The 1,032,734-nt window shown below is 38.5% G+C and overlaps 6 protein-coding genes and 3 long non-coding RNA genes across 16 annotated transcripts; 6 read left to right on the top strand and 3 right to left on the bottom strand.

Moving 5' to 3' along the window:
• Window positions 1-71,717: 71,717 nt before the first annotated feature.
• Window positions 71,718-100,618, bottom strand: RAD21 (RAD21 cohesin complex component). 4 transcript variants are annotated; one of them, XM_050801495.1, is made up of 14 exons: window positions 100,453-100,618; window positions 92,539-92,714; window positions 89,063-89,192; window positions 87,807-87,906; window positions 84,263-84,369; window positions 83,183-83,389; window positions 82,574-82,699; window positions 82,082-82,204; window positions 80,154-80,377; window positions 78,487-78,646; window positions 77,895-78,043; window positions 76,567-76,716; window positions 74,640-74,723; window positions 71,718-73,472 (listed from the first exon to the last, which is right to left on the bottom strand). In XM_050801495.1, exons 2-14 carry the CDS (start codon window positions 92,680-92,682, stop codon window positions 73,281-73,283), a joined length of 1,896 nt encoding a protein of 631 aa, XP_050657452.1. In that variant the 5' UTR covers window positions 92,683-92,714; window positions 100,453-100,618; the 3' UTR covers window positions 71,718-73,280. The 4 variants fall into 4 exon arrangements, with proteins under 4 accessions (XP_050657452.1, XP_050657454.1, XP_050657455.1 ...); XM_050801497.1 differs by lacking the exon at window positions 100,453-100,618 and adding an exon at window positions 100,205-100,370; XM_050801498.1 differs by lacking the exon at window positions 100,453-100,618 and adding an exon at window positions 100,048-100,202.
• Window positions 100,617-103,289, top strand: LOC126961306 (uncharacterized). Its single transcript, XR_007728251.1, has 2 exons — window positions 100,617-100,816; window positions 101,243-103,289. It is a non-coding gene; the product is annotated as an uncharacterized LOC126961306 (long non-coding RNA).
• A 31,339-nt stretch (window positions 103,290-134,628) lies between these two features.
• Window positions 134,629-778,779, top strand: MED30 (mediator complex subunit 30). Of its 2 annotated transcripts, XM_050801506.1 has the most exons (5): window positions 134,629-134,640; window positions 759,281-759,553; window positions 767,180-767,338; window positions 769,240-769,344; window positions 778,392-778,779. In XM_050801506.1, the coding sequence occupies exons 2-5, from the start codon at window positions 759,377-759,379 to the stop codon at window positions 778,485-778,487; spliced, it is 537 nt and encodes a 178-aa protein (XP_050657463.1). In that variant the 5' UTR covers window positions 134,629-134,640; window positions 759,281-759,376; the 3' UTR covers window positions 778,488-778,779. The 2 variants fall into 2 exon arrangements, with proteins under 2 accessions (XP_050657463.1, XP_050657462.1); XM_050801505.1 differs by lacking the exon at window positions 134,629-134,640 and having other exon boundaries at window positions 759,233-759,553.
• On the top strand, window positions 160,575-166,261 carry AARD (alanine and arginine rich domain containing protein). The gene is made up of 2 exons (XM_050801507.1): window positions 160,575-161,151; window positions 165,169-166,261. The coding sequence occupies exons 1-2, from the start codon at window positions 160,828-160,830 to the stop codon at window positions 165,310-165,312; spliced, it is 468 nt and encodes a 155-aa protein (XP_050657464.1). The 5' UTR covers window positions 160,575-160,827; the 3' UTR covers window positions 165,313-166,261.
• Window positions 167,379-170,960, bottom strand: LOC126961309 (uncharacterized). Its single transcript, XR_007728256.1, has 3 exons — window positions 170,742-170,960; window positions 170,428-170,641; window positions 167,379-169,345 (listed from the first exon to the last, which is right to left on the bottom strand). It is a non-coding gene; the product is annotated as an uncharacterized LOC126961309 (long non-coding RNA).
• SLC30A8 (solute carrier family 30 member 8) lies at window positions 357,280-409,640 on the top strand. Its single transcript, XM_050801508.1, has 8 exons — window positions 357,280-357,863; window positions 372,857-373,056; window positions 386,362-386,508; window positions 390,678-390,831; window positions 394,667-394,817; window positions 396,378-396,483; window positions 403,965-404,099; window positions 405,471-409,640. Exons 1-8 carry the CDS (start codon window positions 357,793-357,795, stop codon window positions 405,614-405,616), a joined length of 1,110 nt encoding a protein of 369 aa, XP_050657465.1. The 5' UTR covers window positions 357,280-357,792; the 3' UTR covers window positions 405,617-409,640.
• LOC126961308 (uncharacterized) lies at window positions 359,804-759,169 on the bottom strand. 4 transcript variants are annotated; one of them, XR_007728254.1, is made up of 7 exons: window positions 759,075-759,169; window positions 757,584-757,781; window positions 674,311-674,563; window positions 559,194-559,252; window positions 406,294-406,422; window positions 405,550-405,679; window positions 359,804-361,936 (listed from the first exon to the last, which is right to left on the bottom strand). It is a non-coding gene; the product is annotated as an uncharacterized LOC126961308 (long non-coding RNA). The 4 variants fall into 4 exon arrangements; XR_007728255.1 differs by having other exon boundaries at window positions 757,584-757,722; XR_007728253.1 differs by lacking the exon at window positions 757,584-757,781.
• LOC126961302 (39S ribosomal protein L47, mitochondrial-like) lies at window positions 414,065-414,896 on the top strand. Its single transcript, XM_050801502.1, has one exon. It carries the CDS (start codon window positions 414,103-414,105, stop codon window positions 414,853-414,855), a length of 753 nt encoding a protein of 250 aa, XP_050657459.1. The 5' UTR covers window positions 414,065-414,102; the 3' UTR covers window positions 414,856-414,896.
• Window positions 589,312-591,474, top strand: LOC126961301 (protein FAM133B-like). The gene has a single exon (XM_050801501.1). The coding sequence runs from the start codon at window positions 589,318-589,320 to the stop codon at window positions 590,086-590,088; it is 771 nt and encodes a 256-aa protein (XP_050657458.1). The 5' UTR covers window positions 589,312-589,317; the 3' UTR covers window positions 590,089-591,474.
• Window positions 778,780-1,032,734: the final 253,955 nt, after the last annotated feature.

The following is a 1,032,734-nucleotide window of genomic DNA, read 5'->3' as shown; positions in this document are numbered from 1 at the left end:
TATATACACATATGTATATATACATATTCTATATAAGAATATATTCCATATAAGAATATACTGTATATATTACATACGGGAATATATTAGTCATTGATGTATTTTGCCAGTAAAATTAAAAGATAATTTAACAAAAGTCTCATATCCTTGTACTTCAGGTTTTTTTGTTTTGTTTTGTTTTGTTTTTTGTGAATACTATCCCTATATGTATATTCCATACAGGAATATATTCTATATATTCCATATAATATATTCTATGAAAATACATATTCCATATAAGAATATAGAATGTATAATACATGAATTTGTACTAAGAGTAAGATGTGTCAATACATACTTGTTGAATGAACGAAAATAAAAGCCAAGTGTGGTGGCTTATGTCTGTAATCCCAACATTTTGGTAGGCCAAGGTGGTAGGACCACTTGAGCCCAGGAGTTTGAGAGCAGCCTCAGCAACATAGGGAGATCTCATCTTTACAAATAATCGAAAAAGTGTCGGGTGTGGTGGAACGTGCCTGTGGTCCTAACTACATGGAAGGGTGAGGTGGGAGAATCGCTTGAGCCTGGGAGGTTGACATTGCAGTGAGTCTTGATCATGCTACTGCACTACAGCCTGGGCGACAGAGCAAGACCCTGTCTCAACAAACAAAGAAAATGAAATAAGGTCAGGTCTACCAGAAGGGAGAGTCATGACCTCTCATCCAATTTCCAGACTAAAACAGTTCAAGGGCCAGAGCCCCTTAATTTAAAGAGAGGCTGGGTTCTCTTGAGAAAGAACCCAGTATATAAAAATTTTTCATCTACCCCTTCCCCAAAGGGACCTGTGGCCACTTTCTAGAGGGACTGTGTATTGGGGAATAGAAATACTCAGACCTTTGGGAGTATTTCTGGCTGTGAATTGATGCTAATTGCTAGGGTCTCAAAATGCCACTGGACCACCATTTAGAGTGGGAGTTTATGGTGGTGAAGTGACAGAAAAATTGAGTTATAGGTCAAATTTGAGTCCAGTGGGCTCAGCAGGTACTTGAGCCCATCCTGTTTATTCCTAATTCAGAATGTATAGTTGTTAAAAACATACTTGGTAACTGGTCATGTCCCCATATTGGCTCTCATTTATGGACTAAGGGTCATTAGGATAGGAAGGGTCAAATAGAAGCTGTTGGAATTTCTCTTTTCTGCCTGTATAATAAACCAAAAGATAGGACATCATTGGAGGAATTGCAGAGATTATTAACACTACTATCATTTAATGCTAGAATGAGATAGAAGTGTTCATTCCTATTACATCTCCATTTAATGCATCTATTGGGCCTCTGCAGAAGGTAGATGATCTTAAAACCAATGACTGGAATATTTAATGTTAATCAGGCATGGTTTATTTCCAGCAGTTTTTTCAGATGTAATGTCTTTACTGGAACAATAAATACAGCTCTTGACACCTGATACAAAAATGTGCACCACTCCCCCACCCCCACCCTCCTCGGCCCCTTCCCCATATCCTGCTCTTTATCAATGTGCTAGGATGACTGAAAGAACTTTGTTTTTCAGTTGGGTGCAGTAGCTCACGCCTTTAATCCCAGCACTTTGGGAGGCCAAGGCTGGTGGATCACGAGGTCAGGAGTTCAATACCAGCCTGGCCCACATGGTGAAACCTGTTCTCTACTAAAAATACAAAAATTAGCTTGGCATGGTGGTGGGCACCTGTAATCCCAGCTACTCAGGAGGCTGAGGCAGAAGAATCATTGGAACCTAGGAGGCAGAGGTTGCAGTGAGCTGAGATCATGCCATTGCACTCCAGCCTGGGTGACAAGAGCGAGACTGTGTTTCGAATAAATAAAATAAATAAATAAATAAATAAATAAAACTTTGTTTTTCTTTGACAAGGTCAATAGTACACCTTCACAGTCTTGCTTCATGCATATGTTGGCTCATAGGCTCTCAGCCATAATATAGTCTACAGAGATCTTGATCATCTTGACATTCTACACAACATCACGCTGGCCCACTACAATGATTTATTTGTATGAAGAATAGTTGCACCATCTTAGGTGAAAGAGGGAGGGCCAAATGCAGTGGCTCTCTCCTGTAATCCTAGCACTTTGGGAGGCTGAGGCAGGAGGATCACTTGAGGCCAGGAGTCTGAAACCAGCCTAGGTAACATGGCAAAAACCCTGTCTCTACAATTTTTTAAAAAAATTATCCAGGCACTGTAGCATGCACCTGTAGTCCTGGCTAGTCAGGAGGCTGAGGCAGGAGATTCTCTTGAAACCAAGAGTTGAAGGCTACGGTGAGCTATGATGACACCATTACACTCCAACCTGGGCAACAGAGTGAGTCTCCATCTCTTTAAAAAAAAAAAAAAAAAAAAAAGAAGGAAACAGATTGTTAATTGTTATATGAAAGTTTAAATATGTATAGAAGGGTGCATATGGATGCAGTGTAGGCAAAGGGGTGGGCTGTGCCAGTTCCAAGCTCACTTTTCTATATTCTGCATTGTGATGTTGGAGCTGGAACTCTGCAGTGTACAATTTTCCAGTGACAGCTACTTTTTGTTAGGTTCTGCCAATAACGGGCTCTAGAGGCAGGATCTGGAAGGCTGGTGGGGGAGGAAAAGACTGAATTCTTCCTGTTGCTTCCTGTGAGCTTACTGCTTGTAGCTTTTGTGAATATCATTTCTTCCCTTCAGGCAGCAGCAATTTCTCATCAAAGTAGGCTTCAGATCAAGTTTGCAACATTTGCAGAACCTGCTGTATTGCTTCAACCCACCTCCCTCCCACCAGAGAACCAGACACCAGCTCTAGTTGGCTGGAGCCCACTCTTCTCAGATTTGTCTGGATAGTTGGCCCTGCCACTAAGCTGAGAGACATCAGCAACTGTGGATTAAAGCCTGGCTTCTCAGGGGTTTCAGCTCCATAGGGATGCTTTTTCAAGCTTTTAAATTTTAAGAATTCTAACCCTTTCCTTTTGTCCCCCTTGACTTAGGAACAGAAACTGCTTCCTCCAGTTACTACCTCCAGAATCCTTCGAGTTCACTTTTTAGCTATTTAGTTATCTAGTTAATAACTTTATACCTAATTAATATGTGTTTATATTAAATGTTCTCTGTTTACATTACTGCTGTGTTTTTTCTCTTAACTAGACCCTGATGACTACAAGAATTTTGCTTGGCCAGCCTTGTTTCTTGTGTCCATTCTGGAGCTAGAGGAAGAGATTGCCTCTACCTAAATTAGATAGACTGAGATTGAATAAGGCATAGTCTACTAAAGGAAAAATATAAGGTCCTATTACCAAGAGAGGCGAGGAGGTATCAGAAAAAAATCATATCTAAGCACTAAGTTTATCTTTAAACTTGGGAAGGTGAAAAGACAACCCCCAGAATGGAAGAAAACTTTTGCAAATAACATATTTGATTAAAAAACTTGGCCAGGCATGGTGGCTCACACCCGTAATCCCAGCATTTTGGAAGGCCGAGGTGGGCAGATCACCTGAGGTCAGGAGTTCAAGATCAGCCTGAGCATATGGAGAAAACCCGTCTCTACTGAAAATACAAAAAAATTAGCTGGGCGTGTTGGTGCTTGCCTGTAATCCCAGCTACTTGGGAGGCTGAGGCAGGAGAATCGCTTGAACCTGGGAGGCAGAGGTTGCAGAGAGCAGAGATCGCACCATTGCACTCCAGCCTGGGCAACAAGAGTGAAACTCCGTCTCAAAATTAAAAAAAACAAAATAAAACAAAAACAAACAAACAACAACAACAACAACAAAAAACCAAACTTGTATCTAGAATATAGAAAAACTATAAGTCAATAACTTAAAACACCCAACATTATATCAACATAAAAATTTAAAAACAACCCAATTAAAAAATTGGCATAGGATATGCATAAACGTTTCTCCAAAGGAATATACAAATGGCTAATAAGAAGATGAAAAGATTTTCAACATCACTAGCCATCAGGGAAATGCAAATAAAACCACTATGAGATGCCATTTCATACCTAGTAGGATGGTTATAATCAAATAGAAAATAACTCTCAGAAAGGATATAGAGAAATTGAAATCCTCATATATTGCTGGTGGGAATGTGAAATGGTACAACTGGTTTGGAAAACAGTCTGGCAGTTTTTCAAGTAGTTAAGCATAGAATTACCATATTATCCCGCAATTTTACCCACAGACATATCCTCAAGAAAAATAAAAACAGATACATGTACTTGAAAATTTGCAGCAGCATTATTGATTATACTCCAAAATGGAAAAAACCTAAATGTCCATCAACTGATGAGTGGATAAACAAAAGGTGGTACAATAGAATATTATTTAGCAGTAAAAAGAAATGCTACACATTACAAGATGAATGAATCTTGAAAATATACTGAAAGAAACCAGTCATGAAGGATCATATACAGTATGATTCCATTTATATGAAATGTCCAGAATAGGTAAATATATAGACAGAAAGCAGATTAGTGGATTCCTTGGGCTAGAGGAGATGGGGATGAAGGGGGAACTATAGGAATTTTCTGGGAGGGTAGTGAAAAAATTCTAAAGTCAAGTGTTATGATTAATGCCCAACAACGTGAACATATTAACAGTCATTGAATTGAATTACACTTTAAATGAGTGAATTTGCATATTATGTAAATTATAAATCAATAAAGCTGTTTAAAAAGTGTTGTACACACAGTAGGGATACAACACATTCTTTTTTTTTTTTTTTTTTTTTTTTTGAGACGGAGTCTCCCTCTGTCGCCCAGGCTGGAGTGCGGTGGTGCGATCTCGGCTCACTGCAAGCTCTGTCTCCCGAGTTCACGCCATTCTCCTGTCTCAGCCTCCCGAGTAGCTGGGACTACAGGCACCCGCCACCATGCCCGGCTAATTTTTTTGTGTTTTTAGTAGAGACAAGGTTTCACCGTGTTAGCCAGAATGGTCTCAATCTCCTGACCTCGTGATCCGCCCGCCTCGACCTCTCAAAGTGCTGGGATTACAGGCGTGAGCCACCGTACCCGGCCGGCATACAATACATTCTTATTCATGAATTAGTCGAGTAACCAAGTGGATTGAACAAAACATACCTCTGCACTTTAGATGTATTTACTGGTAGGTAAAGAAGAAAAGCAAATATATCCAACTGTTTCCAGTTTCCTTAAAGGGGGAAAAAAGCAAAATTTACTGACAAGCTATTTGGGTGCTAATATTTGATTTCTTTTTCTCCTATGAATTAATCTCAAGTGGGTCTCTGCCAGCTTTCTAATGCTCACTGTCCACCACCTCATGCAGTCAGAAAGATGCCATCTGTTCTCTTCAGTTGCCAAAGTGTTACAGATTACACACAGGTACTAAATGCTGAAAAGATAAATTTTCCAGATGCTCGTCATTTTGCCCAACTATTTTACAATGAATTTTGTTCAACTTTATATGAAAATGATAATCCCTATGTGATGAAATACTTTGATCTCCAAAACTGAATTAGTAAACAGAAATCTTTTATGTGCTGAGCAACATGAACATGGTGCAGTTTAGCTATCGGAAGTAACAGCATTCATCCTGGGACTTATTTAGTTTTCTACATTCAGAAAGAGCAGCGCATGACAGGAATGTCATTGAAGTTTAGAAGACCCATGTTTGCTATTAGCATGTGCTCTCCCTATCCGAGGCCCCTGAGAATGGTTGTAAAGCCAGGTAGCTAGTCAGGTGGGCAGCAGCCCTGATTTTGACAGCTCTGGGTTTTTTCTCTCTCATCATCACTCCCTGAAACAATACATTCTGACACTTAAAGCTGTAACTAGGATTTTCTTTGGTTAAAGTTCAAAAACATTATTTTATTCCACTCTTGTTTTCCAGTAGTGCTTGATGTCATTTCTGGCACCTAAGTGCTTAATAAATGTTGAATAAATGAGTAAATGAATAAATGAACAAATTGAATTGAAGTAAATAAAGTCTATTATTATCACCTGTTTCATTCGGTCTCCAGCCTTCCTGATTCATGACTGTCAGTATCACAGGCATGTTCTCACTCTTTCTTTTATGTATGACAAAACAGAAGTTATGTAACTTTTCTTGTCAATACAGCACAGGTATTGCTCAAAACTTTATGCCTGGAACACTTGTACGTTTGGAAATAATCAGCAGTTAGAGAAAAGAATCTTACATTGTGGTCAAAAGGAAGAAATAGTTAGAAATCTATTGTTGGCAAATATGTATTTTTTTTTTACAAATATGTATCTTAACTGAAATATTACTAACTTACCTCTAAAACTTATTTACTGCTTTTCTCATCTCTCTCTTTCTCTCTCTCTCTCTCTATATATATATATATAATACGTATTTTTTTTGTTTTTTTGAGACAGGGTTTCACTGTGTCACTCAGGCTGGAGTGGAGTGGCACCATCTCAGCTCACTGCAACCTCAGCCTCCCAGGTTCAAGTGATCCTCCCACCTCAGCCTCCAGAGTAGTTGGGACTGTGGGACTTCAGGTGGGTGCCACCACACCCAGTTAATTTTTGTAGTTTTTATGGAGACAGGGTTTTGGATGTTGCCCAGGCTGGTTTCGAACTCCTAAGCTCAAGCGATCCACTCTCCTTGGCTTCCCAAAGTGCTGAGATTACAGGCATGAGCCACCACACCCAGCCCTCATCACTCCATTCTATGGATTATTTTGATTGGGAATATTCTGAATATGTGTGTGTGTGTGCATACACTCTGTTGCACATAAAACACCTGTTATTTTTTAGAACAAGTGTAATTAATAGTGCAAGACTGCCTATTAATTCAGTCTTCAAGACTGCCTCACCTTCTAGCAATCCTGAAGCAGTTTCCCAGAGATCATTGCTAATTTCAAGAGGACAGAGACATACTCTTTCATTTCTCTCTCTGTAAACCAAAAAAAGCTCATAAGAGAGCCATCATCTGACCAGTGTCTGACTCAGTGTCCTCCCTACTGTGTCATTATCCTTTGTACTGACATCTACTCTGCCCTGGCTTCCTGGAAGACACCTAACCATCCTCCATTATTTATCTCTGCAATGAGAAAGTGCTGTAACCTTTCTGGAAATAATAGCCTATCATTATGCATCTGGTCCCTACCATGCTCTGGCTAAACACACCCAGGACCTTCTGAAAAAAAGAAATCTGAAAAAGAAAAAGGAAGTCAGAAGGAGGTATATGTACCATCAGTGTGAGAAGCAGAATGCTGTGAGACAATGATTCTCAGCTCTGACTATGCGCCAGGATCATGGGGAACACTAATAAAACTAATAGATATCCAACTCCAACCTGAGAGAATTAGATCTCTTCAGTCCGAGATGGGTCCAGGCATTTGTGTAATGTAAATGTCCTCCAGATGTTTCTAATGTGCAGGTTGGTTGACAATCTCTGGTGTAGGAAAGAACTTGAATTTGAGAGTCAGGTAATTCCAGGTTCAAATAATCAACTGGGGCCTCTCCTTCTCAGTTTTCTAACAGGTAAACTAGGACTGAGAGGGGTGTAAATAATTATAGTGACTGTCACCTAATACATGGTCAATAAATAGTTTCCAGGTTAAAGTGGAATACCATGCAGCCATTAAAACTTTTGGTGGGTGGATCACCTCAGATCAGGAGTTCGAGACCAGACTGGCTAAAATGGTTACTAAAAATACAAAATCAGCTGGGCTTAGTGGTGGGCACCTGTCATCCCAGCTACTAGGGAGGCTGAGGCAGAAGAATCACTGAACCTGGGAGGCGGAGGTTGCAGTGAGCCGGGATCGCACCCCTGCACTCCAGCCTGGGCCACAGACTGAACCTCCATCTCAAAAACAAACAAAAAAACAAAAAACAGATGTGTTGTCTCACAGTTCTGGAGGCTGGAAGTCTGAAATCGAGGTATTAGCAGAGCCAGGTTCCCTCTGAAACCTTCAGGGGAGAATCAATCCTTCTTTGCCCCTTCCTTGTTTCTGGCAGTTGCTGGCAATCCTTAGACTTAAGAAAGGCCTCCTGCTGCGGCACTGCCACCACCACCTCTGCAGTCACAGGGCGCTGTCCCCACCTGTGTCTATGTCTCTGTATCTTTTTTCCTCTTTATTTTTTTCCTTTAAATTTCTATTTATTTATTTATTTATTTTAGCTATCTCCTACTGGAAGGATTTTGTTGGTTGTTTTTTTTCTTTTCTTTTCTTTTTTTCCTTTTTAGTTTCTTTTCCTCTTCTTATAAGGACATCAGTCATATTGGGTTACAGGCCCATCCTACTCCAGTGTGACCTCATTCCCAACTTTAATTACATCTGCAATGACCCTACTTTCTTTCTTTCTTTTTTTTTTTTTGTCTGAGATGGAGTCTCACTTTGTTGCCCAGGCTGGAGTGCAGTGGCACGATCCCAGCTCACAGCAACCTCTGCCTCCTGGATTCAGTGATTCTCCTTCCTCAGCCTCCCTAGTAGCTGGGATTACAGGCACCCACCACCATGCCCGGCTATTTTTGTATTTTTAGTAGAAACGGGGTTTCACCATTTTAACCAGGCTGGTCTCCAACTCCTGAGCTCAGGTGATCAACCCGCCTTGGCCTCCGAAAGTGCTGGGATTACAGGCGTGAGCCAATGCACCCAGCCCCAACTTTCAAATAATGTCACATTCCTAGGTACCTGCAGTTAGAACTTCAACAAATCTCTTTAAGGAACATGATTCAACCCATCCCAGATTGGAAAGAAAAGAGGTAAAATGATGGTTTTTGGCTTGAGCAACTGGAAGGATAAAGTTGCCATCGGCCAAAATGGAGAAGGCTGCAGACAAAGCACATTTTGGGGGTGAGGATCAGGATTTCCAAAGTATTTCAACTCGTTCTACATACACAATCAGCTTCTTGTTCCACAACTAAAAAGGGAGGGGAGAATTACATTCCTGTAAATTTACGTGGATTATGGCAAAAATAATTCTGAGAGCAACTGCTCTCATAAGAAAATCATATATATTCAGAAAACAGTTATTCAGTTTCCTGAATAAAAGCTTAAATTGTTTAAATGAATAGGAAGTTGCCTTTCATATTTGTCAGGACCCACCCCCGCCCCTTTGTTTTTTTTGCAAATTTACCTTTAGTACACAGGTGGTTTCGGCACTGAAGAGGAAAAACTCTTTTTGAAAATCTATAAAAGCTTTCTGAACTCTTTAAGTAGGCAGAGATGACTCTTAGGGGATGAGTCTAAGTAAACACTTGGCTCATTATGTAAATTTGGTGTGTGGGTGCCAAAGTCATTATAATATTTCAGTTGAAAGTTACTGAATGTTCATAGCTTTGAATCATTTTCAGACAGTTTCATCTTTCTTTGAACACTTTGGCATATTTCTAATGTCCTAGGGATTATTCGATTGTACAGACTAAAATCTGTTCAAAATGACATAAACAAAGAAAGGACTCTACTGGAGCATCTCCCAAAATGCCAGGGAGGGGAGAGAAGCTGGGCTTCATGAAGACCAGGAGTCAGGAACCGGAAACAGGGCCCAAGGCAGCTGCCCTCTCCAGCCCCATGTCTCTCTCTAGGGTTCCAAGGGTTCTTGTCTCTGTGTCTGCTCTGCTCTGTGGTTTTGCTTCATTTTCCCCTCCCAAATGGGCAGTCACCCCTCTTCTGCCTGCTCATGCTCCCTCCCCCTCCTCCGGTGGCGCCCTTAGCCTCAGAGTTTATTTCACTCTACAAAGCCAAGGCTGACTGCTCAGGAATCTATTCTCTCCAGAACCTGAATTCACATCTTTGCAAGATGGAATCTGATTGGCCCAGGGTTTGAAAGTGTTTACTTATGGTCTAATCAGCTGTGTCAGGGGGCCATGGTCATGTTCATTCATTAGACAAATGTTTACTAAGTGCCTACTGTGAGCCTCTTGCTCTTATATGTTATATGGATATTGCAGAGTAAAGTCCTCACTCTCAGTGGAGCTTAAAATCCATTGCTGTTGAGGAAAAGTGTCCGTTTTCCACCCTGTGTATGTGTGTTTGGAACGGGCTGGTGTTAGGGCAGGGCGAACAGACATTCTACAAAGATAATATTCTATTTTGAAATCTGCCAAAATAAGAGATGTCGTATCTGTCTGGGCTAGGCTATACTTTCATTTTTTAAAAATTGCAATTGCAGTAAAGAGACTCACTCTCCCTTTACGCCTTAACAGAAGCAGAGAGATTTGCTGCTTAGAAGGTGAGATTCTTCATTCGTTCACCCATTCCTGCCCCAGGGCTGACCAGAGCTTTTTGTGATAGGAGCAGGTACAGGGAAGCAGGGGTGGGGTGTGTGCTCCAGTCCCCAGTCCAACCTCTATTCAGCTAACCAGCTGATTGTTCTACCAAATAATAATAATAATAAGGGCTGAATAAACTTTTCTGGAGGGTTTACAATGTCACTTTGCAGTGGTCTATGATGATGTGTATTATCTTACTTAATCCTTACAACCCCATGGAAAAGGTCCCCATTTTACAGATGAAGAAATTAAGCAGAAAGATTAAGTGACTTGCCCGCGGTCTCTCAGTTAGCAAATGATGAGCCAGGATTTGAACCTAGAGTCAGTGGAACAGTCACTAAATTACATGATCTCCAAGGCACCCTGGAGATGGAGATGGTTGAAGCTTCTAACTACTTCCAGTATCTTTCCCAGACAGAAACTAAAAGTTCATGGAGATGCCCAGTTATTCTTTTCATCCACCTTATTTGGGATGCAAAGTGACAAGTATTCTGATTTATAGAACTCTGTACCTTAAATGAATAAGCAGGCAAGCTTTTCAACCAAAAACACCTTAAGCAGAGGACTTGTGGGAGTTACAAGTTCTCCTCCCTCAAGATCCACAACTTACCTTTTTGAAAAGACCATAGCAACCTTTAGAGTACCTAGCTTCAGTGTCTTGCCCAAACTTGTTCAGCAAGCAAGTGGTGAAAGGAAGATACTACCTAAAGCCTGTGGCCTTAACCACTAAAATATACAACTCAAAGGCACTTGGGATGGTAGGGAATTCTAAGAGACTCTGAGGTAATTGTGGTCTCTTGATCCCATCTGCTATCTCTAGTTGAAAGAAAACCTTTGATATTGTGTTGGGGTGCGCGTAGTGGGATCCAAAACTCCTTATAGTGGATTTTCCCCAAAATCTCCACTAAAATCTTTCAAGTCCAACCCTTGTAAAGCCTTCTGTGAGCTCTCCTCCCCTAAAGCAGAGTTGATCATTCCTTCCTACCTCCTACAATGTCCTTTGAATATATTTCCATTAAATTATGCAATTATATCATTACAATCGTTTTATTTTTTTGAATTTTTGACCTGTGAGCTTTTGGAGGTCAGAAGTTTTTGCTGTTCTGTGCACTGCTGAATCCCTGTTGCCTAAGCGCTGTCCACAGCATGTGGTAAACACAGAATAAATGCTTGTTAAAGAAAGACCAGAAAGAAAGAAAAGAGAAAGAAAGACAAAGTGATAACCAACTTCTGTGGCTATTTTGGAAATCTTTACAACTGTTAGTTTCCTTATTTATAGAACTAAAACTCTTTAAAGTGTCTAGATGTCTTTCACGTTATCAAAGAAGGAATCTGATGTGTTCGTGGTATCTGTTTATGACCTTGTTCTGAGCCCAAATCCAATTATTCTTGGGTAATCTTGATCACATTGCAACCTTTCAAATTCTCTCTCATCACACACACACACACACACACACACACACACACACGCCACAGCACACAACATGTGACAATCATTCTATTAATAGTTTATGTATCTTATCATGCTCCATCTACCATTTACTCAGAAGTCAAATTGAATCTCAGGTCGGATTAGTCTGTCATTTGTTTTGCCCATAAAACACATAGTTAGCAGAGGTGAAGTTTATTCAGCTAATTATAAGCTTACTAATTGAATTTACTTTCAGAGATATTAGTCTTATTATACACAAATCTATGTGCTTTAGGAACATACTATTATCTTAGTTATAATTTGAGTTTAGGTTGGAAACAGAATGGGCTAGGTTTAGGGTGGCTGGGATCTGAAACAGGAGCACCAGAGACTTAGAACTGATGAAGAATGGAAATTGCAGTAGTCAGGACACTTATGGTTGCAAATGACAGAAAATTGGCTTTTACCAATTAATTATTGGGTCACATAATAACCTAAAAGTCCTGGGATAGCATTAGCTTCAGTCTCAGCTGTATCTAGGTGTTTGATTTCATTCAGACCACCACCCTTCAAATCCATTTTTCATTTCTGCTTTGCTTTGTTCTGGTTTTACGCTCAGGTAGATGTTTCCCATCTGGTAGCCTCCCGGAGGCTGTAGTTTCAAGATGCAGAAAAGAGTTCATTTCTCATTTCTCTCTTACTTGTCTCAGTATATCCCAAGAATGTACACATTCTGCACCAATTATGGAGGTCAACAGTATGTGATTGATGCTCTGATTGGCTAGCTCTAGGTCACATGACCAACTCTGCTCTGGTGATGGAGCTAACTCCACTTAAACCACATGAACAGAGAGTGGGTAAGAGGTGTTTCCTCAAGGGAAACTGTAACACTATTAGAAGGAGGAGTGAAAGCTGGCGTGTAAGAAGCAAATGATCACTACTGATATGTGGGCATTTGAGGTGAATTAAATTTTTACTCGGATTATTTTATGTTTTCATACTCGTCAGAGTTTGTGTAAACTCTGGTAAAACTTTCTGTCAGCTCTCAGTATGCTTAACTGATCTTTTACTATCATCATCATATGAAGACAACATCTGTTATGGTCTGAATGTTTGGGTCCCCTTCAAATTCACATGTTGAAACCTAACTATCATTGTGCTGGTATTAGGAGGTGAAACCACTGGGAAGTGATTAGGTCATGAGGGCAGAACCCTCATGAATGGGACTAGTGCCCTTGTAAAAAAGGCCCCAGAGAGCTGCCTTACCCCTTCTAGCATGCAAGGACGCAGTGAGAAGACGCCACCTATGAACTAGGAAGCAAGCCCTCACCAGACACCAACTCTGTGGGCATCTTGATCTTGCACTTCCCAGCCTCCAGAACTGTGAGAAATAAATTTCTGTTGTTTGGAAGCCACCCGGTTTATGATATTTTTAAATGGAGGCCAAATGGACTAAGACAATACCCAACATCCAAATAAAGAACTTTATAACTTATCTTCATCTGCTGCTGCCCATCCTTGTTATTTCTTTCATCTGGCTTTGGTCTCCAGGTGCAATGAACAGAAAATGGGCATATATTGAGACAAATGCATTTGCTTTTTCTGAAGAATTTCATCCTAGAAAATTTACTTTCTTCTAAGACTGCCTTAGAAAGTAGATTGCAAGAAACTTTAAACATGTATCTATTTAAACATTTAATAACAAAACCCCAAAAATTCTGTCATGATCTTGATCATTAGAAAGATTTATGTAATTTGAGAATTTCAGAAATATCTTGGTGGCAGAAGTAGATGCCTTCTGAGGTTCAATTTAATACTAACATTCCTTTAAAATTTAATGTACAATATGTAGAGAAGGACAGCAACTACGCACGGTACACCCTGAGACTGATTTTTAAAAAAGCAACATCAACTTCAACATCCAAGTATCCTGTACTTTACACAGTGCCTGGTATGTAATAGTTACTTAATGTTTGCTGAATGACTGTGTGATCAAAGGAGTGTTTTTACATCTGTCACTCTGTGAGGTCCTTCTGGTGATGTTGCCATATCTTATCACATCAACTAATGTTTTCTTAAAAAAGAAATTTGCAGGTGCAATGGCTCACACCTGTAATCCCAACATTTTGGGAGGCTAAAGTGGGAGAATTGCTTGAGACCAGAAGTTCGACACCAGCCTGGGCAACACAGTGAGATGCCATCTCTACCAAAAAATTTAAAAAATTAGCCAGTCATGGTGGTGGTGTGCCTTCAGTCCTAGCTATTCCCAGGAGCTCGAGGTTGCAGGGAGTATGATTGTGCCAATTCATTCCAGCGGTGGCAGAGCAAGACTCGGTCTCTATTTTTAAAAAAAGAAAGAAAGAAAAATTTGCCTTCACAGTCAGTGCTACATTGTTGAGGATACTTTGTTTTGGCCCCTAGAGGGAGCACTAGCCTCCTCTATAAATCTCATCCTCGGCACTCTCCTCCAGGGTTTTCTTACTCTACATTAAAAGAGAAGAACTGAGAAGAAACTGTTAAGGGCAAAAACATTTCCTGGGCATGTTTGTAGGAGTGTGGATCACTCCAGTGAGTGTGGATCACTGAAATCAATATGTTGAATGGATATCTGTGCTCTCACATTCATTACGGCATTCTTCACAATCCCAAATATACAATCAACCTGTGTTCATCAACACAGATGGATGAAGAAAATGTGGTATATATGAACAAGAGAATACTATTCCACCTAAACAGGGAGAAATTCTGTCATTTGTGATAACGTGGATAAATCTGGAGGACATTATGCTAAGTGAAATAAGCCAGGTGCAGAAAGACAAATACCTCATGACCTCACTTATATGTGGAATCTAAAAAAGTCAAACTCATAGAAGTAGAGAGTAGAGTGCTGATTACCAGAGGCTAGGGAGGTGGAGAAGGAGGAAACTGGGAGATGTTGACCACAAAATACAAAGTTTGAACAAAAAAAAAAAGAAAAAAATACAAAGTTTCGACAGATAGGAGGAATAAGTTTTGAGATCTATTGCACTATTGATTATAGTCAATAATAATGTATTCTATATTTCAAAATAACTAACAGTAAATTTCCAATGTATTACCATGAAAATGATAGGTAAGTGAGGTGATGGATATGTTATTTGACATGATTTATCATTCCATATAATGTACATATATTGAAACATCACATTGTATCCCACAAATGTATGTAATTATGATTTGTCAATGAAAAATAATATTACTAATCAAAAATTTAATTTTCAGTTGAAAATTAATTAATTAAAAAATAGCAAAATGATCGAAATATATTGGTTCTTATTTTCCCTGTTTCACAGATGAGAAAACTGAGGCTCAGATAGCTCAAATACTTGCCCATATTTAAACCAATAACAAGTGATGGAGCTGGGCTTGAACTGAAATCTTTAAATGTAAGTCATTTGGGGGATCTGGGTAAGGGACAGGGATGGAATCACTGTGACAGGACAAGACTAAAATATTTAGAGGTCATCTACAGTGAGATTTGTACCTTCTCTCTGGCGATTCACCATCCTTTGAGAAGGAATTTGACTTTTGGAAACTGCTTAAATAAATTTATAATCAATTCTGGAGAATAAAGTGTTTCAGGGAAAAATAATATTTTTTTGTTCTCTTGTGTGCTTTTGAAACTTGTTCTGAAGATAATTTCAAATTTGACAGGAATTTTATGCAGTGTCAGCATTATTGAAAAACGCACTCTTTCCCAAGGTTCTACTTTGAAAGATAACATTCGCTTGGTGTTTGCTCATATATGTGTGTCTGTATTCATTTCCTGAACACTTACATGTGTTGGGATTCAGTGATGAACAAGATACAGTCTTCTCTCACGAAGTTTGTGATCTACTTGGGGAGGCAGGTAGGTAAATAGTGACTTTTATTATGCAGAGATTAGTGGCATAATAAAACTCCTTCCAGCCGTAAAATCACGGATTGTATAATATGTAACATCAGTCTAAATTCTTTTTTTTTTTTTGAAACCAGGAAAGATAAACTACAGATGGGTAAATAAATACATTTATTTACATACGGTTTTCAAAGAGTTGTTCTGCCTGAGAGCTTTGGAAAAAGCTTGACAGGGAGGTGACATTTGAGCTGGGACTCAAGGTGATTTTATAAAAATGTGCACCAGAGACAAAAAGGTATTCAATAAATGTTTCTCAAATGAACCAATGACATAAGGAAGCACCAGTTTTTCTTGAGATCTGTATATATAGTGTTGTGCCTGTCTAAAAGCTGACCATCCTGTTTAAATTATGTCCATTCTGGTAGAAAAAGCCCTTTTGAAGTCTTATTATATAGTTGGCAGAGTTGGCTAACTGAATGAATAAAAGAATGTAACATAAACGACCAAACCTAGGCCAAATAAATTTATGTGGCTCAACACTAAAGCTTTGACAGGTACAATCAATGTGCAGCAGCCTGATTTCTTGTCTCAGCTGTTTCATTAAACCAGCCCTAAGATCTTCCTAGCATTACGGCACAGTTTTCAGGGTCTTTATTCTTTCCTAGGTTGCGTATTCTGTATTTGCTTAAGATTAACTATCTTTCAGTGTTCTGTTTCTGAACATATTTAGGCCCTCCCTCATGAAGTCACAAGGATGGGAACAAAGCAAGAGCTGGACCCCACTTTTCCTCCTTTTGTGGAGGGGGGGGACAGGCTCTTGCTATATCACCCAAACTGGAGTCCAGTGGTGCAATCATGGCTCACTGCAACCTTGAGCTACTGGTCTCAAAGTGATCTTCCCACCTCAGCCTCCCCAGTAGCTGGGACTACAGGCACACAATGCCATGCCTGGCTTTTTTTTTTTTTTTTGCAGAGATGGTGTCTGGCCATGTTGCTTGGGCTGGTCTCCAACTCCAGGGCTTAAGTGATCCTCTTGCCTTGGCCCCCAAAGTGCTGGGATTACAGGTGGGAGCCACCACACTGAGCCTGCTTTTCCCTTTTCCTCCTTCCCACCAGTGATGTGTGGGCATCACTGCAATAGGCAGAATTGCTCTGCTGTGGCCAGCTCTACAGTTCCAGGGGAGCCAGTGTTTCTCCAAAGTGGTGCATGGACCCCCTGCCTCAGCGTTACTTGGACCATCGCTTGCTTAACATGCAGATTCCTGGGCCCCACTTAAACCAACGAAATAGAAACCTTTGTAGGTGAGACCTATCATGTATCTTTTATTTTTCCATAGGTTTTTGGGGGAACAGGTGGTATTTGGTTACATGAGTATGTTCTTTAGTGGCGATTTGTGAGATTTCAGTGTACCCATCACCTGAGCAGTGTACACATAACCAATTTGAAGTCTTTTATCCCTCACCCCCTTTCTACCCTTTCCTCCAGAGTCCCCAAAGTCCGTAGTATCATTCTTATGCCTTTGCATCCTCATAAGTTAGCTTCCACTTATAAGCGAGAACATACAATGTTTGGTTTTCCATTCCTGAGTTACTTCACTTAGAATAATAGTCTCCAGTCGCATCCAGGTTGCTGTGAATGCCATTAATTCATTCCTTTTTATGGCTGAGTAGTATGCCATCACATACACACCACAGTTTCTTTATCCACTTGCTGATTGATGGGCATTTTGGACTTGTTCTATATTTTTGCAATTGCTATTGTGCTGCTATAAACATGCGTGTGCACCTATCTTTTTCATATAATGACTTCTTTCCTAAAATGTATCTTTAACAAACACCAGGTGACTATGATTCTTGCGTACCCTGGCGGTAAAACTCTGTGAAGAGAGAAAAAACAAAGGAGATTCTTACTCTTTTTTTCTGTGGTTTCTAGTTTTCTTGGGAAATGACTGATTACATGTAGCCCCCTCCTAGAGACCACCGTCTACTTCAGCCTTCTTCTCACATAACAACCCACTGGCGCGATTTTTATTAACTTGTTTACCAATGACAAAATGGAGTACAAGGGGCTGAGTGCTCTCAACATTTACATGTAGCTCTAGGCCTTTACAACTGGAGAGTCTAATTTGAGGCATGTTAAGCGATTATTCTAAATGACTTGCCTGCAGAGGAAAAGGTACAGAGAACATGGCTGAAATCCTGAGGGCCAGAGATAGTGGCACCTCCAATGCGTGAGGCAGACCACACTGCCAGCTCTTGAGGGATGGTATTTTTGCTTGTTTTGAAGCTTTTCTCTCTCTCTCTCTCTCTTTTTTTTTTTTTTTTGGCATAAAAAGTATTACATATTTATAGGAAAAATTAAAACACAGAAATGTGAGTTGGAAAAGGAAAGTCAATGACTTAAATACCCTCAATAGAGGAGTGGTTAAATAAAACGTGGCAAGTCTGTCTTTTATAGAATTCTGTATAGCCATTAAAAAGATTAGATACACTTTTTGCCCTGGCGCGGTGGCTCATGCTTGTAATCCCAGCACTTCGGGAGGCCAAGGCAGGCGGATCACCTGAGGTTAGGAGTTCAAGACCAGCCTGGCCAACATGGGGAAATCCTATCTCTACTAAAACTACAAAAATTAGCTGGGTGTGGTGGTGGACGCCTGTAATCCCAGCTACTCGGAAGGCTGAGGCAGGGAGAATTGCTTAAACCCGGGAGGTGGAGGTTGCAGTGAGCTGAGATGGCACCACTGCACTCCAGCCTGGGGGATAGAGGAAGACTCCGTCTCAAAAAAAAAAAAAAAGATACATGTATGACTACAGGAAGAGCTTTACCAAGGAAGGTAAATAAACAAGAGGCAGAACATACTATAATATGATCTCATGTATGTTTAAAACAAGAAGATGCATGTGAATATATGTACATATATGTGTATAAAGTATAGAAATGTATATAGCAAATAGAAGGAAAAATTGCTCACCAAACTTGACAATGGAGTGGAAAATGAGATGAATTAATATGGGACTTTCGTGTTTTGTTCTGTTTATTTCTTTTTCTAAACAATTATTTTTCTATAGAAATGTATTTTATCTTTTTTTCCTGCTTCTTGTCGAGCAGAGCTACCCCATAGGCAGTGTGCCCAGAGTAGCTGGAAATGTAGTTTTAAAAAACATGCATTTGTAACTTTTTTTATTTTTATTTTTATTTTTTGAGAAGGAGTCTCGCTCTGTCGCCTACGCTGGCGTGCACTGATGCCATCTCCACTCACTGCAAGCTCCGCCTCCCGGGTTCCCGCCATTCTCCTGCCTCAGCCTCCTGAGTAGCTGGGACTACAGGCGCCCGCCACCGCGCCCGGCTAATTTTTTGTGTGTTTTAGTAGAGACGGGGTTTCACCGTGTTAGCCAGGATGGTCTCGATCTCCCGACCTTGTGATGCACCCGCCTCGGCCTCCCAAAGTGCTGGGATTACAGGTGTGAGCCACCGCGCCCAGCAAAGACATGTAATTTTTTTAAAAAGCTACAGTTTTTTCTTAACTGAGAGTTCCATCTGGGAGACTATCTTGAAGGCTGTATCTTTTGTTTCTTTTTTTTTTTTTTTTTTTGAGAAAGGATCTCACTCTGCCACCCAGGCTGGAGTGCAGTAGCATGATCACAGCTCACGGCAGCCTCAGCTTCCTGGGGTGATTCACCCACCTCAGCCTCCCGAGTAGCTGGGACTATAGGCATGCACCACCACATGATTTTTTTTATTTTTTATAGAAACGAGGTTTTGTCATGTTGCCCAGGTTGTTCTTGAACCCCTGGCACAAGCATCCTCCCACCTTGGCCTCCCAAAGTGCTAGTATTAGGGGCATGAACCACTGTGCCTGGCCGAGGCTGCATCTCTGTCTTTGAAGGGAAAGCCCAGGGAAGGAGCTAGCTAGGTGAAAATGAAGAGCTGGGACACACGTGTTCATTCACGCACTCCATAAACATTTCTTTGCCAGACACTGGATTACGTAATGGAGATCAGTGGTATCGGAGGCACCATCCCTGCCCTATTACATGATTCTGGGGGAGACCGATGAATAAAAACACAATGGAAACAGTTTGATAGATGCTAGTATTGGGATATATAGGAGGTATTAGGGACTTGGATTTGGGGATGCAGGCAACATTTCTGGAATAAGTAGCATAAACTGAACTCTGAAGGATGTGCAAGAGCTAGGAAATGAGAATGAGAAACAGTTCTGGTTTAATAAGGGTACAGTAAGGGTGATGGCTCAAAGGGGGTGCGCAAGCAGGCTGAGCTGTTTCCCTCCTCTTAGAGAGAAGTACTTGGGCTGTGCCTTTCTGGAGGCAAGACGAAGCCTGTCTGTCACATGGAACGTCTAGGAGAGAGCCAGGAAAGGGAGAAATGGCTTGGGATTTTGTTTGCTCTTAATCTTCTCCTGTCTCAAAATGCAGACCAGGAAGGTTGGTTTTCCAAGACACACTAGTAGTTTGTCTACTGATCCTGGACAGTATTTAAAACATGTTGACTTGTTTGCCAACACTTAAACATTGTGGGATTTTACAAAAACATACGGATTTTCAGCCTTTTTTGAAATACTTGATAATTGGGCCACAACAGTCTTTTACAAGGGGCAAGAACTTGCCAGTTTGTTCCCTCCATGTTTGTCTCACTTATTGGTTTCACTTAAGTTTGGTTTTTGGTTGTTGATTTGTGTGTGTGTGTGTGTGTTTGCTTATTTGTTTGTTTGTTTTAAACAGCAAATTTTATTGAAGTGGCAGTATACAGCAGCAGCACAGGTACTGCTGCTTACAGAGCAGGGCCACGCCATAGGCACTGGATCCAAAATAGCAGCCCAGAGGCAATTCAGCAGTGGCATTTATACTCACTTTATTTTATTTTATTTTTTTAAGTTCCGGGGTACATGTGCAGGATGTGCAGGTTTGTTACATAGGTAAATGTGTGCCATGGTGGTTTTCTGCACCTATCAACCAATCACTTAGGTATTAAGACCAGCATGCAACAGCTCTTTTTCCTAATCCTCTTCCCCTCCACTGCACTCCCACAACAGGCCCCAGTGTGTGTTGTTCCCTTCCCTGTGTCCGTGTGTTCTCATTTTCAGCTCGTACTTATAAGTGAGATAATGTGGTGTTTGGTTTTCTGTTCCTGCATTAATTTGCTGAGGATAATGGCTCAACCTTGCAGTGGCTGGTACTGGTTGTTCCTTTCCTGGAACAACTGGAAGCTTCATCCACGTCTCTGCAAAGCACATGATCTTGTTCCTTTTTATGGCTGCATAGTATTCCATGGTGTATATGTACCACATTTTCTTTATCCAGTCTATCATTGATGGGCATTTGGGTTGGTTCCGTCTTTGCGATTATGAATAGTGCTGCAATGAACACATGTGTGCACGTATCTTTACAATAGAATGATTTGTGTTCCTTTGGGTATATACCCAGTAATGAGATTGCTGGGTCAAATGGAATTTCTGGTTCTAAATCTTTCAGGAATTGCCACACTGTCTTCCACAATGGCTGAACTACTTTACATTCCCAGCAATAGTGTAAAAGTGTTCCTATTTCTCCGCAACCTTGCCAGCACCTGTTGTTTCTTGACTTTTTAATAATCACCATTCTGACTGGCTTGAGATGGTATCTCATTGTGGTTTTGATTTTCATTTATCTATCAGAGATGTTGAGCTTTTATTTCATATGTTTGTTGGCCGCATGTATCTCTTTTTTTGAGAAGTGCCTGTTCATATCCTTTGCCTACTTTTTTTAACGGGTTGTTAGCTTTTTAATTGTGAATTTGGCTTAGAGCTTTTAACCTCTTCTATAGTGGTTGTGTCTTCCGTCTGCTTCTTTCGGAAATCCTGAGGAAGATTGGCAATCCTGCACTTGGCAGAGAACTAGAAGCTTTCATGGTACCCTAGTGGTGGTGGATATATGACCCAGCAGGTGTTGCAGACAGCAATCTTAATGTCCAAAAAGCAGTCATGGAACTGTCACTGAGAAGATTTCAATGATGATATCTATGAACAGTGGTGCTTTGCATGTTGATATACAATTTGCCCAGCATTATTTGGGAAAAAACTATCCTTTCTCCTTCAAGTTACCTTTGCACCTTTGTAAAAAATCAATTGAAAATAAATGCATTGACCAATGTTGGGGCTGTTTGTTCTGCTTTACTGATCTATTTGTTTATCTTGATACCAGTACTATACTTTCTTTTTTTAAATTATTGCTGTAGCTTTATTATGCTATCATAAATGAGATTGTTTGCTTGATTTCTTTTTTGGATCGGTTGTTGGTATTGTATTAAAATACTATTGATTTTTGTATGTTGATTTTATATACTGCTACTTCGGTGAATTTATTATTTCTAACAGTTTTTTGGTTGAGTCTTCAGGATTTTTTATATATAAGATTATGTCATCTGTAAACAGATACAATTTAACTTCTCTCCGATTTGGACAGTTTTTCTTTCTTTCTCTTACCTAATTTCTCTGGTTAGAACTTCTAGGACTATGTTGAATAGAAGTTGTGAGAGTAAGCATCCTTATCTTTTTCCTGATCTTAGAGGAAAAGCTTTCACCTTTTCACCATTGAATATGATATTAATTGTGGACTTGTCGTATATTGCCTTTAATGTGTTGAGGTACATTTCTTCTATGTTTAATTTGTTGAGAGTTTTTATCATGAAAGGATATTGTACGTGGTCAAATGCTTTTTCTGCATCTATTGAGATGATCACATGGTTTTATTCTCCATTCTAGTAATGTGATTTGTCACATTTATTGATTTGTATATGTGGAACCATAGTTATATCCCAGAGATAAATCCCTCTTGATCATGGTAAATAATCTTTTTAAAGTGCTGTTGAGTCAACTTGCTAATATTTCATTGAAAACTTTTGCATCTATATTCATCAGAGATATTTGCCTATAATTTTCTTTTCTTATAGTGTTCTTATCTGGCTTTTGTATCAGGGTAACGCTGGCCTTGTAAAATTAGTCGGAAATCTGAAAGTATTCCTTCTTCTTCAGTTTTCTTGAAAGAGTTTGAGAAGGATTGGTATTAGTTATTCTTTTTTTTTTTTTTTTTTTTTGAGATGGGGTTTCACTCTTGTTGCCCAGCCTGGAGTGTAATGGCATGATCTTGGCTCACTGCAACCTCCACCTCCTGGGTTAAAGTGACTCTCCTGCCTCAGCCTCCCAAGTAGCTGGGATTACAGGCATGTGCCACCATGCCTGGCTAATTTTGTATTTTTAGTAGAGACAGGGTTTCACCATGTTGGTAAGACTGGTCACGAACTCCTGACCTCAGGTAATCTACCCACCTCGGCCTCCCAAAGTCCTGGGATTGCCGACGTGAACCTCCGCGCCTGGCTGGTATTAGTTATTCTTTAAATGTTTTGTGGAATTTAGCCATAAAGCCATCTGGTCCTGGGCTCACCTTTGATGGGAAATTTTATATAACTGGTTAAATCTCCTTACTCATTATCGCTCTATTCAGATTTTCTATTTCTTTATGATTTAGTCTATTTCTTTATGGTTTATGGTAAGTTGTATGTTTCTGGGAATTCAATCATTTATTCTAGGCTATCCAGTCTTTTGACATATAATTGTTCACAGTAGTCTCTTATGATCTTTTGTTTTTCTGCAGTATCAGTTGTAATGTCCTTCTTTCACTTTTAATTTTAGTTACTTGAGTTCTCTCTTTTTTAGTTAGTCTAGGTAAAGATTTGTCGATTTTGCTTCTCTTTTCAAAAAGCCAACTATTAGTTTAATTGATCAATTTTTTTTCTAGTCTCTATTTCGTTTATTTCTGCTCTGATCTTTGTTATTTTCTTCCTTATACTAACTTTGGGCTTAGCTGGCTTTTGTTTTTCTGGTTTCTTGAGGTAACCTTAGGTTGTTTATTTGAGATCTTCCTTCTTTTTCAAAATAAGTCATTTATTGCTATAAATTTCCCTCTCAAAATTGCTTTTGCTATATTCCATAAGTTCTGATGTGTTTTGTTTCTATTCTTGTTTCTCTAAAGATATTTAAAATTTTTCCTTTTCATTTTTCTTTTGACCCATTGTTTGTTCAGGAGCATGTTGTTCAATTTAATTTTAACTTTTCCTCCATTTCTTCTGTTATTGATTTCTAGTTCCCCTTCGTTTTTTAAACACATTTTTTTAGGTATAGAATTCTAAGGTGATAGTTTTTATCTTTTAGGATTTTAAAGATGTTGCTTCACGTTCTTCTAGCTTTGTATTGTTTCCAATATGTAGCCTCTGTCTTCTTTTTTTTGTTCCTGTATATTTAATGTGTCTTCTTCATCTGGATGCTTTTAAGGGTTTTTTTTTCTTTATTACTGGTTAGATGCAATTTGATTATAATGTACCCTTGTATAGTTTTATTCATGTTTCTTAAGCTTGGAATTAGTTGAGTCTGGGGTTTGTGAGTTTATAGTTTTTATCGAATTAGAAAAATTTTCCACCATTATTTTTTCACGTGTTTTTTCTGCTTCTGTTCTTTTCTTTGCTGGACTCCAGTGGCACATATACTGGGTTTCCTGAAATTGTCCCACAGCTCAGTGATGCTCTATTTTTTTTTTTCAGTCTTTTTTCTGTGTTTCATTTTGGGTCATTTCTGTTGCTATACCTTCACTTTTATTAATCTTGTCTTTTGCAATGTTCAGTTGGCTATTAATTTCATTCAATTGTCTTCGTGGGTTTTTTTTTTTTAATTTCAGACATTATAGTTTTCATTTCTAGATGATTGATTGGGGTCTTTAAAAATTTTTGCATTGTCTTTATTGAATGTGCTCCATCTTTCCTCTGGCTCTTGAACAATGGAATACATTATAATAACTGTTTTTGTGCTTTTTCTCTACTAATTCTATATCTGTGTCATTTATGGGTCTGTTTCCATCAACTGGTTTTTCTCTTCATTACATTTTCCTGTTTATTTGCATGACTGGAAGTTTTATTTAAATGCCAGACATTGACAATTGTACCTTGTCAGGTGGCTATATTTTTGTATTTCTATAGATATTGAGACTTTTTAGGCAGTTAAGGTACTTGGAAACAATATCATTTTAGGTTTGCTGTTAAATGTTATTAGGTGAGATCAGAGTTGTGTTAGGTTTAAGGCTAATTCTGCCTCACTTTTTTGGAGCACCTACCCAACATTCTGTAAATTGTGATATTCTTCATTCTGGCTGGTAGGAACAGGAATTTTTTGGGGAGGCTCTGTTTGAATTCTAAGTGTTGCCCCTTATAATGCTTTCAAATGGTTCTTTTCCTATCCTTAGGTACTTTCCTTACATATATGTGCTGATCAGCACTCAGCTGAAAACTCAAGCACCCTCTGCAGATCTCCCAAACTCTCTCTCTGCAGCTCACTCATCTCTGGTACTCTGTCCTGGGAACACGAGCCAGCTTATCTCTCTGGACTTCCAACTTTGTCTCAGGAAGTTTGATGGGCTCTACCTGGGTTCCCCTTCCATGCTCTGTAGCCTGGAAACTCTAGGCAGAAAGTTACAGCAGCTATAGATGTCATTTCATTTCTTTTTACTTCTCAGGAAACATGCCTTTGTTGCTGATGTTCAATTATCTTGAAAACCATTATTTTGTATATATTGCTGTTATTTTAGCTGGGTGAGTAAATCTAGTCCCTGTTATTCCATCTTGGTTAAAAACAGAAGTTTCTCAACTGTGGTGTTTTGAGACTTCAATCCTAAAATATTAGTGATATTTGGAAATGAATGGGTGGAGGTAAGAGGTCAATCATGGGTTATTTTCCAAAGAAGAGGAAAAACTGTATGGATATGTACAAGGTTAGTCCAAATGGGAATATTTGAGATATTTGGTTATTAGGGATGAGTCTTCTCTCTTTGGTGGTGGAAGTTCTATTGACTAAGAAGAGCATATTTTTCCTTATGGTCTCACTGTAGATGGGGCTATATAAAAGCAAAAATACCAGGGACGATCTGTCTTCCAAATCTAGGGTAGTTAGGCATATGCAGCATTGGGCCTTATTCTCTCTGGAGACTCTTGTGTGGGATAATTATTATTATTCATAATAGTAACAGCCATTACTTCTTGAGCACTTTCTATGTACAGGGATCCTGCTATGTTACACAAATTTATATAAGTATACAACAATCTCAGGTAGATTCTTTATCCTCAGTTTTTAAATAAGGGAATTGAAGTTCAGATAGATAAAATAACACACCCCATGTCTCATAGCTACCAAAGTTACAGTTGGAATTTAAACCCAGATCAATATGATTTCAAAGCCAAAATGCTTATATACTATGGCATGCCAAAGGAACTCTGTACAGCCACTTTAGAAACTTCTTGAAAAGATCCTAAGGAATCAAGAAATCCATAGCATTTCTACACCTCTGCACATTTAGCAAAGCATCCTGAGGAGGAAGGGATAGAGCTGGCATTAACCAACATTGGCCTGGATTGAATCAAGCCTAGGGAAGAGAAACTAGGGGACCTGAATGGGACTCTCACTCATCATAAATGCTTTTGGAGTTCCAGGGCACTGTCTGAACTTTAATCTTTGAAATCTAAACTCAAGTTGAACAGAGGTTGACGGGGCTTTCCCAGAAGAAATCTCATGTTTGCCGAAAGCCTGGGGGAAGAGTTGGTCAAGACATCATGTTGTTCCACTTTAGCAAAGTACTTTGAAGATAAAATCAAGAAAGTTGAATTCTTATTATCTTGGGTAAGAGCTCTAAGGTTCTGTTGCTAAGGCCAGGGTTTAATTTAATTTAATTTAATTATTTCAACAAACATTTATTAAATGCCTTCTCTATGCCAGACACTGTTTTAGGCTAGAAAATCAAAGAAGAATAAGACACAGCCCCTAGGCTAGAGAAAACCAAAGGTCTAGCTGGGAAAGTGGGTGCATAAACAAATAATTACAATAGGATGGGATAAATATGACACGACAAATGTACACAGAGGACCCTGAGGGTTCAGAGGTGGGGCCGGGGAACCCAGTCTGGGGTTGGGAATGTTACAACAGGATTCTGCAGCTTTGTGTGTTTGCTTTGTGAGCAGCATTTAGAGTTTTAAGATTTTTAATATTATACTAGACTTCCTAGGGCATATAGCAGTCATGTCACTTTCCTTTTGTTTTTGCTGATCCCCAAGCCACAGTGCTGGGAATATACTGAGAGGAGAAAGAAGAATTCCAAATAGACTCGGGAGCTTGCTCTGCCTTCAGTGTACTCTGTGATCTGAGTATGCCACTGGGCCTTTTAATTATCAAAAGGTGTTGATCTTGTGAATACACATTGCTAAGTCACCTGTTGGATATTAATAGCAGAAGCCAAGAGTTTACCCAAGGGAGTGATGAGATCAGAATTCTATTAGTACAGGGTGACATTCTCTTGCTGTGTTGAAATTAGACTACACTGTGATTATATCCTACAGTCCTAGAAAACAACAGCAACCAGGCTACATTAAACTGTTAAAAGTCTTATTCATAACACCTCTTATAGCAAGCTATACTTATTCCTTCCTTTAAATTAAGTTGGTTTTTTCTTATAAAAGTAGCATATGTTGATTAAGTGAAGTACAGAGCCAATTATTGTGTTAGTTTCCTATTGCTCCTATAACAAATTAACATAAATTTAATGACTTTAAATAACAGAAGTTTATTCTTCTGGGGGTCAGAATTCTGAACAACTTTCCCAGCCTAAAGTCAAGGTGTTGGCAGGGCTTATTCCTTTTAGAGGCTCTAAGGAAAATCTGTTTCCTTGCCTTTTTATTGCTGGGGGCTACCCACATTTCTTTGTAACCTCCTTCCCTCATCTTCAATTTTGCTTCTGTCATCATATCCCTTTTTCCTCTGACTCTGTCTTCTCCCGAGTTCTTATAAAGACCAGTGTGATCACATTGGGCCGACCCAGGTAATCCAGGATAATCTCTCCATCTCAACATCCTTAATTTAATGACATCAGCAAAGTCTGTTTTGCCATATAAAATAAGATTCGTATGTTCAGGGGATTAGGATATGGAAATATTTGAGGGGGCTATTCAGTCGACCTTAACTACTATCTATGTTTTGGGGCATTTACTTAATATTCTTCTCAAATTTATGTGATTCAGATTATTCTGTATTTATACATTGGTATTATGCCTTTGTCACTTACCCTTGTATTATTTGTCCATCCAAATATATTTTTTGAAATAATACTTTTTGACAGCTGCATAATTCTTCTGTAGGGATGTATGATAATTTATGAAGTCATTGCATCACAATTTGGATGCAATGGTTGGAGGAATTATGGTTCTAAGAGAGAGAATCCAATTCAAGCTGGTTAAGCAAAGCAAGGAAGTTATTGGCTCTGGCAATCCAATGAACTGTTAACAACCGGCCTCCATGGGATTCAGCAGGGCTTCAGGGGCCACTGAAACCATGGATTCTAATAGTGCCAGGACAAACTTCACCGTCATGTCCTTTTCACACTCTCTCACATGTTATGATCTCATCCACTGGAGAGGCACTAGCTGACCACAAGCCCTTTGTTTAACTAGGTCAATCCCAGCCCCTTAAACAAAAAAAAGAAAGAAAAACCCCAAGTTCATTCATCATGGCCTGAATCTAATCTCAGGGAGTTCAATGGCAGGTCTTGGTGAGCTGGGTCCTTGTGCCTATCAGCAATGCCTGGCAACTTGTTAGAAATGCAGAACTCAGGCTCCACTCAGGACACAGTGAATCACAGTCTGCATCGTAACAATATCCCAGGCAGCTTGAATGCCCGTGGATGTTTGTGAAGCACCATTCTAGTAATTGCCTTAGTTCTAAGGCAATTTTTGTGGATGTGGACAAAGCCTGTGTTGACTGACCAGCAATCAAGGTTTATAGATGTAGGAGAGAAACAGGTAAGGGCGGTTTAGCAAGAGAGAGCAAAAAAAAAAAATCATTCCACAGATTTTTGAGAACCATACTCATACCAATGATCATTGCCTCTGCACAGCAGTTTCTTGCACCATGAGGCAGCCAAATTCGAAGAGTGAAGACCTGCAGCTGTGTCATCTGTAAGCTGCCTGAGGCTTACAGAAAATATGGTCTTGCCAAGTAAATCTGGTATCTCTCCAGTTTAGGCTCTGTCCCTGCCTGGTTCACCCCAGAGAGTCAGCTGCTTTGCCCTTCTATGTGTTTGCAATTAAATGGGTAGACAAGGGTGAAGCCAGCACAATGTGGTATCATTTTATTGATTACCTATGAGGCTTCTTTTCCATTCTACAGACATCACCTGCAGAGACTTACAACTGGGACTGCTGTGATTCCTGTCCTCTTTTTTTTTTTTTTTTTTGAGACAGAGTCTTGCTCTGTCACCCAGACTGGAGTGAAATGGCATGATCTCGGGCTCACTGCAACTTCCGCCTCCCAGGTTCAAGCAATTCTCCTGCCTCAGCCTCCCAAGTAGCTGGGATTACAGGTACCCGCCAGCACACCTGGCTATTGTTTTTTTTTTTTTTTTTTTTAGTAGAGGTGGAGTTTTGCCATGTTGGCCAGGCTGGTCTCAAACTCCTGACCTCAGGTGATCCACCTGCCTCGACCTCCCAAAGTGCTGGGATTACAGGCATGAGCCACCGTGTCCAGCCCTCCTCTCCTTTTGAGAAGCATGTAGTTTTCCCACTCTTGCTAACCAGGGAAACATCCAACCTTGAGAGAAAACACTAAGAAAATTTGCAGAAGAATGATTTAAAAATATTCTTCAGATAAAATAATTGGTAACATCTATATGACTGGGCAATATGGACCTTGGTATTGGATATGCCTTACTGTCACAGAGTAGAAAAGGACATAGATTCCTCTATGCCTGGGTTCTGTGGTGCTAGAGAAGGACTTAAGGAGCAGGGACAGTCACTCTGACATATTAACAAAAAGTTTTCCTATGGCTTTTCTTGTAAAACAAATATAAGTCTCATTACCAGAAGTAGAAATAACATTAGAGGTACAATGATATGTTTCAGAGAACGGAAATCATCGCATTTTCCTTCTGATATGGCTTGGCTCTTTGTCCCCACCCAAATCTCATCCCAAATTGTAATCCCCACGTGTTGAGGGAGGGACATGGTAGGAGGTGATTAGACTATGGGGGTGGTTTTTTGCATGCTGTTCTCATGATAGTGACTGAGTTCTCCCAAGATCTGATGGTTTAAAAGTGGCAGTTACCTCATTGCTCTCTGTCTTGCCTCCGCGTGAAGAAGGTCCTTACTTCCCCTTTGCCTTCTGCCACTATTGTAAGTTTCCTGAAACCTCTCCAGTCACGCAGAACTGTGAGCCAATTAAACCTTTTTCTTTCTACCTAAATTATCCAGTGTCAGGCAGTTCTTTGCAGCAGTGTGAAAATGGACGACTACACCTTCTAACACTCTAGATAGGAGGTAGAGCTCCAGGGATCTTTTGGACAATAGGTAGAATGGAAATGGGGTATGGAGAGCAATGTTGGGGGTATTTATAAAAGGGCAACATGAGGGATCTTTGTGTGGATGGAATGGAAACGTTCTGTATCTTGACCGTACTAATACCAATGACCTAGTTGTGATATCGTACTATGGTATGTTACTATTGGAAGAAACTGTGTAAAGGGTGCCTGGAGCTTTATTTCTCACAATTGCATGTGAATCTACAAAAATTATTAAAACATTGCACTAAAGTAGTATCTATCTTGATTACTGAGGGTTTTGTTTTGTTTTTTTTGTTGGTTTTTTTTTTTTTTTTGCGGCTTCTTAAATTTTTCTCCCGTGGCTAGTGCCTCTCCTGCCTCCTCTCAATTTCATCCCCACTCAGGCTGGGTGCCTCATTCTAGCAAGTCAATCTGGGGCAAAAAAGGTATCCCCTCTAAGCCTCAAATTCCCCATCTGCAAAATGGGAATGACAGGAGTTCTCACTTCCTAGGGTTTTTGTCAAGATTAAACGAGATAATGCATGTAAAATAATTAGTCCAGGGCCTGGTATATAGTAAATTCTAGTTAAATGTTAGTTATATAACCATATCGGAACATGGTAATCAGAGTGTCTATGTAAAAATGTGCACACATGGTTACAGGGGATGGGATTAGAAGGAGCGTTCATTTTGTTTAATGACTCTCCTTCCAGGTGACAGGGCCAATGTGGGTCCTTAAAATGCTGTGTCCTCTCAGGGCAGGCTTCATGGGTGTGTGGCTTGTGCAGGCTTACAGGGTCACATGCTGGGTTTCATGTTCTGCTACGTATGAGGGATCTCCAGAGAGGCAGAATTAATAGGATGTATGTCTATATGGAAGGGCGTTTGTTAAGGGGAATTGACTCACACAATCACCAGGTGAAGTCCCACGATAGGCTCTCTGCAAGCTGAGGAGCAAGGAAGCCAGTAGGGTCTTAGTCTGAGTTCAAAAGCCTTGAAAGTGGGGAAACTGACAGTGCAGGCTTCAGTCTGTGGCTGAAGGCTGGAGAACCCCTGGCAAACCACTGGTGTAAGTCTAAGACTCCTGCCCTGGTGTCTGATGTTCAAGGGCAGGAAGCATCCAGCATGGGAAAAAGATAAGGCCAGAAGACTCACAGCCAGCTTATTCCACATTCTTCCACCTGCTTTTTCTAGCAGCGCTAGTAGCTGATCGGATGGTGCCCACCCACATTGAGGGTGGGTCTTTCTCTCCCAGTCCACTGACTCAAATGTTAATCTCCTCTGGCAGCACCCTCACAGACACACCTAAAAACAATACTTTGCATTCTTCAATCCAATCAAGTTGGCAATATTAACCGTCACATGCCATCACCACTTTTCAACAAGAGGCCACATATTTTTTGTTTCTTTCTTTTTTCTTTTGGCGCTGGCCCACAATTATGTAGCTGGTCCTGTCTCCCTTAATCAGAGTCAGTGTTTCCCCAAAGAGGGCAAGACTGATAGTCACTACCTCCTCTCCAGAGTAGAGGACAATGGGACTTCTCCCCAGTATCCCAGCAGCCAGGGCTATTAGTTCAACTCAATTAGAGGGAGTTCTGCTCGCAGAGCTGTTCTACCATAGCCCCTTCTTTTTGTGCACCTCCTCATTCATTCAGAGAGTCTCCCCAGATCCCACCACAATAACATCTACTCTCACATGAAAACTTTGTGGGCCTGTGAGCATATGGGTCGAGGGTTTTCCCTCCAACTTTGTGGGTTTGGGTGCTTTTGCTTGATCGTTTCTCATTAGACAGAAAAGATTTTGTGGACAGGATTAGAGCTCTGCTCAGCCACAGTAAAAAAAAAAAAAAAAAAAAAAATGGGGTCTTGAAGAAACAGGAGGCTCAAGATGAAAAACACATAAAATCACTAACCTTTCACTTTAGTGGTCTTTCCAAATTGTCAAAACCACTGTGGTCTGTCTTGCTCACGAGAGGCATTCTTGGGGTTTACAGAAACTGAGTTGAGAAGGAATTTCTCTGTTGGATGGCTGAGGATGCAGCCAGTAAAATGATCCCATGGAGTAATATTGCCCTTGGAGCAGACAAGTTTGAGTCCTGTTTGTCCAGGTGCAGTGCTTGTGTGCAAATCTGTCCACTCAGCCACTCTGCCATGAGGGTCTATCATGACAGTCAGGTGAGCCTTGGGCTGGCCGGTTTAGTCTTGGGGAGGCTGCACCTTGCACAGAGCTGGCGGGAGCCAAGAAGGGAGCCTGGCTCCTCTTTGTGAAATGATGTGTCTGGAATCACAAAGGGAAGAAATCACAACGAAAGGAACCCACAGCATATGAGTTCCTACCAAGCTGAGAAGTGATGAAAGTGAAAAGAAAACTTAGCTGGAGTTCAAACTGTGGCTAGGGTTATGACAGTTAATAAATCAGTGAGTCTGGAAAATGTTAAGTCTCAACAATAAAATTAGGAAGTTGCAATACTGTCATTAAACAAGTGTTATTGGCCCGGCGTGGTGGCTCACATCTGTAATCCCAGCACTTTGGGAGGTCGAGGCGGGCGGATCACTTGAGCTCAGGAGTTCGAGACCAGCGGGGGCAACATGGTGAAACCCCCTCTCTACAAAAAATTAGCTGGGCGTGGCGGTGCGTGCCTGCAGTCCCAGCTACCCGGGAGGCTGAGGCAGGAGAATCATTTGAACCCGGGAGGCAGAAATTGCAGTGAGGCGAGAGTGCACCACTGCACTCCAGCCTAAGCAACAGAGTGAGACTCTGTCTGAAAAACAAAAACAAAAAACAAAAAAGTAGCGTTACTTAAAAATAGTAATAAGTAACTTGTGTGTGTCTCCTCTCTGCAGATATCTTTAATTTATTCATCAGTAAGGCTTGCCTTCTCCAGGAGAGAGTGCGGTATATTAAAATGGTAAATAAAAGGGGTTCTGCCATTTGCTCACTGAGTAGATTATCTCTGAGCCTCAGTTTATCTATCTTTAAATTGGATTTAATAATAACTGTATCCATAGGTGGTAGTTTTCAAATATTTCAGCAGCAAGCTGACTTAAGAAATATCTAATATTACAATGTAATATGCTAGATACATATAACCACACTTACATAACTGAAACAAAGCTTTTCTAAAATAGTGTGTCCCAGAACTGAATTTGATGCACTCATATTTTTAGTGCTTCTTTTTCCATCACATTTTATTTAAGAAATACTGGTTGTGACCCACTAAAGTGGTTTCATAACTTAATGTTTCAAAAATGCTATGGTAGATTAATCTGCCCATTAAAAAACATATTATACATAAAGTGCTTAGCTCACACACACAAAAAGGCCAATAAATATGAACTTCCTTCCTTCTTCCTCCTTGGGCAGCCAAACTTACAGCTACAATTTGTACTTTGGGTTTCTATGACATTTACATGTGTGATGCTTATAAATTTTCATAATATAGTAAACTAAAGATATTACTTTGGGCTTCTCAGATCAGAGCTGATGACAAACAGTTAGACACTTTTGACTATTCACCAAGAAACTTATATGATCCCGGGTCATATTCAATCTACAACACACCAACAATCCATGAAGTAAACATTCGCAAAGAATTACTACATTTCAATGGTTAAAAACTGCAGCAGTAGCTCACACCTACAAGGCTGAGGTGGGAGGATTGTTTGAGGCCAGAAGTTCGAGACCAGCCTAGACAACTTAGGAAGACCCCATCTCTACAGAAAAGTTTTTGAAAATTAGCCAGGCATGGTGGCACCTGCCTGGAGGTCCAGCTACGGAGGCAGAAGGATCACTTGATCCCAGGAGATTGAGGCTGCAGTGAGCTATGATCATGCCACTGCTCTCCAGCCTGGGCAACAGCAAGACCCCATCTCAAAAATAAATACATTAATAAATGAAAATTGCATTTATGTTCTCAACCCTGGCTGCAGATTAGAATAACTTGGGGGAACTTTTAAAATATGATCAATGCCTATCTATTCTCCAGAGATTCTGATCCAAATGGTCTGGATATAGCCTGAACATCAATGAGTATTGTATTATGTAAAAGAGACTCAGGTTAACCCAGCATATAGTCAGGGTTGAGGAACACTGGGTTACTCAGTGCTGAGATTAAGAAGCTGATATGAAAACTAAAACTAGATACCATAATATAGTGAGAACTTTCCACCATTCCCAGAACCTCCTATGCCCATCAAACATTGTACCGATACAATTTCTGCTGAACATCAGTTCTGGCAAGTTGTTTGAACCATTGTATGTATTCACCAGTTAAAAAAAGACATTTCCTGGGAAATATTCTCAATGCAAACTTCTTGCTAATTCTGACTGGCTTGTTTTCTGAGTTAGTGTGAACTGTGAGATGTAACCGCTCGTTATCCTGCCTTCACGGGTAGCCTCGGGAGGGTAGAGAAAGTCCTGCTGTCTCAAAATCCTGTCTTCACAGGTGGTTTCAGGAAAGTAGAGACAGTCCTGCTATCTCAAGCCTGGTAACAATGGCAGCCAATAAGAAGTCCCTTCCGCCTCTTTGTCTCCGTCACCTTGGTTCCGTCCTCCGCTGTCACACCCTGCAGATTATACTGTATTCAATCTCTTTCCGATCTTTCTTCACTCACAAGCTGTGAGTCTTCAGGGCACTCACCATGCTTTAGACACCTTTGCGTTTCCCAGACTTAGTGCAGGGCCCAAGCTGTTGCAGAGGCTTAATCATTTTTTATTTTTGTAAAGAGATGAGGTCTTGCTATGTTGTCCAGGCTGAACTCAAACTCCTGGGCTCAAACCGTCCTCTCGCCTTAGCATACCAAATAACTGGGACTACGGTGCATGTCACTGCACCCAGCTTGCTCAGCAAATTTTATTGAATGAATACATGAAGGATTTTGGTGCTCAGAGCAGGTCCGTGGCTCTCTGGGAGGACAGAATTGAAGTTGCCTTTTGCCATGTCTTCTGTCTGTTTCCTCTGCCACTCAGCCCTTTTGCTGGAAGGATGAGTTTTCTTTATCATGTCAAAAAGAAGTGGGTTGAGACCTTGTGTTTTTTGGTCAATATTAAGACACCGTAAGGAATAAAACCCTCTGCTGCAGAGTCCCTCAGACTTCATGGTGGATTTCTGGTTCTTGGGCAGCAGTGGCATTGCCAGCTGCCTCCTGGTTTGGAAGCCAGCACCACACTACAGGGAAACCAAATCTTCTGAGAACCTAAAATCCCTCAAAGGCAGTGCTCCCAGGCTGGAGCTGGCGTTGCTATTCCAGGCTTGGGGTTCTGGCCATTGACACTGATTATGATTTAATACACCACATTGGTGAAGTAGCAATTCAGGAAATATTGCTTTTCAAATCAACCACGAAACCTGGCTGATTTGTCTTGGAAGCTGAAATCCCACATCTTGGGGATGAATGAGTCTGGGTGATCCTGGTCCTAGCAGGAAAGCAAAGGAGAGAATAAGTTACAAACACGAAATGCATATGTTTGATTTCTCCCCTTCCCATTTCCAAGAACATTTTAACCCTTAGTAGATTTTTAGTTCTAATGCAAACTTTAGTTTTTTTCATTTTAATTTGAATTTTCTTATTTTTATTTTATTATTATTATTATTATTTTATGACAGGGTCTTGCTCTGTTGCTTAGGCTGGAGTGCAGTCGTGTGATTATGGCTCACTGCAGTCTTGATCTTCCAGCGATCCTCTCACCTCAGCCTCCCGAGTAGATGGGACCATAGGGGCATACCAACACACCCAGCTAATTTTTGTATTGTTTATACAGATGGGATTTTGCCATGTTTGCCAGCCCAGGCTTGTCTCGAATGCCTGAGTGCCAGTGATCTGCCTGCCTTGGCCTCCCAGACTGTGAGGATTATAGGCATGACCCATTGCACCTGGCCAAAACATTTTTACTTTAAAAACTTTTTTATTTTACTTCCAATATGATCATCAAAGCACTATAAACATCCCCGTTTTTTAATTCTTAAAATTTCCCTTATCCTTAAATACCTCCTCAGGAACACCATCTCTACTGAGTCCAGCAATGTTACCAGGAATTTTTCACGGTTTTGGTGCATCATCTATATCTTTCAGGATCAACTACACTCTTCTCTGTTTACAGAAATCACATTATGCTCTGTACACAGTAGGCTGTCGGGGAACACAGTAGGTGTTCAATGAGATAAATGGGATGGAACAACTCAGCCGTTTCCACAGCCTGCTCAGGTGTTAAGATGAGTGGGATTGTGTTTGGCAGAGGTACTGAGGACTCTCTCAGGAAATGAGGTCCCATCTCAGGGTATTTTTTGCATGAGACAGCCTGTCATTCTGGAGCTTTAGTGACGTAACTGGACATGTAAGGCCCATAACACCCTGACTTAATAATATAAGACCACAGAGCCTGCTCCATCATGGGCTTGTTGAAGCCCTCCATGCCTTCATTTCCTTATCCTAGTGATGATCCCAATGCCCACCCCACAGGTGGATGATGTAGTGAACGTGAAAGTTTTGGGAGTGGTTGTGAAAAGAAATTCTCTATAAACCCTCAACTGAGTGGAATGTCTGCCCTTTTTAGGCCACACATAAAATCACAGCTTTTCCAAGTTCCTGTTGATGAAGAAATAGGACTAAATAGGCATCCTGCAAAAAAAAAGAAAAAGAAAAAAAAAAAAGCTCTTTTTTCCCATATTAAAATTGGGAGTTCACATACTAATTTTTTTTTTTTTTTTTTTTTTGAGACACAGTCCACTCTTTCACAAGGCTGGAGTGCAGTGGCGCCATCTCTGCTCACTGCAACCTCTGACTCCCTCATTCAAGCTATTCTCTTGCCTCAGCCTCCCGAGTAGCTGGGATTACAGGCACACACCACCATGCCCAGCTAATTTTTGTATTTTTAGTAGAGATGGGGTTTCACCATGTTGGCCAGGATGGTGTTGATCTCCTGACCTCGTGATCCACCCGCCTCGGCCTCCCAACGTGCTGGGATTACAGGCATGAACCACCATGCCCAGCCACATATTAATGTGTTTATTTATGTTCATGACACATGCAAGCAATGCACCTCTTGATCTCTTGGGATCTGTTTCTTTTCTATTGGCATCTTCCAGCTGGACTTGATTTGCATCTGGTGAGCGCTCCCCCTAACCACTACTGAAACAGCAGGCTTAGGTTATGCTGATTGGAAAGGAAACTCTGGAGACCTGTGTGGTTTATTCATTTATTTGCCTGTGCATTCATACATTTAACAAACATTGTGCACTCACGTTTTTCCAGGCTCTGTGATAGGTGTTGGGATACAGAAGCAAAAGAGACTGTCTTTGACTCGTAAGAGCTCCCATTCCTGGCCTGGTGTGGCAGAAGAATTGCTTGAACCCAGGAGGTGGAGGTTGTGGTGAGCCGAGATTGCGCCATTGCACTCCAGCCTGGGCAACAAGAGCAAAACTCTGTCTCAAAATTTTATATATATATATATTTTTTTTCATATATATACACACTAGTAGTATAAGGGAAAAAGTTATGATTTGGCTGCTATAGGCATAGAGGTGAAGGTATCTAACTTCATCTGGGGAATCACAGAAGACTTCCTGGAGGAGATGATGTTTGATCTGAGACTTAACAATTGAGTAGGGGTTTTCTGAATGAAGGCAGGCTACAGGAGGTTGAAGCTAGAGGGGAGGATATGGAGCAGAGAAAGGGATTTCCAGCTGTTTTCCAGAAAAAACAGCATCTGCCAGTGCAGGTGTAGTTATATTCTGGGAATGGACAGAGATGAAAAGGTCAGATTACAAAGGCACATATGTACTTTAGAAAAGGAATTTGAACTTCAAAGATGTTGGACTTTATGCAAAGTCTCAGCATTGTAAGGTTTGTGTTTTAGAACAGGTTTTCAACGGCAATATGGCAAATGGATTTTTGGGGGATGAGGTGGACAGTAGTATTGTCAGGAAGCAAGGTTACTGTCAAGTCCAGTTGTCTAAAAGGAAATAAGTGCTTGAACTAAAAACAGTGGTGTTGAGAATGGAGAAGGAGTGGATTCAAGAGAAACCTAGGAGATAGAGTCTACAGATCTATAGAATGTGAACTGCGGCATTAGATGAGGAGCATTAGAAAACGTGGAGGCCTGACATGGTGGCTCAAGCCTATAATCCTAGCGCTTGGGAGGCTGAGGCAGGAGGATCTTTTGAGACTAGGAGTTCGAGACCAGCTTGAACAACATAGCAAACCCAGTCTCTACAAAAAATAAAAAAAAAATTAGGCTGGCGTGGTGGCTCACACCTGTGGTTCCAGCTACTCAGAAGGCTGAGGCAGGAGGATAGCTCATGAGGCTGCAGTGAACTATGATCCCATCACTGCACATCACCTCGGGGACAGAGCAAGACCCTATGCCTAAAAATAAAATAAAATAAAATAAAAATAAAAAAGTTAAGGATTACATTTTAGGATTCCAGATCCTAATTTTATGATTAAATTACTTAATTCCTGGTAATTCCTGAGACTCGGCAGAGTGTTGAAGAAAAAAAAAGAATGGAATTCAGAATGACTTCTAGGTTTCTGATTTTAGTGACCTAAGTGGTTGCCACATGGTGATGCTTCAGGGATGATAGGAAATCACCCTGGGTGTTCCTTTGCTAATTTTCAGGTTGCCGTGTAAATAAGGCACCACTGTCCATGGTGCAGACAGCTTGTTGGCTTGTACAAGTCCTTCTAGTCTGGGAATGCAGTTTTATACATCTTATGTGTATAAATGCATGTGTGCATGTGTATGTAAACTTGAAATATGTACTGATCTTCACTTGGCTAAGTGATCACCCATGTGTTTATGACTATCTCTTTGCTCCATTTTGAATGCCATGTTAATGCAGCCATACAGTGTTGAGGTTATGTGCATGGCCTCTGGAGCCAGACTGCCTAGACAGAAACCCTGTCTCCATACACTTGCAGAGTAACCTGGCATGAGTAATATAACTATTTCCTCCCTGAGTCTCCTCCCTCTACAAAGCCATCATAACAATGATACCTGCCTCACAGGGAAGTTGTGAGGATTAAATTAATTAATTCATGGTAATTCACTTAGAACACGGCCTGCCTGGTACATAGTAAGTGCTGTTTAACTGTTATCTCTTACTATCACAGCAAGAATGTCACCATTGGAAAAATCCTCCAAGTGTCCCTGATCCTGCTTGAGTGGCATCCTTACCTGTTGCCGACATGCAGAGCCCTAGCTCTATGCCAGACTCTGCCCTGGGGCTCTGCGTGTATTACGTCCTTCAGTTGTCACCACAGAGCTCTGCGGTCCTGAGTAGGGCATCATGATCCCAGTGTTACCGGTAAACACACAGAGATTGGAGATGCTAAGCAACTTGCCCCAATCACACCACTATCAAGTAGAAGAACCAGGATCCAAACCCAGGACTGCTTTACTCTAATGTCCCTGGACATAATCTGGGCTGTTGCTAGGGAAGCCAGTGCAGCCAGCCATTTCCAGCAGGACATTGGTAGGAAGGGCCTCGTTATTCCAACATCAAGAGCCACCTTGGTTCTCTGAGTTCAGGAGCCTACCCCAGCACCACAAATGGTGATGAAGTACAATCTAAGTGGTGTCATTCATTAGTTAAGAAAGAAATTAGGCTTTTTCTTTTTATCTCTCTCCAGTCATCCTGCCCAACACAATTAAGTCCCCCTACCTCCTTGTTTTCTTTTAAGGATTTAGATCTGCTTATAGAAGCAGATTGGGTCTTGAAACAAAAGACCCAATTAACCAGTAGCAAAACATTGTGAGGCCGGATGCAGTGGCTCACACCTGTAATCCCAGCACTTTGGGAGGCCGAGGCGGGTGGATCACTTGAGGTCAGAAGTTCGAGACCAGCCTGGCCAACATGGTGAAACCCGTTTCTACCAAAAATCACAAAAACTAGCCAGGCATGGTAGTGCTTGATCCCAGCTACTTGGGAGGCTGAGGTTGGAGGATCACTTGAACCCTGGAGGCAAAGGTTACAGTGAGCCAAGATCTCGCCACTTTGGTCCAACCAAAAAAAAAAAAAAAACAAAAAGAAAAACAAAAAACCAAAAACCTGTAGCAACAATGTGATCTGGAAAAGATAATTTTAAATGGTAGTAGCCTCAGCTGTGCTTAAGTAGCTTTTATGTGAGTCACAAAAGCTACTTGGAGAATATACTTTGAATACACATCCCCTGTGTGCCCAGTTCCTCTATTTCCACATCATTACCTTCATGTCTTGTTGGAACTTGGTAAATATCCGGTCTCATCTTTCATTTTGCCTCTCAGTCAGGTTTCTGTACATGTTGCTGACGGTTCTGACCCGTGAGTTGCCATTTTTCATGAAGCTTTCTCTGATGCAAAAAGATCATAGGTCCTTTGATACAAGTGTCAAATATTACTAGTCACATTGTTATTTCCAATTGCAAGCTGGGACACCAAGGGGGAATTTAGGACTAAGTTATTGATGTGGGTTACTGCCAGGGTGCTGAAGTCTGAGAACTTTGTGCCATCCCAGGTCATTGTTTATTATCTCAGTGCAGACTCGTATTTCTTAGGACATATTTTAGCCAAAAAAGTCTTCCACAAACAGCTTTCATGAGGTTGTGGAAATTGAATTTCCTAAGCTTTGCATCTGCTGCTAAAAACAAACACATTTTTCCACTCTCTGAGAAACACCACTCTCACCAGTCTCTCATGCTATATACTCTCCTAGAGAAAGAAATCTGGCTTTCATCCAAGAGAGATAACCACTTTAGCTCAGCTGGATATTTGAACATCTACACATAGAAAGCAGATAAAATATATAAACTGGGTCAAGCTAGCAGTGATCCATTGCTTTTCTAAAGGATTCACTCTCAATATTCTTTATATTGAAACTGCCTTTGTACCTTTAAGATGATGTATGAAATCTAATTTACACAAAAGCTTTTCAAGAGTTTATCTTTTGAGTCAAGCACTGTTGTATTAGTCTGTTTTCACACTGCTATAAAGAAATACCTGAGACTGGGTAATTTATAAAAGAAACAGGTTTAATTGACTCACAGTTCAGCGTGGCTGGGGAGGTCTCAGGAAACTTACAATCATGGCAAAAGGCGAAAGGAAAGCAAGGATCTTCTCACATGGCGGCAGGAGAGAGAAGAGTGGGGAGTGAAGGGGGAAGAGCCCCTTATAAAACCATCAAATCTCATGAGAACTCATTCACTATCATGAGAACAGCATGGGGGAAACTGACCCTATGATCCAATCACCTCCCACTAGGTCTCTCCCTAGACACGTGGGGATTATGGGGATAGCAATTCAAGATGAGATTTGGGTAGGGACACAACCAAACCATATCCATAATTGTCAGTGTTGTTTTGAAATCCTTGCTTAGCAGGGCTTGAGTACAGATCTCAAAAAAGGAAAAAGAAAACCCTATATCTATAGTTTTAAAATATGGTCTTTTGGCACTATAGGCATTACAGGAAAATGAGAAGTTTACCAAACTTATCGGTTTGGGAGGAATGCATTCTTATGGATTCAGGTATGGCTCCCATATTTCATTTCTGTACACATTGATGTATGGACAGGCTGTCTCCTGAGCCTGAAGGTGAGTTGGAGACTTCATACAAATATTCATCAAGTTGCAGACAAATGGAAAGAACAGAGGGAGGTGTGTCTCTTTGTCTTGTTTTCTTTTAAAGCTACCATTTTATTGGGTGCTTATTATGGGTGAATGATTTGCAAAGTGCTTTATAGATATTATCTCATTTCACCTTTGCATGAAACTTATGAACTAAAACTAATTGTGTTCATCTTGCCCATGAGAAAACTCAGGCTTTGGGAGGTGAAATCATTTGTCCAGGGTCACACAGTTAATCAGCAGTTTTTGATTCAAAACAGGCTTTTGCAGAGTCATAGCTAACATTCACTGGGCTCTTGCTGTGAACTCAGACATGGTTCTAAATACTTTACTTGTATTAAATTCATTTAATCCTTACAACAGCTCTATGTGGTAGGTTCTAACCTCTTTCTCATCCCACAGATGAGGAAATGAAGACATCAAGAGGTTACACGACTTGCCTAAGGGCACAAAGTTAAAAAATGAGAGACATGGGATAAAAAAACCTTGTTCCTCTGGCTCCACAATGTTCTCTCCTAACCATTGTGTCTTAGAGGCTCTCTCTAAAATTCTGCCTCATGATTTTTCCACATCCACTGCATTGCCTAATTATCTTTTCTACTTCATTTTTACTGTGACACTTCTCATAGCTGACATACTTGATACTTGCTTGATTATGTTTGTTTGCTTCTCCTTTTTGTCGCCTCACACTAGATTGTAAGCTCCAAGAGGGCAGAGATCTCTTTCTTGTTTACTGATGTTTTCTTGGAATAGTTATACTTCCTGGCACATCTATGAACTATGGCACATCTATGATAAATGTAGAGTAGCGCCTGGAACACAGCAGGCAGTGAAAAGATCAATGGGAGAATGATGGAATCATGGGCATATCTGTAAGCTTATTAGAACTGACGGCTACTCAGGATCCATCCTGCTTGCAGTGGTGATTTTGAATCCAATTTAGTAGAATGGTAGCTATATAAAACAAATTGCTGTGGGTCAAGGAGCGGATGAGAAGTCAAGAAGTAATTCAGATGAGGGGAGGAAAGATATAGGATGTAGCTGGAAGAGGCATCTGTGGTGAGGGAATATATCTATGGGTGAAAAGGTTTACAGCCTAAGAGGAAGGAGCAAGTGGAGAGGAAGATCTGAGTGGAGGTGATTGATGGCTTAGCAAAGAGAGAGAGGAATTGGGCTAAGAGCTGTAGTGGAAGGGCCAACCTTGCAAAAAAGGAGAGCTGCTGTTGTTTCTGAAACAGGGCAAAGGGAGGCAATGATTGACAATTATGAAGAGAGATCTGAAGGAAAGAGAAATTGAGAGAGCTCCTATTGCATGCCCTTGCTCATCCCAGGATAATAGCAAGGTGAAGCCCTCTACAGATGATGTTGAGGAAAATTCTGCTTTAAAAAAATGATGTCAGATAAAATGATGTTTTGCTAGGACTGAAACAGGGAACAGGGGGCTGAACTTCACCTCATTTAAGACATAAATTTCTTATAAGCAATAAGTAACAATGACAGGAAATCAAGACCAGGCTGCAATTAGTGCGAAATTGCTCTCTGTGAAACTGTTAGTAAAAGGAGATTGTGGATGATGAAGGGACACTGGCTTAAGCTGTTTTCATGGACTCCACTTTTACAGAAACAGAGCAATTGCTTCATGTCTTAGTGTTCCCACGGGATCAACCAAAGATTCATGCCAGTGGACAAAACAGATAGCTTTCCTCGCAAAGTGATGTGATCACTGGATTTCTCAGTCTGAGGGGACACCGTCATTCCTGGTTACTGGTGGCAGTCTGTTGCTTCACTTAGATCTCTGGCTACCTTGGTCCAGTCAATGTGAGACGTGCTTTCAGCTTATTCCTTGAAACTTGCTTATACCCCTTTCTTTCTCTTCCCAATATCCTCTAAGGCATGAATCTTCTCTCTTTTTTATTTTAATGATAATTATTTTCATTCTCCAGAAATCCTCCTACTCAGGATCTCATTCTTTGTATTGGTTATCTGTTGCTGAGTAACAAAATTATCCCCAGATGCAGTGGTTTAAAACAAAAACATTATTTGTGCTGTGTCAGGAGTTTGAGAGCAGGTTTGCTGGTGCCTCTGGCTCATGGGTACTCATAATACTGCAACGGTTTTGGCTTGGGCAACCATCTCCTCTGAAGACTCTAATGGGGGAAGATCAAGTTCCAAGTTAGGCCTCGCCCATATGGAAGCTCACAACTTAGTAACTGGCTTCCCTTAGAGTGAGCTAGTGAAGGCGAGTGAAATGGAAGTCAGGGTATTTTTGTAACCGAATCTCGGAGTGACATCTCATCACTTTTGCCATGTTCTACTTATTCGAAGCAAGTCCTAGGCTCAGCCCACACTCAAGTGGAGGGAAAAGTATGGATGTCAGGAGGGGAAAATCTTGAGGACCACCTTGGAAACTGCCTACCATATTCACATTTGTTGCTTCCCCCATCCTATGCTAGCAATTTATTTTCCTGCAAGTAGTGAGTAAAAGGAACCATGCCCAGATACCTTCTTGAACCCAATTGCCGTAGTCATTCTGTATAGATGGGATGGACTCTCCCCTCCCTTGCTCCCAAATTTGTTTTACATGCTGAAACTGATGCCACTACACATGCACCAAGAGGATAATGAGCTGGCTCCCAAGTTGTTCCAAAAACAGCTTGAGAGAGCAAGGAAAGAAGACTGGCATGGGGTTTTATGTTGGTTAGGATCTGGGGCTGAGAGGAGGGTTTCTATGTGGGGCCTGGGGCTTGTGTTCTTGCCTGTTAGAGTGAATGAAGAGCATGTATAGGCTTTCTCATCAACTTTTCCAGACCTGCGGCTAAAAGGGAAAGGGAAGTCATGGGGCCTGAAAGCTGTTAACAGTCAAACAGCAAAAATGGAGTCAGACTCTACATTAAATTGTTAAACTTGAAATTTGATGGATACAGTTGGGTGTTGAGATTCCGAAGTCTGACTCTGCAGTGGATCTGATGCCTGCTTATTTTGTGTGTGTACTCACCCATACATGGAAACACATGGCCGAAAAGACTGCCACACCCTCAGTGAGGAGTGACTTTAAATAAATGTGGCTGATCTCACTTACATGTGGAATCTAAACAAACTGAACCTAGAGAAGCAGAGAGTAGAATGTTGGTTACCAGGGGCTGCAGAGAGAGGAGGATTGGGGAGATATTGGTCAAGGAATAAGAAATTTCAGTGAGGAGGAATAAGTTCACCTGTTGATGAACATTATAGGATTTGTTCCAATTTAGGGCCATTGTTAATTAACCTTCTATGTGTAAGTCCATATAGGACATATGATTTATTTTTCTCTTGGGTAAATACTTAGGAGTGGAAAGACTTAGACATATGTTAAGTATCTATCTAACTTTTTAAGAAACTGCTAAACTATTTTCTAAAATGTGGTTGTACCATTTTGCATTCCCATCAATGGCGAATAGAATTTTCACTTGCTCCATAACTTTACCAACTATTAAATACGGTAAAACTTTGAATTTTAGCCAGTTTACAAGTTACACGTTGTGGCATTTCATTGTGGTTTTAATTTGCCTTTCCCTAATGACTAATGTGGAACAATTTTTTTTATGGCCATAATTTGCCTTCCACATCTTTTGTCTGGTGGATTTAAATTTGGTGTCTATTTGAACTTTTGTCCGTTTTTATTGGGTTGTCTCTCTTATTATTGAGTTGTAAGTGTTCTTTATATATTCTAGATACAAGTCCATTGCTATGTGTGTGCACATATAAAGTATACTCTCCTAGTCTAGTCTATCTTTTGCCTTTTCATTTTAACAGTGACTTTTTTTTTTTTTTTTTTTAACTTCAACTTATCTTTTGGATTGAAGAGGTACATGTTCAGGTTTGTTACATGGGTATATTGTATGATGCTGAGGTGTGGGGTATGAATGATGCCCTCACCCAGGCAATGAGCACAGTGCCCAACACGTAGTTTTTCAGCACATGGCCCCCTTCCCTTTCTCCCCTCCCTGGTAGTCCCCAGTGTCTATTGTTCCCATCTTCATGTCCATGCTTGCCCAGTGCTTAGCTCCCACTTAGAAGTGAGAACATGCAGTATTTGGTTTTCTTAACAGTGACTCTTGAAGAGCAAAAGTTTATGATATCGATGAAGTCCCATTGTTGATATGTTTTCTTTTAGAGTTCATGCTTTTTGTATTCAAGGAATATTTGCCAAACCCAAGGTCTTTAAAACTTTCTCCTTTGTTTTGTTTTCGAGTTGTACAGTTTTAGCTTGTATACTTAGATCTATGACCTGTTTTAAGTTAGTTTTTGTGTATGGTGTGAGGTAATGGTTAAGATTCATTTTTTCTATATATCTAGCCAATTACTCCAGCACCATTTATTAAAAAGTGTATTCTTTCCTCCACTGAACTGTTCTGGCACCTTTGTCAAAAATCGATTGACCATTTATGTGTTGGTCTATTTCTGGACTCACTATTCTATCGTCTCGATTTATTTATCTCTCCTGATGCCAAAAATGACATTGCATTGACTATTATGACCTTATAATAAACCTTGAAACCAAATAGTATAACTCCTTCAACTTTGGTATTCTTTTTCAAGTTATTTTAGTTTACAGGTTGAGCATTCCTAAAATGGAGATTCAATATTCAAAATGCTCCAAAAATCTGAAAGTTTTTGGGCACCAACATGATGCCACATCAGTGCCTGAGATAGTGACACCTTTGCTTTCTGATGGTTCAATTCACACAAACTTTGTTTCATGCACAAAATTATTTAAAATATTGTATAAAATTACCTTCACACTATGTGTATAAGGTATATGTGAAACATAAATGAATTTTGTGTTTAAGACTTGAGTGCCATCCCCATGATATCTCATTCTGTTATGCAAGTATCCCCAAATCTGAAAATATCCAAACTTCAAAACATTTCTGGACCCAAGCATTTTGAATAAGGAATACTTAACTTATACCTGGTTCTTTGCATTTCCATAGCTTGCTGGGCTTTTGACTGGTATTCCATTAAACCTATAGATCTTCCAGTGCTTTGGGAGGCAAGGCGGGTGGATTGATTGAGGTCAGGAGTTCAAGACTAGCCTAGCCAACATAGTGAAACCCTGTCTCTACTAAAAATACAAAAATCAGCTGGGCGTGGTGGCAGGTGCCTGTAATCCCAGCTACTTGTGAGGCTGAGGGAGGAGAATCGCTTGAATTGGGGAGACAGAGGTTGCAGTGAGCCGAGGTAGGGCCACTATCCTCCCGCCTGGGTGACAAAGTGAGACTGCGTCTCAAAAAAATAATAATAATAAAATAAAAAATAATAAAATAAACCTATAGATCAGCTTGGAGATACTGACATTTTAACAGTGAGGAGTTATTTGTCTTGCAACCTTGCTAAAGCATTTAAAAATGTATGTCCTAGAATTTTTTACTTAAACAGTCAATGTTGCCTCTGAATATAGCTGTAGGGTTTTTGCAGATGCCCTTTACTAGGCTGAGAAAATTTCCTTCTTAGTTTGCTGATAATTTTGATCAGAAATTGATTTTTTATTTTGTCAAATAAATGCTTTTTATGCATCTATTGAGATAATCATATGCTTTTTAGAATTTTAGTGTGTTAAAATGGTAAACGACATTGCTTAATTTTCAATATTTAAACAACCTTGAATTCCTGGGATAAACCCCACTTGGTAACTGTGTATTATACTTTTTTATATTGTTGGATTCAATTTGCTAAGATTTTGTTGAGAATTTTTGCATCTATGTTTATGAGTTATTGGTGTGTAGTTTCCTTTTTGGTTAATGTTTCCTCTATGATTTTTCTCCTGTTGATTTCACTTTTTAAAAATTTATCTTTATTATTTCCTTTCCTATGCTTACGTTGGGTTTAATTGGCTCGTCTGTTCCTGGTTTCTAAAAGTGAAAGTTTAGGTCATTGATCAGACATACATGCTTCAGTACTATAAATGCCATTCTATGTACTTCTTTAGCTGAATTTCATAGATTTTAGTAATTTGTGTGTTTAGTTTTACCAGTTTAAAACAATTTATAATTTCCCTTTTGGTTTATTCTTTGATCCTTGGATTGTTTAAAAGACTGTTATTTAGATTTGAAAGTTTTTAGCACATCTTTTTGTTAATTTTTAATTTCATTTCATTGTGATTAGAGGATATGCTTCATTTGCTTTTAACCCTTTTAATTTTTTTGAATCTTGTTTTGTGGCCCAGCATATAGTCTGTCCTGTTAAATGTTTTGTGTACATTTGTAAAGAAAATGTATTCTGCTGTTGTTGGTAGGAGAGCTTTGTAAATGCCATTTAAGTCAAGTTGATTAATAGTCTTGTTCAGATTGTTCATATCCTTACTGATTGTGTCTACTTTTTCTCACAATTTTTATAAAAGGGGCAATGAAATATCCAACTCCAATTATAAATTTGCCTATTTCTTTTTTCTTCTCCTTCCTTCCTTTCCTTCCTTTCTTCCTTCCTTTCTCTCTCTCTTTCCTTCCTTCCTTCCTTTCCTTCCTTTCCTTCCTTCCTCCCTTCCTCCCTTCCTCCCTTCCTCCCTTCCTTCCTTCCTCCCTTCCTCCCTTTCTCTCTTTCTCTCTTTCTCTCTTTCTTTGTTTCTTTCTCACTCTGTCACCCAGGCTGGAACGCAGTGCTGTGATCACGGCTCACTGCAACCTCTGCCTCCCAGGTTGGAGTGATTCTCCAGGCTCAGCCTCCTCAGTAGCTGGGACTACAGGTGCCCACCACCACACCCGGTTAATTTTTGTATTTTTAGTAGAGAAGGAATTTCACCAGGTTTCTTAGGCTGGTCTTGAACTCCTGGCCTCGAGTCGTCTGCCTGCCTTGGTCTCCCAGCATGCTGAGATTACAGGTATGATGCACTGCACTGGCCTGAATTTGCCTATTTCTTTTTGAGCTCTATCAGATTTACTTCTTATATTTTTAAGTTCTGTTATTAAGTGCATAAATATTTAGGATTTTATATCTTCTTGATGAATTGACCACTTTATCATTATGAAATGATCCTGGTAATGTCCCTGGTAATATTCTTTGCTCTTAAATCTACATTGTCTGCTCCTAATATCGTCACTCCAGTTTTCTTTTATTGTGAGACGGAGTTTTGCTCTTGTTGCCCAGGCTGGAGTGCAATGGCACAATCTCGGATCACTGCAACCTCCACCTCCTGGGTTCAAGCGATTCTCCTGCCTTAGCCTCCTGAGTAGCTGTGCACCACCATGCCCAGGTGTGCACCACCATGCCCAGCTAATTTTGTATATTTAGTAGAGATGGTGTTTCTCCATGTTGGTCAAGCTGGTCTCGAACTCCTGACCTCAGGTGATCCACCCACCTCGGCCTACCAAAATGCTGGGATTACAGGCATGAGTCACCATGCCCCGTCCCAGTTGTCTTTTAGTGTTTGCCTGTTATGTCTCTTTCCATTCTTTTATTTTTAATCTACTTATATCTTTACAGTAAAAATGGACTCCTGTATGTTGCAAGAAATTTGGCTTGCAGTGTTTCTTATTGGAATTCTCTTGTTATTTTTATCTTGATTTCTTTCTGCATAGTCTGTCTTTATTCTCTGGCTGCTTGTAAGATTTTTCTATCAGTGAGTAATTTTTAACAATTTACTATGATGTACCTCAGTGCAGGATTCTTCATATTTATTGTATTGGGGGCTTGTTAGCGTCTTTATATTTTTTTTGGTCAAATTTGGGGAAATTTTGGCCATTATTTTCTTAAATATTTTTTCTCTCTCCCTCCACATTTTTCAGGGGCTCTATTTATATAGTAGGCTGCCTGAATTTTCCCCAGAGCTCACTGTGCTCTGTTCAACTTTAAAAAATGTTTTTTCTCTGTGTGTTTCATTTTGGATCGTTTCTATAGCTATGTTTTCAAGTTCACTAATTTTTTTTGCAGGGTCTAATAGTCTGTTAATCCCATCTAGTACATTTTAAATTTCAATTATTGTATTTTTTTTTTTTTATTTTCAGAAGTTCAATTTTGATCTTTTAAAAAAGATTTTACAGCCAGGCGTGGTGGCTCACGCCTGTAATCCCAGCACTTTGGGAGGCCGAGGCGGGTGGATCACAAGGTCAGGAGATTGAGACCATCCTGGCTAACATGGTGAAACTCCGTCTCTACTAAAAAAATAGAAACAATTAGCCAGGCGTGGTGGCAGGCGCCTGTAGTCCCAGCTACTCAGGAGGCTGAGGCAGGAGAATGGCGTGAACCTGGGAGGTGGAGCTTGCAGTGAGCCGAGATCACGCCACTGCACTCTAGCCTGGGCGACAGAGTGAGACTCCGTCTCAAAAAAAAAAAAAAAAAAAGATTACAGCATGGCTACTGAAGTAAATTAAAATTATATATATACAAAGATTTTACTTGTCTTTAACTTGATTGAACTTAACATGTTCAATCTTGAACTTAACATGTTCAATCTTTATCTTCTTGAACATATGGAATATAGTTATAATAACTGTTTTATTATCTTTGTCCACTAATTCTATAATCTGTGTCATTTCTGGCACATTATGTATTGCACCTTCCTCCTTTTAGGCATGTCTAGAATTTTCGTACTGGTTCACAGAACAAAACCTGTGAATTTAACCTTGTTGGATATTTTCATATTCCTGTATTGAGCTTCTTTTATGGGGTATAGTTACATTCCTTAGAAACCATTTGCTTCCTTCAAGTCTTGCTTTTGAGCTTTGTTAGGCAGATGCAGAACAATCTTTAGTCTCAGACTAACTTTTCCCTACTACTGGGGCAATATCTTCTTTTTTCTTTTTTGAGACGGGGTCTTGCTCTGTCGCCCAAGCTGGAGTGCAGTGGTGTGATCTCGGCTTTTTGCAACCTCCGCCTCTCGGGTTCAAGCAATTCTGCTGAGGCAATAATCTTCTGAGGACTCTACCCAATCTCCCCTGATTACAGGATTCACCACTATGGATGATGGAACACAAATTCTTCCCATGTTCATGTGATCTCTCAGTATTGACCCCCTGTTCTCTTTGAGTGATGCTTTCCCAATGCTCACATGCATGCACTGATTAGTATTCAGCTGAAGACTCAAGGTGGACCCTCTTCAAAAAGCTGAAGTTTTTTCTTTTTACGCTTCTCTTCTTGAAGGTGACCCTCTGAATTCTAGTCATCTTGACCTTGTTGGACTCCCAGCTTCATCACCTCAACTCAGGAAGACTGTCAGGCTCTACTTCCGTTTCCCCTTTCTTCACTGCAACCTGGAAGTTGTCTCTAGGCGGTAAGCTTGGGCATCAGGGAGCTCATCTCTTTTCTTTCTCTTGGGCACTGCCGTCCTAAGCTGCCTGATGATCAATGTCTAAAACCCACTGTATCATATGTTTTGTTTGTTTTTTTAGCTTTGTGCAGGAGGATAAACCCAATCCCTAAGCTCCATATTGACTGAAAGAAGGTATCTCTCAGAGATGTTTTAAAATGTGTATTTCTCTATTATGTGTGAGATTAAGAACCCAGTATTATATTTAAGGGCTATTTTTATTTCTTTTGCCTTTCTTTATGTTCTTTGTTTTTTCCTTTTTGTCTCATTGAATTGTTGGTGATTTTCTTCTTCATTTCTAGAAGCTCATAATATATTATAGAGATTAGTTCCCTTTTTTTGGGTAAATTTTCCAGTCTCTAATTTGTGTTTTTACTTTGCTTATGTAATTTCTACTTTATGTATGTTGTTTCAATTTTTATGTAGTCAAATTTGTTAATATTTTCTTTTACTGAGCTTGGGTTTTTGTAGCAATGGTTTTATATTTGACCTTTATTGAAATAGTACAGTATTACTCTAAGTAGATTGTGATATGTTAAAGATGCATATTGTCCTCAGAGCTGTAATTCTTTGTTTGTTGAGAATATATTTGATTTTTACCAATAGACTAAAATTATTTGGAATAAAGGCTGGTGAATAAGGTGAGACAACAAATTGAGTAATAATAATTTTGAGTAAATTGTGAAGGTTTTTTTTGTGGTTAAGAGACTGATTTTTATATCAAGAGCATGCATTTGTTCTGAAGTTTGTTCCAAAGTGGAATTTTATTTTATTTATTTTATTTTTTTGAGACAGGGTCTCCTTCTGTCACCCAGGCTGGAGTGTAGTGGTGTGATCTTGGTTCACCACAGCCTCCGCCTCCCAGGTTGAAGTGATTCTCATGCCTCGGCCTCCTGAGTAGCTGGAATTACAGGTACTCACCACCACATCTGGCTAATTTTTTTTTTTTTTGGACTTTTAGTAGAGACAGGGTTTCACCATTGGCTAGGCTGGTCTTGAACTCCTGGCCTCAAGTCATCTGCTTGCTTCAGCCTCTCAAGGTGCTGGGATTACAGGCCCAGCCTAAAGTGGAATTTTAGAAATGTGTGACTGGATAATAGGTTTAAACATTCCTTCCCTCCTGTTATTCCTGTTTCCCCTTTCCCACATTTAAGCAGGTAGTCTGTCCTATACTTAATTGTCTTGGAGGACATATGTGGCACAGCTTTCATGGGGAGATTGAGGGCTCCAGAGCAGAATGGCTATATGGTACCTGTATGAAGAAAGGCACTAGGCAGATGTAAAGAAAAATGTCTGTGTCCCAAGAAACACAGAACCATTGCACTGAAAATAACTCTAAGAGAAGGACAGGGGACAACACAATGGTACCCTCTATGGACAACCAGCCTGTAGGCCCTTCCTGAATAATGTGTGACTGGGGAAGACTCTGGAATTTGGACAAATTCCTATAGCTGGTGGGGGAAGACACCAAGAATGACCGGCATGAGGTTTTGAATTAGCTTGATTGTATGGAGTCTTGAACTTGAAATTAAGTCAGTTTATAGAAAATAAAGACATCTTAATATTTAGATGAGATCCACCCTCTTTACAAATCTTTTGACCAGTGGTTAACAAATTTGTTGCTCTCCAAAGTAAGAAATTTGAAGAGTTACATCATTGCCTCTCTGTTGGGAGAGGCAATCAACTGAATTAGTTTCTATTACTTTATAATAGGGCTTTTAATGTGAAGCCCACAGACTTCAGCAAGGTGAGGTGGCTCACACCTGTAATCTCAACATTTTGGGAGGCTGAGGCAGGGGGATTGCTTGAGGCCAGGAGTTTGAGACCAGGTTGGACAACATAGTGAAGCCCTATCTCTACAAAACCTTTTTTCTTTTTTAAATTAGCTGGATGTGGTGGTGTGTGCCTGTAGTCCCAGCTACTCAGGAGGTTAAGGCAAGAGGATTGCTTGAGCCCAGTAGCTTGAAGTTACAGTGAGCTATGATCGCTCCACTGCACTCCATCCTGGGCATCAGAGCAAGACTTTGTCTCTAGGAAAAAACAAACAAATAAAACTGAAGTCCATAGACTCCTAAGGGATCTTTGAACTTGAAAGCAAAAAGATTGCATCTTTACTCACTTCAATCTGAAATGTAGCACTTCCTTCAATTATAAATGTAGACAAAAAATCACAAGAGTATTAATTAATAATACCTGTGACTTTGTCAATAATAAGAAAGCATACACATTTTTATATCACAGTACAATTACTGCAGCTATATGCAAATATCATTTATTTTAATTACTAATAATTGCTACTTCAAAATTATGGTAGCTTTTAGGCTTAGTACCAGTTATTGTTATTTAATTCATTAATAAGAAGCACTATTAAAATTCTATCACAAACACATTTTTATTTTGTTTTGTTTTTTGAGACAGAGTCTTTCTTGCTCGGTCACCCAGGATGAAGTGCAATGGTATGATCTTGGCTCACTACAACCTCTGCCTCTCTGGCTCAATCAATTCTCCTGCCTCAGCCTCCCGAGTAGCTGGGATTACAGGCACACACGACTATGCCAGGCTAATTTTTGTATTTTTTGTAGAGATGGGGTTTCACCATGTTGGCCAGGCTGATCTTGAACTCCTGGCCTCAAGTGATCCGCCTGCCTCAGCCTCCCAAAGTGCTGGGATTACAGGCATGAGCCACCACACCCAGCCACAAATATGTTTTTAAAATCTTTTGGCAACTATATTTCAGTATAATGAGTTTTCTTTGTAATCAGATATTTTGTTTTGTTCATATATAAACATTATTCTGACAAGAATTGGCTTTGGGAGACAGCTAAAGGGATAAAATAGACTAGGAGCCCTTATTTTAGTTATGCTTCGTATAATTCCTAGCTGGAGTCACCTCAAAAAGAGAAGAGGTAGCAAAAAGCAGTTCCTAGCTTTTCATTTCCAGCTCCTCCCCAGCTGGAAATTTGAGGATGTAACCTAACTCCGAGAGAGTCCGAACTTCTGCACTCATTGCAGGCTCAGTACACTGTAGGAAACCGGCAGTTTATACATCGGATGTAATAGCTTCCACCAGGAGCAGGGCTCACCAGGTTGTTGGGGCTGAAACTGCTCTGCAAGGCTTAGCTGATGACAGATTTGCCTCTCTTCTTTCCTTGTGTGCTAGTGCCAAGATGACTTTCCACATCAATGAAAGAGCTTTAAATCTGACATTCTGAGCTTGCAGCCTCCTTTCATTTAATCAGCACCAATTTCATCCTCTGTCTTGGAATCCATTGCATTCAGGGCACAGGGCCTGTGTCATCTCACTCGCCTCTAACACTGCCTCTGCCCTCTCCATACTCCTTCTCCTCTGTCCACACTCCCTCCAGCTGTGGCAGAGATGATGCCAGGATACTGGAGGATTCCAGCATCCAAGCCTTCAGGCCCCTGCTGAGACAAGCTATCAGCTTGCACTATTTGAGAAAAAGAGAGTGGAAACAAAATTGAGCCAAAAGCAAAGGCCATGTGGAGTTACGTCTCTGATCCTGTCATTCTTTGACCACAAAACTCGCTGACCCAGAACTCTCTTTTTCTAAGATTAACTCAATGACAAAACTTTTCAGTCCCTGTAACCTGAGAACATTTTCACTGCACACATCTCATTTTCTGCTTTAACTGTAGTAATGAAAATGAACATTTTACAGTTTATAAAGTGCTTTCTTTTTTTGTTGTTGATCAGAGCAGTAGTTTTAATTGTAGTATTTTTGATACATTAGTGAAATATTTTATAGTAATAAAAATTTTTACTTAGGAGCAAAAGAAGTATGTTATCAATCTCAAGGTAACGCTCTTTAAATGTGGACATATAAAATTCCAACTGTATGTAGAAGAGCCTCTGGTTAAATCTAAGTGGTAAGAAGTCATACTAATTAAGAGAACAGATGTGAAAATAATGAAATCCTGCCATTTTCAGCAACGTGGATGAGCCTGGAGAACATTATGTTAAAAATAAGCCAGGCACCAAAAGACAGGTATTGCATGTTCTCACTCATGTGGGAGCTAAGAAATTTGATCTCATGGAGGCAGAGAGCGTAATGACAGCTACCTGAGTCTGGGAAGGATGTGTGTGTGTGGAGGGCTGGGATGGGGGATAAAGAGAGGTTGACTAATGGCTACAAACATACAGTTAGCTAGAAGGAATAAGTTCTAATGATAGATAGGACAGTAGGGTGACTATGGTTAACAACAATGTATTGCGTATTTCAAAAGGGATAGAAAAGAATATTTGGTTGATATGATAGAAATGATAAATGTTTGAGGTGGTGCATATCCTAAATACCCTGGTTTGATCATTACCCATTATATGCATTCATCCATATATCATGTGTACCCCATAAATAAGTACTACTATTATCATATATTAATTTTTAAAAGCCACGTTGGTATGGTCTAAGAGTAGAGGATCAGTGTTGACGGAATGGTCAAAACTTATCATTGTACCATGCTTGTCACTTAGATCACCCTCCAGCCTGGCCCCTGAAATGCATACCTGAATGCTAGGGAGATACGCTGAAAGAGCGTTCCATTAAAATGCCTGTCAAACTCAAGGATGGCAAATTTCTATACTTGAGGGTCTGTGGACCCTCGTGAGCATAAGCCAGTGGCTTCTGCAGCAACAGGAAACCAGGCCTGGGCACAGACCAGCAAGCGTCATCAGCAATGGCCATTCCTTAGAATAGGCACAGCAGGGGGACCAGCTTCACAGGAGCAGGGGCCCCTTTGCAGCAGAGTCTTCACCTCAGCAAGGGGAGCTCAAGGAAAATGAGGGGTGCTGCATGGAATCCGAGAGTGCCGAGTTCATAAGTACACATGAGGTTCACTTTAGGAATCCCATACAGAGCTGAGACTTATGAGCATGATAAAGTGCTTTCTTAGTTATGATTTCATTTGATTCTTAGGGCAATTGTGGACATCAAGTTTTCTTGCTCCCATTTGACAAATGAGATATTATAAGCCCAGAAAGGTTCAAGGCTAGCTCTATAAATGCACTAGAATGAGGAGCTAACCTAGGATTCCTGCCTCCAGAGGCAATGCTAGTTCCACAGCCCTGTACTTCCTGCTTTAGGAAAAGGAAAATGTGCTAACACATGAGACCTCAGTTTGCTGGCTTGTCTGCTCTTTGTGTTGTGCATATTGGTTTTGTTTCTCTCAAACAATGTTTTATAAGAATTCGTATGAGTTTCCAACATTTAAAAATTTGTAAATTTCACATAAAAATCTATAATCCTGGCCTGGAGCAGTGGCTCATGCTTGTAATCCCAGCACTTTGGTAGGCCGAGGCAGGTGGATCACCTGAGGTTAGGAGTTCAAGACCAGCCTGACCAACATGGTGAAACCCCTTCTCTACTAAAAATACAAAATTAGCTGGGGCGTGATGATGCATGCCTTTAATCCCAGTTACTTGGGAGGCTGAGGCAGGCGAATCGCTTGAACCCCGGAGGTGGAGGTTGCAGTGAGCCCAGATCGTTTCATTGCACTCCAGCCTGGGCACTCCATCTCAAAAATAGAACAAAAATATCACAAACCAAAATCTATATTCCTGATCTTTCCCCCTTCAAATGAATTAAAAGATATGGCCATATAGGGCCCACATTACCCCAAGGCAACCAATAGCTTGGTCTGAGTGGTGGTGCTCCTTTTAGATGGCATGTGAATTTTCCAGATACTGTGGAGTCCACCAGTAACTATTGTCCTAATATTATGACTATCGGTTATCATTTATTATTGTCTTTGTGCTGTTGTTTTTCATATAGTGGATTTAAAAGAGGAACGAAAACAGTTCTGGAACTCACTTCCATCTCAAAAGTGGAGAAATAAAATATGAACCTAGATAACTTTTTGTTTATTTTTAGACTGAAAATTGTGGTCTGAAATTTTTAGACTGAAAATTTAGATTCCCTTGTAATCATTTGGGAAGCTTTGAAAAAATACAGATATCTGGGCTACACAACAGACCCATTGAATCAGAATCTGCAGGAGTGGGCCCTAGGAATCTGTAATTTTTAAAACTCCCCAGATTATTCTTACTGGGAAACCACTGATTTAACTCTTATGATCCCTTTTTTGGGATGTGCTCTGATGGAAAGCAGATGTCACTTTCTCCGAGGTTCTTTTAACAACCCTGTGCTAGGAAACCCAGGTAAGCCAGAAATTGATTGTCAGCTGAAGGCAGCCAGGTGGACACCCATTTGGAGTTTGTAATACATGGAACATCAGTTGATTCACTAGTTTGGCCTATAAGGTCATCAACAAAAAAGGCATCAGGAGATCACATTAGTGCTGATTCCTACCCCTTGGCTAATCACAGAACAATATCCTGATTCATGCTGAAATGAACTGCTGTGGTTTGAATGTGTTCCCCAAAATTCATGTGTTGGAAGCAATCCTTAATGCAGCAGTGTTGGGAGGGGCCTAATGGGAGGTGTTTAGGTAATGAGGGCTCTGCTCTCATGAATGGATTAATGCCAACTATAAAAGGGCTTCTGGGAGTGAGTTTGACCCGTGCTACCCACTGCCATGTGAGGACACAGTATATCTCCATTCCAGAGGATGACAGCAATAAGGCTCCCTCTTGAAACCCAAGATTGAACGTTCCGGTGCCTGGATCTTGGACTTCCCAGCCTCTGGAACTGTGAGAAATAAATTTATCATCTTTGTAAATTACCCAGTCTGTGGTATTCTGTTAGAGTAGCACCAGATGGACTAAGACAGAGACCTAAAATCATTCAGCATTTCTGAGAAGTCACTTCCCTTCCCTGTCTCCAGTTTCTAAATATGAAAAATATTAATAAAAGTATAAGAAGAAACAGAGACTAAATCAGGGCTTGAACACTGGTTTCCTAAGTACTAAATATGATTCTTCCAATATGGACTTCATTTCATAGAACTGGACTTTTTCTCTGAGAATTTTTTTAAAACCAGATCAGGATGGCCTAGGTTGGAGATAAACGTATATACTTTAAGGCAAAAATGAAAAATTGGGACTTTCTTGTAATTTATTTGCTGCCAGTTTTCTTACACCAAAGACAAATGTGTTACAATGCTGAATACCCTGTTGTCTGGGCCAACTATTTATGGGAATCAGAGACATGTTTTCTTTCAGGCTTTTTGGAACAATAATGATGGTAGTAGTTGTTGTAGATACCTTTTATTGATCACTAATTCTGTAGCAAGAACTCGTCTCTTCACTTTTTATACATTATCTTATTCACTCTTTACTACAACCCTCTGCAGTAAGTATTTACTTCCATATTTTACATATGAGAAGTTGGAGTTGAAGCTCTGAAAATAAAGTAACTGTTTAGTATTTATTGGGCAGCTACATGGCACAGAGTACGTAAGTGGCAAAGTTTAAAATTTGAATCTCACCTTCTGATTCTCAAGCCCATGCGACAGTTGTTTCTTAGGGCTCTGTTTTGTCTTTCCCTTTGGTCCCATGCTGGCCTCCATTCTGCCTTTGGTTCTAATAACATTTCTTTTCTTTTCTATTTGTTGTTGTTGTTGTTGTTGTTGTTGTTGTTGAGACAGTCTCACGCCATTGCCCAGGCTGCAGTGCAGTGGCATGATCTCGCCTCACTGCAACCTCCGCCTCCTGGGTTCAAACAATTCCCCTGCTTCAGCCTCCTGAGTAGCTGAGACTACAGGCATGCACCACCATGCCTGGCTAATTTTTGTATTTTTAGTAGACTTTTTACCATATTGGCCAGGATGGTCTCAAACTCCTGACCTCCAGTGATCCTCCTGCCTCGGCCTTGACCTCAAGTGCTGGGATTACAGATGTTAGCCACGGTGCCTGACCCTAATAACATTTCTTAATATTAATTTCTCTACTTTATTTGATAAATATCCTGTCCAGAACAGGTCTCCAGAGGCTGGAGCCAGTCAGTGCATGGGTAGGGTGCACAGGGGCGGGTGGAGGGTAGAACAGGAAGGGTTAAGCTCTGGATGGTGGAGGGTAGAACAGGAAGGGCTAAGCTCTGGATGCCGGGGCACCTCCAGGAACAGCCACAGGGAGGCTGCTGCACTGAGGTAGGAGTGCTGGACACATCTCCACAATGTCAGGATTTACCTCTTGAGGACAGGTGAGACAAGGTCATCACATCATAAATCTAGTGGGTCATGAGTCAAGCAACACTTCCCTATAACTCAGAAACGGACTATAGTCTGAGTGAATTGAGTGAAGGGATAAAGGTAGGAAATACCAAAATATAATGAAAATTATCAGCACATTTAGAGGTTAACTTTTAAAGCATTTCCACATACATGGTTTTATTGGATGCCCAATTAATTCCAGTAGCATAGCAGAGATTCTGTATTTAGAGTGGGTCAGATACTGTTGACAGCTACCATGAGTCATCCTCCCTTCAGCCTCTCAGGAGCCCTTTCATCCCTAATCAAAGGACTGCAAACAAACCACACAGATGCTAGGCCAATTCCTGAACATAGTTCAGTGGAATACTTACATTATGTGTGCATCATTAGAGAAATGGTTTCTGGGTGAGAGCAAGAGTGTTGCTTTTGAAAAACCTGAGGTGGCCCTTGATGGACAAATGTGAGGGTATTGAGATCCTGGGAGACACTGGCAAACAAATGTAAAAGTTGCAGGAAAAAAGGTGGTATGAGACAACAAGGTAGGCAGCTGAAAAGGATTTAGTTTTATGCCAAAGGAACAGAATGTTGGAACATAATTACCCTAGAGCACACGTTACAATATGATCCTTGGGGAAAGCTGCGCATAATCTAGCTTCTGTATGTGAGGATAAGCCTGTATCATTTTAATGGAATTTTGATAGAATACCAAAATTTAAAAGTAACAGGGCTGTGCTTCCTTCAAGACGTAATTCTCTTCGCAACCCATTTTTCATTTCAGTGTGCAATGGGGTGGCTCACTCATTGCTCTTTCTCTTTTCTTTTTCATGATCATCCTAAGTATATTTTTTTTTTCCAAAAAACAACCACTGACAACCCCAGAGCCATTGTTCCGAGCTCTTACTTCTGTGAGTGTTTTGGGTAATACTGTTCTTAGCATTCCATGTCATCTTTCTTATCCTTTCATTTACTTTCTTGGCTGCCAAAAGTCTCCCATTTATCTGTCTCCCCTCTCTGCTGTCTGAGAGGTAATTTTTCATCCTGTCTGTTTCCTTATCCCAATGGTCCATTCATTTCCTTCAGGCTGCTTTTCCTTGCTCCTCCATGCCCTCTTCATGACAGCACTTTCTCTAGTGAAGTTTTAAAGCATTCAGGAGCTGACGGCTGAAGATGGTGATTGGGCTGGAATGAGAGGATGAGCTGATTTAATAGCTATTACAGGGTTTCAAATCAGTCAGGGCTCTTGGCTGCACGTGATGAAAACTCAGCTCAAGTTAGCTTAAGGAAAAAGGAATGTATTGGGTCACTCATCAGAAAAGGGTATTTTGGTAAAGCAGAATGGAAGGAATTACTGTAGGAACCAGGACCTGTTAAACTAGAACCAGAATTAAATGCCCCCGGGTCACTGCCTCCAATTTCTCCTCCCTGTTTTGCTGATTTGTTTCACTCTGTGGACAGGATTTCTCTATATGCTGGGAAATATGGCGGCTGACTCTTAGCTCCAGATTCATATCCTCCAGCAGACAGAGGGTTCTCTCTACCCCACCCCAACCCATCACTCCCAGGGAAAGCATCTGATTGGTTCTGCTTGGTCGTGTGTTCTCTTCCTGGACCAGCCTCTGAGGCTTAGCCAGACCCAAGTCAGGAGGTAGGATGGAAAAGACTAGGATAGGGCACTGTGACTGACAACCCCACTAGAATCACTGTATGGAGACAAGTGGTTCTTCAAAGGAAAGGATGCTAGGGAAACAAAAACAATGCATAAACCCTGCAGAATTAAAACAATGCATTTTCAAATAATTTGTTTTCTTGCAACAGTGTACAGGGAAGAAGTATTTTCTTTTTCTGGTGTTACCCTGAATTATTATAATTTTAAAAATTGCTTTGAGGAGAATTATAGTACAGAGGGCTCCCAAATAGTTTAAAACAACAACAACATCATGTTGGATTATTTTTTCAAATGTCCACAATAATAATCCCCTTCCCTGAATCCACACTGCTTGAGTACCACCCTCTCATACTGAGTCTGGGCTTAGAAATTTGATTTGTGGCCGGGTGTGGCTCACACCTGTAATCCTAGCACTTTGGGAGGCTCAGGTGGGCAGATCACTCGAGGTCAGGAGTTTGAGATCAGCCTGGCCAACGTGGCTCTACTAAAAATATAAAAAGTAGCCAAACGTGGTGGTGTGCACCTGTAATCCCAGCTACTCAGGAGGCTGAGGCAGGAGCATCACTTGAACCTGGGAGGCGGAGGTTGCAGTGAGCCAAGATCGTGCCACTGCTCTCAGCCTGGGCAACAGAGTGAGACTCCATCTCAAAAAAAAAAAAAAAAATTGATTTCCTTTGGCTGTTTAGCCTATTTAGACAATAACAAACGTGATGAAAAGCTGAGCTTTGAACCATGTTTGTGCATTGAGGCTTGTCCTCACTCGCTGCTCTTGACAACCCTGTTAAGCCTGCTAGATTGTATGTGGTGACTTGTCTAGTTATTTATGTCCATCAACCTTGAACACAGTCACCAAATACCAGACACGTGAGGGAGACTATGGACCACCAGCTGACCACAAATACAAAAGTGAGTGCTTGAATGTTTTCTTATAAGCATGTAGCAAGTTGTCTGCTAAATTTAAGGAAGCCGAGGGAGGGAATGTGAGCAGAAGATTTGGGGAAAGTCTTTTAAATTAATCATTAAAAATACAGGCACTCGTGAAGGAATTCACCAGTAGTATCAATTAGTGCTGAAGGTAGAAACCAATCTATAATTGGTTAGCATAATCCTGTGTGTGTGAGACAATGAGAAGGTTTCCCCTATCATCATTGATCATGAAGTTTTACCACACATCTTAGGAAGGCATAGAGGGATAGAAGAGGAGAATGAGACTATAGGATCCCCTGCTGGTTGGAATTTGTATAAGCATCTATTTGATGCCAAAGAGAAAACAATGCTACACGAGAGTGCTTGCTCACCTACCTAAACACCCATTGCCGTCTTTGCCAGATGTTGTGGTAAGGAAGAACTTAGTTCAGCTGAGTAGCCCCTAGGAGAAGAATGTGAGAATGAACTCCCCATAAAAGGGCAGTGCTCTCAAGAGCTTGGGAACAGGGGACTTCAAATGGAGTTGTTCTTTGAGAGTTAAACTATACAATCAGCACATAATGGACACAATGTAACTCTACAGAAGACGGAGAATGGTTCCTTAACCAAAGTAAGCTTTCACCAGTTTGATGACAACAATATGTTTGAAGAAAACAAATAGATCAGTTTTTCAGGGGAATTACTTCATTCCGAAAGATAACATTGGCAGTGGAAAATCAGTGGTCAAACAGTCTGGAATACCTTGGTCACTATGACAGGCACATCTGCATTCTAAAATGATGTCATTAAAATATTTAGCTCATCAGATACTGTCCCTGTTCAAATCCATGCTCACCAGGCAATATTCTACACATAGTTTGCTATATGTATAAGCTGTAGAATAATTATTTATCTAAAACAAATATCAAATATCTTCTATGCTTTAGGGATTTTTGTTGAGGTCTTGAAGATACAGGGGTGAATTAATAAAACAAAACCTCCAATCCTCATGAAGTTTACATTTATCATTTATTCTAATGGAGATCCATGCATGTATGGGCATGCACACACACACGCGCACACACACACACACATGCACACACACTACATAGTACTTTAATTGTGGGCCATGGAGAAAACTAAAGCAGAGGAGAGGTACTGGAATTGCTAGGGGTGTTTCCGTTTTTGTTATGGTGGTCAGGCAAACCCTCTTTGAGAAGGTCAATTTAAACAAAGACTTGAAGAAGGCGAGGAAATGAGCCATGTAGCCATCTGAGGGAAGACCGTTCTGGGCAAAGGAAGTAGCCAGTAGAAATAATGTTGAAGTGGGATGGGTTTGGCTTGTTCTAGACATAACAAGGAGGCTTGTTCTAGACATAACAAGGGGTGGAGTGAGCAGGGGGGAAAGTGGTAGAAAATGCTATCAGAGAGATAACGGCATGGGGTGGGGGAGAAGGAATTACTATAGGAACCAGGACCTAGAGAAGTTGCATGGGACCTTTATCGTCCACTGTAATGACTGTCGTTTACTCCAAGAGAGATGGGAAGCCACTGGGAGGTTTTGAACAGACGGGTGATGTGATCTGACAAACATAATCACTCTGACTTCTGTGTTGGGAAGAGTTTGAGGGAGGGGAGTATGCTAGTGGAAAGGAACCCCAGTTGGGAGGTGACTGCAATGATCTAGGGAAAGAGAGGATGGTGACTTGAATTTGGATAGTAGTGATAAAAGTGGTAAAAAGTGGTTGAATTCTAGCTATTTTTTGAAGCTAGAGCAGTGGGATTTGTTGGAGGGCATGAAGTGGTGTGTGTGAGAGAAACTAATGAGTCAAGGGCTATTCCAAGGTTGTGGGTCTGAGCAACTGACAGGACAGTTCCACTAATTATTATGATGAAGCAGCAGAAGAGCTCATTTGTGGGTGAAGATCAGGAGGTCAGCTCCGGCGATGGTAAATTTGAGATGGCTGTTAGATATCCCAGGGGAGATATCAATCAGTCAGCCAAGAGTTCAAGAGAAAAGTCACAGCTGGAAGGAGACATCAAGTTAAGAGTCATCAGCACGTAGATGGTATTTGAAGTCCTGAGAGTGGAAGAAATTGTCATGGGAATGTAAAGATGGAAAAGAGAAGTCATGGACTAAGCCTTGCGGTATTTCAGTATTAAGAGCTGGGAGATGAAGAGGAATCAACAAAGGAATTTAAGAAGGAATTTAAGAATGAGCTTCCAGTGAAGCAGGAAAAACAAACATCAAAGAGATTAAGAGTGAGTTATTGCAGAAGTCAGGTCAAGAATTAGTCTCAGGGATGAACGAGTGATCAACTGCATTAACTGTGAGAACGTGCTGATTAGTCAGGTCAACAAAATCATTGTGAGCCATGTGACAACCGTATTTTTTATTATAAGCTAATAACTTGAATGTATTCATTTATGTTTTAGAGACAGGGTCTTGCTCTGTCTTCCAGGTCGGAGTGCACTGGCGTCATTGTGGCTCACTGAAGCCTTAAACTCCCTGGCTCAAGCAATTCTCCCACCTCAGCCTTTCGAGTAGCTGGGACACAGGCGTGTGCCACCCAGCCTGGCCAGTTTTTATTTTTATTTTTATTTTTTGTAGAGAAGGGAATCCCAGGAATCCCACTATGTTTCCCAGGCTGGTCTTGAACTTTTGGGCTCAAGCGATCCTCCCACCTCAGCCTCCCAAAGTGCTGTGATTTACAGGTATGAGCCATCATGCCCACCCTCAACATGTCTTAAATACTGGCAAGGATCAAAAGACAAACTACAAATGTGTCCCAGGCCACTAGACTTAGTGTTCTGCATTTGGGGACGGGCAAAGATTGAGAGCAAACAGAATCTCAAGCTGTTTCTCCCTTCCCTGGCTACTCACCTAGAAGCCCAGGTAACAGACAGACTTTCTCTTGCTTCCAGAAAGGCCCAGCCCTGGTTTTCCCCACTCTGGGGAGAGAAACAGCTCAGCAAGCTTGTCCACCCACAGAACCATCACCCATACTGTCCCTTTAAACCAGAACTCTGCTTCCCACTCTCCTTTCCTAACTCTCGTGCATCCTTCAAGGCTCAGTATTTGTCACTTCGTCCAAAAATGTTTCCTGACTCCCCAGTCCGAGTCCCTAACACCTGTTGCATAACCCAATCCTGGCATCTATAAAATTGTTTCAATTGCATTCTTATTAATCTGTATTCCCTAAGATACTGTGATAGGGCAGGAATGGTGTCTTGGATATCACTGATCTCCAATGGGTGAGCCATCATGCCTGGTCAATAAATTGGATTTCTGATTTAAGTCTCCTATGATCTGGATACTTACTCCAAGTTGGAGCATTTAGAGCAAAGAATCTGCTTTGAGTTTCCCTATCCAATTGGGTAAGCCCCAGGCCGGGTGCAGTGGCTCACGCCTGTAATCTCAGCACTTTGGGCCACTGAGATGGGAGATTTGCTCGAGCCCAGGAGGTTGAGGCTACAGTGAGCTGTGATCGCACCACTGTGCTATAGCCTGGATGACAGAGCGAGACCCTGCCTGAAAAAAAAGCAAATTGGGCAAGCCTCAGGGTCTGAACCATGGTAAATTTCTGTTACTTTGTGAGGCTGTTTGGCGACCACTGTGCTTGTACAATAGCTTTAGTGACAGTTAAGCTTTGTCACAAGGAGGGTCTACTTTGAAATTCAGTCTGCACATCTGCCTCTAACCAGCCTGCCCCGTCAGAGCTCATCGATTAGCTGCCAGGAAGAGGCATCCCAAATGAGTTGGGTCTTTCATGGATAAGTTCTGAAGTCATTCCTACATACCAGAGTGGATGGTGCAATGGAAGCCATGGCTCTTCTCACAGATTCGGATTTGTGTAGCAGAAAAAAAGACTTGTCTGGGAACCAGGAAATTGTAGTTCTAGTTCCAGCATAATCACTTAACTCAATCTACAGTTACTAAATTTCTTGAGGCCTAGATACGCTAGGTTATGTAGCAATAATAAATTAACACTGACCTCTCAGTGGCTTCACACAACAAAGGCTTATCTCTTGGTCCTCATGTGTATCTATTCCAGGTCTGCGAAAAGGCTCTGTTCCCTCCAGTCACTCAGGGACCCAGCCTGATGGAGGTTCTATCACCTAGTAGTTTCTGTGGCATTTCTCCCCTCCTTAACCACCAGTGGTCCAGGAAAGAGAAAGATGGAGGAGACGTGCACATGGGCTCTCACAGCCTTAATTCAGAGCTGTGCTTCACTTCTTCTCAGAGCCCATTGGCCAGAACTAGTCACATGACCTTGCCTAACTTTAGTTGAGCTGCGAAATATAGAGGAACAAGTGGAATCTTCAATGACAATTATAGTCTAGGCCATATTGAGTTTCCGCATCTGTTGATAAAGTTATAATAATAATATGATTTACCTCACAGAGATGTTGGGAAGATGAATGTATGTGACATGATTAACATAGTGCTGGCTTATAGAAAGTATATTCTATGCCATAATAAGTATATTATTAAGTGGGCAATAAGTTGTAGCATTATGATCACTATATAGTTCTTCTAAAAGCAAAAGTGACTGTGCCTAAGCTCTTAACCATTTGTCACCTTTGGGCCATCCTGAAGGCATTCTGCTGTACACTGTGCTCAAGGATCAAGAAAAGGGAGACTTACAAAAGATTCTAGGAAAGCTTATTGTTGAAGTGGCTGCCCTTCTCCACTCTACCTTTGGTCCTACCCCTTCTGCCAATCCTGGCCATGAATGCCCCTGTCAGCAACCCAGGGAAGAGTCTGAGGACATTGGAAGCCTCCAGCTCTTTCTTCTCCTACATGATTTTCCAGGGCTCAGTGTTCCCCGGCTGCTGTCAGTGTGAGACACTCCTGTGGTCTCCAGAGTCATGATGGGCCCACTCAGGTTTCCTGGCAGTAAGGCTCATATGCAAACAGAGCTGGAACCAGAAGGAATTATAAAAATGGCCCCACTCCACAAGCACACTCTTGTCTGGAAATATTTTTCAGCTTTCTATTCTGTTTGGTGGGTTGTGGAGGTAAAAAAGAAAAATAAACAAAAACGAAAACAAACCAACAGGATCTGATTAAAAGCCAAAAAGGCTGTTGTAGGAGAGGTTGCACTTCTTGTAAACATACAAATGCACAGCAGACTCTCTGAAGGCAAGGTGGTCTTTGAGCCTAATAATTAGTAGCAAATTTAGCCAAGCTGCTTAGCCTGAGAGTGATTTCTGTCCTCTGACTGCTACCTTGGCTTAGATTCCTTAATTGGGTCTTCCGAATCAGTGTCATGCCTTTCTACCTCCGTGCCTTTGCCTGTGCTATTCTTTCTTCCTGGAACGTCCTTTCTTCCTGTCACTTGCACGCCACCTGTTGAATAAATCCCACTAATTCTTCAAGGTGTAGTTTAAATGCCACTCACTGTTTCCTTCTAATCTTTGAAGGTATAATCACAAGGATTATGTCTTTGTATGCTATTAGCACCTAGCATGGTGTCTGGTGTTCAGTAATGTTGAGTTGAAATCCCCCTCTTTTCTTCATTAATTTTATCCTTTAGTGTTTCAAGAAATTTGGGGAAAGCTGCTTCTGCCCCAGAGTCCCTTCAAGAAAAGCCTTAAGTGCTGAAATTCCCTGAGATGTTTAAGCTTGTAACACTTGCAGTGGTTCCCCCAAGAAATCAACCCGAACTATCTTGTATCCTCTTACCTTGCTGAAATTGACTTTCAAATGAAGGCATAATGTTATCTTCATCTCATATGAGGACTCTTCTTCCCAAGGAAGCTACCTTGTTATTATAGCAACTACTTTTGTGGAGCTTTCCAGATTGCAAAGTATATGTGCATACATTATCTTGTTTAGCACTCATTGTGATCCTGGGGCTTGGTTGAGCAGAGGATGACATTTCATACACAACTCCTACAATCTAGGGAATCTGGCAGCCTCTGTTATTTCAGCAGAGTCAATCTAAACAAATTTTGGATGGCTTGGGGGAAAGAAACTCAGAATTTACCAGCTGCTATAACCCTCCAAACAGCATGAAGAAAATGACACTGTTGTTTTCTGGAAACCAAGGTTTCATACCCAAGAATTATTGTAGGGATTTGGAATCCCAAATCAAGTGTTCTCCTGTATTTTACCACGTATTTAAACTCGGAGGTGCTCGCTTCCAAACTGGTCAATGTAGCAACTGAATCGGGGGCCATTAGCCTTTTGTTCTGACCCAACCACCTCTGCTAGGTGGGCTCTGAACCAATTTCAAAAGGACACACCCCATAGGAGCCTTTTGATGGGTGAGGTAGGGGATAGCTTGGTGGCCCTGGAAGAAATGGGTAACTAATGTTCCAAGAGCAAACCTTTGACTCGTGGGAGATGGAAGGTGGCAGGTAAATTATTCTCCCTTCTGTTTGTTTGTTTTTGCGTGGGCGGGGGTTGGGGGTGGCGGACGTAGTCTAGCTTTGTCACCCCGGCTGGAGTGCAGTGGCGCGATCTCGGTTCACTGCAACCTCCACCTCCCGGGTTCAAGCGATTCCCCTGCCGCGGCTCCCCAAGCAGCTGGGATTACAGGCACGTGCCACCACGCCCGGCTAATTTTTTTGTATTTTTAGTAGAGATGAGGTTTCACTATGTTGTCCAGGCTGATCTCGAACTCCTGACCTCAGTCAACCCGCCAGCCTTGGCCTCCCAAAATGCTGGGATTACAGGTGTGAGCCACCGTGCCCAGCCCCTTTTTTGTTTTCTAAGCAAAATAACACACACTTACCAAAGCTTACAGGAACTGTATGTCTAGAAACTGTAAGAATTCATATTCTATTCTCAAAACCAATTTTCACAGAAATTGGCTTCATAGGAGTTATTTTCATCCTTTATCATGGTCATGTTGAAGCCAATAAGACTGATTGTGCCCTAACTCAGAGTCACACACTGGATTAGGTAGTTCTAGAATTATAGACAAGTCTTCCAAAGATCCATAGTCAGCTAGTCAAGAGAAGTAGACAGGCAAAGTATGACATATCATGAAAAGTTTTATCAGTTATGAATAAAATATCGTGGAAATAGAGAAGATGGGGGAATAGTTTCTCTGGGGGAATTGAAAGAAGGTTTACTTCTTTGGAGATGTCCTTTCTTGAACTTACCAAAAACGTATCAAAACTTAACACCAACTGTGTGTTTTGTTCCCATCAGTACACTTAGTTCTAGCATCATTCCTTGCTCAGAGTAAAGCACTCAGGAAGTATTTTGGCCTGAAAAACAGCTAATATATAGCATTGACCACTGGCCAGGCACTATGCTAAGTGCTTTCTTTGCATTGTGTTATTTAATCCTCACAGGAGCCTTACGAGCTTCCTCAGAAGAGAACCAAGAGTTAAAGAAGTTAAGATGGTCACCACAGTTTCTAGTTAGAGGCAGACCTAATCCTGAACTCACCTCTCTTGCATTCCAACCCATGTTCTCAACCACTGGACCAAACTCGCTCGGTCAATCAGAGAAGCTGTGTTGCTGTTTTGATGATCATTGCTGGTGTGATTACTGGCCACCCATTGGTGCCCTTAACTCGCTTTCATAGCACATAGCAGGCTGTCACAGTTGGAGTAATTAGAACAGGACCTGAGAACCCCTTTGGCCAGATGCCTTCTGGAAATAACAATGTACCAGTTTGCTCAAGTTGGAGAGCTTCATTCTCTCCTTGAATTGCATGAGAATTTCCCCCTGAACAGCTGTTGGCCAATTGAGAGCTAATTAGTCCTAGAGCATAAGTAACAGCTGATCATGGAGGGCATTTCCTACCCCCAGCCGCAGCTCCAGATGCTGGCCGAGCATTTGAGATGGCAGCTCCGAGGTAAGGCTGAATTCTGGTATCTGAAAACGATCCGAGAATTGTCTGCTTGAGAACCACTGGAGTGCTTATTAAAAATGCTGATTCCCTGGCTATATGTCAAGCCTACAGGTTTACAATCTTCCATCTGACTCTTGAGCTAACATCTGAGAATTCCTGCATTGTTTGGCTTTGGAAGATATGAGGAAATGAGACTTTTGTCTTTAGGTTTACATTTTTCAAGTCCTGCTTTTCAGAAGACATTTCCATTAGGTTGGGAATGTCATACAACAGCTGTCACACAAAGTTAGCAGGGCACACATGAAGCATAAAGTCAGGTGAGGATGCTGCCTGTGGGCCTGGAACATCAAATAGGGCCTTAAAACCATTGGACAGCATTAAGAGGAAGCAGCCAGCCTGTGGCCTTTGAAGTGGTGACAGGAAAGAGCCCAGAAAGCCTTGCTTCTTTAAGTGGCACAACTTGCTTTCCTTGTGGTCCTCAAAGTCAGCTCAACAGAAGCCACAAACCTGAGGTTTATGAGCTGGATCTGTCTGCCAAGGTGTGTGTGGCCTTCATGGTATTCAGTTTTAAATCATGTATCACATTTTAAAATCAGGAGTGAGAAGAATCTGGACCTCTGGCCTTTCCTGAGGCAATGAGGCAATGCTCTGTCTCCTTTTCTGAACTAGCGGTTAGTAACATGACCAGATGCTGTCCTCAGCTCAAAGGGGGTCCCTGCCCCATTTCATCCAGTTCAGCACTGTTCCTCCTCACCCTCCACTGCTGGTCACCTGGCTGCTTCACTCATTTCCACGACCTGCCTGGCCACCTAAGCGTTTGCACACATGACCTGGAGCACAGCTGGGAGGACAGCAGGGGGAATACAGAAAGCCGGGCAGATGGCTCTAGGGCATAGTCTTGAAATAAAAACCTTCCTGTCCTACCTTTTTCAAAGTCCCTCTGCTGACTTGCCAGTTGACTCTAATGTGTTTAGAGGAAACAGTCTAAATTTTGAGTAACTGGAGCTGTTGAAGTAATCTCTGCAAGTCTTCAATAGTGTGAGCAAAGGAATGGTTATTTGAAATGTAGGAACAGAATCACCAGGTTGAGAGGACATGGAAGGTGAAGGAGCCACTCACCAAAGATGAAGCATTAGGAAGGTCTAAAGTAGTAAAGTAGAATTCAGTTGTAGAGAAATTAAAGTGTATGTGGTTCCTGCAAGTAGAGATGTCCATCTCATGACGTACTCTAGAAGTTTAAAACCTAAGTGCACCTAAGCGGCATGCGCCTAAGCAGCCTGAATGAAAGCCAATGTTATCTTCATCATACAAATGTTAGTTATTTTCCAAATTGCTTTTAATTAGCTCATACGGTTTTCACAACTCTTGGAAATCGGTGGGACTTGACTTTCATTTTTAGACCCAGATACAGAATGAAGCATCTGGTTTCAGGTTCTATAATCAAATTAGGATTATAGCCTGGGGCCTAGGCCTCTGGCCCATTGCTCTTCCCACTATACCACTCTGGTAATTCCAAGTTTCAGAACAGTCATGAGACTGGATTCTACTGTCTACACCTAGGCCTTTGAATTCCAAGTCAAACACTCATGGTTCTGCTCTAGACATCATTTCACTTTACTATGCGAAGCCATCTTTTACATTTTAGCAAAAGCTTTTTATCATCTGACAATCTTTTCTTTCTGAACTTCCCCCAGGTACTGTGGCATGCTGTATTCTAGGCTCTCAGCACTTTCACATTAATCATAACTCTTTACTAGAGGTATCTATGGCAGTGAGCCCCAAATTCAAGCTGCTTTGGCTTTCAGGATAATTGGTGCTTAGTCAAATCTGATTTTTTTCTATTAAAAACAGCAACATATTTACACTCAAATCAGGGTTTAAACCATAAAATCTCAGTGCTTTAAAGCTCACAGTGGGGGCCGGGGGACTGGGGGGGCAGGGGCAGCAGGACTAGTCAAGAGGCTAGAATGTAAAAGTGGGTACATGTCAGGTAACTGAATGTCCTGGTTTTCAGTTAGGCTTCTGAGACTGACCTAGGGTATTTCTAGCACCTGCCTACCCACCTAGCTTGTTTGGAGCACCAAGGATGTACACCCACAGCATGTCAGTTTGTATGTACTTAGCAGTTACACATATATATTTATGTCCCAAAGCTTCCTCTGTACCAGCCATTTGTTAGTTTCATTTTTATTCTTAATACATTCACACATAACAGTTATACATTAAAATTTCAGGTCACATAGTTCTGTTAACAAAGAAGGTTGGAGACAAGCTAGTCTGTCTTCCATTTGTAGTCTAAGACCTCTTTTGAAAAATTCATTTGGTTTATATGGACAACTATTCTAGATAAGGCAAACAAATGAGGTGTTGGGCTATAATAACTTTTTCAGCCAACTTTCCCTTGGGGACCACCACCAACTGAATAACAAATACTCAAAAAAGTACAGCTTATAACACAACTTTTATTAGAAAAGTTATACATAACATAGCATCAACTATTTTCAAGAACAATATTAAACCCGATAAGCAACAAAAACCAGACTAACAAAATGTGTAACAAGAAACTAATGACCTTTCTAAAATCAAACATTCAATTATCTACAATGTCTTTTTACAAACGGGGAAAACTCCTTGGTTTACAGGCACGTCATATTGAATATAAAGCTGCAAAAGCAATTTTATACAATTACCACTCTCAAGAAACTGAATCATTAAAACAGTAATTACGAGTTCACAAATTTAAAACATTTCACATAATTTTAAATTATTGGGTATACACTGAAGTCTGAGTTTCAAAAGTGATGTTTTTGCCACAAAAGTTCCAACACTTAAGCTGTAACTTTCAGTGTTAACTTTGCCCTAAAAAGTTAAGACATATTCTGATAATCATAATAGTCACATGATTTCTGATGCTATCTGGTCTGTTAATAATAAAGTCTTTATTTGGACATATTTTTCTTCAATTAAATTACAGGAAACTGGATATAAGATTTCGTTGCAATGCTATTAAAGTTCCAAACACAGGAGTGTGCAGCACTGGAAAAGGAGATCAGTACTAAAACTTATAATAAATACCAGAGAAGCCATTAGTTTTTACAGCATTGTCTGCTTAAAAGCTAAGTTGACCAGGTGCATAATTTCCCATCAGTCTGTCCTTGTAGTAGGCAGGGCAATTTCTGTTTTCATGATCTGAATACTCAAATATATCCAAACATCTTTTCAAAACTTTGATTTATAGCTCCTAGAAAGTTATGTTTTTTAATAGTTACTCTACTCTAATCAGGCCTAGCTTTGCTCATTTTGGAACCTCACTAAAATAACAGATTTCAGGATAGCCAAGTTCATCAGAAAGACTCAAATGGAATGATTTACAAAACAGAACACTTAAACCAAGTCAGTCCTATCTTTTTGTAGCTGAAGGTTATCAGTCACAACACAACTTCACGTACACCTCTGCTCATTAGGGAATTACACTTAAAACGAATCTCAAGAGGGCGACCTTTGTTGTTTCAGATACCATCCCTAATCGGAGAGTGGTTAACAGGAAGACTGCCAGTGTTACTGATGGAAAGGCGTTGTTTTTTTTTTTCTTGTCAAAGACTCACACCATAGTTTTAAATTAAACTGTCAGGCATTTTCCCAGACAGGTTTTCCTTTTCAATGCAGTAATGAAGAACTAAGATAAAAATCATGACTTTTGACTGCCGCTGAACATTATTACATGCACCTATATTGCACACATCTGTTCTGAACTGTTAAAATCATCTTCTGAGTCCTTGGGGTGCAGTTTTCTCCATCAGAACACAAACACAACCCATCTAATCAGTTTCCCTCAAAGATGAAATTGACAAATTTAATGTACTGGAAAAAAATGAAGAAAGAAAAAGGCAAAGACTTTGTACAGACAAAAATCTAAGTTTTCTCAAAGGGTTCTGTGTCCCCTACACATGGGGGCAATTCGTAAGCACTAGTGAATCAAACACTAGCTATAATGTTTCTAGCTCCTCATATAATATGGAACCTTGGTCCAGGTGTTGCAACGATGTCACTGTACGGTTCTTCCTGTGTCAGCTCAATAGCTTGCTGCTTTTTAAGAACCAAGAAGCTGTAGAACTTTGCGGCAGCTTGTTTTCTGTTCGTGTTTCGACATAACTCAAGCAAACTGATAGATTCAGCTCCAGTTTTAGCAAGAGCACGCTGAAATAAAACCAAAAAAGGATAACTTAAAGTAACCTGTAAAATAAAGTAGTAATTCAGTGAGGATGCTGACACAGTTTGAATATCTGTCCCCTCCAAATCTCATGCTGAAACGTGATTCCCCACTGTTAAGAGATGGAGCCTAGTGAGGTGTTTGTGTCACGGGGTGAGGGTGGGGATGGGGGTGGTGGTGGATCCCTTATGAATGGTTCCCCGCAGCAATCAGTGAATTTTTGCTCATTAGTTAACAAGAGAGCTGGTTGTTTAAAAGAGCCTAGCCATCTCTCTCGCCATGTGACACACCTGCTCCCCCTCTGCCTTCCACCATGACTATAAGCTTTCTGAGGCCTCACCAGAAGCAGACGCTGGTGCTTTGCTTCTTGTACAGTCTGCAGAACTGTGAGCCAAATAAACTCCATTTCTTTATAAATTACCCAGACTCAGGTATTCCTTTAGAGCAACACAAAACAGACTAACACAGATGCTAATTTTGGTTACTGGAAAAAACAAACTATATATTCTGCTCAGGACAAAGACTGCACTTTTTAAAACAGTATATGATTCTCATGTTAATCAAGAGGGTAAAAGGCCAAAGTATGTTATGGTACATCTAAAATCTAAATAAGAAAGTCCAAGAAACCAGCAAAATTGTTCTGGCATGTATTATTAAAATAATCAATTTATTTAGACATCTAATGTAATATAATAGCAAAATCTAGCACTTACAGTTTTTAAAGTAAAAAAAAAAATTAAATGTCAACTGTCCTATTTTAAGAAACCTTGAGCAACTTGCTTGGCATTCTGCAGATGTTCAAGGTATCTTGTCTGTGTCTAGGACATAAAAGCACAAGGAAAAGTGACATCTGATGCTACATAATGACCCAATAAATGTAATAATCCATCACATTAAATTTACTCAACGAAAAACAAGAAGGTGCAGGCACACAAAGGAGTTGTGTAATATGTCACCACGGTTCTGCTTTTCAGGCTTACTCTTGGCCTAATAGTTTATGTATTTAATTAAAACATTTAAAAATAATGTCGTTTTGGGAAAAGTTTCACAAAGGTATGCTTTCTGTTTCCAGCATGTAACTTTTTTTTTTTTTCAGGGAACAATGCCAAAATCCTTTGATAAAGCATTTTCCTCTAAGACAACAGCAGTAATACCTGAAGACCATGAAGCATCTGCTGAGTCCTTTTGTTCCATCTTCTTTCTTCCTGATCTTGATCACCCCCTGATGCATCTTCATCCTGAATGAAAATGACCCCCAAAAAGCTGACAAAACAAGTCCAATGCGAAATGAAGTATTTCTACATCTCCTAAAAGCTCAACTACCCTGAGATTGTGTATTTTGAACTAAGAGAAAACTGTACTTAATGCTGCTGAGCAATCACTTAGCATCTAGAGTATAAACTGAAGAGTTTTTCTTAAATTACAAGGCAAAGTCCTCTGTTTATATGCAAGCAAACATTTGGATAAAAGTATGCTTTTATACTGCAGTATAAGGATGCTGTCTACACACACTATGTGGTCTGTGGACGCTGCTGATCATGGAGCTTTTGGTTACTGGTCCCTCTTCAAGAACTTAAGGATAAAAATCAACTGTACCATTAAATATAATGTTTATTTCAACTAAATATACATACATAAATATTGCAACATGATTTTCCAGATGACTTATGTTCTGGCAGACTCCTAATCTCATTGTGGAGCAGTACCAAAGAGCCTGCAGACTAGCTAAGTTGAGGATTTATTATTGGTCTATATGGCGTTTTAAAATGAACGGGCTATACCCCTTATTATATATTTCACTTGAGCAACATAGTTCTCAGCCACGTGCTGCCTAAATGACTTTTTAAAGTCCAAGGTGGGTGCAAGGCAGCAGTTGTGATGTTCCCAGGCTATGCTGAAACTATATACAGAAACCACAACTATTTTAATACTCATTCACAACTAAGTCTGAGATAATGGCATACCCTCACACATAGGAATAGCTCTGAAGCTAATTTTGGTTGTAAAATAAGGTACTCATATTAAAGATATGCACTATTATTAGAATTAAGAACAGAGGTTAATGAAAATTTATCCAATCCATAACCTTTTTTGGTCCTGAAGAAATTTAAACAGCTTCAATGCCACCTAAAGGACACCTTATTTTAAATTAAAAGGTTTAAGTAACATATCTGACAGAATATCAAACAGAAGAATAAATTCTAAGTTTTAACAACCTCAATGATGCAGAAATAAGGAAGAAGAAGAGAGGAGGAGGAGAGGGAGGGAGGGAGGGAGGGAGGAAGGAAGGAAGGGAGGGAGGGAGGGAGGGAGTAAGGGAGAAAGGAAGGCAGGAAGGGAGGAAGGAAGGGAGAAAGGCAGGGAGGAAGGGAGGGGGGAAGGAAGGGAGGAGGGAGGGAGGAACGAAGAAGAGGAGGAGGGAGGGAGGGAGGAAGGGAGGAGAAGGAGAAGGAGGAGGAGGAGGAGGAGGAGAAGGAGAAGGAGGAGAAAGAGAAGGAGAAGGAGAAGGAGAAGAAGGAGGACCTTCAACAGCGTAAACACGCCCCCGGAAAAAGAAACTGATTCCTAAAACACCTCTTACTTTGTAAAAAGAAAAAGTCATTCAAGGCTTCACTCAGTCTAAGTTTTTAGCAAAGTTATGCTTTACCCTGGGGTTCAACTAAAGGAAAAACAAAAACAAAACCCAGACAAGTGGAAAATGTACAGTTATCTGATTTCCAGGCCACCACAGATACAGAAGAGGTTATAAGTAGATGATAACAGCAGTTAAGAATTGACCACTGACCACAAGATAGTAAAAGCAGCTACAAGCAGTCTAGAAGTCAGGCAAGAAATCAGCGTAAGGGCAATTCCATGTCCTTCAACAGCCCACAAGGGAGCCAATGAGTTACAGCACAGCATAAAATTTGATGTTCCTAACGATGATCGATACCACTATGAATTTGGTAAAATTTTGCTTATATTCTTCTTTTTATATAACTCTGATGCTCAACATCAATTAAGTTAGCCCCAATATGAAAAATAAAAAAGCTGGCTGGAGGCTTTTGCTAAAGCTGGAATGAAAATTATTAATTAGTTTACCTCTTCCTCTTCATCATCTTCTTTTTCCTTTTCTTTCTCCTTCTCTTTTTCTGGCAGAAGTTCTAACTCTGGTATTAGCTGACAGATATTTGGAGGTTCTTCTGGGGGAAGCTCTACAGGTGGTATTTCCATCTGCTCTACCTGCTGAGGCTTAAAGCAATACAAATAAGACAATTTAAGATGTATGTTTTTAAAGTAGCTTATTTTAAATATGCAAATACACAGTGGCTGAAGTTTTCTAGTTGAAAATACTGAGATTATATCTCCACACTTCCCCACAAGAAAAAATTTATTATAGTATATATTTTTTTTTGATTTTTTTATAAAACTACATTGAAGTAGCTTACAAAAGAAACTGACCGTTATCTTAAACCATGTTTCATTTTCATACTTACTTTTTAGGAGTCAAATGTTTTTTAACTACTAAAGCTTCTGTAAGGTTATTATATTTTAACTTAAAAATCATAAGCTTTCACTCTGAGAGTCTTGAATGTCTCACGGCAGCAAATAATAGGAGTGAGGACACTGCTTTTCTGGGTCCACTTCCTATATTTATTTTCTCTCAGGCTTAATATAAAAGAGTTAAGAACATCAAAACCAGTCTTTAAGAAACCAAAGAATTACCAGGAGGAGGGTGGTTATGCAAGTCACCTACTCATTACTGTCTTCCTAGTCCTGAGCTAATACAGAAAAATGCTCTTACTGACAACTCTTACCACCAGAGGGCACAGAAAACTAGTTCTTAAAATTGGCAGAGTATTCTTGATGGAGGCTGAACAAGAAGCCTAAGGTTATCAAAAAGCCTCCCTTTGCTCAAATTCATTTATTCTATAGACTTAAGATTGGAAAGCCCTAAACCAAACCCTACTATTTCCTCCTTCATAATTGCTTAGCTTTCCTATCCTAGCCCAACTTAATGGTAGTCAAAGTTTGAATGAAGCAGACAGATAATGCTTTACATTTTCTCAGGTATTTGACAAGTTTATTCTGATTACTTAATAAGATGACCTAAAACTACCTAGTACTGAAGGTATGCAGGAATGTTTGCCAAATAATAAATCAGAACCAACTTCAGAGTCAAGGATGCTCACTCTGGAGCACTCTAAAGCAATACTATTCAAAAAGAGTCAGAAAGACTGCAGAGACTCCCAGAACAAATCCTCCCATTAGGAGTGGACTATCTATATCCTGTTGCTCTTCTTCCTCGGGACTCATTCCTTACCATTTTCTGTCAAAACCAAGATACTTTAAAAGGCCTCCCTAAACACCACTTGCTACTGCTGTATGAATACCTTCAAATGACTTAATGGATAGATTTGCTTACTTACAGGCATCACAGGCTCTGGGTCAATTTGTCCAGCTTTTCGCTTAACTCCCTGAGGCGGTGGTGGAGGCATAGCTGACTCATCTATGTTTGTTCTGCTGGCCTCCATCACTGACTCCTGGAGGCGGCTTGGCTCTTCTATAATGGGCTCATCTGCAATTGGTCATATGAAGAGAAAACATAGGTCATACAGTTTTGAACATTATAGAACCATTTATTTTTTAAAACTAGTACACTAAGACATATGTAATGTTTTCTTTAATGAAGACGGCCAGATAAAATTTTAGTTCCATAAAGGTTTAGTCAATTTTTAGCAATATACGTAAAGGGGATCTTAAAAGGACAAGTCCTACCCCCAGTACGATGTAGGACAATTCTTTAGCAGACTATCTCCCCTGCCAGTTCTGAACCTTAAACCTCTGGAAATACAGGAAGCTTCATACTTAAATAAGGCAATCAGGTCCAATGTATTTCCCTGCCCAAACATTTGAGTATATCTTTGATTCCTCATTTCTTTCACTCTGACAGTATAAAGGTAAATTTTAAGCCAAATACTCATGTGAACTTCATCAAGGAACTATTCTAACAGAACAAACCGATAACATCACGCTGCTGATGCTGCTGTTGCTGGTCCTCTCTAGGAACCTCTGGATTTTCAAATTCTTTGAGGAATTCATCCAAATTATCTGCCTCTCCTCCTTTCCTCCTTTTCCTAAGGTCTTCTGGTACAAGCGGTGTAAGACAGCGTGTAAAGAGCTATAAGAAAAAAAAAGAAAAATTTCAATGATAAAATAAATCTAACTAAAGTCACCACTGATTTATATCTTCCAAAAGTATATTCTAAGTGTATAATTTAGCATGGCTTTTATCATATTCACAATTCATTCCATCTGAAAATGATTTTAAATGAGTTTTCAAATTATAACTGCAGACATTTTAGATAAACTAAAAAAATTGTATCCATTATCTCACAACCTTAAGGGTTTTCCATTTATCTGCCTGCAGTTTATTTTCATATTCATCAACTAAAACTCATCCTAACTGGTCTCATACCAAACAGCTTTAAATTGTGTTTTCTTCACTTACATAGTAACCTTATTAGCTATCATTCAAACTATTTTTTATTTTTATTTTTTGAATCGGAGTCTCGCTCTGTTGCCCAGGCTCGAGTGCAGTGGCACAATCTCAGCTCACTGCAACCTCCACCCCCGGGTTCAAGTGATTCTTGTGCCTCAGCCTCCTGTGTAGCTGGGATTACAGTGTACCACCACACATGGCTAATTTTTATATTTTTAGTACAGACGGGATTTCACCATGTTGGCCAGGCTGGTCTCTAACTCCTGACCTCAAGTGATCCACTCGCCTCAGCCTCCCAAAGTGCTGGGATTACAGGCGTGAGCCACTGCTCCCAGTCTCATTTAAACTACTTTTAATGGTTACATATTTCATTTTGAACCATTCCTCTACTCTTAAAATGTCAGGCTTCTCTCTTTTTAAAACTGTGAACAAGAATGTAATCAACATTAACAGAGGTAGTAGCTTTTCCATACTTTGAATTACTTCCTTAGGAAAAATTTCTAATAATGAAATTACTGAGTCAAAGAATAAACAGTTTAACGACCTTCTTAAAAATAATTATATGACAGTGCTTACAATAAAGAGCACAACTTTGTTGCTCTGGGATACTTTAGATTTAGAATATATTACTATATTCTAAATACACAGTAAAATCAATAGGTTCTGTGCATATTTCAACTTCAGACAGAATAGTAGCCGAACAGCACTGCTTCATTCACCAGACACCTGTGAATCTTATTTTGGAATATTGTGGAATGTGAGCAGAAAAGAGCCTATAAATGGAACAACAAACAAAAAAACCAAAAAACCTCCTGAAGCCAGAATTCTTTACTGTGGAAAAAGCAGAACCACTCATGTTTTATTCAGAAAACATTTCAAGAATTCAGATGTAAAACACACTAAGACGATATAACTAATAGTTCATTACAGACAGAAATATTATTAAACATGTCAGTGGCTTTTTAAAATAAGGAAAATTCATTTTACATCTTTTAGAAATGCAGGTGTCACTTATCCATATATTTCAAATAAAGTTATGCCCAGTACACTGTGATTTAAGGCAGAAAAGAGAAAACGTGCCATACGGTTGCAAAATACTTAATCAAAAATGATTCAAAGGTTTTAGAATCTTTTTTTTTAGATGCTCAGAATGTATATGAAGTAAAAATTCTGCAAACTGTATTACCTTCAGTAGTCTGTTATTCCACAAAGGCTGAGCAGGTAAAGAAAACAATTTTTCTACTCCTCCGGTCTCTTTCCACATCATCAATTTCTTGGTGGGTGGTGCCAGATCCAAAGTAGTAACAATATCAGAATAATCACTAAGTTGTGCTCTAATTGTCTTGCTATCCAACTCTTTAACACTGTCAACAATGAGCTTCCTCTTCCTCTTGGCTTTTGTTTCTTTAACTGGAATGATAATAAAAAATAAGATCATTTTCCTGAGAGGCCAGCATGGAACACACAGTTACAAGATCTGGCCTGACTATATTCCCTGCTTTTCTACACACAGACTCGAGCAGAAAAGTTAAACTTCATAAGGATAGAATGTTTTAACTGATGTTTTCCAACCATCATTTAGAATAGAGGCTGGAACAAAATAGAGGCATTCAACAAAAATTTGCTGAATGAGTATAGACTTTTAGCACAAAATAAGTAAAATGATGTAAGGTCCAATACATTTTTGACTATGTAGTTTTATACTGCAAACAATGAACATATCATACCCTTCAGAGTTGGGCTCATTTTCTCATTTGAAACAGGGCCCATCACTCAAACTCACAGACTGAGTTTTCTTTAATGATTGCAAATACTATTATTTTTATTAGAAAAGTTATAATTCATATATGGCAGTTGTGGAAGCTGCTTGATAGAATGAAACAAGCCCAGGCCCAGTCAGATAGAACTGTAACTCCATCCTAGACATTTTAAAAGAGTCATTTCTAATCCTTAAAACTTACAAGTAGGTGGTATTGTCTCACTTTTTTAAAATGCAGAAAAGCTCATGGGGTTAAATAAAATCCTCAAAATTTCACCCTGTCAGACATACCCCAAAGGTTTTTGGATCAACACTTAAAAATATATATATATATACACAAAAAGATGTTACACACAGTGAGAGTCTCTCTCTAATCTCACTATCTAATAAAGTATATATTTTACTTAATTGTACATTTCCCTCATCAATGGGAAACCCAAAAGGGTAATCTTGTCCTACTTAAAGGTAAAAACTATGTCTAAATTACACTGTAATCGATTTCAAGTATTCTTTCCTACTGTCCTCATAAACCATCTAGAAACTGTTAAGTTTTATATCCCCATTATCTCAAACTGTCTGTCATTCAGAAGCAGCCCTCCTCAAATATAAATAATGTGTCTTACAATGTTACTTAAAAAAACTACAAGAAAAAAATTACTTATTCTAGAATTTTTGACATTTCCAGTTTTTAAATTTAAAAAGATTTCTTTTTTCAGAACGTGCGGAAAAAGGCAAATTCTAAGAGCACATAAAAAAAAAAAATTTTCTTTTTGAAGAGACAGGTCTTACTATATTTACTGCCCAGGCTGGTCTCAAACTCCTGGCCTCAAGTGGTTTTCCTGGTTGGGCCTCCCAAAGTACTGGATTACAAGTGTGAGCCACCACACCAGCCTCCAGTTTTGTTTTGTTTTTTTAAAGAATACTTTTAGTTTTTTTCCAGCTTGTAGCCCAACTGTACAGCATTTAGAATTGTAATTTATTGAAAAATGCTTTTCCAGTGTTTTCTAGTTGTTACACATGTGAGCTGCTAACATTTTGGGAACCCCAGGAGACTAAGATACGCATTATCAGAAAGCTTGTTCTATACTTTTATATTTCACAGCAACTTGCACAGACTTTCTACAAAATACTCAAAATTATAATTCGATAGAAGACTATGACAGATGACTGTGACATAAAAGCAAGAAGCCTAGTTAACGAAAGCAACAGTAGCATATCAGTAGACAGGCAAAAAACCAGAAAAAAGCAAGAAGCCTAGTTATCTAAAACAACAGTAGCAGATCAGTAGACAGGCAAAAACCAGAAGTAAGACCTTATGTTGTATGCTGTATAAATCTAAAGGTTCATATGCTCACCAGTTATATCAATAGGTTCCAATGCAAATGCTTCTTCCTCATTTGGAACAAGTGTTGTTTGATCAGTCATGGTTGGCATTGGTTCAACGGGATCCACCGAATCAGGACTATCAGGCCCACCCACTGTAAAAAAAAAAAAAAAAAAAAAAAAAAAAATACAGTCACAAAAACTTTGGTATGTAATATATATCCTACAAATGGTGGGAGAAAAATCTCTTCATGAAATAGAAAGAAATCCTATTATTACTAAGAAAAAATATTTTTCTAGTTAATGGGAAAGCCCCACCAGACTTGTAACTCAATTGGCCAAAAAATGGGGAGGGGCGCAAGATTAAACACAGAATCAGAACCAGTAATCAATCATAAGCGCTGTACTTAAAGATATTTGTAATTCATTAAAAACTGTAACTTCTAGTTTGTCATCTTCTATGGTAAGTATCTTTTTGGATGCCATACAATCATCCCCAGAATCACTGAACATGAAATGCTTACTTGATACATTATCATCCTCATCCATATCGTCATGTGCAGGTTGCTCTGGCAACATCACCCCTGCCTCAGAGAGGGCAGGGGGGTCATCAAAGATACCGCCATCATTATTACTAATAAGTTTGTCATCTGAAATAGGGAATGTAAGTTAGTTGTAATTTCTAAAAGAAATGCCAAAACCACAATAGCCAATCAATGGAAAAACAAAATTATGTTAAAAGGGATAAAATTTAAACATATATTCAATTTTTATCTGTTTCTCCTCCAGGTAGTTTATAAAAGTATAAAACACTCAGTATATAAAAAAATTATCATTCTTCATTTGTATTTTCTAGTTCATTTATCTATTTTAAAAAATATTTACTTAACACAGCTATCAAACACAAACAGTTTTAAGTACTAATAAAACTCAGCATTCTGATAAGCATATTTAAGTTTTGTTATAATATTTTAAGAGGCTGATTTTACCGAAATGTCTTACTGAACCAACTGATCACAATTCACTCACATATATCTAAAAGTTGTTCAAGACTCAGAATTAGCAACTGCTTCCAAAACTTTACAATAAAGAAATTCTGTTTATGTTCGAGTAACCATCATTTTCTCACATACCTAATATTCCACCATCATTTCCTTCTCCAAAATTATCATCCTTATATTGGTCTTCATATTCTAAATGGTTAATTTTCTCATTCAGATTGCTGGTGCTCTGTTCAGACTCTAATAGGAGGTTAGAAGTAGTAGTGCTTACTAACATGTCGTCATCCTCAAAAGCACTGCCTTCTCTCATTATCTCACGATCATCCATTCCAAAATCACCTAAACAAATTTTGTCATTAGTTTAGAAAGATTAGAAATAGCACTGTGATAAAACAGCTAATGATTTATTATAATTATGTCACATTTGCTTTCTGAAGTCTTATCTTCAAATGTTAAAATATCTAGTTTAAACTTTAAATCTTAGCATCTAAATTTTTAAAAATGACTCAATTACACACAGCTACAATACTTGGGCATGACTAGCAAATTCAACCTTAGATCTAGATTTAAATGATCCTAAAATATGTTAAACTCTAAATATGTACATATGTTAAGTTACATTAATAGTCACAGCTTAAACTTTCTTGTTATAATGTGTTTCATCAAGAAAATAATCTGGTTCTGGGTACAGTGGCATGTGCCTGTAGTCCCAGCTACTTGAGGCTGAGGTGGGAGGATCACTTGAATCCAAGAGTTCGAGGCTGTAGTGTACTATAATCCTGCCTGTGAAGAGCCACTGCACTCCAGCCTGGGTAACACAGCACAGACCCCGTCTTTTAAAAAAGAGTATGGCTTGCTACTAGTTTTGAATACCCGCTTTTGAATAGCAAGTATAATAGGGAATCTAACCATTCCAAAATGGTTGGTTTAAATGTGATCACTACTTCAATATTGGGACTCCTCGCAGAAATCAATATATAGGTTCTATGATTGTATATAGGGAGAGAAGTAGGTAAACAATTAGCTCTAAATATGAAAATGATGCTTAATATACTGGTAAGAAAGCCAAATTCTTTTCTTGATGAAAATGCATTACATGAAATTTTAAGTCTTTCTGTCAATGTGAATATAGTCTGGTTTTCTTCTGAAACTGCTATTAGCGGCACAATATAACATTATAAACTAATGGCTAGTAATTTGTTTCTCTTTTACCAAAATCATTTTCTTGTAAAATGCTGATGTTCCCAACTTCTTCTCTCATGGTTATCTCTTCCACTCTACTCTGATTCAAGCTGAACTGCTGGGCCACATCGATGTCACTTTAAAAGAAGGTCAAATACATTTTAGTCTCAAGTCTCACTGTGTTTATAAGAAAAAAAAAATCCCAATTCTCTCTATAAGAAAAATAAAAAAAAAAATACACATATATACACACAACCCACCAAGTTTTAGAAGCCTTAATATTTAATATCTTCATACATTCCAGTATAATCCAAGAATGCAAGTGATTTGGAAATTAACTTGTATTTAAATTTGAAAAGCATCAATAATCAGCAAATACAATGTGATATGCAGAAGTCACTAAACCAAGTATAGAGGAAAAAATTAGAAATGATGGGCTAGATAGGCATGGGTTTTCATTAGGACCCTGCAACTTACAGGCGGTGTAAACTCGAAAGTTCCCTGACTTCCCTGAGACTCAGTTTCTTCCTCTAATAAAGAATAATCTCTCATATAGTTTAAAAATACTAAAAAATAAAAAGTGTACAACGCTAAAAACCAAACACTATCAGCCATATCCAGAACATTAATACCTCAAAACAACTGACCAAGTGTGTACAAAAAAATAGACGGCAAGGAAAAAAAAAGAGGAGGGAGGCAAAGCTATAATAGATTCTTAGGAGACTCATAAGCTATATCAACCAGATGCAGTTTGTAGACTTTGTTTAGCCTCAACTCAAACTGGAAAGAGGGGAAAAAAAAAAAAAAAAAAAAAAAAAAAAGCCAACATGTCAACTGGGGACATTTGAATGCTGACTAGATATCATATAGGCATACCTTGTTTTACTGCACTTTTTTTTTTACTGAATTTCACAGATGCTGAGTTTTTAATAAACCGAAGGTTTGTGGTAACACTGCCTTGAGCAAGTCTATTGGTGCCATTTTCCAGCAGCACAAGCTTACTTCATGTCTCTGTGTCATATTTGGTAATTCTCATGCTATTTAAAAACTTTTTATTATTATATCTGTTACTGTGATCTTGATTAGTGATCTTTTAAATTTTTTTGCTTATTTTTTAGTAGAGATGGGGGGGTGGGATCTCACTATGTTGCCCAGGCTAGTCTCAAACTCCCGGCCTCAAGCGATTCTCCCACCTTAGCCTTCCAAAGCACTGGGATCACAGGTGTGAGCCACCACACCTGGCCCAGTGATCTTTGATGCTACTATTTTAATTATTTTGGGTGCCACAAAGGATGCCCAAATAATATGGCAAACTTAAGAAATGTTCTGTGTGTTCTGACTGCTCCTGCCCTCCCGCTCACCCTGCCCCCTGCAATGTTTCTCCCTCTTCTTGGGCCTCCCTGTTCCTTGAGACACAACAAATTGAAATAAGGCCAATTAATAGCCCTACAATGGCTACTATTTGTTCAAGTAAAACGAAGAGTCACACGTATCTCACTTTAAATCAAAAGCTAGAAATGACTAAGCCTGGTGAAGAAAGCATGTCTAAAGCTGATTTAGACATGCTTGTCTTAGGCCTCTTGCACCGAACAGCCAAGTTGTGAATGCAAAGGAAAAGTTCTTGAAGGAAATTAAAAATACTACTCTAGTGAACATGAATAAGAAAACAAAACTACCTTAGTGTTCATACGGAGAAAGTTTCAGTGGAATAGAAAGTTTGGAAGAAATTAATTTTAACCCTGGTGCATGACTTTGAGGGGTTCAAGACTTCAGTGGAGGCAGTAACTGCAGATATGGTGGAAAAAGCAAGAGAACTAGACTTACAAGTGGAGCCTGAAGGTGCAACTAAATTGATGCAATCTTGGAATAAAACTTTAACAAATGAGGAGTTAATTCTTATGGATGAGCAAAGAAATTGGTTTCTTGAGATGAATTCTACTCTTAGTGAAGATACTGTGAATATTGCTGAAACAACTACAAAGGGTTTAGAATATTTCATAAACTTGGTTGATAAAGCAGTGGTAGGGTTTCAGATGATTGGCTCCAATTTTGAAAGAAGTTCTATTGTGGGTAAAATGTTATCGAGTAGCATTATATGCTACAAAGAAATCTCCCATGAAAGAGTCAATCGATGCAGCACACTTCACTGTTGTCTTATTTTAAGACACTGCCGCAGCTACCTCAAACTTCAGCAACCACCACCCATTTCAGTCTGCAGCCATCAACATGGAGGCAAATCCTCCACCAGCAAAAGAACTGTAACTTGCTGAAGGCTGAGATGATCACTAGCATTTTTTTTTTTTGCAGTGAAGTATTTTTAAGTTATGCCCACTGCTTTTTTAAACATAATACTATTACTGCACACTTAATAGACTATAGAGTACAGTGTGAACATAACTTTTATAGGCACCGTGAAACCCCAAAATTTGTGTAACTTGCTTTACTGCAGTGGAACCAAACCCACAGTATCTCCAAAGTATGTCTATAATAAGGAATTACTGATAATTTTTTTAAAGGTGTGATGTGTTATGGAGGCTTTAAAAATTCTTTTACCTCTAAGAGACAAATATCGAACTATTTACAGATGAAATAAGATTATCTGTTACTTAATTTAAAATAATCTGGTGGGGGCTGTGAGGTAAGCTGGGGGAAAAATAGATGTAATAAGACTGGCAATATACTTGTAATTTAACAAGCTGAATGACATGTAAGGTTCATAATCCTAATTTCTCTAGTTATTAGTTATGTTTAAAAATTTCCACAATAAAAAATTTTCAAATAAAATGTCAAAAGGAGAGAAAAAAGTAAAATAGCTAGATAGAGCCTAGAACTAATCAATACACATGCAATAACAAAATAGGTCATGAGCTTACTCTAATTAGAAGCCACAGATCATTTCAAAAAGCAGAGAAATTTGTAATAGTGTAGAGTGGCTTGGTTGTCAGTTATGCTACTAAGTCCCTTGGAAAGCTACAGTCACGTTCCAACATCATGGCATGATAGCTGGATGGTAATGGCTTGAGAAAAGGGAAACATAGTACAGTACTCCGCTGTACCGGCCATTTCTGTGTAACTCTCTCCTCTCAAATGTGTGTCGTGACAATGACCCTTTGTTGCTCTTCATAAAAAGTTATCTCGCATGTTCATTTAAAACAAAAATAAAAACAAACCAGAACAGAATTATGGCTCTGAGTATAGCCTGGCCAAGAAGATAACCAGTAGCCGACTTTAACATGTAACTCTGAAAAATATCATGAAGCAACAGTTTACAATCCCTGCTATCATTATGTAACAAGCATACCTGACTGTTTCAGTTTACATAAGCTTTGGCCTAAGCGCGTCAAAACTCTCACATCTTAGCTGTGTTAAAGCTGACATCCACATGATTTTCTTACAGAAGAACAACTTTCTAGGTTTTATGTTCCATATTTATATACTATCCTAAACAAACATACATATGCATTTTAGCTACCTGTTAATGTAAAACATTCCAAGGAAAACTATATATTTGAAAGCTAATACTACTGCTTTTTGTAGACCAAGTCAACAATTTTTTTTAAAAGAAGACACATACTCTAAGTCAGGCAGTGGCTGATCAAAGTCATGAAATTCTTCAGGTAAAGTAATGGCATTATAAGCTGCTTCCCGATTTTCCTCAGGCAGGTCAACAACACCTAGAAAAGAAATGGTAAGCTTGAATATCTAGCTACCCATAAATTATCTAGGGATTAGAGAGAGATAAGTAGGTATAATTTCCTAAGTTTATATTCTAATAGAAAGGTTGACAACATATGCAAAATACCTTGAAGCACAAGTACTTCTCTTTTTCCATACTCATACATCGTATTCCTTGCTTTAGGAAAAAGTCAAAGCACTAATTATGCATTAAGCTCATAAATGTTTAAACAGACATATCAACAAATAACCAGTAATAGTTTCCTAATTAAACATGGTATTTATGAGGGCGGAAAAAGAATGACTGCAAAAGAGTACCTTAAATGTTAAAAGGAGCTGGTTATTTTAGAGAAAGAATTACACAATTTTAATTTTCTTTATATTTTTCAAGTTGTCTATAATAAATATGCCTTACTTTGAAAGACAAAAAGCATGTTATTTAGATAAAATGTGCTGTTGGTCACATGTTAAGTATTGTAGTCTTTTCCTAAATATTTTACTTTTAAATAAAATCTTAGATCTCAAACATTTTACTGTTCAAATATTGACATAAACTGAAGTACTAGAATGTATCCTCAGTAGAAACTGTTTAAGGTGTTTCTACTATACACATTATTTTCATTAGAATAAAAATTTCATCAATGCTTTTAAAAATTATAGAAAGATACGTGAATTTAAATATTAATTATCTACTTAGATGGTGGTGTGGTTGGCAGACTCCAGTTTTATAACTGATCATTACCTAAAACAAAATAACAAAAAACTACAAAGAATATTTACTTAGGAAAAAAAGTTTAAAATCCTAAAATTGTCTTTTCTGAGCTATATTTTAAAAAATCATTACATAACAATTAAGTTTTCAACATTTCAACCTCTTGATGACTCAGTCTATGTAAGCTGCTGAAAAAAGTATTAAAAAGGCAGCTCCAAAGGAAGAACAAAAAAGGGGGTGAGCTCCATTACCTCACAGGGAGAAGAGATGCAAGTAGGTTTCCTCCCTTGAAGCACTGCCTCCCCAAGCCTTGCACTATCTTTGAAGGGTTCCTTGTATTGCAATTACAATAAAGCAAGTAGATTTAGAAAATGTGTTTAGCTAAGTAACACAAAAAAACAAGAGAAACTCCAAAGTAAAAAAAAAAACAAGTTCAACAATACCTGGCCGAAAAGCCATTTTTATCTTAATGAATGCTTCATTACAGTCTGCAAGAAGGTATTTGGCTTTCCTGTGATAGATTCGAACTACTCCCAGTAAGAGATGTCCTGATGTCCGTAATGCCATTTTCACCTATGAATAAAACATTAATCATATTTCAAAACCTGCATTTCGTGCTATTTATAGTCTTTATTTTTTTATCTTTTTCCTTTAAAGTTGCCTTATAATCACGTACATTTCTCACTCTCCGGGAATTTATCTATAAATTCCCTGAATATTGAATATCCTGAAAAGAAACAGTGAGTGGTAATTCATGAATTAACACAAACATGAAGGAAGCTAGGAAGCGAGCACTAAACCATTCCATGAATTGTGTCATTAGCACATTAAGGAGCACGTAACACTTTTGGTTGCCAGACCAGAGCCATTGTTTCTTGCTGGCTAAGTCAATTCTGATTTTGTTTGAGAAGCAAATGTCCCGCACATTGGCAGATGTCTCATTCTTCTCTACTAATACCTGTTCATGAGTGGGCATGAAACAGTCAATTGAGTAATAGGTGAAGTATGCCAGAGAGTTTCCCAGAAAGATTTTCCCCCAAAAAGAACAACGTCTCTCTCTTCCTTCCCTCTTTCCTGCTTTGTGAATAGGTAGGGCTTGCTTGGTGCTTCATGCAGTCACCCTGTAAACCACAATGCTAAAGTATGAGGACAAGAAGCCAACACACTAAAGATGGAGAATCCTTGGATGACATAATCAAGCTGCTGAACCAATCTCAGATCTCCCTGTTTCCAAAATTTTAGTTAATTAAGACTGTTATTTCCCTTATTAAGTTACTTTTTACTAAGTTTCCATTAATTGGAAAGCATACTGATTTAAAAACAAAGTTTGGAAAGCGTACTAATTGATAAAGAACAATAGTAGCCATAGCTTTTCACCAGAAAATATACTCCCAACCTTTTTTCAAGGCAGATCTTGATCAACATTAATATGAGATACAGTAGGTGGAAAAGCAGTAGTTGATAAAATAACGAGACAAGACTCCATCTAAACACAAGTATTCAAAATTACTCTAGCCATAAGGAAAATTTACTGAAAGAACAAGGCAATGTGAACTCAAACATCCCCAAATACTTTCCAAAACCATGCCATAAAACGCAACAAGTTCTAAGGTAACAAAAAAAGCTTTTAAACATTTGCTTCATGTTTCAATTATGCTTAGTTTATTGTTATTTGTAAAAGAAAATATTGTATTTTAAATTTTATGTGTATTCTCTATAGCACTCTAGGACCCTGCTTATGACACTCAGGTTCTGTATTTATGAGCATTTTATGTGACTTACAGCATAAAGGATGATGTCTATGGCCATACATTTTTAGACATCTGAAATTATACCAAATTTGTGATCAGATTCAGAATGTATCAGATGATGAATCCCTAATTTAAAAAAAAATTCAAATTAAAATGTTGCTCCTAATGGAAAAACAGAATCTGTAATGTGGTGCTATAAAATTCAAAATTAATATTGACTGAACCTTCACCTAAGAACGGAGGAGGGAAAAAACCTCTGCTAACTATTATCTTATCTAGCACTAGCAACTTTCAAAAAGTGGTGTTTGGGCAAAAGCTTTCTTTCTGGATTAGTTGGTTCAGAGTTTAGCCTAGCAGTAGGTAAAATGACGTAAGGCATATGTTTTTGAGCCAGGGTGTGTTAAAGTGTAAACATAAATATAATAAAGATTTCAGGCTACATATTCTGGGAAGGCTCTGCAAAGGGGGCCAGTGGCTCTTCCAATGGGGGAGTGGAAGAGAGAAGAGAAAAAGAGTATGCAAGCTCGCAGTTGCAAATGAGCCACGTGTGACACTTATGCTAAACAACTAAACCAACATTTTCATAACACGAACTGCACACCAAAGCAAACATTAGAAATTTCAGGCCAGTTTACTCTCTGGAAATATCTTTACATCTTGTTACCAAATAGATAAAAGCTCAGTCAGAAATGGTTTAAAAAATTTGAAGTAAGAGAAATCACTTTCTCTCATAAACACATTACAATCTTTTACATTATTCCTGAACTGTCTGCTTTCCTTTGTGGCTGTTCGTGTATATGTTCATTATCAGATTGTCTCATACTCTTTTGTAGTGTCCCTAAAGGGGCACAAAGTACTCGGTACATATCATGAAAAAATCTGTTATCCTTTTAAGCTGAACACTCGATACTTGCTTACGGATGTTAAAGATTAGCCACACATATACTTTCCAGAAAAGAGTACGATTTCTACCTTTTCCATTAACTTATCCCAGCAAGCATACCTATTAAAAAAAAATGGAAAATACCAATGTTCTCATACAATTTGACCAGCACTGCAAACTGGTACAATCTCACCAGAACAAACTGTTAGTATTTATCAGAAATCTCAAAAACATGTACATCACTTGGCATATCAATTATAATGCTAAAAATAAATCTTAAGAAACACTTAAGGGTGTGAACAAACATTTAACAAGAAATGTTTACTAAATGGCTAGTCTTTAAAAAGAAAACAAAACAACCTGTAATCCTACCACCTACAGAAATCTGTAATAATCTTTTGGTATGCCTTCTAGGCTTTCCTGTGTACATGTACACAAGTTTTCTTTGTGTATATACATAAAAACTAACATAACGATTGTTAGAACGCTGCATCCAGGAAATAGAGCAAAACTTAAGAAAAGGCACAGATTTCTCATAAACGCCCCCTTCCTCACACACAGATAATCTTACCCACAATTGACACCTCTCATTAGTGTTGCATTTATTAAAATTGATAAACTTATAACACATCATTACCAAAAGTCCCTAGTTCACAACAGGGTTCACACTTAAGTGTTATACATTCTGCGAGTTTGGACAAATGTAAATGACATTTGTTAACTATTATACTATCAAGTAAAACAGTTTCACTGCTCTAAAAATAATCGTCTGCGCTCTGCCTACTCAACCCTCCATTCTCTCCCCAACCTCCCATCTTTTTACTGTCTCATTTGTATAGTTTTGGCTTTTCCAGAATGTCCTACAGCTGCAATCACATAATATATGGCCTTTTTAGATTGGCTTATTTTACTAAGTAATATGCATTTACAGCACTTCCACCTTTTTTTTTTTTTTTTTTTTTTTGAGTCAGGGTCTCAAATAAAAGCTCCTCTAAGGAACAGGTCAGTAAACAATATTTGGGCACTGCCCTGACTGATGCTTATTTGCCATTAAAAATAGGCAAATCAAAATATCAGTGCATATAGAGAGTTTTTTAAAGAAAAAGAGAATCATACCGTAATCATATCAAATGTATCTAGAGGTGATAAGGACTTCACATAATAAAAACTTCGAAGGATTTTCCTTGCCCTCCAATGCACCTACCTAAAAAACTTTCAGAAGTTCTATTTTCACATATCAATAAAAAATCAACAAAGTGAATAAAAATGTCAACATCAAACATACCTTTGGTGAGATGATACTCTCCACGCTGCTCTCTAAATTACACTCAAACACATGGGCTTTGGTTAGCTTCTTATCCCAATGGGCCGCTAGCCAAATTTTGGCCAGCGGCCCTCTTTTACTGAGAACAAAATGTGCGTAGAACATTGTTCTGGTTGGCTATGAAAATAGAAGAAAACCTAAGGGGAAAAACAGTTAATGTAAATATCATCTGACAATTGAAATACTTATCAAGACATAAGAAATCTAAAATTTTTCTTCACTAATATAAAAACTATAAAAGGCTTGAGTAAATGTTTAATATGTATTTTAAAAACAACAGATTTAAAACAAATCTATTGTTTTAATTTTGAGAGAAGAAAAAAAGACCCCAAAATACTAAGAGCTAAAAGTAAAAGGGCCAAGAGTCAAATTGCTTTCATGCCTTGTTTCATTTCTATCATGACTGACAGTAGAAATAGTCTGTTTACTGGCCAGAAGTTAGAGAATATATTTTTCATGGCAAGAAAAGAAAATCTATGAAGAAAGATACTCAGATACAGGTATCAATCTGTGGAAATTTCCATTTTTAGAATCCCATTAAAAATCGTGATTCTGGGATAAATTATCTGTAAAACTGCTACTACACGAAAAGTACTGTACTAAGCATTTCATATTCCACCAAGCTAAGCTAAGCAGGTGGGCTGGCCCCATTTTACAGGTGGGTAGTTTAGAAAAATCAAGGTTCAAAAAAGGTAAAGAATTATATATATAGTTTTCTTAACTCAAGAACTTACAAAGCATTTGTCCACTTATAATTTAAATATGAAATCAGGGACAATGGTACAGCAGAAGATTTATCTTATGACTGAAAGTCTTGGAATCACAAATATGTTACTGACATTTTACTTTCCTTCAGCATTCTAATGTATTAAGAAAGGCAGCCTGAAAATCCCAGTTCAGAAGAGTATATTAGCTGCATGAATTTCCAGATTTAAAACAAATCTATTGTTTTAATTTTTTCTAAAATGTCCACTACTAGAAAACGATATATGCCTTGCTTTACAGAAACAAAATCAAGTACATGTACAATACATAAAAAGCACTTTAAATTTTTAATTTAAAATAGTCACAGGGAGTTATACAGACAGTAGGTCCTGTGTACTTTACCTAGTTTCTCCCAATGGTGACATCTTAAATAACCACAATATAGTATCAAAACCAGGGCACTGACATTGGTTCAATATGTCTATAGACTTTTATAACAGTTTATCACATGTGCAGATTTGTATAATCACTACTGCAAAAAGATACATAGTTATTCCATCACTATAAAACTCTTCACATTCATCCCTCTCTTCCTGCCATTCCTAAGTCTTGACAAGCACCATTTCTAATTTCTAATTCTATGTTTCTAATTTTGTTACTGTTTTTCTTTTAAGAGATGGGGTCTCAGTTTGTCTCCCAGGCTGGAGTGCAGTGATGCAATCATAGCTCACTGCAGCCTTGAACTCCTAGGCTCAAGCAATCCTCCTGCCTTAGCCTCTCAAGTAGTTGGAACTACAGGTATGAGTCACCACACTCGACTTAATTTTGTTGTTTTGAGAAAGTTATATAAATGAATCATATACTATGTGACTTTTTGAAATGGCTTTTTGGATCTAGCACAATGCTTCTGGGATCCAAGCTATTATATTTATCAATAGTATATTCCCTTTAACTGTTGGACAGCATTTCATGAGATGCATATACCACCATATGCTTGTACATTCACCTACTGAAGGACATTTAGTTGTTTCCCAGTTTTTGGCTATTACAAATAAAGCTGCTATAAATATTCATGTACATATTTTTAGTGAACGTTAAGTTTTCATTTCTCTAGGACAACTGTCCCGAAGTGTGACTGCTGACAAGTGTCATATTTGTTTAGTTTTTAAAGAAATTTTAATACAGTTATTGAGTTTTTTTACATTTATAGACAAGATCATCAAATTTATATGGAAAAGAAAATAAACTAAAAAAGCTAAAACTATTTTTTTAAAAAGAAAAATTAGTCTATTTGATTTCAAGACTTACTGCATAGCTATAATACTCAAGATTGGTATTGGCAGAGGAAACAGTCAATGGAACAGAACTGAGAACCCAGAAATAGCCCGCACAACTAAGTTCAACTGATTTTTTTTTTTTACGAAGATGCAAAAGCTATCTAATGGAGAAATGATAGATTTTTTCAACAAACGGTGCTGAAGTGATTAAATACGATCTGAAGGCCAGAAAACATGCACGCATGCACACACACACACGCACGTACCCCCAAGAAAACAAAAACGGCAAGAAAAAAACCCTCCACCTAAATCTCACACATTATATAAAAATTCAAAACAGACAAAACTTTTAAAAAATGGCAGGGGGAACCTTCAGTATCTAAAGCTTGGTAAAAATTTTGACACAACACCAAAAACACAACCCATGAAAGAAAAGTTCTTGCTCAATAAACTCGCCTTTATCAAATTAAACTTTTGCTCTACGAGAGAAATGCAAAGACTAACTACAGACTAGGGAAAAAATATCTGCAAACCACACATCTGACTAGAACTCAAATATAGAATATGTAAAGAATTCTCAAAACTTCAGGGATAAAAAGAAAAAAAAATCCAATTAGAAAGTAAGCAAAGAGGCAAGCATGCTGGCTCATGCCTGTAATCCCAGCACTTTGGCAAGCCAAGACAGGCAGATCACTTGAGGCCAGGAGTTCAAGACCAGTCAGGGCAATCTGGCAAAACCCCATCTCTACTAAAAAACACAGAAATTAGCCACATGTGGTGGCATGCACCCATAATCCCAGCTACTCAGGTGGCTGAAGCAGGAGAATTGCTTGAACTCAGGCTGTGGAGGTTGCAGTGAGCTGAGAAAGCGACACTGCATTCCAGTCTGGGTGACACAGCAAGACTGTTTAAAAAGAAAAAAAAAAAGTGAGCCAAGGAAGAGAAATTTCACAGAAAAAGTTTACTGATGACAAATAACATGAGACGTTCAATCATCCTAGGCATTTGAGAAATACCAATTAAGGCCAAAAACGTTATCACCACACACTTAATAAAGAGCTAAATTAAAAAACAGCGGCAACATCAAATGCTGGCAAAGACAGAGAAGCTGGATCTCTTACACCACAGGTGGGACTAAAATCTCTTTTGAATTAGCTTTTTTCTAAAAGACACAGAGTAACTGTTTTTCATGTTGTCAGAGTCTGTAAATCTTAAAATCAGAATTTCGCTTACTGTACTTTCAATTAAAAATGTGCCAATTCTTTACAATGATGTAGAGAAAATATATTTTAGTTAAGCATATCATAGGCAACAGATTTCTTACATGTCAAAAATATTTGGGAGGGTGGGGGGCTGTGGTGCAAGACTACTGCAGTCAGGTTTGCTTTATCTCCATTTCCATCACTTAACAGCAAAGAGCCTTGAAATTCTCATTCTCTCAATCTAATGTTCCCAAAGGATTATTAATTCATACCAAAAAAAATTTTCTCTCAAAAGAAAAACAAACAGGCTTTGTCAACTGTCTAATGTTGTAAACTCTTCCTCCTAAATTTGGAGTTAAGGAAGGAAGAAATTTGCTAGGCGTGGTGGCTCACGCCTGTCATCCCAGCACTTTGGGAGGCCAAGGTAAGAGGATTGCTTGAGGGGCAGGAGTGCCAGACCACCCTGGTCAATATAGCAAGACTCTGTTTTTATTGGAAAAAAAAAAAAAAAAAAAAAAGAAAAGAATGAAGAAATACTATGCTCTATACTAAGAACGCAGACAAAATATTCTTAACATACGAGCATTAACTAATAACACCTAAAAGATGCTTTATTTGCCATTTAGTATTTTACAGATTAAAACACGCTTCCATACTGGAAGAGAGCCTCCTATGTTTCAAATCAGTGCCTACTTCAAGTCTTAAAATGTTCTAACAAAACTTAAGCTGCTCCTACTGTTATAAAATCTAGAGAACTTCATAGAAATCCAACATGGCAGCGTTTTCTGAGAAATATAATCGCTGTTGTACAGGACAAGCCCCAACTTCCACTACGGAAGCAAGCAACTGTATCCTAAACAAAAAACTCCCTAATATTAAGCTTCTAGAATACTATCTGTTGCACGACAATTACTAAATATGTGCTTAATGAATAAGTAAATAAGATCCACCAAGTGATCTCATAATTGACATATGTAAAAAATTTTAGACGTTTTAAAAATTAAAACTACTGGTATTTTTCAACAGGTGTCAGTAGCTCATGGCCAGCACTTCAGCTGCTGGTCAGAGCACCGTGCCTAAAATATCCCAGCTATGCAGAGGCAGAGATTCCTAAATAGATGTCTGTTTGGCATAGGATGGGGCTAAGGAAGGCAGAGCAATGCTAAAATTAATGTGGGAAACAATTAGCAAGAGGAAATCACTCTAATAGCTAAAGGAAGCCAAAGGAGCAGTGGTGGATCGACTCCTGGTATGTATCTGAATAAGGAGAAAGTGTAATTATAATTCCCTTTTAAGCCAATTTTTTTTCCCTTGATAATACCAAACTTTATCTAATCTTTTAAAAAGTCGATTAATCTCTTCAGGTTTTGAAGATTCTATATCCTGCTAAATCCTTTATGAAAACCCTGTGCAGAAAATCTGCATTTGATACCAGAGCATAACTTAGCATTTCATGATTTGAGAATCATTTTTTTCTAAAGCAGCAAGCATTTTTTTTCAATTGATCCTAAAAAATTAAAGTCTGATGTGAAACAGCAGAAAGACTGCTATTTTAGAACATATTCAAGAATGCAAAAAATGGCAATTTAAGACTGTTTCAAAGAATCAAACTGAGGCTCATGCTTCTAGGATAGTATCAGTCATTACCAAAATTTCACACATTAGAAAGCATGGCAGGACAGTGGTTGTGTAAATTGGTACTGTCCTCTCTGAAGGACAATATGACAACATTTTATAAAAATTTCACTTAAACTTTCTAGCCAAAAATTGCATTTTCAGTAACCAAAAGATATACTTGGAGATGCGTATTACTAAAGACAAAACCAAAAATCCAAACACCAAAAAACCCCCAAAAAAACTTACTAAAGCACTACATGTTTCATGTATCCAACCTCTTCATGACTGTCCTAGAGAAGTAAATACTGGCCCATTTTACAAACGGAGAAAATAGATGAAGATAAGTAAATGTCACTAGTATTTAATGGAAGTGGAACTTGAACTTCAGAATCCACACTTCTAAGTACAACACTATGCTGCCTTGCCAGAGCAGAATAGAACATTCGAAATAACCTACTTGGCCATCAATAAATGATATGATAAATTAATATACCCAAACAACGGAATACGGTCCGTCCTCCTTATCCATGGCTTCTGCATCCATGGACTAAACCAACCCAGGATCAAAAATTGTTGGGGGAGGGGGGAGGAGACAAAAAATAATACAAATAAAAAACTATAACAACTATATTAACTATTAACATAGCATTTAAATTGTAATATTATAAATAGAGATGATTTGAAGTATATGGGATGTGAGTAGGTTATATGCAAATACTACACTATTTCATATAAGGGACTTTGGAATTCGTGGTTTTGGTCCTGGAACCAATTCCCCTTTAATATCAAGGGACGATTGTACAGCACAGCTTTAAACAAGAATACATCATTTGGGCTAACATGGAAAATCTCCAGGTTAAGTGCAGAAAAGTTGGAGTTTTAAAAAAGAATGCTCTTTCTCTATATATTTAGTTCTTGAATAAGCCTAAAATATCTGTGATGTACACACGAAACTGGTGATACTGGTTACCTCTGAAAAGTAGGTATGCTGGGCAAGCGAGGCCTACCTTTTTGTACTGTTTGATATATATATATATGCACACACACATATATTTTAATTCGGGACATACACGTACACCACCTATTCAAAGTAAAAACTATTTCAGAAGACATAATCCTGCTATTGTCATTAACTAGCAGGTTAAGCTGCCTAACCTTTATGCAGTTCAGTTTCCCCACTATAAAAACCTGAAAGGTTGAAATCTGGTGATTTACCTAACCTTTGACAACATCAATACCTAACTCAGATCAGAATGGAGCTACCTCTGCAGGGGAATGGTGGGAAGGATCTCAGAAGGTATTTCTAACCCTGCACACTAGAACTCCATTTTGGTTCTAACATCCTTTGACTAAAGGTTTTACAATCAGACAGCCGTAGGTTCAAATTCAGCTCCCTCCTTTCTTAGTTGTTCTGTAACGGTGAATAAGATATTTCTCAACTACAAAGCGGGATAATACTCACCAAAAAAGATTATGAAAATTAAATACAAGGGCACACCTAACATAGTGCCACTGCTGATGCAGAGTAACTCTGAAGACAATCTTGCAGCAAAACATTAACCAGCTAGTATGCCTAACAACTCTGGTATGACATTTAAACTAAAAGTACAGCCTTTATTCCTCAAGAATTAGAAAATTTCCATTCTGTACCAAACATAAAAGACAGTTTCTCAGAATTTGTATGTTTCACAAAATAATAATTCACCAGAAATTCTCTTTTGTAATCCCGACTTGTGTATAAAAAGCACTATGTCTATTAGTTATGCACTGCTGTCACCTCAACTATACAAACTGTTAACTTATTTGAAGATTACATACGGCGTATGTCCTCATCAACGCTTTTCCAAAAATAATTGGTTGCCTCCGACATTAACAAAGGTATTTAATGACTTCATGATTTCAGAACCTTCTCCTGCCTGTCTCCAAAATCCTACAGACTCGCACAGCCCGCTGGCATTTACACCCAATTTAAGAAAATAGAAATTTTTGCCTGAAAACCAATTACTCTTCTAACCAGTATAATGACAGCAAACACTAACTTTCCCTTGCAAAAAGAAGCCGATAAACACAAGCCTTTCCCAGAAATCCTTCACACAAACGCTTTTTTCTCCACGTTGAAGACACTAACAAATCAGAATGACCACGTAAATCCCCAACGTTTCCCTCTTACAAATTTGAAGGCGGCCGCTAAGTCTGGCAGCACAACCCGACAGTGTCACCCCACACTATCAGAGCGGATCATTCGCAAAAAGCCTTTTTCAGCGACGAAAAGGGCATCAAGCATTTATCAGAAACACACACTTCCCCAGAGAGTCTCTACAACACCCGATATCCTTAATCACTTTAAAGAATGATTGGAAAAGTTGAAGGGAAAAACCAATTATGCAAATATCCTTGGAATAAGAAGCAACTTCCCTCCGTCGCTTTTTCTACGGGTCGGGGCAATATTTAGCATTCCCAACATTAAAATTATCTTTTTAAAAAAGGAGGGCAGCAGCAGTCACTGGCTGAGGGGCACCCACCGACCTCCCCCCCCCCCCCCCCGCCCCCCCACCAGGTCCGCACGTTCTTGAGCCCCGCACCCGAGTTTGGCGGAAGGTTGCTGCTCCCGGGGCTGGCACCGCGGGCGCCGGGCCCGCCACCGCCTCCTCCCAGACAGCCATTTTTACCCGCGGAGTAGGCGGCCCGGTCCCCAGAGCGGGCTTGTTCAAACCTCCTCCCCTCCCTCCGCAGCCCAGGGTTTCCCCGGCCTCCGGGGAGACGTGAGATGGACCCGCAGAGTAACAGCCTTTGTAGATCTCAGAATGGATCAGAACCATTTGTTACCGAACAAGCGATGATGCGGGCCCAAGCTGCATGGGTCCGGGCCGAGGGCGGGCCCGGGGCGAAGGGGGCTGGGCGGGTGTCGCCGCCGCTTGGGCGCCGGGAGGGTGGCAGCAAGCGGGGGCGCGGCGAGGGCCGCCTTCTCCCTCGCCCTCCCGCCCCCAGGAGTCCGGCTCCCCGACGGCAGCGCGGCGGGGAAAGGGTGGGGGGAGGGAGCTGGAGGAAAAGAAGGGGTCGGCCGAGTCTCTTACCTTGCTCTCCGCTGGGAGTTGGGCTGGCTGGGTGGCCCGGGGAGGGGAAAAGGGTCGGGGGAGGGGGCGGGGAAAGGGGGGAGCCCTAGCGAGGTGTAGCTTCGGAGCAGCTCCCGCCGCCGCCACAGCCGGCGCCTCCTTTCCGATTCACTCAAACAAACAAGATGGCTGCCGTTACGCCGCGGCTCTTCCTGCCGCCCAAATCCTCGGTTCAAATCGGCAGGATGTTTACGGTCAAAATGGTACCTGTGCGCCTGCGCAGCCAGCCTAAGCCCCAGAAGGAGCGGCGCAGGCGCAATGACTATTTCCTTTTCTTTGGAACCCGCCCTCTGTTTGTGGAGTCCGCAACTGAGCAAGCGCAAAGGTGATTATCTTGCGACAGGGTCTTTGAGAGTTGCGGTGTTAGCCAATAGCGCGGGATAGCGCACGCGGAGTGCTTTCCAGTGCGGCGAATATTTGCGTTTAGCTTTATTCTTGTGCTTGTTTTAAAGAAAAAAGCTGTCGTAGTGCAATTTTGTGTGCCCCCACCAAAAAATTCATTTTATGGCTCTTTAGGGATGAGATAACATAAAAACCTCAAACTACGTAAAATATAGAGGTTCATTTGTTCAGTTGACCTATATTATAGAGGGTCTTCTGTTTGCTATACTTCGGGCTCTGGATATAGTGATTAATATAACAGAGATAATACCTGCTCTTTGGAAATTTTCAGTATAGCTTGGGAGGAATCTTAAAATTTCTTATCTTAAAAGACTTACTTGTAAGAAATTTACTTTCGTTTTTATTGTAGATATCTTTCCAGTGATGAAAGAAATTGAAGAGGACACACAAAAAATGGAAATATATTCCATGTTCATGGATTGGAAGAATCAATATTGTTACAACTCCCATACTACCCAGAGCAATCTACAGATTCAATGTAATCCCTATGAAAATATCAATGACATTCTTCACAGAAAGAGGAAAAAAATCCTGAAATTTATATGGAACCACAATAAGACCCAGAATAGCCAAAGCAATCCTAAGCAGAAGAATAAAACTGAAGGCATCACATTACCTGACTTCAAATTATACTACAAAGTTGTAGTAAACAAAACAGCATGGTACTGGCATAAAAACAGATACATAGACTAATGGAACAGAAGAGAGGACCTATAAATAAATCAATACATATACAGTCAACTAATTTCTGACAAAGCTGCCAAGAACATACATTGGGAAAAGGACAGTCTCTTCCAAAAATTGTTCTGGAAAAACCAGATAATTATATGTAGAAGAATGAAACTAGATCACTATCTTTTGCCGTATTAAAAAAATCAAAACAAAATGGCTTAAAGACTGGAATCTAAGATTTGAAACTACTAGAAGAAAACGTTAGGGAAATGCTTCAGAACCAAATATTTCTTAGTAAGACCTTAAAAGCATAGGCAAGCAAAGCAAAAATTGGCAAATGGTATCATGCCAAGTTAAGAACCTTCTGCAAAGCAAAGGAAACAACAAAGTGAAGAGACAACCCATCAAGTGGGAGAAAATACTTGCAAACTACTCATCTATCACAGGATTAATAGCCAGAATATATAAGGAACTCAAACAATATAGGAAAATAATCCAATTTAAAAATGAGCAAAAGACCTGAATGGGTAGTTCTCAAAAAAGACATACAAATGGCCAACAGGTATATGAAAAAAAATGCTTAACATCACTAATCATCAGAGAAATGCAAATCAAAACTGGGATGAAGTATAATCTCATCCTAGTTGAAATGGCTTTTATCCAAAAGATAGGCAATAATGAATGCTGATAAAGATGTGGAGAAAGAGGAACACTTGTACACTGTTGGTAGGAATGTACAGCACTGTGAAGAACAGTATGGAGATTCCTCAAAAACCTAAATATAGAGCCACTATATGAGCCAGCAATCCCACTTCTACATAAATACAAAAAAAAAAAAAAAAAAAAAAAAAAAAAAAAAAGGAAATTAGTACATCAGAGTGGTATCTGCCCTCTCACATTTATTGCAGCAAGATTCACAATTGTCAAGATATGGAATCAACGTGTCTATCAGTGGATAGATGGGTAAAGAAAATGTGGTACATATACGTAAGATAATATTTTTCAGCCACAAAAAGAAAAAAGTCCTTTCATTTGCTGCCACATGGATGGACCTGGAAGACATTAAGTGAAATAAACCAGGCACAGAAAGACATTAGTGTGAATGTTCGCACTAATATGTGGTAGCTTAAAAAAAAAAAAGAACTCATGGAGAGAGAAGGTAGAATGATGGTTACCAGAGCCTGGGAAGGGTAGTGGGGAGGGGGCAGATGAGTACAAAATCTGCCCCCTCAGATTTGGTACAAAAATACAATTAGAAGGAATAAAATCTAGTGTTTGGTAGCATAATAGGGAAACTATAGTTAATAATTTACTGTGTATTTCAAAATAACTAAAAGAGTGGAATTGGAATGTTTCTAACACAAAGAAATGATAAATACTTGAGGTGTTGGATACCTCAATTACCATGATTTGTTACACATTGTATGCTTGTATTGAAATATCAGATGTACCTTATAATTATGTACAACTATTATAAATCCATAATAATAAAAACGTTTTTTAAAAATAAATTTTGTGTCCAGTTTCTGAATGTATTTTCATTTTAAAGTAAAACACACAAGAAAAACAAACATTTAAGTCTATATATTCTTCACTGTCAGCAACCACTACTTCTGGACTGATTTGTCACACATTGTATGCTTGTATTGAAATGTTAGATGTACCTTATAATTGTGTACAACTATTATGAATCCATAATAATAAAAACGTTTTTTAAAAAGAAATTTTGTGTCCAGTTTCTGAATGTATTTTCATTTTAAAGTAAAACACAGGAAAAGCAGACATTTAAGTCCATATACTCCTCATTGTCAGCAACCACTACTTCTGGACACTTCCAGGGTTTTAATGACACACAGAACAACTCACTTTTACCCTTCTTATGCTGCTATAGGGGGTGGATAAGAAAGTGGACAGTCTTGTGCTCCACTCACAGTGGGTCAACTGTTTTGGGGTTGGGGCAAGATTAGTCTCACTGACTGGAATCCATTAGCTAAGTGGCCATACTGGCCAGAGCTCAAAGCTTCATCAAGTGAATTCCTGTTTTAGTTAGCCAAATATGTTAGGTTCTTTTGGTGTGTTTTTTAATGGAGACTTTAAGAAGTTGGCATTAAGGCTAGTTGTTAAAATCGCAAGCTGGAGAGTGAAAGGGTACAAGCACTTTTAACATTTTAAACATGCTTTCCCTCGACCAATATAGATTAGACGCTCAAAGCACTTAAATCCTTCCTGCTGGTGTGGCTTTAAGCAAACTCAACAGTGGCAGTTGTTGCATCATCTCAAGAAAGAAAAAAATACACGCTCATTGACAATTAAACTCCTTGCAACACAAATTAGATTTCTGTCAGTGAACAATTTAATCCTTCACTTCAAAATAATTTAAGTGTATCAGCTGCTAAATGACCTCAAAACTAGTCATGTGGGAAAAGTCTCCTGTCAGGTTAAGAATCACACAACCATGTTGCATGGTGAAGATGTTGTTGTTCATATTAAAATTTCAGTTTAAATCAATCTTAGCTTCAAACTAAGCTTGATGGCCAGGTGAATATGCATTGGTACTTCCTGTCTCTCTTATATTACATTAGCTTTTAGAGTTTTTGTTCATGGAACCATATGTTTCTCCTCTGTATTTGAATAAAAACAATTCTCTTTTCCTCATTTCTAGCAGCAAGTCTGATTCTAATATTTAAATCAACAGACTTACCTTTTTCTTACGACTTTTTTTTTTCACTTTTGGGGGATGGTTATGAACATGGGCTTTGGGTTCAAATTCTTCTTTTCTACCTCCCAGCTGTTTTAACATGTACAATTAATGTCTGAGCTTTGATTTCTTTATTTATAAAATGAGGATAATACTTGTCATGATGGTTGAAATAATTCAATTGGATCACATACACAAAGTGCTTAGTATAGTGCTCGGAACTGAGTGGTTAACAAATGGCAGCTATTACTCTAGTTTTATCTGCTTTCTGAGTGATAAGATATCCAGCAAGCTATGGGAAATATTTATCAGATATTCAATTTATAAGAACATCAGTAAACACCAGGATACTCTAAATGCCCCATTCTAACTATATCCTGTTTCATGTCTATATTTGAAAATTATTCTCTCTCTCTCTGTCTTCTCTCTCTCCTCTCTCTCCATCTCTCTCTTACATGCTGTTCTCCTACCCCAAGTTACCTCCCAAAGTACTACATTTCTTTTCTCTTGAACTATTTATTCATACTCAGAGCTCTCAACTCTGAGCCCACCTTCCCATTTGTAGATTTTGATATAGTTTCTTCACATACAATCCTAATCCCCTAAACTGCCGGATTTGATTCTTTTGAACAAGGTGTATGTTTTATTCTGGCTTGGAGTCTCCACTTATCAACATACTCATCAATCTCCTTGTATTAAAATGTCAAGTTAAATTTCGTATTGCAGGAGTTAGCTGCAGTATCTCTTCTCCCTGGAATGTGCATTTGTCAAAATTAGTAATTGTGAATTTGTTTGACTAAAACCACGAGAGGACAGATTTCAATTACAGATTTTGTCTTTCTTCAGTTGTAAATGGTATGCTTTCCTTTTCTGATTACTCAGTTGATGACTTGTATGATTTGGGGAAATCACTGTCTGAGAAACTGGGTGTTGTCACTGTCTTGAGTATATCTATAAAAACAGCTGTGTTCTGTCTATATCATGTTATTTTATGACACCCCCACCCACACACACACAACTGAGAGTTTTTTGTGAGATAAAAACTGTTATACCAAAAAAAAAAAAAAAAAAAAGAAGAAGAAAAAATACTGTTATAGAAAAAGACGAAAGAACTTACAGTAGGCAGATTCGTTTAAGATTTACCTATACTATTGTAGACTTGTTCCTCTGAACTGGCAAACTTTTAAAACAGGATTCTCTATAACATTAAAATAATTATAGAATCCCAGCACTTTGGGAGGCCGAGGTAGGTGGATCACAAGGTCAAGAGATCGAGACCATCATGGCCAACAAGGTGAAACCCCGTCTCTACTAAAAATACAAAAATTAGCTGGGCATGGTGGCGCGTGCCTGTAGTCCCAGCTACTTGGGAGGCTGAGGCAGGAGAATTGCTTGAACCTGGGAGGTGGAGGTTACAGTGAGCAAAGGTCATGCACTCCAGCCTGGTGACAGAGTGAGACTCTGTCTCAAAAAATAAAAATATATATATATATATATTATTATAGTAAGTAGGAGGGGTTAGATGAAGAGAAGAATAAGACAAGAAAATAGATATTTCGATGTTTGGGAGTATGGGTATTAAACATGTGGTGCACTAGATTTTTAAAATTTTTTATTTAAATAAAAATCAAGGTATAAAATATTTGTTACATGAGGTTTCTAAAGGTGATCAAAGAAAAGTTCAGAAAGACTGAATAGCCTCTTTAAGATTTTGGGCCAAGCAAAGAAAAATGGACTGAAAGTGACTAAAAAATTGTAGACTCTGGCTTTTCTTCTAGTGCCAACAGTATCTTATCTATCCTTACAAGGGATTTTGATCAAAAAGGGAATGCATTTTAAGGACAAAATTCAAGGAAGAAATGTCATAATCAGACATAAGCGTTATATGAGATGTAGAGGAATTAAGGACAAAATGTCATTATTTGAAACAACAATTCTTAATTCACTAGATATTAATTAAATTAGTGGTAATAGTGTGTGCGTGTGTGAGAGAGAGAAAAGGAGAGAGAGAGAGAAACAGAGAGAAAGAAAGAGTTTTGTAAGCCTTAGAAAACATAGATTTCATTCACAGTCACATCCTCAACTTCAAGCAGAAGCTGAGGTTTGAGTTTTAACGTTTGAGTTGAGGTTTGGGGTTTGAGGCAGGACTCCAGAGAGCAGCTGCAAGCATCCCTGTTATGGCTGGGCTAGGGGTCTGCTCAGGCAGGTATGTATCAGCAATGGAAAATCACCAGGGCCCAGGAGTGGGCCCAGGGATAATAGGGGGTAGTCTCTGTGCCAAATGGAAATGTGAGTTTGTCAAGAACTGAAGTGGAGACCAGGGGAAGCCTCAGAGGCAGAAGCTGGGTCAAGGTCTGTGTTAATCACTTGGACTTTTTTCAGAAAATTTCATTATGATAATATTTCAATGCTGGGAGCATTTTTAACTCTTATCTGGGAATTTTTCTCAGTGAGTAGTTTGATGCATTTCCTCTATTTTAAAGCCCATCATATCTTCCATAATTGTGCCGCATCTTTGAGAATAATAGGTGCTAGCTGGATACGGTAGTGTGCACCTGTAGTCCCAGCTACTCGGGAGGATGGCTTGAGCCCAGGAGTTCAAATCCAGCCTGGGCAATGTAGCAGACCTCAACTCCAAAAACAGAAAAAAAAAAAAGAAATAAAAAATAATGGGTGCTTTCTAAAAGCAGAAGGTTAGTGTTTATTCTGAAATACTTTCGCCATTCCAGAATGCAGACATTTTTGTTTTAATACAATGTACGTTGTTCCTTTCGTTCTGCAAAATTGATTGGAAAAATTACTGGGAAAACTAAGGAAAAATAGGATTGAGATAGATTTCTTAAAACCAATGCAACTAACAAAAGTGCCAAAATCCTAATAAGAATTATTAAAGACATGTTAAATTGCCACCAATCAAGGAAATAATATAGCAAATATAGTACTTTTACTACAAAGAAGGTGAAAGTGCTTGGTGGAAGGGGTATAAGAAGAGGAAGAAGTTGCTGAGTCATGAGAAAAGAGAGTCAATGCAGAGATTAAGTGCTTGCTGCAGTAAGCAGTTCAAAGACACAACATGGAGATAAAGTGAGCCAAAAGCTAACTTGAAGTGAATGGGCACCATGTGCCGTGCTTTGTTCTCTGTGGCTAGATGCTCAGCTGTGTTAATTTGTTTTACATGGACTTGATGGGATCAAAAAATTAATGTGCTGGGAAAAAAGTCACAGCTGAGTCAAGGTGACTTCCATACTGCTTGGAAATCATTCCCCTATTTGCTAATGACATATGAGGAATTAGTGTTACTATAGAAACTCACACTGCAACTTAGTCCCTAAGACTAAATTTGGGGTTTTATTATCGGTGAGATCTGATATATTTATAGTAGGGTGGTAGAGAGTGGTATTTCTCCAATTATAATGGGCTTACTACTTACCTTGGGGTCTTGGTTAAATCAGGTTCAAATTTAGTAGTTTGGGGTTGGGGTGGGGAGTCTGCTTTTTTAACAGCTTCCAAGTAATTCCAAGGCTGCCGCTACATGGATCACACTGAGGATTTTTCTTTGATTTAATTTTAAATCATTTTAAATTTATTTTTATTTTCTTTTCTTTTATATTACTTTATTTTTATTTTAGATTGTTCTCCAACCCTGTTATATGAAGAGAATTTTTGAAAAATACACTTTGGAATCAAGTAGAACTGGGTTTACATCATGGCTTTTCTATCTAGCAGCTTTGTAACCTTCAGTAAGTTGCCCAACCTCTCTAAGGTTGAGTTTTCTTATTTGTAAAATCAGGTTAATTGTATCTACCACCTCAGTGCTGTGTTGTTTATGACATGCGATAATGTGTATAAAGCATCTAGCATAGTGTTTAGCTTGTTATGTGATTTCAGTAAACAATGGTTAAAGAGTGTTGCTCTTTTACCCAGGCTGGAGTGCAGTAGAAATCACAGCTTACTCTAGCCTCGACCTCTTGTCTCCAGTGATCCTCTTGCCTCAGCCTCCCAAGTAGCTGGGACTACAGGCATTCACTAACATGCCTGGCTAATTTTTCGTAGAGACAAGGTCTCACCATGTTGCCCAGGCTGGTCTCAAACTCCTGAGCTCAAGCAGCCCTCCTACCTCTGCCTCCCAAAGTGCTGGGATTATAGATGTGAGCTACCACGCCCAGCTCTAATCACATACTTATTTTCCTCAACATATTTACTACTTTTTTTTCCTCCTGAAATGTACTTATTCTCTCTTTCCTTAATCTATCTTTATTCTATATGGAGTTCTATGGCAAAAGCTGAGAATTGTTTCCCAACATCTTTGCCTTTTTTTTTTTTTTAGTTTGGCACATGGCACCCAGCTAAATGATTACATTTTCCACTGTCTCTTGCATCTAGGAGTGGCCAAGAGAATATGTTTTACTCAAATTTTATGTGGGCATTACTACAAGACATCTGCAAAATGGAGCAACCTTTCTTCTCATTCTTTATTTTGCTGCTTGGAATATAGATGAAATGGCTGGTGCTCCAGCAGCCATTTTGGGCAATGAAGACAAAGGATAAACTAAGGATAGTAAATCAGAGCTATGGACAAATCGGAGCATATAACAACTTTGTAGAGTTGTCTCATAAACCAGCAACGACTACCTCCAGACTTATTTTATGTAAATGAGAAATAAAGTCCTGTCTTGGTTTTTTCCTGTTATATGTAGCTTACTCTAATCCTCAGTGATACAAGCACTTACCTGGTTCAAAGAAAGATGAAATACAGGGGGCACAAAAGTTAATGTCTGATCTCTCCTTGCAAGTTCAACCTTCTATGTCATATCAGTTGTCTTTCATAGAGTACCATTTTATAACTTCACTGAGAGAATTTTCCCTCCTATAAACTTCACTTCCAAATACTCTTTCTCCCTTATTATTCTTTTTTTTTTAAATCATTCTGGTAAGTCTCCCCCAAAATGTGTTATTCCAAGTCTAATCATACATTCCATTCCTCTTTAAAAACATAAACTATGGGGAAGAAAATCAAGACCTGTAAATCAATACTATATGGCCAGTTTATCTAATGTCTTTTATTTTCAGAGTCAGTACCTTCACAATTGAAAAACTGAATTTACATGTTTAATCTCAAAACTTGCAGTTCCCTAACATCTGGAGACTTTTGGCTCCCTGACAATATGAGTTTCCTCTGCAGGCAGCATTTCATTTTATCTGAAATGGCTAGTCTTTGATGAATTTAATGAATCCTGGAAAACTCTCTATTATCTCTCTCTCCAAGATGTTGCCTTTAAAACTGAAAAGCATCTCTTTTTGGCCATGTCAAGTCCGCATACAGCACTTGCTGAGCATCTCAATAAAATGATCAGGATACTGGGTGGGTGGATAGAATTTTCTAGCTAGCACCTTTCCTCTTTGGCACACTATTGAGTATAGGTAACTATAGCCTTTTTCTCTGGGTGTTCCAGAATCAGTCACTGTTCATTGGCTCAGTCGCATCTGATATAAAACTTTTCCCTTATGAACTATGTACTTCTTATCTGAAATTAACTGGATTCAATTTATGTCAGTGTTAGTTCAACCCACTGATAGAATTTTAAGTTGAATAATTTAGGTTTTCACACTGGACAAACTCTTTGTCAACTAGATAGTGGAAGGCTGGGTTAAAAGGGATAATGTTTACCAAGTATTGTTTATTTTTTATGTGAAAATGGTATTGTGATTATGTTTTTAAAGAGTGGCCTTGTGCTTAAAAGATACATACTAACACAGCTACAGGTAAAATGATACGTTATCTGGGATTTACTTCAAAATAATCCCCAGTAAGTAGGAAAAGGAGTGGATGGAGTTATAAACAAAGCAAGATTGGCTGTGGGTTGACAGTTGTTGAACTTGGGTGATACATATGTGGAGGGTCATTTTAATCCTCTTTCTACCTTTGTGTATATCTCTCTTTACCTTTGTATATCAATAATAAAAGGATTTAGAAAAGTAAAACATTAGAGATATGAATACTAATTTTAATAATTTTATAATGGGAATCTTCAATAGGCAGATTTCTAAAGATTCATAGAATATTTTCAATCAGCATTTGGAGTTTATTGGAGCATATTTATATGCAATCATCTAATTCTATGAATCATTCATCTGATATATTCACCAACAATGTATCAATAGGAATTGAATTTCTCATTCACACAACTGGCTATTAGCACACATGAGTGAGCTTTATCCACTATCTCACTAGAGGAAGACAAATCGGGGTGAAATCTAATTGCTTTTCTAAGCAATGTGCCAGTTAGTTTCTATGGTCATCTATATTTTATATTGCTTTCCTAGTACCATAATTCATTTCTTTAGCATAGTGAGGCCATGAGTGTCAGTGGAAAAAGTGGGTCATGATGTCATCTGTTATATCATCTGTTACGGCTCTAAAGATTCAATATCAGTCTTCATCTATTCATCCTGAGGTGAACTCTTGCACTCTCTATGCCTGTCTGGTAGCCACACATCATTTATTCATTCATTCAACAGCATCTACTTAATAATTATAAAATGCAACTATCTTCAATATTTTAAAACCTTTCCCTTTGCTCCATATCCACTGCACCATTTATCAACTCCCATTTACAGCAAAAGTTCTGAAAGAAATGTCCATATTTTCCCTCTCCAATCCCTTCCCTCTCATAATCTATCTTTTTATTATAGTACAATACACATAGTATAAAGATCACCATTTTAACTGTTTTAATTGTACAATTCAGGGGCACTTAATACATTTACAACTTTGTGTTACAGTCACCAGCATCTAGTTCCAGCACATGTTCACTACCCCAAAAGGGAACTCTCTACTCATTAAGCAGTCCCTTCCCATTTCCTCCTCCCTGTAGCCCCTGGTGACTACTTTTCTATGGATTGACCTATTGAGTATATTTCATATAAATCGAATCATACAATATGTGGTCTTCTGTGTCTGAATTCTTCCACTTGGTAATATGGTTTGGATCAGTGTCCCTGCCCAAATCTCATGTCGAATTGTAATCCCCAGTGTTGGAGGAGGGGCCTGCTGGGAGTGATTGGATTGTGAGGGTGCATTTCCCCCTTGCTGTTCTCACGGTAGTGAGTGAGTTTTCATGAGATCTGGTTGTTTAAAAATGTGTAGCACCTTCTCCTTTGCTCTCTTCCTCCTGCTCCAGCCATGTAAGATGTGCCTGCTTCCCCATTACCTTCTGCCATGACTGAAAGTTTCCCAAGGCCTCCCCAGAAGCCAGGTAGATGCTGCCATGCTTCCTGTACAGCCTGCAGAACCAGGAGCTAATCCTCTTTTCTTTATTAATTACCCAGTTTCAGGGTATTTCTTTATAGTAATGCAAGAATGGACTAATACACTTAGTGTAATGTTTTTCAGATTCATCCACATTGCAGCATGTGCAGCATGCTGCTCTAAAATATGTAACATTTTAGTTTCATCCACACTGAAGCATTGTTTTTTATGGCTGAATAATATTCCACTAAATGGGTCTATCACATTTTGTTTATGCAGTCATTAATTCATGGATATTTGTGTTGTTTCTACTTTTTGTCACTATGAATAGTGTTGCTAGGAACATTTGTGTACAAAAATTTTTGTTTGACTATCTGTTTTAGTTCTTTTTGGTATATATCTGGAAGCAAAATTGCTGTATCATACGCCAATTCTGTGTTTAACTTATTGCAGAACAGCCAAACTCTTTTCCATGGCGCTGCACCATTTTACATTCCTATTAATAATGTATCAGGGCTCCAGTTTTTCACATCATCACCAGCTCTTATTACTTTCTGTTTTTAAAAATTAAATCCATCTCAGGTCAGGTGCAGTGGCTCACGCCTATAATCCCAGCAATTTGAGAGGCTGAAGCGGGCAGATCACCTGAGGTCTGGAGTTCGAGTCCAGCCTGGCCCACATGGTGAAACCCTGTCTCTACAAAAAAATACAAAAATTAGCTGGGCATGGTGACATATGCCTGCAGTCCCAGCTATTTGGGAGGCTGAGGCAGGAGAATCACTTGAACCTGGGAGGCGGAGTTTGCAGCCAGATGAGATTGAGCCACTGCACCCCAGCCTGGATGACAAAGTGAGACTCTGTCTCAAAAAAAAAAAAATATATATATATATTATATATATATATATAGAGAGAGAGAGAGAGAGAGAGAGAGATCCATTTCAGTGGATGTAAAATGGTATCTCATTGTGGTTTTAATGTGCATTTTCCAAATGACTAAATAATGTTGAGCACCTTTTCATGTGCTTGTTGGCCATTTGTATATCTTCTATAGAAATATGTCTATGCAAATCTTTTGCCCATTTTTAATAGGGTTGTATGTCATTTTATTGTTGAGCTTTATGAGTTTTTAATATGCTTAAAATCTTAGACCCCTGTCACATTCCTTATCAGATATATTATTTGTAAATATTTTCTCCACTATTAGTCATTATTGAGAAAGAGTAGCACAAACTTAAAAAATGTAAATATTCTGATATTCAATTGTGTGGGCTGAAAGTATATAGGTTAAAAGAGCAGTTTGTCTATACGCTCACTGTTAGTAGAAGTAAAAAAATATTTCAAACTCTTGAGTTGTAAGCAACAGTAGAGTCTACTTCTGGTGTCCAAACACTCTCCCAAACATTAAAGTATTTAGATGTACAATTTAATTCTCAGACTGATCTTCAAAATCATGTCTTGGAGACACAATTAAAATACATGGTAATTGGTTTAAGGAAGTCTACCCTAATAGAAGTTCAATTTCTTTGACACTTTACTGATTCTTGGATCTTTGCAAAATAATATATGTTGATTAATTAATGTGCTAGATTATTTGGCCTTACATGCCTGACATTCCACCACATAGGTTAATTTAGTTTGGAATGTGGTAAGCTCCTGACATTTGTGACAAAAAAGAAACCTCATGCAGAATTTCTATGAACCTCCTAGAAATGTTGTGTCAGTCAGGGTACAGTCAGGAGATAGAAACTACTCAGTAACTTGAATGGAATATTTCAAATATAAAGAATTATTATAATGGACTAAGAATTAACTAATGATAGGATTAACTATGACGCAATAAGGGTAACTCTACGGAATACAATAATAGCAGATATTGGAAGTAACTACTACCTCTGTAGCTGAGGCCAAGAACCCATGGAGGGAAAAGACTTCCAAGGAGGCCAACATTGAGATCTAAACTCCCATGGAGAGGGTGTGGCCCACTTCATGACAGAGAAATTTGCTGAGGTCCCAAAGATACGGGACGACTGGAAACTGCCAGTTGGGGTTACCAGTGACCTAATTGGGAATCAGTCCTCTGGAATGCTGGTGAAACTCACTGGAAAGCCACCTTTTAAGGAGCTAACAAGACTTTACAGTGGTGCTGGCAAAACTTGCTGGAGCACGAACGCCGCTGGGTGTTCCACACACTGCTTGCTGTCAAGTGCTACGGGAGCAAAAAGGCACACAAAAATCAGAAGTCCATTCCCCCTGCAATGTCCCTCTTCTGCCCTCTGTTGACAAAGCCTAACATTGCACCCTCTGACAAAAGAGAACCCTTTGCATAGTCCAGCTCCCGTATCACAAAGCAAGACAAAGGTGAATTTGGAACTGGGATGCTATAAATTGATAAGTGGCACAGATGGAGATTTGTGATTATTTGAGGGAAGAATCCAGAAAAAAGATGGTTTATGAGGAAAATTTCAGAAGTGGTTATTTATACAACACAGGGTAGCAGTGTGATTACTTTGAAGACAAAAGCTTAATAATGGCTAAACCAGAAAACCTGGTTTAAATTAAACAATTAAAATTATTTTAATTTCGATGATTTAATGAAATTAAAAAACAGATATGTTGATGATAATCTGAATCTATGAGCCAAAAAATCTCCAAAGCAGAAAATTCTCTTAAAGCAGATCCCAAAGACAAGGTCAAAGGTAGGTCCTATACTATCAAGTGAGAATTGATACCACATGTTCTAGGTGAAGTGTTCTATGAAATAACTAATTGCAGATATAAGCAAGCAAGTTATTTTATTTGTTTGTTTTGTTTTGGGCTGCTGTGGTGAAGGAGCCATCAAATCAGAGTGGATATATTTTCAAAGATCTTGAAAAAATAAAATTTCCTCCTTTTAGAAGTACATCAATAGAAGTACACAAGTTAGGTGCTGCATTCACTGCTATTACTAAAAAAGAGAAAAGAGAAAAAGAAATACATCAATTAGGAATGCTTTTTGCTGTATGTAATAAATGACCTGAATAACAGAGATTTCAGAAATAAAGAATAAAAACTTTTTTTTTCTTTTGAGATAGAGTCTCACTCTGTTGCCCATCCTGGAGTGCAGTGGCACGATCTTGGCTTACTGCAGCCTCCGCCTTATGGGTTCAAGTGATTCTCCTGCCTCAGCCTTCCCAGTAGCTGGAACTATAGGCGCACATCACTACACCCGGCAAATTTTTGTATTTTTAGTAGAGACAGGGTTTCGCCATATTGGCCAGGCTTATCTTGACCTGGTGACCTCAGATGATCTGCTGCCTTGGCCTCCCAAAGTGCTGGGATTATGGGTGTGAGCCACCGCGCAGACTAAAAACAGTTAATAATCTCATATAACAAATGATCCAGAGGAAGCAGTTCCTTGATTTCTTCAAAGACCCAACTCTTTTGCATCTTTCTGCTCTAGTATCCTTAGACTACTGTCTTGTTGCTTCATGGTCAGAACACGGTGCTTCTTGTTCTTCCACCATTTAGACAAGAAGAAGGAAGAAAGGAGCTAATAGGTGCATCTGCATTTATGAGTATCAAGCTGTTTGACAGATATTAATTGAACCATCATTCTTTTGTGTGTGTGTGTGTGTGTGTGTGTGGCAGTGTGTCACTAATAATTAGTCAAAACATGTACAATTTTGGCCCTTTAGCAAATCTTACAGATCCAAACATGAGACTTCTTCCTAAAAATTTCTTTTTTACCCTATACGTGCCTGACTACACAGAGGGTCATTCCCCAACCCCTGCACACTCATAGCAATTCTTCTGCTCTGAATCTTCCTGGTGCATTCTGGGAGTTGTCCTGCTTATTTATACTTACTACATAATATATTGAGGATGACATCTTATGTAACAGATTTTTTTTTTCTGGTGCTATAATTCTCTAATACAAAATCCTTAAAAATATAATATATATTGGTAACAAAGATTTTATTCTTTTTCTCTAGTCTCCCTCTCTGTTAAATCTAATAAATGATTAAATCATAGGAAACTGCAGTTCTTAAAGGGCATTCTCTTTGTTGTTAGGATCTGATTTCCATTTGAGCAGTGGAAAATTTAATGTTGCGATTGCAAAGAGAGAATCTCTCTTTTATTAGCTTTTATACAATTTCTCATTATCTAATTTATAACTTTGAAGGGACTATTCATTCCTTCTGTACTTTTTTGGACCACTTTTTAAAAACTTATGAAATAATTCTTTAAATACATAGAAAAAACACAGGGCCAGGTGCAGTGGCTCATGCCTGTAATCCCAGCACTTTGAAAGGTTGAGACTGGCAGATCACTTAAGCTCAGGAGTTCAAGACCAGCCTGGGCAATGTGGCAAAACCCCATCTCCACCCAAAATACAAAACAAACAAACAAATAGTCGGGCGTAGTGGTGCATGCCTCTGTTCCCAGCTACTCAGGAGACTGAGGTGGGAGGATTGCTTGAGCCTGGGAGGCGGAGGCTATACTGAGCTGAGATTGCACTCACAAGGAAACAGTGTGATAAAAGTACAATAAAATTAACCCACGTATTTTTCAATAACTTTGCATTGCTAACTTTCAAATATTTCTGAAAAAACATATTGGGCCTATTCATCCTCTGCTCTCTCCAACTTCATTTGTTTTATACATTGTGAAATCTCCTGTTTCCAGATTTAGTTCTTCAGAGAAGCAGCCTGTCCTTGGCTTGTCTGTTTGATGTTATGTAAATAATGGATAGAATTTTCCCTGTCCATGTTTTTTCTGAGATGGTTTTCTCAAAAACACACAAACAAACAAAAAGTTTCCATTTCAAAAGCAAACTCCACAAATACACACAAAAAAACTAAACATGGAAATAGGTTTAGTTGCCTTAGATTGTGCAAAAGACTAGAAGTAACAGCCAGATTCTCAGCCCCTGATTGTCCCAAATCACACGTCATCAACTGAATAACCAGAAAAGGAAAACAAGTCAGTTTCAGATGAAAGAAGATTTGATTCTAATATAGATTGTAAACCCACAATGACTGTTTTATAAGCAAAGAACCACTTTTGTGACTGAATTTGAGTTTTCCACTGCAATGTTTCTTGAAAATTCCTAAAATATCATACATTATACATTATGCCAAACACTCAACTATTGAGTGGCAAGATTTTATTGTTTTTGGGAGCACCCTTAACAGGCATTGGTAGGAAATGCAAAGAATTCCAGAAAGAGAGGTGGTCTGGAAGGAACGCATTTATCATTAGTTCCAAAAATCTATGTTTCTGAGGATTAGAAGAGGAATTTCTTGGACTGAGTAGGTTTTAAATATTCTGAACCATTGGCAGAGGGAGCTAGAATTGTTCTGTGATGTTGTGAAATACATATTTGATCTTCATTCCATTTCTTGGTGTACAGCTCCTAAAATCCTTGGAATCTCTTGAGTGATAAGAGTTTTTTTTGTGTATGTTACTGAGATAACAGTGGCTAAGAGCACTTAGGTAGCTTCAGGATGGGGGTCACTGGAAAGACCAAGACATGATTAGAGAGTTGGGAGTTTCAGCCTCCCCAACCCTACTCCCCAATCCCTGTAAGCAGCAGAGAAAGGCTGAAGGTTAAGTTGATCACCAATGGCTAATAATGTAATCAATCATGCCTATGTAATGAAGCCTCCATAAAAAATCAAAAGAACAGTGTTCAGAAAGGCTTCTGGATTGCTGAACATGTGGAGGTATTTGGAGGGTGACACACCCACAGAGGGCATGGAAACTTCACTTTCCCTTCCACATACATTGCCCTATGAATGTATTCTGCCTGGCTATTCATCCATATCCTTTGTAATATTTTACAGTTCATTTTGTTTGTGGGATCATATAAACTTGGGCTTGACTTATTGTTGTCATTTTATGTTCCTGATACTTGGTTTTCTTGTAGTAAAATGGGAGTATAATTGGGGCTCAGTTTTAGGTGACAGGAAACATCACGATAATCTGAAAAGAAAGAGGTTAATCACGGGGAAGAGCTGGTTTTAGCCTATGTCTCCGGGATTGACTTCCAGAATGTCAACTGAGAACCAGCTCACCAAAGACAGGGCTACCTCTGCAACCTTCAGAAAGCTGGGGAATCAGGAAGACACTATTCCAAACACTTGATTCCATTATCACACCACCTTAGCTATTAACTGGAGTAAGAAGCTGCCACCAGCATTATAGACTCAGAGCCCCATGGTGCCTACAAATCAATTCAAGCAAAATGTATGTCACCTTCCTTCCTTTTATGTACTGATTAATGCAATATATATTTACTGAATTGTAATAAAGAAGTAAAATATGTAATACATTAAAAAGAGATAAATGTAATACGTTAGAAAGGGATAAACGGAATACATTAGAAAGGGATAAATGCAATGAAGAAAAATAGTGCAGGGAATGGGAGTAGAGAATATTGAGGGCAGCTGCGTTAGTCTGTTTGTGTTGCTGTAAAAGAATACCCAAGGCTAGATAATGTATTTTAAAAAAAGAGGTTTATTTGGCTCACGGTTCTGCAGGTTGTACGAGAAGCATGATGTCAGCATTTACTTCTGGTGGGCGTTTCAGACTGCTTCCACTTGTGGCAGAAGGAGAAGTGGAGCTGGCATGTGCAGAGATTACATGATGAGAAAAAAAGTGAGAGAGAAAGAGAGAGGTGTCAGACTCTTTTTAACAACCAGCTGTTACAGGAACTAATAGAGCTAGAACTCACTCATTATCTCAAGGATGGCACCAAGCCATTCATGATGGATCCACCTCCATGACTCAAACACCTCCCACTAGGCCCCACCCTGAACATTGGGGATTATATTTCAACATGAGGTTTAGAGAGGTCAAGTATCCAAACCATAGCGGAGTCAAAGAAGACCTCCTTCAGAAGGTGATATTTATGTGAAGATCTGAAGAAAGGGAGAGGATGAGCCATGTGAGTCTTTAGTGGAGAAGTGTCTAGGAGAGGGAAGAGAAAATGCAAAGGCTCTGAGACAGGAGATTCTCTGGAAGGCAAACAAAAGCACAGAGGTCAGCATGGAAGGAATGAAGTGAGTGAGGGAATGAGCCTGCTGTCGGAAATTCACATTTATTTCAAAGTAGAAATTTCCTAAGTAATCTGTTGCTTGGTTTTCTATGTAGACAGTGTGTAAGTATTTTGAACTAAAATATTCAAAGATTTTGATGTAATTTAAATGAATATATGTTCCTTTAAATGACAGAGCTACCAATATCACTATATTTGAAGCTACTGTTATTTTAAATAATATTCCATGCTATTAATAATGCCATTATCTGGTTTGGTTTTTTTTTTTTCCTCTTTTGAAGTCAGGGTCTTGCTCTGTTGCCTAGGTTGGAGCACAGTCGCATAATCATGGCTCACTACAACCTCTACCTCCCAGGCTCAAGCAATCTTCCCACCTCAGCCTCCGAAATAACTGGGACTACAGGCACATGTTACCAAACTCAGCTAGTATTTTCTGTATTTTTTTATAGAGACAGGGTTTTGCCATGTTATCCAGGCTGGTCTTGAACTCTTGAGCTCAAGCAATCCACCTGCCTTAGCCTCTCAAAGTGCTGGGATTACAGGCATGAATCACCATGCCTGGCCATTTTTCCTTTTTTTATAAGACTTTTTTAATCATAAAAAATACATATCTATCTTTGATGTGACTTCTTTTGTGTGGAATTAATGAGTTACATGATTGAATTCTACCTTTTGAAAGATTCTTACAGTCTTCATCTTTATAATAGCACAGTTATAACAGCTGAAAAAAAATCTGAGTATAACTTGTCAGATTCATCACTGAAATGTGTCTTAAGGGTGCAGAATAATAAGTAGGCTGGCTTTGAAAAACTGCTTTTTTTCAATGGAAGGTTAAAAGTGAGAAAATAAACTCATTTCTGTAGGAGATAGAGACTTACATTTGTTTTTCTTTGACAAACTACTTCACTCTCACACATTATACACCTATTTTAAGAAGATTAGTATTTGTCTGAGACAAAGTGATCTCAGACTTTCAGTTTAAATGGTGGCATAGATGCAAGCTGGTCTTATTACCCCACCTCCTTGCCAGAAAACCAAAAACAAATATACAGCAACAACCCAGAATCAAATATGAGGATGAGACAGATCGTGAGGACACAGAGAAATGAGAGTACTTTGAGCAGATGGTGGGAGAATCAGACTTCCACATCCATGACACCCTTTCCCCCCATTCTGCGTGGCAACTAGCTCCTGGACAATCTTCTCCAACTCATGGTTTCTACAAACGAAAAAATGAGATCGAGATGGCCAACCAGTTGTTCTACATCTTGGATTTCTTGGGAGGAGACCTGTTATTGTCTTAACCCAAGGGAAGCATTGTGGCTGCCTGAAGGGAGAAACATCCCAGAGGACAGGCAGAGACAAGGGACGGAAGTGGAACTACCAACCCCAGCCCTGGAAACTCTGCTCTGCAACTTGGCAAAAGAAGTCACCAAATCAGAGTGGCTGTTCAGGAGCATTACACCATAGAAGGTATGTTTCATAGTTTCCTTGGACGTAAACTCCTAGTTAGCCTTCTTACACTTCCAGGTCCCTTTAGGACCTTGTCCATTCAAAACAGATGTCACTGTAATCATTCACCAAAGCCAAGGCAAACCTGGACTTAAGACATCACCTAGGGCCAAAAAGAAGGCTGCAACCTGGTGGTAAAGCTTTGCTAGGCAAATATAACCACTAAAAAACAAAACAAGCCTGTCAGAGGAAATTTGAAAAAATAATTAATTCTTCAATACAAAAGCATAGATGTATCCAGGAGGGAATGGAATGACATTTTCAAAGTGTTGAAAGAAAAGAAAAATCTGCCATCCAAGAATACTGTGTCCAGCCAAATTATTCTTCAACTATGAAAGAGAAATAAAGTCTTTCGCAGACAAGCAAAAGTTGAGAGAATTCACCACCAGCAGATCTGTCTTACAAGAAATGCTGAAGGGAGCTCTTCAATCTGAAATAGAAAAAAAAAGTAATGCACAAAAAGAAAACTTTTCAAGGTATAAAACCCACTGGTAGAATTAAGTACATAGACAAACCCAGAATATTCTATTTCTATAATGGTGGTGTGCAATCTACTCACATATCTAGTAATAAAAACCAAAAGACAAATCTGTCAAAAACAATAACAGCTATAGCAACTTATTAAAAGATATAGATCATAAAAATATATAAATTGAGACAACTAAAACTCAAAATATGAGGGGGATAGAGTTAAAGTGTAAATTTTTTTGTATGTGTGTTTTTTACCTTTGATTCTGGTCTTTATTGTGTGATCTAAGGTAAATTGTTGTCTGTTTAAAATAACTTGTGATATGTATGCTTTTTTTTGTAAGCCTCATGGTAACCACAGTGCAAAAATCTTTAATAGATTCACCAAAAATAAAAACCAAGAAATTAAACCATACTACCAGGGAAAATCACTTAAACATAAAAAAAAAAAAAAAAAAAAAAAAAAAAAGACTGAGAAAGGAAGAGAGTAATCTCAAAACAACCAGAAAATAGGCAACAAAATGACAGTAGTAAGTCCTTACTTATCAATAATAACATTGACTATAAATGGTCTCAATTCTCCAATTAAAAGTCATAACGTGACTGAACTGATAAAGAAACAAGACCCAACTATATGCTGCCTTCAAGAAACTCACTTCACCTATAAAGGCACACATAAGCTGAAAGTGAAGGGGTGGAAAATATATTCCATGCAACTGGAAACCAATAAAAAGCAAAAGTAGCTACACTTATAATAGATAAACTAAACTAAAAAGCTAAGGTTATAAAAAATGACAAAGAAGGTCACTATATAATGATAAAGGAGTCAATTTATCAAGAGGATATAACAATTATATGTATCTATGCACCTAACATCAGAACTTCCAAGTACATAAAGCAAACATTGATAGATCTAAAGGAAGAGATACACTGCTGTATAGTAATAATAGGATATTTAATATCTCACTCTCAGTAATGGACAGATCATCCAGACAGAAAATCAACAAAGAAGCACCATAGCTAAACTATACACAAGATCAAATAGGCCTGACTGAAATTTGTAGAACATTTCACCCAACTACTACAGAATACACATTCTTCTAATTGGCACATGGCACATCCTCCAGGATAGACCATATGTTAGGAAACAAAGTGAGTCTGAACAAATTTGAAAAAATAGAAATCATATCAAATGTTTTATTCTGACCACAGTGAAATAAAACTAGAAGTCAGTAGCAAGAGGGACCTCAGAAAATACAAAAACACATGAAAATTAAACAACATGCTCCTGAAAGACCAATGGATCAATGAGGAAATTAAGGAAATTTTTAAAGTTTCTCAAAGCCAATGAAAATGGAAATACAACATACCACAATCTGTGGAATACATCAAAAATAGTCCTAAGAGGGAAGTTTATGGTGATAAATACATTTATCAAATAGTAGGAAGTCTTCAAATAAACAACCTAATAGTGCACCTGAAGAAACTAGAAAAGCAAGAAGAAACCAAGCCCCAAATCAGTAGAAGGAATGATGATCAGAGCCAGAATAAATAAAATTGAGACAAAAAATACAGAAGATAAATGAAACAAGGAGCTAGGTTTTGAAAATAAAATTGACTAACCTTTAGCTAGACTGAGAGAAAAAGAAGACCCAAAGAAATAAATTCAGTAATGAAAAGGGTGACACAATAAATGAGACTTCAGAAATACGAAGAATCTTCAGACAGTATTATGGACAACTATACACCAATGAACTGGAAAACCTAGAAGAAATGGACAAATTTCTGGATATGTACAATTGATGAATATTGAACTATGAAGAAATAGAAAACCGCAACAAACCAGTATTGAGTAATAAGATCAAAGGCATAATAAAAAACCTCCCATCAATAAAAAATTTCAAGACCTGATGGCTTCACTACTGAATTCTGCCAAACACTCAAAGATAATAAACTAATACCAATTCTACTCAAACTCTTAAAAAAAACTGAAGAGGAAGGAACACTTCCAGACTCATTCTATGAGGCCAGCATTATGCTGAAACCAAAACCAGACAAGGACACAAGAAGAAAAAATAAAATAAAATTACAGGCCAATATCACTGATGAACATAAATGCACAAAATCCTGAACAAAATACTAGCAAACCAATTTCAACAACAATGAAAAAGATCATTCATCATGATCAAGTGGTAGTCATTCCAGGGATGCAAGGATGGCTCAACATATGCAAACTAATAAGTGTGATACATCACAGTCACAGAATCAAGAACAAAAACCATACGGTTATTTCAATAGATGCCAAAAAAGCATTTGCTAAAATTCATCATTCTTTATGACGAAAATCCTAATCAGAATGGGTATAAAAGGAACACACCTTAAAATGATAAAGGCCATATATGACAAATCCATGACTAACATTGTACTGAATAGGGAAACATTGAAGGCCTTTCCTCTAAGCACTGGAACAACACCAGGATGCCCACTTTCACCACTTTTTTTCAGCATAACACTGCAAGTCTTGACTGGAATGACTAGGCAAAAAAAATTTTTTTTCCAGTAAATTTACAGGATACAAAATTCACATATAAAAATCAGTAGCATTTATATATACAAACAGTAAGCAATCTGAAAAAAGATATCAAGAAGGTAATTGCATTTACAATAGCTACAGAAAATATAAAATACCTAGGAATCAATCTAACCAAAGAAGTGCAAGGTCAATACAAGGAAAACTACAAACCTCTGAAAAGAAATTAAATTAATATTATAATTAATATTGTTAAACTGACAATAATATCCAAAGCAATGCACAGATTCAATGCAATCCATATCAAAATATGACATTCTTCACCAAGACAGAAAAAAAAATTCTGAAATGTATATGGAACCACAAAAGACTCTGAATAGCCAAGGTAATACTGAGCAAAAAGAACAAAACTGAAGGTATCACACTACCTGATTTCAAAACTTACTATAAAATTATAGTAACCAAAACATCATGGTACTCACATAAAAACAGAAACATAGGAAAACTGAACAGAATAGAGAATCCAGATATACATACACACATTTACAGCCAACTCATCTTTGACAAAGGCACCAAGAAATAAAATGGAGAAGGGACAGTCTTTTCCATAAGGAGATCATTTTGGAGCTTTAAAATTTGACTGCCCTCCTGGATTTCAGACTTATATGGGCCCTGGAACCCCTTTGTTTTGGCCAATTTCTCCCATTTGGAATGGCTATATTTACCCAATACCTGTACCCCCATTGTATCTAGGAAATAACTAGCTTGTTTTTGATTTTATAGGCTTATAGGTGAAAGGGACTTGCCTTGTCTTGTCTCAGATGAGACTTTGGACTGTGGACCCAAAAGTTAATGCTGAAGTGAGTTAAGACTTTGGGGGACTGTTGAGAAGGCATGATTGGTTTTGAAATGTGAGGACATGAGATTTGGAGAGGCCAGGGGTGGAATGATACAGTTTGGCTGTGTCCCCACCAAAATCTCAACTTGAATTGTATCTCCCAGAAGTTTCGCGCATTTTGGGAGGGACCCAGGGGGAGGTAATTGAATCATGGGGGCTGGTCTTTCCCATGCTATTCTCATGATAGTGAATAAGTCTCACGAGATCTGATAGGTTTATCAGGGGTTTCTGCTTTTGCTTCTTCCTCATTTTTCTCTTGCTGCCACCATGTAAGAAATATCTTTTGCCTCTGCCATGATTCTGAGGCCTCCCCAACCATGTGGAAGTGTAAGTCCAGTTAAACCTCTTTTTGTTTCCAATTTTGGGTATGTCTTTATCAGCAGAATGAAAATGAATTAATACAGCATCACTAACCATCAGAGAAATGCAAATCAAAATCACAATGAAATATCATCTATTTCCAGTTAAAATGGATTGTATCAAAAAGGCAATAACAAATGCTGGTAAAGATGTGGAGAAAGGGGAACCCTTGTACACTGTTGGTGGGAATGTAAAATAGTATAGCCAATATAGACAACAGTATGGAACTTCTGCAAAAAACTAAAAACTAAAAACAGAACTACCAGCAATTCCAATACTGAGTATATATACAAGAGAAAGGAGATCAATATATCAAAGAGATACCTGCATTCCCACATTAATTGCAGCACTATTCACAATAGCCAAAATATGGAATCAACCTAAGTGCCAATCAATGGATGAATGGGTAAAGAAAATGTAGAATATACACATAATTGAATATTACGCAGCTATAACAAACAATGAAATCCTGTCATTTTCAGCAACATGGATGGAGCTAGAGGCCATTATGTTAAGTGAAATAAGCCAAGCCCGGAAGCACAAGTATTACATGTCGTCACTTATACATGAGAACTAAAAGAGTGGATTTCATGAAGATAGAAGATTGTTGGTTACCAAAGGTCAGGAAGGGTATAAGGGAGAAGGGTTTGAAGACAAAAAAAGAATATAAAAGGAGCCATTACTGCTTAATTGTACATTTAAAAATGGTAAGAATAGTAAGTTTTATATGTATATTTTATCTCAATAAAAACCCCACAAAATTGCAAAAATTATTTCTTTGTAATTATAAGCATATACTAGCCTAGGGATTGGAAGGAATACATGGAGGTGGAAGAGTTGTTCCATTGATGGCATGGCTACTTGGAAAAGTGGTCAAAGTTTATTGGTAATAGGAATTTTCTTTTTGCATTTTAGAGCTAAAAAGGGGCCTTCAATGTCATATTTGAGTCTGGCAACTAAACAACCAAAAAATATATCCTCTATGTAATAGAAAATACGAAATCAGAATCCATGTGAGAGAACACAGGTAAAGTTGTAAGTTTGGAAATCATCTGTCCAGGGAGTGGATGAAATGGCAAAATTGGTAAATCAAGAGAAGAGCTGCTTGCCAAAATGGGAACCTTGGCAGACACTACCTATTAGAACACCTGACAATAAAGAGAAGGCATGGAAGAAGAAATCAGTGAGAAAGGAGGAGAACCAGGAAAGTACAGGGTCGAAAAACATTTAGAAAGGAAATGATATATATTATTAGGATTTCCTACCACTCTGAGATACAAAAAGAGGCAAAGTTAGTTTGGGGAATTCTTCAAGTTAAGAAGCCTGGATATCTTCATTCAGAGAATGGAAGAGCTCAGCCTCACCTTTCAATTCTCATTGGCTCCAAAACATCATAGGGGTTGGGTGGATAAGTTACTTTGCAGCTTTTATATCTATTTGTGGCTATGATCTGGGTTGTTTGCACTTTGTAAAAAATTTTACAGACATATAACTAAATTAATTTTTTGAAAAAGGAATTGCTATAGGAGAGCAAGTGTGGAAGGATAAGACCCACAATGGAATCCAATGTGGATTAGTAATGAAGCTCTTTAAACTTGTCCAGCATGACAATGATCTAGAGGAACATAAATGTCTTCTTGGATTCATTCCATGCAAGCTAACTTGGCCTCCGTGCTCCTATTCCATTGTTCCCGGAACATAACACTCATTGTCCTTGCACTTGCTGTCCCATCTACTCAGGAGGATTTTCGTCCCAGTATCTACAAGGCTCACTAACTCACTCTCTTCAGGTCCTGCTCAAATGTTACGTTATCAAATCAGCCTTTCCTAACTGCTCTTTTGAATACAGTAACTACCATTTTTACCCTAGATACTCCTTACTGTGTTCAAGGAAATTAGGATAGACTTATTACCATCTGATACACTACGCATTCTCTTATTTACATGTTTATTGTCTGATCTCCCTTCCCCCTGTGCACATACTAGCAAATTATCTCTATGATGATGGCGACCTTTTATTTTATACTTGCTGCTACATCCCCCATGTTCTAGAACAACTGCAGGTACTCAACAGATGTGGAATGAATGGATGAAAAGGCACTATCTTTATAATACAGTGTAGTGGTTAGGAGAGATGACTTTGAAGCAATGTTGCCTGGGTTTCAATCCTAGCAGTATCACTGACTAGTTGTGTGGAAGGTTAGTTAACTTCTGTGTACTTCATTTTTATTGTCTCTAAAAAATACCATAATAAAAATATAAGATTGTTGAGAGAATTAAACGAATTCCTTCATGTAAAGAACTGAGGATAGTGCCTGGTACAGAGTTGTTGCTCTGTTAATGTTAACTATCACTGTTTTCTTTTTTTTTTTTTGAGACAGAGTCTCACCCTGTCACCCAGGCTGGAGTGTGATAGTGTGGTCTCAGCTCAAGGCAACCTCTGCCTTCCAGGTTCAAGCGATTCTCCTGCCTCAGTCTCCCAAGTAGCTGGATCTATAGGTGCGTGCCACTACACCCAGCTAATTTTTGTATTTTTAGTTGAGATGAGGTTTCACTATGTTGGCCAGGCTGGTCTCGAACTCCTGACTTCCTGATCTGCCCGCCTCGGCCTCTCAAAGTGCTGGAATTACAGGTGTGAGCCACTGCACTCAGCCTTAGCTATCACTATTAATGTGGTTCTGTAATGTGACTGAAAAGTGTAGTACTTTCAAATCTGGATGTATAAATACGTGCTATCCAGAGGTCAGAAGGGAAGGGATTGTTAGGGCCAGAGAGGCAGTGAGGAGCTGTAGCAGACCGAATGCAAGAATGGTCACCATCAATTCCTTCTACCCTACACGTGCCATTTCTCTATCAACAGGTAGAGTCTACTTCTGTCCTTCCTTTAAATCTGGTCTGGCAAAGAGTGCAGTGGAAGTGATGTTTTGAGACTTCCAAGGAAGATCATAACAAACTTTTCAGCATCCTATGGGGCCTCTTAGAACGCTCCAAGTCAAGTCAGTCACTATCTAAAAAGTTTAACTACTATGAACCACCATTATTAAAGACACTCAAACTAGTTATATAGTAAAACCGCGTGGAGAGAGAGTGATGTAGGTCAGCCCCTAGCTATTCCAGCCATTCCAGTCAAAGAACAGGGAATGTGAGCAAAAAAGACATTTTGGACATTCCAGCCTCAGCAGATGCTGTAAGGAGAAAAATCAAGACCACTGTCATATGGCCCCAATTTAGTCACCTCATCCCTCTTCAGCCATTTGTGCTACCCTAGATGAGGGCCCAGATATTTTGGAGCAGACATGAGCCACATCCATTTTCCTCCAACCACATTTTGTATACAGAGAATTGTGAGCATAACAGACTGATTTTTAAATGCAACTATATTTTAGGGCAGTTTGTTACATAGCAACATGTAATGGGAGCTGGAGACATTCAGTTTGCAGAAATTAGAAAAACTAAAATGCTCTTTATATTATGAAAACAATGATAATGAAGATCATGATAATGACAACAACACTGGTAGGCATATTTTATTAAAGGCCTAATATATCTTGGGTACTCTAATTGCTAAATTCACTTCTTACAAGTTTGAGTAGTGTATGTGTGATGGTTAATACTCAGTGTTAACTTGATTGGATTGAAGGATGCAAAGTATTGATCCTGGGTGTGTCTGTGAGCGTGTTGCCAAAGGAGATTAACATTTGAGTCAGTGGGCTGGGAAAGGCAGACCCACCCTTAACTTGGGTGGGCACAATCTAATCAGCTGCCAGCATGGCTAGGATAAAAACAGGCAGAAGAATGTGAAAAGACTAGACTGGCGTAGCCTCCCAGCCCTGCATCTTTCTCCTGTGCTGGATGCTTCCTGCCCTTGAACACCAGACTACAAGTTCTTCAGCCTTGGGACTTGGACTGGCTTCCTTTCTCCCTAGGGGAGACCTTGTGATTGTGTGAGTTAATACTACTTAATAAACTCATATATGTATGTACATAAAATATATATAGATGGCAGTCTATCTACCCATCTATCTATATCTTATCAGTTCTGTCCCTCTAGAGAACCCTGACTAATACAATGTGTTAATGTAGTTAGGTAAGTTTGCACATTTGCACATGGTGATGGAATCCATCCAACCAGAACTCATTCTGCTTGTCTCCCCACCACCCACATGTGAGGGGTCTTGTAAAGCATATGAAGAATTTGAAACTTTATCTTTTTTTTTTTGTTTCTTGTTTTTTTTTTTTTTTTTTTTTTTTTTTTGAGATGGAGTTTCTCTCTTATTGTCCAGGCTGGAATGTAATGGCATGATCTTGGCTTACCACAGCCTCCGCCTCCTGGGTTCAAGCGATTCTCCTGCCTTGGCCTCCCATGTAGCTGGGATTACAGGCATGCGACACAATGCCTGCATAATTTTTTTTTATTTTTTATTTTTAATAGAGGCGGGGTTTCTCCATGTTGGTCAGACTGGTCTCCAACTCCCGAGCTCAGGTGATCCGCCCGCCTTGGCTTTTCAAAGTGCTGTGATTACAGGTGTGAGCCACCAGCCACCGCCAAGGCTGAGCCTTTGTCTTTTTTTTTTTTTTTTTTTTTTTTAAGACGGAGTCTCTCTCCGTTGTCCAGGCTGGAGCACAGTGGTGCGAACTCGGCTCACTGCAAGCTCCGCCTTCCGGGTTCACGCCATTCTCCTGCCTCAGCCTCCCCAGTACCAGGGACTACAGGCAAGTGCCACCACTCCCGGCTAATTTTTTGTATTTTTAGTAGAGAGAGGGTTTCACCATGTTAGCCAGGGTGGTCTCCATCTCCTAACCTTGTGATCCACCCGCCTCCGCCTCCCAAAGTGCTGGGATTACAGGCATGAACCACCGTGCCCGGCCCCGACTTTGTCTTAAAGGCAATGAGCAATCATTGAAGAAATTGCGTCAGGTTGCTGGTGCAGTCATATTTGAATATAAATTATTTTGGCTGCAGTGGGGAGAAATGCTGTTGCAGTGGTCAAGTAGTCTTCAAATGATTCACTGGGGTGAAATGATGGGTTTGGCACTAGGGTGGAGATAATTGAGATGAAAAAAAGAAGAGATGACTGATTTAATGGAGGTGAGTAAGCATTGGAAAGATTGTACCCAGGACGAATTTGAAGGATTTGGGGTTATCCTCCAAGTTTTTATTCACATATTTCCAGAAAAGTCTCACGAGTTATTCTATCTGGCCTGGGTGGCTTGGTAAATTACATGTAATTTAATTTAATTTAATATCATTCTAAGATGGTAAAGTTAACTATAATTTTTTTGGGGAGAGGATAGGAAGGTATTTTGATACTTTCTCATCTACCCAACAGGGCTTTCGCAGGCATGGGAGAGCGTGGGAGAGAGGGTGTTTGTTCTTAGATTCATGCTCTTATAGGATGCATGGTGGCAGGTGTGATGATGGTGCCTTACCTTGCAAAATAACAGGATGATGCTAATAGTTCAATTCCTAGATAAAATCAGGATAGCAGAGGAGGAAGCTTGTGGAAGCTTTTGGTTTATTTGGGAGGGAACTGTGATTATGAAATTGGGATAAGATTTGACTTATCTTAAGTCAAATAAGATGGTGGGAGGCTCCCTCCCTCACACCATCACATTTGTTCCTGTCCTCTTGGCTCACTGTACATGGTCAGGAATAATAGTCTTCAAGTGTCACTTTCAAGCTATGAATTTCCCAGAAAATGGAACATGGATGATTTTTCTTGCTTCTGAATCTACATTCAGGGCCATGTAGATTAATTTGTATCTAATCTTGAATTTTTCTGACTCAAGGTTTCTACATGCTACAAGGTTTCTAACTCAAAAGCATTTTTCTAACTCAAGGTTTCTACTACTAATAGCAGTGGTTGACATTTATATAGTGCTTTCTCTGTGCCAGACAGTGTTCTAAACACTTTTCCTGTGTTAATTTAATCATTATGAAAACCTTATGAGGTAAGTACCATCATCATTCCCATTTTACAGATAAGAAAATTGACAGTAGAGAGGTTTTGTAACTAATCCAAGATTAGTTACTAGGAAGCAGTAGAGGGTGTATTTAAATCCTGGAACTCTAGCCTCATAGACTGTGTTTTGTAACCAATGGGCTTAAGTTGGTAATTTTTACTACTACTGCTGCTGCTACTACTATTACTACTACTACTCCTACTAATACTAATACTACCAATACTAATGATTTTGATAATCACTTCTATTTCTTGAGTATTTACTATATTAAAGACACTTTGATACATGGTAAGTGAAAGTAGACACTGGTACTATTTAGTTTCTAGAAAGAAATAAAATATTACCTATATATTCTTATATAGGTACTACTTTTAATCCCATTTCATGAGGGGGACACTGAGACTTAGGGGGTTTAAGTATCTGCTGGTAAGTGACATAGTCACTCTTTGAATTGAGGTCTACCTCATACCACAACCCATGGGATCAACTGTCAGGTAATACCTACCTAGCTTATAGAAATTTGGTTTTGCCAGTTGTCTCTACTGCATCCTGCAGGTCTTTCCTAATATTAAAGGATCTCTTGGGAATAAAACAACTCTTGGCCTGAAGTCCAATGATCAAATCAAAAAGCTAATATCTCTTTTAATTGTGCAATTCAAGCACATCTAGTGTAATTTTACAAATCATCCCAGATTGCATTTATTACTCTGATGTTTTATTCCAAATACAGACCATGGAGCCCACGTAGCTTGTTTCATAAAATATAGGATAGAGTTAGGAGTCTTTTGGTTTTCTGATGTGGAAGTAGAGGATGCCAGCGATAACTTTCCATATTTCCATTAAGATATATTTGTTGGTGCTTACACTCATATAGTTGAACCTCTAATTTTATAGGAAATTATAATAATTTCTTCATCCCAGAAGTCAAACATTTCCAAGTAGGGAAGAAAATTGACTTTCATGTAATTTTCTCAGTTCATTTATGCTAAAGAGGCTTTTACCATGTGAAGCTTTCTGAGTGTGGCTTAGAGGCAAATAAATCTTTCGTTTTAAATAGCATGAAACATCTGGGAATTAGTTCTTATCTATTAAATTAATAGTTCATGGAACTCCAGTTTTGTGGAGTTTGTCCTAAATTCAGGGTAGAGTGGAAATCATTTTCCCTGATGGAAAAAACTTGGCTGCTAGACCAAGATTGGTTTTGACAAAAATTGCAGTTCACTCATTGATTTAATTAGGTGATTCTCATTCTACTTTACCTTAAGAAGATGTCTTCATGGGATTCAGTGAATGTTTTTAAACCGAGATATGAGGCAAACAAGAATGAGCTATCAGCTAATATCACAGATAGTTGATTCCATGATTAGACTGTCAGGCTGAAGTGACCCGAGATGATGAGATACTTTTCAAGAACAGTCTTCAGATGGTAAAAATTAGACAGTATTCCACATAAGTATTTCCCATTATAGTAAAAACATCACCTTTTAGAATTCAAAACAAATGGTAAACATGAAATTCCATTTTAAACACTTTCTGCTACAGCTACTCTGATAAACATTTTCTGTGGAGAATTTATTTCACTAAAGATTTGCAAGCCCAAACATGCATTTCCAACAAACAAAATTGTTCCCTTTTGTTTTAAACAGAGCACTGTTATAAAGATGGGGCATGATCTTCACAGAATGAAACTGACTGATTCCTTCTCTCATTACAAACTTTTAATGATGATATGGAAGACCCAAACCTATACCCAAACATAGACCCAATATAAGCACTTATCTTAGTAAGGACATTTTATGGAAAAGAGAATGGTTAGCTCATCTTTGTTGGAATAAAAATTTAATATTTCTTAACAGTCACTGAGTGAGAGTCTCCTGGGAGGGTAGATTACTGGTTTCTCAGAACAAGTCCTAAGCCCATTAAACCTCACCAGAAATTGTTATGCATTTTATCAGGAAGTCTAATTTCTTCCCAGAGATAAATCTTGAATAACATTACAAAATAGGGTTTTATCCTGTACCAGGTTTTGGACAATTTTTCTTATATAGGGATAATAGAGTCTCGTATCTATAAACAAGCCTGATTAAAATTAAGTAAGTTATTTGGTTAAGTCTCATTAAAGAATGTAAATTTAGCTCCCACTCTTGGACATCAAAGTTTTGTGTTTATGAGGAAAGTAAAGAGAGAGAATGTGTGTGTGTGTCTCTCTGCATGTGTGTGTGTGCACATGTACTCTCCACTCCCTCAGTCTGTGGACACACGATTAGAAAAACTGTACCCTCAAGCATTTTGATCATTTATGGCAAAGCAGGTGTTACAGGAGCATGTTGAAACAAAACCAGAAATAATGCAACTGTTAACAAAAGTATGTTTCAAGCCAGTAAGGTCAGTTAAAAAATACCAAGACCTAAAAGGCCTGCAAGACATTAAAATTGTGAGGAAACTGATTTTGTCTTAGCAAAATGATAGCACATCAATGTATCGTGAACAATAGAAGAATGTAATTCATAAGGAGTATCTAAAACAAGTGAGTTTAATGTCATGAATATGATTTGTTTTGGAAGCAGATCATTTTATTTTATTTTTTAAATATGTTTAATGCTATTTAAATAATTTTATATGAGACCTATTTTATATGAGACCTTGATTTATGGTAATCTAGAGTTTGACAAAAATAAGATTTTTTAAGAATGTACATCCCAGAGGTTGACAAGGGATTACCATATAAAGTCACCCAGGGCAGAGATCATGCTTAATTTGTCACTCAGTAGGCAATTAGAAGTTTTGTGTTAGGTTAACCTGTTCGGTAAGGTGAAAAAGTATTCTGCAGTTCTTTTTAATCTATTAAGGGCTAACGAGTATATGATACTGTACCAAGTCATAGTCTTTTGATAATGGATGAATGAAAGAATGAATGAATTGAATTCTCTCTCTCTCTCTCTCTTAAAGATGGCATCCCATTATGTTGCCAAGGTTGGTCTCAAACTCTTAGGTGTGACCCTCCTGCCGCAGCCTTCCAAAGTGCTGGGATTACAGGCATGAGCCACTGTGCCAGGCCTGGAATTATCTCTTGATCACTATTTGAAAGTTGAGGATTCTGAGTTTACAAAGGTAGTCCGATTACTATATTTGTCTTGTCTTTAGTAACTGCTCAATACTTTTCTTGCCGACTTAAATTGAACTGTCCTTATCTGTTTCAGGTGCTGTATCAAGTCACAATTACCTTTTTCTTGTTTTCTTTTTAACATATCATATTAACTAAAATATTTTACTATTAAAGAAACTATTACTCCCTTTTACTATCTTTTAGTGGCTTAACAATAGCTGTTAAAATGATTGGGAGGGATGTATTGATGCTAAAGTGAGGTGATGTGCTTAGAGTTGTGTTTTATGATTTTATATTTTCTACAACTAGTATGAGTTACTTTTTACATAAAAATGTGTAAAAATATCTTAAACCTCAAGTTTATATAGTTTCTGCTTGATTCCTGAGTTTTCTCATACATAGAGATAAATACTCACATCGCCTTCAAACTCCATTCCCACACTCCCAGTAGACAGATATACTAGAAGAATTGTAGAACTGCGGAAGGAATTCAGCCAGAATAAGATTGGGCTAGATTTTATGATTCTACAAACTTCATTATATTTCCTACCATTTTGAAGTGCATAATTAGTGTGCTAAGTCCTAGGGATAACAAGGTAAAACCATATCCCTGTCCCCATCTAGCTTGCATGTAGGCATGTACACATCTCATCTAAAATACATGTAGTGCTGAGTGAGTGAATGTTTTGAGATGCTAAAGAGCTGAAATGATTTCGTGACTCATTCCACCTCCTGGGAGGCTTAGAACAGGCTTTATAAAATAGGCAATTGATTTCTCTTAAACTGAGTCTTGAAGGATTGAGAGTTGCAAAGTAGAGAAGGGAGGAGAGATCAATCCAGATAAAGGTAAAGGAACCTGTGCAAACGTAGTCGCCCAATTCTGTGCTCTTGCTGGAGAGGTGTTGAGATCATTTGGAGGAGAAGAGGCACTCTGGCTTTTTGAGTTTTCAGTGTTTTTTTGTTGATTCTTTCTCATCTTTGTGAGTTTGATGTTGTTGTTGTTGCTTTCTGTTTGTTTTTCTTTTAACTGTCAGTCCCCTCTTCAGTAGGGCTGCTGTGGTTTGCTGGAGGTCCACTCCAGACCCTATTCACCTGGGTCCCTCCCTTCCCTGGAGATGTCTGTGGAGGCTGCAGAACAGTAAATATGGCTGCCTGCTCCTTCCTTTGGGAGCTCCCACCCAGAGAAGCACCTACCCGAGCCAGTAGGAACGCTCCTCTATAAAGTGTCTGGCAACCTCTATTGGGGGGGGGTCTCATCCAGTCAGGAGGCATGGGATCCAGGATCCGTTTAAGGAAGAACTCTGGCTGCCCCTTGGACGAGCGGGTGCACTGTGCTGGTGGGAATCTCACTCTTCTGGACTGCCTGGAATCCTCAGAGCCAGCAAGGGGAAAGACTGAGTCAGCTGATCTGCGGATACTATGGTTACTCCTTCCGCAGGGGGCTCTGTTCCAGGAAGATCAGAGTTCTGTCCTTAAACCCTTGGCTGGAGATGCTGAAATTCCAGCAGGGAGGCTCTGCCTGGGAAGGAAGTATGGGTCTGGCCTAAAGAGGCAGTCTGGCCACGATTTGCCATAGCCTTTGTGCTGCACTGAGGGGAATTTCTCCTGGGTCCAAACTACCCAATCTTCCAGGCACTGGCAGGGGAAAACGGCTGACTGGAGCTGCAGTGTTGGCTGCCACCCCTCCCTCCAGGAGCTCAGTTGTCTTAGGTGGACTCCAGTCCAGCGGCTGCTTAGAATCTGCACAGCTCTGTGCTTGGGACCCAAGGCCCTGGTGACATGGGCTCACGAGGGGATCTCCTGATCCATGGGTTGCAGATCTGTGGAAAAAGCATGGTTTCCCAGGCGGGATAGTGCAATCCTCCCTCGGTACTGCCTCCCTTGGTTGGCGGTGGGAGCTGCCCTTGTCTTGTGCAGCTCTCGCGTGAACCATGGCTCCACCCTGCCTTTCTTTGCTCTCCATGCGCCCACCACCGAGTTCAGTGAGAGAACCTACATACCTTAGTTGCCAGTGCAGGTCGCTCACAGTTTTCGTTAGTCTGGATGGGAGCCTGTGATCACAACTTTTTCTAGTCGGCCATCTTGGTCTTCTTGCTCCCCTTAGCTGTTCTTTTCTAAAGACCTTTTGTCTTCCATACAAATGTTAGATTGAGTCAGTAAAATTCCTAAATAAATCTAGCTGGACTTTTGATTGGGATTGAATTGAATTTGTAGTTTCAGTTAGAGTTAGAGTATACTGACATTATTAATATATTCTTTAATACTGTATATTGTATAGTATATCATTTTAAATATGTTATATATATGTATTTAAATATAAAACATTCTATGTGAATTCTATGCTCTGTGTTCTTGAATATTCTGTTAATTCCCAGGTACTTTATGGTTTTTGTTGCTGCTGCTGGTATCTTTTTTTCTATTATGTTTTTCAGCTGGTCATTCGATATTACTTTGTAAATAGGAAAACATGTACATCTAAACATAATTTTTATCTTTAGGACCAAAAGATTCTCTGCTGAAGTTGCTGCGCTAGGAGTGTTCATTGATGCCCAATAAAAACAGATTTTTACTTTAATAATTTTTCATTTTCCTGTAACAAGCTTGGGGGAGTCACAGCAGAGAATAAATTATAAATTCGCTGTTTGTCTTACTTTCTGTTGTCTACAGTAGAAAGTAAGAAGATAGTGGGGTATAAATCTTAAATAAGTTAAATAAACATTCACTTTCCAAAACTAATATTAACAGTAACACCTATTGTAGCGGGCACCATTGGTTGCTTCCATGTCATCCATTCCTCTCTTAATCTTTTCATACAGAATCTCAATTGTTTTCCTCACACAGTTATGTGCTTCAGGAAAACCTGACCTGCCTACAGATCCAGGGTTTGCTCCTGATTGGTTTAAAGACAGCCCATTCTCTCACCAGTGATTGGTTCAGGTATGGGGCACATGATCCAGTTCTGGCCAATTAAATGATATTTGCTGGGTGGATTCTGGGGCAAGTTTTCTCATTCCCAAGGACGAGACACAAAAAGATGTATTCTCTCTAATCTGCTTGCATCAGAGTGTTTCTGAATTAAATGTGGATTTAATATAAAGTCTTTATATAAAAGAACTGAAAATAGAACAAAGGGTATTTACATTAAAAAGTTCAAAATGCACAAGAGATTTTAGCAAAAAATAATAGCAAGTTTTATAGTTAAAAGAGTAATAATAATATCAGGTTAACCAATTTTTAAAATTGGGGTAAATTTACATACCATAAAAAGCCGTTTTCAATGTTTAGTTCAGTGAGTTTTGACAATTTTATACACACCTGTAAGTACATCCCAAACAAAATATAAAAGTTTTATCACACGAGGACGTTCTTTCCTGTCCCTTTCTAGTCAATGATCACCCTTTCAAAGGAAATCACTTTTTGCTCTATTATCACAGATTAGTTTAACTTGTTTTTGAATGTGATGCAACTGGAATCATACAATATATATTTTGGTCTGTATCTAGCTTTTTTATCTCCACATAATGTTCCTGAGATGCACACAAATACCAGTATTTGGGTACTTTTTTTTTAATTGGTGAGTAGTATTCCAGAGTACAAATTTAATAAAATTTGTTTACCTCTTCTTTTATGGATGGACATTTGAGCAGCTTTTGGCTTTATGCTATTACGAGTAAAACTATTGAATGTTTTTGTATAACTATTTTTGTAAATGTATGTTTTCAATTATTTCTGATAAACATCTAGAGAGGAGTCATATGGTTATATGGCTAGTACACGCTTAAATTAATATGAAATTTCCTGGTATTTCTTGAAAGTGGTTGTATCCTTTTACACTTTCACTGAGAGTTCTAGCTACACCATATCCTTAACCATCACTTAATGTCATGAACCTCTTTCACGTTAACTCTTCTAGTCAGTGTGAAATGCTATCTTGCTGTGATTTCAAATGGAATTTTTAAAAATTACTAATGATGTTAAGCAACTTTGTCATGAGTTTATTGAGGATTTGTATATCTTCTGTTGTGTGGTACCTCTTCAAGTGTTTGCCTATTTAAATAACTGGATTTGCTTGTCTTTTTTGTTGTTGTTGATTTGTAGAAGTTCTTTTTTACTCTGGGTGTTAGTTTATAGATTAGATGCCAGGTATGTATTGTAATATTTTTCCTAGTCTATGGCTTGCATAATCATTTTAAAATGATGTCCTTATGTGAAGACAACTGTTTAATTTTGATGAAGCCCAATTTAATTTGTTTTATGGTTGGTGAGTTTTGTGTCCTATCTAAGAAATGTTTGCCTAATTCTGTGTTTCAAATATATGGGATTTTTTTTTCTAGAAGCTTCGTATTTTATGTTTAGGTCCATGATCAATCTCAAATTAATTTTTATGTATCCAGTTAGATAAGGATTGAAGTTCATTTTCTTCCATATGAATATCCAGTTCCAGTAGTGTTTTGTAAAAAAAAAAACTTTTTTTTTTTCCGACTGAATTGATCTGATCCCTTGGCCAAAAATTAATTTACTGTGTTTTAGTCAGTTCATTTCTTGACTCTTTATTCTGTTCCAGTGTTGAAACTTTCTGATTAGGTGCAGACATATTAAAATATGTTATGCCTTCTTAATGATTAAAATCCTATAAGCCAATGTCCTTCCCAGCACACAAAATTTTTGAACCAAGTCAGGTTTGTTCTACTAAGATTTTGATGTACAGTCATGCATCACTTAACAACAGAGGTATGAGACATGTGCCCTTGGGTGATTTTGTCATTGTGTTTACATCACAGAGTGCACTTACACAAACCTAGATGGCATAGCCTACTACACACCTAGGCTACAAATCTTTACAGCATGTTACTGTACTGAATATTGTAGGCAATTGTAACATGATGGTAAATATTTGTGCATCTAAACATATTTAAATATAGAAAAGGTAAAGTAAAAGTTTAATATAAAAATAAAAATGGTGCACTTATACAGGGCACTTACCATAAATAGAGCAGTAGGACTGGAACGCGCTCTAGGTGATTCAGTGCGTGAGTAGTGAGTGAATATGAAAGCCTAGGACGTTACTAGACACTATTGAAGACTTTATAAACACTTCCTCTTAGGCTACACTAAATGTGGAAAAATACATATTCTTTAACACTAAATTGAATGTAGCTTACTATAACTTTTGTACTTTATAAACTTTTAATCTTTTTAAACTTTTGGACTCTTAATCTTTTTTAAATTTAGCTTAAAACACGAACATATTGTACAGCTATATAAAATATTTTCTTTCTTTATATCCTTATTCTAAAGGCATTTTTTCTATTTTTAAAATTTTTAATTTTTTTAGCTTTTTAAGCTTTCTCGTTAAAAACGAAGAAACAAGCACACACATTAGCCTAGGCCTACACAGAGTCAGGATCATCAAGGTGTTGCTAAGTGATAGGAATTTTTTAGCTCCATTTTAATCTTATGGGACCACCATTGCATACGTGATCTGCCATTGACCCAAACATAGTTATGCAGTGCATGACTATACTTGTCTGATACTATTCCATCTCACAAAGCAACCTCAGTGAATTAAAACTTACCAATACCTCAAGTTTCCAAGGTCATGTTCAGCCCCTGAGGACCCAGTTGCTCAGTTTTCCTTGTGGCAATTTAATGCTGCAGCAGTGTAAGAAAGATCGTCGTAGCTGCACTTCCAAGCCTCATCCTCCAATAAATCTTTTGTCAATAATTTAATTTCTTAGTGAATGTCAAGCTCAAGAGTGGAAGAAAAGAGTATTACTTATCGGCCTCTTAAAGCCTCACTCACTTGAAGGGCTGCTATTTGGGGTTAAAATAGATATAATAATTTGGTTTTCTATTAGACTTTTACATGTTAACTCATAAGACAGCATTCTAATTGGCTTGACAGTTGTATTTTCTTTTTGCAAATTAATAAATGACTCTTTTGGTCCATGAAAACAGATAGCAAAAATGTGCCTAATTATACCATAGAATCAATTTGTAGGTCAAATCAACTTTCACTAGCATAGTGTTTCTCTGCAAATTGATAAATAAAGCTTATTAATTGTGAGTCTTTATTCTAATGACAACATTATAAATAGGCTTTATCTAACATTTTTAGAATTCTCACCAGAATGGGAATATTTCTACTTAAATAAAAAAGCTAAAAGCAAAGATATTTTGCCAGTTAGTTATTTTAGTTACTAAGCACTTCTCAGTAGATATTTATGATTGTTGGACTATGGCATCAAATTTTGTCTCACTAATAACTTCTTGAGATTATGAAGTCCAGTAGCAATAATTTATTACATTAATTAAGAGACATCATAGTGATGTGTTTAACAGTGATAGGAATTAGACAGTATTATTAAGGATTTGATGTATATATAAAATACTGCTATTCATGACTAAAATTTATCTTGGTTCATTTTCTAAAAATAACTCAATATATTTCATGTCTCTAGTACTTTTATTATAATTCTCTATGAATATCATTTAGCTTAGGTAGGATATTTCATTAGTTAAGCATACATCATACTAACTCAAGGCAGGAAATAATAAAATTATGTGAAGTGTTAACGTATCTGAGAGTAAATGATAAAAATTAATCTAATGAAGATGCCAGCCATAAAATAAATTACATGGGCTGAAGAAAAATGTGAACATCAAATCAAAAAAAGGAATTGCATTCTAAATCTAAGGCAAGGTAGATGAGTAGAGTTGAGTTCCTTATAAAGAAGTATTTGAAGTCATAACTATGACTAGGCTTTACTTCAAACGAACAAATCTCAATTTAGATTCTTTTTTGCCCTGAGCTGCAGCTAATATGTCTCCATTTCATGATGAATACTGTCAGGAATGACAATGACCAATAAGTAGAACCAGTAGAAAGTTCCTCCTAGAATGCAATGTCATCCATGTGAGGGAAAAGAAGACAAATTAAGTCTAAAATTAAAATATGTCACCAGCAGCCCCAAAGCACTGACTCAAAATCAGGTCAATTTAAACCTTTGTTCTACGTTACTTCAATTTTTAACATTTCCTGGATAAGTAAGCAGTAAGTGGGGGATTTTCCCAACAAAAAACAAATGTCTCTCTAGGAAAACTATGGCAGTAAATTGTCAACAAGAGAAACAGTCAATGAAGGGAAAAAAAATTCACTGAATGATTGCTGTTTCAAGTTTTTCCATTCAATTTGTAAAATTTTGATTTTTTTTTTTTTTACAAAATTTCCTCTTAATTGTCACATGCTTATAGAAAAAATGTTAAAACAAAGAGAAACAAAAAGCAGAAAAGTAACCTATGCAATGTTTAGCACTCAGAGAAATGCAATTTAAATGTTGTTCCATACCCTCCCGAACTTTTATTATTGTTTTTAACATAATTGTGCTCATATTGAATATACATTTTTTGTATTCTGGATATTTACTAACTTAATGTGACATAGGTGTGTTTGCATATTATTACATACTCTTCATAAAGATAATTCTTAACAACTTCACAATATTCTGACAAGTATATGTGTTCCCAGAAGTATGAATATTTTATTAACTTGCTACATATTAAGTTGATACATATAGACAATTACCTTCCCAAGAATTGTACTTATTTGCACCATTATATTATGATACCATTATATTGTGTGAGGGTGCCTATTTCATCACATTTTCAAAAACATTAATCTATTTCTGGACTCTTTATTCCATTTCTTAGATCTCCTTATCAATTTTTGCATTCCAGTTTAAATAACAAATCTTTGGAGCGTGTTTTGATATTGGACTGATAAATTTGCCCAAAGATTTCTCTTTTTTCGCCAGTTCTGTAAAAACTATTACACACTTTCCCTCATATTAACATTGAAATTGCTTCTAAATGCAATTAATAAAAATAATATTGAGATTTTGATTGTGTCTCTTTCGGTCAAACCCTTCCATGACTTCCCTTTTGTCTAGTTCAGTGGTGCTCAGCCAGGGGTGATTTTCTCCTCCAGGAGAAATTGGGCAATATCTGGAGGCATTTTGCTTGTCCCAACTGGAGGGTGGGATTGGGGGAGGCAGGGTTAGTGGGGAGTCCTGCTACTGGCGTCTAGTGTTTAATGACCAGGGATGCTGTTAAACATTCTTCATTGCACTGCATAAGACAGACCCCAACAACAAAGGATTTCCCCAAGTTTTCCCAAATGTCAATAGTATGGGTGGGTCGAAAAACTCTCATCTGTGGGATATATTTAGTGGCAAACCACTTTGCTTGGCACATCAGCCTGTCTTTCATCCAACTCAACAGTCTTCTAACTGAGGTACTTAAAAGCCCTGTTGGTTGGTTTCTAGATCCTCAAAATGATTTGCTGGATAATAGATCCATGTTCAAAATTATACTACAGGAGAAAGAGGTATGTCTTTCATCTATTCCAAATCATGCTATGTTGCAATGCCTCTAGGGTAAAAAGAAAAAGTAAACTAGGAATAAGACTTTAAAGATTAATCGAGGTAATGCATAAATCCATGTGGCTTCAAACTCTTTATAATAAAATGAGATACAGTGTGCATTTAATATTTGGTAAGAATAGTCTTATCTTTTCTTGTTTAAATTTCTTCTAGATATTTCCAGAGACTTACAATTTCCAATTGAACATGAAAACTGGTTCAGTTTAAAAAAATTCCAGTCCAGAGTGGTACATTTTTTGACAATCAACGAACCTACATTGAAATATCATTATACATACATATACATATAAATTACATTTCTATAAATTTGTCCTAAGGAATGAAGTAGAGTTGGATAGAAAGATATGCAAATAACACTAACATTTACAGCATGCTTACAATGTGCCAGCATTCTAATAATGTCTCAGTTAATCATCACAGCTACACTCAAGTTGGTAACACCGCGATCTTCACTTTATGAAGAAAACTGAGGCTCAGAACAGGAACTTGTCCCAAGTCACAGATCTATGAAGATTATAGATCAAACCACATTCTATGTGATGCCAAGATCCTATGTCTAGCCTTTTCTAAATAGCAGTCTTTTGGGTTTCACTTATTTGTGTGTGTGTCTTTGTGTGTGTTTCAAAGTAGTTGAACAACAATGTCAGGGAAATCATGGTTTTAATGTTTTAGGTATATTTCTTATATTTCTCAAAAAAACCAGTTTGAACATATTCCACCTACAAGCCTCTCAGAGAGGCTATCTCTTTTATATCCAGGCACCAGCACTTTGCTTCAAAGGCTAACACAACAATGGCCTGAAGGCAGGTCCAGTGAGTGTAGAGTAAAACATGTTTCAGGATCTGTCAGGGACTTCAAATACTTTACTGAAGGCATTGAATTCCTGGGCTTGACCTATTACTGCACCTCCAGCATCTAAGAGTACTATGTCTTACAACTTACTCCTTATGACTCACTTATAACAAACATCAGTCATTACATCAATGAAAATTATTGTTAATGCCACTTACACTAATTAACACAACCTCTGGTGGAGATACCAATAAGAATAGTTTAAGTACCAAGTAATGTACTCTTAAAATGTTGATTCTTCTTAGGATATTTCAGTGCTAATTAATTGTCCAGAGGATGTGGAATAGGGATAATGTGCATTATGCTGTCAAGGGCAAGCTCACATGCGTGTAGGCACACACACACACGTACACACACAGCCCCCAAAATGTTTATATGGAAGCAATTTAAAGTAAATTATCACACAGACTACAGAATAGTCTCAGCAAACAGTAACTACCAGAATTATCTTTCCAGTGTTACTTACAATAATAACAAAATTTATTGAAATGTTTAATACAAATGACTTCGTTTTAAAAATGTCTTCATATATTTTGGAGTTTCTTGACTGCAGTGTTTTTGATATTTTGGGCTGGAGAATTCTTTGTCTTGGGAGAGATTGTCCTACGCATTGCAAGAAGTTTAGAACCCTTGGTGTCTCCCAAGCAGATGCCAATAGTAGCTCCCTTTTCTCAGACATTTTAAATGTCTTTCATCTATTCCAAATCATGCTATGTTGCAATGCCTCTAGGGTGAAAAGAATGCCTCTAGGGTGCCCTGGGGGTAAAATTGCACCTAGTTGAGACCTATAAAATGGACTATAACCCATGTAGCTATTAAGTAAAGAATATTTATTTATCTAGGCAAATGTTCATAGTATATTTAATGGAAGAATCAGGACAAAACAACAGATAAGTTAGACCTTGATTTATAAAATAAAAATGGATACATGCACTGAAATACAAAGACAGCTAACCTTTTTCGTGTGCTTACTCTGTACCGAACACTAATCTTTCATATGAGTTATCTGTTTAATTTCCTTAATAACCCTCAGAGGTTGGTAATTAACCCCATTTGATAAATAAGGAAACAGAATCTCAGAAAGGTTAAGCAGCTGAATGATAATTTTATAATATTAACAGCAGTCATGTCTGGGTAGTGAAATTGGGTGTAATTATTTATCCCTGTATTTCCCAAGATTTCAACAATAAGCATCTAATATTTTTAATCAGAAAACTTAACAAATGACATTATTAGGCTGGGCATGGTGGCTCACGCCTGTAATCCCAACACTTTGGGAGGCCAAGGTGGGAGGATCGCTTGAGGTCAGGAGTTCGAGACCAGCCTGACCAACATGATAAAACCCCTGTCTCTACTAAAAATTCGAAAATTAGCTGGGAGTGGTGGCGGGTGCCTCTAATCCTGCACTCCAGCCTGGGCAACAGTGAGACTCCATCTCAAAAAAGACAAAAAGACATTATTAAATCACAAGCTTTCTTTTAGAGAATAAAATGTATTTATTGAGTGCCTGCCTTTTGCTTTCTTTCATAGAACAAAATACAGTTAATGAATGCTATCTGGTTGTTTTAATGAAATACTTATATTCTTAGCCTCTTTTCCTATGCCCCAACTTCTTTTTTGGTAACATTTTCTTTCCAGTTATTCAGTTACTGAAATCTGTAATAGAGAATCGTTCCCATTATTCCAGCTCTGGTGTATATTTGGTACTTAAATCACTGAAACACAATCTTTACAAATTCTCTCTACAGAAATAAAGCATTTATTGAAAATTTACTCCCTTATTTCTCTAGAAAGAGTCCAAATTTCTTGAAATAATTTTTTAAAATTAACTTAGAATTCACTAGAAAACTCTCAAAAATCCTGCTGAAGATCATTCGAAAATATATCAGCTAACTTTCCCCTCCTTGGTGAACTACGTTAACAGGCATAGCAAGGTGAAACAGTGTTCCTATTCCTTGAGGCTAAATAAAGCTTCTTGGAGATTCTGGAGGCTCCCTTCACTGGTCCATGATTAGGACGTGATACTGACATTGAGGAAAGTAAGGCCTTTCTCACACTGGGAATTATTTTTATGTTGCTTCTTGCTTGCTTGAAGGTTATTCAAAGGGGCAAACTAAGTTGGTTTATGATTCATTAGCTGAGGCATTTTCTGCATACTGCTTATTTAACACATGATTTTCCTGGTATGGCCAGAAAAGGGAGTCTTAATAATCATGGTCAACCTCTGCTTACTCTTCTCGTCATGAGTTTTCTTTCCTTTTTTTTTTTTTTGAGACAGAGTCTTGCTCTGTCGCCCAGGCTGGAGTACAGTGGCGCGATCTTGGCTCACTGCAACCTCTGTCTCCCAGGTTCAAGTGATTCTCCTGCTTCAGCCTCCCTAATAGCTGGGATTATAGGCGCCCACCACCATGCCCAGCTCATTTTTGTAGTTTTTTTTTTTTTTGAGGTGGAGTCTCGCTCTGTTGCCCAGACTGGAGTGCAGTGGCATGATCTCGGCTCACTGCAATCTCTGCCTCCCAGGTTCAAATGATTCTTCGGTCTCAGCCTCCCGAATAGCTGGGACCACAGGCATGTGCCACCATACCCAGCCAATTTTTGTATTTTTAGTAGAGATGGGGTTTCACCATGTTGGCCAGGCTGGTCTCGAACTTCTGATCTCAAATGATCCACCTGTCTCGGCCTCCCAAAGTGCTGGGATTATGGGCATGAGCAACTGCACCCGACCAATTTTTGTATTTATTTATTGAGATGGAGTTTCACTCTGTCTCCAGGCTGGAGTGCAGTGGCACGATCTTGGCTCACTGCAAGCTCCACCTCCCGGGTTCAAGCGATTTTCCTGCCTCAGCCTCCTGAGTAGCTGAGACTACAGGCGCGTGCCACCATGACCAGCTAATTTTTGTATTTTTAGTAGAGATGAGGTTTCACTGTGTTGGCCAGGATGGTCTCGATCTCTTTGACCTCGTGATCCACCCACCTCAGCCTCCTAAAGTGCTGGGATTACAGGTGTGAGCCACTGCGCCCAGCCCAATTTTTGTATTTTTAATAGACAGGGTTTTGCTATGTTGGCCAGGCTGGTCTCAAACTCCTGACCTCAGGTGATCCACCCGCCTAGGCCTCCCAAAGTGCTGGGATTATAGACGTGAGCCACCATGCCCAGCCTGGTCATGACTTTTTTTGGCAATTCCTCTGAGTTTCTGACCCTCATTCAGTCTGCTTTGTTGCCCTCTCCCCTTGTATCTTCTGAGACCCCAGCAAACCACGAAGAGATTTATCACAGTGTCATTTGTGAAAACTCATCACATTTGCAAGCTGCCTCTGTGGGGAAGTAGATGCGATTTTATTGATGCTTAGGTATTATTGCAGGATCCTGAGGACCAGAGAGAGACCTTGGGGTATATACGGGAGGATACCTTTATTATTGAATGCACTCAGACTGAGCAGACTCAGTGTCCAAAGACTGGGCCCAGAACAAAGACAGCACTTGACTTTTATACACACTTCACAAAAGGGGTGGGCTAGTTTGAAGCAGGCTTACAGTTATAGTGACGCAAAAGCAAGGATACGGAGGCAGAACAATTAATTAAATAGTATCAAGTTTATAACTCAGGATTGCACATGACCATTGCCAAGCAACCCAGATGTCCATTATCTAGGTTTTGCTCTAAAGAGCCTTGCACTGGTTTGTCTCATAACCTTTACTGTGGTGCCCAGGCAGCAGTAGTTCAGGCCTGTTCAGGCTTCTCATGACCTTCATTGTACTTCTTAGATAAAACAGAATACATGAAGTTACTAGTTACAAAGAACAAGAATCTATAAACTCATTCCATAAAACAAAGGAAAATTTGTTTTTTCTTCTCCCTATGTGGAGGGAGTGCTGGGAGAGTCTCCAGCGCACATTAGATAATATTATCAAGACTTTTTCTGGGTCTAGGCTGTGCCTGTTGCTATCTCTGGGACAAGTCAGCCTAATACAGGAAAGCTTATTTCTCTCTTTTTTTTTTAATTTTATTTTTCTTTAATTTCTCGCCTCAGTATCACTACTAAAGTTCACGTTTTGTGTGTTTTTTAGATAAATTAATTACTATACAGTATTTGACTCTAGGCTTCAAAGTCAGGTTCTGAATTATGAAACATTCAGTTCTACTTTCCAGTCTTCATTCCCACAACATACTTGCCAGGAAGATATTTCTCAAAATAAACACCTGTCTAGCACACTGAGTTTTCACATGTATATAGGGTCCTTGTCCAATTCTCTCTGCATTCAATATCTCTTTCTTTGGAGTAAGTCTATAAGAAAGCAAAAGTCAGGTATACAATGTTATCGGAAGGCTCTTTAAAATAGACCACCAGAGGCCGGGCGTGGTGGCTCACACCCTTAATCCCAGCACTTTGGGACGCTGAGGCGGGCGGATCATGAGGTCAGGAGAGCTAGACCATCCTGACTAACACGGTGAAACCCCGTCTCTACTAAAAATACAAAAAATTTGCCGGGCATGGTGGTGGGAGCCTGTAGTCCCAGCTACTTGGGAGACTGAGGCAGGAGAATGGCGTGAACTTGGGGACGAAGCTTGCAGTGAGCCGAGATCGCGCCACTGCACTCCAGACTGGGTGACAGAGCGAGACTCCAACTCAAAAAAAAAAAAAAAAAAAAAGAAAGAAAGAAAAAAGACAACCAGAGTGGAGGAACTAGTCAGTACTAGGCATTTCATTATGTCTGGGCAACCTTGGAGTCAGTGAAGTTTTCTCTGGCTGGGTTCTGCCTCTAAAACAAACACTTAGCAAAAGCTAGGAAAGTTTGCAACGTTTGTAATCTAGGAGGCTCAGACCATCTTTGCCCATCATGCATTACCTTTTTTTTTTGCCTACCCTCTACCCTTTTCTGGCCAGAATGAGAAATTTAGAGCTATTATGTATGTGGTGGGGAGGGAAGATAATTTGGGGAGTGTGGAAAGAGAATTAACTCAGCATATTCAAGTATGTTGGAATATATCTTCTATACAAATAAAAATTAAAATGTTCTTCAAATGTTATACCATTCATTTGTTTGAAATTATCTACTTTACATAGTAAAGTGCACAATTGTTCATCTATATTCAACCGGCATACATTTACTGCTGCGTTTTGCTAGTAAAATACTGCAATAATTTAAAAAATCAGTTATTAATGTCATTTGTATTTGGTCTTACAAAGTTTATCTAACAGTTATTGTTTACGCTTATATCTTACACTTCACAAAATAGTGAGTGCATTGCTGGTGCAAGTTAGGTGGTCAAAAATTGTAGGTATTATTATTTCGAGGTTTTTGTGGAAGAGAGAGTTAAGAGTATGGTACTCTGTAATTTTTAAAACCTCGCGTTCATTATCTGTACAATGACTTTGGTTTGGGGGGAGCCTTTCAAATATCCAGTATCCAGTTAGGCTAGGTGATAAGTGTTATTCAACATCACACAACTAAAAAGTAACTCTGTAGGGATTTAAATCTGTCTGCTTCCAAAACCAACTCTTACCTATTATGCCAGTGCTAAGAGAGTTAGAGTGAACAAAGAATACCAGGGCTGGAGTGGCCTTGTCAGTGTTTGATAAGGGTAGCAGAGCAGGCTAAGACTCACGGACTCACCACAACATAGGGATGAAGTAGAGATGAGATCAGACAATGCTGTTGGGCTTGAAACATGGCCTTAGGGTTTTAAAGGTCCAAAGTCTGCGAGTTCAGAAAGAGTAGGGAGCTCCAATATTACGGACCCAGTTAACAAAATTAATAAAACCCTCATGGTGAAATATCAGATTTTAATTGAATGAGAGAGGCAGAAGGTGGGGAGTACAGCTATGACTCTGCTTGTAGTTCAGGTGTGATACAATGAGAAGCTGAGTTGCAGTAGGAGCTGGCCTCACAAGGAGGACATGGGCTGGGTTTGAAAAAACAGTGTCTTGGAAGGAAGCAAGTGGTTAAGGCTTCTGCAGTCAAATTCTTGATTCAAGTCCCAGTTTTGGTCCCTGTCATATATATAACCTCAGGCAAGTTAATTAACCATCCGAAGCCTCAGCTGTCCTCTCACTGAAATGAGCAGCGTAGCCTGACTTATAGGGCTATTGAGAGATTAAATGATATGTAATGCATGTGAAGAGCTTAGCACAGAGCCTGGCACATAGCCCAAGTTCAAGAAACAATAGCAACACTGCTGAAAAAATGAGTAGGGGCAGGAAGAATGGGGATGGGGGTGTTGATCTAGGGTGATTTGGATCATAGTGGTACCATTAAGAAAAGTTAAAAATCCATAAAGATGATGTGGTTGATTCAGAAGGAGGATAGTAAGAGCAGCTGATATGGATGCTCTGGTGTATGAAATGGTAGGTTTTAAAGATTGCATGTTAAGTGTCCGGCGCTGCCTTAGTAGCCTGGGGAGAGGCTGCAGTGTCTTTTGTTTTTCTGGACAGCAGGGGGCTCCCAGGTACTGGAAAGAAGCAAGTGAGGGGCTCCTGCTCTTTTCTGTACTTTGCTCAGTAATGCTTGCAAAAGTAAGCTAGCATCATCTGATGCTATGGTTAAAAAGAAGTTGTGTGTTCCTGGACTCATAAATGCACAATTTTCTCTATAAGGTACTTGAAATCCATTGAATCTTACAGAGCTGGAGTGTAGTTTAGTATCCAGCAAAAATGGAACAGATTAGACCAAAAAAAGAGAAGGTGTGCATGTCACAAATTCACAGATTAAAGTAGTAATGGGGACTAGAATGTAGCATAAAAAGCAGAAATTGGTGTTGTGGACGCAGTGGTAGGAACACACAAAGGAGAGAGAGTCTTTTCTTGCCTTGGGAATCTGGGGAAGACTCATTCGAAGAGCTGGGTAAGGCGGAAAGAGCATTCCACGTGAAGAAACAGCACACGTGCAAAGACTCAGAGAAGTGAAATTGCTTGAGAAATTTTCTGGGCACAGCAAATGTAGTTTGTAGAAAAGTAATGTTAAAGGAAAAACCTTAGACAAATTAAAAGTAATAGAGTTTAATTGAGCAAAGAATGATTCATGAATGGGGCAGTCCCTGCCCAGAATAGGTTCGGGGAGGCTGCGGTGCAGCCACTTGGTCAAAGCAGATTTCTGGACAGAAAAAGAAAAATGATGTATGGAAAACAGAAGTGAGGTACAGAAACAGCCAGATTGGTTGCAGCTGAGCGTTTGCCTTATTTGAACACGGTTTGAATAGTTGGCCGCCTTTGATTAGCTGAAACTCAGTGATTGGCATAAGAGTAGGTTACTATCTGTTTACGCATCCAGTTAAATTACAGTTCACTATGTACAGAGACACCCTTAGGCCAAACTTAAAATATGTAAGGAGACAGCTTTAGGCTAAACTTGGTTTAACATTAACAAATGAGAAAAAAGAGAAGCCCAAAGAGAGAGCAAGTATTTTGCATGGAGTCAAAATCTGAATAAGAGCCCACGTTTGTAGATTTCTAATACCCTTTTCCCTGCACTTTGCTGGTCTAATCCCCTCAACACAGTTAAGAGCTATGAGTAACTGAGTTACTGAGTTTGCAATTTCTAGACATAGTGTTTCTACCAGTATATTAATTATTCTTTTCCCCTTTCAAAGAATCACTTCTCAGGAGTCATTTTTTTCTTTCTAATTTTGATTTTGTTGAGGCTCAGAAAGCAATACCCCAAAGACTTGTGCTTTGACATGCTCAGAGGCCTTAGATGCTGCTTCAGAAGCAAGGGTTTCTAACCTTGTCTCATTCCCCACTCCAACTTGTCTTGTTCCTTTAGTGCAGGAAGGGACTCTGGAATTTCTTTAACTGACCAAGAAAGCTTCTTTCCAAAAGAAATGCAATTGTCCTTTTTTTGTTGTTGTTAGGGTCTCACCCTGTCACTCTGTCACGTAGAATTGAGTGTGGTGGTGTAGCTGTGGCTCACTGCAACCTTGACCTCCCGGACTCAAGCAATTCTCCCGCTTCAGCCTCCCAAGTAGCCGGTACCACAGGTGTGCACCAGCACACCTGGCTAATTTTTTAAAAAGAATTTTTTGTAGAGATGGGGTCTTGCTATGTTGTCCAGGTTGGTCTTGAACTTCTGGGCTCAAGCAATCCTCCTGCCTCAGCCTCCCAAAGTGCTGGGATTACAGGCATGAGCTACTGCGCCCTCCCTCAATTGTCTTAAACCCCCTCTGTAGGGATCTCATTAGATAACTAGGAAAGATCAACCACCAGAGAAAAGAAGAAACTGGGAGTCAGCACCATGTTGAGAGAGAGTTTTTAATCTGTTCTTCTGAGGGCAGCTCTAAGAAATTACTTGGGGTACTTTATTTGCCTAATAAGACAACATTTGTTCCCATACAACACCATGTCTCACCTTCCCTTAACATCTCTACCTTCCACTTTTGGAGTCCATTCATTCCTAATGATTTACCATCCCTCAAAACAATGGTCTATATTCCCCATCTTTCTCCTGACCTATGAAAAAGGGTATACAAGCTTCTGTACTGCATTGGGCTACCTGATAATCACTCTGTGATTTTTTTTCCCCCTGTACATTAATAAATTTGTATGCTTTTCTCCTATTAATCTTTTGTCACTTTATTTTCAGGTAACCTTCAGAAGGTGAACGGGATCCCTGTGCTCCCACAATTTGTTATTTTTATCTAGGATTTTTCTGTAATTAAAAAAGTCTTTTTGAAAATCAGGTGTCTATATTGTTTTACACTAAACTAAAACTGAGGTAACTAACAAGTACAATGCACTGCAGGTACTCTGTTCATCTTGTAGTTCACGCTTAAGCACTGAACCTGTCCTAAGAAATGTGAGTATTCCTGTAGTCAAAGAGTCATCATTCAATGAACAAGCTAGGTCCCTGTGAAAACTTTAGCATCTAATCATTAAATTGATTTAAAGCAAGAGAGATATTATTGCTATTGTCTTATTAATGGCATGGTTCCAGTCATGTATGCTAATTTTCAGTATTACTACTTTTCAAGACTGGGAAACTCATTTATTTTTCACTGAATGTGAATTTGAAAGGATGAAAGGAAGTAAACTAAGGAAGGACAATCAAATTAATGTAAAAAAGGCAACAGTAACAAAAAGTGTTCATACCAGCATTCAGCATAGTGCCTGGCAGATGATAGGTACTCCAAAATACTTTTTATTTTTAAAGAGATGGGGTCTTACTAGGTTGTCCAGGTTGGAACGCAGTGGCTATTCACAGGCGTGATCATTGTGCACTACTGCCTCAAACTCCTGAGTTCAAGCAATTCTCTTGTCTCAGCCTCCTGAGTAGCTGCGACTACAGGTGCAGCCACCGCACCTGGCTTCCCAAAATTCCTCTTGAATGAATGAATGTTGAATGAATGAATGTTCCTTAATTCCAGGTACGTCAGAATCAGTGCGAATTGGTGCACATGATTTTAGATGCTAGGCTGTTTCAATATTACATAGAAACTGAGTCTCCACATGATAACCCTGGTGTTTTCCCTAAAACAACAAGCCATTAAGTTGAAGTACCAACTGTTTCTTCTCATCTTCATGATCATTTAAAATATCTGGCTCTTTTCCTCTCTTTTATGCATCATAATTTTTCAAACGTTTTTCTATTCCGTCTCTACTGGAGGTTGTCAATGTTGTTATGACTCTGTTAACTCTTCTTTATAGAGTTATAGAAGGATCTCATAAAAAGTAATATTGGTGTGTAAATAAGATGCAACAAGCAATGACCTTCATTTTTCTATTCAATAGAAAAGAGATAAACTAATGAGTAATAAAATCCTTCTAGAAATTCTGATTCTTTTTTGGTCAACTTGATACAGATCAGGTAGAAGTGGTCTCCTGACAGAAGCAATGGTCTTTTTTTTTTTTTTTTTTTTATACTTTAAGTTCTAGGGTACATGTGCACAATGTGCAGGTTTGTTACATATGTATACATGTGCCATGTTGGTGTGCTGCACCCATTAACTCGTCATTTACATTAGGTATATCTCCTAATGCTATTCCTCCTCCCTACCCCCTCCCTAAAATAGGCCCTGGTGTGTGATGTTCCCCTTCCCGAGTCCAAGTGATCTCATTGTTCAATTCCCACCTATGAGTGAGAACATGTGGTGTTTGGTTTTCTGTTCTTGCGATAGTTTGCTGAGAATGATGGTTTCCAGCTGCATCCATATCCCTACAAAGGACATGAACTCATCCTTTTTTTGTGGCTGCATAGTATTCCATGTTGTATATGTGCCACATTTTCTTAATCCAGTCTGTCACTGATGGACATTGGGTTGATTCCAAGTCTTTGCTATTGTGAATAATGCTGCAATAAACATACATCTTTTTCAAGCCAGTGGAAAAAGCCTATGTGTTTCCAGTAATCCCACTTAGTTTTGCTGATCTTTGAGCATTACTGGGTAAGTTGTAGTTAAATGTCACCTTGCTTTTTCTTACTAGAAACTTAATGTTATATTTTTAACATTTAATGTTAATTTTCTTTAATTTCAATTTAATTTTAATGTTATGTTGATAGAAGAAATAACACTTTTTGGTTAAAATCATGTTTAGGATCTATATACTTTGAGTTCACTTCTCAATCAGATGGATTCTATGAAAAGTTCAATAAAAAAGGATAGAAGGTATGTTTCCATTTCTATTCAGCGTTTTAAGGAGAGAATCTTATCTTTTGGGGTTCCCCAGCTCTTTTTGATAAATGGTAAAGGAGTATTTTGAAAATAATGTTGTGCAGATATATTTGCAGATATATTGTGCAGATACAGTTGGTATTTCCTTAAAAAATCAACCCATATAAATATTTGAGAGTCTGTTGTTTTGGTGAAACAATGGAGCCATTACGTGATTGGTATTATGTAATGGAGGGTTTCAAATAGCTTCCTGCATTTACCAATAATTCACAAGGGATGCATTTAGGTATATTTTCTACCAAGCCCACAGCATTTTGGCTGAGATTTCCAAGTCAGGTGAATCTCTTCTATTGTTTACATTGGTGTCCATGCCAAAGAGGAGTGAGTCAATAGAAAGGCAGTCTTGCAGCACATAGCTGCCACGTTTCTGGATCATACCTATTTAAAAGATGTAAATTTGGGACCCAGTCAAGAAACAAGAAAAAAAATGCAGGTTAATGAATGGCATAAATATTTATATTTTATGTATGTATGTAATACCTAAAACTAACGCCCAAAGAAAAATGAAAATCAATAGAAAGTGAAAACGAATGAATCTGAACTTTCCGATTGTATTTTAATTCACTGCCTGATAGGTTTAGACGACTGCATAGCATTCCCTCTTTTTTTTTTTTTTTTTTTTTTTTTTTTTTTTAATGGAGTTTCGCTCTTGTTGCCTGAGCTGAAGTGCAATGGCATGATCTCGGCTCACTGCAACCTCCACCTCCCAGGTTCAAGCAATTCTCCAGCCTCAGCCAACCGAGTAGCTGGGATTACAGGCACGCGCTACCACACCTGGCTAATTTTGTATTTTTAGTAGAGATGGGGTTTCACCATGTTGGTCAGGCTGGTCTCGAACTCCTGACCTCAGATGATCCATCCGCCTTGGCCCCCCAAAGTGCTGGGGTTACAGACATGAGCCACCACGCCCGGCCTGCATAGTATTCATGTGTTTTTTTTTTTTTTTTTTTTGAGACGGAGTCTCGCTCTGTTGCCCAGGCTGGAGTGCGGTGACGCGATCTTGGCTCACTGCAAGCTCCGCCTCCTGGGTTCACGCCATTCTCCTGCCTCAGCCTCCCGAGTAGCTGGGTCTATAGGTGCCCACTACCACACCCGGCTAATTTTTTTTGTATTTTTAGTAAAGACGGGGTTTCACCCTGTTAGCCAGGATGGTCTCAATCGCCTGACCTCGTGATCCGCCCGCCTCGGCCTCCCAACTGCATAGCATTCTTTACAAGTGGCCCCATGTGCCAATGAAGCAGAACCCTGTCCAAAGAAATCCCAAGTAGTTAGGGTAGAATGGGCTCTGATTGACTTTTCTTTTTCTTCACTCCCATTATTTTTATAACACAAGTAATGCAGCATATATTTGTTGTTAAACACTGAAATAATAAAGAGATACACATATTAAAGAATAAAAGACTCCTACATGCATTGCTGCCCAGCTCCCAAAGATAACCACTGCTAAGTTTGCATTCATTTTTCTAAACCCTCTTTTAAATACACATTCAAACACATCTATCTATAGTTTGTAGAAAATTCTGCCATATGATGCATATTATTTCACAGCTTACTTTTCTCTGTTATTTTATTAAAAAAAATTTTTTTTTTGAGACGAGTCTCACTCTGTCCCCCAGGGTGGAGTGCAGTGGTGCAATCTCGGCTCACTGCAAGCTCCGCCTCCTGGGTTCATGCCATTCTCCTGCCTCAGCCTCCTGAGTAACTGGGACTACAGGCACCTGCCAACATGCCCGGCTGATTTTTTTGTATTTTTAGTAGAGATGGGGTTTCACTGTGTTAGCCAGGATGATCTTAATCTCCTGACCTTGTGATCCACCCGCCTCGGCCTCCCAAAGTGCTGGGATTACAGGTGTGAGCCACCGTGCCCAGCCTTCTCTCCTATTTTTTTAAAGAGATGGGGGGGGGGTGTCTTGCTATGTTGCCCAGGTTGGAGTGCAGTGGGCTAGTCATAAGCATGATCACAGTATACTACAGCCTCAAATTCCAGGCTCAAGTGATCCTCCAGCCTCCGCCTCCCTAGTAGCTGGGGCTACAGGCCCGTGCAACCATGCCTGATTACTTTTTTCTCTTGATGGTATGTTATGGACATTTTCCCATGCTAGTACATGGATCCAGCTTTTTAAAGATTGAGCCTATGGAATTCTAAATTATGGGTGTATCATAATTTATTAAATGTTTCTTTTCATTGTGTTAGGAATTAGTTTTGGCACCAGTAAGGAAGACTAAAAAATGTGGCACAAAATTAAAAGTTTTATCTTTTTCATATAACAAGACTTGTATAGTCCTGGGCATATGTGATAATTCCGTGATGTTTTCAGGGATAGACTGATTTCGTTATTCTAATACTGAGTGTGGCTCCCATCCTCAAGGTAATGCTATGGTCCCAAAGTGACTGTTGGAGCTCCAGCAATCAAATCTTCATTCCAGTCAGGAAGAAGTGAAAGGTAAGGAACAAATTGGTGTGCCAGTAAAGTCAATCCCCTTTTAAAACCCTTTTGTACAAGTCCTACCTAACAATTCCTGCTTATATCTCATTGGTCATATCTTAACACATAGCCATTCCTTTCTGTCAGGAATTAAGGGAAATTTAATACTGTAGTCAGATATATTGATACCAACAACAATCAAGTTCTTTTAGTAAGGAGGAAGGGGAGAATGCAGATTGACTGGGTATCTAGCAATCTTACCACATGTATTGGTACATATTTTGCTTGTTTACAATTTTCACTATAACAAATAGTGCTGCAATGAATATACATGAACGTGTTTCTTTTCATTATATTCACTTCATATTTTTCTGTAACCTTTGATTTTTATTTTGATTGATTTATTAATTATCTTCTATATGTTACATCTTTTCATTATTTATAACTTCATCCATTTTTCATCTGTTCTTGGCTCAAAGGAGGAAGCATCCTGCTCTCTTCCCAGTGTTCTCTCTTTTTCCCTCTTTGAGCTTCATGGTGAAAACAGAATAATAGGTTAAGATGTTGATGTTTGGAGGTAAAAGAAACATAAATTGAGGGTGTCTCCAACCTGATCATCTTTATGAAAAGGCAAGGTACCAGGAGGAGACAGCACAGACTGGGGCTAACTTCTCACTCCATCACTTTCTAAGGGTTGTGACCTTCAAGGAATTACTTAATGTCTTTGTGCCTTAGTTTTTCCATCTGTAAAACGTTATCAGTGTTTGCATTTACCTCATAGGGTTGGTGTGAGAATGGAATGTAAAGCACTTGGAAATAGTAGCTGGCATATACTAAGTGCTATGTGAGTTAACGGTTGTCAGTTCTCGCCTCAGTGAAGTAAAAAATAGTTTCTGTGCAGTGTAATGGGAATGGAGGCACAACGACAGGGCAGGTGGTGGTCAGAGTCCACACGGTCTTTGTGAGAGATTTGAGGTTGTCAGGGAGGTATGAATCAAGGGATGGTTGTGTAATGTTGAGAGGACAGTTGAAGTCAGACATCACATCGACTGCTTAGAAATAGGAGTAAAGACACTGAATAAATAGGATTGAAATTAACTGGGTAGGGTTGGCAGAAGGCCAAGTGGATAGAGCACTAGAAGGTGCTGATATGAGTTAGCTGAAATAATTTACCACAATATTCTGAGTGGGAAAAGAGAAACAGAAGAGTACTTCAGAAAGCCATCTCTCTTGAATTAAGGGGTCAGAGTGAATTGTGGATAGAAAAAAGGAGGTGGACTGAGAATAGATTTTCAGAATTCAGCCTTTTAAAGGTATCATTCTGGGTGATAGTATACTTTCAGGTGTGGCTCATGTGACTGGATTACTGCAGTGAAAAAAAGCCAGAGATGAAGATCAGGGAAACAGAGGGAATCAAATATTTCATTCAGTTTCATTTACTAGGCAATTGAGGATCACCTAGTACGTGCTAAATGGGCTTTGTGTTGTGGTGAACAAGATATAGGTATCTCCTAACCATTAAGTTAAAAAACAAACATATATATATATATGTTATTTAAAAGCAAACACATATATAAAACAATATATATGTTTTTTAATTAAGAGGAATCAAAGTCATTTGTGTATACCTAGATACTTACCATTTCTTATGTTACTCATTTCTTCCTGAAGATCTGTGTTTTCCTGTACTATTATTTTACTTCAGCCTGAGGAATTTCCTTTAGTACTTCTTATAGTGTAAGTCTGCTTGTGACAAATTCTCCTAATTTTCCTTTTTTAAAAAATGCCTTTTGAGATTGGTTTTTGGAAGGATATTTTTGCTGAACATAGAATTCTAGAACATAGTTCATAGAACATAGAACTAAATTAAGTTAGTTCTCTCTGCGTTTAAAAACGTCCCAGTGTTTTCTGGACTTCATTTTTTTTTTTTCCTGCAGGAAGTCAGAAGTCATTTGCATCATTGTTAACTTATATGTAATGTACATATATTTCTCCCATGGTAGTTTAAAAATATATTTGGAAATGTTTGATACTCCCTACTTCAAAAGGTAGAGCTGAGGTTCCTCCCTTTGAATATGGCTCCAACTTAGAGACCTGATACTCATGAGCAGAGTGGTAATAACTGACTTCCAAAGCTGGGTCATAAAAATGTGGTTCAGAGCACAAGAGCTTCTCTCGGGCTCTCTGTATTTCTCTCTTCTTGTTTTGAGGGAGGTCTAGCCACTATATCATGAAGACGCTTACACAATAGTAGGGAAGAGTCCACATGGAGAGGAACTGGGGCCTCCCACCAAGTGCCGGCTTCAACTGCCAGGCATTTGAGTGATTCATCTAAGTGATCCACCTTGCAAGCAGATCCTCCAGCTCCAATCACATCCAGCTTCAGAGGATGGAGACCTTGCCTGACATTTGGTTACAACAGCATAAAAGCTGAGGACTGTAACCTAAGCTGTTCCCAAATTCTTTCCCACAGAAACTGTCAGAGATAATAAATGTTTTTTTGAAACCATTGAATTTTGAAGTAATTTGTTATGCAGCAATAATTAACACATTTTCTAATTCAAATGTCTGTGTATATTATATTCACCTCAGTGCTCCAATTCTTCAATTTGCTTTGCCTGTGTAAGTGAAAGAAAAAAAAATGTAAAATTCAAGGTGTACTACAACTGAAAAATCAACCTATAGAAGAAAATTATTAATTTGTGGTAAACCAGTTTATTTTAAGAAAACATTTTGTCTCTTTGGTTTGCCATTGTGCTTGAGCACCTTGTGTAATACTAGGTACATAATAAAACATTAAATAAATATTGTTAAATGAATGAATCAATAAATTTGCTTCCCCAGGTTTGAAGCTTCTGGGGGACAAAAACTAAGCCTTATTCATCTTTGTATCTCCCTCATATGGCACAATTCTTAACACTGAACATGCACCATTCACTGTTGAGTTAAATTGAACTTAACTGAAATTCTTGTTGAAGTAAATGATCTGGAAATGGAAGTGAATAAATCATAGCAAAAAATTCATTTTAAAAGTTTATATTGTACATTGACTACTGGTGGTTTTCAAGCCCCATCAACCTATCACCAACTAACCAACAAAAGACCCTAAATTCATACTCTGTTGGTGCATGGCAGACCACATGGATTTTTATAATTTCTAACAAGACAACACATCTTCAGATATTTCTAGGGAATCTTTATGAAGCAATATACAATAGTAGGAATTTTACTGTGCTTCGGTTATAAACTATTGCGAGCTGTTGAATTTAGTACATTGTCTGCACAGGCTGAGTAACCTGTATTCCTCCTTATCCAGTTGAGCCTAAGCCATTTCAATAGAGCCGAAGTTTATGAGCATAGTGAATTTGAACACTTAATCTCACTCACTCACTCATGCAACATATAAACTGAGCAATTCTCTTCCTCTTTGGGAGATAAAGCTTATCCAGGGCGTATCCTAGTGGTTTGGAGCACGAGCCAGACTTCTTAGGTGCAAATTTCCAGTGGATCCCTTACCAGCTTTGAGATATTTGGTGTATGTCTTAACATCTTGCCTTAGTTTCCTCAACTGTAAAATGCAGAAACTAATAGTACTTACCTCACAAGGTAGGTGTCGAGATTAAACACATAAAAATTGCCTGGCACATACTAAGCACGAATAAAAATCAGTTGTTAATGCCTTCGATGCCTACCATGGACCCTGGAACATTGCAAGTGACTTGTAACTTTTGAATGAATAAATGAATGAATGAATAATGAATAAGGTGAGAGTTGTGTCTAAATTATGTTTTCTTTTGTAATTGCATTCTATGATCATACAAAAGTTTTGATTGTTCACTCCTTTTTAGAAATTCCTTATTAGATCAAAAAGAGGCAGAATATGTTCTTTGATAAAGGACATACAAGTAATATTGTCACATGATTACCTGGAGTTGGTACATTAGTCTGTTCTCCCACTGCTATAAAGAAATACCAGAGACTGGGTAATTTGGAAAGAAAAGAGGTTTAATTGGCTCATGGTTCTGCATGCTATACACAAAGCATGGCAGCGTCTGCTTCTGGAGAGGCCTCAGGGAGCTTTTACTCATAGTGGAAGGCAAAGCGAGAGCAGGTGTCTTACATGGCAGGAGCAGGAGTGAGAGAGAGAGGGGAGGTGCCGCATACTTTAAACAACCAGATCTCTTAAGAACTCATTCACTATAAAGTACCAGGTGGGCATGGGGCTAAACCATTCATGAGAACTCTACCTCCATGATCTAATCACCTCCTACCAGGCCTCACCTCCAACACTGGGGATTACAATTCCACTGGAATTTGGTGATGACGCAGATCCAAACCTTATCAGCTGGGAATTAAACACACACACTTTGGGCTAAAGGGAATTCTGATTTTTCATTTTAATCCCTTCATAAACGTGGACATGGCAGACAGGAGTCAAACGCAGAAAGGAGCATGGAGACCCAGACTTCTAGGTATGCCTGACTGAACTTGTAGAAAGTCCATTCTAACTGGCAAACAGGGCCAAGCTTCTCCCCCTTGACTGCGGTCAATTCCTAGGGAAAGGTAAGGGGTCTAATTAAGCCTTGGCATCCCCCAAATTTGGCAAAGTGCCTGGCAGAGAGTAGTAAGAAAAAAAAATTGTTTTTAAGGAATGAAGTATTAGGAGATCAAGGCAACTAAGGCGGCTTTGGGTTGAAATATTCTACCTTTGGTCACAAACCTTCCACCTGTACCTCCACTTCCACTTATGTAGACTGACTGCTCAGTTCCCAAGCCTTCTCCTTAGAAAGACTTCCTTTCAATGCAAGCAGCAGAAAAAAGCGACCCAGCTGAAACTTCTGGAGTTATGGGAACGCCTCCTTCCTCTGTCGCTAATGGAGGACTAAGATGGGACTGGGAGTAAAGGAGCGTCTCTGAATGGCGGGGCAGTTGCAGCGTCCCACTTGGCAAGAGTTCTTGAATTACCTCCGCCCCCGCCCTGACCAGCTTTAAACATCAAACTAGGAAACTTATCTTTCGGAAGCAGCGCTGAAGGAGTGACCAGGCGTCTCCGTGATGGGACCCGGGGACTTCCGCCGCTTCAGACAGAGAATTTCCCAGAGTCTCCAGGGACTCCCAGGTAGAGCGGAGCTTTGGTTCCCACCTCGTCCCGCGTGCGGCTTCCCCGGGGACGGCAGGAGCACGGACGTCCAGGAGGAGGCCCTCGCCGCCAGCCCGCTGCTGGAGGACCTCAAACGACGGCTGACTCGCGCCTTCCAGTGGGCGGTGCAGCGTGGGACCTCGAGGCGCGAGCGGGAGGCGGCGGCAGCGGCGGCGGCGCGAGAGGAGCAGAGCTGGGCGCGCGTCGAGGCCACCCTGGCCGGGCTGCGGGCGGAGCTGGTGAGAGCACGGGCTGGGCGGACGGCTCCCAGGACTCCCTCTCCCGGGACCTCTCCTCGGGCTCCAGAGCAGCTGGCCGCGTAGCCCACCCGAGACCTTGGGGAGAGCGACGGGAGCTGTTCCCAGGGAGGGAGCCCTGGCCCCTTCGGCTATTCTTCCTGGGGAGGCCAGCTCAGGTCTGGACACGGCGTTGACGCCCCGCCTCTCCAGCATCGTTGGGAAGGAAAGGGGCCCTACAGGACCCGTGGTGGTAGTGGTGGTGGTGGTGTTGGCGAGGGAGTTGCCTGGTCTACCAGTGACATACCCAAGATGTCTCCTCCCCAACCTGTTTCTATAGTTTTCTGCCCTGTAGGGAACTGTGACTATGTGTAACTATGGCTCATGGAGGAGGAAACTTCCATGACATAAACTCTCTTGGGACTGATGGAGACTGTCCATCAGTAAACTCTTTCTTTATACCCCGCAAGTTTTATTCTTATCTTTCCCGTGGGTAATAATTCAGAAAACTGGAAATAAGGCATTTTGTAAAATTGCCCAGTTTTGAACATTACACAGGTTATGTCCGAATATTAAACAGGAGGGTGTACAGGTATTTTAGCTGACTGATTTTTTTTTTAAATTAAAAAAACTGGAAATTAGTCATGATTTGAAAAGGACACAATGAATAGGAGCAATTCAAACTTTAAAATGGTGCTGCCTAGGAAAGTGTGCAGTGGAGACTTGGAAAATTCTTCTCTTTTGCACTGATTACTAATACACTAATACAATCAACCACTACTTTAGAACTGATCCAACCATCAGTAAATTGTCTTAAGAATGTGCATTTCTGAGTTTAAGAAGAACAGTATTAGGCCGGTGCTGTGGCTCACACCTGTAATCCTAGCTCTTTGGGAGGCCAAGGCAAGGGAACACCTGAGGCCAAAAGTTCAAGACCAGCCTGGCCAACATGGTGAAGCCCCGTCTCTACTAAAAATACAAAAATTAGCTGGGCATGGGGGCTGGCGCCTATAATCCCAGCTACTCAGGAGGCTGAGGCAGGAGAATCACTTGAACCCGGGACGGAGAGGCTGCAGTGGGCCGAGATTGTGCCATTGTATGCCAGCCTGGGCGACATGAGCGAGACGTCTCAAAAAAAAAAAAAAAAAAGACAATATCCGAAATTCCTTGTCAGATTCACATTGTTAACATGGGTTAAATTAGATTTACTACCAGATTTACTATCTGATCCAACAATGTCGAAGAAACACCTGGTTTTCACCCCAAGCCTAAGCGGTGAGTCTGAGCAGCAGGGCAGCCGGAGCCACCTCATTCGGCCCCTGGAGGCCTGTGCTATGGGCCAGGATGCTAAACTGGAAGGCTGAAACCTGGCGCAGCCATCTCTGCATTGGAGTCTTGGGATCTGCCGGTACCCCTTCCTGAGCCTCAGGGGACTCACATTTAAATCAGATGAGGAGATTACACTGAATAAGCTCTGAGACAGCTTTCAACCTTAACATTCTGGTAAGTTGTTAGGAGCTTTAGACAAGTAGTATGTTGGGGGTGGCAATAAAATCTGGTGAGATTGGGGCATTCGGGGTGGTATGACTGTAGACCGCTGGTGGCAATAAAATCTAAACAGATGAGGGCTCAAATACCAACATTACCATTTACAGGTTCTGCAAACACTTGCTGGCCCTACAACTTTGGGATTGGTACTTAGCCAGTTTGAGTTTGTTTACCCATCTGTAAAATGGAATTTATAATCTCATAGGATTCCAGAGCTTATGTGAGATAATATTCTATGAAATGCTTAGACCATGGGTATTGTTTAGTGGCTATTATTGTAATGATTACTATAGACCTTGGACTCTGTACCAAAAAAGAACAGATACATTCCTATCAAAAAATCAGGACTTTTTCCAGGAGGGAACCAGCGAAGTTTACACATACACAAATAATGTGTCCTTGGGTTACAGACGATGGTCAACATCTTGGTCAATCATTTTATCCTGGTCATAAGGAAGAGGCACACGAGTGTGGATACTGTACCTTAATATCATCACCACTAGAATACTTAGTTTTCAATTTTTGGCTATTAACTGGATTTTTACAGGAACTGACATACATTGCTATACAAATGTACATGTATCATGTATTAGGATAGTATTTGTAAGGAAGGATGATGAGCAAATTTAATTTAGAGTTGTGTTGCTATTTATACTATTTTTTGTTGTTTGGGTTTTCTTAGTGAGAATCATTGATTTCTAGGGTCTGTGAGTGGATTTCAGGGGTTCTATATACCTAAAATTGTATACAAAATTTTTGATGTGCATATAGTTTTTCATCAGAGGGTTCATAACTTTCACCAGATTCTCAAAGAGATCCACGATGAAAGAAAAGTTAAAGAACCATTGATGTTTGAATTTCATAAGTGTGAATTATACATACTTAATTTAGATGGTAAATCATTACCAGTAATTTTTCTTCTTGATTCTTGCATGAAAGTACAGGATGGATATTCATCAGTTAATTAATTCACTCACTTTTATAACAAACACAAAGAGAACCTACTGGGTTGTGTGCCCAGACAGTGCACTCTTAGTTGGGGATACAATTATGAATAAGATACAGTCTCTACCCTCAAAATCATCAGTCTGGTCTGGTCAGCGTGTTCTGAGAGACACTTGTACAGAGTGCTGCGGATGCACAGATAAGAGGCAATTACGTCTGCCCATGCAATCAGGGAAGGCTTCTCAGAAGAGCTGGCGTTTGACTGGGTTCAGCAGAGAGAGCTGGCAAAGGGCATCTTAAACAGAAATGGGGACAGAAAGAGGTGTGCTTCAGCTCAGCGTCTGTTCAGGTACTGGCAAGGTTTCTGACCAGCTGCAGTGGGAGCTGGCATTGGAAAGAGGGCCAGGAAAGGAAGCGCAAAAGTAGAGCAGGATTATAAAGCATCTGGGCTACCCTAGAGAGCTGAAGCTTCCTGCAGGCAAGGTGCAAGGGTTTTTTGGTGGTGATTGTATGGTTACTGTTACTGCTTGTTTGCTGGACATTCACTTATTTTATTCTTTCCTAATTCTTGCTGTCAGAAAAATGATTCTAGGTGCTGCAGAATGGAGAAGCATGTCTCAGAGAAAAACTGAAAGATAGTTTTATCCAGTAGCTTTATTTTGCAAATTAGGTGACCATGAGTATTTACTTTTTACCAACACACTGTCCTGGTTCATCCTGGGGTGGTTTCTACTGACAAGCTGATGAAGCTTTTTTAGCAGAGAGAACAAATTCCTCATGAACTGCATTAAACAAGCCCTAGCTGAAGAAATTTGCAAGTAGTTGATCATTAGTTTTCAGTTATAATACAAAGATTACGTTGGACTAAGCTTTGCTGGACTGTCCCCGGGGTAACATGCCCGAGAGATCTTTTTTGAAACACGTGAGGACCTTCATAAAACTCCCATTGGAGGATGGTATAAATCAGCCTTGATATCTAACAGATTTCACTCCAGAGTGAAAAATGTTAGATTATATAAGTACACATAACTATACATGTGCCTCTAAGGTGTCATTAAATGCTTTTGCTCAGCAGGTAGACCATTTAAAATCCTGAAAACTTGAAATGGTAAGTAATCAAGTAAATAGGCACAGATTCTGAATACTCAGGTGGCTGTAGGCAGTTATCCTGTGGCTCAGAAGGCACATAAAGAGAAATGATTTCATTGTGGATCACATGCTATTGCTTGAAAACAGCCTTCAGTACATAGGTATTTTTCATATGGACAGCTTTGTGCATCAGCTGTTTTTGTTTTCATTTCAAGGCCATTTCAAAAGCTATTTATATATCTGGATTTTACCTTGTCATATAGAAAGTCAGTTTTATAGCCAGACCAAATAGAACTGGAGAATAAGATAAGAAATACATCTTTCTTGATATCTTAATTTCTTTTCCTACAAACTTATTTCTTCTGTGTAGTCAGAGAGTGGTTTCATTTGATCTGTATCTCATGCTAATAAAAATTTTTATTTTTTTCTAACTTTAAGGTGGAAATGCATTTCCAAAACCACCAGCTGGCTAGAACTTTACTGGACCTAAACGTGAAAGTGCAGCAATTGAAAAAGGAGTATGAACTGGAAATTACATCAGACTCTCAAAGCCCAAAAGATGATGCTGTGAATCTGGAATGAAGAAATGCACACAAGAAGCTCTTGATCCTAAAACTAACACAGCCCTGAAACAATTCTGATGAACACCTTATGCTTTGCATAAGTTTTGAGGGGCAATTTATAGACCCAAAACTTAGATGACAGGGGAAGGTGACAGAAAAACATCTAAGAGAGGGGAGAGAAAAATGATGTATTCCAAGTTTTAAAGTTATTTGTTGTTTTGACTGGGACATAGAAGTAAAATATAACTCTCTCTCTCTCTCTCTCTCTCTAAGAATGCTTTAATGCCAACTTTCGGTATTCCACCTTGTGTCACCTGACCTTTCTGGCATTGCCTGAGCTTTCAGAGTTCGTGCTTGTTTTGCTTTACTTGATTATTCTCGGTTTGTCTGTCCAGCGGCCTGCCCTGCTTTTTGTGGATAATTATTTCTACTTGAATTCTAATCATGCCGTTTAGGTGGTCTGTGACTAAGGGTACTCCACCTTCCTGGATGTAGTCATGCAGCTCAAGGCAATGTCCTTAGGATTTTTTGAATGGGCACTAAAAGAGTAGATGAGTATTTCTGCCAGTAGAAGTTGTGGATCAGGGGCTTGGAAGCTGCTGGTGGTCACCATGTGAGAAAGTTCACCCCCTAATGGAGGTGACTGAAATGGAACCACTAAAAGCACAAAAGGGGAGGGAGGGAGAGTGCTTCGCTTCCTTTTTCCTGGGGTCAAGTTGTATAAGACTCCAGGCCTTGCTCTTGTTTAAATACATGAAACATTCTGATATCCTTTTCATAAAATCTCTTTTTGGCTAAGTAAATTCAAGCTGGAGTTTCATGACTTATATCTAGTGTTCACAACTAACACAGTTGTTCAGTTTTAGGAGTTAAAATGGTTCTTACCATTGAGTTGGACTATCTAACTGTACCCAAAAAGTGCTGTCTTTTTAATGCAAACAATAAAGTTAATAAAAAATAGTTGCAGATCTAAGTGATATTTATAATGGTTATTGTCTGCAAAATACAAATTTATAACAAGCTATGTAATTTTAATATTTAATAAACTATAAAAATCAGTTCTTGAAGACAAAGGAGAACAGAAGAGACACGGTTTTTCTCTTTTTAAAATAAATGCAAGAGCCAGCATGGTGGATCATGCTTGTAATTCCAGCAATTTGGGAGGCCGAGGTGGGCAGATTGCTTGAGCTCAGGAGTTCAACAACAGCCTGGCCAACATGGCAAAACCCCGTCTCTACTAAAAATACAAAAATTAGCAGGGCGTGGTGATGCTCACCTGTAGTACCAGCTACTCAGGAGGCTGAGGCATAAGAATCCCTTGAACCTGGGAGGTGGGGGTTGCAGTGAACTGAGATCATGCCCCTGCATTCCAGCCTGGGTGACAGAGGGAGACTTGGCCTCAAAAAAATAAAAATAATAATAGTAATAAAAGAAATGCAAGTTGTTTTATGTGAGGATCTGAGAATTATCTGGACTAAGTTTAGTTTGTCCTTAACCTTTTTTTTCCCACGATAAGTAAAGTTATTCTAGCCCTTTGGTACTTAATTGCCCTCTATATAAATGAGGAATTCCCAAGTTCAGCATTGGCAAATGACCAGTCGCCAGCATCTCAGTATCTGACCATTGCGTTCCTTCAGATGTTTTGCATATGAGCTCTTGGCCTATAAATATACGATTACTATATTAAATTTCATTTATAAACTAGATTTCCTATTTATTTCTTCCTTTGAATTTTATAGAAATTTTCAAGAAAGGGTTGGCACAGTTCCTTGTGATCTGTTTTTTGAAAAAGCTTCTACTTAACCTTTGGGACAATCATTCTCAAATGTGTTTTAAAGATGAACATTTATAAATCGTTGTAATTTTGTGTTTGAAAAATACTCAAGGTGATTCATTATATGAGCTCAATTCCTTACAGAATACAGACTGCTGACATTGGTTAATATTAATGTCATTTGAGTATACTGATAATATATTGGGGATCAAAAGAAAGAAAATTTAAAAGTATGAAAATTGATGCATTGTTTTTCACATTTTTAGGTTAAAAAAGGTCCATTATTACACTGCAAAGTTTTGGTCACCACTTTTTCCCCACATCTTTCAGTGATGAACTTTGGATCACTGTATTTTTTTAGGGTGACATATACAGAAACAGAATGAGAAACTCCTTTGTGTCCCACGTGTCTTGTTTGATGGAAGTCTGAATCAGTGGAGGTAGCCTCTGATATTAACTGTGCCATGTGGAAATACAATGGGAGCTTGATACGTGGGACACTATCATTATTAAAAATTTTTATTTTCTTTCCTCTCCAGTATGCTATCTCTTGCCTTTTGTTTTTAAAGTAGCAGAGGCCAGATGATTGTCTTTATATAGTTCTTTGCCATGGCGCTCAGCTGTTGGTTGTTAGCTTGCTGGCCTGGCATCCTGTCAGCTGGGACCCATGATAGAGCAGATAAACTTTTCTGAGGGCTGAGGCTGCCCTGCAATCTACACTTCCCCTCTTTCCAGGATTTCTAAATAAGCCAGAGCAACAGTGTGCCATTTTAAAGATCTATGAAATGGGAGCACCAAACTAGTGCCAGCTGGAGGGGAAAATGAGAAAATAATTATAACCTAAATTATGCATCGGGGAAGCAGTAGCTGGATAAACTGAAGAAAGTAAGATGTTCGTAACAATAGTGGGAGAGAGAGGGCCAAAAGAAGAGACACTAAAAACAGTTTTGTGAGGAAAATATTGTGCTTGAGTTTTTCAAATGACACAATTTCTCGCAGCTCTAATCATAGGGGGGATTAAACCACGTTAGCAGGAAATGGGCTTTCGCCATATGGTACTTGTTTAGCACCTACCAGTGAATAGGTGCCAAATTAATTATGACAATTAGAAGCTTTGCCTAGGTTGTTAGGCATCAAATTCCTTTACAGGTGGCCTGGATGAATCCGTGTTTTGTTTGGCTTGCCAAACGACTTCTGCTGTAACAGGTGCTTCTGCAACTCCCAGCCTGGGGACAGATCAGAGTCCTCTGTGGGTAACCCCATGATAGCTGAGTCTAAAGCAGTGTAATTATAAGAATCTCATCTCCCCTGCTCCCTTCCTGGTAGGCCCAGGGCCCCGGCACAACCATCAGCTCTATTTACCGCTGTAATCACTGCCAGAATCCCTCTGTGCCTGGAACCTGGCACGAGGCCCTCCAGTGCCAGCTGCCTTCTCTCTTGGTTGCTTTCATTGCTGCTTCTGCTGCCATTGCTGCAGCCTCTGTTTTCTTTTTGACCATGTCAGTAATGAAGGTTATGGTAGGGTGAGAAATACAGTTAGGGTGACAGTTGCATCTGTGCCACCCTCCCTACCTCTCGTCTGGCAGCCTCTTGTTCCGTCTGAGCTGAGTGCTGGGCAGTAGGACTTGGATGGATGGACACCTATTACAGTAGCCTGTGTCAAGCACTGCTTCTCAGGGGGCTGTGTACCTCTCATCTGCCTCCTGATTCTGGCATTGAGGCATATTGGGGGTGAGAGGGCTTCACCTCTTCCTTAGAAGTAATAATGTCATAGTCTTTCTCTTCTGATACCAGGACGAGAGGGATCTGTTGAAATGTAATAATGATGAAACTAACAAAGGCATCAACCACCACTCCTGTACCAGTCATTGTGCCAAGAACTGTACATGTATCAGCTTATTTAATCCTCACAGTGACTGTAGGTGTGTAGGACCTGTTTTTGGAGCTATTTGAACTTGGTGCTTAGTCCTGGCTCTGCCACTTACCAACTATATGACCTAAAGCAAATTGCTTTAAATTCTTTAGGTCTCTCCAAGGAAGTCAGTGAAAATGGGACCTGTCTTACCTAAATCTTAAGGAACTCAAATCAGGTTTGGGAGAATGAGTTAATGGCGAAGGAACTTCTACATCACGTGTTTATTTCATATCTTTAGTTTCATATGATCTTACTACCTTTTTGGACTGATACCTTCCCTGCGCCCCTCTCTTCCTCATATCTTTATGTCTCGGTGATGCTCTGCCACCTGCTCGCTGTTATGTTGTTGTCCCGGAGTTCCCTCTGTGGATCGAAAAATTGATTTAGCAAACATGGGAATAGGCAGCAGGAAGATATAAAGTGAATAGTCGCTGCTACTTGCCAACCCCTGAATCTGCCTGGCATGCAGCGCTATGTGTTTAAAATGTAATTGTCCCAACAAAACTGTGAGGTTGGAACTATTGCACTTCCCATTTTACAGAAGAAGAGAGTGAGTGTTGGAGAGGTGATGTTATTCATCACGATCCACTCAGCTAGCAAGTAGATGTCAAGATTCACATCTGATGTTGGGAGTGGTCTGGCTATTACTGGGCCCCTCCCAAACTAATGGGAGAGACCTTGCACTAGAGAATAAATTCAATATTATAATAGAAGAATGTATGAATTGCTAGGACAGATGCTTTTTGCAGGAATCAGACAATGAAGGTCTCATTGAAGACATGCCTCCAAATTATTACTTGGTGTCTACCTGGAAAAAAGTCCTCACATCCTGGAGTCTAAACTAGTTGAGTGATGTTAGATAAATTTCTCCACCTTATTTAGCCTCATTTTTTCTCATTTGAAAATGAGATAGGGGAAATGCCCCTAAAACATTCCTCTTAGAGCCTCTATTTTATTATAATCCTGCCTGCTTGTAACTGGATCCTTCAACCACTTGCCCCTGACTTGCCGAGACTTTCTGATTCCCATTATAGCATGACGGACAGCTGACCATTTGTCCCTGGCCCCTGGCAATGAAGTAGACTCTCCTGGTCTCAAACCTTATCCTGATCACAGCGTAAGCTGATGCAGCCTTGATGATGACAGAAAGCAATTCTTGTCACTCTTGGATGCCCCTCTGCCCTTTTCACCCACACCATGACTACAGCCAGGGGGAAATGTTACATTTGCACTTCTGAGGCAGACGAGCATCACTTAGAACTGTTACGTGTTATTATTTTAGAGGCAGCCTGCTGTGGCAGACGCTGCTGGCTGAGAACCACGCCTTGTGTAGCCTCTGCGGCCGGATGGTGGAGTTGGAATCTTGGCTCCTTCACCTCCTCACTATGTTACTTAACACTTCTACATTTCAGTTTGCTTATCTGTAAATAATGAATCACGCTTACCCCAAGAGTTTGTTATGAGGATCTAGTGGACTAATACATGTGAAGTATTCACAACACGCAAATAGTGGCTTATTATAACAGCCAATCCAACAAGTGTTTTGCTCATCCTTCTTGCCTGTTGGAAGTGCTCAATTCCAAGACAGGGACAGAGATGACGGCTTCACTTTTCCCTGTCCCTCTTGCAGTTCAAGATGGCTTTAGAATCCAGTCGTGTCTAATAAAACATAGAGGGAAGTTTACTGGGGAGGGTTCTGAAAAACATTTTTTTCCCCTTACATGAGGAGAAATAGAAGGTAAGCTGTCTTCCTCCCTACCTCTTTTTTTTCTTTCTTCCAGATATTTTCACATGCAATTGTAAAACTTGCCCATGCTGCAGCCACCCTGTGACCTATGTGGGAAATACAAGTGCACTTTGAAGATGAGAGAACAGAAAGATGAAAAGAAGCAGTGTCTTTGATCACATCACTGAGCTTCTGACCCAACCCAGCAACTGCCTACCTATGGCTAGTCTTGTTCTGCGAGACAGTAACAATAATAAAAATCCAATTGTTTGAGGCACTTTTATTGGGGTATTCATTTCCTTGCACCTGAAAGCACCCTGATAACTTAATCCCCCAAAACCTCCTGGCACAAAGGTTTGTGGTGGTGTCTCTCTGAGAGCAACTCTACATATCATCAGAAACTATGGGCACAGGACTCCAGAGACATCATTTGGTTACTTAAATGTTTCACACATGCCTTTGGCGAGGATGAATTCTATGCAATAGAATATCAGTTAATGCATACTGAAGGAAGACTTGTTGGAGAAGAATCCTCTCCTGAACCCCGGGGAGACTCTAGAATCCTGCGGTAAATGTTCTAATTATTGAAAACATTTCCCCATGCTCACCCTCATTAAAGACATTCTAATGCCTATAAAACCCGCTACCTATCTGATTCTGTCAGAGAAGACATTTCCTTTTTTGGTAACTGGACGCAGTGGGGATGAAAAAAGCGTCTCAGGACTGAACTGGCAGCAGAATAATAAACTGTTTATCAACTCTTAAATTTTTATACCAGGGAAGTTTAGCAAACCGTCAGAAAACAGCCTGAATTGAATTTCTATAAATATTGCTTCCAAATTGGTACTGGGGATACTAGTTGCTCTACACTTCTACAGGATTCAATCTGGGACTTGTCATGCAAAGAAATAGCTCAAGATTTTACGGTGGGATTGCCAGGGTCAGAGGGCAATGTTCTCTGAAATCCACCAATATTTGTACTGGGCTTTATGGTTACCGTTTACCAAGTACTTTACAGTTTACCAAGTGCTTTCCAGTTTATAATTTACCAGGTGCTATCATAGCTGATAACTCGTTAATCTTACAGTAACCCGCTGAAGTAGGTGTGGGTTGAGGCTATTGAAATTTAAGGAGCATCAAGAAAGCTTGCCTAACTTTAGAAATTATCACCCTCATCCTGTCTTCCCAGGATGTCTCTCTCTCCAAGTAAGCGACGTTACTTCTGGAGGGAGTGCAGTGTTGGGAATCTGAAGACCCAGTTTTGAGCTGAATTTGCTTTGTGGTATCTGGTGAGTCGTTGATGTTTCTGGGCTTCATTTTCTCACACGTAGAAACTTGTAGAGTAAGGCATTTAACTCATAATCATCTTTAAGATGCTTTGGATTAAGCATGGTCATCTCCTGCTAATGGTTTTAATTTGAAACAATGTTGTTACCAACTCATTAGTGAATTAACCTTGGTGGTGATACAAAAAGGTTGAGCTTTATTTAGAGTGTGCTTAGTAAGCAATTAAACAAGGGAAGCTTGTTTATAAAGAAAAAAAAAGTACTTAAGTTAAATTCCTTGTATTTTTACAATTTTGCCTTGGGTTAACTTTATTGAACAGCATGAATCTAAGTGCAAATTTGCTCTCTCTTTCTGTCATTCATTCAACTTTTTTGTTGCGTCTACTGGGTGCCAGGCGTTGTTCTAGGTATGCGTTGAGCATCAGTTTTAAAATCAGCATCTCTTTCTGGATTCTGAGCATAGGACAATAAACATGAAAGATGGGATTTGGGCTCTCATGTTGCTTGCAGTCTAGATGGCAGGGTGGGGAACAGATAATTCAATAAGATATTACCATACATGTGATAGATGCTATCACAGAGCAAAGTTGAGTGCCAAGGGAGTAAATAGGAAGCAAACTTACCTTGGATGTGGAACAAGAGAGGCGGCGTTTTGGAGCATAGCCAAGAGACGGTTGGGAGGAGCAGCAGATAGCAATCCCAGACAGAAACAACATCTCATAGAAGGTCCTAGTGAGAGGTGACAACGTGCTAGCAGCCCTCGCTTTCGTCGCCTCCTCGGCCTCAGCGCCCACTCTGGCCGCGCTTGAAGAGCTCTTCAGCCTGCCGCTGCACTGTGGGAGCCCCTCTCTGAGCTGGCCAAGGCCGGAACTGGCTCCCTCTACTTGAGGGTACGTGTGGAAAGAGAGGCGGCGGCGGGAACCGGGGCTGTGCGCGCCGCTCGCGTGGGCGCGGGCTCGGCGAGTCCCCGCACTTGGAGCCGCTGCGCCGGCCCGGGGCGGTGAGGAGCTTGGCACCCGACCCGGGCCAGCAGCTGCAAAGGGTGCGCCAGGTCCTCCAGCACTGCCGGCCCGCTGGCGCTGCGCTCGAATTCTCGCTGGGTCTCAGCTGCCTCCCCGCGGGGCAGGGCTCGGGACCTGCAGCCAGCTATGCCCGAGGCCTCCCCCCACCCACCTCCCGCGGTGGGCTCCCAGGCGGCCCGAGCATCCCCGAGGGAGGCCACCCCCTGCTTCTTGGCGCCCGGTCCCGTCGACCGCCAAACGGCTGAGAAGTGCAGACACTGCGCGGCACTGGCGGGCGGCTCCGCTGGCGACCCTGGCGCGGGGTCCACTAAGCAAAACCAGCTGCGCTACTGAGTCGGGTGGGGATTTGGAGAACTTTTATGTCTAGTTAGAGGATTGTAAATGCACCAATCAGCACTCTGTGTCTAGCTCACGGTTTGTAAATGCACCAATCAGTGCTCTGTATCTAGCTAATCTAGTGGGGGCCTAGGAGAACTTTTCTGTCTAGCACTCTGTGTCTAGCTGAAGGATTGTAGATGCACCAATCAGCGCTCTGTAAAACGGACCAATCAGCGCTCTGTAAAATGGACCAATCAGCTGTCTGTAAAATAGACCAATCAACTCTCTGTAAAACGGACCAATCAGCTGTCTGTAAAATAGACCAATCAACTCTCTGTAAAACGGACCAATCAGCAGGATGTGGATGGGGGGGGGGGGGGGGGTCAGATAAGGGAATAAAAGCAGGCTGCCAAAGCGAGCACTGGTAAGCTTTTTGGGTAGGTTTCCACCTTGTGGAAGCTATGTTTGTACAATGAATCTTGTGGCTGCTCACTCTATGGGTTCGTGGTGAGTTTGTGAGCTGTAACACTCACCGGGAAGGTGTGCAGCTTCACTGCTTAAGTCAGCAAGATCACAAACCCACCGGAAGGAAGAAACTGGACACAGCTGAACGTTTGAAGGAACAAACTCCGGACACACCATCTTTAAGAACTGTAACACTCACTGTCAGGGTCCACGTTTGTATTCTTGAAGTCAGCGAGATCAATGAACCTGCCAATTCCGGACACACTACAGGTGAGCAAAGTCATCATTTGTTTTAGAGGGTAAAGAAAGCTCAATATACTTGGCACTTACAAGAAAGAATGAAGGTGTTAAGTGTGGTTGAAGTGGTGAACGCTTTGCCACAGGCCTCACAAGCCATATTTTGGGGTTGAGACTATATCGTAAGAGCCTGGGTAAACCACTGAAAAATATTTTAAAATTTAGCTTTTATTATAGCAATACTTGCATATAATATACAAATAATTAAATCTAAAAATCTTACACAAAAATTATCAGTCCGTTGATGGCATGCCCCCTCACCCCAAAGGAAACCACTGCCAATTTTTTTTTTTTCCTTAGAGTCTTCCTGTGTCACCCAGACTGGAGTGCAGTGGCATGATCTCCGCTCACTGCAGCCTCCGCTTCCCAGGTTCAAGCGATTCTCCTGCCTCAGTCTCCCGAGTAGCTGGGGTTACAAAGGCCCACCATCTCATCTGGCTTTTTTGTTTTTTAAGTAGAGACGGGGTTTCACCATTTTGGCCAGGCTGGTTTTGAACTCCTGACATCAAGTGACATGCCCGACTCTGCTTCCCAACGTGCTAGGATGACAGGCATGAGCCACCGGGCCTGGCCACTTATCATTCTTTTACCTTCTAGATAATGTGAGTAAGCATCTTTGATTTATAGATTTTAGACAATATGTCTTCCTAGTATAACAAAGGAGAAATTTGTTTATTTATAATGTCAACTTTTTATTTTAGATTCAGGGGGTACAGGTGCAGATTGTTTCTACCTGGGTATATTGTGTGATGCTGAGGTTAGAGGCACGGTTAATCTCAGCATCCAGGTACTGAGCATAGTGCCCAGTAGTTTTTCAATGCTTGCCTCCCTGCCTTTCCCCATTAGTAGACCCCCATGTCTATTTTGCTATTTTTGTGTCCATGAGTACCTAATGTTTAGCTCCCACTTATAAGTGAGAACATGTGGTATTTGGTTTTGTGTTCCTGTGTCAATTTGCTTAGGATAACAGCCTCCAGCTGCATCCATGTTCCTGCAAGGACATCATTTTGTTCTTTTTTATGGCTACGTAGTATTTCACGGTGAATATGTACCACATTTGTTTTCAATCTAATTCATCATTAATGGGCATCGAGGTTGATTCCATTTGACAAAGGAGAATTTATTATTCTTTCTGTTGCTAATCCCTTTATTCTTTCTAATATGACTTTTTTTGTATTTTTCTTACATTTCTATTTGTAATTTTAATTGTTCCAGGCCGAGTCAAGTAGTGGACTGTGAATATATTTTTATCTTGTGTAAATTTTCATTTTTTCTGATGTCGATAATTACATTGCTTATTTTGCTTAGCTTTCTTTGAATCTCTGGCCAAATCTTGTATCATTCCACAACTCTGAAAACACTTCTACTACCATCTCATCTCTACTTCCTGTATTACCTGGAACTTGAAGCTTTCTAGGGTTCTATGTGGGCAATTTTGCTTGCTTCTCATGAAATTCTTTTTTTGCAGGCACTCATGTCTGACTTCCCCTGCTCTTCTGGGTTTTGTAGCATTTTTTAAATTAACTTTTTCTCGTCATCTGTTGTTTTCTGTTTTCCCCCATTTCAAGTTCTATTTATTTCTAATTCAATCAAAGATAAGAAATTTGAATTCCTGTTTCTCTCTGGAATAGAGTTCCAGAAGATCTGTACTCAATGCTAAGACTGGAATTCATCCATGAGATTTCAGTAGAGGATTCTCATATTTGCTTTGAATAAGCATCTGTTTGGCAGCAGTGTAGAGAAAATGAATCTGAGGGGAGTTGGATTAGGTTTAGGGCCAGTAAAAATAGGTCAGATAATAACAGACTGGAGTTAGGGTGGTGGTAGTGAGGATGAAGAGAGTAGGCCTAACTAAGAAATAATTAGGAGAAGAATCAGTAATTTCTGGTAAGTAATTGAATGTGGGAGTGATGGAGAAGTCGGAGAGAAGATAGTTAAGATAATGCCTTCGTTTTAAGCATGGGAAGACGAGTAGATGGTAATCTTATTTATGACAGTAGAGGGCACCAGAAGTAGATGAGATTTTGGAATGGGAGACATGAGAATTCAGTTTTGGACTATTGAGTTTGAGGTGTCTGATACATTTAAGTAGAGACATTGAGTAGGCAGTATTAAATGGCATTTGAAACCCATGGCAGTGGAATAAATTAAAACCAAGAGAAGAGAAAAAGGAATTGGATAGAATCCTCATAAATGTCAACATCTGATGGCTGGGCAGAAAAAGAGGACCCTACAATGACGTTTGAAAAGCCATTAGAGAGAGAGAGAGAGAATGGTGTCAAAGAAAACTAATGAGGGCTTGTCTAGTGGTCAAGTATGATAGACTAAAAATATCTTTTAAATATAGTGACATAAAGGCCATTGACCTTGGAAAGAACAATTTATGTGGACTGGTAGGTGTAGAATCTGGAGGAGTAAGCAGGAGATGCAAAAATGGAAACAGTGAATATAGAACGTTCTTTCAAATAGTTTGGTTTTTAAAGAGTAAAGGAGGAGAGAGAGCTCGGTAGGCAAAAATGTGATGTCAAATTTCTTTTTAGTTATTTTTTGTAAGGTGAGATATTTGAGTATGATTAAATGTTAATGGATAGCCAAATAAAAGTAGAGATCAATGATATAAGTCAGTGTCAGAAGTCAGTGATAGAGTGAGGGCCTTGAGAAAGTGAGAGGGAAGGGTCTACAAAGTACAGGTATGAAGCTTAAGATCGGAAGAGGAACACCACATCCACTGTTATAAGTGGGCATGGTAGAGGGGCCAGGTAAATGTATCAGTTGATGAAAAGAGAGAATTCTTGATGGCTTCCATTGTCTCTGTGCAGTAGTGAAATTCAAGGATTCAAGGTTATGTGCCTACAGTGAGGAAGAAATGATGGGATCAGAGATCTGAGGAATGTGGGAACAATTTGAAATAGCTAGTGTATTGGGTTGAATGGTATCCTTCCAAAATACATGTCCACCTAGAACTTCAGAATGAGACCTTATTTGGAAATAGGGTATTTGCAGATGCAATTAATTAAGATGAGGTCATTTTGGGCTAGGGTGGGTCCTAAATCTGATGACTAGTGTCCTTTTGAGAAGAGAGAAACAATGACACAGATGGAAACAGTGGGAAGATGGCCATACAAAGACACAAAAAGATACACAGAGAGAACATCATGTGAAGACAAGAAGAGACTGGAATGCTGCATCTACAAGCCAGGGAATGCTGAGGTTTGGTCGGGTGCGGTGGCTCACACCTGTAATCCCAGGACTTTAGGAGGCTGAGGCGGGTAGATCACTTGGGGCCAGGAGTTCGAGACCAGTCTGACCAACAGGGAGAAACCTTGTCTCTACTAAACAAAAATTACACAGGTGTGATGGTGCACGTCTGTAGTCGCAGCTACTTGGTAGGCTGAAGCACAGGAATCGCTTGAACCTGGGAGGCAAAAGTTGCAGTGAGCTGAGATCATGCCACTGCATTTCAGCCTGGGTGATAGAGTGAGACTCTGTTTCAAAAAAAAAAAAAAAAAAAAAAAAAAAAACAGATTTGTTGGCACCATAAGAAACCAGAGGAGAATTGTGGGACAGACGGATTCTCCCTCAGAGTGCTCAGAGGACTAACCCTGCTGACTCCTTGATTTTGGACTTCAGGCCTCCAGAACTGTGAGCCATCCAGTTTGTGGCAATTTGTTATGGAAGCCCAAGGAAACTAAAACAGGAAAAAATGGAAAATGAGAGTGTACTACAAAAACTCAGATTATAAGTACTATTCAGAACTTAGTTGAGGTTGGTGATCATGAAATTATGTTGGCAATAAATGTAAGGCAGCCCAGGCTTAACTGTGAAAAGTGAATAGATAAAGCAGGATTCATATTCTGTCATGTATAAGCGGAATATGGACAAGGTGGCAATAAAACTGAAAATATTTCAACAGAAGGGATGCAAAGATGAAATAAAGTGTGCTTTGAGTAAAGATTAAAGACTTAAGGTGGGTGACTGGAGGCAGGCAGCAAAGGGGTTCAAGGGACAGGCTGAAAAATAGCTATAGTAAGAGAAATTGAGTAACAGTCAAAATAAGAGGTTAAGGTGAGAGAGTAAGATGATTGAATTTGTGAGTTCATAGCTGAAGCAGTTCTAGGTCATGACAAACTCCAGGATGCAACTGAAGTGTGGAGGTGGCAGTCATCAAAAATGAAAATTTCAGGGCCAGAAACTTAGACGGGTCATCCATACTATAGTAAAATTTTCACTTTCTGGTGATTCTTATCTTTTAATAAAAATGATGCTTACAACGAAAACACAGTTCATTGGGTTTAAAAAGCATGCTAAAAAACAGTATGTGTCTATATAGTAGAAATTCATATCTACTAAGGGATGCCATAAAAAATCAATGTGATAGTCTCTCTTGTATAGTCCCATGGAGAATTACAGAAAGTGGACTTCATGTTTTAAATCAATGAAATGCCAACTTAAATAAAGTTGTTCTATTTTGAAACTTAATTAATCCTGAAATGTTTCAGAATCAAATTCATCAGGGCACCGAAGTAAAAATGTTAAAATATAATCAATCTGTATCTTTCTCTCAGAATTACAAATGACTGGTACCAATTACAAAGTGGTCAACATCTTATTCATAGGCTTTAAAGCATAGCAAAAATGACTATGATTGGCTATGTGATTACATTTTCATTTAATAAGTGACACGTGAAATAATTTTTGTAGGGTCCACTCCTGTGGGGCTTAGCAGGTGTTCTCCCTGTGTGTGGAAACGAGAGAGTGTAATAAATAAAGACACAAGATAAAGAGAAAGCAGCTGGGCCGGGGGGACCACTACTACCAAGATGCGGAGAACGGTAGTGGCCCTGAACGGCTGGGCATACTGATATTTATTGCATACAAGACAAGAGGGGCAGAGTAAGGAGGGTGAATCTTCTAAGTGATTGATAGGGTGAAGCAAGTCACGTGATCATAGGACGGGGCCCTTCCCTTTTAGATAGCCGAAGCAGAGAGAGAAGGCAGCAAACGTCAGCGTTTTCTTCTATGCACTTAATAATATAGATCAAAGACTTTAAGACTTTCTCTATTTCTTTTACCACTCTCTACTACGAACTTCAAAGAGGAACCAGGAGTACGGGAGGAACGTGAAAGTGGACAAGGAGCATGACCATTGAAGCACAGTACCACAGGAAGGGGTTTAGGCCTCCGGATGACTGCAGGCAGGCCTGGGTAATATCCAGCCTTCCACAGGAAGCTGGTGGAGCAGAGTGTTCCCTGACTCCTCCAAGGAAAGGAGACTTCCTTTGGCGGTCTGCTAAGTAATGGGTGTCTTTCCAGACACTGGCATTACCACTTGACCAAGGAGCCCTCAAGTGGCCCTTATGCGGGCATGACAGGGCTCACCTGTTACCTTCTAGGTCACTTCTCACAATGTACCTTCAGCCCCTGACCCTATACCCGCCGGTTATTCCTAGGTTGTATTAGTAATGCAAAAAACAGTAATATTAAAAAAGCTGATGATTAATAAGTTTATAATAATGATTGATAATTGTCCATGATCATCTTTATATCTAATTTGTATTATGACTATTCTTATTCTAACTATTTTCTTTATTTTACTGAAACAGTTTGTGCCTTCAGTCTCTTGCCTCAGCACCTAGGTAATCTTTCGCCCACAAATTTTTGACTCAAGTAGTTTGACTACTTATGATACAAGTGCAAAACAGATATACAAACACTACAGATGATAGAATGTACAATATAATTAAGAAAGACCTTATCAGCGTACAGAGAGTCTTACACATAAGCAAGTGGCATTTTTAAATATTTACTTATAAAGTCATCCTTCAACTCATGGGGATAGTTAAACTGAGATAACTGTTTTGTAGGTGAGAAAACACAGGGCTAAGATGATAATTTCTTTCACATAGTTAAAGGGCTAACAGCACCATTTTTTTTTCTTTTTTTTTTTTTGAGATGAAGTCTCACTCTGTAGCCCAGGCTGGAGTCCTGGGGCACCATCTCGACTCACTGCAACTTCCGCCTCTTGGGTTCAAGTGATTTTCTTGTTTCAGCCTATTGAGTAGCTGGGATTACAGGTACCCGCCACCATGGCTGGTTAATTTTTTGTACGGTTAGTAGAGACAGGGTTTCACCTTGTTGGCCCGACTGGTCTCGAGCTCCTGACCTCAAGTGATCCACCTTGGTCTCCCAAAGTACTGGGATTACAGGCGTGAGCCACCATGCCCTGTCTAGACAGCATCATTCTTAAACTCAGGCAAGCAGCGCCTTCCCCATGCAGTGGGTCAACATGTGCCCTGAGGAGCTCGTGAGACTCAAAACTAGGGGACTGTCTTGAGACTCTGGCCCTAGGACAGTGAGGGGATCATTCATTGCTGAATGGTGGGGTATTTCTGCTGTGGGATTGTATGATATTGGTCAACTAGACTGGTGCTGATATGCTGATTTTGGATGATAATTTATTCCCATCAGAAAACAGGAAGTAGGGCACTGGGCTACCAAAACTCAGTAGCCATGCACCAGCTCTTTCCCTTCATGGTCTTTTTCTTACCATGGTGAACATCCAGTCTGCAGCACCTGAGGGCAGCCCTGTGTCCTTCCACCACTATCACCTGTCTTACCCACAGGATCTATGCCTCGTGTCAGGGAATCATCCAGATTTGACTGTGCCTATCTCGTTTGAGTGTTTTCAAGGCTTCTATTCCATGATTCTAATGTGCCCTTGTTATCAATATCACTTATTTTCTTCAGCTGATGTTGAACACATTGTACTCTCCCAAGCAGGTCTTAAGTCATCATGCCAAGTCAGGGCTGGACCACTCTTCTTATTCTGCACATAGGCCCCACTTAGGCAGGGATTCATTCAACATTGAAAGAGTTTACATTCTAGGAATGTAGTAGTTATGGCCTTTTCTAGTGCTCTCCATTGTTTAGTATAGACCCGTGTTTCCATCTGGTATTTTTCTTATGCCTGAATGATTTCCTTTAACATTTGTTTTTTTTGTAGTGCAGGTAAGCTGATAATGAACTCTTCTTTCATATGTCTGAAAAAGTTTATAATTCATTTTTGTTTTTGAAATGTAGTTTTATTAGGCATAGACTTGGGGCTGACAATTTTTTCTTCCAGTGCTTTAAAGATGTTTCTCCACTGTCTTCTTGCTTGCATCATTTCCAGTGAGAGTTCTACTTTTTTATCTTTCTTCTTCTGTAGGTAGTGTGTTGGCTGCATTTAAGATTTTTCTTTGTATTACTGGTCTTAAGCAATTAGATTACGATGTACTTTGATGTGCCTTTCTTTGTGTTTATTGTGCTTGGGTATTGATAATTTTTGAGGGTCTCAGGGTTTATAGTTTTCATTAAATTTGTAAACATTTTATCATCACTTTAAGTATTTTTTTTCTTTCTACCTCCTTTCCTTGGAGAATCCTTGATGCTCTTTTCATTTTTAAAAAATTCGCTTTCTCTGTTTCAGATAGCTTCTATTGCCATATCTTCAAGCCCACTGATTATTTTTCTGCCGTATTTAATATGCTAGTGATCCCATCCATTATACTTTTGATCTCCCACATTATAGTTTTCACGTCTAGAAGTTTTCCATATCTTCCATGTTTCCGCTTGTCTTTTAAAACATATAGAGTAATTTTATAGTAACTTTTAAAGTGTTTATCTGTCAATTTTAGTATCAATGTTAGTTCTAGATTGGCTTCAATTGATTGAGTTTTCTTCTCATGATGAGTCATATTTTCCTGCTTCTTTCTATGCCTAGAATCTTTGATTGGATGCCAGACATTATAAATTTCACATTCTTGTGTGCCAGATATTTTTGTGTTCCTATAAATATTCTTGCAATTTTTTTTTCTGGGATGCAGTTACATTACTTAGAAACCATTTGATACTTTGTTTCTGCTTTTCATAGTTGTTAGATGGAACCAGAGCAGCTTTAGTCTACTGTTAACTATTCCCAGCTATGGAGGCAAGATCCTTCTGAGTACTCTGTCCAAGGTCTTATGAATTATAAAAATTTCCACTATGGCTATTGGAGACAGGCACTATTCCCAGCCTGTGTGAACTCTTGGTTCCCTTTATCCCTTTCAGATCATTCTTTCTGTGCACATGGGCAATGTTCTTATATGCATGTATTTATAAACATTCTGGTGAATTATCAGGGGGTATCCCCTGAAGATCTTGAGTCTCTTTCCTCACCTTTCTGGTATGCTGTCCTGCAGTCTTTAGCTGCATTGGTCATCATGCTCTCAACTCCATCTCTTCAACTCAGAGAGCTTGTCAGGCTACTCCCTGCATGGAAGCCTCGAACTTCTCAAGGCAGTCACCTGGGTCACTTGTAGGGATCCTCATGTTTGTTTTCTCTTTCAGAGATCACTGACCTTTGTTGCCTAATGTGTTCAAAACTTTTATTTCCTATATTTTGTCTGTGTTTATATTGTTTGTTTCAGGGGGGAGAATGTATATAGCCCTAGCTGAAGCTGCCTATCTCATCATATTTTAGGAGCTGTTAGTTTGTAAGGATCAATGAAGTAATGTATCCTAGAATGATACCTCATTTGATAGAATAGAGGATGACATTTGACCTTCACTGTTTTTGAAAGGATGCTCTTTATTAATATTAACAGAAGATACAAAGTTCAAAAGATCTTGTTTGCTTAAATTGATGTTAATCATGACATTTTTAATCTAAGAAAAGAAAATTTCTGGGACACTGTGTGAAGAAGTTGAAAAAGCATTTAACTTGTCTTCTTTCATTACTCTCATTGCCTTTACAAAGGGAAATATTGCAAGTATTTGTAATTAGAGACATGATCTCATCACCCCAGTCCATAGACTTGTCTCCACATACAACATCACAGTAAGAGGTAGAAATAGTAGAATTTATTTATACATCCAGTTATTTTGAGAACAACTCTACAAATTCATTCAGCTAATTGACTAAACAGATTTGAAATATGTATGTGTATGTGTGTGTTCCTAATTTCTTTCTACCTGTGTAGGGTAGAATGGGCAGAATCTAGAGTAACTAGAATAGTTGAAGCAATTACATCTGAGAAATTGTGGGAAATGCAGGTCTTGACATCTTTAACAAGACTGTAATGTTAGGAAAATCTCCTCTTTAATTTTCATCTTAAAGAATGTGAAAGGCCCTAATGTCTGCACGCTATTGTGACTTGCTTTTATACCTCTGCTCTTTATGGCTCTCCTATGTTAAGCAATGAGTATTCTTAAGATCTCTGTAATGTTATTAGTGCGGAAAGAAGGAAGGGAGGTAGAGAGGAAGGAAGAAAAAAGGGAAGAAGGAAAACGAAATAAAACTATTTATTAACTTGCTAATTTATTAAAGATATTAATATATCTATATTAATAGAGCGCCCTGTTTTAAAAAGATTTATGGCAACCTTCAAATATATATGCAGTGTAAAAACAGAATAAAAGACTTGGATGAGAAGGTTGGACAAAGAGAAATAAAACAGTAGAATAGTTGACACTGGAACACGGTTAGGGTCTCATTCTGTTTGTGCTGCTATAACAGAATACCACAGAATGGGTAATTTATAAAGAACAGAAATTTACTTCCCATTTTTCTGGAGGCTGGGAAGTCCAAGATCAAGGCACTGGCCTCTGGGGAGGGCCTTGCTGCATACTCCGGAGGGGAAGAATGCTATGTCCTGACTTGGTAAAAGGCAGAAGGGTAAGAGAGAGAGAACCTGCTTCCATGAACCCTTTTTTTGTGTCGCTCAGGTTAGAGTGTACTGGTACAATCATAGCTCACTGTAGCCTTAAACTCCTGTATGAGCCTTTTTTAGAATGGCATTAATCCATGCATGAGGTCAAAGCCCTCATGACCTAAACACCTTCTACTAGGCCCCACATCCCAACACTGTTGCATTAGGGATTAAGTTTCTAACACTTGAATTTCTGGGGAACATGTTCAAATCACAACAGTCAGTACTTGAAATATCAAGTCTTGACTACTTGCAAACCATAAGTTGAATATTGAGCTCTAAGCTTTCTAGCAGCTAATAGCAACAACAGAAACGATAATCTAATCTGTTTCTGGTGTTCCATTGAAGACAAATTGTTTGCCATATACGTGGCTAGAAACTAGATAAGTTAACTCATTTTATTGGCTCATTAACTGTAAGGCAATTAGGTTCAGTGCTGGCTGCCAGCAATGACTTTTGGCTTTAGGACAGTTGAACAATAGACCTGATAGAGCAGTAACTAAAAATAAGCACCAATTTTCTGTGTAGGCCAATCCTAAGTTATGCCAAGAAAAGCCATGCCACATGCATACAAAAAATGATTATGTTAATGCTCGTAATTCCTCCCCTTTCCCTGTCTCCATTTTAACCTCCTCCTTTTATATTAATGTCAACACATTATCCCATCGTAGCTTTTATTCTTCTCAATCCATCCCAAAACTATTCTTACTGATGCTCACTCTAGTCATGGCATTAAGGTCACAGCATTTTACGAACATCAGAAGCCTGGGAATAGTTTGAGTTTGTTCAGTTTAGTCACTAGTTGACTCATTTTCACAGAATTAGAAATTAAAGAGCAAACAATAAAAGTCACAAAAATTGCACGTAGCTCTCAACACATTTATTCACAAGGTAATATTGTATAACCAGAGTCATGTCTAAAGGTGCTTGCTTTTCATGTCTGACACTGCCCTGCAAAGCCCTGGTTTCAGTTTTTTGACCCTTTATTAGAAGGATTACTTCATGAATTAATAGGTTAATAATTTGGGAGCAGTGTATGGTTATCATTTTAACATACAAGATAGAGTAATTTTTGGAACCCTTCCCATGTGCCAAAGCCGGGTACAAGGCAGAGTACAAGGAAAAGTTGCAGGCCTCAAGGAACCTGGAGTCTGGTGGGCAAGGGGACAAGTCAACAAACAGTTACGATGTAACCTGGTGGTTTGGTGATATTAAAGAAAGAGAAACAGGCAGCTCAGTTGGCCTGAGAGTGGAAGAGGTCAGGAAAGACTTTTAAGAATGTAGGAAATCTTCAGACTTGAAGGAAAAATCTCACATCATAGAATTGTGGAAATTACTTAAATTGGGCTTTCTTTATTTCTCCAGAACCCAAAGCCTGTGGGGTAACCCTGTGGCTGTCAATAGCCCTCTTAGGTTTTGGGCAGGACTATAGTTAAACCCTTCCAGAAACACGAGAATTGAACTAACTTGAAAATTTTTAAAAAGCTGTGGTAGAATACACGTAACATATAATTGACCATTAGTGACATTCAGCACTTTATACTGTGATGCAACCACCGTGACTACCTAGATCCAGAACATTTTCATGACCTCCAAATGAAACGCTGTATCCATTAAACAATCATACCTCATCTCTTCCTCCCCAGATTCTGACAACTGCTAATATGCTTTATGGATTTGTCAATTCTGAATTTTTCATATAAATGGAACAGTACAATTTTGGTATCTGGCTTTCCACTTAGCATAGTATTTTTAAGTTTCATCCATATTGCACTAGTGTGTCTTTTCTTTTATGGCTGAATAATACTCTATTGTATGGATATCCAATATTTTGTTTATTCATTCATCAGTTGATGGGCTTCTGGGTTGTTTCTACTTTTTGGCTATTGTGAATAGTGCTGCTATGAGCAACTGTATGCGAGTTTTCATTTCAACACCTGTTTTCATTGCTTTGGAGTGCGTATATCCAGGAGTGAAATTAACAGGTCACACAGTAATATTATATTTAGCTTATTAAGGCACTACCAAATTGCTTTGCACAGCAGCTGTACCATTTTACTGAACTTACCTTTAATGAGAAAGTATTTCCTTCAAGGTTACTGTGCACCTTGGTAATTTATTCTGCCTACCAACTTCAAAAGATTATTCTGAGGATTAATAACCTTTGTGAAACTGTTAAAGGCCTTGCAAAAGCAGCCTTTATATAAATTAAAGGTATTATGTACTCAGGCATTCATCCCAGTGCAGTTCACAAGGAGTTTGATAGTTCAATAAATTTACATAAAATTCAATCTGGATAGGTGTGGGCTTTTACAATCTTACAAGACCTGAAGCTGAAAAGAGACAAATTGAGCTGAATTAGTTTGTCTTGATTTGACCTGTTTTTCCTAATGAGATATTGCAGGCATTAAAAAAGAATATCTTTTTGAAGTATGGGCACGCTGATGTTGGTTGTTGGATTTGATTAATTAATTTATCTCTATTCAGAACATTGTAATCAACTAAAACCCAAGATTGCTGTTAATTTAAAGCGGAAGCAAAAGCATGGCTGAACAGATGATGTTTGCCATGTTTAACAGACTTCCACAATGGTTCCTGAGAGAGAACCAGTGAAAAACAAATTTGAACTATTTTGTGGCTCTAGACTGTGTTTTAAAACTCTAATTAAGGGGGGCAGCCAGCTCCTGTTACGTATCTGGTGCACATGGCGCTTTTAGGGGAGCTCATCAGCCTAGCAAAGTATTTATACAGCACCTGCATCCTGGATGGGAGGCTTTCTGATAATAACCCATTTTCTAGGTTTGAATCAATCCATGACTTGCCTAATGGATCAAGGTGCCAAAATGAGCTCACACAGCAGGCACAGAAGCCCTCCAGCTAGGTGTCTACTGAGTTGTTCTGTTCTTGGAGATTCAGATGAATTTGACTGGAACCCTCAATATCCTGTGTGGTGTGAATTCCATGTCTTTGCAGGATTTTGAGGGGCTTCCCATCGCCTATTCAGTCTGGCTCCACGCTCCAGCATCTTCTGAATTAGTTTAGTTTATGGAGCATTCTCTTTCCCCTCCTGACCCCTAGAAATGAAATAACAAAAATTGACTGGCTTAAATCAATTCTGGCTTAAATAACAATTTATTCTTTCTTTACGTGAAGCTGGGCAGAAAAATCCCTGAATAATTCTTGACATTAACCCGTTTTTTTGCTGCTCTAAAATCTTCTTGCTAGAGGTTCTTCCCTAACAATATTTTTAATCAATTAATTAATTAATTTTTTATTTTTTATTTTTATTTTTTGGAGATGGAGTCTTGCTCTGTCACCCAGGCTGGGGTGCAGTGGCGTGATCTCAGCTCATTGCAACCTCTGCCTCCTGGGTTCTAGCAATTCTCCTGCCTCAGCCTCCCAAGTAGCTGGGATTATAGGTGCACACCACCATGCCTGTGTAACTTTTGCATTTTTAGTAGAGACAGGGTTTTACCACGTTAGCCAGGCTGGTCTTGAGCTCCTGACCTCAGGCAATCCACCCGACTCGGCCTCCCAAATTTCTGGGATTACATTTAATTCTTAACAAGACAAAGCAAACTTAAGAGTGCTGCTGAAGCATGGTATAAAGATGGCAAATGCAGGAGATGGAAGAGACTTGAGAGATCTGCGCCTTCAACACCTTTTTGTTATAGTTGAGAACATAGTGGATCAGAGTGGGCTCTGGCTTGCTCAACTTCAATGGCTAGTTACTTGGCATATGCAACCTGTAGATATCTTGCTACCCCGTTTTCAGTTGTGTCTGCTTTTTTCAGGTCCTTTAACTGAGAATTGGAGTTTCTGGCATTCCCAAGTTCACCCATTCCTGTGAGACAGAAGCAGGGAATGAAGCCACAATCCTATAAACATGTTTTGCCTTAAAAAAATCCTCCAAGTCTGTAATACCTTTAGGTCACTTTATGGAATGTTTTCTTCTCTTTCACAATTACAAGCAGCCTCTCACATTATCACAGCTTAGATTCTCCAGGACCGATGAATTATAAGGGGATAGAGATTCTAGTGAATTTGACTACAGAAAAGCTATTTTAGAAAAGAGTAATGAGAATCTCAGTTCTCCTAGCTGACATCAGAATCTTGAAGAAATATTTTCCAAACAATAGAAGAAAATTACCACGGAAATAACAGAGGAGGAGGATGTTGTTACTCAGGTATAAAACGAAAACAGAAAGCCCATCAGTGGCATGAAGGCAATGGAATTGAATCTCAGAAAACACTTTATTGCTAATTTTCCATTTTCTAAACATGCATCTAAATATAATGGCCAAGGATTTGAATAAAAATCAGTCTCTGATTCTTTCACCAAAGGGAGATTCAGAACAATTTGCAGTTATCTATTCTCATTTCTTGAACATCTCTGACTTTTTAGCTGCTGCTTTTAAACCTTGAAAAGTAGTAAACAGCTATAACTTGTCATTGTCAAAAGAGAAATGTAAGGGTATGCATTCTATAAAGGACCAAGATAATATCATGACTCAAAACTTCCCCAGGGTAGAGGAATGGACTTTTAGCAATGTAGAATGAATACATTTTCAAGATTTCTCTGTCTTAAATGGTAGCCTAAATTTAAAAACGCAAACAAAACCTACAAAAGCCAATTTAGATTACATTAAAAGTAGAGGAAAGGAAGAGAGAAGATAATAAAAGAGTAAAAAAAAAATTAAACAACAAATATCTTTTCCATATTGCCTGTGGAATAAATTTAACTTGAGCTAGTGTCTATCTGATGAAAATTGTCCAATAATGTATTTTTTTCCACGTTGCCCTGAAGATTGTCCGTTCAGGGCATTTGGTAGTTGACAAGAGTGTGATGCTGCCTAATTTCTATACTGATTATGCTGTATTTTACCTCCATAGCTCTGAACCAAGAAGTCGAACTGGATTTTCCAGTCTTCAACATGTAATGCTGTGTCTTTCAGAATTCACAGGGGGTAATAAGTGTGTACCTGAATGAACCAAGTCCCTAAATAAAAATCAAATATTGATAAAATATATAGTAGTTTTCTTATGGTGGTGTGTAAGTTTGGAGAGCATAATCAGCCACTGTTAGAAGTGGTAATTCTTTCTAAACAATATATGGTTTTTCAGATTAATACATGAAACAAATACTGTGACACACCCAGCAATTTAGGGGTACTTCCAGCTCAGGTTGGTTGAAGGTTGGAGATTCTGTTTCCAGCTGTAATGTCACAAACTCTTTGTAGGCAATATGAATTGTCCCGGTTTTCTCTGCTTCTTGGAAGAAGATGCAATGCAGTATCATAAAAAAGACCTGTGACTTCGCGCTGCACAGACAGATCAGGGTTGGGCTGGCTTTGCAATACTAATTCTGTGATCTTGGCCCAGTTCCTTTATCTGAGATTACCTGCAGATAATGGTATTTTCCTGGTAAACGTGAAGATTCTTGACGTACTCAGATTTACACAAGTTACCTTTGTGGATTAGGAAGAACAAAGTATTGTACTTGGCAAAATTTGATAATTTGTTTCAACTCACTTGGCCCCAGAAGATGGTAACTGCACTAATCAGCTGTCCTGCAGCAACATATAATCCCCAGATTTTATTAGATTAGAACAAAAAGATTTATTTTTGCTCCTGTTACACGTCAATAGCTTTGAGTTAGGTGGAGCAGCATCTACCTGGGGGCTGTTTTATTCATGGCAGAGAGAAAGATTGAGAATTCGAGGAAACGATGCGTCTTCAAACTTATGCAGGAACTTGGAAGATTGACATTCCATTGGCTAAAGTAAGTCACGTGACCAAGCCTGCCATTAGCAGGGAAAGGAAGTATAGAAATGCCACCAAAGGCACTGCAGCTCTCATGACAATGAATATATATATTCTGTTATAGGAAAGAGGAGTGAATAGTTGGGAACTACCTTCTGCCACAATGACTATTTCTTTTTTTAAATTTCTTTATTTTTTTGAGACAGAGTCTCGTCGTGTCGCCAGGCTGGAGTACAATGTCGCCATCTCAGCTCACTGCCACTTCAGCCTCCTGGGTTCAAACGATTCTCCTGCCTCAGCCTCCTGAGTAGCTGGGACTACAGGCATGCACCGCCATGTCCAGCTAATTTTTGTGTTTTTAGTAGAGAGGGGTTTCGCCGTGTTGGCAAGGATGGTCTCCATCTCTTGACCTCATGATCCGTCCACCTCGGTATCCAAAAGTGTTGGGATTACAGGCGTGAGCCACCGCACCCGGCCCACAATGACTGTTTCTATTATCAGAGAAGCTGCATGAGATGCATGGACTTTTGAGCCTGGGTTTGTATCCCACCTCCCGTGTTACTTGTTATAAGAACTTAGGGCTTGGCATGGTAACGGGGTTTCGCCATGTTGGCCAAGATTGTCTTGATCTCTTGAGCTTGTGATCTGCTTGTCTCAGCCTCCCAAAGTGCTGGAATTACAGGCATGAGCCACTGTGCCTGGCCTTTTCTTTTTCTTTCCTTCCTTTTTCCTTCCTTCCTTCCTTCCTTTTTTTTTTTTTTTTTTTTTTTGGAGTCTCGCTCTGTCGTTTAGCCTGGAGTGCAGTGGCATGATCTCTGCTCACTGCAAGCTCCACCTCCTTCCTGGGTTCACGCCGTTCTCCTGCCTCAGCTTCCCGAGTAGCTGGGACTACAGGTGCCGGCCACCACGCCTGGCTAATGTTTTCCTTTTTTTTTTTTTTTTTTTTTTTTGTATTTTTAGTAGAGATGGGGTTTCGCCATGTTGACCAGAACGGTCTTGATTTCTTGACCTCATAATCCCCCCACCTTGGCCTCCCAAAGTGTTGGGATTACAGGCGTGAGCCTCCACGCCCAGCCTGCTCTACCACTTTCTGTTGGATGTGGAGAAAGGGGAAGCTCTGTTTTGCCTGGCGATGAATAAGCTCAGCTTAGTTTTCTCGGCTCTGGTGGTTATATTTTACATGAATTTCTTAAAGGTAAGCTGTTTGCCATGAACGTTCCTTTTCTTCCTTTCTGCTTGCTGGGAAATGGCTAGCACCTGAAGAACGTGTTAAAGATGGCAGAGCTATCTTGCCAACTTCGGTCAGCTCCCCTCTAGATTGTCCTGAAAAAGAAAAGTACCCTTCCCATTTAACCTTCCTGTAACCTTCCTGTATTTTGGTCACCTTTTCAAACCAGTGTAGCCTATTCTCTAACTACTACTCAACATAAAAGTCCTGGTCTATCAACATACTGGTTACATATATAAAGTCTTAGCTTGGTACCTTGCATATTGTATTTTTTTTTAGTTAGTGTTTGCTATTATTATTAACAATGAATATGATTGTTGACTGACTGAATGAGGAATAGTTATGTAAAATTTGTTACCATTAAAAGACTTTGGGAAGGATGGGGTAAGAATTTTGGATACCATTTGCATCATTGAATAGAAATGAAACACATAAAACTACTGGCTATGATGCACTAACGTTTATTTTGAGCATACCTGATGCTTGATGCTTTATAAAAGTGTCATAAAAACTATAGTCTTTTCTTGGCAGACTCTTAATCTAAATGAGGTGATCAGTAGTATTGCAAACCGAGGATAAAAATGCAGTAAGTCTGACAGGTGGTGATTGTTGCTTGCTCTTTTTTTCCCTTTATCTCTCTTCTCTCATTACATGTGCAAGAGCTTAAATAAAATATCTCACAAAAATGTTATGAAAGAAAGCCCCATGCTGTGTATTTACTGCAAATATGTCTACGTGTTCAGACATAATCTGATGCTGCCCATTGGAGATATTTTCTGGAAATTTTCTGAGGCCAAGTCCAGTGACCTTAAAAATGCATCAGTCTCCAGTGGCTTAAGCCTGCTTCATATATATATAATATATATACACACACACACACACAATATACTCACATGTGCATTTCTGTTTTAGAAACACCTGTGAGTCACTGTCATCCTACCTGTGAAGGGCTCTTTCTTTTTCTTTCTTCCTTTTTTTTTTTTTTTTTTTTTTAATCATAAGGAGGTAAGGAGGCTGGGCATGGTAGCTCATGCATGTAATCCCAGCACTTTGGAAGGCTGGGGAGGGTGGATCACTTAAGGTCAGGAGTTTGAGACCAGCCTGGGCAACATGGCGAAACCCCGTCTCCACTAAAAATACAACAATTAGCTGGGTGCGGTGACACTTGTAGTATCCCAGCTACTTGGGAGGCTGAGGCATGAGAATTGCTTGAACCTGTGAGGCGGAGGTTGCAGTAAGCAGTGATTTTGCCACTACACTCCAGACTGGGCAATAACATGAGACCCTGTCTAAAAAAAAAAAAAAAAAAGTTATAAAGATAATTGTGTCTCTTTTAAGCACTCATTCTAGGAGTGACTCGATTCCAATTTACTCCAACATTATCCTCCTCAAAGAAAATATAAATGCATAAAGCAGAGAAGGGATAGAGACTGAATATCTTGGGGAGTCCAGAAATGGAGCAGGACATCTTTTCTTTCCCTGTCGTTGGCTTCCATTCTGCCAAGTTTAGATAGGACAGGAGATTAGTGGTCCTATGATGAGACTTTAATGGATCTTTGGGTACTGGTGGTCTCAGACCCATTTCTGAAAGGCATTTGTCTAAGTCTTGAAAGTTTCTGGACCAAGTTTCCTTACAGTGTACTCAAGGGACTGGCTGAAGAAAAAAGGCAGAACCTGTGACGAAGGCTACGGAGGCACAGAGCATAAGGGCGAGGCCAACACAAGTGAATCCTTCATGTACCCACTTGTCCAGGGAGAGGTGAGCTTCCCCTATGAGGGGCCCAGAAATAAGGCATTTGCAAGATGTTGCTACCCATGAAAGCAGTCTGTTATCTTCTGCCCTGGACCTTTTTGCCCAGGAGCTTCATTGCTGGGACTGTGCTGACAAATAGCATTCTCTGGCAGCAGAATTAAAATGAGAAGGAAAATTAAAAACTTTCATGAGGTGAAGATGGAATCGTTTCCAAGGAAACAGAAGCTTAGAGGAAGGAAGAAAAGAAAGTGAAGAAAGCGTAACATCAAGTTTGACTTTCCTAAAAATCACAACAACCAATACCCTAAATGATGTTACAAAACAAAGAGAACGACTATGGATGTGATTCCTTGATCCCTGCTCCTTCTGAGGCTTGAGAAACTTTGTATAACCTTCGTAGAGATTTTATAATCTGGCTACTGAAATTTCAAATAAGTACATATTGCCTTAATTTTATCTTAACCCCTGCCATGTGATTGATCCAACACTTTTTTGGTAGTTTTGGGCTGTTTAGTTACTGTGTTTTATTTGTAAAAGTAACACATATTTGTCTTAGAATGCATTCTACAGAAGCGGGGCCTGAGATGGGGAGTCTTGCCCAAGTGATCTATGGGGAGAGTCTTCTTGGGAGGAGGGGACTGAGGTCGCAGGAAAGGGCTGGGGTAGAATTTGAGCACGATACCGTCTCAGCTGGAGACCAGCTTTAATCTCATCCCACAGGAAGTTCTGGAGCAGAAATCACACCACACAGTTGATCCTCCCTCGAAGTGAGGAGGCTGGCTCTGATTTCCTTGTGTCAGTCAGTCATTGGCTGAGGTCTGGGGATATAAATCGCCACCCTGGCAAGAAGATTTTCATTTGACCAAGAGCAATTCTCCAGAAAAAAGGACAACTGTGAGTTATTTATCAGCCAGCAAACACAGCAACTGGAAGATGAGTCTACAGCTGGAAAGGGGAATAGAAAACTCTATGCTGCAGCAGAACAAGGTAAAGAATGAAGAAATAATCTCAAAACACACCCCCATCCAAAGGCAACTACCATCACCTTTAGGTGATTATGCTTCCAGACATACCTGTTACCTCTCGACCAATGCACATATGAATATCTCTGCTGCTGTGATTTTCCCATATTAATTATTAAAAAGACACTATCATTTCTGATGGTGTCATAGGATTTCACCATAATTTAGTCAACAAATTTATTTAATGCATGGTTGTTCTAATTACTATTGCTGGGTAACAAGTCACCCTAAACTTAGTGGCATAAAACAACAGTCATTTTATAAATACTCACTGATACTGAGGGTCACAAATTCAGGCAGAGCTCATGGGATGACTCTCTTGCTCAGTGATGTCTTGGCCATCTGCTGGGACTGGAGGTGTTGAATGGCTGGACTGGAGGATGTACTGCCACAATAACTTCACTTTGATGTGCAGCAGTTTGCGGTGATGTGTTGGCTGGAAGACTGCTGAGCTGGGACTGCTCACTCTAGTATGATGGCTTTGTGGTAGCTGCGTTTTTTGCTTGGCAGCTTGGTGCTCTAGAGAACCAGGTGGAAACTACATGACTTTTCTTGACCAAGGCTCAGAACTCACGAAGCATCCCTTCCACAGTCCTCTGTTGGTTCATATACTCATGTGAAGTCACAAGCAGGCCCTGATAGAAGAAATCAGTTCTACTTACTCTTTTTAAAGTTATATTTTAGATTCAAGAGTATATGTGTAGGTTTGTTATATAGGTAAATTGCATGTCACAGGAGTTTGGCGTACAGATTATTTTACCACCCAGGTAATAAGCATAGCCCCTGAGGTAGTTTTTCCATCCTCCCCCTCCTCCCTCTCCCTACCCTCAAGCAGGCCCTGGTATCTGTTTTTCCCTACTTTGTGTACATATGTACTAAATGTTCACCTCCCACTTATGAGTGAGAACATATGATATTTGACTTTCTGTTTCTGTATTATCTCACTTAGGATAATAGCCTCCAGCTCCATCCATGTTGCTGCAAAGGACATGATCTTGTTCTTTTTTATTGCTGTGTAGTATTCCATGGTGTATGTATACCACATTTTAAAAAATCCAGTCTACCAATGATGGGCATTTAGGGTGATTCCATGTCTTTGCTATTGTGAATAGTGCTGTGATGAACATACGTGTGCATGTGTCTTTATGATAGAATGATTTACATTCCTTTGTGTACATACCCAGTGATAGGATTGCTGGGTTGAATGGTAATTCTGCTTTGAGTTCTTCGAGAAATTGCTACACTACTTTCCACAATGGCTAAACTAATTTATATTCCCACCAGCAGTGTATAAACATTCCCTTTTCTCTGCAACCTTGCCAGAATCTGTTATTTTTTCATTTTTAGTAATAGCCATGCTGACTGATGTTAGATGGTATCTCATTGTGTTTTGATTGGCATTTCTCTTATGGTTAGTCATGTTGAGCATTCCTTCATATGTAATGTTGAAGAATTTGAGGTGACTGAAAAAAATCTCCACTGTAAACATTTAGGTTGTTTCCAGTTTTTTTCATATCTTGTTGCTAACAATGCCACTATGAATATTCATTCACAGTAAGTTTTCATTTAACATCATTGTCCATAGATTCTTGGAGACTGCAACTTTAAGCAAAACAATATATAGGGAGACCAGTTTTACCATAGGCTAACTGATGGAAACAACAGTGATATTTCTGCGGCATATTTGTCGTCACAAAACATCACCAAACTTCTAAAGAGAGATTAAATACTTCTAATATTTTATATTACAATAAATGTGAGCGATACAAGAAAGATGAATAAAAACAAGATAATTATTTACTTAATTAGTCCAGTTCAGCATGGCAGGTGGCTGGAACGTGTCCCTGAAGCTCAGGGACAAGGCAGGAAGCCACCGTGAGCAAGATACCACTGATCAATCAATCCCATTTATTCCTGTCAGAATCAGTTTTTTCCCCATCAATGCTAAAACAAAATGACATTGAACCAAATTACATTGTTCCAGAATCTGCTGCACAAATACTCTCTCACAGGTGAAACATTATCACCTCAGAGGAAATTTCTTAAGTGGAACTCCTAGGTAAAGAGGCACATGCATTTTTTAAAAAAAATTAATTTATGGGCCGGGCGTGGTGGCTCGACTGTAATCCCAGCACTTTGGGAGGCCGAGGCAGGAGGATCACTAGGTCAGGAGATCAAGACCATCCTGGCTAGCATGATGAAACCCAATCTCTACTAAACAAAATACAAAAAATTAGCTGGGCGTGGTGGCGGGCGCCTGTAGTCCCAGCTACTCAGGAGGCTGAGGCAGGAGAATGACGTGAACCCAGGAGGCGGAGCTTGCAGTGAGCCGAGATCGGGCCACTGCACTCCAGCCTGGGCGACAGAGCAAGACTCTGTCTCCAAAAAAAAAAAAAAAAAAAAAAAATTATGCTCCCTGGAGAAGCTGCATCAATGTATACTTCCATCACAAGTGTCAGAGAATACCTTTGTGTGCTTGTGTATTTGGGTGTTGTGTGTGCATGTGCTGAATTTGTCACTATCAGGGCTACACTACATTAGTAAAATGAAAGAGAACTTTTTCACTTTTTAAATATAATCTCTGTACTCTGTCATAGGTCATTATTTTTATATTTGCTTTGATAAATTGAAAGAATCTACCTTTTAAACCATTTTGACCAAGTGCATTTTTTGGGGAGTCATTGTTACATTGTTCTGAAGTTATTGGCAAGTTAGTGTTTATAACTTCTATTTTACTAGTGTGTACTTATAAAACTATTATATTGAGATTGTCAAATTAATCTTGAGTGATACAAATTAAGAGGCATTCTCTCATTTAAAAAACTTATCTGTGTCTATGAGTATAGTCCCTTTCCGAGATATAATTTTGCATATTTCACCTTTTATTTTTAATTGTAATTCCTGGTGAGTCTTTCAGGGCAAAATGATCAGAGGCTGTGAGCTTTGGAATTTCTACTTTTTGAAATTTTTGAGGTTATTTTATAGCCAATAAGATACACTTTAGGAAAGAGTCCAAGGCACATGAAAAGAATAGTCTCCATTTGTAGAGTGCAAGGGTCAATGTACTTCTCAAAAAGTGTTACTGGTGTGTTAAATTTTTCCACTACAGTTGTATTTTGTGGCATATGTCTCACACACTTTTTTCATAAACTTTCATGTTTTGTCATTTGACTTTGTAACTTTTATCAACACGAAATGACTCTGCTTAATAATATGATTGGAATTTCACTTTTTCTATGCTACTTCTTTCTTTTTTGCCTCTTTAATATATTTTTGGTCTTCCTTTTTTCCCTCTACTATTTTAAATGCTTTTTCACTTGATTCCATGTATCATTCACCTAGTTTCTTTTAATGGCAACATCTTACATAACTACAGTGCAATATCAAAACCAGGAAATTGACATTGGTACAACTCACAGATCTTATTCCAATTTTACATGCGCTCGTGTGTGTGTGTGTGTGTGTGTGTGCAGTCCTGTGCAATTATCACATGTATAGATTAACCACAATCACAATCAAGATGCAGAGCTATTTCTTCAACACAAGGCTCCTGTACTGATCCTTTACAGCCATACCCACCCTCTTTCCTCACCCTTAACCCCTAGCCACTACTAATCTGTTAATGCATTTTTATAATTTTTATTTCAATAATGTTATGGATAAAGTCACACAATATGCAACCCGTTGAAACTGATTTTTCATTCAGATTGTGTGCATCACAAAATCATTCCTTTTTATTGCTGTGTAGTATTCCATGGTGTGGATGTATCATAGTTTAACTTGTCACCTATGAAATGACATTAGGATTGTTTCTAGCTTTTGTCTATTTTAATAAAGCTTCTATGAATACTTATGTAAAGGTTTTTATGTGAACATAAGTTTTCACTTCTCTGGGATAAATGACCAGGAGTACAACTGTTAAGTCATACGGTAGTTGCATGTTTAGTTTTTTAAGAAACAGCCAAACTGTTTTCAGAATGGCAGTGTCATTTCCATTCCTACCAGCAATATATGAGTGACTCAGTTTCTACATGTCCTCGCTAGCTTTTGGTATTTTTTTTTTTTTTAATTTTAACTATTCTGATAGGTGTGTAATGATGTCTCATTGGGGTTTTAATTTGCATGTGATGTTAAACATCTTCTCACGTGTTTATTTACCATCTGTATATCCTGTTCCATAAAATGTCTGTTGTTATATTTTGTTCACTTTCTAATTGGGTGGTTTGCATTTTATTTTTTTCTCTTTGCATTTCAATGGCTACAAATGCCTGCTTTTCAACTGCTGAGGTTTGAGAGCTCCTTGAGTTTTTAGAGTGTATATTCTAGATACAAGGTCTTTGTGTGATACATAATTTGCAAATATTTTCTTCATGTCTGTGGCTCATCTTTTTATTCTCTTCACTGGATCTTTCACAGAGGAAATTTTTAATATTGACTTAATCCAATTTATAATTTTTTTCTTTTTGGATTGTGCTTTTGGTGTCAAGTCTGTGAACCCTTTTCTGGCATAAGAGAGTAACTTTTAATGACTTCTCCCCTTTGGTACTAAAATGTAAAAATAAAACTACAAGATCCAATTTGTTGGTCTTTGTATTTACGGTTTCTGTGTTTGTGTGTAGCTTGAGAAGGTTATCGCCAACCCAAAAATATAAAATTAACACATGTATTTTAGACACAAGACGTTTTTACTATCTAGTTTTATATTATAAAAATAACACGCAGAAATGTAGAAAGGTAAAATTAGAGAAAAAAAAGTTGCCTTTACTTCTGCCACTTTTATTTCCCGGGGTAGCTACTATAATTAATTTCTTGTATATCTTTCTAGAATTTCTCTAAGTATATGTAAGCATGTGCGTACACACACACACATACACACGTATGTGTATTTTTTAAAACCCAAAGGGGACATTTGATGTATCTCTCTGCAGCAGTATATAAAGATCATTCTCATTTTTTAACAGCTGCAAGGATAATATATATAACCTTCCTCCTAATAATAGAAAATTAGGTTTTTATAGGAATTTTCTTTGCTATGATGAGTAATGCTGCAACAAATGTTCTTGTACGTAATGTTGTTCAAGTATGAAGAATAAATTCTTGGACATGAAATTCTTAAATTACAGATATAATTTTACAATTATTAAATTTACAGATACGATTTTACAATTTTGGTAATATCAACAAATTCTTCTTTAAAAATGGAGCGTCACAATACACTTCTACTAACAATGCATGAAAGTACCAGTTTTCCCGTGTCCTCACTTACTCTGGAAATTACCTAAGTTTTTATTTTCTGCCTATCTGAGAAGCAAGAAATGCGTTTTGTTTTTTATGCATTCTAAATAGATTTAAGAGATGGGGTGTGCATGCATATGTGTGTCATAAGAAAGTTATCAAGGAACATAGTTTTATTTTTTATCCTGTAAAATTAAAATTGTTTGGAATGTGTGTTAAGGTTTTATAAAATAAAAGAGATGCTTCTGAAAGCAGCTGGGATGAGTCTTTATACTCTAGAGAGCCAGCAACTTTCCACTTTCTCATTCTAATAAGGGAAGGAATGGGATTCTTTGGAGGGGTCATCGGTAGGAAATATCCCTCCCGCCACATAATTCTAGGAGTCTAACAGGAACACCTAATGGTTATTGATTGAGGGAAGATTCTTTGTAAACAGAAAAATACCCAATACATAGTTCTTAGTTTTCTTCATAGTTTAGTCATCAGTTCACCCACACACATATGTGTTCATCTAATTACTATTTATTTATCATCCTATTGGCATTGATCTGAGCACTGGGGACATAAGCATTGTGTTCATTGACCAGTCTGGTAGCGGGGTGGGAGAGAACTGAGCAAACACATCCTCACCCTAGTGCACTAAGAGCCTCTGTAGTCTCCTGGTTGGGGTATCAGACGGAGACAGGAGGTCACACTGAATCCCATACTGATGAGCAGGCCATAGGGTAGAAAGGGCAGTTCTACCTATTGGACATTTTGGAAGCTGAATTGAAAACTTAATTAAAATTCAAATTAAAAGCTGGATCAAAATGCTTAATTTCCATTAATGATTTGCAGTGGGAATCAATCACCAAGTCAGAAGATAGACCGAAAAACAAACAAAATTAGCAGCTCATCTTGTATGGTGTTCAGGGAGAATTAATCAGTTATACCCCAGTCAGGAAAGCTGGATATGACAGTTTTCTCAGTCATCAGTAACCACAGTGCAGGATTGGGGAGGGGAGAGCAGGCACTTGGAGGTTTTGTAACTAGGCAGATGGCTTGAAGTGGATTTTCACTGCAACTCATAATGATGATCCTCATAAATGAGCCCATTTTATTGTTTAAAAGCTGGTTATGATGGAGAAAACAATGTAGACCCAAGAAAAATCAAACATTTCTCCTTTGTATGTCTTTATTCTTCTTGCTTTACCACCTTTCATGTTCTAAGAAGAAATGTAAATGAAATGATACATCACATAGTCCTTTATAGCTCTATATCATTATTGTTTAGTCTTCTCATGTTGAGACACATCTCTAAGTAAAAACACAATATGATACCCCACTGACAGTAGCACATTGGTATAGAAGAAAAGTCAGTTTTCAGAGTGAGAAATAGGGTAAGTATTGCCCAAGTTAGGAATCCACTTTCTATTTATGTCATGGTATAGAACTTCTACAGGATATCTTTCTGAAAGACTTTATAATGAGGGGAAGTTTCTGTTAAAGATGGATGATTAAAATAAACATCGTGTAGGCTGGACTCAGGGAAATTTAATTCCATGTCTATTAAGTCTTTGTATTCCTTTTTCAAGTGTTGAATTACCAACATGAAGTTCCATCAGCTGTTTAATTAGCTTCTGATCCAGGCATCTCACTACTATTTACCAAAAAAGAAAATCCATAGCCTATGAGCTAGGTGAAGTGTACCCTTAATACTTTTATTATTTATTTTTACTTTTAATTTTTCTGAGATGGAGTCTCACTCTGTTGCCCAGGCTAGAGTGCATCAGCACGATCTCGGTTCACTGCAGCCTCCACTTCCTGGACTCAAGCGATTCTCCTGTTTCAGCCTCTCGAGTAGCTGGGATTACAAGTGCATGCCACCATGCCTGGCTAATTTTCTTTTTGTATTTTTAGTAGAGATAGGGTTTTGCCATGTTGGCCGGCCTGTCTCAAACCCCTGACCTCAAGTGATCTGCCTGCCTTGGCCTCCCCAAAGTGCTAGGATTACAGGTGTGAGCCATTACACCCGGCTGCCCTTAATACTTTTATCTATTTACGTATTTATTTTTATTTTTTTCTGGTGGATGCTCTCTTGCCCTCTCCCCTAAACTGAGATATCCACATTTGGCACTTTGCCTAGTTGGAGTCAAGCTCCAAGTTTTAGACTTATAAGAGTGAGGTATGTGCTCATTCTTCCTCTGATAAACTCACCCATGCAGAGGGGATGATGAGTGATCTTGATGGGCAGCATGTCAAAGGGGCATTTGGGGGGCAGTATCTCAATCCAGAGGAGCTCATGGCAAATAATTAGAAGATATTTTAGGGTGAGCTCCACTCTTCATGCTGTTATGTTGTGTACTACATAGTCAACTGATACCATTAAGTACCGTGAAGCTCAGGGCTTCTTTTTGTCTACTGGCTAGCAATCCAGTCCCCCTTGCATAGACAGCTCCTTTTCCTCTCATGGCACCAGGTACATCATGATGTCTCTTGCTTTATGGGCTTCCCCAAGCTCTTTTGTCTTTGGGAGCAGTGCTTTGGCCCCATTCACATATACCTTTTGTTCATTCTTTAAAACTTGGTTCAAGAGTCACTCCTCTTAGAAGCCTCCTGTAATTTTTGCCTTTATGTTAATCCTTTTTAGATGTTTTTCCTCTGAGCTTCCTTAGTATCTTATGCATGTTTCTTTTAGAACAATTGTCAAAAACCATGCTGGTAATATTGTTTATTCAGCAAGAATAAACTCCATATTCTTGTTATTTTACTATAATCCCCAACCTCTGGCATATACTTAAAATTTGATAAATATTTGTAGAGAAACTGGATAAACTAAGGCTTCCATTGGGAACTCTACTTGCCTTCTCTACTACTTCCTCTGAATTATCTCAGTGAGAAGGAATCCCTGTCTTCTTAATGCCTGTAGTACTCTTCCCATTCATATAGATTTTCATTGTATTCCTGACTTGTGGAAAAGTCTCCTCCTGTAGTGTATAAATTCCTCAAGGGCAGTAATATTATCCTATGAAACTCTGTGGTCCCTAACACAAGTGATTGGCTAAGGTAGATATTCAAAAACAACTGTGAACACATACGAAGAGATAAATAGGCAGGATCACATTTATTCATTTCTTAGAAGTATATCATATGTATGCCAAATTAAGCATGAAGGAGAAGGTGAATAAAGATGATGGCAACTTCAAATGTGCTGTACAGTTTTAATTCCCCAATAAAGACTGTTGAATCAATGCTAAAATGCTTGCTAAAGAAGAAGAGCAAATTTGTGGTGGTGTCTTTCAATACTGGAAAGCAAACTAAGAAGTGATGTTAGGTGTCTATTTATGCATCTACTATCATTGCTAATGCTTTAAGCTAGGTGTAATGACAAGATAAATTTCATAGTAATGGGAGGCATTTTTAAATTTTGTAAAGTATATGAAAACATGTCTGAAGCCGTTGACTGTAAAATCACCTAATTGTTCATTCTTTCTCTCAGCTGCTTCATCCTAAATTGTTTATTTACCTAAATTGTTTATTCAATTAAGTAAGTTAAACTTAATTTAATTTAGTGTGCTCAATTTATTCAAAACCAATATTTATTATTTACCAAAATTATTCATTCTTCCATCTATCTCATCTCAAGACTATTGTCATCTAATCCTGAAAGAAGAGAAGTATAATAGAAAAATGATGGTGAATGTAGATACTGTAGAAGGAAGCAGTAGGACATGAAGTTGTGTACAATTGAGAATAACAATAAGTGTATGCAGAAGAGGACATTTCAGTCTCTACTCTGAGGATGATCGAAGTAAAACCCCACCTGGAAATGTATTCTGGGGAACAACTTCTTCCTGGGCCCAATGGTCAGTCTTTTGGTCACATTTGCCAGGAATGGCAAAGTTTTCAACTTGTGTTTCAGTGATTCTAGTCAATTGATAATAAAATAATTCCAAGGCTACATCAGATAAAATTAGAAAAGATTCCTTGATTGATTAGTGGTGTCTCTGCTATGAGACAGAAGATGGGAATAGCTTGCCTGTGCATTTATCATCTTAGGTCTATGTCATCTTCCCAGTCATTCAATTGAATAGCAAGAATTACAAGGCAGTTTCCAATTCCTGAGGCTGAAATAATGATATTTACATTTTTATTGTGTTGGATGCTGAAATAACATGCTATACACTGCTTTAATGTTGTTACTGTTTTTGAGAAAATTTGCATTTTTTTCCCCTTCTTCCTGCTTGTTCCTAAAACCCAGGTTTCAGAAACATTGACTGCCCCTCCAGGAGGTGACACTCAGTCTTCCCTTTTCCCTTTGAGTATGGCTTCTGAAGAATAGTGTTTAGAAAGGAAAAAAAAAAAAAAGCTCTACAGTGGAGGAATCTGGCAAATCAAGTGATCAAGGTTATCCTCCCCAGTGATGATAGTTGCATTGATATTATGTATGTTCTAACATGATGTAGCCTCTTCACCTTGTTGTATTTCTCCCTAAAACTTAAAACTCTTACATTTAATCATGAGAAACACAGGCAAAAATCAAATTAAGGAGAAATCTACAAAATACCTGACCAGTACTCCTCAAAACTGTCTTAAGTTATGCAAAATAAGGAAAGAGTGAGAAATATCAGAGCCAAGAGTCTGAGGGAACATGATGACTAAATGCAGTGTGGTGTCTCGGAATGGAAAAAGAACATTTGTGGAAAACAGGTGAAATCAAATAAAGTCTGAAGCTTAGTTAATAGCAATGTACCAGTATTAGTTTCTTGGTTTTGACAAATGTACCATAATAATGTAAGATGTTAACATAGGGGAAACTGGGTGAGGGGCACACAGAGACCTTGTACTATCTTTGCAACTTTCTGTAAATTTATAATTATTATAAAATTAAAAGTTTATTTAAAAAACAACCAGATAAATGAAACTTTTTAAAAAGTTATGTATTTTTGCATCTGTGTGTGTCTGAGACAGAAAGACTGAGAGAGTGAGAAAGAGAGAATTGGGACTTTGTTCAAATAATGTAGACCTGAAGAATCTGGGCTTTGGAATAAGAACATTTTATCTGGGGAGGGTCTTTTGGGATGAGTGTTATTGGTGACTTAGTTATTATTTGCCATTCTATGTTCAAATCTCCTTTACAATAGAAAAATTTTTCCTCCTTCTTTTCCCTTACGAATGAGATTCTAGAAGAATAGTCATCGTTTTAAAAATTTTCCTTGCACTTTTACTCTCAAATACTCATTCTATTATCTTTAATCAAGAATCTTTTCTTTTTTGATGTCTAACTATATTTTTATATAATATTGCAAACTACCTTCTATTCTCTTTTTTTTTGTTTTTTTTGAGATGGGTTTCACTCTTCTCACCCAGGCTGGAGTGCAATGGCATGATCTTGGCTCACTGCAACTTCTTCCTCCCGGGTTCAAGTGATTCTCCTGCCTTAGCCTCCCTAGTAGCTAGGATTACAGGCATGCGCCACCACACCCGGGTAATTTTTGTATTTCTAGTAGAGATGGAGTTTTACCATGTTGGCCAGGCTGATCTTGAACTCCTGACTGCAGGTGATCACTCGCTTTGGCCTCTCAAAGTGCTGGGATTATAGGCGTGAGCCACCGTGCTTGGCCTATTTTCTTCCCATTTTCTTACAAAACTTAGACATCCTTTTTATCCTTCGTGGTATCAGTTGTGAATCTTAATCTTTAAACCAAATAAAAGATTTGCCACGACAATAGATATGTAAATTCAGATCTTTTTACTTTCCCCCCTTGCTGATATTTGTCGGTACACATTCATAATACTGGAATTTAAATTACTTTTTTTGACTAGAAAAATACTTTCCCTCTGACTTGTAGCCTAAGGAATCATGCAAGGGCCCACTGCTAATGCGGAAAAAGAACACAACAGCCATATCAGATGATGCTTATCAAGGTCCATTTAGTTTTACAGTAAGTGTCTTGTGGCCCTGAAGATGCAGTGTAGGGTCTACATCCTGGAATAGCATCTTGCTCTTCAACAGTTGTGAAATTAGCTTAAAATTTATGGTTCCGGTGAATACTTCTGGCTTTTTATGTCTGTCTTATTAATAACTAAGAATATTTTACTGGGGAGATTTATTTGACTGAAATGCATTAAAATTACTTGTATCAATGAAGTATATTATAGGTGAAATGGTATAAATTATGTAGGGGAGATTCAAAAATAACAAGGTGACGGAGCTGAGAAGAAACAATCATGTCATTCTTTTTCTTGATGAGGTGTTAGCTTATTTTAACTTACAGGCCAGAACGTGAAAGTTAAAGTGAAAATGCAAACGAGGAGTTTCGCAGTGAGTAACTCGTATCAGACTAACACTTCTGCCAAGAATAACTATAAACGTTGGATTAAAACTGAAAAACAAAGCAAACAGCAGATGTTTGAAGGTGACCAGAAGCATAGGGCCGAGATTCCATAGGCAAAGAACGTACACAGTGAGCCCTAAATTGTCATGGGTTTTGTCGTCTTAGAGCATTTGCCTAGACACAATATGAGACTTGGAAGTTAAGGGAAAAAAAAAGTGGTGTCTTGAAGCTTGTGGATGTCTCATGGGTGGGAGGGACAAAAATTAGAGAGCAGGACTAGCAAAGCAGTCGCAAGTGGTTCTAGCAGTTTGTGTGCAGTCTGCCTGTGAGGAGCTTATCAGTGACCAAGGGCTACCTGCATTGAGAAAAAAGTTCAGAAATCAGAGAGAGGAGGCTATGAGGCTAACATCTAAGGAGAGGCAACTTCTCGTATCTTGCATTGGACTTAAACTATGGTAATAAACATATCTGAGAGTTGAACAAATCATATAATTATTTGCAGCCATGGAGTAGCAACGAAAAGCTGTAATCCTTGAGAGAAATAGAGCATAAGAAGTAATCCCGCATTCCTGATGCTTTCTCTCTGACAAAATTTTCCAATTTGCAGCACAAGAAGACAGAGCCTACGCAGAGAATTGTGGTTGTGTCGAGTGAAGAAGATACAGAGATTGAAGTTTCACAGTGCCACGGTGGCTGAGATTTAGAAGCATGGTCTTACAGAAAACATAGCCAAGTTATTAGTGGGAGAAAAGCTGTCAAAATAATAGATAATCTCCTTGAATTCCTGGCCTAATCTCAAACTATCTAGTCACAGGGTGCAACTCTGAGAGGCTTAGTAGAGAATAGTTGCTTGAGAGCTGAGCAAAGATTTTAGAAGCTCTACAATGCTAGAGAGGCAGGGTGTGGAGTTGAGATCCAGGCAAGGTGGAGCAACCTCAGGAAACCCTAAAAAATTTTACCTGGGACAATAGGAAGTTCACATTTTAGGAGTCAGCACAATGCCCTACTACAAGTGTGGGTAAAACTAAACCCTAAGAACTGAACTAGCAAAGCCTTAACAGAATCAAGATGATTTGTTTATAATTTAACTGTATACTAGAGGAAGAAAACTGAGTTCACAGTGGTAATTCAAAACATCTACAATGTCTAAAAATTACTGACCTGCAAAGATGCAGGAAAAGTGATCCATCATCAAGAGAAAAGACAGACTCAGACCCAGAGACAATCTAGTGTTGGAGTTAGCATCTAAGCCTGTCAAAATCACCATAATTATTGTGTTAAAAATAGAGGAAAAGATGAAAATCAGGTGGTAATATGGAGAATATAAACAGATAACCAGAATCTACAAAAAAGAATAAAATGAACATGCTAGAACTGTGAAACACAGTATCTAAAATTGAGAACTCTGAAAAAGCTTAAAACATACTGGATATGACAGAAGACAAGATTAGTAGCATGAAGGGCATATCAGCAGAAAATATCAAATCTGAAAGACAAAGTAAGGAGAATAATAAATAATATAAAATTCATAAAGAATGCAATCAAGAGGATATTATAAAATGTAATACAAATATATTTAAAATACTAGGTTTAATAGAAAATCTTTTGAAAATGCAACTCGATAAAACTGATAGAAGAAATTTTAAAATCTTAACATTTCTATACCTATTAAAGAAATAGGATTTATAATTAAAAATCTTGCTACAAACAAACAAAACAAAACAAGCAAACAACAAAAAAACACACTCTAGGCTCAGATAGCTTCACTGGTGAATTTTTCCAAATTTTTAAAGAAGAAATAAAACTACCTCACAGAAATGATTCAAGGGAATGTGAATGGAGATAATTTGGAGCAACTGGACCTCTATGATTTGTGGGAAAGTGAACTGGTGCAACCACTTTGGAAAACAGTTTGGCACTGCTACTGAATCTGAATATATGCAGGCCCTGTGACTATATTATGCTACTTCCAGATCTAGACTCAATAGAAGAGATTACATTTGTGCACAGAAAAGAATGTGCAAGTGTTCATAGTATCATTACTTATGATGGGAACATGACTTCAGGCATTGTCAAATGGAAAAACAAATTGTGGCAAGTCACATGATAGAATACCATTTAGCAATGGAAAAAATTACAGCTACGCATTTCAGCATGAATGAATCTCACAGAAATAGTGTTAGCTGAAAGAAGACAACAAATAGTTCTGTGGGATTTTGTTTGCTTATGTTAAGAAACAGGCAAAAAACTATGCTCATTCAAAGTGGAAGTGACTACTTAGAAGGATGATTTCGAGAGAGGGACTTCCAGTCCCGGCAATATACTATATGTTGATTCAGGAAGTGGTTACACAGGTAGATTACTTTGTAAAAAACTCATTGAGTTGTAAATGTGGGATTTGTGGATCCTTCTGTATGTATATTATACTTCTCTTCTCCTTCCCAAAAGTGAAGTTAGTCCTCAAAATTTTAACATGTATGGCTGGGTGCAGTGGCTCACACCTGTAATTCCAGCACTTTGGGAGGCTGAGGTGGGTGGATCACAAGGTCAGAAGATCGAGACCATACAGGCTAACATGGTGAAACCCTGTCTACTAAAAATACAAAAAATTAGCCAAGTGTGGTGGTGGGCACCTATAGTCCCAGCTACTTGGGAGGCTGAGGCAGGAGAATGGCGTGAACCTGGGAGGCAGAGCTTGCAGCGAGCCGAGATCGGGCCACTGCACTCCAGCCTGGGCGACTGAGCGAGAGTCTGTCTCAAAAAAAGAAAAAAAAAAACTTTTAGCATGTATAATTCATGTACTTTGAGGCATGGAGAAATGACATGTGTGTGTGTGTATTAGCTGGTAGAAGAAGGGCTCTTTTTAAATGAATTATGCATCTGATTATGGAAGAAGACTGCAAAAATGTAATCAGAGTAATGTTAAACACATTCTTTTTTCTTTCTCGTAATTTCCCTTTCTTCAGTTGTGACTGTGTGTTCTCATCTGTAATTAGCAAGTACGCGGAGGGTCATGCTAATGCCTCTTCAATTGTTAATGTAATGTAGTGTAAATATAACATAAAACAAGACACAAAGCTGCCCTAGAAGAGATCTGGGCTCTAAATTGATTCTGCGCTACCTCAGCTTCTAAACTGATTTTGCTGTACCTGAGATGGCTGTGATGCCATTTTCCTTGCCTTGAAGCAAGGTTTAATACATCTTTGCTTGAAAAGTGCTGAGAGATGCTTGAGTATGAAGAGCTCTTGAAATTCCGAGAAATCATTTGAAAGACCCATGGGTTTTAGACATAAAGAACTTTAAATAAGCCACCAAATAAAGCCATCTGAATAGGCCACCTAGGGTCAAGTTTTGTTATTTCATAGCCACACCTCAAAGATGAAAAAAATTCATTTCCCATTAGATGTGATTCTCCACTGGCAGTACACAGCAGAATTGTGTTTATAAAAGCATGAAAACCCCTCCCTACTTACGGAATTTGTATCTGGAGGTGCAGGCTGTGGGATGTGCCCCTTTAGAAAGCCCCGCTGGTGACTCTTATGAGCTACTGCAGCTAAGACACTTTGTCAACAGAGCCCAAAGGGGAGGGTGATGTGGCAGGCACTGAATGTATTGGGGGCACAGTAGGGAGGGGAGTCATTTGAACAGCAACACTGTGCAGTGTTTTGTATCCTCAGAATAGAAAAGTTTCTAATAAGTGAAGTATATGAAGTCCTAACAAGGAAAAAGGAGTCAGGCTGATGGGGAGCAGGGGAAAAGCAAAAAGCAAAAGCAGATAAGCTATAAGTCTGGCTTACTTCATGGTCCAGGACTCATAGCCGTCCTGCTCAGGTAACTCAAAATCTTCTTGCACCTGACTTATCACCAGACCCTCACTTGATAGAAAAAAAAAATGCAAGTTAATGCACTGCAATGTTGGCATTTTCAGTACTGCATGTAATCCTCTCCAGCACAAGCACCATCCTATAAAATCCCCAGCAAGCCTTTGCCTCTTTGCAGTCAGCTCCTTTTTTGCTGATCTGCCCATTGCATCCTTGCAACGTATTTTCATATTTTCTCTAATCTGCCTTTCTTTACTTCCAACTGTCTTGGTAAATTCTTTTACCACCCACACCACCAGCCCCACTTAGTCACTACCCGTGACAAAGTGGATTGTTTAAGTATTTTTATTTTTAGTCTCACAAAATGTTAGCTCTAAAAGTGACCTTAGACATTGTCTTGTCCAAAGCTCTCTTATAGGAGGAAACAGGTTCAGAGACTAAACTGGGGTGAGAACTCAGTGCTTTGGGCTTTCAGTCAGGTATTTATACTTTGAAAATACCCATTGTTTTTATTTATTTTAAATAATTCATTATTTTAAATAAACAAAATTCGTAAATTTATGGTGTACAACATGTTTTGAAGTATGTATACATTGTAGAATGGCTAATCAAGCTAATTAACATGTGTTACCTCATATACTTATTTTTTTTGTGGTGAGGGCACTTAAAAATCTACTCTTAGACATACTACTTCTCACTAAACCCCAACTCTCTTTCTCTCTGTCTCTACTTACCTGCCTTTCTCTTTCTCTTTCTCCCTGATCAGGAAGGATGATTTTGGCCGGATAGAGACCTTACTCTTATCCCGTGTAGGTCTTACAGGTCATCACACATTTATCCCTGTACAGGCAAACCCCGTGTATGCTGTTCTACAAGTGTAAGCTTGTGAGACATGTTGGTGGCTGTCCATTTGTTTGGTAGCTATGAAACTTTGAAAGTTTGATATTTTGCATGTATATATGGCTCCTACTCAGTGTTAATCAGGCATTTGAAAAGGCATGCAGAATATTGTCATCAGAAGAGAAGTGCAAAAACAAATGAAAACTTGGCCCGACTCCAAACCCCATTGTTTGCGTTGTTTCCTAAGTAGAAAAGGATTTGAACATAGAGACTTGGAGTGCTTCAAAAAGGAGGCTTTTTTTAAAAAAAATTAATTAATTAATTAATTTTTTTTTTTGGAGACAAGAGTTTTGCTCTTGTCGCCTAACTTCACTCTTCAGAGTCCAGTTTAGCAAAGAAAATATGTGTAGTATGTGTGTCTCTAAGGAGCAGAATGATAGGTGGGCACAGTTTCTAAAAACCTGTTTGCACGTTTGAACTGCAAGAGGCAGAAGACGAAGGGTATGAAATAAGAGGTGGAGCCCACGATCCCATGCTTACCATCCACCTCTGAAGCATGACCTTCCAGGGGTTAATGGGTTACAAAATGAGAAACTGAATAGTTTGCCTGTTCTTCTGATGATAATCTTTATGAGATGGGAGCCCAGAGCACACTTCAGAATGTAATCTATAATTCATTGCTGATGAACCATAAAATGCGAAAACATTAATTTTTACAATGTCTCATTATTTGACATTTTCTTGTCCTCTATTAAAAATATTTTTTTGTTAGATGTATAGGATATTCACAGCTGCTAGATTATTTACAAGGAAGATGATAAACAGTTTTAATGATTTAGCTATTGGAAAATTAAAGCAGTTTTTTTTTTTTTTAAAGTAGCTTGCTTCTGAGATGTTTTTGCATTGAATGTAGATCAATACCGGGAAATGAAATTTACTTACCAAAACCTTATTGTCAAGTAAAATTTGATCTAAAAATAGGACTTGGAAATTTTATTTTGGTCAGGGTACGTAGCAAAACACCCCAGACAGTGTTTTGAAAATGAGGAATATTTATTAGAGGAATTTTTTTGGAATGAGGAACAGGTAGAAATATGATTAAATGAGATCCAAGGCTTGTGAAGTTATTGGAGTTGCTCTGGTCGTTCATTCATTCAATCAGTGAGCATAGATGGGCCTCCTGGGAACCATATATATATAGTGCCAGAAACTGGGAGTATAAAGATGATAAAACAGGGTCTGTGTTCTTAGGTGGTTCCCATTCTAAAGATGAGACAGGTGCATGGAAACAAAGCTACCACTTGGTCATGGCTGCAAAGGAGCTGTGTATAAAGCAGAATGGGCTCCTCTTCTGTGTCTGTGGAGTCTAAAAAGACTTGCCAGAATTCAGAATATTTGATCTAAGCAGAGATTATAGGGTGACAGGCTGATTTTATTTAAGACTTACTCAGCAGGCATAAAAAAGTTGAAGAGGAAATTCATCAAGATAATGTAGTAGACTGATGTCTTGATGAACCCAAACGCATAACAATATGAGATAAAATATGAAAAAAGAAAGCTTAGCAGACACAGACAGGTTCAAATAAAGGCAAACATCTTCAAAAACTGGAAACGGAACAGAAACATGAACAGGTGGTAGGGCTAGAGTGAAGATGCACTGTGCTCTCAACTGGCAATGATGACCAGAAATTTGGCTTCTTCAAGAAGCAGAGGGTCCACTACAGGAGACAGAAGTCCCTCCCATACTATTTAAAATGAAAAGCTAGGAAAAATTCTGCAAATTGCTGCCTGAATCAAAGTATCAATGAACAACCTTGTGAGCTGATAAAATCATCCTACTGTCTTGGTAACTATGTCTGTAATTCTCTTCAATTTCATCTGAGGGCTTATGCCCTGCAGTGGGTTGAAGAGCGCCCCCCAAAATTTGTGGCTGCTCAGAACCTCAGAATGCGATCTTATATGGGAATAAGGTCTTTGTAGATTTGCATATGTAATTAAAGATCTTGAGATGAAATCAACTTGGATTAGAGTGGCCCCAAACCCAATACTGTGGTGTCCTTATAAAAAGAGAAGACAGACACATAGGGGAAAAGGCCACGTGAAGAGAGAGAGGGACATAGCTTACAACTAGTTGCAAGCCAAACCATGCCAAGGAATGTCGGAGCCAGCAGAAGCTAGCAGAGACACAGGAAGATTCTTACCTAATACCTCCGGAGGGAGTATGGCCTTACTGACACCTTGATTTCAGACTTGTGGCCTCCAGAACTATGAGACAATGCATTTCTGTTGTCTTAAGCCATGAGGCTTGTGGTAATTTGTTACAGCAGCCCCAAGAAACTAACATATGGGCCAGGCGTGGTGGCACACGCCACCCAGCACTTTTAGGAGGCTGAGGTGGGCAGATCACCTGAGGTCAGAAGTTTGAGACCAGCCTGGCCAACATGGTGAAACCCTGTCTCTACTAAAAATACAAAAATTAGCCCGGCATGATGGTGCATGTTTGTAATCCCAGCTACTCAGCAGGCTGAAACAAGAGAATTGCTTGAATTCAGGAGGTGGAGGTTGCAATGAGCCGAGATCACACCATTGCACTGCAGCCTGGGTGACAGAGGGAGACTCTATCTCAAAAAGAGAGAAAAAAGAAAAAAAAAACTAACTTATGCCTCACACCTTCTTTAAAAGACCTGGTCTGGACTGGGGGCTGGGTGTGGAAGGCATGTAAGGGCAATGGTAGAGGAAAGCAGGCAGTGGTTGGTAGCAAGACAAGTGAGCGTGAGAGTGACAGCAAGAGAGGGAGAGACAAGGTGAGTGACAGCGCAAGAGTATGTGGGTGTGAGGAGACATAAAGTCCCCATCCAAGCCCAAACCAAAAGGCTTATGTTCAAAATGAGACTGCAACCATGAATTCATAAACACATGAAGAAAACTAGCATTAAGAAAAACAGCCAACAGAATCAGCTACTGGAACATAAATGTATATCAGATGCGATTAATTTTATTGCAGTGCCTGACACAGACTTTACTTATTTATTTCATTAATAAATGAGGTTTCCCGTTTCTGATACATAAGTATCTCACTTCACACCATAAATTCTTTGATATTTTATATTGACATAGGCATTAAAATAATTATAATAGGATATGCAGAGGTAAATTAAAGTTTCACATTTATAAGGAAAGAAATTATGAAACAAAAAGCAGACATAAAAGATTAAGCAGATATGAAAATAATTATATAGAATTTTATTAGCTGCCAAGAGAACAATAGACATATTTTCCTAAAAGTTTTCTGTTCATGAGAAAGTAGGTCCTAGGAAGCCCTGCAAGCTAACATGGCCCTGGGCATTTTGGTCTTTGGGAGATCCTTAGTGGGAAGTCTGGTCCTTTGAGGGACATGTTCCACTTACTGACAATAGACGGAGAAAAAGGCCCACAATTTTCTTCTCCAGTTCAAGCTGATTGAGCTGGTTGCTCTATTTTAAGTGCTATGAGTCATATCAAGCATTGTTAGCCTTGTCTTCTGTGTTGTGGTTAACAGTTCTTATTTCTTGAAATCAGAACAAGTCTTAGAGTCAAGACTGGGGCCAATGAGGTGGGTGTGGGCAGTGATGGGGGAGTGGGCACAAATTCCTATGACCCAGTTGTCTGGACCTGGGCGAGGGCACACATTTAAATCTTGTGTGAAGATTTTTAGTCAGTCCACCCTCACTGTGGGCCCTGACCCTTGCCAGGCCAGGTAAGGTAGAAATTGTGACCAGGTTTGTCATAAGGATCAAATTAGCTAATCCAGACACTATTTTGCAAGCTCTGAAGAGCTGTAAAAGTGTATAAATTGTAAACTTAAAATGAAGACCAAATATTTTATCTAATGTGATTAGTTTTGTGCCTGGATCTAGACATTTGTTGACTTGAAACGTGAAAATAATTATAAAGTAGCATATTAATCCAAGTTATTTGGCTATATCCGCTGATGCTCAGATGTTAAGATAGAAAGAAAAATGAATAAAAGAAAGCAAAATAGTGTAGCAGTTATTATTAATATCTAATAGTGGTTGGGTGCTGTGCCAAGAATTGTTCTAAGTGGTTTAATAGTAGAATGGGCTTTGGAGTTAGATGACCTGGGTTCAAATGTTGACGTTACTACACGGTGGCTTTGTGAACTTGGGTAAGTTACATAACCTTTCTAGACTTCATTTATCTCATTTAAAATGGAAATGATAATGGGCACATTGTGAGGATTAAAAATAATACATAGAGTTTAGTATATACCTAGTATGTTAATGAGCTCTTAATAAACATTAGATAATGTAGAAGTATTTGTTGCCTTCCCAGAATCCATTTTCCCCTTCATCTTTTTTCAGCATAATATTGAATTTCTCCACTATATGGTTTGTGTAAGGGTAACCTTACCTTCCATATATCAGGGTGGGCTCTGACTGGCCTAACCCAATCAGTTGGTTCTCCTAAATTTTTGGCTGTATGTTTTATGTTAGGGATAGGCTGATGACCCAATTTGAACCAATAAGGTAGAAGAAAATATTTGCTAGGGGCCTTTTTTTTTTTTTTTTGGAGTTTTCTTTTTGCTTTTTGGGTAAATAAGAAAGCACGTAGACTTGCTGCTGCTGATAGCCATTTTGAGAATACAAGAGGCGTCTTTCGTGAAGTTGATATCCTGCAAGGCAGACTGTGGAAATGGAAAGAAACTGGGTCATTGGTGAAATCATTGAGCAGCTGGATCAAGGAGCACCTGAAGCCTGACTCTCTCTCTCTTCAGTTATATGAGTGAATGCATCTCTTTTATTGTTTATGCTGTTGGAGTAGCATTTTTCTATGACTTGCAACTGAAAGCATCCTGATACAAGTATTATTATTGCAACATGCCAAATGGCTGACTCATTCTAAAATGATGTTAATTATTGGCCTTGAGAAAAATACTCAGGTGACTAGATTTTTTTCATGTGAACACTTAAGCTTTGAAACTGAGCTAAGGTCGTATTTCTGAAATAATAAAGTTGAGCTTTAGTTACATTGGTTAGGAGATGGAGAATAAAGAAAATCAAACTGGAAAAGTCAGATTTCCTCCAGATAAACTTCATTGCCATAGAAACCATGATATCATATTAGCCACTATTCAGCAGGCGCCTATTGTGTTTAAGGAGCTCTGCTAGGTGCTATGCTTACATTTTCTTTAGTTATTTCTTAGAATTTTTAAATCAATGGTTTATTTATAAACCATTCTCTAAACAGAAGCTTAGAGAATGGTTTTAGGGCCTAGTATCTAAAATAGTGCCCTTTATGCTGAACTCTCAATAAATAATTGTTGTGTGTTAATTAATTGCCCAAGTGAACTCAAAACTAGGCCTGGGGCCTTTGGCTGCTTTCCTCCAAAGTCGTTGCTTCTATCACTGTACCACATTGATTCAGTGCATCAAAAATTCCATCCCATTATTACTAGAAGTTTGTTTGTGGTCTAATTTACTGGATTGGTATCTAAGGCAAGTAGCTGTCAATTGAGAAAGTTTAGCTTTTTTAGAGTCAATTCCTAATTTCATCACATTTGCCATTTTTTCTGAAAGTAGACTTAGATCATTGCCAAGAACGAGAGAGATGAGATAGATAAACTCCAGGTTGCTAAGCCCAAGTAGTTTCTAGCCCTCAATGGAATTCTTTCTGTTACAAATTACGTGCCTTAAGTTGACATCCAAAAGCCTTGCCCTAAGTACTTTAAATAGAGCTGAAAACCTGTATTCCAGACCTAACATTGGTTATTCCAAATAAGACGTTGGAATTCTTGCCTCACCTTAAGATACCTTTAAAAATACATTTTTTTTTTCAATTAGCCTTAAAAGTTAAAAATTTCTAGAATGAAAATGTGATTTATAATGAGGATTCAGTGTTTCTATTGAAAGATGTTTTTGTTTGTTTTTGTGTTTTTTTGAGATGGAGTTTTGCTCTGTTGCCATGCTGGAGTGCTGTGGTGCAATCTCGGCTCACTCGAACCTCTGCCTCCGGGTTTCAAGTGATTCTCCTGTCTCAGCCTCCCGAGTAGCTGAAACTACAGGCACGGGCCACCATGCCCAGCTAATTTTTGGATTTTTACTAGAGACAGGGTTTCACCATGGTGGCCAGGATGGTCTCAATCTCCTGACCTCATGATCTGCCTGCCTTGGCCTCCCAAAGTGCTGGGATTACAGGCGTGAGCCACTGCACCCGACCAAAAGATGTTATTTTTTCAGCATCCATTTATTGTGAATTTCAATATTTTGAAATATTTTATCATGCCCAGATTAACCAACATGGATCTCATACAGTAAATAATAGAAGTATTCTGTGTCTATGAAAACGGCCTTATTTTCATTAAGAGAAAAAGAGAATTGACAGGTAATCTAATCTTGTTGAATGTCATAGCCTTCAATACTTTCTGCTGCAGCACTTTTGCTGCTGAGTATAAAATTCAAGGTCCACATTGCCTAGTAAATGTAAAAGTCAGGCCCTCTAAGACCACAGTGGTTAATATGATCTTTAAAATTTCCCATCAGAGCCTATATGGTTAATCAAGAAACAAAATGGTATTGTCAACACATATGTAATAAGAACTACCATTTATTGCAAGAGAAATAAAGGGTATTCAGTTAGGAAAAGAAGAAGTCAAATTGTCCCTATTTGCAGATGACATTTATATATTTAGAAAACCCCATCATCTCAGCCCAAAATCTCCTTAAGCTGATAAGCAACTTCAGCAAAGTCTCAGGATACAAAATCAATGTGCAAAAACCACAAGCATTCTTACACATCAGTAACAGAGATCCAAATCATGAATGAACTTCGATTCATAATTGCTTCAAAGAGAATAAAATACCTAGGATTCCAACTTAAAAAGGATGTAAAGGACCTCTTCAAGGAGAACTTCAAACCACTGCTCAGTGAAATAAAAGAGGACACAAACAAATGGAAGAACATTCCATGCTCATGGATAGGAAGAATCAATATCGTAAAAATGACCATACTGACCAAGGTAATCTATAGATTCAATGCCATCCCCATTAAGCTACCAATTACTTTCTTCACAGAATTGGAAAAAACTGCTTTAAAGTTCATATGGAACCAAAAAAGACCCCGCATTGCCAAGACAATCCTAAGTCAAAAGAACAAAGCTGGAGGCATCACGCTACCTGACTTCAAACTATACTATAAGGCTACAGTAACCAAAACAGCATGGTACTGGTACCGAAATAGAGATATAGACCAATGGAACAGAACAGAGCCCTCAGAAATAATACCACACATCTACAGCCATCTGATCTTTGACAAACCTGACAAAAACAAGAAATGGGGAAAGGATTCCCTATTTAATAAATGGTGTTGGGAAAATTGGCTAGCCATAAGTAGAAAGCTGAAACTGGATCCTTTCCTTACTCCTTATACGAAAATTAATTCAAGATGGATTCGAGACTTAAATGTTACACCTAATACCATAAAAACCCTAGAACAAAACCTAGGTAATACCATTCAGGCCATAGGCATGAGCAAGGACTTCATGTCTAAAACACCAAAAGCAACGGCAACAAAAGCCAAACTTGACAAATAGGATCTAATTAAACTAAAGAGCTTCTTCACAGCAAAAGAAACTACCATCAGAGTGAACAGGCAACCTACAGAATGGGAGAACATTTTTGTAATCTACTCATCTGACAAAGGGCTAATATCCAGAACCTACAAAGAACTCAAACAAATTTACGAGAAAAAAAAAACCCATCAAAAAGTGGGCAAAGGATATGAACAGACATTTCTCAAAAGAAGACATGCAGACAGCCAACAGGCACATGAAAAAATGCTTGTCATCACTGGCCATCAGAGAAATGCAAATCAAAACCACAATGAGATACCATCTCACACCAGCTAGAATGGCAATCATTAAAAAGTCAGGAAACAACAGGTGCTGGAGAGGATGTGGAGAAATAGGAACACTTTTACACTGTTGGTGGGACTGTAAACTGGTTCAACCATTGTGGAAAACAGTATGGCGATTCCTCAAGGATCTAGAACTAGAAGTACCATATGACCCAGCCATCCCATTACTGGGTATATACCCAAAGGATTATAAATCATGCTGCTGTAAAGACACATACACACATATGTTTACTGTGGCACTATTCACAATAGCAAAGACTTGGAACCAACCCAAATGTCCATCAGTGGCAGACTGGATTAAGAAAATGTGGCACATATACACCATGAAATGCTATGCAGCCATAAAAAAGGATGAGTTAGTGTCCTTTGTAGGGAGATGGATGCAGCTGGAAACCATCATTCTCAGCAAACTATCGCAAGAACAGAAAACGAAACACCGCATGTTCTCACTCATAGGTGGGAATTGAACAATGAGATCACTTGGACTCGGGAAGGGGAACATCACACACTGGGGTCTATTATGGGGTGGGGGAAGGGGGAGGGATGGCATTGGGAGTTATACATGATGTAAATGACGAGTTGATGGGTGCTGACGAGTTGATGAGTGCAGCACAGCAACATGGCACAAGTATACATATGTAACAAACCTGCACGTTGTGCACATGTACCCTAGAACTTAAAGTATAATAAAAAGAAAAAAAAACTACCATTTATTGAGTACCTACTAAGTGGTAGGTAAAGTGAGAAAGGTAGCATAATGAATTGGCAGGGGCATGTTGGTTGAAGTTCTATACTAGCTTACTGAGTTTGTTAGCCTAGTGAAATTATTTAACTAGTCAGTTTCCTTAGCTTTAAAATGCACATAAAGCTTTGTGTATGGTAAGATATTGATACATATCATGATTGTTTTTATCCTTGAATTTGAAAGGCAGAATGGCAGAGCTGGTACTCTGATGTAAAGTTTATCAAGAAGGTCTTTACATTCTGCTGCCTTTCTTCTGTATAATACAGAAAATAGGCACTATGGAACTTGGCCACGGACATGCAGGGCTTCCTGGAAGGGATGATATTTGATCTGTGCCTTAAATGATCAGTAGGGCTTTGGTAGGTGAAAATAATTAGCACTTTATTCTCCAGGCTGTTTAGAATCTTAGTAGCATAAGCAGTGAAGGCAAATAGGTTTCCCTATTAATTTATTTACAGTAATTCATTGGCAGAGTGAAGCAATTAATTAATGCTGTTTGTCATATGAGCCAGAGGAAAACATTTGGACATCTCTGTCTTGCTTATTATCCTCTACGTCTTTTCTCTCCTCCTTAATTTTTGGTCCTGAAAAGAATGTTTCCATTAAAGCGAGAATCTTGAATGTAAAAAAACCCACTTTATCAATATGACTTTACATAGACGTGTTTGAAGGGACAACTGTATATGTTTAGTCAGAAACATGGTGGATGATATTGAAAATGAAAACCAACTTTGAGGATCTGAGCACTAACAAAATCCAGCAGCACCTCATTGTCCAATCCCTGTTTATGTGCCTCTATTTGATACAGCTGAATCAAGTTCAAGGGGATATTAATACCCACAGTCACCTTTTAATCTGTACATGTTCTCATTTTTGTTCTTCCAGATATCTCATCCTGAAATTCCTCTCACAGCTAATGGACATATTATTTAAAGTGTCACAAAGTTATTGCAGAATAAAGTTAGCCAGACAAGGGGGCTGGGAGACACATTTTGAATAGATCTTTCTCAGTCCTTTTCAAAACAGTTCCATCATAAGGTCTAAACCTCGAATAAAGTCCTGGGAAATACACACTAAGGTGAGCATATAGATGCTTGTTAGACAGTGTTTCCTTTTTGAATCTTTGAGGTCTTTGGTATGAGTCATCAACTGTAAATGAGCTTTTGATAGCATCCAACAGCATGTCCCTGTCTATGTGGACAGACACTGACTCCTTCTCTGACGATAATTGATACCAGAAAAGGTGCTCTGAAAGTAAATCTACTTCACAGTATTTCATGGTGAATAATCATTCAGTCAACAAAAGATTTAATTGGAATGTTACCTTTAAACAGAAACCAAGAATTCTGTAAATAAGGATGCTTTCTCTTACATTTGATACAGTGAAGATATGAATGTCTGCACTAATTAGAACCAAGAATGTATCAAGTGTTGACTGTTTTTATTTTTCTTTTTGCTGTAATTTTCTGTGTAAATTGTATAATAGTACCAAATGCCATCTTTCGATGCATGTTTGACTCTAGCAACTTGGTTATAAATGGAAGCATTTTTGCAAACATATTCAAAGATTGATCTGTTTTTCCAAGAGCCTCTCAATTCTCTTATATTGGAATCATTTTCTCCTGTCCCTACCTTTTAAAAAAATAGCAGCTTTATTAAAATATAACACATACATCACTCGATGTATTTAAAGTGTGCAATTCAGTGGTTTTACTATTTACGCAGAATTGTGTAACCATTACCACAGCTAATTTTAGAACGTATTTATAACCCTTGAAAGAAATCCCATGCCCATTAGCTGTCAATCCCCAATTCCCACCAAACCCTTTCGCTCTCCCTCTGACTTCCTGTTCTAGGCAACCACTAATCTTTGCTATGTCTGTGTAGATTTTCTTATTCTGGTCTGTGTAGATTTTCTTATTCTGGACACTTCATATGAATGGAATCACATAGATCATATGTCTTTTATTTTATGATTACCTTCTTTCACTTAACATGAGGTTTTCAAGGTTCATCCATGTTGTAGTACATATCAGTGTTTCATTAATTTTTATTGCTGAGTAATGCTCCATTGTATGAAGATACTACATGTTGTTTATACATTCCTCAATTGATGGACTTTTAGGTTGATTCCACCTCTTGGCTATTGTGAATAGTGCTGATATCAATATGCATGTACAAATATTAGTTTGAATATATCTGTTTTAAATTCTTTTGGGTATATATATCTATGTGGAATTGCTGGGTCATATGAGAACTCTGTGTTTAACGTTTTGAGGAACTGCCCGAGTGTTTTCCAAAGCAGCTATTCCATTTTACATTCCCACATTCTTTCAAAATAGCTATTTGTCATCATCATTTTTTTTACTTCTTCAACTGCTCACTTGTCCGACTTTGACAGATCCTCGTTTACGGATAGTTTTGGAAAGAACCTGAACAGTTTTCCAACCTAATTTCATCAACTTCATGAAACTCTGAGCCTCCAACAGATTTTGCCATTTCACTTGGCAGATTTACCCTCAAGTGATAGATACTGCATCCAGTTTGCATATTTCTTAAAACAACCTCAGAAAGTATTATTAGTTGTGACTTAAAAGTGAGCAAATGTAGGCGTGGATAAATTAAATAGTTACTAGGTGGTTGGACCAGCAGTCAAACTATTGTGAAAAATGGAATTGGATTTTACAGGAAAAGTAGTAAGATTAAGGGTAGTGTTATCCAGAGGCACTAATAACTTCTGAGCCTCCACTTAAGCTACCTTACATATTCCTCTCAGGAACTCTAAGCGAGTAGGATAGAAGTTAGGATGCTGATGCTGCGAATAACATAAAACCTGAGCAAATGTGGCTTAAATCATTGTGGTTTATTTTTCTTACATAATACAAAGTCTTGGCGGAGGCAGTTACAGAGTTGATTCAGTGGCTCAGCGTTGTCAGGCTTCTGAGTCTGTTTCAGTGTGATCCTATTGGCTTTTTTTCACGGTTGCAAGATAGAGTATAAGCATTATGCCCTCACCCTGCTGTTCCCAAAGCAGGAAGGGAGGAAAGATGTTTCTTCTTGTGTGTTTCTTTTATTTTACCAGGGAGAAAAATGTTTTCCGCAGAAGACCCTTGTAGACTTTCTGTTATGTTTTATTGGCCACGGAGGAGTTACATTCCTATTCCTATTTCCAAGAAGCTGGGAAAGCAAATGTCTGACAATTTCAGCCTCTCTACTGTATGTAGGGATCTGCTGGCTTGGAAAAAGTGGGGCAGAATGGCTGGTGCGTCATTAGTCTACCATGTCTGTTGCAGTTTGGAATTAATATCTCTAGTGTATGGATCCCTGAAGCTCAGAGATACTAGGTAACATCACATGGCTAGTGTTAAGGCTGAGAGTTGAATCAGGTAATTTTTTTTTTTTTTTTTTGAAACGGAGTCTTGCTCTGTCACCCAGGCTGGAGTGCAGTGGTGCTATCTTGGCTCACTGCAACCTCCGCCTCTTGGGTTCAAGCGATTCTCCTACCTCAGACTCCTGAGTAGCTGGGATTACTGGTACCTGCCACCCCGCCTGGATAACTTTTGTATTTTTTAGTAAAGACAGGGTTTCCCCATGTTGGCCAGGCTGGTCTTGAACTCCTGACCTCAGGTGATCCGCCTGCCTCGGCCTCCCAAAGTGCTGGGTTTACAGTCGTGAGCCACTGTGCCCGGGGGAGTCAGGTAATTTGAATTCTAAAATTGTTGCAGCACATAGTCTCAGAGGTAATGTGTCTATTTGAAAAATGTAGCTGCAGGTAGACAACTATCTTATCATACCAGTAAGAGAGATATATATGGTTAAAAAACATTTATTTTCTAGAGTATAAATTAAGGTTATTCTTGTTTATGTGTTGCAAAACAGGTTTTGGAGGCATTTGGTGTTTGATGAATTCTATGTATTTTTGGCTTCATAAAAGTTAAAATCTCTTTTCCTCTCACACTGTTTTTCTAAAGTAGATTATTTTGGGTAAATGTAAACTGAGATTTTAGAATTGGAAAACTGCCCTTTAGTTACTAACATTCTGGATTTTTGCTTGGAGGCAGGTGAACACAGTGATTTTAGTATTCCTTCAGCCAAACAAATGTATTTTCCTTTTGAACAGCCATGTGCTTACCTGGCAGAGGAGCACAATCTCATGTTAAATCCATTTCAATTCTTTTCTTACAATACATAGTCATGATGTGTGAGTTAAAGAGATAACACTAAAGGTTTTGCATACCTTATCTCATTTGACCCTCACAACAACTCTGCTGGATACCTATTGATTTCCATTTATCCTTATGGAAACTAAGGCATAGAGAGATTAAATAACTTGTCTAAGGGCACACATTAGTAAACAGTAGAACTGAAACTTGGATCAAAGGCTTTCTGATTCTAAAAAATATTCTTTTTTTAAAAAAAGTCACGTAATATCTTTTAATATATTAAAAGTTGATGTACACGAAAACACTTAAAACCGCAAATATACAAATTAAACAAATTAGAATCATTGCCCAGGGAAGGGGAGACAAAAGAAAATGTAAAATGATATATGATAATGGCTGTGCAATTCTACATTCAACCTTAAGGTAATGGGTATTGGGGAAAATGAGCAATCGGTAAGAGGCTGGTAGTGGCAAAACCCATATTCTTAATCACATGCTATATTCCCACTACATAGTAAACTATTTGAACTTCATTGCCAACATTGCAAGATGAGAAAAGAAGGCTACTACTAGAATTGTGGTTAATGAATAAACAACTTAGTATAAATTTTTTTGAGCTTGGATGGACTTTGATCTTAACAATACCAATAAGAAACCTATTGTATTTGGAGGACTAAAGTTGACTTTAGAAGTATTTCTTTATGACTTAAAAGTATATTTTTAACTTCAAACTTGTTAGTGCTTTTCCTCTTATAGGGAGAGGTATTGTCAATAACTGTAACAGGAGAGAATCCCAAAGAAAAGCTATTTTATTTGAGAATGAATATGTAGCCTCATATAGATAACTTACTCAGAAAGGCACTTACATTAGATACCTTCAGGTCACTTTCTCTATACCTGCCTCCAAAGTCCTATTCAGAGCAACCTCATTCTGTCTGAGGGTGGGCTGTAGAAACTATTGGTAAGACTGATATGTCAAATGGTCAAGTATCTGCAATCCAGAGTGTACTCTCTGCCATCTAAGGTTGCAGTGAGTTTATAGATGTTCCTGGCCTTGTTTACAGAGGTGGTGGCCATTCTACAATCCAGTACATAAGAACTGCATCTATCTGTTGGGAAGGGTTCTTTTACCTCAAGGCCCCTTTCTGCTTCAGGTCATGTTTTGTGTAGCCCAAGGTTACCTTCAGCCCCAGAGCCTAGTCTGATGATACTCATGAGGTCAAGCATTTGTATCTTAGTTTCTATTTCTTCTTAACCCTTATCAGCCAGTGTTTTTAGGGTAGAGGACTGTTGAGAGGCCCACATCTGGAGTGTCTAGTTATGTGATGTTGGGCAATCTACCTATTTTTCTAAAACTCAGTTTCCTCCGCAGTAAAAGTGGAATAATACAGGATTACTTGGGAATCAAATGAGATGATGTTTGTGAAGTATCCTGAACAAATTCTTCTACCAATGCTGGTTTCCCACCCCAGCCTTCTACCCAAGGACTTAGTAATCAAAATCCCCTGCTTAGAAAGTTGCTGGTTGCTGATAAACTCAGTCATACTCAAACTAAACTCTGCTGGACTTGGAAGGCTTAAAGAGTTTCTATTTCCTTGGAGACCTTTGATTGATGTTAAAGAAAGAATCTCTAATGCTTTAGGTCAGTGAAGGGAGATATTTGAAAGAGCATGGATCTTTTCTGGAGCTCCGGAAATCATAACATGGAGGCCAGAATTTTGTATTGGAAAAAACTGAGAGGGAAGAAAAAAAGACTATTTTCTGAAAATTCTAAAATGACCAAATGAACTTGAATTGCCCTTCAAGAACTAGATGAACAAATTGCTCTTTGTTTTTTGTTGTTCTTATGTGATTTCTGTTGCAATTCAGATTAAGATTGGGGATTGACAATTTTGTGATCTTATGACAAATAATGGGGACCCAATGAATATTAGCAAATCCCCAGTGACCTGAGATTGCAGGAATCCACAGTTACTCTTCAACAAAACAGTTTGTATCAAAACAGTTTCTGATGCGCAGGCAAGCTGGGTTTTGTAAAACTTTGTAAAGGAGAAGCTGATAAATTCAGGCTGTTTATCGAACAGTTTAATTTGCTGGGGAGACAGAAAAGAGTAAACCAATATGATGAAGGGCTTTTTCTTAGCTTTGTAACAGAGAATATACAGTATTTACCTGGGAAAATTGTTGACTGGGTCTACAATTCACATAAGATTATGCAGGCTTTCTGAATATGTCATGGGAACATTTTTTGTCCTCTCTTTGGAAATTGCTCATTTTTAAAACTTCATGGTTCATGTCATATTTTTTTTTTTTGGAGTGAAACAGGCAAAGCCAACGCACTTGAAGAGGTGGTTTATGAGAAAGGTTTGAACAGCACAGGCTTTGAATATGTCTGAGGTTGATTCCCTGGAAACAGACTCTGAGACGGAGTTTTGTGTACATGAGTTTTATCAGAGGGTAGGCTTAGAGACATCACATGTGAAAAATTGGAGGAAGTAGAATTAGGCAGGGGAAGAAGTTTAACGAGGATGGAGTTGAAACAGACCTCAGAAGACCCCATGAGACCTTTGTTGTACTCTTCCAAACTGATGAAAGGTGGTTAGGCCCTGGAACCTTCTCTTATCAATGGGGCCTGACTTTGGGTGAGGGAGTTCCCTTTGTGGAGGGAAATTCCGGGAAAGGTCAGTTGTGAGCCCTCAGCAGATAAAGTTTCAGCCAGCTCCCACAGTGTCCAGAACAGGAGTCATACCCTCGGGTTAGAATCTGGCAGTTCCACTGCCTAGTAGTTGTGAGAATTTAAGCCATTCATTTAGATCTCTGAGATTACCTCACAGCACAGGATGTTGGAAGTTGAATGAGTTTTACTGCTTAGTAAAGTGCCTAGAATTAGACAATGCTTGAAAAGCGTTGATACTATTACATGGTGCTTTATGAAAATTATTAGTTCATCTCTTTCTCCTGAGTTCTACATTCACAGATGTAATTGGTGATTGATGTAATTGGTCACTGATGTAATTGGTCATTGTATTAGTGTGTTCTGGCATTGCTGTAATGAAATGCCTGAGACTGGGTAATTTACAAAGAAAAGAGGGTTCATTGGCTCACATCTGTGGGTTGTAAAGGAAGCATAATGGCTTCTGCTTCTGGGGAGGCCCCGGGAAGCTTCCAATCATGGTGGAAAGTGAAAGGGAAACAGGCACATCTTATATGGCAGAGCAAGAGCAAAAGCGAGATGGGGGGAGTGCTATACACTTTTAAACAGTCAACTCTCGTGAGAACTCTGTCACAAGAACAACACCAGGGGGATGGTGCTAAACCATTAGAAACTGCCCCCATGATCCAATCACCTCTCACCAGGCCCCACCTCCAGCATTGGAGATTACAATTTGACATGAGATTTGTGCAGAGACACAGATCCAAACCATATCAGTCGTCTATCTGGGTGTTCCACAGTTTCTTCAGATTCTACTCTCCCACCCTAAACTCCTATCTACTCCATTCTTAGGCTACCGCTCGAGAGAACAAGGGTAACTCATAGGGAGAAATGGCCATAAGAACAGGAGCAAGAATGAGAGGGGCAGTGGGGGAAGAGGGTGCAGATTTTTGGTTACATGGAGGAGTCCACAAAACCAGATCCTCGCCTGGTCTTTGCGATAATGTGGACCAACTCTCTTTGACCAAGTAGTTTTAACTGGGTTTATGTCCCTTGTAATCAGGAGTCTTGACCAATGTTTCATTTTTCAGGTTGTGTCCTCTTTGCCTGAATGAAGCTAATACTTTTAGTCTGCCCTTTTATTGCGAAGTTCCTTGAAATGCCAAATAGCTCGATGTTAGTGAAACTCCTAAGGTAAACTTGCAATGGAGTAGATAGTTTCCAAATTAAATACTTCTACCCTGTTCTTTACCCACTCCTGCACCTGTGACAGAGAGAAGCCTAGAGAGAGCTGACAGCAGAAGTCACTTCTTGCCAGCTCAGGGCTCTAGACTTGTTAATTTAGAGTTTGTGGTGGACCCTCTATAATTTTGCGCTATCCTTGGGCACTGCCAAAAATATAGCATTCACTTTTATTGTGCAAAAAGCAGCCAGGGGTGATGTTGGATCTCTTTGGGAAAAATAAAATACTCAATCCTCCAAAGCTGCTTAAAGTTTAATGGCATTTTGTTACGTATTAATAATCATCTAATGGCAAATAACTTTTAATTACTCAATAAAACATAAGCAGGACTACTATGTGATAAGTATTTTGGAAGCTTCTAGTTTATGAAAGTGTTAAGACAGTTATTTCAAATAAGACCTTGTGTAATATGAATTTTATTAATTCAGAAGGTTTTCTCATTCCATGCACTTGTTTCATAGTGGGTAAGTTTTAGTCTTTGTAACATAATAATTCATACTGATTTTGAGCTCCTTGAGGACAGAAATTTTGTGTACTCAGCTTACTTTGAGAAGAACCCAGAATAATTCCAGATTGTTTTCTCCTCTGAACTTTTGTATTAGTTGCTCACATAAAGCTCATTTTGCATTTAGCATATGCTGTCTGGAATTTTAATTTTTTTTTTTTAATTTGGAGAGTATATGCAAAATTAAAGATAGGCAAGCAATACAGAGTTCCTTTCCTATAAAGTTCTTTACTTCTTAATTTTAATTTGTACATTTCGTTTTGTTCAATGTTTTCTGTCTGTATGCTATTTTAATGATAGCTAGTTGAAATATTTTAGTAGTTAATCTTCCTAATTTAATTTTCTAATTCCAGACTTCCCAGTGAAGTCAACCAGTTGTGGATTGAAAATATTAAAAAAAAAAAAAAGTGTCAGTACTGAACACATACAGACTTTTGTCATTATTACCCATACAATACAGTATGACAACTATTTACATAGCATTTGCATTGTATTAGGTATCGTGTATAATCTAGAGATGATTTAAAGAGTATAGAGAGGGGGTGCCAAGATGGCCAAATAGGAACAGCTCCAGCCTCCAGCTCCCAGCGTGAGCGACACAGAAGACGGGTGATTTCTGCATTTCCAACTGAGGTACCGGGTTCATCTCACTAGGGCGTGTTGGACAGTCATGAGCTCCCATTCACAATTGCTTCAAAGAGAATAAAATATCTAGGAATCCAGCTTACAAAGATGTGAAGGACCTCTTCAAGGAGAACTACAAACCACTGCTCAGTGAAATAAAAGAGGACACAAACAAATGGAAGAACATTCCATGCTCATGGATGGGAAGAATCAATATCGTGAAAATGGTCATACTACCCAAGGTAATTTATAGATTCAGTGCCATCCCCATTAAGCTAACAATGACTTTCTTCACAGAATTGGAAAAAAACTACTTTAAAGTTCACATGGAACCAAAAAAGAGCCCGCATTGCCAAGACAATCCTAAATCAAAAGAACCAAGCTGGAGGCATCATGCTACCTGACTTCATACTATACTATAAGGCTACAGTAACCAAAACAGCGTGGTACTGGTACCAAAACAGAGATATAGACCAATGGAACAGAATAGAGCCCTCAGAAACAATACCACACATCTACAACCATCAGATCTTTGACAAACCTGACAAAAACAAGAAATGGGGAAAGGATTCCCTAATTAATAAATGGTGCTGGGAAAACTGGCTAGCCATAAGTATAAAGCTGAAACTGGATCCCTTCCTTACTCCTTATACAGGAATTAATTCAAGATGGATTAGAGACTTAAATGTTAGACCTAAAACCATAAAAACCCTAGAAGAAAACTTAGGTAATACCATTCAGGACATAGGCATGGGCAAGGACTTCATGTCTAAAACACCAAAAGCAACGGCAACAAAAGCCAAACTTGACAAATGGGATCTAATTAAACTAAAGAGCTTCTGCACAGCAAAAGAAACTACCATCAGAGTGAACAGGCAACCTACAGAATGGGAGAACATTTTTGTAATCTACTCATCTGACAAAGGGCTAATATCCAGAACCTACAAAGAACTCAAACAAATTTACAAGAAAAACAACCCCATCAAAAAGTGGGCAAAGGAAATGAACAGACACTTCTCAAAAGAAGACATTTATACAGCCAACAGACACATGAAAATATGCTCATCATCACTGGCCATCAGAGAAATGCAGATCAAAACCACAATGAGATACCATCTCACACCAGTTAGAATGGCAATCATTAAAAAGTCAGGAAACAACAGGTGCTGGAGAGGATGTGGAGAAATAGGAATAGTTTTACACTGTTGGTGGGGCTGTAAACTAGTTCAACCATTGTGGAAGACAGTGTAGTGATTCTTCAAGGATCTAGAACTAGAAATACCATTTGACCCAGCCATCCCATTACTGCATATATACCCAAAGGATTATAAATCATGCTGCTATAAAGACACATGCACACGTATGTTTATTGCAGCACTATTCATAATAGCCAAGACTTGGAACCAACCCAAATGTCCATCAGTGACAGACTGGATTAAGAAAATGTGGCACATATACACCATGGAATACTATGCAGCCATAAAAAAAAGGATGAGTTCATGTCCTTTGTAGGGACATGGATGCAGCTGGAAACCATCATTCTCAGCAGGCTGTCGCAAGAACAGAAAACCAAGCACTGCATGTTCTCACTCATAGGTGGGAATTGAACAATGAGATCACTTGGACACAGGAAGGGGAAAATCACACACCAGGGCCTGTTGTGGGGTGGAGGGAGTGGGGAGGGATAGCATTAGGAGATCTACCTTATGTAAATGACGAGTTAATGGGTGCAGCACACCAGCATGGCACATGTATACATATGTAACCTACACGTTGTGCACATGTACCCTAGAACATAAAGTATATTTTTAAAAAAAAGTATAGGAGGATGTGTGCAGGTTGCATGCAAATACTATGCTATTTTATATCAGGGGTGTCCTCGGGAGTTCCTGGAGCCAATCCCCAAGGATACAGAAGGATGACTGTATTTCAGTGTGTGTGTTGTGCACACACGTAGACATAAGTATACACACACACACACACACACACGGTGGATCCTCAAATAGACTGTAGACCTTTGAAGGCAGTCAGCATATATTTCTTATAACCTTTTGATACTCTAGAGCCAATCATAATGCTTTTGCATTTCAGAGAAACTCAGTGTTTTAATTATAGTGGTCATGACAACAGTGTATCATCTGACATATCTAAGAAAAAGATCTAATAATTCGCTATTGACATGACTGTCTCATTCTAATGGGGCTACTTTTGATGAAAGAGCAAGCTGACCCTGGCATTTCCTCTGGCTTTCTCTGCAACTATTAATACTTCTTATTTCTTAGAAATTCATTACTACTTGGGTCAGGAGAGGTATAACTTTGAGAATTCAATTGTGTGAAGAATGTTAGCAAAATGGATTTGTATTCCTTCAGCTCTAGGATGGAAATGTCAAGAAATTTGGAGGATAAGAGGGAGTAGAGGCATGGACAATGAGGCACAAGGAAAAGCATAAGAATGTTTCTTTGCCATTTTAGCAGTTATCTTTTTGTGAATTTTGCTTTCTGTATACAGCTCACCTTCCTCTGTTATCTCTACTGCATGATTCCTTCTCATTTCCACATTTGAAAGAGTTGTAGAAGGTAGCAAGTATTTAATAACAAAAGACTGGGAATACAAGAACTGAGCAACAAAGATGTTCAGTGGGAAATGTTATCAAATCATCTAGGCACCCCTTTTGAGCAGCACCTAGCCTTGCTCTAGGGTAGATAAAAGAAGAAAATGTGGAAGTAAAAAAGAAAAATAAAATACTAATATTCATTCTTTTTTTTCTCAGTAAATTTTCTCGTCCACAATGTGTCAGGTATATTAGCACCTTACAGCTTAAAAATGGCAACCATATATATACCTGGAGTTGGTGTCAAGCTTTGGGATGAAGATGGAAATCCTCCTTACTGGAGTCTATTGGGGCCTAAGAATTGTCTAGGAGGGACAGAGGTGAGGGAATGAAGAGTATTTTCTTGCAAGTCCATTTTAATCCCTCTATTTTACTTTGCTTTCCTATTTATCTTCATTTTTTTCTTAAAGATTTTAGTTTTACATAGAGATGTTTAAAAACAAAGCTTCTTTGTAGGTCATGTGAGAATGTATTAATCATTATCAGTCATTTTTTCAGTGATAGCACATTTAAGGATAAATTGTTAGCCATTAAATTAATGAAATCCTTCACCCTTAATAGCTACAGGTTCTTTAACTTAGAATAGTTTTGAAAAAAGTGTGAAACAGACTATCAATATGTTTTCATTTAGCTCTTGGTGAACTTGGCATTGCTGTTTTATTTGGTTGGTGCAATAGTATTTGCAGTTTTTGCCAACTGCTTTTAATGGCAAAACTGCAATTACTTTTACGCCAGCCTAATACATGGGCACATGAATGCTGAAGATGAGGGGATCAGTAATGATTCTGAAAAGGTGATCAGATCTATACTCACAAATAAATATTCCCATTAGTAACTCAATGGGGTTTCTTTTTCAAGTGTTACCATATTAGCCTTTGGCTCCTGGCCAGTCCTTCTTAGTTTCCAGAATGTGACTGAGAGTAACAAGGGTGTAACAAATGAAGTCTTGACAAAGAATGAGGCTATCAACTTTGAGGAAATCCTCAAGGGGTTGGCCAAGGAAAGAGAATGGCTGCTATGGTGGTGACTCCCTATACCTTGATTCTATTTCCTCAACTGCTAGCTGTTTAAACATGATGCTAGTCATGCAAATATGCTGAGCATATTTAGATCTAAAGAATATAGGATGGTCTTTTTAGATCCCTTTCGGACTTAAAGTAAAACAAGTGTCTATGAGAGGATAGGTTGCAAAACAAATATATAGTGTTCGCTGAAACGGATCCAATTTTAACTTACTGATGTCTTATTTGAGTTCCTTTCTCAGGGAACTGATCATCAGGACTTCCGGCAAATATCAGAGAGCTGAGGCTTTCTATTGATAGGTCATTGCCCCTGGGAAATGAGATGCATCTACTGCCTTTGTCCAATTCCCTTTTCTTACCCTTCCTCAATTCCCTGCTATGTAAACCCCTAACTTTAGTCTGTGGGAGAGGGATGGATTTGAGGTTTGTCTTCTGTCTCTCTGGCTGATAGCACATGAATAAAACCTTCTTCTCTGCTAATGTATGTTGTCTCAGTGATTGGCTTTCTATGCAGCAAGCAAAGGGACCTAGACTGAACCGCTGGCATTTGGTAATATCACAACTATATATATGTTACAAATATATATTATATATATCTATATATATGTTACAAATATCTATCTATATATCTCTATATATATAGATAGATACTTGAGCTGGAATCAGAATTTGGGATGAAGGTGGAAATTCTTTTTAGAGGCTGTTAAAAGTACCAGATGTTGGTGAGGGGAACTTATAGGAAACTGAGTGGTACATACAAGAGGATTAAGGATCTTACTATCAACCATAAAACTTCTTAAAAGTTCCCCACTATCTGACTTACTTTATATGTTCTGCACCACATAGAGATTTAGGACAAAAATCCATATATCATTATTCCAAGGAGAATACGAGGCCAATCACCTTACAATGAAACTTAGTAAACAGCCCATACTTAACGTTTTCCCTCTGCTCAGACACACAAACACATACACCTGTGCTTTGTTTACTCTTATTTTGTGCTGTTCATTTTTCTCCATGGTCCCTTCCAAGATATAGGTCCTTTGAAGGTGGAAAAAATATCTGGTTCATCTTCATCTTCTTAAAACTGCATTTCCTAAAGTGGGCCCAATGGGAAACATTACAATAATAAATTAGATGCTATTATGCGCATCCCCTCCCCCCAAAAAAAGAGGGCGAGGGAGGGCTTCTTGTCAAATTTTTTTTTTGAAACAAGAAGGGCACACAGAATACAGAGTTACCTGCACAGAACTGTTTCCCACCCACGTTTTTTTCTAGAGGGAGCAGTTTTCTTCATATCGGTCTTAGTATCAGTGTTTTTTGGGACTCACTTTGTGACACAGGCCTAAAGTAGAAAACTTCGTAGTAAGCAGGAAATATTAAATATAGCAGATGACTCTAAGCCATATGTTTTTCTCTTCAAATAATCCTAATTGGTGTTATGCTTTATTTCACTGGTGTTTTACAATTTGGTACATTGGGGAGAGCCACAGGGTCATTTATTGAACACTCAGGACAATGGGCGGAAGTACTTGTTGAGTAGCTTAACTTCTGCCACAAATGACAGGTGTTTAATGGTTTGGGAGAAGAGGAAGGAGAAGCAGCAGTGGAATGCGCTTGAATAAGAAGGAACAAGAGCAAACATTAGTAAGAGAGAAGGGGGATAATACTGGGCATAAAGGTTTCAATCAGGTGAATCAGTCCTGGAGAGGTCACCTGGGCTGTCTGTTTAGATCAGGCAGAAGAAACTAGAAATCCAGAAACCCAAAAACTGGCATATTGTAGGGAAAAAGGGGTAGGTTCCCAGGAAAATAGTTTGTGGAAGCTAGGTGGTGTTCTAGCCTTGTGCACAGAAAATGCTGAGTAAATAGCCTTTGGAAAATGGACACCAGCAGATAATAGAAGTTGATATTGAATCAAAGAGTTTTCGAGTTAGGTGGTTTCAAACATTCTTTCTGCTGAGGATCAGATATAATATCAGACTATAGCTGGGCTGGGTGCTGCAGGAAGAGGAAAATCAAGTTAAGAAAACTGAGCAGGAAAAGACGGGCAGAGAACAAGGGAGCTATCAACTCCCGGCTGAGGTGCCAAATAAATACATCTCTCTCAAGTCTCTCATTCCTCCTGTTGAAATGCACCCTAACAGCTGCTAGTTTAGTATCCACTTTGGGGTCCCTGTTTAGTCACTGAAAACAAATACTGTCATCATTTCAGCAGAGAATATCCGTAGATAGCACATATTTTATATATATTTACATAGCAAGTTTACAGCTAACAAAAGATTGCTCTGATGAATATATAAGGAGAGAGATTAAAATGTACAAATATGCTTAGAGCTTAAGAGAAAGCATTTACTTCATTTTCTTCCTGTCATGAGGGTAGATGCTTAAGAACAGCATGAAAAATAGTGATTCTTTCTCCATTTATTCTGAAGCTTTGTTCATTGTTATGATGATACTGCCATTCACATTTTAAACAGATTTTTAAAAGATCTATATTTCTAATTCACATTACATAATATTCATCTAGCATGTTCACAACAAGATAAAGCTAATAAAATCAGGGAAGATCATCGAGGTTTAAGGTATAGTAAGGTGTTTAAGAGAGTGCCTGGGTTTGTATCCTGGCTCTGTTGCTTGACGCTGTGTGACCTTGAATAAGTCACTTTACTTTCTGTTCCCCAGTTTTTTAATTTGTAAAAGGAAGGAAATAGTGTCTAATTTATAGGGTTGTTTAGAGATTAAATGAGTTAATATATATGAGGCACTAGAACTGTACCAGGCACAAAGTAAATGTAGCAGAGTACTAATGCTTGCTATTTCTACTGTTATTAATATTATTATTAAAGATCATAGTTACAGGGTCCAGTGGCTCAGGGTGGTGCTGTGGTTTTCTCTTGTGTTCTAATATCAGCCTGCTCTCAAGCACTTTGCTTCAGTTTCTGAAGTTGCCAAATCATATTAGAATATAAGGTTTCTTCATCCCTGTACCTAAATTTTATCTCAGTTGCAACAGCATTTCATTTCTGTATTTTCTATGTTTGTAGTGCTTTCTCTCAATCAAAATGTTTACTAAACACTCTCTGTCTGGCATAGTTTTTGGCCCAATAGAAGCAAAGCAGAAGCCAACACCAAAGTCAAATTGATGTGGAGCCACAGTGAAGAGGATGGGAAAGGGCCGTGCACTTGTGGAATTGACATTCTAGTTCAGGCAGGTGGAGAATAAGTAAAGAAACAAGCAAATACAGCAATTTCAGAATACCTGTGAAGAAAAGGAAGCATTATGTGAGAGTGACTAAATGAGGCAGAGAAATCTAACTTTTATTGGCTGCCCAGGCCGTGAAAGACCTTGCTGAGAAGATTCGGAAGAGATGAATTTCTTTTTATTAATGAGTTCATTTTCGATGATGGCTTTCTGTCCAACAGGGAAGTTATCTAGACTTGTGCTGTCCCATAGAAACATAATGTGAGCCACTTACATAATTTTGAGGTTTCTTGTAACCATATTTGAGAAGTTCGTAGAGCTGGGCATGGTGACATCTGCCTGTAGTCCCAGGTACTGGGGAGGCTAAAGTGGGAGGATCATTCCAGTCCAGGCATTCTGGGCTATAGCGCACTATGCTGATTGGGGTCCACACTAAGTTTGGCATCAATATGGTTACCTCCCTGGGAACAGAAAACCACCAGGTTGCCTAAAGAGGGATGAACTGGCCCAGGTCAGAAACAGAGTAGGTCAACACTCCCATGCTGAACAGCAGTGGGGTTGCACTTGTGTATAGCCACTGCATTCCAGCCTGAGCAACATATTGAGACCTTGTCTCTTATAAATAAATAAATAAATAAATAAATATATACATAAAAATGTAAAAGTAAAGAAGAATTAGTTGTAATTAGTTTTAACAATGTATTTTAACATAATATATCAAAAATATTATTTCAACATGTAACAATATGAACAATCATTGAGATATTTTATATTCTTTTTTTTACTAAGTCTTCAAAGTCCATAATGTCTTTGATGCTTATTTAGCGCATCTCAATCGGACTTGCCACATTTCAAATACTTAGCAGCCACAGGGGGTTGGCGCCACAGTGTTTGGATACACCACTGCCTTGATAGCGCCACTGTGTTGGAAAGCGCCACTGTGTTGGAAAGCGCCACCGTGTTGGAAAGCGCCACTGTGTTGCATAGCACTATTGCGTTTGATAGTGCTGGCCTAGACCACAGGTTGAAAACTGTGGCCCTTGGGCCAAATCTGGCTAGCATTTTTTTTTTTTTTTTTTTTTGACGGAGTCTTGTTCTGTTGCCCAGGCTGGAGTGCAGTGGCACAATGTTGACTCACTGCAATCTCCGCCTCCCAGGTTCAAGTGATTCTCCTGCCTCAGCCTCCCCAAGTAGTTGGGAGTAGAGGGGCCCACCACCACGCCTAGCTAATTTTTTGTATTTTTAGTAGAGACGGAGTTTCGCCATGTTGGCCAGGCTGGTCTTGAACTCCTGACCTCCGGTGATCTGCCCACCTCGGCCTCCCAAACTGTTGGGATTATGGGCGTGAGCCACCGCGCCCAGCCCACCTGTTGTTTCATATGAACTACCAGCTAAGCATTTTTTAAAAAATTTTCAACATGGTTAAATTTTAAATGGTCATGTAAGTACCAGAAGTAGTCTTGGTTTCATCTTAAAATACTGAGTCTCTGGCCCCTTAAGAAAAAATTTTCAGACTCTCTATTGAGATTATCACAACAATCCCCACAGAGACTGTGAGGTTCCAGAAACAGGACCCATCTTACTCCACGTTATATCCTGAGTATTCAGCACAAGGCCTGGCAATAGCTGAAGCTCAATGCATTTTTAAAAATGAATCAGTGTATATAACAATGTAGACTAGTGCTCACAGTTATGAAGTTACTTTTAGACTAACAGGTGTTTACTCCTGGTGATCATTCTGTCACAATTTCATAAAAAAATAAAGGCAGTTTCTAATTTTCAGCACTTTCCTTATTTCCCCTGCCTCAAATTTCACACATTGATTCTACGTTGCCTTATTAAGCACCATTCCTGAATGCTCCCTCTGTTGTTTCATTTATCCTATTACAAGAGGGCAACAGATTTCAGTTTCATAACTCCCAGTTCTTTAAACACACATTTGTCTTAAGCAATGATTGCATCATTCGTTGTTTAATGTTCCTTTTTGCTTCCTTCTTGAGGGCAAGAAATGGACCCATTTTGGTTGCAGTAGTAATCCCAGCACCTAGCTCAGGGACTGGAACATGGAGGGTGTGCTGTATTGAAAAGAGTGTTTGAAAACATGCTAAAATCTATGAAATGGGCTCTTGGGATGGTGTGTTGGAAAAATATTCTAGACAGAGGAAGCAGTGCAAGCAAAGGCATTGAGAAGCAGTGATACCAGAAAATCAAGATTTGTTTTGAGAACTGTAGTTGGTATGGCTGGAATGTTGAGGGCATGGTAGGGGAGAGTGTAGTGAGTGAGGCCCTGGATTGCAATAGGTCCAGCACACATCTTCAAAGAACATGTGGGACAACAACACTTTCAGATTTTATTCTGAAGGCTAAGAGCTTAAGTACTTGCAGGAGTCAGGCAGGTAAGAAAAGGCACAGCTGGGCACAAGATGATAGAACGCAATTGCCTGTCCGCCTCAGTGCAGGCCTCAGTCATGGGAGGAGAATACTCTGATGAAAGAGAGAGGGTTTGCAGCCAGTTGTTGCAACTTTGCTTCCAACAGATGAGAAAATAAATGCCTCTTCAGTACATGGAGGTTGTGTAAAATTAGCCCTACATTTGGCTACAAAGAAAATTTCTTTAAATAAATTTTAAATAAATGGAAATTTTATTGGCTCATTCTCCAATGAAAAATCAATAAAAAGATAAACAATAGAAAGACAAATATAAATTAAATTAACAAACTATCATTTTATTCATGAAATTGGTAAACATTAAAATTATGGTAATGTTAAATATTGTCAAGGGTAGGAGGAAAAGGTTACTTCTTACTGTGTTGGTGAAAATGTGAATTATTACAAACTGTCTGGAAAGCAATCTGGTACTAATTATTAAAGTTAAACATATACATAGTTCTTGACCTAGCAATCTCATTCAGGAGAATCTAGCTCTTACAAATAGAAATCCAAGTAATTAAGTATATGTGCACAAGAATATTTAGTGCACCATTGTTGTGAATAAAAGAACAGGAAAATGGTGAATTGGGGAATAGTTGAATGAATTCTGGCACATCTATAAAATTGGATCTCATACAGCTATTTTAAAAAGAATGAACAGTATCTTTATTTTTTTACTTGGAGAGATATTGGTATTGTATTATTTTGTAAGAAAAGCAAGACACTGATAAGGTATAAAATTATCTCATTCTTGAATATCAAACAATGTTATGACCCTTCTCTCTTTATAAATATCTGTAGATGTTTTTATATGACTATAAAAACCTAAAGAAAAGAGTGGAATAATACGCGATAGACTTAATAGACCTTTACTTCTGAACTGCAGTGGTATTTGTGAGAATGGAAAAGAAGATGGAGAAAAGGGAGAGAAGTAAAATTTTAGAAAGACTTTAAAAAGTTGGCCAATGAGAGAAAGTAGAATGTATAATGGTGTCATTTCTGGGTGGTTAGAATTCAGTTGCCATTTTTTATGGTCCAAGAGCTAATAATGATTGTCATATTTTTAAACAGTTACCTTTTAAATGGTTATATAGGTACCTAGTATAATATCCTTGATTTTTTTCCTCTTGGTCCTCAAAGCCTACAATTGTTACCATGTAGAACTTATCAAAAAGGTTTGCTGCCCTCTGATCTGTTAAAACTTTGAGGATCCCTACTTGTACTTTGAAAACAATTTGAAGTAAATAGATAACACATTTCTCTATTTAGTGACTTTGTTTGAAGTCACCTCAATTTCATTTTAATATTTTTGTTCTTTTCTTCTAAATGCATCTTGTTTTCTTAAAATGTGCTTCTAGAGGATCTGCTGTAGGATCCTCCAACCAGCCACAGTGTCCTCTACAAAAACAAAAACTGCAAGATTTTATTGAGAGAGATGAAAGAATATCCAAATATATAGAGGGATACCATGCTCATGGATTAGAGGATCCTATAATGGAAAGATGTCTTTTCTCAGCACATTCATTTACATTTTCGAGGCAATGTCAGCAAAAACCCAAGCAGGTTTTAAAAATTGCTATTTTTTGTGTGTGTGAAAATTTGCAAGCTGAATCTAAAATCTTGCATGGATTTGCAAAAGGTCAAGAAAATACACGGGAATCTCAAGGAAGAACAAAGTTGTGGGGTTTACACAACCATTTATCAAGACATTTATTATACAACAATAATAATTAAAACAGTATGGTATTGGTCCAAAGACACACAAGTTAATCAACAGAACACAATAGGAGAGCCCAGAAATAAACCTACACAGATGTAGACCCTCAGTTTGTGACAGAAGTGCTGCTGCAGCGTAATGGGGAAAGATGGCCCTTTTAAAGAATGATATTGGGTCAGTGGGATAGTTATATGGGAGAAAAAAAATGAATCTTGATACTAGATAAATTGTTGCTCAAATGTAAAAGTTTAAAAAGTTAAGTTCCTATAAGAAAATAGATTTATGGTCTTGAGATAAGTAAAAATTTTTTAAAAAGGTCAAAAAACACTAACCATCAGGGGAAGATTGATGATTGAACTGCATTGACATTAGGATCTTCCATTTTTTATGTTAGGTACATGATGATGAGTTAGGGATGATACAAGCTGGATTCAAACAGCGGAATAGGCAAAAAAGAGGTCTGGTATGAATGACCTTTAGTGTCCCTCTTATAAACCAGAAAATGGGAAAGGGGCCTTAAGCTTAGAAATCTGAGAAATGCTCGATTAAACAGAATCAGTTTTTTAAATGCAAAACTTCTCAGAACTTTTGTGCATTTTGAGCCTTTTGAAAAAGAGTAGTCAGCATTTCTAGATTTATTTTTTAAATTACAAAAGTAGAGTTCTCAATGAAATTCTTGAATGACTAATGTTCTCTGGGATATATACTGGAAAGATTATGTCCCTTGCACACTTAAGCATATAATAAAATATATTTTGAATGAAGGAATGATTGAACTCCCAGTGAGTTAGGGACAATGACAGCACTATTCTCCCTCCAGACAGCCAAAGGAAATGAGCAACAGAAGCCCAAATCCTTATTTCCAGTTCCATTCATATTCTCCTCTTCCATGCTTTTCTTTGATCCAAGGCTGATTGATCCTATATCTCTAGGGCAGAAAATCTGATTGCCTTTTCACAGGAACCACAGCTCTTGAAATCTTACCTAAGCTTCCTAATAGAGCTTTAATAGCAATCAGTACCTGCCTGAACTTCTGGTGGCCTTGCAACTAATCATATTTCAGGGAAAGATGCTACTGTGCTGAATACCTGATGGATGCTCTTCTTGGGAGAAGAAAATGGCATTTAATGGTCTCAGGATTAAGGTTACAGAGATAGCACCAGGCTATCTGCAGCCTCAAGGCTTTTAAAGCATCCCCTGGGCATGAGCCAATGTGAATGTTTCCTTTCCTTCTCAGGGTGATGGTGCATTTGTTCGTAACACGGAGCTGCATTTTAGGAGTTATGAAGGCAAGGCAGAAGGGAGATGCGGGGGTTGGGGGGAGAAAAGGAGAGAGAACTGCCTGTCCCTTCACAGCAAAGAACAGCACATTCCTTTAGTGAATCTTGTTGATTGCAATCCCCTGGCTGACTTTGGTATGCTTCAGTTATAATTAACTTCCATATATTTCATGGGATTAGTGACATGTCAGCATTTTTTGAACATAGTTCTAATCATTGCATGTAATAATATTATTTGTCTTCAATACAGGCACATTTTAGGGTGATAAAGATAAAAAGAGCACCCACACAATTTCATGAAACTTCCATTTGTTTTTTCTTTTAAGAAAGCATAGGGCAGAAAATATATATATATATATTCTTTTGCTCAGCAGAAATGGCAAAGAGAAATGGTTAATGGAAAGCAAGTATGCCCGGAAGAAATTCTTGGGTAAGAGTTTTTAGATCAATGCTCAAACTAATCTCACACTCCGAGGAACTGACCTCCCTCTCTCTGTACATGATATTCTCTCCCATAGGGCAGAAGCAGGTTTATTAGCCGCCTCTTATTTTGCAGTGATTCACTACAGTAGAAAGAGAAAAGCTCTTAGATGAAGTATCCAAAGTTGGTGCTCACCCCTCCTAAATGTATACTGTTAGACAAGTCACTTTATCTCTCTGATTCCTGGTTCTCTTATCTGCAGAAAAGGGAAGGAATGGTTAAAACACGTACATGTGTTTTGCACTCTTGCTGTCTGGTAGGCCCTGTGCTACGCAATCTGGATACTTTATCTGTTTAATCCTCACAAAATGAATGCAGAGAGAGAGATTTCTATTTTAAAACAAGAAACCTGGGGTTGATAGAGATTAGGTGACTAATCTGAGGTCACATAGCTGATGGGGTAGCAGAGCTTTGATGTGTCTAGGTGTGACTGATTCCACGGTCCAGGTGCCACTAAATTACCCTAACACTCTGGTTGTGAGGAATAAAAGAGATGCCTGAAAGCCCGTTATAATTTGTAAATCCCCATATAAATGTGAGGCGTTATCACTGGGTAGCACTCATTGTGGTTACTGAGAGCTAGGTCTTGTAGGAAGTGTACCGAGAATGAAAATATGGTGTATTTTCTGGCTAGAGCATCATCCAAACTAAAAGGGCATGTGTTTGTCGACAGGGATAGAAAGTTGAATACAGGGAGAAAAAGGACGGGCTCATCTTGACCTCAAGGCTGCATCTACCTCTCAACACCATTTCCTATCACCCACGCAAGTGCTCACGAGGCTACATTAGCCTGTTCTCAGGTTCTTCCAAGTCAAACTCTTCCTTGCCCCAGATCCTTGTATTTGGTGTTCTCTCTGCCTAGAAAATTCTTCCTCCAGCTGTTTTCTTCTCTTTCTTTGGGTCTCAATTCAAATGTCAGTATGTCAGAAAAACCCAGGCCTCCCAATTATTTTGCTTATATTTTTGTTTATTTACCTGTTAATTGTTTGGCTCTTCTGAACACTGTAGTTCACTGTACTGTATTGTTGACTCCCACAGTGCTAAGCTCTTACTAGGTGCCCAGTAAATTGGTGTTGAATGAAGAAATGAATGCCAGTGCTTTAGAGGAGACCAGAGAAACCTAGGCAGGACCCTGAGTTGGATGCTAACCTGTACTCCAGTCTCACTGTGATTCTTAAGGATCGTTTCTAGTTAAAGAACAAGATAATAATAAAATTCTCATTTCTTCATTTCTGAATAGGTGTTTCCTTTTGCTTTTATGTTCACCTGCCACCCTGCTGGCTGTCACCTTTGGAGAAGGTATAAGTTATGGGAAAAAGGAGGGTCATTGCAGTTACACAGGACTTGGGTTAAATCCTAATTCTATCATTTACAGAGTGACCTTGGGTGTGTCATTCAAGCTCTCTAAGCCTAAGCTGCTTCATGTATAAAATATTTCATAGGATTATCCTGAGCTTAATTAAGATATTTACAAAGAATGTAAAACAGTGTCTGGCAGACTATGTTTCCCCCCTCTTTCCCAAGGACTTTTAACTTTCTTGGAAATAAGTTTTGGTTTTGAAGGCTGCTGTGTGTTGGTCGACTACCATTTGATTTGTTGATGCTGGAGGGAAAAACAGTGGAGAAAGAGAGGAAGAAAGCTGTTTTAAATGAGATTGTGATCTCCTTGGAGGCAATAATTTTTGTCTGATGTAATATCACAATCACTTATACTTGCTAGGCCGTTAATAGCAATAAAAAATAAAACTCAGATGGAAATGTTAATAGTGGTTATTTTTAAAATGCAGCATAAAAGTTCAGGTCTTTTACATAGTGAACCAGTCAGATCACTTCCTGAAATATGAATACAACAAACATTTCATGAAATCGTTAAAAACAAAAAGGGTAAGAAGTGCAAACATGGCACTGTTGCCCCTGGTTTCTGGGACGGTCTCTAGACCTCAGAGGGTTGCTGGATAGTGTCTGAAAATTTTGGAATTAGAAACAAGAGCTAGCCTTAATGTTTTCTGACATGTATAAATCTCTGCATCTTCTCACCACAGTTTTTGTTTTTTATTGTAAGGAGTACTAAATTAGGAAGACTAGGTCAAAGAGGGATGTTCTTTTTGTTGAAGTAGAAATATAATTCTTGTACAATCTAAAGTTTCTGAACCACTGAATCTTTTCCCCTTAGCTGATATAAGCAGGTAGAAGGATTACATATGATATACATATGACAAATATATATATGTCATTATATATATCGAAAGAAATATGTGTGTCTATAAATAATAAAGCAAATATAATTAATGGATAAAGGTTATCAAACAATTGGCACCTTTGTCTAAGATAACAGTAAAGGACAATGTTAAGGATAAATTGAGGTGGCCTCAATTTACCAGAAATAAATCAGGATGAGTTTTCATTTGCCCTAGTGACATATTACTTCTTAGTGAGCAAATAATGTCAACAGTATTTTATTTTATCCATATAACCAACTGGAAAAGAAATAAGTATTCATGAAAAAATGCATTCATTTAAAGAGATACCACTAACAAGGCTAAGTAAAGGTAAAACTTCTATTTCCAACATTTCTAAACAGAAATATGGTATCTTTTGCCCCCATGCTGAGTTATCCATTTTTCTAAGATGAGCTACTTTGACCCTGCCAGGATTACTCAATAATTCCTCCATTCATTCACAGGTAGTATCTGTCAGTCGATGATTTCATTATCTTAATTATTGTCAACTTTTGTATTGGCTAAAAGGTGGACTAACTACCCACTTTTAATACTCAGGTCCTTGCAATTGTCATAAGAAATTCAGCATTCCATTCTGGTTACCTAGTCACCTTCTAGTTGTGGGGGTTTAGTGCTTCTAGTGCATAGATTACTTGTTTTGTTTTAAGAGAATTTCAATGAGATTGGAAATTTAGTTTCAGAGCCAGACCTTCAAGGTTAAAACATCAAAACAAATCTCCAAAAAAGAAAGAAACCACAGAAACTATTTGAATAATTTTGACTTGCTTTGAAAACTAAAATTAAAGCTTTTAAATTCATCAGCCCATCATCATAACCCCCACATTGCTGAGGTGCTTTGGAAGTGGATCAGTAGCTCTGCCTTTCCCCAGCTCACTGTGATGGCTAATGAAGCTATGTCTGTCTCTCAGACAAACAGCTAATGTAATGGAAAGATAATTATAAACAAGTAAATTATAGGAATTGAACAGAAAACTGATGTTGAGACAGTTTTTCTCCTGTGGAGAGTTATTGTGTTTGTTTGGAGTCATCTAACACTGCAAACACATTCAGAATCATCAAGTCCAATGTCAGAGTATTTGACATTGAAGATAAATTCACTCTTTGAGCAGTCACTTGGAAACCAATTATTAGACAAGACAAAGAGGATGATTTTCCAAACACAATGACAATATTTGAAGTATAGTAGTTCCTAATGGTGCAATGTTTGTTTGTTTTTTTAAAACTAAAGAAGCTGTGCCTAAGTTTTAAGTTTGATGAAAATGTAGCATTTAATAAGGGTAGATCTTAGACATTTTCAGAGCATAGGAAATTCCCTGCTGATTACAGTTCTAAGAATAGCCCAGAAACAGCAGTAGAGCAAATGAAGAAGTGACCCTCAATCGTTCATGGGTATATCAGGGGAGATGTAGCTATATATCAATAAATTGCTGATGGCTTTATACGTTATCAGATTTTAGGCAAATACATTGCCTATACAGAACCATACATTGCCATTATGGTGGGCATTTCTTGTTTTTGTAAAAATAAATTTAAAAAAGTCACCCTAAACAACTTTTACTAGGAAAAGATGCTCTGCATGTAAAATATATGCAGCGTTTTCTACTCTCAGCTAATTTTTAGTTATTCACTAGACATGTTATCTACTTCTCAGTTATGGTTCCCATGATCCAGTTAATGTTGCCTCCCATCTTTCTCTTTGTGTAAATTTAACAATATTTCCAATGTTCTTACCAGTTCTTTTTTGAGTGAAGCTAAGGCATGCTCAATGTCTGAACTTGATCTCTTTGGTCTGTCTTCTTCTTTGTCACTGTGGAAGGAATAAACTTCTGCCTGGGTGCCGTGGTTAAATATGACAGATTTTGAAGAAAAATCTTGAAGCCATGTCAGAATCATCTCCATTTTTCTAAATTTAAATTTATTTGAGTGTAGAGTTTAGTCAAGGTAAGTCTAGGTTTTGCTGAGTTATTTAGATAGTCTGGAATGTAAATCTTTGAAAAGTTACAAGTACTTGAATAGCAAACACTAATGTAATATACTCGAGATGATGTTAACCAATGAGAGACTACCATTATTAAAAACTTGAGTTCCTTCTCCTAGTCACACTTGACCTTTATTCAGGGGTATGTTCAAGAAGTATGGGAAAATATCACAGAGATGTGTGCTTTTTCAGCTGAGAACACGTCTTGGAAAATTCTCAAGAGAAGCAATCTATTTAAGATTCCACAAAGAACTAGATATCATAGATGTTTTTCTTTCTAAGCTTACTAACAACAACAAAAAAATCCTGATCTTCTCAGAATTTTTGTGATAAAGATTTTGACGCCATAACTGACCCCCTTGACCCAAATGTTTCACAAAAGAAAGCTGAACTAGATAGTTTTTCCCAAGTACCAGATCAGTTTGACTTCATAAAGCCTCTTACCAAGAATATTAGGCCACATTTACAAATGCTTACTGTGTATTTGATACTATATTAGTAAATGTATGCACATTTTGGTCATTTAATCTTCTCAGAATCCTACAAGATAAATGTTGCCATTAGGCCATTTTACTGGTAAGAAAACTGTTGTTTAGAGAGAAACAGTAGTCACTCAGGGCTGTTCAATTCCAAAGCTTATATGCTTATATACTGTACTATAGGGCTTTCTAGAATTTTGAGAAATCCATTTAGAAATTCAGAGAAATGCCGTTCTAAAGTCTTGAATTCTTTCTTCTTCCTTTTTTTTTAAAATGGAGTTTCACTCTTGTTGCCCAGGCTGGAGTGCAGTGGCATGATCTCGGTTCACTGCAACCTCTGCCTCCTGGGTTCAAGCGATTCTCCTGCCTCAGCCTCCTGAGTAGCTGGGATTACAGGCATGCGCCATCATGCCCAGCTAATTTATTTTGTATTTTTAGTAGAGACGGGGTTTCACCACGTTGGTCAGGCTGGTCTCAAACTCCTGACCTCAGGTGATCCGCCCACCTCAGCCTCCCAAGGTACTGAGATTACAGGCATGAGCCACCGCACCCAACTGAAATCTTCTTAATAATGCCCCCAGAAGTAAGTCACACATTCCTGCATGTGCTTGATGCCAATGCTAAGCCTCTGTAGGCTGCTGATACCGCAAGGACTCTCAGTGTTGGGGAGTGGGCTGCTCTTCAAGGAGATGGTCAAATGCTGGCAGAAGTCCCTTCATCCCCTTCATTTCTGGCTGGTAAGATATTTCCTTTCCACTTTCACTCCTCATACTTACCTTCACATACTCCATTATTTCTAAGCTTGTTTATTTAAGGATTCCCCAAATTTATCTTGCAATTGTATGCTCCCAAGCCTTTGATTATAGCACCGTAAGCCTCAGCCCATCTCTGAGGAACGCATTCCTATGCAATCTTTGTGATCTAACTGAAAATCTCTTTTCCTGCCATGGTTTTTTTTTTTTTTTTTTTTTTCAGCTTCTCAGGCACACTAAACTTCTCTACTATTGAACCTTCATAATGCTTTACACACCCCCTTCTCAGTACTTGTCAAAGTTTAGCATGATTATTTGCTTATCATCTGTTTTCTTAGCTAGATCATGAGTTCTCTGAAAACAAGAATCATGTTCTATAATCAGTGCACCATGCTAGGCACACAGCAGGCAGTTAATAAGTTTTTGCCAAATGAATAAAAAGTTGTAAAAAAGATTCAGACTGTGAAATTGTTGTTGTTTTACTTTTCAGCTTCTAAAAGCCAGTTGGCTTATTTGACTTTATGCTATTTCTCACGTTTACTAAACACTCAACGTTTTTTGAGCATGTGCCTGTCATAAAGCAGCTTCATCACAAGTTTTTAAAATTCTAAAACTCTTTAGAAAGACTTGTTAATCTTTGGCCAGGTGTGGTGGCTCACGCCTGTAATCCCAGCACTTTGGGAGGCTGAGGCGGGCGGATCACCTGAGGTCAGGAGTTCGAGACCAGCCTGGCCAACATGGTGAAACCCCATCTCTACTGAAAGTACAAAAATTAACTGGGTGTGGTGGTGGGTGCCTGTAATCTCGCTACTCAGGAGGCTGAGGCAGGAGAATAGCTTGAACCCTGGAGGCGGAGATTGCGGTGAACTGATATTGCACCATTGCACTCCAGCCTGGGCAACAAAAGCGAGACTCTGTCAAAAAAAAAAAAAAAAAAAAAAAAAAAAAAAAAAAAGACTTGTCAACCTTCTAGGTATTTCTGGCAGTCTTGCTTGTTGGAAGCTCTTCGAACGTTCCTGCTATAGCTAATGTCAGAGGAACCCCTGCAATCCTGGGCAGCATTGGCAGCTACATGAAGGAAGGGAGTGGAGTTCTCTGCAGATGTATTAAAATTAAAGGTAATTTGGTCCAGCCTCTGTGGAAAACAGTTTGGTGGTACTTAGCATGACCATGGGTGGTACTTAGCATGACCATGGGACACAGAGTTGCACAGGAGTGCAACTCCTACAGGTGTATATCCAAAAGAATTGAAAGCAGGTATTAAAATAAATACATACACAAGCATGTTCATAACAGCACTATTCAAAATAGCCAAAAGGTGGAAAGAATCCAAATGTCAATCAGTGGATGAGAGGGTAAACAAATTGTGGTATATCTATGCAGTGGAATATGTATTAGCCATAACAAGGAATTGAGTGTTGGCATATGCCTCAACATGGATGAACCTCAGTGTGCTGTGTGGAATTCTACTGTATGATTCCATTTATAAGACACATCCACAATAGGTAACTTCATAAAAACAGAAAGCAGATTGGTGGTTGCCAGGGAGTAGGGATAGCAGGAAATGGGGAGCACTGATTAATGTGTGTGGGGTTTCCTTTAGGGGTGATGAAATATTTCGGAACTAGATAGAGGTAGTGATTACACAGCATCATGAATGTACTAAATGTCCCTGAATTGTTCACTTTGAAATGGTTAGTTTTATGTTATGTGAATTTCACCTCAATTAAAAGAAATAAAGTAGAGTGAAGGTTGAAGGAATAAAAACTGGAAGAGGAGGTCAGAGTGATACTGTGGGAAAAGGACTCTATCAGCTGTTCCTGGCTTTGAAGATGTGGGGAGGTCGGAACCAAGCAATGAGGGTAGCCTTGAGAAGTGGGAAAAGACAAGCAACAAAACCTTCCCTGGAGCCTTCAGAAAGTAACATGGTCCTGCAATCACCTTGATTCTGGCCTAGTGAGAGCGTGTATTACTGAACTGTAAGGTAATACATTTGTATTTTCTGAAGCTAAAAAAGGCAACAAAATATCATGCGTTGGCCTCATTGCTGAGAAGAACTTCAGAGTTCAACCCAGTTCTGATGAAACAGGGCTGTGGAAGATTATATTACTTTCCAAGGTCACATAGCTAGTTGTCCTATATACTCAGAAACAGTGTTTCCTCCTAGAAATAAAGATATAGGAGGATAATAAACAATGAGTGAGGTTATTTTCCTAATTTTATGAGAGTGAGAGCAGATTCAGTGAGATTAAATAACATGACTAATACGTAACATCAAGTACTCTGGGTTTTATTTTTCAACTTTTTTTTTTTTAATCAAAGTAATGCATGTACATGAACAATAATAAAGCAATCACATCATAGCCATTATAAGGGCTTATGATGGAAACCATCAGTTTCCAATACTCCCACATCCAGTCCTGTTTCATTGCACTTATCATTTCCTCTTTTAACTGTCTGTTGTAATTTGAATTTTACTACATAATGCTACTATGTGTTAATACTTAACAAATACTTACATAGCACTTATTAAGTCATTTCCAAAGACAGTTTATTGAATCTTCATAACAACCCTATAAGATAGGTACTAGTATTCGCCCTACTTTATGGTTGGGGAAACTGAAGCATGAAGTGGTGAGACTTACCCAACATAGCACAACTAGAAGGTGCTAGAGCTGGGGTTTGAACCCAGGCATTCTAACTTCAGATTCCAAGCTCTTGACTACTACACCATGCTGCTTACAGACATCAGCTTTGTTTTACAAGAGAGTAACTGAGTGTATTAGTCCATTGTCACATTGCTGTAAAGAACTGCCTGAGACTGGGTAATTTATAAAGAAAAGAGGTTTAATTGACTTGCAGGTCTGCATGGCTGAGGAGTCCTCAGGAAACTTACAATCATGGCAGAAGGGGAAGCAGGCACACCTTACATGGCAGCAGGTGCGAGACAGAAAGAAACAGAGAGAGAGAGAGAGAGAGAGAGTAGGAGGAACTGCCAAATACTTACAAAACCATCAAATCTCATGAGAACTCACTAACATGAGAACAGCATGGGGGAAACCACCCCCATGATCCAGTCACCTCCCACCTGGTCCCTCTCTCAACACGTGGGGATTACAGTTCAAGATGAGATTTGGGTGTGGACACAGAGCCAAATGATATCGTTCCACCCCTGTCCCCTCCCAAATCTCATGTCTCTCTCACATTTCAAAACATAATCATGCCTTCCCAATAGTCCCCCAAAGTCTTAACTCATTTCAGGGTTAACCCAAAAGTTCAAGTCCAAAGTCTCATCCAAAACAAGGCAAGTTTCTTTTACCTAGGAGCCTATAAAATCAAAAGCAAGTTAGTTACTTCCAAGATACAGTAAGGGTACAGATACTGTATAAATGCTCCCATTCCAAACAGGATAAATTGGTCAAAACAAAGGGGCTATAGGCCCCGTGCAAGTCTGAAACCCAGCAGGGCCATCATTAAATCTCAAAGCTCCAAAATGATCTCCTTTGATTCCATGTCTCACATCCAGGGCATGCTGATGTAAGGTGTGGGCTCCCACAGCCTTGGGCAGCTCCTCACGGTCTGGCATTGAGTGCCTGAGGCTTTTCCAGGTGCAGGGTGCAAGCTGTCAGTGGATCTACCATTCTGGAGTGTGGAGGACAGTGGCCCTCCTCTCACAGTTCCACTAGGCAGTGCCTCATTGGGGACTCTGTGTGTGGGCTCAAACCACACATTTCCCTTTCACACTGCCCTAGCAGAGGTTCTCCATGAGGGTTCCAACCCTGCAGCAGACTTCTGCCCGGACATCCAGGTGTTTCCATACATTCTCTGAAATCTAGGCAGAGGTTTCCAAACCTCAGTTTTTGAATTCTGTGTACTGGAATGCCCAGCACCATGTGGAAGCTGCCAAAGCTTGGAGCTTGCACCTCGAAAGCTATACCTCAGCCCCCTTTAGCCACAGTTGGAGCTGGAGCAGCTTGGACTCAGGGTGCTGTGTCCCAAGGCTGCACAGAGCAGTGTGTCCCTGGGCCTGGCCCATGAAATCATTTTCCCTCCTACTCTTCCAGGCTTGTGATGGGAGTGGCTGCTGTGAAGTTCTCTGAAATGCTCTGGGGGCATTTTCCCCATTGTCTTGGCTATTAACTTTGGCTCCTCTTTACTTATGCAACTTTCTCCAGCCAGCTTGAATTCCTCCCCAGAAAATGGGTTTTTCTTTTCTACCACATTATCTGACTGCAAAATTCCCAAACCCTTATGTTCTGCTTCCCTTTTAAACATAAATTTCTCATCTCCATCTGAGACCACCTCAGCCTGAACTTAATTGTCCATATCACTATCAGAATTTTTGATCAAAACCATTCAATAAGTCTCTAGGAAGTTCCAGACTTTCCCACATCTTCCTGTTGTCTTCTGAGCTGTCCAAAGTGTTCCAGCCTCTGCCTGTTACCCAGTTCCAAAGCCACTTCCACATTTTCAAGTATCTTTATAGCAGTGCCCCAAACTCCTGGTACCAATTTCCTGTATTAGTCTGTTCTCATATTGCTTGAAGTACCCAAGACCCCAAGACTGGGTAATTTATAAAGAAAAGAGGTTTAATTGACTCACAGTTCGACATGGCTGGGGTGGTCTCACATGGCTGGGAAACTTCCAGTCATGGCGGAAGAGGAAGCAGGCATGTCTTACATGGCAACAGGCAAGAGAGGAAGTGTGTGAAGGAGGAATGGTCAAACATTTATAAAACCATCAGATCTCATGAGAACTCACCCACTAACACGAGAATAGCATGGGGGAAACCACCCCCATGATTCAATCACTTCCCACCTGGTCCCTCTCTTGATACGTGGGTATTACAGTGCAAGATGAGATTTGGGTGGGGACATGGAGTCAGACCATATCACTGAGATTCAGTGTGGCCAAGTAGCATGCCCAAGTTTATGGCAAGGCTGGAATTTGAGCCTAATTGGGCTCCAAGGCCTTGATATTTTCTGATAAATCTTTCTGCCTTAGAAGGCAGCTGTGCATTGGAACCATGGCTGTTTAACCCTGCCTGGGATGAGAGAGAGAGAGAGAGAGAGAGAGAGATGTAATAGAGCCTTCTAGCACATCAATTAAAAAAAATTCTTTTTTTCATGTTAGGAAGACAGGCTTTGTAGGTATAACCTTTATAACATTTTCTTGGAATCATAAAAAATTAAAATCCTCTATTCTCACCTTTAAAAAAAATAGTAGATTCTTTTTTGGCAGACAGGAATCTGTTTAGCTGCCATTTTACTAATGTGCTGTGGTTTTCCTAGAAGGTTGCTGCACAAAATATTTTAGGCATGCTCTGTAGTTTTTCTAATTCAGATTAGAAGAACTAAATCCTAGATCTGCATTCTCCTCATTTCACCATAATAAATTCCTCTTTCTGAAAATATTGACTTGAGCAGATTTCTCATATTGCCAGGTTTTCTTGCTCTAGATTAGAGGTTTTCAAAGGCTAACTGTGGAATCCTAGCATCTTTTGTCAATCCTGCAAAATTGTCCATAGGGTTGGGGTAGAATGGAGAGGAAGGGTAGGTAAACAGTGGGATGAATAAGTGAGCAGGTGGGTCACCATACCCCTCCTCATCCACCACTTAAGCCAGAGAAACCAACTTTGACCCTATGAATAGTTCTACAATGTTTTTGAGATGAAATGCACCATTGAGAAGCTCCCCCTCCCACATAGTGGGTATAGAATAATATACTCACTATATAGTGGGTAGAGCTGGAGGAATAGGGGTTAAAAAGGGAATAAAATAAAAACACCACTTAGAATAATGAGAAAACAAGGCATATACATCTATGGTGTCTAAATGGGATTCCTTAGGGAAAGATTCTGGAAACTGACCACCCATCAAGCTAGTAATGGGAAAACTTCACTTTAGCAGATGCAATCTGTGGTAAGGGAGGTGAGATTGGACTGGAAAGTATTTGAAAGGGAGAGAAAGTTAGAAAAGAAAATGATCAAGTGGATTAAATAGAATAAAACCGAAGTCTTCCTTTTGGGGAAGTAGTTCCTTAATAATTGAATTCACTGCAGATTCAGACATTGCAGGTGAAGTTAGAGAACACTCAGAGGAAATCCAAATTAAGTTCTGGTTAGGGTAATGAAAAAAATGGAAGAACTAGACTGCCATCCTGAGGCTGAATGTGGTATCTAAATACCCTCAAGCTTTTCTGTTTCTCTAAACAGTAATTTTATAAAATTGTTCTTCAAAACTAATGTGGATACTTGGTAAAAGCAAATGATACAGAAAAGTTTACATGATAAGTTACGGCTCTCTTTTAGCCCCCAAATTTCCCTGCCCCTGAGGTAATTATTATTTCTAGCTCATTGTACATCTTTTTTTATTTTTACTTTTTTTCCAAAACACCAGAGATCGATATGTACATCTTTTAAAAGAGGTTCTATGCACTTAACGATAATTTATGTGTGTATGCATTCCTTTGAAACCACTCATTATATCTACTGCTGTATATCTTGATTTCTTTTCAATTTAACAATGGATCTTGGAAATTGTTTCTTTTTTTTTTTTTCTTGATTGTATAGTGTTTATTAGACGAACACACCAGAACTCATTTGGCCATCCCTGTACTAATGTACATTTACTAGGTTTTCAGTATTTTGCTTCTACAAACAATACTGCAATAAATATTTTTGTCTGTAGATCATTGTGCATGTGGGTATAGCTGTAGGAAAAAATCACCAGAGGTGGAAGTGTTAAAAGGTATATGAATTTTAATTTGCAATGGGTAGAGTAAAATTGTACTCTAGAAAGGTGAAGATACTCTGTCAACCACGCTTGAGAATGTTCGGTGCTCCACACTTTGGCCTGCCTGAAGCATTTTCTGTATTCTTCACAATTCCCCTGGGTAACCAATAAGATGATTTTAAACGAAAAGATAGCTTGTTGTTATGTCATCACAACCATCCCACAAGTGTTTTCAAAGGATCTCTGAAGATGCTTTATGAATCATTTCTTGTTTTTAGGATGCCTAAGTGCAGTTGTCAAGGCTGTGGAACTGCCAAGGAGGAAGGGAAGGCAGTGCCAGCTGAAACAGCAGAGAGATTCAGGAGAGCGATGCAGAAATACTCACAGAGATTCTCATTTCTGACCTGGAACTCAAATAATAAATGATGATTTATTCCTTTATCATTCAGACAGTCTTGTGCACCTGCTGCAACAAGACCCCATGCTGGATCCTGAAGCTCGAAAAGGGAATAAGATGTATTTTCCACCTTCAGTTTAGTTGCTCATCTTTTACTCCTCTTACAGGAGAGAAGACTTGTTTTCTTGACAACAACACTGTGCCTAGGTTTATCTATATTTACTCTGTGTGTGTGAGAGGGAGATCAATATGCATAAGTTCAGTAGTATGTATTCTTAACTTTTTCTTTAATTTTCATTAAAATTTTATTTTACTTGTTTTCTAATAATATGTCTAACGGCTCAAGTATTTCTTAATAGACAAAAATATCCTTTTGAGCAAATCTTTCTGCTCAGCTCTGGTGCTGCTTTTTCTGCTACACATTCTGTGGAGCTCAAATCCCATTCTACTCATGAATCCTTTTTTGATACCTGTAGTCACGTTAGGCTCTGCTCCATACCTTATACAGACAGTCTTGTAATGTAATTGTCTTTCCCTTGTGCCTCCCAACTGAGCTTTAGTCTCTTCCAGGACAGAAGAGGACATTGTTGAGGCCTTCACAATATTGTCTACCCAAGTGGGCCCTTGAGGGCAATGGTTTGCACTCCTAATGGGAGGTATCAGTAAATAATAGCTGAACAATATCTTGCTTTTACTATGTTTTTAGTTTTTCTGTATTTTGACGACTAGTGTGCATATAGTAGGTGTGTAGAAAGTAGATACATTTCTTTAACTGTTATTTGAGATGCAGGACAGAGTCTCCAATGCCATTTTTTTATAGCTTTTGATTTTTTTCTGACCTTCTGACCTTTCTAGGCCTTTTGATAAAATATCTTCTCCCCCCGAGCTTTCCTCTGAAGGAGAGGATGCTTCCTTTAGGTCATGATGCTAATATGTCTGTGCTAACATCTGAAATTCAAGTTCACTGTTTTTATTCCCCCATCTCACTTAGCCTGTCTGTGTACATATGCCCGTGGACATTACACTTACAGACACATACAAATTTCTTTCTGATCACTGTGACTTTCTGAGCTCATGTCTTCAGAGGTCATTTTCCTGAGAGCTTGTGACTAATTCAGAATACAGAGGAGCTCTTAGATATCTTCTCGTACAAGAGAAGGAAGCAATTTGTGACCTAACAACAGGGTTAATGTCAGCTGGTCATAGTTTAGTGAGTTTAATTACTGGAATTTCTATATAATACCACCCCAAATGACATCTGGGTTGGAATGAACATGAGATTCCTTTTGGGTGAACAAAATAAAACAGGCCATGCAAAACTCTGCTCTGTCTAATCCTTGTGCCTGATGCACACGGGCTTCAGTGACATTTCTGGAACTGATTTGTACTTAGCCAAGATGCACTTTTTAATAAACTGCAAGATGAAATTGGCATTAGCTACTTTAACAAGGAAGCAAAATATATAGTTGGAAAGTGAGAAAGAAAAATGCTTTAGTAAAAAGATCAAAGAGTTTTTCCTTGTTCACCCAGCTCATTCCCCAGATTAATTAATACCTATTTTGCCTCCAAGTAAATACAGGATCAAAATGGTAATGAAATGAATTCATTTTTGCAAACATTGTGAATGGGGCTAATTTCAAATTTGTTTTAATGAAGGCAAGTGTAAGCACTGACTGAATTGCAGGAATTCCAATCTAGTACTGAAGGTGAGCTAATGCACGCCTTTCATTTCAAAGTGTGACCCATGAACCAGCTTCGTAGCATCATCTGGAAGCTTCTTAGCAATGCTGAGTTTTCAACCCTATACATAGATCTCCTGAATTCGCATCTACATTTAGCAAGACCCCCAAGAGACATCTGTGCACGTGAAAATTGGGAATTGCTGGCCCATGATGTTGCATTTCTGTTAGGGGCTTTCTCCCATAGAGTAACCAAAGAACCAGTCACCCGAGGGACATAAACTGAGGACCAGATTTGAGAGGTTTCCAGCCACACAGGGAGGAATGCACAGATGCATGCTGGATTCCTCAGTGCCAAACCAAAGAGTTTGCCATTTGCTCTGACTGTTTTATTGCCCTGAAACTATGCACTCAGCTTCTTGTGAGGCTTCCAACACACAATGAATCCACAGAAAACAATAAATAATGTAAAGGTTTTCTAAGGCGCTTGGCAGCAGAAGGAATTTTTAGTGGGGCTCAGGTTGAGATGGGGGTGGAGAAGAGGAAGAAATGGAATTTGGACATACAGCAGAAAGGAATTCCTAAACACTTTCCAAGTTTCATCACCTCAGCAGGTCAAAAAAGGAATTTGTATGTGACAGATTCTAGAATTTGCCCTTAAAAATTTCTGATGGCAGGACAGGCGAGGTGGCTCACGCCTGTAATCCCAGCACTTTGGGAGGCCAAGGCGGGTGGATTGCCTGAGGTCAGGAATTCAAGACCAGCCTGCTTAACAGAGTGAAATCTCATCTCTACTAAAAATACAAAAAATTAGCTGGGCGTGGTGGTGGGTGCCTGTAATTTCAGCTACTCGGGAGGCTGAGGCAGGAGAATTGCTTGACCCGGGAGGTGGAGGTGGCAGTGAGCTGAGATAGTGCCATCGCACTCCACCCCGGGCAATAAGAGCTAAACTCTGTCTCAAAAAAAAAAAAAAAAAAAAAAAAAAAAATCTGATGGTTGAGGGGATGAAAGTCTAAATATTTTGAGCAAAGGACTTGAGACATTAGTTACTTTAGGTCCTAGGTCTTGTGTGTTTTAGTGAGAAGTGAGTTGCTTCTGCCATCTTCAGTAAGATGTATTTTCATTACAATCTCTTCATCCCACCATTCAGTGTTTTCATTTGGGCCATAGACAGCTAAAATATTGGCCAATGAAGGAAAACAGATTTCCCAATGAATAGTCTATGCCATGAATAAATGAGATTAAAGGGATGCCTAAACTAATTCCAGGTTATTACAGTCTTCATCTCTAGCCTAATTATCTTTAGTCTCACTCCTGGTTTATGGACAGAAATTTAAAGCCAGTACATTTTATCATCTGTATCATTTAGTCCCCTTTTGACTGAAGCATTGTAATATTCTCTTTAATTTTCATGAGAATGAATTTCACCTTTTATGACATTCAAGAACAATTATGGTGTCTTTATGAAAAATGATATCACCCTGATACCAGCAATAAAATAACAATGTCCTAATGCCAATAAATGTATTAACCATATCAGTCATCTTTCAGCTTTTCCGGCTTTGCTTCGGAAACCACAGAAAACCTCAAGGTTTTTAATTTGTGAGCTCTGCAGAAGCAGTCACGGCACTTTACATCTTCCTTTGGCTGAATGCTCAGGAAATGGACCATAATTAAGTGACGATCCTGGTAACAGGCAGGGTTATTTGGATAATGCCTAAATCAAACTGAATTTTGCAGACTTTCATGTATGTGTGTATGTGAGGTGGGGCGGGAATTGGGAAATGTATCCTATCTGGTCTGGACCCAAGGAAGCTGGTGCTGTTTTATTCCTTATGTTTAAAGTCCTGCTTTGGGAGTCATCCTCTGGGAAACAGCCTGCTGAGACTTAGAATAGGCTAAATAATACTAGATTGGGGGGCTATGAATTTAGTGCTTTTTTTTTTTTGGGGGGGGGGAGTTTCGCTCTTTTCACCCAGGCTGGAGTGCAGTGGCGTGATCTTGGATCACCACAACCTCCGCCTCCCGGGTTCCAGTGATTCTCCTGCCTCACCCTCCCGAGTAGCTGGGATTACAGGCATGTGCCACCACACCTGGCTAATTTTTGTATTTTTAGTAGAGATGGGGTTTCCCCATGTTGGACAGACTGGTCTCGAACTCCTGACCTCAGGTGATCCGACAGCCTTGGCCTCCCAAAGTGCTGGGATTACAGGCGTGAGCCACCACACCTGGCCTAATGTAGTACTATTAGTTTACAGGGTTGCTTATGTGAATCAACCTTTATGGAGGGTTTATGCTTAGGATCATATCAGAAACCCTGCAGGATATCAAAGATATATAACACAAAGCTTTTTTTGAGTAGCTTTGTATTTTTTAGGTTGGGGAGAATAAGTTTCCAGACAGCATATAATTAGAGAAAAAGCAAAAATGTAGAGTGTTCACTCCCAGTTAACATGGAGCCTGGTTTTTAGGATTCTAGCATGCTAGAGCTTATCTAGTTGTGATTTGAATTACAGAAACCAAGGACATTGGATCCAGACCCTCCAAACTGTTGATTTTCAGACAGGAAATCAGCATGGGCTTTGTTGGTCAGTAGAAGCTTCCGGCAGGAAGAGAACTTGAGTGGGTTTGTGAGGATGAGTGGGAAGTGTGTGAATAGACAGACACCCGGGAAGTCATCCTACATCAGGCAGTCAGAATAATCGCAAAAGTGAGAGAAGCCTGGCATGTATTTGGAAAAATGAGAGATCCTCCTGGTTGAGGAGATACCACACAGGTGATAAAGGTGATTGATAAAGATAGGGTCAGATATCAGAATAACTTGACTATAAAACAGGGGTATTTTAACTTGATCCTTTAAGCTCTGACACCCAGACACTTCCCCCATAGAAAATGATAATACAGATAATATTGTGACATGTGCCCGTTAGCTACTCAGAGATTTGCGCAATTCTCCACATTTTCGATTTATAATTCTCTCCACCTGCCCTGCCCCAGCACCACTCTGGGTTGAAAATGGCATATTGAAATCCAAGTAAATGAGATACCTCAAAAAACAGTAGGTGGAATTCATAGTTACATTATGTGAAAAGGTAAGCTCGAAAATTTCAGTATGTTTTTTAGTTCTGCAATTACTTTATTCAATGAAGTACTAAGGAGGCAACTTTAAGCTACAGGCTATAGGGTAAACTAAGTCAGATGGAGGCACTGCCTTTGAGAAGCTTACATTCTTTGAAGAGAGATGACTCATCAACTAGTAGTTATTACATAGTTTTGGAAGAACTGTAATGATGGAAGTGTAGGATGTGATGTGAGCTTTGTGAGGGGACTCTCATTAGGACTGGCCTTGACAGCTGACAAGCCTATCCACAGGAGGTGACATTTAGATTGAGAACTAAGGAGGCAGTGGTCTTACCCAAGTGAAGAGCCTGGGGTAGAGTGTTCAGGCAGAGGGGTATCCGGGTACACAAAGACTAAGAATTCATCATTGTTTTGGGGGCTGCTGCGGTAAGCAACAGGAAGTCAGTATGGAAGGAAGACTAGGAAATCGGTAACATTGTTTATTCACTGGACAAATGACTGAGTACACATTGGAGGCTGTTTGTCCTTATTAGGTGATGTTGTTATTTGCAAAAGGGTGATGGAGAATCCAGTAAGGAGGCCTGGAAACCAAAGGGCAAATTTATCACCTTTTTAGACGCGCCCACTAGTCACCAGAGGACGCGTCCCAGCAGGTAATTGTTGTTCAATCAGCCAACAACTGGGTTTGGAGGAGAAAGCCAAAGCATCCCCAGGGGGGTGGACTGCTTCCCTAAGGCGTGTCAGCGGGTTGACAGAGCACAAGCATTGCTTCTGGAGCAAATACTGAGCGTGGTTTTCAGAGAAAAGGTTTATCTTTGGGGTATAATTATTTGGCCCACTTAATAGACGTCTTGAAAAATAGGGCTCTCTCTTCTTTTTAGCAGAGCTTGAACAAAAGGAAACTTAAAATCAATTAGAGGGAAAGAGAAAACCTATTTCTGTCCTTTTGGAGACAAAAGCTGTAACACAATTGGTTAAAATTCAAGGGGAATCAGATCCTCCTGGGCGGTGGGGGAAATACTGCTGCAGGACCGCGGAGCCCTGGCTTCAAACGCAGGCTCCTGCTGCCATCTTGTGGCGAGAAGGCGCCCTCCGCCTCAGAACTAGCTGCACATTCCAAGCTGTTGTGCTTCTCATGGCTCCATCCGCAAGATGCTTTAAACAAATGCGAGCCAGAGAATCCACTAGGATATTTAACACTGGCCTGCCAGGAATTAATTTCTCTACTGACAGCATTGCCTTCTCCATCCTCCTCCTTTTGGAAAAGTCAAAATTTCATCCTTTCAGCGGTCTAACTGGGAGCCAGCCCAGGTTTGATGGAACCACGATTTGACCTTTTAAAGCATGTTGGAGGGTGATAGTATGGACCATTAGCCTTATTCTTCTCCTAAAGGAAGGTTCTGGTTTTTCTAGTGGAGGAACCTTTTACAATCTGGATGGAGGAAATGCTGAGATGCTCTGTAACATCAGGGAAGAATATTGCCATCTTTCTCCTCACCAGGCCTCCATTTCATCGTCCCCCCCCCATATTTGAAAGGTTTTTTATGATCCAACAAATCCGTTTTTTTTAAATGCAATTAATTTATTGTTTATTTGGTATTCATCAAAGAGACTGCTGAGTGTCAATTTTGGTTTCTGGAAACTGAGAAATGACAAACACAGCCAGCCTGGGTTAATATCATTCCAGCCCAAAGCAAAGAAGTTGGATGTTTTGGCAGCTTGTGCAGTCTTATTGTGGATAAACAGGCAGTGTCTGTTAGGTTTGGAAATACTGAACAGAGGCTATGGGCTCCCACTCCCATATTTGAAGAGGCAACTTGGAGTCCCTGACCTAGATAGGCTGACTCCAGGTGACTGCAGGGTAAAAGCCTGACATATACTCTGCTCGCAGCAGCAGTCCTTTCAAAGCATGGCCAGTGCGGAGCTGTGAGGCTAGTAAACATCCGTGTGACAAGCCATCTGTTTGTTTAACATTTGGACACTAACACGAACCTGAACTTACCGACCTCTTCAGACCAGCCGATGGCTCCACGGATCTCTGGCATGGTCTGGTTCTTTATCCTTTTTCAAGGAGAGCCTGGGCAGACTGCTTTTTCCCCTTCTTTTTTCTTTCTTTTTTTAAAAGCTGACAGGAGAAAATAATCCATGGAATTAAAGCTTGCTTATGCTCTGCTGTCACCATCCCTGTGACAGATGATGGTATATGAGAAAGACTTAGGAATGAGCAGGCGGAAAAGAAACACATTTTCTCCAGTCATGAAGGGCGGGATCAGAGGGAGAGGCTGTGAATGTTCCTCCCCTAATCCTGCTTGAGGCTGGGCACGTTGAGAGAGAAATACAGGAAGATGTGATTTTAGACCTAAGCCTGGCAGTTTACTGTTGGCTTTGGGGCGGATGCTGAAGCTAGCGGGACTGATGCTGGTCAGAATTGGAGGGGTGGACCGCTCCACCGCCACAGACAATTTGATAAGTCTTCCACTAATTCTCTAAATATTTTTCTCACCATCAGGATCACTCCTGCGTCCTTCTTGTCCCCTTCTCTAATACCCAGATAATTCCAAACATGTTATTTGGGAAGGATACAAGTTAAGCCCTCAGTACAAATATGGCAGATAGAATACACCTGACACAGAGTAGGTGGTCAGGAATTATTTAACTTAGTAAATAAATTAAAGAATAGGTGCATGAATAAGTGATGAGACAAATAATTAACTAAATAAGTAAGGCAAGGGAACTAAGATTTATCGAACGCCTGATCAGGCCTCTTTTGTTCAACCCAAGTTATCTCAATACAAATGGGGCTATTCTAAGAATCCCCTTAGAGACATAGAATCAGAAGAGAAGGCTCAGGAACTAAGAGGAAGCTGTGTCCTCTCAAGGTCTTTCTCTTTCTCTGCGTGTCTGCTTTGTCTGCCTCTTTCTATAGCTGTCTTTCTCAATTTCCAGTCTACACATTTCCTGCTTGTTCATAAATTATGCCTGCCTATGACTTTAGCTTGCCATTGCACTAAAGCAGCCATTAACTTCCTTTTACTTTTTCTTTGTTATTAACTATCTCAGCCTCTCCTTTTTTCTAAATTTATAATAAATTCCAAAGAGAAGAATTTGGTTGGCTCAGCTTGCTGATTTGTTTATTTGATTTTGACCCAGGCCAACCTGTCATGGTAGCTGATTGGTCTATGGATTGCCTGCTTTTGGCTCAGGTGACTACCCTGGTTTAGTCACTGTGGATGAGTGGGAGACGGGATCTCAGATCACAGGAATGGCAATTAGACAGGCTAAATAGCATTAGCGGGGACTACTGAGGGAGTTTTCCTTTGGAGGGTGTGTGGGTGAATGGGTAATGTAGTCATGTCTGGCAACCTTGGTAAAAAGTATTCTCTCATGTATTCTCTTACATAATCCTTACAATGATATTGTGAGGGTAGCAGCCTTGTCTTTGTTTTGTAGATGCGGAAACCAGAGCTCAGCTATTTGAAGAAACATGCTTCAGACTACAAGGCCATTGAATGACAGGTCCTGGATTTGATTTAAAGCTCAAGCTCTATCCCTAATTCTTCCTCCAAACTAGAGGGAATGGAATATAAATAATATCTGCAAAAATGCTTTTGGGTCTGACCTGGTCCAGGAGGTTAAGAGGCTGAGAACTCCTTTGAGGATTATTATTTGAGTACAGTTTCAAGGTGACTGACATCAACTCCCAAGTCCAACATGTAAGGTGACCTTGGGAAGGACTCCATATAGTCCTTTGTTGACTTTACAGCTGACAAGTAGAAAAAGGTCAGGAAAGGAGAGTGGATCTTCTGGTCACAGATCTTTAGGGATCATTTGGTCAGAGGCGTTTGAACCAGGGCAACTCCATCTTAAGTAGAAGCTGGTTAAAATGAGGCTGAAACCTACTGGGCTGGATTCCCAGATAGGCATTCTTAAGTCACAGGATGAGATAGGAGGTCAGCACAAGATACAGGTCATAAAGACCTTGCTGATAAAACAGCTTGCAGTAAAGAGGCCAGCCAAAACCCACCAAAACCAAGAGTGACCTCTGGTCATCCTCACTGCTACACTACCACCAGTGCCTTGACAGTTTATAAACGCCATGGCAACATCAGGAAGTTACCCTATGAGGTTTAAGAGGAAGCATGAATAATCTACCCCTTGTTCAGCATATATCATCAAGAAATAACCATAAAAAGGGGCAGCCAGCAGCCCTTGGGGGCTGCTCTGTTTGCGGAGTAGCCATTCTTTTATTCCTTTACTTTCCTGTATTTGCTTTCACTTTACATACTTGCTCTGAATTCTTTCTTACACAAGATCTAAGAACCCTCTCTTGGGGTCTGGATTGGGACCCCTTTCTGGTAACAATTTGAGCTTAGTAGCATTCTGTGCCAAGGATGGTCATATGGCATGTGTTCAGTGGGACTAACAAGGCTGGAAAGAATTGAATGTGTTCATCAGATTTAAGCTCAGGAGGTCAGTGACCCAATGGTTGTTGGAACAAGAATTGACGAGGTGGCAGGTAGTATATGGTGGGGGAGGAAAGAGGCCTAGAATAACATCAAGATATGTTCTTTTCTTATACAACTCCCCTTGTATATCCCTCACATTTTATCTCAAGTGCTTTAATTGCCATAATTGTTCAAAAATGTGTCTTTATGTACCTCTCATGGTAAGCAATTTATGCTTCCCATTCTTTGGTTGCATTGCTTCATTTATCACTAGATCCTGCTGATTACAATCATTTTCAATGTCCGTAAAACAGCCTGACTTTATTTTTCCTAATTTGCTTTCTGTGTCTGGTTTAGTAGGATAGCTCAATATATTGTAGATATTTAAACAAAAATGCTGACTCTTGTGTTTCTATAGCCTGCAGAAGTGCCTGGCATGAGTGCTCAACAAGTATTTGTTGAATGAATGAATACAATAAGTCTTTGGCCTAAAAACATAACATTCATTGCCAAAAATAAGACTTTGTGTTATTTTAAGATCATTATCCTTGCAACATTCCCGACTGGATTAAAAAAAAAGTCCACTCCATTTCTTTTTCAGGGTAAGCATGAGCACAGCAGGAAGAGAAATGTATCTTGATTTGCAATGTGCTGTCTTCACTGATGAGAGTTCAGTTTTTACCAATGTGGGAATTACTGAAGTTTTAGAAAGGGAGCTTTCAGAATCATTTATCTCAATTTGAAAGACTGAAGATTTCTAGTATCATACAGGGTAATTTCATAGCATTTTAGAATGGATCAAATAAGATTAAAATGAGGGCTTTGTAATGTAGAAGTTGCTAAGCAAATGTAAGGTATTAACAATATCAATGATAATGAAAACTTCAAGTAGGGAGATTTTGGGGGTATGTAGGACTTTGTGTCCCTCCAGTTAAAATATAGAGAGCTATAGTTTTATTCTGTCTACACTACATTGGCCTTTAACAGTGTTCTAGTTATCCTTGTGGTCACTACATAATGTTGCCCACATGCCAACCACTAGTAACTTATATAATTCCCCCAATAACCCTATGAATTAGATGTATACATAGTTACAGAAACACGTGAAGAGATTAGTTAACTTTACTAAGGTTGCAAATGGCATATTCTATTGCCTCTCCCATGCTAGGCAACCATCTAGGTGATGACACTATCTGAATACGCTCTGTAGTTAAGCCTTTAAAAGTCTCCTTTTTCAGTCCAAGGAGGTCCCAGCTGCAATCATTGCAATTTAGAGGCTGCAAAGTTCCCCTTGTCACTTTCAGAGCTCTCAGGGATACATCAGTCATTTGGAAGCTTTGAAAATGTTTTTACGAACTGCCATCCTCTTTACCTACCGCCTGATATGTGTTCCCAGGTGGGCACTGTGCTCTTCTCCTTCTGAAAACACCAAATAAATCCTTTGAATCACTTCCTGAAATGATAGGTCTCTTTATCAGAATAAGCAAGAGCCCCCTGGCCCTATTAGAAAACGGCTTTTCCAAAAGTGAAAGCTGATATATAGCTGCTCGGGAGAATGGCCCACACTGATTAAGAAGAGCGAGTCCATTGTCACTCACGGAGGTGGCACTGAGTGGCAGTCCCCACAAGCTGCCTCTCTCACTCTGAAAAACAATCTTCCTGATATATAGGGATGCCTCATCTGGGATCTATTTTCAGGTGTCTAAAGTGACCCAGGTATGTGTCTTTCTTTTTGGCACTGTATTTTTTTCATTCAGTATTTCTGTACTGAAAAAGAGTGAAAATGTCAGGACCTTGCACAGATTGTACTGACTCGACCCTTGGAAGGCAACAGCATGCTATCTTCCACATCATTACTTTTTATTACACTCTCTGTCACATCTCTGCAAAGGAGGGAGATGGGAGGCACCATGCATGACTTGTTCCCTGACTGAATGAGTCTGTGGCCTGGCCCTGCTTGATCACGTCCGGTGTGTTCATCATCCTCTCAAACACCTGAGCAGGTTCAGAGATGGATTTTCTCTCCATGGAGTAGCAGCCTTGGGGGTGGCTCACAGTCCTCTAAGAGCCGGATTGCAATTAATCATGCAAATGAGGGGGAGCAAGAGCTTGGATTAATGGAAACCCATTTCAGGGTTCTTCTTCACTACTGATTTCTTTCTTTTTTCTTCTTTTTCTTTCTTTTTTTTTTTTTTTTTTTTTTTTTTTGGGACACAGTTTCACTCTGTTGCCCAGACTGGAATGCAGTGGTGTGATCTCAGCTCACTGCAACCTCTGCCTCCTGAGTTCAAGTGATTCTCCTGCCTCAGCCTCTGGAATAGCTGGGATTATAGGCGAGCACCACCACACTCGGCTAATTTTTATATTTTTGGTAGAGACAGTTTCACCATGTTGGCCAGGCTGGTCTCGAACTCCTCACCTCAGGTGATCCGCCCCCCTCGGCCTCCCAAAGTGCTGGAATTACAGGTGTGCACCACCACGCCCAGCTAATTTTTGTATTTTTAGTAGAGATGGGGTTTCACCATGTTGGCCAGGCTGGTCTTGAACTCCTGATCTCAAGTGATCCACCCTCTTTGGCTTCTCAAAGTGCTGGGATTACAGACATGAGCCCCGCACCTGGCTGACTACTGATTTTTCACCAGAGGAATTAACGAGGAGCAAAACAGTGATTTGAGCTTTTATCTGCTTTCCAACTCACTCCTTAAAAATGCAAATGAAGTCACAGGTCTGAGAGGGAAGTAGAAGGAACAGTGGAGAAGAGCAAAGGGGTTCGGGGTCACTGAGAGATACAGGTTCTGGTCAACCCCTGCAGACAGGTTGTGGCATGCCCTTCAATGAGCCGCCTGATTCATTCCTCAGTCTCTCTTCTGTGAAATGGAGCTAAAGTTACTGATAAATTGGTTTCTAATAACCACTTGTGGTGGATGAAAGGTTCTGAAAAGAGATACAATATTCTGGTCAAATATGAGTCTCAAAGTTGTCAGAGTATAATCTAAAAAGATAATTTGATTTAAAAGTAGCAACAGAAAGAGAAAAAGTGGCCTAGGATTTCTGGAATGAAAACGGAGCCAAGAGAAAGGAACAGATTAGGAAGTTACTTGATTACGGTGGTTTTATTATTTGGTTAAGATTGTACTGACTCATTGGCCAATCATCCCCTAGGAAGTGTGTTTGAAATTTATGGGACCATTTTGGTTATTACAATGATGAGAAAGCTCTTGGTGGATTAGAACAGAGATGCTAGAAACCCTTTGATGTGTGAGACAGGATGTTTGTCCCCTCTAAAACTCATGTTGAAATATGATTCCCAGTGTTGGAGGTGGGGCCTCATGGGAAGTACTTGGGTCAAGGAGCCAGATCCCTTATGAATGGCTTGGTGCCCACTCCATGATGATGAATGGATTCTTGCTGTGGTACTTCATGTGAGAGCTGGTTGTTTAAAAGAGCCTGGCACCTCCTTACTCTGTCTTGCTCCCTCTGTTGCCATGTGATACGCTGGCTCCCTTTCACTTTCGGCCACGATTGTAAGCCTCCTAAGCCCTCACCAGAAGCACATACCGGCACTATGCTTTGTGTGCAGCCTGCAGAGCCAAATACGCCTCTTTTATTTATTTATTTATTTATTTTTTATTTTTGGAGACGGAGTTTCACTCTTGTCACCCAGCTGGAGTGCAATGGTGCGATCTCGGCTCTCTGCAACCTCTGCCTCCTGGGTTCAAGTGATTCTCCTGCCTCAGCCTCCCAAGTAGCTGGGATTATAGGCGTGCACCACCACACCCAACTAATTTTTGTATGATTAGTTTCACCATATTGGCCAGGCTGCTCTCAGACTCCTGACCTCAGCTGATCCACCTACCTTGGGCTCTCAAAGTACTGGGATTATAGGCGTGAGCCACCGTACCTGGCCAAGTGTCTTTTCTTTATAAATTACCCAGCCTCAGGTATTCCTTTATTCCTCAGCAATGCAAATGGACTAACACAATCTGCACCTAGGCATTTATTAAATGGAAAAATGTATTTACCATTATCTAGGCCTGGGAATGAACTATGTTTTATATCAGCACAATACATTTTTTGGGTACAGTTTTAACATAGTACTCTGAATTTTTTAAGAACGCAACCACTGCATACATTGAGAGAACATTACCTTTATCTTACTCAGAACATCATCAGGATTTGTTCATTTCAGAAAGTTGCATCACCAATAGCAACACCACTCCTGGTGTGTTAGTTGCTAATATTACAGAGTTGTGGGTCATCTGGATCGTAACCTTGGGATTCTGCATAGAGGCACGAGCTTATGCTTATTTCATTTAATCTCCCCGTGTTATCACCTCCAGCTCTTACTTTCTGAATTGCAAATGATTTTATTATAAATTACTTTTCTTTTTATTTCTCCTTCATATTATAGTTAAGCCATTTTTATTGATTGTTAAAAACATGAGGTTTTATTACCTCTAAATTTCATTTCAGGGTAATGTAAGCATATGAAGTCTCCATTCTTTTTCTTTCTTTTTTTTTTTTTTTTTTTTTTGAGACGAAGTCTCATTCTGTCACCCAGGCTGGAGTGCAGTGGTGCAATCTCAGCTCACTGCAACCTCCGCCTCCCGGGTTAAACAGATTCTCCTGCCTCAGGCCTCAGCCTCCCAAGTAGCTGGAACTACAGGCACCCGCCACCTCGCCCGGCTAATTTTTTGTATTTTTAGTAGAGATGAGGTTTCATCGTGTTAGCTAGGATGATCTTGATCTCCTGACCTCGTGATCTGCCCGCCTCGGCCTCCCAAAGTGCTGGGATTACGGGTGTGAGCCGCCGCGCCCGGCCGAATTCTCCTTTCTTGGTGTTCAGTTGTGCTTAGTAGTGGTCTTCCTCATTTACTAAGATTTTTCTCCCTTCAGTGATCCTTATTCTTTTCCTATAATCTGGCTTCCACCCATTCTCAGATCCATTTAGAGAATCATGTCTGCATGTACATGTATTTAAAGCCCACTGAAAGACTTGGGTTCGAGTTTTCTCTGTGTCTCTTGTAAACAGATGATGCAGACAGAAAACAGAGGCCATGTTTCTCAGATCCATATCCTGGGATGGAACTGTATGGATAGAAGAACCATACCCTAGGATGTCTGAGCCCAAGCCCCAGCCCAGCTATTATAGGAACATCTATTACAATAGTCTCTATTAGCCCCACTGAACAAATGGGGACAGTGAGGCTCTGACAAGCAAATCATGGTAGAACTGAGATTGAATCCTATTCTGTCTGAAGCCAAAGTTTGCTATATTCTCTCTACAACAACCCACACCCTCCCACATGAAGGCAATGCATGCATAGTGCTTCATACAGCAGTGACTTAATGATAAGAGCAGCTGAAACAATAACATATACCTGCAGGCATGTATTTTTAGATTTTTGAAATGAACTTGAAAACTACCAGCATATTTGATCCTTCCTATAACTTAGAGAAGGCCAAACAAGTATCAACACTCACACTAGAGAGAGGAAAGAGGCATTTTAGAATTGTGGAAGTGAGCACTCAGTGGTAGATTCACAGCTGGAACCCAAGCCTCTGAATTGACTCTAATCTATGCTCTTTCCATTACGTTGTGCTGATGATTCATTATAGATATGTGAGAATATTTCATGAGAAATAATAGCTAACAGGCACTGAACATACACTAAATGTGCTGTAAAATTCTTTTTTCTTTTTTCTTTTCTTTTTTTTTTGAGACAGGGCCTCACTCTGTCTCCTAGGCTGGAGTGCACTGGTGCAAATATGGCTCACTGCAGCCCTGACCTCCTGGACTCAAGCAATCCTCCCACCTCAGCCTCCTGAGTAACTGGGACGACAGGTATGTGGTACTGCACCTGGCTATTTTTAAAAATTTTTGTAGAAACAGGGTCTTGCCATGTTGCCTGGGGGTGGTTTTGGGACTGCTGGGCTCAAGCAATCCCCCGTCTCAGCTTCTGAAAGTGCTGGGATTACAGGCATGAGCCACTGTGCCCAGCCTAAATTCTTTGCATTTACCATCTGATTTAACCCTGTGAGGTTGGAACATCATCTTGTACGTGAGGTAACAGATAAGAGCAAATGGTATGTGGTTCTTAATGGTATTCAGTTTGTCACCATCAATGTGCGAACAGACAGAATACTGAAATCCCTGCCTTTTTGCACTAATTAGCACTGAACAAGTTTCTAGCTGTGACTGGTTAGAAGCCCACCCCCCACCCACCTACCTTACATGGTGAGATTAGAATCATGATGGGGAAGGGTTGAAATTGTCAGAGGTATATAGAATATCATTTTGATGTGAGGTATTCAAGAAAATGATAAAGGGTTGCAGAGGATAAGGAAAATAAAGTTTTTCCCAGAGCTAACTAGAGTCAGAAAAATCGGTTTTCAATAGTTTGACAAAAACCACGAGCTACCAAAGTCTCAGGTGGATTCCACAGAGCATTTGATTCGGGGCCCTAAAAGTCATATGACATCTTTAAACTTAACTCTGATTCTCTCAAAAAAAAAAAATATATATATTTTGATAGAGGAGAGAAAATGGTTTCTAGTGTAAAAAGGGCAGACCTTGGTCTCCAGCTAAAAGACCTTGCAACTCAGTAGCTGAGAGACTGCACTCGCTATTTAACCTCACTGGACCTTAATTTGGCCATCTGTGAAATGGGATGGATAAAATTGAACTACCAAAGTATTTTGATGATAATGAGCTTCAATCAGAGCTTGGAAATGCGGGGTTACCAGTCCCTCTCCAGGGAGCAGAGCTCAGAAAGGCTAACGTAGGGGCTCAGCGCTGATAATTTTCAGATAGAGCTGGTGGGTGATCATTTCCTTCTACTTGGTCTGTTTTCTAATTGGAAAAAGATGACAGAGAATAGAAAAGCTGTGGCGTGAGCCCAAAGGTTCTGCAACGTGGATAGAAATCTGCTTGGTTATATGCTTGTGGAGTGCTCGGTTTCAACTCCCAGTGCCCTTACTCTTAAATTACAGCTACTGAAGCAAATCTTAAATTGGCTCCCCCAGAGACAGCAGCAGTTGCTGGGCTGCATAGCATGACTTCACGTATCAACAACAGCAATCCCAGGACCAGCGGGGACCCTTCTCCAGCTCCTTGGAGAATGTCATTTTGATTTAGATTCCAAATATCACTTAAAGTCTACATTTCTTGTTGATACTTCTTCAATGAGTATTTCTTTTTCTATATTTTGTGTATTCTTACCCTAATGTGATCATCATTGTATTTCCAGTTCAGTAGAACTTGTGGTCATTTGAACATCCCACATGAAGTAATGAAATAATGGAAACAATTTAGATGACCACTAATATAATGAATGTTTATATACAGAATGTACACGTGTATGTCCTTCAGTAACAGTTATGGCCCCAAGTGTAATGCCTGGATAATAAAATGAGTCAGTGCAGTAGCTCCATCATTCTTAGCTGGAGTCAAGAAAAAGACCAAAATTAAGACAGAAACAAATGAAGAGGGATCTGCAGACTTGGCTAATCCAGATGCTTTTCTTGGTGGTCTGACTACTTCTAACTTTTGCAATAATTCCATGCCCATAAATGGTGGTCATCTGGAAACCAAGCAACAAATGTTTTAAGAAATGAATTCTCTTGTGTGTGAAACATCCTCTGTCTGTGCAGTCCATTTGTCCTTATAACAGAGAAGTGTCTCTAGGTAGCTTGTTTCTGTTGGCTTCACTCCTCCAGTGAAGATGGTCAATGATTTGCCCCTGTGCTACCAAAGCATGCCTTCATATTACAGTGTAACATCTGACCAAGGGCAATATGATTAATAATGTCCAGAGCAACCCTTCAAATTCACAGCATTTCTAGACTCACAGTTCTCCTCATGTCCTCCTGTGATCAACCACCTACTGTTGTCCAACATGACGTAATCAGTGGGGACTCTCCTGCTGCTTCCCTTTCCCTGCTCACTTTCCATCACCACAGCAGTAGCTTTAGGAAGGAAAGGCTTCTGGCCAAAGTCAGGGCTCTGCGCTGTGGGGACCTTTATCACTCCTCGTCCCTATTGTAAGGCATGGGTCTGTGTTTACCCTCCCTCAGCAGCCACCATCCTGATCCCAAAAGGCTGGGTAGGTCCCAGGATCAGTACAAGCATGGCTTTCTCTTTTTCTTTCTTTCTTTTTTGCTAAAATTGAGCTCAGTAGGCTAAGGACTACAGTCCCAGGATGTGGTCTAGTTGAGAAGGGGGACCAGAGAAGTCTAACTAAAGCTTGGTCAAGGAGGGTTTCCGTGTCCATGCAAATTCTCACATATTTTTTGCGTTTAGTATTTGGGGACAGAGGAGCAACAGACCACTTATAAACCCTTTGGGGAAAATAAAATTTTATGATTTCTTGGTCTTTTTCAGATACTCTTCTCCATGTTGGATGCAGTTTTCACTGCTTGGAGAAACGGGTGGCCACTCTTAGATGTTTCCAAATGTAGGGAGGGGACTAGAATTCTGGTCACAAGAAGCAGATTAGAGTTTCACCAATAATACTGATACCATTCTGTGTAATTTCAGACGCAAGTCATATTAACTTTTGAGCCGCAGAATCTCACCTATATAATGAGGATAGCACTTGCTTTAGTCCACTAGGGCTGCTATAACAAAATACCATAAACCATGCAGCTTATCAGCAACAGAAATTTAACTGTCACAGTTCCGGAGGCTAAGAACTCTAAGATCAAGGAGCCAGCAAATTTGATGTCGAATGAGGGCCTGTTTCTGTTTCAGAGATGGCATCTTCTCTCTGTGTCCTCACAGAGTGGAAAGGACAAACAAGTTCCCTGAGACCATTGATTACTTATTTTAAAATATATAATTGACAAAGATTATACATGTTCAAGGTGTACAGTGTGATGATTTGGTATACATACATATTGTATAATGCTCACCACAATTGAACTAACATATCCATTACCTGTAAGATGAATAAATTCTTGAGACCTATGCTGTACATTAGGTATCAAGAATTTATTCATCTTATAATTAAAATGTATACCCTTTGATCAACATTTCCTCCAGCCCCTACCCTCTGGAAACCGCCATATTACTCTCTGGTTTTATGAGTTCAACTTTTTTTAGATTCCACGTATAAGTGAAATGACATACAGTATTTATCTTCCTGTGTCTGGCTTATTTCACAGAGCATAATGTCCTCCAGGTTTATCCATGGTGCCAAAAATGGTAGGATTTTCTTTATTTTTAATGGCTGAATGATACTCTATTTTATATATAGGCATGTATACAACACACCATATTTTTAAAAAAGACCATTCATCTGTTGATAGACAGTTGGTTTGATTTCACATTTTGGCTATTGTGAATAATGCTGTAATAAACATGAGAGTGCTGATATCTCTTTGAAATACTGGTTTCATTTCCTTTGAATATATACCGAGAAGTGGAATTACTGGATCATATGATAATGCTATTTTTAATTTTTTGAGGAAATTCCATACTGTTTTTCATAATGGCTATGCCAGTCTATGCTCCACCAACAGTCTGCAAGGGTTTTCTTTTCTCCACACCTTCTATAACACTTGCTATCTCATGTATTTTTGATACCAGCCACCCTAACAGGTGTGAGAAGATACCTCATTGTGGTTTTGATTTATATTTCTCATGATAAGTGATGTTGAGCCCCTTTTCATATGTCTGTTGGCCATTCATATGTCTTCTTTGAAAAAATATCTATTCATGTCCTTTGTCCATTTTTAATTGGGTTATTTATTTGTTCTTTTCCCTTTGAGTTGCGTGAATTCCTTATATATTTTGCATTTGAACCCCTTATCATATATATGCAAATATTTTCTTCCATTCTGTGGATTGTCTTTTTATTTTGTAGATTGTTTTCTTTGCTACGCAAAAACTTTCTGGATTAATGTAGTCCCACTTGTTTGTTTTTGCTTTTACTGCCTGTGCTTTTGGTGTCATAGCCAAAAAATCATTGCTAAGGCCAATGTCAGCTTATCTCATTCATGAGGGCTCCACCCTCATGACCTAATTACCTTCCCCAAAACTTCACCTCCTAATACCATAACCTTGGATGCTCACATTTCAGCATATTAATTTTTGGGAGCATGGGACACAAACATTCAGACCATAATAACACCATAATAGGAGTGAGCAAACTATGGTCAGTGAGCCAAATCCAGACTGCCGCCTGGTTTTGCATGGCCTGTGAACTAAGAACGCTTTTTAAAATGGCTTAAATGGCTGAAAAAAGAGAAGATTTTGTGGCACACAAAAGTAACATGAAATTAAATTTTGGTGTCCACACAGAACTTTTTATTGGAATCCAGACACACCCACTCACTCATTCTTTTGCATATTGTCTGTGGCTGATTTCACGCTACAAAGCTAGAGTTGAGAGGTTAAAACAAAGACTGAAAGGAACACAAGCCTAAAATACTTATCATTTAACCCTTTCTTAAAAAATGTTCTGATCCCTTCACCATACCTTTTTTACCTAATTTTAAAAAATTGCAAGGATAAAAGTTCACAAAGTCTGTGACAGAAATTTTCATGCTGCAGAACATTACAATGTTGGGAAATTACTGTTATTGTTATTTTTCTATTGAAGTCACGTTTATGGGAGCCTTAATATCCAACAGCAGGGCTAACTTATTCCTAAACAGTTTGAATTTGCAGACATTTCATTGACCGGATGGATGCACTGTTAGTTGAAAGATGAAAGAGAAAAGGACTGCTGTTATTAATATGACTTCAGGGAAAGTTGTTTCTTTCTTTTCATCAAAAATATAGCCAAGTCCTAGCCTGGGGAATGCATTTGTAACAGCATGTATATAGGCAGGAAACTACAAATAATAAGCCATGTTGATTTAGAAAAGCATAAGAAAACATCTGCTCTTTGGCTGATATTTGTCCAAATGTAACATCCTAGCTTAAAATGCATTGAAAACGAAGTCGCTGAACAAATATTCATATAATATCTACTATGTATAGAGTAATGAGCTGTGGAAAGAACTATGCAACTGGCAGGTCTTATCTTAGGCAACCTTCCTTTCCTTGGGCCACATCTTGACCTTCCTATATCCCTACTCATGAATAATATGCAGACCTACACTTCCAGGCAAAAGCCCAATTCTGGACCTGACCTTTCTTGGTTTCTACTCCATCATGTTGGTTTAGTTGGACGATAGATCATAGTGGTGGATAAATCTCAAAAGTTGGGTTGAATTCATCTGTAAAGTTACTTGAGTGGCAGTATAAAATGTTTGCACTTAATTCCAAAGACAGTGAGCTGTTTTAAAGTTTTATAGCTGGGGGTGGACACGAAGATTGGGGTGTGTTTTGGGATGATTAGTTTAGTAGCTGTGAGTGGGATGGATTAGAGTGGGTGAAGACAGAGATCAATGGGGTCGTTTTCCCAGTAGGCTAGGGGAAAAGTAATGAGGTTCTGAGCTAGTGTGGAGGCAGAGGGGGTGAGAAGGAGGGAACAGATATAAGAATTAGAACAGAAGCAATTGACTGGATGTGGGAGTTGAAGAAGAATAGTTTTGAGCTCAATATGCCATTAATGGAAGCAGGGAAGTTAAGGGGAGGAGCTGGTTTGGGATGGAGATAATGAGTTTGGAGTGAAAGCATCAGCAGGACATGCAGGCTGAGCAGTGAAAACAGAGAATGGAAATGCATTTTTTTTTCTTTTTTATAGAGCTCAGGAGATAGAGGTAGAATATGGGAGAGGAGAAGCAGTTCTACTCTGACACAGAATAGGGGTCTGCACAGAGTTCAGATGCCAAAAGCAAGAAAGGAAGAAAGAGGGTGGGAGCATCTACATAGCCAGAGAAAGATTTCAGAATTTCATCTTTAAGAACTTCGATGAGCAAGGGGAAGAACAAGAGAATGGTATTGCTGCTGGTCAGAATGAGAAATAAAGGAGGAGAGGATGGCCTGAGAGTGGCAGTAAAAACCCCACTGCCAAACAAGATAGCTCAGCAAAGGGAGGTGCATAGCTAAAATACAGATGCAGGAAAAAAAGCCAATTTGTAGTAAATATTGCAATAACAATTTTATTACCTGCTAGCTTATCAGTGTTCCAGAGAGAAGTAAATAATGTTCTCCCAATGTGTTCTATAAAGCTTCTTCCTTCCATTTCCCCACTCCAGAGACAATTTGGCTTTTCCTAAATCTGATTCAACTTAAATCCCCCGTTGATTCAGTTATGTCTTTGTTTTATCACATATGTTTTCTAGCTGCCAAAAACTGGGCAAGGAAATTTTCTAAAGGAAAATATTCTCTTTCCTCATGAAACCACCAGGTGGTTTATAGCAGGTTTCATTTTCCCCAGGTAACTTTGCCTCTTATCACTTTATTTATTTATTTATTTTAATTTTTTTTTTTTTTAGTTCAAAATCTATTTTGGAAATAAAAATATTTCAGTGATTTCTTTGGACGTATTTCTCTCTCCATGCTTGTCTTCTTTTTTTTTTTTCCTTTCCCTATTTTTGAGGAATAATTGGGGTTTCTGAGTCTGTAAAGAATTAGAAGACTTCTTTAGTATTGCTACTTACCATAGTTTTATTCAGCAAGCCTGCTCATTTGCTTGGACAGAAAACTAGTGGTGTTTTGTTCTTAATAGATGGAACAGTAGAAATTGATGAGCTTCCTGGCTAATACATCAGATCATGTTTTCCATAATTGAAGTCCTTTTTCAGTGATTTTCACTATGACTCTAGTTTGGGTTTTCAGTGATAAAATTCCAAACAGCAAAACCTAAAATCATCTACCTATCCATCACCCATTTGCATGCATGTGGTGTATTAGGATACACACACACACATACACAGTGTATGTGCACATACATGCATGCGTACACCACTGGAAAAATATATGCAAACCCAGCCAGATAAGCTTTCTCCTAGCATTCCTATAACTGATACATAGTGCCTTAGAGAAAATTCACATGCCAAGGTTTTTGCTCATCTTTACCTTGAAAATGAGTCCATGCGAAATAAAGATCATCTCAGAAGAAGCAATCGAGAAGTTCATAAACTATATCCTAGGCTGTTGCCATTTAATCATGGAAATAGTATTTTTTCCATCTTTAAATAATACCAAAATATTAAAAATGCTGTTTGGACAATGACTTTCTTCTAGTTTGTAATGTCCAGCACAATCCTTTATTACTTACAAGCCAAATCTGGGCTGCTCAAGCTGTGGGCTGCACTGGTTCATGAAGAGGCTCGGCAGAGACCCGAATGTGTGTTCAGCTATCAACTCTGTCTGTGATCTGGAAAACAGTCACAGCAAATGGCATTTTACTTACGGAGTCCCTGAGAGTCATCTTAGCAGGGTTGAGCAGGAAATCATGTGAGATAGCCAAGTAAGAGGGACAAGAAGAGATCCAAACGAGGGACAAAGTCTGCAAGTGGACCAGAAAGAACAGTTGAATATCACAGAGAGGAACAGGGCAGGTTACTCTGGCAGGGTGTTATGTTATTGAGAACAGGACCAACCTCTTTTCTGGCCTCGCCCCCATCTCCCTTCATGCTTTTCCCCACACGTTTGAAACCATTGAGATGTGCCCTAGAAATTGAAGTTACAAAGCAGGGGATAGACTTGGAAGAAGTGGACCTTCCACACAGGATCCAGGGAGGTAGATAGATGTTGAGACTAAGCTACTGGGTCTGGTTTAATAAGCTTAGGGACAGATGCAGTCTTGGTCCGATGCAGGGTGTGGAGTTAGCAGATGGTGTCAAGAATGGCATGCATGTTAGGTTGTTCTAGTATTGCTATAAAGAGATATTTGAGACTGGGTAATTTATGAAGAAGAGAAGTTTAACTGGCTCATGGTTCTGCAGGCTGTGCACGCATGGCAAAAGCATCTGCGCAGCTTCTGGGGAGGCCTCAAGGAACTTTTACTCATGGTGGAAGGTGAAGCAGCAGCAGGCACATGACATGGTAAAAGTGGAGCAAGAGAGAGAGCGGGGAAGGTGTTTTTTAAACAATCAGATCTCATGTGAACTCACTCATCACCAAGGGGAGGGTGCTAAGCCATTCATGACAGATGCATCCCTGATCCAAACACCTGCCACCAGGCCCCACCTTGAATACTGAGATTTGTAGGGGACATATATCCAAACCACATTATGTGGGAAGGGAAGAGTCTGCGTTCAGAGTGGCGCACAAGTGTGGCCATAGGGCTGGAGTCAGAACTAGAAAACCATAGAGGGAGGTGAAGCAGCATGCCTGTGGCCTACAGAGTCTGGTTAGACCACAGGAGTGGCCAGATAATTCTGTCTTCCTCTCTCTTACTGCAGGGCCAAGTCTCTTTGATGGCTGTGACCTCATTTAGGGCTTTACCCATAGTTTTGGTCCACAGTGGTCTTGTGAGAGGGAGTTTAAAGCCCCTTTGGCAGAAATCATTTTTCCTGATTGGAATCCTCACTTAAAACAGATCCCCTCCATTTGTATGGTGCAGGACCTTTCGTATGTAACACCATGAGAGGGCTTCAGGCAACAGCTGCTGATGACACAATGCTTAATGACTTCGAGTCCGACAATGCGAGTTCATGGGAAGTACTTAGAGACCACACAAGCCAGAATGTAATCAGTGACTAGGGCTTCCCATCAACAGACAAATCCATAAATATTTATTCTTGGCAGAATTGCTTTGGATGGCTGCTCACCTTCTTTCCAAAATGCTTCCTTTTCTCAGCTTGTTTAATTACATTAGGAAGAAAGTCTCTCTCTCTTTTTTTTCTTTAGCGGCTGCTAAATCTCTCTTTCATTGGGGAAATTATGGTCCAGGCAGAGCAGGATTTTGCGTGGATCAGCCAGAGGGCTCCCCTCTGGTTTCCACTTATGTAGGGATGTGAAAACACCACAGGAATAAATCAGAAATGTCCTAAGTGCCTCTTTTATTCAGTACTCCACGTGTGACTTCTTATAAAGCAGGCAAAATATAAATCAGGCCTTTTTTTTTTTTCCCCAAAGCAGACAACAATTTCAAATGCAAAGCAAAAGGCATCTTTGATAGCACTGACCATTCTTTGATGCAACATACACATGCAAATTGGAAAATATATTGGACATATTATAACCTAGGTTTTTATTCCACTTCCTCCTATATCTTGTTCCCTGGCAGCCATCAATATAGAATCAGGGAAAGTGGGACAGAAAATTCTACCTTGAGAAGGAGAAGCACATAATATAGAGAAAGTTCTGTTTTAAAAGGAAGAGGTAGAAAAATCTTAACTCTTTTGCTTCTCAGTTGACTGTCAAAAGGAAAACGGAATGAGAGTAAGGGAAAACAGGAGTTGAGACACATTTGACATGTGATTTTTCTCTTCTAGGTAGAAAGTCTATACCAGAGAGGTATTAGATGAAGTGAGGGAAGGCCTAAAAGAAGAGGCTATTTTATATTACTTTTCTATTAAGAGATCTGAGAAAAGACCACCTTTCATGATGGCTCCTCTCACTCTCACACCAACCTGTGATGGCTACCTTAGAATAAAATCCTTTTTTTTTTTTTGAGAGTGAATTTCGCTCTTGTTGCCCAGGCTGGAGTTCAATGGCATGATCTCCACTCACTGCAACCTCCCAGGTTCAAGTGATTCTCCAGCCTCAGCCTCCCGAGTAGCTGGTTTACAGGTGCCTACCACCATGCCTGGCTAATTTTTGTATTTTTAGTAGAGACAGGGATTCACCATGTTGGCCAGGCTGGTCTTGAACTCCTGACCTCAGGTGATCCACCCGCCTCAGCCTCCTAAAGTGCTAGGATTACAGTCATGAGCCACTGCACCTGGCCTAAAATCCTTGATATAGAGTATTTATTAAACAAGACTCCATCTCTGTAAGGGTGAAAGGTATTGAGATATTCTCACATGTTCTTCAGGGACATGTGAGAAGTAGCTGATGGTGCTTGTTGGTTAACAGGAGGATGTCTCAGGGATGTGAAGTGATGGTATAGCTGATGATAATTGGGTACACAATTATGCCTAGGGATCAACAAGATATTACAGCGAGATCTCAGAGTATACACAACACCAGCAATTGCTGAAGAGGGGCAAGTTCAGTAGGAGTGATCACAGGTTACTGATCAAAGTAAGAGAAGCTGTCACAGTCTTTATCATTTGATGCCAGGAGGATGACTCACCACTGGACAGCCAGAGAGCATTATCTCAGTGATCAGGGGAGCCAGAGGAAAACACAAGGACCTAAGTGTGGGAAAATGAGACTTTCTCTGCACCAGGAGGCTATGTAAGCCCTCCTTCCCCAGCCCCTCCTCACCCAGCCCCATCTGGGAGAGGAAGAAGAGGAGGGGAGAGAAATATGTGAGGGCAGGAAATTTATCTGAGCAGGAGTGGATCATTGAAGTGGCACTGTTTAATTTATTGAGTTGGACTAAGTTTAACAGATAAAATTGATTGAAGTGTTCCCTCTACTATCCAATAAAGTAAGGGCTTGTGAGGAAGATCAGATTCACTCTGGGAAATAAACTCAATGTCTTTACACATTCAAATGTGTGTTTAACTTTGACCTCACTGTGTTAATCATGTTTTATGTTTTGCTTTTATATTTTATTACATAAATTTTAAATACTTTAGTATGTCTCCTAGAAAGTTATCTGGGTCAGAAAGATTGCAACAGAAAACTGGAGACCATAAACTATGGAAAAGTGAGAAAGATGACCTGAACATTAAACCTGGAAACGAAATTTAAAGCCTTATAAATATACAAGTATATAACTTTTCTCTATGCTTAGTGAGATTGGGTGTCTAACATTTGTGAGTTGTTTTGCTGATAGAAAAATTGGTGAAATGAGTTTAAAAATTACATAATAAATTCCTTATTTAGAACATAAAGAAGGAAGGATATTATTTATATTAATAGAAAACTTTTTTTCCTTATTTATCAAAGAAACGAATGAATACAAAATTGTAGCCGGCTGGTGTCCCTGCATATCTTAGTAAATCCCTGGTCTAAGAGTCAGCGTTTTCCCTAGGCAGCAGCAGTAGGAGCATGTAGCCACAGCAGTCAAATTGCTTTACACAGTCCCCATGGGGAGACTTTACACAGTCTCCATGGGAGCAGCCATTTTGTTTCTCATGTCCCACTGTCTTGGTCATAGGATAACTTGAATTGGACAAATGATGCAAGCTGGGGCAATTGGTTGCTTCTCCAGGAATTCTCAATCCAAGAGGAAAAAGAGAGAGCTCAGTCTTGTCTGCATAGTTAATACAAGCCTTGAAAAGTAAGTTACATGCAGGATCAGACGTAGAGTTTTCAGAAGATATCCTGTGGAAGTTGGTGCCTTCCATTATATGACTAGGGCTGGTGGAACCTGGGCTGGCTGCCCCTTAGCAAAATGAGAAAACTGGGAAATTTGCCATGGATGAATCCCATGGCCCCATTCTGTATTACTCCTTCCTTCAACACTTCAGTTGGCCTCTCATGTGTTGGTGGAACACAGGAAGGTTTTATCTTGGCGATGAGGAGACCATCATCTTTCTGTCACTTGCTGACCCATGGGATGTCAAACTGTCAACTTCCAATGGGGAAAAACAACAATGTGAAGAAAGAGACTCTAGTTAAACCAAGACTGGGCAGTGAGTGCAAGTAGGCAAGCCCCTTCTTTCCACTGTCCTGTTGCTTTAATGGTCCTGGGCAGCAAGCAAGCTGGCTCAAGCTCTGTTGTTTTGTGTTCAGTCCACGGAGGCTCTCACTCTACCCATTGCTGGTACATCTGCTGTCCTTTCTTCTTAGTAACTTGTTTAGAGATTTTAAATTACAAAGAAGTGGTGGGAATAGCTTCTTTCTTGAAGTAAGGATCCTGGTGATCTAGCTGCTGCCTGGCTGCTGTTACAGGCATCTGTTGTTTATACCACCCAACCTCTTCTAGAAATAGAAGAGTGATTTTTTTTTTTTTTTTTGAGACAGAGTCTCCCTCTGTCGCCCAGGCTGGAGTGCAGTGGCACTATCTTGGCTCACTGCAAGCTCCGCCTCCTGGGATCATGCCATTCTCCTGCCTCAGCCTCCCCAGCAGCTGGGGCTACAGGCACCCGCCACCACACCCAGCTAATTTTTTGTGTTTTTAGTAGAGACGGGGTTTCTCCGTGTTAGCCAAGATGGTCTCGATCTCCTGACCTTGTGATCCACCTGCCTCGGCCTCCCAAAGTGCTGGGAATACATGAGAGAAGAGTGATTTTTTTTTCTCCTGGGGAATCACCCTGACCTCACACTCACTTTACCTCTTTCAGGTGGAGTTGACTCCCACTCGCTTTGGTGAGACTGTGACACAGATTGGGTGAATCAGAACATTACAGTCTCCTGGATGTTGTGATTGGTTGAAGACTGGTCACATGACTCAATCAGTGTTAGTGAGATCCAATCATCTCATAGTGCTAGGACTGCTGGAACAAATGTGTACTTTTTTTTTTCCTTCTCTGGGACTTTTGGCAATAAGGGATAGGTTGGCCTGGACTTCTAGGGATCATCTCCTGAAGCCTGAAAGTGAGTCAATAATTTGGAAAGACAAAACTGAGAAGTAAAGAGTAACTTAGCCTTGTTGATATGTTCTGAGCTCTTGCATCCTGTTATGCCTGGAAGCCCTGTGTATTAGTCCATTCTCACACTGCTAATAAAGACATATATGAGACTGGGTAATTTATAAAGGAAAGAGTTTTAATTGACTCACAGTTCAGCGTGGCTGGGGAGGTCTCAGGAAACTTACAATCATGGTGGAAGGGGAAGCAAATACATCCTCCACATCGCAGCAACAAGGAGAAGTGCTGAGTAAAGGGGGAAAGCCCCTTATAAAATCATCAGATTTCATGAGAACGCTCACTATCACAGGAACAGCATAAAGCTAACCAGCCCCATGATTCAATTACCTCCCACCATGCCTCTCTCACCACACATGGGGATTATGAGAACAGCAATTCAAGGTGAGATTTGGGTGGGGACACAGATCCAAACCATAACGTTGACTCTACTGGATTTTAGTCATATAAATTGATTGATGTCTTTCATGCTTGAGCCACTTGGAGAGATGTTCTTTGTTTTTTGTTTTTTTGTTTTTGTCTCTTTGAAAGATTTCTTACTGCCATATCAACATTATTCTGTGATTTTGGTTCAATCACTGTGGCCAGGAGAATGTGATGCTCTAAACGACCAAGTCAGATTTTGTGACTTCTATGGGCCCCTCTAATTCAACTCTACAAAGTTTGTAAACAGATTGACTTTCAAGTTTAACAAGAATCTGTCTTAACAACACAAGGTAAGTCCATACAATCTAAAGTGGCTACACTATCTGGAGGACTCACATTTATTTAACATCTTGCAAATGCAGATGGCTGTGAATGAGATCGTATTCTGATGAAGCTGTTCAGGTTTTTGTTGATACTTAGGAAATACTGAGTAAACATTTTTAACTTTTAGGGACTATAAATTCAGTATACTAATATTATTAATCACTACCTCTTGTTCCTCCTTTCTTCTATAACCTACAATAAGAAAAAAAGGCACAATGTCCTAGTCATACCAAATGTCCTTTTCAAAAATAACATTTTACTGGGAAGTGGGGGGCTCCTAAATTGAAGGCAATTTAAGCCGTAAAATTTCACCAGATAATGGAGTATTCTAAATTGACTGTGGTGGTGAAGGGCAGCAAACTGTGTAAAAACTTACCTACAATTTCCAAGAAGATCAGAAATGTCTTGGACCTTGAAAGACTTTGAACAGATTCATTTTTTATATAAGAAGTAAAAAAAATGTTGAAAGTCATGCCTAATGAAAATCAATCTTTTTGTTCTATTATGCATTGATGAAAGAAGTTTCATGATCATTAGAGTGATTGAAGTCTGAATTCTTTTTAATGAATATTACATTCCTACCCATTAAGAGGAGGCACCGCAGCAAGCCAGACTCGAACCCAGTTTTCACTCCCTGTAGTGTTTCCATCAGGGGTTCTGGGAGTCAACTCCTCTGAGCCTGCCTGCTGTGGAAGGAGGGTGCTTCACTAGTAAAATGTAATGTCGGGCAAAATAAAAGCAAGAAACAGCTATAGATTCAGATAGACATGCTAAACAAGGATGAGCATGACTTTAATTAATTGGCAGAAGAGTCACACTGGTACGGTGTGCTCTGCCATCTCATTTGCTCCACATGCATCATTTTTGCACATCATTATCACCACCATCCTCTCAACTGCTTCTCTCCACATGTGTTGCCCATCTCAGTGAGCAAAACCACTTTATTCTTATTTATTTATTTTGTTTTGTTTTGTTTTTGAGACAGTGTCTCACTCTGTCACCCAGGCTAGAGTGCAGTGGTGTGATCTCGGCTCACGGAAACATCTGCCTCCCGAGTTCAAGCGATTCTCCTGCCTCAGCTGCCCAAGTAACTGGGATTACAGGTGCCCTCCATCATGCTCAGCTCATTTTTGTATTTTTAGTAGAGACGGGGTTTCGCTATGTTGGCCAGACTGGTCTCGAGTTCCTGACCTCAAGTGATCTGCCCAACTTGGCCTCCGAAAGTGCTGGGATTACAGCCATGAGCCACTATGTGTGGCAACCACTGTTCTTTTCACCAACTACTGAAGCCAAAAGCCTCGTCCTTGCTATTGGTTCCACCTCTCTCTCACCTTTAAGTCTCAACTCTCACTGTATCTCCAAGATTCATCCAAAATTCCTCCCAAATATATCTTAAATTTCCCCTTTATTTGCCCTTTTGCTACTTTCCTGGTTCAGGGAATTAGCCATCGATGACTTTAATAGTTTTGTATACTCTTTGAGTAATTTTTTATTTTTACAATTTTATTACAGAGCAATGCAAACTCATTAATAAAAACAACAAGAAAATAAACATAAGAAAATGATAAAGAATAGCTATAATCCCATCTACATTTCAGTTGCTTATTAAAAAGGAATTAGAAATGAGAGTATAAAAAAGAAAACAAAACTGCTTAAAGTTACATCAGGTTTTGCAAAACTATCTCATGGTGTTTCAAAATTAGAAATATTGGGGATATTTATTTTCAACCAAAGAGTTATTTCAGTAATTATCAAATATCACCTTACAGAGCACTTAGCATATTTCAAGTATTTAGTATTTTGTTCAACTGAAACTCAAACGATGAGTTTTATATTATTATTGAAAGTGAATGTGTGATGGGAAAGAATATATCTATGAATCCTCAGGGGTCAGTGGACCCCAATTTAGAGGGTTAGTAACTACTTCCAACATTTGTGAGGTTCCAGAGAAGAGTACAGTAGAGGTCTGGATAATATACATCTAAATATTTTGAAGTTTTGAATCAAGTTAATAAACCTATACATTGTATTATCTTCATCTCTTACAATCATGGTGGAAGGGGAAGCAAATACATCCTTCTTCACATGGCAGCAACAAGGAGAAGTGCTGAGTAAAAGGGGAAAAGCCCCTTATAAAACCATCGGATCTCATGAGAATGCTCACTATCACAAGAACAGCATAAAGCTAACCAGCCCCATGATTCAATTACCTCCCACCATGCCCCTCTCAGCACACATGGGGATTATGAGAATAGCAATTCAAGGTGAGATTTGGGTGGGGACACAGATCCAAACCATAACATTGACTCTACTGGATTTTAGTCATATAAATTGATAGATGTCTTTCATGCTTGAGCCACTTGGAGGACTCTATCATGACTTTGAAGACTGGGTTTGAATTTCATGTTCTTGAATTTTCAGACTTCTGCTCTAGAATAGGATGGTGTTGGGAAAACCCACAGGTCCTTGCATTGTCTCCCCACAGTGGCTGTGTCCTGTCTGTTGAGGCACCTTGTTTGCCCAGGGGTGGGCGGGCACACTGTCAGTACAGTCTGCCCATGGGAAGATGGCCCAAACAAGCCCACAGACACCCTGGAAGTAGGTTTGATCATTAGTTTTAGTGTGGTTTGCACGTATAATCTGACTTTATTAATCACCTTTTCCTGTCATAAACACACGCACTTGATTTTTAATCAATTTATATGTGACTCTTTCACATTCAAGTTCAAATGACATTTTCCTGGAGGAAATTTTCATGAGCTATAGTTTTCTACGTTTCTGTTATAGGATGAAACTGAAATCAGTCAGTGATTCAGAGACATGTCCAGTGCCCTTATGGAGTCTGTATCTGTTAATCATTGCTGAGAAACAAAACAGCACCGAAATATAGTGAATCAAATAATGACAGATTTCTTTTTCTCATGATTCTGTGGGTTGGCAGTGAGATTCCACTGCCAGTTTTGGCTGAGCTTGAACATGGGGCTGCATTCAGCGGGAGGGTGGACTGGGCTGGAAGGTCTGATATGGCTTATTTCCATGCTTGGCTGTTGGTGCTGGCCACCCACTAAGACACTGGTTCTCCTAAAGTGCCTCAGACGCTCCAGCAGGCTAGACCAGCTTCCTTACTTGGCTGGTCAGGGCAGCATTTCAATAGCAGAAAAGCAGAAGCTTCAACGTCTCCAGAAACCCAGACTCTGAAATTCCCATGACATCACTTCTGTCACATTCTATTAAGCAAGACATATCCATCATCTTGCTTACCTATCATTTGTTTAGTTAGACATTTGAAATTTATTCTCTTAGTTATTTTGAAATATATTTTATTATTGACTTTAGTCATCCTGTTGTCCAATATATCTAAAAACCTATTCCCCCCTGTCTATCTAAAACTTTGTACTCTTTGATCAACAACTTTCCATTCCCTCTCCCCCACTTCCCCAGCCTCTGGTAACCATTATTCTACTTTCTACTTTATGAGTTCAACTTTGTTAGATTCCACATATAAGTGAGATCGTGCAGTATTTGTCTTTCTGCGGCTGCCTTATTTTACTTAGCATGATGTCTTCCTTTTTTAAGGCTGAATACTATTCCATTGTGTATATAAGCCACTTTTTCTTTATCATTTTAGCTGTCGACGGACACTTAGGTTGTTTTAATGTCTTGACTACTGTAATAATACTGCAATGAATATGGGACTGCAGATATTCCTTCCACATATTGACGTCAGTTCCTTTGGCTATATATTGTAAAATGGAATTACTGGGTCATAGGATAGTTCTATTTTTAATTATTTGAGGAGCCTCCATACTGTTGTCCATAATGGCTGTACTAATTTACAGTCCCACCAACAACATACAAGAGTTCCCTTTTCTCCATATCCTCTTCAACACTTACTGTACTTTTTTTTTTTTTTTTTTTTGATAAAAGCCATTCTAACAGGTCTGAGGTGATATCTCATTGTACTTTTAATTTGCAGCTTCCTAATGATTAGGGATGCTGAGCTTTTTTTTCATGCCTATTGGCCATTTTTAATCTTCTTTTGAAGTATTTCTGTTCAGATCCTTTGCCCATGTTTTAATTTGGTTGTTTTCTTGCTATTAATTGGCTTTTTTATATGTTTTGGATATTGACCCCTTATCAGAAGTATGGGTTGCAAATATATTCTCCCATTTTGTGGATTATCTCTTCACTGTGTTAATTGTTTTCTTTGCAGTACAGAAGATTTTTAGTTTGATGCCATTTTGTCTGTCTATTTTTGCTTTTGTTGCCTGTGCTTTTGGGTCATGTCTAAAAATCATTGCCCCAACCCATGTCATGGAGCTTTTCTACCATATTTTCTTCTTGTAGTTTTATAGTTTCAGATCTTATATATATCCCTGTAATTGATTTTGAGTTGATTTTTGTATATGGTGTAAGATAAGGATCTAATTTTATTTATTCCTCAAATACTCATTGATATCATGTTAAATGAAAGTTTAATATCCAAAATTAACTGTATACTAGATTTACCATTTAATAAACACGCTAGTTTTTCTCTGTTCATCTCCCATTAGCCTATCTCCCACCCTTCTCTGCCTAAGAGGCTAACTCTTACAGACTGTATTTTGCAAGCTTCCTCATCAGGAGCTTTCTTCCAGTTGATTTTGGGTTATCAGAGGCATTAACATACAGTTGGAAGGCTGGAGAAGAAAATGTCTGGTGATTGATTTCTTACTGCTTTGGCACCAAATCTATGGGTTACCATGATTACAGTTCCTGCTAAGTAGCTGTATGTTCTTCCTTTGACTTTGGCTAAGGGTTGGTGACAGTTTTCCACTTTTGTTATTCCTTCTGTGCCTCACTATCCACTGCTTAATCCCTTACCCATCCCACTTTTCTGAAAGCAGGCTCTTTATTTGACCATCTAGAGTGAGTTCAAGTATATATCCATAAAAGATATATGTTAGTTGTCTCTTCATTTGACCCTTTATTAGGAAAATGCAAATATAGTGAATACATTTTGAAAAGTCTGTCCCTAATGATGAGAACAATTAGAATATGCTTGTGTTTATTCCTTTTTGCATTTTGTAAGAGATAATATTTCATCCTTAATACCTAGTATACATCTAATCAAGGATAACATTCATATTACCACCACAATAAGATCATCCAGTTCTTTATATTTCTTTCTTTCTTTAAGTCCGTTTTCTGACTTTCCTTCACAATGTCCTCCTTTTTTCTCCACAGTATTTTTTTTTATTGTCATCACCTACCTTTGATTTTATTTTCCTCATTCACTCCCAGATGTTTTATGGATCCATCTATGTGAGCTATTTTGTCAGTCTCTACATTAAAGGGACATAAAAAATGAAGCCCAACTGAGAACATCTTCATAAACCAATAGCAATTTCACTCCCCACCAAAGAAAAAAAAACTGCTCAAACCCCCAAATCCTACTACTTTTTTTTTTCAAATGTAGGGGCCTTTTTGTCCAATTTTTAGGATTAGCAATTCAAATCTTTATTTCATGTATCCAAACTCTAGAGTCCTTGTGCATATAAAATTTCCGTTAAATTTAATGGGATCTTTGGTACAAAATATACTGTGTCTGACATTTATGTGTGATGTAAGAGTAGTGTTGCATCTGAAACTTTATTTCAGTTGCTGAGATTGCTTTATATCTTTTGATTTTGGATCATTTTGCTGCATTTCCATAGCCACCATTGTGATTCTAGTTGAAAAATGTTCATTTTCCACTTTGTAAAGTAGATGCAATTCTGCATGCTTGAGTGCACACTACTTCTAAGGCTAGAGCTTTTTGTTAGTAACATTGCTTTTGTTTCCTTCTCTGGTTCCTTTTATATTTCTTTCTCTCTCTCTCTATTTTTTTTTTTTTTTTTTTTGAGACTGAGTCTCACTCTGTCACCCAGGCTGGAGTGCAGTGGCATGATCTCCGCTCACTGCAACTTCCTCCCGGGTTCAAGCAATTCTTATGCCTCAGCCTCCTGAGTATTTGGGATTACAGGTGTGTGCCACCACATCCAGCTAACTTGATTAGATGTATTTTTTAGTAGAGATGGAGTTTCATCATGTTGGCCAGGCTAGTCTTGAACTCCTGATTTCAAGTGATCTTCCCCCTCAGCCTCCCAAAGTGCTGGGATTACAGGCGTGAGCCACGGTGCGTGGCCGATACTTCTTTCTACTCTACAAATAGTTCTTGCTTTTTGACTTAAAATAGACCACTATTCTTTAAAAAATTTCCTTTGCAATCCGGTGTCTCTCATTCAGTACCATTTTCACCTCACCTATTCAAAACTCTTTCCCTTTGGAAAATAAATACCCTCTTATAAGTTTAAGCCAGTTTCTCATAAGAGATATTTTAGCCTAGAGAATATTGTGATCTGAGTCACATGGATCATAAAACCCAATGGCACAGTGGATGACATGGCTCTTCTGTGATCTGGTGCCTGCCTAAGTTCCCCATCAGCCCTCCACAAACAGTTCATAGGGTTGGTAGGTGGGACCTGACAGTCTACTCATTCTGTCCTTTCTGCTTGTTTATGAATTAAGGTAGATGGCATTGGGAAAGTTAATCTTTCTTGCCACAGGAGAGTAAGTAGAAGGCAGCATCATACTTGGTTAATTGGGGTGTGTGGGTGGAGGTGGTTCTTCTTTCCCTGTGACAGAAGGTGGAAGACTTCGAAATGTACCAGAAGGAGACAGATGCCAACTGTGAGAAGAAGGTAATAACTACCTAAAGGTCTTTAAGAATGAAATGTGTGCATGTTTGTGTGTGTTTAAGTTGTTATGATTTTAGTGCACTGGAGAATCTGATATTGTTTCTAAGTGATTAGATTTACTCAATTTGGAGGGCATAGTATTATAAGCCTCATGATCCTTCCCGTGGACTTTGTATGCTGTGGTTTCATCTTGAGTCAACATGGAACAAAAGAAAGAACACCACTGTTGGAGTCTGAGAATCCAAACTCTAGCATAGACTCATGAATTTGGGCTTGTTTTATCTTGTCTAGTTCCTAGTGTTTTCATCTATAAAATGGGAATAACTACTTTTGACTTGCTTACCTTAGAGGAGATAGTATTATAAGCCAAGTGTGCTTTGAAAATTGTTACATGCTATGTGGATGTATAGAATTGTTATTTCAGGGGGCATCAATGTCATAGCCACCACTATCACTAACACATTGATAATATTTAAATCTTTATCACCAACCCGAGTCTCTCCCTTGACCTCAGATCCATATTTTCAATGATCTGCTCAATATCTCCTTAAATGTAATTACAGGCACATCAGTTCAATATGTCTTAAGTGATACTTGTCATCTTTTGAACCTGCTCTTTGTACTCTACCATGTTTAATGACACCGCTATATTTCTTGTCACTTAAAACAGAAATCTAGTAATACCCTTTACTCTTTTCCATCCTTCATATCTCATTAAAAGAGTAAGATCTATTTATCTGCCTCTATAAAATTGCTTGATTCTATTTGTTTCTCTCCATTATCACCCGTGTTCTAGGTTAGGACCCTTGTCATTGTGGGAGAAACAAATGGTACATGCTTTACAATGAACGTCTTGGAATTCTGCATTAGTTTCTTTTCTTAAATAGGTCTGTAGGGAGAAAACCAACAGCAACAGTCAGTACTGTCTAACCAGCAAGTGAATTCGTGCCTTTATGTAGTGGAAAAGTTACAGAAAGAAGTTAGTATCCAATTTTAGTGAATAAACTCAATTTCTATAACTAATATAATCTAGCAAACACAACTTCCTATAACAAAAAAATAGTGAGCAAAGACATATGATCACAAACATAGTAAACAAGCTTACAGTAACCTTGAAATTAAGAACTATAATTCATAGGAGAGAACTGTCTTTCTGGTTAGGAAGCAAAATATTACTGGAAATCCTCCTCCCTCTTTTAGCTAACTGGGCAGAATCTCAAGTTTATAACAATAATATATGAAGTACTATAGGTTTAACTTTTCAATAAACCTGACTAATTCTTTCTTTATAATTCTTTTATGAAAATGAGCTTGCAAATATTTCTTAGCTTCTTCCATATTTTTATAACAGAGCATAGATTTCTAGTCCAGTGCTTTGCAGTCTCAAGGACTTTCATACCAACAGCTTTCCTTCCTCTTGAGAGTTCTCATAAAATGTCATTGTGATATGTGCTTTGTGGCTTCAACTGCAATTTTAATCAAGTTCAAATCAAAGTTTGGGTGAGTTTACAATTTTCTCTTTCTATAGTCTTTTATTGGACTGTTTAAATCACCTTTTTATTGGTTTTCTCATCTTCAGCTTCACCTTTCTCTAGTCCATTCTTCATATTGACACCTATGACCTTTGTAGAATGCAAATGTAATCAAGTCACTTTCATATTTCAAACCCTTCAGTGGGATTTGAAACCCTATAACATGCAAGCAGAATACCTTGATAGGGTGTACAAGTTTCTCTATGATCTGGTCTCTCTTGTGTCACATTTGTCTAGTCTTTTTCCTGTCCCCTCTGTCTCAGATATCTCATAATCCAGCCTTTCGGACTACTTGTAGTTATTCGGATACACCATATGGGTTTGTGTCTCCCTGTACCTTTACCTAGAATTTCCTCTCTCATTACTTTCTCTTGCCCTCCAACCTTGGTGAAATCCTGCTTTCTTCTTCCTCTCTCTTCTTTTCTCTCTTTCTTTGGTATTTAAACAAACTTTCATTCTGAAATAATTTCAGACTTTAAAAAATTACAAAATAGTACAATTTTCTGTACCCCCTTTAGCTAGAGTTCCTTAGCTTTCTAGCTGCTGTTCAGTTTTACTATATCATGCCACATATGCCAATAAAATTTATTCTAAGCCTTTCCTATCAAAGCATCCAGGTAACACCATCTTCCAAATATTTTTGGTTAAATAAATGTCTCAAGAGGAGAAGTCTATTTTTCTATATTTACTGAAATTGTGAAGAGCTAGAGTTTTTCCCTTTGGGAAGGCAAGACAGCCGAAGGTAATCAGATATGAAATTGGTTCCTTCTGCCTTTTCTTGGCTTCAGAAATTTAAACTGCAGCGAATTTTGAGAAACAGTTACTCATCAAAATGAATGAAGAAATTGCAGAGCTCTCTGCCACAGTCATCATACCCCCGTATTCTGATTATCTAAAGAAAGAGGGAGAAAAAGTGGAGTGGGAACTTCCAGGAAGAACGAGGCTATTATTAAACACAGGAAGTATTCTTTTCTGCAAGACACACCTATTCCAGTTTTTAGCTTGGGGTTCAGTTACTCTTTCTTCTGTTTCTTTCAACTGAACTACATGTCACACTCTTTTTTAATTATTACCTTATTTATCTGTCTCCACGGGACTCTGATTTCTTCAAGGAGAAGGGTCAAATAGTCTTTTTTTTTTTTTTTTCTGGTGGCACCTATTAAAGTGCCTGGCAAAGAGAAGGAATTAATGATGTTTGTTGACTGACTGACGGACTGCATGATGAACTAAATCAGTAAAGTGTAGCAGCAATTAGCAAAGGTGATCTTGACATTTGCAAAATGTCTTTAGAAGGGACATTTCAGCATTAAAAGAAGACAAGATCTATTGTGATGACTCTTGGTAGAGTATGTTCCATTTCTCTAAATCTTCTAGAGGTGTTTATAGTATTCTCTGATGGTATTTGTATTTCTGGGGGTCGGTGGTGAATTTATCAAAAGATTTGATTCTTTCTCTTTTCTTCTTTATTAGAAATTTTGATCCTCAAAAACCAACTCCTAGATTCATTGAATTTTGTTTTTTGTGTCTCTATTCTTCAGTTCATCTTAAGTTAGCTTTCGAATGTGTTTGCTCTTGCTTCTCTAGCTCTTTTAATGTATGTTAGAGTGTCAATTTTAGATCTTTCCTGCTTTCTCTTGTGGGCATAGATAAATTTCCCTCTACACTGTTTTAAATGTGTCCCAGAGATTCTGGTATGTTGTATCTTTGTTCTCATTGGTTTCAAAGAACATCTTTATTTCTGCCTTCATTTCGTTATGTACCCAGTAGTCATTCAGGAGCAGGTTGTTCAGTTTCCATGTAGTTGAGCGGTTTTTGATTGAGTTTCTTAGTCCTGAGTTCTAGTTTGATTGCACTTTTGTTATAATTTCTGTTCTTGTACATTTGCTGAGGAGTGCTTTACTTCCAATTACGTGGTCAATTTTGGAGTAAGTACGGTGTGGTGCTGAGAAGAATGTATATTCTGTTGATTTGGGGTGGAGAGTTCTGTAGATGTCTATTAGGTCTGCTTGCTGCAGAGATGAGTTCAATTCCTGGATATCCTTGTTAACTTTCTGTCTCGTTGATCTGTCTAATGTTTGACAGTGGAGTGTTGAAGTCTCCCATTATTATTGTATTAAGTCTCTTTGTAAGTCTCTAAGGACTTGCTTTATGAATCTGGGTGCTCCTGTATTGGGTGCGTATATATTAGGATAGTTAGCTCTTCCCTGTTGAATTGATCCCTTTAAACCATTATTGTAATGGCCTTATCTTTGATGGTTTTAAAGTCCTATGTGGCCTAACTGCTAATGTGGGCATCCCCACTCCTGTATAAATTGGTGCGTACATCTTCCTGTTCATTTCGAATTGATCCCTTTACCATTATGTAATGGCCTTCTTTGTCTCTTTTGATCTTTGATGGTTTAAAGTCTGTTTTATCAGAGACTAGTATAGCAACCCCCGCTTTTTTTTTGTTCTCCATTTGCTTGGTAAGTCTTCCTCCATGCCTATGTATGTCTCTGCGTGTGAGATGGGTCTCCTGAATACAGCAGACTGATGGGGGTCTTGACTCTTTATCCAGTTTGCCAGTCTGTGTCTTTTAATTGGAGCATTTAGTCCATTTACATTTAAGGTTAAGATTGTTATGTGTGAACTTGATCCTGCCATTATGATATTAACTGGTTATTTTGGTCGTTAGTTGATGCAGTTTCTTCCTAGCCTCGATGGTCTTTACATTTTGGCATGTTTTTGCAATGGCTGGTACCGGTTGTTCCTTTCCATGTTGAGTGCTTCCTTCAGGATCTCTTGTAAGGCAGGCCTAGTGGGTGACAAAATCTCTAAGCATTTGCTTATCTGTAAAGGATTTTATTTCTCCTTCACTTATGAAACTTAGTTTGGCTGGATATGAAATTCTGGGTTTAAAATTCTTTTCTTTAAGAATGTTGAATATTGGCCCCCACTCTCTTCTGGCTTGGAGAGTTTCTGCCGAGAGATCTGCTGTTAGTCTGATGGGCTTCCCTTTGTGGGTAACCCGACCTTTCTCTCTCTGGCTGCTCTTAAGATTTTTTCCTTCATTTCAACTTTGGTGAATCTGGCAATTATGTGTCTTGGAGTTGCTCTTCTCGAGGAGTATCTTTGTGGCGTTCTCTGTATTTCCTGGATTTGAATGTTGGCACTAGGTTGGGGAAGTTCTCCTGGATGATATCAAGAGTCTTGGTTCCATTTTCCCCCTCACTTTCAGGTTAGACTCCTTTTTACATGAATACTCTCCTATGTGGCTCTAACTGAGTATGGGTGCATTTGTCACTGGCAATCTATTCACCCAATACTCTAGATTACTGCCTCATGTAATCCCCTCTGGAGGAGCTTGTTAAAAATACCAATGTCAGGTATTTCCGTGGTCAGCTTTTCATCCGTTGCTCTTGCTCATAGTGACAAAGGGAAGGCCCTTAGATGGAAATTTTTTGGTGTAATGTTTTTGCACTTCAAGCTTCTGATTCTTTCATCATTCTAAAAAGAAGAAAAAAAAAACAGCGAGTGTACCTTCTGATCTAGGGGTGTACTATGTGAGGTTGGGGGATGTCTCCCATTAGCTAAGATCTCAACCTCCGTGTTGGGAGATCCACTGCTCTCTTCAAGGTCACTTTTTGCAGAGTTTTCTGCTGCTTTTTTGTTGTATGTTGTTATCCCCAGAGGTTCTACAGAGACTTCTAATTCAATAAAACACAGGTGTGCTACAATTTTTATCCATTTCAGAAAAGGGATTCTTTTTTGATGTCGCCCTGCTTCAGCTTCGCTGGTCGGGCTGCAGCAGCTGACCAGCACCGATCGTCCGGCACTCCCCAGTGAGATGAACCCAGTACCTCAGTTGAAAATGCAGAAATCACCGGTCTTCTGTGTCGCGCTCGCGCTGGGAACCTGGAGCTGTTCCTATTCGGCCATCTTGCTCCGCCCCCCTTTTTTTTTTTTTTTTTTTTTTTTTCTGGTGGCACCTATTAAAGTGCCTGGCAAAGAGAAGGAATTAATGATGTTTGTTGACTGACTGACGGACTGCATGATGAACTAAATCAGTAAAGTGTAGCAGCAATTAGCAAAGGTGATCTTGACATTTGCAAAATGTCTTTAGAAGGGACATTTCAGCATTAAAAGAAGACAAGATCTATTGTGATGACTCTTGGTAGAGTATGTTCCATTTCTCTAAATCTTCTTGGCTGACATAGGTAATTATAAAACTTTTGAAGACCTACTGGAATGTTTTTGGATTCTGCAAAGTTATTAGCAAATGTAGCTCTTGATAGACCACCTGTTTACACTCATGCATCTTGGGATATTCTCCCAGGTTACTCCTTTCTGAACTCTCCTATGTGGCCTAACTGAGTATGGGCCACTGGCAATCTATTCACCCAATATTGACTGACTGACGGAAACTGCATGATGAAATAAATCTTGTAAGCATTTGCAAAATGTCTTTAGAAGGGACATTTCAGCATTAAAAGAAGACAAGATCTATTGTGATGACTCTTGGTAGAGTATGTTTCCATTTCTCTAAATCTTCTTGGCTGACATAGGTAAGACCTACTGGAATGTTTTTGGATTCTGCAAAGTTATTAGCAAATGTAGCTCTTGATAGACCACCTGTTTACACTCATGCATCTTGGGATATTCTCCCAGGTTACTCCTTTCTGAACTCTCCTATGTGGCCTAACTGAGTATGGGCCACTGGCAATCTATTCACCCAATAAAGATTATGCCTCAGAATCCCCGGAGGAGCTTGTTAAAAATACCAATGTCAGGGCTCTTGCTCATAGTGACAAAGGGAAGGCCTTAGATGGAAATTTCAATGTTTTTGCACTTCAAGCTTCTGATTCTTTTCATCATTCTAAAAAGAAGAAAAAAAATCTTATGGTTGCTAATATAGGCACTTCTATGCTTATTTTCTCTAATCAATAAAACAAGGTACTTTTTCATTTGAACTTTTTTGATGTCTCTTTCCTTTAACCTCTTAATTTTCTCAGTGAGAATGAAGTGTATCTCAATTTGTATCCATTTCTTGTCTATTTGGTTAATACTCTATGCTATTGGCATCGAATTTTGGTTTTAATCTAAGGTCTATGATCTTTGGATGCAAACCTATAAGAATAAGAGAAAAACTAATACGAAGAATATGGCTACTTTATTTCATCATCTGTGAGATGCATATCTCTCCTATCTTAAAATCTCTGAAACTGATTTTAATTGATGGCATTTTATATTATCTCTCAGGGAGGCAGCAGTTGTGAAGTGGTTGGTATGACCTATACATGCATTCAAAATGTCAGCATCAAAACTTGTTGAATGGATGTCAACAGCTTGGAAAAAAATCCTGGAGACAGAAGTGGATCACTCATTTGAACCACTAGAAACCACTTGTTCAGATATTGGCAATCTTTCTAGAGCAAGTCAAAGAAGACTAGCTGTACATAATTGCAAAACTATGTTAAGAAGACCTAAAGTAAAGTTGGTTTTTGGTACGGATTTTAGAAAACACTTTATTATCAACTTCATCATTAGCACTTTTTGTGGCACAGATTGATACTGTGTAGAAGAAGTTGGATATTAAAGACTCAGTGAAAAAGTGATGAAGATTAAGACTGAATTTTAGAGAAATGTCAGGAATACCTCAGCCAGTTTATTTCTCTTACATTTTCCTTTTCATGTATGCACAAAAGTAATTTATGATAAAAATCTATGATTAATTAAGCCAAAACTATTCTTGCAATAAACGTAATATAAAAATTCTAAATGATAAGACAGTCTTAGGTTATAGTTTAATTAGCATGATTTTTTTTCTTTCTTTCTTAGAGGTTCCACAGTAATGGAGTTTCTTCCCGTTGATGGATAGATTCCATGAAATGAAGTAATGAAAATTCTAGTCCTACTGCTTGCTTCCTAAGTGCCAGACACTCTTCCAAGCAAGCCACATGTATCAACTCATTTAGTTTCCACAAAACCCTATGAGATAGGTGCTATTGCTGTTCTCATTTTACATAAAAGGAATGAAGTCACAGAGATGTGATTCTGACTTTTGGCTACTTTCTAGATTTTTTTTTCTTTTTTCCCCCCCATGTTGCTGTGTCCATGCATGTGGCTACTTTCTAGATTTTAAAACCATGACATTCCTCTCTGACACTCAGTTCCTCATCTGCAAAATGGGCATCATAAAGCTCATCTCATAGGACTGTGGTGAAGATGAAATTAACTGATATATTTATATTATGTCACTTAGCACATCAAAAGGTTTAAGTAAGACAATTCCAAAAGTTATGAATTCTGTGTCTTTTTTCTTTTTTTCCACTGTGTTGTCCAGGCTGGAATGCAGTGGTATGAACACAGTTCAGTGCAGCCACCACTTCCTTGGGCTCAGGTGGTCCTCCCATCTCAATCTCTTGAGTGGCTGGGATTATAGATGCATGCCACCACACCTAGATAATTTTCTTATTTTTTTGTAGAGGTGGGGTTTCGCCATGTTTCCCAGGCTAGTCTTGAATTCCTGGGCTCAGGTGACCCACCTGCCTTAGCCTCCCAAAGTGCTGGAATTAAAGGTGTGAGCCAACGTACCTGGCCTGAAATCTCTTTTTTCTTTCCTGCTTCTTTTTCTTTTCTTTTTTCTTTTTCGAGACAGAGTCTTGCTTTGTCGTCCAGGCTGGAATGCAGTGGGGTGACCTCGGCTCACTGCAACTTTTGCCTCCCAGGTTCAAGTGATTCTCCTGCCTCAGCTTCCCAAGTATCTGGGATTGCAGGTGTGGGCCACCTTGCCTGGTTAATATTTGTATTTTTGGTAGACACTTTCGCCATGTTGGCCAGGCTGGTCTCAAACTCCTGACCTCAGGTGATCTGCCTGCCTTGGCCTCCTAAAATGCTGGGATTACAGGAGTGAGTCACTGCACCCAGCCTGAATTCTCTTCCTTTTACTAATTAAAATATTCACATCGTAGTCAATGTTGGTTGCCTGGATGGCTTTTCTCTTGCGCCGTAAAAGGATCTTTATTTTGTTCACATATCTAGCACCTCCACCAAGTAGCCCATGTGTCTCAGGGTAAACTAACCAAATCAGAACTCTAGCAGTGACGTTTGATTATTTTAAGCTTCATTGTACTATTCTCCTTGCTAACAATGGGTTCAGGAACCCAGGGCTAAGCCAATCAGATCATGACATTTCCGCTAAGAACAAGGAAATGGCATGGGCATTTGACCCAATGGGGTATAAAGATAAGTTGGTGGGTACTTCTAGAAAAGGATGCAGTTATAGGAAAATATATATGTTTCCAGACTGTGAAGCCCAGCACTGCCACAGTAAGGAACACATCTAAAACAGCTACAGAGAAACAGACAACGGGCTACGAGGGTAAGTCAACTGCAAAACGTACCACAATTTTGAATTCCCAGTTGTTAAACCGAGTCAATTCTTTATTGTTTAGACTAACTTGAATTGAAATTTCTGTTTTGTGTAGCTAAAAGCATCCTAGAATCCTAACAGAACAAATATCTCTAATCACTTTGGTAGTATTTTTTCCAGGCCTTCTAATCTGCACTTGGTGTACATTGGATGCATCCTGACATCACTATCTTCATTTTAAAGTAAGGAAATGGAGCACAGACAAGGAGCGAACACAGAATTTTCTTTTCTTTTTGCTTCTCAGTGATCTTAACCACCCTATCTTTCTTAACCTGATATCTGGTATAATTTTTTAAAAATCTGTTTTTTAAGATTCACTTTTACTCTTGTTTTACAAATAATCCATGGTCATTATAGAAAAAGTAGAACATACAGAAGCAAAACTGAATATAAAAACAATTCATATTTCCACTTTCTTTAAATAACTGCTGTTAACATTTGGTACATACCTTTTATTTTTAAATTATTTTTCTTTTTCAATTTTTATTTTAGATTCAGGGATATATGTGCAGGTTTGTTACAAAGGTATACTGTGTGATGCTGTGGTTTGGGGTACGGTTGACCCTGTTACCCACGTAGTGAGCATAGTGAGCAGCCCTTGCCCCTGTCTCCCTCCTCTAGGAGGCCCCAGTGTCTACTGTTCCCATCTTTATGTCCATGTGTACCCAGTGTTTCACTCCCAATTGTAGGTGAGAACATGTGGGATTTGGTTTTCTGTTTCTGCATTAATTTGCTTAGGATAATGGCCTCCAGCTGCATGCAGGTGCTGCAAAGAACATGATTTCATTATTTTTTATGGCTGCATAGTATTCCATGGTATATATGCATCACATTTTCTTCAATCCACCATTGTTGGGCACCTGGGTTGATTCCATGTTTTTGCTGTTGTGAATAGTGCCACAATGAACACATGGGTACATGCATCCTTTTGCTAGGACAATTTCTTTTTCTTTGGGTTTATACTTAGTAATGGGATTGCTGGGTCAGATGGTAGTTCAATACTTAGTTCTCTGAGAAATCTCCAAACTGCTACTCACAGTGGTTGGACTAATTTACTGTTAAAATTTTGTTTGTGGTGGTTTGTTTTGTGCCAAAAATACCTATCTTAGTAGAAACTGTTTTCACCTAAATATTTAATCTTGTTTCATTTTATTTACTTTAATATCTTCCTCCAAAGTCATTTTTTGTAAACTGCAGAGTCATCTGCATTTTACTGTTGGTGAAATTGATATCATGGGTGTCAAACTGTACTCAGGGAGGTAATGAGTGAAAGGATCAGGGTGTGGGAGAAAAACCCTAAAGCACAGGCATGGTGATAGATGTTGAGGGCACGGTGAATGTATTAGTCTGCCAAGGGTGCCATAACAAAATACCACAGACTGAGGAGCTTAAATAACAGAAATATTACAGTTGTGGAGGTTGCAAGACCAAGATCAAAGTGTGGGCAGGTTTAGTTTTTCTTGCAGCCTCTCTCCTTGGCTTGCAGATGGCTATCTTCTCACTGTGTTCTCACATGACTTTTCTCAGTGTGCAAGCATCCTTGGTGTCTCTTCCTCTTTTTGTGAGGACATTAGTCAGATTGGATTAGGGTCCTACCCTGGTGGCCTCATGTAACCTTAATTGCCTCTTTAAAATCTGTATTTCCAAATACAGTCATGTTGGGGCTAGGACTTCAACATATGAATTTTGGAGGACTGCAATTCAGCCCTTAACAAAGGGAAATAGTGGGGCTCTGGTGATCTGGAGAATGAGCATTCTCTTGTCCTTTTGAAGGAGACCCTCCACTATTTGGCTCCCATTAATTAGTGCCACAAGGGAGGAGGACTTGGCATTGTCAGGTCTGCCTTTTCAGTTCACATTTGGAATACAAGTTTTTAAATAAAGTCTTCCAATTTCAAAAATTGTCACCTAATAACAAAAATACGTGTCTGTGGCCAGCTGTCTGTCTGTGAAGTCTGGATTAAATAGATAGTAATTGCCGATTCACAACAATGGTTTGTTCTGTTAGCATTTTCTGCTCTTCTCATGCGCTCTCTCCTCCTCTCGGTACTATTTCACTGCAAATAGTCACAGGATGTTGGAGTTGGACTCAAGTAGTAGCCCAGCCTCAGTCAGACATGGGTCAGAAGTCACTTAGTTGTCATTAGTTATCTTCTGAGTCCCTGAGATAGAATTAAGTCAAGTTTTGAGAAGTCAGCTATTCTTCAATAGACTTATTAACTGTAATTGGTTCCACTAAGATAGAAACATATAGTTATATTTAAAGAATCAATAGTCTCAGTCAATTATTAAAGTAGGTCAATAGCTACTGAGAGTCCAAGGACTAATACCATGTATGCAGTGATCCATACCCTGCTTTAATTATAATTGGTCTAGGTCTTTAAAGCACAGGGCACTGTCTAGATGAAGTATGTAATGACTCCCTAATGATGAAAAGTAATGTGTATATACAGAAACAGCAAGAAAGAACCAAATGACTAAAAGAGAAAAAAAAAATAGCTGATCACAGAAAATGCACTTTCAAAGAATTTTAAGGTTGAGAAGGTATTTCTTTCTTTTTATATCAGTTTAGTGGTCTTGACTGAGTTCCAGTGCTTCAGGGTTTTCAGGTACCAGAAATCCAACCAGGTAGGTGGTTAGAGAGAACAGTGTAGAAGATCCAACAAAAGGCAGTTGACGGTTGCTCAGGTAAGGATAATGATCATGATGATGTGAAGGAGAAGAGCAGACAATTTGAAAACAAGTGAATGTCGTGTGATAGGACCTAAAAGAATAAGTAGAGTTCAGGACTCTGAATCAACAGATAGGATTGATAGAGAAAGCCTTAGTTTGGGAGAAACTGTAAGAAGTGTTCAGTCAGGACTAGAGAATTAGCCTGTTTTGTTTTTGGTTTTGGTTTTGTTTGAACTGGAGCACCAGAAGAGAAGAAAAAGCACTAGGAAGTTTGACTTGATGCCCAGACCAGACAAGGACAAGAGCTCGGGAGAAGGATCTGATCTTGCAGTTGGAAGGAAAGGAGGCTAAACAGTTTTCAGGAAAAGCAGGCAGAAACCAGACAAGTGATTACAAAGTCATTGGTTGCCAAGTGCAAAATAGAACCTGTATTGTGACCATGGCTAAAAGACATCACACCACTGGAAATAGAAATGAGTAGCTCCAGAGGGACATCTCTTCTCCATTGTGGCAGAAATCATGATCCTTCCCGAATATTCTATTTGCTTTCCCCATACTTCCCAGGTTCCTTCCAATTAGAATCATGTGACTCCTTTTGGTCATTGAAAAGAGAGCAAAAAATAGCATGTGTCTCTCCCAAGTGGAGGCAGTGAAAAGTGCACGCACTTTACCCCTTGTAGTGGATGCTATGATATGCGGCCCAGATCTGCTCTTCAGGACTGAGGCTCTGATTCCTCCCATTGCTGACAGCTCTCAGCTGAGTTGCTCTCCTGGAATTATCCTCAGTAGAGGAGAGCCACTTTACTCAAGGTCATAACCTCTCTCTGGGGTCAAGACAGTCAAATGACTGGTTAATAAGGGATAATAAAGGCCCAGGTCCCTTGCCTTAAGGTGAGACAACTGTGAAGAACCAGTGTAGCTCCAGGACTCCCTGTTAGATTGGCCAAGACCTTTGTTGTTACAACATAGTTCAACAATTGTTTGCTCAACCATTTTTGCGCTCTCCCTGGCAGATGTCAATCAGAATTCCCTCCCCAATAACCTTTCTGCACAGAAATCTTTATCTTGATCTGTTTTCCAGGTAGCCTGACCCAGGACACCTTCCTTCTACTGATGTTTAGATCATGTAGCTATGAGATGGCAAATAATGTTACAATCTGGATCTGTGAGTGAAACAGAGCCTTTTTGGACCTGCAGTATACATGCTGCATGAATCAGCAATAAGCCTTTATTGTACTAAGCCACTGAGATTTGGAGATAATTTGCCACTAACACCTAACCTAGCCTATCTTGACGACTAATTACACTCACTGTGCCACCCATGTCCTTGATCCTCCTGGTGGGCTCCTCCTGCCAAGTAGCATCTGATCAATTGATTTCAGGCTACTTTCAAGATAGCCTTACTGAGCTTTGCCATCCCAAGATAAGAGCACAGAGATTAAGTAACAGAATCCTTATATATTCAGTATTTTCCTAAAACTTGAAATATTTTTGACTATAATTTTCTCTGAGAGTAACATAATGGATCTCTTTAATAGATGAGACCTCTTGAGGCCAATGAAATACAACAAGGCTCCTTTATTTCTATTCCACACTTTGTTATTCTCCCAAAGCTGAGGTGGGAGGACAAGTGGAGAAGAGGAGAGGAATAAAGAAATTGGCCTCTTACTGTCTTATACTTGTGGAGTCTGCCAGTCAGAATTTCTTTCCCAAGTAATCCATGAAGAGAGGACTGGTACCGCATTAGGAAACCATGTTCCCCAAGTTTTGTAGTAGGACTAAACAGATGTTCCTGAGCAGTACATGTGGGACATTATGACTTTATGTATCAAATTTGACCCTTTTATCACATAAAAGAAGAAATCAGGAAAAACTTACAGTTTTATTAGAGTGTTCCAGAAAGATGCAACCATCTCTCTTTTACCCCAGTAGTTACCTCCTAATCTTCCTTGTACAGTCCATTGGTCAAGCCAAGTTGTATTCTCTGAGAAATTCCATTTCTTCCCCTTAGGAAGCATCACTTTTACGGGCAGAAGTCTTGGCTTTTTGGGTCTTCTAATGTTTAATAAACCCTTGGACTTTTGTGTTTTTATAGGTGTGAACTGTCACTCTAAAGCAAGTGGGTGGGGAAGCTCAAATCCCTAAGTATATCCTATAATTCCAGTACAGTCTCTCTATTAAAGACTTATAACTAGTTTCTACATGAGCTACTTAAAATCAAGGACATCTTGCCTGAAGGAGTAATGAAGAAGTTACAGTCCTCACATGAATGGAATTTTGACTCTATTCCTTGCAAAATAATAACCTTACAATTATTGAGTTAAGGAGTGTTTGACCTCCCCTTCTTCCTGATGACATTATAAAGGTTTGTATTTGTGTCTCTGAGGTATGGGAAACAAGCAATAACAAACCCAAAGAGATTGACTTTTTTAAAATGTTCAAATCCTTCCTTTAATGACGTTCAGGGAATTAATTCTGTTTCTGGAACAGATAGGCACATAACAGAGAAAGAGAAATGGTTTTGGCTACAAAATCTTCATTTTTTCCCTTGGCTCTTTGGCAAATGTAGAAAAAACTGTAACTTATATTTATTAAGCAGTTGCTATATGCTAGGAAGTTTACGTACTACCCTCTATTATTAAATACTCATGACAACTCTGTTTTTTAGGTGGGAAAAACTAAAGATTAGATCTCTTAAGATCATACCAGTATTAACAGTACTCAGCATAGTGAGGGTTTAAACTCAATCTCTTTGACCTCCTGACCTTCTACCCAGTTCTTTTCATTGGTGTCTCTATAATGAATAAAAACTGTAGAAATTACTAATCCTCTAGAGATTTCATTGTTGATGTCTACACTAAATGGAATTCCAAGTTGTTTCCAAACGTGAGAATATACTGTTAGAATTATTCAACTCTGAAGCAACTCACTCTAAAACAATCTTAGCATGTCATTGGACAGATGAATTGTACAGTAAGGGATCCAGAGAAAAATATGAGAGCCCTGCCTAGACAAGTATTATCAGCAGCATAATAACTTTCCCTTACTATGCCTTCATTATGTGGCTGGCACTGTGCTAAAGGGTTCTTATGAATTATCTCATTTACTTCTCAAGACAATCCTAGCAGGTAATAACTATTATTATTTTATAATGGGAGAAGTTAGACCTGGAGAATTTAATTATCTTGCCCAAAGTAATACAGGCTAATAAATGGTAGACCCAAGAGTTGAACTTGAGTAGTCTGATTCCAAATATGTGCCCTTAGTCACAAGGAGCTTATGTGAGATAACTATAAAAGAAAGTCCAAGACAAAAGTAAGATATTTGTTGGGTAAGTATGGAGAACAAAATAATTCCAAGAGAGTTGAAGGATTTTGAATAAGGGATGACGGATAAACTGACAAGTTTGGAACTGCTTATTTTTCCTTGCACATTAACTGAGTCAGGTCATTGATCTTTTGAAAATGTTTCTCCTATTAGGTGTCAAAAAATAGAGGATTAACTATAAGCAGACACTCAATTTCCTGAATCAAGATTTTGTTGGAAGGGTAGGTCTGTTACAGTTGGTTATTGACTGACAACTCCAGAGCCAACCAAGCTCTTTCACGTCTTCCAGGGAACTAACAACTGTGAGTGTCTAGTAAGCATCAAGAGCCTTAACCCTGGTGACAGAAGATGAACACTCCCATTAGGGCTCCACTTCAAAATGAAGTACTCTAGTTCTTAGGCAGAGGACTAGAAGGAAATTAGAGGACTATGTCACTTGTAACATTTTTGCCACCATACTAATAATGGACTTCTGTTCTAAAAGTCTAAGCATGCTTAATTTGACTTCCCAGAGCGTGGAAAACTATGTGTAGCTATGTCTGCAATGACAATATATTTTTTCAAAAAGATCTCAAAATGTAACTGGCTTCCAGCAACAAAAGCACCTTACTTCTGGCTCAAACATCTATGAATTGGCTGAGGTCAAACTTAGACTTGGCTAAGTTAGGCTTAGCTCCAAGCTGTAGAGTTGGATCTAGGTGACCTCCATGTGTCTCTCATTTGCCTTGATCCAGCAGCTACCAAGGTGTTTTCTTCTCACCTATAAAGACAGAAACAAAGGAAGTTAAACTATGTAAGCACAGTTCACATTTCTGTTTATGCTACTTCTATTAACATTGTGTTGGTCAGGGCAAGTCACATGACTAGGCTTAAAGTCAAGTGGCTGGAAAGTACACTCTACTCATCATGATGGCGCGGGCAAATTGTGAGGAATTACAATCACTCTGATAAAATCTAACATTCATAGATGGATCGGGAGAAAATAAAGTATCAAAATGAGTGCGAAGAGCTGTAACTGAAAACCATCTTAGACACAAATTAATTGTCCCCACCAATATTTTATCTTTCTTTGCTGCTGGCTGTCTGTATATAGGAGTTTCACATGGCTATCTCCTTCAGGGTCAGCATTTAAAGGTAAACTCTATGGAAAACATATTCTAGCACAGAAAATCTCGGGTTATAATGGGATTTCTCAGAAATGGAATCCAGGGATATGGTAGCTTTGAAGGAAAAAACAGTATGTGATTGGCATTCAGCTTTGTCTGGGATCTAAAAAGCTGTGTTGTGGTCAAGTAGAAAGTCAACAGTGGTAATTTACATTAGTAGGAAATGAGAAACCATTTCATAGAGAGCCAGAACTTGATGCCCAAGGATGAGGTTAAATTATGAAGCAGATGATAGGTATTTAATTAACTAGTGTGGACACCGATGACCACAAAAATGTGTTAGGAAAGCACATTTAATCTGTCTTGGGATATGTTTTCCTCTCTCAGCCTTCATTTGAGGTGGCTCATCATTTTTAATTCCTTGGGCTGTCTTTCCTTTTTCTGTTCTGTTCAAGCAACTCTAGCTAAGCCTGTATGATATCATACTACCTTTCAAGCTGGCTTCATCTTTTTTTTTTTTTCTCATCTTCTGCATTTTCCCTGTGTTATTCACAGATCTTATTTGTCTTGCTGTATTTTGTACTCTCTGTGAGTTTCTGGAACTCCAATCTTAGATTTTTTTTTTTTTTGATTCAGGAACTTCTGACATTTCTCCCTCATTATATGCTGCTCTTAGCAACTGATGATACTTTTATCTGGCTCAATGTCAACTGTACTCTCTCATAATAGGGTAGGTGGCTTATTGTCCCACACTTCTTAGGCAGATCTATTGCTTCTTTTTAATGTTTCCTGGTTCTGGGTCTAAAAATTTTTATATTCATTTTAGACTTTTAAACAGTTTAAGTATGATTTATGTCTTCCACTTCTTCCTGTGCAGGTATCTTACCCTGAAGGGGAGATGGGAGACAGGGAGGAAAGAAAGAAAGTAGAGGGTGGGGGAGAGAGAGATGAACAGAGAAGAAGAAAGGTAAATGTGTAAAGTGGGAAAGAAAGGGAGGAAAAAGGGATGATTGAATGGAGGGAGGGAAGGAGAAAGGGAGGAGGGACAAAGGAAGGAGAGAGAGAGAATGGAGAGAGAGAGAAAGAGAAACAGAGAGAAAGCGTAAGGCAGAGATCAAGAAAGCCAAGAAAGAACTTGGAAAGGTGAGAAAAATTGCATAGGTAGCTGATACCTAAAGGCTTTGCCATGAAGATCCCCTGACGCTATGATTGTTTTATGTGCAAGATTCCCCCCTACTATATAAATATAAGGGAGGGAGAGTGCTAAAGAAACAGAAAACTGATCTTACAAATTAGAAGAAACTGTGAAAGTTTGTGAACATTTAGTACAATGCAGATGCCCAGGTTCCCCCCCTTGATTCCTAGAGTCCAGTATTACTATTAGTAGACCTCTTTCAAATTAGAAAGCTACAGCCTTCCAACCATGCACATTAATAACCCAAATACTTGCTGAGAACTGCCACTTTGTAAGTATTCCATCACTGCCTCTCAAGTTCTGACAGTGAAAAACATGCATATCTCCCTCATCTCCCATTTCTATAAACTAGATTTGCCAATGGCAGCTGCCGAGGGGTGAGAAGCCTATAAACTCAAGGTGTTTAAGACAAATTTGTTTTCCTGTCTGCTAGCTACTGAAAAGACAATTTAAAAATTATGCTTAAGTAAACCCAAGAACGCCTTCAACACCTATAGGTAATACACGTGTTTTTCCAAGGACCCAGTGTGCACATAGACCCTATAATTTTACAGATGGTGGTGGGATCCTGTTGAGTCCAGATATTGGAGGCAGAGCTCGTATTTGGCTGACTGTATTAGGTGAGGTTGGTTGGTAGGTGGATCCTGATATTGCACCCAGTGCTGGAGGTAGCACATGGGTGTATCCATGTGTGCCATTCCAGGTAATGAGCTAAAAGTCCTCTCACCAAGGTGTTATGTAATCTTCTTTTTCCCAAATCCACTTGAACATGCATGCATTCTTATCCTACTTGTCCTCACTGCATATTTCACCGTGTTGGTGTCTTCCTCCTTGAAATATTCTCTTCTTTGGTTTCTATGACATTACAGTCTTTGGGTAAACTTCCATTTTATTTCCTTTCAGGTTTTCATTTGCTCCACTGTATTTGTGTTGGTATTCCATTTTCTAGCCTCTTTGGCTTTCACTGTACAATCTACCTAGGTGGGCTTTTCTAATTACCCAACTTTAAATACATACAAAATTCTCTAAGTATTTTTTCTAGCCTCAGATTCCACAGGTCTTGACTTATATAACTGACAAACTACTCAATAGTTCAGCATGGGTTTTCCTTAGCAACCTCAAACCCAGCTGAATTTTCATCTCCCATCTCCCCAAACAAGATTCTTTTTTATGGGGGCAGTGGTGGATTCTTATTTCAGAAATGGTGGCAACATTGACTACTTGCCCAAATCTGAAATCTGGACTCCTGCTTCATTCACATCCCAATACCCAGTCATCAGAAACTCTTATGTTTGTACTTTTTAATATCCCTTGAGCATTTTCACTTCTCTCCATCCCCACTACTGCTTCCATTGGTAGTCATTATCTCTGATGACAGTCTGGATTATGGCAAGGCTCAGCTGGCATCACTGTATTCATATACTAGCTGTTTGCAATCTATACTTAACACTGCAACCAGAATGAGCTTCCTACTACACAAATCATTCACACCTCTTTCCTCCTCCTTTGTACTCTTATGGGCTCCACATTGCCCTTTCTGTAAAGTCCGATACCCCAGCATGACTTACGAAGCTCCGTCATAACTGACTCCTACTCACTTCCTCATGCACATTGCTTACCTCTCCCTTTTTCACACCCTACAGTCTGGCCACACTTACCTCTTTGGGTTTTCCTGGACATGCCTTGCTGCCTTCTGCACTTGGGATTTTGCAGTTGTTCTTTCTTCCTGAAACAATCTTGATAATTCCTAATAATTTTTTTTTTTTGAGACACATTCTCGCTGTGTTGCCCAGGCTAGAGTGCAGTGGCATGATCTTGGCTCACTGCAACCTCTGCCTCCTAGGTTCAAGCGATTCTTCTGCCTCAGCCTCCCAAGCTACAGACACCTGCCACCATGCCCAGCGAATTTTTGTATTTTTAGTAGAGATGGGGTTTCACCATATTGGCCAGGCTGGTCTCGAACTCCTGACCTTGTGATCCACCTGCCTCAGCCTCCCAAAGTGCTAGGATTACAAGCATGAGCCACTGTGCCCAGCCAACTCCTAATACATTTTTAAGACTAGCTTTATCTACCAACTCCCCTAAGAAATCTTCATTTACTCATTCATTTGTGCATTTACTAAATATTTATTAAGGAGCCTTTCTGTGCAAGGAGCTTGTCTTTGTCAGTTTGGGCTGCTATAAAAAACTATCATAGACTGGGTAACATAAGCAAAAGAAGCTTATTTCTCACAGTTCTGGAGACTGAAAGTCCTGGATCAAAGCACTGGGAGATTTGTTGTCTAGTGAAGTCTTGCTTCCTGGTTCCTAGGTGGTCATCTCCTTGCTGGGTCCTAACATGGTAGAAAGGGTGAGAGAGCTACTTTGGGTTTCTTAATAAGGGCACTAATGCCATTAATGAGAGTTCTGCCCTTATGATCTAAACACATACCAAAGGCTTCACCTCCTAATCCCATCACATTGGGGATTAGGATTTGAGAATATGAATTTGGGGAAAGCACATTCATTCCATAGCAGAGTTGCTAAATGCCTGGGCACTGGGTTTGTTGCCAGCCCTTAAGATGTCCCATGGCAGCCATACTTAGCTCTCTATATTTGTCAAATTGCATTTAATTTGTTTTTTATGTCAATGTCTCTCCCACTAGACTGAGAGTACTCTGGGCAAAACCAGTGTCTTACTCGTTTTACTGACTTTTGTTTTTGCAACACCCAGTTCAGTACCTCACATATAAAGTAGGTGTTCATAAAAATGTCTGGAATAAATGGATGAATAAACCATTTTTTGAATTTTTTCTTCACTCTTAGAACACAGCAAGATTAGGTTCACCATTAATCTGAAAACATCTTTTTTTTTTTCCACTTAGATTGGCAGAGCCACTTCATCTCAGCACCTGTTCCTGAGGCAAAATCATAGAAGTCTTTCTAAAATCTCTTGCCAGCTCTTCATGGTGTAACATTCCTAACTCCAATGAGTGCAAAGGACAGAAAGCCAAGGCTGTCTTAATCTGACCCCAGGTTTTCTTTCTTGCTGTAATGTATCTTGAACGGGGCATGAACAAAACCAGTTTCAGGGTGAGGAATGTGTAATTTTGTACACACTGAAGATGGGGACATAGTTTCCTGTACAGAATCCATTTTTTTCTCTTTCAGAAGTCCTTTATTCCATTTTGGTAAATATCTGTGTGTTTCCCAGGAAGAAAAGCTTGGTCTCCAGGCAGCTTTCAGTTTCTGCCCTGCCTCCGTAGATGGTTTTGGCATTGTCACGGCAAGCATATGGTAAAACTCAATAATACTTGTTGAATTGAATTATCTTGGTGGTAAGGGAAATAAACCCTGTGGACCCCACAGAGCCACAATGGTCAGGAGCTTTGTTTGTGTTTAATCTGCTTTAAACCCTTGGGACTAGAAATAGATGAATAAAAACTGGCCTCAGAAATCCCCTGTTATGTATTTCCCTCATTGTCTTTCCTCACTTTATCTCTAGCCACAATATATATGTGGCTTACCTTATAAGCCACACAATCTTATAAGGTACGAAAATGAAGGTATTTCTGTGGGCTATGTGAAAACCATTCACTTGACCTAGACTTTGATGTCAGTTTCAGGGCTGATCCAATTGCTAATGCATTGTGCACATATACAGCATAGAGAAAATGCACACAGGTCCTCACTATGATTCTTAGGGACAGGCAATGGTGTTCAAATAAACATAAAAGACCAAGAAATCCCATCATGTCTTTTCTTACATAATTCCCTGTATTATGCTGAAAATGATGACCTAGAAGGAAAGGGAAAGATAGGACAACACATCCTTCTTTTTCTTTACTCATCATTAATCATCAGTAAGTAGAAGGGAGAGAGTGTTGGTAGAATTGTAACAAGGAGTGACATAAAAACTGTTGAGTTAGTTTTGTACAGCATTTCAACTGTTCTGGTAAAAACAAAATACAAATACATGAGTTGTGAAATACAAATTATATTTTCAGTGACTCTTCATATGAGCAAAATGATTTTCAGTAATTTTAGTGACTCATATGAGCGAAATGTTCTTATATTTGCACTTCAAATTGCCATTGCATGATATAAAGATAAATAGAAAAATTAATGCTAATCATTTAAATTTTTATTTTTTCTTTACTTACAACAAATTAAACAGCAAATTAAAAAACACTATCACGAGTTAAGAGAGAAAACATAGAAGGAAAAAAAAATCCCTTTGGATCTTAGTGCCTTTAACAGCCCTCTTGTTCCTGTCTTTTGAAGGAGAGATTCCAAATTTTCATTTTGCACTGGGCCTGGAAAAATTTTTAGCTAGCCATGATTACTAGACTAATGATGTGAACATTGATTCAACAAAGATTTCCTGAGTGCCCACTAGTACCTAGACTTAAAGAGATAGAGAGATACCTAAAGAGATAGGTAGAGAAGGCCAGCTGAGACTACAAAGTAGAATGTAAGAAGCAGAGCTGGGGAGGCACAGGCCAGTGCCCTTATAGTGAGACCCTGATACAAGCCCGGGAGGCGTCTCATCTTGTTTGGTCCAGGGAGACACTGAGATAAGGCTCCCAAGGATGCTGCCTGAGCAAACCTCCATTTTGTGCAGGTGAAAGCTGTGCTGTGCCTCCTTGCTTGCGACTGGAGTGAGTCAACTTACCTGAGCAATCAGAGTCTTTCACAGGCTGCATGACTTACTCTGGGTTCTTCTCTGCTCATAGGATAGCTTGTATTCATTTGGGAGGAATGTCAGATACCCCCGGTATCAGCTAAAGGATCTAAGATGTGGGCTACTAGCCTGTCTCACTACTTCCTAGTCTGTCCTTACCAGGGGCTGATAGAATTTAGCCCTTAATATTAAGGTCTTAAAAAGGAACAGGATCTTTCTTTCTTGAGTTTAGTGGACAGCCTCGTCTCCTCCCTAATCTTCCACTCCTGGCCATGAGGTAAGACACTCTCACGGCCCAGGTATCCTTCTCTTAGAATGAAAGTAGCTGCTGATAACCATGTCTGTGACTCCTCTTAGACCATGACTTGACAGCTTCTGGACCCACAACTTCAGCAACTTTTAAAAAAAGAAAGTCCAAGGAGTTGAGATGGGACTTCAACCAAGTAAGGTGAATGTGTACTCATTCTTATTAAGTCTTATCTTACTTAAGCCAAGACAAGACAAGACTTAATAAGAATGGGTACACATTCACCTTAATGGGTTGGTTCTTCTAAGTATTTCTCTTCCATTTCTCCTCAGTGGTCCTTAGCCCCCTGCCCCTCTTCACACCAAAGTTGCTTCATCAGATGTGGGAGCTTATATTGGTTTATACCCTTTTGAGGCCTGGTCATTGCTAGTGAGGGCCTATTTTTATTATTCACTCAACTGTTTTTCTACTAGTGTTACAAGTGAATAAAACTCACTAGTAACGCTATTTAGTAACACTAACTCATTAGTAACACTACTAACCCGAGTTACTGTCATGGAATTCTTGGGGTGTCGCTTCACCAGCCAGAAACCTCTGTGGCCAGTGGTGCCTTTGCCTGAGTTTTGTCTGGGCCCTCTGGACTCATTCTGCCAACTTGGCCTGGCAGGCTGTGCTTGGCTCATGCTCTGACTCGAATCCCATGACTGCCAAGGGTAAACCAGGTGTGGAGTGGCAAGGAGTATGTGAGTGAGCATGGGATGGTCCAGCCACTGTGCACAGGCAGGCACACCAACTGGGGCAGGTTGGGCAGCTCCAGGCACCAGCATAGGTGCTGGCTCCCTGTGAGGCTTTGACTGGACCAAGCATCTTGCAACAGCTTCCACAGCTGGCACTGGGGAATGTGGTGATGCCTGGAAGGTTGGATATGCCAAGAGGTGCAGAGCCACAAAGAGGGTGTCATACCCCTGGCTCAGGGAGCCCCTAGGTTTGGGCTCCCCGAAGGGCCACAGCTCTTCTCATCTTCTCTCTCCTCTCCTTCTTGGCATCGCCAAAATGGTGAGCAAGGGGCGTGTTTCAGCCCTGTTTGTGTTACAGCTCTTTTAGCCCTGCCATTTGGCAGGTTCCAAGTTCTTGTCCTGTGTCCAGGAAGAATGAAGTAGGCAGACAAGTGGAGGGTGAGCAAGGTGAAGAGGAGTTTTATTGAGCAGCAGCTCAGAGGAGAACAGCTCAGAGGAGACCCGCAGTGGGTAGCTCCTTTCTGCAATCAGGGTGTCCTGATGAGTGGCCAGCCCTCAGCAGAGGGGGGACCCTGGAATGGGCAGCTCCTCTCTGCAGGCAGGGTGTCCTGATGAGTGTCCAGCTCTCAGCAGAGAGGAGACCCTGGTGTGGGTAGCTCCTCTTTGCAGATGCTTGTCCCATCCTCTGTTTGAGTCTTGCTGAGTTTGGAGCTTTTATGGGCCTCAGAGGGGAAGAAGTGTGTGCCAGTTGGTCCATGAGTGGCCATGGGTGGGCCTGGAAAAAGCACCACAAGTTCCCACTCCCATTCGTGGGACCAGCAGCCTTGGCCCCTAGGCTTCAGGCCCTCCCTGGCTTGAAGGTGGGGCTTCACCTGGGACCTGTCCCTTTCCACCCAGAAGCCCGTCTGCCTCCTGTTGCCATTCATGGTGTCCAGGTTGTTCATGCCATGGGGCACCTGCAGGCGAGAGCTGAACTGCCCACAGCCTCCTTCCCATGCTTGTTGGGACCCAAATTCACAGGGAGTCTAGGTGGCAGGGGGCTGGCATGGCAGTGCTGCCCTGGGTGTGTGCACACCTGGCTAGGCTGTGACAGCACCTGGGTGTGGCCCGAACCTTGCTCCAAGATTGGAGCTGATGCCAGGAACATGCCAGGCAGCGGGAGCAGATATCTCCGGGCCTTGGGGGTAGGCGGGGTCTTCCCAGGCCCCTAAGAGTGCAGAGATGCCCAGGTCCTCAGCCGTGGCTTAGGTGGCTGCAGCTGCGCCAGGAAGGGCGGGGCTCCTGCCTGCTCCCAGCCCCCATTAGCTCTGTGTAGCACACAGCCCTGGCTGCACCTTCCCCACTGTAGCTGGTGTCATAGCAGCAGCTGCTCTAGATGGGCCACTGCTGTCATCGTTACTAGTTGGTTTTATTCACTCAATTATTTGTTCTAGTTAGTGTCACTAGTATTACTAGTTAGTTATAACAGTAACATGTTACTAGTTAGTAACTAGTGTTAGTAGTTACTGTTACTTTTAGTAACACTAGGAACTAAACTTGACAGGGTTTTTTTTTTGCAAAAAAAAATACTTTTATATTGCCAAAATGATCTTTTTTTCTTAAAATGGGACTTTCTTGACAAAGTTGTCATTCATTCTGCTTTGCTCATCTCCCAAACTGAGTTAATCACAAAGTGAATTAAACAAAAAGCAGCAACAACCTTGTACAAATGATATCTTTTGGAATAGGGAGATGGTCAAAGCCTCCCGATAAAGCTTCCCCAAAATCCATTGCCTTGTTCATTCCTTTAGTCAGGTAAGCAGTATTTATTGAGGGCTTCTACTTGCTAGGCAGTGAGGTGGGAACTGGCTGTGAACAATGCAAAACAGATAGTTTCAGCCTTTGTGGAGTTCAGCCTAGAGTTTAGTTGGAGGCACATGTTTTTCAGCTGGTCATAAACTTATATAATTACAAACTGTTCTTAGTGTTATGGAGTAAATGTATAAAGACCTGTGATATCACAGAACAGGAAGTCAGAACCAGTTTGGGTAAGAGTTCAGGGAAATTTTTCCTGAGAGTATGATGGGCTGAAGCACTGAGCTGTTGTTGAGAGAGCAACAGCTCTCAACTCTTCATTTACACATTCTTGATTCTTGGGCTCACCTTTTCATCATCTTTCTCTCACACCAGCTCTTGTGGCTGTATTTCTGGCCAGGAATTCTGGAAAGGAGAAAGACTGTCTTGATGTTATAGTCTGTCTTATACACTGATGGGGTTTGAACTTTGCTCTTTCCAGGTGTATTATTAAGAAGGAGAACTTATTTTCTCTGCAGAAGGGCTAGGTTTGATGAGCACATTGAGTGACCCCTGCTACTACTCATCCATGTATGTGGTAAACATTGCTAATCAATAGAGGCACTTGTTCCTGCTGAGCTTAGATGAACAATTCTTACAAAATGTCTAGATATTTGCTTCCAAATGATTGAAGTTGCAGTGAAGCATGAAGTTGACTTGCTGTTCCACATTTCACATGCCTGCCTTGCTTGGTAAATGGAACCCAATTGGTTCTACGTGAGCTTGAAGAAAGTAGATGCTGTAATGACTTGAGTCTGCCTTTGATTTAAGGTTCATCTAACATTTGGGTCAAGGAAATCTTCTATTCTACATTTGCAAATCAGACTCAGATACTGTTCTGGCCTCCTGGAGCACACACAGAAGTTATTAAATTAATAGTTTGAATGCTTAGGATAATTGACACCTAATATTTCGCAAATAGATAATAAACACCAATTTAAACCCTCATCATTATTAATAATATTATTATAAGGGAAGAGTCATCACTCTTAGGAAGAGTGGGAACTACCTGCAAAGATGGAGCAGAGTGAGGAAATGACATATTGTCATGTGACCACTGTCAGATTTTTCTTAGCAACATTTTAACTCCAAGTTCTACTTGTCCTTGAAGCCTTCACCTCTCCCCACCTCCCACTCACACAAAAAGTCATGGAGCACTGGGCCATCTGGCACTCTTTGTCTTATTACTGCCACTGGAGCTGGAGATGCTAAGAATAATGACCATAGCCCCTATCTTTAAGAAGCTTATACTCTAGTGGGGAGGCAGAAAATAAATGAATAGAGTCATCCCATTTTTGCTTTCATGGAACATGCAGGCTGGAAGAGAGAGAGAGATATTAAATCTATAAACATATAATTTAAAAATTATATAAATTCTGGGCCAGGTGCGGTGGCTCACGCCTGTAATCCCAGCACTTTGCGAGGCCGAGGTGGGCGGATCATGAGGTCAAGAGATTGAGACCATCCTGGCTAACACGGTGAAACCCCGTCTCTGCTAAAAATACAAAAAATTAGCCAGGCATGGTGGCAGGCATCTGTAGTCACAGCTACTCAGGAGGCTGAGGCAGGAGAATGGTGTGAACTCGGGGGCAGAGCTTGCAGTGAGCCGAGATGGCACCACTGCACTCCAGCCTGGGTGACAAAGCAAGACTCCATCTCAAAAAAATATATATATATATATATGTGTGTGTGTGTGTGTGTGTGTATGTATGTATATATGTACACACATATATACACATATATGCACATATATATACATATATACACATACATAAGCATATGTGTATATATACGTTTATATGTGTGTGTGCATATATATATACACACACACGTTCTGTGAAGCTAAGTAACAGGGTAGAAAAAGAGGGAAAAACAGGAAGAGCTAATTTAAAATTCGAGCATTTAGTCAATCAAGACCTCCCTGAGAAAGCAGAATTTAAGCTAACGGTCATCTCATTTTTCTATGAATACATGCTTGGTAGGATGAGGGTTTCTCCGGTTATTTCAATAGTGTATCATACATATACGGCCAAGAACATGCATTCTGATCAATCAGTACAAATCAGCAAACTCACCTGCCTTTGCCTGCTCTTAGTGGAAGAATAGGAATGTTAAGAATGCTGTACTCACAATCTTTGGTAGAGTATCACTCGTCTGTCCTACTTTAACCTTTGTCTTCATATGAAACCAGATGATCAGGAAAGCGTGTAGCTCCCTCCTCTCCACGGATGTGTGTCTGGGATAAACTGCTACTGAATATGCTACGTTGACACTGAATGCTCAGTAATGCTCTCTGGGGAAGGATGGATGGTCTATTGTAATAAAAGAATAAAATATATGAATACTTAATTATATTTAAGATACAATTCTGGTTTCATGTCAGAAATGTTTGGTTTATCTGTACATAGAGATACATGCTGATGATACGCACTTCTGTTGGGAATACACATGAATCTGCTGTTGGTGAAGGCCTGTGGCCCGCTCTCGATGCCTGGACATAATAGACACTCAACTCATGCTAGTTTGCCTCTTCTCTCCTCTTTCTTTTAATTTCTCCCTTGTATTCATTTATGCACAATTCTTTTTCCCAGCTACCACCTAATACTTACAGATCCAGAGAGTGGAAAGGGGCTTACAGAGCCATCCAGTCCAAGAGTTTATAAATTGTATTTTGAGGGTTCCCAGGGACCCACGGAAGACTATCCAGGGGATCAGCAGATGGATGGACTGAGTAGTCCTCAATTCCAAATTCCAAAAGTGTCACTTTTGCCCAATAAATTCAACTGGAGCTACATATACGTGTGTGTTAAGAAAACTTCCAGTGCTAAAAAAAAAAAAAAAAAAAAAAAAAAAAAAAAGGTTTGAAGACCATGAATAGTTTCAGTCCTTGTTTTATAGAAGATAAAAATGAGCACCAGAGTGGAGAAATGGCTGTCTCAAGGACACATGAAATGTAGAGTCACAACCTAAATCCAGGCCTCCAGGCCCATAAACCAACACATTTAGAGTCTCGTTTATCTTAATAGGATCTGCCTCTGGCCTTCACCCCTTCTTGGGAAAAGCTGTCTTTCTACTGGATTTTTGCTCTAGGAACATCACAGTTAAGAATTTCTGATTCTATTCATTTAGGATTGGGTGGATGTAGTTGGTTGGCTTCCCTAAAACACTGCTGAATACAGAAATAACTGAGAAACGCTTTCAGACATAAAATTACTGAAAGTATAGGTAGAGTTGAAATTGAGATTCATCTCAAAAAAGTGTACCGCCACTTGGGGAGAGAATATCAGAAACAGACACTAAGTGAGAAAGACAAATCCTAGAAAGCTGGCTGCAAGAATGGCATAGGAATAGTGGGCAGAAGAGCAGATATGATTTTGCGATGGGATCAGGTAACAGAAAATAAACAGACTGTTTGGGATGGGGCACAAAGGAATGCCAAATAAAGCACTCAGGGGAGATTGTCCCTCTGTTTTTTGGTAATACTGTTCTTAGAGAAAAGGCTATTCTATTTTGTTAGCTCAGCAGCAAAAAGATAGAGACGAATTGGAGGAAGTTCAGCAGAGCAGTGAATGGGGTGGATAATTAGCTGCTGAGGAAAAAGGTAATAACATATAATGCTTTTGAGGGGCCGTCATGATAGTTTTCTGTTACAATGCTAGAAACCAGAGATACCAAGTGGGGAGTGAAATTACTTGGGTACACAGAGGTTTAGTGGAAAATGATTGCATATGGTTAAGAATATAAGAAAATAGGTTAAACTCAGGGATGAATTCTAGCAGAGAGGGAATCAATTTATCAGCCAATTAAGTCAGCATGCTAGAAGTAGGAGCAGCTTAATATAAAGTATAAGATACGTATCTTTCCTCATAAACTTTCAGCTGTGGAATGCCTACAGCCAAACCATTCTCTCTCTCACACACTTTTTAGTGAACAATCTTTGTTCTGTCCTGAGGGTATTTGCACCTGCTGTTTCTTATGTCTAGATTTGTCATTGCACACCTTTTCTCCGTCCCACTCAAGGTCTCATGACTGACTTCTCATTGTTATTCAGGTCTCATGTCTCAGCTACAATGTCACCTTCCCTTGTTTTAAATTGAGGCTGGGAGTAGTTAGCAACTTGACAAATATCACACCATGTCTCACTCCACAACCCAAGCCCTCCAGTCTCAATGTTGCTTTACTTAATAAGAAATAGACATTTTAGTTAGAGAAAATATAGTTTAGCTTATACGATGGGAGATCTAGAGGTAGCAGTTTCTCATCTGAAGTCTAGCAAAGGTCAACCAAAAGAAAGAAAATATCTGGTGACCACAAGCCGTCACTTAGGGTATCTTAAAGAAAGCTATAGGGCAAAAATGGACAGGAGCCTTTAGGAGAGCCACCAGCTTACAGAGTATTCAATGGATAGGCTTTTACCTAAAGAATTATAAATAAGATTCCTGCTCACTAAACATCATCAGTCTCTTTTCGGACAATAAACACTAACTGATGGAAGGGTTTATTGATAAAATAAACTCTGAGTACTGCACCATTAAATGAGATGGCATTTATTATTTGTTTTGGAGCCATACATTGAACTAAGTGCTTTACATACTGTATTTCATTTAATCTTGACTACAACCCTATGAGTTAGGTACTATTGTTATGTATCCATTTTACAGATTAGGGAAGTGAGGTTTAAAGGTTAAATGACTTTCTGTCACAGTACTATAAAGTAATGGGAACAAGAGGTGAGCCAGATAGTCTAAAGGTACCACATCTGTAAAAATGCACTGTACCCTCCATCCCTTCCCCTACCTCAAACCCCATATTGACAACCATTTTGTATAAATACAAAATAATAGCAATTATCTACTATTTGCCTACTCTATCTCAGATGCCATACAGATTTTTATACATTTCATTAAATTCTTTACATGTATATCATTTAATATTTACAGAAATGTTAGTGGATGGGTATTACGGTCACCAGTTAATAGATAAGGAAAAAAGGATGTAAGTTGTTGAGTAGCTTGAGCAGTCTCACAGTGGAAAAGATACATTTGAACCATGCGCTTTTAATTGTCTGATACTTTCTCTATAAAGATATTTTGAGCATCTTGGGGGAGGTATTCAAATCTTAATCTGTAAGAACATAATCACTTTCTTCCACAGCTCCTCTTTGAGGCTCTAAGCCCCCAACACAAGCCTGCCCTCTGACTCTGTGTCCCATGCTTTCCCTCGCTGTACCACAGGGCATGCATGGGTGCTCTTAGAGCAGGCAATGGAATACTGGTTTGTGCTGGAAACAAGAGGCCGGTTTGGCTACTGGAGGCACTTTCAGGCCTTCTACAATGAGCAGAACAGGGTCTCCTGGAATAACGTTTCTTCTGCTCTTATAATTGTTAAGTTCATTTCCTCTGCTTCAGACTTCAGTTCAATCTCTAAGATCTAGCTCACTGATAGCTCACTGCCTGTTTAGAGTAGATACTATCAATGTTTGTTCAGGGAATGGTTGAAGAAACCTATACTCATTTAGGCTTTTTTTCCTTGTTTCTCCAACTGGAATAATTATTTTAATTTCATAAAATTGTTACCCAGAGCTGCCATTTTCCAGTCTCCTAATCCATGAATGTAACTCTTCTCTGAACCCTTCTTAATGTCTCTATTGTGCTCTGTAGTGTCCTTTACTAGAACTAAACATACCACTATTTTGGAGTATAAACAAGTTCAAATGTAATTCTCTATGTATAGGATTTAGGAGAATGGCAAGTCAAAGAGTAAATCGATGGATGATGAATGAATGATAGAAACTACCAGAAAAGTTTTCATCTTAGAATCTGTATTATGCTCTCTTTTCAATTAAAAATATTATTCTATCCCTTCCCCTACCTATGAACCCATATGGCCCCCAGGACGGAAGGATAAGGTAAAGTGTTTACTGACTTTGGTGGAGACCTCCCAGTAAAGAGAAGTGCATCTTTCCAGGGCCTCATATCTGAATTTTTATCTTGCACATCAAAAATATGCTCAATTAAAAGGGATTAATTGGATAAATAATTTTGGAGTTGTTGGACACACCATCTCCCTCTTAAGAGTGTCTCAGTGTACATAAGCATATTTAAGTCCAATAGTAAAGCCCCGTAGTCAGGAGACCTATTTAACTCAGATTGGCTCAGATGTATTTACATACTGCCTATGATCAGCCACTGAAGACACTGGAAAAATTCAATTTTAGAGTAATAGTATTTGAAAAGAACATTTCCCTTTATTTGGATATATGGTGTGATGGTTAATAGTGCTTGTCAACTTGATTAGATTGAAGGGAGCAAAGTATTGTAGCTGGGTGTATCTGTGAGTGTGTCGCCAAAGGAGATTAACATTTGAGTCAGTGGACTGGGAAAGGCAGACCAACCCTCAATCTGGGTGGGCACCATCTAATCAGCTGCCAGTGTGGCCAGAATAAAAGCAAGCAGAAGAACATGGAAAGACTAGACTGGTTTAGTCTTCTGGCCTACATCTTTCTCCCCTGCTAGATGCTTTGTACCCTTGAACATCGGACTCCAAGTTCTTCAGCTTTGGGATTCGGACTGACTTTCTTGCTTTTCAGCTTGCAGGAAGCCTATTGTGGGACCGCACCTTATGATCATGTGAGTCAATATGCCTTAATAAACTCCCCTTTATATATCCATCTATCCTATTAGTTCTGTCCCTCTAGAGAACCCTGACTAATACATACAGTATCTGAGAATGCAGACTTCCTATACGAAGTTCTACCCAGGTGGTATGTCACTGTTGAGCTGTGGGATTTCAGGCTGGATTCCAATTGGTTCGATTTTTTAAAAAATCATATTGATGTTTTTAAAAATACTCTTCTAATCTTTATAGAAAATCTGTCTCCAATAAATTCATGTAAACCCCTTCAATGTACTTGAATTTTAGCTTGTGCTTCCTTTGGATACAAAGTTTTCCATAAGTTTAGTATTAGTGGTATGAAGTGGTTCTCTGCTTCAATTCATTTGTCTTAAATATACCTATTTCATGATCTAAGAGATGTCTTTTAAATTAAATGAATGAGTTGCCTAAATTATTATTCCATAAATTTATATTACATAATTCTTTTATTAGTTACCATTCATCTTTCTGACTTTAAAAAGATCGAATGTTGCTAGTCAGGTTTTATTTAGCATTTTATCTCTCATTGCCCTGGTTACCTTGAGTGCCGTATTAGTTTACAGGGTTGCCATAATAAATCACTACAAACTGGGCAGTCCAAATAAACAGAAATCTAGTCTATCCCAGTTCTGGACTCTAGAAGTCTGAAGTCAAGCCATCAACAGAGACATGCTCACTCCAAAGGCTCTAGGGAAGACTTTTTCTTTGCTGCTTCTAGTTTCTGGCAATCGTTGGCCTTCCTTTGGCTTTGGCAGCATAATCCCAATTTATTCTTCATCTTTGCATGGCCTTTTTCCATGGGTACCTGTGTGTTTCTGTATCCAAATTTCTCTTTTCTCATAAGCACACCAATCGTTAGACTTAGAGCTCATCCCAATACAGTACATGATGCATCTTAACTTGATTACAGATTCAAAGACCTTGTTTCCAAATAGGAAACAGTTCCAGATTCCAAGTGGACAAGAATTTTGGGGAGACACCACTCAACTCAGTGTAGTCTACTCTCTAGGCCCCAAAAGTTCATGTCTTTCCTACATGCAAAATACATTCCCTCCATCCTAACATCCCCAAAAGTCTTGAGTCATTCCAGTGTCAACTGAAAGTCCAAAATCTTATTATATGTAATTAACTTGAAAAGTCCAAAATCTCCTCTTCTAAATCATTTAAATCAGGTATGGGTGAGACTCTGGGTAGGGTCCATCCTGAAGTAAAATTCCTCTCTATTAGTGCACCTGCCAAACTAGACAACACATTATCTATGTCTAGAATACAATGACGGGACAGCCACAGGGTAGAAAATTTTCATTCTAAAAGTGAGAAATTGGGAGGAAAGAAAGGGGTGATGAGTCCCAAGCAAGTTTGCAACCCAGCAAGACAAGTAGAATTTCAAGGACTGAGAATAATTCTCTGTGGCTTGATGCTCAGAGAGCCTGAGGCATCTGCCCTCTCTTCTTGGCCCACATGAGTGGTAGTGCTGTCCTTTCAGCCTGTCACTCTACCCTCACTGCCCTCTGAGTCATCTTTCTTTTTGCTTTAAGGGTAACATACTTTTGTTTGTTTGTTTGAGAAAGGGTCTCACTCTGTTGCCCAGACTGGAGTGCAGTGATGTGATCTTGGCTCACTGCAACCTTCACCTCCCAGGTTCAATCTGTCCTCTTGCCTCACCTTCCTGAGTAGCTGGTACTACAGGCGTGAACCCCCGTGCCGGGCTAATTTTTTGCATTTTTCGTAGAGACGGGTTTTGCCACGTTGGCCAGACTGGTCTCGAACTCCTGGCTTCAAGCAATCCATCAGCCTCGGCCTCCCAAAGTGCAAGAATTACAGGTGTGAGCCACTGCGCCCAGCCAAGGGTAACATACTTTTTCAACTGAGTTGCTCTATCAGCCTGTTTCCTGCCTGTAGAATCCCATAAGTCCAACAGCTTTCTTTCACTTCATCCCATCTCTGTCCTGTTTAGTCCAAGCTACAGCTGTTAGTCATATAACATTCTCAAAACCCTTAATAGTCTTCTGTGGACATCATGTATAACATTCTCAAAACCCGTAACAGTCTTCTGTGGACATCATGGGGATCACGCCATTAGACAAAAAGTTTCTCCACACATTTCTTCTGGATAACCTATTCCTGGCCTTTGCTGACATGGCTGATTGAATGCATAAGTCATATGCCTAATCTCTTCAGCAAAAGAGTGTCCAACTAGACCCCAACTTGAGTTTCTCTTCTAGAACTTGCTTTCTCATATTATTGCAATGTGACTAGGCTGAGAATTTTCTAAATCATCTGGTTCTGGTTTGTTTTTTGCTCAACAGTTTCTTTCTCTATTTCTTTCCTTTCACATTTTATTATGGGCTTCTAGGAGAAACCAGGCCATACTCTGCTTAGGAACCTCAGTTAAATATCCAAGTTTATTGCTCACAGGTTCTGCTCTCCACCCAACAACAGACTACAATTCAGCCAGGTTTATTCTACTTTCTAACAAGGATTGCCTTTCCTCCAGTTTTCAGTAGCATGTCCCTCATTTCCATCTGAGGCCTCACCAAAGCATCTTTAATGTTCATATTTCTAGCAACATTCTGTTCATGACAATAGGTATTCTCTAAAACAACAGAAATTTCCCTATAATCCTCCCTCTTTACTTGTTTCTGAGATCCCATCAGAATTGCCTTCAATATCCATATCTCTGTTACCGAAAAGGGGTCCTGATCCAGACCCCAAGAGAAGGTTCTTGGATCTCATGCAAGAAAGAATTTGAGGCAAATCCATAGGGTAAAGTGAAAGCAAGTTTATTAAGAAAGTAAAGGAATAAAGAATGGCTACTTCATTGGCAGAGCAGCCCAGAGAACTGTTGGTTGGCTATTTTTATGGTTATATCTTGATTATATGCTAAACAATGTGTGCATTCCTCATGAGTTTTCTGGGAAAGGGGTGGGCAATTCCTGGAACTGGGAGTTCCTTCCCCTTTTAGGCGTATAGGGTAACTTCCTGATGTTGTCATGGCGTCTGTTAATTGTCATGGCACTGGTGAGGGTGTCTTTTAGCATGCTAATATAGTATAATTAGCATATAATGAGCAGTGAGGACAACCAGAGGTCAGTTTTGTCACCATCTTGGTTTTGGTGGGTTTTGGTCAGCTTCTTTACTGGAAGCTGTTTCATCAGCAAGGCCTTTGTCACCTGTATCTTGTGCCAACCTCCCTATCTCATTCTGTGACTTAGAATATCTAACCTCCTGGGAATGCAGCCCAGTAGGTCTCAGCCTCATTTTACCCAGCCCCTATTAAAGATGGCGTTGCTCTGGTTCAAACACTTCTGACATTTCTGTTAGAATCTCTTCAAAGCAATCTAAGATTTTTCTATCATGCACCTAAAAACTCTTCCAGCCTCTATCCATTATTCAGTTCCAAAGCCACTTCCATATTTTTATTTATTTATTTATTTTTTTACACAATAGCACCCTACTTCTTTGTACTAAAATCTCTATCAGCGAGGGCTCTCAAGAGAAACAAAACCAATAGAACTTACACACACATACACATACATATATGTACACATATATGTGTTCTTTATATGAGTGTATATATTAATGAATATGCATATATGATTTATTTTAAGAAATTGGTTCGTATGGTTGGGGCCTGATACATCTGAAATTTGTAGGGCAAGTCAGCAGGCTGGAAGCTTAGTCAGGATTTTTATGTTGCAGTTTTGAGGTCAAATTTCTTCTTCCGTGGCAAACCTGTTTTTGCTCTCAGGACTTCCAATTGATTCAGTGAGGCCTACCCACATTATTGAGGATAATCTCTTATTTAATGTGAGCTTATTTTAGATGTTAAACACGTCTACAAAATGCCTTCACAGCAGCACCTAGATTAGTGTTTGACTAAATAACTGGGTATTATGGCCTACCCAAGTTGACACATAAAACTGCACGTTACAGGTGCTTGTCCCTATTTCTTCTCCATTTCCAGATTATTTCTCCTAAATTGCAGAAAGCAGAGCTATACATAGCTATCCAAGTCTAACTTCATGAAGAATAGAATAAAGTTTCTTTTCATTTTAAATATACATCATACTTTGTCAGATTTTTTTCAGTTGCAGCTCTTCGTTGGACTGGTATTAGTATTGGCTTTATTAATCTCTCATTCTCTTACTTATTCATTCCACAAACATTTGCAGAAGGCCACCACGCTCTAGGGAGAGGAAAATGGTTTTATAAATTAGTGCTTTCTGGGATAAAGGAAGTTTATAATCTGCACTACTTAATAATAGCCACTAGCCACATGTGGTTATCGAACACTAGGAGTATACTTAGTATGACTGCGGAAGTAGATTTTTATTTTCATTTAATTATAATTAATTTAGATTTACATTTAAATGTCTAAATGACACTACTGTATTGGGAAATATAATTTCCTGTATGCAATTGTGGTGCAAAACTCATTGTGGTTTTTATCATTAAAAGTGATGGCAGAAACCACAATTATGTTTGCACCAACCTAATAAATTACTGAGTTTCTTTTACTAAGACACAGGGATAAATTAGATTTTGATTATTGTTTCAGAGATTGTTAGAGTAAGAAGGAACTTCGAGCAAGAGAAGATTTTAGAGATGTTTTTCTTTTGTGGATGCGGACTCAGAGGTCAAATGAACTGCTGAGGATTAGAGCTTGTTGGCAGTGGTGCAGGACCCAGAACTTGGATTGGCTGCCTGTCAATTCAGTGTTTATTTCCCTACCCTGTTCTATGTCCCCATCTAATTAGACCATTTGATTTTCCACCTGGAATCCCTAGCCCACTTTGACTCTAATTAACAAATGCCTCTAAAAATAGAACTCAGCTTTGCACATGGTTTCAGAATGATTGCATCTTGCCTGCTCCATGGCAGAATGATCTGGCATTTTCTTTCAGTAGCTGGTTGGCTTATGACACACCTATCACCTCTGCAGTGATGCCAAAGGGATGTTATCTCTGCCTGACCCCCATATGCTTTATTGGGGAAGGAAAACCATTCTGTCTGCATAGCACTGAGTCATCACTATTTTCTTTGGAGAAAAATGTCACTTGGCCCACATGATGCAATTTTTGCCGTAGCACCTTTCTCGATAAATCTCTAACTGACAAAAACAGAGTGAGAAGAGCATCATAAGAGTTTCTCACAGGACCATTGATCTATTTTCTTATACTAGTGAACTTCCTTTGTTCATTTCCAATGTGTAAAATAGACGCATTTATATTGACGGCGTGCCTTTGTCAGGATACTGTTCTTACTGAAATAAGCTTGAAAATATTTTGCACTATACCAATAACAGGATGTCATATTGACTCTGCATTTAATATAATATCAAATTATTAAATATAGCCCATGAAGCACTCAAAGTTTGCTTCTGCTCTTTTTAGATAAAGGAAAATTTAAAAATAATGGCAATCAGTTGCTGCATAAAATGGACCTGTGCCTTGCAATGGGCATTGGATTTGAGGAGCAGATGGAAAGTGTCTCTGAGATGAGAAAGATTAAGTAATATAATTTTAAACATGCTTTGCCAACAACAGATTTTCTGTCACACTGATCAATTATTGAAGATGAAATTCTTATACCAGCTAGAAATGAGGATTGTTATTTAAGGGAAGGAGACGATACTATCTCTTGGTGAAGAGCTTATTATTTGGGGCCAGACATCCAATCTACTACCTGTGATTGCCAACATGATCCAAGTTCTATCATTCCTATGAGAGGTGAGTCATCCACCCATTGCTGTAAGAGAACCAAATTTAGATTGGATATTTGAGCCAAAAACACAACTCCCCCAGATCTCTCAGGTAAAAAACAGTAATAACTAACACTGAAAAATCTATGGGATAAAGGTCAGCCATTATAAAATCAACCACAATATAAAGACAATAACCACAAATAATTGTGGTTATTTGTATAACCACAATATAAAGACAATAAAATAATTTGGGTAATTATTTTATTTTTATGGCAAAGTATTGTAAATTATAATAAATATAGCAAAACTGAATCAATCCAAATGGCCTCTCTTTCATTCTAATCACCTTTATCATTCTGTTATAAACCAGCTTGTTCTGCAATATATAATTAGTGAAGTATAAGGTCCCCAATTTTTTAGGGAAAGCATTCTAGGCAAGTTTATTGTTTAATATTTATCAGTATCATTTGATACTTGTACAATATTTTATTTCTATGAGTAAATTACATTTTTCCTTTAACCAACCTTGGGGCACTACTAGGGGTAGTTAAAACATGTAAGATAATTATCAGCAGGATAAATACAATATCAAACTCTTCCTAACAATATTTGATGTTCAGTAGTTTTATTCAGTTAAATGGGAGTTTTGCCTGCACAAGGACTGCTGGTTGGGAAGTCTATAGAAGCAGCCAATATTTAAGTGGATAGATTAAAAATCAAATACCCCTACATGACAAGAATAAGCAGAATGGTGTTTAGAGTGATATGTACCAATGGCCATAATATTTCTCATATGCTAAATGCAGACTTTTCTAATTTTATTTGTACAGAACCTCTTTCCAGAAATGGCTCCAAAATGTGACTTACTAGTGCTGGTTTAGCAGGTAAGGAGATGCCTCCAATGCTCAACCCAAACTAATGAATGGAAAACAATCTTTTCCCTCTCACTGTCTCAGATTCTTACAACCATCCTAAAAAAAGATGAGGAAACCGTCATTACACCTTGTTCACAGATGTTGAAACCAAGGCATATAGCCTGCTTCACTCACATAGCTTCTTAGTGACAGATAGAGGACTTCACATGTTGCTGGGAATCCTTGGGGTTGAATGAAGAAGCCTGGAGCTCTAGTCTTAATGACTCCACTCTACAAAGAAAATAAACCAATATTCACAACACAGAGCAGCATTTCAGAGTTGAGCAACACAGGATCTAAAATGTTCTTATCTATTCCACAGTCGAATTGTTATCGAGGTCCTAACTGTATGATCTTGTTCTAGAAGCTGTTGGCTATTTGAGGATTTAACAAATTCACATTTCAGTTTTCCGTGTCACCCTTTTATTGGAATACTTTCCTTCCTTTGTGCTAATTTTGCTCTCTGGCAGGCTTTTCACATGAGGTGGCGTCCCAGGGCTCTAACCTTCCTTCTCCTAACCTGGAAACCCCACAGAAAAAGAAGGTGTCTTGACTGATGGTTCCAGTAAAAGTCACGAGGCTGAGTTTTACTGGATTGATCTGCATCATATACCCATAACTGGACCAATCACAGTGGCCAGAGGGATTGGACACAAGGATTGGCCAGGCCTGTGTCATGCACCTAGCCTTGAAGGCAACACGTGTTGGGACAGCCCCATGTAAAAGTCATTATAATGGGGTAGGCATTATTCTTTGAAGAAAAGGAGGATGTTGTCACCAGAAAAGGAGGAAATAGTGATGGGCAGGCAACAGCTGTCCTCCAGAGAAAAGTTAGACTGATTTCCATTTTATAAATGAAAACGTTGAGGCTCAGTATGGTTAAGTGGCTTGAGTACGAAAGGGAAAAAGATAAACAGTAGGAACAAAGTTCTTAACTTCTAGCCCTTGAGAAAATCTTCCCAGACATCCATCACATCTCTGAGGTCAGGAAGAAGTGTTCCAGTCACCTTTTAAATCCATCCACTGCCAATAGGAAGAAAACAAGAGAAGAAACTAATCAGATTTTATAAATTCTTAAGAGCCCTGCGTATATTTTGGCTGGAAAGTTGTTTGTTCACTCGTATTTAATGAATGGCCCCTTATCTGACAATGCTGAAACACCCATTTAAACTGCAACATCTGTATTTACGTCTGTTGAAGACATGTTGTTATTAAGTTGAAAAATAGCTATCTCAACAGACTCGTAGGCTTTTCAACTTTGTCTCCTAAGGTAAAAACTCTCTAACAAAGAGCCTTAGTGCTGTTAAGGACAAATGCTGAGAATTCAAAGAAGACATTCGTTTGAGGGGATGATCTGAGAGGAATTACCACCCTGGATACCAGTGAGGAAATGGCTGGCTTCACAGAAGAGCTGGCTCAGCATTTATAATGATTAAGGTGCTTAGAATTACGCTTTCTTTATTGACTTTTCCAAGCCCTCTCTGTTTTGAAAAACTAAACTGAAGTGCAAAGCATTTTGTTAACTTAATGAAGGATTTCTGACTTGTTTATATCTTCATTACACCTTGTAAGATAGATACACCTGGAAAGAGTATTAGAATAAAACCATGTTGATTCAAAAAAACCCTCCATGAGATGACAGAAGCTGTGGCTGCTATTGATGTTTGGCGTGGGCTCCAGAGAGAGGTATTGAGCCGCCTTCAAATTCTTTCCACGCCTCTGAATTTTATAGACTCAGCAACATTACTTAAAAAAAAAAAAAAAAAAAACCCATCAAATAGTTTAAATGGTAGTCTTACATCGTGCTTTCTGTGACTTTGTCATTCTGATTGACAGAGCTGAGGACTTCTTTCCAGCCCTGTGTGTGTAAGTCCCAAGAAGATAAAAAGAGCCAAGGAAATGGCATAAGGTCACCATGTGTCATGATGTCCTGAGTAGGGAGTGGTGGCCCAGAGAAGTGGAAGGGCAAGATGTCCTCCCAGGGGCAGCCGTCACACTTGTAGAGCAGGACTGTGAAATGCTGAGAGCAAAGGATCTGCAGGAGCTGGCTGGATGCCAGGGTATGCAGGGGCACATGACGAAGCTTCTCCTTTTAGGGGGATAAAGTGTCCTGAGCCCCAGAGTCTCTGAGAGGCTTGAGGAATGGGCTGAGAAGGGTCCATCCTCGGCAGAGCCAGAAGTAAGTGACAGCGGGAACTGGTGTGGTATATATGTATGTGTATATACAAATTCATGTCCATATCTGTTATTTTGCTTGATTTATAAGAAATAATCCTAATCATAATGCTGTATGTATATTGACTCATTAAATCCTCACAATAGCCCCGAGAGATGAGATAGGCAAATGAGGAAGCCATCTTCTTTCTTGCTTTACAGAGGAGGACACCAAAGATAGAGGCCGTCAGGTGATTAGCCTTAAAACAGGCAAGCATTAATTGTAGGCAAGTCCATGAAAAGGTAGCCGGGCAACACGTCATATGATTAATGGCTTAGAATCTGAAATCAGACAGACTTTTATACCTGGCTCTTCCATAACTGTCATGTTCCCTTAGGAAAGCTACCTAACTTTGAGCCTCAGGTGTCTCAGCTACAAATGAAATTGTGATAAAACACATCTTTGTAGGTGTTTGTAATAATAAAATTAGAAAAAAATAGTTAACACAGCAGAAATCCTGGCACAAGCTAAATATTTAATAAACATTGGTAGCTATTTTTATTGTTTTCTGGCATGTTCCCAAGACAGGATCCAGATATAAGAAAAAATAAGGAGCTAGTTGTCAAAAATGGTGTTCAGGTCAGGAACTGGGTTTTGGAAGCAGGGAAAAACCTAGTTATCAGAATTCAAACAAAAAGTAAGATCAGACTTTAGCAGTAGACCACTCTTACTTGCCTACTCACCATCCCTTCTTCCTTCTTTTAGTTAGTAACAGCACCCTACCTTTCCTTTGGGTCACTCTGTTTTCCAAATTATTGGTTGTTGCGCTTCAATGGGGCTCCACTTTCCAGACCATGATGGAGTACCCGACCCAGCCTGGCTGCCTAGAACACCATGTTCTCTGGCTGTGATGTTGGTTTAACTTTGGACATGTGGACTAAACTAATTAGAGTGCATTATGCACTATTTTTTCAAACTAGTGGTAAAGAGGCACAGTCTTTCCACTGGGGCTACAAAGCTACTACAATATAGGTCTGAGGGGCTGGAGGCCATCTTGCTGCCCTGAAGGGAGCACCTTTTTGATGCCGTGAAGTCAACCTGGAGGAATGCAGAGTTGAGAGATAGAGGGAAACTAAGTCCCCGATTACATGGTTTGAGGTAACTGCATAAAACCAGCTCTGCTCCTGGTTGAGGCATTTTTTTTCTTCCTCTTTATAATTGGAGAGTTTTTTATCCTCAATTTCAAAATGTCATTCTTGTTTAATATCTGGAAATGTCTAGAAAACATGGCCCATCTGTGCCTCAGGTGGGGGCCAAGGTACCCCAAGTCATCTAAGAAGAAGGCTGCAGGGACTCAGAGACAAGCAGCAGCATCTGGACCGTGTGTCCCTCTGTATAAAAGAGGAGTGACATTTCTTCCCTCTCTATTTCAGTTATCGTTTTCTGTCCTCCAACTCCATTTCTTGAAAAATTTTAACTGCTACTGGGAGTTTGTGAAGATACCCCTTCATGGGTTCATTGATAAATGACAGGTGATTTTTGCTTTCCTGAGATAGGTTCAATGTGCCAGAGTGTCTTGTGCTCCTGACCTTGAAAGATGAGATTCCTGGAAAATGGCTTAATGTGGGTTATATTGTTCTAACCCACCAACCATTCAGAGAATTTTAATTAAGCTCTGTTGTATTCATCCCTTACTCTTAATAAAGCCCTTTATTTCATAACTCAGTTCAGAATAGTTAAATATTTTGCTTGAAGTACAGCCCCCGCCAATTCACCACACAGGAGGGGTGTACAGTTAAAGGAATTGGTGTAAATGAAAAACCCCTTGAGACTCAGTTGAGTGTCAAGGTCTGAGCTGGGAGGCAGAAAGCCCTGGCTCTAATTTCACCTCTGCCAGAGAGAGACTGGGACAACTCAGCCTTCTTTTCCCAGAGCAAAAATGAGGATGCTGAAGTTGGTTTACTTCGTTGAGTACTGGCAGGAAGTATTAGGAAGACAATGTCTTCAAACTATAAAAAATACTTGGAAAAAGTCATCATATTACGTGTAGGGTCATGAAGATTCTCTGATGGAGGCAATTGCATAAGAAAAATGTGTTATTACGGACTCAATAGCTTGCCCAGGGGAAATGCTGGTGTATCCCAAGGACTCTCCTGCTCTGCAAATTATTTGTTCTTCCTTCCAGCGTGATTACATGCTGTTTTACGGAGTCAGCACTTTCTTTGTTTCATTGACCATTGATTACTTCATTAACTCACTACTTATCTCCTGAGTGTTTTACTATTTGCTCAGCACTACAGATAGAAAAAATGGGTCAAGCATGACTGTTCTTTTATTCAGTCAACATCTATTTATTGAGCACCTACTATGTGCCAAGCAGTGCAGATATAAAGATGGTAGCCATAGTCACTGCCTTCTATAATCTTGCTACTCAAATTGTGGTCAGGGGACCAGGAACATTGTTAGAGAAATAGGAGTTTGTTAGAGAAATACAGACAAACGGAATCAGCTTTTAACCAGGATACTAACAAGATCCCTAGGCAATTTGTATGCACATGAAGGTTTGAGAAGCAGAACTCTAAGAAGACTAATGTCATGGTGAGTTTAGTGGGAAAGTAACGAACTAGTGGTTTAGAAGACTAACCGATACTGGTTGCCAGCTTTCTGCTCTGATGTTTGTAACAGAATGGAAGCAAGTCATTTTTCTATGTTATAACTCAATGTATTATCTTCAAAATAGAAATAATATTATCTACCCTTCCTCCCTCGTGTATTATTATGAAGATGAGATAAGAAAATAGTTGTGAAAGTGTAAGTGTTATCCAAAGCAAGGTATTGCTATTATAACATTTAAAGTTTGGAGAAGCTTCTGTATACTAAGCCTGGCTGCATTGCCAAGGAACTGGAGTTTTATTCAGATTTAACAATTGCCTGCATTGTGATTCTGTTAAGGCATTCTTATCTCTACCATTCAGAGATGTGAGTAACAGGCTTGCGAAGGCGCCAGCAGGCAGAGAGGTTCTAGTGCTTGTTAGCTGTAGTTATACGGAAGTTGTTATGCTAGACATTTTATGTATTCAGCTCAATTCAATAAAACTTAATGAGGGCTTGTCTACTTGGAAAAACTTTGGGGTATGGCATGCTTGGTTCCCGCCCTCAAGTGGTGTTTAAGATGGTGAGGTAATATACAAAATAATTGTAATTCATGATATAATAATGTAGATGCACTGAGTGTGGTTCAGACAATAGGTGAAGACATGGGTAGATTTATAAAACAGAAGATTTGTGAAACAAGAGGACAACAGATTACTTAAAGATTATGTTTTTCTCATCTGCTTCTTTAGCAAACTCACAGGGTGGTTGGGTCATGAGACCTCCCAGGTGCTGGAGAACAGTATCACTAGATTACTGGAAAATGATGACCTGGCTCCAGGTACAAATGCCCTGTCTTAGCCATCAAGTTGCAAAATTCAGACACACAGCACTTAAAATAGAAGCTCTTTTTCTTTCAAACATTTATATTGTTTCTCCAGGAAATGGCTTTCCTACTGCGTGTCTACACTTAGGAGAAATTATTAGATGAAATGAGATTAGGATTTGAATGAAAAAAAATGACCATGTTAAATTGACAAGGACCATCACTGAACCGATACCTTCCTGTCTATATATCCCTTTCCACTTTGCCCCTCTGAACTGCTATTCATATTCCACAACACAGAATTTGAACACCAAGGGAGTATACCTGGTGAAGCAGCAAAAATTTGGTGATTATCGATAGAGAGCAGAAAATCAATCTGGAGAAATTAAGTTTTCTTACTGAGCACTTAAGCCCTGGGGCAATCACCAGACTGAATTCCCCCCTCAAAGGCTAAGCTGATCCCCGTCAGCTTTAAATCCCTTAGCCCTCCTATTAAAACTGTTTCATATGGTAAAGTGAATTAATTGGCTGTTTAGTAAGCCAAAGGCTCTCGATTTCCTACCTTTGCTGATTCAGCAGATTCTCATCTAAGTGAGATTTAAGAGACTGGAGTCTACTGAGAGAAAAAGTGGGGGTGTTCAGGAAGCCCGCTATTTTGTTGGTTATGCTTCCCCAGCCATAAAATATTCCATAGCAGTGTGAAAATGATCAATTTCAGCCTCCAGAATCACAGAGGCTGGGAGCAGTCTCAAATGGGAATGCAGAGATCTGAATTATACTTTAGGCTCTATAAGTTAATTGCCTTTTTTGTCTTTCTCTCTCCTGTCTTCTTTCTCTTTCTCTCTCTTTTACAGACAGGGTCTTGCTCTGTCACCCAAGCTCTAGTGTAGTGGCTACAGTGATCATAGATCACTGTAGGCTCAAACTTCTGGGCTCAGGTGATCCTCCTGTCTCAGCCTCCTGAATAGCTGGGACTACAGGCTTGTGCCACCATGCCTGGCTAATTTTTAAATTTTATTTTTTGTTTATAATTTTAATTTTAATTTTTTGTAGATGTGGGGGTCTCATTCTGTTGACCAGGCTGGTCTTGAACTCCTGGTCTCAAGCTATCCTCCTGCCTCGGCCTTCCAAACTGTTGGGATTACAGGTGTGATTCACAGTTCTCATCTAACCTTCTTTGTCTTCTTAAATAGAAAACCAGCAGGAGGAACTGCTCTAGTTGATATATGATGTAAAGTGAAAATTGTGAAAGGTTGTCTTTGCCAAGCATCATCCCTGTCTGCCATTTTGATCCTCTTTTTTCCCCATCAATCTTCTGCTCTAATTTTCTTTGTTCCTTTTTGGGGTACTTCTTCTCTTGTCCTACTGCCATTTTGAACTCACTTGGTCACACTGCCAAGCTCTTCACCAATTTTGCACTTTATTAGCAGCAGTAAGTATTCTCTTTACAATCATTCTTTCATTATTACAATTTTATTTCCCTCCACAAATAAGCATTGAGCACCATCAGAAGACAAACATATGTTTTTTCCTCAGTGAAAGTCCTTTTGGGTGAGAAAGTCATATGCCAATCAAGCAAATTAGTGAAATAGGTTAATTTCAGTTACCAATAAACGCAAAACAGTTCAACAGTTGGAGGCCTGAAGATGAGGGTGAAGGATTAGGAGCCACTTTCTGCAGAGTGGATAGGGAAGAGCTCATTGAGGCTGTGGCATATGAACTGAGACCTAATCAATGAGGAGGGGCCAGCTGTTCTGAGATCTGGGGAGGCTCATTCCATAGAGAGGAAATGCAGATGCAAAGCCATTGGAAGTGCTTGAGGGTAGGCTGACAGGAAGGGGAATTCTGGGACTTGTCTGGAAGTTGCATTTGCAGAGCAAGCACATTGCTTTTGCTTATATTGTGTGTTGGTTGTGTGCTTATATTATGAGTGGCTTAAGGAGGGTTTGTAGAGATTTTTATGGAGGGGAGAAGAGCTCCCCTTCCAAACTTCTGTACGCCCTTTCTTGAAGACTTCGGCAAAGACTGAGATAAAAACAAGAAATGATAATAGGACCTGTGTGGTTGGGGTTTGCTGTGTTTGGGCAAGGTGGCATGACCTAAGGCCTGAGAAGTCTACAAGACCTTATAGGTAGGCAGTGATGACAAGATGTTTGAATTTTGTTCTGAGTGTGATGGGATGGCACTGGAGGGCTTTGATTAGAAGTGACAGAATGGTGATTTTCATGTTTTGATCTAAAAAATACCCAGTTCACAGGCTGGTCCAGAATATGATTAAACTGAACTAAAATACTAAAATAATCCTGATTTCACGGACAATTGAAATTCTGTATAATTATCATTTATGATTACGGAAGCTAGGAATGTCATATTATTTGACTCCTGTTCATAAGGCAGTGGCTCAGATGAAATGCAAGATAGAATAAAGGCAATTCTAAGTATCTTAGCTGTAATGTCCTCTTTCTATTCTGCTCCAAAAAACATATCAGAATGCATGAGTAGCATAATTAGGGGTACTACTGTCAGGTGTGCCTGGATTTTATATAAAGAATTAGAATTAGAACTGTTCATTACACATTGCTCCCAGTATGCCTTCCAGACTGGTAGGTAACCTGTCTGTCCTTGAAGTTACTCTCTTTCTTCTTGCCACCATCAAAGTCTATTCTCAGATACCCATCATAGTGAAATCAGAAAAGTTCTGATGGTTTAGTTTACAGTCAAGTGTCCATAGGAGACAGTGACTTAATATGTTTATTTTCTAAGAATGTGCATTTGAATAGGAGCAATGGTTTCATGTGAGTGAGTGCAGGCATGAGTCAGGGTTATAGTAGGCCAGTATTTGGGCAAGAGCCCTTCTTAGAAGTCCTGAAACTACCCCACCTATACAATACTGATGTTTTAGAACACTGTTTCTTCCTACCACCTTGTGGCTTCTACACTCTTGAAAATGAATGCCGTAGCCCTCCAGAAATGCCTGAGACTCAAAAGGTAATGAAAAATAATTTGTAGCTATCAGCATTTTTGTCTTTCCTAGGAAAGGGCCATCTTTAGAATAATTTCTCTTTATATGAAGCAAAGGGGCTCTTCTGAATAATACAAAACCACTAACAGTTGAAACAATAGCTGATACTGTGGTATTTTCTGTGTGCTAGACTCTCTTCTAAGCACTTATTTATATTAACTTATTTAATCCTGCAACAACTCTGTGTAACAGGTATTATTGTCATCCCCATTTTATGAACAACAAAAAAAGACAGTTATGGTAAATTCGTATACTCTAAATATGTGGATAATTTGGGAGTTCTGAATATGTAACATCCCCTCAGTAAGAGCTTCACACAGAGTCAGATCCCAGAGGATGCGATTTATTAATTACTAAACTCATTTCTGCAGAATGCAGCAAAGGCTTCCACTGTTGGGAAGGAAGATGCTTTATCAAAAAATTTTAGTCTTGTTAGAGAGTGCAGTAAAGCTATGGAGAGGTTTTCAACTTTTAATTATTGAACAGCGAAATAGAATTTCAGATGAATCCCCCAGATGTAATTTATATTGTAATGTTTTACACTGCTTTATGTACAGATGTCAGGAAAGATGGTTCTAAATGAATTTTATAGGACTTAAGGGAGAGCTTGCGGTTCTAGCTCTACGGATGAAGGCCTGTCTTCATCTCAGCAGGGAGCTACAAGCATCTCACGAACCAATATGATGAAATCTTCTTTAAAACCTGAAAAGGCCAAAGGTAAAAAGTCCATTCAGACTAAATATTTGACATCTAAGGTAAAACTGTAAGTTAACACTAACAACAAGGTCTGTCTCTTCTTTTTCTTTTTTATTATGTTTGTCTTTTCCTTATGAACATGAGCAAGAATTTGTTTGTTAGAGGTCACCAAAATTGTGTGATTACTCTTGCTCTAACTTCTTAAGGACTTAGCTCTTGCAAATTTAACTCAGAAACATTTTGGGTTACTTTTCCAGTTCAGATGATATACCTTCTCTCTGTCTCAAAAACAAACAAATAAAAAAAGCCTTTGCAAAATAACAGTTGCTCACAGATAAAATAAAAGCAACTGCCCATCTGTCATCATTGGTCTTTTAAAACCGCAAGTTGTCTTTCTAATTTCTCTTCAACTTTTGACATACAACTCAAAACACCTTTTCACAGACAGGTTATATGGCTATTTCAAATACTGTCTAAAAACTCTGTAAAGAGATTTGATTAAATTGGAAGCACAGATGACTGATACTCTTAAAATAATTGCTGCCTTAGTGATTCAACATGTGAGCTCTGCCATTTATTACACTTTTAAGTGAACTAATCTAAATTAAAATCTTCTAAGATCAATAGCTCATTTTTTTAAACCATGGAGCATTCTTAATGCATTGCCAAGCCAGATAAGTCATATTTTCAGACCTTGAAAATCTACAGCAGCCTAATGTATATTTGGTAACATATTTTACAGCAGGCTCCTTTTATTTTTTGTACAAATATATTAAAAAATAGTCATTCCAAGTATGTCTCTAAACACATCTAGTTCCTTTTCCAAGCATACCTCCTCACGTGAAAGATACCATTATTATCTTTTGATGTATAAAACTAATCAATCTGGTCTTTTATTAACTGAACAATTTGAGTCATTCATCTGCATTGCTGTCAGGTGATGGTAACATTCTGGCAAATTTATAGAAAGAAAATAGTGTAAACAATTCAGTTAACGTCAAAACTCACTCAAAGATGTGGTGTTGGAAATGAGGCAAATTCCTATGGGCTTCTGAGACGGGCCTAATGTCTGTGGGGATTTGGACTGGGTAGAAGTCAACAAAGTCAGCCTCCTTTTGTTTGGCTTCCATGGTAAGGAATATAGAGGTCTAATTTGAAAAGGACAATCCAAGTTTTGGTTACCTATATCAGAAATGGTGTTCTGGAAAAGGTTCCAGATAGGCTCTACCTGTAGGCTAAGAGAAACTTGAATGTGATGCTGAGATACTGTGAGGCTAGCAGTAAACAATCATCTGAAAGATCCATTATATTCACAAAGCAACTCCCAGCTTTGACTGTTGTCTCCAGCACCCTTAGTTCATCTGTTTTGTGTTAGGGAATTACTGGAGACCCACCTTGGGCTAGAATCTTTGGGGAGTCAGTCCATATTGCCTTTTTTCCCCATCTTCATAATTTAGATTGAGTTTCTAAAGGAAAGAGGAAAGGAGACTGCTGGCCAATGCCAGGATTTTGGCTGCTGAAGTATCCTCCCCATTTGCCACGCCCACATTAGTCCAAGAAGTAGTCAAGGGGAATAAGAGAAGACTACATTCTTTTAGGAATTATTCTACGTGATCACCCCTTCAATCACTCTACTTTTGTGCCACAACCTCCCCTGCCCCACTTTACTCCCATATCACATCATCTGGGTGTATGCATAATCATTAAGTTTTATTCTGCATGGCTAATATCATATAACACCTTATCCTTAAAACCCTTGCAGGAGACAGAGCGTTTTGGGGGATGGTAGAAGCTGTAATACAGCAGTGCTATATTAAGGTAAAATGTAAGGTGTTTTTAAAAATAAATTCATTAAAGTTGCAGGATATAAAATCAACATATAAAAATCAGTTATGTTTCTATACATCTATACACTGACCATGAACTGTCAGAAAAGGAAATTAAGAAAACAATCCCATTTACAATAGCATCAAGAATAAAATACTTAGAAATAAACCAGAGGTAAAAGACTTATATGCTGAAAACAACAAAACATAGATGAAAGAAAAGACATAAGTAAATAAAAATACATCCTGTGCTTATGAATTGGAAGACTTAATATTGTTCAAATGTGCATACTACCCAAAGTGACTAACAAATTCAATGCAATTTCTATCAAAATTACAATGGCATTTTTTGCAGAAATAGAAAAAATCCTATAATTTGTATGGAAACATAAATGACCTAAAATAACTAAAGTAATCTTGAGAAAGAAAAAATGAAGGTATCACACTTTCTGATTTCAAAACATATTTCATATCCATAGTAACTAAAACAGTATAGTACTTCCATAAAGGCAGATATATAGACCGATGGAACAGAATAGAGATCCCAGAAATAAACCCACACATATATAGTGAACTGATCTTTGACAAGGTTGCCAAAAATACATGATGGGGAAGGGATAGTGTCTTCAACAAATGATGCTGGAAAAACTCAATTACAACATGCAAAAGAATGAAATTGCACCCTTATTTTAAACCATACACAAAAATCAACTCAAAATGGGTTAAAGATTTTAACATAAGATCTGAAATGGAAGCAACCTTAGGGGGAAAACTTTACAGTATTGGTCTTGGCAATGATTTGTTTGTTATGACACCAAAAGCATAGGCAACATAAGCTAAAATGGACTAGTGAGACTACGTCAAATTAAAAATCTTCTGCACAACAAGGGACACAATCAACAGAATAAAAAAGGCTACCTACATATTAAAGGAAAATGTTTGCAAACCATATATCTGATATGGGGTTAATATCTAAAATATATAGGGAACTTCTACAGAAAAAAACCCTAAAATCAACAAAAACCCATCATCCCTGAACCCAAATTACCTGGTTTTAAAAAGGGGCAAAGGACTTGAATAGACATTTCTCCAAAAAATACATTCAAAGGGCCAATAGGTATATGAAAAGATGCTCAATATCACTAATCATCAGAAAAATGCACATCAAAAACCACAGTGAGATATCACCTCATACCTATTAGGATGGCCATCAAAAGCAAATAAACACACACATACACACAAAATAAGTGTCGCTGAGGTTGTGGAGAAATTGGAACCCTTACTCACAGTCAGTGGGAATGTACAGTGTTATAGCCACTATGGAAAATAATAATATGAAGGTTCCTCAATAAATTAGAAATAGAACTATGGTGATCCAGCAATCATACTTCTAAGTATTTATCCCAAATAATAGAAATCAGTGTCTCAAAGAGATTTGCATTCCCGTGTTTACTGAAGCATTTTTCACAATAGCCAAGATGTGGAAGTAGCCTAAACGTTCATTAATGGATGAATGGATAATGAAAACATGGTGTATACATACAATGGAATATTATTCAGTCTTAAAAAGGAAAGGGATCCTGCTGTCTTAGTCCATTCAGACTAATGTAACAAAACACCATAAACCAGGCTGCTGATACACCACAGACATCTATTTCTCACAGTTCTAGAGGGTGGGAATCCAAGATCATGACACTGGCAGATTCAGTGTCTGGGGAGGGCCCACTTTCTAGTTCCCAGATGGTGCCGTCTTGCTGAATCCTCACATGATTCTGTCTGGTGCCTCTTTTATAAGGACACCAGTCTCATTCATGAGGACTCTGCCCTTATGAACTGAATCACCTCCCAAAGATGCCGCCTCCTAATACTATCACATTGGTGATTCGATTTAAACATGAATTGGAGGGGTACACAAATATTCAGCCTGTAGCACCTACCTACGCTGCAACGCGGATGAACCTTGAAGACATTCTAAGTGAAATAAGCTAGTCACAAAAGGACAAATACTGCATGATTCCATTTATACGAGGTGTCTAAAATAGTCAAACTCAGAAGCAAAAAGTAGAATGATAGTTGCCAGGGATTGTGGGGGAGGGGGAAATGGTGAGTTGCTGTTGAGTGGGTATGAAGTTTCCGTTAAACAACATGGAAAAGTTCTCAAGACCTAAACATGATGCTGATAGTTTACAATACTATACACTCAGAAAAATGTGCTAAGAGAGTAGGTCTCATGTTTTTCACAATAAAAAACATATACAATGTAGTGTGTCAGTGTCCTCTATGATATGCGGAATTTAACTGAAACGGAAATCAGGTATTAGAGTGGTCCTTTTTATGTCATATTGCTTTATTGGGTGTTTATACTTAGGCTAATTACTAATTAGTAACAGGCTTAGAAGCAGTGATAAGACTGGCCTTTGTATGGCCTGTAGACTTATTCTAATTGCTTTATAGTAGGATTGTATTGTGGAAAATTGAGATTAAGAGAACTGCTTACAACTGCAACATTTAGGCCCTGACATCCTTTAATAATAGGTGACATGTCTTGAGAGCTTATGAAGTGTTAGGCACTATTCTAAGCACTATTCATTCAATATCTCCCTTGATAATTACAGCAATACAGTAAGTTGGATACTATTATAATTGTCCACCTTTTACATGTAAGGAAACTGATTAAATCACTTTCCCAAAGTTATCTAGCTCATGAATGGCAGAACTGGGATTCAAACCCAGGCCTTTCACCTACAAGGCTTGTAACTCTTAACCATCCAATCTTTCCCTCTCCTTGTCTGTCCTCTTCATTGCTTCCAAGAGCTGGGCTTACCATCTACAAGCGCTTTTCATCTGAGTACTGACATCTACGGTGGCCCCAGATGAATGCACAGTTGAGGCAGGTAATTTTAAACATTGTTTTACTCTCTTTTAGTAGAACCTGGTTATAGGCCACATGCCACACTCGAGCTCTGGGTGTTTTAGTGAAGACCTCCCTTATTGAAGTCTAAGTCTCTTTTCTGGCAAGGATCACAGAGCTTTGTCATGTCTTTGGCGTCCTGGTTGAAGACCAGACTCTGCTTTTCTTCCACAGAGGACCACAGTCTCCTTTCCCCTCCATGGACTCTGCTCCTGTGTTTAGAAATCCTTAAGTAAATTGCTTCCCAAATCATGATGGAGCTTGTGATGGTCTTTGAAATGTACTGGGCATTCCTTTATATTATTAGAATATCCATTGGAGAGGAACCAGTTGGACTTATTCACTGTTGCACCTTTGTCACTAAACCCATTGCTTGGCATGGACCAGGCATGTAATGAATATTTGTTGAATGAATTAATGGGAAGTTTCTCCATCTTCTGTCTTACCGTAGAGGGCAGACCTCAGGTCAGGCTTCATCTCCTTTACTTTCATCATTTGCTCCTTGCCACTGGGAAACTAACCATCCTCTTCTGGGTCTAAGTTTCAATAATGGCGACAGACAGAATGTGTTTACATTTAAACCTTCTCATTTACTCAGATGACACAGAGACTAAAGGTGTACTCCCTGACCAGAAACCTTCATGTTTTAAAAATGTAATCTAGCTGATTTTATGCAATGCATAAACAGACATCAGAATGAGACTAATGGATGACATTTACATAAACAGGCTATCAATATTAAAATAGCATGAAGGAATCTTTAAATGTAGCATTAATTAGAAACCTGAACTAATTTCCTTATTAGGCATTGATACCCTGGGAAAATGATCATACTTCTTGAAATGCGGATATAGAAGTTTATAAGATATCTTATGTGTGAAGAGTAATATAAAAGTTTCATAATGTAAAGCAATATTTGATTTAAAAAATTATACTTTATAGCAATTACATATTTTACTTTGTCATTTTTAACAGCTTTTTTGAGGTATAATTCACCTACAATAAAGTTCACTTAAGTGTATAATTCAGTGATTTTTAGCAAATTGACTAGAGTTGTACAATATCACCACATTTTAATTTTTTAACACAATATGTCATTCTTAATGTGTTTCACATTAAGATCTGCTGTATGACATAGTTAGAGTTGCTTATTTTAATTTCTCAATTCATTTATAAATGACTGAAAGGACACTGAAGATTTTGGAAACTGTTGATGAGGAAATTGAACAAAGAGCTTGCATCAGGTATTGGCTAGTGCAGTTGGTATGTTAACTTGCTGTGGGGAATCCTCTCATCTCTTACCCTTGGTGTGCACATTTTTATATCTTTGAGAAGCAAGTGCCTGATTAATTTCAACATGATAGACTCTTGACAGGAGATGTCCCAGGAGAGGCAAAGCTGGGGAAGGGTGTGGATGGGAGTTAGGACCAACTGATTCCCAGGAACACATTTTCCAAAAGTAGTGCCTTTTCATGCATTCAGACTCGTATAGATGATTGTGAAAAGATATAACCTGTTTTATGAGCTCATTCCTGTGATTGTAAAAACTGGTCTAGGAAAATGAATCTTTAGTTATAGGGAGAGGGGAGTAAAGGATTGTGCCATGCTTTTACAATAAGAATATTAGTCAGAAGAGGCTAGTTGATGCTGCACAAACAAATGAGCAACAGATCTCAGATGCTCACAGCTACAAAGATTTGCTTCCCTTCATGTTACAAACCCAATGCAGGTCAGTAGAGAGGCTCTGCTGATTCATTGTTACAATTCCGGCACCCGGGCTCATGCAAGCTCAATTTCAACACAGGCTTTCATGGTTGCCAGAGCAGGCAAAATCAGTGCTGTGGGATCTCACATTGGCATTTAAATACCTCAACCAAAAAGTAATTCATATGACTTTCACTCCATTGGGAAGAATTAGCAATACGACCACATCCAATTTCCAATCTCAAAAGGGCAGAGAAGTCCTCCCTTGTGTCCAGAAAAAAAGAAAAGAAAAAAAAAAAAAAAAAAGAAAATCAGTGAATAACGGTAAAGGAACAGAAAATCCAATACTGCATGTTCTCACAAGTGGGAGCTAAACATTGAGCACATATGTACATAAATATAAGAACCATAGACACTGTGGACTACTAGATGGGGGAGGGTGTGGGCTGAAAAACTACTTACTGGGTACTATGCTTAATACCCGGATGACAGGATCCATACCCGAAACCTCAGCATCCCACAATATCCCCATGTAATGTACCTGCACACGTACCCCTTGTATCTAAAATAAAAGTTGAAATAAAAAATCAGTAAAGATTGTTACATATATAGCATCTAATGAAATGAAGGAAAACATCCACAATAAAAAAATATTGAGATACTAAAATTATAACATCAGAGTTTCTTTTTAGTGAAAGAACTCTTTTCATTTGGGAAAATAATTTGATAGGCACTTGCGGGTGAGGGTTAAGAACTAACAAACTGAGCAACTGATCTCCAGATAGTTAATCAGAATATATACAAGATTTTTATCAGAATAAGAAGTTTTGGTGTTGCCATGATTGCATTTGAGATTCTTGAATCCAGTCTCCAAATTTGGATATGTAATTTTGTCTTATGCATTTTTGTAATTTTCATTTATTCCATTCTTTTACAGTTTTTATCATTCTGTCTCCATTTTACATCAGCCCAGATTTGTGTGACTCTAATGTGGTCGGCAGAGGAACCAGTAGTTTATGCCACTAATTTCCATTCCTACTTCTTGAGCCTCAGACAGCGCTAACATGTTAGGAATGTCTTTTTAGCTCAAGAGAAAAATTCACCAAGTATTTTTGTGAATGGAGATGTGTATGGGAAACTTGTGCTCTTAGCAGGAGTGGCACTATGAGGGAGCTCCACCAGCAGCATCTCCTGAGGTCGGAAAATGAATGTGGCTAGGATGCTTGGAAATGAAAAGCTTCCTGCTCCAGATTTTGCCAGGTGGTTGTGCCCTTTACTAATTTCAGCTGCAGTTACAAGAATGATAAAATGGAAAAATAAATATTTGTGCAATGACTGAGAAAAGCCAATTAGTTTTGCACCAATGAGAAATAATGTAGAACTCCTCATGTCTCATAACAAATTGACTCTCTCCGCATGTATTTAAGAGTGCATACAGTACAAATGTACTTGAATTTAAATAGCACTAGAGTAAAACATATTCTGCAAGTTTTAGTAAAAAAAAAGAGATAATATAATTTCTGTACTTTAGGAAGAAAAAATATTAAAATAGGATCTGTAATAATAGGATCTGGGTGTATAATAACTGATCTAGTGAATGTCAGAGTTTTTTGTTTTCTCCCAGAATGCATCAACTTCAATGATCTTCTCTCTCTAGCTGTGTTTTTCCTCCCTCAAGGAAGCACAGAAGAAACTATAACCTGCCAGTTAGCAGTGCAATTTCAAGCTTAATATTCTTGCCAACTCCAAATATTATTATTCTTTATGGCAAAGAAGTCCAATTGAGTATAACTTTTTCTCCATGTTTGTTGACTTGACAACTAGACCTCAAAGTACTTAGTGATTTTCTTTTTTATTTGATGAGGCAGAAATGCCTACATGATAACAGGCTGGTTTTATATAGGAAGTATTAATATGAAGTCTTTCTTTATTAAGCAATTACTATGAGCTTTATATATAAAATTTACTTTAAATCATTGCATTTAATTTTTATAACTATCTTAGAGAGATTAGAATTAGAGAAAAATCATTTATCCCCATTTTATATGTAAGAAAACAGGTTCAGAAAGATTTTGATTACCCGGTTGGTGAATGGTACCCAAGTCTTCTGACTTCAGAGGCTTTACTCTGAATCACTCACTATGTAATGGCTTTCTCATCAGTACATTCTATCCATCATCCACCAATCCATCCATCTATCCATCCATTTATTGATTTATAAAAAATATATTCTTCATCCATGATATTCCAGATACCATTTATGAAGAACTGGGGAAACAACAGTGTGAAAACAGCCAAAGCCCCTGGCCACTAACAACTTGTGTTCTCATAGGAGTAGATGAGAAACAAACACAAAATTAAAGAGGGAAGAGAGAGAGCAATAAGGGTGCTGAAAGGGATGAAGAGCGGTGTGGAAAGGAAAAACTAGAGATGGCTGAGCTCACTGTGCTTCTCACAGGGGGATGTGAGAGGCGCTGTCTGAGGTGATACGTGGCAGGATAAGAATGCAGCATCTGTGTGCACAGCCAGCGGGAGAGCACATGTTCCAGGCAAACCCAACAGTACTGGGTGTCTAATAGTGCCATTTCCAGGTAACTGAAGCTTACTCTTGAGTGCCAATTTTAAAAGCAAAGTAGCCAGTTCAGTGGAAACTGTCTACAATTCATTACATACCATACTGCTGTCTAGAACAGAGGCCACTGGACCTGTCCTTGAGTTTTTGTTTATGAGATGATCCACAGGTACATAAATGTATTCCTTTTAGCTAAGCATCTCTAAAGCATAATTGGTATGTGTTCCAAATTATTTTTGAAACCTAGGAAAAAGAAGTCTCATGGAAGTTCTTAGGGAAAAATGATGGGCAGTTCACACTTATAATTAGTCTTTTCACATTATTTAATGTTTTAAATTACTTTTTCTTTGGTAATCTTCCCATTTCCTCTCATCTACTGAATAATAAGCTGCTGAGTGTTTGTAAACACTATGCTGAAGAGCAATAACTAAAACTCTTCATGAAAGAGATCTGTAGTGTAGAGCAACAAAGATAATGTTGCCCTTAGATTGTTGGAAGAGACGTTATTTCTTGTGCTGTCATTGTCTCTCACAATTAGATTAAGCAGGAAAAGATTCATCATCTTGTGACATTTTCCTGAAAGACAGGAAAATATTTGAATTTATGTGACAAAGTAAATGTTTCATTTGTCTAACTGTTCAGCACAATGTTATTAGTTTGTGTCTCTAATTCCAGGCTCTAGAGAGTATTAAAGCCATGAGAAATTATCAGATGCTGTGGGATGTGGGATGTTGTTTTTGATTGACAGAGTCAGATCTAATAATCCCAAGGGCTAAGATAGGTGTTTCTAATTTTTAGTGTTAATACTGAAGGTAACCGGCCTGGAGGTATTCACTTTTTTCCTTCCTCAGTCTTGATTCTGGTTTTATGAATGAATTTATACACCTTAAGGATAAAATGTTGGCAATGCTGTGTGACCTGTTGCTAGTTTGCAATGAGTTGTATATCACCCCGTACCAAATGTATTTCTTTTCGAAGGCAATTCTCTCTTATATTATAAATTCTCAGAGAGCAGAAGTTACATCTGTCTAAATTGCTTGAGTATCGCATCAGCTTAGAGCTTAGCCATTAGAAGTAGGAATTTTGTTAAGGCATGGATAGAAGAGGACGTGGCGATTGTTGGGTTGAGCAGTTACCTGAGTTATCTCCTGGGCTCCTTGCTTGTTTCTTTCAGTTTTCTCCCAGTGAAAAACCACTTCTGTGAACTGTAGCCTGTTCAATCTGCTAGTAAGCAAGAGGTGAGTGAGAAGTGGGCATGCACTTGCTGACTTATGGGGAATTATGGCACAGCAGTCACAGTTATCACACCTTCCCAGTCCAGGAGGCAGAGGACTGGGAGTTTCCTAGCAGCTGCCACAGGAAAGGAAATAGTCTCATTATTGATGCTTCATTACTGATGCTACCTTATAGTCACCAGACTGCTGTCTGGCAAATTTGGTATAAAAAGGTGTGTGTGTGTGTGTGTGTGTGTGTCTGTGTCTGTGTGCATGCTCATAAATACACAAAGAATTTTATAAAGACATTCAGAATATTTTTTTAAAAAAATCATATGTTCCCTGTGTTATTGCCCAGGGTAACAAGAAGACTTGCTCTCCATTGTCTACGCTCATGAAACTTAAAACGCCTTGCTGAGCACGTGTTACTTTTTAAATTAAAATGTTAAAAGTTTTATTTAGCTGGCAGTTTATTGGTAGTACATTTTATTTATTTTAGTGAGAAATGACTTCTCAATCCTTAGCGTAAATAGTGTACACAACAAAATACTTGGGAAGTGTTTCCTTTAGTCTGAAGGAGAAAGGGGATTATTTTTTACTGACAAGAGCCTTCTGAGGTTTCACAGCGGTGTCATTCACTTTTTTTCTGGTTAGGAAACTGGGGTGGAAAGAAGCAAACGTATTCAGTGACACACTGAAAATCAGTGAGACGGAAAGAATTCGAACTCACAGCCTCCAGATATACCAACTGAATGCATTCAGCATGAAAACATGTTCGTTTCAGCAGTAACATGAGTTAAAATGGGTGCTTGGGCTGGATTCAGGTGTCAAGTATGCTAGTCTTGCGAAGAACTCTCCTCAGAGCAGAATTGAATACACTGTGGGTAGCAATGAGATAATCACATCTACCCAGCAAGGAGTTTCAATTAGTAGCTAATGACTATGTTGAATAAAAGTAGAATGCTCCAGGGCTTTTCATCTGGCCAGTTAGCCCGGCAAAGGATATGTTTGAGCAGTCCATGAATCCATTGTGCTCAAACTTTAGGACTAGTCAGTGTACCTCACTTTAGTTGGGAGCCTTGTGTTTATTAAAAAGTTAGGAGAAATGACCGTGTGTTATAAAGTGGATTAGAAATAAATGTTCACTTGTTGTCAGCAACATCCATATAATGATGAATCTAAGAAGTGATGGAAAATTAGTATCCACTGGGACATCATTTTATTTATAGAATTGATTTCTACTTTTGTTTCCTTCCATAGGAAAAGTTCAAGGGATGTCTGAGTTTATTATTCACTAGGTTTCTTGGAAACTAACTTGTGACTAGGAAATGCAGATTATTCCAAATTCCATTCTAACAAATCTTATTAAAAATTTCATATTGTTTTGTCATATTGATTTTTCTTACATATATGTAATACCTAAAATAGGAAAACATTGTAATTGTGTCCTGATACTATTTTTTAACAGTTTAATATGAAAGTTTGAAATGAAAATTTTATTTTGTGAATGATGATGTATTACATTTCTGGTGGAGACTCAGAGAATAATCTTCTTTGTTTTAATTTCTGAATGATAAAGGGGAATATTATCCTAGGTATATAATGCTTTTAAAAATCTGTTGCTAAATACAATGTTTTCAATAATGTTTTGTGTTTGCTTGTTAAAATTAAATAAACATTTTGTGTTCTCTTTTGGAGTTAGCTGACTGCAAAGGAAATGGAAGCTCCTGTCATCTGCTCACTGATAATATCTGGGTGACTTCGTCAAGAGTTTAGGGTTGCAAAAGGCGATAAGGTGCCTCACTTGTCTTCATTGGATGCAGATTAAAATAACTCATCTCCTGATGGTAGTGGTGAGATTTGCTACAATTGGATTAGCAGCATTTTAAACTGTAGACTTACTGGAAGCAAATTCACTAATACAAAAGAAGAGATGAATTAGTAGTAATGCCTTGTGGTTGTGCTTCCAAGCAGGAAAGACAGCTGCCATCCGTTCCCTTGATGCATTTTGGATTCAACGTGAAAAGCAATGGTTCAGTCTTTCAGGGGAAAGCTCTGAGGCAGCTTTGTCTTGTCTCCTGGACTATCTCCTGAGAGGCAGTATTGTCAGCCAGGAGTCAAATAAATCCAGGCCTGGAGATTCAGAGGAGACGATGAGCTTTGCCTTTGCTCTGTTGGTATTCATCTGGGAACGCACTGTGAAAATCCATCTCCCAAAGATGAATTATGAGCCCCTAAAACATTTCACTGAAGGAAAATAAACAGCCCTCATGAAAATTAAATGGTGGCATTCCAGATAATGACAAGAGGACTCTATTATTATTATTATTGTTATTATTATTATTATTAAATTTCAACATTTAATGTTTTAGTTTTCAGTGATGCTCTGTGCATTTATAGACTAAGGAGTTGGAATATTACAAAGTATATTTTTGTCTACTTTTTCTATTCCAATGCTTTAAAATAATGGATTAGTTCTTTGTAATCCTCTCTTGCCTTTTTATGTAAATAAAATAAAAAGACATATAGTTGTGAGATTATGAAGCCAAAAGACCATTGTTTTGGAGTTTATAAGACATAATCAACCATATTTCACCTAGAGGGTGCTTTTGAGGGTTAATTAGTTCAAATATGCAGAGTGCTTGGAAAAAGAAGTGTGGTATATGGAGAAGAATTGAAGAAATACATACTTCATAAACACTTCAAGCAGCCAGCCCCAATATTTCTCCCCAACAAAATAATGCTAATTCATTTTTCTATCATTTATTTGCATCTACGAGACTTAATACTTCTTTTATTATTTTAGTATCAATATTTTATCAAGTCTTTCTATTCTTAACAAATGCAAATTGCATTTTCACCAGAACATTTCTACAGCTCGATCTCCTTAGAAATAGTAAAAAAAAAAAAATATGGTCGTAATTTATCAAGAAGGAAATAAACATTACATGGCTTTCAGTCCATTTTCAAGTAATGTATAAAATATTGGAAATGGTTTGTGTTTTATACATGTTTACTTTAGATTAAAATAAAATTTTCATAATGCTCTCTAAAATACAATCCAATTAAATTTCTAATGTCTTTATTTTCACATTTCTAGATGAAACTTCGGAAATACTCACACTGTGGTTATAACCATAAAGCTACCTTGCTAAGAAGATATTACCCAACTTGGAAATAATAAGATCTTTATAGCTATGTGAGAATGCGTAAGTCCAGAATCTTTAGTGGGTGATTACAGTGGTTGAGTCTGAATTTCTTCCCCTGTTGTGGAAGACAGCTCCATAGTGAAGATCATTCTGAATGGCACTCTACTGGTGAGGGGGTAGAATGAGGCGGACCTCAATCTAATTTGAGAAAGTAGACTCCAGAGTGTTTGAGAGATCTACCCAAAGTCACAGAGCCAATAGCTGAAGTCCCCAGATCTTCCTTTTCAATAACCTTTATTTCCTTGCTGGATGCTTCATTCATAGGTAATTCTTAGCCTTCTGCTAAGACTGGGGCCAATTTCTCAGCAATAGCCAAAATATTTTACTTAGACATGGCCCAGTGTATAGAAACTCACAGTTATATAAAACTGGTTATATAGCAGAGACTATGCTAAGAACTTTTACTCATATTATCTCTTTTCCTCTTCACAAGAAGTCTTTAAGATGGATTCTATTAATACTCCCATTTTACAGGTGAGAAACTGAAAAACACAGTGGTCAGGCAACTTGTTCAAGGTCACACATCTAAGAAAGTGGTCAAACCAGAAACTAAAATTGTCTACCTAACTTGAAAGCCCATGTATTAAACCGTTTCACCACACTACCTCTCCACACAAGCAGGAAAAAGAAAAACATGATGAAAGTCCACATTTATTATTTAAAAACAAGCACATTTCTATGTCTGATTTAAAAAGATGGCTGCATGAACACATTGGCAACATTCAGAAGTATTTCTGAAATACGAGTTTAAATATGGGGAACACAAATTATAAGACGTGGTACTTTAGTGTCTAGCGATGATGACGGTAGCTTTTTATAAATCCATACATCCTTTCTGCAAGTGAAATATCCAACAATGTTTAAGATACTTGTGAAATTATTTTTGCACAAGTATTAGCTACTGTTTTGTAACATCCTATTAAGAAATTGTTGCTGACAACAGCTAGCACTGAAGAGCCAAACTAGTTCTTCAGTGATGTTGGTGATGTTCTTGTGGCTGACAGAATAACTTATTTCCACAGGTAGCTGTTATAGATTGTGTGTTTCCCATTCAGTTACTCCAAGCTTGTGAAGGAGAGTGGGCGGAGAGGACAACCTCTCCTCTTCCAAACCTCGGGATGGTTTGGAAGCCAGTTACCTAGGAAACTGAAATGAGCAGCGTAATGCCCACTAAAACCAATGTCAACAGGGGATGGGATTTTCCTTTTTCATCCGAGTTGCTTTCCAAATATACATTTTATGCTGCTTGTGGAGCCCAGTTAGGCTGTTGGCCCTTGGTGGGCAGTTCATGCCAAAGTAGACCAAAGGTTAGTCAGGGAGGATGAGAGAGTTTTCACAAATGTTGTGCTGACAAAATATTTGAGAGAGGGAATGATGGTGCAGTTAAAATGAACTTGTAAGAGGATAAAGTGATCAGCAGATGCATATTTTACATAATATGATATGCAATTCTGGATCATAACTTATCTGCATCTAAATTTATGGTAGCAAAACTTGCTTTTTAAACATAATTTTATTTGCTGTAATCTACTGTTCCCTGTTCTTATGCTACTCACACTGGAAGCTTTGCTTTATGGTAATCATCTTCAAGAGTAACTTTTGGGATTCATAAATCTTTGATGAAAGTCATAATTAATTTCCCAATACTTTATAAATACATACATTTTTATTAGTAAATGTAATATACATATCCACACATATATTTTAGGTATCTGTATATGTGTGCATATATATTTAAGTTGAACCATATAAAATTGCTGATATTAGACCACATAGGACTTATATAGTTTATCTTATAGACAAATATAAGAGATCGTAAGATACATTTTGGACAGGGAGTAGCAATATTTTTTGTTGTTTTGCTTGGGTCTCTCATTGTTTCTTTTCCCGTCTTCACTTTTCCCTGGCCTACATCAACCCCATTCTACTCTCACTTGATTCTTGCCCCATAGGCAATCCAAATTAACTGCCTGGCATGTATCCTTCACACTCATAGAATTATAAATAGACATACTTAGATCTGTACATCTGTATTTGTACTAGAGGCAAAGTTCGCACTGAGGAATCTCAGACTTCCAGATTATTTCCTGTTGATATCTATAGCCAAATATTCTCCTTCCTGATTTGAAAATATTGCTTATCTCTTCTTTTCTGTACTTACCCTTAATGAATTTCAGACTGATTTAAAGTAGTTTCCTCATTTTTTAAAAAAAATTCCTTAAGGTTTTATTTTATTTTATTTTATTTTTATTATACTTTAAGTTCTAGGGTACATGTGCACAATGTGCAGGTTTGTTACATATGTATACTTGTGCCATGTTGGCGTGTTGCACCCATCAACTCATCAGCACCCATCAACTCGTCATTAACATCAGGTATGACTCCCAGTGCCATCCCTCCCCACTCCCCCCTCCCCGTAATAGGCCCCGGTGTGTGATGTTCCCCTTCCAGAGTCCAAGTGATCTCATTGTTCAATTCCCACCTATGAGTGAGAACATGCGGTGTTTGGTTTTCTCTTCTTGTGATAGTTTGCTGAGAATGATGGCTTCCAGCTGCATCCATGTCCCTACAAAGGACACTAACTCATCCTTTTTTATGGCTACATAGTATTCCATGGTGTGTATGTGCCACATTTTCTTAATCCAGTCTGTCACTGATGGACATTTGGGTTGATTCCAAATCTTTGCTATTGTGAATAGTGCCACAATGAACATACGTGTGCATGTGTCTTTATAGCAGCATGATTTATAATCCTTTGGGTATATACCCAGTAATGGGATGGCTGGGTCATATGGTATTTCTAGTTCTAGATCCTTGAGGAATCGCCATACTGTTTTCCACAGTGGTTCAACTAGTTTACAATCCCACCAACAGTGTAAAAGTGTTCCTATTTCTCCACATCCTCTCCAGCACCTGTTGTTTCTTGACTTTTAAATGATTGTCATTCTAACTGGCGTGAGATGGTATCTCATTGTGGTTTTGATTTGCATTTCTCTGATGGCCAGTGATGACGAGCATTTTTTCACGTGTCTATTGGCTGCATGCATGTCTTCTTTTGAGAAATGTCTGTTCATATCCTTTGCTCACTTTTCGATGGGATTGTTTTTTTCTTGTACATTTGTTTGAGTTATTTGTAGGTTCTGGATATTAGCCTTTGTCAAATGAGTAGATTGCAAAAATATTCTCCCATTCTGTAGGTTGCCTGTTCACTCTGATGGTAGTTTCTTTTGCTGTGCAGAAGCTCTTTAGTTTAATGAGATCCCATTTGTCAATTTTGGCTTTTGTTGCCATTGGTTTTGGTGTTTTAGACACGAAATCCTTGCCCATGACTATGTCCTGAATGGTATTACCTAGGTTTTCTTCTAGGGTTTTTATGGTATTAGGTCTAACATTTAAGTCGCGAATCCATCTTGAATTAATTTTTGTATAAGGAGTAAGGAAAGGATCCAGTTTCAGCTTTCTACTTATGGCTAGCCAATTTTCCCAGCACCATTTATTAAACAGGGAATCCTTTCCCCATTTCTTGTTTTTCTCAGGTTTGTCAAAAATCAGATGGCTGTAGATGTGTGGTATTATTTCTGAGGGCTCTGTTCTGTTCCATTGGTCTATATCTCTGTTTTGGTACCAGTACCATGCTGTTTTGGTTACTGTAGCCTTGTAGTAGAGTTTGAAGTCAGGTAGCATGATGCCTCCAGCTTTGTTCTTTTGACTTAGGATTGTCTTGGCAATGCGGGGTCTTTTTTATGAACTTTAAAGCAGTTTTTTCCAATTCTGTGAAGAAAGTCATTGGTAGCTTGATGGGGATGGCATTGAATCTATAAATTACCTTGGGCAGTATGGCCATTTTCACAATATTGATTCTTCCTATCCATGAGCATGATATGTTCTTCCATTTGTTTGTGTCCTCTTTTGTTTCACTCAGCAGTGGTTTGTAGTTCTCCTTGAAGAGGTCCTTTACATCCCTTGTAAGTTGGATTCCTAGATATTTTATTCTCTTTGAAGCAATTGTGAATGGAAGTTCATTCACGATTTGGATCTCTGTTTGTCTGTTACTGGTGTATAAGAATGCTTGTGATTTTTGCACATTGATTTTGTATCCTGAGACTTTGCTGAAGTTGCTTATCAGCTTAAGGAGATTTTGGGCTGAGACAATGGGGTTTTCTAAATATATAATCATGTCATCTGCAAACAGGGACAATTTGACGACTTCTTTTCCTAACTGAATACCCTTGATTTCTTTCTCTTGCCTGATTGCCCTAGCCAGAACTTCCAACACTATGTTGAATAGGAATGGTGAGAGAGGGCATCCCTGTCTTGTGCCAGTTTTCAAAGGGAATGCTTCCAGTTTTTGCCCATTCAGTATGATATTGGCTGTGGGTCTGTCATAAATAGCTCTTATTATTTTGAGATATGTTCCATCAATACCGAATTTATTGAGAGTTTTTAGTATGAAGGGCTGTTGAATTTTGTCAAAGGCCTTTTCTGCATCTATTGAGATAATCATGTGGTTTTTGTCTTTGGTTCTGTTTATATGCTGGATAATGTTTATTGATTTGCGTATGTTGAACCAGCCTTGCATCCCAGGGATGAAGCCCACTTGATCATGGTGGATAAGCTTTTTGATGTGCTGCTGAATCTGGTTTGCCAGTATTTTATTGAGGATTTTTGCATCGATGTTCATCAGGGATATTGGTCTAAAATTCTCTTTTTTTGTTGTGTCTCTGCCAGGCTTTGGTATCAGGATGATGTTGGCCTCATAAAATGAGTTAGGAAGGATTCCCTCTTTTTCTATTGATTGGAATAGTTTCAGAAGGAATGGTACCAGCTCCTCCTTGTACCTCTGGTAGAATTCAGCTGTGAATCCATCTGGTCCTGAACTTTTTTTGGTTGGTAGGCTATTAATTATTGCCTCAATTTCAGAGCCTGCTATTGGTCTATTCAGGGATTCAACTTCTTCCTGGTTTAGTCTTGGGAGAGTGTAAGTGTCCAGGAAATTATCCATTTCTTCTAGGTTTTCAAATTTATTTGCATAGAGGTATTTATAGTATTCTCTGATGGTAGTTTGTATTTCTATGGGTTCAGTGGTGATATCCCCTTTATCATTTTTTATTGCATCTATTTGATTCTTCTCTCTTTTCTTGTTTATAAGTCTTGCTAGCAGTCTATCAATTTTGTTGATCGTTTCAAAAAACCAGCTCCTGGATGCATTGATTTTTTGGAGGGTTTTTTGTGTCTCTATCTCCTTCAGTTCCACTCTGATCTTAGTTATTTCTTGCCTTCTGCTAGCTTTTGAATGTGTTTGCTCTTTCTTCTCTAGTTCTTTTAATTGTGATGTTAGGATGTCTGTTTTGGACCTTTCCAGCTTTCCTTGTGGGCATTTAGTGTGCTATAAATTTCCCTCTGCACACTGCTTTAAATGTGTCCCAGAGATTCTGGTATGTTGTATCTTTGTTCTCATTAGTTTCAAAGAACATCTTTATTTCTGCCTTCATTTTGTTATGTACCCAGTAGTCATTCAGGAGCAAGTTGTTCAGTTTCCATGTAGTTGAGTGGCTTTGATTGAGTTTCTTAGTCCTGAGTTCTACTTTGATTGCACTGTGGTCTGAGAGACAGTTTGTTATAATTTCTGTTCTTGTACATTTGCTGAGGAGTGCTTTACTTCCAACTATGTGGTCAATTTTGGAATAAGTGCAATGTGCTGAGAAGAATGTATATTCTGTTGATTTGGGGTGGAGAGTTCTGTAGATGTCTATTAGGTCCACTTGGTACGGAGTTGAGTTCAATTCCTGGATATCCTTGTTAACTTTCTCTCATTGATCTGTCTAATGTTGACAGTGGGGTGTTGAAGTCTCCCATTATTATCGTATGGGAGTCTAAGTCTCTCTGTAAGTCTCTAAGGACTTGCTTTATGAATCTGGGTGCTCCTGTATTGGGTGCATATATATTTAGGATAGTTAGCTCTTCCTGTTGAATGATTCCTTTACCATTATGTAATGGCCTTCTTTGTCTCTTTTGATCTTTGATGGTTTAAAGTCTGTTTTATCAGAGACTCGGATTGCAACCCCTGCTTTTTTTTGTTCTCCATTTGCTTGGTAGATCTTCCTCCATCCCTTTATTTTGAGCCTGCGTGTGTCTCTGCATGTGAGATGGGTCTCCTGAATACAGCAAACTGATGGGTCTTGACTCTGTATCCAATTTGCCTGTCTTTGTCTTTTAATTTGACCATTAGTCCATTTACATTTAAGGTTAATATTGTTATGGGTATCAGCTGCGGAGGCTGCAGAAGTTTGAATATTGCTGAACAGCAAGTGTTCCTGTCTGATTCTTGCTCTGGAAGCTTCGTCTCAGGGGTGTACCATGCTGTGTGAGGTGGGGGGTGTCGGTCTGCACCTAGTGGGCGATGTCTCCCAGTTAGGCTACTCAGGGGTCAGGGACCCACTTGAGCAGGCAGTCTGTCCGTTCTCAGATCTCAACCTCCATGTTGGGAGATCCATTGCTCTCTTCAAAGCTGTCAGACAGGGTCTTTTACACATGCAGAGGTTTCTGCTGCTTTTTGTTTAGCTTTGTCCCATCCCCAGAGGTGGAGTCTACAGAGACAGGCAGGCCTCCTTGAGCTGCTGTGGGCTCCACCCAGTTCGAGCTTCCCCGCAGCTTTGTTTACTTAAGCCTCAGCAATGGCGGGCGCCCCTCTCCCAGCTTCGCTGCTGCCTTGCAGTTAGATCACAGACTGCTGTGCTAGCAATGAGCGAGGCTCCATGGGTGTGGGACCCTCCCAGCCAGGTGTGGGATATAATCTCCTGGTGTGCCGTTTCCTAAGAGCCTTGGTAAAGCACAGTATTAGGGTGGGAGTTACCCGATTTTCCAGGTGTTGTGTGTCTCAGATTCCCTTGGCTAGGAAAAGGGATTCCCTTCCCCCTTGCACTTGCCAGGTGAGGTGATGCCTCGCCCTGCTTCAGCTCTGGCTGATCGGGCTGCACCAGCTGACCAGCACCGATTGTCTGGCACTCCCCAGTGAGATGAATCCTGTACCTCAGTTGAAAATGCAGAAATCACCCGTCTTCTGTGTCGCTTGCACTGGGAGCTGGAGGCTGGAGCTGTTCCTATTCGGCCATCTAGCTCTGGGACTTGTTTCCTCATTTTTGACATTCATTCACTTGAATTCTCTTTCTCTTGTATGTGCTATTCACAGTGATTCAAGCTGTGAAACTATTCACAAATGATTCAAGCTGTGACGTATGGCAGCTTGAATGTGTCACACAGGTGGATTAGTAATTCTTTTCTGGTTTTTTATTTTTGCCTCCACAGAATAACTGATTACTTTGTAAGGTTAAGAGTAAGAATATATGAGAAAAAATACATTGTTTTTTATTCTGCTAACAGTAGACCCAGGATTTCAATGCCTTCACTTGCAAGGAAAAGGCTCCCCCAGAGCCTCTTAGAGGCTCCCAACTGTGTGAGCAAAGTTAAGGATAAGAGTGAGGTCATATGAGAAGACCTTAGAATTTATGTTATAGATGAGAGTGTTTGAAATCTTAAGATATTAAGAGGTACAGCGATCACACCACAGATGTGATAGGAGACCTAATATTCTCATTCTGAACCAAAGGTGTCTTCTCCTGTCACTGCCTATGACAACTGGCATTGAACCCCATCCTCATTTTAGAGGACAATATTCATCTTATCAGGCCATTGTGAGAGATCTCAGCTCAGCATAATGGGCAACTTCCGATTATACTGGGCCACTGGGTTATTCTGGGACTTAACTACCCTGAGTTTTCTCACTAGAAAGTTAGTGATCACACAAGGAAAAGGCAACAAGAACCTAGTGGTCTGGGGTTTACTCCTCTTCTCCAGTCTACACAACCCCCTCTCTCTGCATCCTTGCATACATGTGTATAGGTCTTGGAACCTTTTGCCCCCACACAAATGCCTACTGTTTGTCCAAGCTCTTGCCATAAGGCTATAGTTCTTTCTCTTACTTGAGAAGGAACGTGCTTTGTAATGAAGTAAATACTGATTCCTAGGAGTTGAAGAGTCCAAGGTCTCTCAGGAGCAACTCAGAGGCTTCATTCCTGAGAGCTGGAACTGGCATGCCTGATAGGGTGAATCCTTGATCTTTAATAGAGAGTACCCTGGCCAGGGAGAAGTAAGCTCACTCTGGTTCTTGTGTTTTGGAGTGCTGTTATTTACGTAAAAGCAGAGTCTGTCCTTCCCTTGCCGGTCAAAAGGATTTCAAAACTGCTGTACCAAGAACTGTTTTCAGATTACTGGTTTCAGAAACTGTTGACCCTTGTCCTCCCTTTCAATAGTGAAATCCCAAAATGGTCCTAGGAGAGACAAGTAAATTCTGACAGCTGCTTAGAGGTCATCTTAGAACTAAATTCCAAAGAAGTACTTTTAGGCTGATAAAGAGTCTAGAAAAAGGAGGAGGGAGAGAAAAAGAAAAAATTAGATTAGTGTACAGAATGGTAGCTATTTGCAGCTCACCCAGGTGTGCTCTGAAGGTCAAAACCCTACATCAGCAATTCGTAGCAAACTCTTGAGCTCCTGTACCTCTTAGAAAGCACAATTGAATCAGATATCATGCGAAAGACATACACACTTCATATAATGCTACCTGCAAGTCTCCCTAGAAAAGCAGTTTTTGTAGGTGAAAACAATGAAGCCAGGTAATATTCCAAGGAGGCTGTAATTTTAGCAGACCTACCAACAGCACTGATGTAGGAAGCTCATTATTTTAATTTCTGGAGCCTTTTAATTTTTTCTTTAGAAAGTGTATAAATAGTTGCAGTGCTGCTTTGCTTCCAAAACTGGGCGGTGAGTTCAACAGCGACAACAGCAGCAGCAGCTCTTATCCTGGCCGTCATGGAGTTTCTTGAAAGAACTTATCTTGTGAATGATAAAGCTGCCAAGATGTATGCTTTCACACTAGAAAGGTAATAGATGTCTGTGTCTGCTTCACAGTTTTATCTCTTGAATATCGTCCAATTAATTCCTATACCTTGTTGCTTCTGAACTGTAAACCTTTACTCTGCAACTTGGGGCACTCTGGAACAGTTTATAAGTTGTTGACTGACATGTATTTTATATTCTGAAAAATGCAATACTTTATATAGTTGATTTGATTCCTTAAATATCCTAAGTGCGTAAAGAACATATTTTATTGATGTGTTTTTCATCTGTAGTGTTTATTCCAAAAAATAGACCTATATAATCTAATGTGTTGACTTTTCCTTTTCTCAATTATTCTCAGTTTTATGATAGATAGTAAATTTTATTATATTTAGAAAAAATTAAGACTTCAACTATATGGCATAATTGTAGTTATATTGATCTTAAAATGAGTTGTTGCTTTCATGCTCATAAAATATCATTATTAATATACATACCTATAATAAATATAGCTGATTCTAATGTTCTACAAAGTATTCCATTTCTTTTTAATGTCTCCCACAGTGTCACATGCAATACATTCACTCATTTTTCACTTGGTTAACAATTGTTGATTGAACACACCTGTGCTAAGTGCAGGACTTAGAAAAAAATGTCTAGTCTCAGATCTTTGTCCTCTTGAAACTTAGTCTAATGTGAAATACATATTAGAGCTAGGCAATTACAAAACAGTGTATTTGTGTCATACTGAGGGCATTCAGTAAGAATAACTGGACTTTGGAATCAGAGGAAGCTTTTTCAGAAGTAATAGGCTAAGAGCTGAAAAATAAAAAGGAATTAAAGTAGGGTTAGGGATAACCTACATAGAAAATAGGTTTAAGGAAAGTTTTGCAGACTTAGATAATTGCACAGTAAATATACTTTCACATACATAAGATGTGAGCTTGGTTTGTTTGAGGAGTTGAACCCGAATGGGGTTCAAAAAAGAAACACATTCAGTGAATATAAATGAGCTAATGAAAATCTGAAAAGAATTCATGTTAGAAGAATTTAAGAGAATACTTGCCCATTAATAGTATGTGTAATGTTCTTGTTTGTTTCACAAAGCCAAATTAATATTCTAAGGAGTAGTGATACTATGTTTGATGGCATCAAATATTTTAGCAACAGCAAAGAGACTTTATAAAAAGGATATTTATAACTTGTCTTAAAACAAAGAATCTAGCAGTCTCACATTGGAATAATTATTTTTCTTAGAAAATAATATTAGATATGATTTATTGAGGTTATTAACATAAAAACCAAAGCCTCATGGTAAGTCAGGCAGAAATTTTGGACAAAAAATTGTTAGCCCTACAGATACTATCAATAGAGCATCTCCACATTACTGAAATAACAATATTTCCCTTCTCAGTAATGTAGACTATTAGCATTTTGTTGCACAAATAAGCCAACCACTTATAGGTACAAAGTCTCTTTCACCCCATAAATAGGTATGGTTTTCAGGACACAGTGTTTATAAGAATTGTCAAACTCATTTGTATTTTCTTGTCAAGGGAAATAAATTAAATCTGCAAGAGATTATTTATCTTGATCCCTCATTTTACCATGTAGGAAACTGAATGCCATATAGAACAAATGCCTTTCTCGAGGTCAAAATAAATGCCTTTCTTGAGGGCAGATGGCTAATTACAATAGAACTGTGCTGTGGACCCAGGCCCCCTACTTGTTAATTTAGTGTTTGCAGTCTCCCTCTACATCTCCTGTACTCATACGTCCACCATCTGGGCTCTTGAATCGTTAATCTATTTCCTCCTTAGGTCACATGTCCCTGATTCCCCTCACTTACTCACTTTTTCCCTCACCTCTCCCAATCTATTTCATTTATTTTGTTCTGTCTCTATTAGTCATAGATAACTTTGTCCCCTAATAGTCCTCCTCTTTTCTCCTTCTACTTCTTTTTCTTTCTACTTATTATCAGTTTTCTATTTAAACTGTTACCAGCTGTTAAGAAACTTAATCTGAAGAAAACTTTATTATCTAATTCCACAAATGGAGTGTTCCATTTATCTATTGCTTTGCAACAAACTACCCCAAGACATAGTGGCTTAAACAACAACTATTTTATTATGATTCTGTGGGTCAGGATTTGGGCAGCATTCCATGTGATATTAGCTGGAATGGAAAGCTGCATTCTGCTGGTATCTGGGCTAGGTGAGAAGGTTTAAGATGGCTTCACTTACATGACTGAGATCTTTGTGTTGGCTTTTGCCTGGGGCGGGTGTCTTAATTCTTCTTCCCATGGCTTCTCTCTCTATATGGTGTCTCACTTTATCTGGTTAGCCTGGAATTCCTTATGTGGCAGTTGAGAGTAGCAAGAGAGCAATAGTGGAAGCTGACCATTCTCAGAGAGCTTAATCCCAGAACTGGCAGAGTATCATTCTTATCACAATTTATGGGTTGGTTAAAGCAAGTCCCAAGTCTCACATTCCATGGGTGAGACAATAGATTCTATCTCTTGATTGCATGTGCATATTGGATGACAGGAATTGCTGGAGGTAATCTTTATAGACATTTTACTACAGGAAGTAGTAATATTGGACCCAGTAGGTGCCATGAACCATGTTTTTTTACCTTCTCCAGTCTCTCCAAATGTGTTTCATTGATGGGATTCTCTGGGCTTTGGGTTCATTGTAGCAAAAAAAAAAAAAAAAAAAAAAAAAAGACTATGTAAAGTTGAACTACAACAAGAAAAACAATCAATGTTTTTCTTGGTGCTAGGTGGAAGGGATCAAGTTTCTCTTTTCCCCAGCCATATGTTGAAGAAGTGCAGAGGAAGTAAGGGTAGGGACAGATGGTAGAGGTAAACTGCTAGAACATTTTCAACAACTATTTAACTGGTAAAAGTTATAAAAAAGAAATGAAAATCTCTGGAAGTTGTCTTAAGGGCATGCAGAAAATTAAGAATTATTTATTCTAGAAAATCTAAATCTCAGTAAGAAGTGAGAGTCTATGGCATTTGAGCCAGGATCTGCTCCATTAACCTCTGCTCTTCCCCAAGCTCAGTATGATGGAAGCTCAACTCTTGAGTGGATGTAGCCAAAAGACAAGGCTCCCTCTCCTCCCAGCTTCCAGTTAAAGATCATAGCTCACCCCTAGAGCAAAAGGCTGTTGGAATCTCTTATTGTCCCAGCCTCAGGTTGTAGAAATTCTCTTCATTATAGACATGACCAAGAGGACTATGGTTTCCTTCCTTCACCCAGCCTCCTCTCATAGGGTATAATCTCTAGCCCAGGAGCAGCAAGGTCCTGAATATCCCTGCCCTGGATCACTCATAGTGTGCAGGACGTATTCCAGGAGGCACAAGCAAAAAAGACTAGGGACTACTATTCGTAATCAGTGCTCCACTTGTGGAGCAAGAATATGGCTCCAGGAGAAGTAGGTCACAGTCTCTTCTGCCAGCTCTGGTGCAGTGGTGTAAAGGTACTACTTATGGGAGAGGCAGGCCATAAGAATAGAGGGTTATGTATCTTTCCCTTAGAAGACTGATGATACACAAGCTGGAATTTTATTTGTGAGAGAGCATGGGGCATTTCAAGCATAGGGACACTGTTGAAAACAATGAAGATTCTTCTGGTGAGCAATTAAGAGTAGGCTTGTTGCTTCATGATAGCAACAAGCTATTGGCAGACTGGCTAGAAGTTAAACAGAGACAGGCAGAAAAAGAGGTAAGAAATGCCCTCCTGGATTTGGCACTAGCCACAAAATTTGGCCTCAAATATTACCCCTATACAGAAGCCTGTTACAGATTGAATGTTTATGTCCCCCACAATTATTTGTTGAAGCACAAATGCCAGTTTGGCTGTATTTGGAAATGGGGCCTCTAAGGAATAATTAAGGCTAATTGGGGTTATAAGAGAGGGGTCCTGATCTGACAGAAGTAATGTTCTTATAAGAAGAGACTCTAGATAGCTCACTCTCTCTCTCTTTTTGGGTGCATACACTAAGGAAAGACCATGTGAGGAAGTAACAAAAAGGCAGGCATCTATTAGTCAGAAAGAGAACCCTTACCAGTGAATTTGCTAGCACCTTGATTATGGAATTCCATCCTCTGGAGCTGTAAGAAAATAACATTTGTATTATTTAAGACACACAGTCTGTGGTATGTTGTTACAGTAGCTGAAGCAGACAAATTTAATTGGATCAGATTGTTGGTCCATTCATACCTCAGAGTATTATTGAAAACCGTAGCGCAACAATTCAGCAAACAATTAAGAAGGCCAAAATCTGGGTGTGATACCACCACAGGCAGAACAATCACTTAATAGCGAGACCATGGAAAGAAACAGTCAAAGTGAACACAACTAAAGTGATTATTATCCTTTGGAAATGGGAGAGGATAAGAATGACTGTGCATCTACCCAGTCATGCACCCTCTGAGGAATGACAACAGAGGCTGCGCATGGAGGGAAAGTCAGACAACCCCTGGTTTAAAAAAAAACCAGTTAGTAGAAACAGTCCAGGTGTTGTATTTAGAATTCAGATGTTTCAAAACAGCTATTATAACTAGGTTAAAAGAATTAAAGAAAATCAAAGAACAAAGAATTAAAGATAGGTATGATTAAAATGTCTCATAAAATTGAGAATATCAATGAAAGGTTAGAAATTATTTTTTAAAAAAGAACCAGATGAAAATTCTGAGGCTGAGAAGTACAATAAGTGAAATTAAAAATTCACTAGAGGGGTTCAACAGTAGAACTGCACTCATAGAAGCTGGCAGAAGAAAGATTCACTGAAATTGAAAATAGATTGGAAGATATTATGCAACATGAAAAACAGAGAGAAAATAGAATGAAGTAAAAATATCAACAGAGCCTCAGAGAAATGTGGTACATTGTTAAATATATTCACATATGCGTAATAAGAGGGCCAGAAGGAGAGAGAAAAAGGAGAAGAAAAATAGTCAAAGAAATAATGGCCCCAAACTTTTGAAGTTTGTTGAATATTAATCTATACATTCATGATGGTCAGTGAACTCTAAGAAGAATCAAGCAAATAGATTTACACGCTCACACATTATAGTAAAGCTACTAAAAGCAAAACACAAATAAAAAACCTTGAAAGCAGCAAGAGAAAAAATAAAGATGCATTATGTGTGAGAGCATCCTGATCAGATTAACAACTGACTTCTACCAGAAGCAAAGGAGGATGGCAGTGAGATGACATTTAAAGTAGTAAAAGAAAAATAAATTCCTATCAACCAATAATCTTATATCCACCTAAACTGTCTTCCCAAAATAAAGGTGAAATAAAGACAAACAAAATCTAAGATAATTTGTTGTTGGATTCACTTTACAAAAATCAGTAAAGAAAGCAATAGTAAAAGAAGAAATATTAAAGAAAACAAATGACACCAGATATTAAGTTGAATCAATACTTTAAAAAAAAAAAGCACCAATAAGGGTAATAATGTGGGTAATTATAAAAGACATGATTTGTTCTCCTTTTTCCTCTTAACTGCTTTAATAGTAAACTGCATAAAATAAAATGTATATAATCTTAGATGAAATGGATAAATTCATAGAAAGACAAACTACCACATGAACTTAAGAAGAAACAGAAAATCTGATAAGTAAAGATATTGAATTATTAATAAATTTCATAAAACCTTACACAAAGAAAGCTCAAGTCCAGATGTCTTCACTGGTGATTTCTACCAAAATTTAAAATAGAATTAATATTAACTCATCACAAATTCTTCCCCCAAATAGAAGAGGCGTAAATACACTTCCCAACTCATTTTATGAGGTCAATATTCTGCTGATAGCAAAAAAGGAGGAAATATCACAAGAAAATAAAACTACAGAACTGTATCCCTTATGAATACAGATACAGTAATCCTTGAAAAAGACTAATGAACTGAATCCAGCAACATATAAAAGTAATTACAAACAATGATGAAATGGGATTTATTCCAGTAATGCAAGCTTAATTTAACATCTGAAATACAATCAAAGTGATACAACATATTAATAGGATACAGAACAAAGCTCACATGATTATCTCACTAGATGCAGAAAACGAATAGACAAAATTCAACACCCTTTAATTATATAAACACCTGCAAAACTAGAAATAAAATGAAACTTCTTCAAAAGCATCTATGAAAAACCTGCAGCTCACATCATAATTTTTTTTTTCAATAGGTTTTTGGGAACAGGTGGTGTTTGGTTACACAGATAAGCTCTTTAGTGGTGATTTCTGAGATTTTGGTGGACCCATCACCTGAGCAGTGTACACTGTACCAAAGTGCAGTCTTTTATAGTAATTATGGCGAAAGCCTGAACACTTTCCCCTAAAATCAGGTACAAGATAAGGATGTCCACTTTCATGAGTTCTACTCAACATGGTACTGTATGTTCTAGCCAGAGCAATTGGGAAGACGACAAAATAAAAGATTCAGATTGGAAAGAAATAATTAATATTATCACTGTTTTCTTTTCTTTCCTTTCCTATTTTTTGAGACGGAGTTTCGCTCTTATTGCCCAGTCTGGAGTGCAATGGCATGATCTCAGCTCACCACAACCTCTGCCTCCTGGGTTCAAGTGATTCTCCTGCCTCAGCCTCCCGAGTAGCTGGGTTACAGGCATGCGCTACCACACCCAGCTAATTTTTGTATTTTTAGTAGAGACGGGGTTTCTTCATGTTGGTCAGGTTGGTCTTGAACTCCTGACCTCAGGTGATCCACCCGCCTCGGCCTCCCAAAGTGCTGGGATTACAGGCATGAGCCACTGTGCCCAGCCTATCACTGTTTTCAAATGACATTATCTTACATGTAGAAAGTCCTAAAAGATCCATTTAAAAATTTTAGAACTAATAAACAAGTTTGGTAAGGTCACAGTAAAAGAGATCAATATACAAACAGTAATTGTATTTTTATACAGTAGCAAAGGAAAATCTGAAAATGAAATTAAGAAATCAACTTCACTTACAATAGCATAAAATAATAATGTATTTTAGAATAAATTTAACAAATGAAGTGCACAGCTTTTACACTAAAAATTATAAAACAGTGAGTTAGAAATATTAAAGAAAGAATAAAAGATATAAATCAATGAAAGATATCCCATGTTTGTGGATTAGAAAATGTAATATTGCTAAGATGACATTATTCCTAAAATTAACATGGAAATTTGATGCAATTACTACTAAAATCCTAACTGTCTTTTTGAAGAAGTTAAGCTAGCCCAATAATTTATATGGAACCAGTAGGGGCCTACGAAAGGCAAAAGTATCTTGAAAAAGAATAAATTTGGAGGACTCACACTTCCTGATTTCAGAATTTAATACAAAGCTATAGTTATCACAACAAGAGTGTGATATTGGCATAAAGACAGACATATACACCAATGTGATAGCATTTTAGTCCATAAATAAGTTCTTATATGTGTGGTCAATTGTTTTTCACCAAGGATTCCAAGACAATTCAATGGTAAAAAAAAAAAAAAAAAAAAGTATTTTCAACAACTATTGCTGGGACAACTGGATGTACATAAGCGGAAGAATTAACTTGTATACCTGACACCATTTTAAAAAATCACTAAAAAATTGATTATAGACCTTAATATAAGAGCAAAACCTATAGAACTCTCTTTTTTCTTTTTTTCTTTTTTTTTTTTGTTTTTGAGACGGAGTCTTACTCTGTCGCCCATTCTGGAGTGCAGTTGCACAATCTCGTTTCACTGCAAGCTCTGCCTCCCGGGTTCAGGCCATTCTCCTGCCTCAGCCTCCCGCTGGGGACTACAGGCGCCTGCCACCATGCCCGGCTAATTTTTTTTGTATTTTTAGTAGAGACGGGGTTTCACCGTGTTAACGAGGATGGTCTCGATCTCCTGACCTCGTGATCCGCCCGCCTCAGCCTCCCAAAGTGTTGGGATTACAGGCGTGAGCCACCGCGCCCGGCCAAACCTATAGAACTCCTAAATGAAAACACGTGATCTTGGGTGAGGCCACGGTTTATTGGTATGACGCCTAAAGCATAAGTGATAAAAGAAAAATTATATATATTGGAGAGCATCAAAAAGTATTTTGTTCTGTAAACAAAACTAACAGGAAAATAAAAAGATAAGGCACATATATTGAGATAAAATATTTACAAATTACATGATAAGGGATGTGTATAAGAATATGTAAAATAATTGTTACAATTAATAAAACTATAAATAAATCAATTAAAATATGTAAAGGATACTGATAGACATTTCTCCAAGAAGACATACAAATGTATAATAAGCACATGAAATATGCTCAACATCATTAGTCATTAGGGTAATGCAAATCAAAATCACAATGAGATGCCACTTCATACCCACTAGAATGGCTGTAATAAAAAAAAATAGTAACAAGTGTTGGCAAAGATTTGGAGAAAGAGGAACTCTCTTACACAGTGTATGGGAATGTCTAATGGTACTGTGCTTTGAAAAAGAGTCCAGCAGTTCTACAAAATGTCAAACATAAAGTTATCTTATGACTCAGGAATTCCATTGCTTGATTGGAAGAGAAGTGAAAACATACTTCTACAAAACACTTCTATACAACTTTTCATAACAACATTATTTGAAATAGTCAAAAAGCAACAAAAAAAGAAAGAACCCAATATCCATCAACTGACTAGTAAAATTTTATGTATCCATACAATGAAATACCGTTTGAAAATAAAAGGCAATGGAATACTGATGACATACTGATATTTGCTACAATATGGATAAACCTTGAAACCATGATGCTAAATGAGAGAAGCCATTCACAAAAGTCCTCATATTATATGATTCTATTTATATGAAATGTCCAGAATGGGCAAATCTGTAAAGACAGAAAGTAGATTAGTGGTCGCCTGGGAGAGGGTGCAAGGAGAATGGGGAGTTACTGCTAATGAATATGGGTTTTTTTTGGTAATGGTTTCACAACTCTGTTAATATACTGAAAACCATTAATTTATATAGATTAAATAGACCATTTCCATAATATTAAAATTAGATCTTTTTTTTTTTTTTGATACAGAGTCTTGCTCTGTTGCCCAGGCTGGAGTGCAGTGGTGTGATCTTAGCTCACTGCAACCTCTGTCTCCTGAGTTCAATCAATTCTCCTGCCTTGGCCTCCCCAGTAGCTTGGATTACAGGTACCCACCACCATGCTAATTTTTGTATATTTTTGGTAGAGATGAGGTTTCACTCCATCTCTAGTGAGTGGTCTTGAATTGCTGACCTCAAGTGATCTGCTTGCCTTGGCCTCCCAAAGCACACAAATTTTATAATTTTTTCTTAATAAAGTTGTTTAAAAAGGGGCGTGTGATTGAATACCTGTCTAGGACAAAACATGACATCTGATTCTGTAAATGTTTCTATTTCCCACTTTCTCTAGTTCTCACCCTTCAAACTATTTCTTCTACATCACTCATTTATTTCATAAACATTGAGTGAAATATAATCTCAATAAATATGTACTAAATATCTGTATGCTCAAGACAGGGTCCCAGGCATTGAGCATATAGAACTATTTCTAGGGCAGACAAGGAGAATGGTGAAGCAGGGAAACAGAAGTGAAGAACTGCTAAGGGATTACAGGAATGTTATTTTCCTCTTTGATATTTATCTTCTGTTTAGGAATGAACAGTCAATCTCCAGGGTCAATTCATACAAGACTGATGTCATGTCACTGGAGTAAAATCTGGAATAGTGGATATGGGCAAAAGAGAAACAAAAAATTGGTTTGCTTTTTTATTATCTAAGTCTTGTTATAAAAATGCTTGTCCTGAAAGTTGTTTTGCAGTATAGCCTACTTTATCCTTCCTAAATAACAATGATAATAATGTAATGTGGTTCATGAATATGGTAAAATAATTTTAAAATTTGTGCATTTATCTTGCTCCAGTTACACTTTGAAGTGATTTATACGAATTAGCTAAAAATCTCTCAACCAGCCTATGAGAGTGATGCCACCATTATTCCTATTTTCAGATGGGGAAATTGAGGCACAGAGAGGTTAAGTAATTTTCTTACAGTCATATGACTAGTGAGTGGTAAGGTTGGGAGTTTGACTCAGGTGGTGGGTTGCCAGAGCCCAGCTCTCAGCCTCTATACTGCACTGCCTGCCACTCAGCCCCATCTTGGGAACTGGCATTCCTTTCTCCTGGTTAATGTAACCAGAAACCAACAAGTCATCTTTGAGTTCCACCTCTCTATTATTCCCCCTGAACTAATGCTATTGATTAGCAATTCCTGTTGACTCCACCTCTCAAAAGTCCCTCAAATATGACTACTTCTTTCCATTTTTATTGTCACTACATAGGTCCAAGCCACCAATGTGTTGGCTGTAGTCATCTTCTATGGGTTTCTATGTTTTGATCTTCTACACTCTAGTCTTCCAGGCAGCACCCAAAGCGATCATTTTAGAAATGTGAACCATGTAATGTTACTTCCCAGCTCAAAACTTTCCAAATTTTTCTTTTTAGACCTTGAATTAAATTGAACTCTTTATAGTGACCTGAATTGTTCTGCAAAATCTGATCCCTTTTTTGACCTCTTTCCATTTCACTCTTTCTTTATGCCACAGGGGCCACCTATGTAGTTTTCTTTCTGTTCAAGACAAGCATTTGAACAAGAAAATCCTTCTTGTCTTTGGGCTTTTGCTCTAGCAATGCCCTCTACTTGTGATAGCTTTCACTTACACAGGTTTTCTCTTGGTAATTCTGTAACTTGCTGCTGAGATATCACCTCCACAGAGGTGCCTTCCTTTCCCACCACATTTAAGGTAGTTCATCTTCCCTCTCCTGCTCACCGTTCATCATACTATATAGCCTCTACTAAAGACAAAGTAAATTGATTCATTTACTCTTTGTCTCCCTCTACTAAAATACAGGCTCCTTAGAGAAGGACCTTTGTTTGTCTTGTACAACATGGTATTGTTAACATTTCTGCTGGTGCAGGCCCTTTTTAGGTATGCAATAAATATTTAATGATGAATGAATAAAATGTTAAAAATTCATGGTGAGGCTGAAGCTTTTATCTTCCCTTCTAACAGGAATAGTGATTTGAGGTTCTTGGGGAAAGTGATGTGAAACTATAAAATCAAAGTGATTTTTATGTGCTCAACATTTGAAATAAGAGGGTAAAAAATAAAAATTTTACCAACATTATTTTGGAGATAGAAGCAAAAGAATTTAATTTCTATCACTAAACAAAAATAGAATTAAAAAAAAAAGTTTCTCCAAGATTGCAAAAATAAAGTCTGTTTTTCTAAATCCCATTTTTGCAGATGAAATCAAAGTTTTAGAATATTGGCATCAAATTTTCTAATATTTCCATACTTTTTCATCTCTGTTTCTCCATCTTTTTTTTCTTTGATGCTACAGTAAATTTCTTTGGCCTATTATTCCTAATTTTTAAAGCTTTGGCCATATTTGAATACATGGGAATGTTTTGGGATTTATTCATTAATAGCAGATTCACATTTCAGTGTTTGTTGCATCATAGAACTTGCTTTTTATAACTTTCTTCTTAAAATAATATTGAAAAGTCACATCATTGTCGTGATCAAGAGCCGTTCTGCATCTAGAGAGACTTAGATAACTTTGCTCTAACGAGCTTATGAGGAATATATGTTAACTTTGGGTTTTAACTTCTTTGGGGTCACAGACTCTTTTGGAAGCTAAGTGAAGACTGTACTTTTGCCTGTCCCATAAAACACACACACACACACACACACACACACACACACACACACACACACACGAACACATTATATACAATTTCAATGGACCTTATGAAGCCCACTTTTGGATTTCTGGCTTAGTTCTTCAAGAAGCAGTCTCAGCTCAAAGTATACCCATATTTGTTAAACTTAGAATCCAAGATAGGGAAACAGTACACAAAAGTAAAAATTGCCCACATTTTCATACTTTCCTCCTGGTGGCATTGCCCAGGGGCTTTTTCGCAGGTTTGATTCTTGCTTTGGTCTGGCTTCTAAGCTGCTCCAAGATAAATTTCTCTCCTGGTCACTGACTACTTGGCTTTCCCTGGTCATAAGATTTATGAAAACCTAAAATAAAGCAACGCTTCATATGACCACAGCACACCAGGCAGTTCCAGAACAATTGGTGAGCCTGCTTTGCTCATGCTGTCTTCTCAGCCCAAGGAAGGAGTAAATCTCAACAATGTGTTTGTGTTAGTACTCAGGTTCCTCTGAGTTGATGGCCACTGGGGACCCACACTACCATATTCTATGGTTGTTTATTATTAGAATATTATTACATAACAAAAGCAAAAGTCTACTCATTTTAAATATAAATACTTTATTTGTTACTTTCCAAATTGTTCTTATTCCAACTAAGAAGCTTATTTGGAACTACTCAGAATCCTAAGTGCTATTCACATAATTGATAAAAAATAAACCAATGACGTAAATTGGCTGTAATGTATATTCCAAAGCTGGTTTGGCAATATATGTCAAAATCCTTAGAAATGTAGGTACCTTTTGACCAAGTAATTTCCCCTTTAAGATTCCACTTTAAGGAGATAATATATTGAGCAAAGATTATAAGGATGTGAATCATAGTAGTGCTTATATGAGCAAGTAATTGCAAAAGAACGAGTTGTCTAATAATTTAAAAACATGAGTTAATTATGCTATGATGTAGCTATGTTAAATATATACTGCCCTCCATATTTTAAAAATAATGATATACAACATTTTATAAATGGAAAAAATATTAACAATATTTATAGCTAAGAATCAGGTTCAGAAGCTGTATCTTTGGTAGGATCCTCTTGTGATGCAATCATCTTATTCACATCCATTCTAGCGCTTCCCCACTGAGGAGAAGCCAGGTTTAGGTAAAATTTTCCCTATTCTCAGCTGTATGAGTCAGCATGGCTGGGTTTTGCCAGTCTTCTGAGTATAGCAATGCCTAAGTCAATCAGCTCATCCATATTCCCCTGGCTATAGTGGTTGTTTCTCATTTAGACAAATCCACATGCATATCAAGACTCTTGTTTAGCAGTTTGAGAGGGGATAATCTCTCTATGTATATATTAAAAAATAAATACACAGTCTGATTACCTTTGGCAACCATCCCGCTACCATGGGGAAGACAAGCTTGAGGTTGAAGAATAGCTGAGAACCAAGACATGAATCTGGAGACCTCGTCAAAGAGTATCTGAAACCTGGCCCCTCTAGATGTTTTCAGTTGCAGAACCAATAATTCTTACTTATTAATTATTCTAGCAAGAGTCTTGTTTTCCATACTTATAACCCAAAACATCCTAATTAATCTGAAATCTAATTATGTAAAAAGTGTATTCATATATTACAAATCTACACAATAAAATATCAATAATAATTGTCTCTTGGAGAGGATTACCAGTTATTTTTCCCTCTGCTTTGTGACTTTTTTGTAATTCCAGATTTTCTATAATGAATATATATTATTTTATTCAGAAAAATCATATATAATAAATAGAGTCAGAATAATAATGTTCATCTAAGCCAAAACCATCAGACTTTTAATCCTGAATGGTGATAGGCTAAATGAAATAAAGTGAAAGCTAATATATTGCTAATTTTGTTTGTTTGTTTGTTTGTTTTTACCTTTCAGAGTCACGAATGCAAAGTTCTTAATTCCAAGACTTTTATTTATTTCTGTACATGAGTTTATTTTTAAAAATTTAAAAATATGATTAGTTCAAGATCCATGGATATTGACATCTGCCTTCCTGCCCCAACATTAGGACACCTAAAATTGGTTTAGGCATGACAGAAGAAACACTGGGCTTGGGATTCTCACTCCAAAATTTCCTGGATATTTGACCTCAGGCAATTACTTAAACTCCCTGAACCTTAGTTACTTCAGCCAAGAAATATGGGGTTGCAGTTAAGTGAAATAAGCCAAGCACAGAAAGACACATATCACATGTTCTCGCTTATATATGGGAGCTAAAAAAGTGGCTCTCATGAAGATAAGAGAGTAGATTGGTGGTTACAAGAGGCTGAGAAGGGTAGAGAGGAGGAAGGTATGAAGGAAGGTTGATAAATGGGTACAAATATATGATTTGAGAGAAGAAAATGATCTAGTGTTTGATAGATCTGTGAGGTGACTATGGTTTGCAATTATCTATCATATGCTTCAAAATAGCCAGAAAAGAATAATTGAAATGTTTCTAGAATAAAGAAAACAGAAATATTTAAGGTGATGGACATCTCAAGTATACTGATTTGATCTTTAAAAATTATGTGAATGTATTAAATTATCACATGTACCCTAAATTAGGTATATTTATTATGCATCAATAAAAATTGTTTAAAAAAAGAAAAAAAAAGTGTTAGACCAAATGTTATCTACCTTTCCATCTGTGAAATTCTATGAGTGACTCTAAATTTTGCTTTATATTTGAGCGGAACTGATATTCACTGCCTGCTTTGGGAAGTATAAGTAGGTTTCAACTCTCATCATAACATTGATTAATTGGTAGCCACTGTCTGCAGAGCGGTGGTAAGAAGGTCTCAGAGTACATACGGAGTCAGCAGGAAAAAGTACTATGATCTGTCAATAATGTTGATGAATATTTGAATCCTCAGTCTGGCTCATATACACATATCGAACAATGTAGTCTGATTTATTTTATTATTATTTTTTGTAGCACAGTGTCCAAGTCTTTTGAGAGTGAAATAACTGGGAAGAAATCCCTTTAAAATGTATTTGCTTCTTTTCTCCTGTTCCTTTGATATCTCTTAATCATTGGTGGCATTGACTGAATAAGAGTTTGACTGAATAAAAGTACAACTTTTAGTAGTTAAAGTTTAGAAGGAAATTTCTTGCTTGTTTCTTACACTTGATATTTTCTTGTAGAAAGAGCTGCAAATGAACACTTCCTAGCAAGTAAGCAAATGTCCTAATAGTGGTTCCAAGTATGGGCAGCGTGGGTCAGTGAGTGGCTGGTTTGCAACTATGTTCATTTCTTGCTTCTGTCAAACTCATTCCTAGTGTGGAACTCCAACAGAAACCGGTGAATAAAGATCATTGTCCCAGAGAGAGACCAGAGGAGTTGGAGTCAGGAGGCATGTACCACTGCCACAGTGGCTCCCAGCCCACAGAGAACAGGGCGAATGAGCACGCCTATGCCAAGTGGAAGCTCTGTGCTGCTTCAGCAATATGCTTCATTTTCATGATTGCAGAGGTCGTGGGTGAGTCTTTCTGCAGACTTTTTTGATTAAACAAGCAAACAAATAAAACTCTGCATCATTATGGGAGGGTTACCTAAGTTCTTTTAAAGTAAGATTTAGTATTTTCTGTAAGTATAAGGTAACAATATGCTCATTGTAGATAAGTTGAAAAACACTGGGAAACAAAATAAAATTCATCACTATTCCATATTCGAGTCACAGCCTTCAATAATTTTAGGGAGTGTTTTGTGCAATGCATTTTCTATTCATAGCTCACATGTTTTATTTTTTAAACATAACTGAGAGCATACTGAATGCTTTTGACCACACTGTCAAATACTCTTCAAAAACATTTTTATTCCTGAACAATATTCTCTAATATGCTCCACTGTAATTTACATAACGATTTCTCTATCGTTAGAAATTTAGGGAGTTTTTTCCTGCTTATGGACAATGTTGCAATGCAAAATCTTGAAGAAAATTCTGCCTGCCTTTCTGGTTAATCCCTTCAAAGAGATTCCTAAAAGTGGAAATAATTGCTTGAAGGACATGAATATTTGTATTACTTGGTTGATATTGCCAGAGTGCTGTTGAGAAAGCTAAACAATTCATGTTTACCAGCTCTACTTGAGAATGATTCTGACTCCAAATCTTAATGACAACTAATTTTAATCTCTAAAATCTCTTGCTATTGTATAGATGAATGTTTTAATATTTATTTCTTTAATTGTTACTATTAGACCTTTTTTTATTATTATTATACTTTAAGTTCTAGGGTACATGTGCATAATGTGCAGGTTTGTTACATATGTATACTTGTGCCATGTTGCTGTGCTGCACCCATCAACTCGTCAGCACCCATCAACTCGTCATTTACATCAGGTATAACTCCTAATGCAATCCCTCCCCCCTCCCCGCTCCCCATGATAGGCCCCAGTGTGTGATGTTCCCCTTCCCGAGTCCAAGTGATCTCATTGTTCAGTTCCCACCTATGAGTGAGAACATGCGGTGTTTGGTTTTCTCTTCTTGTGATGGTTTGCTGAGAATGATGGTTTCTAGCTGCATCCATGTCCCTACAAAGGACACAAACTCATCCTTTTTTATGGCTGCATAGTATTCCATGGTGTATATGTGCCACATTTTCTTAATCCAGTCTGTCACTGGTGGACATTTGGGTTGATTCCAAGTCTTTGCTATTGTGAATAGTGCCGCAATAAACATACGTGTCATGTGTCTTTATAGCAGCATGATTTATAATCCTTTGGGTATATACCCAGTAATGGGATGGCTGGGTCATATGGTACATCTAGTTCTAGATCCTTGAGGAATCGCCATACTGTTTTCCATAATGGTTGAACTAGTTTACAATCCCACCAACAGTGTAAAAGTGTTCCTATTTCTCCACATCCTCTCCAGCACCTGTTGTTTCCTGACTTTTTAATGATTGCCATTCTAACTGGTGTGAGATGGTATCTCATTGTGGTTTTGATTTGCATTTCTCTGATGGCGAGTGATGATGAGCATTTTTTATGTGTCTGTTGGCTGTATGAATGTCTTCTTTTGAGAAATGTCTGTTCATATCCTTTGCCCATTTTTTGATGGGGTTGTTTGTTTTTTTCTTGTAAATTTGTTTGAGTTCTTTGTAGGTTCTGGATATTAGCCCTTTGTCAGATGAGTAGATTGCAAAAATTTTCTCCCATTCTGTAGGTTGCCTGTTCACTCTGATGGTATTTTCTTTTGCTGTGCAGAAGCTCTTTAGTTTAATGAGATCCCATTTGTCAATTTTGGTTTTTGCTGCCATTGCTTTTGGTGTTTTAGACATGAAATCTTTGCCCATTCCTATGTCCTGAATGGTACTACCTAGGTTTTCCTCTAGGATTTTTATGGTATTAGGTCTAACATTTAAGTCTCTAATCCATCTTGAATTAATTTTCATATAAGGAGTAAAGAAAGGATCCACTTTCAGCTTTCTACTTATGGCTAGCCAATTTTCCCAGCACCATTTATTAAATAGGGAATCCTTTCCCCATTTCTTGTTTCTCTCAGGTTTGTCAAAGATCAGATGGCTGTAGATATGTGGTATTATTTCTGAGGACTCTGTTCTGTTCCATTGGTCTATATCTCTGTTTTGGTACCAGTACCATGCTGTTTTGGTTACTGTAGCCTTGTAGTATAGTTTGAAGTCAGGTAGCATGATGCCTCCAGCTTTGTTCTTTTGACTTAGGATTGTCTTGGAGATGCGGGCTCTTTTTTGGTTCCATATGAACTTTAAAGCAGTTTTTTTCCAATTCTGTGAAGAAACTCATTGGTAGCTTGATGGGGATGGCATTGAATTTATAAATAACCTTGGGCAGTATGGCCATTTTCACGATATTGATTCTTCCTATCCATGAGCATGGTATGTTCTTCCATTTGTTTGTGTCCTCTTTGATTTCACTGAGCAGTGGTTTGTAGTTCTCCTTGAAGAGGTCCTTTACATCCCTTGTAAGTTGGATTCCTAGGTATTTTATTCTCTTTGAAGCAATTGTGAATGGAAGTTCATTCCTGATTTGGCTCTCTGTTTGTCTGTTACTGGTGTATAAGAATGCTTGTGATTTTTGCACATTAATTTTGTAACCTGAGACATTGCTAAAGTTGCTTATCAGCTTAAGGAGATTTTGGGCTGAGACAATGGGATTTTCTAAATATACAGTCATGTCATATGCCAAGAGGGACAATTTGACTTCTTCTTTTCCTAACTGAATACCCTTGATTTCTTTATTTTTGCATGCTTGTTAGTGATCTGTATTTCCCTCTGTTAATGCATTTTCTCCTTGTCTCTTAATGTCTGTTACTCATTTGTTTTTTAGAAAATTTTTTAATTCTCTATATTGATCTCTGGGAGCTCTTTATATATTAGGATATTAGACCTTTGTTATATTAGTTATAAGTGCTTTTCCAGTTTGTTGTTTAACTTTTTGATGTTTGTGTTGACTTAGATAAGTTTTAAATTTTACATAGGTAACTGTTTTAAACTTTTCATTTTGAGCTCATTTCTTTTACTACTCTTTTACTGTTTTAGTGCTTAAGAATCCTTCTCCATCTGCTGAGAAGATAGCTTTTTTGTTGTTTAATTTTTGTATTTAATTTTAAAATTAATGTTGATATTAGATATATTTGTATGCTGTAAGGACTGAATTGTTTTCTAAATAGCTAACACAGTTTTCAGCATCATTTTGAAATAATTATTTTCCCCATTGATTTTTGATATTTCTTTAATCACTTATCAACAGTTTATAAATAGCAGGGTCTGTTTCTAAGGTGTTTCACTGATCTGTGTTTCTGGTCTCTGTCAAGGACATAATTAATGTAGATTTATATGTTATAATATCTGTTATTTCCTATTAATGATTTTTAATTTAGCAGAGAAAAGCAAAGGCTATTCATCTCTCTTTATTATCCTAATTAAACATGAGAATTGTTCTGTTCAGTTTTCCCCCATCCAATTATGATTTTATTAATATTTAAGTTAATTTGAGAACATAGTATCTTTAAGTATTCAGCTTTCCCTCCAGGAATATGTTATGTTTCTCTATTTATCCAAATATTCTACATGTCTCATCAAGGTTTTATGGTGTTCATCTGACTACACAGACAGCCTACTTCTTGAGTTATTTCTGATTATTGTATGTGTTTGGCTTATTCTTTCCAGGGGTGAGTGCAGTCCACCATTTTTCATGTTTTGTTTTCTAGATAATTACTTTTTGTATTCTAAAGTTTTGATTTTTGTATATTCACTTTGTACTCAATTATGCATTTGAATTATTGTCAATTCTAAATATATTTCAGTGCATGTCCCCTTTTCCTGTCTCGTTCATCTTCCTCATCCCAGGACATCACCCTCTCTTGTGCAGAAAACATATTTCTCCTCATTTCAATAGTTATATCTCTTTTGTGTGTTTCATGTTTTTATCATGTTAAACAATACCTTATGCTAAATAAAATCTATGTTTGATTATTTAGCTGTTAAGCAAAATGCTTCTTGAAGGGTTAAGTGTTTTGTATTATGTTAATGAAATGTTTCTTTGTTTCAGTTTTGTAATTATTAACAAAGAATCAAGGATGAGTGTTGACTTTTAATCAAATACCTTTTCTTTTGAATTTATTGTTTTTTAAAGCTTTTTGACCCATGTTTGAGGTGCGTTATATAAAGAGATTTTGAAACATGTTATGATCTTTGCATTTTTGGCATTAGGATAATAGCTATTATTTATTTAATGCTTACTATGTGTTAGAAGCTGTGACAAGTGCTTTCCGTGTATTACCTTAATTAATCCTGGTGAATTCCCTAAGAGGTAGCTCTCGTTGTTAATCTCACTTTATAGAAGGAACTAGAAGCACAAAGAGTAAAGTAATTCTCCCTTGGAAACATACCTGTAAGTGGGCAGGCCGTCTGAATTCCAGAGCTTATATTCCTAAGCCCTAACTATGGTGCCTCTCAAATTGACTGTGGCGGGCCATCCTTTTAATGCATTGCTGAATCTGAGTCACTGATATTTTTGTTAGGATTTTTACATCTTTATTAATAATTGAAATTTAACTATAGTTTTCTTTTTTATGTCATTTTTCTAGGTTTTTATATTTGAATTATGCATGCTTAAATGGAAAGTTTAATTTTAATAATTTTATAAAGAAATAAAAAGTTTATGTAACATTTTATTATCTCTTCCTTTTTAAAAAACTACCTAGTTATTTGTATGGCTTTGGAGACATTTTTGGAGATGATCGTTAGATGTGATTTTTAGCTTCTTCCTCACTTATTGATACACTCAAAATTTCTCCATCTTGGGTACACTTTGGCCATTTATTTTTTTTCAAAGTCATTCATCTCATTGAAAATTTCAAATGTGTTATCATACCATGGAACATGATAGCCTCATGTTGGTATTAACTTAGTTCAAATGTCCTGATATGCAATGTTATCTTATTATTTTTCCCCAAATAGAAAAAAGAAAACTGTAAACTACCTGACGTATAGGACCATAAGCTACTACCAATCTGTTACCAAATGTTACCTTCACACTCTGTTACCAATATTTTGGTGGCTACATTTCTATTATCCAAAAGAAGGGGTAAATTAATCATAATCTGAGACTAGAGAAAAATAGACTCTGCTAGCTATTTTTTGCATTATAATATCTAGCAACCAGAATTAGCTGGTTTCTTCTAGCTATGGAGTCTAATGGCCTATACACTCATATTTGGACATTTATAACTGTTGAAAACTATGAAAGAACTTAGACATGTCTAGTCCAAGACAATTCCAGGGTTGGCAATATCCTTTCAGTCAAAGTTTACAGAACTAACTAATACCACAAAATTCCTGGAGTCAGTTCCTTTGAAGAAGCTGAATTAATAGCTTGATGGAGTCGCAAAGAACTTACTTTTAGCAATTCTAATTTGGAAAACACCTTTTGGAAATTCACTAACATCTATACCAGAGGGATATTGTTTATCATTATTGGAATTAATAAGTTTGTGGATAATATTCAATAGCTTATGTAAAAGATTGACATAATGAAAAACCTAATAACAGAATTCATTTGAAATGTGATTTGAAAAGGCAATGTTCTTGGACATCCAAATAAAATTCTGGCACTACCACCTGCAAACACAGCTCAGGAAGAGTCATTGACTGACTTCTTTCTTCCACTACTTTCTTCCTCTGCTTTTCCCTGAATCCATATGGATGCTGAGAATAGATGGCATCGTCCCTCCGGCTGATATCTAATAAATAGTCTGAAAAGAGATGGTCTTCTGCTCACAAAATTAATTTGTTTTAATTGACAAATAAAAATGATATATATTTATTATGTATAACATGATGTTTTGAAACATGCATATATGGTGAAATGACTAAATCGAGCTAATTAACATGGACATTACCTCACATACTTAACATTTTTTTGTGGTAAGAACACTTAAAATCTACTCATTTTAGCAATTTGGAAGAATCCAGTACATTGTGCTTAACTATAGTCACCATGTTCTACAATAGATCTCTTAAACTTATTCCTTCTATCTAACTAATATTGTGTGTCCTTTGACCAACACCTCCCCAGCTTCTTCCTTCCCCAGCCCCTATCCCTGCCGCTGGTAACCACACTTCTACTCATTGCTCTATAAATTCAGCTTTTTTAGATTACACATATAAGTGAGATCATGTGGTGTTTGTCTTTCTGTTCCTGACTTATTTAACTTAATAAAATGTTCTCCAGGTTCATCAATGTTGCTGCAAATGACAGGGTTTCCTTCTTAAAGGCTGAACAGAACTGCATTGTGTATACATACCACATTCTTTTTATCTATTTATGCGTCTATGAACACTTAGGATGATTCCATATCTTGGCTATTGTGAATAATGCTGCAATGAACAGCATTGAATGGCAGGGCAGATATATCTTCAACATATTGACTTCACTTCCTTTGGATATATACACAGTAGCAGAATTGCTGGATCATATGGTAGTTCTATTTTTAATTTTTTAAGGAACTGCTTTCTATAATGGCTGTACTGACTTTTACATTGCAGTTTGCAAGATTTCTTTTCTTTTCTTTTCTCCACATCCTCACCAACATTTGTCTCTCCTCTTTTTGGTAATAAGTACTCTAATAGATGTGAGGTGAATTTTCCTGATGATTAGTGATGTTGAACATATTTTCATAGACCTGTTAGCCGTTTCTATGTCTTCTTTCAAGGAATGTCTGTTGAGGTTCTTTGCCCATTTTTAATCAGGTTATGTGTTTTCTTACTATTGAGTTGTTTGGCTTCCTTATATATATTTTGGATATTAACCCTTTATCGTATGTATGGTCTGCAAACATTTTCTCCCATTCTGTAGATTGTCTCTTCATTCTGTTGATTGTTTCCTTTACATTTGAGTTTGATGTAATCCCAATTGTGTAATTTCACTTTTGTTGACTGGGCTTTTGGGGTCATATTTTTTAAAAAAGCATTGCCCAAACCAATGTCATGGAGCTTTTCCTTTATATTTTTTTCTAGTAGTTTTAGAGTTTCAGATCTTATATTTAAGTCTCCAAGCCATGTTGAGTTGATTTTTGTATATGGTATGAGATAAGGGTCTAATTTCATTCACAACCTCCTCTTTCCCTTCTCATTTCTATGCATTAGAGTCTATGAGTTCTAATTTGACTTTAGGGGCAGAAGTGAGTGATGATGTCAGTAAATAAATTAAATTGATACTGACTGAAAAATATTCAGCATTTGAGCTATATTGAGATTGAGCCAATTTTCCTAAAACATTGCTCTCCTTATATTACTTCTGTCTTCAAAGTTTTTTACTGATGCCAGTGCGGTGGCTCATGCCTGTAATCCCAGCACTTTGGGAGATCAAGGCAGGTGGATCACATGAGGTCAGGAGTTCGAGACCAGCCTGGCCAACATGGCAAAACCCCATCTCTACTAAAAATATAAAAATTCGCTGAATGTGGTGGCACACGCCTGTAATCTCAACTACTTGGGAGGCTGAAGCAGAAGAATTGTGCATGAACCCAGGAGGTGAAGGTTGCAGTGAGCCGAGATTGCACTACTGCACTCCAGCCTGGGTGATAAAGTGAGACTCTGTCTCAAAAAAAAAAAAAAAAAATTTTTTTTTTTTTTTAACTGGCTCCCCTTTGCTTAGTTCAGGGTTCACAACCTTTTTCCCTTCATGACAAGCGTAGTACATTTTACTGAGCACTGGGATAAACTGACAAGGGTGCTTGTAGCTGGAAGAAACCGCTTCAGAGGCTCCCACTGTGCTAGGCCCTAATTGCTTGCCTCAAGTCACAAAAGATCAATATATTGGAAAGCTCTAGCCTCCTGGAAAAAATGAAAAATTCCTACTTCGGTTTTCAAGACATTGCATAATCTGGTGGCAAAACTATCAATATTCTTATCTTGCTATTTCCCTGACTACCCTGGTTCAGCCACATTTGTTTATTCATTCTCTGCAAGATAATCTTTGCACTTTATTCTTATGCTTTTTTTCTTTGAATAGAAAAGCCTTCTCCTCTTTCTCCATACTCATCAAAATCCTGGTCATTAGTCAAGACCCTGATCCACAGCTCACCTCCTCCCCAAAGCCATTCTTGGCTATGTTAGAGAAAGCAATTAATATTCTCAGATCACTTTTGAAAATCTGAGAGGTCATCCTGCAGGATATGGGGTTTGAGCAAGGCTTTGAAAAGTGAATAGGAATTGAGATATGGCCAAAAGGTAGATGGAGTGGCCTGAAGGAACAGCACACTACTTACTGCTGTGGTCCAGGAGATAGATATTTATCAGGGCTTGCCTTGAAAGATTCCAAGTGCATGGGTCTGAAACAGGAAAGGAAATCTGTATTCTTAGAAATTTGGGTACCACTGTCCGTAGTAGACTGGTATTTCCTTTCAGCAAGCTTTGTCATATTCTTTTCTCTGGTTGCAATTTTGGTCCTGCTGGTCTGAGAACCTCATGCTCTTAGGCTGGGCTAGATATGAGATACCAAGCTGGACTGATCAGAGTCTCTGGGTCTTTACATAGGGAGGCTGGAAAAAAAGCATTCTCTCTTTCCTCTACAAAAACTGAGCTGAAGTGATACAGGTCTGGAGCTTTTAGAGGTCTACCTTTGTTGCTGAAATGGAGGAAAAGTCTTTCTTAAACTGGACAATCAATAGCAGTAGCTGGAGACAGAGCAGAGCCCAAGAACATTTTTGAGCCTTAGGACTGGGCTGCATCTGATCCAATCCCACCCAGATTTGTTCTCAGTTGTATGAGCCAGTATACTGGTATATTATTGTTGTTGGTATTGTTTAAGCTGTTTGGGTTAGGCATTCATGGCTTACAACTGCGAAAGCCTATCCAAGGCGGGAGTGTAGGGTAAAATGTGGTTAATGGAGAATATAACTAGAATGGTAGTTGGAGGGCCAAGAAGAGCTGAGGCTCGGTCATTCATAGATTTTGGGGAGTAATTGACATTTAGAATGGGGGAGAAGCAGGTCATAGAGCTGTGTTGAGGGAAATAATTTGCGACAGAGTATAGAGCAAACTGGAGAATGAACTAAAGAAGGATATAAGCATAATGTATCCACCCTTAAGGGACCTTTGAACCTGTTGAATTGGGACTCTTTCTGATAGCTTGTGAAAATTCCTACTTGTAGAAAGGCCAAAAAGAGGTGTTATGTTGCAGATGTAAACATGTTTCTCTATTTGAATGGATACACGTTCAGATGCTAAGACCTCAGAAGAAAAGTAAGCTCAGGTATGGCCTTTGCTGGAAGAAATTGAGAGTAGTTAGGGGAAATGTCTGAAGTAGGACTATTCTGAGTTGAGTAAGAATAGAGAAAACACAGGCCGGGTGCGGTGGCTCAAGCCTGTAATCCCAGCACTTTGGGAGGCCAAGACGGGTGGATCACGAGGTCAGGAGATCGAGACCATCCTGGCTAACCCGGTGAAACCCTGTCTCTACTAAAAATACAAAAAATTAGCCGGGCGTGGTGGCGGGCGCCTGTAGTCCCAGCTACTTGGGAGGCTGAGGCAGGAGAATGGCGTGAACCTGGGAGGCGGAGCTTGCGGTGAGCTGAGATCCGGCCACTGCACTCCAGCGTGGGCGACAGAGCGAGACTCCGTCTCAAAAAAAAAAAAAAAAAAATAGACAAAACACCAGATTATCAGACAGGAATTCAGAGCTGGGAGCAGCCTGGGGAAGACGGTAACTATCTGAGTGAAAAACTTCTCTTTTACTAAGAGAAAGATATTGCTGGGTGGTGTGATAACCACAAGTTTTATTGATCAGGGCACTTACCTTGTTCTACACAGCCAAGGGATTGTAGTAGCTCAGGTCTCTTATATTTTTGGAGGTTCCTGGTATTAATATTTTAACAAATGTCAAAACATGAGAACTGTGATATATTTTAAACACAGTAAGTCCTCACTTAACATCGTGGAGAAGTTCTTGGAAACTTTGACTTTCAGTGAAATGACATATAACAAAAACCAATTTTACCATAGGCCAACTGATAGAAACGAGTCAAGTTTCCATGCCATATTACTGGTCACAAAAACATCACAAAACTTCTAAATAAGGCCAAAACACTTCAAATATTAAACACTGAAATAAATGTGAGCTATACATACATCTAAGAAAGATGATAAACACAAGTGAGATAATTATGCAATTTTGGGTGAATCAGTGAGTGAGGGTGGTCATAATGGTGGTGGTTATATCAAGGAATAAATGTTTGCAAAGTGAAAATTGTCAGGAGTGCCTCCTACCACCACACAGTTCAAACCCAAATAAGAAAAAATAAGCTGGGTTTGCTGAGCACTTTCATACTCTTTTTTGTTGGGCATCTGTATGATGATCATCTACCTTACACATATTTATTTTACAATCATTTGTTTTCATTCATTCTTTTTTCAGCCTTCTTATTCCAGTTTCATAGCTGGAGCTTTTCACAGCTCAGGGCTCAAGGTGGGAAACAGCCCTGAACAGGATGCCTCCCATTACAGGGCACAGTCACACCCGCACTCACTCCCGCCAGGACCAGGACGATGTAGATGCGCCAGTGAACCTCATGTGCACAGTTTTGGAATGTGGGAAGAAACCCTAATACTCAGAGAAAACCCATGCAGACATGGGGAGAACACGCGAACTCCAGACAGTGGCCCTGGTCAGGAATCCATTTTATTTTCTTACCGACGTTATAAACAAAGGATGTTGAATGAACTGATGTTATTTGAGGACCTGTTGTATTTGTTAAATAACAACTCAATGGGGTTTTGACACAACATATGGTATAGTGTCATAATACTGTTCACAAAATAAAGAATTTAAAAAAATTAATTAATAGCACATAACTGTGTAGCCCAGCAATGGGACACATGGCTAATGTTGTCAGATAAACATTTACTTCTTTCATTGCTGTCAGTAAGTCTCTTTTCTCCATGGAAACCCGCATGGGGAATTAACACCATCTTAATTGGAGGTAGTTTGTGAGACCCAGGCCCCATAGTTCCTCTGCTCTATTGCTGTCACCTTCACCCCACAGGCCTTAAGTAAAGTCTTCCAGGTCTGAGTCTTTTCTGTGTGTCTCTTATCTTGGTATAAGTGTACTGTTCTCCACATCTTGTCAAGTATTCCAGAAATATGACTGCTGCTGCCCTAGTTCATGCCTTTATCATAATTTCCCTTGGCTAACACTGTCGAGTCTTAACCTCTAGCTCCTCTTAACCTCTCTCCAAAGTCATCCTCCATATTGCTGGCTAAGACGTCTCTTAAAAACAGATCTCAACATACCACAACCTTGCCTCAAAGTAATAAGTAGATCCCCTTAGCCATAGAATCACATTCACACCCCTTGGCTTGACATATAATACCCCACACAGGCATTTCCAATGTGCTTTTTCAGGCTCATTTCCCATTTTTCCTCCAACACTCTATACTTTCTGCTTTTCCCGAAAAGTGCTATGTTCTTTCACTCTATTTTAGCCCGTGGTTTTATCTCTTCCCGAAAACCCCTTCTGTTTTTGGTAATTCTTACCCCTCTCTTTGTGAAAAGTTCCTCACTCCTCCCAGTGAGAGCAGCTCTCCGATCCCTTAGCCCATTAACTTGTCTCTGGTACAGTGAGTGTTAAACAAGGAGATCACTGAAGAGAGGCTGTGATTTGTTTATCTTTGTATACCCAATCCCTGGTACCATGCACAGTAAGGGCTCAATAAATATTGGCTGGATAATTGAATTAATTGTCAATAATACTCCATGCTTTCAGAAGCAAATGCAAGATCAGTCACAAATTACCTCTTGCAAGCAGTTTGCTCTATGTGTCAGCGATTGCCTACAGTTTTCTGGATGGTTCCTATAAGTAGCTCTGAAGGTTGCAAAATGGTTCTGTTTCCAAGCCTCCATAGTAACATGATTTCTTCCAAAGCAAGCCCTTTTTCTTTCTCAGGTGCTTCCTGCCTCAGCTGAGACTGTTGAAGAGACTTTATAAGACTGACTTCATTTCCTTGATTTAGACTATATTTCAACCCAGCACGTAGAATCATCATCACTCATTGCTGTGATTGCAGCATACTGCTTATCTGCATGGAGTTATTCTCTGGGCAAGAAATAATGCCTTATTAACACAGTTTTATCATCAGGACCAAGTTTGGCAGATAGAGCAACATTAGAGGATAATTGGGAGGACAGCTGATTTGTTAGCAAAATGTTGCTTTTTGGCTAATGAATCATTCTGATTTTTGCACTGACTGTTCGGTAACAGGCTCGAAGATTACTTTGCTTCAGCCCATTAAACCTTGACAAACCAGTTATTAACTACAGATAGAGCCAATGGCCTGTGGGGATTATTGCAATTATGAGCTATCTATGTAATTTTTAAAAATCATTAGGCGAGACAAGGTGAGTCTGATGATGGCGAGGCTGATGGCTGACAGTCTCTGCTATTTTGTAGTACACAAGGCAATAAACAGCTGTAGGGAGAACTAATCAGTCAGCAAAAGCCCTTTGCTGAGAAGATGTAGTAAGAGCAATAAAGGTTATTGCTCTCAAACAACAAACCGTGTCTGGGAAGGAAAGGGCAAGGTTTTTCTTTAACTTCTATTTTGGAGGCTGGAGGTCTTTTCTCAAAGGAGGATTAGAGGGAAGTAGAGGGAGCACATCAAATAAAGGGAAAAGCCAGGCAGGACTCTCATGGCTTACATTGCATCCCTGTGCTTTATTGGATTGTAGCACTCAAGACGCCCATTGGAAGGTACCTGCCCTTTCTCCTTTCTGCTCCCTATTATTTATTACAGGGATTTCAAGCTCAGGTGGATAATATGAATTAATAGAGAAAAAGGAAAGGGTAAAGATGATGATTAAATTATAAGTCAAATAAAAACACATCTGTGGGCCAGATTGCAACATCTAGTTTATAAACAAAAGTCCATGTCCTCAGTTTGGGTTATGAGACTCTTTGAATCTGGCCCACACTGCTTCAGCCTGATCCTCTTGTATTTTTCTCTTTTGAATCCTCTTACCCCAGTCTAACTAAGGTGTTCTCCAGATGTGCCTGCCCCACAGTTTCTAATCTCTATGTCTTTGCTGCCCAAGGAATGGCTTCTCCTTTGAAATTGATTTCTACGTGTTCAAATCATATCCACTCTCTGAGTTGCAGAAGGAGTGAATTAAATCAACTTTAAGATCTCTTTCTCCTCTAAAGTTTTGTGAGTCTGCGGCATTTTCACCCACGATGGTTAGCATGTCTATGAATCTAGCTGCATTCTGGGGCCTTAACACAGTGTACTATTTTGCATTCTCTAGGTGGGCACTTCGCTGGGAGTCTTGCTGTCGTCACAGATGCTGCCCACCTCTTAATTGACCTGACCAGTTTCCTGCTCAGTCTCTTCTCCCTGTGGTTGTCATCGAAGCCTCCCTCTAAGCGGCTGACGTTTGGATGGCACCGAGCAGGTACAGTTCATAGAGTGAGCAATAACAGCAGGCTGGTGCTGCAAAGTCAAACCAAGGGTAAAAATGGAAGCTACAAAGCAAAGCCTTGTTGGAAAATCCTTAGAGACACATTTCTGATGCACAGGATAAAACAAACGTCTATGTGGGAATATGTGTTTTCAATATTAATTCAGATAACAGACAGATTAATGGTGCTATCTCTAGTCCTCTGGGACAAGAGGAACACGTGTATCACTTCAGCAACCGCCCCAGCCTCAGGGACTCTGTGCCTGGTGATAGACATAATACAATTCACTAAATTACTCTGCATCCCTGGAAGAGAGGATAGGAGTAAAGCTTCTGCCATATTGCAAAAGGAGGCACGGAGCACCCAAGAGAGTTACAGAGATTGAAGAACTTCTTATAGAGGATTCAGGAATAGAATACAGGCTTTCCTGCTCACACACAGCATTTAGCCATTCAGTGATGGTCCAGCTGAATAGCTTGCTCACTCAATCAACAATAATGCAAAAAAGGAGGAGGAGAAGGAAGAGGAGAGGATGAAAGTTTACTTTTTCTCCTTTCTTGCAGCTGGTTCCTTCACTGAGTAACTAACCCATCACCTAGGTCTTGATGAGGGTTTTTACTTTGACTCATTTTTACAATCCCTCCCTTACCCGCCCCCACAACCCCATACTCTGCAACTTCAATTCTCCTCTGCGTTATTCCTTATATCAGCTGGAGGAGCTTCTGACTGAGTATTTTGTGCAAATCATGTGAACAAATAGCCACAATTCCACATTTTCACACTGGTTGAGAACCTCAATGTAGAGGAAATCGGAGAGCTGAGCAAGGGTGGCCAGCCTTCACTGAAAGGGCTGCTAGACACGTGTCACAGCTTGTAGGCTGACACCTGTGGACTGCAGTTTTTCAAGTTTAGAATGGCAGGAAGTCCTAATTTCATACTAAACCATTGATCATCACAGGTGTTTTGACTTGCTTCCCTTTAACATCCAGGAGATGAGGCAATAAACGAGAGTTTGTGACAATGTGATCTGAGAATGCTTTTGCCGGTGCTTGAACAGCACTACACTTGGAAAACATGGACCTCTGGCTAAGCACCCATTATTTGTTGGTGTAAAGTTTTACATGTACTTGACCCTTTCTGATACCATTTGTCAAAGCAGTTTTGTAAACCTAAGATGGTTTGAAAATGTAGGGTGAACTCAGAATTTAGATCTCTGCTTGTACTTTGGCATCGTGGCCATGGAAGACCCTGAGCTGTTCATAGAACTCTCTGCTGCGAGGGCAATATTCTGTAATATACAGTATGATGTAGCTATTGAACACTTTAAATGCGGCTAGTGCTACTGAAGAACCAGATTTTGAAATTTACTTAATTTCATTTTAAACAGCCATGCATGATTGGTGGCTACCATATTAAACAGCACCTCTATAGACATAGAGGTGAGTCCAACACATTCATACCCAACACACCCATCATCTGGTCAACCCAATGAGCCCAGCTAAGCTATTTTTTTTTAAGCAATCATGGTAGCATTTACCAATGATCCTCATGTGTCTCCCGTTCTAACTAGTTACTTTTGGATTTCTGACTCTTTGTTTTGTCTTGAGATCTGACTCCTGACTCTTGCTCTTTGTATTGAGCTTTACACCTGCAGCTCTTTTCCCACTGTGCTTCCTAACCATGGGTTTTGAGTTAGACATGCTCCACTTTCATACCCTGATTTGGATTTTCACGGGTAGGAAACACACTTCCTGACATCCACAGACTCAACTTCCATTTCCGGCAAACCAGAAATTTTTGGGCCTGGTCCTCATAAACTTCTGCAAAGGGGAGTTGTAAGTAGCCTGAGTAGACTAATAAAATAACAGATTCTTGAGTGTTTGCTATATGTTATATTAGGTTCCTATGGCTGCCTTAATAATGTACTACAAATTGGGTACATTATTTTGGGGGGTACATTATTAATTTTCATAACAAATTATGAAGGTTGTCTATGAATGACTGAAGTCTGGGAAATAATTGCCACACACTGGGTAATAATACATTACTCGGTTTTAAATACATTTCTGTTTCAACAACTGACATTTATTGCCTCACAGTTACGAAAAACAGAAGTCTGCAATCGGGCATCAGTGGGGTTGGTTCCTTCTGAGGTCTGTGAGGGGAAATCAGTTTCAGGCCTCTCTCTTAGCTTCTGGTGGTTTTTTGGCAAACTTTGTCAGAAACTTTGTCTGTCATTCCTTGGCTCATAGAGCTCTGCTTTCATCTTTACATGGCATTTTCCCCATTTGCATGTCTGTGTCCAGGTTTCCACTTTAAGTAAGGACACTAGCCATATTGAAACCATCCTACTCCAGTATGATTTCATCTTAACTAACTTCATCTGCAATTACCCTATTTCCAAATAAGGTCACAATCTGATGAATTGAAGATTAGTAGCTTTTTTTTTTTTTTTTTTTTTTTTTTTTTTTTTTTTTTTTTTTTTTTTTTAAGACAGAGTCTTGCTCTCTTGCCCAGGCTGGAGTGCAGTGGCACAATCTCGGCTCATTGCAACCTCCACCTCCCTGGTTCATGCAATACCCCTGCCTCAGCCTCCCGAGTAGCTGGGATTACAGGTGCATACCACCATGCCCAGCTAATTTTTTTTTTTTTTTTTTGTATCTTTAGTAGAGATGGGGTTTCAACATGTTGGCCAGACTGGTCTTGAACTACTGACCTCAGGCAATCTGCCTGCCTCAGCTTCACAAAGTGCTGGGATTACAGACATGAGCCGCCGCACCCGGCCAAAGATTAGTACTTTAACATATAAATTTGGGGGGAACATAATTTAACCCATAATCTATGTATATTCTATTATTCTATTATTATATTCTACATATATTCTATTATTATAATACATATAGATAAGAACAGTCAGGCTCAAATAGGTTAAGCGACTTGTCTAAAGTCACATAGCCAGTCCATATACGTCTGACACTTGAGCTCATGCCTTAAACATCTGCATCAGCATTTCCCATAGTGTGAGAAATGTTCCACAGTTGGTCAGATAATTTTAAGTGTCACATGGACAATAATTACACATCCTGATGCCCATTACAAAATAAACTAGCACATCAAATATGTAATTTCATGGATAACATTGTTTAGGAAGAAGCTAAGTGTAAAAAGGGAATTTATTTGAAAAAAATATTGAGTGGTTAATAAGGCAGGTAGCATGTGGATTTGGAAAACGTTATGAAGGTTGTTTGTAAATGACTAAAGTCTGGGAAATTATTGCCACACACTGGGTAAGAATGTATTACATTGCTCTGCTTTAAAAGGAACTAATCTCTGGGATTAGCTTAAAGTGGGGAAGGACTAAATGATGGATTGTACCTGACCACTGACTCAAAGAATGTATCTAGACCCTTCTGGGTTTTTAGAATCTATCTATGGGTTTGAATTAAAGGTCAGAATGAAGTGTTAACTCCTAAGTGAGCAAATGCACTTTCCTCAGTGGGCAGATTGAACACCATTTTATCTCTACATATTGATGTAAACACTTCTATTCTGATGCTTCTTTTCCTTACTGTTGCTCTTAAAATGCAGTCAGAGCATTAGCAAGCCTCTGAGCTCACCTCTGTGTTTATAATATGTTACACTGGCAAATAAAACTCATTTTCTTCAAGTGCTCTCTGAAGCTTTCCCTTTTCACTATTTTATTCCATTGAAGGTGCTGGCACTGGCAGGTCGTAAATGTTTTATGGTGAAATTAAGAGTTTCTAAACACATTTTACTCTCTGTGTCTCATTATTTTACCTCCTAATAAGTTTCAATCATTTTAGCACCTGTTTAAATTAAGATCCCCAAGGAAAACAGCGGCGGGGTGGTGGGGTGGGCGGGGGGTAGGGGGGGTAGGCGGCAGTTAATATGTTCTAAAAATTTGCTGGAAATTACTTAGTAACATGGAGCATAATGACTCAGACGCTGGTGTTTTATGAATGCAACATTAAAATTCCTTCTCTTAGTTTTAAAATCTGTCCAGACTTTTACTTTGTGAATCACTGAGTGAACTAGTGTGAAGCCTCTTTTGGGGGGAAGCGGCAAAGAGTCTTACGAGTTTTGGGGGTGTAGGTGATGGAGTTATCTGTGTGTGGGTTTCTGTATGTGTTTGAATTCCTAGAGATCCTTGGTGCCCTGCTCTCCATCCTGTGCATCTGGGTGGTGACTGGCGTGCTGGTGTACCTGGCGTGTGAGCGCCTGCTGTATCCCGATTACCAGATCCAGGCGACTGTGATGATCATCGTTTCCAGCTGCGCAGTGGCAGCCAACATTATGTAAGTCATCCCCTGGTCCCCGCACAGTGCCCATGAGGCTCTCCTGTAACTCTATCTGGACAAAGACTTTTTAAAAACTCAGCACTTGTGAAGATGTTAGAGGCCAGACAGAGTGTTTGAATGGCTTTAAGATTGAAAACAAGGTTAACTGCTTTTGTTTAAGCTAAAGTGTTTTTTAATACTGGCTTCTACTAGCTACCATGTTTCGAAAGCTTCTGGTGTGCCAGAGGCAGGGTTAGGATGTTTGGATATACATTACCAACTTTAATGTTCACAACACTCCTATGTTACAGATCAGGAAACTGACGCCCAGTGAGGTTAAGTAGTACAGAGCCAGGATTTTAATCCAGATTCACAGACCCAGAAATTGAGCTCCTTTACATTCTCAGGCATGTCAATGGTTCCACATGGGGCGTAACTTACTACTGTTCCATTTCTATGAGGTGAGCAGATGATGGCCTCCCTGTGGGTTGCGTTGGAAGGGACTCTAAAATGTATTTACTTCAGTCCCCATTTTACTTTTGCATTCTCTTTTGCAACATTTCCATAAAATGGTCATTAGTTTCATATATTTTAATAGAACTCATAAAAGGAAATTTATTTCCCTCAAAAACAGCCTCTATTATCTTTGCAGCATTGTGACTGCATGAAAATTCTTCCTTGTGCTATGTTAGTTAAATTCTCCCTTTGGTTTCAACCTGCTGGTCCATTCTTTTATCTAGGCAGTCTTAAATCATTTTACAGGAGTTGAGCATATGTCCCTTGACAAATGAGTCTCCCTTTCCTAAAATGAACTACTGGATTGCTCAGGCAATGGGCTTTTGAGGTCAGGACTTTGATCTTTTTGAGTCAAATTTCTCCTTCCCATTTGAGGATCTAATTCTGGGTAACTCTACTTAAAACTCCATCCACCCATCTCTCTGTCTAGTGATCTAGCTAGCTATCATGTTGGTGGACAGAATAATGACCCACTCCCCTAAAAAGATTTAAACATCCTAACCCCTGGAACTTCTGAATATGTTAAATCATATGGCAAAAGGAACTGTGCAAATGTGATGAAGGATATTAAGATAGGGGATTATCCTGGATTATCCAGGTGAGCCCACATAATGACAAGCATCCTTATAAGAAGGAGACAGGAGATCAGAGAGGAGAGAAGATGCTGTATATCTGATGTTGAAAATGGAGAACGCAGCCTGGAGCCAGGTGACCTCTAGAAGCTGGAAAAGACAAGAACATGAATTCCCTTCTAGAACCTCTAGAAAAGATGCAGTCCTAGAGACCCACTGTAGACTTCTGACCTCCAGAACTATAAGTTTGTGTTGTTTTAAGCTGCTAAAACATTATGGTAATTTATTACAGAAGCAATAGGAAACTCAGCCTATTTATCATCTGCCTATCTATCTTGCAATGCAACTTGATATATGCTCTGAGGTAGATTTTCACATGAAGGTAGAGAAGACAGTGATCGAAAAATGAAGTTTTAAACAGTGGATTTTAAGAGGGGGCACAATGGCATCTCTGGAATTCAAGAATAGCTGAGCACATACACTTTGAAAAAGGTCCTCAGTTCATTCTAATAGCCTTGCCCCTTGACATCTCACTTACCCAGCTCTCAGTTTGTAAGCCATTGCTCAAAATCTCTGAGCTAAATAATTAGAAGAATGGTGTTTGATCTGCTGTCAGTGACTAGATCCCCATCTTCAGCCAGTTAACTTGAAAATGTGTTTCACATTGGCACTGGGAGAAAAAGTGTGAGTCGATCAATGTAAACCTATCACCCCTAGGAGACAAATATGCCAGAGCACACATATTGCTGACTACAGGTCAATAATGTCTGCTTTGCATAAGGAGAACAATATGGTCTTGAGGCAGAAGGAAGAATACAAGTATTAACTTCCTGAGAGTCATATGTCACGTAGGCTGTCTTGATGCTACACAAAGATGAAGGCTACAAACCTACCCAACTATCACATCAATCTGGGGCCTCAATGATCAGGTTTGATTTTCTAAACAGATATCATCCAGATTTTCTTTTTCTTGTAACTGCTTTTGAACATTGACCTTCACATTGCAGGTGCTTTTTACACTCAGAAAGTCAAGGCGGTTGGAAATCTCTGCCTTCTTTGTGCAAGTAGATAGTTATTGATGGATAAGAATGCTGAGTGACTATAATATTTTCTCCAAAAACTGGGATTACAGGTTTCAAATGCTGCTAGATGCTGTATTGTTTGAATATAAAGATATCAGAACTGCGATTCAGGAATAAATCTATTCCTTGGGGACTCAAAATCAGGACAGAAAGTTCCAATAGAAGTTGTGAAGAGATTCTAGGATGAAGGTTATAAATAGAGCCTGAAGGCTATTGCCTGCTAAGTTTTCACTGCCTGAAACATTTCCTTCCCTCAGCATATTTAACTCTAGCTTAAGCTTTTGAGTTCAACTCAGCTGTAACGTCTTTCTAACTAAATCAGACTCCTCTGTTGTATTACCCATAGTACCAGTTCTTGGTGGACTTACTGTAATTAGAATTTTCCACTTGTGTGTGTGTGTGGGGAGGGGGGTGCTTAAACTTTACCTTCTCCAGCACATTTAAAGCTACACTGGGGAATGACCACATCTGTTTTCACTCACCTTTATGGCCCAAGATTTTACAAGTGTCTGCATATGAGTGACTACATATGTTTTTTTCCTGTCTCTTTTTGTCAATAAGATGAGTAAAAGAATGAATGACAATGTGATGAACACACATGGCAGATCAGATGAGGGTCTATGATCTATCAGCCATATCAGGCTGTCTAAGGGACCTTAAATGGTAACTCCTAGTTGAGAGTGAATTTCTACCCAAACACTGAACATCTGAAAACTGTACATCATGTAGTGATCAGATCTTGATGCCTAGTGGTCATTTCACTTTGTGGTGATGACCTGAGTTTTAACAGACACTTTACCTGAAAATAGAATGGGATACATGACGTTGAACAATATGTTGCTGTTTTTAAATCTTTGTTCCAAAATGTTTAGAAAAGGTTCAGAAAGGCAAAACACTGAGCTGTCAGTGAAAATGTTCTAATTTTACGTTTAGTCTAATACCACTTAAAGGTATAGATAAACAGAATTATGCACATAGTTTGTAGTATTTGCTATTGATCACTTTGAGACAAGAGATGCTCAGCTTTGCAATATATTGTGTGTATATATATGTACACATACCAGATCATTTTTAATACATTAATATATTTCTACTTCTGGATTAAGAGCTTTATATCCATGAGCACAATATTCTCATCATTGGACATTAAGAAATCATTCAAATTTAAAATTATTTTTTAAATGCACAAAATTAAGTAAAATAAAAGGTAAAATAAAACTTCAATAAAATTCACTACTTATTTTATTTTTCCCTTATTTATCCCTTCCTGTGTTTTTTTGCGTGTGAAACCAGTACTTTTAATTAAGCTCCCAATGAAGCTTGACTTTAAGCCAGCTCAGTGCCTGACAGTCAACCTTCAATAAAGGAGATTTCCTCCCTTCATTGTCAAATGCTTGATTTTCATCTAAGAAGTGATGCTTTCCAGTTTCAATGTGAAACAGAGAAACATTAGGTGGATGAATGAGTAAACTGGGTGCGTCTCTGGTTTGTTTTTGTATAAAAGTATTAAAATTTTATGACACGTGTATTTAAACATTAGTCAAAGATAGATCTTTTTAAAGCATAAATACTTCAACTATCCATCATTTTGGAAAATGCATGTTATTGCCAGCTCCTCTATTATGCTGCCTACATTTTGAAAACTGATCTCATGTGTGCTAAGAACATTGTTCTCTCTTTCAGACTAACTGTGGTTTTGCACCAGAGACGCCTTGGCCACAATCACAAGGAAGTGCAAGCCAATGCCAGCGTCAGAGCTGCTTTTGTGCATGCCCTTGGAGATCTATTTCAGAGTATCAGTGTGCTAATTAGTGCACTTATTATCTACTTTAAGGTGAGTTTGAGTTTACCCACCATCCTAGTACTTACATAGATTAGGTAGTACAGAAGCTCCAACATTAACTTAAAGAGAATGGGCATCCTCTGTTTACCTATACAAACTACTTTGCAAAGCTAAAGCAAGCAAACAAACCCTCAACCATGGTGTTAAGATGAATAGCAACTAAACTGTGAATACCTTCAGGTTCTTGGATTATAAGCAATAGGGAACATCTCTGGCTCACTTTAGCAAAAAGTATATTTAATGGCTGAAATGTACTGTGTGTGCTCCTAGACAGACGTCAAAGTAGAAATAAGGGCAAATTTTGATATCGAGATTTTAGAAACGATCCAACTTCTGTCCGAGACACCACACTGAAATAAATGTGTCTCAACAAATTTTGTTTTCTGTTTTTGTCACTTCTGAAGAATGATACTTCTGTGAACGGAGTCCAATTGACCTAGGTTGTGTCTTGTGTCTGCTGCTTGGCTGAAGGGAGGTTAGAGTACCTGATTTATTGTTCCACCAGTATTGCCCACAATGGGGGAGAGGTGGCTTCTCCCCCAAAAGCCAAAGTGCTAATGAAAAGTGGGAAAGACTCCCCGGTAAGCCTCTGACCCTAAATAAATAAATATCCACTACAGATCTCTACCTGGTAATACTGATAACAGAGATGGGTTAGCAGGCACAGAATGGAGAAGAACATTTAGCTCTGTCTGTTTGCATCACAATTGTCTAATTTGCAGAGACTCATAGCTTTTCCTGAAAAAGGGAAAACATGTAAATAAAAATTACAAAAATATCTGAATTCAGTTGAGCAAAATGATCACTGAAAGCTTTAAGTCTAAGGCAAATCTAGTTCAAAATTATAAGGGTACGTGGAGTTTGAGGGTCCACTTACAGAAGTTGAGTTGATGCTGAATTTCTTAAAGAGACTTTTCTGTGGCAAAGAACTTCATCAAGGGTAGAAAAGCAGACATTTCACCCTGAGGCTAAGGGTTCCAGTGAGGAGACTGAGCAAGGATGACACTTTAGTTCACACCCTTAAGACTGCATCAAAGATGCCAGCCTTGAGTATGTGCAATACTTGAGAGGCAAAGAAATAAACTCACCCCAGTCAACCAAGAGCATAGTCCAGGTGTATGCTGGCCATATGCAATTTCTGAGCAAGTAATATCCTTTCTTCTCCTCATTATAATTAAGGCCAAAACGTCATTGGATCTTGTGGGCATATTTATGCATACTTTCATCACATACTCTGTACTTTTATTAATCTTCAAGAAGTTAAATCAGGGCTCTTGAGGGCAAACTTAAGAATATTCTTCCTTTTAGTTCTTAAATTACGGGGAGAGCATGTCTTGTAGTCTCACTTCTTTATTTGCTGGTAGTTTAAAGCTAAAAGGAAGGATTGAGTCTTCAAAAACAAAGTCTTGCCTCTGAGTTGGATGACACATGTCAAAAGGGTGAATGAGTGACAGAGAAGGAAAGACACAGGGAGGTTTACTTATTTTATTAATCAGACTTTCTGGAAGAGAGGTATGAATTCAGTTAACCAAAATCCTTGTTTTTTTCTAGCCAGAGTATAAACTAGCCGACCCAATCTGCACATTCATCTTTTCCATCCTGGTTTTGGCCAGCACCATCACTATCTTAAAGGACTTCTCCATCTTACTCATGGAAGGTAGGAGTGATTTTATTATTACTCCCAGGGTCAGTGTTTTCTCTTCCCTAGAATCACAAAAGGGCATGACTGTAAGGCATGCTCACTGTTAATTTGAATTACGGGAAAAATTTAAAGTGATAAGGAATTTTTGTGAAAACGATCGTTTGATTTTTTTCATATGGGAACAAGTAAAAAGAACTGGCTTCTATTCCTGCTCTAGCAACTGTTACGTAATATTTCACAGTGTAAAAACAATAAGTATAAACATCATGAGGAGATACTGCAAAAATATAAATTATTCCCTAAATATACCTGGAAAAGACCTAAGAAAAAACTACATAAATTTACCTCCTAGGCTGCATTAGAGCTAAACATTTTTTTTTTTCAAATTGTATCTCAGAGTAGAAGAAAACAAGGGTGACCCTTTATTTGTTTGGCAAGTGTTTATTGAGCCCCAGCTCTGTGCGAGGTAATGTGCTCAGAACTGGAGTTACAGAGAGGAGCAGAGCAGAACACAGCTCTCTTATGAAGTTCTGGGCTGTAGTGTGCTATGAGGTTCAGGTGTCTGCACTAAGTTCAACATCAATATGGCCTCCTGGGAACAGGGTACCACTAGGTTGCCTAAGGAAGGGTGAACTGGCACAGATCAGAAACAGAGTGGGTCAAAGCTCTTATGCCGATCAGTAGTGGGATTGTGCCTGTGAATAGCCACTGCCCTACAGCCTGGGCAACATAGTGAGACCCCATCTCTCAAAATAAAGTATAGTAAAATGAAATATGGGCTGGGCACAGTGGCTCATGCCTATAATTCCAGGAATTACAGTTTGGGAGGCTGAGGTGGGAGGATTGCTTGAATCCGGGAGTTTGAGACCAACCTGGGCAATACGGGAAAACCTCGTCTCTACAAAAAATACAAAAAATTACCTGGGCATTGTGGTGCAAGCCTGTAGTCCCAGCTACTCAGGAGCCTGAGGTGGGAGGATCACTTGAGGTTGGGAGGCAGAGGCTGCAGTGAGCCGAGATGGTGCTACTGTACTCCAGCCTGGGTGACAGAGTAAGACCCTACCTCAACAAAATAAAATTAAAAAAAAAAAAAGCTTTGTCCTCATGGGGATAATACTTTAATAAGGGGAGAAAGAGATCATTCAAAAAATTACACTGAAATGCAATAGTGGGAACTGCTACAAAGAAGAGGTGTGGGTCTTTTATTAGAGATCTTAACATGGCTGGGAGCAGGGGCCAGTGGTCCCAGAGGCTTTGCTGAGGCCTGCTGTTAGGCCCGAGTAGGATCTTATGTTATTAACCTCATCACCTACAGCCCCATTATCATTATCCTTGACTACTCTCCCGGGCCTGTGAAATTTCTGTCTGGCTCTTTGAGTCTTCCAACTATCCAGGAACAGATCACATAAATAACCCTCACTGCAAAGAAATCCATCCTTATGCCTAAAGCTTACTGCCTGCATCCTTTCCCCCATTCTGCAATTTGGTGATTTTCTTTTCATTTGGCATAAAATGGTTGAAGAACTACTGGTTTCTGCCCTTTCTAGGCTACATCTTTACTGGCAGAGTTAGCTGAGAGAGATATCATATAGTTGAAAAAGCAAGGTCTTTGTATCAGACCCACCTTCGTTCAAATGCTAGTCATGCAAGTTTCTAGCTGTGAGACCTCAGGTAACCTCCTCCGAACTTCAGTTTCGCAACTCAAAAATGGGAATATCACATCCACAATACAGTGTTGCTGAGACGATTAGATGAAATAAATGGCATTATGCTAGAACACAGTGGAAGCTTGGTAAATATAAACTATCAGCTAGCATTTTTGTGTTGACTGGAATATAGGAAATATGAAGCTACATTGTGGAAATAAACACTGTACTGTATATTTACCTGCACAGGAAGAAATTGCCAATTCTTGGGTATAGACTGTGGCGATAGCACTAGTCAGCCATAGATGCTGATGGCCTCAGAAAGGCCAGATAAGAGAGTCTTGATCAGAATAAATCCATCTTCATCACCAGAAGAACTATTCAGTGGTACTTGGAATGGGAGAACTACTGACTCCCGTTGACATTATCTTAGAATATTAAAGTACGTCAGAGAGTGACATCAGCAAGATGGCTGACTAGAGATGCTGGGGCTAGTCCCCGCAGTAAGAAAGGGCCAAGGCAACAAATAACTAGAGGAGATTTGACTGGAGCATCAAAGGGAAAGTGTGGGAGTACAACCTAGGTGTCCAACAATAGATGAATGGATCAAGAAAATGCAGTGTATATACACAATGGAATACTATTCAGTGATGAAAAACAATGAAATCCTGTTATTTGTAGAAACATGGATGGAACTGGGGGACATTATGCTAAGTAAAATAAGCCAGGAAATGAAAGTTAAACATCACATGTTTTGGCTCATATGTGGAAGCTAAAAAAAAAAGTTCTCATAGAAGTAAAAAGTAGAACAGATAACAGAGGCAGGGAAGGGGAAGAGTAGGATAGGGAGAGAGTTGTTAAAGGATGCAAAATTACAATGAGATAGGAGGAATAAGCTCTAATGTTCTATAGCACTATAGAATGACAAGAATACAATTAACAATAATATATAGTTTCAAAAAGCTAGAAGGAAGATATTGAATGTTCCCAACAGGCTGAAATAATAAATGTATGACATGATGAATTTGCTAATTACCCTCATCTGATCACTATGCATTATCTGTATGGCAATAGCACTGTGTGTCCCATACATATGTACAATTATTATGTCAATTTAAAACTGCTTAAAATTTAAAAATAAGGTTTATTGGAGACCCAAGGTACTCAATTATATTTAGAAGGTGATTTATCATTGCTACATTGACCATTTGTATTAACAAATGATACCATTTTCTATCCCACATTCCAGGAAAATAGGTATTCTAAAATAGGTATTTGGACATACATATTTGTCCAAAACCCTTATTAGACTAACCCAGCAGTTCTCAAACTTTAGTGGCATCAGAATCACCTGGATGGTTTATTAAAACACAGATATCTGAACCCACTCCTACAGTTCTTGAGTCAGTATATCTTATTGGGGAGTAGGAGGGGCAAGAATTTGAATTTCTAACAAGATGCTGTTGCAGCTGGTCCCAGGACAACAATTCAGGAACCACTGGACTAATCTTTTCGTACCACTGAAGGGATTCTCACATGCTGGCCATGGGAATGGCACCTGTAAAATTCAGCCAGAGCTATAAGTTTGCATCATATCAAATATCCGAATGATTGAAATATCCAGACATTAGCTGATTTTTTTTTTTTTTTTTTGTCCAGCACATTTTGACATAAGGTAGATCTGGTCTCAGAGTGCAATTGCCTTTAGTGACAGCTCACATTTCATTAGCGTTCACTGCTAAGTATACATTTAAAGGTTTGTTCTTGGTGGTCACTACAATTTTTGAAAGATGATAGTGTTGACAACAGTGAAATGGATAAAGGAGTCAAATGTCACATAGTAACAGTGAATTTTCTCTAATATTTGGGTTGTCAAGCCACAGAAGCATCCATTTTCTTTCCTGGGCACCAAGTGCTGAGCTGCAGCTGTTGTTGCTATTATGGAAGTTATTGACTTAAAGAAAGATAAAAGACAAGTTGGTGTACAATTTGAAATGAGCTATATTCCACTTTTTTTGTGTGTCTCACTATAGCTCTTCCGTGGTGATTATCTTTCTTATTTTACTTCAGGAAAAGTGCAGAGACTGGTCTGCATCAGTTAATTATAGAAACTAGCAGATAACTCCTTTCTGGAAGACACTTACTTTTTAAATTAGGTCTTCAAATTATGTTAGTATGGTACTTAGTAAAATTTAAAAATAATACAGAAAAGTATGCAATAATTTAAAAAAGTCTCCTTATATTTCCATCTTTGCCTTCTCAGTCCTATTCTTCAGGGATAATACCTATTAATAAGTTGACATTTATCTTTCCAAAGATATTTGTGCATTTGCATATATATATATACACACACACGTATATGTATATGTGTATGTGATGTATGTGTGTGCCTTTTTTTAATAAAAATGGGATTACATATTGATTCACATTTTTCTCTGCACCTGACATTTTTCACTTGGAGATCTTTTATATTAGCACATACATAGATATACCCTGTTCTTCACAGCTGTAATTACTCCACAGCATGGAAGGACTTGCTTGTGATGGACATTATAAACAATGATGTAATTATCACCCTTGGATATATATATTTTTAGCACTTGAATATCTGTGGAATAATTCCTAGAAGTGATATTGCTGTTTCAAAACTTACATGCTGTATTAGTTTGTTTTTGCACTGCTCATAAAGACATACCTGAGACTGGGTAATTATAAAGAATAAGAGGTTTAATGAACTCGCAGTTTCACATGGCTGGGGAGGCTTCACAATCATGGCAGAAGGCAAAGGAGGAGCACAGTCACATCTTACATGGCAGCAGGCAAGAAAGCTTTTGCAGGAGAACTCCCATTTGTAAAACCATTAGATCTACGAGACTTATTCACTACCACGAGAACAGTATGGGGAAACTGCCCTCATGATTCAATTATCTTCACCTGGCCCCACCCTTGACATCTGGGGATTATTACAATTAAAGGTGAGATTTGGGTGAGATTTGGGTGGGGACACAGCCAAACTATATCACATGCATTTCAAAATTTGATAGATACTACCATTTCTACCAAAGATATAGTATCAATTTCCTTCCCCCCAACAGCATATAAAAATGCTCCTTTCCTCACATCATCACAACCACTGAGTATTATCAAACTGTTCATTCTTTTCTACTCTGATAGGTGAAATATTGTATCTTATTGATTTCAAATGCAATTATTTAACTATGAATGGTGTTCAGTGGTTTTTAAAATACATTTGTAAGTCTGGGAAGTTATTTATTAAACACTAATTTAGATATTTTTCTGGATGCATTAATATTTTTTTCAGACTCCCCCCCAGGCAAAAGAAAGTTCTAGGATGTGATGGAGCATCAAGGCCAGAGGGGCCATGCCTCTTGCCTGGCAACACTATTTCTTATAATAAAATAAGTCATGGTGGACCTGTGTTCTCTATAATAGTAATGAGATGAAGGAGACAAGTGAAAAAAGGGTAGTGGGATCATGACTTAATTTCAAAGGGTCTAGATGAATGATAGCAGGTCTTCAAATGGTAATTCCCCAAAGAGATGACACACATTAGGCGTAACAGATAATGTTTCGATTGTAATTCCTAGACTCTAGTATTTGCATAACACTTTTTACTCAGAGCACAGACGTTGGGATCTGATATCCCTGATTCTGCCACTTCTCTTTGTGGCCTTAGCAATGTTCCTTAATCTAACTGACCCCAATTTCCTCTCCTCTAGTTAAATAAGAATTGTAACCTTAATAACTAGCTTCTAAAGTTTTTAGGACTATTAAATGAGATAATTGCTATAAATGAAGTACTTTGCACAAACTTTACACATAGTGGGCCCTCAATAAAAGTTTGTTATTATTATTAAAACAGTTTTACCCATGACTTTATTCACATTGCATGGCTAATTTGAGACAAGAACTCCTTTCATCTGCTTCTAGGAGCCTAGGTCTCTTGCCACTCATAGAGTAAAACAGCATAATGACCAGCTCTTTGTTACTTCCACAAACAATATTAGGTAGGATCAAAAACTCAGCTTATGCTGTAGAGAATTTTGAGTTAACTTCAAGGAAGAAATCCCCCATGAACAAGGTTCTTAGCCTATTTATGCCTAGTGTTCCATTATTGGAATGCTAAGCATGTGGGAGTTATTTATATCCTACTGCTCAAGGTCATTGCCAAGGTCTGATTACAAAAATTCAAAAAATTGCAACCTCAGGCATAAATGGGTTAAATTTTTCAAAAGGAGGGTTAAGGGTTCCCCATTTCTTTAAGTAGATGGTTCTCAGCTCTAGCTGCTCATTATCATCCTCTGGGAAGCTTTTAAAAAATACTTATTCTCAGGCTTCCCATACCCAGTGTATTAGGCTGTTCTCACATTGCTATAAAGAAATACCTGAGACTGGATAATTTATAAAGAAAATAAGTTTAATTGGCTCATGGTTATGTAGGCTATACAGGAAGCATGGTGGCATTTGCTTCTGGGGAGGCCTCAAGAAGCTTCCAATAGTGGCAAAAGGCAAAGGGGGAGCAGGCACGTCACATGATGAGAATGGAGCAAGGGCAGGGAGGTGCCACACACTTTTAAATGACCAAATCTTGCAAGAACTCACTCATCATCGCAAAGACAGCACCAAGCCATGAGGGATCTGGCACCATGATGCAAACACCTCCCACCAGGCCCCATCTCCAGCATTGGGGATTACAATTTAACATGAGACACTGGCAAGGACAAATATGCAAACAATATCACCCAGAGATTCTGATTTAATTGTCTGGGGTTGGGGCTGGCTTTGGTATTTTTAAAAACATGTAGTCAGGCTAGAGAACCACTGCAAAGCAGAGCTGCTCAGTGGCTCATGCATGTTAGTGCAGTGGTTCAATCTCGGCTGCCTGATAGAGTCACCAAATGAGCACTGATGTTGGGCCTTATCCACAGAGATTCTGATTTAATTGGTCTTGGATTATAACTTAGTCATTAGGATTTCTAAAATCTCCTCTGGTAATACTAATGTGCATCCAAGGTTGAAAACCACTCTGAAAGACTCTAGATTTTGGAGCTTCATCCATAGAAATTTCCTTTTAGGTCTGGAATGGAGTCGTGGTACATTTGTTTTTAATAAACACCCCAGGTGTTTGTGTTGTTTGTACATAACTGAAGTAGAGGCTAAAAAAGGGTTGTACTTAGACATCTCTTATACAGCATCCTCCAGTGTAGCTAAAATAATGGAAAACGTACAAAAGGAATAAGACGGTATTATACAATGTTAGGATCTTCTATTAGCACAGTTCACTAAATGACCTGTTGGGTAACTAATCTTTGTACAACATTGCCGTTCATAATGTTTAGATATTTTCTGAATTGCTCCTCAAAGAGTTCTGTGATCTATGTGTTGTTCTTATCACCCTTATTTTACTACAAATGTGCTGAGGATCAGAGAAGTTCTGGGATTTGGGTAAATTCACAATAGTTGTCATCAGCATGCTAACCCATGATTATTTGATACCAAATTTCATGTTATTCATTTTACTTTCCAGAGTGTATATAAAGATAGTTGGAAAAGGCACAGTTAGTTTAATAGTATACCGTAAAAACTAAGGATAATTACCGTTGTTGGTTATTGCATAGTAAATTCTGCAAGTATTCTGAGTGGGAACTTCTGGCTGATGGTAAACCTTGAAGTAGTCAGGTAAATCTTCTTTGTAAACATTTGAAGTAAGAAACCAGCAAAGGGATAAGCACCTTGAACTTTGGGTGAGGACTTTGCAGCTTGTTTAGGTAATTCAATGAGCTGTATTTAGTTGAATAACTACAGCCTCCATCTCTTACCTTTTGTCAGGTGTGCCAAAGAGCCTGAATTACAATGGTGTGAAAGAGCTTATTTTAGCAGTCGACGGGGTGGTGTCTGTGCACAGCCTGCACATCTGGTCTCTAACAATGAATCAAGTAATTCTCTCAGCTCATGTTGCTACAGGTCAGTGAGTTTTGTAAACACTCTGGAAAAAAATTCAGTCCTTGTCCTGTAAAGTCAGTAATTTCCCTCCTTTTTGTAGAGCTGCCCTTATTGTCTGTCGCTTGTCAAAACATTATAAAGTGTTTTCTATTACCAAGGGCCTTTGAAACCAGCCCACTTATTGATGTTGTCATAGCAACAATGATACCCATGACATCGTTGGGGCTGACTGCAGAGGGCCGAGGACAGACAGAACAAAGGGCTAAAATGCAACCCCAACTTCAAGGCCTTGGACTCTGAAAATTCAACTTCATCTGTTTGGCTTGGTGTCCTATCAGTCAAATAATAGGAATGAATTAAAAACTTAATCTTAATTGAGTATCTCCTCTATATATGATGTTTTCCCTAGAACTGAAAATAGGAAGATGAAAGAGACACAGGCCCCGCTCTTCAATTTCTAACAAGCGAATGGATGTGCTAATAGGAATTATGGCGGGTCCCACACGGTGTGGTTAGAAATTCTGCAGCCATGTGAGAAAATTCTTATAATATTAGGTTTATACTAAAAATTACCTTTTCAAGAAGTTAATTTTTGTCTCTGATATGTCCTAGAGCTGGGAGACTAGGTAGTGAGAGAGCATTTACTGCCTCAGGAGAAAGCTCAGGCCAAAGATAATACATTAGGCTGCTAAAAAATGACTCAAGAAGTTACTTAGGGGCAGGGGACAGGAACACTAGAGACAGTCATTTGAAAACTGTGCTTTCTCAGACATCCTCATCTTCTCGAAGGGGCTCAGGTCTGACTTCAGGGAATTTACAGCATTCACTATGCCAGTATTTCACTGCAAATGGAAGAATCTAGTAAACACTCAGGTTGCTATGGAGGGGACTTTACAGCCTGCTGATAGCATTTGGGACAGGAAAACAATATGGCAGTGAGGGTTGCTGCTCTAAGAAAGGTCTGTGGGGAGCTCTAAACGCTTCTTGGTTCCTGTCACTATCCTTGACATAAATTCTGATTACATACAAGGCCTGCAACCCAGAGATCCCTGGGAGCTGGTCAGCAGGGCTGTATAAGAAATAATAGTTCTGTCTTGGCTTTTTCCAGGGCTTGTCTCCCCTTCCATACTAAGCTCCTAGGAATGCCAGACTCCAGAGATAATAGCAGACAGAAAGAGTTCCCATAGCGACAGGGCACTTTCCTGCACTAGAGTTTCCCCTGCCTTGTCTGTGTGAGTGTAGCTGATTATCAGAGCCAACATGGCTTCCTCTGAGTGCCCTGCCTCTGCCCTGCCCCAGGAGGTCAAAGACAAAGTACTTGAAGTTGGAGTCACAGCAGTCACCCATGCGTGTGCAATCAGCGCTAATCTCCCTGTGGTTCTTTATCAACAGCAGCCAGCCGGGAGAGCCAAGTGGTTCGGAGAGAAATTGCTAGAGCCCTCAGCAAAAGCTTTACGGTGTACTCACTCACCATTCAGATGGAATCTCCAGTCGACCAGGATCCAGACTGCCTTTTCTGTGAAGACCCCCGTGACTAGCTCAGTCACATGTCAGCTTCCCAAATTTGACAGGCGGCCTTCAAACATGCTGCTATGCAGTTTCTGCATCATAGAAAATAAGGAACCAAAGGAAGCAATTCATGTCATGGTGCAATGCACATTTTATCTATTTAGTTAGCTCCATTCACCATGAAGGAAGAGGCACTGAGATCCATCAATCAGTTGGATTATATACTGATCAGTAGCTGTGTTCAATTACAGGAATGTGTATATAGATTATTCCTGAGTGGAGCCGAAATAATAGCTGTTTGTAACTATCGGCAGTACAAAATTCATCTCCCTTCCAATAATGCATCTTGAGGACACATAGGTAAATTTGAACTCAGGAAAGTCTTACTAGAAATCAGTGGAAGGGAAAAATAGTCACAAAATTTTCCCAAAACATGAGAAACAAAAAATAAGGAGAGCCAAGTCAGGAATAAAATGACTCTGTATGCTAACACCCCATTAGAACTTCGTTCTCTCACTAAGCTGTAATATGATTTTTTTTTTCTACTCTGAATTGGAAATATATATGAATATACAGAGAGGCACTTACAACTAATTTTTATTTACTTGTCACATTTTGGCAATAAATCCCTCTTATTTCTAAATTCTAATTTGTTTATTTCAAAACTTTATGTAATCACTGTTCAAAAGAAAATATTTTCACCTACCAGAGTGCTTAAACACTGGCACCAGCCAAAGAATGTGATTGTAGAGACCCAGCAGTCTTCAAGAACAGCCGACAAAAACATTGGAGTTGACCCCACCAAGTTGTTGCTACAGATAATTTAGATATTTACCTGCAAGAAGGAATAAAGCAGATGCAACCAATTCATTCAGTCCACGAGCATGATCTGAGCACTGCTTTGTACTAGACATTGGGCTTAGCATTGGAACTATAAAGAGGAATCAGATGCAGCAAGTGCTTCTATGTCCTGGTAGCAACTCAACACTATCTGTGGAGAGTAAACTGAAGATATGCAGGCCAACATTCTGGAAATCCTATGTCAATGGGTTTGGTTTGGAACCTGGACTTCTACATTTTTAAAAGTTACCCAGAGATGCTTCTAAAGATGAGCCATAGTCTAGAAGATTGTCAACCACAGGAGTCATTGAGTGGGACAGCTAGACACATACACAGGCAGCTACAGTAATATCTTGAATTGCAATGATGTAGTGGGGTATAAAAGGAAAGCGATAGATATTGCTGGATGGGCATGGCCAGTGAGGTTTCATGTCACTGAGGTGACAACCCTGTTGGACTTTGAATTACATATGGAGGTTTTCCAGGCAGATGAAGAAGAGAAGGCATTCTAGACAAAAGGAAGACTAGGCGCAAGGCACACTTATGTTTGCCTGTTAGCTTTTAGTTGAAAAAGCAAAATACGTGATGCAAAGAAAACTCTCCACGCTGTGATTTTTAAAACTACATACTTTTTGCAACTTTATGGTCATGAATATTGTAGAGAACAGGAGATAGGTCTTAGATGATTTTTATGCTGTTGTCACACTCTAGCAGGGTACTAGAAACCTAGCAGGCATTAATAATTGTTGAGGCAATGACTCTGAGACTATATCTGGGCCTTGTCATTATTTATCATTTATATTTGTATTTTTTTTCTGAAATTTGAGGGCCCAGAAAACATTGACTTTGACTGAGAAGGTCACATCTGTGCCATCTCTGCAAATCAATCAGCACCACTGAAATAGCTACTTAGCATTCTGCTGAGCTTTCCCTGCTCAGTTGAAATGAATATACTCATCCCTCACCTCAATGAGCATGTTTAGGCAACCAGGATTAGAGCCCCTCAGGTTCCCAATGTCTCCTGCCACATCCGATTCTCAAAATGGAAAGAATGGTTTATGCCAAATCATTTTTCCTGTCTCAAGGACCACTGAATGGTTTTGTTTTTCCATATTTTGCATAGGACACCCTAAAGACTAGGTGACTCGGCAAACACGCAAGTTTTAGTATAATTCTTTGCTTCTGCTTCCTTTTGAAACCCATGTTTAGATTTGATTTTATGTCAGAAATTCACTGAATGTCAGGTAATCATTAGGGAGGGAGATTTGTGTGTCAACCAAAGGAATTGTCCCATGGGTGCAGGGTGTTTCTGCTGTTTGCCTGAAATTCTGCTTTTTTAGTGAGCTAGACTGAAAACTCTGAACAGTAGATGTTTATGTGGCAAAATGCAAGGCAATCTACAACAGAGATTTTAAGGATTTTGAGATGAAAAAACAGATGCTACTCAGGGGCTTTATGCACCATCCATCAATTCTGAAGTTCTGACTCCCATTACCATTTCCCTAGTGTGGTTAGAACTCCAGGCCACCAGAAGTAAGTGGAATAATGTAGTTGAATTCTTTACTTCATGGTGTTGTATCCTCTCCAGCTATCAAGACGTTAATGATCTTCTATGTCTTTTCTTAGTATTATTATACTTCAAGTTCTGGGGTATATGTGCAGAACATGTAGGTTTGTTACATAGGTATACACATGCCATGGTGGTTTGCTGCACTCATCAACCGGTCATCTACATTCCTTTATGTCTTTCAAAGCAACACTCTATTCTTCTGAGTGGTGAAATCAGGTCAACTTTACCACCACCCTCCATTTTTAATATGCTTCACCGTCATCCAGCACCCACTTAAGATTTATCTAGGGCTCTATGGTGATGTTAGGACCCATAAAAGAAATGTATGCCTTCCATATGTTTGGTTACAGATGGGAAATGGGAATGTTGAAGGACATGAAAGAAAGGATGTTTACACATTAAGCATCAGTTCTCAAGCTAGATTGCCTGAGTTTGAATCTTAGCTCTTCCCTTTATTAGCTCTGTGACCTCAAGCTAGTTACTTAAATGCCCTGATCCTCTATTGCCTGATCAGTAAAACCTCCCTGTTCAAATGTGTGAGAGTTTAACAAATTAGGACACTTTAAAAGGTTGGAGCTGTGAATAGCACGTAGTTAGCATTCAGTACATGTTAACTGTTATTTTTTATTATGTACAAACATGAGTGGGCACAGAATTTTAAATCATCTAAACTTTTGAGAAATTTTGAGTTATCAACACAGTTCCCACAAGACAGCGGCAAAATTATTGGTGAGAATTAAACAGCTGTTTCTCTGAGGAAGCAATGGAGGCTTGCTGGGATGAAGGCATTTACTGAGAGGCTGTTACCTAGTGAGAGTGATGAATTAATTAAAATAGTCGAATCCCTTTCTGACTCTCTCTGAAAGCTTCCACTTTTATCTTTGAAAAGCAGAATTGTCACTCCAAGGACATTTATTAACAAAAAGTACAACTGTCCAGTGCGATGAAGACAAAGTCTTAGGTCTCCCAAGTCTTACACTATTCCTGTGAAATATCATGTCCTTGGCTTTTCTCTGTCATGTAGCCTCAACTTTCTCTGACCAGGTGCATTTCCTTCTCTGGTTTCTAAATTGCCAGGGGCAAATTTGGATCACTTAATATCTGTTAAATTTTGTGACCTGACAAAGTCTTTTAGCACTGTAGTGTTAAAAAGAAAAACACCTCCCAGGCATATACATTTTATAGATTCCTGGAGAATGTTGCTCTCCAGCTCCATCCCCACCCAGTGAAATATGATCCAGAGAGTCTTGCAAAGAGACAAGCCTCATTTTCCACAATTAGCTCTAAAGTGCCTCCAGGAAATGATTTTCTCAGCTCATCTCTCTGTATTCCCTGTTTTGGATCACAGGGCAATCTGTTTAAATGACTAATTACAGAAATCATTAAAGGCACCAAGCAAATGTCATCTTTGAATACCCACATCCCAAGTTTTACAAATCCTGCCTGGCTTGACAGTGATGAGGCCACTTAACAGTCCAGCGCAGGCGGATGTTAAAAAAAATAAAAAGGTGACCATCTGCGGTTTAGTTTTTTAACTTTCTGATTTCACACTTAACGTTTGTCATTCTGTTACTGGGCACCTGTTTAAATTCTATTTTAAAATGTTAGTGTGTGTTGTTTAAAATAAAATCAAGAAAGAGAGAGTTTGGGTTAAGTCATCTTTTTATCACCAAAATCATGGCAGGACATGTTTTTCATGACACCAATGAGGACTGTAATGAGAATACATTCTTTCACTCTCAGTCGTTTATTGGAAGAAATAACTCATTTGGGGAACATATTTGTCTAGAGGGATGGAAGATAATGTGTTAGAATCAGGGGTGCTTTTGAAATTATGGGCATAAAACCCCAATGGGGAAGAAGATGGTGGTCAGATGTGGCAGGAGCCCTTGACAGTTGTGAAAAACAAACTTGTGCTGCTTCAACCATAAAGCCAGGAAGTGATGAGAGATGTTAAGCTGAATTGCACCCCTTTCAGGAGTGTCAGTCAAGTCCTGGAGACAATGTATCATTATAGTTGCCCTATATTTCCTTTCTTCAAAGGGACACCCATTTGTCAAAAACATAATTATCCTATTTACAGCCATTAAAACCCTATGGTTGTTATACACAGTCCAACAGTACTATCAAACATTATTTCCCTGAATCTGTTGAGTTTAGGAGTATTTTGGGATATTGCAGAAGAAGAAAGGGCACCAGCTGTACTGAAGATATTGTAAACCATGGTGAGTTAACCTGTACAATGGAATTAGGATCAGATGCGAATTTAGGGTTTCCTTTGAAGTTAAATTGCGTTCTTCAAACGGGAATCAGTAGAGATTTAATGAACCAGTGCCCTGGTTTGTTTCTAACTCCGCCTCCATTTTTATAGAGATGAATAGGGGATTTTATTGGGCATATACGTGAGATTGATGAACAAGAATTTCTGTCATTGCCTTATTCTCCACTCCAAAATTGCCTCTGACATGGCAAAAGTCCGCGGTCAGGGAAAGAAGAATGCCCTGTGTTGGCATTTCTTTACGGCAGTACTTTCTATGAATAATTAATGCCCCAGAAAGACGAAGCCTCTTTTTCTGGTTTCCACCTACTCATAAAGTTCAGCACCTTGTATCAACTTGGATGGGGAAAGGAGAGTAGATTTCCCTGGCTCAATAAGTTCTGAATTCATAAACAAGAAGCAGATTCCCTTTCCATTCAACCTCCAATCCTTTATAAAGCTGTGGAGATGGTCTTTCAGGATCTTAGATTAGATAATTTTTCATGTTCTAATAAGAAAGTTCTGAGGGAAGCACTGTGATCAAACATAGCTGATGAGAATACACAATTATTTTTATTCTTTTTCTTATCCTCCTCCTTTTCCTCTTTCTGCTCCTCCGCCGCCTCTTCCCCCTTCATCTTGGTAGCTCTTAAACACTGTAGAATTTACCACTTATCCTTCAACAGAAGAATTCTTTTTGCCCGAGAATAAACATTTGCACAATAGTAGAGATATTACAATATATAGATTTTGGAAAAAAAAAAACCCTCAAATCCTATACCCTGAGACTTTTAATTCGTTAATTCAATTAATGTATTCATCAATCAACTGCAAGTCAAAACAACAGCAGGAAGTAGAATATTGCTTTAGGTAAGTTTGTATTTGTCCAGAAGAGTTTTATTAATATTTGGGATTATAATATTACTGAATTGCTAAACCCTAACGGTCCTGAAAAAACTCAATACTGATATGGTAGGCATCAACTTTAGGAAATCAACACACCTGCATTGCTTCTCCCTTCAAAAACATATTTCATAAAGATACTTTTCAGGGTAATCAAATCATGGAGTAATTTATATTTCCTGATGAAATTTTCCTGTTTATTCCAGAACTTGGTATTTCACTTTACTTTCCTTCTCTCATTACTCAGGTGACAGTTTCTACATTGTCCAGTGGTAAATATTGGGCAATGATGTGAATGTTGGTGTTAGGCTTGGACTGTTAGTGCTGGAATAGATCTCAGAAGTAGAGCCAAGACAGATTAGAGGGGAGGATGCCTATAAGATGGGGCAGGATTAGGAATTTGGTATTAGGCAGATTGAGTTATTAAACAAGCACATAAAGATATCAAATAGGCAGTTGTTTATATGAATGTGGGCTAGAGTTACAAAAATAGTATTTTAATCCAGGAGAGAAGTCTGGGCTGCAGTTACAAAAGTCATTATCTTGTGAGGGCCACACAATTACACAGGTGTTCATAATAATGAAGGCCCTTCCATCTTGTAATTGCACCATCTGGAACATTATTTAGCCTCTGAGATAGCAAGGGAAGAGAGAGAAGAAGGGAAACCACATCTTAAATTTGTTACAGTGCCTTTTAAAATGGATGCTTTTCACTTCTGCTTGGAGGCCATTGGCCAAAATTAATCACATAGCCCTAACCTAACTGAAGGGAAGCTAGGAAATACAGAGAAACACATGGGTTTCTGATGGGTATTAACTGCCACCAACTCAGAGAGAGAGGAGAGAATTGCTGGAGTGGTGTACATAAGGAAGCAAGAAATGATGGAATCTAGTGCACAGGTCGTGTACCTGGTCTAGGTGGGGGTATTTATGTACAACACAGAACTTTTACAGTAACAGAATTCTGCTGGTAGATGGCTAGGTACGATGGAGGCAATCTGGCATTTTCTTCTGATCACTTCATTCTTCTAAGTGAAGTAGGAAGCAAGGTTATTAACTGAGTGTGACAATGAAAGAGGAAGTATTAGTGATGTAAAACAAGAGAAGCAAGAGTGAAATTGTCATCTAGGAGAGTGGAGAGTGACAAGGCCATAATGAAAGTAAGATTGCATGGTTGTGCCAGTTTTTAAGCTATTGTCTCTCAGCCCTCAACTCTCTCAGGTATTCTTGGCTTCATGATGCTGGGGGCAGGGACTGTGTTAACTACATTTCTCCTTTGCTGGCTGCTCCTTGTTAGGAGGCCCTAGAGGGAGGAAAAGGGGACTTTCTTCTTGTTTTGTTTCCTGCTTGATCCTGTCTCAAACAGTGTCAACCCAGTAATACTTCTTCACCATGGCAGCAGTACTTCATTCTCTTTTCCTGCAGTATTTCCAGTTTGTAGTTGACCCCAAACTCAAAGAACCAGCCTCATCACATCCCCTCAGAGAAAAGCACCAGGTTACTGTACTGTTTCCTTGGAGGTCTAGATCCCAGCTCCATTGTGGCTCTCCCTGGCTAAGATATCAGCATTAATTAGTCAGTGTCTCCTCCTCAGAGGACAGTGTTTTAGCTTGGGGTTTACTCCTCCAAGCTTCTGGGTTCTATTAATTCCCTAAGCATTAGGAGGGTTAACTGCTTGATGCAATTCTACTTCTGTTATTTTTTATTCTCTTTTTGCTTTCAATTTCTTCAATATCTGGCTAAATTTTACATATGAAAAAACATAAAATAATTGTTGTGATCTTGTTGGACTATGTTTGATACAGTGGCTGTCTGAGCACCAGCAACCTAGTCAACCTGTCTGTCTCAGTTTTTTACTCAGTGAAGGAATGAAAACTACCCATTTTAGAATAGAGGTGAGGATTAAATGAGAAGCTGTATGTAAAACACTTAATGCAATTCACTGCTCATAGTAAGTTCTCAATAAATTCTAGTTATCATTTTTTGAGAATCCATTCAGATGGCCCCTAGTCCAGAAAGCTTTTCCTAATATTCTACCCAATGCCAATCATTCCATCTTCAGTGCTGCCTTTCAAGCAATCACCTTTTTGTGTTCTTGCTTTTGTCACTTTGTGTCTTGTGTGTTTTGTTTTTCTATGTTCCCCTCCTTAAAGTATTAGTTTCTATTTATCTCTGAATAATAACACCTAGCACTGGGCCCAGCACAGAGTAGTAGTATTAAGTTATCTGCAGGAACACACCTTCCTCTAGCAGACCTCAATAGTTATCAATAAGATAATGAAGCATTTTAATTCTTTCAGATGTTTCATTGTAAACACCAGACATCTGTGTCTAACCTCTAACATTATATTCACTCAGCCTCTGCTTCTAATCCAGTACATCTTCTTTCTAGCTGCATGGTTTTGGCCACATTGTGAAGCAGGATTCAGTTACCTCACAATAAAATGGGGAAAACGACACCTATATCACAAGGTTATTGTAATCATTAGATAACTAATGTGCTGCTCTCAGCACAATGGCTGGTGTATAATGTGAACTGAGAGCATTAACATTTCTTTTTCTCTGAACTAAATCCCTGCTTTTAAAACATCACTGATGGTGTCATAGAAGGCGTGCGTTCCTTACTTAAAATGAAAGATTGATGGACTACTTGAAGAACCAAGTGATCAAAATATGCCATAAAAATTGTTGTGGCATATATCAAAGGACCTTTAAAATTAGATTCATTCTATTGGATATACAACTATTTTAAGGAATTGGTAGAAATAAATAGGAGGTGAAAAGATAGAAGGCAAAAAGGAGTTTTTTTTTTTTTAAAAGGAAATAGGTAAGTGGAACAGTTATAATGCAAATGTGTAGGGTCTGGCAATATTCAGAAAGTGTTTATAATAAATCAGATTCAGAGATCATACTTAAGAAGTACTTAGTGCGGGTTATGCGAAAACATGGCTGCGGCAGGTTTGGCCTTTCTTTGTAGGAGAGTCTCAGCTGCCCTGAAAGCTTCCAGGTCGTTAATAATTCCTCAGGTCCCTGCCTGCACAGGGTTTTTTCTTGGTTTGTTGCCTAAGAGTACACCAAATGTGACATCCTTTCACCAATATAGATTATTTCATACTACCTTGTCAAGAAGAGGACTAGAAGAATTTTTTGATGACCCAAAAAACTGGGGGCAAGAAAAAGTAAAATCTGGAGCAGCATGGACCTGTCAGCAACTAAGGAACAAAAGTAATGAAGATTTACACAAACTGTCGTATGTCTTACTGAAGGAAAGAAACATGATTTTAACCCTAGAGCAGGAGGCCAAGCGGCAGAGATTGCCAATGCCAAGTCCAGAGCGGTTAGGTAAGGTAGCAGATTCCATGGATGCATTAGATAAAGTTGTCCAGGAAGGAGAAGATGCCCTAAGGCTTCTTCAGACTGGTCAAGAAAGAGCCAGACCTGGTGCTTGGAGAAGAGACATCTTTGGAAGAATCGTCTGGCACAAGTTCAAGCAGTGGGTTATACCTTGGCACCTAAATAAAAGATACAATAGGAAACGATTCTTGGTCATGCCTTATGTGGACCATTTTCTCAGACTGGAATGTGAGAAACGAGCCCGCATCAAAGCACGGAAGGAAAATTTAGAGAGAAAGAAAGCAAAAATTCTTCTAAAAAAGTTTCCACATTTTGCTGAAGCCCAGAAGTCAAGTCTTGTCTAAGATGTCTGAACTCTTAAATTTACCATTTTGTTTTTCTTGAATAGTCTGTGTACAAGAGTAAATATGTTAAGGGGTTTATAAAGAAAAAAAAAAAAAGAAGTACTTAGTGCGGTACTTGGTATGGAAGGGCGTTATACTCGATAGTGAGCTAAGTGTACATTCCTTCCCTATCACTCACAGAAATAGACTAGATTGGGAGAATGGGGACATGGAGGGGGAGAATGGGGACATGGGGAGGAAAATGGGGTGGAGTGAAGGGTCAGGAGTTGGGGGTAAAGATATAAAATTGATTCACAAGTTACTTAGATGAAGGATATTAAAATAATATGATGAAAGTGAGATAATATATGGCTGTTTCTTTCCATAACTGGAAAAGTCAAGTAGAAATTGGGGTGTTTGAAATATTGATGCCAATAGAGGCAGAATTTGACTCTCCCCAAAACTACCTTTGCTTTTCTTTCACTTTTTTATTTAATGGGTGACTATGCTGTGCCAGGCCTTGTGGTGAACATGGGGATCCCGGTAATAATGACACATTATAGTGGGAAATATGGACAAAAAACAAACAAAAGACCAAAATAAGACATTTTCAGATAGTGGTAAGTGGTAAGATAGAGATAAAACCAATGGATATGGTAATAATTGGGAGAGGGCTAGAGCAAGGCAGCTATATCTGCATGACCTTTATGAAGAGGTGACATTTGGGCTGAGCCAGCCATGCAAAGTGGAGGAGGAAAAGGAAGGATAGCTTGGACAGAGGCCACAGGTAGGAAGAACCTGGTAGCCTTGAGAAAAAGAAGCAGATGTACTGAGTGTAGCGAGCAAGGCTGGGGGAAGAGGGGTGATCTGGGCTGGACTGGGCAAAAGCCCTGTAGGCCATGAGAAGGAGCTAGAATTTTATGGTAAGTGCAAAGCTCTTGACTGAAAGGAAGAAGAACCACAGCCAAAGTGTGGCAGGCTGCAATTCTTTAGTTAGGTTTGTATTATTTTGGCAAAATACATTTTCTACCAAATTTGTCAAAGAGGTATCAAGTACCCCAGAATCCCGTGTAAAGAAGTGCTTCACATATTTAGTTATTTGTTTGGCATTTAATACTTATTATCCACATACACTCACTGCAAAGCACTAAACAGGGAAATATAACCCACAGTCAGTGTAGGAGAATCATCAGGTGGAGAGGTGGGAGACTGGAGAATTAGTCCATCCCATCTCCATGCTCTTGAGACACATCTCTTCCTCGGAGACTTTCTGCTATCTGCCATCGCCAACATATAAATAAGATTATAAGATTATAATAAATTAGAACCATCTTTTTTTTTTTTTTGACATGGCTTACTTCTCTGGGTCTGCACAAGCTGTCCCTTTTCTTCATGTGGCCACCCAGAAATAGCCACAGCACCCAGACAATCTCCACTATTGATCTCCAGGTCCATATCCTATCTACGCCTGTCTTGGAACAAACTTGGCCTTCTTCCACAGAAGGCATTTCAAATATTGATGTACTTGGTGCTTGGTACTGACCAAGTACTTAGGTGAAATGCTTATTTACAAAACTTGTTTTTTAAAAAATGAAATTCTGAAAATATATATAACGCACAGGTTTAGGAACTAGATGTCTCAGTATGGAGCCATCTGGCCTGATTTTATTCTGTAGTCTCACCTATTACCAGTTCTCCCAAATATCCTATAATGTAACACGCTGAGCTGCTCATCTTTTCATAAGTAGGCCATATTTGTTCATGACTCCATGCCTGCGCTCATTTCCCCTTACTCAAATACCCTCCCTTCTCTTCCTTTCTCTTCTTTGCCTTGAAACTCTTATTTATCGTTTAAAGCCCTGCCAAAGATCAACCCTTTCTGAAGTTTCACTGACTTCCACTCTCAGAAAAGTTTATTCTTCTCTCTTCTTTGCTTATTGAACACTTTGTAGGGACTTACCACATTACACAAAAATATTTACAATTTTGACTTCTCCAAGTAGACTTTGAGTTCTGCAAAAACAGTGATCTTTATCTTATTTAATGTTTTCTCTTCCTCCACAACCTATTATGGCGCCTACTATCTAAGTAATCACTGGATAATTTATTCAATAAATGATTATACAGTATGTCAACTTTTAAAGTATAGGAGTGGATTCAGTGATCCTGGATTGAGCTCTTAAGAAGAGAAGCATCAGGAGCAGCTGAGAATATGTGATAGGGAGTGTAGCAGGAGAAGTGTCAACATGGCCAATTCCATCACTGTAAATTGCTCACAGCTGACTCTAGGAGCTCTGCTTCCCCATGGATAAAACAGGAATAAGAATCCTGATCCTTCTTACTTCCTTTAGTTGTTATGGAGATCAAATGAGATACCATAGGCAAAAGTCCTTTGTGAACCATCAACCATCATATAATCAGCAGATAATATCATTATTAACTGAAATGATTCCTGTGGCAACATATTGTAGACATTTTACAATAGATTTACCTATTTTCATGGGACTACAAATATTCCTCCTCCCCTTTCCAACTTACAACATGTCTAGAGCACACACATTCATATCTACATTGACTATTTGCTTGTCTAGTTATGCAGAATTGCTTTTGAGACCTTCCTGTAATACTACCTGACCATGAAGTTTGGAAATAAATGCCAGTGGAGCTAAAGTTGCAAATAAAAACCCATGGAAGCTGAGGAATGGTTCTTTTGGTTGTACTGAATTTAGCAGACATTGGACCAAGCACCTTCCATGTGCCTGTCACTGTATCTGGGGAAGTAAAGATAATACCATGAAAAATGAGGCAGAGGGTCTGATCTGAAATTTCCCTCAGCATTTTAGGTGAAATGGGTCAAATTTATAAGATAGGGTTTTAAAAAGAAGGTCTTGCTTAATTCTCTGTGGGAAAGTGGATACCCTTAGGCTTCCCTGAATACCATTTGTCTGGGCTGAAGCAGGTAATAAAGTAAAGAAAGCAATTACAGGATGCATTTTGTGACTTAGAACTGAACCCTGTCACTAGTCAACCTGTTGGAGGGGACAGCTTTTGTACTAATGTTATGTCCAGAATTCAGAACACCTTCGGCCTTAAAGCAATTTTTGGAAGGTTAGGAGGTCATGGACTGGGCAATTCTAGAAGCAATGCTTGGCCCTTTTTCTAAAAAGAAAGGAAATTTGGCATTTTTTCAGTAGAATTATTATTGGACTGGCAAGGCCTTAAGTCCCCAACTGTGTTCAGGGCTCTCAAAGCGAGGGTTTGGCAGTGGTGTTCATTCAAAGTAGGGTTTTACTTTATTTTAAGGGAAGGTTTTACTTTATTTTAAGGTCTCTGTTTTCCAGGGGATCAACCTAGCTGACAGAAGTGAGACGAGGCAGAAGAAAAGAGCAGCTTGATTGATGTGGGTGCCTATACTTCACATGCCTCTTTAGGATAAATTAGCATCTTAGACGGGAGGGCTTGGAGAATATTAATGTTAAGTTGATTAGAAGCCAAATAACTTAGTTTAGTCAGAGGCCCCACAGATTTCCTGGGAACCCTGGTTGCACTGGTCCAGATGGTCTTTTTTGGCTGTACTGTTCTCAGCCACACATCCAGCCAGCTCCAGGTTTCCTTCTCCACTCAGAGTGGGAGAGGCTGCCCCTACCTCCTTCTGTGTTCCCACAAATGCTGCATTCTCTCAGTGCTCAGTGAATACTAAATAATCAAAATGGCAATAAATCCTGAGCTTGGCACATTCCTTTAGAAGTCTTGAACAAGACACTGGTAATGCTGATCTGGCTGTTGGAGGGAAAAATAGAGTCCTAACCTTTTCTCATTATAAATTATAATTGCAATATATTATTAACATAATATCAATAATAATGATAGTAATGCTTGGCAAGATGTCAGGCACTGGGCTGAGAAATTAAATTCATATACTTATTTAACCCTTAATAAAACAATGATGTACGTATGATAACCTCCATGTTACAGATGGAAAATAGTTCAGAGAGTTTAAGTGACTTGCCTAAATCTAATAAACAGTAGAACTAAGATTCAAATTCTGATTTGTGTCATTCCAAATCATGTGCTCTAGAACTTTATTCTATACTCCTCCTCTGGTCCATTTTCTGTTGTGGCTACATGAATATATGAATAACTTTGGATGGCAAAAATGGGCCTTCAACTTCCTCATTTGGCACCAAAGGAGCAAAATTTCTAAGTAGTAGTAGAAGGTGAGGTGAAGACTTGGGGCTGGAGTGAACAGACTAATAATAAAGAAGGGAAAATCACACTATGCTTTTCGCATTCTGTCTCTTGAACCCACTACCCCAGGACATAGTGCATTTTGCCTCATTAGAGAAAGACAATTTTACTACTAATAATGGTGATTATAATGGCCACAAAACTTCAGAGAAAATGTTCCCAGTTGTTGAATAATACTAAAAATATTGTCAAGATTAATTGGCTATAGCAGCCCCCATATACGATGACCTGGAAACATCAAATGGCCTAAGAAACTTACTGGCATTAAATATGCCCCAATTTATTCTACTTAAATAAGAATCTAGGATTTGTGCATGCCCTTAGCTACTGTTGAAATAGAAACTGAAATGGCTTTATTTAAGAATGTCAACATCTTTCACATTCTCTTTTAGGCTTTCAGGAAAAACAAGTAGACTAGGAAAATTAAAACCTTTATGCTCCATTTTCAGTCACTCTAGGAGATGGATGTAATATTGATTCCAGTATATGCATAAGACTTTCAACATTAGCTAGTATTGAGCAGAAGATGCATATGAAAAAACAAAGAAACGTAGAGAGAAGACCAGTAGGACAGAAAAAGCAGATCTAAGACATTTACTTGTAGCCAAAATGGAGTAACAGAGACTTACCATCACATCAAACAAATAAAATATGGACAAAATCAATGGTCCTCAAGACACTGAATACCAGTCAATGAAGGACAATTATTCCCAGGAGTCAGGGAACCAAATAGTGAGCCCAATAATTTCCCTAGTTTATTGTGTTGAAAAAGTGTCCAGACTTTTGTGTCACAGGGCAGGGAATTGCAGACAGTCTGGCAGTCTCCCTGAGTGGGAGAGATAGAACTAAGAGTCTGAGGATGCCCGAGTAGGTAGAGTTCACAGGACATGGCACTAGAGGTGAGGGAGATACACACACACAGAGAGAGAGAGAGAGCCAGAGATCTGCAGGAAGACTCCCTCAAGTCCTCAGCTGAGGAGTGATCAGCGTCTGTCAGTGGAAACACTAATTAAGTCTGGAAAAGACCTACTGAAAGAATAAAAGGGAATCATTCATAACTCAAACAAGGCTGAAATAGTCCTTGTTCCCAACACTCAGATTGGAAAACCTCAAGTTAGGAGGCTTTAGTTAGAGTAGTAAAAATGGGTCTTTATTCAATAGCAGAGAAAATCAACCCTAGACTAAATGGTGCTCAGCTAAACAAAGCTAAAAAACAAGGCCCAAAATGATTAAATTCTTTTAAAGTAGTCTAATTAGTAAAGGAGATTAAAACAGCTATTATGAGTGTATTCCATAAACTTGAGGAGCTAGATTGGGCATGTAAAGCAGAAACAAGAAAGATTTATAAAAAGGCCAAAATCAAACTTATAGAGATGAAAACCGTGTCTAAAATGAAAAATACATTGGATGAGATTATCAGCTGAACAGACATTGCAAATAAAAAGTGGTGTATTTGAAGATATAGCAATAGAAACTATCTAAAATGAAACAGGACTGGGAAAAAAAAACCAACAACAAGAAATTGAGCACTATTACACTGTAGGGCAAACTTAAATGGTCAAATGTGTGTGTAACTAGAGTCCTTAAGGAGAGAATTGGGGTGATGAGGCACACAGAATGTTTGTGAACATATCAGCCAAAAAATTTTTCAAACAATGAGCCCCCAGGTCCAAGAAGTTCAACAAATGCCAATGACAAAATATGAAGAAAACTATAACAAAACTTACCACAATCAAATTGTTTAACCCAATGATAAAGAAAAAAATCTTAAAAGTATCAAGAGAAAATGCGCATTGCCCAAAGAGGAACAAAAACAAGGGTAATATTATATTTCTCATTTGAAACAATGCAAGGTAGAACACTTTAGGAAAACATTTTTAAAGTAATGAAAAAAAGTTTTCTGTCAGTCTATACTTCTTTAGACAAAATAAAACATTTCAAATATAATAAAGCTGAAAGAATCCATCTCAAGTAGACCAGCACTATGAGACATATATTTTTAAAAGTTCGTGCAGAAGAAAAATAATATGAGACAAAAATGTTGAGCTCCACAAGGTAATGAAGCACACTGAAAATGGTAGTTACAAAAATAAAATGCAGATATTTCTTATTAAATTCCTTTTGAAAGATGGTTGACTTTTGAAACAAAATTATATATGGAGTTTATACAATATGTTGAAGTAAACAAAGGGCAACAATATCCGAAATATCAGAATAGAAGCATAGCAGTAAATTGCTGCAGTATGTTTATGCTACATGTGATGTGGAAGACTATCACTTGAAGACAGACTGTGATAAGTTAAAGATGTATAGCATAAGTCCTAGCAACCAATAAAATAATACAACATAGAGTTGTAGCTAATACATCAAGTGATGAAATGAAATCATTAAAAAATATTAATTTAACCCAAATGAAGGCAAAAAATGGAAAAGAGGACACAAAGAACATAGATAGCAAATAAGCAGGATGATGGATTTAAATGTAATACAGTTCAAATCACATTAAATGTAAATGGCCTAAATACTCAATTTAGAAGGCACAAATTATCACACTGAATATAAAAGACCCAACTAAATGCTACCTGCAAGAAATTCACTTTTTATATAAGCACAGAAATACACAATTGTTTAGACTTGTTGTATAGATATAAATTAACCCAAATATTTAAGAGAAAGAATTTTAAAAATTAGAAAGAGGTAAAACTATCACTATTTCCAGATCATAATGATTATGTATTTTCCTTGGAAACCAAAGATAATCAACTAAAAACTATTAAAAAGAATACAAGTTTTCAAAAAAACATACTACTACAAAATTATTAAATTAGTATTTTTATATATTAAAGCAATAATAAATTATTAGATATGATTACATAATCTTATTAACATAAATAATAGCAACAAGAGATAAAATACCTAGAAAAAATAAGAAATATGCAAGACATATATGAAGAAAAAGATAAAACATCATAGTACGTCAAAAACAATTGAAAAATTCGATAGATATTATGACTTGAGTAGGAATAGTCTACATCATGAAGAATGTCAAGGTTACCTAAGTTAATTTATAAATACAATGATAACCTGATAAAAATATCACCGTTTCAAAAACCAGATAGACTGTTTCTAGGGTCATATAGCAATATAAGCAAATAAACATATCCAGGAATGGGAAAAAAATTAAGTGAATTTGAGAAATCAATCTATTAGATTATTGAAACAAAGAATGCATTTTGAAGAGTCAATGAAAAAGCAGCATGGTGCTGAGACATTAGTAGGAAGACAATCCAGTGGAACAGAGAAGAAAAATCTGAAAATATTAATTTGAGAGTTTATTTTATAGATACTAATTCATATTAATGTGCAACTATGTTATGTAAAATGGTGACATTTCAAATAAATAAAAACAATAAGTTTTGATAGACCAAAAAAATCAGAAAAAGATTACTGTAAATCTTTCTTACATCTTACTCCAGGATATACTTCAAATGGATCAATTACTTACATGTAATAAATAAAAGCATAAATGTTCTAGGAAAAAAAGACAATGGAAATTCTAATTGCCTTAGCATAAAACAGACATTTCTATTTATTGCTAATAATCAGAAACCATATATAAAAATCTCTAAATTTTACCCAATAATATTTTTAAAAATCCTGCATAGCAAAAAGTTTTTTTTTTAAAAAAAGCCAAGTTGCATTTTCCCTAGTTTAAAAAAGTACTTTTATAACTACATTTATAACCATATTGCAAAACATCAATATCCTCATTAAAAGATAAGCAAGGCCTAGGAATAAACACTGAAAACAGTAGACCCTGAAAATGGCTCCCAAAACATGAAAACAATGCTCATGGTTACTAATGTGGAACTATTAAGAAGACAGGTATCCAAAAATTTGATACCACTCAGCTTCCAAGCTTGTGATCAAATGTTCAATTTCATGCATGACTTGCAGAAATGTAAATGGATTCCAGCTCTACAGAGCTTTTAAACAATACATATCAAAATAGTTATTTGATGATAACAATTCTACTTCTGAAATTACATACATATGGGCTGACTCATTGCAGCATTATTTGTAAACAGTAAGCAATTAAAAAACTCCAATCAATATGGAACTGGATAAGTAAACCATTCACACACTGGAATAATATACAGCTCTAGAAAAAGGCAGAGGGACAAACCAAATCCAGCAACCTATGAGAAGGATTATAAACCACGATCAAGTGGAATTTATCCCAGGAATGTAATGTTAGTTTAACATCCAAAAGCCAATTTGTATAATGTACCATATTAATACAATTAAGAACACAACCCACATGATCATCTCAATAAATTTTTTTTCTTTATCATGAAAGGGTGTTTGATTTTGGGAAATATTTTATCTGTAAATATTTGACAAAATCAAACACCCTTTCTTGATTAAAAAATGTTCAACAAACTAGAAATAGAAGGTAGATTCTTCAACCTTATGAATGATATCTAATGAAAAACGCATAGCTAACATCATAGTTAATGGTGAGGGACTGAATGCTTTCTTCTTAAGATCAGGAACAAGGCAAGAATGTTTGCTTTCACCATTTCTAAGAAACATTTTACTGTGCATTTTAGCCAGGGAAATCAGGCAAATAAAAAAAATTAAAGATGTCTAGATCAGAAAAGGAGAATTACAATTCTCTCTCTTTATAAATGGCATGATCTCTCATATATAGAAATTCTAAGAAATCAACTGAGAATTTATTGGAACTAATTAATGAGTTCAATAAGTTTACAGTATATGGATCAATATACAAAAGTTAACAGTAATTCTATGGCTAGCAATGAAGAATTCAAAAATGAAATTAAAAAACAATTCCATTTATGATAGCATCAAAAAGAATAAAATATTTAGAAATAAAGGAAACAAGGGTAAGACTTATACATTGAAAACTAAAAACATTGTTGATAGCAATTAAAAATCTAAGTAAATGGAGGCAACCCATATACATGGACCAGAATACTTAATTTTGTTAAGGAAGGCTTATTCTGAGAATTGATTTACAGACTCAGTGCCATCCCTAACAACAGCCCACCTGGCTTTTTTTTTTTTTTTCCCAGACACTGACAAGCCACTTCCAAATTCATATGAAAGTGCAAGGGGCCCAGAATGACTAAAACAATCTTAACAGAGAAAAATAAAGTAAGAAGACTCTCACTTCCTAATTTTAAAATGTAATACAAGAAAATGGTAATTAAGACAGTGCAGAACTATCATTAAGAATAGACATATAACTCATTGTGGGAGATAATTGAGAATCTAAAAATAAACCTTTATGGTTAATTGATTTTCAACAAAGGTGCCAACCAATTTAAGGGAGAAAGAGTCTTTTAAAAAAATGATACAGGGTCAACTGGATATCCATGTGCATAAAAGAATGAAGTTGGACTTCTTTCATTCATCATACACACAAATTCACTCAAATCAAAGACTTAAATTTACTCAAAATTGATCAAAGATCTATAGTTAAAACTATAAAACCCTTAGAAGAAACCCTAGGAGTAAATCTTCATGGAGCTGGGTTAGGAAATGATTTCTTAGATATAGCACCAAAAATACAAACAAAAATATACGAATTTGACTTCAGCAAAATTTAAAACTTCTGTGTCACAAATGATACCATCAAGAGAACAGAAAAGTCAACAGAATGGAATAAAATATTTGCAAATTATGTGTTTGATAAGGGACTTTATCTAGAATGTATAAGGAATTATTACAACTTATTAATAAAAAGACAAATAACCCATTTTAAAAATAGAGAAAGGATTTGAATAGACATTACTTGTAAGGCATACAAAAAGCCAATAAGCACATGAAAAGAAACTCGAAATCATTAGTCATTCGGAAAATGAAAATCAAAGCTACGAGATACCACTCCACATATACTAGGATGGCTATAATAAAAAAGAGACAATAATAAGTGTTGATGAAGATGTGGAGAAGTTGGAAACCTCATATATTGCTCGTAATGCAAAATAGTGCAGCCACCTTGGAAAACAACTGACAGTTTCTCAAAATGTTAAACACAGAGTTACCCATATGACCCAGCAATTACACTCCCATGTATAAACCCAAGAGAAATGAAACATACAGAAGCTCAAAGACAAATGTTTGAATATTACATGCTGCAACATGGATGAATCTTGAAAACATTATACTAAATGAAAGAAGCTATTCACAAAAGACCATGAATGGTTTGATTCCATTTAAATTAAATGTCAAGAATAGGTATATCTGTGGAGATAGAAAATATACTAGTATTTCTTAGGACTAAAGGAGAGGAGTTTGAGGGAGTGAACGGGGATTAACTACTAATGAGCATTAGGGTTCTTTGCAGGGGGTGATGAAAATATTCTAAAATTAGATTGTGGTGATTGTACCTAATTCTGTGAATATACTACAAACACTGAATTGTACAATTTATTTTTATTTTTTACAGATTTTTTTTTTTAATTTGGAGATGAGATCTTGCTTTGTTGGCCAGGCTGGAGTGTAATGGTGTGATCACAGTTCACTGCAGCCTTGACCTCCTGGGCTCAAGAGATCCTCCTGTCTCAGCCTCCAGAGTAGATGGGATTATAGGTGCATGGCACCATGCCTGGATAATTTTATTTTATTTTTTGTAGAGAAGGGGTCTCTGTATGTTTCCCAGGCTGGTCTCAAACTCCTGGGCCAAGCAATCCTCCAGCCTCAGCCTCCCAGATTGCTGGGATTACAAGCCTGAACCACTATGCCTGGTCTGAATTATACAATTTAAATGAGTGAATTATGTGATGTGAATACTATCTCAAGCTATTAAAAGACAAAAAGTTGTTCTAGCCACATGCTCAATAATCACATATGACAAACAGTTTAAAGAAAAGTGAAGACACTTCCTAAATATTTATGTTACGTGAAAAACAATGGCTGCAGAATAGTGTGCATAGTATGCCCTTTTGTGTAAGAATGAGGAAAAAAAATCAATCTCTGGATAGGTACAGAAGAAACTAATAACAGAACTTACCTGTTTTGGAGACATTTGGTGGGTACAAGTGACTTAGAGTAGGAGGAATAATTGAAACTCTGTTTCCATATACACAAGTATATGTGCATATGTATGTACACATATATCTCCATATATATGTACATGTGCATATATGTATGTATATGCATATAATTTTTAGTAGGATGAGTGAAAACTTGTATTTGTATTGCAAATATATTACTTATTTAAAAAACAGACTTTGAATGAAACTTTCAACAGCTTAAAATGCTTAGTTAAAATACGCTTACTGTAGAGTTCTACATCTATATTCTCTGAATTTTCCACTTGCAAAAATACACAAAGCACAACTAAACAATGAGCTTTTTGTATTTTATTTCCCTTATTTCTCACACTCAGGAGCTAGGTGGGGAAGAGTTTTCCATAGTAGGTGGTCCTGGGGAAGTAAAACTCAGTATGTTTCTAGCCTTTAAAACGTTGGCTACAGTTGCTAAGATTCAGAACCACCCAAGGGCTCAATATCTGGGTTTGAACTTGTGCTTCTCACCTTCAAATTATTGCACTATGACATCAGGAGTAGAATACAGGATGGCTGGGTAAATGAGAGAAGAGCACTTTCACTAAGTAAGGAAGATCTTATTAATCCAAGGCTTGCCATATGACAGGAAGTGTGGGAAAGGTACATGACAGCTTAATGGAAGTTGCTGAAATATGGACTGCCTTCCATTTTTTTTCAGAGGCTTTTAAGTGCAAAATGTCTAATAGGTGCAGAAAGTACTTCTGGTTGTGATGTTCACATTTGTCAAAAGGCCTCCACTAGCTGTACACAGCCAAGGCAGATAGATATCTAGTGATTTCTTCTTGAGATCCTATTCTACTCTCATTCACGGACATCCAACTGAAGAAATATGTACAGAACACGTTTAACAATCTGCTGCCCTCTGAAGCACAAAGCTGCTCATTAGAGGCAATGTCAGGTAACAGTTCAGCTCAGTTCTGGAGCCGGGCTGCCGGGTGTGAATCCCTGTTCGGCTTTTCTGCTGGTTGTCCAACATCAGTGACTGAAATTTTCTAAGGCTGAACATCCCCATCTGATAGAGGAGATCAGTTTATCTACCTAGTAGGATTGTAGAGTTATCAGATTGTAAAGTTAACAAATACAGAAGCATTCCTGGCTTGTCATTACTATGTTATACCCAAACTTAAAACCCTTCATGTGACCTCTCAGTGTCCTTAGATTAGTCTGAAATGCCAAATGTGGTTGCTAATGGCTTCTCTCACAATCCATCTCTCTAGTCTCTTTAACACCACTCTTCCTTCCCTCTGTTCATACTCCAGCCACATTCCCATGTATCAGAAATTCCAACTTTCTCCTTCAGGAACTTCATATTTCTCTCCTTCGAAGATTCTTTCTTTGTTCCTTACAGAACAAAAGTAAAACTCCCATTCAAGTCTTAATTTAAATTACACACAATTAGGCCGAGTTTAGATCCCCTACATTGAATTCCCATAGCATCCTGGACTTCTTTGTAGCACTAATCACATTTACAATTAAACATACATTTCTATATTTTTAAAATGTTCTCCCACCCTAGATTGACTGTAAGTATATGTATGGTGTTGACATTTAATAGATGCTGGAGAAATATTGGCTGAATCAATAAATGAATGGATGAATTCAAATCTACTGTGAACATGTGTTACACAATAATAGACACAGTTCCAAGTTTACCAATATGGGCCTGATGTACAAGTCTTGGAGAATGTTGAATGACAATACTTCTGGCATGTTTTATTGTAGATCCCAGTAGCTGCTGCTGTGTCTATCTCCTGAAGTATGTAGCTCTCAAAGACAGAAGCTGATGGTTGAACTACAATGAATCTAATGTAAAATCTGCAGAAATTATTTAGTTAAAAATAATTTTAAAAGATTGGTTACTGTGTGTTCTACAAACCCACTTGGCCTGGTGAACAACATTTTCTGTTGCACATAGTGTGTAAGAATTCACCTAGAAGTTGACACTTTAGGGGTGTTATTACTTACAATTATCTGAGTGCTGATACTGCTCAAGGTAATGCATGTGGCACCTGACCTCTCTGTGCTACATTCCAGGTAAGCATCTCTGTCTACACCTGGATGTCATCTGTCACTTTGTTTTGGTCTTTGCTCCAGTGGTTGTTAGTGCTTCCTGCTCAGAATCAGCCTATCTTATTACCACATATGCCAGTGTGTCTTTCTGTCACAGAGGTGTCTTAGCTGCACTATGCTTCAAGTAGGGTGTGTGGTTCTCCTGTACCAGTGTTTCAACCTGCCTGCCTACTGTTGTTTCCCTCTGAGCTGTGGCTTCAGCATCTGTAGGTAAAGTCACCAATAATCTTGGTCCAGTGGTTTCCACAATAGCTTCTGTGCAACATGTAAGTTAGCATGATTAGTGTCTCTAGAAACAACATGGAGTGGTAGGTATGAGCATGAGCAATGAAGTGAGGTGAACCTGGGTTCATTTCTGCCATTGACATGTACTAGTTATGTGGTTTTGATAAACCTGACCCCGTTTCATCAGCTTTTAAATGACCATATTACAGAATGTAAAAATAATTTAGTGAAAAAATGTATGTAAAGTGATTAACATGGTGACTATTACTACTACGACTATTACCATTACTACTGCTACTATTAATATTTCATGTTATGCCTGAGCTGAATGAATTTCACTAATCCATATAATCTATGGCAGATATCCAGAGACCATTTTCCTACAATTAAAAGTGCCTTAAAATATCCAAATAGACAGTTCTATACTCTTTTGGGAAGCCTTCAGGCAGTTCTTCAGAATCTTCATGCTGATAGATCTGTTTAGGTTCAAATGATGTTGAAGAAAAGAAGGGCAGATGAAAAGTGAGGACAGATAAAAGACTTGTAAATTGAAAGTTATACTTGAGAATCACGTGGAAGCCCTTGTTATCTATTTTGCAAATTAGTTTGCTTTTTAAATTTCCAAAAAGCTCAGCTTGCCTAGCTAGCAAGTCAGCAGGAAGCAAGATTTTGGTGAGTTTCTTATGCATACTGCATATTCATAATGGCTCATTTCATAAAGTATATAAACACATGTGTAACATATCCTTAGGTACAAATACATAGGCTCCTGTTTGGAGTCTGATTTTCAAAATTATCATTTGTCAGCACTAGATAGCTTTGCCCTAGGGCTACTAAAGATGGTGGAGAACAGAGAAAGAGGCATGGTGGCTTCTGCACAGGTGGCCATTGTCCCTTCTCCCCAGTGCCCTTGTAACTTTCACATGGGGGATCTTTTCCCTTGTGATGGGGTAAGTACAAGCATCACATCAGGCTCATTGGCAGGTGAATTGACTAGAGGGTGTTTTCAGTGACATTCTAAGGTAGAGGAGAATGTGCATATTCTTCATCTTGGGTGTTTTTGAAGTTTTAACCCTCTTTGTTGGGCATTGAGTGAGATGATAAAGTGATTGTTCCAGGTCTTGAATTCCAGATATTAGACTCAGGGTAGGGTAATATTTACTTTATCTACCCATGAGGCTTCCCTACCCACCTTCTTTGGACTTGGGGCCCACTGCCATAATGATTTTTACTTAATTTTACAGATACATTTTATCTCAGTGAATTTTAATCTGAAACATATTAAACAATATCTGCCACCGTCTTTGGTAATTTACAGAGATGAATTTATGATGCTTTTAAATATATTTGTGCAGGAATATATATACACACACTCACACATGCATATATGTATCTATATGTAAATGTAATATATACATACATAAAATAGGTGTACAAATATACATATCTCTGTGTGTGTGTATATATGTGTGTGTGTGTGTATTTATGCTGTCCAATGAAAGAAACTTCAGTTTTTGTAAACTTATTTTATAAATCTTACAACTGACAAACAGTATTTCTATAGCTATTCTTGACCAGTTCCGAAATGGAAGAGAATCTTCTGCAGATACCCTCCTGTGCCACTGCACCTAAACATTCAAATTATATATGTGTATTACATTGTATTGTATGTATCACAGGCTGATGATAATCCTGATGCAAGTTGCTAGGGGCCTCATGTTACAACTATGGAGGTTCAGATTTCCACTTTATCCCATTTCTCAGGCATCCCATTTGGGGGTTGTCTGTGCTGGGGAGCAGAGGAGAGATGCCAATTTTTCACTTCTCACCTATAGGGAAGTGATATCTCCTGAAACTGCAAGCTGTGTTCATTTCTTCCTTTAGGCTTACTGGCTAATTCCAGGACTCTGAGCTATTTGTGACTATTGGGATTATGCTTTCTCAACCTCAGCAGCCTTCTGTGGATTGATACTTAGAAGTTTCCAGCACACTGAATATGAGTTCTGCTGTCTTTGCTCTTTTGACATCAGGCAAAGACAACATGTTTCAGTCCAGATGGTGTCAGTTTAATCACTGGCACCTAATGTAGCATGATACACTAGTGTTGACCCAATGTACATTATGGGTAATTTTCTGAGATTTTGCTTTGGAGAAGAGAATAGAGAAGACTTTGGAGAAAAAAATTATTTGTAGTAGTATGAAAAGCTGACCTAAGATTTTTATTTTTCGAAATTAGCATCAAATATGTAAATATTGCCATTTTAATAGTAGGAATAATCACTTATTGAAAATCTAAAATGTGCCATTGAATGTAATTGGTTGCTGTACATGTGCTTGTAATCCTTAAATTCTACACTCTTTGCCATGCATGGTCTGCCTTCTGTTAACCTCTACAACTATATCAGCTAGGAATAGTGGTTGTGTGTTAGGTAAAAGAAAATTCAACAAAATGAGTCAGTAAAGGAAGAGACCAACTTTTCTTGTGTAAAGTTTTTTCTAAAGTAGGAAGTCCGAGCAGATAATCAAGAGACTCATCCAAGAGCCCAGGCCCCTTCTATCTTTCTTCTATGCTCTCTTTATCATGGAGTTTTTGTCTTTATGGTCACAAGATGGTTGCTACATCTCCAGATACTGCATCACTGTTCTAGGCAAGAATAAAGACGTATAAAGGGCAAATGTAAGAGTTTGATACTGTTTTCAATTTAGACAGAAAGGCTCTCCACTGGGAATTGTGCCTCATCTCATTGGCTAGAGCTGTGTCACATGGCCAGCCTCATGCAAGGTAATCAAAGATACTATTGGGAGCAAACAAGGGCAGAATGGGAGTCAGTCAGTGTCTGCCTCTATAATTGCATCTTACACCACTCTGTGCATCATTCACTGTGCTCCAGTCACACTGGTTTCCTTCAATGTGGCAAGCTCTTGTCTCCTCAGAGGATCTTTGCATTTACAGCTTTTTCTGCTTGGAATATGCTAAGCAGAGCTATGGCCATACTATGTCGGGTGGTGCCCCTACTATTCCTAACCAGTTATTCTCTATTTCATGACTCTAGCCCCTGTCCATAATTATACCATTTATTTGTTTACTTGTGTAATATCTGATTATGTGAACTCTCCATACAGTTCTTTTCTATTTTGTTTCTGTTGCTCATCCCTGTGTTCCTAGCACCAAACATGTCAGCTACATAGAAAGTGTTAAATAGAAGTTAATTAATTGAATATTTTATTTTGTCTACTATTTCCAGAAGTCCAGTGGATAGGTAGCCACTTGCTTGCAGTCACAGAAGTACTGAATGCATCAGAGCCAGAATTAGAACCTAGGTTTGCCTGGCTCTTTCCAAAAACACTGTTTCTCACAGAAGGAGGCTCATCTGGCAGTTCTCAGAAGTCTCTCTATTTCAGAGCCCAAGGTCATGCTCTACACCAAGCTAATTGATTTGTTTGTCACTTCCATAATAGCCCAGGGTTACTGACATTAGCACTTCTCTAGAAAGCCAGTTTTTCATTTGATTCTCCCAAGAAGGCCAGAAGCGAGAGTATTTGTGGTTTTCCTTGAATGGCTTCATCCTCAATGATGGAAAATTAACTTCATTTTGCTGACCAGTAAATGGGAAACTGAAGTCCTTAAGATATTGATTAACAAAGGTTTTTTGCTCAGAGATAAGAAAGTTATTCTTTTCAGAGAAAGGATGGCTTTTCGATTCAGGTTAGTTATTTCCAAGCATTAGTTCTAAATTGTAGTCAAAATTCATTTTGCACATAAATCCTGTTTAATGAGACCCTCCCCGATACACCTTTTATGAAACTATTGATCAAAGGCTCTGGTACTGGAAAAAGACTCTGACATTAGAAATGGGTCAGCTCTGGTGATCTAGTGTACAGCATGGTGACATAGCTAATACTGTATACTTGAAATTTGCTAAGAAGTTTGATTGTTAAGTATTCGTACCACACACATGTACACTAAATAGTTAACTATGTGAGGTGATATGTTAATTAGCTTGCTTGCAATAGTCATTTCACAAAGTCTATATACAAACATCAAAACATTACATTGTACCCCTCATATATGTACAATTTTTTACTTGTCAAGTATAACTCAATGAAGCCAGAAAAAAAAGCCAGGCACCGTGGCTCATACCTGTAATCCCAGCCCTTTGGGAGGCTGAGGTGGAAGTGTCGCTTGAGCCTGGGAGGTTGAGACTGCACTGAGCTGAGATAGTGTCACTGCACTTCAGCCTGGGTGACAGAGTGAGACCTTGTCAAAGAAAAAAAAAAAAAAGGCAAAGAAATGGATGAGGTCTCATTAGTTGTCTTATCCTCTTGGCAATTCAAAGTTTCTCCCTCTTGCACACTTGGTAATTTCTCCAGTCCATTTTGAGAACTCTTAATGTGTTTCTATTCCCACTCTGGAAGCTTTGCTGCACATCTGGAAGGCTTATTTTTGTTATTATTGTTGTTAATTTTTCTGTCAGCCATGCTTCCCTCTCTGCTTCTGCCTGAATCACCACCAGAATATGTGCTTTTAAAAGCCTTCAAATTCTTTTTGAAAATTTTCAGGGGTTTGTGTTTAATTTATCTTGGAATAAGAAATAAAGACCCAGCTTGATTTTTCTTCCAATTTGTTCCCATTTTCTTTAGTTTTACATCTTTTTCCCATTGATTTGAAATGCCACATGTACCATGTATTAAATTTCTATTTGTATTTGGTTCTAGTTCTTCATTTTTTTAGTTCCATTGAAATTGATACTCTTGTGTAGTATAAAATGTTTTATATACCAAAGTTTTGTAATTACTCCTATCTGGTAGAGCTAATTCTGCTCAATGCTGTTTTGCAGAATTTCCCCACACATTCTGCATTCATTCAGCAACTATTTATTGAAAATTTTACCATGTGCCATACACTATTCTAGGCCCTGGAGATATGGTAGAAAACAAAACAGAAAAAGTCCTTGCGTTTGTGGAGCCTACGGTTTTAGTAGAGGATACAATCTATAGGAAATTAGGACTTGGAGAACGTTAGAGAAAGGTAAAGGAAAGCAGGGTGCCAGGAGCCCTGGGGGGTGGTTTTAAGTGAGGCATCACTGAGGTGACATTTGAATGGAGATTTCAAGGAGGCAGAAATTAGCTATTTGGGGATGAACATTCTATGACAAACAAAGAGCAGGCACAAAGTTGTTGATATGAGTATGCACCTTGTTTCTTACAAAAATAACAAAGAGGCCAGTGGGTCTAAAGTGAACAAAGTGGGCAGGGAAAGTATTAGGATACAGGTTCAGAGGGGAATGTAGGCCAGATGGTGTCAGACACTGAAGGCCATTGCACGGATGTTGGCTTTTACCCTGCCCAACATTGGAAACTATGAGAAGGTTTTGTCCAGTAGAGTGACATGAAATGCCTTAGGTTTTAAAGTAAATGAGGCCAGGCATGGTGGCTCATGCCTATAATCCCAGCACTTTGGGAGGCTAAGGCAGGTGGACCACTTGAGGCCAGGGATTCAAGACCAGCCTGGCCAACATGGTGAAACCCCATCTTTAATAAAAATACAAAAATTAGCTGGGCGTGTTGGTAAACATCTGTAATCCTAACTACTCGGGAGACTGAGGCGGGAGAATCACTTGAACCTAGGAGGTGGAAGTTGCAGTGAGCACCACTACACTCCAGCCTGGGTGACAGAGCAAGACTCCATCCACCCACCCACCCCAAAATAATAATAATAAATAAAAATAAAAAATAAAAGAAATGACCTGACTGCTCTTTTAAGAGTATATTGTGGGGTAGCGGCAGATCCAAGAGAGCAGTTGATAGACCGCAGCTGTAATCCAGGTAGAGAGATGATGTTAGATGGAGCAGAGTGATAGTAGTGGAGGTTTTAAGAAGTGGAAGGAATCTGAATATATTTTCGAGGTATAATTGGAAGTATTTTATGACTGATTGGATGTGGGGTATTGGAAAAAGAAAGACATCTTTAAAAACTCTAAGGATATTTTTGGTCTAAACCAATGGATGATTAGAATTGGCGCTAAATGAGACAAAGAAGGCTGCAGGGGGAGAGACTTAGGGAAAGTCAGGGCTCTGCTTCGATATGTTCTTCTACAATATCTTTTATCATCTGATTGAAGATATTAAGTAGGGAGTGGAATACATGCATCCAGAGTCTGAGATGTCTGAAGTGGATCTGAACATTTATGGGATTTTGGTATATTGATGACATTTAAAACATGAGATAGGCTTTTATGATTTTTTTGATAAAATATGCCTAAATCAAAATCCAATTAACTTTATAGATTAAAAAGATAAACTACTTAGCCTCCCAAGTAGTTGGGATTACAAACATGATTAGGGAGAACTGATTTCATTGAGTCTTCTCACTCAAAATAAAAAATCTTCCATTTTCCAATTATTCAAGTCTTTTTAGTCCTCAATCTGATTTTTATGTCTTCTTCATATAGATAGTACACATTTGTTACTAAGTTTATTCCTAGATATTTTTATAACTTTTTGTTATGAGATATGAACATCATATTCTCTGAATCGGGGTAAGCACTTCCTTTTGGTAAAGGCCAGATAGTAAATGTTTCAGTCTTTTCAGGACCCTGTCACATATGTGTGCAGGCGTGTGTGTGTTTTACAGTCCCTCTGCCATGTAGGGTCTGGGCGCAGTGGCTAGCACCTGTAATCCCAGCACTTTTGGAACCCCTGGGCGGGAGGATTGCTTGAGACCAAGAATTCTGGACCAGCCTAGGCAACATAGCAAGACTGTGTCTCTACAAAAAAAGATGAAACAAAAAAAGGGTGTGGTGGTGTACACCTATGGTCCCAGTTACTCAGGAGTCTGAGGCAGGAAGATCACTTGAGCCCAGGAGTTTGAGGCTGCAGTAAGGTAGGATCATGCCACTGTGCTCCAGCCTGGGCAACAGAGCAAGACACTGTCTCAAAAAAATAAATGAGGATATTAAAACCATCCTTACTTTGCTGGATTAGGTGCTCAGACCATAGTTTGTCAATCTTTGCTCTAAGTAGTTACTACTTATAAACAGGAAAGCTATTGATTTGTATATATTAATGTTGTAACCAGTAGTATTACTTAATTTGTAAAATTAATCTTAGTTTCCTGATATAAAATTATATTATCTGAAAATAGTAACTTTGTCCCTTTATTAATTTTAATAGATCATTCTTTTTTCTTGTTTAATGATAAGGGCTAGCATCTTCAAAACTCTGTAAAATTATAACGGTGTCTTATCTTCACTTAGATTTATTTCAGAGTTTCAGAATCTATATTGTAAAGTGATGTCTTTAGAAAACATTTATTTCTATTTTACTAAGAATTTTTATTTTCAGAAATAAATTTATACATTTTATAAAATGCTTTCCAATATTTATCATGACCCTTATATGGTTTTTCTTCTTGGGTCATTAAAATATTAATTTAAATGGCTATTGAAGTGATAAGTAAAATGTAATAGGCAGGCTTATGTCTGCAGAAGTTAGGGAGGACCATTCTGCCAAGGGAGCCTGGCTAAGGGATGCCGATAGGAGCTGAAATCTACCTTCCTCTCCTGTTGGCAACTCTGTCACCATTCCCCTGGAACAATGTTCTCCCTCCTTAGCATCTATCAGAATCACCCAATCGACCTGTTAAAACTGATTACTGGTCTCTACCCCTAAGGTTTTTGATTCAGTAGGTCCAAGTAGGGCTGAGAATTTGCATTTCTAAAAAGTTTCCAAGTGAAACTGGTACTGCTAGTACAGGGATCCACAGTTTGAGAACAATTGACCTGGAGAAGGAGCTGTCATTTTCTAATTTGTACAAAGAAACCCTGGTAGCTAATGACAGTCTTGGTGAATCAGAATGGAATATGAGCATGTAGACAGTATTGACACTATAGGAAAAAGTACAGATGTAAGATACCATCCAAAGGGAATGGTGGATGACTCAGCTTTGGTAGACTTCAAGATATATATAGGAGTCTATTAATGGATAGCCTTTGAGAGATCAATTTTAGTAGGATGATTAAGGTGGAGGCTAAATTTCAAGAGGTTAGAAGTGAGTGATATACCAGGAATTAGAATTAAACAATTGGATAAGAAGAAGAAAAGGAGCCAGCAGAAAGGAAGAGACTGCAATTATCAAAGGACAAATTTGGGACAGACATTTGTAAGGAAAAATGTAGGGAACATATGAAAATTTTTTAAATAGGGGTTGTCCAGGAGCAGAGGCAAGCCAGAAATGCTCACATCTTGGCACGGTTTGCTTTGTGTATGATGAAAACTGTTAAAGTGTTTTGTGCATGGGTGCTTTCATTTGCTTCTTCCTATGGCAAAGTGTAGAAATTAAAAATCCATGAGGAATGATGCCAGTGCAGTTGATGATCCCCTATGCCTTTGCCTGTTAAATAAATGGGAGGTAAAAAGAACTTTGAAGATATACAATCAGAGATATTGCTGTTACAACAGAAAGTTGTGAAAAAATAAATAAACCTACTCAAAACGTTTTTAGGCTGCTGAATGGAGTCTCAAATGCCTCTGTCAGCAAAAGATGCTGTTAGGTAGGTCTTATCCTCTTCCATCCTTCTCTGTGACATGAACTTCCCTTCTTTACTTTATTCAACTACTGGTAGAGAAAGAAGACCAGAAATAGCTACGATCAATACTTTGCAACTGTCTTTGGCTGAAATCCTATAATGACCAAAGGCAGATAGACGACTCTGTGCAACAAGGCCTCTTGGGGAGCTGTGATAGGAAGTGAATTTGAAAAAAAAAAGATCAAGAGCTTTTGGTTTCCATGGAACTCAAAACCCTAATACTAGATAAACTAGAAATCACTGTAATTATAATTGGAAGTAGCAGTACTCAATCCAGAGCCAAGACTTGTGCCCATAATGTGAACTAGAGAATTAGCTTGGGGCTGGGTGTGTGTATACATGTGTATATTCTGGACTTTTTATTGCCTTAAGCAAGTGCAACATGGAATATCGACTTGAGCACTGCAAAGAATGAACCATTTTAATTCATGTATTACACTTCAGAGTCTGATCTTGCTTCAATATGGCATATGAGTTTTAAGTAACAACCAGTCATTTTCATATACACTGATTCATTTGATGCCTCCACCAATCTGTGAAAGTGCTGTCCTTATTGCTATGGAAAAAACACTGGTCAAAGAATGAGCTAAGCTCAAGTATAATTAATACTAGCTCACGTTCACCAAGGAAACACTGTGCACCCATCACTTTATACGTATTTTCTTTAATACCTGAAAATACACTGTGAGGTAGAGATAGTAGTTCTCAACTAGAGGCTGTTTACCCCCAACATTTGGTAATATCGGGAGACATTTTGGGTTGTCATAGCTGGGGGTGAAAAGGTGAAAAAAGTTATGCTATTAGCATCAAATGAATAGAAGCCAGGAATGTTGCTTTATCTCCAGCCCAAATGATAATAGTACCAAGATGGAGACACCTGCTCTACTTCTCATTGTATGGGTGATGAGATGATGAAACTACAGCTCAAAGAGGTAAGATGACATTCCAAGCACATAACCAGTAATAATAGAGCCTACATTTGACATAGATTAACTAGCTCGAAAGTTTCTGCTGGTCCCACTACAGGGCACTGATCTTGAATTTTCTATAACCTTAAGTAAAATATTTGACTTCTTGGTATCTCCGTGTTCTGATTTCTTAAAATGAAAATGTCACTGTCTGTCTTTCTCTCTTGAATATATTTTTTGAATAATCAAATAAGATCTCACATCTGAAAGTGTTTCACAAAGTAAGATTTCATTTCTAGAGGGAATGTTAGCATGGTGATGGAGGGCACAGACTCTGGAGTCAGGACGACCAGAGTTCAAAGCCTAGCTCTGCTATTTGTTTTCCCTATGACCTTGGCCAGCCTTGTTGAGGTACCTCTCTTTACCTCAGTTTTCTTATCTGTAAAATGGAAGATGAAAATAGTACCTCTTGGTAAGATGGTTGAGTTACATAGCACATGAAATGGGTTTAGACGAGTGCCTGATATATGCTAAGTAAGGGTTAGCTCTTGTAAATCTTATTATAAATATACCTGTACATATCTAATTATGAAGGATCTAGATTGAGAATACAGCCCGATTCACAAACCCACATCCCAAGCACCTCTGTCAACAGCCCCTATAGTTTGTAGGAGCAAACCTAAATCAAACCAAATCAGCTAGAGCAATTGAGATGATTAAAGAGGTTCTAACTCAGAAGCAATCAACAAACTATACATTCCTTCCCTCACTGCCACCAGAAGACTAAGAACAAAACTGAGTGGACAAAGTTAGAGTTGAATTACATGATAAGGAGTTGAAAAGGCTGCACTATAGACAAGCTTCAGAGTGTACTCATTAAGAGTTACAGAATATTTTATCTTGAAGGAAAAACTCCCCATAGTATTAATTATTGCAAAAGAGCCCCACAGGATTAAATCCTAAATGTAACTGCGTGTATTGGCCTTCGGGGAGTTGTTGTAGATTTTTGTTAGCAGTATCCTCGTCTAAGAATCTATTTGAAAAACACCCAAATTGACCCTTATAAAAGGTATAAAACCAACTTAATACAGAAATTTAATTTCAGACTGCCAATTGATACAGTGACAGTGCATGACTACATTAGTTTTAGGTCCTAGGTTCCAACAGAGTCCCGGCCTTTCAATGAACCTAATATAAAGTCACTCCACTGTAGAAATATTTTTTACATTGATTCTGAACAGTCATAGTGGCTGGGCTCTTCACTGTGAATATTCCAGTGGGGAATAAGAAAATCCTTAAGAAAATTGGACTCACGGGTAAACATTCCCACCTGCAGTAAAACTAAAGTAAAAAAAAAAAAAATCATTCATTCATTCAAAGTAGTTATTGAATGCCTGTGTTTTGTGTCAGGAACTGTTTTAGGGGCTGGATATGACTTAGTGAGTAAGACTGATATGAGCCTTGTCCTTCAATGAGGGGAAGCAAGCGATGCATAACTGAGCAAATCCATAAATGGGATGATTTCAGATAGTGGTAAGTCCAATGAAAGAAATAAACAAAGAAATAATGTGAAGCGTTGGTAGCTTCAAGAAAAAGAGATAGGAAAAAAGAACACCCAATAATGCTTTAAACTCATTGAACAAATATTTGACAGCTGAAAAGTTCAGGCCTGATTATGAGGGATCTTGCACCTTTCCAGCTTATTAGTCTTTGATCCGTTCTTAAGGTACCAACCTTGTCCTCATGGTTCAAGATGACTAAAGAGTTCTAGCCATCACATCTCTGTTCCAAGCAGCAAGATGGGCAATAATGAAGACAAGGAAATATCTCATCCCTCTGGAAGACTTCCTAGTATTCCTACAGGATACTTATTCTCCCACTTCATTACTCTGAGCTAAGTCACTTGATCTTACATGCCTGCAAGAAGATGTGAAATGTAGTCTTTAAGTCGACTAGTGACGTGTCCAATGAAAAGTTGCAGTTTTGTTAATGTGAAAGCAGAGAAGATAAAATATTGGGTAGAAAGCCAACAGTGTCTGCCATGAGGGATACTTTAGAATGCATAGTCACAAATGGTTTTCTGCCAACATAGTATATGAGCTACAGCATGAAGAGATAAGAAGGAACAGATATTTGAACAACTCTAGGAAAATCATGAGCAAAGTGGTGAGAACAAAGGCCCTGGAGTGGACATAAGTGTGGCTTTTTAAAGAAGGGAGAGAAGATGTGTGAGAGGTATGACTTGAGGTTTGGGAGCCAGGGAGAAAATGGTCTGGGTAAGATTGTAGAGATTAGCATGGGTGGATCACACTGGGCTTTCAATGGCAAATTGGTGAAGGTTTTAAACAGATAAAAGATGAAATCAGATTTACAAGTTTGTAAGATTGCTTTAGATGCTCTGTGGAAAATGAAGAACACAGAAGATGAGTCGATGTTTGGGAAAAATATATAGGCTTCTGATAAAATTCAACATCCCTTGTTGTTAAAAACTTTACATAAACTAGGTATTCAAGGAACATACCTCAAAATAATAAGACCCATATATGACAAACCCACAGCCATTATTATACTGAATGGGCAAAAACTGGAAACGTTCCCCTTGAAAACTGGTACAAGACAAGGATGCCCTCTCTCACCACTCTTATTCAACATAGTATTGGAAGTTCTGGAAGTGAAATCAGGCAAGAGAAAGAAATTAAGCGCTTTCAAATAGGAAGAGAGGAAGTCAAACTATCCCTGTTTGCAGATGACATGATTCTATATCTAGAAAACCCCATCATCTAAGCCCAAAAGCTTCTTAAGCTGATAAGCAACTTCAGGAAAGTCTCAGTATACAAAATCAATGTGCAAAAATTGCTAACATTTCTATACACCAACAGCCAAACTGAGAGCCAAATCACGAAAGAACTTCCATTCAAAATTGCCACAAAAGAATAAAATGCCTAGGAATACAGCTAATAAGGCAACTGAAAAATCTCTACAAAAAGAACTACAAACCATTGCTCAAAGAAATCAGAGATGACACAAACAAAAGGAATAATATTCCATGCTCACGGATAGGAAGAATCAATATCTTTAAAATGGCCATCTTGCCCAAAGCAATTTATAGATTCAATGCTATTCCCATTAAAATACCATGAACATTATTCACAGAACTAGAAAAAATGATTTTAAAGTTCATATGGAACAAAAATGAGCCTGAATAGCTAAAGCAATCCTAAGCAAAAAGAACAAAGCTAGAGGCATCACACTATCTGACTTCAAAATATACTACAGGGCTACAGTAACCAAAACAGCCTGGTACTGGTACAAGAACAGACACATAGACCAATGGAACAGAATAGAGAACCCAGAACTAAGACCACACACTTATGACTCTCTGATCTTTGACAAACCTGACAAAAACAAGCAATGGGGAAAGGACTTTTCATTTAATAAATGGTGCTGGGAGAATTGGCTAACCATATGCAGAAAATTGAAACTATACCCCTTCCTTACACCATATACAAAAATTAACTCAGTATGGATTAAAGATTTTAATGTAAAACTCAAAACTGTAAAAACCCTGGAAGACAACCTAGACAATACCATTCAGGACATAGGCATGGGCAAAGATTTCATGATGAAGATGTCACAGGCAATTGCAACAAAGGCAAAAATTGACAAATGGGATCTAATTACACCGAAGAGCTTCTGCACAGCAACATAAACTATCAATAGAGTAAACAGACAATCTACAGAATGGGAGAAAAGTTTTGCAAACTATGCGTCTGACAAAGATCTAATATCCACCATCTATAAGAAACTTAAATAAAATTTACAAGAAAAAACCAAACAACTCCATTAAAAAATGGGCAAAGGACCTGAACAGACACTTATCAAAAGAAGACATACATACAGCCAATAAGCATATGAAAGAAAGCTTAACATCACTAATTATTAGCGAAATGCAAATCAAAACCACAATGAGATACCATCTGACACCAATCAGAATGGCCATTATTAAAAAACCAAAAAAATAATAGAAGCTGGCGAGGTTATGGAGAAAAAGGAACACTTACACATTGTTGGTAGGAGTGTAAATTTGTTCAACCATTGTAGAAGACGGTGTGGCAATTCCTAAAGACCTAGTCAGAAATACCATTTAACCTAGCAATCCCATTACTAGGTATATACCCAAAGGAATATAAATCATTCTCTTATAAAGTCACATGCATGCATATGTTCATTGCAGCACTATTCGCAATAGCAAACACATGGAATCAACCCAAATACCCATCAATGATAGACTGGATAAAGAAAATGTGGTACATATACACCATGGAATACTACACAGCCACAGAAAATAATGAGATCATGTCCTTTGCAAGGACATGGAGCTGGAGACCATTATCCTTAGCAAATTAACACAGGAACAGAAAACCAAATACCACATGTCCTCACTTATGTGTGGGAGCTAAATGATGAGAACACACAGACACACAGAGGGGAACAACACACATTGGGCTCTATCGGAGAGTGGATGGTGGGAGGAGGGAGAGGATCAGGAAAAACAACCAATTGATACTAGGCTTAATATCTGGGTGATGAAATAATAGGTGCAACAAACCCCCATGACACGTTCTCCTCCTATGTAACAAATCTACACATCCTGCACATGTACCCCTGATCTATCTATATGTATGTATGTATGTATGTATGTATGTATGTATGTATGTATCTATCTATCTATCTATCTGTCTGTCTGTCTATCTACCCACCTACCCAAAACTCTTAAGTGGAAGGCATGAAAGGAGGAAAGAAGGCCGTCTTTGTTGTCATTCTGGATGTCTTCATTTGCCCCCTCCATCTGCTCTTCACCTTTCTCTACCCTGCCTTTGCATTAACAGCCATCCTTGCTCTCTGACTTGTCTGCTAATCTGGGTAGTGGTAGGAATGGAGGCAGGACACAAGCAGATCAGGCCACATGAAGTGAGTGAGTTTGGGGTATTTTTCTGCCTATCTCCCTGCTAAGTTGCCAAGGGTCCACTGGATCTCTCTACTGAACTCAGCTCCTGCTAGGTGAGCTCTTCCATGCCCGCCCTCCTTATGACTGGTAAACACTTCTCACCAGCCCAAGGCTAGGAATGGTAATGGGTCCTCACTGTTGCTAGCCCTTGGCTGCTACATGATCCCTTATAGCTCCCTAAACTTTATCCTCAGCTTTGTAAAGAGTTCAACAATTAAACATTCTCCAGTGATTCAATTTAAATGTACTATCTAATTATTAGCAGGGCAAAGCTAGCAGAGCTACTTTCAAAGTGCCGCGTACTGCACGCCATCTAACTTTCAAAATAAAATGGTAGGGGAGGAATTATAATCACTGTTTTAAACATGAAGATATTCATTTCTGAAATATTAAATTAACATAGTGGCAGGGGAGCCAGGTGTCTTGACATTTCTTTAATCTCCCTTTGTTTCTAACTACAAAAACCTGACTTCAGCATGTTTTTCTTCTTTCCTTTTATTTCAGTGCTCAAGGTGTATTCATTATTTTTTCTTTCAGGCTCTTTTTTTCCCCTTTGTGTTATACACGCTACATATGTGCATTTGAGGGACTTCCCTGTCAACTTTATTATGGATAGCCTGTGAAAATAAAAGTACAGAGAAGGCCATTTCTCACCCACCACTGGTACATAAGAGCAGTAAAGAAAATAAAGCTCAATTCTTGCAAGTGACAACCACAGATAATAGATACTACCAAACCAGGAATTTGAGGGTGGATTATAAATCAAAACAACACAATATGCAATCAAATAAACAAGAAATAGGAGCGATAAAGGCTCTTTTCATCTATATATTTATCCACTCTCAGCAAAAGGCACTGACTCTGGAGAATTTGGGCTCCTAGAAATGCCAATTCTCATTGCTGAGCAAGGTTGGATGCTGACATGTTATTTCACACACCAGGCATCAAGCTGCCACTGTGGTCTCCATGGCAAAATCTACTAAGCACCTGAGAAGGCTGTGATAGAGGAGTGCATGTTTTCAACAAGGGTAAGAAAAATAATAAGGCCCAGCAATGGAAACATCCACAGAGCAGAAGCTGACAGTTGTCTTTGACGGTAAAAGGGCCGACTGCTCCTTCACTGTAATTCCATGAGAAGCTGAGTGACACTTTTAGATCATGATATGATATCGCTATTTAAGATTTATAATGCCTCTTTTTTTCGGTAGGAGACAGAGTGGGAAAACCACAGAAAGTATTGAGAGTTTTGCTCATTTCATGCTAATTGCCCCAGCTATAAAATAGTTCATGGAGTCTGGACAATATAACAAGCTTGCTTATAACTTATCTTGCTTCTAAATTAGTAGTGTGCTGGTTCTGAAAATATGGTGTCAATTAATGATATACAGTAGATTTTTTTCCTACAATATGCATGTGCATCAGATATTACATTGTTTTGTTTTCTTAAATCAGAATAAATTTGGTTCTGAGTGCCCCCAGAACTATGATGGAATAGCCAATATCTGTCTTTATTAAGGAGTTTTCTTTTCACCTTGGTTGTTCAGAGTCCCAAATGGCTTATGTAATCCAGTGAGCTTGAGCAGGGGTCCTTCAGCTTCATGGCATCAGGGCTTTCCCTCCAGGAAGGGAAGCCCAAGATCTTTGCCCAGGGCTTGCTAGTCCAATTAAATGTACCTGCTTTCACCAACTTGGTGCTAAGCTGGGACACAGAGAACTCTGCCAATGGCTCCCTAGGCCACCGTCGTTGGTGTTTGCTTTCCACTCCATCCCTTTTGAAATCCATGTACTAGCCCATCCCTCAACGGTACTGTCAACCCTAGGTAATTCACAGAAGTGGAACTTGGCTTCCTCCACACTCTTGGAATTCACCACCATTGTCCTCCTCTCTTTGGTCCCCAGGAAAGAGGTCCCTAAGGACAACTGCACTTTAATTCTCCTCAATCAGGGGTTGACAAACTACGAGACCTACCAAAGGCCAAATCCAGCCAAAAGCCTGTTTATTTATGGCTTGTAACCAAATTTTTAAAAATGTTTTTAAATAGTTGTATTTCCAAATTGTTATATAAGTACCTATGTAATATCGTTGATATTTCTTCTTGGTCCCAAGTGCCTAAAATATTTACTATCTGTCTCTTTAAGAAGGTTAAAACAGCAAGAGAACTGGAAGTGGAAGTAGAGCCTGAAGCTGTGACTGAATTACTGCAATCTCATGGTAAAACTTGAATGGATGAGGAGCTGCTTGTTATGGATGTGTAAAGAAAATGATTTATTTAAATGGGATCTACTCCTGGAGAAGAGGCTATGAACAGTGTTGAAATGACAACAAAGGATATAGAATATCACATTAACTTAGTTGAGAAAGCAGTGACAGAGTTTGAGAGAACTGACTCCAATTTTGAAACAAATTCTATTGTGGGTAAAATGCTATCAAAAATCATCACATGCTACAGAAAACTCTTTGTGAAAGGAAGAGTCAATCAGTGTGGCAAACTTCATTGTTGTGTTATTTTAAGAAATTGTCATAGCCAACTCAACCTTCAGTGGCCACCATCCCGATCAGCCAGCAGCTGTCAACATCAAGGCATGGCTCTCCATTAGCATAAAGATTACTAGTCGCTGAAGACTCAGATGACCTTTAGCATTTTTTATCAAGAAAATATTTTAAAATTAAAAAAAAAAAAAGAAACTTTGCCAACTCCTGCTCTAGATGCCCATACAAAAGCCTGGTGACCTGGAGTCTCTGGCTCAGACTCTGAAATAGGAAAGTCATTAACAATCCCACTGTAAGCCAGAAAACAAATTAGTATCAGTTAACTATGAAGAAATGGAGGAAGAAGGGAAATGTTATTTTGATAGTTGTCTAAGGATTTGCTACAATATGCGAAAACAGAACTGTGTATCTCAATAAAGTATGTTGTCATAGAAAATCTTGAAAGTTTCTAAGGACAGGACTCATTTTCATTTTTCTCACTCATGTACTCGAGTTCCCCTAATTTTGACTTGGTCAATCCTAGACATAAATCTGGCCCAGTGCCCGCTACAGAAAATAAGAATGACCATGAAAATAACTACCTGTCTGGTTTTCTACATCCAGGCTCTGTGGAACAGGGGGACACTCAATACTTTCACAGGCCATAATTCCTTCTCAAGCTCTGAGAACACCTATTTTTCTGGTATTAGGGAAGCTAAGGGATGTTGAGGCAGCAGTTTAGTGACAACAACACCAGCTTTGCTGCTGGAATCACTCTGTTGTTTTACCACTGGTGTAATAACAAATTACTATCATCCTTCAGTTTTGTTTAGGTATATAAGTTATGTTATATAATTTATATACAGTAAACTACACTCATCTTAAGTATACAGTTTTAAGTTTTGACAAAAAATATATCATGTGCTACTACCATATTTAAGGCATTCTTATCACTCCAACAAGCTTCCTGGTATCTCTTTGCATTGAATCTAGCCTCTATTCTTCTATCTCAGGCAATAACTGATCTGATCTCTGCTGTTATACATTAGTTTTTACTGCTGTCTAATTTAGATAAATGGGAAGTATATAGTAAATATTCTTTTGGCGTGGCTTTTTTTTGCTCTGCAGTGCATTTTTTTTTCCAGATTAATCCATGTTATGTGTATCTGTGGTTTGTTCATTTATTTTGGTTATTATGAATAAAGCTGCCATGAACATTTAAATATAAGTTTTTGTGTGGATGTATGTGTTCTGTTTATTTGGTAAAAACTTAGAATTGTCGGGTCATATGATAAGTATATATTTAACTATATAAGATGATAATCATGTTTTAAAAGTGATTGTCCCATTTCACATTAAGCAATGTTTGAGGATTCCAGTTGACATATATAATGGGATCTCAGTTTGGCTTTAATTAGCATTTCATTGATGACTAATGATATTGAGCATCTTTACACTTGCTTATTGATTATCGTCGTGAAGTCCATTCAAATCTTGTACCCATTTTTGACTTATTATTGAGATGTAGGAATTATTTAGGGATTCTGGATGTGAGTGTTTTGTCAGATATGTGGATTGCAATTATATATTTCTTGTATTTTTAGTGTTTTTATGCTATCTTCCAATGAGCAGAAGTTTTAAAATTTAATAAATTCCAATTTATCAATTTTTAAATGATTTGTGCTATTTGTGATCTATCCAAGGAAACTTTGCCTGTGTCAACTGTAAAGATTGAAGATTGTTCCTTTTGTTTTAACCTTTGTACTACTAGGAACTGGCAGCATTTTACCCCCATATATCTACCTTAGTTCTAAATTTAATTGTCTGCCTACTTCTTGATTTTCTAGAAGAATAAGGAGAAGGAAGTAGTGGTATCAGTCAACCATGATTTTGGGTTTTTATGATGTGGAAGGCATAAGTAGTGAGGCCTTACAGACACACAGGGCTAGGAGTTGGAGTTAAGACTGTTGCATACTTCTGGGACCCTTGAAGAACTGCAGTTGTTGTGAACATCATGGATTGTAACAAGTAGAAAACAAAGATTGTTGTCTGTCTAGGCTTGGCTTATGACAGAAAAAATAATTACAAATTCAAGATTTATGTTGCATTGAGGTGTATGTTTTGAACTACACCACTCATGTAACCTGGAAACCTTAACCCCAAAATTCAACAGGCCTCAAGTAGTTCCTGTCAGAAACAAATGCAAACTAACCCTTGAAAGAAACTTCTAGAATTCAGGTCACACAAAATACTCAGTTAAAACAATAACAAAATATATCACCTAACAATGAGCTTGTTATAAGAAAGCATATGAAGAAACAATTTAAAGGCTTAGAGGCAACGCACAAGGTAACAGTGGGATTAGTGTCATAGAAACTTGAGATATTTGAATGACAATTTGAAAAAGAACATAAAATAATCATATTTAAGATTAATGAGAGTTAAAGAAAGGAATCAAAACATCAAATACACATAAAACATTACATGAAAATAATAAAAATATTTGGAAATATAAATAAAACTTGGAGAAGTAAAAAAGAGTATAACCACTGGAACTAAAAACTCAATAAATGTGCTTAACATCAGATAAACACAACTAAAATAGAATTAATGAACAGAAACATGTATCTGAGAAAAAATAATGCATCATGAATGATAAGAGACAAAATAGGAAAGCCATGTTTAGAAATGAAGGCAAACAAATGAGAAGGTCCAACATACATCTAATAGGAATTCCTACGGAAACTCTAGAGAGAATAAGACAATGGCAATATTCATTTAAGAAAATAGCTGCTAACTTTTTTAAAATAAGAAAAGAAAGGGATCTACAAATTCATAAGTAGAACAATACTGAAAAATAATAAATTAAAAATTTTAAAAAGAGAAAAATAAATTACCTTTAATAGAAATAGGGACATTGAAATGAAACTTCTCAATAGCAATGACAGACATCAAATAGCTTTGATGCTAAGGGAAAATAATTGATAACCTAGTTAGCTTAAGCCACACAGAATTACTAATGTTAAATTGTACACCTACAAAATGGAAATTACATACAGTTTAGTTACACACCAAATTTTATTCAGACACATTCTTATTTACCAGTGAAGGTGAAATTATGACATTGTCAGTAAAAGAGAGATATTCATAGTTTTATTACAGACACAATTTTACTTTGTTCATTACTATACTCCAGGTATCTAGAATAGGGCCTAGTACTCATAAGTAACTAAATGAATACTTGAATGTTTGATTGAAATAATAAAAATTGAGTTGAAATCCTATTATATTCTATTATTTACAAGTGACACATTTAAAACAAAACAAAATAAACAAACAAAAAAGGTTTAAAAGTAAAGGACAAGTAAAAAATTCACCCAACTACTACAAATTAAAAGAAGGCTAATGTTGTTTCATGTATAACACAAAATACAGCATAAGCAATTTATTAAGGATAAAAGCCTCATTGGGGATAAGGAATCACTACATATATTAGTGACATAAGAAAGGTTTTGCTTCAGTAAAAATTAGCCCCAAATTCATCCTGTTTAACATGTTTTACTCATATTGTATAACCACTACAGGTCAGAATGGTATACTATTCCACACAATCATCCAGAAACTCAGGCTGATAGAGCCTCTATTGTCTTGTAGTGGCCCTGTCAGAAATGCGTAACCTTCTTTTTGCCATGGAAAGGTAAGAGAGCACTGGATTGTCTCATGCTATAAATTGAATGCTTCAGCCTGCAAGTGGCATTTACTTCTTCTCATAGACACTTTGTATGAACTAGTTACTTTTAGTCTTGCCTTATTTCAGAAAGTCAGGGGATTATTATACTCTACTGTACCCAGAAGGAGAGAAGAATTACGTATATGCATTAATCCATTTCTGCATTGCTATAAAGAAATACATGAGGCTGGGTAATTTATGAAGAAAAGAGGTTTAATTGGCTCACAGTTGTATAGGCTGTACCAGCATGGCTCCAGCATCTGCTTTAAGGGAGCCCTCAGGAACCCTACAATCACGGAAGAAGGTGAAGGGGGAGCAAGTGCATCACATGGCCAGAACAGGAGCAAGAGAAAGCGACAAAAAGTGCCACACACTTTTAAATAACCAGGTCCCACATGAACTCATCACCAAGGGGATGATGCTAAGCCATTCATGAGGGGTGAATGATGTAAACACCTCCCACCAAGCCCCACCTCCAACACTGGGGATTACATTTCAACATGAGATTTGGAGGGGACAAATATCCAAACAATATTAAGAGCAAGCACTAGAAGTCTCTATCATAACGATATAATTACTATATAATTATAGTTCTAAACTTTTATGAGCCTAATATGTCCTCATTTAAAACAATATTTAGCATCTTTAAAGGAAAAACATGTCCAATCTACTACCATAAACATAGGTTTTCATGCATTAATTAGTAATTGATAAGCTGACAAAAAATAGTAAGGATAAAACAGTTAAACAATATAATAATACATTTTAATGACTGAATTAATAATTAGATCTAATAAGCAAACATGGAATTCAGTACCCAGCAGTTATAGAACACTTATTCTTTCCAAGAACACAATTATTGAAAAGACAAAAATTTTAAACTAGAATTTTATACCTGGTGGTAATATCTTTCAAAAAGGAAGTTGAAATAGACACACAAAAATTTAAAAAAATTATCACCAACAAGTCTGTTCTACAGCAATATTAAAGGACATCTTTCTGACAGAAAGACGATGGGACCAGGATGACATGTGGATCTACAAAAAGGAATGAAAACCAATGAAAATAGTAAAGACATTGGTAACAATATATATTCCTTAAAATTGTGTATAAATGACAGTTTAAACAAAAATATTAACTATGTAATATGGGGCTTATAACGCATGGTACAAATAAATTGCATGGCAATAAGAGTGCAATCATCTGCAGGGTAGAAATGGATGTATACCACAATATCATTCTTATACCACAATGTGAAGTCGTATCATATCACCTGAAGATAGACTGTGATGAGTTAAAATGTATACTAGAAACCAAAAAGTAACCACTAGAATAGTAAAATCAAGAAATATACCTAACGATTCAAAAAAGGAGATAAAATGGAAGCAAAACTCAAAAGGGAGCAGAAACAGAGGCAAAAGAGAAGGAAAAACAGAAGCAAAAGAAAAAACAGCACAATGATAGATGGAAAACTAATCCTACCTGTATTCACATTAAATATGGTGGTGGAAAACGGTATAACCACTTTGAAAACAGTTTGGCAGTTTCTTAAGATTTTAATCATACATATACCATATGATCCAGTCATTCCATTCCTAGGTATTTGTACCAAAGAGAAATGAAAGTATATATTGTGAAAGGCTTGTTCACAAATATTTAAAGTTTCCTTATTTGTAATAGCCCCAAATGGAAAATAGCCAAAATGTCCACTAACAGGTGAATAATTGAATAAATCGTAGCATATCCGTACAATGTAGTACTCTTCAGGAATAAAATGTAATGCACTATTATACACTCATCAGCATGGATAAAGTTTGAGTTATTATATAAGTGAAAGAAGCCAGACAAAAATAATACATAACTAGATGATATCATTTATATAAAATTCTATAAAGTGGAAACAAATATAGAGTGGCAGGAAGCAGATCAATGGCTGCCTGGGGGTGAGTGGGGGACAGGAAGACGTGGGAGGCACAGTGATTTGGAGGATGATGGTATGCTCATTACCTTGATTATGGTGGTTGCTATGGTTTGGTTGTGTCCCCACCCAAATCTTATCTTGAACTGTAGCTCCCATTATGCCCATGTGTCATGGGAGGCACCCAGTGGGAGGTAATTAAATCACAAGGGTTGGTTTTTCGCATGCTGTTCTCATGACAGTGAATAAGTCTCATGAGAGCTGATGGTTTTATAAAGGGCGGTTCCCCTGCACACATGGTCTTGCCTGCTGCCATGTAAGATGTGTCTTTGCCTCCTTTGCCTTCCACCATGATTGTAAGGCCTCCCCAGCCATGTGGAACTGAGTCCATTAAGCTTTTTCCTTTATAAATTACCCAGTCTCAGGTATGTCTTTATTGGCAGCATGAGAACGGACTAATACAATGGTGATAAAGGGTCTATATGTCAAAACTTATCAAATTACACAGTTTGAATATGTGTGGTTTATTCTGTGATAAGCCTGTTTTTTAAAAAAATTTCAGTTTCTACTGCTTCCCTATATCATCTATCCAAGAAAGTCACATCAAATATGACATCGGTTAGGGGTCAGTAAACTATGGCTCATGAGCCAAGCACTTGTTCTTACAAATAAACTATTGAAACACAGACATGCGCATTCATTTACAAGTTGTTTTGGCTGCTTTCATGCTACAAAGGCAGAATTAAGTAGTTATGAAACAAACCACATGGACCACAAACCTAAAATATTTGCCATCTGAACCTTTGGAGAAAAGTCTGATGACCCAGTATAGATAGGTTGAAAGTAAAAATGGAAAAAGTATATAGCATGCAGACACTAATTTTGAAAAAGCTGGAGAGGCTGTATTAATATTAGACAAAGTAGACTTCAGAGTTAAAACCTCATGAGGGATAAAGAGGTATGTTACATAATGATGAAAGACTCAATTCAAAAAGACTTAATCCTAAGTAGTTATGCAGTTAATAACAATGCTTCGAAATACATGAAGCAAAAACTGATAAAATTAAAAAGAAATTGACAAATCCAAAAATGTAGCTGGATATTCCAAGACTCATTTCTCAGTAATTGATATAACTAGGAGATGGAAAACAAAACATTTTCTTGAAACCGTTGACAAATCATTTGAAGAATGCTTGGTGTATATAGTTTTCTTTTGATATCATGTTTCAATAAGTGGATCATATATACATTAAACACACGTTAACACAGTCTGATTTATTTTTAATTTCTCATTTTATTGTAAGTCGTTGTAAGTTCTCTGTATTGTAGTGTATAATATCAGACTGAATTTCCTGATTTTATAAATAAAGCACTTATATGGTAGTAGCTATTCTTTCAGGAACTAATAATTAGAAAAGTAACATATTTTGAGAACTGCACGATTAGTAACAAAAAATTAATTTGCATTTTTTAATGTTTGTTTTGTTTTCTTTTTTGGTCTTAAGTGCATCTCACTGTCTCAGCTAAGATCTTGTTTTCTGCCAGTGTGGTAGAGTATATAGCCAGAAAATCTTCCTGCAGCAAAACACTAGAAATGCTGGGGAAAAGAGAATTTTAAAATGTATCGCTGAGCTCATAAGAAAATAAGGGGAAATTCCAGGAAGCTGAAAATTCAATAGCTGCACTTGGGGTGGGAACAGGGTTAGAAAAGGTCTGTAGGTTGCAAGTTGAAATTCAATAACTATGCAGGAGCAAGAGAAGCCTTTAAGTCTTCACAAGACAGTGCATTGGCATTGGGCCTCAGAATGCTGCATCCTGGTTGAAATGACACTGTGGAAATGATTCATTCACCATCATTAGAAGAAGCTAAAAGAGTTGCTACATTTTTAACTGGAATTTGGTGAGGGAAGATCGTTTCTAAAATTGGTAACCAGATAGATTTGAGGTTTGACTTTCTACTACCTGTGTTTTCCAAAAACCACTCAAGTAGATATTAACAAAAGAACAGGTCCAGGTTAGTAATACTGGGGCACTTGATAGACTGTAACACCAAATCTACTTCTCGGGACACATTCTAAATCCAGACCTCTCAGGACATCCACAAATGAATACCTTGAAGATGTGCTCATGATTCAAAATTGGAAAGCTCAAATGAAAAACAGTGAGCAGATTAAGTAAGCAGCAAGTTAGTCTCCCAAAAACCTCAGAAAAAAGCATGCATAGACAATGTTAACTGGAAAAAAAATAGTGCCACATTTTGTAGTTAATTTAATTTAAACATTATTTATTTCTTTGAACTGTGGTCTTTTACTTCATAAAAATCGCTGCTATGTATCATAAAATAATAATGTTTTGAATTTACCAAACAAATGTGTGGATTTCATAATCATATATTTTCAGGGTTAGGACTAACTCAAATTCCTCATGTAGTTTCTCTTGTTTTAAAATATTATTAGAAAGCTCTCATTTTCTCTTATGATTTTCTTGTTTTTGAGGTGCTAGACATATAAACAATATCACATCTAACTTGAAAATAAAATTGTATAAATTTATAGGTCGGTATTAATCTATGTTGAAGCAGGAAATAGACTTTAAATTTTGGTTTATTTTATATTAGGCTTAATTTTTAACACACATAGTATATATATATATATTTGTGTGTGTGTGCATGTGTGTGTGTGCATTTAAAAAATGGCTATTAACAGACTAGATTTTTTAAAAGAGGGTGTCTGAGAATCAAACAAAGTTAGGCAAAGATTACCTGATTTTACCCGATTTTAATTTTATTCAATAATAAAATTGGAGACTTTTTAGCCTAATAGTCATTTTCTTTTGAAAGCTTGGTTTGTAAGACACTATTTGACTGAGCTCATTTTTCTTCTGCAGGAATCATGAAATGATGGCTGCAACTTGGTAATGACCTTGCTTACTTTATACTAAGCATTTAATATCACCGGCATATTAAGGGGACTTAGGATTGTTTCATAACTGATTTCTTTTTCCAGTGGTGCTCTAATTGCTATTTGTACTCAGTCTATTGCTCCAGCAACTAATGAGTTCAGTAGTTTCAAGGACTTCATGCATTATTTGCTGTGAACACAAAGGAACTTGGCAGAAAAGTAAAGAAACACAGAGATGGGTTTTATACAGGGGCATTTCTGGAAACTATATGGAAATTCAGGAAAAGGAATCTGACTAAATCCATCACAGTTCTCCTATTCTACTCAAATTCTACTCAAAAAAATCCATCACAGTTCTCCTATTCTACACAGTAATTTGGAATAACTCACTGTGAAAGAAAGAAAGAAAGAAAGAAAGGAAGAAAGGAAGAAAAGGAAGAAGAAAGAAAGAAAGAAAGAAAGAAAGAAAGAAAGAAAGAAAGAAAGAAAGAAAGAAAGAAAGAGAGAGAGAGAGAGAGAGAGGGAGGGAGGGAGGGAGGGAGGGAGGGAGGGAGGGAGGGAAAGAGAGAAAGAAAATGATTCAACAAATATTTCAACCTCAGTACAGATGTAGACTGCAAGTCCCAGGAAAGCCTGAAGCTTTGTGAAAGCGATTATAAAATTTCCTTTCAGAACAAATATTGAGATTATTACATCTGAATTTCAGATTTCTTCTTCACCATTAGAAACCCTGAAGGCCTGTAACAGAGTATATGGCCTAGGCCTTCAAATTCTCTAATTGAGGTAAAAATCCACTTTTTAAAAGAGATTTAAGTAATTTCATAATAGCATGACTCAGCCATGGTAACTTTACCAGGGTATTATTAGTGGGATTGGCCCAGGCTGAATTGTAGGATAAATGATGTATGATTTCTGATGCCTGGAACATTCTATTTCTAGCACCCTGCATGTGGGCTAACCCTTCTGAAGAGTCCTGTCCGCCAATGCTTTTCAACCACCCCAACCACCAAGGATTAGTGGTTTATATCATGAATGTTTATCAAACGCTTTAAATATTTGAGTCTTTGAGTCAAGTGTGCTGAAATTAAAGAGAGGAGAGGCAGACAACTGACCAAGAATTCATGATGAAGGGGGACCACTGCTCAGATAGGGAGGTGTGTGAATGTTCTGAGAACACTTAGAAAAAGTCCACCATGCATCCTGGAGGATCAGTAAAGAAATCCTAGGTGGAAGTGACATTAGGCTGAAACCTGGAGGAATAGAATTAGCCAGGTGAAATAAAGAGGAAGGGTGTTTCCGACACATGAATGGTCAAAGGGAAATAACCTGGCATGTCTAGGGAAGGAGAGTAGTTCTTACTCGGCACTCATCAAAACACTCTGGGCACCTCCTTCAGAAATGCTTGGCAGCTGCTGTTTTCAAAAACATTTGCTCCTTAACTATCTGATATTGGCAAACCTGTATTGACAGGTGGTTTTGAAGCCTGGCACTTTTAAGACGTGTTTAAGAATAAGTTCTTCCCGGAAGGTTGTGACAACATTGCCAGTGTGAAATAATTCTGCAGCGTGCTTTTTATTAAAGTGGCTGAAATTTAAGTTCCTAATTTTATTCCAGTGACCAATCCTCCACAATTCATAGACCTTGGAGATAGCATCTTCTTTGTGACTCATCTCTAGAGTTCATCTGGTACCTCTATCACCAGACATTTAATAAGTGTATCCTCAGTGCCAGGCACTGTGCCAGACACCAGGGCTAAACAGATTGGTTGGGAAGAGTTCCAGCAATGATGACCACTCAAGATTTGCCTCTGCTCAAACCAGTTTCATGACAAATGTTCCATTGCAGAAAATTCATGCAAGTAATAATTTCTTCATTTTGTTTCTGCCTTATAAAACATTCACTCATTTGCTTACTCATTGATTCAAAAATATCTATTAAATACTTAGTATGAAATATAACAATTTCACCTTTTGTGGGGCCCCTTAGGGGAGACTCATGAAAATGGGTAAGTACAGTGACAAGCAATTAATTATTAATTAATAATTAATATGATAAAGGTTGTCATTAAAGCTCCAGAGAAGTCCTATGGGTGCTCAAAGGAAGACGTCCCTTACTTCTACCCAGAGAAGTTATGAAGGGCTGCCTGGAGGAGCTGATATTTGTCTCAAACAAATACTACTGCCTTGTATTTCCCTGAGAATTATAATAGAAGAGAGAAACTGAAAAAAAATTAAATATTGGCTAATAAGAAATGGCAGAATGAAGGGAATGGGTGGACAAGGAGGAAAGAGCATCCTGGGATGGAAACTACACATGCAAAGATACAGAGATGAGAAAGAGAAAAAAAAGTACTCTATTGGGCACTGAGCACCGGGTGAGTGACTGAGCCTGGGTGGGCAGAGACATGGTGGCAGATGTGATTGGAAAAGTAGGCAGGGTTGGATAGTAAAGCTCTTTTAATCCTCCCAACCATCAAAAGTAACAAGTACTTGTATTATCTAAATGTCAACTCTATAATTCCACCTGGAAATCTACTTGGCCTTTCAAGTTACACATGGAAAACCAAACTCCAGTCCTGCCCCCACCAACCTGTGGCTTCTGCTGATTTCTCTGACTCAGTAAATAGCGTCTTTAAAAGTACCCTAGCTCAAGTCAAAGTCAGCCTCAACTTCTCTCTTTCCTCACATTGCACATTTTACCTATCAGTAAATCCTGGTGATTCTACATAGGAGATACACCCAGAATTCAGCATTTCTCATCACATCCTGGCCCAAGCCACTACCATCATTTGTTTGAATAATGAGTGCAGCCTGTTGAGCCATCTTCTTGTATTGGTCCTTGTTCACCCTGATCCCCTTCTGTTCTGAAACTGGTGGTCAAAGTGACACTTTTAAACTCTGTATCACTCTGTTCAAATCCTTATTACTCAAAGGAAAGCTGACACAGTACAAAGGATGAGAAGCCCAGAGATTTGTGCCCGCATCAGCTCTTTATCTTTATATCCTATTACTCTACCAGTCTTCTCTTTTCTACCACCGCTCCAGGCTCCCTGCTTTTCCTGGAAATCAAGCATTCTACCTTATCTTGTCCTTCTATTTCCTTGTTATCCTCCCAGTTCTCCATAGTTCTAACCCTCTCCTCCTTGCAGACTCTGCTACAATGTCACCATCTCAGAAAGACCTTCACAGTCTCCCCTATTTAAAACTGCAACTGGCTGGGCACAGTGGCTCATGCCTGTAATGCCAGCACTTTGGGAGGCCGAGGCAGGTGGATCACCTGAGTTCAAGAATTCAAGACCAGCCTGACTAACATAGTGAAACCCTGTCTCTACTAAAAATACAAAAATTAGCCGGGAGTGGTGGTGCATGCCTATAATCCCAGCTACTTGGGGGGCTGAGGCAGGAGGATCACTTGAACCTGGGAGGTGGAGGCTACAGTGAACCAAAATCATGCCACCACATTCCAACCTGGGTCACAGAGCAAGACTCTGTCTCAAAAACAAAAAACAAAACAACAACAAAAAGAAAAAACTGCAACTCTCTCCTCTACTTCTATTTTCCTTCCCTGCTTTACTCTTCTCTACGGTAATTTATTCATTCAATTTTTAAAAATTGTCTAAATCCTCTTAGTAGAATGTAAGCTAATTTAAGGTACATATTTATTAATTTATTGCCTTTTCTCAGGGGTCAATGATGTAGTCTTAGTACCTAAAACAGTTCCTGGCATATTCAGAAACATTCAAAAAATATTTGCGAAATGAATACATTGTCCACATTTTACAAATGAGAGCCAGAGGCACAGAGATGTTAAGAAACTTGCACAAGGTCCCACAGCAACTTGTGCGTCATGCTGATCTCGGGCTGGCTATTTTACAAGGGGTGAACAAAGTTTACAAAACTGAATGAAGGCTTTTATGCCGAACCCTATCGTTTTAGAAATACGAGAGCCGGAATCAGAGTGGAGGACTGGCAAAGGTCAGAGGGGGCCTTTAGGAGCGAAGGGCACTGACTTATTTTGCTGTGGAAAGTGGTTTCCAGGTGACCCCACCGAGCTGCCTCACATGAGCTAGAGCTCCTGTCATCTCTGGCTAACAGGTCAGGGGCTCTTCCTGCCTTTTTGTCTTTGCAGGAACTTTGCTTCTGCCTCCTCTTCCTCCGGGTCAAGAGTCCCTTTTGCAGTCTCAAATAGGGTGAGTAGAGTGTGAGGAACTTTAGGAGTCCCTATTATGAGACCAGCACCCTCTGCTAAGGGAATGCTTTGAAGACTTGCTTCTAAAAAGGTCCTCTGATGGTTGCATGGGGTTTGCCTTTTAGAGGCTCTCTATTAAGAACAAATACCAAACACCTTTATGGTAAAAGTTGCTAATTCTGCTTTGACTGTTTCTTGATAAATATGTGTGAAATTTAAAAATCTCATTTCAAAAAGGAAAAGGTTGTCCTTATTCAATGGAATTCTATAAAAAAAACATCTGGAGAGAGAAGGGATTTATCTATTGTCAATTCATCTTTATGTAGCGAGAGAAGCTTTGATGTAACTGATAGCTTGGTTACATAATAGCTCAAGAATACAAAAATGGCATGTGATGTATTATGCAGCAATTGAGACCAAAAGTTTGCTTCCCTTAGACGAGCATGAAAGTTCAGCCTGAAAGCTTTTGTTGAAAAGGGACTTTCTTTGTAATAAATCAGGAGAACCTGTAAAAGTTATCTTCAGTAGGCACCTCATACACACTTTGGGGAAAAAAATTGTTAACTCATTAAGCTTAATGGCCCCAGAAGCATCCCAGAATGCTACAGGAGCTAAACCTTTAACAAAGAACCTCACTTCTAAGGAGGTAGTATTGAACCTACAGAAGAGAAATTCTTTCAAGTAGAGATCAGAAAGCTGAGCTATTATTATGAAAGAGCTAGAAACGCAGTCATTCTTTACTAAGGGCAGTTAACAATTTCAGAGATGGATACTACAAATTATATATACCAGGGAAAACACTTAATAATGATCATCTGGTTAAAAAAAAGTTTTAAAGGCCCCCTCCTCAAAAAGGGCCAGGAGAAAAAGCTATTTAAATTGGGAATCCTTGTAAGAGCATATCTGAATGAGAGAGAGAGAGAGAAAGTGCGTGTGTGTGTGCGCGCGCGCATGTGTGCTGCACACACAAAATATTCATATTCATCCTGGACATGGTATAAATTGAAAAGTGCTGAAGACAGTAAACATATACTTGGTCGTAAGGTCTTCAATCTTCAATTAGTAGTATGCAAATAAAAGACTAAAAGATTCAAGTTTTGTGATCATCAGTTCAACTTAGAAAATGTAAAACTAAATGCAAAAGTGAGTCATAATTGCACATAAAGGAACATAATACTTTCTGAACTCCACATTTAATGCAATAATAAGAATGTTGAGCTTAGTGTCTGGCTTATAATAAGAGCTCAATTATTATTAGCAATCATAATTATTATCATCCCAGTATAGACTAAAGTTTGTATTATCAGATTTATATGCACTATTTTATTTAATTGCATATAAAAAGCTAAAAAGACTGAATTGAAAATTTTTTTCAAGCTAAAGTTAGTAGCAACAAATTAATATCTCAGGAAACCTAGATATGAATAAAAAGAAATCCAGTTCCACATTTGCCTACAGATGATGCCTTTCATCTGACCATCTCAGATCACCAAACTGAATTAGGCATCAGGCAAACATATAGCATGGCTTACATTGCATCACTTTTCTAATAGTTCAGATGTTTGTCTTCCTAATTTATTACAGCCAGCTACTCGCTTCCGGTTCTTTTTCCATCTTTTCTTCTGGCATTGCAGTGCAAGCTCCCATTAGTCATCCAGAGATATATTACTTGTCCTGTTCTTGTCCAAATTATTTGCAAAGATGCTGTAATTTAGTGTGGGCAACCTAGGTGAGTGCTACAGTTAAAATTATTGCTTGCCTAAGGTTTCATTTTGAAATCCTGATAAGTCATTTCGAATGGAAGCTGTGTTGAGTACCTTTCAATTTATTACTTTTTCTAAGTAAACTAATCTAAATTAAAATCTAGCAGAATCAATACCTCATTTTTATCATAGAGCATTGTGATTCTACCTTCCAATCATTCATCTATCGTTCACTGTGGCTTGGGAATTGCTAACAACGAAAAGCTATTTTATATCATATTATGGAAATGACACATTTGTAGCCTGTTGTCTCATATATATGGGCCCAAGTTCTACAATAAAAGTTGCATCACTCTAACCCCCTCATATTATTTATTGTGCAGAACATTCCTCTAATGTCTTATCATGAGGATTATCTAATGTTTATTATGTATTCACAATGTTCACAATCTGAAAACTGTCACTAAAAACTGTCTCATAGTTTGTTTGGATTTAGTTTCTTATTACAGTATTAGCCATCAACCTAGACAAATGAGTAGATATTTTCAGGTTTTCCTAACGTTATCCAGTGGCCTTCCTCCAAGCTATTCATTTTGGGTATTTCCTTTTGGTACATAAAGGTCTAGTGTTGAGTTGGAGATACTGCAAAGATTGTTAATATGCATGTCATTCTAATATATTTTCATTTCTAGTGACCTAGAAAAGAACAGAAGCAAAAACCAGTACAAGGAGAATTTATTCTCATGACAAAGTGTTAAGGAAAAAAAGCTCTCAAAGGATTTATTTAGTCAGGTCTCGTCTTTTCCATTATTCTTTTATGTCCCACTTATATTGCATAGTCTATGGCCAATCCATAAAAGAATAATAAAAAGGCCCCATTTTATGCAACCACGTACCAGCATGTCTGCATAAAACAGGTGATGCATGTATTTTATGTCCAGAATTCCAAATGGCCACTCATATTTTTTTTACCTCTCAGCTTTCAAGGTTGAGTTCATAGTCTTCCGAGAGTCAAAGATCTTCAGTGCATTTGCTGCATGAGGGCAGGATCTGTATCTGTCTTATTCACTGATTAATTCCAGAACCTAGGATGGGTCCTAGCTGATAGCAGGATTTTAATAAATGTTTGCAGTTAATCTTTCTTCTCTAACTAATTATTATAGTTAACACTTGAGACAGGTACCCCCGGCACTCTCATTGCCTAAAAAATCTGAGAAAGTGGTTGGCAATTACCCAGTAGGTTCTGTGCCAACTTGGGCATACACCATCAGTGATTTTGCCCTGAAATCTCTAGCAAACAAAAGAGAATCTATGGTTCATAATTCAGAAAGGATGAAAAGACAGTAATTTACTTCAAGATACTCATAATCCAGCTGCAGACAAAACACATTTTTAAAAAAGATAAATGAGAACACAAGTCTAAATATGGTGGATGCCTAATAAGATGAGGAGAAAGAGGTCCTATTGGGCTATGATGGGCAGCGGAAGCTTCAGGAAGGTTTTGGATAAGATCTGAGCCCCTAAGAACAGATGAAAATTACAAAATTGGGTAGGAAGGATATGGGGTTGAGGAAAGGTGAAAACGAATGAAAGTTACTTGGGGAAGAAGGAATGGTGCCTGCTAGTCATGTTTGGATACAGGAGTGAGTACAGCACTAGCTAGTGATGTCTGGATACGGCAACACATACAGAGGGGGTTTGTTCTGTAAGCCAGGATTGATGCAAATATCATAGTCATAGAATTGGATGGGCTCAGAGTTTTTCCAAAACACATAAATATGTTTATGCACAAGAATATATCCGGTTGCTGACTGCAAATGAGTCATTTGGCCAAGTGTTGACTGAGAAATTATATTCACCACTGGAAACAGAGTTAAAAGCTGAGCAGAGATGAGTCTTACTAGTGCCCCAGGCAACAGATGGACTTTGGAGTGTTGTTCTTTGTGGTTGATTTGCTTCTTTTTTTGTGACCAGCCAACAGCAGAAAACAAATAAGAAGGGGACTAAATACACTTGGCAGGGGAAATGCAGACGAAACATGGGTACTTGGTGACTTGTGCAGTTAACTCAGCAATTCCATGGGTTATCTGAGTGCAATTCAGAATAAGCACACACATCATCCCAAAGTCTTATCTAGGAAGCCAGAGGTGCTCACTTGCTCCTTCTGTGGCTGACTTTACATTTGGTGAAAATACATATCCCAATCCAGAATAGAATCAGGGCCAAGCAGAGCACTGGCTTCCATAGAAATGCAGCTAATGGTGCCCTGTCTGTTCCTGAATGTCAGCACCTCTTGCCCTAACAGTCACTACACAGAAACCATAAGATTTCCAATGCAGAGGAGGGATGATTGCACTCTCATTTCTAGGGAGCAATTTTAGTGATATTTAGGAGATGGTTTTATAGCTTATACATCAAGAGTGGTTTAAGATCATGCATCCTAAATTTAGAAGTCTATCTAAAGACGATAACCATGGCTATCGTGCTACAATTTACAAATGGGGGTTGAAAATTGCAAAAGCTTGGTAACAAAGATCCATCAGGAGGAGTTTGGTTAAATAAGACGGGATCATGCACATCCACTGGGATAGTGAGAGTGTATCCCTTAAAAGAAGACAAGGTCTATGGGGTGCCTATCGATGTTCTTTGAAGGAAAAAAAAAAAAAAAAAAAAAAGAACTCCCTGTTCAAATACACTTGAGAAACACTGAGTTAAATCCAGCAACTGAGTTAAACCAAGCAACTTGTTATTTGATTTCTGAGAACCTTTAATGTGTGAGGGTACCCAGTGACTCTCTTAGAGGCAGATAGAATAGACAGGCTTTTCTGAGATCGTTAACTACCTTGGGAGTGTGGGATACATTTGCCTAGCACAATATTTTGAACACCGAAGATCTCAAGAATTATTGAAGGTCCGAGATAGGATTTTATGCTTTAATTTGCTTTGTTTCTTAGTCTTGACGGAAAGAGTGGGTGTCATTTTCTGCAAGTCAAGAGAAATCAAACTTTCTGTTTGTCCAACTTCTAATAACTCTGGTTTACCCTGGAGTTCAGGTATGGTATAAACAGCCATTTTTTAAGGATACCATTTAGAATTTCTGAAATTAATGTGAAAATATGTATATTCTGGGCAAGAGCAACAAGTTTTATTTAATCAGCACCCTATTCATCACTGTATAATGTATGCAGTCTCTGGAAATGCATAGGAAGGCATGAAAAATTGGAGCTGATGAATTACAGAAACCTTATACATATGCTTAATGCATTAAACACTTTCTACTAACCCTTTCCCTCAACCTGTCAGCAAATACGTCCCAAATAATTTGAGGTAAACAAAGCCTCTTAATCACCCTTAATATTCAAAAAGAGAACATAGTTGGTTAACATGCTCAGTTTTAAAATATGATCCCATTTTCCTATGTGCTAAACTCAGCTGTATTATTGTTTATACCAAGACTGTTAACTAAGGGAAAAAATGGAAATTTGCTCCCAACTCCAGGCTCCTATTAATTATAGTGTTGTATATCCTATCAAATTGAATAATTAAAAAAGTAATTCATAAGTTCAGTACTTGCACAATCAATAATGTGGATCACATTTATTATCCAAAAAAAAGTAATGGGCACCTGGAACTTGGAGGGTTTTAGCTTTTCAGTTGGTATTTAAAGTCAGACTATAAGAAGAGTCTATTTAAAATCAAAGCATAAGAACCAACCTTGTATGAACATACACAGTCATTTACTCATCATGTGAGTGCAATATTCACTCACCTGTTACCATGAAGACTTTTGGTTAAGAGATCTTAGACTTCAGATTAAAAGATTTTTATGCACTTTAGGTTAAAAGATTTTGCTTCAATAATTTTATTTTTTCTTGTTTGCAACCTGGAGAAATTATGTAATGGGCAATTATTTAATGTTTCAGTTTCTGTTTGTGTGTCTCCAAAATGTGCCTACTATGTATTGGCATTTACTCCATGCCAGTCAGTGGGCTGATCCCTTTAGACCTTATCTCATTTAAGCCTCATGAGAATTCTATCATATTTGAGTTTACAGATAAGGTAACAAAAACCTTGGAAGGTTAAGTAACTTTTCCCAGTATGACTCAGAAAATAAAATATAAAGAGAGGATTTGAACCCAGACCTATTGGGCTCCTTTTTAATAAAACGTTTTAAAGTGCTCCCTCTTGATGAAAAAAGACTAAAATATTTGCCTTAACCATCTCCCAGGCTTCTGTGAGGGAGGTTGTGGCAGATTTTTTTCTCTCAAAGGTGTTTGTGCCAGTACATATCTCATTCTGTGTGCTCTTCTTATCATGTAAATGTTGACAAACCTCCTTTGAGAGGTAAGGTTTAAATTTCTTCCACTTGCATCTAGACTGACTTTGTAACTCCTATACCAAGAGAATCCAAGGAAAATGACATTGATGACTTCCTATGTTGGATCATAATTGGCAAGGATGTTTTCTCTCTCTCTGGTTGCTTGCTCTAGGGGAAGCTGGCAACCATGCCAAGGGGACACGTAAGTAGCCCAAAAGAGGCCCCTACATGGGGTAGTACTGAGGCTCCAAGCCAACAGCCAGGACCAACTTGCCAGCTATGCCAGTGAGCCCCATGGAAGTAAATCCTCTGGCCTGTGTTAAGCCTACAGATGACTGCAGCCCCAATCAACATCCAACTATAAACACATGAGACCCAAAGCTAGAATCACTCAGCTGACCAGCTTCCGAATATCTGACCCACACATAGCATGAGAAAACATGAGAAAATACATGATTAGTATTGTTTTAAGACACCACTCTACATCTCCGGGTTTTTTGTTATAGACCAAGAGACAATGCAGTGCTACTAATAGAAGTACGTATTTTAAGTGTTCTATTGACTGAACTAGTCACTGATAAATTGAAATCTTATTTTCTACACGGAATTGGGTATATATATTCCAAGACAGGAAATTTAATATGAACTTTTCATTGAGAAATATGGGTTGTAGCTGTGATACAAATAATCTAAACTCCAACTTACACCAACTTTACTGCAGTGATATTAGAAGGGTAGCCTTTTAAACATATTTTCTATCAGGTTACAGCTCTGGAAATGGGAAACATGAAAACTATACTTTTCATTTATACAGTACTGTAGTTCACAACTCATGACAACCTTTAACAAACATCATCTCAGAAAGTTGTTTACCATAAAGCTAACTGTATTAGTCTGTTCTCATGCTGCTGATAAAGATATACCCAAGACTGGGTAATTTATAAAGAAAAAGAGGTTTAATAGACTCTCAGTTCCATATGGCTAGGAAGGCCTCACAATCATGGTAGAAACCAAAGGAGGACCAAAGTCACGTCTTACATGGTGGCAGGTAAGAGAGAGAGCATGTGTGGGAGAACTCCTATTTATAAAACCATTAGGTCTTATAGACTTATTCACTACCATGAGAAAGACCCACCCCAAGGATTCAGTTACTTCCCACTGGGTCCCTCCCATGACATGTGGGAATATTGGAGCTACAATTCAAAATGAGATTTGGATGTGAACACAGCAACACTGTATCACTAACAAAGCTTTAGCTTCTGAGCTTTTCAATGGTACTAGCCCCTTTCAATGGAAAACACTGCTAGCAATGTATTCATATAGTCTGCAGTTTTTGGTAAAATTTGCAAAAGTAGGCATTTTAGCTGTGGTTTGTTAAGACAACTTTCTTTACTTCAACTTCCTCTCTATCATGTTCCTCCCCCTGGCTGCTGGCTTTGGTGTGAGCACAGGTATTTTTGGCAAGTGGCTAAGATAAATTCGAGCTGGGAGTACAGTTTTGGCTTGTTGTTGTTTTAGTTTGTTGTTGTTGTTGTTATTGTTGTTGTTGTTTGAAGGGAGTTACAGGATTTTTCATAATGTATTATGATTTCTTTTCATATTCTAAATTTCTATCTCTATATCTTTTTTAAATAATTTTGTGATCTTTTTTCTTAAAGAGGGTGCCCCAAATTCTGTTAGTTTCAGGCTTCACAGAACCTGAACCTTCTCTGATCACCTTTTGCTATAATTGCAATAGCCCTATGAGGTTACTAAGGAAAATGCTATTAACCCAGTTTTACAATGAGAAAACCAAGATTCTAAAATTCCCAACGACTCATCCAAAGACATGTAGTTTGTAAGAAACAAAGAGAAGATTCAAACTGCATACCTCTGATTCTTGGTTCAATTCTCTTTCCACCAACCCACTCTACTGGAAGCATGTGTTCGCTCTTCTGCTTCCTTTAATTTCCAACAAAGCTGATCTATACTATGTCCCATTCTTCCCTGCACCTTGGTCTCTTTTATGATTAATATGATAACGTGATTCAGTTCAATTAACTACAAAAAATTGGAAATATTTAAGATCTTCCTTCAAAGTTATGACCTTTGAAATGACTGGTGTGGGAATTTCAGGCACCACAGCAGACTCATGTCATTTACATTTTAAGTGCAGGAATTTTCCCAGCGCTCAAGAATCACATAATCCACCTGTACCTCAGACTAGAAAAGGGAATTCTAGGCAGAGGGTACACCAAGTGCAAAGTCAGGAAGGTCTGATGATACTGGGCTGTAGTTTCCTGAAAGAGTCATGGGAGGTATAGCATAAATAATGTCTCCCTGAAGATGATTTGGTTGAACCATTTTAACACTGCCTCAGGGAATTGCCCCTCAGCTTCACGTGCCCTTAAGCTGACCAAGCCGTCCCTCAATGAGTATCATGCCATCTTCCCAGAATCCCTCCTGCTCTGGCTTCTCATGAGGAAGCATAGACTCCAATTCTGCATTCCAGTGAAAACACAGTCGGTTTTGTAAGCTGAATTATTAATACATCATTGAGGCCTCTTGTATTTTTGTAACAGAGCTAGCAAATCTGAACCCTGTTTGTTGACTCAGATGTGGGAAGAGATAAAGTTTTCCCAAGGGCAAAACAAAACTGGGCAGAGTTGAGGCACTGGAACAATTGATTTCCATTAGTCTTAAATAGTAATAATGAATGCTCAAAAGAACTCTTCCCAAAATGTCCTTCAGCTGATAATTTATTTCCACTCCTTTCCCTCTTCAGAGGCAAAACTTTAATGGACTGTCTTTTTGCAGCAAATCTTAATATAACAGTTAATATGCAGACAAAGTGACCGAGCCCCCTTGACACATGTGTCTGATTTCCATTTAGCAGGAATAGGGGGGAGAGAAGGAGGAGGAAGTACTTAAGTGAGATGCAATCCCTTCCTCCACTGCAAAGTGCAATGCCTGTCTGTGTCATTAAGATTCTTCCATTAGTTTCTTACACATCTCTCCAAACGCAGCAAATTGTGGGGCCATCATATTCAATTCTGCTTATGGCATCTGAGCTAAAATATAATTTCTTCATTTGTTATCGTGAATATTACTTGCAGTTGATATTTTCCATTATGTAATATTTTAGTCATTTCATTTAATCTGTTTCATGTTAAACAATGAAGAAAATGGCATTAATTTGACTAGCTCTTTTTTCTTCATTTTATATCTAAAATATCCTAACTGGGCCCTTCTCCTATCTTTCCTTTGCTTTATCTACAATTTCCTAATAAGCCACTCATTAAAATCCCCCATTAATCTGCACATCATTTGGGTCTAAGCCTTCTTGTCTCTTTCTCTTCTTAATTTTCCCAGGATTCCACATCTTGTTCATGACGGTTTTTTATTTTCTTCCCTTCTTTCTATAAAGAGGTTTGTATTCTAGGGAGATGCCCTCAGAGAGAAGTGAGCAATCAGACCTGGATGGACTGGATGTCCTGTGTGCTGGAAACTGCTGCAGGTCAGCTACATGGCTGCAAGTGCTAGAGCTTGGGGAAGGAAGTAGGACGTGAGAGAGGCAAGAGAAGTGAATGAAGGGAATAGTTGAGAGATGATGTGGCACCAAGTGGACCCAGACAAGAGAATCTGGGAGAGGAGACTTGTAAGTAGCCCTCATGAAGACTTCAGCAAGATGGGAACAAGAAATTTCAGTATGCCTTGCTGTGATTTGTTGTGTTCCTTTTTCAAGAAAACCTAGAGTAAAGAAATACTTTATTCTCTAAATTTTTCTGTAACTGAGTTGTGTGTGTGTGTGTGTGTGTGTGTGTGTGTGTGTGTGTCTGAGTTGTGTAGGGAATTCAGAGACACAACTATCAGCTTTGAGGTGGCCTAGAAACATTTGGGGACAGCTCTCTTCCCTGATCTTCCTTCACAGCCTTTACTCAATTTCCCTTACAAAAAAGCCCCAACCACTTTCATAAGAAAAGGAAAAGATTCCCCAGTAGACAGGACTGGCCTTGGGTTGCACTTCCATGGAGAGTTTATTGTAGTGACATGGTATTATTGATGGCTCAGGGCACCATGGTTGTATTGGCTTTGACTTCTGGCAACAGGTGAGATGTCCTTGCTGCAATAAGGAAGTTGTTTACAATATTTAGAAATGAGTGGGAATGACCAAGCTGCAGGTCATGAGTGTGATATCTCAAGTTTCACAGCCATGAGGACTCCCTCATTCACACCCAGGGATTCTTTATTTTCTCAGGCAAAAGTCTTGTAAATGCTGGTTGCTAACCATCACAGCCCATGTGCCAATTTGACCACTTCTATTTCTGGAGCAAAGCTGTAGTCTTTCTCCTCATCAGTCTTCATGAACAAAATAAATAGGAAAATTAGTTATAATTGTGTGTTCTGGGGTGTGTGTGTGTGTGTGTGTGTGTGTGTGTCACCCTCTTCCCCTGCTATAAACAGTCGCTTTGAAAAGGAAAGACCTTAGAGAAAGAATCCTGAGCCACCTACAATCTCAGCATCATTCATTGGTTAGTTTCAAGGAAAGGACTTTATGCATTGAATTGACTTCAAGAACAGGAAAGAATTTGAGGAGGTATCTGGTTAGTGATGTGGATGTATCTTAGCTGATAAACTCTTTTGTCAAACAAAATTCTTAAGCCAGATCCTGATATGTGAGGTTGAAGCTGCCAACTGGTTGTGACACCTGATCCCTGTTCCAGCTTTCTCCTTACTACCCTTCCCAGCCCCCTTCCCCTCATCACACAGCTGGGTGACCTTGCTGAGTATCTTCCAGAGTCTTCCTCTGCCAAAGAGGAAAGATAGTAGGACCTGCTGCATAGAGTCGCTGTAAGGATTAATCAAGAGGGTACTTGGGAAACCCTTAGCACCATGCCTGGAAAACAGCAATCCCTAATAAATGTTGCCATGACAGTTTTTATTATTAATGGCACAGTGAAGACTAGAGACCTTCTCACTCCTCATTTGTGCTCTTACATTTCTCTACACTGAAACACACGCAATCTGTGTTAGCTTTACTTTTGGTAATCCTGCGGTGCATTTTTGCTTTCCTGTTGTTTTCATTAGTCCCTCACTTGCCAGTTCCTGGTTATATCACTGCCTGCAGCACAGGACAGCTTTAAGCTGTCTTATCTCTCAGTGTTGTTTGTCAGGTCTCCCTCTCCAGCAGTGTCACTCTCTGTGTCAGCCTCAGTCTTGACCTCTTCCCCTTCACCTTTTAAGATGAGATTTTCTCTCTTGTCCTTCTCCCTCCACTTTAAAAACTCTTTCTGCCTTTTCTTCCCCTTGCTTCCCTTGCAAGCTTCTTTTGCCTCCCTTGTTTTTCCTCTCCCACTCCTGCCTCCTTTCTGACAGATGAGCCTACTCAATGCCGTGTCTGGTTCTATTTTATTCATTGTGCCCAGTGAGTTTCCTCAGCCCCTGCCTTGTTCTGGGGACATTCCGTTCAGAAATGGAAATGTCATGCTAATGCTTGTGGCAGTGCCATTGTCTCATAGCAGGTCTGAAGGCCACAGCAGGGCCCTGCTGGAATAGATACCAGGGACCACAGGTGGCACCAGGAAGAGGACCCTAAGCCTCAGCCAAGGGCTTTACAAGACCACCGTGATTTACTGCCAGATGAATGAGTGCCATCTGCATGCTGCAGGTCTGGCGAGGAGGGCAGTAAAGTCATGGTGCTCAGTATTTAATTTTAATTTTCCCTGAAAAATTCAAAGTGAATTTTGTAATTCACAATATTGTGAATTTTGTCAAAATGTAGGGAAGTATAAACACTGTTTATCCAGTGCACTCTGGCTAATCACACCCTGGCTGTCCTTCTGATTGCAGATTGATTTCGTCCATTCTTACAAGGAAAGAAATGTATTCCAGAGAAGACATTCGTCTAGATGGGCTTTGAAGACAAAGCAAAGGCTGAACTACTAAGGATAATTGGGTTCAGAGTTAAAATGTGCTGCTTCCAGTGGAAAGTAAAGTTATGAATACCAAAGGAGTTAATTTCTTGGGTATAACAGGGATAAATCAATGAGTCTTGAAGTTAAATTTACTTTCCCAGACTCCCTGGTCATTCAAGGTAATTATTTCTCCATCATATCTTCTATTGACCAATGACAAAACTAGATTCTTTTACCAAAAATTCTGTCAACTAGAAAATTCTATTCACCAGAAATTTCTATTATTGGTGATTTGCTATTTATACTTTTTAATGTAATATATTATATATAATATATAATAGACATAAATATATGATATATAAGCAGATATTGATGTAATCTATATCATATAAATAATCTACATCATATGGAATGCATATACTGCATATGTAACATATAATTATTGGTGTTTTGCCAGTAAAATTAGATATGTAGTAAGTATGATGTAATGTAAAGAACTCTTGGTTTCATTAAATTATAAGCCACATCTCTAATAATTTAATAAATTTATCCATCATTTTGACAAATATTTAGGAAATTTCTGTAGGTGTGATAGGATGTGGAATATAAAATTGTGGTCATTTAGCTCCCATGTTAAGAATATTTTATTTCATTTTAATCATTTAAAGATTTATGTACATATAGAGGATCCAGTTTGGTTTTCCTTTCTTCTTGAATGCCATATATTGAATGATAGAGATGATTCCATGTATAATCTGTGCAAAGGACATATGCTTCCTTTGTCTGCCCAGCATGTCTTTCTTCTTCATGTGAGTAGTACACCAGTGTATCTTTGGGGAACTACCTCTGCCCCACTGCAAAAAGTGAAATAATATGTATTTAAAGGGCATATATTTAATCAAATAGCTTCCACAGATAATTTACTTATTTTTCCTCTTTGATTATTTCCAAATCAAGTGGTTCCCTTTTGTTTCCTCTTCAATACATTCCATCTTCCCCACAATTCAATTACATTGAGGCCACTGGGGCAATGTTTTTCTCAAATTTATAATCCAAATGGTTTTCTTTCGTCTCTGCCCCTCCCCATAAGGTCCCCTTCGTGAGAGCTCATGATTTCAACTGTATTTGATTTTCTGGGGTCTCTGTGGCTTATAGGCTCCTCAGTCAGAAGAGCAGAGAACAAAGGGAGTTAATAGGAGCATGTTAAATAGGCATATATACCACTGTATCTCACCTCTTCTGCAATGTTTAGATGAGTTTAAAGATATACTTGAGGTCTTTTTCCTCTCCAAGCTGGGAGATTCAGCCATCAGCTAGCCTGAAGGACCTCATTATAACAGTGCCACCCATAACCTAAGCCCACGGCCTGGATCCAAGAACTGCGTAATAGAATGAGGTAGCAGCATCATGAATAAATGAGAAAAGCTTGAAGCTTTAATAACATTTGCTCCTTATATTGCAAGTTTTACATCCCAGTGACTTTTTGGAGGATTAATTACAGTTTTCTCTAAGAGCAAACTGTGAAACTTAGTAGCTCACCTGACTTTCCTGTGGAGATGATTCTCATTTGGCTAAAATTAATAATTTAAATAGGTACCCAGGAGCCCAGGTAGCTTAAGAACTGCCTGGATCCTCTTTACAGCCAAGTTATGTGCTGCCAACTCCTGTTAGAGGAACCACCTGTGACTGAGACGCTGCAGAGACTGCTTCTCATATTTCCTTTATTAATTCTTTCCTTCTCCTTCTCCCAGTAAAAACCTGACAATTCGGTGGCCTGTGTGGGTGGATGACAATGACATTCCTGTTTAGGAAGTCCACCGAGGTGTTTTGCCATTCCTCTGTCAACGAACCATTTTTCTCTCAATTTTCCTGATGTGATATATTTGTCACTCTAATTCTTTCCTCTCCTATTTACATATTTCTCACATTGTTTACTATATAAGATCTTGGGGGAAAAAGAGAAGGCATATGTGTTGTTGCCTTGGTTGAAAAGCACCTGGTTTGAGTGAGAAGATAATTACCTCCCACCCACCCATCCCACCAGCCTACACCCTACTTACTGTTTCTTACTGAGAATTGCTTCACCTGAACTAATTTTGATGTCTGTAGAAAAGTGAATGTTTTTGTATCATCTATCTCTAAATGAAAGGCTTCTTTGTGTATCCATTGCACTTCATCATCAATGAATTCTTGAAATAAATATTGATTTAATCTAATTGTCTAATTTTCTAGATCGAATGATTTGGAATCAGACACCATGCCTTTAAAGTTGAACTCTGCCCCTTAACTGTGTAACCTTGCTCAGGCTCTTTCTCTCTCTGTACCTCAGTTTTCTCATCTGTAAGAGGGAGACTGATAATAATGGTACCAATCTCAGAGGGCGTTATGATGAGGACTAAGTAAGGCAACCTGTGAAAGTGCTTACCCCACATCTGTACCTGGTGAGTACTCAATTAATGTTAGGTATTAAGTTGCTACAGGAAAGATCACTGTAACTGGGCCTGCATTCTTTCTTTACTCAAACATTCACCAAGCATGTACTATTCAGGTCTTTCTTGTCTCTGGGCAACAATGATGAATAAAATACAATTCTTATCCTCAAGGAGAAAACAGTCAGTCCAGGGAGACGAACTGCTTTCTCCTTGAGGATAAAAACTGTATTTCTTATCAGTTACGTGTCCTGTGATATGGTTAGAGAGAGTAATAACCATTAACATTTATTGACTCTTTAATACTGTGCTGGATTACTTTATTTAATATTTTTAGAAACTTATGAGGTAGGCACTATTATTTTACTATTGTTCAGATAAAGAAATTGCAGCTTAGAAAAATTAAGTTCAGCTCTGTCAGACTCCAAAAGTATGATTTTCACCATTTTTTAAACTGTGTGTTAACATATGAATATGTAACCATGTGCAGTGGGTGCCTACAAATAGAGAAGATAATGCTGTGTTTTGAGAACCTGTGAAGTGGCAATAACATATGATACAGGTATTGATGGAAAAAGGGAAACTTGGCTGGGAGCGGTGGCTCACGCCTGTAATCCCAGCACTTTGGGAGGCCGAGGCAGATGGATCACAAGGTCAGGAGATCGAGACCATCCTGGCCAACCCCATTTAGTAGAGTGAAACCCCATCTCTACTAAAATACAAAAAGTTAGCTGGGCATGGTGGTGGGCGCCTGTAGTCCCAGATACTCCAGAGGCTGAGGCAGGAAAATCACTTGAACCTGGGAGGTGGAGGTTGCAGTGAGCCAAGATCGCGCCACTGCACTCCAGCCTGGTAACAGACCAAGACTCCCTCTCAAGAGGAAATAAAAAGGAAAAAGGGTAACTTACCAAAAGAATGAGGGGGTGAGGGAAAGCAGTTTACACCATGTGGTGTGGCCAGGAGCATCGCAGGACAGAGGGTGCAGAGGAGGGGAAGGAGATGAAAGGGGGGCGGGCCATTGGGAGTGGCCTGGTGTACAGTGCTAAGGAACTTGGATTCTGGTCACATGCTCAACAGTTTTTGAGAAATGAGAACACAGGATCAAAAAAAGAAAAAAAAGTTTGCCAATGCCTGGCCTACGGGAGACCCTTGAACAAAACTCAAGAATAAAATAGAGGTGTGAGTCCTCTGGTATGGAGAGGAGGTGTGCGGAGAGTGTTGGGTGGCACATTTATTGGGGTGGTTATTTACTGACTTTCTATTTCCACCTCTGGTCTGTAGATTTTTCAAATGCAGTGCCCATGTTAGTTTTGCTCATGATTTTAGTATTAGAACTGAACACAGTACTGGCACTTAGTAGACGCCCTATAAATGTATATTGCTTATGTTTTTGGGTGACGGGAAACTCACAAGAGGGATCAGACATCATCCGTGGTCAGGCAATCAAAATTTGGGGATTCTTGGGCTGGGCCTTCAAGGGCAGTTAGACACTAACAGGCAAATTATGGCAAAGAGAGATATGTTGGAGAAGAAAGATAATTGATCCCAGGTATGGAGGCACAACAGGGTATAGTGCATCCAGAGAACTCCAAGTAAGTTAGTCTGGCTAGAGTAGGGTTTTTCAGCCTCAACATTATCAACATTTGGGGCTGGATAATCCTTTGCTGTGTGCAGCTGTCTCTACATTGTAGGATGTTTAGCAGCATCCCTGGTCACTCAATGCCAGTAGTTTCTCCCTCCCCCAGTGTGACAACCAGAGATGTTTCCAGACATGCCAGTTGTAATCCAAGGGGAAAATTCCCTCCCCTCCACACCTAATTCAGGACCATCGTCAGGGCTTTGCAAGAGAAGGAAACAAGTATGAGGACATAACACAATATGCTGCTAGAGAGAAATGCTGAGGGGAGATTATAAAAGACATGGGTGTCATGACCAAAGAGGATGGGCATTAGCTGAGACCAGTGGAAAATTCCTGAGAGATTAAAGCAGGGCAATGCCATTGTGTTTCAGGAAAATCTCTTGGCCTTTGTGGTTTGCAGGAGGTCAGAATTACCTACAAGGAGAATGGGTGTTCCAGTCTTCCAGGCAAGAAAAGAGGAATGTCAGAACCACGTGGTCACTGCTGGGGAATGGGAGTGGGGCTGAGAGATACCTTGGAGATGGAGCCAAGAGAACTTGGTCCTGAAGAAAAGAGATGGTGTCAGCATAGACGAAATGAAAGGAACCCTTTCAGACATGAAGGGAAAACTAACCAAGAGCTCACTCTGTGGAAGCTAAACAGTTAATTCGCAAAAGGAAGCTGCTAATCAAATGAACAAGCATGAAGTGAAAATGCCAACCCCAGTGAAGACGCCGCCAAAGCTAGCAAAGGCAAATGGAGAAAACGCAGGCAGCATCAGTGAGCTGTTCCTGGAAATGGAGTCTAACTACATTAACGCATTCAGACAGAGGGAAACAGATGGTCGGTGTGATGTCCTCAGTCACTTCACAAGCTGGATAAATAATTGTTGCCAGGGAAGGAATAATAAAAGCAGGATTTTGCCAACATGAGCTGTTGCCCTGGCCTTTGGTTCCGGGAGTGCTTCTGGAGGCGAGGAAAAAGAAAATAAATCGAGAGAGAAGGGAAATCAATTAGCCCCTCACAGATGGGCCTCTGACATCCTAGTGACTCTTATTGTCACTAGTAGGAGAGGTTAAGTAAGATGGGAAGAGAAATAACACGGAGAGGGTTGTATCCAGGACTTTGTGAGATAAACTTACAGCAGCAGGAGCACCCAAAGTGCTTGTGGAACAGCTGTGGAGGACAGGGCAGGGACCAAGCCAGTCAAGCCAAGCTCCCCTGAGGGTGTGGAAAGTCAGGTTGACAGGAATGGCCTGAATCCATGATGGATCCCCAAAATTCCACTGACTGGAGAAACCCCCAAGGTGTATATGGGGTTCTAGTGTGGGGAGAAGATAAGTTGATTTTCTAAACACAGGCTGTTTCCTTCCAATTAAATATATTACTTACAACAGTGTATATTATGCAAATTTATATTTTGAAGTAACTATTCAGCACAACTGGCTTGATCAGGGAACAGAAAGAGTATAGAAAAAAGAATAACACATAATTAAAGGTGAAGAATTATATAAGAGACATGCTAGACTCTGGCTTTAGGAAATGCTTAACAAATTGAGATGGAGAAGGAGGGAGAAGAAAGAGGATAGGGAAGAAGGAAAGGAGTAAAAAACAGGATGAAAGAGGGGAAGGAGGAAGAGAAGATGAAGAAGATTAAAGATGTAAGAAAAATCATATTTTTTTTCTAACCAGAGAGAGTATTTATCAAGCCAGAGCCTGGGGCAATAATTTGAGATTTTGCTAATGGCTCTTTTATCATTCATATTTGAAATGTTATTGACATTTCTTTGGCATCTGTGATGAGTTTAATTTATTTTCATCTTTTCTGAATTTGATATCAATAATACACATGAAGTCACACAGTGCCTAAATGAGACTTCAAGAGCAGTTGCTATAAATAAAGGAATTATTTGCATTTTTTACGCCTTCTTTACATGATTATTTTTTGATCCTGACAACAGTGTGGTGAGGGAGGCGGGAGAGGTGTGATTATCCTTCATTTTTTTGTCGGTAGATACTGCAATACAGTCTTACAAAGCCTAGCGAGTTTTCCAGGCTTCTCCAGGCTATTGTGGTAGGGTTAGGATGAAAAATCAGGTCTTTTAATTCTTGGTCTAGTGTTCTTTCCACTACACCATGATGCTTGCTAAAAAAGACAGATTTACACATTAGAATCACAAACCCAGAGCAACTGTGAGACTCCCTTTGTCAGTTACCTGGTTGCATCTTTTGATGATTAATGCGAAGTCCCATTTCTCACTCAATCAATTTGCCTTTCAAGCAATTCATCACCACTAAAACCATTCCAGCACCTAATGTACTCTATCTGAGTGTCCCTGGTAGCTCATATCCCTGCCTTAAGTCCAATACAGCTCATTTCTTCCAGTAAGTTATCTTTGACCAATTCTATATTAGTTAACCTACTTTCAGACTAAAAGTTTCTTAATTCTTTGCTTGCACCACGTTTGGTTAAGCTTTTTTTAAAGTAGTAATTTTTGCTACAGTAAAGCCTTTTGATAAACTTTTATGTAGGGGAAAAAGGTTTAAAAAATTAGTTGAACAATTTGAAATTGCTATTTTGTAGGTAAAAACGGTTGAATACTGGCAGTTTCATATGGTTTAGCTTAATCTTAGCTATGATTTTTGTGGAGATTGTTTTCTTCCAATTTTCCTTTCCTCTCATTCAAGCAACTATGCTAGCCTGAGCTAATTGCTTGCCTAGGCCCCAAAATAAAAAGTGATAACAGAGAGGAAAATGAATGTTTTCTGCCTTTTTTAGATTTCAAAAACCTGGGCCTGTAAGAGAAGAAAATGGAATAAAGGAACAGATAAAGGTTTAGGAAAAAAACATTTTGTGTAAGATCCTGACCTTTTTACCCACTTGGCTGGGGGAAGAAAAATGATTCATTTAGAATAGAGAGAAGATGAGAGAGGGAACAGAGATGAGGGGGGATTAGAGCAAGCTCTGTGACTCTGTGTGGATTAGCCCATTTAAAATGGTCTAAGACAACAGGGCTGGATCTGAAGGGACCATGGTTATGAGATCTAGGTGTGCAGATCACCTGCACACCTCTAAAGAGAACACTGCCATCATCAGTGAATGGAAGCCACAGGGAAGCCGAGACAGCACCTGGCATTTGCTGGGCTGGCAAACACCCAATGGTGTCTGAATTAGGGCTGTATTTACTGTCCTTTGATAGCCATCGGTATGATGCTTCTTGATCATCCACAAAGGAATGACTGCACTCTGTTCCCTGGGACCTTGCATGGCCCCTATCTATAGTCCTACAGCCAACAGCCCCTTTCACTCAGCACTCCAGCCTAAGCATTGTCTTAATACTTTTGCAATGTGCTTGAACAATTCACCCAAGGAAGAAATGTCTTTCAGGGACACTATTCCCACCTTACACTTGCATATAAACTTACAAACCCAGAACCACTTTTCTATCCAATCTTTCTTTAGGTTTTTCCAACAGATTTTTCAAGGAAGCAAAAAAGACAGAAAATTACTAAGAACGAAATTCTCTTTTTAATTTTTCCCACTGAGTCTTCATCAAGGGATAATCCCTATCTATCAGGACATATGACAGTTCTCCCTCATTTCAATGTTGTATTCATAAAAGGGAAGAAACTTAATGAAAATTTTATTCTAGGCACTTCAGGAAGATAATCTGACATTGATGGGCTACACTGATGAAGTGAAGGGAACCCAGATCTGGGGAGGTTTTTGCAGTCGTTCAGGTATGTGGTGATGCAGTACCTCTTCAAAGGGGCACTGTTGCACCAGGCTTTGTTATTTAAACCTGAGCTAGTCACTAAAACAAATAATTTATTCATAGAGTTCTCATTCTTTGGGACCCTAAAAATGTTAGGCTAGAAAATATTTATGAGACACATTTAAAGGCCCAAAACAGATTGTTGAAAGAAAGAAAGATTAATTTCATGGAGATTTCTTCCTCTTCACTAATGCGGTCTCTCTCCTCTTTAAACTCCTTCCCATGTGTTATCTCAGCAGCAAAGTCAGAACCTTCATTTGAAATGGAATTGTAAAGGACTCTGGCTGCAATGCTATTTGTTGATAAAGCAAAAATTGATTTTCAACAGAAGTTAGAATGAGGAAAGTCAAATGTGGAGGACAGTGTAAAACCTCTAACATTTTCATGAGCTTTAAAGGTAGACTCTGCTGTTCAGAGATTGCTCAAGACTGAACTGGTCCCTGCCCAGGTATCAGTGGACTGTGAGCAGAACCCAATTTACAAAGCACTTGCACATTGTTTATCTTGATTTCTATTTTTCTCTTTACTGCCCAGTTGCTCAAGCCAGAAATTGGACATTATCCTTATTTCTCTTTCTCTCCTTCAATCTGCACATCCAATCACCAATTTCCATAGCTCGATGGCTTTCAAATTTTAGCATGCATCAAAATTACTTGGTGGGCTTGTTAAAGTACAAATTGCATGGCCTCAGCTTCAGAGTTTCTGGGATAGGGTGTGAGAATTTAAATTTCCAACAAATTCCCAAGTGATGCTGTTGATTCAGAGACCACATTTTGAAAACCACTGGTGTAGATGGATTCCTTAGCATCTTTCACATTCATCCATTTCTATTTCTATGATGACTAATTTGAGTCATCATGGTACATCATCTGTATTATTGCAGTGACCTCCTTGGAAACACAAATCAGTTAATTTGGGCCCCTGCTTAAGACTTCAGTGGCCCTCTGGAGCCCAAAGGATGACATCCACACAGACCATCCATAATTAGTCCTAGACTTACTTCTCTAAACTCAACTCTTGCTAGATCTGCCCTAAACTCCCACAGTAGTAGTGGGTGTGTTCTCCCAATGGCCTGGAGCTCTGTCACACCTCCAAGCCCCTGTTCTATGCCATTTTCTCTGGAATATTTTCCCCACTGTCTTCTGCACAACCCCCAAGGGTCCTTCTGATCTCAGATTTCAAGTCATCTTTCATACAATACTATCTGCAATTTCTAGGGCTTCTGTAACAAACTACCACAAACTGGGTAGCTTAAAACAACTGAAATGTATTGTTTCTCAGTTTGGAAGCTAGAAGTCCAAAATCAAGGTGTCTTCAGGGCCATGGTCCATCTGAAGGCTCTTTCTTGCCTCTTCAGTTTCTGGTGGTTGCCAGTAATCTTTGGCATGCCTTCATTTCACTCCAGTCTCTGCCTCTGTTTTCATATGACCTTTGATGTGTGTCTCTGTGTCTCTCTCTTCTTACAGGAACCAGTCACTGGTGCTAGGGTCTATCCCATGCTGATATGACCTCCTACTAGTTTATTACATTTGCAAACACCTAATTTCCAAATTAGGTCAAATTCACAAGTAGTAGGGGTTAGGACTTGAACATGTTTTGCAGGGGAGCAAAATTTAACCCACTACAGATGTCTTCAATCTATCCTCTAGCCTGGGTTAGGTCATCTATGATGGAGCACATTACTTTAATTGCCTATTTGCTTGCCTGTTGTCTCCACTAGACTACAAGCTTCTTGAGGATAGTCACTGTCTTATTATTATTGTATCTCCAAAGGTCAGCACATGCTATATGTCATAAACATAAGCAGATTTTGATCAATGAACTAAGAAATTTCTTTGTGTGAACTTCTGCAAACTGTTTAAGACTAGCGGAAGTAGAACTTACCAGAAATTGACAAGTGATAAATTATTAGGATTTTTTGAATAGCGAAACTTGTATTTTATAATTTGTAGGACACAGTTTGAAAACTGATCTGATATTATATTTCTGGCACATGTGTTGTTTAGACTCAATAAATATGTATGTGTGTGTGTATACATGCGTGTGAGCGTGTGTCAATTAAGTAGAGGTTGGAAACCTAAGAAATAAAGCATCAAACACGTATTTTGGTTAAGAACATAAATATTAGCACACATAGTTTCCCATTTCTTTGTTTGTAAAGTAACAAAATGAAGTTTACTTAAGATACACTCAAAGATGAAGCAAAGGGAAAATAAGGCTAGGAAAATAAGGTAAGACCAAGAATAAGGTTGCTAAATAAAATGTAGTTTATTTATTTCACCATCGTCATCCTTTCTGCACTAATCCAGCACCACTGAAGAGAACATACTTTTTTTTTGAGAGGGAGTCTCACTCTGTTGCCAGGTTGGAGTGCAGTGGCGTGATCTTTGCTCACTGCAACCTCCAACTCCTGGGTTCAAGTGATTCTGCTTCAGTCTCCCGAGTAGCTGAGACTACAGGTATGTGGTGCCACCATGCCCAGCTAATTTTTTTATTTTTAGTAGAGATGAGGTTTCACCATGTTGGCCAGGATGGTCTCAATCTCTTGACGTTGAAGTGAACATTCTTTTACATGTCTTCTTGTATACCTACTAAATAATTTCTCTGTTATGGAAAGTCATGGAAACATAACTTCAGCTGTACAGGGTATTGTCAAGTTGCAACCTAAAGTAGTTGGGGCACTGTTCACTCCTCACTCCTGACTGTAAATGGCAAGCTTTTGTGGTTTAGCTACTATTTGGAATTTTTGCCATGAGCAAACATTTATGGTATTGAATTCTATCAGATTTTTAAAAGTGTTCATTGAGTTGATAATTTAGTTTTAATTTGTAACAAAGTTATATATGCATATAGTTTGAAGAGTCAAATATTTCTACAAGTTTTTTTTTGTTTGTTTAAGCCACAGTTGCTTTCCTAGCCCTCACATCTTTCCTACCCCCATCCTTCCTCAGAGACAAAATTTTAATCCTTCACTTGATTTTTTTGGGGGGTATATAGCCCTATGTTTTGAAATAATACACTTGAATTACTATTTCTTACATGTCTAGTTTTAGACATTATCAATTGAACTACTACTATTGAAGGTAAGAACTTACCTCTCTGTAGAGTTACAACCCTTTGTAAATCTTACACATCCTCCATTCTCTCATTATAATCCTTTTGGTTAACAATAATATTCAGTGTTTTTATATTATGACTATGTAAATGCCATTCACAGCCCATCCACCTATAATAATTTTGTTTCCTGAACAACTTTTTGTTTTCCTTACAACCAATAATTTCCTAGGTTTGTTTGCTTAATTTTGTATATACTTGTTAGAATTCAACCCCAAACTTTGCCACGTGTTTAAATCTCATCCTAAGAAATTCTATTATTTTATTTTTCTAAGTGAGTTTATCTTGGAGTCTTCTGACTTGCTGCTTTCTGGACAGGTGCCTTCTACTTATAGCTGCTCTCCTGGCATCTCCCTAAATAATAGTTCAGGGGTTCTCTTCATGTCTATTTCATGTGTGATTTTCTGTTTACTGTATCTGTTGTATGCTTTCCCCCAGATTTTCTTGGTAGCTTTTGTGAAGTATATTCTCCCATAGTTTTTAGGAAAAGGTTACATGGAAAATAAATTTATTGACATCTTATATGTCAAAAAATGTTTTTATTCTATGTTTAATAGTCTCAGTATCAAATTTGAAGATGAAAATAATTTCCCTTTAGATTTTTGAAGGTGTTTTTCTGTTGCCTTTGAGTTGTCAGCATTTCTTTTGATGATCTTTTATTTTCTTCTGGAAATTTACAGGATGGTTTCTTTGTCTCTAGTGTTCTGAGATTTCTCTATGATGTACCTTAGTGTAAGCCTGTTTTAGTCATTGAGTTAGGTACTTGATGATTCCTTCTATCTAAAAACTGATAAATATTTCACTTTTGAAAATTTTAACTATTATATTAATAATTTTATGCCTTTCAGGTTTCTATGTTCACTTTTCGTGCAACTCTTAAGTTTTTATGTATATTTATACATATATACACCTACATACTGAAAACATTAAAAATAATTTTCCAAATGCATGTATTAGAAAAAAGGAAAGAATGAAAATCAATAAAGAGTGCTTGTATGTACATATATATTTTATACACACACACAAAAATGTATGTTTGAAACCAGTAACATGGTTTTTCTTTGGGATTTTTGCATTATAGTCATTCACATGTGAAGTTTTGCTTAATTGTTTCTTTTTTCATACTGCCCTTGTCCAATTTAGAAATCAAAATTTTACTATACTTTAGAATGGATGAGAGTTATATTAGTTTCTTGTGGCTGCTATAACAAATTACCACAAACTTGGTGGCTTAAAACAACAGAAATGAAGAAGTATGAAATCCAAGCATTGGCAGGATCATGCTCCCTCCTCTCTAGAGGCAAATTAGCTTCCTGACTCTTCCAGCTTCTGGTGGCTACAGGCAGCTGTTGATTTGTGGTCATATCACTCTAATCTCTGCCTCTGTGATCACCTCACTTCCCCTCTTCTGTCTCAAAAGTCTTTCTGCCTCTGTCTTATAAAAATAAATGTGATTGCTTGACCAATTAGACATAATAGATGTGTACAGAATACTCCACCCATCAATCACAGAATATACATTCCTCTCCTCTTCATATGGAACATACTCCAAATCAACCACATGTTCAGCCATAAAACAAGTCTTAATAATTAAAAAAAAAGAAATCATACCAACTGTATTTATTCCTGGAACACAATGGATTAAAACTAAAAATCAATACCAAAAGATCTCTCAAAACCACACGATTACATGGAAATTAAATAACTTGCTCCTTAATGACTATTGGGTAAACAATAAAATCAAGGCAAATATAAAAAAATTTGAAATAAATTAAAACAGACACACAATATACGAAAATTTCTGGGATGTAGCAAAAGTCACTGTCTTTTTAAGAGGAAAGTTTATAGTGCTAAACGCCTATCTCAAAAAGTTAGAAAGATCTCAAATTAGCAATCTAACATCACACCTAGAGGAACCAGAAAAACAAGAACAAACTAACCCCAGAGGTAGCAGAAGAAGATAACTAAAATCTGGGAAGAACTGAATAAAATTGAGACCCCAAAATCTATATAAAGATCAAGAAAACAAGAAGTTGGTTACTTGAAAGGATAAACAAGATTGAAGGACCACTAGCATTAACAAAGAAAAAGAGAGAAGATCCAAATAAGCACAATGAGAAACCACAAAGGTGACATTTACAATTGATCCCACAGAAATACAAAAGGTCCTCAGAGACAGTTAGGAACACCTCTATGCAAACAAACTAGAAAATCAAGAGGAAATGGATAAATTCCTGGAAACACACCATATTCCAGGACTGAATCAGCAATAAATTGAAACAGAAAAGACCAATATCGAGTTCTGAAATTGAATCAGCAATAAAAACATATCAATGAATAAAAGCCCTAGACCACATGGATTCACAGCCAAATTCTACCATAGATACATAGAAGGGCTGGTACCAATTCTACTGAAACTATTCTGAAAACTGAGGAGAGACGCCTCCCTAACCATTCTATGAAGCTAGCATTACCCTGATAGCAAAACCTTGCAAATACATAATGAATAAAGAAAACTACAGGCCAATATCACTGATGAACATGGAAGCAAAAATCCTCAACAAAATACTAGCCAACTGAATTCAACAGCATGTCAAAAAGTTAAATCACTATGATCAAGTAGGCTTCATTCCTAAGAAGCAAGGTTGGCTCAATGTATGCCAATCAATAAATGTGATTCATCATATAAACAGAATTGAAAACAAAAATTATAGGATCATCTCCAAAGATGCAGAAAAAGCTTTCAATAAAATCTACCATCTATTCATGATAAAAATCCTCAAGAAACCAGGATCAAAAGAACATACCTCAAAATAATAAGAGACATCTAGGACAAACCCATAGCTAACATCATACTGACTTGACAAAAACTGGAAGCATTCCCCTTGAGAACTGGAACAAGATAGCGATGCCCACTCTCACCACTCCTATTTAACATAGTATTAGACATGCTAGCCAGAGCAATCAGGCAAGAGAAAGAAATAAAAGGCATCCAAACAGAAAAAGAATAAGTCAAACTATTTCTCTTCACAGACAATATGATTTTACAGCTAGAAAACCCTGAAGACTCCACCAAAAGGGTCCTGGAACTTATAAATGACTTCAGTAAAGTTTTGGAATAAAAAAATCAATATACAAAAACCAGTGGCATTTCTACATATCAATAATGCTCAAGCTGAGAGTCAAATCAAGAAGGAAATCCCATTTACAATAGCCACAAAAGGTACCTAGGAATACATCTAATCAAGTAGGTAAAAGATCTCTACAAGGAGAACTACAAAACACTGATAAAATAAATCATAAATGACACAAATGAAAAGACATTCCATGCTCATGGGTTAGAAAAATCAATACTGTTAAAATGACCATACTGTCTAAATAAATCTACAAATTCAATGCTATTCCTATCAAACTACCAATATCATTTTTCACAGAACTAGAACAAATCTATTCTAAAATTCTTATGGAACCAAAAGGAGCCCAAATAGTCAAAGAAATCCTAAGCAAAAAGAACAAACCTGGAGTCATGGCATTATCTGACTTCAAACTATACTATAAGGCTACAGTAACCAAATCATCATGGTACTGGTACAAAAACAGACACATAGACCAATGGAACAGAACAGATAACCCAGGAATAAAACTTCACACCTACAGCCATCTACCTTTAACAAAGTTGACAAAAATAAGCAATGGGGAAAGGTTTCCCTATTCAATAAATTGTGCTGGTATTGTTGGTGAGCCATATGCAGAAGAATGAAATTGGACCCCTACATTTTACCATATGCAAAAGTTAACTCAAGATGGATTAAAGCTTTATTTGTAAGACCTCAAACTCTAAGAATCCTAGAAGAGTAACTAGGAAACACCAAGGGCTTTGGGAAAAAATTTATGACTAATTCCTCAAAAATAATTGCAATAAAACCAAAAATTGACAAGTGGGACCTAGTCAAATAAAAGAGCTTCTGCACAGCAAAAGAAACTATCAACAGAGTACACAGACGACCTACAGAATGGGAGAAAATATTCACAAACTCTGCCTCCAATGAGCTCTATATCCAGAATCTATAAGGAACTTAAAGCAACAAGTAAAACCAAATAACCCCATTAAAAAGTGGGCAGAGGACATGAACAGACACTTCTTAAAAGAAGACATGCAAGCGGCCAAGAAACATATGAAAAATGCATCACATCATTACTCATCAGAGAAATGCAAAATCAGAAGTCGATAACATCTCACACCTGTCAAAATGGCATTATTAAAGAGTCAAAAAACAACAGATGCTGGCAAGACTGTGCAGAAAAGGGAAGGCATATACGACATTGGTGGGGATTTAAATCAGCCACTGTGGAAAGCAGTTTATAAATTTATCAAAGAATTTAAAACAGAAGTATCACTCAATTCAACAACCCTATTACTGAGCATATATCCAAAATATAAAAAACTATTAGATCACATTTGTCAATTTTAGCTTTTGTTGACATTGCTTTTGGTATTTTAGTCATGAAGTCTTTGCCCATGCCTATGTCCTAAATGGCATTGCCTAGGTTTTCCTCCAGGGTTTTTATGGTTTTAGGTCTTAAGTTTAAGTCTTGAATCCATCTTCAGTTAATTTTTGTATTAGGTGTAAGGAAGGGGTCCAGTTTCAGTTTTCTGCATATGGCTAGCCAGTTTTCCCAACACCATTTATTAAATAGGGAATCCTTTCCCCATTGCTTGTTTTTGTCGGGTTTGTCAAAGATCAGATGGTTGTAGATGTGTGGCATGATTTCTGAGGCCTCTGTTCCATTCCATTGGTCTACATATCTGTTTTGGTACCAGTACTGTGCTGTTTTGGTTATTGTAGCCTTGTAGTATAGTATGAAGTCAGGGAGCGTAATGCCTCCAGCTTTGTTCTTTGTTCTTTTTGCTAATAAAACTAAAGAGCATCTCCACAGCAAAAGAAACTATCATCAGAGCAAACAGGCAACCTACAGAATAGGAGAAAATTTTTGCAATCTATCCATCTGACAAAGGGCCAATATCCAGAATCTACAAGGAACTTAAACAAATTTACAAGAGAGAGAAAAAAAAAAACAACCCCATCAAAAAGTGGGCAAAGGATATGAAAAGACACTTCTCAAAAGAAGACATTTATGCAGCCAACAAACATAAAAAAAGCTCATCATCACTGGTCATTAGAGAAATGCAAATCAAAACCACAGTGAGATACCATCTCATGCCAGTCAGAATGGTGATCATTAAAAAGTCAGGAAACAACAGATGCTGGAGAGGATGTGGAGAAATAGGAACACTTTTACATTGTTGGTGGGTGTGTAAATTTGTTCAACCATTGTGGAAGACAGTGTGACGATTCCTCAAGGATCTAGAACTGGAAATACCATTTGACCCAGCAATCCCATTACAGAGTATATACCCAAAGGATTGCAAATCATTCTACTGTAAAGATAAGTGCACATGTATGTTTATTGCAGCACTATTCACAATAGCAAAGACTTGGAACCAACCCAAATGCCCATCAATGATAGACTGGATAAAGAAAATGTAGCACATATACACCATGGAATACTATGCAGCCATAAAGCTTATATCCCAAACCTCAGCATCACTCAATATACCCAGGTAACAAAGCTGTTTATGTACCTCTGAATCTAAAATAAAACTCAAAACAAAAAAAATTTTTTTTACTAAGAATCCTTAAAAAGTGTGTGGAGAAATTGGAACTCTTTTGCACCATGGTGGTGCAACCACTATGAAAAAGAGTACAGCAGTTCTACAAAATATTAAAAATAGAATTACCATCTGATCCAGCCATTCTACTTTTGGATATATAGCCACAAAAATGTTAATGCTGGATCTTGAGGACATATTTTCATACCCATGTTTATAGCAGCATTATTCAAAATAGCCAAAAGGTGGAAGCAACTCAAATGTCCATTGACTGATGAACAGATAAACAAAATGTGGCATATACACACAGTGGTATATTACTCAACCTTACATGAGAAGGAAATTCTGACTCACGCTATAATATGAATGAGCCTTGAAAACATTATGCTAAGTCAAATAAGTAAGTGACAAAGAGACAAATATCATATATGTCTACTTATAGGAGGTATCAAGAATAGTCAGACTCATAGAAATGTAAAATAGAGTGGAGGCTGCCAAGGGCTCGGGGGAGGGTGAAGTGGAGAGTTGTTGTTTAATGAACATAGTTTCAGTTTTGCAAGATAAAAAAGTCCTGGAAATTGCTTGAACAACAATGTGAATTTACTGAACACTACTGAACTGTATACTTACATGGGTAAGATACTAGATTTTACATTATATGTGTTTTATCACAATTGTAAAAGTTTTTAAACATAAAATGAAAATTAGATCCTTCTATTTCAACACACACACACGTGCACACACACACTAAAGATCTATGTGATTGGGTTTAGAGTCCACCCAAATAATCCAGGATAAACCCTTCCTCTCAAAATTCTTAAATTAATTACATATTTTGCCACATACAAGGTCATACTCACTGTTTTGCCATGTCAGGTAATATTCATAGGTTCCAGGGATTAGAACTTGCAAATATTTTGAGGGGACCACTCTTCAACCTATTACAAAGAAATTTAGCTCTTCTTTTTTTCAATATTCTGGAGTAATTTTTATAAAATTGAGATCAAGTATTTCATGAAAATTCCTGTAAAATCACCCACACACTTTCATTATTTTTATAGCCAATTTTAATAAATTATTTTAACTATTCAATTTCTTTAATGTTTACAAATGTAATCTAATTTTCCTTCTGATCTTGAATTGGTTTTGACTAATTTTGTTGTCCTAGGAAATAGTTCAGTTTCTCTAAGTTTTAAGATTTATTGGCGTAATGGTATTTGGAATATTTGATAATGGATTTTTCCATTGCCACTGCATCTCCAGTGTTTTGTCCTTTTCATGCCAAATACTATTTATGAGAATTTGTTATAATGTATAGATAACTGTTGTCTAGGATGTATTCACTTTATCACTCTAGTGGATAAAACAAGTTCACTTGTTTTAATCCCCTATTGCATCTTTGTTTGCAATTTTATAAATTTCACTCTCATAACTATTATTTTTCTCTTTCTGCTTTATTGAATTATTTGGCTGTTCATTTTTTAGTATCTTGGGTTGTGATTCCTATCCCATTGATGTCATCCTTTCATTTTTTCTAATACATGCATTTAAAACTATTCATTTACCCTAGCTGACTTAACTACATTTGGGAAATTTTGACATGTAATGGTTTTACTATTTTTCAGTTTTAAATATTATGTCTTCCACAACCCGTGATTTAGAAGTACATTTTAAATTTTCCAAATACATTTTTGCAATAGAATTCTAATTTTATTGCTTTGTCATTAGAGAATGTGATCCATATGATAGGAATTGCTTGACATCTTGTTAAGTATATTGTGGACTAATTTTCAGGTAATTATTGAAAATGATCCCTATATAATTGAGCATAATATGCATTGTCTAATTTTTATGTCAATCTAGCCTCTTTTCTTTCAATTTTATTTTTTTTTTGTTATTGTTCAACTCTATATCTTATTTTGTTGTTCAATTTTTATCCTTACTAGGTTTTTGATTGCTTGATTTATATATTACAAAAAGAAGGTTACTAAAAGTCTCTCGTTATGATTATGGATTTGTGATTATCCTTTTCTTCTTATTATTCTATTAATATTTGCTTTTCATATTTTGAGTCTGTTGTTAGGTGTGCATAAGTTCAATCTTGATATATATTTTTACTGAACTATTTCTTTCACTATTTTATATTTATCCCTAACATTTCTTTTTTTGGCCACAAGTAATTATTCTAATATTAACAGAGCCACGTCAACCTTATTTATGCATTTTCCAGGCATATTTTAAAATGATATATTTCAATACTTTGGGATTGTATTGGCATTTTCATAAAAAGGATACTAGTTCTCTACATATATTTATAATTGTTACTGATCAATGTGGATGTATTTCTCTTATCACATATTGAACTTTTTCCACTTTTTTCTCCTTGTTTTCTATCTTCTATTAGAATGTTCCACTCTCCTTATTCATTTATTCTTCTTTCACAATGGTTTGGAAGTTTTATCAATTACAATGCATTTCTATTTAGATTTTAACTTTTCTACATTAGGCAAGTTACCTAATCTATGTATGAGTTTTCATATCTCTAGAAATGAGTTGATGAGAAAAATATTCTTTTTTTCTAAATTATACTTTAAGTTCTAGGGTACATGTACACAACGTGCAGGTTTGTTACATATGTATACGTGTGCCATGTTGGTGTGCTGTACCCATTAACTCATCATTTACATTAGGTGTATCTCCTAATACTATCCCTCCCCTCTTACCCCACCCCACAACAGGCCCCGGTGTGTGATGTTTCCCTTCCTGTGTCCAGGTGTTCTCATTGTTTAATTCCCACCTGTGAGTGAGAACATGCAGTGTTTGGTTTTTTGTCCTTGCAATACTTTGCTGAGAATGATGGTTTCCAGCTTCATCCGTGTCCCTAAAAAGGACAAGAACTCATCCTTTTTTTATGGCTGCATAGTATTCCATGGTTTATATGTGCCATGTTTTCTTAATCCAGTCTACCATTGATGGACATTTGTGTTGATTCCAAGTCTTTGCTATTGTGAACAGTGCCGCAATAAACATACGTGTGCATGTGTCTTTATAGCAGCATGATTTATAATCCTCTGGGTGTATACCCAGTAATGGGATGGCTGGGTCAAATGGTATTTCTAGTTCTAGATCCTTGAGGAATCACCACACTGTCTTCCACAATGGTTGAACTAGTTTAAGTCCCACAAACATTGTAAAAGTGTTCCTATTTCTCCACATCCTCTCCAGCGCCTGTTGTTTCCTGACTTTTTAATGATTGCCATTCTAACTGGCGTGAGATGGTATCTCATTGTGGTTTTGATTTGCATTTCTCTGATGGCCAGTGATGATGAGCATTTTTTCATGTGTCTGTTGGCTGCATAAATGTCTTCTTTTGAGAAGTGTCTGTTCATATCCTTTGCACACTTTTTGATGGGGTTGTGTTTTTCTTGTAAATTTGATTGAGTTCTTTGTAGATTCTGGATATCAGCCCTTTGTCAGATGAGTAGATTGCAAAAATTTCTTCCTCATTCTGTAGGTTGCCTTTTCACTCTGATGGTAGTTTCTTTTGCTGTGCAGAAGCTCTTTAGTTTAATTAGATCCCATTTGTCAATTTTGGCTTCTTTTGCCATTGCTTTTGGTGTTTTAGATATGAAGTCCTTGCCCATGCCTATGTCCTGAATGGTATTGCCTAAGTTTTCTTCTAGGGTATTTATGGTTTTAAGTCTAACAGTTAAGTCTTTAATCCATCTTGAATTAATTTTTGTATAACGTGTAAGGAAAGGATCCAGTTTCAGCTTTCTACATCTGGCTAGCCAGTTTTCCCAGCACCATTTATTAAATAGGGAATCCTTTCCCCATTTCTTGTTTTTGTCAGGTTTTTCAAAGATCAGATGGTTGTAGATGTGTGGTATTATTTCTTAGGGCTCTGTTCTGTTCCATTGGTCTATATCTCTGTTTTGGTACCAGTACCATGCTGTTTTTGTTACTGTAGCCTTGTAGTGTAGTTTGAAGTCAGGTAGCATGATGCCTCCAGCTTTGTTCTTTTGGCTTAGGATTGACTTGGCAATGTGGGCTCTTTTTTGGTTCCATATGAACTTTAAAGTAGATTTTCCAATTTTGTGAAGAAAGTCATTGGTAGCTTGATGGGGATGGCACTGAATCTATAAATTACCTTGGACAGTATGGCCATTTTCATGATATTGATTCTTCCTATCCATGAGCATGGTATATTCTTCCATTTGTTTGTGTCCTCTTTTATTTCATTGAGCAGTGGTTTGTAGTTCTCCTTGAAGAAGTCCTTCACATCCCTTGTAAGTTGGACTCCTAGGTATTTTATTCCCTTTGAAGCACTTGTGAATGGGAGTTCACTCATGATTTCTCTCTCTGATTGTCTGTTATTGGTGTGTAAGAATGCTTGTGATTTTTGCACATTGATTTTGTATCCTGAGACTTTGCTGAAGTTGCTTATCAGCTTAAGGAGATTTTGGGCTGAGACGATGGGGTTTTCTAAATATACAATCATGTCATCTGCAAACAGGGACAATTTGACTTCCTCTTTTCCTATTTGAATACTCTTTATTTACTTCTCCTGCCTGATTGCCCTGGCCAGAACTTCCAACACTATGTTTAATAGGAGTGGTGAGAGAGGGCATCACTGTCTTGTGCCAGTTTTCAAAGGGAATGCCTCCAGTTTTTGCCCATTCAGTATGATATTGGCTGTGGGTTTGTCATAAATAGCTCTTATTATTTTGAGATAAATCCCATCAATACCTAATTTATTGAGAGTTTTTAGCATGAAGGGCTGCTGAATTTTGTCAAAGGCCTTTTCTGCATCTATTGAGATAATCATGTGGTGTTTGTCTTGTTTCTGTTCATATGCTGGATTATGTTTATTGATTTGCGTATGCTGAACCAGCCTTGCATCCCAAGGATGAAGCCCACTTGATCATGGTGGATAAGGTTTTGATGTGCTGCTGGATTCAGTTTGCCAGTATTTTATTGAGGATTTTTGCATCGATGTTCATCAGGGATATTGGTCTAAAATTCTCTTTTTTTTTCTGTTGTGTCTCTGCCAGGCTTTGGTATCAGGATGATGCTGTCCTCATAAAATGAGTTAGGGAGGACTCCCCCTTTTTCTACTGATTGGAATAGTTTCAGAAGGAATGGTACCAGCTCCTCCTTGCACCTCAGGTAGAATTCGGCTGTGAATCTGTCTGGTCCTGGACTTTTCTTGGTTGGTAAGCTATTAATTATTGTCTCAATTTCACAGCCTGTTATTGGTCTATTCAGAGATTCAACTTCTTCCTGGTTTAATCTTGGGAGGGTATATGTTTCCAGGAATTTATCCATTTCTTCTAGATTTTCTAGTTTATTTGTGTAGAGGTATTTATAGTATTCTCTGATGGTAGTTTGTATTTCTGTGGAATCGGTGGTGATATCCCCTTTATCATTTTTTATTGTGTCTATTTGATTCTTTTCTCTTTTCTTCTTTATGAGTCTTGCTAGAAGTCTATCAATTTTGTTGATCTTTTAAAAAACCAGCTCCTGGATTCATTGATTTTTTTGAAGGGTTTTTTGTATTTCTTTCTCCTTCGGTTCTGCTCTGATCTTAGTTATTTCTTGCCTTCTGCTAGCTTTTGAATGTGTTTGCTCTTTCTTCTCTAGTTCTTTTAATTGTGATGTTAGGGTGTCAATTTTATGGAAACTGAACAACCTGCACCTGAATAACTACTGGGTACATAATGAAATGAAGACAGAAATAAATATATTCTTTGAAGCCAATGAGAACAAAGACACACATACCAGAATCTCTGGTACACATTTAAAGCAGTGTGTAGAGGGAAATTTATAGCACTAAATGCCCACAAGAGAAAACGGGAAAGAGAAAAAAATTCTTAACTGAGTTTCTGTTAGAATTAAATCAGATAATATAGCTAACACATTCTGATATTTAGCATATTGTCTGACTCACAGTAAACAAAGTAGATTGTTATGATGATGATGATGATTAATATTTTGAACCTTTGCCAAAAATGATCTGAAAATCTTTCCAGACATTCATCTAATAGACAATGTTTGAGAACCAGATTGTATATTCTAGTGCGATAGTGTAGTTTATTAGTGTGCAGGGAGTTTAATTATGTGCCTTCCTGCTACAGCCTTTAGTGGGAAGTTGAAATATCAGCACTGTGGGAAATTGATTGATTAACTCAATCAAGATCATTCTCAAAGATGACTCCAAAAATATATCTGACAGCTTGTGGCTGAGGAAATCAGTCCGGCTTCAGGAGTAGGAGGAGACAGGTAGAGAGATCATTTTCTTTTAATGATTAGTTCTGTACAAGAGGGATGGCATTTGATAACCCCATGTGGAGAGTCCTTCCTTTTGCATGTGGGGTCTTGAATATATCTTTTAAAAATTAACTCCAAGAAGATTTTTGTTTCAACCTCTGGGGCCTACTGGTATTTATTTACCCTTCAGGATGTATTTTTTAACATAGAATATACACCACAAAATAAACTATAATTTTAGTGGAAATGTACTGCAGAAAGGTCATTATGAAGCACTGAAATAGAGAAGGGTCTATTTCACATAACCATGTAATGGAGGCACAGATCACTGCCCGTGCTTTCCAGTCCTGAGATAATAATTACAGATACCTAGGTAATGTACCCGGGGCAGTTGCAGGGCAGGGCATCCTTCTTTCTCTCTCCTTGTGCTTGACAAAGTGGCTTACCAATTAGATTCATGAAAAGAACTGAGAAAATACCTCTGGTGGGTACTCTATTTTTCACCTCTAGCAAATGTGCCTGTGCACATGTGTACAAGCCCTCTCTCTCTCTCTCTCTGCTCCTCTCAGTTTCTATTTCAACTGTCAGTGTCAAGAAGAAAGTTGCCATCTCACAAGTCACCTCATTCCATTCTAGGGCTGCTCTGACAGTTAAAAAGATAAAATCCTAATGCTGTCATTCCAAATCTTAGACCTAACAACTGATGTCATCAACTTTTTATCAGCATGCCTTCTGTGTGCTCATTCAAGACCCTGAGAAAATTTTAGACAGGATAGAATTCAGAGCAGAACTTGCAATACATCATTAAAGTCATGTTTGTTAATCTATAAGCTTTGTGTATATTCATTGTAAGTAATTTAAAGGAAACATTGGAATGTTTCATTGAAAACATTTCAATGGCTCTATGTCATCTCCATCAGTGTCACCTAAAGTGTGGTCTATGGGCTGGCATTGCACTGCAACTGTTCATTTTCATTCAGCAACAAGATAAGTACAGAAATGAAGAATAAGTATAGTTACTTGGAAGAGTGGTTTTATGTAGTTTATTCTCATAATTAAAGATTTGGGTACTGTGTCATTATTTTCTTTTTTTAATTATTCATTTTAATGTGTTTTACAAAAAGATTGGCCTGTGAAAGAATAAAAGTTAAAAAGAAAAATGAATCTTTTGCCAAAGCAGTTTGCTAAATGTTGAACTATAGGGTTAAGTCCCAGATCTTGGTATAATCCACAAAGTCACTGATATCCTGGTCCCTGCTCAATTCTCCAACCTTAGCACCTGCCTCTTGCTTTCCCATTCACAGCACTGAGATCTCACCATATAAAGTCACACACTCTGATCTTTTAGAAATTCTAGTCCCTCTGCCTAGAATGCCTTTTATATTCTTAGCTGGCTGCTAGATTTCTACATATCAGTTGAGCCTAACCTTTCCGTGTGAGTCAAGGCCCTTAGCTGCAAGTGATAGACACAACTCAAATTATTTAAACAGGAAGGAAATCATGGACAGAGATGGGGTTGGCTTGACACTCTACAGGATCCAGGTACTAGAACTACAAGAACTATTTCAGTTCTCTCTCTCTGTGGATGTTTCTTCTCCTCACACTCTCTCTTTCTGACAACCCTACCATTCTCTTAGTATTACTGTTTTACTCAGTTTTACAGTAGACAGGCTTGCTCCATATGGCAGAAGACATTGTAGAACCAGCTATGTCAACGTAACTTAACAATGCAAGAAGAAAGAGAAGATGTCTTCCTTGGCTTCAGAATAAAATCATTCTAGAAAGGATTCATCTTGTTTTCAATTGTATTAAGTGCTCACTTTTGGCCTTTGGAAGGATTTCTGTGACCAAAGAGAAGGGACATTCTCTGCAGTTCAATTTCCACCCTTCCACTGCAGAGATTGTTTTAAAATGCAATTACAATTTTATCTCTCTCCATCTTTTAGCCCTCTTTTTCTTCTGCATCTACAGGAAGAAAATTCTAGATATTTTGTACTGTGTGAGCAAGGTTTGCTGCTTCCCACCACTTTTACTGGAGGAGTAAAAAAAGTGCAACCATTTCTTGAATCTATGTCTTTCATATGCTGAAATAGCCTTCTCCCAGTAGTTCAGGTCGCGAATCTCTAAGCATCTCTTAAAACTGACAGCGATGTCGCCTTCTCAGCAGGTTTTCTCTGATTGTCTCTAAATAAAGGTACTAATTACTCATGGAGACTATTTTACACTTCATATACTTTTGTTGGTGTACCTCTAATGTTCTACTATAATAACATGTCTTTCTTTTATAATACATTTTCTACTAAACTCTGAGCTTATCCACATTGTCTAGCATAATGTTTGGCACATAGTAAATGTCAATTTTATGTTTGTCGAAATAAATTATAGCACTGATTCTTCTTGTATTACAGATGCCTGTTTATATACCTTCCTTTCATACTAAAGTCTGAATGTGGAGAAGTCATCATTGCATCCTCAGGACTTCACACACTGTTTAACACATAGTAACTGGAAAGAAATAAAAGATGAATAATTAAATGAATAAATTAAGTGGAAAATGAGTATATTTGGATTGTCCTTAATGACTCTACCAAGGCTTCACATGCTAAAGAGAGTGGCTGGTCTTGTGGGGTCACATGGGCCTTGTTTTTGAGTCTCCCTTCTTTATAACTTATCATATGACATTGGGTACAAGACAGGTGAGCAGGGGCTACTTAGCTTACAGAGACAGAATTGGTCACTGGGCACTGGGCCATAGCTGAGGCCCATGACTACATCCTAGTTCTACTCAATGTTTGTTAAATAACTCCTCAGGTCAACTCACTTCCCTTGTAGTCCTTGGGATCTAAAAGGCAGGGATCTTCCGGTCTAAATTATTGGCTAGCTACAAAGAAACATACACCTCTAGAGGAGCTGTTTATGCAGATTCTCTTAAGGCATAAACAGCCAGCTAGTGATCTGGTTCTGCCAATATTTGCCTCAGGAACTGTGTGTATATCTTGCATATGGGGTTAAAGTGGGCAGCACAGAAGGGAGGAGCCATGGGAAGGGTGGCTAACCATTGTAAATAAGAACAAAGTCTGACCATGATAACCATTGCCATGGTGACAGTCAGTCCTGTCTCTCTAGAGCACACATAACTTATCATTAGCTGTCCCTTCCACAGTGTCAGGCTGACACAACCGGAGGAGTCTTTAATGTCTCAAAGCTGCACACATGAGAAGGTTATACCTTAGCCGTTCATTTCTGTTAAGCAAAAGCTAAGAACAATGTCTTATGTCCTTGTTTTCTGGGATTCCTCATCACGCTGGGAGACTGGAAAGCAGACATATTTGGTGTAGGGTCTTGATGTGTCTTGTTTGAAAAAATGCCATGATCTGATTAGAAACAATCACTTTGGAAGGGACTTTGTAAGAGTAAGATATTTTTTGCTATTGAGCATTCTATCTTTTATAAAAATGCTTGATAATTAATACTTGATAATTTGTTGATCTCCTGTAAAATCCTCTAGAGAAGGTCCCTGTTAAGTTCACTCTTTGATCAATGCATAAATGGGCACAGGTCTGTTTCAAAATATGCTTATTGTGTTAGCATGATTGTGCATTAGAATTTGCTAGAATGATCGTGACCTCCACAATAAAATTGCATAGCAGAAACATTATTTAAAACTTTGGAATATTTAACTATTATTATTCATTCACCTCCTATGATTACAATTATGAGATTTGACTATACCAATGGGATCAGACTTGCTATGTTGCCTAACACATAGTTGATACTCAAAAACATTTATTGAATAAATAAGTAAATTAACAACAACAAACCTGTAGGTGTGTGATTATAAATACAGTGACTGGAGTGAAATCCTGAGAAACAGAAAATGAAGACAAACACTGTAACCAATCTCAAATATTTGCTATTTTTCAAATATGTCAGGCTGCTCAACCTTCAACATCTTGGAGCATGTTGTTATTTCTGCCTTGAATGTCCTCCTGCACTTTGTCCACCTAATAAACTCCTACATAATCAATCCTGTGCTCACCTCTCCTCAACCTTAGCCTCTTTTACCATCTCAACTAATGGAAGAATTAGTGATTCTTTCCTGCACATCCCACTATAAATTGTAACTTCCTATCAGTGTTGATTCCACTAACCACATGGGACAGGACTGTCATGACATCTGCATTTAGAACTTCATCCAGCTCTCTCAAGGCCAAATATGTCTTACTTAGCTTTATATTTTCAAGGACTGCATAGAGTTAGGACTCAATAAATGTTTCTTTGAAAAAATAATTTCAGTATGCAGATGAGAATAAGATTCACATGCACCCATAATTCGTACACTGGAGACAGAGGAGCATTGACTCAAATCCAAATTATTTAAAGTCACATAGGACATAAGTGGTGGCCTCTGAAGGCCTGCTAAGATTGGAAACTGGCTCTGTCTAACGTCAAAACCCATGTTCTTTTTGCGATGTTGTGAATTACGTCTGGGGCTGTGGAAGTGGACTGGAGCAAGGAGGAAACATTCCTGAAATAGGTCATTAAATTTAACATCTGTGAGTGCCTAGGATGGTGCTGGTCCAGAGAAGTGATCACAGAAGCAGGGAGAAATGGAAATATGATGCCATTCCTCTAGGCTCCATAATGCCTAGATTTCACATGCCAGGAGAGGATTCCTGGTATACCTCTTCAAATCATGCTCCACAACTAGTAAAAGAAGCAAAGGCATGCACTCTATTTTGAAACAAGACTGTAGTAAACTCTGAGAGAAATTCAAGTTTTGCTTCCCACCACATTCAGGCACACAGAGGCACTTAAATACATAGTGAACAAATGAACATAAACCCAAAGCAAATATGTGGCTGGAGTAACATTTCTAGCTCTCCTTACGAAGTTGTGGTATCTCAAATTTTAGTCGGGTTTATTTTTACCTTAGAATTAGGGGAGGTGATGGAGGTAAAAACAGAACTTCTCTGAAGGAATGTGATATGGCTTGGCTGTGTCCTCACCCAAATCTCATCTTGAATTGTACTCCCATAATTCCCATGTGTTGTGGGAGGGACCCGGTGGGAGAAAATTGAATCATGGGGGTGGTTTCCCCTATACTGTTCTCATGGTAGTGAATAAGCTTCATGAGATATGATGGTTTTATCAGGGGTTTCCGCTTTTGCATCTTCTTCATTCTGTCTTTGCCTGCTGCCATCCATGTAAGATGTGATTTGCTCCTCCTTGCCTTCTGCCATGATTATGAGGCTTCCCCAGACACATGGAACTGTAAGTCCAATTAACAATCTTTCTTTTGTAAATTGCCCAGTCTTGGGTATGTCTTTATCAGCAGCATGAAAAAGAATGGTGCTTGTTTTGAATATTATTCCTACCATTTGATGTAGTGAAAAGGAATTTTTCAAGAGTTCCCTTAAATACTTCACATCTCCAGGCAGTGGTACTTTAATATCTTTTAAAATATGAAAAGCTTTTCCCCCACAGTCTTCCACCTGGCTCTATCCCCAGGGTGACTTGCTGAACTGCACAGCATCTCTGCTGCACCTGTGTTTGATCTTGCAAGCACTGAACTGCAGTCCTTGGGCCTTGGACTAAAGACAACTTCCAGTACTGACATAAAGCTGCTTTGAGCACTCTGCCAAGGACTTGGGAGACACTTTTTTTCAAAGAAACAAATACATTTGGTTTCTGGAGTTAGCAGAAGTCCAGGCCAATTTTTTTTCCTGCCTTTTCTTTTTCTCTGTCTCAGTCTGAGATGTAACTAATTATATACAGGGGCTAAGGGAGAAGCCATCAAAATCGCTTCGTCACACAGACTATGGGCTACAAGGAAATCTAGGTCAGCATTGTCATCCAGAAATGCAAATTAAAATAATAGCCTCTGTCTGCATGTCAGGGATTACAAGCTTGAAAATATGGTGGCAATACAGGAAGTACAGTTCACAAGCTCACAACTGGAAAAAGTGTACTCTTTCTCCTTGGATGATATAAATCTATTTTCTGAGGATTTGAGCATTGTCCCAGAATGCCTTCAATGTTAAATCTCTGAAGTGTCTACAAAAAACAAGAAGGTCTTGGTGCCTGGAATGAACTTTCTTTGGCCTTGAAGACAGGCTGAGTGTCTGGTTTCCTAATAGCAGCATTGCAATCAATTCCAGGGCAGAAGCTATACTCAATTGCATGCTGCATCCTAGATGTACATAAGCAGACCGTGTTACTAAATTTAATCCATGCACCAAGGTTGGTCAACATCTACGAATATAAAGGCATATGTCTGGTAGAATTCTGTATAGCCTTGGTGGAATCAGTTCATACAGGAATTAATATAAATGGAGAAATCTTCAATGGACTCTCTTCTCTACCTACTGGCATCCTAATACTTTTCCTAGCCTGATAGTGGAGGTCATCCTACCCTAGTAGTATCTCATTACATATTTTTTTTTCTGATCTCACATTACATTTCAAATTGCATAACTTTTAAATAATTAACTCTCTGCATGTGTACATGTGATCAACACTCTACTAAGAGCTTTACAAATATTTTTTATATTCCTCATTCTTCAAAAACTATTTATTGAGCACCTACCATATGTCATGCATTGCTTTAGGCTGTGGTGATAAAGTTTCGCTAAGCTTGTGTGCAAGTGCAGAGACACAGAAAATATCAACGTGTAGCTCATTAATTCCAGAACATGAGTGATAATGAGACAATAAATTCAAGTAAGGCAAAATAACTTGTAGGGAGGGGCATTTAATGAGGGTGTTTGGAAAAGCCTCTCTGAATAGCCATCTGAATTATCAAAGGCATGACTCATGCAAACATCTGGAAATAGACTCTTCCAAGCAAAGAGGACAAGGAGACCAAAAGCTCTTACTTGGCTCCTATTTGATGCATTTGAGAAATGACTTAAAACAAGTGAGTAGAAAAGTAACAGGAGATGAGGTCAAACAGAAAGTCAGAAACCTAAACATGTTGGGCTTTGGAGACCATGGTAAGGAGATTCCATTTTATTCTAAAGATAATAGAAAGACTACTTGTACATTTTATTTTATTTTATACTTTAAAAAAATTGAGATAAAATATGCACATGAAATTTACTGTCTTTACAATTTATCTGTGTATTTTAAATATTACTCTGGCCATGGAGTGGAAAATCAATTACAGAAGGCAAGAATAGAAAGAGACAGTTAGGAGGCTCTTGCAATTCAGGTCAGAGGTGATGGGGTAGTGAGGTGAATTTGGGATGTCTTTGAAGGCATAGATAGTGAGTCATGCTCATTTGATCATGCAGTAACTCTTTCAGATGAAGACGCTGAGATGGTGGGGTAGAGTTGTAATGTATTTGAAGGTGAATCTAATAAGTTAACCTTATAACAATCCAGAGAGGTGAAAAATAACTGATGATAAGGAAGTAAGCCTCTATTGCAAATTCAAGAGGGAAGTTGGGGCAGCTAGGTAGTTAATTTCTGTGAAAACCTCTCACAACCATTTTCTTCAATTACTATCTGGAAATTTCCAAGAAAAGTTTCTATTTTGGCTGATTCTTGCAGACAAAGGCAACATCATTCCTTCACTTGATGTCTTTTTACCCTGAGGAACACTCAGAAACTCCACAGTTTGTTTCTTACTTATTTTGATTGTTCACTTTTCTGTTTGATGTTTGCTTCTCTCTCCTTTGCTGATGAGTCACCAGAAAAAAATGCTTTTACAAACTTCTATAGCTGCCTTTTTTACTCTGTGTTGACAAAGAGAGAATGCTGTTGGGCAAAATTTGATGTAGCTGGCTGTTTGTTTTCTTGGAGGATCCAAAGGTGAATAAATAATTTAAAATAGCCTTCATGATCAATGTGTCAGTATCTGGGTGACAAAATTAAAGGAATCAAGCTGAAATACAAGAAAAAGAAATATAAAAGATTTGAAGGAAAATATAAGATTTGATTTGGCATAACACACATTTATTCAGCACTCAATGTTCAGGAGCCACAAAAAAGAGCTAAAGGCCTACACATACTGAGTGCCATGTGCCTATATAGACTTGAATCCTGAAAAGACAATGCAATGGGTACAATTATTATCATCATTTTCTACATGAGGAAATGAGCAAGTTTAGAGAGGTTAGAGCAATTACTCCAACCTCATATTCAGAAAATGGCAGATTGGGCCTTGGTTTCTGATGGCCTGATTCTAAGGTCCTGTTCTCAATGACCTGAGGGTCTGCTTCTCAAATAAGAGGCTCTTTAGGAGTTCACTATCTGGTGGTGCAGGATAAAAGAAAACTATTGTATTAGTCTGTTTTCACACTACTATAAATAACTTTCTGAGACTAAGTAATTTATAAAGGAAAGAGGCTTAATTGACTCACAGTTCTGCATGGCTGAGGAGGCCTCAGGAAACTTACAATCATGGCAGAAGATGAAGGAGAAGCAAGTACCTTCTTCACAAGGCAGAAAGATAAGTGCCATACTTTTAAACCATCACATCTTGGAAGAATTTTATTACAAGAACAGCAAGGGGGAAATTGCCTCCACAATCCAATCACCTCCCACCAGGTCCCTCCCTCCACACATAGGGATTATGAGAATTACAATTCAAGATGAGATTTGGGTGGGGACACAGAGCCAAACCATAGTATTCTGCCCTGGCCTCTTCTAAATCTCATGTCTTTCTCACATTTCAAGACACAATTATGCCTTCCCAACAGTCCCCCAAAGTCTTAACTCATTGCAGATTTAATCCAAAAGTCCATGTCCAAAGTCTCACCTGGGTCAAGGCAAGTCCTTTCCCTATGAGCCTGTAAAATCAGAAGCAAGTTAGCTACTTCCAAGATAGAGTGGGGGTACAGGCATTGGGTAAATATTCCCATTCCAAGTAGGAGGAATTGGCCAAAACAAAGGGACCACAGGTCTCATTCAAGTCTGAAACCTGGCAAGGCACTCAGTAAGTTTTAAAGCTCCAAAATAACCTTCCTTGACTCCAGATCTCACATTCAGGGCACAGTGATACAAGGGGTGGGCTCCCAAGGCCTTGGGAAGCTCTGGTCCTGTGGATCTACAGAGTTCAGCTCCAGCACCTGCTTTCACAGGTTGGTGTTGAGTGCTTGAGGCTTTTTCAGGTGCATGGTGCAAGCTGTCAGTGGATCTACCATTCTGTAGTCTGGAGGACAGTGGACCTCTTCTCACAGCTTCACTAGGCAGTACCCCAATGGGGGCTCTGTATGGGGGCTCCAAACCCATATTTCCCCTCTACCTTGCCCTAGTAGTGGTCCTCCATGAGGGATCCTCCCCTGAAGCAGACTTCTGCCTGGACATCCAGGCATTTTCATACACCCTCTGAATGCTAGGCAGAGGCTCCCAAAGCTCAGCTCTTGTCTTCTGCACACCCATATCCCAATATCATGTGGAAGCCACCAAGGCTTGGAGCTTGTACCCTCTGAAGCCATTAGCCCCTTTTAGCCACAACTGAAGCTGGAGCAGCTGGGTCACAGGACACCATGTCCTGAGACTGCACAAAGAAGTGGGGCCCTGGGCCTAGCTCATGAAACCATTTTTTCCACCTAGGCCTCTGGGCCTGTGATGGGTCATGAAGATCACTGAAATGCCTTGGAGACATTTTCCCTATTGTCTTGGCTATTAACATTTAGCTTCTCTTTACTTATGCAAATTTCTACAGCCCACTTGAATTTGTCCCCCCAAAATGGGGTTTTCTTTTCTACCATATGGTCTGTCTGCAAATTTTCCAAAGTTTTGTGCAGTGCTTCCCTTTTAAACATAAGTTCCAATTTCAGAAATCTTTTTGTGAACTCATATGACTGCATGCTTTTAGAGAAAGCCCAGTCAAATCTTGAACACTTTGCTGCCTAGGCATTTCTTCTGCCAGATACCCTAAATAATCTCACTCAAGTTCAAAGTTCCACAGATCTCTAGGGCAGAGGAAAAATGCCACCAGTCTCTTTGCTAAAGCATAGCAAGAGTCACCTTTACTCCTGTTCCCAAGAAGTTCCTTATCTCCACCTGAGACTACCTCAGCCTGGACTTAATTGTCCATATCACCATCAGCACGTTTGTCAAAGCCATTCAATAAGTCTCTAGGAAGTTCCAAACTTTCCTCATCTTCTTGTCTTCTTCTAAGCCTTCCAAACTGTTCCAATTTCTGCTGGTTATCCAGTTCCAAAGTTGCTTTCACATTCTCAGGTATCTTTATAGCAATGCCCCACTACCTCAGTACCAATTTACTGTATTAGTCTGTTTTCACACTGCTATAAAGAACTACCTGAGACTGGGTAATTTTTAAAAGAAAGAAGTTTAATTGACTCACAGTTCTGCATTGCTGGGGAGGCCTCAGGAAACTTACAATCATGGTGGAAGGTGAAGGGGAAGCAAGCACCTTCTTCACAAAGTTGCAGGAGAGAGATGGTGGGGGAAGTGCCACACTTTTAAACTAATGAGAAATCTATCACAAAAACAGCAAGGGGAAAACTGCCTCCATGAGCTAATCACCTCTCACCAGGTCCATCCCTCCTCACATGGGGATTACAATTCTGGATAAGATTTGGGTGAAAACACAGAGCCAAACCATATCAGCTATTAACAGCCAGGAGTGATTTGAGGGTCATTGAGCAAAGTTATTTGGAAGAGCTGTCATTTATGGTGGGATTGGAACAAAGTATATGATTTAAATAAGAAGAAGTTATACCTTATCTTAGGCCAATGGATAAAAAGTAAGGAATCCAGAGTATTGTATAATGATTTTTTGTCTCTGGGTTGTCAAAGAATTTTTGCATATTTATTTATTTTAACCTATATATAGAATCTATAATAGGATGTATATTAGGCACATAAAAGCATTATTATATATAATATATAAGACATTAATATTAAATATAGGTTATATATACTTGATATAGCTATACAAACAACTTTACATACTATAATTCTATATTTTTATATTTAAACATTTGTGATCTGCAACATATTAATATTATTCTATTTCACCATGTATACTGTATATATATTACATATAAATACATTATACACACACATACACACACACACACACATCTTTCATAGGTTTGACTAGTTTAAATGACTGAAGTTAGGAGTTACGAGTTTCCATAATTTTTGTTAAGTCCCTTGATTTTTCAGTTCTCATGTCCCTTCTCTAAACCATGAAAAGGCTGAACTAAATAAATATTTCTAGGATCTCGAATTTGATATTTATCAAAAAAAACCATACAAATGGCCAACACATATATGGAAAAATGCTTGACATCACTAATTACAAGAGAAATGCAAATTAAAATCACAATGAGAGATCATCTTACATCTGTTAGAATGGCTATTATCAATAAGACAAAAGATAACAACTGTTGTGGAGAATGTAGTGTACAAGGAAATTAGTATAGCCATTATGGGAAACAGTATGAAAGTTCAGTCACCCTTCCTAGACCACGAGCTTTCTAAGATCCGGGTTGATGTCTTACTCACTTTTAACTCTAACATCTAGCCTATAGTAGAGGCCCAATAAGTGAAATACTGTTTCTCTTGTAAAATATTCTGTTTTAGATTATTCCATCTCAATATTTATTGAAAAATATCACTCAATATATGCTTCAGTCCTCATTATTTCAAAATGGTTCATTTCCAACTTGATAAAAATAAACAGTTCCTGTTAATTGAGGTTTAGATTGAAATCCCTTGTTGGAATGTTGGTTAAAAGGCTTCATAATTACTACATATTTATCCTTTCAACAAGAAATCTCAAACAATTTACTAAGAAAGCTATTACTTCATATTTTAGGCTGAGGTACAAAGAGATCAGCAACTTATTAAAGGTTAATAAATTATTCACTGATTGGGACTTGAGCTCCTGAGCCCCAGCCTCACAACTTTCTGTATAAACCCCTAAAGAGCAGGCAAAGGAAATGGTGTTCAGAGATTCTGTGTACCCAGTGTACTTAGCATAATCAGTTCACCTGTGTCAATTTCATTACCGTTTATAAATAGGGATGCTGCCTCATGGGAAAAGAAAAGCTTCCCTACTCTTTTTCCATCTTCAAGCAGGGTAATTCGCTATTCAAATCTATTCTGAAAGGGTACAGAATTTATTTCAGTAGGCTCTGAGAAAGCACAGAGCTCCCTGCAGAAACAGTCACTCTAGGGTTTGATTGGGGTTGAAAGTATCCTAGGTTGGGTGTTACACGTCCCTCAACCATTCATTTTGGCTGCCTTCTTCATCAGAACCGTGTTTGAAAATCCCTTTATCTCCCTTTGACCCTGCTAGGCTGCTACCCAAAGGAATACACTCTAATCCTCTCAGCCTGTCTGGAGAGATTTAGCTCTCAGTCAAAGGGCTTTCAAAGAAAAGATTTTCAGCAGTCCTGGAAGGGAAACATATTGTCTATAAAGAAATTGGTCACATTTACTTGTTTTTGTGAGTGACTTGGAGATGCTTTGGGAAATTTATATATGCAATATATACACATCTATATCATATACATATTAAACATATGTATATATACATATATGGGTATTATCACTTCAATATTTCACTATTTCAGGGAGAAGTCATAAATTTGTATAGACTTGAATAAAGCCAACTTCTTGTTCCAGAAGAGCTGGAATTAGGGGATATTCACACCAAAAAATGCTCTTTTGTTACTTTCCAACACAGAAGTGACTCAGATTAAAGAAATTGTGCCTAATGAAAATCCTAAGGAAATTTGCTTTCATGCATAGAAAAGAATTGTTTAAAATTAGATTGACTGAATGATAATATAGAACAAATTTTCTTGAGGACATTTTAAAATTTGACTTATCCTGTTTCTTTATCATTTGAAATATTTCTTTCACAAACACATTTACACTTTTAAATTGCACAAAGCTTGTGTCTAAGAAAAGAAACAAATTGTGTCCTAGAAATAAAACACACTTTGGAATCATACTTCATTGCAATTCCCACCTGGCCACTTGCTGGTTGGATGTACTTGGAGTGTTTTGTAACCTCTCAGAAACCTCAGATTCCTTTTCTGTAAGAATGATGAGAAAATGCTTTTCTTGAGAGATTGTTGTGCGAATAAGATAACTAATGCACGCTGCCTGGCAGTTGGTAGAAATTTTAAAAGTGTTGCTTTCCATTTTTAAGCCAAGTCATGTCCCAGTTTCCCTAAATGCCAAAATAATTGAATTAAGAAGTTATTTACTCTGTGTTATTTATCTCTTCCTGTGCTCACTTATCTCCTTCTATGTTTTCCCCATGGTCTAGGTATTTTGTATATCTCTAATTATGTTTCTCTAATGTTCAGTTTTTAAATTTGAATTGTGGTAAATTAGAAAAGAGTTAACTTTTGTATTTTTCTTTGGGAGGAAGAAATGTCAAACAACAATTACTGGAAAGCAGTCACTTTTTACCCCTAACTCCAACACTATTACTAATTTACAGACATTCAAACTCACAGTTGTATGAGTCAAATGGTAGAGACATACATGAACTTGGGGATTAATACGATGAAATAAAGCATATTAAATTTTTCCCATCCTAATAAATTTCTTGTTTATCAGCTGTGAGACTTGAAATAAAACATCTGAATTCTCTGAGAATCCAGTTCTTCAATAACAAAATGAGGAAGTATTATTATAGGGATTGAAATCTGAAATCACTGTGGGGACCAGACAGACATTAATGAGATAAGTGGGCCGGTTGAGTATAATATTAGTTGCTAGCAGCTAATTCAAATTATTTTTTTAAAAGTGGCCCAAACAGTGACCTCCACTTTAGAGGTTCTTGTCGGTTCTTCCTGCTAGGATTTAAACCTTATTAGAAACAGTCCTTGTCTGTAATAAATGACTTTAATAGTTTCCCTTTCACAGAGCTCAATTTGTCTAATATTACAGGGGTCTTGTGAGAATCAAAAATTCTTGAACAGAATTTTTGAACAGTGGAGATGATCAAAGATGTAGTGTATCTATACAAAACCATAAGAAGGAGAGTGATAATGGAATGTTTCTGAAAGGTCATTTTGAGTTCATAAATTACATTGCATTCCTTTCAAGGAGGAAACTTCAGTTCTTTGATATTGGTGACTCCCTGGAACTCTTCCCTGGACTTAGGAAACTCAGCATTATGTGCACAAATAACCAATTTGTCTTGATCCTCTCTTCTTTCTCCAAAGGGGCGTATTACTCTATGCATCTTTAAATGAGAAAATATTTGAATATCTAATTGGCTGCCCTGTTTTCTGAACTAGAGAAAGGGTAGAACCTGTATACTTTTATAGGCTTTATCATTCCCAGTAATATTGCACTTAAAATTTTTTAAGTGAATACTTGATTTTTGGTGATTTAAAACCTGTGTATCTTTTTCTGTGAAGTGTGTTTATACACACATAATTACTCTCATTCAGTGACATTAGAACTTATAGAAAATGAAATATATCACCCTGTCCTGACTAAACAAACAATAATAGCTGGCTTGGAAACTGTATTAACTGAGCAACACTATAATATAACTTTCAAAGCCAATTCGTTTAATAAGACAAGACAGAAAAATGCACTTTTCAAGTATTCTTGCTGGTGGTAAGAGAGCGTCTAGGAAACTAATAAAGCTATAATACAGTAACAATCACTTTATTATTAGATGTTAAAGAACATCAAGGAAGATTTATATCTTCTTTTAACTTTACCCTGAGACAATTTCAAATTCAATTGCTGGGTTGTTTTAGAGTAAAACAGAAGTTCAAGAGGAGAATGCCTTTGAACAGGCTTATGATAATTTGGAGTAGGTTTAATCATCTTCTGCTTTCTCCCAGAAGATTACTGACATGACTTAAGCAGCAGCATGTACACTGATTTCATCCTCAGAGAGCAGGAGAGATACTAAAAGCTCATTACGAACAAATGCATTCGCATCAGCCTGCTTCACATTCAGAGAGTGAGTGCAGATGCACAACGCAGAATCTGAAACAGAGCATTTAGAATGTAGAACATGGTGTGGCTTCTAATGTAATAAACAGAATTCTTAGAGCCTCAAGGCTGTTAGCATAAATGAGCTATTTCCTAACTGCAAACTTAATGCCCATATTAAATAACTTTAAAATCTGCATGTGTATATGAGTAAGTAGTTTTTGAGTGAAAACCAGTGGATTCCTCTGTTTGGGGATTTATGCGCAATGTTTTTATTTTCTGAATATAGTCCATCTCTCGCTTCTTTGCTTTTCACATCCTGATTTCCAACCAAGCAAGACTATTTCCAATTCCCTACACACTGAATTTGTTTTACCCTTACTTTAAGCCATTGATAACACTTTCTTATATTTCTAGAACGCCATTCCTACACATTCAGTAAGCTTAAGTCTTAATTATCCTTTAAGGCCCAATTCAAGTGTTAACTGCTTCTAAAAAACTTCACTGATCTTTGCAAATGGAAGCAGTATAACTCTTTTTGAACTTTAATAGCTTTAATATGTGCATAACAATGCCACTTTCTGTTTTATAGTACAGGTATATATATTAATACATCATATTTCTTATTTCCCTTACTCGCTCCTCAAAGGCAGGACTCCAATTCAAGTTTGTATCTTTCACAGTACTGAAAACATCCTTTTATCCTTAATAGATTTCTCTGAAAATTCATCAGAGGGACTTAAAATTTCAATCACTGTTATTCTTTGGTATGCAGAAAAAAATCTTACATGATGGTAAGTTTTAATTTATTTATTCCACAAATATTTATTGGATGCCTGCTGGGTACCAAACTCTGTACTAGCACTGGGAATACACAGATGAACAAGATCACTTGTATTCTACTGAATAAATAAACAAGAAAACAAATAGAGTTGTAAATACTACCCCAAATTAAAATAAGGTAATGTGATGGTAATGACAAAAGGAAGCAGCCTGTTATCTAAAACATCAGGGAACAAACATAACGTTACAGGAAGAAAGATGAGATGAAAGAAAGGTATAAGGCATAAAATTTGACATATGTGTTAGTTAGGGTTTGGACAGGAAAGTAGAAATCATTCCAGACATTTCAAGCAGAAAGGGATTTAATACAGGGAATTAGAGGCTTTGAAAACCTTTGAAAAGGCTGGGGGATCAAAAGTTAGAGATTGCACCATCTAGCATTTGGAAAACCAACACTTAGATGATTCAAAAGAAACTGACAATAAAATGTGTAATTCTCAGGCAGACACCTAAAAGCAAATACAGGTGATGTTACAACAGGCTTCTATACTGATGGAAATGATCCAGGAGATAGAAATATACTGAGACTGCAGAAAGAAAGGTGTAAAATTTCAGATGTATATTCCCTGCAAAGTCTACAGCGGATGGGACCTAGAGCACAAGTGGAGGTGCTGACCTTCGATGGGAGTGGAGACATTTCATCTAAAGGTACACAAGAGTAGGCAGAGGATACTGGAATAGATGCAGGTGGCGTTGTAAGTTATGGAGTAGAGAGAGGAGTGTGTTCCTTTCTGGCAGGTTCTATCTTATTTCCATGATGTATGTGAGGATGAGCGGAGGATGGTATGTCCCTGAACATTTTAAGGAAGTCAGAGACTTTATGAAGCTTCTGGAATAAAAAGACCCCTCCCTGTTCTCGCTTGTGATTCAAGCTTTCCATGTGTCTTCCTGTACTGTTTCTTGTTTACCTATTAAAACGAATAAAGATTTGACTACATTCAAAAGTAATTTAAAAATCAGTAAAGGCCAGTATAAAGTAGACAAGACAGTAGAAAATGGATTCTGATTTATTTTTAAAATGTTTTAAAGACCAATAGAGTCCTTTTACTTAACCTGAAAGACCTGAAATAAATTAACAATGCCCTGTGCATAAAAAGAAAACCCTTTGCCTTGCCCCTTAGGCAAGAGTTTGAACTACAACGATGACGATAATTAAAATGATGAAGATTATGATGCTGATGATGACTTTTTTTGAGCACCCACTATGTGTCAAGCCTTCATATAGAATTAATTTTCCATTTAATTATCTCAATGCTCTGTTTTATAGATGAAGAAACCGAAACACAGAGAAGTTAAGTAACTTATCCAAGTAAATAAAGTTGGTAAGCTTAAAACTTTAGACATTTTGACTCCAGAGGTCCCCCTCTTAATGACTACAATTTATTAGCTCCCATTTTCATGTGTGCCTGTATCATAGACCCACAAAGCCATCTGTTCATCTGACCTGCAAGTCAAGCCAGTCTTTCTTGTCAGCTAACTGGAGACTGACCAGACAAGGGTTATGCTGGAAAAAAACAAAGCCACAGGATTCATGCAGACCAGGGTAGGAATTACAGATTGGCCACATACTCACCACTCATCTTGAGAAAATTCTTTAATTTTTTTGAGTCTCAGTTTTCTTAGCCGTAAAGATGGAGAAAATATCAATGCACTTACTAGCATTAATGGAAAGATTAAATGAGACAACCTTTGTGCAGCTTATGGAAGATTTCTTCCTTTCTTGTCAATGTGAAGAAAATGGGTCCTATTCATCTTTATGTTACCTAAATAATCTGCTAAACACCTTGCAGATAATGAGTGTTTAATAAATATGAGACAATGGATGGATGGATAGACTAATGGATCATCATCTTAAGGTTATGGTAGCTTAAAAAAAAGAAATAAAAGTATAGGTGTGGAAGAGGTATATTGACTCATTGACTATCATTGACTATCTATTATGCCTGCTCTAGCTTCACATTTCTTAGCCCTTTGCAGTAGGGCAGCACAGTATGATCAGTTTTGGCCAATGAGCTGTAACCACAATGATGTGTGTGACTTCTGGCCGAGATATTTAGGAGCCAGTGACTTATTATTGTAGATTTCTCTTGCTTTGCTGCAGCAATTATGGAGTACCCGATTTAGACCAAACAGCCACAGGATGGGAGCAGCCAGGATGACTGAATCACTATGGGAAAAAACTGGCCCTGTAGTTAAAGGACTCCCAGATTTTGAATAAGCTATGACTTTATGGAGCTAATTTGTTTCTGCAGCATAACCAATCTTATCTTGCCCCATATAAAAAGCTAGGTTTTTTTTTTTCGGGGGGGGGCACAAAATCATCTTTCTGACATACCAAATTGTTGAATTTCAAACTTAACTCAAAATAAATAGAAATAATGTCAATGATAAAATAAATAAATAAAATTTCAACAGAGCAAATGATTTGGATAAAATTTGGTGGTTTCAATAGCTTAATAGAAGTTACTGATGCTGTATAAAAACACAATTTAAATGGTGTCATCTAATTAGCTATAGAATTCATATTTTGGGGTATCAGAATATTTTGTTGGGCCCATCTTATTATAGACTTCAGAATCTCAGGTATAAAGAAGTCTCAAAGGACATAGAGTATGACCTCTTTATCTTACCGATGAAAAAACTTGAGACTTTAGAGTGGGTAATCAAGTTCTCATGGTGACTCAGCAACTCAGGGGCAGGGCTGAGCTAAATACCCATCTGTGACCCCTCACCATCATTTCAGCTCTACGCTGGAGGCTTTTTCCATTGTTTTGATTGCCTCATGATATCTGTGTGCTCTGAAAGAGTTAATGTGCCTTCCAAAGGGTTATTTTTCTTAAGCTCTGCAGAGAGCCAAACTGGATAAAAGCCAGCAGAGAATTCTGTTCCATCCTTCTTGAGGGTTCTCATCCAGAAAATGATAGAAGATGGAAGTTACCCAGACGGGGTCTCAGTGAAATACTTGTAGGAGAAAAATAAAAAAGAATTCTAGCTACCCAATTTAGAAATTTACATAAGTCTTTCGAATATTGATGTCAGTGAAGTCAGCAGTTCTCTCAGGAGGATAATGGGATCATGTCTTAATTCTCTTCATTTTTTATTTTTGAAGTTCTACCACTTGATATATCTGAGTGAGTCAGCAGAAAGTGAATCTTGTTAAAGAGATGGTCTGTGAAATGCAGTGTTTATCACATGGTGATTACTTATCTGTTTGGAGCACTTTTCAAAGTTTTCTGAAGTGCCTAACTTTCTCTTCCCTGATTCCCCCTGCTTCCTTAAGAAAATTGTTATAAGGCCCCTACCTAAAGTACCAAGCATATGCCTTCAAAAAACTCCAGAGATTTGATTATGTACAATAATAAGAACAGGTGTTAATTCTACATATTTGTCACACTTCAGATTTTCAGAAACTCCTGATTAATTTTGGTCTTTGGAATAGCACATGTCTTATGTGTAAAAATAAAGCAAAAAAATAGCCTGTGGTTACAAATGTTGTCTCCACGAAGGCATCCATAATCATGAAAGGAAGTATCTAATGAATAGAAAAAAGCTGTAGTTTCCCAGGAGAGTATGGAATAACCATTATAAGTATGTTAGATTTTTGTGTTTTGTTGTAGCTTTCTTATTTAGTTATGGGTTTATCAATGAAAAAATATCACTTAATTTCAACAGATAGAGAAAAATTAATATGGCTCTTTCAGTAATTATTACTGGAATTTCCAAATCATTGCACACTGTTTAATTCCTGAGAATTCGATTGAGGCTTTCCTATCTCTGAGTCAAACAAGGACGTGTATTCACATCCTAATGTAATTCTGCTATCAAACTTTTGAATGTTTGCAAATTAAAAAGATGAAAGTATCTCAAAGCTTTCATTTGCTCTGATTATTAGTGATATTAAGTTAGCGCTATTAAGCATCTTTTTGTATGGGTGTGTGGCCATTGTGTTTTGTCTTCTTTGATTTGCCTTCTCCTGATTTATTTCTTACCTCTTTGGCTTGTTCTTTTTCCATTGATTTATAGGATTTCTTTAAACATCATTACCTTCTTTATGGGTAGGTGGCAAATCTTTTTCCCCAAGTAGGCATTTACATTTTAACTTCATGTGTGGCTTCTTTGACTACATCAAGGTTCTTGTTTGTCATATAGCCAACTATGTCAATCTTTTCTTTTATGGTTTCTGGGTTTGGTTCATGCTTAGAAAGACCTTCCCCATCTCAAGATAGATAAATATTCTTTTAAATTTTTTTCTGGTATTTTCCCAGATTTCTCTGGTGCCAACCCTGTGCATATCCAAATGGCCACATTACAGACTGTAAACCACATTAGTAAAGAATACAAACTCCAGAGCCAGGTTGCTTTGATTCACATGCCAGCTTCAGTGATTACTAACTGTGCAACCTTGAACATCTGGAAAGGGCCAATAATAGTTCATATATCCTGAAGTTGTGGTGAGAATTAATAAATTTTCATTGATATATTTAGAGTAGTGTTCCATAAGCATTAGCTATGTAAAGGTACAGAATATCATTTATTTCTGGGAGACTAGTGCAAGCATGCTTTCTGGCATATAGTTCAAAACTCTAATAATAAAAGATTAATCAATTTATTCAAACTATGTTTACCCCTTCTGCCTTTTCATAAATTATTTATTACTAAATCTATCTGGCCACAGTCCACATAACCATTTCAGCAATTCTTAGTATAAATAGTTGTTTTGATTCTCAGTGGATCTTAGGGCTCTCAGATGCAACATAAGAAATTGCTTTGCAGAAAGATTTAAACCACCCTATAGGAGACTAAATGTGGACTTTCCTCACATACTCATCATGGCCATAATTCTTTGAAAGGCAATGAATATTTGTTAGCCTGAAGGCATAAATAAGGATCTTACATCTTTCTTTCTCAAGTTTTATTGATGTATTTTCATCTTGCAATCTCTACCTAGTAGTTCAATGATGATTCCCATGGTTATTGGAAATATACTCCCCATTCTTTGGTACTGATAATTCAGAAGCCAAACCATGGGGTATGAGAAGTTTGTTTTTTTGTTTTTTGTTTTTTATTTTGCCCTGGAGGATCTTACAGCTTTACAAGAAAGAGAAAATGAAATTGAAAAGACATAAAATACAAAACCTCAAAACTCTATGTGACATAGTTGTTGATGTTATTCACAGAATAGAAACCAGGAACCAGGGCAGCATATCCCTCAATTTATCAGATATCTTTCTTACAACCCATGTCTGAATTATACAGACTTAACTGATTGCTTTAGCTCCATGTGCCATTCACTTTTCACGAGCCACTAAAGCTACAAAAAATGGGCTTTTCCCTCTTTCACTGTTGTATATTCTTTCCAGCCAGGGCAACAAACCACATGGGCTAGCTATCATAGAACCCACTCCATTTGTCCTCTGAGTTTTGATCTTTTTACTAACAGATAGAAACTAGGAGAATTTTGAAAATTTTTTCCTGCTCAGAAAACCTGACCGCAAGCTATTTTCCTACTGATAATTTCTATCTTGAATGTCAGAAGTTCAGTATTACTTTGTTCCTTTTCAATTATTTCTTAGGGTAAATTTTTATTTTCTCTTGGTGGATGGATGCCTTAACCTCACTAGAGGGAAGATCATGAACCTAAAAATGCAAAGGAGATAAGGGCATTCATACTTTTCCAAAGCATTATCTTGACTAAAAATGTATAGTGGCTCTGAGGCAACTATCAGGGACGCTGTATGAAGTGCACAATAACTGAGAGGGTCAGGAAGTCAGAGCAGTGTTGTGGGAAAAACAATTTGATAAGAACCTTGAGGCCTAGGAGGAAGCATTTTACTTTAATTTGGTGGAAAACTAGAAGCTTTTTAGAAATTTTTTATAAGAAGGGGTATTCTGACCAAAATGACACCTTGGAACAGGAATCTAATACTTCGTATAAAAACAGGGCATGTAATGTTAAGGGTAAGAATGAAACATAGTAAGAAGAAGTAGAATAACTGAGAGTCTCATAAAATTATTCTGGAAAAATGTAAGTGGTTCTGGCCTGGACAAGCTTGCAGATCACATGGAGGAATGGGCAAAAGATTATTGCACCATTGGAAAGCAATAATTAATAAACTAACATATACCTCAAAGACTATATCTATGTCACAGAGTTACTAAAGTTATATGGAAAACTGAAGTCAGGAAAAGAGCAGTATAATTCTCAATTCATCTGCTATATTCCCCTACCTTTATCACATCCCTTTTTCTTAGTGACCAGTAAATGGTAGTGATTGTGTGATGTAGGTACTATGATCATCCCCATTTTACGGACGCATGGAAGAAGCCTGGGGAGTTTAAATAATTTGGTCAGGGTCATAGAGTTAGGAAGTGGCAAAGCCAGGATCTGACTCTGGAGACTGTACATTAGACTACTGGTCCTTCAGGTCTCTGTAGAGACCTTCTCTGATTAAAGAAGAAATTAGGGACTTGGGATGAATTGACTGCAATGGACAGTAAGGAAAAAGATTTGAGATGACATCAATGTTACTAATTGAGTGGGAGTGCCAAGGATGGAGACAGAGAATTGATAGTTTAATAGGGGAAATATTTAAGCTCTTCAGTACTTTAACAGTCACTTCTTGAGGGCCTACCAGGCACCAGCATCCACCAAGCATTGTGCAGGTTTATGGAGATAAGAAGGTAAAGGAGGTTTCCCGTCTTCAAGGAGCTCAAACTAGCAGGATGGTTAAACTGTTTATTTTATTTATCATAATAATGAATTTGTTTAAATTTAATACCTCATGCAAAGCATGCAGATCAAGGAAAACATCTAGGGTACTATCAGTGCTCAGAGGAATGTGCCTACCTGGGAGAGGGATCAGTTAGACTTCTTAGACAAAGTGATGCACAAGGTAAGTCATAATGGATAGTAAATGACATTAGATGGCAAAGTTGGTACATCCTCCTGAACAGGAGAATATGCCAGGAGCAGGGAAGCATGTACAAAGGGACACAGGTAAGTTGGACTGTGCAGGGTGACCGTGGCACGATCTTGGGCTTCATTCAGAAGAGAACAAAGCCCTATCACAGAGTTTTAAGCAAGTCAGGCTCATGGCTGGTTTTACATTTGGGCTAGATCTCTCTGACAAATGTGTAGATGCTGTATTTGAGTGGAATAATATGAGGAGTAGGAAGGCACATTGAGAAGTTCTTGTACAAGTCCAGAAAAGATAACAATAGCTTGAACCCAGAGAAGTAGCAAATGACTTTGGAGAAGAAGGCTAGATGGGAGAATTAATCAGATATAAAGTTTGGCAATTGGTTGGGGTGAGAGAACCAATGGTGGGGGTGAAGTCAAGGATAACAAGCTGTGTTGTCTATGTGATAGTGGTGTCACAAAATAAGTTAGAAAGTGTGGGCAGAGAAAGGCATTCATAGAATCAAATGACTAGTTCAGTTTGAGATATTGGATTAGTTAATATCTAAGGCTGCCATAACAAATTACTACAAACTTGGTGGTTTAAAATAATAGAATTTTATTCCCTCAAAGTTTCTGAAGGCCAGAAGTCCAAAGTGAAGGTGTCAACAGGGTTGTATTTTTCTTGAAGACATGAGGGAGACTTCGTTCCATATCTCTTTCCTACCTTTTGCTGGCTGCCAGCAATTCTTAGTGTTCCTTGGCTTGGAGACTCAGCTTTCCAATCTGTGCCTATCTTCACATGGTCTTCTCCCCTATGTCTGTGTGTCTTCTTTTTTTTCTCTCCTGTAAGGATACCTGTCATTGAATTTAGGTCACACCCTAATCCAGGATGATCTCCTCTCAAGAACATTACCTCAATTCCACCTACAAGGACCCTTATTCCACATAAAGTCACGTTCTGAGTTTCTGGGGGCATATCATTTTCATAGCAGCAGGAGGCAGTCAAATGCCCAGGTAGGTAGGGACAGGTCCCCGGTGAAACTCCACCTTCAAGCAAAAGACAGTTCAAAGCCTGAAAGCCAAGCTACAAGTCAAATCAGACCAGATTGAGAATACCTCTTCCTGTTTGGCATGCTTTCTTCTGATTGATCCTCAGCCTTCACCTATTTTACATATACCTACGCTTCCCTAATTGGTTTTTTCACATTGTTGTGCTCACCTTTGAGTGGTCTTCATTTTAGCTTTTTTGCATACTTACAAACCAATCAGCATGCACTCTCCCATTCTGAGCCCACAAAAGTCCTGGACCCAGCCATACTGGGGGAAGAGACTGCCTGACTTTGAGTGGAGGAATCACCCTTGCATCCCCTCTCCACTGAGAGCTGTTCTGTCGCTCAATAAAATTCTTCTCCACCCTCCTCACCCTTCAATTATGAGCATAATCCCATTATTCTTGAACACGAGACAAGGTCTCGGGAACCACTGAATGTGGGTACGAGCTATAACACAGGTGGGCTGGGGCATGCCTGACCCAGCCAAGGGGCTGAGCGAGGATCCTGTGATAAGTGCAGGATCCAGGCTGGTGTGCAAGCCATGCATAACAGTGGGCCTAGTTGACAGGGTGCCTCCTGTGGCAGGCGTGGGGCCAAGCACGGTCTGGGTGGGGACGTTGCCAGCCACGGAGATCCCCAGCTGGAAAAGTGACCAGGAAGAGTCCGGCAGCATTTTGGGGGTTTAGTATTCAACTCACTACAGACACTTTGGAGATACCCAGGGGTGAGTCTGAAGCTGAAGAACCCCAGGAGTGAGTCTGAAATCTGAGTCTGAAGTATGAGCTCAGAGGCATCATCATTTGAGTGCTAACTGAAACCAAGATAATGGATGAGAAACACAGAATAAAGAGATCAGTGAGCCAATAATGAAACCTGGACACATTAATATTTACTTGACGGTGGGAAACAAAGTTTTCTGCAGGGGCAAAAAGAAAGCATGGACACGTTGTTTCAATAAGAATCAAAGCATTTTACGGTTTTTATATATCTACAAATGATTGAGCACTTATTATGTTCCAGTTCTTTAGATCAATGTTCCCAAACAGGTTGTTCACAATAGGTGTTTTCATCTCTGTTTTATACATGAAGAGACTAAGGCTTGGGCATTTTAAATAACCTGAGCAGGATCCAAGAGCTAATTAGTCATGAACTCAGAATTTGTCGGAGTTCACCTTTGTCGCATTCCAAAGCTTCAGTTCCTTTTCCTCGTTGCTGTCTTTTTAGCATTTCAACAAAGGGAGCGTTTGAGGATAGAAGAAATGGTTTAAGATATTATGGTAGTGACTATGAGTTGCCTACTCAAATTCATTGTTACGTTTTATCTTTTTGACAGAATCCTTTTTTTTAAAGGTGGTGATATGCCAAGTTTTAAAGGATTTCTGTCTTGTCTTTCGTTGCAGATAGGGCTGGCCATGCAACAGAATGCTGACCAGTGAGATATAAGCAGAAATTGTTGGGTCCAGGAAATCTCCTTTAAAAGGTGGCTAAGTGGGAGGATATCTTTTGGACTTTTTTTCTCCTTTCCTCCTCCCTACCTCCCGGCATGTGGACACGATGGCTAGAGTTACAGTTACATTTTTATTTAATACTATGAGGCAAGTCTTTGGATGAAAGTTAAGTGTTAAGTAAGGAGAAACAGAAGAATCAAAGACACCTGGGCCACTGTTGTCACTACAGAGCTTCTGCACCAGCTCTACCTAAGAAGAATATCTCTTCCTAATCTTAGTGATATGTAGGAAAAGAACTCTCTATCTTGTTTAAGCCATTTTTTTTCCCTAGACTCTCTGATAAGCAGCAAACAAGTCCCAATGTGGTGGTCCCTTCCCATAGCCTCTAAAATGAAAGAAATGGATTAGAGGGCAGAAGTGGATGTAGATGAATTTTGGCAGGACAGTTAAGGGACATCAAACTCAATGGCTGCAACTTTAGGATGAAGTAAAAGGCAGCATTTACTAAGACTGAGTGTGTCAGGATTTGGAGTAGAGAGGTTTTAAGCACTTTAATATTGTGCTAAAATGAGATATTGTACTAACTGCTGATCCAATGTAGCTTGCCTACTTTGTGCTGTAACCTGCCTCTGAAAAAAAATGGAATAGCATTTCTCCCACTCTGAACACAGAGAACATTTGGGTTTTGTCATTGTGCAGACTAATTCCATTTTGGAAACTCATCACAAACCTTTTCGATTTTTTAGTGACAGTATAATAACCTGCAAGCTGGTTCAACCTGAAGAATATTCTTCTGTTTTTATACTTCAAAAGGGCTACTAGAACTTACTTGACCTTAAAAAAAAAGTCTTCAAAGTGGATCTGGAGGTGGTCAGACAGCAAGGGAAACACAGGGTAAACCTTAGCACTTACCTGAAAGAGCCTCTTCTTGAAAGACAGTGATTGAGATAAGATGATTTCTGGGAAAGACTAAAGTTTGCTAATGTTTTTTCCTCTTCCTAGGGTATTTAATTAATTTCTTAAGTCAATTTTCAGTGTACCTAGAATAATCAATATTCTGAGATTTTTATCGCTAACTTCTTGGCTACAGTCCCTAAATTCACTGCATCTTGATTTATGCTCAAGTGTGGGTAGTTGTGAGATGAATTTTTATTTTTATCAAGATTTGCTTTAATTATAAGATCCCATGGTGTTTTCATTCTCACAGCCAGGATTCATATTCACAGGAACATGCCCTTTTAAGACAAAATGATTTTATCCTTCAAAGTCCTTTGTTAGTGACAATTCAACCTGAGATTTTAACAGATTTTAACTGATGCCACATTGAAATAACATGAGAGACAGAGAGAGAGAATTGTTGCAAAATATGCAACATCACTATCAAATAAGATGACACACACATATATGCACATGCTGAGACGGAAAAAGACAAATGTTAAGATTACTGGGTTCATCTGACTTTAATTTTTCCATCTTATTTGTTTGTATGTCTGTTCTTTCTTGTCCTCTATGAGCTACCAGAAAGCACAGATGATGTCTCAATCATCCTTATGTCCGCAATGTCAAGAAAGCACAATTCTCATCACATAGCAAGTCCTCCAGAAATGTAAGTTAGGTGAATTATTAAATAACTGATTGAATAAATAATAGATGTCTAACACACAATTCCTTCAACGAGCATTTCATGGGCAACTCCCATGGTCCAAGTATAGCATTAGGCACTGGGAATGGGATCAAAGACTGAGAAACCGTAGGCTCTACCCAGAGTTCACATACACATGTGCAAATCCATACATATAACACCATGTGACTAGTGCTTCAATACAAGTAATTACCAAGTGCAAAGGGGGATGTACTAGGAAACAAGCGGAAGTCAAATTGTCAGAATTTGGAAGCCAGTGGGGTAAAGGAAGTATAAGGAGAATAGAGTCCATAATGATTTTGAGATTCAGGCTTAAACTGGTAGTGACTGGTGGTGCCCTTAACCAACACATGGAATATGAAAGGAAAAGCAAGTATAGGGAAAAAATGCATTGAGTTTTAGACACATTGAAGTTAAAGTTCTCATGTTAGAGATATGCAGTAGGAAACAGAATGTGAATCTTCTGTAGAGAGAGGATGGACTAGAAACATAAAGCATGCCATCATTAACACCTAGAAAGAGGATTTGAAATTGTAGCAATAAAAGAACTAACCCAGGAGGAACGTGTAGAAACTGAAGACAAAGCAAAAATGGCATGGCCCCAGTCACATACTCCTCTTCTGCACATGGATTGGACAGCTACTTATTTCTTCAAATAATGTACCATCCTTAATGATACAAGCATGGCCACCAAACCCACACTCTCTCTCCTGTCTGAATCGTGAATGCCATGATGTTCTAACCAGGTTTCTTACAGATAGGGCACATGCTTCTTCATGCCTCCACATCTAACACAGTCCTTTTTGCAGATAAGTACTCAATAAATGCTTGTGGATAAGAATGATGACTACCTGTTTTGATCAGTAGATGATGCAATCTAATAATAGACAAAGAGACTTTATCAGGTGGGACACCAAAATCACTGTCCTCCCAAACATCAAACACTTTGTTTATTAAGAAAAAAGAAGTGTTTTGAATTATTCATACTCTGACCTTAGTCACAGCAGCAGAGATGCCATTAAAAAAACAGACATTTTTTATGAATTTTATAAAAGTTCCCAGCTAGGTAGACCAGTTTTTCCTTAAGATAGGTTTTATTATACAACTTCAAATGCTATGTGGAAATTCTGTGGGTAAAACTCTTTCTCGTTAACTTATTCAGGAATCCAAACTTAATTAAACCCTCAATCACTTTTCCTGGAATTGAGATGATGTGATGAGATTTGGTGATCTGTAATTTTTGGAATCTCCTTTCATTTCCTCTGTTTTTCCCCTGGGTGTGGCATTAGCAATTTTTCCTCCAACCTTCAGGAGAGTTGCTATTTATAGAGAGAATTTATTACATCCTTACTGGCAGTGCAACTATTTCACAGTTTATTTCCCTCAGAATCCTCAGATGAATATCAAGGAATACTAGTGATTTACTATATTTGAGTTCCTCAAAGTTGCTCAAGAAGTACATCCTTAAAGACTGCAACACATTTGAATTTCCCATAAGGAATATTTGTGCTATAGAAATGCAAGTATTTTAACCTCTACTCACCCAGTTAGAACACAATAACAAACAAGATTTTCTTTTTCCAAATGTGGTCTCTTTTATGATTTTTGGCTATAATTTATAAAATTAAAATAATAGAAAACATATCTTCATCTTATTTCATATGATATTCTGTATTTGAAGATCATTTAGAACCCAAATGTGCAGATCCGTACTCAATAAATGTTTGTGGATAAGAAACTCTGAATCTTGTTCAGAGTCCAGACTTGTGTTTACTGTTTAGATGCTCTCTCTCAAGTTGGCAAGATAAATTCTCTTGACTGTAAGAACAATAACTTCCAGAATACAACAGGGCTCCAACACTTTTACAATAATAGTAACCACTCTTTGCTCAACCCGAATAATGAGCAGATGTGTTTTTGTTATTTGTATCTTCCCAGCATCCATTTAGTCTTCTTCTGGAAATACCACCTCAATGTGAGAACATCACCCTCATCCTAGTTTCAGTCCATGTAGTTCAGATGGGGTCAAATTCACCATCTGGCCTCAGAAATAGGATAACCTAAGATGGGTCAATTAAAGCATTGCATAGTGACTAATTTAAGAATGGCACATCACCCAAGCCAGACTAATAACTTTCAGCCCTGGTTTATTGTTGGGAATTCCTCTTGACTAGCCTTCAGGATGACCATTTTAAAAAAGGGTAACATCATATCACTTGGCTAGCTTCCAATAACTTTCACTGTAACAAGGATTAAATCCAAACTCCTTACCATGGTCCATAAAGCTATTATAATCTAATTTCTACATATATGATTTATCTCATCATTTGTTATTTCTTCATATCACTTCACTCTATACCTCAAATAGGCTATGTTGGTTCCCATCTCAGGAGTCATGCACTTGTCATTCTTTCCATTTGCAATATTTTTTTCTTGGATCATTCTCTTGCTGCCTTTTCTCCATAATCATTTTTGTCTTAAGCCAAATGTCTCCTACACAGATAGGCCGTCCTGGATGACCAAAAAAAGCATCCATCACATAGTCTTTACTGCATTCTCCTGTATTATCTTTTTCATATTAATTTCAGGGTCCCAAATTGTTTTACTTGTTCACATCTTTATTGTGTCTCTCATTTAACCAGAGTGTAAGCTGTTTGGGGGCAGGCACATTAGTTATCTAGTTCATCATTGTATGTATCCCATATTCCCTAAGTATCAGGCTTTCAATAATTATTTACTGACTGATGGAGGAACTATCTTTTTGTTGTGCTTGATAACCTGGCAGAATATAAGCCAAGAGCTGCTAATGTCAAATTGTCGGCCAAGGCCAATGCAGGGGTAAGGAGAGCTGAGAAATAAAGAGAGGTGGATTCCCCACCATATAACTGAAGCCAGATACCAGAGATGTTGTTTATATAAGCCAGTCATTCTTAATTCACTTTGAGCTAGGTTTCTGTCATTTGTACCAACAGGAGTCCTGATGGAAAAGTATGTAAAAGAACTTGTGGAGAGCCAAGTACCACACTTATATAAGTGCTGTGTTCTTGGACAATATCCATATCCTGTCACTTACACCACATATCTTTCCTTTTTTTTCCTGCTTTTGGCCAAAATTATAGCTAGCTAAAAGGGTTAAAGGTCTTATTTGAAAATATTCAGGTAATTTATCAGTGAAAAGTTATTTGAGATTTATCTGCAAAAATGACCTATGTATTAAGGTAACCAGAACACTTGACTTTATTGTATGGCAATGGTATTTTTATTGTTGTATTTAGTTGAAAAAGTGAATTGCTTGGGTATCTGTGTATCTAAGCATGGTAGAGTAACTTTACTAGACTTGACCTCCCACTAAAAATAATAATAAATTTAAAAAATAAAATCAACAACCAATAAAAATAGATAAAATATGTGAGGCAACTTTTTAAAGCATTGTACAACAGACAGCACGGTACTGCAATCTTTGAAAGAAGAAAAACACAGAATATAGGGGCCATAATAATATCATGATCACTCAGACTTCTCTGCTGCAGACCAGGAAGAAGAAGCTCAAGCAGAATTGGGGTCTCACTAAGGTAAGAAGGCAGAAGTTGTAATTACAAATTTCTGATGTGACTGGAATTTGTAAGGCAGGATATCTGAGAAACAAGCACTGCAAAGGAATGGTGGGAGTAGAGTAGATAAAGACTGCATTGAGATTCAATAATTGTATAAAATGTAAATGGACTAATTACTTCCATTAAAAGGCAGAGATTCGCCAGTAAAAACACAAAATCCAATGGTTATCCTCTATAAGAAATTCGCTTTTAATATGAAAAGAGTCTGAAAATAAAAGGATAGGAAAAGATATACCAAGAAAGCAGTAAGTATTAGAAAGTTGGAGTAACCATTTTTAATATTAGGCAAAACAGACTTTGAGACAAGGAGTATCACCAGAGACATCCTTAAATTTGCAACCACGAGTTTATTTAGCAATATTAAATTTTAATACAAACCCACAAGGTACCTTCCATTCTTCCTCCTTTCCATATTTCTAACTTCTTTCTCAGAGTGAGAAACCTGGGTACCATTCTCCACAATATATCACTCATTTTCTCAAACCTACACAGAATAGTTTTGGAATTACTAACAAATACTATTGTGAAAAGCAAGCTTACTGGGGCAGGAAACATACAACACAAGCCTGAAGCATCTTACAGTGCCAGAAACTAAGGAAGTGCTCAAAAACCAATCAACCCAAATGAAATTGATAGGGGAATGTCAAAGGGACAGAGGAGCCAACTGAAAGAGCTCTCAATGTCCAAAGTGGAAACCATTAATTTTGGCAACAAAATAAATTAAGTAGTGTTGGATTATAACTCAAAGTATAACATAAATATTCATGAGGTCATATTGATATGAATAAATGAATAAGTAAATGAGAGAGAAGAGAAAAAGCTCCCAGGCAGAAGAATTCCAAATAATTTATGGAAATACTTGGCTCTTAAGGAGGGAAGCACAGTGTGGGCTTCCAGTAGTGATCTCCCTGTAAAGAGTACAGTATAAAAGGGTGGGGATGGGGGAGAGTGACTTTACAGTGGAGAAACCTGACAAACACACTGGAAAGTGACCCAGATCAACTTCAACAGTGGTAAATCCTGTTGATAATATGTATTCCTAATATGATGTGCTTAAGTTGGCCTTTACTTCTGTGGTCTTCTTCCAAAAAACACACAATCCCAGTATAACCGTAAGAGTAACATCGACCGGGCGCAGTGGCTCATGCCTGTAATCTCAGCACTTTGGGCGGCCAAGGTGGGTAGATCACGGGGTCAGGAGTTTGAGACTGGCCTGACCAACATGGTGAAACCCCATGTCTACTAAAAATACAAAAATTAGCTTGGTGTGGTGGTGCGCACCTGTAATCCCAGCTACTCAGGAGGCTGAGGCAGGAGAATCGCTTGAACCCAGGAGGCGGAGCTTGCAGTGAGCCGAGATAGCGCCAGTGCACTCCAGCCTGGGCAACAGAGCGAGACTCCATCTCTCAAAAAAAAAAAAAAAAAAAGTCAGTAGTAAAGTATCCTGTACTCTTCAAAACTGTCAAGGTCATAGAAACAAGGAAAATCTGAGAAACTATTGCAGTGAAAAGGAGCCTAAAGAACTGGAACTACATGTAACATGGTATTCTAGATGGAACCCAGGAAAAGAACATCCAGTAAAGCTAAGGAAGTCCGAATTAACTATCTTCTCAACTTTTCTGTAATCTTGTAATCTAAAGTTGTCCTAAAAAATGGTGTCTATTTAAAAATACGATTCAATATTGATTGAATAAAGCTCCTTCAACACAAAGGCCACAAAAGTGACACCAGAAGCAATAAGCACAGCTATGACTAGTTTCTAAATCACATTCTCCTCTGAAAACCAATAGGGTGACTATAGTCAATAGTAGCTTAGTTGTATATTTTAAAATAACTTAAACAATGTAATTGGATTGTTTGTAACACAAAGGATAAATGCTTGAGGGGATGGATACCCCCCATTCTCCACAATGTACTTATTTCACATTGCTTGCCTGTATCCAAACAGCTCATGTACTCCATAAATATATATACTTATTATGTAGCCACAAAAAATTTAAAAAATAATAATAATATTTTAAAAACCCAATACGCCTCTTTGGAGAAAAAGCTGTTTTTAGGGTTTAAATACAAGCTAAGCCTGCAACATTTTCCTGTACCAAAAAATTAGAAAGCACTCAGAGATGATGTGGATGTATCAACAGGGCAGGAGAACAAGTTGAAAGGTCCCCCAGTGGCCACATTTGGGTCCAGTTGAACTTCACTATAAGTAAATACATAAATGATTACATTTAGTAGAATAAGAATCTATGAGTTCCTACTGATATAAATATATAAACCAGGTCTTCCTTATAGTAGGGTGCTATAAGATGCTTTAATGTGGAGAAAATGATGGAGTTTAAAATATCAACCCTGGATGCTAAAATTAGTTTGATGAGGAACATATATTTACATATAACAGTAATTCCCCATAAATTACTTACAAAGGGGAACATAGACATTTTGCAGTGGAGAAAACTGGAAGAAAACACAGTAACCAAATGATCGAAGCAAGTGTCACCAATATTGGAACAAATCAACATCATAGGCCTCCTGATGTGATGCACCGTGGAGGAGGATACAACATTGTGTCTCTAGCACTCCTGAGAAAAATACTTAAATTTAATCAGGAAATAAAAATCAAAATTAAGGAACATTCTGGAAATAATTGGTCTATGATCTTAAAAAAGGTGTCAGTGTCAAGAAAGATAAAGAAAAGCTAAAGAACTACTACAGACTAAAGAAGACTAAAGGAGCATGACAAATAAAGGCAACGTGATTCTGGATAGGATCCTTGGCTGGGGAAGAAAATAGCTATAATAGGTCTGTTGGCAGAAATGATCAAACTTGAATATTACAGTGGATGATGTAATGGTGTTTTATTAATTCTGAATTTTCATATTTTGATAATTGCACTGCAGTTATGTAAAAGAATATCCTTATACTGAATTCTGTCAACAATGTGAGTTTGGAAGTGAATTTTTCCCCAGACCCTCCCAATAAGAACCTGGCCCATTTGACACTTTGATTTCAGTCTTGTGTGTTGTAAGCTGAGCCTGTTCAGATTTTTGACCTACAGAACTCCCAGCTAATAAATGGGTGTTGCTTTAAGCCATTAAGGTTGCTATAATTAGTTCTGTGGCAAAAATAAAGGAATACAATCCCTCACCTACTCATACACACTAAACACACACATAATGCATACATATGCATTGTCATACACACAAAAAACCTATGGATAAGGATGAAATATATATCTAATAAAGTGTTGAAATCAAGATGTAGTTATGGATGAAAATCAAACCAACAGATGAAAATCGGGGTGGTTAAAACATGGCTCCCTTCAAGACAGATTGCTTTGAATAACATTCAATTTGAGGTGGAATTTCTGTGGTGATAGAAGATAGCTCCCAGAAGGAGAGGAGCCAAGAGCACACATCTCTTCTTGATCCTAAACACACAAAATAAGATGTCCTGAGAGCACTTACGATGACACATTCAAAGCTATGCTTGGAACCAGAGACTTTTAGAGAAGGCGAGAGACAGAAAGGAGATGAGTGTAGGAAGTTTGAATTCAAATGAGAGGCTAATTTAGGCTATGGTCAAATTAGATAAGTAAAAGAAATTTTGATTTATTCTACATTCTCTTCCCAGGGGTTCAAAATGCTATCCTAGCTGTTACTGCATTTATCCTCATAATTACCCTGTAGTCATTCATTCCTTCTTAAAATCCTAATTTAAACCAATGTTGGCTGTCCCTTCATCACAGGATAAAATCCAAACCTCTTTCAGGTCAAAGAAATTTTACACCAAAAGAATTTTACACCAACTTGCCTCTCTAGTCGCATATTCCTGCTGCCACCCACCTTCACTGTGTAGTTTCACACCATAGGACACGGCCTTCTTCCATGATTATTTTGATGATTAATACCTTTCTGCCTTTTTTGTGGATTATACCTTCTTTTTTTTTTTTTTTTTTTTTTGAGATGGAGTCTCGTTCTGTCATCCAGGCTGAAGTGCAGTGGTGCAATCTCGGCTCACTGCAACCTCCCTGGTTCATGTGATTCTCATGCCTCAGTCTCCCGAGTGGCTGGGATTTCAGACGTGCACCACCACACCCAGCTAATTTTTGTATCTTTAGTAGAGATGGGGTTTCACTACATTGGCCAGGCTGGTCTCAAATTCCTGACCTCAGGTGATCTACCTGCCTGGGCCTCTCAAAGTGTTGGGATTACAGGCATGAGCCACTACGCCCAGACTGTAACTCTTATAACTGAGTTATCATCTGTCCTTCAATAAGTCCACAAAAATGCTCCTCTCCATATTAACACCCTGGCAAATCCAAATCCTCACTGATCCTTCATTGATGCAGGCAACAGAAGTTCGGATTTGCATCATGTCTCCTGTAGCGTGATGGTTGCAAGTATGGAATGAGCTCCTCTTTTCTCCTACATTATTATGCTACCCAGTCTAGATTAGATTGCCGCTCACAGCAGGAAAGTGAAAAAAAAATAAAAGCATTTAGAACACGAATCTTAACATGCTTTGAAAACTGGTAACAAAAATGAATAAATAAAGTAAGTAAATGCATCTAGTAAGAAGACAATATTGGGATAAAGACTTTGGATGGTAAGTTGAGTTTTGATAATTCAATCTTTCAGCACATTTAGAGTTGATGCTGAAATGTTAAAGATTCTTTCCAGCCTTATGTAATATGTTCTTCCATCTGGATGACTTACTATTTCTCAATTTTCTTTTTATAAACAGCTTTACTGAGATATAGTCCACATTCCATACAATTCACTCATTTAGTTTGTACAATCCATTGATTTTCAATATATGCATAGAGTTGTGCAGCCATCCCCACAACTTAATTATAGAATATTCTCAATTCCCTTTTGTGCTTATCCTACTCTTTACTTTTCATTCATTCACTCATTTATTCAACCACTTAGAATATATTTCTCCAGTCAATGTAAATTCTGTGGATACCATGATAAATACAAGATGGTCCTGCTCTCAATGAGATCCTGAGAGAGGCACACATTAAAGAAGCAATTACAATACAGGGTGATAAATCCTATCATGGGCAAAGTGCAGGGTGCTGTGCTAGGACATACGTGGGGGTACCTGATCCACTGATGGTCAGAGAAGTGATTCTGGAAGGAAGCAAGTTCTGTGCTGAGACAGGAAGAGTGAGATGGAGATTTTCAGTTGACAGTGAAAATGGGAGCACAGATGAGGCGTTCAAAGGAGAGGGTTCCAAACATAAAGAATGGTGAATGCTAAGACCCAGAGTGAGACGGAAATGGATTCATGGTACTAAAAAGAATCCAGCCTTTTCTGCCTGTCAAAATCCAAGCCATCATTCTGTTTAGATATGAATGTTCATAGCAGCTTTATTGGGTAATATTCAAAAACTGAAAACAACTGAAGTGCCCGTCATCAGGCAAATGAATGAACTGTTGTACATCATACAATGGAATAATAACCAGCAATGGAAAGGAATGAACTATTGGTGCATGCAAGAACATGCAGTGAATTAAACCTGACAAAAAAAGAGTAAACACTGCACAATTCCATCTGCATAAAATTCTAGAAAACACAGCTAATCTATAGTGACAGAAGGCAGATTAGTGGTTGCCTGGTAGGTAGTAGGGACAGATTATGAAGAGGCAAGAAGAAACTTTCAGGAGTGACAGAGATGTTCGTTATCTTGATTGTGGTGATGGCTCCATTGGTGAATACATACATTAACCATTAGCAAATTGCATATACTAAACATATATAGTTCATTGTATGTCAGTATACCCCATCAAGTTGTTTTTTTTAAAAAGGCATCTCTGTTTTGACAACAAGTTATGTGATCTCCCTGTTAATAAAAGACCCGGCACCTAGTAAGTGCTCAGTGAGTATTGGGCATTAATTTTGGTGTCAGTGTTAAAATATGAATATTAGTATGATCCTACTTGCCATGGTCAGAAAGGCCGAGGAAACAAATGAGGTCTGATCTGCCCATTGGCCCAGACAGTAGACTTGGGAGTGGAAACTGGGAAAGCTGGGAAGTCCAGAGCTGAGACCTAGAGTTGGGGGGATGAACTGAAAGATTAAAATCCTCCCTCTGCCACTTACTAGCCCAACTCAAATGTTGCCTCCCCTCAGAAGCCTTACTCAATTCAGATTTATTTATTTATTTATTTATTTGAGATGGAGTCTTGCTCTGTTGCTCAGGCTCTAGCGCAGTGGCATATCTCAGGTCACTGCAACCTCTGCCTCTCGGGTTCAAGCAATTCTCCTGCCTCAACCTCCCGAGTCGCTGGGATTACAGGTGCTCAGCACCATGCCCAGCTAATTTTTGTATTTTTAGTAGAGACGGGGTTTCACCATGTTGGCCATGCTAGTCTTGAACTCCTCTCAGGTGATCTACCCGCCTCGGCCTCCCAAAGTGCAGGGATTACAGGCATGAGCCACCACGCCTGGCCCTGATTCAGATTTAGTTACGTCCTCTTTTGTGTTTCCTTAACCTTTTGGGAACATATCAATACACTATTTTCCTTCTCACAAAATACATCTTTAAATCAAACAGTAATTTTAAACCAAACTTTGAGTAGTCCACACAGACTGTAAGATAAAGTTAGGAAACAATAAAGTAAGATGAAAAAAATAATAATAACCACTACGAAACGTGAAATGGCACGCAGTTATAGGAATGACTGAAATCATGAATAACTATCTTTAATTCCCCTGTTTATCTGAAAACTATTAATTCTTTATTATTTTATTGCCCTCAAAAGCCTACTCATTATAACCTGTAGTTATAAATATTACAGAAACATCCAATTTAAAAAAAATCAACAGGCTCCTTTTTCCTATACCCCCAGAGAGTGAGGGTGAATCACTATTCACACATTCAGTTGTCTCAATCCTTAACAAGAAGACTGATCACATTCAGAAGAAAACAGAAATAATCTGGAAAATGGAGGGCTCAAATACCTAATGAATAAGAAAATAAATGACTGTTTCTTATGATGAATAATTTAAGTAAATGTCACACTGAAGTAATTGCAAATAACATATAACACCTTTGAGTTAATGACAGTGGAATTAGGAAAGCTTTTTCTAATCGCTATCATCTCTTAAAAGTTCACAGTTTTCAGTTCAATAAAAATATGTAAGATAACTTCATCAATTTCCAATCCTGGAATGAAGCTCTTTAATATTTTTGCACAGAATTTCTTACAAATTTATAAGTGAACCATCACACTTAGAAATGGGATGCTTTTTTCTAGGAGATATTCCATACCAACTCATTAAATTGATTTGTCCATCTCAACGGTTCTTAAAAATTGCTAGAGTTACAAAATTTTAAGGTAGAGAAGAAATCATATATATTATTTATCCCAAACTTTCTATTTTACAGATGAGATTAGGTCCTAGAGAGAAAATGTTCTGATCAAATTCACACAGCAATTAGTCGCAATTCTTAGTCTACAATCCTAGCTTCCTACTACCTAGGTTCAGTGCCTCTTCTCAACAAGATACCTCTTTCACAGAACAGGTTCCTGAACCTGGAAAAAGAATTAAGTTTTTTCACAAGGCTCTGTTTGATTGGGAAATTGATTTAAATGCAGCTAGACACCTACTCAAGCTTTTTGTTTTGAGCCTATTCTAGTTACTATTGCTCCACAATGTAGTGATAGAAGATACCTATCATTCCATTTTGCTCACCATTTTGCCAGTCAAGAATTAGAGAAGGGTTTATCTGAATAGATGGTACTAAGAGTCTGTCATGCAGTTGCAGTCAAATATGGGCTGGCATTGCAGTCATCTGAAGGCTGTAGCAAGTAGGACATCCATAAGGGCTCACTCACATAGTGGCAGTTGGTGCTGGATTCTACATGCTGGAAGCTAAGCTGGATTTGCTGACTGGAGTGCCTACACAGGGCCTGTGCAGCATGGTGGTCTCAGGGGCTCTCACATGGTGTCTGGCTTTCCCCAGAGCGAGTGTCCTCAGAAACCCAAGCAGAAGCTGCCAGGCCTTTCCAGACTTAGTCTCTGAAGTTATGCAGCTGCATTCCACTCTTTACAAGAAAGTTACTAAGGCGGGCTTAGGTATTAGTACAAGGGAGGAGACAGAACTCACCTCTCAGTGTGCAAAGTTTCAAATAATTCATAGACATGTTTTAAAACTGCCACATGGCCACAGAGGGAGAAATCTCAGGTAAGCTAGAAGATATGACATAAGTGTAGAAGAACTGATCAGTCACTCACTCATCAAAGAAACTTTGGAAAATAGAATCCATATTCCTCTCTTTGTTTATCTCCCTAACACCCTACAATAGAAAAATGTAACTAAGAGTTTTCAATCTCAGATTTGCCCAGTTTCCAAGACAATGAAATTGATATTCAAGATAAAGTTGCAGGAAGATGACCTAGAAGGCAAAATAATAATCTTCAAAGTCAGGATCTTGAGTTGCAAATCAAGTATTTAATATTTGAGTTAATGAAGGACCAAAGAGATCTTTTATTGTTCCCCCAATGAGCATGTGGAATTAAATTTTATTGAACTTCTTAGAGTTGTGACTCTGTCTTTTAAACTTGATTTGTATGGCATTCCACAGAACCCAATGCAGAGATTAGTGCTTCACAAATTTCAAATGATAGATGATGATTTAATTGGAGCAGAGTAGTCCATAAATGTCTTATGAATATAAAGACATCACAGAGAGTGTGGTATAGACTGTTCTGTGATTCAAATAGTCAGGATGAATAGGACTATTTTTAAGCAGCCATGATTTTAGAAAATAAGAAATTGGAACAATTTCCAATGACACTGATAAGGGCCACAAGTACTTCTTAGCATTCAAAATTATTTCAAGAAAAGAGACATAGAGATTCAGAGAAGCAACCGAATATTTACTAGAGAATCACTAGGATATTGAATTGAAAATCCTTTCCATCTCTTATTTCTTAACCTTTTCAGAAAGGAGGTAATATTTATAGGTAAGTTGGAAAATATAATGTGTGTTTATAATGTAAGAAAGGTATGAATTCTCATACCATGAGGAGAGGGACAATTTGAAGAAGTTGTGAAGCTATTTCTCTTCAAAATTTTACTGTTGCCAATAAAGATATAAAATTTCAGGTTTCCAAAAGGTTGACTGAAATTATTGTACAAATAAATTATTTAAATTAGAGTTTGTGGATTATATGGCCCAAATCCAAAAGAAGTTACAAATGAATTTTGTGTTAGTGTTTGTAATTTTAGAGTATGGCTTTTTCTTTTGCTGATCCCATGTGGGTTCTCTGGCATGTCTCCATTCTGGACTGGGGTTGAAAAGTCAGGCTGGCCTCATTCACCTATCTGGTAACTCAGTGCGGGCTCCGGAATGAAGCTCCTTGTTTCACCTGTATTTGACCTCAGTGGTAGACAGAAAAATGGTTCCCAAAAGATGTGCATGCTCTTATCTTCAAAATTTGTGAATACGAATATGTGATGTCACATGATGAATGAAACGTTGCAGATGGGGAGTAAGTTAAGGATCTTGAAATGGGGAGATTATCCTGAATTTTCGAGGTGGGCTCAATCTAATCACAAAGAACATTTTGAGAAGGAGGCAGAAGAGTCTGGGTCAGAGGAGATGTGATAACAAAAAGCATAGTTGCAGCCATGTGAGGAAGAGACCACCAGAAAGAATCCCAGCGGTGGGTAGAAGCTGGAAAAGGCATCGAGGTAAATTCTCCCCTAAAGTCTCCAGAAGGAATGCTGTCTTGCTGACTGATACAGTTCGGATATTTGTCCCCACTCAAATTTCATGTTGAATTGTAATCCCCAGTGCTGAAGACAGAACCTGGTGGGTGTGTCTGGATCACAAGGACAGATCCCTCATGGCTTGGTGCTGTCTTCACAATAGTGAGTTCTTGCCAGATCTAGCCATTTAAAGTAAATAGCACCTCCCACCTCAACTCTCACTCCCTCCCTCCTCCTTCCACTATGTGATGCACCTACTCCCCGTTTGCCTTCCACTACGATTGTAAGCTTCCTGAGGTCTCTTTAGAAGCTGAGCAGATGTCAACAGCATGCTTCCTGGAAAGCCTGCAGAACCATGAGACAATTAAACCTCTTTTCTTTATAAATTACCCAGTCTCAGGTATTTCTTCACAGCACTGCAAGAACAGCCTAATACACTGACCCATTTTAGGCTTCTGACCTTGAGAACTATCGGAAAATAAGTATGTGGCATTTTAAGTCACTGAGTTCATGATAATTTGTTACAGCAGCAATAGGGAACCAATTCAGCCCCTCATATCTTTCAATAGACTAGAACAGGTCTAAAGTAGTGTTCCCAGAGAGCCAGCCCTTTTGCACACACATGCTTTTCAAGCTTCTGTGTCACCGGTGCAGTGGTCCCATTTGCTGAAACATGTTACATGGCTGGCAGAGTCCATGTGAGAGGGGCTTTGTTTGACTACACCTTTGGATAGGAAAAGTGACAAAATCTCATTGCGTGAGTATTGGGATGGGAGAAATTTGTGGCCATTTACAAATGTGTTACAGGGGTTGTAATATGCTTTATGTGGCTTATGCTTTGAAAACCGAAACCCCTTGAATCAATGCCTTAGTCTGATGCCCACAGTTGAGATAATCTATCAAATATTCCATAATGCCTAACCCAGTCACCACCCTGTCTTGCCCGAAGTTCTGGTTGATTATGACTTTTCCTTCTCTCCTTCTACCTGTCTTCTGCCCTCTGCTCCCCACCGCTGTCCCCTTCCCATTCTTTTCCATTTTAGCCCCACTTCCAAATGAACTTCTCAGACTGCTGAGCCATCAGAAAAGTGTTTTATTGAGCCTACAATGTTTTCAAGCCCTTCTTTTTCTTGGAGAAAGTTACTTCACATGCACTTTTATGTGGCACAGAGTTTCTGTGACTCAATCCTGAGATATTCATTTGCATAAAATACAATGCCAACTGCCAAGGCCAAGTAGCAAATGTTATTAGGCATTTTTTGTGTGTGTGTGTGTGTGTGTGTGTGTGTGTGTGTATTTTAACTTGAAGGATGGCACTTGCTCCAGGTATTTTAAAAGGCAGAAAGAAAATTCCTTCAATGTTCTTCAAATTTGCATTTTGCTTCATGTTTTAACTGAGAAGTAAAATACATTAGAACTCTCACATCATTAACAGAAGTGTGTGGGTAAACTTAGAATTTGCATTTAAATACATTCAAAAGCAGACTTCTGCAGAACTTGCAAGCAGCTCAGCAGAAGATGCCAGTGAGAAGAGAAAAGGAATAGTACATTTTTGCCAAAAAAAAAAAATCATCAAAATTGAATTTGTATATATTTTGATTGTCACATTTGTTTACTTTTAAAGTTTGTATTGGTCCAAACAGACTGCGAATTTCTTGAATAATTTGCTTTTGTGATCAGTCTTCTGCATTGGTTATATACTTTACAAATTAGCTTATTTGGTTAACTGATAAAACTTCATGTGGGTTCATCAAAGCCAAAGGAAAAAAAAAAACAAAAAACACTTTGAGGCAATGTTTATGGCCAGGCCAGACTGAACAATAAGAAACTCTCAGAGGGCGTGATCTTGGAATGAATTACATAACCAGGGACTGAATCCTCTGGCTTACAGTTTCAGAAACTGGATTTTAGCTGTTTCCAGTGACCCCAAACTTCTTACTGGCTGTCTTCTTTCCTGGTCTTGGTGAACTTAGTCACTGAATTAAAAGGCCCCATTGAGCATAGAATTTGAGCAAAGAAAAACAGATGCTCAAGGGTCCTGATGCCACAATGAAGCCTGATCAAATATGCCTGCCCCTCAACCTCATTCACCTGCCTACAGACCTGAATGTCAAGGCCTACCAGATTCAGGAATGCGGTGGTCCCTAACCTAGGTTGCTTCTCTGATCCTTGTGTTTCCAGACATTTATCTCAACTTTTCCATGTCTTATTTAAATATGTCAATATTATTGATTAAGCCATGGTGTAGTGAAAGGTTAACAAATGCATGCTATGTGTCACCCCCTCTCTTCCTAAGCAATTGTTCATTTGAAAAACAATCCCTCTTTCCCACTAAGTCCTGCTCAGCATGGACTCCAGGCAACCACTTCAAATCAATTCGAATTGATAAATGAGATAAAGCCTAGTACATTTGCCACCTCTGGTGCAGAGGCTTTTTCTAACGACCTGGAGACAACCTATCTCTTCTCATTAGGTGCTTATTTCATTTGACCATGAATGGCTGAATTCTAGCTCTGTAATGATGATCGAGGCAATGGATTCACATCCTCATGTTTGTTTTTCTCTGTCTCACAAGCATTATTACATATTTCCTCCAGAAATGTGTGATCATGAGCAAAAAACCTCTTGGTGTGTTAACACAGGTTCATATTCATTATGGGAATATAGTATGTGTGTATTTTCTTGTCTAAGATCTGTTGTCCTCACTAGATCTTAAGCATCATGAGAAGAGGGACTGTGCCTATTTTGTTAACTCTGTTATCAGCAGTGCCTAGTGTACTGCCACCACACAGGACCTCAGCAAATGTTTACTAAGGACATACAAACAGTGGGTCATTGCTGCATACATATTTAATGTAAGGTTTCCTAGCTATTAGGGATACTATCAATAATATATCAAATTCTCACATTATAGAACCTAATTACTCTCCTATTTTTCAGCTCTGCTTGCTTGCAATATTATGAGAATGTCTCCAGAAGGAGAGCATTTTAGATGAAACTCAACCTAATTATTTTTTCTTTCTCTTTTTTTAAATTTTCATAATATCAATGGTAAGAGAGTCCTAAACTATATGTCAAAAGTAGCTTTGGAAATCATAAAAATTATAGTTGTATTGCATTTTATTCAACAAATATTTTCAACCAGCTTTTTGTGGAGGTATCAATGTTATGGTTGCTGACCTGACCCCAAGCAAATTTTTCTCTAGGTGAAGTGAAGAGGCTTATATAAAAATGACTTTTAAAAATATGTAGTCAAAATTCAAAATATATAATAGAAGCAAAAAAACAACCAACAGAAATCATCTATTAAGAAGAAAATAAGTGTTCTTTAAGCCCCCTGAAGATTGGAAAACAGTAACTTTTTGGCATCCTGTTGTCGTATGCAGACCTGGCATATTGCCTTATGAAAAGTAGATGATCCATGAATGTTGTTTGAACGAATGAATTGAATTAATGAATATTCATTCAATAACCATAGTTTCATGCTATTTACATTCTAACAAAGTATATTGCATGTTATCAGGGTTTAGTATTAACTTTCTGCCTAGTATTACACTCAGTGAACGGCAAAATAATGGCTGCAGTTTCCCCAGGTGACGGCCAAGAGGTTATTCTTGAGAATACAGTTAGTCCTCACTTAATGTCATCACTAGATTCCTGGAAACTGTGACTTGAAGTGACATAACACATAACGGAACAACTCCTTTTCCTCATCAACATTTTAACAAACTATGTTGAACAAAAGGATGTTATTAGAGGACCTGCTATACATTGTGTCACTTGAAGTTGCAGTTTCCAAGAACCTATCAACGACCTCACGTGAGGACTTCCTGTATCGCTCTCTTACCCCACATATATAATTAAATCTCTAGGTATCCTTTCTATTTGCCTAATAACCTTTTTCCATTGACTGGCTTCTCTCTATCCCCTGGCCACTCTTTAGTTGTGGCTTAACTTGCTCCCTTCTTGCCTCCCTCTAACCTGTTCTCTAATTGACACCAGAATGACATGTCTAAAGAGCAAATGTGACCAGGATATTGCATATCAGCTTTCTTGGCTCCCCATGGATACGGTAAATTTAGGCTAATGCAAGACCCTTATCTGGTACTTGCTCTCCTTCCCTGCTCCTCCATGGTCATCACTGTCTGTATTTCAGCTAGACAACTTCTTAAGTCCTCAAGTGACAGCACTCTCGCTCATTTTAGTTGGGTTATAGTCTTCTCATCTCTAGGTTGGATTCTTGGTTAGAATTTTCCTTTCCTGACTATTTGCCTGGCTCACTCTTAGTTGTCCTTGAGATGTCCTTGTGGTCTTCAACCCCATGAGAAAGTTTATCTGTGATGCTAAAGAGTCCTGCATCCTAATTGTAGCAATGATCACCTGTCTTAATTGCCTATCTGCCGTGTCTCTCACACCTCAATTGTAAGCTTCTTTCAGGGCCTATGTCTCATTTATGGTTGTATCCCTAGAACCTATTTCATGGTAGGAACTAGTAAACAAGGCAATTGTATTAAGATATACACTGAAGGCCGGGCGTGCTGGCTCATGCCTGTAATCCCAACACTTTGGGAGGCCGAGGCAGGTGGATCACGAGGTCAGGAGATCAAGACTATCCTGGCCAACATGGTGAAAACCCATCTCTACTAAACATACAAAAACTTAGCCGAGTGCAGTGGTGCGTGCCTGTAATCCCAGATACTTGGGAGGCTGAGGCAGGAGAATCGCTTGAACCCTGGAGGTGGAGGTTGCAATGAGCCGAGATTGTGCCACTTGCACTTCAGCTTGGGCGACACAGTGAGACTCCATAAAACAAAAACAAAAACAAACAAAAGCAAAAACAAAGATACACTTAAGGGAAGAGTAAATGAATGAGCAAATACAATCGTGGCAGAGAACAGGATTTATTTATTACAAGTAGCCTTGATCTCTTGTATTGCTCCCAATAGAAGCCAAGACTCCCAAACCCAGGCATATTTAGGACGTTCTTCAAACAATTGCCAGTACCACGGTGCTGGGGAAAAACAAAACAAACAAACAAACAAAACAAAACCTTTCAGCCACCTTAAATTAAAGCTGCTCTGTCATCTTACAGACCCACCCTGGAGTCCAATAGGACAGTTTTCAAAGCCACCCATCCTGGCAGAGTGCTTGAGAAGCTGCAGGAGAACAGCATCCAGGATTGCAATTAGAGTTGGAAGGGAGGAGGAGGAGACAAGGGTCACCGGGCCAATCAATAGTCAGCTACCTTCTCCCCCACCCCCTCACCGCCAAGTGTTCAGAGAAATGCCAAAGCTTGCTGCTTAATCGCGGTTCCCATTTTAGGTAGTGCACTCCTGCCATCTAGTGGTTCCCCCACGCTCTCCACAATGCCTTCAGCAGAGGTGGATTTCATGTGCTGAAAACCCAGCAAAGGCAGAACCAAACCAAAAAGCCAGACTTAAAAGAGTGCCCTAAAATAGTGCCCAAGTGCAATCAAAATCCACCTAGAGAACCACAGTAGCATTTGGGTTCCTTTGTGACCTTTGAGAAGTGATTATCTTAACTGGTGTGGAATGCAATTGAAAGTCCAAGTCTTGAATCATGGTGTCAAACTGGTAAACAGATTTGAAAACTGTTTTTTAATTCACTAGGAAATAGGAAATGATTTTAGTTTATCATGGATTGAATGTGTCTTTTTGCCCCTTCTTCTCCTAAATGATTCTAAATGTGTTGTGAACTGCTTAGAAATCATTCTTACCCAACAGTGAACTAGATAATTGCAAAACTGAAGAAGAAGAAGAAGAAAAAAAAAAAGCTAAGAATGTCTCTGCTACTCTCAGCACAGAAGTGCCAAAAAAGCCAAAGATGACACAGCTGAGATTTAACAAGAAACACATTTCAGGGAGCAGGACTGACAATGGATGAAAATGTTCCTGATTTCAAAGTCCCTGAGGGAAGCTGGCACTCTTACTGTTTTTTTCATGGTACTCCTGAAGTAATTCATTAAAACATTAATAGTCTCTGTTGGCCCTGGGGCCATGAACTGGGACCGATCCAGCTGCACAGGAGCACATCAACATGCAGAAGATACTCACCTCTTCTGCACATACTCTATGGCTGAGAAAACCGGTCATGAAATAATTCTGAAAACAGAGAAGTAGTCAGCCTGGCCCCAGAGAAACAATAGCCTTCACCAACAGTTTTACAGGAACAGAATTTCTCAGGCAGAAAATATATTCTTATGCACATATATATATAAAAAACACATTAACTTATAATGTAAGTTTAATATGTATATAATATACTTAACATATATATACTTAATATATACGTATTATATACTTAAAATATACATATTAAACGTACATGCCTCAATAAAATAACCAAGAGCCACAGGAAGTGATAGGGGCCACGATAAAATATTGAGAGGTCTTGCATGTGATTTAAACTTTTTTTTTCCTCTTTCTAAATGCTCCAAATATATATAATCACAGCTTCTGATATTGTAAGGTGACCATCAGCTGAAACTTGAAACAACTAACATTTACGAACCCCACTTAGGAATTTCACAAGATTCCTGTTTTCTTCTGCATTCTATGCCAAGACATGTTTGCTGTTTATTTAGATAAACATGTAATGTGTAACGGATGAGACCCTATTTTTTAACTCAATTTTCCAGCTGGGTTAAAAAATAGGTTTCTGAAGGAGGAAAAATCAGTTAATCTAAGTATTTGATGTTATATAAGTACAATCAATTAACTTACACATTAAAAAAATTTTCATCAGCTGTTTTATCATGGTGACACAGCCTTGTCATAAAGAACTACCTTTAGGTTAGCTACTAGCTGAGAATGAAACTACATTTAGTATACAAAACAAAGACATACAATTGTTAGACAAATTATCTGCTTTATCTTTGTGGACAAAAAAGATGATCGATGATACTCAGGTTTAAAAAAATTCATGTTCACAAAATATCTTCTTGGAGAAAGTTTCATTTTTATAAAGTTATAAATGTATACAAAAATATAAATCAACCATTGATTTTAGGGGGTAATAGTCTTTAAACAGCTTTCTACTAAAGATCTGTACTGCTTGCCACTAAGCAAGAATGACAGAAGGAAATTCGGTAAGAATATAAAGATTGGGTTAAGATTTTTAGGGAAATAAAAAAATAATAAAAACGTTGCCTAAATAACAAACTTCCGGCCGGGTGCGGTGGCTCACGCCTGTAATCCCACACTTTGGGAGACCAAGGGCGGGCAGATCATGAGGTCAGGAGATCTAGATCATCCTGGCTAACATGGTGAAACCCAGTCTCTATTAAAAATACAAAAAATTAGCCGGGCGTCGTGGCGGGCGCCTGTAGTCCCGGCTACTTGGGAGGCTGAGGCAGGTGAATGGCGTGAACCCGGGAGGCGGAGCTTGCAGTGGGCCGAGATCTCGCCACTGTACTCCAGCCTGGGTGAAACAGCGAGACTCTGTCTCAAAAAAAAAAAAAAAAAAAAAAAAAAAAGGCTTCCTACATGGCAAAGTTTTAGGCTCCTTGGTAAATTCTGCAGTAGCAAGTAATTGACAAGTGGCTTAAAATACAGTTTTATTAAAATGACATTCTCAACTAGCAGGCTGTCAGGCATGATGTCTGAAGGCTTTTGCTGCGATGAGAGTGGTCTTCAAAGAGTCAGCAGGATTCCTCTGGTGAGACTGGCCACTCCATCCCTCCCCCATGACATCCTTGTCATCTGCGTTAGGTGCCCAGCCTCCCAGGTCACACCTAGTTAACAGTGGTTAACCTAGTCAGACTGATTTAGATTTGAATAATACCAGTTCCAGTACCAATTAGCTGTTTATCCTTGGACAAATTACTGATGTTCTCTGAGTCTGTTTTTCTTATTTGCAAAATGAAGATAACAACTATTAAGTTAAAATGCAGTTTTTATATGTCAAAATCTATCAAATAACAGCAATGTTATTGCTTCCACAATAAAGTCACAATTTTCAAGACCTAGGAAGCAGTGGAAAAAGTAGAGCGTGACCTAGACCTATATGCTCATTTCTAACTAGCTGATGGACAGATTGTGAGAAAGCTTACTCAGGCAAGAAGGTCCCAGAAAGACAGGCCCACACCAATTTATCTGTCAGGATCTTTGTCGGCTGTGTCAAAGGGCTATGTAAGAACACAAATGCATGAATTTTTCAGTGCCCTGCACTGGAAGGGTGAAAAATCATTTTAGAGAATCTATAGAAGCAAGATTTGCTTAGAGAACATGTTATAGTGGTTAGCATGTTGGATTTGACTTAGGTGAGAACTGCTTCTCTGCAATGAACTAGCTATGTGAACCTGGCATTGGTCTCACCTCTTAGATTTTTTGCTTTCTCATTTATATGATGGAAATACTAACTGGAGCCCTAAATGCCACAGAGGTGATAATAACTATCATTCATTCTGCACTTGTTATATGCTGGGCACTTTACGCTAATTATCAGATTAACGTCTCACAGCAACCATATGAGGAAGGTACTGTTATTGAAATTCCCAGTTCACAATGAGGACACTGGGGCTTAAAAACAGTAAGTACAAGATCACACAGAAATTAAAAGGTGGAACCCCAGCAGTTTAATTCTAGAGCTTTCTTGCCTATGAACACGCTATACTGCTTTTAATCATAAGGCCTAAATTCTAGTCCAGGTTCTATCATTCATTTGTTTCACTGGACTTTGATTTCCTCTTAAGCTAAATGAGGGGATTGTACTTGAATGAGGTTCTAAATGATTTATGTCAAATATTCACCCTGGTCATTTCTGATAGAAGTTTCTAGGAGCATAGCATTCAGAAAGATTGTAAAAGCTGTCTTGGTTCAGTGGGAAATAGTGCTGTGATTAACTAGTGATGTCTGCCAAGGGCATGGCACACGAGAGGCATGGAAGCACTTGTAACATGTTTTGCATCCCTGGGAGAAATAAGGACACTTCTGGTTGTTATATTTTATTATTCTGTTTATGCGTTTTCTCTTAGTAGCTGCCAAGAGGGCAACCAATGGTAGTCTGGTCAGGCAAGGGCTACATTGTGGGACAGGGATGTCTAATAGAATTTTCTACCAGGATGGATATGTCCAATACGGTAGCTACTAGACACATGTGACTATCAAGTACTTGAAATCTGGCTGAGTAGCTCTATATTAAATTTTTTTAACTTTTCATTTCAAAAGTATAAATTCAAATAGACTTATGTGGCTAGTGGCTACTATATTGGTCAGGCCTAGGACAAAGTTCAGTTGGCTGTGGATGAACACCATGGGCATGAAAACTGGGAGGGAATTTGCCTGGCAGGCTGAAAGTCAGGGAAAGGTAATTCAGGTTTGACCAAAGGGGATGCTATGGAAGGATGTGGATATCAAAGCTGACAAGTGATGCCAAATTTAAAGGTAGGCATGGAGAGCAAGTAGTTGGGGAGAGATAGGAGGCAAAAGACTAATCATCTGACTTCCTAGCTGTGTAAATCCTGCACTAGGGTGTCCCCTCTGATTCTGAAATGAACAGGGCCTGGGCTTTGATTATTTGAATGCAAATTGCCATGATGTTCTTTTATTAATGGCATAACTTGCCTCAGCATCCCTGCCCATTCCTAACTATCCTTCAGAATCTTCCCAAATCCCCACTATTCCTTAAAGTCTTCCTATCAATGTCCATCCACTGGCTCGATGAAATAGTCCCAACTGCTTAGCATTACCGCCAAGCGAATTGTTAGCACACTTTGTAGGCACTCCAATAGTTTGGCTCTTTGTTACCAAAATTCAAATTTAGTTAGCTTAATCAAAATGAGGAATAAATAGGGAGAGTATTAGAGCATTCTCGTACAAGAATTGAAGATCCAAGCCATAGGAATGGATACTGCTAAACTTCTGCAAGAAATAGGATTCAGTCAGAATCTTCTGTCTCTCATTTCAGGACTTTGTCCTCCACTCTGTCTTTCTATACATTAGCTACCCATGCTTTGCCTTGCTGCATGGTGGAAAACATGCCTGCCAAGGACTTCAGCCAGTAAGGAAAGGCAGCGTGAGGCTCTCTATGTTCCCAAGTGTTAAAATATCAGGGAAGGAACTCTGACCCATCCTGATTCTAGTGCCTACCCCTTGATCTGTAGTGGAGAGAAACAGGGAGCAAGAACATGTTCAATTATTGGCATTTATACTGAAAATCATGAAGTTGGAATTTGGGGGAAGAAAGGACAATTCTCAGAAGACAGCAGGTGCTGTCCCAGGAAAAAAAAAGCATGAGGAGTTAGAAAAACAAAATGGTAAGTTTCCATTGGATAAATAATAGGATAACATAACACGGATAACAGATATTCATTAGCAAAGGCTATTTTTTTCTTTATAAAGCAGTCCAAGAATGATATGAAACTTTGCCATCTGCAGAACTCAATGATTTTTCCCCACTTATTAGGATCCAAAAGGAAAGCAACCAGATGCTTTAATTACTTTGATTGTGGAGGTGAAGGAAAGTCTTGCTTTTAAACGAACACTGTATTCATCCATTAATTGTGTCAGGAAATTGAAGGGACAGTTTGGCTTTATATTTGATTATCTCAATATCTATTGAATAAAAAAATATTTTTGCTTCATTAGCAGTAAAATATATAGGAGTCTTGATGGATCATGCTAAGTATTATTTCCTTATTTCTGGTCTTAATCACTATATTTAATAAGGAAAGGCCAGGTTCAATAAAGAATGCATCTGGCTTCAAATGATTAATCGACTTTTATAGAACTCACATGCTGGCGATTCTTTAGGAAACTAGAAAAGACACCATGAATCACAACTCCCTGCACACCCTCCCCTCCTACCCTCCAGCTTTGGTTTTACTAATCAGCCTCAATTGACTATCTTGGGGCATTTTTACAAAGGTACATCTTTTGTCTCTCACATCCTGAATTAATGCTGTAGGTAATCAGCTTCTGAGGCTGAGGTCTCTTTCATCCCCATGCAAGTCAACTAAATGGTTTTTCCTTTCAGCTTGGAATGTGAGTCTCCTCCTTTCATTCCCTCTTTGACTCTTCCCTCTGGTTACTTTAATTGGGATGTCAAATTGCATCATTGTGTAGGAAGCTGAACTTTTTGAAATTGGTCCAGGACAGAGTTTTCTTGAGTCAGGGGGCAATTTTTCTTTGTAATGTCATTTCCAATTCCTTAAGGCAGGAGATGAATTAGTCTTGCACATTAACAACAAGAAGTGAGGCTGTGGCCGGCTGCCGATGCTGCAGATCCGAATGCAAACATGAAATCGGTAGGAGAAAAATACAAGTACACACCAAGATCGGCAGAGTTGGCTTGAATGACTGAAGGACGTTTTTTGGAAAGGGAATCTGAGCCTCAAAATTAAGTTAAATTAAATTAAATCCTGTGAATTCTTGTTGCCAGGGAATTTAACTACTTAAAGATATGCATGCGTCTTATTTACTGCTGTATCTCTAGAGACTGGAGCACAGATAGCAAATACCTGCTGTGTTTGCTGCCACTACTACTTAATCCTTCCTCTATAGCTGGCACTGCTAATCACTCATGACACTTTCCTGCTGAGGCCACATGTAGACTCAGACGGCTACAGGCAGTAACCACCAATTGATCAGAGCTGGCACACAAGATGGAACCTATTTGCAATCCCTGGTCTAGAACATTGTTAAGTATTTAATGAATACTTGTTGAATGAAGTAAATGAAGACATGTTTCTAGAGATTATGGGACTTTGTGTTACTCCCTTCCCTTGCATTTAAAGTGCACTTTTTTAGCTCAGATGGCCCCTAAGGAGTCAAATCTGATATTATTCCATAATTTATGCTTGCCACATTACCCTCCAACTTTATCTAAAGCAGAGATAGAAATAATTGCCTTCAAGCCATATTTATTCTAACATGCAGGCACATCTGGGCATGTCTGAAGACCCAGTGAAGTGGGTCTGAGAATTTCATCCCACAGTGTGAGAGCTGAGCACATGGATCAGGCTCTACAGCAAGGGGCCAGAATGGAAGGGAGGTAATCACGGGTATCAAATGTCACACTCTGATAATTTGCCAGCTCAGTCACATGCCTGCTTCTGAGGACAAATGGGCTGCAGGAGGTCGGTTAAAAACTACAAAAAGCTGTCAATAAAGTAGTCATAATGTGGTGCAAGTATGAGGCACTGGGCAGTGATAGGAAATGCCATCCTTATCAACCTCTTCAACACTGCTCCTTTGGCAGCATGAGCGCACAGGGCAATGTTTACCAGCAGCTTTTCGGCATCTTCCATCATTATCCTAAACAGGTACCATCTCTACTGAGCTGCTGCTTTGGGATTCACTACCAGGACGTTCAACACGGGGGCTGGAGTATTCCTAGAAGGTGAATAAATGGCAGAGCCCATGTGGCATCCAAGAGGACAACATTTGTCACTCATAGATGAAACACCACTTAGGGACTCTCAGAATTACTTGGGGGAAATATTGAGGTAGTGCACAAGAATCCCTGTTACGCATGTGTGGAGAGGTGAGAAGTAGTATTATGATACCCTGATCCCAATTTACCTTCTATGAGCTAAAAGACTCTGGTTGAAAGCATTTTAAGGACTTTGCTATCTCAAGGACTTTGGGTAGAAAGGACTCAGGATGGAATACTGACACAAATATTTCTAAAGAGAAATATTTTCTTCAGAGCAGTTTGATCACCAAAATGCATTAATTTAATACCTAATGACATGCAGCATTTAGCTTGCTACAAAGGGAGTTCCACAGAATTCAAACACAGCCCTCCAGGAGAGTATACAAATCAAGAATACCCGTACACACTATAATGGCCACATGAAAAGCTCAAAGCAATGCAAGGATTGTTGGTGCAACATTTCTGTCACATATAGGTCATTTTTCTAAGAGGATTGCAAACTGCTTTAAATCACATGAGAGTATTATCCAATTTGCTCTACAAAAATAAAGGCTCAGAAATTCAAAATGACAGGAGCCAGGTCTGTATGACTGTAGGAAAATCAAAGGAGTCTAGAAAATTTGATTAACTCAATTTGTCCCAGTTCCTTAGGGAGGCTTCAGAAACCAAAATTACTATTTAATAGTCCAGGTAGTAAAGTTGGATAGACAAGATCTTTCTGACTTTTCTGCAATTGTTTTTGAGACACAGTCTTAACTGAAATGTCAGAACCAAGGGAAGAAGAAACATGACAGCATTATTGAGCTTCCAAAATACAAAAATGTTTCTATCACCTCCAAACCTCCACCCTGGCCAAAATCAGAAAGCAATAAAAACAAGGATGTCCTAGAAAACTTTGATGTCCTTGAATCAGCCTTAATCATGCTTGATTTTTCTGCAGAATGAAATAATGTGAGCCAGTGTGACATAAAGCAGTTCTTAGCTTTTGATTTTCATTAAAATCACCTGGAGAGTTTGTTGTAACAGAGACTGCCAGGCCCCAACCCCAAAATTTCTGATTTAATTGGTTTGGGTTGGGAACCAAATAGTTTCATGTCTAACAAATTCCTGGGTGATGTTTATGCTGCTGCACAGGGGCATAGCACAATTTTGTAAGCCACTTATGAAATCATTGATCACTACTGTCTGATTCTGTTATTTCATTGGGCTTGTAAAATGATGACTTTCAAGTCTATATCTTTGTATTTTTTAGTGGGAACTACTCTGTATAGAAGAACTTTCCTTTCACAGTTTCCATGAAAACTATGTGATGACTTCTGAAATACAGATCAAACCAGAAAGGTAAGATAACTGTTTCATTTCTTCCTTTGGTTATTAAATTTCAGAGTAATGATTATAGCTTAGCCATCTCCAGTGGCATTCGACGAGTTCTTTCTACAAATTCAAGCATCAGACAAGTCACTCCTCTCTATAAGACATAGAGGTAAGGAGTGTTATACTAATGGATGCGTGTGTGTGTCTGCCTGTCTGTCTCCCTCCCTCTCTCTAACCCCCTCTCTCATTAGATTAGCAAATGCAAGTCGATTGTCTATTTTCTTGATTTTCCAAAAAATCAGCTTTGTGTTTTTATTATTAAATCTATGATATTTTTGTTTTGTTATCAACTTGTGCTTTCATTTTTAAAAGTTTCCTTCTTTCTGCTTGTTTAAAATTGTATTTTCTGCTTCTCTTTGCTGGGGACTTAACTAATTTTTTACTGACTTTGATAGTTAAAGCTCTGGATACCAAAGCTACAGATTTGATATGATTTAATATTTAAAGCTACAGATTTTCTTTCTAGTGCTACTTTTTTTCCTCTCAGTTCTTCAGATTGGATAATTTCTATCAATTTATCTTCAGATTCACTGTATTTTTTTCTGCTGTCTTCCAACCACTCTTTCGCCCACCTAGGAAATTTTTTATTTCATTTATTTTTCAGATCTAGAATTATCATTTGATTCTGGGGGGGATTTCTATTATCTGCTGAAATTTTCTACTTGTTCAATCATCAAAGTTATATACTTTTAAAAATAATTTGATTATACTTTCTTTTAATTATTTGAAGACATTTTAAACCATTACTTTTAATCTTTATAAAATCCAACTAGGGCTCTCTCAAAGTCTGTTTCTGTAGACTTATTTTTTCTTAAATATGGGTTATACTTCCTCATTTGTTTGCCTGATAATTCCAGTTGAAAATTGTCCCTTTTAGGGAATATCTTGAAGCAATTTTGGATTCTGGTATGAGCTTCTGAGGAATTTGGTGTTTTGTTCCAATAGACAGTTAATTTGCTTGGACAAAAAGCTATAAAGTCTGTCTTTCCAGTACAGTGCTCTTTCCACCATAGATTTCAGATTTATTTTGAGTCTGGAAAGTTTTTTTTTAATCTATAGTTGTAAACATTGGCTCTGCCCCATTGATGTTTTGTGCATTTGGAAACTCTAGTTACACATATGTTGCTTCTATTCTGTATTTCAGATTTCCTTGAATGATTTGTCCCCTTATTTTCATTTCATTATTTTCAGTTTCCCCATAACATGTATTTCCCACATTAAGCTTTCTATAATATCTACTTAACTTTGAATTCTTTCTAATTCATTCTTTTTATCCTGAGTTTTTCTAGTCCATGCTTTATTTCCTTCAGCTCGCTTTTCATCTCTTTCTAGTGTCCAACTATCTCAATTTCTAAAATAGTTTGTTTCTGCTATTCTTTCACTGCCTTGGTCATTTTCTTTACTTCTTTTTACTGAAAGTGAAATATGTGGCTTCAATTTCAATCTTCTTTGTAAACAAAAATGTGAGTTTTTCAATGTTTTTATTGTCCATAATAATTGAGTTGTATGTTTTAATCCTATAATAGCTTTTCATATGCTTTAATTCTTTGCTTAAATGAGACTATCAAAAGACAGATCTTTTGTCGAGGTTGAAGGTAGGCCAAAGAAGCAATCCCAGACTCACATCTAAAGGTATCCCTCCTCTCTGGCTACTAGGAAGTATTGAAACTATGTATGACATTTTTGTTTATCTCCTTCTTTGCCTCTCTGGGCTAAGCCTGATTCTGCAGGGGTCCCTGTTTCTATTATTTTCTTCATTAGATATCTGTGGACTTTGCCCTCCAAACTGTTATCCTCACTTGTATTTTGCTTTTACAGTTGGTTTCTTCTCCTCCTCCTTTTCTTCTTCTTCTTCTCGTTCTCCTCCTCCTTCTTCTCCTTCCTTATTCTTCTTTTTCTCCTTTCCCTTCTCTTTCCTCTTCTTCTTTCTTATTTTTCTTCCTCCTCATCCTCTTCCTCTTCTTCTTTTTCCTTCTCCTTCTTTTGTCTATATCCTCTGGAACTTTCCCTTTCTCACAAGTATTTGAACCTTCACTATAACTGGGATCAACAGAGTTTCCTTGGTCAACATAAATTCTGTTTCAAGTAGTTATTTTAAGGATAGGTCTCTGTGCTACTGATAGAATATTTCCGGGATCCTTGAGGCATGGGCTACTGAAGCACTGTTTGAATGTTCTGGGGTTTCTTTAATGGTTCTCTACAGTTATTTTGCATTTACCAGTGCAATGACCCTAATTGCTCTTTTTTTTTTTTTTTTTGTCCTTCTTTAATTTTGTTCCAATTGTTCTTAGATTCAGTTTTACTACGCAGTTTTCTCCTTTGGGAATAAATTGACAATTTTTGCTTTCAAGGCTCATAGGATCCTTTTATCCTGCTATTTCTTTTTGTCACTAATGCCACAGAGTTGCTGGTCCCTAAAGTCACTGATCATTTGGGTTGAAAAATTAACTACTGACAAGTACTCAAGAAAGGCGGCAACTAGATCCCATTAAGTAGAAATTTCTGAGGCAAGTCACATAACATGTATGGCACAGAGAAAACTCCAAACCTGCAAATGAGCTTTTATCTTTTTATGTAAAATTCTATCCATCATTCAAGGCCCAGTGCAAATGTTCCCTCAGGAAGCTTTTCTTTTCCTGCCTACGTATCTACCTAAATTTAATCTTTTCCTCTGCATTCTCATCATATCTCCTCTTACTTACCTGCTACTTACCTGTTCTATCACCTCTGTTATAGACCTTTTTATCTCTTTTGTAATTTTTCTGCTTATATAACTATTCAGGACTAGATTTTAAGCTACTCCAAGACATGTATATATTCCAATATTTTTTCATATCACCAAAGCCTAGAAGGCCCTCAAGTATTTAATTAAATTTATTATCAAATATTTACGAGTACTTGCTATGGATTAGGCACTGCTATAGAAGCTAAAAATTCAAAAGTGAATAAAATTGCATCCATGTGGACAGACCTAGAGCAGTTACTGTTTGCTGCTAAGGTTTCCACTACAGATGCAAGTTTTTTAAAAAGTCCTTATGCTTTCTATCTCATTGTGGCAGCCAATCTTGAATGGGGGAACACAGGAAGAAACATGGTAATGCAGGGAAAAACATGAAAAGAAAAAAGCATTTTTGCAATTCATAAAAATTTTTGTAAATCATAAAGAGCCTGTTTTACCAAAAACAGAATAAAAAACTTGAGTTTAAAGTATGTAAAGAAAAAATAAGCTCTGCCCTCTTGGAACTTTCATTCTAGTGTTGTAATAACAGATAACACCAAATTAAATGTCAGACAGTGGTCTAAGAGCATCAGGCATATGTTAACGTGTATAATCTTCATAACAATCATACAACATAGATACAACTATTGTTTTAGTTTAGATTCTCCAGAAGCAGTCCTGACATAAGAATTTATGTGCCAATAGTTTATTTGAGTAGCTATCCCAGGAAACATGATAGGCGGTGGGTGAGATAGGGGAGAAAAAAAGATAATAAAATACAGGTTGTCAAGTGAGTTATCATAATATGTAACTGGAGCTTAATCTCATTGAGAAACAATGAAATAGAGGCAGAATAAACCTTAGCGTTATATCAAACTAGGGGTGAGGAAGATGAGATATTTATCTACTATCTCTGTGCCTATTATTGGTTGAGTGCTCCTCCTGAGTCCTCTGGGTAGGCTGACCGTACTTCTATGACCAGAGGAAAAAAAGAAAGAAAATAAAAGCTCTTCAGCAGAGATTCGTAAGAGTTTTATTGTTAGCAGCCTTCAGGACATACAGGCAAATGCTAAAGGGATGTGGAGGGACAACAATTTTTGTTGAAATTATGTTATTCCATTTTACAAATGAACAAACTGAGGCACATGGAGGTTAAATGACTTACTAGAAATATACACCTAAAAACTGATAGAGCAAGAGTTTAAATCCTTGAAGTCTTGCTCCAGAGTATGTGTTCTTAACCATTATACTGTGCCCCATCACAGTATAGAAAGAAAAATGAAAGGAAGGAAAGAGAGGAAGGGAGGGTTATAGTTCCTCATGAACACATTTTATTTCTACTACTAGGCTTATGCTTCTAGAGAGTAGAACTCACATTTTATTCATCTTTATTTCTCCCTTTATCTCTCCTTCGGCCAACCCTTCAACCTACCCTGAACACTGCCAAAAAATGTCTAGCACAATACCTAACTTCTATCTAAAGAGAGAATTATAAGGCCCTTATCACTAGGATTTTTATTATTAAAAACTATATTTTTAATTCATTATACAGTGTAGACTAGCAGGCTTTGTAGTCAGAAAGACTTGTATGAATAATTTATTCTCAACATTTCTCCTTCCACAGTTCATAATGGGTGCTTAATAAACGGTTTCCTGTTTGTAATATTACATGACATTTTACAGTTTACAAAAAAAGTTTATACTTCCTTATTCTATTTATCTCTCCATGAGTTACTTCATGTGCATATTCCTATTTTCACTCTCAGTTGCCCTAAATTGTATAGAAGAGAAAAATAAAGGTCATAGTCTATAAAAATAAAAATAAAGGTGTGTTTTATTAGATTGTTTTTTAGCAAATATTTGCTCTCTCTCTCTCTCTCCCATGAGGTAGAGTATATTTTCCTGGTCCAATGACTTGAGAACATGTGATTTGTTTTGACCAAAGAAATATGAACAAAAGTGGTAATGTGCCAATTCCAAGATGAGGCTTTAAAAATCACAGCTAGGCCAGGCGTGGTGGCTGACACCTGTAATCCCAGCACTTTGGGAGGCCGAGGTGGGTGGATCATGAGGTCGGGAGATCGAGACCATCCTGGCTAACACAGTGAAACCCCATCTCTACTAAAAAAAAAAATACAAAAACATTAGCCGGGTGAGGTGGCAGATGCCTGTAGTCCCAGCGACTCGGGAGGCTGAGGCAGGAGAATGGCGTGAACCTGGGAGGCAGAGTTTGCAGTGAGCCGAGATCACGCCACTGTACTCCAGCCTGGGTGATAGAGTGAGACTCTGCCTCAAAAAAAAAAAAAAAAAAAAAAGGAAAGAAAGAAAAAAAATCACAGCTAGTTTTCTCTAGCCCTAGCCCTATTGTGTTTCTGCATTTTGCCATGGGATGAACATGACCATGATTCTGCATCTTGATCTTGGGTTCTGGCAGGAAAGGTACAAGAAGCTGACATGAACCTGACCTTTAACCTGAAGCAGACAGAGTTGGGCCCAGCTGGCCTGCAGTCCTGTGAGCAGGAAATTGATGTACATACTCATGAGTAAACCATAAACATTTGCTGTTATAACCCGGGAAGATTTGGGAGTTGATTTTTATGTGCTGTTATGGCAACAATTGTTGATGAATGTGGGTATACAGTATTGGAAGTTCTCATGCGTCTTTGATGGCCAGCCTCTCAGTACTTACAGAGCTTCTCGGCCTCACCAGATATTCCCCACTTGAATAATGAAGTTGTATGGTTGGGAATAGACATTTTGCCTATTTGGGTCTATAGGTTTAGGACCCTTGGAGGATTCAAGACTGGTAGAAAACCACAGCATGGTCCAAGATGCAGGTGTTCATGCCTGCAGGTAAGTAGATGCATCATTAACTTCAACAACAATAAATAAAATTTAAAGAGATTTTTAGATTATCATATACGGAATGAACTAAGATTAACTTTCTAACGAATGGCCACAAATTTCTAGTGTGTTTATCTTTCCCATATGCTTCCCAGCTCTGCTAAGTTGGAAGCCTCAAATCCATCAACCAATAAATCATTCCTTGGGTTTCACTTTAGGGACCAATTAAAACTATCAACATGTTTTCTTCCATTACACTGGGAGTTTTATCTCCAGCTGTTGGGATCTGAGCTTCTAAAAGTATGAAGCATGACTACCCAGGGAGAAGGCACTTGAGACAACTGGAGGAAAATAGATTCTATTGAAAGCTAGTTTATGCAAGCTTAGTGCTTCCACCCCCTCACTTCATTCAGAGGGCACATGCTTTACTAAACCTGTGGTAAATAATACAGCTGGCACCACAGCAGGAAAGGTGCTGCCCCCAAACCTGGAGGGAGAGCTCCTGGCAGATAATCCAAGGGCTGGTAATTTATCACTTATGCAAACACAGCACCTCTTGTGGATCTCCTTTTACGTCTCCTGTTCTGTGAAACGTTCCACTGAAGACTTGGATAAATGTTTTCCAGATGGTATCAATCATGGTGTTACCTACTAATAGGAATCCAGGAAAAGTCATTGAATTAATTAGCAAGTCCAACAGGAAAGGAAGAAGGACTGTGCTTGAAAGTAGAAAAAAAAGAGACCCCTTGGAACTATCTAATCATCTAGAAACAAAGTCATTCAGGAAAAGGGGGCTTGATTAAGCATCAGGAAACCTGACACCTGGTCAACAGCCTGGTTCCTCCAAATCACAGGCTTTGGAGTCTAACAGATAGAGGTTAGAATCTCAGCTCAGTCTCTATGCATAGCGGGCAAGTTACTTGGCCCCTCTGAGCCTCTGTTTCCTCATATGCTAAGAGAAAAAATGATAAAATAATGCAAACTATATAATGCCATTTTACAGACCTAGATGTGTAGCATGTGAAGCACGTAGCAAAGTGGCCACCAATAGGCGGCACTTAAAAAAATTCTTTACTCTCACCTGTGATCAGTTAAATGATTGGAAAACTATTGACCCCTGTCTGAAACTACACCATTGCCGTGACCACATCTTGAGCAGAGTGCACTTTCCCACTCCTTGCTTTGGGCTGACTACATGACGTGCTTAGACCAATAAATGTGGGTGGAAGTGACAATGGGCTCGTTTTTAGACCAGGACTTAAGAGGCATTATGTTTCTACTTGCCCTTTGCACCTGCCCCATCACCATAAGAAAAATAGACCTAGGCTGTCTTGCTGGTCCAAGAAGGAGGATAAAAGACACATGAAGCAAAGCTGCCAACCCCAGAGTTTCCAAACCCCACCCAACACGAAGACATGTGAGTGATAATAAATAATGGTTGTTTTTAGCCACTGAGTTTTGACGTGGATTAATTTCAGCTGCAGTATCTCACAGATGATGTTATCTCACATTCCTTCTCTGGGTTTTAATTGCATATCAGCTCAGGACTTATTGAATGAATATCTTTTGCGATGCTGATATTAGAGATAAGGCCCAGAAAATGGCAAGCTAAAATATCCCAGAAACTTCTACTGTATAGTTGGTTTACATCTAAACTGCAAACTTAGATGTGTAAGAAAAGTAACTTAACTTGGTTATGACAAGACCTTTTTATTTTTTAACAGTTTCATTACAAATCCCCTATTCTGCTGGTTAGCAGAAAAATCTCTCAGTCAATTCAGGGTTTCTCCTCCCTTAAGGACTGGGTTTAACTTTAGGAGGCTTTGCATGATGAGGAGGTGGAAGGTGTTGGGAGGGAGAACCAGGGCACTGTTGTTCCTGTTGTTGATCTCTGCCGTTCTCTCTCTTGGTCTATGTAAGCGAGGATCTAAAGTCTGATTCATTCTTGGCTAATCTTCTTTTAGAAGCCCATGATTAGACTCAACTGGAGAAAGTTTGGAGCTTCTCTCAGACATGTAAGAATTGTTCTGAAGAATCTGCATCTTGTTGGGTGAAGGACTTCAAAATGTGCAATAAAAATGCACTGGTCTTGGACCTATCTAGCTGGAAGGAACTGGTAGATAAGCTCTTACTGCTTCTCCAGGTTCTCACAAGAAAGCAGGTATGGATTCCTTTTGCACAGATCCTCCAGGCTTTCTGGGCCCTGTCATTCCTTCTTCTATCTTCCGGGTTGAGCAACATGCAATCTCCCCTTGTGCAGAAGCCCAAATAGCTACTGAAAATATTTCCTCTCTGACTTTCCCCATTTCTTTAACTCTGAGAGACTTTTTCTAGTATCAGTTCTGAGGAACATTGCTATTTTCCTTCCTATCATCGGGAAGACCTAGACTTTAAAACTCAAAACCTGGGAAAAACTTCCTGTTTTCTCTCTTTTGTCTGGATCATCACTACCTTAAAATACTAAATTAGCAAAGTCCTAACTAGAAACTGAATTGGCCAAAGAGTCAAGGAGCAACAGGTAATTCCAAGAAAAACAACAGCAAACTTACATCAGTTAACATTTCAAAGCTATTTTCCTTTGCAATTTTATGTATCTGTTTTTATGGAATGCAACAGATAATAGGCTAAATGCTATTTTGCATATGTGTTACGTTGGATTTCTCACATATTCTACTACTTAACTCAAGATGTTGAGTAAATAAATGAGTTAATAAACTGGAATTTCTATATCAGTTCTTGGTTCTAGTTATGTTTTGCTTGTTTTGGATGTTTTTCCTTTTTGAATGCTTATTCACTGGCCCAGCTGTATTTATGCCCAGATTAACCAGAGACATTGCCAGCTGTGATTTGCAGATGTGCTCCAGCTCCACAATGCCAGAAAAATTCAATTATGCCTACTAAGGTCATAGCTATAAATCACAACCGCACTGACATTTTATGGTGAATAGTGGCAATCGAAATACTTAGCCAGCAGCAGATTGTAACTGCTTATATTACGATGGCCAAAATAACCATGTGTGAAACCATTATATTAGTTATATTTACAGCCAAATCAAACCAGGCAGTGGTCCAAGCAATGGGTTGGCAATCAGCCTGATTCAAGCTGAGCAAGGGTGATTTCACGCTGCAAAATGTGAACAAAAGCATGAGCCACTACAGCATGTATTGAGAGTTCATTGGAATAGAACCTCTCAGACAGAGTAGACATTCGAATGAATAAGCTGGCTCCCAAATATTTACCTCAATTTGCAAGTGTGTGTTAGGTACAAGACAGGATTCTCAGATAGACTACCTCCCTATGGGACAGTCTGAGAGAGATATTTTCAATATATTATGTCCTTAGAATATTAGTATCCATAAAGTACTTCATAACTTTTATTTTAGGCCATGATCGAGTATGAGGGAAAGGATTTACCTTGTTACCTTAAAAAAACTAAGCAAACAAGCAAAATATATGAAATAATGGTTTTCAGACATTTGGAAAGAAGCTATGCAAGAGAATGAAACAACAGAAACAGATGAGAGGAGGCTTATATATTTCCAATTTACTAGCTGGAGAGAGTTTTTACATTGTTTTGCAGGAAAGGGAAATCCAAATAGTGCCTGGCAGTCTCCCTGAGGTGACCAGAGAAAGTTGAGAACTTGTACATTCCAAGGTGGCTTTGACTTATAGAGACAACAACCAGGCATGAAATTGCTTCACAGATAAGAGAGGCCTGCACAGATAGAGTGCTCTGGGGATTTGCAGAAAGTGCCTTTGGAGACTTTGATTGAATATTACTCAGTGCATATATGTGAGAAAACTAACTAGGACTAGAAAAGGAATCAACAACAAGGATTCAAAGGAACAATCCCTGGGATTCCCACAGAGCCTGGAAGAGTTAATGCTCCTACCTGCTAAAGTTGAATGAACATTATAATACAAGGGAGCATCAGCTAGAGTACTCTAAGTATCACCTGAGCACTGGGGCAGAATTAGCCTTTGACTGAAGTCCTCTGATACCACCTTAAAATCAAGCCTTGAGAGGATCAATTTCCAAGTAACTTAATTGTGCCCCAGAACAAAGATCTAGAATATTTAAAGGTACACAAAACTAGCAAACAAGGTAACTTGTACAATGTCAGGCAGCCAATAAAAATTACCAAGCAGGCAAAGAAGCAGGAAAATATGATCCATCATGAGAAGAAAAATCAATCAGTAAAACAGATTCTTGAAACATGCTAAAAATAGCAGACAACATTGAAATATCTCTTATAACTGTATTGCAGATAATCAGAAAGGTAGAATAATTATGAGGATATTAAACAGAGACATGGGAGGTATAAAAAGGCCCAGTGTAAACTTCTAGAGATGAAAAAAAAAATGTCGGAAATGAAGACTGAGATGAATAGCAGATAAACAATGGAGGAAAAATGTTAATAAATACACAATTAAAACTGCATGTGAATGTTCACTGCAGCACTACTCACAATAGTAAAGACATGGAATCAACCTAAAAGCCCATCAATGACAGATTGGATAAAGAAAATGTGGTTGATACACACCATGGGATACTATGCAGCCATAAAAAAGAATGAGATCATGTCTTTTGTGGGAACATGGGTGGAGCTGGAGGCTGTTATCCATAGCAAACTAACTGAGGAACGGAAAACCAAATACTGCATGTTTTCACTTATAAGTGGGACCTAAATGATAAGAACACATGGACACAAAGAAGGAAACAATAGACACTAGGGTCTACTTGAGTGGGGACGGTAGTAGGAGGGAGAAGAGCAGGAAGATAACTGGGCTTACTACATGGGTAGTGGGCTACTAGTATGTACTGGGCTTACTACATGGGTGATGAAATAGTATGTGCAAAAAACATACATGACACGTGTTTACTTCTGTAACAAACTTTCACTTGTACCCTCAAACCTAAAATAAAAGAAAAAATAAACTGCTTGAAATTAAATAGACAAAAATGACTTTAAAAATATAGTAAAGCAATGTGAACTGTGGCCAGCTTTAAGATGCCTAATATGTATGTAATTGAAATCTCTGACATGGGAATGATTACCACAAAAAGTATTGGAAGAAATGCCAATTTTTCTTCTAAATTGGATGAAAACTACAAACCCAGAGATACAGGAAACCCAGTATACACTCTGAGCACAATAAAACTACTCCAAGGTACAGCCTAAGAAAATTATTAAAACCAATCATCAATGGGAGCCTTAAAAACAGAGAGAATACAGACATTTGAAGCAGAAAAACAAAACACACAAACAAAAAACAGAAAAAAAATGACTACAGATTTCTTGTTGGAAAAAAATGTAAACCTGACAGTAGTGGGGCAATATTTTTAAAGACCTCCAAAAGTTTTGACTTAGAGCTCTATTTCCGGTTGTGTTAGTCCATTTCCATGCTGCTAATAAAGACATACCCGAGACTGGCCAGTATACAAAAGAAAGAGGTTTAATGGACTTACAATTCCATGTGGCTGGGAAGCCCTCACAATCGTGGTGGAAGGCAAGGAGGAGCAAGTCATGTCTTACATGGATGGCGGCAGACAAAGAGAGCTTGGGCAGGGAAACTTCCATTTTTAAAACCATCAGATGGGTTCCTCTCATGACATGTGGGAAGTGTGGGAGTTACAATTCAAGATGAGATTTGGGGGGGATACAGCCAAACCATATCACCAGTGAAAATACCTTTTAAAACTAATGGTGAAATAAAGACTTTGCGAGACATATGAAAGCAGAAAGCGTTCATTATCAATAAACCTCAAGTATATGAAATGTTAAAGGAAATCCCTTAAAAGGAAGAAGAGTGATATCAGATGAAAATCTGGATTTACACAAAGATGAAGAAAACTAGCATATATTAAAAACATAGGTAAAGATAAAACATTCTTTTTAATTTTATGATAATTTACTACTTAAATAAAAATAATAAATTGTGGGTTATAAAGAGAAACAAATCATTCTACTAAAAAGACACTTGCATTTATATGTTGAAAACAGTGCTATTCATAATAGCAAAGACATGGAATCAACCAAGATGCCCAATAATGGACTGGATAAAGAAAATGTGGTACATATACACCACAAAATACTACACAGCCATTAAAATGAGCTCATGTCCTTTACAACAACATGGATGCAGCTGGAGGCCATTATCCTAAGTGCACTAATGTGGGACCAGAAAACCAAATACTGCATGTTGTCACTTATAACTGGGCACTATATATACATATATACATATATATACACATAATATATATACACAAATATATATATATACATATGTGTGTGTATATATACACGTGTGTGTGTGTGTGTGTATATATATATATTTGAGACAGAGTCTTGCTCTGTCACCCAGGCTGTAGTGCAGTGGCATGATCTTGACTCACTGCAACCTCTGCCTCCCAGATTCAAGTGATTTTCCTGCCTCAGTCTTCTGAGTTGCTGGGATTACAGGCACGTGCCACCACACACAGCTAATTTTTGTATTTTTAGTAGAGCTGGGGCTTCTCCATGTTCCCCTGGCTGATACTGAACTCCTGACTTCACATGATCCACCTGCCTCAGCCTCCCACAGTGCTGGGATTACAGGCGTGATCCACGGCACCCAGCCAGGGCGTTACATATTGAATACACAGGGAAGCAAAGATAAGAACAATAGAACTGGAGACTACTTGAGAGGGGAGGGTGACAAAGGGACATGGGTTGGAAAGTTTCATACTGGGTACTATGATCACTACCTTGGTGATGGGATCATTTGCACACGAAGTCTCAGTGACACACAATTTACCCCCTGGACCTAAAATAAAAGTAGAAAAAAAAAAATCATGGGCTAGAGAAAATGTAGAAGTAAAATGCATATCAAATACTGCACAAAAGTCTATTTAAAAGGGGAAAATTGAAACAAACTGTCTTAAGTTTCTTTTACTATATAGAAAGTTATATAATATTACTGGAACACAGAAAAGTTTATGGAATAAACCCTAAAGCAACCATTATAAGAACAAAACTGTTCACCTGGTAAGCCAAGAAAGGAGAGAAGGTAAGACCATAAAATATACTCAATTATTCTAACAGAAAGCAAAAAGAGGACAAAGGGACCAAAAAACAGATTAGAAAAATATAAAACTAATAGCAAATTGTTATAAATTTAATCAATAATCACATTAAATGTAAATCATTTAAATCTGCCAATTATAGGGCAGAGATGGTCATATTGAATAAAAAGTCAAGACCCAACAATGTGCTACCTCCAAGTCATACTCTAAAGAAAATGACACAAATAGGTTGAAAGGAAGTAAAAAGATATTCTAATGTAAGTTTGGTTCAACAGCTGAAAAATAATTCAATGTATTTCACCATATTAACAAACTAAGAAAGAAAAAATGATAATTTCAATCAATGTTAACAAAACAAAATGTTCACAGCAGATTCATTTGTAATAGAAAAAAACTGGGAGACTCCCATTCATTTGAATGCATAATCAAATTGTAACATATCTGTGTAATAGAATATTACTTAATGTATTAGGATTCTCTAGAGAGGCAGAAAACATAATATATGTATTTATGAGAATATTTATTATAGGAATTGATTCACATGATTATGGAGACTGAGAAGTCCCACAATCTGCCATCTGCAAACCGGAGGAAAAAGTAATTATATAGGTAAATGTAAAAACAGTATAGTGTATTTTTTTGTGTTTTTAACTCTTTCTTTTGTTTCAATTGAAAGAGAATTACATAAAAGCAGTACTTACACAATATATAAACATATAGTTTTTGTGACTAACAACACAAAGGCAGAAAGGGGGACAGAGCTATAATGGAGGAAAGATTTTGCATACTGTTGAAATCATGATGGTATTAATCCAAATTAGATTATTATAAACTAAATTATTAATTGTAATCCTCAAGAAAATCACTAAGAAAATAACCCAAAATACATAATAAAAGAAATAACATTGGCATTAAATGGTGCAACAATGGAATTAAGTTGAATAGTACACAACAATGAAATTAAAAGAAAACTATCTATTTAACATAAGTTCATAATGGAAGAATAGAGGGAAAAAATAAGACATATAAAATACAAATAGCAAAATGACAGACATAAATCTTATCACTTCAGTAATACATTAAGTGTAAATTGATTAAATACTCTAATCCAAAAGTAGAGATTGGTAGAATGAATAAAGAAAAAACAATTCTATTTCTAACGTATGTAAAAAGATAAAATGCTTAAGAATAAATGTAACAAAAGAAGTGCACAACTTGTGTATTGATAAATGCTCCAACACAGATGAACCTTGAAAATGTTATGCCAAGTGAAAGAAGCCAGACACAGAAGGCCAGATATTATATGATTCCACTTACAGTAAATGTTCAAAATAGGCAAATCCCTAAAGACAGAAAGTAGATTAGTAATTTCTAGGGAGTGGTAGGAAGGGAAAGATTGAGGATTAACAGCCAATGGGCATCAGATTTCATTTGGAGGTAAGTAAAATATTGCAGAATTTGATAGTCATATGGTTTTACATTGTAAAACTCCGTGAATATACTAAAAACCACTGAAACGTACACTTTAAAAGGATGAATTTCATGGTATGCAAAGCAAACAAATTAATTATTAATGAAAATAATCAGCTGTTTTAAAGTAGATTTATAGGGGAATAGTGAAAATATAGAGATCAAGTGTTTTATAGAGTTGGAAAGGCTAACTTTCTGGATTCCCGATAGTAAGATTCCAAATTGAAAAAAGTCTTAAGTATAAGAAGCTCAATATGATTCTCAGCTAATAACTCCCTCTGAGACAAAGACCAGTTAAAAGAGTTACTCCCTCACCAAATCTCATGTTTTGGGTAGCTAACAAGCGGTTTCCACTAAGATGAGAGAAAATAAGAAAGCATGGGAAAGAGAAAAAGGCATTGGGGTAAAGGAGAAATAAGGCAGGACTAAGAATTGTATCTAGAAAAAAGAAGATTTGATTGTGATTATTGATAAATAAAAGTAAATGGAAACATTTAGATTAGAAACTGCTAAGTTTTGGAGAATCTTTTATTGCAGAAGAATCCCAAGCCAAGTCTAATAATCTTGTGATTATTTGCTAGGCTTTAAAACTGCCATGGTAGATCCAAACTAGCATGGGCAGGAACACCAGCTTCAAGTATGAATAAAGAAGAAATTTGTAAAGGGTGGAGCCAGGAGCGCCAGGAAAGTTTACACTGTAGTTATCCTATACAATCTTCATTATTTTATATTTGAGTGTTTTGGAGCAGAAGTGTATAGGGTAACTTATCTCTAGTTTTACAGGTTGCTGGGCCAAAAGGAACCACATCTGTGCATAGTAGAATGACTGTACATCACCTATAGATTCTGGTCATGGAGTGCATTGAATGGATGGGACTTAAAATGTTTACCTTGATAGAAAGTCTGTTCTGTTTCTTGGAGAAAGAATGTGGCAATAAAAGTCAGCGATTGCTATGTTCATCTAAGCCAATTTTCGTTTCCTCCTAAGTTAGACTACATTTTCAAATCTTCCTTACAGTTAGGTGTGGCCAAATATCTCATGGAATGTGGGCAGGCATGATAAGTGCTTTCCATATGCTTTCTAAAAAACTCCTCATTGTCCTCCACTCTTTTTTTTTTTTTTTTCCCATCATCTGCCCACTGAAGGGAGAGACCAAGGACCTACAGGAGGGCAGAGCAATAAGACTGAAAGAGCCTGGGTCTGTGAGTCACCACATGGAGGAGAGTAGATCAGAAGATCTCCCAGACTAGGGGGACCTCATCAGGTTGCTGCGTGAGAAAGACATTTTATTGTGTTAAGTGACTGACATTTGGGGTTCTTTGTGATAACACATGGTATTGCCTTAACTAACACAGTTTTATAGGTTAATACATTTAGAAAATGCTAGTCTTACAAAGAAAAATTGATTTGCATCAGCCTTTGATTTGCTGCTGGGTATGATAATGTTTTCACAACAAAGAGGTCATAGAAAGTATTTTCCTAGCTATATGATCACAAGACCCATTTTTCACTTAGCCTCCGGAATGACCAAGAAATTTCTCCTCAAGAGAGAAAGGGGAAATGGACTGGGTTCAAATTTTTAGAAAATACACACATTTAGGAAATAGAAGGAAATAAAGTACTGAAAAAATAAAGAAAAGAAACAGAGAGGAAGAAGAAGTACGAGTGTTAGTACAAAGGTTCTGTAGTGGGAGAGTTTTAAAGGGAAGCAAACATTACTTAACAATGCCAAATGTTAACAGAGATCAAGACCGATGGGAGGTCACTCAGACCCTGTGAGTGAACAGAAATACCTACCTGCATTTCAGGTTTAATTCAGAACCCAGAGCATACAACGACGATGAACTCTAGATAAGATTTTGCCTGAACTAACAGCTGGCTCCTTTGAACTTGGACATCTCTTAATTTATTCACATTTGTTTCTAATATCTATAAGAACAGAGACAAGTCCTTAAACTCTCTGAGCTTCAGTTTCCCCATCCATGAAACAGAGAAAATATTAATATTCTGCTTCCTGACTTCATAAAAAAGCTTGTAAGAGATCTTTGAAAGCTATTTAATCCACACCTGCCATTCTTACCCACAGCATATACACAGGCTCACATTGGTGCACAGGCACACACACACACACAGCCCAGATTCCATAAATTGTAACACATATTATAACATTTTTCTTTTTATCAGAAACAGCCAAGCATTTCTCATCTTTAACAGATTAAAGAAATTTTTATTGGTTACAATGTCATTTCTGAAGCTTGAAATTAACATCAGCCCACTGTCAGTTTAATCCCTTTCCATTTGTCAGATGTTCAATACCATTCCAGTTTCAAAGGGAAGTGAAAATAAAACTAGCTGAACGTGTGTGGCCCCATTGTGCGTGGTTATTGAAACACTGAGACCGCATCGGGCTGACAAGCAGCTGCCTCGGCTGCTGGTAAGATTATTGGAGCAGCTTATAGATTGCTTGTAAGCATCTCTCCAACATGCATGCTCATCTGGGATTTAACTTCTTAAAAAATTTCTGGGAATATATTGAAGTAGAGCTGGGGATGGGGAAAGTGGTAGTTTGGAAAATGAAGAAACAAACACTCGACTGTGATTAGAGATTTGTTTTCAAGTCAAAATTATACGACACTCAAGCCAATTTTAACAAAATAAACATCTGCTCTTTAAGGAATCCAGGGAAAAAGTTGCCATTAAATTTTACTCCTGCTGCCCTGGTTTCTCAGGCATTGCTATATCCTTGTAGTAGAGAGATTTTGTTGGCTCAAATTCCTACCCTCTGTAGTTAAAACAAAGGTATTCTCTATAACTTAGCCAAACTACGAATGCCCTTTGTCTTCTGTGATGATTTCCACAAGGAATTAAAAATATCTGAGGTTCCTCTAAGGTCAGACTGGACTGAAGTTGCGTTAGGAAGCAGAATGATGATCAATATTTGTCTGGAATCTGGATCCAGAAATTTGTCTGTTTCCTTCTTATAATAAAGAGGTGCTAAATGTTTTACCCATGTTATCTCCAGATTATCAAAAAGCCCTCTGTGGCTGGTAATATTGCTCCAATTTTACAAACACGATTCATATTATTTTACAATTTGTCCATATTTATATAGCTAGTAAGTAGCTAAGCTGAGATCTGAAGTATTTCATCTGATTCTGAGTGACCTTAGATACTCTGCCACTTGCTCCAAGATGACATATGAGCATCCATTTTCCATATGAACATATGTTAAATGAAGATAAAGGCTCTGACTTATCTCATGTTACTTACAATTATTTAAAAAATATTGTTTACTGTTCAAAAATAAGACACATCGCTTCAAGACCATTCACTAGAAATGTAGAACCAGAAAAATACGTTATTAACCTCTTTCACACAAAAAAAGCGTTCTCTCCAAAGATTTCTAAACACTACTTGCTTCCATGGGACAGTAACTCATCCCAAAAAGCGACTACATTGTGACAATAAATGTTTTTGAACTTGATAAACAGATCTGGAAAATACAACCTATTAAGAACAACTACATTATTGGTTTACAAATCTTTCAGTTGCAGGGCATCTAACAAAGAAAAAGTCGACAATTCTGTTTTCTGATTTTAAAAAAGAAGAAAATTCATAAATAGGCCAAGTAAATTTGACCATGAAGCAACAGCTCCTCCTACAGCATCTGAGAATGTAGCATTTCAAAGATTTCTTGTTAGGTTCGTTTCTAGAAAATTAACTAGGCAAAAATGAGGTGCTCTGTTTTCCTGGTCTACTTTCATGCCTCTATCCCAGTTCAAATACGTTGATTCTTCTTCCCCTATTTCCCAGGAATCTCCTCGTTTTATCAGAAACTCTGTCAGGACTGGATTTTAAGCTCACTCACACTAAGTGGAAGGAAGGTGGCTTTTAAAAGCCTAATGACAAGGTAAGGGGATTGAGGCCAGGAGTTCAACAAATGCCTGGACAACATAGAGAGACCCTGTCTCTACAAAAAATAAACTTAGCCGTGCATAGTGGCACTCACCTGTAGCCCCAGCTACTTAGGAGGCTGAAGTGGGAGGATCACTTGAGGCCAGGAGTTGGAGGCTACAGTGAGCTATGATCATGCCACTGCACTTTTGCCTGGGCAACAAAGCGAGACCCTGTCTTGAAACAAACAAACAAAAAACTTACACGAATCTGCATAAGTGAAAAGCTAGCCTCAGGTATTAGTGAGAGGGATCTGATCCCCCCACCCCATCCCTGCCTAAGAGAGGCTTGGGGATTCTAACTCAACTGATTCTGCCCAACTACTTGGAAATCCCAGACCAGACACTTCAAATGTTGGCCGTTTTGTCGGCTACCTGTTTATTTCTAGACTTAATTTCCAGAGTGGCCACAAGATGGCGCTACTCTCCAACGGTTACCATACTGCACCAGGCAGGACCCCAGGGAGCATCGACACACAGTAGGCGAAAACCAAACCTTGGAAAAACATAAGGAGCATTCCCTCACATCCCCATCCCCTTCCACCACCATCCTTTGTGTGTGTGTGTGTGTGTGTGTGTGTGTGTGTGTGTGTGTGTGTGTGGCCAAAGATATATTAAGTTAGCAAACTCTGCTTTTAAAGGAAGCTACAGATGTAAGTAGAATTAAATACCCGAATTAGGAGCAACTTCATCCTAAACTTTAGTCAATATTTAGGCATAGATCTTTAAATACATGGCAACAGAAACTATCACTACTTAAAAAATAATAATACTGCGAGCCATTTTTAAAAAGCTTTCATTCTTTCGGTTTTACTGTATCAAAAATGATGAAAAAATAATAAAGCTTTTTCTCTTAAAAAATATCTCCATGCTTGTGATGTTTTTACTTATTTGTTTTTTCTTACAGGTCGTCTGAAGCGATTGGCAGAATTTCTGCTATGGATTTGTAGCTGATCTCAATCACTGATGCAGAGCACACACACTCAGTACGCACACACATACAATTCTCACATGTGCACAGAGATGCAGAGATGCACACGCGAACACATGTGCACGTGCATGACTACTCTCCCAGTAACATCAATTGTAACACGCTGTGCTCCGTTTCCCGTGGCAGGGCCTGATGAAGGCCTCCGTCTAACCCCTCTCTCCTGAAACTGCTCGCAGGCAAAGCCTCCGTCTTCATCAAAGCCTCCGTCTTCATCAAAGCCAATGCTCATGCTGCTTTCTTAGCTGTCTCCCACCCTCTTTAGCACATGAGGTTAAAGTTACCAGGCCAATACTTCGAACATCACTGGTAAATGTCACAAGGAAACTTGTTTCTCATACACACAGTTCAGAAAATCATGTAACTCCAGCAAAAAACGCACTTTCCCCAGAAAAAAAGCTTTCTCATGTGTGGAAAACAAATGATAGAAAGGAATGCACGTTGCATAGTTATGAACTTACTCTAGACAGCCCACATTTTCTATCTTTCCAAAGACAGTAGGCCAAAGTGATGTCATTTGAAAGAAATGTGTTTTTGTTTAGTTTTGTTTAATCTCCCTCCCACGCCCAAATCTGCATCTTCTCTCTTCCTCCCCTTACACACCTCAGCCTTCTTCATCTGATCTGTGTCTCCAGCAAGCAGACAGGCTCCAGCTGTGCATGAAGCGTGAGCTCCCCCTACCGACAGCTGGGAAGAAAGACAGGCTCTCTCGAACCCAGTCTGAGATTTTTCTCCTAAGCTTAAGTCCAAGTTGTGCAAAACTGCTTAAACGTGCACACTCACACACACACACACACACGCACACACGCATACATGTACACATGTAAACAAAGTGATACTTGAAACCTTGTGTATTTGGAGGAAGCATTTGGTTTAATTTGCTGCAAAAGTATTTTCGCCAGTGGATCGATAATGCAAATGTATGCTATGGTAAGATCAGCTTTCTATTCAGCTGTGCTGGGGTCTTGTTGGGTGGGTTTTTAAAAGCGTTGAAAGACTATCCTGCAACCTACTTATCTCTGCTGGTTCTGATAAGGTGCATGAAATTTCCTAATCCATTCCCTAACAAGGCAGTAAGCATTTCCTTTTTCTTATGTCTGCTGTACTGGACCTCGGAGATTAAAGAATAGGTCCCAGGCAGAGACACAGGAGGCAATTTGTGAGTGGCTGGCACCTGAACGGAACCACACACTACAGTAGGTCAAAAATTGGATTTTTTTTTTCTCTTGTTCTATATTGAGCTGACTCTGAGATGGTTACTCTCCCTTTTTTTTCTTTAATCTTACTATGAATCGATGGTTTTGTCCAAATTCTTACAATTTGCGAGACATTGTTCAGAATTACTCCAGCATTCTCTTATTGTTTGGCACATTCATTTGACAAATGCTTATGTGCTCTGATACTGTTCTTAGACTCTCAGTTATAAAGATAAAGAAAACACAGTTGCCACCCTCAAGAATCAAAGCCTCGGTCAGGAAACAAGCAAAGAATAGAGGATAGTGTGTAGCTTGTGTTCCACTTCTCCGAACATGGGGATTTTAAAGGCATTTCAGAACAACTTAAAACACAGAAAGGTGCCACGCTGACTTTACCCAGAGTAGCAAGGTTTTAGGGGAAGCCTGAGCATGCCTCAAACGATTACAGCCCACAGCAGCATTGGGTAAAGAGAACATCAGCTGGACTGATGCACCAAAAGGCCAGGGAAATAAGGCTGCACAGGTAAGGGCCTTGTAGCTGGAGCTGATGGCAGAATGCCTGGCTACCAGCAATGGATGTCAGCATAGCATCCAACAGACAGCTGGGCCAGTGGCTTCTTAGGGACACCAATCTAGATGCTAGGAATCAAAAAAGGACTTGGGACTTCTCACCGGGGCCACAGATGAGCTAGAGGCAGTCTCAGCCCTGGAGCCCACGGATCTTCTTTGCTGATTTACGCATACCCAGGTGATGGCTTCAAAAGGTGGAAGCGGAATGAGAAGCCCTGAAAGACTGAAACTGTTCTGTTAGGGACGTTCAACCTTAGATTGAATATATATAATCTCTCTATATGTTTCATGTGTGGAAAAGAAATTATAGAAATGATGCATGTTGTATAGCTATAGACTCACCCTAGACAGCACATATTTTCTCCCTCTCTCTCTCCGTCTCCTGAGAGATTCCTGGAAACCTAGGATGCCTCAAAAAGGACTTGGGACTTTTTGATTCCTGGTACCCTAGGTTGGTGTCCCTAAAGAGCCACTGGCCCACCTGTCTGTTGAATCTTACGCTCCTGAGAAGGAGAGTGGTGTGATGGGCTGGCTTGCTTTGCTAGTGAAGGCCAATTGCGTGATCTCCTCCCAGTTGCACATTCAGTATAATCACGCTGGCAACTTGAAATTGACCATAGTGAGAATATTTACATCATAGAAATTGAAAAGTGCTGCAAACTAGGAGTTCCCTGTCCCAGAAAGCTGATTGTGAAACATTGACCAACACACCACTAAATTTATATACGTATGTATGTGTGTATACACATATACATTATGTACACATATACACATAGATATACATATATGGTATATGTTTATATTGAGAGTATATTAAACTAAGAGAGACTAAGTTACTTTTATTAAACATCTTTCCTATGTCTCAGTCTCCAAACACACACACACACACACACACACTCTCATCAGGAATAAGAATTTTAAAGCAAGATAAGACCTGTTATTTAAAAGGAAAAGTTACAGTTCTTGCACATCTGAGCAGTGAAGAGTAAATTTCAACCCTATGCTTAATAAGGAGAAATCTCTCCTTTGGGTCATTATTGGAAATGTCAGCTGCTCCTGTCTCTGTCATCATACAGTTGACAGAGCAGATGCTTTGGATTCAAGTAAATTTGCATTGGACTTTCAGCTCAACCACTGACTATGTGATTCTGGGTAAGTTATTCGACCTCGGAGTTTCCATTTCCTCATCTGCAAAACTTGGAGACAAAATATCCCTACCTAGTATAGTAGTTCAGAAGAGTAGAGAGATGCAAAGTGCCTGTCAACATTCGGCTTAATAAACAATGACTACTGATAAAGGAAAATTAACCCAGTTAATTAGAACAGATACTTTCTCTCATTGATCTGCTGATCGACTGGAGAGAACCCACTGGGAATGGGTGAGGGGGAATCACCCTCTGCAACAAAAGTAAATCATTGCTTATGAGTTTGCAGGTGATTAGGTGGCAAAGGGTGGTCCCCTAGAGAACGTGGGAAAGGGAGCCTCACTGCGGAGGTGCAGCAGGACATATGAGAGCTGATTAAATGTGTGTTTTCTCCACTCATTAGGCATAAACTGCTAAGGCTGAGCACGGAGGCTGGTTTTCACTTTCTTGAAACAAAAGCAAAAGAGCTTAGAACAAGCTTGCTTGCACATACAGCTCCTTGAATGCAAAATATTTATAGGGCCAAATGGTAGAACAACGCCAGCTGGTACTGAGCGGGGAGCAAGGGCTGAAACGGTATAACGCTGAATTCGTTCACACGCCTCCCCCCAGGAAACAGAAAGGGAGGTGAAAAAAATCCTGGAGAGGTGAACAAGAGCATGAAAGGCCTTTTTTATTCCCAATTAAGTGTGGCATGAAAGGATACGATCCGTGTGAAAGGGAACAAGTCTGCTGATGGCAGAGAGGCAAATACGGAGCAGCGTTTTAATATTTGCTGTCTGCCACTAGGAAGGAAGAGGCTGGATAATTGCCCAAATCTCATAACCTTTAATTACCCACCTTCCTGAGGACAAATTAAAGAATGTGCCAATAATACCTGAAACAAAGGTTAGAGGTTCTAGAAGCTGTCAGACACCAGCTCTGTAGGAACGGAAGAATTTTCTTTGATATTTTCACCCCCTGTGGAGTAGTGGAGAAAGGATTTGAGGGTCGTGGTGGGCTTGCCACGCTCTGTCTAGCCTCTTTCTTCACACATCCCTCCTCCCCATCTTCCCCCACCAAGTCCCTCCAGCCTGCCACCTACTTCCCCAAAACAGCCCCAAACACACAAACACATCTGAGGCTGTGAAGTAACTGGCATAACATTACAAAAATAGTGAGGGGTCTCGAGGGAAAGATTCTGAGCAGTCACACTTACAATGTAGTTTAGAGGATCAAAGGGAAGAATAGTTGCCATGGCCTGGCTTTCCTACCCTTCACAGTCTTCTTTGTTAGAATTCTTTGAAGATGTGACATGGTTCTCCTGGGGCAGGCCTTCTTTAGTTAACGTTTCAAGAGGTGCTTGATAAGTCTTCAATGCCCGAAAAGGATGTATAAAACATGAGGAATCGGAGTAAGTAGATAAGATGGAAGCTGAAATTGATGGCAGAGAGGGAGCTGGTACAATGGAGAATCTGAGCACTGTGAGGATGCGCTAGAACAAGAGAGGAGGAAGCCACTTTCCGTTATCTGCCCAAGATCTGCATAAACAAGCTGCATTGAAAGCTACAGATCTGCAGTGGAAAGTGCCTCAGTGTCTCCTGTGGGAACCAAGCAAGCCTTCATTTGCATTAGGGAATTAGGGAAATGGAGTTAGAGAAACTGCTCGGCATGTTAAAAGTCCCAAAGCAGGACTTCCCTACTGTCACATACACAAACACATGTCATTGTTGTTGTCCTTTAGTTGATCAATCAACTCATGCATATTTATGAGCACCTGCCTTATTTCATCACTATGCTGGGCATAAGGGTTATAGGAGATGGTCCCTGGACTCGAGACACACGAAGCTGGATGGCAAAGGTGAGTCTAGCATCAACAGCAAAATCCCACACAGGATGAAATGTTACATAAATAAACAAATTTATGGAACCTAAAAAGAAGTAGCCACTTGTTCTTCTAAAAATTCCCTAAGAGCAAGGAAGATAATCTTACTCTTCAATTTATCTTTAGCACGGTATTAGGGTTCTCCAGAGAAACAGAACCAATAGCATCTAGATATTTACAAATATATATAAGAAGAGAATTATTATAAGTGTTGGCTCATGCAGTGATGGAGGCTGAGAAGTCCCACAATCTGCTGCCTGCAAGCTGGAGAACCAGTAAAACCAGTGGTATTATATAGTGCCAGTCTGAAGGCCTGAGAATCGATGTGCCAATGTAAGTCCCACTCTGGGTCCAAAAGTCTAAAAACCAGGAACACCAATGTCCAAGGTCAAGGAGAATATGAATGTCTCAGCTCCAGCAGAGAGACTGAATTTATCCTTCATCAGCATTTTTGTTCTATTTGGGTCTTTAACAGATTGGATGATGCCCACCCACCTTGGTGAGGGTGGATCTTTTTTACTTAGTCTCCTGATTGAAATGCTAATTTCTTCCAGCAACACCCTCACAGACACACCCAGAAATAATGTCTTACTAGTCATGTGGGCATCATTTAGTCAAGTTGACGTACAAAATTAACCATCAAAAGCACCTATCATTATACCGGGCACAAAATAACCCTACAAATGTTGCTGTAATCAACTTACATCTCCCATTTGTGGGAGATAAAGGACACCTGGAAAGTTTATGCTAGAAATGCTCTTTCCTGATGGTGCAGGAGGCAGTACTCAGTGGTGGAAAGAGAATGAATTTTAGCTTGGAACACTTTGTTCAGGGTCTTCCTCCACTAGTGCTTACTGTGTGTCCTTAGGCAAGCTGCTTTAACTCTCTCTGCTTTAGTTTTGTCATTTGTACAATTGGGATAAATATAATTTTTATCAGGCTCTATTTTGAGGATAAGATGAGAGTATACAAATAAAGTGCTTTGCAAAATCAAAACAAGGCATGAGTAATGAGTTATAGTAATGATGATAGTATCTATAGTAAGCTTTCCCAACTCTGGGCTAATCATTGCTTTCTTTAACTGTAAATCACCTTGGGAAATGGTAGCAGCAGTGTTTCCGTCCCCTCTGTGTGAATGAGGACAGCATATTCCTCTGGAAATTGATCAGGTATAGTGCCTGGGCAACAATGCCTTCCCTCGCTGGATTGAGATTCACAGGAGGAGAAGGTCGTAAGAAGGAAATAGAAGGAAGAAATGTTTCAGTGCTTGTTGCAAACCTAAATCTTCATATCACATGGGAGAGAAGTGTCCTGGAGATGCTGCTTCAAATCAATGACAGCCAAGGTCAAGTGTGAGACCAGCATCAATCAAATTTCTGGTGTCTTCCACCTCAGCATCTTTACAGGTCTTCTTGTGGTGGGAGTGCCCAAGCATTGTAGGAGAAACAAGGGAGACAGTCCTCTCTTCAGTGAACACACAACTGTCCTTTGGAAACCTTTGCTATAGGGTAGCAGACAGCAAGTCCTCCTTTCTTTCTTTTCCTCTCTAGCCCTTTAACTCTAGGCTGGGTCAGGACTAGGTAAGGCAAATGAGGCAACTAGGACCAGAGTTTAAGGAGGCAATCACCCTCAAGGTTGTGCATTCCCAGGGTGACATTTGCTAGAAAGGAACATCAAAGCCTTCCTTAAATAGGGAATGAAATGGGAAGAGCCAACAATTAGCCTGAGGATAACTATGAAGAAAAAGGGGGTCAGGGAAGCCACTTTCTCTTGAACAGGTGTGCTTTATATATAAGACTCAGATACCTGTAATACTGACTAATAGAGCTACTACCCCTATTCTTGCTGCCTTCCCTGATTCACTAACCATCTGTCGCTGCAGACTCACAGGACCTCAGAAGTGCTAAGGAAATTTTCCACTTTGCTTTGTTTCACTCTGGAGGTGCTAAGGAGGGAATCTTGTTAGTTGTTCCATCCTCAGTATCCCCAAAGTACTCTTTGCCAGCATCTCATTTATCAGTGAGATTCGGCCTCTTTGATTGGCACTTTGATAGTGTTTAATATGTTTCATGAAATATAACAAATGTTCAAATTCATTTCCAAACAACATCTATTATGGCTGTACAATTATCCTAGTCTTCAGTGGAGGGACTCATTGGCTGCTGTTCTTGGGGCAAAGTTTCCTGATAAACATGGAGTGTATTTAGGAACACAGACTAGAAAGCCTTTGTATTAAAAAATAATAGGCCGGGCGCGGTGGCTCAAGCCTGTAATCCCAGTACTTTGGGAGGCCGAGACGGGCGGATCACGAGGTCAGGAGATCGAGACCATCCTGGCTAACACGGTGAAACCCCGTCTCTACTAAAAAATACAAAAAACTAGCCGGGCGGGGTGGCAGGCGCTTGTAGTCCCAGCTACTCGGGAGGCTGAGGCAGGAGAATGGCGTGAACCCGGGAGGCGGAGCTTGCAGTGAGCTGAGATCCGGCCACTGCACTCCAGCCTGGGCGACAGAGTGAAACTCCGTCTCAAAAAAAAAAAAAAAAAAAAAATAATAATAATAATAAAGGAGGCCGAGATGGGCGGATCACGAGGTCAGGAGATCGAGACCATCCTGGCTAACACGGTGAAACCCCGTCTCTACTAAAAAATGCAAAAAACTAGCCGGGCGAAGTGGCGGGCACCTGTAGTCCCAGCTACTCGGGAGGCTGAGGCAGGAGAATGGCGTGAATCCGGGAGGCGGAGCTTGCAGTGAGCCGAGATCCCGCCACTGCACTCCAGCCTGGGTGACAGAGCGAGACTCCATCTCAGGAAAAAAAAAAATAATAAAAAATAAAAATAATAATAATAATACAGGAAGAAATGGGGGAATAAAAGTGTTACTACAAAAGAGCCAGCAAAGGTGTGAAAAAAAAAGTCTGCAATGTGGTATTTGATTTAAGCCAGGAATTGTCTTGACACCATTTGGCTGGCTGATATTTCTAGGCTGGATTAGTTTTAAGAAATTGGTTGAAGTTAAGACAGCAAGCAAACATATTTTTGCCTTATTGGGTGGAAAATTTGCCTGGACCCTAAGGTGACAGTATTGGGGGGAAAACAAAGAAAAAAGAAACAAACAAACAAATAAAAAAAAAATTTCTACCAGTATTTGAAGAAAGGCAATGCTAAAATATTTGATATTGTTCCTGCACTGAGCCTATACCTACAACAGAAGTTCTTAATGAGGGATCCAAAAATGGGCGGTAAGACCCCAGAACTCCCTGAAAATATATGCAAAATGTTCTAAGGAAACATACATGTCCTTGTGCGCATGTGGGTGCACATACGAGCACTGCCAAAATTTAAAAACACTTATGCCATAGTCAGGATTTTTTTAATCTGTTAAATAAATATCACAATTTTATAGTGGAAAGAATATCACCTGAGAGCTAAAAGGTCCAGTGACCTACAAATATCCAAATAAAAGACCATAAACAAAGTCATTTAACTACATTGCAGTTCAGTTTTCTGGGTTTTTTTTGTTTTTTTGTTTTTGAGGCAGGGTCTTGCTCTGTTGCCAGACTGGAGTGCAGTGGCTCAATCTCAGCTCACTGCAACCTCTGCCTCCTGGGTTCAAGTGATTCTCCTGCCTCAGTCCCCCGAGTAGCTGGGACTACAGATATGCACCACCACACCCAGCTAATTTTTGTGTGTGTGTGTGTGTATGTATATACATTTTTAGTACAGACAGGGTTTCACCATGTTGGCCAGGATGCTCTTGGTATCTTGATCTCGTGATCCACCGGCCTTGGCCTCCAAAAGTGCTGGAATTACAGGCATGAGCCACTGCGCCCAGCCTGAAGCTAAGTATTACTATCAAGTGATACAATAAAGGCCTCCCAATTTAAGATGAATATTAACAACAATCAACAACATCTCCCTTAATCTCTGATGATGAAATACTAAATGTACTAGGGCTTAATTCCAGGGTCCAAGTAGTCTCTTCTCATAGATGAAATGGAGTGAAGAAATTGCACATTCTTTGGTATAAATCCTAGGAATGTTTTATCTACTGTTGCCAACACTGACCATTTCTCCAAGGAGCCTTTAAAATAGTGCAAAAATTTGACAAGACAGATACCTGGACAGTTTCTTCTCTAAGAAATAAAATAAGACATCTAGATAAAGAAAATTAAGGGTCAAGGTTTAGAATTCATACCCCATGAATTTCATACCCCACCCTCAAAAAAGAAAAAAAGACTCCAAGAATGTGGCCAAGAAATGTGTGTTAGTCTGTTTGTGCTGCTGTAACAAAATGGTGGAGACTGGGTAATTCATAAAGAATACAAATTTATTCCTCACAGTTCTGGAGGCTGAAAAGTCCAAGATCAATGTGCCAGGAAATTCAGTATGTGATGAAGGACTGTTTCTTGTAGATGGGCCACCTACGTGTCATCACTTGGCAAAAGGGATGGAAAGAACAAAAGGGGATAAGCATTGTGTTCTCACCTGGCAGAAGAGTGGAAGACAGTGCATCTACTCCCTCAACTCCTTTAAAATGGTGCTAATCCCATCCTTGAGAGCTGCACCCTCATGATATAATTACCTCAAAAAGGCCCTATCTCTTAATACTATCACATTGGTCATTATGCTTCATTTATTTATTTATTTTTATTATACTTTAAGTTCTAGGGTACATGTGCACAACATGCAGGTTTGTTACATATGTATACATGTGCCATGTTGGTGTGCTGTACCCATTAACTCGTCATTTACATTAGGTATGTTGGTATTTACATTAGGTATATTAGGTATATCTCCTAATGTTAATGAGTTAACGGGTGCAGCACACCAACATGGCACATGTATACACATGTAACAAACCTGCACATTGTGCACATGTACCCTAGAACTTAAAGTATAATAAAAATAAATAAATAAATTAGGACATTATGTTTCAACATATAAATTTTTGGCGACATGTTCAGACCATAGCAAATATAGGTAATTAAAACAGAGACATGGATACTCCCTCTATGAATCTGGATAAAACCAAGGGTTAGTCTGGACTGATAACAATTTAACCTTGATCACTTGCACAAATTATACACTTTTACACTCCCCTCCTCACAATTTGTTTTTGATGACATATTTTGTATATTTTATAGGTTGTGTCCCTTAACAAATTATTGTAGCTATAGTTGTTTTTAATAATTCTATCTTTTAATTTTTATAGAGATATAATTGATGTTCACATCACCACTACAGTATAGGAGTGTTTTCAGTTTGGCTATATGCTTACTTTTAAGTGACCTTGTCCCTCAGCTTGAAGGACTACTTTTAGTATTTCTTGTAAGGCAAGTATAGTGGTAGTAGATTCCCCTCAACTTCTGTGTGTCTGAGAAAGGTTTTATCTCCCCTTGATTTTTAACGCATAGGACTGTTAGGTATTGTATTCCTGCTTGGCAGAACTTTTTTCTTTCAGCTTTATGAATATCTTATCCCATTCCCTCTGACATGCAGATTTTCTGTTAGAAACTCTAATTTTTGCATGTAACTTGTATGTAACATGATTCTGTATGTAACTTGTATCTAACAAGTTGCTTTTCCCATGCAACTTTCAATATCCTTTTGTTTTTAACTTTTGACAATTTGATTTTAATGTGTTTTGGCGTGAGTCTGTTTAAATTTATCCTTACCAGGTGTCCATTGAACTTCCTGGATCCAGATTTCTATTTTCTTCAGACTTCAAAAGTTGTCTGTTATTATTTCTTTGAATACATTTTCCATCTCTTTCTCTCTCTCCTCTTCTGGTGTAAATTTGATGGTGTACCATAAGTACTTTAGGTTGCCTTTACTTTTTTATTCTTTTGACTTTTTATTCCTCAGATTGTATTATTTCTGTGACCTATTTTCAAATTAGCTAAATTTTTCTCCTGCTTAATCTAGTCTGCTGTCGAATCCCTCTATTGAATTTTTGAGTTCAATTATTGTATTATTCAGCTCAGTGATTTATGTTTGGTACTTTTATATATTTTCTATTTCTTTGTTGAAATTCTCAGTTTGTTCACACATTGCTTTCCTTACCTCAGTAAATATATTTATGACTATCATTTTGGATTTCCTGTCAGGTAAATTGCATATCTCTATTGCATATTTATCTTGTTCTTTTATTTGGAACATATTTCCATTTCTTTATTTTCTTTGACTCTATGTTGGCTTCTTCACATAAGATAAAAAAACACCTCTCCCACTCTTGTCAGACTGGTCTTGTACAGAAGATGTTTCTCTCAAATCAGCTCAGCCAAAGATTCTAGATGCCTCTAAATTCTTTGTCCTTGTCCAGTCTCCTGTGTTTGTTCTTACTGCCTCTCAAGAAATTAGAAAGTATTGAGTTATGTTATTGCCTCAAGAGAGATGGGATAGAAGCCAGTCCCTTGGGGTATAGCTAGGGAGGTTGGGGTTACAGATGTGTGTTACAGTTACTTCTTTCCTTGGCGAGAAGATGAGAGCCAGAGTTTATCTCCCAAACATTCTACCCTACACCAAGAAGAGAGTGTGAGGCATATGCCTGTACTCTATTTCAGACTGCTCACTTTAAACCTGAGGACACAGCTGATGAAAGTTTGCAACTTTAAATGTCACTTTTTTATTCTGTGTGGTCTAGCAGACTCAAGAGGACAGAGCCCCATCAACTCCTAGAGTTAGGTAATTTAAGAGTCACTTCCTCAGGTGAAGACTGTAAAAGTTGAGGGTACGCAATGCATGTGGAAACAACATCCGGGGAATGTCTACAGATTTGGACTTATTGCTGCAGCATGCCAGCGAAGAAGGCACAGGGAGGGCCTTCTCTCTTGTTTGAGCAAGCAGAAGTCTCACACCTTCCTAGCAGAAGACTTCTGTCTGGTTATATCCCTAAAGCAAGCCAGGGAGGAAGTCATAGAAAGCACCCACTTTCCTTTCAGGCAAGGAGAGATCCCCCAGCCTCCTTCTAATGAGAGATTGTAGGAGTTTATCTCAAGAGAATGCCAAGGATGAGGGTGCAAAGAGTGTTATCCCTTCTATTCTTGCAGGCAGAGGTCTTCAACCTCTTTTCCTAAAGAGATTTCAGGGCTGGAATTATCACCAGAGCAAGCTGGGGAAGGGGGCACAGGGAGTACATGTTTTCCTATTTAAGCAAGCAGAACTTTTACACCCTCTTTGTAAGGGGAGCACTCTAGTCTGAAGGTAATGCTGAAGCAAGCCATGGATGAAGGCAGAGGGAATGCCTCCTTTCTCTCATAAGCATGAGTGGTCCCCTAGCTTCTCTCTAATGAGAGATTGCAAGAATTTATTGGGGGAATGTAAAAATGTAAATTAGCAGAGCTATTTTGGAAAATAGTTTGAAGGTTCCTCAAAAACCTAAAAATAGAACTATCATATGATCCAATGATCCCACTTCTCAGTATATATTCAAAGGAAATGAAATTGGTATGTTAAAGAGATACCTGCACTCCCATGTTCGTTGCACCATTATTAACAATAGTCAAGATATAGAATCAACCAATGTATCCATCAATAGGTGAATGGATAAAGAAAAGGTGGTATATATACAATGAAATACTATATAGCCTTTAAAAAAGAAGGAAATTCTGTCACTCATGTCGATATGGATAGAAATGGAGGATACTATGCTAAGTGAAATGAACCAAAAGACAAATTCTGTGTGATCTCACTTATATGTGGAATCTTAAAAAAGTTGATCTCGTATAAACAGAGAATAGAAAGGTGGTTACCGGAGGCTAGGAGGAAGGAGGAGGGACTGAGGAAGGGAAGATGTTGATCAAAGATTATGAAATTTCAATTAGATCACAGAATAAGTTTTAGTGATCTATTGCACTGCATAGTGACCACTGTTAATTATAATATATTGTATATTTCAAATTGCTAATAGATTTTTAACATTCTCACCACAAAAAAAAATGACAAGTTGTGAGGTGATGGATATGTTAATTAACTTGATTAAATCTTTCTACATTGTATACATAGATCAAAACATCACATTGAATGCCATAAATATGCACAATTATTATTTGTCAATTTATAAATTACATTAAAATATCCAAGGATTAGTCAACTTCAGAAAATTTCACCTTGAGACAATAACATCAACTTCTTTTACAGACTAGGTATGACCAAAAACTGTCAGAATTTGAGTTATTAAAACTCAATCTGTTTAAATTTTTAAGTGCATCAAACATTAAAAGATATGAAGATTATAAGGATAAGAAAATCATGACTTAATAGTCTTAGCTCTGGAAAGAAAGAAATTTTCCTAATCCCTCTCTCTCATTTTGAGAATACTGCAAAGATAAGCTTAAATATATAATCTGAGACAAAGGAAGGGTGAAAAAAATCATAATATCAAAACTTGTTCTGAATTCTTATGCTCTCTAGGCTGGAAAGTTAACATAATGGTCATTTTGTTAATGAAAATACCTGACAGGATCTTTCCAGCTGAGAAAAGCAAGCTCCATGGGCCAAATTTCCAGAAGTGGTTCCCAGTTGAGTGCGTATTAAAATTAGTGGGGAATTTTAAAAAATAGAAATAGAGGTTCTCAATTTCACCAGGAAATTCTGATCTTGTTGGGTTTAGTTGAGGCCCAGGAAGTAGAATTTATATAAAAGTTTCTTTTGGTGATTCTAATGAGCAGCCAGAATTTAAAAACCACTGTTCTAGAAGGATAAGACTGAGGAGAAAAATCTAAGTTGATCTGGTTAGTCAAGTTATGCTGGAGTGCAGTGGCGTGATCTCGGCTCACTGCAACCTCTGCCTCCCAGGTTCAAGTGATTCTCCTGCCTCAGCCTCCCGAGTAGCTGGGATTATAGGCACCCACCACCATGCCTGGCTAATTTTTGCATTTTTAGTAGAGATGGGGTTTCGTCATGTTGGCCAGACTGGTCTTAAACTCCTTACCTAAGGTGATCTGCCCACCTCGGCGTCCCAAAGTACTGGGATTACAGGCATGAGCCACTGCACTCTGCCAAGAATTCTTAATTTGTAGTTGATAGCTTAAGGAAGAGGGATTGGGGATTATGCAATTGGATGAAGAATGGAAATAGGAAAAGGGATAAGAAAAGGAGAATGAATGAATCCCAAAGGATGTCTCACACTTGGGCCTCTGTAGGACAGATGTATAGTAAAAAATTCCCTGCCAGGAATAGTCCAGTATCTTTAAGGCTGTTGATGTCAAGTCTTCTATTTTATGTCCCTACTTGTCATCTGATATGGTGTAATGTTACTTAAACTGACAACATATTACCAATTTTTAGTAATATGCTGTCACACAAAATACATTGCCTTGCTGATTTTGTGGAGAATGGATGAAAGAAATAACAGTAATTCAGACCAAGATGTACCTTAGGAGTGGAGATAGGTGAAGAAAAAAATCAAGAAAATATAAGTATACCCCACAGAAAATTTGGATAAACTTAAGGGAAACTCTTGAAAGATCGTGGAATGAGAATTTTTGATTCTTTGTTCAACAATTACTCTTTTTTCTGACCATAATGAAAACTTGGTACTTTAATACCCATTTCACATCAATAGCTAGAAAACTGGACAAAATTTATTTGAAAGAAATTCAGTCGTTAGATAAAGAACAGCAAAGGAGTGTAATTCCCAATAAAGGAAAACAAAAGCGGTAAGCTCTAGATTCTTTCCAACTTTCCAGCTGAATAATATAAAGGACTCTGGAGTGGGGAGAGTTAATTCAAGCAGTGGTAGTCTCTCTGAACTTACATAACAGAGATCAAGTTTGGAAAAACTGAGGTACCTGAATGTTTTAGGGTAACATACCAGAAATGGGTAACATACCAGAAATAAGTAACAGAGGAAAATAGCTCTGTAAAACTGTAGATATTTGTTTAAATATTAAGCTGCACATGCATAGGTTGAAGCTCTATGAGACCAGGGTTTCAGGGTTTTCAATGAAGACAATAAAGATGGAAAGAACTATTAGGGACTTATAAGCAAAACAACAAATCTGGCTTATACGAGGTTAAAAATTTTTTGAGTTTTTACCAACAAGAGTTGGGAGACCTCATTGAACACCCAGGGCATTTAGCAGAGATGTTATAATGACTATACAATGAGAACAGTGCTATAGTGAGTGACACCAGAAAGATAGCGAAATAGGAGTTCTCTGTCATCATCTCCATGTAGAAGCATGGATGCTGACAACCATCCATGGATGAGAGTACCTTTGTGGGGGCACAAGAATCCAGCAGGGAAGTTTGAGCACATCACTGGAGCAAAAAATCTGACATATTGGAGAAAGTAAGAGGAGTAGCTTTACTTTACCTATATCAGCCCTCCCACAAGGTGGCAAAGCTCAGTGCCAAGACAGACACCATGGGCCTGTGATTTCTCCTACAGGGAAAAGTGAGAGTGTAGTAAGTGAGCACCTGACTCCCTCAGCCATGTGGGACGCTGCTCACAAGACCCACGTCTTTCTCATCCCACCCAGGATACTGGTGACTGGCACAGTCAAGTGGTTGAAAGGGACTGGGATCAGCAAAGTGAGGGGGGTACTCAAAGCAACCAGAGCTCAGAAAACAAGGGATCATGAATCCTACTAATTTGTGGATTTCATCAGGACGTCCATCCAAGAAGCTCTTGGAATGCCTTGCCTATGGAACACTGTAACTGAACCAAAAGCACCCATGACATTTGACACACCTTGCGAAATCCCTCTTTCCCCACCCCACATTTGGCTCTGTGAATGACAAGTATGAGACTCTGCAGATGGCTCATGAGCAGATGCAGACAGCTGGCCCAACTCTGCAGGATTGGGAGACAGCACACAAGCAAGGATTGTAGGAAACCAGCCTAGGAAAAACAAACGGGAGCTCCCAGTACCCAGCTTGGTTTCCAGCATCAAGAGAAGGTGTGTAATCACAATTGCTCCCCAAGAGGGAACACAAAGTGTAGTGTGCATGCACCCAGAGAAAAGATCTAAGAGAGAGTCAGAATTCCTATCCAGGCTAACAGGTGAAGGTGTTTATCCCCTGCAGCTATTCAGTAAGAACTGGAGAAGTTGATTGTATCTCCAAATGCAGCAATTTAAGATTTTTTAAAAACATGAAAAATCAACTAAACATGACATCAACAAAAAATACAATTATTCTAGTGACCAATCCCAAAGAAATAGGCATCAATAAGTTGCCTGATAAAGAATTCAAAACAATTGTCTTAAAGAAGCTCAGTGAGCTAAAAGAGAACATAGACAACTCAATGAAGTCAGGCAAATAATACACGAACAAAAGAAGAAGTTGCACAAAGGGATAAACATTTTTATAAAAATAGAAACTCTGGAGCTGCAATACGCAATGAAAAAAATGAAAAATGCAGTAGAGTGTCAACAGCAGATTTGATCAAGCAAAACCAAAGAGTCTGTGAACTCAAAGATGGGTCACTTGATATTATCCAGTAAGAGGAGAAAAAAAAGATTAAAAAGGAATGAGGAAAGCCTACAGGATATATGAGAAGCTGCTTTAAATGAAACTCTATCAGCTTAGCTGGTAACTACTCTTCTCAGCAACTGAGAGGTTCAGACAAAAGAGCACCAGCAGGGGATCCACCTGCATGGGTCCCTTTGGGGCAGCCTCACCATCAGGGATTTGGGTTGGACTGTGGGAGCAACTTCAATGACACAACCACAATGTGAAAATTTAAGAGTTTTAGTATTTATAGATCCTGGAGGACACACAGCACCCCTGAAGGCCACACGTACACAGAAGCCGTGGAGCACAAGCAGAAAGAGAGAAGGGACCCATGAGTCAATGCATTTATTGAGTCCAGGGTGTTATAGAAACATGTTTCCCCTAGGATGCCATAATTTGTGGGTTAAAGCAAGCAGGCACTAGTTCCAGGAGGTCGTGCTGTAACCAAGAAGTGGTCCCTTTAAGTTCATTGGAAAATGTCTGAATGGTCCATTTAAGGACGCAGCAGGAGAGTAGGGAGATCAGCCTGTGAAGCAAGAAAGATGCCTCTGAATGGTCCATTTAAAGGAGGCAGCAGGAAAGTAGGGAGATCAACCTGTGAGGCAAGAAAGATGCCTCTAAGATTTATCTCTATCTACTACCTGAAACCATCTGAGTGGGGTATAGTATTAGAAACTGCAAGGCTGGTTGAGCCCTGCTTCTGATGTGAGAAAATTACACATACTTTAAAATGGATGCTGAGGCAACATAAAATTACAAGCACTAATTACAGACACCATTCAGAGAAATGATATAAAATTAGGAGTATCCCACAAGAAGAATGGAGAAAGAAATAGAAAACTTGTTTAAATAAATAATGGCTGAAAACATCTCAAAGCTGGGGAGAGAGATAGACATCCAGATATGTGAAGTACAAAAATTTCCAGAGTTTCAACCCAAAAAGGACTTCAGTAAGACACATTATAATCAATTGTCAAAAATCAAAGAGAATTTTTGAAAGTAGCAAGAAAGATTTATTGCTTACAACAAAACCCTCATAAGATTTTCAACAGATTTTTTTTTTTTTTTTTAGCAAAACCTTATAGGTTAGGAGAAAATGAGATAATATGTTCAAAGTGCTGAAGGGGGAAAAAAAAACCAATAAGAATAATTTATCTGGTAAAGCTGTCTTTCAGAAATGAAGGAGCAATAATGAATTTCTCAGACAAATAAAAATTGAGGAAGTTCATCACCACTAGACCTTTTTTAATAAGAAATAATGAAGTGAGCTTTTTAAGCTGAAATGAAAGAATGCTAATTAGTAATATAAAACATATGAAATAATAAAACTTGCTGGTAAAGTTAAGTATCCCTTTACCCTATTACTGTAATGGTGGTGAGTGACTCACCTTCAACTTTAGTAGAAAGGTTAAAAGACAAAATTATTGAAAATCTATAGTTACAGTAACTTGTTAATGGATTCACAAGATTCACAATGTAAAAATATATGAACTGTGAATCAACAACAGAGAATTTGGGGGAGCAAAAGTTTACAGTTTTCATATGCAAGTAAAGTTATTATGAGCTTAAAATAGACTGTTAGAAGATCTTTTATGTAAACCTCATGGTAACCATAAAGCCAAAATCCTATAGGAGATACACAAAAGATAAGGAGGAAGAAAACAAAGCATGCCATTCCAAAAAATCATCAAATCTACAAAAGAAGACAGAAAGGGAAGAAGAAACAAAGGAACAACAAAACAGCCAAAAAACAATTAATAAAATATCAGTAAGTTCCTGCCTATCAATAATCACTTTAAATGTAAATGGGTTAAATTCTCCAATCAAAAGACATAGGGTGGTTAAATTGATTTTTTTAAAAAAAGCTCCAAGTATATTTTGTTTACATGAGACTCAATTCAACTTTCAAGACATACATTGGCTGAAAATGAAGAAATACAAAAAGATTTTCTATGCAAATGTAAACCAAGAGAGGATAAGTAGCTGTATTAACACCAGAGAAAATAGACTTTAGGTCAAAAACTGTAACAAAAGACAATAAAAGTCATTATATAATAATTGTGGGATCAGTTTATCAAGATGATAAAACAATTGTAAACATACATTCATTTAACCTCGGAAGAAAAGAATTCCTAACCAATGATTCCTTACCCAAATACATAAAGCATACAACAGATCTGAAAGGAGAAATACATAGCAATATAACACTACAAGGGGATTTCAATGCCCCAGTTTTAATGAATACATCATTCAGACAGAAAATTTATAAGAAAACAGTGGTGGTGACATGGTTTGGCTGTGTCCCCACCGAAATCTCATCTTGAATTGTAGTTCTCATAATCCCCACATGTTGTGGGAGGGAACCGACAGGAGGTAATTGAATCATGGAAATTGTTTTCTCCATGCTATTCTCATGATACTAAGTAAGTTCTCATGAGATCTGATGGTTTTATAAAGGGTTTCACCCTTCACACAGCTCTCATTCTTCTCTTTCCTGCTGCCATGTGAAGACGGACTTGTTTGTTTCCCCTTCTGCCATGACTGTAAGTCTCATGAGGCCTTCCAACCCTGCAGAACTCTGAGTCAATTAAACCTCTTACCTTTATAATTTGCCCAGTCTCAGGCAGTTCTTAATAGCAGCCTGAGAACGGACTAATACAGGTGGTATGAAACTAGATGTGAATGACAGAAGAAAAACTGTAAAATTCACAAAAATGACATACTTCTGAATAACTATAAGGTTAAAGAAGAAATAAAAAAGGAAATCAAAAATATCTTGGGACAAACAAAAATGCAAACCCAACATACCAAAACTTAAGATATAAAGAAAAAGCAGTTAAGTTTATAGTGATAAATGCCTACATTAAGAAAAAAGAAAAATCTCAAATAAACAAGCTAACTTTACATGTAAGGAGCTAGAGAAAGGCAGACAAATGAAGTACAAAATTAGCAGAAAGAAGGAAAACAAAGACCAGAGAATGAATAAATAAAACAGAAAGTAGAAAAACAATAGATAAGATCACTGAAACTGAGTTGATATTTTGAAAAGATAAAAATTTTAAAATCTTTAGACTAAAGAAAAAAGAAAAAAGTCAAACATTGTAAATGAAAAGGAGATATTACAACTGGTGCTACAGAAATACAAAGGACCATAAGAGACTATTATGAACAATTATATGTCAACAAATTGGATAAACTAGAAGAAATGAACAAATTTCTATAAACATACAACCTTCTAATACTAAATCATGAAGAATTAGAAAATCTGAATGTATCAATAATGAATAAGGAGATTAAAGTATAAATCAAAAACCTGAACAAAGCTAAGCATAGGACCTAATAGCTTCACTGCTGAATTCTATCAAACATTTAAAGAGGAATTAATATCAATCCTTATGAAACTCTTCTCAAAAAGCAAAGAGGAGAAAATACTTCCAAACTCATTTTACAAGCATAGCATTAACCTAATATCAAAGCCAGATTTGGACACTACAAGAAAAGAAAATTACAGGCCAATATCCCTGATAAACATATGTACAAAAATTCTCAACAAAATACTAGCAATTGAAACAATACCACATTAAAAGTATTGTGTACCATGATCAAGTGTGATTTATCCCTGGGACGCAAAAATGGTTCAACACATAGAAATCAATAAATGATATGCCACATTAACAGAATGAAGAATAAATATGATACAATCATCTCCATAGATGAAGAAGAAGCATTTTACATTTTCAACATACTTTCATGATAAAAACTATCAAGATATTAGATATAGAAGGAATATATCTGAATATAATAAAGGTCACATATGACAAGCTCTCAGCTAACATCATACTCAATGATGAAAAGGTGAAAGCTTTTCTTCTCAGATAAGGAGCAAGTGAAGGATGTCCATCTCATCACTTCTGCTCAACATAGTACTAGAAGTCCTAGCCAGAAAAATTAGAAAAAAAAAAAAAAAGACATTCAAATAATAAAAGTGGAAGGTAGGCCGGGTGTGGTGGCTTATGCTGGTAATTCCAGCACTTTGGGTGGCCAACTTGGGTGGATCACTTGAGGTTAGGAGTTCGTGACCAGCTTGGCCAACATGGTGAAACCCTATTTCTACTAAAAATACAAAAATTAGCTGGGCGTGGTGGCATGCCTGTAATACCAGCTACTTGGGAGGCTGAGGCAGAAGAATCACTTGAACCTGGGAGGCTGAGGTTGCAGTGAATTGAGATGGCACCACTGCACTCCAGCCTGGGCAACAAAGAAAGAACTTGTCTCAAAAAAAAAAAAAAAAAAAAACGTAGAAGGTAACTTGTCTGTTTGCAGATGGCATAATATTATATATAGAAAATCCTAAAGACTCAACCAAAAAAAATGCTGTTAGAACTAGTAAATTCAGTGATGTTTCCAGATAAAAAAAAAATCAACGTACAAAAATCAGTCTTATTTCTGTACACTAACAACAAACCATCTGAAAAAAAATAAGAAAACAATGTCATTTACAATAGCATCAAAAAATATCTAAGAATAAATTAACCAAGGAGATGAAAGATTTGTACACTGAAAACTATAAAACACTGACAAAAGATGAAAGAAGACACAAATCAGTGAAAAAATACTCCTTGTTCATGGATTGAAAGAATTATTATTAAAATGTTCATGCTACTTAAAGCAATCTCTAGATTCAATGCAATCCCCATCAAAATTACAGTAGCATTTTTCACAGAAATAGAAAAAAAATTCTAAAATTTGCATGGTACCATCAAAGACCCTGAATAACAAAAGAAATCTTGGGCAAGAAGATGAGAGCTGAAAGCACCATACTTTCTGATTTCGATTTCTATTACAAAACTATAAAACTTAAAATAGCATGGTATTGACATATAAACAGATGCATAAACCAGTGGAACAGAATCGAGAGCCCAGAAATAAGCCCATGGATATCTTGGCAAAGAGGCCATGAATACAAAATGGGAAATGGATAGTTCTTATTAAATGGTGGTGGGAAAACTGAATAGCCACATACAAAAGAATGAAATTGGACCCTTATCTTACACCAGACACAAAAAACAACTATGAATGGATTAAATATGTAAATGTAAGACATAAAACCATAAAACTCATAAAAGAAGAAAGCACGGAGAAAAAGACCTTGATATTGTTCTTGGCAATGATTTTTTGGACATGACCCCAAAAGCTCAGGTAACAGAAGCAAAAATAAACAAGTAGGTCATACAACTCAAAAGTGGAAAAACATACCTGATTTAAAAATGGGCAAAGGATCTGAATAGACATTTTTCCAAAGAAAATGCCAACAGGTAAATGGAAAGTTTCACATAACCGTTCAACAGGGAAATGCAAATCAAAACCACAGGGAGATATCACTTCATACCTGCTAAGATGGCTTTATCAGAAAAAAGACAAGTGTTGGTGAGATTGTAGAGAAATAAGAACCCTTGTACACTGTTGGTGGGAATGTAAAATGGTGCAGACAACATGCAAAACAGTATAAAAGTATTCCAAAATATGAAAAATAGAACTACCATGTAACAATCTCACTTCTGCATATACATCTAAAGGAAGTGAAATAAGTATGTTGAGGTATTTGCACTCCCATGTTCATACAGCATTATTTACAATATAATTGTTTGTGTATATATATACAGACACACACAATGGATTATTATTCAACCTTAAGAAAGAAGCTGGAGAAATGGCTGAGTGTAGTGGCTCATGCCTGTCATTCTAGTTGTGATTAGTTTGGAGGCCAAGGCAGGAGGATTGCTTGAGACAAGCCTTGGCAACATAGCGCAACCCCTGTATCTACCAAAAATTAAAAAATTAGCCAGGCATGGTGGCATGTACCTGTCGTTCCAGCTACCTGTAGTCCCAGCTACTTGGGAGGCTGAGGTGAAAGAATCGCTTGAGCCCAGGAGTGAGGCTGTGGTAAGTTATGATTATGCTGCTGTACTCCAGCCCGAGTGACAGCAAGACCCTGTCTCAAGAAAAAAGGAAAGAGCCTGGAAGACATTATACTATGTGAGATAAAACAGACACTGAAAGTCAAACTTTGCATGATCTCACATATGTTGAAATTTGAAAAGTTGAACTCACAGAAACGGAGTAGAATGGTGGTTGCTTGGGTTGGGGGTATGGGTAAGGGGGTCATGTTGGTCAAAGGGTGCAAACTGTCAGTTACAAGTTGAATAAGTTCTGGAGGTCTAATGTATAACATGGTGACTAGGATTCATATTAAGTTAAAATATACTTAAAATTTTCTAAGGGAGGAAATCTCAAGTATTCTTACCACACACACACAAATAACTGTTAGGTGATTGATATGTTAATTAGCTTTATTGTGGTAAACATTTACAATGTATACACATGTCAAAACATCACATTGTACCCCTTAAATATGTAGGATTTTTATTCAATAGTGATAGCCCAGTAAAGCTCGAATTAACACAAAACAGTGTTGCACCAGTTGAAGAGTTTACACTTCTCTATACAAGCTTATACAAAGCTTTAACACAAGACTGGAAGGGTGATGTCAGCCTAGATGCAAACTAATTGACTCTCAGAAAAAAGAAAAAAAATATGACACTGTTTTTAGGAAGAAAACAAAATCCAGATACTCACCCAGGTAACAGTTACAATACTGAACATCCGATCTAAAATTACAAGGCATGTAAAGAGATAGAGTCAAGATCCAAAAATGGGGTTAAGTTTGTGAATACAAAGCTTAAAAAACGACAGATGGCTGGGCATGGTGGCTCACACCTGTAACCCCAGCACTTTGGGAGGCCAAGTCAGGTGGATCACTTGAGGCCAGGAGTTCGAGACCAGCCCGGCCAACATGGCAAAACCCCATCTCTACTAAAAATATAAAAATTAGCTGGGCATGGTGGTACACACCTGTAGTCCCAGCTACTCAAGAGGCTGAGGCACAAGAATTGCCTGAATCTAGGAGGTGGAGGTCACGATTAGCAGATATTGTGCCACTGCACTCCAGCCTGGCCAGCAGAGCAAGACTCTGTTTCAAAACAAACAAAAAAATAAAGAATTGAAGAAATGACTAATATTATGGAATAGAAAGGATTTAAAAAATGTTATTTTAAATATGTTCAATGGCGTAAAAGAAAAATGAACATAAGAGCTTGGCATGCGACTGTGCGCTCAATCCAGCACCATGGGGAAGCGGGACAATCGGGTGGCCTATATGAACCCAATAGCAATGGCGAGATCAAGGGGTCCAGTCCAGTCTTCAGGGCCAACAATACAAGATTATCTGAATCGACCAAGGCCTACCTGGGAAGAAGTAAAAGAGCAACTAGAAAAGAAAAAGAAAGGCTCCAAGGCTTTGGCTGAATTTGAAGAAAAAATGAATGAGAACTGGAAGAAAGAACTGGAAAAACACAGGGAGAAATTATTAAGTGGAAGTGAGAGCTCATCCAAAAAAAGACAGAGAAAGAAAAAAGAAAAGAAGAAATCTGGTAGGTATTCATCTTCTTCTTCATCAAGCTCTGATTCTTCCAGCAGTTCTTCTGATTCCGAAGATGAGGATAAGAAACAAGGAAAACGGAGAAAGAAAAAGAAGAACCGTTCACATAAATCTTCTGAAAGCTCCATGTCAGAAACTGAATCAGACAGTAAGGATAGTTTAAAAAAGAAAAAGAAGTCAAAAGATGGAACTGAGAAAGAAAAGGATATTAAAGGACTCAGTAAAAAGAGAAAGATGTATTCTGAAGATAAACCTTTATCATCTGAGTCCTTGTCAGAATCAGAGTATATTGAGGAGGTGCGAGCAAAAAAGAAGAAAAGCAGTGAAGAACGAGAAAAAGCAACAGAAAAAACGAAAAAGAAAAAGAAGCATAAGAAACACAGTAAGAAGAAGAAAAAGAAGGCTGCTAGTTCAAGTCCTGACTCACCATAACATTAAGAAAAATCAGGATTCCCTTCTAAAGAAAGTGCAATGTCTGAGGAAATTTCAACTGTGAAAACTACAACATATTTACTAAAATGCATGAATTTTCTTGTTTTTAGAATTATTCCTGGACTATTCAGTAGCCACTCAGATGCCACTGTGTGAAAGGGCCATAAATGTTGCCTGCTGCTTGAACATCTTTTTTTTTTTTCTTCCAGTGCTTGATAACTCTGGGAGATAAGACACTGCAGTCATACTAGTGGTTAAGATATTTGGGAATAAAATTAATACTTTTGACTAGAAGTGTCTAAGGATAAACCAACAGAAATTGAATCTGGATGTATCTTTAAGATGTAATCAGAAATGACCAGATGACTCTAGTTAAAATTTTTGGAGGAGGGATTACATTAATATTTTAAAACCCTTACTCTGTAGATAAGTGTATTTTAATTTTTTCCCCTTGTATACTTTTATTTACCTGGGGAAGGAGCTTTTAGGGTTGGGGGGGTGGTTTGCTATCTCTTTAGCTAGCAGAATAGTGTGCCTTTGATCCTCACACATCCTATATTCTGGACACAGTAGCCATGCTTCACAGGGAGGTCAGAGCTGGCTACCAGCAGTCTTGCCCTTTACTGAGCTTAGTGTCATCCTTGGATGCTGTCATATGCTGCTTTCAGTGAACCAGAGAAACAGCCATTTGCAGCATGAGAAAGCCCCAAAAGCTCTGAGATTTACCTCCACTTCAGTAATAATGAAAATTTTTTAGCATTAGAATGTGTTATGTCATTTGAATTAATTTTGATTACACTTTGGCTTGGGAGAGGAATTATTTTAAATAGACACTGGTACTTTTTGAACTTGATAGCTAAGATTCTAAAATGCATGTTTTATACTAAGTTTTAACCAGTCAGGAAAATTTTATGTAACCAGTGATAGTTTATTTTTTGTATGAATTTTGTTTAGGCTGCAATGTTTAGCTTTTGTTAACTCCTCACTCTTGCTGTTCATTACTATGTTTAATGGCCTACTTGCCAAGATATTTAGCATGTAAAAAGCAGGATTTTGATTAAAAAAAAAAAAAAGGCTTCATATTGAAGCTGAGACTTACAATAACAAGTTGAGTGGCAAGCCTGGTATGCTGTGTCTTATTGCCAGAATCTTAGTAAATGTAATGCTTTAAAAGTTTGTTGTCTTTGTATATTAATAGCAAATTATGACAAGTTAAGTTTAAATAAGAGTTACATTATTGCTCTCCCTGTGTCATATTTTACTAAGATTTTGTGCCTCATATCTACTGCTGACTTGTTTACTAGGAATGTTAAAAGGAACTGATAATTCATTTTCATTTTACATTTTTATATAATCAGGTAACCTGAAATACAACTTGATGTACAATTTTGCCTGTTACAAAGGATGTGCTAATTATAGTGGTATATGCACAGAACATGTTGGCATGACAACAGGCTGAATAAATAGCTATTTTACTTAAAAAAAAATGAACATAAGAAAGAGAAAAACGAAAAGTATAAAAAAGAATGAAATGACACTTCTGGAGTTGAAAAATACAACACCAAATTGAAAAACTAACCAGATGCACTTAACAAGGGACTAGACACCACAGAAGAAAAGATCAGAAAACTGAAAGCAGAACAGAAGAAATTATTAAAACTAAAGCACAGAGATATGAAAGACAGAATACATTTAATATAGCCTCACTGACCATGGGACAATAGCAAGTGATCTAACATAAGTATAATTGGAATCCACTATTCAGCGTTGTACTGGTGGTCCTAGTCAGTCTAATAAGGCAAGACAAAGAAACAAAAGGCATACAGATTGGAAAGAAATAAGTAAAAACGTCTTTATTCACAGAGAGCAGAAAATTCCAAGAATCTACCAAAAGTTACTAGAACTACTTCATGAGTTTAGCAACTAAATAAAAGGTAACCAGATGTACAAAAATCAATTGTATTTCCATATCCTATGAAGAGATAATTGAAATACTATGAAACACTTAAGGATAAGTTTAACAAAAATTACCCAAGATTTATAAACTGAATACAACAGAATACTGCTAGAAGAAATTAAAGAATACTTAAATAAAGGAAGAAATATATGATGTATATGGATCATAAAATACAGTATGTTAAAAGGTCAATTCTACTCAAATTGCTATATCAATAACAATTTCAGCAGACTTTTTTTGTTTAGAAATTAACTAGTCAATTAGAAAATTTGATTAGATTTGCAAAAGACCATAGAAAAGTCAAAAGAATATTGAGAAAGAACAATGTAGGAGGACTTACACTTCCTAATTTTAAGACTTATTATAAAACTATAGTAGTTAAAAGACTGTGGTAGGGACACAAGCATAGTAATACAGATCAGTAGAAAAGAAAACTGATTTTGGAGACAGTTTCAGATAATTTAATGGAAAAAATACTCCTTTCAACAAGTTGGGCTGGGGGCAGCCGAATAACAATATAAAAAAAAGTGAACCACGATTTTTACTTCAAACTATAGACAAAAAATAACTCAAAATTGATTAACTCTAAATTTAAAAATATAAAACTACATTATTTCTAAAAGAAAGCATAGAAGATAAAAATCTTCATAATCTTTGGGCAGGCAAGATTTATTTGATAACAAAAATCACTCACCATAGAAGAAGATAACCAACAAATTAAAACTTTATGAAAATTAAATCCTCCTCTTTAAAATACACTATTTAGAAAATGAGGAGGGAAGCTGCAGACTGATAAAGAATATTTACAAACTATATTGAGCTATCTAACAAAGAACATTTTGAAAATATGTAAATTAAATTTTACATCTCATTAATTAGAGAAATAAGCCAATAAAAAGTTGGCAAAAAATTGAACAAATATTTCACAGAAGAGATATTCAAATGGCCAATAGGCATAAGAAGAAATGTTCTACATCATTATGCATCAAATAATGCAAATAAAGTTATGATGAGATACCACTATACACTACACTATTTAGTTTAGCTAAAATTTAAAAAGAATGGCAATACCATGTGTAGGTAGAGATGTAAAGTTACTTGAACTTTCAGCCTGCCAGTGGGAGTGTTAAATGGGACAACTATTTTGAGAAACAACCCGGAAGTTTCTTCTATAGTTAAACATACACTTACCGTATTACCCAGAAATTTCATTCCAAGAGAAAAGCAAACATAGGTCCACACAAAGGTTTGTACACAAATGCTCACAGCAGCTTCATTTATAATAACCACAAACTGGGAACAACACACATATGCATCAAGAGGCTAACAGATCAACAGATTGTGATGTATTCATATAACAGATATTAATCATCAATATTAATACATCCAACATGACTTAATCACAAACACAGCATACTGAGGCAGGTACAACATCATTGTGTGATTCTACCTATTAAAAAATTAATCCTTACATATAGAAAATAGTTTAGTGGTTGTCTGGATTGGAATTTGAGAAGGGGATTGGTTGCAAAGAAACATGAGGGAAAAATTAAGGATAATGAAAATATTTTTTGTTTTTATTGCACTGAAATAACCAAACACATATCTCAAACCCCATTAAACTGTATGAATAAATTTGTATCATTGTATTGTATACAAATTTTACCTCAATAAAACTGATAACCAATTATGCAGAGAGAGGTTGTCTATAAACAGCACAAAATGCAATAGACGATCTGGTAGCTTCAGATTCTTAAAAATTCAATCAGTGAGATAATTTGCATAAGAAACAAAACAGATATTTATTAGCCTGGCTGTGACTTTGTTTTCTCATGGTAAAATCAGAATCATACAAGTATCTCTTACCTAGGATGACACTCAAGATCAAATTAATAAATATACGTAAAGCATGTAGAATAAATCCTGGCAGATATTAAGAATTCAGTAAAGGCTGGCTATAGTTATCATTGTTACCACCAAGAGTTGAAGGCTATATCAAACCTGGGGAGGGCTACAATGATAAGCAATGTTGCCCTCTGGGGAGGCTTAGGTTTTTGTGAGAAACAAGGCCAGTCAATTCTCCTCAATCTACAAAAGGATGTTGTATTAGTTGGTTCTCATGCTGCTCATAAAGACATACCCAAGACTCAGTAATTTAGAAAGGAAAGAAGTTTTATGGACTCACAGTTCCATATGGTTACGGAGGCCTCATAATTATGGTGGAAGATGAAGGAAGAGCAAAGGGATGTCTTACATGGCAGCAGGCAAGAGGATATGTGCAGGAGAACTCCCCTCTATAAAACCATCAGATCTTAGGAGTCATATTCACTATCATGGGAAAAACCCATCCCCATAATTCAATTACCTCCCACTGGGTCCCCCCTACAACACGTGGCGATTATTACAATTCAAGGTGAGATTTGGGTGGGGACACAGAGCCAAACCATATCAGGCGTTCTGGCAGACCTGTGGACAAGTTACACCTCACTGATATGGAATTTCCCTAACATGTCATCTAGCTATTTATTTTCTGCCTTCTCTTTAAAAATCCAGGAGTGGGACTGGCAAATTGTGGCTGCTTCCTTATTGTTACATAATGTATTCTATTATCTGCATGCACATTTCTCAGAAAACAATTTATACAGGCTGAAAAAAATGTATTTCTTGACAACTTTGTTTGAAATATTACTTGTTTGGTACTTTTATGTTGATCTTAGAGAAAAATGAGGGAATGTTTCTTAAAGGAGGTAACAAAATTACAATTGGATTAGAGCATGAGTTATCACCTGAGCCTGAGGAGGTATATTAAAAAGACCAGGACTCGGACTTAGAAGAAGTCACTTGGACATACACATTGGTCATGAGCTGATGGTAACCATTCCTGCCACCACCTTCTAAGACCAATGTGCCATAGGTATTAGCTTCCAGTGGCACCTGTAACAAATTGCCATAAGCTAGGTGGCAGAAAGCAACAGAAATGTATTCTCTCAGCATTCAGGAGGCCAGAAATCCTAAATCCAGGTGTTAGCAGGACTACACTCTTCCTAGAGGCTCTGGGAAGATAATCTATTTCATTTTCTTCTCTTAGCTTTTGATGGCTGCTGCTAATCCTTGGAACTCCTTGGCTTAGAGCTGCATCACTCCAATCTCTGCCTCTGTGTTCACATGGTCTCTGTCTCTTCTGTGTCTTCTTTTTTGTCTCTTATAAGGACACTTGTCATTGGAGTTGGAGCCCACTTGGGTAATCCAGGATGATCTCATCTTAAGACCCTTAACTATACCTGCAAGGACTACTTTTTCCAAATGAGGTCATATTCATAGGTTCCAGGAATTTGGATGTGGACGTATTTTCTTTTTTTGGTAGAATCAGGGAGAGTCACCATTCCACCCACTACACATGCCACCTTCCTACTGTGCTTGGACTTTGGAGGTAATCCCACCTTCAACAGAGGGCAGAAAAGCAGTTCAGGGAGTGCTGAATATTACTTGGCATTGCCCGAATGAGGGAATAAAGGAAAGAGAGAAATAATTAAATTTAAGATTCATGAGGGCAGAAACTGTGTATATTATTTATTCTTGTTCCACAGCACTATAACAGTGCTTGGCATACAGAGATTTTTGATAGATGCTTATTAATTTTATGAATGAATGAATAACTCATAAATTAGTATTCATCTCTCGGTGTCCTGAAAGAATCAAATTTGGCCTCACTTAATCACTGATACTTTGGTATCCCCAATCAAGAAGGCTATCACCAGAGAAACCTGATGTGAGTCCTGGAAACGGGTTGGTGAAAATGTTCCTGGGAAGCTGAGTTGGGCTAGGTTTGGTAAAAGAACGGGTCCTGGAGTGTGAGTACAGCTGAAGGGGCCAGAAGGGAAGCCAAGCTTCATTGTGGGTACTAGAGAATGAGCATCTCTCTTTTGGCAATTATAAATATCTCCTCTTCCCATGATTGTTTAGCATCTTCATTTACAATAAAACAGCAGTTAAGAATGTGACTATATCCTTCTTGAACCTTCCAATGACAGAAGGCCATAAATTTTAAAAAACAAAAACAACAACAAATACTCTTAATTCACGTGTTTTCCTGTAGACAGAAGGGGAATAAAGGACTTCTAGGAGTATCCATTCTTTAAATTCTCTTCTACTGGGTTTCCTCAAAGAATCTAATTAGCAGCCTTTCACCCAGAAACGATGAGCTGCAGGGAAGCTCAGTGATTAGAGCAAACAGATAGCAGTCAGGAAATTCTCCGAGTGGCTCTCCATGGCCTTCCAAAAGATACTTGACAATCCTGTGTCTCAATTATTGGCTAACTGGGGACAGTGGTAGCAACACTTGCTTACACTTCAGGGATGCTGTAAGAGCCAATTAATCATGGGTGATGTCAGTGTAGATTGAGGAATGAGCACCATTAAATAGTTACAAAGCATTATTACTGAAGTGTGAGTGGTGAATGGAAAGTAGAGGCTGAGCAAGGAAATTCATAGGTTTGCCTTGCAGCAGCTTCCTGATAAATTGCCAGTAGAGTCTTCCTAATTTATCTCATTCTGCCTGCATGGGGATTTGTATCTAACAGTCCCTACAGATGACAGAGAGAAAAAGTGAGGAAGCCAGGTCAGGCACAAAACATTGACAACATGAAAGAAGCCACTGCAGAAGGGTTTTTCTAAAGCTGAATTTTAATCATCCTTTTAAATTATATCTAGAATGTGGACTGAGGAAGGGGCATGAGACGAGTTTGACATGAAGTTGTAGAGGAAGCGATCAATTTTGAAGATGCATTTCATGTGGAATCTAGGGAGCCAAGATCCTAAGCAGTGACCTTCAGCATTTAAACTGGTGTTTACCAGATTGACTTGAGATCCTCTAGTAAGACATGGAACTTTGCAAACTGAGCTGCAAGCCAAATAGTGCAGGCTGATATTCTGTATAACATGCTAGCAATGTGTGAATCCCATTTGTGCAATACCAAAAAACTGCTTTAAAAATTGAAATAAAAATATATAAGCACTTACAAGGCTGCCGCGTTGATGATTTGGGGAGAGAGTCTGGAAAAATTAAAGATTGCCTTAAAATCGAAGCCAATATACCAATCTCCACCTGGGAACTTTGGCTCAATGCCAGCTTCGATGTGTTTATTACTAGCTCCTTGTGGTGAGCAAAAGAAAAAAAATCAATTTGCATAAGGAAAGAAGAAGAGGTCTTAAAACACTGAAACCTAGGCAGCTGGGGAAAAAAAATTCCTCAAAAGAAATGTAATCTGATTCTGCCAGTTGACCAAGAAGGAAATTTGGGAATTTAGGAGAAAATCCATAAATCTGGATTACCTTGGAGGGCTAACATATGTTGAAGCTGTTTAGAGATTGAGTAATCTTTTGGCCATGGGGTTTTAGGGATATTGGGAGTGGGAAGTGTTAATCTCACCATTGTTTGAATCCCACGAATTCCTTCTGCCTTTATATGGTTATCATTACTGTGCTCTTACTGTACAGCAGACATTGTGCTAAATGGTTTAGATATATTAATATATTTAATTGTTGCAACATTCCCATAGAGACTGAAATTACTTTCATTTTAGACATGAGCAATCTGAGACACAAGAGAGTTTACAAAATTTTCCCACAACCACACAGTTAACAAGCAGTGATCTAGGACTCAAACCCTGAGATTCTGACTCCAAAGCCCTTGTTCTACTATTACTGTTGTTCCCTCTTACAAAACACCTGGAAGATATATACACATATGCAAACAGACACACACACAATTTTTTTATATATATATATGCACATATACATATACATGTATATATGTATACATATACATATCTGTCTGAGATAGATAAAATTTAAATTCTTATCCAGGCTTATAGCCTAGATGAAATGGGATAAGTGCCCTAAAAATGCTCTTGAGAAGATGTTATGGGAGGTTGGTGAGGTAAGAGAGTAATTCTACTGAGCTTAGGGAAATAGGTGAATTGAAACACTAGAGAGAGGGGGCAGTAAACTAATAAAGACCAAAATTCTTGCTGGCTTTATTACATATTAAGTAGTTGTTGTCTCATGAAATCCCATAGCAGACCTATGAAGTATGTAGTATCTTATCTGTTTTACAAATGGGGGAATTATAGCAGAGAAATGTGAAATAAACAATCAATAGTCACACATGGAATGGAAAGAATAATGGCTAGCATGTCAAGTTGGAGTTTCTGAATACAAAAGCCCTCGTCCTTTACAAGAGTCTTGCTCTGTTGCCTAGGCTGGAGTGCAGTGATATGATCTCTGCTCACTGCCAACCTCCATCTCCCAGGTTCAAATGATTCTCCTGCCTCAGCCTCCCGAGTAGCTGGGACTACAGGCGTGCACCACCATGCCTGGCCAATTTGTGTGTGTGTGTGTGTGTGTGTGTGTGTTTTAGTAGAGACAGGGTTTCTCTATGCTGACCAGGTTGGTCTCAAACTCCTGACCTCGTGATCTGCCTGCTTTGGACTCCCAAAGTGCTGAGATTACAGGCGTGAGCCACCGCGCCTGGCCAGCCTTCATCCTTTCTATTAAATTACGTTGTTTCATGAAGTGCCAGTCAAGGTGGGAGATGCACAATGTCTCGGGTTTCCATAGCAGAATGGGAAAGATTTTCAAGATTAAAAAAAAATGATGCATTTGAAAATGCAGAGGTGGAAAAGTACAGTGAAGTTTTGGAAAAGTGTAAGTAGTCTAATTTAAATGAATATGAAAAATGAAAAATCAGAAGAGGCTGGGAAAGAACGGCTTACCAAATCTTGGATTTTGCCTTGTCTGAAGAGAATAAACCTCTATTCTGAAGGCAGCGAGAGTTACTGCAGGTGTTTTAGCTGAAGGGAAGGTGATCAGGGCGGTGCAATAACATCAATGTACAGACTGCATTCCTCCCCATGAATACAGCCCTGCAGGTTCCATGAAAGCAAAAAGAAGATTGAGGAATCTATTGAAATAAGAAATACAGCAACATCAGGGCAAGGAAAAGCAATGGGTTAGGTCCTTGCGTAGCCTTTCGGTGGAATAAGGTGGAATAATCAATCCAGACATCTGATATGGAGCAGGGAAGCAATTTTCCACCTCTGGTGGCTATTTTCTCTCCTTGATATAGTCTTGAGATGATAATAATCTATGCAAATAAATAAATAAATATAAATAAATAAACAAACTACAAAGCAGAACAAGAGCAACCAGCCTACACCCTATAGTGACAGCAGGGAAGTCCTGGGGTGCTGCTGAGTCCACCTGGGGTGGATAACGGCTTACCGTAAGTGCAATGGGCCTGGTTAGCCTTTCAGTGTTCCCTCTCCTTCCTGCATATACATCAAGTGCTATGTGATTACAACTCACGTTAAGAATTCTTGATCAAGAGCAGTGCCAACGTTGACATATAAGTAGTAATTTCAGAGGTTCCCTGCTACAAAGTGTTTACCCTCACACACACACACACACACACACGCACACACACACCTAACTCCTTATATTTACTATCAGGGGCACATGCTAGCTTCTGGCTTTTTCCCCTTCCTGGCAACGTCACATTTCCATAGAAGTAAATTAAGTTCCTAAAGGAATATAAATTTATGGAAAAAGATAAAGATAATTTCAGAGCATACTGCAATGAAAGAAAGAAAACACATGGATTCAGTTATATCAAATAAAATCAAAAGTAATGTATCAGAGTAAGAATTTAAAATAAATATGTTAGATTTTCTAAAATATGTAAGAAAAAATATTGGATCTGTGCAGCAAACATGAAAAATCATAAGGAAGAATCAACTGAAGATATTAAGTAAGAAAAAATGTTATGGTTGAGATAAATAACTGGACTGAATAGCAGAAGAATACATGTAAAAATCATTTTGTGAAATTCTCTCAGAAGACATCAGGATAGGATAAAGAGACAGAAATTTTTAAATTAACAGACAAGGAGAGTAGAATCGGAAGTGTCAAAGTTCATATCAATGAAGTCCCAGATGGAGAGAGAGAGAAACCTATGAGAAAAAACAAAAACGATGAAAACTATTGATCAATAATGTTGATATTACTTTTAAAAAATCAAGAATCGACCAGGCGTGGTGGCTCATGCCTGTAATCCTAGCACTTTGGGAGGCCAACGTAGGTGGATCACCTGAGGTTAGGAGTTCGAGACAAGCCTGGCCAACATGGCAAACCCCCATCTCTAGCAAAAATACAAAAATTAGCTGGGCATCGTGGTGCGTGCCTGTAATCCCAGCTACTCAGAAGGCTGAGGTAGGAGAATCGCTTGAAGTCGGGAAGCAGAGGCTGCAGTGAGCTGAGATCACGCCACTTCACTGCAGCCTGGGTGAAAGAGCGAGACTCTGTCTCAAATTAAAAAAAAAAAAAAAAAAAAAAAAAAAAAAAGAGAGAGAGAGAGAGAACAAAAAGAAAAGTCAAGACTCAGATTGATGCTAAAATTTTTAATAACATAAAATATATAGAGCAAAATTTTAAAACTTATAAAAAACACTAGCATTTAATCTAGAGATGTACGTCCTGGTAATCCATCATTAAAATCCAAGAGTTAAATAACGATATTCTCAGCTTATCACAAAAACTTCCTCTGAAAAAATATTGTTGGATAAGTTATTTCTACAAAAAATGAAATCAGACTAAGGGGATATAATAAGGCATGGGGAAATTGTGACTAAAGGAGTTAGTAAAACTTATTACTGAGTACAATTTGGTGAGAAAGGAGGTACCAGAGGGAGAATTTGCTTATGTATTTGTCCAGAAAGGGAATTGTGGGGTGTGGGGGTGGGGGTGTGTGTGTGTGAGTGAGTGAGTTTGACAGGAAAAATATGCATAAATATGGCTCTCAACAAGTTAGGGGTAAACTTGAAAACTCTCCAAATAGACTGTGACCCTTAAAAAGCAGGAAAATAAAATTTGATATATCCAATGAAAATTAAGACGGTGGTAAGGAAAATGAAAATAAAGTATGTAACATGGAAATTGTTAAATATTTAGATAAGAAATAATGATATTTGAAATAAATAAAAATCAAAGACACTTACATTGGATTTAAAAAAAAAACAAAGTAAAACAGTATGCTGTTTACTGGAAATACTCAAAAGAATGTATTTTGAACAGAATGAAATGTAAGAATGTGTATCAGGCAAAATAATGCAAAAGACAGCCATGACAGCAATCTTAATATCTGTCAAAATACATTTCTGCATCTGAATATCTGTAAAGATATACTTTAAAAAGCAATCATATACTGGTAACAGAAATAATATATCAAAAAGTTGTAACAACCATGAACATATGTGTAACAGACAATAGAGCCTCAAAATATATAAAGCAACAACCAAGAGTCAAATGAACACTAGATAAATTAATAATTTAGATATTTCAGCATGAACTTTTCAGAAACTGGTGGATTAAGATCATTAACATAGGTTGGAAAGGGAGAGAAGCTGGAGGATAAATAATAATTAGGATATGATTGAACTAATTTAGATTACAGTTATGATGATTCTGTGGTAGGGTGGGGACAGAGAGAGACTGTAGTTGTAGGACCAATGAGGACGAGTACATTTTGAAATTGTGGGGTGCCATTATCAGATGAAAATAAGTTAAAGGAAGTGGGTTTGGGGGATGTAAGATAAATGCGTTTAAGATGTATCAATTATAATCCACTTCTTTAGAAGTTACAGATTGCCATTAGATCTCTGTGAGATATAACCTTATGCAGAAGACTGGAGTAGGATAACTTCCATCATCAGGGTTCCCAAGCCTCTTTAGAAATAGTCTTTCCTTTGGAGAAAGGCACTGAAGCCTTCTCAAATATTTTATCTGGAAGGGATTCATGCATTAGGCTCTCACTAGCCAGTAACTCCTTAGCACAGGTAATTTTATCAGATTAGCCCTGGTAAAGAGAATGGAGCATTTCTATGACATGGACATGATACAGGAACATTCTGATGGGAGAGGAAAATGAAATAAGAAAAAGAAGGTAGACTCTTCTAAATGTTTTTAAAATACCATTCTCTCAATCAATCTTTATCTTCATTATCAAAAATGCAAATTTGTGGTTCCCTCCTTTATGCTCCCATAGCTCCTTTTCCAACAATTTATTGCAAAAAAAAAAAAAAAAAAGTCAAACACACAGCAAAGTTGAAATATTTTTTTCAGTAAATAATTCTGTATATCTACCACCTAGATTCTATCATGAGCATTTTACTTTTTATTTGCTTGATCACATATCTAGCCATCTTTCTAGTCATTCATATATCCTTCTCATTTTTAATGCATTTAAATGATAGACAATGGTATACTTTATATTTTTCAGTATTTTCTTATAAAATTTACATACAATGAAAGGCATATATATAATAAATGCATATATACATTTTCCGAGTTTCAACAAAGGCATACACCTCTATAAACCCAATAAGACATTATTATCATCACAAAAATGTCCCTTCATGCCTCTTCCCAGTCCAACTCAGCCCTTGCTTCCCAGAGGAGATTGTTCTAGAATATCTTATATATGAAATTATGCATGCAGTATGTACTCTTTTTGGCTAGTTTCCACTCAGTCTAACATGTTTTGGATTCATCTGTATTGTTGCATGTCACAGCTGTATATGAGTATAGTGTATACATTCACTTCCACTTGTTTCTTCATTCTCCAATTGGTGGACACCTGGATTATTTCTACTGCCTACTCAGTTCTTTCACAATGTCTTGTGAGTGGGAGTTTTTGCTGTTGTCATTTGTTTGCTTATGAAGTCAAATTTATTATTTTTTTCTTTCATGGTTTTTCTGTAATCTAAGAAAGCTTTGCCTGCTGCCAAGTTATTAAGGGAGATGGTTCCTGTTTTCCTCCAAAAGCTTTATGGTTGGGTTTGGTAATCCTTTTGTTTTATTTTGAGACAAGGTCTCTCTCTATTGACCAGGCTGGAATGCAGCGGTGCCATTGAGGCTCACTTTAACCTCCGTCTCCTAGGCTCAAGTGATCCTCCCATCTCAGCCTCCCGAGTAGCTAGTACTACAGGAGAGCCGCCACACTAGGCTAATTTTTTTTTAAAGTTTTTTTGTAGAGACAAGGCCTCACTGTATTAGTCAGGCTGTTCTCAAACTCCTGGGCACAAATGATCTTCTTGCCTTGGTCTCTCAAAGTTCTGGGATTATAGACGTGAGCTATGTGCCCAGCCTGGTGACCCATTTTTAATTTGTGCATATATGTGTATGATATGAGAATCATCACAGCAAGGTTCATTTTTTTTCCCACATGAATATCCTGTTTTTCCAGAAATATTTGTGGAAAAAATTTTCCTTTTCCATTAGATTGTTTTGATGCTTCTGTCGAAAATTATATGACCATGTAAGTGTCTATGTCTGGACTTTTTACTGCCAATGGTGTTGATCGAATAATGAATCCTGGATGCTAGTACCATATTTTCTTGATTATTTCAGCGGTACAATAAGTCTTAAAGATGGATTATGAAAGGTCCTCCAATTTTGTTCTTCCAAGATTTCCTTGGATATTCTAGGTCCTTTACCTATATATTTCAGGATGAGCTGGCGTCAATTTCTAATAGAATACCTTCATGAATCTTGAGATTCATTGATTCTATAGATCATTCTGGGGAATATTGCCAACTTTAAAACACTGAATCTTCCAGTTCAGTAATACAGAATACCTATCCACTAACTTAGCAGCTTTGCAATTTCACTCAGCAAATTTTTTGCAGTTTTAAAAATATAGGTCTACATCATTCAGCTTTAAAAAGGAAGAAAATTTTGACATATGCTGCAATATGAATGAACCTTGAAGACATTATGCTAAGTGAAATAAATTAGTCATGAAAGGGCAAATCAATGGGTAGCAGTAATAGCAAGATCACTGCTGTTCAATCCAAGATTATCTTAACAGTCAGACTTGAGAGTAGTGGGATGGCTGTCTTGGAGAGTAGAGAATACCACATTTTTTTCTGCATGGTTCCAGTGGAGGTGATAAAGCATCACTCATATGGAATATTATTTAGCCTTGAAAAGAAAGGAAATTCTGACACATGCTACACATGGATGAACCTTGAGGACATTATGCCAAGTGAAATAAACCAGTCACAAAAGGGCAAATGTTATACGATTCCACTTTTATGAGGTACCTAAAGCATCCAAATTTATAGAGACAGAAAATCAAACAATGGTTTTCAGGGAGTAGTGGGAGGGAGAAAATGAGGAGCTATTGTCTAATTGGTACAGAGTTTGAAGTTCTAGAGACGAATTGTGAAGATGGTTGCACAACAGTGTGAATGCACTTAATGCCAATAAACGATACACATACAATGATTAAGACTGAAAATTTTTCATTATGTCTGTTTGACCACACTTAAAAGTAGAAAATTTTTTTCATTAGGTATACTTAACCACAGTAATAAAGTAGAAGTCTTCATTTTTTAAAAGAAAACTTTTTCCTAAGTGGGAAAAAGTTTTAGATACTATTTTGAAAAAAATTTTTATGTTTTCTAATTTTGTTCTAGTATATAAAACCCACATTTTTATTTATACTAACATTGAATGCAGTGACCTTGCTCAATTTACTTATTAATTCTATTATTTTTCAAAGTCCTTAGACTATTACATGTAGGCAACGATATCAGCAGCAAATAGAGGGTGGTATTTCTTGTTCTAAAATTTATTTTTCTGATTTCAGTGCTTATTAACACCAGCAGGGAGCTGGAAATTCCTTGCCTTATTCCTGATTTTGGAAAGAAATCATTCAATATTTCACTGCTAAGTGATATGTTAGCTGTAGGTGTTTTTTGATGCCCCTTATCAGAATGAGGAACTTTTCATTTATTTCTAGTTTAAATTTTTTAAATCATAAACAATGTCATTAAATCAAGTTTAGCCTAAAGTTGCCACCACCTTACATATTTTAAGTTCACTCTACAAGTTTCTCCATACATAATGAATGGTGACCTCACCATATGTGTAAACAGACTATAGCCTACTCTTACACCAATCTCTGAGCTTCATTCAATCAAAGGCGACCAACTTTTCAAACCCTGTTTAAATAAGGCAAACACTGACCTGTAACCAATTCAGCAGTTTCTGTACCACATGTCCATTTTTTGTACATCACTTTGCGTTTTCGATCCATAAATGCTCTCTGGCTATGTGGCAGTGCAGAATCTCTCTGAAACTATTCTAGTTTCAAGGGCTGCCTGATTTGTCAATTGTTCTTTGTTCAATTAAACTCTGTTAAATATAACCTGTCTAAAGTTGTTCTTTTAACAGTGTTAAATTTCATCAAATACTTTTTTCTGCATCAATTAAAATTGTCACATGATTTTTTTCTTTTATTCTATTGTTATGGTGAATTAAACTGACTGACGTTGAAATGTTATACTAACTTTGCATTTCTAGGATAAACCCCACTTGGTCATGATATAAAATCCTCTTTATATAGGGCTAGAATTGATATTTTCTAAGGATTTCTGTATCCATGTTCAAGAGAGATACTGATCTGTAGTTTCATTTATTTATTTGTTTTGTAATTTCTTTGCTGGGTTTTGTATTAGAGTTTTGAAGGCCTCAAAATAAGTTTGGAAGTATTCTCTCTTTTTCTGCTTTCTGGAAGTGATTGCATAAAATTGGTAATAATTATTTCTTAAATATTTGATAGCATTCACTAGAAACCCCCCTGGGCCAGGAATTTTCTTCATGGGAAGATTGTTAACATTAAGTTCAACTTCTTTAACAGAGGTAGAACTATTGATATTTTCTGTTTTATCTTGTGTCAGTTTTGGTAAACTTTATTTTCAAGGAATATGTTTGTTTTAATTAAATTTTGACCTAAGTTTGTTTATAATATTCTTACTGTTCACTTAATAGCTATAGAATCTGTAATGATAATCCCTCTTTCATTCCTGATATTACTATTTTACGTTCTTAATTTTTTTTTCTCTATCAGTCTAGCGAGGGGCTTGTCAATTTTGCTAATCTTTTCAAAGAATCATCTTTTCATTTAATTTTTCCTCATTTGTCTGATTTCTCTTTCATGGACATTTAATCTATATTTATTAGAAAATCTTTGTGATTACTTTCCTTTTCTTTTTGTTGTTTCTTAAAACAATGGATTTTAGACCTTTAGTTTCTAATATAGGCATTACACATCTAAAAAATTTTAATTTGTTGTATTTTTATTATCTAGTTCAAAATAATTTTTATTTTAGATTTTATTGACCTGTATTACTTAGGTGTGTGTTTAATTTTCAAATATTTAGAGTTTTCTAGATTGTTATATTTCAATTGCATAATCAGATAAGTTACTCTGTATAATTTACCTAACTATAGATTTGTTGAAATTGTTTTTACGGTCTATCTTGTTGATTTGAAATTGTTTTCATGGTCTATCTTGTTGAATGTGTCACATGCACTTGGAAGAGAATGTGTATTCTGTATATCTTAGGTGTGTTGTACTATAAACATAAATTGGACCAAGGTAGTTGATAGTGTTTGTCAGATTATCTATATCTTTACTAATATGTTTTGTTTAGTTGTTTTAATCAATTGCTAAGAGACAAGTGTTAACATTTCTCAATATTATTTGAAATTTATTTCTCCCTTTAATTTTGTTAATTTTTGCTTCATTTATTGTGAAGTTGTTATTAAGTGAAACCTCATTTAGAGTTGCTGTGTCTTCATGATAAATTGACTCTTAATAACGTGAAATGTGTTTATTTCTGGCAACACCATTTATCTTGAAGTTTTTCTTTTATTTGACATTAATATGGCAATCAACACTCCTTAAGTTTGCTGTTTGTACATTATTTTTTCTACTCATTTATTTTCAACTTATCATCATATATATAAATTGTGTTATTATATAATATGTAGCTGGGGGTATGAAATTGTTTTTATTCCTATTTTGATAATTTCTGCTTTTTAGTTGTTTACTTCATACAAATTAATTATTAATGTTATCTTATTTAGGCCTACCATTCTATTATTTGTTCACCTCCATTTTATTTCTGTGCTTTATTTCTTGACTTCTTTTGGATTAATTAATATTTTATAAAAGTTCATTTCAATTTTGTTGCTAGCTTTTTGGTTATGTCTCTTTGTAATTTCTTAAAGTTGGTACTCTAGTGGATTACAATAAATAACCTTGACTTTTCACAGTCTATTTTAGTTAATATTGTACCCTTCATGTAAAATGTGAAAATCTTACAATTGTATAGACCTATTTATCCCCAAGCCTGTTTCTTATGCTACAGTAATCATATGTACTACATATACTTCTATCATAAAACTAAGAAAGTGTTATAATTTCTGCTTTCAACAGTCAAATGTACTTTAAAGAAATTAATATGAAGAATATACTTTGCAATATTTATCATTTCCAGTGTTTTTTGTTTTCAAAAGACCTCAGCTGTTTTCAAGTATCGTTTTCGTACAGCCTGAAGAATTTCTTTTAGCATTCCTTGTAATCTCCATCTACTGTCAACGAATATTCTTCGTTTTGTTTCATCTGAAAGGAGTTTTACTTTGCCTTCATTCTTGAAGGTTATTTTCATGGGATATAAATTTCTGGGTTGAAAGTTTTGTTTTTCTCTTAGCTTTAAAGATGTTTATCCTCTGTCTTATGGCCTTGCTAGTTTCTGATGAGTATTCAGAAGTCTTTTGAATTATTGTTTCCCTATACGTTACATGTTGTTTTTCTCTAGCTGTTTTTTAGATTTTCCTTTCATTTTTGTTTTTAACACTTTATTTATTTATTTTTCAAGTTTCCATCATTTCATGTTTTTAGCACTTTGTATATAATGTTCTTAGGTATGGTTTTCTTTATAATTATTCTGCCAAGGGCTCACTAACCTTCTTTAGTTACCATATTTATGTCTATGGCCAAATTTGAAAAAAAAGTCCTCCATCCATTCTTCAAAATGCTATCAAGGCATTATTTATACAACAAAAATTAACTATTTTTAAAAATACACAATTATTTTAAAGCATATTGTGTATTTTAAAGTATACAATTTGGTGGTATCTAATACATTCAAAAGGTTGTACAACCGTGGTCTCTAGCTCCAAAATGTTTTCATTACCCCAAAGAAGAGCCAGTACCCATTAAGTAACTACTCTCCCACCCTCTCTCCACCCAACCCTGACAACCACCAGTCTGCTTTCTGTCTCTATGGGTTTATCTATTTCAGATATTTTATATAAATAAAATTGTACAATATATGACCTTTTGTGCTTGTCTTCTTTTGCTTAGCATAATGTTTCCAAGGTTAATCCGTGTTGTATTTAATAGTATGTGTCAGTACTTAGTTCTTGTTGCCGAATAATATTCCGTTATATGACTATATCACATTTTGCTTGCTTATCCATCCACTGGTGGACATTTGCCTTGTTTTCACTTTTGGGCTATTGTGACTAGTGCTTCTGTGAGCATTTATGTGAAAGTATCTGTTTAAATACCTCTTTTTAATTATTTTCCTCAGTGGCTGCACCATTTGACATTCCTACCAGCAATATATAAGGTCCCAATTTTTCCACATCCTAACCAACATATTTTTTTGTTTTCTTTTAAATAGCCATCTTAGTGAGTGTGAAATTGTATCTTTTTGAAGTTTTAATTTGTATTTCTCTTATAACTAATGATACCGAGCATTATTTTTCATGTGCTTCTTGGCCATTTGAATACCTTTTTAGAGAAATATCTTTCAAGTATCTTGCCCATTTTAAATTGGATTATTTGTCTTTTTGTTGTTGAGTTGTAAGAATACCTTATATATTCTGGATATTATACCTTTAATAGATGTATTATTTGCAAACATTTCTCCCATTCTATTGGTTGCCTTTTCACTATCTTTATAAGGTCCTTTGATGTACAAGAGTTTTTAATTTTGATGAAGTCTTATTTGTTTTTGTGTTTGTTCCTTGTGCTTTTGTGATCTCAATTTCTTCTGTTCCACTGTTTATCTTTTATCCTCAGCAATTACAATTATATACACATTAGACTTTAGACATTGTCTTACAGTTTTATCAGGCTCTCTTATCTTCAGACTCTTTCCTTTGCCATTTCCATTCAGTTTTTAAGTCCACCCAAAAAATATTTTTTCTTTTATATCATCATACATAGCTGCTTTAAAACCCATATGTTCTAATTCCAGTTGTTCTTAGTAGATTGTCTATTCTCTTGAGAGTGGATCACATTTTCCTAGTTCTTCAAATGTCAAATAACTTTTCATTATATCCTGGAAGGCAATATTATAGATTCTGTTATATTCCTCCAAAGAATGAGCTTCATAGTAGAGAGTTAATGTGGTTAGATTCAAGTTACAAAAAAAAAAAAAATCTTTTTGGGAACAGCTCATATCTCAATTCAGTGCCCTTATCTTTAGCTGGACTGCTTTGATTCTGCCCCACGTATGTGTGGTTCCATGGTTAGCTAGAAGTTTGGGCATTATTTATTTCCAAAACGTGGGGCTCACTCTCTTGCTCTTTTTTTTTTCCTTTGAATCCTTACCCACCTCACTTTTCAGCAGTGGCAGTTTCCCTGAACTCTGTCCTCTGGTTCTTTAGGTTAGAAAGTCTGTCTCTTTTCTGTTGGAGTTTTAGGCTTTAGCCTACTCTCAGACTAATACCTGCAATAATGAAAAAATTCACCGCATTCTTTTTCCTTCTGGCAAGTTTTGGCACTTATTTAGAGCCTGTCTCATTTTATTCACTCCCTATTGTCTACAAATATTTTTATGTTTTGTTCAGAGTTTAAAATTTCTATTCATAGGAACGTAGACCATGATGGGGCTTACTCTGCCATACCAGATACAGAATTGCCTCTGGTTTGTTGAAAATATTTCTATCACAACATTATATTTGATTATATAATAGCTATTTATGCTTTATTTTTTCTGTCAGACTATATTCTTGTTGTGCATAAAGAAGAGTCATCTTTTAAAGTTGTGAAAATATATAATCTTTTCCTTTTTTTTTTTTTTTTTTTACTGTTTAATGATTTCCTTTTGGAAACTCCTGCTACCTCTTCTGAGATAGTATCTTTATCACACAGACTCTATTTCCCTGTTTAAGGGATTTGGCCACTTGGAGACAGTTTATCGCTTTATGTTATTAAAATTTGAATGGCCCACGTAAGCCAGAGACTGCCATGAGTCTCCTTTGCCAACATGTAGAGAGAGGTTTCCCGAAATGAAAACCTGTAAGGAGTAAGACAACCTGAGAGAAAGAGAAAGGAAGAGAGGATCTTGGTGGCATAATTTAACCTTGGAATTCCCTCTTGCTTAAAACCAATTTCATTCCTTTGCCCTCCAAGTTACAAGAGTCATAAACATCTATGAGAAAAGAGTTTGCATTCATTTTCTGACACTGACAACCTCTATAATACTAAATCCTCTATACCTGGAAAAGATAGATAATGAATGCTTGGATAATAACTGAATGACTGATGATAGGGACATATACAATATTACTGGAAAGGTGGAGCCTTTGAGTGAGCATGGCATAGGCATCCCTAATTATCAAAGAGGTCACTTGTAGAGAAATCAAGCCAACTTAGTTCATCTTCCAAAGCTGTTCAGGATGGACCTGGCCTCGATCTGGAATCTGTGTATCCCTTTTTACCTCTGCCAATATCTAGCAAGCAATGAAATAGACATTTGATTGTTGTGGAGAGCCTTCTTATACATTTCCTCATTTTCAATAATAAGAACAAACTGGTGACATGCATGTTTGCTAATTTTTTTATTGCTTGTGCTAAGTGTTCCATTTTGAAAAGAAAGCAATTTGTCAGTGTTTAATGACCCTCTTTCCTAGTATCTTCACCTTGGCATGTTTTCCTGTCTCTGTCAGACCTGTGAGAAGATAGTTGTTGCTCAGTGATATGTTGTTCCACTAAGCGTGGAAAGCCTTAGTCACACGGTCTGTCTCCAGTAACATTTACAACACAGGGAGTACCATAACCAGCGGAGTTTGTGAAACCTCTTTCTTATAGCGTGCCAAGAATTCAATCTGTTTCTGGTTCCTGCAAACTAACAAAAGCTGTTGCTATGTTATCACTCTAAAAGATGAAGCCATATAGTCATATGTAGGCTTCCCTTTATAGAGTAAATACTACCCACTGATAGACCAAAAGCTTAGAAAACTGTATCTCAAAGGTTAACGTGTCTATTAGCAGCATGCTGACAATCGTCAGCACAAGGTACCTTGTTGATAATGTCTAAACTATTCTACATCCTTCCATTGATATCAGCAATAGCTTAAAATTCCAACTCCTTTGACTGACTCAAGATTTAAATTTAATAGCAGAAACATAATTAAAAGAGAAATAAAATTTGTGGGGGAAATTACAACTGTGATATAATTAATATGTTTCTGATACATAACTAATAAAAATTATAACAAAAATCCATCGAGGATCTCAGAAGAAGATGACAAAATAAAGGTTAAGAAGATAAAAAAAATTTCTTAGGAGAGGAAAAAATAGATTCTATGTGAAAAAGTGTTTAACTTACTAATCAAATACTATAAATTAGGAGATATTATTTCTTTACCCATCGTAGAAGCAAAGATGTAAAAACAATGTTATTGATGCAAGTAGAGTGAGGCAAACATTTTTTATGTCAGTTGGTAAGCAGGCAAACATAGAACCTTTATGGGAAAAATGGAAAAACCTTTGTTTTCTATATCCATACATTAACTTTTTTCAGAAAATAATTTCAAGGTTATTAAAAGGATACACAAATATGAAAAGAGGGATATTTGAAAAAATAAAGAAACAAGGAAAGAAGGAAGGATCAGAATAAAGGGGAGAGGGGAGGGTGGAGAGAAGAGAGAAGAGGACAAGAGAGGAAAGAAAAGGAAAAGAAAGGAGAGAAGAGAGGAAAAGAGAAAGGGGGAGGGGAAGGGAAAATAAACTAGTGTTGGAGGCAACATGGAGCTGAAAATAAGTTTGAAAATCAATACCTTGAGAACTTCACCAAGCTTTTAAAGCCATCTAGCAGTCAATGGGATAAGAAGAATCACTGTGAAGAAAAACTTTCCTTTCTATCATAGTCCCCTAAATCTTTTTAAATTACATGTGGATGCTTCCACACAAACCAATGGAAGTTATGTTGCTTGCTTTTCACAACCTCAGAGATGGATACTGTAACTGTCTTCCAGAGATGCACACTATAACTTTTGGAACTTCTCCTCTCCCCACTTTGGAGAGAGGAGGAGATTATCTTCGTACAAAAAAAATTATTGTCGTTTTATTGAAATTTAAGTATGTGTAGAAGGGTGTATATACATTATGAATAGCCAAAGGGGTAGACGGTGTTGGTTATTAAGATACTATATCTCAGCATCAAACCTATGTTTCTCTGCTGTTTTCTGATGCTGGAGTTGGATGTCTGTAAAATACATTTCTCCTTTACCAGCTGCATGTTGCTTAGGATCTGCTCATAGGGATGCTAGAAAGAAGACTTGAAGGCTGGAAGAGGAAGAAGCACTCATTTCTGTTTTGCTTCTTGTTCCCACCATGTCACTGTAGCAATGGTTTGTTAGTTATAGCTTGTGCCAGCATCATTGCTTCCAGCGTGCAGTTCTCTCTAACCCTAGAACCAGCATCACTGCATGTGCTCAGGAATGCAAATACAACTGCAAGCAGCACCCCTTCCTCAGGGGTCAGAGTCCCAAATCCACAAGGTTCCTCCTTCATGGTCTTAGGTTTCTATAATCCCAACTTCTTCCCTTTTCTCTGCAGGCTTAGAGGTGCAGTTACTTCTTCTGGGATACTTCTTTGTCATCTTTTTGCCTTGATACCTTATATTAAATTTTCTCTGTAGAATAACTCTCCTGACTGAACCTGGACTGATACAACGGAAATAATATCTGCATTATAAAGCTGTGTGTGTTGTGTGTATTATATATTCTAATTCTCTAAACAAGTCTATGTATTAGTATATGTTTTGTGTGTACTACGTATAAATATATTTTGTACATAATATACTTAGAACAGTATGTAGCACATAATTTATTCTCAGTAAATATTAGTGTTACTACTAATAAAAATTAATTGCATTGCCTTGAGAACTGGCATCTTGATGTATAAAAGTTCTGATTTCAGCTAATAGAGTTCATGTTAACTGCAAACTTCAAGACACTTTCAAAAAAGTGAAAAACACATGTGGAGAAGGCAACGGAGTTTACCTAAGGTTTCTGAAAAGAGAAATAACAGTCTTTTTATTTTTTTTTTAACTGAAATAGCCTTGGAATCTTGATTTCCTTTCCTTTCTATTCTTTTTGGATATCACATGGAATATGGAATATGGTGGTCCTGAATCTTGATATGCCAAGAAATATATGAAGCAAGAAGATAAACTATTATGCATTAACCTCTTGCTATGTACCAGCTAATTTTCAATATTATCCCATGAACCTTCACCATAAATCTAGTGGGTTAGGTACTATCATTCTCATTTTATAAATAAGGGAACACAGATTTGGAGAGCCTAAATAGCCAGTCTTGTGTTACGTATATTGGCAGAGGCAGAGCTACGATATGAAACAAGATTTGTGTCTACAAAAACATAAATATCATTAGAAAGGAAATGTCAGGGTATGTGCACATGTATGAGGAAGATTGCAACAAATATAAGAGGTAAAGAGTTAAAGTCCACACAATGTTGAAAACTTTTTATAATCCAATGAGAAAAAACTCCAGGCAGCTCAAAGGAGAAACTTGAGCAGAGTCACACAGCAAGGGTGTACTACAATCAGACTTACAACTTGAGACTGATCAGTAGACAGTAGTCTTCCCTCTAAACCTCATTTATCATAGAATTAACACAACCTACTGCTCATTTGAAAGAATAACTGAACTCCAGTCATGAAATCCATTGGCTTATAAGAATTGTGAACTCTATGAGATTTTAAAAAAAATCCCTTTCATCTATTAGAGGAATAAAACACATTATTTACTAAAGTTTAATTAGACACATAATGACTTCTTCATAGGGAGAAAGAAGAAATAAAAAACTACATTTCCAAGTGCATGGAATGACACAAGAGATCTGGTAAAGAGGGCCGTTAGTGGTCATTAGCCTTTGTCTGCCAGGAAAATTTAACTTTTGTCTTCTTACGAAAAGGCTTACCCTGAAAGGTTTCTATTTATGTTACTGAAGTAAAGAAATTCTCTGCAGGTAAATTTTACATGGGAATATGTTATTTAATGCTAATGGGCTATAGTAGGGAGAATTTTCATGGAAGCATGCCAATGCTAAACATGAAGAAATATTTTCATGTGGGACTGGCTTGAATCCCATTAACGTAGGTAATTCGCAATCTAGGAGTCCCAGGAAATGCAAATTATCCATTTAAAAAAGTATCAATTTTTAAGTGTTTTAAGTTTACTCTGTCATAGGCTCCATTAAGCACTGTATTAGTCATAGAATAGGTTATGCTGTGATAATATAAACTCATAATATCAGAAGCTAAAGACAACAAAGGCTTTATTTTCTGCTCATTATGGAGTCTCTTCCAGGCATGGCTGACTCTCCAGAGCAGCTGCCCATGTGATGACTTTGTCCTCCAGGCTTCTTTAACTTCATGGCACCATCACACCAACATGAGACCCCACAATCATTGTGTGATGAAGGGCAGACTGCAAAGTCCAGCACCACAATGAAATATTTCTACTTAGAAGTGACACAGATTATCTACACTCATATTCCATTGGCTGTGTCATGTGACCAGACCTGGCCTCAAGGACATGAGGAAAGCAAACCAGATAATGGCAAAGTATGGCAAGCCTACCCAGTGTCTCATTTACACTTCCTACAACCCTGTGATGTAAATACAATATTATCTTCTTTTTACAAATAAGAAACCTGACTCATAGAGTCATTAATACATTTCCCAGGGTCACAGAGATATACAGTGACAGAACTAGGATTCAAACATCAGTTGGCTAACCCCCAAAAATGTGTTCTAACCATCGTGCCTGCCTATGTTCCTGGATGTATTATACATGGGCTCCGGAATGGATGTCTACTTTCTGACATGATTATTACTCTCAGGGAACACTCCCCTAAGAACAGGGTTGAGAAAAGTTTAAAGTAACTTTGAGTCTCTATCTCAGCAAGAGAGAGGAACAACCCACCAGGGATCGCACTAATTATGTTGCAACAGACTACTTAAGCTTTTTAATTTGTTCAAGTATTTTTCTTTTATCTCCTGTATTCTCCAGACCAATGAGTAGGAAAACCTCTACAGGGAAAAGAATCCTGTGAGCTTGTCTTTGGGTGAAGGAAAGAAGACAATGTCTAGGGAGATGACACTCCTTCTCTACAGTCTTTTGTGCAGAAGATCCACCCTCCTATATCCACCAACAGATAGAAAGAGTGGCGGCAACCTTAAAGAGAAGAGAGTAGACTATGTCCCTGAGGTCTGCTGTAGGAAACAGAAACAACCCTCCCTGGACTGAGAAATGCACCTGAACAAAAGCAAGGCTCTGCTGCTCTGACCTATCCACATTAGGATGTGGTTTTGTTTCTCTGGCATTGAAATGGGAGGGCAAGGTTATCTGCTGTTCTCTTATGACCTCTGTCACATTTATTGTGACACACACCTAGTATGTCTAAGGGATACTACTAGCATTAAAGAATTTATAATCTGGTAAAGCACATAATACAGGAGCACAAATAAGCACAAATGGCAGATGTAAGAGAGGCCCGAGCAAAGAGGAGAAATTGATTTCATCTGGAAGGAGAGACCCAAAAAGAGTTTATGGGAGTGAGCATCCATACCTAGAATGGGCTTAGAGATAAGGACTGAAGCTGGTACAGACAAAAGGCAACAATACAAAAAGAGAGCAAAACAATTAGAAAAGGAATGAATACAAAAAGGCCTAGGACTGATTTGAGAAAAAGTCAGCAACCCAATTAGGATAAAGCATCCAATTTGTAAAAGATTTATATCAAGATACATAGGGAAAGCTATGTTGGAACTAAGTCATAGAGATGTTGAAGGATTTTTTCTTGTGAGGGTCTACTGGATGGCTTAAGTTAGCACATTAAGACCAAGACCCCTACAGTAAAAAATATAGAGTATTTGATGTTGCCAAAGAAAAGAAGTTAGACTGTGTACTCAGGTTTCAATGATAACTCCACCACTTAATCACTATGAAACATTGAGAAAATTATTTAGATTCTCTGTTCTTCATTTTCTCACATTTGAAATGGAAATAATGTTAATTAGGGGTTGCTGGGGATTCAGTTATATAAGAGATGTGAAGAGATCAAAATCATACCTGGCACATGGTAATCAGTCAATTAATGCTAATTTTTATTAGCTGCTCTTATTTCTTGACACATACTATCTCCTTCTTCATTTGGGATATGGCAATAACTGACACAATATTAATTTCCCTGTAGGAAGGGTTGGCACTCAGCATAAATGTTAAGTTCACTTACAAGTCCCTGAACTTGAAGTAAATTCTCAAGTTAACTCAAATCTGCTAAAAACATAGAACTCATCTGATGGCTAGAAAAGAGCAAAGATGGGCTCCCCCCTCAAAAAAATAAACCAATGTAGAGACTACCCACACAATACTATTCACTAAAGTGTTGTGTCTCAGTGTGATTCCCTCTTATTTTACGACATACCAAGAAATGTAGAGATAAACTGAATGTGCCTGTTGACAGCCCATCTACGGAGCTGTCGACTGAATGGAGCATCTTTAAGGTAGAATAAGGTGTTAAACCATTATCGTTGTCACTGGTGGTTTGATTGGGTTAAAGGGCTGGTTGTAGATTTGGTCTCTACACACATTCTTATGCCCCCTCCATTATAAGCCAGAGGCTAAGGAGATGATCTTTTTTCTAGGCTTGCCTCAACAGTTCTAGACCCTCTGCTTACTTCAAATTTAGGGGGAGGCATAAAAAGTTACCAAAATGACTTGAATGTAAAACTTACGCAATACATTTTTCTGTTATTGTTGTTTAGAAAAAAAAAAAAAAAAGGTAGTTTTCTCAGTTCTCCCAAATGCAGTACCTGCAGCCAACACTAATTAACTTGCTTAAAATGTGACCAACTGTGCCATTTATTTTATTTAAATTATGGTCATAAGAAGCTGAGTCATTATAAAGACTGAAAACTCTGCCTTAATTTCTTTCTGATCATGCAATTTCACAGTGACTAGGAAAAAACATAGTTCAAGACAGAATAGCATAATAAGAATGATAGTTGTGGAGATTTAGAATATTTAAAAGGAATTGTTTGGCCAAAAGGGTGAAGGCTGAGAGGTGACATAGTAATCATCTCAAGTATTTTTTCTTCTTATGAGAGAGAAAGTAGCACTGATTGAGTTTCTAATATATTTTTATGTACTTATGCCATGGATTTATATATGCTTTTGTGTCATCACATAAGAATCTCATATAGGCCGGGCGCGGTGGCTCAAGCCTGTAATCCCAGCACTTTGGGAGGCCGAGACGGGCGGATCACGAGGTCAGGAGATCGAGACCATCCTGGCTAACACGGTGAAACCCCATCTCTACTAAAAAATACAAAAAACTAGCCGGGCGAAGTGGCGGGCGCCTGTGGTCCCAGCTACTCGGGAGGCTGAGGCAGGAGAATGGCGTAAACCCGGGAGGCGGAGCTTGCAGTGAGCTGAGATCCGGCCACTGCACTCCAGCCTGGGCGACAGAGCCAGACTCAGTCTCAAAAAAAAAAAAAAAAAAGAATCTCATATAATAAACAAGGGAACAGGGGCTTGGAGAGGTTAAATTACTTACCTGAGATTAATCAATTAGTGGATCACAGAGACAGAACTTAGTTGATTAAACAGGTAGTTAATCAAAAGAAAATATATTTCATAACAAAGCTATGTGACTTCAGAAAAATTGGTTGCGTCCTGATATTTATTGTAATAGCATTTGAAATTTACAAAACAAAGCAGAAGAGAAAACTTCTTTTTCCTGACATGTAGATTAGCTTCAAATATGTCACTAGGTAATATAAAGCCTGGAAAATATTTCTTAACTAATGTTTTATGATATAAAGCTGCACATGTGAGACATGAATTCCAAGTCCTGAAATGACAAGGAGGGAGAGGGTGCATATTTGTTCTTAAGGTCATTCACAACACAATGCTGAAAGAATTGCTTTGAATTAAAAATTTCAAAATCAGTGTTGCTTGGCTCACTCTCTTGAATCTTTTCAATTCTGTACTAACTAGCCAAACATATCTCTTCAAACAAAGATAACAAAAATCCATTCTTTCCATATTTATATGAAATTTAATTTCTTCTGCTCCTACCCCCATATTTCCAAAATGCCTGAACCACAAAATGAAGGGAATGAGTAACAACAGTGGTTTGGACAATGCGTTCATGAGCTTTCCTATCAGGAAAATGGTTTATAAATAAAGTCTAGCTAAACACGATAATCCATTGATTTAAATATAGTCATTCTTTCCTATTTGGTTCCTAGGATTAGTTCTGAATTCTGAATGATGGCCACACCATTGCTTACATGTTATTCTGCCCTTTCTCATCGTGGAGGCAAGCTCTGAACCCAGAATCATTTCCATGTAACAAACAACAGTGAAGCACTTTCTCCATACCAGGTTCGGGGCTGGACACTCAGGATAGAGAGATGAACAAGCAGACCCTCTTCTAAGGAGTTCACAGTCCCTGTGTAGTGAAACAAATCATCACCATATCTTGTGTAACAATAGAAAGGGGCCCAGACAAGGGAGAAAAGCTGGATTTGTGGGAGATCGTCTTGGGGCTGTGGAATCTTAAAAGAAGAAAACAAGTTATGGGATTAACAGGAGAGAAAGAGACTTGCTGCTGTACCAAAGGAAATGCTTAAATGTCCATCTCTGGGGAAGATTTAGGTCTTATTGTCTGTAGAATCTTACCTGGGAAGCTTTTTAAACTTCCACAGGAGAGGACTAATTTAATCACAATTTGAAGCAGCAGCAACACAGGACATATTTATTTATAAAATCTCTCTGTAGACATTGATTTTGTGAGAGTGTGAAAAATCACACAGATTTTCAACTTATAAAAGGAACAGCCCTTTGTGTGTGTTATTTTAATCGTGTAATTTGGCATCTATACCTGAGAAACAGCAGATGGACCTTACAGGATGGAGCAAACAACATGGATAATTTTTTTCCTTCTTCTTTTAAAATAGCTTCCAATAATAAATATTAATAAATTCTAAAAGGACCATTTAGCCATCAACAAGATCTTCTTTATTTTTTTGTTGGCTGGAAGACCATTAAGCAAACTCATTTATTTTCTTTAACTATCACAAAGTAGTCACAATTCTTTAGGGATTTCTTGCTTAGCATTCTAACCATGTGTGTGCCTCAAGGTATTCCTTTCAATGGAATGAACTTAGACTACTTACCAGAGGAAACAAGGAGGCAGAGGCAAACAACGTAATAAATTACATTTTTAGGAAGGAAGGAATAAATGTAATAAAAAAGAATCTAGGCTGGGTGCAGTGATTCATGCATATAATCCAAGCACTCTGGAAGACCAACATGGGAGGATTGCTTAATCCCAGGGGTTTGAGAAGAGCCTAGGAAACATAGTGAGACCCAGTCTCTACAAAAAATAAAAATAAATAAAAAATTAACTGGATGTGGTGGCATACAGCTGTAATCCCAGCTACTTGGGAAGCTGAGGCAGCAAGATCGTTTGAGCCCAGGGGGTTGAGATTGTGGTGAGCCGTATTTGTGCCACTGCACTTCAGCCTGGGCAACAAAGCAAGGTCCTGTCTCTTTAAAAAAAAATGTAAACCACAAAGTCATTCTGAGTTGAAGCCATCCTCTGGGGTCAGGGTCCCTGAATGTGAATCTCACCTTTACTATGTATTACTTAACAGAGCTTGAGCTACCCCTAGGAAGTTGCCATTTGAAATAAAGAGAAAAGCCACATCATACAATTTAGCACAGTGCCTGCCATAAAATACATAATATTAATTTATCTTCTATTATTTCAAAAAAGCCCAAAGTTCAAATTGAGTGTCTTTGGAATAACAAATGTTATTCTCTCTGAAATGGATGGGTTGATGTTTGTTCAAGATTCTCCACACCCTTAGGTTCCTTCTGCCACCTGCTAATATCCCTGCTGTCATTTCCTGTAATTATTCATTCTTTATCTCTTTTTTTCTATTTAATTTGAATTTATTTAGAAAAACATAGGTTTTGCTATAAAGGAGGCACAACTTTTCTCAGATTAAAGTACTGAAAATATCCAAGAAAACAAAACAAAATAAAAAAAAAAACATTTCCTAGAATCACTAGATTGATACAGAGCACCAGGCTATTTATCAAAAGCAGAGTTTACATATGTAAATTTTGCAAGGGTAAAAATATTCCTTGAGCAGGATTTATGGCATAAGCAAAAGTGTAGAGTCATAGTTGTAGAATTTTAGGATTCAAAGTGATCTTAAAGAATGTCAAGTCCAATGTCTTCATTTTACAGTGCAGAAAGCTAAAATCCAGAAACAATGAGTAACTTTTTAAGAATACAAAGCCAGTTCATGAGCTATAGGACTCTCTCACAAGTCCTCTGAAGTGCAGTCAAGAGGTCTTCTGCTGGACCTAGAATAGGCTAATAAAACCCCACATAGCTCCAGCATCCTAAGGAAAACAGAGAAGACCAGAGAGACAAGTACCTTTTCTCAAGCTCTGCCCCAGAATAGACCCCTGCCACAGTGGAGAAGTTGGGACTGCTCTAGCTTTGCCTCACCCGCCATGGTTTTGGGATGACAGTAAATCAGAACTGACAGGCATGGTGACCCAAAACTGTTCACACTGAATAGTGAGAAGCAGATTCACTGTGCACTGGCTATCAGCATTTCTGAGTCAAGTGAGAGAGAAGCCCATACACAAAACAAGTTACCTGAAATGCATTTATTACACATAGGCAGCAAGGGACAACAGAAGCCTAGGGTTCATCGTGAGGCATTCCTCAAAGGCTCGGGAGAGCTGCCTGGTGCAGATAGAGTCTTTTCTACATATGTCCCACTTGCACCACAGCTGAGGGGCCCCAAAAGGTAGCCTGCCCCTGGATTATATATCTCAGGGTCACGCGACCCACTGGGCTAAGGAACTGAATGACATTCTTTTTCTAAAGACGGACTGGAACAGAGACCAGGCTCTTCTAGCCAGTCCTTCTTCATTTCAGGCTGTTGCATTTCCAACACATTCTACAATTATTCTTAAAAACTAAAAGTAGAATAGGGGAGAACTGGGGAATCTAGGGCCACCCAAAGAACTCTCCTGCAATTAGTCCAAGATTATAGGACCTATTCAGACCAATTAAACCTGGGAGAGAAATCCTCTTCCCTTGGTAACATGAGTGACAATGAGGCCTGTTTCCAGCTGCCTACAGTCAATTTGTCCATCATACAGAGAAAGCGTTTCTGTAGTAAGATAGAATGAAGTCAACAAATTTAAAGAAAAACAGAAAAAAAGCCAACAAAAACAACAATGAGTGAGCTGGAAAATGATGACAATATATGACATAGTTAAGCCACCCAAATCCCACCATGCAGAAAGGCCATTCTTCCTTGGACTTCCTGGCCACATGAGCCAATAAATTACCTTTTCAGCTTAAATGGATCTAAGATAGGTTATTTGTATTTGCAATGGAAAAGGTCCTAACACAAATACTTATAAGTTGTTTTACCACTATATACGTAGTATCATTACCCACTTAATTTGACAGCATTTGTTTAGTGATTCACCTTTATTTAATCTTTTCAGAAAATTCAGCTTAATTTTTACACAAATATGTCCATTTCTTTGTACACTCATATTTTATTGGTTTTATAATAATTATATAAGTGCAATAATAAATGCAACTGGCATAATTAGGCTTGTGAACTTTTAGGAAGCTTAAAACCCAACCTGTGGGAGCAGAAGTACTTGGCACAGTAGAGAGTAGTCTACTGTTTGGGAGTACATGGAGTGCCAAGGGCATCCGATGCTTATGCTTTTTATAGGAGAAAAGAAGAACATTGGTTAACCCATCATGATGGTTAAGTAGAGATTGGTTAAAAGACCTTTTGTTTAACATTCTTTCATTTCACACTCTTAGCACATTACCAGGTAAATATTAGGAGCTCAATAGATGTTTGTTAAAGAAAATAATTCTATAAATACTTCTAGAGCTCCTACTCCGGGCAAAGCTTTGTGCTAATCACTGAGCAGGAAACAAAGAAGTATAAATTTTCTTTTCAGTTTTCACAGAGCTTATGTGTAACAAGGGAGTATGTTAATTAAAAATTGCATCTGGCTGCCAGTAACAGAAAGCTGAAATAACAGTGTTTAAACGAATTAGGTGCTTATTTGCTCACATAATGTGAAGTCCCAAAGTTTAGCAGCCCAGGACTAGTATAATCATTCAATGAAATTGTCAGAAGTCAAGGCTCCGTCTATCTTCCTGCTTTATCATCCTACAGCACATTTCTGCCTTCAAAGCCACCTTATGGATTGTATTAATCAGAGTTCTCCAGAGTAACAGAACTAATAGGATATGTATACATATAGAAAGAGATTTATTATAAGAAACTGGTTCATGGGATTATGGAGGCTGAGAAGTCCCAAGATTTGTAGTCACGAAGCCCAGGAGAGCTGATGGCGTAGTCTTAGTTCAAAAGTCAGCAGGCTCCAAACCCCAAAAAAGCTGATGTTTCAGTTTGAATCCAAAAGGAGGAAAAGGTCAGTCTTTTGTTCTATTCTGGCCTTTAGCTGATGGGAGGAGGCCCACACACATTGGGGAATCACTCAGCCTACCAATTTAAATATTTGTCTCACCCATAAACACCATCACAGACACACCCAGAATAATGTCCAACTGAATGCGTGGGCACCCTGTGGTCCAGTCAAGTTGACAAAACATTAACCATCACATCAATCCAGTTGGTTGCTAGAGCTCCAAACCTCAGAACCAATGATCAGATTTCAGGGAGGAGAAATGTATACTAAGGGACACATTTGTCAGTGAGTTAATACACTTTTGAAACCTTATTCTACTTTTCATGTAACTTCTTGTTGACATATCATTGGCAAGAACCAATTATAATTTCATGGGCACACTTAGCTGAAAAAGAAAGAGCCGGGGAAATATCTTCTTTAAACTGAAATCACTGTCACCCAAATATGAGGTTGGTGCAAAAGTAATTGCGGTTTTTGCCATCCCTTTTAACGAAAAAGTTGCAATTACTTTTGTGCCAACCTAATAAAACTGGGGTTCTGTGACTAATGAAAAAGAGCAAACTGACATTGAAGGGCTACCAGCAATCTCTTCTACAGGGAGCTAAATTGTGTGAAACTCCAAATTCCTCATGAGGACTTCAGACTAAGAGCAGACATGAAGGTTTCCTTAAAAATAATTAAATGCAAGTTCATGCAGAGGAAATTTAATAGAGAAGAACATTTACTGCCCCTCAACATGAAGCAGAGAGTCAAATGGGCACAGAATAATAAATGATTTGACTCCTAAAAACCCCATTATTGCCTTATGTATTTCAAAAGCATCTTCATTGATAAAGGGCTTTCATTCAATTTCCAATTAAAATTCTAACGTTCAGAAGCCACTTTAGTCTGAAAGGCAAAGCACAAATGGTTTGGGATAAAAAGATGCCCCATGTCATGCCACATTTCTCAAGAATGACTACAACAGCATCCCCCTGAAGTGTGAATGTAACTTTAGTCTTACCACATGCATGGCCCAAAGAGTAGAATTCCAAAGCATCTAAGTAAATTGGACCCCCCAGGAGTGATAAGTACTACATTTATCTCACTGCCTTCCTCCCTTTGACAGCCCTTCTCCTTGTTAATAAGCATTTTTTAGGTTCTTAACCTCGCAACAAGCCTTGTTTCTCAGATCACTAATGATTACCCCCACTCTGCAGTGACATGCTCAACAAACACTCCATTTCGGATCCTGAAAAACTTGTGAAAACGAAACAACACCAGATTTTCTCACTGACATCACCCTGCTTCTAGTGACAGATCTGAAATGCCTGTGCATGCTATATTTGGTGTTAAAAAAACTTTAGCTGGTGTTCAAACTGTCAGAAACACTGTGGAGGGCCCTGACTTGTAACAAGATGTGGCTTATTGTTTTGACAATTCTAGATTTTCCTCCTTCTACGTCCTGCAAAATTTTAAAAACATGGGTGAGATTAGAGTAAAAGATTTTCCATCTTCCCTTTGGATCAACAATTCTCATCCTTTGGGGAACTCACCTTTTGCTTTATTCTATTATACACCCTTCCTTTCACCTTCTGAAGACATTTTATGGCAGGAATTTATTGTTTCAATTTCAATTAATTTTGTTTTGACAATCTCTTGACACAATTTTATGGTTGAAGACACCCTGGGGTGTGGCAAAACCAAGATTGTGAATTACTGCTCCCTTTGTTCAAAGAAAACCGAGTTGCCCCTTTATGAGAAGGCCAACACAAAAAAGACTAGAAGGCAGTAATTTGAGACTGCAAATTCTCTAAAAGGACTCCAAATTTGTTATTAACTCTGCTTTCCTTAATGGAAAATATAGAAGAGAAAATTGCAACTGATGAAGAATAGTTTAAATTCCTGAAAACACTTGAAAGGATACTGGATTTTTTTTTATTTTTAAGGGAAATTTTATTCCTTTTTTCATGACAAAAATAAAAGAGAGAAAAGGAATGTCTCTAAAATTTTTGAAGCATCATGACAAGGAGATGCTTATATCATTAATCTCAAGGCTCTATGGTGTAGTAAAATTATTTTCAGACTGCCTCTTGGAACCCTTTAGACAAGCAGAATATGTTAGGGGATTTAAGGGAGGGGTCACCATCCTGGAGGCTTGAATGAGAGAATATACACACCCAGAGACACACAGAAACAGAAGGAACACAAAACTGTGAGTCAAGAAACTTATTTTATTACTTATTCTTCCGTTAACCAGCTTAATAATTATGGGCAAGTCAGTGTTTGTCTGTCAAATAGAAGGTTAGATGATAATAAAGTCCCTTCAAGTCCTAAGTTCCATGCTTTTAAGACTTTTATAGTTTCAGGTCTACAGAGAAGAGGGGAAAAACAGGCTTTGGAATTGCAAGAATTATAATGATCTTGGATGAAAGCAGGTCATCCTTCATTATAAAACCCTCTTCTGGAATACAGTTAAAGATCAGGTGAGGGGAGGAAAGAAATGAGGATAACTAAATTTATTCTGCCTGTACCTGAAGAGAATATTGTGACTTTGGAGATGGATGCACTCTTCCTATTTAGCTACATATTGAGATAATATATTCATTTTTGTGTCCCCAATGGAACATGCCTGGAGACAAGAATAGAAAGGAGATCACCCAAAAGCATACTCAGCAAAATGCTCCATGCTTCCAGGCCCTGGGGGAAGTCTGGTTAATATTCATGTCCAAGTGGCCCTGGAATCAGGGACACAAGCATAGAATATTGTCTGTAGAAACCAGTGACCCTCTAACCATAACCAAGCAAAAGAGTTAGGAAGACATTTTCCCCATAGGCTGGGACAATGCAGGGTACAGGCATTTCTAGAGCAGTTACGTTGCTTTCTTTATTCATCCATTCATTCTACCAGTGAGCATTTGTTAAATGTCATGCTCTGTGAGAGACACTAAGGAAATGCAAAAAGGAAGAAGGAATCATGAAGTATCCACACTTTATAGGTGGAGGCATTTTCACAAGCAGAATAACATGTCAAGTGCAGGGATAGGGAGGAATATGGTTTCCTGGAGTTGCACAAAGAGAATATTCACCATCCAGTTTGCAGTAGGTCATCAGAAAGCTTCCTGAAACAGCTGATATTTAAAGAAAATCTTAAAGTGAGTAAAAATTAGCTATTGAAAAGACCTGAGAAACTGGAGGCAATATTATCCCAGGAAGAAGAAAAGTGTACAGGTGAGAATCTGCATAGCCAGGCCCGAGGACAGTGGAAGGACTGTTAGTCACGAAACTCCTCCCAGTGATTCATTCTCTGCCTCACCCTCAGTGAGCCAGGGTGAGGTTAGGATGAATGTGGTGAGTAAGATTGGGTGCCCTGGAGGATTGCTTGCACCTGAACAAGGCAGAAAGTATCTTACCCTTTTCTTTCTCTACCTGAGGAGTGAAAGTGAATAGGCAAACACATTTCTGAGCGCTGTCACAGCTTTATTTTTCTAAATCCTACTTCTGACAGTCTTCTGCTTAAAACCTAATCATCTGGTTTTTCTAGATTTACATAGAATAATGGCTGCCTCTTAACTCAAATTTTTTCTAAATATTCACCCAAAACCCACCTGGATAAATAAAAGCAGCAAATAAAATGACCCATAATCTATGCTTTCTACATATCTAAGGAACAGAAAATACAATCATGTGAGCTTAAAACATTGGCAAGTAGGGAAATTTTTTAAAAATCCAGTTTAGGGGAAGAGTAAGGCAGAGACATGAAAGAGTCCAAAAGAAAGAGGAAAGAGGAGCAGGGGCCACCACAGAAATAGGACAGAATCCAAATAGAATTCCCTCAAAAAGCTAAATCCCCACCATGCAGTGGAAAATACCAGGAACAAATGTAGAATCTGGTATATCTGAGTACTGGCTAGAAAGAAAAGAAAAGAAGAAACAAAGGAGAAAAATGAAAGGATTTGCATGTAATCAGGACCCAAAGCAGCAATATTAGAAACCAACACTTCTCGCATGGGAATGAAGTAACTTGAGAAGGAAACATGCCCCATGGGCACTTACTTGGTAGCGAAGGTAAAAATATATATAAAAACAAGAAATTGAGATTTCTGGTGTGTGTGCATGTGCGTGTGTGTGTGTGTGTGTGTATGAGAGAGAGAGAGAGAGAGAGAAAGTGAGAGAGAATCACAAAACAGAATACACAAAAATTTTCCACACACAAAAATAGCTAAATTAATTAGAGAAACTGCACTTCACCATACTAAATGGAGAGGGTAGTCTTGAACTAAGGAGCTTGACAAGCCTGTCAAAACTTTCACTTTTGTGTTCATACAACTGCTATTGCTGGTCCAGAAAATTAGACATTCAAAATAAGTATGAAAAGTAGATAATATCCATACAAAGTCAGACAAAAAAGAAACAAAGTAAGAATTAAAATGTACCAGCTGTTAAAAATATTCCCCAAAATGTCAACCATGAAGTAGAACAAAACTGCAACATAAGAGCTCCATTTGAATTAAATATCTGAAAACAAGAATTTGTATATGTAAAATAAGTATTTCAAATCAGAAAGGTAAAACTCATAGCAAATATGAACAAAAATTAGGAAGATGTAAAATGACTGAACACAGGAAATAAACAGTAGAAAAAATCAAATTCATCCTAGAAGTGAAGACAACATTACAAATTGCCCGAATGAGAAAATATTGGATTGAAATTCAGTAGGAACTATCGAATAGTCAAGAAAATAAAAATAGGGCAAAGAATAAAAATAATGAAAAGGAAAAAAGGATCAAGGGAAAGTATTTGGCATAGGCAAAGCAGATGCAATACACATATAATTGGAGTCTCTAGGGGACCAAAAACAAGAAAACAACAATACAACAGAACAACATTTTAGATCATAATCCAAGTTTTTTCAGAAATAGACCTATTTGCATAAATTAAAAGGACCTATGGTGTATAATGTGTAGTGAAAATTGTCCTTATGGTCTGCAAAGCAAAACAACAAAAAAAGCACCACATTATTTATAAAGGAAATCAAGTTGGCATAAGATTTCCCTACTGCAACATGCAAAGACAGGTAACAGTGGAGAAACATTTTCAAAAAACTCAAACAAAGAAAGCTCGAGCCAAGGATTTCATATCCAGCTAAGCTGTCCTTCAAGTATCAAGGTTATAGAAACACATTTTTAAGATATGCAAGAATCTAGGGATACTGCACATGTGCCCTTTACAAGAAAATCTACTAGAGGACAAATTTGTCCAAAGTGGAGATAACTGAGGAAGCTTTTCTAAAGGCAGAGAAATGAAAAAGAAAGGTGAGAGTCAAAGTATGTAAGTTAAATCTCAGAAACCAAATAGTCAAACACCAACTAAGAAAAAGGAGAATGAAGAACATTTTTCACCTGCTAGTGTATAGATAACTACTAGAACACAAATAAAAGTATTTCTAAGTACAAAACGATGTAAGAAAAAGTAAAACAAAGAAAAGAATAGACATCAACTGACATGTTGTGGAATACCACCCAAGTCCTCCTTCACTGTTTGAAAGAAAAGTATAAAAGCCCAGCTCCCCTTTTTACTCCAACTCAGGATGACTGTGAAAGGCCATCTCAGCTCCAGAGATTTCTACGGTTTTGGCTGAGGCCTTTATTGGGTTTGTATCACTGCAAAATTTCACTTTCTTCCTTATCCCACTTTCTTTACCTTCCTTCTACAGGTGTTCATCAAAGAGGATCTACTAAGATACACCTAGCATGCTAACCTGCATCTCATAGTTTACTTCCTAGAGAATGTAACCAGTGATGGTTGACAAGAAGTGGTCTTGCAGATGCTAAAATTGAATTTTGGAGCTGGATCTCTTACCGGCTAGCTGGCTGGCAATGAGAACCCCATTACTGATGGTTAATCAAGCATAAAGTAGCAGTGAAAAACTTTCACTGGAGCAATCTGGGATGGTGTATTGTTTAATGGGAATGCACTAATTGAGCAAGGTACCAGCCATTGGAAAAAAATGAAGGAAATAGAAGCTCTAAGGACAGTGGAATTGGGAGACCTATTGCTAAACTATTGCTAAGCTTGATGGATGCCCTGGGGAAAGATAACAACATCATCAAATCATAATCAATAATCACCAAATAAAATCTAATGTGAAAGGCAGAAAGCCTGCTTGGTAGCATAACAAAGACTTTCTAATCACTTGCATCAGAAAGGTAGTGAAAGATAAGGATTGGTTTTAAGATTTAATAATAAGAGTAACTGGGTTCCAAAGAAGGTAAATCTCTATCATGACAGATGAGATGGCAAAATCTGAGCTGATGAACCTGAAAACCTTGAATGCCCTAATTCCACTGAATCCTTTGAGACTACGAAAGTAGCCTACTCCTCCTACTGACCATCAGTACATTCCCTCAACTCTTGGGTAACGGAGTGAGAAAATCACATTAAACAGAATACACACAACTCCTCCCCCACATAAAGAGAACAATTGATTAGAGAAACCACTTCACCATTCCAACAGAGGAGGGCAGCCTCTTCCTGATGTAGGTGTCTCTCCTTTAAACAATCAGCACCCACTCATCTTTCATTATCTCATTTCTTTGCTTTTAAGTCCAAACCTAGAGTTAAGACATAGCCTAACCCAGCCAGGAGTGTGTTCAGCCTGGAAAAAGGTGGAAGGTGACTGCACAGCTGCATGACCTAGTCAACATGTACCAGAAGGAGCTGGAAGAGCACATATGAGACTGATTACAAAAAATATTTTGCCAAGGGCAAAAGAAAAAAAAAAACTTGGATAAGAGGAATTTATCAGTATGGGAGTATTTAACAGCCTGGCAAAAAGCCCTGGGAAGATGGTGCAAACACACTGTAAGGATGGCCACTAGAAGTATGAAGAAAGCAATGGCCCCCAATGCCACTCTTTATTATATTACTCTTGGGTAAAGGGAAAATGAAAACCAGAATAACAAGTTTTGTAAAAATTAATGATAAAAACGCTCATTATGTCAAAATGAGTGAGAAATAAATTCCAAAATTTTTGTGGCAGGTAGTAGAATAAGCAATTAAAATAATCAAAGAAGTGGGCATGTTAGAGTGGATATACTACAGAGTGGATATACTAAATAAAGTTAGAAAACTCACCAAATAGTAATATTCCATCAGTGAGTCCAGGAGATACACTATTTGTCAAAGGGCTAAGGAAGGAGCTGGTGAGAGGGACATCAGTGTCATTGAGATGTTCATTAATGCTTGTTAGTCTAGGGCTGACAGCAGAAGATGCCATTCCCAACCTATAGCTCTCTAATAATAATGAGAATGATAAAACTTCAAAACAAAAGACTAAATAGCAATGTGTGGGCTTTGTAAGCAGCCTGAAGGATGAAGCTATTGTAACAAGTGGTAAGATTGAAGCAGCAGCCAAGAAGAGCTGACATGGAGAGGGTTATGAGATGGTATTCCTAGGGGCAAAATGGAAGAGTAGCCAATTAGGGAACTGCTCAATGTGTGCAAGCCAAAGAATTTAGTGACAGATCATCACAAGACAGATCAGGGGTAAGTTCCCAGCCCCCAATTCCAAACATAAAAGTCATGATTCCATGCCAGTTTCTTGTCCGAATGAGGTTACAAACACAGATCCCATAGACTGGAAGGGAGGATAGGTCCCCGGGAGAAAGGACCCATCAAAACCATGGCAAGGAAAAATGGTAATGATTTCTTCAAATAGTTCTCTTTCCTTCAAATAGGGATCTATTCCTGGGGAATAGCAAACACTCACACGTTTCAAGGACCGTTGCATGTAGGGACCAAGTAATTATTAATACCCAAAGTGTTATTATGCCACCTCCACATTAGAGTCCTGGCCCAGGTCCAGCTCACAATGGGTCCACAGGATTCATGGAACCACTTAGCAGTCATTTCTCTAATCTCTGAATGTGTAATTAAAATAGACATAGTTGGTAGTTTCCACAACCTCCAGATTAGGTCATTGTCCTAGAGCGTTAGAGTTATCGTAGTGCAGAAAATAAGTGAAATAGAATAGAAATACCTGAAAACAAAATGATTCAGAAAGGCAAAAAAGAAATGAGTGGAGCAGATGGACAAAAGTATACTAGCCAAAGGAAATCAAGGAAAAGAGAGGGTGCATCCTTCTATCATATAAGAATTCATGCTGTAAAGCAAAAACCAAAAAAAAAGAGAGGCTTTCTTGTACTAAAGGCCATACTTTTCAATGAAGACATGACACATATAAATATTTTTATATCAAAAACACAGAAACCACCATCATAAAGCAAAAATTACAACTGATATAGAGAGAAATGAACAGAAGCACACTACTTTCAGGAGAATTTAAGCCAGCACTTTCAGTCCAAGACAAAGATCAAGTGAAAAGAAAATAATATATTGATTATATATTCATTACATATTTATATTTCTATAAATATATATATTTATATATGTATGTATCATTTGCTCCTTGATTAAAAAATGTAGAACTTCTCAAATGCACCTAAAACATTTATAAATATTGACAATATAGTCATGACTCAAAGAAAGCATAAAATACATTCCACAAAGTAGAAATAATATTAACAACAATCTCTGATCACAAAGTAATAAAACTAGAAATTAATAACAAAACCACAAAACAAAACAAAAATTATACCTGGAAATTAGAAAAAAAGAAACTCTATTATATTACTCTTGGGTAAAGGGAAAATGAAAACCAGAATAATAAGTTTTGTAAAAATTAATGATAAAAACACTCATTATGTCAAAATGTATGGAATACATTTAAATAGTAATAAAAGGGAAAAATTTATAATTGTAGATATTTTTGTTAATAAAATAAAAAAGAAGAATTACATCCAAAGGAAAAAGGAAAAAATGAAAACAGTTAAGCCAAAGAAAATTAAAGGAAGGAAATAAAAATAAAACTGAAATACTAATGAAAGAGAAAACAATAATCAGTAAAAACAATTAATAAAATGCTGAATCTGTGAAAATTAAAACAAAAAAATGGACAAGTCAACTGTATTAGTCAGGGATAAACCAAAGAAACAAACTAGTAGGTGATAACATATTAAGAGATTTATTTCAGAGAGTTGGCCTATGTAATTGTGGTAGCTGGGTAGGGATATCCAAAACTCACAGGGCAGGCTGTTAAGAAGGACAGGATGGAATTCTCTTTCAGAGTTGCTATCTGTAGGAAAAATTTTCTCTTCCTTAGGGAAGCCTCAGTTCTGCTCTTAAGATCTTTGAACTGACTGAATTGAGCCAAAAGATTACTGAGGATAACCTCTCTTACTTAAAGTCAACTGTATTAGTCTTCTCAGGCTGCCATTAAAAATATATTTTTATACCAGAGGCTATATGGCTTAAAGAACAGAATTTTATTTTCTCACTGCTCTGGAGGCTGGAAAGTCAAAGGACAAGGTCCAACAGAGCTTGGTTTCTGGTAAGGGCTCTCTTCCTGGCTTTCAGATGGCTGCCTTCTTGCTGTGTCTTCACATGGCAGGGAAAGAGAGAGACAGTGAGAGGGGATAGAAAAAGAGAGTCTCAGATGAGTAGATTGCAAAAATTTTCTCCCATTCTGTAGGTTGCCTGTTCACTCTGATGGTAGTGTCTTTTGCTCTGCAGAAGCTCTTTAGTTTAATGAGATCCCATTTGTCAATTTTGGCTTTTGCTGCCGTTGCTTTTGGTGTTTTAGACATGAAGTCTTTGCCCATGCCTATGTCCTGAATGGTACTACCTAGGTTTTCCTCTAGGATTTTTATGGTATTAGGTCTAACATTTAAGTCTCTAATCCATCTTGAATTAATTTTCGTATAAGGAGTAAGGAAAGGATCCAGTTTCAGCTTTCTACTTATGGCTAGCCAATTTTCCCAGCACCATTTATTAAATAGGGAATCCTTTCCCCATTTCTTGTTTCTCTCAGGTTTGTCAAAGATCAAATGGCTGTAGATGTGTGGTATTATTTCTGAGGACTCTGTTCTGTTCCATTGGTCTATATCTCTGTTTTGGTACCAGTACCATGCTGTTTTGGTTACTGTAGCCTTGTAGTATAGTTTGAAGTCAGGTAGCGTGATGCCTCCAGCTTTGTTCTTTTGACTTAGGATTGTCTTGGAGACGCGGGCTCTTTTTTGGTTCCATATGAACTTTAAAGCAGTTTTTTCCAATTCTGTGAAGAAACTCATTGGTAGCTTGATGGGGATGGCATTGAATCTATAAATTACCTTGGGCAGTATGGCCATTTTCACGATATTGATTCTTCCTATCCATGAGCATGGTATGTTCTTCCATTTGTTTGTGTCCTCTTTGATTTCACTGAGCAGTGGTTTGTAGTTCCCCTTGAAGAGGTCCTTTACATCCCTTGTAAGTTGGATTCCTAGGTATTTTATTCTCTTTGAAGCAATTGTGAATGGAAGTTCATTCCTGATTTGGCTCTCTGTTTGTCTGTTACTGGTGTATAAGAATGCTTGTGATTTTTGCACATTAATTTTGTATCCTGAGACTTTGCTGAAGTTGCTTATCAGCTTAAGGAGATTTTGGGCTGAGACAATGGGGTTTTCTAAATATACAATCATGTCATCTGCAAACAGGGACAATTTGACTTCTTCTTTTCCTAACTGAATACCCTTGATTTCTTTCTCTTGCCTGATTGCCCTAGCCAGAACTTCCAACACTATGTTGAATAGGAGTGGTGAGAGAGGGCATCCCTGTCTTGTGCCAGTTTTCAAAGGGGGCTAATATCCAGAACCTACAAAGAACTCAAACAAATTTACAAGAAAAAAACAAACAACCCCATCAAAAAGTGGGCAAAGGACATGAACAGACATTTCTCAAAAGAAGACATTCATACAGCCAACAGACACATGAAAAAATGCTCATCATCACTGGCCATCAGATAAATGCAAATCAAAACCACAATGAGATATCATCTCACACCAGTTAGAATGGCAATCATTAAAAAGTCAGGAAACAACAGGTGCTGGAGAGGATGTGGAGAAATAGGAACACTTTTACACTGTTGGTGGGATTGTAAGCTAGTTCAACCATTATGGAAAACAGTATGGCGATTCCTCAAGGATCTAGAACTAGATGTACCATATGACCCAGCCATCCCATTACTGGGTATATACCCAAAGGATTATAAATTATGCTGCTATAAAGACACATGCACACGTATGTTTATTGCAGCACTATTCACAATAGCAAAGACTTGGAATCAACCCAAATGTCCATCAGTGACAGATTGGATTAAGAAAATGTGGCACATATACACCATGGAATACTATGCAGCCATAAAAAAGGATGAGTTTGAGTCCTTTGTAGGGACTTGGATGCAGCTGGAATCCATCATTCTTAGCAAACTATCACAAGAACAGAAAACCAAACACCGCATGTTCTCACTCATAGGTGGGAACTGAACAATGAGATCACTCGGACTCAGGAAGGGGAACATCACACACCGGGGCCTATCATGGGGAGGGGGGAGGGGGGAGGGATTGCATTGGGAGTTATACCTGATGTAAATGACGAGTTGATGGGTGCAGCACAGCAACATGGCACAAGTATACATATGTAACAAACCTGCAGGTTATGCACATGTACCCTACAACTTAAAGTATAATAATAATAAATAAATTAAAAAAAAAAAAAAAAAAGAAAAAGAGAGTCTCTTTGGTGTTTCTTCTTATAAGGACATTGATCCTGTAGAATCAGGGGCCCACCCTTATGACCTCACATAGCCTTAATTACTTCCTCAGAGGCCCCATCTCCAAACACAGGCACTCGGTGTTATGGCTTCAACATATGAATTTTGGTGAGATGCAATTCAGTCCATACCATCAGTTAATCCTGGACTTCAATCACATCTACAAGTTATCTTCACAGCAATACCTAGGTTGATGTTTGATTGAATAAGAGAAAAACTAAAACTATAAACCTAAACTAAGTTGACACATAAAACGGACAATCACACCAGTAGATAACCAAATTTGATTCCTAAAAACAGAAATAACAGTGAGATTGTAATGTAGCTAGGAAGTCTTGATGTACCCCATTCAATTTACCAGAATAAACTTCCCACCTAGCCCCTGACAGCCAATAGTTATTTCTACACCAGAGCCATTCTAACTTCAAGGTGCCTAAGAATCACCTGGGGATCTTGCTAAAATATAGATTCTGATTTAGCAGGTGGGATGGTTTGGAGCCTGAGATGCTGCATTTCTAACATGTTGGCAGGTAAAGCTGATGCTACTGGTCTAAGGACTCAAGTTTGAAGAGCAAGAGTACAATTAGACTCCCGAATGTCCAGTTTAGTCTTACTCTACCTTTTCACAAATATTTCATTTCTATTATATGTCTAAGGATATATTGGAGTGCTCATTTGTGCCTAGGAACCAACTCCTGGAGGTTGTTGCTACTGGACATGAAACATGGAAGCATCAATATTACACACAGACATTAGCAGCTCATGCCAGATTTAGTCTGGCCTCACAGCTTCTTGCCTTTTAAATTTACTTGAATAGCTATTTTCTTAGGTCATGAACCTACTACCTGGATGGCTGGGTCAGAACCTCATGGACCCAGAACTACTCTTCCCCTTTTATCTACCCATCTTGGTTTAGGGCACACTGATCTCATTCTTTCCTACTGCAATGAGCATAACTCAGAGACCCATTGCTCTTCCATGTCATAAGATCTGGTCTGGGCCACCTGTGTCCACTACAAGAGATTTTAATAACTTTTAATATTGGAGAAAAAGAGTTAGGAACTCTCTATTTTTATGCCCAGAAGTCACCTTATCTCTTTGGAGAAATCTGACTATATTTTTATCTATCTCTATTTTACCTATATTTTTTATCTCTTTCTGCATAAGAAAGAATATAAAATCTCAGAGGCATTTTGTATTGTTATGGGCTCAATTGTTGCTTATGTTCATAGTCATGAAGCACTAACTCGCAGTACCTCAGGATGTGACTGTTTTTTGGAGATAAGAGTCTTTAAAGAGATAATGAATAGAAAATAAGGTCATGATTTTGGCCAATGGCATGTTGGTAGAAGAGACAGCATGACACTTCTGACCCTAGGGCATAAGGGTGAGGTCTAATGCAATATGACTGATATCCTTATAAGAAGAGCAGGCGAGGACACAGATGAGTACACACACAGGAAATACACTATGAGTATGCATTGAGAAGGCAGTCCTCTGCAAGCAAAGGGGAGAGGCCCCAGACAAAATGAAATCGGCCAACACCTTAGTCTTGGACGTCTAGCATCCAGAACAATGAAAATATGGATTTCTATTGCGTAAGCCACCAAGTCTGTGGTATTTTGTATGGGAGCCTGAGCAAACTAACACGTATTATGATAAGTGTTTGTTTCTTATGTATCTCCAAGTTGGCTGGGATAGTTTTACCGTTTAAGTATCTGTGCATAGCCCAGGGGTCAAATGATCTAGGCTAGAAGAGCCTAGATCTAGGTATCTCTGCATCAAACTGTAAGCCTGCTGGTCAGCCAGGTAGTTCACTATGGACCAGGGGGCTAGCCAAGACATGTCCTTTGCATGAAGATGTCAGTGGGTTGAGACAACAGCAGAAATCTGTGATGCTTAAGGCCTAGGATCAGAAGTATCACGCTGCCTCTTCCACCAACGTGCCACTGGCCAAAGCAAGTCAAGGCAAAGTCAAGTTGTGGGGAAATATATTCAGCTCACACCAAAGCCATGGTAAAAGTGTGAATATAGAGGCCAGTAATTCAGTCTAACCCAGACACCAGGTACTCTTTGAGTTCAGAATAGTTTCTCTTGGAAAAAATAAAGCATAGCTTAGCAACGTATCCTTCTTGATAATAATGTTTCTACATTTATCTTCTAAATTTGATTTTGAGCTCATCAAGAATGGAGGCCATATTTTATCTGTTTTTGAATCCAAAGAGACTAGCACAGTTCCCAAACACTATTACACTGAGAGGGATAGTATGACATGGTGATAAGACCATACATTATCACATCAGACTCCCTGGATACAAATTCTACTACTTATTGGCTGGGTGATTTCAGGAGACTTACTTAACTTCTCTGTGTCCCTTTTAATTGTCTGTAGAATGGCAATAAAATATTTCTTCCCCCAAAGATTGTTCTAAGACTTTAAAAAGTTATTATGAAGAAAGCCCTTCAAACAGTACTTGGTACAAAGGAAGGACTTGCTAAGTGTTAAATATATTGTAATATGTGGTTACTTACTTGCCACTCCTCTCCTACTCTTTACTCATCTCTAGATTGTGAGCTCCTTGAGGTCAAATATTCTGCCTAAAATTGTTTTATATGAGGAGCATAGAGTTGGAGCCACTCAAATCTGGGCATGAATCTTAATTCTGTTACTAATCAGAAATTATTTAACTTCTCTTAACCTTGGCCTCTGCATTCACTTATTCATTCATCAAACATTTATTATTACCCCTGCTAGAGTATAGGCTCTATAAAGGCAGGGATGGATGTTTACCTTGCACTTAGCTTTATTCTCAGGGGCAACATAGTGTCCAATCCACTGTGGGCTTGATAATTGATAAACTTTTTAAAAATGTCTTCATGAACGAATATACCAGGCACTAGGTGTAGCAATCAAGAACAGGATGAGATATAAGGCTTGATGTTATCCTTGCCAGAATTTGTAATCAGGAAACAAAAAATAATACAGCTTCTCATAGGGTTATACTGAAACTCAAGGAGATACTGTATGAAAAATGAAGCAGAGTACCTGGCACTTAGTAACATGCTTCATGGTTGTGACCCCAGCAACGACTCAATTAAAAGTATGCATATCTCATATTTTAATAAGACATATTGCTAGAGTAATGTATCAAAAAGATGTTAGAGATAGAAATGCATTATTTAGTTTGTGTACCCAATTGTAAGCAAAATAGTAAATCAAGTAACATTTGTTCAACTTAAGTGAAATTTCCAGGAGTTGGTTAATGTTGAATTACAATTGAAAGAGTAAATGAGCAGGGAGAAGATGAATTAAAGAATGAATGAAGGAATAAATGCAAACTCACAATAGCCAAACAGAAGAGCAAAGAAAGAGATGGTGTTAAATTTTGGGTAGTGCTGTTTCAGCTAAAGCTAAATCATTTTCATGATTTGCACAGCCTGCACCTCAGCCAGAAACAACTTTCCCTGGAGGGTTCACAGCCACTGAGAGCAAATATTCTCAGAGGAAGTTAGATGATTCATGAGATGACTCCTAGGGAGACTGTCAGAAATAAAATCTCTCATGAAAAAAAAGTCTGACAGAGAGAGAGAGAGATCAAGGTGACTCATCAGATTTATTTTCTGTTGATCATTCATTTGGTGCTATTTCTAGGCAATATACAGTGTAAAGAGAGGTAAAGTGATGTTGAAACGGGAAGTTTACAAAACAGGTTGGCTGAGCATACTAAAAGGGAGTTTGTCTCAAGATGGTACAGGAGAAGTAAGTTTGGCTTCAATAATCTCTGAGACTTTGGGCCTTCTAGATTCTTCCTCTTGGCAAAATTGCCATAGCTGCATATTTTAAGGAGCTCTGTGGCATCTCTTATTGAATCACCCAATAGATTTTTAACAGCATCACAAGTTACTCCTGAATGGTTAAGATCACTTCTTTTATCCTGGTGTGAACCATTAAAACTAATAAAATTTCATCTGGCTGAGGGAATCACAGAATTATAACATTTCAGAGTTGGAAAGGTCTTAAAGGTCACAGAGTTTTCATTCTTCGCTGAGCGTTGGGAGGAGTGAGAAATTTTATGCATTTCTGAACCTATGAGACTATTACGACAGTCCAAGAGAACAGATTTAAGATGAAGACGACGTTTACTAGCCAGGCGATTAATTGATTAAATTAAATATTAAGAGCATTATCATGAGTGAGCTATGAGCTGACTTTAGCAACAGACATTTTGGAAAATGCTTGTCTTAGTTATATACTGGAATTATTGGCACTTTTCCTGCAACTGCTTTTTCAGATCTCAAGCAGAAGCACTTACTAAGAGTGAATCTAAGATCCTGCCTTTAGTTCCAAGGCCAGTCTTTTTCAAAATATGTTAGCAAAGTTAAGACTTTGATTTTTTTTTTTTTTTTTTTTTTTTTTTTAGGGTTGAACGCTGAGATCTCTTCCCACCCATAAAAAACCCAGAGAACAAAAAAAGTTGGCCCAGGCATTGAATGCGAAGGCATTTCTGTATGTTTCTGGCTCCTGTAAAACAGTAGTTTCTCTAACAGTTTAAAGCTTCAGAAATCTCACTTTGCAATCAGCCACTGCTGGAGTCAGGTGAGGTCAAGGTTAATGCACAGAGGGTATGCATTTATTCAATCTGGATTTATTGAATAACTAGCATAGGTTAGTCCCTGTAATACAGAAGTGAATAATAATACCATCACTGGTATAGAAATATGGACAATAGAGTCTCAGCAAGGAAGATGACTAAGGCTACCCATGGGGGAATCAGAGAAAAGCAATCTTGAACAATCTTGAAGGATGAAAGAAAGATTTCCTGATGGGGAAGTAGGGAAAGATACTCCAAGCAGATTTTTATTGTTATCATTAACAGCTAACATTTATCAAGTGCTTTCTATGGGCCACATGCTATGCTAAAGGCTTTATGTGCATTTGTTTGGTTCAGCCTACAACCCATGAGGTAAATACTGTTTTTTACATGTTTTAAATAAATGATGGAATTGAAAATTCAAAAGTTCGAGTCCTGTACTCAGCTCTTATAGCTAGTGGTCCTCTGACCCCATATAAAATGTATCCCTGACTATCATATTCCATGTTTTGATATGAAGTTTGCTCAACAATAAAATGATCATTCAGCTTCCCAAGTTTATTATTAATTTATTATTGAGATTGTCTCAATACTTAATATTTTAATTTGTGTTACAAATTTAAAATATACATCAATGAATCAGTTAGTCTCTTCTGGACAAACTACATTTCTGGTCTATAAAGCAAAGTATCAGAAGCTGGACTGGGATTGCAGCTAGATAGTGAGACCTGAAATAACTCTTAATTGAAAGACTTCAGTGGAATTTCAGAGGCAGTCATGAAGCATATGGTCTGGAGCCAAGTTCTAAATCAAGTCAAGGCAAGAATTGAAAAGAAAGCCAATGTAGAAAGCTACAAGTCCAATAATTTCAAACAAGAAATGTCAAAGGAGGTGTGAGTGATTTAAAAAAGTAAAGTACGAAAGAATACCTTGAATCTCTTAGTGTGCAACTCAGTTTTGTATCTCATTCCTATGGCCAAGGACAAAGATGTCTGTCACCTGTTAATGGACAACATCACCTCAATGCTTTTCCAGAGGAGAGAATAGATAAGGAGTTGGCACCTTATCTCTGAGGCTCTTGTTAAGCATCTAAATTTTTGTCTGTACATTTGGTAATATGACTGGTCTAATTGCTCAATATTTTGTCATGTTTAGATAGAAGTGCATGAGGAAGATAATAATGTCTATTTTGTGTTCCGCGCAGTGCATTGGTGATACTGGCCCCCCCTTACTAAGGAAATCTCCACTGATACTCACCTCCCATGGTCTCTAAGTGATTTGGTAATTACTGGAAAGCCATACATAGGCATTGGGCACAAACCAATTGTTTAATGGCTTTCATTTATTCATCCAGCAAATATTTCTGGAGTGTCTTCTATCTGCCTGGCACTATTTAAGGACAAGGGACACAGTGATAAAGAGAATAGAAAAATGGCTTATTCCTTTTTTTTTTTTTTTTTTTTTTTTTTTTTTTTTTTTTCAGAGAGAGAGTTTTGCTCTGTCTTCCAGGCCGGAATGCAGTGCAGTGGTGCAATCTTGGCTCACTGCAGCCTCTGCCTCCCGGGTTCCAGCAATTCTCCTGCCTCGGTCTCCCAGGTAGCTGGGATTACAGGCACACACCACCATGCCCGGCTAATTTTTGTATTTTTAGTAGAGACGGGGTTTCACCATGTTGACCAGCCTGGTCTCAAACTCCTGACCTCAGGTGATCCACTCGCCTTGACCTCCCAAAGTGCTAGAATTACAGGCATGAGCCACGGCACCCAGCCAAATGGCCTATTCTTAAGCAATCTGTTTTCATTCTAGTGAAGGAATCAAACAGTAGCCTTATACACAAATACAAGATAGTTGAAGCATAAGATGGTACAGTAAAGAGCATTACCAGGATAATGGTGTAGAGGGTTATTAAGGAGAGGGCTGGCATGTGCTTCTTTGGATGAGGTAGTCAGAGACAACCTCTCATGGCACTTCAACTGATCCTGGAAGCATGAAAGCCTGACCACCATGTAAAAGGACAGGGAAAGAAAGCTCCTGACAGAAGTAACAGAAAGAACAAAGGTTTTGGAGTGGTAGAAAGCTTAGTGTTCAAAGAACTTAGACTTGATTAGGGGAAGTTGCAAAGACCATGGAGCTCCTTAGGGAATTTCACCATATCGATAGTGAAAGGAATTACCAGGCTTGCAGTTTACAGAAGGCACTGAGACTTTGGATCAGAAACTTTCTAGGCAGCTAGACTCTTTTGCAAGCTAAGGCGAAGTATTCAGAAGGCTGCTGAGCTATGCTCTGCCCACCCACTTCAGTGTTAAAATGTTCATTCCTGTAAAATGTGTTTGATTTTCCTAAATAAAGAGTAGCAGTGGTTAAGAGATGGTGTCTGGAATCAGATAGCCTAGCTTTTTATTCCAACTCTAGACTAGGCATAAATGTATCATCTTGGATAACTTAGTTAACACAGATGAGTCTTCTTCCTATTTATTCCAGAGACTTCTGTAAACTGCCTTGTATTGCCTTGGCTTCACCTCTGACTCCAGCTCTAGTTATAGCAAACAGTACTTATGGTCTGTGACTCACTGGCAGCTTCTGGCCTTAAGCAAGAACCACCTCTTCTTCATTTGCAGCCTCAGGTCTTATCTAGCACAGTGGCATGGTGACGTGAGAAAAGGATGCTTTGCCCTCATGTGCAGCCTCAAAGTGAGGAAAAGTTAATGTCCCCAGGACATGTCTCAACCAATGAGTGGAGGAACCTGAGAATCCTAAACCCCCAGATCCTCCTGAACACTCCAGGGTGACAAAAGGACACCACTGTCTCCTTATCCAAAGAAAAACTTCCAGTTGCCTAGACACCTTGAAAAACCCTCACCTGAAGAAGATGCCTTACAAAGTGATACTTTTTCTTCTCAAGATCCACCACCACTCATTCCTTTTTGCCAATACCAATAACTTGGGTCTCTTCTCAGCACAGTCTGAACAAGGATCCAGGATGTACTGTCCTGGCTAAGAGATTCTGGAACCAGTCCTAACCTACTGCTGGGATGGTTCCTTGAAGGCTGTACACAATAACAGTGCAGAGTAAATGAGGTGGAGATGCCAGAACTGCTTAGACAGAAAATTGAGGGAGCCAAAAGGCTAAAGGAAGTGAAAATGTTGGAATGGGTTTATTATGCAAGAGCAGAAAACCCCACTAACTGCCTGTTCACTAGAAGGACCCATAGAGACTCCTCTACTAAGGCCATGAAGGCTCTGCTGAAGAGGAACAGATTTGAGAAGCCCAGTGGAGGCTTCCATCTGTTGGTGTGATAGTAGAGTCTGCTACCTTGGCACTGGGCTGCTTTGTATTGGCGTGTTTATAAAATGATCCCAGAATAACAAAGGCCCACGGGCAGAACTTAATTTTCAGAAGCAAAGTAGATGTGACTATCATAATGGAAAGAGCTGGGTAGAAATCAAGATGCCTTTACCTGAAGAGATCTATGGTAATGAATCATAGATTAGAATATTCCAGAGGACAAGATAGATGGACAGCCCACAGGAGTGCTATTTAATTTGAATTAACGTAATTCCCTCCCTTCCCTGGCATGCCCAAAATTGAGAACTGGCCGATGTCAGCTAACACAATGAAAAACTAGTCCTTCACCAAATTTCCGGATCTAAATTAGTTTACAGACCCAGAGGTTATTGATCAAAGGGCCAGCTTGTTTTCCTTGAGGAAGGACTCTATAATATCCTCATTTGTATATGTAAGAAATATCTCCCCAAATAAATTTTCCAGAATAGCTGTGAAGAGGAAAATAGAACATCTAGACCTTTCAAGGACAGTTGAATACAGGGTCTGAGCTGACACTATCCAGGGTCCCAAAATACCATCCAGGAGCTCCAGTGGAGTGGAGGCTCACAGAATCCAAGTAATAAACAGATTTCTGATACAAGTTCATTCTACAGTGAGTTCATTGAGTCCACAGACATATTTCCCAATTCTCAAGTATATAATTGGGATAGATATATTAAATAACTGGCAGATGTTATTATTCCCTGACCTATGGAATATAAGTCAAAATTATAGGAAACTCCTAAGATTGCCTCCACCCTTGCCAAGATAATAAAGTATAGATAATAATGTATCCCAGAAGGAATTCTGTAGATAGCCCTACCACCAGATATGCAGGATGCAGGGAAGATAGTTCCTAAATATTCTTATTCAATTCACTTGTATGGGACCAGAAATAATAAAACCTATTAGTTGTGGTAGAAGACAGTGGACTCTTGTAAACTTCACCAAGTGTTATGATCACCCTCACAGCTCCTCTGCTGGATGTAAAATCCTTTTGAAACAGATCAACAGAGACTTTGGTACTGGTTCTGAGGCTACCAACTTGGTGAATTCTCTAATTGTATCACGAAGGAGGATCAAAGGCAGTTTTCTCTTTCGTAGGAAGAACATTACACGCTCACTTTATTTTTCCAGGGCTATATAAGTCTCCTGCTCTCAGACACAATGTAGTCAGCAGGAACCTTCATCACATTAGCATTCCTCAGAACATCATATTGGTCTACAATATTGATGATATCATGTTAATAAGATCTGGTGAAAAGGAAGTAGTAAGTACTCTAGATCTCCGGCAGGATAAATACATGTCAGAGGACTGGAGACAAACCACATGAAAAATTAGCTGCTCACCATGTCAGTGATGTTTTTAAGGGTCCAGTGGTCTAAGACAGCCTGGGACATCCCCTCTAAGGATGAGCAGTTTTTGTATCTTGTACCTTTTACTATCAAGAAGGAGCCATGGCACTTAGTGTGTCATTGTGGATTTCGAAGGCAACATACTGACTACATTTGGGAATAATTCTCCTTTGTGTTTATCTGGAGACTGAAAAGACTGAGTTTTGAATGTGGCCCAGAGCAAGAGAAAACTCTGCAGCAGGTCTTGTTTGCAGTATCAACTCCCCTGCAACCTGGATCACATGACCTCACAGAGCCAATGATGCCCTCTGATATATAAGTACGCCATTTGGAATCTCTGACAAACCTCAATAGAAGAGACACACAGATGCCTTCCATGGCAGAGAGAATGACTTACTATTTAAAAGACACCACCTGGAGTGCTGTTGGATCCTGGTAAAGACTGAGTACCTAACAACAGGCAACCTGGTAAGTGAAGCCGTGAAACATGAGCTAGGTATTATCATATTCTCCTAATTGCAACATCAGGTGGGTGCAGCAGCAACCCACTAGACACTGGACAATCAAAATGATCTATTCCGGATCAGGCCCAAGCATGAGATATAAGTAAATTACATGAAGATGTGCCTCAACATATTAGTGATGTTTTTGTGAAGTTCATGACTATGGCCCTGTATGATGAGAGTTTTCCTATGACTACATGATGAAGGCAGAAAAAACCTGAGAGCTGGTTCACAATATGTTGTTTTTTACCTCCTGCTATGCTGATTTGAGCTGAAAATGGACTGCTACGTCAATATGGCCCCATCTAGACTTGGCACTAAAGGACAGTAGTGAGGGTGAATCCTCTACACTGGAAGTGTGAGCAGTACACTGGATCATTCCCTTTGCAGGAATGGAGAAGTACCTCAAAGTAACGACAGGCACAGATCTTTGAGTATTCCTAAAAGGCATGGATGCTTGGTCATCGGCTAGGAAAAAGAAAGATTAGATCAGCGACAAGGGGATCTGGGAAAGAAGTACGTAGATGTACCCATGGAAGTGGTCAAAAACCATGGTGATCTTTTTATCTAATGTTAATAATGTCCACCAGAGACCATGCATTGCAGAGGCAGCACTTAACTGGGTGGACAAGATGATGCATCCACTGGTTGTCAGCAAGCCTCTACCCTTAGCCACCCTTGTGACTGTGCAATAGGGCCATGAACTGAGTAGCCATGGTGACAGGTGAAGGCTCTGCATAGGTTGTAAGTTTGGGGTCCCTCTGATCAAGGCTAGACTATCTCTTGATACTGTTCAATGTCCAAACTGCCAGCAAAAGACCAACACTATGTCCCTTTATATAGCACCAATGCCCAAAAAGATCTTCCATCACTTTGTGGCAACTTGATTACATCACATTTTTCATTTCATTTTAGAAGGGGTATCAGTTCACCCTTAAATAAACTGACACTTATTCCAGATATATCTTAACCTTCCCTGCCTGCTGTATGTCTCTCAGGACCATCACCCAGGGACTTTCTGCATGCCTGATTTATGGACATGGGATTCCGTTCAGCATTGTCCATTAAAGGGATGCATTTTACAGCATAGAAGTTATAATAGTGGACCACTGGCAATGAAATCTTACCATATGCCACATCACTCAGAAGCAACCAGACCAATAAAATGATGGGAAGACCTGTTAAAGGCTCAGCTAAGCCATCTGCTTGGGGACAATACTTTGTCCTCAAGGAGGAGATAAATGTTTTAAACTGATGGCCGGTATATCTCTGCTCTTCACAACTGAAAATGGGATCACTGTTAACATTGCTTTCATGTGTAGCCAAATATATTTGTTTTTATACCAGAAGAAAATGCCATGTCTGTTTTGGCTATTCATACTGAATCCTTAGTGTCTAGAAGAATGTGTGGCAACTAGAAGACACTTAAAAAATACTGCTGATGCAATGTATACACAACATTTAGTACATTAAATGCTTAATAAAAGGTTATTATCACAATTATGATTATTCATGCATTGTATGCCATAGATAAAGACATCTTTAGTCTGGTTGTCTCTGTTTTAACCATGATACCACCTTAAAAGCCTCCTTGTTCATACATTTGTTTAAAGTAAATTAGCCTAGGAAAGATGGCTGCTGCTGCTCTTCCCAGCCTCTCACAGCTGCACTGATCAATATGGAACTGGGCTTGGGAAGGCCATTATGGGGCCTCCTATATTTCACCCTGTTTGTGGTCTCAACACTTGGATTCACCAGTCAGCCCTTGCCTGGGCACCCTGCTGACATCCAAACTTGAGAGAATCCTCAATATGCATGAACACTGCAATTACACAGACTTAAACTTCTCCATTCTGAGATAATTACAGAAATGAACTATGTTTCTCAAGCAAATCAGACTGTACAGATACAGGGAAGGGTGTCTTGGTGGGCATAAGGGATCTCAGACTTATTCTGGCTACATGCCCCAAATCAGCAATACTAGGAGCCCTCTGCCTTAGCAGAGAGAAGCTTCCTGCCAGAATCCTTACAGGAAATGCATACGAGCAATCCCTACCCTCAGAAACAGGAATCCTGCTGGCAGTTTGTTCTGTTTAAAAGAAAAACAGAAAACAGAAAAAGAGCTGATGTGGCTTCATCAAGACCTATATCCCAGACTTCATTAAAAAAAAAAAAAAAAAAAGTAATTGAAACAATTCCTGATTTGTGCCCTGAAGGAGTTTTGCAATTTTCTTATTCCATCTTGCACAGAAGTTCTGAGCTCAGAAAAAAATAAGGAAAATAAATCTAATGAATAAAATATTGAAGGGGTTGCAATTCTTGAAAACCAAAAACAAAAGAAAAATCACTTCCTCAGCTGGTTTGGGTTTGAGGGACTGGGATTCGATTTACAAACATCTTTTGAGTGATGCAGCTCATGACCTTCTTTCTTTCTACTCTAATCCCACAGTTTGTACTTAGAGATCAGTCCATTTGCAGCCTAGTCTGGAAAATCAGTGTTGTCATAGAAAAGGTGAGGTAAGATGCAAGTTGGGACAGTAAGCCATCTTTTGTAGGGAGGTAAGAAAACATTTCAATAGCATCAGTGTCACCAAGATGTAGGAGGACATGAGTGGGGGCATCTCAGACACAGAAGCTCCAAAGAGCCTCAAGACCTGAGGTGATTCAGGCAATTGCCAGTGTCTATCTGAACTGTGGCACACAGGGATGAAGATCCCAGTGGTGAATGATATCTGGAAGAGGTGAAGAGCAATTAACACTAGGTTTGTCCATGTGGATCTCTCATAATTAAGTAGAAACAGGGGAGCAGAATTCAGCTTTGGAATAGAAACCTTGTAAGAACCAGGCATTCAGGGCAATACCCTAAGCTGGACTTGGGGTTTAACCAGGGAGACTAAGGAGAAACTATGAAGGTCGAAATAAAAACAAAGAAGTTCTTACCCTTGGCTGGGACCCATATATAAGTGGAAGGAAAAAGGCTGTTGTTTAGGGCTCCACAGATGCTCACTCCTGGTACATGAGGTCCTGAGCCAGGTTGGCATTAAGGTAACTCAGAGGGCATGTGGCATCCCATCAATCATAGCTCAGACACTGGACTTGGGGTCTGAGACATGATACTTACTTCCAAGGGCCACTGGATGGGGGTAGAGAGGGTGAGGCTTCCTGCATACTTCTTGTTCTCATCAGGAGTGTCTTAGGATCTGAGATGAGCATTGATTCACAAATGGGGCCTGGCTGCTCTTGTTTACGGAGGACATAGTATATACCAGGCATTAGATGAGATAAATCCATTATCTCACCTTTTTCCAGGAAATGCAAGTGGGAAGCTGAAGAAAATTATAGTATTTCTGGCAGTCAAGATTTGGAAAGTTACCTACTAAAAGGCTACAATATGCTCAAGATACTACTATATCAGAATAATTTTCACCTAATTAAGAGAATGAAGATTTTATTTACTCAACCAAATAGTGAGTTAATATACAGGAAATATACGTTCTGGATCAAACAGAATAGAAAACAATGACATTGAGATGTGTACCAGTGCTCTCATGATAGACCTGTCATGTGTAATCGTCTGTTATTTTCTATGTACACTCCATCTGAATGAGCAATAAAACTAGCTTGGGGAAGAATAGTTTCTTCTCTGATCATTGTATTTCTTCAGGACTTCTTATTGCTCTCAGATATGCTACTTGTGATTTTCAGTTACACTTGACACATTAGCTTTGCTAATATTTTAAACTTACTAAATTTGTTCATGTCCTCTTTCCTGCATATCCTCCCTCACTTTTACCTTGTGTATTAAGTACCACAAAAGAATATTGTCTGAAACAAATGGCATGCAATCCTTGGAGGATAGATTTCCATGCTACTATAGAGTGAATGCTTTCCATAGTGAAAGGCTTATATTTAATATGTGAATTGTGCTAGAGGTGATTCAGCCAGGTAAAATGCTGGTATTACTTAGAAAACATGGGCATATTCATCCTCCATTGAGTTGTGTGTTCCGGTTTGGGCTTTTGTTGGTATGGTTTTGATGCCAAAGCAGCAAAAACTGTTTCCTGATAAAGAGCAGAAACCAGACTCCTTGGTGCCATTGTTCATTACTGCCTGATCAGACAGGGAGAGTATGATATAATCTGACAGTTGAGAAAGTTGTGCACTCCTCACCCACTAAGCACATGTATCTTTCTGAAGGACCCTGCTGAAAACTTGCACTCTGAACCCCAGAGCCAAATTTTGCTAAAGTTCTTTGATTCCACCATAGTTCCCTGATGAAGTAAAACATATTGTGTATAGACTGCAAGCTAGGATTCTACTGCTGAAATTTGAGGTCTAAATACAAGTGATCTACATTACAAGTAATCTACATTGCTGTGCCTGTAAAAGTTTACCCTGTGACACCTGGATTTAATATATCCTGACAACAGGTGCATTTGGTTCACAGAATGACCTTCAACTTTACCTAGAAGATAAATGCCTGATTGTAGGTCATCTACATGCATCTTTGGATGGAGAGGGCAGAGGCAGGAATGCCAATGCAAATGTTAAACATACCCTTTCTATTGTTTTATTAGGACTATGCATTATTAAATGGAACCTTCTTTACTCTTCGTGTTTCTATTAGAGTAACATTCTTGGCTTCCTCTGCATCCTCACTAATTTTTCCTAATGGGAGGAGGATTAAAGTATCTGAATAGTAAACTTAGGAACAAAAGCTCGTCATGTTTGACTGAGTCTCTTCCCTTTGCCTTTCTTCTTTGGATCTACCTGATTTTAGGAAATTATACTCTACTTTGTTCTTGGTCATACAAACAGAGGTCATACACAGTAGCAACCTTGTCCTTTTGTTGTGGAAAATCAGTGGTTGACCAGTGCCACTTGACATTGAGTGAATAAGTCTGTATTAATGTGGCTACATATTAGGAAGCCCATTGTTTTCTCATGCCTAAGCCTCAATTTCCAGTAATTCCATCAGTAATGAAGTAGGAATTTTAATGTTCGTCTGCTTAAACTTTTGTCTCTCTCAGTGAAATCAGAACTCAGGCAAGAAAGAGGATCATATACTCTATTAGGTTGCCTAAAATCCCAACATATTCCATCAGTAATTTTCATGTTGTACAGGTTTGTTAAGCTAATGTCCTTTAGTTAACCTCCAAAGAGCACCATAAAGATGATTTTAAAGGGTGATAATTACATTTCTAATGATGTAGTCCTATTATGATCTCTCCCCTCATAATATGCCCTTATTTTTATCTAGCTATAAGAGATCTCTTATAGACACTTTTGAGTTATGGTTGATGTATGATCAAGGAGTAACTCTAAGATTATAGAGTTTGGCCAAGGGAAAATTTTTAGAAAATAATTAGAGAGTTTTCCACTTCATTTCAAAGTAAAATTTAGACACATTTTTAAGCAGTGAAGTTTTTATAAAATGAAAGGTAAAACTTCTAAAAAGCAATTAGATATTTTATTTCAGAAACTAGAAGCCTTGGGGCAGCGTTAGGGAGGGAAGCTGAAACATAAAGTAAGCATTCTGGAGTGAAAACCCTCCCACACCTAATTTGACAAGGCTTGGAAATACACACATTTGGCACTCAGTGTGTATGGACAAAAGCAAAATCAGGCTTTCACCCAGGTTTGAGGTAGATAAAGCAGCAAAGATCAGGAATCTAAAAGTAGATCACCAAGTTTTCAGAGGCTTGATTTTTCTCAGCAGTATTTTTAATGGCTCCTTGCCTCTTTCTTTAGAATAATCAAAAGCTGGGTAACTAAAATGACATGTTTTGAGGGTCTATTTCAAAGAAAGCTTTCAGCTCCCCACTTATATGGATTTAAGACATGTCGTTAACATTTATACTAAAATATATCCCATTAGGATAGAAATCACACAGCTTTTATGGGTAAACTTTTAATGAGGTTTTCTCACATGCATTGTAGTTTTTTTAAAAGAGTTTATAATTAAATTACTGGTCTCCCATGTTTGAGTCCAAATCATTTTCCAAAAGTTGTTTATCTTGATAAACATCCTTTAAAATATTTCCTGATGAAAGGTCTAATATCCAGAATCTATAAAAAACTTGAACAATTGAAAAAGCAAAAAATGAACAACCCCATTATAAAATGGCCAAAGGACATGAAGAGACACTTCTCAAAAGAAGACATACAAGTAGCCAACAAATCAAAAATAAAAAAAAAGCTCTGCATCATTATCATCAGAGAAATGCAAAATCACAAAGTGCTATCATGTCATACTGGTCATAATGGCATTATTAAAAAGTCAAAAACAATAGATGATGGCAAGGCTGTATAGAAAAGGGAAAACTTATACACCATTGGTGGGAATGTAAATTAGTTCAGCCTCTGTGGAAAGTAGTTTAGAGATATCTCAAAGTATTTAAAACAGAACTACTATTTGACTGAAGAGTCCCATTACTGGGTACATATCCAAAAGAAAACAAATCATTCTACCAAAAACACACAGTCTATGTTCATTGCAACACTGTTCACAACAGCAAAGACATAGAATCAACCTGGGTTCTCATCAATAGTGGACTGGATGAAGAAAGTGTGGTTCATACACATTATGGAATACTACACAGCCATAAAAAAGAATGAAATCATGTCCTTAACAGCAACATAGATGTAACTAGAGGCCATTATTTTAAGCAAATTAATGAAGAAACAGGAAACCAAATACTGCATGGTCTCACTTATAAGTGGGAGCTAAACATTGAGTACTCATGGACATAAAGATGACAACAACAGAAACTGGGGACCACTAGAGAGTGGAGAGAGGAAGAGGGGAAAAGGCTGTAAAACTACCTACGGTGTACTATATATACTCAGTACCTGGGTGACAGGATCATTCGTAATCCAAACTTCAGTATCACTCAATATACCCAGGTAATATACCTGCACATATATCCCCTGAATTTAAAATAGAAGTTGAGAAATCAATATTTCCTCAAGGTTAAACACAAATTTAAAATATTACTTTAATATCACATGTAATTTACAATATGTAATGTTAACAATATAATCAGTTCTCAAAATGAAGAAAAGCTTTTGTGAATAAGACAAAATTTGTGATTCAGGGTAGTATATCTCACTTTAAGAAACAGTGCATTTTTAAAACAAAACCTTTTCAATAAAGACATTCTTTTCATCTTTTAAAAGTTTTTAAAACATATTTTGTGTTATAAAAGGATACATGCCAAAGTGTTCCTATTAATTGTTACATCAATGAGCTGAAACTGAAACAAAATGGTGGGGAAATTTTTGGAATTTTTCTTTTAGTTAAAAATGTATAGAATCAAATTTTTTCAAAAATTCACACACTGGAGTGTGTTTATTCAAAGTTTCCTAAGAATTTAAGAATTTTAAATGTGCTTTTGTTGTAGGCTGGATAAAAGAAATCAGTGTTAATCCCTATATTCTCATTTCACACCTCTAACTAACACAGGTAACACAATCTCTTACCTGAAATTCTTGGGCAATTGTATTTCACAGAATTTGGAAATTTGGGGCTTTTTGACTAGTATATTAGTCCATTTTCACATTGCTATAAGGATACTACCTGAGACTGGGTAATTTATAAACAAAAGAGTTTTAATTGACTCACAGTTCCACATGGCTGGAGAGGCCTCCGGAAATTTACAATCATGGCAGAAGGTAAAGGGGAAGAAAGGCACGTTTTACATGGCATCAGGAGAGAGAGAGCCAGTGAAGGGGAAGTGCCACACTTTTAAACATCTCTCATGAGAACTCACTTGCTGTCATGAGAACTGCATTGGAGAAACCACCCCCATAATCTACCTCCCACCAAGTCCCTCTCTCAACACATAAGGATTACAATTTGAGATGAGATTTGGGTGGGGACAGAGCCAAACTATATCAACTAGGAATATGGTACATGGACCAAATGATATAAAACTATTCCATCAGAGCCTAGAATAAAACCCTATAATTAAACACATTCAAATTTCTACAGAGAAACATATAAAATTCATAATGCTTGCAATTAAGACGATAATATTCATACTATGTGTGATACATAAAGGGTCTAAATAACCTCAGGTGAGGTGTTAACCAAATGAGTTACAAAACAACTGAGTTTTCCATAGTTTGGGGATTTCAGAATTATAAAGAAGAGATTATTGTCTTGTAATAATAATAAGTGTTAACAATAATTATGCCAAGCACTTATATATATTATTTCATTTCATCCTCTCAGCAACTCTCTTAGGATGCAGCTATCATAGTTTTGACTTACATATAAAAAAAACAGAGATATGCTAGCTATTAAGGATAGAACCAGGATTTGAATTCAGGCATTCTGTATCCAGAGCCCATGGTTTTCACTACTGCACTTTACCATCTTCCTTTCTAAAGGAAGTGCTGGCCTCAACAAAGAAAGAATCTGACCCCACATATCATTGGTGTTGTCATTATGAATGGCCAAAGCCAATGGCTGTGACCTTGAACAATAAATACATTACATTTTTTCCCAAGACAAAGTCTCCTGCCAACTCTGCCTTCCTCTCCCCTGTGCCTAGTGCAAAGCTTGGCATCCAGTACACCCTGACTACTGTTGATAGCCTGACTGATGCTTTCTTTGGGACCCTCACACAGAAGTGAGGCCATGATAGGAAGAAGAAAGTGCAGAGTCCATTTATGCTCAATTGCAGAATTGCTTCCTTCTCTCCCTCCCACCTGTATAGTTCAAAATCCCATCATGGGTGGAAGATGTGTTTGAGCCTGTGCCTCTTCAGGCTCTACATCAAGAGATAAGAATTGTGTTTATTTATCTATACAGGAATAGTCTAAATCATGAGCATCTATTTACTGTGATCTTCAAAATGAAAACACATCAATGTATAAGCATGTAAAATCCACATGTTTCTTAGAAATGAACACTACTGAGGATCATTTTGTCTCCTAAAGCAAGATATATGTATCTATTCAACCTCCTTTACGAAGGAAGATAATTCATATGGAAAGCTGAGAGGGGCCTCTTTAAAGAGTTCAAAGGCCCATTCTAAAGGTGTAGAAACAAGCAGCTTGATCCTTTTTGCTAAAACTCTTTGTAACTCACAAATAGTCCTTCTTCCAATTTCTATACTCTATAAATCTCCTTTATGTACCACTTCCATATTAACCCCCACAAAATAACACTTTTGATCACGCTGTCTTCTAGAAAAGCTTTAGCTACCTCTTATTTGCTAATATATTACATGATCCCCATCCAACAACAATGTCTCCCATAAGACATACCAAATTCTCATGTCTTCTGTCCCATGAGGTCCCTACTCTATATTCCAGACAAGCAATGTATTGCTCCCTCTATTGGCCTTATATGTAACACCTTGCTTGCTTTCTGACGGGAATGGTCCTAGCAAAGGTTTGCACTATCCCCCGATCATGGAGGCAGGTCATTGTCACTCCTACTACCACTACAGACTGAAGAGCCCTACTTATGGCACTGGCTGGCAAAGAGAGATAGGCATGCATGCTCCCTGGCCAGACTGAAGGCATGGAGGCTCTTACTTTCCCAGCAATGACTCAAGACGCTGGGGTGACACAACTCAGAAGTGCACGGGAGTTAATGCCCAAGGAATGAATTGGTCAGCAGAACAAAAGTGAAGGCAGTTAGTAGATTTATCCCCCTTCTTCATCCTTCCCTACCATGTAAACCATTCTGAGACATGGAAATTCATAGAGGCTCCAGGAAAATGCCACACTAGATGCAGGAGCCAGCTGTCCTTGTTATACAACTTGGGCCAGCCTGGGACATGGCCCCCTCATATGTGCACACCTTCCATCTCTGCCTCATGCCTTTTTCTCCCTCTTTTCTCCTTCCCTGATATTGCACCACCCAATGAAGTATTAGCACACATTTTTTTTTCTCCAATTCTGTTGTGTAGGGAAACTGGGCTATGACATACTCCAAATTTCTTAGCATTCTTTTTTGTGCCTGGTCTCTATACTGTTTTCCTGCTGGTGCCCATGTGCCCCACCACTACCCTCAACAAAATACAGCCTTCCTTCAAGATATATTATTGACATCAACATAAATTAATTTTGTGATCTTCCAATCAGATATGATTTCTTCTTACTAAAAAATCCCCACTATATTTTGTTTGGACTTTTCTATAATATGTATATGTATCTCATTCTGTCATGTGCATTATTTAATGTCTTATTCCTCCTTTTGGTGGTTGAGCTTCATGAAGGCAGATATTATGTGCTATTAATTTTGGGCATCTTGCCATGCTGTGTCTGCATATGAAGTTCTCAGTACAAGTCCCTTTCAAGTATGATCTGTGTTCTACCGGCTGGTCTAGCTTCAACCCTTCATTCTTAGTCACAGACCCAAAGCTAAGCTTTAGCAAGCACAAACAATGAGCAGATTCCTAAAATTCACATAATATTTCACACTACTATCTTTGTCACTGCCATTCCCAAAGCACTACTCTAATTTCTTCATGCCCAGAAATTCCTTTAAATCTTTCAAAACTGAAATCAAGTGTCACACATCAACTCTTCTTTGAAGCTTTCACTACCACCCAGGTTTCTCCTCCTAGAACTTATTAAATGCCAATATAACTCCATTATGACCATTTATTTATTTAGTGGTCAGAAAACTATTTTTGTAAAGGATCAAATAAAATATTTTATATTTTCCTACACATTATTTAATCAGTTCAACTATTAATTACTACTAATTGCCACTGGTACTTTATGTTATTACTGTTTTGTTTAAATGCTGAAATAATAGCATTTATGTAACAGAACATTGAATAACAGAATAATACGTAATTTCAAATACCTGTTTTTAACATTTGTATGTTAAAGTCATAAGAGTGGATAATTATATAATATATACTATAATAATAAATATTTTTACTTGCCCAGACTATGCCATCCTTGTTCCATCTACTCAACTCTGCCATTTTAACACAAAAAGACAGACAATACATAAATAAATGGGTCAATAAACTACAAAAACAGGCAGTGGGTAGATTTGGTCCACAGGCCATAATCTGCCAACTCCTGGAATAATCCACTGCAATTCCTTAAATATCAATAAGCTTTTAATTCTTGGAATCTACAATAATGTTTGGCACTTATTAGGTGTTCAATGAGTATTTGTTGCATGAGTGAATTAAATAACAAATAAAAACGAGTCCTTAAGTCTTGATTCTCTTATTACTCCCTCTCCGTTTCCAATGTGAACATCCCTTCCTGGGTAAGCAGTAGTTTCTTGCATCTCTTTCTAAGTGTGGAATTGGCCTGGCAAGATATAACAGACAGAATTGCATGCCAAGCCCAAAGAACTCTTGTTTTTTTTTTTTTTTTTCCAACTATTTTCTGCCAAAATCTGGAAACAATCTTTTCATTAAAGAGCCTTAGTAGCTATTGGAATTGTAGCATTTATCTGGTCAGTAAACAATTTTGTTCCTGACTCACTTCCTCTCTGCCTAATAGTTTTCTGGCTGTGAAAGCTATTGTTAAAGTACAAAGCACTATTGAAAGCAGGGGAAGAGTTTAGAGGCTGAAGAGGTGTAAAGCCTCCTCTTTAAATTCTGTATTTTTGTTCTTCATCTGTTACTGATTTTTCATTCTGGAGTTGACCTTCATCTTTGCCAACTGTTTCACCATCATCCGTTTTTCCCATCAGCTCTTCTGAATTTTTCCAGTGTCTTTAATGCTCCTTTTTCATTTTTGGTTCGGCTGGTACTCAGCCCCTCACTACTAGGGCTGCCCTTGCTTCTTTCATTTCCACTATGCTAAGATTGTCATAAACCAGAAGTACCCAGGCTTCAGATTCTCCTTTCCTTCTTCTCTCTAATTTTAAATCCTCTAGCCCACTTCTGCTGATTGTTGTACCTACCAACCTCCAGAGTTCACAAGTTCTGCATTAAATAATTTCCCTAAGTGCAGACCTCAAAAGGCAAAAACAGAAAATTATAAAAGATCAACAGAAAAAACGACAAATATTACAGAAAAAATAGAAAAATATTACAAAAGATCAGCTGTATCAACACATTTAATGGCAAATGGAATATTTCTGTGTGTGGTTTTAAAACATATGTACTTGATTTATTAGGGCATATTAATATGCCAAAGGATTCTTATTTAAAAAATCTGTGTTGATACCAAGAAGAAAAAAACATATGGTCATCTGTAAAACTCAAACTATGCTAAAAATAACATTTAGATGAACTGCAATGGAAACTGATGGGATAACCAAATATATCAGCCTCACTGGAGGACTGGGGCATGCAACTGAAACAAGCTTTCATTATCTGGCAGTATTTTTTTCAACTATGGGAAATTCAGTAATTTATGTTGATCAAAGATAGTAGTGATCAAGAGTCCTATAGATTGCCAGGAAAACCAGTTAATTACAAGCTCCCTAAACCATTCCCATGGCAAGATGTTCTGAACTCACCCATAGGATTCTGAAAGCCTCAGTTAGAACTGTGATGGAGGTGGGGAACAGAAACCAAACAGTTCTTTTTGTAGGATGATATGAGAAAAATCAATCATCCTTGAACTTTCTTTCAAAATATCATGATGGCTGAAGCCACACAGCTCCACTCAGACAGATGCCTGGAAACAGGATAATTTGTTGGCCCATCCCTGAATGCTTGAGAAAGTTTTGAGTGCTTCTAGTGAGCCATCTCCATAAAGCTTGGAGAACAGGGACAAGTGCCCAGTCTTAAAATAAGTTTAGGGTGAGAAGGGAAGAAAAAATAAGTATAAAGAATAAAACGGCTTTAAGATTATTAAAGATTCAATAAAGAAATTATGTAGTGAAATAGTACAAAATCTACCGTCATAATATGTATATTATAAACAGTCAATCCTTTAGGAGGGTTAGGAAGGAGACAGTTTAGCCCTGGAGGGGAAGATGGTAAAAGCAAAGACTTCACGGTGGAGATAGTATTTGATATGTATTTGGAGAGCTGGGAATTAGGTTGTGAGAAAGAACAAGGTAGGGAGGGCACACAGAGGGTGAGTAGGGGATCAGAAAGTTTACAGCTGAAGCTCCATAATATGGAAATGTGGGGAATGGAGAGGAAAGCGAAGTGACATGTAATTGTGTATGGCAAACTAGCACCTGAAACTGTACATCATAGTGCTTTTAAAAAAAAGAGGCTGAAGAGGGGCCAAGATGGTTGACTAGAAACAGCTGCAGTCAGAGGCTCCCACGGAGAAGAAGGAAGCCGACAAGTGAATTCTGCACCAGCAACTGAGGTACCCAGGTTCTCTCACTGGGACTGACTATGCAGTTGATGCAATCCACGGAGAGGAAAAGCAGGATGGTGCATTGGCCTACCTGGGAGTCACACAAGGCAAGGGGAACTCCCATCCCCAGCCAAGGGAAGTGGTGAGTGATTGTGCTACCCCACCCAGGGAACCACAATTTTTCCAGGAATCTGTGTAACCCTTGGATCAGAAGATCCCCCTTGTGAGGCCATGCCACCAGGGCCTTGCGTCCCAAGCACGGAGCTGTGCAGATTCTCAGTGGCCACATGGCTGGAGACTGTCTAAGACTACTGAGTTCCCAAGGGGAAGGGCAACCATCATCACTGCAGCTGCATGCTCCCTAAGACAACTGAGCTCCTGGGGTGGAAGAGAGGCAACAATCCTCACTGCTGCTGCCTAAGATGACTGAGCTTCTGGGGGAAGGTTGGCAGACATCACTGCAGCTTCAGTCTGCCATATTTGCCCTGCCAGTGTTGGGGAGACTGAATGGTTCGGACCCAGGAGTAATTCGCCACAGCACAGTGGCTATGGCAGATCATGGGCAGACTGCCTCTTTAGGCTGGACCCTGACCCATCCCTCCTCACTGGGTAGAGCCTCCCTGTGGAAATTTCAGCAACTCTAGCCAGGGATTTAGAGACAGAACTCTGATCTTCCTGGGACTGAGCGCCTGTGGGGAGGAGCAGTCATGGTCTCCATGGATCAGCAGACTTAACTTTTCCCCTGTGGGCTCTGAGGAATCCGGGCAGTCTAGACAAGTGGGATTCCCCCCAGTACAGCACACCCTCCAGTGCAGCACACCTTCTCTGCCAAGGGGCAGCCAGAGTCCTTTGTTAAATGGGTCCCAGATCCTGTGCCTCCTGACTGGGTGAGACTCCCCAGCAGGGGTCATAAGACACCTTATACAGGAATATTCCCGTAGGCAGCAGGTCGGTGTCCCTCTGGGACAGAGATCCCAGAGGAAGGAGCAGACAGCTATCTTTGCTATTCTGCACTCTCCACTGGTGACACCTCCAGGTATGGGAAAGGCCCAGGCAAATAGGGTCTGGAGTGGACCCCCAGCAAATCATAGCAGCCCTACAGAAGAGGGACCTGACTGTTAAAAACAAACAAATAGAATATAACAACAGCATCAACAAAACCATTTTCACGAAAACCCCATCCGAAGGTCAGCAGCCTCAAAGATTGAAGCTAGATAAACTCACAAGGTGAGAAAGAATCAATGAAAAACTGCTGAAAACTCAAAAAGGCAGAGTGCCTATCCTCCTTCAAATGATCACAACACCTCTCCAGAAAGGGCACAGAACTAAGTGAAGGCTGAGATGGATGAATTGACAGAAGTAGGATCCCAAAGGTGGGTAATAACAAACTTCAGTAAGCTAAAGGAATATGTTCTAACTCATTGCAAAGAAGCTAAGAACCACGATAAAACAATACACAAGCTGTTAACCAGAATAACCAGTTTAGAGAGGAACATAAATGACACAGCACAAGAACTTCACAATGCAACCACAAGTATCAATAGTTGAATTGACTAAGCAGAGGAAAGGATTTCAGTGCTTGAAGACTATCTTGTTGAAATAAGACAGGCAGACAACATTAGAGAAAAAAAATGAAAAGGAATGAACGACACCTCTGAGGACTACGGCATTATGCATAAAGACCAAATCTACAACTGATTTGGGCACCTGAAAGAGACAGGGAGAATGGAACCAAGCTGGAAAACGTACTTCAGGATATCATCCCGGAGAACTTTCCCAACCTAATAAGACAGGCCAAGATTCAAATTCAGGAAATCCAGAGAATGCCAGTAACATATTCCATGAGAAGAACAACCCCAAGACACATAATCATCAGATTCTCGAAGGTCAAAATGAAGAAAAAAAATGTTAAGGGCAGCCAGGGGAAAAGACCATGCCACCTACAAAGGGAATCCCATAAGACTAACAACAGACCTCCCAGCAGAAACTCTACAAGGAAGAAGAGATTGGTGGCCAATATTCAACATTCTTAAAGAAAAGGATTTCCAAACCAGAATTTTATAACTGGCCAAACTAAGCCTCAAAAGTGAAGGAGAAAAAAAACCCTCTTCAGACAAGCAAATGCTGAGGGAGTTTATCACCACCAGGTCTGCCTTGCAAGAGCTCCTGAAGGAAACACTAAATATGGAATAGAAAAACCATTGCCAGCCAGTGCAAAAACACACTGAAGTACAAAGACCAATGATACTATGAAGCAACTACATCAACAAGTCTGCAAAATAACCAGCTAGCATCATGATGACAGGATCAAATTCACACATAACAATATTAACCTTAAATATAAATGTGCTAAGTGCCCCAATTAAAAGACACAGAATGACAAGCTGGATAAAGAGTCAAGATCCATCAGCATGCTGTATTCAAGAGACCAATCTCACATGTAAAGACACACCTAAACTCAAAATAAAAGGATGGAAAAATATTTACCAAGGAAATGGAAAACAAAAAAAACAGGGGTTGCAATCCTAGTCTTTGACAAAACGGACTTTAAACCAATAAAGATCAAAAAAGACAAAGAAGGGCATTACCTAATGGTAAACAGGTCAATTCAAGAAGAAGAGCTAACTATCCTAAATATATATGTTCCCAATACAAGAGCACCCAGATTCATAAAACAAGTTCTTAGATGCCTGCAAAGAGACTTAGAGTCCTACACAATAATGGTGGGAGACTTTAACACCCCACTGTCAATATTAAACAGATCAGTGAGACAGAAAATTAACAAAGATATTCTGTACTTGAACTCAGATCTGGGTCAAGTGAACCTGATAGATATCTACATAACTCTTCACCCCAAAACAATAGAATATACATTCTTCTCAGCACTACATAGCACTTACTCTAAAACTGATAACATATTTGGAAATAAATCACTCCTCAGCAAATGCAAAAGAACTGATATCACAACAGTCTCTCAGACCACAGTACAATTGAATTAGAACTCAAGATAAAGAAGCTCACTCAAAACCACACAACTACATGAAAATTGAGCAACCTGCTCCTGAATGACTTCTGGGTAAATAATGAAATTAAGGCAGAAATCAAGGAGTTCTTTGAAACCAGTAAGAAAAAAAAAGAGACAACCAACAGAATCTCTGTGATACAGCTAAAGCTGTGTTAAGAGGATAATTTATAGCACTAAATGCCCACATCAAAAAGCTAGAAAGATCTCAAATCGACACCCTAACATCACAGCTAAAAGAATGAGAGAACCAAAAGCAAACAAAGCCCAAAGCTAGCAGAAGACAAGAAATAGCCAAGATCAGAGTGGAATGCAAGGAGACAGAGACAGAAAAAAAATCTAAAAAAAAAAAAAAAAAAAAAAAAAAAAAAACAAGAATGAATCCAAGAACTGGTTTTTTGAAAAAATAAAACAGACCACTAGCTAGACTAATAAAGAAGAAAAGAGAGAAGAAGAATCAAATAGACACAATAAAAAATGACCACTTACCCCCAGAGAAATATAAACAACCATCAGAGAATACTATAAACACCTCTGTGCAAACAAACTAGAAAATCTAGAAGAAATGGATAAATTCCTGGACACATACACCCTCCCAAGACTAAATCAGGAAGAAGCTGAATCCCTGAATAGACCAATAACAAGTTCTGAAATTGAAGCACTAATTAATACCCTACCAACCCAAAAAAGCCCAGGACTAGATGGATTCACAGCCAAATTCTACCAGAGGTACAAAAAGGAGCTGATACCATTTCTTCTGAAACTATTCCAAACAATTGAAAGAGAGAAACTTCTCCCTAACTCATTTTATGAGTCCAACATCATCCTGATACCAAAACCTGGCAGAGATACAACAACAACAAAAAAACACTTCAGGCCAATATCCCTGATGAACATTGAAGCAAAAATCCTCAATAAAATACTGGAAAATGGAATCCAGCAACACATCAAAAAGCTTATCCACTACAATCAAGCTGGCTTCATCCCTGGGATACAAGATTGGTTCAACATACACAAATGAATAAATGTAACTTATCATGTAAACAGAACTGAAGACAAAAACCACATGATTATCTCTATAGACACAGAAAAGGCCTATAATAAAATTCAACATCCCTTCATGTTAAAAACACTCAACAAACTAGGTATTGATGGAACATATCTTAAAATAATAAGAGCCATTTATGACAAATGCATAGCCAATATTATACCGAATGGGCAAAAGCTGGAAGCATTCCCCTTAAGAACCGGCACAAGACAAGGATGCCCTCTATCACTACTCCTATTCAACATAGTTTTGGAAGTTCTGGCCAGGGCAATCAGGCAAGAGAAAAAAATAAAGCATATTCAAATAGGGAGACACGAGGTCAAACTGTCTCTGTTTGCAGATTCATGATCCTATATCTAGAAAACCTCATCGTCTCATCCCAAAAGCTTCTTAAGCTGATAAGCAACTTTAGCAAAGTCTCAGGATAAAAAAATCAATGTGCAAAAACACAAGCATTCCTATACACCAACAATAGACAAGCAGAGCACCAAATCATGAATGAACTTTCATTCACAATTGCTACAAAGAGAATAAAATACCTAGGAATACAGCTAACAAGAGAAGTAAAAGATCTCTACAAGAAAAACTATAAACCACTGCTCAAAGAAATCAGAGGTGACACGACAAATGGAAAAACATTCCATGCTCATTGATAGAAAGTATACATATCATTAAAATGGCCATACTGCCAAAATAATTTATAGATTCAATGCTATTCCCATTAAACTACCGTTGACATTTGTATTAGTTTATTTTCACAATGTTGATAAAGACATGGGAATTGTGGGAGTTACAATTCAAGATGAGATTTGGGTGGGGACACAGCCAAACCATATCATTTAGCTTCCGGCCCCTCCCAACTCTCATGTACTCACATTTCCAAACCAATCATGCCTTCTCAACAGTCCCCCAAGGTCTTAACTCATTTCAGCATTAACTCAAAAGTTAACAGTCCAAACTCTTATCTGAGACAAGGCAAGTCCCTTCTGCCTATGAGCCTGTAAAATCAAAAGCAAGTTGGTTACTTCCTAGATACAACAGGGACACAGGCATTGGGTAAACACAGCCATTCCAAGTGGGAGAATTGGCCAAAACAAGGGGTTACAGGCCCCATGTAAGTCTGAAACCCAGCAGGGCAGTCAAATCTTAAAGTTCCCAAATGATCTCCTTTGATTCCATGTCTTACATCTGAATCATGCTGATCCAAGAGGTGGGTTCCCATGGTGTTTCACAGCTCTGTCACTGGTTTTTCAGGATATAGCCTCCTCCCTGGATGCTTTCATGGGTTGGTGCTGTCTGTGGCTTTTCCAGGTGCACAGTTACCATTCTGGGGTCCGGAGGACAGTGGACCTCTTCTCATAGCTCCACTAGGTAGTGTTCCAGTAGGGACTCTGTGTGGGGGCTCCAACCCCACATTTCCCTTCCACACTGCCCTAGCAGAGGTTCTCCATGAGGGCCCTGCCCCTGCAGCAAAAACTTCTTCCTGGACTTCTAGGCATTCCCTTACATCCTCTTAAATCTAGGCAGAGGTTCCTAAACCCCAGTTCTTGACTTAAGTGTACTTGCAGACTCAACTCTATGTGGAAGCTGCCAAGGCTTGGGGCTTGCACCCTCTGAAGCCACGGGCTGAGCTCTATGTTGGTCTCCTTCAGTCATGGGCAGAGTGGCTGGGATTCAGGGCACCAAGTCTCTAGGCTGCAAACAGCATGGGGACCCTGGTCCTGACCCCCAAATTATTTTTTCCTCCTATGTCTCCTGGCCCGTGATGGGAGGGACTGCTGTGAAGACCTCTGATATGTCCTGGAGACATTTCTCCCATTGTCTTAGGGATTAACATTTGAATCCTCATTACTTATGCAAATATCTGCAGGTGGTTTGAATTTCTCCTCAGAAAATTGGATTGTCTTTTCTGTCACATTGTCAGGCTGCAAATTTTCTGAACTTTTATGCTCTGCTTCCATTATAAAACTAAATGCCTTTAACAGCACTCAAGTCACATCTTGAATGCTTAACTGCTTAAAAATTTCTTCTGCCAGATACCCCAAATCATCTCTCTCAAGTTCAAGTTTCCATAAATCTCTAGGGCAGAGCAAAGTGCTGCTGGTCTCTTTGCTAAAACATAGCAAGAGACATCTTTGCTCCAGTTCCCAACAAGTTCTTCATTTCCATCTGAGACCACTTTGGCCTGGATTTTTTTTTTTAATTTAAAAAGATATTTAGTACCACAAGATACGCACCTTCAAAATGGAACACAGGAACATGTAGGAAACAATTACATTGAAACAAGCAAATGCAGAGCCTATACAAAATAAATGCTAGTTCACAGAAAGTTTCTCAGGGAGCTTGGCACATGACCTCCATCTTCATAATGGTTAAAATAGGGCTGGCTAGAAATGAATGTGCAAGGAAATTCTAGGAGGGAGACTAATATCAGAAAAGCAAGTTGGGAGGGAGGAAAGCTTAACGTGCATTTGGGAATAACGAATTGGCTCTATAAGTAACTCGGCCTGGATTTTATATCATCAGCAGCATTTTGGTGAAAGACATTCAACAAGTCTCTAGGGGGTTCCAAACATTCCCATATTATCCTGTCTTCCTCTGAGGCTTCCAAATTGTTGCGATCTCTTCCTGTTACCTAGTTCCAAAGTTGCTTCCACATTTTGGGGTATCTTTTCAGCTATGTCCCACTCTACTAGTACCAATTTACTGTATTTGTTTGTTTTCATGCTGCTAAAAATTACATACCCAAGGCTGGGCAATTTACAAAAGAAAGAGATTTATTGGACTCACAGTTCTATGTAGCTGGGGAGACCACACAGTCATGGTTGAAGGTGAAAGGCATGTCTCATATGGTGGCAGACAAAAGGAGAGCCTGTGCAGGGAAATTTCCATTTTTAAAACCATCAGATCTCATGAGACTTATTCACTATCACAAGAACTGTGCAGGAAAGACCTGTCCCCATAATTCAATCACCTCCCACCAGGTTCCTCCCACAACACGTGGGAATTGTGGGAGTTACAATTCAAGATGAGATTTGGGTTGGGACAAAGCCAAACCATATCAACATTCTTCACAAAATTAGAAAAAAAATCTACTTTAAAATTCATATAGAAGAAAAAAGGAGCCCGGATAGCCAAAACAATCCTAAATAAAAAGAACAAAGGTGGAGGCATCGTGCAACCTGACTTCAAGCCATAAGGCTACCATAACCAAAACAGCATGGTACTGATATAAAAACAGACACACAGACCAATGGAACAGAATAGAGACCCAAGAAATAAGACCGTACATCTACAACCATCTGGTCTTCGACAAACCTTACAAAAACAAGCAGCGAGAAAGGATTCCCTATTTAATAAATAGTGCTTGGAAAACTGGCTAGCCATATGCAGAAAACTGAAACTGAACCCCTTCCTTATACCTTATACAAAAATTAACTCAAGATGGATTAAAGACTTAAATGTAAACCCTAAAACTATACAAACCCTGGAAGAAAATCTAGGCAATATCATTCAGCACATAGGCATAGGCAAAGATTTCATGACGAAAACATCAAAAGCAATGACAACAAAAGCAAAAATTGACAAATGGGATCTAATTAAACTAAGGAGCTTCTGCACAGCAAAAGAAACTATCATCAAAGTAAACAGACAACCTATAGAATGAGTAAAAATTTTTGCAATCCATCCATCTGACAAAGGTCTAATATCCAGAATCTACAAGAAACTTAAACAAATTTACAAGAAAAAACAAACAACACCATTAAAAAGTGGGCAAAGGATATGAACAAACATTTTCAAAAGAAGACATTTATGTGGCCAACAAACATATGAAAAACAGTCCAACATCACTAATCATTAGAGAAATGCAAATCAACACCACAATGAGATACCATCTCACATCAGTCAGAATGGCTACTATTAAAAAGTCAAGACAAAACAGATGCTGGCAAGGCTATGGAGAAAAATAAATGCTTTACACTGCTGGTGGGAATGTAAATTCGTTCAGCCATTGTGGAAGATAATATGGCAATTCATCAAAGACCTAGAACCAGAAATACCATTTGACTGAGCAATTCCATTACTGGGTATATACCCAAAGAAATATAAATCATTCTATTATAAAGATGCATGCACACAAATGTTCACTGCATCACTATTCACAATAGCAAAGATATAGAACCAACCCAAATACCTATACACCATGGAATACTATGCAGTCATAAAAAGGAACATAATCATGTCCTTTGCAGGGACATGGATGAAGCTGAAAGCCATTATCCTCAGCAAACTAACACAGGAACAGAAAACCAACTACCAAATGTTCTCACTTATAAGTGGGAGCTGAACAATTATGTCATATGTTTCACATGACACAGGGAGGGGAACAACACACACTGGGGCCTGTTGGAGGCGGGGATGTGGGGGAGAACATCAGGATAAATGGCCAACGCACGCTGGGCTTAATACCTAGGTGATTGGTTGATAGGTGCAGCAAACCACCATGGCACACATTTACCTATGAAACAAACCTGCCCATCCTACACATGTATCCCAGAACTTAAGATTAAATTAAAGCAAAACAAAAGAAAACAAAAAACAGAGGTCATGCTGAGAGTTTGCTGTATATCTGGCACAGTGGTAGGCATTGCGAATTAAAAGAAATACAAGACTCAGTCTTGCTCCCAAAGATTTCATAGTATAACAAAATACACTAAATTATAAATAAGCAAATAGAATGTGATTGATGTTAAAGTACTGTTGTTAGAATACAAGGTTATACGTTGACATGTATGACTTAACTAAGGATGTCTCTCTCAGGGAAAGGGAGCAGGCCCCTATACTACATTTATTGAGTATAAATCAACATAATTTTTTGGAAAAGAGCAATTTGATAATAGAAGGTTTCTTAACACCCTTTGATTCAGTACTTACACTGTTACTATTTTTTTCACTGGAAAGTGTTAGAGATGTGGACAAAGAATTCTGTATTAGAAGAATTTCTCATGATTGTACGTATACTAATTAGCACAGATTCCTGTGCCAAGTCTTCTGAGTGAGAATTCTGGCTTTATCACTTAACAGCCATGAACTTGGATGAGGGACCTAATCTCTACAGTAAGCTTGTTCATCTGAAAAATGGGTATAATCAAAGCACCATCTCCAAAGGATTGTTATGGATATTTAACTGTCACTAAAGATAAAGGACTCAGCAGAATGCTTGGCTCATAGTAAATACTCAATAATTTTTAGCTTATTTATTTGTAAGAGTGAAAAACTGGAAATACCTAAATGTTCCATTATAGGTGATTGGAGAAATTATGAAACGGCTCAAGTAATAGAATATTATGTAGCCATTAAAAAGCCTTTTTATCGACCATTAAATGAAAAAAATTGTGATATTAATTGTAAAAAGCAAAATATAAAACTGCATTTTCTGATTCTTCTGGATTATCCTATAAATAAGCAAATAAACAGAGATGAATAACTTGAGAGGGGAAATGAAAAAACTGAATACCCTTAGAAGTTATCTCTGAGTGCTGGAATTAGAAATCATTTTTATTTTCTTTTTGTATTTTCCAAAAAGTCTATAATGAACAAATATTACATTTATTTTGAAGAAAATAAATTATTTAAAATAGTGCATTTTTCAAAATGCCAAGTTATTGGCCAGATTCTGGTACTGTTGACAAATTAACATCTCAGTTTTTTGCAAACATTCCATATATAAGGCTTTATACTTCCTTAGTGCCTTTTCCACCCAATAGTTGCTCACTCACACAATGAGACGCAGGATTACATTAGGTTCTCAGTACTATGGTAGATGTGCAGAAGAGAGGGCAAGTGAAGGTCATGGCCTTTATCTTTAGAGCATCTGGGAGAAAAGCAAGAGGTGTGTTATTTATACAGCAATATAAGGTAAGTACCACAGGAATGAAGAGAAAAGAGGGCACTATGGACAGGAATAGTTGGGGCAGGCTTCATGGAAAGGGAGGAATTGAACTGGGTCCTGGGGATGGGTAGAGTACATGAGGCAGGAGATGCCAGATGATAAAAATGAAGCAACTGTAACAACTAAGTCATATATACAAATCACTATCTGCAGGGAACCACGAGTGTGTGGCCTAGAAACAGCCAGTTTCATATTGATGATGACAAATAGGTCCCATCTGACTTGTTAATTTAAATTCTTATAGGGCAGTGTGGAGAAAGATCAATATTATTATTGATAATAATGATTATCAATTATTATGTTGATAATTCTGAGGCAACATTTGAAGAGAAAACAGTGCCATTGTAGAGTAGTCTTATCTGTCATGGGCAAGTGAAAGGGAAATTGGTTTTTACCATTATAAAGCCTATGTTATAGACTAATGGTTTACATTATAGAGCAGTGGTTCTGAGTGGACCAAGGTGGAAGAGAGAAATTTAGATCATATATGGGTCTCTGAAGATGTCTCGGGGTGCCATAAATGAAAAAAGGAGGACAGGCTGGGGGAGGGAAGAAGCTAAGGATGTCTCAAAGAATTCTAACATGAAAGATGGCAAGGAAGGTGGTCCGTGTAACAAAGATAGAGAGCACAAACCATCAATTGTCATTTTGTAATATAGGTGTGAAATCATTAAATTCTTCACATCAATTCCTTGAAAGAAAAAAGATAAACCTGGGGATTGCTGATATTTCTTTTAATTTATTTTAATTCTATTAATCTATGGCTCTAGGACTTCTAACATGTTTACTGTAAAATTAAATAATTGAAATCTAAATCTTTATCTTCCACAGGCCATAATTCCAAATGACAGGCTATGACCTTTCAGGCTTTCCTGGTTTGTGCTTTTTTCTTTTCTTTTCTTTTTTTTTTTTTGAGTGATTAAAAAATATTGAATGTTGAATGCATAAATGTAATTAGCTTTAATAGTGAATACTGAAAGCAAATGAAATGTATATCAAAAGAGAAATGACTAAATAAAATAGAGAAATAAGATGTGGTCTATTTGGATTATGGAATATCATACATTAATTGAAAGGAAAGATTTGGATCTGTGTATCAATATGTAAACATCATAAAAACATGTAGAGTAAAAGTAAATTGTAGAGCAATAGGTATAGTATGATACCCCTTACCTAGTAAAGAAAAACCTACAAGTAATACTATATGTGTTCTATGAAAAGTACACACAAACATGGATATTAAAGGACATGAATACTCAACTCATAAAGGATTATTCATGATGACAGGAGTAAAGAACTAAAATTAGCAGTGCAAATTATTACTAGTAGATATAGTAAAGATACAGTACTTTCTCTCTAATGTAATAGTTTAAGAAATAATAAACACATATATTATTTAGGTTATTAAAAATAGAAATAAGGGGAAAATCAAACAGAAAAGCGTAACATGCAGAATAGTAGAGTAGCTATCAGGGCTGAAACTCCAAATGTGACTCTGTCAATAACAAACCATTTAGCATGTAAACTCATTTATTCTCTGAGAACCAGTTTCCTACCTCAGCTAAAGCATAAGGACATCAGCCAAGAGGATCACCAAAGTTCGAAGTTTTCAGACATTGAGATGTTTTTGAATTGTTGATATTTCATAGGATAGTGAGCAAATAACCAATGATATTTAGCACAAATGTCAGAACGTCAGTGGGTGAGAAAGCACAGTGACCTAAACTGCCAGGACACTTCAATACTGTTTAGAGATTTACAAAGGTTAAGCTCCCCAAGTAACACATTTTGTTGGAATTCCAGAATAGAGAGCCTACCTGAGTTTTCCCGCTCAGGGCTCCTGAATCTGATATCTAACTGCATGATCTAATTCCTCTAAATATCTTTGTGTGACAACACCCACGTTGGTATTTAACTCAAGATTTTCATGAAGATGACCACAGGATTTGTTGAAAATGAAAAAAAAAAATCTACAATTTAGTCTCCAGATTTAAACATCAATCTAAAAACAATACACAATAGATTCTGGCAACAGTCTCTGGTTTCTCCTCACCAGGAGGATTGATGGTAACTCTTGATGATAATGGCTAAGAAAAGAGCCTCTAGGCTGGTCTTATCTAGAGCTTCCTTCATATTTTCCATGTTGTTCTCCTATCTCCAAATCTACTCTGGGATATCCACTTTTGATGTAAAAGGTTTCCACTAAATCTTAGCCTTACATGAGAGTTTTGCTTGATTTCAACACTCATTTGCCAATGAACCATTGCAACCCTCAGTCTCTTACTTGAACATTCTATACCTAAAACATTCTTGCAGGAATGCTGATTCTGTGATGACCCCATTCCACTCCAGTGTCCATGGGAAGAATTTTAAAGTCACTTTGCTGGGATAAGTGTTTTTCCTATCTTGGGGTGAATATTGAAATACATTTTATCTTTGAACAATGAAATTGTTACCTCCTGTATGTAGCAGGCATTGATATCTCCATTCACCTCCTTTTAGGAATAGGCCTTGAGTTCAGCATATGGCCACCAAATTAGAAGTTACACATGGTGTCTTCCCTTGCAGCTAAATACAGCATGTGACTAATTTCAGGCCAATGGAATGCAAGTGTGATGTGTGCAGCTTCCAAGTTATGGCCCTAAAGGGAAGGTGTGTGCCCTTCGCTTCCTAATTCTTCATTCCAGTAACTAAAATATGATGATGAATCTTCTTCAGCCACATGGATGGAAGCAATACTTAGGGATGTCAGAGGAACAAGAGAGAGGTCGAATTACCAACCCTTGGAACAACCCTGGTCTGCTTCTCTTCAGACTTACGTAAAATAGATTCCTGGTCTATCTTGCTTAAGCCAGAGTTATTTTGGGTCTTGTCAGAGCTATGAAACAGTGTACTAATGAATAGAATCTGGTACTTATAGTGGGATAACGGCATAACACAACTGAACAAATATGACACTGGCTTAATGATTAGGCAGTGAGTGGCAAGGACAAAAAAAATTCAGGCTAAAAACTGAATTGCAAAACATTTGATAAAAAATGCTTCTTTCATTTCCTATGGCTGTTCTATAACACTACCACAAATTTAATGGCTTAAACCAATGAAATTTATTACCTTACAGTTCTGGAGGTCAGAAACCCTACATGGCTCTTATGGAACTAAAGATTAAGTTGTTATCATGGCTAAGCTCTGTTCAGCAGGCTCTAGGAGAGACTTATTTCCTTCCTTTTTCCAGCTTCTAGGGATGCCTGCATTTCTTTGATCAGGGCCCCCTTCTCCATCTGCAAAGCCAGCAAGAGCAGGTCAAATCCTTCTCACTACAAATCGCTTTGACCTCTTCTTTTGCCTCTTTCAACTACCTTTAATAATCAATGAAATTTTGATGCATCCACTTAGATAGTCCAGGATAAAGTCAACCATTCGATCTTAAAGTCAGCTGATGGTTAACCTTAATTGCATCTGCTACCTTAATTCCTCTTTGCCACATAAGGTATATATTCACAGGTTCTGGTGATTAGGGCATGGACATCTTTGGGCAAGTGTGGTAGGGGTTATTATTCTGCTTATCACAATGTCTCCTGTGATAACCTGGACATCAGAACCCGTGCTAACTGAGCCCACTTTAGGAATGTGTTGAATTTTTTCAGAATATCAGTGCAGGGTATTGTTGACCGCTTCTTGTCATTTTTAGCAAAGTCCTGTAAGAATGGGCTGAATCCCAGCTAGAGTCAGCCTACTTAAAAGTAGAGATGGAAGGAAATTCAGTTGCATTTTGGTAGGCATGTTTTTTTTTTTTCTTTTACTTTTGGGGGTGGGGTGGGGTAGGGAAGGGTCTCGACAGTTGGAACCCTACAGGGTTGGAAAGTTAATAGCTTCTCTCTTCTGGTTATTCTGAAGAAGCAGCCTTAGCTGGAGAAAAGCCTATAGGCTAGGCTTTGCTCAAGTACTTCCCAGTAAGCGCTCTCTGCCAGACACAGAGCACGGAGGCAGAGTGAAAATGGGCAGCACACAGAGGACAGAAAATAAAAGATTGAAATATTCATGCTTAAGAAGTATGTTGGATGAGACCATTGGCTGTTATTACTGACCTATAGAATTGATTAGAAATAAACAGACCAGAAATTGACTAGGTTTTTAAGGAAATTATATATATACTGAATGAATGGGAAACCTAGCTGACCAAAGCCTGGTGTTGCTACACACCTAAAACACCTATAGGTCTTTGAACTTGCACCAACATAATGTGGTTTGGTCACCAGGAAGGATATCCTCTCCTGTGTCCACTTTAGATGTAATGAAGGGGGGATGGACAAGAAAAAATTTCCAGAGGGAGAAGCAAAGGGTTGGAAGAGGAGGGAGCAAGAGATGAGAGTAAGGCAAGTTAAGGCCCTGGCCTCAAGTACAAAATTTAAAGTAGTGCAAAAACAGTCCGTAATCAAAATACTATTTTAATACAATATAGAATCAGAATCAGTACAAAACATCATGGATGAACAAAATAGCAAAATTTTTAATACTAACATGATCTATAGCAGTGCCATAGAAGTCATATCAGATCCTGAGACAAAAAGGAAAATCATCAATACAATCCTATCTTTATTAAACAGTGTTATATTGTTCACCATAGATTTATAGATCCTTTACATTCATTTTGTTTGTTTAAAATATATCATTAAAATTTTTTTTTATTATCAAGTCTTTTTGTGCCCCCTCAACTTTTATGCCTGAGGCAAGAAACTCTCTGACCTCACTTGATGCTCTATGATCTGGGTCCTAGAGCAGACACAGACACGAATTCCGAAAGTTCTGCCCAGAGAATAACGACAGGGATGCCAGGTGAGCTAAAGAAGGGATTTACTCCATTGCTAAGGAAAGGAGTTGTTATGGGCTGAATTGTTCTCCTCACCCTCCGCCAAATTCCTATGTGGAAGCCTTAACCCCTAGTATCTCAGAATGGGACTCTATATTTGGAGATAAGGCCCTTAAAGAGGTGGATAAGTTAAAATGAGGCCACTAGGGTAGGTCCTAATCCAAAGCGTCTGGTCTCCTTATTAGAAGAGGGAGAGACATTAGGGCCGTGCACAGAGGAAAAACCACAGGAGGACACAGCGAGTAGGTACCAAGCAGAGGCCACACCTGCTGCCACTGGGATTGTAGACTTCTAGCCTCCAGAACTGTGAGAAAGTTAAGTTATGTTGTTGAAGCCAGACAGTTTGTAGTATTTTGTTACGGCAGCTCTGGCAGACCTTGTACAGGAGCCTTTGGTATTCCTGTACATGAGCACTTGATCATTGTTATAAAGTGAGTGCTGCCTCTTCAGACCCTTCTTCCTAACTTGGAGGCTTTTTGACTTTTGTTTGTGTGTTTTAATTGCAACTATACAGCTCCTACTCTGCTGTTTTACACTGGGGAGAAGTCAAATAACTAGTTTTTTAGGTTATAGTTCCCTGAACTACAAGCAGCCACACCTAGTTCTAGTGAAAGTCTATGCGTCACCTGCAGATCTGGGCTTTGAGTTGGATGTAGTACCTGGCATGCGACCCTTGAGGAAGGGTAAGTGTGTTCTAGGGGCAAAAAGAAGGATACATAAGATTACTAGGGTAGCCAAAGGAACTGACTGGGACAGAATTACTATTGTCTCCAACATCTACTTTCTCTTTGTTCATTAGTAATTGAACCCCAAAATCTCAGCTGCACAGACGGCCATCCAGACAAAAACAAAACAAACAACAACAAAAACAAAAATCTTCAATGGGACTATATATTATTTTTGAGCCAGAGGAAATGAGTGGAAGAAATGTGTGCACCTGCAGATTCATGCCCTCAAAGGGAAGTGGTACATCCTCCCCTCTCTTTCTTCATCAGGCTGTTCCAAATGACGAGCCATTTTCAACCACAGATAAAGGCTGCACCCACTGAAACCACAGTTGTTTTTGTCACCCAATTTGCCCCAGCAAGTTTAGATAAGAACACATCATCAGGAAATATTCATGACTATGTCCCTAAATCTGCAACAAAATAAGCTAGATACTACTGTTCTCTGGATTTAATTTGAGCAATTTTGGAAATTCAAATTTTGTTGAATATAAAGTGATTAAACAGTTTGGGGGATTAGTTAGATTATCAGCTTAGTAACTGTAAGACAGCAAATAATAAGGGCTTCAGAAATCCAAAATCATTCTTTCTTCTCACATAGCATTTCAAGTATAAGTAGTGGGGTTTTGAGGGTGGCATCATAATATCTAGGGCAAAAGCCTCTTCCATTTTGTAACTTTGCCATACTAAATTTATATTTCTAGTCCTGACCCATCTCCTGAGCTTCAGGATCATTTATCCCGTTGCCTAATCAACGTCTCCACCTGCGTATCTGAAAAAGATCTCAAACTAATTTCTAAAACAGAATTCTTTCTTTTCTCTTCTAAACCATAGCTCCCCTGTCTTTCCCATGTCAGTAAATGCACTACTACTCATCTAGTTCATCAAACTCAATGGCTTAGACCAAAATTCTGGGAATTATGCAAGACAATTTTTTTGTCAGTTTGAAAATGTATCCCAAATCTGACCACTTCCCACCACCTTCACTGTTGTCCCTATTCTCTAGACCATTTTCCCCAAATTCTAAATTCAATTAGGAACAACCTAATTGTACTCCCTTTACTTTTAGATGGTACAGTTCATCCCCCACACAGAGGCTACAGTGTATTAATATTTTATTGCTCCTGTAACAAACTGCCACAAACTTTGTGGTTTAAACAATATAAATTCATCATCTTACTTTTTTGTAGGTCAGAAGTCCAACTTGACTCTCACTGGGCGAAAGCCTAAGGACTGGTTGGCTGCATTATTTTCTAGAGGTGCCAGTGTGGAATCCCTGCCCCAGCTTCTGCAGGCTGCCCACACTCCAGGGCTCATAGCCCCGTTCTTCCATCTTCAAAGCCAGTAATGGTGGACTGAGTTCTCCTCATATCACTCTGACCTCTCCCACCTTCTTCCACTTTTAAGGATCTTTGTGATTGCATTGGGAGCACCTGCAAAATCCAAAACAATCTCTTTAAGACTAGCTGATTAGCAACCTTACTTCCATCTGAAAGTTTCATTCCCCTTTGACATGTAATGTGATGCATTCACAGTTCCAGAGATTAGGGCATGGGCATTTTTGAAGGAATATTATTCTGCCTGTCATGCAGTGTAATTTTTTTTTTTTTTTTGAGATGGAGTTTTGCTCTGTCACCCAGGCTGGCATGTAATGGTGCGATCTTGGCTCACCGCAACCTCCACCTCCCTGGTTCAAGTGATTCTCCTGCCTCAGCCTCCTGAGTAGCTGGGATTTCAGACATCCCCCCCCATGCCCAGCTAGTTTTTTGTATTTTTAGTAGAGAGGGGTTTCACCATATTGACCAGGTTGGTCTTGAGCTCCTGACCTCAGGTGATCCACCCCCCTCAGCCTCCCAAAGTGCTGGGATTACAGGCGTGAGCCACCGCGCCTGGCCACGCAGTGTAATTTTTAAACATGTAAATCAGATCTTATTTCCCCCTCTCTTTTAGATCCTCCATTGCCTTTTCATCCACACCTGGAACAAAATCGAAAATCCCAGCAAACAGGCCTTTCACGAGCTGCCCACTTCTACTCTCTCATTCTATTCCCCATCACTGTCTCCCCATTCATTTCTATGCAGTCTCACCAATTTGATTGCTATTTCCCAGAATGCCAAGTTCATTCCCACCTCAGAGCCCTTGAATATTCTCTTTTTTCTGCCAGGAGCCCTTCCCCTAGATATCTCCATATGGTCCCCATCCTCACTTCATTCATGTCTCTACCCAAAGGGTCCTTCCTCAAAAATACCATCCCTGATCATTTTCTGTCACTGTCACTCATCATGTCTGGTGTCAGGCATTATGGTACCACCATATCAATCTTACTGTGAGTTATTGTTATTCAGCGATGGCATTATGAATTTATTTGTCCATTTATTCATTGTCTGTCTCTATCACCAGAATGTAAGCTCCATGAGGATAGGAAATTTGTTTTGTCTTTTTCTCTGTTTCATCTGCAGCACACAATGGGCATCCACACCAAATGAGTAAATAAAATGGTTGAATGTAAGGAAAAGTAGCCTATATACTCAACATTTTTACCTGGTCTCAAACATTGAAATAACCCAACACTCTTCTGCAAGAGATGAACCATTTAGATTCAGAACAATCTAGGCAGAATTCCACACTTAAGCCTCACTCTGTCCTATTTGCAATGCAATTGAAAGCCAGGGATTTGTTCCATTTTCTTCTTTGTGTGTCTTGGTTTTCAAATGAGGTGTTTAATTCCAGCCAGCATGCTAAGCATGTTCAGACTCTGTATTGAGCCTCCCGTTCCACCTTGGGGATTCTCACACAAAACAGGACAGCATTATTAATCCATTCTCTACAGATGCTGCAGTCGCACCTTGCAGATTGTCAAAGAGAAGTGACAGATGTGCAGTGCCTAGCAGCCTTGAAAGTCAACTTATGGGGTTCTGGAATTATGGCTTTCAGAAAAGTCATTATTGATCAAGTAAAGTTTCTAACTCAGAGAAAGTGATGGCTTGAGGAAAACAACATTGTTTCAGAATACAGCTGGCTTGATCTGGATTGTTCTTAACATTCTGAACCTAAGCTTCTCAATTGAAAATAAGTGTGTATGGAGAATCTGCCATGAACCAGAACTTAAGCCAGGGACCACAGCATTCAAAACAGAAGGAAACATTGTCTTTGTTCTCTGGATTCTCACAGCTATGGCAGTGAAATTGTGGTTCACACTAAAGTCCACAGATGTGTCAAGAATGTGTCTCTTTAAAACTCAGAAAAATGGCCGTCTTCCAATCACCACTTAAAATATTACAGGTGGACTTTGACATTTGCTATAGAAAACAAGCAGAAAAAACAGCCACTATCAGAATTACTATTTTTTGTTCCATGATTATGGAGTAGGTTTGTGGAATGGGATTAAATTCCCTGATCATGTAAGCAACAAAGAAAATAATTGCAAAGGTTGTTGTCATCTGTACCTAGATTTAAAAAAAGCTTTCCATTCATACTAGTTTGATATTCTGTATTCTGGTCACTGAGTCTTGACTGAATGTATCTAAAACTCACCTCCTTTCCATTTTGACCTCTTCTCCTGGCACTTATCTTCCTCTTCAATCCTTAATGCCAACCTCAAGTCTTGGCCACTTTAGGGTTTCTGGTCACTTACAAATGACCACTATTTGAAACCTTGAACACAAGGTTTCTAAACCACTCAGCTGGCACACCAGTGGTGTAACTCCTGCCTGGCTTTCTGCCCACATCCTGCATAGAGAACCCTCTTCTGTTTCTCTCAGAATCACAGAATGACAGTCATAGAGATGGTGAAGTGAAACTGGGCATTCTTAGAGATTAGGCTAGCTTCAGATTCCTTCTGCTAGACACACTGACATTTTCTGAATAGCTAAAATTTGAGTTTTGAAGATAGGAAGAATTTTGTCTGAATCTTTTCAAAAGAAATCATGTGCTACTGCACATGGTAGGAGCTTGTTTTATTAAAGAAAATGTGATTAAGATACTTTGGAAGATAACTAAATTAAATGACAAAAGCAATTGATTCATTTTTCACCCTGGAAACCTATTTCTGAGTATTCTATGTAGGTCTCAAATCAAGAAAAATATATTTGACATCAGTGTTTCCACAGGATAGATGAAAAACATAGATGAATAGATAGATGATGTTGTTGATGATGAAGATAGATTAGATAGATAGATAGACAGACAGACAGACAGACAGATAGATAGATAGATAACTGAACTCTATAAGAAAGTCTGTAAGAAGACAGGAACGTTAACCAAGAGGACATATATCCAGTCCACCTATGGCAATTCTCAGTTTGCCTTCTCTGAAAGAAATGAGATAGTAAAACACTAAGAAAATCTTTAAAAGGAAGAGCTGATCCTTTACATTGTTTTTGGCAATAAAAACAGTGAGCTTTCAGAGATTAACAAGAAAGCCAAGCAATGCCCTGAAGTTCCAGGTCACTAGAAGATGCTGACTTAGACATGATCATATTAGTGCTTTGTTCAGGGACTTCCAAGTGAGTGCACATAAAACTGATATCTTCAAAATTCAGTCTTTTAAATAAGCATTGCTTAAAAGCAATATCTTAACCCATTTTAATTTTTTTTTCTTAATCATTTGCATCTCTATGTTCTCCTGGTAAAAGAAGTGTGGTGGCCCTAAAGCAAATATGTTTTGCAGCTTTTGTGTTTGGAGAAGGTGGAAGGAGAGCAAGGAAGCTGGTGTTTACTAAGTTTTTCCTATGTACCAATTATTTCACATATATTAATAGATTTCATCCTTACTAGTATCCAGTGTTTGTCTAATAATCTAACTGTAGAAATAAGAAGCCTGAAACTCAGTGAGTTTTCAAATCACATGGCTGGGGTTTGAACTCAGGTATGTCTGACTCTTGAGGTCACACTCTTACTAATATACTGGCTGCTGAAGAACTTTAGGTTTAAAGAAAGGGAAAAGGAAAATTACAGGGAGAGGGAAAGAATAGAGCTGCAGTCAAACTCCATGTGTGCCAGGTCTCATAGTTCAAAGGCATAGCAGCATAAGACCACCTGCCTGGCCTGTAGTGGAGTGCAGGTAGTAGGTAGACATAAGGAATCTTGACATACAAAGGGCTTTGGTGATCAGTGAGCTCAGAACCTTTATCTTAGAGTTAAGGAAACCGAAACTGAGAAAGCTCCTTGTCCAAGGTTATACTTGACTTTTGACAATTTGTCAACATCAGAGCTAAGCCTAGAACCCATAAATCTTCATTCTTAGCTAAACTCATTCCATTATTCCATTCATTCTACTTGAGAAGGAATTCTTAGACATGGGACCTGCAATAATTTCCTACGGAGATCAAAATCAAGTGCAGAAGAAAAGACCTGAGCCTGTGACCTGAGACTACTCAGAAATCCTAACATTTATTCAAAGTAATGAGTCCTTTGAAGAGACTCTTTCTTATTACAGTAAAGCATAAATTTAAATTGCAACCAAAAGAAAATAATTTCACCCTTAATCCCAAATTTATCTTCTTTGCATAAAGAGCATGGATTAAGAAACAGTATTTACTTGCTGTGTTGCCTTAAGTCACTAAACTTCTCTGAGTTGCATTTTAATTATCTATAAAACGAAGATAGTAATAATACAGAGGTTCCTCATTATCTCAATTTTATTATCTGAGTCTGCACCATAATGAGACTGCACAAGAAATCAAAAGCCATCATAACATGAAAATATCCTCTAATGCTCTAATGAGTTGCTCATTTATGAAATTAGTCTGCTCTCCACATCCCTTCTCTTTTAAGATTTGTATTTATCTCTAACCATTAAATCAATGCCTTTGATCATTAGTCTATAAGTATCTTGCAAATCCTTTGGCAAGCAAAACCGTAAATCTCAGAAAAGTTTCAGACTCTCAAGCAGTGAATGAGAGCAGTGCTGGAGAACAGTGCAAAGTCACACACAAAGCAACGGACATGGAAGGATATCTGGCCTAGTTAGCACCTCAAAACCACAGAAGAGAGAAAAGGTAAGGTTGGTGACAGGGGAGGAATTTTAAAGAAAAAATATTTGAATATCAACATAACAATAAAAGTCTTTGGAAAAGCTGATTAAACCTTGACTATTTCTCAAAAGTGACCTTTGATGATTCTTTGCAAGTTAATAACATAAAAGGATGTTGCATTTTGTTCTCATTTATAGGTTTTGCCAGAAATCATGGTTTTTTTAAAAAAATGAACTCCATTATTTTCAGTAAATGTGTCTCATTGTCATTATAACCAAAATTATTACATTTATGAAAAATGTAGTATTTTTATTGCCTTTACTTTTTAAAGATCAAGTCTCAATTGAATCCTTTTTCCCTTATATACTATGAAATTTTTGTTGCAGCTTTAAGTGACTTTTTGTAGTGAATAATTACCCTTGCATAATAAGGCTCTCTTTTATCTGTACCATCTTCTATTGTTACAGTAAACAAATGAGATAAAACTTGCAAATGCAATTTACAGATTCTAAAGTGCTACATTAATGTTAGAATTTACTTTGTTTCCAAAAAAAGTTTGTTTATTATGTGCAAGTTACCTCCACATACATTATTTATTTTATTCTCAAAACAACTCTTGGAAGTAGGTATATATCATCTCCAAACTATACATTAGCAAAATGAAAAAACTTGTTCAAGGTCACATAGCTATTAGGTGGCTTAGTTATACTGAGAGCCCAAATTGGCTGTCCTCAAGTCTAAGGTATTCATTCTATTAATTTGAACCATATAAGCCACCATTTTTCAGTTCAATAATGGTTGAACATCTGCATTTCATATGATTCTACCTTTCACATTCATTCAAGAAGTATTACTATCTATTCCTCATCAGATACTAATCTGAATTCTAGGGATACAGTAGTGACCAATACAAGCAAAGTCACAGTTCTCATGAAAGTTACATTCTAGTATAGACCATAACATATAAACAATGAAGCAAATAATTTAAATAAACAGAACAAATGGCTTACTGCTGTTATGTCCTATGCAGAGGATTAATAACAAGTAGCATATAGAAAGTGTCTGCTATAGGCCAGATAATGTAGCACTTTGCATAGATTAAGTTATTTAATTCTTGTAACTCTATGAAGTAGGGAATATTACTATCCTCATTTTTTGGACGAAAATGTTGAAGTACAGAGAGGTCAAGTTACTTGTCCTGAGTCATGTAGCTGGTAGTAAAGGAGCCAAGCTTCAAACCTAACCAATCTGACCCTTAGAGGCACTCTTAAGCACCATGCTGTACATCAAGTCGATGAGATAAAAAGTAACTGATATCTAACAGATAACTAGAATTGCTTCTCAACATCATTTTTTTTATTAGTAATAGTACAGTGTTCAGTCTTCCTACACAAATACAAAATATAATGGATTATCTCAAACGACAAATTCTTCCCTTTAGTTCTTTTGCTAAATGGGGATTCTAGGAATCGGAGCACATCAGCCAAGAACAGTTTCACTCAAAGTCTACAGCAACTGCTTAGGCTCTCAACATCTCCATGTGGACCCCCTGCAAGACTGTATTAACATGCACAGTGTACTCATAGTCTTGAGGACAACAGTTTACCACTCAATAATACTGGAACCGCACCATGCAGTCCTACAACTACTCCTTCCAGGAAGGTGCAAAATTGGAAAGAAGTGTTGAGTGAACTGGAAATAGCTGACTTGAGGATGATTTCATCTCTCTTGTTGCCTCTTTACTTACTGTTCAGCTGTGATCCTTGCTCATCCCCAGATCCGAAGATCAGAGGAAATGATGATCGTATTTCCAATTAGAACAAATCGTAGCTATCTTGAGCTGTATCATTAATCCTTTCAGGGACATTTGTATTGTGTTACTCATTCTGTAGCCTAATGAGGCATAAAAGAAGAATCTCTTTCCTTTTCCTGTATCCAAATGTAGGTCCAAATAATTGCTCCTGCTGCTAGAGACTAAGGTTAATTTAAAGTAAAGACACAGCTGGGGAAATGTTCATTGTTTAAGCAATGGAATCAAATGTGGACAGGCACTGTCATAAAACTATCACCTCGTGACTTTCCTTTTTGCAGTCTGATCCTCAATTTTTTAATGCCTATTTGCCTACTGTTTATGAATGTAAGAATTTTCCATTCCTTATGCACCAATGATTTTTTTCAATAAAATTATTTAACATAGTTCCCTATAGTGAGGACATTTTCACAGGCTTGCACTGAGCTCCATGAGCATAAGGAATTCTGAGGAAATAAAAAAGTAAACAATAATTATAGTAATAACAACAATAAAAAACTGCTTAACATAACACTTTTAGTATTTATTAAGTCACTCTCTTATTTAAAAACACGTGCTGAACCATGCATTATGGCTGGGGATACACAGATGACTAAGGAACCATTTCCACTTTTAAAGAGTTTGGAATGTAATGGGAAAAGCAAAGAAGAGGTGCTACATTTAATAGCGATACTTCAGCATAAACATTATAAAAAACAAAAATATGGCAGATTATTTTTCTCACTAGTCTCTAGTGTTTCTTTTTAGCTCTTTTGAATACTAATCTTATTCAAGAGAGGCTGACCCTGTAGATTTATCTCCCAAAACACCTGACAAATGTGACATGTCCAATTAGTAATAGTGGTTTGGGCAAGTTAGGTATGCTCCCTTGGGGGAATATGTATCAGTATGTCAGTTTGAAGAGCAAACTGTTTTGAGAGAAAATACACCCAAGACATTTCATTTTCTCCTCCCCTCTCCTTCCTCTCTCTTCACCTTTAAACTTTATTAAAATTGTGTCTTGTAAGAATCAACTGGAGTGCTTGTTAAACATCCAGACCCTTTCACTGGAGAGTCCTACTGAGTGAATGCTATAAACTCACTCATTTCTTCTTCTGCAGTCAAAAGAAATATATATTTTTTCCACTCTGTTTAGAATAGGATTAGAAAAGAATCCTCTCTTTGGCATTCTCAGAAACAGGAAGTGTTTTCTGGGCTGTTGCTAGGTGCTTTAGCAGATTACTTTGCCAGTCTCCTTAGGAACTCTGTCAGTTAGCTAGTTTGCTATTTGTGTATCCAAATTATTGATTTTGGATCAAACTGTAAGATGCAATAATAAGAACATATTTACCAAAAGTAAGTGAATTGAAAACCTAACCCAGATTTATGTTTGAAAACTACTGTTATCAGAAATGAAGGGACCAGAGTTAAACCTACCCAAGAAATGCTACCAAATTGAAAGCCAAATTGTATGTTAGGAGAAATTTGGTTTATTACTCCAAACTTCTTTATTAATTAACTTCTTGCTTGATGACATCATTCCCTTTTAAGTATTCAAAGTGTCTATAGTATGTTCACCCATTTCCTAATCAAAACCTGCTCTTAGAAAAAGAACAGATACTTTACTTGTGTTAGAGATGTATATTTGAAAATCAATTCCTTGTGAAATAAGTAATTCTAGTTGTAGAGTCAATAATTATAAAGCAGGCTAAGGAAATTTTGTTGTTTTGTCCTATGAATGAGGCATCTTGATACACTGAAATCACACAATGCAGGCTAGGAATATAATTGCAACTTGGTAAACAATCAAATTCTTGAAGACTTTAGAGATTTGTAGTTACATTTTTTGAATTACAGAGCCAGTACTGATTGTGCAAGTGAAAACTAACTCTTTTATAATGTATAGAAGACAGATAGATAATTAACATACTGAGATGAAAAAAACTAATTAATATTTAAAATCAAAACAGAGTCTGTTTTTAACTACTGATAGTATATTTCTCATTGGAGAAATAAATACTTATGCAGCTCCTCTGCTCTCATACCCTTGCAGAAACTGGGGAGGGAGAATAAGACCACAAGGGAGGGGCCTGTGGCTTTGACTTTGAAGCCCTAGGATGAATTTCAGAATAAGAGCTGGAGAAAACTTCATGAAAAAAAATAAAAATAATTTGAGGAGGGCTAGAGTTTCTTCTCAGCAGAAGGACATTGAGAAGAGAGAAGACAGCAGAAGAGAAAGGATAGAAAGTAACATAGTGTTGATAATAAGTCTTCCTCAAAGAATAGCAAATATTGGTTTATTTTTGTGACTTCACTGAAACCATCTCCATCTTTACAAACAGGAAAGTATCCAAGATTGAATCCGCCAAAATGCCTCATGGGAGCATTGTTTTTCTTTTTTGTCATATTTGAAGGAAATGGAAGAAAGGCTTTGTGTTCAATGAATACATCATGGAATGAGGACAGCACAGTTAGTAGAAGAGGATAATTCAGACACTGTCTTGTTTGATCAGAAGCCAGATCTCAGCCCCAAAAACGACCAGGATGATGCAGTCATCACTCCCATCACCACTCCCACAACTGCACAATCATATGTACACACATGAACTATCTCTGCCACTGTCCATAGGAAGGAGTTTGAGCCAACTTTCTTTGAAACTCAAAGGGCAACTCGCATCTCAGCCACACATACAATATGTAGTTAATACGCAGTATTTATAAAAGAGCTTTAGAAATATATTTAAATCAATCTAAATATGGGATGTAACATAGACATTAGCATTTATGTATTTCGATGGTAGCATTTGGTTGTTATCCATTTAAGTTCCCTTAATTGTTTTGAATTTTACTAGGCGGTAGCATGGGCAGATATATGGGAAAGAGGGAGGTAGAAAGGGACATACAGTACTCAACCCTAAAAAGAACTTCCGGTTCAACCCTAAGGTATTATAAATGGAAGCATCCTGCACTGCAACTTTCTACCTTGACCCTAATGTGAAGGAACCAAACATGTATGAATCAGTCGCTACCTCATTCTTTTTATTCAAACCCCCACCAATTGTTCATCCCTGAGATGAGGACACATAGATCGAAATCAAAATATTTTTTCTAGATGTTGGTCTGCAGGCCTGTTTCTCTCAGTCACCACTAATAGACTTCAACAGATGTGGGGCAATAATTTTAGATAAGTGATTCTACTTGGCAGACCCAACTTCTTCAGCTATGCTGTTTATATTGGGATAAAGGTAGCAGAAAGCCCAATGGTGACCATAGATCCCAGTAAATTTCCCAATCTATATTTACAAATAATTCTAGTATTTTGATCCCTGTTCATCCTAGCAATTTTCTCACTGATTTCAGGCTTGAACTGGGCTCAGGAGATGGATGATTAATTAACACCCTAAAACCCCAACAATATAATTAATTTCCAGTGAAAATTATGCTATAACTAAAACAGAAGTAACCTGGTAATTGATGTTGATTGCCTTGCAACTATGTCTTGGATGCCATCTCTAAAAAGGAAGCCAATTTGCCAAAAATGCATGTTAAATGCTGTACGCAATTGATTCTGCATGTTATTAAGTGAAGGAGGATATTACTTACAGGGTTATTCATTTTTACTTTACTTTCATGAATGTTTAAAACCTGTAAATCACTTATAACAATTAAGACAACTTTGTGGGGAACTGTGGATTTGGAACCTCATAACACTCTTTAAAATCTCCGATATTTTCTTCTTTTACTGGAATTCACTTTGATAAACCACAAGTCAGAATAGCAATGTATTTGGCTCCCTTTTTAAACACACTGTGTATGTTCCTATTGAATTTTAGTTTCCTTTTTAGCGGGGAAAAAAAGAAATAGTAACCCTTCCACATATTTTACGAGGCTGAAATATTTTGACAGATCCTGATTACTGAAAGATTTTAAGTTATATATTTCACATCAAATTTACAGCTGAACTTGTTTTTTATTGAGTGTTCTAATAAATAACAAAAAAAGCCTGGATCATGTGGTATTTTAGTTAATAGCAGCACTACATAATAGATGTGTGTGTGTGTTTGTGTGTGTGTGTGTGTGTGTGTGTGTGTGTGTACTGCATCTAATTGTAATATCCGAATAGGATCAAAATATTTCACATATTGGCATATTTATTTAACATATCTTTCTAAAATATATGGAATAGAAAATAGTGAAATAAATACCAGCACTTATTAAGCACTTACATTTCAGGTGCTTCATAGAATATGGCTCATTACTCTTCATGATGGCCTTATTACAGTGTTTTCAAACTTCAGTCTACACAAGGGTCCTCTGCGCAACTTGGTAAAAATGCAGATCCCCAGAGTCCATTCAACCAAGATTCTGATTAAGTGGATCTGGAAGGATTTAAAGGATCTCTATTTTTAACAAACCTCTCCAGATTACTCTGACACTGTTAACCTGTGGAACATACTGCAAGTACCAATGCTTATTAAATACTGCCTAACAAAATTTGACCATAATCTTAGATAAATAAACTAAGAATCAAGAAACTTAAATGTCTTGTTTAAGTTCTCCTATTCATGAAAAATAATGCTTTTGCTCTTGAGATTAAGCATTTAATTCTCATGAGGAATGGGGAAAAGTTAAGAAATAGGAACAAAAACATGAGACAGTGGCATTGGAAAGTGATGACTATAAAAATAAGGAATAGTGGTAAGGTCTTTGGTTCTGGTCATGGCTGAGTATCTGGTATCAAACCTATCGTCTTCTTATCATAAATTGGTGTAAAAGGTGGATAAAATATATCAAGTAAGTGTTTTCACACACTGTTTAGCAATTAATACTAGGCTCTGGCCATTGAAAGGAAGGAAACATGAAGATGAGTACTACATTTACCCTGACTTTCACCCTGAGAGTATTTTCTAATCTAGGGCAAAGAGAAATAAAGTCCAAAAAGAGAGTGGCAGTCTTGCTGGATCAAATAAACCATTTAGGGCTTCCAAGACATTTGGATTTCGAGATATGGTATTATATAAGAAGGACCCAAAAGCAAGGGGCACCAAAATGTTTGTAGCCATTTCCCCTAGGACATTTGGCCAACTTCTAAAATACACACTTGTAAGGCAAGATTTCAAATGGCCTACCAGAGAAAAACCACTAGGAGGCTAAAGAGCTTAGCAAAGATTTCAAGCCTACAGAGCAATAAGAAAATGTTGGAGGCTGGGCATGGTGGCTCACACCTGTAATCGCAGCACTTTGGGAGGCTGAGGAGAATGGACCACAAGGTCAGGAGTTGGAGACCAGCCTGTCCAACACAGGAAAACCCCATCCCTACTAAAAATACACAAAATTAGTCAGGCGTGGTGGCGTACACTTGTAATCCTACCTACTCGGGAGGCTGAGGCAGGAGAAACACTTGAACCCAGGAGGTGGAGGTTGCAGTGAGCTGAGATGGCACAACTGCACACCAGCCTCGATGACAGTGCAAGACTCTGTCTCAAAAAAAAAAACCAAAAGGAAGGAAGGAGGGAAGGAGAGAAGGAAGGAAAGAAGGAGAGAAGGAGAGAAGGAGAGAAGGAAGGAAGGAAGGAAGGAAGGAAGGAAGGAAGGAAGGAAGGAAGGAAGGAAGGAAGGAAGGAAGGAAGGAAGGAAGGAAGGAAGGAAGGAGAAAGAAAGAGAAAGAAAAAGAAAGAAAGAAAGAAAGAAAGAAAGAAAGAAAGAAAGAAAGAGAGAGAAAAAGAGAAAGAAAGAAGGAAGGAAAGAAGGAAAGAAAAGAAAGAAAAGAAAGAAAGAAAGAAAGAAAGAAAGAAAGAAAGAAAGAAAGAAAGAAAGAAAGAAAGAAAGAAAGAAAGAAAGAAAGAGAGAGAGAGAGGGAGGGAGGGAGGGAGGGAAAGGAAAGGAAAGGAAGGGAGGAAGGGAGGAAGCGGGGAAGGGGGGAAGGGAAAAGAAAAGAAAATGTTGGATCTGAGGCCCAACGAGAGTACAGAGACCTTTGTGAACATCTCAGGCTTTCAGCTGAGACCTTGAAATGGCCATACTCTAGAAGTAATGACCATGTGCCAGCAGTAGGGGACACTCTCAGACACTAAGGGCAAAAGTGCAATAGTTCCATCCTAATAAACTCTGGAAGCAAGCCTCAGCAGAATCAACCTCCAGTAATGTAAATATGTACCAGAACAAACTTTAACTCCATTAACTCTCACTAGAGGATAACAACAAAATCTAGAGCCTTTATTACCCACAGTGTCCAGCACATAAAATAAAACTTACCAGACAACAAAGGAGGATGACACAATGACTAGTAATCAAGAGATTAAATAATTAATGGAAGAAACTGAGAGATATTGTAGATATTGAAGTTAGTGAACAAGGTCTTCAAAATAACTATGATTAACATCTTAAATAATATAGAAGAAGAGATGGACAAAGTGGAGTATTTCAGTGGGGTATTAGACAAAAAGGACTCAAACTGGTATTAAAGATCTGTAAAATAAAATATATGAAATTTAAAACTCATTGGATAAATAAAGAGTGGACTGGACACAGTGGAAGACAGTATTAGTGAATTAGAAAACTGTTCAATAGAAAAATATCCAAGCAGAGGAATAGAGAGGAAAAAAAGAACCAGAAGACTGCACAAGACACATGTGGGACACATTCAAAAGGCCTAACACATGTGTAAGTAGAGTCCTAGAAGAAGAAGAAAACATATCCTCTATTTGAATAAAAGTTGGATGAGGATTTTTCAAATCTCGAACTGGTATTAAGGACAATAACCCATAAATTCAAGGTATTTAGCAAACTTCATGCAGGATTTAACAAGTAAAAATAAAAATCTAGGCACAATGTAGTCAAATTAATTTATGAACAAAAACAAATAACAAATTTAGCCAGAACAAAAAGGATACGAGCTTCAAAGGATCAATAGTAAAAATAAAGTATATTTTTGCATAGAAACTTGGAAATTTCTTTAAACAGCAGAAAGAAAAAGTGCTGCCAATTTAAAAGTCTGTACCCATAAAATACCCTTCAAAAATAAAGTCAAAGACAATAGAAAGTAAGAATGGAAAAAAGCTAAAAGAAAGATAAAAGTAATTTTATCTTGAAAGAAATTTATTCTCAGTAGACTTCTAAAAATAAATGGAGAACAACAGAAAAGGATGAAGATTTACACTATTCTGCAAGTTTATTAAATAAAGAAGAATTCAATGAAGGGCTCCATTTTCTCAAAGAATTGTTATATCACTGAAGCATGAGGAATATTATTGAATTAGACTCAGAAATTTTAATTCAAGTCTTCCTATAAACTTTAAAATGTGTTAATTTTATTATGACAATTTGTTAGTAACAAGATGAAGTATAGCAATGAAACTGACCCAATACAACATAATAATCATAAGTCATATACACCAGAATCTGGTCTGCTAAATTTCTAGTTTTCATTTTCACGACCTCAGGAACTGCTACATAAATCAGCATGTTCTCACAACAGACATTTCGTGACATGTTGTTTGAGATTAACAGAGAAAGAAATTCAATGTGCAATTGTGGTTTCATTCTGTAGACTGTAAGCTTTCATTGTGTGCCCACTGAGGGCAAAGAATCAGAAGTAGCTCCCTCTAAATACAGATACAAGGAGCAGATGACAATATCCAGGATGGATCAGCTCTAACTGCATGGAAAATAATGCATAGCAAAGAAGGAGAGTAGTTGAGGGTTGTTATGGAATTTTACCTTCTAAATTTCCTATTCATGTATCATTTATTGATGATTGACTTTGTACTTGATGCTGTCCTAACTACCAGGGAAACAAATATTAAGTCAACAAAATCCCTCTCAAGAATTTATAGTCTAACAGGAAAAGAGATAAACACAAAAACAAATAAATGTGATGAAGTGTCCTAGGTAGCATAATAGAAATCTAGAAGGTTACAGTGTGACACAAAGGAGAAAATAAGCAATTCATCCTGGGATGTGTCAGAAAAGTGTTCATAGGGGAGGTGACATGAGTTCTAAATTCTGAAAGATGAGAGGCCATCTGCCAATGGCCATGAAGGAGAAAAACATGTCAGACAGAAGAGGAAGGGCATGGGTTAGTATTACCATGTAATACTGTAATACTAGTAATGTAGTACTAGTATTACTAGTACTAATAGTATTACTAGTACTAATAGTATTACTAGTAATACTAGTAATACTAGTAATAGTATTACTAACTTGGGGGTGAGTCTGACACTCTGTGAGGTGAGGCATGGTGAAAAGGGATGCTGCAGAAGTTCACAGAGGAGGGATTATTGAGTATATCGTATGTCATGTATAAAATATAGGGTCTTATTTTGATGGCAAAAATGCTATTACACAGTCCAAACCCTCCTCAAAAGAAGTAAATGTAACTGAGCTCTGTTAAAACCGCACTGTCTAATATGGTAGCCAGGAGCCACATGTGGCTATTTAAATTTAACAAAATTAAAATTTTAGTTTGGTTGCACTAGACAAATCTTTAGTAACTATAAGGTGCATTTAGCTAGTGGCTACTGGATTCTACAGCACACTCAGCAGCTTCACAAACCTAACGTTGTCTTTCACTCAAGTAAAGGCCAAAACAGAAGTTCCAGATTAGAGGCAATGGAAGTTTGATTATCACAGTATTCAGAAATTCAAACTGACAGAATCTTTGCTGTCTTCAAATGATGGCTTCCCAAATCACCCTAAACATCAACACCCAGACAAGAGATTGGAGAAGACTATTGAGGGTTACTTGTAAGTGATTTTATAACCAGAACTCCAGGTGACATAAATCTTTTCTGCTAACATCTCATTGACTAGAACTCAGTCTCACGGACACAAGAAGGCTGGAAAATGTAGTGTAGTTGAAAGTCCCGAAAGAATAGAAAACATGTGAAGATGATCCTACAATCTTACCCACCCCTTGATAATTGGAAGTCTTCATTATTAAACTTAATCATTATACTGTGTCTTTATGGTACCTGGAGCCATCTTCACCAAAGGCTGTTTGCCCTTCTGCTAAATGCTCCCAGGCTTGAGTTTTATTTATTTATTAATTTTTATTTTTTAAATCATACTTTAAGTTCTAGGGTACATGTGCACAATGTGTGGGTTTGTTACATAGGTATACATGTGCCATGTTGGTTTGCTGTACCCATCAACTCATCATTTACATTAGATAGTTCTCCTAATGCTATCCCTCCCCCAATTCCCCACCCCCTGACAGGCTCCGGTGTGTGATGTTCCCCCCCTGTGTCAATATGTTCTCATTGTTCATCTCCCACCTACGAATGAGAACATGTGGTGTTGGGTTTTCTGTCCTTGTGATAGTTTGCTTACAATGATGGTTTCCAGTTTCATCCATGTCCCTGCAAAGGACATTAACTCATCCATTTTTATGGCTCCATAGTAGTCCATGGTGTATATGTGTCACATATTCTTAATCCAGTCTATCGTTGATGGACATTTGGGTTGGTTCCAAGTCTTTGCTATTGTGAATAGTGTCTCAATAAACATACATGTGCATGTGTCTTTATATAGCATGATTTATAATCCTTTGGGTATATACCCTGTAATGGGATGGCTGGGTCAAATGGCATTTCTAGCTCTAGATCCTTAAGGAATCACCACACTGTCTTCCACAATGGTTGAACTAGTTTACGCTCCCACCAACAGTGTAAAATCATTCCTATTTCTCCACATCCTCTCCAGCATCTGTTGTTTCCTGACTTTTTCTTGATCACCATTCTAACTAGTGTGAGAAGGTATCTCACTGTGGTTTTGATTTGCATTTATCTGATGACCAGTGATGATGAGCATTTTTTCATGTGTTTGTTGGCTGCATAAATGTCTTCTTTTGAGGAGTGTCTGTTCATATCCTTTGCCCACTTTTTGATGGGGTTGTTTGTCTTTTTTCTTGTAAATTTGTTTAAGTTCTTTGTAGATTCTGGATATTAGTTTTGTCAGATGAGTAGATTGCAAAAATTTTCTACCATTCTGTAGGTTGCCAGTTCACTCTGATGATAGTTTCTTTTGCTGTGCAGAAGCTCTTTAGTTTCATTAGATCCCATTTGTCTATTTTGGCTTCTGTTGCCGTTGCTTTTGGTATTTTAGTCATGAAGTCTTTGCCCTTGCCTATATCCTGAATGGTATTGCCTAGGTTTTCTTCTAGGGTTATTATGGTTTTAGGTCTTACATTTAAATCTTTAATTTATCTTGAGTTAATTTTTGTATAAGGTGTAAGGAAGGGATCCAGTTTCAGCTTTCTACATATGGCTAGCCAGTTTTCCCAGCACCATTTATTAAATAGGGAATCCTTTCCCCATTTCTTGTTTTTGTCAGGTTTATTGAAGATCAGATGGTTGTAAATGTGTGCTGTTATTTCCGAGGGCTCTCTTCTGTTCCATTGGTCTATATATCTGTTTTAGTACCAGTACCATGCTGTTTTGGTTAATGTAGCCTTGTAGAATAGTTTGAAGTCAGGTAGCATGTTGCCTCCAGCTTTGTTCTTTTTGCTTAGGATTTTCTTGGCTATGCGGGCTCTTTTTTGGTTCCATGTGAACTTTAAAGTAGTTTTTTCCAATTCTGTGAAGAAAGTAACTGGTAGCTTAATGGGGATGGCATTGAATCTATAAATTACCTTGGGCAGTATGGCCATTTTCATGATATTGATTCTTCCTATCCATGAACATGGAATGTTCTTTCATTTGTTTGTGTCCTCTTTTATTTTGTTGAGCAGTGGTTTGTAGTTCTCCTTGAAGAGGTCCTTCACAGCCCTTGTAAATTGGATTCCTAGGTATGTTATCCTCTTTGTAGCAATTGTAAATGAGAGTTCACCAGACTTGAGTTTTAAATAGTTTTCCGATTTTCCACCTTCTGTTTCACTGTTAACTATAGTAGTAGTAACAGTGGTGGTAGTACTTGTCATTGTTGTTGTTTTAGTTTCTCCACTAAACTAAACTTAAATGAAACAAAAAAGTCTATAAAAATAGATATATAAACTTGTTTTATAAGTAACCCAAGTTTTCACCCTTTCATGCCACTTGGATACCATATATTTCATTCTCAGAATAAAGTGCAGTAGATTTGTGTCTTCTTCTTTTCTCCCTACTTATAGATTACTTCATTTATTTTAGAAATATATAAAAGTTTTTTTTTTTTTTTTTTTTTTTTTTTTTTTTTTTTTTTTTTTTTTTTTGAGACAGAGTTTCCCTCTTTCACCCAGGCTGGAGTGAAATGGTATGATCTCGGCTCACTGCAACCTCTGCCTCCCGGCTTCAAGCGATTCTCCTGCCTCAGCCTCCCAAGGAGCTGGGATTATAGGTGCCCGCCACCATGCCTGGCTAATTTTTGTATTTTTAGTAGAGATGGGGTTTTGCCACGTCAGCCAGGCTGGTCTCGAACTGCTGACCTCAGGTTATCCACCCACCTCGGCCTCCCAAAGTGCTAGGATTAAAGGCCTTAGCCACCACGCCCAGCCAAAAGTTTTGAGATGGCTAGAAATCTGGCAACTTTAAGTTAGCCATTATTCTTTACATCTCTGTTATAAAATACTTATTTTTATAGATCATCTATTTTTTCTGGCCTAGTAACTGGTAACATTTGCTCTATTGCATAGGAATTTCTATGTAATAAATGCCACCTGTAGCCAAGAGAGAAAAAACATCGTTTATAAAGTAACTTTTAGACTTTCTGCAATGTTAATATATATGATATCCAGAAGCCTTTGGCAAACATAATTTTAAAATATTTCAGTTTATAAAATACTTCTCTGGAAGGAGAGAATATGCAATACCGACATATAATTAATATTTTGAAACACATCTTTATTATTGACTTATTGAACAGGCATTTATTGATCATCTACTATATACCAAAAACTGTTCTAAGCACTAAGGAAATAGTGGTGAAGAATCCAGACATGATCTCAGCTCACAGGAATGTATATATCTAGGAAGAATTATAGGCCTCAGTTCACAAAAGAGTTTACAGAAAAGTGTGCCAAAAAAATTGTTATGCAAGTAAGCATTAAAACAGATGAAAAGAGGTAAGTGAATTAATATTTTACCTTGGGCTTTGATTAGTAAGGCATAGATTTCACAAACCTATAGCTATGTTTGGAAATGGACTTGGAAGAAGGAAAACTCAATAAGTACATAGGTATGATATTGATAACCATGTGTACTTAAGATTAAGATCATTGTCCTTAGCAGGTAAATACTTGCATCTAAGTTAACAACTCATATATCCTCATCTCAGAGTTTGAAATATTCAACTTGCTTGGACATATTTTGTGGCAAATTCATCCTAATAAGAGGCCAATCCAAATACAGTACTATTCAAAACCACAGTCATACACAAAGGCTCAAATTCTGTTTTTGAGGTGGACAGTTGGTAATGGTCTTATTTTGTTCCTGTGGCTATAACAAAAACACTTTAGATTGGGTAATTTATAAAGAGTAGAAATTTACTTCTCACAGTTCCAGAGGCTGGGAAATCCAAGATCAAGTTGCCAGCAGATTCAGCATCTGGTGAGGGCCCATGCTCTGCTTCCAAGATGGCACCTTGTTGCTGCATCCTCACCAGAAGCAGCAGACAGGGAAAAAGGGACAAAGTCGCTCCCTAAAGCTCTCTTATCAGGCATTAATCCCATTCATAAGGGTGGAGCTCTTCTGGTCTCATCACCTCCTAAAGGCCACACCTCTTAATACTGGTGCATTGAGAATTAAGATTCAACATGAATTTTGTAGGAACAAAAACCTTCAAACCATAGCAGTAGCATTTGCACTGAAAGGTTGGTGAGGAACCACAAAGTCTAGGTGGTGTCCTCACTGAAGAGCTTTTGCAGTTTCAAACCACCTCTCAAGCCTCTCCACATGTAACATCAGAAATATTTCCTGTTTGGGGAAAGATGCATGTCAGAGTATCAACACTTCTTACACATCAGGTGACTAAATCAGGTAGGTAGATTTTTTCAATTGTTTATGAAGATTCTCATACATATGGCAAAGTTGAAAATATTTTACATGAAACATCCTCATTCTCATCACCTAGATTCTAGCTTAATATTTTACTACACCTGTTGCACCACTTATCACTCTACCTATCTTTCTATCCATTTATCAATTTTACTTTTGACAAATTCCAAAGCAAATTGCAGGCATCCAAACAATATGCACATTAACAAAAATTCAGTATTTTTAGTAGTTTCCTTTTCTTGAATTTACGTGCCATGAAATGCTCAAATTTTAAGTGTATAGTTAGTGAATTTTGACAAATGAATATGTCTGTGTTATCCAAACCCCTAGTAAGATATAGAACATCATTATCACACAAAGAAGTTCTCTCAGACCCTTTGCCAGTTGATTCTTAAACACTAGAGTCCACCAGAGACAAACATTGTTCTGATATTATTTTACTGTAAATTAGATTTTCTTGCTTTAACATTTAATATAAATGACATCATAGAGCATATATCCATATTCATTATATAGTATACAATATAAGACTTCTTTCACTTGGTATAATGATTTTGACATACTACCCGTATCATATAAATATTGTCCATACAGGAAGGCGAACGTTACACACTGGGGCCTGTTGTGAGGTGGGGGGAGGGGGGAGGGATAGCATTAGGAGATATACCTAATGTAAACGACAAGTTAATGGGTGCAGCACGCCAACATGGCACATGTATACATATGTAACAAACCTGCACGTTGTTCACATGTACCCTAGAACATGAAGTATAATAAAAAATAAATAAGTATTGTCTGTATTACATAAATATTCTACTGCTTGTTTATTCATTCTTATATTGGTGGACACTTGGGTCAATTTGTAGTTAATATGAGAACATTATGCTAAGTGAAATAAACCAGGCACAGAAGGACAAATATTGTGTAACTCAACCTATATGAGGTATCTAAAATAGTCAAACTCATAAGGGAATAAAATGGTGGTTGCCAGGGACTTGGAGGGAGGAGAAAATGGAGAACTGTTTTTCAATGGATATAAAATTTGTGTCATGCAAGATGAATACATCCTAGAAATCTGCTATACACAAGTAGTACCTAGAGTTACCAAGGTAGTATTGTACACTTTAAAATACGTTAAGAGGATAAATCTTATGTGAAGTGTTTTTATCCCCCTCCAAAAAACCCCACAAGGAGCAAGAAAATATTTGGTGATGATGAATGTTTAGTACCCTGACTGTGGTGATGATTTCACAGGTGTATGCTTATGTCCAAACTCGTCAAGGTGAATACATTAAATGTATACAATTTTTGTACGTCAACTGTACCCCAATAAAGCTAAAATATTTAATTAACTAAGTAATTTTAATAAAAATATGGCAGGCCATTTTCTGAAGTGGTTGTAAAATTTTAGAATCCCACCAACAATGTATGAGAGTTTTCTTTGTTCCACAAGCTAACCAACATTTGGTGTTTTCAGTCTGTTTAATTTTAGCCATTTAGGTAACTGCAGTAGTTTCTTGTGAATTTAATTTGCATTAGGTAACAAATTATGTTAAGTTCATTTTCATATAATTATAGACCATTCATATACTCTCTTTTATGAAATGTCTTTTAAACCTTTTGTTTATTTTACATTAAGTTAGTTGTCCTTTTATTGTTGAGTTCTATATATCTTGAATTTCAGCCCTTTGTTAAACTGATACTTTCAATTTTGATGAATTCTAATTGACTGATACTTTCTTTTATGGTTAGTTCTTTCTGGGACTGAATAAGAAGTCTTTATCTGCTCATAAGTCATGGAGAAGTTCCACTATGTTTTTCTACAAAAGCTTTGTGGTTTTAGCTTTTACACTTCGATCTATGATTCATCTCTAATTAATTTTTTGTATGGTGTAAAATAAAGAGTATAGCTCATTTTTCCAATATAGTATCTACTTATGCTAGCACCATTTGTTGAGAAGACTTTTCTTTCAATACTAGATTGCCTTGGAAACACTCTCAAAAACCAAATAACCACATAAGAGGGGTGTTATTCCTGGACCATCTATTTTGTTCCATGTATCTATTTGTAGATCTTAATGCCTGCACTATAGTTTCTCAATTATTGTAGTTTTAGGGTGCCTGTAAATCTGAAAGTCAGATAATGTAAATCTTTCATCTTTGTTCATTTCAGTTATGTATTGGATATTCTTTATTGTTTGCATTTACATATACATTTTTGAATCAGCTTAAAAATAGGTGGCACTATAATTTAGACAAGATTCAATCTATAAATAAATTGAAATCTTAAATCTATTGGGTTTTACAATCAGTGAACATGGTGTATGTCTCCATTTATTTAGATCTTTTTCTCAAGAACATTTTGGTAGTTTTCACTATAAAATTATTTTTTGTTTAAAAATGTTTGTTAAACTTGTTCAAATTTATTCTTTCATATTTATGTTTTAATGCTAAAATACATGGAATTTTTAACATTCAATTTTCCAATTGTTTCCTGCCACTGTATAAAATATAACTGCTTTTAAAATATTACCTCACATTCTGTGTTCATGCAAAGCAGACATACTAGTTCTAATAGGTGTTTGGCAAATTCTTTAGGATTTTCTAATTAAAGAAACATGTAATATGCAAACAGAGATGGTTTTAATCTTTGCTTCGCCTTTTTATGCTTTTCTTTCTAGCTTTATTGTGATGACTAAGACCGCCAATACAATGAAGACCCCCCAGTACAATAGAAATTATTCCTAATCTTACTAAGAAAGTGTTAAATAGCTTCCAGATAGAAGAATATCCCTCCATTCCTAAATTGCTAAGAACCTTAATAATAAATTGGTATTAAATTTTCTCAGTGTCTTTTCCACATCTATTAATTATATATGTGTCCTATTTTATTCCATTGATGTGATAAATTATATTAATTTTTAAAATTAGACAAATTGTGTATTTCTAAAATAAACTACCCAAATGATACTATAATATTGCTGATTTTAATTTGTTATACTTTTAAATATTTTTAGTATATTTTTATGAGGGATATTGTTCTGTAACTTTATTTTGTAACATCATTGTCAAGTTTTGTTATCAGGGTAACTCTAGCATCACAAAACAAGTTGGGAAGTGTTCCTTCTATTATCAGAAAACATTTTGTAATATTGAAAATATTTCATCCTTAAATACTTTATAAAATTCACATGTGAAAAGTTTTGAATAATAAATTCAATTTCTCAAAAGAAAATTAAGAAAACAATCCCATTTATAATAGTATCAAAAATTGTAAAAGACCTAAGAATAAACTTAACCAAGGAGGTGAAAGACTTACAGTGAAAACTACAATATGCTAATGAAAGAAATTAAAGAAGACACAAATAAATAGAAAGACATCCCATGTACACAAATTGGAAGACCTACTATGGTTAAAATGTCTGTATTACCCACAGATATATACAGATTCTATCCTATTTCCATCAAAATCCCAGTGACACTTTTTATAGAAATAGAACAACAACAACAACAAAAAACAAAATTTATATGAAACAACAAAAGACCCAGAATAGCCAAAGCAATCTTGACAAAGAACAAAGATGGAAGCATCACACTAATTGATTTCAAAATAAATTACAAAGCTACAGTAATAAAAACATTATGGTACTGGTATAAAGACATATATAAACCAATGGAACAGAAGAGAGAGCCCAGAAATATACCCACACATATATGGTCCATTGATCTACAAAGTACACAGTGGGAAAAGGAGAGTCCCTTGCAAAAATAGTGCTGGGAAAATTGAATATTGACATGCAAACAAATGAACTTGGACCCTTATCTTATACCACACACAAAAAACTAAGTTAGAATACATTAAAGACTTAAATATAAGATCTGAGAGTACAGAATTCCTAGAAGAAAACAAAGGGGAAATCTTTATGACATTGGTCTTGGCAATGATTTCTTGGATATGATGCCAAAAGCATTTAGTTTTATAAACAGCAAATTTAAATGGTTCTGCATAACAAAGGAAGCAATCAACAGAGTGAAAAGGCAACCCACTGAATGGGAGGAAAATATTTGCCAACAATATATATGAAAAAGAATTAATGTACAAAATACGTGAGCAACTTATATAACTTAATAGCAAAACACAGAAGAAATATTTTTATTAAAAAATGGGCAAAGGACTTCAATAAACATTTTTTACAAAGAAGATACACAAATATCCAGCATTTGTAAGTGAAAAGGTAGTCAATATCACTAATCAGTAGAGAAATGTAAATCAAAACCACAATGAGATATCACCTTGTACCTGTTAGGATGCTACTATCAAAAAGACAAGGGCTAACAAGGGTTAGTGAGAGTGTAGAAAAAAGAGAACCCTGGTACACTGTTGGTGTGAATGTAAATCAGCACAGTCATTATGGAACAGTATGGAGGCTTCTCATAAAATTATAAATAGAACTACCATATTATCCAGCAATCTAACTTCTGGATATATGTCCAAAAGAAATGAAGTCAACATCTTGAAGAGATATCTGCACTCCCATGTTCATTGCAGCATTACTCACAATAGCTAAGATACAGAAACAACATAAGTGTCCATTGGTGGATGAAGAAAATGTGATGCATAGATATCATATATTTATATATGTATGTGTGTGTGATGAACCATTATTCAGCCATTAAAAAGGAGGAAACTCCACCATTTGCAACGACATGAATGAACCTGGAGGACATTATGCTAAATGAAATCAGGGGAGACAGAAAGATAAATATTGTATAATATCATTTATATGTGAAATTTTAAAAAGTCAAACTCATAGAAGCAAAGTTTAGAATGGTGGTTGCCAAAAGCCAGGTGGGAGGTGCATGGAATAGGGTGATATTGGTCAAAAAGTACAAACTTTCGGTTATAAGATGACAAAGTTCTGAGGATCTCATATATAGCATGGTGGCTATAGTTGACAATTCTGTATAGTATACCTGAAACTTGCTCAAGATTAGATCTCAAATGTTCTCACCACACACAAAAAGGAAACCACATGAAATGATGAATGTTTTAATTAGCTTTAATGTGATCATTTCATTTGGTGAATATATGTATGTATATCAAATCATCACATTGTACAACTTAAATATGTACAATTTTTATTTTTCTATTATATCTCAGTAAGGCTGTTCATAGTTAATTCTGAGGCAATCCAAGAGGTAAAATCACTGATTTAATAGTTTACATTTTGCTTTTTTAAAGAAGCAGATGGAATTGGATTAGGGGTCAGAAGTCCTGAGTTCTAGTATATTGTCCATCAATTTTACTAATAGCATTTTCTTTTCAAGCTTTTAATTTTAATCTGTTATGTGATCATTGTATGTGCCTTTTCTATGTCATAGAATTATCTAGGAGGCTGAAGTGAAATAATTAAAGTAAAAGTATGGGATATATTACAAACCATTACATAAATATTAAATACTGTTATAAGAACTTTCCTTCCTTCCTTTCTTCCTTCCTTCCTTCCTTCCTTCCATCTTTCCTTTTTTTTGGGAAATCACAATAAAAAAATTTTCCATTATTTTATCTCTTGCATACATATAGTTGTTTTTAGTGCCAGAAGAAAACGTGTTAATGTTCTTGAAAAAATTTTAAGATGCTTACTGTTGTTGTTGTTGCTCTTGTTTTAATTTGACAATACTAGATGACCTCCCACTTTGCTGTTTATAACATGGAGTCCAAAGCTAAATACATAGTTCATAATAGGAAGCTCACCCAAATGCCTCCTTTCACATCCCTTTATTTTTTTAACATCTTATTTTTATTCACTCTATTTTTTCATGTAGTTTAACATCATAAGTCATTTCTGGTTCTGTTTTTAATTATCTACTTACACCTCATCTAATTCTAGAAAGGATTAAAACATTCATATTTAGAAGTAGATTAAAAATAATATGCCACAAATAAGGATAATGTATTCAGCCTCTAGTGTAATAAACACTCCTAGTTGATTCCCTGTCCAGAAATCTTCCATGGTCTCAACCTCTCACCCTCTCTTAGCTGCCTTAAGAAGCATCCCTTTAATATGTTTCCTCTTGTTCTCTCTCTTCCTCTTTCTCTATTTCTCATTTTTTTCTTTTTTGGACTTTCTCTTGCTGTTCTGCCTTCAACTAATCTTTTCTCTATTCTGCCTTTCTTCATTCTGTCTCTATTACCAGGTCATTGGATGCCTTAGTGGAGGAGATAAAACTTTTCAAAATTTCTCCACCCAGGTCAGTTCATTACTTGTTGCTTAGTGAACATTTCAGTTTTAGAATTATGCTAGGAATGCACATTTGTGTGCAGTACAGAAATGTCTTAGCCCTGCCCTGGTAAATTCTGTGTGTGTGTGTGTGTGTATGTGTGTGTGTGTGTGTGTGTGTGTTTAAATCATGAGATGATCTGTGATTGCACTTCAGATTCAAAGTGATTGGGCCCTAGATACATTTCCATGATGCCCATTTATCATCTGGGAGTTTTGAAGATTTGATTATGACAAAAGACTAGGGAGAATTCTGGCTTCACACTTTTTTGTGATAATGAAATTCTTCCCCACCAGCTACTTCACCTCGGGTCCCTAAAAATACAGCCCATTCGACAAGTGAAAAATTTATAGCTGATGCCCTCTTCTTCAATTTCTTGCTTCTGGTGCAGGCCCCACCTCTCATAATTTCACCTCAAGCCGTATTGCTGGCAGCCAGAACTTACAAAGTGGCCTGTTATCATTAGATGTACAGAAACCATTGGTTGTTAAGATTATGCCATCAAAGCAACTCTACTTTCTAAAAGGAAAGAATATGTTGTTAAAGGAGGTACAGAGCAGAGGCTTAGGTGGCAAACTGGACATAAAATTTACTGAGAAGCATCCAGTGTTTCCTTTAAATTCCGCACAAAACCTAATAAATTTCTGGAGTTCTTAATCTCACAGTGTAATAGTTTGAGTGAAGGAGGAGGAGCCACAGGGAGTGTGGCTTCCTTAACTAAATACCCCTAAATACTGTGCCGTTGCCTCCCTAAGTGGGATTATAGAGAGTGCAAATGGAAGACTTGAATTATTTATGAAAACTGTTAATCACAGGCATGGTTGCCAGGGGAATGAGGCAATGTGTCCTCAGGTAGATAGTCTCCTGCCAAAAATCTGACTTCTTTTTCTTTTGTTCTTTTGCTAATTCCAGTGATCTTTTCAAACTTTTCAATGGTAGATTCTGGAGATGTACATGTTTAATGCGGCAGAAAAACCTAGAAACACCTCCAACAAAACTGAGACAGAAATAGCTTACAAATGAGAGTTCACGTGGGACTAGAAGTTGTTTTCAAGATAGAGAGTACAAAAAAAAAAAAAAATTACGGACTGAGGCCCCTCTATTCAAAGAAATGTGGTTATTTTACCTGTATTTTTTGTTTCACAGCTATAATGTCATTTCGTGTGATATTGATATCCCTCAGAGGAAGGATGAGGAACAAAACAGACTTGATCAAGCAGAGGATAATTTTCATTCTCATAAGCCTCATTCTATTTACAAAATGGAAAAAGAAATGCAGATATCAGTGTTGCTCTTTCCTTGCAGGGATACCTTAAAGATGTAAAGTTGCAATAAGCACAAAATTATGTATCGATCTTGTTATACTGTGGACAGAGACACATTTGCAAAATGCAAATCTGATCATATCACAGATCCCCTGGTTTAAAACATTTCAGTGATTTCTGTCTCTCTAGAGTTAAAGATGAGAATCTTTATCCCATCCCAGGCAAGCTATGCCCTGCATTATCTGGCTCTATGCCAAAACCCTTCCTAGCTCCGTCATCCAACCACACTGGTCTTCCTTCAGTCTTTCGTTTTGTGGTCACTTGAGCTGCATGGTTTTTGCAGAAGCAATTCTCCCTGTCAGGAATGATCTTCCCTCCTATCTTCACCTAGTTAACCCACTCATTCTTCTGAGTTTATTTCCTGAGTAAAGCCTGTGCAACATATCTGACTAAGATATATTCCCCTCTTAGGTGCTTGTATAGCTCCTCTCCTTGGTAATACTGGACTTATGTCCTGTTTACTAACATGTATTTGTGGGATTGTATGTTTAATGCCTATCTCTCAACAATACTCCAAACTCTGCTTTTGTTCACCATTTTATCTCTGGAATCTAACAGTTAGATAGTAGATAACTAACGTATAGTGAACAAAGAAGAAAACAGATAAAATATGAGTGAAAAAATTTAAAAGCGAAGGAGACAAAACAAGGAAAAAGAAGGAAAGAGGAAAAGAAAAAGAAGGAAGACCATCTAATTGAAACAGAAACATTGAAGTCAATGATTATTTGATGTAAAACAAATCTTGCAGCACAGTTAAAACTATTTATTAGACTAAAAAAGTTATTTTTTGTTTCTTTTTACTTTCCCAAGGTACCATTTCATCTTTTCTTAAAATCCACCCCCACCACACATGGCTACTCTATACTGCTAGTCTATAAGCAAAATCTTGTTTACTGTGTTATTATCGTAGAACACTGGCATGGATTAAGATGAAGCAGGCTCTGAAAATAGTCAATGAGTCAGAGTTTTATATAGATGAATCTAGCATTCATTATACGATGTTGGAACCTTACATATCACATGAATTAGGAAAATTTTTTTCTTATAAAAAGGCCAATTTTTATGTAAATTTCTCCATATATGACTGGTAAATAGGGAAAGATGTTCTTATAACACAGAAGTATTGTTGGTTCTTATATATTGTTTCCCAGTAGCTTAACATTTTAAAGTTATCCAGGGCAAACTTTGTCACAAATAAAGAAAAACATAGCAGCCCATGGCGATCTTAAAAAAATGCTAAGAAATCTACAAAAGCACTTTTCTTTAGTGCTTCAAGCACACGTCTACATATTCAATTATGTTAAACTTGCCGGTGAAAGTGCCAATACAGATTCAGAAGCTGCGAAGACATGAATCCCCATATTAAAATAATGGATTAACAAAATAGGCTACACATTGGATCTGATTTTTAGTTTTAATAAAAATGGTCCATATTGGAAGGACGATTTTTACATTTCAAAGGACAAGTAAAAGTCACAGGTTTTGAAATTGCTAATGACCAATCATCTCTGAAGCCATGTGCCAATGCTATTAAAGGTTTATCTATGCCAGCTTTTCTTTAACAGTAATTGTCTTAGTGTTTTTAGTGATCTACTTTCCGAATTTCACAGTCCTGAGTCTTCTCCCCACACCTTATTTTTCCCATAGGCCTTATTATTTTCAGTGTCCAATTTTGCAGAACGTAAGGTTATTCAATAGTGCAAACATTGGCATTAGAGTAGAAATGCCCATATCTCTGTTTTACACCACTGTGTCTGGCTAAAAAGAGCTAAGATTTTTTCTAGCTACCTGATTATGTTCAAGAACTTTTGAAATTAAGAAAAATATGTATTGTTTCAATATTTGAGCTGCCCTCTATAGAATCTAGTCAAGTGAAACTTAGGACTTTTGATTTTAAGTGAAGGTATGATTTTACTCTAGTCAGCAGAAAACATTCCCCAACTACCTCCATACATTTTGTAGGGGTATTACTCATCTCCCAAATTCTGTATTTGGGTCTTTTACAATTACAAATCTTTTCTTTAAAATGATATAACTCTATGTCTCTTTATAATCCTAATACCCCCAAGGTCTTGGATAGCTAGATGCCTTCTGTTTCTCCATAATGTCCTAGGAGATTTTATATACAAACTTTTCCTGATAAGCTATATACATATATCTCTATCATTCATATATACATATAAAACAGAGGTATGCAGATTAGGCCCTACCATAACCTTGCTTCAGAGAGATAACTATGCATAGACATCTGTTCACTTGAAGAAGCTCAATGTTTCTCCCACTATTGAGCCAAAATACCCAAGGATAGATTTACACCAGTTTATACAAATATGGCACAAAAATCATTAGCCTTGAGTTTCATCTTAGAGAAGGTGATCTTCTTTACAACCACTTCCTCTTGAACATGCACATAAACATGCACGTTACCTTGAGAAAATTACCAAGCTTCTGTGAATCTTCATTTCTCCATCTCTAAAGGGGATAGGAATACTACACACACCATAACAAAGAGTGTTGCAAAAGTTAAAGCAAATAAGGTGGTGGAAGTGAATCCCTTCTTAGTGCCTGGCACATAGTAGATGTTCAATAAATGTTTGATATTCATATAATCCACAAATATTTATAGAACGTTTGCTGTATACCAAACATTAGACTGTGTTCTGGGAATAAAGAAATAAAAGATCGAATTCCTGCATGGTATGCATTTACATCCTAACAATAGTACTGGTAAGCAAATAAAGTCAAGCTACTATTGTTGAAGAATGCATATAAGGGCCAGAGGTACTCAAGGAGGGCCACACAAACCAGACTCAAAGAGTTAACAAAGGTTTTCCTGAGAAGTAATACTTGATGTGAACCTTGAGGACTAAGTAGACATTAGCTAGGTAAAGAATATAGTAAGTACTATTCTAGGCAGAGGGAACATGTTTATAAAGACATGGAGGCAATGAAGACTGCATGACAAATTCAAAGAAATGCAAATAATTGGCAATCCATCTAGAGGATGGATAAAGTTGACAGCCCATTATCTTGGAACTTATGCTTTCACTGGTATTGTTTATTTCACTGTTTTATAATTGTCTGGTTATTTATCTTTGTCATCTACACTATGGCCCATGAAGACAGGAACACTATCTTGTGCAATGTTGTAACTCAAGCAAAAAGAGCAGTAGCTAGAACACAGAAGGAATGCAATAAATGTTTGAAGAAGTAAATGAATGCTACCTGTCCCAAAGTGTTCATTTTTAAATACGGAAACATAGACTCAGAGAGGTTAATTCACTTATCTAAAGACACATGGTAAACCTAATATCAAACTCTGAACTACCACTCTTCTGTCAAGTCTGCATGATACCACTTCCATTGTAAGTGGGCAAAAATTGCCATTGAATTGTATCAGAGAAGCATGAGAAGAAGTCATATGATAGCATTCAATACAGCTTTCGGCATTTAACCAACCTGAAATTTCTGTATTAGAAATGCGATTTACTCTTTTCTGAGATCGTTTGGTAACTGAGGATTGAAGCACAGAGACACACAAATTATAAACTTTATAAATTCTACTCTGGTAATTGGGAAGAAACAATATACTTTTGAGAATTAAACAGACTTTTTTTCTCTTCTAGGAAGATCCAAGACTTGTCATTGTAAAACTTCATTAGATGAGAGTTACAATAATAATATTTAGGAATGAGAGGCATTTCCATAATAAAAGTTTACAGGAAAGCAGTGTTAAGTCAATAAGCCTGAGACTGTTTTCAGAGACTCGGAGCAGAGGATTAAGAAAGTCTTAAGTAGCCCATAGAACTTCCAAATACATCCAGAAAGAAATAAGATTTTCTTACACAGAAATCTGTAAGAATACTATTTATATGGCCCGCTGGTCTAAGTGTCTTCACTTTAGCAGCCTGTTGGAGGCAAGCCTCTTAAAGATCTTTGTGTACAACAATTCCTGAAGAGGTTCTCTAATGCACCTTTATTAAGATTAACAAGGATTGTTTGAGAATTGAACTCACATGCAAGAATGAGAACTAATATACTTTACTATAGAATTAACCTAAACATAACTATGCAATAAGCGATACATAATATTCGGAATCCCAAGTCTTCCTCATTAGAAACAAGCCCACCATGACCAAAGGAAATACTTTTCTTCTTGTTTTGTCAGGATTTCTTACCTTTCATTGACCCTCTTCCCTGTCTTTAGAACTACTTTACTTTCATTTCTTCGTATGCCTAAATGGCTGTTTGGAATTACAAAAGGACTGCTTTGATTCCACTTCTCATAGTTCAGATCTTAAGTGGAGAATGCTCATCAAGTCTATTCTCAGTCTGGCAGAATCCTTGGCTCTTTGAAGATCCCAGGCCCTCACAATTTCATGAGATATTAGCTTCCCTTAAAAGCTGGATGAAAGCTTGGATTCAGTAGTTGAGACAGAGGCAGAAGTAAGATAAAAGAAGGAGAAAAGATCATAATTAATACTGGCACAAGTTAAGAGGGGAAGGCAAAGATATCTTGAGGGACTGAAATAGGAAAACAAAAAAGTACATGCACAGTGAGCACAACACAGCGCATGGCAATCAAAGGGATGCCTGCACATGGTACATGGTTTAAAGAGAAAAAACATAGGGCTTATATTTGCTGGTTGTTTCTAAAAGAAGGGCCTGGATAGTTTGGTAATGGCTTCCCATTTTGCATAATCAAACTCATGTTAGACACACATCAATACTCTTTAAGCACTTTAATAAACTTGATTCTAATACTTCAGAATCTCTTCACATAATGAGGATAGTATGTGGGAATATTAAAATTATGAAAAAAATGTTTGCTTCATCCAATATGATTCAAAATGCAAGGCAACTTAGCGTGTTGATCAAGATCTTTGATTGTGTACAAATCCAGATATCTTTTGTTATTGCCTTTGTGAATGGGCAAAGTAATTAACCTTTCTAATTCTTAGTTCCCTCAACTACAAAAATGAAACAATCAGACCTACCTAATTTATTTACTTACTTAGCAAATATTTATTAAGGGTCTATAACCTGCCAATCACCATCATAGGCACTGGGAAATGCTGCAAAGAGCAATATGTAGAAAAATCCTAGCTTTCATGGGGCTTCTATTCTAGTGTGCTATGGGGATTGAGCTATTGCAGATAAAGAAATTAGCACCTCCCTGGCACATTTGGTATCCAGCATGACTAATGAGTCCTGCAGAATGCCTTTCACCGGCTACTTTCTCATGGATGGTGTGTGTGTGTGTGTATGTGTGTGCGCACATGCGTGCCTTTGGGCCTTTGAGATTTTCTTGTGCCTCTGGCATCTGTGCTTTCTCCTGCCCAGCTGCCTCTGTGCTTTCTCCACACTGTGGTAATATCCTTAAATTCTTGCTACCTTCTGGATGCTTACCATAAGCATTCAGTAATGCTACAGTCTCTCCATTTTAGGAAAATCAACATAACAACAATTATATTCTCCCTGAATCATGCATGCCTCTCAAGCTACTGACACTTCCCTCTATCCCTCTAATAGCAACTTTTATCCAAAGAGTATCTGAGCAAGCAGCCTTTATTTCCACACTGTATTCACTCTCTTGTGATTCCACTCTGGCTTCTGTTGCTACTACTCAACTAAGTGTGCCCTTCCTTAAGTCACAAATGATCTCCCCCCATGTTGTTAAGCCCAATGTACATTTTCCAATTCTCATGATAAATGATGCCTCAACTTCTGCCTGTTAGAAATATTCTCTTTCCTGAAATTCCACAATGATATGCTCTCCTGAGTTTTCTCCTACCTTCCCAACTCCTCCATATTAGTCTGCTGTGGAAATTTCTCACACTCAGTCTATCTTCTAAACATTGAAATTGTTTGAGGTTAGATCTTAGGCCTCTTGTGTCTTCACTTTTGCTCATGATCACTTACTTTTGTCTCACTTCACTCTCATTCATCATCTCTATCACTCTCATGGCTTCAAAGACCATTTAATTTACTTTGTGTTTCCTTCCAAGACCTTCTTCTGAGCACTAGATGTATACAACCAACTTCTCATTCTAGATATTCACTGATCTTATAAATGTCTCAAATTGAACGTGCTGCAACCTGAACTCATTTTCTTTCTAAACAACCTCCTCTGTTAGAACAGAGGATGTTGCTCCTTCTTCATTGCAAAACACAATTCGCCCAGTTGCTCATCCCAGAAACCTAGGAGCCTTGCTTGATACCTTTCTGTTCCTTGGCTCCACATCCAATCCAGCATGGAGTCCTACCAATTCTACCTCTTAATTGCATCCCATCTTTGTCCATTTCTCAGATCTCTGCTCCCATCACTCAAGATCAAGCCACTTTCATCTCCAAAAGACCTCCTAATAGTTCTATCTCATTTATCATTTTCCTCTTCTAATCTATTTTCTGCTTAGAAGTCAGCATGTGAAATTAAAATAAATATCTCATTATTTCACTCCCCTATTTAAATCTTTAAAGACACTGTATGTCCTTTATGAAGACCAAATTTTTTGATATGATTCTTGAAGCCCTAAACAGTTCAACTTACTAAATTTACTAAACTGACAAAGGGCATTTTTTTTTGTATATGAAACAGATAAAAATTATTTTCCTTCCATGTTAAGAATGTTTAAATCCATAGGGAAGTAACCAAATGCACACACATTGTCATTCATATGCACGCATGTGAGCACACACATACATACGCACCACAACTTGAATCCTAACCCCTGTACAATTCATAGTTTTTATTTATTGAGTATTCATCTTTATTTTAGGTTTTAACATGTATTTGAGTAAAGTCTCAAAAACTCTCACCCAAAAAAGTCCAAAGTACTTTCTCCAGATAGGACTATCCAGATAGACCATGACGGCAGAGAACATTAAGGGATTCCTTCTTCTTCCCTCTCCTCTTCCCTCCTCACTTCTGTTTCTCTCACAAAAACCATGTTGTGTGACATGAGACAAATGAGCCCCTCCAGAAGTTATTACAGAAATTGTCTGGGCTCCACTTTTCCTGGATATACAGATCAATCTAGGGGGAAAAATGTCCTTTGCATCTTCACCAATAGAATCTTGATCAAAGGAGCCACATCTACTAAAACAAGCATATGTAAAAGGTTGCCCTGTATTTGTGTTGTTTTTCTTGTTGTTTGTCTACGTGTCCGATGAGACACACATAAATTCCCCTTTTTCCCCCTTCCACACCATTATCCTGTTTGTCTAAAATAAATATTGTGATAGTTGGATCATCCACTGAATGCCAGTCTCTGTCTTTTGTAGCTGACTGTTGGACAGAACAACCAGTCTCTGGCTCACCAGGAAACAAGGGACAGGAACAAGTCCACTTTATAAAGAAGTCTTTGCACTGCCTTGCCTGAGGATATGTTTCAGTTGTATAAAATTTAAGTAAATCACTTTCTGAAGAGTGGTAAGCCACTGACACCATTTATCCCGCATGATGTTTCTTCCCAATGGGCCAGAAAGGTTTCAATTATCTTGGAGAGGAACCACTTCAAAAGTGACATGATCTATATTAAGTTAGCCTTCATTGTCTTTATAGCCATCTTAATGGGGCCATGTCTCAGTGTAATAGAAAGGGAAAGTGGCTAGCATTAAAATGACTTGTTTGTGCAAACACCATCCCTAACAACTCCTGAGATCAACAGGCACATAATTTGTCCTAGAACATCACCAATTAGACCAAGAGATACACACTACAATGCACTGTGCATGCAAGCACACATAAACACATGCACAAACATGCAAACATTTTCCCATTATGGCAAAAATTCATGAGCACTCTCACTATATCAGATAATAGTGATATGACTAACAACAAGAAACTATTGGCTGGGCATGGTGGTTCATACCTGTAATCCCAATACTTTAGGAGGCTGAGGCAGGAGGATCACTTGAAACCAGGAATTTGAGAACAGCTTGGATAATAAAACAAGACCTCCATTTCTACAAAAAAACAAAAATCAGCTGGGCGCAGTGGCATGCACTTATAGTCCCAGCTACTTGGGAGTCTGAGGTAGGAATACTGCTTGAGCCCAGAAGTTTGAGGCTACAGTGAGCTATGATGATTCTGCTGAACCACAGCCTGGGCAACAGAGTAAGATCCTATCTCAAAAGAAAAAAAAAAACAGAAAAGAAACAATTTCATTTTATAGTAAGTGTCACCACATTTAGTTACAGATTGGTTGGGCAGTGAGCAGATTACTTTCTATTGATGGTCAAGAGAAAGTTAAAGAAAGCTCCAAGTGAAGTGGTGGATGGGAGCATTAAAGAAGAGCCAGATAGAATAATATCCAGAGTTAACAATAGACTGACAAATTAACAAGGGGGATTTAGAATGCAGTGGTAACCACAAGAGAACATATTTACTTAACAAGATATCTAGATATGGATGAAGTTTAAAAATAGGAAGGAAGGACTCACATTGCCTATTTAATTTGAAATTATGTAATATTGGGGAATCCCAATTGTAAGCATATGTAATCGAATTGATGTGCCTTAGAGAGTCTAGGTGCAATTGACATTTTAATAACCTGATTGTAAGAAATGTGATGGGTATGATAATGTTGTTGTCTTGATCTTATGAATGGTGCACTCACTGAACTCTGGGCTTACTCTTGAGCTACTACTATTAGTCATGCACATGTAATAAACAAAAGGAGAGAGACTCAGAGGATATACAGGAGCATGGCCTCACATGGGCTGTCAGCCAGAAAACCCCTCCTGAAGAACAACATGGACAAGGTATCCTGCTGAACTGCCTCTGGAATAGAGAGGCCTGGAAAAACTCAATCAGGGGAATTACAGTTTAAGCAAAGGTGAGAGTTTTAAGTCAGCAGATAAAGTAAAAAGCATATGTAGACAAAATTACACTTGAGAAAATCTCTTATGAATATCAAAATTAGAAAATGACTGACCTACAGTAAAGAAAGAAAGAACTCTCAATCCGGACGTCAAGGATGAAAGTAATCTTGTTTTTAAGATAATTATGAAATATCTTATGGTAAATGAGAGAGCAGGGGAAATTTTAAAAACATTCCACTTTCCTAAATGATTTGCCCCTTCTGTTTTAAAAATAAGTCTATACAACTTTAATATACGAGAGTAGATCTGTGAATTTGTTTGTTGCTATGAAGACTTGGGTCGGGGGGTTGCACGTTAAATGCAAGTAAGAGGGGACTCCACTGGAAGGAGGAAGATGGCAAGATTGACTTAATATCCCCTATTTCTCCAGTGGATACAACCATGGTCCCCAAAGGACCATGAGGAAACCATTTTTGATTCCCTTTATTCCTTCCATGATTTTTTTGCTCTGTTTTGCTTGAGTCAAAAAGAACAAACAAATTACAAAATTAAAGTCAGTAGACTTATGTCCATTACTGGAGAGAAAGCTTCTGGTTCCAGAAGACTTGTTTAGCTATTTCCTCAGTGAAGAGGACATTCAGAGTCACACAGGACTTCTTAAGTGCTTTATCTTCTTCCCATCTGCTTCTGGAATCCCCTCTCCCCCACCCCACTACACACACACACACTTTAGATGATGGGAGCAAGGGCCAATTTCAAGGTTCTAAGGAGTCAAATGACGTCCTTTTTGTCCTTAAATGAATCCACATTGGTTGCTGTGTAGAGATTAACCACTGACCTGTAACTGGAGACTAGAATTGAGTAAATGCTATATGATGATGATGGTGATCATGTTCTCACTTGCAAGAGTTCATTCAGAACACTATTCCCTCATAAAACTCAAGGAGGGATATCAGTTCCAGATGTTAAGTTATAATCATGGGCTTATTTATCATGACATCTCAGATTGAATTTTTTTTCTTTGTCATTGTTAAATTTGCCATTTAAGAAGAGATCAATATTCCCCAATTAACTTTCAATAAGGAAAAGAACTTTTATATAAACAATTGTTTCTCTCCATCATTAATTTAATGGAAATAGTGCAATTATGGTAAGAGAGGAAATTGCAATCACAAACTCTTCTCTGCTACTCACTCTTCCTGTGTTTAAAAATAAAATTTATCCTTCCAGCAAATGTTCTCTACAAAAATACAAGTTGCAGGATAGGATTATTTCATGACTTCAAATAAGTTTTCTTATTCCAAGAAAACACTTCCCAAAGTTTCCAAAACTTTAACTTTAACAAGATACATAAGCCGTTTAGATACGACTAAGACAGTGTCTTCCCCTCCCAGCTAACCTTTTATTAAAAGCCACACACTTTATTTCAACATTCTGAGCAGATCCTAGACAACTCTGTGCATACAAGTCCCAGAGCAGACATAAAAACCAGATGGGAAAGAGATTTACAAGAACCAATCTCAAAAGAATATTTGCAAGCAGAATGTCAACTCAACATTGATTTCAGCAATGTATTTTGATTTACAATACAGATGTCTTTTCAGAATTTTCATTTCTCCTTATGTATGAACAAAGCACAAGGAGGATATAGTCCCAGCTGCTCACTTCGAATGTTCCAACCATAAACAAATAGAAAAAATTTTATCATTTACTTTTATCCTCTGTGAAGTTCAGACATTTTAGTAGACTTTATAGGCAAATTGTTAAATCAAGCAGTTGCCCTTATGCTTAAGAATATTTTCCTGAGGATACAACTTTGTCACATCTCAAGGACCTCAACAAGGCAGAGAGAAAATGAAAGTATTTTTTGTCAATCTCTCATTATACAACACCAATATACTGAGATTCTTTATGATGGTGACAAAGGGCACTGTGCTGGATACTGAAGATATAAAAAAAAACACCTTCAAGTAGTTCATAGTCTCCTTGAAAAAGAGGTTAATAAATGCAATGTGTTGTAGAATACACAAAGAATTAATTGAACATTGGGAAGGAACTACATCACTCTACTGGGAAAAACAAGGTAAGGAAAAAATAGAGGCTACAAGATCAAGCTGTCATAAACATGTAAATAAAATGACGATTGAACCTCTAAGGATAGATCATTTGCTTCTCATCTTCTTTGGTCATAGGAAACAAAATAAATTCTGAAAGAATTAAATATCAGAATCATCAGCAAATATTTACTAGACCAATTATATAATGATTTCCGGTTGATAAAGAGTACCCACTCCATGGAAGATCTGAACTATACTTTGATAATCCATGTGCAAAATGCCTTTGAATTTTTTAGTGTTTGAAAAATTGCAATATTTAAGTTGAACATTCTTCCAGGAAGCTTGATGTTTCTACCATACATAAATATAATGAGTACTTTCATCCAAGATTTATTGAGCTCCTACTGATGTGATTGGAATTGTGACACTGGGGAAAAGAGAAACGTGGTAGAAAGAGTTATACCTGATGTAAATGACGAGTTGATGGGTGCAGCACAGCAACATGGCACAAGTATACATATGTAACAAACCTGCACGTTATGCACATGTACCCTACAACTTAAAGTATAATAATAATACATAAATTAAAAAAAAAAAAAGAAAGTCAATAATAGGAAAACTGAACATAGAGAATAGGTGTATATTCATACAGCGCTATGATCACACAACCTAAGTTATTTTTGGAGGACTGTATGTATCAGTTGGTTTATGTTGATTTTGATAACGCAACTTACGCAAAAATACTCAAATTTTACTGACCCTATCAATCTATGTTAAGTTAGAAAGATTTGCTCACTCAAAAAATAAATCCACAATAAACCTTCCAAGATAAAATTTCAGGTTTTTTTCCTTTGTTTTCAAATGAAAAAGAACAGGATTTAGAGAATAACATCAACTTTTAAAAATCCTTAGTATGCTATCTACTATATGAAGAGATAATGCTCTCTGTTGGGCCAAATGTTATTCAGTTAGCCATCTCTCTCTATTAACCTGTACTTGTACATCTTTTGGTATGCAATGTATCTCTGAAGTAATGGTATTAATTCCACACACCACGCTGACTGACAAATTTTACCAGAAAGCTCAGCTGGTCACTCTGAAAGCACCTATCTCACTGTTTCATGGCCATTGTTTTCATCACCAATAAGTTTTTATGGTTTGCAAAGTACTTTCACATTCATTATTTTATTTAATCTTTGAAGCAACACTTTGAGGTAAGTAAAGTGTTAATAGGCCCATTTTTAGATAAGAAAACATTTCCAAAGTGCTTATGTAACTTAGTAAAGGTTACACAGCTAGTAACGAATATTCATAGTGGTGAACTATAGACCTCACAAGAATGGTTGAACATGACCTATATCACTTGTGTTAATTATCTGGTCTTCTTTTATTCCAATTCGCTGAAAATATGCAATTCAAGTATGATAAAAGGGGTCACCCAGGATTCGCCAGAATATTTTATTAACTTAAATGCCCTAAAAATATATTCAATCTGATGTTTCTGTTTTTTAGAAATGCAGCTCAAACTGGTAAACTTCTTAAAGAAAGCAGAATAACCCTGGGGTAGAGTTTTTGGGTGTAAATTTCCAACTTTTCCTTGAAAGCAATAATTCATCAAAATGTGCATTTGATGAAAAACTGGGCTGAGACCTTGAAGGCGTATGATTACAGTCAGTTTATCTTCTAAGCTTCCAAGAACATATTCTGTGCAGCTGATGTGATTCAAGAACGACAGGAAGAACTGTTTACGTTTTTGTTTGTTTGTTTGTTTCTCTTCAGTTCAGACTCCGTGGATTGATAAATGCTCTTTGTTGCATCTTTCCTGAAGGACATTATTTAATGTTTTGTTAGTTTAATCTCCCAGTAGTGGTGGGGTCCAGGAAGGGCAGCTTTTTGAAGGAAGGTAAATAGTAGGCAAAAGGAGTTTTAAAGCTCAGACTCCAGTGGAGGGAGCTCTTACTCAAGTGCTAACTTGCCTTAAAAGAAATACACTGAAACCTATGAGGAAATTCCTGACTTTAACTACCTGCACTTAAGAAAAATACAAAGCACCAACCTATAAGAGCACCTCTAGGACTGTGTTTATACATTGTTCAATACAATACGAGTTTACTAAAATGAAAAGGAGAGTCTGAAGAGCGAAAAGTATTTTTCTCTCTTTTTTGCCTCAACTAAGTATTATTTGGCACACTGTGCTACTGTTTTCTAAACTGGATCATATGACGAATATATTAATTCCACAAATATTGTTTATTACAAGTGCACTAAAGAATTAACTCAATTATCATGATCATGAAAACAAAATTTTGTATTAAAAGGCCTCTTTTGCTTTGATTGTCTTGATAATTACAAGTAAAAATGTTACCATGGTCTATCTGAATTTTTAAGGTTTGTCTAGAAACAGTTTCACTACTTTACTGCTAGAAAGTGTTTTCAGTCTGTTGGAAGTCAAAAACTTTCAAGATACTCTAAAACATCTGCAAAGAATAACATTATTCTCCAAGGAACTCAAAAGTCCTTTACAGGCAATATAGTACTTATAATATACAGGTGAAAGCTCAGTGCAATGAATTCTGGAAGACATTAACTTGCTTGTAGTGGATCTGGGTAGTAATGAAGGCATTGACAGAAATGACTACACCAGTCTTCTGGAGGAGGGAATGAAACTGCCACTCTGTAGCAAACTAACAAGTTGGAGAAAAAATAATAGCTCTGAATCAAACAGGGACAAAATGAAATGCATTATGCACACAACCTCACTGAGTCCTCTCCTCCCAAGCCCTAGTTTAGTTCGGTAAATGTTTTGGATGAAGACAACTGAGGCAAGATGGGGAAGGAATGACAAAAGGCAAAAGGCTAAATTATTTTCTTGATAGTACCTAGCATCGTTTTTCTGTCCTGCACACGGGATCTTACCAACGTTTCTATAAAAATTTCACTTGCTAAGTTATTCTTTAAAAATCAAACAAACAAAAACGGAAACTGATGGCTCTCTAGTGCCTTCAAGAGGATGAACATATTCTAGAGGGGTGCGCTGCAAGTTCTCAATTCTGACTATGGCCCGTTCACCTGCCTCTTTCACGCTTTGTTTTCCTTCCTCACCCCATGCGCTCTCTGCCTGGACCAGATTGTTGCCCAAGTGGCTAAAACCAGGACCTGCTACAGAGCCCTTTCCTATTCTAGGTCTTGTTTGGAGTGGTAATTTTTTGGTCACCTGATATAAGAACCAGAGGCATTGCCTCCAGACCTCAAAGTGGCTGACCAGGCATTGTGCTTCTTTCTTTATGGTAGAAGGTAGATGCAACAATTTACTTGAGAGAAGATGATGCGGCACATTCTTAGGCTCTGGACCTCTAAAATCTTCAGTGAATGGCAGGTCCCTGAGTCTTCAAAGGATTTTCTCCTATGCTCAGGAGGGCTAGTCCCCTTCCAAGGCCTCCAGTGTGCTGGGTTCCCTCTAGCTCATTCCTTCTGATCAAATGACATCATCAACATAAAAGATCAATGTGATGTTCTGTAGAATATCTGTACGATCCACAGTTCTTCTGACGATAAGATGACAGGGGGTGAGAAAGCTTTTTCTTGGGGGCAAAATGATAATATAGCTTTTGGTTTTTGCATATGAAGAACTGTTTCTGATCTTCTTTTCTGATTGAAACAGAAAATAAAATATATTCACCAAATCAATGGTTCCATATCATGTACCTGAGTCCTTACTAATCTGCTGCAGCAATAAACAACATCATGCATAGCAGCTATGATCAATGCTACAACTTGGTTGATATAGTGGTTGTCTATAGTGATTTTCCAGGATCCATCTGGTTTCTGCATGGCACAAATTGGATTAAATTGAGCTATGATAGGGACCACTACCATTTAATCCTTTATTTTTAAGATTAATATTTCTAACATTTTCCCCCATACCCACCTACTGGATGTGATCCTGGTTTTGATTTATGATCCTGGTCAAGGCAATGGGCAGACAGTTTCAGAAGTTTTCACTTGACCTTCTCAGTAGGATAGCTATTATCCCATAGGACCAGGATACAACGTAGGAGTTACTCCAAAAGTCAAGTACATCAATCCCAGTTATACTTTTAGGAATTGAGGAAACGATTATTGGGTGTGTCTGCAGACCCACTGGACTCACCACAGTCAGAATTTGGCCAGGACCCTTTTTATCACCTGCTTCCCTTATACCCCATTATAACAGAGGAGGCATAAAGATGTTTCAGATTACTAAGTAGAAGTGTCAATACAGACCCTATGGGCATCTGTCTTCTGAATATTTGGGTATTACTTTTTTCTAGTACATAGTCACTCAAGCAGGCCGTTGGCTCTTTTGGAGAAGGATTGAGAGGATCTTTACAGTGTGTAATAAGGTCCTTCCCCTGAGGTCCTCACTCTTCTTGAGTCAGTAGATCCCAGTCTGAAAATTGGCTCAAGTCCAAAACTGGGCAAGGGAATGTGACTTTATTTGAGCAACAGGCCTCAGTGTTGTCAAATAGTATCAATTATCGTTTTCTATTAGGTTGGAAATCCATCTATTTTACCCAAAGGGATACACCATGTTACATTAAACCATCTCTATAGTTCTCTGCAGGTCAGGCTTCCTTGGCTGCTACTCTGATCTTGTCTGTTCTATGAAAATAATAATCTCCTAGCTTTTGGTGTTAAAATCTGTTTACTTGCCTCCATTGCTTTGGGGTCCTAGTATCCCCATTGCTGTTAGTGAGCCAAGTTCTCTGGTGGTTCTTCTACCTCCAGCCTTGGTCTACAGAAGACAGCAAGCAGTGAACTCCATAGTGAGGCTCATGTGCCTCTTAACACTGTTTTCTTGATGGTCTAGGTTGAAGTGTGATTTGGGGGACTTTCCTGTGGAACATAATCCTCTGGTAGTTCTGGTTTTACTTAATATACTTATTCCAGCATGTCTCCTTTGCACAACCTTTTGATTCCACTTGTACATTCCACAAGGTAATGTAAGTATTTCAGCCTCACTCTTTGTGGGCCACAGCTTTATCCAGGACCCAGAAACCACCCTAGATGCAAGTTTGAAACATCCTCTGAACCCCGGTCGAGGATATTGAATCTTATACCCCAAAAGAGTACCCCCAAGCCAATAAATTTTCTTCAATAACCAGTCATAGGTCCAGGCCCCCTTGATTGTGTACCCTCGGCCTTCAGAATATGGGTCCTGCTGCTCCATATGGCTAGGTCTTGTAGCTCCTTTGGCCAGGTCCTTGTAGTCCAAGTCCTCCCTTATCAGGTGCTGCTCAACCCTGGCTGGGTTATGCTTCCACTTAACTCTGGTTATAGGCCTGGAAGCAGGAAGGCAGTGGGGGCAGCTTCTGAGGTAAGACACCTGTTGTCTTATATTTTGGCTGTGGGGAGTGGGATACTCTTAGGGGTGGAGTGAGCAACTTTTGCAGGCTCAGAAGATCAGATAAGTCTCGGAAATAAAATCTTTGGACCAAATGTCTCCATCCCATGTGTCAGGGTCCCTAAGTTTTTCCAGCTTGAGTCTTCACTTTGACAGATCTTCCTCATTTGGACATTCAACTATCTGTATTCAGCCACTCTGACTGTCAAATCCTGTGCTTAATCTTCAGCTTTTCCTGCTCCTTCATTGCATAAGATAAGGGCTTCTTTATAAGTTAGCATAGTGATTCAATGCAACTTAGTAATAACCACCCAATTCCATTATTTTGATCTTTATTATTCCTCTGTACATTTCAAACCCTGGACCATGGCATCTACCAGTATACACCCCTTCTCTAGGACATCATACCAGCTCACCATGGGAGAACATTTTAACAATTGAACAACCACTTTGTGCTAGGGGCTTTCTATGAGGGATGGAATCCTCATAATCAGACAGTCAGTGATTGGTGCAGTTCTAAAATATAAACTTATCATTCCTGGTACCAAGTAGGCTATTTTAGACTCTCTAGCAGGGGAGGCTGAGATGGAATTTGGAATACAAGGAGCTTCTTGGGGAGTAACTCCTGTAAAAGGAAAAGGAAAGGAGAAGGATGGGGCAGGTGGTGCCATTAGACTGTGATGCAGATCTCACAAATTTCTACCCACCCAAAGGAAAATTCCAGAGCAAAGATTGCTCTTTAGAGGAGGCCTGCATTGGATGGAAACGGCCAGGCCCTTGTACCACCACCTGGTTTAGTTATTCATCAGAGACTGACCTAAGAATAGCAAGATCTTGATTCAAAAGGCTGGGTTGGATCACAATGAAGCAAACAGCTGGAGACTGTCATCTAAGTGCACCCTTTGTAGCTGGGTAGGGAATCCTTCTTGAAAGGGTATCTGACTAGTGGATCTCCATATCTGTTACACCTGGATTCTCTCATACAAATGCCTTGGGAGGTGGGTGGACTAAGCTCTAAATCACAAGATAATCATCGAACTGCATTTTGAGTAGATTAACAAAAAACTTTGACTTTTCGGTCAAAAGAATCTCACTCAATAACTATTTTAAAATGGAGATGGAGGCCGGGTGTGGTGGCTCATGCCTGTAATCCCAGCATTTTGGGAAGCTGAGGCAGGCAGATCATTTGAGGCCAGGAGTTGGAGACCAGCCTGCCCAACATGGCGAAACCCCATCTCTACTAAAAATACAAAAATTAGCTGGGCATGGTGGCACGCACCTGTAATCCCAGCTACTCAGAAGGCTGAGGCAGAAGAATCACTTGAACCCGGGAGGTGGAGGTTGTAGTGAGCCAAGATCACGCCACTGCACTCCAGCCTGGGTGACAGAGTGAGACTCCATCTCAAAAACTAAAATAAATAAATAAATAAAATGGAGTGGGAGGAAAAGTTTGGATTACTTAATTATAAGGCAGCTTTTCTCAGCAGGGCTTCTGTGGAATCCCAGGGCTCTCAAATTTGTGGCTAGGGGTTCCAAAACAGAGTATGACCGAAAAAGAAAAAAGAAAACAACTTAATGTGCCACACAATGCTAGTGCTTGCAGAGGTAAACAGTGACTGATCAGTCCATTTAGCTATTTTGAGAGAGGCTCTTCAGTTCTGTATACCAGTAGGACCGTGTTCATCTGATTAAGTCAATTTTCGGGTTTTGATGTGGAAAGAAGAAGGTCATTGATAATTTGTGAGTACTTTATTACACAATAGAGAGGACAGGAGGCTGATGATATCAGCATAACTACTTCAACCTCCCATCATGCACCACCAACTGATTTATGAGAAATGTGTTTCAAAAAAAAATTATGTGCCATAGTTGAGCTGCTTTTGGTACTTTGCTGTTGTGAAAGTTGCAAAATGAGAGTTGTGCAAATTCACACTATATTGTGCTTGAAGTTTTCATATTTGGGAGAGTTTTCTTGTTCAGTTATTTTTATGCCTTTGTGATTTTTATGTTTTTGAACTTTTTGAGACTTGTTTTGTGAACTGACATATGGACTAGACTTGAGAATGATCCACGTGCTGAGGAGAAGGAATGTGTATTTTGCAGCTGTTGAATAAAATGTTCTGTAAATGTCTATTAGGTTCATTTTGTCTACAATATCTCTGTTTAACTCTAATATTATTTGCTTTATATATCTGGGTGCTCCATTGTTGGGTGCATATATATTTACAATTGTTATACCCTCTTGCTGAACTGATCCCTTTTATCATGTTCTCTTATATTTTACACACTGTTAATGTTCATGTTTTCAAAACATATTTGCTGATACAATGTGGGGAGTTTTTAAGGCAGGTATAAGATGGACAGAAAGATTCTAGGCCTAGACCTAGAAACTCATAATAAAGACTACTCATGTCTATTTATAAAGAGTTACAACTTGTAGGTCATTTATCTGCACTGGTGAGAAAGACACACACACACAAAGTCTGGCATGACAATGAAAGCTACTTGTCAATTATTTTAAATGATCTGGTAATACAAGTTGTCCAATTTTTTTTTGTGCATTATCTATGGCCAAGAAGAGTTGAGGCAAAATTGAAAAGACACATCTACAAATCATATCCATTTGGCAAGTTAAAGGGACAATTCTTTCAAAGGGTTACTGGACAAACACAGTAAAAATTTTGTTAAGAATAATAAAATTCAGTGAAAGGACTCAGGAGCCTAGTTATTTAGTAGAAGAACTTACTGCCCAAAAAAGTAAAAATACCACAATTGATAAGAACCTAGTAGTGTCAGTGCATAATACTCAAGTTAGTGAAATGCAAGGACAGATTTAGTATCAGAAGCTGAAAAGCCTCCACTGTCACTACAACACAGCAACGTATTAATGACATGGTCAATACTTTTCCTATTGCAAATAATATTTGCAATTTCTACTTAAATGTATAAAGCCTATCTTTAGAGAAAATTATTTTATACCAAAGTCAAAATTATTTTCTTACCTAAGTCAGTTATTTAACAGAAATTTGTTATTTTTGCCTTCTGGGCTTTAAAAAACTATTAAAAACAAAAAAGGAATTAATTTCAAAAAAAGGTGAACTGAGTTTACTTACCTAATCCTTTATTTTTATTTGAGAAAGTCTGGCAACAAATATTTTTTGAGTTTTAAATAGGCACAAAAACTGCATTTGTACATATCATCTACTATATTTCACAGCTTTTTAGCAACTGTGAGGTAGAAATTAGTAATAAGATTTTCAAATCTATTTGATTTTGGGATTTTTTGTTTTTTTAAAAATTTTACTATGATTTTCAAATGTGAATTGAATACTACAGTAGCAATCAAAACTGTTCCCACTTTAAAATAATATTTTATCTCTTGTGATAAATCAGAATATTTTATCTCTTGTGATAAGTCAAAATTTTTTGACTTACACTTTTTTTAAAAAAAGTGATGATTAAAACTGATGACTGGATGATTATAAAAGTTTTAGGTTGTACATTTTTATTATACTTTTTTTGATTTATTTATTTTTTAACAGTATCAACTTGTATTTTAGATTCAGGGGGTACATGTGGATTTGTTACCTGGGCATATTATGTGATGCCAAGGTTTGGAGTACAGATGAACCTGTCACCCAGGTACTGAACACAGTACCGAATAGGTAGCTTTTCAACATTTGCCTCCTTGCCCTCATAGTCCCCAGTGTCTATTATTGCTATCTTTATGTTCATAAGTATCCACTGTTTAGCTCCCACCTATAAGTGAGAATAAGCCATATTTGTTTTTTTGTTCTTGTGCTAACTCACTTAGGATAATGGCCTTCAGCTACATCCATGTTGCTGCAAAGGACATGATTTCACTCTTTTTACGGTTGTGTAGTATTCCATGATTTCTAGGTACCACATTTTCTTTACCCATTCCACCACTGATGGGCACCTAGGTTGATTGCCTGTCTTTGGTACTGTGAATAGTGCTGTGATAAACACATTAAGTGCATGTGTCTTTTTGGTAGAATGATGTATTTTCTTTTGGATATATATCCAGTTATGGAATGGCTGGGTCAAATGGTAGTTCTGTTTTAAGTTCTTTGAAAAATCTCCATGCTTCCCATAGTGGTTTAAGTAATTTACATTCCCAACATCAGTGTATCTGTATTCCCTTTTCCCTATGGTCTTGCCAGTGTCTGCTTTTTTTTTGTTGTTTTGACTTTTTAATAATAGCCATCTGACTGGTGTGAGATGGTATCTCATTGTGGTTTTGATTTGCATTTTTCTGGTGATTAGTGATGTGTTTGTTGGCTGCTTATATGTCTTCTTTTGAGAAATGTCTGTTCATGTCCTTTGCCAATTTTTTTTGAGAGGTTATTTTTTGCTTGTTCAAAGATTTAAGTTCCTTATAGATTCAGGATATTAAACCTTCATTGGATGCATGGTTTGCCAATATTTTCTCCCATTCTGTAGGTTGTCTGTTGATATTTTTTTCTGTGCAGAGGCTCTTTAATTAGTTTAATTAGGTCAACATTTGTTTAACTTGTCAATTTTTGCTTTTTAGAACCTAGGCATAAATTCTTTCCCAAGGCTGATGTCCGGAATGGTGTTTCTTAAGTTTTCTTTCAGTATTCTTATAGTTTGAGATCTTACATTTAAATATTCAATCCATCTGAAGTTCATTTTTGTATTTGGTAAAAGGTAGGGGTACAGTTTTACTCTTCTGTTTATGACTACTCAGCTATCCCTGCACTATGTATTGAACAGGGAGTCCTTTTTCCATTGCCTTTTTTTTTTTTTTTTTTTTGGCCAACCTTGTTGAAGATCAGATGGTTGTAGGTCTGTGGCTTTATTTCTGAGTTCTCTATTCTGTTCCATTAGCCTGTATGTCTGTTTTTGTACCAGTACCATGCTGTTTTTGTTGCTGTAGCCTTATAGTTTGAAATCAAATAAGGTAATGAGTATAGCTTTGTTCTTTTTGCTTAAAATTGCTTTGGCCATTCAGTCTCCTTTCCGGTTCCAAAAAATTTTACAATTTTTTCTAGTTCTATGAAAAATACAAATTTTGGTAGCTTGATAGGAATTGCACTAAACCTGTATATTACTTTGGGCAATATGTCTATTTTAATGATAATGATTCTTCCAATCCACGAGCATGGGATGTTTTTCCATTTGTTTGTGTCACCTATGATTTTTTTCAGCAGTGTTTTATAGTTCTCCTTGTAGAGATCTTTCACCTCTTCGGTTAGATGAATTTCTTGTTTTGTTTTGGTGGGGTTTTTTTTTTTTTTTTTTTTTTTTCAGTGATTATAAATGGGATTGTGTTCTTGATTTGGCTCTCAGTTGGAACATTATTGGTATATATAAAGGCTACTGATTTTTATACATCATTTTTTTTATCCTGAAACTTTACTGAAATCATTTATCAGTTCCAAGAGCCTTTTTCTGCAGTCTTTAGGGCTTTCTAGGTGTAGATTATATCACCAATGAAGACAGTCTGACTTCTCTTCCTACTTGGATGTCTTTTATTTCTTTCTCTTGCCTAATTGCTCTAGCTAGCACTTCCAGTACTATGTTGAATAGGTGTAGTGAGAGTAGACAGACATTCTTTTCTTGTTCTAGCTCTCATAGGGAATGCTTCCATTTTTTGCCCATTCAGTAAGATGTTAGCTGTGGGTTTGTCATAGATGGCTCTTATTATTTTGAGGTATGCTCCTTTGATGCCTAGTCTCTTGTGAGTTTTTGTCATGAAAGAATGTTAATTTTATCAAAAGCATTTTCTGCACCTATTGAGATAATCATATGGTTTTCGTTTTTAATTCTGTTTATGTAATGAATCACATTTATTGATTTGCTTGCATATGTTGAACCAATCTTTCATCCTGGAAATGAAGCCTACTTGATCATGATGAATTAACTTTTTAATGTGCTGCTGGATTCAATTTGCTAGCATTCCATTAAGGATTTTTGCATCTCTGTTCAGCATGAATATTGACCTGAAATTTTCTTTTTTCATTGTGTCTTTGTCAGGTTTGGTATCAAGTTAATGTTGGTTTCATAGAATGAATTAGGGAGTTCTTCTTCATAGCTTTTTTTGAAATAGTTTCAGTAGAATTGGTATCAGATCTTCTTTGTATATCTAATAGAATTTTGCTGTGAGTTCATCTGATCTGGGATTTTTGGGTTGGTAGGTTTTTTATTACTCATTTAATTTTGGAACATGATATTGGTCTGTAAAGGATTTAAATTTCTTCCCCGTTCAATCTTGGGAGGCTGTGTGTTTCCAGGAATTTATCCATTTCTTCTAGATTTTATGGTTTGTGTGCATAGAGATCTTCAAATAGTCTCTGATGATCTTTTGTATTTCTGTAGAATTGGTTATAATGTCACCTTTGTCATTTCTGATTGGTTTATTTGAATCTTCTTTCCTGTTTTCTTTGTTAATTTAGCTAGTGGTCTATCAATCTTATTTCTTGTTTCAAAGAACCAGCTTTAGGTTTTGTTGATTCTTTGCATAGATTTTGGGGTCTTAATTTCATTCAGTTCTTCATTGAGTTTAGCTATTTATTTTTTTCTGTTCACTTTGGGCCTAGGTCATTCTTATTTTTCTGGTTCCTCTAGGTGTGATGTTAGATCATTAATTTGAGATTGTAACTTTTTGAGGTAGGTTTTAAGTAGTGTAAATTTTCCTTTTAACACTGTTTTTGCTGCATACCAGAGATTTCGGTATGTTTTCTCTCTATTTTCACTTATTTCAAAGAATATTTTGATTTCTGCTTTAATTTCGTTGTTTTCCCAAAAGTCACTGTGGAGCAAGTTGTATTTGTGTGGTGTTGAGAAATCTTATTGGTATTGATTTCTATTTTTTCCACTTTAGTCTAAGAGTATTGTTTGGTATGACTTTGATTTCTTTGAATTTATTGATATTTGCTTTATGGCTGAGTATGTGATCAATCACAGAGTATGTTGTTTGTGCAGATGAGAAAAATGTATATTCTGTGGTTGATGAGTGGAGTAGTCTATAGATGTCTGTTAGGCCCAATTGGTCAAATGCCAAATTTAATTCCATAATTTCTTTGTTAGCTTTCTGTATTGATCATCTAATGCTGTCAGTGGGGTATCAAAGTCCCCCACTATTATTGTGTGTGGTCTAAATCTTTTCATAGTTTTAGAAGTACTCGTTTTATGAATCTGTGTGTTTCAATATTGGGTGCATAAATATTTAAGATAAATAAGCTTTCTTATTGAAGTGAACCCTTCATCATTGCTCTTTTTTGCCCTTTTATCCTGTTATTGGTTTAAGGTCTGTTTTGGGGGTGGAGCCAAGATGGCCAACTAGAAGCAGCTGGGATCAGAGGTTCCCATTGAAAAGATTCAAAACAGCATGGGAACCCTGCACTGGCAAGTAAGGTATCCAGGTTCTGTCATTAGGACTGATTAGGTGGCTGGCATGACCCAGGAAGAGGAAGGAAGAGCAGTAGTCCCATCTGAGAGCCACATGGGGCATGGGAGCCCCACCGTCAGCCAAGAGAGATGATGAGTGAGTGTGCTACCCAGCCTGCTGAGTTCCTGGGGATAGGAGTGGCCATAACCACTACTGCAGCTGCCATTTAAGCCATCTGAGCTCCTTGGCAGTGGGGTGGGGGGGGGGTACCATTGCAGGGCAGCAGCCAACACTGAGGCTGCAGGACCTCCCTGCATAACTCCAACTCCAGCCAGAGGCTCAAGGACAGAACTCTGATTTCCCTGAACCTGAGCCTCTAGGGGGAGGGGTGGCCATAGTCCCCATGGGCCAGCAGTCTTACTCTTTCCTCCTGCTAGCTCTGAGGAATCTGGGCAGCCCAGATGAGTGGGTTTCCCCTGAGTGCAGCACACTCCCTCCACCAATGGACAACCAAAGTGCCTCATTAAATGGGTCCTGCTTCCCAGCTGGGTGAGATGCCCAACAGTGGTTATCAAACATCCTATACATTAGCATTCCTACTGGCATCAGGTTGGTGCCTCTCGAAGCCAGAGATCCCAGAGGAATGAGCAGGCACCCATTTTTGCTGTCCTCCAGCCTGATCGAGTGACATCTCCAGGCATGGGAGTGAACCAGAAGAATAGGGCCTGAAGTGAATCCCCAGCAAACCACAGCAGTCCTACAGAAGAGGGACCTGAGTATTTGAAAGAATCACAAACAAATAGAAAGCAACAACAACATCAACATAAAAAGGTTCCCACAAAAACCTTATCCAGGGGTCAGCAGCCTCAAAGATAGAAACTAGACAAACTCGTGGAGATGAGAAAGATTCAACAAAAAATACTGAAAAATCAAAAGGCCACAGTGCCTCTTCTCCACCAAATGATTGCAACACCTCTCCAGCAAGGGTGCAGAACTGGATGGAAGATGAGATGGACAAATTGACAGAAGTAGGCTTCAGTAGGTGGTTAATAACAAACTACACTAGCTAAAGGAACATGTTCTAACCCAATGCAAAGAAGGTAAGAACCTTAACAAAAGGTTAGAGGAACTGCCAACTAGAATAACCAGTTTAGAGAGGAACATAAATGACCTGATGGAGCTGAAAAACGCAGCATAAGAACTTCGTGAAGCATACACAAGTATCAATAGTCAAATCAATCAAGCAGAAGAAAGAACATCAGAGATGGAAGACTATTCTGCTGAAATAAGGCAAACAGACACGATTAGAGAAAAAAGAATGAAAAGGAATGAACAAAACCTCCGAGGAATGGGACTATGTAAAAAGACCAAACCTATGACTGATTAAAGTATCTGAAAGAGACAGGGAGAATGGGACCAAGATAGAAAAGTATCCAGAAGAACTTCTCCAACCTAGCAGGACAGGCCAACATTCAAATTCAAGAACTACAAAGAACCCCATTAAGATACTCCATGAGAAGATCAACCCCAAGACACATAATCATGAGATTCCCCAAGGTCAAAATGATGAAAAAAATGTTAAGGGCAGCCAGAAAAGCCAGGTCATCTATAAAGGGAAGCCCATCAGACTAACAGCAGATCTCTCAGCAGAAACCCTACAAACCAGGAGAGAGTGGAGGCCAATATTCAACATTCTAAAAGAAATTAATTTTCAACCCAGAATTTCATATCCAGCCAAACTAAGCTTTGTAAGCGAAGGAGAAATAAAATCCTTTCAGACAACAAATGTGGAGGGAATTTATCACCACTAGGCCTACCTTGCAAGAGGTCCTGAAGGAAACACTAAATGAGAAAAGAAAAAAATGGTACCAGCCACTGCAAAACACATGAAAACATAAAGACCCATGACACTATGAAGAAACGGCATCAACTAGTGTACAAAATAACCAGCTAGCATTATGATGACAGGATTAAATTCATACATAACAACATTAACCTTAAATGTAAATGGGCTGAATGCCCCAATTAAAAGATACAGACTGACAAATCAGATAGAGTCAAGAATCATCAGTGTGCTGTATTCAAGAGACCCCTCTCACATGCAATGACACACATAGGCTCAAAATAAAAGATGGAGGAAGCTTTACCAAGCAAATGCAAAGCAGAATAAAGAGGGGTTGCAATCCTAGTCTCTGACAAAACAGACTTTAACCCAACAAAGATCAAAAAAGACAAAGAAGGGCATTATCTAATGGTAAAGGGATCAATTCAACAAGAAGAGCTAACTATCCAAGATATATATGTACCCAATACAGGAGCACCCAGATTTATAAAACAAGTTCTTAGAGACCTACAAAGAGACTTAGACTCCCATACAATAATAGTGGGAGACTTTAACAACCCACTCAATATTAGACAGATTAATGAGACAGAAAATTAACAAGGATATTCAGTACTTGAGGTCACCTCTGGATCAAGTGAACCTGGTAGATATCTACAGAACTCTCCACCCCAAAACAACAGAATATACATTCTTCTCAGTGCTACATGGCACTTACTGTAAAATCAACCACATAATTAAAAGTAAAACACTCCTCAGCAATTGCAAAGGAACTGAAATCATAACAAACAGTCTCTCAGACCACAGTGCAATCAAATTAGAACTCAGGATTAAGAAACACCCCAAACCACACAACTACATGGAAACTGAACAACCTGCTCCTGAAAGACCCCTGGGTAAATAATGAAATTAAGGCAGAAATCAAGAAGTTCTTTGAAACCAATGAGAACAAAGAGACAATGTACCAGAATTTCTGGGATACAGCTAAAGCAGTGTTAAGAGGGAAATTTATAGCACTAAATGCCCACATCAGAAAGCTAAAAAGACCTCAAATTGACACCCTAACATCACAACTAAGAGAACTAGAGAACCAAGGGCAAACAAACCCCAAAGCTAGCAGAAGAATAGAAATAACCAAGATCAGAGTGGAATGCAAGGAGATAAAAACAGGAAAAACTCTTCAAAAAAATCAATGAATCCAGGAGCTGATTGTTTGAAAAAATTAATAAAGTAGATAGACTACTAGCTAGACTAATAAAAAAGAAAAGAGAGAATAATCAAATAGGCACAACAAAAAATGATAAAGGGGATACCACCAGTGACCCCCAAAGAAATACAAACAACTATCAGAGAATACTATAAGCACCTCTATGTAAATAAACTAGAAAATATAGAAGAAATGGATAAATTCCTGGACACATACACCCTACCAGGACTAAACAAGGAAGAAGTCAAATCCCTGAATAGACCAATAACAAATTCTAAAATTGAGGCAGTAACAAATAGCCTACCAACCAAAAAAAACCCAGGACCAGATAGATTCACAACCAAATTCTACCAGAGGTACAAAAGGGAGCTGATACCACTCCTTCAGAAACCATTCCAAACAAATGAAAAGGAGGGACTCCTCCCTAACTCATTTAATGAGGCCAGCATCATCCTGATACCAAAACCTGGCAGAGACACAAAAAAGAAAACTTCAGGCTAACATCCCTGGTGAACATTGATGTGAAAATCCTCAATAAAATAATAGCAAACTGAATCCAGCAGTGCATCCAAAAGCTTATCTACCACAATCAAGTCAGTTTCATCCTTGGGATGCAAGGCTGGTTCAATATACACAAATCAATAAATGTAATCCATCATATAAACAGAACCGATGACAAAAACCACATAATTATCTCAATAGATGCAGAAAAGTCCTTCGATAAAATTCAACATCTCTTCATACTAAAAACTCTCAATAAACTAGGAATTGATGGAACATATCTCAAAATAATAAAAGTTATTTATGACAAACAAACAGTCGATATCATACTGAATGGGCGAAAGCTGGAAGCATTCCCCTTGAAAACTGGCATAAGACAAGGATGCCCTCTCTCGCCACTTCTATTCAACATAGTGTTGGAAGTTCTCGCCAGGGAAATCGGGTAAGAGAAAGAAACAAAGTGTAGTGAAATATGAAAAGAAGAAGTTAAATTATCTCTGTTGGCAGATGACATGATCCTACATTTAGAAAACCCCATTATCTCACTCCAAGAACTCCGTAAGCTGATAAGCAACTTCAGCAAAGTCTCAGGATACAAAATCAATGTGCAAAAATCACAAGGATTTTTGTGAGCCAAATCATGAATGAACTCCCATTGACAATTGCTACAAAGAGAATAAAATACCTAGGAATACAGTTAACAAGGAACGTGAAGGCTCTGCTTAAGGAGAACTACAAACCACTGCTCAAAAAATAAGAGAGGACAAAAACAAATGGTAAAACATTCCATCCTCATGGATAGGAAGAATCAATATCATGAAAATGGTCATATAGGAAGAATCAATATCATGAAAATGGTCATACTGCCCAAAGTAACTTATAGATTCAATGTTATTCCCATTAAACTACCACTGACATTCTTCATGGAATTAGAAAAAACTACTTTAAAATTCATATGGAACCAAAAAAGAGCCTGCATAGCTAGGAAAATCCTAAGAAAAAAAGAACAAAGCCAGAGGCATCACACTACCTAACTCCAAACTATATTACAAGGCTACAGTAACCAAAACAGCATGGTACTGGTACCAAAATAGATATATAGACCACGGAACGCAATAGAGATCTCAGAAATAAGACCACACATTTACAACCATCTGATCTTCAACAAACCTAACCAAAACAAGCAATAGGTAAAGAATTCACTATTTGATTAATGGTGCTGGGAAAACTGGCTAGCCATATGCAGAAAACTGAAACTGGACCCCTTCCTTATACCTTATAAGGAAATTAACTCAAGATGAATTGAAGACTTAAATGTAAAACCCAAAACCATAAAAACCCTAGAAGGAAACCTAGGCAATACTATTCAGGACATGGGCATGGGCAAAGATTTTATGATTAAATCACCAAAAGCAATTGCAACAAAAGCTAAAATTGACAAAAGGGAGCTAATTAAACTAAGGAACTGCACAGAAAAATAAATTACCATCAGAGTGAATAGGCAACCTACAGAATGGGGAAAATTTTTGCAATCTTTCCATCTGACAAAGGTCTAATATTCAGAATTTACAAGGAACTTAAACAAATTTACAAGAAAAAAAAAACCCATCAAAAAGTGGGCAAAGTATATAAACAGACACTTCTAAAAAGCAGACATTAATGAGGCCAACAATCTTATGAAAATAAGCTCAATATCACTGATCATTAGAGAAATGCACATCAAAACCACAATGAGATACCATCTCATGTCAGTCAGAATGGAGATTATTAAAAAGTCTGGAAACCAGATGCTGGTGAGGCTGTGGAGAAATAGGAACATTTTTACCTTGTTGGTGAGAATGCAAATTAGTTCAACCATTGTGGAGGACAATGTGGTGATTCCTCAATGATCTAGAACCAGAAATACCATTTGACCCAGCAATCCCATTACTGGGTGTATACTCAAAGGAATATAAATCATTCTATTATAAAGATACATGCATACGTATGTTTATTGCAGTCCTACTCACAATAGCAAAAACATAGAGCCAACCCAAATGACCATCAATGATAGACTGGATAAAGAAAATGTAGTACATATATACCATGGAATATTGTGCAACCACAAAAAAGAATGAGATCATGTTCTTTCCAGGGGCATGGATGAAGTTGGACGCCATAATCATCAGGAAACTAATTCAGGAACAGAAAGCCAAATGCTGCATGTTCTCACTCATAAGTGGGAGTTGAACAGAGAACACATGGACACAGGGAGGGGAACAACACTCCTGTTGTGGTGGGGGGAGAGGGAGGGGGAGCATCAGCACAAATAGCTAATGTATGTAGGGCTTAAAATGTAGGTGATGGGTTGATAGGTGCAGCAAACCATTATGGCACATGCATACCTATATAACAAACCTGCACGTTCTGCACATGTATCCCGGAACTTAAAGTAAAAAAATAAATAATAAAATAAATAAATAAAACATCTTAGAAATAAATAAAATCTATTTTACCTAATACAAGAATACTAACCCCTGTTCCTTTCTGTGTTCTGTTTGCATAATACAACTTTCTCTAAACTTTTTTTAACTTTTATTAATATTTTAGATTTGGAGCACATGTCAAGGTTTATTACATAGGTAAACTCATGTCATGGGGTTTGAAGTACAGATTATTTCATCACCTAGGTCTTAAGCTCAGTACCCAATAGTTATTTTTTCTACTCCTCTCCCTCCTTCTACTCTCTGTACTCAAGTAGACTCCAGTATCTGTTGTTTCCTTCTTTGTGTTCATAAGTTCTCATCATTTAGCTCCCACTTACAAGTGAGAATATACGGTATTTGGTTTTCTGCTCATGCATTAGTTTCCTAAAGGTAACAGCCTCCAGCGGCATCCATGTTCCTGCAAAAGACATGACCTTGTTCCTTTTTGTGGTTGCATAGTATTCCATGGTATAGATGTATCACATTTTCTTTATCCAGTCTTTCATTGATGGGCCTTTAGGTTGTCCATGTCTTTGCTATTATGAATAGTGCTGCAATGAACATTCACATGCATGTGTCTTTATAGTAGAATGATTTATATTCCTGTGGGTATATACCCAGTAATGGGATTGCTGGGTCAAATGGTATTTCCGATTTTAGCTCTCTGAAGAATTACCATACTTCTTTCCACAATGGTTGAACTAATTTACACTCTCACTAATGGTATATAATCGTTCCTTTTTCTCCTCAACCTTGCCAGCATGTTAATTTTTGACTGTTTAATAATAGCTATTCTGGCTTGTGTGGCTTGTGTGAGTTGGTATCTCTTTGTAATTCCGATTTGCATTTCTCTAATGATCAGTTATGTTGAGCTTTTTTTTCCACATGATTGTTGGCCGTAGGTATGTCTTCTTTTGAGAAGTGTCTGTTCATGTCCTTTGCCCACTTTTTAATGGGGTCGTTTGTTTTTCTATTGTAAATTTGTGTAAGTTCCTTATAGATGCTGGATATTGCACCTTTGACAGATGCATAGTTTGCAAGTGTTTTCTCCCATTCCGTAGGTTTTCTGTTTACTCTATTGATAGTGTCTTTTGCTCTGCAGAAGCTCTTCAGTTTAATTAGATCCCATTTGTCAAATGTTGCTTCTGTTGCAATTGCTTTTGACATTTTCATCATGAAATATTTGCCTGTTCCTATGTTCAGGGTTGTATTGCCTAGTTGTCTTCCAGAGTTTTTATAATTTTGGGTTTTACATTTAAGTCATTAATCCATATTAAGTTGACCTTTGTATACAGTGTTAAGAAAGGGGTCAAACTTCAGTCTTCTGCATATGGCTAGTCAGTTATCCCAACACCATTTATTGAATAGGGAGTATTGTCCCCATTGCTGGTTTTTGTCAGCTTTGTCAAAGATCAGATGATCACAAGTGTGCAGCCTTATTTCTGGGCTCTCTATTCTCTTCCATTGGTCTATATGCCTGTTTTTCTACCTATGTACCATGATGTTTTGGTTACTGTAGCTATAGTATATTTTAAAGTTGGGTAATGTAATGCCTCCAGCTTTGTTCTTTTTGCTTAGGATTGCCTTGGCTATTTGGGCTCTTTTTTGGTTCCATATAAATTTTTAAATAATTTTTTCTAATTCTATGATTGGAATAGCACTGAATCTGTAAATTGCTTTGGGAGGTATGACCATTTTAATGATATTGACTCTTCTTATCCATGAGCAGGGGATGTTTTTCCATTTGTTTGTGTCTTCTCTGATTTTTTTGAGCGGTGTTCTGTAGCTCTCATTGTAGAGATGTTTCACTTCCCCGGTTAGCTGTATTCCTAGGCATTTTATTCTTTTTGTGGCAATTGTGAATGGGATTGTGTTCCTGCTTTGGCTCTTAGCTTGACTGCTTTTGGTGTATAGAAATGCTACTGATTTTTGTACATTGAATTTTGTATCCTGAAACTTTGCTGAAATTGTTTATCAGCTGAAGGAGCATTTGTTTCAAGACTATGAGGATTTCTAGATATAGAATCATGTCGTGCAAAAACAGGGACAGTTTAACTTCCTCTCAATCTATTTGGATGCCACTTATTTCTTTCTCTTGCCTAATTGCTATGTCTATATTTCTCTCACCCTTTACTTTGTGTCTATAGGTGTCATTATATGTGAGACGGGTTTCTTGAAGATGGCAGACAAATAGACTTTGTTTTTGCTTTTTTTATATCCAACTTGCCACTCTGTGCCTTTTAAGTGGGTCAGTTAGACCACTTACTTTCAAGGTTTATATTTTTATGTGAAGTTTTGATGCTATCATGAAGTTGTTAGTTGGTTCCTTTGCAGTTTCCATTGTGGTTGCTTTATAGTGTCTATGAGCTAAGTACTTGGGTGTGTTTTTGTGGTAGGAGGTATTGTTCTTTCATTTCCATGTTTAGAAACCCTTAAAGATCTCTTGCAATGTTGGTCAAGTGGTAGCCAACTCCCTTAGAGTTTGGTTGTTGAAATATTTTATTTCCCCTTCACTTATGAAGCTTAGTTTGGCAGGATTTGAAATTCTTGGTTGGAATTTCTTTAAAAAAAAAAAAAAGCTTAAAAAAGGCCTCCAGTCTCTCTTGGCTTACAAGGTTTCTGCTAAGAAGTGTGCTGTAAGCCTAATGGGATTCCCTTTGTACATAGTGTGACCTTTTCTCTAGCTGCCTTTAAGATTTTTTCTTAGTTTTGATCTTGAACAGTCTGTTAACTATATGCCTTAGTGATGGTCTTTTTTTATAGTATCTCACAGGAGTTATCCAGATTTCTCGTATCTGGATGTCTCCCTTTAGCAAGATTAGAGCAATTTTCTTGCATTATTTTATTAAATATATTTTCCAAGTTGTGTTATTTCTCCTCATTTCTCTCAGAAATGCCAGCATTTGAAGGTTTGGTCACTTTACATAATCCCATATTTCTCAAAGACTTCACTCATTTTTTAAAATTCTTTTTTTTTCATTATTTTTTTCTGACTGGGTTAGTTCAAAGGATCAGTTTTCAAGCTCTGGAATTCTTTTTTTCTGCTTGTTCCAGTTTATTGATAAAGCTTTCTATTGTATTTTCAAGTCCTTTAAGTGAGATTTTCAATTCCAGAAGCTCTGATTGAGTTCTTTTTAAGATGTTTATCTCTTCTTTCATTTCCTGAATTGCTTTAGAAGTTTCTTTGTGTGGATTTTCAACCTTTCCTTTGATCTTGTTGAGTTTCCTTTCAAACCATGCTTGACTTCTTTACCTGTCATTTCTGAGTTTCCATTTTGGTTAGGAACAATTGCTGGAGAGTTACTGCAATCCTTTGGAGGTGGTGTCACTACATTCAGATTTTTCATGGTTCCTGAATTCTTGCTCTGGTACCTTCTCCTCTGGAGATGCTGGCACTAACTTTTGTAATTATTTTTTGTGAACAGGATTTCTGCACAGGAAGGATGGGGAAACCCAATCTGCTAACCCATGTGAGTGGTGCTCCAAATGCCTGGAGATCTGCCTATGTGTAAAGCAGAGAGGGCCCTACTGCACCACAATCTATGTCCATGAAGGGTGGAATGGCTCAGGCTGCTGGTCCAGGCAAGTGGGTGTCTTAATGCCTCATTTTCTGCCTGTGGGTAGAGTAGAGGGACCCACTGTACCAAAATATCAGGGGAGCAGGCTGGAACTCCCAGCAATGACACATACAGACCCATTCCAGATTTCCAAGTTGGCTCTAGCTATAAGTCTCATCATCCAGGAGAAACTGCAGCTATAGAAATTCTCCTCCCACCCCAGGCTTGTGATGGGGGACAGCACAATTCCGGCACCTACTGCTAAGGCACTTTCCACAGTTCTGGCTGTGGAGGCCCCTATGATCCAGAGCAGGAACTTCAATCTGTGGCCCAAGACTTAAATGATTGTGCATCCATGCTGCCTGTTGCCAAAGAATGGCTTTGTATCTTCAAGTCTTTTTGAATGAGATTTTTAAAAGATCAAACAGGAATATAAAAACCAAAAGAATTAAGGTTCCCTCTGCCTTCACCACTGACTAGTATTAGAGTATGAGAAATGCAAACTATACAAATAGAATATTTTATAAGTAAGTCAAATAAATTGATCTACAGGAAAATATACTTGTACACTCAAAACAGGATTGAGATTACTACTGGATTATTATGTCCACAAATTGCTGATAACACTAATGTATAGAGAGGTGTTGATATAATAATTTTATGCAGGACATCTCTGAGATCTGAAGATAATTTCAAGAGTTCTAGGGTAAAAAGTTTAAGGAAGGCTGCTTTAAGTTTTTTCTCACCCTTCCTCCACCCCATCATGCACAACTTCTAAATCAGGGTAGAAATTTCTTAAAAACAAAAACAAAAACAAAAACAAAACAAACAAAAAAAAACCCCAGCTACTAAAGCTTTTTAAATGATTTGAGAACTCTCTTCTTGATGCTTTGCTGAACTAACCAACATTGTTTATTTTTAACTATATTGAGGCTTAGTCTGAGACACAAACTACTAACTCAAATACTGGGAAGATAGGAAATATGAATGGTTAATGGTTAAAATGCACAGTTCTCCAGTGAAAGGGACCAAAATACCCTCAGGAGAAGGATCTCTGAATAAAATTGAAGTCTAAACTTGGAAAAATAAATTTGGAGGAAAGCCATGGCAGATTTAGAGGCAGGCAAATTAAACTTAGTGAATTTCAAATTAATTTCACAGATGGTATCCAATTCTAGTGTTGCTGGCAGGGTTCCAGGTTATATTGGAAACATAAAGAAAAAGCAAAAATCTTACTTTGATTTTCTCTGGAGATGTGAGATGTCTGATCTTTACAATTGTGTGTTTATAAGTATGTTTATGTATGTTTGTACATATGAGTATATGTGTTTTGTGTGTATGTAGTCAATACCATATAAAGATTAACAAAACGAAACAGTATCCCAGCCTACAAATCTTGTAAGAAACAAATTCTCAGACACTTGTGAAGGGAAGTATCAACTAAATATTTATTGGGTCTATTTTTAAGAACTGCCAGATACATCTTTTTATAACATTGAAAATAAACTTAATCTTTACTTAAGGGATAGGATTATATATTAGTGATGTGTATATTATAGCCAAAGTATTGATTCTATACTTCTTCTTGTGTAGAAATAGAAACAAGAGCTACAGCTGCCTGAAAAAAAAATGTATATATTAAATATTTAATATCCAATGTTCATATATATATGTACATTTTACTATTCCAGGGAATTACAGGATATTATTTTACTGATAGTTATATACATTAAAGATTATTCACCTTTTCAATTATTCTTGTCTGCTGAGACACTCTGCTCTTTTTAGATATTAGCAAGCAGATTCATGGCAGTTTTGGGACTTCTTAGTCCCCCAACTTTCTAAGTTTAGAGACTTCTATCCCATATCATTTCAAACATATAAAAATACACCCACAGCAGATGTTAAATATAACTTCCCTAAAATTTTTTCAAAAGGTTTTTAAAAAATGGTTATACATTTGAGTTTTCTTAAAGATAAATGGTTTATTTTGTTCTTGTGGATTACATTTATATTTAAGTTTATATTTAAGTAGAGTTGGATTGAATTATGCTTAACATTATATTCTTTAGATATTTAACTATACTTTTGTTCATTTTTATTTTTCAGGGTTCTTTTTTCTTAGTTTGAAGCCAATAATTTTTCTTCCAGATTTAAACAATGCCATTGACAAGCTCCTAGACTAGTCTAGACACTAAGCCTATAGTACCAAATTGATAAAACTATTTTTTAGTTACCACTAATGATGCTGTACTTGCTATAAAACCAAGTTTTTTACTGTGGCTTATAATGTCTTATATGTATTTTTCTATGCCTTCTTCTATGGCCCTTGCTCATGCACTTGTCTTGTTTTCAGTCTGTTCATATAAGCAGTCTTTTGTTCTAAGAATCTATCATTGCTTGAGAAGATAAAGTAGCAATAGCAGTTTGAGGGAGTATCAGGGTTAAGGGAATACTTTTTAGGGTTTTCGCTTTGATTTGTATAGGATAGAAAAGACCTGGGCAAGCTTGTAGGCAGACAAGAAGTAGCTGAGCGAAAAACATCCAGCAGAAGAACAAATGTCCTTCATCTTTTTTATAATTGAGCTACTGCCTTAGCTTAGTGCCTGGACAGGGCATAGTGGTGATAGAGAAATTCTAGGCAGACAGGCGTGTGTCCCTGGCAAAACCCAGCTTCCAACTGAAAAGCCTGAGACCTGCAGCCCAAAGTGAGAACTTCTATCCCAGTGTGCCTGCTCTCTCCCATTTGGTTCTTTCTGAATAATGTCATTTCACCAATTGAATGTTGCCTCTTCCAAAACTACCTATTGCCCACTCTGCCCCATCCTATGCCTATAAAGACCCCAGATTCAGCTGGCAGAGGAAAGAAGTGGCTGGACCACAGGGAGAGGTGGCTTTGGCTTCAAAAACAGTGGCTGGATGGGCAACTTGACTTCAAAAGAGAGAAGCAGAGAGGCCATTTGACTTCAGGGGAGTACAACCTGCTTTTCCCATCCCCTTTCCACTCTCCCTCACTGCTGAGAGCCACTTTCATCACTCAATAAAATTCTCCACATTCACCATCCTTCAGTTCGTCCACATGACCTCATTCCTCTTGGAAATGGGACAAGAATCTGGGATGCACCAAGTGCAGGTACTCAAAAGGCTGTTACGCTGGCCCTTTACCCTCACTGGTAGAGGGCAGCCACCCCATGCAATGAGGCAAAGGTCCCACTGAGCTGATATCCAAAAACTGCTGTCCAAAAATGACGGTGCTAAGAGAGCACCTTAACACACTCTCTGAAGCCTTGGGGTCGCAGGCACCCCTGCCTGGATGCTGCAATGGGGCCTGCACAAAGTTTACTTCTGCCAGCACTGAAGTGGCCGGCCAGTTCCTGCACTCTCCTGCCTGTGTGCTCCCTCCCAGGAGGGGTGGAGTCCAGCGGACCTGAGTGAATTAAGTTTGCTTCTGCTGGGCTGCTGGCTGGTTCCTGCACTCACTTGCTCCGGTTCCCATACTCGTTCACTCACATGCTCTGTCCCACAAGGAGTTGAGTGGAGTGGGCTGAGTAAATGGGGCACCCCATCACAAGTCCCGTGAAGAGGTCAAGAAAATATCCTGCATCAGTAGGAGGTCTAAAACCAATCTTTTTTGAAGGACAGTGTCATGCAATAGATGCTTTATTTTTATTTTTTTTTATTTTTTTTTTGGAGACGGAGTCTCACTCTGGCGTCCAGGCTGGAGTACAGTGATGTGATCTTGGCTCACTGCAAGCTCTGCCTCCCGGGTTCACGCCATTCTCCTGTCTCAGCCTCCCCAGTAGATGGGACTACAGGCGCCTGCCACCGCGCCCGGCTAAATTTTTTTGTGTATTTTTAGTAAAGACGGGTTTTCACCATGTTAGCCAGGATGGTCTCGATCTTCTGACCTCATGATCCACCCTCCTCGGCCTCCCAAAGTGTTGTGATTACAGGCGTGAGCCACGGCGCCCGGCCAATAGATGCCTTATTATAAGAGAGTATGGTTTTCTATGACTGAGAAAGAATATTCTTCCAAGCTCTCTCATGCAGTTGTAGACAGGATTGTTTCTCATAGGATATTGGACTAGAAGGTCTTACTTCCTCATTGCCTCTTTGCCAAGGGCTTCCCTCAGTTCCTTGCCACATGGACCTCTCCATAGGGTGACTCACAACATGGCAGTTGTCTTCCTTCAAAGCAGGTGAGAGAGCAAAAGAGGCTGAGTACCCAAGACAAAAACCAAAGTCTTCTTTTATAACCAAAGCTTGGAAGTGGTATTCCATTACTTCTGCTGTATTCTACGCATTGGAAATAAGTCAGTAAGTCTAGCCCACACTCAAGGAGAGGAGTGACATGAGGACATGAATATCTGGTGGTAAAGATCTTAGGAAGTCATCTTAGAGCCACATTCACTATGTAGCAGAAGATTCAGGCTTCTAAACAAATAACAGTTTAAGATGTTGAGTAATATTTTTAAAAGCAGATAACTTAGAATATTTATTCCTATCTGGATCAGAGATGAAAATCTCAGAGAAAGTGACATTTGAACTAAGAACTGATTTTAAGGAAAATAGTCACCAGGCAGAGAAAACATTATGAGCAGAAAAACAGATGCACAGATGTTTATGGCATGTTTCTGGGACTTCAAAGACTTCCGTGAACTTGAAAGATATGTTGGGGAAAATGGCTGATAATAAGACTGCAACAGACTACTGTAGCCTATGGAGTTTCTCGTTTGTTATGCTGAAGAGCTTAAATTCCATCTTATACTTGAAGAGAAGTTAATGAAGGGATGAAAATCATATTTCAGAAAGATAATCCTGCTAACAGAGTGCAGAATAAGTGAAAACAAAAAAGAAAGAACTAGGCCATTCAGGAGCACGCTGTGACAGCATAAACAAAGATACAGTACACTACACTAAGCCAGTGGTCATGAGTATGGAGAAGTAGAGACATATAGGACAGATATGGTCAGGGGTTGAAAGAGAGCAAGACATTAATAACTTCAAGGCTCCTGGCTTGCATGACTAAGCAGATGTTGATGATTGAATCATAGATGGGTGGATGAAAGAGAATGAATTTCTTTCTGGATATGTTGAGTTTTAAGAACCCCACAAGACATCATACATACAGTATGGATAGGCTTTACTTCATAGACAGGGAAAGGGGGAGGAAATATAAAGCAACCATCACTTGGATGGAGACAAGCAGGAATGAATTTAGTTTAACAAATATTTGTTGAATGTTTGCTACAGTCTTGGCACTATCTTAAATATGGTATCATAATGCATTTCACCAAAGTACGAACATGTAGATTACATTCTAAAGAAAAATAAAGAACTTCTAAATTATCCTTAAATTCAGATGCACCATTTTAAATAAACTATCATCAGAATTAATTCTAGACTTCGCCAGAATAAACACAGAAATCAAGATGAACATGGAGAAGAAAGGATATTATCAAAATATACACCAAGCAACTATATTCAACCATATTTGAATCATGTATACTGTTTCATTTCCCAGAGTTTGCCTTTTATTGTTATTTATTTTCTCTTGATTCAATTAGGAATACAGTCTGCAATTTGAAAGCAATTCTACATGTTATGTGACTGAGTTTCACACAAACCACTAATAAAATGTAGTAAAGGACAATACTCAATGAATCTCTTATGTATTAACTTGATTACTAGAATTAAGTCAGCTAGTTCCATTCCGTAGTGTTTAGCACATAATGCTCATGTAGCTTAGGACAGTTTGCAATTCAGAGCTTAGTTAATTAAAGTTTGTAGTTACTTGTTAAAATTGTAATTGCACCATGCCATGATTGAGGGTCTTTTAAAAATTAAATTGTTATTTACCCAAGTGGTACTGAGTTTTTAGTGGGTATGTGTATGTGCACACAACACAATTACACATATATTTTAACCAGACAATATTTAAGACATTTTTCCTCATTAATGTGATCAGAGAAAAAAAGATATGTGCTGCAGCTGCTTAGTTTTGGTGGCAGGTCTATGTGTTCTGGCCCTAGATGTTCCCCTGTTTGCTTTCTTGCACACTCTTCAGAAGCATTTGCTTCTCTTCTCGAGGCCTCTGCTTCTCTTCTCGAGGTCCAAAACATCACACATTTTACAGAATATGATGCATATGCCATTGATTTCAATGTTGTCTGTTCACGTTAACCTCACAGTTTGAACCAAAGATATTAAATTCCTAAAAAGCCCCTTCTTGATACATTAATACTCAGTCCTGATTTCTGTGTCCAAGCAGTCATCATCACAAATCATTGATGGTTCTAATGATGACAATAATCAGGGAAAGGGGAAGTGTAAAGTCTTTTATTAATTGCCCTCAACATATACAGAACTCCTCTTTCTACAGAGTGAAAGAAAGGGTTATGTTTTCAACCATACAGAAATTAACACCTCCAAAACCAAGAAAATGTCTTCAATTTTGTGGAGTAGGATGAACATTGGATGTGGTAGATATTGAATTAAAGCAGTTCCCTCAGTTTTACACTTTGTTCAAAATAGCTATAAAAATTTATACCTTTCCTTATATTTAGACCTGAAAAAAAACTATAATAGACTTAAATACATTTATTCAATTAGCTTTGTCTTTCCTTTAATTCCAATTTAGTTGGCTCTTTATAGAAATGTGCTTACAAGTGAATTTTGATTTCTTAAGCTTTTCTATTAATTCTTGAAGTGCCCCAGTGTATATTTTCATTTTTACATGCAACCTGATAGAAAATCTATAGAACTCAGAGACTTAGAAAAAAATGTAAGCACATTAGTAAATAAATTTCTCAAAATTGGAAAGAATTGTGTCTAATATACTGTTGATTTAAATACAGTAAGAGTGATTGAACAAATAAATGAATGATTGGGCTGCATAAATGAAACATGGCCCTGTATTCAAAACAAGAGATTCAAGGAAGGGAGAATGGGTAGACACTGGAATTAGATAGATCTATCCACTCTGGCATGGCTCTGGGCAGATGGGAGGGCAAGCCAAAATGAAGTGATTTCAGTGTTGAGATGTGCCAGTGTAGAGAATCCAACCTGACAATGCTCAGAATCCAAGTTAGATCAAGGCCCCTTGGAATAAACTTCAAGATATGATAAGCAAAAGCAAGACAAGGCTACAGTGTCAAGGGACAAGAAACGGGTTCTCAGAGGCAGTAGGTGTGAATGGGAAGCAAACACATGGCTCAAAGGTTTCACTTTGAGTGAGCTGGAGTATGCAAAGTCAGGAAAACCAACACAATCAATGTTTTTGTTGTTGTTGTTGAAGAAGAAGATAGAAGAAGAGGAAGAAGAAGAAGAGGAAGAAGAACGAGGAGGAGGAGGAGGAGGAGGAGAAGAAGAAGAAGAAGAAGAAGAAGAAGAAGGAGGAGGAGGAGGAGGAGGAGGAGGAGGAGGAGGAGGAGGAGGAGGAGAAGGAGAAGGAGAAGGAGAAGAAGGAGAAGAAGGAGGAGGAGGAGGAGGGGAGGAGGAGGGGGGGAGGGGGGAGGAGGGGCAGGAGGAGGGAGGGGGAGAGGGGGAGGAGGAGGAGGAAAAGATGAAGAAGAAGAAGGAGGAGGAGGGGGAGAAAAAGAAGAAGAACAAGAAGGAGAAGGAGAAGGTAGTGCAGGAGGAGGAGGAGGAGGAGGAGGAAAACTACCTATATAAGATTATTGATAGAATAAAAATGAGTGCAAACAGTTTTAAAGTGTTTTTGCACAATGACTGCCATCTGGTAAATACTTCATAAATTGTCATTATTGTTATTACCTTTTAAAAAATCATTTCACTATAGTAAACAGCTGCTAAAAACTCAAGACAAGAGAGTAGATAAGAGATGCATTTCTACCAATGAGATGGTAAAGCTTAAGTCTCAGTCAGAAAACTGATTGACTCAAAAGACAACAAGAATTCTATGTAGAGAATTAAGGAAGCAGCATAGCACTCAAACCGAGATAAGTTGGTCCAGGGATAATATTATTAGTATGTTTCTCAAGGATAAACTGGAGAAAGTGAGGCAATGTTATCCAGTGAAGTTTTTACTTATACGATTCTCAGTCAATTAGCTTCACCTCCCATTAGTTGGTTCATGGGTGTCAGGCACAAAAAAAAACTATAAACATTTTGATTTTAAAATATTTGAATTTTTGGCTCATTGGGTTGCAAGAGATCTTCTCGACCAGCCTGACCAATGTGGAGAAACCCCATCTCTACTAAAAGTACAAAATTAGCTGGGTGTGGTGGCACATGCCTATAATCCTAGCTACTCAGGAGGCTGAGGCAGAATTGCTTGAGCCAGGGAGGCGGAGGTTGCAGTGAGCCAAGATCACGCCATTGCACTTCAGCCTGGGCAACAAAAGCGAAACTCCATATCAAAAAAAAATATATATATATATTTTTTTTTTTTAAAAAAAGCATGACTCTCAAATATCAACTATTCTTTACCAATGATCTCAAGGTTTAAGAAAAATGAAAAAACATTTTCATACCTCAAAGGATTAGTGACTCTTAAATTAGCTTACCTGAGTTTTATTATTTAAATTAGCTTACCTGAGTTTTTGAGTTTTTAACTTTTGCAATGGGTTCCACACAGTTTATTCCATGCAATTCCAATTTATTTTTATGAACTGCCACCTAACATCAGTATCTTTGGGGTTTGGACATCTCATTTATCATTGGTAACCAAGGCGTTCTGGATGAGTGACATTTTTCAGAAAGTTGAAACTTATTCCATAAAAATGTGAAAACATTTATTTTAATTGCTTTGACTTACATATTTTTCTACCTTAATAGAAGACATTAAAAATAATTTAACCTCTTGGATAACCCAAGAGCATGATTTGAGATTTCATTATTAGAAGTAATAAGATAAATAGATTTGAGTCAGCAAACCTGGAATTAAGATCTGGTTCTGCCATCTATGTCCATGTAACTTTGGACAAGTAACTTAACTAATTTGAGATACCAATGTTTTCATCTGCAAAGCTGGTAGCAATAATACATAACTCATGTTATGTTGTTGTCATGGTTGGGTGAAATAATATGAAATATATAAAAGACTACCATTTATGATTTCCTATTGCTATAGGCTTACTGGGTAATACGCTTTTTCTTGATACAAATTTTTTTTCCCAGAAAGATATTCCATTTGAAATATTATGTTTACCAATTGAGATGTGATATGGTTTAGCTGTGCCCCCACTGAAATCTCATATTGAATTGTAGCTCCTATAGTTCCCACCTGTTGTGGGAGGGATCAGGTGGGAGGTAATTGAATCATGGGGGTGGGTCTTTCCCGTGCTGTTCTCATGATAGCGAATAAGTCTCACTAGATCTCATGGTTTTATAAAGGGGAGTTTCCCTACACAAACTCTCTTGCCTGCTATCATGTAAGATGTGACTTTGCTCCTCATTCACCTTCCGCCATGATTGTGAGGCCTCCCCAACCATGTAGAACTATGAGTCCATTAAACTGCTTTCCTTTATAAATTGCCCAGTCTTGGGTATGTCTTTATTAACAGTGTGAGAACAGACTAATACAAGATGATAACTTTTTCTTTTCTTTTCTTTTCTTTTTTTTTTTGAGACAGAGCCTGAGCCTTGCTCTGTCGCCCAGACTGGAGTGCAGTGGCGTGATCTCGGCTCACTGCAAGCTCTGCCTCCCAGGTTCACACCATTCTCCTGCCTCAGACTCCCGAGTAGCTGGGACTACAGGTGTGAGCCACCATTCCCAGCTAATTTTTCTACTTTTTGGTAGACATGGAGTTTTACCATGTTGCTCAGGCTGGTCTTGAACACCTGAGCTCAGAGCTCAAGTGATTCACTCACCTTGTCTTCCCAAGGTGCTGGGGTTACAGTGTAAGCCACCGGACCTGGCCTCAGTCTTACCATTTTTAATCTTCCTTTGCCAACTAAAAGTTTTGGCAATTGGCAGGAAAAGTCCACAAGCACCTGTCTCTCTGGCAGTGTATTCAGCTATCCCTCCTATGACTCTCGACGTACTGTCCATCCCCTTACCTTCTATCCCTGCTCACTGTTTTGTCCAGTAATTCTCCACCCTCTCTCCTGCATCATCATTTCCCATTTTCATTGAATAAATCTCAAGAGCATACAAACACGTTGTGATTTCTCCCATCTTATTAAATAAAAAAAAACTCTCTTGACTTTCCATCACCTACAGCTACTCCCTATTTCTCTCTCTTTTCGGCAAAAATTTTTTTAAATGTTTTTAATATATAGGGAATATAGAGCATTCTCTGTGTTCATTCTCTGCAGTTCCTCTTTTCCAATTATCTCCAAAATTTCTTGCAACTAGTGTTTTGACCAATCCACTCTCATACAACTTTTTCAACATGACCATGACCTCCAATGGCTTGCACGTTGTTGTTCCTCACCTTATTTGATCCTGTTAGCAGCATTTAACACATTGATTGCTGGCTTCCTTGAAACATTTCTTTAATTTGGGTTCTAGGACACTGTGCTCTTCTCCTTTGCCTCTTGCAACTCACTGACCACACCTTCTCAGTCTGTTGTTCGTTATTCCTCAGCTCCTAAATCTCATTATTTTATAGCACTCCGGGGATTCATGGTAATCTTAACCACACACATGGTATTAAATATCATCTATATTCTGAAAACTCCCACAGTTACACCTCTAGCCTGAACCTCACCCCTAAACTCCAGATTCTTGTATCTGGTTGCCAACCTGACCCCTTTCTTGGCTGACTGATGGGTGTGTCACAACTCCCATGTAAAAACTATGTTCTTATTCTTCTATCCCTGGCATATTCCTTCCACAGCCTTCCCTTTCTGTTAACGACAACTACATTTTTCCTGTTGCTTAGGCCACAATTCATTCTTGACTTCTCTTTCTCTCTTGTGTTCCACTCAGCAAATCTTTTTGGCTCTCCCTTCAAAATATATCCAGGGTATGACCACTTCTCACCTCTTCCTTTGTCACTCCCGTGGTCCAAGCCTTCAAGATCTCTCCTTTGAACTACTTCAATAGCATCAACTGCTTTTTCCCTCTGATCTTAGTCTCCTAGAGACTATTCTATCCAGAGCAACCCTGCTAAAATAGTCAGACCGTTTATCTCCTCTGTGCAATCCAACCCTCCACCTCAGCGTCTTACTCAAAATACACGCTCTCCCTGATGTAGTAACCTCACGCCGCCTGCCCCTCCTGCCCCCTTCCTTCTGGTGTGCTAGCCCCATTGGCCTGTTTGCTGAGTCTTGAACATGGCAGGTAGCTCCCTGCTCAAGGCCTCCCTATTCGTGGTCTCTATAATTGCTGTTCCTTCAAGTAATTGATCACATTAAGACAGATAACAAGCCGTTAATGACTTTCAAGTTGTCTGGAATGTTTTTTACTCAAATACTCCAAAGCATAATACCTCATCTTCTTTTAAGTCTTTGCTTAAAGATTATGTACCATGTGAGATCTTCTCTGATTACCTTATGTAAAACAGCACTGTCTATTCCCTTTCTCTGATTTATTTATCTCCATAGCCCTTCTCACCACTGACATAGGATATATTTTGCTTTCTTGTTACATTATTTTATTTATTTAATGTTTATAGTCTTTCTCCCCCATTCATATGAGCAGCAGTTTTTTCTTTATTTTCTTTACTGCTTTAGCTCCAAGGCCTCGAACAGTGCCTGGCACATATTAGGTATTAAATAAATATTTGCTAAAAGAACACTGAGTGAGAAAGAAAAATAAAAGAAAGAAAAATAAATTAGCTATTTCAGGAATAATCGAGTTCACTGACACAAACAACTCATATTCTGTTCATAAAAATATTATTAATAATATTCTTAATATTTTCTATGACAAATAGAAAAAGAATTCATGGACCAAAAAATCCATATTTTTAACTCTGAAAAGATAGTCTTCTTAAGAATGTATAAAATGTCTCTGAATTTGGTATGTTTGTCAATTAGTCTTCATCTCTTTTGTGAAACAGTGAGAAAAAAAATCTAAGTGAAAGCAAACCATTGATCATAGGAGACAGAGAACATGTTGTTAATGAGTTTCAAGTTGTTACAATGTATACGTTAAGGCACAATTGAAGGTGCTAATAGATCTCTTAAGTTCTGTGTGATTTTGAACAGGCACAGCTATTTCAATGATTCACTTGATCTCACTAAACACTTTCCCAAGGACTCAATTCATTTCTAAGAGCTTTTATTGAAGGCTTTTGTAGCCAATACCTGGAGTGTACTTTTAGATGAAAGAGGAGAACTATCTAGGGAAACCAGGCTGGGCTTCCTTTTGCAATGCAAATAAAATTCTTCAGTCCCCAATTTTTGTGCATTGTAGAAATACATTACATAGATAGTCACTCCTTAGGGAGAGATCAACAGCCCCTTATGTTAACAAAAGTAAATGATTTTACATCAGAATAATATGGAGAGACACCAGGGTAGAACTGGAGCCTGAGAGATTGAGTGATCAAGGGAAAAGGAATTGGGCTCTGGTGACACACACACACACACACACACACACACAGATTTGTGTCCCAAACTTCACTACTTTTAAACTAGGTGACATTGCACAATGTGTTTAACCTTTCTAAGCCCCGTTCCATAACATATGAAATAGAGTTGAGAAAAATCTTTAGCTCTTGTAGACATATAGATTAAAGATAATGTATGGAAAGCACGAATTACAACATCTGCACATAGTAGATGTTCAGTAATGGTAGAGATCATAAACAAGCAGGAAAAACAAGCAGGAAGACTAACATTTATTGGCAACCCGCTTAAGACACAAAATATCTATTCTGTGATACTTAAGAAAACTTTGACAATTTGATCTCTTCTCCAAACACATTCCCAAACTCCTCACTTTCGTTTGCTTCCTCTATGTCCTCGCATTTGTCTTGGCACCATATATTTATAAAGAAGCAGAAAGAAAAATGATGACCGGCTAGTTCCACCCCGGCTCAGGCCCTAAGAGACTGTAGGGAAGGATAAAAGAAATAACAGAATACACGGTGAAATTTTAGTTCCTGTATAGTGGCGTAACTCCCTTACGGAACCATCTGCCCACCCATAACAACTACAGACCCTGGGGAAAAAATTCAAACCTAATAATCTTGACAAGTAAACAAAAGCAGGCAGATTATGGAGGTAATTGGAACCTCGGAGCAGCAACAAGAATGGGGGTGGGTTTTGTGTTCCTCTATGGCTTTGACTCAAAGTTGGGCTACGGTTGCAGAATCTTGCTGCAGTACAGGAAGCTAAAACTATGTGGGAAGTCCCGTCGTCTTTCTGGCTGCAGGAACCAAGGAAAGAGGCTAGGACAACAGCCACCATGGGAAAATGAGAAGGGAATCCCAGAAAGTAGAGAAGCAGATGAACAGATTCCCTAACCATATGTACAAAAACCAAAAATAATTCAGGTTGACCCCTTAACCATGCACATGTGAGACAGATACCAGGTTAGTTGGTATTTAAAAAAGGAAAACATTAGCAAAATTCCTCAGAGGAATATCAAATAACCTAAAGTCTATATACCAAAACATTGAGAATATCCAGATGGAATCCAAAATAAAATATAAAGAATGAGAAAAATACAACAAATTCTCAATGACTTAAAGTTCTACATCAAGAAGCTATATTTAAAATTTAAAACTCATATCAGACAAAGGACTTGAAACCAGAATACATCAAGTATTCTTATCATATACCAATTTAAAACTGGGCAAAAGATTTGACAGACATTTCACAAAAAAAAAGATATACACATGAATAATAAGTGCATTAAAATGTCTATCACCATTTGTCATCACGAAGAAAAATTAAAACAATGAGATACCATTAAACATCATGTATTTATTTATTTATTTATTTATTTATTTATTTAAATTTGAGGCTGCAACTTCAAACTCCTGGGCTCGAGCAATCCTTCTGCCTTGGCCTCCCAACTAGCTAGGACCACAGGTGCAAACCACTATGCCCAGGTAATTTTAACTCTTTTGTAGAGAAAGAGGGGTTTCACAGTGTTGCTCGGGTTGGTCCTGAACTCCTGGCCTCAAGTGATCCACCTTGGCCTCCCAAAGTGCTGGAATTATAGACAGTCACCGCACCCAGCCTGAACATCTTTTAAAATAGCTAAAATGTTTTTAAAAATTGGCGATATCAGGTGTTGAGGGTATTCTGTCCTCGTAAGTCACTTGTGGGAATGTAAAAGCATACAACCACCTTAGAGAACACTTTTGCAGACTTTTGGAAAGTTAAACATATGACATTCATAACCCAGCCATCCCACCTCTAGAATCTACCTACTAGAAATGAAAACATATGTGCACATAAAGACCTGCACACAAATATTCATAGCAGTTTCATTTGCAATGATCTCAAACTGGAAATAATCCAAATGTTCATCAGCAGAGAATAAAGAAAATACGGTATAACCATATAATGGAATAGTATTCAGCTACCAAAAAGTACTTCCCTACTAATATATGCATCAATGTGGAGTTACTCCGGAAATTATTATACCGAATAAAAGAATCCATTATATCTTTAAGAATAGTGCCTACTGTATATTTCCATTTTTATAGAAGTTTAGAAAATCTAAGTTTACCTATAATCGACCAGTGGTAAGAAATGCAGTGAAAGATGAAGTGTAAACGACACATAGAAACTTTTGGAGGTGATAGAAATATTTGGTACCTTAGTTGTGGTAATAGATTTTTAGTGTAATATGTGTCAAAACTTATCAAATTATTCACTTTATATATGTGCAGTTTTATTTTATATGAATTTTACTTTAGCAAGAAATAAAACATTAAGATAATAAATGCTACTTGTGTTTTAAAAAGAAGATATGGTACCTACTTTCAAAGATTTTTATAATCTGGAAGTAGAGTGAGTTGAAACAATAATTTTAAAAAAGTAAGGGGTCTGGTGTAGTGGCTTATCCCAGTAATCCCAGCACTTTGGGAGGCCAAAGTGGGAAAACTGCTTGAGGCCATGGAATTCAGGGCCTATCTGGGCAACATAGTGAGACCCCTCTGTCTCTACAAAAATAAAAAATAAAAAAAATTACCAGGGTGTGGTGGTGGACACCTGTGGTCCCAGCTACTCAGGAGGCTGAGGTGGGAGGATTGCTTGAGCCTGGGTGGTCAAAGCTGCATTAAGCTGACTGCACCACTGCACTCCAGCCTGGGTGACTAAGACCCTGTCTCAAAAAATAAAATAAAATAAGATACAATAGCTCTCAAAAGTGAAAATAAATATAATAATTTTGAATTTGGAAATGTAAGCTAATAAATCTTAAAGTCTAATTTTTGAATGAATAAGCAAGGCTTACTCACCATTTATGACTTTGTTCATACAAAGGTAACCTGTGAATCTAATTATTAGTATTCAAAGAACAAAGGAGGTCCTAGTTGTCTGTTTAAGCTTTAATTGAAAAACACATTAGAACTATGTTTGAAAACAGACCTTAAAACGTCTCCAGTGCTTATTCCAGAGCTCTGCATCTGTGGACCTTCCATTTTTGATCATTAGGACAATGATGGTAGAAACCAGAGTTTTTTCCTCTAAAGACATTTTTTCCTAATGTACAAGCCTTAAAAAGTAAGTCTGCAGGATTGCATGGCACGTTGAACCTCCATCTTTTGGCTCACTCACTGAAAGGGACTTTGTTATAGGCCACCAAGCATTTATCAAATATTCATGACAGGTCTGGTACTGTGCTAGGCATTTTGGAGCAGGAAGGCGTACATGGAAAGAGTCACTATACCTGCTTTCATTCATGTAAAAATTAACTTTAAATACGTACAACAATTAAGGAATAACAGTAGTATAATAAATACCTTGTAGTGGTTAAACTATAAATGCAATTAAAAGAGCAAAGAAGGCAATACTGAGACAGAGAAATAAGCAAGACTTTCTCAAGTCTTGAGTCTGGACTTGAAAAAGGTAGAGGGAAATCAGCAGAAGTGGAGACAAATTCACTATCTTTCATTCATTCAATGAATATTAAGAATCTACCATGCCAAGGCACTGAGCAAAATGCTAAGAACACAGCGGTGAACAAAAACGCACTAGTCCTTGCCCCCACATGTTGCTCCCAGCCTACTAGAAGCAGCAAGTTACTGAATAGATATGCAAATAAAAATAGAATTGCAAAAGATTACTAGTGCTGTGAAGGAACAGTGCACGGGTGGAAAAGATGCAAGAGCTGAGGAAAGAGGACATGCACAGAAAACACAAGGCCGCCAGGGGATGTTCAGAATTCCAGATTTTAAGTGCAACATTGTGACCAGCTGGTGAAGAAAGCATGCCCTCTAAGGTCAAATAAAGTCAACTAAATAGAGGGTACACTAGGCTGCTACCAAAGAACAACTTCACTCAAGTCTTCTCGCCTAATACCACTAGCCTCTCTCTCAGGCCCTGCTTCTCTTTGGGTTCACTTCTCCTCTGGCACCTTTCCCTTTGTCTAAGTCACTCTTTATTTCCCTGTTCAAAGTCCTGAGAAAGACAATCTGATTGGTCCAGGTTATTACCTTCAGTCCTGCTTGGGTAAAGTCTTTTGTACCAGAGCAGGTTACACATCACTGGCCAGCCTAGAAATTGGTTGCCCTTGGGTCACATGGTCATCCTAATCCAATCATCTGTGACCAGGAGTCATATGGCACAGAAACGGCTAAGAAAGAAGAACCTAAGGTGGAAATGAAGATGGCAAATGCCATTGTCAATGGTATTTGTCAACCTCCTTAATATAGCCAGAAAAAAAAAAAAAAGGTTTCTCTAGTAGAGTGGAAGTTAGCAATAGAAGGCTTTGAAAATTAGAGAACTGAGCCTTTTTATGGAAACCATTGAAATCTTACAAAGGAAATATGCAGAGACTGATATGATGAAAGTGGAATTTCAGGAAGACAAGTGAATTTGTCTTAGTTTTCTGTTTCTTTTTCTACTAAACCATACATTGAGATTTAAAGGTCATAATATTTTCTCTTACCTTCTCAGATCAAATGTGATGAGAAATGGGTACAGAGAGAGATGAAGGTAAAATAGCAGGCTAATTATTGATAAAGCTAGATTACAGAATATGGCTTAGCATTGACTTCCTCTTGAATTGACTGCCAGTCAATGGAAGGGTAGGGACAGAGCCCAAGGAGTGGAGGAGAAGGCACTATTCTCTTCAGAGGGCCAGTCTTAGGAAGAGAGAGAAAAGGTGGGGACACCCAGATCCCAACTCACCACACAATCACCCCTTTGATCTTGTCAAAGAGTAAAAGAAATACAGGAGCTATTTGTCACACAATGCTGTTTTCTGAAAACCTGGCAAGTGGCAAGTCCTTTCCTGCAACATTTCTGTATCCTGAAGGCCGGTTATTCCTCACCCCTGATTTGCCTGTTTCATCCCCTATCAATACACAAGAGGGTCCCTCCTCTTCCTCACCATTCTGTTTCTCCTCATTCAAAAATCTGCTCAGAATTCAGCCTTTATATAGGGTTCCCATAAGAGAAATATCTTATCATATCTTTTCTTTTTATCACTCAGAATATATAAAATATTTTATCATATAGGTGTTTTTCACTTAACGTCATTACCCTAACTCACCAAAATTGGTTGTAAAACAATTCTTTCTGAAGCAAGAGAACTTTGCACTTTTTTAAAACAAACAGCCTACTCTGTTTTTTCAAATGTCACCCATTAGAAAATGAAGCAGGCACTATAGGTATTGTTGAACATGAATTCAGTCATTCTAATACAGTACAAAATCTGAAGACTACTCTTTAGGCCATTAACAATAATTCAAAAGATATTTGCATGGAGTACCCTAAGAAAAAATATGAAAACAGAGAAGTTCAAGAGAAGTTATAGAAGAAAACAGTACTGGAAATTCTGGCAGGTGAATTATTTGCTTTATTCTCTCACTTACTACTCACCTTGAAATATCAACAATCACAAAGATCTTAATAATTTTTATCAGTTTGATGACTATAAAACTTTAAAAGAGGGAGAATATTTACTTCTAGCAAAACAAAGAAGCACTCATTATGTGGTAGCACATGTGGTTGTAAGACAATCAACCACAAACAACTGGTAACTTCATACATAACTTGACTCCTTTTATCCCAAACCATGTTTATTTAATTACAGCCTTGTGCCTTCATTAACGATGTTTCCAAATATCTCTTGATCCTGGCTAAGTGTTTCTAAATATTGATCTTGGGTTAGCAATAACTGTGACATGTATAAAAAGGAGATATTAGGCAATTAAACTGTCCAAAACAGTTGACCAAGTCATGCAAATTCTCTAAACCTAGAGGAGGATCAATCTTGAAAGTGAAGTTGTGATTTAATTCATGTACTTCTTAAGTATGAGATTCTAAGTGAGCATTGGGAAGCATAGGAAACCTTTACTAATGAATCTTCAGGGACCAGTTAGCACAGTTTGTTAAATTGGAATACTAATTAGGTGTAGGCAATAGTTTAAATCAACCTAAATGCTTGTTAGTTTGACCGATTACAGGTGCCCAATAAGTGTTTGTTTGAATTCAATAATTCTCTGTCCAGAGGGAACATTCTGGTTCATGAGTGGCTGAATTGAAAAACATAAGCTATTAGTCATGAATAAATTGCATATCAACTGGTGCATTTCAGCATTACTACTGGAAGTCAAAGGTTGCAGCAGTGATGGCTCAGTCAGGTCCCTTTCCTTTGGTAGGTCCTATGCAGTGACATTTCCAAATGGACCTAGATTATTTTGAAGCTTTTTCATGGCATGTGTAATATTGTGGAAAGTACAAGAGTGAAACACCTGGGTTATAAGTCAGTCCAGAACTACCAAACTATTTAAGGACAAAGCAAGTCTAGAACCCACTGTGCTGACTTGTGGGGAGTCTTCCTTCCATTGTGGCCCCTCAAATCTTTCTTGAGTCTACATTTCTCCCTTTCCTACCCCCAAAACCTGCTGATTTCCCTTCAGTGTATTCTCAAATATTGAGTGTTAGGTTCAGATTAAATACTGTAGCCTGTATGTAGCCTTTTGATTCAACGACTGGTGTCCTGACTCCACAAAACCATCCCAGAATTGTTCCTGTCTCCTAGGTGCTAGAAACTGCATAGCCCAACACTTCCCATAACAACATACACAAAGCTAGCTCCAATCCTGCAATTACACAAGAGCCAGGGACACTGCTGCAGGTAATGAGTCAGGTCAAGAAGGATTCCAGTTTGTCTTTTGGGTAATTTAACCCAAAAGCAGAGGCAATGAATCATTGTGTTAGAAGAAACTACTTTGGTATCAGACAAAACCACATGGGGCTTAGGGCAAATTTCAAATTTGGCACTTCAGCAGTAGCAAATTAGTATTAAATTCAGTTGTATGTGTCAGAAAACCCCCAAATAAGCACTTAGCTAAGCTGTAGCTATGATTTCTGTATCCCAGCTAGTAGGAAGAAGGAATTGGAGGCCCCATTCTTCTAAGGACAACAGCCAGTAGTCTCCCATGTCATGCATACTTACAGGTGATGGGCCAGAACGTAGTGAAATGCCCCTGTCAAGGCTCAAGGAAGGCTGGGACATACAGCTTCCACCCTGGGTGCCCTGCTAAAAACCAGATATTCTCTTGCTTTAAAAAAAAAAAAAAAAAAAAAAGCCGAACATGGTGGCTCACGCCTGTAATCCCAGCACTTTGGGAGGCCTAGGTGGGCGGATCATGAGTTCAAGAGTTCAAGACCAGACTGACCAACAGGGTGAAACCCCATCTCTACTAAAAACACAAAAATTAGCCAGGCGTGGTGGCACACGCCTGTAATCCCAGCTACTTGAGAGGCTGAGGCAGGAGAATCGCTTGAACCTGGAAGGCAGAGGTTGCAGTGAGCCAAGATTGCACCACACCACTGTACTCCAGCCTGAGCAACAGAGCAAGACTCTGTCTCAAAAAAAAAAAAAAAAAAAAAAAAAAAAGGCAGAGGAGATATTGTATAGAAATTAAGTCTCTGTTTCATTCCCTTCCTAACTATGGGACTATGGGTAATAATTTTGAGCTAAAATCTTCTGTGATTTAACATAATACTTCCTTTGTGTGGATTATTTTGCTTAACCTCTCAGCGGTACCTGACACTGTTCAGCACAAGATCCTTGCTGAAACAATCTATTCTTCCTGTGACTTCCATGGCAGGATAGTCTCCTGACTTTCCTCTGACCTTTCTATTTCTTCCCAATTTTTGTTGTTAATAGTGTTGCCTCCTCTTCTTCTTTCTGTTCCTTAGTGTTCCCGTTGGCTCTGTCCTGGAGCAGTTTCTTCCTCACTTCTCACTTTACCCATTTTCCTCACTGTTATCCATGATGGAAGGAAGTGTAGTGCACATTTATTGAATGCTTACTATACACTAGGAACTATAAGTGTGTTATATATAGCATCTCACTTAATCCTATCAACAATCCCAAAGCTAAATACCATTGTTATTATGGAGGTTGGTGTGATCTGTCCACTGTTGAGCAATGTCAGGTTTGGATTTTAGTCCAGGACCATCTGACTCCCACAGATTTTGAGCTTACTACTACACCCACCCACCTTTGTCCAACCATGTAAAAGGAAAACCCTACCAGGCCTCAGCACATACTCAGTCGCTTACTGGATACATCCACTGATGATCATGTACACATTTCAAACCCAGGATGCCACTGAGTAAACTCCTGGTTCTTTCATCAACTATTTATTGAGCACTTATTTTGTGCCAGGCACTGCCGTAGGTGCTGAATCTACTGAAGCAACCAAAAGAGACAATCTCTAATTTCATGAAATTTACTGAAGGCACAAACAGTGAAAGAAACAACATCAGTTTGTGAGAAACACTACAAAAAATGAAGCAGGCTAAATGGATAGAGAGATGGAGAGGGCTGTACAGTAGGTGGAATAATGGCCCCACAAAAGATACCAACCCTCTAATCCCTAGAAGCTATGACTATGTTGCATTATATGGAACACGGAATTTTACAGATGTGGTTAAGGTTAAGGGTCTTGAGGTGGGGAGATTTTCTAGAATAATGTAGATGAACCCAGTATCATCACATGGACCCTCAAAAGTGAAAAGTTAGAGGTATGTGACAATGACAATGGAAGAAGATGCAGGAGAAATGTAAAGCATGAGAGGGAATTGACTGCCATAGCTGGCTTTGAAGATGGAGGAAGGGGCCACAAGCCAAGGAATGTGGTCATGGAAGCTAGGAATGGCTGTCAGTTTACAATCAGTAAGAAAATGGGCACATAAATTTCTGCTGCTTTAAGACACTAAATTCTGATCTTTTTTTCCAGCAGCAACAGAAGACTAATGCAGGCTGTTTTAAGTAAGGTGGCCAGAAAAGGCCACTGAAAACAAAGACCTGGAGAGAGAGCTGAGAGAAGAGTTTCCCAGCCAAAAGAAATGAGTCTGGAGTGAGATGAACTTGGAATGTACAAGGAATAGTAAGGAGGTGAATGTATCTGGAGTGAGGGGAGAACTGTCGGAGCTGAGAGAGCAGGAACAGCCTAGGCCAGCACATGTGGAGATGTGCAGGTCATGCAGCTTTGGATTTTATTCTAAGTACGATGAGAGGACTGGTCAGCAGGGGAGAATCACAACCTGACTTAGCTTGTAAGTTTGCCTGTGGGTGCTGTAATAAGAGTGGACTGGATGGGGCAAGTGTAGCAGGAAGGAGTCCAATTAGGAGACTCTTGATTGTTATCCAACATTCCAAATAAGAGAAGAAGACAGCTTGGACTAGGGTGAAAGAGGTGAAGTAATTGGTCACACATAGGATATATTTGAAAGTCAGAGTGCATTCTATTTTCTGATGACTTGGAAGTAGGGTGGGAAAGAGAGAAGCCAGGATGGGCAACTAAATGACTAAATGCATGGTGGTGCCAGACAATGACATGGAAAAAAGTGTGGTAGAAGAAGGTTGGGAGGGATCAAGAGTCAGGTTTTTTTAGACGTAAGTTTTAGATGCCAAATAGCCATCCAAGTCAAGATGTCAGGTTTTTAGGTATGTGAGTCTGAATTTAGGGACAGTTTGGATTGGAGGCATGTGGTAGGCAGATTTTAGTTACTCCCCAAAGACGTCCACATCCTAATTCCCAGAATCTGTATGTCATGTTACATGGCAAGGGGGGATTAAGGGGTAACATATGGAACTGAAGTTGCAAAACAGCTGACCTTAAAATAAAGAGATATCCTGGATTATCTAGTTGGACCCGATGTAATCTAAAGGATACTTAAATGAAAAAGAGAGAGGCAGAGGACTCAGAACCAGTGATACGGCACATTTAACTAGCCAATTCTGCCTTTGAAAAGGATGAAGCTGGTTTTTGAAGTTGGTGGAAGTGGTCATGAGCCAAGGAATTGGGACATCCTTCTAAACACTGGAAAAGACAAGGAAACGGATTCCTTCTGAGAGCCTCCAGAAAGGAACACAGCCCTGCCAACACCTTGAGCTTAGTTCAGCGATAACCATTTCAGACTTCTGAGCTAAAAAGCTGTAAAATAATAAAAGGTGTGTTGTTTTAAGCCACAAAGTTTGTGGTAATTTGTTACATGTGCAATAGGAAATTAACATAAGGCATAATTTCTCTGAAACGTCAGTGTATCCTCTCTTGGTAAATGACATAAACTTCACCTGAAGCTTCACATGAAAGCAGAAATACGTGCCATCCTTAATTCTTTCCTCTCCTTCATGCTCCTAATCCAGTCACAACGAAGTTCTCTAGATTCTACTTACTAAATATTTATTCAAAGTTACCCTCTGTCTCCTTTCTCTACACAGGTCATGATCATCATCATCATTCCCCTTTGGAAAAGAAGACAATAGAAACCCACCATCTATTCCCCATTTAGCAACCAGAATAAGTCTTCTAAAATGAGTCTTTCAAATTATTCCTCTCACCTTGAAACTTTTCAATGGCTTGCTGTTTCACTCTATAAATTCTCAACTGCTTGACATGGGTTAGAAGATCCTTCAAGGTTGCCTCTGCCTTCAGCCTTATTTCCTCACACTTGTCCTCACACTGAACTTCTTCCAGATCCTGGAAAGCATTAGGAGGCCTCTTCACTTCAGGTGTTGGCACTGGCCTTCCTCATCCTCCTAGAAAAGACTCTATCATTCGTTACTCCCTTCCCTATCTAGCTTCAGGTTCCACACTGCTCCCTTCAGGTCGTTCTCAATGTCCTAAATTGTTAGCACCCTGGTATCAGGAACTTTTCTTTCAAGACGCTCATCACAATAGTGTTCTGTTTGTCTCCATGACAAACACGCTGCAGGGCTTTTGCCTGATTTGTTCAGTACTCTATCTTCATTCCTAGCCCCCAGCACATAGTAGGTGCTCAGCCAATATTTGTCAAATGGTAATTACTCACTGAAGACCTGCGAATTACTATGTTTAATTCTAACACGGTTCCTATGACATATTTAGTAACCATTTCCCGGAAAGTCCGTATAATGGAGCATTCAGATACTTCTAAACAATGCAACATTTGTGCCTATCACCAATTTTACATTCTTGACTTCTTCCCACCTTGGAGATGAACAGTAAGAGGTGAGAGACATTTTATTTTAATTTTTCTTGCATTTATCATGTCACTCAACAATCATTCAATAAGTATTTATTGATACTTGTGCCAATCACTAGGTGTTGGGAATACAGCAAGTGAATAAAATCGTCTGTTTTCATGGAGTTTGCAGTGTGTGTGTAGATAGGGTGAGAAAAAGTCTGAAAGTAAGCCAGCCGAAAGCTATATAAAATATCAGACAGTAGGCCAAGCGCGGTGGCTCACGCCTGTAATCCCAGCACTTTGGGAGGCCGAGGCGGGTGGATCACGAGGTCAGGAGATAGAGACCATCCTGGCTAACACGGTGAAACCCCGTCTCTACTGAAAATACAAAAAAATTAGCCAAGCGTGGTGGCGGGAGCCTGTAGTCCCAGCTACTCGGGAGGCTGAGGCAGGAGAATGGCGTGAACCCGGGAGGCGGAACTTGCAGTGAGCCGGGATCTCGCCACTGCACTCCAGCCTGGGCGACAGAGCGAGACTCCGTCTCAAAAAAAAGTACCAGAGTCAGAAAGAAGTGTGCGTTGATCATTTTTTTGCTTAGAGAGATTGGGAAAACTCAAGAGAGTAAAACATCTGAGCAGGGACCAAGAGCAATCGGGGAGTCAGTATCATGTCACAGAGAAGCGTACAAGCTTAGGAATCTTGCTTTCTAAATTCGAACCGCAGGTTGCCAGTTACACCTGTATGCGACTGAACAAGTACTTTAACCTGTCTCTTAGCTGTAATACTACAAACCTCAGGCTTGTTAAGAGAAAATGCTCCGCAAGGAATTAAACACATAAAGTTCCAACGCTGGGCCAAGACTGGGAAACGAACTCTGGAAACTCACCCTCTGCTCTCCAAGAACGTCTCCCCTCTGGCTGGATCGCAATTGGTGATTGGCTACTTAACCCGTCCGTCCTTTCCCGCCCAGCGTCCAATCCAATCCCACCCGGCTCCGCTCGGAGACAGTTCGCCGAGTGGGCGGTGTCCATGACGTTTTATGACGTGTTGCGTCACGGTGGGCGGAAGTCGCGGCCGCTGTTTTGAAATCGGGCCGCGGGGGGTCTCTCAAGCTGGTTCCGACTCTGAGGCCCCACAGCCTCCCAATTCCGGGCGGACCCCTGACGGGCCTGAAGCTGCAGCCGCGCCATGTCCACCCCTCCGTTGGCCGCGTCGGGGATGGCGCCTGGGCCCTTCGCCGGGCCCCAGGCCCAGCAGGCCGCCCGGGAGGTCAACACGGCGTCGCTGTGCCGCATCGGGCAGGAGACGGTGCAGGACATCGTGTACCGCACCATGGAGATCTTCCAGCTCCTGAGGAACATGCAGGTAGGAAGGCGGGCGCGCAGGGCCAGCGAGATGCAGCTGGGAGGGAAAGGGGCGCTGGTTTCCTCGTTACCTCGGGCCCGTGGATGTCAACTGGGCTGCCCTGGGCAAACCTTAGGTGTAGGGTCACCCCCATTCATACTCAGGAGTGTCCCCAAAAGTTGGAGCTGTAGAGGTGATGTTTTTCCAGACCAGATTTCTGCATAATTGAAGCCAATTTTTTTTAGATTCGATCGAGCTGTTTAGTTACCATGTAAACTCTTGCACCTTTCAAGGTAAAGATGGGGTCGCACTCCACTTCCCTCTTTAGGTTGCTTTAAATGTTTTTTCCAGCATTTCTTCTGGGGAGGTCCAAGGAGTTGAAGAATTTACATTATATTTTTAAAAAACAGTCCTCCTTTTTTTTGGCATAGTTAATATACAGTAAACTACACTCACCTAAAGTTTTAACATATATGTGTACTGTACTGTGTATACTTGTGAAATTATCATCACAATCAAAATAGTGAACATACACATCACCCCAGAAAGTTTCTTCATACCCCTCTGACATCTTCGCCTCCCACCTTCCATCGCTAAGCAACCATTGATCTGCTTTCTGTAATCATAAATTAATTTGCATTTGCTAGAGTTTTATATAAATGGAGTCTACAGTATGTGAGCTTTTTTGGTCTGAGATCCTTCACTAAGCATGCATCAATAATTTCCTTTTTATTGCTGAGTAATGTTCCATTGTATCAATATATCACCATTTGCTTACCTTTTCTTCTGTTGATGGACATTTGGGTTGTTTCCACTTTCTGGTTGTTATAAATAATGCTATGAACTTTTGCTGACAAATTTTTGTGTGAACATATGTGTCATTTCTCTTGGACAGATTCAGGAGTGGAATTGCTGGATCATGCGATACATGTCTGTTTAATACTTTAAGAAACTTTTCCAAAGTGGCCTGAGCCATTTTACCTCCCAATTATTGCTAGTGGGAATGTAAACATTGCTGTTTAACGGTTCTCGTTTCTCCTCATCCTCATCAACACCTGTTGTGTCTTGATGCTTTCCAAATACTTCTCCCAGTCTATCCTGCCTTTTTGCTCTCTTAATATTATCTTTTGAAGAACAGACATTTTTAATTTTGATGAAATCCAGCTTACTGATACATTCTTTTATAGATTTTGCTTTTGGTGTCATACCTAAGAAATCTTTGCCTAACCCAGGGTGACAAAGGGTTTCTGTTTTCTTCTAGAAGTTTTGTAGTTTCAGGTTTTATATTTAGGTCTACAACCTATATTTAGTTTTGTGAGTTTTTAAATATATATACATAGTGGCAGATACGGATCCAAGTTCATTGTTTTGCATTTGGATATCCAATTGTTCCAGCACTATTTTGCTGACCCATTTTTAATGCTTGTTTATGTTACCCACTACATGTAGTAGATATTATTCTTGTTTTAAGATGAAGATTCTGTACTTCAGAGAAGTAAAGTGACTTGCCCAAACCTAGTCAGTGGTAGGGTAGATTTGACACCAAGTTTTCAAAATCTTACAGCTCTTATTTCTGTGGTTGTCCAAAAATGTGTTTTATTGCTTTTTTTTTTTTAACTGGTCAAGATTTTTTTTTTTTCCCTCCTGATTATAAGAGTAATTCAGTTTTGTGGAAATTTTTAAGACTATGTGAAATATAGTACAAAGGAAATCCAGGAGAAATTATGACATTCTTTGGCAATAATTAAAAAAATGAATAGATTCATATCTAGAATGAATAAGGTGCGGATTAAATAATGTCTCAGAATTTAGCATATTTAAAAAAATTTTTGTCCTGTTATATGCAAAGCACTGAATAATACCTAACACTTATGAAGTACTTTCCTTGGTCAGGTACACTGTTATAGGAGCAGTTTTAAGGAGTATTTTTATCCCTATTTTACAGTGAAGGAAACTGAGGCTTAACAAGAGGAAAAAGTAAATTACCCAATATCACACATGACTAATAGCTCTTCCTAGTAACCTCTTTTTAATACTAACTTGCTGTCAATGTGCATTATTAAAAGATATAATACAGGTTCATGTTCTACACAGAAAGAACTAAGCTTTTTCAAAAAAAGTATTTTATCAATAACTAGATTACATGTGGACCTGCATTCAAAGCCAACTTTTTTTTTTTTTTCAGTTTTTTTGTCTGTAAGTTTATTCAATGCAAAATAATCCTCTCCAATTTTACTGAGGTGGCTGACCACGTCCACGACCAAATCCGCCTCTAAACTGGAATTCGGTTACTGACCCAGCCTCAGTCTCGGCTTTCTTGCCGGCACGAGGCGACACGGGCACTCCGTCTGTAGGTATGTCTGTCGGCGTCCCCTCTTGTGAGTTTGCAGGTTGCTCACCCTCCAGACCTTTAGGCCGAGGCCTGCCAGTCTCTGGACGACTGCCGCACAGGGTGGCAGGAGCAATCTCCCAGGGCAGATGAAGGTAATCACGGAGATACTGGATTCCCTCATTGGTAAGGTACCAGTAGAAATGTCTCCAGGCAAACTGTTCCTTCACGTAGCCTCAGGACTTGAGAGACTGCAGGGCCTTCATGACATGAAGGTTGGACACATTCTTGTTTGCCAGCTCCAGATGCTTAGGCATGTGGAATCCTTCTTGGCCACCATGACTCCCTCCTTAAAAAGGAGTTCATAGGCTGGGCGCAGCGGCTCACTCATGTAAGCCTAGCACTTTGAGAGGCGAAAGTGGGCGGATCACGAGGTGAGGAATTCGAGACCAGCTTAGCCAACAAGGTGAAATCCCATCTCTACTAAAAATACAAAAATTAGCTGGGCGTGGAGGCACGCGCCTATAATCCCAGCTACTCAGGAGGCTGGGGCAGGAGAATCGCTTGAACCCGGGAGGCGGAGGTTGCAGTGAGCCAAGATCACGCCATTGCACTCCAGCCTGGGCGACAGAGTGAGACTCCGTCTCAATACATTTCTTCTTAAGCTTCAACATTTCGGCGGCTGTAGGGTCTGGGGCCCAAAGCCAGCTTTTGAGGGACTATGATAATTATATGTGTGCTTTTCATTTTGTGAAATTCTGTGGTCACTCATCTAAGACCCTTTGGGGCCTATCATAATTGGCTGAAAAGATAACAATGGGCTCCTTCATTTCCAAAAAACTAGAAGAGGTGATAGAAACAGGATATTCTTAACTACATATAACCTAGTGATTTGTTAATACATTTTTAGCATTCACATTTTTAAATAATCCTCTGTATTATTGATCTATGAGAGTAAACTGCTGTGAATACAGACTGCTAAGAATTTTTCTAAGCGTTTGTTTTAAAGAAGTGGTTCCTGGTACACACTAGATGTCTGTTAGCCACTTGAGAGTCTGATGAAAACTGTAAACTCTCTTCAGAGAAAAATACACATACACATGCATTTTGAAAATTTCAGGGGTTAAAGGAAGATTTAGGGATACTCCCCAAGTATCCTTAAATCTCAGATTAAGAGTCCTTGTGGAAGATACCATTGCTTTTGTTTTGTTTGTTATTCTTTGAATCTTTAATTTTTTAAATACATAGTACATTCAGAACTCAGGAATAGAAAAGGACAGTGCAATGAACATTTTCCCTCCCATTCCTCTCTCTTATACTATGTACCTAACTCCTCTCCACAGGCAGTGACTGTGAGTGATTCTTCCTATTTTTGTGTATCTTTCCAGATATTCTCTGCATGTTAAGCAAATGTTTATGTATATTATTTCATTTTTCCCTTTTTTGCACAGATAATAGCATATTATACATAACCATTTTGTATCTTGCTTTTTTCAGTTGATATATTCTGGAATTTATTCATATCCGTACAGCAAATACTCCCTTTTCCTTTTTATAGTGTATAGTTCACACTGTGTGGAAATACAGTAATTTTTTAAACCAGTTCTCTAGTGAGGGCATTTGGCTGTTTTTCATCTTTCCCTGTTAGGCTGCAGCAAATAACCTCCTACACAAATTTGCACTTATACCTGTAGGATACGTTTTTAGAAATAGCTATGTGCTTTTGTAATTAGACACATTTCGATGAATTGTCCTCCACAGAGATTGTACTAATTTATGCTATGGCCTAAGACCAGCACAGTGAGTTGTATCTTTTTTGGATCTTTGATCACTCGATAGGTGAAAATTCTACTTCACATTTCTCCTAGTTTGACTGAGTTTGAACATCCTTTAAAATATTTGAATCATTTATATTTTTTTCCTGCTAAATGCTTGTTCACTTACTGTTTGCCCATTTGTTTGTCTTTTTTGCCTATCATAATTGTAGGATTTAGCTATTTACATACTAGAGAAACCTGCTCTGTGTGATACAACTTGCAGTTATTTTTTCCCCCCAGTCTTTTACCTTTGGCTCTGCTACTGGTAGTTTTGCCATGCATTTTTTTTTTTTTTTAAGAAGTTGAATGTATTAGTCTTTTAGGACTTCTAGGCTTTATGCCTGGTTAGAAAGGTCTTCCCCACTCAAATTAGAATTCTATAATTTTTAAAATTTCAGTCTTTACATTTAAAACTCTGATCTTTATGGAATTTATCCTATAAAATGTGAGGTCTGGGCCTAGCCCTAACTTTTTCAAAGGGTTCACTGAATAATTCACTTGCTTCTTCCAGTGATTTCAGGTAGCTTTTATATAAGTGAATTTGTTTCTGGATGTTCTATTCCATGTAGCTGCCTATCTTTTATGTATTAATGCAAAACATTCTTATAATTTGTCAGGATGTATAATGTGTTTACACTTACTTTTTCAGAATTTCCCTGGCTATTCTTGCTTATTTTTCCACATTATTTTAGAATCAGTTTATTCTAAGAAAAAACCTGTTAGCATTTTTATTAGGATCATTCAGCCTAGAAAGACTTGACATCGCTATGATGTTGACTTTTAGTTCTTTACTAACCAAGAACATGGAGTATTCTTATTCTGTTTTCCTATAAGGTATCTTAAGTTTTCATTTTTATCTTGAGATTTTAAAAGTTTTCTTCCAGATATTTTATCTTTTCTGTTGCCATTGTAAATGGGGTCTTCTTTTCCCATGTTTTTGTTTGTGTTATAGATGAAAGCAGAGCTATTGCTTTCTCTTTGGACCTACTTCCTTATGGAATTCTTTTATTTTTAGTAGCACTTTATCATATTATTTGTAGATAGATTATGATGCTTTCTTTTTAATATTTCAACTTTTTTTTCTCTTTCTTCTCTAATTGCATCGGCTAGTGCTTCCAGAACAGTGTTCACTTATAGAATTAGCATCTTAGTAGACATCCTTTTCTGTTTCTGACCTTAGGTGGAATGCTTCTAATGATTCCACGTTAATCATGGTGCTGACTTTTTAACTGAAATAAATGTATGTTATCACACATTGAGGATTTTTTATTGAGTTTTATATTGATTTTTAAAATGGATGTTGAATTTAGTTGAATGCCTTCTTAGTGTCTATGAATATGGATCATGTATTTATGGGTTTTCATCCACACTCATGAGTGAGATGGTTATTGATGAGCTTTTCAGCTGAACAGCTACACCACGGTATATACCAAGGGATCTTAGACATTTTTACCGTGTATACTCTGTGCTATGGGAACCTTCTCTCTCTCATGTTTACTGCTGTATCCCAGCTTCTAGAACAGTGCTGACACATTAAAGGTGTGTGGTATTTTTTTTTAATGATTTAGTAAATTAAGTTGGTAAGTTTGGATATTAGATTTAACATCTAATATCTTTCTAAGTCAGCAAATTTGGGAAGCGTGATTCTTTGCATTTCAAAAGGATTTTTGTTTTCTTTATGACAGTATTTATTAAGAGTTATTTTATATAATACATCTTAATAAATTTTAAGTATAGATTTATGGGTAAAATAACTCACTAAAGTAAAATAATTCACACTGTACTTTAAAGCCTTCTGTGTGTGTGTACTATGCGAAATATGGTAATATAAACTTAAGTTCCAGTCTTTACTAAGTAGAAAATATGGGCAAAGTATTAAACCTCATAATGCCATAATAAAGATACAGAGTGCTGTTCTAGGCAAGACATAATCATCACGCTCCTTTTTGTCACCTAAACAAGAAAGCAAGGATCCACTTAAACTTTTCTCTGAATTTCTAGTTAGTGTCTGTGGAATTTCATAAACTGAGAGTTCATGAGGAGAAAGCTTATATTGTACTGAGAAATGAACCCTTAATGTCTTTCTCCTTTAAAATGTTTTGACTAGTTCAGCCTTTGATATTTTATCACATTTCTTTGAGACATTGTAGAGTGTTTTAATGCTTAAGAATTTCTGAAAATCTCAATAATATCACACCTCAAATAATTTGAGGAGATCCATCTCCTTAACTCATATACCATAACATTACAGGAAATTTAGAAGTATGAGAAAAGAAGAAAATAAATTATTCAAGCCTATTTATCTTACACATCTTTTATCAGCTACATATAGGGCTTTTCAGTCTTTTTTCATGTTTCTGGTTTTAATCATTATATGTCCTGTTTTTTTTTTTTCACTCCAAACATTGTATCATGCTTTTCTTTTTCTTTTTCTTTTTTTTTGGCATTCCTACCTCATGTGTTTAAAAAAGAAAAAAAAAAAATGCAAACTGAGGCTTAGAAAGACTGGACTGATTGCCTAGCTATTAGATAGTAGATAGTTCCTTTGTTTTTAAATCACCTGATTCAAATCCTCAAATAGGTATACATGTGAATTCCTACAATTAAAATGCCTGAATACTAGACAATGTGGTACTCTATAAATATTATTGATTCAAGTATTAGGGTGATGCCACAGATCAAATTCTGGGAATAAAATATTCTACGGCTGTACAGAGAAAGATTTTGTTCATGAGTTTCAGCAATGCACAAGTACATATTTAGTTATAAATTCTAAATAGTCGATTTTTGTTTACCTGTCTTTTTTTTATTATTTAAATATATACTTTTCTTCTCTTGATAAAATTCCTGAATTAAAAATATATCAATATCTAAGACCGAGTTATGATCATAGCAGTTACTTTTAATAATTTATTAATGGTGTTCAAGTATAGGTGGCACCCATATCTCCTGCTATTGATTTTTTTAAGTAAAATTTTAAATGACAGGTTTATATTTTAATGTGTGCTTTAAGCACCTGAATTATCTTGTCAGAGTTAAGGTATTTTGAGAATATTTTTGCAATACCTGCCATATGTTTTTCATTTTCTTCCACTAGAATATCGTAAGATTCACTTTTGTGTGTGTGTTTTTAACTGTACTTTGTTTTTAACTTCTTGGTTGAGGTCAGCAGCATGCTGCATTTATATAATAGTAACATTAAAATTGTACACTCTTTTTAAAGTTACACTTCAAAAATTAAAGGGGAAAAAGTATTCCAAGTCAGGGTTTATTACAGAGTTTTTCTAGGTCTGTTTTATAGCAGTGAAAGAGTATGCCAAGTTGTTAATAAATGGGTGTGCATTACTCTTACATTCTTAAAATTGAACTTGATCAGTTGTGAGGGACAGCTTACATCTATGCATTGCCTAAAAATGGTTTCTGTTTATTGGCTTTACTTATAGAAAATCTTGATTTTTTTTTCATTACTTTATATTTTTATTCTTTATTTTTCCTGATAAGCTGCCAAATGGTGTCACTTACCACACTGGAACATATCAAGACCGGTTAACAAAGCTACAGGATAATCTTCGCCAACTTTCAGTTCTCTTCAGGAAGCTGAGATTGGTATATGACAAATGCAATGAAAACTGTGGTGGGATGGATCCCATTCCAGTCGAGGTAATTTTTTGTGATAGAGGGAGGATGAATATAAGGTGTGAATTAGTGTCAAGACAGTTGTTACTCTTTTGCCTCTCTCTCTTGTTTTAGCAATATTTCCAGGTTTTGAATTTTATTGGTTTTACTTTTGACCACAGAAGATGAAAATGTGATATATATGCATAAAATACTACTATATTTTTACATTAATAATTTCTTGTAGACTTTGACAGGCTTGTAGTAATTTTTGTTGTTAGGAAGAAATGGTTTTCTGTGGCAATTTTTATTGCTATCAGTGTCTCCTTTTAAATAAGTCAGGAATATTTTTAGTAGGAATTTTAATAGTATCATATACTTTTAAGGTGGTTTTCATGAAGTACTTTACAGATAAAATATTATTTTTATTATTATTAATTTAGATTTTATATTTGGCCCAGTGGAATCACTGTATTTTAAAAAATGTACTCTCTAAATTTCATCTTGGGTCCCACCTATTTGGTTAATTAGGCATACATTTCTATAAGTGACCCTTTCCTGTTGACAAATTATTTCTCTACCACCAAAGGAAGCTGGTAAAGATGACCAGAGAAAAATTAAACTGCAAAAATGCCTAAAAAGAAGGGGTCAGAGATGTGGGAGAAAGATCAGAAATGTGGCCTGCATTGTCAGATGCTGCAGAAAAGTCAAGGAAAATCAGGAATGAAAACTGTCCAGTAGATTTTGCTAGATGAAAATTGTTAGGATATTTGAGTAGAGCTTCAGTGAAATGGTAGCAGCACGAAGTCTGATCACAGTCAGGTGAAGATTAAACAGGAAATAAGAAGCTGGAGCCAGCAAGTGGGTATCAGTCTTTCAAGAAGCTTTGAAAAAAATAAGAGAGGAAAGCAGCAGATGGAAGGAGAGATGGAATCGAAGGTTTGCAGGGGGAAGAGGAGCTTCTCCCCAAATAGAAGAGACAGGAACATGTTAGAATAATAAAGGAAGAAAGCTGTAGGGAGAGGTTGGGAGAAGGGTGTATAAATAATGAAGACAGGAAGGCAATCAGGCCACAGGGATGGAGATTAATCGTCTTCAGGAGGAAGGACAGCTCTGCATTGAGAGAGAGAAGACAAAGAAAAGGAGAATGTAGACATGGGTGAATTTATATATGTCTCAATTTTAAGAAGTTTTATCAGGTGAATCCTAGTTTTTACCAGTCATTTACCTTTGGCCTATTCCTGCATTTTTAATACACAATAGTAGAGGCTAGGTGATTCCTGAAGTCTGTCACACTTATGAGGTAAATTCCATCACTAACCGTGCATACTTAATTATGATTCTGCTAGAAGTTTCGTTGCTATATAAATTTGTTTCTCCTACAAAAAAAAAGTTCTCACAACTGAAAAAACTTAAGACATCTAAGTTTTAGTTTGCAAGTTAATGACATTTATATAATACAGATCCGTGAAGTTCTTTTCTTTTTATTACAGATGAAGGAAAGCCTGTTTTATCTATCTCAATAGACTACAAATCTCTTAGGGGCAAGAATCACATCTTGTTTGGCATTAGTTTTATAGTGTTTCATAATTAAATATTTGCTAATTGAATGAGTAGGGTTTTTTTTTATTTTAATTTAATTTTATTTTATTTTATTTTATTTTTTGTTACTTCTCCCATCTTCCTGCTGGAAGTATTGTTTAGTTATACATGACAACCAATGTTATAAAGGCTGTTTTGCAAAAGAAACCTGAAAGGGTATTGTGTAGAATGCATTGAAATGGTCAACTATTAAAGCTCTTATTTCAGGCTATCACCTGAATTGAAATTTATTTTTATACAAATAAAACTATAAAAATTGACTTTAATCTGATATATTCTCTATACCAGTGATTAGAAAACTTGAATTATATTTTTGACTTTTAATTTTTGTTAATCATTCCCAGCAACTTATTCCATATGTGGAAGAAGATGGCTCAAAGAATGATGATCGGGCTGGCCCACCTCGTTTTGCTAGTGAAGAGAGGCGAGAAATTGCTGAAGTAAATAAAGTGAGTTGTTAGTTTTTACATTTTACGTTTTAGAGTTATTGATAAAAATTACTAGGGAGTCTGATGTAACTCCAAAACATAATTTGAATTATCAAATTACATGAAGTCGTTTCTGTTGCAAACTTAACCTATTTAGAATACAGCCAAGAACTGAAAGGTAAGCAGAAATGCTGTCTGAATAGTCAGAAGAGAAATTGCAAAATTCATTCGATAAAGCTCTTAGAAGAGCTCTTTAGACACTTAGTCACAATCCATTTACTTTTTTCTTTTCTGGGCAGAATTCTATCTTTCTAGCTTATAGCATTTTTGGAGCAGCAAATGATAAAAATTTACAAATATGAAATGTGAATGTCTCAACACCTGAATAAAAAATTTAGAGAACTATCCCAGCATTATTCTACTCCAACCCCACCAAAAGCTTCTAACTGGAATTATTTATCGCTGAATACTTTCAGAAGTTCGGAAGATAATGTTCAAATAGTTCTTGTGAAACAGAGAGAAATAGGGAAAGGTGTCTGTTCATTCTGTGGTGGAAATGTGGCCCCAGCTTAGCAAAATCTACTGGACATAGCACAGTGAATACAACTATCAGCTTCACTCTTTCAGTGACAAATATAGATTGCCCTTTCCTGAAATTCTTAATTCTAATTAATAGAACTCACCAGTGTATTAATAATCCACCACAGCCAAAGAGTCTTCTGAGGTATATAAGATTTTATAGTTCAATTTGTATGTATAATACATGATGTCAGTAGACTACCTTGGAAAAAGATTTTCTCACATGTCAAAAAGACATCAGATAAAATTCAATACTGTTGCTGATTCAAAGGACACTTAAAACTATTAGCAAGACAGTGTTTTTTTTTTTTTTTTTCTTTTGGATAAATAGCCAACATTTTTCATAAGGTGAAATATAGAAATATCCTTATTAAAAACAAGCATGAAATAAGATGCTTTATACCACTATGTTTAATATTATTTTAGAAGTTATAGCCAGTACAAAAAGACAGTGAATAAATGACAGCTGGGAAACAGGAGTTACTATGTATGAGCTTGTTAGAATGATCAAAGAAACTCAACTGATGAACAACTAGTCTATAAGAGTTCCGTAAAAGGGTCTAAGACAAGACTGATACCATGCTCTTATAATGCTGTAAACCTGTTAGATTATAAGATTCTATTGACTCTTATAACAATTCGTATTTAGTAGATAGGAATTATGTCAATCATGTGTGTGAATAAACTTATTAAGATACATAAAGGAAGCTTTGAATGATTAAAAGAACATATAAAGTTCTTGGATGAGCAATACATATTATAAAAACACCAGTCTTGATTACTTCACAGTTTTAATACAGTAACAATCCAAATCCTAATAATAAAGCATGCAAAAATAATAGGATTGTAGTGCAATACCAATCAATAAACAGATCCAGATAAAACCCAAATGGGATTTTTTTCTTGAAAGTATACAAAAATATCAAAGAAAATGTTGATAAGTATGACTAATAAAGCAGAATTCTTAGCTTCAAAAATTAAACTGTAATATGAAGCATATTATACAAATGGTAATTAGGTGTGTAATACTGGCACAAGAATAGGCAGATTAGTAAAATAATCTAGCCAGAAAAACAGCCTTCTCATTGTACATGAGAATTTAATATGACAGAAGAGGGCTTGTGTGAAAAATTAGTCTTTAGAAATAGAAACTTTGGGGGCGAAATTAAGCTAGCTTTTTACATTACACCATATATCAAAATGAATTTCAGAGTTGAAAATAAGACCTGCAAAACAAAATATTGGATAATTTTTTAAGTATTTTTAAACTCGGAAGAAAGGAAAAAGATGGATAGATTTTATAAAATAAAATTTTGCAACTTCTTTAGAAGGTGAAATACATATTTAGAAAACTATTTCCAAAAAATCTGATTGTAATGAATGACAATCATGATAAAAAACTCACAGTAAAAAATTGGTAGAGGGTGAGGAAGAGATTGGGGACTTTTAGTTTAGATCTTGAAAAATAACTGGTATTTGATAGTCTAGATATATGAGACATTCATTTATTAAGACGTGTTATATGTTTCTGTTGATAAAATATGTATTACCTCAATAAATGTGTTCTGCTTATTTTTCTCTAATACGGATTTTTTTATAAAATATAATTAAATATGTATATAAATAAAACACCATTATAATAATAACTTTGGTTTCAGAGTACCACATGTGTAACTAATGTAAATATAGTTTGTTCTGTACCATAGAGGATTTTATAATATTTTGTAAAAAATAAAGTTGTATAAATTCAGAAAGATACTTTTTCTAAATTTACATTTCTCTTCAATTTTCATGAAGTTTCTCTTTTTTCCCAATTTGATAACTTAGAAATAACGTGTCTTTGACTTTTAAAAGTTCTTGTTTATAATCAAAATATGGTAATTCTTTGGCAGCATGTAACCGAAAAAATTCTTACTAGCTACTGACATAGAGTTTTGTGGATTTTAAGTAAAGGATATAATTGAAACAAGGATATGATGTATACAAGGACTTCTTTCTCCACGTGAGGATTTAGCTCTCTACAGCCTCTCTCTCCTGGACCCACCTACATAATTGTTTCCCTCAAACCTTTCAGTGCAGTTATATCATATTTGGGGTTCAGTAAATAACCTGTGTCATATAATTATGGCTTCGTAAGTATTGTTTATTGCTAAACCACATAGTAAACTAGGGTCACATTTCCTTGGTTGAATAATTTTTTGTTTTTCTGAAGTTAATTCTTACCTCTTTAATTTTCTAAAATTTTAGTTAGTTTTTTGTGCATCTATGATAGCATCTCAGTACTATTTTCTAATTTTCCACAGAGTCAGAATCATTAGACAGTTTCGTGGTTCTCATCCCACCCTCCCAAGTTTTCTTTGGTCTTATAGGTCTGGATGAAATGCTGGTTAGGCCTGCTTTTTAGCTCTGGGACTTTCCTTCACCTCTTCTGTTGGTTTCATTATTTCTTCAGCTCATGTCTTCCTCTTTCTTGGTTTTCTTCTTTGTTGGTAATGTGCATACATCAGTGACTTCTTTAGAAGGAATGCAGACACTTAAATTTTGAGTCCTTACGTATTTGTCCAGTTCATAGTTTGGCTGGCTATAAAATTCTATGTTGTAAGTTACGTTTCCTCAGAAATTTGAAGGCATTCCATAATCTAGTGTAGGGTTTGGCAGACTTTTTCTTTAAATGACTAGATAGTCAATCTTTTAACCATTCCTCTAGTTTTCATCCCCAGGGCTCAGCTAGTGCCTCTGAGATGGTCTCTGTCTGTGGTTCTCCATGGTGGATCAGGCCTATTCTCAGTGGCATCCCTCTTGCATGCCCAGGCCTTCTCTGAGTCACTGACCACTCCCTCTTTACTTTTCATCTTAAAATTTACCTTGCATCTGCTGTTGTGTCCTTTCTAATCACTTTTCCTTGCATCAGTTCATAGCTTTTTTTATTCCTCTCCTGCCACACACTCAATAGATACACAAAGTTTCTGAAAGTTTGTGTATGCTTATGGAATGAAAGTGTTTTAAATTTTTTTCCCCATTTTTACTTCTGACATTGAGATCTCTTCCTTTGATTAAATGACTTGGATCTGTTCTAAGTGCTTTTAACTTCAGTATAAAACATATTTTAGTTAACGTGATATCAAACTGATGGGTTGTTACAAAGAGAAAAGAATCAGTTTAGGTATTTTAAATAAACCAGGTTTAAAGCTAAACTCTATTTCTGTGGGAATTGCTTTTTAAAGGATAAGTTAGAGGGAAAGTACCTTCTTGAGTATCATGGGGAAGAACTCATTTGATGACCTCATAACTCTCTTTGTATGAATTCTTCTATCTATATTTTGAGAAAGCACTGAAGGATTAGGTGGTGGGCAGAGGGAAAAGATGGGAGAGGGCTAACATTTGGTTAACTTAAATTTAAATCGCAAATAAGGAAGAAGAGAATAAAATTAACTGCTAAAAAGCAAACAAGTATTTTGTTGTTGTTGTTGTTGTTTACCAAAAGGGGTTTTTAATTCATTCCTTTAAAACAATTATAAATGTGAATTAAATGTAGCATATTCTGTTAATGGAATAATCTTATGTACAGTTAACACTAGCTACTGACATAGAGTTTTGTGGATTTTAAGTAAAGGACATAATTGATACAAGGATATGAAGTATAAAAGGACTTTCTCCACATGAGAATTTAGCTCTCTACAGCCTCTCTCTTCTGGACCCACCTATGTAATTGTTTCCCTCAAACAGTTGTATTTCATTCTTTTCCTTCAACTTGTTTAAGCTCTGTGTCTCCATTCTAGAATATAAGATTAAAATATATGATTAAAATGTTTAATTTTTAAAATATTGAGCTCATGATCCATATATATATATATATATATATATTTTTTTTTTTTTGGAGACAAAGTCTCTCTCTGTCACCCAGGCTGGAGTGCAGTGGCACGATCTTGGCTCACTGCAACCTCTGCCTCCTGAGTTCAAGCGATTCTCCTGCCTCAGCCTCCTGAGTAGCTAGGATTACAGGCATGCATCACCATGCCTAGCTAATTTTTTTGTGATTTTAGTGGTAATGGGATTTCACCGTGTTGGTCAGGCGCTGTTGAACTCTTGACATCGTGATCCACCCACCTCAGCCTCCCAAAGTGCTGGGATTACAGGCCTGAACCACTGCACCCGGCTGATACATCTTTTTTTTTCTTAATGGCATACACACCTGAGGGTGTTTCTCATAGTGAAAACTGGCTATAGATGATAATGTCCTGATCTGATTATTTAACCACATAGATGCTATTAAAAATAAACAGTTCATTGATTTGACAACTATTTATAAATAACTACATTCATAAACTTAAGTTTTTGTCTCTGTCAATTATGTTAATCCATATTCTTATGTAAACATAGGTTTGCTTTTTTTTAGTTCATGCAGTTAGTAGGTGATAGATTTTTAAAGTTCACAGAATCTTAGCTAGTAACACTAAAACACTGAAAATACTTCTTACCTATTATGGTATGGAGTATAAAAATGCATAGTTTTTAATAATGGCCATTATTAAATATCTTTTTTTATACTAAGAGGAGTTATTTAAACAAAAAAAAGTTTTGAAATGATTGCCAATAATTTTTGTTTACTTGCATATTTTTTTTCCATTCTTGTAGGTTTTGGGAGAAGCTTTTTGATTTGGCTTTTGTTATTTTTTCTTCAAACATGAAAATATTTAAATACTTGTGTGCCTGCTCTCTGCCAGGCATTGTGCTCAGTACCAGAATTTCTTCCATGAACCAGCTGGATGTGTTATCTGCTATATACTCATTTCACATGAGTGGACAGGTTTCTTCTTGGAGAACATAAGACTCCAGTGGAAACAAAGCAGCACCTGTTTCATGTTCCCATTTCATGTTTTAATGAATATTTACAGAAACAAAAGCATTGTGCCATATTTTTAATACATTGGCATTTGGTCGTATTAAATAACTAAGTTGCTTTATAGAACTGTGTAATCTGTAATAAAATTATATTCTTTGCATTCAATTAAAAATATTCAGAATTTTACTACAATGCATATCTTCTTTTTGTTCTAAATAAGCTACATAAAATAAGTAAATTTATATACCCCTCAGTTGACCCTCACTTAGTCGTTTTCAAAACATTATCATATCATTGTGTACTTGAAATTGTGCAGAAGAGCATACTGATGGTGTGTTTACTATTTGGTCCTTACGGTCTGTCTGGTTTCCAACAATGCAAAAACCACCAATAACTATCCTAATGCCATGAAACTTTGAGGCACACGATTTGTAGTCAGTATTTGATGTAAATCATCATAAGACAATATGGCTGGTTTTAATAGTCAAATTCGTGGTTTATTTAAATACTTTCATTTTCTCTTAATATATCCTGGAATCCTTAAGCCGAATACCCAAGTAAAGGATGGATACTTGTTTGAGACCACATTTTTTAGGTGCGGGGGTGGCCAATCTTTTGACTTCCCTGGGCCACATTGTAAGAATTGTTTTGGGCCACACATAAACTATACTAACGTTAATGATAGCTGATAAGCCCCCCCAAAAAATCTCATAATGTTTTAAGAAAGCTTACGAATTTGTATTGGGCTACACTCACAGACGATCGGGGCCACATGCGGCCTGCAGGCCACAGTTGGACAAGCTTGCTTTGGGGGCATCAGAATGAGTTTTATTTTGCTTAAGGCTATTTTCTTGATGGGAAAATGAAATTGAAAAAGATAGTAGGTAGTATTTACTACAAGATTGACATAATTGAGTCCATGCATTTAGAAAGTAAAGCATTTTTTGTCAAGTGTCACAGCTTTTGTGTGAATATTAAATTACATGGTATGAGTTAGCAGAAACATTTTTTAAGTATTTAGTCTACTTACACATTCACCTGTTAATGTACGAAATTGGGCACAGCTGATGGATTTTGAAAATAGCAGCTGTCAACCTCTGTTAAAATCAATCAGTGGCAAGATACATATATTAAATCCTATATCGTGTCATGAAAATTTATTTACGGTTTAGCCACTAATAAGCATAAGTGTCAGCTTTGCTGTTGATCATTTTTATGACATGTTTTGACTCTGGATATTTTATTTGTATGCTAATTTTTTATATTTAAAACTTTGTGGCATCTTTGAGAAATGCTATCCCAAGAGCCTTATATGTTAATTATTTAAAAATTTTCTATTCCCTAGTTTTGAATATTATCTTGAAAATACCCTACACATTCTAGTTCTTACTTTTTAAAAAAAAAATTATGAGGCTTAAATTAAAAAGAGTACCAGAATGTATATTTCCAAATGAGGATTCTTGAAAGTAGTCTTATTGGTAGGTTATACATTTATTTCAATGGTGAAACCATTGTGATAGCCAGCTGCAAGCCCTGAGTTGATATTGATTATAAAGTCTCTTTTTAACCACCCAGATGACCAATTGTCATCTTATGTATGGGTATGCAGAAAGTACAACTGGCAGAGACCTTAGATTTTATAATCCAATTACATAAACGAGAAAACCGAGGAGAATGAATTTGTCTAAGATCAAATACCAAGTTAGAGGCAAAGTTGGAACTGGGACCGAGATTGCTAGCCTCCCAATATAGCACTTTTATATTCCTCTGTTTTGCTGCTACTCTTGATTGCTGGCAGAAGTGTTGGTTTCTTGGTCTCTGTGATGAAAAAGACTTTACAGGCTTGGTTATTCTTCATCTTTCCCAGCAATTTGAATCAATTTTCTTAGATATATACAACCACTTAAATAGCAGACTATCACATGCTCATGATAACAGAATATAGAAGATAGGTCATCTGAAAACTTGTACAAGGGAGATTCACTAAAAATACCAGCAGTTTCTGTTTCCTGAAGACTGTGTTAGAGTGAGCTTTAGAGTCAAGCCCTGTGTACTGTATAGTCATGTTTTTCTCTGACTGCATCGTGCTAGTTCTCTTTTCAAATGTGAATTAAATTTAGTTATGAAAGATTATTGGAGTCTCTGTAAATTGATTTTCTATTTTCCAGCAAGAGTTTCTTGGGCTTTCCTTTTAGCCACCTCTTTCTTGTTACTTCCCTAACTCTGAATAGAAGCAATACAAGCAACTTCATTTTAATTTGCTTTTTAATGAAATCAAAATTAAGATTTTTAGGCCTCTTTTTAATAAGCATACACTAATTTATCTGGCGGTTGTTTAATATAGTGTCTTAAAATTAAATATATTATCTCCAAATGTAATGTTTCCAAGGGGTTATTGAATAATAATGATTATTATTATAACCAGTAAACACTCTGACCAGAAGTTCTCTATTTCTATCTTGTTTTATCTAAGCAGACATTTACCACATAGGATTTGAAGAAAGAATGTTTAAAAAGAAGTTTACAAATCTTAGTCAAGTATAATTCAAGTATAGAGATACAGAGACACATGCCGTGCACATTTCAGGCATTCAGCAAATCTTAGTAGAAAAGATTGCTTTGGGTGCTCTGCCATTTGTCTTCAGTTTTTAGAATTAGAAGGAGATTGCAATTCATGCTACAAGCAAACAGTGATTTCTGCCACACTTTTGAAACACCAATTGCATGAGGCATTGTATTTTTATTATATTTTATTTTCTATATCAACAGTTTACATTTTGTGCCTACCAGTAACATTTGTTGAATGTTTACTTATGTGTCAGGCACAATTCTAATACTTGACATGAATCAGATCATTTAATCCTCATAACAACTCTTAGGAGGTAGGTTCAATTATTATTTCCATTTTTCTGATGTAGAAACTAAAGTACAGGGAGGTTAAAAAAGTAGGTCAGTGTTATAAGTTTCATAGTGAAGGATCTGGCCGGGTGTGGTGGCTCAAGACTGTAATCCTAGCACTTTGGGAGGCCAAGACGGGCAGATCACTTGAAGTCAGAAGACCAGCCTGGCCAACATGGCAAAACTTTGTCTCTACTAAAAATACAAAAAATCTAGCTGGGCGTGGTGGTGGGCGCCTGTAATTCCAGCTACTCAGGAGGCTGAGGCAGGAGAATTGCTGGAATCCAGGAGGCTGAGGTTGCAGTGAGCCAAGATTGTGCCACTGCACTGCAGCCTGGGGGAAAAAAAATCACAGTGAAGGATCTGAACGACGTCCAGAGATCTGGCTCTAGAGTATGGGCTCTTGACCGTTAGGTTATACTGCCCCTTAGAAAACCTGTATGCTTATGTTTTAAAACAAATAAATGTTTAGCTGATTTATTTATTTATATATGGTGGAGGTGGAAGAGTAAGCAGGGCCTGGGGCGGGCCTGGAGCCATAGACCTCTGCAGGCTGAATTTTTAGAATTCAGGATCCCTGTCAGCGAATATTTAACGCCAGAAAAGGGTTGAGACCATCTGCCTTATAGGGTTATTTAGCTCAATTTCTGTCTGGATCATTACAGTCCTAACTTACGACATTTTAATCTTCTAACTTCATGGTCTATATTTCCTGAAACATTTTTGATAAATTCTTTTGTTTCTACAGAAACTCAAACAGAAGAATCAACAGCTGAAGCAAATTATGGATCAATTACGAAATCTCATCTGGGATATAAATGCCATGTTGGCAATGAGGAACTAAGCTGATATTTAAATTTCTTGCTTTACACATGTTATACCGTTGTTTTTTTCCCTCAAGTATTTTTTTCCCTGTGAAGAAGGTTATTTATCTGCTTTTATTTTAGTCACTAAAACTAAAGTTTGTATTTTTACATTGTGATTTTTACTTAAAATATTCATTAACTTTTTTTTAATGCTATTGATCTTATGAAAGATTATTGTAATAAATTTTGATGGGGTTTGTATTTTGGTTAATCTTCATGAATTGAATAATTGTTTTTTTAAAGCAAAATAAAGTTTTTTAAATAAGTTTTTAAATTTGATTAATGGATTTACTCATTCCAATAAACCTTTTAGAAGAAAACTAAATATTTAAATATTTCTGCAGATAAAAGTATCAAATACAGTCAGTCTGTATACAAATTAAAATTAAAGATATGTTACGATTTCAGCTCAAGTTTTTAAATTCAATTTTATTGCCAAGCCAATTAAAATGTATATTTCTATGAATAGATGAAAATTTATCTTTAACATATTCTTCAAGTGTTTGGTCTTAAATGATCTGTCTCTAAAAGGAGAGAAACTAATGATCTAAGGACAACACAAATTGAAATCACAACTGTGTGCTTATCTGCTCTGCTTTAAGCTAAGAAGCAATCACCTAATTTTTTAGGTATACCCTAAAATAATCATAAGTGTGTTTTGGAAATAGTACATTTGTAGGGATTTTAAATGAGATACTTCTATATGACAGGTGTTTTTTTTGTTTTTTTTTGTTTTTTTTTTTGTTTTTTTGGCCTGTAGTCAATCCTGTTTAGGTCTCCCTGTGGGAGCTGATCTCTCATTATTACAAATAATATATTCTCAAATAAAGAGTTGAAGTCTTCTCAGAAAGGACTTTTCCAGCTTGATTCAGAAGGCTTTTCCTATCTGGCCTCAGTTCTAACTCTATGAAAAATATTATTTGGGCTTTTCTTATAAAAGTTTCTCTAGAAGCTAACACAGGAAACCGTAATAGGCATCCTCTGGGGAGGGGAAGTGGGTGGTTGAGGATCAGAATTAAGAAGGCGATGACTTTTCGTTGTATATAATTTTGTACCTTTTGAATTTTACAGCATGTGCAAATATTGGCTATTCAGAAAATTGGAAAATATTTTTCATTTTAAGTTATGCAGATTCCCACCTAGACAGAGTGCAAGAAGACAAGACAAACCATGCAAGCATCTTTAGACCCTCCAACTTTACATTTGTCAGAGCAGGTCTGAGCAAGCCCAGTGTTAGATGGGGCGCTGACTCTGCCTACAGTGGGAAGCTCTTCAGAGTTAAAGGGCAGAAGGAAAAGGTGTATGAAGCTGTGGCAAGGAGAAGAAAAAGGACTACTAGTCTGACCTACTGTGGTACTTCGTAATATCTAAGTATATTCTAGTTTATTTGGACATGCAGGGTTTTTATAGGTTTTCACTGTATATTCTTTGCACTATTATGAATTTAGTGCACTATTGCTGGCTACTCTTGTCAATTTAGTATTTTGGTATTGGTGACTTCTAAGACAGTTCTAAAATGTTCTAACCTAATGTTTTTGTTTTAACTATTACACTCAACTACTTCGATTATTCAGGGTGCCACAAACCACTCTTGGAGGGAATGTGGAAATTGCGTTCTTTTGCCTTGGTTCTATAAGGAATATTTCTACTGTAGAACAGTAATCAATGCAACTACACACTGCTACAAAGCTATAGCAAGTTCTGAAAGGATATACTCGCAAGTCAGAACTGACATGGGTTTACCCAGTTATTCACAAATCTACTTGGGACCAATTTGAATGTGGCAGGGGTTATTAAATACATGAACCCTACAAATTCTCAAAGTTTCAACTTTTTCTTGAGGGGGAGCATACTAATAGATTGAGAAGCAAAGAAAGGTGAATTCAATTGTAATATGTTCCCTTGGGCAAGAAAATCTCTGTTTTCTCATCTGTAAAATGATGGGTGAGACTAGATAATCTCATATTCTATGTTAGAATTTTGGTTGCAAATATTAGAACCCAATTCTAAATGGCTTAAGCCCAAAGGGATTTCTCAGTCCCTGCAGTGAGAAAAGATGCTAGAGAAGAGCTCTCAGAATAAAAGAAAATGGCAGGAAAGAGGGCTTCAGGAATTGGAATCAAGTTTCAGTGCCCTCAGGATTCTGTGTCCACCTCTAATTTTAGTCTGTCTCTGTTCCATTCTCTCTCACTGTAGGTCAGCTTTCTCCAAGTGATGGGGAAAATGGCCTTCCACTGTCCTTTCACCTTGCTGTATCCTGAGCCCAGAGCTAGGTTGCTTCTCCAACTCTAAATTGAGAAATCCTAGAATGAACTCTAAAAAGTTTACATAATATAACCAACCCATGGACCAATGACAGTATAAATGAGTACTATGATTAGACTAATCCAGGTTATAAGCCCATTCCTGTGGCCAGGAATTGGCTATGGGAGTTATGGAAGAGTGTACTGTGCAAGGAACAAATATTAGAAAAAGGGGGGCCAACCAGGAAAATTTGCAAAATAAAATCTACAAACAATGGCAACCACAGTCCACTGTTGTTCTTTCTTGGTTATAATACTATCTCAGACATAATACTAGTTATCCAACCTTTCAGAAGCCCAAGAAAAGTTTACAGAAAATCAAATGCATCATTGACTATCATGGGAATTACTAGTCTTAATATTTTTTTCTGAATTTGTGAACTTCTGTACTAACATTTTTATTTGCAGCTGTTTCTTGCCAGCTGTTTCAATTAATTGCTATGTGATCTTGTCAGGTCTTGGTTAGCCTGGGTAAAAGCATAGAGAGGAAAAATAAAATGCTAAGGGAAAATAAAATGAAAGATCCAGCATCCTGGTAAGGACATTATCTTTAAAATGATTTAGAGATCTACAGCCCTGATTATTCAGGCATTAGATCCCTTGGCACTGTTACAAGCCAAAATGTGTTAACTTGACATTTTGATGTAGTTTCAACTTGAGTAATTCATTTTCTTTCCCTAAATTCCCACTGAAGCTTAAGCTAGATAGAAGAGTTTTTCAGCTTTAAACTAAAATATGTACTTGTCCTAAAACCTCAAAGAGTCTGTTATCCTCAATGTTCTTAAATTTGTTCAACAAAACTAGATGTCTTAAATTTTTGTCTAATGCTTTGAAACACTCATTCATCAAAGACTAATTTTAAGTCTAAATTTAAAGATATTCTAGGTGGGTTTAAACACGAAAGCGTCTTGAATTACTTCATGCCTTTTTAAACTAAAGAATTAAAGTTATTAGAGTTACTTAAATTAATATTTGTTAAGCTTATATTTTTACATTAAATAGAAATTGTGCACTGATGCAAAGAATTAATACGTTTTTTCAAAATTTCTTACTGTTGCTGGTATGTAATTGGCATTCCAAAAACTGCTAGAAAATGTACAAAGAAAGGGTAAACCTTTATTTTCTCTGTTTTGAGATCTTTATTATTCTTCTATGACACTGAACCACAAGACTACCAAGTGGCATGCTCTTTGTTATAATTGCTTAAAGCTGTTTTAATGCTTTTAGATATCTTTTTGAGGCAATACTTCCAGATTTAATGTCTACGAGAATCATCTGGGCGTGTGTTTAAAAATGACGGTTTTTATATTTACCACAAAGGTACTGAGACAGAATTTCTAAGGTGAGGATCTAAAAATCTGCATACTTAACAAGTTTTTCAGGTGATCTGTCACTGACATTTTGAAAAATCTTGTTCTAAACAATTTAGTGAGAATTGTTGAGTATTTCAAAAAATGGCAGATATAAAATAAAACACATTATGCCATAGAGTTCTGGCCTTTTGAGTATTTAACAATAATATTCTGTATCAGCAGTTCTTAACCCGGGCAGCACATTAGAATCAACTGGAAAAAATGTTAACATTCCCTAGGCCAAAACCACACCCCAGACCAATTAAATCAGAATTCTAAGGTGAGATCCAGACATCAATGTGTTTTAAGCTTCCCAGTTGATTCCAACCTAGAGCCAAGGTAGAAACCATAGCTCTATATAAATTTATAGGCATGGAAAGAATCTTGAAGGATTGTGTTTTCAAGTAATAGTTAAATATCTGGAGCAAAGAACTTCCTCAAGAGGGCAGAAGTCTAAAACCTATGCATAACTAATCTTACAGTCTTGGATGTCAGAGGCAAAGGACCCTCACCCTTGTCATCCACAATCACACCACTCATGAAAATGTAAGAGAGATAATGTCATACAGCTGGCAACTCATACAAGTGAAGACAAAGGAGGGGACCGTTGTGTGCTCTCCCAGCCTTGTAGGTCATAACACTTTGAAGACACTGCAGAGGTAGAGTGAAGTCAAAAGGAAGACTACATTTATCTGTGTTCTCTGTTCCATGCTAAACATGGCCAGCCACATCTTGTTTTAGACTGCTAATAGAACTAATCTGTATTTGTAATTTACTCAGTATACAGCCATTTACTGATCACCTACAGGCTTCAGGCACCCGGCTAGGAGCTGGGCCTACCATGCTGGAAACCTCTGCTCAAAGGTTATGGAATATAATATAGTTTTCAAGGTGATCTGTCACTGACATTTTGAAAAATCGTGTTCTGAGCAGTTTCCATACCATGCTGGAAACCTTTGCTCAAAGGCTATGGAAAATAAGCTAGAAGAGAGCTATTCATACATATAAATCCTAGGATAATCAGAGGCCCTCTCCACATTCACAAATTGGACATCCATCAACCAACTCCCCAAAACAATGAACTGCTTTTACTCTATTGATACTTAGGTTTTCATGGTGCCTATAAAGCGACCACAGAGCCCACTGGAGGGCTCCTTCCCATGGGATACCACACAAAGAGAGTATCTACATGGTTTAAAAGTTACTGTATATGCCCAGACCTGTACAGTCTAACTTAGGATAAAGATACAAGAAGGTAACGCTATAAAAATGTTCAACTTTGGAAGATGAGAATGTAGCACAGCTTTAATTGCAATAAGGTGAGGGAAATAATTTTCAAAACAGCTTTGAGAAGGGGGAAAAAGTCATTTGCAAAAGCTCAGTACTTAAAATCTACAGATGGCATAGCCAACAAATAAATCAATTAAAGGATGCAAAGTGTGAACAGAAACATAAATGTGAATTAAAGCCATACAAACTTCAAGTTATGTATGAAGTAAGTATTTTAACCACTGGCACTAAAATTTTAAATTGAATTCTCTGATGAAACAGAAAACTGGCATAATTGCCTCAGTAAAGAGTGGTTTGAGAGTTACAGCTGGTGGGGAAAAAATAAATGTGTTTCTGTGTTTTGAATAGAGAGTAAAGCATGACAGATGAATAGAAAGGGCTTGCCAAGGTACCGACAATAGTCCAGGTGAGAAATAACTAAAGCATCAAACAGTCTCAGAGGCAGAATTTGAATTAAATAGTAGCATGTTTTTGTCCTACAATGCTCACATGCGGCTAGTTCTTACCAATCCTTCCAATGTTGTAGCCATTGGCGTAGCAAGGTCAAAGAGTTTGGGGTGCTTCCTAAAGCTACTGGCCTCTGTTTGGAGAATTATTTTTTCCTTGACCTTTAAAGGATTTTGTAACAAGTGTTTTGCACCAGTCTTGTGTCCTTTCTTGCTTGTTTACAACTCTTTCTGTGTTTGTGGGGGAGAGGGAGAGGAGTCGTGGGAGAAGGGTCTTTTTCTTTCAGATGGTGGAGGGCAATACCATCTTAGAGCATTCTCACCCTCTTCCATGGCTGCGTCCTGAATAGAGGGTGAGAATGTGGACCCTGGAGACAAACTGCCTGAATCCCAGCTCTGCCGCTTACCAGCTGTTCCTTTGAGCAGAATTTTCGAGTTGCTTATGACTTGATTTTCTCTTCTATAAAAGGGACAAATAGTATGTTCTCACACAAGTTTTATTTTTAAACAGCTCTGAGGAACGTTTATATTTACAGGAGCCAAATACTTTAAAAATCTACCAATGCCTTACCTAGCAAACAACTCCATCATTTGCAAGGATGAAATGTGTTAAGGAGTTAGCACTGTGCCTCCACGAAAAGGGGAGGGGATCTGTAGATGTCAGATATCATCCCTATTTAGATAAAAACTAAAGATTTTAAAAGTAAATTCATAATCATTTATTTCCCCCTCCCCATAAGCCAGCACTTTCTCCAACTGCTTTCAGCAAAGCATTGGAATTTCAACAACTCAGTTAGAAAATGGCATCACCACTGCCATTTTCCAAATGTGTGTCTCCCTTGGACACACCCAGGAAACTGCAATAATTGCCTTTCAGGATGCTTTACCTCTCACCTCAATCACATGTGTGGGCAAAGCCAGCCTTCGTGTGACCTCTTCTTCAGTCTGGATACCCTACTGTCTCCTCTTTCTTCTTTCTGGCTAAATCCTGAACCATCCTTCAAGATTCATCTCAAAGCCCACTGCTGCCCCTGAGAACTTTCCACACTGATTTCTGTCATCCCTGAACTCCGAGGGCTCGTGGATTCATCACACCTGCCTTCTGCTCTAATGTTTTAGTTTCATGTGTGTGAAGCTTTGCCTACCCAAGTAAATGAAAAGCTCCTGGGAATGGGATTAATTCTCCCTCTTTCCCCACCCAGCACAGTGCTATGACACTCACAGATATCCAATTATAGTGGTTGAGCTTGCTTGAATCAGAATTCATTGTAGTTTGCAAGTTCCCACAGATTAGGAAATAATCTTTTTACTTTGTACATTGCCTCAAGCAGTTACTTCTTTTTTAAAAAAACAACACTTGATGCAAGAAATAATACTTTTGAAGTCAAAATAATTATATGTTAATGATTAAATTTATATATGAATGCTTTCATTGTGACACCCATAAAATTAAAGATAAAGCCAAATCTTAGAATAAGCTTCTATACTACGGTATCAACAGTAGTTCAAACTCACTGATTGAGAGCCTGTTATGAAGAGGTAGTAATATAAAGTATATCACTAAATCATGAAAACAATCATATGAGATAGATATTAAATTATTCCCTTTTTACAGATCAGGAACCTTAAGCACATGTTAGAAAAAAAGGTGAAGACCGAAAGCAAGGCACACGTTTTTCCTTGAGAAGTTACAGAGAATCAACAAAGACGGTAGATTTTTTTTTTTTTCTGCCAGACCCTGTTCTAAATGTAGTAACTCATTTAATCCACACAACTTCCTAAAATAAAAACTATAGTATTCCTTCCATTTTACAGACCAGAAAACATAAACCCAGAGAGGTTAAATCACTTGCCCAAGGTCACACAGCTAGAAAGTAGCGAACTGGCTTCAAATCTCAGTTAGTCTGGCTCCAGAGTACTGATACCTTTTTTTTATTCTTTGTTTGAGACAAGGTCTTGCTCTGTCACCCAGATTGGAGTGCAGTGGCACAATCATGGCTCACTGTAGCCTCAACCTCCCAGGCTCAAGCAATCCTCCCACTTCAGCTCCCCAATTATTCAGGTGCAGCAGCCCACACCTGTAATCCCAAGCAGGCGGAGGTGGGAGGATTGTTTAAGCCCATGAGTTCAGGACCAGCCTGGGCAATATAAGTGAGATCTCCATCTCCACAAAAAATAAAGAGTCCTCGTTTTTAACCAATATACTTACTACACAAGTCAAAAACATGGTTATAACACTGACGATTGTGTAGTATTAAAATGTCAATGTCTCTGGAAGAGTTAGACTCTTCAGACCTTGAACTTCTCCCAGCAATCAGCAAAACCCTTGCCCTAAAAAACAACAACAACAAAAGATAATCATATTTGCTCAGACTTGGCATGGATCTGATTCATAGCAAGCACTTGGTAAATGTTACGTACTCCTGTCCACACAACTGCTACCACCACATGTGCCCTTCTACTATGGCTAGATGACCAACAGCACTTAAGAATCATAGCTTCCTGGAACATACGAACAGCATCTTGCTTTTCTTCTTGGAGTCTTTTCTCACAGAACCCTTTATCTTATTTTCTGCTTCTTCAGGGTTGTAAAGGTCTTTCTGAATAGGTCGTGGAAAAGAAAAAGGGCATATTATCTGAGAATGGTGCTAACATCATCTCCCTTTATATTTCCCATGCCCAGATGTCCTTTGCACTTTCATCTATTTTCCTTGTCTCTAGGTACATACTTGCTCAGAAGCCACCAGGCAAACTCAAGGCTTTTCACCATCAGTGGATCCAAAGGCAGCTAGCAAATCAAAGCAATGCTTTGGCCTTTCGCTACGTGAAGCTCGTTAGCTGTAAATTCAGGAAGACCTGTGCTCCAAGGACCCTCACAGGGAATTGAAATTCTCTCACAAACCAGGTTCGGTAACAGAGCACAAAATCTGGGTGAGAAGAGGTTTGACTTCCTGCTAGGGGGTGGACTGCCTTCTTTAGGTGGGGCAGTGTTTTCTAAGGGAAAGTGCTGATTAAACAGCACCTGCATAGAGATCTATAGCTGACTGGGATGGGGGTTGTAAGCCATGTGCTCTTCAAGGTGGATGAAGCATCTTGAACATTAGCAAAAAGAGAATATTTCCTGGCACAAGAACAATACCTGGCACATAACAGGCACTCAATAAATATTTGTTGTATGAATGAGTGATCCATAGGAGAACATAAAGTATTTATAAAAATAAATACTGACCCTTGAACAACGCAGATTTGAACTATACAGGTCCACTTATATGTGGATTTCTTTTAACAAAACACAGATTAAAAATAGAGCATTCATGGGATATGAAGCCCATGTATCTGCAGGGCCTGCTTCAGGACTTGGGTACATGCAGATTCCGGTAAACTTAGGGATTTTGGTGTACAGGCAGGTTTTATTAAAACCCTTGTTTTACAAATGAGGACACTGAGGTTAAATAATTTGCCTTCAGGACATGCAACTAGTAGGTGACAGAAGCAAGATTCAAATTCAGATCACTCTTATTGTAAAAATCTATGCTCATACGTACTATGTTTCACTCTTGAAGGATGGCTTGCTTGACTAGGGATGTTCCAGAATGTTCTAAAAGTATTGAATCTTTGCCTCCAGGAGTTAATAAGACTTATGAAAGCTGTATTTTGCGTAATATTTTGGATCTGAATTCAGCGAGATGTCACCATCGTATGACCTTAACCTGTATGACCAGTGTGGATGTGTGTGCCGGCTCCCTTCCCCAGTAGCTTGTCAATTCAGCACCAGCTAATGCCAAACCAGCTGCCACAGCCATTTTTACCAAAGAAGTAGGTCTCTGCATCTTGAAGTGTAGTGTATTGCAAAAAATAGATAAGAGGAAAATATTATATAAGAAGTTGTCAATTCTGCCCCTCTTGAAAAGTATCCAGTGAGGGAGGGCCATTTTGTACACTTTGCGGCAAAGGAAGGAAGACACAGGAGTACTTTACTCAGGCACTTCAGGAGCAGAGCCTGGGCTCTTTCTTCCCCTTTGGAGTTGGAAGAGACCAATGCCTTTTCAATTCCACTCAAGACAGAGAGGAGACAGGCCATTGTTAGCCTGACAATGGAAGATGATTTTCATAGACAAGTTGATTGCTTTCTGAGAAGCAGAAAAATAAAGCTGAATTCAGCAGCTACCCAAGAGTCTGTGAGAGCAGCCACTTCTGAAGGGACAGAAGAAGGCAGCTTTGCCAGCAAGCTCGTTTCCCTCATCTGGGAGGAAAATGGGTTTCACAATATTTTCATATTAGAGCAGTGAACATCCTATCCAAGATCTGGTAACATCTGTGGCCTGCTGAAGCTAATGAAAACTTGGGAAATGTTACCAGGAAAATCTGATATCACGAGGCTTAAACTAGCCTAGACATATGTAGAGAGATCTTTTGAATGGATAGATAATGTAAGTAAACAGACCATTTTCTGAGCCTTTAAACTCTATTGTGATAAACCTGCCTTCTCAGAGAAGGGAAAAATAGTCAGCTCCCTAACAAAGCATTGAAAAGGATGGTTGAAAAAAAATACTTAAATGTAGGTATGAATGTTGCTGTACACATGACATTTATATAGAAAGTAATAATATAAAGCAGCGTAAAGCAAAAAAACATTGTGCTGTCTATTCATGCTCTACATCAGAAGGTTCGTCAAGCAGCTGTAGCAATATTCATATCAGCCAAAAGAACTTCTTAACACTATGAATTTTTCTTCACATTTAGCTAAAATGTACTGAATACCTGCATTGAGTACGCACATTACATCAGGTAACCCTATGTGAACCAAATTCTCTAATTGCCAGTAACTCTCCTGGGTGATGTTAGCATCGCTTTTTAGATGAGGAAGTTTAGGCTCAGAGAGATTACATAACTTGGGTATCACTGAGGGTGCTTTAAACCACAGGTAACCATACCTAACAATGGCTTAAACACAAATCATTTCAAGTTATCCCCCATAACAAAGAGTTTGAAAGTGTCAGTCTCACGGCTGATTCAGCAGCTTAATAATAACACCAAGGACCCTGGCTCTATCCATCCTTCCACACATCCTTTCTTGGTGTGTTGGCTTTTAGTTTGCAGGCTTCTAGTCCCGTGGTTATATGATGGCTGCAGCAGCTCCAGACATTACTTGTTTACTCAGCTAAGACCACAGGTCAAATAAAAGGGTGCAAAGGCTTCTCTTCCTGCAACGTCCTTTCCATCATAACAGAAAATTACCCAGGGTCCCCTAACAAAATCTAATTTGACAAAATGGATCACATGGCCATCTATAGCTGTAAGGGATGACGGGAAAGTGAGTATATAGCATTTTCACCATTACTGGAGGATGGTTTTGTCAGGAATGAAGGAAGGAATAGAGGAAGAAAGGGAGGAAGAGGAGAGAAAGGGACGGAGGGGAGAGAAGTGGTAACTGAACCAGCACCAACAGTGTCTGGCATATTATCAAACTTAGAAGTTGATATAGCTAGAACTGAGTCTCCTTTCAAAAAGCATGTACCAGGGCCGGGCGCGGTGGCTCACACCTGTAATCCCAGCACTTTGGGAGGCCAAGGCAGACAGATCACAAGGTCAGGAGATCGAGACCACGGTGAAATCCCGTCTCTACTAAAAATACAAAAAATTAGCCGGGCACGGTGGCGGGCACCTGTAGTCCCAGCTACTCGGGCGGCTGAGGCAGGAGAATGGCCTGATCCCAGGAGGCGGAGCTTGCAGTGAGCTGAGATCGCGCCACTGCACTCCAGCCAGGGGCACAGAGCAAGACTCCGTCTCAAAAAAAAAAAAAAAAAAAAAAAAAAGCATGTACCAACACAAACAACTTCATAGCAGAAAAACAAATAACCTGATTTTAAAATGTGCAAATGACCTAAATAATTTATCAAAAGAAAATATACAAATGGCCAAACAGGCATATGAAAAGGTGGTCAACATTACTAATTATCAGGGAATTGCAAATCAAAATCTCAGTGAGATATTACTTCACTTGTTAGAATGGCCATTATCAAAAAGACAAAAGATAATGTGTGTTGGTGAGGACGTGGAGAAAAGGTAACCAGTCCTTGCACACTATGAATGGGATTGTTGATGAGTACAGCCATTTTTCAAAACAATATAGAAGTTTGTCAAAAAATTAAAAATAGATCTGTTAGAAATCCCACTTTTGGGTCTATATCCACAGGAAATGCAATTAGCATGTTGAGAAGATATTTGCACCCCTATATTCATTGCAGCATTATTCACAATAGCCCATATACGGAATCAACCTAGGGGTCTGTCCATGGATATATGGATGAAAAAAAAATGCTTTATAAACATAATGGGAATACTATTCAGCCATAAAAAATGAAGAAAATCCTGTCATTTGTGACAACGTGGATGAACCTGGAGGACATTATGCTAAGTGAAATAAGGCAGTTGCAGAAAGACAAATACTGCATGATCTCACATATGTATGGTATCTAAAACAATTGGACTCATAAAAGCATAGAATAGAATAGTGGTTACCAGGGGTTGGGGATGAGGAGAGGAATGTGGGGAGATGTTGGTGAAAGGGTATAAAGCTTCAGTTAGACAAGACGAATAACTTCTAGACATCTATTGTACAGCATGGTGACTATAGTTAATAATAGTTTAATGTACACTTGAAAATTGCTGAGAGTAGATCTTAAATCTTCTCCATATGTGAGGTGATGGATATGTTAATTAAGTTGATTTAATAATTTCAAAATGTGTATATACCTCAAAACATGTTGCACACCATAAATATGTACAACTTTTGTCAATTAAAATTGAATAAATAAATATTTTTAAGTAAGACAAAACAAAAACCCACATACTTTTTACCCCACACCAAGCAGAAGAGGTAGGGAAATCCTTTCTCAGGTAGTTGCAGCCCATAACTTTTCACATCAGTGCCATGTCCTTGAAGGGGCTGCTGAAAGGTCATCAGGAAGACTGTTGGTGATGATAGAGCTGAGATGCTCCCTTTAAAGCATGGGGAATCTGACATCCTTTCCTGAGTGTCCTTGAGTTTGAGGTCTCTAGGGAGCCAAGCTGACTTCCCTTTGGGGAATAGAAAGTCATCCAGATTTTGCGTGGACTGAACTCACACTCCTGGAGTCTGAGGAGGGCTTCTTATACCTAGCTTGACTCTAACTTGCCACTGAGTCAAGACACTTGTCAAGTCTTTAAATGTCCTTCAGTCCTGTGACAATTGCAATGTACAAAACATCTCCAACTCCATTCTTCTGTTGGGTTTGTTGATTTCTCTCTGAGTGGTCCAGATGCATTCTCATACTATACCACATATACATTTTCTTGTGTGTCATTAATAGATTCCAACAGTTGCATATTGAAAATTATATGCAAAAGTTATAAAATGGCCAGGCGCAGTGGTTCCTGCCTATAATCCCAGCACTTTGGGAGGCCGAGGCTGGCAGATCATGAGATCAAGAGATCGAGACCAGCCTGGCCAACATGGCGAAACCCCATATCTACTAAAACTACAAAAATTAGCCAGGCGTGATGGCGGACAACTGTAGTCCCAGCTACTTGGGAGGCTGAAGCAGGAGAATCACTTGAATGCAGGAGGCGGAGGTTGCAGTGAGTCGAGATCGCGCCACTGCACTCCAACCTGGAGACAGAGCAAGACTCCATCTCAAAACAAAAAAAAATTATCAAATAATATTGGAATTATTTACATCATATTGACCTATATGAACATATAAATAATATAAATATGTATGTAATATGGATTTAAGACTTTTATTTCCATTTGCAAAGTTATTCTCTGAGAGCCCAAGAAACAAAGTTGAGTATACACTTTTTATATATATAAACACATGCACACACATGCATGCACACACACACACACCCATACCTGGGTAGTCAATGGTGAAATAAAGAAGAGAGAAACTGTAATCCGTAGCCTCAAAAGTTTTATATACAAGAAGAAGCAAACACACACACACACAGACACAATTCAGAAGCAGACTTGGGTTGGAATTCTGGCTCTGTCACTTGCACCTTGGTGTTAGGCACATTATGTCATCTCACTGAGACTCAATTTCTCATTTGAGAATGGGGACAATAATACAAACTCCTCACAATTGGTGGGGAATTTGGAGGAAAAGTAAATGAAACATCTAGCACAATGCTTAGCATTATCCATAAACACTCACAAACACTGTATTGTTCAGCCAAAAAGAGGAGAGATTTATTATGTCACTAACACATTTGAATTTCTTGGCTCTCAACTCTTCAAAACTCTTCAGAAATGTTTTAGGAGCTCTAAAGTGGTACATCTAAAGGAGTGACATCAGGCAGAACCCCTAATTTCAGTGGATGTTCCTAGAACTCCCATGTCCCATGTGGCAGCTACAGGCAATTGATTTATCATGTCTGCGATGGGCAATTGATTTATCATGTCTATAATCATCTCTAGTAAATCATTTTATCATGTCTATAGTCATCTCTAGTAAAGCAGATTTCACAGTCAGCTTTTTTCATCATCCCCATTTTCAGTCACTCAGACAGGGAATGGCCCTTTATTTTGGTCTCTATGCCAAAGTTTTTCCTCCTATTCCAGTTACCACATCCTTGGGGAAGAATTCTGTTAAACTGATCAGCCAAATGCCAGCACAGTTCTTCCAGTGTTTAAAGCTCTCTGTGTCCATTTCCTCCCAAGCTAATTAGGTAGGGTACAGCTTTTTAGCCCCTTAGAGTGGTAACTTTTGAGGCTTTGGTTAGGATTCCAGGGAAAAGGCACAGTGAGTCGCTTTGAGTCTAGGCTGAGCTTCTCCAAATGTGGACCATGGACCAGCATCATCAGCCTCACCTGGAAGCTTCTTAGAAACACCAAATCTCAGGTCACCCCTCAGAGCCTACTGAACCAGAAGTTGCATTTTAACAAGATCCACAGGAGATTCAGACACTCAGTTTTGAGAAATCCATCCCAGATCTAAAAATTAACTTCATTTAAGTAAAGGAAGTTTCTGCCTAGTTCAACCTAGCCATCTGAAACACGACACTGGGATTTGATATAAATTTCCAGTTGGTTAAAATTATTCCTTCTCATAAGATTGCCATTGTTCCCTGAACTTAAATTTATTTCTGGGTCTGCTTTGTGAGGGCCTCCTCTGTGATGAGCTGGAATGAGCAGGCACAGGCTCTTGAGAGCCCATTCTGCCCATCCCTTCCCAAGTTTGTGTTCAGAAACATCATGTTGGTAACATGAAATTGACAATGGCAGGAGTATTTACACCACTGAAATAGGAAAATACAACAAGTCAGAACATTCTTTCCCCCTAAAGAACTGGCTTATAGCCCAGACATACCTGACATAAATCAGGGGTGTTGGCTCCCTGGCATAATAACATCATAGGGGCATACTAATACTATTGTTACTTCCTCCACACTCTAATTCTTGCAACAGAGAAAGTGCATTACTTTTCATCCTATCCTTGGCAGAAACGGGGATCAATTGGCTACTACCAAACATCATCTCATGGAAATGCTATAGCTCAAAAATTTTAATATACATACAATCATTTGGGGTGTCTGTTAAAATGCTCTTTTATAAATTTACTCCCAGGATTTTTATTTAGTAGATTCGTATTCAGACCTGTGATTCTGCATTTTACAAAATAAAGAAATTCTAATGCTGGTAGTCTTTAGACAATGCATTTAAAATATTCAAGTGTCGGGCATATTGATAGGCAAGCAGTTCATTGCATTTACCTGGAGGTTCTAAGAGTTTCCACCACCCAATGCCCTGTGTCTCTGCAGAGAAATAAAACTCTACTAAACACACTAACTCTGAACTCAATTGTATATTGCCAACTTGCAAAGTTTATAGTAGCTACCTGTTCAGATAGCCATGAAGTAGTGTGATCTTCAAGCTCTCAGATTTCCTGTCAAAAAATTGAAACCCCATTGGCAAGCTGCAGGTTGCCGGCTGTCCAAGGATATTATCTCCAATTGAAATCAGCAATGCAGGCTCAGAGTCTTTGGCTCAGGTCTCCCAAGCATATCATTATTATTCTAATGAATTTGGAAAATTACATGTTCTCTAATAATAGCCCATGAAAGGAATACACAAATAGAAATACAGAAAGAAGTGACTTGCTGTGGGCCCTTTGAAGAACTTGGTGACTGAGTTTGTTCAGTTGTGTTTAGATAATAGAATTAGGCTTAGTCTACTGGGCCTCATTGAATAAAAGGGAATTTTTCATTAAATGTATATTCTGGGCTTCTGAAACAAAATCATAAGTTCAGGCATCACCAGGCCCACATTCTGTGTGGCACCAATCCAGAGCTGGGTAATGGTAGCTGTTTATGGAAGAGGCATGAATTCTCCAGTTGCGGTAGTTTCCATCATTCTCACTTTGTTTTCCTAACTGGCCTTGTCTGTGTCATATCTGAGTTTGCAGCCCCTGCTAAGCTTTGTTTTCTTTCTGGTTTTCTTTTACCCTACTTCCAAGTTCCCTTCAGAAGGCTCACAACATATAATCCTGGGAAGTTGTTCTTCTTGCTATCTTTTGCAAATTAGTGTAAGGTAATCTTGTGTTTGGTGATTATCGGATTATTAGATAGATATCAATAACTATCTAGAGTTAGTAGTTGAAGTCTGTAACAGAACTCATCAAACTTTAACTTGGCTATGAATTGCCTGGGGTCCTATTAGAATACATTTGTTAATTCAGTAGGTGTAGAGTGGCTGGCCCTGCTTATGGTTGCATGCACCATACATTGAGTAGAAAAGGTATAAGTTTCCACCTCTAAAACTTTGTTCCCAGGTTCTATCAGAAGCAAGATGCAAAACAAAGTTTGCCATTCATACAAGTGTTTATTAGAAGCACAATTTAAAAAGGCATATATAATCTGCTTAATAAGCTGGATAAATCTCAAATCTTTGCCCTGTTAATTATCCTGACCATGACTTGCATAAAGCAAAAGAAACAGTGTTCAGTGTTCTGGAAGCAGGGATTCTGTTAATTTTTTTTTTTTTTTTTTTTTTTTTTTTTTTTTTTTTTTTTTTTGAGAACGGGTCTCACCTTATCACCAGGCTGGAGTTCAGTGGCACAATCTTGGCTCACTGCAAGAGCTGTCTCCTGGGTTCGAGCAATTCTCATGCCTCAGCCTCCCAAGTAGCTGGGATTACAGGCACCCGCCACCACACCCAGCTGAGTTTTGTATTTTTAGTAGAAATGGGGTTTCACCATTTCACCAGCCAGGCTGGATTCAAACTCCTGACCTCAGGTGATCCGGCCGCATCGGCCTCCCAAAGTGCTGGGATTACAGGCATGAGCCTCCGTTAATCTTTGAGGATGAATCCAGCAATCTCAGAATCAGTTGCTAGGCAAAGGACAGTTTCAGAATCAAGTTTTGGTACCACTGCAAAGAATATGGACTACTGAGTTCCCTGGATTATTTTGCCTTAAACAAGTGCAGAAGGGTTTCTATAACATTTATCATAGTTCTAGCCAAGCCACATATTTTGAACACCAGCAATTTTATCAGTGTAAACCCATTTATAAAAACATGCTAATGCCTAAATTTCTGGGGTCAATTGTAGATAAAGACAGCTAGATGCTTGCAGTAACTTTCCTTGCAGTATAGCTCTTTGATTAAACACTGTGAACCATTTCCTGTAACATGTATCCCAATTAGGGCAACCAGTAGAACCTATTTTTATTATACTATTTTTGATAATATATTTTAAATTAAATTACACACCACAGGACAGACTCTTCACAAGAAATGGATGCTTCAAACTGGATTTGGCCCAATTCTGAGGTGAGAAGGATCGGTTTTCCATTTGAGAGAGATCAATGTGAAGGAGGCAGGAAGAAACAGCCCCTTCCAGTGAGGTGTGGAATTTTCCACTACCACCTTCTAAGCAAGACCTGAGGGTCCCCTCACCCAAAACCCTCCTATTCTTGGCACACTCATCTTTTAGATTAATTTCTGCTTGGGACCCTTTCCCATCATGTCTTCAGACAACATTCTCTCATGTGACTTCATGACAAACAGAAACAGAAAATAAGTAGAAGCAACCCTAGAGATTGCCAAAGCCAGTGGGTTTCCCATCTTAGCTTTGAAGTCCTTTGTTCAGACTTAAGATCACGCTGGGATGCAGACACATAATCTGCATAGGAAAGAGAAATGTTCTGGATGAAGCAGTGGGTGGATGCAGGGAAAGCAAAAACACCGCTCTTTTCCACGCTCCCAGTCCCTTCATCTGTTTGTGCTTGAGTGACTTCCAATGGACACCGTTAACCTGATCATTCTTCTATCACCCATTTTGCAGATTAGGAAACTAAGTCCTTGAGGGGATAAGTAAATTGCTTGAGTACACATAGTGAGATGGGGGCAGAACAGTAACTCTCTTTCTGTTGTGGGTCAGAGGACAGGCTTTAAGGGAATGAGGTAAAGGCACTCGCTCTTGTCCTGAGACTGACGGCTCAGTGGGATAACGACTCAGACTCCAAGCTGGTTGTCCATGCCCCTAAGCCTCCCCAGCCAATTAGCTCATTCCTTCAGTTCCGGGTAATGACTCAACTTTTTCCTTTCTGGGTTCCAGATGAAAACCTCTCTCTGCAGTTCCTGGTATCACCTGAAAAGCAAAAAATAAGGATTTTCTTCCTTCTCAATGCCATCTAGCACTTGAAGAAAAACTGCCAGCAAGCCAGATGGTAAGTTGTCATGGGGAAGATGACGTGGCCACTCCCCACAGGGAGAGCATTTTCTGACTTTCCTCAAGTGAGTTATGCTCTTTTTAATCTGCTTCGTAGACAGCCCATTTGCTAACATTGCATCAATATGTGCTCATCTCATTTCCCTAAAGGCTTCTGTTTCTCTCTAGGTCTCCTTTTCCACCCCATTTTTATATCTTCCTATCCTTTCCAGTGCCCTACAACAATTTCATTCATACAAAAGCAAGCCTTCCCAAAACACAGAGTTACATTTGGAGTTATCAACCACAGTAGTGGTTATGATTGAGGATACGTTCTCCCCATCCTAAGACGGTAAAGCGCTCAAGGAGATAACTTCCTGCTCATACCCTTTACACTGTGGGTATGTCACCCTGAGGATTCTCTGGGGCTCCTCTTTACCCACATCTCTTTCCATCTTCCCCCTCTTTTCTCCTTTGTTCACAAGACCCTCCCTATTGCCCCTTTCTCTACCTACCTGCCTTCTAAGACAGGAGTTGTAAGTAGGGGTGTTCAGTCTCATAAAGTAATGACATTGACAGCCTGGATCCTACTCACCACCATGCCACATTATTTACCAAAATCACATGGGTCTATAGTCTATTCTCAGAATATTATGATAATATTAGGTTGGTGCAAAGGTAACTGTGGTTTTCACCATTAAAAGTAATGATGATGAGAAAAAAAAAAGAAACAAGAAAAAAGAAATCTTAAGAGGAAGAAGGAAAAGAAGGAAGAAAAGAAAGAAAAATAAGAGAACTATGCACCAATATTTCTAGTAATACTAGTAACTGACATTGACTAAGGAAGTCTTTTATCCTGCACTACTGTGTGTGTGTGTGTTACATTAAGGCCTCATGAGTACTGTATAATTTCCTCTTATTTTACAAAAGTAGAAATCTAGGGACATTTAAGTCCAATGAGCAAATAGGAAGCCAAGATTCAATGCCTGGGGAATCTGATTGCAGAGTCTGAGCTCTGTGGACTGCTGACCAAAGCGGGGCACAGCGCCCAGCTTTCAGGGTTGGGAATTACTATGGTAGCACCCATGTTTGGGGATTACACATATTGGTGGCTCCATGATTCAAAGGGCCGAGGATGTCACAAAGCCAGGGATTCCCATATCAAGGACATAGTATGGGAGAGGATTCTGAGGTGTTAAAGACAAAAGTGTTTTATATCAACAATCCAGAGAATATGCTTTTATAACAGGTGAAGTGATGGGGAAGGAAAGGCTGAAGCCCTGTTGTGTTTGTCTTCCTAAGATCATTATATTGATATTTTCTAGACTCTTGTCTATTTGAGGAGGCTTAAGCTAATTTTTTTAAATTTTACTTTAAGTTCTGGGATACATGTGCTGAACGTGTAGGCTACACTGGCATACATGGGCCATTGTGGTTTACTGCACCTATCAACCCATCATCTAGGTTTTAAGCTCTGCATGCATTAGGCATTTGTCCTAATGCTCTCCCTCCCCATTCCCCCCACCTCCCAATAGACCCCAGTGTGTGACGTTGCCCTCCCTGTGTCCATGTGTTCTCATTGTTCAGCTCCCACTTATGAGTGAGAGCATGCGGTGTCTGGTTTTTTGTTCCTGTGTTAGCTTGCTGAGAATGATGGTTTCCAGCTTCATCCATGTTCCTGCAAAGGATATGAACTCATTCTTTTTTATGGCTGCCTAGTATTCCGTGGTATATATGTGCCACATTTTCTTCATCCAGTTCATCATTGATGGGCATTTGCATTCTTTTTAAAATCACTTTGTGAGTTCTGGAGTTTCTTCCATCTTAAATGCTGTCTTGTTATTGTGTTTCAGTCACCTGTTACTCACATGTGGGTTATTCACTTTGGAGACCATTTCTGGAAAGTTTCAAATACTAAGATGGTTTTTCCATGCCAACCCCTGGGCTCTTGCCTCCTTTTTCCATTGCCTGGCCATAACACAAATTAATTTCTGTATTCACTTCTTCCAAATGGTTTCCTCAGATGTTCTTTAAATGAATCCCTGCTTATTTTTGAATTTTCTACATCACAACCCCCTGTTCTTTTACTCCATCCCACAGCAGAGAGGAATTGATAGATGTTTATCCTACTGTGCTTTAAAGCAGACTCTACAAGTGCAGGAGTTATGTTCATTTAAAATTTGAAGGAATGTTAATACAACCTCTCCTTCCTTGCAAGGTGCCCTCTACTTTAGTTTTTCCTTTTCAAAACTGACAGACTCTTCTTTGGGCAACACTTAGGAGCCAAACATTTTGGCCTTTGTCTTAGATGAAATAATCTTATTAAAACACAAATGAGAAGTGACACTTCCCATTTCAGAATGCAAATCGTGCTTCTCTGCCATCAAGACCCTGCGTGCTCTGCTTCCTGCTACTCATCTGACTTCCTCCCCTACACTTTCCTCTTGTACCCTCTGCCCTGACTCCACCCCATTTTCTTGCTCCATCCCTTTTGTGACCAGACACACATATGTGCCTCAGGCCTTTTGAACTTGCCATTCCCTCTCTCTGCCTCTGACTGAAATTCTCTTTCCCCAAACAGCTGCTTGTTCATTCTTATTATTCTCTGCTCAGATGTCATCCATCAGAAAGCCCTTCTCTGCCAGCTCAGTTTATAATAGCTAACCCCAAACATTTTCTATTTTTTACCCTGCTTATTTTTTTCACACCATAGCTCAGCACTTTGTTATATGTTTCTTCACTTGTTTGTTGTCTGTCTTCCCCATTAAAATGTAAGACCCATGAGCTGTGTTCACATTTTAAACAAAACAAAACAGAAACAACAGCAGCAGCAGCCACAACAACAGCAACACTATCACATCCTCAGCACCTAGAACAGCACTTGGCCGGTAGTAGCATTTGTTGAATGAACAAAGGCTGAGCTATGGTAGGAGAGAGGGCTATGCACTGGTGGGAAAGGCACCAGATCCCCAGAATCACATATTACAAGTTTCTGGATCTAACTTTGTTCCTAAGATATAAATTGCTTAATTGCTCACGGGAGTTCTGTTTACCTGTTCAAAGCCCTAGTTCTGCAGCAATGACTATTACCGGGCCTTGTTTTCTCTTCTATTCTTCAGCTGCCTTCTTTCCAGAGAGGTTGCTCCCACTCATCTTCCCCAAGGAAGACACTGGCCAAGCAGACCTTGACTTTCACATGCTAAGTGACTGCCTGAGGCAGCATCGTTAAAAGTAAGGGTCCAGTTCTTGCTTTCCACTTCCCTAGGTGCCTGGGCCAAGTCTCACTCTTAGCTTCTCCCTTGGGCTCCCATGTGCACAGAGCAAGAGAATTCTGGCAATTCAGGGGACCTGTCCATATGGGGCCCAAGGGACTTGGCAACACATTTTGTGTCTCATTCCAACCACAGTGCCAAGTTTAGATTTAAATTTACTTCCTTAAGTTTGGAGTCTAACGTGAGCCTTTGAGCAGTACGTGAGACACAAGGCTACAAACGTTTCCCTTTCTTTCCACCTCAGTTCTGCTTTGCCCTGCAGTTGCCTGAATTAAGTATACGTGTCAGAAGGCTTTAGTTGGTTCCCAAGAGCCTTGTGTTCAAATCATGGCTCTGACAATTATTATTCATGTTTCTCAGACACTGGAAGGAATCCCTCTTAGGAGATAACACTTATTGAACAGTTACCTAGATCTGGGTCAAGCACCTTCTACACTCTGTCTTAGTCCTCAGAATTCTATAAGGTAGATACCATAATTAACCAGGTTCTACACGTTTTAAAAACATCAGGCCAGGTGTGGTGGCTCAGGCCTGTAATCCTAGCACTTTGGGAGACTGAGGCAGGAGGATCACTTGAGGTCCAGAGTTTGAAAATAGCCTGGCCAATATGGCGAAACCCCATCTCTAATAAAATTACAAAAATTAGCTGGGAGTGGTGGTGCACACCTATAATTTCAGCTACTCAGGAGGTGGAGGCACAAGAACCTCTTGAACCCAGGAGGCAGAGGTTGCAGTGAACCAAGATTGCATCACTACACTCCAGCCTGGTTGACAGAATGACACTGTGCCCCCCCCCACAAAATTCAAGAGCTAGATAAGCAAGGATTTGAACCAGAGCCCTAGCTCATCACCACTTCACTGCATCATCACTATCATCACTACTATGATTAGTTATCATTTGTGATATGACATGGAAACCCTGGTCCATGTGCCCAGGGCCACCTGCTCCCCTTCTCAAGTACTTCAGACTTGTCCTATTGGTATACCTGGAAAGGCTCAAAACTGGGTACCACCTCAGGAAGAGTAGGTCTTCCATTTTGGATATCCTCCTTTCGTAGTAGGAGACAGTGTGTTACAATGGACAAAGGCTTTCTTGGCGACTCCCACTAACTGTGTGTCTTTTGAGAAGTCGGTGTAACCTCCTGGCCACCCAACTTTCTCAACTATAAAAGAAAGGCTTGAACCAAAGACTCAAAAATATTAATGAATGAATAATGAATAACATTTATTCTCCAACGTCCAATGATTCTGTAGCCAATATCCAACTTCTAATAGTTTTGGTTTCCATAACCTCTCTGGGCTTCCTTTGCAGGGCTCTGTGCACATTGATCCATTTCCCCCAGCACAGAAATCCTTATTCAGAGGATCTGTGATGCTTTGTATCAACCAGATAATACAAAGTAGTCCAGTTACCCAGCTGCCTCCTTGGGAGAACCATGAGTTCATTTCTTACAACCTGCAACAACTATTGCTAATAATGATAGCTAACATTTGTTGTACTACAGATTCTTCTAATCATCTTACATTTAATTAATAACTTAATATAATTAATTGTTATGATTAATTAGTAATTTAATTTTCATAACAATCCCATGAAGTAGTTACTAGTATTAATACCCATCAGTCAGCTAGGCGTGGTGGCTCACGCCTGTAATCCCAGCACTCTGGGAGGCCGAGGCAGGTGAATCACAAGGTCGGGAGTTCAAGACCAGCCTGACCAATATGGCGAAACCCCGTCTCTACTAAAAATACAAAAAATTAGCTGGGCGTAGTGGTGGGCACCTGTAATCCCAGCTACTCAGGAGGCTTAGGTGGGAGAATCACTTCGACCCAGGGGGCGGAGGTTGCAGTGAGCGCCAAGATTGCGCCACCGCACTCCAGCCCGGGTGACGGAGCCTCAAAAAAAAAAAAAAAAAAAAGAAAGAAAGAAAAGAAAATACCCATCAGTCAATAAAGAAGGAATCAGCATCCTAAATTATTTGAGCTCTTCTCTTCTGAAGTTTCACAGCAGCCTAAGGCATTCGCCAGGGTCTCTGGAATAAACAAGGGGGAATCAGGGCCTGCCTAAGTTCACAATGAAGGAGAGGCAGAAAGAACTTTCCGTAGGTTCCCTGCAAGAAGATGCTGCCCAGCTGGTGCTCAGGGTTCATGTGTCATTTCAGCACTGGCAGCAGCTGTTCCTCACCAGCCCTGTATAAATCGGGAAACTGGAGAACATTGTCAACCTCTGTCCTGTTGCACTGGTATCTTCTCTCCCCAGTGAGACGCCTTGGAGACTGAAATGTCCCTGTTTGGAAATGTCAACAGAAGAGACTGCTGCTTCGGTTTCCTTGTCCTTCTTTTCTATTAACACTCTGGAGAGTATGATGCAGCTGATCTCACCTTACAGGGGCTACCTTGAGTAGTCATTAGGAGAAAGTAGAGGTACTGAAGGTGGAGGAGGTGGCTTTCTGGAAGTCAGCAAAGATGATAAAATGCACCAAACAGGAGCTGCCATCAGCCTTGCTCTTTGACCAGCTCTGTCATTTTATAACTTGGGGGTGAATTACAGGTTCGAGTGATAGAGAAGGGGCCATGGCATGTCACCATCTATTTAAAGAGCCATGAAAACACTGTCAGCAAGCTTTGCCTAACGAGGATGCAGGATAACCTGCCCTTTATGTTTACTCCTTCAAGATTGAATGTGTGTTGCTGCTTTTCTGCCAGTAAAGGCAACAGTTGCAGTTACATTATTTTTGCAACAAAAGAGTCAGAAATTTTTCAAAAGTGACACAAATTCACTTTTAACTTTGTTCAAGGAGATTGATTTTTTCTTTCTTTAAAAAGTGTTAAATGTTTAGGTAGTTTGGAAGTTTTTTAAATTTAGCAGTTTCCAACCCATGCTGAAAGAGTTTGTGGATTTGGTCATTCCACTTAGCAGTTGTAAATATGCACCTTGCTTAACAACACAGTGGTTACGCTCCTCAAAAGTAGCGTAGGCTGGGTGTGGTGGCTCACGCCTATAATCCCAGCAATTTGGGAGGCTGGGGCGGGCAGATCACTTGAGGCCAGGGGGTCGAGACCAGCCTGGGCAACATGGTGAAACCCGTCTCTACTAAACATACAAAAATTAGCCTGGTGTGATGGTTCATGCCTGTAATCCCAGCTACTCAGGGGGGTGAGGCATGAGAATCACTTGAACTTAGGAGGCAGAGGTTGCAGTGAGCTGAGATTGCACCACTGCACTCCAGCCTGAGCAACAGAGTAAGGCCCTGTCTCAAAAAAAGAAAAAGTAGCATAGATGGCAATGTTTGGTGAAGGAATTCATCCTGTTAATTCACGGTGCAGTGCCTGAGCTTCTTTATCTGATCTACTTAGAAATTATCAGGGAGATAATTACCCTAATTTGATCATCATGCACGTAGAAAAACATCACACTCTACCCCATAAATATATACATTATTATGTGTCAATTAAAAATAAAACAAAAAAAGAAATCCTCAAGACACGGAAGCAACACCTAGCTCTTTGACTTTGGTACCTTGTCTCTTGATCTTCCCCGTATTTTTCACTAGAAGTTGATATCTACAAACACTTAAATGGACCAGAGGAAGCTTCTATCCAAAGGAATCCTCCAAAATATCTCAGTGAAGTATGGACTTCTTCCAATGTCAGAAATAGCTTCGAAATTTAGTTGCTTTGTTAGTATTTAGTTTAATACATCTTTGATGTTCATAGGAATGTAATCAAAGGTCTTCAAGAATTTCCAAATGTAAAAAGATAATTATAAATTATTCTCTTCTCCCCCCAAAATTCAATAAGTATAATTGAATATTTAGGCAATATCTTCAGATGCTTTTTATTTTAATACAGCATAGTTTACTTTTTAATTTGTCCCAGACTTCTATTTTCTGGATAAGAACCTGCCATCAGTTGCACAGATCTATTCAATATCTTTTTAAAAAAATTTATCCATGCTCCTTATTTTTCAAACCAACTTTGATTTTTATCAAAGTAATGCACAAAGTTGTTGAAAAATCAAATAGCAGTGAAAGGTTTATAGTAGAAAACAGCAGTTATATTTCCCACTATCAACAACTTTTGCCTCTCTTAGTTGTTTCTTTCAGAATATACCTCCATAATTTTATAATGTATTTATTATTATATTTTTATGTATTTGTTTAATAGCATTGTCCACTTATACTTTGCTAGATAAAGGTTAGCTTTCCTCCTCACATACACTGACACACATACTCTCACCCATATGACTATCCTTTAAGACTATTACTCTTCACACTTCTGGTTAAATAGTACTGTTTGTTTATATTTTATGACTATAGGAATAGTATACTCTGCTGAGCAAAACATCTTTTCCTGTAGAAATTTTTGTTTTTCCTAGAGTTTACAGTGTCCTGCTTTTTTCATTTGATTAATTTTTGTGTGTGTCCAATCACTGACTCTTTCCTACACCTCTGGCAGACCTACACTCTTCCACCATCACCACTGCCACCTCTGTGCTGACAGTATTCTCCATGTGGTCAAATGCATCCAATAGTTTATCTTTACATTGTCATTCTCAATCCAGCATCATGAAATGGCATCCATTCCAGGATATTTTTAAACAAAGAAATAAAATCATTATTCTCTTAAGAGTTGTTATCCTTCTGTGACAAAACTTCACTGCAATGTGCTTGCTGAGTTAGCAGCAATTCAGTTCACTCCATATATAAATAGCTCAAACCTTGCAGGAAAAAATTTAAATTTGTGCCTCAGCAAAAAGACAGATCATAACATCAGGAACTTTTAGGGATTGTGTGACTGGTAAACACCTCCAGGTTTAATATCCCAAACCATTCTATAGGCCCACTTTGGATGTGGAGAAGCCCTAGGCAGCTTATGGAGGGCTTGCAGTACGTAACACACCACACACACACACACACACACACACACACACACGAATGCACACATGTGCCCTAGGCCCCAATAAGTAAAGCATACCTGGGTGCACAAGGAAGTTGTTAATTTTCATTATGTCTGAGAGAGGGAGGTTCTTTTTTAAAAGACAAGACACTTCTTATCTATCCTAGGACTGTCAGTTCTGTCTCTGTGACTGGTAACCTTGCCTCTAGGCATCTTTCCTAACTGTTGTTCACCTGGAATGTGTCCTTGCCAAATGGGACTACATTTGCTTTCTACACCCATTTTCCTCTGCCAAACAAGGATGCAGCTGCAATCAATAATGGTCTGCTTCCAACTTCTGATGTAGTGCAAGCTTTCAGATGATGAGGGTCTTCAAAATTCAGGTTCCATAAAGAAAAGTGAAAGCCCTAGCCGAGAATAAAGACTTCATATTGCTCAACCGTCGGAAACCCTCACCTCTTCTGATTCCTTCTCTGGCTCTGTTCCAGGATTATGGATATACCTGGAGCCAAGGGCAGCTAGACAGCCTGGCAGAGAAATGCACAAAGCAGCCCATGACTATCCACGGGGTGTTTAGGAAGATCACCTTGACTGCTGCTTACAAGTAGCACCTTCCTGTTACAATGAATCTTGCCTCTTTATTCTAATGAGCATTTTTTCCTCTTGTGAAAAGAAATTAGTGATTTTTTTGTAGTTATTAAAGCAGAGGATGCTGGGCATGGCCCAGTGGTGAGGTCGAAAGCAGCATTCAAGTGGACACCAGAGTTGAGACAGAATCTCCTGGCAACCAGGAGTTCAGGAAGAAGCTAGAAAGAGACATTTTCACTCCCCCAAATGTCCAAAATGTAGGTGTGTTTTACAGAACAACCATCATAGAGAGCTTCCTCTCTTTATGTAAAGAGCTTTCCAATCTGATAATTTTTTTTCCTGATATGATTGGTTATTTAGCCTCATGTTCATGTCTCTAATACCACATTTTGGTGAAATATATCCTTTTTTAAATAATAATTTTAGCTGTCAGTCTTCTCAATGGAGATGATCCATTCTTACACCATCCCATTAACAATTCTGACTGAGTCAACAACAGCTTAATGGGGCACCTGATTTTGCATAAAGAACACAACACATCGAACTCTCTGTTCCTTGCACAGGGGGAGGAATCTGTTCTTTTGTTTATCAACATTAGGTCATTCTGAGGTGCAGTATCAAGGGCTCTATTTTAGTAGCTCCTGAGACAGCCTGGAAATTAACTGGTCAATTAGACATACAGCCTGGATGTACCTCTAATTGACAATGAATACATTTTGATACTATATCTGTTTAGGAGATTATCTACAAATTGCTTTAGGCATTAGATGGCTCCAAATGGTTATATGGACATCTGTTTTTGTTGGCCACAAACATGCTATTCACAATGACGATTTTATCATTAACTGAAATCGTGGCTTCATCTACTATATTATTCTGAAAATTTCTAACTTTCTTATAATGATCAGTGGGGGAATGTGTCTGTGATATTTCTGTGGTGAAGGATTTCTAAAGAAATGTGTTCTTTTATTCATTCATTCAAAAGAACATATCTGTCCTTGATGGACATATGTATACTTTTCCTAAGTAACTCATTTAGTACTGTCCCTGGAGTAGCATAGAGGAATTGCTGTTCTCATCTGCATGCCTAGGCTCTGGCAATACAAAGCTTATTCTAGATATTCTGATGAAGCATCATGCATTTGTTTAATAGTCAAAATAGATCCCAGAGAAAGCCATCTGAGAGACCCACATTGAAGATTATGCTATAAGTTATCTGATTGTTACTCTTCAAAACTGTCAAGGTCATCAAAACCGAGGAAAGTCTGAGAAATTGTCACTGTCTAGAGGAGGCCGTATTGGTTTGTTCTTGCATTGCTATAAAGAAATAACTGAGACTGGGTAATTTCTTCAAGACTGGGTAACTTGATAAAGAAAATACTTTTTATTGGCTCATGTTTTCACAGGCTGTACAGGAAGCATGGCTGGGGACGCCTCAGGGAGCTTTCACTTATGGTAGAAGGCAAAGCCAGAGCAGGCATCTTCACATGGCCGAAGCAGAAGAAAGAGAGGCGGTGCTACACACTTTAAAACAACCAGATCTCACGAGAACTCTATCATGGGAACAGCATTAGGGGGATGGTGCTAAACCATTAGAGACCAGCCCCATAATATAATCACCTCCCGCCAGGCTCCACCTCTAGCACTGGGGATTACACTTCAACATGAGATTTGGGCAGGAATACAAATCTAAACCCTATCAGATGCTAAGGAGATACGATAATTCAATGAAATGTGGTATTCTAGATGAGATTCTGGGACATAAAAAAAAGCATCAGGCAAAAACTAAATAAATTATGGAAATTTAGTAATAATATAGCAATATTTCATTAATTGTGATAAGTGTATCATACTAATGTAAAATATTAACAATGGGGAAACTGGGTTCAGAATATATGGGAACTCTGTACTCATCTTTGCAACTTTTCTTTAAATCTAAAACTATGCTAATTTTTTAAAATCTTGTTTTAAAAACAAATTTTTCAAAAAGATCATATTGAGGATTTTCCGATTTGCTTCTGATGGGGACATTGGACTCCAGTTGAAAATTATTTGTTAGTTTCTGATTTTTATGCAGTAGCTAAGAGTACAGATCTGGTCTTAAATCACTTTGGACAGGTTAGGTAATTTCTCTGAGGCTCTGCCTCCCTATCTGTAAAATGGGAGTAATAATGTCAATCTCACAGCTACCTCCAGAGAATCATATGAAATAAGGTTCAAAAACGCTACCACAGTGCCTGCAAATAGGAAGTGTTCACAGAAACGGTGGCTGTTATTATAAACAATAATAAAGGAAATTTGAATTTTTCTATTGTGCAGCTCCCAGCTCCCAGTAGAACATCTTAAAGAACAGCATTTCATTTTCTTGCCAACAGAGTTTCAGGGTTACAGAAGCTGAGGCATGAGGATATAAGGCATATTCTGTATTAACAAGGATAGCAGGTGGGATCTCAGTGAAGGGAGGAAAGTTGTTGAATGCAGAAGCCTCTGTTAAATTGAAATGGGGGAAATGGCTTAGAGCTGCATATAGATTAGTCACAGATTATTACTTGACTTAAATTCACGGGCACATTTCAGTGGTAAATTGGGGTGGTGGGAGCAGAAAGCAGAGAGAAGAAGAAGAAGTGGCTAAATAAAGCTGCCCTTGCCTGTTCTTCATCAGGCATGTCCTTCCCTGCAATGGTCTACTAAACATGGCATGGCTATCTACATGCTTGTAACTATGATGGGTCATTGATTTTCACATTCAGTTTGATGCTTGCCTTGTGGTTTGTGATTTGAAAATCTATTCTACTCAGAAGGAAGCTACAAATGACCGTCAAACATAACAAATCTTGAACTCTAACTACCCAGAAAACAACAGTCTCTTAAATTGATGACCTGAGAGTCAAGGGCATTTTGTCTTCTGTTTCCAGAGCTCTGAGAAACATCAACTGTATTAAAGGAAGAGCGGACGCATCTTCCATTTTTCTAACCAATTGATAAATGTAAGTTCTTACTGAAAACCTTTTGCCTACTTTCTCTAAAAGTCTTAGGAGGGACAAAATCACTTTAACATACTCATTACAAGGTGATTATCTGTTTAGATTACAACATTACATTTGATGATTGGCTTATTGCACATCAAATGGTCAGTTGTATCAATAGCCATATGAAAATAAGTTCCTGGAAGCATTATTTCAAGGAATAGGTCAAAGCCAATGGGTATCTAACAATCTACTTCTCCTCACTTTTCCATTGTTAACTGGTAGAGAGGCTCAGTAATTGGCCAGTTCAAGACAAAGGTGTCACCTGGGTTCACAGAACCTACTCAGAAATAGCATTACATTGATCAATCTTCATTCCAAGCTCATTTTAGTAAAAGCATCACAGGAATATAAGTGACCCTTACAAATAGGCTAGGAAGAAAATCAGAATATTTCCCAGCTAATGAAAATTATTTTAAAATCCACCAAAAAATGCTGCAAATCTACACTCTTCCTTTAGAGTAAATTAGAGGGCAGCTGATTCTATAAGCACACGAGCACAGTAGTGATACATGATGGTGTCAACTTCTCAATTAGAATGAGCTAGAGGGCTTATAGGTGATAATCCATTTTAACAAGCACCCATCAAAGCAGAACTCACCATCTCATAAAAAGATTCCCAAGCTCCAACTCAAGTCCAATTATTTTAAGTCATCATCCATTCAAGAAAATTTCAGGACAATGAAAGAGCCTATGATACCCACTGCGTGTTTTTTTTTTTTTTTTTTTTTTTTAATTACACTTTAAGTTCTGGGATACATGTGCAGAACATGCAGGTTTGTTACACAGGTATATATGTGTCATGATGGTTTGCTGCACCCATCAACCCATCATCTACATTAGGTATTTCTCCTAATACTATCCCTTCCCTACCCCCCTCACCCCCTTGGAGGCCACAGTGTGTGATGTTCCCCTCCCTGTGTCCTTATGTTCTCATTGTTCAACTCCCACTTATGAGTGAGAACGTGTGGTGCTTGGTTTTCTGTTCCTGTGTTAGTTTGCTGAGAATGATGGTTCCCAGCTTCAACTATGTCCCTGCAAAGGACATGAACTCAACTTTTTTTATGGCTACATAGTATTCCATGGTGTATATGTGCCACATTTTATATTTATCCAGTCTATCATTGATGGGCATTTGGGTTGGTTCCAAGTCTTTGCTATTGTGAATAGTGCTGCAATAAACATATGTGTGCATATGTCTTTAAAACAGAATGATTTATATTCCTTTGGGTATATACCCAGTAATGGGGTTGCTGAGTAAATGGTATTTCTGGTTCTAGATCCTGAGGAATCACCACACTGTCTTCCACAATGGTTGAACTAATTTATACTCTCACCAACAGTGTAAAAGTATTCCTATTTCTCCACATCCTCTCCAGCATCTGTTGTTTTCTGACTTTTTAATGATCACCATTCTAACTAGTGTGAGGTGGTATCTCATTGTGGTTTTGATTTGCAGTTCTCTAATGACCAGTGATGGTGAGCTTTTTTTTGTGTGTGTGTTGGCCATGTAAATGTCTTCTTTTGAAAAGTGTCTGTTCATATCCTTCACCCACTTTTTGATGGGGCTTTTTTTTTTTTTTGTAAACTAGTTTCAGTTCTTTATAGATTCTGGATATTAGCCCTTTGTCAGATGGATAGATTGCAAAAATTTTCTTCCATTCTCTAGGTTGCCTGTTCACACTGATGCTAGTGTCTTTTGCTGTGCAGAAGCTCTTTAGTTTAATTAGGTTCCATTTGTCAATTTTGGTTTTTGTTGCCATTGCTTTTAGTGTTTTAGTCATGAAGTCTTTGCCCATGCCTATGTCAAGAATGGTATTGCTTAGGTTTTCTTCTAGGGTTTTTATGGTTTTAGGTCTTATGTTTAAGTCTTTAATCCATTTTGACTTAATTTTTGTATAAGGAGTAAGGAAGGGGTCCAGTTTCAATTTTCTGCATATGGCTAGCTAGTTTTCCCAGCACCATTTATTAAATAGGGAATCCTCTCCCCATTGCTTGTTTTTGTCAGTTTTGTCAAAGATCAGATGGCTGTAGATGTGTGGTGTTATAATCCCATCACCTCAGCCCCAAATCTCCTTAAGCTGATAAGCAACTTAGCAAAGTCTCAGGATACAAAATCAATGTGCAAAAATCACAAGCATTCCTATACACTAACAATAGACAGAGAGAGACAAATCGTGAGTGAACTCCCATTCACAATTACTTCAAAGAGAATAAAATACCTAGAAATACAACTTACAAAGGATGTGAAGGATCTCTTCAAGGAGAGCTACAAACCACAGCTCAAGGAAAAAAAGAGGACAAACAAATGGAAAAACATTCCATGGATAGGAAAAATCAATATTGTGAAAATGGCCACACTGCCCAAAGTAATTTAGAGATTCAATGCTATCCCCATCAAGCTACCACTGAATTTCTTCACAGAATTAGAAAAAACTATTTTAAATTTCATATGGAACAAAAAAAATAGCCCATGTAGCCAAGACAACCCTATGCAAAAAGAACAAAGCTGGAGGCATCACACTACCTGACTTCAAATTATACTACAAGGCTACAGTAACCAAAACAGCATGATACCGGTACCAAAACAGATATATAGACCAATGGAGCAGAACAGAGGCCTCATTGGGTGTTTTATTGAAGACTACAAAATGAAAAGAGGAGTTGATTTGAACAAGGAAGATTTTAAAACATATTTCAGAAACATAGGTATTACATGAAGTGAAATACACCTCATGAAGTTGCTTCTTAGAAAGCGATGTCCTTCTCTTTCCCCTAAACTCTTTCTAGGTCACCTTCTCTCCTTGCTTTGAGAAAAGAATTGGATGGGGAAACAGAGTAATAACTGCCAAGTTGTTCTCAATAAGTTGTAGCCTCACAGTTCCTTACAGCCTGGGTACTATGGCAATATTCTTTACCTCTCTGTAGCTCAGTTTGTTCATCCTTAAAATGGGCAGCATAAGTAGTATGTAACCGAACTCTTGAATTCTAACTACCTAGAAAACAGCCTCTTAAACTGATGACCTGATAGTCAAGGAGTATGGGTTTTAGTGTGGATTCCATGAGTTAATGCATGCAATGTCATTCATAGAGCACTTGCTATCATTGTTATTACAACTGTTGCTCAAGCTGGAGAAGAGGTGATGATGACAGAAAAAGAAAGCATTATTGTTCAGTTCCCACCTATGAGTGAGAACATGCGGTGTTTGGTTTTCTGTTCTTGTGATAGTTTGCTAAGAATGATGGTTTCCAGCTGCATCCATGTCCCTACAAAGGACACAAACTCATCCTTTTTTATGGCTGCATAGTATTCCATGATGTATGTGTGCCACATTTTCTTAATCCAGCAGCACAGCAACATGGCACAAGTATACATATGTAACAAACCTGCACGTTATGCACATGTACCTTAGAACTTAAAGTATAATAATAATAATAAATAAATAAATAAATAAATAAAGCATTATTTAGGTAGTGAGATATTGGGGATGATGGAGAGTTTCCTCCAAAATATCAGCTTCCCTGAATGGTAACAGTAGACACTCCAGGCTAAGGCCTGGCAGTATAGCATTCCCTAGTCTTCTAAAGCCAACAATTGATTCAGTGATAGACACTTAACCTAAGTTACTCTCATGAAGTGCCAATTTAAAAGGGCAGAGGCTTCACCTGCTTTGCTCTCTGCTCTGTTTCCTGCCACTTGTTTGAAGAATGTTAAATAAATTTGGGACTTAAGAAAAAAAAATCCCTTTCCACTAGGCTTGCTCAACTGATAGAATAAAAGCCTTGAGCAACTGACAGCCATTTATTTTAGTCTCATGAAAGGAGCTCCTCTTTGAGAATGAAGCCAAACCAGAGGACAAAAGAACCAAGAGAAAAAAGATAGGTTCCTGAAGACATTTGAGCACCTGGTTACAGCTCTGCCTGAAGGAAACATACTCTTGATCCTACTAGGTAAAGAGAGCAATAAAATCAATCTCTTCCTCTCTGTGTTATCATACTTTATTGTTATTATTGTTCTTTTTAAATCCATTTGAGTAGGGTTTCTGTAACTTGTAACTCACAGAGTCTTGACTTTACTGTCCTTGTACTTGTGTTTACTCAAACATCTCTAGGTTAGATTAAATTGAGAAGCAGAGAACACAGTCCCAAGGGAGATGTAGATAGGACAGGATGTAGAAGAGACAAGTGAGATTCCCCAGAGCCCTGCTTTAGATGGAGTCAGGAGACTCCACCTTTTCCTGTCCTAACAGAAACCTCAAGCAGGAGAGCAGGGGAGGTAATCTCACTCCATATTGTTTCTACTACAGTTCTTGTGGCCAGGAAGATTTCTAGATAATCCGATCCTACTCGGACTATAGAGGATTGGAGAAAGAAGAACTCAGAGCTCCCAAATTTACCTGGTCTGGAAGTCTTCACACCTGAAAGTTTTCATTTCATTCCCTGAAAAGTTGATGTATTGGAAACACACATTTGTTTCATAGTTACACCCTTGTGAAAAGCTTTTAATTTAATTAATTTATTTTTTAACTAAGGCTCTCCTTTCGAACGACCCTCAGCCACTTCCACTTTAGTGGGAGGAAAACCTCTCAGTCCAAATTAACGAAGGTAAGGACAGCATCTTGTTTGTATTTTAATTCCTGTTTGGCAGAGTACCAGGAAATATGCAAGAGCCTCCTTTAATCAATTCCTGCCGTGGACAAGCCAGACATATTTCATCTTCTGATTGGACCCTCAGGGCTGAATTTGCAAAGAATGCATTCTAAGCCATTAAGCCAATAAATGAACCTATATTCAAAAAAGACTGTTTAAGTAGTTAGTTTACTTATAGGGGATTTAAAGGTATAAAATCACTGGTTTAGGAATGGACGGGCTGCAGATCAGAGCTTATCTCCCACTTGGCTGAGCTGTCATGGAGGAAGCTGGCAGCCACTCAGAACAGACAGTCACCTGACCAGTCGCTGTCACCATTTGCAACTAAAGGCACACACACAAAAAGATGACCATATGGCACCTGCCTCAACAACAACTGTATCTAAGTAGACAGTGAAGTTGTATGTCCTTTAGCTGTCATGAAGTTGAATTTCAACAGAAAGTGAGTGGTAGTTAAACAATTTCTGCCAGAAAGATTAAAATTGAAAGGCTTAATTTCATCCCTATCTTGTATAAACAGTATAAATGTCTTCTCTTTATCATGGTCAGATCTTTCCAACTCTACATTAATTATGATCCAATTAACAAATTGAACATGATAGCCCATCTTCTCTCTTGCAGTTTGTAAAAAAAAATCAGGATTTCTTCACTTGGCTTTCTCTTGGCTCACATTCTACATATGTCTCCTAAAGATCTTGGGTAAATTTAAGCTTTTATCCATAGATTTGCTCCTATACAAAAGTCATGTTTAATGTGCATGTTTCTCACACAGGGGCAATCATATTAATATATACTTCTCTTTAGTGTTTTCTAAAATGTGATCCATAGAAAACTACTCTTAGAAGTCCCCTTAAAAAAAAAAAAAGGAGGGTGCTCCATGGTTAAATAAGTTTGGGAAACATCAGATGTGACATTCTTCCTTCTGAGATTCACAATGCATGACATTGCATGCAAAAGGCTCTGAGAAGTTATGTAGAAAACAAAACATTTTCTTCTATGGTTTTTATAGTTTGGGGTTTTACGTTTAAGTTTTTAATCCATCTTGAGTTAATTTTTGTATGAGGTGTAAGGAAAGGGTCTAGTTTCAATTTTCTGCATATGGCTAACCAGTTCTCCCAGCATCATTTATTAAACAGGAAATCCCTTCCTCATTGCTTGTTTTTGTCAGATTTCTTTAATATCAGATGATTGTAGATGTGAGGTCTTATTTCTGAGTTCTCTATGCAACAAAGTTGCACATCCTACACATGTACCCCAGAACTTAAAATAAAAATTTAAAAAATAAATTTACATTTCTCTAATTACTAAAAAATAAAAGAAGTAAAGAAATTGTGGTAGATATACCATGGAATATTACTCAGCCATAAAAAAGAAATGAAATAATAACATTTGTAGGAACCTAGATGGACTTGGAGACTATTATTCCAAGTGAAGAAACTCAGGAATGGAAAACAAAACATCGTATGTTGTCACTTATAAATGAAAGCTAAGCTATGCAGATGCAAAGGCATAATAATAATATAATGGACTTTGGGAACTCAGGGGAAAGGGTGGAAGTGGGGTAAGGGATAAAAGACTATAAACTGGGTACAGTGTATACTGTTTGGGTGATGGGTGCACCAAAATCTCATAAGTCACCACTAAATAACTTATTCATGTAACAAAACACCATCTGGTTCCCCCAAAAACCTATGGAAATAAAACATTTTTAAAATGAAAACGAAACAAAACAAAAAAACCTGTTTAACTGTCTTTCATCCAGTATTTAAAGAATCAATTTGTCTAATAGAGAAACCCCATCTCTACTAAAAATACGAAATTAGCTGGATATGGTGGCACATGCCTGTAATCCCAGCTACTTGGAAGGCTGTGGCAGGAGAATTGCTTGAACCCCAGAGGCGGACATTGCAGTGAGCCAAGATCGCGCCATTGCTCTCCAGCCTGGGCAACAAGAGTGAAACTCTGTCAAAAAAAACAAAAAAAAAAAAAAAAAAAAAAAAAAAAAAGAAAAAGAAAAGACAGGAAACTTTTCTTCGTAGACCTCTGTTAACAGTCTACAAAGCCAGCAGCTTGGGGAACTAAGTGTGGGTCTGGCTTCAGAGACAAACACTAGACCTTCCTTTATGCCCAGAGCTGAGGTAAGACAATTTTTAATATGTATTAATGGTGTGTATGTGTTTATGCTTAAGATAAGATTCCATGTCTTTAATTAATTCCCTTGGCTTTATTCAGAAGTGTTTCAGGATGGGAAAATGACTGGTCATCATGGTTTTCTAGTCTAAAGTCCAGGATTTTGCTAAGATATTTTTAAATGCACATCTTGATTAGACAATATTTTAATACAAAGCAAATAGTAATATAGTTCATGGAAGTTCATATCATTGATTTTATATGTCACCTAGACAGGATCTGGGGTGGGCTTCCTGAAAGCCTAAGTCTAACTCTAACTTAGGTGCTCCCTACCTCCCAGCCAAACTAGCACCTCCTCCACCCCCATTTGCTATCCTCCTTAGTCTGTGATCCTGGCTTTGACTGAGAGGCAAGGAGGCAACAGGCCAAAGGTGGGAAGGCAGGAAAAGGAAGGCACTGAAGGACAAGTGGAAACAACTTGGGAGGGGTAGAATTAAAGCTCCTATGCTGCTCTCCACGCACTTCCCAGTCTCAAGTACCTCACCCAGGAGAGTCATTAAATCACTTACTTAAATTAATTAATCAAAGGTGCAAGCAATACCTCCGAGGGAAAAATACTACATTTGAATTCTTAAAATATTTCTGATGCTAAAAACTTAAAATGTTTTATATGTGTTTTATATATAGATATACATATGTAAAATTACTTATATTCTAAAAAGATGCCTGTGCCATTGAATGAGGATGTTAGCACCCTCACTTGACCAATGAGATCGCAAAGCTTGTACAATGAGTCAACCGCCCCAGGTTACAGAAAGAATCACCAGGAACAGTGGGCCTCCCAATTATTTCTTCTTACCCAACATATTGAATTCCATTGTCATATGAGAATTAAAGATGTACTCTTGGCTTGTGGCCACATTCTTATTTGCTAGTATATGAAATATTGTTAGATGTATATCTTCTTTTAAAATGTCCTCCTTTTCTCTTGCTCCTCATCCTCCATCTCAAACTGTCAAGTGATTGTGTATTTCTGAAATAATTAATGTCTATAGAGCAACTGAAATGTCTAAGGGCATTTTATATAACAGCAAAAGAAAAACACCAAAAAACAAAAAAAACCACCATATAAAGCAGAAGAAATTCAAGCTACTTGTTGTTTTGTCTACAAATGTCAAACAACCAAACACCTGGTTTGATTGATTTTCTAAATTGTGCTGATTGAGTGGACTGGTGGTTTTCATGTAATAAACATGTAACTCAATCCTTCCTTTTCCTAAATGTAGCTTTGTGTTCAGCATCAAACCCCATTGTCACTGATTATTAAGATGTCCACATTATGAAATATTTTACTTGGAAATAAGTCACTCCATTGTATTAAGTGGCATCTATGTGTTCATTAGGCAGCTTTTTGTTTGTTTTTTAGTAGAGCCTTTACACAGCATTGTGAAAAAGAGCAAAGTCAAACAGACCTCGCCTGTACCTTAAGAATTCTAGAAAAGAGGATGATCCTTGTGTGCAACTATCAGGAACGGCAGAAGTAAGGACCAAGAAAGAGGGCTTCATGGAGATGTGGCATTTGACTTGAGCTTAGAAATATAGAAAGGGGCCAGGCACAGTGGCTCATGCCTGTAATCCCAGCACTTTGGGAGGCCAAGGTGGGTGGATCACTTGAGATTAGTAGTTTAAGACCAGCATGGCCAACATCATGAAACCCTGTCTCTACTAAAAATACAAAAACTAGCCAAGAGTGGTGGTGGGTGCCTGTAATCTCAGCTACTTGGGAGGCTAAAGTGGGAGAATCGCTTGAACCTGAAAGGCAGAGGTTGCAGTGAGCTGAGATCGCACGGCTGTACTCCAGCCTGGGCAACAGAGCAAGATTCCATCTCAAAGAAAAAAAAAAAAAAGAAAACAAAAGAAAGAAAAGAAATATAGAATGAATTTGAACAAATCCAAATGGAAGGAAAGAGTATAAGCAAAATTACAGAGTTGGCAACATCATTGTCTGTTTGGGTATGGCCAAGGTGTGATAGCTGAGGGTGGCCACGTTGTTTGCAGAGTGAGGTTTTACCAGCTCACAGTGGACTTAGATGTTTGGCTACAAAGACTCAACCTCACTAGGTGTGCACAGAAAGTTTGTTATCTCACAGCCCTCTCAGAGGGATGGAGCCGAGTGGCCAAGAGCAGGGGCTCAAATCCGAGCCCCCTTGCTTCCTGGGAAGATTATTTAATCCCTCCCAAGTTTAAGTTGCCTCATCTGAAAAATGAAGAAAACAATAGCTCCTTCCTCCTGGGTCTGATGCAAGTTAGGTGAGTTTATTCATTTTTGCACAAGTATTTACTGAGCACCTATTATTTTCCAGGCACTCTTCCAAGTATTGACAATACAGCTGTGATGAAAAAAGGCAAACTTCTTAGGGGGGTTACATTCTAATGGAGGAGACAGACGGAACACTAGATAAATTAAGCTTCATGATCATGATGAGTGCTATGAAGAAAAAATAAATCAGAAAAGGAAGATTGAAAGCAACAGGTTGATATTGGTCAGAGAAGACCTCACTGAGAAAGTGACTCGTGAGTAAAGACTTTTGGGCATGTAATGATAAATATCTGTCGTCAAAACATTCCAGGCAAAGGAAGAAACACATGCAAAGGTCCTGGGGCAGGAGTGTGGCTGGAGCAGAGTAAGAGATAAGTCCATGTAAGTTACAGTGGGGTTGGGGCTAGGGCTGGTGAGAGATGAAGGTCATGTAGGTCCTTCGACTTTCAGAATAAGGACTTCGCCTGTTACTTTCAGGGATACAGGCAGCTGTTGAAGCTCTTCAGGAAAAGGGGGACATGATTTATACTTTAACAGGATCCTTCAGGCTGTTCAATAATGCATATAACATGCTTAGCACGGGCTGGGGACATGGTATGGCCTCAATAAATGTTAGCTATTATCCTTGGTTGTTTTTTTTTTTTTAGTGTTGGCATGACAGGGTCTGGGGGATACCAGGATGTCTAATACTATCTAGGATCCACAGGATACTACAGTCTGTTCAAACCCTCTTCCCAGTCCTATTTTAGCAGTAAGACTTGCATGACTGTGACAAATGGGCCACTCACTTCCATGAAAGGATCAGACAGACCTGGCTGTTGGCTATGCTTTTCTTGTGATAAGATGCCCTGCATTTGCGAGGTGAGGTGATTGCACGTGTACATATCAGGCTATTGTCAAGCTGCCCTGCACAGACGTGGTTAAAGTGTGAAGGCAGGAATTGGCCAGGAAAACAGTTTTCTGGAAGTGCCAGAAGCTCTTGGATGCTGCACTGGGTTATTCCCAAGCCAGCTGACAACATGCTGTCATTGCAGACAGCCCCACAACACTGAAAGCCCAGTTACCTGGGGGTTGGGAAGTGGAAGCTTCTAGTGTGTGTTAAGGATCTATTTGTTCCTCCCTTGTTCTCAGGAGCTAATGATCATATAGTGAGTATAAAATAATAGTAACTATAATGTAGGTAAGGGGACACTCCACCAACCGAGAATCACTTTCAAACACAGCCAGTTAAGCATAAGTTGATAAAACTTTTGTGAAAGGTAATTTGGGTAATAGTTATCAAAATTCTTCATAAAACCCATACCCATTTACCTAGCAATTCCACATATGGACAAAAATATAGTTGTGAAGTGATAGATGCATGTAAAAAAGTCACTTAAAATATCTACTCTGGTTCTCAACTACTTAAAACACAGGGGCTGGATTTTGTGTTTTTCTTTCTTTCTTTTTTTTTTTTTTTGAGAGAGTTTCACCCTTGTCGCCCAGGCTGGAGTGCAGTGGTGCGATCTCAGCTCATTGCAACCTCCACCTCCCGGATTCAAGAAATTCTCCTGCCTCAGCCTCTGGAGTAGCTGGATTACAGGTACCCGCCACCAGGCCTGGCTAATTTTGTATTTTTAGTAGAGATGGGGTTTCACCATGTTGGCCAAGCTGGTTTTGAACTCCTGGCCTCAAGCAATCCACCTGTCTTGGCTTCCCAAATTGCTAGGATTACAGGCATGAGCCACCGCGCCCAGCTGATTTTGTGTTTTTCGAGGTCACTTCAATACTTACCCATCACAATTATAGAATTCAGTGTAGTATAGTCACGTAGCCAATAAGTGGCATGGATAGGAAGCAGACGTTCTCTGTGGTGGGGTCACTAGAGAACATATGATTGTCAGGAAGACTCTGAGCTGAGCCTTGCAAACTGGATGCACGATCTTTCAAACACCAGCTATTCTTTCACTGGTTAACAAGGCCCTGCCTGTGTTTTTTCAGGCAACCCACATCTGTCTCCTCTCTTCCCACAATTAAAGTTACTGGGTCACATTTGGAAAAATTATGTTTCAGGGAATGAAGACCTTTTCCCTATGCTAATTTTTTTCAAAATGTGTTCCACACAAGCTGAATAGTGTCAAAGCCAAAATAATATATGGAGATAAATCTCTATATTAAACATCTTATTTGGGAATCATGGAATTGCAATTCGAGGCATAAACAGGGTTGGTCTAGGCTAAGTCCAAAGAGCAAAGAGAAGGTTGGTACTTTTATTAGAAAGAGAAATGTTACATATTGTTTTGAAACAAAACTCATTGGTACAGTAAAGAAAGCTTTTGGGAGCTAACAAGCTCTGATTGGTGAGGGATAGTGGTAGATAAAGCTAATCTTTGAGTCACAGCAGGTCGATGCAGCAGTTACCAGGTAAATCTGGTTTTAGGGTTATAGAAGTTGGTCTTGTGGAAAAATGTTTGGAGCTGGTGGTATGTGCTCCAACCGCTTTTTCCCCAGCCCTTCAAGTATCATTTAGTTAGGTATGACAAAAATGACCCAAATTGTATAATTAACTTTAAAACCACAGTAGGCATTAACAGATATGAATAGGTGCTATTGGAAAGTGTCTCACAATTAATTACTTGAGGTGATGTGGTTGAAGTTATTCAAGCATCCTGACTGAAGAGCTTCTCAGAACGCTTATTATGTACCAAGAAACTCCAAGAGTGAGGCATTGTGGTCAAAAGAACACTCCAGATTTATTTGGCTATGGAGGTCGTTTGTTTGTTTTGCATCTCTTAACATTCTGCAAGCCAAATGTCTTGAAGAATACAACTTTGGAAACTTCCAGATTGGTCAGAATATTGGGCCCTGCCAAGGTAGGAAAAAACAAACAAACAAACAAACAAACAAACAAAAACTTCTCCAGAGCAGACTTTGTTACCATAACTTCAGGAATGTGACTTCTAGTTGGTGCCCTTCTCTCAGAAAACACCCATCAGTCAAAGAACCCAAACTTACAAAAAAAAAAAACATGGTGGTATAAGGAACCAACAAATATAAAGAGCCATCACATTCACGATTTTAAGCCCCTTCAATAAACAATGCATATGCAGTTGCCAGAAAATTTACATCTTTAGATGACAAGACTTCAGTCCCAGCTGTCAGTCAAGAGAAGCCTGGGGAATTCTCAAGAGGGTTTTTAAAAAAAATACCCAGGCAGATGTGCATCTGGAAGGCAATCCCACATTCCATCTCAGCCTGAACGTTGTCTTTAGGCAAAAGACCACATATCTAAGAGGATGGCAAGATTCACCTTGTGTTGTCAACAATAAATATGTCAATCATACTCAGGGAAGGCTTGACAGACTGTGATTCACATTTGCATCAGTTCAGGATAACTGCCTACAGCTTCTTTGGATTGGTGGCAATCTCAGGACCCAAAGAGGAGTCTCTCCAGATCACGGAGTCACTTCCTCTTCACTGACATCTTGAAGATGGTATGTTGGGCAACCTCAACATGGGGACGTTGGGCCTGGTTGTCTCTTCCCATGTCACAGCACCACACTGTGGGATATGGTACCCCAACATGACAAGACAAAATAAAAATAACGTAGGCCAGCCCAGTCAGCCCCTTTTTCAACTTTAAGTAAGCAAAGCTGAGCAGACCAGCTCTGCCTGCTGGCACACTGTCAGATCTCTTCAGATGAGTACCCATAGGCCTTACTGCCTAGCCAAGGCCTGCTGAGAGGATTTGAATTTACAGCTAGAGTGACAGCAGTCTTTTAAGTAAAATGCAAGCTTACATCAGAAAGTGTAAGCCTAGGAACACTGTCAAGACTTGCAGAGAGTTAGAAAGACACGTTCTGGAAGCCAAATGTTGGGATTTGAATCTTCACTACATCACCCATGACCATTGTCCACTTAAGTGTGTTTAATTTACCTCTTTGTGCCTCAGTTGCCTCATCAGAAAGTAAAAATAATAAAGATCCCTAACCCTCATTCTAATTTCGGTGAATACTAAATTAGATTACTATATAAATAGATAAATAGATTTGGGGTAAGTACCACGTACATAATACATGCTCAATATGTTATTAGGTTTTATTATTATTCACTTGCTTTCTTCTATTAATACTAGGCTTAGGTCAATAGGGAGTATGTATATATGTCTCTTATTTGAAAGTACGTAAAGTCAAAACACTGAGTACTTTCTCCAAAGCTGAGAAATTCCATTTTTTGAGCAAGAGTCAAATGGAGGATGCTTGCATTTTTCCTTTCAAATATTTTCTCTACCTCTGTTTCTTCCTCTTACCCCAGGTATACTGTTGGAAAAACAAAAATGGTTCTCTGTGAACAAAAGAACTATACTCAGATATCCCTTTTTGTGTCCCAAATGTGTTTCAAAAACCATACAGAATGGATAAGAAAGGATTATAAGTATGAAGGGCTTTATGCTCTTGCTGCTTCTGGCCTGCCTGGATTCTTTGATTTCTGTCAGCCTTTTTCAGGGAGTCATTGAAAGGCTGTCATGGGCATCTCATGTAAAGTATGTGCTTTGGTTTGGTAAGGGTTTACTTGGGAAACTATTTCTAGGAAACTAGTTTATTCCATCCCAAAAAATAACCCCACCCTGTTAAGACAAAGGAGTACATGCAAACAGAAGTTACCCAAAGACTTGGTCACCAGGGCATGGTTTAGCTGTGAAGCCAGTGATATATGTCTTGTCCTTGGGGGACAAACGACCACTAAAGAGATAGCCTTTGTGCCAAGCAGGACCTCAGAGAAGGTTGGAAACTAAGCTGTGTCTTAGGCATCAAGCCTAGAATCACAAAGCAAACCAGAAGGAAATGAGGAGGTAAAAGGAATCAAAAGCAGCAAAGCAAAGCTGAACCAAGAAGTCAACGCACAGGGAATGCAGGGGCTGGAGAGGGACAAAGGTTGGGAAAGGCCAAGGACAGGAGGGACAAGAAAGCACACATGTAAAAGGAAAGTGAACGCCTGAAGATAGGCAATTAGGAGAGCAAAATCTGCGTACTGGATAAACCCAGAAGGAAATAAGAAGTATCTGTCTTATACATGTGGAGAAAAAACAAAAGAAAAGAAACTCAAGATCAAGAAGTCACAGGAACAAGGATAAGACCCTGACTTGGTGAGGAGGGATTGGCAGCCTGCTGGTAACTGGTCATAATGGTAAATTTAACTATTTAGCAATCTGGAAAATATGTAACTTATAGGAGGAAATGCATTATTTTCAGTCTCTTGTGGAAACTTGCAGTTCAAGGAATTGAGATAGGACACATGAGCATGGGCACTTCCTACATGGAGCCTGAAAGGCTATCACCCACATGAGGCCAACTGAACTTTCTCTTCACCACTGCCTCCCTGGCCGGAAGAAGCAGAGGCAGGACAGGAACTCAGAAGCAGTTGGATATACCTTCGTGTCTACTATTATTTGGGTTTCACAGGAAGGTCAGCTGTTTTATCTCCATTTTAGGAAACTGAGGCTGGTAGAGGTTAACTGAAGAGTCTCAGGATATAGAAGATTCAGAGAAAATCAAACTAGAATTCAGAGCTCAATCCTTTTGTAAGAAGCCAATATTCAAACGAGTGCAAAATTTAACAGCCAATTTCACACACACTTTGGGATTGGGAAAGGAAAAGAATACCAAGTCTGAATAAGGCTCTAATAATGCTTTTGGCATCTCCCCTGTTCCACTGGAGAGCCATTATGTAACGGGAAACTTTGTGCAAGCATAATTTGATACTAATAACAATAGTATGATCTACTGAGAACTTTCGTTAGGCCAGGCTTTGTTCTAAGCACTTGATATAAATTAATTCACTTGACACTCACAATAATGCTGTGAAGTAGGTGCTATTATTGTCTCTATTTTATAGATGAAGATACTGAGGCACAGAGAGGTTATATAACATGCCTGAGGTCACACAGCAGTCAAAGTCAGGGCCAGGCCTGGTACTCAGACAGTCTGACTGCAGAGTTTGTGATCTTAACCATTATGTTCTCCTGTGAGTTACATAAATAACATTGCAACATTTCAGATCTTTGGGCAAGATCTGAAAACTATACTAAATCTGTTCCTTTCACATTCATAACCCAAGCCTCTAGATTAGAAATTTTTGCATTCAGAGATTCATGTGCCATGTAACCAAGGCTCATCCAAGCCTCTAAAAAGACACTGAGCTGCAAAGATGGAGCCCTCATTCTACCTGTCTCTGTATTCTTATGGTCTAACCAAATACCTGGCATAAAACACATGCCCATTATGCATTTGGTAAATGGATGAAACAGGCACTAGCCAGCTTGCACCATCAACAACACTCATTTATAAAGGAAGAACCCTAATTCTGCACACAGTGTAGTGAATCATAACAATTGTAATTAGTTGTCTTAACGTCTGTCTCTCCCACTAGGCCCACAGACTCTATGAGCACAAGAATTGTGTTTTATTTTTCTTTATATCCCAAATGAAAGTCAATATGCCTGGGGCACAGCTGTACTCAGTAATTTTTTGGTGAATAGGTAAACTCAGTTTATAGAACCTCATACCTATGTGCTGAGAAAGCGGAATTCAATGCCACCAGTTATCAGATGAGTGTGGCTTGGATTGCCAGGACTCTACTGTGGTCTCAATCTGACTGTAGGAAGGGATTTACTGGGTCAAGTCAACCAATGCCCATTGAAATGACAAAAGGCATCATTTTCTGAGCACTGAGCAATGCATGTGGCATAGGAGGAAGGGGTGACAAAAGCTGCTGACCTGGGAACGATGGCCTGGGAGGAGAGGGAGGTTTAGATATCAGTGAAATTACCAAGTGCTACTCATAGGCACATCTCTGTCCTGGGCAAAGCTATGCAACTCAGAATGTTCCCTGGATGTGCTGAGAAATGGCAAAAATTAAAGTTGGAAAGAAATGGTGCATCCATCTGTAGAAGGCCATTAAACAAGGCAGATGTGGTAGGTCATCAGGAGCCTTGGTTAAGAGGGGGAGTAATGAAGGGAAGCAGCAGAATTTCAGGAACAGTATACAGGTTCTTATTGAATGAGAAGAGATTAAAGTAGGGACCCTTGTGTATAAAGGTCTGGAATAGAACAGAATCTTTTTTACTTTTTTACTGGACTATCTGGCAGCATGGCTAGATAAAAAGAAAACAGTTTTGAACAAAGGAGGGGCTTCTCAGTGCCACAAATCACACCTTCCTACTAGTAATGCCAATTCTAATGTACAACATGAGATCTTAAAACAGCTTTGCCAATTTCTCATAAACACAACAGGGTTCCCTGAACCACCAATGATTCTCATTGTTTCTTGTTCAGTTTCTTGGGAGAATTCTAGTTTAGCCTCTTCCCACAAGTCCCACAGCTATGAAATCAGATATAGATTATCCTAAATGTATTCCTAAAAGTATTGGTATTCTGAGAAAAGTGGTGCAATGGTCAAATAAGATTGGGAATCAGAGTCTCCCTGAAAAGAGCTCTGGATAGGGAATCAGGAAATCGGAGCTATAGTCCTGACATAGTTTGCCTGTGTCCCCACCCAAATCTCATCTCAAATTATAATCCCCATAATCCCCATGTGCTGAGGGTGGGATCTGGTGGGAGGTGATTGGATCATGGGGGCAGTTTCCCCCATGCTGTTCTCGATATGGAGTGAGTTATCATGAGATCTGATGGTTTTATAAGAGGCTCACCCGCCTTTGCTCATTCACTCTCTCTCACCTGCCACCATGTAAGACGTGCCTTTGCTTCTCTCTCACCTTTTGCCATGATTGTAAGTATCCTGAGGCCTCCCCAGCCATGTGGAACTGTGAGCCAATTAAACTTCTTTTATAAATTACCTAGTCTTAGGTATGTCTTCACAGCAGTGTGAAAATGGACTAATACAAGTCCCTGCCTTGCAACTTCTTTGTCTTATGACATTGAAAAGTCACTTTATCTCATGTAATTCTAAGTGTTTTGAAATCTGAAATGCATAAACATCAATCTCTAATCAGATAAAATAGTGTATTTGAATCCTTTGGAAATATATAATGGAGTAAAACCATATAAAGAATGTAGTGAGGCCAGGCACAGTGGCTCATGCCTATAATCCCAGCACTTTGGGAGGTTGAGGCAGGCGGATCACTTGAGGTCAGGAGTTCAAGACCAGCTTTGCCAATATGGGAAAACTCCATCTCTACTAAAAATACAAAAATTAGCCAGGCGTGGTGGCTGGCGTCTGTAATCCCGGCTACTTGGGAAGCTGAGGCAGGAGAATTGCTTGAACCTGGGTGGCAGAGGTTGCAGTGAGCCAAGATGGCGCCACTGCACTCCAGCCTGGGTGACAAAGTGAGACTCCATCTCAAAAAAATAAAAAAGAATGTAATGAGAATTTGTTATTAAACTTCAAATACTTATCCATTGCTATGGATCAAATTTGTCTCCACCCCCAAATTCATATGTTAACGTCCTAACTCACTGTGACTGTATTTGCAGATAGGGCTTTTAGGAAGTTAATTAGAAGGTTAAATAAAGTCATAAGGGAGAAGTCCTAACCTGATAGGGTGGTAGGCTTAGAAGAAGAAGAGAGAGAGATTTCTTGCTATGTTTACATGTGTGCACGTGTGCACAGGCACACACACATACACACCAGGGAAACGCTGGGTGAGCACACAGTGAGAAGGTGAGTGTCTGGAAGCCAGGAAGAGAGTGTTCACTAGAACCTGACCGTGCTGGCACCCTGATCTTGGACTTTCAGCCTCTGGCACTGTGAGAAAATAAATTTCTGTTGTTTAAGCCACCCAGTCTATGGCATTTTGTTATGGTAGCCTGAACAGGCTAAGACATTCATATATGTTAATATTATTATTCATGTTTCTATTTATATTTTTACACTTCATATGAGGCATTCAGAAAGAAAAACTGGCACAAACATGCAACAGAACCCATTCTTGTCAGAAAAATCCTCTGTGGGAGCAGAACTGGATTTCTGAGACTTGAGAAGATAAAACACCTAGAAGTTTTTTTAAAAAAAAAAACAAGGCCCTCAGTGACACATGTGACCTTGTACAGAACTCAGTGCAGGATTTCTAAGATGCAAAATGAGGCTTGAAAGAAGGCAAGTGACACCAGGGAGAAACAAGTATGTCAGGTTATGGAATTTAGTGAATAATTTTTTTATGTAAGTGCCAGTTCAAAAAAATATATTTTATATTTTTATATATGATAAGCATTATATTTTTTCACTCAAAGTGCAAATAACTCTACTAAACTCACATCAAAAAGTTATATTCCTACACCTGAGATTTTTCTTTTACAGAGTAGGGAATTAAAAGTGAGAATATTGCTCACCCCATTTAACTCAGGCTAGGAGCTCTGGAATCATGAAGAGGTGGCTTAAAATGATAGCTTGCATTTTCCTTTTCTTCATTCTCCCTTAAAATTTTAGGTTTACTTCATCTCCAGCAATCTATAATAGCATAAGGCATCTACTGTTTTCATGGCCTCTATCGCTGGTAAAGATTCTGGGGAAGCCTTTTAACTTCTCTGTGTGTAGCTGACTCCATAGCTTAAGAGGAGGCATGAGGTATTGCTTTGGAGGTCATTACCCACCTCCTCCCACCCTCTTTCTTAATCCATGATATTAACTCATTGGTTCATTCACTGATTCATTTTTTCAGCAAATATTTGTACTAATGCCACGGAATTTCATAGAGCCTACAGAATACAGAAGAAGGCAAACAATAAACAGTGAATTATATAATTCATTTTGTTTAAATACATTTATGATAATAGAAAAGAATTATCAAGTACTCTGAGGGTATAAAATAGGGTATCCTAGGAAAGTATTTTCTGACAACTTGGTATTATAGCTGGATTCTGAGAAGGTGGTAAGAAGGGAAGGACAAGGAAGAAGGACACGCCTGGGAAAGGGCCCGTATGTGGGAAGGGACAAGGAGAATGTGGGGAGCCAGAAAAGATCAACGTGACGAGAGTATAGAAGACAATGGGGGCCGGGTGCGGTGGCTCATGTCTGTAATCCCAGCACTTTGGGAGGCCGAGGCAGGCGGATCACGAGGTCAGGAGATGGAGGCCATCCTGGCTAGCACGGTGAAACGCCGTCTCTAATAAAAATACAAAAATTAGCTGGGCACAGTGGCGGGCACCTGTAGTCCCAGCTACTCGGAGGCTGAGGCAGCAGAATGGCGTGAACCCGGGAGGCGGAGCTTGCAGTGAGCCAAGATCGCACCACTGCACTCCAGCCTGGGCGACAGAGCGAGACTCCCTGTCAAAGAAGAAGAAAGAAGAGAGGAGGAGGAGGAGGAGGGGGAGGGGAAGGGGGAGGGGAGGGGGGGAGGAGGAGGAGGAGGGGGAGGAAGGAGAGGCTTTGCTCTACAAAGAAACATAATCTTGGTTAGAGGAAAATGGAAAGTGCTATCTGGTATTTGATGATGTCATGCACTCACCTGGACAATTAGTGGGGTTTTTTTTGGTTTATTTATTTATTTATTTTTGTCCTTTTCTGAACACAGTTAAATATTTAAAGGCAGCACACTGGACAGCTATCAACTCTGATCAGAAAAGAGTAATTAGTTAATGGCGGTGAAGTGTTTTGTGGATGGAAAGTAAACTGGAAATTATTATTAAAATGACCATGCACAGGCAGTAGCAGTTAATGAAACCTCAGGGCAAGCTTTCCCTCTGTGGTGTTCTCCCCACATCAGGGCAGCTGGTCCTGCTGCCATGGAGAAGCACAGACCATTCTAGGGGGAAGAGAAAATCTACAGCGTGAGCGAGGCTTCATTTGCTTCACTTTAATCTCAGATAAATGTTGTCCCGTGGAGAACAGTCAGAGTGGGCAGTCATTTCAGTTTAATACGCAGTCATTAGACACTGAGTAACTGATCTGCCTTCCTAATGTAGTCATCTCCTAGGGAGCAGGGGGTACCAGCAAATTCTGCAGCCACCACTAACTGTGTGAACTTAGGCAAGTGGCCTTAACTAATTTTAATTAATTGACCTTAATTAATTAAGCCAAGCCTTAGATTGCTCAAAAACAGATTTGTCTATTTATTTATTCATGTAGCTGTTTGCACGAGTGTTCATTAAATAATCTGAAAACCACTTGCTGAACGCCAAGACTAGACCTGGAGACATAATGGTAAGCAAATCTGGATTCCTCAAGAGAGAAAGATATGCAAATAGTAGGTTAAGGATACTGAATTGGTAACAGCAGTTGCTAGAAGAACACATAAATAATATGAATACATCTTTTTGTAACTTTTTATTCTAAAATAGTTATAGACTCAAAGGAAATTTCAAAAATAATACAGAGAGAATTGGTGTACCCTTTCCTTAGCATCCTCCAATGGGAATATCTTATAGAACTATGGTGAAATATTAAAGCCAGGACACTGATGTTAGTACCATTTACAGAACTTGCTCAGACTGTACCAGTTTTTACATACTTGCCTGGATATGTGTGTGTGCTTCTGTATTGTTTTGTCACATGTATAAGTTTGTGTAACCTCAACCACGATCAAGATAAAAAATCATTCCATCACCACAAAGGAACTTTTTTATACAATCTCTTTAGAATAATACATCTTTTAAAAAATATATGTGTATATATGTGAAACAGATGTTAATAACACTCAGGAGAAAAATTAAAGTTTTTGCCCTCAAGGAGTTCACAATTATTTGAGTAATTGGGTACTTTTAAACTTTGAATTATTATATTAGAATGTTAATAATAAAGTTGACATTCCTGAGCCTCAGCTGAGGCCATTACAAGAAAGAAGAGAGCTAGTGTTTTGAAGACCTACCGTGTCCTAGGCACCTTGTTAGGAACTTTACCCTGTTAACTCATGTTCGTCAGACCATCTCCTGTTCCACCTCTGTGGCCCTGCCCATTGCTGAACCCATGAAGTGGCTTGGCCAGTTCTTAGTGTGGGATATTTTCTTCTCTAGGCAATCAGGTTCTTAGAGAAGGTCATGAAAAAGTCAGAGAGTAGGGACAGAGCACTGGATTCATTAGCCAGAGGAGCAAGTTCCCGGTCTCTCTCCTAAGTACCACTAGATCATAAATTCCTTGCTGGCAGGGACCATTCCATAGACATATTTATATCCTCAATGACCAATAAACACGGTGTCTTCCAATTGGGAGATACCCAGTTTAGGTTTGCTGCTCTCTCTTACCCTGGCTTACCTCTCTTACGCTCAGCTAGAGCAGTGGAGTCAGTCCTTCACATCGAGCCAAAGATAGAGGATCATATGAGATGGGGTGATATAGGAATGAACTTTGCTATGAATCTGCTTTTTTCCAGACACAGCAAAGAGTCTGTTACATTACCTCATTGAATTTTACATGAAGCCTTAATGCATATATTATTATTCCTATTTTATTGATAGTGACTCAGAGAGGTTAAGTAAATTGCCAAAACCTATGTAGCTACTGAGCAGTTTAGCCTCATTTGAGCTCAGATTTCTGGCAGCACAGCCCTGCCCCTCTACAGGGAGGCAAGTCCAGAAAAAGGACACTTCCTGCCCAGCACCAGCTTATTGTCCAGTTCCTAAAACTCTACCCCTGTCACTCGATTCCTTTTGGTTCACACTATGAAAAAGCACAGTGAGACTCAACGCACTTTGTCTTTATCCATCATTTATACCCCAGTGAGAAATAACTTATAAGCTTCTTTCCTAAAAACAGCTGGAGAGCAGGTATGAAAAGTGGAAAATAACTGAAGGATAGATCAAAGAGGAGCAACCAGGATACCAAAGACAAATTATGACTGTGTCAGAGGGTGGCCACTCTATAAAATCAGTTCAGGAAGGACTGACACAGAAATACTGATTCCTCTCACATAGGTCTAGTCTAGCTTTGAAGGTTCAGCATGAACCACTCAGTGATAAATTGTCCTTTAACCTGGAACTTTTATGCACAAGTGGGTATGGTAAATTGATTGCAAAAATGGCTCTACTTCTTCACTCCTTCTTGAATTTGTGCCCTATATATATATATATATATATATATATATATATATTTTTTTTTTTTTTTTTTTTTTTTTTTTTTTTTTTTTGATGGCGTCTCGCTCTGTCACCAAGGCCGGAGTACAGTGGCATGATCTCAGCTCACTGCAACCTCTGCCTCCCAGGTTCAAAAGATTCTCCTGCCTTAGCCTCCCAAGTAGCTGGGACTACAGGCACGAACCACCATGCCTGGCTAATTTTTGTATTTTTAGTAGAGACAGGGTTTCGCCATTTTGGCCAGGCTGGTCTCCAACTCCTGACCCTCAAGTGATTTGACTGCCTCAGCCTCCCAAAGTGCTGGAATAACAGGCATGAGACACTGCACCTGGCCTGTATGTGATTTTGAAGCTCTTCCTACGACCTTGAACCTAGGTTGCCCTGGTGGTTTGCTTCAGCTGATAGAATGCAGAGAAAGTGAAGCCCTATCAGTTTCAAGCCTAGGCCTCAACAGGCCTTGGATGCTCTTAGAGCCCGACCTCACTATGTGGACAATCCTAGATTAGTTTGCTGGAGGATGAGAGGCTGCATGAAACAAGCCAAAGGATCTCGGCCAAGGCTATCATAGACATCCCGGCCCCAGCTGATCTGACAGCTGACCACAAACACATGAGTGAACCTAGATGAGGTCAGCTAGGCCTGACCCATATTAGCAACAGCACCTCACCAATCCATAGATGCATGAGCAAAACTAAGTGTTTTTTAATATATGCCACTGAGGTTTGTGGTTGTTTTTATACAGCATTATTGTGGCAATGGATAACAGATATAGCAAGAATCTTAATCCCTTCCCTATCTTGGGAATTTCATTTTCTCCACCTAGCTACAATGGATCTAGAGCTTTTTCTGAGTTATGCTGGATTTCTGCCTTGTGAGAGCAAGCAGCTCCCCTCTAGTAGAAAGACAGTGATGTGTTTTGCTCCTGTGTACAATACAGCCCACAAATCTCTTGTAGGCTGCTCTCTGGCAGGGCTGGAGGCAGGCTGCTAGCATCATCCTTCAGCATGAAAGAAGTTAAATCGAACACTAGCTCCTGGGCCCAACCACTTCCCATCCAATCTCCAGCAAGAGTGAGAGCTGACTAGGGAACTTCAGGCACTATGTTTCCAGTTTCACAGACCAGAGCCACAATATTTCCACATGCAGATATTTGTTACAAGTATTTATAGGTGGGGGAGATAATCTCTCAGTGCAGCCTGAATTGTGATATTCTCTACCGTCAGTAGATGTCATGTAACTCCATAGTTTCTCTGACCCTGATGGATTTTTTGTAAAAATATGCTTCAAACAGAATATTGATCTTCCTAAATTCCTTTTCAAAGGCTGAAATGTTCTCCAATAGACAAGGAAATAATGCATTATTATGATCTATTAACAAGCATTTCACCAATTAATTCTTATTTATACTTTATGGCTAAATCTAGCAAATCAACTAGCCCCGTGTACCCTAGTTACTGATTCAAAACACAAAGACATCAATAACTTCGATGACTACTTGCTTTCATTACCCATTCTCACAATAATACAATAAAAAGCTTTCATTTCTAGGCAAGCCACAAATACAACTCAACAACTCAATACTGCCATTGCTGCATATCAGTTGGCTCAAGCTCGTCCTTAACCAATCAATTTAAAGACTGAGCTCTCTTCCTTCAGTGGAAAACAGAAGCCAAGGACCCAGAATCAGCAAATCAGTCTGGGCTTGGATAAACCTAAGAAGGGTTATTTGTATCCTGTCTCTTAAAGAAACTAGCATTTCCCCTACTCAGGGTCTGCCTACTTCAGGGCTTAAATTGCTTCACATAAGCTATTCTTAACAAAAAATGCAGGTTAATGCAATAATATTCTGGGGCTTGCAGGCACCTATAAAAAGTAGATAAATTATGGAAACCTAGATCCAGATGACATTTTACATCAAACTACACACATTGTATATACTCAAAAGCTTCTAGAACTGAGTACCCCTCCAATCACTGTCTGTATTCTTATTTTTTAGAAACAGTAGTTGGAATAATCCAACTTTAATAATTAAACTGAAAAAAATTATTTCAATAGAGTTGTATCTACTGAAGTGGTTAGGTTCTGATTAGGTTAGGTTCAGATTGAGAAAATAGCTATTTCACATCTCCCATTTTCTACTGCGTTCAGAGAATGGATTCACTGAGTTGATGTAGGACAAAAGAGCTCACCCCATTTAAATGGTTAAATTTTTTTCTTTCTGAGTGCATATTATTTAATAGGCAATTGCTAAAACATACACAGTGCAACACCATTGGTGCTGCAATTATTTCCCTCACTAGGCTGTAAGCCCTTTAAGGTCAGGAACCCTGTCTTCCTGTTTCATTGCTGTCTACACAGTGCCTAGAAGGGCAGTGTCTGGTACATAATAGGCATGCAAAACATATTTGCTGAATAAATGCATAAACTAATGCATCAACAAACTAATTGATACACCGAAGACCACGGTCACAACACTCACTCTTCTCAGGCAGCATTTAAGACTCTCTAAAATTATGGAAGCTTTTTCTTGACCATTCAGCCTATAGAGACCTATTTTGTTATAATAGAACTAGTGGCATCTTGCCCGGATCCCTTTATAAGGCTGCTGCACTCATCCTCCAGCTTTAGTAAGTGTTAACTTCTAAGGGCACATGGCTGTACCATTGTTTTGAAAACTGCCCTAGCTCCCAGAAGCTACCTCACCTGTGGAAGCTACCTCACCTCTGGAAGGTTACATAACTCCTCCTTGTGGGTAGCCAATAGCCAATGACATAATGATCCAAACATACAAAAGTCTGGACCCCTTGGCTCAAAGTGGAGCAATTCTGTGTTGTCAGTGACCAGAGCTCCCTGTGTGAACAGGAGTAGACTAGATTTCAGCTAGTGCTGTCTTTGCTTAATTTCTTACCCTGTCGTATCCTGCATCCTCACTTCTTTAAAGGTTTCTCCTGAGAGCACTCTCTTAATAAATTAATTGCACAGGAGTCCCCATCATCAGCTCTGTATGGTAATGAAAGCGCCATTCCCAGAGGCAGATGGATTACTGAGAGTCCCTGGCATGTGTAGCTGCACCTGAATTTTTCACCTACAATGAAATGGGTAGAATATAAGTAGAAGGGCATCCACTGGCTTCTGTGCATTATCCCTGGACTTTGAGAAGTATTGAGGAGTGGTAATTATAAGGACTATATAATTGGGTAGCTACTTTTCAAAGAGAGAAAATGCAGACTTGGGTAGATTGATCACCAGTGTGACACAAGATGTGAATTTCAGAAAGTCTCCTTGATGCTGCTTAAAAAGACCTTCACCTCCTGTGGCTGGAGAGAGAGTTATGCTGAAAATCAAGCCCAGAGTATAATTGTAAGAGTCGGAAAACTTCAGGAGGGGATGGGATTCTCAGTTTTGGCAAGACTCTTCATGCAAAATCAGGGCATCAGTAGGAGAAAATTTAAGCCTGGGAGAGGATCTTGAGGGTATTATCAGGGATAATAAGCTGGAAAGGAATAATTTATGGATATGGCAACACCTTCCCTGACACAGGACTTTACCTCTTGGTAAGGGCCCAAGAACTGTACCTGATACACTGCTGGGGTGGTTCTCAAAGACAGGAAAAAGTAATGGTCATATTAAATGCAGTAGAGTTGCTAGAATTTTAGGCATAGAGTATGGAGAAAAGAATCAAAAGTCTCAGAGAAGTAAGCATGCAAAACTGGGTATGACCAGAATCCATCATCATCTGCCTTTGCTCCTTTAGAGGGCCCAAGGAACAATTTGTTTTCTCAAGGTTCTGGTGTTGGTGACAGCAGCATTGTTGTCTCCAATGTTGAAAAGCTCATTCATGTCTATCCTCCGCAAATCAGGACTGACAATGGGCAATGCTTTTATAAAACTGGCCTTTCTGCCAGCAATGTGGGTGATGATGGTCCAGAGTGAAAGAAGCCAGGTGGCATCACTCAACCAACAGAAAGAAGATGGGCGCAACTACCTTACTAGCATCCAGGTTGAAATTGCTGCCACATGGCCTTAAACCATGGGGATTTATAGGTATGGTTAATAGATAATGGTATTTTAAAGAGCAAAAAAAAAAAAAAAAAAAAAAAAAAAAGGGCAACCAACGAGGGTATTCCTTAATGTAGATAATCGAAAGGAATCAAGGATGGATAAAAAGAATGCTGCAGTCAGCTGCCCCAGAGGAAATTCATGATCCTTTGCCTATTTTCTAGAGCTGAGCTGATTCTCAAATCTGGAACCTATCAGCTGAAGGACAAGAATGATTCTATAACACCACAGCAAATATATGCAGCCCTTCCCCAAAATGACCTATAGCTGTTTCCTTGAGTAACAATATACTGGGGAAATGGACATATCCAGATCTTTTGAGGGTTGTTGTATACTGGGTTTAACACTGAACCTGGAGAACCAAAGTGCCATAAAGTTTCACGGGGAACCAATAATGAGTAAACTTCTAGTTCAGGGTAATCTCAGTATGTCCGACAGGAAGCCTGGAACTGAGTATTTGCTCAGTTCACAAATGTATCATCAGAATGGGCATGTTTCGAAGTAGGCAGAACCCTCTTGGCCAAGACAGTAACTAAAAAGCAATATCAAATTTGCTCTGTGCCATGGTCCTATGTGCTCAACAAGTAGCATATACGCAGGTCCAGGAACCAGGGGGTGAAGTAGAAATGGTCATGCTCTCCATCACTCCATCAGTGTCTCCATCACTCTTCAGACACCTAGATGGGAATTTGTGCTTCTCATCTCTGTAACTTTAGCTTGTATGGTTACAGAGTTCCTTGTTCCCAGAGATAATGTTTCCATCAGGGATTCACTAAGACTCCACTAAACTTAAGATTATTGCTTCTGTCAGATCACTTTGGGCTCCTTGTATGAGTAGACCAACCAGCAATAGAAAGGGGTTAACATGTGGACAAAGGTAACTGACTTGGATTATCATGAGGATATGGAGCTTTCTGCTAGTGAGAAATATGTTTAGAACTCAGGAATTCACTAGGTACCCCTTTGTACTCCTATCCTCAGTTTTAGTTGTACACAGGTAGGGACCGGCTGCTTCTTGATAAAGGACCTGGGAGCCAGGGGCTTAAACTCCTCAAGAATGAAGGTCTGGGTCACCCTACCAGGCAAACCATCTTGCTCAACAGAGGTGGTAGCCTAGAGGAAAGGGGATCCAGAAGGGGTGGTGAAGGAGGGAGATAATGGGTACCAATTATAGCCTTGGGATATAAGCTTCACTAATGCCTAGCATTAAGTTTCCCCAGACACTGTAATCAATTAGAATCCTAGAGAAGCTTTGCATGAATGGGCTAAACATACTATGAAAAGCAAGCAGATATGAGCAATGCAAGCAGGAGACTGGAGCAGATGATTGGGGCCCCATCCACATCCCCTTTACAGGGGCTGCACCCATCTCCCAGACATAGTGAGTTTTGGCAACGAATAATTCCTAGCTTTATCCTTCTCTGGAGAATTGCCATTGGTCCGTGGGCATCGCCTTGCACAGAAATGTCTGGGAATTATACACTCCATCTTGGACAATGATCTACAGCAAATGACAGACTGATGCGTCAAGGTGAGACAACCCTGTGGTACCATTCATGCCTCAGAGCTCTACAGGAGATCAGGATGTAGCTAGACTTCCCTCAAAACCATATCTTTCCTTTACTTCTTCCCCTGCCTTCTTTCTTTGCTTCTTCCAGTTCCCCACAGATTTCTTGGGGAGAACAGCTTCAATAACTCACTTGCACAAGAATCCCTATCTCAGGCTCAGCTTTCAAGGAACATGACCACTCATCAAGAACATCCATTGCTAAGACTTCTTTGACATTAGCCCTTCCCTCCTGTGCAAGATGAGTTAAATCTGTTCTGAGCAGGCTCCTTTATCAGCCTGTTTTCCCCTATCTTAGCACTGACCCTTCCGCACTGAATGGAAGACTTGTGTAAGTGTAAAACTATCCCTGAATCTCAGATTCAATGCAACTCTAATTTTTCATATAAACAAGGGTATGAAATATTATTACTGATTAGCCTGTGACCAAATATTGTAAAATGTGTACATTTTAACCAAACTAGTGGTTTGGCCTCTTTCTCTCTCTCACACACACATACCTACACACACACACACGCGCGCACGCGCACACACACGTGCACACGCATGCACATACACACATAAAACCATGAGTTACCTGCTGATAGTGTTAAAGTGTGAATTGCCTCTTTTCACTCTCTTAGGTTAAGGTATTTTCTGTTTGTAAATATAACCTGGAGGTCATCCTGCAGTGAGTTCCTGTGTTCAAGGCAATGAAGCATGTCCTCAGAGCCATCAGATATATTGGAAAATCCTTGATTTCAGACCTTGTCTTGTAGAACCATGGCTATATTAGTTAGAGGAGATTAACTACTGCAAATATTATCCCCCCAAATCTCCATGGATGAGCATGATAACAGTTTGTTTCTCATTCACATCACAGGCCAATGAAGGATCTACTGTGCATGGTCTTCCATGGGCCAGTGTTCGATTCTATGGGCCAGTCCAGGAAGAGGCTACCCTCCCTTCTGCCCACACTATGGCATATATCTCTACCTAAATGAGAAGGTTTTGGGAAATATCATTCAGTACAGTTTCTGGGAAGAAAGGGAGAAACAAGATATTGATGGGCACCAGCTCTCTCTCTCTCTGCCATTGTGAAATTTCCACTTAAGTGTTAGGCTGTTTAGCACTTCCTAGGACATTCAAATAGATCCTTCTGGGAAGAGCCTCTAATGAAATTGAATCACCTTCTCTAAGATACACAACTATATGCTCTTTAGCAGTGGCAATGACACTGGTAAATGCTGGTTCACCACCTCTTCCTGGGACAAAAGGATCTCAGCAGTAGGAGTTTCTAACAAATACCACTTAAGAAACAATACTACAGGTTAACTTTTTAGGCTCTTGAGTTTTGCAGTGCATTAGATTTTTTGCCACTGATTATAGTAAAGTATTGCTAAACACACTTGACAACTGCCAACACTTGAAAGTGCCTCTGCTATTCCCAACACCTGTTTCAACGTAGCTTGATACAAAACTAGTTTCTGCTGCTTGTGGATAATTTAATTTAACTGAATTGTCATTTGTTTTTCTCCCACTTTCCCTTTACATGAACTTATCACAATCATCCCTGCCACCATGGGAAGTCAAGGCCAGAGCCCTCCATTTTGGCTCGTGAAATATCTTAAACAATGAATGTCCAGCCTGATCTTTCACTGGTTCCCCCCATCTGTTTCTCTTCGGTTTTATACCTTCTTACCATTTCATTGTGCATCTACACTGGGATACACAGCTCACTTGTAGGTTATCTACCTGTCTCTGACTCTTCAGCCCTTGCATGTGGGAAGAATGGAAACTTTGCAAAACTCTTAAGAATGTACTTAGTTTATTTGTTGAATCCTTAACATATGTCACAATACAGTAATGAGCAAGAGGCTCATGGTCCTACCCACACAGAGTTTACAGCCTATGAAGAAAGAACTCCTTCCTCCCTCCCCCACAAAACGTAAGCACTTGAACAAAAACATTGCAAGTAGTGATAAAGACTATGAGAGAAACAAATGATGGAATATCATATGAGATGTTCCAACTCAGAGGTTGGAAAAAGAGTGGCATGTCTGAGAAACTAAGAGAGAGGAGTTGGAACATAATGTACCAGAGTAGGGGAGGAGCGGTTGATGTGCTTGGAGAGATAAATAGGGGTTGGTTGTACTCCACCCATCACCACCTGGGATGGTGGACAATGGCGGGTATCAGGCATTTACATGTTCTCACATGCACACACACACATTTAAGCATACAATTTATCATCACCACCATGATACTTCTGGCTTCCTTCCACCAAGATCACTATAATAAATCCAGTACTTCGGGCAACACTCATTTCTGTGGAAATTCACTAGCCATTCCTCAATGTTTACTACTCCAAAGCAAGCTGTTCAGAGTTCGGATATGCTCTGGGTTCACAAAATAAGCTGAGGCTATCACAGTGTTGATTTGGCACCTTGTAGGATAGAGAGTTGTACAGAGCTTTACCCATGGAGTACTCACATTGTGAGGCTGGCTTGTAGGGACAGCCCAAATACTCTATTAGCAGCCCATTGGTGTGGCACATAACTACCAGACGTCCATCTAGCCTACCAGTGTCAGGATAGCTTTTCCAGTTCTCAACTTGAACTCAATACTGGCCATAGCAAAGGGTGTTTTTCGTCTCAGTGGAACCTAGAGGAGAAGGTTCTTGCCTGTAAGACTGTGAGGCCTTAGATGTTTCTCACTTGGTAAAGTAGAAAACTGCCAGGCTTCCTGGGGTGGATACCAGTACCCATGAGGACAATCCCAGCAAACAAAGCATAGAGATGTACTCGTGTTGGGTATCCCCACCCTGGTCCTAGCCTCCCTAATGTGGAAAGGCACAATTAGGCATATCCTGAAAGAGATATCCATAATATCTAGTCCTTATATCAAGGCCTTTACTACTATTTGCAAGAAATCTTTGGTATTTGCTTATGAGTTTGCTGGTGTCCCTCTTTGTATAGTCTTTGACATTGTTATTTCCCCGGAGACTGGCTTCTTTTAAAAGACTGAAAAATATCAATTGATTGCCTCAGTTACTAACCTCAGAATTTTAACTCAATGCTAAAACTATCACAGTCTTCTCCTAATATGATCACTGTATGTGTTCTATCATTTCTCTTTACTGTGACATAAAGAAAGATATTTTTAACATGCTCTTGTGATATACAACCTCTAAGATGGGGCCCAGCGATCCCTGCCTCCTGATGTTTATGCCTTTGTGTGATCCTCTCCCCTTGAATGTTGGCTAAGCTTTTTGCCTCACTTGTAATAAGAAGAATATAACAGAAATAATGAAATGTTATCTCCAAGTTTAGGTTCTAAAAGACTGTGGCTGCCATTTGGGTGCTTGCCTTCTGTCTCTTACTTGTTTTAAGAAAAGCCAGATGTCAAGTTGTGAGCTAACTTTTGAGGAGGCTCAAGTGGCAACTGAGGGACAGCTCCAGTCAGCAACCAGTGAGGATCTGAGGTTCTCAATTTAACAACCTGTGAGGAGCTCTGTCCTTCCAAGAATAAGCTTGCAAGCAGATTATCTTCCAATTGAGTCTTTGGATGAGACCACAGTACCAGCCCACAGCTTCACTAAAACCTCATGAGTGACCTTGAGCCAGAGGCACCCATTACTGCATTTCTGATAATGAAGATTGACAATGAGATAATAATTGTTGAGTTTTTATTTTAAAATAATTATAGATTCACAGGGAATTTTAGCAATAGTACAGATGGGTCACACATACACTTCACCCAGTTTTTCCCAATGGTTATACCTTACATAACTGTAGTAAAAAATCAAAACTATGAATAAAACCAGTTACCACATTTGTGTAGAGTTCCATGCCATTTTACTCAGTATATAGATTTGTGTAAAACACAGAAATAAAGACTCAAAATTTTTCCATCACCACGAAAAATCTTACTTGCACTACCCCTTTGTAGCCATATCCCTCCAGTACACCATCCCTCATTCTTGGTAACCACTAATCTGTTCTCCAGCTCCATAATTTTGTTATTTTAAGAATGTTATATGAATGGAATCATACAGTATATGACCTTTTGAGGTTGACTTTTTCATTCAGCACAGTTGCCCTTCATATCCATCTGTTTTTTGTTTTAAGCCATTAAGTTTTTGTAGTGATTTGTTACATGGCAATAGATAATTAATACCCTACTCTTGTGGGAAAAATTACTTTCTGATTAGAGTGTGAGCTGAAAATAGATTTACCATTGGGTACAGAAACAGTGAGCTGAAAATAGATTTACCTTTGGGTACAGAAACATGAATGCTGACTGAACGCCTCTTGTAAGTGTTCGTCATACCATAGAAAAGAAATTTGCAATGACCTTAAACTCATGTTCCTAGGGTTCATCTATTCACACAACGGATGAGTTCGACAGGAATAAAATTGCATACATATAAACCAACATTTTTCAAAATATACTTCACCAAACAAAGTGCCATGAGAGGTATCTCTTTGGGCAACACTCCCGTACAGTTAAGCACAGAAAACAAAGTATAACACATTGGTGATCATACATGGTCACTAGGTATGTATAAGAATTACTTTAGTTTCTTGGGGAAAAATGTATATTCTTATATCCTTGAGATTCACACCAAGAGACTCTGATTCCATAGTCTAAAGTGGGACGAGTTGAGTTTTTTTTCGCACTTTTAATAAGCTTTCAAGGTGATTCTGAGGTAGGTGTCTTAGGATCATATTTGAGAAAAATACCATTTTACAGCTTTCTTCTCTTTTATTTTGCCAGTCTCGGAACACTTCCTCATTTCCTTTGGTCTTTGATAGCTTAAATTACTATCTTAATATTGTTAATAGTAGGCAGCAAACAGGAATGAGAATCACAGGTAGGAAACGTGATGCTAGATCTGCCATCTTCTACCTGTGCTACCTTAAGATAGTTCCTTAAGCTGCCTCAGCCTCAGTTACACAGTCATCTCACACAGCTGGTGTGAGGCTTTCAAAATAGTGTTTAAATCATGCTGGTACATGGTAGGAGCACTGTAAATCCTAGCTAGCTTTATAGTACTATTCCCCTCCTTCCTTTCATTTAATTATTTGGAAGCCTGGCTGCTCCATTTCATGGTTCTCCAGCAAACTTGTCTCTTTCTTTTTAGCTGCTGGTAGCCTTGTGCTTTGCCATTGTGTCTGGGATCTTGATAATCACAGTGCGTTTTGTCATTGCTTTTGCCACTGTTGTTCATGCAGCAGCTCCATGGCGGGACATTCCTCTGTATAAATCATTATTTATGGGCCAACTGCCAATAAAAATAACCACAGGAAATATCTAAACCCTGATTTTGTTTTCTAATACATTTTTCCCCTTTGTAAAGGACACCATTATTAAGACATTTTTAAACAATTTCTGGAACCAGTTACCTCTTTACAAGAGTCTCTAGTTGGTAATGAAAGAACGAACATTAAATGCTTTCACAAAAGTGGCTGAGGGAAAAATAGGAATAGTTGTGTTAAGAAGAACAGTTATTTAATTATGAGCATTTTATGGTGCTGTTAAGGTATCAGAACCCCACAGCTTGCTTTACTAACGCTGCATTTCTAAACCTAGCTGGTGCTGGTTTCCTTCCATTTTCAACATTTCGTTTCCTGGGCAATTTAAAAACAGCAGGCCAGTTTGGGGATAAACATTAAAATACAAATACTTCAGCTCTAGTGATTTTGCAAAGCAGCCACACAAAGCACTTGCAGTTTTAAGCATATTTTTAAAAACACACATTGCTTGGGGACTGCTGTGCCATAATATGTTACCCTGAATAGGTTGTTGATTCGTGGCAATGCATTTAATGTCAGTGATTTTATTATTTAACATAAAATTTGGGCAACAAAACTGGCCCAGATTCAGAGGGAGGGAAAGCTGACAAGTTTCTCTTGTTGATGTGCTATTTAGCAGAGAATCTGGGTTTGCAAAACACATTGACCTGCTGCTTCAGGAGTCTTCCAGGGGGCCTTCTTTTAGGACCAGCAGTGGCGAGTGCTGGTTTTTAAAAAATCATTATCATTGTGGTTATTACTTTTTCAAATACAGTTGTAGCCAAGTATACTAATAAGCAGCTTTCCTTTAATGCTTGCAGTTTACGAAAGGTTTCCTCCTCATAGACTGACTCTATTCTCACAACAGCTCAGTAGGGGTGAATGTTACCACTTCCACTATATAGATGTGGAAGCTGAGGCCCAAATGAGTTAAGCGATGCATGCAAAGCTCCTAATTGGCAGAAATAGAAGTTGAACTCAGGTGTTTGACCCAGTTCTAGAACTCAGCTTATCTTGTTTAGTCAACATCTCTCCAAAATGTCAGAACAATTACACATTTCAGGTAAACAATAGGACCCTTTGGTAGGAACAAATCAGGCAGGTTAACTATTTGGGCATGTTCCCTTGGTTTTAAATGTTCAAATGTGCATTTCCCCCACTGAACTCCTGTATACCCTTCAAAACCCAGTTACTTCTACACATTCCTTTTCCCAGTTCTACCAGACATCATCCTCTACTTACATCTTTCTAAAATATTTGTAAAGTACTTCTGTGCTTGGCCCTGTGCTAGGCATTGAGGATTTAGCAGTAAGAAGTACAGACACTGTCTTGAGTATCAGGAAATTACAAGTGGGACAGGTATTAAACTCAAAACTGCAAACATGATTTTTAAATTACAGTGGTGATAAAGGCTACAAAAGATTAGAACATGGAGTTTTGAGGATGCACAGTCAGGATGCCTAAGCTAGGTGGAAAGAGAGGAGAGAGGATAGAGAGGGTGGGGAGGGGACATAAAAGAACCAAGGGCAGGTTCCTCTGAGAAAACTATATGGCTCTTCTTCTTCAGATTGCAGCTAGTGGTTTACATTTCTTTCCCCCATTATTCTATATAGGTCTTGATGATATGAATAATATTTTATCTATATTTCATTCATCTCCGAGCTTAGGGTACCCCTACTGAGTCAGCAAGGCAACAACCCTCTTCCTAAGCCCCAAGATAAAAGCTAGATGATGCATAGTTTCAAACTGATTGTTACCTGGTGTTTTAGGGAGATTAAATCACACACAAGGGTTGCTTACTAGTATTTCCTCTATCACTGCCTCTATTACTATTACTGCTAATAATCTTATATTTATATGTTCCTGTATATGTGTTGAAAGTATACATGTCCATCCATCATGTTCTTGTGTTAACAGGCCTCTATATACGTCATAATATTAAGCATTATGAACTAATATTAATGAGATTCATACTATCAATATTTAGAGTACTTACTTTGTGCTACACCCTTTTCTAGGCCCTTCATAAATATTTCCCAATTTAATCTTCACAGTATTCCAATAAAAGAGGAATTGTTGTTTTACAGATGAGGAAACTGATACAGCAAAGGGCTCCATAACTTGTTCATGGACCAAGTAAAAGGCAGTGGCACGATTTGAACTAAGTAGTCTGCATCTGGAGCCTGTGATCTTAGGCACTATCTTTAAATACTTTTTATTTTTGAGACAGGGCCTCACCATGTTGCCTAGGCTGGTCTCAAACTCCTGGCCTCAAGCAATCCTGTTGCTTCAGCCTTCCAAGGAGCTGTGATTACAAGCGCACCCCACCATGCTCAGTTACTTTAAAGTACATTTTTTTCCATCATTTGCCTAGTCTAGGACCCACCTAGTCCAATCGTCTTCCTCATTCAGTACTGACTTGCTGCAGAATTTTACTGTTTTATCTAAAAAATAGTCATTGGGTAGGTGTACAACATGAATCAGTGCATCCAAATGCCATAATTCACAGGGATATTCATCCGTGAGGAGAAGATGGCATTGCCCTGAATTTGAGGACAAGGCAATGCAATGCCTATATTCATCATATCCCATCAGTTAACATTTGAACTGAGTTGACCCATTAAGAGGGTGACTGACCTGTTGACTATTTGATTTAATAGGTTTCATAGACAACCAGAAGGCTTCAGATGTAGCAACTGATCAGCCTGTCCCAAAGGATTCAAAACTATCATATAGTTCAAATCTTCAGCAATTCTTCATAAGCACAAACTGAAATAGTCATTTTCTTTTCAGTTCCATTGATTTTTCCCCCTTTCTATCTGAGAAGCCCTATGCAGGCAGAACAGAATCCTTGGATCCAGCTTAACTGCTCCCTAGAGTGGCGCCTGTTTCCTAATGAAGCAAGTTCATGGAGAGGAGAGGACCACACAGACTTTCAATGTCTCTCCTTTACTCTTTTTTTTCTCCCTAACTAGTTGTGTTAGATTTTTGTATCAGTCTGTTCTCAGGCTGCTAATAAAGACATACCTGACGCTGGGTAATTTATAAAGAAAAAGAGGTTTAATGGACTCACAATTTCATATGGCTGGGAAGTCTCACAATCAGGGTGGAAGGCGAAGGAGTAGCAAAGGCACATCTTACATGACGGCTGGCAAGAATGCTTGTGCAGGGAAACTCCCATTTATAAAACCATCAGATCTCGTGAGACTTTTTCACTGCCACGAGAACAGCATGGGGGAAACTGCCCCTGTGATTCAATGATCTCCACCTGGGCTTTCCCTTGACATGTGGGGAGTATTACAATTCAAGTTGAGATTTCGGTGTGGTGGGGGGTACAGTCAAACCATATCAATTTTCTGGGACAAGAAACATCAAGACAAAGAAATCTATGGTCCATTCATCTCCTTTGAGAGCAATCAGTGCTCTCTCCTTTTAATATCATTTCAACATTTACAGAACCCTTTCATTTTCACATTATACTCGTGCACAACAAATTTATTTGCTGTCTTAGAATTTTGCTCTTTTTGAAAATGTCCCTTGTTCAGGCTTTTTTTTAATGTAGATTTTTCCTAGTTTCCTTTATTTCCTGCTACTCAGCCTGTCATATTCAGAGCATCCTACTTCTCAAGCTATGAAGGTTGGAAAGTGCTTTGGCCTGGTGGTCAAGTTTGGAGTTCTAGTTTGGGTTCTCCTCTTAAGCCAATCATGTGATTACATTCTTTCTATAGTCCCACTCTTTTTCCTCTGTAAAATTATGTGTGGGGGTTAATGATTGGATCATTGTAAAGAACTGTGCCAGCTGTAATTTTTTTTGTTCCTATTTTTCTGATTTTTGTTAAGAGTTAAGTGCTAGAGTTACTTATGATCAGAGTAGGTGGAGGGAGACCTGGAGATAAGTCAGTCAGGTATTTCCTTGTGCAACTTGACCAAATTGCATTAATGAGGAGAGAGGAAGAAATTGCCATTTCTAGCTCACAATGAGAGTGTCTGAGAAAACAAATCACCCTTCCCTCCTGGATTCCTTAAATGACAGCACACTGGTGGAGAAGATAAACTGGAACTCAACTTTTGCCTTGACCACACTTGACCCAATTGCCATGTCTTATCCAAGTGACTGTGTCTTATCCAAGTGACTCTTGACCAAACACAGGCAGAAGAAGAATTTTGTATATCTCTGGATTTTGGTGGTGTTTTTTTTTTCCTTTATATTAATCACTTGTCAGTGGATTTGTCCCTGAGCTCAGAGCTAGCACTGTACATAGTATAAGAAACTACAAGGACTAGTTTATTTTATTTAGTATTTCTAAAACTTTAGATATCATTCTGCACAGCTATAACCCCTGAAGGTTTGCAAGCCACCCTTCATGCACTTTCCAGAGTGTCCTGGTCTGTTAGCTCTGACAAAGCTTCTTATTTCCTTCCATTTCTGACTCGCCAGAAGATCCATCCTGGAGCTCAGAAAGAGGCAGCATATTAAAAATGGACACTAATATCTGGACTTTCTGCTGCAAACATAGATGTCTATTACAGCAATTGGATCCACGTGTTTAAACCCTTCCTGGTAATATAAACCAGGCTTTGGAGTTGACAGCCACAGCCCTTCAACAGCTAGTCTATAACCAATTAATGTTCTTAACATGTCTTGAATTTTAAGTTGTTTGAGTTTTTAATTAAATACTGAAGAATTTTTGTGGCACAACATGACAGCCTATTGCCAAATCATTTACCCGATCATGTTACATTATTTTTAAAGTACTTGCCCTAGTATGCAAAATCCTGTAAGACATACAACCAACCAAAATCACTAGGGTTTTCCATAAATTACATTTTAAGGGAAGATACTCATAATTTTGGTTAGCATTTCTCCTTCTAGAAGATTCCAGAGAAAAATCTTTCCTTTGCAGAGTTATTAACATTTAACAGTTCAACATATTTTAGGAATTTCATTCATTCATTCTTTTTTTTTTTTTTTTTTTTTTTTTTTTTTTTTTTTTTTTTTTAAGAGATGAGGTCTCACTATGTTGCCCAGGCTGGCTCCAATTCCTGTCCTCAAGGTATCTTCCCACTTAAGCTTCCCAAATAGCTGGGATTATGGGCCTCAGCTACCATGCTCGGCTGGAATTTCTTTCTTTATAAAAGCATTTATGAGGCATTGTGCATACTTTAATATACTATCTTATTTAATATTTATAAAAATTCTGTAGCATAATAATTTCTTACTCCCCTTGAAAAGATTGGAAAACTGAGGCCCAACTAGTAGAACAGCTTGTACAAAGTCACAGAAGGAGAAATTGGCAAAGCCTGGATTTAAACTGATTTGAGTTCAGAACCCTTTTTCAAACTCTAGCCCTTTGCTTCTGTCTATTAGACTCACTAATACCTTTTTCTTGTGGATTAAGGGAATGGCTGATAACCTCACAAATTTTCTTCCAGACCTATGATCCTATGATATTAACTAACTCCTTCCTTCCTTCCTTCCTTCCTTCCTTCCTTCCTTCCTTCCTTCCTTCCTTCCTCCCTCCCTCCCTCCCTCTCTTCCTTTCTTCCTTTCCTTTCCTTTCTTCCCCCTCCCTCCCTCCCCACTCCCTCTTTCTTTATTCCTTCCTTCCTTCCTTCTTCCCTCCCTCCCTTCCTTTCTTCCTTTCCTTTCCTTTCCTTTCCTTTCCTTTCCTTCCTTCCTTCCTCCCTCCCTTTCTTCCTTTCCTTTCCTTTCCTTTCCTTCCTTCCTCCCTCCCTCCCTCCCTTTCTTCCTTTCCTTTCCTTTCCTTTCCTTTCCTTTCCTTTCCTTTCCTTTCCTTCCTTCCTCCCTCCCTCCCTCCCTTCCTTTCTTCCTTTCCTTTCCTTTGCTTTCCTTTCCTTCCTTCCTCCCTCCCTCTCTTCCTTTCTTCCTTTCCTTTCCTTTCCTCATCCTCCCTCCCTCCCCATTCCCTCTTTCTTTCTTTCTTCCTTCCTTCCTTCTTCCCTCCCTCCCTCCCTCCCTCCTTTCCTTCCTTCCTTCCTTCCTTCCTTCCTTCCTTCCTTCCTTCCTTCCTTCCTTCCTTCCTTCCTTCCCTCCATGTTTACTGAACACCTATTATGTACTACAGGCCAAGCATACAAAAGAGATGATGCAACCACCTCAGAGCATGTTATAACATGCTTTTCCAGTCCTAGGATAGTCTCTGGCCTTCATCTATGCATCCACTCATGCATTAACTGAGCAAATATTTATTGAACACATAGTAATGAATTATACTAAGCTCTAGGAATTCAGCAAATAATTCAGGCTGTGTCCCTGATCACATGGAGCTTCTGCTCTGGTGTCTCTACCTGGCTCTCTCTTCATTTTCTTGTTTCCTTCCACATGCTTATTCATAAGGGCTTTGCTAAGTCGGGAGGGATTGGCAGGCTCATGAATTCAGGGTACATATTTTCAAGTGGGAATTGAGGTTACAAGATGTTGTATCGGCCAGTCATTTCCACTTATTTGATAGTCAATCAAGGCACCAAAATATATTTTCATTTATCTTATTTCTTCTCCTCTTCATTTTGTTTTTATTTAACCTTTTCTATGTGCGGTTCTCACCTCCCCCAATTTGTCTGTAAGCTCTTTGAGTCACTCCATGGTGACTCTACATAGAGTATAGGCTATAAAAATATTCACTGAATAAATTCCAAGTCCATTTCTCTGTCCCTTGTTGTTGCTATGTGTCTATAAACATGAGGTAGCAACTCTAAAGTCTTGCTATAACAGGCTAGCCTGTAACTATGAATAATACATATATCTCAAGCAAACTCCCCACCCTGGCTAGCAGGCGCTGCCAGTGAATGATACTACCAGTGACTATAACTTCTTGATGAATATAGCGAGTGCTCTCCTAAAAGTTATGCAACTCCCCAAAGTGGATTTAGACTTTTCTTTCCTTCTCAATAACACCATTACAGAGCTGGGTGTGGAGGGTGGTGTGGGAGGGACAATAAAACAAAAGTTGTCACATTGGTCTTAATCTGTACCTTGGTTTCCTTATCTTGGATTTAATCTTAACAATAAAAGATACTCTATCTGTAGCTCTATCACGTGAAAGTGTTTTTATAAGCAATAAACGTATTATTTATATTGTGACCAAAGTTTAAACCATATATTGTATTGCAGGTCAATTTAATTTTTGTTCTTTCATTTTCCATTTTGTGCTTTTACCTTACCAGGTTTGTGACCCATTTTTCAGGTCCGTCCTCCCAGCTTTATACTTTCATTTATGCCAAGATGTTTGTGCTTGATAATAGCTTAATTATCAAACATCTTCAGATACTAATAACATGTAAATACTGAGTATCACAACTTTTCCAAGTAAGAAAATATGGTGGAATAAAGAGACCTTGACACTATTCATCCTACAACATATAGAAATGTGTCTGATCCACTAATCTACCCCCAAGGCCAATGTTGCTAGAAGATCAAATGTTGAAATGTTGCAGAACATTCCTTTTATTGATGTTTGAAAGGGACATTTATAAGAGTTAATAGTTTTTGCACTGTAATACCTGTGTCAGGTACAATTCTAAATGTCTTACATGGGTTAATGCAACCCTGCAAAGGGGATGCTATTATCTCCCTCTCCACCTCTTTTTTTTTTTTTTTTTTTTTTTTGAGATGGAGTCTTACTCCGTCAGCCAGGCTGGAGTGCAGTGATGCGATCTTGTCTTACTGCAACCTCTTCCTCCCAGATTCAAGTGATCCTTCTGCCTCACCTCCAGAGTATCTGGGACCACAGGCATGCACCACCACACCCAGCTAATTTTTGTGTTTTTAGTAGAGATGGGGTTTCACTATATTGGCCAGGCTAATCTCTAACTCCTGACCTCAAGTGATCCACCCCCTTTCAGCCTCCCAAAATACTACAATTATAGGCACGAGCCACTGTGCCCGGCCTGTTCCCATTTTATAGAAGAAAAAATTGATAAAGGGCGGCCTATATCCATTTTATAGAAGAAATTGATGAAGGGAGAAGCCAGGTAAACAAACTGTGCAATGGCACTCTAATAGCAAGAAGAGAAAGGTTTAAACTCAGGCAGTCTGACCTCTGAGCTGACCCGGTTAGTCACCATGCCACACTGAGAACCACTGCAGTAGTAGCAATAGAAGAGTGATTCGAAGTTTCAGAATACTTCATGGGAAAACAAAGATCCCTTACTGTGCAAACTCAAACTACCTAGCCAGTCACATTTCGTTTTAATTCCCAGTCCCCCATCTCCATGTTTCATACCTTCTCACACTGTCTCATGCCTTTACTTGTTTGTGCACTGTGTGACCTCCGTGTGACTTGCTGTCTCACCTTTGCCTAAGGCTTATTCATTTTCTGAGTTAGCTTAAGGCTCATCTCCTGTAGGCAAATGTGGATGCGTCCTTCTTATAAAATAAAAACTTCAGCTGAATTAAATTTAAAGGAGCTTGATTGAGCAATGAACGATTCGCGAATTGGGCAGCCTTCTGAGCCAGAATAGGCTCAGAGACTTCAGTGCGGCCACATGGTGGAAGAAGATATGTGGACAGAAAAAGGAAGGTGACATACAGAACACGGAAATGAGGTACAGAAACAGCTGGATTGGTTATACAGCTCAGCACTTGCCTTATTTGAACACAGTTCGAACAGTTGGCTACATTTGATTGGCCCACACTCTGTGACTGGCACAAGCGTAGGCTACGGTCTCTTTACACCTCCACTTGTTACAGGTCACGATGTACAGTAAAACCGTTAGGCTGAACTTAAATATATATGGAGGCAGCTTTAGGCTAAACTTGATTTAACACTTCTATGAGTTCCCACTGCCCAATATACATGCCCCCCGTGGTGAATTTATCTTCATGTACTGTAACCATCTGTTTACCTCTCTGTCCACTAGATAGTCAGTTCTTGAGAGCTGGGACAAGCCTTTTCATCTCCATTTCACCATCATCTAGCATACTATCTGATGCATGTAGAAAGATTCATACGAGCCCATCATCTGTGAGTGGAGCTGGGAGGAAACTGACTTTATATTAATGAAAACTACGCAGAGTCTGATTCACTTACAAATGTATTTCCACTATTTGAAGCAGAATTCCTTTTCTAAAACATTCTGGAAGGCATAAAACATTTCAGTTTTCTTTTGTGGTTTTCCAAATCACAAAACTACCTAGAAGGCATATTATATGTTTTAAAATTAAGAAACAAAATAAATCACTTATATTATTATTATTATTGTTATATGAGATGGAATCTCGCTCTGTCGCCAGGCTGGAGTGCTCTGGTGCCATCTCGGCTCACTGCAACCTCTGCCTTTCAGGTTCAAGTGATTCTCCTCCCTCAGCCACTGCAGTGCCTGGGACTACAGGCGCGTACATCACACAGGCTAATTTTTGTATTTTCAGAAGGGATGGAGTTTGGCCATGTTGGCCAGGCTGGTCTCGAACTCCTGACCTCAGGTGATCCACCTGCCTTGACTCGCAAAATGTTGGGATTACAGGCATAAACCACCACACCCAGCCCCCAAACAAGATGTAGGATTGTATGTTCCCTGTTTCCCTGGTTTCTTCACCTCTTCTGCTTCTTAAAGGCAGTCTTTGTCCCTAGAATATTGTGATGCAGCCTCTGGAAAATAAGAGGAGAGGAGTAGATCCAGAAACAGAAGACAGAAGGAAGGACTGAGCCAAAACAACTAAATCGATCTACACGATAAAGAGCAAAGCAACAGGGGGAAGTCCAGAGAAGAGAAAATAAGCAACCTGGACTGGAATAGAGAACATGAAGGGTAACAACGTGAAGGGTAACCACGTGAAGGACTCTGGATGAAACAGTTGTAAGAGGAAACTGGGGGGTGTACTGGCAGCTATAAGAAATAAGATAGGACATGGATATTCTTTTATTTTTATGAGAGACATGAGCAAAAACATTTTAAAAATTATTTGTGGCTAATCAACTGTAATTCTTTTTTTTGTTTGGTTTTGTTTTTGTTGTTGTTGTGTTTTTGTTTTGTTTTGTTCTGTTTGAGATGGAATCTCTCTCTGTCATCCAGGCCGGAGTGCAATGGTGCTATCTAGGCTCACTCCAACCTCCCAACCTCTGCCTCTCAGGTTTAAGCGACTGTCCTGCCTCAGCCTCCAGAGTAGCTGGGATTACTGGTGCCCGCCACCATGCCCGGCTAATTTTTTTTTTTTTTTTTTTTTTTTTGTATTTTTACTGGAGACGGGATTTCACCATGTTGGCCAGGCTGGTCTCAAACTCCTGACCTCAAGTGATCCACCTGCTTGGGCCTCCCAAATTGTTTGGATTACAGGTGTGAGCCACCACACCTGGCCAACTGCAATTCTGTAAATATGACTCCTTTAAGAAACAGAGCCAGTGAGGTCTTCAGGATACCTAAGGCTATATGTATCATTTTATTCCAGAATTTTGTCCATAGCTACATGGGTATTTTACAAAAATGCGCAAAAGATATGTCAAAAATTTTTCAGTTTTTAATTTCGCTCAAGGGCAGTGTCTAGTAGGAGTGAGATGAATTTATACTTTATCAACTTACTCTAGTAATGTTTTCTTTTTCCTTATATAGAGGGCACTCCAGAGGCTGACTCTGTTCTGTCCTTTAACCTAGCTTTGCCTAAGGCTAGAGATATCCTTGATTCAGAGAGATTTGTGCCATTTACTATGGAACAGTATTTCAAAAAGTTTTCAGGTCCTGAATCCCTTTGAGAATCCAATGGAAAGTATGGGCATGCTTCAAAATAAATAAATAAATAAATAAATGCACTGTATTAGCCCATTTTCACACTGCTGATAAAGACATATTTGAGACCAGCTAATTTACAAAAGAAAGAAGTTCAGTTGGCCTCACAGTTCCATGTGGCTGGGGAGGCCTCACAATCATGGTGGAAGGCAAAGAGGAACAAGTCACATCTTACGTGGAGGAAGCAGGTAAAAAGAGGGCTTGTGCAAAGAAACTCCTGTTGTTAAAACCATCAGATATCGTGAGACTCATTCACTATCACAAGAACAGCACTGGAAAGACCTACTCCCATAACCAATCACCTCCCACCAAGTTCCTTCCACGACTTGTGGGAATTGTGGGAGTTACAATTCGAGCTGAGATTTGGGTGGGGACACAGTCAAACCATATCATGCACATAAGAAAATACACACAAAATTTTGCTTACACTTTGAAGAGACTGAGGAATTCCTGAAGTCTTTCTGTGAGCCTTCCAGGCATCCACAGACACACATTACCAATCCCTACTGTCCCTAGATGGGCTCATTTGCCTATCAAGTTCCACCATGTTAGAACATTTCATCTTACTTCTCATCTCACATAAGCAACATTTCTGGCTAAAGTTTCTCTGGGAAAATATGGAGTTTTGCTTAACCCTAATGTATTCTGGTATCTAGAAATCTCAAAGCTGATCCTTTCACCTGTGCTGACTAGAGACCACAGAATCACTCAGCATGTTAACAAAGACAAATGTTGGTCTTTATCATTTCCAAGATAATTTAAAGTCAGTGTCCTGCATGGGACATTGTTTAATAATTGACATGCAGTTCTGAGTGGCAGGTTTTTGATGAACAGTTGAGGTCTTTGGCTAAGAAGGGTCACCCATGAAGGAAGAGGTCGGAGATAACAGGTTTCTCCTAGACGAAAGCCTACAAGGGTATTCCTGCTGCTATACTGGGTACCATCTGTAATTGATGAGTGGTTTTCAAAGCCATCCCCAGCTAAAGCATTTTGCAGTAATCTACTCAGACAATACTTACTTGCTGCCAATAAATCCCATAATTCAGACTGTCCACCTGAATCACTCCTCAAGGAGTGTGAGTAAAGGCTTCTTCCTCCTCTCCATTTCCTCCCTCTCAATCATCTCTCTCTCAGGAGCAGGCCAGCACTACTGAAGGCAGTTAAATTCATCTCAGATCTCACTGTCAAATGAAATGTTAAAATTCCCTCAACCACTCAGAAGAAACTTTTGACAATCAAGTAATATAAAAATTCCAACCAGATGTCAAATACTTTTAGAATACAATTTTTCATATCTCACTTTTTTCTTCTAATCATTTTATGGCAAACATTAATAAAAATAAAATACTATGTTCTTAAGAATTATGACACAGATGCTTTTTCAAAGGAAGTATGAGCCTTCCTTTTTCAATGAGATACTAAGGACAAACCACAAACAGCATTTATACTTCTGGGCCAGAGTAGGACCTCAATAATTGTATTTACGTTATAAATACAATTTATAAATATAAATACAAATAAATGTAAATTGTATTTACATTATAAATACAATTTATAAATGTAAATAATTGTATTTACATTATATAACAAAACAAGATTTGAATAGAAAACGAAAGTTTGTGAGCCCCTGCTATGCACTAGGTACTATACCAGAGCTGAGGGCTGGGTTTTCTTCTTGAAAAATAGGAGTTGAAAACCTTCTGAAACAAAAAATGTCAACCTCATGTAAAATAATGATTTTTACAAAAAGAAATACAAGAGGAAAAAACCTTTAAAAGCATGGGAGAAAACAAAACAAGATATCAATGTCCAGAATAAGGGATATTCTGAATAAAATTAATCCAATTGAAAACAAAGTGTTCCCATTTTCCATGTAATGTCAGAAGTGGTTAAACCTCATCAGGAATAATGTCTTCCATATTAATCCCACTATGAGTATATGTGAGAGTAGGACTCAACATCTGTAAATACTTTATTCCTCTCAAATTGAGGGAAATACGTTTTCTTTCACTTCTGCCTTTGACAGAGCAAAGCCCAGAGTGTATTACGACATCCTAAGGGAGAGAACTGCAAACACTATTCTGTAACGAACATTTGTCATTCTTGTGTCATTCTTGTCATTCATGTGTCATTCTTACAAAATACCTGAAACCCATTCCTCCTTGGAGAATCCCTTCTTTTGTGGGCAAAGCACAATTTGTGTGTCCCTGTGGAGACTGAAAATGTCTGATACTCATCCTACTAGCCTTACCTTGCACCTAGAGATAGCCCCACAACTTGGGTTCTATCAATCTGATTTCTGCACCCGGACCTTGAATTTAATGTGAATCTAAAAAGCAAAGGCCCTAGAGATAAGTCTATGGCATGGGTGGTGGTTATAAAAAGATGACTCATCCAGAGCAGCCATAGCAACTGTGCTGGTGGTGGTATAAAGTGTGGAGTGCCAGCTACAGCAGCAGGGTAAGCTGCAATGTGTGGCACATCGTAGTGGTGGCAGTATTGCCCACAGGGTTCAGCTCTGTGGTGTGAATTGAACCATGGTTTCCGGTTCTGAAATCTTTCAGCCAGGATCTCTCGCAATCTAGTCTGCTCTTAAGCGTTCACTAAGAATCCTCCTCATTGTCTTTAGAGGTGTATTAAAGGTGTATTAAAGCAATTTTTTGCCTCGCTGCAATCTTACCTTTCATCTTTTTGTATCACTAAACATTTTTTTTTAATTTGAACATAATTTAAACTTATACAAAAGTTGCAAGACTAATTCAAAGAATTCCTGGATATATCTTCAGCCAGATTTCTAATGTTAATATTTTTCTACATTGACCTCCTCCCCGTCCTCCTCTTTCTTCTCTCTCCCCCTCCTCCCTCTCCTCTCTCCACCTCTTCCCCTCTTTCTCTCTGTGTAGTTTTTTCTAAACTGTTTAATAGTAAATTGTAGACATGGTGCTTTTTCCCTAAAAGGGCATTGTGTTTTTACTAAAAAGTAATTATCTTACATAATCACAGACTACTTCTCAAAATCAGATTACATAAAACACTATGATCTGATCTGCAGACCTTATTCTGAATTTGCCAATTGTCCTAATAATGTCTTGTCTAGCAAAAGAAAATTCAAGATCATTCTGGAACTAGTTTAGTACATTTGAAATAAATGTATCTCTTGTTTAAATCAGCCAGAATTGTTTTCTGCTGCTTGTGACACATAACTAAAATTGATTTAAAAAAAAAAATGGAAGCAGGAATGAAGTTCTGCAAGTAACACATTTTGAAATGTCTAATTGCCTATATGGAAAAAGTAGGGACAAAGGGGAGAGAGGACCTCAGTGTGCTGGGCTGACATGTTGTTAAACAATTGTGTGCTGAAGCTTTGAGACCATTTACATCCTAAGGAAGCTGCCCTGTGAATGAAAATTGTAGGAATTGTTCAGAAGGCTGGCAAATGCCAGCAATTTCTTCTGATCATCAGTAGGCTCCTATAAGAAAGAGACCTAAGGAAAACATGGCCCTTCTTCTTTCTCTAGATAGAATCATGTCTGAACATGATGCCTGGGGCTCTAATATTCATTTTGTGACTAGAGGGAGAAGACTAAAGACAAGCACGAGTCTCTGAGGAAGGGATAGCGTAGATGTGGAAACAATGGGCACTTTGGAATATGGCCAAGCAATCCTACCTCTGGACTTTGAGCATTCTGAGATACAGTTTCTTATTATTTAAGCCAGTTTCTGTCACTGTTTCCTACTACACAGAGCCAAAAACACCCTAAAGATAAACATACTCAGTTAAATAACTCCAGCTCTGTGTTGACACTTTGTTTGATGTGTTAGATGTTCTCATAAATATAAAACTAGAGGAGGTGTCATTATCCTCTATTATATCATACAGCTAGATTGCTTGATCCTCCTAACATGGTATTTCTTTTTTTAAAGCATCAGAGAGGATGGAATAAAGTTTTAAAACCAACAATGATCTATAAAATAACACTGGTGAAAACAACAATATGAAAACGCCTCCTAAAAATGAGCTTCTTTGTGTTCTTGCGTAACAGACAAAATATTTCAGCTTTTATTTATTTACTTATTGTTTGTTTGTTTATTTTAGATGCAGGATCTTGCTCTGTTTCCCAGGTTAGAATGCAGTGGGATGACCATGGCTTGCTGCAACCTCGAACTCCTTGGCTCAAACAATCCAACAATATTGTGATGGTTAATACTGAGTGTCAACTTGATTGGACTAAAGGATACAGAGTATTGATCCTGGGTGTGTCTGTGAGAGTGTTGCCAAAGGAGATTAACATTTGAGTCAGTGGGCTGGGAAAGCAGACCCACCCTTAATGGTAGGCACCACCTCATTAGCTGCCATAGAATCTAGACTAAAAAGCAGGCAGACAAATGTGAAAAAAGAGACTGGCCTAGCCTCCAGCCTACATCTTTCTCCCATGCTGGATTCTTCCTGCCCTTGGAGAGCAGACTCCAACTTCTTCAGTTTTGGTACTCGGGCTGGCTCTCCTTGCTCCTCAGCCTGCAGATGGCCTATTGTGGGGCTTGTGATCATATGAGTCAATACTTAATAAATATATATATATATTCCATTAGTTCTGTCCCTCTAGAGAACCCTAATACAAATATTTATTAAGGAGCTAATAGTACTAAGTTGATAGTGCTAAGTAGTCCTTTGTATGAATTAATGTATTAATTTATACAGTATACTATGCAACAGTCATTAGTTCCATTTTATAGATGAGGAAACTGAGGATTAGAGAGCTAAACCAACGTTATCAATTTCACAGAGATCATAAATAATGCAATCAAGATTCAGGATTCAATAATGCAATCTATTCCACAGGCGATGTGCTACTTTTTTTTTTCCTTTTCCTTTTTTTTTTTTTTATAATTAGACCAAAGTGATAACTCTCCTCGAGGGAAAATGAAATTAAAAGTTCCATTTTAACTGAAAATAGGTATGTGTGTTGGGTGAAGGATGTTATATGGGTATAATTTCCAAACCCTTATGGATGCCTTTGAAGAGATGGAGGTGTTAGTTTGAAGGAAGGGAATTGATAAATTTCCATCATCAATGACCCCCTACCCTACTCCAGAGCAGCCACAGTCACCCAACTCCCTCCACAAATAAAGAAGTGGCTGGAACAGAGGAACCATAGCAGAATTGTAACATTTTCAGAGGAATCATCATGTTTAACAAAGAACTTTCACAGAGCAGCTAGAGCTTCATTTCCTGGAAAATGAATCTGAGATACTTGCTCAATTATATCCCTGACCCCACTCTCTTGTGCTTCAGAGGGAAAGATAGGCTTGTGAGCTGCCCCAAAGTGGGGAAATTCCTGCTTATTTTTACAGCAGTCATGACCCATTTCGGTTGTGCAAGGATTTCTATCTTCACTATATCTGCTTACTAGCAGCCTGAAACTTCAGTTTCAAAGACAGGCCTGGATCATTCTTCACCAGAGAAGCACAGAAGTATGTTTCTATCACTGATGCTCCATCTTTAAAACATCACTGATCTGAGTTTCATACATCCTGTCTCTGAAAGAGACAAGATATAGGGTGTTTGTTAGAGGATACATGGGCAATAGCAGGGTTTTATTTACAGGTTGAGTGTTTAACTTCTATCCTGTAGCAATAATATGTAGATATTATCTCTCCTACATAGTTCTAAACAATTAACTATGTTTAGGGCCAAAACACTAGGAATAACCCTTATTTTCTCATTTTTCTTCACATCTCTCATCCAATCTAGCTGCAAATCTTGCCTACTCATCTTTCCAGAATTACTTGATAGTGATCCATTTCCATAATTAGCCAATCATCATCTGGGAAAAAATAATAAAATCTACCATTTGTGATCTACTTCGCTTCTGCTAGACACTGACCTACCATTTTGTATGCATTATATTAATGAATCCCCACAACAAATCTGTCATCTGATAGTGTCATCTCCACATAACGAATGAGGAAACCAAGGCTCTGAGTGGTTAAATAATCTTCCTACATCCCCACAGCTAATGAGTAGTAGTGCTCTAATATCAGTAATGTCAATGTTGAAAGGTAGATCTAAGACCCTCCAGATCTGTCAATATGCCATTTTATCTACTTCCTAAAATAGCAGACCGAAAAAGAAAAATAATACAAACAATTATTGTTCTGTAATTAACCTCCTTTCTAGTAGAATCAAATGCTAAGGAGAGGGCATGGTATTGTGGGTGTTTGGGAGAAATATAAAGCAGAAATGGGATAGAGCATTAGTCAGTTTTCAGCACATGGCTTTCTTCTTGCAAAAATATCTCCATTCGGTGTTCACAACACTACTCACACCTGATTTTCTTCTAACCTGGAACTTGTGCCTTCTTGGACTCCATTTCTGGTTCCTCCGCCTCTGCTAACCCTTAACTCTGTCCTCCCCCCTCTTTTCTCTCCAAATTCCTTCTCTAGGTGATCTCATCCTCTTCTATGGCTTAAAATAACATTTTTGTACTGATGACTCATAAATCTCTATCTCCAGCTCTTACCACTCCCCTGGGCTCTAGATTTATATACCCAACTGCCTACTTGACATCACCTCTGAGCTGTCTAATAGACATCTCTAATTTAGTATTTTCAAAATAAAATTCTTGATTTACCCACAGCCGTCTTCCCCATCTCTCAGTTGCTGGTATCACCACCGATCAAGTTTCTCGGGCCAAAACACTAGCAATAACCCTTATTTTCTCACTTTTCTTCACATCTCTCATCTAATCTATCTGCAAATCTTGTCTACTCTTATTTCCAAAATACATTCAAGATCTCACCACTTATCACCATCTCTATTGCTACAACCCCAATCCAAATGACTAATATCTCACAGCTGGGCTGCAATGGGCTGCTTCCACTCTTCCCCTGCCAGAATTCATTCTCCATGCAGTAGCCAGCCAGAGTGATCTTTTTAAAGCATAAAACAGATCAAATGGATCCACTGCTTAAAAGCTTTCAATAGTTCCACTGGGTTTCGAGTAAAACAGAAACTTCCCAACATGACCAGCAAAACTGTACACAATGCACTCCTTGCCATCCTCTCGGACATGACCTAATACTTCTCTCCTTACCATTCTCCCAACTCCCCAGCCTTCTTTCTGTCCTTCCAACACGCTGAGCTCCTTCACATCTCTGGCCTTTTTCACCTGCTATTCCTTCTGCATAGAATGTTCTTTCCTCAGACCTTTTATGATTGCCTCTTCCCCTCCTGTGAGTCTCAGCTCAAATGTCCCCCGCTTACAATGGTTTTGCTGGCCATTCCAGTAAAAACAATTTCTTCCATTCTCTCCTCCAAGTTTCACTATATACCACTACCCAGTTTCATTATTTTAAAAACACATTATATGAAAACTGTTTTTTGTTTGTTTTTGTTTTTAATTGAGACGGTCTTGCTCTGTCATCCAGGCTGAAGTGCAGTGGTGCAATCTCGGCTCACCGCAACCTCCACCTCTCAGGTTTGAGCGATTCCCATGCCTCAGCTTTCCTAGTAGCTTTCCTAGTAACTACAGGCATGCGCCATCACGCCCGGCTAATTTTTGTATTTTTACCAGAGACTAGGTTCCGCCATGTTGCCTACGCTGGCCTCAAACTCCTGGCTTCAAGTAATCTGCCTGACTCGGCCTTGCCAAGTGTTGGGATTACAGGTGTAAACCACTGCACCCGGCCCAAAAAGCATTTCTTCATGTTCATCATTTGTTATCTTTCTCTGCCCCCCTAGAAAATGAGATGCAAAAAGACAACCCTATCCAAAAGAAAGGCTTGCACTTTGGGAGGCCAAGGCGGGCAGATCACGAAGTCAGGAGTTCGACACTATCCTGGCTAACACGGTGAAACCCCATCTCTACTAAACATACAAAAAATTAGCTGGGCGTTGTGGCACGCGCCTGTAGTCCCACCTACTCGGAAGGCTGAGGCAGGAGAATCGCTTAAACCCGGGAGGCAGAGGTTGCAGCGAGCCGAGATCCTGCCACTGCCCTCCGGCTTGGGCGTCAGAGAAAAACTCCATCTCAAAAAAAAAAAAAAAAAAAAAAAGAGAAAATCTCCTGGTCAATGAAAGCTGAGCTTTATGGTACCGAAAGGGAGGCCAAGATTCTACAAAGATTAGATGAATTATCCCACAATAGTATCCACTTATGATCAAGGAATTCATTAAAAGTCATCAAGAAGGAGTCAGGCTGGGTTCAGTGACTCACATCTGAAATCCCAGCACTTTGGGAGGGCAAGGTAGGAGGACTGCTTCAGGCCAGGAATTCAAGACCAACCTGGGCAGCATAGTAAGATCACATCTTTACAAAAATTAGAATATTAGCTAGGCATGGTGGTGCATGCCTGTAGTCCTAGCTACTTGGGAGGCTGAGTCTGAAGAGTTGCTTTAACCCAGGAGTTCCAGTCTCAGTAAGCCATTATTGTTCCACTGCACTCCAGCCTAGTTACAAAGCAAGACTCTATCTCCAAAAATAAAAAATAAGAAAACAAAAAGAAGAAACATTCAGATTAAAACACTGGTTTCTGGAATCCCTTGACCCAGGGAATATGTTCTAGTTAGAAAATACAGATATTCTAGTCATTTAGGTGGACTTCCAATTTTAAATAAACAAATCATCACGTTTTTTCTGTAATCTCTTAGAAGTTTGAATGTGTAGTCCAGTTGCCTGGGACAAAATCATTTAATAACAATCAAGTTTCAGGGGTCTACAAAACTGAAAACTAGATTTCTCTTATTCTGGTCAATTTTTTAAAGTATCTTTTTAGAAAAAGAATTGGAGTAATACATCAATATTAAAAACATAAAGTCTGTGGCATTGGCTCAGTGATCAGGTGGCAGGCAGCAACGAATCTTCGGTTGCAGCTGGAATGACAGCAATCTATGTTATATGCACAAATGAGCTATTTTGTAAAATTGTCACCTGTGAAAACTTAAAAGGAAGGTAATGTACTTTGTGAACTTGTAGCTATGGGCGAAATGATTGAAAAATAGAACTTTTCTAGCAAGTGTCAATCACTGTTGGCTTCATTTGACAAAATACTGCAATAAAGCAATGAGCTAAGAACAGAATTTTAACAAGCAGGCAAGTATGAAAGACAACAGAGATGGTCAAGAAAATTTGAAGACTTGGAGAGTTGGACAAGGCAATTGTTTCTTATCACTAATTAGAGATAGACTGGTAAGAATACAGTCTTGCATCAAGGAATAAATCAAGAATATGGTTTCCACACAAGTTTTTAAACTTCTGAATGGGTTAACATAACAACCCAATTAGTCTTTCATATGGACAAAATGACCCATTTTTTTTTAAAGACTGAAGCTGTGGCTCTTCTGCTGAAATTTAGTTGGCTTAAGATATGTACAGTTCAGAGAAAACACAGAGAAGCATGTATCAAAAAAGCTGTGTATGGGGCTATTGGCACAAGAAGTTGACCATAAACAACTACAAGAAAGAAGCTGATTACTTTTTTGAGAAACTTGTATGGCCAAAGAAATAATGAACCTTCTAAAACTTTTGTGTAAAGACAAAAACATTAACAATGGTTAGGTATGTGAACTTCTATGAGCAAGTATCAGACTAAGAAAGCTTCTCATCCTTGAAGGTGTGTACATTCTATAATGCACTCTGCAGATGTAGCCAAGGCAACAATAGAAAAGAAAGAACTTCCAAAGAACAAAATTAAGGGCCGTGGACTGCAGAACCCCTCCCCAGGAACCAAATCAGAACCTAATTAAGAGCTTTCCTCATCCCAGGGAATGCTGACTGGCAGTAAAATATCAGAATCTGTAAGAACCAGCCTTGGCAATATTATAGACACCTCACCCCTAATCTGCTGTTTTGTCCTAAGTGTCAGGGGGGAGAGATTATCTTTTTTGTGTTTTTTGTTTTGTTTTGTTTTTCAGTTGATTTTATAATCAGAAGGAGCCACATCCAGACCTGATAAAGAGACTACTTGGTTACCACCCAGAAACTATAGACATAATAGTCTTATGCCATAAAACTGGATAAGTTTATTCTGTAAGACTGGATAAGGCTTTGGGGTTGTTTCCATAGGGACACACTGAGTGAGCTGAATACTGATGACCATAAGTGATATCCTTAGTACTGCTCACAAAATATTTCTAATTCTCTCATACTCATTTATGTGGAGGATTATAATGTCTTGCTCTCTTTTTCATGGATGGGACACGTGACTGGATCTGACCAATGAGTTTGAGTAGAAGCAACATTTTACTTCCAGGTTAGAGCCATTAATTCCCAGTGTGAAACCTTCCAGGGCTCCTTTCTGTATGACATTGTGAACACCATTTGTTTCAATGCTATCTTCAGTCCGGGATCCTGAGCAACTGATGAGCCAAGCTTCCCTGCTGATTCACAATAGCCATATAGCACAAGTATTGTTGTTTTAAGTCATGAAAATTTCAGAGTTTTTGTTCTTTGAGACTGTGCCTGAGTCTCTGGTAAAGTTCCTTCTTTGACAACGTTTGAAAAGTTTTTTATTTTATCATTTTATAGCAATGGATTAATACTCTGTGTACTGTTTTACAACCTACTCATAAAAATAGTCGCATGTATCTTTCTGTATCCTTTATATATTTTTATGCAACATCAGCATTCATAGCTGCCTAATAATCCATAATAGAGATGTTATATAATTTTTACTCAATTCCACATTGATAAAACTAAATGAGACATTTCAAGCATTTAGTATTATAAATAATAATACAATGTGTATTCCTACAGCTAAATTTTAATAGTAGATTCAAGATGACTTCCAATTCTTAGGATTTGTGCATCAAAGCATATGTAAAATTTTAAAGATTTTGACATTTATTCATTTATTCAGGTTTCATTCTAGGCATGAGGGATAGTAATAAATAAGATGCACAAAGCCTTCACAGAGCATATTTCCAAGTTGTTTTCAGACAGTCTATTCATGTCCTCTAATCCACCCTACTACCAAAAAAGTGAATGCCCACATTCCCACACTGTTGGCCACATTGCTTATGAGCATGTAAAAATTGTCTCTCTTGTTAGCCATAACATCATCTGTCCAGAATGTCTCACCTATATTTGAAGATGACAAGAATGATAGTTACCCCACAACCACAGGCCAACCAAAAGATGCTTGTTTATTCTCAGAAGAGTGAACATCACAAACTACAATGAGTAGTCAACCTTCTCTATCAACTTGGGAAGAGGGGCAAATCCTGCATGACCATTATCTACTTTGTAGCATTTCTTCCATTGTACATGTTGTTTGCATCTCTTTTTCTCAATAGAATATCAGGTCCTTGAAAAGAACAAGGAAGAATGCTTAAAGAGGTGTTAAGGCAGTCAGTTACTCAAGCCAAGCTGCAGGAGATAGGGGATGAATCACAACTCTGCTTATACCTTGCAGCTTCACTATGTCAGTGGCAACAAACAGTGAGTGCCTGTGCTTGCCTCTGCTCACATCATCTCCCTCCACCGACAGGCAAGTTAATTATACAAATAAAGGCAGCAACTGTTGTGCAGTTGAAAGAGCCTGGTCACAGAAACTGGTAATCTTTTGCAGAAAAATGGAGTTGGAGAAACAGCTGTAAGTGGGCACAATTTATGTAGATAAAAGTTTCCTACTTACATTATAAGAAAAACCAAAATAAATGAAAGTAGATGGCTATAGATTCTTTTTTCACACTAATTCCACATGCACAGCAATGGTGGTGTGGAGAACAGAATTTCATACCCCAAATCCATGGAACTTAAAATTCAAACTCAAAACAACTGTTCACTGAAATTTCACTGGCAAGTTTGTATGATGAAGCTTTAAGGATGATTATTTTTTAAGTCTCTCAAGGGAGGATTTGGGGAAGAGCCTAAAAGGAATATGATTTTGATATTTTATAAGGAGAATATTATTTTTCAATAAGATATGAAATATTTACTGTCAGTGATGGTGTGCTGAGTGATTTGTAGATATTACAGAGACAACATAGCATTTAAGCGTGCACTTCCTCACACATAAGCAATAATTTAAGCTATATATCAAAACCTTAAAAAAATTCCAAACCCTAGTGGAATAGAAATTGGCTATCTCCAAAAGTAAGTGTGTGTATATCCTTAACATTATTAGTTCTCTGTGGGTTTTCTCCAAATATTCCCACTTAGATTTTCCCACCAAACTTGTAAATTTTGGTCAAACACCGTGAAGTGGTGTGCAATATAGAGATGGAAAAGGAAACCTGATAGACTTACTGCCCTATTTAATTTGCCAGAATGATTTTCTTTCCTTTTGGGTTTCTTTCTGGGTCCTTGAAAAATGTTTTGTCTTTCTCTAGAGTGGGAGTGCAATGTATAAATCTTCCAAAAGCTTGGCTTACACTTAGTCTCTTACTCATAGAAAAAATTTTCCAGCAGGCTTTCAGCTTTCTTACATCAACTGCTCTCACCTCACTGACCCAACCTAGTTCCTCCACCACTTCCACAGAGGCCCTCTGTGCAACTCAGGGCCGTCTTCACTACTTTTGTTGATTTTTTTTAAAACCTGATTGTATCTCTTTTTCCGTATCTCTAATGTCTGCTTATTTCCATTGCCCTGCATTTATTTATTTTGTTTGTCACACCTAAAATGTCTTCTCTCCAGTATTTATGACCTCAGGCTCTGTATTTCCTTAAAGTCCAGCTACCTTTAATCCTTCACTGAATTCTCTTGCTCAGTGATGAATATTCTTGGATGTCCCATAGATCAGGCATACAGGATGATCCCACATTTGCTTACATAATAACTTGGGATTACTTATTTTCCAACTTTTTAGGCAGATAAGCATATCTGACTTACCCAGTAAATATAGTAGAAAACTTATTGGACTAGGAATTAGAGCCCTGTGGCCCACCACATAAATTTTTAAATATTACCTTAAGCAAAGTACCTAACAACTGTGTCTTTGTCTTGAAAAGAGAACATAGAATTACAATAACATCATTTTTAAAAGTACTTTCAGTTTTAACATTAGGTGAGTCTTCAAGAAAAAAGATGACATTTTGTTTCCCTTGTGTCTTTCACAACATCTACCACAGAACTGGACAAATAGTAATTTAATAGATGTAATTTGACAAATTTAATAAGTAACTGTTGGGAAATGGATAGATGGGTGGATGGGTGGGTGATCACTCACTCTGTGATCTTATCAACTTTATAATCCTTCATTTCTTTGAACCAGCCTAAAGCAAAAATCACCAGATACTTCATTGTTCTCTTTCTATATTTATCACATATGAATATTACTTTTTGCCTTTTCTTGTTTGCTTCCCAAATTGACTTCAGTAAAGGAAAATGCTCTGCTTCCCATTGTTTCTTCAGAAAAGCCCTGTGGAATCTACCTGTTGAAATAAGGATATCTAGCTGCTTCTACAACTTTAATTACTAAAAAAAGAAAAGATCCAGTGCAACACTGAGAAATGTTATATATATATATTTTTAAATGACTGCTTCTTATGAGAGAAGATAATGTTGCATAACCAAGACCTGAAATTCAATTCTCATCTATGATAACTCTGGCTGTTTCAGTTATGTGAAATCATGTTCATCAACAATTTGACAGAGAAAAGCAAAAGAAAATTATTTCATGTCTTCTAACAGCTGCAGATATGTGAGCAGAGAGCAAATGACAGGAGTATATTTGGATCAAAGTGTGAAGATGTGCTTAATTCTATTCCAACACTCATTCTCAGCCCCATTTTTAACATATAAGAATTCATTCTCATGTACATCAACCAGATCCAGACTTCCATGGGATTTACTAACATGAGGGATGGTGGAAGTTGTTATGACATAAACCCTTACTCCAAATATCCAACCTACAAGATAAGTTTTCAAATTTATACAACACTCTATCCTATTTCAAGCATAAATAAAATATCTTTCTTTATTCCAAAATCAAGATATTCCATGGTGATAAGAATGAGAACCACCCATTCTGGTTTGGACTGTCTCCATTTTAAATGTTGTATAGGAAGATTATCCAAGTATACACCTACTTGTCAGGTTGTACTTCAATTTTTAATTTTGATCCCATGGTCAGCATAGCTGTGGGTCATAAACTAATTTTACCGATGATCCTGGCAATATCCTTCTCAATTTATATTTACTCAATAATCATATATCGATTAAAGATTTATTCATTCAGCCAATATTGCAAATATTTATTGTGTGCTTATTAGGTATCAGGTACTGTGCCATGATTTGGAGACACAGTGAAAAACAAAATACAGTGTCAACCCTCTAGAAAAGAGGTCAACTAACTTTTCTGCAAAGGGCCAAGTAGTAAATCTTTTAGGCTTGTGGGCCATATTGTTTCTATCACAGCTATTCAACTGTGTCATTGTAATGGGAAAGCAGCCATAGGAATACAAACAAATGTGCCTGGTTGTGTTCCAATAAAACTTTATTTCAAAAAGCAGGTGGCAAGACGAGATGTGGCCCATCCATCATAGTTTTCCAACCCCTGTTGTAATTGCCTAGGGTCTACAGCAGTACCATCTAATAAGAATATAATGCAAGGCATAAATATGAGCCATATATATACTTTTAAACTTTCAATTAGACACACATTGAAAAGTAAAAAGCAATAAGTGGGGTTAATTTTAATAACATGCTTTATTTGACTGGGTATATCCCAAATATTATCATGACAACATGTAAACAAGTACTTAAAAATTACGAGGCAACATACTAGATTTTTGAAATCTGATGTTTATTTTATATGCACAGCACAGCACCTTTCAACTCGTCCCAGTCACATTTCAAGTGCTCAGTAGCCACCACAGTGGTTAGTGGCCACCATGTTACACAGCCCAGGTCTAAACAGATGCGTAATTGGTAGGGATAAGCATGAAGCATTTAGAGTGAACATGAAGGAGGAAAAGCCAACCTTATATACATGGTGGTTACGGCTGGTGGTCAGGGAGAGTTTTTATAGAAAAGGCATCCAGCGTGAAGAACAGGAATTCCCTAGTTGAGGATAAAATGATGATTTTGAACAGAGGGGAAAATATGCATCAAAACCCTGAGAGGGGAAAAGGTGCAGCTTCTTAAAACAATTTAAAGCAGCTCCATATGTATAGTCAGGGTGGGTGGTGTGGACCCTGAGCTAAGGTAGTGGCATTGGGAATGGAGGGAGGTGACTTAGATGTGAAAGACATTAATGAGACAGAATGGACACAGCTTGGAGATGGATTGGACCTAGATCAGATGAGGAAGAAGGAAGCAGAAAGGATGATGTGGAGGGTTTTATCTTACACAGAATGCAAAGATGAAGCTATCATTTGTTGAGATGGGACATGCAGAAGCAGGAGCAGAATTGGGGAAAGGTGAAGAGTTCAGCCTTTGAGGCCTCAGGGAGATAGGCACAAAGATAACAAAAGACGTGCAAAAGCCACATCCATGTGCAGAACATGACTTCATGCTCAGGAACGCCTTTTATGGCAAGAGTTGCCCTCATGCTGCGAGCAAAAGTCTCTCTCCACACTCCCTCCAACCTAAATTTTTCTCTAGTAGCTCTGCTACCACATGAAGGGCTAAAATCCTGATTCTGTTGGCCTAGAATGCTTGTTCATTCCCTTCTGTTTTACCTACATAGCTCCTGTTCATTTTCAGGTCTCAGTTTAAATGCCACTTCTCAGGGAGACTTCACAGATCCCCCAGATGATCCCCTTGCCACATAAATTCATGTATCTTTCCTCGGTGGCAGTTTTCACACTTGTAATTTCACAAGCATTTGTGTAATGATTTGATTATTGACTTTCTGTCTTGAAAATAAAGTTTAGTAAGCAAGAACTGTGTTTATTCTTGCTTGACACTGTGATACTACCCTCTGCCATTTACCTAGCACATCATAGAGGTTCAATAAATATTTGTGGAATGAATGAATATAATATTAAAAGTCACTGTTGAGATTCAAACTTATCTGAAAAAGACAGTGAACCTTAGCATGAATCAATACAATGGATTCCAATATTCATCCACAAATACAATCTGGCAAGACATATTAATTCTCTTTATTTTTCCATTGTTGAATCTAATTTTTATTTTTAATTCTTCATTTATAGCTGAGGTGGCAAAAAATTAATCTCAGACATTTTATGTTTCCTAACATTACTGGAGGCATTCAAAGTCCAGGAATCTTTTTCCTACTGAACATAGAAATTAGATCCCTAATTTCTCATAAGTTTTTTCTATAACTGGGGTTATGCCAAGAGTCTTCACCCTTTCTTTGAGGGGATCGGCTTTTAAAAACCACAGCCAAACTGGGTGATTTCTCCCCCAGTTTTCTGCCCTATAATGGCCATTTCCTTAGGTAATGAATGTACAAAACTTTAGCTGTATAACTGGAAGTAAAGGGTGGAGGAGAGGGATAAAAGCCAAATTTTGGAGAAAAAAATGGTCAATAACTAAAAAAAGCTGTTGTCCTATCACACTTACTTAAAACATAAGAGGTATTTCTTCTCATCCTTTTGGGTAAGATCAAGTGTGAAAACTAAGGGGTCATAAATGATTTTGCATGAACAGATTTAACATCACAGAAATTTTAACTGCAACAAGACGATGAGGAAAAACAAACAATACTTTCCAGGTAAGGTCTGTCCCTGTGAAATGTAGCACAATCTGGGATAGAGTAAGCTCACAGCTCTTAGTTCCTGAATTGAATAGCATCCTAAATTTCTCTTCTGTAATTACTCATTACGTGCCTGTTAAATTGTCATCTCCATCTCTGGATCGTAAGTTCCATGAAGGGATGAACTTTGAATCAGGGACCTTGTGTCATGCTGCCAGCACCTACTACAATGCCTGGCACAAAATAAGTGCTGGACCAGTATTTATTAAATAAATAAATGTAGTGAACAGGAAGAAGGAAGATGAGAATGTACAGAGCCAAAATTCCTCATTCTTCAAATCCCAGCTCAAATTTTAAGCATTCATCTTCTTAGAAGCTCCCCTTAGAAGTTTTTGCTCACACCTCTGACCGCCCCCAAATGCTTTGCTTAGTCCTCTTAGAGCATTTATTAGGAAACAGTATACACAATAGTAAGGATACAAACTCAGGAACCAGAATTTGTTTAAATACCAGCTCCCGCTATTTGCAAGCTGCATTATCTTGAGCAAATTACTTAAGGTCCCTGAGCCCTGCTTTCTTATCTACAAAATTGAGAAAATTATATGATCAATTTCTTTAGGCTTGTTGTAAGGATTAAACTAGGTAATAAATGAAAAACATTTAGTCCAATATCCAACACATAGTAAGCACTCAACAATTATCTATTACATGTATCACTCTCCACTTTGACAATGATAGTTTAAAACTGCTGTGTTTATTAAACATATACTATATTCCAAGTACTATGGAAAGCCCAGAATATGTTTTAAATAATATGGGCTTATATGGCTTTTCACAATGCAGCCATAGTTGATTCTATGGGTTATAATTTTCCCTATCAGCCATTATGAAACTGAAGCTGAAAGGGATTACATAAACTATCTGAGTTCTCATAAGTAGTAATTAGATTTACTGTCATTTGAGCCCAGCTGATATTGCAGGAGCCCCACGCACTGTCTCCATGGATGTACACATCTTATGCCTTGTACTGAATTGTAAATTCCATTGCAGGCAAGGATTTGATCTGTTTTATCTTTGTATCCTCTGAAGTATACAGCTTAATACCTTATATGCCAACGATGAGTAAATATTTATTAAATGATTAAATACAAAGTGAAGGGACCCCAAAGTCAAACTTTATCAATGTCACAATTCTGTCCTGGCATTAACTCTGCAGAAGTTGTTCACATGCATTTTAAGTAGAGGGAATCCTTTCTAGCAGCACCCACACTAACAGTCACATTCTAAAGGGCAGTGCTGTCCCAACAAAAATGTCATGTAAATAGGTCCTTTGTGTCACCAAGTCTATCTGCACATTGGCTGGGCTCATCCAATACTTAGTATGCTAGAAAGTTGGTATTTATACTATGGCAGCAGCATGGACTCTACATATTTGAAATTCTAAAAATCCTTTATGATGGATGCAGTAATCTTCCTCAGAAAATACTAATAGCAACCATTACTCAGAATCATGAATCAAGAACTTAAGCATCAGAAACAAAACAGGAGCAGCTAGGAAGTGAATCGCCAGCTCCAGAGAGGAAAGGACTTAAGTGGGAAAGAGTACAAGAATTCACAGTAAAATAGAGCTACCATTCAACCTAGCAACCCCATTATTGGATATATACCCAAAGGAATATACCATAAAGACTCATGCACATGTATGTTCACTGCAGCCGTGTTCACAGTAGCAAAGACATGGAATCAACCTAGATGCCCATCAATGTGGTCTGTATAAAGAAAATGTGGTACATATAAACTTTGGAATGCAGCCATTTAAAAAAAAAGAATGTAATCATATCCTCTTCAGCAACACAGATGGTGCTGGAGGTCATTGTCCTAAGTGAATTAATGCAGAAACAGAAAACCAAGTATTGCATGTTCTGACTTACACATGGGAGCTAAACATTGAGTACACATGTACACAAGGGAGGGAACAACAGACACTGGGGCCTACTTGAGGGTGGAGTGTAAGAGGAGGGTGAGGATTTAAAAACTACCTATCAAGTACTATGCTTATTACCTGGGTGACAAAATTATCTGTACACCAAAACCCCAAGAGACACAATTTACCCTTGAAACAAACCTGCTCATATATTCCTTGAATCCAAAATAAAAGTTGGAAAGAAAAAACACAAAAATAATACAAATTTTACAAAGAGTTCACAGGATTCCAAAAATGCTAGAGCAGCAGTTCTTTAAGTTTGCTCCATGGACCATCAGCACTGGCATCACCTGGGAACTCAATGTTAACCTTCAGGCCCCACCCAGACTTTTGAAATAAGAAACTTTAATATGAGACCCAACAAACTGTGTTACAAGAAGCCCTCAGGATGATTGTAGAGCATAGATCTTGACAATGTATAACTTCATTTTCCAGATATGAATTCTGAGACACATAAATTTTCCATGACCACACAGCTAGTTAGTAAAGACCAGAATATGTACCTCCTGGTTCAGAGTAAGGAGGGTTGGGAGAGGTAAAGGCAGATGTAAGGAAACTTTATGTTCCTGTTGCCTAAGTCTCATTTTTAATCTGTGGATTGTGAGAACGGCAGTTATTTCTGGATGAAGACTGCAGGGACAGACTCTGAAGACCACTGGATTAATGGTTGAATGTCCTAGAGTAAAAAGAGTGAAACCAGTGTTCTTTACTGAAGAATGCTTAACATAAGGATATGGAATATTAATCTTCCAGAGGATAACAGGGTACATAGCATTAAAAATTTTTTTTGACTATAAACTGTATTAGGTTATAAAAACAAAAAATCGAAATGCCACAGAAACTGCCCAAATTGCCACGTGACCACCATACATTTCCATTTCTGGTTCTTAATTCCAGAAGTTTCTTTCTAAGGCAGCATTCAGAGGGAAAAAAAGATGGGAAATGCTGGTCTGCATTATGTCAAAATAGTAAGTAATTTTTGTTTTATAAATGATTTTTTAACTGTCAATCAAAAAGGGTTCATGGTTCCAAGGTTCTATAAGCTCCTTGAAATTGTAAGCAACATTTTGAGTATGTGTAAATGTGGTATTTTTCTGGGGGACTTCCAGAGATTTTTTCATTAATTTTTCTAAGGGATCTATGGCTTATGCAATCACTAGATCCGTTAGCTCCCTGAAAATGCAGCTAGTGACATCTGGATTTTCCCTTTATTAGCTTGGAGTCTCACAATTTTTCACTTAATTCTACTACAAAATTCTCTTGATTGCTCATGTTACTTCCACTCCAGTCTTTCTTGGGTCTGTACTCTAATTTCCTTAAATTTCTAATCTATTACATTCATTTCTAAAAACCTTTAATGGCTCCACTGTTGACTGCCAATTCAAGTACCAATGCTGTAGACCTCCCACAATAAGACTCTTATTATCTTTTCTTTCTCTCATTCTTGTGTATTCTACAGTCAAACAGACAACTTTCTCCAAAGATACACTTACCCATACTACCTCTATATTTGGACTGCCTAGGTCTATTTCCTTCTTCAACATTCTTTACATGCTTCTAAAAAGCCTTCTCTTCCATGAAGTCTTCTTGATTCCCCAAATATTTTTTTTATGATTTTCCCCTTCCATCATGAACCCAATGTAAATATGTGCCAATCTCTTATGAAACGAATCCTACTTGGAATTCATATAATCATTACTGATGTGCTTCCTACCCATCCTGTGCCAGGGCACAGGAACTGTTATTCCCCTTGTTTTAAATTTGTCATTGGGTCCCTTTTCTGGATCACCCCATTCAATGCTTTCACCAAAAAAGCAGTATTGGCCCATATCACGTTTTAATCTGAAATGCTCAGATTTTGATTTTTAAAAAGATTTTTTTTTTTTTCTAGCTCAGAAATCGAACCACAGATAGCGGCTTCTATGCAAGCTCATCTTATTTCTAAGATGAAAGAATACAATTAAGGCAGATCAATAAAACAACAAAGATTTCCCCTTTCTCTTTGTTCTTTTGTTCCTTGTGTTGAAGAACCCTCAAACATATTTTCAAAACTCAGGAGTCAAAAATAATCATTTTTGTGTTTAATAGATCAGTTGACCTCTAGTATTTATCATTTCCTATTCCTACTTTTTTTTCCTCTTCAGTTGAAATGTCTAGCCTGGAGAAAGATGCCCCCTACCTCAACCCAAGGCCCTAAGCAGTCTGCTTCAGTCTGACATATGGACAAAATCACAGTGAAGTTCAAGTAGGAACAGAGTAGTAGGTAGCCACGACCATGGAAACAGCAGAGTTCAGAGCCAGCTCTATTTGTATGTGTTAGGAGGATGGGGAGTTTTCCAAGGCTAAAATCTTCTGATGGTCTATGATCCCCTTTTATTCATTGCCATCATGAAAGAGGGTTTTAAATAAACCCATTGGCTCTGTATCTATTGACAAAACAAAATGTTTCTTGAAAGAAAACTTAGGCACAGAACTTTGAGTTTCCACATAGAGAAAAATTCTACCATAGCCATCAATTTATATACTTATAAAAGATAATCGAGGCTCACTCTCCTTTTCCTAGCTCTCATTTCTCTCATTGGATAATGACTGATGCCAACTGGCAGAGACTGATTGGCACATACAAACAGAATGATGGATAAGTCAACACAGGTACTTACCTACCACCCCCTCCATGTGTTTATGCTTAAGCATCTCAATTAACTGTTCATATTCAGTATACTTTCCTTATTCCTGAGATTTATTTTTCTGGCAAACTCAGCTCTGTATAAGTGAAAAGAGCAATCTACCAAAAATAACCTAAGTGGGTCTTAATCTCCTCTCAACATTTTCTGACTTAGCGCAAGTCTTCCTTCTACCCGTTTGCCTTGGTTACTCTCTCTATAAAACAGGAATAATGTCTTGCTTTTCTCATTAAGTCTTGTGTCTGCTCTAAGTTATGTGGATGCTATAATTCAATAAATGTTAAATGATGCTAACAGCTTGCCTCATATCCTTCAAAAGTACCTTGAATGCTTAGGATGAATCCAATAAACAAACTAACATAAGTTCGATATCAAGGAGGACTGCTTAATGAAAGAGTAACTGAAGTATTCCCAAGTTAATTATTACCAATCAGGGTGGGTGTGAGAGATGATTTGCTTTTTTCAACTTCAATTTGAGAGATTGATTTTATGGCTTCTCAGGTCTCCTTCACTATTAAAATCCTACAAAACAAATGGAGAATCAATAAAAGAAAAGTGTGCTATGGCTTAAGCCTGAGTTCCTGTTCCCTCCATCTTTCCAGTTTTTCCAAAATCAGTGTTGCTATCATGGTTCTGTTTTGATTAAAAATCTAGATATGCATACAGTTTTCTTAATAATTCAAATATGTGTGGGCAATGATATTCTTTATGGTCTTTTCCATGTGCCGTGTGCTATCCCAGACCATTGGAAAATTCTACATTCAAATATTAAAACAGAAGACCTGCATGAAATGTACATTTACTTTCATTTGAGCTTATCTATTTAATAAGGCATTTGGTCTAGAACCTCTTTCTGTTACCGTGTTTGAAATTTAACTAACTTTCTTCTTAGGAACGACTATAAAGGGTGTGATATTGCAAAAAAATCACACTTTATAATTTTATAATAATATAGAAAACATGGTCTGCACCACACAATGGCAGGCTTAGTGAGAGTCAGTCTTCATTTGTCCAGGATGATTGGGAAATGAGGTGTCTCTGCTGCGATTTGTCCTGATAACTGAGGCTTATTCCCTTTGCATGCCAAAAGGTTTTATTTAAACTAATTTCAGTGGAAAGATTTCTCAAATGTATCACACAGTTTTCAGCCTAATTAAATATATACTGAAGCTATTAACCTGTTGTTAATGATAAAGTCAGCACATGGCTATCAGCCATCATACAGGGCCACATCATGGTCAGAGGGGAGCCTGAGAGGGGAAAGCTTGCTTGCTCCTTTGCTCAGCACCCCCAACTTGTTCTGCTTTCTGAGTCGTGTCTGTAACAGGCTTTCCATTCCCTTTCTCACTATTAGTGGCCTTTTTATCAGTTTTCAATACTCTCACTCCAAGCAATTTTTTATTCCTTTAAATTCCTGTTTTTAATTTGTGAAAAGCCCAATAATAAATCTCTGTTAGGACTAGATGGTAAACAAGAGTCATTCAAATTGGGGTACAACTAGGAGTCAGTGAGGATCAATGAGGGTTCGTGTGCAGACAAGTAGATGTTCCAGCTGCCTAGTTTTCTACCAGGACCCAGAGAGTGAGGTTGCTGAGAGCCTTCCATCCCAGCAGCAAACACTCTTATTATTTTTATTTGTATTTTTATCTCATTATTTCACTCTGATAGCTTATATTACTTATGTTATATATAAAGTCCTTACCTACATTATATATAAAGTCCTTGAGGGCAGGAAACATATTTTATTGTTCATCTGTTTTGCCACACTACCTAAAATAGTGCTGAGTACATTAAAAAAAAAAAAAAAGGCCGGGCACAGTGGCTCATGCTTGTAATCCCAGCACTTTAGAGGGCCAAGGGGGGTGGATCACTTGTGGACAGGAGTTAAAGACCAGCCTGGCCAACATGGTGAAACCCCATCTCTACTAAAAATACAAAACAATTAGCTGGGCATGATGGCTGGCACCTGTAATCCCAGCTACTCAAGAGGCTGAGGCAGCGGAATCACTCGAACCCAGAAGGTGGAGGTTGCAGTGAGCCGAGATCACACCATTGAATCCAGCCTGGGCAATGAGTGAAACTCTGTCTCAGAAAAAAAAAGAATGCTCATATAATTTGGCTATGTAATTTGGCTATGCTATACCTTCCCCCAGAACCCTAGAGAAATCCACATTGAAACATTAATCCAATATAATACCTATTTCTGTCATTTGGCATTATTTGTGCCATACTTTTCCTCCAGTAGCATTGACTGACTTGCCCTAGGCATTGCTGTAAATAAATATAAAGATTTTTAGTTTAATTTGTGGCACTGTAATTGGAAACTAGTTTCCACCTCAGCTATTCTCTTTTTTGATTAGCAATCCTTTCATAGAGAATCTCTAGCTCGACCCTAAAGCCCAACTATAGTCCTTAGTTTTCATACCTTGAAGGCCCAGTAACTCATCAATATTTCTTAAGCTGTGCCTAACTTAAACTTTTTGGCTTATCAAAGGATCTTTCTTGTTTAGGATCTCTCTCTCTCTTTCTTTTTTTTTGTTGTTGTGAGTAGAAAATGGTCCTCAGATACAAAAGCAAAGACACCTTGAATATCTGACCCATTTAATATTTATTCTGAATTTTTTATGTAATGCCGTATGTTATTTCAATTCTTTTCATCCTGCAAGTTACTACAGGAAGTCATCTTTCCTTATGGCATCAACTTTCTGAGCATCACCTTCTTAATTTGCCCAGAATGTGAAAGTGCCTTCACTGTCTTCCATGTAGCAAACATTTCTTGCTTCTGTCTGTAATGTTTTGGTTGCTTTTGAAGTCATTCTCTAAACCTGTAATGTGTCCAAGTCACTTGTCTGTAGACACTTGGAAAGTGGGGTCACTGATCTAAGTACAATATGCTAATACCAAGCTCTGCTTTATACATGGTACCTGTAACCAAATCCTCTTGAAAATCCATGATACCTTAAGTTTTTTTTCAAGAAACATTTTGTTTGTGTCAATAGATCCAGAGCCAACGGGTTTATTTAAAAACCTCTCTTATGATGGCAATGAATAAAAGGGGATCCTAGACCATCAGAGGATTTTAGCCTCAGAACTCCCCACCTCCTGGGAATGGTAAGGTCTATTCAGTTTCTGATCTTATTGCAGTCATTCACTGGATATCTCCTCTGACATGACCTTCTTTTCTCAAAGCGAACTCTTTAAAACCCCATCTCATTTACTTGTGAGAAAGAAGATGCGAAAGTCACCTTTGTGCTTATTGCAGACATTCATTTTTCTTCATGATGCTCTTGAAAATCCAGAATGACCACAGCTTATCCTGATCCTCCAGCTGTACACTTCGTAAGCAGAACATAGGATTCATACAATATAGTCCCATAGGTGGCTAAATAGATTTTACAGTAAAATATGTGTGTTAGGGAGTGAATAAAAAATGTTTATTGTATGTACATCTTAGAGGGCAATAATAAAATACTCATGTACTCACCAAAGATTTGAGACATTCAGCATTACATCCTCGTTAGCACGCTGTATACCTCTCCCAACTTGTCACCCTTTCTCTTTTCCTAGAGGCAAAGACAGTCCTGAATCTTGTCTCTGTCTCTCCTTCTCTTTTGCTATCTCCCTCTCCCTCTCTCTGTCTCTCAATCTCTCTTTCTCTCACAGTTTATCATCTTTATGTGGTTTCTTAAATAATATTTCATTTGGTTCTTGCCTTCTGTACTTACACAAGTGAAATTCAATATGTAATTTTTTTGTGATAGGCTTATCACATTCCATACTGTAAGATTTATCCATGTTGAAGAAAATGGCTCTAGCTTGCTTTCTTTCTCTTTCTTTTCTTTCTCTTTTCTTTCTTTTCTTTCCTTTCTTTCCTTCCTTCCTCTCCTTCCTTTCCTCTTTCTCTTTCTTCCTTCCTTCCTTCCTTTCTTTCTCTCTTTCTTTCTTTTTCTTTCTTTCTTTTCTTTCTCTTTCCTTCTTTCTTTCTTTCTTTCTTTCTTTCTTTCTTTCTTTCTTTCTTTCTCTCTCTCTCTTCTCTCTCTCTTTCTTTCTTTCTTTCTTTCTTTCTTTCTTTCTTTCTTTCTTTCTTTCTTTCTTTCTTTCTTTCTTTCTTTCTTTCTTTCTTTCTTTCTTTCTTTCTTTCTTTCTTCCTTCCTTCCTTCCTTCCTTCCTTCCTTCCTTCCTTCCTTCCTTCTTTCTTTCTTTCTTTCTTTCTCTCTATTTTTTGAGATGCAGTCTCATTCTGTTACCCAGGCTGGAGTACAGTGGTGTAATCTTAGCTCACTGCAACCTCCACCTCCCAGGCTCAAGCGATCCTCCTGCCTCAGCCTCCCAAGTAGCGGGGACTACAGGCACATATCATCATGCCCAGCTAATTTTCGTATTTTTGTAGAGACTGGGTTTCGCCATGTTGCCCAAGTTAATTTTTGAACTCCTGGGCTCAAGCGATCCTCCCACCTCTGCCTTCCAAAGTGCTAGGATAACAGGCGTGAGTCACTACACCCAACCAATAGCTATATTTCATTCTTTTTAACTATGGTATAGTATTCTAGTCTATGAACACACTACAACTTAGGAATCTATTAAACTGTTGGTAGACAATTTGAATAGTTTCCTATTTTCTGCTAGTATGAACAATGCTACTTGAACAATCTTGAATTTTCTGGTGTATTCATGCTAGAATTCCTCAAGGGCATGTATCTAGGAGTGTAGGTATGATTGTAGGGAATTTTCATCCACATCTCTACTCTATAATGACACACTGCTTTCTGGTTCTACTAGTTTATACTCTTGTCCACAAGAGATGACTATTCCTATTGTCCATATCCTCACTATACTTGATATTAATGACCTTTTAATTTTTTCATAAACTGGTAGGCATGAAATGATACCCCATTGAGATTTTATTTAGCATTTCCCTGCTTAACAATAAGGTTGAGCATTTTGTCTTATGTTTATGGTAATTTGTATTTCCTCCTCTATAAAATATATGGGTTTTTTTTGCTCTTAGTTTCATTGCGGTGTTCATCTTTTCGAACACAAATCTTTAGTCATTGACGTGGATTGCAAATTACTTATTTCAGTATAAGTCTTTCTCTTCATTGCCTATAAGGTGTTTTTACTCTATAAATGAAAGCTTTAAATTGAAATGTACATACATTTTATCATCAATTTCCCTTGGACTCTGTAATTTGCTTAAGAAACAATTTTACTTCAAATGCATATGACTATTCCAAATATTCTTAGAAGTTTTGAAAAACTGCCTTTTACATCTTTCATCTGGTTGGAATTGTAGTTTATAGTTTGTAATACAGAACTGCTTTTTTAATTTTTCATTTGTATAATCAATAGTGCAAGCACCATTTATTAAATAGTTGATTCTTTCCTCACTGATCTACAATTGCTGAACTGACATAATTTAAGTTTCATGTATGCTGTGAGCCTGTTTCTGAGGTCCCTGTTTAGTTGAATTTGTCACTGACTAAATCCCTGTAGCAATAACACATTGTTATAATTACAATAGCTTTAAACTAAAATTAAATCTGGTAGAACAAGTCCCTTTCCTTATATGAAAACATTGTTCTTCAGAAATGTTTGAACTAACTTTTGTCTAGGTAATTAATTTGAGATGTTTCCTCCTTTTAGTACAGGTGTTCAGAGCTATAAATTTCCCCTTAAGCATTTCTTATGCAACATGAACACTTTAGATTCGAAGACACAAATAGGTTGAAAGTAAAATAATGCGGAAAGATATACCATTCCAACAGTAATCAAAAAAGAAGTGAAGTCACTATGTTTATATAAGACAAAATAGATTTCAAGGCAAAAATTATTACTATAGACAAGGATATTTTATAATGATGAAAGGGCCAATCCACCAAGAAGATAAAACAATTATAAACCTATATGCACTTAAGAGAAGGGTCTGGGAAAACATGAAGCAAAATTGACAGAATTGAAGGGAGAAATACATTAATTCAGTACTCTAATCTCAGTAATGGATAGAACAACTAGACAGAAGATCAACACGAAATAGAAGACTTGAGCAACAGTATAAACAAACTGGGCCTTGCAGCAGCTGCAGAACACTCCATGAAACAACAGAATACGTGTCCATCTCAAGTGCACATTGAACCTTCCCCAGCATGGAACATAGGTTAGGCCATAAAAGACATCTCAGTAAATTTAAAAGGACTAAAATTGTACAAGTATGTTCCTAGACCATAATGGGAAAAGATCAATAACACAAGGAAATTTAGGAAATAGGTAATTCACAGATATGTGGAAATTAAACACACAATATTAAATAACCACTGGGCCAAAAAAAGAACTCACAAAGAAAATTTAAAAATACATCGAGTTTTTTAAAAAGTGCTATGGCAACTTAAGTTTCACATGCAAAAGAATGAAGTTGGATCCCTATGTCATATTATGTGCAAAAATTAACTCAAAATCGATAAAATATCTAAATATAAAGACTGAGATTATGAAACTCTTAGAAGAAAACACAGGTGTAAAATCTTCATGACTTTGGATTAGGCGATGGTTCTTAAATATGACATCAAAAGCACAAGCAATAAAATTTTTAAAAAGTACATTGGACTTCATTAAAATTAAAACTTCTGTGCTGCAGATGAATACAGTAAAAAAAGAAACCTAAAGAATAGGAGAGCTTATCTGCAAATCATATATCTTGTTCAGCTCTCATATCCAGAATATATAAAGGATTCTTATAATTCAATAATAAAAATACAAATAACACAATTTTAAAAATGGGCAAAAGATTTGAACAGACATTTCTACAAATACATATATGAATATGTACATGGGCCAATAAGTACATGAAATGGTGTTGAACATCAATTGTCCTTAGAGGAATGAAAAGCTACAGTGACATACTACTTCACACTCACAAGCCTGGCTACAATAAAAAAAGACAGGAAAACAAACCACAGGTGTTGTTGAAGATGTGAAGAAACTGGGACCCTCATACATTGTTCAGGGGGAATGTAAAATGGCGCAACTGCTTTGGAAAACATTTCAGCAGTTTCTAAAAAAGTTAAACATAAAATTACCTTTAAGATTCAGCAGTTCTACTCCTAGATATACACCCAAGACGACTAGGTATATATAAACATATATTTCCTTTATGCCTGCATACACCCTTAGATATATGTAGATATAAATATATGCCCAAACAAAATCTTGTGTATGGGTGTTGCTAAAAGCATTATTCACAGTAGCCAAAAAATAGAAACAATCCAAATATCCAGCTGATGAATAAAGAAAATGTGGTATATTTATATGATAAATATTATTTGAACATAAAAAAGAATGAAGGACTGATACATGCTATAATATGGATGAAGCTTGAAGACATTATACCAAGTAATGAAATTCGTCCCAAAAGGCCACATATTATATAATTCCACTTGTATGAAATGAGAAATTTCTATGGATCTTTTATGTTTCCTTGAAAATTATATATATTCTACAACTGTTGGATACAGTGTACTATATATGTCTATCAGGTTCCATTCAAATCTTCTTCAGTCTTACTCAGTTTTTAATGTGCTTGATCTACCAATGAAAGACAAATGTTTAAATCCCCCACTTTGATAGTGAAATTGTCACTTTCTCCTTGTAGTCTTATTAATTTTCATTGTATATGCTTGAGGCTATTGGGTCCATACGAGTTTAGAATTATTACATCTTCTTAGCAAATAGAATATTTTATCATTCTTTAATTGGCATCTTTATTTCTAGTAATATTTCTTTCCTTAAAATATATTTTGCCAGATATTAACATAATTACATCAACTAGCTGTAATTATATATATTTTCAACTAACACTGTAAGCTTATTAAAGGATTCTTTTACATTCAATGTGCCATAATTGATTACATTAATAAGAACAATTTGAAGGATTTTAAATTTTATAAAGTACCTTTTCATGTAGTCTTTTACTTTTTCATTAAGGTATTTCATTCAAAAGCATCTGATGTTACTGTCAGTTTCTCAAAACATCTGAAAGTTTTAAATTGCTAACCAACATACAATCATGTCCATGTCATGAGTTATATCAAATGATACCAAAATATGCTGGCTTAATTACTACCACACAAAGGACCTTCTTAATTAATCAGCTGATATGATGGACAATTAAACTGTTTTCGAAGTTAGAATTACATAGACATAAAACTAGGTGTAAATACTTTCTCTGCTCTGTAATATATAAAATGGGCTTTGACATGACATTAAAGTAAGTCTTTTTTTAACCAATGCTTGCTCTGGATTATATTTACTCTGCAAAATATAAACCTTCTTTATCAATAACTTCAATCCGTCAATTTATCTCACTACTTTTCTTTTCATTGCTGCTCTCATTGACCTGTATTTTCTCTGCAATTTCAAGGACAGTGCCATAACAACAGCAATAATACCTTTCATCTCATATAGCTCTTTGAAGTGTAAAAAGCACTTGTAGGCATATTAGTAGGTGCTCAATAACTAGTTGTTGAACTGAATTATCCTGCTTCTTCATGATTACCAAATAGGAATTTAACAATGACACAATCAAGAATGTTCTGTGTGTGGTGCTGAATGTCCCGGAAGCTGAGTCTGTTCCCAATCTCTATGTCTGTGTCTCCAGCCTTATGCACTTGAAATGTCTACTGCAATTTCCTTCATTATTATGTGCTAAGAGTGCAGCCAAGAAAGACTGCTCACCTCTATGAAGTATACCTAAGCCAAGGATGCTAAATTCCATCCTTACCATTGAATATAGATTTTCTATGAAAAGGTCAATCCATTTTTTAAAAGCTGAATGGAGAACTGGAAAGTAATTTACCGCTGATTAATATTTAGGGACCAAAAAATCCAATACGAGAATATTTCCCAGATTTATTGAACTTTGATTATGACTTGATTGAATTTTCATTTTTTCATTCACTCAGTTCTTACCTCTTTTTGGTTCTGAACCAGTCAGTGGGATGTCACTGGCCATGTTGAGCTTCGTAATTCTGCTACCTTTATTGAATTAATCTATTTCTATGGCAAGACTGCCAGCTTGAGATAGTCTTTTGCCTGCTGAGCCATTTGCAGTGATGGATGACACGAGGAATAGTAACACTTTCCAATTTGGCATCTTTTAGGCATTAACTGGGTCCTTTATTACACATCCTTTCAGTCTTACTCTTATTTTTCTTTGAACTCATTGACTTCTAGACAGGAAAATGACACATTTCCTTAAGGAATCCCCTTTAGCTAGCAGTTGATGTCATTTTAAAAGGAACTTTTCAGAAAAGACAGAAGTGACTCTTAAAACTTAATGTTCTTCCTTTGGAGATAAGGTGAAAATACTGTTAAAATACGTGAACAAGTATTTGTTTACCTAATAAAAGAATATATTGTATAGAGAGAACTGAAGCTTGAAATTGGCATTTTATGAAAATTAAGATATTTAATAATTTACAGCATTTGTAGTAACTTTATGTGTAAGCAATGATTATTGCTGTTTGAATGATATTTTCATTTCTCTCCTTCCATATGTAGGACAGATTTACAGTTCCTGACCCCCTTATGGTTGAGTGGGGTTATTCAGCTAGTTCCACCTACTGAATTGTCTGCTTATATGAGTGTGTCATTTCTGAGCTGTGTCACGCAACGTGAGGTCCTCAAGGGTTCTCTTTTCCCTCTGGCTGGCAACTGACAATGTTTGAGACAATGACTATCTTGTCAGTCAGTCTGATTCACCAAGGCACTACTTCAAGGAATCAGCCTTTGCTGATTTGCAATGGACAGGTAGCATGACCAAGGAACAATCCTTTGTTACCTAAACTACTGAGATTTGGGGTTTGTTACTGCAGCATAAACAAGTTTTATGCTTTATTTTAAAGATATTATGGAACTTGCTAGTACCAATAGGTACAAACTATAAATTAGCCCAGGATACTGTTCAGTTAGAGATGAACCATCCATGATAGGCTCTTAAAGATTTCTAACTTTTTAAGGTTGTTAATAAATTCTTTAAGTTTGAGGTTGTTAACAAGGACCACCATATTTCCTCACAAATTCTGCCTAGCGTTGCTGAACAGAGTCATACATTAAACATTCCGGATGTAAGTAAACCATGAACATTTTGAACTTTCGAAAAGCAATGCAGCCAGATTTGTTAAGTCATGGATTTAAGAACATCAGTTTTTTTTTCTGACTGCATTCCTTATCAGCACTTTTGTAACTGCTTGAAGCCTTGGTTTTCTCAACTGTAATATGAAAATGATAATATTTCTATGTGATGGTTATGGAAAAAACATCAGTGAGAACAATATAACCCTCTTATAAAAAAGGAGTAAGTTCCAGTGCTGGGCCTGAAGGAAGTGCTCAGTAAATCCTGCCTTTCCTCCTGTTTTGAAGGGATAATGACACAAATTCAAACCTCTTACCAATATTGTAGGAATGCTACTCCACACACCACCCACTTTTCCTCTCTTTTCTGTTCTGATTCTTTCTGGTTCTGCTTTATGTTTCATGAGAAAAATCAGCCTGAGTTACAAAGTATGGCTTTTGTGCCACCAAGTCACTGGTAAAAGCAGCATGGTGATAATGACAGCAGCCCTGTCTCATATGTTGTGTGCCTGGTCCTCTCTGCAGGCACTTTCCACAAGTTTTTCTCCTTACAACGGCCCAGTAAGGTGGACATTTTTTCCCTCATTTTGCAAATGAGAGGATTAAGGGTAGATATTTGGATAAGGTTATGTATCTATTAATTGATACTACCAGAATTTGATCCAAGATGTCTGAAGACTGTGCTGTTCACCACCAAATAGGGGAAGCATATACCCAGGTTTGCCTCCAGCAGTCTCTATGTATAACAAGTATCCTGGCATTCTATCTGGTTTAGCATTTGTCTTAGATTTTTCATCTTTACAAATGTATTATTATTAATAGTTGCATTAAAACATGCCAGGTGATACAGTTTGGCTGTTTCCCCACCCAAATCCCATCTTGAATTCCCATGTATTGTGGGAGGGACCTGGTGGGAGGTAATTGAATCATAGGGACAGGTCTTTCCCTGTTCTCGTGATAGTGAGTAAGTCTCACGAGATCTGATGATTCTATTAGGGGGAGTTTCCCTGCACAAGCTCTCTTTCTTTGCCTGATGCCATCCATGTAAGACATGCCGTTTGCCTTCTGCCGTGATTGTGAGGTTTCCCCAACCACGTGGAATTGCAAGTCCATTAAACCTCTTTATTTTGTAAATTGCCCAGTCTCTGGTATGTCTTTATCAGCAGCATGAAAACAGATGATACACCAGATTTGCTAGGCTTCCACTTCACTGCCAGCCTCTGCCATGGTTTCATCTAGTCTCAGTGCAAAATGCATAGGCCATAAACACAGTTCTTAATTTAACATGTGGTTATATTCGAAAAACAACCAAAGATTACCTTTCTTTCTTCTCCTGACTCTTTCTGGATGCAATGTAACTAGTACCTTTTTTAAGGAAATGAAGAGACTTTGTACACTAGGGTCTGGGAAGAAGCTAAATCCTGGTAATGGTGGCAGAAGTATCCAACAGGCCTACTCCTATCAAGCAAATGGAGCTAGCATGCACATGGTAGCATGGCCTGTGCTACAGCCTACAAGATGCATGAAACATCAAACCAGGCTGTAAAGTTAGGAAAGCTTGGAAATGGTAGGTTAGGTATATATAAAGCACATGGGAATAAAAACAGAGAGTTCTTTCACAGAGCATATACAGAGTACTTCCTAGTACAGTGGTTTTATCATTTATTATATGCTATAAATCAGTAACTTTTTATTTATGCTCTTATTTGGTAGCTTTTTAAAAACTTTATAACTCTTTTCAGGAGCAATAAATTCTAAGGGGAGGGGAAGCACATGTTTAATAAAATTTTAAGTACAGAATTTCTACTTTTTAAGAAAATTGACAAATATGTAACTTACACAAAATGTTTGCTGGCATTTGACATCTAACTTGGGGACCATAATGATATTAGTTATCATTTGAAAAGGTGCAAGTCTACCAAAGAAACATCAGCATCGATTTCAAAAGCTAGTAGTTACTTTGTGCAGGTTTTCTTGAAAGTAATGATTTAGTGAAACTTATCACTAAACATATTAAAACACCAAAAGAGGAAGGAACAAATAGAAGGATGAACCCTCAAGGGAGTGCTGTGTTTAATATTTAAATTTAGAATACTATAAATGCACTTTAGAGTATCTCAACTTGTGGTGTAACACTTTTTTGAGGGAACTTCCATTTTTAATCAGGTGAACTTATATTCTGACCAGAAAGGAGTGAAAATAAGAATGCTTATGAGTCTCCAGCATCTGAATTTAGAGAAACAGTCAAAGGAATCATAGATACAACTTAGTTGAAAAACTTCGATTAAAATATTTTTCAAAGAAAGATATGGAGGTAAAAAGAGAGTATGTGTGAAAAGTATTTGAGCTATGTACACATTTTTATTTTAAAAATGGAATTAGATTTGAAACGATCAGCATATTTAATTTACTCATCCATGCACCATAACTTTTTAGTTAAGCAAGTACACTCTTTTCAGATACTAAAGTACCTGAAAAACTAAAAACAAAAAAAATGCTACTACATGGTGGATATTTTAGTTAGCCATAAACTACTTAGAGTAAGACTGCAGGCAATTTTGTGGAAAAAAAATTTAATGATACCATGCTGAAAAAAATATCAGACAAATGGCATTAGAAACAAATATAGCAAAGAAATTGATTAACATATGTGAACTGTATCAAATCTAGTTATTGCTTATGTTATTTTAAATGTTTCAGATAATTGATGTAATAAAGTGAAGATTTTTATTTTGCTTAAATGTAAATGCATATGTGCTATTTTTATTTTTAGAAAAAAATTATTTTTGAAAATCGTTTTAACAGAACTAGTTTATAAATACAAATGTATTTTATAAAAACAACTGTATTCATTAACAAATGAGTATTCCAAAAATGCTAAAATTTTAATTTTCAAGTGTGGCCTTGCAGTCTAACAATTATTTAGCTACTTGTCCCAAACGGGGAGTCTGTATGCACAGCCTGCAGCGTATGGTAAGTGACAGTCTTTGTTTTCATCTCAGCTCCCCGGATGTAGAAGGCCAGCTTCATCCAAGGCATCATGGTGAATTCTTTGGACAGTTGTTTTAAGTAAAAAATTGAACATCATCATTCTGCTGCCTCTCCTAATTTTAAAGGGAAGTGTCTTTCTTTTGGGTTCTTTTTGATTCACCAGCATCAAGGATTCCAGGACACAGCAGTCACCTGAGAGTTATGGCTGATAAATGTCTTCATTGCCTCAAAGAATTGTTCCGGGGCCATGACACGCTCTCCAGCATTGCCTGAATTCCAAACGGAACTACATGCCTTTGTGACTTTGAAGATTAATCTCTGTCACTCACAGCTCGTTGGCTTCCCTTGCTCATTTCTGCAATGTCTGCAGATGGTGTGGTGCTCTGCGCCAGAGTTATTTACCCACAAGTTCCTTCACACATAGCTCCCTCTTTGAGCCATTCCAGGGAGAGTTAAATACTGAACAATTACGCAACTCTTTTGTCAGCCCGTGGGCCTTTCCAGCTCTGGTCCAAAAGAAAGTCTCTGCAGCAATACCTGCTATTCCTGGAGGCTGCTGCTGTCTCTCAACTGAATGCAGCCGAGACATTGCCTTCAAGAAGCCTCTCAACCCACAAAAATAAACATTTTCAAAATACACACAGACAACACATTTTTCATTGGTAAACATTCCTTAACACACTTCCCAGGCTGCCTGCTGCTTCACTGCATTTTTCTCCCAGAAGTCAAATTGCAGAATTCATCATCCTCTAGCTTTTTATTAATTTACAAGTCAGCAAATATTTTGGCACTGAGTACCACAGCTTTGTCAGAAAGATGTAAGGTAGAAGGGAAAGATGGAAAAGGAACAGGGAAAAATAGTAATTGTGGAGGTAAGTTCTTTACATTCATTTTTAAATTTTCCATAACCACTATGAGTATCTTTATTATCCTATTTTACATATGTAGGAAACTGAGACTCAAAGTGATGAAATAATTTGCCCAAAGTCACACTCCCAATAATGATGGAACAAGGACTTGAATCCAGGCAGTTTACTTTTAAAGCCTACAGTTATAACCCCTAAGCTATATCTCTTCACACTGTAGAGAAAGTAGGAGCAGAAGAAAGAGGAGAAAAAAGAAAACATGGGGAAAGGGATGGGAAAGAGAAGATACGTGGAAAGAAGAAAAGTGGAAAGTGGTGATCAGAGGAGTGAGGAGGAATAAAGAAAAAAACACTGGCAAGAGGGAGGAAAAGAGAGCTGAGAGAGAGAAGATGGGAACAGGGAGAGGAAGAGGGGAAGGGGGAGAGAAAGGGGACAGAGAGAGAAACAGAGAGGAGAGAGAGAGGAAAAAAGAGAGAAGGGGCTGGGAGAGGAGCATGTAAAGTGAGTAATAATCCCAAGACCTTCTATGGTTCATATCTTGGGTAATTTGTGCCTTGATATATCTGAAATAAATACAACAATTTTTTAAAAGCCATCATATTTTTTAACAACTTTATTTATTTATTTATTTATTTATTTTTGTACTTTAAGAGTCGTTACCATTGATTCACTAGAGGAACCTTCAAGTATTAGAAGGACACTGACTTTCAAATCAGTAAGGTTCAATTTCCTCTTCTGGAAATTAGAAATAAATACTTAGCGACCTCATATATCATTATAAATAAGTTCTGTCAGTAAAGCATTGGAAATTGCAAATCAACTTCCTTTGCGCTGAGTACCATCACTTTGGTCATGGAACTAAGGCACAGAAAGGGAGAACTGGGAAAACGAAGAAGAAATAGTAACAACAAATAGCTGGCATTGAGCACTTGTTATGTGTCAAGGACTGTGTGTACTACCATGGTGCACTCAGGAAGTTTAAGTTCTCTTGCTCTCTCCTCTCAAATAAAAGCAAGTGCTGGCTGGTACTTCTAGACCTAGACCTCCTAAACCCTAGCCAAGAGGTAGAATATAAAGTAGAGGTTATGAGAATAGGCCCAGAGCAATATTGTGCTTAATTGCTGCTCCTCCATCGAGCCCCTTATTCTCATGGCCCCCTAGATGCATTCTCTGCTTTGCGCTGAACTCTATGAACTGCACCTCTCGACTGCTTCCTCTTCCTAGATGGCGGGGGGACACAAGCTCTCCTCTCTCCTCTTTACCTCCCAAATACCCAAGACATGGTTGATTTGGGCAGGAAAGGACTTCCTCTCCTTAAAGCTATAGCTCCCATCAAGGGATTTCTCTCACACAGTTAGTTGTTACCATTTCAGTAACACTGTTTCTAGGGATACTAAAGGATTCTAATTGTTGCTCATCTTTGGAGATTTTGGAACTATGTCTTGTGGGTTCCCTTAATGCTACCCTCGTCTCCATAAATAATTCTATCATTAAACTGTTTCAATTATCTTTTAAGAATTTGCCATCTGTTTCTATCACCACTCCAACACAGATGTGAACCGTCTGTGGGATCTTAGATAAGTTCCCTAGCATCACCAGCCTCAGTTTCGTCATCTATAAAACTGGGGTGTTGTATTTCATGGGGAAGATTTGAAGAGTGAATAAAAGTGGGTGTGCTTTGTTGCTTAACTTCTTGCCAGGCACATACACAGTAGTAGTATTTACAACCTACTTAGAAAATATGAATGCCTATAAGGTCAGACTTAAACCCCCATCTCCTGCCACTACACATACAGACCTTTACCCCAGGAAGTTCTCTGTGGTATCCAAAATGCAAGTGATTATCTTCATTTCATGGTCTCTGGTAGTTTCTGCCTTATTCTATTTCTAGTGGGTCTAGGATTTTCAGCATTTTCATGGAGTTTGTGAAACTCAGAGGATAAAACAGAAAGCCATGTAAGTATATGTGGGATCAGTCTGCCTGCCTGGAAGACAGAAGACTGACCCTTTATACAACTAGACGGAAGCTAATCTAAATCCTAGTGGGTTCTGCCAGAACCCAAGAACCCCCAAAACCATCCTTTTAATTTAAGGAATAAATCCTAACAGTATCCAATGGTCTGGTCCTCATAATTATCACAGTTCTTAGACATATCAGATACAGGAACACCCCACTGCTCTACCATTGCTCTGTGTCTGGGGATTGCAAATAGGTTTCTTGTTAAGTGCCAACTTGGATCAATTGGCAGTGTTGCCTGAAGTGCTGGGTGAAGAAAACTTCTCAGGCCAAGTGCAGGCTCAGCAGTAAAAATAAGCATTGTGATTGATTAACAATGTCTGCTATGGACCCGGGGTGAGGGGGAGAACTCCCACACTTGCTGTGTGTTTGCTGACCATGCATTATAATGTGAAGGGATTTTCTGGAAGAAAGTAGAATGGGGTGGTGGCATCCCAGTGACTTTCAGCCTTCATGGCTGAAAATATTCTTTTTGTACTCTTCTCTTGCAGAACCTATTTCAAATAAAAGGTAATGACTGAGATTACAGATACATTTTATCATTTAAACCTTTCATTTTTATGCGCATTTGCATTCAGCAGTAAAATTATAACACATATTTGGTATCTGTTGTAAGCATCTGGGGATGGTTTATATTATAGAGATTCAAGAAATAGAACTCTCTACTGGACAGTGATTCAGTCAGATATGTTCAACATAGCTCACTGAGCTCATCTCATCAATGATACGTTCATGCAGCTAAAGGCAAATGTTTAAACATTTAGTTAATCCACCATATGTCTTAAATGTTTTAGTTCCATCTGACATTTTAAAAAATCCATTTTAGTGGAAACCCGCCAAGTAAATTTACTTCTCTGGAAGATGATTATTCTATTCATCTTAAATCCAATTCTCTGGACCTCTCAAACACAATGAACTCTTAATTTGTAGGCTTCCAATCCAAAGACAGGGCTGTGTTCATGTTCTGCCTCCTGAAGTGTGGGGAAATGCCTGATCAGGTGGTTCCATGTAATATAGTTTATATCCTGAGGTCCACACAGCTAGGTGTAGGCAAAGGTGGCTCCAGAAGAACTAATTATCATCTCTGGGGGCTCAGCAGGGTGGTAAGTGAAAGGCAAAATGGAGGACTATGAAAATAAAAGGAACAAAGTCAGAGAAATATGAGAATCAGAGTAGGAAAAACAAGAACAAAAGACAAAGGTAAATAAAGAACATTTACAACAGGATGTGGTTATAACTCTTATGTTTCAAGTCACACACTCCTAGCAATTAAAAACAATACTGAAGGTAAAAATAATAACCATAGAACTGTGAGGCTTAGGCATAGTGGTTAAAAACACAAACCTTGATATCAAATAAATTAAAGTCTCAAATCTTGGCTCTACCAATTACTAGCTGTGACCTTAGGCAAATTATTTCATCACTCTGAGCCTAGTTTCCTCACAGGGTTGATTAAAATATTAAACATGTATAGTGGGTGAGTATAAAACTCAGATTTGCAAAAAAAGTAACTTAATTTTTAATAAGTAAATTCAACTTCATGTATAAACTCCTAGTCTGCCCATAACTTAAAATATATTTTATCACATTGCAGTATACTCAATTTGTATTCAGTGATTTTTATAAAGCCACTTAAAGTATCACTCTATCAGTCTTTATCCCATTCCAATCTTAGACATTTTTGGGTAAGAATTAATCATTTCTAAGGCTTCCCCTACTACACCTCACCATCTACCTGATGGTAAGTTAGTAGAGAGGAGAGGAGTGTCATATAATGTCCTAGCCTCTAACCCTTGCTGGTCTTCAGTTGAGAGAACTCATTCTGCTTGGCCTTTGGCCACCAGCCTTTGTCCTTTTTCATCTCTTCTGGTGAAGTTACTCTCACCAAGCCCTGGACATCTTGAGTTGGCATCCATTCAAATCAAGCAGGTCCCACTTGACCTTTGTGATGGTTTGCTGCCACTCCTAGCTAATGCCTCTGGTCCAAAGGTCCTTGCCTTCCGCAGCTTTGCTGTCCTTATCTCAGACCTCTTGCTGTCCATCAGTCCTCTCTATAATTCTGTGAACTTTGATTTTCAGAATCCAGGATTTTGATGAGGTATGTTATTTGAACTAGAAAAGCTGAGCTTTACAAATTAAGAGCCAAGGGGTTTTATTTAGCGTGAGTCTTGATGTGGGGAAGAGTGAGAATTTGACCAAAGGGCAGTTTTTGTCTCTGGGGCTAGAATGGAAGATCAGCAGATGGAGCCTAATATGGGGAGAAGCAAAATTGAGGTGCAGAAAAGTGAACTTATTTTCCCATCCCCTTCAAGTTAATGTTGGGGGTTGGCAGGGACTGGATCTAGACACTGATAGTTAGGGTCAGGGGATATCAAAACTAGGTGCTTATTCCTTGCCTCCCCAGAGTTCATGCCTTTCAGAGATGACCTGAGCCTCCATGGCAGCAAGGTCAACATGGTGTAGATGCTGGAATAGAAATGAATGAGGATTGTTCCAGAGGGAAGGGCTTGAGAGAGCATTCTCCCACCCCCTGCCCTCCACTCAGCCCTTGTCCCATTCCCTGTGATCCTTGGGGAATTTGAAGTTTCCAGGAGCCTAGAAATGGAACAGGAGATACACCCAGCCCCAAAGAATCAGCAGCTCCAGGGATAGCAAAGGTGAGACTCAAGTCCACCATAGAGAAATCACCAGGCCTTAAATGAGATGTGCAAACAAGTGACCCTGCTGTAGACACGTTAGAAAGGGCTACAGCTTGAACCCTTTCCGTGGAGAAGGCCAGAGGGACCTCAGGCCCTAACACCTCAAGAAGTAAGTATTCCTCCGCTCCCAGGCCCTGTCTGGGAAAGGAAGAGAGGGGAATTAACTATCCAAACAGCCCTCCATTTTAAACCAGAAAGCTGAGAACACTTTAATTGGTGAGAACAAACATTTTCCCCATCAATAGGGTAGGAGAGCAAGAGGTAAAGTCAGAGAAAATAATTGACTGACTTATGGAAAATAAAGGAAGACTGGGGGAGGAATTAGTTCTTATATTTGTTTTTACTGTATGTACTAGTCTGCTCAGGCTGCCGTGACAGAATACCATAGACTTTTCGAAGGTGGCTTAGAAAACAGAATTTTATCTTCTCTCAGCTATAGAGGCTCAAAGTTCCAGATCAAAGTGACGTCAGGACTGGTTTCTGATGAAGCCTTTCTCCTTGGTTTGGAGATGGTGCCTTATTTCTGTGTCCTCACATGGCCTTCTATGTGCACAGAGAAACACAGCTCTGGTGTCCCTTCCACTTCTCATAAGGACACCTGTCCTCTTGGATTAGGGCCCTACCCTTATGACCCCTTTTAATTTCAAATACAGTCACATGGAGGGTTAGGGCTATAACATGTACATTACGGAGGGAAAAAATTCTAGCCATAACAGTATATGAACTTAACTTGTAACATACATTTTTTGTCTATATTATGCATGTAAACACCTTAGTCCAGCACTTTGATTTAATAAGTGATTAACAAGAGGGAAATATAATATTACTGTTATATTATAATAAAATTAGCTAATTTGCAATATGTGCCAGACATTTTTTATGTGCTTTGTGTATGCTATTGCATTGACCCTAACAACAGTTTATAAGAAATACACTATTACTCTCTGCCTTTACTCCTCTCAGTTCTCCTAGAAAAATAACCTCCCACCCTATACCCAAGGCTTGGCCTTATAGTTTTAATAATCCAAAATTGGGTGTCTTTCTTGGGATAGTAGCTTAATTGGAAACCATGAGGATTCAGCTTTCTTCCTCTTCACTTTCTCTGGCTAAGTAAGGTGATATCTTCAGTCACTTCTGACACCAAAAAATATCAGTCATGCTTCTGGTACTCACTGAAGGCACCATAACAATGGCTTGGACCAATGAAGGCCCTGCCACTGATTCCACCACACTGAGGATACTGAGCAACAAGGTCACTGAGGCAGCCACGTTCCTGTCATCACCAGTGTTACTGTAGCTATGCCAATCCTGCTGCTTGTCCAAGCCATGCCATCCTGTTAGCACCCAAGCCAATGACCCTCCAGATCAGACCACTGCTGGGGCTTCATTCACTGTGCTCTGCCCGGAAATATCCATCCCTCCTAAACTTCTGCATCTCTCCTACCCTTAGATCTCCCCATCCTCAATGTTTATGTTGATTTTCCGAATCTTATGACGAATATAACTTGGGTTTCGCATAAAGAAAACAAATGGAGACCCAGAAAATACAAGAATAAGAACAACGTCCAAAATGGATTAGGTGAGGACTAAGGTTGGAGGTGCAAAACATAAAATAAAAAACAATTTGGATTAAGGGATATGTTGTAGATGAAATCACCCAGCACCGTGAATGTTTTTCTTGAAACTTAATCCCAATGTACATCATCTCTTTTGTGTTCAGTGGGTAATACCTCTAGAGAGTTTTCCTGCCATTCTCACAAAATTTTTCAGGAAAAATATACCTCAAGTATTAAGTAAAAGTAATCCTATGCACAGATTCCACTACCTTTATTTTTTAGCTTTATTTGATATAAAGCTGCCATTTTTTCTCTGAACACAACAAAGCCTTGAGTTTAGGGAGAGAAATAAGTCTTCAGTTCATCTTCCCGAAATGTTATTTTGGAGCGACTCCATTTGATGCTTCCTAGATAAAGCAATCAACCTGGAGAGGATTGAGGGGCCCATACACTAAAAAGTGACATATAATTATTACCATACCTATTAAGTGAATAAACCAGCCAGAGCCCAATTACATCGTTGCAACATCCAATGAAATATCTCTTAAACAATTCTTCAATGAAGAAATAAACCTGTCATGGAAGAAAAATGTGCTGTACATCAAGGCTATGTATTGAGGAAGTAATGTTGCTGTCAGGGTCGCGCTGGCTGTAACTCAATGTGCAATTAAAGGAAATTAGAGGCAATCCTCATTACATACATTTTACACTTTGTTTACTGTGCTACAAATTCTGTAGTGGAACCACTGACTTGTAGCAACAATAGCTCATTTAGTGGAAAATGAGAATGTTTAACAAAGGATATTTGATGGCTGAGGAGCAGAGTATGCCAATTTACATTTCTTGCCATGTGTCCCTTCTTAAAACCACATCTTTGGATAGAGCTGGGCATAATGTAGCCACAACCAAAGCCAATATGACATATCTGAAATTCTGCTTGATATTCAAGAGAAAAAAAAAACATTAAACAGGAAACAAAAGTGTATTGTATTAGTCCGTTTTTACACTGCTATAAAGAACTACCTGAGACTGGGTAATTTATAAAGAAAAGAGGATTAATTGATTTACAGTTCTGCATGGCTGGGGAGGCCTCCAGGAAACTTATAATCATGGCAGAAGTCAAAGGGAAAGCAAGGCACGTCTTACATGGTAGCAGGAGCGGCGGGGGGGGGGGGGGGGGCGGGAGGAAGTGCCACACACTTTCAAACAACCAGATTTCCTGAGCGCTCACCATAAGGAGAACAGCAAGGGGGAAGTCCACCCCCATGATTCAGTCACCTAACACCAGGCCTCTCCCCTGATGTGAGAATTACAATTCGAGGTGAGATTTGGGTAGGAACACAAAGCCAAACCATATCATGTATCAATGATTTTTAGCTCAAAGAATAAATTTTCAATCAATCATTTTACAAAGAATCGGGAAGACAGGAGGGAAAAAAAGGCACTAACAAGACAGTAACCTTGGGCTGAAACTCTTTAAGAAGCAAATGCTGGTCCATAAAGATTACTTTTGAAAGCTCCCCAGTCTCCTCAGAAAATATTTGTTGAAAATTTGCTAAATCTTAAATTTCTGACATATTCAGTCTGAAAACCCCATATTTGCTTGTAAGTATTATTTCTACAAACTTCCATCATTCATTTGCAGGCAATACTAGAAGGTGGGACTATGAAAGGATGAATTGCAGGGCAATAGTGTGGTAATCAGATGGCCTCCCTGATGGGAATTTCTGCTTGGGTGAAGGAGTGGCAACTGGCCACAGAGAGTCACTAGCTGGTAAGCATTTTAGCCTGGCTCTTGGTTACTCGGTCACTTTGTGGACCTCCAACAGAAAGCAAGTGTTGGATTTGACAAATTAGAGATTATTCATGGCTTCTTTTAAACTCATTTTGACTTTGGAGGGGACTTCAGTTGTGTGGCAGTAGCGACAGTATTGGCATCAGAGAAATGGGACCACGTGGGCTTTGGAGAGCCTCTTACAAGAAGGGAGAGCCTCTTACAAGGAGTAAGATCCGGGAATATTGTTGCATGAAGGCTCTGCCTCAGAATCATTTGAGTTATTTTCCTCCTTGGAGCTTTTATAATCCCTGACATCTTGACCACTAATTCTCCCCAAATGAAACAGACATTTGCATATTTGATGCTAATTATCCATGTAATCAGAGTACAGTTAATATTACTTTAAGAAAAATTAAGAATGGCCCAATGACATTGAAACATCTTTTGATCATTCGCTGTAGAATCTTTTCAAAAAAGGGTGACTGGAGTCTGAAGTTTGGCAGATGTTTATTGTTGGGAGGGTCGTCAGGAGGACAGGAAAGGCTGCAGAGAAAGAGTAAAATGCCTAAATCATTTGCCAGGATTCTTAAGGAGGGCAGGTTGTGCTTCTGAGCAATTAGAGGCATCCTCTGAAGTCAGAGCTCTGCCAAGATGGAAAGGAAGAGCTATTTAAAATTCTGCTTCTCTTCCATAGGGAGAAAAGAGACTGTCGCATCCTTAACCCATCCCAGATGTCACAAAAATATTTATAAAGTAATAATTTTTAAATTGTGTGTTCTCAGACTTCTCTTATGCTCCTTTTCTAAGAGTGGTTTTGCATTGCTGGGAAACATTTTCTGTTGTTACTTCCATGTCTAATCTTAAATGGGTCTTTGATTCATTAAACATTATAAGGAAAAGTTGGTGCCTAAGGTTGCTGAAAGGACTAAGTTGATGAAGGTTTCAGGAATTTGGTATCAAACTTACTTATGCTTTTTGGGGGAAAGGATTTAGTAAACGTTGTCTACAATTATTATTCTGAAATTTTTTTCCCATAGTCCCTCAAGGTGGTTGTGGCATAGACCCAAGACCTGTGAGAGGAAAAACTCATTTACCTATTCAACGCCATGCATTTATTCATTTATTCAACAAGTGATTATAAATGATTGGTAAGCATCTACTATGAATGCAGCACAGGCTGCAGTTGGTAGAGAATTTGTCAAACCTGTAGGAGACTTATGGTCTCCTAGCTGGTATTATTGCCATATAGTCACATTATATCTATTTTAGGAGGATTTCCTAAAATGAAGTAAAAAATTCTTAGGTTTACTACCACCTGCATTGTCAAATCAAAACACAAAGATTGCCCAAGCTGATAAAACACATAAACAAAGCTGAGTTTATTGCTTGCCAAGCAAGAGAGAGCCAATTCACTCAAAAGCCAGTGCAGCCAATTACTCTGAATTAAAAGCAGAAGGGCAGGAAAATTGGGTAAAAACAGGGAGTTTTAGGCAAATAAGGCTGAATCCAGAAAGGCATTATTTGCATGGTTAAGAAGAGGGTAGCGAGGTTTCCTTGAGATTGAGCATGTATGTATAAAAGCTCAGGCATGGTTTACAGGCAGGTTAGGAATGAGCTCACAACGCTCTAGTGGGCTCAGGATCACAGAGCAAGCAAATTCTTATGTATATTCTCACAGTTTGGTGTAACTTTTCTTTAACGGGGTCATATTTTTGTCCTAACTGTATCTTACCTTAACCTATCTGAAGCTTCTGGGAAATGTTACTAGCTCTTATGTGGTCAGACACATGCGCACATCCGGGCAGAGTTGGAGGCCATTTTTCAAAGTCCATTTTAATTGCTATGGTCTAAATGTTTGTGTTCCTTCAGAGTTTACATGTTGAAATCCTTAGCCCCAAGGTAATAGCATTAGGAAGTGGGTCCTTTGGGAATCTCTGCCACAATGAATGAGTGGGGTTAGTATCCTTATCAAAGAGACCTCAGAACACTGGCTAGCATCTTCGACCATATGAGGACACAGCTAGAAGCTGCCATCTGTGAACTGGAAAGCTACCCTCACCAAATACCAAATCAGCTAGCACCTTGATCTTGGACTTCCCATCCTCCAGAACTATGAGAAATAAATTTGTTTTTTATAAAATACCCAGTTTATGGCACTTTGTCATAGCAGGCTGAACATATTAAAACACCAATTTTTCTTCCAGAGTGAGAATTCTTTTCACATCTTTCTGTAAAATGCTCATCTGCTCTTCAATGGTTAAGTAAGGCTCCATTTAAACTCTAACAACTCATTGTCAGAGATCTTCTTTATAATGAACTGATATCATCTTTCCTTAATAAGCCATTAGAACAACTGGAATGCACTTTGTATGCTGTGCTTTCTGCTAAGAGTTTTACGTGCATTTAATCATCACAATAACCAAGCACTATAGGTCTTATTATTATCCCCATTTCTAAATAATAATGGTAACTGACATTTATTGAGCCCTTACTATGTGCCGAATACTTTATGGTTGAATCACACTTTGTTCTCACATGGATACAAGCTTTATCCAAGGAGAGTATCAAGTTTTTTCTTCTATTCATATTACCTTTGTTGACCTCTTTGCCTTCAGCAACACATGAAGCTTCATTCTTTGGGGAATATGTTTTTAGGAACAACTGGTTTCCATCCCTAAATTATAACTACTAACTCAGAGACCATCGTCTTAAAAGTACTATTTGATACTCTATACCATACACAAATATCTTTACCTTATAGTTCCCCTTAGCTAATGTAACAGAAAGGCAAAAACCAATCCCACTGCTACTCCATGAAGAGTCCCACTGTTCCTTCCTAAGATGTTCAATCTGAACATCCCTTGTTCCCTATTTTCAATCCAATCCTTACATGAGTATCAAATTCTAGATTCATCTTTTCCTTACTTACAAAATAATTACTTCTAGTGCTGGGCATAGTGACTCATGCCTGTAATTCCAGCATTTTGGGAGGCTGGGGTGACAGGATTACTTGAGGCCAGGAGTTTGAGACTAGCCTCGGCAACATAATGAGATGCTGCCTCCACAAATAATAATAATTAATTAGCCAGGCATGGTGGTGCATGCCTGTAGTCCTATCTTCTCAGGAGGCTGAGGCACGAGGATCACCTGAGCCCAGGAATTTGAGGCTGCAATGAGCTACGATCATGTCACTGTACTCCAGTCTAGGCAAAAGAGTGGGACCTCATCTCTAATCATAATAATAATAACAGTTTCTGATTTTTTAAGGATGCTACCATTGACACCACAATTTTTCCCAGGAAAATATTTTTAAAATGCATGTATGTACATGCTAAATAAATTAGATACCAGCATCATTAAATACCCTGCAAGAGGAAATAAATCTAATTAAATTCTTTCTGCTGTTTCTCACAGTTCTGGAGGCTGTGAAGTCCAAGATCAAGGTGCTGGAAGATTTGTTGTCTGGTGAGGGCACATTCCTCATCGACAATGCCTTCTAGCTGTGTCCTCACATATTAAAGAGCTAGCTAGCTAGCTCTCTGAGGTCTCTTTTATAAGGGCACCAATCCCAATCATGAGGGTGAAGCCTCCCAAAGGCTTCATGTCCTCATACCATCACTTTGGGGATTAAGATTTCAACACAGGAATTTTGAAGGGACACAAACATTCAGACCATAGCAATCACCCTCTAAAGATGTAAGTGAATAAACCTCCAGATGATTTCAACCTTCATCTGTCATGTCACTCCCAGTCTTCAGGTCTTCCCAAGTGAGGGGCCAAACATCACGGAGCAGTGACCAGCTACCCCTGCTTTGTCCTGCCTTAATTCCTGATCCACAGAATCCATGAACAAAATAAAATGGTCACCTTTTTTCCATTAGGTTTTGAAGTGCTTTGCATTACTCTATTACTGTAGTTCAATAATAGTAGCTAGGAAAGGAACTTCTCTTTCTGTGGGGACAGATGTTGCCTGACATATCATCATTCATGGTTACTGCTCCCATTCTAGAAAATCATCCCTACCCAGAGCCACTGGAGAAGCCAACAAAGTCAGGCATCATAGTAACCCCTAGAATAAGAGGCTTACCCAGGTTATAACACTGAGAGCAAACCTAAGGTGAGGGTAGGGAAAGGATGAATGGATGGGCTCACAGCCAATCCTTGATGCCACTCCTTGCCTCCTTCTCTCTCTGTTCCACTGCCTTGCATTCACACTGCTTTTCTTAACACCTTATTAGGGGAGTCCAAATAATTATCTTTTTAACATGTTTCATTTTTTAAAAAAGTTTTAAACATTTCCCTTTTGTAGAATATGCTTCTACCTGGAAGCACAGCACCTTGGTGTTCCTCCCAGGGATGCTCTTAAAAGCCTCTCCCAGTGGACGGAAATGAGGAAAGTCATGGATTCAGCTGCCTGCTCTGTGCCCACTCCCATGGAGAACACATGGCTGAGAGTAGGTGCTCAATCAATATTTGCTGACTGGATGAATGGTCAAGGCATTTCTTTGTTTACAGTGATGTTCTCTTTCTGGATCTTCTTAAAAGCACAGAGAAAAGAGAGAGACTGGAGAGGTCAATGCTTTCACCAAGCCACAGTCTGGAGAATGCTCCTTGTTGGTGTCATCTGTGCTTCCAGAGAAGACTTTGGTGTTGGAGGCTGAGCTGTCGGGGCAGGGATCTGGTTGGCGCTCAGCTGTCTTCTGGGAGAGCCCTTTCTGCTCTGACACAGCTGGAGCGCAGCTGCTAGCCAGAGAGCTGATCTCCTGACAGCACTGGGATTTGGAAATCCCTGCATTTCACATCTGTGCCCGCCAGCTGGCCTTATCCAACCCTTTCCCCTTTGGAAGGAAGCTGTTTGACTTCCGGTAGAAACCTGCAGACTTGACAAAGACAAGAGTTTGTTGCCTGACTTTAGCATATACATTCCTCGGAGGACTTTTTGAGGTAGGTTTACATAGATGTCCTTGACTGCTAGACAGAATGAATCACTTGTAACTCAGTATGCTAAACAGTCTTGAAACTTTTCTCTCTCTCATCACCACTACTGGCATGAAAGTCTCCGATTAGAAAGCAACATTCACTCCATAATATTCCTATCACTATAAAAACAGCCATAGTCCCTGCCCTTTAAGTATTGCACAATAGGTACTTAATAAGTTCCTCATGTTGATTGACAATCTTCCATTGACACGGCAGAAAAAGATAGAAGATTTTAATCAATACCTTTAATTTTTTCATTGACAAACTATGTGAGTTATAAATGAAGATGTGATAGTTCCCTGAGAGGTGGAAGAAATGGAAATATTGGCAATACCATGTTAATTGTGGTATTATTTTCAGTGAGAAGAGGATGATACCATTTGTCTTGATTTGTGTACAACGAGGACTAGTGGTTTTTATGTGATTGACCTCAAAGTAGAGTGACCAACCATCCCAATTTGCTCAGAACGGTCCTCATGTAAGCACTGAAAGTCCCACATCTCAAGTAACCCCTGAGTTCCAGACAAATCAAGACACTCAGCCACCCTATACATCAGGAAACTCCCCTGGCAAAAATAAGTACCCCACCAGCCTGTTAATGGAAAAATCTTCTAATATTTATTCACTTTGCTATTAAAAGGCAAAAATTTCTAAAAGAAGGGACATTAAAATCTAAGTACAGATACTTATCAAATCAGCACACTTTATTCGTTGATTCAACAAATATTTATCAAGCACCTATTTACACAGAATGAAGTACTAAGGATGTGAACATAAATAAGCCACAGTGCCAGACCTTAAAGCATTTACAGTCTAGTGGGCAAGAAAAACAAATAAATGGGCATTAACAGCAGAGCATGATAGTTTCATACATTTGTAATAGACACAACCATGCTGGAGCAATACAGAAGGGCAGTTATCTGGCCTTGGGGAACAGGTGTCTGGATGAGGTGACATCTGAGACCTGGGTTAACCAGAAATTAATGAGGTGAAAGGCAGGGTCAGGGAAGAGATACTCCCTGGAGAGGGAAGAGTAGGGACAACAGCCTCAAGGGAAAAAGAGATCATTGTTTTTCCATCGTAGGAATCACAAGTTAATAGGACAAAGGAAACACTGGTTTTCTTGGCTTGGGGTACAACAGAAACCAGTGTAGGGGCCAACAGAAAACTCCCTGCCTTCAACATCTGAAGGTACATTGAAAATCAACTAATCAAAGGCAGATTCATAGCAAAAAATAGAATACAAATGTATTAGTGTACATGGGGGAGAATTATAGAGTGACTGCCCCACCAAAGAATGGGGTTATATACTTTTATTCTAGGGGGCAAGAAATGGGGACGTTTCGATAATTTTAGGGGGACAGTAAATGATTTTTAGGGAAATTCAATGGGTTTAAAGAACATACAATGTCCTGGAACAAAGCTTGTTGGACCCACAGAGCAGATAATGGCTGTGACAAAAAAATTTGTTCGGGTGTGTTGACGGACAGTCTTTCTTCCTGTGAAGTGAGTTCAGTTAATGGAAACTCCAAGAGACCAAAAATAATTGTTCAAAATTTCTTCTTTGGGGGTTCTGGACTTCTATCTGGGAACTTCAGAGAACAATTTTATCCTGTGTTTTGGGAGAGACAGAAGACTGAGAGGCAGGGTGGTGGAAGTGGAGGCCCAAAAGCCCTTGAGACTTCATTACAGCAAGTCAAAGTACCACATTTTGGGGTATTGATTTCTGAGCCCCAATACCATTTTGCATAGGATCAGACTTTTTGATTATTTTTTAAATTATCAGTATGTTGGCTGGGTACAGTGGCTTACACCTGTAATCCCATCACTTTGGGAGGCCAAGACAGGAGGGTCACTTGAGCCCAGGAGTTTGAGACCAGCCTGGACAACATACTAAGACCCCATCTCTACAAAAACTAAAAACATTAGCCTGGTGTGGTGGCTTGCACCTATAGTCCCAGCTACTTGGAAGTCCTGAGTCAAGGAGATCAGGGCTGCAATTAGCTACAGTTGTGCCACTCCACTTTCACTTGGGCAATAGAGCAAGATGCCATTTCAATCAATCAGTCAATAAGTTAAACACTCCATGAATATGATTCCTGGTTTTTCCTGGAGGAATAGTCAATATTGGTCTTGAGAGAAAGAAAGAGAGTATTTGCCACTCAACATTCAAATTTCTCAACTTTTGTCTTTGTCCTGTTGACTCAGGAAGGTAAACTGAGGCAGCAACTCATCATTGCCACCTCGCCTCATTCTCCTCCTACTTCCTCAGTATTTGGGAACAGTCTCTGGAGTTAAGTCTTGGGTTAGGTCTCTAGGGAATGAATAAAGAACTCGTCTGTGTTTTATCAGAGCCTTAGCATTTATTAAAGACTTTTTCTTTCTACTAGGACTCACAGTACTTTAAAGGTATAATAATAAAATAAAAATCAATTATCAAAATTAGAACAAATATTCGAGCTAGCAAACACTAAAATGAGACTTTTCTTAATATTTTATTCTTAAAAGTAACACATTGTTATGAAAAATTTAAACAGTAAAGAAGAAAATTAATTAATACCAAGTCTCTCTTCTCTCCATCCCTCCTATGCCCAAACACTCCCAAGAATTCCATTTGTTGACAGTTTTCTATATATCTTTCTATATATCTTTTTTTTTTTTTTTTTTTTTTGAGACAGAGTCTTGCTCTGTTGCCCAGGCTGGAGTGCAGTGGCATGATCTTGGCTCACTGCAACTTCCGCCTCCCGGGTTCACGCCATTCTCCTGCCTCAGCCTCCCAAGTAGCTGGGACTACAGGTGGCCACCATCACACCCGGCTAATTTTTTGTACTTTTAGTAGAGACAGGGTTTCACCATGTTAGCCAGGATGGTCTTGATCTCCTGACCTCGTGATCCGCCCGCCTCGGCCTCCCAAAGTGCTGGGATTACAGGCATGAGCCACCACACCTGGCCTGTTCAGTTTTCTATATATCTTTTCAGATATTTTCTATACAAATACAAGCAAAGATGGATGGATGGATAAACAGGTTTTTTAATGCCAGCTATATTGATAATGTTGTCATGGAATTTGCATTTTTCAGTTAACATACTCCTGACATTTTCTGTAAATTAGACCTATCAGTCAGGTGTTGCTACAGTAATGTTACGCAACAAACAACCTTAAAATCTCAGTGCCTCACAATAAGCATTTATTTATTGCTTATGTCACATGAGAGTTGCAGATCATCTGTTTTTCTGTAGGTTTTGTTTAGCTGGGCTCATATGGCTCTGCCCTGGTAAGCTCTGTCCAACTCATTTTTCTCATTTTGGAATCCAAGCTGACAAAGTAGCCACTGTGTGACATTATGCCCTTGTGATAGAGGGTAGAACAAAGGGCCTCAGCCAAGCTAGGCAATCTTTTTTTTTTTTTTTTTTTTTTTTTTTTTTTTGAGACAGGGTCTCACCCTATTGTCTAGGCTAGAGTGCAGGGGCATAATCTTGGCTGACTGCAACCTCTGCCTCCCGGGCTCAAATGATCCTCCCAGTCTCCTGAGTAGCTGAGACCACAGGCATTGGAACCATGTCCAGCTAATTTTTGTATTGTTTTGTAGAGACAAGCTTTTTCCATGTTGCCCAGGCTGGTCTCTAACTCCTGAACTCAAGCAATCTTCCTGCCTCAGCCTCCCAAAGTGCTGGAATTACAGGCATGAGCCACTGTGTCGGGTGGCAGTCAAATTTTAGAATGTGGCAAACATCACACCCATTCATATCCCATGGTCAAGGCATTTTATATGGCCAAGAATGAAGTCAATGGGGGCAGAAAAGCATGGCAAGGATGAGAAGGAATTAAATAATTGTAAAGAAACAACATCAGCCAGGTGTGGTGGCTCATGCCTGTAATCCTAGCATTTTGCAGGGCTAAGGCAGAAGGTTCACTTGGCCCAGGAGTTTGAGTCCAGCCTGGGAAACACAGTGAGACCTCATCTCTACTGAAAATAAAAAATTAGGCAGGTGTAATGGCATGCATTTGTGGTCCCATCTACTCAGGAGGCTGAGGCAGGAGGATCACTTGAGTGGGGGAAGTTAAGGCTGCAGTGAGCTGTGATTGATTGTGCCACTGCATTCCAGCCTGGGAAAGAGAGCAAGACCCTGTCTCAAAACAAACAAACAAACAAACAAAAACAAGAAACAATATGTCCTGCTACATTCGTACTTACGCCCCATTCTTCTGATTGTCTGCATAGTATTTTATTAAGAGACACATCAAATTGTTCTTTATTTTTGCAATCAATGCTGTAATAGGTATACTTAGAACTTTAAGGATATCTTTAAATACTTGTGGAGACATATTTGTAGAAGTACTTGAACTAATGGTTTATGAGTTAAATTTTTTAAATATTCCTAAATTGCTCTCCAAAAGTATGATATCCCTTAATTCTATTCCAAGATATATGAGATGCATGTCCACAAACCCTCTCCAAACTTTGTATTATCAAACTTTTAATTCAAAAGGTAAAACATTAATGTTTTTAACTGCATTCTTTTGTTAACAGTGCAGTATTTTTAAGTGTCCTAAATTTGGAGATAATTCTATCATAGTCCCAGAATTTGGATTCACCCAGATCTCTTAGAAAATAGCTTAACGACATTAACACCAACCCAACATACTCACCACCCACACTATGTTTCTCTGTATCTTTGGTTTTATTCTGGAGAAAAGCAGAGCAAATCAGCTTGCTCTATGATATGGTTTGTTTCTGTGTCCCCACCCAAATCTCATCTCAAATTGTGATCCCCACATACTGAGGAAGTGGCCTAGTGGAAGGTGACTGAATCAGGGGGTGGACTTCCCCTTGCTGTTCTAGTGATACAATTCTCAAGAGATCTGGTTGTTTGATACATGTGAATTCCTCCCCTTTGTTCTTTCTCTCCTGCTGCCATGTAAGACATCCCTTGCTTCTCTTTCACCTTCTGCCATCACTGTAAGTTTCCTGAGGTCTCCCCAGCCATGCAGGACTGTGAGTCAATTAAACCTCTTTCTAAATTAGCCAGTCTCAGGTAGCATCTTTAAAGCAGTATGAGAATGGACTAAAACATCTGTAAAACAGAGACATTATAAAAGGTTTTCAAGTTATAGGACTGGAGAACCAAGTCCTATAACTTGATCATGGCTACGTTTAGTGCGTTGATGAGAAAGACTGTGAAACTGAGGACAGGCTCAGCAGGGAAGAGGGATGTGATCCATTCGTGATGTCTGCTTTGAACTCAGGAAAGGCGGCAGCATCATGTGTAGTATCTATTTACCTTCCCCACCCTTGGAGCTGCTAGAATTCTATCAGCATTTTCATCTTCCTTTCTACCATTTAGTCTGTCCCAGATCACAGAAGATAAGTATTGAGCAAACAGATGAGAAGAAAAACGACTTGGGCTCTTTCCCATGCCTCTACTACCTGTCTGTATCACATGAAGCTTTTTGAAAAAGGTCACAGAAAATGATTTTGAAAAGAGGCCCAGTAAATATTTTGGTAATGTTTTGGTGTGGGCTTTGTTTGGCCTTTTTGTCTTTGCTGAGCTCCGTGGCTTAGGCTTTTAAGATACTTTTACCATCAGAGTAATATTATTTTGATAACCCACTTCCTCGTGATGTTTGAAAGATGGTTAATTATTGTAGGGGGTTTAAATACAGTGTCAAAGTAAATCATAACAGGATTCTTTGGTCAGGCTCAAGGTTAAAGGCAACCACATTTCCCAACTACAGAGCAACATAATCACTCCTTTTCCCACAGATAACTATGGTCTTCCTGCCAGCCTACAGGAATCCCATCCCCTTTCCCCAAGTGTAACCGGACTCCCTGCCACAGAGAAACAACACTCTCCCCTGCAGCTTTGCCACAGGGTAATCAGTCATTGGTACACCAGCCTGATCCCCAAGTACTGCAGTAACCACAGAAACCACACAGAATGTGGACTCACCACGTGGTTGTGGACATAGTCATCATTTTTAACACAGAGAGATGAAGTCACTCCATCTTTTCTCTGATGAAATAAAACATTAAAATACAACATTGGAAACAGATGCTTTCCCAATGGAGAGATGTATGCTATAAAGGCAAGGCTCCACTCTACATCCCTGAGTAAGGGAAGGAAAGACCAATGAGACAAATTCCTGAGAACCTGTTAAAAATTGGAGTAATCCAGTCTCAGAGAAGGTAATGGGGAGGTGACACTAAGGGGGTACAGAAGATTGTCATCGGCAGAAAAATCAGGCATGTTTTCCCAGAAGAGAGAAAGATTGAACTACCTCAGTTGCAAAAATGTGGGAACCCCAAAGAAAGAGATACAGCAAATTCAAAAGCATTGAAAAATAACAAAGAAAAGAAAATCTTGGCTTTAACGTGGCAATTTTTTTCTAGTGACTGAACAGTAATCTTCTAAGGAGAATAGCAAGAGCCCCTTCCCAATACAGTTTTAAGCTTTCACTGTGAAAAGGCTATTCTTGGCTCAGCAACCCAGCTGATTTATTCTCACCTTGAGGCAGTTCTGTAACCTTGCCTTCTACCTCAGCTTCCCAGTCAGCCAAGTGGGACTTCCGACTTGCAATCTGCTTCATTTGCTAGGATGTCATGAAGATTAATTAACAACATTAATACACTAAATGTTCTTTGGGATGGGCAGAGAGAAAATGTAATTATGACCATTATTGCTATGGGTTACTAGGCAGAGTATTGAGGTTGCAGGGACTGTGCTTGGAAGTAGAAAAACAGGCCAAACGGTGATCTTTGCATGATTTCAAATGCCCCCTGACCTGAAAGAATTTCCTCTACATTCTTGACCAGGGACTTAAAATGTTCACAGTTATGCTAACATAGCAGAAAGTGCATTGGACTTGGAGTCAGAAAACTTGTATCCCATTCTATCTTTGCCACTTATTGGCTGTGTGATCTTGTGCAAACTAATTGTTCCAAGTCTCAGTTTCTTCATCTGTGAAAAAGGCATAATGATACCACCAATGTCTAGGTGCCTTACAGTGTTCCCGAAAAATCTAAATGAAATGTGAATATTTCTACAAATTGGACTGACTATATAAAGATAAAATATTATTATCTCCTAGAAAAAAATGCTGTAAACATTATAGGCTATTTCATCCCCTACTACAAGTTAGTTTATGAGACACAATCCACCAACATAAGTACATCTAAGACAGACAATTTTTGGCTCTAGAGAAAGATCAGAAAGGGTAATATGGTTGTAAAACTGAGGACCTCAGTTAGCCAGGCATCTACTTGGGGTGCTTGGGTGTCACTGAGAAGTCAGGGAGACATCAAATAGGAGCTGTACCTTTTGTTTTTCCTGATGTGAGGCCTCCCTACAGGGAATGGAGGGCAAACTTGTAATGCCTTCAAATCTTTGTATCTTAAAATGTTAGTCCTGGAAAGGAGTTAGAGATCATTCTAGTTCAATTCTTTTATTTTATGAAATAGAAAACTAAGCCTCTACCTTACCTTGAAAAATTCCCTTCTTCCTGATGCTTAGACCAGGATTATTTCCATTGCACACCATCTCCAATATACAACTAGTTATTAAGTTATGTGGGTACACTTGCATTGAATTATTACTCATACCCACATCTTCCTGACCTGGGTCCAAACCCCTCAACATTATAAGTTTGGACTAGTACAACAATCTCATAGTCTATCTTCCTCTATTTTTTTTCTGACCCCTAATCGTCTCTAAACACCGATCCCAGATTAGCCTTCTAAAAGTGTCCACTGAATAATGCCTTATTTGCTCAAAACCCATTAATGGCTGCTGAGTACAGAAGAGTGGCAGCAATATCTGCCTGCCTTATCTGAGTTATGGTATATTCTCTATTCCTAAGGGGGTGACACTGTGTGCCATCATCCCTAGTGTTCCAGTTCTAGAAAGGGATTGACAAAAATGATAAATGCACCACTTTCCTGGGTTTGCTGTTCATCTTAAAAAGAAATCCAATTACAGTTTGCAATTGCATTTTGGTAAAACATAATGAGCTCTCCTTGGAGTTGCCTTATTCAGATCAAATTACTTCTTGGTAATTTAAAGTACATTACAACTCCCAGATACCTCTCAATACACCCACAGTGTTTGAGGCCTTGTGTAACTATTGCACAAACATTGGCCAGTCAACTCTAGATGAGTTCATGACCAAAGGATTATTACGTGGTTACCCACAGACAAGTCACTCTTCATTTCCCTCATGCAGGGAGGTCAAAGGTCATGTAACTTTGCCAGAGCAAGTTACTTCTCAGGGGCTGAAAATAAGAGTTAAGGAGAGCTTTCTTCTAAAAACATGACTGCAGAGAGGTCTGTCTAAACATGTGTGTATGAATGATCAACATTATCAGTCAATGAACTTTCTTGGTCAGCTACTCTCATATATTGACATAAATGACACTGACTCATCTGGTGACTAACAAAAATGACAAACCCTGAAACACTGACCAAAACTCACAAGAATGACATTTTCTAAAGCATTTCCATTTATAGAAAAAATTTAAAAAGAAACAGCAAAGAGGGGAAAAAAGCATATGATCAGAAGCTGTAACAGTAAGAGAAAAGAAGTAGACCTGAAACTTTATAAAATGGTACATTGTCCCCTGATTTCTCCAAGAAAATTCAATATGTAAAATGCCAACAGATCTGCGTATCATTAAAATTTTCTCCACTAATTTCTACAGGCCAGAAAGTTCATCTAAGACTTTAAAAGTGCAGAATGCTTAATTTTTCGGGAGTATTATTCAGCCAAGAGTCTCATAAAGATAGTTTCCCCCCTCCCCATACAATGAGAACGATAGCCCTCAAGAGCTTTTACGCTTGACATTTGTACGTTTATTTACAAGATGGTGTGTCATTTGGGCTTTATCAACTCTTACATTTATCTTCTTTTTGTTTGTTTTTACATTTTTCTCTTTATACACAATATATCAATGTATATATTTAGAATCGTTTTTCTTTTTCTTTTTTTATTATTATACCTTAAGTTCTGGGACACATGTGCAGAACGTGCAGGTTTGTTACATAGGCATACATGTGCCATGGTGGTTTGCTGCACCCATCAACCCGTCTTTTACATTAGGTATCTCTGCTAATGCTATCCCTCCCCTAGTCCCCCATCCCACTACAGACCCCAGAGTGTGATGTTCCTCTCCCTGTGTCCATGAGTTCTCATTGTTCAACTCCCACTTATGAGTGAGAACATGCAGTGTTTGGTTATCTGTTCCTGTGTTAGTTTGCTGAGAATGATGGTTTCCAGTTTCATCCATTTCCCTGCAAAAGACACGAACTCATCCTTTTTGGAGGCTTCATAGTATTCCATGGTGTATATGTGCCACATTTTCTTTATCCAGTCTATCATTGATGCACATTTGGGTTGTGGAATTTAATTAAACTAAAGTGCTTCTGCACAGCAAAAGAAACTATAATCAGAGTGAACAGGCAACCTACAGAATGGGAAAAAAATTTGCAATCTATGCATCTGACAAAGGTCTAATATCCAGAGTCTACAAGAAACTTAAACGAATGTATACGAAAAAAAAAAAAAAAAACCATCAAAAAGTGGGCAAAGGATATGAACAGACACTTCCCAAAAGAAGACATTTATGTGGCCAAGAAACATATGAAAAAAAGCTCATCATCACTGGTCATTAGAGAAATGCAAATCAAAACCATAATGAGATACCATCTCATGCCAGGTAGAATGGTGATCATTAAAAAGTCAGGAAACAACAGATGCTGGAGAGGATGTGGAGAAATAGGAATGCTTTTACACTGTTGGTGGGAGAGTAAATTTGTTCAACCATTGTGGAAGACACTGTGACAATTCCTCAAGGATCTAGAACCAGAAATACCACTTGACCCAGCAATCCCATTACTGGGTATATACCCAAAGGATTATAAACCATTCTACTATAAAGACATATGCACATGTATTTTTACTGCAGCACTATTCACAATAGAAGTTTTTATTAAGGGGGGGAAAAAGAGCCTCTCCACAAAATTAAACCTTAGTTCTGACATTAGCTAGGTGTTCGTTCTTTTATTTATTTATTTTTTTTAGGTTTTGTGAGGGTCTTGTTTTCTTTAACTTCCATAGGCTATTGGGGAACAGGTAGTGCTTGGTTACATGAGTAAGTTCTTTAGTGGTGATTTGTGAGATTTTGGTGCACCCATCTCCTGAGTAGTATACACTGCACCCTATTTGTAATCTTTTATCCCTCACATTTATCTTCTGATGACTACCTCTATCTCTGCTAGTTTTAAGAAGAAACCTAGGGGTTGGGCACGATGGCTCATACCTGTAATCCCAGCACTTTGGGGGGCCGAGGCAAGCGGATCACCCAAGGTCAAGAGTTTGAGACTAGTTTGGCCAACATTATAAAACCCCTCGTCTACTAGAACTACAAAACTTAGCCAGGCAAGGTGGCAATTGCCTGCAATCCAAGCTACTTAGGAGGCTGAGGCAGGAGAATGCGTTACTTGAACCCAGGAGGCGGAGGTTGCAGTGAGCTGAGCTCATGCCACTGTACTCCAGCCTGGGCAAGAAAGCAAGAGTCTGTCTCAAAAAAAAAATAAAAACAAAAATAATTAGCCTGGTGTGGTGGCGGGCACCTGTAATCCCAACTAGTCAAGAGGCTGGGGCAGGAGAATTGCTTGAACCTGGGAGGTGGAGGTTGCAGTGAGCAGAGATCATGCCACTGCACTCCAGCCTGGGTGACAGAGGGAGACTCTATCTCTAAATAAATAAATAAATAAATGAAGGAGTCTAGGGTGTGAAGGATCTTTGGACAACAGAGTCAATTTCCCTTGTACTGCTGGAATCACATATATACCATTTCCGATAGATAATCCCCAAATGATGCTTTAACATTTCCAATGATTGGCAACATCCATTGCAAGGCAGCGGCCTTTTGGGAAGAAGATCAATTTGATTCCAAATTAAATTTGCGCTCTTTTCTGACTACAGAAAAGAAAGTAAAAAATAAGTTAGCAATACAAGAAGTTGGAGAGTCACAATTAGGTGACTCCTAGAAACAGAAAAATAAATTGCCTTCTATGACTCGGAATGCAAAATAGAAACTATAGGTCAGAACACACATGTATAGAGACCCTTGATGGAGACAGGATGGTTTCTAGGCCAAAAGAATGTTGCAGGAACCTATTTGAATGTGTCATTATAGTTTTTAGATTATGTCAGTCTTGGGATTGGGGGTAAAGAAAGAGATACATAAGTTGGTACACAAGTCATTCAATTATGAAAACAAGCAAAAAAAAGGAGGTCACCAGGGCCAACACTGTCACTGCCGAGCCAAACACTGTCCAGGGAGAAGAGGGCCTTTGCTATTAGGGCATTCTAATCTGTAGGGTAATATAATTCCAGTGGAGATGGATAGAGACAGTGGATTTTAGATGGCTCTCTGATTCAATTAATTTATGATAAAATAGAGGGCTAAAGTTAACATACCTTGATGATACAGAATATCTGTATTATCTTGTTCCCTCTGCCAAGATCATCAGTCAGACCCATCTCTATCTCCTTTTTGACTAGCTCATGATGTTTTCATGCTCAGATCTTAGATGTGAAGTCGTTTCCTCCCTGGAAGTCTTCTCCAATACACCTAATCCAGATTTGCTGATCTTCTATATATTTGCATTGCATTCTGCGCTACCTTTATCATAGCCCTTCTTATCTAGTAGGCCATCATCTGTTTTTAGGCAGTTAAGTATCTCCTTAAGATTCTTAATATCAGGGCCTACATATTGCAGAAGTCTGGTCCATATTTGTATCTCTCAATTTTATAATTTTCATGACAAATAACTTGATTCTTCCCAATTCTATTTGCAAGCTTTACAGAGTTTCTTGGGGAAAAGAAGAGGTGGGATGGGCATTTGAAGTTGTGAGTTTATCTGCTCATTAAAATTGCAAATATAAAAAAAAATATTTTAGCAACTTTCAAAGGTTCTGTTAAAGACTTAACTGCTTTTGCTGCTTATACAACCTGTTAGAAAATAAAATGAATGAAAGAGCTGTAAAATACTCTCCCACATTACCCTATAGGAAAGGATGATAAATTTTAAAATGAGATGGTAGAAATAATGCAATCAGAAAGCAATAAAGCAGGTTCCAGTGGTAAGGAATAGAGAAATGAATGGTAAGATTTAGAAGTGGAGAAGGTAACACTGGAGGAAAGATGGGTAGGGAAAGCACAGCAGTGTGCCTTCTGGCAAAGAAGCACCAAACTTTCTGATGATGTAGGACCATCTTATGCTGACTGCTAAGAATTTAAAAGATCATACTTTAGGGAAGAATGATGCTAGTTCCTCAAAAAGGAAGAAACTCATCAAGGTAGTTGGTAAAGTCTAATGGGCTCAGACCTGGCCAGGCAACTGGGTGGGTTTGTGGTCTTGAAATATACATCCAGGATGTGGCAAAGAGTCTGACAAGACTCACCAAGCCCACAAATTGCTACTCACTTTTGATGATTAACCGTGGAAAAATGACAAAGTTGGGGGAAAAACTGAAATGTGTCTCTCAAAATTCTATGGTTTTGGTTAGAAATCTAAAGATGAGATTGCCTTTATCCTTCTTTATCCCTTCTTCCAGTTATTTTTGAGACTGAAGAAAGAAAAGAAGACTTTAAAGTTTAAGCTACATAGGACAAAGACTGTGTCCATTTTGCTCATCACCATAAGCCCAGAGCCTAGTATGGAACCTGGAAAACAAGTACTTCTCTGATTGAATGACTGCAGACAGTGAATAAATGGCTACATAGATTATATAAAAGAGTTTGTTTACTGGTTTAACTACGGTTTACGTTTTTAAAGTAGAAAGGCAGAACACAAATGGGGTAAAAACTGCAACTCCAGATTTCAGTGAGGACAGGGTTTAAAGAGAACCTCATTCATTTAATAAAATTTAATCAATAATATAAAGAGAATTGCATTCTGGCATACTAAAGAAACTCACAGGTATAATCTCAGTATGACTGCTAACATTCAAGAAATTATGAAAAATGAAAGAGGCTTCAAAAATATAGAGATAGGAAAATATTACTCAGAATATTAGAAGTGGGGAAGGTAATTTGGATATTAGAAATGACAAATAGATAAGTTTTATGTTCATCTATACCAAATTAACAATTAGCTGTTTTCTGAACATCCAGAAAAGACGGTGGTGATTATGAGGAGTGAACAGTAAAGACCACCCCAAACAATTCTAAAATTAGCTTGAAAGTATATGTGTAGAATTATTAATGACTATTCTTAAAATAACTATGAGGAGAAATTAAATTTATGAGACCTGTTTTAAAACTTTTTTAAGCAATAATAATGAAACCCATATGGTAATATTTCAAAATTAAGAAACTTAATTCAAAATTAAGAAACAGGATAATTTAACATATGATTTAAAAGATACTTGCTATAAAAAATGGAAGTAGGAAACACCATATGATATATAGGGTTGAGATAATAGTAACAAGAGAAAATAACATAGATATGTTTCAGTAAATTCCAAGAATCTTAAGTGTTTTAATTAGTCAAATAAATCAAGAAGACACAGATTAAACATTTATACCATTAAGAAGAGATGATCACTTTGGAGAGTTTGAGTAATCAAATATACACTTTATTTAATAAATATTTATTAAGCAACTACTCTTTGGCAAGTACTATTCTAGGTATTAAGGAATCACTGGTGAACGGGATATTCACAGTCCATGCTGCCAAGAAGCCTATATTCTAGAAGGAAAAGACTATATAGTCTTTTCTATAAGCAATACTAGGTAATTGGATTAGGAAAGAAAACAATTCTGGAGAGTGATCACATTTTGGAGAAGCCATTATAAAATGTATATAAAATAAAAAAGAAATGTAACCAAATAAGAACATATTTGCATCAAAAATAACAGAAAAGAATAATTCCTTAATAACCTCCAAACACATACCTATATTTTTAGAAACTACCCTTAGGATTCCAATAACTAAGCGATCAAGTCTCAAACAAACAAAATTAAACAAGAGAAAATACAAATAGGAAACAAATGTCTGGGAAAATGTTCCAACTAACATGTAATCAAGAAATGCAAATTTAAGCAACTTTTTAACATCTGCTAAGTTTTTTTTTAAAAAAAGTTTGAAAAAATAAAAACCAGACTTACAGGAAGAATGACAACATAAACGTAGTCTCTACTCCCCTCCAGGAAAATGACTGAAATTACCAAAGTGGAGGGAGATCGGGTAGGGGTAGGACATCAGCAGTGACCCAGGAATGGTGCCAACCACGTGTCAAGTACAAAGTGAGGAATTCCTGCCAATTTCAGCACTAACTGTAAAAGAAGAAATAACTACCTTTTCTCAATGGCAGTTGCAAGAAGGGAGAGAAGGAAACTATGATGAAACTCATCAGCAGGTCACAATCAGCTGGGAGATGGCCATATGTGAAGTCCTTTTCCCTATGCTTGGGGACAATCCACAGCTCTGGTGGGAAAGAGAAGAGAAAGCAATGAGCCACTCCCAGCCATTTTTCACACATGTGGCAACTTACTAGTGGAGCTTGTCAGTTGAATATGGGCTTGGTGTGGGGTGTGGAGTGGAATTTCTGTAAGGTCTAGGCATCCTGTGGGAGAGATAAGGATTGATCAAATATAAATAACAGAAGAAAGGCAGGTGTTTGGGAGAATACACTTGTGGCCACATCAATCAGGAAGCCCATAGGCCAAAGGGCTTTTCTCATAAATGAATTACTTCTAGCAGTGCTTCTTTGCCCTAAGCCTAAGGCTCAATACAGGTCTGGAAAGACCTTCTCCAAGTGACTGGATACACCTCCAGCTCAGTGAGGTCACCCCTTCTGCACAAGTTTCAACAGAGAAAAAATATGCCAAGTACCCAGGTCTTCAATGCCCATGGCTCAAGAAGCATTTCTATCATTTGTTAGGTTTGCTGAAGACACATTTGCTCATATGATGTTGCCTCATCCATCCCTCCACTTACTTTCTATGAGGAGGAGCCCAGTGGTACCCAAATAACTAAAGAAAGCTTACCTATTTGCATTATTTAGGAACAAATAGCAAGCCTGAATAGAACTTCTCACATTCAGAGATGAATAAAGAGAAAAGTGCCAGTATGGATCTAAAAAGACATCACAAAGTAAGGGGGGACTATTAAAGCATGCAGCCTCTAGAATCAGAATCCCAACTCTACCATTTACTAGCCATGCAACTTTAGGCAAGATAATTAACCTTTCTATGCCTCATTTATAAAACAAGGGTCATCATCACAAAGATTAAATCGGTATGTAAAATACTTTCCCAAATATCCACATGGTAAATATTAGGTATTGCTATCATTGTCCCTATTTTATTATGTCTAAGCAAAAAAAAATTGCAATTAATAAAGACAACAAACTTTGGATACATCATTAATGCTTTTTTTTTTTTAAACCAAATATTTCTGGCTATTCATCCAGACACATGTACTTTCTGCCTCCTTTAAGTTAGGCAGGATGGTATAACTTGTTTTGATCATTAAAATGGGAATGAAAGTCATATGTTTAACTTCTGGGAGCCAAATCATCTGAGGTCAGGAGCTCAAGACCAGCCTGACCAACATGGTGAAACTCCATCTTTACTAAAAATACAAACATTAGAATTAGCCGGGCATGGTGGCATACACCTGTGGTTCCAGCTACTCAGGAGGCTGAGGCAGGAGAATTGCTTGAACCCAGGAGACGGAGGTTGCAGTGAGCCACGATCACACCATTGCACTCCAGCCAGGGAGACAAGAGTGAAGCTTCATCTCCAAAAGAAAGAAAAGGTTGGTGTGTGAATTCATCAAGTGATTTCTTTCTCAACCATAGCAACCCTCTACATGGTGGCAGCCCCATCAGCCTGTATGCTGAAGTGAAGATAACTTGAAGCAGACCCCCAACCAATAGCTACAGCATCAGTGAGGAAAAAAAAGCTCTATTATACTAAGCCACTAAGAAGCCAAGTTTATTTGTTACTGCAGCACACTGTAGCCGTTACTGACTGATACAGAAGTAAAAGGTTAAAAAAGGAAAATGTTTTCAAAAACTTACTTCCAGAAAAGAGTAGAATGTTTTGGACAATAATTGCTGTATAATCCTAGAGACAGTAATGATAAAATAGCCAGATGAAGCAACAGTTGAAACATGACAAGTCAAGACATCCAAATGAGATTAACAGGGAGGTAGCAAAATGAAAGAAAAAACAATCGAGAAATAACTGTGGCAAAAGCTTGGGCAGAACCAGAGGACCATGTACCATCATGTAGAAGTTAGGCTGTACCTCACAGTTTAGAAAGGATCACAGAGCTTTTATAGCCCAGGAATTGCTACAAAAATGTTCACTGAAGTGTTTCTTAATTAAAAAAAAAAAAACTGAAGGAAACCTAACATCTAAGAAGAATTTGTTCAATATACCTGCACAAATCTTTGTACCTTTATAACATTGCTGTCCAACAGACCTTTCCACAGTAATGGAAATGTTCTATGTCTGTGTTGTATTGTGCAACACAGTAGCCAGTAATCACATGTGGCTATTGAACATTTGAAATGTGACTGGCATGACTGAGGAAACTGAATTTTTAATGGTATTTAATTTAATTTTTATTTTTATTTAATTTAATTTTAATTAATTTTAATTTAATTTAAATAGCCACATTGGCTGGTAGCTTCCAAATTGGACAACCCATATTTATTTTTTGTCTTCAACTTTTAATTTCTGGGGTACATGTGTAGAATGTGCAGGTTTGTTACATAGGTAAACATGTGCCATGGTAGTTTGCTGTACAGATCAAGCCACAACATAAGTATGAAGCCCAGCAACCATTAGCTACTCTTCCTGATGCTCTCCCTCCCCCACACCACCCTGACATGCCCCAGGTGTTTTATTACCCCTAATGTGTTCATGTGTTCACATCGTTCTGCTCCCACTTATAAGGGAGAACATGCGGTGTTTGGTTTTCTGTTCCTGCGTTGGTTTGCAGAGGATAACAGAACAGCCCATATTTAAAATGATGGCATAGATCTGTATTTGCTAGTGATAAAAATGTTCATAATTTACACTGCACTCCAGCCCGGGTGAGAGAGCGAGACTCCATCTCAAAAAAAAAAAAAAAAGTTCATAATTTATTTCTAAGATAGTTTAGAGAGCAGTTAAAATTAACTTCTTTGTGTATGTGCATGAGTGTAGTTGTGCACATACATATTAACTGAGGACTCCACACCAAAATGTCATCATTGGGTACTGGATAATGGCAATATGGATGATTTTTGCTTTCCTCTTTAAATCTTTTTGAACTATCTACAGTTTTCAAATAAGATTGCAATACTCTTATATACAGAAAAGTAAAACTATTTTTCTTTCTTTTTCTCTTTTTGAGACAGAGTATCCCTCTGCTGCCCAGACTGAAGAGGTATGATCATAGCTCACTGCAGCCTCGAACTCCTGGGTTCGAGTCATTCTCCTGCCTCAGTCTCCCAAATAACTGGGACTACAGGCACGTGACACCCTGCCTGGCTATTTTATTTATTTTTATTTTTTGTCTCCCTATGTTGCCCAGGCTGGTCTCAAACTCCTAAGCTCAAGTGATCCTCTCATCTTGGCCTCCCAAAGCATTGGGATTACAGGCATGAGACACTGAGCCCATGCCCCTATTTTTATTTAAAAAAAATAAAATTATTAAAAGCTAATGTTTATAATGCTGCAGGAAAACTGCTGATGTTATTACAAATTGATATAATTATTTTGAAAAATATTGAACAGATGTCCACTTCAAGAAGGCATTTTAAGATAACTCTCAAAAGAAGGAAAAAAGATTTACTCAAAAATCCTGTCCCTAGGGAATAATTATTTCAATTATTTTGCAACAAATTAATTAAAGCTCTCTTAAAATGTGTCTGCAGATTATAACAGAAAGTGAAAAGGGAATCATGTTAAAAGCTGATTTAAGACAGTAGAAAGTTATCTGTTTTTATTTTCCTTTAATATTTTAATACTACTCTCAATAAATAAATCTCTGTACAAGAGCCAGTACATCAGAAAAATAAGCAGCGCTAACCACTAAAACGTAATTCCCTGGTTCTCAGTGACTCAATGCAATCAAGGTTTAGCAGTTGTTTACATTATATTCTGATGCAGTGAAGCCGATGTCCCGGACAGCCGTCTTCTGAATGGTAACTCTTTTCATCCCTTGGCCTCCACAGTCATCATGAAAGAGAGGAAAAAGCATGGAGGATTGTGCAGGGAGTCTGATGGCCAGGTCTCAAAGTGGCTTCTGTCACTGTTCACATTTCACAGACCAGCATCTAGTCATGTAGCCCAGACTAAACTGCAAGGATTGTTGCAAAACATAATCCTTCTCTATGCCCAAGAAGAAGAATGGCATCGGGGAGCATTCTAGCCAGTCTCCGCAAAACTTGTCATATCAAACCAAATTCATTTGCTTTCTTGATAAGTTTATTAAGCATGTTGATGGATGCTGCTATTAGAGGGCCCAATATTAGATTTTGGAATTTAAAAAAATACAATGACCAATAGGTATATTAAAGCATGTTCAACATCACCAATCATCAGGGAAATGCAAATCAAACCACTATGAGATATTATCTCATACTTGTTAGGATGGCCACTATATAAAAATAGAAGAGAACAAGTATTGTCAAGGATGCGGGGCAATTGGAACCCTGTGCACTGCTAGTGGGAATGTAAAATGGGGCAGCCATTATGGAACACAGTATGGAAGTTCTTCAAAAAATTAAAAATAGAACGATCATGTGATCATTCATCTTTTCTGCTTCTGCATATTTGTCAAAAGGAATTGAAATAAGGATCTCAAAGAGATATCTGCACTCCCGTGTCCATTGCAACATTACTCACAATAGCCAAGATGTGAAAACAACCTCATTGTTTATCAAACAGATGAACAGATAAAGAAAATGTGACATGATATCCACACATATTATTCAGCCTTAGAAAAAGAAGGCAATCCTGTCATTTGTGCAATACGGATGAAACTTGTGGGCACTATGTTAAGTGAAATAGGCTAGTCATGGAACAACAAACACTATGTGATTCCACTTACATGAAGTACCTAAAATAGTAAGACTTATAGAAGGAGAAAATAGAATATTGGTTTCCAGGGTCTTCAAGACGAGGGAAATGGGGAATTGCTCAGCAGGTATAAAGTTTCAGTTATGTAAGGTGAACAAATTCTAAAGATCTCCTGTAAAACATTGTGCTTATAGTTAACAATGTTGTACTGTATACTTCAAAATTGTTGTGTTCTTACCACAATAAAATGTTTAAAAATCCCTTCATATCACTCTCATTCAGCATCATACTTCAAGTCCTAGCTAGTGCAATGAGACGCTAAGAACCATAGATAATCAAAAGCATAACACAATAATGGCATAAGCTCGTACCACTCAGAATCAACCATTTTTAACATTTTATCATATAACATTTTTGCTATAATATCATATTGCATTGTATATATCACTCCGCACATTGCTTTTGTCATCAATGTGTTTTAAGAGTCAGTATTCCTATTTAGCATTCCAACTCATTTCTTTTACTTACAGTAATATGGTTCATTGTATAAGTACATCACATGTATCTATTTACATGTTACTGTATATCGTGGTTAGTCCCATTTTTCTCTATAACCATTCTGCAAGGAACATCCTTCAGCATGTCTTTTTATGCAGATGTGAAACGATATATCCTTAGAAGGGAAATTGCAAGATCAAAAACACTCATTTTTTTGAACATTATAAACATGTATAACTTGTAGACATGAATGAAAATATAAAACACATGTATATCAAATTTGTAGATGACACAAACTCAGAAGGGAGAGATTATATGATAAATGACAAAAATCAGTGTTCAAACTTTTCATAAGTGAGAATACTGGGCCATAACTAAGAAGATGGAATTTAAGAAAGATAAAGATAAAATCTTGCATTTAGCTGAAAGAATTAAATGCTCATTGCAAAAAGGCAGCGATATTACTTGACAGCAATTTATTTGAAAAATGTCTTGGATGTTAGTTGGCCTCTTCTTTGCTGTGAGCTAACAGTGTGACACAATTTAGACCTAAAAAAATGTAGAAAGACAATCCCCGATTTGGCCGGGTGCGGTGGCTCATGCCTGTAATCCCAGCACTTTGGGAGGCCGAGGAGGGTGGATCACGAGGTCAGGAGATCAAGACCATCCTGGCTAACACTGTGAAACCCTGTCTCTACTAAAAATACAAAAAATTAGCCTGGCGTGGTGGCAGGCACCTGTAGTCCCAGCTACTCGGGAGGCTGAGGCAGGAGAATGGTGTGAACCTGGGAGGCAGAGCTTGCAGTGAACCGAGATCCTGCCACTGCACTCCAGCCTAGACGATAGTGAGACTCTGTAGTTCCACTTAACTATTTTTCAGCTTTATGATGGTGCAAAAGTGAGACACACTCAGGGGAAACCATACTTCGAGTACCCATAGAATCACTGTTTTTCCTTTCCAGTAAAATATTCAATAAGTTACATAAGACGTTCAACATGTTATTAAAAATAGGCTTTGTGTTAGATGATTTTGCCAAGATATATGTTAATATAAGTGTCCTGAGAATGTTAAGTTAGGCTAGGCTAAGTCAAGATGTTTGGTAGGTTAGGTGTATTAAACACATTTTCTGCTTGCAACACTTTCAACTTACAATGGGTTTATCAGGATATAACCCCTCCATAAGTTAAGAAGCATCTGTATTTACACAGCTATATTCATAGAAGAAAGTTTTGGAGGGTCTCAACATTAACCTTAATTTTATTCTACCAAGTCATAACTCTATAGTGTTCAAATGAAGTCAACTATATTAACAAAAGGAAAAAGAGAAAGCAGTCATTTCACATACTACACTGCAGAGAGGATGGGCCTGGAGTAAGACTAGAACTAAAACCAGAACCGCAGATGCTGCTGCAACTCATCCCTTTTACTGCCTCTCATCAATGTACCTCTCTGCCTACTGTATGTATTCTCTAAGCTACCAAACACATGAAGCTGGCCATGGCCTAAAGAAGATCTAGATCAGGGGGGTCCAATCTTTTGGCTTCTCTAGGCCACATTGGAAGAAGAATTGTTTGGGGCCACACATAAAATACACTAACACTAATGATAGCTGATGAGCTAAAAATAAAGAAAAATATCACAAAAGTATCTCATAATATTTTAAGAAAGTTTACAAATTTGTGTTAGGCCACATTCAAAGCTGTCCTGGGCTGCGGGTTGGACAAGCTTGACGTAGGTGATCCTCAACTGCAGCTTCAATTCAGGAACTCCCAGGAGGGGTCTCTGCTTGGCCCAGCACAGGTCTTTTGTCAACTCCTTTGACAAATCAGAATGGCAGCCAACTTCAGAATCAATGGTTGGAACAGGAGAGGTACAACCTATAGATAGCCTTAGGAGGATTGTAGTTGACCAGGAAGTCCAATTTCTATCTTCCAATGTTACTGTCCTTCATCTTGGAGTCACTGGGTATGCAGTTATCTGCAGACATGCTTAAACACTTAACTTCCTTTGCTTAGAAACTTCTCCTGATTCTGTTACTCTTAGGCTGTGTGGTCAACGCCACATATACAGTGAGTCCTCGATATTTAACAGACAAATAAACCCAAATACATATTTTATTCACAATGTGATATTTTTCCTCGTGGGTTTTATGATTTTAAGATTCATAAAAATAAAATAGTTACTTATTTATCATGGCAGATATCAAGAAATGTACTCCCATCAGCTGAACGGGGCCCTTGTAATAATTGCAGCAGATATAATCCATATGCCTGCCTCAACTGTGAGTCTGGATCATTACCAAACTTGACAGTTACTGAGCTCTGACTGTGTGCAACACTAGAGGTGTGGATCTACACTAGAGGATTTAAAACCTCACAGAGCCAACCAAACTACAAACAACTGGGGAAGATGGATCACATGCAGGAGAAACTTAATCAGTTGCAGTTTCTGAGTAGTAGTCCCTGATTATCATCACATCTTAAGACGGGGCCACAATAGAATCCAGACAAGAAAAAGATATTCGGAATAAGTGAGATTTCCAATAGGACATAAAGGAGAAAAAGCAATTTGGCTAAAAAGAGAAAGAGACGTAGGACACAGATTCCCATTTGGAGTATCCTGCTGGACACTTTATATCAGGGGTCAAAAAACCAGACCCAGAGGCAGAATCACATGGAAAACCGAAAAGATCAGGATCTTGGGTCCCAACTTAAAAGCTTTGTATCCAATTCAGCTGAGTGGAGTTTTGGGATTTGTGCTTTTAATAATAATTGTAGCTGATAATCTATAGCACTTACTATGTGGTAGACCCTTCATCTAAATGTTTTATATATAATATTAACACTCGAAATCCTCATTTTAGCTGATGTGTTAGGAACTGTTATTATCATCCTTAATGATGTGAAAACTGAAACCCAGAGAAGCAAAGTAACTTGACTAAGGCCGTGCAGTGCTGGGATTTGAACCCATGTAGTTGGGCTTCAGAACCTGCTAATCACTTTGTTCTGCAGATTCTCAAAAAATAAAATAAAATAATGACTATGAAACGTGCAGACGATCGTGATGAATTCAGTGTTGAAACGACTGCATTATAACACATTTGGAAATTATCATGTACTGAGCACTGCTTCAGGATAGAGGCTCTATTATTCAAAGCCTGGCACATAGTAGATACAGAATATTGTTGGATATATTCCAAGCAGAAGGAGTCCTTAGAAGCAAATTTTTGTATAGGGAAATCTGTTGGGCCTGCTACCGCAGAAAGGAAGTAGGGCAAACTGAATGAATCATATCGTGTTTTCTGTCCCCATTATAAGAAAGTACCAAGAATCAGAGTAAGAGACACATCATTCTGACCCTACCTTTAATGCTGTGCCCAGCCCCTTAAATCTGTGCCTGCTTATGCTCACACACTACCTAAATTATTTGGAGAAATAAGGCTTTCAACTCTTCTTTCAGCTCATCCTTTTCTTCAGTTCCATCCTTTTTTTTTTTTTTTTTTAAAGTGGCATGATCGTGGCTTACTGCAACCTCAGTCTCCTGAGTTCAAGTGATTCTCCTGCCTCAGCCTCCCGAGTAGCTGGGATTACAGGCACATGCCACCACACCCAATTAATTTTGTATTTTTAGTAGAGATGGGGTTTCATCATGTTGGTCAATCTGGTCTCCAACTCCTGACCTCAGGTGATCCACCCACCTTGGCCTCCCAAAGTGTTGATTACAGGTGTGAGGCACCGCGCCCAGCCAGTTCCATCCTTTTTAGAAACATCATGCAATATTAAGACGATGTGAAACTCCAAGCAGTTGATTTCTCTGCTTATTTAAAGTGAGGGTAAATGACTTGTACATGATAAATACTTTTGGATGGATTCACAGGAGAACTAAACAAAGAATTAAACATTGAATAGATATCCAACGGTAGACCACTGTCCATGTCTCCTATGGGTCTGTCAGGACTAGCTCTCCTACTGGTAACATGCAATACAGTGTTATAATTGAGCACACTGTCTTTGGATTAGGAGGCTTAGGCTCAGTCCTCCTTCTACCACTTACTAGTTCTGTGATCTTGGGTAAGTGACTTGTCCTCTCTAAACTTCAGTGTATTCTTTTTTAAACTAGAAATAATAATAGCACTTCAACTGGGGGGAGTAACAGCATCTACCTACAAAGGTGTTGTGAAGTAATGTACATGCTAAGTACAATGTTCAACACATAAAAATGCCCAATTAATGGCAATTATTTCACAGGAAATGATACCAAGTTTGGTGACTTGAAACTTGCCTTCTAATATCTTTTGAGGTAAAACTTGACAGGCATCTTTTTCTTCCAAAAGGCAAGACTCTGGGGAACATGAGAGGCAAATGGCAGATTTTATTTAGATTGGCAAGGAAGAAAGAAAGGGAGAGAGGGAGGAAATACCAAAAGACAACCTTTCCTCTTCTGAAAATCACACGTCAATTTTTCTTTTTTTAAACAAAATAGGGTCCTTCTCTATCATCCAGGCTGGGGTACAGTGGTGTGATCATAGCTCACTATAACCTCAAGCTCCTGGGCTCAAGCGATCCTCCTGCCTTGGTCTCCCAAAGTGCTGGAATTACAGGTATGAGTCACCACACTGGGTCATAACATTTCTTTATATTTATGTGACTCCAAAGGTTTAGCTGCCAGTGACAGGAGAGGAAATGCAGTCAACTTCTGAGAAAATGGTTTGGTTCCCTAGGAAGTCTAGAGGGTATAAATGGCCCACGTTCTGAAGAGGGAACATTTCAAGCTTATGTGCTAAGCTCACCTCAACCAAAGAGCTCAGCTAATGCAATGTATCCTTAGAGCTTAGTTTGTTTCTGGACATTCAGATTATTTATTTATTTAAGTATTTATTTTAGTGCATCAGAATCAATGTAGTACATCAGAATCAACGAATTGAACTGAAATGAAAATCAAAGAATTTTAGTGCATCGGAATTAGTATAGCACTTTGAAGTCAGACAAACCTTAATTTGAATCCCAGCTCTAACATTGAATAGTTACGTGACCTTGGGCAAACTGTTGACAGCTGTACACTTCAGGGTCTTTGTGTGTAAAGGGGAGGTGCTGCTGTTACCTTTTACATCCACATGTTGGGATGATTAAACAAGGTCATATATATAAAGCACTCTAAGCAAGACCTGGCATATAGTAAGCACTCTATAAATATTGGCTATACGTATGTCTCATTGATATTGTTACTTTCATAATGTTTCTTGTCCACTTCCTTAATGAAGTACTCTTGGGCATCAACACAGGCTCCACCTGGCCTATAAGTGGAACAGAGAGAGCCCCAGTCTTTTGCTTTGTTTTGCACAGAGCCTACACAGAGCCCACCCAAGTCAAGTAAACAAAATCTCCACTTCTTTCTCTCCATTTTAATTTTTCTTTTATTCCACACACTATGAATAGATTATTTTCTTTCTCTCTCTTCCAAAACGCCTTCACGCCTCCTCTCCTCCCTTCAGGCAAAAGTCCTTAAAGCCTCTACTTTCCCCCAGTAATATTTTTCTCCAACCAACTGGAAGTGGAGAAAGATTTTCCTCTGTCTAGCACTGATTTTTGACTTGTAATTCAATTTCAACAAAACCACTTGCACTAAAGCTTACACACAATGTAAATAATTCATTAGAAATATATATTTGCTTGATGCTTATATACTTGCAGTGTATCTGCAGAGTCTATTATATCAATCAAGGAAATAACAAGACTGCCAGTCACCACGGTGAATGGAAAATTTTCCTCTTTAAATAGGTAAAAATTTAAGGTGCATGCAAATTAATCTTGGAAATACAGAATGCTAACATAGCAGGGGACTTTAAAATGTATATATTCTAACACTCTCTATAAATGTGGAAAATAAGTCCCAGGGCATTGTAACATAGCCATAACAGGCCTTGCAGCATTCTGGAATTTAAAAGGGTAGATGCATAGCAGGGAAAAAAGATACAAACGGCAAAGGCAGGTACCTAATGGCTAAAACCTAGGATGTGGTATAGCAGTTACCATCGTCATCATCATCATCATCACAATGACAATCAATGGTAATGGCTACAGTTTGGGAATTATGATCTTGGCACTAAGCAGAGGCCTTTACATTTATCTAGAAAGATGACCATGGGTAACACTGCACAAAACTAACTAATTCAGACATTGAGAATTGTGCCAGTGTTAGATGGCTGTGAGATATCTTGTCTGACCACAGGGCTAGATCATACTGCTACGAGAGAAGGTGGAATTTCTTCAGAAGGGAATGGACTGTAGATCATCCCAGGCATTTTTCACCCTGGAAAGGAAATAGCTACATTCCCGTTAGAGGTCCTAGGCCAAGGCAAAGGAGAAGCTCCTGCCCCACTCTGGCACCGAGAACCAGTTTGGTTTCTACTCCAAGGACGGGCGATATCTAAATTCCTCCCTGTGTGGTGGGAACCTACCCTGGGCTCCATGGGAGCAGGCCAGGAATAAGGCTCATCAAGGGATGCCAAATAAAAAATCTTGTGGCATGTATAAATTGTCCTCTATGATGTATTTCAGTTCCATGCCCCAGGCCTTCAAGACGCCAATCTGCAATTGTGCCAGAGGATGCTAGAGAGGCAACCATGCCCTTTCTTGGGAGAAAACAACATGAGGAGACCATGTCTTTTCATGCAAAGCCAGAGGAGAGGAAGCAGAAGTCACATTTCCCAGTATCTGATTGTTCCTTCCTCCAGGGCTTATGGTTACCATTTTGGGCCATCTCACACAGAAGAGGTATCCAAATGTTTGTCATCCCTGCCTAAAAGTGTGTCTAGTCCTCAAACAGAGCAAAGCCATCACTATCTCTCTGCCTTCTCCATCAAGACCAAGAAGGAAGATACAAGCTGGGAAGTAGATTTGAATATTTCTTGAAACTAGAGAGGGACAGGGTGATGTGAAGTCTGGTGAGTTTCCTCACCAAGCAGGGGTGCTGGTAGCCTGGGTTTCCTGGGCCGAAATTTCAAACCTGTGTCAGCTATGGTTGTACACAGAGTGCCCACAGCTGCTGGGTGCAGCTTAGGTATGATAGCATCAGTCATCTCCATACCTGCTGCAGAAAGTCTCAGGACAGCACTGTGAGTGGGGCTAGGGGATGTGGAGAAGAAAGTTCTACAAGCATAACACAGTTTACCTTACAGACAGCTTGCCACCACATAAGGATTTGGGTACAATCCATGAAAGGAACCCCATGGGTGTAGAAAAGGGTATCTCCATGTCTCTCTAGGAGACGAACAAGCAACATTAATTGGAATCCAGAGGCTAAAAATTGTTATGTCCCAGGCCTAAGCTAGACAGAGTGGAGAAGGGGCAGGACTTGCCTATGAAGTGTGGGCAGTTAAAGAGGAGGAGGAAAGAAGAAAAAAAGAAAAGATAGGAAAATCTAGGCCCGAATTGATTTACTGGTGAATTCTACCAAATATTTAAAGAAGAATTTAAACCAACTCTATGTTGCTTACCAACTCTTTCTATGAGGCCACATTATTCTGATAAAGCCAGACAAAGACATTTCAAGAAAAAAAAAAAAACTATAGACCCATATTTCCCTTGAAAATAGATCCAAAAATTCTTAAAATATTTAGCAACAAAATGTTATGGTCCAACAGGGCTTTGATACAAAGAAGTCCAGGAGAAAGAGAAAATTCAGGAAAGAGGCAGCAAAAGGAAATATGGGAAACTTGGCCCAAAGAAGGTTTGAAGCAGACGATGGATGGCATTGCCTGGAAAAATTGCCGGACTGTCTGATCCTAGGGGCCAGGATTCCTACAGCTTCCCTAAAGGATTCCTACAGCTGAGTTCATGAAAATTCTTAGGTTGGGATACCTAGAAGCAAAAACTGAGACAGAGATTCCAGCATGCATGATTTACAGGGGACTGCTGTCCAGAAGAAACAGCTAAGGGAGTGAGGGAAGAATAAAGAAGGGGGTGAAACATGGCAAGGATGTGGACCCAGATAAAGTCAGCTCTTGACCTGACCCACAGGGTGCTCTGGAGTATAAATTTCATGATGCAATTATCTCACCTGGAGCATCACTTGCACCCTGTGTCAGTCAGTTATTGTATGCCTCCGGGGAGTAGGAGATGTCAGGTCCCAGCATCCCTGAGTGAGGCAGACCCCGTCAGCCTAGGGTAATGCTCTGCAGAAGTCTGCAGGTGGATGCTGTTGACTGTGGCACTCACTGCACCTGGAGAAATGGGTGTAGCAGTTGTAAAGGGGTTTGGGGTGTGGCACCAACAGCATCTACCGCAGAGGACTTCATACAGCCACTCTCCTCCCCTTGGACAGTTGGAGTCTGAAGCAGGCAATGATAACGGAGGTAGTTAGGAGAGGAGGTACTCAGGAACTATTTAGATGGTAGAATTGGGAGGACACGCAGCTAATTGTATATGGGAGACAGTGGGGGAGGGGCAGTGTTTAGCTGATGGACATAAGAAGTATAAGATCATACTCATGCCCTGGGGAACTGGAGGAACGGTGGGGCCATTGTCAAAGGTAAGGAACATGAGGAAAGGAGCAGGACTTGGAAAGGAGCATAAATTCAGTCTCGAGTATTTTCATTTTGAAAAGGGAATCAATGGCTTATGAATAACATACCTGGAGCTCCATAGGGGTTTCAGGGACCAATTATATGAGGAAAATGGGGCCAGAGAGAGGGGGAAAAGGAAAACCAAATAGTCTAGTGCTGGCCCTCACCCATCCTACACTGGAGCACTTCTGCTATCTTGGTTTGATTCCCACAAATGCAGACTTTGAGGCAAGGAATAAGACACATTGAAAGACGATCTCAGGGGTTAGGTACAGTGACTCATGCCTGTAATCCCAGCATTTTGGAAGGCCAAGGCAGGTGGATCACTTGAGGTCAGGAGTTTGAGACCAGCCTGGCCAACATGGTGAAACCCCATCTCCACTAAAAATACAAAAATTAGGTGGGTGTTGTGGCAGGTACCCATAATCCCGGCTACTTTGGAGGCTGAGGCAGAAGAATCACTTGAGATCCAAGTTTTAGTGAGTCTATATTGTGCCACTGCACTCCAGCCTAGGCAACAGAGCAAGATTCTGTTTTTTAATTTTTTTTTATTTTTTTATTTTTATTTTATTTTTTTATTATTATTATACTTTAAGTTCTAGGGTACATGTGCATAATGTGCAGGTTTGTTACATATGTATACTTGTGCCATGTTGGTGTGCTGCACCAATCAACTTGTCAGCACCCATCAACTCGTCATTTACATCACAAGCATTCTTATACACCAGTAACAAACAAACAGAGAACCAAATCATGAATGAACTTCCATTCACAATTGCTTCAAAGAGAATCAAATACCTAGGAATCCAACTTACAAGGGATGTAAAGGACCTCTTCAAGGAGAACTACAAACCACTGCTCAGTGAAATAAAAGAGGACACAAACAAATGGAAGAACATACCATGCTCATGGATAGGAAGAATCAATATCGTGAAAATGGCCATACTGCCCAAGGTTATTTATAGATTCAATGCCATCCCCATCAAGCTACCAATGAGTTTCTTCACAGAATTGGAAAAAACTGCTTTAAAGTTCATATGGAACCAAAAAAGAGCCCGCATTGCCAAGACAATCCTAAGGCAAAAGAACAAAGCTGGAGGCATCACGCTACCTGACTTCAAACTATACTACAAGGCTACAGTAACCAAAACAGCATGGTACTGGTACCAAAACAGAGATATAGACCAATGGAACAGAACAGAGTCCTCAGAAATAATACCACACATCTACAGCCATCTGATCTTTGACAAACCTGAGAGAAACAAGAAATGGGGAAAGGATTCCCTATTTAATAAATGGTGCTGGGAAAATTGGCTAGCCATAAGTAGAAAGCTGAAACTGGATCCTTTCCTTACTCCTTATATGAAAATTAATTCAAGATGGATTAGAGACTTAAATGTTAGACCTAAAACCATAAAAACCCTAGAAGAAAACCTAGGTAGTACCATTCAGGACATAGGCATGGGCAAGGACTTCAAAAACACCAAAAGCAACGGCAGCAAAAGCCAAAATTGACAAATGGGATCTAATTAAAGATTCTGTTTTTAAAAAAGAAAGTGACCTCAGGAAGCATAGGTGAGGATAGAGAAAACGAAAGAAAGAGCCACCAAGGGTATATTCATGAATAGATTATCTCTGAAGACCACAGGGGCATGATCTGTTGGAAACTCTCTGACCATCCATGTATCCCACATGTTTCCCACTGAGGGATAAGAAGCTGTTTTCCCACTGTGACTGGAACCTCATTAGTTGAGGGTATAAGAAACCCCTCAATGCCATGCTACCTTGAAGACCAGTCGAGAGCCTGTGTAGAGGCTGCAGAAGAAAACTGGTGGGTAGAGAAGCACTCACGCCTCAGCTGGGCCACATAACCTGGAGCAAGGGACCAATGGCTTCTACCACACTTGCTCCACTCTGTTTTTCCATATAGGAATTTCTGAATTTCCATATAGGATTTGTTTTTTGCTTTGTTTTTCTTTTTTAAGAGAAAATCTCCTGTCTAGAAAAACAGGCTGGTCAGTGTCCTAAAATCAAAAGTCCACAGCAGAAGGCCCTTTGAACGAGCAACTATTGCCTCCTCTGGTCTCACCTCCGTGTAAAATTCTCCATGTAAAATTCATAGTGTACTCTGGGGACATCCCTTCCATTATCTAGTCTTGGTGAAAAGGGACAATGGTAGAAGCAGGGTAATCTCTGCCATATCGATTTTCTGTGTGAGCTTCTTTGTGCCTCCAGGGAGACACCACTGCTTTCAGTGCCTATTAGCAGTTGTGTCTTTTAACCTCCCGGTCAGGCTGGCAGTGTGAGTCCAACAGAGGCTCCGGCTCCAATTACTTCGCCGGTACATAGCCTGGCTGAACCGGAGCTTGCAGCTCCACATGCTGGAAATTGCACTTTCCACCAACACAGAGATCAGAGATAAGAAAAGAGGGGCATTCAAAATCCCAGCTACAGCTCAGCGTGGCAGGGAGGCAGAAAGGACCTATACACCAATTAGCCAGGCAGCTATGGCCATCAATCATGGGTGACCTGGACACCTAGCATGTATGTCCGTCCTGGACCCCACCATGGAAATTGCACTGAAAACTTGTATCCAGAGGAGGCTTGAGACAGCCAAAGCTACAGGTGGCAAAAGCTTTCATTCCAGAAAGCATTTCAATACCACAACCTGGAGAGGAAGGCCCATATGACCAGCATAGTATTAAAGATGTGTAGTACTTATAGGAAATAATTCTATGATTGCATGCATGTCTCAGAAAATTTTGGCAAAGACTGCTACCTTCTGAGCAAAATTGGACATAGAAATGACAATAACACATACTGGGTATTTATCACCTTCTTAAGAGATGCATAGCCATTTTCCTGTGGCTGAGACAGGGATCTCTTTTAATGTTTAACATTTCCTTTAGGTTGGCCTAATGTCCAAAGGGAAGCTGTAATAATCTGCCACATTTGTGTTTGGTAAAAAATTTCACAATGGCAATTTAGTTCAGTACTTACTGTAGTCCTTATTATGGTCTTTGTACAACAGGTAATATCCCTGTTAATTTGAGAATTACTGTTAACCTGAACCTTTCCCATTGTTTTCAATGCTTTCTCTTAAGTGTCAGAAACACACCCAAACACACATTTTCCTAGACTTGTATTTTAGCCCTTCAATTGTGAATATTCATTAGGGGTGGTGTGACATAGTGCTTCTGGAGCCAGCCCGCCTGGGTTTGATTCCTGCTCTGTAATTTATTGACCTTGCAATATTGAGCAATTTACTTAACCTCTCTGAGCCTCAGTTTCACTATCTGTTAGATGAGGACAACAGTGTCTACTGAAGAGGGTTGTCCCGAGAGCACTTAGAACCATGGTTGGTACAAATGCTGAGGCTACATAATGTTCAGTTCTTTATTTCCTGCTTCTCCAGTCATAGGTGTTATTGTAAAAGTGCCCTTCCAGGAATTTGAGACCAGCCTGGGCAATATAGCAAGACCCCATCTCTAAAAAAAAAAAAAAAATTATTAGCCCAGTGTGGTGGTGTGTGCTTGCAGTCCTAGCTACTTAGGAGACTGAGGCAGGGAGATTGTTTGAGCCCAGGAATGCTAAGTTGCAATGAGCTAAGATCATTCCAATGCACTCCAGCCTGGGCAACAGAGCAAGACCCTGTCTCTTAATTTGTTTTTTAAAGTGCCCGTGAATTTTGTTAAGACCTCAGAAGCTGCTCCATGAGTGGGTTGTGCCGTGTTGTTGGAGCATGGGGGCAGTAAGGAGAGTTAAGATTTCTGGGAGGCCAGGAAAAGGGCTAGAATGTGCTTCAAAGTTTAGTTGGGCATGGTGGTAGACACCTGTAGTTTCAGCTACTTAGAAGGCTGTGGTGGGAGGATCACTTTAGTCGAGTATGGTGGTCCAGTTCTGTAGTTTCAGCTACTTAGGAGGCTGAGGTAGGATCAAGGGAGGATTACTTGAGCCCAGGAGCTTGAAGCTGCAGTGAGCTATGAACGTGTCACTGCACTCCAGCATGGGTGACACACTGAGACCCCCGACTCTAAAACATATAAGTTCCTAACAGTCTATAATAGAGGACACACAAAACACATGCCAGTGAAGCAAATGAACTCTTACTTCTGGAGAGAGAGTTCAGTGTCAACAGGTGGCTGCAAAGGTGGTGAGCATGACCCTGGATCAGGGAGGTTAGGCAGGGTCCCAGCCCAGCTAAGACTTCTTTTTGGAAACCAACATGGGGTCTGACAAGCTGTCTCAGTAACGAGGCTCTGTACTTTCTTCATTCTCCCCTTGCCAGATGGAGGCACTCCTGTGTAGCTGTGCTGCTCCCAGGCCCTGCTCTCTGAGAAGAACTTGGTCAAACACTGGATCTCTGGATCCTGGGAAGACAGACCGGTTATTTCAGTGCCTGGACCCTTCCTCTTTTCTGACCCAATATTTCCAAAAGCAAGTCCACTGTTCAGCCTTGAAAACAGCTGATTGTGAGAGGGAGCTTATCACAGCCCAACAGACTAAGAAAACACTTCAGAGAAAGAACATTTGGCAGGTGCTTTAAAATGCGGAAAAAAGAGCCCACATTTTGGGGTACCTTCAGGACTTTCTAAGCTTTTTGGCTAAGTGAGTTGTTTTTTTGCAAATAAAACCCTCCATAGGGCCCAAGGTATAAAATCAAGTGCAGGGCTGCTCTATTGAAGGGGAGTCTATAGACGCTTCCACCTCTCAAGTGCAGGCTTTGGAGGAAACAGTTCTAGTGCATGTGTGACAAACAGAGGAAGCAGAGGCTACCTTCCCAAGGGTCCTCTCTTGGATGCATGCCCTGCATTTCTGCAGCCTCTCTTTCCCTTTTCTTAAGCTTTCCTCTCATTCCATCTGAAAAGTCACTACAAGCACTAGAAGTTAGGTCAGAGGATAAAGACCTTGAAGAAAACTGAGCCTGACACCTAATATGGGATTGAGGAATAGAATGGAAAGGGGGGGAAATACAGTGGGGAGGTGAAAATAACACCCTTAGCTGAGAAATGACAGGATGAACATGTCAAGGCAGTCTCAACACTTTAAACGTTTTCCAAGAAGAGAGTAAGCAGTGGCTCTTGCTAAAGGAAGTAAACGGTGTCATGGCTGAGTTCTCTGCACCGGTGGTACACCTAGGAAGGCTGGCACTTGAAATGCTCCTCCCTGCATGTACCAGATAGCCCCTGGTTACGGAGGCTTGTGCCTCCATGCACCCTTCTCAAACTGGCTACCCCATCCTAATAGGCTACAAGATTACTGGCAGGGAGGGACTGCAGATTCTACACTGGTTTGGAGTCCTGCTACTTTAGCCAGCCAGGTAAGGAGATGTTTCACTGTCCTGCTTTTATCATGAAGAAGCATGAGATCAAGGAAAATCTGCATATATGAAAACTGAGGAATCCAGAAAGACACCACAGGATTCTTTCCGCATGGGGTAAAACAAACCTCTCTGTCATTTTACAGAAAGTCTCCCCTAAGAGAAGAGAAAGGTCATTATCAGGACTGGATTTGAAAAACTGTGATGTCAGGTTATATTCAAACCACCTGAAGCAGAATCTCTGGGGGCAGTATCTAGGTACCAGTGCCAGGGCACTACCAAGCTGTAGAGTCACTGCTTTAGAAGTTGTTATGGAGGGAGGGAGGGAAGGGAGGGAGAAAGGGAGAGAGAGAGAGAAAGAAAGAGAGGGAGGGAGAGAGTTAGTTCAAAACTTGGAAAGAAGAAAGAGGACTGCATGTCTTTTTTTTTTTTTTTTTTTTTTTTTTTTTTTTTTTTTGTCATACTGTCACATCGTTTTCCAGGTCCACACAAAGATTACTGAACTACCTAGAAGAATATACCTCTGTTTGACTTTTTCCTTTCTATTGATTAGAACTCAGACACTGTTCAAAGTTAACCTGTACATTTGTATCCAGTACACATGCAAATGATTTATGTCCAGTAATAAAGAAAGCCCCTAAGGTTACAGTTATATCACCCTATAGGATATTATGCAGCTTTGTATCTTATTTAGAAGTCTATCTCTAATTGACAAAGTTCATCTAACATTCTTTTTTATTGTCTGTCAATACGTAGTTCCTTTATTTTTCTTTGAATTCGCTTTACCATATTTTGGTTCCCTTATTGATAAACTGAATACATTTTCACATGAATTCATTCTATTTTGTATAAAAGTCTTTTTTTAACTTTTTGAAAATTTTACTTTGAAAGTAGGCAACCACTTTTATATTCTTCATCAGTTCCCTTAACTTGCTCCAGTACCTGCACTCTGTCCCATATTGGTAACTCACTGCTGAGTTAACTCTGCCATATCATGATACCTCAGATGAGTGGTGAACCAGATCATCCAGTCAGTCACTCATCTCTGACTCTGTGGGAATAGAACCATGGAGGAGTATGTTTTGAAGAAATAGCATGAGTTGAGTAAAGCAATAACATGTATGTAGGATGGTGAGGAGAATAATCTAGGAAGGGTGAGAGCAAATATGACAGCCTCTGAGGATGGAGGGGGAGAAGCAGAGTGCCCAACTGAAAAGGAGGTGATGGACACAAAGAAAATTAAATACCTTCTTCAAAATTTTGAACTGGGGTAAGCCTGCTCCTGTTATATAAAGATGAATGAATGAGGGAGTAAGAGAGGTTTAATCGGTTAGAGGCTGGATCAAATAGGCTCTATTGGTCTCATCTTTTGAGCATGCCTAACCTATTGGAGCAGCATTACAGGCAGCTTCAGGAGGAGTGACTGCCACCCAGTGTGTGCACCACCACATTCAGGGTCCAAAGTTGGACCTGATGATCATTGACCATGTCTTTTGCATTGACTATGACCTTGACAAAGTCATATGCAGGCTGGTTCAAAGGAATCACTGCATCTATTTGAAAATTCACTGGCTTCCCTGATCATTGTCCTACTTAATGAACATATGCTATAATGTACTGTGGAAAGTCACCCTACTTCCTTCTTTGCTATAGTTGGGAGACCACATTTCCTGTTACATTAGCTTCTGAGAGACTCGAGTGAGCAATCAAATTACAGATCTGAAGACAGGGATGCATCCCATTCCCATCCCTGACATGGGTCACACACCAGGCTAAAGTCAGCATTTTTCAGATAGTTCATCAGCAATACTAGGAGACCTTTCCAGCAAGGTCACTATACCACTAAGGCAATCATGTGTGTGAGTGCCCCCAGCCAGACTGAGCTAATTCAAAATGAGGTAATCAGAGATAAGAAAAAGCCACTAGAATTATAAAAATATACACATCAGGTACTTTACCCAAGAGGAAGGGGACGTTTACTGGGAGGTGAAGGGAGTGCTCCAAAATGATAAGAAAAGTGAACTAGAGAATAAATGAAGATTTTATTAGAAGTTAGGACAGATAATAGAACAACTTTTTTCTACTATAAAAGGAGTAAGAGGCCAACTAAGGACTCATCAGGGTTTTGCCAAGATTGGAAGAGCAGTCACTTGCCAGAGGAGTTGGACATTACAGAAAAGATGGAAGAATGTGTTTTTTTCAGTACTCACCAGGGAGGAAAACACACTGTGTGCCAAGGCAGAAGTGCTTACCTTACAGAAGAAAATGCAATCATGAAAACCATTGGGGCAAAAACATCTCCAGGAGGAAGAGGACTTGGAAGTCCATTTGGAAATACTCGAGCCAGGAATTTCCAGTGCTCCTGAAAAGAAGAGAAGTTTTGAACACATGGGGCAAGAACGACTTCTATCTTTTTAGAGTCTCGATTCTTAGGGGTCAGGGACCAGGCACTGTCCCTAAGAACAAACCTTCTCATAATGATGGTAGGGCCTCATTGGCAGAGCTGAATGTCAGTGCTGGGTATAAGTTCTCTTTCTTACTGCCAAGTTTCATCATTTCTCTCCCTATTACTTGCTCCTTAAGCGAGTAGAATTGTGTTGAAAATTTGGTCTCAGACCAAGCAGAACTATTCAGAAAGCTGGGAATAAAGGCTTTTGCCAAAAGCCCATGTTCTCAGCCTCTACACCCAGCTTGGCACTAAGCAGAAATTTCCTGTTTAATCTGGCCCTATTAGGCCCCAGTACTCTGTTTCAGTGATTGGTGTTGAGGAAACTCATTAGTCATTGGGAAAATATTGTATTATATCTCTACCTCACACCGTATAGAAAAATATTGCAAGTAGATTTTTTAACCATAAAAGCACTGGAAGAAAATATGATCAAACATTGGGGCCTATTCTTCTACCTATGAACTAAGTCTCAGCAAGAATAATGCACAAAGTGATGCTGTAGATGCTGCAGATGCCTGGTTCAAGTACCGAGGGTCTTTTTCTTCTCTTAGCAGTGTGATATGCCAGTTTCTGCAAGTACTGCCACAAAACACTCTCTGGAGGTCTGTCCTTTGGCAGCTTATGCCTCCTGAGCTGGAAGTCTCTGTGAGCTCTTCTCCCTAGCCTCGCGAAGCTGAGGCTAGACCTAATCCAAACCCACATCCTTGCTTCTTCCCCTCTTGCATCCTAATTCTCTCACTTTACTTACAGTTTACTTGAAACTGAATCCTAATTCCCTTATTTCACATGCAGTTTTCAGGAAAAACTAATAAATCTCTTGGCAGGCAGATCACTTGAGCCCAGGAGTTTGAGACCAGCCTGGGCAACATGGCAAAACGTAATGTCTACAAAAAAATACAGAAAATTAGCCAGGCATGGTGATGTGTACCTGTAATCTCTGCTATTTGGGAGGCTGAGATGGGAAAATCACCTGAGCCTGGAAAGTCAAGGCTGCAGTGAGCCATGATTGTGCCACTGCACTCCAGCCTGCGTGACAGAGTCCCTGTCTCAAAACAAAACAAAACAAGCAAACAAACAGACATCTCCGCTTCGGTGTCTGTGTCTAGGAAACTCAACTCCTGATACCAGTCTTAACTAAATAAAAATGTAAATAATTATGTGGAACTATAGATACATTTAAAAAGTTATATCTGTATGTATGCATATATATGTGTATAAATCTATTTTGGTGTCGTGGGTTGATTTACGTCTTTCCCCAAATTCATATGTTGAAGTCCCAGTACCTGGTTATGTGATTATATTTGGAGATAAGGCCTTTAAAAAGGTAATTAAGTTAAAATAATGTCCTTCATGTAGGCCCGAATCCCATTTGAGTGGTTGGTGTCCTTATAAGAAGGGGAAATTAGACACAGAGGGAGACATTAAGGCACCAGTTCACAGAAGGAAAAGCAGTGGTCACAGTGAGAAGGGGATCATTTATATGACAACAAGAGAGACTCCAGGAGAAACCGAACTTGCTGACACATTGATCTTGGACTTCTAGCCTCCAGAACTGTGAGAAGATCAATGCCTGATGTTTAAAACACTCAGACCGGGCGCAGTGGCTCACGCCTGTAATCCCAGCACTTTGGGAAGCCAAGTGGGCGGATCACTTGAAGTCAGGAGTTCCAGACTAGTCTGACCAACATGGTGAAACCCCATCTCTACTGAAAATACAAAAATTAGCTGGGCATGGTGGCAGGCACCTGTAATCCCAGTTACTGTGGAGGGAGAATCGCTTGTACCCAGGAGGCAAAGGTTGCAGTGAACCAAGATGGTGCCGCTGCACTCCAGCCTGGGCAACAGAGTGAGACTCCATCTTAAAAAAATAAAATAAATAAAATAAAATGCCCATTCTATGGAATTTTCTTATGGCAACCTGAGCAAACTAATACAATTCATATAGAGATATATAGATATCATTAGCTCTCTCCCTCTTTCACACTCACACACACAGACACACGTGACATTTCAAAACATTATCAAAATATACAAAGAGCACGCATAAATCTTCAAAAAATAAAACAGAAAAAATGAACAAGTGTCTCAACTAGATAATTCAAAGAAGAATCAATCAAATGCCAATAAATACCTGAGATGTTCAGTTTCATTGTGTTCTTTTGGGCGGCATCTGCTGTACTGGCTAAGCCCTATCTCCCTATCACTCCTTTGCATGTGATTGTCGAATCCAGCTCTCCTGCATTAGCAAGCCCACACCAGGTGCCTGGACAGTTCTGTACACAAGGTAGGCACTAAATAACTATTGGTGACAATGTAATAGTGTTCTGAGGTACACAGAAAACCATTTTTAAGGTAATTCAATTCAAGAAGCTATCATAATGGTTTTGAAAAATCATAAAAGAGGAAGAACAACTAGCTCCAGTAAGTAAGAGAGAAAACCGTTCATCACAAGTAATGAAAGAAATGCAAATCAAAAGGCAATGGGGTTACTTTTTGCAAGTTTGCATATTATATATAACCAAAAGCTAGAAAGCTTTGCTACTTTGGGTGCAATAAAATGTATTTTTGGTCTGCTGATGGCATTGTCAATTGGCAAATACAATTTGGCAATGCATTGCTGGCCATAAACTTTAAGGAGAAAGTCAAACTACGAAAAACACCATGTGAAAGACAATGTCTACAATCATGCTACTTATGATAACAAAAAATTAGAAATATCCCGAAATGTCCAATAATAAAGGAATCATCACAGAAATTTCAGGACATTCACTCAAGGGAGTAATAAGCAGATACCAAAAATGGCAAATATAAAGACCAAATACCAATATAAGAATTAACATAAATGCACAACTTAGAATATAAAATTACATATGCACAATCATTATAGCTATGCAAACACATGCAAATAAAGAAAGACAAGGATGAATACAGGAAAACTTGTATTGTCAGGACTTTTTTTCTTTTTTTTTCTCTATTTCAAACTTGCTCAATCTTTGCACTGTTCATTTCTTGAAAAACTAATGTTTTGTTCAGGAAAACAAGACATTCATATGTACCTGGATAAATGAAGTACAATCAATGCCGGCCATTTTAAAAAAGTAAATTGTAATGTCAGAATCCCAAAATAAAGACTTAGATATTAATAATAGCTGCTGACACTTCCTGAAATCTAAGTGCCAATAATGTGTTCAATGCATTATATGAACTGTCTCACTTAGTCTTCCAGTAAGCCAATGAGGGAGATACAATTATCTTTCCTGACTTAACTTTTGAGAAGATGAGACCTAGAGAAGAGAAGTAACCCATCCAAGTGCATATAAGCTCTGCAGTTACCAAACAGTAGTCACAAGCTGGCTAGCTGCCCCCAAAAGCATGCATGCCTCCTCTTCTACACTGCAGAATTGTGGCTGAGAAAAAGCTGCCTGCAGAGCCAGGGACATTTCCCAGGGCTGCCCACTCCTTCCCCCAACCCATCGTCTCTTTTGCATCCAGATGGAGCCACCTTCCTAGAAGGCAGACAGCACATATTGTAGCCTGTTCTTAGCAGGGCACACGCTGCTCTAGGGAGGAGAAACAGATCTATAAATCAGTCAGAAGTCTGAAACTAATATCAGCAACAGAAATAATTGCCCTTTTTTAAAAAAAAATTGTATTAAAACATGGCAATACCATTCTTCACCAATTCAACTGCCAGCATTGAAAATACGTTACTTCGCAGAACTGAAGAGAGCATCAGGAAATGGGTAATTTCCTAACTTGCTGGTGAAGAGTAAGTTGATGATTCTACCTTTCGTTGGGACAGTTTATTAACATGTATCAAGACTTCAAGAACTTTAGAATTCTTTAAGACTTTTGACCCAGGAGTTATTTTGGAAATGATCTTAATGAAATAATAAGTAATGTGAGTAAAGATATATAGCAATTGTATTGTTTCATCTCAGAAATTTGTATAATAGAGACTAGGAGAAACCACTTAAATATCTAGTTATAGGGAAGTAGAAAAATTATACTTTGGCTACACAATGAGTTACTATGTAGCTATTTTAAATTATGTTGCAAGAGAATATTTAATACAAGGGAATGATTATGATACATTATACAGTGTGATTCCATTCTTATTGCATTTGTAAAAGCACAGCTATATCAGGCATAAATTTGCTCTTTCTGTGCAGGTGCAAGAACTATCACATTTCTTTTTCTAATTCGAATGAAATCTGGCTTAGAACCCCCATCCTACATCCTACGTGGCTGAAAGAGCCTTATTAAAGACAATTGGGGCTCCCTCTCCCCATACCACACTCTGTACACATAGACATCTTCCTGTAGATCTTCTGACTCTCCCAATGCTTCTGGTGGTACCAAGAAATAAAAATGTGCAGGTTTTCAGGCCATGGTTGTTGCCTCTGCTGCCACAATGCCTCAAAATATACCTGGTATTGACAAGGGCTACAGTTCTGGAAGGAAGGTGGAAAGAGAAATGCCTTTCACAGTACTGGACTTGTCACAGGCTTGACTACAGGAAGCTTCTGCCGTTGTACTCAAAGTAGTGGGGTTGGTGTTCTGTCCTTAGAGATGCACCATCAGAGGTTTTGCCACTGTTGGCATGTGGGGAGGGGATGCAGGTCTTAGAAGACCTGCCATCATTTTCTCTTCTCAATCTCCCCTGGATACTTCACCTCTTTTCTAGGACCACTTTATTTTATTTTATTTTTGAGACAGTCTTGTTCTGTTGCCCAGGCTGGGGTACAATGGCATGATCACGGCTCACTGCAACCTCTGCCTCCCGGGTTCAAGCGATTCTCCCGCCTCAGCTTCCAGAGTAGCTGGGATTACAGGCATGTGCCACTATGCGCAGCTAATTTTTGTATTTTTAGTAGAGACAGGGTTTCTCCATGTTGGCCAGGCTGGTCTCAAACTCCTGACCTCAGGTGATCCCACCTCAGCCTCCCAAAGTGCTGGGATTACAGGCATGAGCCACCGTGCCCGGGCCACTTTACCTTTTATATTTAAACTCCAGTTTAATCTCTCTCCTCTTCTTGTAGGACAATTCTGCCTTAATTCTATGACTAACCTAATGTTCCAAACTAAGGCCTTGCCTGATTATTTCTTTGATGACCCCAAGACCCAAATAAATTGTCAGTCTCCATCCTTTAAATCCAGTCCACATACATTTGCCCACTTACACTCAGAGGCACACACAAACCCACCCATAGATGAGCTTAAACCTTAGAATTCAAAGGCATGAGTGGCTTTTTAATTTTTTTTTTCCCAGAGGTGTGTGCATGCGTTGAGAGAAGAGAATAGAAAAGGAAAGGGTGAAATGAGGGAAGTAGGGAAATTAATTATCGTTTTATTCTCTCTCACTTAAGCAGTGAAAACAAATCAGCAAATCTGCCACATATGTGTGCATTATAAAGCCTTGAAGATGTTACCAGTGTTTTTCTTTGTGTGGTGGGGTTATAGGAAAATTCTTATTTTCTTCTTTGTGCTAATTATTATTTTCTGAATTTTCTACAAAAACTATTCTACAATTTAAAAGAATGCAATTTTTTCCATGTTAAGAGATCAACTATTTTTTTTCTAATTCTTTTACCACCTTTTGTATTTCTAAAACAAAGAACAACTGAAAAGCAATGAGAAGTACTTTGTTGAAGGACACAGACCATGACTATAAAGGCATTTTGCAAAACAAATGAGAAAGAAAGTCCAAAAATGTTTCTTACGTGGTAGCTCCACTGGAATCAGTGTGCAGCTTTCTAAGGTAATGAAGTAAATAGTAACATTGATTTTGGATGTAAATATTGGAATTGATTACTTTCCTTGTCTTGGTTTTAATCTTTTTCTCTCCTCCTAAAGATGTTCCATACATGATGCCACTATGGGGGTGTGTACTCACACTCTGACTAAAAGTACTTACACTTAATATTTTGCTATTCCCCAATCCAATATACAATCCCATTAGAGGGTAGGTTAGATAGATAGCCCCAGTTCAAAAAAGAATTGCTAGTACCTTCTATTTTTCCTCTCTCTGAATCAGAGATTCTCTTGACAACTATCAACAGCCCAGCCATAAAATACGAATAGAGACGGTAATCATTCCACACAAAAAAACACAGCAGCCCCATGGGGGTGCCTGGAATGGTGAGATTCCCATCTACCCTTCCAGGTCATTTTTCAGTCTAGAAACATTCTATTTCAGCAATCTCTCCTTTCAGACCTTTTTCCATCTGGGCACCTATCCAGACATTAAAATTCATATCTTCCTTTAAGAAATCTCCATCACAAAGCCATCATCACCCTTGGCTCCAGCATAGATAAGTCTTACATGTGTGATCAAAAGTACCCTGGAGGGAGATAGGAGGTGGGGGAGAAACTAAAAGGGTAATAAACAGAAAGTGTTCATCAACATTTTCCCCCATGCTGAGTTCATCTGATTCAGAAACACCTTGAGTTCATTACCAAATCCAGAAATTATTTAACACAGATGTGTTTAAGGAGTTCTTGCCTTTTTGTCTGTTTCTCAAGTTGCCCTTCCTCACCCTGAAATCATGACCACGTTTTTTAGCAGAAAAAGGCAACACCTGCAGCAGGCTTGGCCAAGGACTGAGCTCATCTTCTAGTCACTGGCTCCAGGTTCAGGTGCTGCTTCCTCCCTTTCCGCTGCATGTCTTTGGTTTACAAAGCAGATCCTACTCACAGGGAGCTCAGGGAAGAACAGTTCCTTCATATTCAGCTCTTCCAAAGACAGTCTTTGGATTGGTGGCTGTAGCCAATATAGCACACTATTCAAACCATCCTCTCCCAAATTCACATTGTTCTACGTCCCACAACTAACAGACTGTGGTGTTCCTAAAGGCTATGTTTTTAATTAACTCAATACTTATGGATTTCTACTATATGCCAATCATTATACTTTTTTGTCTTTGTAATACCAGTCTCGGCCATAAGAAGCATACAATAAGTGTTTTTCAATAAATCAATATTTCCCCACCTAAAAGTGGGCTCTAACAGGTCAGAAACTTGTACCTGACACTTCCTGGATGCTTAAAAATTATTTGTTAAAATTAATTAATTAATTAACTCGTGAGTAAATAAAATAACCCATACCAAATAAAATAACCATACCAAATCTTTGTAGCTGACAGTAGCGAGAAGTAATACACCTGTACAATGAAAATATTTTGACTTTTGGAATTAGACCCAGATCCAAATTCTAGGTTTATCTTCCCAGTTTTGGTGTCCCCATATATAGAAGGAAATAGTATTCATCTGATTGAATCATGAGGATTTAATGAGTTATTAAACATAAAATGCTTGGCATATTTAATGAATGTAAAGTGCCTGGCTTTTCCAATGGGTCAAGGAATGCTAGTTCCTCACCTTTATCTCCTGTTTCTGAATCTCGGTTCATTATCCTTAAAACGACAATAATAATGGCTACTTCATCATGATGTTGTGAAGATTAAATTGCTGTGGAAAGTTCTTGAAACAGTGCTCAGCAAAATTATCTCTATTTTTCTTACATTTTCCCTAATTTCATTATGTAGCTAATGTGTGAAGCTGGAAGAAAGAAGTAGATTAGCCATTCTTAAAAGTCTTGGGGCATGTGTTTCTTAGTCTTTAACCCTTCAACAGCTCCCTGGAAGAAGAGTTTGTAACTGAGACTGGTTGTGTCTTGAAATTTATGCCTCTCTTTTTCTCCAGTCTAGAAATCCCTGGGATTTAATACAAGGATGCTCAGAATAAAACTACATTCCCTAGCCCCTCTTGCCATTAGCTGTGGCCATGTGACTGAGTTCTAGCTGATGGATTATGAACAGTAGTGATGAATGTACATCTAAGTCCCGCCTTTATAGGGGAGGAATGTGTGTCTTTCTCTTTCCCATTTCCTGTATCTGAAACGCAGACATAGTAGTTAATCATCTTAGACAATGTGGACAAGGGCACTGACCTCTGGAAAGCAGACAGCAAGATAATAGTAGCTTAGTCCTTCCTGCTGCTATAGCCAATGTCTCAGGAATTTGACAGGAATTGGAGCAGGAATGTCTCAGTCTATTACTGAGTATTAGTAATACTCAATATTATTGCTGCTATTACCCCAGACTAGGTCATTCATAAACAACAAAAGTGTATTTCTCATGGTTCCGGAGGCAGGGAAGTCCAATACCAAGGTGCAAACAGGTCCAGTGTCTCGTGAAGGCTTTCTATTTCCCTCATGGGTGACATCTTCATCCTGTGTCCTCATGTGGTGAAAGAGGTAAAGGAAGCTCATTCCAGTCTCTTTGATAAAAGCACTAATCCTATTCATGAGGATGGAGCCCTCACGACTTAATCATTTCCCAAAGTCCTGACCACTTAGTACTATCACCTGGGGTATTGGGTTCCACCATATAAATTTTGGGGGTATACCAACATTCAGATAATAGAAGTAACCTAACTGCCCGAACCATGGAGAAATCATGTGAGCCCCTGAATGCTTACGATCAGCTCTCTGAGGGAGAAAGAAATGTTTCTCTTGCTTAAACTACAGATACTTGAGTCTTTGCTGTTTCAGATGAAACTAAATCTGATCTAATACAGAGGCATTAGGAGATCTTCGAATATCCAGGCATTGTTAATGACAAATCCTTACCTTAGGCACTTTTTAAGCCTCCCCCATAGGGATCCCAGCCACCAGGCAAGGCTAATCTGCTTGGTCGGTCCTGTCCGCTCACCCTCTTACTGGCCCGCCTACCCAGAGATTTAAAGTCCCCACCTGGGCAACCAACCAGAATCCAATCTAGCCTTGAAAGCCCCTTCCACAGCCAATCTTGTCAATGAAGCTTTCCCTGCTGAATGATAGCTCTCTGGGATCTCTCCCTTGTCTGAGTTCCACAGCAGCTGACTATACCATCTGTCGTTTGGTTCCAACCTTATTCTGTTTTCTAGCCCACGGGTTTTCATCCCTATGCCCTTCCTCTTTATAGTAACAAACTCATTAAGAACAAGATCCATGTTTTGGCATTTTTATCAGATGTTTGTATCTTTATCTGATTTTGGAAGTCATTTCTAACCATGAAGCGTCATACTCTGTACTCTCGAAGTAATGTGGACTTTAGAGATTGGTTTCTATATCTTCCTAAATTGTGATGTCTTCAAAGGCAAACAAACAAACAAACAAACAAACAAAAAACACCACTGTCACAATGATCTCTGTGTCCACAGTACCTGATTCATGCACGTACCTCAGTCAATGCGTATAGATTGATGGATAGATAAATCTTAGGCCTCCAACATCTAGAATAATGTCTTGTCCTTAATGCCTACATGTCTCTATTAATGTGGGTGTGGCCAAGGAAAGAAACTGTGAAAGGAAAATAAATCTTGGGTCCCCCAAATCACTAAGCTAAAGGGAAAATCAAGCTAGGAACTGCTCAGGACTAACCTGCCTCCCATTCTATTCAGTCACCCCTCTGCTCACTGAAATAAATGTGTATCTGATTTTCTCGTTTGGAGAGGCAAATCAGAAACTCAAAGGAACACAACCATTTGTCTCTTATCTACCTATGACGTCCCACCTTTGCTTTGAGTTGTCTGCCTTTTCCAGAATGAACTAATGTTCATCTTACATATGTTGATTGATGTCTCATGTCTCCCTAAAACATATAAAACCAAGCTGTGCTCTGACTGCCTTGGGCACATGTCATCAGTACCTCCTGAGGCTGTGTCACGGGTGCACATCCTCAGTCTTGGCAAAATAAACTTTCTAAATTAAATGAGACCTGTCTCCGATATTTAGGATTCACGAAGCTTTTTGAGCTTTAGATTTGGAACTTACATTTCCTAAAACACTTTCATTTGTAGGCAATAGAGGCTTGACAAACTGATTTAGGCAAAAAGTAATTTTAGTTTCATACAACAGGAAAGTCAAATGAGTACCTTCAGGTATTACTTGATATGGACATTCAAAAAAAGTCAACAGGGTTCTGTTTCTTTCTCTCTCCATATCTTAGACATGTCTCTCTACAGTTCCTCTCTGTGACAGCTTCCAGTAGCCCAAGACTTAGCATAGCAAACTCAGCAGCCCAACAACAACAAAAAAAAGTTCCCTAATATTTGTATAAAACATGTATCAGGGAGTATTTTGATTGCTTGACCCAGTCTGGACATGTGTCTATCTTGAATCACTATGGCCAAGAATTTGGGGTATTTTACTAGACACATCTAGGTCACATGTTCACCTGTGAGACTAGAGGAGAGGGCCAGCTGGGTTAACCCCACACAGGCTCCAGAATGGAGAAGAGTTATGTTCCAGAAGAGGGACAAACCAACATATGCCCATCACTGTTCTGTAGCTGACACCTCCTTCTAGATTCAGTCAGCTCAAAGGTTTTGCCTGGGATCCACATGATTCTAGATTTCTTCTTGGCCTGGCGCAGTGGCTCATGCCTGTAATCCTAGCACTTTGGAAGGCTGAGGCAGAGAGATTGCCTGAGCTCAGGAGTTTGAGACTACCCTGGGCAACATGGTGAAACCCCGTCTCTACTAAAATACAAAAATTTAGGCAGGCGTGGTGGCAGGCACCTGTAATCCCAGCTACTCAGGAGGCTGAGGCAGGAGAATCACTTGAACCCAGGAGGTGGAGGTTGCAGTGAGCCGAGATCGCGCCACTGCACTTCAGTTGGGGCAACAGAAAGAGACTCTATTTCAAAATAAATACATACATTAATTAATTAAATAGATTTCTTCTTGCGGTCTTCTTGCCACCGTTATCATCCTGCAGTCACCTCAGTGTGTTTCTTCAGTGTCTCCCCTTGGCTCCACCCCTTCCTGCACTGCCAAAATATAATTGATAGTTTAGTAGGCAGAAAGGAGTGGGCCTCCCAGGATTGGGGAAGTTGCTTTACCTTCTGACTAATTCAAACCTAGGGTCTAAGGTAACTGGAGCAAGTCCCTGGTGATGCCACACAAGAGGATTCTGCTTCTAGGCATTCCTTTCTGACAGGAAAGAAATTCATGTTGACCTTATTAATTGGCTCCATCAGCCTGTCAAGAAAGCACTTCGTAGTTACTCTAATCAAGCCATTTGTTTTTTCTAGTTGAGATCAGAGTTATTCTCCAAAATCTTCAGAAGGCACTGGATTCCTCCAGCCGCTGAAAAGATGGGTTCCTTGAACAATACAAGTATCTAAAAGTCTCTGCCAAATTTGCCAGCACCTGTTGAATGTAGTTTTTCTCCCAATAGAACAAAAGCGTCTCAAGATTGTACACCTAGAGGTTCAAAAATAAATTCTAGATATAATACAGCCCTAGAGCCACCTACCCCTTTCCAGACCCTTACCTCCTCCTACCAAGCCGCACAAGAGCTTCTCTGAAATCTCAACCCAAGCCAGACTTTGTGGAAGACTTCCTAAAGCACTTTGGCCTGCCTGAGCATTCGTGAGGTCAGTGTCTTCTGCTTTTCTCTCTAGCACTTCCTAGGATATATTTAACACTCCCATGATCTCATTTATTAATAATGTGGACTGACAACTTTACAGTTTGCAAATAACCTTTTTCAAGCATTATTGTGGATAACTTTCCCAACAGCATGGAGAGATAAATAGAATTACTGTGCTCAAAGAGCAGAGAATACTGAGATTCAAAGAGTATTATGTAATAGTTTAAGGTCACATGGCTAGTAAGTGGCAGAGTCAGGTCTCAAACTTATGTCTTTTCATTACAAATTCCTTAACTTTTTGTTCCATAATACAGTCTCTAACTATATCCTGTTGGATGATTTTGACTCCCAATAAGTCTGCAACCTTGAGGATATGAGGCAGGCTTTTGTTTTGTTTGCCTCTGAGTTCTACCTGTAGAAAGCCTAGTGTAACTCTGTGTGTCGGATTGGTATTCCAAAATAGTTTGCTGTCTGAGGGAATAAACCATTTGCCACTGCGTTCCTGGTGAACTGAGTTGTCTTGGGGATTCAGCTTTGTAGGCAGGGTCTTACTGTCAACTCTAAGAAAGGGAGGCCATACCTTCACTAGCGTCTGGAGGATGTGCAAAGTGAAGCCTTCCTGTGCTACTGGTGAGAATTGATCATTCACACATCCATTCATTCAACCAACACTATTTTCTGTCTTCTATGTACCAGGCAGAGTGATAGGTGCTGACTATACATTGGTAGATAATATACAGACACACCCAACCCAGAAGAGCTTACACCTCTTCGAGGGTCTTGGACTCTAATAGGAGTCATCTAATGATGATGTCTTCATTATTCTCACCTGTATTCATTCTCTACTGATGAATAACACATGACCACAAAATTTGCAAACTAAAACAATACCAAATTATTAACTCACACTGTGAAAACTCACCTGGGTTATCTGCTAAAGGTCTCACAAAACCAAAATCAAAGGTCAGCCAGGTGGAGTTCTTATCTGAAGCTTCTGAAGAAGAATCTCCCTTGCAGCTCATTCTGGTTGCAGACAGGGTCCAGTTCCTTGTGCTTGTAAGATTAAGGTTCCTGTTTTTTTGCTGGCTGTCATCTGGGGTTTTCTCTCAGTTCCCACAGGCTACCCTTAGGTCTTTTCCATGGGGCCACCTCCATCTTTAAGTCTCATACTTCCCCTTTTCCTACCAGCTGGAGAAAACTCTGCTCTTAAAGGATTCATGTCATTAGGCCAGGACCACACAGATAGTCTCCCTTTCTTATAGTCAATCTCACCATATAACATCACCTACTCACCGAGTAACAGGTCATGATACCCACAGGTTCCACCCACACTCACAGGGAAGAAGATTGTACAAGGCATGGATCACTGGGGTCAGCTTAGAATCTACCTGCACACCACCTCTGCCCAACTTCAGTCACTTAATCACTTCACATGGGCATTTGCCACAATCTAACAAGTGTTTTTTTCCCTGTCCTGTCTCATCCATATTTAATCAGAGGTCACAACACCATACCTTTGCATGTGCCAGTCTCTCTTTTTGGAATGCTTTCCCTGATGCTTATCCTCCAACAAAATCCCCCTTAAACTTAATCTTCCTTAAGGCTCAAAGGTTACACCCTCTGAGGGTCTTCTCAGTACCCAGCCACCCATCAGAGTTAAATAATCCCTTCCCTGTTTTTTTTTTATGAGACAATCCATCTCATCACACCAGAATCTAACCCAGACTATTACTGTCTTAAACACCAGACTGTGAGGTCTCTGACATCAGAGTTTGTGTTTCATTCATCTTTGGTTTCCCAGGGCCTCCCACAGATCTTGGCACATAGTAAGTGCTTGGAAAGTGTTTGTCAAATTTGAATTGACCTGAACTTTCTATCCTCTGTTCTGCAGATTTATGATTGGAAGAGCAGCACAGATTTGAAATCTAGTTTGGGGCATAAAGTAGAACATCTGTAATTTTTACCTCCCAGCGTGGATTATTTGGTGTTCTGATTATTGAACTCTAACAAGCCATTATGAAACCACCATACCCCCACTTTCCATCCCTGTAATCAACATGGGATTTCCTTACTGCCCCATCCAAGTATAGACTCACCTATGACTCAGGCTTTGCTAATAAGAGGCACCGTAATTGATTCCAAGATGGGCATCTGATGCAATTCAGCTGATAACATGCCTTCCATCTTCTTACACCCTTTGGGAAAGCAGTTTCCTCTTTCCACTGGACTTGTGGAGCTGGTAGAATAACGGCTTGGAGCAACTAGTGGCTTTCTCTGCCACCCTCTAAAGGAAAGCTCACAATGAACCAATACAGAAAAAGTATAGAACTAAGAGATGACAATAGAGAAACACTGAGTCCTGAAGACATCATGAGCCACTGGACTGAGCCACGCCCAAAGCTTGTCATCTTTTGAACTGGCCAATAAATGAAATGTCTTCTTACATTTCCACTGACACACTTTCCCATTTATTAATTGAGTTGGGTTTCTGTTACTTGCAACCAAAACCAAAACCCTGAAAAACACAAGACGGTAATCTCCAATTATGGGCAAAAAATCCAAAAATAACTAACCCCTTCTTATCTCATGAAAGTCTTAATGAAAACTGAACAAATGGGGTCACTGGAAATGCCACTGCTTCCAACCTCTTCAATACTAACCTGCTGAATCCTTTTTACTTTGTGTTGGAATGCAGAGACCAAGGATTTAGGGACTGATACTGTAATGAACAACAGGACAGAGTATTATTCATTATCTTCAGAAGCAGCAACTTAAGTCTTGCAGCCAAGTTTTTCCGAAGGGACCCCAGGTGTGCAATTTGCAAGCAAATGACAATCGACATGACTATTGATTGCTTTGACCAGCTAATTATGAGTGTGTAATTTCCTGGGCCCTAGGATTTCTCTCCCATTTCCTATATTGGAACTCCCCTTGGATCTCATTTGTTTACCCTCAAATCATCCCTAGAGAGGATGATTCTTCTCTCATCAGCCTTCCCCACATCCTTCTCCATCCTGCTGGCCTCTCAATAGCTGTGTCACCAGATTTCGAAGGGACTTTCAACTTATTGCATAATCAGCTCTTCCTCTGAGACATCCCCCACCACCATCATTACCTCAGGGTGTTGGAACTTTGCTGTAAGCTGCTGACAGATCATTAAAGATCCCAGCTGTTCCTGGTCCATAACAACCCCTTTCAACTGGGTCTCCTTCCAGGAACAGCTGCAAAAGCTCCAGAAAGGAAGGGAGGAGACACATTTAGCATGATAACAAATCAGTAGGGAGTGGCCAGTTTACCCAGAAAGGCTGCAATGCAGTTACACCCACCCAGCAACTCTCCCCACCCCTGCTAGGAGAGCTACAAATTCGTGCTACCTCTGTGTGAAAACTCTTCAAAACCAAAGGAATGAAATCAAGAATCACAACCCACTCCTGCTCCCTGGAGAGGAGGCTGGACAAAGTTCTTGCTTTTTCCATCATGATTCACAAAAAGGCCTGTCAGTGGTTACAAGATTATTATCTTGCATACACATACATGTAACATACTCACACCAAATTAACAACATGGAAGAAGTAGCTGTCATCTATCTCATGCAGGGCACTGGGCAAAGGGTTCAACATATGTTTGCAGGCTGAGCGTGGCGGCTCATACCTGTAATCCCAGCACTTTGTGAGGCCAAGGCAAGTGGATCACCTGAGATCAAGGGTTCAAGACCAGCCTGGACAACATGGCAAAACTATCTCTACTAAAAATACAAAAAATGTAGCTTGATGTGGTGGCACACGCCTGTAGTCCCAGCTACTCAGGAGACTGAGACAGTAGAATTGCTTGAACTCCTGGGAGGCGGAGGTTGTGTTATCAGGGGGTTCCTTGCTCCCAGAGCTCCCAAGATGGTGGCAGGCCACTTCCAAAATGGTGGTGGGCCAATTCCAAGATGGTGGCAAGCCTCGTGTTCTCTGACCTGGGGTTCTTGGCCTCACAGATTCCAAGGAATGGAATCTTGGGCCATGGTGTGAGTGTTACAGCTCTATTAGAAGCAGTGGGTCACGGAAGAGAACCGTGGAACCCAGTGACTAGTGTTCAGCTCGATTAGGATGAGCCCAGGCACTTAGCTGTGCAGGAACAATGGCAAGCCTTTAGCCCGATAGGGAGTGGCAGTGGGCACCTCGCTGGATCAGGAGCACAGCAGACACCCTGATGGAGCCGGAGGGATGGAAGTCAGCGGCGGGTCTGCGACTGCAGCAAACAGCAGTGGTGGACGGTGAGCAAAAGCTCAACTCCAGCCCTAACAAAACACGGACCAGAGGAGTGCAGTTACAAGATTTAATAGAGTGAAATAGAGTAAAGACAGAGCTCCCATATAAGGGGAGGGGACACAAAGGGGGTTGCCTGCAGGCTTGAATGCCTGGGTTTATATCCTGATCCTTGTCCCTCCCGCTGTGCTCTCAGGCAGTAGATGATTGGCTATTTCTTTACCTCCTGTTTTTACCTAATTAGCATTTTAGTGAGCTCTCTGATTGGTCGGGTGTGGGCTAAGTTGCAAGCCCTGTGTTTAAAGGTGCATGTGGTCACCTTCTCAGCTAGGCTTAGGGATTCTTAGTCCGCCTAGGAAATTCAGCTAGTCCTGTCCCTCAATTGCAGTGAGTCAAGATCGCATCACTGCACTCCAGCCTGGACAACAGAGCGAGACTCTGTCTCAGAAAAAAAAAGATATGTTTGCTTATGAATCCTTCCTTAAAAACAAATCATTGATTGATAAGGAAACCAAGGCACAAAGAGATTGAATAACTTGCCCAAGTTTGCACAACTCAGAAGTAGCGGAGCTGGGATTTGAACTCAAGTCTATCTGACTCAAGCCTATACTGTCAACTCTAATCCCATTCCAATATAAGCCCCATTCAATTGCCTAATTGGTACAGAGTCTGGGATTTAGTGGGCACCATTAAAGTTTGGTTTAATGAATTTATTTTAATAAAGGCAAATTCATGCCACTATTCTTTTACACATATTGCTTTCTCTTCTGAAATGCGCTTTACCCCAACCACTTTATCCACCTGGAAAACATTGAATGATTGTGCAAGATATATCTTAATTCTCATGTACAATATACAAAGACTTTACAAGGAAGCCCCCTTCCCTTGTTCAGTGGACAGTCTTAGTCATTCCCTCCACATTGTCTCTATTATTGCCTACGTGGCACAATTCTGTATGTATCAAAAACTTTAGTTGTCTGCCTACCCCATGAGAGCTAAGCAACATTGCCTTGAACTTTCTCTTTTCATGGCTTCAGGAAATGCTCCCTCAATATTTCTGCTAATTCCCAAGGGTTTTACATTTCCTCCTCTGTTCTATCTCTCAAGCTCCAGTTTCCTCTCTTATTGCTTTTGTCTATCACTACGCCACTTGGGAATAAAATTTAACACCTTTAATTTCTATTATACATCAATGTCAGTTTTTCATGAGCCTTGTAATTTGGGAGGGAGGGCAGCAAAAGGAGTCAAGTAGTGTAGCACTTCACTTTCTACCATCTTGTTTGCTCCTACCCTTATCCCTCTCCCCACTTCTCTTATAAGCAATGTAATTCCTCAGTTTCTTCACACAATGTATACAGAGCAATTTTCCCCCAAATCCTGGTACCAACTAACATCAAGGCCTTGGAAGTAAGGAACAGCAAGGGATGAGAGCGGAGTATAGGAAAAGGGGTGGGGACTCAAATCATACCCAAATCCCTCATGTATTTAATAATTATTTCTTGAGTATCCCCTATCTGTGAGGTAATTAGGACACAGAGATGAAGAAAAACCAGATGTCTATTGTTATGAAGGTTAATTCCTAGTAGAAGGAACACAAAGCAAATGAATAAACACAGTGCTTTCCAACTGTGATGATGTGAAAGTAGCCTGTGGGGTGGATGGTGACTAATTAAGGTAGAGTGGCCAGGCATGGCCTTTCCTTAGAGGTGATATTTAAGCTGAGAGTTGGAGAGGTGAAAAATCAGCCATGTCATGAACTTGAGACAAGGGTTATAAACTGAAAGAACTATTAGGACAGAAACTCTGAGCAGCAAGCTTTTGTGTGTTCTGGAAAAAGAAAAATGAGAAAGTAGCCATAAAATATGAAGACAGAGACAGATGGTGGCAGAACACATAAAAGGCTTTTTTCTTAATTTCAGTGGAAATCTATGGGATATTTTTGACATATGAGTGACCCAATCTAATCGCCAAAACACTTTTGTCCAAACAAAATAAACACTTCTTCCTTTTTATGCATATAATTTCCTTACCAGACTATGAGTTCCTTGAAACAGATAGGCATTGGACAAGTTGCCTTATATAAAATGATGAAATTACATAGAAATATTTTTATGTTTTTTATTCTTCTCATTTCATGTTTTACAAATGAATGAAAAATGCTTGAACCAATGAATACATTATTATTAAAAATACATGCTTAACATGCATTTCAATATTTAAATGTCTATGTAAAGCAAAGTTGACAGAAATAAAAGGAGAAGTAAACAAATCTGCAATCATCATCTAAGGGTTAAAGAAAAGTCATGAGAAAAATTAAAAATTATTTAAACTGAATGGCAATGAGAATACTGTATGTCAAAACTTGAGATATAAAGCAAAAATAGTGCATATATTAGAACAAAAGATTTAAAATTAATGTTCTAAACTTTCATTTTAAGAGGATAAGCAAAATTAAATCTAAAGTAAGTAGAAAAAAGGAAATAATAATAAAAGTAGATATCAATGAGCTAAAAAACAGAAAAGCAATCAAAAAATCAACAAAGGCAATAAAACACATGTTTTTAAAATATTAACAAATTGTTAAACCCCAAACAACACTGATCAGGAAAAATAAGATAGAAGACGTAATATCAAGAGAAAAAAAAAAAAGACATTATTGCAATTTCTATAGAAATTGTAAGGATAGTGCAATAAATATATCTTACAAAATGCTCTTAGCCAGAATATATAAATATGTAAAGAATTACTACAAATTAATAAAAAGGAAAACAAATAATCCAACTTTTTTCAAAAGTAAAAACATTAAAAGGTAATTCACATAAAAGAATATACAAATGTAAATTAACAAATAAATGTATTAGTCATCAAGAAAATGCAAAGTAATGACAAAAACTGCAATTACTTTTGCACCAACCTAATACTACCACATCTACATAAGGATAACTAAAATTTTAAAACTAACAAAGTTAAGTTTGGGTAAAGATAAAGAACAACCAGAATTTGCGAACACTGCTAGAGGAACCACAAATTAATACCCTTTTAACACTGTTTATTAGTATCTATTAAAGCAAACATATGTGTCTCTATAACTCATCAATTCCAATCTTGTGGATACATCCCTCCAAAAGGTCTGCTTATGTGTAACAAATGCAGGTATGAGAATTTTCACAGCAGCTCTATCATCATATCCCCAAACTAGAAATACCAAGAGCAGGATGGATGAATCTCACAGAGAGTATTACACAAAAGAAGCTAGACACAATCAGCTTCATGCTGTATGAGTCCATTTCTATGAAATTCAAAATCACAAAACTAACCCATAGTGCTAGAGATGTCCTGCCAGGTGGTGTGTATTGGTAGTAAGAGTCATGAACAAGCCTTCTGGGGCACTGGAAATGTTCTATGTCTTGAGCTGCATGATAATCCCATAGGTGTGCGTAGATGTAAGAGTTTATTGAACCCTATGCCTGAAATCTGTTTACTTCATTGTTTGTGAATCAGGCCTCAGTTAAAAGGTACAAAACAAAAGTTATGTATTATTTAAACATTCCTTAAACAAACAAAAACAAGTTATTCATTAAAGCAATAGTCATGCTGCATGCAGTGGTTCATGCCTTTAATCCCAACACTTTGAGAGGCCAAGGAGGGTGGATCACTTGAGCCCAGGAGTTCAAGGCCAGCCTGAGCAACATGGTGAAATCCCATCTCTACAAAAATTGCAAAACTTAGCCAGGTGTGGTAGCGTGCATTTGTAGTGCCACCTACTTGGGATACCAAGGCAGGAGAATTGCTTGAGCCACAGAGGTTGAGGCTGCACTGATCATGCCACTGCCCTCTAGCCTGGGCAACAGAGTGAGACCCTGTCTCAAAAGAAAAAGAAAAAATCGTGTAATAATAATATGGCTGTTTTCTCCCCACAGGCAATGTGCTCACCCAGCATAGAACTATGACCAATTCATAATTACACTCTTACTTCTTGGAACCTAGTAGATGTTCAATATGTAATTGTTGAGTTTACAGAATTATAGTAATGGAAGGGCATAAGTTTATCTGTTTCTCCTTTTAGAGAGCTCTCTCTAACTCATCTGATGGTGCAGTCCAGATGGTATATCTCTAGGAATTCATTGTTTCCACTATGTTGGGCCAATAAATTATGCCAGCTACCACATGGAGATGTTCAAGCTTCTGAAAGTATCAACCTCACATGAGCTTAGGAGCTGGCAGACACCTGGGAATGCTGAGATGTAACAGAATGTCCAATAATGTCAAGTGACCTCAGTGAATGCTTGGGAAGGTGCAAAACATAAATAGAATTCAAAACAGTAAGACAATAGTATAGCAAAAGTGACTTGTCTTTAGGAACTTCAAAATGAGGTTAATCTCTGAAGATAAAACTGCTAAAATCTATCCCTGAAATATGAGCCATCTATCAATGTTGACCAATCAGTTGTTAGAATTTGAGGAAATGCTCAAATTTTAATCAAAGTAGTTAGGGAATAGCCTCAAGGAAGCACAGATGATACTAGCCTACCTCAAACTGCATGCACACAGCATCAGCTTGGTACATCAGCGTGAGCTAACTTATCAGAGAAAAACAAATTGATTTTTGGTAACTTGGCCAGAGCTGACACTTCATCAACTGCATTGACTCTTGTTGGAAGGAAAGGATGCGCAAGCACGACGGGAATGATGGGCATGCCCGGGGATGAAGGGCAGGACATCCTAAAGGGAAATAGTGTATCAGCATTTACCAGCCCTGTCTTGACTTTGGATCAGAAAGCAGAAGTATTCCAGTTAATAGAAAAGGTTGACTGTTGAGGGATAAGTGGAGTTTTCTGTATCATTCTTGACTAGCTACAATCGCTTTGTTTTAGAACTATCTCCCTTTGCTCTGATCCCTTTACTCAGAAATGTCCTGGCAAATGTACAGAGGCCTTATTTAATTTCCCATAGGGAGCCACATATGAGGAAGGAATGTGACCCTGAGCATCGAAGTCTAGCTGCTCATTATGGTTATCAAGTAACATTTGTTAGTCATTCTGAGCAGTCACTTACTGACATATATTACTCAGGATAGGCTGAAAGTGCTGTTTCAAAAACCCTAAATCTCAGTGGCTTGACTCAAGAAAAGTTTAGTGTTTTCCCTCACTTATGGTCATGCATGAGTCTTGGGTGGGAACAGACAAGGAGACCCTAATCCATATGTTCAGTGAGGAACCTAGGCCTCTCTTATCCTTGACACCACCGTCCCCCAGGTCCTCAGAGATCTCTTATTTCAATTGATGGATTAACAAAGAGAGCAAGAACTGCACATAGAAGATTTATTGGACTAGTTTGAATGGACACAAAACACATATTCACATTCCAATGGTGGGAACTCATTCACATGATCGCATCTAACTGCAAGGGAAACTGAAAAATACTTTCTGAGCACTCAGAAAGGAGAGCATAGAAATTGTCATGCCCTAATAATCTCTGCCTCTTGTACTAAATGTTTTATATTAATTATATTATGTAATCCTTATCACATTCCTTAAACAGTGGTAGAATCAGAGTATCATAGTCTTACAGGAGAGGAAACAGAAGTATAGCTGGGATAAGTAATTCACTGAAGAACAGGGAACTAATTGTATTTGAGCCAAAGCAAGGTTAGAACACATCTCTGGAGTTCCTGCTTTTAACCACTAAGACAAACAATATTTATTGTGGCAAATTAATATTAAAATATTAGCCTTCAGATTTATAAGTTTCAGGGCACTTACAAGATGGTGAGTTTGAACTGGAAGACTAGATTCTAGAACACAGTGACCCTCCAAGGCACTTCCTCCTCTGAGGCCCTGATGAATGTCCAGCCAAGCCCACAGTACATCCTGTCTGGACAAACTGAAACAAATAAGGATATGAGTTAAGAGTAAATGAGCACTTATCACCAAGCCAAGCGGAATTCTTCAAATCTTACATGAGTTGAACTTTTTAAATCCCTACCACAACTCAATGAAATAGGTAGTATTACGAAGATATTGCAACACAGAGAGATTAAGAAACTTGCCCAAGACCACACAGTCAGAAAGACCCAGAGGCAGCTTTAGATCCAAGGCAACTTCAGTTCTAGAATACATTCTCTGGGCTGCTATGTTAAAGAAAAGTCCAATAAGGATGACATCAACTCTGTTGGTATACTGTTTTCATCCACGGTGATTCCCATAATCATCCACATAGAGTGAAAACTTGATGTAACTCATGTATCATCTCCTCTTCTGAGGAGGGCAGGGCACTTCTTTACACAAAAAGGTACACAGGAAGTATTTATGAAACTAAAATTATTTGAGTTGTATTAAATTGAAGGTTGTAACATGGCACCCTTTTTCCCTTCATCTATATCCATAAAATTAAAGATGGCTAAGTATTTTATATAAATTATCTCATTTAATCCTCATAAAACTCTCCAAGGATATAATTTTACTTCCATTTAAGAGGTCATAACACCAGGTTTCATCATAAAGAAACAAAGTCTGATAATATCTGACTTACATATGAGAATAAACTTCCTGGTAACACTTTTATAATGATTTCTGAACATCTCTCTAAATGATGAGAAATATCCTCCTCTGGCATTCCAAGAATACAGGTGGTTGAAAATTCAGGACTTTGCTTTCACAATTCTATCTTTTTTACTTCCAGGGAAGTCATTTCCGTGAAGCACTGGTGTGAACAACAGTCACAAGTGGGAAGAGCAATGGAACAAGGAGGAGGAGGAATGAAATGGTCCTATAATTTTAGAAAGAGTGTGAAAAAAAGAAGTTAGACTTCTAGGTTCTATTTCTGGCTCTGCTACTGTTTTCAAGCCAGCCAGCCATCTTTCTACCTTTTTCTCCATTAATTGCCAAAGGTGGGGAAGAATATAGACTGAGTATAAAGCACCTTGTCATGCTTGGATGAAAGATCCTGTATTATGACCAGCGTAAAACCAGAATTGATCATGTTGTGAAATCCACACTGTGTTGTAATATATTGGTTTCAAGCTTTTCAGGAATACTTTTACTCTGAATTCATGAGGTCAGAGAAGGCAAAACTGCATTTTAAGATGGGAATGCCAAAGATGGATGTAGCACATTGAAAACAGGCAATGGTTTTGAGCAAAGCTAGCCGCACAACAACTTGTAATGGTAGTGAAGCTTGTGATCCATTATATGCTTTTCTTCCTTTTTTCTTCCTCATTAAATGACCTACTTCCCTAAGTACCAGTTTGTATATATTATCTTTATTATTATTTGAATATGTGTAAGGAGCACAAATGCAATTTTATTACATGGATATATTGTGTAGTGGTGAAGTCTTAGTTTTTAGTATATCCATCACCCAAATAATGTACATTGTACCCCATTAAGTAATCTTTTATCATCCACCCCCTACTCACTCCCCAACCCTTCTGAGTCTCCGACGTCTATCATTCCACACTCTACATCCCTGTGTACACATTATATAGCTCCCACTTATAAGTAAGACTATGTAGTACTTGTCTTTCTGTTTCTCAATGGTTTTACTTAAGATAATGGCCCCCAGTTCCCTCCATGTTTCTGCAAAAGACATGATTTCATTTTTTATGTCCAAATAGTATTCTATTGTGTATATATACCACATCCAATCATCCACTGATGGACACTTAGATTGATTCCTTATCTTTGCTATTGTGAATAGTGCTGCAGTAAACATATGACAACTGTAGGTATCTTTTTGACATAATAATGATTTCTTTTCATTTGGGTATATACCCAGTAGTGAGATTGAAGGATAGAGTGGTAATTCTATTTTTGGTTATTTGAGAAATCTCCATACTGTTTCCATAAAGGTTGCGCTAATTTACATTCCAAACAACAGTGTGTAAGTGTTCCCTTTTCTCCTCATCCTCCCCAACGTCTGTTATTCTTTGTCTTTTCAGTAATAACCATTCTGACTGCTGTAAGATGATATCCCATTGTGGTTTTAATTTGCATTTATCTGATGATTAGTGATGTTGAGCATTTTTTCATATGCTTGTTGGCCATTTGTATGTTTTCTTTTAAACGTGTCTATTCATGTTTTTTCCCACTTTTTAATGGGATTATTTGGGGTTGTTTTGTTGAGTTGCTTGAGTTCTTTGTAAATTCTGGACATGGACCCCTATCAGATGCATAGTTTGCAAATATCTTTGCCTATTCTATAGGTTATCTGTTCACTCTGAAAATTATTTATTTTACTGTCCAGAAGATTTTTAGTTCAATTAAGTCCCATTTGTTTATATTTGTTTTCATGGCATTTGCTTTTGAGGTCTTAGTCATTGAATTCTTTGCCTAGACTAATGTCCAGAAGAGTTTTCCCTAGGTTTTCTTCTAGTATTTTTATAGTTTCAGGTCTTACAATTAAGTTTTTAATCTATCTTGAGTTGATTTTTGTATATGGTGAGTGATAGGTTATCCCTCTCAAGAATATTGCATATTCGAGGAAAAAGAATTCCAAGAAAGAAAGAAACTGTGTGTACAGCATTGTGGTCCATTAACTATCCTTCCACTTTTATATTCACATAAATATCATCCTGTTGGGGAAGGACGGTGAAGGAGAAGCAGCACTGAAGAATTCTGAGGTCCTTCTCAATACTATGAAGTATTCTTAATCAATGTAGGACAGTTGTTGTTGCATTTAAATGATTAGTGCTTTCCCAATAGCCATCCTAAATTACTAGCAATAGCCATCCTAAATTGCATAGGTTGTGGTAGTTTTCAGCCTGAGCACTGAAATTTCCAGAGACATACTGCAAGTTTTTATGGAGAAGAGTGTGATCATGGCGACATGCTTAGTGTGGGCGTAGGTCCATATGGTCTTGATCCAGGGATGTAGTTTTGACTATAGGCCATTTATTTGTCACAGAGTTCTAAGAATATCAGGTCTCTCTTCAACTCCTCCTTTCTCCAACTTAAACAAGTGATCCAGGGCCATGTCAATACTGATGTCAATGTCAAGCATGAATTACTTGTGATCCGTAAATAAATCTTTACAATGCCACCAAAGCAGTGTCTTTCAGAAGTAGGAAGATATCTCTTTTTCACAATCTCTGTCATATATTGTCTCATATTTTTCCCAAACAGGACTTTCTCCTCAGGTCTCAGTGGTGGAAGTGGGTCCTTCAACCTCTACCAGACCCCTTTCCGTCGGGCATCAGTATGAATTTTTTGGTTTGTGTTCAGATAGTCTGATGTTCTCCTCATGCCTTTCAACCCTTTTGTCTTTTATGAAAGGAGGCACATCAATCTTTTCTTAGAAGAAGTCCTCTTAATCTGATGTAAAGCACCTCAGATAAATAGAAGGCTAAAGGCTATTGTCTCTACCACTTCACAGATATGTCCAGGCATCCTGAATTTCTTTTACGCTCACCTGAGACCTCCCTCCTTCATCCTAGTCACAAAAGTACAGATGACAGGCTCATACAGCTCAGCATCACAATGTCTTCCCAATCCTATTTCATTAATTTGTAAAGAATTACACTAAAATAATAATCTTCAAAAAGTGCCTATAGCTAAGAACCTCTTTTAAAGTAACTTAATGTTTCTTTCTCTCTTTCCTCTACATGCAACAGGTCTCTACTTTTAAAACGTATATATGTGGCCGGGCGTGGTGGCTCACACCTGTAATTCCAGCACTTTGGGAGGACGAGGTATGTGAATCGCGAGGTCAGGAGTTCAAGACCAGCCTAGCCAACATGATGAAACCCTGTCTTTACTAAAAATACAAAAATTAGCGAGGCATGGTGGCAGGTGCCTGTAATCCCAGCTACTCAGGATGCTGAGGCAGGAGAATCACTTGAAACTAGAAGGTGGAGGTTGCAGTGATGAGCCGAGATCGCACCACTGCACTCCAGCCTGGGCAACAAGAGCAAAACTCCATCTCAAAAAAAACCAAAAAACAAAACAAAACAAAACAAAGTATGTATGTGACTCTCTTAACAATTAAACCTCTTCTATTAGGAATCTTACCACTGTGTTACTTCATTTCAAATCTTTTAATAGTCTCCTGGTGACTTTAAGAAGTATCATGCAGAAAACTACTGCATTTTCACTCCATTTTGAAACTGGTCATGTCTTGGGAACTGATTCATTCTACTAATCATATAGCAAAGAGAAAAACATAGTTATTAGTTTAAAACATGAGCAATTGTGTCACACATTTTGGTAAATTCATCATTAGAGAGAGAAAAAAACATCAATGGAGTTTAAACCCTTTGTCTTGTTAAGTCACAAAAAAAAAATTCTTGGGTTAAATAAACCATGCAGTGTCAAGTTCATGCTGTTTCTATAATCTCGTTATTTCTGATTCCTCAATAAAAGCAGGGTACCAAGTTATTCTAATTTCAAAGTGCCTCCCCACACTCTCACACAGAAAACCTTGGTTAAGAAATAAAAAGCATACTCTCATTCAGGCACACATGAGGAGATTAGTCATTTTGGTTCATTATTTATAAATAATGCAACAAGCCCCTGAAATTTGTGTAGGCTTCAGAAGGTCCTGCAAATCGATGTCGACCTTGCATGTTAGAATCATGATTGCCTGTTGTGTCTCTTTGATTATTTAGGGGAAAAAAGGTATTGAAATATATACTCATGGATTATTTAGGGAATCAGAGTGTAATGAACATGGGTTAACTTTAGTGCTTCAGAGCAGTATGGGAGCTACACAGTTACCATCAAAGGCTGGGAGCCTCCTGAAAGCTGGAATGCTGCAAATATATCTCATCACCTTCAAATCCTGACCACTTTTTTTCATATGTATTAATTTAACAAATATTATGAGTATTTAAAATGTGCCATATTCTGCCTACATCTAATGGCAACAACAATAAAAAAAATTTGGTCCTTCCTACAAAGCTCAAAAGCTACTAGAGACACTGATTTATAAAGAGATCATAACACTCGAATAATATAAAGGATATAAAGAATGTAGATACAAAGTGCAATGGGAAGTCACCATATTAACAGATTAAAGAGAAAATTCTTAGCATCCTCTTCATGGGTGGTAATAAGTCATGTGATGGCATTCAATCTCCTGGCCACAAGAGAAACCTTATTTCTCCTCATGAAATACAAGAAAACAAGCAGAGGAGCTTGTTTCCTTCCAGTAAGGTAGGCATATGACAATGAGTGCTTATCCCTTTGTTTCATCATCTCCTGGTTTACTCTCTTCCCAGGACAGAGGGAGTAGCAAAGCTAATTGGTCAATTGCCATTCAAGGAGCCTTGTCAAGGTAACCTCTTGCTTCCAGGCAGAAATGGTTCTTCTTTCTTCCCTGCTTCTTGTTTTAGCATGGGAAACTTTTCCAAAGAGGGCCTTCCCTAATCCCATGGGCTAAAATTGTCTACTCAACGACATATAGCTCTATGGGCTATATTATAGAGGGTGTTTCAGGTCTTTTAAACTTGATCTTAAAAGCAATAGGAAATCATTGAAGGATATTAAGCAGGGAAGAGACATGATCAGTTCTGTGTTTTCAAAAGTTCACCCTATATGACTAACCACCATATAGAATCTTTCTCTACCTCCTGTCTCTAAATCTCTCATTTTCTCCCCTTTTCTATTTTTTTTCTCCTCCTCCCTCTCCAACTCTATCTCAATCTCAATCACTATCTTATACCAGAAACTGGGTGTGTGAATCAGGCCCAGGATTCTAGGTGGATAAGCTTTTCCAAGAAGGTTAATCACGAGTCCTGCAGCACTATCATTTGACCCAGAAATCCCATTACTGGGTATATACCCAAAGAAATATAAATTGTTCCACCATAAAGACACATATACATGTTCACTGCAGTACTATTCACAATAACAAAGATATGGAATCAACCTAAATGCCCAAAAATGGTAGACTGAATTTTTAAAATGTGGTACACATATACCATAGAATACTATGCAGCCATAAAAAAGAAAAAGATTATGTCCTTTGCAGGAACATGGGTGGAGCTAGAGGCCATTATCCTTAGCAAACTAACACAGAAACAGAAAACAAAATACTGCATGTAGGAACTCAGAGGGGAACAAGAGACACTGGGGCCTACTTGAGGGTGGAGGGTAGGAGAAGGGAGAGGATCCAAAAAAATAGCTTATGGGTACTAGGCTTAACAGCTGGGTGATGAAATAATCTTTACATCATCTTCCAAGACATGAGTTTACCACAAACTTGCACATGTACCCCTGAGCCTAAAATAAAAGTGTTTTGTTTGGTTTTGTTTTTTAAATCAGGAGTTCTGGATTATGGGGGATGATCAACTCTTCCTCAGCAATATTAAGTGGGCATTTTGGTCCTATTTGGTTGGTTATCCACAGATCTCTTCTCCATAGTTTAGAACACAGAGGAAAAGAGGGAAAAGTATTAGCCCATCTGCCTCCAACCTCCCACCCCGGCTCACTATGCCAGGCTTCTCTCCTGAGTCTTTCTGGACACTAATTATCTGGCTACCATTAACACCAGATTTTAACTATTGCCAGCATCATTCATTCATTCACTCACTTATTCATTCAATAAATACTTGAGCACTCATTTCGGGTCTAGCTCTGTAAAATGTCCTACAAATTTAGTGGGAAAAAAAAAACAGTTATGGTCTCTGTCCTTGAGAACTTGTAGCCTAGTCTGAGCAATAGATAGTAAGTAAATAATTATGCGTATATTTATAATTGCACTTTTGATACATGCTGTGAAAGAGAAGTTGAGTGAACAATAGATCATGGGAAGACAATTTTAACCCATGAGATTAGGGAAGGCCTTCTTTGGAAACATCACATTTCGGGTGAGATATAAATTACCTAGATTGGCACTAAGAAAAATAAAGACCTCAAATCAGGAAATAATTTGAGTAAGAGAGACACAGGAAATGAACTGGAGAGCTATATTACAGAGGGTCTTTCAGGTCTTTTGAACTCGATCCTAAGAGCAATAGGAAAACATTGAACAATATTAAGCAGGGAAGAGACATGATCAGTTTTGTGTTTTCAAAAATTCACCATAGCTGCCACATAATGAATGGTTTGCTAAGAGACCAGTTCAGAGGCCTCTGCTGGGCCTTTTGCAGGAGCAATGGATGGAGAAACGAGGATGGATTCAGGATACAGTTTAGAGTCTGAATGCACAGCTCTAAGTAATTGAAGAGTTGCAGAGGACAAGGGAAAGGAAACTGACAAGGATAATTTCCGAGTTTCTGGCTTGAGCAACTGCATGTATGGAGGTATCCTTTTTTTGATGGGAAATTCTGCAGAAGGAGTGCATTCAGGAACCTGGAGGAGGATCAGGAACTCCCTTCTAGACAAGTTGAGATTTAGGAGATATATACAGAAGCTGCTAGCAGTCCAGTTGGATATTCGAGTCTGTAACGCGCGCACGCACACATACACACACACACACACACACACACACACTCTCACGAGATGCCTGAGATGAAAATATAAATTTCGAATTTGTCAACATATATAGATGATATTTAAAGCCCTGAGTGTGAGGTGATCCCCTAGAGAGAAGAATAAAATGAAAGGAGAGAAGAAAGAGATTGAGAGAATGAGATGTGGTTACTGCTATAATTAACTACTATTAATTGTCACTGGGAAGGGCTTGTCTTTGAGTACACAGAGAATAATGGGCAGATTTACTTTCCAATAAAATGATAGGATTAGGATGTCAGGAATGTTTTCTGATTTTTTCCAGGCCACCCCAGTAGTTGGCACATCCTCCCCTCTCCCAATCCCAAATTTCATCCTCAAAGGTACAACACTATAGGATATAAGAAGCCTTGTTAAGTGAGGGTAGAGGAATACTCTTTCTGATGTGTGTTATTTACTTTTAGGTATTAAGTTTTCTCCCCCAAGAGTGCCATCTGCGAATCTGTAGTGTTTGTATTCTCACTAGCTCTGTTAGCTCTGTTAACCAAGTGAAATCTCCATGTGAGAAGCCAGAGGGTAGCTATCAAATCCTACCACTCAGACACTTTATGGAAATGAACTGAGTAGATTACAAAAGGAAGAGCCAAATGCCAAATAGCATCCTCCCCACATCAGTCCCTAGGTTGACATTTAGGCAACAGCCTCTGAGTCTATGAGGTTTTCTGAGATTGTTCAGAAATCTAGCCAAGGTTACTAAAAACTTCAAGAGCCAGTGGGTCTTTGCCACTTACTTAGTGCTTCATAAATACGCACTTTAGCATGTACCCCTTCCTGTTCTTTTTTTTTTCTGTTTCCTTTTCTCTGTGATTTTTATACTTGATGCCCAGCTCACTATGGGTCAAGCACAAGGAAAAGAGGTATCAAGTGTGAGAAGAATATGTGACAGCTGATGCCATAGAGCCCCCATCAAGGGGAAAAAAAAACAGAATAAAACCAATTTCAATTTTTCCTACAGTGCTTTGAAAATATTACCTCACTTGTAAGCCAAATTTGTGTGTAATGATAGAAGGCATTTCATGGCACAGAATTATTATTTAGCTAAATGTGCCAAGTCAATTCACTCAAGGTTACAGTATAACTATCCATTTCTTATTTACTTTTTCCTTTTATGTTTAATGACCCCTCTCAAAATGGAAACTGGTGGAAAAATACACCCAATTTTCGGCTGTTCATGGTGCTGATACTCAGGGAGTCTTCCATGACAGTGGTCCTAAAATTTTGATAAGTGTAAGAATCACCTGGAGCATTTGTTAAGATAGTTTTATGCAGCCCTTCTGATTCAGCAGGTCAGATGAACTTGCATTTCTAAAATGTCCTCAGGTGATGCTGATGCTGCTGCCCCTACAACCATATTTTGAGAACCAATTTGTACTTGATCTCCCAGAGGTCCCAGTGGAAATGAGTCCCAGTTGCTTACAGTAGTAACCTACTCAATAACCCACTCTTTCTTAACTTCTTTCCCTTCCCCATGTGATGTTCCTGTTTCCTCTAACCAGTGTTCTCTGGGATCATCTCCCTAATAAACTATTTTCACTCAAATCTCAGGCTCAGTGACCATTTCTGAAATTAATTCAAACCAAGATAAAGACGGGGCCACAGGGCAAATAAGCAAAAAGGAAAGCAATGGGAAATGTCTCAAAAGGAGGCTGACCTTGCTGCTGTGAGAGCACTGCTGCAGCCTCAGGGCTCCCGGACGTTTCAGCGGTATGCTCTCCGCAAGCCTCCCTCCAGACTCAGTCTCAGGCCAGAGCATAAGGTGGACTAAGCCTTGGAGTAATGCCACTTTTTTGGCTGCCTAAATGCCCAAGTCCAAAATCTTGATATAATCTTGGATTTCTCACTCTCCATTTCCCTTTCTCATCCAATTGATCATCACATTTTGCCACTTCAGCCTCTTTACTTCAAAGACATTTCTTCATCCACATCCTCTACGTCCAGTTCAGGCCCTCCCTCATCCTTTTTCCCTTGGCAAACAAGAGCGAAGTGACTGATATCTCTGTCCTTAGTCTGGTCTCTTTCTTTTTTGAGACAGAGTCGCTCACTCTGTCGCCCAGGCTGGAGTGCAGTGGCGCAACCTTCAATCACTGCAACGTCCGCCTCCCGGGTTCAAGTGGTTCTCCTGTCTCGGCCTTCTGAGTAGCTGGGACTACAGGCGTGTGCCATCATGCCCAGTTAATTCTTGTATTTTTAGTAGAGACGGGGTTTCACCGTGTTGGCCAGGCTGGTCTCGAACTCCTTACCTCAGGTGATCCACCCACCTTGACCTCCCAAAGTGCTGAGATTACAGGCATGAGGCACCGTTCCCGGCCCCCTCTTCTTTACATCTGTAATACTGATGCTAGTATAAACTTTCTAGAATGAAAATATGACCAGTCCCTGAAAACCTTCTGGTGGTTCCTTGGATAAAGGCCAAGATCAAAGAAAGCCATCTATAACCAAATCCCTGCTTAGTTCTCCAGTCTAATCTCTCATTTCTGCCAGGCATACACTACATTTAAGTCACGTCAGTTTACTTCCATTTCCATATACAGATGCTCTCTTTCACCTCCACGCTTCTGCTGACATGCCTGGAATTCACTTATTCAACAAATATTACGCTGAACTCCAAAACTATGCCAGATACTGTTCTAGATGGTAGTTATATAGCTGAGAACAAACATGATAAAGATTCTGCCCTCAGAGAGCCTCACTTCTCATAAGGTGAGATAGGCAATACACAAAATCAATAAGAAGAATGTCAGATAGAGACATGCGCCAAGGAGAAAGAAGATACAGTGTGATAGAAGAAGAAGTTCAATTTTAAATGGGATGTGATGGGGGCCCTCAATTAAAAAGAAGAAGACATTTGAGCAAAATCCTCCTGGAGAGAGGCAGTGAGTCTTTGCAGATATCTGAGATAGGTTGTTTCAGCAGAGGGTACAGCAAGGCTGAAAACCCATCCTTGTTCTCCTTTTCCTGCCTGGATTCCCTTATCTAATTCATCCTCCAGGTTGGATCTCTCCTGCTACCTGGAGCCTTGCCTAACTCCCATTGTTCATTCTCAACTAAACATCCCATCTCAATACTCTAAGAACATCTGGCCATGTGCTTATTACAGCATTTAAAATATTGATGATGATACAATGCAGTTAACATGTGTAATGTACTTACTGAAGGCCAGGCATTGTGCTGGTGATTCACTTGGATGACCTGCTTTCAATACTCATGTCACTGTAAGAAGTTGTGTATTTACATTATCTCATTTTATTATCTCATCCCTGTCTCCTTTACACCAAGAATGAAATTGACACACAGAGAAGTTAAGTAACCTGTTTAAGATCACCAAGAATTCTAGACTGGGATTTGGATAACAGGGACAATGTAGCTCTCATATGGGTGCCCTTCACAATGGTCTGGCTCTCAAAAAGGATCACTATCTCAATGCTTCAAATAGACCTTAACATATTCATATAGTAAAATGGAACTTCTTGCTGTATCTTACCAAATCATGATCACATGAATTCATACATGTTTTATGAGTATGTTTGTGATGGTATAACTTGAAAGTTAAATTTATTTGGTGAGACTCTGGGGTCACCTCACAAAGAAAGACTGGCATCTTTTAGAGAAGCTGGTATGGAGATGCAATGCAAAGCTGTTTGGCTGCAAATTGGGAGAGATCTGCTATATGAATTAAGACTCCATAGACTGAGGGAAACAGTAGTGGTTTCAATTATAAGCTCCAAATGGAAAGTCATTTGGACAGATGTTCAGAATCACAGATGTTGATATATCATCAAGCCGCTTCTCACATGAGCACCTCCACATTGCTCTCCAGGTGAGTGGCAAGTCTCCGGGTGAGTAACTCCCGGGAGTTATTTATATAATTATGGTCAAGAATTCTCCCAAGCAACTCCATGTGGGCTTGCAAGTCCCTACTATTCCTGAAGTTCTGCCAGCTTATCTTACCATTTCTCAGCTCCAGAATTGTACTACCTGTCTTTCTGCATAGTGTTTCCTAATGATTTTGCCCTTTGGGGGATATTCAGCAATATCTGGAGATGTTTTTGGTTGTCACAACTGCTGGGGTCAGGTGCTACTGGCATCTAGTGGGTAGAGTTCCAGGGATGCTGCTAAACATCTTATACCGTACAAGACAGTCTCCCACAACAGAGCGTTATCCAGTCCAAAATGTCAACAGTGCCACAGGCCTGTCTTGTTGCCTTTTATAAACCAAAGTAGCTCCCTTTTGTTCCCATCCAATGATGTGTCAAGAGTATAAGCACTGTCCTTGCTGTTGTTTATTGGGGAGAATTATTGTTGCATTACATACACTTCCTGAGGTTGAATTGGGATGAATCATTGGAGCAAAAATGATTCTCAGGTTGCTGCTTCAGCCTGGCATGCCCTTCCTACCCAATCCATGGGGTGAACACTAATTCCTCTTTAAACTCAGAAGTGCCACTTCCAACATGAAGACTTCTCTAACACCCCACAGGGAGAAATAATCACCTTTTCCTTTGTAGCCCAACCATATCTCGTACATAATTCCAGAATAGAAACCACAACACTTCATTGTCATTATTGTTACAAGCCTGTCTCCTTTACCACATCCCCGTTAGCCCTTCACTGGAGCTAAGAGATCACATCTTACTATTTTTCATTTCCCATGCCCATAGCACAGCATTTGGCCCTTAGTAGACATTTAATGCATGTATTTGAAATGAATGCATTTTCAGGGGGAAATTTGGTTCTAGAAGTTGTTCTACATTCAGCTACTCTAATTTTTACCAAAAATGTGACTTTCTTCTCCAGTTTCCAAATAGAATAAAATCCAAGCAAACTACACGGCCCATCCCTTTGCCCTCAGCCTCATGGCCCACATTACTAACGTTCGAGTTCAGAAGACATTTCTCCAAAGCCCCAAAACAGCAATATGAAAGTCCTAGTGATGGTGGGAAAGGATGATAAAAATAGGCTGCTTAAAAATCAAGCACTTTTGCACAGCAAAAAAAGGAGAGGCAAACAGCCACTGGCACCTTCCTGTGAGTAACAGAAGTTTCTATTTTAAAAGAAAGGCAGTCAAATAACAAGGAACTTTATCACAATGCTGCTTTCCCAGATTTTTTGGCCAAGGCAACACATCAGCCTGGATCAGGCTCTTGGCATTCCATGATGGACCCCGCTCCAATGATGATTCATAGCAGCCATGTGAGGAATGCAGACTTTCACACGAACTCGCCTCTAAAAAAAAAAAAAAAAAAAAAAAAAAGCCAGCTATTGCTGATATCTCCAGACATCAGCCAGTAAATGCAGCTCTGTCAAGCCTGCATGTGGCACTCAACTTTTTTCCTTGGTAAATGACAAGGTAAGTGATGAGGTGGCCAAAGGCCTGGACTCTCGGTGGTTCTCCATCATTTTACTCTCAGGTAGCCTGGATGTTTCCTCTCTTGGTTCAGTGTTCAAGTATCCCAAAAGTTTCATGAACACAGTGGAAAACCTGGGTTCTAATCCTTGTCTTCTTTCTTCACTCTTAAACTTTCTTTGGTTTTGAGTTATCTATGTAGCTTTTGGATGACTTTCATGTTAGGAATTAAAAAAAAAAAAAAAAAAAAACCAGCTCCCCTTACATCATTTTGACTTCCAGGTATTAAATAGTTGAGATGTCTAAGTTTGTTTGTGTTTTCATTAAGTTAACGTTTCTATCACCATCTGCCCCTGATAGGCTTCAAGAAAACAATGCTGACCATTTAAGAATAAAACAACACAGTTCATTGGAAGGAAACAGAAGGGATGAATGCTCCTCGTAGCCTAAACTGAGTTGATTATCATTTTTGGGCACAATGTTGGTTTCAAGTTTTCCTGAAGCTAAGCCAGAAAAAAGAACAGATTGCAAGTGTGTGCATGTCAACACTGAGGAATTCGGATATTGAAAAGTGGGGAGGCAGGCCCCCACATCTCTTTTCTGAGAGAGGCTCAGGAGCAGGGGGAGCAGCCTCCTGTCCCTCCTGAGAGTGGGCGGTCCCGCCCTACACAAAGTCTGGCGAGAGGAGGAAGTCACCCTGGGACTTTCCCAGTGATAATGGCAACATGTCTCTGGACTTCTGTCTAAATGACATGCTCAGGGGTACAGATCCAAGAGAGAAGGTCTAGAACCCAAATTGGGAGCCTCCTAGGCAGGACAAGCAGGGTGCTTTTTAGGTCTGTGATACCTGACTTTTAAAAAGCAGTCCCACCATGGAATTTCTAAAATTCAGTTGATTCTTTTAAAATAGCAAAACCAGGTTGGTCTCAAACTCCTGACCTCAAACCCCGTCTCTACTAAAAATACAAACAGTTAGCCGGGCATGGTGATGGGCGCCATTGCACTCCAGCCTGAGTGAGAAGAGTGAAACTCTGTCTCCATAAATAAATTAATTAATTTAATTTAATAGCAAAGCCCTAACAACCCAGCTGCTATTACAAGTATCTGCCACTTATGAAGCATTTTTTCAGTCAATCCTCACAATAACACAATAAGAGTAAAGACACTTACTAAGAGCTTCCAGGTAGCAGGCACTGTTCCAGGCTCTTTATGTACTTACATACTTTAATACATTAAATTATCTCAACAACTCCATGGAGTATGTACCATGATCCCAGTCTTGCTGGTGAGGAAGTTGAGGCACAGAGTTATTTAATAGTGTCACCATCACAAGAGTCCTGACTGTGGGAGGTCTAGTATGAACCTAGAGTTCTATCTCCTAGATCATGCCTTTATTTATTTTTAAATAATAGCTTTATTATTATTTATATATTTATTTATTTATTTTGAAATGGAGTCTTGCCCTGTCACCAGGCTGGAGTGCAGTGGTACCATCTCAGCTCACTGCAACCTTGGCCTCCCGGGTTCAAACGATTTCCCTACCTCAGCCTCCTGAGTAGCTGGGACTACAGGCGTGCCCCACCAGGCCCAGCTAATTTTTTGTATTTTAGTAAAGATAGGGTTTTACCACGTTGGCCAGGATGGTCTCAATTTCCTGACCTTGTGATCCACCCACCTCGTCCTCTCAAAGTGCTGAGATTACAGGCGTGAGCCACCACGCCCTGCCAACAACAGCTTTATTGAGATATAATTCATATATGCTATAATTTATTCTTTTAAAGCATACAATTCAATGATTTTTTAGTATATTCAGAGTTGCACAGCCATCACCATGATGAATTTTAGAGCATTTTCATCACCCCCAAAAGAAACCCTCTACGCATTACCAGTAACTCCCATACTCCTTCGTTAGACCTTGGCAACCACTAATCTACTCTCTGTCTCTGTAGATTTGCCTCTTCTGGACATTTTCTCTAAATGGGGTCATGTAATATGTGGTCTTTTATGACTGGCTTCTTTCACTTAACATAATGTTTTCAAGGTTCACCCGTGTTGTAACATGTTTTAGTACTTCATTACTTTTTATTGCCAGATAGGTTACAGGCTTAACTGCTACACTGTGCTTCTCTCTGAGGCTGGTATTATTATTCTCATTTTACAATGAGAAAACTGAGGCTCCAAGAAATAAAATAAATGACCTAAAGTCACACATATAGCCAAAGGTGGATCTGGCATCTGCTGACCCCAATGTCATGCCTCAAAACCCTGCCCCATTGCCTCCACAGCCTGTCATTCCTTGGAGAAGTTACCTGCGCAAGGGAATTTAGTCTCACATGTCCTGGTAACTTTCTTTTTACTTCCACGAAAGGTAATAAAGAAATGATTGAGAAAATGAACTTCAGAATTAAGCTCAGGACCAAGCTGTGTGGCTTCAGACAAATCATTTAACCTTTCTACACCTCGATTTCCTCATTTATAAAAGAAGAATAATGACATCCACATCTTAGAGTTCGAAAACACTGATTGTAAATAGTGTGGTCCAGTGCCAGGCACAAGGTAAGAGCTCAGTAAATCCTAATTCAATTAATTAGAACACTGTTCTGGGGCGGGGGGTAGGCATTGAGGCAAGTCTAGGACAAAGAAGGAGGTTCAGGTGCAGGAAAAAGGAGGAAAAGAGAGAGCGATACAATTATGTTGTATGAGAATGTTGTGGTTGTTTTCATGCCTGTGTCTCTAAGAGAAATCAGCAACATGGAACATTTGCAAGTACTTGATCCACACCAAGACATCTGGAGAAGGCCCCAAGGGAGAGCTGCTCCATTCTGCCCTCCCTTCAGGCCAGCTGGGGGTCCCTCACTTGTTTCCACCCCTAAATAATTTGATGCCAAAGAATTCAAAAACTTTGAGTCGGGGGTGGAGATTTCAGTTTTCATTCTCTGGGAAGCCAAAATAGTCTAAAACAGTACCCTCAACACAAGCATGCCAATTACATATTCAACCACATTTATTTCTGCATTCCACTTCATGCAATTAGAGAAGATAAGTACTAGGTTCAAGATACACAGTAGGTTTCTGAGTTTTTAAATGAAATCATTTATAATTAATTGAAAATTGTCTTTCTCAAAAGCAATGCAAGCCTACTTTCGAGATCTTACTAGCAGGCCCTGTATCAATTTGGAAACTGCAGACATAAAACAAGGGATATGGAAAAGATAACAACTAAAATATGCTCTTTTCAAAACAGAAGAGAAAGAGGCAGGCTAATTAATGTTACAAGCTATGAAAGAGCAAGTTGTTTCAATCACTAAATGGATTTAATTTTTGGTTTTTTGCTTGCAAATAAAGCCTTCTATTCGCTTATTCAGGTAATGTGCACCTATTGGTAACATACCGATTCTACTGCAGGTTTCAGAGAATTCATTCTTTGTCAACAAAATTTTTTAAAAAATAGTTGTTTATGCAGGGAGAACAGGAGGAGGTCAGCTGATTTCCGGGCATTTTTAGATGGTTCCGTTCATGCTCAAGAAAACTACATTTTAGACCTAAATCATTGATCTACCCAGACCTGGACTCTGCACATTAATCTAAAATGTTTATATTTTGGAAAGCTGAGGGTGAGGGAAGAAGCACATTAGCAAAGGTTGCTTGTCACCATCCTGGGCTATTTAAACATCATGTGTGCATTGATTCAAAATAATTTATAAGCATCTATTACAATAGAGACCAGAAGCTGGTGGCTGGAGAATTTTCGTTGTAGTAAACCTTACTTCAGTGGCCACTAATAAACCATGCATGCCATTACCCATGACTGGTGTCATCCCCTCCCCCACAGCCCATCCAATGGATCTGGGCTTGCCTGTGGGACTGGCTTTGGCCAACGGGACATTAGCAAATACTTTGTAAGGGAGGTTTGTCTTCTTGGAAAGCTTGTTTTAGGAACAAACACTCTTAAAACCTAGACTCCATGCTGTGAGAAGCCCAAATTAACCATAAGAGGGAGATTTGAGGCCTTCGCTGAGAGCCTCAGCTGAGTTCTCCACCAACGGCCAACATCAACTTGCCCGCCATCTTAGAAGAATATCCTCCAGTGCCTATTGAGCCTCCCCTCATGGGTCATAGTAGCCAATGCCACATTGAGAGAGATGAGCTGATCCTGCTAACTCCTGTTCAAATTTCAGAATAATGAATAGAAGAATAAATGTTGTTTTAAGCCATCATTTAGTTTTACAGCTTTAGATAACCAAAATAGTGGTCTGAGCATAGCACCAAGCACAGATGTGAAGTGAATTCTGCTCTTCCAGCCCAATATGCACCTTCCTGAACCATCAAGAGGAAGAGAGCCTGCCTCTGACCTGCACTGAGAGTTTGAGAAGGCTGGCTCATGCCCTGATGTTCCTAACAATATTCTCTTTAAATATCAACAGCAAAAGCATCATTTATTCTGCTCTTTGTAAGTGCCAGAGACTGCCAAAAGCTATCAATGTATACATATGTAGCAAATCATTTTGCCCATATAAAGCCTGTGAGAAAAGAAATATCTGTATATGAAGGATGAAGAAACTGAGACTTAACAAAGGTGAATAATTTGCCCAAGAGGTTCCGGGCGATGTTCCAGGAATAAAATTAAGATTCTAACCAGTCCTTTACTGCTAAAGCCAGCTTTCACCCAGGATATGCCTCCTTTACACTGGGAAGGCATTGCTGACCCACTTCCATAGCCTGAGCCTGGCATTCTGTTACCAGCAGAGGGGTAACTACTAAGGGGGTTCTACTAATCTTACAACACTCTCTAGCCATTATCTTCCCAAGCATACTTTTTTTTGAGTAGTTGCCAAACATCAGGCAACTTCTCCCTTCTAGGAGGCTGGGCGGGGTGGGAAGGAACCCATTTTCTGCAACATCCCACTCCTCATAGGAGTTCTCATCCCTGGTTCATCTCCAGCCACCAGTCACCCACCTCAGCTTCATTAAAGAGCTTGAATCACCAATAGGAAAACATCCACCCCTGGCCTGACCTGTCACAGCCGCACTCCTGGATATTCTCTCGGGAAATATGCACACAGGGGACACGGCCAGGAAAAGAAAGTGTTGTTGCTGGTTGAAGGCTGGACCCCAGATGTTTGTACATGCCAGTATTGTATAATCATAACTTTAATTTGCACTAGGAAACCAAAAAACTATTGTATGACTTGGTTTATTGCAACATTTGCTTTATTGTGGCTGTCTGGAACCAAACCTGCAATATCTCTGAGGTATGCCTGCATATTTCAACTGTTAATAATAATAATTACAAACAGACATAAGAGAGAAAGATGGGAAGAGGAGGAGAATGAAGATGGGTTTATGGGTGAGAAAGACAGGAGTTCTACGGTTGCAATCTACTGTTAAAACTCCTTATCAATACAGCATGCCTCCCACTAATAGTAATTATTCATTTTTAAGTCTATTTGCCTTGCTAAATAGTGAGTTCATTGACAACAGGGATCCTGTCTTAGGTAAATTTGTAATTCTATCATATACAGCACTGACATATACATTTTTAGAATGATGGAGACTGAATGAATAATTTTCCTTGATTTCTATGGTTTTCCTAGTTGCTGGCACCTTGGCCCTGTGTCCCAACTACTTGTTCCACCTTTTCAGCTTCTGTGGGCCATAAATCATGATATGACATGAAGACATTGAGAAAATTGTATTTGGCCAAGATGCAGAATCCCAAAGTCTTGAATTATGCCCTCCCACAGACTCCCTTTTCAAGGACCCAAGAAGATATATGCAGAGAAGAACGGTAAAAAACATACAGTCATTGCATGAGGATTTAGCTCCAGTGAACAAAGCTGGATGATGTGAAGGCTCTGCCCAGCCTAAAAGCAGACCTAAGAAGGCCTTGCTTCTTTTCCCTCTGAATTCATAGCCACAACAAGGGAGAATGAGTCCATGGAGAATCCCACCAAGGTCAAGCAAGCCAGAGAGCACTTGCCCTTTTTAGCTGGTCTAGCGGGCAACTTCAGAGCATCCCTAAAGCAGAGTAACTATCAAGCAGGTGCAGCATGGAGCCTATTTCTGCATCTGTCACAAGGAAGAAAGAGAGAAGGAGAAAGAACGCTCCATCAACCCCACCTCCCAGATTTATTCCAGAGAAACTGTTACCACTTGGGACCCAGGGCTGATGCCCCTTACTGATTAGCAAAGATGTTCAAGCCTCTAGCATTATGGCACAGTAAATGTCCTTGACCTTAATCCATTATCAACATTTATCCTTGAGGATACAATTTGGAGATGGATGTAGAAGAGGAGCTTCCCTCAGAGGCCAGGATAGCTCTGAAGATATGGTGATTTGTTTTTCCTCGGATTTGCTACCTTACTTTGAGCTGTGGTACTTTTACCTTACTGTTTCTTGTTTTTCTACCACATCTTTGCATCTTTGTTCCCATCTCTCTTGACCTTGAACTCAATGTACATGCCTTATCTCTCATGAGTTCTCTGTGTTCAGTCCTGGGAAAAGAGAACAGGAATTTTCTTCCAGTGAATTCTGGAATCTTCATTTGTCACCTTTCTCCTCATGTTTTCCTTGCTGGAAGCTGCACGTACATACACACACAACATGCATGCATCCCTTTGCTTCCTGTGGATAAATAAGATTTTGCATCTCAGAGCACGATGTTCTCTTGGGCTCTACCTTTTTGTGATATTTTTGAAATCAATTTAAAATACCCTTGATATCCCTTGAAAGTTTTGTAAGATTTAACCCCTTAGGGGAAAAGTCAGAGGGCCTCTCTTTACACCTCATATCCCTCACCCTTTCAATCCCTTGGGTAAGGAGAGACATCTAAAAGGTTGAGATGCAGTCTTTACTGTGAGAACCTCCCTCTGAAACTGCTTCAACTGCTGACAGCTCACAAGACAGAGCATAAGTTAATGTCTAATATTAAACAAAGTCAAAAATCAAATACATCAATCACCTAACTAAAAGCACATTTCAAAGGAGGACATAGCCAACTGGATGGCAATCCTGAGCAACACTTGCCTTGGCAGGTGTCTGATGAAGACACTGCTCTGTCTCGCTTCCAAAGTCCAGAAGCAGGCAGCTTGGCGGGCCAATCTTGGATGGAGAGAGATGCCTCCAGTTTCAGGAGCCAGAGCTGAGGAAGGAGAAAGTAGACCACCTGCAGGCAGTACAACACCACCTATTTCCCTAATGCCTCACTCACATTAGCACACTGATCTCACCTGTGACCTTCACTGAGCTAGATCAAGATCCCCAGGCTGCAGTGAGAAAACAAATTTCCATTGTCTACTGATGCCCACTGGGTGACCTTTGCTTTTGAATTCTTGAAATCTAGATTCCCTCTCAGTGTCCTCTAGGTTACCAGTACACTTATCCCCTCCAAATCAGGGCATAGTTGCAACTAAGCAATTAAGAGAAGACTGGAGACCAGTGGGATTGGAAGGTAATGGTGTCACTGGAGTTTCTAGGCTTTTATCCATCCAGACCTCTCCAGTGTCTTGTCGTGCATCGATTCTCTCATCAGATCTTTTTGGGAATGCCCTCATCCTGGGTTGCCAAGGAGCACCTGAAGCAGAGGATAAGTGAATGCCTTTCTCAAGGCACAGGGAAAGACATTGGTGGTCTTGATTTGCTCCATCAACCCCACCTCCCAGATTTATGTTTGAACTGTTGATCGTGGTGCTCACATGGAGGAACAGGACACTGGAGTGTGAAATGACAAAATACACCTCTTTCCTAAAGCAAAGCAATCTACCTTGATCACAAAGCTTGTCATGACACTAAAACACATCAGTATAAACAAGGGCAGAGATGAGAACCATAATGAAGAGTTTGAGAAACTGTAAAGTGGTCCTGAAAGGAAGTAGTACCTCTTGAGAATAGTCCTATAAAGTATATGCCTGTCACTAAAAGATGCCCAAGTCACTGACCTTAAGTCATTACCATGTGTAGATCTGCTATAACCAGTGAAGGTCACAGATATTCGATTCTGTAAAAAGCAGCTTTTAAAAATAAAATTCAATTCTTGGCATGTGTTGCAATACTTCCCCTGTTCCAAACATAATACTGAAGCCACCCACAGGACCGCTGTCTTAGCCAAATACAATAAAGAAACAAGACTTCTCAGGAAAGGCCCACACGAATAGTATCCAAGGGCCAGGGTCAGGTAACAACGCAAACAGGCTGCAAAGTCTCCTCTTCTAGCACCACTGGACATACTGTAGCTGAGTAAGCCAAGGATGCTCTGTCCAGCTTTCTCAAAGTGCTGCTCATGAAGACAATTCCATAGACTACAGGGACAGATGTCCCCTGTTACTCAGAACTTCAGACTGTGGAGAAGGCCCTGCCCAGTTTTTGCCTGTGAACTCAATTTCTATAAAACAGAGTTATGGCAACTGAGAAAACCACCTCTCATACAGTCTCCATGTAATTTGTTTGTTTGTTTGTTTGTTTTTAGACAGGATCTCACTCTGTTATCCAGGCTGGAGTTCAGTGGCGTGATCATGGCTCCCTGCAGCCTCAACCTCCCAGGACCAAGCAATCCTTCTACCTCATTCTCTCAAGTAGCTAGGACCACAGGCATGCACCACCATCCCCAGTGAACTTTTTTATTTTTTGTAGGGAAGAGTTCTCCCCGAGGCTTGTCTCAAACTCTTAGGCATAAATGATCATCCCACCTTGGCCTCCCAAAATGCTTGGATTATAGGCATGAGCCACAACGCCCAGCCCTATAATTCTTATTGTCATAGCTAGATCATTATTTGCAGGAAGGCAGAGACTATCCAGCTCTAGAAGCAACTTTAAGCCATTAGGATTGACTGCTTCCCTCCAAACTTACTACACACTTGGGTTCAAAAAAACAGGACCATATTTCAATGTTTTGCATTATTCATGCCATAGTCCTGAACCATTCACTCTAATTCATCTCATTTCTTACTTCCTGCACTATTTTTCCTGGCTTTTTACCTTCTAGTCTGTCTTTTGACAGATGATCTCTCCTTGCTTCTTGAATTGGGTCCTGAACCTGAAACGTTCTTCAGCAGTGGGTAAGAGAACTGGCTTTGAAGCCAGTTTTTCTCAATTCAAATCCTGATACTGTCATTTATTAACAGTATGATCCTGGACAAGTTATTTTAATTTTCTAAACCTTAATTTTCTTAACTGTAAAGTGGTGCTCATAATAGCACCTACCTCTTGGTCTGCAGTCCAATGCTCCTGGCTGGATGCGGTGGCTCATGCTTGTAATCCCAGCACTTTAGGAGGTGGAGTTGGGTGGATGAACTGAGGTTAGGAGTTCGAGACCAGCCTGGCCAACATGGCAAAACCACATCTCTACTAAAAATACAACAAAAAGAAAAAAATAGCCATGTGTGGTGGTACACATCTGTAGTCCCAGCTACTGGGGAGGCTGAGGTGGGAGAATCACTTGAATCCAGGAGGTAGAGGTTGCAGTGAGTCAAGATTATGCCACTGCACTCTAGCCTGGGTGACAGAGCAAGACTCCCTCTCAATAATAATAACAATAATAATAATAACAACAGCAATAATAGCACCTACCTCTTGGAATTCTTGAGAAGATAAAAAGGTTTATATCCAAAACAATTAGAACAACAACCCAGCACAGCTGAATTGCTCAATAAATGCTAGCAGTTGTAGGGCATTTTTCAGCCACCTCTATAGCCATGTGGACACTTTAGTCAACCTGGGAAAATACCCAGTACAGGTCATCTCCCAGATACTTTATACCTGGTAATCCATGCCAGGTTCTCTCCAGCAAACAGAGAAGAAAGCATTTATTTCTGTTTGCTCTAACACAGAGCAAAGCATTATGATAAGAGCTAAGATTTTCTTATCCAGTGATTAATTTCTTATTGGATCCAGCTTATTTAAATGGAGCTCCACAGAGAGTTAGTTAAATTAAACACAAAAGTTTTTTCTTGTTGGGTTTTTTTTTTCAAACACTTGCTTGCTGTTCATGATATAGTAAAACTCATTAATAAACCACAACATGTCTTACATGTACATTCCTGATCTCCATACTTGAGTGGTCACCAAGAAAGTATTGTACGTTCAATCCATAGCATTTAATTGCCATGGACCCTACCTTTAACTGGTTATTATCTGGTAGTTAAGAGAATACTAATACATAAGACATTATCAAAAAACAATAGAAGGTATATAATTAAGCACTGAGCCAAGTAAATGGTGCCAATTATAAATTCAGTAGTTCTGGAAAGGACGTATCGGGTAATGGGTTATAGTAACTCACTTATTCACTCAACAAATACTCACTGAGTACCATCCAAGTGCCAGTTTCTGTGCTAGGCTCTGAACATAGGTGGAGGACATTGGGATCTTTCTTCCCTGCAGTCTTCCAATCTTTCCTATGGCCCCCCGCCCCATGGTATAACCATCATGCAGCTGGGTCATTCATTCTTCTGAGCCAAGCATGGTAAATTCATTCACCTTGCCAGTGAGTGGTTCCTAAATGACCACTGACGTTGAGAAGAGTTGGCTTGAAGCTTCTGGGAAAGTTCCTCCTTGGTCTGAAGAAACTATCCCAGGAAAACATACACCTTTTCCCTTCGTTGATGCCAAGCATGGATGTGAAGTCCTTAACTACCACATATCTTGCCACCAGCTGGAAAATAGAGAAGCAAGAGCCAAAAAAAAAAAAAACCACTACAGAAAAACAGAGTCAGTGCCATTACATTAGACTAAGTCAAGTTTTCATAGAGCCCTACTTTTCGGCATCCAGTAAAGGAATCCAGTACATTTCCTTATTCACATTAGCTTAAGTTTTGCTTTTTTTCCCCCTGTTATTTGCAATCATACACATTCTAACTTACAGAACACATGAAGAAGACAAATGAAATACAAACAGTTCTCAAGGTGCTCACAGACTAGTGTTGACAAACATGTAATCATGCAGCATTGTAATTTGTTAGTTAAGTACAATAGAATAGTGGTTCAGGAATAAAAGTGTATCAAAGGAAGGAAGAGTTGGCAAGATCTAAGAGAGGTAGTTTTATCAACTTTAATTAGTCCTTGAAGGGCAGTCAGTGAATAATGATAAAACAGTGAGTAATTGGCAATACTCCAGCTTATCACTGCAAAAATTGGCTTAATTCCTATTACTTTGTCAATTTCAGTTGTTATTACTAATGTCTTAAGATAAGCAAAGGATAATCTCTTCCTAGAATTATAAGCTGAAGAATACGTTCCTTTAGTTTGATTCCTGTTTCTGGATTCAGTCTGAAAGTTTCTGTCTTCAAGGCTTTTCTTTTCTTTTCTTTTTTTCTTTTTATTTTGAGACAGAGTCTCTCTCTGTTGCCCAGACTGGAGTCTAGTGGTGCAATCACGGTTCACCGAAACTTCTGCCTTCTGAGCTCAAGCAATTCTCATGCCTCAGCTTCCTGAGTAGCTGGGATTACAGATGCCTGCCACTGTGTCCAGCTAATTTTTGTATTTTTAGTAGAAACAGGGTTCCAATATGTTACCCAAGCTAGACTTGAACTCCTGACTTCAATTGATCCCCCTGTCTCAAACTCCCAAATTTCTGGGATTACAGGCGTGAGCCACCATACCCAGCCTAAAGGCTATTTTTTTTTATCTCTAAAGATTAAACTGGCTTCAGAATTATAGAAAATCAGAACACTTTACCCAGTGTGCATAAGTTTTGGTAATTATGTGCATGTAAGGAAAAAAACACTTTTTCTGTTTGATATCATTAGGTGGTTGAAATTACACTTTCATCTGTCTTTCTCTACAGAAAGAGATTTTTTCTGCTAGCTAAAAAAAATCCAGATATTCATTGAATAGACTTGTGATTATCTATTTTACATAAGACTTGGGCTTCATTGTATAACTATAATATTGAAGATTTCAAAATTAAATTTGGGAAACAATGTTAAAGCCTTGCTAAGATTGTGGTTAGGATAAGCCGTAGTATAGAAGCTTTATTTAGTTGAGCTTCAGATACTCAAATTAATTTCCAGCATTTTCCAGTGTTTATAAATAAAATCATTGCTTGTGGCAATGTTTCCGTGATGGGACTTTTTGCGGAAGTCTCTCAGTAGACCACTCAGGTCCCCAGAGTTGGCTAGCAGCTCCCTTCATGCTGTCTGGTATGCTAGGAAGTACATTTACAGATATTAAAAACCTAGATTTTAGAATCTGACTGACCTGGGTTCAAATCCTGGTTCTGTACCTTATTAGCTGTGTTATTTTGAGCAAGTTACTTAGTCTCCCTGTGTCACTGTGGGAAAATAAAACCAACCTATTATTTTGAGAATTAAATGAAATAATATAGTCAAGTTTCTTAAAAGAGTATCTGACATTCATTGTCTTTTAACAAATGTATTGAACTAGAGACATAAGGCAGACAAAATTAACCCCCACGAGGGCTCTGTAACAAATGCCCAACAGATAATATCCAAATAGCCATTATAATTTTTAATAAGATCTGTTTATTTCCCAGGACATAACCATTATCAAGTGCTCGGAGAGAAAAATCAAAGAATGATCATAGATTCCTCTGTTGCCTCCCGCCTCCCAGCCCCTATCCATTCTATCATGTCATGCTTTGAGAGTGTGCCTTCTTCTCCACTTCACCTACTGCCATGACAGTCCAGGACTATTATGCAAATCATAACCCTTTTTGTGAACTTCTTATGACCGTCTTGGCCATCCATTCTTCTTACATCCATTCTGCACATACTGGTTGCTGATTTTTTACCATTATCATCATTGATTTTATTTACCCCAGACCCTCAAATGGCAAACCATTTCACATGAAATTAATCTCAACTCTTCCCATGCTTCTTGAGTTGAGTGCTGCCTTACCTCTTCCTAGCATCATGCACCCCATGTAGCACTATTTTCTAGACATCCTGGCCTTCTTGATGCTCCTTCAGCAAACCAAGAGCTGTTGCTCTCACTCTTCTCTCTCTTGTATCTTCATAGAACTGGCCATTTGTCATGATTCGAAAGTCAGCTCAAATGGACTTCCTTACGTTGTTCTTGACTTCTGCAGTCGGTCTCAGAATAACACCCTATTTTGTCTTCTTCATAATATGAAATCAGTTTGTCTACTTACTTATCTTTCTACAACTTCTATAGCTTTCTAGAATTTAAGATGCTATGAAAGCAAGAACCTCATCTACCCTGCCAGCTGCTAGATCCCTTGTGCCTTAAAAGAGTACATGGCACATAATAAGTACATAATGAATGTTTGTTGAATAGTATCACACTGAGACTCCAAATGCTGCTTCAGCTTATTCACAAGTTTCCCAAGTCATTTAACTTCCTACTTGAGGGGAGTTTAGGCCCTTAGAGTCATGAGTTCAAAGAACAGAGACCCAGGGAGGTGATGAGTCTTACAGAATTAGTTAGTGTTAGAGCCTAGAGAAGATCCCTGGGACTTTGAAGGTCTAGACGAGTATCCTGCCATAACATTGGCTTGCTAGGCAGGAGTCCTCTGACCCTCTAGATTGTCCAGAAGAAGGCAATGAAGTTTTTTTTTTTGTTTTGTTTTGTTTTGTTTTGTTTTGTTTTGTTTTGAGACGGAGTCTCACTGTGTCTCCCAGGCTGGAGTGCAGTGGCCTGATCTCGGCTCACTGCAAGCTCCGCCTCCCGGGTTCACGCCATTCTCCCGCCTCAGCCTCCCAAGTAGCTGAGACTACAGGCGCCCGCCACCACGCCCGGCTAGTTTTTTGTATTTTTAGTAGAGACGGGGTTTCACCATGTTAGCCAGGATAGTCTCGATCTCCTGACCTCGTGATCCACCTGCCTCGGCCTCCCAAAGTGCTGGGATTACAGGCTTGAGCCACCGCGCCCGGCCGGCAATGAAGTTTGAAATCATATCAATCACTTTCAATGGAATTAAGGCCTGGACTGGGTGGAGGAGGAGAAGTATGCTACTGAAACTAAATAAAGATGGGACAAGGGCAGAGAAGGCACTAGCACACAGAATCCCCCACCCAACACACACACACAAAAATTACCTCTTTATCACTATGAGTGAAAGGACCTCAGATTCGTAGCTACAAGTTGTCAACATTCAAAGCATGTATCGAACACTGTTCTAATTAATAGAATTATAGAGTCTCAGCATGGAAGAAAAGATATCAATTCTTCTCAGATGCTTTACACCATTTACAATATGTCTGCCTAGAAGTCATCCACCTCACTTTTAAGTATCTACAGTAAGGAAGAACTTATTGAGTCCCAAGGGGGCTCATTCTGTCTTTCAACAGCTCTGAGTATAAGAACATTCTTCATTAAACTGGGCTAAAAGCCACTCTTGCATATTTTATTGATTCTAGTTTTGCCATGTTGGGTTATCTAAAAGCAGCTATCATGTCACCCCCTAGTTTTCCTTTGTCCGGGTTTTTCTAATACTTTTTCTATGGAATGATCTTTCATTGACAAAAGGTTCATTTTTGCTGGTCTTTCCCTCTCTACATGGTTAGATATGTCAGCATTCCTCATGAAGTAGGTCTTCAGGTATAGGAAGAACAGTTTAGAAGCCAGAAATTTCCTTGCACTGGAAATTATATTTATGTAATGTAACTAAAGTTATTAGTCTATATGAGTACTCGCAACCACCCCCAACCCACCTCCAGCCCATTAAAAATAATCCTGCATTGACTTCTAGGTTCCCACTCCTTCCCAGTCCTACTAAAGAAGGATTTTTGCTTGCTGAGAGAGAAGCTAAGTTGACCTACATAATAAAGTGATAAAGGGGTTGTGGCCTGGTTATCAAGGAAGAGTTTTTTTAGAGCTCAAGTTTATAAGAAGGAAACACTAGAACAACTGCAGGGTGTAAGGGAATTGGAGAGAAAAAGAAAAGGTGGCATTATGAAGCACCAATGTGGCTTAGTAATGGAATTCTCTTAGATATTCTCCAAGAAATTCAAGTAGAAATTTCTAGTTGCTTTTAGCTGCCTTTAGTTGTTAGACTATGTTCCCTTGAATGTGACACGCCACTCTATGACAACAGGGGCCACTGAATTTATAAAGTTATGCACATTAACAATTAATTCCATAGCAATGATAATGATTTGTATTTATAATGATTTCACTGTACTAAGGACTTTACATTTATTATCTCATTTAATTCTTAGAGCAACCCTTTGAGATATATGCTATTATAATCCCCGTTTTTCAGATGAGGAGACTGTAAAACATAGAGGTAAAAGAAGTTGTTTACAGCTAAGCAATGGTATAGTTCTCAGACCCGTGTCTAACTCTAAATCCCATACATTATGTCTTACTGTAGTCCTTGAGCAGAATGGCCTCGGTGCTTGTCCAGTAAGAAAAAGAGAAACAGCCAGAGGGATGAGCCTGGAATCCAGGAATTATCTGCTGCTCTAGGGAGAACATACTACCTAAAGCGTGTCTAAAAGCTGACAGTCCAGCACTGAGATCATTGAGATCAAAAACAAAATCAAAGTGATATTGAGGTTTCTGGAACATTCCTTAGAAAAAGATCCAAACTTTCAAAAACTACAATCTTATTTTCCACAGTATTGATTGCACAATTTTAGCCCACGGCTATTTTTTTCCTTCTTGAACACATCAATTCAGAAACTTTAAAGAACAAAATTGTGTTCACAAAAATGTAATTGATAAAACTAACTCTTTCCTAGCTGACTTTTTATGGTTTCAGCTAAAATGCAAGCTAAACTGAATTCCATAATGGACTATACTTCATAATAATTGTAGTCTATTTGTATGCAAATAGCTGAACGACATCTCTCTATTTCAGACTCTGGCGGTAAACTCACATCAGTTTTGGGTAGATTCTAATTATGAATCTGATATAATAGGTATTGAATTAATGAGAATCTCTTACACCAGTTTTGAGAGTTAACACTCTTTATTCACTATTTGAATCTTAAAAATGGAGTATGTTTATGATAAAATGTATTAGGTGGTACCATTATTTTAGTAACTATTTGATCTGAAATGGTTATTTAATTTCTCCCAGACCACAGCGTTAGAAAAATGAGAATAATAATGACTCCATGATAGGATTATTGGATAATGAAGTAAGATAATGTATACAAAGTACTTAGGAAAATGTTTGTGGATCAATAAATTACAGTTTTTTCTATTCTCTGTTGCTAGATCACCCTGAAGGTCCCTCCAAGTGGCCAAAACTTAGTAACTCCTTTGCAAGGCATTGCCTTGCTACAGATGTCCTAGAAAAGGTTCCCTCCATGACGAGAGCCCAACTTTAATGTGAAGACAGAGACAATCTTTAGTAAGAACTGAGGAAGCAGGAATCAAACTCATAAGACAGGGCCAAGTAGACACATACATAAGGTCTGCTCTAGGTCAAAAACTTGCCCACCTAGTGTCACATAACACCTTCTGGCATGAATGATGCCCACCCTGCCTTGCATTTCTGAGAACAAGGGCCATAGAAGGAAGACAACATTCTTTACAGGAGATGTTTATTTTCCCATTAATAAAGGGAAATTACTTTGTTGGTTAGGAGCCCAGATTTTAAAATTACTCCCATGGCTGTATCTAAAACCAATTCAATGTTTTAAAACTCAAATTTGTTTGGCATAATAGAGTTGAGGCTATCAGATCTTGTGACATGGCCAGTCATAAAATGTTCCCTGGGAACAAGAATGGGGCATACTGGGGGGAGTGGGAAGAGAAAAATCATAATCACTTATGTTCAGACGGGCATAGTGAATGCCTGGGTCAAACCTAGCTTCTGAGGACAGGAAAAAAATCCATCCAAATGGGTGGAATATGGTTATCCTACTTGTTGGCAGTATAGTGTGATTAAAGGACACCAGGCTTTAGAGTTGGACAAAAAGATCTTGGCTCAAATCCGGGTTCTGCCCTTTATTCTCTGGGTGATATTGGGTAAGTTACTGACTTTGCCAAGCCTCAGTTTCTTCAGCTGTGAAATGAGGATCATAATATTAATTTTGTTATGGGGGCTAGGATAATGTAAGTAAAACACTTGGCTCAATGCCTCATGGATTATAAGTGCTCAACAAATGCTAGCTGTTGTTATTGTCATTTTGTTATTGCTGTTTGTGTGTTAGCAGCTGTTATGTGCTAGTTAATCCACCTATTTTCCTCTTTTAGGATAAAACACCCTGTCATGTTACTATTAACATCCCCATTTTATAGAGGAGAAAACTGACTCATATATCCAATACACATAGTTAAGAGAAAGCAGAGCTGAAATTAGAACCTAGGTCTGGCTGATTTCAAAGCCCATGGTATCTCCGTTGCTTCCATCACCACTGTGGAAGTGAAAAGCTTCACTTGTAAGACGTGGGCTGTAATCTAAGAAAGGCTTTGATATGTGAAAGTAAGTGATAACAGGACATCCTGACAGGTGAGTATGTAGAATCCTGGGGAAAATTTATTTCAGAGATCTAGACAAACAGGCCTGTGTTCAGGGATATCAGCAAGGTCGATCCCAAGGGTGAATTCAAGGGCTCAAGGTTACAAGACCAGACAGAACAGAGCTGGCTCAGATACCAGGGTAGATGGCTCCAGGTTACCCAGAAACCCACTAGGGTTTTTAAAACCCCTGTTGGCAGCAGGAAGAACTAGGTTCAGTATATGGGGTGGCACCAGCCACGCTACAAGTAGGTTTCAAGTAGATCCAGATGTGGGGAGGAACAGAGGAGAAGCAGGAAATCAGGCAGTCCTGACATCAGCAACAACCAGTCGATTTACACTTTTTTTTTTTAACTTTGCAAACAGTTTCCCTGAAATTGTGCAGACACAGTCTTAAACCTGTCAATTCTGGAGGCTCCAGATTTATATATGAACACTGCACTGTCATTCTCCAAGTGCAAAACTACAAAATGCAATGTTTCTTTCTCTTTATAGCTATCCATTCTTCCATGACCTTGAGGTTGATGACAGCTGCTTCTCTAGTTTTTCCAATTATTAGGGACCTTCTCCATGAGCATTGGCAATTCTAGAAATTAGGTAACACTCCCTGGCCTATGACTTGCACCTGTGACCCATGACAGAGGCAGCGTTCGTCTATTGCAGAGTTAGCACATATGGAAAAATAGATGAAGTCACTGCCTTATCCATGTCCATGACAGACATTATTAATCAATCACAGCACTCTTTGTAATTTGGCCTAGAATATCCTCACAGTTATGCTCCAAATCTAATCAATGGATTAGATTTAGCGCATGATAAAACTTACTGACCAGTGAAGCCTAGTGGTTTACCTTTCAATAAATCACTGAATTAAAAATAAAGCTAATAATGGCAGTTTTAAATGGACTTCCTGGTTAATTGTACAAATAAATGCCTAAGTACATTGGAATCTCGACAGAATAGGAAAAGCAAAAACAAATTTTAAAAATCCTCATTATAGAAGAAGGAATAAGGAACTCCGAATTCTTTTATTAGCTATCTGAGTTAATTCAGCTATGTGAGCTTCTACTATGTGTCAAGCTGTATTCTAAGAACTTTACAGTTATCTCATTTAATACTCATAAAATATTAGATATTTTCATTGTTTTTTTTTAAAGATGAAGAATATAATATTAAAGAGGCTAAATAACTTCATAAAGATCATACAAGGTCATCAGAGGTAGCAATGAGATTTAAATCCAGTCACCTAATTTTGCAACCAGTGCCCTTAACCTCTACATTTTATATTGTCTAACCAGATATATAAAGGCCAAAAGAAAAAGAAAAAGCTAAGTTGGCAAACAATGGGTATGCCCTAGATTCAGAATATTCTTAAGGTGGTGAGAGTTGCTAATACAGCAGCAGTTCTTTCAAGGCTTCACATCAGTCTGCCCCAATGGGGACCAAAGAGAATCAGGAGCCATGGCAGTGCAGGACAATCACACTCCACAATTCCAATGGATTGGGACATCGGGAAATTTGCCTTTGGGAAATTCTGTTACAGCAGTTAACTAGGACATGAAAGAAAGACTATGTGGGCACATGGCCCATGATTCTTTCTGCTCTATCAGGTTCACTGACTTAACAGAATCTCTCTTCTCTCTAGGGCCACGTGCATAGCCCCAACAGATGCCCTTGCCATGCACAGGAGGATAAACAATGACAGTCAATGTCAACCCATCAATTACAATGTAGGGATCAATCCTAAAGGCCTTGACATTCCTGAAGTCTGTTGTAGCTACCACCTCTCATTTCCTTGGCTTATGAGTAGTTCCAAGGGAGATGGGAGCACAGCTGGGAGCTAGAGGACCCCACCCCTGTTCAAATAGCAATTAAATCCCTCAAATCTTCTCTTGCAGGAAGAAAATTGTGGCCATTCTAGCACGAGCTTCCTCAACTTGTCTCCATCTCTCTTTTTCTCTATTATCACTTTTTCTTCCTTTTTTGTGCTTTCAGAAGAGAAGCATCTCCTTATTGACCAATGCTGCTGCAGGTCCTTCTGGTGCTCTGTTCTGCAGTTTCCCCGGGACATTGTTCCATTGATTCTCTCCTCCCTATCTTAGAGAGAAGAGAGGTAGCCCAGGCAGTCAAAATTTTTCTCTAGCCTGTAAAACATTCTTTCCTTTGAGCCTGCTACCCTGATGTTGCCTGATCTCTTTCTTTTCTCACTGTCCACCAACATTCTTGCAAAAGTAATGTGCACCCACCAGCCTCTACTTAATCACCACCTCTCACTGTATTACCCCCAGAATAGCACATCTGTCCCCACAACTCCAAGAGAAATGACTTCTTTTTGGTCAACCACATGGATATTTGTATCAGATTGTGCAGTGAAGACTTCCGTTTATAAATGAAAGAAACTAAGTCACCCTATTCAAGACTAAAGGGGGAAGGGAGTGTTTGTTTACTGCTTCACATTCCCAAACCTTGAAAAGGGCAGGAATGGACCTGGCCAGAGAACATCATCAGGATGCTCTGTGTGACTGCGCATCTGTCTCTCATTTCTATCGTTATGTGCCAACAGGGAAATGGGGCCATAGACCATTTTGGTCTCACATTTTTCATTGTGTTCCCCAGTTTGTTGGGAAAATCCAGAGAAAGGAATCAATTAGCTTGCCTTGATTGTATGGCCACTTCTTGAAACATTCACTGTGACCAGAGGAAAGCCATGGCAATTGGATCAGCCTAGGTCCTCTGTCTATAAGGCTGGCTAGAAATGGGCAGCATCTGGTACTAGAAGCAGCTGGGGAACCACATACATGCCTGCTGGGGAAATCATAAACTGTACAGCCACCATGATTTATGTCTACTAAACAGACTTATGTGTACAGTTGAGGATTGTGCAGATTAAAATAATAGATGGTGGAATGGTGGTCATCATCAAAATCACACAGCTATGAAGGCTGAGCAAAACTATTAAGATATATTTGCAATTGTAGCCAAACATATATTTAAGATCTTGTGTCAAGTAGACCTAACGGCTCTATGGGACCTGAGGTCTCTGACTTGAAGGGACATCCAGTAGGGCCAGATGTCCCAAAATATGAGCTCCATCTGCCTGCTGCTTTTTTGCCCCTGGAAACCCCTTTTAGTTTCAAATTTTCACAATACAAGTGTAAGCCCCTATGAGAGGGTTCCTGTCATAGTTACAAATTAACAGCCCTGGAAAGAGTAGTTCACAGACAAATCTGAACAAAAAGACCCTGCAGCAACAGAACCAGAAAACTCCTGAGAATTTTGGGACAGTGGAAAAAGGACGTGGAGCTGCAGGAGCAACAAGTCTTTTCCAGCTTGAATTTAGCAGACAGTAATATCACATGTCAGGACAGTGCTCTGACATTTTGTAAACATTATTATCCCCTTCAACAGAAGAAAACAGTGAGGCTAAGAAAGATTTGTTGAAGACTTGTCTTGTGTCAGGTGAACTAAATACTGGCCAGGATTCAGCTCAACCCCATTCTACAGATGAGAAAACTAAAGCTCCAGGAACCTGACCACATTTACACAGCTACATAGTGGCAGGTTCGGAATTCTCACTCAGATCTATTTACCTGGCTCCAAAAGATTGCAGATGGGGCAGTGAACAAATACGATAATTTGTTTCAGAAAGTAGGTTTTTTGACTTCCAAGTTAGTGCTTTTTCTGAGGAGTACACCACCTTTCTTATTTAAACCATAATGTTGAACAAAGCATTTCCACGAGAGCAATGTCCTTTTTTCTCTTTACATCTGGGAGGTAGGCAGGAGGTGGGTGATTTTCCCTACTCAACAGCTAAAGGGACCAAGGCTCTGATGATAAACTTAGCCCAGTCAGGATGTCATTCTAAACCCAGCAGGGCTGGGAGCCCTGCAGGCACTTTGCTTTTGCTTTCTATAGTCATCTTCCCCCCAATTCAGCCAATCCTGGAAACCAGGGCCAGGCTGGCTGTGTTTGAGTGAGCTCATCTCTCCTCGTTTTTCAGCTTCAATTCCTCATGACTGTTTTACATTCTGAGCCTTTACTCTTATTTTCAGTCTTTCATAAAGAAAAGTTGTTACATTAGAATTGAGTGACTGTCTGCCTTGTTCCTCATCTCGAATTGTATTTTTACATTATCAAGTAAATTAAAAGCCATACATTACAGAAACTCATTTAAAATTCCGTTTAGCGCACATTTGCAGAACTTTTGCTGATTCAATGAATGCCCCACTTACCAATCATGTGTAAATCAGCATTTTGCTGTGGGGAATACTTTAGGGCCAGCTGAACTGACAATGTCCAGTTGATACTTTCTCAAGTTTCAGGTTCTCTCTAGCCCTCCTCACCTGAGCCTGGGAACAAGGGGGGAGCTAAGCCCAGGAAGGCAACGTGACTTGTGGGGCATGTGCCCACGACTTTACACCTCAAGAAGAAGGGGGAAATGACCCATCCTCGGTAGTGGCAACATCTCTGGCAGAATCACCACTAGTATAGTAATAGCCAATAGCTAGAACTGGCTTCCGGGGCACGCTACCTGTGCAGTTATAAAAGGCACAGTGTTGAAAGAGTCCCGTGCTTAGTTTAGTTATCTGCTATTGCCAAATGAAATTCTTTATCATTTTTTAGCAAAAGTCTCTCATTTTCATTTTTGCAGTACACATTACACAGTCAATTTTGTTGACAGATGTCATTTAGTGAACACTTTTCTCCAAGTTAGACCTTGAGCTTCTCTTGCATCATCTAATTTAATATTTACAGTTTTCAGTTATTCAACAAATATTGATCCACTCATTAGGTACCAGGCACTGTGCTAAGCCCCAAGGATGCTAGAAGAAATAAGACAGGTGTGGTCTCTGCCTTCATGGAACTTACACTCAAACAGTATAATCAAAAGTAAATCAAAACTGTAATAACTCTTCTCAAGGAAAAAACAATAATAAAAGACCAAGGTAAATATATTAGAAAGGATTCATTTAAAATAAAGTGACAAGGAAGGGCATTTCTGAAAGCCTGAGAGGTAACAATTCTTGTACTCATTTTACAGATAAAGAAATTGAATCTCAGATAAGTTAGGTGACTTAGCCAAAGTCAGAGAGCCAGACAATGGCAGTGGCAAGCTCTGAAATCAAGTCTTTCTGACCCAGGAGACAGTGTGTTATAACAAATCTTTTCAAACTTCAAATAATAGTAATCACTGGGGCTTGTATTAAACTATAGATTCTGATTCTTGGATGGTGCTGATGCTGCTGGGCCCAGAACCCCACTCTGAGTACAAGGCCCTAACCCCCTGTGTTAGTGGACATGGTTGGGTGACTGCAGACAGAAGTCCTGGGCACTAAGTCCTGGAAAGGTGGTTCTTGCCATCAGAAGTGATGGGTAGTGCCAGGGGGGCGGAGTGGAAGCTCAAGGGCTGTAACTCCTCAAGGATTTCATGAATCTGCAAAACCCTTGGGGGAAAGAATGAAAAAATCACCCTAACAGTTCTGACCAAGAACTTGGAGAAGGGCTCACCTACAAGAGGAGTTTTGTCCACCTCTAAAGATCCAAAGGTCTAGGTATATCACCTTGAGTGCTAAGAAATGTTTCTTTCTTATGTCCAATTACAATCTCTCTTATTGTATCTTAAGCTCGTTTTCTTTTGCAAATTTCTTTATGAAGAAAGAACACAAGCAGTTAGCATTTCCACATATTGAAGTTAGTTTCAAGTCATCTCTTCTGTTTCTAAGTCCAAATCTAAATACCTCATTGCATTTTATTTTTGTCTTTATAGGAGTATGGGAGTCATTTTTAAAAATCTCTACAATAATCTTTTTTCTGATTCTTCTGCAGTTTTTATGAGCCAAATATGACATTATGAGATCTGACTAATTCATAGCAAAAATAACCACTTCCCAGCCCTCATAGAACACACTTCTTTTTTCCCCACAATATATTAAACTTATGGTCAACTATGAATGCCAGGTCTCTTTCTACTGTTTATGTATATGTTGAGTCTCTGTTCTCTGTGTTTGTCTTTTTTGTTAAGTACTGAAACTATGGCAATTAACACAGTAGCTGCCGCATAGTAGATAATTAATAAATATCAGTGAAATAAACACATAAACAATCTTGAACTAGTTTTTGCTGAATTATAACTTGTTTTTAAAGTGTATTTCTGTGCTTAAATCATTAGGAACCTCCCTGAAGGGGGAAGTGACCTCACTTAGAGCAAAGACATGAGTGTCGAATTACCTGGAGGCATCTAATAAATATTTTCCATGAGTGATGGTTGACCAAAGAAAGAGCAGAGTCTGTAATTTTTGAGATGATATAGAGAAAAGAAGGACTAAGAAAGACTATAGGACTGGGAATCAACCAGCCAAGCTTCTAGCATTGGCCATACCCCAAACTGGCTGTGTGACCTTGAGGAATTCATTAGACTTCTCTGGGCTTCAAGTATCCTAGCCAAGATACGATGGGTGGAATGAGATGATCTCTAAGTTTCTCTTTAGCACTAACAATCTGTGGATCCATATGAACACTTGTATCAGGGTTTAGAAAGTATAAACCAGTTGCCAAAAGACAAAGATTTGTTTAGAAATGCAAGTATCTGTCAGAGAGGATCCTTGGACAAAAACAGCTCTTGCTTTCTCCTTTGGAGTCATATTTTCCACTCTTGTGGCTTATTGCAATGGTCTTTAATGAATGCAGTTTTCTCTGTGACCCCTTTCTGTTTGTCATGCCTAGCTAGATTTGTGTGGTGCCTTATCACACCATTTGGCTCTGCATCTGCCCATGTTTGGTTGCAAAGTTCACAGTACTCCTCGTGGTGTGTTTGATCTGCCCTCGAAACTCCCATTGACTTTGTGTACTCATTGCCTGATAAGGCCCATTTAATCTGCACAACTATTCAACACAAAGACGGATAATTAAACATTCTGTGGATTTCAGTCTCATTCTCCAAGATGTAGGGGGTTTCCTGGCAGCACTGTCTGCCTGAATCCCTTGGAGCTTCCTGAGAACTCTCCCTTCATAACCTACAGATAAATCACTCTTCTTCCCCCAGAAACATAGCCACTCTCTCTTTCCTAAGGGCATCTACTTCATTTGTACCTGGGCCATGGTTAGAATATTTCAGGTAATTTCAGCTCCAGGAGGGCAACACTGCAATATCAGTTGGCCTCCATTTACCTCTGTTCCTTCCTGCCTGCCCTCTACTGAGAGACTGTTTTTGCCAGGAAATTCTGTTTTTGTTTGTTTCCAATCCAATACACAAGCTTCCCACAGGTACCTAACGTGCCATCTGCATTTTAGCAAATATTATCTCCTCATTCAGCCTAAATCAAGGGCTTTTCTCTTAGCATCTGGAATTTGTAGGTATGCTGCATGCATTGGCAGAGCTAACCATGAGTGGAAACAAAACAGCATCTGTGAAATGGGATAATATAGGGACAGAGGCCAAGGAACTTTGGAGTAAGCAAAAGAGAAAACTCCAGCTGTATTCAAGGGAAAATAATCAAAGCAACATGTGTTGTGTATTTTAGACCTACTATGTGCCTAGCAATGTGCTGAATGCTTTTAATAATGCCAACTACTCATCTCAGTATCTCCATGTAGTATTAGTTTCAACTTAGAAGGAGTAAGGCTAGAAGAGAAAAAAAATAACTTTCTCAAAGTCAAGCAACTAATAAGTGGGTTCAAACCTAGGCTTTCTTTTTATTAATTTGTGTAAATTTATGGGGTAGAACTGTAATTTTGTTACATGCATAGATTGCATAGTGGTGAAGTCAGGGCTTTTAGGGTATCCATCACTCAAATAACATACATCATAATCACTAAGTAATCTCTCATTATTCATATCCCTCACATCCTCTCACTTTTCTGGATCTCTATTGTCCATTCCACAGTCTATGCCCATGTGGACATATTATTTAGCTCTCATTTGTAAGTGAGCACATGCAGTAGTTGCTCTTCCGTGTCTGAGTGGTTTCACCTAAGACAATGACCTTCAGTTCCATCCATGTTGCTGCAAAAGACATGATTTTAATTTTCTATGGCTGAATAGTATTCCATTGTGTATATGTAACACATATTCTTTATCCAGTCTTTCAGTGATGGGCACTTAAGTTGATTCCATATTTTTGCTATTGTCAATAGTGTTGTGATCAACTTATGGGTGCAGGTATCTTTTTTATATAGTGATTTATTTTCCTTTCAAACCTAGGCCTTCTTAACTTTAAAATTTATGTTCCTTCCCTATTTTATCAAACTTCTGTGAGAGGGAAGAGTAAATGTGAGGACAAGTACAGAGAGGAGAGGGAGATACAGGAAAGGAAAGGATGTAGGTACATTCACAACTGCCTCAAGTGGCACTCAGAGTGTGTCATCAATGCCAGTGATCTGTCATCAATACCAGAAACTACACTTTACAATTTGGTTCCAGCACAACAAAAGTCATATAACTCTCTTCTGAATCTTTCATCATCAGGCTTCTTATTGGGGAATTCTCCAAGTGTGCGCCAGTGTCCACACATCCCCATGACCTATTTAGTAGTCAATGTTTGGGGTGCAGGCCACCCATTCTTAGTTTCTAGCCTTGCCCACCCATGTATATGCACTATGATCTCTGACTGTAAGCAAGCATGCTAAAAATGTAGTAGCCTACAACAATATCATCACTTTATTATTACCTCTCATGGTTCTGAGGGATAACTGGGCTCAGCTGGACGGTTCTTGCTCAAGGTCTCTCATGTGGCTGCAGCCAGACAGTGGCCTATACTGAAGACATCTCAAAAACTTCTTCATTTGCATGTGTGGTGGTTGGTTCTGTCATTTAATGGCTCACTTGTGGCCTCTCCATGTGACTGGAGCTTTCTCACAGCACAAGGCTGGGTTCTAAGAGAAGCAGCTTGAGCGACCCTTGGGAAGCTGGGTCAAGTTTTAGGCCTTGGATGTCTCACAGCATCACTTTGCCACACCCATAGCTCTGTCTAGATTCAAGGGGAGGGAACATAGACCTCACTTCTTGATGAAAGGAGTGTCACTGTCACATAGTAAGAGGAGTGTGTGCGATGGATCTTATCATGACCATCTTGGAAACTATATTTTGCCAGAATCCTCCCATTTTACTTATGTCTCATATGTGACATATAATCATCTTTTCTCCCAAGATCACCATATCCCATACCACTACAGCATCATCTCAAAGTCAAGATCTCAAGCACTAAGTAAGATACACTGTGGGTGAGGCTCCTTGGATACCACTCCTTGACTAATGTTTCTCTATCTGAAGATGTGTGAACTAAAGAAACAAGTTATCTGCCCCCTAAAGACATCACTTTCTAAGCATTCACTCTGAATTGGGCCCCGAATCTGGCATTTAGATGAGTTACTTATCAACAGTCCTGAGAAGTAAGTAATATTATTTCTAATTCCAGGCATATCAAAGTAGTACGTATTATTTCTAATTCCAGGCATATCAAAGTAAGTACCCAAGATCTTATAGCTACTAAGAGTCTTTAGCGCCCCAATGAGGCTAGTTGAGCACACATTATGCAAGACAAATTATAAACACCTTACCATGCAGCTAACTTATATTCAGTAGTATTAATTTATATTCAGTAGTAATTCTGAAAGTGTCCACAGACCACAAGGAGTCCCTGAAATATTTGCAGGAAACCCAAGAAGTTAAAACTGTTTTCATAATAAAATTAAGACTTTACATGCCCTTTTCACTTGACATTTGCACTGATGGTACAAAAGCATGAGAGTTAAAAGGAACCAGGCCTCCTCAAAGAAATAGCTGAGCCAGGGACTGGAGCAAAGTCGGTACAAAGATGAGCCAGTAACAACTTATTAGGCCAGAAAGTAAGAAGGTGGTCAAGGAAAAAAATGATTGGGCCACATCACAAACATAGGAGACAGCTTGGAAGGCTCCTCCTAGCTAGATCTGGGACAATTTTAGGACCAAAATAATTAAGTTCTGGGAAATACTATAAACGATTAAAAAAAAAAAACAGAAAGTCATGAGTTTAGACCAATAAAAGATAAATAGATGATAGATAGATACATCATAGGAGAATAAAAGAGGGCTCTTGCTTACTGTATAATGCTAAGGCTAATTGGCACATATGGAGGGGATACTGAAACTGGAGAATCATCATTTTGCAATCTCCATAGTTGTAATCTCCAAAGATTGGATCAGGCAAGAGCCATCAATGGATGCTAAATCTAGGAGATTTTTATGAGAAGCTGAATTTGCATGGTCTTGAAGGATCTCACCACACACTACTTATTGCGGTAAAAGAGAAAAATAAAATAAATTAAAAATTAAAAGAGTGGAAAATTAAAGAGTGGAAAACTCGAACCACACCTGGACGAATGATCATAGTTAATGTTACTAATGAAAGGCATATGGTGATCGTGTGACTTCACATGTGGCTTCTGAGAAAGACACTCATGCAGTATTCTGGCATAGGATGCATAATGTGAACCTAATCACAATGCAACATCAGAAAAACACAAAACGAAGGATGTTCTATTTTTTTCTTTTTATAAGTGGATGCATGGAGGAAGATGGCCTCTACTCTTTAAAAAGTGTCATAAAAAAAGATTGTGGAAATGTTTCAGATTAAAGGAGGCTGAAAAGACAAGATAACTAAATGCAATACTACCTGATACTGGATCTTGTACTTGTAAATTATCACATTAGGTCAACAGACAAAACTGGAATGCAGACAATAAAAATGTTATCAGTGTAACTTTATAAAGTTGATAACTCTACTGTGGTTATTGAAGAGAAAATTCCTTCTCTTAGCAAACAAACATTGAAATATTTAAGGGTAAATGGCCATGATGTATGTAACTTAAACTGAAATGATTGAGGGGAAGAAAAGAGGTGGGGAAAGAGGGTAAACGATAACGCAAAAGGAGAAAAGTTTTTAAATGGTGAATCAAAATAAAGAGTGTCTGCATGTTCCTTGAATTATTTTTATTTTTGAAAATTTTTAAGGCAAATGTGTCTCCAAACACAAAATTTAAAATAACAAAAGCAATGGTGGAGCAAAGCACTGGTGTTTTACACAAATTGAGGCAGTGCCCCAAAAGGTAGTAGGTGTTGTGGTGTGTTCTTCACCACCACATGCTCACAATGAAAGAAAGACAAGAAAAGGAAGGAAGGAAGGAAGGAAGGAAGGAAGGAAGGAAGGAAGGAAGGAAGGAAGGAAGGAAGGAAGGAAGGAAGGAAGGAAGGAAGGAAGGAAGGAAGGAAGGAAAGGAAGGAAGGAAGGAAGAAAGAAAGAAAGAAAGAAAGAAAGAGAAAGAATGAAAGAAGAAAAAGAAAGAAAGAAAAAAGAAGAAAGAAAGAAAGAACAAAAGAAAGAGAGAAAGAGAAAGAAAGAAAGAAGGAAAGAAAGAAAGAAAGAAAGAGGGAGAGAGAGAGAGAGAGAAAGAAAGAAAGAAAGAAAGAAAGAAAGAAAGAAAGAAAGAAAGAAAGAAAGAGAGAGAGAGAAAGGAAGGAAGAATTACTAACTTTATTGTGCTCTGTGCCCTGAGTACATGTCATTTTAATATTGGGAAGACCCAAATATTGGGAAATGGGAAGCATACATATAGCACTCCTGCTGTGTGCTGAAGTGTGATGTTGTCTCAGGGAAACGCAGGAAGGTGTGCACGTGCTTGAGGGCTGAGTTGCAGTTGCTGCTTTTGTCTATGGGATTCCATTTTGAGTTGAAAGGACAATTGGCAGGCAAACTACGGTTACTCAGACAAATGATGGTTATCAAGCAGACACCCTCTCAAATATGAAGGAAATGCTCCTATCACTTCAAGGAAAACAACTGACAAGATTTGTTGCTAATAATAAACTTTGAGGTTTCATGTTAAAATTAGAAAACTTAGTATCTGACACTATGAGCTTGACAGATTCCCAATATTTAAATATGCTTCTGATGAGACTGGTAGTGATATTAAGTACTATGATTTTGTATATTGTAAATGAAATGGATCAATATTTGGAAGATCTGCATTACTCAGTGAACCAATATTTTCTGAATGACCAATGCATGATGATACAAAATTATGCCTGGGCAAGCCTCATTCAAAGTGCAAGAAACACTAATGGATTTTAATGTAACTAAGTATAAAAAGTTTATTAATAAGGTTTCAAAGTTTTAAGAAACTACTACTTATCAAGTTTTGGTATAGTATCAAAAAAGAATCTCCATAATTATCTGAAAGGCTATTAAAATACTCCTTCCCTTTTCTACCACACATCTGTGTGAGGCAAGCTTTTTTTCGTATACTTTAACCAAAATAAAATATCACAGCAAAGTAAATCCAAAAGCAGATAGGAGAATTTCTATGTTTTCTATGAAGCCAGACATTAAGAGATTTGCAAAAACAGAAAACAACATTGCTCTTCTCACTAATGTTTTTTATTTTAGAAAATATAGTAATTTTCATTTTTAAAATATATAATTTATGTTCATATGAATGAGTATACTGTTGTTACTTATAGATGAATTAATAAATAAATATATTTAAAATGCTAATTTTTAGTATCTAACATGGAATCCACACACACAAAAAAGCTCCTTGGGATCCTCAGTAATTAAGAGTATAAAGGGGTCCTGAGATCATTTTGTGTTCTTAATGGAAAGGGTGGTAAACCCAGGTGCCTGTGCTCCCATTATGGCAGCTGAAGCTGTACTGGGATGCTGCCTCTACACGTGCTTGCGTTAACCACACAGTATAGTCAAGGGCAGGCAAGTAACCTAAGCTTGGGCAATTGGACTTTTTCTTCTGGCATTTTAGTTCTTGAATGAAATGAAACTACAGTAGAAGATACAGTGTATGTTCATTCATTCTAGTTTTTGAGACCATATGGAGGTTCCTCGTTCCTCTCTGTTACAAGCCCAGTTTCTTCAGCTTTCCTTTCATTCTAGCATGACAATACATTTCTCCACACGCATCACTCCCCTCATCTCCATATTTTAGCCACCAGAGGATTATGTTGCTTGCTACCAAAAAATCTTAATAATACATTAATCTCTTGCTTTGCCCTGGAAATGATTTCTCCTTGAATTTCCTTCATGCTGCAATTCTGCTCTTTACCTTGAGTGTCTCATGTCCTGATTCTGAAAGCTTTTTGCTCATGCCTGTGCGTGACGCCCAAGAGTTATAGCCTACTCATTCTAGTCAATCCATTAATGGCTGGAATTCAGGCTTAAAACAACTCACATTGGTGGGAAACATGGCTTCTAAGACATTTTTTGTTCCTCATGAATAAATTTCAGTTTGTCTGGAGGAGCCCAGGCAATTTCCTGTTTAACCAATTAAAGCCCATTTTGTTTGTTTTTAAGTAGGTAAAGATATTTAGAGATCTAATAGGCTCTGTAGAAATAATTTATTATGTTTTTTCATCATGATAAAAACACCAGATTTGGAATCAGAAAACCAGAATTACAGCTGTAACCTTTTTTAAAAACGTATTTTCTACTTATGTGTATAGCTATAACTTTTTTTTTTTTTTTGAGATGGAGTCTAGCTCTGTCGCCCAGGCTGGAGTTCAGTGACGCAATCTCGGCTCACTGCAAGCTCCGCCTCCCGGGTTCACGCCGTTCTCCTGCCTCAGCCTCCTGAGTAGCTGGGTCTTCAGGTGTCTGCCACCACGCCCGGCTAATTTTTTTGTGTTTTTAGTAGAGACGGGATTTCACCGTGTGTTAGCCAGGATGGTCTTGATCTCCTGACCTCGTGATTTGCCTGCCTCAGCCTCCCAAGTATATAGCTATAACTTTTAAACTCACCTAAAGGTATGTCCTTGAGCAAGGACTAAATGATCTCATCAGGCCCTTCCAGTTCTAGAGTTATATAATTTAAAGTTCAGCAAAGCTTCACCAACTATCACTTCCTACTCTATCCCTCCCTAGACAAGAATTGACGCCTACCTCTTATGAGCAGTGCCGTTGGCAGGTAATAACACAGGCTCTGGATGCAAGTAGACAGGTGCCCAAAACTGGGCTAAGTGACCTCATCTCATCTGAAAAATGGGAATGATGATATTAAGGTATTGTTTTGTGGATTAATGAGGTAATGTGCATAACACATTTAGCACAAAGCCTGTAATAGAACAAATGCTTGGTGAAAGCAAGCCATAATGCTATTATAGCTATAGCTGAACACACTCTTCACAGATTATAGTCATCCCGCCACTAAATACATTTTTGCAGACAGCTTGCTATTTCTTCTTCTGTAATTCTAAATGTGTTTTACCTACAACTCAGTAGGAGTTAGGCTAAATTTATCGCTTTGCATGGAATCAGCAAAAACAGTAATAGGGTATACTGTCAGTGAGTAATGGCATATATTTGTAAAGGATCAGTGTTTCCTGCAAAGGAGAGGAAGGATTCAGCACCCCATCTAGAAAAGCTCCTTTGCTGCTGAAATTGAATCTGTATGCTGCTCTTCAGTGCATTACTTTATTGTGAGGTGACTCAGGAGATAAGACAACAGAGCACTGTGGGCAAATAGATCACATTCAGAAGAAGCTGCCTCTCAGCACTTGTTTTTCTTGTGCTCTGCTATGTCCCTCCTATGGCCTGAATTGTGTTCACCCAAAACTCATATGTTAAAGAACTTTAGGATGATTCCCTAATCCAATATGATGTCCCCATGAGAAGAAGAAATTTGGACACAGACATGCATGAGCAGAGGGAAGACCATGTAAAAACATAGAAAAAAAGATGGTCACCAGAAGCCAGGGAGAGAGGCCTCAGAATAAACCAACCCTGCTGACATCTGGATTTTGGATTTCCACTCTCCAAAGCTGTGAGAAAATAAATTTCTGTTGTTTAAGCCTCTCAGTCTGTGCTCCTTTTTATGGAAGCTTGGGCAAACTAATACAATCCCCAAAGCCTAAAAAAGTGTCTGGCACACAGTAGGTATTGAATAAATACTTGTTGGATGAATACAAGAAGAAATGGAGCAGTTGGCAGCTGACACCCAGTTTTAAGGAAAGCAAGTCTCAGTTCACCCAGTACAAAACAGTCATTTACTGACAGGTGGCTGAAAACAGTCACATAAGCATGTCTGGAAGCTCAGAGGACTCTCAGTTCTCTGTCCTTTTTGAAACTCAGAAGATGCTTTGGACAAAAGGTCAGTGGGGCAAAGGCAAAACTATTCCAACATCAGAATTTGCCTAACAACCACTGTACAATCTTTACATCCAGGGACACTCTGTTATGTTCATTCCATGCAGGTCCCATTCCTGTTCTTTGAGCACACCAGGCAAGCTTCTGCTCCAAGGCCTTCACATTTTCTGTTTCCCTTGCCTTGAGTACTCTTACCTCAAGATATCTGCATGGTTGGCTCTCTCACCTCTTTCACAATTTCACTTCAAATCATCTTTTCAATGGGTGCTTTCCTGACCACTGCATCTAAAATGTCAACCCCCTTGTGCTAACACTTCCTTTCCCTTTCTCAGCTTTTTCTTTCCTCTCTTGTATTCACCACTACCTAATATATTACAGATTTTTCTTCTTAATCTTATTGTTTTCTCCTCTAATAAAATATAAACTCTAAGATAGTGGGGGTTTGGGTCTGTTTTATAAATCCATTATGATGTCTCTACTGCCTGTAACAGTATAATGCCCCACTCAATAAATATTTGTGTAATTAATGGATAAAACGAATTGAACACAGTGGGAAAGCTATGGTTTATACTTGAAAAATAGAGATGTTTGTGCAACAGCAGAAAGGTAACGCTTATTGGATTTTCAGAAGATGGATAGATCACAACTGTTGAGTGTGTCCTCCAAGGCTGTAACATAACAGCGGGATCTAAGAGGATAAATGGTAGTTGGAAATGGAGATTTGAGGGATTCCAGATACAGAGTGACTCTTAGACAGGAATCAGAGAGGGAAATGTGGGATATACTTGGGAAATTTTGAGAAGCCTTGTGTGAAGGAGAATATTCAGGGGAGAGTTAGAAGATAAGGCTGGGGATATCAGAATATCAAAGTTCTTAAATCTAAGATAGGGATTGTGATGTGTTTTTGTAGGGAAAGTGGACTTTTAAGTTTTTCAGTAAGCAGAAAGTGACAGAATTGGAGCTGTGCTTTATGAAAATCAATTCAGCAGGCCAGGCATGGTGGCTTATGCCTGTAATCCCAGCACTTTGGGAGGCTGAGGCGGGTGGATCACGAGGTCAGGAGATGGAGACCATCCTGGCTAACATGATGAAACCCCATCTCTACTAAAAATACAAAAACTTAGCTGGGCATGGTGGTGAGCACCTGTAGTCTCAGCTACTCGGGAGGCTGAGGCAGGAGAATGGCGTGAACCCGGGAGGCAAGCTTGTAGTGAACTGAGATAGCACCACTGCACTCCAGCCTGGGTGACAGAGCGAGACTCCGTCTCAAAACAAAAAAAAAAAAAGAAAAGAAAAGAAAAAGAAAAAGAAAAAAAAAGAAAAAAAAAAAAAAAGAAAATCAATTCAGCAATTAATAGAGTGGTTGGACAGCAGAGGGGTGGGAGATGAATTGGCCAGTGATGAAGCCATGTTAATAATCCAACAAGAGTTAATGAGGTTCTGAATTAGGCTGACAGCAAATAGAATGGAGAGGAAGAGGCAGAAAGAAGAGGAGTCAAGGAGATAGAACTGACATCTCTTGACAGCTGATCAGAAATGGGGGATAAGGGAGAAGAAGTCAGATGTAACCGTGAGGTTTCAAGCTTGAGTAACTGACAGATGATGCAGACATTAACAAAATAAAAGAATTAAGGGGGAGAAATTGCATGGAGGTTGGAGTTGGGATTTAGGTTCTTGACTGGATCTGGGATCCCTTATAGCATACTTTATCTTTGAGGGAGGCTTCACCCCTTCTTCCTGGGCCATGTTCCTCTGCCCTGTGGAAGCCCACACTTTCTAGTCTAACCTGATATAGTCAGTGCCTAAGTGCTGCGGAGTCTCTATGGAACGTTCCCAGTGGGCTTTTCTGGGCACTGCTGCAAGACTTGGTAAAGCCTGAGTATGGTTATAATTTCTTCATTTGTCTTGATTGCTCTTCTGCTGCAAAGCTAAAAACAATAATGATTCTCTGAGCCAAAGGATCAGGATCAATTGCCTGGAGGGCTAGGCTCAAAGAAAGCAGCCTCCGGTGCCAAGACATCTGTAGGTAGAAGCTCCAGCTTCCCCCGCACGCCTCCATCTAGCCCCTGAGGATGCTCCACAGCTGAAAGCACCAGGTTGGCAGTCATGATGACTTCCTCCTGAGAATGCTTGCTTATAACTTACTGAGCTTTCATTACGTGTAATGTATCTACTTTAATGAGCAGCAAAATACCGTTTGTAATAAAGCAGTGGCTTTTAGTGTTCCTGGAGTGGTCCCAGTTACATTTAATGTCCTGAAAGTTAGAACGAGGGAGGGGACGATTTTCACACAGGAAGACATGGCTTAATGTTAGTAACTTATTATCGAAAGTCATAGGAAAATCAGATCCTTCTATATTATAGCCTCTTTTAATTACTGGTAAGAAGTTCACTATTTAAAGAAAACATATTGTCCTTTTGTAAGGAAAACAGCTATTTAACAACATGACTAACCATTTTCTCAATTACTTGTAAGTTGTAAAGATTTTTCAGATGAGAAATGACATGGTAGATAGGAAGGACCTGGCTCGTGTTTCAGTTGAACCACCATGGTAGACAATGCTGATTTCCTATCTCACATGTATTTTGCCATCCTCCTTAAGGGAGCCATATTTTTTTGTGGTTCAGGAGTGTGCCTGATTGACTTAAGAGAATCTTCTCCCTGCTTTGGCAATAATTGGTTCCTTGATGGATGTGTGAATCCAAATTGGGCCACTGGCAAATGAGAAGGGATATGGCTGAGGGATTCTGAGAAAGTTCTTGCTCACCCTTCAGGTACATCTTCTTTAAGTGATCCTCTTTGTCTACTATATTCTCACACTGCTAATAAAGACAAACCCCAGACTGGGTAATTTATAAAGGAAAGAGGCTTAATGGACTCACAGTTTCATATGGCTGGAGAGGCCTCACAATCATGGTGGAGGGCGAAGGAGAAGAAAAGTCGCGTCTTACATGGCAGCAGGCAAGAGAGCCTGTGCAGGGGAACTCCCGTTTATAAAACCATCAGATCTCATGAGACTCACTATCATGAGAACAGCACGTGAAAGACCCACCCCCGTGATTCAATTATTTCCCACTGGGTCCCGCCCACAACACGTGGGAATTATGGGAGCTACAATTCAAGATGAGATTTGGGTGAGGACACAGCCAAACCATCTTACCTACTGAGTGTGAAAGAAAAAGCCTCCATTCTATGACCATTAAAGGAGCTGTTTTTAGGACAACACTAAAACTGTGAATATCAGAGGGAATCTGAGCTCTGGAGCACACTATGGAGCTTCTAGATTAAAAAAATCTTGAATTATGTACCACTCCTGGATTGCAGTTACGTGAATCAGTAAATTTCTTAATTGTTTACAGCTGTTGAGTTGTTACTGCTAGCACTTGTCTCTGAAATCAGCTTAATTGATACAGCCGCTGACTAATTTGAGACCTTAAGCAGATTGCTTCACCACAATAACCTCAGAGAAAAATGGAAAGGAAAGGAGAAATTTGTAAAATATGGAATTTTACAAGTGCTGCATGGGGATCATCAAAGTTGACCTCTCTGATGTTGTACTAATATTTCCACTAATGGCCATGGATTCTTCTAAACAGGTTGAGAGGTTTCTGTGTTAGCCAGGACTCAGTGACATAGCTATATAATTTGAATCTTCTGCTTCAGAGATGAGAAGCAGCTGCTTCTTTTTATTATTATTATTATTCTTGATTCCTAAATGGCCCAAATACAAGAAAAGCACATTGAAATGAGATTTGGGCAGGGACATATACCCAAACCATATCAACATAAAAGTGCAGAAATACATTTAAAATGTTTATATTTCAATAGATACTATTTTATGCCTGCTTTTGGGGATATTCTACTCCACGTCCCTCATTGTCTTTAATTACAATCTTTATTTGTTTTGCTTGAAATTCATGTGGATTTGTGTATGTATGTTTTGATATCATTTATCAATTTGGGGAAATTCTCAGTGATTTTCTATTCATATATTCTTTGTCCATTTTTTTTTCTTTTCTTATAAAACTATAATTCTACATATGTTTGGTGTTTTTATTGCCTCATAAATTGTTTATGCCCACTCCTTCCTTCTTTCTTCTCTTTCTCTCTTTCTCTTTCTTTCTCTTTTTCTTTCTTTTCTTCTTTCTCTTTCTTTCTTCGTTCTTTCTTTCTTTCTTTCTCTTTCTTTATTTCTTCTTTGTTTTTATCTCTCTCTCTTCCTTCCTTCCTTTACCTTTCCTTTCTTCCTTCCTTCTTTCTTTCCTTTCCTCTCTCCTCCTTCTTTCCTTCCTATCTTTTTTGTTTATTTGTCTCTATGCTTAGTCTGGATTTTTCTACTTTAGATTTTCAAGTTTAGTAATGATCTCTTCACCTATGCTCAATCTGTTACAGTTTCCATTTAATTCTTTGTTTTTCAAATAGATCTCAGGTTTGGTGAAAGTTCCCATATTGTCATCTATTTTCTTTAACATATTAATCACAGTGACTTTAAAGCTTATATCTGACTAACTCCAATTTTGTATCACCTGTAGTTTTGTTCCTATGATTTATCTTTCTCTTTGTCTTATTTTTGATAGAAATTATACTTTTTGATTGAAGGCTGGATATTATATATGAAAAACTATAAGCACTTCCACTGACGTTGTTTTCCTTCAGAGAAGATTCACTCAATCATATACGGCAGATAGCCAAAATAGGACGTTTCCATTAATTATTGCTATGTAACAACATTACCCAGAGAGTTAGTTGCATTAAAAAAAAGTCATAATCCCAGCACTTTGGGAGGCCAAGGTGGGAGGATCACTTGAGCCCAGGAGTTCAAGACCAGCCTGGACAACGTAGTGAAACTCCATCTCTATTTAAAATATGCAAAAATTAGCCAGGAGTGGTGGCACATGCCTGTACTTCCAGTTACTTGGGGCTGAGGTGAGAGGATCACTTAAGTCTAGGCTGTCAAGTCTGCAGTGAGCCTATATAGTGCCACTGCACTCCAGCCTGGGTGACAAGAGTGAAACTCTGTCTCAAAAACAATACAAAACTAAGCACTTATCAAGCTTGTGATACTGTGGGTTAGGAATTCAGGCAGGATCCAGCAGGGATACCTCATCTCTGCTCCATGTTGTTTATAGTCACAGCTGGGGTGATTCAAATGGCTGAAGATAATTGGGATAAATTAAATAAAGCCATATGTATGGAGCCTCTGTTTTTGTCCACATGGTGTCTCCTGTGGAGCTAGCTCCTTTACTCACATATTTATTCCCTGGGCTGGGATGGCTGGAACAGATGAGAGCTGGCTAGATTCACTTTCAACACATTGTGGTCTTAAGGTAGTATGACTTCTTCATGACAACTGGCTTCCCACAGAGTGGACATGTCAATAGAGAACTTTCCAAAAGGCCTAAGTGAAAGCAGCAAGGCTTCTTTTAGTCTTAGTCTCAGAAATTCTACAAGGTCACTTTTGGGGCATATTCATACATATGGCAGATTCGGGGAATGAACATCAAAAGAGGAAAAAGCATGTTGAAGTAGATCATGTCATTCTAATTAACATATTCAAGGCGGCATTTCAGACTTTGAAAGTTTAGGCAATTTCTGTTTGCCTCCAGTCCTAGAGTTAGCCCTTCAAGGGTCATGACTGAGTCCAAGGTACTTAGAACTTTTCTTCCTTTGTGGCTCTTAGATTACCATTTGTGTCTCCTTACTACTGGAAAGCTGATGAAACTCCTCTTGATTTTTATCCCATGACTTTTACTGAAAATCTCAGACATTTTCTGTTCTCTCCAAAATATTCTTTCCAGAATCTTGATTTCTCAAGTCATGGCTGCCTTTGCGGTCACAAATCTAATTTTTATCTCTTCTGCATCATGAGATTCCCAAGGGCTCTGCTGGATTCTCTGCCTCTTGTGGCCTTTTTCTGTCCAGCTTCTCAGCCACTCATCTAACAAAGCTTATCAATAGGCAAATACCCCATGGATAAATTAGGGGACAGAACATTGTGCTTGCCTCATTAAGTTCCCCTTTCCTCTCAGCATAAGTGCCTCAAGAGTCCTGCATACCTTGAAAGTTTCCCCACTTATTCAAACATATTTTCTGTGCCTTTCTAGTTGTTCTTGATGGTAGGTTTGGTCTGCTACAAGTAACACCACCATCGTCAGAAGTAGAAGTCCATAGCCTTTCATTTGAATGATTTTCACTGGCTCACTACTCACAATACCTCATGTACTGTTTCTGATTATCATATTCTCTAACTGTGACATATTTTCACCATATGGAATCTTCTTGTTTTTTTTTTTACCCAGCTTTCATGGGGATGATGATACCCCTGATCCCCCAGGACCATGTCCTTGATGTCTGTCTATACTTCTTTTAGATTCCCCCAGATAAATACCCTGTCAGGAGACATCTAGTCACAAGCCTTTGGTTAAGCTAGAGCTAGATCCGCCCCCCCACTTTTTTTTTTTTTGAGATGGAGTCTTGCTCTGTCACACAGGCTGGAGTGCAGTGGCGTAATCTCAGCTCACTGCAAACTCCATTTCCCGGGTTGTTCAAGCAATTTGCTGCCTCAGCCTCCCCAGTAGCTTGACACCATGCCCAGCTAATTTTTGTATTTTTAGTAGAGACTAGGTTTCACCATCTTGACCAGGATGATCTTGAACTTCTGATCTTGTGATCCACCCACCTCGGCCTCCCAAAGTGTTGGGATTACAGGCATGAGCCACTGCGCCTGGCCAAGCTAGACCTTAATAGCCTACCCTAGTCTATACAGCAGAACCAGGGTATAAGACACATCATGTTTTTCACATCCCACTTATGGTAGAATACTATAGTGAAACATGTTCCAGACCTATTTACAAAGCTGTTGTGTGTTCTCATACTCTGATTCATAATGTATGACATGGCTTTAAGGTTACTGCTTTGCCCACCAATTACCAAAAGAGAAAAAATCTAACTTAATAATAATGAATTGGTTTTTAAAAAATATCATCTATACTCATTCCTTCTTCCTTCCAGAGTACAGTAATTTTTATAGCAGGTTGCTAAATATATCAAGGGATAAACCACCACCCATCTGGTGGTATAAAGAAGAAAGTGAATATTAAAAACAAAAACGGCAAAAAGGGCCTCAGCTTCCTGCTCCACCTGTTAATTTTCTTTCCTAAGCACTGAGCTTGCCAAGATTGATGTCAGATGCAGCCTCAGAACTCCCCTACATTGACAGAAAGCATTAGGGTCTCAGATGAGAAAGTTTTTCTTTAGTGACAACTCTTGCAGACAAATCCAGTTAATATGCATGTGTGTATGTGCACATGCACATGCATGCATGTATACCAACAGCTTGATAGATGAAAAATGGCTTTCTGATGATTTTTAAATCAATTTCTATAGTTTAAGGGCTTTTTTTTCTAGAAGAGGAGAAAACTTTAGTAAGGTAATCAAGCGTTTGACTTTGCTGACAGGCACTTCACAAATAATTTTTGAGTGAATGAATGAATGTGAATAATTGAATGACTAGTGGACTCTTGCACACCTTCTTCAATAAAAACCAAAAGGAAACCAAAGCAAAACAAAACAAACACACACAGAAATCCAGTTCTAAGACTAGCACAAAAGAAGATCCGCTACTTGGGGAGCATGATAGGGTAGAGTATCCATTTTAACCTTCTGCTCTATATTTCTCACAGCACAGGAAAAATAAGGTCCTGTAGGTTAAAAAGTTATTTTACTAATATTGGGGGATAACAAAAAGAAAAACAAAAGAAGCATGAGATCACTTATTCTGTTTGGTAAGACACAATGTTCTCTCTCTGCGTTCAAAAATTGAGTTCTTAAGAATCAATAAAATGATATGGGAGCTGACAGATAAAATGGCCTGTATAAAAAAGAACCTCATGAAACTGACAGAGCTGAAAAACACACTACAAGAATTTCACAATGCAATCACAAGTATTAACAGCAGAATAGACCAAGCTGAAGAAAGAATCTTGGAACTCGAAGACTGACTCTAAAATGAGGCAGTCAGATAAAAATAAAGAAAAAAGAATGGAAAGGAATGAACAAAACCTCAAGAAACATGGGATTATATAGACATCAAATCAACAAATCATTGGCATCCCTGAAAGGAACAGGGAAAAACCAAACAATTTGGAAAATATATTTCAGTATATCATCTGTGAAAACTTCTTCAACCTCACTGGAGTGGCCGACAGTCAAATTCAGGAAATTCAGAGAACCCCTGCAAGATTCTATACAAGAAGATCATCCCCAAGACACAAATTCGTCAGATTTTCTAAGGTCAGAATGAAAGAAAGAATGTTAAAGGCAGCCAGAGAGAATGCACAGGTCACCTACAAACAGAATCCCATCAGGCTAACAGCAGACCTCTCAGCAGGGAACCTACAAGCCAGAAGAGATGGGGGATCTATATTCAACATTCTTCAGGAAAAAAAAAAAAATCTTTAACCAAGAATTTCATATCTAGCCAAACTCAGATTCCATAGCAAAGGTGGAATAAGATTCTTTTCAAATAAGCAAATGCTGAGGGAGTTCATTAACCCCACACCCGCCTTACAAAAGATCTTGAAAGGAGCACTAAATATGGAAAGGAAAGATCATTAACAGCCAATACAAAAACACACTTAAGTATACAGACCAGTGACACTATAAAGCAACCACACAATAATAACCAGCTAACAACACAATGACAGGATAAAATTCTCACATATCAATGCTAACTTTGCAAATGGGTTAAATGCCCCATTAAAAAAAACACAGAGTGGCAAGCTGAATAAAGAAGCAAGATCGAATGGTATGCTGTCCTCAAGAGATTCACCTTACATGCAATGACAGCCATAGGTTCAAAATAAATGGATGAAGGAAAATCTACCAAGCAAATGGAAATCAGAAAAAAAGCAAGGGTTGTAATCTTAATTTCAGACCAAACAGACTTTAAACCAACAAAGGTCAAAAAAGACAAGGGCATTACATAATGGAAAAGGTTAAATTCAGTGAAAAGAACTAACTATCCTAAATATATATGCACCCACCAGGGAGCACCCAGATGCATAAAGCAAGTTCTTAAAGACCTACAAAGAGACTTAGACTCCCACACAGTAATAGCGAGAAACTTTAACCCTCCACTGACAGTATAGACAGTATCAGACAGTATTAAGCAGATCATCAAGGCAGAAAATTAACAAAGATATTCTGGACCTGACATCAACATTGGATCAAATGTATCTGATAGATGTCTACCAAACTCTGCACCCCAAAACAACAAAATATACATTCTTCTCATCACCACATGGCACATACCCTAAAATTGACAACACAATCAAACATAAAACAATCCTCAGCAAATGCAAAATAACTGAAATTATACTAAGCACACGCTCAGACTACAGCATAATAAAAATAGAAGTTAAGTCTAAAAAAAAATCACTCAAAGCCATGCAATTACGGGGAAATTAAACAACTTGCTCCAGAATAACTTTTGGGTTGATAATTAAATTAAGGAAGAAATCAAGAAGTTCTTTGAAACTACTGAGAATAAAGATACAACATACCAAAATCTCCAGAACACAGTTAAAGCAGTGTTAAGAGGGAAATGTATAGCACTAAATGGCTCCATCAAAAAGTTAGAAAGAGTTCAAATTAATGACCTAATATCACGACTAAAAGAACTAGAGAAGCAAGAGCAAACCAACTCCAAAGCTAGCAGAAGACAAGAAACCACCAAAATCAGCACTGAACTGAAGGAGATTGAGACACAAAAAACCATTCAAAAGATCAATGAATCCAGGATTTAATTTTTTTTGGGGGGGGGAAAAAAAGGATAGGCGACTAGCTAGACTAATAAAGAAGAAAAGAGAGAAGATTCGAGTAAACTCAGTTAGAAAAGGCCAAGAGCAGTTACCACTGACCCCACAGAAATACAAGCAACCATAAGAGACTACTACAAACACCTCTATACACACAAACTATTAATAGAAAACCTAGAAGAGATAGATAAATTCCTGGACACATACACCTCCCAAAACTGAATCAGGGAGGAATTGGTTCCCTGAAGAGGCCAATAATGAGCCCTGAAATTGAATCAGTAATGAATACTTACCAATCAAAAACAGCCCAGAGTCATAAGGATTCACAGCTGAATTCTACCAGATGTACAAAGAAAAGCTGTTATCATTCCTACTGAAACTCTTCCAAAAGAATTGAGGAAGAAGGACTCTTCCCCTACCCATTCTATGAGGCCAGCATCATCCTGATACCAAAACCTGGCAGAGACACAACAAAAAAATAAAACTTCAGGCCAATACAATATCCTTGATGAACATTGATGCAAAAATCCTTAACAAAATCTTGTAAACCAAATCCAGCAGCACCTCAAAAAGCTAACCCACCACAATCAAGTAGGTTTTATTCCTGGGATGCAAGGTTGATTCACACACACATATCAATACATGTGATTCATCACATAAACAGAACAAAAGACAAAAACCACATGATTATCTTAATAGATGCAGAAAAGGCTTTTGATAAAATTCAACATACCTTTATGTTAAAAACTCAATAGATTGGGTACTAAAGGAACATACCTCAAAATAATAAGAGGCATCTATGACAAATCCAGGCTGGGCACAGTGGCTCACACCTGTAATCTCAACACTTTGGGAGCTCAAGGCGGGCAGATCACTTGAAGTCAAGAGTTTGAGACCAGTATAGTCAACATGTTGAAACCCAATCTATACTGAAAATACAAAAATTAACCAGGTGTGATGGTGTGTCCCTGTAATCCCAGCTAGTCGGGAGACTGAGGCAGGAGAATCACTTGAACCCAGGAGGTGGAGGTTGGGGTGAGCCATGATTGTGCCACTGCACTCCAAAATTGGGCGACAGAGTGAGACTACATAAAAAAAAAAAAAAAAAGTCCAAAAACAAACCCACAGCCAACATCATGCTGAATGGGCAAAGGATGCAAGCATTCCCCTTGAAAACAAGCACAAGACAAGGATGTCCTCTCTCACCACTCCTATTTAACATAGTATTGAAGTCCAGGCCAGAACAATCAGACAAGAGAAAGAAATAAAGAATATTCAAATAGGATGAGAAGAAGTCAAAGTATTCCTGTTTTCATTCAACATGATCTCCCATAGTCTCAGCCCAAAAGCTTGTTCCGCTGATAAACAACTGCAGCGAAGTTTGAGGATATAAAATCAGTGTACAAAAATCACTAGCATTTATGTATACCAACAACAGCCAATCTGAGAGCCAAATCAAGAACGCAATCCCATTCACAATTGCCACAAAAAGAATAAAATACCTAGGAATACAGCTAACCAGGGAGATGAAAGATCTCTATAAGGAGAACTACAAAACACTGCTCAAAGAAATCAGAGATGACATAAACAAATGGGAAAACACTCCATGCTCATGGATAGGAAGAACCAATAGCATTACAATGACCATACTTCCCAAAGCAATTTACAGATTCCATGCTATTCCTATCAAACTACCAATGACATTCTTTACAGAACTTGAAGAAACTACTTAAAAATTCATCTGAAACAAAAAAAGAGCCCAAATAGCCAAGGCAATCCTAAGCAAAAGGAATACCAAGTTAACTGGCTTTAAACTATACTACAGGGCTACAGTAACCAAAATCACGGTACTGGTACAAAAACAGACACACAGACCAATGGAACAGAATAGAGAATGCAGAAATAATGCCACATACCTACAACCATCTGATCTCTAGCAAAGCTGACAAAGGCAAGCAATGGGGAAAGGACTCTGTAGTCAATAAGTGGTGCTGGGATAACAAGCTAGTCATATATAGAAGATTGAAACTAAAACCCTACTTTCCACCATATACAAAAATCAACTCAAGCTGTATTAAAGACTTAAATTTAAAATGCAAAACTATAAAAACCCTAGAAGAAAACCTAGGAAATAGCATTCTGGACATCAGCCCTGGAAAAGACTTCATGACAAAAACTCCAAAAGCACTCACAACAAAAGCAAAAATTGACAAATTGGATCTAATTAAACTAAAGAGCTTCTGCACAGCAAAATAAACTATCAATATAGTAAACAATCTACAGAATGGGAGAAAATATTTGCAGATTTTATATCTGACAAAGGTCTAATATCTACCATCTATATGGAATTTAACAAATTTTCCAGAAAAAAACAACCCCATTAAAAAGTGGGCCAAGGGCCAGGGGCAGTGGCTAACGCCTATAATCCCAGAACTTTGGGGAGGCCGAGGTGGGTGGATCACCTGAGATCAGGAATTGGAGACCAGCCTGGCCAACATGGTGAAACCCCATCTCTACTAAAAATACAAAAATTAGTCAGGTGTGGTGGCTGGCACCTGTAATTCCAACTACTAGGGAGGCTGAGGCAGGAGACTCACTTGAAACCGGGAGTGCAGTGAGCCAAGATCACACCACTTCACTTCAGCCTGAACGAAAGAGTGAGATTCCAACTAAAAAGAAAAAAAAAAAAAAGTGGGCAAAGTATATGAACAGATACTTTCCAAAAGAAGACATATGTATGGTCAACAAGCATGTGAAAAGGAGCTCGATATCACTGATCATTCTTAGAGAAGTGCAAATCAAACCACAATGAGATACCATCTCACACTATTCAGAATGGCTATTATTAAAAAGTCAAAAAATAACAGATGCTGGTGAGGTTGTGGAGAAAAGGGAATGCTTATACACTGTTAGTGGGAGTTTAAATTAGTTTAAATTAGTGGGAGTTTAAAACCATTGTGGAAAGCAGTGTGGTGATTCCTGAAAGAGATAAAAACAGAATTACCATTCGAGCCAGCAATCCTGTTACTGGATATATACCCAAAATAATATAAATCATTTTACGATAAACTCACAAGTATGCATATGTTCACTGCATTACTATTCATAATAGCAAAGACATGGAATCAACTAAAATCTCATCAATGACAGACTGAATAAAGAAAATTTGGTACATATACATCATGGAATATCATACAGCCTTAAAAAAGAATGAGATCATATATTTTGCAGGAACGTGAATAGAGCTTAAGGCCATTATCCTTAGCATACTAACACAGAAACAGAAAACAAAATACTGCATGTTCTCACTTATAAGTGGGAGCTAAATGATGAGAACACATGGATACATAGATGGGAACAACAGACCCTGGGGCCTACTTGAGGGTGAAGGGTAGGAGGAGGGAGATGATAAGAAAAAATAACAAGTGACTTAGCATCTGCATGATGAAATAATCTGTACAACAAACTCCTGTGACATGAGTTTCTCTATATTACAAACCTGCACATAGTACCCCTGAACCTAAAATAAAAGTTTAAAAAATTCAGTTCTATTAACACATAACCCTCTGAACAAAGTACTTCCAGCTACCTACTCTGTTTCCATGTCTTAGAGGACATATTCAACCATTCCTATCTGAATGTGCCTTCCCATGCCTTCGAAATTCTTCCAAGTTATTCAACAAACAATCATTGAGTACTAACTCTGGATCAGGCACTATATAATCACTGGTGCTCGAAAATGACTAAGATACTATCCTTGCCCTCACATATCTTCTAGTCTTGTGCCAGAAAGGCACCTAAACAGAAACCCCCACTATAATGTGGTATATGCTGTGAAATATGCACAGGATGCTATGGTAGAACAGGTAAAGGATATCTGATCTAGCATACCCTGAGACGGCTGCTGGGAAAAATAGACCAGAAATTCTGGAGGAAGTATTGACTGAATTCACTCTTAAAGAATCAGTGAAAAATCAGCTGGGGTAGGTCTGGGAAATGAAGATAATAGAATTCTAGGCAGTAGGGACAACATTGCTTGAAGGGACGACAAAATGCATGGAGGCTAAAAACAATAAAATATGTGTAGGTAACCATAAATAGTTCACTATTGCTGAAAAAAAAGTGACACTTGGAAGAATAGCAAGAGGCATCAGGGTTGGGATTATGAGACCTAGACAACCATGTAAAGGAGTTTGAACGCCATCTCCTAGGTAATGCAGAATCATTGAGTGCTTATAAGTAGCAGAGGGATGTGGTTAGACTTGTTATTTAAACCATTCCCTATACTTTGTTTTCTATATGTACATTTGCTATGGTCTGAATTTTTTTGTCTCCCCAGATTTCCTATGTTGAAACTTAATCCCCAATGTGAGAGGATTAAGAGGTAGGGTTTAAGGGAGGTGATTAGGTTATGAGGAGTCTGCTCTCATAAATGGGATTAGTGTCTTCATAAAAGAAGTTTGAAGAAAACTTTTTGCCCTTTCCACCATAAGAGGACACATAGTAGGTGTCTTCTATGAGGAAGCCCCCCACCCCACCCAAACACCAAATCTGCTGGAGCCTTGATCTTAGACTTTCCAGCCCTCAGAACTGTGAGCAATAAATTTCTGTTGTTCATAAATTACCCCGTCTAAGGTATTTTGTTGGGGCAATTTGAATGGACTAATACAGCATTCATCTAAAAAATTGGCCCATAGCTTTCATCAGATTCTAAAAGGTACCCATGACCCAAAAGGATCATGGACCTTGGTATGACAATAATTCTAAATGTGACCATTGATCAGAAGTATCTGTTCATATGTTAAAATAGTCAGATGATAGGACATACCCCATGCCTATTGAATCAGACTTTGGATGTGGGCATAGAAATCTATATGTTTTTTAAAGCACCTTTAGTGGTACTGATAGGCATACAAATTCAGGAGCCATTGATCAGGACCAAGAGAGCTAGATCTCAACTCTTAACTACCAAGGATTCATCCACATAGATTCTGTCTCTTTTTGTTTACTTGCATTATCAATGACCTTGTCCCTTGAATGAGGTCTTGACTTCATGTGAGAATGTGTCCTTACTTTAGAAAACTACAGTAGGATAATCATTAAATTGCTAGATAAGGCAACCCCAATTTTCTTGCAAAAGCCATGGCCCACCATTAGTAATGTAGTTGGGTGATTCTCTTAGAAAATCTGTGATCCAGGCTAACTCAAAAAGGTAATTAGCTTTTGCATGGCTATTTAAGGAGTGGTTTTGTAGCATTCATGTAGGATGCATAAGGTATTCACCTAAATAACATGAGGACAGTTGTTTCCGTAATTAAAGATTAAGTGATATATTGCAGAGTTGTTGCCTTTAAGCAGTTTGAGGCTTTATTTTTATAGAAACTACAAGATGATGGACGAGGAAAAAAGGGGGCCTCAAAATAAAGTATTTAGACAATGTTATGCAAAAAATAGCTAAAGGAATTTGTTCCTGCCAATTTCTACAAGCTATAAATAAAGAGTTAGGGAGTGAAAAGGAATAAACCAACATGTAATGCTTCTGAGATATGCTTGGCTTAAAGATACTTTATTCTTCAAAAAGGTTGGAAACAGATTGGCCATAGATATAATATTCAGTGAAAAATCTGAATGTTCTCTTTCTTACCTAAGGAAGGGGGTGGAATATCATGCCCATTTGTTGGAAAAACTAGGTCAGATTATATCCATTCATAGATGCTCTAAGTCAGAGCTAGATCAAGGGTTTGGGATCATGAAGAATAACAAAACATATTAGTCACCTGATACAGATAATTTCCCATATCTGTTAAAAATGCAAAATGTCTATCACTCTTAGCCCTCTCCTCCCCTCCCAACTTCAGAAGCCTATCATGATCATTGTTTCTACATGGTTGGATTGTGTTCTTGATAATGTCAACACGCTGGTTGATCCTCTGACTCAAGGCGACTTGGTTTGGAGGTGGGTTCATTTTCCCATTGAGAATCTTCAGGCCAATGATTTCAATCTTATTTGGAAACCACAGGTAATTATTTTTTGTTAACCTTGAGCACTCCCACAAGATAGGATAGCAAAAAATAAAAGATTTGGTGGGATTTCACATGCTATATTTAGTGGAAATGTCATATAAACTGGAGGATGAAATCTTCCTACAAAATCAAAATCCAATATATGGAAAGGCTGCCTAAGAAACAGGACTGTCTTACTTAGTAAGAGATAGGCCGTTTCTGCTGTAACTTTCTATGATTTTAAGCATTTAGGAAGGCATTCCTTACCCCAGTATTAGTAGAATCTAAGGAGTCCATGGCTAACCTTTAGGGAGTCCATGAAACTCTTTAATGATGTCATATTATGAAATGTCAAATATTGTGTGCATGTGCTTATGTGTATCCCTGAGCCAGAAGTCGTAACTTTAATTGAATCTCAAAGAAGTGTGGGACCCAACAAGCTTGAAAACCAATTGCTCTAGCATTTCACAGTAGCGCAAAGCCTACTTTCCTAAGTCCTGGATATCTCCCTGTGGTGTAGCCACTACTTTTAGGAAAGGTGCTGTGTTGTCTTCTTATTGGCTAATATTTGTTTTCAAAAATGCATTTCATTTATTGCCTGTGAATTTGCATATTCATAACACATCTTAAATTGAAGTATAAATAACATAGTAAAGTGCATAGAGAGATGTTAAGTATAAAATTCCTTGAGTTATGACAGTTATATGTACAATTGTAACCACCTCCCAAATCAAGATATAAAAGATTTAAATTACCCTAGGCACTTCTCTCATGCTTTCCAGTTACTTCTCATCTCCTTCCCAATGCAGAGATAACCACTGTTCTTATTATTATCATCACAAATTATTTTTGCCAATTTCAAAACTTCATAACAGTATTTTCTTAATGGCATCTTTTAATGAACTTTTCATTGAAATAAACTTTTCATCAAAATTGTTTATTTTTATTTTTATTCCTTTATTTCATATTTTTTTCTTTATGATTACTTTTTGTTTGTACTAAGATGTTTTCTTATGCCAAGGTCAGAAGAATAGTCTCCAACCTTTTCTTAAATACCACTGCTTTTGATATGTTGATCTTGTATAGTAAGACCTTCATATATTCATTTATTTCTATTTTGTAGTTTTTTGTAAATTCTTTAGGGTTTCTAAATAGTTCTAAATAGAATTAAAATAGCTTTACTTCCTCGTTTTCAATCTTTATGACTTTAATTTTCTGTTATTTGTATCACTCCACTGGCTGGAATTCCAGTACAATGTTGAATTGAAATGATGAGAGTGGACTTTTAATTGTTTCAGATCTTAGAAGGAAAGTACTCAATGATTCACAATTGATTGTGATGTTAACTGTAGGGTTAACAGGTCGAGAAAGTTAATCAGGTTGATAAAGTTCCTTTCTGTTTCTATTTTACTGAGACTATAATAAATAATGGTTGCTTTTACTGTATTTTTTGAAATGATCATATTATTTTTCTATTTGGTAACAATGTGAGTAACATTGAATTGACTTTCTGTGTAAATCAACCTTGCATCCCTGGAAAAAATTCCAATTGATCATGATGTGTTATCCTTTTCATACATTGCTGTATTAAATATGGTAATATATTTATTTTTTGTGTCTATTTCATGAGGGATATCATTATGTAATTGTTTTTTCTTCTCATATCTTTGTTGGTTTTATTAATCAACATTACGCTAACTTCATACAATATATTGGAACATGTTTCCTCACCTTTTATTTTCTGGAAGGCTTCATTTAACATTGAAATTATTTCATTTTTAAACATTTGATATAATTCATTAAAAATCCAATTGTTTCTTGATATTTTCTAAAGAAAAGGTCATTGTTACAAATTCAAAACCTTAATAAATATAAGGCCATTCAAATTTTCTGTTTCTTTTTGTGTTGGTTTTGGTAAATTTGTATTTTTCAAAAAGTTTTTCACTTTATCTAACTTGTTAAATTTATTGGTATTAATTTTTCATAATGTTCTCTTTTTGATCTTTTTTAAGAGTTAATTTAATGAGTATATATTATTTTTAAAATAAAAAAGAAAAACTTGAAAATGCAAATTAACAAACACATCCCCATTTGCCCCAACACACTGTAGACCCCACCACAAACACAATACAGATGAGTGAATCAACAGTAACATGCTCAGAGATGGTGCATGTGAGTGTTCTGACCGAGTTCCGTATTATTGTCTACACCTCATGCAATGGTGCACTAGAGATCCATGTGATGTGGCACTTCACCATGGAAGGTTTTGGAGACTGTTGAATCGAGACAGGCAGTGGAATATAATAGAAAGCACACTCAGAAATAGATTGGTTGATTTGTAGATTTACTAGTAACTATTATGTTACCAGGGACAATCTCTTAACTTCCTTATGCCTCGTGGTGCAGCAAAATATCACAAATCACCACTAAAGAACTTACTGATATAACCAACCACCACTTGTTCCCTCAAAACCTATGGAAATAAAAATAAACAAATAAATAAACCAAAAAAAAAAAAACCTCCATATTGACCAGATAAGGAAACCGAGACATAAGGAAGTTAAGAGGTTGTCACTTTTTGGTCTTCTAATACCTGGAAATATATAGTAATGTTCTCTCTTTTGTTCCTCATATTGGTAATTTGCATGGTTAAGGTTTGCTGGAGATGAAATTTCTCAGCTATTGTCTGTCTGAAAATATTCTTGCCATTCTTTTGAAGGATATTTTTAGAGGATATTTTTTATCTTTGATTCTCAATAACTTGACTATTTTGTGCTCAGGTATATTTTTCTTCATATTTATCCTGCTTGGAATTGAGTTTCTTGGATTTGTAAGTTCATCTCCTTCATCTGTTTTTGAAAAGTTCTCAACCATTGTCTCGTCAAATACTTTTTTCTTCCCTAGTCACTCTAACCTCTTTTGTGGAGGACTCTAATTACTTAAAGTTAGACTGTTAGATATTATCCTTCTCTTGTGGAAGCTCTGTTTGTGTTTTAAATGATTTTTTTCTTTTTACATTTCAGTTTGGATAATTTTTATTGATATGTCTTTTAAGTTCACTGATTCTTTTTTTTTTTTTTTTTCTTTTGAGATAGAGTCTCGCTCTGTCTCCTGGGCTGGAATGCAGTGGCTTGATCTCGGCTCACTGCAAGCTTCGCTTCCTGGGTTCACGCCATTCTCCTGCCTCGGCCTCCCAAGTAGCTGGGACTACAGGCACCCACCACCATGCCCAGCTAATTTTTTGTATTTTTAGTAGAGACGGGTTTTCACCATGTTAGCCAGGATGGTCTCGATCTCCCGACCTTGTGATCTGCCCTCCTCAGCCTCCCAAAGTGCTGGGATTACAGACAAGTTCACTGATTCTTTAGTCTGCTACATTCAGTCTGTTGTTAAACTCATCAAACAAATTATTTCTGATTATTTCTATAGAATTTCCATTTAGTTTTTTTTCTATCTTTTCATGTTTTTGCTTAAACTTCTCAGCTTTTCAATAATGTGCGTTGTTCTCACTAGATTATTTAACATATTTATAACAATTATCTTAAAGTTATTTTCTGCTAATTCCAACAGTTGGGTTATATGTGGATCTTCTCTATTAATGTTTTCTTCTTTATCATAGGTATATTTTTCTGTTTCTTTGTATGTCTTGTAATTTTGTATTATATGCTAGAAATTGTGTGTGTATAAAAATGATAGTTATTACTGCAGTAATACTGTCCTCAGAAAATATCATGCCTCTTCTTCTGTTAGGCTGCTGGTGAGAGATCTCAATCTGATTTGTAATTGAGCAGGGTCTGGGCTTCATTGCAGCTTTAGTTAGATTCTGTTCACCACTGGCTTCAAATGTTTGAGGATGGGGTTGAGACTTTCCCTTCAGTGGGCTTTGGATCTGAGCACTACCACCACCAGACTCTAAAGGTCTCTATAACTTACCGTTCAGCTTCTAGAATTCCAAGTACCATGAAAAATGCTCTGCGCTTTATAGTTCAGCTGCCAGTTTTTTGGGGAACAGAGGAATTCCCTTTGCTTTTCATCTCTACCCCTAGGTCTCCTTCCTTACCTTGGGAGATCTATTTCTCCTCAGGCTGTTACACACTGCTCCCAGCCTTCAGCAAGAATTGCATTGCACTTGATGACAGCACCTCAGGGCATCTATCTCAGCAATCCTGCCCCTTCCCCAGCTTTCATTAAGTCACTACTTTGCATTTGATTAAGGTCCTATGTACCTTAAAAAGAGACTCTTTCAGCCTTCATGCCTTGCTCCCAGGCTTGGGAGAATTGCTGACTTATACTTGGTGAAGGTCCTGTAAACCTCAGGGTTATTTTTCTTAACTTCCCCATCCTTGCCCTCAGTCTTTGGTTGGCCAGTGCCATGTACATGGTGGAAGTTCAATATACCTGGGTGGGAACATCTTTCCTGTGTGCTTCAGGGCAATCTCTCTCAACTTTCTTGCTCTTCCCCTGGTCTTTAGTGGACCACTGCCTTGCACTGTTATGGTCCTCTGCATCTTGGAATGGAGGGGATCTTTCTCAGTGTTCTTGTCCTGCCCTCAGTCATTGATGGGCCACTGCATTTTACCTGGTGAAGATCCAGTGTGCCTCAGGGGGATTTCTCTCAGACCTCCTATCCTGCATCTAGCATTGAGTATCCTGCTACTTCCACTTGAGGAATGCCCCATGGGAAAAAAATGGGCAGGTGAGCACAGATCAATATTTGACTGGATCACCTTGGAATTTGAATTTCTCATGCCAACCCACTCGTGGCTACCAAAATTTTGTTAGCAGTTTACTTGATTTCTCCTTACCCCAGTCTATGATGGAGTAACACCCTGGAGTTACTAGGAATGAAAGCAGTCATAGGACACTTTTCTCCTAGGAATGCATTGTGTCTTCCTAAGATTTGGTTTATTTAAATTTCTTTGCATCTTCTGCTCTCTGCTAGGCTTTAAGTGATCACAATATTGTAGCCTATTGAACTTGTACTCATTGTACTCATTATAAGGATGAGAGTGCAACTCCTGTAACTTTCTACATTGTAACCAAAAATTTGGAAGTCATTTATTTCATGTCCAAAGTCTTCAGAGCCAGATCTTCTCTAACGATTTTGAAAATAATATGCTTTCTACTATCCTCCACGTGCTTTCTCTGGCAAGTGCAATAGAATCAGATATGACCCACACTTCAGTGTTTTGCACTGAAACTTTTTCATTAGGGGGAAGGAAGATGAGATTCAAGAGAACTATTATTATTATTACTTACATTTTTTTCTGGGAGTACCTACTGTTAGCCAAGCAGTCATCCTGAGCCCTGTCAAACTGAACCTACTAAATCTTTGTGTTATGACGATGTCTTTCACACAGATTTAGACCCTCACTTTTCTCTCTGCCACGTACTTCTGGTGGAAGGTGTCCATTAGGTTCTGTTGTGAGACAAAGGTTTACTTCATACCCTTTTCAGCTAGTTAAATCCCTACTAATTTTTTAAGATGTCAGTTAAATGCATATTTCCCATGAAGTCTGCCCCAGCACATCTTACAGCCTTGCTACACTGCTAGTGTAATCCTCACCATTTTCTATTGTGTACCTAACGCTAGGGGAAATATGAGACCTCCTTCTTAAAAGTGCCAACAGGGCTGGGTGTGGTGGCTCACGTCTTTAATCCCAGCACTTTGGGAGGCCAAGGCAGGCAGATCACCTGAAGTCAGGAGTTCAAGACCAGCCTGAACAACATGGCAAAACCCCGTCTCTACTAAAAATGCAAAAATTAGTTGGGCATGGTGTCCCATGCCTATAATCCCTGCTACTCAGGAGGCTGAAGCAGGATAATCACTTGAACCTGGGAGGCAGAGGTTGCAGTGAGCTGAGATGGCACCGCCACTGCACTCCAGCCTGGGCAACAAGAGTGAAACTCTGTCTCAAACAAGAACAACAACAAAAAAAGTGCTCACAGATGATCTAGAATTGGGCTTCCTTGACCTGACAGGTTATTATTTCCCCTGGAGTCAGGATGATGGGCTTGACCAGCATCTTCCAAATGATAGGTGCTATGAGGGAAAGAGAGGTGGGTTCCCCTAAGAGAAAACAGGCTGCTATTGGTAGAAAAGGGCACTAGCTGCCAAGGGGGTGATACTTAAAATGCTTTAATTAAAAATTAGTTGATATGGATATTACCAAAAGAAAAAGAAAAACATTTGAGAGGAATGCTTCATTTTTACTGTGTTTCAACCTAGAAAGAAGACACAAGTGACATGGTACCCAGGAAAAATGTTCCAACATCCAATAAGAAGGCTAATACCAGTAAATTGGTCTCTGCAAGGAAATGACAGTCACCTTTTTTTCTTTCTTAACCACTGAGGACCCCTTTGTTAATTTTGCCTCCCTGGACCCCAATTTATTTCAAACACTTTGGCTGCCAAACTGCAATTATCAAAAAATATTAAACCATAGACTCTTAGCAATTATAGCTCAGCATTATTTTCCCTTCGTTTTAACTACGTGGCAATTAACCTGGTGGCCAACCAAAAACAAATACACTAATTTCCTTATTTAAATTCTATATAGCTTTTTATTGGATAAGTTTAGATTTTCTACTCGTAGACTTTATATTGAAATATATTGTGAATATGCAGTGAAGATCTTTAAAATAGTTTTAACATTTGACCTACCAATTTCATGTTTGTTATTTATCCTAAAACAGTGGTCACAGATATGAACAAAGATTTATCTTGAGGAATATTTACCACTGTATTCATTACATTAAATTGTTGTTTAAATATTTACCACATAATAGTAAGAAATTATAAAACACCTAAATTTCCAAGAGCAGAAGTTGAGTGAAAAAATTATGAAATATAGGAAACGGCCAAACAATGGAGCACTAACATTTGATTAGATGAGATGATTTAATGACATGGAAATATGTTCCCTATATATAAGTTTAAAAAAATATGTTCTAAAATGACATATTTGGGGAGCAGCCAAAATAGCCTCCAAGTCTCCCTCTTCATAGCTTAACATTTTTTCTACTCTAAGATGGGATGATATGATCCCGTCTGATTAAAGACACATTTTAGGCCTGTTTTACCAGCATATTTGGTCAAGGAAACCAAGTTATTTACAGTTTAGTTTGTAACACAAATTCAAACTTGGCAAATAATTTGCATATTGACAGGAGCATGCTTTCTTTCTTTATAAAATGTAAGTCACCAAGAAAGAAACAATAATTGGCACCTAAACTTCATTTCAGTCTGGAGCTACCTCAATTACATTCCACTGAGTAGAATGAAAAACAGACCATCCCTCAAAGGCAGACCAAAAAAAAAACCAAAAAAATGTGACTTAGCACAATTTCTGCTGATGGATTGCTGATGATTCCTGAATGTTATGATGATTTCATGTTAAGAGGCATTAAAATGTGATTATAATTGAAAACCAGAGGTGCCTGTGAACTAGAGGGACCACAGTTTAATTTGGGTCAGTATTAAGGTCCTAAACATTAAACTAAGAATATTTCCTCTTCAACAGGTTAAAATAAACTATTTTGGCAAAATATTAACTAATAGGTAAAAACTACATACTGCTTATACCAGGTGCTACTTTAAGAACTTTACATTTATTAACTCATTTAATCCTCAGGAGAGCTTTATAAAGTATAGACTACTACTTACCTGAAGAAACTGAGGCACAGAGAGATCAGGTAATTTCAATGAGGTCACAAAACTACGAAGACAAAGAGTCAAGATTCGACCCCAGGTGTTTGGGCTCCAAAGACTGTAATTTTAACCTGTAAACTTGGACAGTTTCATGTGTCTGAGGTCAAAAGCTAATAAAAACCTTGAATCCACTCTAGTAGGTGAGTACCTCTACTGTATCCTCTAAAGCATATTTGAGCCTAGAGGAGTACCCAGCGTAGTCTAATTTCTCCCCCAGTATTTTGAGTTCCTGCAAACCACAGAGGCTGCACAAAGTCAAGGGAGGCTAACGTAGAAGGACGCAGGCATCTACACATAACTTCTAGTTTTCTCATCTCATGAGTGGACTCAGTGGAAATGCTCAGACCATAAAGCAACATCATCTGTAATTGAGGATCGCTCAAGGTATCTTTGCACGCTATAGCATTCATTGAAACATCTGTGAGGTAGGTTGGAACCAAATTTAAAAGTTACTTCTCCAACCAGCCTCCTCATTTGTCCTCCAACTTGGAAATGATTCTACTGTTAGGCACACCCTGGGGCCAGATTTTACAAGTGGCACTATCATAACAGTGTGCCAGCTTAGGACCTGTGTTCACCACATTCCTTTCCGAGCCTGCTCTGATGACTTGCCTTGGAGTGGCCTTGTCCAAGCTCACCTTTTCATCTGCCTTGTTCAGTGCTCAGTAGGCAGTTGTTGTTCAGAAAGTCTTTGTAAGTAACTATTTTAAAGTCACGGACAAAGTGAAATCCAGAACACAAAATGTGATTGATGTCATAAAGCAAATCGATGCTCCCAAATGCAATTTGCCATTTGCTCTCCTGTAAATATGTGAAATTGGTGACTTAATGTTCTTACTGTAAAAATGTCCAAAGAAAGAAAAGAGAGAAGAAGAAGAGTAACAGAGCTGGGGGAGAGCTACCACTGGGATGGAAGGAGCGAGGGAGGAAAACAGGAGAGAAGGAAGGAGTATTGCAAGAACATAAAACCTTACTACAGTGGCCTTGAATCATGGAGCTGCAACACACCTGAAGCACTTAAAAATTCTTTTGAGAAATGCCAGTGTGATATACGCCTCGCAAGCCAGCAATTCATGAGCTCGATGCAGTAGTTGAAACCAAAGGGGTAATGGCCACAGCTGTCAGGATCCAGATGCTCTGGGGCTCGGCCCTGCCACTTTGTCCCAGCATTCATGCGAAGGAATGTTGTGAACTGGGCATATCACCACTGTTCACCCTGGCCTGCTTCCAACAGCACCAGCTGCATCTGGTCTGGAAGATGGCTGTGGCTGGCAGCCCCATGTTCCCCATAAGGCTGGGCGCTGGGATGCAGCCAGGCTGGGAGTGCTGGCCCTACACCCAGCACACTCTCTGTCCAACCTCATCTGCCTGTCTACCCCAGAACCCCCAAGGAAGCTTGGCCTTTCCTGGCACACAGAATCCTCCTGAGAACTGGCGTCTTTCTGCAGTCAACAGAAAAGATGGAATGAAAACCACACAGATGAAAAGTCATGTCATTTATTAATAATTTCTTTTTTTCTTCTATAAATTGGAAGGAAAAAGTCTTTGGTGACACTCTCTATAAAACAATCTATCTTGGATGGCGAAACCCAGACATAAAGTTACACAGGTCAGTGAAGTAAATCAAGATCTATGGCTTTGTATTTTCTCACACGCGCTCTCTCACACATACTTGAGGGCTTAATTATGCTAAGTCATTAATACTCTATAACAAATGGGAAAAACACTTCAGAAAAGACCTGTGGTGACACTACAAAAACATTGGCAACATATTAGAAAACTCTGTCCCAAATGTACATCGTATACAAAATAAGGTATACTTCTGTTTTTTGCGTTACAATTTGCCACCTAAAATAGTTCCAGTTTTTGATGTCTTTCTTTCTGCCCCTCAACATATCCTATACATATTGTTCTCTCAAAATAAGTACACAAGGTTCATTACATGGTAACCAGGTCATTTGCATGGCCCTAGTTTTAGTAATAGTTACAACCGAAAGGACGGGGATGTATTCCTGTAGGAGAAGAACAGAAAACTATTGCAGAAATCAAATGGCCTGAGGCCTAAAAGGCAAATCATTACAAAACCAGAGTGACTGAAAGGCTAGCCTGACTTGATTTTAAACAAGGGTGAGACTGTGCTATCCTGAGGGCTCAGCTTTCTCAAGAGTTGCCTCCTTCTCCTAGTTACTGGGCCATGTAAGTTCCAATTCTGGGTAGCTCATTGAGGTTCCTGATATAAAATGTATTGGAACTCTAGACCAGTGACAACTACAATCCCTACTAGGTAAAACTCATGGAGACAAAAGCCTTTGATTTTTGGAAAGGGCAAAAAGGGGGTTTTGAGGAGTCACGTCCATCATTACAATTATGGTGTAAATAACAGCTTTTTTATCCAGAGGTTCTGTACAGCATTATTGAACTGATGGGAGAAACCACTATCTTAGGGTACTTAATCCCCCAAGCTTTTTTTTTTTTTTTTTTTGAGACTGAGTCTGGCTCTGTCGCCCAGGCTGGAGTGCAGTGGCCGGATCTCAGCTCACTGCAAGCTCCGCCTCCCGGGTTTACGCCATTCTCCTGCCTCAGCCTCCGGAGTAGCTGGGACCACAGGCGCCCGCCACCTCGCCCGGCTAGTCTTTTGTATTTTTTAGTAGAGACGGGGTTTCACCGTGTTAGCCAGGATGGTCTCGATCTCCTGACCTTGTGATCTGCCCGTCTCAGCCTCCCAAAGTGCTGGGATTACAGGCTTGAGCCACCGTGCCCGGCTAATCCCCCAAGCTTTTTTTAAAAAAAAAGACGTGGGGCCAAGCGTGGTGGCTTACACTTGTAATCTCAGCACTTTGGGAGGCAGAGGCAGGTGGGTCACCTGAGGTCAGGAGTTCAAGACCAGCCTGGCCAACATAGCGAAACCCTGTCTCTGCTAAATATACAAAAATTTGCCCAGTATGGTGGTGCACGCTGGTAATCCCAACTACTAGGCAGGCTGAGGCAGGAGAATTGCTTGAACCCAGGAGGTGGAGGTTGCAGTAAGCTAAGATTGCACTACTGCACTCCAGCCTGGGTGACAGGGCAAGGCTCTGTCCTAAAGCAAAAAAAAAAAAAAAACAGACTTGGTGTCAAAGAATAAACTAATCTCTTTATACTGAAGTTCTAATACCAAGTGAGACAAGTTTAACACAGTATGATATTAATGCTTATTTGCTGAGAACTTAACTCAAAACAACTTTGTCCCTGTAGCATGCCTGAGAAAATGAGGCTGGTGGCGAAAGAAATTTCTTGGTTAAATCTGGCCAAGAATGACAAAACCATCTGAAAGGTTCTTGTCCGTAGTTGCTGTAAATGGGAACTAGGTAAATGAATTCAGCAACTGGGGTCCTGATGTACTGGCTGCATGCTGATTATATTCACAATTAAAAGGCAGGAGCATTTTTATTTGAGAGTTCATGGCAATAACTGCTACTTTTAAATACTGGAGCTCTCAGAGACCCAAGGGAACACAAGACACTTCCAGGTCTGGGAAGTTTGCTTGGCTTTTGCATCCACAATTCAGCCTTGTCCAGCAAGAATCTCATTCAGATTCCAACCTAGTAAGGCTGTCTTTTCCCTGATCCTGCCCTCTAAACAGGTTTGTTCTTAAATCAAGTGCCCTGTTTTTTTTTTAATTAAAAAAAAAATAGTATATAGGCCTATTCACATTCATTCATCTCACCCCTGATTAAAGTTCAGTAACCTTTATGAAAGGCCACCAGCATAATATTCTTTCAAGTCACCAGGTATTTGAGAACCACCAAAATAAAGGCTAACATAGCCTACTGTAATGAAAATCAAAAGTCATTCTAAAAGGGAAATTGAAGGATGCAACTGGATTGATCCTTCTTTGAGCACCATTGGTAACAAGAAGAAATTAAAGTGTAATGCACATAAGATTCCAGTAACAAGCTTTCCCTTTTTTCTGAAGCATCTATCTGAAAATGTGTTGATACGACCGGGTAGGCCCAACTAGCTATGCTATCTTTTGTGGTATGACTATTGTGATCATTTCATGGATTTTTCTCTACAGTCTCAAGTTTGAGCCACTTTGCTAGCTTGAACAAAGGTGATCCGTATTAATGTGTTGGTAAGCTTTGATATTTATAACCCTTTCATATAAATAAATAAATACATAGCCAGCTTTACAAAAATTACTTTTAAGATCCTGTGTCTTAATGTGGAGCTGGGAAAAGATACTGTGTGGAAATCCATAAGTGGCTGAGTCCTCTAGAATTTCTGTAAGCAATTCATTATGTGGTTGGCACTGAACTCTTGCTTGGACCTTGGCTTCTCTCCAATGCAGCACATGTTAGCCCACTTTGGGACCCCTAGTTATCATTAAAGTTGACCAGGAGATAACTCCTGACACCCTACAGAGATGGCTATGATTTGTCAACTTGCTGCAATGCAGTACAACTCTTTCCTAACTGAATTAAAATTACATATTACTGTTGAGCTTCACTGATTTGTTAAGCATTGTTCTATTTCCAGTCTTATATTCCAAATGGGAGAAGAACACGCTAGCTCACATCCCAAAGAGATTTGCTCAGAGAATGACATAAAATGGAACTGTGGAGACTTAAAGTGGACGAAAGGTGTGTCATATCCTGTTCTTATTTATAATTACCATTATTCTTCACATGACACACGTTGTTTGTGGAAGATATGTGTCCTGTGAGCTTGGTGACAGGTCAGTCTGGCAAAGCAGGTCCTTGAATCCACTTGTGTGACTGACTGGTACAATTAGGGACATTGCTTTGCAAGCCAACATGACCACCTAAGTTTCAAGTTAGTTTTGGGGTCACTGAACAAAATATTGCATTTATTTTTTTGTAAAGGAGAAAGACACAAGAATAATTTGCCAATCCTGAAAAAAATAATTTAAATACACATTCGCAAACGCCAAATGAATAAAGATTAACTGCTAATCTTTTAACTTACTGAGAAGTGCAGCTTAAATGACACAAAACCTATAAGACCAAACGTTTTATAGAAAGACACAAGTGCAAGTACCATGGACTTAATAATTATTTTTCAACAAATGCATAAAAGATAATCACATCTACTTAAGGGAAAATGTCACATGTTTGAGAATGGACTACGGATGGGTCTAATTAGATGAGAGAGGTATTTAGGGAGCTGTTCTGAGTCATGAGGCTGCAGAGAAAAGCCTCTCTTCAATTGAACTTCACTGTCTATGTACGTCTCAAAACACCATCTGGATATGTGGGCCCTACTCCTTGTTCTGCAGCTAGGTAGCCTGTTGAGTCACCTCTCTGGACTTCTGCGAACACTTTCATTCCTGCTTACAGCATCATCCCCAAGCTATCATTGCAAGTTCCTCTTCCTCTCCCAGATGTTTACAAAGAAAGGATGAGGTAAAGTCCACTGGACTTACGGTTTCCACTGACCTAAGACGGCCACTTGAAGCTATCAGAACAAAATTATCTGATGAACTTTTCTTCTAAAACAAAACTGAAAATAAATGGTAAAGAAATATGAAATGTATGAGAGTTTGAGGGAGGGACTCTCAAGTGCTTATTGTTTATTCTGCATAACAAGTGGTAAAACTCAATAATATCTTTCTCTTCCCTGTTTTCTCTGGCCTCTTCCAAGCAGAAGAAAGCATTTAATACCAGAAGTCTCCATTTTTCATAACAGAGTTAGGGATATGTTTTTTTTTCAGCATATACTTGGAATTTAACAATAATTATAAGCCCAAGATAGCATTTTCAGGGACAGAAATGTTCTTTTCAGCAAGAAGCATAACTAAACTTCTCCACAGATTTAAAAATTAAAAGTACAAGAAACTGTATTCACATTTGTTGTTATTTTGTTTGCCAGATTCTTGCTCAAAACAATGTTTGACC

The sequence above is a fragment of the Macaca thibetana genome, chromosome 8, assembly GCF_024542745.1.
Source record: "Macaca thibetana thibetana isolate TM-01 chromosome 8, ASM2454274v1, whole genome shotgun sequence".
Lineage (NCBI taxonomy): Eukaryota > Metazoa > Chordata > Mammalia > Primates > Cercopithecidae > Macaca > Macaca thibetana.
The sequence above is the reverse complement of the archived record's forward strand: the minus strand, read 5'-3'. Positions and strand labels throughout refer to the sequence as shown.

Excerpts from the sequence above, each read along its gene's own strand:
- RAD21 (XM_050801495.1), bottom strand. The coding sequence starts at position 92,682 with ATGTTCTACGCACATTTTGTTCTCAGTAAAAGAGGGCCGCTGGCCAAA. Across the intron at positions 87,907-89,062 it reads AAAAATGGCTTTTCGGCCAG|GTGTTGTTGACCTGCCTGAG; the intron begins GTATTGTTGAAC and ends TTTCTTTTCTAG. Across the intron at positions 83,390-84,262 it reads TTTACAAGAAAATGATTTTG|GTGATTTTGGAATGGATGAT; the intron begins GTAAAAGAGAAA and ends AAATTTGTTTAG.
- AARD (XM_050801507.1), top strand. The coding sequence starts at position 160,828 with ATGGGACCCGGGGACTTCCGCCGCTTCAGACAGAGAATTTCCCAGAGT. Across the intron at positions 161,152-165,168 it reads CCGGGCTGCGGGCGGAGCTG|GTGGAAATGCATTTCCAAAA; the intron begins GTGAGAGCACGG and ends TCTAACTTTAAG.
- SLC30A8 (XM_050801508.1), top strand. The coding sequence starts at position 357,793 with ATGGAGTTTCTTGAAAGAACTTATCTTGTGAATGATAAAGCTGCCAAG. Across the intron at positions 386,509-390,677 it reads GTTTGGATGGCACCGAGCAG|AGATCCTTGGTGCCCTGCTC; the intron begins GTACAGTTCATA and ends TTGAATTCCTAG. Across the intron at positions 404,100-405,470 it reads CTCAGCTCATGTTGCTACAG|CAGCCAGCCGGGAGAGCCAA; the intron begins GTCAGTGAGTTT and ends CTTTATCAACAG.
- LOC126961302 (XM_050801502.1), top strand. The coding sequence starts at position 414,103 with ATGGCTGCGGCAGGTTTGGCCTTTCTTTGTAGGAGAGTCTCAGCTGCC.
- LOC126961301 (XM_050801501.1), top strand. The coding sequence starts at position 589,318 with ATGCGACTGTGCGCTCAATCCAGCACCATGGGGAAGCGGGACAATCGG.
- MED30 (XM_050801506.1), top strand. The coding sequence starts at position 759,377 with ATGTCCACCCCTCCGTTGGCCGCGTCGGGGATGGCGCCTGGGCCCTTC. Across the intron at positions 759,554-767,179 it reads AGCTCCTGAGGAACATGCAG|CTGCCAAATGGTGTCACTTA; the intron begins GTAGGAAGGCGG and ends TTTCCTGATAAG. Across the intron at positions 767,339-769,239 it reads TGGATCCCATTCCAGTCGAG|CAACTTATTCCATATGTGGA; the intron begins GTAATTTTTTGT and ends AATCATTCCCAG.